Below are 980,628 nucleotides of genomic sequence, written 5' to 3' on the forward strand. Positions count from 1 at the left end.
AGGAAAACAGAGCTTAGAGCATCTTGTTCCATTTGTTGTTGCCATGCTTAATCTTCTGATTCATGAGGAATTATTACACTCAGTACCTATGGGGAATTTAATTGTTTGGCTCCTACTCCTCTGGCAAGTGTAATTATGGAGGAGGAGGATCTATAGATTAACATTTTTAAAAAGCTTCATCCAAGAAAAAATAAATAAAGGGAGGTGGAGTTTTTTGTAAAACCTCATATTGAATAACACGCAGGGTTGGAATAGTGCCAGTACTGAGCTTAAGAGAAAACGTCAATGCCTAAATGGGAGGTCAAATCAGGGCCACACAGCTCAGAAGTGTGATCCCATCACCATTAACTTGGAGATCAGCACTCCTCGTCTACTCCTTAAATATTTGTAGATAATTAGGATACATTTCGCACCATGTATAAAAATATACAGTGACGTGGTTTTGAGTGAATTTGGGATGCAAATGTTTAAGTCTGTTTCTATCTCATTTAATAAAGTTCTCTTTTTCTGCAAACATAGATTAGTAAGAGACCTTATTTCTCCAATAATTTGGAAGGCAGAAAAGATGCGATATTTTGTATTGTATGATAATAAACTTTTAGGCACTGCTGAGTAGTTGATGTGCAAACAAATGAATGAGGGCCACTGTGAACACTTGAGAGCCCCACCCATCCTCCTAGGACTCTCCCATTTTAGCAGCAAACTTCTAGCCACCAGTGTCAGGACCTCTGTACCTGAGGACTTTTCCTGGAACTGTGGAAAGCCTCGCTGTCTGTAGTAGCAGGCCAGTGCTTCTCAGGGGTTGGTGAATTACCACCCCAGACCCCCAACCCCTCAGGTGGGATAATTTGCAACATGTCTTTTACACCCTTTCCAGAGTCTCACCATAGGATTAAGCTCCAGGTGCCCACAGTGGTAGCTGACTTAATCCTTTACTGGCCACCTTGCCTTCCTTGAATCGCTTCCCTTCCCCTCTGCAGGCAGGCATTCTCTGTCTGCTTCTGAACTCCTAGTCTCTGGATCTACTTTTGGAGAAACCAAATAAAGACAAGTACCTGCCTTCAAAGAGCACAGAGTCTGTTGAGGAAAATGAGATTAGGAAAGAACAGGAGAGGAGAGTGGAGGGAAGGGGAAGAGAGAGTAGGGAGTGGAAAGGATAGACTGTGTGGTAAATGTTATCATGTGGGTCAAAGATACTATATACTAATAAATGTGATGTTTTCTTTCTTTGTTTATGGTATCGTGTCCCTAGGTAAGTCTATATGATTCATTCATCCAACAAATATTTATTGCATGCCTACTACATGTCAGGCAATAACACCAGAACAAATCAAAAAGTCGCAGCTTACATTCTAGTGTGTGTGTGTGTGTATATATATATAAAATCATAAGTCATGTGATAATAAGTGTTGCAAGGAAAAATAAAGCAGGGTATATTAGTCCACTCAGGTTATCATAAGATACCATAGACTGGGTGGCTTAAACAAGAGAAATCTATTTCTCACAGTTCTGAAGGCTAGAAGTCCAAGATCTAGGTGTTTTTAGGCTTGATTTCTGGTGAGGTTTCTCTTCCTAGCTTGTCCTCACATGGCCTCATTTCTGTGAATGTGGAGAGAAAGAGCTCTGGTGTCTCTTCCTCCTCTTGTAAGGATATCAGTCTTGGAGGATTGAAGCTCCACTCTTATGACCTCATTTAACCTTCATTATTACCTCTACATAGGCCCTATCTCCAATATAGTTATATTGGGGGTTAGGGCTTAGCAGCAGCAGCAGGGCATCAATATATGAATTTGGTGGGGTATACAACTCAGTCCATAACACAGGGTAAAGGAATAGATAGTAACCATAGAAAGAGCTTATACTGTTCAAACCAATGAGGAATTTGGCCCTAAACTTTATTCAGTATCTGCTCAGAACAGGTAGGGCTGTACAGTAACTAACTACTATCATTACTGTGGATTTTAATATGACAAAATTTATGATCAAGATTCTCAAGTAATATAGAGTATATTTTACTTGAATGGAGTAAGATGCTTTCTCTCTCATTTTTATCTCTATAATATGTCTTTATCATGTAGCTGTGCTTGTGAGCTTAGTGGCTCAGTCATGTCCAACTCTTTGGACCCTTTGAACCATAGCCTGCCAGGCTTCTCTGTCCATGGGATTTTTCAGGCAACAATACCAGAGTGGATTGCCATTTCCTACTCCAGGGAATCTTTCTGACCCAGAGATCAAACCTGTATCTCCTGTATCTCCTGCATTGCGGGTGGATTCTTTACTGAATCACCAGGGGAGCCCTGTCTTGTAACTGTGACCTCTAAAAAATGAAGTTATGGTACAGAAAGTTTTTAGCTCATAGTAAAAGACAATTTTAAGTCTTTAAGAAACAATGGTCCTAAATAGAAGGAATAAATAAAATGGTGGTGTGGAAACCCTAGGCCAACCCATAGGAGGGTGGAGGACCCTCAGAGCTGCCATGCCATGTCCTTATGTGCTTCAGAGAACTCGTCTTTTAGAAAAAAAATTCCCATGTTAATTGCAAGCTGTTTTCCAGAGCGGCCTGCTCTCTCCAGAACATGCTTGGCTCTCCTTCAAACAATTTTCAACCTGACCAAATCAAGGAGTTGTACATAAACTACAGCCCACGCCATTAGTATAATTATATGACACAAATAATAGAGTTCTTTTAACTACCAGGTCTTTTTGCAAAGCCTATCAAATGTCAGAAGTGATATAATGCTGTAATTGCATCTATGAACCTGTGTAACCTTTAGACAATGAGTTCCAGAGGTCCAGGTATATAATACATATCCCATATATTCCTCTGATGAGCCCAAGAAGTTTAATATGATGTAAAATGAAACTAAGAACAGAACATATGCTTCTCTGTAGGAGATATTAACTTCTCTGCTGCTGCTGCTAAGTTGCTCCAGTCATGTCCGACGCTGTGCGACCCCATGGATGGCAGCCCACCAGGCTCCCCCATCCCTGGGATTCTCCAGGTAAGAACACTGGAGTGGGTTGCCATTTCCTTCTCCAATGCATTAAAGTGAAAGGTGAAAGTGAAATTGCTCAGTCATGTTATTTTGAAAGAATCTTATATTAATTGCTTATTTACAATTTTACTCATTGAGATTACAGAAGGATTTGATTCAACATATGCTTGGTTTAACTTCTAGTCAATTATAACTGGTTCAAAAGTCTCAACTATATTTTGCAACTGATAACTGAGATCAAACCTCAGTTGATACTATCCAACACGAGTTGGACCTTTTTAATGTAGTAGGGCCACAGGGCTCAATCTTTTTTTCTCTATCTACAATTTTTCATTCTGTCTCTTGGCTTTAAATTCCCTCTGTAGCCCAGTGACTCTTAAGTTTACATCTTCAACATGTCCTTCACTCTATAATTTAGGACTCACGTATCCAATTGCCTACTTAAAATATCCACTTGGAAGTCTGTTAGCCATCAATAGGTCCAAAATCTGAGCTCCTAATTTTATCCTACCAAACCTGTTCTACCCACAGTCTTCCCTGTGCTATTTGACGGCAAATTTCATCCCTCAAGTGGCCCAAACCAACAATCTGTCACTCACATTTTCTTCTCTTTAATCCACCCTATCAAATCTTCATAAAAACAAGATTGGTTCTACCTTCAAAAGATATCCAGAATCCAACCTTTTCTTAGCTTTTCTGCTATTATCATTGTGGTACAAGCCACTAAAATCTCTCTGCCAGATTATTTCAATAGCCTTTCAACTAGTTTCCCTGTTTCCACTTTTGAACCCCCTCCGTAAAGTCTGTTTTCACCACCACAGCCAAAGGAATCCTTTCAAATATATCAGACATGGCACTCATCTGCTCATCTTACTCTACATAAAATAAGGGTTCTAACATGATTTCCAAGGCTCTAAGTGATAAGGCTTCTAACCTCCTCTCTGACTAACTTCATTCCAGTCACATTGGTCTCCTTGATGTTTTCAAACAGCCTTGGCAAATCCTCTCATTCAGGCTTCGGTACAGCTATGTGTTCTGCCAAAACTGCTCTTGCCCCAGATGCCTATGTGCTGACTCCTTCACCTCCTTCAGACTTTTGCTGAAATGTCACCTTCTGCATAAAGCGTACCCTCACTAACCTGTTTAAAACTGTGACTCACAATACCTCTTCTCACACAACCAATGCCCTTCACTGTGCTATTTTCTCTTTCATCACCTCCTAGATATGAATACTGCACACTTTATTTATTATGTTTATTGTTACCCAGACAGACTGTAAGGCCCATGATGATAGCTTTCTCTGTTTTGTTCACCACTTCTAATACAGAAACCTAGGACAGTGCTCAACATAATAAATATTTGTTGAATGGGTGCAGTGTCTTTCTGAATTTATTTGTCCAGGAAGAATCACTAGGGTTTCATCATAAGAAAAATGAATCAGCAAAGAGAAATAACCACCTGCACTGACTGAAAAACAATAATAATACCTAGTAATAGTAATAATAAAGTCAACTAAATGAATTTTTAATTTTAAAATCCAACAATTTTACTTAATGACGTTTTTGTGAGGGAAAAACTATTATCCAAAATTTGGAAATAGGCTAAAGGGATGGGTGTTCTTTCAGTGCAAGACTCAGCTTGACTTTATATTGCCGGGGTTATTTTACAACTCTGTAGGGGCAGAAGTTAACCTGTAGGTATTTTTTCAGCAATTATGCAAATAAGTTCTGTCCAGCAGACAGCTGACCACAAAGATATTTATGACCCTATTGGACATGAAATAATTTTGTATCTAACCCAGCAAAATTTCCTATAGGTAACTACCTTCTCAAAGCTCTTGGATAAATGTAACATCATACTGGTCCCCTCATTAATTTATGAGATGAATAAAATCTTTGACAGGTTTTCATCTTAGAAGACAAGACAGTTATGATTTTAGCCTTTTATTATAATCTTATTTATTAATTTATTTGGCTGCACCAGGCCTTTGTTGCTACACGTGGGCTTTCTTTAGTTGCAGTGAGCAGAGGCTACTCTTTGTTGTGGTATGCAGGCTTCTCATTGCAGTGGCTTCTCTTATGTGGAGCACGGGCTCTAGGTGCACCGGCTTCAGTAGCTATGGCTTGTGGGCTCAGTAGTTATGGCACGTGGGTTCTGTGATGCAGGCTCAGGAGTTGTGATGCACAGACTTAGTTGCTCCCAGGCATCGAACCCATGTACCCTGCATTGGCAGGAGATTCGTAACCACCGAACCACCAGGGAAGTCCTGATTTTAGCCTTTTGGAAAATTATATTTTAACATATTCAGTGGTCAGAAGTCTCTTTCAGTATTTGAGAATGACAGTGAGATATCTTTTTCAGTATTTGAGAACTGCAGTGAGATATCTCAAGAACTTGGAAAAGAGAGAAGATAATTGACTAGAACATAAAGGAAGATGATACAGTGTTCATTAACACAAAGATTCAATGTGATAAAGTTGTCATTCTTCATAAGTTAATTTATAAATATTTATCAGAACTCAAGCAAAGCATCTTCAAGTTTTTTCTTATTTCTCTTTGTTGTTTGAGTTCTAAAATACGTTTATGTTCATTTTGATAAAAATAAACAAGAACAGTCAGGAAACCAATGAAAGAGAAGAGCTCTGAGAATTAGTCTTACCAAATATTAAATCATATTACAAAGCCTCAATAATTTAAGAGATATGATACCAGTATGCAAATAAATAGATATAATAATGGCATTAATAGAAATAGGTACAGATACATAGATCCAGAATTCAGCATAATTTAAAACGTCACAAAAATTATACCTCAAATCTGTGGATAAAAGATTGCTCATTAAATATTAATATAGAGAGTTGCAGTAAATCTAGGGGAAATAATATGCTGGATTCTCACCTCAGATGATTCAAATGACTTCAAGATTTCATTGTAAAAGTTGAAATCACATGTGTACTAGAAGAAAATCTAGAAGAATTCTTTTATATCCTTAAAGAAAGCCTTTCTGACTATGACTCAAAATCCAGAAACCCATCCCCAAGATAAATGATAAATGTAAAAGTCTTAAAAGTATGCATGTACTGTGTATATATATTCTTCCCACATGTATAACTACACACAAAGTAGAAAGACAAACAAGAAATGGGGAATTATTCACAAGTTATATCACAGATAAAGGGCTAATCATATACATATTTTTAATTCACATAAATCAATAAAAATACAATAATCCAATAGATAAACAGGCAAATTATAAGAACAGGCCAGCTCATGAAAAAATAAATACAGATAGCTCTTAAATATCTGTCTTCAGGAAAAGAGGAAAATGGTTGCATAGGAAGATCCTGAACTCCTCTCCTCCTACTGATGCCATAAAACTACTACCATATAAGAAATGGTTTCTTCTGAGAAAAGCCTGAAAACTGGATGAGCAGAGCCTCCACAACCAAGGGATAAAAGGACAGCTTTGAAACAGGTAGGAGAGACAGAGACTTGGTCTCACAAAAAAAACAACAACAACAACTCAGGTGCAAGCCATCCACAATAGGGAGGGATTTCAAAAATATAGAGCAAGAGATTTGTGTTCCACATCAGGCATCCAAGCTCTTAGATTTTGCACAGGAGAGACAAGCCCCCAGAAGACATGGCTTTGAAAACCAAAAGGGATTGCATACAAAAACAAAAACATAGAACTGTAGGGAACAGAGAACACATTTTTAAATGGCTTATGGGGAGACTCACTTGCCCCAGAATCCAGTGCAAAAACACCAGTTAGAGGGGAATTCCCTGGCATTTCAGTGGTTAGGACTTGGCACTTTCATTGCAACAGCCCAGGTTTAATCCTTGGTTGGGGAACTAAGATATTAAAGCATCTTCCAGAGAGGCAGGAACCTAATGGGTTTCTCTATGGGAGGGAAACACTGGCAAGCACCATTTGTGATCTCACTTTACCTTGCTAGTGCTGGTGGGTGCCATTTGGGAACTCTCACCTCACACTACTGTCCAGCTGAGAACCCTGCCCACCTTCCTGCTACAACTGTGTGCCACAGCTGGACCAGGTGAGAGCCTCACCCACTCCTGCATCATAGCCAGTGGGAACATCCAACCCACACAGGGGATGCCTCTTGAACTCCCAGCTCTGATGGCAGGAGAAATTGTTTTCTAGACCCGCACACCACCCCCAGAATATCTACACAAAGTTACTTTTTCAAAACTGGGACAAGTAGCTAATTTACCTAATATACAGAAACAAACACAGAGAGATAGACAAATTGAGGGCTATGTTCCAAATAAAAAGACCAAACCTCAGAAAAAGACCTTAATGAAAGGGAAGTAAGCCGTATACTAGATAAAGAATTTGAAGTAATGGTCATAAAGGTGCTCACTGAAATCAAGAGACAAGTGTATGAACACAGTGAAAACTTCAACCAAGAGATAGAAATATATGAAAGTACCAAATGGAAATTGCACAGCTCAAAAAATGTAACTGAACTGGAAAATACACTAGAGAGGTTCAACAACAGATTGGATGAAGAAAAAGATGGATTAATGAGCTGGAAAACAAAGCAGTAGAATTTACCCAGACAGAGCAGCAAAAAGAGAAAAAAAAAGAATTTTAAAAAGAGAAGATACCTTAAGGGACCTATGGGACAATATCAAATGGAATAAGATTCACATTATAGGGGCCCCAGAAAGAGAAGAGTGAAAGGACCAGAAAATTTATTTGAAGAAACAGTGGCTGAAAACTTCCCTAATTTGTGGAACAAAACAGACATCCAGACCCTGGAAGCCAAGAGAGTTCCAAAGATGAACTCAAAGAATTCTACACCAAGACATAGTATAATTAAAATGTTGAAAGTTAAACATAAAGAGAGAATCTTAAAAGCAGCAAGAAAAACAGAACAAAAACACTTGTTACATATAAAGGAAACCCATAAGACTATTAGCAGATTTTTGAGTAGAAACTTTATAGGTCAAAAGGGAGTGGTATGGCATATTCAAAGTACTAAAAGGAAAAAACTTCCAACCAGGGATTCTCTGCATAGCAAGGTTATCATTCATAAATGAAGAATAGATTAAGAGTTTTCCAGATAAGCAGAAGCTAAAGGAATTCATCATCACTAAACCAGCCTTAGAAGAAATGTTAAAGGCACTTCTTTAATCTGAAAAGAAATGGCACTAATTAGAAATAAGAAAACATACCAAAGTAAAAATCTCACTGAAAAGGTAAATCTATAATAAAGGTACTAAATCAGTCAATTATATAGCAAGTAAGAAGGTAAAAAGACAGAAGTAGTAAGATTAAATAAAACTATGATAGTTAAAGGATGCATAAAATAAAAAAATATATAGAAAGTGATTTTAAAAATAGAAAACATGAGGGAGTAAAAATGTAAAGTTCTGGAATGTGTTCAAATTTAAGTTGTTATCAACTTAGTTCTGGAATGTGTTCAAATTTAAGTTGTTATCAACTTAAAGCAGACTATTATATACATAAGATGTTATATATGAACCTTTACTGTAACCACAAAACAAAATTTTTAATACACAAAATAAAATGAGGAAGGAACTCAAACATAACACTAAAGAGACCATCAAACTACAAAGGAAGAGAGAGAAGAAAGAAGGAACAGAAAGGAACTACAAAAACAGCCAGAAAACAATTAACAAATGACAATAAGTATCTATCAATAATTACTTTAAATGTAAATGGACTAAGTTCTCATTAAATAGCTTAGAGTTTCAGAATACATTTTTTAAAGACCTATATATACACTACCTATAAGAACTCACTTCAGAAGGAAGGACACACACAGACTGAGAGTAAGGAACGTTGAAAGACAGTGCAAATGGTAACAAAAAGAAAACTGGTGTGGCTATACTCATATCAGACAAAATAGACTTTAAAACAAAACCTGTTATAAAAAACAGAAAGGGACATAATGATAAAAGGCTCAACCCAGCAAGATATAACTTTATAATTACATATGCACCCAATATAGTAGCACAAAAATATGTAAAGGAAATGTCAACAGACCTAAAGGGAGAAATTGACAGCAATGCAGTAACAGTAGCAGACTTTTTAACACCACACTTACATCAATGGATAGAGCATTCAGAACATCAGTGAGGAAACATCAACCTTAAATGACACGTTAGACCATATTAAGTATGAATAGATATATTCAAAACATTCCATCCAAAAGCAGTAGAGTACACATTCCTTTCAAGTGCACGTGGAACATTCTCCAGCATAGATCATGTGCTAGACCACAAAGCAAGGCTTAGTAAATTTAAGAAGATTGAAATCATATCAAGCATCTTTCCCAATTACAAAAATTATATGAAACTAAAAATCAATTACAAGGGGAAAACTGGAAAGCCACAAACATGTGGAGATTAAACATCATGCTGCTGAATAACCAAGGAAGAAGTCAAAGGAGAAATTTAAAAACTACCTATATACAATCAAAACAGAAATACAGCACACCAAAATCTATAGGATGCAGCAAAAGCAGTTCTAAGAGGGAAGTTCATAGCAATATAGGTCTAGAAACAAAAAAATCTCAAATAAATTATTAAACTTTATACCTAGAATATCTAGAAAAAGAAGAACAAACAAAGTCCAGAGTTTATAGAAGGAAGGAAATAATAAAGATCAGAGTGGAAATAAATAGAGGCTAAAATATAAAAATAAAAAGATTTTTAAAAAACTAAGAGTTCTTTGTAAAGAAAAACAAAACTGACAAACCTTTAGTTAGGCTGGCAAAGGAAAAAAGATGGTTCAAATAAATAGAAATAAAAGAGAAGTTTCAAAAGCCTCCCCCAAACAAAAGTCCAGGGCCAGTCAGCTTCAGTGGTGAATTCCACTGAACCTTCAAAGATTTAAAACATATCTTTGGAAACTCTTCGCAAAAATGTCAAGAGGAAAGAATGCTTCCAAACTCATTTTACATAGCCAGCATTACTCTGATATCAACTCTAGACAAAGACACCACAAAAAAAGAAAATTACAGGTCAATACCCTGATGCTGGGAAAGATTGAGGGAAGGAGGAGAAGGGGACGACAGAGGATGAGGTGGTTGGATGGCATCACCAACACAATGGACATGGGTTTGGGTGGACTCTGGGAGTTGGTGATGGACAGGGAGGCCTGGCGTGCTGTGGTTCATAGGGTTGCAAAGAGTCGGACACGAATGAGTGACTGAACTGAACTGAACTGAACCCTTGATGAATATAGATACAAAAATCTTAAGTAAATGTACTCAAACTGAATTTACCAATTCATTAAAAGGCTCATATACCATGGTCAAGTGAGATTTATTCCAGGACTGCAGGTGAACATCCACATATCAATCAATGTGATACATCATTTTTAAAAAACTAAGGACAAAAATCATATGGTCATATCAAAAGATTTTTAAAAGACATTTGACAAAACTCAACATCCATTTATGATTTTAAAAACCTCTCAACAAAGTGAGTATAGAGGAAACATACTTCAGTGTAATAATAAAGGCCATACATGACAAACCCACAGTTAACAACTCAATTGTGAAAAGCTGAAAGCTTTTCCTCTAAGATCAGAAATAAGACAAGTACACACATGCTCACCATCTTTATTCAAGCTAGTATTAGAAGTCTTAATCACAGAAGTTAGGCAAGAAATAGAAATAAAAGGCATCCACATTGGAAAGGAAGAAGTAAAAGGTCACTTTTTACAGATGACTTGATACTATAGGTGGAAAACACTAAAGACTCCAGTAAAAAAATCTGTAGAACTAATACATGCATTTGGTAAAGTTGTAGGATACCAAATCAATATACAGAAACCTGTGACATTTCAATACACTAATAACAAATTATCAGAGAAACTAAGAAAACAATTCCATTTCCAATGCTTCAGAAAGATTAAAATACCTAGAGATAAATTTAACCAAGGAGATGTGAAAGACCTATATACTGAAAACTATAGGACACCAATGAAAGAAACTGATGAAGACACAAATAAATGGAAAGATATTACACACTCATAGATTGGAAAAATTAAGATGTCCATACTCAGTTCAGTTCAGTCGCTCAGTCATGTCTGACTCTTTGCAACCCCATGAATCGCAGCACACCAGGCCTCCCTGTCCATCACCAACTCCCGGAGTTCACTCAAACTCATGTCCATCGAGTTGGTGATGCCGTGCAACCATCTCATCCTCTGTCGTCCCCTTCTCCTCCTGCCCCCAATCCCTCCCAGCATCAGAGTCTTTTCCAATGAGTCAGCTCTTTGCATCAGGTGGCCAAAGTACTGGAGTTTCAGCTCAGCATCAGTCCTTCCAATGAACACCCAGGACTGATCTCCTTTAGGATGGACTGATTGGATCTCCTTGCAGTCCAAGGGACTCTCAAGAGTGTTCTCCAACACCACAGTTCAAAGGCATCAATTCTTCGGCACTCAGCTTTCTTCACAGTCCAACTCTCACAGCCATACATGACCACTGGAAAAACCATAGCCTTGACTAGATGGACCTTTGTTGGCAAAGTAATGTCTCTGCTTTTCAATATGCTATCTAGGTAGGTCATAACGTTCCTTCCAAGGAGTAAGCGTCTTTTAATTTCATGGCTGCAGTCACCATCTGCAGTGATTTTGGAGCCCAGAAAAATAAAGTCTGACACTGTTTCCACTGTTTCCCCATCTATTTCCCATGAAGTGATGGGACCAGATGCCATGATCCTCATTTTCTGAATGTTGAGCTTTAAGCCAACTTTTTCACTCTCCTCTTTCACTTTCATCAAGAGGCTTTTTAGTTCCTCTTCACTTTCTGCCATAAGGGTGGTGTCATCTGGATATCTGAGGTTATTGATATTTCTCCCAGCAATCTTGATTCCAGCTTGTGCTTCTTCCAGTCCAGCATTTCTCATGATGTACTCTGCATATAAGTTAAATAAGCAGGGTGACAATAAACAGCCTTGATGTAATCCTTTTCCTATTTGGAACCAGTCTGTTGTTCCATGTCCAGTTCTAACTGTTGTTTTCTGACCTGCATATACGTTTCTCAAGAGGCAGATCAGGTGGTCTGGTATTCCCATCTCTTTCAGAATTTTCCACAGTTTATTGTGATCCACACAGTCAAAGGCTTTGGCATAGTCAATAAAGCAGACAAGTGGGCCTTAGCATCACTACAAGCAAAGCTAGTAGAGGTGATGGAATTCCAGTTGAGCTGTTTCAAATCCTGAAAGATGATGCTGTGAAAGTGCTGCACTCAATATGCTAGCAAATTTGGAAAACTCAGCAGTGGCCACAGGACTGGAAAATGTCAGTGTTCATTCCAATCCCAAAGGAAGGCAATGCCAAAGAATGCTCAAACTACCACACAGTTGTACTCATCTCACACACTAGTAAAGTAATGTTCAAAATTCTACAAGCCAGGCTTCAGCAATATGTGAACCATGAACTCCCAGATGTTCAAGCTGGTTTTAGAAAAGGCAGAGGAACCAGGGATCAAATTGCCAACATCCACTGGATCATGGAAAAAGCAAGACAGCTCCAGAAAAAACATCTATTTCTGCTTTATTGACTATGCCAAAGCCTTTGACTGTGTGGATATCCATTTGCAATCTACAGACTCAGTGCAATCCCTATCAAAATTCCAGTGCCATTTTTCATAGAACTGAACAAATGATTCTAAAATTTGTGTGGGCCCACAGAAGTTCCGAAATAGCCAAAGCAATCTTGAGAGAGAAGAGCAAAGCTAGAGGAATCCACTTGCTGATTTCAAACTATACTACAAAGCTATAATTATCTAGTCAGTACAGTATTGGCATCAAATGAAACAGTCAGCTCAGTAGACCAGTATTCAGAGCTTAGAAATAAACTCACACATATAAGGACAATTAATTTACAACAAATTAGCCAAGAACATACAATGGAGAAAAGATACAGTCTCTTTAGTAAACAGTGTTGGGAAAACTGAAGAGCCACATGTAAAGGAATGAAATTAGACTGCTGTCTTACACCATGTACAAAAGTTAACATAAAATGGATCCAAGATTTTAATATAAGAGCTTGAAACCATAAAACTCCTAAAAGAAACCATAGGCAGTGAACTTCTTGGCATCAGTTTTAATGATGTTTTTGTGGCTCTAACTCCAAAGGCAAGGGAAACAGAAGCAAAAATAAACAAATGGAACTACATCACACTAAAAAGCTTCTGCACAATGAGGGAAAACATCATCAAAACAAAGAAAAAAAGCAACCTACCAAATGGAAGAAGATATTTGCAAATCATGTTATCTGATCAGGGGTTAATATCCAAATATACTAGAAAGTCATACAACTTAACAACAATACAACATCCTGACTAAGAAATGGAGAGATCTGAGTATACATTTTTCCAAAAAAGACATAATGATGGCCAATAGGAAAATGAAAAGATGCACAACCTCACCAATTATTAGAGAAATGCAAATCAAAACCATATGTGACATATCACTTCAAACCTGTTAGAGTGACTATTATCAAAAGCACAAGAAATAACAAGTGTTGGAAAGGGTGTGAAGAAAAGGGGGCCCTTTGTACACTGTTGGTGAAAATGTAAATTTGCAACCACTATGAAAAACAGTGGGGCTTTCCTGGTAGTTCAGCTGGTAAAGAATCCACCTGCAATGCAGGAGACCCGGGTACGTTACTCTGCCAACAAAGGTCCATATAGTCAAGGCTATGGTCTTCCCAGTGGTCACATACGGTTGTGAGAGCCAGACTGTAAAGAAGGCAGAATGCCAAAAAATTGATGCCTTCGAACTGTGGTTCTGGAGAAGACTCCTGAAAGTCCCTTGGACAGCAAAGAGATCAAACCAGTCAATCTTAAGGGAAATCAACCCTGAATATTCACTGGAATGACTGATGCTGCCGCTGAAGCTCCAGTATTTTGGTCATCTGATTCAAACAGATGACTCATTGGAAAAGTCCCTCATGCTGGGAAAGATTGAGGGCAGAAGGAGAAGAGGGCATCTGCAGATGAGATGGCTGGATGGCATTATGGATGCAGTGAACATGAACTTGGGCAAACTCCAGAGAATGGTAAGGGACAGGGCGGCCTGGTGTGCTGTAGTCCATGGGATTGCAAAGAGTCAGACATGACTGGGCAACTGAACAACAGCAGCAACATGAAAACAGTGTGGAGACGTCTCCAAAAATTAAGAATAGAATTACCATATGATCCAGCTGTATTTATCTAGATATTTAGGTACTTAGCTGTATTCTAGGTATTTATCCAAAGAATACAAAAATTCTAATTCAAAAAGATACAAGCATTCTTATGTTCACTGCAGCATCATTTACAATAGCCAAAATATGGAAATAACCTAATTGATCGATGGATAAAGAAGATGTGATAAATATATCACAGCCATAAAAAAGGATGAAATCTAATTCAGCCATGAAAAAGAATGAAATCTTGCCTTTTGCAACAAGATAGATGAAACTTGAGGGTATTGTGTTAAGTGAAATGTCATATTGGTAAAGATAAATATCACTTTATTTCACTCATATGTGAAATCTAAAACAAAACAAAAATAAACGTATAGATACAAGAACAGATTGGTAGTTACCAAAAGGAAAGAAGATGGGAGTAGGAAAAATGGATGAAGGGGGTCAATTGTATGGTGATGGATAATAACTAGACCTTTGGTGGTGATTACTTTGTAGTATTATAAAAATGTTGAATTACATCATATATCTGAAACATACAATATGCCAAACATAAAATGTACTGATTTTACTTCAATAAGAAACATTTATCTTCAAACCTATGCTTTATAAAATGCTAAGTACTAAGTAAAACAACACTGAAATATCATTTTTCACTTATATTGGTGTTATCAAATGCAGACATTTAATAACACATTCAACTAGCAATGCTGTGGAGAAAGAGGCACTCTGTACTAGAGAAATATAAATATGTTTAACTCTATTTAGGGATTTTTATGCTCTATGGAGAGTAATTTGGCAACAGCTATCACAATTACTTGCATATATCCTTTGACCCAGTAATTCCTTTTTGGAATTTATCTTATAGATATATTTGCATATGTGCAAAATGAAGTCTCTGCAAGTTTAATCACAAAACATTACTTAGAATGGAAACAACTTAACTGCCTATCAGTGTGACTGGTTAAAATAATAAATAAAAGACTATAATACAGCCAATTCAATAACCTCTTAGAAACTCTACAAGAAGAATTAGGATGCTGTTATGTACCAATGGGCTTACCAGGTGACTCTAGTGGTAAAGAATCTGCATGCCGATGCAGGAGACATAAGAGACATGCGTTCAATCCCTGGGCAGGAAGATTCCCTGGAAGAGAAGAACATGGCAACCCACTCCAGTATTCTTGCCTGGAGAATCCCATGGACAAATGGAGCTTGGCAGGCTACAGTCCATAGCATCACAAAGAATTAGACACAACTGAAGCGGCTTAGCAGTCATGCTCCTATGTATCAATATAGAAAGATATTCAATTTCAATGAAAAAAAGCAAGTGAAAAAAGTGACAAAGTATAAAATGCTAACTTCTGTGTAAGAAAAAGGAAAAATAAGAACTTATATGTGCAAAAAAAGATACTTTGAAAAGATTCACGAAAAACTAGTAACAACAGTTACTAACAGCCATTAACTCTATCACTAAGAGCTCCTGCTGCAGGGAGCATAATTGACCTACTGTCCTAGCTGCAAATGCTCTGGCTCTACCACTGGGGTTGTGCCAACGCTAATTTCCGACATGCTGCTTCCAGACAATGACTGAGCAAAACTGGGGTACTAAGTCAAGCCTATCCAGCAAGCCAGGGGTCTCTTGTTACAAGAAACTCCACATTGGCCTAGTCAGTCTTTCTTGAAACTGTCTGAATCTCCTCTTACCCAGTCTTCTTTACCTCTCCCTCCTTCCACAAATTATCAAAACTGCACATCTAATACTAGTTTGGCATCTCCTTCTCAGTGAACCATAGTTACATTTTGAGAGGTGAGAGATGCAGCAGATATGGAGCAGAATTATTATTTTTTGAATAACGTTATTATATCTTCAAATATTAAATTTAAAATTACTCTCTAGCAGGGTTTTTTGAAGTATTATTCTAGTATCTCCTACAACACAGTTTGGATAAGGAAATGACAACTTACTCCAGTGTTCTTGCCTGGAAAATTCCATGGACAAAGAAGCCTGGTGGGCTACAGTCCATGGGGTCACAAAGAATCGGCCATGACTGTGTGACTGAGCACAACAGAGTCACATGTCCTGTCTACACTCCTGACTCACTGGAAAGACATATCTCTTTGGGATCTAGGAATCTGCATTTAAATGTCTCCAAGTGCTAATGTAATATACAGTTAATGGACCAGAGGGTTAAATTAAGAGATATACACGAACTGGACAAAAATATAGCCAAGTAAAATGAACTGAAGGAACCAGAATGACCACCATACTTATATATCAATTAAATGATGCAGCTTATCTAATGCTTGCTCCTTGTGGAAGAAAAATTGTGACAACCCTAGGCAGCATATGAGAAAGTCGAGACTTGACTTCACCAACAAAGATCCATGTAGTCAAAACTATGGTTTTTCCAGTAGTCATGTATGGAGGTAAGAGTTGGACCATAAAGAAGGCTGAGTGCTGAAGAATTGATGGTTTTGAACTGTACTGTTGGAAAAGATTCTTGAGAGTCCCTTGCACTGCAAGGAGATCAAACCAGTCAACTGATGCTTAGGCTGAAGCTCCAATGCTTTGCCCGCCTAATGCTAAGAGCCAACTCGTTGGAAAAGACCCTGGTGCTGGGAAAGATTGAAGGCAGGAGAAGAGGATGACATGATTGGATGGCATCACTGACTCAATGGACATGAATTTGAGCAAACTTCAGGAGATGGTGAAGGATAGGAAAGCCTACATGCCATAGTCCATGGGGTCACAAAAAGTTGGACACGACTGAGCAATTGAACAACAACAACAAAATCTAACAGTAAACATTTGGATTAGAGAGAATTGAGAGACCTAGAAAGAAAGATCAAGTAGTCAAACACCTTTTCCAAGCTTTTTTTTCAAGTCAAGGGGAACAGTACTCAAAGGACTTCAAGTATTCTGGTCCCACTGATAAAACCAACCCTCTGCTGAAAAAGATGGCTCAGTATGTCTTCCTGCTGCCATTAAATGTTATATAACCTCATTCCATTCATTTAATACTCTATGTCTACCCCAGCAATCCCCAACCTTTATGTCACCAGGGACTGGTTTCATGAAAGATAGTTTTTCCAAGGACCTTTGGAGGGATGGTTTTCAGATCATTCAAGCACACTCCATTTATTGTACACTTTATTTCTAGTCTGATGGTGTTGATGATCTGATAAGAGGTACCGGTCCATGGCCCAGAGGTTGGGACCCTTGCTCTATCCACAAAGCAACTTTGTAATGATAATTTGGGTTGTCATATACTTCTGCCTATAGGAAGAGCCTGACAATTTCTAATGAAGAAAAGAACTGTATTGTGGGAGTCCCTGAAGTGGTCCAGCAGTTAGGACTCAGACACCACCCTTATGGCAGAAAGTGAAGAGGAACTAAAAAGCCTCTTGATGAAAGTGAAAGAGGAGAGTGAAAAAGTTGGCTTAAAGCTCAACATTCAGAAAACGAAGATCATGGCATCTGGTCCTGTCACTTCATGGCAAATAGATGGGGAAACAGTGGAAACAGTGAGAGACTATTTTGGGGGCTCCAAAATCACTGATTTTTGCAGATGGTGATTGCAGCCATGAAATTAAAAGATGCTTACTCCTTGGAAGGAAACTTATGACTAATCTAGATAGCATATTCAAAAGCAGAGACATTACTTTGCCAACAAAAGTCCATCTAGTCAAGGCTATGGTTTTTCCAGTGGTCATGTATGGCTGTGAGAGTTGGACTGTGAAGAAAGCTGAGCTCCGAAGAATTGATGCTTTTGAACTGTGGTGTTGGAGAACACTCTTGAGAGTCCCTTGGACTGCAAGGAGATCCAATCAGTCCATCCTAAAGGAGATCAGTCCTGGGTGTTCATTGGAAGGACTGATGCTGAGCTGAAACTCCAGTACTTTGGCCACCTGATGCAAAGAGCTGACTCATTGGAAAAGACTCTGATGCTGGGAGGGATTGGGGGCAGGAGGAGAAGGGGACGACAGAGGATGAGATGGTTGCATGGCATCACCAACTCGATGGACATGAGTTTGAGTGAACTCCGGGAGTTGGTGATGGACAGGGAGGCCTGGCATGCTGCGATTCATGGGGTTGCAAAGAGTCGGACACGACTGAGCAACTGAACTGAACTCTGCCAGGGGTCCTTCCAGGTTCATTCCTTGGCTGGGGAACTAAGGTCCTGCAAGCCATGTGGCACAGCAAAAAAAAAAAAAAGTTTTCCATAAGAGTATGAAAAACACTGTATTTGACACTATTTAATTTATTCAAATTATGCCCTTCTTTTTATTCAGTACTCATTTCTAGAAATGCTAGTATTTACTTCATTTTGATTTTCTAATTACGTGACTTATGATGGTCTAATCAAAATTAACTCTAGACAATCCCTGCCTGTAGCTTTATTGTAGGGCTTCCCAAGTGGCTTGGTGAAAGAATCCACCTGCCAATGCAGGAGATGCAGGAGACACAGCTTGGATCCCTAGGTTGGGAAGATCCCCTGGATGAGGAAAGAGCAACCCATGCCAGTATCCCATGGACAGAGGGGCCTGGTGGGCTACAGTCCTTGGATTCACAATGTTATTTTGCCAAAATAATCAGTAGAAAAAGCCAGGTCTTATTAATTGAAATGCCAGGGACTTCTATTCCTATTAAAGGATGTAAGCCGTAGGTAGTTGGGGTACTAGAACTGTTGATTTAGATGCTCGTTATTTTTGATTATCTGGAACCATTGCGATGAGGTCACAAAGAGTTGGCACTATTTTAGAGGATATATACTATGGAATATTTAAAATCAAACAAGTGATATTTTACTATATAGTCTTCATTCTATGGGCTGCCCTTAGTTAGCTATTGTATTTGCATTGTAATAGCAGATTATACAATTAATGGTCATTTTTCTAGTTGACTTTCCAGAATAACTAGTGAAGTCTAGCTACTCAGCTTTAACTTACAATTCCAACTTTATTCTATTACTTAAAACATCGGTGTTGCAATATATTGCTCTGCGATAAAGCAAAAAATATAATGCTTAATGGTTTCTTGGGCCATTACAGCTTCAGAGGCTCTGCATGACTTTATTTCTTCTACAGGCAAATGAAGATAAAAAGGATATGCTTTATTATATAATTGAATTTGGAAAGAGAGAAGGTCAGAGAAAGGAGGGGAAAAGATTTCAGTATACTTTAAGTATGCTTTTCATTCTGAATATTTAAAATGAAACCCATGATGTGGGATAGAATTCCTATGAAAGTACTGTTCTCATTATGTCTTCAGTTTGTATGCAAGCCTCAGCTGTGTTACTTTTATTGCCGTTTTCAGCAAGAATTCAGGGGAGAATGAAAGGATGGAAACTCAAACAGAATGACTAAACTGTACTACAAAGATAATGAACTCCAATGCAACAGGACAGCAAATTAGAAGGCTGGGAAGTTGTTAGCCATAAAAAAGAAAAGAAAAAGAGCTTTATTTCCACACTTTTGAAGCATTCTTTGGAAACCAGAAAAATCTAGCAATACAGTTAACCCAGTTACTGTCAGTACAAATCTCCTTTCAAAAGAAAGCCAGGCTAACATTTTTAAACAGCAATTATGTTTTATGAAAAGGAAAGAAGGGGGAGTGAGAGGAACAATAAAATCCCCCAAAGCATGATGATGACAAACCAATCAGAAAACAGTTTAAGATCTCCATTTGCCTTAGCTTTTTGAAATAAGCATTTTCCAGTCCTTAGCACCCTTCTCTTTATCAGACTGACAGAGACCTGGGGGACCTCAGCACTTACCGATGAAGAGATTCATATGCTAAACTGAAACTCCTGTTTTCCACACCAAAGAAAAAAACTAAGTAAAACAAGGACCACCCACTCAGTCAGGAAACAAGGTTGTTTGAGTTACATTTCTTTTATGTTCTTCTCTTCTTGGGTAACTCACCAGTAATCTTGGAGAGGATGGGTCACCTTGAGTTTATCATAGGAGAGCTTCCCCACAATGTTTTAATCTTCTAAGTCACTAAATTAAGACCAAGAGTCCTCTAGTCTTCTGAATTACTGACATCGTGATGCACTGGTGATTGATTACAAGTGGAGCATCCCAAATCAGCAACCAAATTCTAGGATGGCCTTTCAGAGCTGCAAAACCCAAATCAGATAACTCTGAATATTCCAAGTGATTTTTTGAAGTTCCCAAAGAATTTTCCTGAAGGAAACAATAAGCGCCAAAATTCATGAGATGATCTTAACACATTCTTCAGCTAAGATTTTAAATCTGATCAAATACAACTAGTGAAGAAAATTACTTTTTACATTTATTTTCTTACTGTCATAAAGGTGTCTTAAGAAAATTATTTATAAAACTTCTTTTTTGTTGTTGTTCTAACCCGGCAAGCTAAACATGTTTCATTTATTTTTAAATGAAGTGAAAATTAGCCAGGTGTGTTAGATAAGCTTTCTATACACAGGTCTAAATATTGACAAAGGGAGATGTGTCACTGGAAAAATCATCAGTCTGGTAATTATCACGTTAGCATGTTAAGTGGAAAAAGATGTGAAACTTCCAAATGTGTCAATACAGATTATTTCATTTCCACTAGCTACCAGCTATACTGTGAACCTCAGTTCTTTAATGTACACTGAGCAAGGAATTCAGCTAAAGAAATTTCCCCTCTGTGCTTGGAAGAAAACAAAAATTACAAGATCTAGTGTGCAAGCACATATGTTTCTAACTACTGCTTCAGATGACCTAAAAGAGAGGAGGGGAGTACAAATGATGACAAAGTACCTTTCCTTTCTGTATTTATTTTTGTAAGAACTGTGTCTGCACTTCTCTTTCACTGGGTTATGTGGATGATCCCCATTGTTCTCATTGGTCCCAAGCCCATGGAGCCATTTCAGAAAATCACAGTGACATTTGCAAACTCAGATTATTTTACAATACTTATGGTACTGAGAAGATTGAGTATCTCAATAATAATTATCTCACTGCACACTTTAGATTCCTATGAATTTGCACTTGAAAATGAGAGTAAGTGCTATTAATTTTTGGTGTCATTATAAAGAATCAAGTGAATATAAAAGTAAATCCTGGCAGCATTAGAATTCCATCTTTTCATCACAAGGTGATTAAGTAACCAGATAGGACATTAATGTCCCTGGTAAAACATTTCTAGGCATATCCTGAAAGACACATTTTGGTCCCTTTTCATTCCCTTTTTCTAATTTTTTTAACCCACATTTTTCTTCTTTCTGTTCCCCCAGTGAGGTTTGTGTTTACTAAACCACTGCTCCGTGTCTTGCTTACTATTCAGTGGCCCTTGCCTTCCTGCTAATCACAGCTCTTTTCCGCCTTCATCAAACCCAAATACTAGCTATTCAAATTTCCTAAAAATGTGGAGTTAGTTTTCTCTGTTTTTAAGTGGTGAATTTGAACTCCTGTTGAGTTTTCAAGATTGCCTTTTTTTTCCCCTAAATATCCACTTGTTTCATATTTGTTTATGAAGATCTAATTACATTGTAATGATTTACTCTTTTACAGTCCTGTCTTTGTCTTTCCGTTTTGCTGAAATTTCTCTTTTAAAAGTCACCAATTATCTGCCTCATCGCAGAATTTGATGATACTGGAAGATATTCATCTTTTTCTACAGGCTTGGACCCTGCAGGCTCTTTGTTTATCCTTTTTCTTCATTTCTACACTGTAACACTGCACTCACCTGGCCACTCTTATTTCTCCCACTTCCAGGAATCAATCCATAATTCTGTTCTTGGCTTGGACCTTAAAATCTCACTTTCAGCTTCAACCATTTCCACAGCCTCAAACTTACTTCTATCATAACATTTTCAAAACTTCATTTCTGACCCCAGTCTCTCACCAATAAAAAGCCACATTTCCAAATGTTTGCTGGTAATCCTCACCAAAATGTCTTTCTGGCATTTCAAATTCATAAATAAACTCATCAACTACCTCTCCAAATAACCTTCTACAACTATCTCTATTAATATGACTACCAAACATCCAGATCTGAATTCTGTCATCCTGGACTATCAGCTTCTCTATGTCCTATAAATTTCTGGGGCATGTGGAGTCTTTTACTTTGATATCCTTCCATCCTGTCACCACCATTCTGATTCAAATGTTTATGTCCTTTGCTTGGACCAGTGGTCCTCAGAGTGAACCAGCATTATCAAGATCACCTGGAAACACGTTAGAAATAAAAATTCTCAGGCATGCTTGCCCCAGACCTGTTTAATTTGAAACTCTGGTAGTGAGGCCAGCAATCTGTTTTAACACGACCTCCAAGTGATTTTGACATGTGCTAAAATTTCTGAACTATATAGCCTGGATTACCACAGATGGCTTGTATTGGCCTTTCTAATCTCAACCTTTCTTTTTCATGCCTTTCACACATTATTATTCTAAGAACTACCTTTCTGAAGAATAACTCTGCCACTGTCTTGGTAAAAAAAAAAAAAAAAACAAACATTTGACGGTGTAGTAGCATCAAATAAAAACCAAACTCCTCATGACATATGAATGTTGGGGGAGTTTATACTTTCCTCAGTTCTGTCTCACTGCAGCAAAAATTTTAAGTGATGGACACAAGCAGTGTTACAGCTCAATTTTATTGGCAGGCAAAGGAAAATACATCCTTGAGGCATGAGAGTGGGCCAACCCAAAAGATGCAGAGAGAAGAGAGTCCCTGGCTCAGTTTTGGCCCCTCTTTTTATATGTTTTTTCTCCTCCCCCTGAGCCTGTCCTGTGTAAACTGGTCTAGCCAGGAGGGCTGTTTGTTTTACCTGAAGTCCTCACTCCAGTCCTCAGACCTTCCTTTGTTCTATTTTCGTGGGCTTTTCCTTTCTTTGTCTTTTAGCCACCACTGTTTTGGACTCCTTTTTCCTATTCTACCTACCTAACACGAAGACTTCTAGGGGAATTAAAGTTGTAATCAAACAGAAATGAAATAAGGTATCCTTGTAAGTAGGTTCTAAAGTCAAATCTGTGTTTTTCTACTCTTTTTTACATATTAGCTGCTGTTAGGATCCTCCTACCACTCGAAATGTCCTATTTGTTAAAAAGAACCACTAAATAAGGCCAATAAGTGGATTGAAGAGACCAAGAACCCATCACAATGGTATCAAACACCACCACACTGGTATCACATATGATCTATAGCAAATGCAAAGGGAAATTTTATCTGAACCTCCTTCATCTGACTAAAAAAAAAAACTTTGTAGAGCTTTACAAGAGTGAGATACCACAGACTGCCTCCCCAACCCTGAGAGGTCTCCAGTCAGGAAGGCACCTGACTGTAGGCAGTAGGACATTCCCCCCCAAAGGTGTAAACATAGTTCCCTCCTTCACTTCCGCTCTACTAAGCTGCATAAATCCAACTACTCAGGGATCTGGGCTTCCCAGGTAGCACTAGTGGTAAAGAACCCACCTGCCAATTCAAGAGGCACGGGATTGGTCCCTGGGTTGGGATGATCCCTTGGAGGAGGATACAGCAACCCACTCCAGTATTCTTGCCTAGAGAATCCCATGGACAGGGGAGCCTGGTGGGCTACAGTCCATAGAGTCACAAAGAGTCAGACACGACTGAAGCGACATCACACGCATGCACACATGCATTCAGCAAGCTACTCTCTGCACAGAGTACTCCTGCATATGTAAGAAACCTTTCTTTGGTTGATCTGCCTTTTTCAGTTAATTCTAAAATAACCAATAAGAAAATGAAAAAAAAATTGCAAACTGGTTAAAGTATTTGCAGATTATATGTCTGAAAAAGATTTGTATCCAGGATATATAAAGAACTTTTATAATTCAATAAGAAGTTGCTTAACCCAATTAAAATAGTCAAAAGATTCTGGTAAACATTTTGCCAGATAAAGTATACAAATGACTAATTAATAAGCCAGTAAAAACATTCTCAATATTATTAATAATTAGAGAACTACAAATTAAAACCTCAGTGAAATACCATGAAAGTGAAGGTGAAAGTCACTCAGTTGTGTCTGACTTTTTGCAATCCCATGAACTATACAGTCCATGGAATTCTCCAGGCCAGAGCACTGGAGTGGGCAGCCTATCCCTTCGTCCAAGGGATCTTCCCAACCCAGGGATTGAACCCCAGGTCTCTCGCATTGCAGGCAGATTCTTTACAAGCTGAGTCACAAGGGAAGCCTACCCTACCCTGGAAGGGGTAGCCTATCCCTTCTCCAGCAGATCTTCCCAACCCAGGAATTGAAGCAGGGTCTCGTGCGTTGCAGGTGGATTGTTTACCAAATGAGCTATCAGGGAAGCCCCAATATGGTGGATAATATGTGGATATGGGGAATATGGTGAAATACCATATCCTCATATTAAAATGTCTCATCAAAAAGGATGACAGTACTAGATGTTGGCAAGGATATTGAAAAACTAGAACTCTTACACATTGCTCCCCTGTGTGGCTCAGGAGGTGAAGAATCCTCCTACAATGCAGGAGATCCAGGTTTAATCCCTGGGATCAGGAAGATCCCCAGGAGATCTCTGGGGTCACAGAGTCAGACATGACTGAGCGACTAAAGCTTTCACACATTGCTGGTGAGAGTGTAAAATGGTATAGCCAACTTGGAAAACAGTTTGCAGTTTCTTAAAAAGAGGGCTTCCCTGGTGGGTCAAATGGTAAAAGAATCTGCCTACAATGCAGGAGACCTGGATTCTGTCTCTGGGTTGGGAAGATCCCCTGGAGAAGGGAATGGCTACCCACTCCAGTATTCTTGCCTGGAGAACCCCACAAACAGAGGAGCATGATGGGCTACAGTCCATGGGGTCCCAAGAAGTTGGCCACAACTGAGCAACTAACACTTTCACACTTTTACAAGGTCAAGCCTTTAATTACCAAATTGTTTAACAATACCACTCCCAAGATATATACCCCAAAGAAACAAAAGCATATGACTACACAGAAAATTTTACACAAATGTTCACAGCATCATTATTCATAATAACCAAAATCTGGAAGCAAATACAAATGCCTGTTCTATGGTGAATGGTAAAAACAAATGTAGTAGGTATATTCATACAATTAAATACAAACAAAGAGATAATAACAAGTGTTGGAAAGGATGTGAAGAAATTGGAACACTCATACACTGCTGGTGAGAATGTAAAACAGTACATCCACTTTGTAAAATAGTCTGGTAGTTCCTCAAAAAGTTAAATCGAATTACCATGTGACTAATTCCACTCCTATATATGTACTCAAGAAAAATGCAAATTTATGTCCAATATAAAAACTTCTATGAGAATGTTCATAGCATCATTTATTCCTAACAGTCAACAACTGGGAAACAACTCAAATGTCCATTGGATGGTGAATGGATAAACATGTTGGTATATCCATATGATGGAATATTACTGAGCAATAAACAGGAACAAAGTACTGATACATTCTTCAACATGGATAAACCTTGAAAACGTACCAAGTGAAAGAAGCTGTCACAAAAGACACATGCTCTATGATTCCATTTATATGAAAAGTCTATAATAGGCAAAAAGTTGGCTTAAAATTCAACATTCTGAAAACTAAGATCATGGCATCTGGTCCCATCACTTCATGGCAAATAGATGGGGAAACAATGGAAACAGTGAGAGACTTTATTTTGGGGAGCTCCAAAATCACTGCAGATGGTGACTGCAGCCATGAAATTAAGAGGCAATTGCTTCTTGGAAGAAAAGCTATAACCAACATAGACAGCATATTAAAAAACAGAGACATTACTTTGCCAACAGAAGTCCATCTAGTCAAAGCTATGGTTTTTCCAGTAGTCATGTATGGATGTAAGAGTTGGACCGTAAAGAAAGCTGAGCACTGAAGAACTGATGCTTTTGAACTGTGGTGTTGGAGAAGACTCTTGAGAGTCCCTTGGACTGCAAGGAAATTCAACCAGTCAATCCTAAAGGAAATCAGTCTTGAATATTCATTGGAAGGACTGAAGCAGAAGCTGAAACTATAACACTTTGGCCACCTGATGCAAAGACCTGACTCATTTGAAAAGACCCAGATGCTGGGAGAAGATTAAAGGCAGGAGAAGGGGACGACAGAGGATGAGATGGTTGGATGGCATCACCGACTCGATGGACAATGAGTTTGAGTAAGCTCCGGGGGTTGGTGATGGACAGGGAAGCCTAGCGTGCTGCAGCCCATGTGGACATGACTGAGCAACTGAACTGAACTGAACTGATAGATAATAGGCAAATCCACAGAGACAGAAGGTGGTTGCTAGTAGAAGGGCAGATGGGGGAATGAGGAGTGACTATTAATGGGATTGGGTTTTGTTTTGCAGTACAGCATATATTCTAAATTCATAATGATGATGGTTAACTCTGTGACTACCCTAAAACCTACTGAGTTGTATACTTCAAAAGGGTAAATTGCAAGTTATATGAATAATATCTCAGTAAAGCTACTATTCAAAAAACAAAACAACAAAAAAATAAATACTATTGAGCAATTAAAATGAATTAACTTCAATACATAATACAACTTGCATGAACCCTTAAAACAATAGGCTGGGTGAAATAAGCCAAGCACAAAAAACTACATATTATATTGTTCTGATCATATGAAATTTCCAGAAAAGGCAAATTTAAAGAGAGCCCTGAGGCTGGGAAAGATTGACTGCAAATGACATTAAGGAAACTTTTATGGTATATGAAAATTATTCTTGAACTGAATCAGTAAAATTTACACCAAATTCTATACATTTGCTAAAAAAAAAAAATACTAAATTATATACTTACAGTGAGTGAATTTTATGGCATATGTTATATCTCAATAAAGCTATTTTTAAAACCTAAACACACACACACTTGCAATCAGCTATGTAACTTATGTACCATAAGTTCTATCTATTTATTCTGCAACAGTATAAAAATCATATATTTCATTAAGATTGAAAATAAATATGGAGAAGATTAAACACCTATGACCAATTCATGTTGATGTATGGCCAAAACCATCTCAATACTGTAAAGTAATTGGGTATGTTCAGTCACTAAGTCATGTCTGACTGTTTGCAACCCCATGGACTGTAGCACCTGAGGCTACCCTGTCCTTAATTATCTCCTAGAGTTTGCTCAAGTTCATGTCCATCAAGTTGGTGATGCTATCTAACCATCTCATTGTCTGCCACCTCCTTTTTTAATTGGAGGATAAACTAATTATCCTCCAATTTTAAAAAAAAGGATGGCTATGTCTGGTTGATGCTATTGTTACCCAGTTACTTCTCTGTTTAACTACTATACGAAATTATATATCATGCCCGTACCCAAATAGCTTATCATCAGTTAGTAGAAATTTTTCCTGCTACAAGTGTTTCAGCCATGGTAGATTAAGAATGTATAAAAGAAAAACATCTACTCCTGCTTTACCGACTATGCCAAAGCTTTTGACTGTGTGGATCACAACAAACCATGGAAAATTCTTCAAGAGATGGGAATACCAGACCACCTGACCTGCCTCTCAAGAAATCTGTATGCAGGTCAAGTTAGAACTGGACATGGAACAACACACTGGTTCCAAATCAGAAACGGAGTACATTAAGGCTATATATTGTCACCCTGCTTATTTAACTTATATGCAGAGTACATCATGAGAAATGCTGGACTGAATGAAGCACAAGCTGGAATCAAGATTGCCAGGAGAAATATCAATAACCTCAAATATGCAGATGACACCACCCTTATGGCAGAAAGTGAAGAAGAACTAAAAAGCCTCTTGATGAAAGTGAAAGAGGAGAGTGAAAAAGTTGGCTTAAAGCTCAACATTCAGAAAATGAAGATCATGGTGTCTGGTCCCATCCCTTCATGGGAAATAGATGGGGAAACAAGGGAAACAGTGACAGACTTTATTTTGGGAGGCTCCAACATCACTGCAGATGGTGACTGCAGCCATGAAATTAAAAGACGCTCGCTCCTTGGAAGAAAAGTTATAACCAACCTAGACATTAAAATCTCTGTATTAAAAAACAGAGATATTACTTTGCCAACAAAGGTCTGTATAGTCAAAGCTATGGTTTTTCTAGTAGGAATGTATGGATGTGAGAGTTGGACTATGAAGAAATCTGAGAGGCAAAGAATTGATGCTTTTGAACTATGATGTTGGAAAAGACTCTTAAGAGTCCCTTGGACTGCAAGGAGATCCAACCAGTGCGTTCTAAAGGAAATCAGTCCTGACTATTCATTAGAAGGACTGATGCTGAAGCTAAAACTCCAATACCTTGGCCACCTGATGCAAAGAGCTGGCTCTTTGAAAAGACCCTGATGCTGGGAAAGATTGAAGGCAGGAGGAGAAGGGGACGACAATGGATGAGATGGTTGGATGGCATCCCCGACTCAATGGACATGAGTTTGAGTACACTCCGGGAGTTGGTTATGGACAGGGAAGCCTGGCGTGCTGCAGTCCATGAGGTCACAATGAGTCGGCAAAACTGAGCAACTGAACTAAACTGAACTGAAAAGAAAGTCTCTTTTCTTTGTGATAATCTCCCTGGAGGAATGTCCTATAACCTTTGTGCCTTGCTCTTTGTTCTCTTTCTTCTCTCTTACTACTCCCTTTTCCTTCAGTTCAGAATTTCCATGACATAATAGAGAGAACCAATAATGTCCCCAAGTTAGAAAAAACAACTATCCTTTAGCAGTTTCCTTTCCACTGCACCACACTACCAATATGAAATCTAGAGACCAGTTGCAGAAATCTAAAAATGTAATCATATAAAATGCATTTTACAGTATTGTAAGATAAAATGACCAAGAGTGCTTACTAAAATTTACATTGTTATCAAGTAAATGACTGAGGAGTTTTACTAACTCTTAGCAATCAAAAGAGTATTTTGAGTTCAGTATAAAAAGTTATAGGATTTCTATTTCAGAGTAACACAGAAAGCTTACTTCTAATGGTGGTCATTGTGGTCAACTTAGCAAGCTTATGTGTCTAAGTCCATTATGATAACCCATTTCTCATTTCAGCGATTGGGAATGGGCACCATCCAATCCAGCTGTTGAGACATGACAGAAATTGTTTGGGAGTTGCTGGAAAAGCTTTCCTCATACCTAAGAAAAAGTCTCAAGAAAGAAAGAAGAAACAGTTCCTCACTCTCCTCTGGAAGTTACTAGATCTGGACAGGAAGCTTGAAATTTTTGAAATCCTGTAAATACAAAGGGCTTCCATAGTGGCTCAGATGGTAAAGAATCTGCCTGCAATGCAGGAGACCTGGGTTCAGTCTTTAGGTTGGGAAGATCTCCTGGCAAAGGGAACAGCAACCCATTCTAGTATTCTTGCCCGGAGAATCCCATGGACAGAGGAATCTGGCAGGCTATAGGCTGTGGGGTCACAAAGAGTCAGACAGGAGTGAGTAGCTAAGACTTTCACTTTCTTTTTCCTGTGAATATGAAAGGAACCAGTACCAAGCTCCTTTCCTTGACCTTCTGAACCCTCTGCTGGACTAGATCCAAACTTGGCCTTCCAGATCCAGCCTTAAAGAGATCAGTCTCAGTAAGAATTCTGCAAAATTAGTTTAGCTAGTATCCCCCATGCCTTATGTCTCATCCCTCTCAATATCTGACCAAAATCCTCATGTCCCAAATAATATCTGATCACCTTTGCCTGCCTTCAGCAAAAATTTTGTTAGATCCAGTTTAGCCAAGTATTATTCTACCCTCTTAGTGATTTTCCACTAACTCCCTTCCCTGCAGCCCTGCTCTTTGGCTATAAATTCCCACTCTTCCTTATCAATACAAATTTGAGCCCAATTCCTTACTGAAGTCTCTTTTCCCCTCTTTCTATAACTCCTTATTAAAATCTGCCTTTATGGTTTGAAGTACTGTCCAGTTTTGGTTTTCCTGGACACCAGGCTCCTCAAGAAGCCAGTGGTGACGGCAGTAGAGCAGGGTGATAAAAGGCACTGGGGCCCTCAGTGACCTTTGTGGGCTGCTAATTAACAGTAACCTGTTTGAGTCAGTTTTTTGCTTTTGTATTTTAGGGTTTTTTGTTGTGGTAATGGTGGTTTTGGTTTGATTTGATTTAGTTTCTGTAACTTCTTGCTCAAAGTGTGTTGCTACAGAGCTTTTCTGTGACAATTGAACCTGAGTATCCCATCCTGGACTGTGATCATTTTTATAGGTTTGATGATATGGAAGACGTATCATTTCAAAAGAAGGTGGTAAAAGGGAAGAAGCATGGGAAGAAGCATAGAAAGAAGTAGTTCAGGCTGAAGGATGACTCTACTTAATCACACGGCATCATTTTTTCCCCACTCTTTTCAAGAATAAGAACTATATTAGCAAAAGCTCTGAAATCAAGAAAAAGCAAAACAAAGAAATAACAAACTTGTCTACAGTCTGAGGGGGACCCAGGCCCAGGTTTGAGGCATGTGCAATTTCACATTTCCTGGCCAAACACACCCTGTCATCTCTGTAGGAAATTGCCCCTGTTCTCAGCCCTGCAGAGTGCCCAAGAAGACTAGAGCAGAGCCATTAGAATAGCTCAGAGCCCTTTAAAAATATGTTAAATGCCTTGCCTCTGTAGAACATTTTTAACTTGCTACAGTACTTTCAAATCCATTAGCTAATTGCAATCTTCAAAACAGTGCACTAAGGTAGATATTACCCCCATTTGACGAATGACAAGTGCAGAGTGCATGGAGAAGGTGAAAACGTTTGCTTAAAATAACTCAACTAACTGTACTATGAATAGTCCACAGCCTGAGAGCGCTTGCTCAAGAAAGCATATATTCTCCGACCCTGTTGTAAATAGGCTCTGCTCAAGATTTCCTAGAGCCCAGAGGACTACAGTGTCTCTGAGTATACTGAATACACACTGAATGGCATTTACCTATGTTTAGCCTCTGCTGCATCTAGTTTCTATTTCAGCCTTATCACCTCCAATTTTTTTCACCCTCTGCTCCTGTAGTCCACTCACCATGACCAAATGATGCAACAATTCTATGTGCTAAGTGTTTAACATAAAAGCTAGAAAAGTACCTCCTGGGGAAAATAAGGAGACACCATTGAACCCAGAGATCAGCTATAGTTGAAAAAGATGCATCTTTTGCATTGATCAGACCAAAGAAAAGCAGTAATGACTAACTTGATTCAGTTTTTAAATAGAGTTCAAAAGAAAAGAAAACTGTTAAAAACAAGACTCTGAAATGGAGTCACTTATGGTAAGCCCCCCATCACTAAACCAAGAGTTAAATGACAGTTTCAGCTCTCCCAGAAATGAAATCTTAAACCAGTGAATCAGGAATTGTCTGATCAGTACTAGTTAGGTAATCTGCCTGATAGAACCCTGCCAGCTCCCCAAAGAAATTAACCTTGCAAAAACCAACCTTCTCTTTTCCACAGTATAAATTCCTTATTCCTGCTCTCTTCTAAAAGTCTTTCATTTTGTACAGCTCCTCAGAACTCTTTCTACCTGCTAGATTGAATGCTGCCTGGTGATGAATGATTGAATAACACCCATAAGGTATTTAAAATGTACTCAGTTGAATTTTTCTTTTTAATAAAACCTTTATGAAAGGAAAACGCACTGTCTTCCTCTGTTACTACACACAGTTACTGTTTGGTTTTCCACACCAAGCAATTGTCCATTTCTCTGTGGATTCTGACTGTGTATCCTACAATTCTATTCTGAGACAATCAACCTGGAATCAGTATCAGATCCCAGAAGTTAAGGGCTCAGTCCACAAGACGGCTCCCACTTCAGATGCCAATTGTAAGTCTCAGATTGTCAGTGGTACTTCTCACTGATTCGTTGGTTATAAATCGGGCCTCCATAACACTCTCCTTGAGTTTGTTTGCTCGAATGGCTCACAGAACTCAGGAAAATAGTTTACTTACTAGATTACCAGTTTGATATAAGAATACAAGTCAGGAACAGCCAGATAGAAGCAACCCGCAGGACAAGGTTTGTGGGAGCTTCCATGCCTTCTCCAGGAACACCACCCCCAGAACCCCCATGTGTCCACCAGCACAGAAGCTCTCCAAACTCCAACTTTAGAGACTTTTATGGAGGATTCACCAAATAAATGATCAATTTGGTGAATTTGATCATTCACTAAATCAATGATCAATTGATCAAGGCATGATCAATTATTAACACAGTCTCTAGCCCCTTTCCCTCCCTAGAGCATGGCAGGTAAAGGTTCTAATCATGGCTTGATCTTTCTAGTGACCAGCCATCATCCAGGAGCTATCCAGGAACCCACCAAAGGCCATCTTATTAGAAGAAAAAACATCTCTATCATCCAGGAAACTCAGAGGGATTTAGGAGCACTGGGTCATGACCTCTGCCAAAAATGAAATATTAGAACAATAGATGCTCATCACATCTTTATTGCTTGAGAAATTACAAAGGTTTTAGGAGCTCTGGTCAGGATCTATACATGAAGACTGAAATTATATTTCTTACTGTATCACAATAATCACGCCTTAACATCACACATTTACTGTAGAGCCAACTGTAGCCCTACCAAAACAGCAAATGGAAGAAAAGGGAAATTGGTCTCTACTTTCTAGAAAGTTTAAAAATGAAGATCAAAGGGCTAAATAGTCAGTTTCAAAATATCTGTTGTTAAATTTAATTCAGTTAAAGGTGAGGCTCCAACTGTTAAGTCCAAGTACTAGAAAAAATTTCAAGTGATTGCCACTACTCTAAATCTATTCTTTCTTTGATTATTATTATAGCACATACTAGTTTAAAATACTTTTCCCTCAGAGTTTCATTGAGCCAAAAAGAATAAAATTTGTAGTGGAGAGGATATTTTCCCCCTTTTTGTGTAATATAAAGCCACAATTAAACTGTTCACTCTCCAGGCTTACAGAAGACAGGCATTTTTATTTTTAATAGTACCTTAATAATATTTTATTACACTGATTCCCATAAGAAATATTTCTTTGCATATTCATTTATATGAAGATTTATATAACTGTTTTGCCCTGACCTTTTCATAAGATATTATATAATATATTAAAAAAAGAGGTTGGCCACAGAATTACCTTTGGAAATGAGTAGGTAGGAAAAGAACCAGTAAAAATTCTCAGCACAGACTTTGAACAGAAAGCTTTAGGAAATAAAATTTTTTGAAAAACTAGATTGTGGGCAGAGAGTACCATTTACAAGTTACTAGAAAACTGGCTAACCAATTTCTGATGCAATAGTTTTCCTACTTCTACAAGATTCCTGCCACAGTGTATAGGATCTTATAAGCACATTAAAAGGTTTATTTACATCATATGTATTGTAGGAAATAAAAGTAATTAAATGCCTCATCACTGTTAACTTTCTTTATGAAGAAGTTTCTTGAACATATTTCAGTAGTTAAGCATTTTTCTATCATAATGTTAAATAAGAATATGTGAATTCAAATCTCATAGTTCTACATTTTTATATTCAAAAAGCATATTTGGAGTTTATAATGATACCATAGGAATTTGAAGCAAATAAGGACAATGCACATAAAGAAAAAAAGAAAAGCTTTAAAAATGGAAATCAATACCTTAATGAGAACAAGAGAAAGTTGTACATCCAAGAAATAGGAGAAGGAATCCATGAAAAGGAAGAGAATAATTAAAGGATCTTTTAGGAATTAAGCCAAATTTTTCATTGTAGGATAAGAAAATAAAATTGAGTAAATCGCCTCAAAGTTATATTCCAGAGGGAACAGAGGAAACCAAGGGGAGGAAATTCTCAAAGAGGTAATGCAAAAAACTTGCCTGGAACTGAAGACCATGGCTCTCTAGAGAAAAGGGGCCCACGGAATGGATAAGGAAAAACTCTCACCAACGTTTATTGTTGTACAATTCAAAACAGCAAGATAAAGAAAAGGTTGTTTGGTGGCAATATAAATGCTAGACAATAGTGTAGCAATGTTTTCAAAATTTTGAAAGAAAATAATTTTCAACTGAAAATTGTATACCTGATCTGGCATTCATATGCAAGATTAAATTAAAGTTAATTCAAACATGCAAGAATTTTAAAATTTTTGCTGCCCATACATTGTTTTCTAGAAAGCCACTGGAGGATAACCTTCAGCGACATGAGAGAGAAGGAGGAAGACATGGATTTCAGAAAGCAGAAACTCCAACACATGAGAGTACTGAAGGCAAGCCCTAGTTGTGCAGCAGCCTAGAAAGCAGCTAGTCCAAGTGGAAACCAGAGGAAAGGCGGATCAGGAGGGATGTCTCGGGGCAGGAGCTTGAACTGTCCTAGTGTTTAGAATTGTGTTTCAGTATATTGGTTTTGAATTGATAAGTATATGACCAAAAAAGATAGTGGTGAATACTTAGAAAATTAGACAATTTTTTTTTAAAGACCATGATTAATTCAGGGAAATCTTGCTGATTGTTTCTATCAGCAGTAATTTTATAAGATCATGATTTCATAAATTTGATTATTGAGTTAACAGCATTATAAAATTAGTTGGAGAGCATCAGGGAAAGAAAAGGGACAGAGGATAGTGTTAAAGAGTTAAAACCTCCATTACCATGATGAGACATCAGTAGGTGATTTCAACTTTTGAAAAATTGAGATTGGCAGAAGGGTGGGGAGGGATCAGACACTGATAATTTTACTATAAAACTTTGAGTTCCCTTTGGGGGCATTGGTGGGTGGGTTAATGTATTACCTTAACAAAAACATAATTTTCTAAAAAGTGACTGAACTACAGAAGACCTAGTGTAGCGGTACGATGGAAGGCAAGACAGCTAGATCCAGTCTCATTCCTGCCAACTCCAGAAGACTGTGGCTTAAGTTTCTTCACTTAGATTCCTTATTAGAGGCCAGGGCTTTAAAAATTTCTCTCAGTTTGATGCTTACATGGCCAAATCTGCCCTTCTTCAGTGAGGCTATTTCTAATGTCTCCTTTTAATGACTATTTCTAATTCATTGGCTAATCAAAAAAAAAAAGTGGGGGGCGGAATGAACAGCTTCTTTTCCAGGATTTTTGCTAGCCAGAAATAAACACATTTGTCTCTAACCCAGAGACTTTGTGTGCTAGAGAACTAAAAGAAATAAAGCATTACCAGGTAGTGAAAGGGATGTAGTGCTCTGACAAGATCTTAACTGACTCACTAAGTTATGAAGATTCTGGGCAACAATTTACCCTGTTCTTAAATTTTTAAAGTAGTTGCCATAGCAACACCTAGACACAGCATATGGTATGTCTGGTACCTCCAGGATAACAGAGCAGATTCTTGATGGATTTTCCTTACAATATGTTGTGAACTTTTGTACTTTTTAGTGTTTCAGTGGCCAGTGTTTTAAGGCACCAATATTCTTTGATATTAGATAATTTGAAGCCTATTTTAAAGCATTTGTCATTTGCAAAAATAACAAACTTTTAATGCTTTCCACATCCCTCAATATATTTCCTTCATTTAAAAAAAAAAAAAACAGTAATTACAAACTAGTAGAAAAACAAGCAAATTAACAGGTAATTTTAAAAGAATAAGTGTAAATAGAGAGTAAGTCATGTGCCAGATGTCCTGCTCACTTACAGGGAAAGGAAGGAAAATCAAAACTAGGTACTATTTTTCTACTTACCAGATTGGAAGAAGGCAGAAGTTTAAATTGGTACTGACATTCTGGTGGGTAATTTGGGATTATAAATTCAAAGGATTTAAGACATTCTTGCCATTTGATCTAAATTTCATTGCTACAAGGTCTATCCTAAAGACTTGTTTTTTTTAAATACAGTACACAAACATTTCTGAAGAATTACTTATAATGGTTTAAAAATAGAAATGGGCTTCCCCAATGGCTCCACAGAAAAGAATCCTCCAGCAATGCAGGAGATGCAGGTTCAATCCCTGGGTTGGGAAATCCCCCAGAGGAGGAAATGGCAACCCACTCCAGTAGTCTTGCCTGAAAAGTCCCATGGACATATTAGCCTGGCGACTACAGTCCATGGGGTCGCAAAAGAATCAGACACGACTGAGCAACTGAGCACACATCTACAAAAATAGAGATACTCTTAATATACAACAAGAAGAGATTTAAAATCTAAAAATATATTTAAGGATTCTCCTCTTATTGGGCATTTAGCTTTGACGTAATGTTTTTCTATTATAAATTTTACTACTGTAAGTTATGTATTTCTATTATAAATGATGGCACTATTATAAATGATGGTATGTATAAATATATATGTATATATACTGTATACACATATAGTAAATTAAAAACAGGCTTTTAAAGAATATTGACAAAATGAAAAAATCAATTTATACTGTATTTGTAATGTAGTATATGCATGCCCTCATAGGAAAAAAGCAGAGAAGGACATATCCGCCCAAAAATGAAGTAGCTGTGGGTCTTCCCTGGTGATCCAGTGGTTAAGAATCCACCTTGCAATGCAGCATACACCAGTTCAACCCCTGGTGCCATAAAGCCCATGCTACGCAACAAGAAAATCGGCTGCAACGAGAAGCCTGGGCACCACAGCTAGAGAGTAGTCCCCGCTGCTGTAACTAGAGAAAGCCTGCACTCCACGATGAAGGCTCAGGGCAGCCAAAAATAAAATAATTTTAAAAAATAAAGTGGCTACAGTGGACACCATAAACTGACCCCTAGTGAGTGATGCCCTCGTATAGCCCCTAACCTTGAGTGCAGGCAGAACCGATGACTTACTTCTAGCCAACAGAATATGTCAATGGTGATGGATGTGCTCATGATAATGTTACATTGTGTAAGATTCCATTTTGGCAGATTGAAAAGAGAAAGATTATCCTCATGGCTTTGAAAATTCAAGCCGCCACCTGACAAGGAACTGGAGGTTAACCCTTAAAAATTACAGGCAGTTTCTGGGACCCGAAGGGAGCTTCCAGCCAACTGTCAGTAAGAAGCCAGGGCCCTCAGTCATACAGCTATAAAGAAGTGAATTCTGCTAACAGCCTCAATGAGCCTGGAACCAGATTTCTTTTCCCTAGATGAGTCTCTAGATGTGAACAACACTTTGACTACCTCGTGAGACCCTGAAGCAGAAAATGCAGGACTTCTGACCTACAGAAACTGTGAGATAATAAATGTCTGTTGTTGGGATTTCCCAGGAGTCCGGCTGTTGGGATTCCCTGCTTCCACTGTGGTTTGAGGGCAGGGTGGGGCCAGGGCAAGGGTTTGATCCCCGGTCAGAGAACTAAGATCCTGCAGGCTGTGCAGTGCATCAAAAAAAAAAAAAAAAAAAAATTAAGCATACATAAATAAGTGTGTGTTGTTTTAAACTGCTACATTTGTGTTAATTCTTCTTATGCAGCACAGAAAACTAATACAGTGGCTGCCTCTTGAAAGGAGCTTTTTTCTTTTCTTTTTTACAAATTTGCCCCTTTCTTATTTGTACTTAGCTAAATTTTCTAAAATGTTATAATAAGAATTTCATTGCCTTTAAAACCAAAAGATGTTATTTTCAACAAATCATCTGGAAGCAAAAAATAAGTATGCTCTGCAATTTTTTAACTGATTTTGAATTTGGCAAAAGTACATTTTTTAAAGTGTACAATGAAAATATAGCACCAAGATTACCCTTGATTTCTATTTTTTAAATGGTCTTAACAGAATATTTTATTTAAATCATGTTAACATAGACTGTTTCTGAAATTTTAAGCATTCTATATTTAATAATGCCTGCTGGGAGAAAAAAGAAATCATACTTTTAAATTTCCTTTCCAATTTTGACCATGATTTAAAATGGAAAAAGTTATGTTGATTGTAGCTAAATGTTCTCATTTTTATAGGCCATTATGCACTTTAAATTCTCTGTTGGCATTTTAATTTCATTTTACAAAATAAATCCCAACTGACAACAGAATAAAGCAAATTCTAAGTCAACTAAGCAAAAAAGTGTCACTGCAAACAGAAAGAACTTTGCAAACTGAAGCAACATTTCATATGGCTCCTGAACCTAAATTTCCAAAGTTTCAACAGGAAAAAAAAAAAATGTGTGTGTGTATGTTGGGGGGCAAGTATTGACAAACGAAACCAGCTTCACAACTTACTGTTTGCAACATGACATTACTATTTCACTATGTGCATTAACATAAATTTACTACTGTAGAAAGTTGTTGCACAAGAAGATGCAAATTGCAATAACTATTTAAGTAAGTTTTAGGAACTTACCAAAATTCCTTTTATCTGACCCCTAGACTGCTCAGCTTACCATCATGAGAATAAATACCCCCTTCTCAAAACAATAGACTTTTCAACATTTGTTTTAAAATCCCTACCTTGCTATATTTATTAGTTTGAAACTATTATATCATGAATTTTTCCCATTCCTAATCAAGTATTAAAGCCTATTTTCCCTGGTGGTCCGGTGGTTGGGAGGCTGCTTTGCAATGATGGGGATACAGGTTTGATCCCTACTCAGGGAACTAAGATTCCACGTTCCGCAACTAAAGTCTGAGTGCCGCAATGAAAGACCTGGCTTGACACAGTGAAGATCCCACATGCCACAACTAAGACCCCACACAGCCAAATAAATAAATATTAAAAAAAAACAACCCTGTCTTAAATCACATCCATAAAACTTCATAAATATGCCACTATTACTCTACCCATCAGAGAGATTCCTAAGACTCAGTCAAGAAAGGGATCTCAAATACCCTGGTAAATCAGCCTGGCTTTGCTTTATAAATGGACATTACCATTTTGATGGTATTTTGAGGTATCATATTCTGTTTCCCTTCAGGTCAAAGGCTGGAGTATTTAGATACTTAAGAAGATCAATGACTATGATAAAAGTCAACACAGTGAAAATATGGGAACAGATATAACCAGAATATAAAAATAAAGGTAATAAGTTGACTTTAAAAGATAAGGTTATAAATAATATAAAAAAGGAACAAGAAGTTATTTAAAAAAAAACCAAACAGCTGTATCAGTGCCTGAAAAGTGCACACTAGAAGTGTGCCAAAAATATGACCAATATTAGCTCCTTAAAAGATCAATTCCATTTTAGGGGGAATACAGATGTAAGCACATTACTTTACTTTTTATCTAGTCACATTGTGGTGTTACGTATAATTTAGTAGAAGATAAAATTTTAAAATAACCAAAATTGTGGATCACAGACAAGATTGAGAGATTCTGTTTAGATATTTTTGCTTCCCACTCACTGTATTTCTTGGATGGAGGTAAGAAAAGGAGGAAGGGAAGAAGGGAGAGAGGGAAGGAAGGTAGGAAGGACAAAGAACATCGCTTGCCATTTCAGTAAAGAAAGGATGTTGTGGCCATAAAGCCACCAATCACAGCAGCAGCCACCCCTGCAAGTGCACCCTGAGGGGAACTCGGGATAGAGAAAAACAGGATACTGGCCCTAGAAAGTTAACGTGTACATCAAAGAAATACAAAGAAAGGCCAGATTCTTGCATCCCCCAGAGCTAGAAAAACATTTAAACTCGTTAACTTGAGATGTCTGATTTTTTTAAATTAGCAGCAGTCTTTTTATGTTTGACTACCTGTTTTGGGGTTTGGGGAGGTTTTTTAATTGTAGTTTTGCAAAAACTCCTTGATTTTTCAAACATTCCTCTCTTATTTCTTTGGACACTCCTTCAGAGGTATCCAAGGGGCTGTCTCACAGGCTTAAGTCCTCAGTAAGTTTGCCAAATAACACATGATTCTCAACTTCCCTGGTGGCTCAGTGGGTAAAGAATTCTCCTACAATGCAGGAAACACTGGAGATGTGGGTTTGATCCCTGGTTCAGGAGGAACCACTGGAGGAGGAAATAGCAACCCACTCCAGTATTCTTGCCTGGAAAATCCCGTGGACAGAGGAGCCTGGCACGCTACCACAAAGAGCTGGACATGACTAAGCACATGCATGCACTCAACTTTTAGGCTGTGCGTTTTTTTTTCAGTTGTCGGAAGAAAGGGAGGGAGGGAGGGGAAAAAAAAGAAAAGTCTTGTTGACATCTATCTGGAAAAAAGACCCCAGAATCAAAATGTTTTCTATATTTTCTAAATAAAGAAACCAATATTCAAACATTTCAATGCACGAATGTAAGGAAGGCTTTGCTTTTTTGTTTTACTTTTTTTAACTGAGCACTCAGTATGTGCTCCACAGAGCAAAACCACACAACATTTTTATACATAACCTCCTTTAAAATGTGATTCAAAATAACTATAATTGTTATCAGTACAAAATGCCGATAGAATTGCCCAAGGAAAATTTAGAGAGACATGTAACAAATAAATCAAGTGGAAACACTGTTTATGTGTGATGATTCTGAAATAGAATACAAACTTAATTCTATTCAAGAATCTTTCTTTAAAAATCCTCTGATTCCCATATAAATAATTTAGATGGTGATAAACAAAGCAACACTGAACTCCTAACTTCTCTTTCCACCCTCTAATCTGGGCCTCTTTCAAGGTTCCTCATTTTAGTGACTGACATCATTGACCCTTTAAGAACGAAAGTCATCTGTGACTCCTCCCTTCAACCCCCATATCCAATCTGTCCTGAAGTCCTGTGGATTGGCCTCTTGGATCTCTCTCAGATATTACATTTCTCTCCCATTCTAGAGCCCCCATTCTCTGGCCTGGGCAACTGCAGGAATCTAAATTGTCTCCTGAAATCCACTGAGCAGTATCCATTGTATGTGTGTGTGTGTGTGTGTGTGTGTATGTGTGTGTGTATCACATCTTTTTTATCCATTCATCTGTCAATGAACATTTAGGTTGCTTCCATTTCTTGGCTATTGCAAATAATGCTGCAGTGAATGCAGGGGTGCATATGTATTTTCAAATTAGTGTTTTCGTTTTCTACAGATAAATATCCAGGAGTAGAATTGCTAGGTCATATGGTAGTTGTAAATTTTGGGAGGAATCTTCATACTGTTCTTCATGGTGACTGTACTAATGTTATGTTCCCACCAGTGGCACAGGAGGGTTCCCTTTTCTCCACATCCTTGCCCACACTTGCTGTCTTTTGGATAATAGACATCCCGGCAGGTGTGAGGTGATGTCTCGTTTTGGTTTCGATCTCATTTCCCTGATAATTAGTGATGTGGAGCATTTTTTCATGTGCCTGTTGTTTATCTGTATGTTTTCTTTGAAAAAATTTCTATTCAGATCCTCTGCCCATTTTTTTTTTTAAACAACTGATTATCGATTTATTAAAAAGGTTGATTTAGGCATCGGCAATGGTGACTTCCGCCTCGACTCCCGGCTCAATACTGATGGAAGTGATCTGCTTGACAATTTCAGAAGGACTGTGCAGGTCAATGAGTCGCTTGTGGATCCTCATTTGGAATCGATCCCAAGTCTTAGAACCTTCACCACAAGGAGTTTTCCTCGTAGTTATTCTCAGAGTCTTGGTAGGCATCCGAACTGGTCCTTTCACTTTGAGATTCTTTTCCTTCGCGCCTCTGATCAGGTCAGCACACACCTTCTCCAGAGACTTCACGTTGTGTCTGCCCATTTTTTAATTGTGTTCTTGATGTAAAGTTGCAGAGTTTTTTGTACATTTTGAATGTTAACCCCTCAGATGTATTATTTGCAAATAACTTATCCCTTTCAGTAGGTGGCCTTTTTGTTTTGTTGTTAGTTTCCTTTGCTGTCCAAAACTTTTTAGTTTGATTAGTCATATTTGTTTATTTTTGCTTTTTTTCTGTTGCCTGGGGAGACTTATGCAAAAAAATATTACTAAGACCAATTAAATGGCATACTGCTTATGTTCCTTCAAGAAATGTTATGATTTCAGGTCTTAAATATTTGTCTTTAACCTATTTTTTTTTTCCCGCCATGTTACATGGCTTGTGGAACCTTAGTTCTTCAACCAGGAATCACACTTGGGCCCTCTGCAGTGGAAGCATGGAGTCCTAACCACTGACCTGCCAGGGGAATTCCCTGAATTTGTTTTTATGCATTGTGTGAGAGAGTAGTCTCATTTAATTATTTTGCATGTAGTTATCCAGTTTTTCCCAATATCATTTATTGAAGAGGGTGTCATTTCCCCATTGTATATTCTTGCCTCCTTTGTCCGAGATTAACTGACCATAACTGTGGGTTCGTTTCCGGGCTCTCCATTCTGTTCCGCTGATCTTCGTGTGTGTTTTTCTGCCAGTACCATACTGCTTGATTACTATAGTTTTGTAACATAAACTAGTTTGAAATCAGGGACCGTGATTCCCAGATTTGTTCTTCTTTCTCAGAATTGCTTTGCCTATTTGGGATCTTTCATGTTTCCATATAAATTCTTAAAATATTTATTTAGTATTTATTTTTGGTTGTGTTGGGTCTTAGTTGCAACTTGCAGCATCTTTCATTGCAATGCTTAGGCTCTTTGTTGCAGCACGTGGTCTTCTCTCTAGTTGTGGCATATGGGCTTCAGAACATACGGGCCCTGTAGTTGTGGCACGCAGGCTCTCTAATAGCAGAGTGCTGGCTCAGGTGCCCCACAGCATTTGGAATTTTACTTCCCCCACAGGGATCAAACCCATGCCCCCTGTGTTGGAAGGCAGATTCTTAACCACTGGACCTACAGGGATTTCCTTTCATATACATTTTAGAATGATTTCTTCTAGTTCTGTGAAGACTACTGTTGGTATTTTGATAGATTTTGCACTGAATTTGTAGATTGCCTTGGGTAGTATGGTTATTTTAACAATATTAATGCTTCCAGTCCATGCATATGGTTTCTTTTTCTATCTGTGTGTGTCCTCTTCAGTTTTCTTTCATCAGAGTCTTACAGTTCTCTGAGTATAGGTCTTTTTCCTCCTTTGTTATATTCACTCCTGGGAATTTTTTTTATATGATTGTAAATGAGATTATTTTCCTAATTTCCCTTCCTGATAGTTTTTTTTTCTTTAGTGTATAAAAATACAATAGACTTCTATATATTAATTTTGTATCCTGCAACTTTATGAAATTCATTGATGAGCTCTAGTAGTGTTTTGATGGTATCCTTAGGATTTTCTATTTGTAATATCATGTCACCTGCAGTGACTGTTTTACTTCTTCCTGTCCAAATTTGGATTCCTTTTATTTCTTTTTCTTGTATGATAGTAGTGGCTAAGACTTCCAATACTAGTGGGCATCCTTGTCCTGTTCTTGATCTTAGAGGAGAATCTTTTAGCTTTTCATTATTGTGTATGATGTTAGCTGTGAGCTTGTCATATATGGTCTTTATTATGCTGAGATACGTTCTCTATATACCTACTTTGATATATACCCAGTGAAGTGTATCACATTGATTGATCTGAAAATATTGAAACATCCTTGTAACCCTGGGATAAATCCTGGTCATAGTGTATGATCCTTTTAATACATTATTAGATTTGGTTTGCTTATATTTTGTTGAGGATTTTTGCATTTGAGTTTATCAGTGATGTTAGCCTGTAATTTTCATTTTTTGTGTGTGATATCTTTGTTTGGTTTTGGTATCAAGGTGATGCTGGCCTCACAGAATAAGTTTAGAAGTGTTCTTCCTCTGAAACTTTTTGATGTACTTTGGGAAGGATAGTTGTTAACTCTTCTCAACACATTTGGTAGAATTCACCTCTGAAGTCATCTGGTCCTGAACTTTTGTTTGTTGGGAGCTTTTTAAAATTATGTTTCTGTTTAATTAAAGGAAATTGTTTCTGTTTCTTCCTGGCTTAGTTTTGGAGGGTTGTACATTTCTAGGAATTTGTCCACTTGTTCTAGCCACTGATGGCTGATGGTAGGAGAGTCAACGTCATGAGGTGGCTGGCTGTAGAGCCTAACAGGGTCCGAGGGCTAATGCTGACCCACTAGTAAGCAGGGCCAGGTTCTAGGGTGGGTGGTTGTGGGGTCAAGGGTCCTGGATCTAGTGTTAGCCTGCTGATGGGCAGGGCTTGTTCCTGACATGGCTGGCTATAGGACTAAATATTAAAAAAAAAAAAACACAACTAAGATCATGGCATCCAGTCCCATTACTGCATGGCAAACAGAAGGGGGAAAGGTGGAAGCAGTGACAGATTTCCTCTTTTTGGGCTCTAAAATCACTGTTGACAGTGACTGCAGCCTTGAAATCAGAAGACGATTCCTTCTTGGCAGAAGAGTGATGACAAACCTAGATAGTATGTTGAAAAGCAGAGGCATTACTCTGCCAATAAAGGTCCATATAGTCAAGGCTATGGTCTTCCCAGTGGTCACATACGGTTGTGAGAGCTGGATTGTAAAGAATGCAGAACACACAAAAAATGATGCCTTTGAAATGTGGTACTGGAGAAGACTCCTGAAAGTCCCTTGGACAGCAAGGAGATCAAACCAGTCAATTGTAAGGGAAATCAACCCTGAATACTCATTGAAAGTACTGATGCTGAAACAAGCTCCAGTATTTTGGTCACCTGAGCGAACAGCTTACTCATTAGAAAAGTCCCTGATGCTGGGAAAGATTGAGGGCAGAAAGAGAAGAGGGCATCAGAGAATGAGATAGCTGGATGGCATTACTGATAGAATGGAATGAACCTGGGCAAACTTCCAGAGATGGTGAGGGACAGAGAGGCCTGGCAAGCTGCAGTCCACGGGATGGCAAAGACTCAGACACAACTGGAACTGGGCGACTGAACAACCGCCACAACCAGCCAAAATTCCCAATTTCATTATTTTCCGTCAGGTGACTTCACAATTTTAATGTTAATTAAAGGTAGCTGTTCTTATCCTTGTGCCTTTTGGTTTAAAAAAACAAAAAAAAACAAAAAGCAAGTCCATTCTCTGAGAATAATTTTATGTAAACATGCTTTCATTAATGTAGTGATTTTTTGATGCAAATGGACTTAAGAGAGAAGAAGGATGCCTGAAGATTTATAAAGCATTAAGGACACTAAAACAATTGTAAAATAATTGAAGCTCAAAATACTGTCTGAGTTTATGGAGTAGTTCTTTACAATGAGTTGTGTTATTATAGGAGGAAATTAGAGTATATATTTTATTAAGCTACCATCTTCCAGTCATTACTATCATTATAGTTTGGCACATTTTAGAAATTGCTTTACTTATTACACATGACAAATTAAATTCAAGCTTATTCCAACTCCCTTCTAAATGACAGTCTTAGTCTGTTTGGGCGGCTATAACAAAATACCACACTCAGTAACTTCAAAACTACAGAAATTTATATCTCAGTTCTGGAGAATTAAAGTCTGAGAATAGGTTGCCAGTATGGTCAGGTGAGGGCCGCCTTCTGTGTTGCAGGCTTCTTGTTTCCTTGCATGACTAAAGGGTCAAGGGAGCTCTATGAGGTCTCTTTTATAAGAGCACCAACTCCAGGTATGTGGGCTCTATCCTAATGACCTAAGCATCTCCCCAAGTTCCCACCTCTTGATACCATCCCATTGGGCATTGAGATTTCAGCATATAAGTGGGGCGGAGACACAAATGTTGAAAACATAGCAGACAGTGAAGGAAGATAGAATGGAAAGACAAAGAGAACAGACATAAACAGGGCTGTGGAAGCTGGAAAGAAAGCGGATGATGGTACTGACTTAGCAGGCCAAAGAAAGTCTAAACTTAAGCTTGGAGGAGGAAGCCCATAGGCAGCATGTTGATTCTCCCTCAGTACCCCTGATAGGCTTGGGAAAGAAGCACCTGGAACTGTGGAAGTGATCCAGTATAATGCTAAGGACTGGAGAATTTGTTGAAGGATAAATAGCAATGAGATTCCTCCCCTAGGAGCAAGATAAGTTTCTCTTTCCCACCCTGGCAGAAATTACTCTCTGGGGAAGTTAAACCTAAAGAACTCCAGTCTTGAATCATCAGAAACTGCTAAGGGCAGAGGCGCCATAATTAAAATAGAGAAATTTACTAAAAGTCCACACACAAAATTATAAAACCCATTACCTCCCTCATTTGATTCCCAGAACATTGGCAGCCAGCTTTCTAACTTCCATGACAAGAAACTGTGAGAACGTGACCAGCCCAGAAGAAAAAAATCTATAGAAACTGTCTCTTGAGGGCCCTTCAAAGAAAGATTCAGCGCATGCCTGACTATCTTACTCTGGTTAGTTAACACCCACCTCAAAGTTTGGAACATCCTATCAACATTAGAGTGCATTATTCTCAATGCAGACAACCAAGAAGCATTTGTCAAAACTCTTATCACCCTTTCTAGATCCTCTCAAATGCGATTTTCCCTTTCTCCCTGAAGTTTTCCCTGAGCCATCAGTTTAGTGTCACCTTAACTATAATCTACCTTGTTGAGTAGTTAGTCTGTTTTAACACTTCTCAGGTGAGTGCTCTCAAATAAGACCAGGTACATGTCCCGATATCCAGTTACCTTCTAAACAGTAACTTACATATTCCTGTTTTCCTCAAATTTAACATGTCCAAAACTGAATTCATCATCCTGCCTCCCAAACCCGTGTTCCTTTCTCACCAAGTGACCTTTCTGTCTACCCCACTACTCTTGTCGGAAATCTAGCTTCTTCTATACTTCTCCTCAGACAATCTTTAAACAAATTCTGTTCAGCCTCCTTTCTATATGTGGCTCAAATACATCTCTGTCTCCATTCCCTTACTGAAAATACTTCACTGCCTCCCAATCTCACTTAGAATACAATCTGAACTTCTTAAAAATACTGGTGATACACTGCAAATCTTATTTCTGCCTTCCTTTCCAGCTTCGAAGACCTCTACTCTAACTAGAAATAGAAGCTTGGTAAGACTTCTTCTTTCTACTCAGAATGCTTTCCCTCCCCTTCTCCTCTGGCTAACTGCTTCTCAGCCCTTAGATCTCAGAGAGGACTTTCCCCCCAAAGTATATCAGTATACCTATTATCCTTTTGCATGGCACCCCTATCCTTTCCCTTCAAAGCACTTGTATTTTGTAGATAATATGTATACCATAAGATTATTTATTTAATATCTGCCTCATCTATGACTTAGTGAACTGCATGAAAGCAAGACAATGGATGTTTTGCTTGTTATTGTATTCCCAGTACAGAGCATATTTTATCATAGGCACTCAAATATTTGTTGAATAAACAATTGACTATTCATTGAGTGAATTGATGATTTTTAATTTACTTGAAAGTTCAGTGCCTGGCAAGTACAGGAATAAAAAAAAATCATTAAACAAGAAGGACATAATCAAAACAGAATCTTTGATACATGACACAAAATGGATGTGAAAGACAAAAGAAGAAATGAAAGATTTATCTTAGGGGTGCTGATGACTCAGATACAAGTAACTGGGAAAAGCCCAGGGCCAGTAAAATGAGTAAGAAAATTAGAAAAACAGGTTTGGATAGGGGGATGGTGAATTTGAATTTAGACATGTTGAGTTAGGGGTGCCAGTTTCATCTAGGTTGAAACTGTAAGCCTGTAATTGAGAATATAGGTCTATAACTCTGAAAAGAGTCTGAGATAGAGACAAATCCATTTTGAAGTGATTTTAATGGTGTTACCTACTCCATCTACAGCTCTTTTGACCAGATATACACTCTCAGTGCATCCTGGACTTACTTTTTGTGTATCTTCTCACACTTGTAACTTGTTCAATACTGGTCTTTCCCTACTCAGCTATAAATTCCATGAAGGCAGTATCGCTCTATTCTTAGGAAAGATCCACTAGATTTCCTACAATGTATGGACTCTGGGAACAGAGTAACCAGGAAAGCCAGACCTCAAGTTGTTGAATGGAGAAACATCCCTTTTCTCCAATGGCAGTGACTTGTATTTTGTAGATAATATATATACCATAAGATGATTTATTTAATATCTACCGCATCTTTGACTTGGTGAACTACAGCAGAGAAATTTCTATTGCACAATGGCCTATCGTTCCACCAAACTAATGAGCAAGTTATTTTAAATCATCCAGTTGGCTTGTAGCCAGCTGTAATTAAAATTTGCTCTGTAGCTTCTCTCTGTTTTTTAACTGCAACATACACTTCTACTAAATATCTACCTCAATCTATCCTAATATGAAACAGATTATCCCACTATCTCAGTTTTATTATGGATGTAAATTTGTCAGTTTTGAAACTGCTTTAAAGTTTTGAGATACAACCTGATATGCAGAATCCTAGAAGTCTTAGATTTTGAAAGTATTCACCAAAATAGAGATTGACTGGGACCTTTTCCCTCTTTTCTTATGCAAAAAAATGTGTATCTTGTCAAGGTCATTGAAATTGATTCTGAAGTTCAATATGCAGGCTATTTGATTACGTTATAGGGATACAACTCAAAAAACTTCCCCAGAAGTTCCCTAGGGGGCAACAGTCTTTATGATTAATACATCTGCTGTTTACAGATAATATGGTAACACTGTGACTTTATTTTTAAATTATTTAATTTGACAAAAACATATCAACATTATCACCCTTTATTAATGATTCTGCTCTTTGACTTCAATTAAATTCACTGAAACATGTGTTGAAGCATGCAGGCAAGACTTAACAAATATTTCCTAAAGCAAGCTAAGAAGTACTGTGTTACATCATTCCTCATTAATAGGAGATAAAGTAAGATGGAGCCCACCTTTAAACCAAATTGCAAGATTCCTACCATTAACGATAATACAGTGCTGATCTACTTCTCATCCTGTTTTATTTTTTGTGAACTGTGCTACAGTGTGAAACCTAAAAATCAAGGTTGTAAAACTAAATTATATGCCTACATTTATATAAATTATGTAATTGTTCATATAGTGGATTATTACAGAATATTACCAATTCATTAGTTACAATGAACTTCTTTTCCAAAGAGTTATATAAAACACACATGGAATTACTTCATTTTTAGTTTTTCCCCTCACAGTATAAATCATTTTTCTCTGCCTAAGATGTCACTATCTCTCCAGCAGGTTAATCCCAGGAGGTTTAGCAACTGCAATTACTACATTTAAATATTCCACATATCCGTCAAGACTTAAAAGAGTTCTGTGGTGTCAGTTTAAATATAAATATATATAATTCTAGTTAATCATCACTTAAGGCAGTTTTGAAAATCACATTACTTACTGCTGCAAATTTCAATGTTATATTATGTATGTTGTGCATTTTGCCATATTGCAACTCTCTCTATTGATTTATTGGTTAAGAAAATGTCCATACTGATTCTGCCAGGCATAAGTGTTCCTTTATACAGAAAATACATAGTTTCTCACTGAGGTAAACTTGTCAGGATCATTTCATCTAATCGTTGAAGAGAAAAGAACACCAGAAAAATCACTTTGTGCTTTACATAGTGCTCAAAGTGAGGTTGGAAATCTCACATAAATACAGTATTTCAAGAAAATGCTAGCAAAACATATTACAAGCTTTTCATTTGTTTCCTCTGCTTCTAAAGGAAAGCTTTATATTTACCAGTGACCATACTAACGGTCAATAGCTTTCATTCTTCTTTTGCCTTTTAATGTAAGTGCAGATTTCATGCATTTTGTAATTTCATCTTATAAACAGCTTCAATGACCCTGCAATGAAAATCAAGCATTTTGATGGTATAGTAACTACTGCTACATAATTTTACACTGGGATGGGTTATAGGGTTGCTATATTTACCTTTAAGTTAGATTTGTTCATGTGTCTGTATTTATTTATCCTACTTGAATAGCCCTTACAGTGAAGATAAAAGTGTAATTATTTTTACAACAACGAAAGATTCAGGGTGCCGGAACCTAATATCCTAGCGCCCAGCAACCGTAACCAGCATCAGTGAATAGCACTTCCAGGCTTTTAATCTCCATGACAACCTACCTAGCATTCTTCAATAAAATACCACTTTGCATGCATGCAAACATATTTTTTTATGCACACAGTCTACTCGTTAATAAATATCACCGCACTAAACACCAAAAGAAAAAAACCCCTTCCTTTTAAATAACTCCAAATTCTCCCTATAAAACTACTTAATTGAACTGAGAAAGAACTTAATTTATATCTTTATATCTATAGCATACCTACACAATAAGCCATCAAAAGATTTTCTGAAATAGGTGTTGAAACTGATACCTTCTTCAATGTGAAATACTACAGAGATATTACCCCAAAACTCTCCTGCGTGTTACATCAGTCATACTTTCTTATTGTGAGGAAGTAATTTCACTTTAGATCTAGCTGTGACTGATGCTCTACCATGGGGGAAAATATGCTGCTGTAGACTAAGGATTTTCTGTTTATTCTTTCAACTGTTATAGACAGCTCTTTAATTTTTGTAGACTGACAGGTTTGTTGATTGTTCTGGTTTGTTTTGTTGTTGTTTTGCTTAATTGTTCTGGGTCTTGATGTCTCCTTTAGGACACGGTTTTTGTTCATTTTTCTCTTTCTTAGGTTTTTACAATCAAGATTAAATCAGGAAAAATCAGAATAGAAAACCCAAAAACTTCCAAGGGCTGATTTCCTCTGCCCACATTTCTTAAAGGGGTAAAGGTGGAAGATAAAATAGTATCTAAAATGAGATTTGAATATCTCTGTTGATTTGATTTATCCATATCTCATTTTTCAACAGAAACAGAACTAGTTTATTGCATAAAGCCTTACTTTTAAAAACAAATTAGCAGTCTAAGGTGGCTTCTGTGAAAATCAGAGGATCATCAGAAGGTAAATATCTTTGAAATCAGAGAACCTAATACTCCAAATGTGCAGACCATTGAAGGTTCTGACCAACATAGATCACAATTTTCTTTTGGATGATGCTTTCCTTTTTTATGAAAATTATTTCTCCTTTCATGTCCCTATTTCCTTTTCTAAATGATTTATTTACTCTCTTGATTACTCACTTAAGGTGCTGTTAATTACTTTACCAATCACATAAAACTCTTAGTATATTTGGAAAAAATATTTTGGATATAATAATCCCTATTGAAAGAAAACAAGTTTAACAAAGACACTGTAGCCTCAGCTTCTCTAAGCTAAAATAATGTGGTGGCGAAGTCTAGCTGTGACTCCTCCTGTCTAGATAATTTCATGTAGGCTGTGCTCTGCCTATATTGCACAGGATGACATATATGCTTTACTGTCTCTTCTGCCACAAGGGTAGTATCTTCAGGATCCTGAAGGCTCACTCTACTCATTATGTCAAACAGCCAACACAGAATCAGAAAAGCAATTATGCAGGTACTCTAACAAACATTTTATTAAAATAAATCAATTCATTGCTTTCTTCAAATTTTACAAAACAATCAGTTTCAGTAGTGGTGGCTTCCTGCTGGTTCAGATGGTGAAGAATCTGCCTGCAGTGTGAGAGACATGAGTTTGATCCCTGGGTTGGGAAGATTCCCTGGAAAAGGAAATGGCTACCACTCCAGTGTTCTTGCCTGGAGAATTCCATGGACAGAAGAGCCTGGTGGGCTAGAGTCCATGGGGTCACAAATATTCAGACATGATTGTGTGACTAAGCACAGTTTCAATATTTCTTGTTGCACAGTATAACTGGATTGGTTTTCCTGAATTGACTGGTTATTTTGGCATATAAAAATATTTTCAAGTGTACTAATTATTATATAATAATGGCAGACAACCAGGCAACCTATTTTTTTCAGGGTTTTGAGAACTTAGGCAAATAGTAGGCAAGCACTTTAAATCATAAATCTAGTATTGTTGGGATTTGGGCAAGTCTCTAACAATGATGGGTTTTTTTTGTTTATATGACAGCACCTTCAACTGGTCTTTGACCTCCTTGAAAGTCAATAGTGTGTGTCTCTATATTCAAAACAGTGGCCACCACATGAAAAAATACCTTCCAAATGTCTGTTTAATCTAACCAAATTAAATTCCAACTAAAATCACTTTCAAGCACAACATTCTAATCATTAGGTTCTGGCACATTTCTTACTTGGTATTGAGTTAGAAGTCTTCTGCATTTAGAATTAAAATTGGTCCACTTAAGCAATTTCCAATCGCTTTGATTAGTGCATTAAAGCTGAGTATCAACATTTCTATTTTTGTGTCTTTAAATATTGCTATGAATAGTAATAACGCGTCCTCAGCAGTAGTCTCTTTCTCTGACACTATCATGGTGAGAAAAGCACTACGGTAAGACCTAATAACTCTGATTGAAAAGAAAAATATCATCTCTCTCACTATTTTTTAAGTGAATATAATTCTTACCAAAATGTGTCCACCAAAAAAAAGTTTTTATAGGCACAAAAGCCTGAAAGAAACTATGAAAATATCGTATAAATTACCTTCTGCCTTCAATAAAAATAAAACCATAACCCCAAACCCAGCATTCTGGGCTTCGTAATTTAATGATTTTGAAAAGTCATCAAAGAAGGAGGCTGTGTAGGTGATTAATTTTGTCACACATTCTCATGATTCACAACACTAATAGGTAACTCAGATTGCAAATACCAATTAAAACATAAACTTTCCTAGTTTAGCTCTCACTAAAACTAGTAAGATTTCTTAGGTAAGAAACAAAATAATTCTCAAGTCTTATTGAGGCTTTGTTTATAGTTAGCCAAAGAGTCGAGAGCTGCAATTACTCTTCTCATCCCAGAATTTGCTACCCAATCATTCAGCATTTTAATGTTTTTCATTTTCAGTGAACCATTCACAAAGGTCACTTGTGATTGAGTTTTACCAAAATGAAGGATGTATAAAGGCAGCCCTGCCCCAACTCTTGAGTCTATAGACTTTCTAGTTGCTGTTTAACCAACTGACTATCCTTTCAGCTTGTATGACTCATATGGAGATGCTGAATACCTGTCCTATGGTATATTGATAAGTAGACTCTCTAAGGCTAAAGCCCTATTTTTTTTTTTTTTTAATATTTTGGGCATGCTGCACAGACTCTGGGATTTCAATTCCCCAAGTAGGAATGGAACTCATGCCCCCTGCAGTGGAAGCTCGGGGTCTCAACCACTGGACCACCATAGAAGTCCCAGGCCATGATTTGTAATGTTGCCATTTTCATGATGTAAATCCACTTACTAAGGCTGATTTCAAGCTACCAACATGAGATCGCTGAACAGGAATTTGAGAAAAGATGCACACAATCTACTCCTCTAATCCAGTAAGAACAGTTCCAGCACATCACAACTGGTTGTTGACTATGTTTTAGGGATTTTGTTTGTCTGATTATAAAAATAATTGGCATGCAAAATTGAAAATGATTAATAGTAAAAGACATGGAGGAAATAGCCTAGAATTCTAAAAGCCAGAGATATACTCATAAGATAACATATGGTATCAGTCCTACCACAAGTAACCCTTACATGAAATTCTAGAATATCTGGATTTATTTCAGTATGATGTGCGTGCATGCTCAGTCATGTCCAACTCCTTGCAACCCCATGGATTGTAGCCCACGAGGCTTCTCTGTCCATGGAATTTTCCAGGCAAGAATACTGGAGTGAGTTGCCATTTCCTGCTCTAGGGATCTTCCCAACCAAGGGATCTAACCCATGTCTCCTGCATTGGCAGGCAGATTCTTTACTGCTAAATCACCTGGAAATATAAAAATTTCAATATGTGTTCAAATTGGAGTCACTCCTAGTAGGAACATCAGGAAAATAAGGATTTGGAACTCAAAAAGAAAAGGAAACAAATTGGCTAAGAATTAATAGAGGACTTAGCGATGAATTCTTAGATACCTAAAGCTGGAAGAAAATAAACTCAGCAATTATAACTGTATTCGTGCATCTGTTAACTCAAAAAAAACCTGAGAATAAAGGAAGAGCTGAAGCCATGTGCTTTGGCAAGATATCATTAAGCCAACCATCTGATAACCTTGTGTATTGAGGGGGAGGTTTAGAAAATAACCAGCTAAGCTGAGTTAATTAAATAATGATCTCCCAAAGATTTCTCCATCTCAAACGTCCAAATAACTATGGATCTCTGACACCAAAAGCATGACACTAGAAGTGGGCGTTGACAGTTCTGAGTCATAATATCACAAAGCCACTACGCACAGAAAACTGTAATGTTTCTTATTATGTATAGTATCTGAAACATAGTACAAATTTACAAATATTTTGTAAAAGGATGGAGAAGGAAGGTGATCTTGAAGAGGAAGGATGGTAATGAAAACATTATTACAAACTCAAGGTATATAAAATGATATTGGTCTCCCTTTTTATCGTATTGTCTATATTTTTTTAATAACCTATTATTGAGTTTAATAGAGTTAAACTCTTAAAGCTAATAAAACTCTCCATTGAGAGTTTTGCCAAGAGAACCCACTGGTCAAACACCCTCTTCCAACAACACAAGAGAAGATTCTACACATGGACATCACCAGATGGTCAATATCAAAATCAGATTGATTATATTCTTTGCAGCCGAAGATGGAGAAGCTCTATACAGTCAGCAAAAACAAGACCAGGAGCTGACTGTGGCTCAGATTATGAACTCCTTATTGCCAAATTCAGACTTAAATTGAAGAAAATAGGGAAAACCAGTAGACCACTCAGGTATGACCTAAATCAAATCCCTTACAATTATACAGTAGAAGTGAGAAATAGATTCAAGGGATTAGATCTGATAAACAGAGTGCCTGAAAAACTATGGATGGAGATTCGTGACATTGGACAAGAGACAGGGATCAAGAAAAAGAAATGGAAAAAAAGCAAAATGGCTGTCTGAGGGGGCCTTACAAATAGCTGTGAAAAGAAGAGAAGTGAAAAGCAAAGGAGAAAAGGAAAGATATACCCATTTGAATGCAGAGTTCTAAAGAATAGCGAGGAGAGATAAGAAAGCCTTCCTCAGTGATCAGTGCAAAGAAATGCAGGAAAACAATAGAATGAAAAAGACTAGAGATCCCTTCAAGAAAATTAGAGATACCAAGGGAACATTTCATGCAAAGGTGAGCACAACAAAGGACAGAAATGGTGTGGACCTAACAGAAGCAGAAGATATTAAGAAGAGGTGGCAACAATACACAGAAGAACTGTACAAAAAAGATCTTCACAACCCAGATAATTACGATGGAGTGATCACTCACCTACAGCCAGACATCCTGGAATGTGAAGTCAAGTGGGCCTTAGGAAGCTTCACTACGAACAAAGTTAGTAGAAGTGATGGAATTCCAGTTTAGCTGTTTCAAATCCTAAAAGATGATGCTGTGAAAGTGCTGCACTCAATATGCCAGCAAATTTGGAAAACTCAGCAGTGGCCACAGGACTGGAAAAGGAAAGTTTTCATTCCAATCCCAAAGAAAGGCATGGCCAGAGAATGTTCAAACTACTGCACAATTGTACTCATCTCACACGCTAGCAGAGTAATGCTGAAAATTCTCCAAGCCAGGCTTCAACAGTATGTGAACAGTGAACTTCCACATGTTCAAGCTGGATTTAGAAAAGGCAGAGAAACCAGAGATCTAATTGCCAACATCCATTAGATCATCAAAAAAGCAAGAGAGTTCCAGAAAAACATCTACAAAAAACATCTTTGGCTTTATTGATTATGCCAAAGCCTTTGACTGTGTGGATCACAATAAACTGTGGAAAATTCTGAAAGAGACAGGAATACCAGACCACATGACCTGCCTCTTGAGAAATCTGTATGCAGGTCAAGAAGCAACAGTTAGAACTGGACATGTAACAACAGACTGATTCCAAATAGGGAAAGGAGTACATCAAGGTTGTATATTGTCACCCTGCTTATTTAACTTATATGCAGAGTACATCATGAAAAATGCTGGGCTGGAAGAAGCACAAGCTGGAATCAAGATTGCTGGGAGAAATATCAATAACCTCAGATATGCAGATGACACCACCCTTACGGCTGAAAGTGAAGAAGAACTGAAGGGCCTCTTGATGAAAGTGAAAGAGGAGAGTGAAAAAGTTGACTTAAAGCTCAACATTCAGAAAATTAAGATCATGGCATCCGGTCCCATCACTTCATGGCAAATAGATGGGAAAACAGTGAAACGGTCACAGACTTTATTTTGGGGGCTCCAAAATCACTGCAGATGGTGACTGCAGCCATGAAATTAAAAGATGCTCGCTCCTTGGAAGAAAAGTGATGACCAACCTAGACAGCATATTAAAAAGCAGAGACATTATTTGCCAACAAAGATCTGTCTAGTCAAAGCTATGGTTTTTCCAGTAGTCATGTATGGATGTGAGAGTTGGACTATAAAGAAAGCTGAGTGCCAAAGAATTGATGCTTTTGGACTGTGGTGTTGGAGAAGACTCTTGAGAGTCCCTTGGAATGCAAGGAGATCAAACCAGTCCGTCCTAAAGGAAATCAGTCCTGAATATTCATTGAAAGGACTGATGCTGAAGCTAAAACTCCAATACTTTGGCCACCTGATGGGAAGACCTGACTCATTGGAAAAGACCCTGATGCTGGGAAAGATTGAAAGCAGAAGGAAAAGGGAATGACAAAGGATGAGATGGTTGGATGGCATCACTGACTCAATGGACAAGAGTTTGAGTAAACTCTGGGAGTTGGTGATAGACAGGGAGGTCTGGTGTGCTGCAGTCCATGGGGTCACAAAGAGTCGGACACGACTGAGTGACTGAACTGAAACTGAAACTATTGAGCATCACTGTCCATAACTTCACATTATGCAGATTTTCAAAAACTTAATTTTTATCATTGAACATTGCCCTTACATATTTGCCTTAAAATATACTCCCCATTTGCACTTGTATGCTTTTATTAGTGAAATGATTCATTAATTATATAGAATGTCTCTAGATTTACATAGGTCCTGGCCTATTTTTATAAATAAACATTACTATTTGAAATATAACATGCATAGAGAAGAGTATACAAATAAATGCCAGTTCCGTGATTTATCACAAAGTAAACATCCATATAAATATGAACTGCATCCAGATCAAGAAATGTGAATTTTATCCAACATTTCAAAGCTCTCCTTGTGCCCTCATCCAGTCCTATTCCCACCCTTCTCTCTGCAAAAAATCACCATGCTGAAAACAGACATCATTTTATCATGTGCTGTCTTTTCACTCAATATTTTTTGTGAGGGACATCCAAACTGTTGCACATGGTAACTTTTCATTTTCATTGTTGAAAATTAGTCCGTTGAGTACTCTTTCAATCACCGATTTTACCCAACATACACTCTATGCTTAGAGATTGTGTGGTATATATTTTTTTCATCTTTTCCTTGCAATTTATTTCTGTCTTTTTTTAAAAAGCTTATCACTATAGACAGTATATAATAGGGTCTTGCTTTTTTTTAACCAGCCTGACAGTCTTAGCTTTTGTGTTGGATTGTGTGCTCAGTCACTTCAGTTGTGTTCCAACCCTTTGCAAGCCCATGGACCATAGCCTGCCAGGCTCCTGTGCTCATGGGATTTCCCTGGAAAGAATACTGGAGTAGGTTGCCATGCCCTCCTCCAGGGGATCTTCCCCTTCCAGGGATCAAATTCACATCTCCTGTGTTTCAGGCGGAGTCTTTACCCGCTGAGCCATTTGAGGAAGCTCTTATATTGGATTATTTAGCCCAATAATGATATTTAACACTACACCTGAATCCAATAATATTTGGCATAATTATTATTATGCTTGAACTCCAGTATTCTTGCCTAGAGAATCCTGTGGACAGAGGAGCCTGGTGGACTGCTGTCCATAGGGTCGCACAGAGTCAGACACGACTGAAGTGACTTAGTATGCATGCATGCATTGGAGAAGGAAATGGCAACCCATTCCAGTATTCTTGCCTGGAGAATCCCAGGGACAGAGGAGCTTGATGGGCTGCCATCTATGTGGTCGCACAGAGTTGGACATGACTGAAGTGACTTAGCAACAGCAGCAGTAGCTTGAACTTAGATCTACCATTCAACCTGTTTTTCAGATGTAACTCTTTATTTCTAGTAATATGCATGCGTATTCTATTTAGAGTCAATATTATACTATTTCCTATAAAATATAAGAATCTTACAACAGTATAATTCCATTTGCCCCATATCCTTTGTGCTACATTGTTATAAAAAGCAATATCTACAGAAAGCAATATTATAATTTTTGCTTTAAATGTATGTTTTAAAAAAGAAAATACATATAGCTTTTTACACATACTCAAATATGTATCATTTTTAATACTCATCTGTTTCTAAACATATAAGTTACATTTGTGTCATTACCCTTCATCCTCAAGAATTTCCTTTAGCATTTCTTATAGTGCAGTCTTCTGGGAGCAAATTCTCTCTGGTTTTATCCTCAGATGTCTTTATTTCACCTTCATTTCTGATGTACAGTCTCTCTAGTTTTAGAATTCTTGTCTGAGTATTTTTTTTTCTTATTTCAGGCTGTTAAGGTGTTCTTTTTTGAACTGACTTCAGTTGTTATAAATGATGTGATGAAATAAGAATGCTTATTGTAAAAAAAAATGCTCATTGTTTCCCTGAATATAATATATAGTCTTTCTCTGGATGCTTTCAAGGTTTTCTCTTTATCTTTGTTGTTCATCTGTCTAACTATGATGTGACTTGGTATGCTTTTCTTTGTACTAATTCTATATGGGGTTTGTTGTTTCTTAGCTCTGCAAGGTCATTTTTTTTTTCATACTGTAAGTTTCAACCATTATGTCTTGAAAGTGTTTTCTTGTGTTTTTCTGATTCACTTTCACTTCTGGAAACTTCAATTCCACATTTGAGTATGTGGAAGTTCAATTCACATATACTAGACCTCTAGATACTGTCCTGGAGAAGGCAATGGCACCCACTCCAGTACACTTGCCAGGAAAATCCCATGGATGGAGGAGCCTGGTGGGCTGCAGTCCATGGGGTTGCTGAGGGGTGGACACGACTGAGCGACTTCACTTTCACTTTTCACTTTCATGCACTGGAGAAGGAAATGGCAACCCACTCCAGTGTTATTGCCTGGAGAATCCCAGGGACGGGGGAGCCTGGTGAGCTGCCGTCTATGGGGTCGCACAGAGTCGGACACGACTGAAGTGACTTAGCAGTAGCAGCAGATACTGTCCCACTTGTTAGGAGACACTATTCATCTTCTTAATACTTTGTTTTCCCCTCATTGTTTTCAAATTAGTAACTTCTATTGCTCTATCCTCAAGTTTACATACTTTTTTTTTCTGGTATCTCTAATATGCTGTTAATCTTATCCAGTGAATATTTTCATTTTGATGAATATATTTTTCAGTTCTGTAATTTTTGTTTAATTCTCTTTTATTTGTTTCTAGTTTTGTGCAAAATTTCCCACTGTTAACTCATTATATTTTCCTTTAAATTGGATGTATTTATAATTTCAACTTTAAAATCATTGTTTTCTAAGTGCCACATCTGAATTATTATAGGACTAAATTTTAATAATTGCTTTTTCTCCTTACCATGGATCACCTTCTCCTATATATTTGCATATGTGATGTTTATTATTGTGTACTGGACATTATGAGAGCTGTGTTGTAAAGGTTCCAGATTCAGCTATATTCCACTCAAGAGTATTAATTTTGTTCTAGCAGGTAGTTAACTTGGCTAGGCTTAAAATCTTAAAGTCCAAACTCTATCTCCCTTATAAATGGCAGGAGCTAGAATCTCTTCCCAAGTCTTTCATCTTCCAGCTGCTGCTTTTTCACCAGACCCATCAGGGTCTCTCGGGGCAGGTACAGTTTACCGGTCAAACAAGTTTAGGTGAAATTTGTAAACAAATTCTGAAATTCCCTTTCTTTGTAGCTCCCTCCCCTCCAGAATTCTCCCCCTGAATTTTCCAGCCTAGAACTCTGTTGTTTTTTATCCCAAGCCAATAAAATTGCAGCTTTCTGTTTCCCAGAACCTGGTGCAGTTTGGGATGTACTCTCAAAAGAGGTACATACTCAAAAATCTCACTGATTGCAGTTCTATCTTTTAAGGATAGATGCCCTCTAGTATCTGAGTTTGTAGTTCTCCATTACTTTCAGTCAGGGGTTTTTAAATATATTTTGTTTGATTACATTATAGTTATTATCTGCAAGAAGGTTATTTTGGCTAAGTTACTCTGCCATTTCTAAAAGCCTATATCTAATATATTTTATTACATTATGTTTTTTTTCCAGTTAATATTATCTCATTTGTCTTTTTGCAAGGCTATTTACTGTGTGATGTGATTTGTGTGTTCTGATAGGTATATTCAGTACATCTGTTGGTTATTTGGATTCAGAGCCTTTAATTTGATCTTCACATAAGAAATGTGAAGCCTTGCAAGTCATAACATTATTCTCTGCAGTCAGTTCAGTCTGTAAAGCCTGGTAAAGCATTATTAGAAGGTAAAAAATCACTCATTTTGTGTTACAATGTAATACTAAGACTTTTAATGAATTCAACTTTTAGAAATATACTTTTTTTTATTTAAAAAAGGTTTTGATTAAAAAACTAAGGTATTGTTTATTTACAATATTATATTAGTTTAGATGTACAACATTGTGATTCAATAATTTTATGAATTATAAATTCATAATTAAATTTTAGTGAATTATACTCCACTTAAACTTATTATAAAATATTGGCTATATTCCATTTGTTGCATATATATCCTTGTTGCTTATTTATTTTATACATATTAGTTTGTACCTATTAATTCCCTATCCCTACCTCATCCTACCCCACTCCCTCTCCCTAGTGGTAACTACTAGTCTCTTATCTGTTAGTCTCATTCTGTTTTGTTATATATACTTGTTTATTTTATTTTTTTAGATTCCATACATAAGAGACAACCTACAGTTTTCATCTTTCTCTATTTCACTAAGAGTAATACCCTCTAAGTTCATTCAGGTGGTGTAAATGGCACAATTTCACTCTTTTTTATAGCTGAGTAGTATTCCATTGCATGTATAAACTACACCTTCTTTATTCACTTGTCTGCTGGTGGACACTTAGGTTGCTTCCATATCTTCCATATCTTGGCTGTTGTAATAATGCTGCTACAAACATTATGGCACATGTATCTTTTCAAATTAGTGTTTCCATTTTCGTCAGATGTATACCCGGGAGTAGAATTTCTGGATCATACGTCAGTTCTGGTTTTGATTTTTTGCGAAACCTCTGCATTCTTTTCCAGAAGGACTGCACCACTTTACATTTCCACCATCAGTTTATGAGGGTTTCCTGTTCTCCACATCTTCACCAACATTTGTTATTTGTGGTCTTTTTGATGATAGCCATTCTAATAGGTATGAGGTGCTCTCTTTGTGGTTTTGATTTGTATTTCTCTGATACTTAGTGATTTTTGAGTATCTTTTCATGTGTCTGTTGGCATTTGTGTGTCTTCTTTGTATATTCAGGTCTTCTTTCCATTTTTCAGTCATGTTGGGTTTTTTTGATATTGACTTATGTCTTTAGAATATTAATACCTTATATCATTTTCAAATGTTTTCTCCATTTCAGTAGGTTGTCTTCTCATTTTGTGATGATTTCCTTTGCTGCGCAAAACTTTTAGGTTTACTAAGGTCCCGTTTATTTATTTTTGCTTTTGTTTCCTTTGCTTTGGGAGATAGATCCAAAATAATATTACTAAGATTTATACCATAGAATGTTCGCCCTATGTTTTCTCCTAGGAATTTTATGGTTTCAGGTCTTACCTTTAGGTCATTAATCCATATTGAGTTTATTTTAAGGTATGAGATAATGTTCTCATCCCATTGTTTTACATGGAGCCCTCTAGTTTTTCCAACACCATTTGTTGAAGAAATTGTCTTTTCTCCATTATATACTCTTTTTTTTTTTACTTATTTTTTGTAATTGTAACATTTCTTATTATTTTAGCTTACCCAAAGGCAATTTTCATCTTTTATCTTTTTAAAATATAGTGATCCAAATGGAGCTTATGAGGTAACAGAAATTTTAAAAAAGAAAATTAAAATATTTTGAATACATTATTTTCAAAGTTATAGCTGGGTCAAACAAATATGACCAAAATGAAATGTTAATGTACATTGATTATATAACTGAAATCTAGCATTCTATACCTTAGAAATTAAGCTGTTTTCATTTTACTGCCAATTCAGCTTTAAACATTTCTATCAAATAATTCAATATAATCAATAAATATGACAAAGAATGCTGATGTTGTTTTTCAGACCACAAAAGTAGAGTTTATGTTACATGATTGCTAGAATAATTGGCATTGGGTTCTAGAAAAAATCTTAAAGATTATTCAATTGAATATTATATGTTACATTAACTTTAACAATGGTATACAGCAGATCAAATGCATATAGAAAAATGCTATTTAGTATACCTCCCAGTAGAATATAACATTTTGCATCATTTTTTTTCATGATAGTAGAAGACATTTATCAGTTTTCACAATCAATAGGCCATCAAAAAATAAAAGATCATTACAATTGCAAGCCATAATGGAAACATGATTAACCTAACAATATAAAATAATTACATACAATTTGGGGGATTAAGTAGAGTAATGTGGTAAGTGGGAGTGCATACATGCACATGTTTTCATCTGCACAGCCAGTCTATGTCTTTTGGTTCATGCATTTAATCCATTTATATTTAAGGTAATTATTGGTATGTATGATCCTATTACCATTTTCTTAATTGTTTTGGGTTTATTTAACATAGGTCTTTTCCTTCTCTTCTGTTTCCTGCTTAGAGATGTTTCTTTAACATTTGTTGTAAAGCTGTTTTGGTGGTGCTGAATTGTCTGTAAAACTTTTGATTTCTCCATCAAATCTGAACAAGAGTCTTAATGGGTAGACTGTTCTTGGTTGTAGGTTCTTCTCTTTCATCACTTTAAATATATTATGCCATTCTCCTCTGGCTTGTAGAGTTTCTGTTGATAAATCAGCTGATAACCTTATGGGAGATCCCTTGTATGTTATTTGTCGTTTTTCCCTTGTTGCTTTTAATATTTTATCTTTGTCTTTAATTTTTGTCAGTTTGATTACTATGTGTCTCGGTGTGTTCCTCCCTGGCATTCTTTGTGCTCCCTGAGCCTACTTGACTATTTCCTTTCCCATGTTAGGGAAGTTTTCAGCTACAATCTCTTCAAATATTTTTTCAGGTCCTTTCTTTCTCTCTTCTCCTTCTGGGACCCCTATAATGCAAATGTTGGTGGGTTTAATGTTGTCCCAAAGGTCTGTCAGGCTGTCTTTCTTTTTCACACTTTTTTCCTATATTCTGTTCTGTGGTGGTGATTTCCACCAGTCTGTCCTCCAGGTCATTAATCAGTTCTGCCTCAGTTATTCTGCTATTGATTCCTTCTAGTGTATTAGTCTGGAGAAGGCGATGGCACCCCACTCCAGTACTCTTGCCTGGAAAATCCCATGGACGGAGGAGCCTGGTGGGCTACAGTCCATGGGGTCGCTAAGAGTCAGATATGACTGAGAGACTTCACTTTCACTTTTCACTTGCATGCATTGGAGAAGGAAATGGCAACCCACTCCAGTGTTCTTGCCTGGAGAATCCCAGGGACGGGGGAGCCTGGTGAGCTGCCGTCTATGGGGTCGCACAGAGTCAGACACGACTGAAGCGACTTAGCAGCAGCAGCAGCAATGTATTTGTCATCTCTGTTTGTTTGTTCTTTAGTTCTTCTAGGTCTTTGGTAAACATTCCTTACATCTGCTCCATTGTTTTCCCAAGCTACTGAATCATCTTTACTATCATTATTCTGAATTCTTTTTCTGGAAGGTTGCCTATCTCAACTTCATTTAGCTGTTTTTCTTGGGTTTTATCTTGTTCCTTTATCTGGGACATAACTTTCTGCTTTTTCATCCTGATTAACTTTCTGTAATGTGGTTTTTGTTCTAGCTGCTCTGGTATTGTGGTTCTTCTTGCTTCTTCTATTTCAGTTCAGTTCATTCACTCAGTTGTGTCCAACTCTTTGCGACCCCATGAATCGCAGCACGCCAGGCCTCCCTGTCCATCACCAACTCCTGGAGTTCACTCAGACTCACATCCATCGAGTCAGTGATGCCATCCAGCCATCTCATCCTCTGTCGTCCCCTTCTCCTCCTGCCCGCAATCCGTCCCAGCATCAGACTCTTTTCCAATGAGTCAACTCTTCGCATCAGGTGGCCAAAGCACTGGAGTTTCAGCTTTAGCATCATTCCTTCCAAAGAACACCCAGGACCGATCTCCTTCGGAATGGACTGGTTGGATCTCCTTGCAGTCCAAGGGACTCTCAAGAGTCTTCTCCAACACCACAGTTCAAAAGCATCAATTCTTCGGTGCTCAGCTTACTTCACAGTCCAACTCTCACATCCATACATGACCACAGGAAAAACCATAGCCTTGATTAGATGGACCTTTGTTGGCAAAGTAACGTCTCTGCTTTTGAATATGCTACCTAGGTTGGTCATAACTTTCCTTCCAAGGAGTAAGCGTCTTTTAATTTCATGGCTGCAATCACCATCTGCAGTGATTTTGGAGCCCAGAAAAATAAAGTCCGACACTGTTTCCACTGTTTCCCCATCTATTTGCCATGAAGTGATGGGACCAGATGCCATGATCTTCATTTTCTGAATGTTGAGCTTTAAGCCAACTTTTCACTCTCCACTTTCACTTTCATCAAGAGGCTTTTGAGTTCTCTTCACTTTCTGCCATAAGGGTGGTGTCATCTGCATATCTGAGGTTATTGATATTTCTCCCAGCAATCTTGATTCCAGCTTGTGCTTCTTCCAGCCTAGCATTTCTCATGATATACTCTGCATATAAGTTAAATAAGTAGGGTGACAATATACAGCCTTGACGTATTCCTTTTCCTATTTGGAACCAGTCTGTTGTTCCATGTCCAGTTCTAACTGTTGCTTCCTGACTTGCATACAGATTTCTCAAGAGGCAGGTCAAGTGGTTTGTTATTCCCGTCTCTTTCAGAATTTTCCACAGTTTTTTTGTGATCCATACAGTCAAAGGCTTTGACATAGTCAATAACTGTTTCCCCCAATCCTGTGGAATTCCTATAATCAAATCTCACAGGCCTTCAAGGTCAGATTCCCTGAGGATTCCCAGTCCCTTTGTCTAATCCCCAGGCTGGGAAGCTTGACATGTAGTTCAGAACCTTCACAACAGTGGGAGAACTTCTTTGATATTATTGTTCTCTAGTTTGTGCGTCACCTACCTGACAGGTATGGGATTTGATTTTATCATGGTTACACTCCTCCTGCAGTCTCGTTGTGGCTTGGGATATCTTTGGGCGTGGGATATCTTTTTTTGGTGGGTTCCAGTGTCCTCCTGTTGATGGTTGTTCAACAGTTAGTTGCAATTTTGGTGCTCTTGAAGGAAGAGATGAGCACACATCATTCTCCTCCTCCATCTTGAACTAGAAGCTCCAGTGTATGTTCTGCCTCCTTTGTCATAGACTAATTAGCCATAAGTGCATGAATGTATTGCTGGGCTGGGCTCTCTATTCAGTTCCACTGGCCTATGTGTCTGTTTTTGTACTGGTTCCATACTGTTTGGATGACTGTAGCTTTGTAGTATCAACTAAAGTCAGGGAGCTTGACTCTGTTCTTATTCCTCAAGATTTTTTGGCTCTCTGAGGTCTTTAATGTTTCCATACAAGGTATTATAATTTAATTATCTAATTAAATAATAGTATGGTTTTCACTCCTCTAATGAAAAAAAATGATTTTTGTTCTTTTATCCCATAAACTGGAGCTTCCCTGGTGGCTCAGATGGTAAATAATCTGCCTGTGATGTGGGAGACCTGGGTTCAATCCCTGGGTCAGGAAGATCCCCTGGAGTAGGAAATGGCAACCCACTCCAGTATTCTTGCCTGGAGAATTCCATGGACAGAGAAGCCTGGCAGTCTATAGTCCATGGGGTTGCAAAGAGTCAGACACAACTAAGAGATTTTCACTTCACTTCCTTCACCCCATAAATTTATGGAGAAGTGTATTTTTCTGTTTTACTTATACACTCCTTGGCAGATTTTGTCTTAAAAACATTCAATAGCATTTTATAGATTTTGTGGGGAAAAGTTCAGTGTGCCACAGATCACAATGAAATTTGTTAAAGGAAGATCTAGCTAACGTTTTGTTTCATAACTGTTTATTATACTTAAGTTACTTTGTGAGGCACAAGAAATATTAGAAAAATAAGATACCATCAGGTCCTCCAAATGCTCATAGTCCATTTGGAAAGACAGGGAAGTAGTTTAAAATAACAAATTAAAATGAGTGCTACTGATGATAAATATAAGAAGAAATGATAAATTCACAGAACATTTAGTTAGGCTTCATTTCACTCTTGCAATCATGTCCAACTCTTTGCAACCCCTTGGACTGCAGCACGCCAGGCTTCCCTGTCCATCACCAACTCCCAGAGCTTGCTCAAACTCATGTCCATCAAGTTGGTGATGCCATCCAACCATCTCATCCTCTGTCGTCCCCTTCCCTTCCTACTTTCAATCCTTCCCAGCATCAGGATCTTTTCAAATAAGTCAGTTCTTCACATCAGGTGGCCAAAGTATTGGAGTTTCAGCTTCAGCATCAGTCCTTCCAATGAATATTCAGGACTGATTTCCTTTAGGATGGACTGGTTAGATCTCCTTGCAGTCCAAAGGACTCTCAAGAGTCTTTTCCAACACCTGTTCAAAAGCATCAATTCTTTGGCACTCAGCCTTCTTTATGGCACAACTCTCACATCCTACATGACTGCTGGAAAAACCAGAGTTTGACTAGATGGACCTTTGTTAGCAAAATAATGTCTCTGCTTTTTAATATGCTGTCTAGGTTGGTCATAGCTTTTCTTCCAAGGAACGAGCGTCTTTTAATTTCATGGCTGCAGTCACCATCTGCAGTGATTTTGGAGCCCAAAAAATTAAGTCTGTCACTGTTTCCATTGTTTGCCACCTATTTGCCGTGACATGATGGGACCAGATGCCATGGTCTTAGTTTTCTGAATGTTGATTTTTAAGCCAAACTTTTTTCACTCTCCTCTTTCACTTTCATCAAGAGACTCTTTAATTCTTCTTCACTTTCTGCCATAAGGGTGGTGTCATCTGCATATCTGAGGTTATTGATATTTCTCCCAGCGATCTTGACTCCAGCTTGTGCTTCATCCAGCCCAACATTTCTCATATTGTACTCTGCATATAAGTTAAATAAGCAGGGTAACGATATACAGCCTTGATGTACTCCTTTCCCTATTTGGAATCAGTCTGTTCCATGTCCAGTTTTATCTGTTGCTTCTTGACCTGCATACAGATTTCTCAGGAGGCAAGTAAGGTAGTCTGGTATTCCTATTTCTTTCATAATTTTCCAGAGTTTTTTGTGATCCACACAGTCAAAGGCTTTGGCATAATCAATAAAGCAGAAGTAGATGTTTTTCTGGAACTCTCCTGCTTTTTCAACGATCTAATGCATGTTGGCAATTAGATCTCTGCTTCCTCTGCCTTTTCTAAATCCAGCTTGAACATCTGGAAGTTCATGGTTCATATACTGTTGAAGCCTGACTTGGAGAATTTTGAGCATTACTTTGCTAGTGTGTGAGATGACTACAATTGTTCAGTAGTTTGAAGATTCTTTGGCATTGCCTTTCTTTGAGATTGAAATGAAAACTGACCTTTTCCAGTCCTGTGGCCACTGCTGAGTTTTCCAAATTTGCTGGCATATTGAGTGCAGCGCTTAACAGCATCATCTTTTAGGATTCGAAATAGCTCTCTGGAATTCCATCACCTCCACTAGCTTTGTTCATAGTGATGCTTTCTAAGGCCTACTTGACTTCGCATTCCAGGATGTCTGGCTCTAGGTGAGTGACCACACCATTGTGGTAGTCTGGGTCATGATCTTTTTTGTATATTCTTGTCACCTTTTCTTAATATCTTTTGCTTCTGTTAGGTCCATACCATTTCTTTCCTTTATTTTGCCCATCTTTGCATGAAATGTTCCCTTGGTGTCTCTAATTTTCTTGAAGAGATCTCTAGTCTTTCCCATTCTATTGTTTTCCTCTATTTCTTTACATTAATCACTGAGGAAAGCTTTCTTATCTCTTCTTACTATTCTTTGGAACTCTGCATTCAAATGGGTATATCTTTCCTCTTCTCCTTTGCTTTTCACTTCTCTTCTTTTCTCAACTATTTGTAAGGCCTCCTCAGACAACCATTTCGCCTTTTTGCATTTCTTTTTCTTGGGGATGGTCTTGATCTCTGCCTCCTATACAGTGTAATGAACCTCTGTCCATAGTTCTTCAGGCACTCTATCAAATCTAATCCCTTGAATCTATTTGTCATTTCCACTGTATAATCATAAGGGATTAGATTTAGGTCGTACCTGAATGGTCTAGTGGTTTTCCACTAGAGACCTTGGAGTGATCTGGAAAGTCTACTTAAGAATCAACAATTGTACATAGGTTTGAAAGATGACTATATTTGCCAGAGAAAAATAACTTAAGAAAAAACATCACAAATCCAGGGCATTGCAAGTACTTTTTCATAACAGAATACAGTAAGGAAGCGGAGAAGTAACAGAAAAATAAGACTAGAAAAGTAGACAGACAAGGAAAAAAGAATGGCCTTATGAATTATACTTGGTATACAAGTATCTGGATTTTATTCTGTGGATTATAGGAAGTTAGTGCAAGATTTTAAGCAACAGTGATGATCATATTTGAGTTTTTTAACTGTCATTCTGGCTTCAGATTGGAGAGGGATTATATCAGAAGTCGGCAAACATTATCTATAGAGAGCCAGATATTAAATATTTTGAGCTTTGTGGGCCATGCAGTCTCTGTCACAACTACTCAGCTGTGCTGCTGTAGCACAAAAACAACAAAGACAACAGGTATCTGATGTGGCTGTGTTCCATTGCAACTCTTTTTTAATGATAACAGACTGGATTTGGCACTTGAGCTACATATAGTTTGCCAACTCCTTCATTACATGATATGTCCCAAGGCAACAAGATCAGCTAGGAAGTGGTTGCCATAAACCACAGAGTGATAATGAAAGCTTGAATTGGATCAGTGGACATGAAATTACAGAAAAGTACACAATTCCAAAAACATTTGGAAGGTAGAACTGTCAGGACTTGATAGCCAACTGGATGTTGTAGCTGAGCGGGCAGAGGTTGGGGTGGACTCTAAAGTTTATTGCTTTACTGATTGGAAAGATCATTTTGCCACCAATAAAAATGGAAAAAAGAAAAATGAAGAGTTGGGAAATTCACTGATGCAAGGATTTCACCAGGTTATGAATTATAGCTTTTGTGAATTATTGCAATATAATAAGTATTTTAAATCACAAAATGTGAAACAATCATGTTTAATATAAAATTGTATTTTTCCACTTAATCTGTAGACCATGTTTGGTCTTAGAAATTGCTCACTTACGCTGCAAATGAACTAACTCACCAGTCCTGTACTACTTAGGTTCCCTTGATATACGAAAAATTTTAGACTCTCTTAACAGCTAAACAACAGTCAGACATGACTTAGCAACTAAACAACAACCACCCACATGTTATTGGTGAAAGCTCTTGACCTAGCTTTTTCTTTTCATGATGTTTGAGATAAAGAATAGTTCTAGCAGTTTCATATCTACTAAACACAACGTGAAAACACTTCCTTCTACACCTTGGAGACCCTGTTTAAACAAAAGTCTGAGTTGATGGACCGTAAATCTCAGCCAATGTGCGATTCTGAGTTCCTGTAAAACACACTTGATGTCAATTGCTTTACTATGCATGAGTATCAGATCATGTGAGAGGAGAGTGGGAGTGCATATGGTGTAAAAACACAGAGGGTAAAACTCAGAAAGAAATAAAGCTCTGGAAAATAAATCATTACTCTATATATCCTGTTTATCATGATTGTAATTTACGGAAGTCAGTTGTTAGTTAACTGTAAAGCCAGTTGGTATTATCTCCATCCTCAGTTTTTCTCATGCCTTTCTTTTTTCTGTTCTCTGTTAGTTCCTTTCTTATCTCTCTCTTGCCATATCTTTCTTCACCTTTTCAAATTTTGCTATCTCTCTTTTCATCTTCTCATCATCTTCCTTATTTCTATTCCAATTTTTAGCTCCCCTTCTTCACCCAATCAAATATGTGCTTTTGTGAGTAACTATCACAACTCTTTTGAAGTTAACCTTCATTAACTAAGTATTCCTTTTAAACTGGAGAGACATACAGACACAGAGAGAGTTGTTTTCTGACTTTTTTAACCTAAAGCATGCTAGACCAATATAATGAGAATATACAAAAAAATATTGCTTTTATTTTATAACCAATAAATAAGGGATAGATCCAGGTTTAGTGATGCTGAAAGCTAAATAGTACAAAATTAACATAGTACATAAATTAATTTATGAAAATAACTATTTGTAACCAAAGCAATCAGAACGGATTGAAAGCTTTTTAAAGATTACAAATGCTATATATATATCTTAAATACCAAAAAATAATATAATATTTTTTGTGAATTAACTACGTGATACATCTCTATGATAACTTTCCCCCATATCCTTTGACTTCATATTCTTTGAATCCTTCTTCATATGGCAATGATTTATACATTATTCAAGTTTGTACCCTGCAAGCAAGAGTATGAAATAAGTCCTATCTTACATAGTTCTTATTAAAAAAGAACAAAATCAGTAGTAGATTTGCAACTGCCTCTGCTCCATTGTCAAACATATTCCTGACAAGAAAAAAAAATCCATTTTAATTGGAGTCAGTGAAAGACAAATCCCATAACTTTTCACATGTGATGATTGGAAGAATTTTCTGAAGATTAGTTTTAATCAATACATTTCCAGTGATTTGTCCTCCAGGGGTTTCCCTGGTGACTCAGTGGTAAAGAATCCATCTGCAGTGCAGGAGACACAGGTTCAATTCCTAGGTCAGAAAGATCCCCTGGAGAAGGAAATTACAACCCATTTCAGTATTCTTGCCTGGAGAATTCCATGGGCAGAGGAGACTGCAGGATATAGTCCATGGGGTTGCAGAGAGTCAGACATGACTTAGCAACCAAACAACAACCACCCACATATTATTGGTGGAAGGATTCCATGATAATTCTAAGCAGAGGAATTATTCCAAGCAGGCTTAAAGAGAATGTGCATTGAAGGACTCTGAACAGTGCTTACTCATCTAATTTATATTTCAAAGAAAGTTGATAGCAATAAATCATACTGTCCTGATGATTTACTGAAAATAGTTTACCAGGGAGCAACACACTACTGAGAATCTAATAAATTTCTCAAAAAGCAAACCATTTTCATTCTGAGGAAGGTTTTGTTTTTTTTAATGGTGTCTGGATGTCAGCAAAATTATGGTTAAACAGTCTCCAGTAATTCCAGGCAATAAACTTTGCCTATTTCCCACCTTTCCTTTCCCAAAATCCTGCTGACAGGTAACAATTGTCAATTCAGTTCAGTTCAGTTCAGCCGCTCAGTCATGTCCAACTCTTTGCGACCCCATGAATCGCAGCACGCCAGGCCTCCCTGTCCATCACCAACTCCTGGAGTTCACCCAAACTCATGTGCATCGAGTCGGTGATGCCATCCCGCCATCTCATCCTCTGTTGTTCCCTTCTCCTCCTGCCCCCAATCCCTCCCAGCATCAGGGTCTTTTCCAATGACTCAACTCTTCGCATGTGGTGGCCAAAGTATTGGAATTTCAGCCTCAGCATCGGTCCTTCCAATGAACACCCAGGACTGGTCTGCAGTCCAAGAGACTCGTAAGAGTCTTCTCCAGCACCACAGTTCAAAAGCATCAGTTCTTCGGCACTCAGCTTTCTTCACAGTCCAACTCTCACATCCATATAGTACACACCAAATTCTGAGAAAAGCATTTCTCAGTCAGTTTTCCTTGGAACACTAGTTCCCTGCAGTGTCGGTTGTGTTATATGAAATACTTCATGCTCTCTCCTCTTTGAGTGTCAAAAGGTATATTTGTATGTTAAAGACTGTGAATTTTGCATAAATAAGTGTATTCAACATTATTTAACGAAGTATTTCCCATATTTGTATGACCATGGAATCACGGACACACAGTTTTCGCTGAAGCAGTGTTCTGTTATTTGGAAAATGACCTCTCCCAAAGAAATCAAAGCCAAAGCTAAAAGAATATTTCAGAACTAGAATTTTAGGCAAATGAAGACAGTAGACATTTTCATAACTCCTAAAACCATATCAGTTAGCAGTCATTTGTCATTATTCAGTATAAAGACCCTGATCAAGCCTTTTGCTATGTCAATAACTGTAAAAGAATATGTCCAATAATTCAGTCCATCTGATTTCCCAGGCCTTGTGAATATCTGCTTCAATGCGGTACTCAGAAAAGCTATAGCAGATTGGGCATATTTTGAGCCACAGGCAAAATATTCTAAGTTCAAGCATTTATTGAATTTTACTTGCCAGTTTTCATGGCATGTGTGATATTTTTAGCTGACTAGTGATAGTCACTCAATCCAACAGTAGTACACATTTTACATGAGAAATGGATTAGTATATTGACAAAGACCCTCTGCTTGACCAAACCTTAATCAAGTTCCCCTGAACTCTCTTCTTATATTGGTCTAGACCTTTGTTCCTGTCTATATTCATGTCACTCAGTTTTTATCGAAAACCCTGTTTGGTCAGTTTTGTAGGAATCTCCACCCTCACTATCTGATCAAATTCCTTATTCCCCTGTCTCCCCCCAGGGGGTATCTGATCACCCTGGCCTACTTTCAGCAAGAATCCTATCAAGTCATTTTAGCCCAAATTCTTATCCTTGATGTTTCCTCCAAGTAATTTTCCATCTACTGACCCCTGCTTCTTGGTTATGAATCCCTACATTCCCCCATTGTTTTTAGAATTGAACCCAGTTCTATATTGAGATCTCTTTTCCCATATTGCAGTGGCTCCTGAATAAAGTCTGTTTCTACTACTATAAGTACTCTCCATCTCTGGTTTTTGCTTAACAATATGCAAGATTATAATCATTAATTTGCAGCAAAAAGTAAAGGACACTTGCATCAACTTGGAAAGACCTTATTAAAAGTACTTGAGTATATTGAAAAATTAGACTGACAGCTTCGAGACACAAAGCCCTCTGTTTATCCATAAAACATCTATATGCTTGCCACCAGCAATTCAAAGCTTCCTTTATGAGTGAACCTCTGTCTGCCCCTCCAGGGAGTGAGAAAAGTGTTCAGACTCCAGGCCCGTTCAGTTTTTGGCTCCTCTGCTCAGACTGCCAATTAGAGCATTTTGTGATATGGACATCTGTCCACTGGACTGGGACCAGCTCATTTCACAAAGCAGTTGTCAAATAGTACCAACTTTTCTGTGACAACCTGTGTTGGATTCAAACCCATGCCCTTGGAGGTTACCTGCTTCCTGTCCCATCACTAAATCCTTCAAATGCCCAGAACTTAGGCACACTAATTTTCAGAGCTAACTAATTATAAAACCAAAGCCATCCTCATTTCCCTTAATTCATGGAAATTTTACTGATGCTTGCATTTGTGTTGTAGAAAAATGATCTCCTAAGAAAATTTTTATTCTTGAAAATCTTGGCATCTTGGGAGGTTATTTTGAAAGACATGTATACGTTTAACATTGTTTCAGTGAGTGTTTTTTGAGCACCTACCACCTGTTAGACAATGTGAAAATGCCACCAGTCTCCCCTTTTTTCCTGAATATATCTACTGAATAGCTGAGAAATTCATTTTATCTATCTCCTCACTACAACTATTTTTTTTTAGTTTAGTAACTGCAGAATAAGAGAAGCAAAAAGTTTTATAAGGGGAAAGGTAATGTTTGAAATAACATTAGTTTGAATATAGTTTAGTTTCTCAACTGTATATAATTACTTTGAAGAGGAAAAGTCATAAGAATAGCTTTATTGTTATATTTTTGCCAGTGGGTGTGAGAAGTGATTTAACTTACAGGTAATGATTATGTAATTGTATTGATACAGGGCATACAGCCTACCAAGCTTAGTGAGTCACCCAAACTGACAAGAGGAGGCATAAAAATTCTGCCTGCTTCTTTTCTGTTTCATATCCCTGTCTTTACAAAGGAGAGAAGTCTTTCTCACAGGTTGGGGAGGGCGATGGTGAGTGAGGCTTCAAAGCGTCAAGATCACAGATACAAATGCATCAAGACAATGTGTCAATCCCTTGTGGCATAATTTAAAAATTAATTGGGTGGTGGCGAAACTACCCAGCCCAAATGATGGTTGTGCCTTTAAGAGATGTAACGCAAATGGCTGTCAAAAGCTACCTACCGTTCAGAAATGAAGTTCTAAACTTTGCAGAGCTGAACTAAGAGACAAATTAATCTCACTGAACTATTCTGTGTTGTTTGTCCCTGTTTTACCTCTGTAGGACACATTTGTTGCATAAACCCAGCCATTTATTTAGACAGGAAAAAGCAACACAAAATATAAAGGTCTAGTGGTAGCGCTGTATCCAGAGGTAATTAACATTTCTATTTTTGCAGTCAGTGGCCCCTGTAGCCATAGCTGATTAAAAGTACAAAATTTTAGATCTGGAGAATAATCATGCCAAGGACAATGCTTGACCAAATGTAATTAGCTGAATTTAGATAAATTCTTAATCTGGCTTTCTTTAACTTGAATAGAAAAATCACACACTTCATTGAGCATGAATAGATTTGAAAATGAACATTTGGATTATATGTGAGGATATTTTTCCCAGAATAATAGGCCCAAGATTTTTCGATATGCTAAGTGGAACCTATCTGTTGACCCAAAGACTATATCAGCCTTCTGTTTTTACTCTCTAGTTCTATTTGCTGATTTTTGTTAATATTTATCATAACAGAAATAGTAGGTAAGAGAAAGCAGGAGAATAACAGATCCATTTAAGTCCTTACTCTTTGTTTTTTCAGTGCTTCTTGTTCTCTTTCTTAGGGATAATTAGAGATAAATGGTATGGTATTATATTTGCTCAGATAGCAATACAAAAATGCCTATTTCCATCATTTTCAGTAATAGACTTTCAAGCTATATTTTCCTCAAACTTGATCCTCATTATTCCAGTAATATTTAAGCTATTAATTTCTCCAGAGAGTGCTTTTTGAAAATGGTAAATTATAAGACAAATCCCAAAATTACATTTTCTTTAATTTACAGTATTGTTCAAGCTCTACTGTTAGCATAAATGAATAGTCTGAGCTGCAGTCTGAAATAAAGCCTTGCACATTAAACAGTTGGCTTGGAAACAGAAACATTAAGAATATGATTGAAATTTTTTACAGAAGATGAAATAATAGCATTCACAAAAGCTCATTTATGATAATTCTAACATTTCTGCTAGAGTTATATAAAAGTAACAACATTTACCACCCCTCCCCAAAAAAAGGTGAAGGCTTTCACTTTCTAACCAGTTGCAACGATATCAGTTTTGCCCTTAGTGAAAAGTGATTTTCACAGTTATATAGATTTCATTTTTTTCCAAGTTGCAAGTTTACCCTCTTGAAGGAACAAAAACGGCTTTTCAAAACAAAAGTCAATTGAAGCAAAAGTTGTCATGTTTGATGTCTAAAATGCAGTCATATTACAAACAAGCCTACAAGAGCAATAAATACAGTCAAGCAGCATGTTACCCTGAAAGACACTGAAGTCTACAAAAGCCTAGAAACATCAGCTCAATTATCTTATTATAAAAATACATTAATTATGCTAATGTGCTGTGGAATCATATAAATTACCCCCAGAATCTAAAGGTATGTTTTAAATCACTTATTTAGGCAATTTCATTTCAACCTAGTCGTTACATCAGTTTGCTTTATTTTTGTTTTTTTCTTTGTTAGAGGTGGGGGTTTGAGAAAGGAAGATAGAAAATATTTGTTATAAAATTGTGAAGAAAGGTAGAGTTCTTAAAGATATTGATAATCTGATGAACTGCCAATGATAACTATCTGAGGTCAGGGTTTTGTAATTCTTCACATGAAAAACTTTAAATTCACTCAGAGACTAAGAAAATCATTTCCTCCATCTAGTGGTAACTGATGGTAATTTCTCCCAAATTCTAAAATACATTTCAGCTTTTTTATTTTTTTATTTTTTATTTTTTTTAAAAGGCTTAAAATGTATTTTAATAAGTTCATGTTGCATTATTCATTTCTCAGAAAAACTTCAAAGGTATTAGGGACAAATCAAACATGGTACACCAATAAAAAATGCACAGCATAACTACCTAAGATAGGCAAAGCTAAGAGCTACCGTCTGACATTCAGCATACAGCAACCCTGTTCTCAAGATTGTACTAGGCCTATCAAGAAAGCTGTGAATGGCAACATCACAGACACAAAAGGGCCATTTCTGGGTTGTCCTTACCCAAGAAAAAGATGGAGGCAAGTTTAACACAAGATTTTTTTAAAGATACACTAAATGAAAATCTCTAAGAGAAAATGTCTTCCTTGGCACATGAAAGGGTAATATATGGGACATAACAGAACCGTATGTATGTTGTCTGTGACTTCTGTGGACATGTGCCTGAATTCCCACCTGGGAGTGATTGGAACAGTGGGGCCAAGGTCATTGGGGGATGTTTGGTTTTTGTGGTATATGTGGCAGGATCTCTGGGGTGAGACAGTGCACTAAGTCGTGTCCGACTCTTGCGACCCCATGGACTGTAGCCTGCCAGGCTCCTCTGTCTATGGGATTCTCCAGGCAAGAATACTGGAGTGGGTTGCCATTTCCTTCTCCACATTTCAGCTTTTTTAAAATGTCATTTTGTTTTTATACCCATGCTTATGTCAGACCATTGTATTTATGTGGCAAATTAAGCTAAATTTTGTTAGTTTTCTGAAAAACTACTACAGCCTGAAAGAATGTAGCATTACTATCTGCAATAGTTTACTCTTGAGTCAAAATGCATAAAGCATAGTCCCTGTTTACAATCCAGTCTGGGAGACCTGACATATATGTGAAAGAGAGGGAGGGCTAAAAGAGTTAATTATCAAATGAGTGATAAAGTCAGATACTATAAGAACTCTGAGGAAGATGTGGTTGTTGATGGTTGCCGTTGATTGAAAAAGGCTTCTCATCATGGAATGATGGAGCAAATGGAATTGATATGATCTTTAAAGACATGATAGAATTTACATAACCAGTTAAGGACAAATAGTAAAGGTTTTGAACAGAAAACTGACATATTGAGCTTTGGGAAGATTCTCTGGTATTCGTGTGTAGGATAGTTTGATGTGAGCTGGGAACTTACTATTTATATTTGAGCCCATGTATTCCCTCAGCAGGATTCCCTAGTGACTCAGCAGTAAAGAATCCACCTGCAATGCAGGAGACTCTGGTTCGATCCCTGAGTCAGGAAGATCCATGGGAGAAGGAAATGGCAACCCACTCCAATATTCTTGCCTGGAAAATTCCATGGACAGAAGAGCCTCATGGGCTATAGTCCACAGGGTTGCAAAGAGTCAGACACGACTCAGCAACTAAACAATGACAACAATTCCCCCAGCACAAGCAATAATACCCAGGTTACATGGTACTTTGTTCCCCACCTCTCTGGGCATGTAATACTTTCTTATGAGATGTTATAAGTCTAGAATTTGCTGTATGACAATTTTGATTCATATAAGTGATCCCTTCAAAAAATATCCATAAGCATGTCTAAAATTTAGGTTCAGTAATTATATCTTTCTCAACACTAAAATCCATGCTGACCATATTTATATTTAGGATACAGGCCCTCAAAATGGTAGTAGTAATCATAAAAATTTCCAGTTGTTGAGGATTATATGCCAGGCCCTAAATAAAGGTGCATTTTTTCAGTGAGTACTTACTGAGTGCTTGTCATGTGCCAGATGGGCTATTAGTCATTCTTAGGATAATCTATGAGTTAGTTATATCCCTCTAATTTTATAGATGAGAAAACTGAAGATTAAGGGGGTAAGTAGTATTTCCATAGTCACCTTGTTGATAGCTAGTACATCGTGAGTTTCAGCCCAGATCTCATTGATTCAGTAAAATGTGTCAGAGGTGAAAGTTAAAAAGTATTTGGCCAGGATGCAAGATTTCTGAACGCCTGTATCTCATATCTTCTACAGCAATATCTTTCCTTTCCCTTCCCTTCCCTCCATCCAGTCTACCCTAGCTTCATTGCAAGGGATACAGGCACAGATCCCAAAGTCAGGCAAATGTGCCTTCTTTATTATTATGGAGCTTATGTCCAGAGCCTCAGTGTATGAACTAAGCAGGAGTCAGTAGCCAAGTCCCTTTCCATGGCTTGTTGTTGTTTAGTTATTCAGTCATGACCAACTCTTTTGCAATCCCATGGACTGTAGGCCCGCCAGACTCCTCCATCCATGGGATTTCCCAGGCAAGAATCTTCCTAACCCAGGGATCAAACCCACATCTCCTGCATTGCAGCAGATTGTTTACTTCTGAGCCACCAGGGGAAGTCTTTTCATAGCTTGGTGTTTCTCAAACTCTCTTCCTAAGAAACAGTTTAAAAGATGTTTATTAGAATGCCATATTAAAGTATCCTGTGACCAGAAATATCATGATTACTGCATTGCATATTTTCCTCTTGGTGTTCAAGAATGTACATTAACAGATTAAAAACTGAGAAAAGTCCCACAGGAAAAGAAAGATTGAATAAGTTTGCTAAAGACAGTTTTTCTCAAATTTGTTTAACCAAGAACTCTCTTACCATAAAATTACTAATGCGCTGCGGAATAATGTCCAATGTCCCAGTTGTCACAACGGCAGGCTTAAGCTAAAAATATGCTAAAAATAGACCCCCTCCAATCTTCCATTGGAATTAACATAGCTCCTTCACCATCTACAAAACTGAGTTTCTCTGACCCCAAACATTTTGTTTGCTCACTTTTCCTAAATGCCAGTGGTGCAGCATGGTGCATAAAGAAGATGACTGCAAGCCTCACACTCACAAAATACTACAAAACACAATTAAATTCCAGAATAAATATGACCACTACTTCACCAATTTACAGTGTAAGTATCAATTACTTTTAAATTGCATTCCCCCAACAAAACCAATGCAATCAAATAAAGCAACACTAAAATCTAGAACCACATGATTCTTAGCCAGCTATAAACGACAACAAAGAAAACAGAAGAGAGGAAAAGAGGAAAAGCTTCTTGGTTTCATCTTCAATATGATGCTAGTCAATCCTTGGCAGTTGTCTCAAGTCTCCCATCTGTGAAATTAAATTTCCCTTGGGAGAAAGAGCCCATGAGGTTAACTGTGACCCTAGAATTCCATGTCCCGAGGGGAAGGGGGAGCAGATGGGAAGTCCATCATTTGCACACACTGCTACATTGCCTCTCTCAGAGAGTACTTGAAACACTTCGATTTTCTTTGAAATTTTAGAAATTAGCCTTGGAGCACCTCCACTCATGAGTCTTTTCTGAAGCCCCATTCTCCACCCACCATCTATCCTGTATATCTCAAACCTCAAATCTTCTCTTTCTACCTGTCTTTGGTCCCTGAATTCCTAGCACCCAAGTCTAAGTTGACAGGGATCTCCCTCTTAGAAACAGCTTTCGTGCCTTCCTATGAACAAACACCCATTTATATCATGCAGTTCACACAGTCCTAATCTCCTATACTTTCCCCTGTGTTTCTTCTCCTGGATGAGATACCACAATATTGATGGCCTAGGGCTACCAAGAGGCTGCTGCCCCTGCCTTCACTGAAATTCCTCAGGCCGGTCTTTCCATCTTCCTAGCAGAGGAAGCCCTTTTTGGCCCTCACATTTGCCCCAGCTGATAAGAATCACTCAACAGTTTTCCGAACTGGACTTGCTGGTGGCGATGCAGCTTAAAGAGTCTAATGATATATAATATCCATATGCTTATATTACAACCTAGACCTGATTGCTGTTTTCACCTGAAGTCCGTAACAGAAGTCATGTGGAGAAAGCAGATAGACCCAATTCAAAATGAGAGAAGGGTAAGAAGAGCTTCATGCTTTCAAGCTTATGAAAATATTTGTCAAGTTGCCTGGAGAAAAACCATCTTTATGGTGAGAAACTCTGGATGTAGTTTATCATGAGAGTATTTTTATTTACCATTATTTGGTAACTTAATGAATAATGCTTCGATTCTTGTCTTGCAGAAAATACAAAAAGAGCTGATGAGATTCTCAGCTTTCATAACTTATTTTTGATACTTATATGTGTCCTACAGTATTTGCTGCTACCACTACATAATGAGTGGCAAGCTCAAAGTTACAATAAATTATGCATAATTTAGTCTTTTGAAAGGTCTATAAATACAGTGTGAAGTGTTCAGCTTTCTACTTGGTACAACATCTGAAATCAGATTGCTCTGATGCAAATGTTTGTCTCAATATTATAATTGTGGCATGAATTCTTCTGAATTTATTTTGTTTGTGAAGAGGATTTTATTAATTAGTTACATTAGTCTCAAGGGTATTAGTTTTCTAAAGACATCAGTGTCAAACCTTGTGCAAATATAAAATAATAACTCATTTTTAAAAGAAGAAAAGTTTTAAGTGATTTATTTATTTACTTACTTTAAATAATAAATGCTGGGTCTTTGTTTCTTTGCCCAGGCTTTTGCTAGTTGCAACAAGCAGAGGCTACTCTCTAGTCATGGTGTGCAGGCATCTCATTGCAGTGGCTTCTCTTGCTGCAGAGCACAGAATCTAGAGCACAGGCTCAGTCATCATGGCGCATGGACTTGGTTGCCATGCAGCATGTGGGATCTTCCTGGACCAGGGATCAAACCTATGTCCTGTGCCTTGGCGGGTGGATTCTTAACCACTGGAACACCAGGCAAGTCCTTACTGAGTGATTTTAAAACTAGCATTTGGAGACTATGAGTACTCCTAAGAGGTATACTTTCCAAACATTTCTAGTCATTGAAAAATGTACTAAGCTTACTGTTTATACCCCATCATGGATTACAGCCTTGTCATGGTGAAGGGGCTTGCATAGCTCAAAAAAACTGTGAGCCAGCCACGCAGGACTACCCAAAACAGATGGGTCATAGTGAACAGTTCTGACAAACTGTGGTCTACTGGAGGAGGAAATGGCAACCCACTCCAGTATTCTTGCCACAAGAACCCCATGAACAGTACAAAAAAGGCAAAAAGATATGACACTGGAAGATGAGCCCCTCAGGTCAGAAGGTGTTATATATGCTACTGGGGACGAGTGGAGGGCAATTACTAATAGCTCCAGAAGGAATGAAGCGGCTGGGCCAAAGCAGAAACAACCCTCACTTCTGGATGTGTCTGATGGTGAAAGTAAAATCCAATGCTGTAAAGAACAATGTGGCAGAGGAACCTGAAATGTTAGGTCCACGAATCAAGGTAAACTGGAAGTGGTCAAACAGGAAATGGCAACAGTGAACATTGACAACTTAGGGATCAGTGAACTAAAATGGACCAGAATGGGCAAATTTAATTCAGATGACAATTGTATGTACTACTGTGGGCAAGAACCCTTTAGAAGAAATGGAGTAGCCTCATAGACAACAAAACAGTCTGAAATGCAATACTTGGGTATAACCTCAAAAAGGACGGAATGATCTTGGTTCATTTCCACGGCAAACCATTCCACATCACAGTAATCCAAGTCTATGCTCCAAACCACTAATGCTGAAGAAGCTGAAGTTGACTGGTTCTATAAAGACCTACAAGACCTCCTAGAATGCACACCAAAAAAGATGTTCTTTTCATGAAAGGGGATTGGAATACAAAAGTAGGGAGTCAAGAGTAACAGGCAAATTTGGCCTTGGAGTACAAAATGGAGCAGGGCAAAGGCTAACAGAGTTTTGCCATTGAAACATGTTTTTGCCAAGAGAACATGATGGTCAGAGCAAGCATCCCTTTCCAACAACCCATGAGACAGCTCTACACGTAGACAAAACCGAGGGTCAATACCAAAAGCACATTATGTTCTTTGCAGCCAAAGATGGAAAAACACTGTACAGTCTGCAAAAACAAGACCTGGAGCTGACGTGGCTCAGGTCATGAGTTCCTTATTGCAAAATTCAGGCTTAAATTGAAGAAAGTAGGAGAAAACCACTAGGTCACTGAAGCATGACCTAAATAAAATCCCTTACAATTATACAGTGGAGGTGACTAATAGATTCAAGGGATTAGATCTGATAAACGGAGTGCCTAAACAGAGGTTTATAACATTTGTGCAGGAGGCAGTGACCAAACCATCCCAGAGAAAAAGAAATGCAAGAAGACAAAGTGGTTGTCTGAGGAGGCTTTATAAATAGCTGATGAAAGAACAGACGTGAAAGGCAAGGAAGAAAGGGAAATATATACTCAACTGAATGCAGAGATCCAGAGAATAGCAAGGAGAGATAAAAAGGCTTCCATAAATGAAGACTGCAAAGAAATAGAGGGAAAAACTAGAGATATCTTCAAGAAAATTGGAGATATCAAGGGAACATTTCATGCAAGGGTGGGCACAGTAAAGGCCAGAAAATAAAAACCTAATGGAAACAGAAGAGATTAAGAAGAGGTGACAAGAATACACAAGAAATATACAACAAGGTTTTAATGACTTGGATTATCATGATGGTGTGGTCCCTGACCTAGAGCCAGACATCATGGAATAAGAAGTCAAATGGGCCTTTGAAAGCATTACTACCACCAAAGCTAGTGGACATGATAGAATCCCAGCTGAGTTATTTCAAATCCTGAAAGATGATGCTGTTAAAGTGCTGCACTCAATATGCCAGCAAATTTGGAAAATTCAGCAATAGCCACAGGATTGGAAAAGGTTAGTTTTCATTCTAATCTGAAAGCAAGGCAATGCCAAAATTGTTCAGACTACCTTACAATTGGAGTCATTCCACATGTTAGCAAAGTAATGCTCAAAGATTCCAGATATACAAGCTGGGTTTCAAAGTGGTGGAGGAGCCACAGATCAAATTGCCAACATATGTTGGATAATGGAGGAAGCAAGGGAATTCCAGAAAAATATCTACTTCTGCTTCACTGACTGTGCTAAAGTCTTTGACTGTGTGGATCACAACAAACTGTGGAAAATTCTGAAAGAGATGGGATTAACAGACCACCTTACCTGTCTCCTGATAAACCTATATGTGGATCAAGAAACAACAATTAGAACAAGACATGGCACAAATGAGTGGTTCAAAATTGGGAAAGGAGCAAAATAAGGCCTGCATATTTAACTTATATGTAGAGTACATCATGGAAATGCTGGGCTGGATGAATCCTAAGCTGGAATCAAGATTACTCAGAGAAATATCAACAACTTCAGTTATGCAGATGATATCACTTTAATGGCAGAAAGTGAAGAGGAACTAAAGAGCCTCTTGATGAGGGTGAAAGAGGAGAGTGAAAAAGCTGGCTTGAAACTCACATTGAAAAATAAAAACCTAAGATCATGGCATCTAGTCCCATCACTTCATGGCAAATAGATGGGAAAAACGTGGAAGTAGTGACATATTATTGTTCCTTGGGCTCCAAAATCACTGCGGAGAGACTGCAGCCATGAAATTCAAGGACACTTGCTCCTTAGAAGGAAAGTTATGACCAAGTGAGACAGCATATTGAAAACCAGAGACATAACTTGGCTGACAAAGGTCTGTATAGTCAAAGCTATGGTTTTTCCAGTAGTCATGTATGGATCTGAGAGTTGAACTGTAAAGAAAGCTGAGTACCGAAGAATTGATGCTTTTGAATTGTGGTGCTGGAGAAGACTCTTGAGAGCCCTTGGACAGCAAGGAGATCAAACTAGTCAATCCTAAAGGAAATCAACCCTGAATATTCATTGGAAGGACTGATGCTGAAGCTGAAGCTCCAATACTTTGGCCACCTGATACGAAGAGCTAACTCACTGGAAACACCTGATGCTGGGAAAGAATAAGGGCAGAAGGTGAGTTCAGTTCAGTTGCTTGCTGTGTCCAAATCTTTGCAATCCCATGGACTGCAGCATGCCAAGCTTCCCCGTCTATCACCGACACCCGGAGCTTGCTCAAACTCATGTCCATCCAGTTGGTAATCCCATCCAACTATCTCAACCTCTGTCATCTCCTTCTCCTCCTGCCTTCAATCTTTCCCGGCATCAGGATCTTTTTTAATGAGTCAGTTCTTTGCATCAGGTGGCCAAAGTACTGGAGCTTCAGCTTCAGCATCAGTTCTTCCAGTGAATATTCAGGGCTGATTTCCTTTAGGATTAACTAGTTTGATCTCCTTGCTGTCCAAGGGACTCCCAAGTCTTCTCCAGCACCACAATTCAAAAGCATCAATTCTTTGGCACTCAGCTTTCTTTACAGTCCAACTCTCGTACCCATACATGACTACTGGAAAAACAATAGCTTTGACTAGATGGACCTTTGTTGGCAAAGTCATGTCTCTGCTTTTTAATATGCTGTCTAGGTTGGTCATAGCTTTTCTTCCAAGGAGCAAGTGTCTTCAATTTCATGGCTGCAGTCACTGTCCACAGTGATTTTGGACCCAACAAAACAAAATCTGTCACTGTTTCCACTTTTTTATCCATCTATTTGCCATGAAGTGATGGGACCAGATGCTATGATTTTCGTTTTTTAAATGTTGAGTTTTAAACCAGCTTTTTCACTCTCCTCTTTCACCTTCATCAAGAGGCTCTTTAGTTCCTCTTCACTTCCTTCCATTAGTGTGGTGTCATCTGCATCTCTCAGGTTATTGATGTTTCTCCCAGCAACCTTGATTCCAGCTTGTGTTTCATCCAGCCTGACATTTCATATGATGTATTCTGCATATGACTTAAATAAACAAGATGACAACATACAGCCTTGGCATACTCGTTTCCCAATTTGGAAGCAGTCTGTTGTTCCATGTCCAGTTCTAACTGTTGCTTCTTGACCTGCATGCAGATTTATCGGGAGGCAAGTAAGGTCGTCTGGTATTCCCATCTCTTGAAGAATTTTCCAGAGTTTGTTGTGATCCACACAGTCAAAGGCTTTGGCATAATCGATAAAACAGTAGTAGATGTTTTTCTGGAACTCTCTTGCTTTTGCTATGACCCAGCAGATGTTGGCAATTAGATCTCTGGTTCCTCTGCCTTTTCTAAATCCAGCTTGAACATCAGGAAGTTCATGGTTCATGTACTTGTTGAAGCCTGGCTTGGAGAATTTTGAGCATGACTTTACTAGCATATGAAATGAGTGCAACTGTGCAGTAGTTTGAGCATTCTCTGGCATTGCCTTTCTTTGGGATTGGAGTGAAAACTGACCTTTTCCAGTCCTGTGGCTACTGCTGAGTTTTCCAAACTTGCTGGCATATTGAGTGCAGCATTATCTTTAGGATTTGATATCTTTAGGATTTGAAATAGCTCAACTGGAATTCCATCATCTCCACTAGCTTTATTAGTAGTGCTTTCTAAGGCCCATTTGACTTCGCATTCCAGGATGTCTGCCTGTAGGTGAGTGATCAGACCATGTGTGCCTGTAGGTTATCTGGGTCACTAAGATCTTTTTTGTATAGTTCTTCTGTATATTCTTGCCACCTCTTCTTAATATCTTCTGCTTCTGTTAGGTCCATACCATTTCTGTCCTTCATTGTGCCCATCCTTGCATGACATGTTCCCTTGGTATCTCTAATTTTCTTGAAAATATCTCTAGTCTTTCCCATTCCATTGTTTCCCTCTATTTCTTCACATTGATCACTGAAGAAGGCTTTCTTATCTGTTCTTGCTATTCTTTGGAACTCTGCATTCAGATGGGTATATCTTTCCCTTTCTCCTTTGCCTTGTGCTTCTCTTCTTTTCTCAGCTATTTGTAAGGCCTCCTCAGACAGCCATTTTGTCTTTTTGCATTTCTTTTCTTGGAGATGGTCTTGATCTCTGCTTCCTGTACAATGTCATGAACCACCATCCATGGTTCTTCAGGTACTTTGTCAGATCTAATACCTTGAATCTATTTGTCACCCACACTGTGTAATCATAAGGGATTTGATTTAGGTCATTCCTGAATGGTCTAGTGGTTTTCCCTACTTTCTTCAATTTAAGTCTGAATTTGGCAAAAGGAGTTCATGTTCTGAGCCACAATCAGCTCCCAGTCTTGTTTTTGCTGACTGTGTAGAGCTCCTCCATCTTTGGCCGCAAAGAATATAATCAATCTGATTTTGGTATTGAGCATCTGGTGATGTCCATGTGTAGAGTCATCTCTTGTGTTGTTGGAAGAGGGTGTTTCCTATGACAAGTGGATTCTCTTAGCAAAACTCTGTTAGCCTTTGCCCTGTTCATTTTGTATTCCAAGGCCAAACTTGCCTGTTACTCCAGATATCTCTTGACTTCCTATTTGTGCATTCTAGTCCCCTATAATGAAAAGGACATCTTTTTTTTTTAGTGTTACTTCTCGAAAGTCCTGTAGGTCATCATAGAACCATTCAACTTCAGCTTCTTCAGCATTACATTCTATTGGGGCATACACTTGGATTACTCAGATATTGAATGGTTTGCCTTGGAAACGAACAGAGATCATTCTGTCATTTTTGAGGTTGCACCCAAGTATTGCATTTCAGACTGTTTGGTTGATTGTAAGGGCTACTCCATTTCTTCTGAGGGATTCTTGCCCACAGTAGTAGATATAATGGTCATCTGAATTCAATCAGCCTATTCTGGTCCATTTTAGTTCACTGATTCCTAAAATATCGATCTTCACTTTTGCTGTCTTCTGTTTGACCACTTCCAATTTACCTTGATTCATGGGCCTAGCATTCCAGGTTCCTATGCAGTATTGTTCTTTACAGCATCTGACTTTACTTCCATCACCAGTCACATCTACTACTGGGTGTTATTTTCATTTTGGCTCTGTCTCTTCATTCTTTCTGCAGTTATTTCTCCAGTCTTCTCCAGTAGCATATTGGGCACCGTATCTTTTTGCCTTTTCATACTGCTCATGGGGTTCTCAAGGCAAGAATACTGAAGTGGTTTGCCATTCCCTTCTCCAGTGGGCCACATTTTGTCAGAACTCTCCACCATGATCCATCCATCTTGGGTGGCCCTACATGGCATGGCTCATAGTTTCATTGAGTTAGACAAGACTGTGGTCCATGTGATCAGTTTGGTTAGTTTTCTGTGATCGTGGTTTTCATTCTGTCTGCCCTCTGATGGATAAGGATAAGAGGCATATGGAAGCTTCCTGAATGGAGAGACTAACTGTAGGGGGAAACTGGGTCTTATTCTGATGGGTAGGGCCATGCTCAGTAAATCTTTAATCCAATTTTCTGTTGATGGACAGGGCTGTGTTCTCTACCTGTTGTTTGGCCTGAGGCCAAACTATGGTAGGGGTAATTACGGTAATGGTGACTTCCTTCAAAATACTTGTGCATCACTGTATTTTATTCAGTTCCCCTGACCCCTCAGCAGGCCACTGTCGACCCACACTTCCGCCTGAGACTCCTGAACACTCACAGGCAAGTCTGGCTCAGTCTTTTGAGGGTAACAAAGGATGAGATGGTTAGATAGCATCAATGACTCAACGGATGCCTGGCATGCTGCAGTCCATGGGTTCACAAAGAGTCAAACACAACTTACTGAATGACAACATCTATTTATTGCTTCTTGTTATTATCCTGTGTAATTTGTTTTGACAAAATTGGAGTTAAAGCATCTTACCTTTACGTTCACTTGTTTGGACTAAAATGTCCAAGAAATTTTAGTTTATGTTCTGATAAACAATATTTGTAATTCTTGCTTCTCTTCCATTCCTAAAAATTGTCAAACTATTGATTATGATGCATCTTTGTATAGGCAGCATTGCCTCCATTTGTTCTCATTTAGTGTATGACTTTCATTCTTGAAAGGCCTCTGTTTCATTTGTTTTTTGATTTTTTTTGTTGAAAATTCATGTTTATTGAACTTTATGTATGAAATTTTTTTGAAGACTGCATTTAAGTTTAGTTTCTTCCAGAAATTGTGGGCTTGTGTCTAAAAAATGTCTATTGGAACTGAAACCTAGAAGAACTTTTTAAAAATTTTCACCTTGGAATTTGGAGGAGAGGGTACGTAGATAGTATGAGTTCCTGCTCCACAACCCCACTGTCGGTATTATTCATGTCAGTTTGGGTCTTCCAAAAATCAAATGTCCAAACAGGATTGGACAGATAAGAAATTTATTTGAAAAACAAAAAGAAACAAAAACACTTTTGTTTTTGATAAATGGGAAGAGCCTTTAGAAGGCAGTGCCAAAAGATTTCAGATTATTGAATCATTCTGAGAAAGCCTTGGCCAAGCCAATAGGGTGTCTCTGAGCAATAGTTACCATTAGAGGAATCCCATGTTGGCTGAAGCTTAGGTTCTTCAGCCATGCTCCATCATTGACCAAAAGCAACCCTTAGGAAACATGTGTCTTAGTCACTCAGTCGTGTCCAACTCTTTGTAACCCCATGGACTGTAGCCCACCAGTCTCCTTTGTCCTTGGAATTCTCCAGGCAATAATACCAGAGTGGGTAGCCATTTCCTTCTCCAGGGGATCTTCCCTCACCAGGGATAGAACCTGGGTCTCCTGCATTGCAGGCAGATTCTTTACCATCTGAGCCACCAGGGAAGCCCTAGGAAACACGACCTTGTCATAAATGCCACAGTGGATCCAAAGGTGCCCAGGTGGAGGCTATCAGTCAACTGAGCACCCAAACAACAGATTCTCTGGAAGATCTGAGCCGTACACCCCCATGACCATCTCACAAGTGCTGGGGGAATTGTTTTTCTTATTTCATCATGATGGTGTCTCCTGAATTAGAGTGGAAGAACAGCCATGCCACCTTCAGAAATTTTTGAGATGTCATCTTGGCATTGTCAAGGAAATGAAGTCCCAATAATGGATGTGAAAAATGGAACAGAAACAGGAATTGTCTTTAAGAGTCAGTGCTCAACCAGTAGACCAATTCATGGGATTGGTGAGAGCAGAGGAAAACAGAGAAAATGGTATAAGGCAGAAGTAGGTGATTACCACTTCATGCTGGGACACATGAAACAGCTTGGAAATGAAAATAGCATTGAACTAGCAAGGAACAATATGAAGCTAGATTTCCACTGGTTAGGTATGATCCAATTTTAAGTTTCTCATTTAAATGTTATTTTATCAGCCAGACTGTGGGCTAGGAAAACGTGAGCTACACACAGTTCTAAATGCAAACCTGTCATTTCTCCTTCAGTGTCCCACTCAAGAACCTAGTATATAATACAGAGAACTAAAGAGATTGTATCACACACCCACACAAAACAAAACATACAAAATATAGCCTGACCCCTATATTTTCTATCTCATTTGATGGCATAATCATTGCAATCATTATTTACTCACCCAGCTAGAAAACTAAGAACTATCCTTTGCTCCTTCACGTTTACTCTACATAATTTAATCAAGTTTAAACAATTTAAATTAATTTAATTTAATCTTATTAAGTGAAGTGAAGTGGCTCAGTCATGTCTGACTTTTTGTGACCCCATGGACTGTAGCCTACCAGGCTCCATCCATGGGATTTTCCAGGCAAGAATACTAGAGTGGGTTGCCATTTCCTTCTCCAGGGGATCTTCCCTACCCAGAGATCCAACCCGGGCCTCCCACATTGCAGGCAGACGCTTTACCATCTGAGCCACCAGGAAAGCCCCAAAACTCTTTTGTCTGTTCTTTCGTCCTCTTACACCTCTAATTACATTTCGCTGTGTAAAAACATCATATAGCTCCATAATACATGTAGGGCAGACTTTAGCATTCTTAATATGGCATAAAAATTCACAACCCAACATAAACTTCACTTTTCTTTGTTGAGCATCCAACACTTTTCCTTCTTTCATCTATTCAGCAAATATTTGAGTGCCTACTCTGTGTCAAGGATATATATTAGCCACAGAGTCATCTGAACTTGCCGTTCTCTTCATTAATCATGGTCTTAAGTCATTATGTCTGTATCTTTGCATGTAATACTTATATGATATTTCCGATGCCCCTAACTTCACACTCTCAATTATCCAGGACCTAATTTAAATACCACATGCTTTGTGAAAACTCTTCTAGGACTTCCTGATGGTATGTTTCTCCCTCCTCTGTGCCCCCTTAAATACTTATATATAACTTAATACAACACTTATTACAATAGAATATTCAACTACCCAATGTTTATTAAGTGTCACATGTTGTAGGAACAGACACTGAGAATATGTGAGTGAGACATGGATCCTTCTATGGAAGATGTCAGGATCCATTTGCATGTTTTTTTATTCATTTGAGGATGAGCTCCACAAGGTTCCTCCATTTCTTGGTTCCTGAAATATGACAAGAATTTGGCCGTTTGATAGGCAAACAAATTATCAGGTTTGGTTCTGACTTTTTTTCCTTTTTTAAATTTTATCTTTCACATCCTTTTTTTCTGCCAGAATTGCATTCTTTTAAAGACAGGCAAAGCAAGTTTGTCCTTTTAAGGCCTAGAGATATTACTTAGGCCATCCAGTCTGCCAATTCGATTTGCCACAGAATGTAATTTGACATTCTTCCTGTCACAAAGTGACAACTAATTCTCCCCCTCTTGAATATGGGCCAGGCTTGCAAACTTGCTTCTGATTAACAGAAGGCAGCAGAAGGGACCCTGCCTAACTTCCAAGGCTAGGTTAGAAAAGGTTATAATGCTTCCACCTGGCTCACTCTTGGAACCCAACCACCACTGGGATGCTGGCTCTTACAGCCTAAGCCACCATGCTGTGAGGAAGCCAAGGAGATAAATGGAAGGATCACATGTAAGTGTTCTGACCATAACTGCAGCCAAGGACCCCTGCTGACAGACAGCATTAAATGCCAGATGTGAGTGACCCAGCCTTGGATGACTCCAGCCCTCTTAGCTAATGCCAAATGAAGTAGAGGAGATCTGAACTGATGAGCCCTGCCAAAAAGGCAGATTTGTGAGCAAAACAAATGTCATTATTTTAAGCTGCTAAATTGGGCGATATTTTATTAGGTAGCAAAAGATAACTGGAATAACAGTGAAATAAATTACAACGTAAATGCCATGAGAAGCTCCTCAGAGAAGCTGCCAAATGGACTTTTACAAAAGCCATTTTGAGAGCTGCAAATGCAGAAAGCTCTGAAGTTGCATGGGTTCAGTCACTCCTTAAATTTGCACTTGAATTATATTACCAACAGAGTATAAGATGCATAGAGTTGATCTAAAGTTTTTCTATGTTATGTTATTTATCTTTATAACAAGCTCCCTGCTTATTTTCTTGACCTCCATGCAATCTATTTTCAACACAGCAGCCAATGTTGTATGTTTAAAACATTAGTCAGATAATGTAACTTTCTTGCTCCTTCCATAGCTTTCCATCTCACAAAATATAAAATTCAAATCATTATTATAGTTAAAAGTCTATATAATCTACCCTCCAGCTACTTTATCTCCTCCAACTCTGTCTCATTTACTCTATTTCAGCCAGTTGACACCCTTCTTGTCCCTACAACACACCAAGCACGTTTCTGGGTCAGGGTCTCATTCCCTCAGTTTATTTGTATCTGCTTCAATGTCACTTTATCAGAAAAGACTTCAGTGATCTCTCAGCTTAAAATAAAACTCCTTTCTCTCTATTAATTTGCTCCAGTATATTTTTTTCTTTACTGCACTTACCTCATGTGGCATGTTACTGCTATATTGCTTATTTGTTTATTTTGTGTCTCCTTTCACTAGAATATGAGCTCCATGAGGATAGGGACTTTGTTTACTACTCTATCCTCAGGTCTTTGAACAATACCTGGCACTCAGTAATTGTTGATTGTATGAATGAATGAATATTTTTGAAAAGGACAGCAAAGACATAAATGGCTTTAAATCGTAAATTATTAGATTTTTCTCAGTCAAGATTCCATTTATACTCATTCTGATTGTCACCAGACCATGACTAAATGATGTTAGTCATAGGACTTATGTTTATAGGAACACAAAGACTTGCAAAGTGATTTCTTAATAGGAAACATTGACTATGAATTACATATATAAGATGCAAAACTACAGAGGTGAATTATATATATGAGATGAAATAATTACATATGCAACTTGAAAAAGCTGAGACATAGAACAGTTAATTGACAATATTCCAGAGGATATAATAAGATTTTTTTCATTTATTTTATCTATCATTAATTTACTCAAATATACTTAAAATTTTGTACTACAATTAAAGGCTGAGCAGACACAAATAATGGACAGTTCCTGGAAACAACTTATAATGCTGTGGTTAGTGCTGATGTTGCTTTATCCATTTCCAGAACTCTGCATCTCTTTGCATAGATCCAGATTACTATCCGACGTCAGTTTCGTGTTCTTTCTATCTGAAGAAGTTCCTTTAACATTTCTTATAGCTAAAGTCTGAAAAAGTTTGGAAATATCTTTCTTTCTCTTTTTTTTTTTCTCTTTCATTTTTGAAAAAGGTTTTCAGGAGGTATAGAACTCTGGGCTGATTTTTTTTTTTTTTTTTTCTTCTTGCAGTACTTAAAAAATGTTTCTCCATTGACCTCTGGCTTGTGTACATACATAAAGATATGTATCATGCTTACAGTAAGCAAATAAACAAAAAAGCTATAGTGGCTGTATTAATATAGTAATAGCATACAGAGTAAACTTAAGAACAAAGATTACCAGAGAGGGTTCAGAGAGCTTCCTGGTTGGTGAACATGTACAGAGTCCCAGACAGTGGCACCTGGGGAGGCATGGAAGTTCTGAGCCCTTTTCCCCATACCCTGTCCTATGCCCCCATACCCTATCCTAAAGAAGATCAGTCCTGGATGTTCATTGGAAGGACTGATGTTGAAGCTGAAACTCCAATACTTTGGCCATCTGATGCGAAGAGCTGACTCATTGGAAAAGACCCTGATGCTGGGAAAGATTGAGGGCAGGAGGAGAAGGGGACAACAGAGGATGAGATGGTTGGATGGCATCAGTGACTCAATGGACATGGGTTTGGGTAGACTCCAGGAGTTGGTGATGGACAGGGAGGCCTGGCATGCTGCGGTTCATGGGGTCGCAAAGAGTCGCACATGACCGAACGACTAAACTGAACTGAACTGAACTATCCTATGCATATCTTTGATCTGGCTGTTCCTGAGATATAACCTTTTATAATAAACAAATATACTAGTGAGTAAACATGTGCCTGAGTTCTGTGAGCCATGGGAACCTCTGATTTATAGCCAACTGGTCAGAAACACAGGTGATTTCCTGGGCTTGCAACTGGTGTCTGAAGTTGGTAGAAGGGGACAGTTTTAAGGAACTGAGCCCTTAACCTGTGGAAACCAATGCTCCCTCCATGTAGATAATGTCAGCATTTAGTTGAATTGCAGGACACCCAGCTGAACCTGAGAATTGCTTGGCAGCGTGAGAAACCAACACCACCACATACACACGCATATTGGAATTGGGTCCAGAACTTCTAGACCACTTTGGACATCCTTTATATCTCCTCTTACGTCTTCCTGGCTCACTCTTTGTTTCCTGAATTCTTGCCACAACAAACTGTAGAAAGGTGTAGCCTGGCAGCATTTTGTCTGGGGATTGCAACAAGACTCTCTTGCTTTCTGCCAGAATTTTCTTGTCACCACACGGGATGCCTTTGGGAACCTTCTCGGCCATTCTGGTGCATCTGAAGGAACCCTTGGTAAATGGGAGGAGAGGAGTTTGAGAATAAATATCCTCCTCTTCTATCTCACCAGCAGGTAATTCTAAGGCACATTGTTTGCAGTTCTTATCGCACCTGCCACGTGGTAGAGAGAGAAAAGTCAGAGAAACTACAGCTCAGGAAAATCTTTGGTAGAGTAAGGAATGAAGATGAGAAAGAGGATAGGAGCTGGCATTCTCACTAGGCTGTGCCTGAGTTTTACACATCTTCATATCTCTCTAACGTTCAGCTGAATGTAGCTGGTTAATAATTGAGTTGAAAAAATGAATATGTGTAGGACATTAGGGGAAAAATAATATAATATTTTTCTGGCATATATTTAACTAAATTCCTATGGACAATCTAATGTATTAGCTGTCTAGAAAAATCAGCTTTAAATTTTTCGTTTAAAATTAGGAGCCTTGAAAAACACCATATGTAGTATTTGGCTTCCAATCAGAATTTTTATTGGAATAGGCCTATTATTTCTTCTACATGAAAATTTTTATTTACATCTTCTTTCTACAAACAAAATGCTAGCAAGAGTTAGCAAGGGTTGATTGGAGGCAAGAGAAGGAGAGCAGGAGGGTTGAATAAATGCTGGCAAGGACTTCCCTCCTGCTGACTTCACTATTTTCAAAAGGCAAATAAGGAAGTATGGAATTTATTTAATGGAATATTTAATCATTTTTAAAGAGCTTATTTTTCATGTAAAAACATTGACAAGGGCTATTGACATTAATTTACTTGAATAAACGGAAACATACTGAAACTTTTATTCAAGAATGTTATAAACAATAAATTTCATGAATATTTCTTGTAAAATCTACCACATTATAATTCTTTACAGTGCGTTGTTCACCTAAATTTTCACTGTCATAAGTTCATAGCACAATTAGAGTCTGGAATGCCTGGTATAAATATTTTCTAAATGAATTAGAATCAGGGGTAGTTTCCCAACTGTTCTGATTCCCTCTGATTCCACCAGAGCTCCCCTTTCTATATTTTCACACCCACGGGGACTCTAGGACGTAAAGAACCCCATCTTCCAATAGAGGAGGAAGCTTACTGATGCTTTGTTAATAGGAGGAAAGTATTCATACAGTGCATTAAACTGGGTCCTCAACAAAGTCTCAGGGCAGAAGTAGATGTCTTGAGGGAGTTGGCAAGGTGCCTTGGAAGGGATCAAGTATATCTGAATATATTTTAGTCTCTTATCTTTGTTTTGGCACTAATCATGTACTTCCATCCTTTCAGGACCTTAATATTTTATTCTTAAGAGATATAGCTGAAGTCTTAATAAAACTTTCATTGATTTCTACTGTAACAGTTTCATTTTCCCCCAGATAATAAAGATAACACTGTCAACTAGATAGAGAATGAGTTAGGAAATTCAAGAAAGAAAAGCACATCGAAAGAATAGATAGCTCAGACAGTCAAAAAGTCTTAGTGTTGGAAGATGCTACAAAATAGTGGTTCCTAACTACTGGTCAGTGGGCCAGTGTGGAAGAGTGAGTTTTTAGCAACTTCTGGTTATTGAGAGAGAGAAGGAAAAAACTAGAAAAAGGAGAGCATAAAGAGGAGTCACTTTATTTACAAGATTTCTTTTGAGGTAAACACAGCAACCTAAAAAAAAAAAAAAAAAGAATTGTGGTTTTTGAGCAAATCTGTAAATATACTATTACTATACTGTTTACTTAACGTGAGTGAATTTTATAGTATGTGAATTACAGCTCAGTAAAGATGTTTTTTAATATTAAAATAAAAAAGAAGCAAAGAAAGATTAAATTCAAGAGTTTACTGAGCACTTACAAAGTAGAGAAATACATTGTTCTGTTTGGAAAGATGGGTGGATATTGAGGAGTTAATATAGGGTTTTAAAAATATAATGACTAACAAAGAGCCCCCCACTTGTACTAACTTTGCTGGAATGCTTTCCCCATTCCTCCACCCATTCCTACTTCCTTATTCATAAGGCTGGCTCCTCTTTATCATTTGGTTTAATATCACCTTTTCATAAAAATCTTCTCTGAATGTTTAATCCAGACTAGCTACCCATTCATTCTCTATCATATACTGTATTTTAATTCTTGCACTGTTGTTTTAACTGTCTAATGCATTTATGATTTTTAAAAGATACCTCAGATGACCATTATATCTACTACTGCAGGCAGGAATCCCTCAGAAGAAATGGAGTAGCCATCATGGTCAACAAAAGAGTCCGAAATGCAGTACTTGGATGCAATCTCAAAAACGACAGAATGATCTCTGTTCATTTCCAAGGCAAACCGTTCAATATCACAGTAATCCAAGTCTATGCCCCAAGCAGTAATGCTGAAGAAGCTGAAGTTGAACGGTTCTATGAGGACCCACAAGACCTTTTAGAACTAACACCCAAAAAAGATGTCCTTTTCATTATAGGGGACGGGAATGCAAAAGTAGGAAGTCAAGAAACACCTGGAGTAACAGGCAAATTTGGACTTGGAATACAGAATGAAGCAGGGCAAAGACTAATAGAGTTTTGCCGAGAAAATGCACTGGTCATAACAAACACCTTCTTCCAACAACACAAGAGAAGACTCTATACATGGACATCACCAGGTGGTCAACACCGAAATCAGATTGATTATATTCTTTGCAGCCAAAGATGGAGACGCTCTATACAGTCAGCAAAAACAAGACCAGGAGCTGACTGTGGCTCAGACCATGAACTCCTTATTGCCAAATTCAGACTGAAATTGAAGAAAGTAGGGAAAACCACTAGACCATTCAGGTATGACCTAAATCAAATCCCTTATGGTTATACAGTGGAAGTGAGAAATAGATTTAAGGGCCTAGATCTGATAAGTAGAGTGCCTGAGGAACTATGGAATGATGATCGTGACATTGTACAGGAGACAGGGATCAAGACCATCCCCATGGAAAAGAAATGCAAAAAAGCAAAATGGCTGTCTGGGGAGGCCTTACAAATAGCTGTGAAAAGAAGAGAAGCAAAAAGCAAAGGAGAAAAGGAAAGATATAAACATCTGAATGTAGAGTTCCAAAGAATAGCAAGAGGAGATGAGAAAGCCTTCTTCAGCGATCAATGCAAAGAAATAGAGGGAAACAACAGAATGGGAAAGACTAGGGATCTCTTCAAGAAAATCAGAGATACCAAAGGAACATTTCATGCAAAGATGGGCTCGATAAAGGACAGAAATGGTATGGACCTAACAGAAGCAGAAGATATTAAGAAAAGATGGCAAGAACACACAGAAGAACTGTACAAAAAAGATCTTTACGACCCAGATAATCACAATGGTGTGGTCACTGACCTAGAGCCAGATATCCTGGAATGTGAGGTCAAGTGGGCCTTGGAAAGCATCACTATGAACAAAGCTAGTGGAGGTGATAGAATTCCAGTTGAGCTATTCCAAATCCTAAAAGATGATGCTGTGAAAGTGCTGCATTCAATATGCCAGCAAATTTGGAAAACTCAGCAGTGGCCACAGGACTGGAAAAGATCAGTTTTCATTCCAATCCCAAAGAAAGGCAATGCCAAATAATGCTCAAACTACCGCACAATTGCACTCATCTCACACGCTAGTAAGGTAATGCTCAAAATTCTCCAAGCCAGGCTTCAGCAATATGTGAACTGTGAACTTCCTGATGTTCAAGCTGGATTTAGAAAAGGCAGAGGAACCAGAGATCAAATTGCCAACATCCGCTGGATCATGGAAAAAGCAAGAGAGTTCCAGAAAAACATCTATTTCTGCTTTATTGACTATGCCAAAGCCTTTGACTGTGTGGATCAAAATAAACTGGAAAATTCTGAAAGAGAAGGGAATACCAGACCACCTGATCTGCCTCTTGAGAAATCTGTATGCAGGTCAGGAAGCAACGGTTAGAACTGGACATGGAACAACAGACTGGTTCCAAATAGGAAAAGGAGTATGTCAAGGCTGTATATTGTCACCCTGTTTATTTAACTTATATGCAGAGTACATCATGAGAAACACTGGACTGGAAGAAACACAAGCTGGAATCAAGATTGCTGGGAGAAATATCAATAACCTCAGATATGCAGATGACACCACCCTTATGGCAGAAAGTGAAAGGAACTCAAAAGCCTCTTGATGAAAGTGAAAGTGGAGAGTGAAAAAGTTGGCTTAAAGTCAACATTCAGAAAATGAAGATCATGGCATCCGGTCCCATCACTTCATGGGAAATAGATGGGGAAACAGTGGAAACAGTGTCAGACTTTATTTTGGGGGGCTCCAAAATCACTGCAGATGGTGACTCCAGCCATGAAATGAAGACACTTCCTCCTTGGAAGGAAAGTTATGACCAACCTAGATAGCATATTCAAAAGCAGAGACATTACTTTGCCAACAAAGGTCTGTCTAGTCAAGGCTATGGTTTTTCCTGTCGTCATGTATGGATGTGAGAGTTGGACTGTGAAGAAGGCTGAGTGCCGAAGAATTGATGCCTTTGAACTGTGGTGTTGGAGAAGACTCTTGAGAGTCCCTTGGACTGCAAGGAGATCCAACCAGTCCATTCTGAAGGAGATCAGCCCTGGGATTTCTTTGGAAGGAATGATGCCAAAGCTGAAACCCCAGTACTTTGGCCACCTCATGCGAAGAGTTGACTCATTGGAAAAGACTGATGGTGGGAGGGATTGAGGGCAAGAGGAGAAGGGGATGACAGAGGATGAGATGGCTGGATGGCATCACTGACTCGATGGACGTGAGTCTCAGTGAACTCCGGGAGTTGGTGATGGACAGGGAGGCCTGGCGTGCTGCGATTCATGGGGTCGCAAAGAGTCGGACACGACTGAGCAACTGATCTGAATTGATTTGATTGGCTTTAAAAATTGAAATCTTATATACTCATAAGTTACTGTCCACATAAACTTGGCTTTACTATTCTGCCGACTTCACTAACAAAACTTTATTCTTCCATCTTCATTGACATGGTTTATTTTTTTAGGAAACTCTTATCCAAAAGATAAAATTACAAGCAATGTTTATAAAGTGGCTTTATTGAGATATAACTTACATATCATAAAATTCACCCTTGCTAGATCTATGATGCAGTGGCACTTATATTTATGGATTTATACAAAAATCACCACAATCTAATTTTAGAATATTTTGATGACTCCAGAAAGAAACCTTGTGCCAGTCAGTACCCCTCTCCTGACAGCTTTCAGTTCAGTTCAGTTCAGTCGCTCAGTCGTGTCTGACTCTTTGCTGCTAAGTCGCTTCAGTCGTGTCCAACTCTGTGCGACCCCATGGACGGCAGCCCACTGGGGTTACCCCCATCCCTGGGATTCTCCAGGCAAGAACACTGGAGTGGGTTGCCATTTCCTTCTCCAATGAATGTAAGGGAAAAGTGAAAGTGAAGTCGCTCAGTTGTGTCCGACTCTTAGTGACCCCATGGACTGCAGCTTCCCGGGCTCCTCTGTCCATGGGATTCTCCAGGCAAGAGTACCGGAGTGGGTTGCCATTGCCTTCTCCGTCTGACTCTGCGACCCCATTAATCGCAGCACGCCAGGCCTCCCTGTCCATCACCAACTCCCGGAGTTCACTGAGACTCACGTCCATCGAGTCAGTGATGCCATCCAACCATCTCATCCTCTGTCGTTCCCTTCTCCTCCTGCCCCCAATCCCTCCCAGCATCAGAGTCTTTTCAAATGAGTCAACTCTTCACATGAGGTGGCCAAAGTACTGGAGTTTCAGTGTTAGCATCAGTCCTTCCAAAGAACACCCAGGGCTGATCTCCTTTAGGATGGACTGGTTGGATCTCCTTGCAGTCCAAGGGACTCACAAGAGTCTTCTCCAACACCACAGTTCAAAAGCATCAATTCTTCGGCACTCAGCCTTCTTCACAGTCCAACTCTCACATCCATACATGACGACAGGAAAAACCATAGCCTTGACTAGACGGACCTTTGTTGGCAAAGTAATGTCTCTGCTTTTGAATATGCTATCTAGGTTGGTCATAACTTTCCTTCCAAGGAGTAAGTGTCTTTTAATTTCATGGCTGCAATCACCATCTGCAGTGATTTTGGAGCCCCAAAAAATAAAGTCTGACACTGTTTCCACTGTTTTCCCATCTATTTCCCATGAAGTGATGGGACCAGATGCCATGATCTTCATCTTCTGAATGTTGAGCTTTAAGCCAACTTTTTCACTCTCCTCTTTCACTTTCATCAAGAGGCTTTTGAGTTCCTCTTCACTTTCTGCCATAAGGGTGGTGTCATCTCATATCTGAGGTTGACAGCTGTAGGCAATCACTAATCACTTTCTGTCTCTCTTTGTTGTTGCTGTTCAGTTGCTCAGTTATGTCTGACTCTTTGCTACCCCATGGACTGCAGCATGCCTGGCTTCCCTGTCCTTCATTATCTCTGGGAGTTTGCTCAAATTCATGTTCATTGAGCTGATGACACCCTCCAACCATCTCATCCTCTGTTGCCTTCTTCTCCTGCCCTCAATCTTTCCCAGCATCAGGGTCTTTTCCAATGAGTCAGCTCTTCACATCAGGTGGCCAAAGTATTGGAGCTTCAGCATCAGTCCTTCCAATGAATATTCAGGGTTGATTTCCTTTAGGATTGACTGGTTTGATCTCCTTGCTGTCCAAGGGACTCTCAAGAGTCTTCTCCAGCACCACAGTTTGAAAGTATCAATTATTTGGCAGTCAGCCTTCTTTATAGTGCAACTCTCACATCCATACATGACTACTGGAAAAAGCATAGCTTTGACTAGATGGATCTTTGTTGGCAAAGTGATGTCTCTTCTTTTGAATATGCTACCTAGGTTTGTCATAGATATTTTTCCCTGGAGCAGACGCCTTTTAATTTCATGGTTGCAGTCACCATGCAGTGATTTTTTTTGCACATCTGCAGTGATCTTTTTCTGCATCTATAGATTGGCTTCTTCTGGACATTTCATATAAATAGATTCATACAATATGAGATCCTTTGTATCTTCTTTCTTTCATTAAAGATAACATTTTTTGAGTCTTATCCATGTTACAACATATATCAGTGATTCATTCCTTTTTATTGCCAAATAGTATTGTGTGGATATACCAATTTTTTTTAATCCATTCAACAGTTGATGGACATTTTGATTGTTTTTAACTTTCTAGCTATTATGAATAATATCCCTATAAGCATTTGTGTAAATGTCTCTATGTGAGCATATAATCTCATTTCTCAGATTCCTAGAATTCCTAGAATATGAGAATTCTCATATTCTTTCAAATTTCTAGAAGTAGAATTGTTGGTAACTCTATGTTTAACACTGTAGGAAACTGCCAAAGTCTTTTCCAAAAAGGCTGCACCATTTTACACTCCCATCAGCAATGCATGAGTGTTCTTATTTCTCCACATCTTTGCCAACACTTGTTATTTTCTAGTTTTTTTGTTTGAGTATCACTATTCTAGTGGCTTTATTTCTTGTGATATCTTTTGTGGTTTTAATCAGCATTTCCTTACTGCCTAATGATATTGAGCATTCTTTCATGTGCTTATTGACAATTTGTGTATCTTCTTTGGAGAACCGTTTATTCAAATCTTTTGCCCATCTTTTAGTTGGGCTCCTGTCTTCTTGTCTTTTTGTTATAAATTCTATATATATTCTGGATACAAGTCCCTTATCAAGTTATATGATTTATAAATATTTTCTTCTAGTTTGTGGGTTTGTCTTTTATCTTTCTTGTGGTGTTCTTTGAAGTGCAAATGTTTCAATAATGAAGTTCAGTTTATCAAATTTTTCTTTTATCACTTGTATTTTGGTGTTGAATCTAAGAAATCATGCCTAACCTAGCTAGTTTTGTAACTTTTAATGTCTAATTATTCATTGCTAGTGTATAAAACTGCTGCTGCTGCTGCTGCTGCTGCTAGGTCGCTTCAGTCGTGTCTGACTCTGTGCGACCCCATAGACGGCAGCCCACCAGGCTCCCCTATCCCTGGGATTCTCCAGGCAAGAACACTGGAGTGGGTTGCCATTTCCTTCTCCAATGCATGAAAGTGAAAAGTGAAAGTGAAGTCGCTCAGTCATGTCCCACTCAGGGATCCCATGGACTGCAACCTACCAGGCTCCTCCATCCCTGGGATTTTCCAGGCAAGACTACTGGAGTGGGTTGCCATTGCCTTCTCCAAGTGTATAAAACTACAACTCACTTTTGTGTACTAATCTTATATGCACAAATCTTATTAAGTTCATGTATTAGCTCTAGTTGCTTGTTTGTAGATGCCTTCAGAATTTTAGGCAATCATGTCAGTCATGTCATCTGCAAACAAAGTTTTACATCCTTATTTTCTATCTAAATGTCTTTTATTTTCCTTTAAAACTCTTCTTCTTAATATTATTTTTTGTGCTTTTAGAGTCTAACACATGAACATGTGGTATGATTCTAACACTTGTGGTATGAATCTAACACCTGGCTGCAATTTATTCATGAATTGACTAAAGCGTACAGTCTTCCTGACTCTTCATTTTGTATACATTTTCCTTTGTAAGACACTCAGCTTTCCTTGGCACAGATTTATTGTAATGAATCAGTGGGTTTCCTGGGCAACTGGACTCAATCATTATGTGAATATTTACATGGTAAACAATATAATAAGCCAGACAGCCATGAATCTAAAATCTCCCATCATATCATCCCTATGATAGGAATGGATTTTTATATCTTTGCTGAAACAATAATTAATTACTTTCATAAGAGTTAGCTTTTGTAATCAATGGTTTACAAGAAAAGAACTTCAGAGAGCTCTAAGGAGCAAAGAGCATTTACTTCTCTTTTGCTTTAGATCTATCTCAGCATCTCAGTGCTACAAATAACATTACCTGGTACCAGACCATGGGTGATTCCAAAATGTTACCAAACTATTTGATAACTCCATTATGTATTTTAAAGCTTTTAAAAAGATGGGAATACCAGATCATCTTACCTGTCTCCTGAGAAACCTGTATGTGGATCAAGAAGCAATAGTTAGAACCCTTTATGGAACAACTGATTGGTTCAGAATTGAGAAGGTACAACAGGGCTGTCTATTGTCACCCTGTTTATTTAGTATATACACTGAGCACATCATGAGAAATGCTGAGCTGGGTGAGTTACAAGCTGGAATCGTAGATAGGCAGGATAAACATCAACAACCTTAGACGTATAGATAATACCACTCTAATGGCAGAAAGTGAAGAGAAGCTAAAGAACCTCTTGATGAGGGTGAAGGAGGAGAGTGAAAAAGCAGCATAAAACTAAATATTAAAAAAACTTAGATCATGGCATCCAGCCCCATCACTTCTGGCAAATAGAAGGGGAAAAGGTGGAAGCTGTGACAGTTTTCTCTTCTTGGGCTCTCAAATCACTGTGAATGGTGACTGCAGAATGAAATGAAAAGATGACTGCTTCTTGGCAGAAAAGCTATGACAAACCTAGACAGTGTATTGAAAAGCAGAGACATCACTCTGCTAACAAAGATCTGTATAGTCAAGGCTATGGTCTTCCCAGTTGTCACGTACAGGCTGTAAGGAAGGCAGAACACCAGAGAATTGATGCCTACAAACCGGTGCTGGAGAAGACTCCTGAGAGTCCCTTGGACAGCAAGGAGATCAAACCAGCCAATCTTAAAAGGAAATCAACCCTGAATACTCATTGGAGGGACTGATGCTGAAGCTGAAGCTCCAGTATTTTGGTCACGTGATGCAAACAGCCAACTCATTGGAAAAGTCCCTGATGCTGGGAAAAATTGAGGGCAGAAGGAGAAGAGGGTGTCAGAGGATGACATGGCTGGATGGCATCACAGATGCAATGGACACGAACTTGATCAAACTTTGGGAGATGATGAGGGACACAGACTTAGTGTGCTGCGGTCCATGGGGTCGCAAAAAGTCAGACACGACTGGGTGACTTAACAACAACAACAGGATATTTTGGCAGAAAACAGATCATCAAATGGCCCTCAATGGCTGGTATAGGGTTTGTGGTTCGGAAGCCTACTGGCTCTTACCTAATAAATGGACAGACACTGTACCTTGGTAAAATGATGTCAGACATCATTTGGGACTCATTTTAGACATCAATACTACCCCTTGGAGAAAGGAGTCTTTAGGTAATTAAATGAACAGAAAAAAATTAGGTTTAATTTGAGAGCCAAGCCCTGTCTAATCAAGAGGAATTCTGAACTACTTTCTTTTCTTTTCAGATCTTTTGAATACATGCTTTACCAAAGGCCCAGAAAGTTGGGAGGATTTTACGTGCTATGATTTGGAGAATAGCAGAAGCCTTAGACAATGCCATCTGGGTTACTGAACTCCTTTCTTGAGAGGTTCATAAAATTGGACAGGCAGTACTTCAGAATAGGGTCCACACAGATATGACATTAGCTTCTCAAGGGAAAACAAGTGCTGTTTTAAAGCAAGAATGTTGTGCTTACATGCATATAGATCTCTCTGGAATCTTAAATGTTATAAAAATAATCAAGGAAGTAAAAAAATCTGGGGCATCTTCACCTTGGGAATGAGATCTATTCTCTTGATTTAATTGTAGTCTTTTGATTTTTGATGAGAAGTGGACGTCAAGCACTGATCATGCATTTATCTGTAATGTAGAGTTCGTATGTGTTGTCTGCAGTGTGTTCAATGATGCTGCAAAGCCAGAGTGTTATCAATAAATAATTACACTAAAACAAAACAAAAACAGCAGGGAACTCAGATACCTGTAGCATTTGGAAAGCCAAAAAACACACCAGAAATAAATGGCATAAATATATATGCAGCCAACATAGGAGCACTTAGATGCATGAAGCAAATAGTAGCAGACATAAAAGGAGAAATTGATAGTAATACAATAATATTAGGGAAGTTTAACATCCAAGACAATCTACAGATTCAGTGCAATCCCTATCAAGATACCAGTGGAATTTTTCACAGAAGTAGAACACATAATTCTAAAATTTGTATGGAAACACAAAAGAACCTGAATACAGCCAAAGCAATCTTGAGAAAAGAAGACCAGAACTAGAGGTATCTTGATACCTGACTTCGAACTAGACTACAAGGCTATAGTAATCAAAACAGTATGGTACAGACACCAAAACAGACACATAGATAAGTGCAACAGAATAGAAAGCCTAGAAATAAACCCACATTCTTATGGTCAGTTAATCTACAACAAAGAAGGCAAGATTATAGAGTGGGAAAATACTGTCTCTTCAGTAAGTTGTGCTAAGGAAACTGGATAGCTAATGTAAAAGAATCAAAAAAGAACATCTTCTCACACCATATACAAATATGAACTCAAAATGGATTCAAGGTGTAAATGTAAGACTGGAAACCATACAATCCCTCAAAGAAAATATAGGAAGAACACTCTGATAAATCATAGCAATATTTTTGGGTCTGCCTCTTAAGGCAAACAAAACAAAAATGAAAATAAACAAATGGGACCTAATTAAACTTAAAAACTTTGGAACAGCAAAGGAAGCAAATAAAAAGGCAAACTATGGAATGGGGGAAAATTTTTGCATATTATATGACCGATTAAGGGTTAATGTCCAAAGTATATAAACAGCTCACACAATTCAATAAAAAAAAGAAACAACCCAATTAAAAAATGGTCAGAAGACCTGAATAGACAAAGAAGGCATACAAACGTCCAATAGGCACATGCAAAGATATACATCTCTAATGATCAGGGAAGTGCAAATCAAAACCACAAAGAGCTATCACCTCATATCCGTCATGGCTATCATCAAAAAGACCACAAATAATATATGTTGGTGAGGATGTGTAGAAAAGGGAACTCTCATACACTATTGGTGGGAACATAAATTGGTGCAGCCTATATGGAAAAGAGTATGGAAGTTCCTCAAAAAAATTAAAATGGAACTATACAAGATGTATGAATTAAAATATTGTGATGGGAAAGAGCAGGCCTTCTATACAAAAGCTATGGGGTTAAAATATCAGTTTCTTACTGTGGCCTTGGGAAAATTACTTAATCAAATTAAATCCTGTTTCATCAACTATTAGTCAAGATTAAGTAAATCAACTTTTGGATAGTTGTAGCACAGCATTTGGAATGTAGAAAGTATTGAACAAATGTTAGTTCCCTTTCACATTTCTAATTTCCTTTCATTAGTTTGTATTTATAGAAAATCCGATTGTCATTTATAAAGAAAGCTGAGTGCCGAAGAATTGATGCTTTTGAACTATGGTGTTGGAGAAGACTCTTAAGAGTCCCTTGGACTGCATGCAGATCCAATTAGTCAATCCTAAAGGAAATCAGTCCTGACTATTCATTGGAAGGACTGATGCTGAAGCTAAAACTCCAATACTTTGGCCAGCTGATGCGAAGAACTGACTCATTTGAAAAGACCCTCATGCTAGGAAAGATTGAAAGTGGGAGGAGAAGGGGACGACAGAGGATGAGATAGTTGGATGGCATCGCAGACTTGATGGACATGAGTTTGAGTAAGCTCCGGGAGTTGGTGACAGACAGGGAAGCCATGGATGGCGTGCTGCAGTCCATGGGGTCACAAAGAGTCAGACACGACTGAGCGACTGAACTGAACTGACTGATGATTACTGTCCACATACTGAAATTTAATATCTATTACTATACAAATACCAAAGAAGATATAAGCCATTTCTGAGATACTAGAGTTGCAAACTGAAATTGGTGAAAAGAGAAGGAGGAAGAGTTAGATATAAAATGTAACATCTGACTCCCCCAAATTATCACTATCTATTTGAGCTACAGATAGCTTGTTAAAGCTGATCTCTTTTGTGTGTGTGCTCAGTTGTGTCTGACTCTGCAACCTCATAGACTGCAGCCTGCCAGGCTCCTCTGTCTGTGAGATTTTCCAGGGAAGATTACTGGAGTGGGTAGCCATATCCCACTCCAGGGGATCTTCCAAATTCAGACTGAAGCTGTGTTTCCTGCATTGCAGGTAGCTTCCCTACCACTAGCACCACTTGGGAAGTCCTTGTGCTCAGACAGTAAAGAATCCTCCTGGAATGCAGGAGACCTGGGTTCGATTCTTGGGTCAGAAACATCCTATGGATAAGGGAATGGCTAGCCACTCCAGTATTCATGTCTGGAGAATTCCATGGACAGGGGAGCCTGGCTACAGTCCTTGGGGTTGCAAAGAGTAGGAATGACTGAGCGATTAACACTTTCAATCTCTTTTAGCTCTGTATGCTAACATGAATAAAATGTAGAGGTTAGCTGGTAAGGTGGAAAGTAGAGAGTGAGTCACTGAGGAATTTATTGTAGGCACTGAAGGGAAGAAGAAAGGATACAGGCTAAAATCTACTTAGGAGAAGAGTTCTGAGTGACTCTAAAGTGGACCATCAGCCTAAAGGAAATGGACATGGAATGCCACACATTACCAAGAGAAGAAGGAAGGGGATGTTGACTATAAGTTTTGCCCAATTATAATTACCATTAAAAATATCCTCTGATTTAAAGTTCACAACATTGCTCAGCCATAAAAAAGAATGAAATAATGCCATTTGCAGCAACATGGATGGACCTACAGTGAAGTAAGTCAGACAGAGAAAGACAAATATCATATGATCTTGCTTATATGTGGAATCTAAAATATGATACAAATAAAATTATTTATAGAATAGAAACTGACTGACAGACATAGAAAACAGGTTACCAAAGGGGAAAGGTAGAGGAGAGATAAATTAGAAGTTTGGGATTAAAATATACACACTATATATAAAATTGATGATCAACAAGGACCTACTGTAAAGCAAAGGGAACTATACTCCATATTTTGTAATAACCTATAAGGAATGTACTGGAGTGGGTAGCTATTCCCTTCTCCAGGGGATCTTCCTGACCCAGGTCTCTAAGCTCAGTCTCCCACATTGCAGGCAGATTCTTCACTGTCTGAGCCACCAGAAAAGCCCCATGTCTATGTATGTGTATATATATGTATAAGCAAATCACTGTGCTGTACACCTAAAAGTAATACAACATTGTAACTCAACTATATTTCAATAAAAATTTTTAAAAATAAAGTTCACAACAAACCTGTGAGGGAGTGATTATGATTTACCTTTTTTAAAATCAATACTGATGCTCAGAGAATTGAGTTGCGTGCTTCATACTTAGCTTGTAGGTAACAGTGCTAGCATTTAAGTCTCAGCCTGTCTAGATCTAAAGTTCAGGCCTTATTATATTCTTATACTCTTTGGTGCCCTTGAAGAATTTTCCCTAAAGAACAGCCATAAAGGTCTAAGCCAAGCTTTAAGCAATTACCTAAGTGGTAATTCTATGCCCTGGACTTTTGTGAGAGTTTGATCTTCTACCTTCAAGATATACAGGTGAGAATTGGGCTCATTGTAACTAAATTTCTTTATCAATTTACTTGAGAAGTCGCTTTCCTGAAGTATTCTGGAAAGGATTTAAAAAAATCAAAGTACACAAAATAAACTGCAAACAGTTTTGATTGCTTGCAATTGTATTCAAGAATTTTTAAGATTCAGTTCAAACATGTTTTTCATGACTGATTTATTCTGGGTGATTTTACCAATGTGTATGCCTGCATTTGGAGTTACTCTTAACTGGAAAGAGGTTTTCATTTCTATGAATCAGAAGAGGCTGGCAGGCTACAGTCCATGGGGTCACAAAGAGTTGGACACAACTGAAGCAACTTAGCACACACACACTTAACTGGAAAGAGGCTTTGATTTCTGTATAAACACTCTAGGCCAAAAGACAGCAAGTAAGAAAAGCAATCCAGACAATCATTTGTTTGAAACACCAACCTGGAGAGGAGGAAAAATAAGATAAATACAACATGGCGTTCTCAGTCTCTCAGTCATGTCTGACTCTTTGCGACCCTAGGGACTGTAGCCTGCCAGACTCTAATGTCCATGAGATTCTCCAGGCAAGAATACTGGAGAGGGTTGCCATTTCCTCCTCCAGGAAATTTTCCTGACTCAGGGATCGAAGCCGTGTCTCCTGCATTGTCAGGCAGATTCTTTACCACTATCATCTCCTGGGAAGCCCAAACATAATATTTCTTAGAACTGTATCAGAACACCCTGTTTCATATTTCCTACAAGCAATCTTTGAGCCTTTGTTTCAAAAAATCATGTAGTTACCCATCAGGAACAGTATCATTCCAAATAACTGGTATTAATAAACCTACCTATTACCCAAACAACCCTGAAACAAGAGACCTGAAATTGCTATTTTGGGTGGTGCTTCCTGCTGCCACGAGGTGGTGTGTTTGATTTAAAAGACACTCAATCAGGGTTAGATTAAAAATTTAGATCAAAACATTCATGTGAATGAGACACTGAGGAAAAGAATTATGTTTGGTAGCAAACAACAGCTTACTTTTCTTAAAATCTATTTTGATTCAAGTTCAAAATTGATGTAAAAAGTCTGGTCAGGCAAACTAATGTAAGGAACATTTTAGTATACACTGTGAAAACTCTAATCAGAAATGTATTAACATTGCTGATAGCATAAAAGATGCTTGACAAATATTTCCTGATCGTGGAGCTATACACTAATAATGGTCATATGTTTATTTTGTATGGTATTCTCATTATGACCTGTACACAAGAGGTGATCAGTTAAGTGGACTAATTCGTTTTGCAACTGTAGGATGAAAACTGTAGCACTAATGCCATGATAGATGTTAAATATATTAAATATGTTAAATATAATCTATGTTAAATAGATGTTAATATATAGGTGTTGAATATATTCCAAAGTATTCAAATATTGCTGAGATAGATAGAAAAAAAGCGTATGGGATAGACAAGGAGAATGAGAATAGAGAGGGTAAGAAAAAAATTCATTAAAGGAGAAAGTGTAAAAAAAAAATCTGAGGCATTAAATATGGAAGCAATGATACCATGATAGAGTAGGAACAGTTACACAAATTTGGAGAAAAGATATTTCTACTTCATGCTTTCAAATGTTTGTTAGAAGTTGGTGAAAAAGGATTTTGAGAATAGAGTTCCATGGTAGCCTGTATTCTTAGGAGGAATAACTGTGACATATTTTCAATTGTGCTGGCCAGTATGATAGCCATTAGCTATATGTAACTAATGAACACTTGAAATGTGGCTAGTACAAATTGAGATGTGCTGTAAATGTAAAATATATATCAAAGACAGTACAAAAAATGTAAAATGTCTCAATAATCTATTCCATGAAAGCAATGGAATAGATTATTGAGACATGTTAGATATAGTGGGTTAAATAAAAATGTAATATTTAATAATATTTATTTAATTTAAAATGTATTTAATATATATTAATGGTATGTATTTAATGTTTTATTTAATATAATAAATAGTATCAAATAAATATTTAATATCTTAGATATATTGGGTTAAATAAAATTATTACTTCAATTAACTTCACCTATTTCTTTTATTTTCTAAATTTTATTATTTGTAACTTTTGTCTGTGCCAGGTCTTTGTTGCTGCACATGGACTTTCTCTAGCTGTGGCCATGGGAGCTACTCTCCAGTTGCAGTGATGGGGGGCTTCTCACTGTGGTGGCTTATTGCATAGCACAGACTCTTGAGCTCAGGCTCAGTAGTTGTGGCAAATGGGCTTAGTTGCCCTGCAGCTTGTGGAATCTTCCCAGACCAGGGATCAAAACCATGTCCCCTGCATTGGCAAGTGGATTCTTAATCACTGGGCAATCAGGCCATCTTTTGATTTTTTTAAAATATGACTAAAGTAATGCTTAAAATTCTCCAAGCCAGGCTTCAGCAATATGTGAACCGTGAACTTCCTGATGTTCAAGCTGGATTTAGAAAAGGCAGAGGAACTGGAGATCAAATTGCCAACATCTGCTGGATCATGGAAAAAAGCAAGAGAGTTCCAGAAAAACATCTATTTCTGCTTTATTGACTATGCCAAAGCCTTTGACTGTGTGGATCACAATAAACTGTGGAAAATTCTGAAAGAGATGGGAATACCAGACCACCTGATCTGCCTCTTGAGAAATTTGTATGCAAGTCAGGAAGCAACAGTTAGAACTGGACATGGAACAACAGACTGGTTCCAAATAGGAAAAGGAGTATGTCAAGGCTGTATATTGTCACCCTGTTTATTTAACTTATATGCAGAGTACATCATGAGAAACGCTGGACTGGAAGAAACACAAACTGGAATCAAGGTTGCCGGGAGAAATATCAATAACTTCAGATATGCAGATGGCACCACCCTTATGGCAGGAAGTGAAGAGGAACTAAAAAGCCGCTTGATGAAAGTGAAAGTGGAGAGTGAAAAAGTTGGCTTAAAGCTCAACATTCAGAAAACGAAGATCATGGCATCTGGTCCCATCACTTCATGGGAAATAGATGGGGAAACAGTGGAAACAGTGTCAGACTTTATTTTTGGGGGCTCCAAAATCACTGCAGATGGTGACTCAGCCATGAAATTAAAAGACGCTTACTCCTTGGAAGGAAAGTTATGACCAACCTAGATAGCATATTCAAAAGCAGAGACATTACTTTGCCAACAAAGGTTCGTCTAGTCAAGACTGGTTTTTCAGATGTGAGATTTGGACTGTGAAGAAAGCTGAGCGCTGAAGAATTGATGCTTTTGAACTGTGGTGTTGGAGAAGACTCTTGAGAGTCCCTTGGACTGCAAGGAGATCCAACCAGTCCATTCTAAAGGAGATCAGCCCTGGGATTTCTTTGGAAGGAATGATGCTGAAGCTGAAACTCCAGTACTTTGGCCACCTCATGTGAAGAGTTGACTCATTTGAAAAGACTCTGATGATGGGAGGGATTGGGGACAGGAGGAGAAGGGGACGACAGAGGATGAGATGGCTGGATGGCATCACTGACTCGATGGACATGAGTCTGAGTGAACTCTGGGAGTTGGTGATGGACAGGAAGGCCTGGCATGCTGTGATTCATGGCGTCACAAAAAGCTGGACACGACTGAGCGACTGATCTGATCTGATCTGATCTATGTGGCTAACATTTGTACTGGGCAGTGGTGGTCTAAAGAATTGCTGAAGAGGGACTAAACAGACTCTATACTAGAGTTCCTGAAAGGAGAAACAGACATTTGGCCTAGCTATTATTTTTTTCCCTGTCTTTTGTTTTAACATCATTGCCCATAGTAGGCTAATCAGTGGAAGACAGAAAACGTGGCATGTAAGGGATACAAGTTGAGTGGAAGTAGGGAAGCTATTTGTTTCTCCTGTTGCATAATCTCCAGAAGTACTTTTCTCTAAGGCAATGTGCTGACATTAGAATCAAGTCTATAATGATAAATAAATGATGTTGAAGAAAGAAGTGTGAAAGCAAAATTGGGAAACATAAAAGTGTTTTTACACATTTTCTCACTTCCCGGACATCTATCAACAGCCTGCTCCCTGGTCCCCTTCCTACTCCTAACACACACCCACACTCCATTTCTAGGTCAAGTATCTTATTATGAGAATATGAATAGGCCTCTATTTAGACTTTTTGAATGGTCCCTTTTAAAAGTGTATTTCTCATTATGTGACTCTGCGAGGGTTCTGAGTAGCAGGAAACTTAATATAAGTTTTGTCCCAAGATATCAGAGATGATCACTAGTTAGGGGAGCAGATAGATGCGGTGACTTTGAGTACTATTGATAGGAATTGATATGGAGTGCTTTAAGGGCAAAAAACTAGAAATTTATCTCTAAGATGAACAGATATGCAGGGATCTATCTTGGTATAAGAAGGGGAGACTGGGATCTGCCAAGAATATAATTCAAATATTTGTTTCAAGTGTGGGTAGGAGATAAGGATCAAAAAACCTGCCCCATGTAAAAGACGAAAAGGGTTAGTAGAACTTCACTATGACTAGCCCAGGGGAGGAATGAGCTGCTATAAAGGATACTTTAGTCCAACAACGTGTACTGTTACAGGGAAGTGGTAATTTAAGAATTAGTGAAATGATGCAGGGCCAAGTCTATCAGCATTATTATATAACCAAATATTGCTGCTTTTATAACTAAGTAATACCATTCTATTTGTTTGTGTCTTTGGGAGTTCGACAGTCCTAACTTTGGACGCAGCAGTTTAGGGGGCAAAGCAACAGAGCTTTGTTGCTTAATAGTAGTAGAAGTCTGCTTTATAGTAGTAGAAGTCTACTTAATAGCAGGGACGTATTTGTGGCTCAGCTGGTAAAGAATCCTCCTGCAATGTGGGAGACCCGAGTTCTATCCCTGGGTTAGGAAAATCCCCTGGAGAAGGGAAAAGCTACCCACTCCAGTATTCTGGCCTGGAGAATCCCATAAACTGTATATCCATTTGAATGCAGAGTTCTAAAGAATAGAAAGGAGAGAAAAAAAAGCCTTCCTCAGTGAAAAATGCAAAGAAAGAGAGCAAAACAATAGAATGGGAAAGACTAGAGATCTCTTCAAGAAAATTAGAGATACCAAGGGAACATTTCATGCAAAGATGAGCATAATAAAGGACAAAAATGGTATGGACCTAACAGAAGCAGAAGATATTAAGAAGAGGTGGCAAGAATACACAGAAGAACTATACAAAAAAGATCTTCACGACCCAGATAATCACGATGGTGTGATCACTCACCTAGAGCCAGACATCCTGGAATGTAAAGTCAAGAGAGCCTTAGGAAGCATCAGTACGAACAAAGCTAGTGGAGGTGATGGAATTCCAGTTGAGCTATTTCAAATACTAAAAGATGATGCTGTGTAAGTGCTGCACTCAATACGCCAACAAATTTGGAAAACTCAGCAGGGGCCACAGGACTGGAAAAGAACAGTTTTCATTCCAATCCCAAAGAAAGGCAATGCCAAAGAATGTTCAAACTACCGCACAATTGCATTCATCTCACATGCTAGCAAAGTAATGCTGAAAATTCTCCAAACCAGGCTTCAACAGTACATGAAAAAAAAAAAAAACAGTACATGAACTGTGATCTTCCAGATGTTCAAGCTGGATTTAGAAAAGGCAGAGGAACCAGAGATCAAATTGCCAACATCCATAGGCTCATCAAAAAAGCAAGAGCGTTCCAGAAAAACATCTGCTTCTGCTTTATTGACTATGCCAAAGCCGTTGATTGTGTGGATCACAATAAACTGTGGAAAATTCTTCAAGAGATGGAAATACCACACCACTGGACCTGCCTCCTGAGAAATCTGTATGCAGGTCAGGACGCAACAGTTAGAACTGGACATGGAACAACAGACTGGCTCCAAACAGGAAAAGAAGTTTGTCAAGGCTGTATATTGTCACCCTGCTTATTTAACTTATATGCAGAGTGCATCATGAGAAATGGTGGGCTGGATGAAGCACAAGCTGGAATCAAGATTGCTGGGAGAAATATTAACCTCAGATATGCAGATGACACCACCCTTATGGCAGAAAGTGAAGAAGAACTAAAGAGCCTCTTGATGAAAGTTAAAGAGAAAAGTGAAAAAGTTGGCTTAAAACTCAACATTCAGAAAATGAAGATCATGGCATCTGGTCCCATCACTTCATGGCAAATAGATGGGGAAACAGTGGAAACAGTGACAGACTTTATTTTGGGGGCTCCAAAATCACTGCAGTTGGTGACTGCAGCCATGAAATTAAAAGACACTTGCTCCTTGGAAGAAATGTTATGACCAACCTAGGGCATATTAAAAAACAGAGACATTCCTTTGCTAACAAAAGTCCATCTAGTCAAAGCTATGGTTTTTCCAGTGGTCATGTATGGATGTGAGAGAAAGCTGAGCACTGAAGTATTGATGCTTTTGAACTGTGGTGTTGGAGAAGACTCTTGAGAGTCCATTGGACTGCAAGGAAATCTAACCAGTCCATCCTAAAGGATATCAGTCCTGGGTGTTCATTGGAAGGACTGATGCTGAAGCTGAAACTCCAATACTTTGGCCACCTGATACGAAAAACTGACTCATTAGAAAAGACCCTGATTCTGGGAAAGATTGACAGCAGGAGGAGAAGGGGATGACAGAGGATGAGACGGTTGGATGGCATCTCTAACTCAATGGACTTGAGTTTGGGTAGACTCTGAGAGTTGGTGATGGACAGGGAGGCCTCGCGTGCTACAGTCCATGGGGTTGCAAAGAGTCAGACATGTCTGAGCGACTGAACTGAACTGTATAGTCCATGGGGTCGCAAAGAGTTAGACACGACTGAGTGACTTCCACTGTATCCTACCTATTCAATCATGTACCTCCTGATGGTTGTTTTTAATTTGAAGTGCTTCAAAAGCACTAGCATGTATTTTTCTATTGTTGTTGTTTATCAGTCGCTAAGTCATATTCGACTGTTTGCGACTACATGGACTGCAGCATGCCAGGCTTCCCTGTCCTCCATTATTTCCTGGATTTGCTCACATCCATGTCCGGTAAGTCAGCTCTTCACATCAGGTGGCCAAAGCATTGGAGCTTCAGTATATTTCTACAGGAGAACCCCAATGTTGAGAAGTGTTGGTCAAAGAGTTATTTTCCAAGAGTTGTATCAGTGTATGCTCCCAGTAGATCCGTATGTACATTTTACTACTACACCCTCCTAGTACTGGATGTTGTAAATCATTTTAATTTTTGCTAATCCAAGAACAGAAAATTAGTTTTGGGGTTGTGTGGCAGCACAATATTCACATCAATATATTTCAGTTAATTTAAAAAATTTATTAGCACCAGAATATCTAGTACAGTGACTGGTTTTGTTAGATTAAAATATGTCCTGTAGTGAATATTTTCTTTAAAAAGTTCTTAAGTCTGGATCTACTCAGGCTCCCTGAAATAGTCAGTGGGTACATACTGCAGATCTTCTTTGTTCATGAAATGCTATAGCATTACTTGAATAGTGTTTGTATTCAAATTCACCTAATTCACTCTGGGGAGAAAAAGGGAATAACAGTTTAAATATGCAAATAACTTGATATTCCATTCAGTAAACGCTAGCCCTAGGTAATTATACATTAAGCCTTACTAGTCTTATGAAAAAAATGTCAGTGACTTTAACGGACTCTCCACTGCTGATGAGAAATTAATCTCATTGGACTGATGGCAGGGTTGCTGGTGATAACTGTCAACATTTTGGTGGAAGAAATTGAAGTACTCATTAAGCATCCTAAAGAAGGAGTGGTTAACAAAAACTCAAGGGACAAACATTAAAACAAAACAAAACCTGACTATATAGTCTTATTTTAAAAATCGTATATGTATTCTCTCTCTCCCTCTGATTGGCTTTTTGTCTTCCTCAAACAGAGTGTGGAAAGAGGTCCTGACGGTGCGGAGGCAAGTCTCAAGAGACCTAGAGAAATTCCGTACTAAGGACCTGGAGGGTTTGTTTTTTCACTTCTGGTTGCAGCTGGTGCGTACGCGAGGCGAGGAGTAAACATCCGGGCTCGCTTGGTTAGTTCTTTACTTGAAACGAAAGGAGAAATTAGGCACATTTCCCGGTGACTCAGACGATAAAGAGTCTACCTACAATGCGGGAGACCCGGGTTCAATCCCTGGGTCGAGAAGATACCCTGGAGAAGGAAACGGCAACCCACTCCAGTATTCTTGTCTGGAGAATCCCGTGGATGGAAGAGCCAGTCCATAGGGTCGCAAAGAGTCGGACATGACTGAGTCACTTCACTTCCTTGAAGGGAAGAAAATTCAGCACGTCTCAATCCATTTCAGAAACGAGAGAACACTCACGAGCCACCGGGCAGAAATACCAATCCCGCTCCGTCACTTCTCTTCAGACCTAAGCAGGGAGATACAAAAGAAACTGAAGCGAGGAGAACAGACGAGGAAAGCCAACGCGAGGTATTAGAACAGGGACGTGCCTCTTCCTTCCGCGACTTCCGCGTCACCGCGGGCCCCGCCCTTCATGGGGCGGGGCTGAGCGTTCCTTCCGGGTTGCGGGCGGAAGTGGGAGAATTTGAATCGTGTGGGCCGTTTGGTGTAGCAGCTCGAGGATGGCGTGTGGCGCAGCGCGGGAAGGGAAAAGTGACACGGCCTCTCTGGAACTTCTGCCCAGCGCGCCTCGGTGAGTGGATGTGGAACAGCAAGATATGGAATATTCCAAGGAGAGAAGCAGGACCGTCGGATGGGTCAGGGGGTCGGGGAGACCGGACAGTACAGCGGGGGCCTCGGAGAGCCTTTGAGGTGTCTTGTAGTGGGGCCGGACGTGAGGACTTTGGAAGTTGGCGCAGGGGGAGCCTCTCCCGGGTTAGCGCTCCAAACAGATGGCGTACACACCCCAGCTCTAGAATATTGGGGATTCGGAGGCCCGACCGCCCCCGAAACTTTAAACTGTCGACTTTCTGGTAATTGCAATTCAGTATTTGCGCCAAATAGGCTCGAGTACTGCAGCTTCAGCAGTAGTTATTGCTAAAGTATTACCATACCCAAAAGAATCTTCCTTTATTAAAGGTGGAAGGTTGGGAGCAGGTTTAGAATGAAGAAATGTTCTACGTTCCTTCTAAAAGGAGAAGTCTTTCTTACAGTGGACCGCAGGAAATTGGCAGTCTTTGAAATACCTGGTGGGGATTTAAATTGAAATCTGAGTATCCTTTGTATGCAAAACCCGGATATTTTTCGTGTACCGCAAAAATCCGAGACTCTTGCTTATTTAAATTGGCTGTATGGTAACAGCGGTGAGTCACAAGGGTGTTAGTTTGCTAACAATAGGGATAAGGTTTAGTTCCACAGACCTGCCTTTTCATCCCCGTCATTCATTGGCCGATTGGGTTGTTGTGGAGTCATTTCGAAAGTACTAAATTTTCTGACGTCAGGTTTTGTTTTGGGTTTTTATTTTACTTATTTTTAATGACCGACTGCCTCAAAAATCAATTCTATCTAACCTCCCAACAAAGTCATGCCTTCTGGAATAGTTTAAATGTGTACCCTACTTGTAATCTATAAGTAAGCATTTAAATGTGTAGAAATTTTATATCTTGGCTTGTTGAGAACTGTCAGACTAATTTTGTGTTGCTTTATAGGATCAGATATTTTATGCTTCTTCTAAGATTTTAACATCAAAGTATCATACCATATAAACGTATAAGTTTCTTTTAAAAAGTAGGACTTTTTCAGAATAAATATCCCTTTGTCCAGTGCTGGCTACTCCTACTCCTCCGTCCCTGCTAATGAACTTTTGTTTCATTATTAGCCAGGAAAAATAAATGTAAATATTCAGTAGTTATGGTCATTAAAATTTAAACATTAATGTAAGACTGCAGCAAGACATTAGCTGTACTTTGTTAAGGTTTGCTTAATTCAGATCTTATGATTCTACTTATTATAAGCCACCAGCAAATAGTAATTTCCCCTGTAGAATTCGTCTCTACATTTTCTGTTCCTTTTCCTTACCTGGACTCTTTGGTTTTTTTTGCTGTGTCTACCTGAATCAGTGAATTTCAATTTTTATTGTGTACACATTACCTTGAAGGATTTGTGAAGTGCTGATTCCTGTATTTCAAATCTCAGAAATTATAATCCCATAAATCTGGAGGATAGTGTTCTGTAAATTTAATTTGAAGGTTAGTAATTTTGATGAATATTTTAAAAACACTGACTTGGTCTCTCTTAGAGAAGCATTGTAATATGTTGGTTAAGGTCATGAAAGTGGACAGATTGCTTGCATTTGAATTCTGTTCTTGTGACTTGGTAGCTGTCTGACCCTAAGGCTGTTAGTTCCTTAACCTTTCAGTGCTTAAATTCCCTCAATTATAGTGGAGAAAATAGCAATATCTATCTGGTAGGACTATTGTGAGAATCAAATGAATTAAACACAGTAAAATCTTAGAATAGTGTGTGGTACATAGTGAATGATACATGCATCTGCTATGATATCGAGTTACTCTAAGCATTATACGTACATTATGTCATTAATCTTCAAAATAGCATTGTAATATTTACTATTATTTTCAGATAAGAAAACTGAGCCTATGAGGGTTTTAGCAGTTTGTTCTCACACAACTAGTAAAATGTTCAAACTAGGACAAAAACTAGATTTTGTTAGAAATTTTATACTTCTTATTGATTGATTTATTGTAATGCTTCCTGCCTCTGTCCTCAATCTCTCCTTCCAAATGTTGCTCTTTAAAAAATTTCTGATGGCCTCTCATCATCTACCACATATATTTCAAATTTCTTTGCCTTTTTTTTTTTTTTTTCAAAAACCTTCTCAGTCTGGTTCCAACCTCTTTTTAAGAATTATCCTCATAATTTTCTGCCATTCTTTTCCATCCTATGATGTTCTGTGGTATTACCACGATACTCCAGATCTCTTCTATCATATTTGTGCAGTTAGTCATTGACCTTTTATATTTCTCCTTAAAATTTGACCTAGTAGGTTTCAGGTACCTCTCTAGACTTAGCCAGTGAAGTGATTCTTCCTCAGTGCAGTTTGTATGTGTGCTAGTGTGCTCAATTGTGTCTAACTCTTTGTGATCCCATGGAGCCCACCAGGCTCCTCTGTCCTTGGGATTTTCCAGGCAAGAATACTGGAGTAGGTTACCATTTCTTATTCCAGGCATCTTCCCAGCCCCGGGATCAAACTCAAGACTCTTGCATCTCCTGCACTGGCAGTCAGATTCTTTATCAGTGGGAAGCCCTCAGTGCATGGTTTAGTTGTAAACAAAATAGCTCTTGTCTTCTTTTGTCTTTGCAGTTCTAGGTTCAGAACAGTATCTTTATAGTCTGAAACTGTGTGTTCAGGGGGTGCTTGTTATTTTAAAAATTTTAACACATTATGTCTTATTAAGCTGAAAAAGTTAAAAATTGAAAGATGACAATATAATTCTGTGTAGCTGTGGTAGAGATTTTAGTGATATCATATAGTTTGTAAATTATACAACTATGGAAAAACAAGTATTGAAGTTGTAGAATTAGAAGACATTTTATGTGGGAAAAAATTTAAGATTTTTAAAAATTTCTTTAAGAGCAGTATTTGCTAATATTCACAGAACTCTGAATGCTTTATACATATTTCTCATTTAACCTTTAGAGCCATTTTATTATTATCCCTGTATTAAGGTGAAAAAACTGAGGCAACAAAAGATTTAGTAACTTTAAAAAAAATTTTATTTTGTTTTTTTTTGCATTTAATTTCCTTCCATGCAGGATTTTTTTTTATTATAAGATATATTTTAAGTGTAATTTAAAAATTAACTTTATAACAGAGAATTAGCCTCATTTGTACACAGATGATCACTTCTACATTAATTCAGTTCTAAGTTAAGAGAATATTGGGAATTAAAAACAGAAAAGTTTGCCTTTCCTTTTTGATTTAAACAGGTAAGATTGTTACCTGACTTCATTGCTCACAGCCTTTTCTTTAGAAACCTGTCAGTGTTATAGGCACATCATTCTGATGACCAGAGAGTAAAGGTTTGGACTTAGGAGCATATGATCCCACATACCTTCTCCAGCCAAAGTAGTTATTTGAATCAGAGCTCAATGTCTGATGCAGCTAGACCATTCACATCATTTCTTGAATTTTGGAATTGGTATATCCAGAGACTGTTGAGAACCAAGGTGGAAAGGTCGTTACATTCTAAGATGACAATAAAATGATGAAGAAACATGAACAATGGACATTGAGAGCCAGAATATAGAGAGGGAGGGAAGGAAAACCTATTCCCGGAGGACTAGCTGTGAAGTAAGTCAATATAAACTTATAACTTAATTGCTTTTCCTTTTAAAGACTGGATTTTTGTAAGAGCAATTTTGTTGTTGTTTAGTTGCTAAAGCATATCTGACTCTTTTGCATGGACTGTAGCCTGCCAGGTTGCCCTGTCCATGAGATTTCCCAGGCAAGAAATCTCTTGCCTCCTGCAGCCGATCTTCCTGACCCAAGGGTCGAACCCGTGTCTCTTGTATTGGCAGGCAGATTCTTTACCACTCAGCCACCTAGGAAAGCCAAAGAGCAGTTTTAGTTCACAGCAAAATTGAGGGGAAAATGATAGAGATTTCCCATGTACCGCCTTCCCCACACATGCATAGTCTCTTCCATTATAAACATTCCCCTTTAGTGTGGTACATTTGTTACAATTGATGAGCTTACATTGACACAAGGTAAAGTCTGTAGTTCACTCCATGTGATGATATGTTTGTATACAAAGGGAAACTTCAACTACCTTCAATTACAACTTTTTACAATAATGCCAGTGTCCACGTTAATTGGTATTTTGTTTGTCAAGTGAAAGTGAAAGTCAGTCATGTCTGTGCCACCCCATGGACTATACAGTCCATAGAATTCTCTAGCCAAAATACTGGAGTGGGTAGCCTTTCCCTTCTCCAGGGGATCTTCCCAGCCCAGGGATCGAACCCAGGTCTCCTGCATTGCAGGTGGATTCTTTACTAGCTGAGCCACAAAAGAATATTAAAATTACTGAGGGAAGCACTGGTGGGTGTCTCTCTTAGTATGTAAGCTTATGTTAACTCTTAAGAGAGTTAAACCCAAACTAAATGCTAAGTCTTGCCTGGGTTTTGTATTTTTTATGCCTCTCTTTTTCTGTAGTGCTTCCAGTAGCCTAACATCAAACAACTTTTTTTGGTCTCAGATTTTCTAATTTATCTATTTTTCTGGAATGCTGCTATTGAAATTTCTCTTACAAATGAATGGTATTTGTAGTAGTAGTAGGCTTTGTAGTTTTGAAATATTTGGGGCTTATTCACTGTGGAATTGGTTTAGAACTGGTGTGGAGTTTTTCATTGAAGAATATCTCACGATCAGTTTTATTGATCCATTTTTCCTATAACTTCCTTTGCAATGATTCTAAAGTAAAATACTTTTATTCATACGCTTTACCATCTGAGCCACCAGGGAAATCCTTTATTCATTTAGTAAATATTTACTGATTATTATGCTGGGCACGGTTGGATGTTTTTGTTTTTCAAGTCTCCCATAATCTTAGTCATCATAAGGATACTTCAGGATTATATAGTGCTTTACAGTTTATATAGCTTAACAGATTCTTTAGGATGTTATGACCCTGCAAGGTAATAAATTTCCCATAAGGAAATTGAGTCCTGCTCTAAATCACACATAATTCCACAGTTCTCACTAGGGCAAGAACCCGGTTATGAATTTTTTTTCCTTCCATGGTGCCTCAGTGATAAAGAATCCGCCTGCCAGTGCAGTAGGTGTGGGCTCCATCCCTGTGTTGGGAAGATCCCTGGAGGAGGAAATGGAAACCCACTCCAGTATTCTTGCCTGGGAAATCCCATGGACAGAGGAGTCTGGAGGGCTACAGTCAATGGGGTCACACAGAGGTCAATACAACTTAGTGACTACACAACACCCGCAGATGATGTTATACATCCTGTGCCTGCTTACTCAGTCGTATCTGCCTCTTCACAACCCCATGGACTGTAGCCCGCCAGGCTCCTCTGTCCATGGAATTTCTCAGGCAAGAATACTGGAGTGGGCTGCCATTTCCTACTCTGGGGATCTTCCCAACCTGTGGATCAAACTCATGTCTCTTGTGTCTCCTACATTGGCAAGTGGATTCTTTATCAACTATTTCACCTTTGTTGTTGTTCAGTTGCTAAGTCATGTCCAATTCTTTGAGACCCTATGGACTGCAGCACTCCAGGCTTCCCTGTCCTTCATTATGTCCCAGCATTTGCTCACGTTCATGTCCAGTGAGGTGGTAATCCTATCTAATCATCTCAACCTCTGCCGCCTCCTTCTCCCCTTGCCCTCAGTTTTTCCCAACATCAGGGTCTTTTCCGATGAGTCAGCTCTGCATCACGTGGCCAAAGTATTGGAACTTCAGATTTAGCATCAGTCCTTCCAGTGAGTATTCAGGGTTGATGTCCTTTAGGATTGACTAGTTTGATCTCCTTGCAGTCCAAGGGACTATCAAGAGTCTTCTCCAGGACCGCAGTTCAAAAGCATCAATTCTTCAGCACTCAGTCTTCTTTATAGTCCAACTCTCAGGTCTGTACATGACTACTGAAAATGCCATAGCTTTGATTCTATGGGCCTTTGTCAGCAAAGTGATGTCTTTGCTTTTTAATACACTGTCTAGGTTTGTCATAGCTTTCCTTCCAAGGATCCAAGGGTCTTTTAATTTCATGACTGCAGTCACCATCTGCAGTGATTTTCGGGCCCAAGAAAAGAAAATCTGACACTGCTTCCACTTATTCCCCTTCTGTTTGCCATGATGTGATGGGACCAGAAGTCATGTTCTTCATTTTTGAATGTTGACTTTTAAGCCACCTTTTTACTCTCCTTTTTCACCTTCATCAAGAGGCTCTTTAGTTCCTCTTCACTTTCTGCCATTAGACTGGTATCATCTGTGTATTTGAGGTTGTTGATATTTCTCCCAGCAATTAGCATTAAGTAATATTCCGTTGTCTAGGTGTACCATAGTTTATCTGTTCATCTACTGAAGGACATTTTAACTGTTTCCAAGCTGTAAGCATCTCTGTGAAAGTTTTGTTGTGAACATAAATTTTTATCTCTTTTGGTTAAATACCAAGATGCGTGACTGCATAACTGAGGTAAATCCTGCTTGGCTGTGGTATATAATTCTTTTTATACATTGTTTGATTTGATTAGCTAATATTTTATTGTGGCATCTGTATTCATGAGTTTGTGTTTTTTTCTTTTGTGATGTCATTGTCGTTTTGGGGGGTTTTTTTTGGTATTAGGTACATGCTGGCTTAATGGAGTAAATTGGAAGTAGTCCCACTCCTTCTGTCTTCTAAAGATATTGTAGAGAATTGGTATAATTTCTCCTTAAATGCTTGATAGAATTTTACAGTGACCCATCTGGGCCTGGTGCTTTCTGTTTTGAACGGTTACTAATTATTGATTCAGTTTCTTTAATACAGTTATATTCAGATTGTTTATTTTTTATTGTGTTTCAGCAAAAGTTGTGTTTTTCAAAGAATTGGTTTGTTTTATGGGGCTTCCCTGATAGCTCAGTTGATAAAGAATTTGCCTGCAATGCAGGAGACCCCTGTTTGACTCCTGGGTTGGGATGATCCTCCGGAGAAGGGATAGGCTACCCACTCCAGTATTCTTGGGCTTCCCTTGTGGCTCAGCTGGTAAAAGAATCCACATGCAGTGCAGGAGACCTAGGTTCAATCCCTGGGTTGGGAAGATCTCCTGGAGAAGGGAAAGACTACCCACTCTAGTTTTCTGGCCTGGAGAATTCCATGGAGTCCATGGGGTCACAAAAAGTCAGATACAACTGAGCAACTTTCACTTTCATCCAGCTTATCAAATTATCAAATTTATGGCCATAGAGTTGTTCATGTATGTGTTAGTCTCTCAGTTGTGTCCAACTCTTTGTGACCCCATGGACTGTAGTCTGCCAGGCTCCTCTGTCCATGGAATTCTCCAGGCAAGAATACTGGACTATTGGAATGGGTTGCCATTCCCTTCACCAGGGAATCTTCTGGACCCAGGGATCGAATCTGCATCTCCTGCATTGGCAGGTGGGTTCTTTACCACTAGTGCCACCTGGGAAGCCCAGAGTTGTTCATAGTATTGCTATATATATATATATTTTTTTTTTTTTCCCAATGCCACATGGTTCTTGAAAGTTTAGTTCCCTGGCCAGAGATCAAACGCATGCTCCACTTGCTCCCTGCAGTGGAAGAGCAGATTCTTAACCACAGAACTTCAGGGAAATCCCTCCATCCATTTGCTTTTAATCTATGTTTAAAGTGGGTATTGAGATAACATATACTTAGGTCTTGGAGAAGGCAATGGCACCCCACTCCAGTACTCTGGCCTGGAAAATCCCATGAATGGGGGAGCCTGGTAGGCTGCAGTCCATGGGGTCGAGAAGAGTCGGACACGACTGAGCAACTTCACTTTCACTTTTCACTTTCATGCATTGGAGAAGGAAATGGCAACCCACTCCAGTGTTCTTGCCTGGAGAATCCCAGGGACGGGGGAGCCTGGTGCGCTGCCATCTAAGGGGACACACAGAGTCGGACACGACTGAAGCGACTTAGCAGCAGCAGCAGCATACTTAGGTCTTATTTTTTAATCTACGGTGACAAATCTGTCTTCTAGTTGGTGCATTTAGACCATTGGCATTCAAAATGATTATTAATATGGATGAATTAATAAATATTAATTCATATAAATATTTGTTAATTCTACCATATTTGTTACTGTTTTGTATTTGTTGCCCTTGTTCTTTGTTCGTATATTTAGCTCCACTCTGTGGTTTTAATTGAGCATATAGAAGTTTTCATTTTACGTATTCCTGGAAACTTCTTTTCTTTATATAGATGTAAATTTCTGACCTTTATCATTTTCCTTCTCTTTCAAGAGCTTCTCATAGCATACCTTGAAAGGCAGGGTCTACTGGCAACATATTCCACCAATTTTTGTTTAAGAAAGTCTCTATTTCTCTTTCATTTCTAAAGATAATTTCACAGGATACAGAATTCTAGGTTTTTTTTCCCTCCCCTCCCTGCCCCCCAATACTTGAAATATTTCTCCTTTAAATATTACTCCTCTCTCTTTTTACTTGCGTAGTTTCTGAGGAGAAATTGGATGTAATCCCTACTCTTGTTTATCTATTAGGTAAGATTATTTTCCCCTGTAACTTTTTTCAGGAGTTTTATTCTTTATCTTTAATTTTCTGTAGTTTGAAATAATATGTGTAGGTGTAGTTTTTTTGGCAGTTACCCTGCTTGGAGTTCTGCAACTTCCTGTATCTTTTGTCTGGTGTCTGCATTACTGTTATTGTTTCAAATGTTACTTCTGTTACTTTCTATCTTCTGGTAGTCCAAGAACTTTTGTTACACTTTCTGTGGTTATCTCACAGTCCTTGGATATTCTCTTTTTATTTTTGTTTTGTTTTCTGTTGGTTTTTGTCCTCTTTGCTTTTTAGTTTTTAAAGTTTCTGTTCAGATATTTTTAAGCTTTTAGAGGTCTTTCCTCAGCCTTGCCCCATCTGCAATAAGTCGCCTATGTATAAAGTTTAAAGTTGTGAATTTTCAAAGATTGTAATGTGTGTTTGCATGTCCAGTCACATATTATGTGTGTGGCATACGTCGTCACATGTGTGCATCCCCTACAAATGGTTGTGCCTTTGTATAGTTTTGTTGTTGTTGTTCAATTGCTAGGTCGTATCCAACTCTTGAACTCCATGGACTGCAGGTTCCTCTGTTCTACCCTATCTCCTGGAGTTTGCTCTGATTCATGTCCATTGAGTCAGTGATGCTATCTAACCACTCATCCTCTGCCACCGTCTTCTGCTTTCGCCTTCAGTCTTCCCCAGCATCAGGGTCTTTTCCAGTGAGTCGGCTCTTCCCATCAGGTAGGTGGCCAGAGTATTGGAGCTTCAGCTTCAGCATTAGTACTTCCAATGAAAATTCAGGACTGATTTCCTTTAGGATTGACTGATGTGATCTCCTTGCAGTCCAGGGGAGTCTCAATCATCTTCTCCTGCACCACAGTTGTAACACATCAATTATTCAGCACTCAGCCTTCTTTATGGTCTAACTCTCACATCCATACATGACCAGTGGAAAAACCATAGCTTTGATTATATGGACCTTTGTTGAAAAGGTATAGTGTTTTACTGTACAGTAATGTACTCAACATTCAGAAAACTGAGATCATGACATCTGGTCCCATCACTTCATGGCAATAGATGGGGGAATGGTGGAAACAGTGAGAGATTTTATTTTAGGGGGCTGCAAAATCACTGCAGATGGTGACTGCAGCCATGAAATTAAAAGACGCTTGCTCCTTGGAAGAAAAGTTATGACCAACCTAGATGGCGTATTAAAAGGCAGAGACATTACTTTGTCGACAAAGATCTGTCTAGTCAAAGCTATGGTTTTTCCAGTAGTCACGTAAGCAGAGACATTACTTTGCTGACAAAGATCTGTCTAGTCAAAGCTATGGTTTTTCCAGTAGTCAGGTATGGGTGTGAGAGTTGGACTATAAAGAAAGCTGAGTGCTGAAGAATTGATGCTTTTGAACTGTGGTGTTGGAGAAGTCTCTTGAGAGACTCTTGGACTGCAAGGAGATCCAACCAGTCCATCCTAAAGGAAATCAGTCCTGAATATTCACTGGAAGGACTGATGCTGCAGCTGAAACTCCAATACTTTGGTCACCTGATGTGAAGAACTGACTCATTAGAAAAGACCCTGATGCTAGGAAAGATTGAAGGCAGGAGGAGAAGGGGACGACAGAGGATGAGATAGTTTGATGGCGTCACCAACTGGATGGACCTGAGTTTGCGTAAACTCTGGGAGTTGGTGATGGACAGGGAGACCTGGCGTGCTGCAGTCCATGGGGTTGCAAAGAATTGGACGTGACTGAGCAACTGAACTGAACTGAACTGAATGTATAGAATACAGTATTTTTATTTCAAGCCCAGGATGTCTGGAGTATTAAAGCAGTGGTGATGTAGCTGGTAGTACTAAGTACTGCTAAGCTGGTACTATAGCACAAAGCAGTAATGATGGAAACAAAAGTGAAAATAATTGAAAGAGTGGAGCAAGGTGAAAAGATGGCAGATATTGCACATTCTTATAACATGAATTATTTAACCAGGCATGATTCTAAGAAACAAAAACAGGGTCATGGAACAGGTGAAGTCTGCTATGCCAATGACGTTGACAATAATATCAAAGAAGCATGGAAAAGTGATGGAGAAACTTCTCTGTGTGGCTGCAGGATCAGTGTCAGTGTCAAGTCCCTTTCAGCTGAATGCCTTTATGAAGGCAGGAAGCTCAATGCCTTTATGAAGACTTGAAGAAGAAACTGAGTGAAGAATCAGACGGCATCTTTTAATGCCGCCTTGGCTGGATTCATGGGTTCGAGGCTAGAGCCAGCCTTCATAGAGTAAAAGTAAGTGGCGAGGTGGTGAGTGCAGATACACTAGTTGCCCATTAATTTCCTGAAATACTTTAATAAATTATTGATGAAGGTGCGTGTTTACCTGAGTAGGTATCTTGTGGATGAGACCAGACTGTACTGGAAGAGGATGCCAAACCGAAAGTATATCAGTAAGGAAGAAGAGTGATGCCAGGCAATAAAGCAGCAAAAAAATAGGCTAACTCTGTTGTTTGGTGTCAGTGCTTCTGGCGATATGAAGCTGAAAATTCTCTTTTCATTCAGCTAATCATTCAGAGAACCTAAGAGCCCTTAAAAACATAGCCAAGGGCTCTCTTCCTGTTATGTGGAATAGTAACCCCAAAGCCTAGGTTACACAGGCCATTTTCCAGGACTGACTCTTCCACCACTTAATCCTGGAGATAGAGAAATATTGCTTGGAGAAGGACATAGCCCATTCAACATTCTTTTGCTACTCAACAGTGCTCCAGGCCACCCTTCATTCATGATTGACTTCATCCTACCGTCAAAGGAGTGCATCTGCCACCAAATATTTTGTCACTCATCCAGCCTGTGGGCCAGGGAGTTATAGCAACTTTCAAGAAATATTTACATCACACTTCTTGTCAGGCAGTAAAGGTGGGTGATGAATCAGGAACAACCTTGTGACAGTTTTGAAAAGACTGTAACATCTACAAGGCCATAAAAAACATTGACTTTGCTTGGCATGAAATTACAGCCGTCACCATGAATGGGGTTTGGAGGAACCTTTGCCTGTAGTTTGTTCATGATTTTCATGTATTTGAGAAGGTGAATAAGGAGTCCAAAGAAGTCTTCTGCAGCATATTCACCCTTAGCAAGATGTTAGAGCTAAATCTGTAAGAGGATGATTGCACTGAACTGCAGCTTAGTAATGAAGGCATGATGAAATAAATAGAGGCCTAGAGAAAGGACCGAGAGAGACCAGAGGAAGAAGTAACTGAAGAATTCATAACACAGGAAATGGCAAGAGAATTTTCTTGATTTGAGGAAGCACTGTTAGTTTTTGAGGCATAGATCCCAAGTGTAGAACAGTACATGAAGGTTGTAGCCACCATTCAGAATGTAGCCCAGTGCTGAAACCATGTCATCTATGATGAGAAAAGAAGAGCTACTACCCAGACATCACTGAATAATTTTTTCAAGAGGGTAGATAGAATTGAATCCACCAAGGAACCAGAACCTGTGCCATCAACGTCAGGCATGAGTGAAATTGCAGCTTGCCCTACGTCTCCTACTGCTGGTGATCCTTCAGCTCTACCACCTACCACTTCCTCTTCCTCCTCTAGTCAGTAACTCATCTTGCCAGCTCACTTGATGCCATCTCCTGTGTGCCAGTTGTTGTACTGTACTGTAAGATTCAAAATTTTTATTTTTCATGTTTATTTTTTATGTGTTATTTGTGTGAAATATTTTAAACCTTCTGCAGTACAGTACTATATTACTGATTGTGTTAGTTGGTTACCTGGGCTAACTTTATTGGACTTAGGAACACACTCTCAGAATGGAACTTGTTCATATGTGGGGACTTATTGAACTAGTTAGTTATTCTACCAAAGACATTCTTCATTTCCATTAGCGTTTTTGATCTCTAGCATTTCTTTCTGGTTCTTTTTTAGGATTTCTGTTTCTCTGTTTACATTGCCTATCTGATCTTGTATATTGCCTACTGTATCCGTTAGAGTCCTTAGCATATCACTCATAGTTTTTTCAAATTCTTTGTTCTAACAGGAGTGGATAAAGATGATATGGTACATAAGTACACTAGAATATTACCCAGCCATTAAAAAGAATGAAATAATGCCATTTGCAGCAACATGGATGGATCTAGAGATTGTCATACTGAGTGAAGTAAGTCAGAGAAGGAGAAGTAATATATGACATCCCTTATATTGGAATCTAAAAAGAAATAATAAAAATGACCTTACAAAACAGAAAGAGACTCATAGACTAGAAAACTAACTTTTGGTTCTGGGGTGGAACTTTTGGTTCGGGGGTGGGGTGGAAGAGGGTGGGCAATGGGAAGGGATAGTTGGGGAGTTTGGGATGGACATGTACACACTGCTATATTTAAAATGGATAACCAATAAGGACTTAGTGTATAACACATGGAACTCTGCTCAATGTTATGTGGCAGCCCTAATGGGAGGGGAGTTTGGGGGAGAATGGATATGTGTATATGTATGGCTCAGTCCCTTTGCTGTTCACCTAAAACTATCACAACATTGTTAATTGGCTATACCCCAATACAAAATGAAGAGTTTTAAAAAATCTTGTTTTGATAAATCTATCAACATGCCTGCCTTGTCTGGTTCCGATGTTTGCTCTGCCTTTTCAAAATGTGCATTTAGCTCTTAGATATGTCTTGTAATTTTTTTCTTGATAGCCAGATATGAGGTACTGAATAAAAGGAATTACTGTAAATAAGCCAGTAGTAACAAGGTGGTAAGATGTAGAAGGGAAGTGTTTTCTAGTTCTGTGATTAAGTCTCATTCTTTTTAAGGCTATGCCTCTGGACTGTGAAGTTTACAATATCTTAGTTTTCTTCTCCCCTTTTCCCTGGGACAGGATGGCTAGAGTATGGTGGAGTTTGGTATTAATATTTTTCTTTTCCTGGGTCATTTAGGCTCTGATAATACACTAGCAGGTTAGGCTCTGGCTAATTAGTTTCTCCTGAGGGAAGGCCTTATTAAGAAGAACAGACTGCTTTGGTGTATTTTAAAATGGGCTTCTCCGGTGGCTCAGCATTAAAAGAATCCTGCATTGCAAGTGCCCCAGGATACATGGGTCCGATCCCTGGGTCAAGAAGATCCTCTGGAGGAGGGCATGGCAACCCACTCCATGGGGAATCCCATGGACAGTGGAACCTGGTGGGCCACCGTCCATGGGGTTGCAAAGAGTTGGACACGACTGAAGCAACTTAGCATGCACTAGTTTCCCCTGAGGGAAGAAAGAACAGAGTGCTTTAATATATTTAAAAATGGTAGTTTACCTTCGCCTTGCCAGTCATAAGGGAATTTTTCTCTGATATTTACTGTGGACTTCTGGTTGCATTCCTGGTGATAATGGTGAGGGGCCCTCTGATTGGTGATTTAAAAATGGTAGTTTAGTTTTTAGTCATCTCAAAGTCTGATATTTACTGTGGACTTCTGGTTGCATTAGTCAGTTATGGTGAGGTTTTCCTGTTTTTAATACTGGATCCCACAGCAGTTTCAGCCGGTAACTCTTTGCTCAGGTAAGCTGTGATTCCCTGTGTTCACCTCTTTCCAGTCTCAGAGGGCAGTGGTCTGTCGTTACCTCTCTTACAGAGACAAGAAATATTGATTTGTCTTTTTTCAAGTCTTGTTAGATGGAGTGGTGGTCGTTACCTCTCTTACAGAGACAAGAAATATTGATTTGTCTTTTCAACTCTTGTTAGGATGGAGAGGTGGCTTAAAAGCATCTTACGTAGTGCTTTTCCTTTAATTTAAATAAATATCTTTATTTTTTTTAAATGGTGGTTAACTTTTAAACATCCGTCTGATAGTATAATTGTATAAAATAAAATTCACCCATTTTAAGAATATAGTTCAATGAGTTTTAGTACATGTATTTCATTATATTAATATTCCAAAATTTGTTTTATCAGTTGTCTGTTGATGGAGATTTAGGTTGTTTATAGTTTTTGGCTATTACAGATAAGGCACCTGTGAACATATACCTTCATTTCTCTTTGTTGCCTATCTACCTATCATATGGTAGGTGTCCATTTAACTTTTTTTATCAAAGTGAAATTCACATTCATAAAAATAACCATTTTGTTGATTAAAGCTCTAAATGTAAGATCTGAAACTATAAAACTCCTAGGGAAAAACATAGGCAAAACACTCTCTGACATAAATCACAGCAGGATCCTCTATGACCCACCCCCAGAGTAATGGAAATAAAAGCAAAAATGAGAAATAGGACCTAGTTAAACTTAAAAGCTTTTGCACAACAAAGGAAACTATAAGCAAGGTGAAAAGACAGCCTTCAGAATGGGAGAAAATAATAGCAAATGAAGCAACTGACAAAGAATTAATCTCAAAAGCAGCTCCTGCAGCTCAGTTTGAGAAAAATAAATGACCCAATCGAAAAATGAGCCAAAGAACCAAACAGACATTTCTCCAGAGAAGACGTACAGATGGCTAACAAACACATGAAAAGATGCTCAACATCACTCATTATCAGAAATGCAAATCAAAACCACAATGAGGTACCATCTCACACCGGTCAGAATGGCTGCTATCAAAAAAGTCTACAAATGATAAATTCTGGAGAGGGTGTGGAGGAAAGGGAACCCTCTTACACTGTTGGTGGGAGTGCAAACTAGTAACGCCACTATGGAGAACAGTGTGGAGATTCCTTAGAAAACTGGAAATAGAACTGCCACATGACCCAGGATTCCCACTGCTGGGCATACACACCGAGGAAACCAGAATTGAAAGAGACACTGGTACCCCAGTGTTCTTCAGAGCACTGTTTACAATAGCTAGGTCATTGAAGCAACCTAGATGTCTGTTGGCAGATGAATGGATAAGAAAGCTGTGGTACATATACACAATGAAATATTACTCATCTATTAAAAAGAATGCATTTGAATCAGGTCTAATGAGGTGAATGAAACTGGAGCCTATTATACAGAGTGAAGTAAGTCAAAGAAAAACACCAGTACAGTATATTAACACATATATATGGAATTTAGAAAGATGGTAATGATGACCCTATATGTGAGACAGCAAAAGAGACACAGATGTAAAGAACAGACTTTTGGACTCTGGAGAGAAGGTGAGGCTGGGGTGATTTGAGAGAATAGCATTGAAACATGTATATTATCATATGTGAAACAGATTGCCAGCCCAGGCTCCATGAATGAGACAGGGTGCTCAGGGCTGGTGCACTGGGATGACCCTGAGGGATAGGATGGGGAGGGAGATGGGAGGGGTATTTAGGATGGGGAGCACATGTACACCCATGGCTGATTCATGTGAATGTATGGCAGAAACCACTACAATATTGTAAAGTAATTAGCCTCCAATTAAATAAATTTTTTTTAAAAAGTAACAATTTTGAAGTGTATAGCTCAGTGCCATGTATTCACACATGCACAGTGTTGTGCAACCATTACCTCTATCTAGTTCTAAAACATTGTCATCACTCCAAAAGGAAAAGTCATACCATTAGACAGTCACTTCACATTTCCTATTTTGCCATCCCTGGAAACCCCAAATCTGCTCTGTCTCTATAGATTTACCTGTTCTAGAGACTTCATATAAGTGAGATTATACAGTCAATCTTAAAGGAAATCAACCCTGAATACTCATTGGAAGGACTTAATGCTGAAGCTGAAGCTCCATCCAATACATTGGCCACCTGATGCAAAGAGCCAACTCATTGGAAAAGATTGGGAAAGATTGAAGGCAGGAGGAGAAAGGGGGCGACAGAGAATGAGATGGTTGGATGGCATCATCGACTCAATGAATATGAATTTGAGCAAACTCTGGGAGATAGTGAAGGACAGGGAAGCCTAGCGTGCTGCAGTCCATGGGGTCATAGAGTTGGACACTACTTAATGACCAGACAACAACAGTACATAAATGACTTTTCATTTCTAGTTTCTTAGTATATTTTTAGGATTCATGTATGTTGTCACATAAACCAGTACTGTATTTTCTAAAATAGCTGAATAAAATTCTGTTGTATGGATATACCACATTTTGTATACCTGTTATTGATTGACAGAGAAATGAGTTTCTGTTTTTTAGCTATTGTCTGTATTGCTGTTAGGAACATTTTTGAGCAAGTATTTGTTTGACTGTGCATGCCAAATCACTTTAATCATGTCCAACTCTGCGACCCCACGGACTGTAGCCTGCCAGGCTCCTCAGTCCATGGAATTTTCCTGGCAAGAGTACTGGAGTGGGTAGCCATTCCTTTCTCCAGGGGATCTTCCTGACCCAGGGATCAAGACCCTACATCTCCTACAGCTCCTGTGTTTCAGGCGGATTCTTTATTGGTGAGCCACCAGGAAGCCCTTTTTTTTGAATATCTGTTTTCAGATCTTTTCAGTAAGTACAGGCTTCCCCAGCCATCTGAAAGTAGAGCATTCATATGACATCTTTTGTAAGCTGAAATGGGATAGAATAAAGAACTATCTTTTTTTGTAAATGAAGATCCTTTTTGGATTTCTTTTTGGTTAACAAAAACACATATTAATGTGGGTCTTTTGTAAAAGTAAAGTGGCATAAAGGAAACTTTCCAAAACTGTACCCAGTGTGATTGTTGGGTAATGTGACAATTCTGTGATGCCTTGAGCAACTGCTGAACTACTGGTCCACGGTAGCTGTACCATTTTACATTCTCATTAGCAATGTATGAGGGTTGCAGTTTCTCCATATCCTTGCCTTTGCTTGTTTTCCTTTTATTTTCAATTATGGTAACCTTAGCACAGATCTCAAGTGTGGTATCTCATTATGGTTTTCATTTGCATATCCAAAGGTCCGTCTAGTCAAGGCTATGGTTTTTCCTGTGGTCATGTATGGATGTGAGAGTTGGACTGTGAAGAAGGCTGAGCGCCGAAGAATTGATGCTTTTGAACTGTGGTGTTGGAGAAGACTCTTGAGAGTCCCTTGGACTGCAAGGAGATCCAGCCAGTCCATTCTGAAGGAGATCAGCCCTGGGATTTCTTTGGAAGGAATGATGCTAAAGCTGAAACTCCAGTACTTTGACCACCTCATGCAAAGAGTTGACTCATTGGAAAAGACTCTTATGCTGGGAGGGATTGGGGGCAGGAGGAGAAGGGGATGACAGAGGATGAGATGGCTGGATGGCATCACTGACTCGATGGATGTGAGTCTGAGTGAACTCCAGGAGTTGGTGATGGACAGGGAGGCCTGGCATGCTGTGATTCATGGGGTCGCAAAGAGTCGGACACGACTGAGCGACTGAACTGAACTGAAGGAATATGATGTTGAACATTTCTTCATGTACTTGTTGCCCATTTAATTATTTTCTTGGAAGAAATGTCTGTTCAGATCCTTTCTGTTTTTCAGTTGGTTTGGTTTTTTTGTTGAGTTGTAAGTTTCTTATATATTCTGGATACTAGATCCTTATCAAGTCAATTAGTAAGTTCAGTCGTTTAGTCGTGTCCAACTCTTTGCAACCCCATGAACTGCAGCACGCTAGTCTTCCCTGTCCATTACCAACTCCCGGAGCATGGTCAAACTCATGTCCATTGAGTCAGTGATGCCATCCAACCATCTTATCCTCTTTTATCCCCTTCTCCTCCTGCCTTCAATCTTTCCCAGCATCAGGGTCTTATCAAGTAGTGATTTTCAGGTATCTTCTCTTTCCAATCTGCTCTTTTTTTCTTTCTGCTTCTTGTAATTTTGGTGTCATGCATAAGAAACCATTGCCAAATCCAAGGTCATGTTTTTTTCTGAGATTTTTATAGTTTTGGCTCTTACATACTAAATCTTGAAACCATTTTGAGTTAATTTTTGTGTGTAGTGTGAGATAGAGATCCAACTTCATTCATTTGCCTGTGGCTACCCAACTGGCCCAACACCATTTGGTGAAGAGACTGTTCTTTCTTCACTGAATGGTTTTGACATTTTTGTTGAAAATTAATTTATCATAGATGTATGGATTTATTTCTTGGCTCTTAACTTTTTCTCTATGTTTTTCCTATGCCAGTCTCAGCATTTTTTTATTATGATCGTGTTGTAGCAAGTTTTCAAATTGGGAGGTATGTTCATTCAACTTTTTACATTGCTTTAATTATTCAGGCTGTCATAATTTCTTATGAATTTTAGGATCAGATTTTCCATTTCTATAGAAATGATCATTGGACTTTTATACAGATTGCCTTGAATATAGATTGCTTTGGGGAGAATGGCCATCTTAAAAATATGAAGTCTTCCAATCATGAACATAGTTCTTTCCATTTATTTGGGTTATTTCATTTCTTTTTGCAGTGGTTAGTGGCTTTCCATATATAAATCTTGTACCTCTTTGTTATATTTATTATTAAGTAGTTCAGTCCTTTCGATGGTATTAAAATGTTGTGGATTGTTCTTTGCTGTTGTATAGAAATTTGACTGATTTTTGTGTGTGTGTTGACCTTGCATCCTACCACTTATTTTGGATTTGTGAACTCTCAGAGTGTTTTATGAATTCATTAGGATTTCTTACATATAAGATCATGTCTTCTACAAGTAGAGCTACTTCTTGCTTTCAGTTTGAAAGTGAAAGTGTTAGTTGCTCAATTGTGTCGGACTCTTTGCAGTCCCATAGACTATAGCCTGCCAGGCTCCTCTGTCCATGGAATTCTACAGGCAAGAACACTGGAGTGGGTTGCCATTTCCTTCTCCTAGGGATCTTCCTGATGCAGGAATCAAACCCATGTCTCCTGCATTGCAGGTGAATTCTTTACCATCTGAGCCACTAGGGAAGTATAGATGTCTTTTATTTATTTTCTTGCCTAGTTATTTTGTCTAGAACTTCTAATACAATGTTGAATAGATACAGTGAGAGTGGACATCACTGTTTTGCTCTGGATCTTATGTGGAAATTTTCAGTTTTTCACCATTGAGTTTGATGTTAGCTGTGGGTTTTTCATAGATGCTCTTTATCATGCTGAGGAAATTCCCTTCTGTTCCTAAATTGATAAATGTTTTTTGTCATGAAAGAGTGTTGGATTTTGTCAAATGACTAGCTAAAGGTTTGTCAATTTAGTTGATCTTTTTTAAGAACTAATTTTTTATTTTATTCTCTGTTGTTTTTCTGTTTTTTTTTACATTTATATAAACTCTCATCTTTATGAATTCCTTCCTTCTACTAGGTTTGGTGTCACTTCTAGCTCCTTGAGGTATAAAGTTACTCTTTGGGGATCTTCTTTTTCAATGTCTGCATTTCCAGTAATAAATTTTCCTCTGATCACTCTTTGCTGTATACTGTAGGTGTTTTTTTTGTTTCAGTTCAGTTCAGTTGCTCAGTCGTGTCCAACTCTCTGCAACCCCATGAATCACAGCACACCAGGCCTCCCTGTCCATCACCAACTCCCGGAGTTCACTCAGACTCACGTCCATCGAGTCAGTGATGCCATCCAGCCATCTCATCCTCTGTCGTCCCCTTCTCCTCCTGCCCCCAATCCCTCCCAGCATCAGAGTCTTTTCCAGTGAGTCAACTCTTCACATAAGGTGGCCAAAGTACTGGAGTTTCAGCTTTAGCGTCATTCCTTCCAAAGAAATCCCAGGGCTGATCTCCTTCAGAATGGACTGGCTGGATGTCCTTGCAGTCCAAGGGACTCTCAAGAGTCTTCTCCAACACCACAGTTCAAAAGCATCAATTCTTTGGCGCTCAGCCTTCTTCACAGTCCAACTCTCACATCCATACATGCCCTCAGGTTTTGGTTGTGCTGGGTCTCTGTTGCTGCGCAGGCTTTTCTCTCGTTGCAGAGAGGGAGGGCTGCTCTCTAGTTGGAGTGTGCAGGCTTCTCATTGCAGTGGCTTCTCTTGTTGTGGAGCACAGGTTCTAGGATGTGTGAGCTTCAGTAGTTGCAACTCCCAGGCTCCTAGAGCTCAATAGCTGTGGCACATGGGTTTAGTTGCTCTGTGGCACATGGGATATTCCTGGATCAGGGATCAAACCTGTGTCTCCTACATTGGAACACAGATTCCCTACCACTGAGCCACCAGGGAAGCCCTATCATAAGTTTTAGTATGTTATGTTTTTATTTTCATTGGTCTCTAAGTATTTTCTAATTTCCCTTTTGGTTTCTTCCCTCTTTTGCTCATTTAAGATTGTGTTGTTTAATGTCTGTATTTTTGAGAATTTTTCAGCATTCCTTCTTTCCTTTGCTTGTTGGCCATATTGTTGTTTCTTTCCTGGAGTGTGTGTTCCACTCCCAAGTTCGTTTTTTGACATCAATATCACCCTGTTACCAAAGCCAGATAAAGACACTATAGGAAAAGAAAACTACAGGGCAATATCCCTGATGAATATAGATGCAAAAATTCTCAGCAAAACACTCGGAAACCAAATTCAGCAGTACATTAAAAGGATCATACATCATGATCAATCAGGATTCATCTTTGTGTGTAAGAATGGATCAATATATACAAATATATAAATGTGAAACATAATACAAGTGAGTTTTTCCAGATGGTGGTAGAGGTAAAGAACCCGCCTGCCAGTGTAGGAGATGAAAGTGATGCAGGTTCGATCCCTGGGTCGGAAAGATCCCCTGAAGTAGGAAATGGCAGCCCACTCCAGTATTCTTGTCTTGCGAATCCCATGGATCAAGGAACCTGGCTGGCTACTGTCCAAAGGGTCGTAAGGAGTCAGACACAACTGAAGCAACTTAGGACAACACAAATGGAAGGAGAAATAAAAAAGTCATCTCAAAAAATACAAGAAAAACTTTTAAGAAAATCCAGCATCCTTTCCACCTATCAGAACAAGATCCAGTTTCCCCCACAGTTGCTCACATCAGAAAGCTATAAGCCTCTTATCCTCATCCCTCAGAAGGCAGACAGAATGAAAACCACAGTCACAGAAAACTAATCAAACTTACCACATGGATCACAGCCTTGTCTCGCTCAATGAAACTATGAGCCATGCTGTGTAGGGCCACCCAGGACGGATGGGTCGTGATGGAGAGTTCTGAAAAAACGTGGTCCACTGGAGAAGGGAATGCCAAACCACTTCATTATTCTTGCCTTGAGAACCCCATGAACAGTATGAAAAGGCAAAAAGATAAGATGCTGAAAGATGAACTCCCCAGGTCGGTAGGTGCCCAATATGCTACTGGAGAAGACTGGAGAAATAACTGCAGAAAGAATGAAGAGACAGAGCCAAAGCAAAAACAGCACCCAGTTGTAGATCTGACTGATGATGGAAGTAAAGTCCGATGCTGTAAAGAGCACTATTGCATAAGAACCTGAATTGTTAGGCCCATGACTCAAGGTAAATTGAAAGTGGTCAAACAGGAGATGGCAAGAGTGAACATTGACATTTTAAGACTCAGTGAACTAAAATGGACTGGAATGGGTGAATTTAACTCAGATGACCATTATATCTACTACTGTGGGCAAGAATGCCTTAGAAGAAATGGAGTAACCCTCATAGTCAACAAGAGTCCGAAATGCAGTACTTGGGTGCAATCTCAAAAACGAAAGAATGATCTCCAAGGCAAACCATTCAGTATCACAGTAATCCAAGTCTACGCCCCAATCAGTAATGCTGAAGAAGCTGAAGTTGAGCCATTCTATGAAGACCTACAGGACCTCCTAGAACTAACACCCAAAAAATATGTCCTTTTCATTATAGGGGGCTGGAATGAAAAAGTAGGAAGTCAAGAGATATCTGGAGTAACAGGCAAGTTTGGCCTTGGAGTACAAAATGGAGCAGGGCAAAGGCTAACAGTTTTGCCACGAGAATGCACTGGTCATAGCAGACACCGTTTTCCAGCAACACCAGAGACAACTGTACACATGGATATCACCAGATGGTCAACACTGAAATCAGATTGCTTATATTCTTTGCAGCCAAAGATGGAGAAGCTCTATACAGTCAGCAAAAACAAGACCAGGAGCTGACTGTGGCTGAGATCATGAATTCCTTATTGCCAAATTCAGACTTAATTGAAGAAAGTAGGGAAAACCACTAAACCATTCAGGTATGACCTAAATCAAATAGCTGACGATGATACAGTGGAAGTGACAAATAGATTCAAGGGATTAGATCTGATAGACAGGGTGCCTGAAGAACTATGGACCGAGGTTTGTGACACTGTACAGGAGGTGTTGATCAAGACCATCCCCAAGAAAAAGAAATGCAAGAAGGCAAAATGGTTGTCTAAGGAGGCCTTACAAATAGCTGAGAAAAGAGGAGGAGCAAAAGGCAAAGGAGAAAAGGAAAGATATAACCATTTGAATGCAGAGTTCCAAAGAATAGAGAGGAAAGATATGAAAACCTTCCTCAGTAATCAATGCAAAGAAATAGAGGAAAACAATAGAATGGGAAAGACTAGAGATCTCTTCAAGAAAATTAGAGATATCAAGGGAACATTTCATGTAAAGATGGGCACAATAAAGGAAAGAAATGATATGGACCTAACAGAGACAAAAGATACTAAGAGGTGGCAAGAATTCACAGAAGAACTATACAGAAAACATCTTCGTGACCCAGACAACCACTATGGTGTGGTCACTCACCTATAGCCAGACATCCTGGAATGTGAAGTCAGATGGGCCTTAGGAAGCATCACTATGAACAAAGCTAGTGGAGGTGATGGAATTCCAGCTGAGCTATTTCAAATCCTAAAGTATAATGCTGTTAAAGTGCTGCACTCAATATGTGGCAAATTTGGAAAACTCAACAGTGGCCACAGGATTGGAAAAGGTCAGTTTTCATTCCAGAGAAAGGCAATGCCAAAGAATGCTCAAACTACTGCACAATTGCAGTCATCTCACACGCTAGCAAAGTAATGCTTAAAATTCTCCAAGCCAGACTTCAACATGAACTGAGAACTTCAGATGTTCAAGCTGTATTTAGAAAAGACAGAGGAATGAGAGATCCAATTGCCAACATCCACTGGATCATTGAAAAAGCAAGAGAATTCCAGAAAAACATCTACTACTGCTTTTATTGACTATGCCAAAGCCTTTGACTGTGTGGATCATAGCAAACTGTGGGAAATTCTGCAAGAGATGGGAATACCAGACCACCTGACCTGGCTCCTGAGAAATCTGTATGCAGGTCAGGAAGCAACAGTTAGAACAGGACATGGAACAACAGGTTCCAAATAGAAAAAGGTGTACGTACGTCAAGGCTGTCTGTATATTGTCACCCTGCTCATTTAACTTCTATGCAGAGTACATCATGAGAAATGCTGGGCTGGAAGAAGCACAAGCTGGAATCAAGATTGCCAGGAGAAATATCAGGAGAGATGTGCAGATGACACCACCCTTATGGCAGAAAGCGAAGAAAAACTGAAGAGCTTCTTGATGAAAGTGAAAGAGGAGAGTGAAATTGTAGGCTAAAAGCCAACATTCAGAAAACTAAGATCATGACATCTTTTCCCATCAATTCATGGCAAATAGATAGGGAAACAATGTAAATAGTGAGAGATTTTATTTTGGGGGGCTCCAAAATCACTGCAGATGGTGACTGCAGCCATGAAATTAAAAGACACTTGCTCCTTGGAAGAAAAGCAATGACCAACCTAGACAGCATACTAAAAAGCAGAGGTATTACTTTGCCAACAAAGATCGTTCTAGTCAAAGCTATGGTTTCCCAGTAGTCAGTCCTGTATGGATGTGACTGTTGGACTGTAAAGAAAGCTGAGTGCCGAAGAATTGATGCTTTTGAATTGTAATGTTCTTGAGAGTCCCTTGGACTGCAAGGAGATGTAACCAGTTATTCCTAAATGAAATCAGTCCTGAATATTCATTGGAAGGACTCATGCTAAAGCTGAAAATCCAATACTTTGGCCACCCAAGGTGAAGAACGGACTCCTTGGAAAAGATTGTGATGCTGGGAAAGATTGAAGGCAAGAGGAGAAGGGGACGACAGAGGATGAGATGGTTGGATGGCATCACCGACTGGATGGACATGAGTTTGAGTAAGCTCCGGGAGTTGGTGATGGACATGGAAGCCTGGCGTGATGCAGTCCCTGGGGTCACAAAGAGTTGGACATGACTGAGTGAATGAAATGAACTGATCATCCTTTCATGATAAAAATTCTCAACATAATGGGTATAGAAGGGGGAAGTACCTCAACATTTTAAAGGTCATAGATGACAGGCTCACAGTTTTCATTTTACTCAATGGTAGAAGGTTGAAAACTTCTCCTGTAGGATCAGAAACAGGACAGGGGTGCCCATTCTCACCTCTCCTGTTCAGCGAGTACTAGAAGTCCTAGCCAGAGCAATCAGGCGAGAAATAGAAATGAAAGCATCTATGTCAGAAAACAGGAAGTAAAAATATGTTTGCAAATAGCAGGATCTTATTTATTGAAAACCCTAAGAATTCCACCAAAAAAACTGTTAATACAGCCACTCAGAGTGAGTGGGAGTCTGGCTTACTTGATTATATTTGTTATCTATTGCTGTGTAGCAGATCACTGCAAAACTTGGTGCCTTATAAGAACAGACATTTATTATTTGTCAGTTTCTGTGAGTCAGAAATTTGGGAACAGCTTAGCTGTGTGATTCTGGCTTTGGGTCTTCCATGAAGTTGCTCTTAGGCTGTCAACCACACTGCAGTCTTATAAAGGCTTGAATGGGGCTGGATGATTTATTTCTAAAATAGTTCACATATATATGATTGTGGGTAAATGCCTCAGTTCTTTGCCAAGTGGAGCTCTCCTAGGAGCATCGTGAGTCTTTAGGACATGGCAGTAAGCTTCCTCTAGTGCAAGGGATCCGTGATAGAAGGAGGAAGTCATAATGCCTTTTATGACCTAATTACGCTTTGTCACTTCTGCCAGACTATTTGGTGGAAGTTACTAAGCACAGCCACAGTCAAGAAAAAAAAAGATTAGGCTCCAACTTTTGAAGGGAGGAGATTCAGACTGAATGTCAGTGACTGACCAAGTGGAGGTAAGCAATACAGGAGACTCAGAATATGTCTAGATAGTGGCCTTCTGGAGTTCTTCATTAAATTGTTAATGGTTTCTCAGGGAAGGGAGGAATACTTTAGTAGTATTTCTAAGACCAAGACTTGGGCTGTTACTGAGATATATATGTACCTAGCATTATTCTCCTCTTTTCACTTAGGAAGACTTAAGATTCATGTACTGGAAACAAAATGATAAAATCTAGTTAAAATCACGTGAGGTGTTTTTTTTTTTGAAGTTTTGTTTTAGAGACTCCTGACTGAAGTAAATCATCATTGGGATGCTGTGGATTAGGAAGAAAGCTGATGCGAACTAGTCAAAAATATGAGTCTTGTAGTACCTTTGGAACATTATCCTGTTTGGGAGTAACTTTTAATTTTTATATAATCTTTAGCTTAGAAAGGACTTCCCACATGTCTTGGATGGTAAAGAATCCACCTGCAATACGGAGACCTGGGTTCGATCTCTGGGTCAGGAAGTTTCCCTGGAGAAAGGAATGGCAACCAACTCCAGTGTTCTTGCCTGGAGAATTCCATGGACAGAGGAGCCTGGTAGGCTATATAGTCCATGAGGTCATAAAGAGTCAGACACGACTGAGAAGCTAATACAAGTACACAAGTACAAGTAAGCTTAGAAAATAGCTGTAAGAATAGTGAAAGGAACTCCTATATACCCTTTAAACAGACTCCCCAGTGTATGTTTGTGACATTTGCCTTTCACCTGTTCTAGGCCAGCTGGCCTAAAACCACCAGGGATAAACCTGTAGTGTGATTAAGTTAGGTTTGTTGACAATGCAGTGAGAGAGATCACAGACCAGGGGAACCACAAGACTTTGCCCCAAAGAGTAAAATAGATTTCTTACAGGATTTTGTAGAAGGGTGGCACTGAAGAAAAATTTAAATGAAGTAGTGTTTTGATAGAGTCAAAGCAAAACCAAGGTTATGTGTAAAAGAATCAACATTAGGTCTGAGCTGTAAAGTGGGCTTAAGGTGGTGTTTGCTTGAAAATTACAGAATTAAGAGCTTTTTGAACATTTCTTCTCCTAAAATTGCTTACTTAGATTATCCTAGGAAGAGAAGGGTATTTCAGAAAGTTTACTTAAGTTACTTCCCATCATCTTCCCAGTTGAGAGACAAGTACTGTTATGATATTTTTTCCCTGGTAAGTTACTTTTTTAAAAAAGGTAAAGAACTTCATGTAATTGGAATAATGTAGATAATAATAGTGTGCGGTTTCTTTGACGCAACATGTTTGTAGATTCATCTGTTTTATTGCATCCTCAGCACTTGTTACCTTTTCACTGCTAAGTAGTATTACATTTTTTTAATACACTGAAATTTGCATGTCAGTTTTCTTGTTGATGGACTTGTAGGCTTCCAGTTCGGGAGTATCATGAAGACAGCTGCTATGAGCATTTTTATATAAAGTTTTTAGTCTATATGTTTGTTTATTTCTCTTGGATGTATACCTGGCTGTGAAACTCCTACATCAAAGGCTAGGTGCTTGGGTATATACGTTTAACTTTTAAGAAACAGCTAAAACTTTGCAAAATGATTATTCCATTTTACATTCCCATCAACAATTTGTGAGAATTCCTAGTTGCTTCATATCCTTTCCAATGTTTGGTATTATAGTCTTTCTAATCTTAGACATTTTTACAGGTATAAAGTAGTCTTCATAGTGGTTTTAGTTTTTAATCATCCTAATTAGCAATGATGTTGAGCATTTTTTACGTGTTTATTGGCCATTTGTATATCTTGTTTCATGAAGTGTCTGTTAATGTCTTTTGCCCATTTCTTAGTTGTTGGCTTTGTATTGTTTTAGTTCTTTATGTATTCTGGGTACAAGTCTTTGCCTGACACACTTTTATAAATATTTTCTCCTAGTATGTGGCATGCAGAATTTACCTTCTTAATGATATCTTATGATGGGTAGAATCTTTTAAATTTGATGAAGTTATTTTAAAACTTAAATAGTTTTAGCTATCACAGTAAAGTCTGTGATCCACTTGAAACTAATTTTTATTTATGGTGTAAAGGGTGAATCTCAAGTTTCCCAATTTTCCATCCAGAGATCCATTTTTTCCAGCATCATTTGTTGATAAAAGACTTCTTTTTCTCATTGTTGCCTTTGTTAAAAATCAAGTGACCCGAAAAGTCTGAATCTGTTTCTGGGCTCTTTATTTTTATTCCATTGGTCTGTGTGGAATACTGTGTATTAATACATTTTGAAAAGCTGTATAGAGTACCTATTAGATTGTTGAAAACAGGAAAAACCTTTCTTGTTCATGGTTTGATAGCTCTGGAGATCTTTCTTATGACCATCATCTTGCTGCCAGTGATATTTGGAGACTTTTCAGCATGAAGCACTATATATTCCTATATATATATATATATTTTTTTTTTTTTGGTGATATGTGACATTGATACTCACTTTTATTCTTTTCTATTTGTAAAGATGCAGAAACACTTGTTTAGGTCAGAGTTCTGAGGCTAGTGATTAAGAAACCTCAGGTACCTTTTTTAAAGTCTTACAGTTGTCTGAACATATATTATAAAAATCTAGACAGAACGTCATTGCAGTGTTGAACCAAGAGAGATGCCCAGGTCCTTATAGTTTGAAGGGAAAGAGGAGGACAAGACATAGCCACATAGAAATTGTGATTTCTTATAAAGAAACATTAGTTTATAATCTTGCAAGTTAACCTGTATTGTGGACCTCAATCATTCTGAATTATCAATCCAATAAACTTAAGTAAGCAGTAGTTGGAATTCATCTGCAGAGGGGAAGGGTAAGAAATTATAAGCTGGAGAAATTGAATCTCAAATATAAATCTGTTGTTGGGATACTGACTAAATATTGTTTATAAGTTAAAATTTTTATATTTATTTTAGGTGAGGTGCTGTAATCATGTGTTTATGGAATTTTCTACAGTAGATTTGTGAAACTGCTAGAAAGTTGAAAGTCTTAAGTCTGTGTTCCTGGTATGTCCTGAGTTGGGTCTCCTTTTCAGTGAATACCAGTAGTCATCTTAATCTTTTTGATAACTAAAAAACATTTCTTCCAATTTCTACACTGTCCCCAGAATTTACCACCTTTGTTGAAAATTACTGGTCTTAGATGTGGAAAGGTAAGGAAATAAAGTACTGGAGTAAGAAATGATCATGCAGCTTGTTCGTTATCATACACTGACTAAATCTAAATAAAATGGGTAATTTGAGAATTTTGAAATTAAGATGTCTGATTGTATATTCTTATTTTTCCTAGTAAAATGAATGAAAGTAAACCTGGAGGCTCACAGAATTCTAGTAAGTAATCATATTTAAAATATTTTCAAATTTAACTTAAAATATTACGATACATCATTCTTGCTTTTTTTTTAATTACAATTAATCTTTTAGACTGCTACTCAAACACTAGGAATGAATTTCCTGATCCATGCTTAGATCGTGTTTCTATATACTGAAGTATAATGTTTTATGTATTAATTTCAACAAAAATCTGCTAGAAAAGGATAATTTGCCAAATTTTATTTGTATATTCTGTATTTATCAAATGTGGTTTGTATTTGAACAAAACAGTATTATTTCTTTAATAAATACGATTTTTTTTTTACCTTTTTGTGTGATTTTTCTTCTTACAAAAGATAAAATGCAAATGAGAACAGTTAATGTACAAAAGTTTAACATGAAAAGGAAAACTTGCCTGTTAGTGCTCACAACCATCTCCTCAAACAGATGTAGACTTTACTTTTAGTTGTTTTCTTCATTTATTAGTTATAAATAGTATGTATTGATTTGCTACTATGGAAGATGAAACTTTTAAATTGTTACTTTATACTCAGTTGCCACTACTTCACCTGATCTACCCTTTTTAAAATTTATTGTTTGATTGCCTCTAAAAGTATTACACTTAAAACTGAATCTTTACTCTCACTTATAGAGTATCTATTGGAGAAGGCAGTGGCACCCCACTCCAGTACTCTTGCCTGGAAAATCCCATGCATGGGGGAGCCTGGAAGGCTAGAGTACATGGGGTCGCTGAGGGTCGGACACGACTGAGTGACTTCACTTTCACTTTTCACTTTCATGCATTGGAGAAGGAAATGGCAACCCACTCCAGTGTTCTTGCCTGGAGAATCCCAGGGATGGGGGAGCCTGGTGGGCTGCTGTCTATGGGGTCACACAGAGTCGGGCACTACTGAAGTGACTTAGCAGCAGCAGCAGCATAGAGTATCTATTAACTGCCTATCATTGGGTAAGGAAATTTATGCCCTTAAACCTCCCTCTACTTTGCTTTCCTACTTTTACCTATATACTTCTATCAGTTATGCTAATAGTTCTGAAACTTAGTAGTTCATGGGCTACCGTCTTATATTTGTCAAATGTAAATATCACCTGTTACTGTTATTTGGTTAGTATTTTTCTTAAGTTTGTCTCAGCTTTTTACTTGAATGAACGTGTTCATTTTATTACTGTAACATAACCACTATCGTTTGCTCAAGGGTTATGTGAAAGGTGTAGAATCGTTTGTAGAAGGTGGTATTAATAAATGTAATAAAGTTGGAACAATTTTACAGAATTTTAAATGTTAAAATTAATATGCAAAGTACAAATAAAATCAAAAGTAACCTACTTACAAAAATGCATGCCTGAAACCTGGTCTGTTCTGTGCCCAGGGCCTTGGTACCAGGCAAAGAGAGGAGGGAAACAGATGGAAAGCACAAGTCCATAGCATATAGCAGATGCAGCTCCATCAAGCTGTAGTGAGGGAGAGCAAATACAGGATGGATGTTTCACAATATTAAGTATTGGTTTCTTTCCAGTCCTGAAATCTATTTTGTGAGTAACCTGTTGACAGATACAGTACATTTTCAACATATAACATCCATTCTTGATTACATATTAAATAAGGTAAATAAGATTAGCTGCTGTAGTAGGTAAACCCTGAGGTTTTAATGGTTTAACATAATAAACATTTTATTACTTGGTCATGTTACACTCCAGTGTAGATTGGTTAGGGGAGATTGAAAGGGGCTTTATGTTCCATACATTTAGAGTTCATTTAGAGTTCACGTTCATTCCATCTTATATTGATTAACTGCCGTGAGATACTCAGTCTTTTCAACTAGTGATTTTTTTCCTTGTTTTGTTAGTATGGTATTAGAAATACCATGTACGAATAAATATCATAAGATAAAAAGGATTGGTAATTATATTAGTAACATTCAGGTCTACCTTTGTGCATACCTTTTTAATTATATTGCTATATATTATCTCATTTAATGCTCATTAAGTCATAGTCTGAGGTAAGTGCTATTGTTGTCCTTGCTTTTATAAGACGAGGAACCAGAACCATAAAGTGTTTATGTGACCTGTTCAGGGTTACACAGCAAGAGTGTAGAACTAGGTCTTCACTCAGATCTCCCTGACTCCGCGATTTGCCTTTAAAGTTTTATTATTGTGATAAAGAACATAGAATTTATCATATTAACTATTTTGAAGGGTGGCACTTCATTCAGAGTTGTGTAGCTGTTAACACTGTCTAGTTCCAAAGCATTATCCCTCCAGAAGGAAACTATCCAGTAGGTAGTTACTTCTCATTTCTTCTGTCCTCAGCTTGTGAAGACAACCAGCCTACTTTTTGTCTGTCTCTATGGATTTACCTGTTTTGGATAATGTAATCTATTATATAAATGGAATCATGTAATTTGTGACCTTTTGTGCTTGGATTCTTTGACTTACCATAGTGTTTCTATGGTAACACTCATAGAAAGACTCATCTGTTGTTGTAGCATATATCAGTATTTCATTCCTTTTTATAGCTGAAAGATAACTCCGTTATATGGTTATTGTATATTTTGTTAACCCATTCATCATTCATCCATCTATTTGATGGATGAATGGAAATTTGATTTGTTTTCCCTTTTTGGCTATTGTGAACAGTGCTGCTATGAAGATTAATATACAAATATTTGTTTGAACATCTGTTTTTAATTCTTTGGTATTATATATAACCAGTAGTGAAATTGTTATATAGTAACTATGTTTAACTTTTTGAAGAACTGCTCACTATTTTCCAAAGTGATTGTACTATTATTACATTTCACCTAGCAGTATATGAGGGTTTTGATTTCACTATCTCCTTGACAGCATTTGTTATTTGAGATTTTTTGTTTTAGCCATATCTTCTTCGGAGAAATGTTTATTCAGATGCTTTGTCCCATTTTAAGATTGAGTTGTGTTTTTCTTGTTGGGTTGTAAAGCTTACGAACACTAGACTCTTAAAAGGTATATGATTTCCAAATGTATTTAACCATTCTGTAGATTGACTTTTCCCTGTGTTGATAGTTGTCTTTGATGCACAGAAGTTTTAAATTTTGATGAAGTCCAGTTTATCTTTTTTTTTCTTTTATTGCTTTTGTTTTTGGTGTCATGTGGTATCTGAAAAACTATCGCCAAACCAAGGTTTTGAAGATTTTCCCCCCCTGTGTTTTCTTCTAAGTGGTTTATAGTTTTGGCTCTTATGTTTAAGTCTTTGATCTATTTTGAGTTAATTTTTGTATAGTTTATGGAGAAGGATTCACTTTTACTATCTTGCATGTGACTTTCCAGTTGTCGCAGCCCCCTTTGTTAAAGAGACTGTTTTTCCCCATTGAATGATCTTGGAATCCTTGTTCAAAATTTAATTGACCATTGATACCTGAGTTTATTTCTGGACTCTTTTCCATTGATCTGTATGTCTGTCCTTATGTCAGTACCACACTCTTGATTTCTGTAGTTTCATTATAAGTTTTGAGTCTTCTCTTTTTCTCTGGCTAAAGGTTTGCCAGTTTTGTTGACCTTTTCAAAGAACCAGCTTTGTTTGCATTTATTCTCTCTATTCTGTATGTCATTTATTTCTGTTCTTATCTCTATTATTGCCTTTCTTATGCTAGTTTTGGGTTTAATATGTTCTTTTTCTAGTTCTTTATTGTTAAAATAAAGTTACTGATTGGGATCATTCCTTTTTCATATAGGCTTGCTCTATGGGTCTACAAGCCTAAAGATCAGCCAGAGGTGAAAGCTTAGAGTTCTTAGGGTCATTTCTGAGCATGCATCCAGCCCTGGGCATGTGATGTCCTTCTAGATTCCCTCGTATATATGGGAGCTTTTCAGAGCCCTTATCTTCCCATGTATCTTCCTTTACCTAGTCTCTTCTTTCCTAGCCTTTTTGGTCTTTGCCTACTTGCCCTGTTATCCTTTGCTTCAAGCTGCTGCCTCTAGTATATTTGTCTTAAATGCTTCTGACAGTCACACTCCAGCCCTGAGAAAGTTCTTACACAGATGAAAGAAGGGCAGGCATCTGAACCCATCCCCTGGGGAGCCACCATACATGTCAGAACACACACAATCACATTTCTCTAACAAGGTCCATATTCCCTCCTCTTAAGACAGTCCACACCAGGAGCATGGCCTAAGGAACAATACACATTGATTCTGGGCTTAAGGCCATTGCCTGGTTGGAGAGTGAGGGATAGTAGGCAGGTAAGTTAAAATGCCACAGATCTGTCATCAAATTTTGGCAGCTTGTTTATTAAGCATTTTTCTCATTATTTCAAGTTTTTAAATCAGATTTCAGACTTTCTGAAAAGTTGATTCTGATGGGTTTGGCAGCATTATCATTGCTTTAGTGGAGAGATGAAGTTTTAGAGTTTACTAATTGGTTGTTTTCAATGAGTTGCCAATTTTGTTAAAGATTAATTTAAAAATGTAAAGTCACATTGTTTTAGCAGTAGGTATTGAAAGTCTTAGTTTACTGAAAATAATATAATGTAATTTGTTCTCAAAAAGAACTGGACACATCGTTGAGAGAAACACCAATTCCATAGGGTTTGTTTTTTTTTGTTTTTTGTTTAAATTTTTTTATATCTATTACTTTTTTCACTGTTAGCTTGTGTTTTCTGTCGAAAAAATGATGACTGTCCTATTAAATATGGAGAAAAGAAAACTAATGAGAAATGGAATCTCACTGTACATTACTATTGTTTGGTGAGTATAATTTTTAATTAAATCCTAAAAATTTGGTATTCTTCTAAAGAAGAGAATTTGATCCTGATGGCTGGTTTCTGAGAAATGGATAAGTCATTTAACTTTCCTGGATCTCTTTTGCTATGTAAAAATAAGATTTTTCATTTATCATATTCTAAGATTCTGAAATGACTTGATACATAGTAATACTTGTCATCATTACCTACTTATTTTTGTCTAACCCTTTGGGGCCTCAGTGGAAAAATAAAATGGTTAGGTCTGTAAGGGAGTTGTTCATTTTGCAACTTTGTTGTTTACATGGCTGCTAGTGATAATTATCAGAAAGGACCTGTTTGAAGGCTCAGGAAGTAAAATAAAAGTATTTTATTTCACGGAGAACCTGAAGAGAAATTTTGACTGCAGGTAATAAATATTTGTGGAAAAGGAAATAGGTTAATTTATGGATCACTCAGTTGCAAGAAAAAATGATGATATATTGAGAATTGTCTCTCATTTTTTCCCCATTCCCTCTACCAACTTCTCATCTCATTGAATCTGCTTTAAGATACTAGTGGTACCGTCACTGCCTTAGCATGATGCCAAGGTTACATGAGTATATACAGTATTCCTTGGCACTTGCAATAGATATGTATTGCTGCTTCACTGATTGTCCAGCTTATAAGTGAAATTTAGCAGCTTATAAGTGAATCAATTTTATATATATACACACACACACACACACATATCCACTCTTTTTTAGATTCTTTTCCCATATAGGGTACAGAGTATTGAGTAGAGTTCCCTGTGCTATACGGTAGGTTCTTATTAGTTATCTATTTTTAATATAATAGTGTGTATATGTCAATCCCAGTCTCCCAGTTTATCCTTCTCCCCACTCCCTGACTGTTCCCCTTTGGTACCCATAAGTTTGTTTTCTACATCTGTGACTCTGTTTCTGTTCTTAAGTGGTTTATGGGGCACAGAAATGTAGTATTGGCTGAGATGGGTGGTTCTGGCTTAGGGCCTCTTCTACATGAGGCTACAGTTGACATGTCAGCATGGTTTGGTCATCTGAAAGCTTGACAGGCTGGAGTATCCACCTCCAGTGGCTCACTTATGTGGCTTTTGGCCTCAGTTCTCTTGTCTCTTGGCAGGAGGCCTCAGTTCCTTACTTCCTGGGCACCTCTGTAGGGCTGCCCACAGCATGACATCAGGCTTCTCCCAGAGCAAGTAATAAAAGAAAGGGATAGATATACACCAAGATGGAACTATATGACCTAGTTTTTATAATCATATACCACTATTACTTTTCCTTTATTCTGTTAGAGGTGAGTCATGATTCTAGCTCACACTTAAGGAGAAGGAAATTAGTTCCCACCACTTTTAAGGGAGGAGTATCAACAAATTTAGGGGCGTATTTTTATTCTTACAACAGCATCCATGTTAAAACTTAGATGCTTCCTTGAGTAATACTTTAACATAAATTCTTGGTGTTTCTCTAAGGTTTGTAAACTGATCTAGGAACCTAATTACTTTGTACCAAGACTTAGGGGAACATGAAGTTGATATTCCAGATTATTTGTCTTAGAGTCATATAGGGCTTAGAGTCTTACAGGGCTTCCCAAGTGGCTCAGTGGTAAAGAATCTGCCTGCCAATGCAGGAGATGTCGATTCAGTTCTTGGGTCAGGAAGATCCCCTGGAGAAGGAAATGGCAACCCACTCCAGTACTCTTGCTTGGGAAATCCCATGGACAAAGGAGCCTGGTAGGTTACAGTCCGTGGGGTCACAAAAGAGTCAGACAGGACTTAGTGAATAAACAACAACAACACTACCAACAACACAGAGTCTTACAGTTTGTATCACAAAAGAAAACCTTTTTATATTTCTAAACAGTTCATTTTACTTTTTATGTAATAGAATTAGAAGAGACCTATTTTATTATTAGTCAGTGTGTTGGTTTTTTTTTTTTTTCCCCCCTGTAATTTTTAAGTAATCTATGGCCCTTTTGGGATTTTTTAAGATACACTGATTAAAATCTCTAATCACAAGTCTGAAGTATTACTGAGTTATTTAATATATTTAACTTGGTCATATCAAAATTTCCCTTATGTTCTTTCTTATTTTATTAACGAGTGTAGTAATCCCAAAACACGTTGACCCTAGTTCAACACTTACAGGACTGGTGTTTCATTGTGAACGGGAAGGTATAGTAATATTATAAATGATAATGGAATATTAGAGCTGAGACTTGGAAACAACCTAGTCTGTTGTTTTTATTTTTGTGTTTAATATTAGAAACACTGAATTACTTGCTTAGGGCTCCAGAAAGTTGGGCTCAGATCCTGGTTTGCAAGCCAGTACTTATTCACAGCCTCATGCTTTTTCTTGATTCATGTTCCCTTAATATATTTAAACTGAGGTTAAAACCTATTTTAAAAAATTTATTTTCATTAACTATAATTCAATAGATTATCTATAATTACGTCTTTTATGATTCAGAATCCAGCTAGATTTATAGTTAACCTGAAATATCACTGATAATTATCTCCATAGTATTTATTACTATTACATATACATCTTTCAGTATATGCCGCTTTTTCCCGCCTAAAACTTGATCATAAGTGTTTATTGTTTGTCTTCCTTCCCTTTCCCTGTTATTTTCTATGATACTTTTTAGAAACCAGTTTGGTTATATAACATGTTAATATATAGTGTCTTTGAAATCAAACAATATGAGTAGCCTCTTACTTTGACTATGAAAAATAACTATTATAGGTAAGAGATACTTGAAATTAGAGTGTTTTATATCCATTTTTATTGGAATATTATAGATATATATTTTTTATTCCAAACAAGTTTCTTAGAGTTTATTTTCTAATTGAGAATATATTCATAGTTGATGTCAAGTGGAATTTGGCAGAGGGGTAAAGAAGAAGAAGGAGTTTATGGTTTTCTAATAGAAGATATCAGGAAAGAAGTGACTAGGGCTTCTAAACTGGTAAGTAAATTACTTTACTCATTGCACCATAAATATTGTCAGTATTAAGGAAGTCTTTTGCATCACATTCTGTACTAGAAATTGATAAGACATTGATTTTATGTTATTTTTGTCACAGTAAATTTTAGAACATTTTGTATTTTTTCAAATGAAAGAGCTAAACCAACCTTGGATTAACATGTGTGGCAATACTGATTTCACTGCTTGTCTTCCAACCTACCCATCGTTTCATCCACTCTTACCATCAGAATTATGATCCTACTTCCACTGAATTGTTCTTCACATCTTCTATCCTGAGGCAATCCAGTTATTTACTTTTCATTCTTATGCCTCAGTTGCTGGGTTGGAGAGATAGCTTGAGATGGAAACTACACAGCTCTACAGACCAATCATTTATGGTCTCCTTCTGTCTTGTGGCTCTTCTGTGACACAGTTTGCTTATGTTCAGTGCCTTCGCCTGCTCTCCGAGATAAGTATTCTGAACTTTAACTCCTTATTCATTCAGTTACAGTTTGTGAATCTTCTCTGTGATGGCTGTTACTACATGAGGGAATGGACTGTAGGTCTCCATGTGTTCTGAGTAGAAACCATGAGAGTTACAGAACGAGAAGATTGGAAGTACAGGGGCTTCTGTTCAGAGAATGGGGCACTGGAATTGACGACTTCCATGGTGGAGCAGTTTTGGCTGATGAGAGGACTCTTCATTACACTGAAGTGGAGATGAAGTGCATTGACACATTTTAATTGAGGAAGTAAAAACAAAAAGATTGTCCTATCAGTGCAGAAGTCATTTAGAATGATAACAAGAATTAAAATACAGAGGAGGGTGCCAAAGTCTGGAGGAAGTTAGGTAGGTGACATTAGGTTCTAGGACCAGATCTTTTTAAGTCTGAAGGTAGAGTAGTGGCCTACAGTCTGCAGCACAGAACTTAAAACAATGTTCTGTTTGTCCTTCTCCCTACCTCTATCTATATTTATGTCCATTCCTTGTCAAGTCTGGAAATGGAGGAGGATGAAAAAATAAGCAGCTTCATACAAGAAGTTCTATAAGGGAAGCATTCAGAGAATTTTATTTTGGTTGAGACAAAGATATGAAAGTGGTTATTTTTAAGGATATTCAAGATTCAGGGGTGTGTGTGTTAGTTGCTCAGACATGTCCAACTCTTTGCGATCCCATGGACTGTAGCCCACCAGGCTCCTCTGTCCATGGAATTCACCAGGCAAGAATACTGGAGTGGGTTGCCATTTCCTTCTCCAGGATCTTCCTGACCCAGGGATCGAACCCAGGTCTCCTGTATTGCAGGCAGGTGCTTTACCATCTGACCTACTATGGAAGCCCAAGATACAGAGGAGGTAATGATAAACTAGAGGTTCTAAGGCACAAGGTGAAACCTTGGAGAAAAGGTTAAAATGACATTTACCTATGGGCCTTGTGGGAGTATTAGTACCAAAATTTTTCAATCTTCTGGTGATAGTGAACTTGTCATGAAAGATGGCCTCTGCAGGTACTGTTTGGAAATCCTTTCTTAAGACATCATATCCTCTCTGAGTATATTGTGAACCTGTGAGAATTTCTTGATCCTGAAGAGGTGTCTCGATTTACGACCTTAAAATAGAATTCCATATGTCAGTTTACAGGGAGAGACTTAGGTTAGCAAGGTATCATTCTACAACCTGGCAGTGCTTGACAGGTGGACAGTATAATCCCTTCATCAGTGGCCAATATGATGCTCATCTCAAAGGTTCCAAGATATATGAAGTACTCTTCTGTATTTTAGTAATGATTGATTCATCTAATTATTTTTCTGTTTATAAACTGTAGTGATATTTAAGTTAGAGGCGGTGGTATTTGTTTCCTAGGGCTACTATAATAGATTACCCCAAACTGGGTCGCTTAAAACAGAAGTGTATTCTCTCAGAATTCTGGAGACCGGAAGTTCCAAATCAAGCTGTCAGAGGGATTGACTTCTTCTGGAAGCTCTGAGGGAGAATTTTCTCATGCTTCTCTTCTGATGGCTGCTTCTCTTCTGATGGCCTTTGGCATTCCTTGCTTTGTGGCAGCATACCTCAATCTCTGCCTCCATCTTTATGTGGCCTTCCCCTGTGTGTCTTAAATCTCTCTCTTTTTTTACTTATAAGGACTTATAGGGACCACCTTAAATCCAGGATGAACTCATCTTGAGATCTTTAACATATCTACAAAGACCATGTTTCCAAGTAAGGTCACATTCAAAGGTACCAGGAATTAGGCCTTGAATATAACTTTTGGGGAATCACTACTTAACCTACTTACTATAGGTATCTTAACACTATTTCATTTGCTTAAGATAGAGTGATCCTCGCCAGTTTTTTACAAATTGTTTTTTAGAATTGTTTTGCTGTTGTCCTATATATAATATTTCCTAACTGTGTTTTCTGTTGCAATTTGAATGAGACTTTCATGTATAATCTTTATGTATACAAACCCTTCAGTTTAAAATATTTTAGCAGGTAGGAAGGAAAAGAAGCTTCGCTGTCTCACCCACATTAGATTAAAGATGTTTGCTTTATCAGAAATTGTTATTTGAGTGACTCTTTAGATTGGGTTGTTTCTGAGTAAAACAATTTTTTTCAGGAAATGTCTTTAATATACTATAATCACAGCTATTGTATGGGGAAAGTAATTGTCAGACTCTCCACAAAGAATATTCATTTATACCTTGGTCTTACCTATAGTACTCAAATTTTCTACATTATAATCCCTATTTTTATATTTTCTTCTAGAAATGCTCTGTTTGCAAGAAAACGGGTGCTTCAATTGGGTGTGTCGCACCCCGATGTAAACGAAGTTATCATTTCCCATGTGGACTTCAGAGAGAATGTATTTTCCAGTTCACTGGCAATTTTGCGTGAGTTAATTAACTGTCAAATATGAAAGAAGATGTAAAGGAAAAGTGGAAAATGGATATGGATCTCCCTAATTATATAATTCCTTTGTAAAATTTCTTTTCAAAGTTACACTGGGGTTATATGGGTACTTTAGAGAATTATAATATCTGTAATGGCCTTAATGATTAATATTCACCTCTAGCTTTCAGCCCTAGAATATAATATGGAAGTGTTAATTTATTCACATTCAATAGAAATTTCCATCTTATATAATTCTAGATTTTATGTTACTTTTTAGAGTTAATACTTTTCTTTCACAGGGTTATCTGTGTTCTTATTGAGTAAATTGAAGACATGTAAATTTAATGCAGTCAGAAAAATAACTACCCTGGCATGACCCTAAAAATGTTTGTTTCTTGAGTTCAGCTCTAAACATCAAGATTTTATGAATTTTGGTGTTTGTTATCATGAGTGATTTATTTCTTTTAGTCTTTGTGCTCTTGACCTATTTAATGAATTGTTCTGTATGAAAACTGCAGTGTAGAAAATGCAAATGGAAATAAATTTAGTGGGTTAAGAATAATTATTGTTTGTACTTTAGTTATTAAAATAATATTTTTAAGTATGAGTTCCTTCCTTTGAATTTGTGCAGGTTTGAGTACAAATGTTGTGTATACTGTTACTAACAGTATTTCATAATTCTCAATATAGTATTAGTTATTGAAATTCTGTGAGGTGAATCTCACCACCAAAAGGTTCACATTTGAAAAATCTAGCTCTCCTTGGTTATAGATGATGAGACTGATTACAGTGGCATTTCCCCAGCCTGTTGTAAGTTAATTGTGAGAGAGACAAATGAATTTTCTCTAACAGATATGAATTGTAATGCTAGCTTAGTTGTGCTTTATAATTTATTAGATGATGTTTTTAATTAATTTACATTTTTAGGTCATTTTGTTGGAAACATCGACCTGTTCAAATAATTACATCTAATAATTGTAGAGACTCCTTACTGTGCACCATTTGCTTGGAATTTATAGAGCCTATTCCAACTTACAGCGTGTTACGAAGTCCTTGTTGTAAGAATGCTTGGTTTCATAGAGACTGTTTGCAGGTAAGATAGTTTGTAAACATTTTCTGATATAAAGTCTGTTGCTTGCTGATTTGAATTAGAACAGACATGTGTTTTAGCTCGTACTAGTAACTTTTTAAAATGGCTTTATTGAATAAAATTTTACATGTAAAATTACTCTGTTGAAGTGTACAATTAATGTTTTGGTTAAATACTTTAGATACTACCTTTTAATGTATGTTTAAACTTAAAAAATTTTGTTTTTACCCAAGGATTTTGCTTGTATATCACAAATAATAATACAGTCTTTAATTCCCAAGTTTGTTTATATGCTTAAAGTTAGAAAAACCAAGATATGTGAAATAATAAATTGTAAGCTAGGATAATTTAATGTTAAGAGGTCTATTTTTTTTAGTTTAGTAAACATTTTGTCATGCACTTCTGAGGTGGCACAGTGGTAAAGAATCTGCCTGCCAGTGCAGGAGACGCAAGAGAGGCAAGTTTGATCCCTGGGTTGGGAAGATTCCCTGTAGAAAGAAATGGCAATCTGCTCCAGTATTCTTGCCTGGAAAATTCCGTGTAGAGAGGTATCTGGCATGCTGCAGTACATGGTGTTGCAGAGTCAGATACGACTGAGCCTGTGCACGCGCACGCGCGTGCACACACACACACACAGAAACGCATTATCATAACATTTGAAATTAAACTGATTACTGTCTAATGAATTGAAAATACATTATAGTTCTTTGAGAGCCACCTTGTATGTCAAACCTGATGACAAATTTTCAGGTAAATTGAATATCATAAAACTATTAAATAATCTACAGTTTCTTCAATTCAGAAGGTAGTTTAATAATCTGCAGTTTCTTCAATTCAGAAGGTAGTTTAAAATTTTAAAAAGATCCCAATTATTAATAACATCAAATATATGTAATATACATGTGTAAAGGTGTCAACTGATAGGCAATTATTGTTGATAATGCCAATGATCAAAGGATTCACTTTAATTTATACTGTTTTTAAAGTTTGGCTTTTATTATTATTTAGTAAAATGAACTGTTAAATTGATTACAAATTATCTACAGAAGTTTTTTTTTTTTTTAAGTTAGAAGATGTTGTAAATCCTCTTATATTTCAACAAAATCTAAATAGTACTAACAGTAGTCCAAGTAGTAAAGCTTTTGATTACTTTCTGTTTTTTTTTTTTTTTGTATGAGCCTTCAACTCTTCTTTTTAGTATTATTCAGTTAAAAGTGGCAGGATGCAGCCTGTTTTGTTGGGTAAATAGTAGAGATTCTATTAATTCTCATGAAATAGTGTTTGTAAAAGGATCCAGAGAGTGCAATTCTAAACATCATGAAGTACTATCTTTATCTATTGAAGAAGAAGTTCACATTATGTGAGAATCTCTAAAAAGTTATTATCTTAATTAAGGGGTTATATTTGAATGACTTGAAAGTAATTGCTGTCAAATGTATCATCTTGTTAACTTTGTATAGTAGTGTGTTATTTTTCAGGACAAATAAGATTTGCCTCATTTTGTGTTAATAATGAAACAGAGGTTTTCCAATTTGACCTAGTATTCATAGGACTTTTTGTGAACTCTGAAAGTACTAAGTTTCTAAGTCTGTCATTAAAAACTAGAAATAGTACTACTAACAAAAATGTAGGTCTACTTTACGCAGGTGTAATATAATATCATGGCCACGTGGACACCTGTATGTGATGTAAATATTAACAATCATTTATTACATGTTTAGAGCATACAAGGACAGAACTTGTTCTTGAGTCATGTTTCTTGAAGAAGCTTCAGTGGCTTTACCACTCTGGTACAACTGTTAACTGAAATAGTAAATGGAGTTTACCCAGTTTAGGTAGCAATAATCATACCTAAAGAAAAAGTTTTTTTAATCTCTGAACTCCATTAATACAAAGAGTTGAAGGAGGAACATACCTATGCAGTAGGATGAGAATTATATGTGGTTAAGCAAATTTTAAGCAAATACCAGACACTTTACCTGCCTCCTGTGAAACCTGTATGCAGGTCAAGAAGCAACAGTTAAAACTGAACATAGAACAATGGACTGGTTCAAAATTGGCAGAGGAGTACATGAAGGCTGTATATTGGCACCCTGCTTCTTTAACATATATGCAGAATATATCATCCAAAATGCTGGGCAAAATGCTGAAGCGCAAGCTGGAATCAAGATTGCTGGGATAAATATCAACAACCTCAGATATGCAGATGACACCACCCTTAGGGCAGAAAGCAAAGAGGAATTAGAGAGCCTCTTGATAAAAGTGAAAGAGGAGAGTAAAAGGCTGGCTTAAAACTTGTCATTCCAAAAACTAAGATCATGGATCCAATCCAACTGGATTGGATCCAGTTACTTCATGGCAAACAGATGGGGAAACAATGGAAAGAGAGAGATTTTATTTTCTTGAGCTCCAAAATCACTGCAGATGGTGACTGCAGCCATGAAATTAGAAGATACTTGCTCCTTGGATGAAAAACCATGACAAACCTAGACAGCATATTAAAAAGCAGAGACATTACTTTGCCTACAAAGGTCCATATTGTCAAAGCTATGGTTTTTCCAGTAGTCATGTATGGATGTGAGAGCTGAACAATAAAAAAGGCTGAGCACTGAACTGTGGTGTTGGAGAAGACTCTTGAGAGTGCCTTGTACTGCCAGGAGATTAAACCAGTCAATCCTAAAGGAGATCAACCCTGAATATTCATTGGAAGGACTGATGCTGAAGCTGAAACTCCACTACTTTGGCCACCTGGTGCAAAGAGCCATTTTACTGGAAAAGACCTTGATGCTGGGAAAAACTGAAGGCAGGAGGAGAGGGGGATGACAGAGGATGAGATGGTTGGATGGCGTTACTGACTCAATGGACATGATTTAGAGCAAATTCCAAGAGATGATAAAGGACAAGAAAGCCTGGTGTGCTGCAGTCCATGGGGTTGCAAAGAGTCAGACACGGCTGAGTGAACAACAAAAGCAAATTTTATTTGTGACTTCTACAAATGCTGTTATATTAGGATTTTGTGAGGAGAGACTATAGATTAGTATCGAATAAATTGATAGAGCTTTTCCATTCTGTATATGGAAAGAATTGTCACTATTCTTGTTCATTTTGGATTTCTCCATCATTGCTGTGGTCTTGGTATCTTTTATGTCTGCTATTTTTCTTTCTGTTTCCACTGATCAAAGATCCTTTAGGTTCAGCAGAAATTTCATTAATTTGTTATTTTCCTCTCACATGTTGTGTGTGTGTGCTACATTGTAGTTGTTTGAACCTGGATTCTTCTTTGTTCACTTCTTCCTTCACCATCCACAAATTATTCCCCAAGTCTTTTAGGTCTGCTTAATATTTTTTGTGTATCCTTTTTTGCTACCTTGTATCTTAAGCCCTTTGTGATTTCACTTCAGACAGTTTTTCTTTTTTTATTAACTAGGCTTTTGCTGGAGCCTGTTGGCTCCTGCATGCCTTATTCCCTATCAGTTCTTCATGCTACTGACTTTGACTTCTCTTTATGTTTTTATTACTTAGTTCAGTATGGTCAGCATGTAATCTTTAAGGATATTGTGATTAAGTTCCCCAATCACACGTACTCTTTTTGCCCCTGAGAGTTAATATGTGCTATCCCCTTTCCTTGATTATCTTTTATCCTATTTTCATGGCAGATCCCTATTTTTTCCAAACACAACTTTGACCTTACCATTGCTGTGACATTTTTGCCAGGCTCTTACATAAACTTCAGTACTTCTTCCTTTCTCTTACTGTATGTACTTTTCTAAAAGTACTTTTATACTGTATGCCTATTCACAAGAATTCCTTGAAACAGAATCTAAGTCATTTTATGTTTGTTTTTGGTACTGGCATAGTGTTTGGTACCTAGATAGTGGGGATTAAATATTTATTAAATAAATGTATACTTCTAGTTTTTTAAATTGAGAATTGGCTACTCTTTCTCTTGAATATCTTCTGCCTGCTGCTTCTGTATTTGTATTTGTTGATGCAGTGAGAATGGGTTTTATGCTCTTCCCTCTTGGAAAGAAAACTAACAGAGATTGAGGTAAAAACAGAACCAAGGATGCTTTATATGTATCATTTATATTTAAACATCCTTCCTAGATTAAGTAACCAAAGATTTTTACTGTTTTATTCACAGAGAGTGATGGACAACACAATTTTTGGGAACAGAAATGACATTAGATACAAAAGGTTGAGAAACACATGGGTGAGAGATGTAAAGAACAGTCAATTCATTGGCTTAATATTTTTTTCCCATTGGGAGAAATATCTCCAAATTTTAGCAGTGGGATAACTTAGTTTAACAAAGTTTATGAACCACTAACATAAATAAAAATTCATAATATATTATGTTAAAAGTAGCACATGTTCTGTTAGCTGTATAATTCATAACCTGATAATCTGTTAAATTGTTAACCATGTATTTTCTGTTTTCCACTATAGGTGCAAGCAATAAATGCAGGAGTGTTTTTCTTTAGGTGCACTTTATGCAATAATAGTGATATATTTCAGAAAGAGATGTTGAGAATGGGAATTCATATTCCTGAAAAGTGAGTTACATTTAGCCTTTTGATGAAAAGATGTTTTAAATGTAGAATTTAAAAAAATGGAAATAGTCATTTATATTGATTAAGTACTCATAGATAAGCAGACATTTCAAAAAGGGAAATCTACAGCCTGTCCCACCACCACTTCCTCCTCCTCCTCAGATTGCCAGTTCTTTTGACCAGGCACTGTGACTTAACTGTCTCAGTAGTTGTTAATAGTCTCTTAATAATTGTACACCTCACTTGTGTACCGTATTCATGGACTTATACACAAGTATAATAGGCTTCAGAATGGTATGTATAAATTATATGAGAATCAAGATGTGGTTTAAAGTATATGAGAAGAATTTTGTTAATATTTAAAGGTGAGAAATCCAGAAATAGTGCTACTAAACTTGAAATTTTAAAAATTGTAAGTGAAATATTAAGAGAAATAAAAGTTTCAGAAAATTTCTACTTAATTTTTCATTTAATATTTGAAATTCATTGAGACTAATGAACTATAGGATAAGATAACATTAATGGATTTACATTTTGAATTGAATGATTGATTCTAAAAAAGAACAAATTTTATTCTTGTTCCTAAGTTTTTAACGAGTTTATTTTTAGATTGATATCCTTTTATGTAACATTTAAAGCCAAAGTCCATTTTATATATTGCTTCATTTACAGAGATGCATCTTGGGAATTAGAGGAAAATGCTTATCAAGAGCTTCTGCAGCACTATGAGCATTGTGACGTCCGAAGATGTCGTTGCAAAGAAGGGCGAGACTATAATGTGCCTGATAGGTAAATGGGAAAGTTCACTTGTACTCATTGTCCGTTTTTAAACGTTCAGGTTGAGAAAGTAGGTTTCCTAGTTAGTGAAGTATTTTGCTCTTAGGGGGTTTGAAGTTTTAATCTGAGATGAGGTATGTTTATTAAATATTTATTTGCATATGTTTACAGAGAAATTATTGCAGCTGGCATAATTGTAACTTTTATGGTATGTTTTCATGAGGCTCTGTTTTCTAGAGCTCTACTGTGGTAGCCACTAGCCACAGTTGACCAGTGACCCCTTGAAATGTGGCTGTTCCAAATTGAGAGGTACTGTAAGTGTAAAATACACAGTGAACACTTAACATGTATCTTAGTTTGCTAGGACTGCCATAACAAAATACCGCAAACTGGGTGACTTAAACAACAGAAATATGTCTTCTCACAATCCTGGAGGCTCGAAGTCCAAGGTACAGGTATTGGCAGGTTTGATTTCTGTTGAAGCCTCTGTCCTTAGCTTGCACGTGGCTTCCTCCTAGTTGTGTCCCCCTCTGTGTCTTAACCTTTTCTTCTTATTAGGACACCAGTCATTGTATTCGAACCCCACCCATATGACCTCATTTTATGTGCCAGATCTTAGCTGTGTAATCTTCTATAGTTAGTTGTGGCATGCGAACTCTTAGTTGTATGTAGCATGTGGTATTCAGTTCCCTGACCAGGGCCAACCAGGGCCCCCTGCATTGGGAGCGCAGCAGAGTCTTAGCCACTGGAGCAGCAGGGAAGTCTCCATAATTTTCTATTTGATAGTCCTATCTCCAAGTATAGTCACATTGTGAAGTACTGGGTGTTAGGTCTTCAAAATATGAATTCTGGGAGTAATGTAATTCTGCTTTTTTAAGAAAAAAAAAAAAAAAAGACCTTAAAATATCTTGTCAATAATTTTTTAAGTTGACTACATCAGACAAAATGATTATATTTCAGAAATATTCAAATCAATTCACTTGTTTCTTTTACCTTTTTAAATCTGATTACTGGGAAAGTTTAACATATATATGATTTACATTATATTTCTGTTGTATGACACTGTTCTAGAAGTTAAGAAACTAGATTAATCTATCAGTATTTGTTTTAGATCACTGTAAAAAAAAAAGAAGGCTTGGTGTTTGTAATTTATTGATTATTGTTTTGTAGTATCAGTGGACATTGGCTGTAATCTTGACAATCATTTTGTGCCTTCCGTGTACATACTGAGTTGTTGTTGTTCAGTAGCTAAGTCATGTCCGACCTTTGTCACCCCATGGACTGTAGCCCACCAGGTTCCTCTGTCTGGGATTTCCCAGGCAAGAATATTGGAGTGGGTTGCCATTTCCTTCTCCAAGGGATCTTCCTGACTGAGGGATCAAACCCGTGTCTCTTGCATTGGCAGGTGGATTCTTTACCTCTGAGCCACCAGGGAAACCCACACACTGTGTATAGGGTATTGGAAATCAAGAGTATTTTTATTTTTTATGAAAAAGTAACAAATTAATTTTGTTGACATTTATAAAGGAAATTTTGATACATTTTAACATGACAAACTGAAACTGTAGGTGCAGAGCACAATATTAGGAGCCTTATTTCTTATGGAAAGTGATTTTGCTAGGTGAGTTGCTACTTACTTTGCTGAAGTCTTAGCAGCTTTGGCAGGTTTCTCCTAAGAAGCTACTACTGATTCCCCATTCTGGGCTCAATTTTCGCTTCATTGTGCTTGTTACAATATAGTTGATGATATCATTTAAATCTGTCTTTGCCACTAGACTGAAGATTCACTAAGGGTTGAGATCTCATTGAAGATATCGAGTAATGTGTATTGTTGACTAAGTTACTTGATCTGGTGACCCTGATTATTCATTTGTAAGCACTAATAATATCCCACTCAAGAGTTGTGCTGAGGCAGAGATGAGACTGTTTGTAAATGTGCTTTGTAGACAGTAACATGCTTTAGAGTTCTAAGAAGCAGTATGTTCATTAATATTGACATTTTCTAAATCCATTGTAGGTTATTTTGATTATAATTAAATTTATTTATTTTTCTTGTATACCATTGGTCACCTAATCCTTAGCTACCAAAGTCAATTTTCTTTCTGGCAGCTACTTTGCTTTTTCTCCTAGGACACAGATTCTTGCTGTCTGAATGCTTCCTTTACAACCTCACTCTCGTTCTAGTGATCGGAAGGTAATTTTGCTGAAAGCCAGCATGGTGTAGTGGTTAGGAGCATGGTCTGAAGCCAGGTAAACTGGATTGGAAGCCTCACTCTGAGACTAGCAGTGTCTGTTTGTTTGGGCATGTAATTTACATCTCTGCTTTGGTTTCCTCTTCTTTAAAAGGTGGTAACTTTTTTCCAGCCTTCTAAAATTGTGAGGATTAAACTTTACATGTAAAGGATGAGAACTGGGCCTGGTGTATAAGCACTTATGTTAGCTGTCATCTTTCTTTCTCTTCATCCTTTGTTGGCAGGACTATCTGGGGAAGAGGGGAGACATAGAGATGACACAACCCTATACAGCCATTTCCAGAGATTTGTCCACACGCTAAAAGTCAGACATGACTGAGCGACTTCACTTTCACTTTCATGCATTGGAGAAGGAAACAGCAACCCACTCCAGTGTTCTTGCCTGGAGAATCCCAGGGACGGGGGAGCCTGGTGGGCTGCCGTCTATGGGGTCGCACAGAGTCGGACACGACTGAAGTGACTTAGCAGCTGCAGCAGCAGAGGGAAAGTTCTGCAGCTACCTTTCTGATCACCCATGTGTCCACACATTCAGGGAGTACATCCATCCCCATATAGACAGATGTACTCATAACCAAACAGAGAGGAGTCTGCACAGCATAACCCACAGCCATATAGAATATGTGGACGCAGACTGGCACACGTCACAATGCAGTGGGGAAAACACTGGGAGTGGGGGCTGGCAGGGAACAAATAGAGAATATGAATGTAGGTCAGGTACTAAGTCTGGATCTTAGTGAGCTACAAAGTATCTGAGGTATCTGAGCAAGCTTATTATAGGAAATAACTCCTTACCTTGAATAGGAAAGATAGTATTTTAGGTAAGACAGTGTATTTACTGAATGCTTCTTCCTTATCAGACACATTGACATAGCAGTCTCCCTATATAGCATAATCATCTCCAAGTATAAAAGAAAATTTTTTTCTTCTCAGTCATATTCTTTACAGTGCTTATATTCTTGGATATATGTGCATGTTCACATTGTTATTTAGCTTACCTATTTTTAGATAGAGAATATTGGACTTTCTTGGTGGTCCAATAGTTCAGAATCCGCTTTGCAATGCAGGGGACACTGGTTCTATCCCTGGTCCAGGAAGATCCCACATGCCTTAGGGACAACTAAGCCTGTGTGCCACAACTACTAAGCTCATGTGTAGCAACTACTGAAGCCCGTGAGCCCTAGAGCCCATGCTCTGCAACAAGAGAAGCCTCCTGAATGATTAGCCCATGCACCACAACTGAAGAGTAGCCCCCACTCTTCACAACTAGAGAAAACCTGTGCACAGCAATGAAAACCCAATGCAGCCAATAATAAATAAACAAAAATAAATATTTTTAAAAAGAGACTATTCAAAGAGGGAGATTACAAATGTAATAAATGAAATAGGAAAAAAAGCACTAGGAAAAAGTAATACAGTATCAAATCAGATAATTTTCCTTTCTTTGGTTGTGTGTGTGAGATGGACAGTGAGGCATGTGGTGGCGCTGGTGGTTGAAATTAGACAAAGTTAATACTAAATGTAAATATCTGCTTCTCTTTATGTCCTCAGCAAATGGGAAATAAAGCGCTGTCAGTGTTGTGGTTCTAGCGGAACACATTTAGCCTGTTCCTCACTACAGTCATGGGAACAAAATTGGGAATGTTGCGAATGTAGAAGTATTCTCTACAGTGCAGGTAATATTTTGTAATTTTGAACGAAGATGTCTTCATTTAAATGAATATTAAAAAATTTCCACCTGTATTCCTGTTACGCTGCATGCATGTTTACTGTGTCGCTTCAGTCGCGTCCAACTCTGTGCAACCCTATGGACTTCAGGCTCCTGCCAGGCTCCTCTGTCCATGGGATTCTCCAGGCCAAGAATGCTGGAGTAGGTTGCCGTGCCCTCCGCCAGGGTCGAACGTGCGTCTCTTACGTCTACCTGCATTGGCAGGTGTGTTCTTTACCACTAGCATCACCTAGGAAGCCGTCTGTTATGCTAACATTGGGTTTTAACTCTGTAGGTGAATTCCAGAAAGCCAAAAAACATGCATTACCCAACACTAATGTGGGAATAAATGATTGTTTGTTGGAGGAGTCTTCACCTAAATTACCCAGACAGTCACCTGGAGACCAGTGTAAAGATCTGCTGAGGTATGTATTTGGAATTGGAAAAAAAGTAAAACTTTATTTTGAGAAAATTTTAACCAGGTATGGCTCTGTATACGTTTAGAGTTTTAGCTGATATTACTGTAGTTTGAAAGAGTGCTTTTCAAACTATAGTCCCCAACTTGATGTAGAAAGATGATCCATGGACATTGGCTCTAACAGGATTATTTTGAGTTCATTAATTCCAATTACAGATGGAGAAACTGAGGCAGGGAACAATTGAGGTAGTCCGTATAATTGTCTGCAAGTCTTGTTAAGACTCATTGCTCGGCCTCATGCTCAGAGGTTCCAATTCTGTTTATCTGCTGTGGGACCCAAGAATTTGCATTTCTAACAAGTTTCCAGATGCTGTACTTGTCTGGGACCACATTTTGAGAATTAATAGTATAGACTAAAAAGTACTATTTAGAGGGTTTACGAATGCTAATTAAAATATGTAATCTCTTAAAATTATAGGTCTATTAGGTAGTAAGCAGAGATTACTGTGCTCTACTTTTAAAGGAGCTAGTGAACATGAAGTAAGGTGCAGTTAAGCAAGTATGACCAGGGAAGTAAGAGTTTGAACTCTTGGCTCTTATAACTGAATGTGCTGAATTGATCAAATTTGGGATAATCATCTGTCATCATTCTTATAAATCATTTATAACATTATATGCTTTTAATTTGGTAGAAGATTGGGTAGAGGGAATCAAGAATTTAGAACTAAGGTTATTGGTTTTTGGTTACTATAGCAACCATTGCCTGCTTTTGGGTGGGAATTGGGGAGTTTGAAAAGACCCTGATGCTGGGAAAGATTGAAGGCAGGAGGAGAAGGGGACGACAGAGAATGAGATAGTTGGATGGCATCACCGACTCAATGGACATGGGTTTGGGTGGACTCTGGGAGTTGGTGATGGACAGGGAGGCCTGGCGTGCTGCGATTCATGGGTCAAAAAGAGTCTGACATGACTGAGCGACTGAACTGAACTGGGGAAGAACTTCCTTTTAATCTTTTCTCTATTATTTTTTTATTGGCTGTATAAGTACTGTGTCATGTAAAGTACTTTAGAGTACTTACCTCTATATCTAAATTCATGTTTTATAGGCAAGGCAGCAAATTTAGAAGAGATATCTCGACTCTAATTATAGAGTTAGGATTCCAAGTTAAGAAAAGGCCTAAAAAAGTATTTATCAACAAAGCCAATTTCTGGAATAGTGCCTTAGATGGATTCAGAAATCAAAACTTTAATCCTTCATATACAATTGAAATAGTGTATGTTAATGAAAATGATCATTTTGGAAGAGAGCAGCCTGGATCAAAGCAAGAATTCCTAAGTCTCTTAATGCAGCAACTTGAGAACTCATCATTGTTTGAAGGGTCCTTGTCAAAGAACTTGTCTTTAAATTCTCAAGGTAATTATTTTCTTTATTATTGTATATACTGAATATGGCATGTGTTAAGAAAGATAGCAGGTTAGAATTGATACTCAGTACCTGTAGTCAAAATGTATAATCACTGTTAATAAAATAATGATAAATCACAGAGAAGGGGAAAAGTGATACTTCTAAAGATAATTTTTATAGTGAACATTTTTTATTTAAGAATATCCTATAGCAGTGTCCTCCAGTGATTCCATAATTAAATGTAATTTCTTTAAAATATACTTTATATTAATTTAAATTGATTTGAATAGAATGACCAAATGCGATGAATAATTTTTTGAGCTCTTTTTGTTTATATATTTGAAATTTGCAGTTCGCATGTTTCTTCACAACCTAGAATTTGTATAACATAATTTGGGGGTCGACATATAACAGATTTTTAACATACTTTTGCTTTCAAGAATTTTTTTTTTCAGAGTTATGTATATGATACTTTTCTATCTTTACTTCTGGTGGAGAGATAATGTAATTAAAACAGGCATCTTGAAACACTGGTTAATTCTAGTGTTCTCTTTTTAGGAACTTTTATAACCACTTTTGCTGTAATAGGAATTGGAGAGAGAGTGAGAAGACATTTCATTCAGTTGACTTCCTTCTATATTTTCTTTAGAATTTCCTCACCATTGCCTGAAATAATTGAGAAACTACCAAGGATCATTAGTACTATGAACAGTACACACAGTTTAATTCTACACTCCCTTTATTTAAAAAAAAAAAAACGTTCAAGTAATCAGTGTGTTAACGCTAAGGCAGTTTTGTTATAGTGGAGAGAGTACATGGAATTGAAGTCACAAAATCTGAATTTAGTTTGTACACATCTACTTCATAGCTTCATATTCTTAGATTAATTGCTTAGCCTCTCTGTATCTCAGTTGCTTCACCTGTAATATGTGACTACTAATATGTAGTATATAAGATTATTGTTAAGGGAATTTTATTACCATTTCAGGTATTGTTGATGTTACTTATTAATAAATTACTTTGAACAAGTAGTTGAACAATTAATAAAAAACTTTTTAGAAAAAAATAAAGGAAAATTTACATGATATCTTTTTGACTTATGAAAGTAGCTAAAACATTTTAAATGAGACATTAAAAAATATTGAGAGCTATGATGATACCTTACAGTTAAGGTAGCATATACTATTGAGTTGGACACGACTGAGCGACTGAATTGAACTGAATACTGTTGAGAGTAAATTTGTACTATTTTGTATATCAGCAACCTTAAAATTGCTTATATCCTTTGAACCACTAATATCATAGGTAGGAATCTCTCCTGATAATCAGAGATATATAAATAAGAATGTGTAACACATGTTGACTATAACATTGTGTCTCATGTAATTGAAAAGGTCCTCAACTGGGGTAACAAGTAATAAATACATGGTTTACATTGTAGCACATCAGTAAATCATTTTTAATGCATTTGTTAACTATAGATGTGAATAATTTCAAATAATATTTTAAAAATTTGCAGTACAGTAAAGTGGAAAAACAGAAGTCAAATTATTTATGTATATATTTATATATACATGAGACATAAATATACCACAGTGTGTGCACTGTTTATTACAGAGTGGTAGGATTATAAGTGATTTTATAAAAAGATTTTTCTGTATTTACATCCTTTTCTACAACAGGTGTTACTTTGTATTCAGAAAAAAAATTTATAGAATTGAAAATTGTATATTTTAGTTGAAATCTATATAGTATACATTATTATAGTGTCTGAATTAGGTTATTTTATGTTTGTCTAATGCTTAGATTTTTAAAATTTCTGATTTATTATGTATTACTTATATATGATGGTTATCATTTATTAATAAAAGAAGTGTATTTGATATCTTTTATCTGTATTTACAGCTCTGAAAGAGAACCTTTACTATGAAGCTGGCAAAATGGTTGCCATTTCTTTGGTTCATGGTGGTCCTTCACCTGGGTTCTTTTCTCAGACCTTATTTAACTGCCTTGCTTATGGACCAGAAAATACCCAACCAATTTTAGACGATGTTTCAGACTTTGATGTGGCACAGATTATGATCAGGGTAAGAAATGTACCTGTTTGTTCAAATATAGACTGTGTTCTAGTTATATGATAGTTGCTTCATCATATCTGACTCTTTGTGACCCATGGACTGTAGCCCTCCAGGTTCCTCTGTCCCTGGAACTCTCCAGGCAAGAATACTGGAGTGAATAGCCATTCCCTTCTCCATGCGATCTTCCTGACCCAGGGATCGAACCCAGGTGTCCTGCATTGTAGGCAGATTCTTTACAGTCTGAGCCACCAGGGAAGCCCATGTTCTAGATATATTTGAATATAAATGCTGGATCTGCAATAGAATAATAAATATTCTTTGTGGAGTGGTTAAGGGGTGTAGATATTTTTGTTTACCAGCAAAGTTAACAATCACTTAACAGATAGATATAAAGAACAAATAGCTAGAGATCAAAGTGCCATGCTTAATGTTGATAAAACCAGTTGGATAATGTGGCTTAGATCTGTGGTCAGAACGGCTTGTTAACACTTCTCAGAACTAGATGGATTTATCTGCTCTGCCAGAGATGACGTAAGTCAGGTTCCTTATTGCACGGTAAAGAGCAGGTGAAAGTGCTCCTTCTTGTAGGCAGGTAGATCTGAAGAGAGGATGGTTACCAGCAGAAAACTTATCTTTTCCTCCTCAGCAGGGAGATATGAGTGATAGGTGGAGTGAAAGACCAGGCTGACTTTCTTCTCTGTGAAAATAGTTGGGGAGACTCTATGTTCCTTCCTAAAAAGTGTTGCCATTTATTAAGCCCTGTACTGCACGTGTTACCTGTACAAACTCAGTTTACTTACTGTAATACCCTGTGAGATAAGCATCTTTGCCCATGTGTTATTGGTTTAGAAACTGAGACAATGAAATCCATTCAACTTTTCTTCCCTTAACCTGTCCCCTACTAAAAATAGGCAGGGATCTAAATCTCCACATACAAAGGCCTTTCTTTCCTAATTCCGTATCTCCTCTGATATCTGCAATCACCATTGTATTTGAATTCCTTTCTGCTGTTTTCTCTAATATTCTGTTCCCTGGTACTTTTAACTACTATTGTCTTTTTAAATACTTCTTCCTACCCCTGAAACTTAGGTAATTTTAGGTAGTGTTGTCTTAACAGTCCTCCTTCTATATAATGAGAAGAAAGCATCTTCTCATTCATAACTTTTCCGATGATTTCCAGACCTGTGTTTTTGAGCCCCCAGATTTTTAGATCCAGATAAGATCTGGCTCTTCCTACCAAATTGAGCCCAACATGTTTAAGACAGAACTTTTCCCCAGAATTTGGGTTTTTTGCCTGATTCTCGTGTTCTTTTCAAGAGATTTTTTATTTCCAAGTTATTCTGGAGACAGGGTTGTTATCACTCTTCCATACTCTGTTCATCAGTTTGTGTCAAGGCATCTGTCTCTTAAGAGTGACCTTTCCTTCTTATTTCTAGTATGCTTAGTATATGAAATTTATATCTATGTTTAAACAGTTAAGATATTATTCTAATCTTCTTACTCAGGATGATTCTTTTACAAGTACAGGTTTGACCACATTGCTTTCTTCCTCAAGAATCCTAATGGATTCTCATTGCCTACTGAATGGAGTTTAAACTCTTCATTAGGGCCCTTAAGACTTCTAGTTCTCCTCATGGCTTTATTTACTCTGGTTCTTTGCCAGTGTTTCTTCATTGATTTCAGTCAACAAATGCTGTGTATTCCATACTTGTTTTAACACTGAGGATAAAGTAGTGAACTAAACAAACCCCCTGCCTCCTTAGAATTTACCTATGAGAAGAAAGACAAAATAATCAAATATGTAATAAACTGTCATGGAGTAAAATATATCATAATATAGAACAGAATAAGAAGGAGGATATCTCTTCCAAGATAATGCTTGGGGTATATAATAAGATTAGGCTAGGCTTTTGTAACAAAGAGACCCAAAAGACAAAAGCTCAAAAAAAGGCAGATATTTAATTTTTTTCTAAAATCTAGATTTTAAGTAGGAGTTGGTAAATTATAGCTGTAGGCCAAGTGTTGCCTGCTGCCTTTTTAAAGTTTTATAGGAACACAACCACACCCATTTATTATGTGTCTGTGACTGATTTTACACTGCAGTGGTGGGGTTGAATAGTTTGGGACAAGCACCATAGGCCCACAAAGCATAAAATGCTCTCTGGCCTGTACAAAAATGGCTCCTGTTTTAAAGGTACAATTGTGATACACCAGGTCACCCAGAGAATTGAATTCCTTCCTCTCGTTGTATTGGGTACAATAAAGGACAGAAACGGAATAGACCTAACAAAACATAGAAGAGGTGAAGAGTACATAGGAGACCTATACAAAAAAGATCTTAATGACCCAGATAACCATGATGGTGTGGTCACTCACCTAGAGCCAGACATCCTGGAGTACAGAGTCAAGTGGACCTTAGGAAAGATCACTCTGAACAAAGCTAGTGGACGTGATGGAATTCCACTTGAGCTATTTCAAATTCTAAAAGGTGATGCTTTGAAAGTGCTGCATTCAATATGCCAGCAAATATGGAAAACTCAACAGTGGCCACAGGACTGGGAAAGGTCAGTTTTCATTCCAATCCTAGAGAAAGGCAATGCCAAAGAATGTTCAAACTCTGAACAATTGCACTCATTTCACATGCTAGCAAAGTAATGCTCAAAATTCCCAAGATAGGCTTCAACAGTTCATGAACGAAGAACTTCCAGATGTTCAAGCTGGATTTAGAAAAGGCAGAGGAACGAGACATCCAATTGCCAATATCCATTGGATCATCGAAAAGGCAAGAGAATTCCAGAAAAATATCTATTTCTGATTTATTGACTATGCTAAAGCTTTTGACTATTTGGATCACAACAAACTGGAAAATTCTTAAAGCAATGGGAAAACCAGACCACCTTACTTGCCTCCTGAGAAATCTGTATGCAGGTCAAGAAGCAATAGTTAACACCAGATATAGAACAACAGCCTTGTTCCAAATTGGGAAAGGAGTATGTCAAGGCTGTATATTGTCATCCTACTTATTTAACTTACGTGCAGAGTACATCATGCAAAATGCTGGCTGGATGAAGCACAAGCTGGAATCAAGATTGCTGGGGGAATATCAATAACCTCAGATATGCAGATGACACCACCTTTGTGGCAGAAAGTGAAGAAGAACTAAAGAGCCTATTGAAGGTGAAAGAGGAGAGTCAAAAAGCTGGCTTAAAACTCAGCATTGTAAAAACAAAAATCATGGCATCCTGTCCCATCATTTTGTAGCAAATAGATGGGAAAACAATGGATACAGTGACAGCCTTTATGTTTCTTGGGCTCCAAAATCACTGCAGATGGTGATTGCAGCTATGAAATTAAAAGACGTTTGCTCCTTGGAAGAAAAGCTATGACCAGCATATGCTAGACAGTATATTAAAAAGCAAGGACGTTACTTTGCCAACAAAAGTCTGTCTAGTCAAAGCCATGGATTTTCCAATAGTCATGTATAGATGTGAGAGTTGTGCCATAAAGAAGGCTGAGTGCCACAGAATTGATGCTTTTGAACTGTGGTGTTGGAGAAGACTCTTAAGAGTCCCTTAAACTACACCAAGATCAAACCAATCAATCTTAAAGGAAGTCAACCCTGAATATTCATTGGAAGGACTGATGCTGAAGCTGAAGCTCCAGTACTTTGACCACCTAATGCAAAGAGCTAACTCATTAGAAAAGACCTGATGCTGGCAAAGATTGAAGCCAGGAGAAGGGGACGACAGATAATGAGATAGTTGGATGGCATCACCGACCCAATGGACATGAGTTTGAGCAAGGTTCGGGAGATGGTGAAAGACAGGGAAGTCTGGCTGTGACGTGGAGTCACAAAGAGTCTGACACAACTGAGCACCTGAACAACTCTCATTGTATAATCATTTAGGATATTGTCTTCATAGCTGAAATATGCTCTTAGGGGAGAAGGTGAAAGTAGAGTTCAGGGAAATTTAACACATTTTCACTCATGTTCTATTGGACAGCTCTTAGTCACATAAGGCCACATCTGGCTGTAAGGAAAGTTTTGTCATATGCCCAGCTAAAACTCAGGGTGGTGGGTTAGGAGGATGAGATAACACATACCCAACTAGTAGAGTGTGAAAGTTGCTTAGTCTTGTCTGACTGTTTGCGACCCTATGGACTGTACAGTCCATGGAATTCTCCAGGCCAGAATACTGGAGTGCGTAGCCTTTCCCTTCTCCAGGGGATCTTCCCAACCCGGGATCGAACCCAGGTCTCCCACATTGCAGGTGCATTCTTTCCCAGCTAAGCCACAAGGGAAGCCCATTACAGCATGAAGATAGTTTGAAAAGGGTACTTGGGAAAAGCTTCTGAGATCACAGTAGAGATCTGAAATAAATGAGGGAATACCTGGGAGAAGAGTTTTTTGGGAAAAAAATACCAAGGAGATTTTCCATTCATCTTTCTCCCTCTGTAACTTTGTTCAAGAGCTAACTATATGAAAGTGTCTGGCTCATAAATGGTCAAGTATTTCTTTCTTTATACTGTTGCCTCAAATACTCTTTTGAGTCTATTCATTTTTATTCAAATGAAATATTTGAAATATATAAAAGTATATTCAAACTATACTTTCTCGTTCAGGAAATCTCTGCAGATCATCTTTCTTGCCTCTCTAGTCTATGTACCTGTTCTATGTCAATTACTACCTTTATGTAAATAGCTTCCTATATTAAAGTGGAATTTCAACTCAAGGAACTCGAACTGGGGCTCTTTAATAACCTAGAGGGGTGGGGATGGGCTGGAGGTGAGATGAAGAAGATTCAAGAGGGAGGGCACATATATACACCCATGGTTAATTCATGTTGATGCATGACAGAAATCAAACCAATATTGTAAACCAATCATCAACCAATTATAAATAAATATATATTTTTTGAATGTGGAATTACAGACTAGCTTTCTTGAGGCAGATATATACTGTATTAAAGTGGATTATCAGCTATATATGACAAACCCACAGCAAACATTATCCTCAATGGTGAAAAATTGAAAGCATTTCCTCTAAAGTCAGGAACAAGACAAGGGTGCCCACTTGCACCATTACTATTCAACATAGTTTTGGAAGTTTTGGCCACAGCAGTCAGAGCAGAAAAAGATATAAAAGGAATCCAAATTGGAAAAGAAGAAGTAAAACTCTCACTATTTGCAGATGACATGATCCTCTACATAGAAAACCCTAAAGACTCCACCAGAAAATTACTAGAACTAATCAGTGACTATAGTAAAGCTGCAGGATATAAAATCAACACACAGAAATCCCTTGCATTCCTATACACTAATAATGAGAAAACAGAAAGAGAAATTAAGGAAACAATTCCATTCACCATTGCAACGGAAAGAATAAAATACTTAGGAATATATCTACCTAAAGAAACTAAAAACCTATATATAGAAAACTATAAAACACTGGTGAAAGAAATCAAAGAGGACACTAATAGATGGAGAAATATACCATGTTCATGGATTGGAAGAATCAATATAGTGAAAATGAGTATACTACCCAAAGCAATCTATAGATTCAATGCAATCCCTATCAAGCTACCAACAGTATTCTTCACAGAGCTAGAACAAATAATTTCACAGTTTATATGGAAATACAAAAAACCTCGAATAGCCAAAGCTATCTTGAGAAAGAAGAATGGAACTGGAGGAATCAACCTACCTGACTTCAGGCTCTACTACAAAGCCACAGTTATCAAGACAGTATGGTACTGGCACAAAGACAGAAATATCGATCAATGGAACAAAATAGAAAGCCCAGAGATAAATCCACGCACATATGGACACCTTATCTTTGACAAAGGAGGCAAGAATATACAATGGATTAAAGACAATCTCTTTAACAAGTGGTGCTGGGAAATCTGGACAACCACTTGTAAAAAGAATGAAACTAGACACTTTCTAACACCATACACAAAAATAAACTCAAAATGGATTAAAGATCTAAACGTAAGACCAGAAACTATAAAACTCCTAGAGGAGAACATAGGCAAAACACTCTCTGACATACATCACAGCAGGATCCTCTATGACCCACCTCCCAGAATATTGGAAATAAAAGCAAAAATAAACAAATGGGACCTAATTAACCTTAAAAGCTTCTGCACACCAAAGGAAACTATTAGCAAGGTGAAAAGACAGCCTTCAGAATGGGAGAAAATAATAGCAAATGAAGCAACTGACAACTAATCTCAAAAATATACAAGCAACTCCTATAGCTCAACTCCGGAAAAATAAATGACCCAATCAAAAAATGGGCCAAAGAACTAAATAGACATTTCTCCAAAGAAGACATACAGATGGCTAACAAACACATGAAAAGATGCTCAACATCACTCATTATCAGAGAAATGCAAATCAAAACCACTATGAGGTACCATTTCACACCAGTCAGAATGGCTGCGATCCAAAAGTCTACAAGTAATAAATGCTGGAGAGGGTGTGGAGAAAAGGGAACCCTGTTACACTGTTGGTGGGAATGCAAACTAGTACAGCCACTATGGAGAACAGTGTGGAGATTCCTTAAAAAACTGGAAATAGAACTGCCTTATGATCCAGCAATCCCACTGCTGGGCATACATACTGAGGAAACCAGAAGGGAAAGAGACAAGTGTACCCCAATGTTCATCGCAGCACTGTTTATAATAGCTAGGACATGGAAGCAACCTAGATGTCCATTAGCAGACGAATGGATAAGAAAGCTGTGGTACATATACACAATGGAGTATTACTCAGCCATTAAAAAGAATACATTTGAATCAGTTCTAATGAGGTGGATGAAACTGGAGCCTATTATACAGAGTGAAGTAAGCCAGAAGGAAAAACACCAATACAGTATACTAATGCATATATATGGAATTTAGAAAGATGGTAACAATAACCCTGTGTACGAGACAGCAAAAGAGACACTGATGTATAGAACAGTCTTATGGACTCTGTGGGAGAGGGAGAGGATGGGAAGATTTGGGAGAATGGCATTGAAACATGTAAAATATCATGTATGAAACGAGATGCCAGTCCAGGTTCGATGCATGATACTGGATGCTTGGGGCTAGTGCACTGGGACGACCCAGAGGGATGGTATGGGGAGGGAGGTGGGAGGAGGGCTCAGGATGGGGAACACGTGTATACCTGTGGTGGATTCATTTTTATATTTGGCAAAACTAATACAATTATGTAAAGTTTAAAAATAAAATTTAAAAAGTGGATTATCAGACATTTATTCAAGAAAAATTACTATTGGTGTACTTTCACTTCACTCAGGTGTACTCATGTATGAAGTGTGAGTATGAAGTAATATGTCATTTGAAATATGAAATATGTAAATTTCTTTCACAAGTAAATGCGTAAACTGGGTGTATTTTCTTCATTACAGATAAATACTGCAGCAACTGTGGATGACTTAAACTCTTTAATAAATGACTATTATAAGTACCTAGAGTTTATTGGATGTCTAAGACTTATAACATCAATAAGTGATAAATATATGTTGGCAAAAGACATACTTGTTTATCATGTAATTAAAAGAGTCCAAGCACCTTTTGAGAGGTAAGTTGTTCATGTGCTAAAGAGTCTCTCAAATTATATGTTTAAAGTGGTTAATTGTCTTATAATGTGAGACTTATTTGATAAAATTTAAGTGCTGTTTTAAAATAATGCTTTAAAACTAACCTCTTAAGGATGAATACTGTTCTTACCATTCTATGCAGAATTGCTTAAGTGTATCCTACTTAGGTAGGGTAAGTAATTATATCTCACTTATAATTTTTCTAAATCAAAATTATTTTATATCCTCACACTCTGTTATTTAATAGTAGGAAATCTAAAATATATATGAGAGTAGACAGAGTGGTACACCATGTAATCACCATTCAGATCTAACAGTTATCAACCAACTTGTGGCCAGTCTCATTTATCTAACCTTCCTTTGTTATTGATTCTGGTTTTGTTTTCAAGGAGTTTTTTAAATTTCAGTATCATTAATCTGTATACTTAATGTTTTAAGAATTGTTGCTATTCTTAGCAAATTTCAGATTGTCTCATCTTTAACCAGTATAAACCTAGTTGTGTTGTCTCTGTTTTGATGTTGACCTTTAATGGTCTTCCTGCTATGTGGGAAGTGTCAGTTTCATTGAAACAAGGTGTTTCGGGCTCCTTTTGTACATTCTGGCCAAACAGTCTTTGTTGCTTTGAATGGGAAATGGTATTTCAAATTCACAGTCTGGATGCTTGGGGATGCTTATTTTTGTCAGGTTGGTCATTGTTTCTAGGCCTTTTCAGTTGGCTGAAAAAGAAATATAAGTTTTTTTGTTTTTATTTTAATTTTTTAATATAAAATACATCATGAGTTTATACTAATACTTCAGATTCACCACTGCAAGACTTTTAACTTTTTCTTTGTCCCGTGTTGATAATCTTAGTTCTCAAAGACACTGGTGAATTAGAGTATGAAATAATTGCTTGATTTATTCCACATTTCATAAATAATAGTTGTCACAGAATAATAATACCGACATCATCATCAGTAACATATATTACTGAAATAAGGTTAAGGTTATTTTTGTTTTGGTCTAAGACTTTGAACAAAGCTAGTGGAGGTGGTGGAATTCCAGTTGAGCTATTCCAAATCCTGAAAGATGATGCTGTGAAAGTGCTGCACTCAATATGCCAGCAAATTTGGAAAACTCAGCAGTGGCCACAGGACTGGAAAAGATCAGTTTTCATTCCAATCCCAAAGAAAGGCAATGCCAAAGAATGCTCAAACTACCGTACAGTTGCACTCATCTCACATGCTAGTAAAGTAATGCTCAAAATTCTCCAAGCCAGGCTTCAGCAATATGTGAACCGTGAACTTCCTGATGTTCAAGCAGGTTTTAGAAAAGGCAGAGGAACCAGAGATCAAATTGCCAACATCCGCTGGATCATGGAAAAAGCAAGAGAGTTCCAGAAAAACATCTATTTCTGTGTTATTGACTCTGCCAAAGCCTTTGACTGTGTGGATCACAATAAACTGGAAAATTCTGAAAGAGATGGGAATATCAGACCACCTGATCTGCCTCTTGAGAAATTTGTATGCAGGAAGCAACAGTTAGAACTGGACATGGAACAACAGACTGGTTCCAAATAGGAAAAGGAGTTCGTCAAGGCTGTATATTGTCACCCTGTTTATTTAACTTATATGCAGAGTACATCATGAGAAACGCTGAACTGGAAGAAACACAAGCTGGAATCAAGATTGCTGGGAGAAATATTAATAACCTCAGATATGCAGATGACACCACCCTTATGGCAGAAAGTGAAGAGGAACTCAAAAGCCTCTTGATGAAAGTGAAAGTGGAGAGTGAAAAAGTTGGCTTAAAGCTCAACATTCAGAAAATGAAGATCATGGCATCAGGTCCCATCACTTCATGGGAAATAGATGGGGAAACAGTGGAAACAGTGTCAGACTTTATTTTTCTGGGCTCCAAAATCACTGCAGATGGTGACTGCAGCCATGAAATTAAAAGACGCTTACTCCTTGGAAGGAAAGTTATGACCAACCTAGATAGCATATTCAAAAGCAGAGACATTACTTTGCCAACAAAGGTCCGTCTAGTCAGGGCTATGGTTTTTCCAGTAGTCATGTATGGATGTGAGAGTCGGACTGTGAGTAAGGCTGAGCGCTGAAGAATTGATGCTTTTGAACTGTGGTGTTGGAGAAGACTCTTGAGAGTCCCTTGGACTGCAAGGACATCCAACCAGTCCATTCTGAAGAAGATCAGCCCTGGGTTTTCTTTGGAAGGAATGATGCTAAAGCTGAAACTCCAGTCCTTTGGCCACCTCATGCGAAGAGTTGATTCATTGGAAAAGAGTCTGATGCTGGGAGGGATTGGGGGCAAGAGGAGAAGGGGATGACAGAGGATGAGATGGCTGGATGGCATCACTGACTCGATGGATGTGAGTCTGAGCGAACTCCGGGAGTTGGTTATGGACAGGGAGGCCTAGTGTGCTGCTATTCATGGGGTCGCAAAGACTCGGACACTTCTGAGCGACTGATCTGATCTGAAGACTTTGAATTCAAATTACTGTGTTTAAAGTCATTTGACATATTTATTCTCTTTGTTGTTATACTACTAACTATGCATTTTATTTTCATTTTATTTTAAAGTTATGTAAAATCAAGTCTGTAATGAAAGTATATTGAAAGATCTCAGCTCTTATACAAAATATATTCAGATAAGTTTAACTTTCATCCTAATCACATCTACCTTCCATCCTCATATGAAGTAATTATTACAGTGGCCTTTATTGTTTAGGCTTCCATCATTGTTTTTTAATGATAGCAGATAAATATATGAATATGTGTTATGTATCCTCATTTCTTTCATTAAATAAATAGTAACATACCATCCACCGTTTCTCCTGTTCATTATCGCTTGACCATTTATAGTCCTCATACTTTTTTTAGAGCCCTTTAGAACATCAGCAGTCTTCCAAATTCAAGTATGACATCATAAGCTTAAACAATTACAAAGGATATAATTTCTAATATATTTTTAATACTGTAATTTAAAATAACTTTTACATAACTTTAAAATGCATCCAAGTGTCTTCTGACTATGACTCATCTCAAAATTTTCTTAGTTAGAAATACTATTCATAATTATAATTAATACAATAATCCAAATATACATTTTGATAATTACTTTAAAACTTATTTGAAAGATATCTCTTAATGACATAGAAGTACAAAGGATTCTTTTACTAACAAGTAGTTCATGTACCTATGGATGGATTTTTTTCTTCGTTGCTAAGTCAGAATTCATAGCTGTTTCTTTGAGTCTTTTGTTTATTTTTATAGGGATGAGTAGTCTAGACGTCAGGAAGAGCTTTACTATCTATGTAAGTGGTGTTTAAATTAAAACCTAATTTATAAACAGGAATTAGGCAGATCTAGATAAAGAGGGCGGAGAAGGCGATGGCACCCCACTCCAGTACTCTTGCCTGGAAAATCCCATGGACGGAGGAGCCTGGTAGGCTGCAGTTCATGGGGTCACGAAGAGTCGGACACAACTGAGTGACTTCACTTTTACTTTTCACTTTCGTGCATTGGAGGAGGAAATGGCAACCCACTCCAGTGTTCTTGCCTGGAGAATCCCAGAGACGGGGGCGGCTGTTGGGCTGCCGTCTATGGGGTTGCACAGAGTCGGACACGACTGAAGCAACTTGGCAGCAGCAGATTGGATCTTGCAACATCAGGAAGGAAGAAAGAATATTGAAAAAAATGAAAGCATGTGTTTGCTAAATTATGTTTGATGGTTGAGGTAAAAATTATAACATTTGCTAATGTGGTTCACAGTGTATTTAAAATAAATATTTAGGAAATTATAAACAGCAAAAGACAAAGGGACATGAAGAGAAGTAATGTTTCTATACTTACTGGCATCAATAAATTATTACATTATAAAAATAGATACACTCAAAATGCTATAGATAAAAATGGAGTGCAAAAAAATATTCAAGTAACCAACAAGGAAAAGGAAACAAAAATGATGGTACAAGTGAAAAGTTGCTGACTGTTAAATGTTAGGCCATTTAAGACAAAACTGGTGATCCGGAAGAAAAGGATTTTCTCATTAAAGATAGAAGAGAATTGAAACATGGAGGCAGGGCAATATTATAGAAAATGCTGCTTAAGAAGTTCCACAGTTCACAGGGCTTAATATGCTGAAGTGCAGTGTACTTTGTGAGGAAACTGAGCAAAAGCTGGCAGTTTTCTGAGCAAAAAGACATTGTAAAAAGGAGTGTCAATTATACTGGAAACCTTTTTTTCAGTGAAATCAACACTGAAAACAGATAACCCGAGATAATAACTTCACAGAGCTAGTTACATTATTATTCAAGAGAAAGAAGGAAATAAAGACATTTTGAGACATCTTTCTTTCTTTCCTAAAGAGATTAATAAAATACGTACTTAAGGAAGAAAGAAATTGAACCCAGAAAGAAAAAGTAAGATACAAGCAACATCAGTAAGCAAAAAAAAAGAAAAAAACCTGAATAAAGACAGGCATTAGCCATTAAAAAAAAAAAAAAAAAACAACTAAATTTTGGTAAGAAATGGTTAAAATGAAATACTAGTAAAAAGTTGATCTGTAAGAAGAGAAGGGTCACTGTATTGTTTTAAGGAACTTGTATTCTTGAGGTAGTAGTGGAGAAGCATTAATTACCTTTAGATTGTTAAACCAACTATGTATCTTTAAAGGGAAAATTCTAAAATAATAGGAAGAGTATGTGACTTCCAGACCAGTTTGATGGCGGTGGGGATAGCAATAAAACATATTTAATCATAGAGCGAGCAGAAAAAGAGGGATAAAAAGAAGCAAGGAAAAACAATGTTCAAAGAAATCATAAGATAGAAGAATAATTTAAATATATAGGAGATTATAATACATGTAAATAAATTAGACTCTTGTATTAAAAGACAGAGGATCCTAAATTGCATTCTAAATAGATGGCTTCAAAGCAAAAGAAAGAAAAATTCTGATTATTTTTTCATAAAGCCTTGTCTTTAAATGACCCTAATAGTGTTAAAAACAAATTATCTTGAATTCAGCAGTCTTGAATCTATTTGTACCTAGCAACATAGCCTCAAAATTAACTAACAATTCTGAGGAGGGTTTATAAAAGGAAGCAAGGCAGGTCTAGTATCAAAAATCAAATGTTGCTTTAGTCCATTCCACTAATAGATTAAAGGAGAAAAAACAATCATCATATAATTATAGATGCAAAAAAAGCAATTGATACATTTGTACATAATTCTAAACTGACAGTTTGAGGTATCCTTATACAGATTATCTGGTAAACATTCAGTGAACATTATCCTTAATAGTGTGACAGGCATTCCTCTTAAGGCCATGACAAGCCTGGGATATATATAATTACCTCCTTCATTTCTACAATATGCTGGAAGACATAGTAGAGCTACAGGACTAAAGCAATAAGTGAATGTTATTAAAGATTCAGAGAATTAAAATTATCATTTATAGTCTACCTGATGTTCCAGCTAAAATCGTAGAACTTCTATAAAGAGTGTAGCAAGGTTACTGTATACAAGAGGTAAAGGATTCTAAAAGGGAGATGTGCAGGTGACAAGGAATGGTAAGGAAAGAAATTGGTTGATATTAAATATTAACTGTACAAAAAGTTAATGTTTCATTTGGGGATTTATGATACAAGGTGAAATGTTTGAGTAACATAGAGAGCCACTGGAGTTGCAAATGTCCTAGGGCCTTTGTGTTGTTCAGCAAGCAGGTAAATACTTGATTTGCTTTCGATTTTAAATATGCCAATTAAAAATTTAAATAGAAGCTAAATTGGAATTAAAAAAGGAACACAAAAATTTGCAGTACATAATAAAAAAGCTTTTTGAAATTCAATACAGTTTCCCAAAAGTGCTAGACCTAGTTACCTAATGTAGTAATCACTATGATTATATAATAACTAGAAAAAAAATTATTCTCAAGCAAAATTCTGAAAAATAATTATACATTGTGGTGCCATTTATGGAAACTTTTAAAACAAAGCAATACTAGTTATTTTTTAGAGATACATGTATATTGAAACTAAAATGAAATTTAGGCTATAGTAAAAATTCAGAATAGTTAAATAGCAGTTTCAAGTAGTTTTCTTTGTAGGAGAGAAGGGAAGGTTGTGTGAATGGACAGATTTAATTGAGTGAATAGAGTATTTTACTTAATAATCTGAGCAAACAAACACAAAATGTCAATATCTTTTAAATTCAAGTGACAGTTCATGGTTTTCTCTTATTTCCTGGCTTTTGTATAAGCTTCAAATACTTAATTTTAATTAAAAGTAAAATTTTAAATATTGGGCTGAAATTTGCTTCAAAGGTTAAATGTAAGGTAAAAGTTAAAACCAAGATAGGCAGGCAAGGATTGTATTGTGGAGAACCTTAAAAGTCATGTTAAGGAGTTTTGACTTCATAGACATTGTGTATATTATTAGTTTCCTGTGGCTATTGTAAAAAATTATCACAAACTGATGGCTTTAAACAACAGAAATTTATTCTCCCATAGTTTTGGAGGCTAGAAGTCCTCGTCCTCATGTTGACAGGGCTTCATTCTGGGAATTTTGAAAGATAATTCAATCTTTGCTTCTTTTAACTTCTGGTGGTTTGTGGTTGCATAGCTCTAAGCTTCTGTGTTACATGGCCTTTTCCTCTCTGTGTTTCTTTTATAAAGACAGTTATCACTGGACTTAGGATAAGCCCAGATAATCTAGGTAAAATGATCTCAGGATCCTTAACATAATTACATCTGCCTGGACTCTTTTTCCAAATAAGATCACATTCACAGGTTCTGGGGAATAGGATGTGGATATCTTTTTTGGTGTTCACATGGAAAATCAACTTAGAGACTTAAACACTTGGTAGAAACAGTTCCTCTGCAGGTGGTTTGCAATAAGGTGGTAACTGATGTGTGGAGAAATGAACAGACAAAAAGCATTTCAGAAAAGGACATTCACAGAACTTGATAGTTGGGCGTGGAACAAGGAAGAGTTAAGAATGACATTCAGATTTATCTATACTAATAGTAATGGAGGCATTAATTGTCATTTATGGTTCTGATTTTGATAGTTGGGTAATTAGCTTTCTTTTGGACTTAATAAGTTTGGGTACTTAGAATATATGGTGCCCAGCAGTCTGTTGGATATATATTTTGGGCTGGAAATAATAGATTTTATAATAATGCACATAAACCTGCTTAAACAAATCATGGGATATGCTAAGAGGAAAGAGAAATTTGTCTTGTTACAGAACCATGAAGAACAAACAGTAACATTTAAGGGAAAGCAAAGACAGAAGAAGCTTTGTAAGAGACTCAGAAGGTCTGGACAGAGAAATAAAGAGAAACCAGGAGACTGGTGCCATACATCATTCATGAACTTGGGGCAGTTACTCTGTAGAAAGGAGTGGAGGGAAGGTGAATGTGAAAAGATAAGTCTTTTACATAGATCGTCTCAAAGGAAAATAGGATTAATTTTTTTTCCTTCATTCAAAAATGGGAAAGATAAGCACTTGAGAAAGAGCTGTGCTGTTGAGGAAGAGCTTATAGAATGGAAGATGAATCTGTGTATCACGGTTCCTGAGGAGGTGGCTAGGGAAATCAGAGACACAATAAAGGCTTCGTCAGTCTGATGGGCAAAAATGGTATCTCCATTCTTTGCTTATTAGTGAGAATGTACATTTTTAAAAATTCATTTGTTACTTGTATTTTCTTAATAATGCATTTATATTTTGTGTATTTGGATTGTTCTTCTAGAAAACTGATTTGTATTTTTAGTACAACTAGAGAAATTAGTGTTTTATCATGTATATTAAAAATATTTTGTTTGTTTTCTCTTTGTTAATTTCTTTTTAGCAATACAAAAGTTGCATTTTTGTGTGGCTAAAATTTAGTTTCTTTGCAGTCTTTCATTTTATACTAACTAGCTTTGAAGTATAAAATTTTAGATGTCATTTTTCTCTTAATGGAAAATTATTAGCTCAATTTTAAAATTATTCTATAAATACTGTAGGCATTTAATATATTCATTTTATATTAATACATTGGCTTGTTATTGATTGAAAGTATCATGTAGTATGTCCATATTTTTTTTCTCACATCTAATTATGTAATTGTAAATGAGCTAGAAATATGTGTTCCAAACATATGTGTATGAATGTTGGCTCATTATTTTTCTTCTCTTTAAGTTTTAAACAGGGTCTGAAAACTCTTGGTGTTTTGGAGAAAATTCAGACTTACCCAGAAGCATTTTTTCACATCTTCTGTCATAAACCTGAGAATCTTTCTGCAAAAATACTTAGTGATCTTTTTACAGTACACACATTGTCTGATGTACAGACTTTGGGGTTTTGGAATAGTTACTTACAGGCTGTTGAGGGTATGTAGATGTTTTATTTTCATTTAACTTAAAAATTTTGTTTTGGGATATTTATTTCTTTGAGTTTTGCTTTTCATAGTAAGACTTTCATCTGATAACTACAATACTTATTTACAAAACTTGTTTAAAACCAAGTTATGACAGTTTAAAGTGATAAGGAAAGATTATAAAGTTTATTTTTCACTTGTTTCTGTCTCATTAATTTGAGATGAGAGTCATTCTTCTTAGAAAACTTTAAATATATGGGTGATTGCCACAGCATAGGAGAGTCATCTGCTTCAAAGCTAGTCATCTACTTCATCTTTTCAAATTTTTAAGTCAAATTGAATTATTCCAAAAATGAATTGGTCAGAATATGGTAATGATATTTATCGGTGAGCATTAGCAGTGTAAATTCATTCTGTTTAATATGGTGTAAAAAAAGCTTAACTTTTAGTTGAGAATTTTTTAACTAGCTTGTTGGGATGTTTTATACCATCTAAGTTTTCCTCTTTGCCTTTTTGAAATAGTTTATCAAATAACAAACATCTAGGAGTGGTTTAAAATTGTATATATCCCCCAAAGATTATGTTTTAAAACCTACTGAACCTCTTGGACTGTATAATTTTATTTTAAGGAAGTCATTCAAATATATGATGAGTAAGGATGGAGGAGCCTGGTAGGCTGCGGTCCATGGGGTTGCTAAGAGTCGGACACGACTGATCAACTTCACTTTGACTTTTCACTTTCATGCATTGGAGAAGGAAATGGCGACCCACTCCAGTGTTCTTGCCTGGAGAATCCCAGGGACGGGGGAGCCTGGTGGGCTGCTGTCTATGGGGTCGCACAGAGTCGGACACAACTGAAGCGACTTAGCAGCAGCAGCAGCAGCAGGTCAACCAAATGATTTTATGAGTCCTACTTTGTTTGAGATTCAAATAAACATGTATTTAATATACCATTTTCCTATTACTAGACTTGACTTAGTACTTTCAGTTCAGTTCAGTTCAGTTGCTCAGTCGTGTCCGACTCTTTGCGACCCCATGAATCACAGCACGCCAGGCCTCCCTGTCCATCACCAACTCCCGGAGTTCACTCAGACTCACATCCATCGAGTCAGTGATGCCATCCAGCCATCTCATCCTCTGTCGTCCCCTTCTCCTCCTGCCCCCAATCCCTCCCAGCATAAGAGTCTTTTCCAATGAGTCAACTCTTCGCATGAGGTGGCCAAAGTACTGGAGTTTCAGCTTTAACATCATTCCTTCCAAAGAAATCCCAGGGCTGATCTCCTTCAGAATGGACTGGTTGGATGTCCTTGCAGTCCAAGGGACTCTCAAGAGACTTAGTACTTTAGTTTGCGTCTTATGCATTTACTGTTAATGTGGGAGTCTCTGCCTTTCAACATGTCTAGTTGGGGAAGAGTCTATGATGGTAGCAATATATAATGTGGATTTATTTGTATTTTCTTTTTCTCTCTTTGTGGTATTCTTTTCAGATGGTAAATCTACAGTAACAATGGAAGACATTCTTATTTTTGCTACTGGTTGCAAGTCCATTCCACCTGCTGGATTTAAACCCAATCCTTCAATTGAGTGCCTTCATATGGATTTTCCTGTAGGAAACAAGTGTGATAACTGTTTAGCTCTTCCTATCACCAGTACATATAAAGAATTTCAAGAAAGTATGGACTTCGCCATAAAAAACACTCTAAGATTAGAAAAAGAAGAAAATTCTCACTTCATTTGACATTACCTGTTTTGAACAAAGGGATGCTTCTTTAAAAGCTGCTGTTGGTACTTTTGTTTCAGAAATCTTTCCGTCATCACTTGTGCAAACTTGGCCCAGTAAAATTTATAATATGAACATAAAGGATTGTTTTGGCCACCTACGCTAAAAAGGATTTTTTGTTAAGGTGTACCAGTGAAAATTAATATTTTTCTATTTTTCTTGATATACATGCTTTCTAAACCTCAATATAAATACTTTTAGAATGGCTGTACAGTCTTTCTTCAAGTATAATATATGCTGTATATAAGCAGAAAACTTGTGCTCACTTTATGTAAATTAGGATTAGCTATAGGATGCCACAATGATTTTTCTGGTTTAATTATGCAATTTTCAAATTATTACTTATTTTAAAGCATTAAGTAGGAAATGAGTGATTTTTTTTTTTTTTATAAATCAAAGGCATATATTTTGGAGTATGTGTTATATGTATCCTCTTCTAGGATGGCACTAAATTAGTTGTTAAAAAATGTTTTTAGATCATTGAGTTATATTAAAATAGATCCACACTGCTGTTAGATTATGCCTTAAGAGATTTATTATATAAGAAAGCAGAATTGCACAAATGCTCAAATATCTATGGACATTCCATAGTCTTAAAACACTTCTGAGGTGAGTTAAAGTGTAGTTGAAAATCTCTCAAGTGTCTTCTTTAAAGCCTTGGCTTTAATCATAAGATTTTGTTTTTCTTTGTATCCCATGTGTGGTATTAAACCACAGTGTATATGATCCACAGTTTAAGTTATCTGAATAGAATGATCTCTGTGGATTGCCTTTTGGTAGGTTTGGCTATTTAACAGTTATTTATTATCAGTATGGTTGTTTGATAGGTAAGCTGGAACCATTACATTATACAGCTATTTTCTTTACTTTTGAAAGATACCTGTATATATAAACAGTGTAGAAATATGTAAAAAGAACTACAAAGAATGAAAAACCCATGCTAATCTCACCATGCAGAAATAACTGTCCCTGTATATCCTTTTATTAATATAGACTCTTACATTTCCTTTCTTTTTTAACTTTATTTTCTTCTAAAAGCCAAATACCTAGAAATAAAAAGATTATGCAATAACAATTTGAAGATACATAATCTGACAATTTTACCACCATATCTGTACTTTTACAAAAGAAGAAATTGGAAAAATCTAATGTTCCTAATCTGTTATATAATATAAATGGGTTTTTCACCAAAGTAAATCGTATGAGAGATAAATTGCTTGTTTTTAAGCACATTTTTTTCTAGCTATGCAAAGCAGGTATCAGTCATCATTTTCTCATCCTCTCTGAGACACATCTGTAAATTACTGATATTTTTAAAGACAAATGACAGGATTGGTGTGATACTGGTAATATAAAATATAGTCCTAGTATAATTTGTTTTGTTACATTTACTAAAAGTGAAACTTTAACTTGAAGGTTTTAAAACATTAAGGCATTTTTTTGTCTTGTATTGAATTCTATTAAATTATCAAAAGTAATTAAAGGATCAGTTATCCAAAAAGAAGTTTAAACTCACCATACAGGTTTTATTCCAAATGTGTTGATAAACTGGACATTTTATTTGTTAACCTACCTAGTTTTTATAAAATTTTAAAAGCCGTTAAATCAATACAAACCAGAAAACCTAATTCAAGCTATTTTCTGGTTATTTGTAGTTTGAATTCATTTAATTACAGTCATAATTAAAGCTGTTAAACGCTCACATGCTTTTGAGGTGGGGGCTGCTGATAGGGGGCAGTGTGCTTGTGTTGGCTATGATTAAAAACAGTATTTCAGTTCCTTTTATGTGTAGACAGGGCCTTAGGGATAAGGTGTTTAAATAATAATTTGGGATATTCATGTTTTAAAGGGAGGTATAAATATTCATATTAGAAAATATTTTCTGGTTTTAAGGATGTTCATCAGTATGGTCTTAGATTAATCTTTGAAAATATGTCAGAGAAACCTGTTGGTTATTTATTTTCTGCAGTGTTACTGTGTCACATGGTTGGTATTGTTTTTTTTTCTATTGTTATAGCCAATACAGTTTTTATTGACTTTGATTTTTCAAAAGTAATTATGCTATAAACCTTTATAAATGTGAATATGTATTTCTTAAGTATTTCAATTGTCTAAATGCCATGTATGTTCAAGCTTGTTCTCTGTTACTCTCAATATCAAGAAAAACCATAAATTCTCCTCTTACCTATCTGCTGTTAATGGTCTTAGTTTAGTTTTCTATTCACTTTTTTTTTAAACAATTAAAAATTTTTTGGTGTGGGAACTTCATCTGAAGGCATTTTATACAGTTCTCTACTATTCTTGTACATAGTCATTTTACTATTATTTAGGGTATTTAGGGTAAAGATACCTTAAAATATCTCTTCAGAAATTAGCTCCTTTCTTTATACTCTGTAATATTTAATTTCCATATTATAAATTAGACATTATTTGTTTGGGTCAAGTAAAAAGCTTACGTTTGATTACTAACCTGAGAATTCACTTTGGCTTCTACATCATTTCAGGCTTGTAATTTTTTTCTCCTAATTATATGGAAGCTGTTGAAACTTTTTTACTCAATACTGAATGCACAGTAGAGTGTCATAGGTAAGGTTTTTTAAGATAAGCCTTTTAAAACTGTAAAAGGCAAGTGACTTGGGCTTTTACATTCAGTCATTATAAGAAAATTATTAGAACAAGATCCTTTTTATAAATTTGTCTTATATATATATATAGTGATTATCACATGCTTTGTTGTCACTTTTACAATAAGCTGTTGATCTAGGTTTTATGCTCTCAGTGATCCAGTGTAAAACATAAAAACGTATTGATGGATTTCTTGAATATGTATTACTCACAGTTTAGGAAAATTTGAATTGCCTTGAAGAGATCCCATTTTCAAGTTCTCATGTTGACTTTTACCTTCAAATTGCCAAACATACTCCAGTATCTACTGTATTCCAGGTATTATGTTATGTGCTAGTTTATGTCAGCCTAATTTCCCTTTTTTTAAGGCTTCAGAGACAACCAAAAACATGACACATATAATGAAGTTTTGTAAATAAATATGTTTATGCTACTAAATGTGAAGCTCTTACATAAACTAAATTAAGTAACTTGTTAGGATTTAACAAGGTTAAGATTCTGACAGTACTGGGTAAATAACAAGATCCTTTCCTCTCCACATTTGGTAGATCCTGCTAGCAGCTGTTGGCTAACATTTAGGAACCTCTCTTGAATGAGACGGTGTGAGATATTCTGTGTTAAAATTATCTATTCCTTAATGTAAAATAATAGTTTGCAGAATAAATATATTATTTAAGTAAAAAATCTGGATAGGCAGAGTCAGTTAAAAGACTAAAACATATTAGGTTAATTAACACTCGTAACAGCCCATAGTTTAATTCTTTTTTTCCAGTAACAGAATACCTTACTCAGTCTTAGCCTTATACGAAGTATTTGTTTATTGCCACTCTTCTGTGGGATTTTTTTAAGTGTTTATTGACTGTGTTACAGAATTGCTTCTGTTTTATGTTTTGATTTTTTGGCCATGAGGCATGTGGGATCTTAGCTCCCTGACCAGGGATGGAGCCCTGTATTGGAAGGTGAAGTCTTAACCACTGGACCACTGGGCAGGTTCTGGGACATACTTTTCTATACATGCTCCACACTCTGTGCACTCCTTGGTTTTGTGTGTTACTCACTCGTGTCCAACTCTTTGCAACCCCAGGGTCTGTAGCCCGCCAAGCTCCTCTGTCCATGGAGTTTCCCAGACAAGAATACTGAAGTTGGTTGCCATTTCCTTCTCCAGGGGATCTTCCTGACCCAGGAATCGAACCTGAGTCTCTTAATCTCCTGCTTTGGCAGGCAGATTCCTTACCACTAGTGCCACCTGGCCAACATGGGGACATGCTCCTTCACTAAGGCATGAAATCCTTCCATTCACTGTAACATCTTGTGCTGAAAAATGTGTCCCAAGGTGTCTCAGGACTATTTCCTTGGTTAGGACACTTTTTATAATTTCAAATGTATATACTGTACATAAATGTTAAACAGGTCTGAGTGTTTTATATCAATATGACTCTATTTGGGGAGGTATATGCTGGAGCTGAAGTAGTTAGATGATAGATTTGCATTGAAAGTAGAAGTGCCCAATTGATCAAGATTGGGCTCTCATATTGAAGGGAAGCCTGTTTATTTTATATTCCATAAAGACAAAAAATTAAGTAGAACTTTCCCATAGGGCAGTAACTGTCATTTCTGTTAAATTACAACATACCTTCTTCACTGGTGATCCTAATTAGTGGTAACACTGAATAGAGAGTAAATATCACAGTTAATTTCGTAGTGAAAACCATAATGCGGTTCTTAAACAATGTAGGTTCATAATCTTTAACCAGTCTCCTTTACCAACCTGGTACACACTTTTTTTTTTTTAATTTACTTTAGTTGGAGTATAATTACTGTACAATATTGTGATGGTTTTTGCTATATATTGACATGAATCAGCCACGGGTGTACATGTGTCCCCCCATCCTGAATCCCCCTCCCACCTCCCTACCCACCCTATCCCTCTGGGTAGTCCCAGAGCACTGACTTTGAGTGCCCTGCTTGATGCATCGAACTTGCACTGGTCATCTGTTTTACATATGATAATATACATGTTTCAATGCTATTCTCAAATCGTCCCACCCTTGCCTGCACCCACAGAGTCCAAAAGTATCTGTGTTTCTTTTGCTGTCTTGCATGTAGGGTCATCATTACCATCTTTCTAAATTCCATATATATGCGTTAATATACAGTATTGGTGTTTCTTTTCCTGACTTCACTCTCTATAATAGGCTCCAGTTTCATCCACCTCATTAGAACTGACTCAAGTATGTTACTTTTTATAGCTAAGTAGTATTCCATTGTGTATATATACTACAACTTCCTTATCCGTTTGTCTGCCAATGGACATATGGGTTGCTTCCATGTCCTAGCTATTGTAAACAGTGCTGCAGTGAACATTGGGGTACATGTGTCTCTTTCAATTCTGGTTTCCTGCGTGTGTATATGCCCAGTAGTGGGATTGTTGGGTCGGATGGCAGTTCTATTTCCAGTTTTTTGAGGAATCTCCACACTGTTCTCCATAGTGGCTTGTCATTTATAACAAGGTGGCTACAGTGGATAACTGAATTGTATAATTGGAATTTGCTAAAAGAGAACTCAAAAGGTTTCACCGAAAAATAAAAATATATGAGGTGATAGATGTCGTAATTAACTAGATGAGAGGAATTCTTTCACAGTGTATACATATTTATATCAGATCGTCTCAATGTACATTTCAATGATCTTGCCAATTCTGTCCTTAATTAAGCTGAAAAAAAACTATGCAAGGAAAAAGAATGTAAGGTTTGAATCTAGGGCATTCCCTAATGGCATTAAGAATGAGATCACTTGAGTTTAATAAAAATTGTTGTGAAATAGGATGGTTTTTTGTTTTTTTTAAAGCATTTTTTAAAATGCTCTTTATATAATTGTTGGGGTAGCTTAATTTCTCAAATTCAGGAAGTTTTCAAACCAGTTTTTGAGGCACAGGGTCTGTAATTTCATATCAGAATTTGGCACAGCTTCAGAATAAACATTCAATAACTAATGCAATATCAAAAGTGAACGCTGTTGACGGTATGAGAAATGGGTTGTGTCCATTTTTAACATCCAGTTAAAAAATATGGATTGTTAGAAAGCAATATTGGATGTATTTTGTCATCACATGGTTTTAAGTGTATGTCAAGACACCTGCATTATCCACTAACGCCCCCCCCCACCACCACACCAAAGAACTTTTTTGTGATTTTGCATTTACAAAAAGGAGGAAAATACAAATTTCCAATTTGCACCTTCCTGACTCCTGTGTCTATGATGGCAAAACAACCCCACTCAGCTAGACTATTTTTCCTAACATGAGATTAAGAAATCTGCCTGATTAGAGCAATGCTTCAAAGCCACCTGTCTCCCAGATAAAAGCAAATGGGACACCTCTCCAGCTGCACTGGGTAAAGGTAAGGCAGCTAGCATGTGAGTGCCAGTTTTGTTCCATGAACTTCATTTACTTCAGTCCTGTGATTCTTAAGCCCCTAGATTATTACCTCAAGAGATCTGAAGGGGCTTCCCAGATGGCTCAACTGTAAAGAAACCGCATGTAAAGCAGAAGATTCGGAGACGCGGGTTCGATCCTGGTTGGGGAATGGAGGAAGAAATTCCTCCCCCTGGAGGAAGAAATGACAACCCAGTCCAGTAATCTCCGGAGAATCCCATGAACAGAGGAGCCTAGCGGACGCAAAAGAGTCGAACACGACTGAGCCAAACAACATAAGATATCTGTAGACGACCAAACTAACAGTCCTGCATTTAATTAGGTTTTTAGCGCTACAACACGCTGTATCAGCGCAATTTAAAGCAGCTACACTATCAGAAGTTGGGCCTTGATAGGTTAAAAATCCCTCCTGTCTGGCCGCTGTAAACAGTATCAGGTATTCAAAAGCGTCATTCTCCTATTGGGTCTCCAAGTTCAGTGGAGAGAGTCGAGGGCATGGGGCGGGCCGGGGGACCGGGGTCGGGGTTGGTGGGGGGGGGGGCAGTCACTTTGGAGGAGGCGGGGCCGGCCCTTTGTGGTCCCTCCCATTTGGTCTTTGCTTCCGGGGCGGTCGTACCGGCCACGTCATCGTCAGGCTAGGCTCGCCAGCCAGGCAGTGGATGGTGGGAGCCAAGATGGCGGGCGCCGCAGCAGCTAGTATCCGAGAGAGACAAACAGGTACCAACTTACTCCCTTCTCTGCGGTTTTGTGCTTGCCATGAGGACATCTTCCTCTGCTTATCGGCCTCGGTCGCGTGGCGTGCAGCTCGAAAACGGACCTCAGAGTTTAATCCAGTTCTCGGGGCATCGAAAGCCCCTCCCCTTTTGAGTTTTTAGGAAAGAGATTCCATTAGCTTGATAAGTCGGCCCTCTGATGTGGTGCTGGAGAAAGTGCTTTAGGGGTGAGTGGGTTGCTACGGTCCTGCTCTTGTGTCTTTCCTGCTGGGTCTCAGAAAGCCGTGGCGACAAGATCTGGCAGCTGGCATTTCCCGCCCTCTGTTGCCATCTATGAGGTCTTCGCGTTTGTTTCTGTGCGTGGTTCGGTTCTCTCTCATTTAAATGTTGAGAGTTTACTCTTTCGGCACTTCCACTACAATTACAAAATTTAGATATTCTTTCCAGAGCAGATTCCATTCTGCCATTTCTCTCCTATGAACTAATCTGAAGAGAGATGCCTAGTGATAATGATTTCCGCCCTTAGCACGCTGGAATGGGATGTAAGAATGGCAAAAAGAATGAATACCTTTCCTATTACTTGGTAGACCAGTGTTTTTAAACAATGCGTTATCAATTTCATGTTTAATAGAACATGCTTATATAGTTCCCATTTATACCGTGAAAGTATGAGTAAAAAAAATACATACTGCTTCTGCACTTTTTTTTCCACCTTAGATACTGTTAGTTTTGTCATTTTTTTTTTTGAAACTTTGTTGACAACTTGGTTTACACCTGCTAGATACAAACTAATAGTTTATACCTGTTCGCTAATTGTCTTGATAGTTGGCAAACTATCAATTCTGAGGAGCTAACAAATAAGCCATCAAGAATTTTCAAGTTGAAAGTTGTGTCTCTCGTAGTTAAGTTCTTCTGCATATAAATCTGAGTAGGAATACAACTGGTTACAATTAATATGGTCTACAGAAAGGATTTTGGCTGTACTTGATTCTTTCCTTTGAAATTCAAAGAAACAGTAATAGATTTCAATCTGCTACTGACACTGCATAATGAGCTCTTACATTCCTGTTCACCTTCATTTTTTTCCCCACATTACCAGGAGTGATCATGTCACATACTTGCTCAAAATCCTCTTGCAGCCTGGGGCTTCCCAGGTGGCTCAGAGGTGAAGAATCCACCTGCCCAGTTCAATCCCTGGGTGGGCAAGATCCCCTGCAGAAAGAAATAACAACCCACTCCAGTATTCTTGCCTGGGAAGCCCCATGGACAGAGGAGCCTGGCGGGCTACAGTCCATAGGGTCGCAAGAGAGTCAAACATGACTTGGTGATTAAACAGCAGCAACAACTCTAGCAGCTTCTCATTTCCATCATGATAAAAGCCAAAGGTGGTCTACAAAGCTCTATATGATCTGCTTTCCACTCAACTTTCTGACTCACTTGCTATTACTCTCTCCTTTCCTTGAGCACACCAGAATGCACTTCAGAGCCTTTCCTTTTTCTGGAATATTACCTTCAGAGAGATCTGCATGGCTCACTTCCTCACCTCCTTTGGGATTTTCCTCAGATGTTGCTTCTCAGGAGGCCTCTTCTGACTAAACTACACCACAACCATCTCTTCTACCTGTGGTCTCTGTTTTTCTCCATAGCATTTATCGTAATCTCACGTTTTACTTGCTTTCTCCCCCCAACTAGAATGAAAGCTGCTTAATGAGAAGTAATTTTGACTGAATGTTTTGTTTAGTGCCAACAGCTGGTGCAATGTCTGGCAGATGGTAAACACTCACTAAACATTTGTTGAGTGAATAGTAAGTGTAGTTGAATGTATAGTGAATGAAGAATGCGTTCCAGGTAAGGATGAAACTGTATTAGTGAAGTCTAGGACTGCAGATAGTATGTTTGGTCATTTCAGTTAAAAGCAATGAATTTAAGCCTTTAGAGAATTCCTCTAATGAAAGTAAAATTGTTATTGTTATAGTCGCTAAGGTGTGTCTGACTCTTCTGTGACCCCCACGTACTGTAGCCCACCAGGCTCCTCTGTCCACGGGATTTCCCAGGCAAGAATACTGGAATGGGTTGCCGTTTCCTCCTTCAGGGAATCTTCCCAACTCAGGGATCAAACCCACATTTTCTGCATTGGTAGGCAGATTCTTTGCCACCAGGGAAGCCCAAAATACATTCTTATATGTTCTTGAGCATAGACCGTTTACTTTATTAACAAATCCATGGTGTCGGAATCCCTGTTAACAAGTTAGCCAAGGCTTACAATTGGGGAAATTCACGAAGATGGAGGTAAGAAGGCAAATGTGGGAATATCTGCTGACTAGGGCTTCTTTGCATTAGTGGAGGCCTTCTTCTGGAGAACACCATGCACCTGAAACTCATATGTAACCCAGGCTGTGAATCTTCCTAGTGGTCCTCTTGTTACGAAGGTGAAATATAACACCTGTGAGCTTCTGAAGTAGGTCCAAATTATTGGCAATGTGTATTATTGTCTGGATATTAAGTACAAGCATTTTACCAAAAAATCATGTCTGTATCTCTGTACATATAAATATATTTATCACTGAAGTGCAATCTCCTCTATTATTTTACCTGCCTCCAGAAATAAGCATTTAGTAGAAGTTTTTCTAGTGGGTGAAGATGGTGTAAATTGCTACTCAGGTGATTTGAGTATTATAAATTCCTCTGGTAGGTGTTTATGTTGTAGATTATTCTCTTTTATTAAAACCTGATTCAAATGCTTTTTAAAAATCAACCAGGTAGATTTTAGGGTTCCCAGTCGTTTAAAAATTTAATAAGCTACCCTCCCTTGAATATTTGGCAATCTCAGTTTCATATGAAAGTATTGTTGTTCAGTTGCTAAGCCATGTCCGACTCTTTGCAACCCTGTGGTTGCAAACCAGTTGGAACCAGACTTCCCTGGCCTTCACTATCCCCGGAGTTTGCTCAAGCTCATGTCCATTGAGTTGGTGGTGCTGTCCAACCACCTCAATCTTTCCCAGCATCAGGGTCTTTTCCAGTTAGTTGGTTCTTCGCATCAGGTGGCCAGAGTATTGGAGCTTCAGCTTCAGCATCAGTCTTTCCAGTGAATATTCAGCGTGGATTTCCTTTAGGATTGACTGGTTTCGTCTCCTTGCTGTCCAAGGGACTCTGAAGAGTCTTCTCCAGCACCACAATTCAAAAGCATCAGTTCTTCATCACTCAGCCTTCTTTATGGTACAGCTCTCATATCTGTACATGACTAGTGGAAAAACCATAGCTTTGACTAGATGGATCTTTGTCAGCAAAGAGGTATCTCTGCTTTTTAATACACTATCTGCTGCTGCTGCTCCTGCTGCTAAGTCACTTCAGTCGTGTCCGACTCTGTGCGACCCCAAGACGGCAGCCCACCAGGCTCCTCTGTCCCTGGGATTCTCCAGGCAAGAACACTGGAGTGGGTTGCCATTTCCTTCTCCAGTGCATGAAGGTGAAAAGTGAAAGTGAAGTCGCTCAGTCGTGTCCGACCCTCAGCGACCCTATGGACTGCAGCCCACCAGTCTCCTCCATCCATGCAATTTTCCAGGCAGGAGTACTGGAGTGGGGTGCCTTTGCCTTCTCCGAATAAGCTATCTAGATTTGTCAATATCTTTCCTTCCAAGGAGCAAGCATCTTTGAATTTCATGGCTGCAGTCACCATCCTTAGTGATTTTGGAGCCCAAGAAAAGAAAATCTGTCACTGCTTCCACTCTTTCCCCTTTTGTTTGCCATGAAGTGGGACTGGATACCATGATCTTAGTTTTTTGAATGTTGAGTTTTAAGCCGGCTTTTCCACTCTCCTCTATCACCATCATCAAGAGGCTCTTTAGTTCCTCTTCGCTTTCTACCATTAGTGTGGTGTCATCTGCTTATCTGAGGTTATTGATATTTCTCCTGACAACCTTGATTCCAGCTTGAGCTTCATCTAGCCCAGCATTTCGCATGATGTACTCTGCATATAAGTTAAATAAGCAGGGTGACAATATACAGCCTTGATGTAGTCCTTTCGCAGTTGGAACCAGTCCATTGTTCCATGTCCCTTTTTAGCTGTTGCTTTTTGACCTGCGTACAGGTTTTCAGGGCACTCCCATCTCTCTAAGAATTTTCTACAGTATGTTGTGATCCACACAGTCAAAGGCTTTAGCATAGTCCATGAAGCAGAAGTAAATGTTTTTCTGGAATTCTGCTTTTTCTGTGATCCAGTGGATGTTGGCAATTTGATCTGTGGTTCCTCTGCCTTTTCTAAATCCAGCTTGTACATCTGAAAGTTCTCATTTCACATGCTGTTGAAACCTAGCTTGAAGGATTTGGAGCATGACCTTGCTAGCATGTGAAATGAGTGCAGTTGTGCAGTAGTTTGAACATTCTTTGGCATTGGCATTCTTTGGGATTAGAATGAAAACTGACCTTTTCCAGTCCTGTGGCCACTGCTGAGTTTTCCAAATTTGCTGACATATTGAGTGCAGCACTTTGATACCATCTTTTAGGATTTGAAATAGCTCAGTTGGAATTCCATCACCTCCACTAGCTTTGTTCATAGTAATCCTTCCTAAGTCCCACTTGACTTCACATTTCAGGATGTCTGGCTCTCAGTGAGTGACCACACCATCGTGGCTATCTGGGTCATAAAGATCTTTTTTGTATAGTTCTTCTGTGTGTTCTTGCCATCTCTTCTGCTTCTTTAGGCCCTTACAGTTTCTGTCCTTTATTATGCCCATCTTTGCATGAAATGTTCGCTGATATCTTCAGTTCTCTTGAAGAGATCTTAAGTTTTTCCCATTTTGTTGTTTTCCTCTACTTCTTTGCACTGTTCTTTTAAGAAGGCCTTCTTAATCTCCTTGCTCTTCTCTGAAACTCTGCATTCAGTTGAGTGCATCTTTTTCTTTCTCCCCTGCCTTTTGCCTTCTTCTTTCTAGACTATTTCTAAGGCCTCCACAGACAACCACTTTGACTTCTTCCATTTCATTTTCTTGGGTATGGTTTTGGTCATTGTTTTCTGTACAGTGTTACAAACCTCATTCCATAGTTCTTCAGGCTCTCTATCTGATCAAATCCTTTAAATCTATTTGTCACCTCACTCTGTAATCATAAAGGATTTGATTTAGATCATACCTGAATGGCCTACTGGTTTTCCTTACATTCTTCAGTTTAAGCCTGAATTTTGCGTTAAGGTGCTCCTAATCTGAGCTACAGACAGCTCCAGGTCTTGTTTTTGCTTACAGTATAGAGCTTCTCCTCTTTGGCTGCAAAGAATATAATTCAGTCTGGTTTTGGTATTGACATCTTGTGATGTCCGTATGTAGAGTCGTCTCTTGGGTTGTTGGAAGAGGGTGTTTTCTGTGACCAATGTGTTCTCTTGACAAAACTTTTTGCCTTTGTCCTGCTTCATTTTGTACTCCAAGGCCAAACTTGCCTGTTACTCCAGATATCTCTTGACTTCCTACTTTTGCATTCCAAACCCCTGTGATGAAAAGGACATCTCTTTTTGATGGTATTTTTAGAAGATCTTGTAGGTCTTCATAGAATCATTCTACTTCAGCTTCTTTGACCTTAGTGGTTAGGGCATAAACCTGGATTACTCTGATGTTGAATGGTTTGCCTTGAAAACAAACTGAGATCATTCTGTCGTTTTTTAGATTGCACCCAAGTACTGCATTTCGAACTCTTTTTTGAGGGCTGCTTAATGTCTTAGGGATTCTTGGCTTCAGTAGTAGATAAAATGGTCATCTGAATTAAATTTGCCCATTCCCATCCATTTTAGTTCACTGATTCCTAAGATGTCAGAGTTCACTGTTGCCATCTCCTGTTTGACCACATCCAATTACCTTGATTCATGGACCTAATATTCCAGGTTCCTACGCAATCTTGTTGTTTACAGCATCAGACTTTACTTTCACCATCAGACACATCCACAACTGAGTGTCATTTCTGCTTTGGCCCAGCCTCTTCACTCTTTTGGAGCTATTTCTCAGCTCTTCCCCAGTAGCATATTGGACACCTACCAACCTTGGGGACTCATCTTCTGGCATCGTATCTTTTTGCCTTTTCATACTGTTCATGGGGTTTTCACGGCAAGAATACTGGAGTGGTTTGCCATTCTCTCCTCCGGTGGACCACAATTTGGCAGAACTCTCCACATTAATTCATCTCTCTTGGGTACCCCTGCATGGCATGGCTTATAGCTTCACTGAATTATGCAAGCCCCTTCACCACAACAAGGCTGTGATCCATGAAGGGGACATAAAAGTATAGCAAGATTTTTATTTTTCTTAGAAAACATTTCTGCTGCTGCTGCTAAGTCGCATCTGTCGTGACCAACTCTGTATGACCCCATAGACGGCAGCCCAACAGGCTCCCCCATCCCTGGGATTCTCCAGGCAAGAACACTGGAGTGGGTTGCCATTTCCTTCTCCAATACATGAAAGTGAGAAGTGAAAGTGAAGTCACTCAGTTGTGTCCGACTCTTCGCAACTCCATGGACTGTAGCCTACCAGGCTCCTCCTTCCATGGGATTTTCCAGAAAGAGTACTGAGTCTGCTATAAATCATGAACAGAAGAGTGATAAAAACCACAAAATGCTATAACATGTAGAGCGTAACTTCTGTGATTATAGAATTGTATATTTTTTAATCAGGGTTTATTGTTTACCTACCACATCTATAGGAAAGTCTCACTAGTGGATCTGACAGGATAAATTTGCCATAGAATGACTCCAGGACAGCTAAAAAATAGAACTACTGTATGAAGGTTTTGAACCAATTAAATATAGATGATTTTTATTTCTAGCAATACTGATCTTTTTAAAAATAATGTATATATGTATTTTTGATTGCTGCATGGACTTTTCTCTAGTTGCAGAGATTGAGAGTTGCTCTTCATTGCAGTGTGTGGCTTCTCATTGTGGTGGCTTTTCTTGTTACAGAGCACGGACTCCTAGGGTGCACAAGCTTTAATACTTGGTGCACATGAGCTCAATAGTTGGCAGTTCCCCAGGTCTCAAAGCACAGGCTCAGTAGTTACAGTGCATGAGCTTATTTGCTCTGTGGTATACGGCATCTTCCTGGACCAAAGTTCAGACCCATGTCTCCTACATTGGCAGGCAGATTCTTTACTGCCGAGCTACTAGGGAAGCCCATCAATACTGATCTTAATCTATTCATTTGCTGCTGCTAAGTCGCTTCAGTCATGCCCAACTCTGTGCGACCCCATAGACAGCAGCCCACCAGGCTCCCCTGTCCCTGGAATTCTCCAGGCAAGAACACTGGAGTGGGTTGCCATTTTCTTCTCCAATGCATGAAAGTGAAAGTGAAGTCGCTCAGTCGTGTCCGACTCTTAGCGACCCCATGGACTGCAGCCCACCAGGCTCCTCCGTCCATGGGATTTGCCAGGCGAGAGTACTGGAGTGGGGTGCCATTGCCTTAGCTATACAATAAACAGACAACAGCACCAGTTTATCTATTGAGGCCACTGCAAGTTTGTGATTGACATGATTTTTTTTTTTTTTACATCTATATAAAATGTAGTGTGGTATCATCAGGAGACATGGAAAAGGCTTCTTCCTGAACATTTTTCACATGTTCATGTGGAAACAGATGCTTACCGCATGTTAGAAAATCTAGACACATGCCTTTTAGCTGTTGATCAAACTGTCTTACAAAGTCATTTGATTAATCAGTTTTTCCAGAGTGATTTGTGCATTTTGTTTTGAGGTAATAAGTAATAAATGTGGGAGGAAAGTGAAATCACAGACATTGGTAATATTTAATAAGACTGTTTTCATTTCCAGTGGCTTTGAAGCGTATGTTGAATTTTAATGTGCCTCATGTTAAAAATAGCACTGGAGAACCAGTTTGGAAGGTAAGAGACTTTTATTTTAACGGAGATTCTTTCTCTCAGCCCTTATACCAATAAAGTGATGGAGGATTCTTATAATACAAAGAGTAATACATTTTAGTTGTAATGTGTGAATATTTTGCTTTTATTTAACATGGCTTAATGTGAATCTTTTTTTTTTTTTTTAATTGAAGCATAGTTGATTTGCAATATTGTGTTAATCTCAGGGGTACAAGAAAGTGATTCTGTTATATACAGAGATTTCTTTCAAATTTTCCGTTATAGGTTATTACAAGATATTGAATGTAGGTCCCTGTGTTATATGGTAAATGCTTGTTGTGTATCTGTTTTATGTATACTATTAATAGTTTGTATCTGTTAATTCCATCTTGTTCTTCAAAGAGATTATAATGCAATTGATTTGGTTTAAACTTTATTCGATTATAGCCACTTTATATTTCTCTCTTTCTACGAATTAAGAGCAAATCAACTTGGTTAGTTGAATCCCAGGGAATCCCAGGGACGGGGGAGCCTGGTGGGCTGCCGTCTATGGGGTCGCACAGAGTTGGACACGAGTGAAGCAATTTAGCAGCACCTTGGTTAGTTTGGAGTATTTTGAAAACTTTTACGAGCCCCTGTAAGTCCTTTGGGTTAATGCTAATAAAGGTGATTAAAATCATCTATATTGAATTTACAGTTTAAGCTTTAGCAGGGTCCCTCATTTTCCTCTTCCTTCCTGTTTATTTGCGGTCACCTTCCTATTGCCCTCTGCAATACTTATTATTTCTAGTGCCTATACTGCTGCTGCTACTGCTGCTGCTAAGTCGCTTCAGTTGTGTCTGACTCTGTGCGACCCCATAGACGGCAGCCACCAGGCTCCCCTGTCCCTGGGATTCTCCAGGCAAGAACACTGGAGTGGGTTGTCATTGCCTTCTCCAATGCGTGAAAGTGAAAGTGAAGTCACTCAGTCCTGTCCGACTCTTCGCGACCCCATGGTCTGCAGCCTACCAGGCTCCTCTGTCCATGGGATTTTCCAGGCAAGAGTACTGGAGTGGGTTGCCATTGCCTTCTCTGAGTGCCTATATTGAGCATATGAATTAAATAACTTGAGAATTTATGGGGTTCATTCAGATTCGTGTCAAATTCTTTCCCTACCCATCACTTCTCTTATCACAAGATTAATAATATGGTATTGAGATGTAAAGAAGAATTTGAATTCTGCAACATCCAACCTTTTGTAACTAGAGCAGGAGGATTTTTATAAATAGTCTTTGAACTTATTAAGCATTAGTTTTGAGAGTGACTACTGTTTGAAGGTGAGAGTCACTCAGTTGTGTCCGACTCTTTGCGACCCCATGGACAATACAGTCCATGGAATTCTCCAGACCAGAATACTGGAATGGGTAGCCTTTCTCTTCTCCAGGGGATCTTCCCAACCCAGGGATCGAACCCAGGTCCCGCGTTGCATGCCGATTCTTTACCAGCTGAGCCACAAGGGAAGACTGATTTTTACTTCTGTCTTTAGAAAGGATATGTGTGAACTGGATAGGGGAGTGTATCTGAGTTTACTGTATGTTCAAAGTCCTTTATTATAGCTTAAGATATAATAAGCTATATCTTATTATAGTCTCTAGTATCTTATAGTCTTCAGTGTCTTTTTTAACCTAGAAAAAAGTATTTTATAAGAAGAATTTACATAATAATTTACCTTAACCAGAGTAATAACACTTCTAAAGAATGAATTACTAGGTAAGTGGACATTTTGGTAAATAATTGTGAAAAACACTAAATTGAGGTAAGTATAAGAATTCAGTATATTAAAATAAAATGTACTCAGACTTCCCTGGTGGTCCAGTGGTTAAGACTCTGTGCTCCCACTGCAGGGGTCTCAGATTCAATCCCTGGTTGGGGAACTGACAGTCCAGTGTGGCAAAAATAAAACAAAATAAAATGTACTTCAACAGTATCTTAATATTGGGTTCTCTATTGACTGTTTATTGATAATTATATTTTAGAAACATGTGACTCTTTTTCTTTTAACTAGGTGCTCATTTATGACAGATTTGGCCAAGATATCATCTCCCCTTTGCTATCTGTGAAGGAGCTGAGAGACATGGGAATCACTCTGCATCTGTGAGTTTTAACATATTTCTAGAAATGGCATTTGTTTTCAAATATATTGTTAAAAAATATTAGCCACCCTGAAATCAAATTACTAGGGGTGTTTATTAAGAAAATAATGTTAGCTTATAGTACTTGTATATAGAAAACAGCATTTTTCCCTCTTATCTTCTCTTATTAAACCTTTTATTTCCAAAGGAAAAAATAATCCTCAGTCTGAGAATTTAAATTTTCTCTTTTTCGTCTTTTCCTACAGATTGGTTTGCTCTCTTATGTAAAGGAAAGGAACTGGTTGTCTGAAGGTCTCTTTCAGCTTTGAAATTTTTTTATTCCTTTAATTGAAATACTCTTTTTATAAGGACATTTCAATAATTGTGATTATTAATAGTAGCAGGAATATCAGCCTTGCTTGATGCTTGTATTTTCTCTCTCTAAATGGGTCCCGTATTTATGTCATATATAGGACTTATTTTTAATGTTTGTAATTGTAGTTTTACCTGTTCCTATTCTTGATCTGTATTGTCACATTATTTTAGGTAAAAAGAAATAGAAAACATATTTTTAATTTCAAAGAATCACCCCAAATTCCTAATTGGATTTACTTTCCTCCCTTTCAAAAATGAGCAATGATTCAGTTGTAAAAATTTTATGATGTCTGATGACAGGTAGAGCTTTCTGTTTATTATTCTTTGTAGTTACACTAATACTTAGCCTCACTATGTTATTTGGCTGTCAAAGTGGTCATATATGAAAATAAAATAAATACAGTTATCAAGTAAAACTATAGTTCATTTATTTCAGTGAGGGATAAGAAAAATACACTTTTTTAAAAGAGGAATATCTAAATTGGTATATCTTTAATTTGAAAAACTTAAGTAACTGGGAAATAATGACAGTCAATCTCCAGAGGGACTTTCTATGTTGTCTTCTTAACCACTGAATTTATTTGATTACATTCCTTATGATATGACTGGTAAAGCAAATAAATTGCGTTATTTTGCATACTTAGCCTACTGGACATTTAGAGAGGACTATATTCTTGAATAGCTACTAATACTTTTATGTACTGAAGGAGTCCAATTTTATGGCATTGTAACCTATTAGCTTTTTGGTTTTTTAGGACATTATCAGTTTTCATTCTGTGATATTCTACTATGTTGAATTATAACATGCTCTTATTGGGAATGTGATTTAGATTTCCAGTGAGTAATGTATCAGAATCTGGTTAAAGTCTTAAATTCTCCAGTTTTATATTAAATATTTGTTGTAAATTAATAAGACCATTACATTAATTCTAAAAAATCATTTTAGTTTTTAATATTTATGAAATTAGAGTCTATCTTATTAATGCCATGGCATAGTTTAATGGGCACCATTTTTCTGTCAGTTTAATATATTTTAAAATTGATAGCACCTTAGGTTTGATGAAATATAATATTTGACAGATTTTTCCTTTCATTTTTATGTCAGACTTAAAATACGCATCTATTGTTGGTGATTTGTAATGCTTATGACCTGAACTGAAGTTAAGGTTTATGCCATCCTTGAAAATGATGGTGTGTTTTAAGCATTGGTTATTTTTGCTGCCTTACTGTTTAAGGCAGCAAATGAATTTTTATTTTATTTTATTTTATTTTACAAATGAAAAGACTAAAGTTTGTAGAGTTTGAGTGATTGTCCCATAATTGTATAGGTAATTAATTGCAGAGTTGTGGACAGATTGCTTGACCATTATGCTGGGCTGTTTGTCTGCTGAACCATAGTGGCTCAGAAACAGTGACTAACAAAAACGAAGCCTGAGTACTTTTAAAGAGTAACAAGATATTCTGCCAGTTGAGAGCTGTGTGTTCTTGCTGCATACATGTTGCTACTGACGTGAGAATATGAAAAGATTATTAATATATAGCTACTCTGGTAAATTGCTATGCACCCTGTGTCTGACTGTTCTTCCTTTTTTGCTGGAGAATGTTTCATCAGTTACTGTAAATAATCTGCAAGTTGGTTGAAGCTGATTTGTAGAAAACAATACAGGTTTCCAGATCATGAAAAGGTGGTTGTAGCCTTTTAGATAGTTAGACAGTCAGTGTAAGGCAACAGCAACCAGTGGCTGCTAGCACATTATAATCCTTTTGATGTTAGCAGCAGCCAGACGTATGGAAAGAAGTTACTGACTGTGGACTCACTGGCAGCATGGGCCTCTTTCACTCTCTTCTTCACAGAAGGATGAGTGAAATATTTGTATATATAAAAGGATATATGTAGAAGATTGTATATGGGATATTGCTTACAGAAGCATGACTGGAATATTGTAGAAATAGAATATTTCTCTTTTTTCCTGATAAAAACATGGTAAAATCTTATAGTGGTGAATAAAGACATTTTGTCATTCATTTGCTATTGGGATATTTGAATGACTATACTCCCTGAATTGTAAAAGAAAAAGCTATCAAGTTGTACAGTCTATGAGATGCTTAGCTGATCTCTTATGCATTTTCATGAAGCAATAAATAGAATGATATATATTGTCTTAAAGATTTAAGGAAGCGTTCATATATCTTCCATTTAAAAAATATATTTGATTTTATTTATAGCTAAATTTTTCATCGCTTCTAAAGATTCTAAAGACAGTTCCAGCTTTCTGTTTTCCCTTTCTTAGAGAATAGCAGTTTCCTCCCACTTACCTCCTCCCACCATATTTCTATGAAAAATGGGAATAAAATTGATTTTGAATGTGCATTAGTTCTCATTCAGAGGGAATATTGGTTGAAGAGACTCTGACCATAAGAGGTATTAGAAGTAAAGTGATTGGAGTAGAAGAAATTAAAACTGAGATTAGGATCTTACTAATAAATAATATTAACATTGATACGAGAAGAAAGCTGGGTTAAATGATTAATTGCAGTAAGAGCTTTTAGAGTACGGGTCACTGTCCTTGAACTGGTAAAACTTCTAGTTTGAGAAGTAGTGTTTTTAACTATCTTTTTAGATAAGTGACTAAGAAAAAATAAATTTTATATTCTTTACGTCTTATAGGCTTTTGCACTCTGATCGAGATCCTATTCCAGATGTTCCCGCAGTGTACTTCATAATGCCAACTGAAGAAAATATTGACAGAATATGTCAGGTAATATGAGTTCTTATTTTCTTGATTCTTGAAGGTGGAAACTTTTTTTTTTTTTTTTTCAAAAAAATTTTTTAGATGTCCATTGTGAAAAATCAGAAATTTCCTTACCCAATTTCTCACTTTGATTTCTGAGATTATCTTTGAATATTCTGTAGACTGAAAGATTTAAAAATTTTTGACTGATTAAGCATTATATTTATTGAGAATAACTCTTGCCTTAAAAAACAGAATACCTAACTATATTAGCTTTAGTTTAAGAATAGGAATGTAATTCTAAGAATAGGAGGTCCAAGTTGGTACGGCAGCTCTGTTAGACAAAGGTTCAGGCCTCTGGTATCTTTTTGACCTACCGTCTTTAGTTTGTCATTTTCCATTGTCTTGGTTGTCGCTTCACATATACAAGGTGGTAGCTGCAATTTTAGATATGACATCTGTGGGATATAGGCAAGAAGGAGGGAGAAATGGACTATGATAGCCCTGACTGTTGATTTTAATCAAGAAAACTAAGCTTTCCCAGAAACTCCCAGAAGACTTCGGTTTATGTCTCATTGCATAGAATTAACATCAGGGGAGGTCACAAAAGTTAAGCTTTAGATGAGTGTATTGTTACCCCCAGTTCAACTATCCAGTTGAGCTATTCCAAATCCTAAAAGATGATGCTGTTAAAGTGCTGCACTCAATATGCTAGTAAATTTGGAAAACTCAGCAGTGGCCACAGGACTGGAAAAGGTCAGTTTTCATTCCAATCCCAAAGAAAGGCAATGCCAAAGAATGCTCAAACTACCATACAATTGCACTCATCTCACACGCTAGTAAAGTAATGCTCAAAATTCTGCAAGCCAGGCTTCAGCAATGTGTGAACCGTGAACTTCCTGATGTTCAAGCTGGTTTTAGAAAAGGCAGAGGAACCAGAGATCAAATTGCCAACATCCGCTGGATCATAGAAAAAGCAAGAGAGTTCCAGAAAAACATCTATTTCTGCTTTATTGACTCTGCCAAAGCCTTTGACTGTGTGGATCACAATAAACTGGAAAATTCTGAAAGAGATGGGAATACCAGACCACCTGATCTGCCTCTTGAGAAATTTGTATGCAGGTCAGGAAGCAATAGTTAGAACTGGACATGGAACAACAGACTGGTTCCAAATAGGAAAAGGAGTTCGTCAAGGCTGTATATTGTCACCCTGTTTATTTAACTTGTATACATCATGAGAAACGCTGGACTGGAAGAAACACAAACTGGAATCAAGATTGCCCAGAGAAATATCAATAACCTCAGATATGCAGATGACACCACCCTTATGGCAGAAAGTGAAGAAGAACTCAAAAGCCTCTTGATGAAAGTGAAAGTGGAGAGTGAAGAAGTTGGCTTAAAGCTCAACATTCAGAAAACGAAGATCATGGCATCCGGTCCCACCACTTCATGGGAAATAGATGGGGAAACAGTGGAAACAGGTCAGACTTTATTTTTCTGGGCTCCAAAATCACTGCAGATGGTGACTGCAACCATGAAATTAAAAGACACTTACTCCTTGGAAGGAAAGTTATGACCAACCTAGATAGCATATTCAAAAGCAGAGACATTCCTTTGCCAACAAAGGTTCGTCTAGTCAAGGCTATGGTTTTTCCTGTGGTCACGTATGGATGTGAGTGTTGGACTGTGAGGAAGGCTGAGCGCCGAAGAATTGATGCTTTTGAACTGTGGTGTTGGAGAAGACTCTTGAGAGTCCCTTGGACTGCAAGGAGATCCAACCAGTCCATTCTGAAGGAGATCAGCCCTGGGATTTCTTTGGACGGAATGATGCTAAAGCTGAAACTCCAGTCCTTTGGCCACCTCATGCGAAGAGTTGACTCATTGGAAAAGACTCTGATGCTGGGAGGGATTGGGGGCAGGAGGAGAAGGGGACGACAGAGGATGCGCTGGCTGGATGGCATCACTGACTCGATGGATGTGAGTCTGGGTGAACTCCGGGAGTTGGTGATGGACAGGGAGGCCTGGCATGCTGTGATTCATGGGGTCGCAAAGACTCGGACACGACTGAGCGACTGATCTGATCTGATTGTCACCCCCAAATAAAATCTTTTTTCTTTTAGCAAGGGAGAAGGGGAAATAGATACTAGATAGGTACCTAATAGTGTCTGCAATAAGTCACAAGCTCTTTACCTTTTGACTGTTGAATCAAGTTTCTGTTTGTTTGTGAAGGTCACATATTTTGTGTCCTGTATAGCTAGTAATGCCCAGCTTTCTTTTACCCTGCATAAACTCCGGTTATGCCAATTTTTGAAGAAGTACAGTTTATCAGTCCTTTCCTTTTTTCTTGTTTTTAAACAGCTTTATTGAAATATAATTCACATACCATGCAATTAACCCTGTTTTAAAAAAACAGCAAGACAGATTTTATTTGAGCCTCTGGCATTAGTGCAGAACTGAGCTCAACTCCAAATACAGCAAAGACAATTGGGGATTGATAGCCGATGGGCAGGGTGAGGGGCTCTATGGATGGGAAATCACTAAGGGGAATAATCTATTATTGAACATTTTCATCACCTTAGCTATTACATCCCCAACTCTGAACGGCCAACCCTAAGGTACTGTTTGTTTCTGTACATTTGTCCATTCTACATATTATGAATAGAATCATGTATATTGTTTGTTGTATCTGGCTTCTTCCTCTTGGTGTAATGTTTTCAAGATTCATCTATACTGTAGTTGTATCAGTACTTCTTTCCTTTTTATTGCTGAATAATATTCAGTCATTTGGATATACTGGATTTTAACCATTTATCATCTGGGTTGCTTCCACCTTGTGGCTGTTATAAGTAATGCTTCTGTAAACATTTGTGTACAAGTTTCTGTTTTTATTTCTCCTGTGTCTGTGAACACCTAGGAATGGAACTGCTGCATCAAATGATAACACCACAGTTAACCTTTTGAGGAATTGCCAGAGTATTTTCCAAGGGGGGTTGCATCACTTTTTATTCCATCCAGCAGTGTTTGAGGGTTCCAGTTTTCTCCAGACCCTTGCCATCAATTTTTATTATTTGACATTTGATTATAGCCATTCTAGTGAATGTAAAATGGTATCTCACTGTGGTTTTGATTTGCATTTCCCTGATGATTTATATTAAACATCTTTACATGTGTTTATTGGCAGTTTATATCTTTAGAAAAGTGTCTATTCATGGTCCTTATCCAGTTTTTAATTGGGTTATTTTTTTATTATTGAGTTGTTAAAGTACTTTATATATTTTGAATACTAGACCTTTATCAAGTATATTATTTGCAGATATTTTCTCCCATCCTGTGGGTTTTCCTTTCATTTTCTTAGTATCCTGTGGAGCATTAAAAAGTTTTACTTTGGCTTTAAACTTAATTTTAAGTTTATTTGTTCTTAAGTTGTTTGTCAATGGTGTCATATTTAAGAAACAATTGCCAAGGCTCTGTTTTTTTTGAAGATTTTTATTGTTTTGACTCTTATATTTAAGTCTTTGATACTTCTTGAGTTAGTTTTTATATATACTGTAAGATAGTTGTCCAACTTCATTCTTTTGCCTGTAATTTCCCAGTTTTCCCAGCTTCATTTTTGAAGAGATTATTCTTTCCCCAATGAACAGTCTTGGCAGCTTTGTCAGAAATTAATTAAATAAACTGATTTATTTCTGGACTCTTGGTTCTTTTTCATTGATCTCTGTGTCTGTCCTTATGCCAGTACCACACTGTCTTTAGTCAGACTTTGTAGCAGGTTTTGAAATTGGGAAGTTAAGTCTTCCAACTTTGTTTTCAAGATTGTTTTGCCTTTTCTGGGTCCTTTGAATTTTCATGGTAATTTTAGGATTAGCTTGTCAATTTCTATAAAGAAACCAGCCTGGATTCTGATAGGGATCTCACTGACTCTGTAGATCATTTGGAGAGTATTGCCATCTTAACAGTATTAAATATTCTGATCCATGAGCATGGATATCTTTCCATTTACTTAGATCTTTTAATAATGCTTAGTAGTGTGCAGAATGTATGTGTTCACTTCTTTCGCTAAATTTATTCCTTTGTATTTTTTAATATTGTAAATGGAATTTTCTTTCTTTGGCTGTGTCGGGTCTTAGTTGAGGCATGCAAGATCGTTGCATCATGGGGGTCTTTTGTTGCGATGCACAGACTCTCTAGTTGTGGCATGTGGGCTGCAGAGAACTCAGGCTTCAGTAATTGTGGCACTCAGGCTTAGTTGCTCTGCAGCATGTGGGATCTTAGTTCCCCAACCAGGGATCAAACCCACATCCTCTGCATTGCAAGGTGGATTCTTAACTACTGGACCACCAGGAAGTCCTGGAATTACTTTCTTAATTTCATTTTTAGGATTGCTCACTGCAAGTGTATAGATACCCAGTTGACTTTTATGTATTGATCTTGTATGCTGCTTTGTTATTCAGCTTCTTTTGAAATGTCTCCATCATTCTTTGATCATTTCTTTACTTTCTGACATAATAAAATATACCAGTCTCATTTTATACTTCTCTGTCCCAGCCCAAGAATCAACCATTTGTTGGTTGCTTTTTGTGGAAAATGCTATTTAGAAATTGGTGTTTGTCTGGAGAAGGAAATGGCAACCCACTCCAGTATTCTTGCCTGAAAAAGTCCATGGACGGAGAGGAGGCTGGCAGGCTGCAGTCCATGGGGTTACATGACTGAGCACACATGCATGAGGGTGGAGGGAGATGGGTTGATAGCAATAAACCGATAGAACTTTAAAAAAAAAAAGAAACTGGTGTGATGACATCATTGCTGCTAGAATGTCACAGTTCTTAGGCCCTATCAATGGAAAGAGCTAAAAATATATGTGTATCTATATTTAATGCTTTATATCTTCCTACTTTTCTCTCTAGATAAATAGACAGCCTTCATAATTCAGTTCAGAAGTACAGGATTCATTCTAGCTTTTCCTTTCTCCCTTTATAAATTGATCATTTCTTTCTCTGACAGTAAGAAACATGGCTCCCAATATCCTCAGTATAATTACTTATTTATCCATTCTCTCAATTCTCAGTTTTAAATCAATCTCCAGTCTTCGTTGAAATGCTGCTCTGCTCAGCTACCTCCCACACACAGGCACCAGACTCTTTGCTTTTCATATTTCAGCATTTTCAAAAATCATATGTATCTTAAAATTGATGGTGTGTTTTAGAATTTTATTGGCAGCATTAATTCTTCCTTAGTACTATGGAAAACAGTGGTGCCTGTTAAAATTGACACTATATTAGATTTGAAACCATATACATATTTAAATATGAGTTTAAGAAGATAAGTAAATTCGATTTCAGAACTGACATAACTATAAATGATGCTATTTTTGGATGATCACGAAGGAATACTTCTAAAATTGATCGTTAGAATGATAACATTTCTGTGTACAATCATCACATGACTAGAACAGTAGAAGGTGGTGTCTGCCACATATAATAAGCATTTAAACTATGTAAGAAGGCAGAAATCCTGGAGTAGGTAGCCATTCCCTTCTCCAAGGAATATTCCCAACCCAGGGATCCTGAACCCAGGTCTCCTGCATTACAGACAGATTCTTTACCATCTGAGCCACCAGGCAAACCCTTTAAGAAGAACATAGGTACGCTATGTGAAAGCAGTTTTGTGCATTACTTTAATGAATAGGATTTTATTGATAATATAACTTTAATTATTAAAATATGTTTCAGTTATATCTGGTAACCAAGTAACCAGCACCGCTTTATAAGTTTGTTTTCCCGGGATACTTTTTTTCTATGCTTTGTGTAACCTGTCTTTTGAACATGTATATTATCCTCAGAAACCTTGCTCTTATTGCAGCTAAAAGATTTTTAATTTGTCATCATCCTTTATACTATCCTGTAAGAATGAAGTATTCATTGTATTCATAGGATCTTCGAAATCAACTCTATGAATCATATTATTTAAATTTTATTTCTGCTATTTCAAGAAGTAAACTGGAAGATATTGCAAATGCGGCATTAGCGGCTAGTGCAGTAACACAAGTAGCCAAGGTAAGATTTTGGTTGGCTGACATTTTGTTAATGTAAATTTAAGTAATAATCTGAAACCTATAGATCAGCATAGGCGTCTCATTTCAAAAGATCAGAGCAACCTAAGAAATAGACTCAAAATACTTCTCGAAAGAGTTTTGATAATGTAAATTATCTTCAACTTGGACTAGGCAAAATAAACCAAACTAAAGGAACTTATTGATTGATTAATTTGAAAGACAAAAATAAAAAGCTGAATCATTTTTTGTTTTAGGCTGGGATTTGTATAATCTTTTTAGCTCAGCTTAGAAACAGTTTGACAGTTGTGTTGTCGTAAGTTATACTCAGACTGTTTTGACACTGTTTTATATATAATCACTGTGTTGCTGTTGTTGTATAGTCACTGTTATGTCTAACTCTTTGCAATGCCGTGGACTGTTGTCCGTGAGGCTCCTCAGTCTGCGGGATTTCCCAGGCAAGAATACTGGAGTGGGTTACCATTTTCTTCCAGGAGATCTTCCCGACCCAGGGAATGAACCTGTGTCTCCTGCATTGGCAGGCAGATTTTTTACCACTGAGCCACACTATAGTCACCATACTATCTTCACATATTTTTTTAGTTAGGAGAGAGTATCCAAGGAGGCTGAATTGCATGTTATAAGAAAGAATTCACAACAGGCCAGCAATTCTATATCATAGTGATTTTTTGTCATGTTCAGCTCAATTGTAAATAAATCTATATATTCTTGGTTGTACCCCTGGTTTGGTTTTGTTTTGTTTTTTGGTTGTAGCCCTGTTTTGCCCTTTTGTTTCTTGAATTTGGACAAGGTATAGCTGAAAATTCTGCAAAATGATGTAGGGCAAATAAAAGACTAAAGAACCATGCTTTTAATTCCCATTCTTTAACAGATTTTTCATTCTTAGTCCACTACTACTTCTGATTAGTTCTTGAGGCTTATGTCTTATTATTCTTTCTGTTCTAAAATGTATCGTTAGTGTCACATGAAATGATAGGTACAGTCTTTTATTTAACTATATTTAACATATCTCAAATAGTTTTCTTAGTTTTTCTCCTGATTTGTACTTCTGTAAAAACAGATCACAATGTAAAACCAGTTACTATGACTTTCTTAGGAAAGTGTGATTAAAATGAATATAAAAGTTAAAATTGTTTCTCTTCAAATTGGTATCTATTCCTATTCCCACCACAATTTTTTAAAACGTTTTATATATTAAATTCTACTTTCTGAAAATGCTACTGTCCTTGAAAATTTATTGCCTAGTCTTGTTTTCTTAATTGTTTTTTAATGTTAACTTCTCATTTTTGCCCAGTTAGGCAATCTGCAAATGGTATAATTTTTAGTTATTGAATATAATTAAAATTTTTTTAATTTTACCATTGGTAGATTAAATCAAATTAAATGTGTATTCAATACTATAAAATTGATTTGAAAACCTTTTCTTTTGTTTCTAGGTTTTTGATCAGTATCTCAATTTTATTACTTTGGAAGATGACATGTTTGTATTATGTAATCAGAATAAGGAGCTTGTTTCATATCGTGGTATGTAAAAATAAGAATATTGTAATTCATTGTTAACAAAATGAACAGTGTACTGTAAAAGAAAAAAACAGTGAACATGTTTAGCGCACTCCAAAACCAGCTTTGTTTACAGCACGTAAAGAAAACAAGTCTCAGACTGAATTCTGTCACATATAAACAACATTTACTAAATCTGTTTAGTAAAGCTCAGTGAAGCACAAATTATCTGACATTTTAGGTACCCCACAGCAAATTGCATGAATATTTCACTCATGGCAAGTAAGATAGTATTTTAGCAGTAGGATTCAGTTAATCTTTTAGTACTTTGATCTCTGAAAAAGAACAAGTTTACTTTGCTTCTCTGTGCAATAGTTTCCAAGTCTGTAAAACAGGAATAATAATACTATCTACCTCAGAGTTTTTGTGGGAGTTAAATGCATTCTTGTATGTTAAATGCCTGGAAAAGTTACTGACATTATTGTAAGTGCTCAGCAAAGGTTGATTATATTGTCAAGGTCAGACAACAGAGAGTCAGCAGCTACTAAAGTCCTATTATGGAATGATGTATAAGTACCATTTTCAAGTAGAGGTTGTTGTGCTATGCTGTGCATAGTTGCTCAGTCATGTCTGACTCTTTGCGACCCCATGGACTGAAGCCCGCCAGGCTCCTCTATCCATGGGAATTCTCTAGGCAAGAATTCTGGAGTGAGTTGCCTCCTCCTGGAGGAGGAAGATCTCCTCCAGGGGATCTTCCCAACCCAGGGATCGAATCCAGGTGTCGCCCGCATTACAGGCAAATTCTTTACCATCTGAGCCACCAGGGAAGCCCTGTTCATGCAGTAGTAGGATTGAGTACTGGTATTTGATCAAATGCTATCTAATCCTCTCTGAAGTTTGTATTCCCAATTTTGATAAACTGACCATTTCTTGGATGTAGATTAAAATTAACACATACACACACATACACACACAACATCCATACCACATTTTATTGTGTGTTGATTTTTTTTCTTTGTAAAAACACTTACTGTGAGATCTACCTTCTTAACATTTGTTAAGTATACAATACAGTATTGTTGACTTGGGTACAGTGTTGTATGGCAACTCTCTAGAACTTACTCATCTTGCTTTGTGCCTGTTGATTAGTTGTGTCAGACATTTTAAGGACAATTACAGCATATAGAGGATGTGATTAGCCAATTCATTGAAATCATTAATTTGGTACTTAAGGATTGAGATGTTTGGGGATGACTAGCGTTTAAGGGGTACTAACACAGGGAGTATGTCCTTCCCATGGTGGCATTTGGAAATGTGTAAGGACAGTTTTGATTGTCACAATTACTACTAGCATTTAGTGAGCAGGGACTTGCGATGCTAGGTGTTCTGCAGTGTTTCAGCCATACTCACACAGAAAATTGTTCTGCTCAAAATGCCAGTTGTATCCTATCGTATAACAGGGAACCAGGTGGTAAACTCCAAAGAGAGGAGAACATGAATCTTTTGGTTTTACCTCGCTCCATAGCATACCTTCTTGTTGAAATTAAGCAACATCTCCAAATGGGTGTAAATATTTGCTGAATTGTCCATGTAAGAGATTTTTGACAGTACTGTAGTTATTTATAGACATCTATTTACGTTTTACTGACCTTTAACTTAATTAACTACTCAAGTTGCTAAGTTTAAAACTAGTTTCCCTTCAACCTTTAAGCTAAAATTGTAAATATTGTTACAAAATTTACAAATATGGCTTTGTGAAAACAAGGACCTTTTCTTAATTCTTTGATCAATTGGCTCAGGTTGAACCAACTAAATTCTAGTCTCATTTAACAGACTTAGTCAGCAAATTTAATTTGTTACATTCCTTTAAACACTTTAAATTGCACTTGTAAATTCAGCATATTAAATTTTAAATATTTTTTAATTGATGTATAGTCGATTTACAATATTATATGTTACAGGTGTATAATGCCTCACAATTTTTAAAGATTATATTCCATTTATAGTTTGTATAAAATATTGGCTATATTCCCTGTATTGTATAGTATATCCTCGTAGCTTATTTTATCTTGACTTATAATAATTTGTACCTATTAATCCCTAACCCTAGGTTCCCCCCTTCCCTCTCCCTGCTGGTAACCATTTGTTTGCTATCTGTAGCTGTGAGTCTGCTTCTTTTTTGTTATATAACTAGTTTGTTGTGTTTTTTAGATTTCACATGTCAGTGATGTCATGCAGTATATGTCTTTCTGTCTGACTTATTTCATTTAGCATAGTACCCTCCAGGTCCATCTGTGTTGCTGCAAATAGCAAAATTTCATGATTTTTTTTATGGATGAGTAGTTTTAAGTTCTTCAGGTACCAGACCAGGCAACTTTATAAATCTAACAAACAAAATCTGCCCAAATATTTAAATAATTATTTAAAATAGTTAAATTTATAGTGAGTCTAAATTCATTAAACATTCACGCTTATAAATGTATTCTTATATCTGTCAACTTAAAAAATCACGTATGAAAGTATTACTGAATTTAAAGTATAAATTTATTAATTTTAAAGTATAATCACATGGTTAATTGTTCAGATTTCAGTAGTATAATTATAATGGTAGTGATAGATCATTCTCTACGCTCTCTACAATATAAGCTCATGTACTCCTCAGAATAACTTAATGAAGTTGTATATTAATATTATTTCTATTTTCTAGATGAAAAAAACTGAGGCATAGATATGAAGAAGCTTAATAAGGAAATGGCAAAACCAGGTTACTACACCCAGGCAATCACTCAGAGTTAGTGCTCTTTCTTAATCATTATGTAGTTTTGTGCCAAATCCTCTGAAACATTACTGGTGCTTTAAGTAGTTATTTTAAACAGATTGTTCCTAACATAAATCAAGTATATTGATACCATGGATTGAGTCTGTATCACCTGTTTTTTGTGGATTAGGAATTTATTCAACAAAGGATGCAGTGTTACCACCTCGGTTAGACTTAGGCTAATGTCTCAGACAAACCAAGTAGCTGTTGACAGTGAGTTGAACTTAGTGATGGACAGTGCTTTGACTGTTGAGGTCAGTTGTTTCAGAGGTGTGGGACTAGGGTATAAGACCTGAAGACTGGAGGTTTCCTACCAATTTTTACCTGAACCAGTGATTAATTTTAAGAGTTTAGTAAAAATAAGGGATAAAATCCTGGTCACTTTTTTCTCCTTTCCCTGTGTTGTTTTAGCCATTAACAGACCAGGTGTCAGAAATAGAAACTGTTGTGGCCACTATAGTTGCCAGCCTTTTTTGCTTTTTTGTTTACACTGGGTTGGTGTGCCTTGAATTTATATAATTCACATTATGCCATTTCTGTCATCTGATGTGAATGGATGGCAGCCTGCAGTACTCAATAGCAGTATGTTTCCTCATCTGAATTATAAAGTCTTTTTTAATTTTTATGTTCTCTGCATGTACCATACTTTCTTTGAATGCTTTGATATGTCCAATTGGATTAATGTTTCCTCTCATGCTGATCACAGGTCATACTAAATTTTATATTTGTTTCCACATTCAGGTTGCTCGGAACCTAAAAATAGTATATAAATAATATTTTAGTCCAGTCAGTCATTTGACGAATAATTACTGAGCATCTACTTGTCAGACATTGGGCCTGCAAACTCAGAGAGTGGGGAAGATATATAAGGCAAGGTCTTTGACTGTCAAGGAAAGTCTTCACAGTGATGTTTCATAAAGTGTAGCCACGGCAAACTGTTTTTCAGATGTGGAAACCATGACGTAGTAAAGTAGTCAGGACAGCAAAGTCTCTGGTTGTCTGTCTAGTGAGTAGACTTGCCATCTCTTTCTTTATTCTTCCCCCTTTATTCTTCCCCCCCTTAGTCGCTTCAGTCATGTCCGACTCTGTGCGACCCCATAGATGTCAGCCCACCAGGCTCTCCCGTCCCTGGGATTCTCCAGGCAAGAACACTGGAGTCGGTTGCCATTTCCTTCTCCATCCCTCCTGGCTAGGGACCGTTATTCTATCCTTTTAAAAACATTTGAAATGTTGGCTGTTAAAGTTCCAAGACAGAAATGGGACAAAAAAGAAAAAATGTGTAGTCCCAGGAATCCTGAGGTGTTTGTCAAAATTGCAGATTTCCTAGAATTATCCCAAATCTATTCAATTGAATCCCTGAAGGTAAGGACTTAAGAATCTTTAATAACTTCCAAAGAAACTTCTTTCTCTTCTCTCATATTCTTAGAGTGATTCTTATACTCGCTAAAGTTTGAGAACCACTTAAGTACAGTAGTACATCAGAAAAGAAATTCATACAATTTGTTACAAGACAAAGAAAACATATGTGATGTTGATCTTGCCATAATTGATTTGCATTGGCCTTTTCTAGCAGTATTAGATAATAAAATCTGTAGTTTCTTGAGGTCATCTAACATTTGTGAATAAAATTAAGGAATACAATATTTATTTTCCTGTTTGCTCTGGCAAAAATTTTGTGTAATATATGTGGTACTTTTTTCTTTTTTCTTATTAGTACTCTAATACGATACTATTAGAATACTAATTAGATACTAATGAGATATTTATTAGATACTTATTAGTATTAGATATTAGTATTAGATACTATTAGATACTAATAAAAAAATACAATACCACTTATTACTACTACCGATATTGAGGGTTTTTTTTTGAGGTATTATAATTTTTAGTGGATATTTGTTCACTTAAAATTTAAAACAAAAAAGGTTTTACTTGTTTGAAGATTGCAAAGATTGTAAAACTGCCTACTGATATGTGCTTAGTAATAATCTTTCGAGTTTAGTAAAAATAAGGGATAAATTCCAACTTTTTTCTCTTTTACCTTTGTCGTTTTAGCCATTAACAGACCAGATATCACAGACACGGAAATGGAAACTGTTATGGACACTATTGTCGACAGCCTCTTTTGTTTTTTTGTTACACTGGGTAAGTTTTCAAATCTTTCTTTCTCCAAAGTAAACAAATTATTTAACAACTCATTTTAACCTGTTTCACTGTAATGTGATCCCTTATGATCTGTTTGGATCTGTATAGGCCCTCTCCAGAGTTGGGATAAAACATACATTCCATACTTTATTAAAACCACAATTATTTTAATAATTTGATGTCGATCAAATTATTAAAAGAACTTAGCAGCTCTCTTGAGTTGTTGCCTTAAGACATCTTTGGTAATTGTGACTTTCTGATACATTGGTTTGCTGGTGGCTTCACCTGTGTGCCTGTTAAGTTTTCTTTTAATATATCATTTTGAAAAATTTCAGATACTCTTCTGATTAGAGAGATACATGCCTTTTAACCATTAAAGCAAATTCCTAAGGCTCCAGAAAACACTGAATTTGTATAACCTACTAATCTTATGTATTCTTGACTTTAAACATTTCTTTGGAATATCTCAAGTTACTTATAGCTACACTGTGTTTGATATCTACTATATGACTTTATTCTTCACTAATAATGGATCTGAATATTGCTTACATGTGAAATCTAGAAAAATGGTACAGATTAACTTATTTGCAAAGCAGAAATAAGAGTCACAGATGTAGAGAATAAGTTTATGGTTACCAAGATAGGAGAAAGGGGGTGAGTTGGGAGATTGGGATTGACATATATAAACATACACACACATACACATACACACACTATGTATAAAATACATAACTAATGAGAACCTACTGTATAGCACAGTGAACTCTACTTAATGACCTGTGGTGACCTAAATGGGAAAGAAATCTAAAAAAAGAGTAGCTATATGTGCATATATCTGATGCACTTTGCTGTACAGCAGAAACTAACACAACATTGTAAAGCAACTATACTCCAACAAAAAGAAAAAAACCAGAATGGATCTTTATAGAAACCTTCTAATTGCAATTTTAATTCTAATTTTGCAGACACTGAAAACCTTTCAGTTAAAATGATTCTCGCACTAGGTTAATAAAATTTGTCTCCATTTCAGAAATGAGAAAATTGAGAGATAGATGCATAACATACAGACAAAAGTTTGATAAGAATTTGCATACAGATTTTGGGGCTTCTCCTTTCTGTGATTTTTTTATCTTTAATTTCCAGCCCTAAACTCCAGGCTTTGGTTCCCCAGCTCAGTGAGTTTTCCGTTTTCTGCTTGAGCTCTTTCTCCTGTGTGCCATGTAAACTGAAAAGTACCCTCAGGAGGAAAGCTGGTTAAAAGTCTCTCTTGGTTTTTAAGCATTTTTCTTTACAGAGTTTTACCCTCCTCCACTTACTGCTTGCTGTCGATTGTTCTCAGTACCTTCAAATGGGATTGTTGTTGGGTTTTGTTTTTTAAAGAACATACATGCATACCACTTTTTGTCATTAAACAGACATAGTTAATCTTTCTGTTTTTGCTGTCACACATATTTTCCAGAATTTCACTGATTGCTAGAGTTATTGTGGACATTAAGATTATTTTCAGTTGATGATAACTGTATTTTCAAAGTGAGGATAGATTGAAATAGAAAGTATGCAGGTCACTGAAGTGTTAGAGCCACATTTATTATGTAGAAAATTAGAAAGTGATCTTTCTCAAAGGAAAAATTGAAATTACTGCCAACCTGACATAGAAGATATCAATAATAAATTAAGTGAAAAAAAGTCAATTTAAGGACAGTATATAAAATATCCTATATACATGTCACACACACATACTTATTTTAAAAATATGTAGACTATAATCTGAAAGCATTCCTATCTAATTCTTAATGGAGAGTATTTTGGAATGCTGGAATCAAGAGGATTAACTTTATCTATTTCTAATATTGAATTTTCTTAGGACAGACATAAAAATAGCTTGCCATCAGAAGAAAGCAAAGTTTTAAAAAAATGTACTAATATCTCATGTTTTTACTTTCACAATTGGCTGAGCATTCTTTGTATAGAATCTAAAATGCAAAAAATTTCAGCATATAAATATTACAGTGTTCTTAGTTTGTTTTATGAGATTTTGCAATTTGATTTTTTTGGTCATTTTAGGATTTCAGCCTTCTGTAAAACTTGGAATAATAGAAATTAAGAAGTCTAAAATGAGTTGGTTTGATAATAAATTGAGGCCAACTTCTAGGAGCATTGTATTAATACATTATGCAAAGTGTGTTTTCTACCATCTTTTTAATTAGTATTTTTTAAAAAGACTAATTTGTAATACAAAAAAATAACAACCAAACTATTAAACTCTTTTCAGTCAAGTATTAAAGTGAACCCAGTGGGTAGAGAATAAATTTTTTTGAAACTGCCTATAGGGTATCAAAGTGCTGATTTAGTTAGTCCATTGAAAAGATAGGGTCACACTGATTGGCCCCTACAATATAAAGATCATCTTTTTCTGACTCTCTGATGTTGTCTTCATTATGAGAAAGTCCATTTCCTCTCAAAATTATAAATCCTTACATGTGTATAGCCTTTTACACATCTTTTATATATTATTTGATGCCAGTGTATTTTATAAGTATTATAATTCAGAGCTGAAATCATTGCTAATGTCTGTTATTCAAATAGGTGCTGTCCCTATAATCAGATGTTCAAGAGGAACAGCAGCAGAAATGGTAGCAGTGGTGAGTTCATGCAAATACCCATTGGAGATAAATAACACTGTGTCAGTTGTGTTCCTTACGTCCTCAAGTGTTTTTGTTAATATTAAGTATGTATACTAGTTATGGGTTCTGTATTAAGTGCCAAAGGCAAATGTTGTTTTGTTTTGTTTTTTCAATAACATTGGGATTCCACCAAAAACAGAAAGTAATCATTGTGATCTTATGATGGAGTAAAATTATTTACTCCAATGTGAATTTGCTCTACCAGCCCTGTTTCTTTTTTACTGAAATATATATTTCTCATTTACATTTGTCTAAGTAGTATTTTATACTTACTTGATTGCCCTAATCATTTACTATATACTTAATGTCATTTAACAAACATTTGTTAGCAATTATAGTCATTTTTTAAATGATGAAGTATATTTTGTTTTCTCTTAATACTTTCAGTGTAAAATGAGCATTCAAAAATTGCTTTAAGGATTAAAAAATAAATAAGAGATTAGAGAAATTGTAGAAGTACTGAAAAGAAGGTAAATGGTATGGAAAGATGGAAGAAGATACACAAACATTTTTGGGTTTTATTAGTCCAGATGAATCGTTGACAACTAGAGAGCTGGTTTCTTTCACATATTCCATTTCTATTCTGGAGCCTCTTGTAGCCACACTGTTTAGACAGCTTCCTTGGTACAGCAGAGTTATGCTTTGGGAGAGAGGGTGAGTCATTACCTAAAGTAAAAATCATGATCTGGTCTGAATCACAGTAGAAATAGCATTGGTCTTTTCAAGTCCAAGTTAGGATGATATTGTATAATAAAGAAGCTAAAATGTTAGAATTACTGTTTTATAAAAGAATTCTAAATTTCTTAGTTTAAAATTAAGAGTACATTGTGTACTACCCTATATAAAGTTCTCTGAATTATTCTTTAAGAGTTAATGTAAAATTTCGTTTTTCAGAAACTGGATAAGAAACTTCGGGAAAATCTGAGAGATGCAAGAAACAGTCTTTTTACAGGTGACACTCTTGGAGCTGGCCAATTCAGGTATTATGTTAGTTAATACACTCATGAAAATGAGGGGTTTTTGGTTGTTTTCCTTGTCTGATAGAATATCCTTATACTGGAAAGTCAAGATCAGGGTTTTGACTCAAATTGTTCTTAAAAATACAAATGTAATATTGTATTTAATTTACCTTCTTTTGTTGGAATTTTCTATTTTGCATTTTTATCATCTTTTATAGGATAAATTTTTCTGTTTAACAGTACCTGTGCCTGGTAGATGTTCAGTAAACATTTACTGAATGAATGAATATAGATTTCCCAGTAAGTTAATATTATACTGTGTGTAGAAACATAAAAATCAACCACAATGTAAATATATAATATTAAAGATAAAAGTTTTGCTTTGTTAAAAAAAAATGCATATTTTTCTGTTTATATGGCTCTGACCAAAGCCACTTTCTTTTAATTATCATTTAGCGTTTTAGTAATAGAAAAAAGTAAGTGGAAAACTTGTAATGCCTATGTCAGTTTCTACCTGGAAACCAGTTAGTAGACAGGTAGAAACTGACATAGGCAGAAATGGTAAAAATGGAAACCAGTTAGTAGACATTTTTACATTAAAATATCAACAAAATATTTTTGTCTTTGTTACCATGTCTAGCATAAGTAGATAATACCAAAGTTATTGATGGCTCTATTATTATGGAATAGAAATACTCTTTTAAAGACTACCCATTATAGTGCATGTAACTTTTGATTATTAAAAATAATGGACAATAGTGGGGTGAAGAAATAAACCCATGCCATTGGCCAGAAATTATTTCAAGGGGAATAGACAGTATTTTGGAAAATTGTTACCCCTCATCTTAGGTGAATTAATAAATAAAGCCTGTGAAAACTGCCTTCCAGGAATTACCATTTTATGGTAACCTTGCATAGACTTCAAGTCAATTTGATGGCTCCTGCAGTCTTATATACTATTCCTATAGTTTGGAGTTAACACCAACATTGTGTTTCAATTGTTTGTTCAGCTATTTCACTTCCTGTGTTAAACTGTTCTTCAGTTTCACTACTCTTTCTAAATATTCTTCTAAATATTTTTTATTAAGTAGAGCAGAGATATCAAATTCTCATCTAATTTTTTTTTTTCAACAGAAGCAACCACTGTAGCATACCTTATTGAATAGTTCCTTTTTTATTGTGCTCTGGTATAGGCCTTAGAAACTAATATAAAGGCTCTGTTTTATTTAGATAAATTTTTTTTAGTGTATTCACAAAATCATAATATAATTGTCTTATTTTTAGTTTGTTATATGCATTTCTAAATTATTTGAATTGGGGTCAGTAGCCTTGTTGGGGAGAAGGGCATGGTAACCCACTCCAGTATTCTGCCTGGAGAGTCCCATGGACAGAAGAACCTGGCGGGGTATAGTCATGGGGTCGAAAAAGTCGGACATGACTGAAGCAACTTAGCAGGCAGGCAGGCAGGCAGGCAGCTTTGTTGGATTATTGTTAAATGTATTTAAATCCAGTTGTAGCTAATGATTCTCACCAAGAATTTGGTAATGTCTAGAGACATGTCAGTTGTCACAACTGGGTAGATGCTACTGGAATCCAGGGGTGCATTGTGGGATGCTGCTGTACATTTGACACTACAGAAGACAACTCCCCATGATAAGGAATTATTTAGCCCTAGATGTCAATAGTGCTGAGTTAAGAAACCCTGCCATATAGGCTGTGTTCCCTGCCCCCCACCTAGCTGGGGAATAATAAAGGATAGTAGGTGGTGGTAAAGGTGCTACTCCTGCCTTTTTATCAACAAGTCTTATAATTAGTGCAGTTGGGAATTCACTGTCTTATACCCAGTAGGGAATAATGGGTTACTGAAATGATCAGAGGTCTCTTGCAGGAGAAAATATATATGGTAAATATAATCAGGCAGCTATGCTTATTGAAAATTGATGTGTACTGTTGATACAGTAGTGTCTCTAAAGCAAAAACTCTGACTTTTGGAGACACATGATAACCAGATGACTTTGTGCCTCAATTTGCTTTGAACGTCATTTATTTTGCATCTAGATGATAATGATAGAGTTAAATAATACTTGAAGTGTATGGTAAGTGAATAATTATATAATTAGTTACTGTTGTTGCATGGTTTTAGTTTCATGTAGTGGGATAGGGTTTTTGTGAGGCTCTTCTCTTGAGTCTGCTTTTTTGAATTTGTGTTTACAGGAAAAAAAAAATGGAATTTGTAATTTATGAAACTGTTGAACATTTGTATAAATTTGTAAGATCCTACTGTCTGTAATTGTTTTTCCTGAAGTTGACAAAGGGTTTTCATTTTTTTTCTCCAAAAATGTAAAATATAATTCTGAGTAGAAGCAACTTATTCTTTCTTTGATAACTATAAAATTATTCTGTAGAAGCATTTGTATAGATTTTTTTCCTTTAAGAAAGTTGACTAAGACATAACCTATATCATACACGGGCTCTAGGATAGCCCAAAGCACTACTTGTTTGTACTTGAAAACTTTTTAGAAAGAAAAGTATTATGGAATATCAATATTAACATACTTATTGTTTATATCAAAATGACAGTACACTGAAAGTATTAGAAGAATTTAGATGTATACACTGGTATCAATAGTTACATAATTTTTTTAATATATTTACAGCTTCCAAAGGCCCTTATTAGTCCTTATTGACAGAAACATAGATTTGGCAACTCCTTTACACCATACTTGGACATATCAAGCGTTGGTGCATGATGTACTGGTAAGAGACTAAATATACCATTTTCTGCTAACATGTAGTAACATTCAGTGGTCTCCTTAACTTAAAATTAACATCTGCTGCTGCTGCTAAGTCGCTTCAGTCATGTCCGACTCTGTGCACCCCATAGACGGCAGCCTACCAGGCTCCCCCGTCCCTGGGATTCTCCAGGCGAGAACACTGGAGTGGGTTGCCATTTCCTTCTCCAATGCATGAAAGTGAAAAGTGAAAGTGAAGTCGCTCAGTTGTGTCCGACTCTTCGCGACCCCATGGACTGCAGCCTACCAGGCTGCTCCATCCATGGGATTTTCCAGGCAAGAGTACTGGAGTGGGGTGCCATTGCCTTCTCCAAAATTAACATCACAACTACAGAAAACACAGATGAGAATGATGCAGCCAAGAAATAGAAACAAAAAAAGGAATGGAATTTGGAATCGCTGGATGTAGAGGCTGGAGAATACTGAAACCTTGAGGTTTAAAGTTCTAAATTTATAGTCTTCATATTACAAGATAAGTCAGTGGTATTGTTGAAATGATGGGGGAAGAAAGAATGGAGGAAGATGAGTGGCTGGACTTTTTTTTAATTTTTCATAATGAGTAAGTAAATAAATTTGTTCTCCCTGGGGAGAAAACCTGTTTCTTTATTTTTTTTTTTTTCCTTTTTCCTGGGAATCTGTTAAGCCTCATTTTATGATAAAAATAAATAGTATTTTTTATATTACATTGTATGTTTTCTGAAGTAATTCCACATAGGTAATTTCATGCTTGAAACTAAAATCTTTATTTATACATGCATATATTCATCTACTAAATATTATAAACAGCATGTGATATACACAAATAAGTAAAAACAGCCCTAGTCTCAAAGGCAATGTAAAGAAAAGATGTACACAAGTAATTTCTGTATAACATACTATATAAAAGGGCCAGAATTGTCCCCGTTTGTAAGTTAGAAAAATTGAGACACAGAAGTTAAAGAGTTTGAACCCAAATTATTGACTCTGCCAAGATCAGCACTCTGTAATTTACTAAATCCTAGCCCAGGCTTCTAGGGAATACGGTATTAAATTGTGTCATTATTGCAAATGTTGCCTGAAAGGTCATATAGAAAGGAAATGAAAGACATGGAAGATATGGTTTTGGTTTAATGGTCTATTTCTTTAAAACACAGACTCCAGCTGTAAGAGATGTTAAGATTACTGATGGAAATTGGCAGTTCTGTGCACTTCTGTATCCTAGAGTCCTTTGCCACTCTGGACTCTAGGATAAGTGTTAATGATAGTGGTCAGCTCTGATTCAGTAGAGAAAATGGGAAGAATCAAAGGGATGCTGAATTCAACTCTGAGTAGCAGAACATGGAAACTAATTCTCATGAATCAATAAGAGGCTGAAGAACTACTATTGCAGTACCTACTCTTTGACAGAACATTCTAGACCCTTGTTTTAGCAGTAAAGCAAGTGAAAATATTCCTTTCTTCTTGTAGCATTCTTCCTTGTAGGAGAGACAAGCAATAAATAAAATATGTAATATTTCATAAGGTGAAAGTAATCTGCAGAAAAGTAAAGTAGGTAATGGTGAACAGGTGTGCAGTTTTAAAATAGGGAAGACTTCACTGAAAAAGAGACATTTGAGGGACGATCTAAAGGAGAGAAGATACTAACTTTATGTAACTGTATGGGATGGTTACTTGCATTCTAGGCAGGATGCCTGATATCTTTAAAATACGGCAAGGCAGCCAAAGTGGCCAGAGCAAGAGAGGCAGGGGAAAGTAGCAGGAGATGGAATAAAACGGAACACAGGATGCAGTGTAGCATAAAGGCCACTGTAAGGATATTGATTTTTTTTTTTTTTTAATATTGTCCGTCTTCCTTCACTGGGTCTGTGTTGCCGCATGTGAGCTTTCTCCAGTTGTGGCGAGTGGGGAGCCAGCGGTGTGCAGGCTTCTCATTGTGGTGGCTTCTCTTGTTGCAGAGCATGGGCTCTAGGGCACGCGCGCTTCAGTTGTTGCAGCACCTGGACTCAGTAGTTCTGGCACATGGGACCTAGTCGGCCAGTGGCATGTGGGATCTTCCTTGACAACCTGTGTCCCCTACATTGGCAGGTGGATTCTTAAGCACTGGAACACCAGGGAAGTCCAGGATATTGATTTGAGGAAGTGGAGAGCCAGGTACAGTTTTGAGTAAAGGAGTGACATCTGATACACATTTTGAGAGTATCATCCTATCCTAACTACTATTTTCCATACAGTGTAGTGGGAAGACCAGAAGAGACTTTTTGGCCAACCTAATATATTGAAAGACTCCTTGGGGCCATAGAAAGGGTCAAGAAGATCAGTTCAGAGTTGCAGTTATCTTAAGAGATGGTAGATAATATAAAGCATCAAGACAAAAAACAATCTGGAGAGGTTGCATATCTCTCTCCCTTTGAATAGAAAATGGATTAATAAGTAAGTATGCATGTCTACCAAAAAAAAGAGAGAGATGGTAGAGGTATACAGCAGGATGGAAGTGGTGATGGTTGTGATAGTCTATTCAGTTCAGTCCAGTTGCTCAGTCGTGTCCGACTCTGTGACCCCATGGTCTGCAGCATGCCAGGCCTCCCTGTCCATTGCCAACTCCTGGAGTTTACTCAAACTCATGTCCAGTGAGTTGGTGATGCCATCCAACCATTTCATCCTCAGTCATCCCCTTCTCCTCCTGCCTTCAATCTTTCCCCGCATCAGGGTCTTTTCAAATGAGTCAGTTCTTCACATCAGGTGGCCAAAGTATTGAAGTTTCAACTTCAGCATCAGTTCTTCCAATGAATATTCAGGACTCATTTCCTTTAGGATGGACTGGTTGGATCTCCTTGCAGTCCAGGAGACTCTCCAAGAGTCTTCTCCAACACAACAATTCAAAAGCATCAATTCTTCAGTGCTCAGCTTTCTTTATAGTCCAACTCTCACAACCATACATGAGTACTGGAGAAACCACAGCTTTGAGTAGATGGACCTTTGTTGGCAAAATAATGTTTCTGCTTTTTAATATGCTGTCTAGGTTGGTTATAACTTTTCTTCCAAAGAGCAAGTGTCTTCTAATTTCATGGCTGCAATCACCATCTGCGGTGATTTTGGAGCTCAAAAAGATAAAGTCTGACACTGTTTCCACTGTTTCCTCATCTATTTGCTATGAAGTGATGGGACCGGATGCCATGATCTTAGTTTTCTGAATGTTGAGTTTCAAGCCAACTTTTTCACTCTCCTCTTTCACTTTGATTAAGAGGCTCTTTAGTTCTTCTTTGCTTTCTGCCATGAGAGTGGTGTCATCTGCATATCTGAGGTTATTGATATTTCTCCCAGCAATCTTGGTTCCAGCTTGTGCTTCTTCCAGCCCAGTGTCTCTCATGATGTACTCTGCATAGAAGTTCAATAAGCAGGGTGACAATATACAGCCTTGACATACTCCTTTTCCTATTTGGAACCAGTCTGTTGTTCCATGTCCAGTTCTAACTGTTGCTTCCTGACCTGCATATAAATTTCTCAAGAGGCAGGTCAGGTGGTCTGGTATTCCCATCTCTTTCAGAATTTTCCACAGTTTATTGTGATCTACACAGTCAAAAACTTCGGCATACTCAGTAAAGCAGAAGTAGATATTTTACTGGAACTCTCGTGCTTTTTCGATGATCCAGTGAATGTTGGCAATTTGATCTCTGGTTCCTCTGCCTTTTCTAAATCCAGCTTGAACATCTGGAAGTTCTCGGTTCATGTACTTGTTGAAGCCTGGCTTGGAGAATTTTGAGCATTACTTTGCTAGTGTGTGAGATGAGTGCAGTTGTGCGATAGTTTGAGCATTCTTTGGCCTTGCCTTTCTTTGGGATTGGAATGAAAACTGCCCTTTTCCAGTCCTGTGGCCACTGCTGAGTTTTCCAAATTTGCTGGCGTATTGAGTGCAGCACTTTCACAGCATCATCTTTTAGGATTTGAAAGAGCTCAACTGGAATTCCATTCCATCATCTCCACTAGCTTTGTTCATAGTGATGCCTCCTAAGGCCCACTTGGCTTCGCCTTCCAGGATGTCTGGCTTTAGGTTGGTGATCACACCATTGTGATTATCTGGGTCATGAAGATCTTTTTTGTATAGTTCTTCTGTGTATTCTTGCCACCTCTTCTTAATATCTTCTGCTTCTGTTAGGTCCATACATTTCTGTCCTTTATTGTGCCCATCTTTCCATAAAATGTTACCCCTTGGTATCTCTAATTTTCTTGAAGTGATCTCTAGTCTTTCCCATTCTGTTGTTTTCCTCTATTTCTTTTCATTGATCACTATTAAATGTAGAGTAATAGAATTGATTGATGAATTGTGTGTGAGATGTAAGAGAGAAGAGCCAAAGATGATGCCAAAGTTTTGGTCGTTGTGATTGAACACTATTGAGACGGGAAGGATGTGGAAGAAGCAGTTTTGGGGGGAAGATCAGAGGTTGAGTTTTGGACATATTAAATGTGAGGTGCTTATTAAAATACTGAAGTATAGCTAATATCATTAAGTAGTTAGGTAGTTGATATTGGCTATACTTCAGTATAGGAGTCTGAAGTTAAGGAGAAACGTCTAGAGAAATAAATTTAGAAGTAGTTCATATACAAGTGGCATTTAAAACTAGGAGGTAAGATGGGATCACCAAGGGAATGACTATAGATAGACGAGAGAAGAGGTCTAAGAACTGATCTCTGAGGGTTTTCAAACATCTTAGAGATGGGAGTGGTGAATAGGATTTTAATGATGTTATTCATTTATGTATTTTGGCTGTGCTAGGTCTTCATTGCTGCATGTTTTCTTTAGTTTTGACAAGTAGGGGCTACTCTCTAGTTGTGGTGCATAGGCCTCTTGTTGCTGGGCATGGGCTCTGAGGCATGTGGGCATCAGGAGTTGTGGCTCAAGGGCTCAGTAGTTGCTGTTGCTCCTCCAGAGCAGAGGCTCAGCAGTTGTGGTGCACCGGCATAGTTGCTCCATGGCATTTGGGGTCTTCCCAGACCCGAGATTGAACTTGTGTTTCCTGCATTAGCAGGAGTATTCTTTACCAATGAGTCATCAGGAGAGCCCCCCAGAAAGATTTTTAAATGAGAAGTACATCATGTTTATGTATTCCCCATTGGTGAATGATAGAAAAGTTGATTGTAGAGATAAGAGTGTCCTGTAGGTCTGAAGGAGGCATTAATGACCAGAAGAACTACAGACCAGGATTTCCCAGCGTTGACATTTATTGACATTTGGGGCCTGATAATTCTTTGTTGTAGGGGGCTTCCGTATGCTTTGTAGGATGGTTAGCAGCATCCCTGACCTCTACCCTCTAGATACCAATAGCAGCCCTTAGTTCTGACAACCATTGTCACATATACCCAGAGGCCAAAGAAGGGCAGAATTGTTTCTTAAAAACTATTGTTACAGGCTGATGATGGGAGCTTCAGAGCTGGAGTTGTTTTAGGGAAGAGGACTCGTGAAGAGTCTGGGAGTAACAAGGAAGACACCCAGCCCGATCCTGAGTCCAGTAGTATGAGACGTGTGACAAGTAAAAAAGAAGGTGATTGCTATCTGAGAAGGCTACAGGGGATTGCCAGGTATAGTTCAACTAGAGCAAGAAAGTACAATGGAGGTTGAGAATATATGTTCAGAATAGGAGACTTTGCTGATGACTGAGTACAAGTTCTAGAGGTTAGACAGAATGGTTTCAGGAATCCAGTAAGAATGAGAGATGGAATCTGAAAGGGGATAATATAAAGACCCAAAGGATTGATGGACATGATGAGGTAGTTTTGATAGTCTCAAATTAGCTTTAATTGGTGGGACCCTGACTGTTGGGTGGCAGCAAGGGTCTTAGAGCATATAGTTCAGAGGTCACATATTCACTCCTGCCACTGGTGTGTGGAGGCTGTATAGAGCATCGAACTTGAAGCGTTCCTGAAGGAAATGAAAGTATGTGCTGCTCTGAGTGAAGGAAATAAAATGTGTGTAGAGGTAATTGCAATATAAAGGAATAAGCTGAGTCCCCACTGTCAGTAGCGAACTTCAGAAACACAAGTTACAGCAGACAGTCCCGCAAACTAGGCAAGGCTTACACTGGTTTTGAGATTTTTTTGCTGTTCCAGAGTGAAATGCGAATAATAAGGAATATGAAATGAGTTTTTCTGACTGATCTTTATACTAGTTTGTTTTAATGCTTTACATTTTATTACCCTTGTAATCCTTATGAGATAGAATATACTGTTAATAATTTTTATTTTCTACTCTTTGAGGTTAAAATATACTTTAAAAATACAAGATGGTAGAAGTATATGATAGGGACTTGGGGGCTTTGTTCTTATCTTCACAGAATAAAAAGTTGGAATCCATGTATTTCCAAGGAATTCAGTTCAACTAATACTATGTGCCTCCTCTGTACCAGACACTGTGCTGGTCATTGCGATTTAAGGAAAACCAAGCGGGCATGATCCCTGCCTACGTGGAGGTTAGAATAGATGGGTTGTAAATAACCTCCATGCAGCCCATTCCAATAGAATGTATTCCTGCAGATATTTGAGTTATTGGTATTCTTATTTTGTGTTATAAATAATAGAGAAGTGAACATCTCTAGTTAACTTTCTTTCTGAGGCTAGGTTCTCAGATTCCGTATTACTCTTTAAGGCGTCTTTTCTCAGTAACACAAATGGTCTTATGAAAATACTCTTTGAAAAAAAAAAATACTCTTTGAAAAAAATTGTTTATAATAACCTGTACGACTTACATTGACTTAATCCTGTTTGTTAATTTTAACACATTTTGTAGATATGAAAAAACTACAACTGAGATAGCATAGCCAATTGTAACCAAAGCTTTTTGTTATTGTTGCTGTTGATGATTGTTAAAAACCACAGCTTATGAAGTTTCCTCCAAGCTTTTAAACTCCTTAATAGTTATACTCTCTACCTCCACAAGATGGAGAAAGAGTTCTAGATGAGAATTTCAAGTTTAACTTGAAATTGGAACTTGCTTTTTATGTTAAATATTTCTGCCTGAAAATCCAGAACATTGGTAATATTTATATATTGGACCCTGGAAACTACTATGAAAATTCATGCAGCTTCTCTGTGTATCAGAGGATAATTGTTGTCATTTAATATGGGAAAGACACTCTTCTGATGAAAAACTTGGCAGCGTGCCTTTCCTTTATCAGGATATAAGAAGCAAAATTAGTAATTAGAAAGTCATGATTCCTTTTTATTATGTCTTGGTTGCAGTGGCTATGGTTTTGATTGTTGAACTGCAGTGAGTAGTTTTAGGCAAATGTAATGGACATTATTTCATCACAGTGTCTTGTCCTTTAGTTGGTCTTTGTTTTTCTTCAAATCTTGGGTGCCCTTTTTTTGAACCTTTGGCCTCCACTACTGACTCATTAGATCAGAATTTATACTAATATACATAAGGACTTTAATAAAGTTCATTTTGTTCGTACCACTCAAGAAAAGGAAGTCATTTCCAAGTTAATATATAATAAAAGGGTATTAGAAAAACATTTTACAACCACTCATTTTCTTTTTTTTAATATAAATGTATTTATTTTAATCGAATGCTAATTACTTTACAATATTGTAGTGGTTTTGCCATACATTGACATGAATCTGCCATGGGTGTATACATGTTCCCCATCCTGAACCCCCCTCCCACCTCCCTCCCCCTACCATCCCTCTGGGTCATCCCAGTGCACCAGCCCCAAGCACCCTGTCTCATGCGTTAAACCTGGACTGGTGATTCGTTTCACATATATTATACATGTTTTGATGCCATTTTCCCAAATCATCCCACCCTCAGCCTCTCCCACAGAGTCCAAAAGACTGTTCTATGCATCTGTGTCTCTTTTGCTGTCTCACATATAGGGTTATCATTACTATCTTTCTAAATTCCATATATATGTGTTAGTATACTGTATTGGTGTTTTTCTTTCTGGCTTACTTCACTCTGTATAATAGGCTCCAGTTTCATCCACCTCATTAGAACTGATTCAAATGTATTCTTTTTAATGGCTGAGTAATATTCCACTGTGTATATGTACCACAGCTTTCTTATCCATTCATCTGCTGATGGGCATCTAGGTTGCTTTCATGTCCTGGCTATTATAAACAGTGCTGCGATGAACATTGGGGTACACGTGTCTCTTTCAGTTCTGGTTTCCTTGGTGAGTATTCCCAGTAGTGGGGTTGCTGAGTCATATGGCAGTTCTATTTCCAGTTTTTTAAGGAATCTCCGCACTGTTCTGTATAGTGGCTATACTAGTTTGCATTCCCACCAACAGTGTTAAGAGGGTTCCCTTTTCCTTACACCCTCTCCAGCATTTATTGCTTGTAGACTTTTGGATAGCAGCCATTCTGACTGGCGGGAAATGGTACCTCATTGTGGTTTTGATTTGCATTTCTCTGATAATGAGTGATGTTAAGCATCTTTTCATGTGTTTGTTAGCCATCTGTATGTCTTCTTTGGAGAAATGTCTATTTAGTTCTTTGGCCAATTTTTTGATGGGTCGCTTATTTTTCTGGAATTGAGCTGCAGGAGTTGCTTGTATATTTTTGAGATTAGTTGTTTGTCAGTTGCTTCATTTGCTATTATTTTCTCCCATTCTGAAGGCTGTCTTTTCACCTTGCTTTTAGTTTCCTTTGTTGTGCAGAAGCTTTTAAGTTTAATTAGGTCCCATTTGTTTATTTTTGCATTTATTTCCAATACTCTGGGAGTTGGGTCATAGAGGATCCTGCTGTGATTTATGTCAGAGAGTGTTTTGCCTATGTTCTCTTCTAGGAGTTTTAGTTTCTAGTCTTACATTTAGATCTTTAATACATTTTGAGTTTATTTTTGTGTATGGTGTTAGAAAGTGTTCTAGTTTCATTCTTTTACAGGTGGTTGACCAGTTCTCCCAGCACCACTTGTTAAAGAGATTATCTTTTCTCCACTGTATATCCTTGCCTCCTTTGTCAAAGATAAGGTGTCCGTAGGTCCGTGGATTTATCTCTGGACTTTCTATTTTGTTCCATTGATCTGTATTTCTGTCTTTGTGCCAGTACCAAGGCAGGTTGATTCCTCCAGTTCCATTCTTCTTTCTCAAGATTGCTTTGGCTATTCGAGGTTTTTTGTATTTCCATACAGATTGTGAAATTATTTTTTCTAGTTCTGTGAGAAACACTGTTGGTAGCTTGATAGGGATTGCATTCAATCTATAGATTGCTTTGGGTAGTATACTCATTTTCACTATATTGATTCTTCTAATCCATGAACATGGTATATTTCTCCATCTATTTGTGTCCTCTTTGATTTCTTTCACCAGTGTTTTATAGTTTTCTATATATAGGTCTTTAGTTTCTTTAGGTAGATCTATCCTAAGTATTTTATTGTTTTTGTTGCAATGGTGAATGAAATTGTTTCCTTAATTTCTCTTTCTGTTTTCTCATTGTTAGTATATAGGAATGCAAGGGATTTCTGTGTGTTAATTTTATATCCTGCAACTTTACTATATTCATTGATTGGCTTTAGTAATTTTCTGGTGGAGTCTTTAGGGTTTTCTATGTAGAGGATCATGTCATCTGCAAACAGTGAGAGTTTTACTTCTTTTCCAATCTGGATTCCTTTTATTTCTTTTTTTGCTCTGATTGCTGTGGCCAAACTTCCAAAACTATGTTGAGTAGTAGTGGTAAGAGTGGGCACCCTTGTCTTTTTCCTGACTTTAGGGGAAATGCTTTCAGTTTTTCACCATTGAGGATAATGTTTGCTGTGGGTTTGTCATATATAGCTTTTATTATGTTGAGGTATGTTCCTTCTATTCCTGCTTTCTGGAGGGTTTTTATCATAAATGGTTGTTGAATTTTGTCAAAGGCTTTCTCTGCAGCTATTGAGATAATCATATGGTTTTTATCTTTCAATTTGTTAATGTAGTGTATTATGTCGATTGATTTGCAGATATTGAAGAATCCTTGCATACCTGGGATAAAGCCCACTTGGTCATGATGTATGATCTTTTTAATATGTAGGTGGATTCTGTTTGCTAGAATTTTGTTAAGGGTTTTTGCATCTATGTTCATCACTGATATTGGCCTGTAGTTTTCTTTTTTTGTGGCATCTTTGTCTGGTTTTGGTGTTAGGGTGATGGTGGCCTCATAGAATGAGTTTGGAAGTTTACCTTCCTCTGTAGTTTTCTTGAAGAGTTTGAGTAGGATAGGTGTTAACTCTTCTCTAAATTTTTGGTAAAATTCAGCTGTGAAGCCGTCTGGTCCTGGGCCTTTGTTTGCTGGAAGATTTCTGATTACAGTTTTGATTTCTGTGTTTGTGATGGGTCTGTTAAGATTTTCTATTTCTCCCTGGTTCCATTTTGAAAAGTTGTACTTTTCTAAGAATTTGTCCATTTCTTCCAAGTTGTCCATTTTATTGGCATATAGTTGCTGATAGTAGTCTCTTATGATCCTTTGTATTTCTGTGTTGTTTGTTGTGGTCTCTCCATTTTCATTTCTAATTTTGTTGACTTGATTCTTCTCTCTTTTTTTCTTGATGAGTCTGGCTAATGGTTTGTCAGTTTTATTTATCTTCTCAAAGAAACAGCTTTTGGCTTTCTTGATTTTTGCTATGGTCTGTTTTGTTTCTTTTGCATTTATTTCTGCCCTAATTTTTAAGATTTCTTTCCTTCTACTAACCCTGGAGTTCTTCATTTCTTCCTTTTCTAGTTGCTTTAGGTGTAGAGTTAGGTTGTTTATTTGACTTTAAGGTAAGACTGTATTGCTATGAACCTTCCCCTCAGCACTGCTTTTACCGTGTCCCATAGGTTTTGGGTTGTTGTGTTTTCATTTTCATTCGTTTCTATGCATGTTTTTATTTCTTTTTTGATTTCTTCTGTGATTTGTTGGTTATTCAGCAGCGTGTTGTTCACCCTCCATATGTTGGAATTTTTAATAGTTTTTCTCCTGTAATTGAGATCTAATCTTACTGCACTGTGGTCAGAAAAGATGCTTGGAATGATTTCAATTTTTTTGAATTTACCAAGGCTAGCTTTATGGCCCAGGATGTGATCTATCCTGGAGAAGGTACCATGTGCACTTGAGAAAAAGGTGAAATTCATTGTTTTGGGGTGAAATGTCCTATAGATATCAATTAGATCTAACTGGTCTACTGTTATCATTTACAGTTTGTGTTTCCTTATTAATTTTCTGTTTAGTTGATCTATCCATAGGTGTGAGTGGGGTGTTAAAGTCTCCCACTATTATTGTATTATTGTTAATTTCCCCTTTCATACTTGTTAGCATTTGTCTTACATATTGTGGTGCTTCTATGTTGGGTGCATATATATTTATAATTGTTGTATCTTCTTCTTGGATTGATCCTTTGATCATTATGTAGTGTCCTTCTTTGTCTCTTTTCACAGCCTTTATTTTAAAGTCTATTTTATCTGATATGAGTATTAGTACTCCTGCTTTCTTTTGGTCTCTATTTGCTGGAATATCTTTTTCCAGCCCTTCACTTTCAGTCTGTATGCATCCCTTGTTTTGAGATGGGTCTCTTGTAGACAACATATATAGGGGTCTTGTTTTTGTATCTATTCAGCCAGTCATTGTCTTTTGGTTGGGGCATTCAACCCATTTACATTTAAGGTAATTATTGATAAGTATGATCCTGTTGCCATTTACTTTGTTGTTTTGGGTTCTAGTTTATACACCCTTTCTGTGTTTTCTGTCTAAAGAAGATCCTTTAGCATTTGTTGGAGAGCTGGTTTGGTGGTGCTGAATTCTCTCAGCTTTTGCTTGTCTGTAAAGCTTTTGATTTCTCCTTCATATTTGAATGAGATCCTTGCTGGGTACAATAATCTGGTCTGTAGGTTATTTTCTTTCATCGCTTTAAGTATGTCTTGCCATTCCCTTCTGGCCTGAAGAGTTTCTATTGAAAGATCAGCTGTTATCCTTATGGGAGTCCCCTTGTATGTTATTTGTTGTTTTTCCCTTGCTGCTTTTAATATTTGTTCTTTGTGTTTGATCTTTGCTAATTCGGTTAATATGTGTCTTGGGGTGTTTTGCCTTGGGTTTATCCTGTTTGGGACTCTCTGGGTTTCTTGGACTTGGGTGACAATTTCCTTCCCATTTTAGGGAAGTTTTCAACTATTATCTCCTCAAGTATTTTCTCATGGTCTTTCTTTTTGTCTTCTCCTTTGGGACTCCTATGATTCGAATATTGGGGTGTTTAACATTGTCCCAGAAGTCTCTGAGGTTGTCCTCATTTCTTTTAATTCTTTTTCTTTTTTCCTTTCTGCTTCATTTATTTCTACCATTCTATCTTCTACCTCACTTATTGTATCTTCTGCCTCCGTTATTCTGCTGTTGGTTCCCTCCAGAGTGTTTTTGATCTCATTTATTGCATTATTCATTATATATTGACTCTTTTTTATTTCTTCTAGGTCCTTGTTAAACCTTTCTTGCATCTTCTCGATCCTTGTCTCCAGGCTATTTATCTGTAACTCCATTTTGTTTTCAAGATTTTGGATCATTTTCACTGTCATTATTTGGAATTCTTTATCAGGTAGATTCCCTATCTCTTCCTCTTTGGTTTGGTTTGGTGGGCATTTATCCTGTTCCTTTACCTGCTGAGTATTTCTCTGCCTTTTCATTTTGTTTATATTGCTGTGTTTGGGGTAGCCTTTTCATATTCTGGCAGTTTGTGGTTCCTCTTTATTGTGGAGGTTCCTCACTGTGGGTGGGGTTGGATGGATGGCTTGTCAAGGTTTCCTGGTTAGGGAAGCTTGGGTCGGTGTTCTGGTGGGTGGAGCTGGATTTCTTCTCTCTGGAGTGCAATGAAGTGTCCAGTAGTGAGTTTTGAGATGTCTATGGGTTTGGTGTGACTTTGGGCAGCCTGTATATTGAAGCTCAGGGCTATGTTCCTGTGTTACTGGAGAATTTGCATGGTATGTCTTGCTCTGGAACTGGTTGGCCCTTGGGTGGTGCTTGGTTTCAGTGTAGGTATGGAGGCTTTTGATGAGCTCCTATTGATTAATGTTCCCTGGAGTCAGGAGTTCTCTGGTGTGCATAGGTTTTGCACTTAAGCCTCCTGCCTCTGGTTTTCAGTCTTATTCTTACAGTACCCTCAAGACTTTTCCATCTCCTTTCAAAGACAATGGGCTGCCTTTTTTGGTGTCTGATGTCCTCTGCCAGCATTCAGAAGTTGTTTTGTGGAATTTGCTCAGCATTCAAATGTTTTTTTTGATGAATTTGTGGGGGAGAAAGTGGTCTCCCTGTCCTATTCCTCCACCATCTTAGGGCCGCCCCCCCAACTCATTTTCTTAAGCTTCAATGACATTTCTGCATTTGGCTGATTGTCTCTTTGTGGGGTAAAATTTAACTTTATTTCTCTTTTCTCCAATATTTCCTATAAACTGATAGATCTAGAGACTTAATTCCTTCCAAAATAAAAGTTACTTTTACTTTGCTTGGCTTTTTTTCTCATGTGGATATAATTCTCAGCTCTGCATAAATAGGTGTTACATATATTACCCAAATGTAATTTTTTACTATTGGCTCTATTTCTCTTGGACTGCTTTAGCTTGTGAAAGAAAAAGACCACCAAATACTTATCTGTGTTTTTAGCACTTCCCAGTGGAATTTCTTTGTTTTTTTTTTTTCCCAGTGAGATTTATTTCTGTCTGCTGATTTGGCATACCATTGTCCAGTCTTCTAAGTCAAGAGAATATGAATATCAGTAGAAATAGATTAGACTCTGCCATGTTAAAACTAATTTTGTTGTCTTTTATTTGTGTATAAATGTTCAGTTTCTTTAACATGATTGAATACAGCACAGAATATTCTGATTTCCCAATTTTCAAGGCTAAAATTACTTTTCCTAATTTGCCTGTCTATTATTGCAAACAGTGGGAATGTTCTGCTACTATTATTTCTCAAAACTCTTAACTTCTTTTATTCTTTTAGCATTTTGTGTTTTAAGTATTTCATCAATAGTTTGGTATAATAATATGCTTTCCTATTTTTAGAGCACTAATTTTGCTAACAGATTACTTTGATTTTGAGTGTACTGTATCATCCCCATGGAAATAGTACTTCACTAGAAATTCTAGTTCATAAAGCTTAGCTCTTCAGAAATGTTTCTCTTCTTCATTATCTTTGTTTTGTTACATAACTTTTAAAAACAAAGGATCTTCTCAGATGTAGCTGTTAACATCTATTTATTGTGCTTCTTCCTATATGGATGATTTGTTGTGCAAAGGTGAGGTTAATATATGGATTGAGAAAGGGAATTAAATAGGGTTATATTGTGTTATGTTTATCCTATGATAATTTAAAGAGTCTATAGGAAAGGCATAATACCAACAAGTTGAAATATAGTATACTCTTCTTTGTCAATAGACTTATTACTTTACTAGCAGTTAGATGTCGACGTATTTCACACTCTGGTTTTTTATGTAATGGGGAAAATGGCTAGGAAGTAAGCTACTATAATAAATTTATTCATGAAAGTTATAAGGAATGGTTTAAGGCTATAAACACAGTATTAATGACCTTTTTCTATCAAGAGGAAATTAAATTGTATTGACTACATTTAATTTGCTAAGACCTGGAAGCTTAATCATTAAGCACTTATAACTTAGAATTAAGATGATTTTATCACAGTCATGGTAGATAATTTCTCCATATGAATTCTTTTGCTTATCATTCATTTACTCACTTATTGATGTCCATGTTTTCTCTAGTTCACTATTCCTCAGAATAGAGTTGAACCATAAAACATTGCTATTACATGAAGGAACTAAAAAGATAACTTCATTAATTTTGTATGTTTGTTTTTTGAGAAGGGGGGAGAAGAAAATCAAACCTCAAGTAAGTAAAATTATGCCTACACAGAAAAGCTTAGCAACCATTAGTCTGACTGCTCTTAGAATTTATGTGAAAGGGAATGCTGTTATTGTTGGAACTTCTGTTGTAATTTTTTTTTTTAATGCAGTTCATCAAGTAACAGATCAGGCTGTTAATATCCTGTAAGAATTTAAAAATTACATTTAAGATTATGCTTGTTGTTGGAAACAATTCAGCATCAATAAACCAGGTCAAATAAATAGAGTCAAATATTCAACTACTATGTAGACATGATAAAAATAAGATAGATGTATATATTCAGAGAAGAGCTGTAAATACATTATTAATTGAGAAAAGTGAAATACTAAGTATGTATAATATAATCTCATTCTTTACAACTTAAGGGATATTTGTTTACTGACATATGCAAAAATATTTTACTAGTAGGATACACAAGAACCTTAACAAGGTTTTATGTATTTTTTGAATTGTAATCATATGCATCTACTGCTTAATTAAATACATACACAATTAAAAGTACCTCTCTGTAGTAAAACATTGGAAGAAGGTCTTTTAAATTTCAGAATCTGTATTTTGTCCTTGGAAATAGTAGATAAGGCAGCAATAATCTGTGTTATTTTTATTGTTGTAGGAAATGTTCTTAAACTTAGAAAATTGTTACTTAAAACAGGATTACTCTTTCCTAGGATTTCCACTTGAACAGAGTTAACTTGGAAGAGTCTTCAGGAATGGAGAATTCTCCAGCTGGTGCTAGACCAAAGAGAAAAAATAAGAAGTCTTACGATTTAACTCCAGTTGATAAATTTTGGCAGAAACATAAAGGAAGGTAAATAAGAAAAACATTGATAAGTAAGAGATTCAACCTCTAAAAAAATGCAAAAATATCACCTGACTTAATGAATTTGATTAAAAAAAAATCAAAACCGGTCATAGTGGTTCATCTACACAGTGAATAAGAACTGTAAATTAAATAGTTTGAGGAGCTGTGTCTTTATTGCTTACTTTCCTAGTTCTTAAGTTGTTTTTGTTGTTTTGTGGGGACCACTTCCCTTTAAAATAAGTCCATTCCATATGATTTTGTAGATTTTATATTATACATAGTCTTTCTAAATTTCGTTTCTGTCCCCATTGACCCTCTGTAGCACTATTTCTGCCTTTTATTAAGATTGGATTCAGCAATCGGGAAACATCAAGGTGTGATTTACCCTTTTTGTTTCATGCTTGCCTTCGGACAAACCCAATTTTAGCTATCTGTGAAGAAAATACTTAAGCCTGAAAACCAGTTTTATTCAAAGTACATTAGGAATAACAGGTGAAAAAATTGTAGCAATTTGCCATTTGATTTATTATAGGCGGGTATACAGATCCCATGTGTTGCTGTGATCCCTTAATTGAGGGTATTTCATGAGCTCAGTAACTGCTGTGTAAGTTATCTAGTGGTATTATGGCTAGAGGAATCTTTCTAAACAAACAGAAAAATCATTCCTCTGAGAGAAAAAGAAGGTTGCTCATCAACAATTGTGGAAATACAATGTTACTTATTATAATTTGGACTGTTTCAACTGCTACAGTATATATAGTAGCATCTGTCTATGCATCTCTATATATCTGTGTCCTTGATATTGCTTTCTTTTTGGTCTATGTTTAAAGAGAAGTAGGATGTAGACTTGGTTCAACATAATTGGGCTTTTTTGTATGTTTTATTTCTTTTTATTTATACCTTTCACTCTTTTTTTAACACTGGAAAATCATACTGCTATAACAAATAGTTTTAGTGTGTCTTCAGTGAAAAGTCACTGTCTTTCCCTCTCTCTGACTAATGCAGTTTTGGGTACTGTTGTAATTTTCCTTATTTTATATGGTTTTCTTCTCTTTGAAATCCCATTGTCTACATTTCCTTTTAGAATAGTAAAGTACAAGAATTTACATTATTTATCAAGGATGCAAGATATTTTAAAGTTAACTTTCCCTAATAGACAAACAAAAGCTTAAATGAAAACAATTTTATTCACATATGGAAATTTTGAATATTTTCCTTAGGCCATATGTTTAGGAACAATCTAAGAGCATGAACTTTGAATAGTATGAACTTTAATTTTTTGTTAGGTAGAAATAGCCCTCACTTTGAATATCATGCAATGATGGTAATATGGGCACAGACACTGGGAGACAGCACAGAGTTAGAAACAAGTGACCTAAATCTCTCTAGTCTTCATTTTCCTCATCAGTAAAATGTGGGATGATAATTCTACCTCTTGTCCTATTTGAGAAGGTTGTTGTGAAGATTGACATAATATAAAGAAGTAACTTGCCCCAAATGACCCAGCTTTCATTGGTAAAAGCAGAATAAAAACCAGTTCTGGCGGATTCCAAAGTCCCTCGTCTTAACTGTCAGTACTATGTATTTACCTTACAAAACTGTGGTCAGAATTAAATGAGACAATAGAGACAGATTCTTAGCATAGTATTTGGCATATAGCAGCAATAGTAGTGGTGGTGGTGGTGGTAGTCGCTCAGTGCTGTCTGATTGTGACCCCTCAGACTGTAGCCCGCCAGGTTCCTCTGTCCATGGGATTTTCCAGGCAAGAAGACTGGAGTGGGTAGCAATTCCCTTCTCCAGAGGATCTTCCCAACCCAGAGGTCTAACTCAGGTCTCCCTGCATTGAAGGCAGATTCTTTACTATCTGAACTACAGGGAAGTCACTTAACTCCCTTGGCATACAGTGATCTCTCAGTAAATGCAGGCAGTGATCATTGTGTCAGCCCTGAGACCTAAAGGTACTAGAAATTTTAAGGATGAGCCGGAACATTTTACCTGCTCGCTGCTATCTTTTGCCAACAGACTCCTCTGGACCTCAGTTAGGGCCTGCATTTGTCATGTAAAACTGGACTGTGTTCCTCACAATCGTTTCAGATTTTGTCATTTCTTTGCTGGTCATTAATGAAGTGTTATCAGAGTGGAGGAATGGGGAAAAGTTTTTGTTTTATTGCTTGATGAGAAGTGACCATTTCTTCCTTAAAAGAGAGAAAGCTTCTGGCCTCCCCTAAGGCTGTAGATGAAAAATACTTACGTTAGGAACTATTTCATGGTCAACACATACTCATCTAGATACATTCAGGATTAACACTGCATGATAGTTTCTACCTGAGTTGGTCAGTGATTGCAGATGAGTTGTATCTGAAGTCTATGGAAATTGCTGCTAAACTGGACATACTGAGGAGATATCAGGGATTGGACCAACAAAACTGGCCTACGTTCTGTTCTTACCAGTGGTGTTCTGCATATCAGGTTTACAGATTTGAAAGGTTTTTTCCACAGCTACCTACATGTAATATTTTGTGATACATGTTTGTAGTTACATGGACCCTTTGGCACTATGGGTTGTAATACTTAGTTGGTCTTTGATGTACCATGGCTTCTCTTCCTTTGTTTCTCAGTCACTTAAATATCTTTTTATTTTTTCTAATAGCTAAAGGTGAAGAAAAATCGATACAGTTAGTGAAAAGAATAGAAATAAAATTTAAATTTGTTTACATATATAAGTATTATGATATACATTTTAAAGTAGTATTTAGAATGTAAATAGATATCACAAGAAAATGTACTTTGATTTATCCTGATGTTTTCTGCCTATGTTGTATATAAAATATATGCAAATATAAATAAGTACACTTAAAATAATCTTCATTGTATATGTTTCAAAATTCACACAAAAGTCAATCTTTTAATCTTATACTCATAATTCCTCTTCTGGAAAACTGTTTTAGTCCATTCCCAGAAGTTGCAGAATCAGTTCAGCAAGAACTAGAATCTTACAGAGCACAGGAAGATGAGGTTAAACGACTTAAAAGCATTATGGTAAGATTCTGTTTGCTTTCTTGGAAATACAAGGGAAGCAGGAGGACATCTGGAAGGAGAAAGAGGTTAACTTTTTTCCTTTATAAAAATTCAAGACCTTTCATTGCTTTAATGACAAAAAAAATTGTTCTCATAAAAGATTGTTACATAAAAGATTTTTTTTTTAAAGAAATCTTAACTTCTGAGGAGTAGAGGGAACATTTTTTAAAAAACTAATACAAATTTATGATTTGAAAAAATATATGTGAGTTTATTTTAGACATGTATGTTCCAGTGCTGCTCATTTTACTATACTTTGATCGCACTTCAAATTTCAGCTCTATTTATTACTATATGTAGTGACCTGTGGCAGGTCTCTGGACCTATTTCTTTATCTGAAAATGCCAGATGCTTCCTTTTTAGTCATCCAACCATTCATTAGATTGGTGGTGACTAGAACTTTTCTATAACTGTCAAAAATGCAGATGCTTGCTCCTTAAGAGGGGAAGAATTATTATTCTGGGTGACCTAAATCTTGCTACTGTTTATCAGTGATCCTAGGAATAGATTGATGAAAATCAGTACTTTGGCTTGGGATTTTTGAGTAGTTACTGGGACCTCTTTTTCCTTCCCAGGGACTAGAAGGTGAAGATGAAGGAGCCATAAGTATGCTTTCTGATAATACTGCTAAGCTAACATCAGCTGTTAGGTAAGTAAGCAGTATATCTTCTTTGAAGTCTTTCTGTTGATATGATTTATATTGGACATTAAAAAAATCAATAAATATTTTTCATGATAGGGAATAGAAATAGCATATACTGCTAAGTCCAAAGAACTAAATTGTATTTTTACTGTATTCAAGCTGACTTGAGTTCCCTCCTTTATTTTTTTAATTTTTTTATTGAAGGATTGCTGCTTTACAGAATTTTCTTGTTTCCTGCCAGTTACCAACATGAATCTTTTATATAGCAGATCATTTGTTTCTTTTACTAGTTAGAATTGTGTAATGGGAGTAATTTTGTCACTGAGATAGTATTGATGATAAGGTAAAATGAGTTATTGTTAATTTTATCATTGCTGCTGTTACTATGTTAGCTAAAGTTTAAGCAGTATCTTTTGGATACTTTAAATACCATCAAGGAGAGAGAGTTTCATGTTTTAGAAATATAGGTAAAATTTTCCCATTAATCTGATTTTATTCTAACCTCCAAGTTTTGGAATTAGAAAGTGAAATGATAGAATGATGATATTTGGGAGGCAGATTATTTTAAAATAAGAAGCATTTCAACTGTATTAAAGTGGTAAATATTGTATATGTTCAAACCTAGAGATTAAGTTCAGTTAATAGTTTAACATGTAATTTTGGCCCTGTTTTACTATTCCAAGTTTCCTCAGAGGAAACACCCAGGTTTGCATTTTATTAAAATTTATGTCATTTCCTTAGAAAATTTAACGGTTAATTTTCAATTTTTTGATACTTGTAGCTCTTTGCCAGAACTCCTTGAAAAAAAAAGACTTATTGATCTCCATACAAATGTTGCCACTGCTGTTTTAGAACATATAAAGGTAAATTTAACTTGTCCCTCCTTACAATATAACTACTAATTTTGTAGGTTTTAGACTTTTTAAGATGCTTATTCAGTGTCTCATTGAGCCCTAACTGTAAGGTTGAGTTATAATTAGTGAAGGCAGCATTATTACCTTCATTTTTGCACATGAGGAAACCAATCCAGGAAGGTTAGTGATTTGCCCAAGGTCACACATTCAGTGAAGGAAACTTAGCCCCTTTGATGTTTGTATTATGTTTCACTGCCTTAGTAATGCCTCTACAGATGTACCACTTTGTTAATAATAGATTTGTATCTAAACATCAGTAATTCAGGTTTAGATACCCCTTTACTGTAGTACTATCTGAAATATGTTGATAACATCCCATAATGAAATGCAACTTGGTTCTGAACATTTTAGTTTAAGATTAGTCTGTTAGCCTTATAGCTTCTTACTGTCTCCCACTATACTTTGATTTTGAAACAAATGTATTGGATAATTCTATATGTTGTTTGTCATAATTATTTTTTCTCATTACTTTATTCATCACTCCATATCAGTTTGATTTAATCCATTCATTAGTATTCTATTGTCATTTATTCTCCGGACATGGAACTGAATTCCAGTGACAGACTGGTGATATACCAGAATGTAGTTACTACTGACCCCTGCTTTCCATTTGAGATGATACATTTGAAAAAGTAATGTAAAACTGAATATACTTGCTATCTATCAAACATGTTGATAACAACTTATATTTATGGAAAAGGGGATTAAATATTTTTAATGATTTTAAAAGTCTTAGAGCACTAGAAAGGAGCTAATATAGATAGATTTCATCATTGTAGATCATAGAATTTAAACCTGCATAATTTCTATTAAGCTGACACCTGATTTTTTTCTTTGTTCCACTTCTTGATTTTGATCTTGCTATTTGCATATACCTACCTACAGGAATAGAAATATAATTGTGCCATCTGTAGATGATATCTGATGATAACTTCCATATGTTGCAGCTCTGTAAAGTGGAAAAAGGCTGCTCATTTTTTTTTGCCTGAGGTCATTGTCTCCAGTGAAGATAATACATATAACTGGTGGAATGTAACAGAGCTATATTCAGTGATTTCCTTCACTCAGAAGAGACAGGCTTTGCTTACAAAGCTAATATAAAAAGTTAAACAAAACTATGTTGTATTAAAACAAAATATAAGTTCTAGTTTACATCGGCTAAACTATAGTTTTGTAATCAAGATCTTCTTATCTATTAAACCAATGCTCTTTGAGTACATGCTGTTTGTTTATGACCGTTGTTAATAGTTTATGTGTTACTTTGAGATTTAAACAATTTTGTGGACTTTTTTTGACTTTAGTTTTTTCAGGGTTTTTGGTTTTTCTTTGGAGGGGGCAGTTCTCACAGCTGTAAAATCAGCAAAGTGCTAAACTCAGCTCTACTTCAAAACTGAGTTGTGTAACCCAAAGTATTTAAAAACATTATCATACCAATGGAAAGTGCACATTTTCATCTTTTTCATAAAACTTTACAAACACTATCCTGCCACAAATTTACATGAATATACTCTAGATCAAAGACTATGGTTTATGGTTTGAGAAAATTCTGGATAAAGTAGTTTACTCAATTGTGTTTATTAAATGGCTCTGTGGGATTGTGCTGGGCCCTAGAGATTCCATGGTAAACAAGATGGACAAGTTCTTTCTTCTCTTGAAGCTAATCTTATATTGACAAAAAGCAAAGTAAGCGATTAGAAAGCATGGCATTTAGGTGTAAAAACAGCAAAATAGGGTGATAAGAGGTAATAGACAGTGGCTCAGAGGGCTGTTCCAGGGGAAGTGAAATTGCCTTTGATGAGGTGATGATTGAGTTGAGACCTGAATCACACAAAGGAGCCAGTTAGTGAAAATCTCTGGGCCACCCATTTCAGGCAGAGGGAATAAGTGCTGCAAAGGCCTTAAGGCGAGAACAAATTTACTATTTTAGAGGACCTAGAAGATGACTAATGTACTCATAGTGAGGAGGGAAAGAGTTGATAACACCATTGGATCAAGAGAAATAGGGATTTAAGTATGATGGAAGTCATTGGAGGTTACTGCCATGATTTGATTTATGTTTCAGCTAGAGAATGGTCCGAGGAGTGTTGAGGAATGGATGAGTTCTGGAAGATGGCTATTATACCTGTCTAGGTGGAGAACGGTGTTTTTTAAGGAAAAATTTACCTATGAAATTCTTTATGATGCTTATTTACAATTTTATATGAGCTGTGAATCAGTTTGTCCTAATGGATGCCATCTGTCTGATAAATTTTATTATGTCACCATGCCTGACCCAAAATTTCCTCTTTCAGACCTGGTTGCTTGGCTCTCTATAAAAGAACTTGTTTCTTCCTGGATTGCTAATAAGCAGATCATCCTATACTAAGAAACTAACTTGTCATTCAGGGTGTTAAGTAGTTATATATAAAAATTACATAGTTTGAAATAATTTTTGTGCTATAACTCAAGGAAGACACCGTTTTCCTAATAGGATCTGATATAAAGAAACTATAAAGGACATTATATAAGGTCGTTTACTTGCAGAGGGAAAATTTCATGTATAAGACACCATGTTCCTTGTTGGACCATTCTAGGAAACCCAATTAATACCAGAAGTTTTTTTGTTTTTTAAATCATAGATACAGGAGCATATTTATTTTAAATATTTGTGTATAAATTATAATTGTATTTATTAAGCCACATACTCTGAGTTATCCTGATATTAGAAATTCTGTTAGTATAGAAAAATTGCAGTGTTTTTTGAGAAGAGTCCTGTTTTTTTTTTTTTTTTTAACTTTGGTTTTGCGATATATCAACATGAATCCGCCTCAGGTATACACGTGTTCCCCATCCTGAACCCTCCTCCCTCCTCCCTCCAAATACCATCCCTCTGGGTCATCCCAGTGCACCAGCCCCAAGCATCCAGTATCATGCATCGAACCTGGACTGGCGAAGAGTCCTGTTTTAATTAAAACGTCTATTCTCCTATGTCAAAGCTAGCAAGTAAATTGTGTTGCTTCCAATTTTTCTCATTACTCATAGTTATAAAATTTTTCTTATAGTTTTTATAATTATTAAATTTCCAACTTTAAAATATTTACTTCAAAATAATACATTTATTTGTGCCATTTTTATGTTACACCATCTGCCTGTATATAATGTTAACAATAATTTAAAAAATATTTTTCTCCAATATCTCTTACTCTTTACTAGAATTTGTTGACCATCTGGGCTTCACTTCTTTGTAAACATTCATTCACCTAAGCAGTAAATATTTATTTACTTATTATTGTTGTTATTAGCGAGAACATTATGACTCTTCATGCAGAGATCTCAGAACACATCTCTTGCTATTTGTCTTTATTGCAGTTTTGCGTGTTTCTTATTTTGGGATGTTTAGTTTATAGCTGCTGCTTATATTTCTTTAGATCATTTTCTAAAGCAGAATACTAGAAGAAATTAATCTCTTTAGAAGTCCTGGCAGTTACCCAGCAGTTGATGTTTGGCAGCACAGCAGTTTGTGACAACTTTGACAGATATTACCACGTAAATTTATTGATATTCTAAAGATTTTAGTGGCTTGAGTAGTCAACTTTGGTTTAATAGGTTAAGAGTAAATTGTGAATTGTGAAGGAACTTTCCCTGCAGCAGACAGATTCTCTAGTTGTGGCATGGGAGCCTAGTTGCTCCAAGGCGTGTGGGGTCTTAATTCCCCACCAGAGATCTAACCTGTGTCCCCTGCATTGCAGGGTGGATTCCTAACCGCTGGATCACCAGGGAAATCCCAGCAGTTTTTTCATTTCTAATACAAATAAGATTTTACCCCCACTTGTTGGTTATTAGGGAATGGATTCTGAGATTACTTAAATTTGTAGACAGATTTCAGTATATTTTAATGATTACTGTCTCAGCTGCATAGCCAGCCGGAATTAATTATTCTCTAGCATCAGAAACCTAAGAAAAGGAAAAGTCTCCTACATGTATGTCAGAGAAGAAGAAAGAGAAATGGCATACATGCTCTTTCCCCTAGTGCTCCCACCTGAGAGGAAGAGCTCTCACATCTGAATGCTCCTTACTGAGGTAACCGGCCAAGAATAAGCGGTTAATAAGCTCTTGTGGATTATTGGTGCTGGATCTTCATTTCTGTTTTGCTGCTTCCTGTGGAGAAAGTTAAGAGGTACTGAGTTAGGTCTAAAGACATCCTCTGATCAAGCAAACATGTACCGACTTAGCTCTGTACACACTGAGCAAGACTTAGCTCTTGCTAGCAATGCTAATTTTAACTAGAGCACCTCCTTCAGGGGACTTATTCTTCTCTGGTCCAACTTCTTTATCTTTCTTAGGGGAAAATAAGCTTTCAAAATAAAGTAGAAACTGAGCTGATCAGCACATCAAATTAACCAATGCCCTTTATTCCCTCGGAAACAGTGGTTGTTGACCACATTATTGCCATGCTAACATGTGACATCTAGTGTGTTTGCAAGTTGAATTTTTTGTATTTGATTCCAGTCTATTTATGTCAATGGTATGAGTAGGAAAAGAGGTTTGTTTCTCTAAAACTAAGTTACCTGCCTTAGACTCAGTGAAGGTGGTGATTTAATTATTACTTAATTTAGTAGCTGTGGCAGGGAGCAGACAACAACTGTAAAACATTGAAAAATCTTGAAAGTACTAGAATTGCTTTATGTTGTAATTGTAAACATTTATAAATTTTTGTATCTCGCGTCAAAGAAACTTGAAGTTATAGCTGATACTTAAACATGTGCATTATGCAGGAAAGAAAAAAATTTCAGTCCATGAACCTCAGTGCTCAAGGGAACGGTCTTGGGTCTACCTCAAAATTGACAGACAATTATATGTTTTAGATCTTAAGTTAAATTGTAGTGTTTAAACATGTATATACAGCCAGGTCCTTTTTTATTTTTTCTTTTGGCTTTGCTGGGTCTTCATTGATGCTTGCAGACTTTGTCTAGTTGTGGCATGCGGGGGGAGCTTCTTTCTAGTGGAGGTATATGGGTTTCTCATTGTGGTGGATTCCTTTGTTACAGAGCATGGGCTCTAGGGCGCACAGCCTTCGGTAATTGTGGCACAAGAGCTCAGTCATTGCAGCTCACAGGTTGACCCATGGGATGTAGAATATTCCCGGATCAGGGATCGGACCCATGTCCCCTGCTTTGGCAGGCAGATTCTTAAGCACTGGACCACCAGGGAAATCCCCCCCCTTTTTTTTTTCTTTGCATTAACTGACTTTGATTAACTGATCACTGCTCTCCTGATCACTATAGGGAAGAAATTGTACTGTCCTGTAAATCAGAACATTTCTCTGTCTGGATTTTGACTAATCTGTTTTAAATTATCTTTTATCCAGTACACTACTGAGTGAATGTTTATATGACCTTGCTGTCTTTTCTTCAAGGCAGGAGAAAATATATCCTATAGCAGGAAGTCCCCAATGGACAGACTATCACTATCTTCTACCTCTTTTTATCCCAAATAAGATTAGTCATTATCAGAACTTAACGAAGTTTTCTTTACTCCAAATATGACCAAAGACAACTCTTCAATGTGTGAAATGTCTTTTAGTTTCTCATGCTGAGTTTCTGGAGACTTCTTCCACATCTTCAAAAAACGAAGTGTGGAATTACCTTTCTCTTGCTCTTTGCTCACTTTTCCACCATCAGGTTTCATGAAGATAAAGCTTTGTCATTAGCAAGACTCAATAGATTCATAAAGGTTAAGTTCAAAGAATTAAACACTTCTCACAACTCAGTAGAGAAAATGCACAGCCCAATTTTTAAAAGGGCAAAAAATTTGAACAAAGATTTGACTGAAAAAGATATCCAAGTGATGAATAAGTTCAACATCAACAATCATTAGAAAAATAACAAACTAAAACCATAGTGAGATACCTCTGCATATCTATCAGAATGTCTAAAATTTAAAATATTGATCATGTCAGCTTTTGGCGAGGATGCAGAACTAGAACTCTCATATTTTGCTGGTAGAAATGTAAAATGGTGCACCCACTTTGGAAAACAGTATCTCTGTTTCTTAAAATGTTAAACACAAATCCATCATGTGCCCCAGCCATTCTACTCCTAAGTGTTTACTCAAGATAAATGAGAGCAAATATGTTCATTATACATGAATATTCATAGCAGCTCTTTGTCATAGCCCCAAACTGGAAATCAGTCAGATGTCTATCAACAGGCTAATTGAGTAAACAAAGTCCAGTATATCTATACAATGGACTGCTGCTGCTGCTGCTAAGTCGCTTCAGTCGTGTCCGACTCTGTGCGACCCCTGAGATGGCAGCCCACCAGGCTCCCCCGTCCCTGGGATTCTCCAGGCAAGAACACTGGAGTGGGTTGCCATTTCCTTCTCCAATGCATGAAAGTGAAAAGTGAAAGTGAAGTTGCTCAGTTGTGTCCGACTCTTAGCAACCGCATGGACTGCAGCCTACCAGGCTCCTCCATCCATGGGATTTTCCAGGCAAGAGTACTGGAGTGGGGTGCCATTGCCTTTTCCAATACAGTGGACTACTATTCAACAATTAAAAAGGCGGTACTATTAATACATACAACAGTATGTACTCAATGAATCTCAGAGTAATTACGCTGAGTGAAAGAAGCTACATACAGAAAAAAAGAGCATGTTGTGTTTATAGAAAATTCAGAAAAATGCAGGCTAATCTATAGTCACAGAAAATAGGACGTGAAGAATGGTGTTGGAGAGTGAGAGGAGAGTATTTACAATGAGAGAATTTCCTTAACTGATGTGAATGATATGTTCACTATCTGGATTGTGTATACGGTTTCATGGGTATATACTTATGTTAAAACTTAACCAAATTCTGTGTTTTATATGTTATTTTACTTTGATAAAAGTGAAAAATATAATGCTTAGGGTTCACCTACTTCAGATCATCTATAAATAAGAAAACAGATTTTTATTAAGTCATTGAGAAAAACCAGACTAATTTTGGTAATGTGAATTTTTGGCTTTACAGCTTAAATGACATATAATAGCAAGAAACAGAGGATATGCTACATAGTTTGTGAGTGGGTAAACCTGGGAGGGTTTTTTTTTTTTTTTTTTTACAGTCTTTTCCCTTATAAGAATATGCTGTAGGTTAAACACAGAGAGTAGAAGCAGACTTGTGATGAACAGTCTCAGATGTTTAAAATAAAAGGAGGACAGATGCATTCCTTAACTTTTTTAAATAGATATCTCACATTTTATTTATTTATACCTTGACTTGTTCTACAGAATTTAAGGTCACTTACAATGACAGCACATAGAATAACAGAATAGAGAATAATTCATAAGCACCAGGGATATACAAATCAGACTAGAAAGTAGAAAATCAAACATTGCCATTATAATTCCTCAGTCCTGTGGACCCCATTTTCCAGAGTCCTTCACAGACCTTCTGAGGAACTTAGGACTAGAAGGAGCCTTGGGACAGAGTTCTTAGCAGAGTCCACAAGATAGTAGTGAGGCTGCTTCTTCTTTGGTCAAATAAAGTTAGAAGGAAAATGTGCTGTGTCTTCCTCTTGGAGATTCATAATGCAGCGTAATATATGCATTTTAAAAGCATTCAAAAAAACCTTAAAACTGTTGACTCTGGAACACTTTTAGGGGTTATTTCTTAACCAACTGTAAGAACTAGCACCCTGCAGAACATATTTTGTGAAATATTCTTCATTTAATCAGTGAAGGAAATATACCTCTTACCTCCAAAAAAGGTAAACTATTCCCTAGTCAATGGCAGAGTTGGAACTCATACCTGAAACTCTTTGTATTTTGTATTTTGTCTTGAAAGTTTTTTTTGCTATGCTATTATCATTGTCATTCTGTTTCAGTCCAGCTCAGTTTATCAAGTAAAGTCAAGAACACCTCATTTAAAGAAATGACTTAAAGAATTTTGCATTCTTTTACTTAACTCCTTCTGATAGTGCCATTTTGGCTTTCTTTCCTCTGTACTTATTGATCACCTATAATGTACAATTCTGTAGATGGTCCTTATTTTAATCCAGTAAAAACATTCACATCTTGATTGTTATGTGAATTCACCACAAATTCACCACATATATGTAAATTATGTGTATTACCCAAAAAATAAATATATACTAATTGACAAATATACTTTCTTTCATAAAGTGTATACAAAGGAAGCAATAAACTGTTCTTGAGGAAAATGTAATTTTCCCTACTCTTTTTTTTTTTCCCCCCTACTCTTTATCTATGGTGTATATGGAATCTGACCTGGATTTGAATCTCAACTCTCTACTTCTGCTCTGGTAACCTTGAATAAATTTATGTTTCTTTGTGTCTGTTTCTTCATCTTTAAAATGGGACTAATAATTCCTAGTTTATAGTGTTGTCTGGAGAATTAAGTGAGATAATCTGATTTTGTAGCTTTTAAACCCTGTTCTCTGGTACCCTAGACTCAACAGAGACATTTAATTGGTCACTTGTATCTATTTTATGTTTAGGGTTCTGCAGAAGATTTGGTTTGAGAAAGAGGGTCCTGAGGTTCTGTTTAGAAACATTTGAAAGCCATAGCTGTAAGTAAAGTGCCTTGCACATACTAGATACTGAACAGATACTAGTTCTCTTATGCAGGTTAGAAGATCTTTACTTCATTCCTTTCCCTCCCCCATGAGGCTATACTGAAATGCTACATGATTTTTATTTAACTCCTTTATGGAAATATAGTTCACATACCATACAATTCACCTTTTTAAAGCATGCAATTTAGTGGTTTTTTACTATATTCAGAGTTACACAACCATAATCACAAGGCAATTTTAGAACATTATCACCTTCAAAAGAATGTCTACCCATTAGCCATCAGATTAACTTGTTTTTTAATTCTGCTTCCATTGTTCATTAGAAGTTAAAATGTGGATAAGTTAATACATCAAGAAGAGCAAAATGAGTCTAAGTGAGCCACCTTTCTTCATTTATGTAGGTACACACGTTAGATTCCATTATGGCATTTAGCATACTTAATTTTATCTATTAAATCACTAAAGCTTGATTCTCTGCATTTTTCACTTCTGGAAGTTCATTTATCTACTTTCATAACTTTTAAAGATGATTACTTGATCTGTATATGTCTTGCTCTTAGCTTAGAAATTTGACATATATTTTGCTGCAAGACAGGTGCTTTGTTAGACTCCTAGGGTTAAACAATTAATTAGAAACATTCTAGGAAGTGTATAGTTCTAGAAGGGTATGTAAACCAAAGAGAGTAATGTGGTGTAATCATTGCTGTTATGGAGAAGTGTACGAAGTGCTGTCAGTACACACTTAAGGGCTTAATTAATTCTCCCAGTGAAGAAGGAGATTGGAAAGGAGCAAGAAAGGGAAGAAACAGAGGTTTAAGAGTTATAGAGAAGCTGCAAAGATGCTGGACCTTGAAAAATTAGTAGAATTCACTGGGCAGGTGATGGAGGAGAAATGCATTCTAAAAAAGCTAAGAGAATAATTCAAGCCCAAGCCTTGAGGATTAAAGGCATTCACTACTTTTAATGAAAAGTCAGTGAGTTAATTGATGTGACTGGAGGGAACTGAACCTGGTGAATAGTGGTAAAACAGAAAAGTTGGCTGGAGCAGATTATGAGGCCCTGAAAGTCAGCCTAACACCTTATTTTATCTCCTTCCCCCTTCCATTCTTGGCTTTATTCTACAGATAATTAGGCTTTCCCAGTCCATTTAAGTTAACATAGGGCTTCCCTGGTGGCCTAGATTGGTAAGTAATCCGCCTGCAATTCAGGAGACCTGGGTTCGATCCCTGGGTTGGGAAGATCCCCTGGAGGAGGGCATGGCAACTCACTCCAGTATTTTGCCTGGAAAATCCCCATGGACAGAGGAGCCTGGCGGACTGCAGTCCATGGGGTCACAAAGAGTTGGACGCAACTGAGTGACTAAGCACACACAGTTCCTACTACCGTCATTTTATTTCCCAGGAATCTTTGACTTTTTTCACTATTTTACTTCCTACGCACATTCTCATGTTAGTTATTAAGTATACGTCTCTTTGTTTCCATTCCCACAGTCACCACCATGGTCACTTTCCTAGGATCTCCTTTCTGTTACTTTTGTTCATTTTTGACACTGCATTTTTCCATTCCTAGTACTTCAGCATGTATCTATATTGTTTATTCAAAGTAGCTTTATACAATAATTAAAATAATTCCTGTATCAGGGAATCTAAAAAAAATGTGGAGAGCCATTTGTAAAAAAACAAAAACTCTATTACAAAGTTTATTAACTCTTATCTCAACTTCATTCAAGGAAATTCTCCGTGTACTGGTGTAAAATATATTGCTGAGTGAAAACAAGGGACAGCAGAGTATAGTATATTGCCTTTTGTGTCAGAAAGCAGAGGGATATTAGGATATAGATACTATTTGCTTACATTTGCATAGAGAAGCTGAAAAACTATAGGAGAAATAAATAGCCAAAGAAGCAGGTGGAAATGGGGTAGAAAGGGATAGGAGTGAGGACAGGTCTCAGTATATTTACCTTTTCATGTTTTGATTTTCAAGCTGAGCATTTCATCTGTTTAAAGCTCTGGCCTTGTATGCCACTGTGGAGGAGTGGGATTGAGGGGTTGATCACCTGTTGCCTCATGTATGAAATCACTGCTGAATCTGCCATTCAGATCTATCCACTCTGATCATGCCTGATATGATCCCTTTAACCAGGGCTTTCCTGGTGGCTCAGACAGTAAAGAATCCACCTGTAGTTGAGAGACCTGGGTTTCGATCCCTGGAAAAGGGGATGGCTACCCACTCCAGATTCTTTAGCCTGCAGAATCCCGTGGACAGAGGAGCCTGGAGAGCTATAGTCCATGGGGTTGCAAAGAGTTGGACACAACTGAGCAACTAACACACACACACATACACACGGACAGAGGAACCTGGTCAGACACAACTGAGCGACTAACACACACACACAGGCATACTCACACACATACACGATTCCTTTAAGTGAAATGAACTCTGTCTATCCATGTCCCCAAATCACTTTCAGAACAGCTCAGAATTCATCACTTCCTTCTCTACAACTGGTTAATATTTATTTCATTCTATCTTAATTTAATGTTTATTCTGTATTTATATTTTGATTCTTTATTGATATCTCTGTGTTCTCATTTATTTCATGAATGATTTCTACTTAGATTGGTAACACCTTCAGTAGTAAAGCATGTTCTTGTCTTTCATCTAAAGCATAATCTAATAGATACTTCATGATTTTTATATACCTTGGGTTATGAGAAAACCTGCTGTACAGAAAAGCAAAATTTGACTACTTTTGCATTATCTAAAGTTCAAAGTATTTAGTGGGAAAATTAATGAGGAACAGTTTAAGCAATCGAAAATAATTAGGATAACTTTCTGTCTAGTTAGGATAAAAATGTATGGATTTACTCACTAAAAAGTAAACATAACTTGACCCTTGACATTAATTTGCATGAAACAGTGTTATTTATATGGTAGTTACTTATTAATACAATAATTGAGATTTGTGTGATTTTTGTCTTTGTTAACATATGACATGCAGAGTTATTCTAAATTTATAAGTCAAATATAAATGAAATAGTCAATCTCATTTTGTACATTAAGTGTATGGTTAAAAGTAAAATAAAGTAAAAGTAAATTCTACTAGAAATCAACATTTGTTTTTAAAATTGATCATAGAAAATAGGCACTAGTAAGCAGAGAGGTTTTTAGTATGTTTTTATGGTTTAATGTTCTCTGATACTTATTTTGAAACAGGCAAGAAAACTGGATGTGTATTTTGAATATGAAGAAAAAATAATGAGCAAAACTACTCTGGATAAATCTCTTCTAGATATAATATCAGATCCTGATGGTATGTATCATAAATTTGAGGTTAATATAAGTTTTTCATCTGATGAATCCAGCCTTTCAGTTTGAGTAAAATTTGAATAGAATTATTGTTTTTCTCACAATCTTTGCTATTAATGAGATAATTAAATGAGCTATTTCCTGTTGAGAAGTTCGTAGCATGGCAGTTCCTAAATTAGAAAAATTATTTGCATTTTATTGAACTTTTCTTTGAAGGTATGCTTTATCAATGTATTAGTATATAAGCACTTTTAATATTCATTTGTTTAAAGTGATACATTTGAAGCTCAATTTCTGCTGGCTCAGGCAAGATTTGAAGGTAAAATATTCAAACCAAGCATGACACACATTCTACTTTGGTTTAACCCTATAGAGCTTCCTAAAAAGATGTATCAGTATCTAAAACTGAATTCTGTTTTAAATACTTTGGCAGTTCACTTTTAAAGAAACTCTGTAGACAATCCCTTTATCTAAATATGTATTTGTTAGATTTTCTTTAAACAAGATATAACTATTTGTACTTGGAATATATAATCTAATTATTGTTTTCAATTACAATGATCATAAACATAGAGTTTTAGCCTCTGAAATTCTCTAAACTTTAGAGACTTGTTGATAATTTCAAAAGAGTTTTCAATTCAGATCTCAGCTCTTTTCAAAAATGAATAAAAATCACATAAGCTATTAAGCTTCTATTTTACATACAAGTTCTTCAGCTGATAATGGTTTTTGAGTTATTATTTTGGTTATGACTTTTAGATTTTATATCAAGTTGGAAGGTAATAAACAATTTTTTTGAAATGTTCGTAATTAAAAGGTTCTATTCATAAAAATTTCTGAGAATCCCTATTATTGCTCACACTTATAAAAAGCTAGATTTGTGGGGAGAACATAACATTTTGAAGGTATGTGTACTTTACAGTGAAAAAATATGTAACATATATCTAAGTCCATCACTTCAGAGTTATTTCTTGTTATTTACAGTTTTGAGTAAAGTTTAAGCAAAAAATATGCTGATTAAAAAAACAATCAGAACTTTTTTCATTTCCCTTACTTTCTCAAACCAATTCATTTTAAAGACGTTGAGTAGAGCAGAGCAAGGTAGACGCTCCTGCACTTGGCAGTCTAGTGTCACTCTTGTTCTTTTAGTCACCAAGTCGTGTTCAGGTCTTGTGACACCATGGACTGTAGCCCTCCAGTCCTCTGTCCTTAGGATTTCCTAGGCAAGAATATTAGAGTGGGTTGTTCTTTTCTTCTCCAAGTACCGCTTTAGTCCAGAACAAGATGTCAGAACCCAAGCCGAATGAGAAGGCATCCACAAATCAGGTAGAGGGATGGTTGGTAATCTAACTGGAGGTATCAGAGTCCCAAGTGAGGTAAGCAGGGTGTCCATATGTGGGAGCAGTTTAGTCCTGGAGTCTGAGGGCCCGTATCAGATTAAGGAGGGTGACCCTGCACGGGACAAACCAGGCATGGGCTCAGATGGGGTGAGAAGTATAGCCAGGCATATGTGTGTGTCCATTGTGGGGAATCAGAACCAGATTGGAGTGAGATGACATCTCTGCAGGCAAGCAGACAGTAGCAGAGTTAGGATATTTGTTACATACAGGGGACTGGTTAAATAAGTAAATACATCAGATAATATAATGGGAGTGAGGTTTCAGGAGCGAGGTTTCCCATTGTCAGAGATGAAAGTTACAAATATTAAAAGGAAAAAAACTAGAATGAATCCTGTAATATTGGAATTGGAGGTGCCGACGTGGACTTGGCATTTTCACTAAATACTTGTCAAATAGAGAAGTAACTGTAGATTTTATATGTGTGTGTACTCAAATATATGCATTCCCTAGTTCTGCCACTTGAGCAGGATGAGGAGCAACAGTTCTCCAGTAGAACTTTTAGCTTCTGTATTCCACTTTCCACTAGGACTCATTGGTGAAATAAATGGTTGATTCTAGGAAGAGGAAGTACAAAATAAGCCTGAAACATTGTGTTGTATCAGAAAGCAAGGGAAGTACTCAAAACATGATGGAATGTGTCAAAAAGAACCCAAAAGTCAGCTTGAAGAGGCCCCCAATGGCCAGATCATGACAGTACCAAAGTAAATAATGATGATAACAGATTATAACATACTGAATGAAATAGGAAGCCATGAGTCCATGCAGATATAATTAATGAATAAATAGAAATTTTCCAGATTATGTACACAGTTTCAAAGTACCTCCCTACAAAATACTTATTACTTACAGAGGAAGAAAAATAACTTGATAGAGAAGAAGCCTGATAGATGCCTTATTAGGTAATCCCATTGAACATCACCAGTAATGAGTCATACTGAAATAGTGTACCACCCAAAAGATTCAGTATACAAATACAGTATCACTTTTGTTGTATTCCTGTCAAAGATGTACAGCCTGAATCTAAGCATGAGGAAATTCAGTCAAAAATTAATTGTGGAGTATTCTACCAAAGGAAGGAAAAAAATAGCCTATAATCTTTATCAAGGCCATGAAGTCAAGAAAGACTTGAGGAACTGTTTCATACAGAAGACAACTGTATGTAAGAGATGACAGCTCTTTGCAGCAACACATGATTCTTTTTCCCATAAAGGATATTATAGAGACAGTAGGTGAAACTTGGAGTGACATCTAAGGATTAGATAGTAGTAATTGACCAACACTAATTTTCTGATTTTGATATGTTATTATATTCTGTTATTTTGAAGTTACTGTATTTGGAGAATGTCCTTAACATTTGGGAATGGTGGGAAGGCAGTTCAACACCTTACTCAAATTTTCCAGGGAGAAAAAAAGCTCTCTGAATTATACTTAAAACTGTTCTCTGAAGTATCAAATTATTCAGTGAGGAAACTCTGCCTTTAAAATAGCAGTTGTAGTAGAAACTTGGATGTGACTGGAGGATCCAGCCTTTAGCTGCTAGCTCCAGACTCTGGAATACTCACAGTTGTAAAGGATACATTTTTCCAATTTCCATTTAGTTCCTCTGTAACTAATGTCATTATAAGCATTGCATGCCCTCCAGTTCTTAGTATCCCATGACTTAAAAACTTTAGCAGAGGCTTTAGGGCATTGACCCTGTTGGAATTATAAATATGTTTCTCCTTGTTGAAGAGTAGGAACTGTTCTTCTCTGAGCAGAATAAGCACCCACTCTTAGAAAAGAGGGAAATATCAATAATCTCAGATATATGGATGACACCACCCTTATGGCAGAAAGTGAAGAAGAACTAAAAAGCCTCTTGATGAAAGTGAAAGAAGAGAGTGAAAAAGTTGGCTTAAAGCTCAACATTCAGAAAACTAAGATCGTGGCATCTGATTCCATCACTTCATGGCAAATAGATGGGGAAACAGTGGAAACAATGGCTGACTTTATTTTTCTGGGCTCCAAAATCACTGCAGATGGTGATTGCAGCCATGAAATTAAAAGATGCTTACTCCTTGGAAGGAAAGTTATGACCAACCTAGACAGCATTATTTTTTTTTTTTTTTTTCTTTTAAAAATTTTTTACCCGCCTCTCCCGGGCGCGCTGACGCCCACACCTGCGCTATGCAAGCTAGCTCGCTGCGTCCGTCCGCGCCGCAGCTAGACAGCATTATTAAAAAGCAGAGACATTACTTTGCCAACAAAGGTCCGTCTAGTCAAGGCTATGGTTTTTCCAGTGGTCATGTATGGATGTGAGAGTTGGACTATAAAGAAAGCTAAGCACCAAAGAATTGATGCTTTTTGAACTATGGTGTTGAGAAGACTCTTGAGAGTCCCTTGGACTGCAAGGAGATCCAACCAGTCCATCCTAAAGGAGATCAGTCCTGGGTGTTCATTGGAAGGACTGATGTTGAAGCTGAAACTCCAGTACTTTGGCCACCTGATGCGAAGAGCTAACTCATTTGAAAAGACCCTGATGCTGGAAAAGATTGAAGGCAGGAGAAGAAGGAGACAACAGAGGATGAGATGGTTGGATGGCATCACCGACTTGACGGACATGCGTTTGGGTAGACTCCGGGATTTGGTGATGGACAAGGAGGCTTAGTGTGCTGCGGTTCATGGGGTCGCAAAGAGTCGGAGACGACTGAGCAACTGAACTGAACTGAACTGAACTTAGAAAAGGCCATGCTATATGCTGAGGATATTAAAAGCAACAGCAGGGACCCACACGTCCCTAAAACTCTAAGGGAGGGAAACCTTTCTCTCATATCTTAGGAGCCCTTACCCCAAGAGACTACAGCAAACCTCATTCATCTTTCTTTGTCCTCTAACTGCTTTGTCATAGTTGCAGGAAATGGAACAGGGTAACTAAAGCCAAAGCTTTCTGGCTGGAGCACCAAAAAGGGAAGGCCAAGGAAACTGGAAAGTACCAGGGAGGTTACAGAAGGAAGGAAGGAGCTCAGGAAAGCAACCCCATAAAGTTGTTAATGAATTCCTGGGCTCGCCTCTGAGTTGTTCGTGCCTAAATCTGATCCTACACAGCAATTCCAAGGACTGAAAGGTGAAGGACAAGATGACCTCCAAATTCCTATACTGGCCGCTGGGCAGTGGGACAGAGCCGAGTAGCACTGCAGACGTTTTGAAAATAGAGTCCATGATAGAACCACAACTCACGGAGGCTGGTAGGAACTTTGGCCTGAACCCAGACAGGCTAATTAACTGTTAAAACAAAAATACCAGCTTTATCCTAGGATTTAAACAAGACCCTTCATCCTGTAACCTACTTCAGAATGTTTAAAATACTATATCTATTTGTAAACATAAGAACTTAGGACAGCCTGAGTCTTTATTACCAAGAATCATCTTTATTACCAAGTCTTTGTCATATTTAGGGAGTAAGGATAATTTGAAGATAAAAAAAATCAATGCGTCATCAGTCAGTATGTTTTGAAAAAATTAGTCTTGTTTTTATTCTGTAGTGAAGTATAACAATTCTGAGTTCTTACATATTGGTATACACTTTGAAGTGAGAATGCATATTGGTATTTGTTGAATAGTGAAACTGAGTTACCTATGAGAACTGTCTTATGACTTTGCACCAGAGCACACCCAGTAACTGAGGGGAGAATAAAGATTCTCTGGACAGTCTCAGGCTTTGGATAATAGAAGTAGCTCAGAATACTCACTGCAAGCAAGAAATTTCTCTGAAATCTTCTATTTTGTCCTAAAATTGCAGGCAAATATAATCTGCATAATACAGTGGTATATTATACTATAGACATATGGTTTTTATAAATCTTCATAGACCTTTCAAAAGGAGGAGAAATACATATTTATTTAGTGGCTCCAATCTCAGAAGTATGACCTTGGGCTCAGTTAGATGATTTTAGCCAGCAAGGTTTCATAAACTAGTGCCTGGTGGGGCGAGCATGCAACTGGTTTCCTAGGATTGTCCCATTTTTATACCAAGTTGTCCTTGCTATGCTATGCTAAGTCACTTCAGTCGTGTCCGACTCTGTGTGACCCCATAGACGGCAGCCCACCAGGCTCCCCCGTCCCCGGGATTCTCCAGGCAAGAACACTGGAGTGGGTTGCCATTTCCTTCTCCAGTGCATGAAAGTGAAAAAAGAAAGTGAAGTTGCTCAGTCATGTCTGACTCCTAGCGACCCCATGGACTGCAGCCTACCAGGCTCCATCCATGGGATTTTCCAGGCAAGAGTACTGGAGTGGGGTGCCATTGCCTTCTCCAAAGTTGTCCTTACATAAGTATTATTTAGCATCCCCCTTTGCATTTCAAAAGGGTATTGTTTTAGAATTATGTGATTATCCTACCTATACCATTTTTTTCTTTTTGAGTTTATATCTGAAACATTAGTCTCAACATTATAGACAGTTTGGAAGATAGACTGCAGATGGTAATCCTGTAGTCCTGTAGTATTTCATCTTTTTCCATATCTGTATTTTACATGATTTTAATTTAGTGCCTGTAACGTTAAATCATTTGAATCAAGCATATTTTGTCACATTTATGTATGCCTTGAGTTTATAGTCTTGACTATAATACATAACAACTGGAATTATGAAAGTCTTTTTTTTCCCTCATCTGTTTCCCCTTTGTAGCAGGAACTCCAGAAGATAAAATGAGGCTGTTTCTTATCTATTACATAAGTGCCCAGCAAGCGCCTTCTGAGGTATGTCCTCTGTATTCAGTTATTGGGAGGAAAGGGGGATACTTACTTGTTTCAAAAATAGAAGTAAAAACCACTATGGCCAAATGATCATTTCATTCCTTCCTTTAAAAGAAAAACAGTTTCTTAAGGCTAGTTCTATTTGCTGCTGAATTTTATAGCAGTATTTGTCACCAAGAGAACGATTTACTTATGAAATATATCACCACTTTTAAGTTGTTTGAACATGAACAGAATTCAGGTGGCCAAAATTCCTATTTCTGGAAATAACTATTCTAAACTAAGTTAACCAAGTTTTTGCTCTACTTTTTTTCAAAGATTGAGCTTACCATTTCTCATGATGTGATGATCCTAGAAGTTCCATTTCTCTAAGCTGTAGCCACTAATACTTAAAAGAAATTAAGCTTTAACTGAAAAGTTTGGTAATATTTTGCGTTGTTTAAGACTAATGTCCTTTATAAAATACAAAGAAGTCACTCGGAGGAAAATAACTTAAGTTCCAAAAGTTATATAAATAATTTCATAAGATTAAACTTCAGATTCATATCTGTCATATGATTCATGTAAAAATAGCATTGAAATTTTGTACTAAAGTAAAAAAAAAAGCTACTTTTATATTAGAATAAATTTCTAAGAATTATTGAAAAATGATTGGTTTTCCTTTCTAGATTTTTTTTTTCCCTCAGTGGAAGAGTAGATTGTGGGATATTTTGTTGTTTTCTTTTTCTTTAATGAGCCATCAACTGCTTTTGAGGGAAAAAATTTTTTAAGCGTGCAGAGGTAATTGACTTACTCAGAAGGAGAGCAGTGATTTTTGTATTGTTGCTGCATCAGAGACCTGTTCACTTTTTCTGATATTAACTTGTATAGTTTTACTAGATGAGCAACTAGCGTAAGGACCTTGGGAAAGACACCTAGAATGATAACAGCTGTTGCAAACTGCTTTCCCTTGCTGATAGCAGTTATTTTTCTGATGTCTGGTGGATTGTGAGGCTTCTTTTTGTTTGACATGTTAAAACAGAAAAGTAAACCAGTATTTGCTTTACGTCAATTCTGCTTTATCCTAGGAATATGTCTCTTGACTTTTAATTTAGTTAGAAAGTTCAGTAGTCCCCCCTTATCCAAGGGAGAGATAATCTAAGACCCCCATTGGATGCCTGAAACCATTAATAGTACCAAATGCCCCCTCACTACCATATATACTGTTTTTTCCTATACATACATACTGATGATAAAAAGTTTAATTTATAAATTAGACACAGAGATTAACAAAAATGGCTAATAAAATAGAATAATTATAACAATACACCATAATAAAAAGTTATGTGAATGTGGACTCTCTCAAAATACAGTTATTATACTCATCCTTGTCATGTTGATGATGTCAGCTGATAAAATGCCTGTGTGATGAGATGAAATGAGGTGAATGACGTAGGCATTGAGACGTAGCATTAGACTACTATGGGCCTTCTGACGTGAAGGAGAATCATCTGCTTCAGGTGATCCTGTGTCATCAAGCCATGACAATGTTGATGGTTAGATGTCAGGAGCAGAGGATGTCACTGGTTGGGGCAGGACTGAGCAGGACAGCATAAGATATCATCATGCTTTTCCAAACGGGGCACAATTTAAGACTCATGAATTGTTTGTTTCTGGGAATTTCCATTTAGTATTTTCAGACCTTTGTTGACCACAGGAGCTGGAACCTGGAAGGCAAAACTGCTAATGAGGGGTGACTACAATATAAGTTTCTTTCTAGAAAGATCTCTGTCATTAATAGGTGTGTACCTATAGCTTAAGGGATTCTAAAAATCTATTTATAATATTTTCTTAGGAATATATGAAAGTGCAAATTGCTCAGTTGTGTCCAGCTCTTTGCGACCCCATGGCCTATATAATTCATGGAATTCTCCAGGCCAGAATACAGGAGTAGGTAGCCATTCCTTTCTCCAGAGGATCTTCCCAACCAGGGATTGAACCCAGGTCTCCCACATTGTAGGCGGATTCTTTACCAGTTGAGCCGCAAGGGAAGCCCAAGAATACTGGAGTGGGTAGCCTATTCCTTTTCCAGCAGATCTTCCTGACCCAGGAATCAAACCAGGGTCGCCTGCATTTCAGGCAGATTCTTTACCAACTGGGCTATCAGGGAAGCCCAGGAATTTATGATTTATTTATTTTTGGTAAGAACTATGTCTTTTTATAAGTAATCATTAAGAGGCTTGGGGCAAATTTTGACTATTGATGTCAGATTGAAAGTGTTAGTTGCTCACTTGTGTCTGACTCTGCAACCTCATGGACTGTAAGCCACCAGGCTCCTCTGTCCATGGAATTCTCTAAGGCAGGAATACTGGAGTGGGTAGCCATTCCCATCTCCAGGGACTCTTCCCAACCCAGGGATCAAACCCGGGTCTCCTGCATTGCATGCAGATTCTTGACCATCTGAGCCACCAGGGCAGCTCACTGTCAGATTAACAGCTCCCAGAATATGAAGCAGCTCTGATTGATGGTGAGCTTAAAAGTTTCTTTTCTTAGAAAAGTTTTATGATGGAGTTGCTGTGATAGCTCCCGTGACATAAATTCAACTGGACTTTACTCGTTAGGAAATAAAAGACTAAGAAAGAGAACTATTTAACTGTTAAAAAGTGTAGATCACCTGTTGTTCAGTTAATAACTTTGGACATTTACAGTGAATATGAGATGGGACCACCTGATTCTGCAGTGATTCCCCTAAGTCAGCGTCACTGCCTTCATGTTTCCAGTTTTGAAATATTCTTGATCAATCCAGATCTTTCATTTAATGCTTATTCCAAGAACAAACAATCTATGTCAACAGTGGAATAAAAACTGACTCTGTTGGGCTTGCTGAGGGATGACAAAACACCATACTGCTTAGGTGATTTGGGAGCCTGTTAAAGGTAATTTTCATTGTATGTGATTTTTGTCTTGGTTACTCATTTGGGTGCTCCCTTAAGGTACCACTCCACTTACTTAGGTGCTCATGCCTTTAGTCCAACTTTTTGATTAATCAGATGACAACAAACAAAATGGTCTCTTTCATGAAAGTAAAGGTTTTTGTCATATTCTTATTTCAGGCTGATTTGGAGCAGTACAAAAAAGCTTTAACTGATGCAGGATGCAACCTTAATCCCTTACAATATATCAAACAGTGGAAGTAAGTTTTGTTTTATTCTTAAGTTCCTGTCATTTAAGAAAGTATAGTGGAAGTCAAGTTCCAAGAAAACTGGAAATGTTACCAAGAAAATTTAATAGTGCCTTATTATTTTTTGTTGTTGTTCAATGGCATAAATATGTATTTCCCCCCCACTTTTTCCACAACTTTATATAAAATAGTGCTGCCTTTTCTTTATTTGCCTTTTCTTTCTTTCTTTTTTTTCCCCTATATTTTCTTCACTGGTGTGAGATGAAAAAGTCAAAAACTGAAATGTTTTGGGTCAAATGGCTCTAAAACATTTTTAAGATGTTTTAATTTCACTAGTAATTAGAGAACTGCAGATTAATATAATGCAAAGATTTAGAAAATGTGCCAAGGATCCAGTAAAATTGATGTGTTTATACTCCACTATTAGAAATATAAATTGTCAAACTTTTGCTCACTGGTATAAAAGGTATTTTTAAAAGGAATAGCTTTGACCTAGCTTTCTCTTAAGAATTAATCCCAAAGAAGAAACTAGAGTTACAAAATCTTAGAAGCAGTTATAATAATCAAATTTTGAAAATCAACCAGATTGTCAAGGAATAGGGTTGAAATTATATCATTTCTACAAGGAATGCCATTGAATCATTACAAATCATGTTGTGGGTTGATTCAGCAGAAGGGGGCGAAGAGGGGTGCTTGGAAGGGGCCCTCGGCTCCCCTGGAGGCAGAGAGGGCTGGGGCCTTGGCGAATGGCTTTCTTGCTGGCCACTTGCGGAATGATTAGACCCACTTCTGGAGGGTCTGGGAGAGGGTCTGGCTCCCATCCCTGAGTTCCCAGGGACTCTGCTACTTGCCCAGGCCTTGGGCATGAGTGTGATTCTCTCCTTGCCGCCATCCCGTCGCCCCCTGGGGGTTTGGATTCAGGATTTGTTCCTAGTGTCCAAGACTTTAATAAGAAACTTACAGAGGCTGATGCTTACCTACAGATCTTGATAGAACAGTTGAAGCTTTTTGATGACAGACTTCAAAACTGCAAACACAGATGATGAACAGAGAAAGGAAATTGAAACCCTCAAAGAGACAACAAATAGCATGGTAGAATCAATTAAACACTGCATTGTGTTGCTGCAGATTGCTAAAGACCAGTATATTGCAGAGAATCATGCAGATAGAATTATAAGTACTATTAATCCTGTGGATGCAATAGTCCCTTGGAACCTGTGGTCAACACAATGCCTTCCCAGACTGTCTTACCTCCAGAACTACTCAGAGGTTCTGTAAGTCAGAGCAGCATCCATCTTCTCTACCAGTTGGACCTGTATTAGCAACCTTGGGACATTATCAGACTCCAACACCAAATAGTATAGGCAGTGGCCACTCACCACCTAGTAGTAGTCTGACTTATCCAAGCCATGTCAACTTGTCTCCAAAGTCCCAGAGTTCTCTTACTCTAGCAATGAAGATGAATTCTATGATACAGATGAGTTCCATCAAAGTGGCTCATCCCCAAAACACTTAATAGATTCCTCTGGATCTATTGATCCAGTCTTGACACACAGCTGCTCGGGAAATAGCCTAAAGCACCCCGATACCACAGAATCACTTAATTCTTCCATGTGCAATGGAACAAGTGATGCTGACCTTTTCGATTCACATGATGATGGAAATGACGAAGGGGAGGCAAGGTCAGTGGAAGAGCACAAAAGCATTATCATGCATCTGTTGTCACAGGTTAGACTTGGATCTTACAAAGGTAGTTCTTCCAACATTTATTCTTGAAAAAAGATCTCTTTTAGAAACATAGGCAGAGTTTTTTACACATCCGGACCTGTTTGTGAGTATTAGTGACCAGAAGGATGCCAGAGACCGAATGGTTCAGGTTGTGAAATGGTATTTCTCAACCTTTCATGCAGAAAGGAAAGGATCGATTAACCAAAAAGCCATACAACCCCATTTTGGGAGAAATCTTTCAGCGTCAGTGCATATTACCAAATGATACTGAAGAGAGTGCAGAGCTAGTTTCAGAAGGACCAGTTCCCTGGGTTTCCAAGAATAGTGTAACATCCGTGGCTGAACAGGTTTCTCATCATCCACCCATTTCAGCCTTTTATGCTCAATGTTTTATTAAGAAGATACAATTCCGTGCTCATATCTGGACCAAATCAAAATTCCTCAGGATGTCAGTTGGGGTGCACAACATAGGGCAGGGCTGTGTCTCGTGTCTAGAGCATAATGAACATTGTATTCTCACATTCCCCGGTGGCTGCGGCAGGTCTGTCCTCATGGTGCCCTGGGTGGAACTAGGCGGAGAAAGCAAAATTAATTGTTCCAAAACTGGCTATAGCGCAAATATTGTCTTCCACACTAAACCTTTCTATGGGGCCAAGAAGCACAGAATTACCCCTGAGATTTTTTCTCCAAATGACAAGAAGTCTTTCTGCTCAATTGAAGGGGAATGGAATGGTGTAATGTATGCTAAACACTCGACAGGGGGAAATGCAGTTTTTATAGATACCAAGAAGTTGCCTATAATGAAGAAGAAAATGAGGAAGCTGGAAGATCAGAATGAATATGAATCCCGCTGCCTTTGGAAAGATGTCACTTTCAACTTAAAAATCAGAGACATTGATGTAGCAGCTGAAGCCAGGTATAGACTTGAAGAAAGACAAAGAGCAGAAGCCCAAAAAAGGAAGGAAAAGGAAATTCAATGGGAGACAAGGTTGTTTCATGAAGATGGAGAATGCTGGGTTTATGATGAACCATTACTGAAACATCTTGGTGTTAATTAGGTTGGGAAACAGAGTTTGCTCCTGGTTCCAGGGCAGGAGGCATAATTAAGTGACAGTCTTCCTTTGGGAGAACCTGTTCACCCCCTTCTTATTGCAGTGGTTCCTATCTCAGAGATAGTAGACTTTCTGATGCAGATGAACAATTAATGCAAGCAAAGCTTCCCTTTTTCCTGTCTGGGAGTTATAGTGTTGATTTTGGTCTTGAGAAAAACTTCAGGTTTTGAAAACAAAATGTCTGCTCCTTTTCCAAATCTCATGGTGTAAATCCCAATCTTAAACTCTGCATTCTAGTACTGCTATTGAGATGTACAACATTTGTTTCCTAGATCATATAATCTTGGGTTCTATATACACATATATATAATATAGGTGGTGCCAGATTTTTCATAAATACTCCATTTACTGTAAATACCAGTTCCTCTGAGTTTTAGAAAATTTAGCACAGTGTATTAAAATCACGTGTTAGGAAATTTCATGGTCTCACCTAAAATAATTTTTATTTTGGAATTGAACTATTATTAAATTGTATCTAACTCTGCCACTTTTTTATTTATATTAATTATAAAGCATTAATTATACTCAATGCTTTTAAGGCTTCATAAAGTAATTTTCCAACAACCACAAAAAAATCATGTTGTGGAAGACTTGTTCAGTGACCATCGGGAAATGGCCATGTATGTTATAAAGTGAAAATATAGTTTACTATTCAGTGATTTGTTTGATAAATAACTTCCTTTGTCTCAGTGATTAGGGACTCTTCTAAACATTAAGAATATAATAATGAATTAGCTAGGGAAGGCCTCGGCTTTCATTGAATTTACATTTGTGTTGAACAATTTGTCAACAAGCAAATGAATGAGCAGAGTTGTGTTAAACCATATTCACCATATTAAGTGATATAAATAAAATAAGTGATAAGATCTTAATTTGTTACGGGTATTAGCTAAAATTTGTTGAGATCAGGGAAAGCCTGTGCGTAGGCAGCCCTTGAGCCAAACTTGGTTTTTATGGTGTAATCCTCTCTTACCTTTCCGTTTATCTGCCTGCATGTGCGTGTGTGTGTGTGTGTGTATAGATATACACATATAAAGCATAACTAAAATGACATTCACTTAAATGCTAATAGTGGGTAAATCCAAGTAGTAGAATTTTTTTTTACCTTTTGGGTTCTTTATTTTCCAAATTTTCTTCAGTAATACTTTTAAATTATTTCTTAAAATAATTATTTTTTAAGAGTAGGGGATTGAATATGCTTTTTTACCTCAGCATATCAAAAAATATGCATGGTATGAGACACATACCAAATTGTTAACAGCAGATATCTCTGAATTGTGAGTTTACAAGTGCTTTTTATTATCTATACTTTTGTTTTTTCAAGTTTTGCTTTTATTTCATTGTGTTCTTATAAGAAAAAAAGTAGACAACAAACCTTAGTTTAACAGAAGGTACTGGAAACCATCTTTTCCGACTTTTATAACATATACACTTAACACATTTGGCTGTGTCGTATGTGTCGTTGTGTTTTACATTATGTGGAACTCCTTAATCAAACATTTGATGTTAAAAGAGTGAAGACAATCTTGGGCATCATTTTACTTGGTTATAAAATATACAATTTCTGATTCGTAACATTTTTCTTTCTCATTATAAGGGTTATACCAGTTTATTGAAGAATATTTTAGAAAACTGAGAAAGGTATAAAGAAAATAAAAATGTACCTGTAATCTCCCCATTCAAAGTCTACAAGTAATCTTTAGTGTTTATCCTTTTATGCATATTACATGTTTTTCAATCAGAAAGTCATTGTTACAGATGCAGTTTGTGTTCTGGTTTTCCATTAACTTTCATCATGCCAGTTTTTCATTGTCTTAAATACAGCGGACCCTAGAACAACCTGGGGGTTAGGGATGCCAACCCTCCACACAGTTAAAAATCAGAGTATTACTTAACAATGGGCTGGCCCTCAGTATCCCTGGTTCCTCATTTGAGGATTCAACCAACCACAGATCATGTAGTACTGCAATATGTATTTATTGACAAAAATATAAGTGGACCTGCATGGTTCCAAGCCCATGTGGCTTAAGGATCAGCTACAGTCTCCAATGGTTGTATTTAGTATTTGCTTGATATTCAGCCATATAAATGTAATACTCTTTATTTAACCCCTTTATTGCTTAGATATAACATATTATTTATATTTAGATATTGTTGTTTCTAGTGAAAAGTAAATTTTTGTTAAAGGCAGAAATTCCAGTCTACTGCTGAAAACCATTGATTCACATCCTCCTTTCTGAACAAAATTGTGACTTTGGTGTTTGAAGTTTCTCTAATGGTATCAGCAAATTTTGTCCCGATTGAAATTGTGTATTTTTAGTGTTTCATCTTCAAATCTTAGTGATTTCCATTCTTTTTTTTTTTTACTTTCATAAGATGTTCTTGTATTTACATAGATAATTTTTTTTCCATTGACTAAAGCATTGGAAATGATTAGAAATTATAAAAGAATACTGATTTGCATAAAAATGTTTATGGCATGCTGTTAAAACATTAAAGAATAGTGTGTACAATATGATACTGATTTTGTTTTTAAATCATATATATTGTGTATACATATGTCAAAAGATTAAAAGAATATATGCCAAAATCTTAACAGTGTTTACTTCTAAGTGGTAGAGGTCTTCTAGGAGCATTGTGTTTTCTGGATTCTCTGTAGTGAACATATTCCTAGAAGGAAAATATTTTTTTTAATGCAGCTAAGTGCCATATTTTTGCCCAGCCTTCAAAAATTCTATAGCTAAAAACATTCTGTACATTTAGAAAGATCTGAAAATAAATGACTGTATGCAGTTCAATATAAAAGTGTGTGTGTAACTAAAAAGAAAAATCACTGAGTAGCAGAATTAGAATAGCAATAATAAGAAAGTGATTTTGAGCTGAATCTTAAAAGGAAATGTACAGTTTTTATTGGAGAATATACAGTGAATCTGTATCCCCAAAGGACAGGACAGCATGAATCAAGGCATGTGTCTGGGAATGTGGGAGTATGGAATGTGGAGAACGGTAAAGAGATTAATCAGTACATAATTGTTCTTTTAAAACAGAAAGTCTTTATTTCATGTTAATGATCCTTAAGTTTGAGGAACTAATAATGAATTAGTGGTTTTTAAAGAATTTCAGTGTTTTGGTAACAATTGCTCTGTACTTGAACATTATTTTTCATGGTTGCAGATTATGTAATCAGTGTTTGTATAATTGTGCTCATTGTATTGAAACATTGTATTAGTTGAAAAATTATTTCTTTTCAGAAACTGCATAGTAAATCTTACGATTAGTTAGTAAATTTTTAAATGCCTAGTTAGTAAATGTTTCAGTGCTGTGATACTAAATGTTAGCTCAGCTAATTAACTTTTAAACATAACTTTCTTATTTCATAGGGCTTTTGCCAAGATGGCTTCAGCTCCCACCAGCTATGGCAACACCACCACTAAGCCAATGGGGTACGTATTTTTAATAATTCTGATTGAAGAAGTCTAGTACTCCAGCCATAACTGGACTTTTATGCCTTGAAAACTGTGTGACATTTCGTGTGCAGAAAGTTTTCATTGTGATATAGAGCAAATGTCAGCATGCTTTTTGGCTTCCTTAGGTAGGTTAAATTCTAATTTTAAAGTGTAAATTAATGTATTTTACATGGTAGGGCTTCGTATGCTTCCTTGTTAAGACATTATGTTTTTCGTTTTCAGAAGATACATGAATTTCTATCAGTGTTGATAATACAGACATTCAAGACCTAGCTTTTAGATGGAACTAGGCATAGTGCTAAATGATAGAGAGGAAGTACTCAGGGCTGGGTGTGACTTCTGACTCCCAAAAAATCCTGTACAGTATGTGTGATTTTCAAAGGAGCTGAACAAAGTGATTCTAACTGCTCTTTTCATTACCATACTAGCTTCAAATTCCTAGCTTATTTTTTGGAGCTTAGAACAGAAACATGAAACTGGAGGAAAACAGGTTTACCCTGGCCCCACTCTGAGCTGCCGATTTTAATGAAACAATTTCCAGAAAACCAAAGCACTTGGCCTAAGGCAGGAACATGTAAGCCCTTGGCAAAATGAATCCAGCTGGCCTCACCTTCAGACAGTGCTGTGTGGGTTACCACTCTCACTCCCTGAGTTACCTGGTACCTGGGAATCACCTCAGAACTAGTCAGTCCAACAGAGATTAGGTTTTCTTGTTTCTGTTAAAGAAATGATTTCCATCCTGCCCATCTCCTCATTTCAGAGGGGAAGAGGACAGGATAGGGAAAATGAAAATATATTTGGAAAACTACTTCCATGTATTTAATAAAATAGGCTTTCCAGTTTTCTCTCCTAAAACCTTACTGAATCTTAAAAGCCTATTAGATTTCTTATGGACTTTGTAGTTGAGGATTTTAATAAAATGTGTTATAAGAAAATCTTGGATGATTGAAGGCCTTCCCTAGCCTTCTAATATCAAAATGCAAGATTTCCATTCTGTCCCACAAAATACCCTTTGATTCCACATAAAATACTTTTTGAACCACAAATATAAAACCAATATGGTAAGTCATTTGTGTTATTTTTGTTGGTAAAATACAGACACTGGACATTCTTACTGAGTTGAAGTAAAATTCATCGGGCATTTTGTGCTCTCACATTTTTATGTGATAGATTTTGTGTGCGGGACAGAAGAGCAAACAGTGCAGGACTAGGTCTAGCAGCTGTGATACAGAGAAGGTTGTAGCTTCCGACCTGTTCAGAGACTCCCAGACATATGTGTTTTCAGTATGTCAGTGTGTTCTGAACTCCTAAAGTGAGTCGTCTTAATTACTGTCTTTGTTAAATTGCATATAGTTGATTTACAATGTTGTGTTAATTTTTGCTGTACAGCAAAGTGATTCAGTTATACATGTATATACTTTTTTTTAATATTCTGGATTACTATCTTTAATACATTGTTTTAACATTAAGACAGTCTGGAAATTCAAGGAACTCTCTTTAGCTAATAATTTACCTAAATATTGATATGTAGCTAAGGCTTAGCAATTAAAATGTTCATTTTGAGGACAGCACTCTAGTTTTACATCTTATCGACTGGTCAGAATGTTTTTTTACTGTTTTATTGTTAAATAAATTTGTGGCAGTGATATCCATGGAAGTTAGACGTTCTCAGGTCACTTCTGTTCAATGAAAGCAAAGGTGGTAGGCACAGTGAGCTTCATCAGCATGTGTTGTGTAATCAGACAAGCATTTTACCTGTAGTTAATCAGAGAGAGGACTTGTACTTAGTGCAGTGCTCTTCTTTTGCACCTAGTCTCTTATCACGAGTCATGAATACCGGATCACAATTTGTGATGGAAGGAGTGAAGAACCTGGTATTGAAACAGCAAGTAAGTACGGCTGTTAGAAAATACACTGGTAACTTTTGAATATAAATGTTAACAGGTTGGTTGCTTAGCTAGAGCAGCTTCTAGATGTATTCAAGCACAAAATTAGGAATAAAATGAAATCAAGGGGTCCTTTACTGGTATGTTCAAGAATATGAGAGTATTTTACATATATAATTCAGAACTCTATAATTTTATGCTTTTTTAAAAAATTTGCTCTTCTTACATTAATGACATTTTGATTTCCTTTCATCAGGTTTGTGAAAATAAGTTAATTGAAAAACATGAACGTAATTTTAAAATAATGAACTGTTACATAAATGCATATCATTTAAGTTTTAACATATATTAGGAGAATATTAATAGTCTAAAAGCCTGTGTAAATTACAAGTATTTTAAATAGAATTTGTGTTTGGGAATAATGCAACTATAGCTTGATTTCACATTTCATTTTGGAATAATAGTTTTAAACATAAGATTTTTAATGGTGTTTGTATTTCTGTTGTTTTTCTGTTTTTCTAATATATAGATATTTCTGCTTCAGAGGGATCATTAATTGCTTTGGCTTCTTTTCAAACTGAACTTGTTTTTAACTTTTTGTTACGGAATTTTCAAATACACATTAGTATGTCAAGCTCTCCTGAACCCTTCACCAAGCTTCAATACTCAACATGGTGCCATTCTTGTTTCATCTTTCCCACTTACATTTTTTTATTTGTTTTTAGGGATATTTTAAGGCAAATCTGAGACGTAGTATTTTACACATAGATACTTCAGTTTGTAGTGAGAAGGATTTTAAAGGCCAATTAAGAGAAATAAAATATCAGTTATTCAGATCTGAATATTGTTTACTTGTTTTCAGAATAAACTAGATCTTTGTTTCTCTGAACTTCTTCCACACTTTTTATCTTTCTTACTATATTTACCTGTGATATTTTGTATTGATGTTGTTTATATTTTCTTTTTTTCCCACTTTTATTGAGATACAGTTGACATATATTGGTTTTTGTTTTGCTTTTTTAATTTGTTTTTGGCTGTGCTGGGTCTTCATTGCTACATGCGGACTTTCTCTAGTTGCAGTACACGGGCTTCCCACTGAGGCGGCTTCTCTTGTCGAGCGTGGGCTCTGAGGCGTGTGGACTTCAGTAGTTGAGGCACACGGGCTTATGAGTTGCCCCAGAGCATGTGGGAGCTCAGTTCTGAACCAGGGGAGCGAACCCATGTCCCCTGCATTGGCAGGCAGATTCCTAACCACTGGACCACCAGGGAAGCCCCAACATGTATTGTTTTACTTCTTGACAGCAAGAAATTTTTTTTCCCCATCTTTGAATTTTCCATAGCAGTGTGGAAAAGTATTCAATTTTTGTTTGAATAAGTAAATAACATTGTATTGTAAAAACCTGTAGTGTTAATGAAGAACAGTGAAAAATCTTAATTTCTTAAGATTAAATTAAAAGGCTGATTACTTCCTAACTTTCCTTCAGAGACATTCCAGATTGCATTGCTTTCTAAGTACTTGGGAACACTTTTTAGCTTAATTATCCCTCTTCGGAATTATTTTCAGTCCTTCCCCTCTGTGTCTCTTCTGGTAATAGGCCACTACTGAATACTTAATCCACTTTCTAACTGGTTCTCAGTACTTCTGTGGGTCGGTTTATCTTTATTCTCTTGGACTGCTAAAGGTGAAAAGGCATAAAAACAGGTTGGACACATTAGTGCCCAACATACTGTACTTACAGTTGAACCTAGCACTTGTTAAGAAAAAGAAGTTACTCACGACAGTTGTTAAAGTACAGTAAGGCAGACTTTATTCAGGAGGACCATTGTGAAAGGCCAACGTTGGGACCACTGCAGTGGGGTTTTGAAGTCTGGGAGAGAGATTGGGCTTAACTCCAAATACATCAGGGAAAAGTGGGAAATTAGAGCTCAGTAGCAGGGTATAGGTATTGGTGGATGGAAAATTACTAAGAGAAAACATGAGGGCTAAAGGAAGATTCTGGCTAAACCAGCCTAACGGGATTCTTGATGAAGGCAGGCTAATGAAATTGGACATCTCCTGAGAGGTGGTAAAAGGTGAGGAAACTGAAAAGATGTCAAGGATGGGGAGATACCGAGGAGATGTGGGTTCTATCTGTAAACTGACTTAGCAGATTTCTTTCTAAAAGTGGATAATGCAGAGATGGACACAGAAGTCCAAAAGTCAAGGCCTAGTTGAAAAAGAGTTTGAAGAGCCTCAAAAAAGAGTATAGTCTTGTCTAGGAGAGAATCTAGTCATGCCACTCTGCTTATCATCAACTATGGACAGAATGATTTTATATGTGAGACAGAGGAGGGACCACTAGTTTCTAAGATTCTGTCTGACTTTTGTCAGACACACTGGCTGTTGTATGAGTTTGTTGTTGTTCAGTTGCCAGGTTGTGTCCTACTCTGCCTCATGGACTGAGCACACCAGGCTTCCCTGCCCCTCACTGTCTCCCGGAGTTTGCCCAAGTTCATGTCCATTGAATAGGTGATGCCATCCAACCATCTCATCCTCTGTCACCCTCTTCTCCTTCTGCCTGCAACCTTTCACAGCATCAGGGTCTTTTCCAGTGAGTCAGCTGTTTCCATCAGGTGGCCGAAGTATTGGAGCTTCAGCTTCACCATCACTTCCAAAGAGTATTCAGGGATGATTTCCTTTAAGATTGACTGGTTTGGTCTCCTTGCTTTCAAAGGGACTCTTAATACCTGTGGTGGATTCATTTTGATATTTTGCAAAACTAATACAATTATGTAAAGTTTAAAAATAAAATTAAATTAGATTAAAAAAAAAAAAAGTCTTTTCCAGCTCTACGGTTCAAAAGGATCAATTCTTCAGTGCTCTGCCTTCTTTATTGTCCAGCTCTCACATCCGTACATGACTACTAGAAAGACCATAGCCTTGACTATACGGACCTTTGTCAAAAAAGTGATGTCTCCACTTTTTAACACACTGTCTAGGTTTGTCATAGCTTGCCTTCCAAAAAGCAATCATCGTCTAATTTCATGGCTGCAGTCACCATCCCTAGTGATTTTAGAGCCTAAGAAGAGGAAATCTGTCACTACTTCCACCTTTTCCCCTTCTGTTTGCTGTGAAGTTTTGGGGCCAGATGCCATGATCTTAGTTTTTGTAATTTTTTTTTAATTTATTTATTCTTAATTGAAGGATAATTGCTTTGCAGTATGGTGTTGGTTTCTACCAAACATCAGTATGAACCAGCCATAGGTATACTCATGTCCCCTCCCACTTGAACATCTCTCCCACCTCCTGCCCCATTCCACCCCTCTAGGTTGTTACCACGTTGGGTTTGAGTTCCCTGAGTCATACAGCAAATTCCCATTGGCTCTCTTATAATATTGAGTTTTAAACATGCTTTTCCACTCTCCTCCTTCACCCTCATCAAGAGGCTCTTTAGTTCCTCTTCACTTTCTGCCTTTAGAGTGGCACATATCTGAGGTTGTTGATATTTCTCCTGCCAATCTTGATTCCAGCTTGTAACTCATCCAGCCTGCCATTTCTCATGATGTGCTCAGCATACAAGTTAAATAAACAGGATGACAATAAACAGCCTTGTCATACTCCTTTTTCAATCCTGAACCAGTCAGTTGTTCTATACAGAGCTGTAACTATTGCTTCTTGAACTGCACACAGATTTCTCAGGAAACAGGTAAGATGGTCTGCTATTCCCCTTTCAATGGAAACAGTAGCTGACTTTATTTTTGGGGGACTCCAAAATCACTGCAGATGGTGACTGCAGCCATGAAATTAAAAGACGCTTACTCCTTGGAAGGAAAGTTATGACCAACCTAGACAGCATATTAAAAATCAGAGACATTATTTTGCCAACAAAGGTCCGTCTTGTCAAGGTTATGGTTTTTCTAGTAGTCATGTATGGATGTGAGAGTTGGACTATAAAGAAAGCTGAGCGCAGAAGAATTGATGCTTTTGAACTGTGGTGTTGGAGAAGACTCTTGAGAGTCCCTTGGACTGCAAGGAGATCCAACCAGTCCATCCTAAAGGAGATCAGTCCTGAATGTTCATTGGAAGGACTGATGTTGAAGGTGAAATTCCAATACTTTGGCTACCTGATGCGAAGAGCTGACTCATTTGTAAAGACCCTGATGCTGGGAAAGATTGAAGGCAGCAGGAGAAGGGGACGACAGAGGATGAGATGGTTGGATGGCATCACCGCTCAATGGACATGAGTTTGGGTGAGCTCCAGGAGTTGGTGATGGATAGGGAGGCTTGGCGTGCTGCGGTCCATGGGGTCACAAAGAGTCAGACACAACTGAGCAACTGAACTGAAGAGTTTTCTACAGTTTTATGATCCACACAGTCCACAGCTTTAGTGTAGTCAATTTCTGGAATTCTCTTGCTTTCTCTGTCATCCAGTGGATGTTTGCTATATGATCTCTAGTTCCTCTGATTTTTCTAAACCCAGCTTGAACATCTGGATGTTCTCAGTTCATGTACTGCTGAAGCCTAGCTTGAAGGGATTTGAACGTAACCTTACTAGCATGGGAGGTGAGGGCAATTGTCTAGTGGTTTGAGCATTCTTCAGTGCTGCTCTTCTTGGAAATTGGGATGAGGATTGACCTTTTCCAGTTTTGTGGCCACTGCTGGGTTTTCCAAATTTGCTGACATAATGTGTACAGCACTTTAATGGCATCATCTTTTAGGATTTAAATAGCTCTGCTGGAATTCTGTCACTTCCACTGGCTTTATTGGCAGCAGTGCTTCCTAAGGCCCACTTGACTTCACACGCCAGGATGTTTGGCTCTGAGTGAGAGACTACACCATTGTGGTTATCTGGGTTATTAAGACCTTTTTTTGTATAGTTCTTCTTTCCATCTCTTCTTGATCTCTTCTGCTTCTCTTAGGTCTTTACCATTTCTGTCCTTTATTTGGCCCATCTGTGGATGGAATGTTCCTTTGATACTTCCAGTTTTCTTGAAGAGATCTCTATTCTTCTCCATTCTGTTGTTATCCTCTGTATCTTTTCAGTGTTCACTGAAGAAGGCCTTCTCTTGTTTCTCCTTGCTATTCTCTGAAGCTGCATGTAGTTGGGTGTACTTTTCCCTTTCTCCCTTGCTTTTCACTTCTGTTCTTTCCTCAGCTATTTGTAAAACCTCCTCAGACAACCACTTCACCTTCTCGTATTTCTTTTTTGGGGGATGATTTTGTTCGCTGCCTCCTGTGCAATATTACGGACCTCTGTCCATAGTTCTTCAGGCGCTCTCTTTACTAGATCTAATCCCTTGAATCTCTTTGTCACTGCCACTGCATATTCATAGGGAATTTGATTTAAGTTGTACCTGACTGGCCTAGTGGTTTTGCCCACTTTCTTTAAGCCTGAATTTTGCTATAAGGAGGTGATGATCTGAGCCACAGTCAGCTCCCAGTCTTGTTTTTGCTGACTGTATAGAGCTTCTCCATCTTTGGCTACAAAGAATGTAATCAGTCTGATTTCGGTATTAACCATTTGGTGATGTCCTTATGTAAAGTTGTCTCTTGTGTTGTTGAAAAAGGGTGTTTGCTATGACCAGTGTGTTCTCTCTTGGCAGAATTCTGTTAGCCTTTGCACTGCTTCATTTTGTACTTCAAGGCCAAACTTGCCTGTTACTCCAGGAATCTCTTGACTTCCTACTTGTGCATTCCAATCCCTTATGATGAATAGGACATTTTTTGTGTGCGTGTTCTAGGAGGTCTTCTAGGTCTTCATAGAAATGATTGATTTCAGCCTCTTAGGCATCGGTAGTTGGGGCATAGACTTGGATTACTGTGATTTTGAATGGTTTGCCTTGGAAATGAACTGAGATCATTCTGTCATTTTTAAGGTTGCATCCAAGTACTGCATTTTGGACTCTCTTGTTGATTATGAGGGCTACTCCATTTCTTCTAAGGGCTTCTTGCCCACAGTAGTAAATACAACGGTTATCCTAATTAAATTCCCCCATTTCCATCCATTTTAGTTGACTGATTCCTAAGATGTTGCTGTTTACTCTTATCATCTGCTTGACCATGTCCAATTTACCTTGATGCATGGACCTAACATTCCAGGTTCCTATCCAGTACTTTTCTTTACAGCATCGGATTTTGCTTTCATCACCAGACACATCCACAGTGAGTATTGTTATGATATGACCCAGCCTTTTCCTTCTTTCTGGAGCTATTAGTAGTTGTCCTCTGTTCTTCCTCAGTAGCGCACTGGAAACCTTCTGACCTGGGGGGCCTCTTCCTTCAGTGTCATAGACTTTTGTCTTTTTACATGGTTTATCCAGTTCTCACAAGTAGCATGCAGGAGTGGTTTGTCATTCCCTTCTCCAGTGGATCACATTTTGTCAAAACTGTCCACTATGACCCATCTACCTTGGATGGCCCTGCATGGCACGGCTCATAGCTTCACTGAGTTATGCAAGCCCCTTTGCCACAACAAGGCAGTGACTCATGATGGGGAGTCTGCGACTATGTGCAGTTGAAGAGGAGAATTCATATCTTGCTGTTGGAAGGAAATCCCAGTAGTAAAATTGCCTAAACAAAGGAATCCTTTCACAAATAACTGATGGCACGGAGAAATTACAGGCTTCAGTCTTTTCAATACCCATATTTACTCTTTGAACTTATTACCTTAGAGTCACATGATGTACATCCCTGAATGATGCCTGTAAGAAGTATCTAAACTGATTCACTTAAATATTTTCTTGTGCTAACAAAAGATTTGTTTTCTTTGAAGTTTGCAAAATATAAAAACAGATGATCCTCTGTGACCTCAAACCTTCCTGTTCTTAACATTGCATATAACATACTGCTTTGATATAGGCAGTTTTTCATTTACAGAAGTAAAATTTGAAATGATTGGTGGTTACCTGTTTCTACATCACATTTCTGTCACCACTGCTAGGAGAGAGCCAGGCCAGTGTTGTTCTTTTTTAATAGATGTTCAAAAGACTTTTTAGTTTCAGAATTCAAGGAAATATTCACTCATTTGGGGGACATTGGTTATTGATTGGGGGATAGCGGTTCATTGTAAATGTAAAATAAAAATAAAAGTATTATAAAACAGTAAATTCAGTATGTTTTAACAAAATACAAGATACTCAAGGGTATATAACTAGGTTTTAAATGTTAGTTTTTCTAGGTGAGAGTATTCATCTCTGACTTATTTCAGTATGATAAATTACTAGAATTGAATTATGGAATCAAAAGGGTGAACATTTCTAATTGTCCTTGGTAAATATTACCAAATTGCTGTTCAGAAAAGATGTACCAATATGCAGTGATTTACAGTGCTTGTTTCTCTACATCCCTCCCAGACCTCAACCTGTGTGTATGTGTTGGTGTGTAATCTCTGTAAATTCAGTACTTTTAAAAAGTCTCTTGCTCTAGAAATATTTAAACACATAGCCATTTTTAAAGTTACACTGTCCTAATGTTTTAAAATTTAAAGGAACTGCTACAGGTTTTAAGAGATCTGGGGCAGGTTGGGAACTGAGAAAAGAGACATCAAAGAAGAAGACTTGTAGAGATGAATTCTTTGTTTCACGCTTGTAAAATTCTCATTTATGCCTCACATCTCTAAATACTGGTTTGGATTTTTTTTTTATCTGAATAAACATTTTAAGTTATAAAAAATATAGATAGAAATAATAGGATGTTTTGTCATGTCCAGTTTTCTAGGTCGCTTATAAGAGCTTTTTATACCTTTTTGTTTCTTGGGCAGCATAAGTTTTATGCATCACAAGTATCAGCGATCACCTAAAACCACTGGAATGATCTTTGCAGGTTTGGAATATATTTATTTGAGGACAGTTGTTCAGTTCAGTCGCTCAGTTGTGTCCGACTCTTTGCAACCCCCTGGATTGCAGCACGCCAGGCTTCCCTGTCCATCACCAACTCACGGAGTTTACCCAAACTCATGTCCATTGAGTTGGTGATGCCATCCAACCATCTCATCCTCCGTCTTCCCCTTCTCCTCCTGCCATCAATCTTTCCCAGCATCAGGGTCTTTTCAAATGAGTCAGCTCTTCGCATCAGGTAGCCAAAGTATTGGAATTTCACCTTCAACATCAGTCCTTCCAATGAACATTCAGGACTGATCTCCTTTAGAATGGACTGGTTGGATCTCCTTGCAGTCCAAGGGACTCTCAAGAGTCTTCTCCAACACCACAGTTCAAAAGCATCAATTCTTCAGGACTCAGCTTTCTTTATAATCCGACTCTCACATCCATACATGACCACTGGAAAAACCATAGCCTTGACTAGACAATTGTACAAGAATATAATGGTGAATAGTATAGTGTTGTTGTTGTTCAGTCGCTCAGACATGTCTTACTCTTTGTGACCCCATGGACTGCAGCACTCCAGGCTTCCCTATCCATCACCACCTCCCAAAACTTGCTCAAACTCATGTCCACTGAGTCAGTATACCATCCAACCATATCATTCTCTGTCGTCCTATTCTTCTGCCTTCAATCTTTCCCAGCATCAGGGTCTTTTCCAATTAGCTGGCTGTTTGCATCAGGTGGCCCAAGTATTGCAGCTTCAGCACCCATCCTTCCAATGCATATTCATGGCTGATTTCCTTTAGGATTGACTGGTTTGATCTCCTTGCAGTCCAAGGGACTCTCAGGAGTCTTCCCCCAACACCACAGTTCACCACAGAAGCATCAGTTCTTTGGTGCTCAGCCATCTATATGGTCCAACTCTCACATCCATACATGACTAATGGAAAAACCATAGCTTTGACTATATGTATCTTTGTCAGCAAAGGGTTGTCTGTGCTTTTTAATACACCGTCTAGGTTTGTCATAGCTTTCCTTCCAAGGAACCAAGCATCTTTTAATTTCATGGCTGCAGTCTCTGTCCACAGTAATATTGGTGCCCGAGAAAAGAAAACCTGTCACTGTTTCCACTTTTCCCCTTCTGTTTGCCATGAAGTGACGGGACAAGATGCCATGATCTTAAGTTTTTGAATGTTGAGTTTCAAGCCAGCTTTTTCACTTTCCACTTTCACCTTCATCAAGAGACTCTTTAGTTCCTCTTCATTTTCTGCCTTTAGAGTGGTATCATCTGCATATCTGAGGTTGTTGATGTTTCTCCTGGCAGTCTTGAATCCAGCTTGTGATTCATCCAGCTCAGCATTTCACATGATGTACTCTGTGTAAGTTAAACAAGCAGGGTGACAGTGTACAGCCTCGTTGAACTCCTTTCCCAATTCTGAATAAATCCATTGTTCCATATCTGGTTCTCACTATTGCTCTTGACCTGCAGACAGGTTTTTCAGAAGACAGATTATTGCCAAAATGATTTTATACTGGGGGCTTGTTTTAAAACAGCCTAGGAACTGGGGAGTGGGTGAGAATACAAATAAAACAAGAGTTTGTCATAAGTTAATAATTGTTGAAACTGAATGATGGAAGATTGGATGTGTTTTATTCAGTCCATGTAATCTTGTTTCTTTATTTTATTGCCATTGATGTCTGTGGCTTGGAAAAAATATACTACTTTATATATTTTATTCTTTGCTATGCTATACTAAGTCACTTCAGTCGTGTCCGACTCTGTGTGACTCCATAGACGGCAGCCCACCAGGCTTCCCCATCCCTGGGATTCTCCAGGCAAGAACACTGGAGTGGGTTGCCATTGCCTTCTCCAATGCATGAAAGTGAAAAGTGAAAGTGAAGTCGCTCAGTCGTGTCCGACTCTTAGCGACCCCATGAACTGTAGCCTACCAGGCTCCTCCATCCATGGGATTTTCCAGGCAAGAGTACTGGAGTGGGGTGCCATTTTATTCTTTATTCATCTGTAAGAACCCCACTCCAGTACCCTTGCCTGGAAAATCCCATGGACAGAAGAACCTGGTAGGCTGCAGTCCATGGGGCCGCTAAGAGTTGGACACGACTGAGCAACTTCCCTTTCACTTTTCACTTTCATGCATTGGAGAAGGAAATGGCAACCCACTCCAGTGTTCTTGCCTGGAGAATCCCAGGGACAGGGGAGCCTGGTGGGCTGCCGTATATGGGGTCGCACAGAGTTGGACATGACTGAAGCGACTTAGCAGCACCAGCAGCAGCAGCAGCATCTATAAGATGGGGATGTTGGATTTACTGTGTAGATCCCTTCTGACTTAGAATTTTAAACTTTTCCAGTGACTGAAATCACAAAATATGACTATGATCATAAAAGCATTTAGGATTTTTAGAAATTAATTTTTCACTGTATTTTCTTCTCTAATGTTCATATATTTGAAATTTGAACATAGTAATCCTTAATTTAGGATATTCAGGTGTGCTTTCTACTAATAAAAATTTAGTTAGTAACCTAGATAATTAGTCCTGAATATTCATTGGACTAAAGGAAATCAGTCCTGAATATTCAGTGGAATGACTGATGCTGAAGCTGAAACTCCAATACTTTGGCCACCTGATGCAAAGAACTGACTCACTGGAAAAGACCCTGATGCTGGGAAAGATTGAAGGTGGGGAAGAGAAAAGGACGACAGAGGATAAGATTGGATGGCATCACTGACTCGATGGACATGAGTTTGAGCAAGCTCCAGGAGTTAGTGATGGACAGCGAGGCCTGGTGTGCTTGAGTCCATGGGGTCACAAAGAGTCAGACACAACTGAACTGAACCTAGATAATAACATTTTTCATTCTATTTCTGAAGCAGTTTCCAAAAACAATGAAAAACACACTTGTTGTTCAGTCGCTCAGTCATGTCCGACTCTTTGCGACCCCATAGAGTGCAGCACTCCAGGCTTCCTTGTCCATCACAAACTCCCAGAGTTTACCCAAACTCATGTCCATGGAGTCGGTGATGCCATCCAACCATCTCATCCCCTGTCTCTCCCTTCTCTTCCTGTCCTCAATCTTTCCCAGCATCAGGGTCTTTTCCTATGAGTTGGCTTTTTGCATCAGGTGCCCAGAGAATTGCAGCTTCAGCATCAGTCCTTCCAGTGAATATTCAGGTTTGATTTCCTTCTGGATTGACTGATTTAAAAACATGCTTGGGAATTTTTTAAATAATGGGCTTTCATATGAGTAAATCTCATTTATATGCCTTTTATTGAGGTACACAATTGTTTTGTGTCTTTAAGATGAGTGAACAGACCATCTGCTGAGTGAAGAAAATTATATGGTTTTGTTATGCTGTTTTCTGTCTGTTAGCTGCCACAGTTCAGTTATTTCAATTAGAATTTTAAGGATGGGGAACCTGATGGGCTGCAGTCCATGGGATTGCCAAAGAGTTGAACATGAGTCAATGACTAAACAACAGTAATTATCTTGTATATAAATGATTATCAATATAAGATTGATTCTTTAAATCACTAACTGAAGGCTTCATTTAGGCTAGGTAGAGCAGTAGTTGGTGACAGAGATCTCAGAAGTTGTTTCCTGAAGTGCTCTTTCTTAAGCCTTTAAGGACACTGTGTATTTCTTTTATCATTCTCTACACTGGAAGTTTTCCTTAATATGTGACAATCTGTGAATATTGTATAACGTGGAAGTGGTTGATGACTCTTTCAGTGTTACCTGGTTGTAAAGACCAAACAAAAACATAAAGAATAGTCTCTGGGCTCTTAAACTTTTGAACTGTTCTGCTAGAGAGAAATTTTTCTAGTGTTTTTTAATGACCTGTTCACTGGTAGGCTTATTTTCAGATACACCAGAGCTATTAAATACAAAGTAAAATTTAATTTTTACTTTTATGCTAAGTGAAGTATTCAATTTTCCAGTTATTTTTGCAAATACAGTAAAAGTAATATGAGTCTTATGGCTTTACCAATTATATAAAATCTTTAGTGAATTTTTCTCCATTGCATATACCTAATAGCATAGTACAGTTCAGAGTTAAATGTAAATTAGAGAAATAGATATAATTTTAGTAAAATGCTATAATTTATAATGTTGCCTTGCTCCAGAATTCTTTTATTATTTCTTCCTGTTTTGTCACAGAGTACTTCATCTTTTGTTGGTGTTACTAAGAATAAATATGTAACTAGTTTTCTTAAAGCATTTTTAAGATTTAAATCTGTACCCAGTTATTCTTTAGAGAAGGGTATGATTTAGACTCACATTCTTAAGTGAACAAACTCAAGTTTATTTGAAACAAAACTTAAAAGGTACAATTTTGAGCTACCTTTTTTCAGATTTTAAATAGAATTCAGGAAGTACATTCAGTGAGCTTGAACATTTGGTTCTTGTGTTTATATTAAGGAGTTCCTGGCCAACAAAAATATCTAGAGTATAATGAAATAACTTTAATTTTATTTGCCTAAGATTATCTTAAAAGATTTCTACTTGCAAATCTAGAAAAAGAAAAAAGAAATGCATATTTTCTGTCTGGGCAAAGCACCGTTTTCCTTAGTGATAGTCCATTTTAGTAATAGTAAAATGTTTTATGACCTAAAGAAAGTAAAACTTGTGAAATAGTAATGTGTTATCTACTATTATGTGAATAATGAGATTTAAGGTTGCCTCTGTTGTATGAAATCTCCAGGATACAAGATGATTCTTTCCAGAATATTCTCTACAGTTCACAAAGGAAATATCAGTTCAAAGTGGGCAGAAAACCATTCCAGTAGAAATGAACTTTGAATAGGCATAATAGTCACTTAGAAAATTTTTTGTACCCGATGTGTTATACTCAAAATAATGGTTCAAATGGTTAGATTGAAATAGAACAGTACAATTTCTTATCCCAATGCATGTAAGCATGTCAGGAGGCAATCTTCTGTCAGCACCAGTATTATACATTTCATGTTCAAAGTGGAATTTGTTCTGTAAGAAGACAGTGCAGTATGTCACTGAAAATTTGAAGTCTACCTGAGACAAAATTAAAAGTTGTGTATGCATCCATTTCCCCATTTTTATGAAAGTGCACAAGTATCTTTGTGTTCTTTCATATCTTTTGTGCTCTTTGTGTATCTTTATACATACAATCAAAGATTATACATTAGATACACAAGTATACATAGATACACAAGTATCTAATGTATAATCGAAGATTATACATTAGAAATGAAAAGCTGTTAGGTCATGTAATCTCATATATTAATATTTTTGTGAACTATGTACTGTGTTTTTAAAGAAACTTAAATATACCGAAAGGAAATGAAAAACGGAGGCAGGGTTCTTAAAAACTTCCTAGTATTAATAAAGCAGATATCCAGCAAAGTAAAAAGCCCAAATATATATTTGTACTAAACCTAGATACACCTACACATTTTTTAAGATTACATTTGGAACCTTGAGTAGTGCCAAAGATATTTACATGTATGACACCATTCATAGAATACTTAATCTTAGAATGTGTTTGATTGAAAGGTAGACATACTGAACTATAGAATGATTAGGTTGTCTTGTTACTAAAGAAGAATTTTGGTGTGTCATTTCTTCTGATATTTAACAAAATACTCAATGATTTCTTCCACAGAATCTACCTGTTACTCGTATTTTAGACAATCTGATGGAGATGAAGTCAAACCCTGTGAGTAGCATATAACGTTGTACTTGTAAATTCTTGAGCGTACCAAACTACCTGTACCAAAGGTGATAAGCTCAGTGTGTTGTGGGCTTCATCTCAGCAGAGTGCGTGAGGGAAAGGAAAGAGTCCACATCCTCAAACAGCAGTTTTTAGCCATTACTGCATCCACTCTGGCCGGCTCTCATGCAAAGTAAATGTAGATCATATCCTATATATATCCTAAGGAGCAAGTTTCTATAAGTAAAAGAGAACTAGTGAGCATCAGTTGGTATAATATGAAAAGTACCAGACCAGTTTAATTTTATGAAATTAAATTAGGATAGGATTGCATAGTAAAAAATTTAAGAGCATGTGTTCAGATGGCACTAAATTCTTTTGGCCTAAAAAGTAAATTGAAATTGTTTGATGAAGAGATAAATGAGTAAATATTGTTAGCATTTACTTAAAAAATGGGTTTTTGAGCTGTTTATAATTCAAGAAAGGAATGTAAAAATCATCACAATCTGTTTCATAAAGCAGCCCACCATGTTACTGTGGCAACTGGAAAGAGAGTGGTTGTTTGGAATAGATCAGAACCCTGGTTTGGGTTGATCTGGGTCACTGTAGACTTGGCATCAAGACTTAGCATACCAGGCTGAGAAGCAGAGTAAGAACAGAATCTGCAGATTAATATGTCATTATTTCATATTTGTTATAACATGATTATAACAACATTAAAGAAAATAACAAAAACAAATTTTAAAATCTGTCCATGTGAAAACAAAGATACAGTGTTACAGAAAAAAAGTCCAGTAAAGGGCAGTTGCAGTTATGAAAGGAAAGAGAAAATTGTCTATAATGATAAGCTAAAAAGGAGTGGATTTTTCTAGAATCAATACAGAGAACATAGTAGACAATGTAATAACAATAGACTTTGTTATTACTGTACCCTAGAGTATATGAATAAATGAAGAGTACAGAATATATGAAGGAATGCTTCTTGAAAAGCCTTAGCGAAGTATGCATTTATGATTAATGCATTTGTGATTGTCTTTAGAGAATACTACTTTATAATAGGCAGTAGGTTTCTGGAAGATGTTATCCCAAACGATTATAAAGATTAAAAATATAAATAAATGCAAAAATTTAGATGCCAAATCCATATTTCTGCCATATGGATGGCTATTATGGGTCTTATTCACATGTGTCTCCAACTTCTATAAATTCATTTATCAGTTCTAGTGACTTTGACTTTATAACTGAAGGCACATTACCACAGGCAGATATTTTTTAATTAATTAGAAAAAGTAAAATTTTTCTACTTTAAAAGCGTTTTTTCACCCATCTGTTAGGTGGGACAGATGCCTGCACTCTCTCTTATCCCCGTCTTGTTCCCATATTGAAAAATGATTTGGAGGCATTGAAGACATTAACAATGTGTACAAAGTTAGACCTGACTAATAATCTTGAATATATTGTATCTCAAAGGCTTTAAAAATGCTGTAACCTAATTCTAGGTGCATTGTTATCACTCAATTTACTAAGTGATCTGTGATTTGTCTTGATTGAATAAAATAAAAGGGGTTAGGCAAGATACTAGATAGGTTTCATCTACCCTTGTACACCTGGGTAGTAGTGGTTTCCTGGAACAAAGTGTTGAAGGATTATGGCATTGCATTTGGTTTTGGGCTTCCCTGGTGGCTCAGATGGTAAAGCATCTGCCTACAATGCGGGAAACCCCGGGTATGATGCCTGGGTTGGGAAGATCCCCTGGAGAAGGAAATGGCAACCCACTCCAGTACTCTTGCCTGGAAAATTCTATGGACAGAGGAGCCTGGTAGGCTACAGTCCATGGGGTCACAAAGAGTCGGACACAACTGAGCGACTTCACTTTTGGTTCAGGGAGAGTTCTGCGATTGTTAGCACTGGCCAGCACTGAGTGCAGGACTAGATAATGATAATGCAGAGTTGGTCACTGATCACCTTTGGGTAGGGTCATCCAGAAAAGAATCAAAAAACATCACAGAATAGAGTAAGTTCCTTTGGGTGTTTGTGCTTTGGAGGGAGAAGGAGATAGAGATTAGGAAGTAATGACATTATATGCAGTAAAGCAGTACTTTCTAAATCTTTAATATCAAGAAGTTTGTCGATTATGTAGTATGGAGGCCAGCAACCCTTATCCACAAGTTCTGAAATCCAAAAAGATTTTGTATAATTCATTTGGCAAAACCTAACCTTAACTCATATTGAGGTTCTTTATAGTTTATCATACTTTATGTTAATATTCATTTGTTTAGCTGCAGAAATATTACCATGTTAGATGATGGGGTGCTGCCCACTGGGAATACTACATTATATAGAGTTGCTATGTATGATATTATCTATCTACAGTTTTTTAAATTCAAAGTTGCAAAATATATCTAACTCCAGAGGTTTCAATTATAAAAGATTTGAACCTGTATTAGGTATTCTGCACAATCAATAAAATCATGGACATATAATAATGTAATAAAATTCTAAAAGCAAAAATACTTAAGTGCATTAGCTTATAATAGGCTTATAGGTATATTTATTTTTCTCAATTATTAAGTATAGTTCCCTGTGCTATACAATAGTTTCTTATTGGTTAATTTATATATAGTAGTGTGTATATGTTAATCCTAAACTACTAATTTATCTGCGCCCCCTCCCCCCACCCCGGTTATAACCATAGTTTGTTTTCTACATAAAAACAGGTATACACTTGAGAAGCAGCATGCATAGTGGTTAAGTGCCGGGGCATTGAAACTAGACTGCCCAGGTTCAGATCTGGAGTTTCCACACTTGTCATAAGACTTAGGAAAGTTAGATAACCTCTCTGTATCCCAGTTTTCCCATCTGAAAAACATGGATAACAACAAGTACCTCAGAGATGACACGGGATTATGTAATTTCATCTGAGACACTTAGAATGATGTTTAATGCACAGTAAGTGTTGATGATGGCTGTTTATTCTACCAGCTTAATATTCATTAGTAGATTCATCAAGTAATCTTAAAATACTCTAAGCAAAACTTGAACTTTCTAAAGAGAAATTCCATAGTTGTGGTAAAGTTCTTTATTTTCTTAAATAGGAAACTGATGACTATAGGTATTTTGATCCCAAAATGCTACGGGGCAATGACAGGTAAGCAGCTCTTGCATAATTTGTTGTATGTTTCCTCATTCCCACCAGATATGGAAATAACGTTTACTGATTTTTTTGTTATAAATCAGTAATTGCTTATTATTAAAAATTCAAACTGTATAGAAAACTGGTAAGTAAATAACATGTAGAATCTCTTTACCCAGAGGTAATCACTAATAATTATACTTAACACTTTGATGCTTTTCCTTCCAAGTATATATACAGAAAAAAAGTACATTAGATGCTTGTTGTTTTTAATGAAATGATGAGGGTATTACAATCTTATGTGTAGAAAAGGAGAATTTGGATATTTTGGACCAAATGAAAAAGAGGAAGGCTTTATGTTGGATACCAGTTGGTTTTTTATTGAACTCATGCATACAATCTGTGCCCCTGGGGACCATTGCTGTGAATCCTTCTTTTTGGCAGTGAAACATTCTGCAAATAATTTCTGTATTTTTTGACAAACATGGTGTGGTAAGATACTATCTTTATTATTGGTATATTTTTAGAAATTTAATTCTGGTGGTATGATAGTAGTGTATAAAATACAGAAAAAAGGATAAAATTATAGAACAAACCTTCTTGGAGGAATGGTCTTTAGCAGCAAAACTTGGGTGAAGCTTCTTTATTGCCTATACCTCATGTTTGGGATCTTTCAAACTTTGATTTATCCCAAGCTTTCAAATCTTTGTAGATAGTCAGATCGGATAATCTGGTCACTAAAAAATTGATTATTAGATTACTTTGGAAACATAAAGGTTATTCTCTTTTCTGAACTTACCAGAAATAATACCAGAGTTGCAAAAGAAGCTGCTGCTAGCAGCTGCAGCTGGTAAGAAAGAATTTGACAAAAGAATAAATTATAGAAGGAAGAGGATGAGGAGCGACACTAAGGGGCTATGGGGCTTCTTTGGTGGGTGATTAAAATGTTCTAAAATTAGACAGTGGTAATGGTTGTACAACTCTCAATACACTAAAAGACCAACCACTAATTGTACACTTTTAAATGGTGGGTTTACAACACGTTTGATGTCCTCAAGCTTACAATTTTTTCGTTCCTTATATTTCTATCAGTAGATATATTTTGCTTCTTAGAAACTTCTGAGAAATTCTTTCAATTTTCCCTATACCTAGTTTATTCATGATAATAAGAAGGAATATTAGGAGTGTTGATAAGACAGAGAAGCATGGAGTTTCATTTTTAATAGGCTCAGCTTTCTCCTGAGCTGTCTCATCACAAGTAGATCTCGGTTTTTAACAACTGGTAGTGCAGTGCTCTTTGAAGTCTCGCCTCTCCTCATGTCTGCTCTTAAAGGAACTTCAGGCACTCTAGAAGGAAGTTAAACACTGTGAGGCATTAGGCAGCTCCTGGCCCCTTTTATGGAATTTTCACCCAGGTCACAGAAATGGGGAAAATATGGAACTGTGGAATCAGTCACCGAATCATTGAGCCGTTATAATAGCTCTTTCCCCTTGGTTGAGATTTTCAAAAATGGCTTGTGAGGAAAACCTAAGTTATCTTTGTTCGTATAGCCTATTTTAGCACTCAAAACAAATATATATTTGACTCACAAAAGCTTTGCAAATTGTCTTTATTAAAAAGAGCTCTTAGACACCAAGTATTTTTGAAGTAAATATGTAATTAATATATAAAGAGGTTACAGAAAAATACAGATCCCTTCTTTCATCCCCCTTTTCCTTCCTAAATTGTTATCCTTGCCATACATGTGTTTGCATAGTTTTTCCACAAATGTAGATACCCACAAACTATAATCTGTCCAGTATGGTAAAACTTGCACATAATTTACCACTAAAGTGGGCTTCCTTGGTAGCTCAAAGAGTCTGCCTGCAGTGCAGGAGACCCCAGTTCAATTCCTGGGTCTGAAAGATCTTCTGGAGAAGGGATAGGCTACCCACTCCAGCATAGTCCTTGGGGTCGCAAAGAGTCGGACATAACTGAGCGACTTTCACTCATCACTAAAGCATATATTTTATCAATTTACCTTACACCCAGATCTCCACTCGTTGTGGGAACTAATGCTCCATCTTTCCTATTCCCTCTCAGTCTTGTGGAATTTTAAAGTCAACAGGTTGCCTCATTCCCTTTTAGACACTGAGACATGTACCTCATTTAGCTTGTTCTCTGAATCCCACTTAAGAATTATAAATACACAGATAATAGGGCATGTGTGTGTATATATATATATTTTCCATGCCCTTTTATCCTTAAGAAAAGCTTTGGGTGAAATTTTCAGTATGGGTTTTTTATTGTTTGTTCTTACAGCTCAGTTCCAAGAAACAAAAATCCATTCCAAGAGGTAAGTTCATATAAAAATTCTCTGTCCCTAAAATGGAAGGATGAAAAGGTGACCCAGCAGTCTTGAAGGATATCTTTGTCCTATGGCTTTATGATGATTACTGTTTGGCAGTCTTGATCAATCTGATCCTGTGTACTGAAGATTCATTATAAATAACAATAAAGTCAAAGATGACTTTTAGAAAAAGCCCTATGGATTTATTTGGTATTGTTTAATTGAAAGATGAGGTTTATTTTCCTCATAATTGTTTCTGAAAAATCTCCACTTTAATACCCAATAGACATTAGAAATTTATAGACTTTAAAAAATAAATTTCTCTATCATTGAAGGAGCATCAGGCACTTAGGAAGGTTAAAAAAAAAAATACTAACTAGCAAAATTTGTTCGGAGAAGGCAATGGCAACCCAGTCCAGTGTTCTTGCCTGGAGAATCCCAGGGACGGGTGGGCTGCCGTCTATGGGGTCGCACAGAGTCGGACACGACTGAAGCGACTTAGCAGCAGCAGCAAAAGTTGTGGAATAGGCTCCACACTAAAAGCCATGTTGCTTGAGAGCTAAAATACTGTTCCGTTTCTTTTAACTTACCTATTTTCTTCTACTTGCATTTTTAGGCAATTGTTTTTGTGGTGGGAGGAGGCAACTACATTGAATATCAAAATCTGGTTGACTACATAAAGGTACATTTGATGTTCATATTCTTTTATTATTTGAGGTTTCACAGTTGTTCCATGTCTTTAACATATTAGCAGTCTCTGATGGCTTTCCTGAGTCTTAAATAATCCCTTTTCTAGAGGTAGTTTAAAAATCTGGCAGATAAGAAAACAATGAATATATGAGCATTTTTCCATGTCACATTCATTTTTGGCCTAAAATTTTACTTGATCTGGAAAATAACATATCTTCTTGATGTAATGTACTATGCAGCTATCTTAATTTGACTTTAAATGTTTAAAGTCTCCCTGGGTGAAATGATGTACTGAACTCCATTTACCTAAATTAAGCACTTTTCTCTCATCTTATTGACCTAAGTCAGCAACATACTTCAAACAAACTTGGAATGTCTGCTTTTTCAGCAAATAGGCACTTCAGAGGTAGCACTTTAGAAGTGGTGTGCTATTCAGAGCTAACAGCAGCAGTGACAGACAACTAAGCAAAAGAATATGAAGGGAAAGGTGTAACTTGGAGAGCAAAAACGCCATTTAAAATGCAGAGGCGACAGAACTAGTGATTGTTAGTGACATTTTATAACCTTCATTTATTCACTTAATGATTATTCCTTGTGGTCCCATATTATGTAAAACATCAATAAATACTGAAATTTTCGTACAGCAGGAGAAAAAAATACATAGGTGGATGTCACAGAGCTTCAGAATCATCAGGCACCTCCAGGGGTCCTACCTCAGTCACACAGAACATGCTTCAGAATGTGGACCACCACTCAGATCTGTGTACAATACCTTGGTTTCAGGGAAGCATCCGTCTTACACAGAGATGTCTTTTATACCCTTCTCTGTTCATATAGCCAGAATCGGGCTCCATGACCAGGCTCAAAGGCAAAAAGCAAGGGAACGTAACAGAAACCAGGTGTAAAACCCATGAATCTGTAAAAGTTCTGTGAACAGTGCTGACAAGCTAGTGGTGCCGGTTGTCCCCTGGTCTGTCTGTCTGTGACCCTGGGGCAGACTATATTAATCTGTTTCATGTAGATTTGGCCATGGGTCAGCAACATGATTGGTTCCAGGTATGTACCTAAGGGTAAACACAGGGTTGCAACAGACCAGCTGAAATTAATCCTGTACTTAAATCCCATCCTTGGGTAACTTTTCTTAATTACACTTATCAGCATTCCTTCTGCATTTTTTTTTTTTACACATTACAGACCAGAAAAACAGGGATAAAAACAAAAAAATAATAATCATTTGTGTAGTGTAGTGACTGAAATGCAGGTGTAACTTTAAAGAAACTTTGCAGTTTACCAAATAGTCCAGTGTAAACTTGTTTTTAATCATGCGTAAACCTCGTAACTTACCCCTCACTACCACAGAAATTTTAATTTTTGTGAAATGTATTAATAAATTGAATAAATGTAACAATTGTTAACTAAGTTTAGTTCTTTTCCCCAATCAGTCACCTCCACCAGAACTTCAGGGTTATCAGTGGTAGATATGTAAGCCCACCAAGTTATCCTTTACTTGGTTTCAGTTTACAAAATGTTTTGTTTTAACTTGTTAATGCCTTTCACTCACCAAAACATGGTGTACAGATAGTAGGGCACATGACACTTGACCCATCAGCCATGTAACAGGTGTTTTATGTCTCTATATCAGGTATATTCTTAACAGATGATCACTTGGGTTCATATTTACACAGTGGTCTTTGGCTCTTGTGTTGAACAGATTCTTCTGTACACATCTGAGCAGCAACAATATCCTAATTTTGCCTCCCAGAAGGGGTCCTCCAGAATATATAAAACCTGTAAAATGAGAATATGTAAAACAAAAGGAAGTATTAGAATTATTCTGGGTAACATCATCGAGATATAGCACATAAGTCTAGATTAAATCTTTCATAAACCTACCAGAATCCATTTTGGGCCTTCAGCTTCAAATAAAGGAGGCTGTTTCTGCAGGTGTTGTGGGCATCTGTAAATATAGCTAAGAGTATCATTCTCTTGCTCCCAACCTTTTGCAGGGTACCATGATAATGTTAGCTTTTTTTATTATTAATACTTACCTATTGGCTCCATTTCTGAGGATCAAAACTTCTCCATCTTCCCATGTGTCCGTAATTCTTACCCAGAATTTGGCCCCTGGTTTAGGAGACCATCAGCTTCAGCACGACTCCGATCCACAGTGGCAGCGGTATGACTGCTGCACTTCCCGCTCTTCATTCCCAGTCACAGGGAGTAGGTGGCTGAGTGAGAGTTTATAAGACTCTGTTATCCACTGGTTAGTACAGATGCAGAAACCATTAATCCCAGTTTACACGCAGGTGAAAAGAAGAAACTGTCCAAACAGATTCAGAGGAATTGTCTTGTCTTCATTTCATTTTTGGGTTGTTCACTGCAATTATATAGAAATCTGATTAGTTTTTGTATATTGATCTTATGTCCTGCAACCCTATTAAACTCATTTATTATTTCTGATAGTTTTTTAATGGATTTTTAAGATTTTCTATAAACAATATCATGTTATCTGTGAATAAGCATCTTCCTTATCCTTTCGGGATGTGTTTTCTTTTTTCTTGCCTACCCACCCTGGCTAGAGCCTCCAATAACAACAGAAGAGTCCAGAGCAGACTTTTTTATCTTCTTCCTGATTTTAGGGGGCAAAGCATCCTGCCTTTCACTGTTAAATTTAAGGTTTCCAATGGGTTTTTAATAGAGCCATTAATGTTTAGTAGCTACTAAGCCATATAGTCTAATTATCATGAGAATTTTTGTTTTTTAATCCCATTTGGTCTTACTGTTTCCTTTGTTCTGCATAATGTTCATTTTTCTATCATTTCAGCCCCATTTAGGGGAAACTGAGCACTCTAGTAGGTCTGTGACCGCCTGCCTGCCTCATGCCTATGTAATACAGCCTCGTAGTATGAAACAAAACTTATGCCTATGGCTCTGAAAGACTTGTAATTGAGAATTACCTCATATGGCACTTGATTTATACCCATTCACAAAATGAGCAAGTACCATTTTTGTTGGGAAGGCAAAGAAAATACTATAAGAATTCTAGCTGATTTATTTGGTAATAATGTTAGTCTGACTTATAATGTAACTGCTATTTGGTATAACATTGATGTATTCGATAAAATTAATTGGATTGATTTTAACAATATGTTTGATAATATTGATATCAGTGACCAGTTGTTCTTTTGTTGGAAGGTGATTGGCTAGGGAATAAGCTAGATTTAGTTAATAATTAATTGTTGCATTGAATCAAGGTATTGGTACATTCAAAAAGTTCAGTTTTTAATGGAAAGAAGAAATATCAAATTTGTACATAGTTTTAATAAGTTTTACACTGAAATATTACTAAACTGCAGTGTTAATTATAACTATACCTCACTAGATGACACAGAAGATTAGAGTTTTGTGTTTATCTTTGTTTTTATATTCTGTAAATGCTATAAAGGATGAAAAATGGTGACAAATAATTACAATTAAGAAAGCTTGATCAAGGATGGAGAGAGAATATACTTACATAAGCACAAGATTAATCTCAGCTAGTTAATGATACCCTGGTGCTGATGTTTGGCCAACCCTGAATGAAATGTTTTAACTATTGTTTAAAATAGGCATGTGCTAGGGTCCAAGATAGACCAGGGGGCAACTTCTACTAGTTTGTGAGTGTTCTTTAATGGAAAACATAGATTGATGATTTCACTTGGTTGCTATCATGTTTTCTTGTTTCTGCTGTTAAACCTGGTCATACAGCCTGACTGTAGCTGTGTGACCAGAGAGGAATATAAGATCCCTCCTTGGGCAGGACTGGCGCTCCCCTGAGACCAGGGTATCCTGGTGGTTCACAATTGAAAATGAAATGTGTCTAATGTTTCCTTATGTACTCCTGCCCTCATGTGAGCATAGCCTCAAGAATCCCAGTTATATGGCCCTATTTAATGGCTACACATACCATCTCATTTTGAAGAAAAGGTGAGATGTGACTTTTGCTTTGCTTGTTCTCTCAGCGATGTTTACTCAGTTCAGTATATCCCAAAGAAATGTCCTTCTCTTGTGCAAAGCCGTAATTCTTTTGGTTCCTTGATTAACCACATTTGGTTTGTACATTACAAAATAAAACTTACAAATTTGCCTTCAAGTTCACAATACATATAAGAATTTCAGCATTAAGAACTTACCAAAATTCTCTAGTCAAAGAGTTTTGACTGCATGTTACTGGGTGCCAACATTCTGTCAAGATTAAGGATGAAATTCATAGTTACAGAATGGAATAGGGTATCAGATCAGAACAGCTCAGCTCAGTTCAGTCGTGTACAACTCTTTGCGACCCCATGAATCGCAGCACGCCAGGCCTCCCTGTCCATCACCAACTCCCAGAGTTCACTCAGACTCACGTCCATCGAGTCAGTGATGCCATCCAGCCATCTCATCCTCTGTCATCCCCTTCTCCTCCTGCCCCCAACCCCTCCCAGCATCAGAGTCTTTTCCAATGAGTCAACTCTTCACATGAGGTGGCCAAAGTACTGGAGTTTCAGCTTTAGCATCATTCCTTCCAAAGAAATCCCGGGGCTGATCTCCTTCAGAATGGACTGGTTGGATCTCCTTGCAGTCCAAGGGACTCTCAAGAGTCTTCTCCAACACCACAGTTCAAAAGCATCAAATCTTTGGCACTCAGCCTTCTTCACAGTCCAACTCTCACATCCATACATGACCACAGGAAAAACCATAGCCTTGACAGATGGACCTTTGTTGGCAAAGTAATGTCTCTGCTTTTGAATATGCTGTCTAGGTTGGACATAACTTTCCTTCCAAGGAGTAAGCGTCTTTTAATTTCATGGCTGCAGTCACCATCTGTAGTGATTTTGGAGCCCAGAAAGATAAAGTCTGACACTGTTTCCTCATCTGTTTCCCATGAAGTGATGGGACCAGATGCCGTGATCTTCGTTTTCTGAATGTTGAGCTTTAAGCCAACTTTCTCACTCTCCACTTTCACTTTCATCAAGAGGCTTTTGAGTTCCTCTTCACTTTCTGCCATAAGGGTGGTGTCATCTGCATATCTGAGATTATTGATATTTCTCCCGGCAGTCTTGATTCCAGCCTGTGTTTCTTCCAGTCCAGCATTTCTCATGATGTACTCTGCATATAAGTTAAATAAACAGGATGACAATATACAGCCTTAACGAACTCCTTTTCCTATTTGGAACCAGTCTGTTGTTCCATGTCCAGTTCTAACCGTTGCTTCCTGACCTGCATACAAATTTCTCAAGAGGCAGATAGGGTGGTCTGGTATTCATATCTCTTTAAGAATTTTCCACAGTTCATTGTGATCCACACAGTCAAAGGCTTTGGCATAGTCAATAAAGCAGAAACAGATGCTTTTCTGGAACTCTCTTGCTTTTTCCATGATCCAGCGGATGTTGGCAATTTGATCTCTGGTTCCTCTGCCTTTTCTAAAACCAGCTTGAACATCAGGAAGTTCACAGTTCACATATTGCTGAAGCCTGGCTTGGAGAATTTTGAGCATTACTTTACTAGCGTGTGAGATGAGTGTAATTGTGCGATAGTTTGAGCATTCTTTGGCATTGCCTTTCTTTGGGATTGGAATGAAAACTGCCCTTTTCCAGTCCTGTGGCCACTGCTGAGTTTTCCAAATTTGCTGGCATATTGAGTGTAGCACTTTCACAGCATCATCTTTAGGATTTGGAATAGCTCAACTGGAATTCCATCACCTCCACTAGCTTTGTTTGTAGTGATGCTTTCTAAGGCCCTCTTGACTTCACATTCCAGGATGTCTGGCTCTAGGTCAGTGATGACACCATCGTGATTATCTGGGTCGTGAAGATCTTTTTTGTACAGTTCTTCTATGTATTCTTGCCATCTCTTAATATCTTCTGCTTCTGTTAGGTCCATACCATTTCTGTCCTTTATCGAGCCCATCTTTGCATGAAATGTTCCTTTGGTATCTCTGATTTTCTTGAAGAGATCCCTAGTCTTTCCCATTCTGTTGTTTTCCTCTATTTCTTTGCATTGATCGCTGAGGAAGGCTTTCTTATCTCTTCTTGCTATTCTTTAGAACTCTGCATTCAGATGTTTATATCTTTCCTTTTCTCCTTTGCTTTTTGCTTCTCTTCTTTTCACAGCTGTTTGTAAGGCCTCCCCAGACAGCCATTTTGCTTTTTTGTGTTTCTTTTCCATGGGGATGGTCTTGATCCCTGTCTCCTGTACAATGTCACGAACCTCAGTCCATAGTTCATCAGGCACTCTATCTATCAGATCTAGGCCCTTAAATCTATTTCTCACTTCCACTGTAAATCATAAGGGATTTGATTTAGGTCATACCTCAATGGTCTAGTGGTTTTCCCTACTTTCTTCAATTTAAGTCTGAAGTTGGCAATAAGGAGTTCATGGTCTGAGCCACAGTCAGCTCCTGGTCTTGTTTTTGCTGACTGTATAGAGCTTCTCCATCTTTGGCTGCAAAGAATATAATCAGTCTGATTTCGGTGTTGACCATCTGGTGATGTCCATGTGTAGAGTCTTCTCTTGTGTTGTTGGAAGAGGGTGTTTGTTATGACCAGTGCATTTTCTTGGCAAAACTCTATTAGTCTTTGCCCTGCTTCATTCTGTATTCCAAGGCCAAATTTGCCTGTTACTCCAGGTGTTTCTTGACTTCCTACTTTTGCATTCCAGTCCCCTATAATGAAAAGGACGTCTTTTTTGGGTGTTAATTCTAAAAGGTCTTGTAGGTCTTCATAGAACCGTTCAACTTCAGCTTCTTCAGCATTACTGGTTGGGGCATAGACTTGGATTACTATGATATTGAATGGTTTGCCTTGGAAACGGACAGAGATCATTCTGTCGTTTTTGAGACTGCATCCAAATACTGCATTTCGGACTCTCTTGTTGACCATGATGGCCACTCCATTTCTTCTGAGGAATAGGGTATATTAACATATAAATACTGTATGATCACAGATGAGTCTTAAATGACAATCCATGCTGCTCACACCATATTCTACTTTCAATGTAACAAAACTGTAAATGTTTTCTTCAAGTAGTTACAGTCCTACATAGAATGTTGGCTGAAGATTTTATAATTATTGCTCCCATGAAATGGGTCACTCATCATGTTCCTTCTCTTTTCAGTGTAAATGGCACTAGAAATGTGCCTAACACATTTTGAATGGAAAAAATGTGCCCATTTCACTACTTGACTCCATGTAATTTTAGGATAGATAGGTGTACACTAAAATCCAGTACTCACCCTAAAGGGAAATAAAACCTTTAAGAATAACAAAAAGTCTTGTTATGTTTAACCCCTCTTCTTGGGAATATTGAAAATGTTACTTATTATTTGTATGTGAGTTCTGTGTTTGATTCTTTTACAGGGGAAACAAGGCAAGCATATTTTATATGGTTGCAGTGAACTTTTTAATGCTACACAGTTCATAAAACAGGTAAAGTATACTTTTTAGTTTGTTTCTTTAACATACCTTAAGTTGCTGTTGATATTTTTCAAAAGAGAGCAAGATAATCCTATTCATCTGAGCCAGCTGAAACAAAAAGCCACAGAACTAGAAGAATGTAAGGTTTTGCCATGGACAACTCTAAAGGAAACTCTTGTGTGTAATGTTATTTCCATTATCCCAAATCTATGAAAAGGTAAATTTAATTCTGAAAACTTTTAATTGGAGTAGTGTCCTTGCTTAGGCAAAATTCAGTCCAGCATTTCCTTGACATACTGTCCATATTTCTGACTTTGCCAGTCATATCACAAATTGGACTGAGAAATTGTTTCTTGGGGGATTGATACAACAGAATGTCATTCACCTTGAAAGTCAATGATGGCAGTTGCTGAGGCGTAGAAAGTCTTTACATTCTTTGACTATTGTTCCCAATATTAACTTCAGCTTTTTAAAGCTTAAACTGCCTCAGAGGCTTAGTAGGCTGACCAATAATATTTACTCACCTTTGCCTTGGCTATCATAAAAATCATAACTGTACCCTCTGCTCGTTTTTAGCACCTTTTCCCAGCACAACTTTCTTACCCACTATCATATGGTTCTTTTATTCTTAACCTTAATGCGGTAGCCCACTGGTATTATGAGAATTTCAGACATACAGGAAAACTGGAGAGAATTTACAGTGAATACATTTACATTCCCCACTAACATTTTATTGCATTTGCTTTATAAGCACCTGTCCATCTTTCCATTCTGTTCATTACTCCAGCTTAATTTCAGAGTAAATTACAGATATCCGTACACTTCCCCCTTAATACATCAGTGCCAATATCATTCACTAGATTTCATTATTTGTTTAGTTGTTGTGTTACTCTCTGGAAGTAAAATTTACAGCAGTGAAATACACATATCTTGAGTGTTCATTCCTGCCTCTGTCAGAGGTATTGTTCACCTGAGTAACCCAAACCATAGCAAGGCACAGAAGTTCACACAGAGTTCCTTTATGGCCTTTGCCAGTCAGTCCTTGCTTTTAGTCAAAACTTGCTCCCAAAACATTGTCTTGATGTCTTCCCACCATAAATTAGTCTTAAATATTCTAGAACATCATAAATGGAACTTTTCTTGGTTAACTAGAAGATTCTGAATTTTGTTAATCTTTTCAATGAACTAGATGGTGTTAATGCTAATTTTCTCTATTAGTTTTCTATTCATCGGTTTCTACTTTTTATTTGATTACTTTGGGTTTACCTTGTTCTTTTACTATCTGATATTGGATAATTATTAAATCATTAACTTTAGTTTTTCATTTCTAAAATAAGCTTTGACAGCCATAAAGTTTAAAGTCTTCCCAAACACTGCTTTAGACACATTCCACAAATGTTGATATATTTGTATTATCATTTGAAATATTTTTAATTTACCTGGTGGTTTATTCTTTAGCCCTTGTAGAGAGATCTATTGTTGTTTGAAGTATTTGTGGTTTTTCTAGATAACTTATTCTTATTGATTTCTAATTTAACTCCCTGGTTGTCATAGAACATTTTACATGTAAGTTAATTGTTTGAAAATTTAAATTCCTTTTATAAACCAACATATAGTCTATCTTGCTAGGCATTCCATATGAAGAACTTGAAGGAAGAGCTGTAAATATTAATTTGGTCAAAGTAGTTGATGGCATTAGTTAGATCTTCTGTATCGATTTTTTTTCTGTCTAGTTCTATCAGGTATTAAAAATCTCCGTCTGTGATTGTGGAATTGTCTCTTCCTTTAGTTCTGTCAATGTTTGCTTTTAAGTTCTGTTATTAGGTACATACAGAGTTTTGATTGTTGTATATTCTGATGAGTGGGCTCTTATCATTATGCCCATATTCTACATATCTAGTAATGCTCTTTGTCTTGAAATCTACTTTATCTGTAATAAAGCTACTCTAGCCTTCTTATACTTACTGTTTGCATCTTATAACTTTTCCATCTGTTTACTTTCAACTTGTCTGTGAATTTAAAGCATATATCTTATATATCAAGCATATTATACTTAAAGCCTATATCTTGTGTGTATGTGTGTATATATATATCTCTCTCTCAAGATCCAACTATATACTGTATCTTAGAATATTGTTGGATCTTACGGGTTTTTTTTTAAACCCACAATGAACAGCCAGCCATTCTGACAGTCTCTCTTAATTGGAGTGCATTGGTCTTTAACATCTATGTAATTATTACTGTGATTGGATTTAGGCCTACCATTTTACTGTTTTCTCTGTTTCTCCTTTCTTTGTAAGACTTGAACACTTTTTAGAATTCCGCTTTAATTCATTTCTGCATTATTAACTTAGGGTTGCTCTAGAAATCACATTATATATACCTTTAACTGTTAATAAACCAGTTATTATGGCACTTGTATTAAATGTGGAAGCCTTCAACCATAAATATCAACATTTATGCTGCAATTGTCATATTTTACATACATCATTAATTTTACAAAATAGTGGACAGTGTTTTTTGTGCTTTAAACAGTCATGTGTAGAATAAAGACATAAATCATTTGCATTTATATGGATATGAATTCTAGTGCTCTTTATCCCCACTTACAGATTTTAATTTCTGTCTGTTGACTGAAAAACTTTCTAGCAATCATTGTAGCTCGGGTATGCTGGCAATGAGTTCTCTTAATTTCACATATATATATATACACACACACACACACACAATAATTGGTTTTCAATAATTTAATTACAGTGTATCTGTTTCCATTTTTATGCTGAGATTTCCTTTTTTCTGTCATTGTGAGCCTATTTTTCACTATTTCTTTGAGGATATTGTCCTAGCTGCTTTTAAAATCTGGCTATTAATTACCACACATGGATCAACTCACTATTGATCTCCATTGTCTTCCCCGCTAGAGACTGGGTCCCTGGTTTCCTGTGTCTTTGTATTTACTAATTTTATACTGTATCCTTTACATTGTTATATTTTCAAAACTGAATTGTTTCTCTAGAGTGTTGGTCAGACTCAATGTTCTCTCTTCGGCAACAGCTCAAATCTCAAGTCTCTCATTCATCAGTGGTTCAGGGTTTTACCATAGATTTAGGAAAAGTCTATATACAGACTTAGGGCTCCCTCACTTTCCAGTAGCGTTGCCCCCAAACCCTTTCGTCTGATTTTTCAAGCCAGAAAGACTATGTTTTCTATCCATTTTAGCAGCTAGTATAGTACCAACTGTGGCCTGCCTTCAGGCTAAGAGCCAGAGAACTCAGCCTGTGTTATTCCTTCCTTCCAAATGTTGATTCTGTGCCAAAACTCACCTTCTTTCCGTCATTCCCCATTGCCTATAGGAAGTTGGTTTTGTTTAAAATTTATAATTTCTCTCTCTTAGAGACTTGGTCCAATAGGAGTTTACCCAGCCTTCCAGAATTGAAATCCTTTTCCCTTCCTTTTAATGATCTTTAGAAATATATTTAATATATTTCTAATTTCTTTTACAAACCTTAAAATATATAGAAAAGTGAATTGTCATCATTGAAGTCACACGTTTTTCTTTACATTTTCATGCTGAGTTAATATTTTTTAATTCTGTTTTTGTTTTCTATTACTTGAATTTGCTCCTATATAATGTTGACACATCTTTTCACCATAAGTTTTAAATATCTATAAATCTGAAACATTTAAGTTAGTGAATATTGAGGGAAAAGGTATTATTCTAAAATACAATACAGTGCATGAAACAGCCTAAATTTTACCATGATAGAAGTGTGCATTTAAGGTGACTACAAATATGATTAACACCGAAGTTTATTTTGTGATTAAAAAAGTAATATTTATGATTTATCTTTTGTTTTAGCTGTCACAACTTGGACAAAAATAGCACAGAAGAACCGTAACATGAGAATCTATTTAGAACTTGAATAAATGTAAAAAGTCAAAAGAGCCAGATGTTTCCTTCTCCATATCAATGTCCTAACGGTGAAACTTAGAGGTATTTGTTAATTTTTAAGGAAATTCTATATACTTAATATAATGTATACTGATTAAAAAAATAAAGCATTTCAGAAATAAATTTTAACATTGTAGAACATCTGTTATTTTTTACAAATGAGATGAAAGTACTTTGGAAAGAAGGAAAGCTCTGTCTGAATATAATGTTAAAATGCTAATATAATAACCAATGTATTACGATTGAAGCTAGTGAAAGTTTAAGAATATATGTCTTATTTGATCGGTTCATGAATCTCCTACTTGTATTCATTTTAATTGTAAAATTACCTTTCCATAGTTTGTTTCCTATGTTGCCTCTAGATTTAAATGCCACTTTAATGTCCCTTCTCCCTCTGGCACACCTGTGTACATTTTATCATTTATATCTCCTTTATATAATGGCACAAACATTAACATCTGGAGCAGATAAATACAGAACTTCTAAATATTATGTAAAAGTAAGTGTTAAATTTAGTACTCACCTTCCTCTCTGTGTGAAATGCAGCACTAAAAATGAACGCTGATTAGTCATGTATCTCAGGACAGCCATAAGATAAAAGCAAACCTGTCTCTCCAGAGGAAACAATTGTTCCTATTACATAGGCCAGAGAGCTTTTCCTCTTAATGAGCCTCACCAAGAGGAATCTTTAGTGTTACAGACAGTTCTGTAAATCTTGTTTTATTATCAGGATGCTGTTTCTTCCTGCACTCCCACCCACCATGAGTCAGTGCCATCACACCAAAGCAAAGGTCCAGAATAATAATTGTAGATGATTGACATATTCCTGGGGTATAAATTTAAAGTATGTTTGAGCTGGTACAATAAATTACCATAGGCTGGGTAGCTTATACAGCCAACAGGTATTTCTCCCAATTCTGAATGCTGGGAATTCTAAGATCAAGTTAGCAACAGATCTGGTGTCTGGTGAGAACATTCTTCCTGATTTGCAGAGAGCCATGTATCCTCATGTGGGGATCAGAGAGCAAACTCTGGTCCTTTCATCCCCCTTTAAAGGCACTAATCCCATCATGGGGCTCCACCCCATAACATCATCCAAACCCAGTTACCTCCCAAAAGCCCTACCTCCAAATACCATAACACTGGGGGAAGGACATTCTCTTCAACAAACTGTGCTGGGAAAATTGGACAGCTATGTGTAAAAGAATCAAATTAGAACATTCTTCAACACCATACACAAAAATAAACTCAAAATGGATTCCAGACCTAAATGTAAGACCCAATACTATAAAACTCTTAGAGGAAAACATAGGTAGAACACTTTTTGACATAAATCACACAATACCTTTTTCATTTCTTCTCCCAGAGCAATGGAAATAAAAATTAAACAAATGGGACCTAGTTAAACTCAAAAGCTTTTTTATGCGCAGCAAAGCAAGCGATTTTTAAAAAGAAAAGATAACCCACAGAATGGGAGAAAATATTTACAAATGATGTGACTGACAAGGGGTTAATTTTCAAATTTTATAAACAGCTCTTGCAGCTCAACATCAAAGCCCAATCAAAAAGTGGACAGAAGACCTAAATAGATTATTTCTTCAAAGACATGCTCATGAAAAGATGCTCAACATCATTATTGTTAGAGAAATGCAAATCAAAGCTACAATGAGATATCACCTCACACCAGTTAGAATGGCCATCATCAGAAAGTCTACAAATAATAAATGTTGGAGACAGTGTGGAGAAAAATGGAACTCATACAGTGAAGTAAGAGAAAACTATGGTGCAATATCGCCTTATATATATGGAATCTAGAAAAATGGTACAGAAGAACTTATTTGCAAAGGAGAAGCAGAATCACAGATACAGACTGCTATGTATAAAATAGATAACTAATGAGAGTCTGCTGTACAGCACAAGGAGCTCTACTCAGTGCTCTGTGGTGACCTAAATGGGAAAGAAAGCTAAGAGGAGTGGACATATGTATACATGTAAACTGATTCACTTCGCTGCACAGCAGAAATTAACATTGTAAAGCAATTATAGTACAATAAACTTTTTTGAAGTTTTGAAAAAGTATATAACAGACAACCAACAAGACCTACTATATATAGCACAGGGGACTCTGCTATAGCAAGCTAAATGGGAAAGGAATCTGAAAACGAATATATCTATATATATAGATATAATGTATAACTGAGTCATTTTCTGTACACCTGAAACTTAACAGTATTAACTATACTCCAATATAAAATAAAAGTTTTTTTAAAATACCATTACATTGGGGGTTAGGGCTTCAGCATTTGATTTTGTAGGAGACATTCAGTACATAGCACTGTATCTGTCCAAGTGGCTGGCACTCAGGGCTTCAGAAGAGACCTTTATGTAAAGACAAGGCTAATTAAGATGTTAAGATAGGAGAAAAAGCAATGTCCCTGTCTCCTTAGAAATGGAGAAGTCATACTCTAAATAATTAACATTCAGAAATTTTATAACTACATGAAAGACAAAAGGAGGTGGGCTCTTTTTCTAGTTTATATTTAAATTGACTTAGGGTCAGAATGACCATCATTGAAAAGTCTACAAATAAATGCTGGAGAGGGTATGGAGAAAAGGGAACCCTCCTATACTGTTGGTGGGAATGCAAGTTGGTACAGCCACTGTGGAAGACACTATGGAGGGATCTCAGAAAGCTAAAAATTGAATTTCCATATGATCTGGCAGTCTCACTCCTGGGAATACAAACCTGGACAAAACTATAACTCACAAAGATACGTGCACTCTGTTCATAACAGCACTATTCACAATAGCCAAAACATGGAACAACAAAGGTCCATCAGCAGGTGAATGGATAAAGAAGATGTGGCACATATACATACATAATGAAATACTACTTGGCCATAAAAAAGAATGAAATAATGCCATTTACAACAACATGGATGCAAATGGAGACTATCAGTACTAAATGAAGTCAGTCAGAAAGAGAAAAACAAATACCATATGATAGCACTTATATGCGGAGTCTTAAAATATGACACAAATAAATCTACCTGCAAAACAGAACAGACCTGCACATATTCCATCTCTTCATCCATCCATTCATTCATACAATTCCTGAGCACCTGTGGTGTGGCAGGCATTCTGGGAGGAGGGGTCTAGTGGGGAAGCTGTGTAATCATGAAAGCGGGTGTAGAGAACAGACTGGTTGCCAAGTGTGTTGGCAGATGGGAGGGAAGGACTGGGAGTTTGGGGTTGGTAGATTCAAGCTACTATATTTAAAATAAAAGAACAGTGTCCTAATGTTTAACAGAGAACTATATTCAATATCCTGTGATAATAATGGAAAAGAATACTAAAAAAAGAATGTGTGTATGTATATAACTGAGTCATTTTGCTTAAATTGAAGAAAGTAAGGAAAACCACTAGGGCATTTAGGTATGACCTAAATCAAATCCCTTATACAGTGGAGGTGACAAATAGATTTCAAGGGATTAGATCTGGTAGACAGAGGGCCTGAAGAACTATGGACAGAGGTTCTTAGTTCCTGTATACCAGTATACAGGAGGCAGTGATCAAAACCATCCCCAATAAAAAGAAATGCAGGAAGGCAAAGTGGTCGTGTGAGGAGGCCTTACCAGTAGCTGAGAAAAGAGAAATGAAAGGCAAAGGAGAAAGGGAAAGATAACCCAACTGAATACAGAGTTCCAGAGAATAGCACGAATAAAAACAAAAAGGCTTTTTAAGTGAACAAGGCAAAGACTAGACATCTCTTCAAGAAAATCAGAGATTTCGTGCAAGGATGGGCACAACAAAGGACAGAAACAGTATGGAGCTAACAGAAGCGGAAGAGATTAAGAAGAGGTAGCAAGAATACAAGAAAAACTACAAAAAAAGGTCTTAATGACCCAGATAACTACGATGGTTTGGTCACTAACCTAGAGCCAGACATCCTGGAGTGGAAGTCAAATGGGCCTTATGAAGCATTACTATGAACAAAGCTAGTAGAGGTGACGAAGCATCACTACGAACAAAGCTAATGGAGGTGATGGAATTCCAGTTGAGCTATTTCAAATCCAAAAAGATGACGCTGTGAAAGTGCTGAACTCAGTATGTCAGCAAATATGGAAAACTCAACAGTGGCCACAGGACTAGAAAAGGTCAGTTTTCATTCCAATCCCAAAGAAGGGCAATGTCAAACAGTGTTCAAACTACCTGACAATTGAGCTCATTTCACATGCTAGCAAGGTAATGCTCAAAAGCCTTCAAGCTAGGCTTCAACAGTATGTGAACCAAGAACTTCAGATAAACAAGCTGGATTTAGAAAAGGCAGAGGAAGCAGAGATCAAATTGCCAACATCTGCTGGATCATAGAAAAAGCAAGAGAGTCCAGAAAAACATCTGGTTTATTAAGCCTTTGACTATGTGGATCACAACAAACTTAAAGAGACGGGAATACCAGACCACCTTACCTGCCTCCTGAGAAACCTGTATGCAGGTCAAGAAACCAGTTAGAACTGTACATGGAACAATGGACTGGTTCAAAATTGAGAAAGCAGTTTGTGTCAAGGCTGTATATTGTCACCCTGCTTATTTAACATATGTAGAGTACATCACACGAAATGCCAGGCTGAATGAATCCCAAGCTGGAATCAAGTTACAGGGAGAAATAACAACCTCAGATAGGTTAATGATACCACTCTAATGGCAGAAAGAGAAGAGGAATTAAAGAGCCTCTTGAGGGTGAAAAAGGAGAGTGAAAATGCTGGCTTAAAGCTCAACATTCAAAAAACTAAGGTCATGGCATCTGGTCCCATCATTTCATGGCAAATAGATGGGGGAACAATGGAAACAGTGACACACTTGATTTTCTTGGGCTCCAAAATCACTGCAGATGGTGACTGCAGCCATGAAATTCAAAGACGCTTGCTCCTTGGATGGAAAGCTAAACAAACCTAGACAAGTGTATTAAAAAGCAGAGACATCACTTTGCCAACAAAAGTCCATCTAGTCAAAGCTATGGTTTTTCCAGTAGTCATGTATGGATGTGACAGTTGGACCATAAAGAAGGCTGAGCATTGAAAAATTGATGCTTTCCAATTGTGATGCTGGCAAAGACTCTTTAGAGTCCCTTGGACAGCAAGGAAGTGAAACCAATCAATCCTAAAGGAAATTAATCCTAAATATTCGTTGGAAGAACTGATGCTGAAGATCCAATATTTTGACCACCTGATAGGAAGAGCCGACTCACTGGAAAGACCCTGATGCTGGGAAGATTGAAGGCAGGAAGAGAAGGGTACAACCGAGGATAAGATAGTTGGATAGCATCATCGACTCAATGGATATTCATTTGAGCAAACTCTGGGAGACAGTGAAGGACAAGGAAGCCTGGTGGGCTGCAGTCCATGGTTTCACAAAGAGTCAGACACAACTTAGCAACTGAACAATGAACAAGGAGGGGGTTGGGCGGGGAGGTTGGATTGGAAGTTTGAGACTAGTCGACGTAAGCTATGAGGTCCTATTGTATCAGTTCAATTCAGTTCAGTTGCTCAGTCATGTCCGACTTTTTGCGACCCCATGAACTGCAGCACACCAGGCTTCCCTGTCCATCACCAACTTCTGGAGCTTACTCAAACTCATGTCCATCGAGTTGGTGATGCCATCCAACCATCTCATCCTTTGTCGTCCCCTTACTTTCCTGCCTTCAAGCTTTCCCAGCATCAGGTCTTTTCCAATGAGTCAGTTCTTCCCATCAGGTGGCCCAAGTATTGGAGTTTCAGCTGCAGCATCAGTCCTTCCAATGAATATTCAGGACTGATTTCCATTAGGATGGACTGGTTGGATCTCCTTGGAGTCCAAGAGACCCTCAACAGTCTCCTCTAATACCACAGTTCAGAAGCATCAATTCTTCAGTGCTCAGCTTTCTTTATAATCCAACTCTCACATCCAAATACATGACCACTGGAAAAACCATAGCCTTGACTAGACGGACTTTGTGTCTCTGCTTTTTAATATGCTGTCTAGGTTGGTCGTAGCTTTTCTTCCAAGGAATGATCGTCTTTTAATTTCATGGCTGCAAGTCACCATCTGCAGTGATTTTAGAGCCCCCCAAAATAAAGTCTGACACTGTTTCCACTGTTTTCCCATCTATTTCCCATGAAGTGATGGGACCAGATGCCGTGATCTTATTTTTCTGAATGTTGAGTTTTAAGCCAACTTTTTAACTCTCCTCTTTCACTTTCATCAAGAGGCTCTTCACTTCTTTGTTTTCTCCCATAAGGGGGGGTGTCACCTGCATATCTAAGGTTATTGATATTTCTCCCGACAATCTTAATTCCAGCTTGTGTTTATCCAACCCAGCATTTCACATGATGTAGTCTGCATTATAAGTTAAATAAGCAGGGTGACAATATACAGCCTTGATGTACTCTTTTTCCCAATTTGGAACCAATCTCTTGCTCCCTGTCCATTTCTAACTGTTGCTTCTTGACCTGCATATAGGTTTCTCAGGAGGCAGGTCAGGTGGTCTGGTGTTCTCATCTCTTGAATTTCCCCTGTTTGTTCTGATCCACAGAGTCAAAGGCTTTGGCATAGTCAATAAAGCAGAAGTGGATGTTTTTCTGGAACTCTCTTGCTTTTTCCATGATCCAGCGGATGTTGGCAATTTGATCTGTGGTTTCTCTGCCTTTTCTAAATACAGCTTGAACATCTGGAAGTTCACAGTTCACATACTGTTAAAGCCTGGCTTGGAGAATTTTGAGCATTATTTTGCTAGCATGTGAGATGAGTGCAATTGTGCAGTAGTTTGAACATTGTTTGGCACTGCCTTTCTTTGGGATTGGAATGAGAACTGACCTTTTCTAGTCCTGTGGCCACTGCTGAGTTTTCCAAATTTGCTGGCATATTGAGTGCAGCACTTTCACAGCATCATCGTTTAGGATTTGCAATAGCTGAACTGGAATTGCATCACCTCCACTAGCTTTGTTCATAGTGATGCTTCCTAAAGCTCACTTGACTTCACATTCCAGAATGTTCTGTTCTAGGTGAGTGATCACACCATTGCAGTTATCTGTGTCATGAAGATCTTTTTTGTATAGTTCTTCTGTGTATTGTTGCTATCTCTTCTTAATATCTTCTGCTTCTGTTAGATATGTTAGAAATTATATGGACCTAGAAGATATTAAGAATATCTTAATATCTTCTAGGTCCATATAATTTCTGTCCTTTATTGTACTCATCTTTCCATGAAATGTTCCCTTGGTATCTCTAATTTTCCTCAAGTCTTTCCCATTCTATTGTTTTCCTCTCTTTCTTTGCATTGATCACTGAGGAATGCTTTCTTATCTCTCCTTGCTATTCTTTGTATAGCACAAGTAACTATATTCAGTATCCTGTAGTAAACCGTAATGGAAAAGAATATGAAAAATATATATGTATATATAATGAATCACTTTCCTATATACCAGGAGCTAATTATTGTAAATTAACTGTACTTCAATAAGAAAAAAAATTACACTGTCTGAAATCCAATCAAAACATATCATTAAGGTTATAGGAAAAAAATCAAATTCCTTATGATTATACAGTGGAAGTGAGAAATAGATTTAAGGGACTAGATCTGATAAATAGAGTACCTGATGAACTATGGATGGAGGTTTGTGACATTGTACAAGAGACAGGGATTAAGACCATCCCCATGGAAAAGAAACACAAAAAAGCCAAATGGCTGTCTGAGGAGGTCTTAACAAATAGCTGTGAAAAGAAGTGAAAAGCAAAGGAGAAAAGGAAAGATATAAGCATCTGAATGCAGAGTGCCAAAGAATAGCAAGGAGAGATAAGAAAGCCTTATCAGCGATCAGTGCAAAGAAATAGAGGAAAACAACAGAATGGGAAAGACTAGAGATCTCTTCAAGAAAATGAGAGATACCAAGGGAACATTTCATGCAAAGATGGGCTCGATAAAGGACAGAAATGGTATGGACCTAACAGAAGCAGAAGATATTAAGAAGAGGTGGCAAGAATACACAGAAGAACTGTACAAAAAAGATCTTCATGACCCAGATAATCACGATGGTGTCATCACTCACCTAGAGCCAGACATCCTGGAATGTGAAGTCAAATGGGCCTTAGAAAGCATCACTACGAACAAAGCTAGTGGAGGTGATGGAATTCCAGTTGAGCTATTGCAAATCCTAAAAGATGATGCTGTGAAAGTGCTGCACTCAATATGCCAGCAAATTTGGAAAACTCAGCAGTGGCCACAGGACTGGAAAAGGGCAGTTTTCATTCCAATCCCAAAGAAAGGCAATGCCAAAGAAGGCTCAAACTACCGCACAATTGCACTCATCTCACATGCTAGTAAAGTAATGCTCAAAATTCTCCAAGCCAGGCTTCAGCAATATATGAACTATGAACTTCCAGATGTTCAAGCTGGTTTTAGAAAAGGCAGAGAAACCAGAGATCAAATTGCCAACATCTGCTGGATCATGGAAAAAGCAAGAGAATTCCAGAAAAACATCTATTTCTGCTTTATTGACTATGCCAAAGCCTTTGACTGTGTGGATCACAATAAACTGTGGAAAATTCTGAAAGAGATGGGAATACAAGACCACCTGACCTGCCTTTTGAGAAACCTATATTCAGGAAGCAACAGTTAGAACTGGACATAGAACAACAGACTGGTTCCAAATAGGAAAAGGAGTATGTCAAGGCTGTATATTGTCACCCTGTTTATTTGACTTATATGCAGAGTACATCATGAGAAACACAGGGCTCAAAGAAGCACAAGCTGGAATGGAGATTGCCGAGAGAAATATCAATAGCCTCAGATATGCATATGACACCATCCTTATGGCAGAAAGTGAAGAGGAACTAAAAAGCCTCTTGATGAAAGTGAAAGAGGAGAGTGAAAAAGCTGGCTCAAAGCTCAACATTCAGAAAAGTAAGATCATGGCATCTGGTCCCATCACTTCATGGGAAATAGATGGGAAAACAGTGGAAACAGTGTCAGACTTTATTTTGGGGGGCTCCAAAATCACTGCAGATGGTGATTGCAGCCATGAAATTAAAAGACGCTTACTCCTTGGAAGGAAAGTTATGACCAACCTAGATTGCATATTCAAAAGCAGAGACATTACTTTGCCAACAAAGGTCCGTCTAGTCATGGCTGTGGTTTTTCCAGTGCTCATGTATGGATGTGAGGGTTGGACTGTGAAGAAACCTGAGCACCGAAGAATTGATGCTTTCGAACTGTTGTATTGGAGAAGACTCTTGAGAGTCCCCTGGACTTCAAGGAAATCCAACCAGTCCATTCTGAAGGAGATCAGTCCTGGGTGTTCTTTGGAAGGAATGATGCTGAAGTTGAAACTCCAATACTTTGGCCACCTCATGCGAAGAGTTGACTCATTGGAAAAGACTCTGATGCTGGGAGGGATTGGGGGCAGCAGGAGAAGCGGACGACAGAGGATGAGATGGCTGGATGGTATCACCGACTCAATGGACATGAGTTTGGGTGAACTCCGGGAGTTGGTGATGGACGGGGAGGCCTGGCGTGCTGCAATTCATGGGGTAACAAAGAGTTGGACACGACTGAGCAACTGAACTGAACTGAAGAGAAAAACTCTCAATAGAAAGAGACTCACACTGAGAACTGCCAGGGAGGATAGAATTAATAGACAAAACATTAAAACAATATTATAACTATATTCCATATATTCCAGAAGGTAGTAGAAAGTTTAAGCATTTTAAATTAGAGATGTAGAAGATTTTTTAAAAGGCTCCAGATGAACTTAATAGAAATTAAAAGTCAGTGTTTCAGATCAAAATCTGTTAGATATATTTGTAGGATACTAGTATTTATAAATTGAATTTAAAACTAAGAAGACTTGTTTTTGTTTTTTGTTTTTTTCAGTTTTGGTTTAAACCAAAAGTCAACTTTTTAAACAGAAGTAACTCCCATATATTTTCTGTGACCACAAACTTACAGTGACAACCTTAAATCATACCTGAAGCTCTTTTACTCCAATTACCTGAGTCAATAAATTCACCTTTTTAGCTTAAAACAGTTTGAGAGGACTTTCTCCATTGGCAAAGAAAGAAAGAAAGAAAAATGAAATAAAAAAACAAGTCATGCAATAGTCACTAAATTACATCAGTCTAACCAATTCTAAGAAAACACATCCTCTTTCACAGAACTGCTAAAAGTAACGCTGACACCTACTAGTAACGTGGGTGTACATCCAGGATTGAGATGTGCCTGCAGAATACACACCACAGTCCAGGACTCCATAGTCTGCTAGATACAAGAATTCTCACTGATTTTCATGTTTGACCAGTTACCCATACTAGACCTAGAACTGTGATGCTTTGTGAGACTAAAATTTATTAAACTATTTATGGACTACTTTTTGTGTTGCTAAAATATTTTAAGTTTTAATTCTGTGAGTAATTTTTTACATTATGCAGTTTATATACAAATGGATTTCTGATCATATATCCTCTGTTTAAAAAAAAAAAAACTTGGATTAGACGATCTTCAAGTGCCCTACCTTCATTAATATTTTAACATTACAACCAAACTTAAGAGAAAAATGATTTATAAACCCGTATTCCAGTTTACTGGTAAGTTAAGCTATACTAAAAATCAGCAATGGTCAATTGTATGAGTCATACCTTATGAGAGACGGAAGAGCAAAGATGAGGAAATTAACAGCTTTAGACTGTTATCAGACAGAACTTTGTTAAGTGTTTTAAATATAAGCTGATTTAACCCTCATAAAACCCCTAAGAAATTAGGTCATACTATTCCTGCTTTGCAGATGAGGGAGTAAGTTCAGAGTTTAGCCACTGTCCAAGGTCATTCAATGAGTAAGTGTTGGAATTTATACTGGTCACATCTGAGACTAGAAGATTTTCCTTTCAAGATGAGGAATTAGAGGATATTAGAAATTAGAGGACATAGAGGTTGGAGATATTCAGAGATACTTCTACCAAGTTATTTCAGCCTGATGACCTGTCTAGGTATGGTTGTCTCTTGGTATCCATGAGGGATTGATTCCAGGATCTGCACCCCCTCCGCCAGACCCCAAAAATCCATGAATGCTTCAGCTCCTTATATAAATAAAATGGTGTGTTGTTTACATAAAACCTATGCATATCCTCTTCTATACTTTAAATCATCTCCAGAATAGTTACAATACCTAATATAATGTAAGTGCCATATAAATAGTTGCCAGTGTGCAGCAAATTCAAGTTTTGCTTCTTGGAACTTTCTGGAATTTCTTTTTAAATATTTTTGATCTGCAGTTGGTTGAATTCACAGATGAGGAGCCTGTGTATATGGAGGATCGACTGTGTATGTTTGCTCAATGACCAGGACTGAGTAGCAGAAGCTGGTACTTACAGTAAATGTTTGGTGGAAGTTTAGGTGATAGATGGATACAGATTCTAGTCACACACCCTCATTCACTGACTCTATTTCAAAAACCCAATGTGGCCATGCGCCCTCATTCGTTCACTCAAGTAAACAAACACTTACTAAAAACCTCTTATGTGCAAAACACTCGAGATGCTAGAGTTACAAAGTCAAAAAGACCGAACCATAACTTCCCTCGTTTCTCCAAAGTTTGGAGACAGTATCTTGACTTCTTCTAGCCAATGTTTAAGGAGAGAGAACACCATTTTCAGAAATGAAGTTTCTAAGTCATACTACAGGGTGGTAGGTTGTAAGAAGACCTCTCAGAAGTAAGCTAGTTCTTGTTGGATTCAATTAGACCTACTACAGGTCTTCCCTGCTGGCTCAGACAGTAAAGAATCTGCCTGCAACGCGGGAGACACGGGTTTGATCCCTGGGTCAGGAAGCTCCCCTGGAGAAGGGAATGGCTATCCACTCCAGTATTCTTGCCTGGAGAATCCCATGGACAGAGGAGCCTGGCAGGCTGCAGTCCATGGGACTGCAAAGAGTCAGACATGACTGAGCAACTAACAGACACTCACTTTTCACAGGCACCCCTTAGCACTTGAATGGGCCTCAGCTCTGTCTGCTTCCTTCAGACAGCTGCCTTTCTGTCCTGGAAAGAGAAAACCCTTCCCAGTATCTTCCTTAAATATTGCTGCTTTTTCAGGGCCAGCCAAAAACATACCTTCATTAAATAAATTAGAACACATCCATGCTATGGAACCCTGTGTAGCTGCAAAAAACAAACAGGAAAAAAACACCTCTTTGGCAGGTTAAGAATCCACCTGCCAAAGCAGGGGACATGGGTTTGATCCCTGGTCCAGGAAGATTCCACACGATGCAGAGCAACGAAGACTATGCCACAACCATGGAGCCCAAGTGCTGTAACTACCGAAGCTTGAGCACCTAGAGCCCATGTTCTCCACAAGAGAAGCCACTGCAATGAGAAAGCCGCGCACTGCAACCCAGGATAGCCCCTTACTCGCCACAGCTAGAGAAAACCCACAGCAACAAAGACCCGGCACAACCATAAATAAAGAAGTACTTTTAAACATGCAGAACACTGTATACAGCTTCTCTCTGTGTAAAAGAGAAAGTATGTACACTTACGTATTATATGTGCATACGTAGCTCAGGAAGGCTACACCGTAAATTGGTATGAATAATAGTGTCTGCTTCCTGGAAACGGTTGCTAGGGTGCAGGAATGGGAGGGAGACCGAGAGGGTTTTCACTGTCTACCTTTTATATATTTTGAACTTAGTACCATATGAGTAGTATGTTTTTCATTAAAACTGGGGGGAGACCTTCTGTGGTATACCAGGAGACGGTAGATGGATTCAGCTTACACAGTCTCACTGCAAATCACAGGATCTTATAAGTTCTCATTTTATTAATACTTCCTCTGTCCACAGTATTTAACATTGTTGTCTATTCCCTTCTTAAAATTCTCCTTCCGGAGCCTCCTTGACTTGAAAGTACCATCTAATGTGTAGTCTTTTCTGTCACTCCTGAAGTTGAGACACCCTAGATAAGAATCAAGGGAAGAAAGTATTATTGGCTTTGTCATAGAATACTTTGTATAGAAAGGAACAGCTGTTTTTAACCATACTTTGCCACTTGTGAAAAATCAATAACAGCTATTCAACACAACACAGGTTGATCCTAATGTCACATTAAAAATATATTAAATCTATAACTGCATTGGAGCCAGACTTCCTGAATTTAATCCCAGCCTTCTCTCTTACATCTGTGACCCAAGGCAGGCTCCTTAATTTCTGTTAAGCTTCAATCTCCTCCCCGCTACAAAAGGGAAAAAATTTTTCAACCTTATCATATTGTTGTGCAGATTAAATGACACAATCCATGGAAGTGCTAGTGAAGTTCAGTGCATGTCAGTTAAAACTAAGTCCCACGACCAAAGTTTCTCCAGGGCAGGACTCGATGATCCATTCAGGGGGCTGCTAACCAGTCTAGCGGAGAAGGCAATGGCACCCCACTCCAGTACTCTTGCCTGGAAAATCCCATGGATGGAGGAGCCTGGTAGGCTGCAGTCCAAGGGGTCGCAAAGAGTCAGACATGACTGCGCGACTTTACTTTCCCTTTTCACTTTCATGCATTGGAGAAGGAAATGGCAACCCACTCCAGTGTTCTTGCCTGGAGAATCCCAGGGACGGGGGAGCCTGGTGGGCTGCTGTCTATGGGGTCACACACAGTCGGACACAACTGAAGCGACTTAGCAACCAGTCTAGCAGAAATCTTCCTGCCACAAGGTGCTATGAACGTCTTGGGAGTGGTTCTCACAGACAAGAACCCAGGAGCCAAGCCCTCAACTCTGCAACCTTTGGGCCCCATGTGGTTACATCAGGGACATGCCTGAGGCCTTCCTGAAGACTGGTGTTGCTCTGTTGCTCAAGAAGGCTGCTGTGGCCGAGACACAAGCCCTCGGGTATAGCAACCAGATTCTGTACACAGCAAAGCAAGGTTGTCTTCCCCATTCTGCACCTCTCCCAGCTGCTAAAAGTTAAGTGTCAAAGGTCCAGTTCTCCTCTGTGTGCACAATCCTATTTCTCCAGTGAGGAAGGCAAGACCCTCAGCAGCCTCTCTGTAGGCAGCAGTTCAAATATCTCCTTGAAGAACCACAAAATGTCCCAAAGTTGTCCCCACACTGCAGGAACAGGAAGAGAAGGAAGTAAGTCAACCAATTTTCTTGTACCTCAGGTGTCATCTGTGATTTGCCCTGCCTCCCTCCTGACACAGTGTCTGACGTGATCCCCCAGCATGGTTTGTGGGTGGCTAACGCATGCCAGCTGTCACCTCTCTCCTGGCTGCCCATGCGGCAAACCTGCCAGTGACTTCACCCCATGAATCTGCCTTGGCATGGGCTCTGAGTCCTAATATGACATCAAGAGGCTGCTCTTGCATCTCAACAAAGACCAGGCTTCAGCCTCACAAGCCTCAGCATTCAGGCGCCCTGAATTCACAGAAAGGTTTGGTGGCCCCAGGTCTGATGCTGACATCAAGATCCAGCCCCGGAAAGTATCCTTTGGCTCCAGAGTGCCTGGTGCTCAGGTTTCAAATAAACCACATGTGTTTAGAAGGAAAGCCATCCAAAAGTGAGAGTGAAAGGGACCACTTTGAATTTGAAGTTGGTAAAAATAAGGATAATAGTTTACAAAATGTAGAAATCAGCTCCCACATCAAGAAGACCTTTGACCTTTGTCCTAGTTATGCAAACGCCCTTCTCAGTTGATGTTTTCTTTCCTTCCTCTACCTCCTCAAAAACTCCACCTTTCTTATCAGTAGGAACTCCACAGTTGATAGATTTACCCCCAAATGCATCCAGATGCAAAGGTTAAGCAAAGTTAAAGAAGCTTTTTCCAACTGCTTTTAAATATTCCTATCAAATTCAACTTCTAATGCCCACATCCCTAAGGAGCCGCAGCGTTCGACCAGCAGACTTCAGGCTATGTCCTCAGCTCTGCCCATCAAGACTGGACATCTGCTTTTCAACAATTACAATGAAACTTTCATTTTAACTGAAAGAGAGGATGCTAATAAGTCAATTGAGAGCATCAGGGTTTGGGAACCATTGCTTACTAATTCTCTGTAATAAAAACTTCTGGAACTTTAACACAGAAGCAGCTCAGGACTAAAGGGGCCCCCAAGTCATCCGGTATAATCCCCTCTATTATGTCTGCACCAACCCACCCCAACCCAGGCCAGCAGTCCTTCAGAGTCAGGAATATACCTTCTGCCTGAGGCAATCAGCCTCATCCTTGGACAGTTGAACCCGACTATAAGAAAGATCAGGAAATTCCACCTTCACAGACCTTGCATGAGCACGGCAAACTTCTGACAGTGTGTTTCATCACCTGACTAGAAAGGTACCGCCCTGGCTCGAAGGAACTACTTATCAATCAGTCATCAGAGAGCAAGTAATCCGAGAACTGCTGGGGAACACAGGAGCAGAAGGCTTCTTCAAGAGAGAAGCCTCATTAGTTCTCCCTAAGTCCATTTGTGAAGACACCCTGGATCCTGACACAACGTTTATGAGTCACGTGCACTGAAAGCACATCCTCTACAGAGGAGCACGGGTACACACGAAGAGGAGCGTCCACCACGCTCATGTAATAAAAGGTCTGCTGGCATTCCCCAAGACGAGGCATTCGCCACAAGGGGGCAAACACGAGGAAGGTCTTGTCAGCTCGGGGAGACTCAGGCATCAGACTGCAGCCCGACTGCCTCTTGCCGCCTTTTGTTTCCTCTTATGCCCCAAGTACCTAAAGAAATAGGTCTTGTGGTTGTGAACAGTCACAGAGACCACAGTGGGCTCAGCATTTCACTCACTGCAAGTTTCGGTGGAGATATTCAGCTGGATATAGGAGAACAGAAAGAAGAAAATCCAAATGCCCTGGAAAAGTTCGGCCATTGTTAACTCTAAGGTCTCTATCAGAAGAAATCATATCAGCCACACACACATGCACACACAAAATAAATGATAAAGATCTCTCACTTAACTCTTCCTTAAGAAATGTCTTTTTTCTTAAAAGCTTAATACAGACCACCTAGGAAGCCATGAAATATACCAATCAGGAAACGCCTTAAATGACACATTAGATCAGATGGCACTTATAGAATATTCCATCTGAAAGCAGCAGATACACTTTCTTATCAAGTATACATGAAGCATTCTCTAAGATAGATCACATCTTGGGGCACAAATCAAGCCTCAGGAAATTTAAGGAAACTGAAATCAAGCATCTTTTCCTACCACAAAGCTATAAGATTAGAAGTAATTTACGGGGTCGGGGTTGGGGGATGTAAGAAAAAAAAAAAAAACCATAAACATGGAGACTAAAAGACTTCCCACGTGGTCCAGTGGTGAAAATCTACTTGTCAATGCAGGAGACACAAGAGATGTAGGTTTGATCCTTGCACCAGGAAGATCCCCTGGAGAAGGAAAGGGCGACCCACTGCAGGATTCCTGCCTGGAGAACTCCATAGACAGAGGGGGGCCTGGTGGCCTACCTCCATGGGGTCTGAAAGAGTCAGACACGACTGAGTGGCTGAGCATTAACAACACACAGCAGAGACTAAATGATACGTTATTAAACAACCAATGGATCCCTGAAGAAGTCAAAGAGAAAAGAAAAACATACTTAGAGACAAATGAAACCGAATGTACGATGATCCAAACCTACTGGAAGGAGCAAAAGCACTTCTAAGATGGAATTTTACAGCAATACAATCTTACATCTCAAACAACCAAACCTTACACCTACAGCAACTAGAGAAGAAAGAACAAGCAAAATCCAAATTTAGTAGAAAGAAAGAAATCGTAAAGATGAGAGCAGAAATAGATGAAATAGAGATGAAAAAACAATAGAAAAGATCAATGAAACTAAAAGCTGGTTCTTTGAAAGTATGAACAAAATTGGCATACGTTTAGCCAGACTCATCAGGAAAAAAAGGCAGAGGGCTCAAATCAATAAAATTAGAAATGAAGATGAAAAAGTGACAACTGACACCACAGAAATACAAAGGATCATAAGATACAACTACAAGCACATATATGCCAATAAAATGAATGACCCAGAAGAGATAGACCGATTCTTAGAGACGTACAACCTTCCCAGACTGAACCAGAAACAGAAAACATCAACAGACCAACCAACTGAAACTGTGATTTAAAAAGCTACAACAAACAAAAGTTCAGGATCAGATGGATTCACAGGCGAATTAAACATTTAAAGAAGAGATAACATCTATCCTTCTAAAACTCTTCCCAAAAATTGCAGAGGAAGAAACATCCTAAGCTCATTCTATAAGGCCACCATGACTCTGATACCAAAACCAGATGAAGATACCACAAAAAAAGAGAAAATTACAGGCCAATATCATGGATGAAAATAGATGCAAAAATTCTGAACAAAATATTAGCAAACCAAATCCAAGAACACATTAAAAGAATCATACATGATGATCAAGTGGGATTTCTCCCAGGGGTGCAAGAATTCACTATACACAAGTCAATCATTGTGATATACCACATCAGCAAACTGAAAAGTAATAGCTATTACTACTAGATTGATCAGTTAATTTGATAAATTTGCAGAATATAAAATTAATACACAGAAATCTCTTGCATTCCTATATAGTAACAGCAAAACATCAGAAAGATAAATTAAGGGGAAAAAATCCTATTTACCATTGGATCTAAAAGAATAAAATACCTAAGGATAAATACCTACATAAGGAGGTACAGGTCAAGAAGCTGGACATGGAACGATGGACTGGTTCAAAATTGGGAAAGGAGTTCTTCAAGGCTGTATATTGTCACCCTGCTTATTTAATTTATAGGCAGAGGACATCACACTAAATGACAGACTGGATGACTCACAAGCTGGAATCAAGATTGCCCAGAGAAATATCAACAACCTCAGATATGCAGATGATACCTCTCTAATAGGCCGAAAGCAAAGAGGAACTAAAGAGCCTCTTGCTGAGGGTGAAAGAGGACAGTGAAGAAGCTAGCTTAAAACTCAACATTTAAAAAACTAAGATTATGGCATCCAGTCCCATCACTTCATGGCAAATAGATGGGGAAAAAGTGGAAACAGTGACAGACTTTATTCTTGTGGGCTCCACTGTGGACTGGTGACTGCAGCCACAAAATTAAAAGACCCTTGCTCCTTGGAAGAAAAGCTATGACAAACCCAGACAGTGTATTAAAGACCAGAGACATCACTTTGCTGACAAAATTCCATATAGTCAAAACTATAGTTTTTCCAGTAGTCATGTACATATGTGAGAGTTGGACCATAAAGAAGGCTGAGCACCAAACAATTGAAGCTTTTGAACTCTGGTGCTGGAGAAGACTTTTAAGAGGCCTCGAACAGCAAGGAGATCAAAACAGACAATCTTAAAGGAAATCAACCCTGGATATTCACTGAAAGGACTGATGCTGAAGCTGAAGCTCCAATATGTTCACCACCTGATGCGAAGAGCTGACTCATTTGAAAAGACCCTGATGCTGGGAAAGATTGCAGGTGAGAGGAGAAGGGAACGACAGAAGATGAGATGGTTGGATGGCATCACCAACTCAATGGACGTGAGTTTGGATACACTCCAGGAGTTGGTGATGGACAGGGAGGCCTGGCGTGCTGCGGTTCATGGGGTCGCAAAGAGTCAAACACGACTGAGCGACTGAACTGATGCAAAGAGCTGACTCATTGGAAAACACCATGATACTAGGAAAGATTGAAGGCAAAAGGAGGAGGCAGCAGAGGATGAGATGGCTGGATGGCATCACTGTGATGACTCAATGGACAGGAGTTTGAACAAACTGTGGGACATAGTGAAGAACAGGAAAGTCTAGCATGCTGCAGTCCATGGAGTCACAAAGAGTCAGACACAAATTAGCAACTGAACAACAACAGAAAATTTTAAGATGCTGATGAAGGAAATCAAAGATGACACAAATAGAGAGATATACCGTTTTCTTGGATTGGAAGAATGAATATTGTGGAAATGGCTATACAAAAGATATCTATAGATATACTACAGCAATCCACAGATTCAATGCAATCCCTATCTAATTACCAGGGACATTTTTCACAGAACTAGAACAAAACAGTTCTCTGTCCATGGGATTTCCCAGGCAAGAATACTGGAGTGGGTTGCCATCTCCTACTTCAGGGCACCTTTCCAACCCAAAGATTGAACCCACATCTCTTCCATCTCCTGCATTGACAGACAGATTCTTTATCAACTGTTCCACCTAGAAAGCCCTTAGAGGAACTCTTAGAAAAACAGGCAGAACACTCCCAAACATAAATTGCAGCAATATCTTTTTTTGACTCACCTTCTAGAATAATGAAAATAACCAAATGGGACCTAATTAAATGTAAAAGCTTTTGCACAGCAAAGGAAACCACTAAAAAAAAAAAAAAAGACAACCCATAGGATGGGAGAAAATATTTGCAAACAATGCAACCAATAAAGGATTAATATCTCAAATATGCAGCCAATAAAGGATTAATATGCCAAATATACAAACAGCTCATGCAGCTTGATATTAAAAATCAAAAAATGAACAGAAGATATAAACAGACCCTTCTCCAAAGAAGACATACAGGTGGCCAGAAAGCACATGAAAAAAATGCTCAACATCACTAATTATTAGAGAAATGCAAATCACTACAGTGAGGTATCACCTCACACCAGTCATAGCAGCCATCATCAAAAAGCCTACAAATAATAAATGCTGGTGAGGGTGTAGAGTAAAGAGAACCCTCCTACACTGTCAGTGGAAATGTAAATTGGTACAACCATCATGGAGAGCAGTATGGAAATACCTTAAAAAAACTAAAACTAGAACTACCATATGATCCAGCAATCCCACTCCTGGGCATATACCCAGAGAAAACTATAGTTTGAAACTATCCATGCATTCCAGTGTTCACTGCAGCAATGTTTACAATAGCCAAGACATGGAAACAGCCTCCATGCCCACGGACAGACGAGTGGCTAAAGATGCGGCGCATCACACAGTGCGTATCATTCAGCCGCAACAAAACAATGGCGTTCGCAGCAACATGGGATCTACAGATTATCATACGAAGTGAAATAAGTCAGACAGAGAAAAAGATCACATGATGTCACTTACATGTGGAATCTAACAAAAATGACACAAATGAATTGACTTGCAAAACAGAAACAGATTCACAGACCTCAAAATCAAACTTACGGTTACCAAAGGGGAGACACTGGGGGAGCCAATAAATTAGGAAGCTGGGGTTAACATACACACACTACTCTTGCTCACTGGTGAAGAATCCGCCTGTCAATGAAGGAGATGTGGGTTCAGTCCCTAGGTAGGGAAGATCCCATGAGGTAGGAAATGGCAACCCACTCCAATATTCTTGCCTGGAAAATCCCACGGACAGAGGAGCCCGGAAGGCTACAGTCCATGAGATCGCAAAGAATCGGATATGACTGAGTGAGCATGCACACATATGTAAAATGAATAAATAACAAGGACCTCCTGGATAGCACAGGGAATTCTACTCAATATTCTATAATAACCTATATGGGAAAAGAATCTGAAAGGGAATGGATATATATCCATATCCATCCAAAAGTCTGTACACCAATATATTATTAATCAACTACAGTCCAATAAAATTTTTTGAAATAATTTTTTTAATTAAAGAAAAGCCATGAAAATACCAAGTATCATGAGGAACCAGCAGGAATGCCAGTTATTTCCAAGAAAAACTGATTTCATGTAGATGTACATGCATGTAATTAAATATATATAAAATGTGTGTGTGTATATTCTGGAGATGTATATCTGTACACACATATCAGATAGCATTATGGTTAATTTTATGTCAGCCTGACTCTGCCTAGGGTGTCCAGATTAAACGTTATTTCTGGGTGTGTCTCTGAGGGTGTTTCCAGATGAGATTAGCATTTCAATCTGTGGGTTCAGTAAAGCAGATTGTCAGTGTGGGTGGGCAGTGTGAAACAGGAAACGTATGTATCAGATCAGATCAGTCGCTCAGTCATGTCCAACTCTTTGCAACCCCATGAATCACAGCACGCCAGGCCTCCCTGTCCATCACCAACTCCTGGAGTTCACTCAGACTCACGTCCATCGAGTCAGTGATGCCATCCAGCCATCTCATCCTCTGTCGTCCCCTTCTCCTCCTGCCCCCAATCCCTCCCAGCTGATAGAGTCTTTTCCAATGAGTCAATTCTTCACATGAGTTGGCCAAAGTACTGGAGTTTCAGCTTTAGCATCAGTCCTTCCAAAGAAATCCCAGGGCTGATCTCCTTCAGAATGGACTGATTGGATCTCCTTGCAGTCCAAGGGACTCTCAAGAGTCTTCTCCAACACCACAGTTCAAAAGCATCAATTCTTCGGCGCTCAGCCTTCTTCACAGTCCAACTCTCACATCCATACGTGACCACAGGAAAAACCATAGCCTTGACTAGACGAACCTTTGTTGGCAAAGTAATGTCTCTGCTTTTGAACATGCTATCTAGGTTGGTCATAACTTTCCTTCCAAGGAGTAAGCGTCTTTTAATTTCATGGCTGCAGTCACCATCTTCAGTGATTTTGGAGCCCAGAAAAATAAAGTCTGACACTGTTTCCACTGTTTCCCCATCTATTTCCCATGAAGTGGTGGGACTGGATGCCATGATCTTCGTTTTCTGAATGTTGAGCTTTAAGCCAACTTTTTCACTCTCCACTTTCACTTTCATCAAGAGGCTTTTGAGTTCCTCTTCACTTTCTGCCATAAGGGTGGTGTCATCTGCATATCTGAAGTTATTGATATTTCTCCCGGCAATCTTGATTCCAGTTTGTGTTTCTTCCAGTCCAGCATTTCTCATGATGTACTCTGCATATAAGTCAAATAAACAGGGTGACAATATACAGCCTTGACATACTCCTTTTCCTATTTGGAACCAGTCTGTTGTTCCATGTCCAGTTCTAACTGTTGCTTCCTGACCTGCATACAAATTTCTCAAGAGGCAGATCAGGTGGTCTGATATTACCATCTCTTTCAGAATTTTCCACAGTTTATTGTGATCCACACAGTCAAAGGCTTTGGCATAGTCAATAAAGCAGAAATAGATGTTTTTCTGGAACTCTCTTGCTTTTTCTATGATCCAGTAGATGTTGGCAATTTGATCTCTGGTTCCTCTGCCTTTTCTAAAACCAGCTTGAACATCAGGAAGTTCACGGTTCACGTATTGCTGAAGCCTGGCTTGGAGAATTTTGAGCATTACTTTACTAGCATGTGAGATGAGTGCAACTGTGCGGTAGTTTGAGCATTCTTTGGCACTGCCTTTCTTTGGGATTGGAATGAAAACTGCCCTTTTCCAGTCCTGTGGCCACTGCTGAGTTTTCCAAATTTGCTGGCATATTGAGTGTAGCACTTTCACAGCATCATCTTTCAGGATTTGGAATAGCTCAACTGGAATTCCATCACCTCCACTAGCTTTGTTCGTAGTGATGCTTTCTAAGGCCCTCTTGACTTCACATTTCAGGATGTCTGGCTCTAGGTCAGTGATTACACCATCATGATTATCTGGGTCGTGAAGATCTTTTTTGTACAGTTCTGTGTATTCTTGCCATCTCTTAATATTTTCTGCTTCTGTTAGGTCCATACCATTTCTGTCCTTTATCGAGCTCATCTTTGCATGAAATGTTCCTTTGGTATCTCTGATTTTCTTGAAGAGATCCCTAGTCTTTCCCATTCTGTTGTTTTCCTCTATTTCTTTACATTGATCGCTGAAGAAGGCTTTCTTATCTCCTCTTGCTATTCTTTGGAACTCTGCATTCAGATGTTTATATCTTTCCTTTTCTCCTTTGCTTTTTGCTTCTCTTCTTTTCACAGCTATTTGTAAGGCCTCCCCAGACAGCCATTTTGCTTTTTTGCATTTCTTTTCTGTGGGAATGGTCTTGATCCCTGTCTCCTGTACAGTGTCATGAAACATATGTATATATGATGTGTATTCTGCTTCCTGTTTCCCAGGAGAATTCTAATATAGGTAGATGATAGATGAATGGATGGATGGATGGATGGACAAACAAAGAGAAAAGATAAAAAGATATAACCAGAGGCCAATAATTTCAAAGCAGGCCTGGGGCATCAATAAAAATAATTTTTGTTAACAACCATTGACTAAGTATTTCTGCAACAGAAATTTATAAAGCATGAATCAGCTATAAGTATACATATATCCCCTCCCTCTTCCTTCCCCCCATACCACCCTCATCCCCTCGGGGTCACAGAGGCCCAGGCTGAGCTCCGTGTGTTATACAGCAGCTCCCCACTGTCTATTTCACACGGACTGGTGTACACCGTCAACGCTACTCACTCAATTCGTCCCAACCTCTCCTCCCGCTCTGTGTCCACAAGTCTGCTCTCTCTGTCTGTGTCTCTATTTCTGCCCCGCAAGTAGGTTCATCAGTACTGCTTAAGATTCCATATATCTGGCTGGCCAAGCATTTTACATATGTACCCTGGGGCTGCAGCTAGGCAGCAGAGCATTTACAGGTGCTGGCTGTGAAGTTAAAGCATCACCATTCAGTGATGATGGGTGCATCAGCCAACGGCTGGGTGCACAACACCGACAAGGACTCCCTGCCTGCATGGAGCACCTCCTTGGTTTCCCCCTAGCCACATGAGAGAGAAATCAATCTCTTTCCGTTGCTTGAATTCTGACATGGGTAATGAGGAAGGGTGAGAGCCAAGAGAAGTTACTTGAGGAAGTGAATCACCACTGAGTGAGGAAGAAATATAAGGAAAACAGCCCTCTGGGGATGATCTGGGAGTCCTGGAAAGGAAGGCTCTTGGGGTAAAAATAAACTGCTACTAAAGCCCAAAGTACGCTGTTACAATCACTCCATTCCAAGGAGGTTATGTGGGTGATAAAAGCTGCTACCACTGTGGGTCCTGCCATCTCCCAACTGGAAGTGGACAAAAGGGGGAAAGTATTTTCCTTCTGGTTGGAGAGAAAGAGTTCAGTGGAAAGATGCTCAGGCGGTTGGAAGAAAGACACTAACTATCATGTCAGAAGAACTACAGATCCACAGGAAGTAGCCTAGACAGGTGCATGACCACTTCAGCCACACTGGGGACTCCAAAATGGCACAAGGAGAGGCCAGCAAGGGTCTGCCCAGGTGACATCAGAGGTACTGAGCAGCAGACCAGGTATTTAACACTATGGTGGTGAGCCTGGAACACTCTGAATACATACTTTCTCTCTTCTGGCCTCAGTACAACTTCTTGAGACAGGTATTCATATACCCACTTTACAAGTGACAAAAACTGAGCCATCGAGAGGTTTTCTAGCATCACAGGTATAGAAAGGCAAGTCACAGTACTGAGATTAGAAGCAGAGATTATGATTTCAAAGACTCTGCCCTTCACCTCACTTTGCTGCCCATCCTCTTCTTAGCAGCATTTGGATCATCTGGATGAAGGCTCAGACAGGCGTAGGGAGACAAGGGATGTGTTAGTGTGAATTCTCTGCTATTATGGAGAGAAAGATTCATGTTATTTATGAATAGTAGGGTGTAGCCATCCCTGACCCTTGTATGGGATCTACTTCACCCCACCCTGGGCATGAGACTATGGCCAGCTGCCTTCCAGTTGCAGTGAAGTGGCTCCAGCAAGACCTTGAGCACCTACCTCTTGTTTGGCTCTTTCTGAGGGAGACTGACATATTCATAGGCCATGCTACTCTGCACATATTCTACAGCACATGACCTACCACCCTGGCCATCAGTGATGAGATCGGAGTGGCTGCAACCCATAAGCTGGCACGGAGCAATCTCAGCCAAAGAAGGGAATCGTATATTGGGTGATGTGGCTGAATCACGTCTGTCTTGAGAGCTTTGCAAAAAGGAGGAGCAGTTGGTAGCAGGTGAAAAAGCAGAATGACATTCGGAGGCAGTCAGAACAAAGAGCGCTAGAGCGGCTAAGTGCGGACAATGGCAGACAGCTAGAGCTGATCGAGTGAAGTCCTGATGCTGAAGGGAAAGGACAAGATTCTGCCACTAGAGTCACGGGCATTCTGATTAACCTTACAGGGGTTGAACTATTTTCCAGACTCAAGAGACCCAGCTACAGGATGGTTCCTGGGTGTCCACAGCCCTGGCAATGTGACTACAACCTGAGTCTGTGTGACTCCCCGGGGAGGTGCCATCCATTCTGTGAGTTAGTCTGGGCGAGTTTCCAATCATGCAGCTAGCAACCACCAACACAATTATACTGCTAAACCAACAATCAATCAGCATCAGTTTATATTTCAATAAAAGTACTGTGGGAATGGTCACTTTTTCCAATATAACCTCAAGACCCAGCAGTGACAAAGCTAGAAGCAAACGATAGCTACCGCAGCGTGATTTATGGAGAGAGCATCTGGCTTGGCTTTTCCATGCTGTTACTGCTGCCTTGGTGGTATTCCTGGTCCTCAACCTAGATTAAACCCCGTATCTCCATCAATTTATCTGCACTCATGATCTTATTTTCTATCTGACACTCCTGGGACTTTGGCAGCAAAAGAACATTGAAAAACAAAAACCCTATTACATTAGCTTCTACTGCCATCTGTCTGTGTTGGCTTTTGTCTATTTCCTTGGGCCAGTCAACAACCAAACCAAGGCAACGGTGGTTTGGCCTCCTTTCCAGGCACAAAGAACATGCCACACTAGTCAGAGTTTGCCACCAAAGTGTTTACTTTGTTCTGAATTTTAACAAACATGACTACTGTCCCACCTCCAAAGCACTCTGCTGGCTTCAACCAAGAATCACATTGTGCTTTTCTCAAGCCTCAGACTTTGGATGGCCGTGGGGCTAGGAAAAATCTCAGTGACCCCTTGGCCTGGACTCTGATTTATTGCCATTATTAGAAAGGCCCCCAAATATTTAAAACTGTATTTGAAGAAAATAATGTTTCAACTGTGAAACTGTTAATGTACTAATCCTAAGTTTCTGTCCGCTGTACCAGATCTTGACAACGCTGTTACAGAATCTAAGTGGTAGAAGTTTACAATATGTGAACTTACCTACTATCACAGTTAGGCTTTGCTACACTGTGAGTCCCTCTAGTACAGAGTCAGAGTTCCATTCACCTCAGTCCTCCCAACCTGACCTGTCTCCCCTCCCCTCCCCCTCAGCACAGTGCCTGACACACGAGAAAGGCTCAGAGATGATGGAATGATGGAGGGAGAGAGAAAGGGAAGAAGAGAGGGGGATGAGTGACTAAATGAACTTTGGGGCCATACATCAAAACTGTAAATTTCATACTATAAAATCTCCTGAACACATCCATCACTAGGTAAAAAGCTGATGAAGCACAAACGGCTTATCTCAGTCCAGACTTTTCCTGATCCTCATAGTCTTCTTTCAGGTCAAATTATCCTTTGAAATATGTAAATTTTGGAGTGAAAAAATATACTAAATCATCAAAGTCCTCAGCCTTTCAGCAGGACCAGAATTGACCCATCTGCATCTGTAACAATGGAGCTATTCTCTTCATGTTTTTAAGGAAATGTTTGGAAATGTCACTGGGCTGTGAAGCCTTACTGGGTATCCTCCTAAATGCACCCCCCACCCCAAGAGTTATTCTAGAACAGAGCTATGCTAACTATAATAAGCACATGAATTACTTTTAAGCTAAAATTTAAATGTTAAATTATGTAGCTGAAACTTCAGAAAAGAGTGACTCTTACTAGCCAAACAAGCTCTATTTTAAGAATTGGCAACATCTTTATCTAGTTTTTCCAATGTGGTTGAAAATTTGTACATACTGTACTTCCAACTATTTCTCTGAAGTTCAAAATCAACATTATTAACATGCAAAATAAAAGCTAATTTTTATTGAGAATATTTCCACAGAAGTCAGATGTCTCTGAACTGGGTTTCCAACAGGACTGACCTTGGTGAGATGAACAATGAGAATGGTATAGCAGGATGACATTATACAGGTAAAGTCATCTCTAAGTTGGCAAAAGGTCAGTATAATTTACACCAAGAAAGATACCAACTCCTCATAAGCAAAGGATCACCATCATGGAATTGATATAGAGAGGGGACACAAAATAAATAACAAATTAGATAAATTACCTATTGTGTTAAAAGATTATAAATTCTACTGGAAAAATAAAAAGTGCTGCAAGGTTGGGGATGAGAAGTTTGTTGGAGAGAGTAGTATTAAGTAGTCTAGGGTTGGCTTTGTTAAAAAGGTCAGAGTCAAACAAAAAGTTGAAGGAGATGAAGCTCTGAAGCAATGCATGAGATTTCCTCATAAAACGAGTCTCACCACCATGGCCCAGACATCCAGGATAAACCGGCCCTCAGGATTCTAATGGAGACATCGGGAGTGATAACAGGGAGACCGGTGAACAAGGCCAGCATTTCTCTGCTCTTCATCAGGGTGAGATGCTGGCCCTGGATTCCCAGTCACGCACACCAGAGTTGTGAGTGAGCTGGAATGCAAGCAGCTGTTCTCTGACAAAGCCCCTTGTCCTCCCTCTGCTCCTGGCTGCTTCTGTAGGAATTCTGGGGTGGTCCATTCTTATTCAATAAATTTGGATATCCATACTCTTGAGATACAGCAGCGGTGATGAAGACTGGTATCAGGTCATATTTACATATTCACAAAACTGAGTTTTGACCTGAAAATTTCACCACGGAGCAGACTGAAACCATACCCAAACTGATAATGCTTAGTAGACAAAGTGATCATCACTCAACTCTATGTCTTGTCTGTTGGGCTGCTGTATAACAAATTATCACAGACTGGGTGGCTAAAACGATAAAACACTTATTTCTCACAGTTACAGAAACCTAAGATCAAAGTGCCAGATTAAGGGCCAGAATTAAGAAGACTGAACTGCTTCTTAATCGGCAGATGGCCACTTCTCACTGTGTCCTCATACTAGAAAGAACACAGGGAAGAAGCAAGCTCTCTTAAGTCTTTCCTTGAAAGTGAAAGTGAAAGTAGCTCAGTCATGTCTGACTCTTTGCGGCCCCATGGACTATACAGTCCATGGAATTCTCCAGGCCAGAACACTGGAGTGGACAGCTGTTCCCTTCTCCAGGGGATCTTCCCAACCCAGAAATCGAACTCAGGTCTCCTACATTGCAGGTGGATTCTTTACCAGCCGAGTCACCAGGGAAGCCCAAAAATATTGGAGCAGGTAGCCTATCCCTTCTCCAGTAGATCTTCCTGACCCAGGAACTTAATCAGTGTCTCCTGCATCGTAGGCAGATTCTTTACCAGGTGAGCTACCAGGGAAGCCCCAAGTTTCTTCTTCAGTTCAGTTGCTCAGTCGTGTTCGACTCTTTGCAACCCCATTAATTGCAGCATGCCAGGCCTCCCTGTCCATCACCAACTCCCGGAGTTTACCCAAACTCATGTCCATCAAGTCGGTGATGCCATCCAGCCATCTCATCCTCTGTCATCCCCTTCTCCTCCTGCCCCCAATCCCTCCCAGCATCAGGATCTTTTCCAATGAGTCAACTCTTCGCATGAGGTGGCCAAAGTACTGGAGTTTCAGCTTCAGCATCATTCCTTCCAATGAACACCCAGGACTGATCTCCTTTAGGATGGACTGGTTGGATCTCCTTGCAGTCCAAGGGACTCTCAAGAGTCTTCTCCAACACCATAGTTCAAAAGCATCAATTTTTTGGCACTCAGCCATCTTCACAGTCCAACTCTCACATCCATACATGACCACAGGAAAAACCATAGCCTTGACTAGATGGACCTTTGTTGGCAAGGTAATGTCTCTGCTTTTGAATATGCTATCTAGGTTGGTCATAACTTTCCTTCAAAGGAGTAAGCGTCTTTTAATTTCATGGCTGAAGTTACCATCTGCAGTAATTTTAGAGCCCAAAAAAACAAAGTCTGACACTGTTTCCACTGTTTCCCCATCCATTTCCCATGAAGTGATGGGACCAGATGTTTTCTGCATGTTGAGCTTTAAGCCGACTTTTTCACTCTCCACTTTCACTTTCATCAAGAGGCTTTTGAGTTCCTCTTCACTTTCTGCCATAAGGGTGGTGTCATCTGCATATCTGAGGTTATTGATATTTCTCCCGGCAATCTTGATTCCAGCTTGTGCTTCTTCCAGCCCAGCGTTTCTCATGATTAAGTTTCTTCTTAAAAGGGCATTAATCCCCTCCATGAAGGGTCCACCCTCACAACCTAATTATCACTCTAAGGCCCCACATTTTAATACCATTAAATAGGGGATTAGTATTTCAACATATAAATTCTGAGGAAACATGAACATTTAGTTCATAACACTTAAAAATTATATTTTAACAATACTGTAAACTTAGATTAACAGCATATCTATAAATGTCTATACAGTTTGGATTTTACTACACTGCATAGATTGAGATGTTGTTTGTACTTTCAAATTTTAAAATCCTTCAGTAATGTTTACCTTTCTCTTTGGGTCTCCATCAGAGGTGCCAGAGATCTGGTTAACTTTGGCCCAAACCCCAGTGCTTTAGGCTAAAATAGTAAAAAAACAAAACAAAACAAACAAAAAAAAACCTTCTACATCTCTCTGGGTGTTCTTATAATTCACTTTCTCACTGGTTCCACATTCCCTTGTCTGCCTAAGCACCTTCTCCAACCTGTGTGTGTTCAGAGCTTAGCCCCTGCACTGGGTATGCGTGCTGAAATACAAAACGAAATTTACCATTTTAAAGTGTTCAACTGAGTGACAGTAAGCCCATTCTTAATGCTGCACAACTTTCACCACTATCTAATTCCAGCATTTTTCATCACCCCAAACAGAAACTCCCTACCCATGAAGCAGTCAATCTACATTATACATTAACTAGGAACCAACAGTAATCTGATTTCTATCTCCATGAACTTGCCTTTCTGGTAACCTCATACAAATGGGATGAAACAATGATACCTGTGGCCTCTTGTGTCTGGCTTCTTCCACTTAGCATAGTGTTTTCATGGTTCATCCATGTTGTAGCATGTAACAGCCCTCCACTTCTCCCAGCTCCTGAGCAGTGGATTGGCCCCAGGGCGACCAGCGGCAACAGAGAGGCTGGGGAGCCATCTGCTCCTGGGCATCCTCCAACGTCGATCAGCTCCAGCCAACAACTCCACCAGGCCCCCGAGAGGCATGCTGACCACACCCTCTTTACACACACTCAGAAAATGGACAACCAGGCGCCAGGCATGTCCTCCAGCTACATGGAAGAGCTGAAGGGCATGTCCCTGCTAGTCAGAGCCTGAAAAATGTGGTCCACTGGAGGAGGGATTGACACACCACTTCAGTGTTCTTGCCTTGAGAACCCCATGAACAGTATGAAAAGGCCAAAAGACATGACACTGAAAGATGAGCCTTGCAGGTTGGTAGGTGTCCAATACGCTACCCGGGAACAGTGGAGAAATAGATCCAGGAAGAATGAAGAGGCTGAGCCAGAGCAGAAAGGATGCCCAGTTATCGATGTGTCTGGTGGTGAAAGTAAAGTCTGATGCTGTAAAGAAAAATATTACATAGGAACCTTCATGAATCAAGGTAAATTGGAAGTGGTCAAACAGGAGATGGCAAGAGTGAACACTGACATTTTAGAAATCAGTAAACTAAAATGGACAAAAATGAGCGAATTTAATTCAGATGATCATTATATCTACTACTGTGGGCAAGAATCCCTTAGAAGGAATGCGGTAGCCCTCACAGTCAACAAGAGTCCTAAATACAACATTTGGGTGCAATCTCAAAAATGACAGTATGATCTTGGCTTGTTTCCAAGGCAAACCATTCAACATCACAGTAATGTAAGTCTGTACCCCAACCACTAATGCCAAAGCTGAAACCGAATGATTCCAGGAAGACCTCCAAGACCTTCTAGAACTAACACCAAAAAAGATGCCGTTTTCATCATAGTGGACTGGAATGCAAAAGTCAGAAGTCAAGAGATACCTGGAGTAACAGACAAGCTTGGCCTTGGAGTATAGAATGAAGCAGGGCAAAGTTTTGCCAAGAAAACACACTAGTCATAGCAAACACCCTCTTCCAACAACACAAGAGACAACTCTACAATGGACATCACCAGATGGTCAATACTGAAATCAGATTGATTATATTTTTTGCAACTGAAGATGGAGAGGCTCTATACAATCAGAAAAACAGACCTGGAGCAGCCTGTGGCTCAGATCATCACCTCCTTATTGCAAAATTCAGGCTCAAATTGAAGAAAGTAGGAAAAACCACTAGACCATTCAGGTATGGTCTAAATCAAATCCCTTATGATTATATAATGGAGGTGATGATTAGATTCAAGGGATTAGATCTGGTAGACAGAATGCCTGAAGAACTACAGACAGAGGTTCTTAACATTATATAGGAGGTGGTGACCAAAACCATCCTCAAGAAAAAGAAAAGCAAGAAGGCAAAGTGGTTGTCTGAGGAGGCCTTACAAAAATAGCTGAGAAAAGAAGAGAAATGAAAGTCAAAGTAGAAAGGGAAAGATATCCCAACTGAATGCAGAATTCCAGAGAAAAGCACAGAGAGAGAAGAAAGCCTTCTTAAGTGAACAAGGCAAAGAAATAGAGAAAAACAATAGAATGGGAAAGACTAGAGATCTCTTCAAGAAAATTAGAGATACCAGGGAACATTTCATGCAAAGATGGGCACAATAAAGGACAGAAATGGTATGGACCTAACAGAAGCATTAGAGATTAAGAAGAGGTGGCAAGAATACACAAAAGAACTGTACAAAAAAGTTCTTAATGACCCAGATAACCATGATGGTGTCATCACTCACCTAGAGCCAGACATTCTGGAATACGAACTCAAGTGGGCCTTAGGAAGCATTACTAAGAACAAAGCTCATGAAGGTGATGGAATTTCAGCTGAACTATTTCAAATCCTAAAAGATAATGCTGTGAAAGTGCTGCACTCAATATGCCAGCAAATCTGGAAAACTCAGTAATGGCCACAGGACTGGAAAAGGTCAGTTTTCATTCCAATCCCAGAGAAAGGCAATGCTAAAGAATGTTCAGACTATTGAACAATTGTTCTTGTTTCACATGCTAGCAAGATTATGCTCAAAAATCCTTCAAGCTAGGCTTCAGCAGTATGTGAACTGAGAACTTCCAGATGTTCAAGCTAAATTTTAAAAAGGCAGAGGAACCAGAGATCAAATTGCCAACATCCAATGGATCATAGAAAAAGCAAGGGAATAAAAAAAAAATCTACCTCTGCTTCACTGACTACACTAAAGCCTTTGACTGTGTGATAATAGCAGACAATGCAAAATTCTTGAAGAGATGGGAATACTCAACAACCTTACCTTCCTCCTGAGAAACCTTATGCAGGACATGGAACAACAGACTGGTTCCAAATTGGGAAAGCAGTGTGTCAAGGCTATATATTGTCACCCTGATTATTTAACTTATATGCAGAGTAGTGGTAGTAGTAGTTAGTCGCTCAGTTGTGTCGACTCTTTTTGATCCCACAGACTGTAGCTCATCAGGCTCCTCTGCCCATGGGATTCTCCAGGCAAGAATACTGGAGTGGACTGTCATTCCCTTCTCCAGAGGATCTTCCTGACCCAGGGATTGAACCCGGGTCTCCTGAATTACAGGCAGATTCTTTACCGTTTGAGCTACAGGGAAGTCCTCTCTATGCAGAGTACCTCATGCGAAATGCTGGGCTGGGTGACTCACAAGCTGGAATCAAGATTGCGGGGAGAAATATCAACAACCTCAGATATGCAGATGATACCACTTTAATGGCAAAAAACAAAGAGGAACTAAAGAACCTCTTGAAGAAGGTGAAAGAAGAGAGTGAAAAAGTTGGCTTAAACTCAATATTCAAAAAACTAAGATCATGGCACCCAATCCCATCACTTCATGGCAAATCGATATGGAAAAAGTGGAAATAGTGACAGATTTTAGTTTCTTGGGCTCCAAAATCACTGTGGACAGTGACTGCAGCCATGAAATTAAAAGACGCTCCTTGGAAGAAAAGCTATGACAAACCTAACAGCATATTAAAAAGCAGAGACATCACTTTACCTACAAAGGTCTGGATAGTCAAAAATATGGTTTTTCCAGTAGTCATGTATGGATGTGAGTGTTGGACCGTAAAGAAGGCTGAGCACCGAAGAATTGATGTTTTTGAACTGTGTTGCTGGAGAAGACTCTTGAGAGTCCCTTGGACAGCAAGGAGATCAAATCAATCCTAAAAGATATCAACACTGAATATTCATTGGAAGGACTGATGCTGAAGCTCCAAAACTTTGGCCACCTGACACGAAGAGCCAATTCACTGGAAAAGACTCAGAGGGCAAGATGAAAGGGGCAACAGAGGGCAAGGTAGTTGGATGGCATCACTGACTCAATGGACATGAGTTTGAGCAAAGTACAGGAGATAGTGAAGGCCAGGAAAGCCTGGTGTGTTGGTTCATGGGGTCACAGAGAGTTGGACACGACCTGGTGACTCAACAACAGTACCTCATGCCTTTTATTTTTAATATTTATTTTTATTTCTTTATTTATTTGGTTGTGCTGGATCTTAGTTGCAGCATGCAGGATCTTTGATCTTCACTGTGGCATTCGGAATCTATAGTTTAGGCATGCAGGATCTTTCATTGCGGTATGTGATCTAGTTCCCCAACCAGGGATTGAACCTGGGCCCCCTGCATTGGGAGAATGGAGTCAGACTCTGAACCACTGTGGAAGTCCCAGTACTTCATTCCTTTTAATGGCTTAATAGTCTCATTGTATGGATGTACCACATTTTATGGTTTTTTTCAACATTCATATTTGTCTGAACACCTGTTTTAAATTCTTTCCTATATACATTTTTGTCTCTCTCTCTCTTTTTTGTTTAAGCTTTGTTTACTTCACTGTGGTCCAGTGATTAAGAATCCACCTTGCAGTGTGGGGGATGTGGGTTCCATGCCCTGTCAGGGAACTAAGATCCCACTAGCTGTGGGCAATTAAACCTGCTTGCTGCCAACTACTGAGCCCATGCACCACATCTAGAGTTCAGGTGCCACAACAAAAGATCCTACATGATACAATGAAGGTCTAGCATGCTGCAACAAAGTCCCAACGCAGCCAAATAAATACATTAAAAAAAAAAACCTTCTCATTCCAAGCATGATATGAAATTGTTAACTTTGCTGATGATGTGGGAGACCATGAGGAGTCGTCATGAGGTATCACATTACAAACAAGCTGCTTCCCACCATCTCTCTGGCTCCAGATCCTTGGTCTCCTGCAGGGGCCACAGACAAACCTTCCATCTTTTCACTCAGATTTGTTCTCTTCTCAATGAGGTTCCATGAGGTTTTTTTTTTTTTTTACCCCCAAGAAACTTTATCAAGGAAGTTCTAAACAAAACATCCCTCTTGCTAAAAGGAATTCTGCTGAATATTGTTTCTTTCTCTTGTTACATAAGGACCTTTGCAGAACTGGCATAAGGTAATAAACTGATAAACTTGAGAAGCCAGAAATCACACAACTCTCATGGATTTCCTATGATGGGGCAGCACACTCATTGGCAGCACTAATTTCTCCCCCTCAGGTAACCCATTAGTTGTGTACTAAGAGTCAATAAAATTGGGGCTTAAATCAAGAAAAGTATCTTTGGGGAATATGACATAACTGACTATAAAGCTCCCCAAGAAAGCAGTGGGACAGTCTGGCGGTCTGATCCAGGCCTAGATCCCTAACACACTTCACAGTTAGCCTCTGTCCACTCCTTGTCTTTCCCTACAGAACACTCATTGGAAAAGACTCTGATGCTGGGAGGGATTGGGGGCAGGAGGAGAAGGGGACGACAGAGGATGAGATGGCTGGATGGCATCACTGACTCGATGGACGTGAGTCTGAGTGAACTCCGGGAGATAGCGATAGACAGGGAGGCCTGGCGTGCTCCGATTCATGGGGTCACAAAGAGTCGGACGCGACTGAGCGACTGAACTGAACTGAACCAGAATATCTAGGATCTGGCTAGAAGTAAAGTGGAAGAGTCATGCAGCTTGACACAGCTGCTGGGATGGAAATGGTCCAACAATTATACATTCAACTACAAACAATCTGAACAGCGGCTGTAGTATCAAGAAATAGAACAGGGACTTCCCTGGTGGCACAGTGGGTAAGAATCCACCTGCCAATGCTGGGGACGTGGGTTCAATCCCTGGTCCAGGCAGATTCTACATGCCTTGACCCAACTAAGCCCGTGCAACTACTGAGCCCATGTGCTGTAACTACTGAAGCCCGTGTGCCTAGAGCCTGTGCTTTGCAACAAGAGAAACCACCACAATGAGATGCCCGCACACTGTAATGAAGAATAGCCCCCGCTCACTGTGCAAAGCAATCAAGACCCACTGCGGCCAAAAATAAACATAAGAAAGAAACAGAACAACTTTCTAATTGAGTTTAATGAAACAAACTTGTTAACGCTGTTATATGCCAGACACTGTATGAAGCACTAGGAATATACTAAAGAATCAAACTTGGCCCATCCCTTAAAGGAGTCCCATTAGTAGACAGAGGAAGATACCCAAACAATTAAAGGATTATATGATACTGAACAGAGTTCATCAAAAGGTAGAAAAATAGAGGGAAGATGGAAGAACAAACACATGACAACAGGTGAGAGGACTGCTGATCACTGAGCTCATCTCTTCGATTTCCTTTGTTGTAGCCCTATTTCCACCCCCGCCCCCCATGACTCTCATCTGATCCTCTGGATTTGTTTGCTAACTGGCCTTCCAGCTGCTTAGGCTCTCCTCCCTGCAGACTACTTTCTACTTTGTTACCAGGTTAACATATACAATTCAAATGTGATAATAACAACCACTCACAGAGCACTTTCTAGGGATCAGGAGTTGTGTTAAGCATTCTACATGCATTGTTTTATTCCACCCTTGCCTTACTAAATGACAATTTGCTCACCTAGCAAGGAAAGTTAGTGATAAGGAAAGTGGGAGAGATAGGATTCAAAATCAGTTGTGTCTGAACTCTGTGTTGTTCGACCTCAACTACCACCATATATTGGGCTTCCCAGGTGGCACAGTGGTAAAAGAATCTGACTGCCAACGCAGGAGATGCAGGAGACGCGAGTTCGATCTCTGGGTCAGGAAGATCCCCTGGCATAGAAAATGGCAACTTGTTCCAATACTCTTGCCTGGAAACGTGCATGGACAGAGGAGCCGGGTGGGCTACAGTCCATGTGGTCGCAAAGAGTCAGACATGACTGAGCAACTAAGCACTCACACACTACCACACACTGCCTCGTCTATCAGCCAAAATTCTTCATTACATAGAACTGATTTAAACAGAAAACAGGTTTATTAAATACAAATTAAGTGTAGTTCTGCTTCCACTGAAGATGTAGAAAATCATAAGACACCCTAACAATATAAAGAACTATAATGCAGTGTGTAAAATTTTTACTTTTGGTGACCCTATCAGATCAAAAAGGTCTGCTAAAAGCTGCAGGTAAGGAGACATACACTAAGAAAAGCCCTCCAGCATTCTGGGCCACTTACAAAGCATAAGGCAACAGCAGCCCACAAGAGGAATCTGAAGTGTGTGATATACTGAATGTAATCATAGAAACAACAAAACACGAGCCCATCTAAACTACTGACTAGACTGACTCAACCCTCCACGGCAACGGCCTAACAGAATAAAAATCATACCTGATTCTGATTTACCTCACTCCCTACCATTCTATACACAGTGTCCAGCACCCGGGGAAAATGACAAGTATTACAAAAAGCCAGAAAACATAGGCTGTTTTCAGGATACACAGCAATAAACAGAACCAGACCCCTAAGCCAGATACATGCAGTACAGCAGATATTGAAACTACTGGAAACAAATTTTAAAGTAGCTATAAGTAGTTTGTTAAAAGATCCAGTGGAAAAGGTAAACAATATGCATAAACAGATGTAGAAGTGGAAATTCTACACCTGTTTATGCAGAGAGATGGAAGTTACTTTTTTAAAGTCAAATGAAAATCCTGGGGGTGGGGAATTCTTTAACGGGTTTTCAGTTCAGTTCAGTCACTCAGTCGTGTCCAACTCTTCGTGACCCCATGAATCGCAGCACGCCAGGCCTCCCTGTCCATCACCATCTCCCGGAGTTCACTCAAACTCACATTCATCGAGTCAGTGATGCCATCCAGCCATCTCATCCTCTGTCATCCCCTTTTCCCCCTGCCTCCAATCCCTCCCAGCATCAGAGTCTTTTCTAATGAGTCAACTCTTCGCATGAGGTGGCCAAAGTACTGGAGTTTCAGCTTTAACATCATTCCTTCCAAAGAAATCCCAGGGCTGATCTCCTTCAGAATGGACTGGTTGGATCTCCTTGCAGTCCAAGGGACTCTCAAGAGTCTTCTCCAACACCACAGTTCAAAAGCATCAATTCTGCGGCGCTCAGCTTTCTTCACAGTCCAACTCTCACATCCATACATGACCACTGGAAAAACCATAGCCTTGACTAGATGGACCTTTGTTGGCAAAGTAATGTCTCTGCTTTTCAATATGCTGTCTAGGTTGGTCATAACTTTTCTTCCAAGGAGTAAGCGTCTTTAAATTTCATGGCTGCAGTCACCATCTGCAGTGATTTTGGAGCCCAAAAAAATAGTCTGACACTGTTTCCACTGTTTCCCCATCTATTTCCCATGAAGTGATGGGACCAGATGCCTTATCAGTAGACTAAACACAACAGAGAAAAGAATTACTGAACTTGAAAATAGGTACATGGGGACTTCCCTGGCGGCACAGTCGATAGGAATCCACCTGCCAATTCAGGGGATACCACTTCAATCCCTGACATGAGAAGATTCCACATGCTATGGAGCAATTAAAGCCCAAGAGACACAATGACTGAGCTCTCACTCTAGAGCCTGTGAGCCACAACTACTGAAGCCTGCACACCCTGGAGCCCACAGGCTGCATCTACTGAACACACGTGCTGCACCCCTGAAGCCCCTGCTCTGCAACAAGAGAAACCACCACAATGAGAAGCCTGTGCACTGCAACAAAGAGTAGCCTTTAATCACTGCAACCAGACAAAGCCCAAGTTCAGTAACACAGACCCAGTGCAACCAAAAACACATGAAAAAATAAATACAATTATTTTTAAAAGAAAATAGGAGTTATGCAACCTGAAGCACAGGAGAAAAAAGAGTGAAGGGGGAAAAGGTATCTAAGGTATTGTGGAATAATTATCAAATAAGAGTACTTGAAGATGCACAAATAAAAGACAAAGAATGGGGAAGAAGAAATTATGGTCATATATTTTCCAAAATTAATAAGCCACAGAACCAAGGAACTCAGAGAACTCCAAACAGAATGAATTTAAAACACACACATACACAAGCACAAACACACACCTGGACACATCAGAATTAAACTGCTGGGAAGACCTTGCTGCAATTTATGTCAAAGAGTGTTCTGCCTATGTTTTCCTCTAAAAGTTTTATAATGTCTGGCCTTACATTCCCTTTTTTCATCCATTTTGAGTTTATTTTTGTGTGTGGTGTTAGGGAGTGTTCTAATTTCATCCTCTTACATGTAGCTGTCCAGTTTTCTCAACACCATTTATTGAAGAGACTGTCTTTTCTCAGTGTATATTCTTGCCTCCTCTGCCATAGACTAGGTGACCACAGATGCATGGGTTTATCTCCAGATTTTCTATCCTGTGAATTAAACACTTAAAAGTAAGGCCAAACACTATAAAACTCTTAGAGAAAAACATAGGCAGAATACTCTTTGACATAAATCAAAGCAAGATCTTTTTTGACCCACCTCCTAGATAAATGAAAATAAAAACAAAAATAAACAAATGAGACCTAATGAAACTTAAAAGTTTTTGCACAGCAAAGGAAACCTTAAACAAAAGGAAAAAACCCACAGAGAAAATATTTGCAAATGAAGTGGCCAACAACAGATTAATCTCCAAAACACACAAGCAGTTCATGCAGCTCAATATCAAAAAAACAAACAACCCAATCAAAAAAAATGGACAGAAGATCTAAATAGACATTTCTCCAAAGAAGACATACAGAAAGCCAACAAACACATGACAAGATGCTCAACATCACTAATTATTAGAGTAATGCAAATCAAAACTACAATGAGTTATCAACTCACAGCAGTCAGAGCGGCCAATATCAAAAAACCTACAAATAATAAATGCTGGAGAGGGTGTGGAGAAAGAGGAACCCTTATGCACTATTAGTGGGAGTGTAAATTGATATGGCTACTATGGAAAACAGTATGAAAGTTTCTTAAAAAACTAAAAATAAAACTACCATATGACCCAGCAGTCCCACTACTGGGCATATATCTGAAGAAAGCCATAATTCAAAAAGATACACACACCCCAATCTTCATAACAGTACTATTTACAAAAGCCAGGACATGGAAGCCACCTAACTGTCCATCAGCAGAGGAATGGATAAAGAAGCTGTGGTACATATATACAATGAAATATTACTCAGTCATAAAAAGAAATGAAATTGGGTCATTTGCAGAGACACAGATGGCCCTAGAGTGTGTCATACAGAGTGAAGTAAGTCAGAAAGAGAAAAACAAGTACTGTATATTAACACATATATGTGGAATCTAGAAAAATGGTATAAATGTTCTTATTTCCAAAGCAGAAATAGACACACAGATGCAGAGAACAAATGTATGGATACCAAGAGGGGTGAGGGTGGTGAGAGGAACTGGGAGATCGGGACTGACACATATACACTATTATACTATACATAAGGTAGATAACAAATGAGAACATTATGTATAGCACAGGGAACTCTGCTTAATGCACAGTGGTGACCTGAATGGGGAGGAAGTTCAAAAGCCCACCGCAGGGCTTCCCTTGTGAGGTTCACAGTAGAAACCAACACAACACTGTAAAGCAACTATCTTCCAATAACAGTTAATTTAAAAAAAGAATCACACTGCTAGAAATCAATGGTAAAGAGAAAACCTAGATAGTAGCCAGAAAAATAAGAAAGATTATAAAATAAGGAAGAAGGATAAGATACACAGCGAACTCTAGTCAGAAAGTATGAAAGCCAGAAGACAACAGAAGTGACAGTGTGTGTTTGTACTAAAAAAAAAAAAAAAAAGTTAACTGAGATTTTTATATCCAGCAAGTCTTTCAAAAGTAATAACTAAAGACTTTTTTCAGACAGACAAAAACAATTCTTTGCTAGCACTGATGTACTACAATTATGTTAAAGTATGTTCTTTAGGCAGAAAAACTGAAACTAGATGAAAAATTGCATTTATACAAATTGAAGAGTCCTGAAGCAAAAAATGGTGGTAAATTTTTTTTTAAGTTTCTTCCAATCCCAAAGAAAGCCAATGCCAAAGAATGTTCAAACTACTGCACAACTGCACTCATTTCACATGCTAGCAAAGAAATGCTCAAAATCCTCCAAACCAGTCTTCAACAGTATGTAAATCATGAACTCCCAGATGTTCAAGCTGGATTTAGAAAAGGCAAAGGAAGCAGAGATCAAATTGCCAACATCTGTTGGATCATCAAAAAAGCAAGAGAGTTCCAGAAAAACATGTACTTCTGCTTTATTGACTATGCCAAAGCCTTTGACTATGTGGATCACAACTAACAGTGGAAACTTCTTCAAGAGATGAGAACACCAGACCACCTTACCTGTTTCCTGAGAAATCTGCATGCAGGTCAAGAAGCAACCATTAGAACTGGACATGGAACAACAGACTGGTTCCAAATTGGGAAAGGAGTACATCAGAACTGTATATTGTCACCCTACTTATGTAACTTATATGCAGAGTACATCATGCAAAGTGCCAGGCTGGATGAAGCACAAACTGGAATTAAGATTGCTGGGAGAAATATCAATAACCTCAGATATGCAGATGACACCACCCTTAATATGGCAGAAAGCAAAGAAGAACTAAAGACCCTCTTGATGAAAGTGAAAGAGGAGAGTGAAAAAGTAGGCTTAAAATTCAATATTCAGAAAACTAAGATCATGGCATCCGGTCCAATCACTTCATGGCAAAAAGCTGGGGAAACAATGGAGACAGTGAGAGACTATTTTTGGGGGGCTCCAAAAATCACTCCAAAATCACTGCAGGTGGTGACTGCAGCCATGAAATTTAAAGACGCTTATTCCTTGGAAGAAAAGCTATGACCAACCTAGATAGCATATTAAAAAGCAGAGACAGTACTTTGCCAACAAAGTTCCATCTGTGTCAAAACTATGGTTTTTCCAGTAGTCACGTATGGATGTGAGAGTTGAACTATAAAGAAAGCTGAGCGCCGCAGAATTGATGCTTTTGAACTGTGGTGTTGGAGAAGACTCTTGAGAGTCCCTTGGACTGCAAGGAGATCCAACCAGTCTATCTTAAAGGAAATCAGTCCTGAATATTCATTGGAATGACTGATGCTGAAACTCCAATACTTTTGGCCACCTGATACGAAGAGCTGACTCACTAGAAAAGACCCTGATGCTGGGAAAGATTGAGGCGGGAGGAGAAGGGGACAACAGAGGATGAGGTTGGATGGCATCTCCAACTCGATGGACATGAGTTTGAGCAAGCTCTGGGAGTGGGTGATGGACAGGGAACCCTAGCATGCTGCAGTCCATGGGGTTACAAAGAGTCGGACACAACTGAGCGACTGAACTGAACTAAATTACTTTAAAAACTTTTTAAAGGATTTGTTATTGTTCTTGCTGTTTAGTTGCTCAGTCATAGCCAACACTTTTGCAACCCCATGAACTACATAGCCTGTCCACTAGGCTCCTCTGTCCATGAGACTTCCCAGGCAAGAATACTGGAGTAGGTTGCCATTTCCTCCTCCAGGGAATCTTCCGAACCCAGGGATCAAATCCTAGTCTTCTGCATTGCAGACGGATGCTTTACCTCTGAGCCACCTGGGAAGCCCTTTTAAAAGATTATGACTGTCTAAAGCATAAATATAAACTATATATTTGGGAGTTAATAACATATATAGAAGTAAAAAGTGAAATAGTACTAACATATGTAAATAGACAGCCTATGGGAATTTGCTGTATGACTCAGGGAACTCAAACTGGGACTCTGTAATAAACTAGAAGGGGTGGGAAGGAGTGGGAGGTGGGAGGGAGATTCAAAAGGGAGGGGACCTATGTATGCCTATGGTTAATTCATGTTGATGTATGACAGAAATCAAACCAATACTGTAAACCAAATTAAAAATAAATAATTTTTAAAAAGCAAACAGTGAAATAGTAACAGAAAAGATGGAAGAAAAGAATGAAAGTGTACATTATATTATTTGAAAGGCAAGTGTGGAAAGTTAAATACTATGATCCCAAGAGTAAATCTTTTTACAAATACAGGAAACTAATGAGTCATTGGGCTTCCCAGGTGGCGCAGTGGTAAAAAATCCGCCTGCGAATGCAAAAGGTGCAAGAGACACAGGTTCAATCCCTGGGCTGGGAAGATCTCCTGGAGGAGGAAATGGCAACCTAGGTGCTCCAGAATCCTTGCCTGTAAAATTCCATGAACAGAGGAGCCTGGTGGGCTATAGTCCATGGGCAACTGAGCAAAGTGAGTCAATAGTAGAAACAAATGAAATTATTTAAAATATCCAGTAACATTGAAAGAACACAGGAAAAGAGAAAAAAATCAAAGATGGGACAAATGGAAAATAACTAGCAGGATAGTAGGTGTAAATACAACCATATCAATGATTACATACAATGTACATGTATGCGTGCTAAGTCTCTTCAGTCATGACTCTTTGAGACTCTATGGACTGTAGCCCACCAGGCTACTCCGTCCATGGAATCCCTCAGGCAAGAATACTGGAGTGGACTGCCATGCCCTCCTCCAGGGGATCGTCCTGACCCAGGGACTGAACCTGAGTTTCTTACATCTCCTGCATTGGTAGGAGGGTTCCTTATCACTAGCACCACCTGGGAAGCCCATCTATAGATCACCTGCAGATAATGGGGTCAATTAATCAAGACACAACAATCTTAAATGTCACTGTACCTATTAACGCAGCCTTCAAAATACATGAGGGACAACTGATTATTGCTAAAAGGAAAAACAGACAAATTCTCAACAATATTTAAAGACTTTACAAAACATTCTTCTCTTAGTATTTGATAGAAGTAACCACCCCCCCAAAAAAAGTCAGCAATGCTGAAGACTTGCACAGCAGCATCAACTAATTTGACCTAATTGGTATTAACAGAATATTGCACCCAGAAGCTGCAGAATAAACATTTTTCAAGTGAATAGGAAGCATTCATCAAAATGGATATTTTGGGCCATAAAACAACTTTCAACAAATATATAAACAATGTCGAAAAACAACTTTCAACAAATATAAAAATATGAAATCACATGATGTTCTCTGAATATATTGGGATTAGATGAGAAATCAATAATAGAAAGATTCCTGAAGATTTAGAAACTAAACAACTCACTCCTAGATAACCCGTGAGCCAAAGAAGAAATCATAAGATAAATTAGTAAATATTTTGAATGGAATAAAAGTGAAAATACAGTGTATCAAAATTGGTTGAATGCAGCTAAAGCATTATCTGGAGAGGAATTTGTAGCATTAAGTGCTTATATTAGGAAAAAAGAGGAGTCTTAAATCAATAATCTAAATTTGTATATTAAAAAAAACTAAGGAAAGAAGCCTTCATTATATCAAAATAAGTCAAAGGAGCAAATGATAAAGAACAGAAACCAAAGAAATAAGAGAAAATTCATACAGGAAATTCATAAAGGTAGTTCTTTGAAAAATTCCATACATTGTATAAATCTTTAGCCAGACTAAATCAAGAAAAACAAAGGAAGATACAAATTATCAATATGAAAATTAAAGAAGAAACATCACTACAGATCTTACAGATATTGAAAGGATAATTAGGAAAAATCTTAATCAACTTAAGGCAAAAAATTTTGATAATTTAGATAAAATGGATGATTTAAATAACATTTGAAAGTTCACTTTTTAAAAAGATAACATGAATATTTATTAAAGAGATCAGGGCCTTAGTTTTAAAATTTCTCACAAAGAAAAATTCATGCCCAGATGAGTTCACTGATGAACTATATTTAAGGAAGAAATCATATTAACTATACACAGTCCCTTGCTAATCCATTCTATAAGGTCAGCATTGCCTTGACACCAAAACCAAAGACATTACAAGAAAACTATGAAAATTCCCCATAAAATATCGGCAAATTGAATCCAGCACAAAAAAATAAATAATATTACATCATGACCAAGTAGGGTCAATGTAAAGTTTGTTGAACATTTAAACCAACTTTTTTAAAAAAAATCAGTTGTCATAATTCACCATATTAACAGAAACAGAAAAACTCCATGATGATCTCAAAAAATGCTAAAAAATATTTGACAACACTCAACATTCATTCATGATAAAAGCTATCAGCAAGCTAGTATAACTGGCATGTCTGAAACAGGCAAAGAACACACATATAAAAACCTACAGTTAGCATCATCCTTAGTGGTGAGAAACCAAATGCTTTTCTTTCAAAATTAAGTCTGCTCCATAAAATAGACTGTATAGCACAAGGACTATATTAATTTTATCTTCTAATAACCTACAGTGGAAAAGAACCTGCAACTACACACATACACACACACACACACACACATACACACACGTATATATACATACACATGCATGAGTGCTAAGTCGCTTCAGTCGTGTCTGACTCTTTACCATCCTACGGACTGTAGCCAGCCAGGCTCCTCTGACCATGGGGATTCTCCAGGCAAGAATACTGAAGTGGATTGCCATTCCCTTCGCCAGGGGATCTTTCCTACCCAGGGATCGAACCTGTGTCTCTTATGTCTCCTGAATGGGCAGGCAGGTTCTTTACCACTAGTGCCCCCTGGGAAGCCCATACACACACACACTTATATAAAACAATCATTTTGCTGTACATCTGAAACTGACACAGTATTGCAAATCAACTGTATTTCACACACACACACAAAGTAGGTCTGCTCCCATCAGCAGCTCCCATAAGTCGCATGTGTACTGTTCTCTACTCAAAGGAGGGGCACTGAGTCCACATTCTTGGGGGAAACAAATCAGGCTAGATGGCACTGGAACATCCTCTTGTCAGAAAGCTATATGGCTTTAAAGAACACCAGCCATGCGAACAGGACAACCAACCTCACTCTGAAGCATCAATAACAACATGATATTTTATTATTGTCAGAATCTGGGAAACACCGTGAGATGATGACAATCCAAAAAGGAAAGTTCCAAACAGCAGAAGTACAAAAAAGGTAGTTGAAATACACAAGAGCGATGACTGTAATAGGATACATTTAACTTTTTTATTTTAACAATGTTAACACATACGGTACTTTGCTTCTTTTATTAAATAGACATCTGCTTATGAAGTATATGTAATGGGACTTCTCTGGTAGTCCAGTGGTTAAGAATCTACTTTCCAATGTATGGGAGGTGAGTTCAATCCCTGGTTGGGGAACTAAATTCACATATGCGATGGGGCAACTAAGCCCGCTCAATGCAACTAGAAAAGCCCGCACACCACAATGAGAAGCCCTTGAGGCACAAGAGAGAAGTCTACACGCCACAACTGGAGAAGATCCTGCACACCGCAACGAAGGCCCAGCACAGTCAAAAGTCCAAACAGAACAAAACACTGAAAATATTAAAGTATTAAAAACATAAATAAAATAAAGTGTATGTACTTACTTGTTCCCACCTGGGTAAGAAAAGCAACTCACAGAACTGTGAGAAATCAACTGTTCCCAGAAAACAGGAACTGTGGGCAGAACCAGGCCTGGGCCACTCACATAAAATAAGCAAGCAGGAGGTAAGGACAACCACATGTTCCAAGAATTAATTAGCCAACTATCCTGCTGCTGCTGCTGCTAAGTTGCTTCAGTTGTGTCCGACTCTGTGAGACTCCATAGATGGCAGCCCACTAGGCTCCTCTGTCCCTGGGATTCTCCAGGCAAGAACACAAGAGTGGGTTGCCATTTCCTTCTCCAATGCATGAAAGTGAAAAGTGAAAGTGAAGTCACTCAGTCATGCCCAACTCCTAGCGACCTCACGGACTGCAGCCTACCAGGCTCCTCCATCCATGGGATTTTCCAGGCAAGAGTACTGGAATGGGTTGCCATTGCCTTCTCCAGCCAACTATCCTAGAGTCCTGCTAACTCCACAGACTCAATTCTTCCTCTTCCAAGAAGTAAAGCTTTCAGGTGGCCCAATAAATATAACAAAATAATATATCAATAGGAATAAATGAATTTTCAAAGTTGCAAACATCTCCATCAATGTATCAACCATGACAGCAGGTTATAGAATGCTGCCCAAATGAGACTGAAAGTCCGTGATTCTGAAGAAAGACATCAGATTGCAAAAAATTAAAACCTATGAGAAAGGTGTGAACTAAAACGTCTCACAGACTAAACAAAGAAGCTCAACTGGTGATCCATGGCCTAGTGACAGTCCCCCTGGACCACAAAAAGCAAGTTGTGAGTCCTGACCAAGAATCAATTGATTGAACACCCAGATCCAATATCTCAATTGGACTAGGATGATATTTCTTTTTGACTCTAATCAGAATTTTTGAAAGCCCAGAAAAGAAAAAAAAATAGTCTAGGAGGATAACAAATAAAGCAGTGATCCAAGGAAGCAGAGAGCAGGAGGTGCCAGATTTTGTGAGAACTGAAGCTTTAACAATTTGCCGTCTTTTTCTTAAATAAGGTCACACAAAGTGAGGTAAAAAAGTAAATATATATCTCAACAAAAGAAGGAGCCTTGTAAGAAGCTGTACACGCTTCACAAAAATGAAATCTGCTCTTACTGATTCAAAAATCTTTAAGAAGAGCTCTTAGCCAAAGCAATAAGGAAATAAAATCATACAGGTTACAAAGGAGCAGATACAACTGTTTTATTCACAGTTGACAGGATTACCTGCATACATAATCTTAAAGAATCTATAAAAAAAGAGCTATAAGAATTGTTAAGTAAGTGGTGTAGCAAGGCTGCAGGATACAAAATCCATTATAAAAATCAATTGTGTATACTAGTCATGCACCACTGAAAACTGAAATTTAAAAGCTGAAATTTACAAGCATATTATAAAACATAAAAATTAAAATTATCATGAGATACAACTACACATCTACTAAATGATTAAAATTATATATGTATAAATATAACTGACACTATCAAGTGCCATAGAGGATGCAGAGCAACTTGTAATGCAAAATGGAATGACCAGTTTGGAAAAGAATCTGGCAGTTTCTTTCATAATTTAACATATACTTACTATATGACCCAGTGATTTCATTCCTAGGTATTTATCTAAGGAAAAAAAAAAACACAAATGTCTAAACAAGGACTTGTACATAAACATTCACAGCAGTTTATATATAATGAGCAGAAATTGGAAGAAACAGATGTCCATAAGCCGGTGAATGGATAAACACATAGTGATAAAACCAAATATTATTCAACAGTAAAAAAAGGAATGAATTGTTACATACAACAACATGTGTGAATCTCAACGGCATTACACTAAGAGGGAAGAAAAGTCAGACACAAGAACCTCATACTGCATGATCCATTTATATGAGGGTTTGGAAAAGGCACACCTCCAAGGACAGAGATCGGATGGAGGCTGGGAACAGGAAGAGAGGCTCGACTACAAAGAGGGCATAAAGGAACTTCATCAGGTGATGGGAATAGTCTGGATCTTGTGATATTGGTTACACATCTGAATATACTTGGCAAAACTCATTGAATTATAAACTTTAAAAGGGTATATCTTACTATCAGTTTCTTACACCTCAGTAAACATGACAAGGAAGGAAGACAGGAAAGAAGGAAGGAAAGAAGGGAAAAGAATAAAGAGGAAAGGATAGAAAGAAAACCAGGTTGGCCTGCTCACAGGAGATCTTAAAAAGATGGAGAACCAGGTTTGGAGGCTCTGTAGCCAAAACCCAAAATCACGCTGGGGTGATGGTGAGGCATCGTGGCTGACGCTGGTGGAGACACTATGGCTTCCACCACTGCCTCAGAACAGTGGACACCAGGCATTGCCCCTCAGGGGCTTGCCCTCTGCTGCCTCTGGAAATGAACAGCTCCATTTCCAGAAATGGAGTTTTCTTGGGGTCCCTGTTTCTTCATGTCATGATTCCGGTCTGGAATGGAGACATCTGATTGGCAGAGCCTAGGTCACATGCCCACTCCTCATCAGCATGGGAGACTGGCAGAGAGAGTACGTAACACTTTCAGCTTCTACAGAGATGAAGACCCTGCATTCTCAAGGTGGGGAACTCCTCTCACACAGGAAGCAGGTTCCCAACTGTCTCTCCAGCATAATTCTCTTCTGGGCAGCCAAGAAGCGTGCACTGTCTACCACACCCCCCACGTCACGACTCTGATGAAGAATTTTAGATGAATGCACAGGGCCTGTTCCTCTGGCGTCAGCATCCTCTTGCCCCACTGCCTGACTGGCTCTAATCACTCAGGAGCTGTCATTGTCCCCTGCAGGTTGTTCTTTTCATGTCCTCCTTCCCCGTCTCCATCTGAGGAGCTCCTACTCATTTATCAAAGCCCACTTCAGGGAACTCTCAGCCAACTCTTAGCCTCTCTACACTCTGCTCTAGGACAGAATTTAGTAGGTATGAAATTAATGTTTGGTAGATGAGAACTGTCCTTCTCCAAAATCAAAGAAGAGAAAGATGTACTTTTAAACATAAAATAAATAACATTTAAAACTCTACTCATATAGTCAAAAGTAATAGCATAATTTTTTATGTTTTCCAGAAATTCTGAACCAATAGATGACCTTTGGCTCAATATTTTTATTCCTCACTGTGTCCTGAAGATTCTCTCTGAACAAATGAGTCGAGTTAAGACATAATCTGAAAACTCTCACTAAGCCAAGAAACACAGAGAAATAAAATACCCTCAGATCCCAAAGGGGCTCAAGACCTGTTTCAGTCTAAACATGAAGCCAAGATGAGAAAATGGTATATAGTTGACATCTGTTGTGAAATGCTTCTCACTGATAACTAGCAAAGTCAACAATTTGATTGCAGATCCTAAATTACTCCCTGCAAAACAAACAAGCAAACAAAACACAGCTAACAGATACAGCTGACCTGAAACAGAATAATGTCTTTGTCATTTCTGTCCCCACTGACTGACCCAAACACCTGCATGAAGGGGGCAGTCCCAGGTCACAGTATTCTGGGGATGGCACCCACTGGAAGCCCCTGAGTGCCTGGTGAGGAGGCTGGGCTCCACAACCTCCCATATTTCACATCCCCTGGCCGTCACTGGTCCTCACGCTAGGTGAGAGGTCACTAACCCATCAGTGGTCCATTCCACCTGGACCCCGAGTCAGCTTTGTATTCCTCTCTCTGTTTGGACATTCCTCCCTCTACAAAGATCACTTCACAGCAATTTATTTATTCTGCCTTCCTTGTTTAAGATGGCAGCATGCCCTTTGCTCTCTTTCATCTTTGCTCTTCCCTCTATAGTAGCCTTCTGAGTACATAAGGGTTTTGAATCTCCTATTTGTGCATTTTTACATTTTCAATTCCATTTTTAAGGTTGCATGAAGTCTATTATGAAGTCCCTCCCTCCCCTCAACACATATTGTGTGTTGCCCTCTGTCAGGGTGAGCTTCAGTTATGCTAATTTCAACAATTAATAGGCTACTAGCGGAAGCTGATGGCCAATGAGCAATAAGAAAAAGGAAATCTAAATAAAAATGTGTTCAGCTCAAGCTAAATGAGTCACAGTGGGCATCCAGAGAGGCCAGAACTGCTGCAAGCAGCCTGCCCCATCTCATTCGCTTTGGCAAAGATTAGCCCTACCTATCCCCGTCATGGGGCCTCAGGACAGCCCCCAGGGGCAAGAGAGGCCATCCCATTTACCCAGCTCCCAACAACCATTCCTAAGAACTTTCAGAGCCAAACATTTAAAAAAATTATTTTTTACACAAGGGAAACAGGCTGAAATCATAAGCAAAGGAAAATCCCAAGAGATAGGACAGCTTCCCAAACAAACTCTCTAGACTTGGGAACACGTACCATTTCCATTTTGTACGCAGAGAGAAAAACTTTTTATAACCTTACAAAAAAGTTACATAAACAACACTGTCCCCTTTGTTGGTTTCTTTTTTTAAAAGGATTGTTTTGAAAATAGATAATTTTACTGATGCAGGAGCCAAGAATTGTTGTTCTGCCTTGAGGAGCTGTTGGATGTCCCTTCTGGCAGGGCTGTTTGTTTGCCTAAGATTATGCGTGCTTGCTGGGACATAAACATAAGCGCCTCCACGCACTCGCAATTGGACAGAGCTGCACCTGCATGGAGCTTGGTGTGTGTCAGCCCCAGAGCTCAAAGAGCACCAGCTTACTCTCACCCACTCAACTTAGAATTTCCTCAAATCAAAGCTCTCTCTTATTGAGGCTGCAAAGGCGGATGAGACTGCAGGGTAGAGGGTATCTTTACACGCAAGCTGACCAAGTAAATGATACTCAGAAAAGAAACATACAGTCTGACAGTGTCCAGAGCAAGCAGGCAGAGAGCAGATGAGAGAAAAGGTCAGCTGCCAGGTAAAACACATCAAAATAGAACTACTTGTTTTGAGGCTAGTATTTCTGGTAAAAGGACACACCAAAAAAAAAAAAAGGAAGAACGCTCCAAGAGAACAGTGGTTGTAAACAAGTACACTCCACCAAAACCTGGTTCCATCCCCACTCAGTTTCAAACGAGATATTTCAGATGAACCTGCGGAAACAGTGACAGAATCCATGCTGTTCTAAAGTACAGCTGCTCTCTGCAAAATAATAGCATACAACTTAGCAGGAAGCAATCGTGAATGGTATATAAAGATTATGCTTTGGGTATGTAAGTCTGCTTGAATTAGAAGTACAGAACATCCCCTACAAATGGCTGTTCCTCAATCCAAAAACACAGAACGAGGGACTCTAAGAGAGAAGACCAAAGCTAAATTTTCCTGCAGTAAGAATACATCCCATGGATGTGCTCTGAGGCAGACACCCGAAAAAAAAATTCTTCTGCTACAATCACAAACTTCTGTAGTTTCAGTTTTCTCTTTAATTATGTTCGCTCAGAATAGTAATTTTGACATTACTCTTCCCCAACAAAACGATGAAAAGAAAGTCTCTGAGAAGCTATACACAAAATATAATGCCACACAACGTTTTTAAACCCACACTGCCAGTGTTCAGTTTTTCTATGCAATATCACCTCGAAAATAACCATGTCCTGTCCTTAAATAGCGAAGCTTCTTGGGGTAGACACTCATTCACTGCCCTGATCCCTGTACCAACCACAGAGCCTGGCTCATAGTGCTGCTTAAGAATTATTATCTGAGTTATCGTTAATATGAACAAATGTAAACAAAGCTATAACTATCTACTTCCAGTTTTTGGACAATCCCTTTCTTGCAAACACTGTCAGCAGAGTAATTTTCTGAGCAGAGGCCAATATTTTTAAATTGGCACATCAACATTTAAAGAAGGAGTGAAGGGTTTGTACTTGTTGATTTACAAAAACACATCGGTTTTTACTCATTTTGAGCTGAGAATCAACTTGGGAACATGAGGAGGCAGAAATATGGGCCTGTTGATTCTTGAGAGACCCTGCCAGTCAGCAACTCCTGCACCTCAACACAAGGGCATTCTTTGCTATTTTTCTTGGAAAACTATGAGAGCGTGCCATGAGTGTGTCTTATCGGCTTCCAGGTGTAGGCAGTCCGCCCAGCCGCTTCAAACGGGAGCAGGGACCGGGAGGGACAGCCAGTAATGGAACCCAGGATGCGCCTGCTGGGAGCCTTTTCGGATACAAGCCCCGATTATTCCCATGTCACCTGGACTGCCCACTGTTTCCTTTGATTTTTAAAAGATCCCAAGTAACACACAGAATGGAAAGTTCTGTTTACCATTACAGAGGAAATAACTGAAAACAAACACATAGGCGGCACTATTTCTCACTCTTTCAAACCTGTTAACCCTTGTGACCATAATGCAATCATAATGCAACAGAAAGAAGAAAAACAACTGCCCTCCAGTCGAAAGCACACGTGTCTTCTATGAGGAGTTGATCCTTACGTGGCGCATGCGTGCTCAGTTGCTCAGTCTTGTCCGACTCTCCGCGACCCCATGGACTGTAACCCACCAGGCTCCTCTGTCCATGGGATTCTCCAGGCAAGAATACTGGAGTGAGTGGCTACGTCCTCCTCCAGGGGATCTTCCCGACTATCGAACTTGTGTCTTCTGCAGCTCCTGCGTTGAAGGCAGACTTTTTTTTTTTTTACCGCTGAGCCACTGGGGAAGCCCCCTAAGGTGGTATTTAAAGTCTATTTTACACCGATCTGAAATCATCTACCTCTCTTCTTCGCTAGTGTTCAGGATGAACATCCCTTCCCGCATCCCCTCCCTGTGCAATAAATTTGCTGGGGAAGGATGGCATGTTTCTGACTCTTCCCTGCCCTTTGCTTTGGCCCTTATTTCTTCCAGCATTGCCACTGATGCACTGGCTTTTCTCTAGGGACTCCTCTTCTGAACGTATTATTTTTCTGACACCTTTTAAGTGGCTGTGCCCTTTCACATGGAGAGAAAGCTCTTCCTGCAGTCTCTCTCTCCAACAGTTTCAAAATCTGTAACAACCTTCTGAAAACAATATTTGCCTTGATACGTCAACAAAGTCTAGCAGTGACACACACATGGTACTGAATTTTGAGCTGATCATTCCCATGTGTGAGTTACTACTGAATTTTACTCTCCTGAGTTCTCAGAGCTGTTTTGCTAATTTCTGCAATGTTGAGATGAGTAGCCCTCCTCCAATCTCAGTTAAATTCTCAGAAGATACTGGAAGTCATTCTCCTTTCCTCTCTAACATCCCTGGAAAAAAGTCTCCTGGTTTACTTTCTCAGTATCAGTTGTTGAAAAACATCCTGTAGCTTCAGATTTCAAAACAGTTGGGCAGTGTGATATTTGCTACATAACAGGTAGAAGAAAACGGCAAGGGATGGTATCAAGGCTTTCTGGAGATTTTTAATACAATTTCAGGACAAAACTTTGAGAGCTACTAATTAAATGTGTTCCTTTGTTCACACATTCATTCACACATATTTCAAGTGGGTATTCACTGTCTTACATTTTGCTAGGGGCTGTGGAACAGCTTCTGTGATTCATTTGCCAGCATGAAAATCTTCCCCAGCATCATCTGATTGCATGTGTGAAATTCACAGTACTCTAACTTCATCAGTACAACACCACCATGGTGTGATACGTTTTATTATCAACACAGTGCCACTGCCCTCAGGAGGACAAGTTTGCACATTTCCAGACACCAGGGACACAATCTTCACCTTTAACTACTGAGATTGTCAAGATACTCTGAAACTGCCCTGTTTTGTTGACAGTTTATAGAGTGGAATACAAACAACTGACCCAGGCCCACTTGGGGCATCAGCTTGGTAACAGCGACTAAAGACCAATAATGGTCATGCAGCAAATACCTCATGTAAGGATTCGACCAGCAATGCTTTCTGGTAACACAGAGCTCAATGGCGCCAATCTACTCTGCCACACAGGCAGTGCACTGTCCAAAATACATGGGTCATCCACAAAATATGAAGTCAAATTAAGAAGGCCAGAATTCCCTGTGAAAGGCCAGCAGACAGCATGGCTCCAGCATGGCATCAAGCTCCAGACCAACATCAACTTCTATAAAATCAGTGGCAGCATCTAACCTCTTGTGATACAGGGCAAAACTGTGACCTAGCACACACGCTACATCTGACTTTTCCAGCAGTTCCACTAGCGTCACCTTTCAGCACCCTGGATACTAGATACCAGCACAGATCCAAAGTCCCTTAAATCCTGGGATGTGATTGGTCCACCAAAATTAAAGCCACATTTTTTTACAGTGTACGCCCAAGGGTTGGACGCCAACACCATCGAATGATTCCAGCACAACCTTTGGGAAGTTAGTGGCTGGGAAAGAGCACAGGGAAGCCTTCTGGATGGTGGCTACAGAGGTAATACATATGCACACACATACATATGTGCGATTTCTAACTAGTATAACATGGATTTCACATTAATTGGGTTTTAGAACCAGAATGTTCAGGTTAGGTTTCTAGGTAGATTATTTTGGAGCAGGCGGGTAGTGGATAAATCTTAGTCTCTTACTCTACTCAATATCCTTACTCTAATACCTCCCCAAACTTCTCTGCTCCTCACGGACACAGCTGAAGAGTGAAAGCAAATACCGCACCAAACCAACAACAGTGTTGTCACATCACAAAGACAAGAGCAAATCTCTACTCTGTGATTTTTTTCCCTTGAAGAATCAGAAAAATAGTCACACACTTACTGGAACAGGGTAAGAACTCCTCTGCAATTTTCTATGTCTTCACCCAAAGGCCCTTCTGCTACAGAATGGCAAAGGAGAGAGATTTAAAACTAAGCCAGCTGAACTACTTAACTGATGAGGCATGCCCAGTGAGGCCTGCAACCTGTAACATCCAGGTGGAGGTTACAAGGAAGTTAAGGACTCTCAGCTCAGTGCAGGTAGGGATAAAAGAAAGCAAGCAAATTAGCATAATGCCCAATTGTATTCAGGTGCTCTTACTTAGGAACTTCAGTCCTTCATCAAAAAGCAAGGGGCTTTGTTTTTAAAAAAATTATTCCAACAGGGTGAAGTTCAGTTATGAAAAGAGATGGGTAAAATGGAAAGACAGGGTCACAAGTCAGTGCTTTTGGCTTGTATTAGATTCATAATTTTGGAAAACCAAGTTTGACATTTCATTACATGTATCTCCAAATGATAACAATGTTAATAAGTTCACAATAAAAAAGTCCGAAGGAAAGGGTGAGCTGTAAATTCCATTAGACTTCATCTAATTCATCCACCCCAGCCTTACAGTTGGTAAGAACTGAAGCCATGTCTATGGATTAGTACAAACCACGGGCAATGCAGGCTGTCATCAAGCAAATACAGCAACCCTCAGCCTGCACAAAACCTGAGGCCCTCTGAAACAGCCTCCCCACTGCAAGGGTGCTGCCGTTTTTCCAAAACTGCATCTGGTTTGTGGAAGGCTTGAAGATGGTCCAGAGAAGAGAACAAAAGTTTCTGGAAGGACACAAAAAGGGGCCACAAAGAAAGATGAGAAGCAAATGGAAGCCGAGCAAAGAATGCTGTGGAGGAGGAGGTCGCTGGGTCACGGTTTCTCTGATAGCCCCATAAGGCAAAGATCCGCCTTGCTATGCATGTAGGGGACATGAACTTTACCATCTAAATTATTTTTAAATGTGTACTTCAGCAGCGTGAAGTACATTCACATTGTTGTGCTGCCATGCCGCTGCTAAGTTGCTTCAGTCATGTCCGACTCTGTGCGACCCCATAGACGGCAGCCCACCAGGCTCCCCCGTCCCTGGGATTCTCCAGGCAAGAACACTGGAGTGGGTTGCATTTCCTTCCCCAGTGCATGAAAGTGAAAAGTGAAGTCACTCTTAGCGACCCCTGGACCGCAGCCCACCAGGCTCCTCTGTCCATGGGATTTTCCAGGCAAGAGTACTGGAGTGGGGTGCCATCGCCTTCTCTGTGTGCTGCCATAGCTTTCTCTGTGTGCTGCCATAGCTGCATCCAAAGAACTCCTTTCATCCTGTAAAATGGAAACTCTGTACCCATTAAACATTGATTTCCCGTTGCCCCCTCTCCCCAGGCCCTGGCAACCAGCATTCTACTTTCTGTCCTGTGAGCGTGCCTGCCCTAAGTACCTGACTGAGGTGGAACCGTACAGTATTTGTCTTCTGTGACTGCTTTACTTCACTTAGCATAATGTCCTCAAGCTAAAAGCCTTTTAAGAAGGCATCTAACAAGTATTTGCAGAGGATGCTGACCAGCTGTTTTCCGTCTTCCATAAGAATAAAGAAAATAACAGAAAATGAGTTTAAATGGCAGGGGTGAAAAAAGTTGCAGATGCTGGAACAAACTCATTTAAAGACTATGACTTTTCTTTGGCACTTACAGAAGTGCTATAGACAACATGTTAATATATTTTAAGTTGACTTATTTCCTTACGATAAGATCTCTTAAAATTATTAAAGTAATTGAGTCTCTGATTGTAATGATGTGGAAAGTACTAAAGAAACAGAACATATTGTCCTTTTCCTTGAAAAACACAATTTACTCCAGGAAACAGTATAACTTTCTTCTAGGTCTCATGGTATTTACCATCTCTGCCATAAATCAGGGATGACAAATACCTTTCCACCCAAGCACAACTCATCAACTGTTAGAGACTTCCAAAAACCCTGAGATGAATTATGTGCCCAAGACTGGGCCAGAGAAAAGACACTGTAACTAGATACCGTTGTTTGGTGTAGATTAAGAAGAGACAAGCAAGAGTAAGAGTGTCATTTTCTGGCCATTCCTGTCAAAACTCTTGTACTTTATTATGCATTACTGATTGCTTGGTGGTGGCTCAGATGGTAAAGAATCCGCCTGCAATGCAATCGAACCTGAGTTCGATCCCTGGGTCAGGAAGATGCCCTGTAGAAAGGAATGGCTACCCACTCCAGTATTCTTGCCTGGAGAATTCCATGGACAGAGGAACCTGGCAGGCTACAGTCTATGGGGTTGCAAAGAGTCGGACACAACTAAGCAACTTTCACACGTTGATTGCTTAGTACTGATCAATATTTCTCTCATGTCTGTCTCTCTAGCTAAAATGAGCTTCACAATAGTCATCAGTACTGTATCTTCCACTTATTTAGCAGGCCCACAAAAGAGCACAGTTTGGAACTGTATAAACACACAATAATGTGACAAGAAATAAGGAGAGGGTTTTGGGGACGATGGCAGAGGAGGAAGCACCAAGAATCTCTCTCCCCACCTAGACAACAACTGCACCAGCAGAATCTGTCTGGTATAACTATTTTGGAATCCTGGAGTACGTTGAAGGTTTGCAACCTCCAGGGGACGATGGATGGTAAACTGTGGTCCATTTCAGTCCATTGCAGCTCTGACCACAGTAGTAGCTACTTATCCCCTACCCTCAGCCATGTGTCAGGCAAGTTGTACATGTATTCCCCGAGCAGCCTGCACACAGCTTGCAGGAGTGAGGGTGAGCAAAAAGGACCTTGTCCTCCAAATATGAGTGATCTGTGTTCTGGCTGTTTGCTGACTATGTAAAGAGGTGAGCAGCTACTATTGTTGCATGACCCTGCATTGTTGCAATCCCCTCTTCCTGTGGCCCACGTGATTCCCGGCGGACTTACGGTTGGTGCCCATCCTCTTATGTCTGTCATTTTCTTTTTTAATCCTTTTGGGAACCAGGTATTACCAAACTAGGACATTCAGGAACAACTGCATGTACGGGGGAAATGAGAAAGTGATTACAAATATCTGGGGGGAAAAAAGTGGCTGAAAACATACCAAATTTGATGAAGGATGTGAATATAAACATCCAAGTATCTCAATGACTTCAAGTAAAATGAATTTGAAAAGACCCAGACCAAGACACATTATAATCAAACTTTTGAAAGACAGAGACAAAGAGAGAATCTTGAAAGCAGCAAGAGAGAAGCACTCATTATAATCAAGAGATCTTCAGTAAGATTGTAAACAGATTTTCTCATCTGAAACTTTGGAGACCGGAAGACAGTGAGTCAATATATTCTAAGTACTCAAAGAAAAAACTCAGTCAAGAATCCTATGTCTGGCCATAGAGAACAGACTCATGGACATGGGGAGAGGGGAGGAGAGGGTGAGATGTATGGAGAGAGTAACATGGAAACTTACATTACCATATGTAAAATAGACAGCCAACGGGAATTTGCTGTGTGTCTCAGGAAACTCAAACAGGGCTCTGTATCAACCTAGAGGGGTGGGGTGGCCAGGGAGATGGGAGGGAGGTTCAAAGGGAGGGGAAGCCTGGCATGCTGCAGTCCATGGGATCACAAAGAATAGGACATGACTGAGCGACTGAACTAAACAAAACCAGGTCAACTACCTCATCCATTACTCATCCATTTCCCTGTTCTCTGGATCCAATCCTGCTCTCCATCCTCTTGGCCCTTGCTCTATTAATATTCCTTCTTTCTCCTTTCTCTTCATCCTTTTCTTCTCCATTTACTCCTCCTTTGTAGTATGTGAACATGCTTTATCTCTTCTATAAGTGAAAAACAACTAACATTCCTAGGCTTATGTGCTCCCAATTCCTAGGCTATTTTCCCTCTTGTCCTTCACAGTGAAATAGAGAAAAATTGGTCAAAAATGGCTACATCATCCCTGACTCCTCTTCGGAGCTTTGCAATCTGGGCCTTTTCTTCATGTAGCCCCTGAAACCATTTTTTGCACTTATCACCAATTATCTACCACTATCTAGATTCAATGTACCCTTTTCAACTCTTATAAAGCTTGCCCTCCCTGGAATATCAAATACTCTTAATTTCTTTATCATTCTTAGAATTATTTCATCTCTTGATTTTGGTTATTACATCCCCTTGGTTATTTCTCTTCCTTATTTCTCTGGCTGCTCCTTCTGACCACAGTTTTAAAATGGCTATGTCCCCTTTTCTCACTGCACAAACTCTTTCTGAGTACCCTCTTCAACAACCACAGTTTATATTTGATTACCCAACTGCCTCCCACAAAAGCCAACTGAATAACCCATGAACTTTTACTTCAACATATCCAAAATTAAACTCATTGTCTATCTTCCCACTGTCCTCGCTTGCCACACCAATTCCGCCACACACATATACCTTATTTCCTATCATCTTGATGATTAGCACCTTCATTCACACAACTGTCCAAGCCAAAAAACTGAGAACCGTCCAGATTCCTCCCTGTTCTTTTATTCTCCCATCTTTTATTCATCCCACCCTAACCGGAACCCTAGTCACCCTACCACTGTTAAGTCTTCGTCCTTGATACTTCTCAGGCATATTTTCTTCTCCCCATTTCCCACTGTCAGTGTCCTAGCTCCAGCTTTCATCTCTCTCACCTAGACAGCAGCAACTAACCTACAACTGGTGGTCTTTCCTCCATTCTGGTTCCATCACGCCACCATCAGAACAAATATCCTAGCCCACATCTGTTCACATTGCTCCCTTGCTCAAGCTTCTTTCATGGCTCCTCACTGCATGCCTGGCAGGCCCCAGTCCACGGGGTCACAAAGAGTTGGACACAGCTGAGTGACTGACACAACAATGCTGCACACAGGACACACTTTAAACGCTTTGGAAAGGCGTGTCCTTCACGATTTGGTCTGCATATCCAGCCTTTTCGCCTGCCTCGATGCCTTTCGACTCTAAATTCCAGCACTAAGAAAGTCCTTGTCGTCTGTTAGCACCTGGTCTTCCCTCTGCCTGGACCCCAATCCCTCCCTTGTCTATTACCCTTTGAATCTCAATACCAATATGAAATCCCCTCTTTCAGCTAAGATTCTTTAAGTGGAAAGAAATGCATCTAGACCAGCTTAAGCCCAAGGGGATTTTACTGGGTTATATAGCTAGAGTGTGCTAGAAAAGACTACAGACATTGTTCAGCAATTCCTCAAAACCATGCCCCAGTCCAGCCTCTCACCCCAGAAGTTTATTCACTTCACACTTCTGCTTTACTTCAAATTTTGATTCAGTTAATCTGCTTAAAGAGTATTTCTTAAGACAACAGCTGTAGTAATCTAGACACAGTAATGAGGTATAAAAAATTTTTCCAGTAGTTAGCTGTTCTATTATATCAATAACTAATATCGTTTTATGAGCTCTTTCTCTGTAACAGAAATAAGAGAAACAAATGAAAGAGTTTAAACTGATTGAAAATAACTGATGAAATTAATGGAATAAGTAAATATTTCTGTGATATCAGACTTAACAGAAGTAGTCAATAATGAAAATAATTGTTCCTAGAAGTGACTGTGAAATTTTCTCTAATCTAGTTTTAAATGCCTCAAATACACTGTTCTAGCAATAAGAAAATAAAATTGAAAAAGGGAAAGAGACAGGGACTTCCCTGACAGTTTCGTGGTTAGGACTCCATGTTCTCACTGCCAAGGGCTTGGGTTCAATATCTAGTAAAGTAAAAATCCCATACATAAGTCACATAACACGGCCAAAAAAAGATAAAAACAAAAAAGCCAACAGCAAAAAAAAATACAGTAAAGAGACAAATAACCTCTGCAAAATCAATCACTTGACCCACTCAGGGTAGTAAGAAGGCAAGGAAAACATCCATGTAGAAAAAATAAAAAAGTGTTTATTCTTATCCATTTTTAAAGTTATCATAGAAAGATATCTTCCCAAGAAGCCCCCACTTTCTTCTACATAAGAGATCTGCAAACTGGAGCCTATGGACCAAATTCAGCCCAATGTCTGTTTTTGTAAATAAAGTTTTATTAGAATGCAATTACATCCATTTGTTTATATACTGTCTATGGCTGCCTTTGCTCTTGTATACAACTGCAGGGCTCAGTAACTAAAATGGAAACTCTATGATTCACAAAGTCATAAATATTTACTATTCAGCTTTTCATTGAAAAAGCTTGTTCATCCCTGACTACGCAAATAGAAGAGGGAATTTTTTTTCCATTAATAGTGACTATGAAGAGGGGCTTTGGATCTATGACACAAGATTCTGCAATGATACATGATTGCAATTATTTTATCAGATAAAGTCATAAATTTATATGGAGTCTCTTACTGAGATACCAACCCCTGTCTTTGTCCTCTTCATTTTTGTAATTTGGGGCAGGGTATGAGTGAGATGATACCTAGTGGCATTCATCAATATGGGTATTAGATCAGAAACAACGACCCAGAACACAAATTGATGCGATTAAAGGGGCTGAAGGAAATGAGTAAATCCACTTGCCTTCACTGTTCACATCTGTTTCAAAAAGACCTTGAAGGTTTGGGTAAATGCATTCCAACAGCAACATGCTAATAGGCCATTTTCAGATTGCTTCCTATCTTTAAATCTCCCAGATCCTGTCTGTACTTCACTGGAGCTAAAGAAGTATTTGTTAATACTCAATTTCAATTGAGGAAAAAGAAAGGAAGAGACTAGAGATCTCTTCAAGAAAATTAGAGATACCAAGAGAACATTTCATTCAAAGATGGGCACAGTAAAGGACAGAAATGGTATGGACCTAACAGAGGCAGAAGATATTAAGAAGAGGTGGTAAGAATACACAGAAGAACTATACAAAAAAGATCTTCATGACCCAGATAACCATGATGAGGGGATCACTGACCTAGAGCCAGACATCTTGGAGTTCGAAGTCAAGTGGGCCTTAGGGAGCATCACTACAAACAAAGCTAGTGGAAGTCATGGAATTCTAGCTGAGCTCTTTCAAATCCTAAAAGATGATGCTGTGAAAGTGCTGCACTCAATACACCAAATATGGAAAACTCAGCAATGGCTACAAGACTGGAAAAGGTCAGTTTTCATTCCAATCCCAAAAAAGGCAATGCCAAAGAATGTTCAAACTACCGCACAATTGCACTCATCTCACACGCTAGCAAATTAATGCTCAAAATTCTCCAAGTCAGGCTTCAATAGGATATTAACCGAGAACTTCCAGATGTTCAAGCTGGATTTAAAAAAGGCAGAGGAACCAGAAATCAAATTGCCAACATTCACCGGATCATTGAAAAAGCAAGAGAGTTCCAGAAAAACATCCACTTCTATTCATTGACTACATTAAGCCTTTGACTGTGTGGATCATGCAAACAGTGGAAAATTCTTAAAGAGATGGGAATACCAGACCACCTGACCTGCCTCTTGAGAAATCTGTATGCAAGTCAAGAAGCAATAGTTAGAACCGGACATGGAACAACAGACTGGTTCCAAATTGGGAAAGGAGTACATCAAAGCTGTATATTCCCCAGTTTATTTAACTTATACGCAGAGTACATCATGCAAAATGCCAGGCTGGATGAAGCACAAGCTGGAATTAAGCCTGCCTGGAGAAATATCAATAACCTCAGATATGCAGATGACACCACCCTTATGGCAGAAAGCAAAGAGGAACTAAAGAGCCTCTTGATGAAGGTGAAAGAGGAGACTGAAAAAGCTGGCTTAAAACTCAGCATTCAAAAAACAGAGATCATGAAATCTGGTTGCATCACTTCATGGCAAATAGATGGGGAAACAATGGAAACAGTGACAGACTTTATTTTCTTGAGCTCCAAAATCACTGCAGATGGTGACTGTAGCCATGAAATTAAAAGACGATTGCTCTTTGGAAGAAAAGCTATGACCACCCTAGACAGTATATTAAAAAGCAGAGATATTACTTTGCTGACAAAGGTCTGTATAGTCAAAGCTATGGTTTTTCCAGAGTCATATACAGATGTGTGAGTTGGACCATAAAGAAGGCTGCATGCCAAAGAATCCATGCTTTTGAACTGTGGTGTTGTAGAAGACTCTTGAGAGTCCCTTGGACTGCAAGGAGATCCAACCAGTCCATCCTAAAGGAGATCAGTCCTGGGTGTTCATTGGAGGGACTGATGCTGAAGCACCAATCCTTTGGCCACCTGATGCGAAGAGCCAACTCACTGGAAAAGACCCTGATGCTGGGAAAGATTGAAGACAGGAGGAGAAGGGGACGACAGAGGATAAGATGGTTGGATGGCATCACTGACTTGATGGACTTGAGTTTGAGCAAGCTCCGGGAGATGGCGAAGGACAGGGAAGCCTGGCGCGCTGCAGTCCATGGGATTGCAAAGAGTCAGCCATGACTGAGAGACTGAACAACATCATTTAGCCATCAGGACATGCAAACCAAAATCACAACGAGATACCATTTCCTACCCACAAGCCTGGCTACAATAAAAAAAGGACAAGTAATAACAAATGTTGGGAATGTTGAGGAGAAACTGAATCTACATCTGCCCCTGGTGGAATGTAAGATGGTATATCTACTTTGAAAAATAGTTTGGCAGTTTCTCAAAAAATTAAAGATACAGTTATTGCATGACCCAGCAATTTCACTCTTAGATATATACCCAAGAGAAGTGAAAACACATGTCCACACAAAAGCTTGTACATGAATGCTAACAGTGGCATCATTGATAAAAGTGAAAAAAAAAAAAAAACGGAAGCAGTCCAAATGCCCACTAACCAGGCAAACAATGGAAAAATAAAATCTTGCTTATCTATGCAATGGGACACTATTCAACAATGAAAGAGAATGACGCAGTGATACATGCTATACCACTGATGGAATTTGAAAACTTATTCTAAGCAGAAGAAATGACCAAGACACCCTCCTTGACCAAACTTCAGTCAGGCTCCTCTAAGCCTCTCTTTTATTAAGCCTCATCTTAGTGCCTTGTCCTTAGACCTGCATAACCCAGTTTTAGATGGCTTCTGAGCCAGAATCCTCATCCTCAATATATGATCAGCTTCAATATCTGATCAAATTCCTCACTCCCCACCATCCCTCATGTGATATTTGGTCACTGTGGTCTACATTCAGACACTCCTGTTAGTTCAGTTTAGTAAGACCCTTCCCTACCTTAGGTGGCTCCACTTGGTAATTTTCTATCCACTAGTTCTCCCCAGCACCACCGCAACCTGCTCCTTAGCTGTAAATCCCCACTGTCCAGGTTGTATTCAGAATTCAGCTTAATTCAATACTGAGGCCTCTTTTCCCCTATTACAATTGTTTTTGAATAAAAGCCAGTTTTACTACTTTAACTATTATCTCTGGTTTTCTTTAAGATAAGTCAATCAGAAAAGATCACATACTGTATGATTCCACTTACATGAAATATCCCCAAATAGGTGAATCTATAAAGACAGAAAGTCGATCAGTTATTGCCTAGGGATAGGGCGCGTGGGGGTTAATGGAGAGTTCACTAATGGGTACAGAGTTTCTTTTGGAGGGTGAGGAAAATGTTCTAAAATTGATTCAACTCCAGGTGTATATTAAAAATCGCTGAACTGTACACTCTAAAATGGATGAATTACATGGCATGTGGATCACATCTTAATAAAGCTGTTTTTTAAAAAGCACTGGTTATAATCTTTGGGTTATGAAAAAAGGAGAAAAATTCAAGTACTTTATGTGCAAGATTTTAAAAAATTAAAATAGGACAATATATTACATATGCATTATGATTCCAAAAAAATATTAAATGGTATGAATAATATATACTATAGACTTTAACAGTTTACAAAACATTTTTGGATCTTTATCTGATTGTGACAACTAGTAATTACAACTTCCGTTCTAGAGCATGTACCAGTGGTTTGCTACAATATCTAACGACAGGCCTGTCCCATGAAGTAGTAATGATTATTCCTACTTTACAAGTGAGGCAACAGGTTAAAAAAAAAGGTAAGTGGCTTGCCCATAACTAATACATTGTAGAGCTCAAGTTTAATACCACTTTCCATCTCTACATCCTAAGCTATACTCTCTGAATCAATATTTTTAGAGGTATGAGGGGAAAATGTGTTGATACCAAAACTCAAGGAAAACATCTAATTTCCGTCTATTTACTAAAACTAGAAATGAGACCACACTTAGTATAGGGTCTGGCGTAAAATAAGCATCATAAATATCAGTTATCAGTATTATTACTATTATTCTCCAAATTTAGAAACCTTTTCATCTCATTCATCCTTTCTGAACCTTTTGCAGGCTTTAGTACTAGTGATCATCCACCTCCTTCCTAAAAATTTTATTTTCCCTGGTTTAATGACACTATGATTTCCTAGTTATCTTTTACTCATCTGACAGCTCCGCAGTTTCTTAGACATGACACCAAAGACATGATCCATAAAGAAAACAAATAATAAACTGGACTTTATCAAAATTAGAAACATTTGTTCTACAAAAGATATCATTAAGAAAATGAAAAGGTTGAGAAAAAAATGTTTGTAAATCTTATATCTCATAAAGGAGGTATAACCAGCATGTGTCTATTTTTATATATATATGTACATGTGTGTGTACATAGAGCCTCACAATTAAATAAGAAGATAAACAACCCAATTAACAAATGGGCAAATGAACTGAAATGACACTTCACCAGAGAGGACACATGAACAGCTAATAAGTAAAGATGCTCAACAACATTTGTCACTGAAAGTGTGAAAGTGTTAGTCGCTCAGTCGTGTCTGACTCTTTGCAACCCCATGAACTGTAGCCCGCCAGGCTCCTCTGTCCATGGAATTCTCCAGGCAAGAATGCTGGAGTGGGTCACTAGGAAAATGCAAAATAAAGTGACAGTAAAATGCCATTACTAATTCATTAAAATAGCTATTGATGAAGACAATAACAACTGTTACTAAGGATGTAGAGAATGCTCCTACATTGCTGGTAGGAATGTAAATTGGTACGGCAGCTTTGGAAAGCATGTCAGTTTCTTACAAAGTTAAGCATAAACTTACTATATCACCCAGCCATTCCACCCCTCCTATATACTTCAGAGAAACAAAACCATATGTCAATACATAGACTTCTATGTAAATGATCACAGCAGCTTATTCAGAGTAGCCCCAAACTGGAAATAATCCCAATTTCCATCATTGGTGACTAGATGAACATAACGTGGCATACAACAGAATCTCATTCAGCAACATAAAAGAGCAATTTTCTGATGTAAATAGGCAGATATAGCTATCTGCAAAAATATAAAGGAGTTTCAGAAACATACTAAGTGAAAGAAGTTAGACACAAAGATCACATATTTCATTTATAGGATTCCACTTATATGAAACTTCTAGAAAAGGCAAAAATAGATACAGAAAGCAGATGAGTGGTTGCCTGGAGCTGGAGGCAGGATGGGGACTGACTGTAAGTGAGCACAAACGCACTTCTCAAGATGATGGGCATGCTCTGAAACTGGGATACGTTGATGGTTTCACAACTGCATAAATCTACTACACACCATCAAACTGTACATTTACAGTGGATGGATTTTATGGTATGTAGATTAGACCTCAATAAAACTGCTTTTTTTTAAGAAGTTAGAACTTTTTTACTATTACATGAACATTATACTTTTATAACTATTTTAAGGACTAAAATTACCAGAAGACTTCATTATCTGAAAAGACATAGAAAAGACAGAGAATTGTCTGTGATTTCATCCAAGGGGCAGGGAAGAAGTAGCCCTACAGAAAGTGTAACTATAGTTCAGAATGAGGGGAAAGAGAGAACGGAGCGGAAGTGATATCTGAAGAGCTTATAGTTGAGAATTTTCCAAAACCAACTGAAGATTCATGACCTGCAACCAACTCCAAAATACATCTTCGGAAAACTTCTGAGAACCAAAGACAAAAAGAAAATCCTCTTAAGAGAAGCCAGAGATATAAATTCAAAAAGAGACAAAACTAAATTGTTTAGGGATGCATATCTACAGAGTATAACTTTTTTAAAAGCAAGGGATTATTTAAAAAGGCAAATATCTGCTATTTCTAAAGAGGAATAAATAGATACAATGGGGATGCAATGGGAAAGGGAAACACTGGAACTTCTTTGTATCAGCAGTGTTCAATTTCTTCACCTGAATGGTGGTTACCTGAGTTGCCTTATAAATACTCATTAAGCTGTGTACCCATGATGTGTACTTTTCTATACATATTTTATATTGTATAATAAAAGGATAAAAACTTAAGTAATGCCTTTGTAAATATGTTTAATAGGATAGTGATGACAAAGAGTACCAACTGGGGAAATGTTTTTCATGTTGGTGGTTTCATTAGCATCATCACAGTGTTATTTTGACCTCTACAAGCTTTCTCTCAGACCTTAAAAATGTCCACTTTTTGTAAATCACACCAATTAAGAAATTTGACTGACAGTATTTTCAAAATTAAAAGAACAGTTGGTGAGAAAAAATCATTACCAAATATAATTGTAGAACCAATAGAAATGTACGTTATAGATAAAGGATAATATTTTGTGTGGAGTGGGTGGCTAATTTATCTTTTCTGGCACTGAAATCTGTTCATTTCAGTGTCTGCCTAAGAGCTATTTATTTTTTAAAATCAAAACAGATTTCAATGTATTATACATTTTTGTTGTTGTTATTTGAGCTTGCATAATTAGTGTCTATTTTTTCTTAAACCAGCAGAAAACTGTTTTGTAGAATAAACCTTCAGGTTCCACACGTAAACATTCCATTTGAGCCTGTGCTGCAGAGACTCACAGTACAGCTAGTGCCTTTTTCTTTTATTTCTCCAAGCCAGCCCCAGTCCTTGACGTGTGCCCAGTTCTGAGTTTGTTCAGTTCCTATGACTCTGGTGATGAAGTCAAGCTTCCAATACTCAGTTTTGGTTGGGGCAGGCAGACAGAAGGTAGAAAATGATATTTCAGGAGCTATGTCACAGAATTATTAGGCTTGTCTTTACATCACAAAAAGGGTAATAGGACCTGGAGAATTATCAGAAGACTTGACTTCCTTTGGAACCTGAATGTACCTTGAAAGTCAAGAAATAAGGAACCCATGGTTTTTCTCCTAGCCATGAGTGAACATTCAACTATAATTTAGCGGAGCAAAGTATTATTTCTTCTACAATCCCACTCTCTCCTCAACAAGGAGAGTTGCTTTCATCAGGAAGAATATTCCTCAAGCATCCCCTGGTGGCTCAGATGATAAAGAATCTGCCTGCAGTGTGCGGGACCTGGGTTTGATTCCTGGGTCAGGAAGATCCCTGGAAAAGAGAAGAGCTACTCACTTCAGTATTCTTGCCTGGAGAATCCCATGGACAGAGGAGCCTGGTATGCTACAGTCCATGGAATTGCAAAGAGTCAGATCAACTGAGTGACTAACACGTTCATTTTCAAGCAGCACCACTTGGTTAGTTTTAATCTGCCTTCATTATGTGAATAAGGATCTACTAAACTTCCTGAAATGTCCTCTTTGGTGCTTTGAGGAAACAAAAGGTGGTTTCAAAAACAATAATACACCAGATTTACAGGGAGTGTAAGTTACAAGAGACACCACAAATGTTGTTTCAATGGTTCCCAAATGAAAGTTCTCAGATCTGTCTCCTTTGGGGACTGACTTTGTGCCAGTTCACATCAAAACCATCCCTCACCCTACGATTATGACCGTCTAAATTTACATTAAAAGGCTTTTTCCTTTTATGAAAATGAGGTTGATATGGTGTTTTTAATGATCCTGTTTAGTTCCCTTAGTTATTGAAATATTATTGGTCTGTGAAATCTAGCAGTCTGGAAACTGCACTTTTTAGAAGATCGCTGTTTAATCCTATGTTGTTGCTGTTGTTTTTTCCACCGAATCACAATATTACAACCATCAAGTACCAACTGTCATTCTCTTTAACCAACACTATTGTATCAGATGCATTCAACCACCCTCTTCTTCCTAAAATGAACAGGCTTCAATGGCACAGACACCAACATCCTCCCCCACAAAAAAATCAACAAGCAGCTTTTCTCCTCTAATTGCTCCTCCACTGCTTTCCTTGTTGGCCATTCTATTTCACCAAACAAATAATTTTAAGTATGAGAATTCCTAAAGACATTTTCTTCCCCTTCCCCCTCATTTCTCCCATTCTCCTCTTTCCCTCCCTCCTTCCTTGTCTTTCTCTCACTAAACTGTGGCAGGAACACTTAACCATGAAATCTGCCCTCTTAACACATTTAAAGGGCACAAGGCCTGCTCTTCTCTTTATTTCTACCCATTCCTTCTGGGAACTGCTGTCTTCAGAATTTCATCACCACCTCCATGCTGATGACTTTCAACACTTTAGAACTGAGAGCTTAAACCACCAGAGTTCCAACAGTCTATAAGCCATGTGCACCAACTCCAACTTTTCATCTTCCACAATGAACTCATTTTGCTCTCCAAGCTAGCTTAACTTCACAAATTTCCAGTTTTCATCAAGCACTTTATTGACAACCCAAAACTCACTGTTCTTTTATCCCTCCTTCTCTTTCACCTTCTAAATCCAATCACTCCTCAAGTCCATTTTTCCAAAATTTCAACACAAACTTTGGAGTAAAAAACAACCTAGATTTTATTGCAGACTCTGCACTTACTAGCTCTGAGAATTTTGGACAGATTACTTATTGTTTATAGACTGAATGTTTGTGTCTCCTTCCACTCCCACAAATTCATATGTTGAAGCCCTAACTCCTAAAGTGATAGTATTTGGATATGGGGCCTCAGGGAGGTAATGAAGGTTAGCTAAGTTCATGAGTGCAGGGTCCTCATGATAGGATTAGTGCCCTTATAAGCCACAGAGCTGGCTTGCTTTCTGTCCCCCTTGAGTACACAGTGGCATGATGGCTGCCTATCAGCGATGAGAAGAGGCCTCAGAATAAAATATACCTTGCCAGCACCTTGATCATGGATTTCCCAACTTCCAGAACCATAAGAAGTCATTCTCTGTTGCTTAGCCGTCCAGTCTATAGTGTTTTGTTATGGTTGCCCAAGGCAACTAAAACACGTGCCTTTGTAAACTGTGACCAGTAATGCCTAGCCTGCTGGAAAATATTAGTTTTCTTTTCTCCATCCCCATTACAATCAACTCAACTGAGGCCTCTATCTGCTAAAACGAGCCCCTAGTCTTTCCTTACTCCACTCTATCCTGCATACCACAACCAGATTAATAGTCAAAGAATCAAATCAACATGTCATTCCAGTTCCTCAGAGCTGTGAATGGTTCTCCACTTAACTACTGGATAAAGTTTCAACTTCTAGACCTGGCATTAAAGCATTTCAGAGTACCTTTAATCCTATCTGTTCAATTTTCTCTCCAAAAAATACTTCGGTGCTATAGGATGGTTTTTACTCCTCCCTTTCAAACCCAGCTTTCTTGGACTGGAAGGTACTTAACCTCCCTTCTGTCTACCCAGATTCACTCCAAGATACCCCTCCTCCAGTAAATCTTATCTACTAATAGCTGCTCCAGAGACTCTGATTTCCAGGCTTCCATTCCTCATTTTGATATCTTCCCTGGCTCAACTGCTTTATGTAAGGATGTTATCACATCATATAAGAAAACAGGCTTCTGGGGAGCAAGAAGCTTGTTTTCTTGCTTTACATAACTTACAGGTCATGTCATTTTTTCTTGTCTTACGTGACTTTTCTATATTTCTCAACACCCAGCACAATCACACACACACACGCAGTCAATTCTGAAGAAACACTACTGAATTAATGCAGTATGTCATCACTTGATACAGAAACAGTCACATTCTTTTTGTTTTTAGTTTTAAACTTTTTCAAATATATGGCAAATTCTAGAGAATAAAAGTAAGCACCCTGAGTTTTAGACTGTGATGTTCACTTCTAAAATATTAAGAAAATAATACTTCGCAGATGCTGCTGAAGTCTTTTGTACCTCCAACTGACGTCTTTTCAACCTTTTTCCCTACATGTATTTATTTAGATATGTGTCTTTGCCATTGATGTTTTAACACTTTGATTACTCATATATATGGCCACAGATGCTACTTTTCATGCTTTTTAATTTTCTATTAGTGTTATACCATGTTTGCCCAACTACGCACTGTTCTTTTCATTATTAGATTTTGAGATTTACGCGGCTAAACTGAGATCTAGCTTAGTCATTTTACCACTCGACAATACTCCATTGTATGACTGTACCATAGTGTGTTTATATATCCCCATATTGGAGAACATTTGAGTTGTTTCCAACTGTTTGCTGTCACAGACAGCACTGCAGTGAACATTCCCAAGAATGTGAGGCAGCCTGTTTTCTTTTTTTTTAATTTTATTTATTTATTTTTTTAATTAATTTTATTCTATTCTCAAACTTTACATAATTGTATTAGTTCTGCCAAACATCAAAATGAATCCACCACGGGTATACATGTGTTCCCCATCCTGAACCCCCTCCCTCCTCCCTCCTCACACCATCCCTCTGGGTCGTCCCAGTGCACCAGCCCCAAGCATCCAGTATCGTGCATTGAACCTGGACTGGCATCTCGTTTCATACATGATATTTTACATGTTTCAATGCCATTCTCCCAAATCTTCCCACCCTCTCCCTCTCCCACAGAGTCCATAAGACTGTTCTATACGTCAGTGTCTCTTTTGCTGTCTCGTATACAGGGTTATCGTTACCATCTTTCTAAATTCCATATATTTTTAAACTTTACAATATTGTATTAGTTTTGCCAAATATCGAATTGAATCCACCACAGGTATACCCGTGTTCCCCATCCTGAACCCTCCTCCCTCCTCCCTCCCCTACCCTCCCTCTGGGTCGTCCCAGTGCACCAGCCCCAAGCATCCAGTACCGTACATCGAACCTGGACTGGCGACTCGTTTCATACATGATATTATACATGTTTCAATGCTATTCTCCCAAATCTCCCCACCCTCTCCCTCTCCCACAGAGTCCATAAGACTGATCTATACATCGGTGTCTCTTTTGCTGTCTCGTACACAGGGTTATTGTTACCATCTTTCTAAATTCCATATATATGTGTTAGTATACTGTATTGGTGTTTTTCTTTCTGGCTTACTTCGTGGGTTTAGTTGCTTTGAAAACAGGCTGCCTCACATTGAGGCAGCCTGTTTTCAAAGCAACTAAACCCACACATAGAGTCTGTAACTCCTCAACAATGGATCACATGTGTTTTCTAATTTTTAAACTTTCAAATAGTCTAATCAGACCCTTGGGCTGGTTCATAATATTCCACAGCTGACAGAGCACAGAAACCAGGATCCAGCCTCCCAGGCTCAGTATAGCTGCTCACGCCACTTTCTTGATGTTCACTCAACCTCTAAGTGTCAGTAATTACTACATCCCTCATTATTCATACATTACAGCTAATACCATGAATTAAGGCAAATTGGAAGTGGTCAAATAACCATGATTGGTCAAAAAAAAAAATGCATGATTTAAGGCAAATTGGAAGTGGTCAAACAGGAGATGGCAAGAGTGAACATCGACATTTTAGGAATCAGTGAACTAAAATGGACTGAAATGTGTGAATTTAACTCAGATGACCATTATATCTACTACTGTGAGCAAGAATCCCTAAGAAGAAACAAAGTAGCTCTTGTAGTCAACAAGAGTCTGAAATGCACTACTTGGATGCAATCTCAAAATGACAGAATGATCTCTGTTTGTTTCCGAGGCAAATCATTCAATATCAAAGTAATCCAAGTCTATGCCCCAACCAGTAATGCTGGAGAAGGTGAACTTGAACGGTTCTAGCAAGACCTACAAAGACCTTCTAGAACTATCACCCAAAAAAGATGTCCTTTTCATTATAGTGGACTGAAATGCAAAAATAGGAAGTCAAGAAACACCTGGAGTAACAGGAAAATTTGGCCTTGGAGTACAGAATGAAGCAGGGCAAAGCGTAACAGAGTTTTGCCAAGGGAACGCACTGTTTACAGCAAACACCCTCTTGCAACAACATAAGAGAAGACTCTACACATGGACATCACCAGATGGTCAATACCGAAATCAGATTGACTACATTCTTTGCAGTCAAAGATGAATAAGCTCTATACAGTCAGCAAAAACAAGACCAGGAGCTGACTGTGGCTCAGATCATGAACTCCATATTGCCAAATTCAGACTTAAATTGAAGAAAGTAGGGAAAACCACTAAACTATTCATGTGTGACATAAATCAAATCCCTTATGATTATACAGTAGAAGTGATAAATAGATTCAAGGGACTAGATCTGATAGAGTGCCGGATGAACTATGGACAGAGGTTGCTGACATTGTACAGGAGGCAGTGATCAAGACCATCCCCAAGAAAAAGAAATGCAAAAAGGTAAAATGGTTGTCTGAAGAGGCCTTACAAATAGCTGAGAAAAGAAGAGAAGAGAAAGGCAAAGGAGAAAAGGAAAGATGTAGCCATTTGAATGCAGAGTTCCAAAGAATAGCAAGGAGAGATCAGAAAGCCTTCCTCAGTGATCAGTGCAAAGAAATAGAGGAAAACAATAGAATGGGAAAGACTAGAGATCTCTTCAAGAAAATTAGAGATACCAAGGGAACATTTCATGCAAAGATGGGCACAGTAAAGGACTGAAATGGTATGGACCTAACAGAAGCAGAAGAGATTAAGAAGAGGTAGCAAGAATACACAAAAGAACTATACAAAAAAGATCTTCATGACCAGATAACCATGATGGTGTGATCACTCACCTAGAGTCAGACATCCTAGAATGCAAAGTCAAGTGGGCCTTAGGAAGCATCACTATGAACAAAGTTAGTAGAGGTGATGGAATTCCAGTTGAGCTCTTTCAAATCCTGAAAGATGATGCTGTAAAAGTGCTGCACTCAATACACCAGCAAATTTGGAAAACTCAGCAGTGGCCACAGGACTGGAAAAGGGCAGTTTTCATTCCAATCCCAAAGAAAGGCAACGCCAAAGAATGCTCAAACTACTGGACAATTGCACTCATCTCACACACTAGCAAAGTAATGCTCAAAATTCTCCAAGCCAGGCTTCAACAGTACGTGAACTGTGAACTTTCAGATGTTCAAGCTGGTTTTAGAAAAGGCAGAGGAATAAGAGATCAAATTGCCAACATATGCTGGATCACAGAAGACACAAGAGAGTTCCAGAAAAACATCTACTTCTGCTTTATTGATTACGCCAAAGCTTTTGACTCTGTGGATCACAACAAACTGTGGAAAATTCTAAAGAGATGGGAATACCAGACCACCTGACCTGCCTCCTGAGAAATCCGTATGCAGGTCAAGAAGCAATAGTTAAAACTGGACATGGAACAACAGACTGGTTCCAAATTGGGAAAGGAGAACATCAGGGCTGTGTACTGTCACCCAAATGCTAGGCTGGATGAAGCACAAGCTGGAATCAAGATTGCCAGGAGAAATATCAATAACCTCAGATATGTAGATGACACCACCCTTAATATGACAGAAAGCAAAGAAGAAATTAAGAGCCTCTTGATGAAAGTAAAAGAGGAGAGTGAAAAAGTTGGCTTAAAAATGAACATTCATAAAACTTAAGATCACAGCATTCAGTCCCACCACTTCATGGCAAAAAGATGGAGAAACAATGGAAACAGTGAGAGACTTTATTTGGGAGGGGCTCCAAAATCACTGCAGATGGTGACAGCAGTCATGAAATTAAAAGACGCTTGCTCCTTGGAAGAAAAGCTATGACCAACCTAGACAGCATATTAAAAAGCAGAGACATTATTTGCCAACAAAGGTCCGTCTAGTCAAAGCTATTATTTTTCCAGTAGTCATGTATGAATGTGAGAGTTGGACTACAAGGAAAGCTGAGCACTGAAGAATTGATGCTTTTGAACTGTGGTGTTGGAGAAGACTCTTGAGAGTCCCTTGGACTGCAAGGAGATCCAACCAGTTAATCAGGCCTAAAAGAAATCAGTCCTGAATATCCATTGGAAGGACTGATGCTGAAGCTGAAACTCTAATACTTTGGCCATCTGATGCAAAGAACTGACTCACTGGAAAAGACCCTGATGCTGGGAAAGATTGAAGGCAGGAGAAGGGGACAACAGAAGATGAGATGGTTGGATGGTATCACCAACCTGATATACATGAGTTTGAGTAAGCTCTGGGAGTCGGTTATGGACAGGAAAGCCTGGCATGCTGCAGTCCATGGGGTAGCAAAGAGTCAGACATGACTGAGCACCTGAAATGAACCGAACAGCTAACACCCACCAACAATGTAAAAATGAGCACACTATGCATCAGTTAACATTTCCCAGCCCAAATCTTTTTAGTTTCTGATCAGCCATCATTGAATAAATATTTATTGAAGTCAGTAGTATCAGGCACTGTTCCAGGCACTGACAATCAAATGATGAGGCAGAACCTGTTCCCATGGAGCTTGAATTCTGATAGGAAAAGACAGGCAATAAACAAACAAATAAGTGGACATAAACTATATCAGATAGGGACAAATGCTATGATAAAAATTTAAATTGTGATATGATAAAATATAATTAGAAGTAGAATCTCAGTCTCATAACAGAAACAAATGATAATTATGTGAAAGTGTTAGCTAATGTTAAAGGGGTGAATTACATAAGTATATTGAATGAACACATTGTATACCTTAAGCTTACATAATGTTATATGTCAATTATATCTCATAAAGCTGGAAAAATAAAAAAATTTAATTTCCAAAAATAAATTTTAAAAAAATTTGTAAACTGGCTGTTCTAATATAGATGGCCAGTAGGCATATGAAAAGATGTTCAACATCACTAATTATTAAAGAAATGCAAATCAAAACCACAATGAGGTAATACCTCACACCAATCAGAACTGCTATCATCAAAATGTCTACAAACAATAAATGCTAAGAAGGTGTGGGGAAAAGGGAACCCTCCTACATTGTTGGTGGGAATGTAAACTGGTGCAACCACTATAGAGAACAGCATGGAGGTTCCTTAAAAAACTAAAACTAGAGTTACCATATGGTTCAGCAATATCACCGCAGGTCATATGGCCAGAAAAGACGAAAACTGGAAAAAGTACATGCACCCCAATGTTCATAGCAGCTCTGTTTACAATAGTCAAAGCATGGAAGCAACCTAAATGTCCATCAACAGATGAATAAAGATGTGGCATATATATAATTGAATATTACTCAGCCATAAAGAAGAGTGAAATAATGCCATTTGCAACAATATGGATGAACCTAGAGATTATCACAACAAATTAAGCCAGAGGGAGAAAGAAAAATATCATATGATATCATGTATATGTGGAATAAAAATAATACAAATGAACTGCTTTACAAAACAGAAACAGACTCATAGACATAGAGAACAAATTTGTGGTTACGTGGGGAGGGTAAATTAAAGTATGGGATTAACAGATACATACGACTATATATAAAACAGATAAACAACAAGGATTTATTGTGTAGCACAGGGAACTATGCTATCATAGATTGGCATCACCAACTAAATTGACATGAGTTTGAGCAAACTCCAGAAGATAGGGAAGCCTGGCATGCTGCAGTCCTTGGGACTGCAAAGTCAAACATGACTTAGTGACTGAACAACAACAACAGGAAGCTATATTCAAAATCTTATAATAGACTAAAAGGGAAATTAATCTGAAAAAGAATTAGATATATGTATGAATGCATACCAGAGAAGGCAATGACACCCCACTCCAGCACTCTTGCCTGGAAAATCCCATGGACCGAGGAACCTGGTGGGCTGCAGTCCATGGGGTCGCTAAGAGTTGGACACAACTGAGCGACTTCCCTTTCACTTTTCCCTTCCATGCATTGGAGAAGGAAATGGCAACCCGCTCCAGTGTTCTTGCCTGGAGAATCCCAGGGACGGGGGAGCCTGGTGGGCTGCCGTCTATGGGGGTCTCACAGAGTCGGACACGACTGAAGCGACTTAGCAGCAGCAGCATGAATGCATACATATACATAGATACATATATATATATATCTGAATCACTTCGTTATACACCTGAAACACTGTAAATCAACTATACTTCAATTTTTTTTAATGAAAAAAAGCACTGCTATTCTAGACCAGTGGCGTATAACGGCTTTCTGCAGCAATGGGAGAGTCCCACAGCTACATCGTCCAATATGGTAGCTATCAGCCACGCTTGAAATGTGGCTGGTCCTTCCGAAGAAGTGAAGTTTATTTTAAATTACTTACTGAATTTTAATTATTCAATAATATGAATTTAAATGCAAATAGCTACCTGTGGCTAGTGTCTACTGAAATGGACATGGTTGCTTGCCCAGGGTCATAATATTAGTAAGTGGCAGAGATGAAATCTGAACCCAAGGAATCTGGCATCAGAGTTTATATTTCTAATCACCACATCATATTGCCCCTATCAGGACATTAGCTGAAAGCAGTCATCCCAAGAGGTTTTGCTTTTTTGTTAGTTTGACAGTACGGCCTGTTTTTATGCTGATGAATAATAGTGGAAAGTGAAAACCTGATGATGCAGACGAGAGAGAATGTATAAGGAGACATCGTGAAAAGATGAGAGGGGATGAGATCCAGAACACAAGGAAGTAGTTGGCCTTTGACAGAAACAGTGAGTTTCATGCTTAGTATTAGTAACAACCAGATGGGGAGTGGGGAGGAGCAGAAAATGGGACTGATGTGGTAGGTAGATTTGGATATTTGCTTCTTGCTCTGACTTCTCAATAAAGTGAGGCACATTATCTTCTGAGAAAAAAAGAAAAAGGAACCAGAAGACATAGGTTTGACAAGAGAGGGAGAGGTATGATAGAGGTAATTTTGGAGAATGGTTAAGTGTAGTGGGATGTTAGATATTATTAAGGGCTTATTGGAAACTTGTGGTCATGAATTTTAAATGAAACCGCTCATCATAGTTATTTGTTTTTCTCCAGCAATTATAGCTGATTGGATACAGGCACAGAGAAAGTAATTATGTGGCATAAGTATAAAGAAGGGAGAGTGGGATGAGGGAATTAAGGGTGTTTGCAAGGGAGTGATTAAACATGAAATCCAAGTTGGGTGAGGAAGGAAATGAGGGCATGAGAATGAGTGACAGTGAAAATAGTAAAATCTGTAATTGCAATCAAAACATGAATGAGGAGCTGTTTGCTTTCTTTTATTTTTATGGGACCTGACAGGCTGCTTCTAAAATCTGTATGAAAGCACAAAGGGTCAAGGAGACCTAGGACAGTCCTGAAATCCATGCTGGGGGACTTTCCGTATCAGATACTAGGATTTACTTTTTTTTTTTTTTTAATTATTTTTATTTATTTTTTGGCCTTGCTGTGGGGCATGTGGGATCTTAGTTCCCTGACCAGGGATTGAACCTGCATCCCCTTGGAAGCACAGAGTCTTAACCACTTGACCGCCAGGGAAGTCCCTAGGATTTACTTTAAAGATATATAACTGAAGCTGTGGTATTGACCACAGAGGTCAATGAAGTATTGGTCACAACTAACAGGATAGAGAGCTCATGAATATATAGAAACCTGATTTAAGGCTGAGCAGACATTGTACATAGTGTTGAATGAGGCTGATAAAGTTGGTTATCCATATTAAAAAAAAAGATCCTTAACTCATATCATACTTATGGATTAATGACTTTAATATGAAAATCAAAACTATAAAACTTTTCCAAGAAAATAAAAAATATATTTATAATCTTGGAGTAAAGAACAATTTCTTTTAAAAAACAAAAAGCACAACCACAAAAGAAGTAACTGACAAATTTGAATATATGAAAATTAATAACTTCTGTTCAAACAACATAATAAAGTAAAAAGATAAGCCACAAACTAGGAAAAGGTATTTTCAACACATATCACCTCAAATGGATTCTAATCCAGAATATATAAAGAATTTCTACAAGTCCATTGGAATCAATCCAATTTAGGAAAATAAGCAAAAGACACAAATAGGCATTTCACAGAATAGGAAATTATCTAGAAACATAAAAATGATGCTCAAATTCATTAATATGTATGGTAATCAGAGAAATTAAAATTAAAAACACAATGAAATATCACTTTATACCTTTAGATTGTCTTTGGGCTCCCCAAACTTTTATGAGGCTGCAGGCTGAGAAAACTACTTCACTGTAAATATGAACAGTGTTTATAGAAAAGGAAGGATGACTCAGAGTTCCGAGACAAGAACCATGGAGAATCACTCCCAAGGGAGCAGGATGGGCCCATTTAAAAGAACAGGTGGGGACTTCCCTGGTGGACCAGTGGCTAAGACTCTAGGCTCCTAATGCGGGGGACTGGGTTTTGATCCTGGTGTGGGAATTAGATTCCGCATGCATCAACTAAAAGATATCCTGTGCTGCAATGATGATGGAAGAACCCATGTGCCATAACTAAGACCCAGGACAGGCCAAATAAACAAATTTTTGAAAAGATTAAAAAATAAAAGAAGAGATGACATATGCTTTAGCTAGATTTCAGAATTAGACCAATGCCAACTATGTCCTTTTGCCAGGACTGTTAATTTATGGTAGAGTTATCCTATCCTGTATCACCACAGTATCTTGGGAGTGCAGAGGGAAGATACACTTGTCTCTTTAGCTCAAAGCCTTTGCATTAATAGAAACCATACTCAAGGTGTGGTACCCAAAGAATTGTATCTGTACTTGATTAGACGAGCAGCTTCTGCCTTAGAACATGCACTCTCAGTCCCTAGAGCCCTGAGCCATCATGTAAAAAGTCTAGGCTACTCTTCTGAAAAAGAGGCGTGTGGAGGAGCACTGAGGTTACCAGACATGTGACTATATAGCCCAGTCAGGCCTGCAGGAGACCTCAGTCCCAGTCACTATCTGACTACAACTACATGTGAGATTCCCCAAGAGAAAACCACCCAGCTGAGCACAGTCAACTCTCAGAACCATGGAGAAAATAATAAATAATAATAAATCCTAACACTTTAGGATATTTGTTACACAGTGATAAACCAGACAACATGGTTTTGAGCCCCCTTATCATCTTAACTCTCATCTATCTAAGCCAGTACTGTTATGGAAATGTTTTTCTTTTTCTTAATAATCTTGCCTGCTTTCCAAAGAAGGTGTGTCCTATTACTCTAGAGGGTTCGTAGTTTTGACAAATGCCATGGTGGATTTGGGTATAAAAACATGGAGGTAAGAGACAGCAGTAGAAAAGAGGTTCAAGTTGAGTGGCTCTGATTTATAATGGAATTCAAAATGCCTAGGGAAAATTGAGGAAGAGACAAGAGACAGGAAGGATGGCAAAGTATCAGAAAAAATACAGAGAAAGAACTTTCAGTGGTCACACAATAGTAAAGAGACAATAAAGCTCAGAAAAGTCTGATGGAAGGAATAAGTTGTTAACTTTGGAGTATACCATGTAAAATCTCTCCCCTGACTTATGAATCTTCAGTGAAAACCACATTGCTCACATTCTGATGTGAGCAGATTCCTTATCATAAGCATGAAGCATGAAGCATGGAACAGAAGAATGATGGAGCAGTTGAGACCTGGGTTACATTTTAGAAAAATGTTGACTACCACAAGTATTTAATCCTGTAACCTGGCATTAAAGAAGTCCCCTAAACGAAAATTAATCCATTAATAGACATTTTGGGATACAGCTGTTCAGTAATTTTGAGCCATTAAGCTTACTCTTATACAGCCTATTTCTCTCCATTTTATTTGAAAGAGTATCACAGGATCCAGCTAAACATCTTGATGAAACTCACATGCTATCTATATAAAGGCCACTCCTCTTAACTGTCAGTTTATCAACCATGTCAAAAAAGTAATTAGATCCATCTGACATCATGTGTTCTTAGAATCACGCATCTTCCCTCTGTGTTCAAAAAAGTCCGTCCTCTTAATTCATCATTCTATAGTCTTGATAGGAGCTGACATTAAGCTCACCAGTAACTGCCTCTTAGATGGTGTTCACTGCTGCCTGAAATCTAGTGTACTGATTAATCCAGCCACGTTTGGAAGAGAATTTTCCCTGAATCAGGATACTATTGGACTTTGATGATGCTGGGATAGCCCTGTGTATTGTCCAATGGAAACATGTACAGACATGTGACATGAGCCTGAAACTTAGACATGTTGCCTTCCCCCGACATATTGGCTACCTCTAAGGATCCCACATCTTGGTTCTATATGCATAAAGCAGTATCCTAAAAATAATGCCCTGGGAAACATCTAACCCTGAAGTCTCCAATTAGAAGGTTTAATAACTCCAGTGTCAAAGGCTAGCTACCTGCTAGTAGCTTAGCCTTGAAAAGTTTTAAGAAAATCACAGTGACCTACCAGCAATTTTTGTTGGAGAACCAAGAAGTGAAAAGCTAAAATGACAAGGACCAAGAATTTGTTAGTAGAGTAGCAGGGTATAAATTCAAATATGCATCTAAGAAAGAAGGGATGCTGACTGAAGTTGCTGACCTAAGGAAAAGGAATTCAACTCTGAAATAAAGCTGGAAAGGCAGAATGGGGGCAAGTGTCTGGACCTGCTGTCTGGACATGATGACAGATTTAGAAATTCAAATGAAAAGTGAATAAAGGAGCAAAAGAAAAGCTGGTATTAAGGCTAGGAATGTCGCTGCATGTCTGGAACTTCCTTCCTGTCAATACACAGACCCTGGTGATCCCTTCCCTTACATCTCTTATTACTTTCTAAAGATAAACTATTTCAAACAGTTTGGCTCTGTGAGTGGTAAGACGAATAAACAAGCTTCCCTGCTTTAAAAGAGGTATGGATACAGACTGTGGGAAATAAATCATGTTTAATAAATGAAGATATTGCAATATGTATAAAAAGACATCATGCTCTAAAAGGGATGCTCTGTAAGCCTAGAATGATGAAATATGTTTTAGGTGCTGATCAGCTACCAAAGCTCATTTATGCCTATTCCCAGCTGCCCCCACTTCCCACCTACATCTTCTATAGAGGAGGATGCATAAGTCAGAGAATCTCTTTCCAACTCTCCCTCACAGCAAGTGTGTGTGTGTGTGTGTGTGAATGTGCACGAGCACGTGCACCCACTATACAGTAAAACCAGGAACATTCCTTGGTATTTAAGTTGTTGGACAAAGTACAATAGGTGAAATAGATTCTTATTGTTCACTCTAGTGCACTCAACAAACACTTATTAAATTCTTTTTAAAAAATTACTACAAGCCAGATACATTGATAGATGGCCGAGCTAGAACGATGAGCAAGACAAAGTCCCAGGCCCAAGGAACTCTTAGTTTATTCTGAAAAACTGAGTTGTGAATGTGAGAATAAAAGTGAATTGCAGAGTTCTGTGCTGGAAAGGAGAAGAAAAGTTTCACAAAAACGGAGTCAGGTAACCTATCTCTTAAGAAAGGAATTAAAGTTTACCAGATGGACACGAGAGGGTATGGCTTTGGGAAACACCACAGTCAAGCTCAAATCTGCTCAAGAAGCGAAATAATTTTCAGTTTTTCCTATTTACTGATTCTAACAGACCACAGCAATATATCCCAGCAACTGATCACTCATTTCCAACATAACTGCTGCAGTTGTTACTGCTGTTCAGTTGCCAAGTTACGTCTGACTCTTTGTGACCCCAGGGACTGAAGCATCCCAGGCTTCCCTGTCCTTCATCTTCTGCCGGAGTTTGTGCAAACTCATGTCTATTGAGTCTGTGATTACATCAAACCATCTCATCCTCTGTCACCCCCTTCTCCTCCTGCCCTCAATCTTTCCCAGATCAGCGTCCTCTTTGTTGCAGTTACTCTGATCTAAAGAACATGTACTCATCTCTTTCCCCCAGAGATATTGCTGTGGTTTGATTTTCATGTATTAAGACAACCTTTGGGATAACTGTCACTCCCTCCTTTACTCAGGATAGTACAAATTACTGACAGAAAAACCACTGGCTAATGAAGAATAAATGTAGAAACATTCTATCATTCCTTTTCTATTCCACTGGCTCTGAAAAATTCTATATCCAGCCTGGAGCTATGTTTAGACAACCATAATACAACCCACTCAGAAAAGTTAAAATTCCAATTGATCAAAAGGACATTTCCCTATAATGGAAAGAAAATGCAAACAGGCTAACTACTCAACAATTTGGTTTAGTCAATTATGGTGCATCAACATGACAGAAAATTATTCAATTTCCAAAAATGATAATTAAAATGATTATATGTGATATGTGGGAAAAGAAAATGCAAAACAGTTTACACACACAATTGCATTAAAATGCATCTGCTTGTGGAATGTTACTTGGGAGTAACATGAAAAAATTTTAGTAATTGCAGTGGGGACTGCAATTCTGGCGTATTTTTCTTTTCAAATTTTTCTCTAATGATATCAATGGGTCATCTTCTAATTGTTTAAAGTTTGGTGTTTCACAGTGCCTGGGTGTGGTTGCTGAATTAAGTCTACCATCTTCTTTGTTCTTCATACTTTGTTACAATTAACACAACCCAAGACCACAAGAACTGTTTCATGCTACTCTCCTTGAATGTGTGCCTGCTAAGTCACTTTAGTCATGTCCTGGTCTTTGCAACCCCATGGACCCCATGGACTCCCATTGCCTGCCAGACTCCTCCATCCATTGGATTCTCCAGTATACTGCAGTGGGTTGCCATGCCCTCCTCCAGGAGGTCTTCCGCAGGTGGGTTCTTTACCACTAGCGCCACCTGGGAAGCCCCACTGAACTTAGTGACAGAGACAAAATATCTCATCTTACACTCTATGATCAAAAACATTTTAATACAGAACATTTCCTTTAACTTCACTAAATTTTTCTTCACTAGCAGTGCCATCTCTACTACTTCTTTTATTTAATAAAGTTTCATTTTTCAAAAGGTACAGCTGGAAGGACCTGTTCATGCATCTTTGCCAGTGGCTGGGGCATCTCCACCCTTGGTGTTGTAAGATACTTGATCTCTGTGCTTTGAAACCAGCTTAATAAGTCCTTTACTAAGGAGCTCCTGAAAGGCTGCCCTGGCCAGAAAACTGTGAATCCTTAGTCTCTCAGAGATGACAGTGAGGCTGTGAGCTTCTGGTTGGAAACTTCCTTACAGAGTTTGTCAAACAAGTCTAGGTTATTGAGCTGGTCTCAAACTCTGTCTTTGGATCACTTCTTTTTGGCCTTGCCCCCAGATTTGTTCATTGGATCTTTGTTTTTCTTGGCCGACTTTCTGGCATCTTTCTTCTTTCTTCTTATTGTCCTTGGGCAGCATCAGTGAAGTTCGGAGAGCAACTGCTACCACTTAGCCTTACTAAGCTGTTGGACAAAAAGCCTATCACTTCTGCTGGCATATTTTTGGCTACTGGAAAAATAATAATGTAATAATTAAGAGTTATTACATTATTATTAATAACTTAGTCTAGTGGTTCAGACTCCATACTCCCAATCCAGGGGGCCAGGGTTCAATTCCAGGTCAGGGAACCAGATCCCGCATGCAACAACTAAAGATTCCACATGCCACAAGGAAGATGGAAGATCCTGGGTGCCACATGTAAGACCCAGCACAACCAAATAAATTAAAAAAAATGAGTAGGGCCTGTCTTCTTCCTTCTGGTTCTATTATCTTGGATGAATCACTTATCCTCTCTGTACTTCACTTGCTTGTCAGTAGAGTAAGGTGACAATAATTGTGGTAATATTTCCAACTGAATATTGAATTCTAATTGTGATGACAATTCATGGGGTTGTCATAAAGATGCAATGTGATGATCCAGGCCAAGTCTGGCCTATGCTCTCAATCACCAGTAACTATTTATTGTTCTTACGCTTGACTCATGGTGGGGTACAACTATTCCTGACACCATTTATGCAGTTCTGGACCACTCTCTAAACTTCTCCTGGCATACGTCCTTCTTTTCATCTTTTATTCATATCTTTTTAAAATCTGAGTTTACTAGACAGCTCTCTGGAAATGATACCTTCTTCTTTTCCTTGTTTTTTTTCACTGGATCATCTGTGATGACAACATAAGAATTATTTTATGTAAAAGAATCCTCTCCTACTTGAATCATATTTTCCTCAAAGAGTTTCATGTCACAGAATCATGCCCATTTCTTTAATGAAGTTTTCCAAACATGTATTCCTACAGGTTGAGGTTCACATGGAATGATTCTGGCCTTCATCCTGTCTGGCTATCCTTAATTGAGGTGAGGATATCCTTAACATATATAAGGATATCCTATATGTCCTTAACATGTAGCTTTTTATTCTTCTAAACTAAAAAAAAAGACACAAATGGTATACAAATGAATAAAAAAATAAAAAGCAAGTCACTCCCTCTTCTCCCAGAGGCAAACATTGTTATGTGTTTTGTGTATTCTCTGGAAATACTCTATGCATTTTGATGTACATTGTATTTGCATACATATATATGTGTGTACATATCCCATTTTAAACCCCAACTGGATCAGACCATACACCCTGCCCTACAAGTCGCTTTTTACTCAGAAGTATACCTTGGAGCTTGTTTCTTATCAGCACAAATAACATTTCTTTTTTTCTACAGCTGTGTAATTTCCTAAATATGGATAAATCCTAATTTTTTCACCAGTCCCATATCAATGTTCATTTGGGACATTTCTATTCTTATGTTATTACAAACATTTTGGAAAAAATGTCTTTAATGTATTATATATACAGTTTGAAAGTGAGAGTGGCTCAGTCATGTCCAACTCTTTGCGACCCCATGGACTGTAGTCCATGGAATTCTCAAGGCCAGAATACTGATGTGGGTAGCCTTTCCCTTCTCCAGAGTATCTTCCCAAACCAGTGATCAAACCCAGGCCTCCTGCATTGCAGGTGGATTCTTTACCAGCTGAACCACATGGGAAGCCCAAGAATACTAGAGTGGGTAGCCTATCCCTTCTCCTACTGATTTCCCAGGAATAGAACTGGGTCTCCTGCACTGCACAGACAGATTAACGAATCTGCCTGCAGTGCGGGAGACTGTGTTCAATCCCTGGGTTGGGAAGATCCCCTGGAGAAGGGAAAGGCTACCCACTCCAGTATTCTGGCCTGGAGAATTCCATGGACTGTATAGTTCATGGGGTCACAAAGAGTTGGATATGACTGAGTGAATTTCACATTCTTAAGTTGAACACATAATATATATACAGTTTATATAGTATATAAATAACAAAACTGCATAAATAATTTTGTAGTCTTCCTTTTCCACATATCTTATATTTTGGAAGTTTTAGAAACTTACTTTCAGTTCTCCTGTTACATATAAAAAAATGAATATCATCCTTAATAATTCAGATGTCATAAGAAATGTCATTCTGATTCATTGTAATTCTAACCTTTGAGGATATAGGATATATTAGAGTTGTCTAAACAAAGCTTCCAGAAGATTATAGAATTCTGCAGAGCCAATGAGATGAGAAAAAAAAATGATATAAATATTTCTTCTCCTTAGCAAACTATTTCTGTCAGTGACAAATAAGTTCCATATTTAGAGTTGTCAAACAAAGAAACTTAAGGTCATCATCTCCATTATAGCAAATCTGTGAATAATATTTGTTAAAGTCCTGGAAATATAAAAGCTGATGCAAAGAATACACGAATTGAAGAGTACAGTCAAACTGTGCCCCAAACAGGTTGTACAAAGTATTTGACTTCCTCACGTTTCTCATCACCCTGTTCATTACCAGCAAATTTTACCTTATGGTCAAAATTTGACCATGAGCATACAGTTTTCTATCTGTATCCTTAACATTCTGAGAGATAAATCAAGAATTGTTCTCTGTACTGTTTTTAGCCAGACAGGTCTTTGAGAAAAATGCAGTTCCATCAGAATCCTTTTTTACTGACATTCTGAATTGACTTGTCAGATCCTGGATGGCTACCAGTGAACAACGGGAAGACCTGGGAATTTAAACTAAAGGTGGCCCTGCTATGCAGTATCATCAGTTCATTCTTCTAATGATGAACCAGCTTTATTTAACCATTTGGATCTGATTTGTTTACTGTCTCTAGGTTGTAATGTAGTTAATAAAAATGAAGAGTGAATTTTCAGATTTGTTACTAGCTTTAGCTACTCTTTAATGACTTAAGACGATAAAGGTTCTAGGGCAGAAAATCAAAGGCTTTTGGCTCTTTCCAGACTATAGATCTTAAGTTCTGTAGCACTTCAGAGATGATGGCTGCTGCCAACAGAACTTATCACAAATCAGAGGCATTTCTCAGTGTGAAGAGTCTCGCTTCTCCCTTTTACGTACAGTACAGTGTCACTGCACTGAATCATCCCGCACACAGAATCCAGTGTGAGACACTATACAGTTCATCCATTAACTCAACAAAAAGTAAGTATCCACTCTGCCAGACTCTGTTCCAGGTCCTGAGATAAGGATATGAACAAAACAAACAAAAATCACTACTTTCCTGGAGCTCACATTCTAGTGAGGTAGGGTAAGTCAATAAACAGAATATGTAAAATATAAAATATTTTGGACAATAAGAAGTGCTGCAAAAAAAATAAATTATACTTTAAAATTAATATAGGAAATCCAAACAAGGTTTGTAGATGGTTTCAATGTCAATATCTTGGTTATGATGTTGTATAGTTATCTTTGGGGGAAATGAGGCAAAAGGTACATGGGATCTCTGTTTTATTTCTTACCATTGTGTGTAAGTCTACAATTATCTCAGTAAAAATTTCCATTAAAAATTTTTAACTGGAAGGTCCACTATTGAAGAGTGGTCAGATTAGGGTTTACTGAACAGATAACAGAGAGCTAAGACCAGAAATTGGTGAAAGAGCAAGACATGGAGTGAGACTGCTCCATTCAGAGGGACCACAGGAACCAGACAAAGCTGGCCTGTAGGGTTCCAGAAGCTGCTGTCAACAGGGGTGGCTAGAAACAAGGGACGGAAAGAGCAAGCTAAGGGGAGAGGCCACTTTACAGAATCTGGCTTTTACTCTGAATGAGGGGGAAAGCAACCAGATGGTTCTGGGCAGAGGAGCGGCGTATCTGGTTTTATTAGTGTTATTCTGGTCTCTGTGTTAATATTAGACAGTAGAAACCAAAGAATGAACTACAGTATCAAAACATGCATAGCATTCTTTCAAATCACTCAGACGCCAAGGTAAAATACTCTGTCTATGCATTCTGAATTCACTGACTCAGGGAGTTTTCTCAGATTCACAAGAAATAGTTTCATAGAAGTTTTCCTAACCCATCAGGTGACAAAATAATTCAATTTGACTTTCGCGCATGAACTCCTCCCATGAAGCTTTGCTTAAATTTTTTTTTTATTCCATCAGTATTTAGATTCTACAAAAGGAGAGTAGCTCCAAGAAGTTACCATGGGAAAACGTTCCTCTGAAAAACCAGTATGTTTCTTCTATTTCCCAAATCACTTTTATTAATTTTTTTTTGCTTTTCATGTTTTAGTAATATCTCCTGAATTTGACAACTAGAGAATCAGTAAGCATCTGATGGTATAGTTAAAAATAAAGTAATAAAGAGAAAACAGGGGCTTCCCTGGTGGCTCAGTGGTAAAGAATCCGCCTGCAAGGCAAGAGATATGGGTTCCATCCTTGGTCTAGGAAGATTGCACATGCTGTAGAGCAACAGAGCCCACGCACCCAACTACTGAGCCTGAGCTCTAGAGCACATGAACACAACTACTGGGCCCAAGTGCTGCCACCACTGCAGCCCATGTGCCCTGGAGTCCATGCTCCGAAACAAAAAAGCCACTTCAATGAGAAGCCTGTGCATCGCAACTAGAGTAGTGCCCCCTCGCCACAACTGGAGAAAAGCACGTGCAGCAATGAAGACCCAGCATAGCCAAAAATAAATAGATAAATACGTAAATAAAATTATCTTTAAAAAATAAAGAGAAAAAATAGCTTTTTCCTTTGAGAATGATAACTTAAATGTTAAAAAGTAAGTGGTAATTGACAATTTAGATAAAGATTCTGCAAGAGGTTGGTTTTTTACAATAGTTGTTCTTCACGATTGGTAGCATCTTGAAATTATTGAAAACAAGGAATATAAAGGGTGATTTATACAACATTGTAGCAACTAGAAGTTTCTACCAATTCGTACTCCTATAAACCCAAGGTACAATGATGATTCATGTCCATGATGGTTCCTATGAGGAGCTGTAATCCTGAAACATCTTCTGAGTCACCTAACAAAACCTGTTCAATATAGTATTTTGAATATGTTATTAACTTTGAAGACTTTTGGTTTTCAAATTGTGTCTGGCATGTTTGATGATAAGCTACTAACCAGAATATTTTATTACTCAGAACTAACCATTATTCCCCATCTGTGTGGGTTTACAGCATAAAATATCAAAAGTAGAATGTCATTAACTATTTGTAATGAAAACTCCTTAAGACTGATCATTCTAGAGGCAAATCACTGAATTTCTGAACTGTGTTTAGTCACCAAGTCATGTCTGACTTTTGTGATCCCCATGGACTGTAGCCCACCAGGTTCCTCTATCCATGGGATTTCCCAAGCAAGAATATTGGAGTGGGTTGCCATTTCCTTTTCCAGCTTTAGAGATTATCTAATCTAATTCAACAATACACATATTACACATGAGAAAATCAATATCAAACAAGGCTAATATATGTATAATAATTAGTGGTAGATGCCCAAATACAGCCATTTTGCCAAGTTGAGGAAAAAGATGGTAGAATTCAAAGCAACTAAATCTCTAAAATCTTTAGGATAGGATCTCAGAGAAAAGGGGCTTGAATAGAGAAGGAGCTCAGAAACTTAAACAGGATCCCTTAAGTTGGGGCCAAATAATGAGCTCATGCACAGGGTGAAACCTGACAAGGCTGGGCTGAGAGGAAACACCAACAAAAGAACAGCTTCTGGGAAAAGAACAATCACAAAGAGCTGAACAAATGCGGGAGCTGAGGAAATCTCTAGTTACGATCAGCCAGAGAGCTGTGCTGTGCTCCGAAGAAGGAATTAGTGAAACTCCAGTACTTTGGCCACCTCATGCGAAGAGTTGACTCATTGGAAAAGACTCTGATGCTGAGAGGGATTGAGGGGCAGGAGGAGAATGGGGCGACAGAGGATGAGATGGCTGGATGGCATCACTGACTCCATGGACGTGAGTCTGAGTGAACTCCGGGAGTTGGTGATGGACAGGGAGGCCTGACATGCTGCGATTCATGGGGTCGCAAAGAGTCGGACATGACTGAGCGACTGAACTGAACTGAACTGAAGAAGAGGAAGAGACAGCCTAGTGTCTTCTCTCTGCTGTGTGAGGGTACAGCGAGAAGGTGGTCATCTGCAAGCCAGAGAGAGTCCTCAGCAACAACCAAATTTGCTGGCATCTTGCTACTGGACTCCCCTGTCTCTAGAACTGAAAATAAGTGTCAGTTGTTTAAGTCACCCAGTCCACAGCATTTCGTTACAGCAGCCCAAGCTGACTAAGACACCTCTCTGCCCACTTTCCCACCTCCTCTACAGCTTTATCCTCCTTGACTTCATCTTTAAATCCAGAGCTCCCAGAGGGAGGCTCAAAAGGGAGGGGGTATATGTATATTTTATAAAAATATGTAAATAAAAAGAAAAATAGAAGAAAAATGTAGACGGCCTCTCTCCTACCCCCATAGTCACCAGCCCTTTCCATCCAACTCAGGGCTTTTATACACATTGTTCTCTTTTAGGAAAGTTCCCTCCTCTTTCTCACCAGCCGAAATATATATATTTCTCTCATATCTTAGTTTAATCATCACTTCTTCAGGATTCCCTTCGCCTACTTATCTGACTAGGTCAAACCCCCTATTATATGCTTTCCTGATACACATTATTCTCATGAGTACTAAACACTGTAGCAATTTATGTCCTTAATTTTTAAATTTAGTATTTGTCTTTTATACTAGACTGTGAGCTCCTGAAGGACACATTGAAAGCCCTGAGTAAATATTTATAAAATGAATGAAAGAATGAATGCTCTCATAAAATAATGATTTAATAAATTGTTTGCAACAAATTTCCCTAATGGTCAATAAGTATTTGTTGAAAGAATTTACAAATCTCCATATTCCTCACTGTTTTGCCTATAAAATAGGTGCCTGCCCTGCTTACCACATAAGGGTTGTAAACATATAATAAATAATTTAAGTATTTGAGATTAAAATTCTAATGGTATCTGTATTACTTTGGGTAGGCTAAATAAACTGCTGAATCAAACAGATGCAAATATGCAGTGGCTTAAATACAATAGTAGTTTATTTCTTGTTTATATAACAGTTCAGAACAGGTGTTCAGGTCAGCAGGCAGCTTTTCTACATGCACTGATTCAGGAACCAAAGTTCCTTCCATCCTGTGGCTTCTCTGTGGCCTTCTTATCATCTGCATCCAGCTGGTTGAACAGAAAATGGAGGAAGAATTCTTATTCTTCGAAAGGCTTCATCCAGAAGTGGCAAACATCATGTCTATTCATCAGGTAACTGACTATAACGCTGTTACTATGGAAGAAGGAAAGAACTGATTCTGCAGGCAGCTGGTGGTGGTCTCTGCCACCACCACCTCAATTCAAGATCTCTTATTGCTTTAGCTTTGCTGTGCTTTTTGAACAGGTGGCAAATACAAGTATTAACAACATTATGGGTTAGAATCAGGTCAGACCAAATGGCAATGAAAACTTTCTTTTACTATTTCCTATTGGTAATAGCACCCCAAGCTGTTCCATGATAATTTCGTTGTGGAAAGTCTTATCTCATTCTGGGCTCTTCAAAGTAAGAAAAGAAAAAGGAAACATTGAGAGAAACATACCTAGAACACTACTTATTCACAGATAATTCGCATGATCTCTTCCAGTGACCGTTTAAGTGTTATTAGGACTAAAAGCTGATTGACTCTTTCAATCTAATCAGTTCTTAATTATTTATAGGCTGGATTATCACCCGTTTGCCCCTCCAGATTTATCCTCCACCCTTTTCTGTGCCTCAGAAGGCTGACTGTATGGACTAAATCAAATGCCTCCCTTACCTTCTGGCATCCCTTGGGTTTAGCTAAAGAAAATCAACAGGGGATCAAAGAAAGAAGTGTCACCACAGACTGGCCGCAGCTCCTATTAGAAGGTCTTCCCCAGGAATTCTCCCTCTGCAAGGACTAATAAGGGCTTTCTGTCCTGTCCATTTAGGACCAGAGGAAGTGTCTCCTTGTTGGCCAGCCCCAGCGTATTCCAATATCTGTCCTGATTTCTCTAGATCCTACCCATGCTTTGTAAATCATTTCTTCATTAAAATCTCTTCCAATCACTCATCTGTTTTCTGCTGGGACCATGATTTCTCAAAGTGGTCCCATAGAATCCTAACTCTGAAGTTAAAATATACATCAGGAGTGCTCTGTGACAACCCAGACGGGTGGGATGGGGTGGGTGGGAGGTTTAAAAGGGAGGGGACATGTGTACACCTATGTCTGATTCATGCTGATGTATGGCAGAAACCAACACTGTAAAGCAATTATCCTCTAATTAAAATATTTTATTTATTTTTTAATTGAAGGATAATTGCTTTACAGAATTTTTTTGTTTTCTGTCAAACCTCAATATGAATCAGCCATAGGTATACATATATCCCCTCCCTTTTGAACCTCCCTCTTATTTCCCTCCCCATCCCATCCCTCTAGACTGATACAGAGACACTCTGAGTTTCCTGAGCCATATAGCAAATTCCCACTGGCTATCTATTTTACATATGGTAATGTAACTTTCCATATCCTCAATGAAAATGTTTTAAAAATATACACTTTAGGTAAAATAAATTTTTAAAGCACCTAGCAAAAAGGTTTGTAAACAGTAGAAGCAACAAAAAAAATAGGCTATTTACATATATGCTGCATTTCTTAGACCTTTTTGATCATGGAATTTCTCCATGATCCTTTTTGATCATGGAATTTATTTTGAGAGCATCTGAGGGAATCGGTATTCTAAAGAATGTATCTAGGAAATTCTGATTTATGCCAATAGAAATGAGAGAAGACAGACACGTATATAATTACTATACAACGGCTGCTGCTGCTGCTAAGTTGCTTCAGGCGTAGACGGCAGCCCACCAGGTTCCCCCATCCCTGGGATTCTCCAGGCAAGAACACTGGAGTGGGTTGCCATTTCCTTCTCCAATGCAGGAAAGTGAAAAGTGAAAATGAAGTCACTCAGTCGTGCCGGACTCATAGTGACCCCATGGACTGCAGCCCACCAGGCTCCTCTGCCCATGGGATTTTACAGGCAAAAATACTGGAGTGGGTTGCCATTGCCTTCTCCGATACAATGACCAAGAATGCTCAAGTTGTTTACATTCTGGCTTTAAAATATAGCCACTCACTCACTTGATGATGGCATGCTGTGTATGTGTGTGTGTACACACACATAGACACACCTACACCCTCTGCACCTGGGCTGAGTCCACTGCTAAGAGGCCAGGACTCACCTCTCAGACTTCAGAGTCAGGTGTAGGACCTTGGAGAGAACCGACCAAGGAAGTCTGTCCTCAGACATATGCGTTCTTGAACCACTATGGCTTATAAGATACCCAATGGATTAGGGAACAACAGACTGTAGAGAAATTTTATCACAGAGAAAGGGCATGGAATCTACAGAATTGGTGGAATCATTTCATTTAATGAACTGTACCTGTGACACCTTTATACAGAAGTTACTAATTTTCCAATTGAGGATTTCAGAAACACTCACCTTGGAAAAACCCTGAAAGACAAGCTTTCTCAACTTCAAAACTATACTTGAATCAGCCCAGATGTCAGTAATTTTCAAAGAATTTAACCTCCAAGAAGATAGTGTTGCCGTCTTTGTTCTTTGTTCCCACCTTTCCTGTCTTTGTTCTCTCTGATCCATCCTGATAGTGCCTACCACCCTGCATCATAATTGTTAGCTTAACTCTGTCTCATAAAGCGATGTGGGCTCTCAGAGGAAAGAAAATGAACCCTGCAGTTTTTAAAGCCTTCACATTTGACACAGCTTGTGCTTAATAAACATTTTCGAGCAAGTGGAAAAATATTGGCTGAATGAATGTTTCCTTGGTAACCTATTTCACCATCAACCCTGTTATAAACTTTCCCTTAAGATTTTTTTTTAATGTGGACCATTTTAAAAGCCTTTATTAAAGTTGTTACAATATTGTTTCAGCTTTATGTTTTGGTTTTTTGGGCTGAAAGGCATGTGGGATCTTAGCTCCCCAACCAGGGATCAAACCCTCACCCCCTGCACTGGAAGGCCAAATCTTAATCACTGGACCACCAGGGAGATCCCTGAAGTTTTTCTTAATACCAACTCAAATGCCATCTTGTGATTAGAAGAATTCCTAAAAGATACTAAAAGCTAACCACTCTGGACAGAAGTACGATAAAAAAAAATAACAATAAGAATTTTTTTTTTGCTTTTGTTCATTGTATTTCTTTTTAATTTTCACAGAAGAAAACTATACAACTATTCTTGCCAATGTATTTCAATCCCACAAACTGTAGAGTTTAAAAAAATTCCTCTTCCTAGATACAGGGCTAAGCAAGCCAAGTAAATGAGTAAAGCAAGGTATTTTGGTGTGAGACCTAAAATGAAGGCCCAGCAATATGTGCTGCCTAGATATCTGGAGAAATCAAGAGGGCCTCATACGGCCTAACTGAAAGTTCTCTTTCCCACTCGGCCCCATGGATAAGGTCTCCTAGACAAGCAACGGTTCTTATTAAGGCCACCTGGTCCAGGTCCTTCTCATCCCTAAATTATTCAAACTAGCCAATCACACCTTCCTATAGGAACCAGAAGTTGCCTCACCCTTTAGATATTTGTCTGCTTGTTCACTCTCTTCCTGAATGTATCCCTATGTTGCCTTCCATGGCAGGAGGGCTGATGGTATATGTGATTCATAAATTGTTGTCATCTCAAGTATCCAGACAGAAATGGTATGGATCTAACAGAAGCAGAAGAGATTAAGAAGAGTTATCAAGAATACACAGAAGAACTATACCAAAAAAAACCCAAAAAAACATAATGGCCTGGATAACCACAACAGTGCGGTTACACACCTAGAGCATGACACACCTAGACTTCACACACACGCCGTGGAGTGTGAAGTCAAGTGGGTCTTAGGAAGCATTACTATGAACAAAGCTAGTGGAGGTGATGGAATTGCAGCTGAGCTATTTTAAATCCTAAAAGATGATGCTATTAAAGTGCTGCACTCAATATGCCAGAAATTTGGAAAACTCAGCAGTGGCCACAGGACCAGAAAAGATCTGTCTTCATTACAATTCCAAAGAAGGGCAATGCCAAAGAATGTTCAAACTACCACACAACTGAACTCATTTCACATGCTAGCAAGATAATGCTCAAAATCCTTCAAGCTAGGTTTCAGCAGTACATGAACTGAGAACTTCCAGATGTATAAATTGCACTTAGAAAAGGCAATTGCCAACATTCACTGGATCACAGAGAAAGCAAGGGATTTCCAGAAAAACATCTACTTCTACTTCACTGACTACGCTAAAGCCTTAGACTGTGTGGATCACAACAAACTGGAAAATTCTTCAAGAAATGGGAATACCAGACCACCTTATCTGCCTCCTGAGAAACCTGTATGCGGGTCAAGAAGCAACAGTTAGGACCAGATATGGAACAACAGACTGGTTCAAAATTGGGAAAGGAGTACAACAAGGCTGTATGTTGTCACCCTGCTTATTTAGCTTATATGCAGAGTACATCATGCAAAATACTGGAGTGGATGAATCACAAGGTAGAATTAAGATTGCCAGGAGAGATATCAACAACCTCAGATAAGCAGATGATATCACTCTAAAGGCAGAAAATGAAGAGGAACTAAAGAACCTCTTGATGAGCATGAAAGATGAGAGTAAAAAAGCTGGCTTAAAACTCAACATTCAAAAACTAAGGTCATAGCATCCAGTTTCATCACTGCATGGCAAATAGATGGAGAAAAAGGGGAAACAGTGACAGATTTTATTTTGTTGGGGTCCAAAATCACTGTGGACAGTGACTACAGCCATGCAATTAAAGGCACTTGCTCCTTGGAGGAAATGCTATGACAAACTTAGACAGCATATTAAAAAGCAGAGACATCGGTTTGCCAACAAAGCTCCACATAGTTAAAGCTATGGTTTTTCCAGTAGTCAAGTACAGATGTGAAAGTTGGACCATAAAGTAGGCTAAGCATTGAAGAATTGATGCTTTTGAACTGTGATGCTGGAGAAGACCCTTGAGAGTCTCCTGGACTGCAAGAAGATCAAACCAGTCAATCCTTAAGGAAATCAGTCCTGAATATTCACTGGAAGGATTGATGCTAAAAAGTGAAAGTGAAGTCACTCAGTCATGTCCAACTCTTTGCGACCCCATGGACTGTATGTAGCCTAAGCTCCTCTGTCCATGGGATTTTCCAGGCAAGAGTACTGGAGTGGGTTGCCATTTCCTTCTCCAGGGGATCTTCCCAACCCAGGGATTGAACCCAGGTTTCCCACATTATAAGCAGATGCTTTACCATCTGAGCCACCAGGGAAACCAATATTTCTACTGAAGATCCAATATTTTGGCCACTTGATATGAAGATCCAACTCACCTTGACGCTGGGAAAGATTGAAGGCAAAAGGAGAAGCGGGCAGCAGAGGATGAGATGGTTAGACAGCACCACCGACTCAATGGACATGGGTTTGAGCAAACTCTGGGAGATAGTGAAGGATAGGGAAGCTTGGCGTGCTATAATCCATGAGGTTGCAAAGAGTCAGATGTGACTTAGCGACTGAACAACATCATCTGTCCACTGTCGAGTGTCATGTGTACAGCCTCCATCACGACCCTATAGTGGGAATCCTTTCCTTACCAGTGTGGTGAAATTTGTTGTTGCTTAGTCATTTAGTTTTGTCTGACTCTTTTGTGACCCCATGGACTGTAGTCTGCCTGGGCTTCTCTCTCCACAGGATTTTCCAGGCAAGAATACTGGACTGGGTCGCCATTTCCTTCTCCAGGGGATCTTCCTGACCCAGGGATCAAACCTGCATCTCCTCAAGTCTTCTGTATTGCAAGTGGATTCTTTACCACTGAGCCACCAAGGCTCTAGGAGACCATTAAAACAGGCCATGGGCCTGGTATAGGAAAAACAGCTGCCAGAGGAAGACATGTAACAATACCCCTACTGTCTTAGAGCTAGGGAGTGGGGGTGTGTGGAGGAAAGGATGGGACAAGTCCCAATTTAAACAGGCAGCTACTAGTCAGGAAACTCTGGGAGATACTGATGCACAGAGAAGCCTGGAGTGCTATAGTCCATGGGGTCACAGAGAGTCAGACACAGCGATTGAACAACAACAGCAACAGTAAGTCAGCACTAGTCTACTGCTTATAGGTAGGAATGAAGACCCAGAACTGCCAAATTTGCAAGTTTTCAAGAGACACAGGGAATACAGATTTGTATGTCCACATCTCCCACTTTTTAAAGGTCTTTCTTTCACTCAAACAAAACCTATGTGAAGGGGTTTTGTGGAGCCCCAGCTTGCTGACTTTATTTTTTGGGGGCTCCAAATCACTGCAGATGGTGATTGCAGCCATGAAATTAAAAGACCCTTATTCCTTGGAAGGAAAGTTATGACCAACCTAGACAGCATATTAAAAAGCAAAGACATTACTTTTTCAACAAAGGTCCATCTAGTCAACGCTATGGTTTTTCCAGTGGTCATGTATGGATGTGAGAGTTGGACTATAAAGAAAGCTGAGCACCAAAGAATTGATGTTTTTGAACTGTGGTGTTGGCGAAGACTCTTGAGAGTCCCTTGGACTGCAAGGAGATCCAACCAGTCCATCCTAAAGCAGATCAGTCCTGGGTGTTCATTGGAAGGACTGATGTTGAAGCTGAAACTCCAGTACTTTGGCCACGTGATGTGAAGAGTTGACTCATTTGAAAAGACCCAGATGCTGGGAAAGATTGAGGGCAGGAGGAGAAGGGGACAACAGAGGATGAGATGGTTGAATGGCATCACCAACTCAACGGACATGAGTTTGGGTAAACTCCAGGAGTTGGTGATGGACAGGGAGGCCTGGCATGCTGCAGTTCATGGGGTCGCAAAGAGTCGGACACTACTGAGCGACTGAACTTGTAACTTCTGTCCTAGAATTTAACTCCAGTCCCTAGTACGCTACTCTGATCCCAACACTTATATAACATTCTGCCATTGTGCCCTTTAATGCCATGTACTTATCCTTTTAACACATCCCACTAACATTACTGATTCAAGACATGTTTACCCTACCTTAAAATTCAAAATTTTAGCCATATTTGTCTGTTTTAAGTCCCCGTTACATATTATTTTCTGTTTCCTCTCAGCAGTAATTAACTGTACTGAATTTTATCCGGCCATATGCCATATTTAAAACTCTTTCAATTACTAGATCCATGTTAGAGTCTAATAATATCTTCCAGGTACTTTCCAACTGACTCAGCTTATGTTGTTCTCTCCATTATACCATTCCAGAAAAAGATTAAGGATCATAACTTCAAAATAAGACCTCTGAAACACTTGCTATGTTCCTCCCAGACTGACATAACACAAATAATAACTTTCTTAATTATTTCCAGGAAACGTAATAGAGCATTTTCCCCTCCAGGATGTCACTTTCCAAAGACTAATAAATAGTAGTTTCAGAAGAATAAATAGAGTTTTACTACGAGGAAAACAAACAGTACTCTTTAACCATGCTACAACATTTTAATGTGTTTGATGAATTTAAACACATATTTAGAAGAAACAGTTTCGAAGTGCAGTAATTCATTTATTCACTCAACAAATTTTTTTGAGCATCTACTATGTTCCAGTCACTATTTGAGACACTAGGAACATATTAGTGAACAAAATAGAATAAAATTTCTATTTGCAATGAGTTCACATTTCATAATATTAGGTAGAATATAAAACCAAAGAGACTTGTTAATTATAGCTAGGGAAAAATACGTAAGCCAATGGACAGAATCAGAAGAGAATGTGCAAAAATAAAGTAGTAAGTAGATATGTTAGAGAAAGTACAGATTATTTCTTTCTCTATTCAAAATAAAACCCGTGAATCCATAATAAAACAAAATAATGATAAAAATAAACAACTCACTGGTCATTTATGAAGGCTGCTAGTATGCCAACTCATTCTGTAAATTGATAAATAAATAGACTGATCATTGTGTTAGTCTGTTATGGCTGCTTTCTAACAAAATATTTTGTTAGAAATACCGCTTTTATTTCTAACAAAATACCACAGCTTATAAACAACAGGCATTTATTTTTTTATCATTTTGGAGGCTGGTATACCAACAAGGAGTACAAATAAAACCAAATGTGATACATGCCTTTAACATCACAATGAAATAGAGAATGTCATGAATTTCAAATCACCTAAAAGTAGAGAAATAAACTTAAATTCCGCCATAGCTCCCACCAACAATGCAAGTCTATGAATGTAGAGAACAGTGACACAGGAGCCTTAAGACACTCTGTAAAAAAGAGGAGAAGACAGCAGAGGATTCAAACAAAACACAAATAACATTACCCCCCGAAAGAAAAAGTCCAGTGTAAGTACCAAAATACTGAACACAAGTCCAAGAATTTAGTTGTACATGGCACCTGATAGAAGAAAGGGCCTTAAAAGTAAAAAGAACCAGAAGCGAGAGAAGAGGAAATGTTAATTCTGGAAGAGAAAGAGATAAATAAAGAAGAGATGGGGACACTTGGAAAGTGATAGCAAAGGGGAATAGGAAATAAAAAGTGAAAATACATAAGCATTCTTCAGAAATAAAACATGCCAATTGTCTTCCATCCAGTACCAAGGGAAAAAAAAAACAAACAGTGAGCATAACTAATATTTAATACTATAACTCAATAAAACTTTCTGGAAATAAGAGAAAACTTAAACCTACTGAAAGAGCCCTTCATTTGCCTGAGACTATTGACCTATAATATCAAAATTTAAAGGCTAAAAATATTCCTCAACATTTCAAGGCCAAAAGAACATCAAATTACTTACAGGAGTAAGAAACTTTAGATTGGGATAAAGTTTCATAAGGGCAACATATAAAGCAAAGGGCCAGCATTTTCAAGAAACTCAAGGAAAGAAATCATAAACCAATAATTGTATAGCATAATGTCCTTCAAGCATCAAATATATTTTAAAAAATGGTTATGAATGTATAGGAACTCAAGAAATAGAATACTCAAAAAACCTCTTGAAAGAGTCTATTAAAGCAGGAGGTGGGAGACTACAGTCCATGGGTCTACTCTGGCCCGTGACGTATTTTTGTATGGCCTATGAATGAAGAATGCTTTATATTTTAAAGGATTGTAGAAGATGGAGGAGGAGGAGATGAAGGGGGATAAGAAAGAAGAGAAAGGGGAAGGAAGAAGAATAGGAAGAGGAAGAGAGGGAGGGAGAGGAAGCAGGCAAATTGCAGCAGTAAAGAGTGCATGTGATAGAAAAATATTGAATCACTGTGCCACATACCTGAAACTAATAAAATAAACTATACTTCAATTTTTAAAAAGAATGTAAAGCCTAAAATATACATTCTCTGGTCCTTTTACAGAAAAAAGACTGTTGACCCCTTTCCCAGAGGATAACTTTATCACAGCAAGAAAGAAATGGCTAAAGAGCAGTAAACAGACTTGGTGAGCAGTTCTTGTATCTAATGGTAGAACTAAAGAATAAAACAAAGGCAGGGACAGGGTTGTGAGAACAGTATGTGAACGTTATACGTTCTGACAAAGCAGAAAGAGTGCAACTTCCAAAAAAGGAAACAGTAGGAAAAGATCAATGAGTATTATAATGGTAATAGGCAGGAGTCAGGGACATCATTTAAAACTGACAGACCAGCTAGTAGAAAGTAAGAAAAGGGGGATTAAGGGCACTCTTCCAGGGATAAATACAAAGATAACCACAAGGATAACGATACAAATCTTGCTCAATATCAAATGTAAAAATTTTAAAGCAAAGAAGACACATTACATAGACTGACACAGTGAATATAACTGCATCCGGTAATTGTAACGCTGGGCTTCCCAGGTGGCTCAGTGGTAAAGAATCTATCTGCCTGCCAAAGAGGGGACGCTGGTTTGATCCCTAGGTTGGGAAGATCCAGTGGAGAAGGAAATGGCAACCCACTACATTATTCTTGCCTGGAAAATTTCTTGGACAGAGGCACCTGGGGGGCTACCGTTCATAGGGTTGAAGAGAGTCAAACACAACTTAGCAGCAAACAGCCGTTGTAACATTAAATAATATAACAAAGTTGAGATAAAACATATATATCATAAGATACAGATATAAATTATAATATATCAGATGTACATTACAATATTAATAAAACATATCAATAAACTTTAATGGGCTTGCTGCTGCTAAGTCGCTTCAGTCGTGTCTGACTCTGTGCGACCCCATAGACAGCAGCCCACCAGGCTCCCCCGTCCCTGGGATTCTCTAGGCAAGAACACTTAATGGGCTTAGCTTGTCCATTAAAAGAAAAAATTTTAAATTGGCTCATAAATTGAAACACAACTCTATGCCGTATAAATTGTTGTTGTTCAGCTGCTAAATTGTTGTCCGACTCTTTGTTGGCTATATAAAAGAGACACTCCTAAAACACCATTCAAAGAATGTTTGAACATTCTTCGGCATTGCCCTTTATGAGTCCATATTAATAATAAATAAATATACACCTATGTAGGTAAACAAAGAAGGCGGTGGGTCTTTCCTGGAAAAGAGGGATGACTGATAAATGAGGGGGCAGGGCCAGCTCCACAGGGCCCCACTTAGAAAGGCTCCAAGCTTGGTTTCACGCTCTGCTACTGCCACCTTGAATTTCTTAATACTTCTGTCTTTGAACTTGTATTTTTTAAGTGAAGTCCTATGGGATAGAGGATCATGTGGGCAAGCAGAGGAGGTGTACTCAATATGTGTGTCTGGCCCTCCTTGCCACCCCACTGGCTTCCAACGTCCCTCTTGTCCCGTGAGCACAGAATTCCAGAGGCCGCCACCTGCGGGAGGTCGGTGAGCCTCAGAACGAGGACGAGGTAAGCGTGGTTGGCCCACGCCTCAGTAGGGGCACTGACGGTCCTAAAGGCCGTGCTGTTGGAACTGGAACTTACTTCCAGCACAGAAAGAAGGAAATGGCATTAAAAGAAACAAGAAGGACCCAGGAAACTTATCGCATCCTTTTTCATTTGTGTTACTTCCTTGTGTTTCCCAACCACTTAAACTGAATGTGGTGACAGACAGAGAAGGAAAGGAAAAACAAGGGCAACCCTTGCTGCTTTTGCTTGCAGTCTTACTCATCAGTAAGCCGAAAGTAGTGTTGGTGAAATGTAAGCATACTGAGAAGCAAAATCAAAATAGCTGTGTTCATTGTGTGCAGTGTTTCCAATGTCCTGTAAGAACGAAACAAATATGCATATAAAAGCTATAAAATACAGATTGTGTAGTATCATATGATTCCACATATGTTCTTATATTTGTATTTTTAAACTGACATTGCACATTGTATACAGGAAATTTTACTTTAAAAATTTAATAAAATTAAATTTTAAACTTTTCTTTAGAATGATACTACATAATACCTAAAAAACACCAAGGGAGGAAAAGTTTTAGTAACTATACAGTGGAGAAACCACAGAATCCCCTAACCAGGTGATCAAAATTAACATCAACAATTATAAACAGTGTATAAACAAACAATGTATAAACAGTTTTTTACCATGAGGAAGATGCAGCATTTTTATGTGGAATTCCAACTGGAAATAAACACCCTGAATCTAATCATGAGAAAAACCAACCTAAGTGAAGAACATTTGTTAAGATAACTTGCCTGCTTTCTTCAAAACCGTCAATGTCATGAAAGACAAAGAAAGGTTAAGGAACTGTACCATAAAGGAGATTAAAAAGTCATGACAGGATGTCCCTGGCATCCAGCGGTTGAGACTCCATGCTTCCAGTGTAGGCGGAGAGGGGGAATGGGTTTGGTCCCTGGTCAGGAAACTAAGATGTCACACACCACAAGGACAAAGAAAAGAAAACAAAAAGACATGACAACTAAATGCACTATATCATCCTAGATTGGATCCTATTCTAAAGACAGGTGCAGGAAATTTGCTACCTTACGGAACAAATGACATATTTGGACACTATGGAACAACTGACAAAACTGGAACACGGACTGATAAAAAAATATCTTATCAACGCTAAACTTCCTGAATTTGATAACTGCACTGTAGCTATACAGTAATTACACATGAGTATGTTAAGACTGAAATACATATTTGTATCTTATACATATATATATAAAGAGAGAATGAGACTGCAAATGTAGCAAAAGGTTAAAAATTGGTAAATCTGAATAAAGGGCTAGGGTATTTCTTTGTACTATTCTTGAAACTTTGAAATATTTGAAAATTAAAGCTTGAAAGTGTACATCAAATCATATTCTTTCCCCTCTCAAATTCTTCTAATGATTTTCTGTCATTACCCAGATCCTTATGATCTAATTACTCTGCCTGTATTTTCCACCACTGCCCCCAGGTCACTAGAATTCAGTTCCATTAGCCTTCCTGCTTCTGTTCACATACACAAGTTCCACCTTAGGGTCTTCATAACGGCTGCTCCCCCACTATAACACTTTGCCCTGTTCTCCACAAGGCTGACTCCTTCATCTTATTCAAGTATCAATTCACACATGTTCTTTCCCAAACAAATATAAAGTGCCTGATCCCCAACCCAGCCATTTTCTATCTCTTCCCTCTATTTTATTTTTATTATGACAATTATTACTACCCCGTGTCTCATGTTTTCATTTGATTATTGCCTATTCTGCTAAAATGTAAACTCTATGAGACTTTATTGGTCTTTTTTTTTTTTTTTTTTTCTATTCTTTACTATATTTTCAGTGCCTGAAACAGTGGACCACAGCGGACAGGTTATAAGATGTTTGCTGAATGAACAGATGTTGCAAAAAAAAAAATCCTTGTGTATATATACTCATGTATATTTTAGTGTAAATTTCTAGAAGTGAAAACTTGGACAAAAGCATGCATGTGAATTTTAAATTGCCAATATCCCTCCAAAATCACTGCACCAATTTACCTTCTCAACAACCCATGAGACTCTAATGTATTCACTTTTTAAAATTTTTAGTATGGTTACAAGTATATTCAACTAATAATAATTCACTATGTTTTATATTTGTTTCATGCAAATTTCTGTTTCTGTTTTATTACAATAAAAACAGTTTTAAAACATTTCAATATCATAGTAATAGAGAACGTGCTTGGAAAAATTCAGCAAGTAAAAGCCAAGAGTGATTACTGGATACAAAAGGTATCCAATGTTATTCATGCATAGGTGAATATATTTCTGCAATTTTTTGACCATGCCAAGGAAAGAGTTGGATGGCAGAGGCCCAAAAATATGTGCAATATTCGAAATTGCTTACATTTAATCATAAACTAGCAAAATTTTAACATAAACTTTCTAACAAAAGTTTTAAAGAAAATGTCTTCAAAAATGTTTAATTGTTTTAATGTACTTCTGAGTTTTATGACTTTGCAATAACTTTTCCTGGAATAAAGAAATGTAAGAGTATATTAATTACCAAATTAAAAGTATTTAATTTCTAAGGACTAAAGCACTATAATTTTGTTCCAATGACTTCAACAATATTAACAGTTCAGCAATAATTACAACATAATTTTAAGAACCATAAATATCAGTGAGGCTAAAACTCAGAAGCTACATTAACTTCAAGTGAAGATCAAAACGAGAATCTCAATACTTCGGGGTCTAATTATTCTTCCACTAGACAAAGGGCAACCATCTTCTTCCACAAGGGTGGTGAAGCTTGCCTTTGTTTTCGTTTTGTGTGTTTTAGGTTCTGTACTTGATTAATTCTATGGCCACAAATGATATATTTGTAAAAAAAAAAAATTACAGTGGATATTTGAACTCAACAAGCTCTCTTTAAGTTTCTGCAGTTCTTATAAAATCTTCAAGAAGAAAGCAATAATTAGACTGGCACCTCTGTGACTACTCAGTGAAAAGAAAAATAAAAGTTTTGCTAGAAGGAAACCCATGAGGGAAGAAAATTCAACCATTTGCTACCAATATTTAGGCTGCAGGATTTTGTCTTTAAAGTCAGTCAGATCTGAGCCACAGAACCCCTTGGTTCCACTCCAGAAATATAAAAAAGGAATTCAAGGATCAGTTATCAGTATCATTTCTCAGTTTGCTGGCAGTACCAAAATTCTAATAAAGTGGTTCGAAAGTTCCTTGAGCAAGTTCCTCAGCTAATGCATCTGAATGGTTCCCTACTACAGTTGCTAATAATTGCTGAACATATAAAACACCCCAAGTCCATTGACAAATATTTCTCCTTTAAATATTTATACATACACAAACACACAAACATGTTATGTATAATGATTTAGGAAAGTCATGCTTCTGTTGTTATAAACTGTAAACTCAATTTATTGAGGGTTTACTATGTACCACATTCTATTGATACATTGAGGGCTTTACATACTTCCTACTTCATCCACAGAAACTCTGCTAAGTAAGCATTATTTTCTCCCATTTTACAGTCAAGAAATTAATGCTAAGAGACAAATTTGATTTGCTCAGGGTCACATGGATAATATGTAGTTGATCTAGACTCCTGACCCACTATTACAGGTTAGCTGTTCTCCCCGCATGGACACAAACCTGAACAGACATAAGCTGTCAAGTCAGTAGAAAATGGAAGGGACTGACGATTCAGGTTCAATGCAGGATACAGGAAGTTTGGGGCTGGTGCCCTGGGATGACCCAGAGGGACGGTATGGGGAGGGAGGTGGGAGGGGGGTTCAGGATGGGGAACACATGTACACCTGTGGTGGATACATGTTGATGTATGGCAAAACCAATACAATATTGTAAAGTAAAAACTAAAATAAAATAAAATAAAGAAAATGTAAGGGAAATTAGCCATACTTCCATGGCTTCCACATAGACAGAGGTACTTCCACCATGATACTCTCTGCCATAAACCACCCATGCTCAGCCTTGATCAGTGTGAATTAGAGGTGTGAGTCTCATAGAAAAGAGCAGATACCAAAAATCAATGAAGATACGTGTATATTTTGGAAAAGTTATCAAGAGATTCTGATACCCTGGGGTCCTGACCCAAAGCTGAGGATCGCTGAAGAAATGTTAGAAGGCTAGAGAATTTTCTTCCACCTATTTTCTGCATCTATCTCCTCAATAGACAGTTGGGTATTGGCTCATTTGCTGCAACTTTTCATCATTTAGGGCTTCCCTCATAGCTCAGATGGTAGAGAATCTGTCTGCAATGCAGGAGACCCCAGTTCAATTCCTGGGTCAGAAAGATCCACTGAGAAGGGATAGGCTACCCACTACAGTATTCTTGGGCTTCCCTTGTGGCTCAGCTGGTAAAGAATCCGCTACAATGCAGGAGACCTGGGTTTGATCCCTGGGTTGGGAAAATTCCCTGGAGAAGGGAAAGGTTACCCACTCCAGTATTCTGACCTGGAGAATTCCATGCACACAGCCCATGGGGTCGCAAAGAGTCGGACACCACTGAGCAACCTTTGCTTTCACTTCATCATTTGAGTCCAAACTCTATTTTAACTGGCTGAAATTTCCCAAACTGCATGGCTTATGCTTAGCATTAGTTTCAGACCCAATTCTGCTTTGTTCTTTTTACTTCTTTTTGGCCATTTCACTCCATTATGAGCTTATTTTTAATGCCATCACCTTTTCATTGAAATTCATATATAGGCACATATACATACACACAAAGATATACATAATTCTACATATATTCAAAAGGATATACATAAGTATTAAGCAAAATAAGATAAAGATCTTCCTGTATGACTGACAATCTAAAAAACAGAACATGGCTAAAAACGTGTACCCACTTACGTGTGCTCTCGCTATGGTGGAGTGTGCAGAAGTGCACAGAATATACCTGGCAGTATCTTCTGATTTCCATGCTAGTGAGCTCCATTCCTTGTTTTTACTTCCTTTAACCATCTCCTTCGGGCTTGGGTATTCATTCTCTTTTAATATTTCTTTCTTTCTTTGGCTGCACTGGGTCTCAGTTGCAGCAGGCAAACACTTCAGTTGCAGCACGTGGTTTCTAGTTCCCCAGCCTGGGACTGAACTTGGCCCCTGCATTAGGAGTGTGGAGTCTTAGCCACTGGACCACCAGGGAAGTGCCTGGGTATTCGTTATTGACTGATGGATTCTATCAGTAGATATTTTAATGAGTAAGACCGACCTGTAATTTTCTCTTCCATATTGAAATTTGGCTGGATTTGGTACCAAGGCCAAAGTGGCCTCATAGAATAAGTTTTCCATTCTCTGAAATAATTTCTGCAAGTTTACTTCTTGAAAATTTGGTAGGACTCACCTGTAGAACAATCTGGGTCTGGAGTTTTCTTCATGTGAAAATACTAACTGCCGGTTGAATTTTTTAATAGTTTTAGAACTACTGGGGCTTTCCATTCTTTTTCAAACAATTTGTTTCTAGGGTCTATGGAAGAAGTTAATTCTGGAAAACTTAAAGCCTATATTTCTTTAAATATTACCTAACCACTCTCACTCTAATTGGGACTCCCAATTACATATATATTAGATTTCCTCATACATCTATTTCTTTTTCATATCTTCCAATTCCTTTTCTCCCTTTGTTGGGGTGATAATGGCTGTACCATGCTGTTGCTGCTGCGTCACTTCAGTCGTGTCCGACTCTGTGTGACCCCAGAGACGGCAGCCCACCAGGCTCCTCCGTCCCTGGGATTCTCCAGGCAAGAACACAGGAGTGGGTTGCCATTTCCTTCTCCAGGCTGTACCATATCTAGTGTTAAACACATTTATTGAGGTTTAAAATTTTAAGCAATTATATTTTCCATTTCCAGAAATTCCCTTTTATTTTCAAGTCTACCTATTCATTTCTGATAGTATTTTGTTGCTTACTCATCTTTGCAACTGCTTACAGTATTTCTTTAAACATTTGTAACATGGTTGTCCTATATTCTATAAGTGACAATTCTGACAGCTTTAAGACTCTCTCTCTCTTTAGTCACTAAGTCGTATCTGACTCTTTTGTGACCCTATGGACTGTACCTTGCCAGGCTCCTCTGTCCATGGGATTCTCCAGGCAATAATACTGGAGTGGGTTGCCATTTCCTTCTCCAGGGGATCTTCCCAACCCAGGAATTGAACCCAGGTCTACTGCATTGCATGCAGATTCTTTATTGACTGAGCTATGACTATAGAGATCTAAATCTGTTCATTATTTCTGCTGCCTCTCATTCAAAATGGCTTACCTTCCAATGTGCAAAATGATCTTTAATTGTGAAATGATTGCTTTACCTGCAAACTGAATCATAGAAGATTTCCTCCAGAGACAATTGCTTCTTCTTCTGCTCATGCTATATGTCCCAGGTTCAGATTCCTCACCTGGCCACTAGGCCAAGGCCCAATATCTTGATAGCACTGTGATTTATACTTTTATTTGCCTTGTGCTTTCACTGTCCCTGATCTATTACTTGCTACATTTGTGGAGAGAGGGTCCTTTGAAACTTCTATTACCTCTTATGAGACCAGACATGCCCCCAAGAGTATATCCCAGAGAGTCAAACTACCAGAAGCAGAAATCTGACTGTGATGGTTTGCATGGTGTTAACTCAGTTAACACCAGGAGATACCCCCTGTCCAAGGTAAGGAGCAGCGGCTGCACTTTGCTGGAGCAGCCGTGAAGAGATACCCCACGTCCAAGGTAAGAGAAACCCAAGTAAGACGGTAGGTGATGCAAGAGGGCATCAGAGGGCAGACACACTGAAACCATACTCATAGGAAACTAGTCAATCTAATCACACTAAGACCACGGCCTTATCTAACTCAATGAAACTAAACCATGCCCGTGGGGCAACCCAAGATGGGAGGGTCATGGTGGAGAGATCTGACAGAATGTGGTCCACTGGAGAAGGGAATGGCAAACCACTTCAGTATTCTTGCCTTGAGAACCCCATGAACAGTATGAAAAGGCAAAATGATAGGATACTGAAAGAGGAACTCCCCAGGTCAGTGGGTGCCCAATATGCTACTGGAGATCAGTGGAGAAATAACTCCAGAAAGAATGAAGGGATGGAGCCAAAGCAAAAACAATACCCAGCTATGGATGTGACTGGTGATAGAAGCAAGGTCCGATGCTGTAAAGAGCAATATTGCATAGGAACCTGGAATGTCAGGTCCATGAATCAAGGCAAATTGGAAGTGGTCAAACAAGAGATGGCAAGAGTGAATGTCGACATTTTAGGAATCAGCAAATTCAAATGGACTGGAATGGGTGAATTTAACTCAGATGACCATTATATCTACTACTGCGGGCAGGAATCCCTCAGAAGAAATGGAGTAGCCATCATGGTCAACAAAAGAGTCCGAAATGCAGTACTTGGATGCAATCTCAAAAATGACAGAAGGATCTCTGTTTCCAAGGCAAACCATTCAATATCACAGTAATCCAAGTCTATGCCCCAACTAGTAATGCTGAAGAAGCTGAAGTTGAACGGTTCTATGAAGACCTACAAGACCTTTTAGAACTAACACCCAAAAAAGATGTCCTTTTCATTATAGGGGACTGGAATGCAAAAGTAGGAAGTCAAGAAACACCTGGAGTAACAGGCAAATTTGGCCTTGGAGTACGGAATGAAGCAGGGCAAAGACTAATAGAGTTTTGCCAAGAAAATGCACTGGTCATAGCAAACACCCTCTTCCAACAACACAAGAGAAGACTCTATACATGGACATCACCAGATGGTCAACACTGAAATCAGATTGATTATATTCTTTGCAGCCAAAGATGGAGAAGCTCTATACAGTCAACAAAAACAAGACCAGGAGCTGACTGTGGCTCAGATCATGAACTCCTTATTACCAAATTCAGACTTAAACTGAAGAAAGTAGGGAAAACCACTAGACCATTCAGGTATGACTTAAATCAAATCCCTTAAGATTATACAGTGGAAGTGAGAAATAGATTTAAGGGACTAGATCTGATACAGTGCCGGATGAACTATGGAATGAGGTTCGTGACATTGTACAGGAGACAGGGGTCAGGACCATCCCCGTGGAAAAGAAATGCAAAAAAGCAAAATGGCTGTCTGGGGAGGGCTTACAAATAGCTGTGAAAAGAAGAGAAGTGAAAAGCAAAGGAGAAAAGGAAAGATATAAGCATCTGAATGCAGAGTTCCAAAGAATAGCAAGAGATAAGAAAGCCTTCCTCAGTGATCAATGAAAAGAAACAGAGGAAAACAACAGAATGGGAAAGACTAGAGATCTCTTCAAGAAAATTAAGAGATACCAAGGGAACATTTCATGCAAAGATGGGCTCAATAAAGGACAGAAATGGTATGGACCTAACAGAAGCAGAAGACATTAAGAGGTGGCAAGAATACACAGAAGAACTGTACAAAAAAGATCTTCATGACCCAGATAATCACGATGGTGTGATCACTGACCTAGAGCCAGACATCCTGGAATGTGAAGTCAAGTGGGCCTTAGAAAGCATTATTAGGAACAAAGCTAGTGGAGGTGATGGAATTCCAGTTGAGCTATTTCAAATCCTGAAAGATGATGCTGTGAAAGTGCTGCACTCAATATGCCAGCAAATTTGGAAAACTCAGCAGTGGCCACAGGACTGGAAAAGGGCAGTTTTCATTCCAATCCCAAAGAAAGGCAATGCCAAAAGAATGCTCAAACTACCGCACAATTGCACTCATCTCACACGCTAGTAAAGTAATGCTCAAAATTCTCCAAGCCAGGCTTTAGCAATACCTGCACCGTGAACTTCCTGATGTTCAAGCTGGTTTTAGAAAAGGCAGAGAAACCAGAGATCAAATTGCCAACATCTGCTTGATCATGGAAAAAGCAAGAGTTCCAGCAAAACATCTATTTCTGCTTTATTGACTATGCCAAAGCCTTTGACTGTGTAGATCACAATGAACTGTGGAAAATTCTGAAAGAGATGGGAATACCAGACAACCTGACCTGCCTCTTGAGAAATCTGTATGCAGGTCAGGAAGCAACAGTTAGAACTGGACATGGAACAACAGACTGGTGCCAAATAAGAAAAGGAGTATGTCAAGGCTGTATATTGTCACCCTGTTTATTTAACTTATATGCAGAGTACATCATGAGAAACGCTGGACTGGAAGAAGCACAAGCTGGAATCAAGATTGCCAGGAGAAATATCAATAACCTCAGATATGCAGATGACACCACCCTTATGGCAGAAAGTGAAGAGGAACTCAAAAGCCTCTTGATGAAAGTGAAAGTGGAGAGTGAAAAAGTTGGCTTAAAGCTCAACATTCAGAAAATGAAGATCATGGCATCCGGTCCCATCACTTCATGGGAAATAGATGGGGAAGCAGTGGAAACAGTGTCAGACTTTATTTTTCTGGGCTCCAAAATCACTGCAGATGGTGACTGCAGCCATGAAATTAAAAGACCCTTACTCCTTGGAAGGAAACTTATGACCAACCTAGATAGCATATTCAAAAGTAGAGACATTACTTTGCCAACAAAGGTCCGTCTAGTCAAGGCTATGGTTTTTCCAGTGGTCATGTACGGATGTGAGAGTTGGACTGTGAAGAAGGCTGAGCGCCGAAGAATTGATGCTTTTGAACTGTGGTGTTGGAGAAGACTCTTGAGAGTTCCTTGGACTGCAAGGAGATCCAACCAGTCCATTCTAAAGGAGATCAGCCCTGGGATTTCTTTGGAAGGAATGATGCTAAAGCTGAAACTCCAGTACTTTGACCACCTCATGTGAAGAGCTGACTCACTGGAAAAGACTTTGGTGCTGGGAGGGATTGGGGGCAGGAGGAGAAGGGGTCGACAGAGAATGAGATGGCTGGATGGCATCACCGACTCGATGAACGTGAGTCTCAGTGAACTCCGGGAGTTGGTGATGGACAGGGAGGCCTGGTGTGCTGTGATTCATGGGGTCGCAAAGAATTGGACATGACTGAGAGACTAAACTGAACTGAACTCAGTTAAGCTGGAACTCTAATACCCCCAAATCCTCTCTTTCTGTGGCTGTGGGTTGAAATAAACTTGTGTAAGGTTTACAAGGCAGAATGAAGCCATGGCCATTACTCTCTGAAAGGTGTTGCAGTCAGACACGGTGACAGAAGTATGCAAAGGTACTTTCAGGATGGAGCGTGTCCTTGCTCCCCACTGTTCCATTTCCAGTTCTTCCCACTGCTCACACTGTTGGCCCACAGCAGCCTCACACCTATGACCAGACACATCAGATCAGATCAGATCAGATCAGTCGCTCAGTCATGTCCGACTCTTTGCAACCCCATGAATCGCAGCACGCCAGGCCTCCCTGTCCATCACCAACTCCCAGAGTTCACTCAGACTCACGTCCATCGAGTCAGTGATGCCATCCAGCCATCTCATCCTCTGTCGTCCCCTTTTCCTCCTGCCCCTAATCCCTCCCAGCATCAGAGTCTTTTCCAGTGAGTCAACTCTTCGCATGAGGTGGCCAAAGTACTGGAGTTTCAGCTTTAGCATCATTCCTTCCAAAGAAATCCCAGGGCTGATCTCCTTTAGAATGGACTGGTTGGATCTCCTTGCAGTCCAAGGGACTCTCAAGAGTCTTCTCCAACACCACAGTTCAAAAGCATCAATTCTTCGGCGCTCAGCCTTCTTCACAGTCCAACTCTCACATCCATATGTGACCACTGGAAAAACCATAGCCTTGACTAGACAGAACTTTGTTGGCAAAGTAATGTCTCCGCTTTTCAACATGCTATCTAGGTTGGTCATAACTTTCCTTCCAAGGAGTAAGCATCTTTTAATTTCATGGCTGCAGTCACCATCTGCAGTGATTTTGGAGCCCAGAAAAATAAAGTCTGACACTGTTTCCACTGTTTCCCCATCTATTTCCCATGAAGTGATGGGACCAGATGCCATGATCTTCGTTTTCTAAATGTTGAGCTTTAAGCCAACTTTTTCACTCTCCACTTTCACTTTCATCAAGAGGCTTTTGAGTTCCTCTTCACTTTCTGCCATAAGGGTGGTGTCATCTGCATATCTGAGGTTATTGATATTTCTCCTGGCAATCTTGATTGCAGCTTGTGCTTCTTCCAGTCCAGCGTTTCTCATGATGTACTCTGCATATAAGTTAAATAAACAGGGTGACAATATACAGCCTTGACATACTCCTTTTCCTATTTGGCACCAGTCTGTTGTTCCATGTCCAGTTCTAACTGTTGCTTCCTGACTTGAACCAGAGTACAAATTGCCAACATCCGCTGGATCATGGAAAAAGCAAGAGAGTTGCAGAAAAACATCTATTTCTGCTTTATTGACTATGCCAAAGCCTTTGACTGTGTGGACCAGACACATAAATAATATCAAACCGCTTCCCACAGACATGCCCATGAGGGACGCCATTACTAGATGTGCTTGGCTCCTTTGATGCCTGCCTTGGTAAACCTTTCTCCAACCATGATTCCCCTCCCAGACCATCACCTTTCAAGCACCTTCTCAACTGCAAAAGATCTAATTCTGATAAAAATCATTTATCCCATAGCATTCATAATGTACCTTCTCTCAAGACTGCATTCTGCCTAATATCCCCTCAAGGCTTTTAATTTAGCTTAATCACTCTGTATAGTCAAAGCTATGGTTTTTCAGTAGTCACATATGGATGTGAAAGTTGAACCATACAGAAGGCTGAGTGCCAAAGAACTGATGTCTTTGAATTGTGGTGCTGGAGAAGGCTCTTGAGAGTCCCTTGGACAGCAAGGAGATCAAACCAGTCAATCCTAAGAGAAATAAACCCTGAACATTCATTGGAAGGAGTAATACTGAAGCCAAAGCTCCAATACTTTGGCCACCTAATGTGAAGAGCCAACTCATTGGAAAAGACTCTGATGCTGGAAAGACTGAGGGCAGTAGGAGAAGGGGGCCTCAGAGGATGACATGGTTGGATGGCATCACCAATTCAATGGACATGAACTTGGACGGACTCTGGGAGACAGTGAGGGACAGGGAGGTCTGGCGAGCTTCAGTCCATGGGGTTGCAAAGAGTCAGACACAACTTAGCGACTGAACAACAACAAATCAATTATTTGAGGGGGGAAAAAAGTCCAGAATATCTATTTGAAGCTTTTATTAAACCTACAAATCTTTACTGTGCGTCTACTATATGCCATGTTTCAGTCTCTGAGGACATTAGAAAAAACTGCTTTTAGGGAAAGATAAATACATAAGAATCACTATGCTCTGAAATAAATTATAGAACTCAACCCAGACTCAGATGAGCGGCAGCCAGTTCAGCTGGTTTTGTCAGAGAAGACTTTCAAATGAAGTAACCATTGAATGGAGTCTTCAATAAGTTTCTCAAGCTTGAGAAAAATAAGGCCTCTTCTTTAAGAGAGTTTGATCTGTTTGTGAGCTGTATATTCATAATTCTTCACCACTTTTCCCTATCCTAACTCAAAATATCTGTGCAGTAGCAGTCTGCACTGTATTTAGTTTGTGAGTAGTGATTAAGTTTTTTTTCAAGCCAATATCATTTGTCATATAAAATTCAAAATGCTAATTTAAAATTAACTGGTTTTATAGATCTTTATATTAAATTTGTAAATATGTTTTGGTTTTCTAAGACTAATAAGCTTATACCTAATTTATGCATATACATATTTAAGTAACATCATTTAATTAATTCAAGTTGACACTAGATGCTATAAGAGTTATTTTCTTTAGGAGAAACCTCTCCATTGCTCAGGCTTAAGAACCATGAGGAATCATCTTTAAGTACTTCCTCCCCTTTACCATCCTAACCCTCCTCCCCCAGGAGACAAACAATCACGGAGTCACAGTGATTTAACATCATGAACCTTTCTTCTTCCCCACTCCATCTTCATTGCCGCTACCTTTTCTGAGTCCCGCAATGGTTTTTTATCACAGGATCTATAGCATCAGATGCACGCTCCTTCACATGGGGTCTCTGCACTGTGTTCTGATTTTCACTTGGTACAAGTGTGTCATTATATATCAACCTGCCCCTGTTTTTTTCTCATATATATATGTATGACAGCTTATCATAAATGCATGATCCCAACACAACCATCATAAACACACATGCCTTTGTGGGGAATGAAATATAATGGCAAGTTATAAGATGATCAACCTGATGACCTAGAATATGTCTACATTACATTTTTTTAAAAATTATCAACAACAACAACAAAAACAATGTTTAAATTGTTGTTATGAACAATCCACTCCACCCTGTTGAGTAAGGCCCACACAATGCACGGCACAGTAGCTCTCAACCTAGGCTATATCCTTGAATAAGGGATCGTCAGTTAAAAGTTTAAAAGTGTTAATAGCCAATAATATTGCCTATTAAGGTAATTATTAGATGTGACTTAACCCCAAAGTAAGAGAATTAACTCAAGAAACTATATAGGGCAAAAAAGAGTGAGACATTATATTAATTTTACTAAGTTTTGACAGTAATTATAAGGAATGCCAATAACTCAGACAAAGCTTTCAAAAGGTCTGCTGTTCCTCATTCTCCTCTGGAGCTCAAATGGCCAGAGGACAGGAGCTCATGCCTATCCACCTCTCCCAGCTAATCCCCCTCCCTCCTTGCTCACATACTCCAGCTTCAGTTACCCTAGCAGCACAAGTTCTTTCCTTCATCATCACAACTAATCTGTCTGTCTTTTGCTTAGAAAATTCTTATTCCCACTCTTCCTTGTTGGTTCTTTCTCATCATACAATAACCTATCATTTAAACAGAAGGAAACTCAAGGACTCTTTTGTTTTATTCATTACTAAAAACCATCCCATAACAACAGGGCTATTATGCTGAGCAAATAAAATATGGTCTCAAATATTTCAAGCCATAAAACTTGAAATCTTGCTATTTGCAACAACATGGATGGACCTTGAGGGCATTATGCTAGGTGAAAAAAAGGCACAAATACTGTTTGACCTCACTTATATGTCGAATCTAAAAAATAAGCAATAAAAAAGCCAAAGTCATAGATACAGAGGTGGAGGATCAGGAAAGGGGTGAAGGGGGTCAAAATGTACGAACTTACAAGAATAAGTTTATAAAATAAATAAATTCTGGGGATGTAATGTGACTACAGCATGGTGACTATAGTTGATAACACTGTATTATATAATTAAAGTCAGTAAGGGAGTAGATCTTTAAAATTCTCAACACAGGAAAGAAAATGCAACTATGTATGGTGATTTTAACTAGACTTATTACAGTGAGCATTTTGTAATATATACATATATTAAATTATAATGCTGTACATCTGAAATTAATGTAATATGTCAGTTATAGCTCAATAAAAAATAAATAAAATAAGGTCCTAAGTACAGGCATACTTTGTTTTATTATGCATTGCTTTGTGCACTTTGTAGAGTGTTTTTTACAAGTTAAAGGTTCGTGGCAACTCTTAAATTGTCAGATGATAACTAGCATTTTTTAGCAATAAAGCATTTTTTTTTCCATACGGTTCTTTTTTTTTTTTTAAAGCATTTTTTAATTAAGGTATATATTGCCAATGAAAAGACAACCTACAGACTGGGAGAAAATATTTGCAAATGATGCAACTGACAAGGGCTTAAGTTCCAAAATAAACAGATAATACAACTCAAAAATAAAAAAACAAATAAATCAAAAAATGGGCAGAAGATCGACATAGGTATTTCTCCAAAGAAGACATACGATTGCCAATAGGCACATGAAAAGATCCTCAACATCTTTAGAAAAATGCAAATCAGACTATCATGAGGTACCACCTCACACCAGTCAGAATCATCATAGTCGTCATATTCAATTGCGTTCAACTCTGCAACCCCATGGACTGTAGCCCGCCAGTCAGAATGGCCATCGTCAAAAAGTCTACAAATAGTGAACATTGAAGAGATTGTGGAGAAAAGGGAACCCTCCTCTACTGTTGGTGGGAATGTAAATTGGTACAGCCACGACAGAAAACAGTTGGGAGGGTCCTTAAAAAGCTAAACACAATTGCTATATGATCCTGAAATCCCACTCCTAGGTATATACCCAGACAAAAGTATAATTTGAAAAGATACATGCACCCCTAAGTTCACAGTAGCACTATTTACAATAGCCAGGACATGGAAACAATCTAAGTATCCATCAACAGATGAATGGATAAAGAAAGAAAGATAGGCTACTCTTGCAACTCTTGCGATCCCGTTGACTAACTGTAGCCTGCCAGGCTCCTCTGTCCTGGGATTCTCCAGGCAAGAATACTGGAGTAGGTTGCCATTTCCTTCTCCAATGGATAAAGCAGATGTGGTAAATATACACAACAGAATATTACTCAGCCATAAAAATGAACGGAATAATGCTATTTGCAACATGGATGGACCTAGAAATTGCCACACTAAGCGAAGTATGTCAGAACAGAAAGACAAATACATATGATATCACCTATATGTAGAATCTAAAATATGACACAAACAAACTTATCTATGAAACAGAAACAAACCCACAAATATAGAGAATAGACCTGTGGTTGCCAAGGAGGAGGGGGCTGGGGGAGGGATGAATTGGGATTTGGGGATCAGCACATGAAGCTATCATATACAAAATAAACAACAAGGTCCTATTGTATAACACAGGGAATTATATTCAATATCCTGTGATAAGCCATAATGGAAAAGAAAGTGAAAAGAAATTAACATAACATTGTAAATCAACTATATTTCAATAAAATAGAAAAAAATTTAAAGGTATATACTGTCTTTTTAGACATAATTTTATTGCACACTTAATGGACTACAGATAAACATAACTTTTATATACACTGGGAAGCCAAAAATTAGTGTGACTTTCTTTATTGCAACATTGACTTTACTTGAGTGGCATGGAACTGAATCAGCAATATCTCTGGCTATGCCATGAGGTCTCATCTCACCAGATTCAACAGTGGTTGAGATCTGGGAATCCAGTCTGTAGGACTAGTCAAAAGAGTGTGTTAAGATATTCAAGTCTAACATTTCCGACCCTGGCACCTCCAGATCCTACCAGGACACTAACAAACCCCAAAAGATACTGACAAATTCCAACAGACAGTAGATATCACATGATCAACATAGGCTCCTGAAAGTCTTCCCACTGGAACATTCATAGGTTCAGGCAGTTTATGAACAGGTAAGAGTTCTTCTAACTTACTGTATTGTACTTTCTGGAAACCCTTATTAGGACTAGTGGCTAATTGTAGGGGTCAATTAAATCCAATTAGAAGACTGGGACTAATAGCTAATAAACTTCTATCTAAAGAAATGTTTCACAAAATGTGATTCCCAACAGCATCAGCATCATCTGAGAACTTGTTAGAAACGCAAATTATGGGGTCCTACCCTCCACACAATGAATCAGAAATTACAGGGATGAGGCTCAACAATCTGTATTTAACAAGACTTTCAGGTAATTCTGATGTACAGTAAGGTTTAAGAACCACTGATCAAAGGCAGGACTTTCCCAGTAGTTCAGCTGGTAAAGAATCCACCTGCAATGAACAAGACCCCAGTTCGATTCCTGGGTTGGGAAGATCCCCTGGAGAAGGGAGAGGGTACCCACACCAGTATTCTTGGGCTTCCCTTGTGGTTCAGACAGTAAAGAAGCCGCCCGCAATGCAGGAGACCTGGGTTTGATCCCTGGGTGGGGAAGATCCCCTGGAGGAGGGCATGGCAACCCACTCCAGTATTCTTGCCTGAAAAATCCCCATGGAGAGGGGAGCCTGGTGGGCCCCACTCCATGGGGTCACAAAGAGTCGGACACAACTGAGCCACTAAGCACAGCACAGATCAAAGGCATCCTGAAAAGACTTTGTCAGCATTACCAAGAAGCAGCATAGTAGTAAACAATCTGGTAGACCACACATCAAAAAATTCCAAGAATATGGCACACTGATGGAAAAAGTAATCAATAAACACGTCTATGTTTGTTTTCTAAGAACTGGGTGCCAGGAACACATGGAACCACTTAGTTCTCTGGTCTTAGTAGTTGGCCACAATTTGGGTCCAGATCTGGACAGAAAGCAGGGGTATTAAAAAGGTCTAAGAAGCAACCACCAAAAAAAGTTCCAGAACACATCAGATTTAATATTTTATGGTAGAACTGGTCATTCTCATGCTCCACTGCATATCATGGTACATTGAAAACATATCCATCTGCTCTAAATACATTCCTACCCTGTCTGTAAAAAAAAATTTTACCCCCTAAATAAGGTACACATTTTAAAAGACGTCATTGATGTTTATGAATCTGTGTTTTTGTAAATGCAAGGGCCATTAACTGCATTCACAGCTGTGGCCTTCCCTCTGCTAGAGTATATTAAGCTGCCAGTAATGCATTCTCTGTGAGAGCCAAGGGGAAAAGCCTCCTTTCTTCCCTCTTTATCTAGTGGCTCCTATGCGTTCTCATACTCCAGCAGCACAGGAAATCTGTTCCCTTGGAATTTTGTCAATAAATAACAAACAAAAAGCAAGAAATCACACTCTCCAAGACCAGTTCAGTTCAGTCGCTCAGTCATGTCCAGGTCTTTGCAACCCCATGAATCTCAGCACACCAGGCCTCCCTGTCCATCACCAACTCCCGGAGTTCACTGAGACTCACGTGCATCGAGTCGGTGATGCCATTCAGCCATCTCATCCTCTGTCGTCCCCTTTTCCTCCAGCCCCCAATCCCTCCCAGCACCAGAGTCTTTTCCAATGAGTCAATCTTTGCATGAGGTGGCCAAAGTACTGGAGTTTCAGCTTTAGCATCATTCCTTCCAAAGAAATCCCAGGGCTGATCTCCTTTAGAATGGACTGGTTGGATCTCCTTGCAGACCAAGGGACTCTGAAGAGTCTTCTCCAACGCCACAGTTCAAAAGCATCAATTCTTCAGCGCTCAGCCTTCTTCACAGTCCAACTCTCACATCCATACATGACCACAGGAAAAACCATAGCCTTGACTAGACGGACCTTTGTTGGCAAAGTAATGTCTCTGCTTTTGAATATGCTATCTAGGTTGGTCATAACTTTCCTTCCAAGGAGTAAGTGTCTTTTAATTTCATGGCTGGAGTCACCATCTGCAGTGATTTTGGAGCCCAGAAAAATAAAGTCTGACACTGTTTCCACTGTTTCCCCATCTATTTCCCATGAAGTGATGGGACCGTATGCCATGATCTTCGTTTTCTGAATGTTGAGCTTTAAGCCAACTTTTTCACTCTCCACTTTCACTTTCATCAAGAGGCTTTTGAGTTCCTCTTCACTTTCTGCCATAAGGGTGGTGTCATCTGCATATCTGAGAATTCCAAAGAATAGCAAAAAGAGATAAGAAGGCCTTCCTCAGCAATCAATGCAAAAAAAAATAGAGGAAAACAACAGAATGGGGAAGACTAGAGATCTCTTCAAGAAAATTAAGAGATACCAAAGGAACATTTCATGCAAAGATGGGCTCAATAAAGGACAGAAATGGTATGGACCTAACAGAAGCAGAAGATATTAAGAAGAGGTGGCAAGAATACACAGAAGAACTGTACAGAAAAGATCTTCATGACCAAGATGATCACGATGGTATGATCGCTCACCTAGAGCCAGACATCCTGGAATGTGAAGTCAAGTGGGCCTTAGAAAGCATTACTAGGAACAAAGCTAGTGGAGGTGATGGAATTCCAGTTGAGCTATTTCAAATCCTGAAAGATGATGCTGTGAAAGTGCTGCACTCAATATGCCAGCAAATTTGGAAAAGTCAGCAGTGGCCACAGGACTGGAAAAGGTCAGTTTTCATTCCAATCCCAAAGAAAGGCAATGCCAAAGAATGCTCAAACTACCGCACAATTGCACTCTCCAAGATAACCAACAATATTAAACAAAAAAGAGTGGGTGATGTACACGGCAGAGAAATACAGAACTAACAATCAAACACACCTAGGGCCCCAATTTTAGAACCTTAGATTTAGCTACAAGAAGAATCCCTTTCTAGGCTAATTCCAAAAATTACAAAGAACTGGATTCTACAGCTTCAGGCAGCTGTGTACTTAACTGATGGGGAAAGTGGAAAAGGCAGTGAAATTCACCTTTGGTGCCCCATTACCCTCCCCACTTCTTTCTGTAACCCTCTTCCACCCCCAGGTAAACCTTCTTTGCCACCCACCTTCAATCAGTCAAATAACTCCACTTTTGCAATGTTTCACCCATCACGTTGACCCAAATGTCTAAAGCTGTATAAAAACAGCATTGTCAGATTTCATAAATGTGCAATGATGACTCAAACTGAAAAGAGACGGTCTGTCACAAGGGAAACAGAGCCTGTCAAAGAAACTCATTAAAATTGGGTAGGTCTCAAATGATAGGTTAGAGTGTTTTATTTTTAGAGCCAAGTTTTATATTTTGTACTGTTTCTCAAAAACTAAATTTTAATAAAAAGTACTTCATTATAAAAACCAGAACTAGTATTTTACTCTTACGAATCATTTAGATTTTATATTTGTCACTAATTAAGACAGCTTCTATTTTTAAAGAATTTTAGCGTTTAGACTATTCTGCTTACTCTTAAAATTACATAGCAAATAACTTTTTGCCCCATAAAGCACTCCATCCTTCTGTCATATCTGAAAGATACTAATTTATATGGTTTTTATGTTCAAATACCAGTCACTTCACAGTTAGTAAAACCAGGTGCACTGCCTTCATGCTCCCTTCAGTGAAATCATTCTCAGCATTGTTTAAACATATATCTTTGAATCATCTAGGAGTCAAGTTTCCAAGTTTTCTTTGAATGTTCCTCTTCCTTCATCTCTTCTCTTTTTCTCTTTCTGTTTCTCCATTACAACAAAAGGTCTAAGGATGAATAATCTAAGGATGAAGGGTGTGATTCAGAGAATCTCTATCGGGATTTGGACTTGAAGAAAAGTGTGAGACTTGAGATTGTCATTCGTTTTGCCAGGTGTGGACATCCCCTTGGAGCTCTCCTCTTTATCATCTTGCTGGTGAGGTCACAGTGCTGTGTGGAACCCTCCGGGCTGCCCCAGGAGGAGAATGATCAGCTTCTGAGAACAGACAGGAACAGCATGCCCCCACAGTCCTGCCAGGAAAAGCAGACAGCAACCCAGGCTGCCTGAGCTCTCTCCTGCCCGTCTAAATTGTATCCTCAGCCAATGTTAAGAGGGAAGCAGTAAAGCCCCTCGGGTAGAACTCAGTTGATATGCCCTGGCCTTTTTCCACTAAGACCTAGTAAAAGGAAGGCCTCCCACAGTAAGGTGTTCCAGCTGAGAGAAGGGGTAGGCTGGTGAGGCAGGAGGGTTGCCAGCCTCCAGCATTTTAAGTAACTGGTAGTTTTCCATCAGGCAACACGAGGCCCTCCCCAAAGCAACCTAGTGGTGTTCAGCTAATTATGCTGGAAAAGTTAACAGATTACAACTCATCTGGTGTAAAAGATCAGCATAGCTTTCTGTGAAGGAAAGACTCCTTCACGGAGAAAAGAGAGAAAGCTACGAAGACAATAAGAAAGAAAACAGACCTAGGAAGAAAAGTTCAGGACATTTGGAAGGAAACTATAAAACTTAGAACTTCAAATGAATAGAGACCAACCTGTACACAAGATAAAACTATGACGAAAAAGAGAAGGCTACAAATATAAATGACTGTGTTTAAGTCTTTGAAAACTATTTTACAATTTGCTAAAAATGGAAGAAGGCATAGGGTGAAGAATGAAAGGCTTAGAGGCTTATACAAGGAAGAGAAGCTCTGACAGAACAGACTGATAGAGATCAAAACGAGTTATTGAGTAGCTGTAGATTTGAATTATTTAGAGAAGTATAAAAAGTGAATTAAAACAATCTTTATCATATATTACCTACAATTTGTCTAGTTTTATGGTTATACATAAAATGTCCTGACTACTTTGTAGGGTTGTTACAAGTATCAAATAAGATAATACACCTGGACCAGACTGGGAAAGAACTCTCTGGTTCTTTCCATTTAGTCAGATTTGTTGAATGACTATTACCCACTCTCAAGTATGTTACAAATGGCATCTAGTTTAACCTCTACAACATTCCTGTGAGGTTAGTGGAGACTCTTGAGAGTCTCTTGGACTGCAAGGAGATCCAACCAGTCCATTCTGAAGGCGATCAGCCCTGGGATTTCTTTGGAAGGAATGATGCTAAAGCTGAAACTCCAGTACTTTGGCCACCTCATGCGAAGAGCTGACTCATTGGAAAAGACTCTGATGCTGGGAGGGATTGGGGGCGGAAGGAGAAGGGGACAACAGAGGATGAGATGGCTGGATGGCATCACTGTCTCTAATTCTAGTCTATCTAATAAGGCTAAGTTGTTGTTGTTCAGTCGCTAAGTCATGTCTGATTCTTTGTGACCCTATGGATGACAGCTCACCAAGCTTCCCTGTTCATCCCAGCAATTGCTCAGACTCATGTCCACTGAGTAGATGATGACATCCAACCATCTTATCCTGTCTCACCCTTCTCCTCTTGCCCTGAGTCTTTCCCAGCATCAGGGTCTTTTCCAGTGAGTCAGTTCTTTGCATCAAGTGGCCAAAATACTGGAGCTTCAGCATCAGTTCTTCCAATAAATATTCATGGTTGATTTCCTTTAGGATTGACCGGTTTGATTCCCTTGCTGTCCAAGGAACTGTCAAGGTTAAGTTAGCCAAGAGCATTTAGAATTTATGGTGGTAGAGGATTTCTTAGGCTATTACTAGGGTGCCAAAATGGGATATTAACCATGAGAAGAGACTACTATCTACTTTATCAAAAACTCATTGATCAGCATATACATGAGAAAGCCATGAAAAACCCCCTGACCCTGCAGCCCCTCACCACACTGGGAAATCATCATTGCCCTGAGGACTGATTGTCACTCCCTTGATCAAGAAGCCACGTTTTTTCTTATTAGCATCACAGTCATCATAGCATGGCTGATCTGGGTTCCGAAAAGACAGTCTGATTAAACCACATGCACAGTCTCATTACCAACTCTTCAACATTAATTACTAAAAACTAATCCAGGCTTAATCCTTTAAGGCTTTATACTTAAAGACACAAGCCTGGCCTTCCAATGATGTTCCTGGTTTTTATTCTAGGCTTCACTTAAAATAAAATTTGCTTAGGTAACTTCCTATGATTAAAAAGCTAATGCATTCTAGTTAAGCAAAGATGAAACACAAAAGCAAATTACCTCAGTTTTCTATTCAGTTCTGTTACTATCCAACTACGTGTACTTGGGAGGCCAAATGGTTTTAAGTCTAATTACCCCTGTAATTTAACTACTTTAATTCTCCTATCTGTAAAATTTTAATCATCTTTCTGACGGATGCATAGCTGGTCTGAGTGCTTTTGAGATTCTCAGAGATATCTCAGTGATTGACCTTTGGTGTCACTCTGCAGCTCTAAGATCAGAAAAGATCCTAAACTAGACCGTGCTAACCTGGGGAAAGTGAATGTGTTGAAACAGAGTGTGGTGCTCACTCCTGCAGCCCATAGACTAAAACTGGGACTATACAGGGAAGAAGATTCTTATCAAAGAAATCAACATATGAAGTCTTAACCTGATGGTTACCTGGACCACAATTATTTGGACTTGGGGGAATAATCAATTTTTAAGTTTTAAATTTCTTAAGCAAACTTCTTTTCACCTTTCTTATAACATCCATCCCTGGATATTTCGTATTCCAAATGCTTGTGATGCTAAAATGTGAAGTTCATTTTATGGGATGTTCCCTCACCCCACTCCAGTACTCTTGCTTGGAGAATCCCAGGGATAGGGGAGCCTGGTGGGTTGCTGTCTATGGGGTCACACAGAGTCGGACACGACTGAAGCGACTTAGCAGCAGCAGCAGCAGCACGTGCTGTAATCCACCTTTGGCAGTTATTTAAGAATATTAAACCCTCATTTAAATTTCTCTCTCTCACATACAAACACACACATATATATCCTTGTGTGTCATTCTTGGCCCCTGGACAAGGATGACACACAAATTTGTGAAGTATTCCATATTTTGAAAACTAGAAAAATAAGATGCCTGTGTACACTGTATTATGCCAGTCTATGGCCATATCATATAATACCAGGATGGATGAACTGATCCTAAAGATCCAGCTGGGCTTGCCAGTGGGGCAAATGTCACTTGCCATCGCTCAGTGACACTTCCCACAAGTCCCAGGGTAACCCTCATTCAGACTCAATCACATACAATGATGCTACAGCCCTCTTTGGAAGGTCCACAGGCTTATACATTGTGTCTGTCACTGAAGAATATTGTTGACATCTCTACTGTGTATCCTGAGAGCACTTTCTTTCATGTGAATCCTTTAGATAAAAACACCTTGATTCATTTCCTAGAGAGCATCTGCTTCTGGACTCTTCATCAGTCAGAACCTGTTGATACTTGTTGACTGTTGATACCTGTTAACTGTTGATACTTGTCAACATAGTGGTAACATAGGTTCCAAGGGGCTTTGGAAAAATAAAAAAGTACTTCATAAATATGGGTGACTATGGCCAGCTGCCTACAAAGCTGAATGTTTTGAGCTCCAATATCTTTTCTATAAAAAATAGATATGATATAGTATTTGCTACTACTACTACTACTACTAAGTTGCTTCAGTCGTGTCCAACTCTATGTGACCCCATAGACGACAGCCCACCAGGCTCCCCCGTCCCTGGGATTCTACAGGCAAGAACACTGGAGTGGGTTGCCATTTCCTTCTCCAATGCATGAAAGTGAAAGTGAAGTCGCTCAGTCGTGTCTGACTCTTAGCGACCCTATGGACTGCAGCCTTCCAGGCTCCTCCATCCATGGGATTTTCCAGGCAAGAGTACTGGAGTGGGGTGCCACAGAGGCTCCATTTCAGCCTCTTCTACCACTTACAGATTTTGTGACTTTAGAAAAGTCACAGGACTGGAATGCAAAGTAGGAAGTCAAGAGATATTTGGAGTAATAGGCAAGTATGGTCTTAGAGTATGAAATGAGCAGGGCAAAGGCTAACGGAGTTTTGCCAAGGGAACACACTGGTCAAAGCAAACACCCTCTTCCAACAACACAAGAGAAGACTTTACATATGGACATCACTAGCTGGTCAATACTTAAATCAGATTGATTATATTCTTTGCAGCTGAAGATGGAGAAGCTCTATACAGTCAGCAAAAACAAGAATGGGAGCTGACTATGGCTCAGATCATGAACTCCTTCTTGCAAAATTCAGACTTAAATTCAAGAAAGTAGGGAAAACCACTAGACCATTCAGGTATGACCTAAATCAAATCCCTTAAGATTATACAGTGGAAGTGAGAAATAGATTCAAGGGATTAGATGTGATAGACAAGAGTGCCTGAAGGACTATGGATGGAGGTTCATAACATTGTATAGGAGACAGTGACCAAAACCATCCCCAAGAAAAAGAAATGCAATGAGGCAAAATGCAAGGAGGCTTTACAAAAAACTGAGCAAATAAGTGAAAGGCAAAGGAGAAAAGGAAAGATATACCCATATGAATGCAGAGTTCCAAAAAATAGCAAGGAGAGATAAGAAAGCTTTTCTAAGTGAACAATGCCAATAAACAGAGGAAAACAACAGAATGGGAAAGACTAGATATCTCTTCAAGAAAATTAGTGATCCCAAGGGAACACTTCATGCAAAGATGAGCACAATAAAGGATAGAAATAATATGGACCTAACAGAAACATAAGATATTAAGAACCGGTGGCAAGAACACACAGAAGAACTGTACAAAAAAGGTCTTAATGACCCAGATAACCACAAAGGTCCATATAGTCAAAGCTACAATTTTTCCAGTAGTCCTGTACAGACGTGACAGTTGGACCAAAAGAAGGCTGAGCACTGAAGAATTGATGTTTTCCAACTGTGATGCTAGAGAAGACTCTTGAGAGTCCCTTGGAGAGCAAGGAGATCAAACCAGTCAGTTCTAAAGGAAACCAACCCTGAAGCTGAAGCTCCAAAACTTTGGCCACCTGATGCGAAGAGCTGAACCACTGGAAAAGACCCTGATGCTGGGAAAGATTGAGGGCAGGAGGAGAAGTGGGCAGCAGAGGATGAGATGTTTGCATGGCTCATCATCTCAAAGGACATGAGTTCGAGCAAACTCCAGGAGACAGTGACTGACAGGGAAGCCTGGTATGCTGCAGTTCATGGGGTCACAAAGAGTCGGACACGACTGAGCAACTGAACAACAATAACACGTTCTCCCAGAACCTATCTTCACCTGAAAAGTGGAAGTTCAATAACAGCAGTACCTATTTCAAAAGACTGCTGTGAGGGCAGATGTTAATATGGGTAGTATTCCTACTGCTGTTGTCAGCACAGTGAAGGTGCTAGTATTTGAATCTGAAACCAGAAATCCAAAAGTTTGAAAGACGTAATTGAATTTAACAGCTCTGTACCTAACAGAATATTTTTTTGATGAAAATAGCAGAAAACTGAACTCGAACTGGTTAAATGCTCATGGGGTTTCACTGGTACATGTGACTGAAAGGTCCATAGAAGACGCCAGCATCAGGCATTGTTTACGTAAGGTCCAGCTCGACCTCTCTGCAGTCCTCCTGGTTCTGCCCACCTCCACTGGAGGCCTCTCCTGCAGGCTGGCTCCCCCCACTGCTGTATTATGCCTACTAGCAGCTACCGAGGCAACACACTTTCTCCTTCACATCCAGGGAAGAGAGAAAGTGACTTCTCACAATGAACAAGAGTCCTCAGCTTTGGAGGCCCTTGTACTAGCCGTTGTGACCAGGTCAATGCCATGTCCTGTTGTGCAGGAGTGGGCAGGCTGAGTGGAGAGGTGTCACACAGTGGGGAAAGATGTCATGAATGTCACAGAGACAACCAGGATGTCCACTACCTTAACACAATACATGCTTAGTGGATGACAGTGTATGCCAAGGAGTTTTGTTTTTAAGGGAAAAAAAAGCATCTATGAAGAAACATTGGATTCTGAGGTTTCTAGGATCCTAATAAGCCCAGGGCTTCCTTGTGGCTCAGATGGTAAAGAATCTGCCCACAATGTGGGAGACCCAGGTTCAATTCCTGAGTCAGGAAGATCCCCTGGAGAAGGGAATGGGCACCTACTCCAGTATTCTTGCCTGGAGAATTCCATGCACAGAGGAGCCTGGCAGGCTACACAGTTCATGGGGTCACAAATGGCCGGGGGTACCAATAGATAGGGACTTCCCTGGGGGTCTCATGGTTAAGAGTTGGCCTTCCAATGCAGGGGGTATAGGTTCACCCCTGGTCAGGGAGCTAAGACCTCACATGTCTCATGGCCAAAAAACCAAAACATAAAACAGAAGCAATATTGTAACAAATTCAATAAGAGACTTTGGGCTTCCATGGTGGCTGAGACATTAAAGAATCCTCCTGTCAATGCAGATGACATGGATTCAATCCCTGACTCAGGGATCTCCCTGGAGATCCCTAGGTCTGCCCTGGTGGGCTACAGTCCCTACGGTCACAAAGAGTAGGACATGACTGAGCAACTAACACTTTCACTTTCAGGAGCAGGTAAGGAGCTGGCAGGGACTCTGATCTGACCAACAGAAATCCCAGACTGTAACCCTCCAATTCCTACAAATCTGAAATCAAATGGAGAAACTGAAGGATAAAACTTTCCCAGAATTGGGACATGGTTTTTAACAATGAAAGCTCCTCTCCTTGCTTTTCCACAGGAAATCCATGAATACTTGGTCAATACCATTGGGACTCAGTCAATACCACTGGAAAGGCAGAAGCACCGACACAAACGTGATCTCTACTTAGAAACAAAGTAAAAGTCCCAGAACCAGCCTCTTAAGGTGATTTCCTTTTGCCTAAATAATGCATTTCCTAGGTCTAAGGGCTCATTTGACTGTAAGATATTGAGATCCACTCAAGGTATGTAAGTGAAAAAAGGAATTTATTGGATGAAAACCAAGTATTTCCCAGCCAGCAATTAAAGCTGGCCTCAAAAGGGACTGGATTCACTTGACCAGGAAGTGAATGTTGACTTGCTTTAGTCTCCTCTCTGTCACAGTCAGCTTTCCTGGGTCAGCTTGTTCATGGGTCAGCCTTGGTTTTATGTAGTCCTTATTCAAGAGCCGCTTCTACATTTAGGGTCAGGTATCTGTCTTTGGCGTAAGCGATGGTTGGGGAGGGCATGATCACCAGGTTAGTTCTGCTGCACACTTTGGAGGAGCTATGTCAGCAGACTCTGAGAAGGGGAGTGAGCAGAAGAGTTAAAGTAACCGACACATGTTAGATGTGTCAGTCCTTTCCTTTTCTATTACAGTACAGTCAGCATCACATGATTTCATAAAAACACCAGAGAAATCGAAACCAGTAAAGGAACATGGACTAAGTCTAGATAACTAACCTCTCAGCAGGGATTTCTGATGGGCAGATCAGAGTCTCTGCCATTCTACATTTTTATGTATCCTGTAAACAGCACAATTTCTTAGTTCTGCATTTTTGCTACCTGCCACGTACAGACACTCATCCTTGTAACTCATAGGACTGGAGAAAGGATAAAGAAATAATTGATGTGAAAGTACTTTAAATCATTAAAATGATGTTATTTACACTCTGCACACTATCATGCATCTCTTCTGAATTCTAACTGAAACCCTACTGTTTCCATGGAAATACTTATGAGTTCAAGGATTATTCATCAAAATAACCATTTGGGGTTAGTTCTCCTAGCTGGACACAGACCTTATATCTACCACTAACTGTGCAGAAGAGTGTTTTACAAGTTATAGAGCACATACATAGCTACATGCACAGCAGACATGAAAGAGGAGCACTACAAAGGCTATGAGAGTTGGACCATAAAGAAGGCTGAGTGCTGAAGAACTCATGCTTTTGAACCATGATGCTGGTTCAAGATTGAAGGCAGGAGGAGAAGGGGATGAAAGAGGATGAGATGATTGGATGGCATCACTGACTCAATGGACATGAATTTGAGCAAACTTTGGGAGATAGTGAAGGACAGGGAAGCCTCCCTGGAGGACAGGGAGCCGACAGAAGCTCAGACGGTAAAGAATCTGCCTGAAGTGCAAGAGACCCAGGTTTGATCCCTGGGTTGAGAGAAGGGGATGGCAATCTCCTTCAGTATTCTTGCCTGGAGAATTCCACCGACAGAGGAGCCTGGAAAGTCCATAGGGCTGCAAAGAGTTGGACACGTCTGAGTGACTAACACACTTGTCAGTAACTGGTTATCCGGTCTTAGGTATCTCAGTCGGCTTCTCCTGGTCTGTTTCCTAATTTGTAAAATGAGGACATTTTTAGGTACTAAAATGTAGGTAGTAGGTATTCTCTAATGCATCAGTTCCATTACTCTGTGTTCCAGACAGGGCTCCAGAGTCTTAAAGAGCTACTGTTCCTAGAAAAAGTTACTTCTCAAAGGCGAGGTGAAAGAAAGCATAGTATTTCTCACATGTTTTAATCCCATATTTTCTGAGTACATTTAAAGTCTAAATCTTATTTAATGTCTGAGGCAACATGTTTTCATGTCTGAGGAGATCGTGTCCATCTTCTTCATCCCCATCACGAGGGAAGCAAAAGTGGAAACACCAAAACAAATTTTTAAATTTAAAAAAAAAAAAAAACTTTACTACCAAAATGACTGAAAAAAAGAAGCCCATGGAAAAAAAACACAAGCAAATGCCAAACAGCAAAATTTCAGTCTGTCAAATACAGTTATGTGTGATTAACACTCCACAGTTGAATTATTTAAACTCAGTAACTAGCAGGCCCAAGCAAACAAACGTCATCCAGTACAGAAATCATCATCCCAATTATGCCACAATCCAAAACAAATCTCTGAACAAAGGGAAAAACTTGTTGCTTCAAAAGAACAAACAGGAACAGATCAGAAATTTCTTTAGCCTTTGTAGGAATAAGTTAGGCTAACAAAGGTCCCTTTAAACAGGGCTTCACTGGTGGCTCAGGAGTAAAGAATCTGCCTGCAATGCAGGAGCTACAAGGAGACTCAGGTTCAGTCCCTGGGTCAGGAAGATCCCCTGGAGAAGGAAATGGCAACCCACTCCAGTATTCTTGCCTAGAGAATCCCATGGACAGAGGAGCCTGGTGGGCTACAGTTCATGGGGTCACAAAGAGTCAGACGCAACTGAAGCGATTTAGCACGCATGAAATCTTAAGCAACTTCTGCCAAGGGATTCAAATTTCCTAGAATAATCTAAAGTAGCCCTTCCCAATCCATTTCCGAGCCCTAATAACCTAAGGCATCCATTGTATTCGAAGAACTGACTTCTCTCCTTTGCATCTAGATAGGAACTTCCTATGTACCATCCATGAGAGAACTGAGAAAATAGTCAAATCATATTTTAAAACTCCAATTCAGAAAGGCTGACTTAACAGACTTAATACTCAGCACTCTTTGCACTTCATCTCTTTACAGTCGTTTGCGGTTCTTACAAGCCACAGAAATATGCCATACTAACTTTCATGCACTGGAGAGGGAAATGGCACCCCACTCCAGTGTTCTTGCCTGGAGAATCCCAGGGACAGGGGAGCCTGGTGGGCTGCCGTCTATGGGGTCGCACAGAGTCGGACAAGACTGAAGCGACTTAGCAGCAGCAGCAGCAAAAATAATTAATTCCTCAATATCATAACCACTTAGGGTTATATTACTTCAGTTTTCTTACAAGTTTTATATTTAAGTGGATCATTTGCTGAATGAAGGTCAAAATAAGATTTATACATTATAATTGTTTGATATTGAGCCTCTTCTGATACTTAGGTTTTCTAGCTTTCTTTTAAATTTTTCTTTCTTTATCTGTTTGCTTTTTATTGAAAAATCAGATCATTTCCCCTAGCTTTCCTCATGGTTTGTATTTTGCTGATTGTATCTCCATGGTGTCATTAAACATGTTCTGCTGGCCCTTCATTTCTTATACATTTAGGAATTAGCTCTAGTCTTGATCCAGGCAGGTCATTTTGTTGTTCTTGTTGTGGTACATGTTTGTGTGATACTTATACATGGCAGTTTCAGTTTGTATTTACACCAAGGGAATCAGATTAAGTTTATATAAATCAATGATTGCCAAACTTATCTACCCATAGAACTCTTTAAAAAATAGCAAAATCTCTTAGGATTTCAGTGATTATATTTAATAAACAGTGGTCAAATGGGCAAGAGTATCACTTAGATTCTCTAGGACAGGCATTTTGTACTTTATTTTTAAAATATATTTATTTGTTTTCATTTGTTCATTTGCCTACAGTGGGTCTTAGTTGCTGCATGCGGAATCTTTTAGTTGTGGCAATGGCGTGTGAACGCTTAGTTACAGCATGTGGGATCTAGTTCATTGACCAGGGATCGAACTCAGCCCCCTGCATTGGGAGCGTGGAGTCTTAGCCACTAGACCATGAGGAAAATCCCACAGTTTGTACTTGAAAGTGTCAGAAGTAAAATGTTTTCTTTTGTGATGTCATCAGCCATTAAGTAGCCATTGTCTTAATTTATTAATTTATTGGAGCTTTCAAAATGATACTTTTTAAAGAACTTTATTTTTAAATTATTTATTATTTTTGGCTGCACTGAGTCTTCATTGCTGCACGTGGGCTTTCTCTAGTTGCAGCAAGCAGGGTTATTCTTCGTTGTGGTGTGTGGGCTTGTCATTGCAGTGGCTTCTCTTATTGGGGAACATAGGCTAAGTAGCTGCAATGCATGGCTTTAGTTGCTCTGCAGTATGTAAGGTCTTCCCTGACCAGGGATTAAACCTGTATCCCCTGCATTGGTAAGTGAATTCCCAAATATTGGACCACCAGGGGAGTCCCAGTGACACTTAATTTTAACATGTCTTCTTTATTTATTATCTGGAGTACTTCTAAAAAAAAGTAACCTCTCTTTTCCTTTTTTTTTTTTTTTAACCCTGAGATGCAGATCTTATGGGAAAAGCAGGATAAATGATTCATTTTTAACCTTTATTTTCCAGTTCAAAATAATGGATTGACAGAGACTAAGGGGAAGAAGGAATGAGGAGTTAGTGTTTAATGGGCACAGAGTTTCAATTTGGGAAGGTGAGAAAGTTCTGGAGATGGATGGTGCTAATGGTTGTTCAACAGTGTGAATGTACTTAATGCCACTGAACAGTACATTTTAAAATGTTTAAGTGGTACTTTTATGTTATGTATATTTTACCATAATAAATTAAAAACAACAACAAAAGTTGGTTTTCATTCACTTTCCAAAAGTGACCGTTTGTTTATTCTTGCCTTTTTTAAAGTGTTAGTAAGAACTCATGAATTTTAGCACATTTGATGTATTTCAGTCTTCGTGTGGTTGTCCTAGTTCATCTTCAGATTGGCCCATTTGTGATCTGTGATGCCTTTTCTGGTTTACTCCTGAGTCCTTTTGACATTGATTCTAGTAGTCTTTGATAACAGCTCCCTCCTCTTTTGTATAACAAGATGTTCCTGGCTCATCATGAAAATGTCCTGCCCAACATATAAAATTGGCTAGTTCACCAAGGAACTCTGATTCATTTTAATGGGAAATGGTATTTAGAGACTGTAATGTAGGTGCTAAACATGCCCATTGATACTGAGTTGGTCTTTGTTTCTTTGGCCTTTTTTAGTGGACAAAGATAGAGAGAACTTTTTTTTCTATAAACTACATCATGGGTTCACGTGGGTACTTCCAATTCCAACTCAGAACTATAGGGTGTTTACTTGCTAATTTTTACCTCCTTTTTTCAAATATACTTAAAAATCTCAGTTCTCCCGAGAAATCAATTAATAGCCTTATGGGGATTCCCTTAAATAAGACTCTCTGTTTTTCTCCTGCTGCCTTTAGAAATCTCTCTTTATCAACTTACGCCATTTTAATTATGATATGTCTGGGTGTGGGTCTGTTTGGGCTTCATTGAGTTAACAAGCCCCTTCACCACAACAAGGTATAATCCATGAAGGGGATTTTCAGTCATAATTTTTTAAAATATAATTTAAATCCCTTTCTTCCTTCTCCTTCTGGAACCTCTACAATATGAATATTGAAATGCCTAGTGTTATTCCAGAGATCTCCAAGATTGCTCATTTTAAAAAAATTTGCTGTTGTGATTGAGTGGTTTTCATTATTCTATCTTCTAGATCACTTAAGTGTTCTTCTGTATTAGTCTGCTATCCATTCTTTCTATTGTGTTTTTTAATTTTAACTATCAAAACTACTATGTATAAATAGATAAACAATAAGGATATATTGTATAGCACAGGGAATTATAGGCTTTATCTTGTAATAACTTTTAATGGAGTGTTATCTGTAAACATACTGAATCACTATGCTGAATACCTGAAACTAATACTGTAAATCAACTATATTTCAATTAAAAAACTCAATTCTCAGTGATAGTACTCTAATTACTAATTTGATATATCTCACAGTACCTGAAAGCAGTTTCTAAATACTTAAAATATACAACTCCTTATTTTTTTTTTTGATTGGTGCTGTCATTATCTCAGGCATTATGGAAGTTTTGAATAAGTTGTGAACAAACAAAAACCCGGCAAAAACTACATGACAAATAAAGCTATATGTAATATTAAATTTAAAGGAGATCAATAAGTCTTTAATAAATTGATAGAAGCACATGCCTACTCAATTTATGTTGCTGCTGCTGCTGCTAAGTCGCTTCAGTCGTGTCCGACTCTGTGCGACCCCAAAGACGGCAGCCCACCAGGCTCCCCCGTCCCTGGGATTCTCTAGGCAAGAACACTGGAGCGGGTTGCCATTTCCTTCTCCAGTGCGTGAAAGTGAAAAGTGAAAGTGAAGTTGTTCAGTCATGTCCAACTCTTAGCGACCCCATGGACTGCAGCCCACCAGGTCCCTTCGTCCATGGGATTTTCCAGGTAAGAGTACTGGAGTGGGGTGCCATCGCCTTCTCCGTAATTATTTTTAGGTATGATTAAATACTAATGTTATATTTTAAAAGTCATTAGAGAAATATCTTTAGAGAGTCAAGATTCAGATGTCTTCTATTTTTTTCAAAATAATCAGGGGTAAGGACATAGAAGAAACAAAAAAGGGTCATAAATTGATCATTGTCAAAACTGGGCAACAGAAAAAAGGATTCACTGTAATGTTTTATCTACTTTTTGCATATGTTTGGAAGTTTTTGTAACAATTTTTTTTTTAAGGAAGAAAACTAAAACCCCAAATGCAATTCTTGGGTCTAGTGCATAATTCAAATTAGCTTTAGTCAAGTAACAGCTTTTATTACAATTAAGAAACTATCAATCTTCAATAACTCAACCTAAAAACAATTGAAATTCATGCTTTTCTTCTGCTCTCCATGAAAATGATTTTCAGGATCAATTAAATTTCAAATAACTGTGACTTTTCAGGGTGATATAAAGCTTGGTAAATCTTACTGCTATATTTGTCACACTTGGCATAGTACTCCTATTAAAGATGTTCTTAGAGTGCAATGTTGCTTAAACAATTTAAATAATTTCAATTTTAAAATTTCTAAAGATATTGGACAAATCCTCACTCAAGTTTCTTCTTTCAAAGGTTGAAAGTGAAAAAAGTGTTAGTCGCTCAGTTGTGTCCAACTCTTTCTGACCCCATGGACTGTAGCCCACCAGGCTCCTCCGTCCCTGGGATTCTCCAGGCAAGAATACTGGAGTGGGTTGCCATGCCCTCCTCCAGGGGATTTTCCAGACTCAGATATCCAACCTGTATCTCTATGTCTCCTACATTGGCAGGCAAGTTCTTTACCACTAACACCACTTGGTAAGCCCTTAATAAGATGTAACATGAATGTGTTAGTTGCTAAGTTATATCCAACTCTGTGATGCCATGGAGTGTAGCCTGCCAGGCTAGGCAAGAGTACTGCAGTGGGTTGCCATTTCCTTCTCCATGGGATCTTCCCAACCTGGGCATCGAACCCGTCTCCTGCATTGCAGGCGGATGCTTTACCTTAACGACCAAATGAAAATGTTTCTGCCTTCTTTAAAATTATTGTTAAAGACAACATTCTTTACATTTCCTGGAGCTCTTTATGCTGCTGCTGCTGCTAAGTAGCTTCAGTCGTGTCCGACTCTGTGCGACCCCATAGACGGCAGCCCACCAGGCTCCTCTGTTCCTGGGATTCTCCAGGCAAGAATACTGGAGTGGGTTGCCATTTCCTTCTCCAAGGGAGCTCTTTATACATGTTCCAAATCAAAAGTTTTTTTATAACTCACTTCCAGAAAAAGTTTTTCTTTTAAGGTGGTATAAATCTTTTTAATCATTCAGTAAATAGTATAATGAATTTCCTGCCTTTTTGTTGTTGTTGTTATAGCCTTCCAGGAAACTCAAAGATAAATTTCATTACTACTCTATTTTTTAAGAGTCCCCTGCGTCCATTTTACATGATTTATAAATCTTTATACAGAGACCTGCCATGCTGCGATTCATGGGGTTGCAGAGAGTCGGACACGACTGAGCGACTTAATGATTATAAAAATGTACCCTTCAGAATTAGTAAAAACATGTCATTGATGCACACATCTCCAAAACAGGCCTACATCTTATAGTTTTCCCAGAAGCATGTTCTTTTTATTTAATATAACACTAATAATGGTATCTTATATCTTATTGGAGTTTAGATTTGACAAAATGTAAAAATGTCTTCAACAACAATAAATGTAATAGGAAAATACTAGTGTAGAAGAACATTAAAATTGGAAAAACTAGGTATGGAGTTAAGCCTTATTAAATATTTCAACTTATCTACCATATTTCAAAGAGCTATTTCTCATGTCTTACCTTTTAAAAATTAATATGTGTTGAAGGAATTGGTCTTTGCTATACATAATTATTTGAAAACATCTTATATTCAGCTTATACTCTTTGTTCCAACAGAAAAAGTTATGCAAGCTTCATATTTCAACCTTAATATAAAATTTCCCAGAATCATGTGTATAAACATTTTCTTTCAGATCCTAATTATTCAACAAAGCGTATTGGATCAATGACTTCACACAACCACTACTGTCAGTATCATTTGACTACCATACCATTAATCAACCACATCTCCTGGGGAGGAGGAGAATAAACCGTCCCACAATACGTATATTATAAAAATCATTTCTAGAGTGGACCTCCGAGCAAAGTTTGGAATCAGCACTAATGCCCATCTACCTTACAAGTTAATTGAATCTCATCAGGCTTTTTCTTCATAAAAATGTATTTTAGAAATTACTATTTGAGCTGAATGTTAATAATATGAGCAGAACCTTTTGTGTTGTATTTGAAAGGCATAATAATATTTTCAAATTATCTTGTTATGCTAACCTATGAATACTGTGTTTCTCTGGAGGATGTACTAATTTTATAGCAGATTTCAAGGGCCATACATTCCTGGAAGATATTACCAGGCATTTCCCCCTGATGGATTTATTTCTTCTTTTTCCATATTCCTAGAGCCCTTGTCATTTCCCTCACTTCCTAGCATTTATTCAAACCTTTCCATGTGGCTTTACTTGGCTATTGTGAGGGAAAAGACAATATAATCTGATGGTTAAGGATAAGGGCTTTAGAAACCCAGATGGGTTCTGCTCTCTACCTGTGTGACGTGGTACATGGCTTCTAAGAAACCTGGGCATTAGTATTTTCATTTATGAAATTAGGATGATACCCACCTTGCAGGCATGTTACAAAGATTCTATGGTAATATGTATGAAGAGCTTGATACAGTGTCAGGATGACTATTATTTCAGCATTTTGGTTACACTTTTGCTGAGAACCAAATGTGCAACTTTCTGGCCCAAACTGTGCAGTGAGAAAGAAGGATAAGCCATCAGCAGAAAATTCCCAGGACTGGAAGTTATGGACCATCTTCTACCCTGGTGACTGAGCATCTAGTCAGGGCTACAAAGCATCATGCAAGTAGTTAGGGACATAGAGGAGCACAGGGCATGGTCACTGCCTTTAAGGAGCTGACAGTCTTTTAGACATGAAATGCCACAAATAAAAAGCAAAGCAGTATAGAAATAAAAAGGGGAGAAGAGACAAATCTCCCTTGCAGGAAAATTCCCAATAACTGACGTAGCTACTCTGCCCTCAAGGAGGCTGATAACTCCTTACTACTTAAGGATACACAGCCTCCCAAAGAGGATAATATGGAAAGGGGAAACAAAGAGTAGCTTTACCATAGAGAAACCTGACAAACACTGCCTCAGCCAGATGACCAAGGTCAACATCAACAGTGAGAAGTCATGCTGATACTATGAAACCTTAATATGATGTGATGTATTACCTCACCTCTGTGGTCCTCCTTTCTGAAATACATAACCCCAGTCTAACGGTGAGAAACACATCAGACAAATCCCAATTGAGGAACACTGTACAAAATACCTGACCAGTACTTTTCAAAGATGTCGAGGTCATCGAGGTCATCAAAATAAAGAACACTGAGAAGGTGTCACAGTGCAGAGGAGTCTAAGACAAGCTGACTAAATGCAAGGTGGAATCCTGGATAGGATCCTGGAAGAGAAAAAGGACATTAGATAAAAACTAAGGAAATCTGTATAAAACAGCGATTTCAATTAACGTTAATGCATTAGCATTGGTTCACGAATTCTGACAACTGTACCATACTAATGTTATAATAACAGGAGAAACTGAGTGTGTGGCATATAGGAACTCTACTATCTTATCAATTTTTCTATAAACCTAAAGCTGTTCAAAAGCCTAAATGTATAGGGTGTTGGTCAGGACTGAATGATATCCCTTTTAAAAATGAAAACAAAATACCAACAAGAAGAACATAAAAACTTCAGGGTAAGAGCAGATTCATACTTAGCTAAAAACAAAACAGAGCAGACCTATAAGCTAGAGGTTATCTATGTAGACAATGAGCCAAATCCACTCAGAGATACATCTGATGCTCATCTTCAGAAACTCTCTTAGGGCTATCAGCAGCATCCTAAAGCTTGAAGATGCCACCTAGGATATCAGTTTCAGAGGCAGCCCACTTCCTTCTCAATGCCAACCCATTCTGTGATCGGACAGCATATGCAGGAAAAACTGCTTTTGAAAATGAGTTTTCAACCTTTCTGTTAAGGGTTGTTTTCGAACAACCATCAGGCCAGAAGATGCTTTCATGTTTTATTAGGGGAACATAGTAGGCACATTTAAGGTGGAATTGTAATGAGATCCTAAAGGAAATCAGTCCTGAATATTCATTGGAAGGACTGATGCTGAAGCTGAAACTCCAATACTTTGGCCATCTGATACAAAGAGCTGACTCACTGGAAAAGACCCTGATACTGGGAAAGATTGAAGGCAGGAGGAGAAGAGGACGACAGAGGATGAGACGGTTGGATGGCATCACTGACTCAATGAACATCAGTTTGAGTAAGCTGCGGGAGTTGGTGAGGTACAGGGAGGCCTGGCATGCTGCAGTCCTTGGGGTCACAGAGAGTCGGACACGACTGAGGAACTGAACTCAACTGTAATGAAAAGACAATGAAAGAAGAATGAAAAATTAGAACTAGTAACTTAACCTCTAACATTGACCTAAGCATTATGCCCTTTGAGTAGTACATTAGAATCACCTGGAGAACTTTAAAAACTCATCATGCCCTGGCCCTGGCTCAAATCAATTAGAATCTCTGGGGTGGGGCCCAGGCTTTAGTACTTTTTAAAGCTCCCCAGGTGATTGCATTGTGCAACCCAGTTAGGAATCCTCTGCTCTACAGGGAGTTAGTCTAAACTTTGAATATCAAATACTCTTAAAAAGCTGGATTAAACCAGGCATCCTAGGAGTACAAAACCCTGAGATATTACTCAGTTGAATATAAAACTATAATTTTAACAATTTGTCTTTTTAAGTCAAACGTACGCAGATTTGACTTTCCCTCTTCTTCAGATGTTTCCACAGCAGAAACAATTACCTCTTAAGTTCAGATCTTTCCCGCCCCCCCTCAGTATACTTAAGGAGAATAAGAAATCTCATCCCCATTCTCCCACCCTCAGTGGTTGGCCTTTCAAAATAGAAAAATAAAGACTTCTCTTAAATGTTTCAAAACAAAATAATTAAGATGTATCTTTGGGTAAATAACCCATGAAACCCAATGAGGTATTTCCTTTATTTTGTAGTAGTCACAGACTCAGGATCAGTCACAAAAATAGTTGCATAGTTCTGACTCTGCCAAATGGCTCAGTGACATTACATCAGAGGAGGGCTGCGCCCTGTGGGAGTTCTGAACAGCATGCACCTATCAGCCACATGCGTACTGCCTACTGAGCTGTGGAGTGGTAGCCTTTTTCCAAGATGTGAACTCTTCCTAAATAGATAAAACAGCATCATAACAATTTGCCCAGCCTAATTGGAGGAGGTTATCCAAACCTGACTGAGGATGCTCAACAAACAAGATAAAGACAGCTTTAATTGTCCTGAAGGCTTAAAATTCCTCCCAAGGAAAGTATCAGTGGCAGTGGCTAGACAGCTGGGTTTCTAAGAAAAGCGTAGCTCTTTCTACCATGAGAGGGATTAAATCTTTAAGGCAGCCTCTTTTTCTCCAAAAGGCATTTAGATAGTAAAGGGGAATGAAATTAACTTTCCCTCACCCCTCACCTGATTCAATTCTGACTCACTTCAGATGGGAAGGACAGCTGTAAAACCACTACAGCACTTGGCTTTCAGGTGGTTGGTGGTATGTTTGTTTCCGAGGTGTAGGAATACTATTCAGCAATAAAAAGGAAGGAAATAGGCATACATGCTATACATGAATGAAACTCAAGAACATTCTGCTTAGTAAAAGAAGCCACGTATTGTATCATTCCATTTATATGAAACACCAATAAAAGACAAATCTTTAGAGACAGGAAGTAGGTTGGTGTTGCCTAGGGCTGAGGGTGGGAGAGGATTGGTGGCCAACAGTCTGAAGGGGCCCTTTTGGGGGTGCTGGGAGTGGTCTATAACTCTGTATGTAAACTTATTAAAAATGGTGGGAATTACTGAAAAGGGATGGATTTTGTGATACAAAAATTACTGGTTATTCTTTAAACCTAAATAAAGTCCTATTCTTTGGATTAAAAAAAAAAACTTAAACGAAACCGTGCCTCCTCTCTTGGATCTGGGAGTGGGTTCCCCAGGGGTCATGCAAGTCATCTGTCCGTCACTTACACTCCCCGTGAATTCTACTTTCTCCCGTTTCCTCACGTAAAAAGTCAGCAGGGTGAGAGAAATACAGGGTGTTAAGCACGTTCCCAAATCTTAAATGTATGCAACCACAGCAGACACCAGGTCTGGGAATTTGAAAGGCAGTCAGACACAAACGCTTCCTATTCTGGAAAAGAAGAAAAAGCAAATGTGATGCAGAGTCCGGGCTCCACGGGACAGTAGATGGAGCCGCCGAAGAAAAACCGACTCCGGCAGAAGCCAAGTCGGGAAACCAACTCGGGAGGCTGGATCCCTAAGTCCGAAAGATAACCAGTCCGTGGACGGGGCTCCTCACGAATACGGGGCACGCGTGATCACACCCAGGTTGGCCTGACTTTAGAAGTACACCGTAGGAACAAAGTAGGAACTTTGCTGCCACCGGGAGCACGAAGTTGGGAAGTTTGTTTCCGAGGCCGCGTGTGTACCTGGCTCTCCTGGGGCCCAAGGCCTCCGCGTTCGCGGCGCCGCCGCTCCCGCCGCGGGGACCGTGCGTGGGGCCCACTCCTCCCCAGGCCCGAGAGAGAGGCCGGCTCCCTCTAGCCCTGGTGGGGTCGCCACACGTCGCGCAACCTCCCTGCCGGAGCGCGGTGCCGCCGCCGTCTCACACGCGTTCGGAAGGGCCTGACGCCTGCTCCCACGAGGTCCCCGGGCCTCCCCCCTGCTCCCACGAGGTCCCCGGGCCTCCCCGCCCACCCCCGGGGATGGACGCGGCGTCCAGGTGGCCGAGCCCCGCGCCGCGGGGGTGGCGCCTTGGGCAGGGAAGAGGCGGGGGTGCGGGCGGAGCTGGATGGCCGCCACCCGGCCCCCGGGGACCCGCTCGCACCCGCTCCCCGCGCGCCCCCCGCACAGTGCTCATGCGCGCAGCGCAGCCTTTATAGCCGCGCGGGAGCCGCGCTTTCCGCACTCGGGCGCAGCCGGGCGGTTCCGACTCAGGTGCAGAGCCCCCGGCGTCCGGCGTGGGCTAGAGGGTCCCTGCCGCCAACCAGGTCTCTCTCCACTCTGTCGCTCGCAGCGTGTCTGTCTGTCTTCACAGCGCACGCTCCTCCTGGTCCGGGGTTGCACCTCGATTCTGCGTTTGGCTCGGTTTGCAGCCCGAGCGTCGCCTCCAGCTAGAGAACGGGGCACGAGCTCCCGGGCAGCGGCCTCTCCGGGCTCCCCCTTTCCTTGGCAGCCCCTGGGTTTCCGAGGAGTGGGGTGGGAGGCGGGGAAGGGGGGGGGGGTATCCCGCAGGCGAGGGCGGGCGCGGTGGGGGTGGGGACGCAGGGGTCTCTGTTGCATTCTCCGTCTCTCCCAGGTCCGAGTAGCCCCTCTTCCACCAACCATGTGGGCATCCTGGATTCCGGTTCTCTGCCTCGGTGGGTACGCGCGCCTCTCCCCGCCCCTTTGCCCTCGCACCGAGCGAGGTGGAAGCTGGAGTCAGCCCTCGCGCTGTCCTCTCTCCGCAGGTGTCTGTCTGCTGTTGCCGCCGGAGCCGGTAGGCAGCGAGGGAGCCGGTGAGTTGCGGATCCCGGCTCGCGGAGCAGGGCTTCGTCCGGGTAGTGGGAGGGGCTGCGGGCCGGCTTGTGGAATAGCGCTCAGATGGAGCCTCTGGGCCAAGGCCGGGTACCGGAGCGTGAGGGCGCGAGGGCTGGCACTGCTGCCTGGCTCACCCCATTCATACCCACAGCCTGTCTACTCCAGCTTCCCCGTTTGTCCCTTGCGAAGGAGCTCCTGGGGTCCGACCGGGACAGTCTTCCCAAGGTGCGGAGAAGGAAACCTCCCACATTCCCCTCCCCCCAGCAAGCCGAGCAGACTGTCAAGGCTAGGGGTGTTCGTTGAGCCCCACCGAGGGAAACACTAGACCCGGGTGTTCCGCAGCGTTTGGGATCAGGGAGAAGCCTTCAGACTGTCAGAGGAGACAGAGAGAGAGAGAGACTTACATCGTTGTCCCATCTCGTGTGACCCTCTTTTTGTGTTTTTAGGAATGACCCTATAAAAGCATCTATGGGCTCATTTCACATTCGAGAGAATCTAAAAATAGTTTGTCCCCCATCTAGTAGTCTGAGTAAGGGTGTGTGGTTCGGTGTATTTTATAAAATGTAAAAAGCAGACTCTTTTCAAAATCTATCCTTTATTTTCCTTGAAAGGAGAAATGAAGGTAAGTATTGCAGAGGACTGTATTCAGCGCCCCCTGACACACACACACACTGACACACACACACACACACACACACACACTGACACACACACACACGCACGCGTCAGAGCTGGCAGCTAAAGGCTGAGCCTCTCTGGTGCGTTCGAAACTGGGAGGTAGGATTGAGGCTGTTTGATAACAGGCATGAAGCACGTAGTATGAGGCTGCTGGTTTGGGTAAGGATTTTAACTGGCCCAGCAATCTAGAGTGTTTCAGAGCATTCATAGTCAGCATTGTACTTTTCGTGGAGTCCTGCCTTCCCTTCCATGGATGTATACAGTCCAGGGTACAGCTTGGCACAGAGAGCTCTTAGAAGAGGCTCCTTGTTAGAGACAGGATACTCAGTTGGGCAGTGTGACCAGATAGTAATGCTATCTTGGGGGAAAAAAAACCACATTTTTTTAAAATTATTAACATCTGTTTCAAAAAGGTTTGGATAACCACAATGTCCAGTGTTTGGAAAATAGTATTTAATAACAATATTTAATAATTCACTTTAGTATTCACAGCAGATTGATGAATTAATATGTTTATTAAGGTATCTTGTTACATGTAGCCAAGGGCTTGTCTCTAACATCTTTTGTAGTAGTAACTGTTATTATTCATCAAGTTGATCATGTAAAACCTCAGTATTAGCGCAGGCAGATTCTTTACTGTCTGAGCAGCCAGGGAAGCCTTCAGTATTAACGCAGGCAGATTCTGTGCTGTCTGAGCTGCCGGGGAAGCCCTCAGTATGTGCCTTCTAAAACTGCATTCACTGCCTGATATCTCTCCCTGCACAGATCTGGAGCAGAAATAAGCTGGTTCAATTCAGATAAAAATGCTCTGTTCTGAAGGGGACTAACTTCTCTGTTTCCTGCCCTGCAGGAGAGGTAGAATTTTCCTTGAGCTGTGTGATCTTGGGCAAATTAACCTCATGGCTTTATTTATTTCAGCTAAAATGAATGGTTGAGCTAAATGGTATTCTTTAAAGTGAAGCATCTTTTGACTGATTTGCTTAAATTAAAATATTTTAATGCACAGCACTTGACAAAAACTGACATAAATGGCCCTCCGAAGTAAAGGATGACTTCAATTTGTGTGTGTCATGAAAATATTCCTCAGAGGTTCAACCCAGATTTAATATCTTCACCTCAGGCAACTATGTACACAATTAAAATCAGAGTTGAGATTCTGGAATGAATTAATAAATGGCCAATGACTAACAGTATTTTCTAGTTCTCATATATTCCCAAACTAATAAGAACTGAGAAAATTCTCCCATTAGACTTTATAGTGACTGAGGACTAGATTAATTGGAAAACTTATTTTTGGCTTGCTAAAATCTGGAATGGTAGAAATTGTACCTAAGTCAATATTCTTAACAAAAAGTGTAGAAATTGGGAAAGTAAAATTTTAATCTCACATCCTAGTTCCCCCACCACTACTCACCTAAAAGTCCTAAGAATGGTTATTACATTCTCTCCTTTCTCTTCAGTTCCCATCCCTATCACATGCTCTACCAGAGGCCTGGACATCAGGAAAGAAAAAGCAGATGTCCTCTGCCCAGGCGGCTGCCCTCTGGAGGAGTTCTCCGTGTTTGGGCACATAGTGTATGCGTCTGTGTCAAGCATATGTGGTGCCGCTGTCCACAGGTAAGCCCGGATACACCAAAGGGAGAGGAGAACAAGTGTGATTATTTCCTTTCCCTCACTAGCCATCTGGACACCCCCTCCCACCTAGTCTTTCTTTTGGTACCAATCTTGGCCATAGAAGATGGATACATTTTTAAGATTTTCCTGGATCTCCTTGAATCACCAACTACATAAGGGACGCTTTCTAAATAAAGGCAAATTGCATTATTTTTTGATAGCTTGCTTCCCGTGATTCTAAAACACTAGGGCTTCCCTGGTGGCTCAGATGGTAAAGAATCTGCCTCCAATGCAGGAAATCTGGGTTCAGTCCTTGGGTTGGGAAGATCCCCATGGAGGAGGAAATGGCAACCCACTCCAGTATTCTTGCCTGGAGAATCCCATTGACAGAGGAGCCTGGTGGGCTACAGTTCATGGGGTCACAAAGAGTCAGACACGACTGAGCGGCTAAGCACAGGAAAGATTCCTAACCATGTACTCTATTACTGAGTTTTTACTATACAGCAGTCATTATTTTAACTTCCAAGACAATGGTACAGTGAACAAGGTAGGTACAATTTCACCCCATTTTATAGATGAAGAAATTGGATTTAGAGAGTTGTCAAGTATCTAGCCCAGGGTTGGTTACCATTGTTAGCAAGTGCCAGAACTGGGACTGAAAGCCCAGGTCTGCCTCCAGAGCCCATATTCATCACCACTCTGCTATCCTGCAAGAGAATGGCCAGGATGACACTTCTTTTCAATGAAGTCCGAGGACAGGTAGTTAAGTATTTTGGAAAACTAAGAAAATCATTTGACACTCTTAACTCTGATCCTCTGAGCTATATGTAGGAACAGGATACTGCAAGTGTGTCCTTACTAACACTAAAGAAGTTTAACAGCAGAAAACCATTTTCTTGGGCAGATTTTGTACCTCTGCACGTTTTTAAAAAGGTTGACAGTTTTTGAAAAGGTTGATGGCTTCTCTGCTGAACTGTTTTCTTGATTAGTCAGAGCAGTAGATGCAACATAGCAGTATAAAGTCAGTCCAGTGCCCCTGCAAAAGTGTGGATAGAATCTCAGCTGCTCTTCTTGTGTTGCAGGGGGGTAATTGGCCACTCAGGGGGACCCGTGAGAATCTATAGCCTGCCAGGTCGGGAAAACTATTCCTCAGTAGTTGCCAATGGCATCCAGTCTCAGACGCTTTCCAGATGGTCTGCTTCTTTCACAGTGACAAGTAGGTACAATTAAGTTGTTCTTACTTTTGCATGAGTATTTTCTCCCTAAACCCCAAGAACGTTTTCTGCTTTTCTTAGCTCAAACTCTTTGACTCTGATGGAAAAACTTGTGATCAAGCCTGGAGAGGTCAACTGCAGGTTAAGGTCAGGGGATATGATGGGTCAGGGACACACTCAAACCAAACTTGGGCTAATAGAGGGAAAAATCATCTTGCTGCCAGAAGATGGCAATAGAAACTTGAATTGCCTGCAGTCAGGATGCCCTGACATTTAACAAATAACCCTAAAAATAGAATGAGTGTGAATTCATTTTATGAATACCTCTTAAAAATATGATACAGTAGATTCATTTTGGTTCTTTGAAACTAGATTCAGCAACTACTCCTGCAATTGCCACCACTCTATTACATTTATCATCCCATAGAACTCTAAATTATTCATTATTCTTTGATGGTAAAGAAGGAAGAGGGAAAACATAGTCTTCTTTTTATTTTAACAGAAGGCAAAAGTGGTACCCAGGAAGCCACAGGACAAGCAGTGTCCACAACACATCCAGCAACAGGTATGAAATACAGAACCTGTCTCCTAGTTGCCTGACACAGCATTGGGAAGTTATAAATAAGTGTTATTGATAGAAGCTCTCCCTCTTTTTAAAATACTGATAATAAATAAACACAAAGCAAGTGTCTTTACTGGTATATTGAGTAGGGAAACTTTCAGTATTAAATTTCAAATTCCTTATCCTTTGTTTTCATTGGTAAACTCTGGTACCAAATGTTCTCTTAAAGTCCTAGTGTTTCTCCCTGATTTGATAAACTGGTCTAAGTATCTTGAACTTCTCGTTCCATTTGTCATATAAAAAATAAATGAGTGCATGTCTATCTTAAAAATAGCCAGGGATCATCCTTTCAAAGACTGGCAATTTAAAGTCAAAGAAGCTAAGAACATTAAAATCTAACTCTGAGTTTCCAATCCTGCCTCAGTTGTGGGTTTGGGATATCAAAGTCATGGATTGGGGGCACATTAAATATGTAGGTCTACAGTCCTGACTTCTTTTTGGAGGCATTACTTCCCTATTCCAGAAAATCATGAGGAAATTGATTTTTTTAAAAAAGTTTTTTCAAGAATGCCACTCCTTATCATGAGCTTTTTCCATGTGGGTTTCTTTCTGTGGAACTGTCTTCCTGTTGATAATGCCAAGTACTTCTTTTGTTTTAGGCAAACGACTAAAGAAAACACCAGAGAAGAAAACTGGCAATAAGGGTAAGAATCTGGATATCCACTTGGGAATATAACATTTTTTCTCTCTCTTTTCTTCTTCTTGAAACTGCTAATGGAAAGATTTGTTTTGGTGTTCACAGACTGTAAAGCAGACATTGCATTTCTGATCGATGGAAGTTTTAATATTGGGCAACGCCGATTTAATCTACAGAAGAATTTTGTTGGGAAAGTGGCTCTAATGTTGGGAATTGGAACCGAAGGACCACACGTGGGCCTTGTTCAAGCCAGGTACCACCCTTGAGAAAATGGAAGGAGACTTGAATGATGTCTTGAATGACAACAAATGATCCTTTTAGCGGGTACATTAATTTCAGTTTGGTATAAACATACTGAGTTGCAGACAGTCTGGATTCTCAAACTGTAAAGTCAGAATCTAAGACTGCCTAAGCAGACTGGTAAGTGCTTCCTCTTTTGGAATAAAAGGATTTCGAGAATTACATGCTACCATTTGAGGACCAGAAGGCAGGCTAAAGTCTTATTGCTTATACAGATTACCTCTGCACATCTACTTTGCTCAGTTCCTAGGTTCTCTTCACTGAAGGAGGAAGCTGTGATGTTTATTTCTCTTCCCTATCCTATTGTTACTCTTTTTAGCTCTTTCCATATTCCGTTGATTGGCAATCTGAAGCTTAATCTTTTATTTTATAATACTATATACTGATGTCTTTTAGGATTATAATATGCTTATTAGAGAAAGCTTGAACAACATATAAAACACACAAAAACAAATTTCCTAAATATACCCCTCAGAGATAATCAATATAAAATGTTGTATTTCCTTTCAATATTTTAAGAAAACATTTGATTATACCTATGTTTATTTCTTTTTCAAAAGTTCAGATTATAAACCTGCTTTTTTATCATTCAGTATTTTGAACATCTCATATCACAAATATTCTTCCAAAAATTGAATATGTTCCTTAGCATGATTTATTTAACCATTCTATTGTTTTTTCACACTTGCCCTGTGCTGAACATCCTGTCATCTTTGTGCCATCTCTGATGAGTTCATTAGGCTAGAGTCCCAGAAGTGAAATTGGGTCAAAGGGTTGTGACATTTTTAAGGCTTCTGATATAAACAGTTAAATTGTTTTCTAAAAAGTTGATTCAGTTTAAACTACTCTCAGCAGTGTGTAAGGGTGTCACTAGTAGTATTACAAATATTTATATTTCATTTGTTCTTCTGTTATTTTTTACAGTTGGTTCTTAAATTAGATAGAATTTTTTTAACTTTTGGTGTTTTTTTGGCCATGCTACGTGGCATGTGGGATCTTAGTTCCTCAACCAGTGACTGAACCTACAGCCCCTGAAGTGGAAGCTGAGAGTCTTAATTGCTGGATCACCAGGGGAGTCCCCTAGATAGATTTCTTTCAGTGTGAGAATCTTTACCTTTGTTGTTTTTAATACATAATTTAACCACTGCCCCCCCCCAAAATTGAGCTTATTCTATTCAATATCAATTTATAACTTTAGACACATGTTTCTTTGATATGTATGCTAATTCTAACATCTCTTCTACAATGCTTGGATTATAGTAGCTTTAGTGTACATTTTAACATCTCATAGGGCAAATTCCCCTCAATTTTTTCTTCTAATTTTTTTCTTTGCTGTTTTTATCCAATTGGTTTTTCAAGATGAAAGTCTACACTACTTTGTAGACTCATACAAAGACTGCTGCTGCTGTTGCTGCTCAGTCGCTTCAGTCATGTCCAACTCTTCTCTAAACTTTCTGCTTTATAATTTTTCTGTTTTACGAAGAACATTAAATAGATAAACTATGTCAAGTTTATGTTTAAGTAGAATAAAAGAATGTCTCATTAAGGATGCACAAATAAGACTAAACCACGTAAATTATTTGGATAGTGGCAAAGTGACCATAAAAATGAAAAAGTTATTGATTCATGACATCTGATTTTGTGACCCAACATTATAATACCAGGTATGCAGAAATCATGCCACCAGAAATGCAGGAATACAATGAGTGCAATACTTGTCCTTCAGAAATCTTGATTTAATGGCAATTGATAATGCTAAGATCTTAAAATATTGCACTGATGAAATTTTGACATCTCTAAAAACTAAACATAATAAATTATGCTGTTTTTACTCAACATGGGTTCTAATGAACAGAGTGGTTATAAAAGCTGAAATTTATGCTATGTAAATAGTAAAATTTACTATTAAATCTAAAAAATCTCAAATCTGTTAAAATATATGTAATTCTAAGATTGGCAAATGTCAATATCATCTAAAAAAATTCAGTATTATAATACTTTATAATTTGCTTGTAAGTTACCTTTAAAAAATGTTGGCCTTTGTGTCACTGAAATTGCCTTGTCTGATCAGAAAATTGGGTTAATAGACCCAGACTGTTCAGAGCTTCCAAGGTCCCTCCCTGAAGCAGACTTAGCCTCACACCCACCTGTGATTCAATTATCCGGTGCCCAACTCTGCAGAGTTTCATTGAGCTCAGTGCCCTGAGCCACTTGGTCCAGGTACTTCATATAGTTGAGGAGTCAGGCAAACCTGAATTTTAAATGTGGTGTGTGTGTGTGTGTGTGTTTTTGAGGGGGGGGTAGGGGGGTAAGTTACCTAAATGTTTTGGGCCTCCATTTTTTCATTTATTAATTGGGACAATAATTCCTACCTTGTAGAGTTATGATGAAGTGAGATTAGACTTGTAGCAGGTATTTAGCATATTACTCAGAATACAATAAACCCTCAAGGTAGCAATTGTTTTTGTTACATTTCTGAAAGAACCCTAAAACTTCAAGTAAAATGCCATACGTTAGTTGCCTGTATGCTGTGGAATTAAGAAACTTAGGCATTGTCCAGTGTAAGGACTTTAAAAAAGGTACATAATGTTCCTTGTTTGTCTTTCCAATTCTCTCTGGATAACTTTTTTCTTTTTTTAACCTAGTGAACATCCTAAAATAGAATTTTACTTGAAAAACTTTACATCAGCCAAAGATGTTTTGTTTGCTATAAAGGAAGTAGCTTTCAGAGGGGGTAATTCCAATACAGGTAAGTAGACTTTGGTATCTGAGAAGTGACACAGAGGTGGTTATAAATGATCAGACACATAAGACAGTGTTATGCTATTTTATATAAGCAGATGTGAACCTCTTCCCCCTGGAATTGGTCTTGGTTAGCTCTGCACTTGATCATCTATTTAATTTTTAATGGAAAAGGTACCAAAGGGTTTACTGATATTGCTCATTAGAAAAACAAAAACATGACATCATGACTTATAATCCTCATATTAGATAGGGCAGATGTCACATTAGAGAAGTACCTGTTTAGAATGTTTAAAAGAAATGAAGATCAACAGACTCATCTAATGGACGCAGATGTGACGGGAAGAACGAGAAAAGAACTCTGGACCTTCTGAGGGGAGATTTCCTGTTCTGAGTCTGTAGTGCTACTCATCAGTCACTAAGGGGCTAGATGGAGAGAACAGGGACAGAAGTGGGAGTCAGTTCTGTGTTTCTGACTGGTGATTGATGTAAAGAAAGGAAATAGGCTTCTGGGAGGTGATGGGGGATGTGTGGGTTGTGAAGACAAAAAATAGGGCTGATGGATAATTAAACTTTCCCATCTGATGCATCTGTTAAAGAAGTGAACTCCATTCAATTTAAATTCTTAAACTTCAAAGCATGAAGTTGGTACAGGGTCACAGAAATGTCATTTGAGCAGTGGTGCTGTTCCAGTTTGCTTCTTTTTCAAACCTAGGAAAAGCCTTGAAGCATACCGCCCAGAAATTCTTCACAGCGGACACTGGAGCGAGGAAAGGGATTCCCAAAGTGGTGGTGGTGTTTATTGATGGCTGGCCTTCTGACGACATTGAGGAAGCAGGCATTGTGGCCAGAGAGTTTGGCGTCAATGTATTTATAGTTTCTGTGGCTAAGCCTATCCCTGAGGAACTGGGAATGGTTCAGGATGTTGCATTTGTTGACAAGGTAAAGAGTTGAGAGATGTCTTCTAATATAGTAGTGACTCAGTTTGGGACCTCAAGGGGTAGTGCTGACTGGCCCAGATCTGGATTAACTTTGAACACTCAAGATTTAACATTTTCATAATTTTAAAGAAACAACTTGTAATTCCTTTGGATATCTTTTATGTCTCTCTCCCATCAGGCTGTCTGTCGGAATAACGGCTTCTTCTCTTACCACATGCCCAATTGGTTTGGCACCACAAAATACGTAAAGCCTCTGGTACAGAAGCTCTGCACTCACGAGCAAATGATGTGCAGCAAGACCTGTTATAACTCAGTGAACATTGCCTTTCTGATCGATGGCTCCAGTAGTGTTGGAGAAAGTAATTTCCGCCTCATGCTTGAATTTGTTTCCAACATAGCTAAGACTTTTGAAATCTCAGACATTGGTGCCAAGATAGCAGCGGTACAGTTCACCTATGATCAGCGCACAGAGTTCAGTTTCACTGACTATAGCACCAAAGAGAATGTCCTAGCTGTTATCAGAAACATCAGCTACATGAGTGGTGGGACAGCTACTGGGGATGCCATTTCCTTTACTGTTAGAAATGTGTTTGGCCCGGTGAGAGACAGCCCCAACAAGAACTTCCTGGTAATAGTCACAGATGGGCAGTCCTATGACGACGTGCGAGGGCCTGCTGCTGCTGCACATGATGCAGGTAAGGTCCATGTCCTTTGTATGGGAAGGGAACTGGGAGGGCTTCAGTCAAATTGAGGGGGAAATATAAACTTAAATATTTGTTGTATTGAACATCTACAGGATGGCAGTCACTCGTCTAGAGTTTTACCCAGTATTAACTGATTGCATTGTCAGAGCAGCCCTACTAAATCTCATTCTACAGATAAGGAAACATACACAAATCTCACCTAGTAAGTGGTGAGGCCAATATTAAAACCCAGGCAGAGTATTAAAACCCCAAGGGACTGGGTGGTTAAGGCTCTGTGCTTCCACAAGGAGCACAGTTCTGATCCCTGGTTGGGGATCCCACATGTTGTGTGATGTGACCCAAAAAAATTAAAGAAAAAAATAAAAGATTTTGTAATCCTCTAAAAAAACCAAACCAAAACAAAAAACCCAGGCAATTACAGTTTATCATAGCTTACTACAAATCTATTTGATCATTTATCCTTTTAGTTTTCAATCTGGCATGGATTTTCTAAGATCACCAATAAAGACTAATCCTATTCTATTTAGATTTCCTTTTTAGAGTCTCTGCTCCCCAACCCCCCACTTTGAGATAATTAAATTCTATTATAAAAGGATATAAAAAGTTTCTTTTTCTTAACCTAACCTTAACATTACTGTTGGCAAAGACCACTATTTCATGAAAACATTAAGCGTGTGTGTTGCTGAGATCAAACAGGCCAACAAAAAGCTGAGATTCCCTTTCCCGGAACAAAAACTGAGTGATTGGGAGTCCAAAAATATTTAAAATACAAAAACGCTAACTTTGGAGGAGGGAATGAAGAATCTTACATTTTTCTATACTCCTCTGTGCTTCCTTTTCTCTACTTAATTCCTAATGACATCTCCTACTTCCCTGGTGGCTCAACTGGTAAAGAATCCGCCTGCAATGCCGGAGACCTCGTTTCGATCCCTGGGTTGGGAAGATCCCCTGGAGAAGGGAAAGGCTACCCACGCCAGTATTCTGGCCTGGAGAATTCAGTCCATGGGGCCACAGAGTTGGACACAACTGACCAACTTTCACTTCATTTTACATATTTATTAGCACCTCTGCTAATGCACTTGTGTACTTATACAGGTATTGATGGAAGTTTATTAAGTAGGACAGAGAATGGATACATGAAATTTTATACATACATTGGCTTATTTCTATACATCTGGCTTAATGTATTCCTCAACTAACTTATGTTGAAGATCTGTTTGCTATCATACTCCTTAAAAGTATAGCTTCCTCAATTTATGCTAACAGGACTGGATTTAGGCTAAATTCAAATATATCCTCCCTATATGATTAATTGAACTTAAGGAATTTGGGCCACACTGTTTTCATGAAAGTTATTGTTTAGTGATAGTGAAGTGAGAGTTAAAAAAAGTCAGAAAAATAAGATGGGCTTTCAGGGCTAGGTCACAGTTGTTTTGGTTTAACTTCAATTATATACTGGGCCGGACCTAAACAATCTGAACTTGAACACAGAATGAAGAGTGATGAAAACTGAAGGGGAAAAATTTTGACTTTTTTTGCCAGGGAGAGGGGAAACATTAGCGCTGCTGATAAATCAGAATTCTCTCAAGTAGCTCTTACATCATCTAAACCTGCTTTATTTATATCTTAAGTATTCACAACTCTGAGTACTTTACATAACTAGGAGGAGGCTGAAGCTTTGGATAGGAGGGGAGTAGCTATTTTAGAAACCCTCAAAACTTTATGGGGATTTCACTCGGTAGATATAGATGGTAGTCTCCATTTCATATTTATTTATTTCTGGATGTTTTCATGTTAATATTTTGGCCATGTTACATTGCATGCAGGTTCCCCAACCAGGAACTGAACCTTCACCTCTTGTAGTGGAAGCGTGGTCTTTAACCACTGGACAGCCAGGGGAGTCCCTGGCTGTTTTTACCAGAAAACTTTTGCTTTGAGATTAAAGACTTTTTTTTTTTTAATATTGGCCAGTTTGCTAATGTAACACATACAGAATGAAATGGGAGAAAGTTATCATTCAACAGCGGACTAGTCATCATTCCCCAGATAAGAGCTTTAAGACTTACCTCATTTGTATGCCACATGTTCTGTGTCTTTCTTGCTATATTATACTGGCCATGACTCCAGTATGATGAATAACTGAAGTGAAGACACCAGGTAGTCCTTTCTCTTGCCAAACTCAAGAGGGGAAGTTTTCACCATTTCACTAAATACGTTGGTTCTTATTTTTAGATTATCAGGTAAAGAAAGCTTCCTTCTCTTGCTAGCTGTGTACTGGCATGAATGGATGTTGAATTTTGTTATCAAATTACTTTTTCCTTTCAGTGATCATGTATCTGTTAAGATGGTAAATTACAATGATGGCAAAACTTCTGGTTCTGACTAAATTGGTTAGCCAGTCCCATCACAATGACTATTAAAAACCTACCCCAATAATTTGGTACAGGGGATTTACTTCAGGCATTTTAAGGCAGTTTCGTGTGCAACTGTGTACTTATGTGTGAAAAATACATACATGTAATTTTATGCTTCCCTTGGTTAGGAAGATCCCCTGGAGAAGGGAATGGCAACCCACTCTAGGATTCTTGCTTGGAGAATCCCCATGGACAGAGGATCCTGGTGGCCTACAGTCCATGGGGTTGCAAAGAGTTGGACACGACTGAGCAACTCATGTTGTAATTTTATGCAACTGTAACTTGGTTTTAATTCACTTAAAAATATTTCCATTGTAGGTATCACCATCTTCTCTGTTGGTGTGGCTTGGGCACCTCTGGATGACCTGAAAGATATGGCCTCTAAACCAAAGGAGTCGCATGCTTTCTTCACAAGAGAGTTCACAGGATTAGAACCAATTGTTTCTGATGTGATCAGAGGCATCTGTAGAGATTTCTTAGAATCCCAGCAATAATGGTGACATTTTGACAACTGAAAGAAAAAGTGCAAGGGGATATAATGTATAAGTTGTATTCTAATAATATTGAAATACTACATAGCATACTAAAATCAGAGAAAACTATTAAAGATGGCAAAAATGTAAGCAAATAAGCATTCATTTAAAGATACCTTCTAATTACAATTTAGGCTTGATTGTTCAGAACGCTTCATCATCATGATCCTTAGAATCTCAGGAAAGAGACAGTGTAGATTATTAAGAGTTCTATTTTAACATGCATATTAAATGTATAAATATGCAAATTCTATACAGCTCAATAAAAGAACTTGATATTTAGACCCAAAGCAACATTCCTTCTCTAATTATTACATATATAAGGAAAATGAAAGACAAATAGAAAAAAGCTCCTTAACTTAAAATATATTTTGACCCAAGTAGATGTCTTAAAAGTCAATCAACAATATAGATGTTACTTAATACCCTAAAGTTGTAATTACAGATGAAATAGAAGCGATTTAGGTCATCAAGCCTCTTTTGCAGTGTATTTTCAAAACTTATAGCAAATATCACACTGAACAAGATGGCAGCATTTGCCTGGTATTTTTCTATTTATATCCTTAGTTTTATAGTGTATTGATGTATTTGGCTTGTACTCTACAAGTCACCAATGTATTGAAAAACAATTAAGTTGGTAAAATTTTACTTACCACTTAGAAGCATTTAGCTTTAAAGAAAAGCACATCTTCCAAACAGCTGAACTGCAGCAAAGACTATTTAAGCAATAAAACTGCTAGTGACTTCAGGTGCCTGACTTACTATTCTACGTGTCTCTCCCTAGGGCATGGTAAAATTTCTTTACTTCATGTGGAAAGACCAACTGAGTTTTTTCTTAAAATCACATAATAAGACTTTTTTTTCAATTACTTATTGAATGCCTTCTGTTCTAGGCATTATTCATGGCCAGTACCAGGTTAAACAGTAGGAAATACTTTTGAGTACTTCGTTCAACAAAGTTGTTTTGTTATGAACAGTATTTTTACTGTTGTGAAGTTGGTTCCTAAGAACAGCGATCCAAACTCCCTTAATGTAACTATCATTACCCCACCAAGAACTCTCCCCAGATAGACGTGCTGTCATATCCTATCCCATCTTCTCTAAGACCAAGTTTTCTATTTCCTCTCACACATACACTGATCTTATATGAAATGGTTTACAACCACCCAAACCAGTCAACCTGGCAAAGATGTTAACTGGTTGGAATATTACTCCAATAAATGTTTTGAATTTAACAATTTTATAGTCTGTGTAAAAGGAATGAAAGGGCTATGTATCAAAGGCAGAAGTGAAATCGTCTTTGACACTGTGTCAATGACTCCCCTGACCACCACCCCCTGCCCCTTATAAGCCACAAATATGACCAATTCATGTAACAAGAACTTTCATTTAGCAACAGAAAAACAGGTTTAACATTTTTTTCCACAATAGACAACTTTCAGCTGAGAAGACCACTCTTTAAAATATTTAAACAAATCCCCATCCTCTAGTCATTAGCTCTTTTAAAAATTTTACAAGGAACAAAAGTTTTGAGGTAACCAGGGAAGCTTATATTTTGACTTGAAGAGCAAGAATAGAGCATAAATGAACACTTTAAGTTACTATCAACTTTTTTGAGGTAAACATAGTCAAAGGGTTAACAACTAAAAAGAGGATTTTTAAAACGATATAATTAAACTTTGCAGGTATGCCTAGTATCAATTATGCTAGCCCATTTATCACCTTTAATATATTAAATGAGACTTTGGTATTCAGTGGATAACAGAGAATATGAAAAAAGTACATGAATAATATGAAAAGAATATTAAATACTGAAAAAGTTAACATGTGAAAGTCTGTATATAAAAATATTCTTAAACTTTACATATAAATCATTTACTAGTCAAATGAATCTACATAATTTCCTGTAAGTCACAAATGAAAGCACACAAAATGAAAATGATATTCTTTTGCATCCTTTTAGTCTCTTCCAAATGTTTAATATTGTAGAGAAAATACAACCAAAGTAGATGAGAAAAACATATACTGATACTGTTTTTATGCATTTCAGTTTTAACACATTCCAAAAATGGTGTTTATGCATTGCCATAACGATAATCATATTTCAGTTAAAACAGTAATCATTGCCTTGGAACAGCTGCCAGAAACAATATTAAGCTTTGGAAAGCTTGCTCTTAAATTACTTTAAAAACAAAGGGGTGAAGGGGAGAGGAAAACAAAATGCATCTCTAAGTTGAATCTTCAACTAAGAAAACCAAAACGCCAGTATTTTAAGGAAAACTTTTGAAAAGTTTTAGTGTTTCACCAGCCATGACTAAAATTGCCACTTGAATTTTTATGGTAGGTGGCAAAATATCTCAAAGTATGTATAATGTATTTATTTATTTTTTTTGCAGTAGGCATAGAATGCCTACCATTAGGCATATTAGAATAGAATTTGCCAAGTTTTTCTAATGTTTTCAAAGTTTTCTAATGCTACCTTCTAAGTCCATTTGTAATTCCCTTCAAAGAAAAAGGATATTACTTGTTGAAGGAAAAGTCTGAAGATACTAATACTTAACATCACTTATGAGGATAAATTTTAATTAATGAGTAATACAGTTTATTCTCTGCTGAACTCTTCTGTGGGAAATAGGTTTGGCTAGATAGGAAAAACAACAATATTAACTGAAATTCAGACTTTAATAAAGCAGTAGGATATCTTAAGGATATGATATAAAACTGTGTCTTTGCAACTTGTTTTTATTGGGGGGGTTATTTTGAATTATCTAAATGTCAATAAATTTTTTTTTAATCCCCAAATGAGGTGAAATACTTTAAAAAAACATTCTTAGTAGTATTAACTGTTCTAATTTTGTTGAAGATTATCAATAAACAGTACAAAATTTAAAAGAAGAGCATAAAAATGAAGGACTCACTGAGAAATCATCTCCATTACCTAGTTTAACAATGGAGAATAAAGTATTGCACTTTATTATTTAACACAAAATAATGTAGCCAACAGTAACATACAGGTACACAATTTAATATTTATTATATGCATTTTATATACATTATTTTTCAACAGCGGTACGTTTGCTATGTGGTACAATCTTAAAAATTTGCTGATTCATAGTTTGTAAAACAAAAACCTTACAAAACTCATCAAAACTCGCAAACTGATCAGAAAAGTTTTTTGGAAGACTAGAAAAAATACTTTATTGTCTTAATCATGCATTACACAAACAAAATCTTTAGTTACACCATAAAATTAAGCACATCTGAAAAAATAAAACAGGGATAACTAGTCCAAACACAGCAGATTTCTGTATCCTGATTCAACTATTTTTGTATCCTATTTGTATTTCAAATTTTACTCCAAATATTTTAAAACAAGATAGTTTTGTCTGGAATCATGGTAAACCAAGATATGTATCTAGGGGGAGTCACCTTGGTTTGTAACTTAAACTATAAAATATTCCATTTTTAGTCTATTTTAGACTATCAAAGAGTTCCAAAATAGATATACAGGTTCCTTTAGCACATTAATAAAAGGATATAAAGACCAACAAAAAGTGAAATAAATAATAGGCTATTAGCAAGATGGATAATCCTTGATAAATAAACTTGTAAATACAGTAAGATGTACAAAATATCACATAGTGATAGGATGCCAAGATTAGTTTTTTTATTTTTTTATTTTTAAGAGTTCATTTGGAGTACTAAACCCCACCGTTTCATTTTAATACACTTAATAGTCCTTGGTTTAAGAAGACAGTTACGGTGATGATGATGGTGATTTAGCATCTTTATGGAAAGACTTAGCTGAGCCGTATTATGCAAAAGAAGGAAAGAGTGTGGTTACGCGGCAGCGGGTCAGTGAGATCTCTGTGTTTCAGGGTTGTGTAATGCAGAAAAACTTCAATACAATCTTGAGCACTGTTGTGACAGGCTAAATATATAAAAAGACTTATAAAAACTAGAATTTTATCCAAACATTTTGTGCAACTAATGCTAAAATATCTTAAGTTAAATTTTCTCTTTTTTTTTTTAAAGCAAAATAAGTTTAAAAGGGAATCTGTGGCATTCAACCGATAAACAGAAGATCACTAAGAGATGAAAAAAGCTACTCTTGGAGCTCACTTCCCCCCAACAAGAGCACCACATTCCTAACCCTAAGGCAGCACACAGAGTCCAAAACAAAAGTCTTTTTATCAGATCAGACTCCACATTGGCTTAAAGATACCTAAAAGACAGACATACGCTCAGTTCATATCCAGTACAGGCCACAAATAATGGAGTCCTTTTTTTGTCCCACGAAATACAGTAATTACAATTAAATTAATGAGCCTGACGTTAAGATGTGATTTCCACCAATTTATGCCTGCCCAAATAGCCTTCACCAGGCAGATCATATGTAGTGTCATATTATTAACTTTTTTGATGGCAGTGATGCAGACCCTTTGTGTCCAAGCAAATCTGCTGTTATGGTGAGAGTTTCTGTTGATTCACACAAATACTTTGGCAAGGGCATCAGCCCCTGCACTAGCAATGTATGCTTTTGATGGATGGAAAGCAACATCATAAATTGATTCATCTAGTTTCTTCCTATGTGCTGTTATTTCCTGCACACATGTCTTGCTGTCCAAATTCCACAATCTAATAGAACAGTCATGGCCTGTAAAAGAATAAATAAAAAATGTTACTTAGTAATAATTCTATTATAAAATTTGTGGGCAGGACAGGAAGTTCAGACTTACTTCCAGACATCAAATAGATTCCATTAGGATCTACTGCTAGGCTTGTAACAGCATCCAAATGAGCTACCATAGAATGGATCATTTTACCTAAATAAAACATAGCAGAGAAGATTAAGTTTTCAAATAGTTACTAACTTGGGCAATCAGAAACCATAATACAACATCAACATAAAACAATCTCAGCAACAATAAACAACATATAATTTACCATTTTAAACATTGGAGAGGGTACAATTCAGTGGCTTTTAGAACTTTCATCATGATGTACAATCATCACCATTATCTAGTTTAGAACATTTTCATCTCTGCAAAAGGAAAGTCACTCCCCATTCCTCCTTCCAAGTCCCCGTAAGCACTAATGTCTTCTCTATGGACTGGCGTATTCTGAATGCTTCATACAAATGAAATCATACAATAACCTGTGGCTTTTTGGGTCTGCCTTCTGTCATTTAGTTCCTCCACTACAATAATATTCTAAAGAGAATTTTAATTCTAATGCAGAACTTTTCCAATTACTTCAAAAGATATTTGTGTAACATTAAACTGATGGTATTTGATAGTGGAAAACAATGATTATAGAGCTGCATTAAAAGCTTAAGGTCATATAAAGGGGAATTAAGAGTGAAAACAGAATCTTTCTCATTAAGAGATGCTTTATTTAAGAGACTCTTTTATACACAGAGTTAATGTTAAATCACCAGAGAATACATTCCTATCTAAAGATTCTAATAGCATCATTTATCTTTTGAAATGTCAATCATCTTATATATAAGAAACAAGAAAGGGGAGAAGGGTGGGAGTACATCAGAGAAATTACTCTGGATTTCCCCAGATAGTAACAAAAGCACTATTCTAGAAAATGTAATTTAACTTCACTGAATTCTTGGCAAGCAAACAGATTCAATACTGAGTTGAAATTTAAAAACAAGTTGTGTATGGAATTTAGAAAGATGGTAACAATAACTCTGTGTACAAGACAGCAAAAGAGACACTGGTGTATAGAACAGTCTTATGGACTCTGAGGGAGAGGGAGAGGGTGGGAAGATTTGGGAGAATAGCATTGAAACATGTAAAATATGTATGAAACGAGATGCCAGTCCAGGTTCGATGCACGATACTGGATGCTTGGGGCTGGTGCACTGGGACGACCCAGAGGGATGGTATGGGGAGGGAGGAGGGAGGAGGGTTCAGGATGGGGAACACATGTATACCTGTGGTGGATTCATTTTGATATTTGGCAAAACTAATACAATTATGTAAAGTTTAAAAATAAAATAAAATTTAAAAAAAAAAAGAACAACAACAACAACAAAAGAAGCCGTATGACATTTTCCCATTATGACAGGTAAAGAATATGCAAGGTCTTGATACTCCTGAGTTGGGTATGGCTTATATAAAAAAATAAATAAATAAAAAAATAAAAAAAAATAAAAATCTCACTGCAACTGAAAAAAATAAAAAAAATAAATAAAAACAAGTTGTGAATATAAACTGTGTTGCATACTTTGGGGCAAGGGCCTCAGCCTCTGCACTGGCAACATACACTTGCGATGGCTGAAAGGCGATTTAAGTTGATTCACTCAAGAAACAATAAAATGGCAAATACTAGTATCTTAAAAAAATTTCCTTCCTTTTGGAGAATGGGTACATGTATACAGATGGCTGACTCCCTTTGCTGAAACTATCCCAACGCTGTTAACTGGCTATTCTCCAATATAAAATAAAAAGTTAAAAAAAACTTCTTCTCCTTTCATTCAGCAATGAGTCTTTATTACTCAAGTGCCTCGGCTTCTCCTAATGACAGATGGAGGTCTTTCTCCAGAATTCTATTTACAGTCATTTGATATGCTGCTTGTCCCCTGAAACGTTCCACACTGAGACATGAAACAGACCTACTTTTGTTATCTGCCATGGGGCTTTGGTCACTGACCTGAACACAAACCCACAACATAATCAAATGTGCAAAAAGTTACTCTGAAGATCATAAAAAGTCTGTGACTTTCTGGCAATACTAAATGCTTATCAATTAAAGACAAAATTAGTCTCTCATCATTTAGGCCACATTTGTCTGTTTTTCATCAATATTAGCAGAGTAACCATAACAATTTCTCTCTACTATCCTGAGAAACAGAAAAATCATTCAACACACTATTGTGCTAAGTTGCTTCGGCTGTGTCCAACTCTTTGCGACCCTATGGACAGCAGCCCACCAGGCTCCTCTGTCCATGGGATTCTCCAGGCAAGAATACTGGAGTGGGTTGCCATTTCCTACTCCAGGGAATCTTCCTGACCCAGGGAGCGAACCCGTGTCACTTTCGTCTCCTGCATAGTCAGGCAGGTTCTTTACCCCTAAGCACCACCTGGGAAACATCACAACATACTATTAGTCCAACATAATTCATCTACTGGTTCAAGACTCTATTCTTCTCAATATTAAAAAAAAAAAAATTCAGAGTATGAAGAACTGGCCTCCAGCCCAATGATCTCAAAACATCAGGAGGATAACTATGAAGTATCATTAGCTTCCCTTAAAACATTAATTCTGTGATGTTGACTCTTAACTCACAGATCTAGTTCTGACTTCTCTTGTGAGAGTGACTGTACATCTCCTATGTTTATCATGTCTTAAACCAAAGAATTCTTTCATCCCTAACTATGACATGTTAAGTCAATTTAGAGGTAACCCTCCTCTACATAGTCCTGAAGTGACTTCAAAATGTGAGTGACCCTTCAGATTGGACCAATTATAAGGAGGTGCAATTCTGAATCAAGCTGGATGTTGGGTTTCCACTAGTGACCACAGAAGTCAAAGTTTCTGACCCTTCCTTCACCAGCATATATACGGAGCTTCTCACATTTAACCGAATTCACCTTTGCTCCACGGCTCTGCCACCACCTCTCTTCCCCCACCAAAATTCTTTCTTCCTATAACTTAGGGAAAAAAGGACACATGCAGGCACTGATTCTCTCCTCCCCAGCACCTTAAGCCCTTTGACTTGTACAATCTATGAAATTAAGAAACAGACTGATACCAGTGTCTCACTTACAGAAAGCAATATACCACTTGTCTGTAAGATTTGAGAGGACAGGACACTTTGTTTTATTCACCAAAGATCAAGAAATGTGCTGAGGATATGGCAGATACTCGTAAGTTTTGCTGAATGAATGAGGCCTTAACCAATTCAGGACCCTCTTCCTCCAACTCCCCCGCATTCCTCGGAGGTTCACCCATTAGCTAAGTCTTGGTCACAGCATACGCAATTCAGATTTGTGTCTCTACCAAAATTTCAAAAATCACAAGCCCTAAAGATCTCTCTGAAACAAACAGTATAAACTGAAACTTCTAAATCGTCTGTAGTCAAGGATCTACCATACAGTGTGACTTGAGCATCTTTCTAAACCAATATTGCAAATCCCTGGTCAAATATTCAAGTGGTTTTCATAGTGCATAGTGTAAACAAAAATCCATTATTCTTAGCTTGGCTCTGAAAAATCTGGCTCAGTAGTTTCTGCTTTCCTTCTCCAAACTTACTTACCTCTTTGGCTTTATAAGAAACTTCTGTTTCCAGCCCAAATTCCCACTTCTGTGCTTCTACTCAAAATATACCCTTATCTGGAATTTCGTACTAACTTCTTCACTTAAAAACAAACAAAAACCTTATTCTTGCAAGGAAAAACTCAAACCTTCACTCTATGAAGACTCCTTTATCTTACTGCATTATGCCTGAGCATGTGTATGTATGTATGAGAGTGCATATGCACTCACTCACACTATTTTCCCCAGGCAACAATAATACCTCAGAAAGCAGAAATAACTTCTACGTGATAGTACTAGCCAGTGCAGTGCAAAATACTAAATGTACTTTTATTGTTAAAATCTAAATACTCATTGAGTCCATTCACACAATTTCTATAATGTTTCAGATAAGAAATCCAATAAATTACTATTTATTTGATAGAACAGTATCCTATTAAAGATTTAGCTAACCATCAACACCAGTTATAGGGATATTTGAGTGTATCATATTTAAATGAATTGCCAGTTTTCAAGATGAATTTCATTAAAAAGAATACATATGAACTCAATTTACAGTTACACTCAAGGGTTGTATATATGTGTATCTCTGTGTATAAGAGAGAGAAAATGAGAGCGAAAAATTTCCATTGTTTAGAGCCTAGTGCTTTGATTATCTTCGCATTACAGATAAGGTACTAGCTGGTTAACACAGAGAATTAATTGGTAGAATTTGTAAACAATCTAAAAGTCTACAGGCACCGTATTTTTGATTTCTGCCAGACAAAAAGCTCTAAAGAATCACTTTTTCCTTTTATTATTACTACTAAAATTCCTGAACCTTTCCTTACAAATGTAAACTTGCAATAATTAATACAAAGAATCTTTTTAGAAATGTAAAGCAAATTATCTCTCTGCTCTTGCAGCAAAGGAAGATCTTTAAGCTTCATAAAAATGTTTAAAGAATTCATTTGATATGGTGTTAAATTGAGACATTCACATGAATATGAATCTTCTTTCCTGTGCAACATATAGACCTATGAGTCTCCATTCTCTTCTCAATTTGTTCTACTGAGTTCAGGAATCTGTCCAAGAAAAGTGTTATTTGAAGAAAGATATTTATCTAAAACTCAGACTAAAAATTACAACCATGTCCTATGTAAGCTACAAATAAAAATCTGTAGTTCTGATTTGTTGTCTTGCTTGATAATTTGTTGTCCTGCAATAATGTTTCAATTACACTTTAGTTTCTTATTTGGAAGTCTTTCAATACTTCTCTACTTGTTTTAGCTTATCAAAGAAGTCTCTCTTTGCTATCAGACTTTTGCTATCAGAGAGCAAACAATAATACTTTACAAAGTATTTTGGGTAACGACAAATGATACAGATATCCTTAAACAAATGATTCTATGGCCAAATTAAAATTTATGATTTCTATATAATTGGTATGCTTCCTTACAACCAAAAAGTACAGGAAAGATGACAATAAACAACTGTCACTATATCATTTCATCCACTGATAATTTTAAGAACATATTTAAAATGCCCAAACCAGAAAGTGATCTTCTATGTTATAATAATTCACAACAGAATATAAAGATAAAAAATTCAAACAGAAGGGTTTATAACTGTCATCACATAAAGAACTCATAATAGGCAGCAAGATATTTTGGGCTTCCCTGGTGGCCCAGACAGTAAAGAATCTGCCTGCGATGTAGGAGACTGGGGTTTGATCCTTGGGTCAGAAAGATGCTCTGGAGAAGGAAATGGCAACCCACTCCAGTATTCTTGCCTAGCGAACTCCATGGACAGAGGAACCTGGCAGGTACAGTCCATGCAGTTGCAAAGAGTCAGACACGACTGAGCAACTTGCACTTGTTAACAAGGCTAAAAATTAACAAACATTGTAAGTGTGCTACATTAACTAAAACAAAAATCTGAGTTAAGACAGTTTAACTTGGCAATTTTCAAGCTAGGAAGTCAATACAGAAAATAAGATAACCTACTTACCCGTTTTATTGTCAAAAAATTTGATGTGTCTATCTTCATGAGCAGTTATTGTAACAGGAAGTGTGGGATGACTTACTACTCTGTTAATGTGATTACTGGATTGTAAACCTAAAAAACAAAGGAGGAAAACACACCAAAATTCAAACCTTCAATGTAATGTGGAATCTAAAGAAAAAAAATATAAACAAAACAAAACCAGATTCACAGACACAGGAAACACATAGGTAGCTGCCAGACAGGAGGGGAGCGAGCGGCAGGGCAAGAGGTGAAGAGGATTAAGAGGTACAAACCTCCAATCACACAATAAATAACCCAAGGTAATATATACAGTATAAGGAATATGGTCAATAATATTTCAATGAGAAACATTACGTAGTATACCTAGTTTAATATTATCCACTAACTATATTTCAAATAAAAAAGAAACAAAAACTTCAATTAGAAGTTAAATGATGGCCTTTGCAGTCTTACCAAAACATAAGAATCACTAAAGCTTTTATATATAAAAAAAATATGAGAAATAAAACTAAGATTCTAAAGATACAATTTCTCAAAAAATGTATAAGCTAGTATGTCTTATAATGTGGATGGAGAGCACTATGCTCAAGTTTAGGAAAAAAACTAGAAGTATTTTAATGCAGACTGTCAATATAGGGTGGTTCAGAATTTTTAAATTATCCCAAATCCACAAATCATTGCTTTTAATAAATAGTCCATAAAAGAATTAAGAGTCAATTAATGAAGGAAAAAAATTCGTAAGTGATAATTAGGTGTTGGCAAGAACAAACCCTATCCCTCCTACAATGACCAAAAATACCAAAGAACTGGAATTGATGTTCTTAGGAATGAGATCTTTTCTTTACTACCAAGTTCTTAATTTTTGTTCAGATTAGAGATGAGGGAGAAAAGAGAGATCACAACTAATGGGAAAATATTGTCAGCATTTATTAGACTAAGTAAATCGATCATTCTATATGTATACAAGAACTCTTCACTGAACTTAAACACACTGAAAAAAATAATCTGTGTAAGAGGAAGAAACTAGGGTTGAAAAAAGACACTACATATAATTTGTTTTTAGATTTGATCACAGAACCATTTAAATATTTTTTTATAATTATAAAATGACTTTTAAAAGAGCAATCATGAAAAATCAGAAGTAAAACTAAACAAATGAACTTAACTGTATAGTCAATCGGTATTATAAACACAAGTGACTTTTTAAAGCACAGTAATTAGATTGTCTGTATCTAGTAGAATATACCCTCTATTAGTAACGAAATTCTTTTTGGTGGTATTGCAATTATTATTCTGAGACGACTTTATCTGTACTGTTAGATAAATGAGAAATCGTGATCATTTTGCAGAGAATCAAGAGTTTGATATTTTTAAAATAAGATAAAAATATAAAACCAATGAGATAAATCTGAATCATTATTGGAAGCATCTGAATAAAATTTATCAGTCTTTTTCTTTACTAAAAATGTACTCTTCAGCTTTGTCTACTGAAAAAGTCTAAACCAATGGCCAACTCAAGAGCCATGAAAGCCATGAGGACTGACTCAATAGCAGAGCACCTATCTTGTAGTCTCTAAATGTCATTTTCCAATAAAAAAAAACCATGGCTCCTTAGAGAAATGGCCCATTTCAGATCTGGGGTACAAAATGAACAAGATGAACCTAAAACATCTTGTCATACAAGAAAAGCATCAACAACTAACAGGGTTATATCAAAAGGGGAGACATAGGAGCCAACCTGAATAAGCTCCCACTGGCCAAAGATGAAATAATATGAGTAGCAATAAGGATAATATGTAACAGACTGAAGTACATAAAATGCACTTATTCCAAGATAGATTATAATGATATGAAAAACAACACCCCAAAGACTCACTTCACTGGTCACCTTTGGAGGACACTAGGGAAATCACTTCAGAGAAGGCAATGGCACCCCACTCCAGTACTCTTGCCTGGAAAATCCCATGGACGGAGGAGCATGGTAGGCTGCAGTCCATGGGGTCGCTAAGAGTCAGACACCATTGAGCGACTTAGCAGCAAGCAGCAGCAGCAGCAGCAGGGAATCACTTCATCATTTTAAAAACTAGTATATAAAGGGGAGGAGTGTGAAGTAATCATTTATCTTGCCTTTCCTTTATAACTGCTAACTCCAGCTAACCAAATTACTGATGAGGATTGTTCTTTCTTACAGAAGCAGTCCAGCCAATATGTGTAAAAGAAATGATAAAATTATAAAATTATTTTTGAACAGGTAATGAATTAATGGATCCAAGCAGTGATTAGAAACTAAGAGAAAGACAGACCAAAGAATATTTACTTCTGATAAAAATTCACAAATTATATGAAATAGTCCTGCCAGAAACATTTAAAAACTTTAAAAAGAAGACAAATAAAAATTTGATCCTGAATTTGAATAAGCCTCTAGATCTACAAACAATTTACAGGAAATAAAATGAACAGGAGGAGCACATTAAATGATACCACAAGGATGCAACTGGTAAAATTCAAACTATGGGAAACTCAACCCAATTTCTTCAGTTAAAAAAAATGCAAGGGAAATATAAGAGATAGAGGGGGAATCTACATGAAAACAAACGTGGGAGACCTACCAACCAATCACAGTGCATGGGCCTTATCTGGGTCCCTATTTGAATAAACTGTAAAATATATATACCACATTCTATACTTAACAACCTTGGGCATTTACACAGAACTACTGGAGCTGGAGGATAGGTTCATTATATATTTCTCCACTTCCACATGTGTTTTCATTAAAAACCTAAAATTATTTGAGTTGTTTTCTTTTACATTTGCTCTACTCACTTACCTGTCCCCACATACTTATCCAAGTTTTTAAACATAATTTGAGGAAATAGTAGAAATAAAGTAAATAAGTACACATTGAAAGCTATTCTTTTCTCATTCTAAATTCATATAGTCAAAATATAAAAGTAAAAAGGTTATCCTCTATTGTAAAACAATCCTTTTTAAGGTTTCAACCTTACCAGAAAACTTACCAGAATCCATCTGTGATGAAAGCATCACCAATGACTGTGATGTTTCTAAATCATAAATTACTGTACTACCAGTGTTGAAAGAGGTCACCATATGAGCTGGATCACAGCCTATAAAGTCAACTGATGTAGGTATTCCATGCTCTGAAAGGAGTCCAAAGAGATATAAGGTAAAAATAAAAATTTAGAAATCTCTGCTTTTCTAATAAGAAAAAAGAATTTGAGTATTCTTCAAATAATGTTAGTAATGAAAAAGCAATTGTGTTAGGATGGTGAGATATAATAGGTAACTTATTCTCATTTATTAGTTTTTGTAACATTATAAAATGTTACAGATAAATAAATATATATATATATATATTTACATATATAAATAAAAATACATCTAGGGAACCCTTAAGGAAAGACAGGCAGACAAAAGCTATTGCTCTATGCCTTTTTTTCCAAGAGACAAAAATCCTAGGTGAGTTTATTGGCTCACCTGCAATTTTTTTTAAGTTTTTATGTGGATCATTTAATAACTCTTTTATTGAATTTGTTACAATATTGCTTCTGTTGTTTTTTATGTTTTGTTTTGCTTTTTGCCACAAGCCATGTGGAATCTTAGGTCCCTGATTAGGGATCAAACCTGCACCCCCGACACTGGAAGGCTAAGATTTAACCACCGGACTGCCAGGGAAGTCCTGCCATTATATTTCTGACTGTAAAATGATAAAATAGCATTTGTACACCTCTACCTTGGGAGACTGTCACCTGTCTGACACTGATTAGCTTCAAGTAGCAAATGCAAATAATATTTTTGGATCTGTGAAAATGAAGCTATGGACTCTGGAATTCACTGATGCAGTAATATCCTTAAGTAGATCAAGCATCAATTTCTCTCGTTAACATGTTAATAAATTCAACTGTCTAGATCAATGCACAATTATGTGAATTCTGGAGTAAGCAAGAAACAAATCACCTAAATGAATTTTCACCTCAAAAGCTTAGGTAAATTAAAAAATTAGTAGAATCACGGAAGTATCTAGAGATTCAACAAAATTAAGCATAAATGTTCAAATGTTCATCTAAAATGTTTTAAAACAATTATTTATAGTAAAAGGTATGATTTTTAAAAATAACTTGGAAAATAATGCCAATATAAAAATAATATAAACAGATGGACATAAATATTGTCATGAGGTATATTAAATCCTTTTTTGACAGGAAAAGATTTGAAATCAAGCCTGAAACTAACTCAGTTTGCACCTCCCATTTAAGGGTGCTATTTCAATGATTATAGCTAGACTTCTCAACCAGTGTGCTCATATGTAGTTTACAGGTTTACCTGAGACCATGAGCCTTTCTGTCTTTGTGAGTATCTACCTGGAGTTGCTAGAGGGCCTTCTGCTGTTCCTATGAGTAGCCTCATTTGCCTACTCTATTATAACATACAAATAGTTCTATTCTTTAAATAGGACATGTCCTGAAAAAGGTCAAAAAACCATTGAGCTACAGGATATACTTGCAAAGCATCCCTGGTGGTCCAGTGTTAAGAATCTGCCTGCTAATGCAGGGGACGTGGGTTCAATCCCTCATCTGGGAAGATCCCACATGTCTTGGGGTTAAACCCAAGCACCATAACTATTGAAGCCTATGTGCCCTAGAGCCTGTGCTCCGAAACAAGAGAAGCCACTACAATGAGAAGCCCTAGTATGGCAACTACAGTAGCCCCTGCTTGCTGCAACTTAAGAGAAAGCCCACACGCAGCAATGAAGACTCAGTGCATCCAAAAATAAATTTATTTATTTATTTTAAAAAGGCACTGAGCTACAGGATATCCCTGCAAAGCATCTTTCTTGTTTATAAAAATATGACTAGGAATAAAAAGATCATCACAGATTTGTAGAATTCTTTCAGTATCTCTTTTGAGCAGTCAGGAAGTAGTGAAACTACTTTGTTCTTTTTATCTTCTAAATTAAAAAAAAAAAGAGATTTTTCAAAGAGGCAAAATTTACTTACCTTTGTCTCCATTGTAAGTGCAAATACATGGCAATTTTTCTTGTGGATTCCATAATCTAACAGTGCCATCTGCTGAACAAGACAGTAATTGGTTTTTTATGCCACTATAAGCAAGACCCCAGACAGCATCTGTATGAGCAATTAAAGTGCCAGCTAGAACATTTGGCTCTGTAACGAAAGAAACAGAACAAAAATTAGCTAAAAGAAATTTAAAAGAAATGCTTTTGTATATAAAGATAACTACATAATTAAGTACAAAGACTACACATAAAGGTCATAAGATAAACCAATGTGTACACAGTGGCCATCTCTTAAGTTGTGGAGTTATGGGATATTTATATGCTACCTTCTAATACTTTCCTGTATTTCTGCAATTTTCTAAAAAAGGAACATCAACTTTTAAATAAACAGCTTTACTCCCACACCATGGAACTCACCAGTTTAAAGTGTCAATTCAATGATTTTTAATATATTCAACAAGTTGCACAGTCATCACCATATCAATTTTAGGGCATCTTCATCACTTATTAGCTATTTCTCCCCAATTTTCCTCTCTGCCTTTCTGCAGCCCTAGGCAACCACTACATATTTTGTTTCTATAAATTTGCCTATTCCAGACATTTTATATAAATGGCCCTTTCTGACTGCCTTCTTTCACTCAGCATAATGTTTTCAAGGTTCACTTGTGTTGCAGCATGTATCAGTGCTCCATTTCCTTTTACTACCAAATAATATTCCAGTGTATGGATACACTACATTTTATTTATCCATTCATCATTTGATGGACAGTGGGGGCTAATAACATTAAACATCATTTGTCCTACAATTTTGTTTCTCTACTGAATTCCCACTTTCCACAGATGTTTCTCACGGTTCACAACCTCCCTTTCACATGATTAATTACCTCTCATAATAAATTCACTGTGGAAATATAGCATTGAAAGAGGAACCTTTCCTCTACCTTTCTGTCACCCAACCTATAAATCGACTGGTGTCTAAATCCATATTCTCCATGTTTCCAAATACAAGTAAGGAATTATCCTCCATTCCTGAAAGGACAATTCCACCAGGTATTCTGGATTCCATTTCCCACACTAATTTGCTTTCATGTTTTTCTACTATACAGATTATCCTCCTCCTTGGGATCATTACCACAGCAAACAAATATGCTTCAAAATCTCTAAATCTAACAAACAAAACTTACATCAACCTCCAACCAAATAGCATAAAAGCATATTCAGTAAATATGCTTTCTTACCTTCCATTTACTTTCTAAATCATTCTGATACTATCACCACAACAAAACAACCCTTGCTAAAATCATCAATGATGAGTTCTATCAAATCTAATAAAATTTCCCCTCCTTCTTTCCTTCATCCCTTTGCTTTACATCCATAGAGTATACCTTGGAAGGTCATCCACAGGTCCCTTTACCTTGTGGTCTCAGACCCAACATCCAACCTCTGTAGAGCCAAAACCTGGGTGATCAATTACCTTTCTATACTTAATATTATTATTAGACCTCTCAGCAACATTTGAAAGTGCAGACTGCTTCTTTCTTCTCAAAATGGCTTCTTCTTTTGGTATACGTCACGATTTCACTTTCCTGAATGTCCTCCTGCCCCACAGGCATGCCTTCTTAGTTTTTTTTTTTTGGTTAACTCTCTTGCTTTAGTCACCCCACCCCCACATGTCACAGTCCCTTAGGAGTCTGCCTTCTCACAACTGATGGTTATGTACTTGATATTGCCTTCCTCTTAACATGCTTAAAAACCAAACTCAGTATCCTTTATCTTCTCACATTCCCATTTCAATAAGCTACCATGATATACTCAGTTTTTCATGTCAAAAATGCAGAAGTGGTGATGGAAAAAAGTTCTGAATTAGTGGTAATGGTTACATACCCCTGTGAATATGGTAAAAACTACTGAACAGTACACTTCAAAAGGGTGAATTTTATCATACGGGAATTATACCACAATAAAGCTGTTAAAAAAGATGACTAATCCATCACTTTATCCACTCAGTCCAATTTATCAAGAGATTCTGTTTATTCTACTCTATCTCCCCAGTATGTCTTAAATCCACTTCTCTCTAACAGCTCTATTTCCACTCTACTCTTGGCAACATCATCTTCTCACCTATCTACCAGATCACCACATTACAACTTTACAACATTACCTTGGTATTCCTTTCCCCACTCTCATCTCATTCCCAATCTATTCCCCTTGCAAAAGCCAGAGTTATCTTTTTAGGTCACTTACTGGCTTAAAATTGTTCACTGACAGTTAACTTTTATATAGAGTTTGGCTTGAATGTGATTATTTTAGCCTATATCTAAAGACGACTTCGGCTGTTACTCTTTTACATTACTGTATCTTCATATCATTTATCACAATTTGTACCTATCCATTCCCTTGCTTATGTGTTTAAACTCTGTTTTTTTTTTTTTGTATTAGACTAATTCTCATTTCTTGATGTATGCTTTAATATCTGGCAAATTTAGGTGCTCAGTGTGTTAAACAAAAGACCAAAGAGTTCTTAAATTCTTTTAAAATGAACCATTAAGTAAACCATTTTTTATTTAACCATTCTCATACTAATAAACATTTATTTTAATTTTTTTATTGTTACAAACAATGCTCTTATAATTATATTTAAATACATGCACAGGTATTTCTGTTGGCCAGATTCTAAAAATGGGATTCATGAATGAAAGTTTCAGTTTTTTTTAATTAAGAAATTTTTTGTCCCTCAAGTTCACTGATTTATACCCTTATGTCCTTATTTGTTTCTACATGCATGCTCAGTCACAAAGTCATGTCTAACTCTTTGCGACCCCATAGACTGTAGCATGCCAGGCTCCTCTGTCCATGGAATTTTCCAGGCAAGAATACTGGAGTGGGTTGCCATTTCCTCTTCCAGGGGATCTTCCCGGCCTAAGGATTGAACCTGAGTCTCCTGCAATGGCAGGTGGACACCCTACCACTGAATCATCTGAGAATTCCCATTTGTTTCTGTATCTTGCACTAATTATTTTTGAACTATGTAAAGTAGCTAAGTTGTAAAAATTATTCCTTACGTTAAATTTCTCTTTTCTAGTACTGAAATGAATGCTTTAATTAATATAGTTTTAAAAAACTTTTTGAACACAATATAGGAAATACCAACTTGCAGGCTAAAATATTTATGGCATATTTCTTTTCTCTTTAATAAGGCAAATTACTAGTAAATGGAAAGACTAAATGACAAGTTTAATACATATTTAAATAATCTTTAATATTCGAGGTGATTATTTCTGTCAGAGCCATTCACTTAAAAAGATACATCTTGAGCCTTTTACTCACCATATGTATCATATGGATCCACATTAGGACTAGGCATATTCCACCACTGGATAGTCGCGTCGGTACCACCACTAAAGCACTGCTCTCCATTAGAACTGATAGCTAGTGACAGAACAGGGCCACTATCACAGGAAAAGAGGGAAAACATTACTGAGAAAGCCTACAAAGAAACTTACATTTGCACCCCTCCCAACCTCTCTCTAAATTTATGTGGTATCTAAAACTGTTTAAGTAACATGTACATTGAACAGTACTAATTATATTCTCATTAGTACAATTATTAATCAAATGTAGTATTATTCAGCTAATGTCTTTCTTAATGTAAAACAAACATTATGAAAAAATTACAAGGCTTTAGGAGTGATAAATAATAGTTAACAATAATTATGGTTAATTAAGTACTAATTCAGTAAAACTTACATGTGGGCCCTAAATGTGTAGATAGGCTCTACATCTAAAGAGGCACTCCTAAAAGAGGGGAGAAAAAAGGGGAGGAGAGAAGATAAATAATGGTAAATCACTGGTTGATATACATGATCATTAGGAAAGATCAAATAAGTGCATAAAAGATACAGACCATAAAGAAGAATAATTATTTATAATTACCAAACTGGAAGAAAAAAACATAGGCTAACATTAAAATACTTGCTTTTTGGCAGGAACTGTTTTTTGCAAGTTCCAAAGTTTCAGAGTATGGTCCTCAGAGGCAGTAACCAGCACAGGTTCTACAGGATGAAAAGCTAATGCTCGAACTCCATCAAAATGGCTACGTAGTGTATACTTGGGATTCCATGTCTTTCGAAAGGCATCTTTATTGGCAGGCAACTAAAAAGAAACAGCACGATATTTAGTGGTAAAAGTAGTGAACTGATAGGCATATGGAGTTTTTGTTTGTTTTGGTGTGTTTAAAACATACATTCAAAAGTGCTTTGCTAAAATGTCCAGTGGAAATTTAGCACCTTAAAAACTTTATATCTTTATCATTTAATAAGAACTAAGAAGAATCATTTCATTAGCTTTCAAATACTTAGATCAAATGAGTCCTTTAATCTGTTTTACCTAATCATCAAGGTAAACCCAAAGTCCTACTAAACATTAAAATGAGGGGAAAAACAAAACACACAAAGAAACTACCATGTTGCAACATTTTACATGAAAACAAAAATTAAATAAATTATTACCAAAAATCCAAGGGTACAATATTAACAATACAGTTGTCATTTAGAAAATCAGCATGTGACATTTTTCAAGGCAGCAAGTTAAAGTACTTTTCAAAAGTCTGAACTAAAGACACTTTGTTGATATTGATAAGAGGTTAATCTTTTTACCTTTGTTTCTCCATCTGTAAAGATAGGCTGTGAAACCACTTCTACAGCAGTCAAAAGGTTATTATAGAATTTATTTGCTTACATACTTTAAAAGTATTAATGAGAATAATCCAGCCCACCAAGGCCGATGTCTCTAAAAACCATTCTAACATAAAGTATAAAATGTAGGAAAAAATATGTTTATAAAAGGAAAAATTAATTTGCTGAAAATCTGCAAATTCACTAATATAATCTAAGTAAGTATAGTTAACTCTCAATTGAGTGTTTATTGTCTATAAAAAATTTAATCCAAGACTAGTTTCACCTCTAACACTGTCTTTTCCATCCCCTCCTCATCCTCTCCCCATCCCTCAAATTAAAGACGAAGTATTTAGGAAATGACAAACTAACTTTAACATTATCCTTTAAAAAAAAAAGTTCAAAACTAAAATGTGTTTTAAGATTTATCCTGAAAGCAGATAAGTGATTCAGGTTACCTATTTTTCTCTTGTTAACAGCAAAGTATGGCTTAATTTGAGTAGGTAATTGAGAGTTGACTACTAAGGGTAGGTATTTATCAACCAATATTTTAGGTAATCAATCACCCCAAACTCCTAATACACCACAATACCCAAGAAAAATTTAAATACCACAAAGAACGTAGTTGTAAGAAAAAACTATATATCACTTCAAATAAACACAATGTCACACTTTATCTTTTCCATGCACCTTGACATTAATTCTGCTTTATAAGTGTTTCCAAAAAATAAGGAGCCTTCTATTAAATCATTAAAAAATTAAAAATAAAACTGCACTTACATCATAACTATAGTCTGCATCATTTGTTACCGTCAAGTCTGCAAGGTCTCCAAGGCCCAGTACACTTAACAAAACATCATCAGAACCCATAATAAATGACTTGCCTCCTCCAGATGGAAACGTTATTGGTTCAGCTATAAAGAACAAAACCGCTTCTTAAATGCTGAAAAATCATACAGTACAAGACAATATTGTGGGGAAATGTAAGCACTTAACAGTTATAATATTCAGTAATATAATTAATTTTTTATTTTCCCACTTCCCTCCTTATTTCTTCTACTCAAAAAATCCTATTACTGTGTAGTAATAAACAAGTGTTTTATTTATTTCAGAACTGAGCATCATTTCCCACAAATAAAATATGCACTTGATATATTATTTCAGGGTGGAAGCTTTGTCTATTTATATCCCTTTGGTACAACTATAATTATAGTATTTTTTAAACGTAATAGGTTGTTGCTAAGTCCTTTCGCTTTCCATCATATTTGTTTGAAAGTGCTTGATATTCTCATCCCTGATAAAAATTTAATACAAGTATTCACATGTTAATAGTTTCCAGTCTCTTATACAGTGTATTAGCTTATTGAAGTAAAGCCTTAAGTTGCTCAGATTTCTCAGTGGTCTAGGAAAAGGGCAGTTCTATCTTTAGTGTCAGTTTCTTTCCCCTAAATGGTTAATCCATCTGATCTTCAGATGCCTTCCAGTTTTCAAGCTCTGTCTATGCTTTTTTATTTTGACTTCTTCTTTACTGAATATACTCCTAAAATAAATAATCTATACTGACTATAGCACTTTAAACTTCTGATACTTTGACCCATTAAAATCAAATACTACTATGTATTGTTATTATAGTTATAGTATAAGCAACAATTCTCCATATCATTTCAAACATGCTTTGAAAGCAAAATTTTAATCCTAAGATGCAAGGGGGAAAGTACATCAATCACTGTAATACAAAACATATTGAAACATTTAAAATCCATGAGCAATTTTAAAAGGGAAACAAAAATTCAAGCTAATTGTCAATTCTGAAAATTTTTCATGAAAAATGATATAAATTTAAAACACTAAAGGAAACAGATGTAATGAAATATCAGTCATCACTAACACTACTGAAAACATTCTGAGAAGATACAAGTCTGCTTCTTTTAGATACATACCATGGTAAAAGTAAAATTCATCCTTATTTACAGTATCTTATTTTATTACTTATTAATCTGTAATATCAAAGTAAACTACATAATTTGATTCAAATAGGGTCCTGAATGACATTTGTAAAATGAAGCTATGTGTCAGCAACTGACACAGAGTAAATCTGACAGAAAATATATGTAGGGATAATAGTATTTAATTTTATAAGTTAAACCTACTGAATCTAAATAATCTGTAGCATGGATCCTTCCTACTAGTATCTAGTATGCAGTTATTGGTAATATGAGATGCTGAGAATTATAAAACCAATAGTTTAAAATTATGTTTAAGAACAGTTACATAAAATTCATTAAGGTAATACTTTCTCAAAGCATTTTTAGCCAGTACATGTTTTTCTTTTATGCACATAATTTGTTTGTAAAACAAGTTACAATAAAATGCCAAAATTCCTCCCACTCACAAATACTCAATAAAAGAACTTTTGATAAAAGCCCAATAAAATAACTTTAACATAATAATGCATTATACATTCTTTATGCGGAGATATTTCTGATCAGTTATTGACCAATTTAAGAGCATGTGAAGGGAAATGTCTAACCAATATTAGGTAGTTTTACTAGTTTTATATTAATTATATTAAGCAAAAGTATTATACCAATTTCTAATGAATCACCTAACTACATTTCTCTATCTATATTTATTTATATATAGCAAACTATCCTGCTCACTCGGCATACTGAATATACATCTCAGTGAATAAAATCTTTTAAGCTATATTTCTGCTTTCCACAATCACGCATTACTGTGGCACACAGTAAGCACAGTAAATACTCTGCCCTTGTTTTTTTGCAGAAGAAATTAATTTTTATTCTATAAATTCATGTTATTAATGTTAACATAATTACCTACAGCACATGATTACATAGCATTGAAATATTAGAATTCAAAGAGAAATAAAATTACTAAAATAAGTAATTTTTAATGATGGACACTATGATACCTTTTATTAGAGAGCCTAAAAGATTTCATCAAGCAATTTAAGACTATTATCATATTAGCATTTCCCTTTATGGAAATCTTAGGGTCTACATAATGAGGTCTTACAGCAAGGTCCTTTTTGTACTTCTTTAATTGTTCTTTTTATGGACAACAATGACAAAGGAAACCTGTAGCTAACATATCAAGTTCTTCCTATCTCCTTCAATTTTTATAAAATCTAAAGAACACAGCTCCATACCTGATTCCATTCATGCCAGTGGCAACATGGTATATATACACCTTAAGTCTTTACCAAATATAGTCTGAAAGTTCCTAATGTGTAAGTTTCTCTCCCTGAAAACAAACTTTTGTCCTTTACAAAATGAAGTATGACACTGCCTTTAATAAGAATGCATAATTGGAGATGGCCCCTGAAAATAAGAGATTATGAATGCTAATGCTCCCCTCTTAGTTCTAAGTCAAAACTGAACTTAATCTTTTGTAGTAACAAATTCTAATAGTATCCACCCTTTAAATAGTGTAATAAGGCTCATGCTTATCTGTCCACCTCTTTATCCTTCCACTATAAACAGAGTCAGATCACTTATATTTTTTCTTTAAAAAGCACAACTAGACATATACATACAAGTTCTACATTGGTTTTTGAGTAGTACGGGTCTTAACTGTTTTTTTCCCCCTCTATAGGTCATTGGTTTGAAACATTTAAAAGGGTCCCTAAGTTCTGCTAATATGGTATTGCCTTAAGGTATAAAATCTACAGTTTAAATGTATAGTGTTACTACAAAAATTTTAGCAAAATTATACAGTATTTGGTAAAATATATCAAAAGCTAAAGAAGCTGAACCATTACTAAATGCATAAGATGAAGAATAATGGAGTCGGTATGTGTATTTTAGAAAATACTCTCTAAGGTAAAACAGGAAAATAGTGTAACAGTGGTAAAGAGATCTAGGGAAAATCAACAAACTATTTTACTTGTCCTAGTGTTTTTCATGTTTTAATATCTTTTGTTTTGGTTTTATTATTTTACCGATTTTTCTTCACCTTTCCAAATATTCTTAGATTATTATGAGTGGTAAATACATGCAGAGACAACTTTAAAGGGAAATGTAATATTATTTAGCTTTAAGCCATATGTGCCAGTAGAGAACTCAGAAGAGAATAAGATGTATTCAAAATTTTTTGACTAGGGCATGAAATTACCTTACAAAGCAAAGTAGAAATATCAATAAAATTCAATGTATATGTCAAATTATTAGATAATGGATTATCCTTTATGTATGTATGTATATGTCACAATGGACCTTAAAATTCAGTTTCATAACTTAGAATTATAACTTTCTCAACCTAGATTTATAAAGTACTCAAGTATATCTATGTTATCTTCAGCTAAAATCAGTTATGGGAAAAAAAGCCTAAACAGTAGTTTCAATTCCTGCCCATTTCTAATTTAGGCAAATTTTAAAAAATTCATTACCAAGTTGTACATGTTTGGTACTGGGTTAAAGAATAATGATGTCACCTTATTCTATAAAATGATTAAATTAGGCAATCATTATATACATTTTTAGAAATAATATATATATCAAGTTTCAAGCACAATGTTTGGCACTTAGCTGTCTCCTAACAAGTGAAAGTTACTATGAGTTGCTAAATTTAACCAATATGACAAATAACTAAACAATTCTTTTCCGTACGTACTATTTTAAGTCTTTTTTAAAATACTAATTTCCTAATACTAGATCTGTAAACTAAAGTCACAGGTCAGAAAGGTACTTTGAAATCATACATAATAAAAACAATCCCACCTAACATCAAAAGCAAAAAAAATCATAAGGAAGCAAAAGTCAAAAATTTCAAAATTTCTAAGACAATTACACCAAGAACTTGCCCAAAACCTTCTCTGAAGATCATATAAGCTGATCTTCAGCATTTTAAAACAGCAGCAAATTTATAATATTAAGGAGATGTGATTTGGAATTAATGTCATCTGCAATGTAAATAAACATGGTAGCTAAATTTTGTACCTTCCTCTGCTCTTGCACCTTCATGATCAGTCATTCTAGTAGAGGCTGACCTAGACTGATTTATGATTCCTGAAGGGATGAGGGGCAGCTCATCATCTCCCAGATCAGCTATCGTGTCGTAGAGTTTTGTCCTGTTGACCCCTGTAAATTAATGTCAGCAGTAGAGGTTCATTTAACAGCTACCGCTTGACTTGCTAGCACCCTTAAAAACCAACTTATTACCAAAACAGGCTATTTTTAAGTTGCAGTTATTAAAGACCTCATCTAATCAAAGATGTCTTCAATTTTCCATATCAACCCCCCCACGAAAATATGGAAATAATTTTAATATTTAAAATATTTCCTATTTCTGAGAGAGATATATATATATATAAATAAGAGATACACACACAAAATTGAGCTTTTTATTACTCAAAGTTCTGTAAGCTCAGACACAGAAGATATCATTAAAACAAAAAATTTTGGTATTTAAGTTAACATTTAACAGTGTAAAGAATAAAACAGGTTTTCCAACTTAATCCACTATTTAAAAATGTTAACAAAGAAATAAGTAAAAATGATTTTTATGAGGGTGCAACAAACATTTAACTTTCCCTGTGTTTATGTGGATATTTTCCTGCTATAGTCACACAAACCTGCCATTAACAAATCAACTCCAATTTTCCTCAAATGTTTTTTCTCTTTTCCCAAATTTGAAAAATCTGATTTACCCATGAGTTCTCAGTTTCTCATCACAGTATGAAAAGTTAATCGCAGGCCATAAGCTTAAGGAGAGAATTTCAACTGGTACATGGATAATTTAGGCCAAAATATGCAAAGCTCAGGACCATCTAGTATCATGGGATCTCTTTAACTATGAATGTCAGAAATGACAAGAGAATCATTTCTCTTATGTATTTTGAAAGAAAATAGTTTTTAAAAGAAAATGCTTTATAGTCAACACATAAGTGAAACAATTAGGCAGATCCAAGGCCACACAATAAGACTATATTTACTAACATTAATACTGATGGACTAATTAAGACTATATAATCACTAAATTTTACTACAGCTATTAGAATATTAGCAATTCCAAAGGAACTACCATTCATCTATGTATCCCTAACAGAATGCCAGGTAGTACAATGGTAAGACTTAATGAAATAGGTAGAATCTTACACATTTATTACCTTTATTTTTTCTTTTCATTTATTAACTATTTCACAGCAATCCCTAACTTTTTAGAAATGCTTAAGTAACTCTTTCTGGATACAATGTGTCAAGTAGTCTGAATTTTCTAAAGGATATAATGGAGAAACTCAGTTACTACCTGAGGATTTTCTCCCTGACAAAGTGACTAAATAAATTCTCTAGTAAATGAAAAACTGCTAACTGGATGTCTAACCATCAGTGAAAGTCAACATGAAAGAAGATAAATGTTATCCTTTCTCACAAAATAGCTTTCCTTTATAACTTTCCCACTTATGAGTACCAACACCACTGATTTGATTTCTGTTCTTCAAATTCTGTAACTACATCCTAAGAATTCCTTTTCAGCTTATAAGTGGAGATGAAGGAGAATCTGTTTTGAAAAAAAAAAAAACCTCCTTTTATCTGCTCTTCAGATTCTTCAGATCAGTCTCTTTCTTGCTGTTGACTTTATTCTACGCAATGCTTTCTTTCTTACAAATTACTGCAGAGGGTTCCTAATTGGTTTTCGTATCTCCCAACTCCTTTTTCTTTCCATCACATTTGAATACTTTGGGTAGATTAGTTTTCCAAAATCATCACATTGATCTTATCACTCCTTACTCTGAAATCACAAGCAGCACTTCAACACTCTTTGAATCAAAGCTAACTAAAATCCTGTACTTAATCCTGCATGTGCTTCATGATGGTCCTATCCAATCTCATCTTTTAGTGCTACATAATACAGATCTCCCTAATTTTCAAGTCAGAGCAGTTTCCCTATAGTATATTCACCAGGGTTTCTTCTACCGTATTTTTATCATATCTGTCTTTACCTATTCCCCAGAAAGGTGAGAATACTTTCTGAACCTACTTCCATCTCCTCCATGAGGCTTTTGTTGATCTTACTCTGCTCACTCTAACTACACTTATGTAAACCATAAACTTTTACTTCATTAGATACTACTTATAAATAATTTCACATGATAAATATAATAAAGACAAGAAAAAGTTTTATCATTACAGATACCATCAAGTCACATCTTCCTGAACACATGGAGTAGGAAATATGGAAGAAAAGGAAAACAGGAAGCAACATGAAATTTAATGTTCACGTTAGAGGAAACACTGACCCAAACAGCGCACCCTGGCCAGGCAGCACAGTAACCACTTGTATGAGTTATTTTACAACAGGAGGCCCTGTAGGGAACATGGAACTAACAAGCCACCACCAACTGGAAGAACTTGGAAAAGATCAAAAGGAGACGCCAGTCCTTATGTCCTACCAACATTCTAGAATCTTCCTTGCTGAAATCCATCTTGGCTGAGGGATGCTCAGGCCATCAGAAATGACCTTGTGTCAGAGACTGGCCAGAGACAACCCGAAAACTAATTCCACCACTAAAAAACCCGGGACTATCAGCCATGTGGCAGAGCAGTCCTCCTGGGTTCCCATGCCTTCCTGTGCTCCAGCCAGGGGCCCCTTTCCAATAACGTCTCATGCTCTGTGAGCATGTGTGTCTCTTCTGACAATTCATCCTAAGTACTAGACAAGAGTCCACTCTTGGGCCTGAGGAAGGGATCACCCTTCCTGCAACATTCCAACAAAGGTTCCCAAATCATATAATTATTATTACTTTTTTTGTTTTGTATACTATAACCAAACATTAGTTTCTGTGTGGCACAGTGGCAAGTTTAGGAAAAAGATGGAATTATCCCTGCTTTAATTCTAGTTTCTCAAAAATTGCTAAAAGATGAAAGCAGATTTCTTAACCAGAAGTTAACAGTCTTATCTAGCCCCTGTCATGTAGAACATCTTTCAACTAACAGCACATTTAATGCTCCTTTTTTCTTTCTAAATCTAATATTCTAAATACAATAATTCTAACAAATGCAATTTCAGATAAAAGTTTCGAAGTCTGATTTGCAACGAGAAAACTGTAATGGTATTAGTGTAATAAATCATACATAATGTTATCAAAATGTTCAATGGCATAACTGAAGACAACTCACTAAGGATTAAACAAAAATTGATTCTCAATTACTACTCTATAATCTATAGAGGAAATACTCTTCTTAATTTTAACAGCAAGAAAAGCTGTTCTTCTACCACTATGAATTATACAATAACCCATCTACCTCGTAACCACAGCCATCAAATCTATACCAATGCACAATCCTCTGAATAGATTCTAGGAGAATGAAAAACAGTATGCTGTGTAAAAGCCAAACTGTGGATAGACTGACAACTGCTGCTGTTAGCGTTTTTAAATTCACGCTCACAAATATACACACTCATGACATGAAATTTATCTTTCCATTACTCTGTTATTATAAATAAACAGGATTTTTTTTAAATGGAATCTAACATTTTCCCTTCTCAAATATGCCTCCCTTTGTTAATCTGCCTTATATTCTGAAGTGAAGCAGGCAATCTGGCAAAGGTTTAGGTTTATTTTAGAATAAAAGGGTTTAGTTATATCATGTTTGCTAGATTTGTTATATGTTCTATCACCCTAATTGAAAGAAAGTTTTTATATGACAACTGTCATCTTAAAAAAAAAATGACATCACAGTATTAAGGAAAAACTAGGTTAGCTGCAAAGTGATTCTGCAGCTTAAAAATGTGTACTGACTGAAAACAGCGTCAAATTGATACTTTCTGCCCCTTGTCAAAATGCTTCAATTATTTTCTTGGGGGAGGAAAAAAAAAAGAGAAACCAAGTTGAAGAACTGAATGGTCTGTTTTAACAGTGTGAAACTGGAGCCAGAAATAGGAAACAACTGCATCTCTTACCTGAAAGTAATATTCCTTTACTATGAAACAACTGTTTGTCTTTGATTTGACACAGGATACTGAATGGTTTTATGAACTCCTTATACTCTCTCCAAAATAGAGGCAGCTTAATCATCATAGTCACCTTATAATATGTGTCAAGGTGCTTTTATAGGCCTATTGAAAGTTACTGATACAAAATAATTTCTCTTTAAATGTTCTAAAATGCCTAATATAAAGATATTTGTACTTAAGTCATACTCTACAAAAATTTCATTCCCTCTTGAAAGTCTGTTAATCCTGAATCTGGAATAGCAAAAGACAAATACTAATATCAAACTAAAAAAAGAAGAAGAAGAAAAAAAAGGAAAACTAGAAAATTATCCAGGGATACTTATAATTTGTATTAAAAGAAATAATGAAAAAGTTTTCCAATGTATGATAACCAAGTCAGAAGATGTACAGCTATTCAGTAACAAGAATAAAGTAAAGAAGGGGAATGACAAATCTTATTCTACACATGGAAGACAGGAAACTTAAGATAAATAAGAACAATTAAGACAAATTCATGGACCAAGACTCAGATCTGTAAACATACATATTTCAGAATGTGAACCTTTGAAATGGAGATCTTTCCCTATCTTTGAAATGGGAAAAGCATATAAATCTTTTGAAGAAAGGATATGAAATAATCTAATCTTTATAAGCTACAATTTTATAAGTACAAAATAGTATAGGAGTAACAAAAAGCAAGAATAAGAGCATTTATCAAAGGAAAACATATTATAATCCATAATTTAAACCTTCCACGTTGAAAAAACTGAAACAAATATCGAAGTCTTAAAAAGATTATTACCTCCTCCTTCATATTCTAAATAAAGGTTCCAAACTTCAGATGTTTTAGCCTTATTTCAGCTGCTATACACACTGTGATTTGTTACTGATTTACATGCTTTTACTTATACATGAAATACAGCAAAAAAAGAGACACCACAGAAAGCTAGAAAAGTCCTATCAAAGATTTTAACAAAAGATTAACTCAGAACTCCCCTTCACTTTCTTCCCCAATTACAGAAAGCTTAGAACATATTTAAAGATGACAGAAAACAAAGTTTTAGATTTGATAATAGTATTGTATCAGTTAATTCCCTCATTTCCACCATTGTACTGTGGTCACATAAGAGAATGCATTTGTGGTAAGGTAACTGATGCTTTTGAACTGTGGTGTTGGAGAAGACTCTTGAGAGTCCCTTGGACTGCAAGGAGATCCAACCAGTCCATTCTAAAGGATATCAACCCTGGGATTTCTTTGGAGGGAATGATGCTAAAGCTGAAACTCCAGTACTTTGGCCACCTCATGCGAAGAGTTGACTCATTGGAAAAGACTCTGATGCTGGGAGGGATTGGGGGCAGGAGGAGAAGGGGAGGACAGAGGATGAGATGGCTGGATGGCATCACCGACTCGATGGATGTGAGTCTGGGTGAACTCCTGGAGTTGGTGATGGACAGGGAGGCCTGGTGTGCTGCAGTTCATGGGGTTGCAAAGAGTCGGACATGACTGAGTGACTGAACTGACCAAACTCACACTGAAGTATCTAAGGAACAACATGTCTACTACTTACTCAGTTTTCTGAAGTGTTCAAAATAATAAAAGTACATATTTAAAGAGACAAGAGGATGAAGCAAATGTAGTAAAATTTTAACATTTAAAGAAATTGTGTGAAAGTGCATGAAATTCTTATAACTTTTCCTTAAGTTTGAAGTTATGTCAAAAGAAAATGTTACAAGGAAAAGGAAGCTTAACTCTTCTGAAGCTTGAGACCAAAATAACTGTAACAAGTCTCTTTAGTTTCATGGTCTTCATCTTTAGAAATACTAATTGAAAAAGCGTATGTCAGAAAGAAATTAATACTGAATTGTGTTTACAGTCCAAGGCAAGGCTGTTCACTGTTAAGTCATTCCTTTTGCCTAAGGTAGGAAAAAAGAAGGGTGAAATGGAGTGAACAAGCTGCTGTTAAGTCGCTTCAGTCGTGTCTGACTCTTCTGTGTGACCCCATAGATGGCAGCCCACCAGGCTCCCCCATCCCTGGGATTCTCCAGGCAAGAACACTGGAGTGGGTTGCCATTTCCTTCTCCAATGCATGAAAGTGAAAAGTGAAAGTGAAGTAGCTCAGTGAACAAGCTGGAAGACAGATAAACATTACGTACCTGGATTCTGATTTCAGAACCCTTTCCATTTAAGAGTCAAATCATGGTTGAGACTTTACAAAGTTAAAAGGCTGGCATTCTTGCCACTTTTCCCCATTAAAAAAAAAAAAAAAAAAAAAAAAAGGCATTTAGATTGGATTACATCTGCTGAATTCACGTGCTAAAGTTAAGCAAATAATTTTCTTCTAAGAAGCTGGAAAAATCTGTAGAAACTGAGTGCTATGATCCAAAAGGTATGACTAACTCACACTTTGGAATAAAGGAAAAAAAGAAAAGGCTACAGTTTATAAATCAGTCTAACTTATTACACAAAGCCACATCTGGGAAAACATCAGAAAATCCAATGAAAACAGATAATAAAAATGCTAAGTAAATTTCATGAATTCAATCTTTTCATGAAAAACTGTATCTTAGCACTAATATGGTATTCCACCTAGATTAAGACCTAAATTTACTACCCACAAATTTAAAAGAAAAATCCTCAGCAGGGATTCAAAGCCAACATTTTTACAGTGAACTCTATGTTTAAGAGTAGAAAGTTTTAAACTAATTCACAAAGAAGTGTAAAAAGAAACAATTATTTCAAAATTATTCATTCCTGAGACACTGTTGGAAATCTCATCTTTTTATCTACATAAATGGGTAACCTTAAAAGCACTGGTGTTCACAGAAACACTAAAAATGAGAAACATAACAATCTAATGGATTAACTAATGGAGGCTAGAATAAATCCACAAAATGCAATACTATCTAACCAGTCAAACTAGTCATCTAATCTAATGAAAATTAAGAAAAAATGAGTTAAAAACAATGATATTCTTGTTGCAAATTGTTAAAGGAGGTTTATGTATAAAAACATTCAGAAAAAGCTGGAAGAATATATGCCAAATATAATTTGAGTTATTGAACTGCAAGTGATTTTTACTTTTTTGTGTCTCTATATAATACTTACATTAAGCATATATTACTTCTATGGCTATTTAAACAAAGTTATGGCTATTTAAACAAAGTTAGCTCATTTTACGGAGAAGGCAATGGCACCCTACTCCAGTACTCTTGCCTGGAAAATCCCATGGATGGAGGAGCCTGGTAGGCTGCAGTCCATGGGGTCGCTAAGAGTCAGACACGACTAAGCGACTTCACTTTCACTTTTCACTTTCATGCATTGGAGAAGGAAATGGCAACCCACTCCGGTGTTCTTGCCTGGAGAATCCCAGGGATGGGGGAGCCTGGTAGGCTGCCATCTATGGGGTCACACAGAGTCGGACACGACTGAAGTGACTTAGCAGCAGCAGCAGCAGCTCATTTTAAAACAGACACAAAATAAAAATTAAAGGGGATTGGTTGAATAACACGGTGCACATTTTGATAAGAAAACCTCAGGGCATGAATCTGAGGTCGCCAGCTCCTGATTTAATCACAGTAGTTCCCTTTTACCCATTTCTCATATCAGGTTCTGAAATATTCTGTTTGACAACAGGGTAGATTTGTTTAAAGAAAGTTAAACAAATGAAAATGTTAAACAAGTTATTGTTTAACAATGTTAATGTTAAAGTTAATGTTTAAAATGTTAAAGCTGAACAAGTGAAAATGTTGTATGGCAAAATATTTATTGACATGAAAGGATATTTTCTGTGAATTGTTAGCTGAGTAGGCAAATAACAAAACTGTATATTATGATCCTACTAAATAAAATTAATTAAAATTGTATGAGAATTTTAGACTTTAGTTTCAGTTTATCAGTTTCTAACAGTTCTTAAACAGGTATTTTTTTCAATAAAAAACAATTTTAGAAAAATGTAAAACCTAAAAGAAAAAAAACCTTAAGTTGACTTATATCTTCTTTCTAAACCTCAAAAAGAAATGGACATACCTTGGAGATGTTGAGGGTTCAGTCACAATAAAACGAGTCACACAAATTTTTTTGGTTTCCTAATGCATATAAAAGTTATGTGTTGGGACTTCCCTGGTGGTCTAGTGGCTGAAACTCTTCGCTCCCAAGGCAGAGGGCCTGGGTTTGATCCCTGATCAGGGAACTAGATCCTGCATGCTGGAACTAAAAATCCCACATACCGCAAGGAAGAATGAAGATCGCACATGTAAGACCTGGTGCAGCCAAAAACAAATAAATACTTAAAAAAAAGTTATGTGTACACTATAATGTACCAAGTATGCAATAGCATTACACCTTTAAAAAAAAGTACATGTCTTAATTAAAAATACTCTACTCATTAAAAAAAAGCAGGGTTGCCAGAAACCTTCAATTTATGTAAAAAATAAAACAAAACCAAAAACCCGGGTGGTTCAGTAGTAAAGAATCCTCCTGCCAATGCAGGAGACACAGATTCGATCCCTGAGTCAGGAAGATCCCCTGGAGAAGGACACGGCAACCCATTCCAGCATTCTTGCCTAGGACGTCCTGTGGACAGAGGAGCCTGGCAGGCTACAGTCCATGGGGTCACAAAAGTGTTGGACACGACTTAGCAACTAAACAGCAGCAACAGATAGAGATCTAAACATTCTATCAGGAAAAAAATGGGGTGTCTATATTTGAAATTAAAAGCAACACTACCTAACATTTTCTAAAGAAATCTTCAGCATGTAAGTCAGTTTATGAATAACATACACAAAATAAGTAACCTAATATTTAAGTAAATTACTTCATTTCTTTAAAAAAAAAAAAATCTAAACCCTAAAATTCTAATGTCATGGCATCTATATTACAATGCTCAATCATGCAAAAGTATTTTTATACTCAACATGCATTAATTATATAGGGAAGAGATGTTAAAGCTGAAACACAGTCCCTGCCCAGCATTAAACATCTTTAAATACACTAAGCAATTCAATGTACAGTAAGAAATTTCTTAGAGAACAGTTTGTATTCACATGCAACAACATAAATTAGCATAGGGTTATAAAAGAAAAGTGCATAACAGGTAAAATTTCCAAAACTCCTTATTTTCCTCTACAAGACATTAAACCACTCAAAAACTGCTTTACTGGAGGAAATTTATACCCTTTTCCACTGCAACTGCCATTTCACACACTAATATTTCTGTCACCAGAGAAAGGAACGCAAAAGAATGTCTATATGGTTTTTGCCATTGTCATCTACTGTTTTCTCCTAGACACAGTCGAAAAAGTTAGACTAGAGGAATCAATGGCCAGCCAGTTCAAAATAATTTCAGTTTCTTCATTCAATATTTTTAGGTCTGAAGATGATTTTCACGTGGCTATTCTTAAGCCTGATTCATAAAATGGAAATGAATTACTTCGTTGAGAGGTGCTGTAGCTAAATATATACTTTCAAAATACATTGGTCAAGATATTAATTGTGAAAAATATAACAAGGCACCCAAAGCTACTTAGCTATTAACCAAACAAACCCTACTGCCACCACTAGCTTACTCCCCCGACCTTACTCTACCAAAAATACAACCTAGGAGAGCTTTTTTTCTTTTGCTACTGTTATTGTTTGTGGTTGGCTTAAAAGCAGACAGTACAAACTATGGAAAGGGCTTTCCCATTCACTGTATTTCAGAATTCTAAGAAACTAAGAAATGTAACCTGGATAAGACCTAGTTACAGCAGTAATACTCTATCAAAAATAGAGAAATTTATACTTTCTTCCTTTTAAACAAATTTCTATTATTTTTCATCTGAAGGCCAATATTCCTTAGAGTTCTGCAAACTTTTTAAAGTTTAAAATACAGACAAAAACCTTAAAATCTTTGCTTCATCCTTATCCATAATATTTAAAATAATATCCCACTTGATTTTCCCATAATACCTCCTAAATTATATTCAAATAAATTTCAAATATACAACAGACAAAGTTTAAAGTTAGTTGCCCCTTGTATGAAACATAAAGAAGACAAAAAATCAGAATTGAAAAATTTTTTTTTCTCAAAGGTTGGAACACAAAAATTATAATAGAATCTGCACTTACTCTTCACCCCTTTCTTCCCCTTTCGTTCCTTCTTGTACTGTTCCTTCAGTTTACTTATTAGTCCCTGGTCTACATCCCAAACCTCAGTAGTTGGGGAGAGGTCATCTTTATCTACATGCAGCATATTATTAAAAGAAAAAAAATCAGCAGTTGGCAATGCAAGCTGTTGGCAATAAACTGTTATAGCTTTATATAATCATAATAAAAATGTACTGACAGTATATACTCAAAATACTTTAAAGGTGCAGTCTCAGTTTTGGTATTCACAAGTCAAACTCTGAAAGCCCATCTCATAAGTTTCTAAACATTAGTACTACAAACAATAGTTAAATGGTGCTTCACTTCTATGAATTACAAATTTGAAGGTTATTATTCTTGTGGTAACTGATATTTTTACAATGGACTGACATTAGAAATCTAATGTTACAAAAATTAGATCACTGCATCTTTATAAAAATGTTAATAAAAAATTATTCAGCCAGCATCATAAAAGCAAATGAATGAATTACATGCGAACTACTCAAAAAAGTGCAAGCTGGAAAGGTCAGTGCTGTTTTATTGATGAAAATATTCATGCACCTTCTGTCACATTGATTCTGCATGCACAAGATAACTGTACTAATGGAGAGGCATTCTAGTCCAATATAATACATACATGTAATTCGAAAATATGTCTCAAATAATCCATACAAAGCATTCAGAGAATCCCACCTCTGCCCCGACCCCATCCAAACAGTTCAACATCTCATTACCTTCTTCCATTGGTCTACAACTAAGATTAGCAAACAAAAAAAAACAAACAAAAAAAACTCAAATTCCACTGAAGAACTTTTTAAGAGTTGATATTTTTAGGGTAAGATAAAAGCAGTGACAAGCATGGAGAAGTGAAAACATACATCGCTGTACATCTGTTACAGATGGTACTTCAGCTATTTTAGCTGAATAAACAAATCCATATTTGTTTTAAGTAAATACCTGTACCTATGAAAAATTTACCCTATAGAATACTAGAGGAAAACACCATTAAAAATAAAGCAAAACAAAAATATGTCTATTTGAATTATTTTAGATATTAAAGGCTTTTCCATCTTTTAAGTTTTAAACTGTTACTTCTTAAGTTTAAAGTTGTTATTTGGAAGTTTAACATTCTGTTAAAGATCAACGAAGAGTCAGTTTACATAACCCTGTTACTAAATAAAAATTATACCAAAACACGTAAGCTAAGTCAATCAAGAAGACTGATATAAAAGGGAGATTTTAGAGAAAATACACTTTCACAATTTTTGATAACTTATTATATTTCTGGCTTATAAGACTTATAAAATCCATAGGCCTCAATGTACGGTGGACACAAAAAACATCTTTTTTCCTTATAGACAGTTATTTGTAGCAAACATAAAAGATCCTCATATTTAAATGGTACACAGGGGAATTCCTTGGCCGTTCAGTGGTTAGGACTTGGCGCTTTCAGTGCCTGTAAAGTTTGATTCCTGGTCAGAATTAAGATTCTGCAAGCCTCTTAGGCGGAAAAAGAAAAAGGGTACCCAGAAATTCAGTTTTCTGTACCTACTAAAACAGCCATCATTTTCTACCTTATGGTACTATGATCTTAGGTAGTCAGTGTGTAAAAAGTTAAACTCAAAACTTTAATATGCTAACTTGAATTAGTTGAAACTAGGTTATCAAAGCCTAAAATCTACACATGATTTTCAAATCTGCAAACTGTAATACTGTCGTAACACTGATTTAAAGAGAAATTTCACTTTTCCTGTACTCTACTCATGAATTTCCTGAAAACTATTTATATCAAGAATAGTTCTGTCAATTTATCTAATATGCTAAGAAAAATGTGATCTAAAGAATTAATTGCTTTATGCTCATTTTAATAAAGCTAGTAATTCTTATTTTTAAAAGGGACAAACTGACACATTTGGAGCAAATTTTGCTAACCTCATAGAAACAACAACAAAGACCTTCAGTGGTATAAACTTTACACATGAAATCAAACAGGAGTTTTTTAAAAGACCTCTGTATAAAAAGTAAAGCTGTGAATGCTCTAACTGGAGTAGCAAAGGGTAGTGAAGTGAGAAAGCAAAGGGAGTAAAAAACGATAAGCTTATGAAAAACAGAAATATTACTTGCAAGATAAACTTGAATCTAGGAAACAAAGGTAAACTTAAGGCAGTGCAGAGAACAGGTTGGTGAATGCATATGTGCACAAACATCCTGAAACTTGCCTGGTAAGTAACAGCTGATTTGATATTGCTTATAAGAAATAGTTACGAGCAAAAAGGAAGAGGCAGCATAATCTTCTACATACTAATGCTGTTTTAAAAAAATCTAGGGGGAAAAAATACCAAGAAATGAGGTTGAATAAGTTAGGGGAACTTTTTTTTTTAATAAGAAAACACAAATATACACAAAAAAATTGATCCTTGACAACTCAAAACCACAAAAGCCTAAAATTCTATTGTGGTGATTCTAACTACCAAAGCAAAGGAATTAAATCTACCATAAACTTGAAACTAATTTTATTCAAATATTTAGTACTTTATCCATTTAAATAGTATTTTGTAGCCCTATAAATTCTACAGACCACAGTTTCAAAGTGTAGCAGACAATAACTAAACATCTTTAAAATGTTTAGCAAAATTAGAAATGCTCACCAATATTTCTGATTATGCCAAGAATTAAGAACTATTAAAATTAAACCCAAACTACCCTGACAGACAAAAAAGATTTAAAAGCTTTCTAAAAAGGAGTGGTTTCATAGAACAAAAGAATTCAAAATCAGAGATTATGTGTGTACTATGCTAGTATACAAAATAAAAATAACACAGATTATCCCAAGTGGGTGAATACAGGGATGTTTTATTATGACACACTATTTAGAAAGAAAAAAAAAAATCTGTCTTTACCCAGTAACTTAAATCTGAAAATCACTTTCCCATTTGTAAGTAAACTCAACTTTTAAGTAAATAAATATAAAGGGATATTTGAATATTCAGCCTCTTTGCTTTGGAAAAAAAAACCTGATACCTATTGAGTAAAAATGAAAAATTCAAAATCACTGCATAGATCCCTTATAAAAAAAACCCTGCATAGATTTTGTGATAGTTTTCATTTCTTAGGGAAAGAAATTATTTGAACTATTTTGTTCTTAACAGAGTCCTTTCTGTCTTAAGAACTTAAAATGCTTTAAAGATACTTGAGACTTGTCTGGAAGGAAGAGACTTTATTGGTTACTTCCATTACACAAAAAGATTCAGGTCATTCTCAAATATTAATAAGCAGAAGTAAATAAAAATATCGACAGTCATCATTCACTAATTAGGTCCTCTCTTGAAACTGCTCTGCAGTCAAAAGTTTTTGGACAGAAGGACTAATCAACTGCACACTTTTTATGACAGAAGTAATGCCATTTTATACAAATTAAATTCCTGAAATTTTTATATATTCTTCTGATGGAGAGTTAAACTTCCAGCAATTTTAGGTGAAGAGAATAAGAATGGAAATGTGCCAAGATTTAGCTACACAAATGTTTGAAAACTGCTTTCGATCTTTTTTTCTCCCTTTCATAATCTAAACGAGCATCATTAGTGCCCAGATAAATAAATAATCGAACATGACAGAATATTATGCACTTATTAAAAATGATGTCATAGAAGAATAATAAGTGGAAGTGTGGGTTATAAACCAGCACACAGCAAAATCCTGCTAAATACACACAGATATAAATGTTAATCATGGTTCTCTCTACATAGCATTGTTACTGATGATTTTTAATTTTCTTCTATACATGTATCTGTGGGTTCTAAACCTCCAAAAAAACCAAATGAATTATAAGATAGTTAAATATTTATATAATTTAAATATATTTCTATAATTATTTTTAAATCTAGAAAAAAAATAAATAGTACTTTAGAAACTATTGGGAAAAATAAGGTATTTCCAACATTGATAGGTTGCACAGTAAAGAAAGAAGAAAATTAGATATTTTTACTGTCCTCTTGAGCAAGACTAATTCTTAAGAAGGGTAAACTTCTGTAACTTAGCAATTTTCAAAGAGTAAGCACAAAAATGTATATTCAAAGTCTAGAAGACAATTGTAGCAATTATTTTTTTTTAATTTTCAATTAATAGGCCTCCTCTCCCTCCACTTTAAGATCTGAAAAATCAGGCTTGACAATCATAAACAAAGAGAATGCTGATAATAAAATCCAGACCTTTTAAGTAATCAATTTGTATCAGGACAGTCAATAAACGTTCTCTCTCAGGTTCTGTCTCTCCTGCTATTAGCAATATTCAGCTTAAATATATACATGAGGCATTTTTATAAACTGAAGTGTGTCTCCTTATCACCAAAGTAGTTTTTAAAAATCTAGTGATAATTCCTCATGCTAGTAACTAAGCAATTTTGGTATTCATGTGAAATATGCATTAAAATACTTAGTACCCTTCTCCAATAAAGCTGAGTTCTCCCTACCAGGAATATGTTGGTATTAAATGTTGACTGAATGAACTTTTTTTGGTGTGTCTATTATTAACATGTTTTTAAAATTTATTTTTAACTGAGGATAATTGTTGAACCATGTTGTGATTTCTGCCATACAATGTGAAATCAGCCATAAGTACAGAATGAACATTTTTAATTGAAACATCACACTGGACCTCAGCTATTATCTTAAAATTCTTTGTACACTTTTTATTTTACTTTCTAATGGGCCTTTTAAACCCTGTATAAATAGAATTGTTTTAACCCTTTTAGTTATAGCTGGATTATTATTAGCAGTAGATCACTTCCAAAGGCTAGGCTCTTAACACGTTTGTACAGTGAATGTTATATGTAATAAAGTTTAATAGTGTCAATAAATCTTGTTCATTATAGAGCTATTATTCAGAATTAATAGCTTTACTGTGTGTATGCGAGCTCAGTCATGTCTGACTATTGGCAACCCAATGGATGTGGGTTTCAAGAAGATGACTCTCTTCAGTATGCCTGTATGGTATTATCTGATCAGGTATACCATACAGGCATACCGAAGAGAGTCACCTTCTTGAAACCCACATCTATTACCAAATTAAATCATGGGAATGTTTAAAACTGTGTACATGCTTAAAAAAAAAATCTGCTAAGAAGAAAGGAACTGAATTTCTAAATTAACTGAACGTTTCAATTTTAAATCAAGACAAATTTCAAAAATCAAAATTCAACAAAAGCCATATATTAAACAGTTTAGCCACCAAAGCTAAATAAACTGATGCAAAATACTCTGAAATTATTGAATACCACTTTTCTCCTTGCTCTCAGTTTAACTGCCGGCATACATTCAGATACACACATTCCACATACAATATTTAGTAAAATACATCTTTAAGGCCTAGATGTTTTCCCACCCCCGTATTTCTTTATCACCTTACCCCATTCTGTGCCATCCCCTGAACTTCGTGCTTCTCCAGCTCCTTCACCATCTTCAGCAGTTACTAAAAAATCAAATTCTTTCAGTGCTTCCTCAGTATCAGGATCATCAGTTAGGTCAGCAGCTAAGCCTTCATTACCTATCTATAAAGGGAACACAAGCCAAGAATTACCTTTATGATAAACTGTAAAGGTATCCTTTATGTTTTCACACAATTATCTTTACTTTTGCACTCCCATTTTTAGGTTATTTAGAAACAAAAATCTTAAGATTTTCCAGAGAGTTCAACAATCTCAAAAAATGGTTTGTCAATAGTGGTCTGCAGTGTGATGCAAGTAATGTGGCAGTAAGAATGGTTAAAATCTTGATCTTCAAATATGATTATCCTCACAAAGAACGTCTCTAATTACAAAAGATTTAGAGGTAACTCTATTAAAGACCTGTGCAGTCACTTACATTCCAGTATGTTGTATTGAATTGACCTCATTCACTGAGAACTGCACCTATCGTCCATAACTCATAAGGATACGGCAATAGTTAATAAGGACAGTAATGCAAGTCAATAGCTGTGGAATTTATAGTAATGCTTCTCAGAAAAACAACAACCAAAAAAAAAAATCAGAACGTCTGTTCACCCATGTTTCACATGAGTATGTGGCATACAGGCTGAAAACTGCTTTTACAGACTGGAAGCTTTTGAGGAAAACTGGAATTTTCCCCACATTACTGTAAAATCGCAAAGAACTACAATGGAATTCAAAACCACAGTTGAAATACTGTACACTACTATGATAATTCACACATGGATCATCTAATCTATTTTTGCTCTTATAAATACTCTGTATCAACACTAAAATACATCAATGTGTTTCCCAGGTTATACGCAAAAGAAAACTCATTAATCCTTAACAAAGAGTGGAGTGTTGACACAAACATTTACAATTCTTAGTTTATTCCCTCACCCAGGGTGGGAATATCAGCCCATATCAGTTACAACTTATCACGTGTTTACTGTACCTCAAGAGATACTCTACAGCAGTGATTCTTAACTGTGATAGGACAGTTTTTTTTTTCCCCCAAAAAAGTTTCAAAACACTGGACTAGTCCCACAAAAACAGACCCTTTTTTTGCCAATTAGTTAATAATACAGTAGATAATAATTTCTACTATATGTAGGGTAATTTAGTAAGAACTATATAAAAAACTTTCAAATGACATAATAAAAAATCATCAATAACTTCCAATGTAACTTAAGACATCTTGAAATTTTCTATTCCAAACACACTGACTAAATACATTGTAGTTAATAAGAAAAAAGAATTCTTACTTTGTGTTTATTTATCCGATGTTTGTCTTTTCCTTCTGGGATGCCTTCAATCATATCATTTTCCTCTTCTTCGTCGCTGTCATCAGCATTTTCTAAGAAATTGAATGTCTCAAGAACATCACCAGAAGTCCTGTAAGAGAGGAAAAAGATGAATCAAAATATCCCAGTGATAAATATTTCTTTCTGTCTCCTATTTTTAAACAGTACTTGAAGGTAGTAGACAAATTCAAATTAAAACTTACTTATAATGTATTATCTAAATATTCTACCCCAAAATGAAAGATCATTTATGTTCTACAGTTAAAGATGTTAAGTCTCTATAACAGTAATACTTTAAGTAATTACAGCATCAAAGTAAAAACCCTATAGTTACTAGGCAAATGTAGTATTATTTCTCAAAATAAAAGTTATTGTAATTAAGCAACTTGAACTCAGCATTTCTTTTAGCTCTACATTTGTTTAAGGACTAAAACTGAAGTTTAATTTACCAGGCTACTAAGATTTAAAGTAATGGCAAATCAGACATAGAACATTCCAAACCTTTTCACAGATTTTTCTTACCTACAAAACAGGATTATTAATATACTAAAGAAACACATTCAAGTGTTTCAAAACCACTCTTACAATTGATTAACAGTCATAATGTATTTTAATCTTTTCAGTTCAGTTCAGTAGCCTCAGTCATGTCCGACTCTTTGTGACCCCATGAATCGCAGTACGCCAGGCCTCCCTGTCCATCATCAATTCCTAGAGTGCACTCAGATTCAAGTCCATCGAGTCGGTGATGCCATTCAGCCATCTCATCCTCTGGCGTCCCCTTCTCCTCCTGCCCTCAATCCCTCCCAGCATCAGACTCTTTTCCAATGAGTCAACTCTTCGCATGAGGTGGCCAAAGTACTGGAGTTTCAGCTTCAGCATCATTCCCTCCAAAGAAATCCCAGGGCTGATCTCCTTCAGAATGGACTGGTTGGATCTCCCTGCAGTCCAAGGGACTCTCAAGAATCTTCTCCAACACCACAATTCAAAAGCATCAATTCTTCAGCACTCAGCTTTCTTCACAGTCCAACTCCCACATCCATACTATTAAGTCATTTTAAAACTATACTCTGAATTCCTCATCTATGTACAAAAAACAGTTTTCAAATAGTTATTTAAATGTCTAAAAACAGAGGCTGCAACAGAACAGTGAAAGCTTCTGCTGAACATAGTCTCCTCTCACAATGAAAGTCTCAATTCTTCCACTGACTAGCTGCCTGAATTTGGCCATGTCATTTAAACACTGTGGCTTCAATTTCTTTACCAGTGGGAATTAAACTCAATTCAGTTCAGTCACTCAGTCGTGTCCGACTCTTTGGGACCCCATGAATTGCAACACACCAGGACTCCCTGTCCATCACCAACTCCCGGAGTTTACTCAAACTCATGTCCATCGAGTCAGTGATGGCATCCAGCCATCTCATCCTCTGTCATCCCCTTCTCCTCCTGACCCCAATCCCTCCCAGCATCAGAGTCTTTTCCAATCAGTCAACTCTTTGCATGAGGTGGCCAAAGCATTGGAGCTTCAGCATCAGTCCCTCCGAATGAACACCCAGGACTGATCTTTAGAATGAACTGCCTGGATCTCCTTGGGACTCTGAAGAGTCTTCTCCTACACCACAGTTCAAAAGCATCAATTCTTCGGCGCTCAGCTTTCTTCACAGTCCAACTCTCACATCCATACATGACCACTGGAGAAACCATAGCCTTGACTAGATGGACCTTTCTTGGCAGTAATGTCTCTGCTTCTGAATATGCTATCTAGGTTGGTCATAACTTTCCTTCTAAGGAGTAAGCGTCTTTTAATTTCATGGCTGCAATCACCATCTGCAGTGATTTTGGAGCCCCCCAAAATAAAGTCTGACACCGTTTCCACTGTTTCCCCATCTATTTCCCATGAAGTGATGGGACCAGATGCCATGATCTTCGTTTTCTGAATGTTGAGCTTTAAGCCCCCTTTTTCACTCTCCTCTTTCATTTTCATCAAGAGGCTTTTTAGTTCCTCTTCACTTTCTGCCTTAAGGGTGGTGTCTTCTGCATATCTGAGGTTATTGATATTTCTCCTGGCAATCTTGATTCCAGCTTATGCTTCTTCCAGCCCAGCGTTTCTCATGATGTATTCTGCACAGAAGTTAAATAAGCAGGGTGACAATAAAGAGCCTTGACGTACTCCTTTTCCTATTTGGAACCAGTCTGTGGTTCCATGTCCAGTTTTAACTGTTGCTTCCTGACCTGCATATAGGTTTCTCAAGAGGCAGATGAGGTGGTCTGGTATTCCCATCTCTTTCAGAATTTTCCACAATTTATAGTGATCCACACAGTCAAAGGCTTTGGCATAGTCAATAAAGCAGAAATTGATGTTTTTCTGGAACTTTCTTGCTTTTTCCATGATCCAGCAGATGTTGGCAATTTGATCTCTGGGTCCTCTGCCTTTTCTGAAACCAGCTTGAACATCAGGAAGTTCACGGTTCACATATTGCTGAAGCCTGGCTTGGAGAATTTTGAGCATTACTTTACTAGCATGTGAGATAAGTGCAATTGTGTGGTAGTTTGAGCATTCTTTGGCATTGCCTTTCTTTGGGATTGGAAGAAAAACTGCCAAAATGCCAGCAAATTTGGAAAACTCAGCAGTGGCCACAGGACTGGAAAAGGTCAGTTTTCATTCCAATCCCAAAGAAAGGGAATTAAACTAGATGATCTCAAATATTCTGACCAATACGATCAGTACATGGTCACGAAAGAATAACAGTCTAAAAGTTAGGTTTCTCCCCCTCTCCCTGACTGGTTCTATTAGTCTAAATTAAGGCTATCATACAATTCAGACTAGTTTTTAATAGCACTTTGATATAGGGTCTTAATAGGTCTACTATACTGTGCCTAATGCAGTACATGGTTCAAGGACCTGTATAAAAACTGAATGTAGAAAGATACTTTTTTTTCCAAGTGCAAATCAGTAAGAACAAACAAAAAACTACCATAATAACAAAACACATAATTTTCAGCTCAACATCAATAATATGTCTCAATATTGGGGGATTAAATAAAAGGCAAAGAAAATATTTGACAAAATCAGCACATTATTGACAGAAAAATTTAAGAATCATAAATTTAAGACATGACAGTTTTGTTCTGAACCTTAATAAACTAAGTACTGTCATTTCTTGGATATGAATTCCTGTCTCGAAAATGAGAACTCATGTTTTAGGTTTTTAAAATTGTGTTTGATCACAGCAATACATGCACAAGATTTTAAAAAGTCAAAGAGAGCACAATCAATAAAAGAAATAACTGATGAATCGTTCCAAAATTAAAAACCCTTGCTCTTTGAAAGACACTGCTAAGATAATTTAAAGAAAAGTCTACAGATTGGGAAAATGTATTTGCAAATCACACATTTAATGAAGGACTATATACAGAACACTTAAATCTTAGTATCAAAAAAACAATGAGCATGGAGAGATTATTCAAAAAATTTCGGTAAAAAAAGACACGTGTATGGTATACACAGATGCTTATCATCATTAGTCTTTAGGAAAATGGAAATTAAAGCAACCAGGGATTGTAAAGGGTCTGAAACTTTGCCCCACTTGCAAGTTAATATGCTGTTACTCTTGAGATGTTTCTTTTTAGCATTCATGATGATGACCCTGTATGGATTTTTTTAAATTAATTTTACAGTGTAACCAGGAAAAAACCCTTTCAATGTGGAAACAAAAATGCTTGGAAATACATTCTGTAAATATATTACATAATTTTTTTTTAATTACTACTTTAATAATCCTTTCAACACCATTTTACCTGTTCTCTCTGACACTCCTATTCAGATGTTAGCCCTCTGGGACCCATCTTTATATTTTCCTATCTTTTCACTCCTATTTTCTTTTTTTCCCCTTTGCTCTTTTCTGGGAAAGTCTTTTACCCTTATCATCCAAGTTCTACATAAAAATTATTTAAACCACACTTTAAAATTTCTATTAGCTCTTTTTTGACTTCTCATCAAACCTTACAAAATAACATCTTACTGTTTTATGGATGTATTATTTTTCTCAGTGCTTACAGAAGAGTAAACTTTTCAAAGTCTTCTCTGAGCTCCTTTTTTTGATTTGGTTCCTTCGGTCTCCAATTTTCACATCAAAGTCTTTCCTTAACCGTTAGCATTTAACAGTGAAGCATAGAAAAGCTAACTGGATATACTGTGTACATGGGTGAGGCTTGTCAAGTAGCTAGCTTCACGTCTGTGTAAAAGGGCAGAAACCCAAACATTTCATTGGCGGATCCCAACTGTCAGTATCAGAAAGTCTTCTCTACCATTAATAGATCACATTTCTGCTTGGAAAGGATTTAAGATCAGCTGCCAACATACCAGAAGCCAAGGAGAAGAAAATAAGAGATCTCACTGCTCAGCTAGGTATTTTCAGATCATCCTCCTGTTCTCAACATAGTGGCTCACCCTACAGGTGCCTGACTTCTTAAGAAATCAGAAATCACTGGAATTTGTCAGAAATCAGAATTCACCAGAAAACATATCACCATTCTTTGGGATAGGGGAGGGGTTTTCAAATGGCTACACAGGACAAAAGAGGGAGTTTGATGGGAATTTGCTGTATGTCTCAGGAAACTCAAACTCTGTGTCAACCTAGAGGGGTGGGATGGAGTGGGAGATGGGAGGCAGGTGCAGGAGGGAAGGAGTATATGTATACCTATGGCTGATTCATGTTGAGGTGTGACAGAAAACAACAAAATTCTGGAACACAATTATCCTTCAATTAAAATACAAATTAATTTAAATATATATATATATATATATATATTAAAAAAAGAGGGAGTTTGAAATTCTTTCATAAATTTGAAACTTGACTCTTACCTAAACTTGAAACTAATTATTAATAACTCCCTCTACATCTGACTCCAGACGTACCTGATACTGCTAATTCCTTAGCTTTTGTAACTTTACTGGCATTTTGCGACGTGAATTGGCTTTTTTCTTTTCTTTCCAGATTCCAAAATTATTAAGTTCTCCCTATCTGATGGACAGTATATCCTTCTCATTCTTCCTATGTACTCAATTTACTGCTCTTATATGTTAATGTATCTTTAAAAAGTCTTTAACAAACATCTTAGAGGATTGATAAGGCACGAAAGTAAAATGTCTCTTTAATTCACCATGCTTAAGTGGACATCTACATCTGGAATTTTATAGTTTTTTCTTTGCCAACTATCTGCTTACTATCCTTTTTCATTCTAAAAAGATCATCAACAGAATTTTTAAAATTATATATCCAGATGAAGGGAAAATAGAGTGAAGTCAAGAGTAAGGCTGGTAACTAAAAGGGTAAAAAGGAGTCAGTGCATTTTCTAGAAATGAAGGAACCCCACAAGTATGGCAAGATGCAGTCAGAATAAAAAGAAAGAGAGCAACTACTAGAGGTTGAAAGGTAAATCAGAGCATACTATTTCTAACAATATGGCCTACAATTTATCATTTTTCTACTGTTGAACATGAAGACTGGTTCAAATTTTTACTGTTATAAGTAAGAATATGATAGATATGTTTTTGTTGGTATCTCTATCAATATATTAGATCATGTTTCTTAGAATTTTCAAAGGCCCTGATGCTAGCTGAACCATACACACCTACATTAATACAGACTTGCAATATATTAGGCTGGTACAAACATAACTGCAGTTTTTGCACTATTGAAATTTGCCATCTGATACTGGAATACATCCTTAAATGAATGAGGTTACGTTTTACGTCATTTTAATGTGCATTTTTGCTAATGACATAAAATGCTGTTTTTTATTTATTTTAGACTATGGGAATAATGTTAAGACAAAAAAGCAAATTTGAGCAATTTTCTTATTCAAATAGGCCATAAAACAGTGGAGACAACTCACAACAACAATGCATTTGGCCCAGGAACTGATAACATGTCCAGTGCAGCAGTGGTTCAAGAAGTTTTGCAGGGAGATGACAGCCTTGAAGATGAGAGGAGTAGTGGCCAGCCATCAGAAGTTGACAGTGACCAACCGAGAGCATCAGAGCTGACCCTCTTAAACTACACAAGAACCTGCTAAAGAAAGCAACGTCAACCATTCTATGGTCGTTCGGCACTTGAAGCAAATTGGAAAGGTAAAAGAACTCGATTAAATGGGTGCCTCACGAGCTGACTAGAAATTTTTAAAAATCGTCCTTTTAAAAGTGTTGTCTTCTCTTATTCTACTCAACAACGAACCATTTCCTGATCAGACTGTGACGTGACAAAAGCGGATTTTATACGACAACAGGCAACAACCAGCTAAAGTAGGTGGACTGAGAAGAAGCTCTTAACCGCTTACCAAAGCCAAACTTGTACCAAAAAAGGGTCATGGTCACTCTCTGGTGGTCTGCTACAGGTCTGATCCACTACAGCTTTCTGAATCCTGGCGAAATCATTACATCTGAGAAGTCTGCTCAGCAAATTGATGCAATACACAGTAAACTTCAATGTCTGCAGCTGACACTGGTCAACAGAAAGGGCCCAATTCTTCTCCACAACACCTTACTGCACACTGCACAACCAGCGTCTCAAAAGTGGAACAAACTGGGCTACGAAGTTTTGCCTCATTTGCCACATTCACTTGACCTCTTGACTACCACTACCGACTACCAGGTACCACTACTACTTCAAGCATCTTGACAACTTTTTGAGGGAAAACACTTCCACAACCAGCAGGATGTAGAAAATTGCTTTCCAATAGTCTGTTGAATCCCCATACACAGATGTTTAAGCTATAGGAGTAAACAACCTTATTTCTCGTTGACAAAAATGTGTTTAGTGTAATGGTTCCTTTTTGATTAATAAAGATGTGTTTGAGCCTAGTTATAGTAATTTAAAATTCACGGTCCAAAATTACAATTATTTTTGCACCAAAAAGACTCTTGAGAGTCCCTTGGACTGCAAGGAGATTCAACCAGTCCATCCTAAAGGAGATCAGTCCTGGGTGTTTGCTGGAAAGGACTGATGTTGAAGCTGAAACTCCAATACTTTGGCCACCTCATGCGAAGAGCTGACTCATTGGAAAAGATCCTGATGCTGGGAAAGATTGAGGGCAGGAGGAGAAGGGGACGACAAGAGGATGAGATGGTTGGATGGCATCACTGACTCGATGGACATGGGTTTGGGTGGACTCCGAGATTTGGTGATGGACAGAGAGGCCTGGCGTGCTGCAGTTCATGGGGTCGCAGAGAGTCGGACACGGCTAAGCAACTGAACTGAACTGAGCTGAATACAAGTATACTCATTAAGAAGGAAACTGGCCTTGATTAACAACAATTATTACCTAAAAGTCTGTGGACAGATAAAAGGATAAGAAAAATGTGGTAAAATCAGTTAACAAATTATTATTTAGATATAAAAAAGAAAATCCTTGGCATAAATGAAACCAACATTGTAAAACAATTATCCATCAATTAAAGAAAATTTTGCAAATAAATAAATGATTTTTAAAAATAAATAAAATCCTTACTGACAGCAGAACAATTTAAAAAAAGAAGAAAATCTTGTCACATGCTACAAGAATGAACCTTTAGGACATCATGCTAAGTGAAATAAGCCAGACACAGCAAGATAAATACTGTGTGTTTCCACTTACATACTTAAAGTAGTCACTCACAGAAAAAGTCAAATGGTGGTTCCCAGGTACTAGGGGGAGGAGGAAATAGGGAGTCGCTATTTAATGAGTATGGAGTTTTAGTCACGCAAGATGAAAAGCTTCTAGAGAAGTGCTCTACAATACTGTGCTTACATAGTTAACAACACTGCACTGTGCACTTAAAAATTTTTAAGGTAGCTCCCATGTTATGTGCTTTTTTCCACAACAGAAAACAAAAAACTATTAATCTTGTAAAGGTAAGAAGCTTTACAAGGAGAAGATATAGTCTGCTATGGATCTTTAACTCAGATTCAGGTGTGATAAACTAAACAGCACTCCCAAGTATTTATAAATCCTATTAACTACTTAGTTTTTAAAACGCATAGTAATATCCTTGCTTTTTCTCATATGCTATGAAAACTCTTGATTCCTGAAATCCAGAGTAAAGAAAATAAGGACTCTATTAGATGCCAAATTGTTTTTATTACAGACCTTACTTCTCAGAAATAAAATCCCAAAACTAAAGGCTTATGTTAACCTAAAAGTTATCAACATAATACCACGTATATATCTAAGGTATGAAGTAATGCTAGTTTATAACTGTACATACTGTTTTCTTAAGCTCTACATGAACTAGTTTTATTTTTTCCATTCTCCTTTTCTTTGTCCTTCTGACCTATTAAATTCAAGGTAATATCTAATGGTAGAAAATGAAAAAAGTTCCACTTGCTTGACTACTTGCATTTATTATATCTGTATTATAATCAAAAGTATATCTGGTAGACGTGTTGATGAGAATGTAGAGAAACCGGAATTCTTATACATTTCTGGTGGTAATGTAGTCCAGCCACTTTGGAAAAGAATTTGGAAATTCACCAAAAAGGTAAACAGAGTTATTGCATGACTTAGCAATTCAACTCCTAGGTATAAACCCAAGAGACCTGAAAACATATGTCCACATTTCCAGACTGATGTTCAAAGCAGCATTATTCATTATTCCAAAATGTGGAATCAACAGGCAAGTCCATCAGTTGGACAAAGAATAGATAAACAAAATGTGATATATCCACAGAAGCGTATTGGCAATGAAAGAAATGAATTACTGACACACGCTGTAGCATGGATTTTAAAAACACTATGCTAACGGAAAGTAGCTACTCACAAAATAACTATTTACATAAAATATCTAGAATAGGCAAATCTACAGAGACAAGGTAGATTAATGGTTGCCTAGGACTGGTGAGTGAGAGGTATACAGGAAAGATGGGGAGTGGCAGCTAATGAGTACAAGGTTTCTTTATGGAGCAATGAAAATTTTCAAAACTTAGATTATGGTGATGGCTGAATAACTTTGTGAATACTCTAAGAACTATATCCTTTAATGGGTGAAATTTATAGCAGGTGAATTCTATGTTAATAATTAAAAATTTAAACTAGATCTGGTAGCTTTCTGAGCCCAAACACAATGCAAAGCCTTGTTTCTTTCAAAACAGTGACTGAACAATCATTACTATTCTAATCACAGAGTAGTATTAAAATTTATTGAAAACACTCCAATAAAAATCTAAAAATCAAGATGTTCAAAATAACTCCAAACTATATGAAATCACTCTCAAGTTTTAATTTCTCACCTATTTCAGAGATATTTCAGTCATTCTCTTGGCATCAAAACTTCAAGATACATAAATTTTAAAAGTGCCTAAATAAAAAGTTTATTTGTCCATGACGCCATTTAGGAAAAAACATTTTAAATCTGAACTTTTTTACAGAACTTTTTAAAATTTTTACACATTTCTTTTAAAAACATCTATTTATTTATTTGGCTGTGCCAGGTCTTAGTTGCAGCATGCAAACTTTTTGTTGTGGCATGTGGGATCTAGTTCCCTGACTAGGGATCAATCCCAAGGCTTCCTGCATTGGGATCATGGAGATTTAGCTACTGGATCACCAAGGATGAGCCTCTGCATGCTTTAAAAATTGTTAACAGTAGTAACAACAAGCTAAAGAGATTCATAATACCTGTTATACAAATAATGTTAACCTATGCACTGAAGAATTGATGCTTTCGAATTACGGTGCTGGAGAAGACTCTTGAGAGTCCCTTGGATAGCAAGGAGATCAAAACAGTCTTTCCTAAAGGAAACCAACCCTGCATATTCAATGGAAGAACTGATGCTGAAGCTCCAATACTTTGGCCACCTGATGCCAAGAGTCGACTCAGTGGAAAACATTCTGATGCTGGGAAAGATTGAGGGCAGGAGGAGAAGGGGGCAACAGAGGATGAGAATGCAGATGGCATCAATGACACAAAGAACATGAGTTTGAGCAAGCTCCAGGAGACAGTGAAGGACAGGGAAGCCTGGCGTACCGCAATCCATGGAGTTGCAAAAAGTTGGACACAACTCAGCGACTGAGCAACAACAAATAAGTATAGTTCATACCTTTTGATTTCTTGTCCTTTTTGCTTAGGAGATTCACCTCCATTCAGGATCTGTTCTAAATTCTTTGTCTCTACTGATCCATTTGGTTCTGAATTGGACAGTCCAAGTAATGATCTTACCCGCTGAGATCGTACATCTAATATTGTATCTGTATAACCTACTTCCTGAAGATATCTGTAAGAGAAAATTAAAAATATTAAATCCCGTAATTTGTTAATACCTGCAAACTTGTTAAATGAAAATTACATCAAAGGGTTTTAGAAAAATCCATAATACTCTAAAATATACTTTTCCTTTCTTCTCTATAGACTAGTTTCATTTTTTTTTTTCTAAAAGGGCTGATTACAAACCAAAATTTAATTGAGAAAGCATATAGATGGCTAATACTAATTAACAGCCAATCATCCTGAGGCCTAAAAAGCTCTAAACCTTTTAGAAGCCGATTATATATATTACTCAAAAAAGAAAAAAAAAAAATCCAGAAAGTTGTAAAAGATGAATAGAACTAAACCTCTGAACAATGATAGGCCACCTTGAAAGCTCAGCTCTTAGTGAGAGGTTAATGGATGGTTCAGTTCTCCTTCTAAGATCTAAGATCTCATTGCAGTCCTATAGACCTGTGGTTTTCAAACTTTCCTTCTTAGCTAAACCAGGTTACCTAACAAGGACCTACTATGAGACCTAAAATATAGATAATGGGTAATGAATGAGCTTGTGTGACAAATTTTAAAATTTCTTACCAAAGTACTGATATTTGACAGGCTAAAGGAAGATGTTAAAAAGAAGCCTTATATATTACTGACAAAATAACAAAACATTTTTAAGTGAAAGCTAAAGACAGGGAGACTGGTTAGGACACTACCAGAGCAAGAACTAAAACTGGAGAGAGAAAAAAATGTGAGAAAAATAAGATAAAATCCAAGTAACCTGCTATAAAAGTAAATATAGCAGTAAATTAAGATGAGAATTTTGGAAATTTTTCAGGTTTCTAGCTAAGATGACTGAATGGTGATTCTATTCAATAAAATGAATAATAAAGGACCAGAATCTGGTTTTACAGGGTACCCATCAAATAATCATGTAGTATCTATCAAAGTGATAACATTTATTAGGTACCGTGATAAGGTCAAAAGCTCAGAAAAGAATGGACTGGGTGTACAGATTTGGGAGTCATTAGTGTTTGGTGATATTTGAAGCCATGAATTTAAATGAAGTTACCCAGAGAAAAAGCACAAATAAAAACAGAAAGCTTGGGGACAAAAACAGCTAAAGTACTGGAAAAGTAAGAAAACCACAAAGAAAAATTAAAGCAAAGAATATGAGAAATTAGGGTTAAAAAAAAACAGCAGAGTAATTTCATGAAAGTAAGAAAAACCAAGTTTCAAAAAGAAATGAGGAGTTTATGTCAAGTATTTCCAAAGGATCAAATGAACAAAAGGGTCTCATAAATATGTTTGTGATAGAAGCTTCAGGGAAATTCGAAAATGGTAAACTAGCTGAGAAATGAACAAGGCAGACTATTCACATAAACTATTTTTAGAGAAAGGTAAGAAGAGATAGACTATAAAGCCAGACAATGGGATTAGGCATTTATGAGAGAAATTCTGTGTACCTGTTTTCCCTAGAGCCGTCAAACTCTTCTTAAAAATGTGATCATCTTTTTGGGGGAAAAAAACCCTCCACATGCTAACCATGTGGTCTTAAGAGGCCATCAAAATCCTAAACAAACCAGGTAAAAACAACTGACTTGGTAGTTATTCAATCAAGTGAAGACAAATTTAATCCTCAGAAAGTATTCTGAATAAAACAAGGGATCCTCTGTCATCTGGAGAGAAGTGGTTTTCAGGAGAAAAGAATAAAACTAATACACAGAGGAGTAGACCACCAAAGAATTTATGATATATTATCTTGGGTGCTCCAAAGAATTTAAGATATCAAATTCTTTAGAACACCAAAGAATTTAAGATAAATATCCTGGGTGCCCTACTCCCTGAGAAATCCTCAAGTGATGCTCCAGCTCTTGTGTTCCTGACTCTTAGTTAGTTAATCAGCACTTCCCTTAACTCAGCTAGCTTATCCTAGCATCCTTCCAAGCAATAATCTGTTTTTATTAAAACTTGAATTTTAGTCACCAAGAGTTCAGATTGATAAAAATTTCTTTGAATAGAACATTAGAAACTGAGATTATAAATATGAGATTTAAATACATTTACAGAAAGAAAAGCAAGAAGTGAAGAGTTCTCACCTGATAGCCTTCATACTTTCAATGAAGTAGAACCTAAGGTGCTCTAATGAGAGTAAGGAACAATGGGTTGAGATGCAGTGCAAGTTTAGGAGGGCAAACTGAGGGCAACAGGAGCAAGAGATGACGAGGGATATGGAAAAAGGCTCTATGAAATGTGTGGACAGAAAACCATGCATGTGTAATGGCATTCACACAATTCTATGACTTTTCTCCAAGAATTAATGAAACAGATCCAACAGATAGTATGACTGAACTAGGGCTGAAATCCTGCAGGTAGGTATAGTAAAATGACTGGTGGGATGAAGAGGGGTAATGAGTGGACAGCAAGAAAGCTAAGGGTACTGGCAAAAGGGTAAAGGATCATGGGGTCAAAGTAGGAGCTAACAAAGTAACAAAAAGAAACAAAAAACCCTACCACAAGAAAAAAACAAAATCAAACCAACGACTGGTAGAGGAGATATGGAAAATGAAGCAGTCAAGATCAGATCAGAGAGCAAATAACAGGGGAACCAGATTAAGAGAAGTGGAATATGAACTGTCAGATCATTCCAGAGGTAAAACAGTTATAGGTTATAATAAGACCAAGGGTCTGACCACACTTTACTGGGTTACTGAAGCAAAGGTAAAGATATCTAGGGTTGATAAGGGTGAATAATTACAAATTACCTAAGATTTCAGTTGCATTCAAGTACCAAAGTTTTCAAAACACAAGGGAAAAGATCAAATAAATCTTTGTTTTATTTATTCTAATTAATAAATAGTAAAAAGATTTGCCACAGAAGTACTTCTAATAGAGCAAAGAATTAAAACATCAATAATGTTCCTCAAAAATTCAAGTAAATTTAGTAAGCAAGCCAGTGCTGAAAAGTTTCTGACAACAAGTTAAATTCCTTCTCTAAACCAGTCACAATCTCACTTAAAACCAAATATGTGAATTTTGCAGTGACAGGAATGAGTTGTGTAAGTATGAATCCCCTATTGTTTCTGACATTCTATTCCACAAATAAGAAAATAAGATCATTCTGAGAATTGTTTAAAGAAACATTCAGAGGATGCAAACTTTAAAAAGATTCAAAATCTAACAAAACAAAAAAGAAAAAATATGAGAGCTATACACATTGTCTCACTATCATTAAATAATTTTCACTTGCCAAGTGACTAAGTAAACACTTTCATACCTAAATCCTTAAAGCTAAAAATGAACCATTACTCACTGTCTTAACAGTTGTCTGCCTTGCTTCCACGTTAACTGGCTATTTTGAGGTGCTGTGGGAGCCTCTGTGTCTTTGGTTTCTTCTAAAAATTAATAACAACAACAAAACAAGACAAGTTTCATACATGTTACTTCAACTCCTGATAATGCTGCTGAAGTTATCATAAAGTCCCACAAAAATATAGCAAAATATTTTACAAAGGATATAAGAAAATTAACTTTTCTTGAGTGTCTACTGTGGGTTATTCGTTTTAAGTGTTTATCCTGACAGCCCAAACACTTAAGCACCATTCTCGTTGTTTTAAAATTGGGAAAAGCCAAGTGTATATTAACTATTACTATAAGAAATTAAAAAAACAAAAGCCCAGGATTTGAAATATTATTAAAATCAATTTTTTAACTACCAGAATTCTGCTGATTTGAATGCTTCTGAAATTAAAAATATTTACTATTTACATAAATCAACACTGTTAAAAAATTAGAGGCGTGTGTGTGTGTGTGTGTGTATGTGTATGTATATGTGTGTGTGTGTATGTGTGTGTGTGTATATATATATATATAAAATGAATAACTTAGAGTTTGTATCAGTAGATGCTAAGTCTATATACAAGACTCAATACAGTCAATTTCATTTTTAGAACTAAAAGTTAAACCAGAAAACATTTTTACTGTATGTAAAAAGTCATATTTTATTCTCAGGTAACCAAGTGTATACATTAAAAAAGAGTTTAATGAACAGTTTAACTTCAGATGAGTTAACTTCTCAACAAGTATCTCCAGAGTGGTTCTTAAAACTTCATTGGCACTAATGATATAGAAATATTTTCCTGTAATTTCCCATTATAAAAATGAAGATAAAGCAAGAAAATAGGGCCATACACGACAAGCACTCACAATGAATGTTAAAAAATCTTACCATGGCTTACTGTCATTAGTCTCCTAGACTCCTCAGAGTCATGTGAACAAATAGCTATTGGCAGGAATTCAAATATTCTTTGAAGGCATAACTTCTCTAGCCCTAACAATTCATTATTAGTATCTTCTCATTCTTCCCCTATATGCAGAAATATCTATAATTTCTAGAATTATCTCCTTATTATAGCCCCCATTTTTTATGACTTTTTCCTACTTATACCATTTTATTTTTAAATCACGTATAACATAAAATCATTGGCCAAAAGAATACATTTTAAAAAAGAATGTAATTGACCCAAATCCCAGCACTGACAGTGTTAATATTTGAGATTTTCTTATTCCATATTTTCCATCTGAAGATAACATAGGTGAGCTTCTCCTCTCCTTAAATTAAAAAAAAAGCGTGACCTGAACTGCACTACAAGCTGCTTTTAACACTTAATAGACTTAAACACTGTATCCCAATAAATATAGATTAACACCACATAATTATAAAATATTCTATAGAAAGTATATACCTATTTAACCAGTCCCTTGATGTTGAAATTTGGCTCCAGTTTTCACTGTTGCTAAAGGATATTCTTGAAGTACACTTAAGCATATACAGTTCAATGAATTTTGAACACACCCATGTAACCAGTATGGCGATTAAAAAACAAACACCATCAGTTCAGTTAAGTCCAGTCATGTCTTTGTGACCCCATGAATTGCAGCACGCCAGGCCTCCCTGTCCATCACCAACTCCCAGAGTTCACTCAAACTCATGTCCATCGAGTCGGTGATGCCATTCAGCCATCTCATCCTCTGGTGTCCTCTTCTCCTCCTGACCCCAATCCCTCCCAGCATCAGAGTCTTTTCCAATGAGTCAACTCTTTGCATGAGGTGTCCAAAGTACTGGAGTTTCAGCTTCAGCATCACTCCTTCCAAAGAAATCCCAGGACTGATCTCCTTTAGAATGGACTGGTTGGATCTCCTTGCAGTCCAAGGGACTCTCAAGAGTTCTCACATCCATACATGACCACTGGAAAAACCATAGCCTTGACTAGATGGACCTTTGTTGGCAAAGTAAAGTCTCTGCTTTTTAATATGTCATCTACGTTGGTCATAACTTTCCTTCCAAGGAGTAAGTGTCTTTTAATTTCATGGCTGCAGTCACCATCTGCAGTGATTTTGGAGCCCCAAAAAATAAAGTCTGACACTGTTTCCACTGTTTCCCCATCTATTTCCCATGAAGTGATGGGACCAGGTGCCATGATCTTTCTTTTCTGAATGTTGAGCTTTAAGCCAACTTTTTCACTGTCCTCTTTCACTTTCATCAAGAGGCTTTTGAGTTCCTCTTCACTTTCTGCCATAAGGGTGATGTCATCTGCATATCTGAGGTTATTGATATTTCTCCTGGCAATCTTGATTCCAGCTTGTGCTTCTTCCAGTCCAGCGTTCCTCATGATGTACTCTGCATATAAGTTAAATAAGCAGGGTGACAATATACAGCCTCAGCACCCTAGAAAACTTTCATCATGCCCTTTTCCAACTCACTATATACTCCTTAGAAAGTATCAACACTACCCTGGTTTCTCAGCACAGGTTAACTTTTGAATTTGATATATATGAAACCATTTATATCAATTTTCAAAATTTTATGTGACCCACTCATGTTGTCAAGTTTGCTGTTCATTTGCTAAGTCCTGTCCAACTCTTTGCAACTCCATTGACTGCAGCACGCCTCCATTCTCCACTATCTCCCAGAATTTGCTCAAATTCATGTCCACTGCGTCAGTGACGCTATCTAACCATCTCATTCTCCCCTTTCGTCTTTTAACTTCAATCTTTCCTAGCATCAGGGTCTTTTACAATGAGTCAGATCTTTTACAATGAGTCAGCTCTTCACATCAGGTGGCCGAAGTATTATAGCTTTAGCATCAGTTCTTCCAGTGAATATTCAGGGTTGATTTCCTTCAAGGACTGACTGGTTTAATCTCCTTGCAACCCAAGGGAGTGCCCAAGAGTCTTCTCCAGCACAAAAGCATCAATTCTTTAGTACTCAGCCTTCTTTATGGTCCAACTCTCACATCCGTACACGACTACTGGAAAAACCACAGCCTTGACTACATGGTCTAAAGAGTCAAAGAACAGAGTGAAAAAACTGGCTTGAAACTCAACATTAAAACACTAAGATCATGGCATCTGGTCCCTTCACTTCATGGCAAACAGAAGGGGAAAAAGCAGAAGCTGTCAGGTTTGTTGTTGTTGTTCAGTAGCTAAGTTGTGGCCAACTCTGCAACTCCAAGGACTGCAGCACCGCAGGCTTCCCTATCCTTTATTATCTCCCGGAATTTGCTCAAATTCATGTCCACTGAGTCAGTGATACTATTTAACCATCAGTTTGATTATAATTTATTTACTTTTCTTGCTAAATAACATTTTCTTACAATAAAATACCACAATATACTTATCTATCCTATCAATAGAGAACATGAGTTGTTTCTAGCTTTTTACTATTAAAAGTAATAATACTATGAACATTCTTACACAAGCCTTGTGATGAATATTTCAAGGAGTGGAATTACTGTACCACAGGACATGCTTGTGTTCCCTTTAGCAATAGTTTTATCTTCCACTTTTCAAAGCTTTATGTCACTTCACTTTTTTCTTGTTTAAAGATTTACTTCTGGTTGTGCGGGGGTCACTGTACATGGACAGGCTCTCTCCAGTTGCAGCGAGTGGGGGCTACTCTTCACTGTGGTGCTCGGGCTTCTCTTGTTGCAGAACACAGGCCACAGGTGCATGGGTTTCAGTAGTTGCAGTGTGGGGGCTCAGTAATTGTGGCACACGGGCTCAGTGGCTGTGCAGCACGTGGTAATTTCCCAGACCAGGGATGGAACCCATGACCCCTGCGCATTGGCAGGCAGATTCTCAACCAACTAGACCACCAGCAAAGCTCTCACATCACTTTTTTGAAAGACCTGCATGTAATACCTGTTTTCACTAGCCTAACTGAAAAAAAAAAAAAATATTCAGAGACCTTTTTCACTTTTTATGAAAAAAGGTTAGAAAGAAAAACAGCCTCTTCAGCATTTGTTTTGCAGTGAGCTGCTGTAAAATGGCAGCACGCACCCACAAGCAGCAAGAGAGGCACCACCAAGCTCCATATTGAGCCCCACATCTGTGCTTTATCTTCATTTATTTTGTGCACCATTATTAGCAAGATGTGTCCAAAGGCAAATTACACCTTTGCCTTCTGTCACCTTGGCTTATGAATGGGAATGTTCTACTTTTGGATAGTGGGGGCAATTTGTATTGACATCACTTTCAGAGCAGTTTTATCAATTTAGAATTCCAATACCAGTAGGTGCAAAATTCCTGGCTGATCCACACCCTCAGCAACACTGAAAAAAAAAAAAGACATTTTTTCTCCTTTCACCATTGTGATAGGTAATGTATTGTGGTTTTAAGTTGCATTTCCTCAATAACTAATACATTTGAGCATCATTTCATATACTTACTGGCCATTTCTTTTACTAGTGACTTTTCAAGTATTTTGTCCCTATTTCTACTGTTGGAGATTTTTCCCCACAATGGAGGGAAATAGGAGTTCTTTACAGAACTGGATACATATTCTTTTATAGGGTTAAGTTTAGGATATATGTATTGGTATTACTTGGACAAGTGTATAAAACACACACATCTTGTACTTCTTTCAAAACAATATTTTGTACATCTTCCTTTAACACTTTAAGTATAAAAAAGGCAATACTGATTCAATGTTTATCTCTATGTATATACTTTGACATAAAGAATTTTGTCCTGTTGTTGGCATGGTGTATTTTTGCCCATTCCTTTGTCTGTCTTCCACTAAACATCCCGAGTAGCTTTTCTACATCAGTAAAAATAATTCGTTATCATTGTGGCTCCTATAAATAAAATACTTGGATGCTATTTTATTCTTCAATTTAAGGAAGCTTTAATAGTTAAGTTTACATTGGGAGGTCCCCTACAGAAGGGAAAGGCTACCCACTCTAGTATTCTGGCCGGGAGGACTCTGAGCCACTTTCACTTTATACAGATAAAAACAGATGTGTCTTTACCCTATATCTGCTGTGGGCAGGAGAGATTATCTGCTAATGACTTGACTTCATACAAACTTGCACCAAAACCAGTTAGCCAACTGTGATTCTAGCTCTAGGAACAATGGGGCTGCAACTAGCCTCTTCACATTTACACAGACCAAGTGAGGAGAACAGGCCCCAAGTTATAGGAAGCAGGGGATTTCCTGGCAGTCCAGGGAATTGGCTAGGACTCAGCGCTTCCACTGCCAGGGCCCAGGATCAATACCTGGTTGGGGAACTAATCCTGCAAGCCACACAACACAGAACAGGCAAAACAAAACAAAGTGACTGCTTATTTTCTGACTACTCTAGCCATATTAGAAAAAAAATGAGTTAAAGGAAAGCTATGAAGGCATCGGGTTTCCTCTGTCCTGAACCACTGTACTCCCTCAAACTATGGAGGACTGCTATAGTAAAGAAAGTATTACTGAAAATATACAGGTTTTACATCTTATATCACTTACTGTTGCTTTTCCAAGGAAGACGTAATCTTGTCCCTGACTCATCAGTGAGTCTTCATAACCACTTAAAAGCTAGATCAAAAGAAATCCATGCCACTACTATCTTGCTCTCTTAATTTTATATATGACAACAACTAGGAAAATGAGTGTGTGTGTCTCTGTTAGTCACTCAATTGTGTCTGATTCTGTGACCCCATGAACTATATATAGCCTGCCAGGCTCCTCTGTCCATGGAATTCTCCAACAGTACTGGACTAGGTTGCCATTCCCTTCTCCAGGGGATCTTCCCAACCCAGGGACTGAACTTGGGTTGACTGCACTGCAGGCAAGTTCTTTACTATCTGAGCCATCAGGGAAGACAGGAAGATACAGTGTGGTGCTAAAACTTGTAAGTGGAGAAGACCTAAAAATAAATCAACTACAGATTATACATATAGGGTGTTTCAGCCAAGTTTTTTTAAGTACTTAATATTAAAGTAAAAGACAATAAGCTAAATTTTTACAAATCTAACATTTAACTGTAAAAATAAAAATTCATACTTTTCTTATTTTCCTTATTAAATATGCTTTAACTTCATTAGGTATGAAAGCAACTATAATTTTCCTGGTGGCTCAGTGATAAAGAATCCACCTACAATGCAGGAGACTTACAGAATATGCAGGTCTGACCTCTGGGTCAGGAAGATCCTCTGGAGTAGGAAATGGCAACCCACTCCAATATTCTTGCCTGGGAAATCCCATGGGCAGAAGAGCCTGGTGGGCTCAATCCACGGTGTCACAAAAGACTTGGATATGACTGAGTGACTAAACAACAACAAGGCAGCTATAGAAGAAGAAAATTTGTATATTCAAATGAAGACATATTTTTTCCTTATCTTAGTAACCAGCAGCCAAGAACAGTATAGAATTCAGTTTGCTTGCACTAGCAAAATGCATATATAAATGGGCTCTCTATATATATATCAGAAAGTATTCCCCAATATTATATAAATCAAAATATTTGTTCCTTATTAAACTTTTAGTCTACTCAAATTGTAATCATAGGGAACCCTAAAATTAACACTGAACTGTTAGCCTTTTCTTATATCCAGCTTTTCTCTTCCCTGCATAATTGTTCATCACATTCTACTCTTACACTATTTTAGTAAAGAGCAAGGTCAACTGGAGAAAACGTTTTCCTTCTCGTTATCTTTATCTGGCTGCCTCCATAGTTCCCAAATTCAAATTTCCAATTTCTTTAGGACTAAACTGAGTTAATCATAGCATCTCTAGGAAAAAAAAAGTTAACTTTTTAATAGTACAAAATTAAGTTTATGTAGGGGCTTCCTGGTGGCTCAGACAGTGAAGAATCTGCCTACAATGCAGGAGATGAGAGTTCGATTCCTGGGTTGGGATCATCCCCTAGAGAAGGGAAGAGCAATCCACTCCGGTATTCTTGCCTAGAAAATTCTATGGACAGAGGAATGTGGTGGGCCACAGTCCATGGGGTCTCAAAGAGTCGGACACAACTGAGCAACTAACACACACAAGCTTAAGTAGAATCAAACAAAAATTGCCTATAGGTGTACAGAGAGTTACGCATTCCCTTTCACTTCTAATTGTGACCAAAAATACACTTAGTTTTACACAGGTTTCAAAACAAGAAAAATAAGACAACCTCAGGATTGATGAGGAGGTAGATGAAACTAACTTTTACTATTATTTTCCCTCAAATTCTAGAAAGCATTATAATAGTTATCTAAGTAACCAATGCTATCAAAGCAAAATGGAGGTCAAGAGAACATGTCTGTTACCAAAAGTGAGCTTAAACCAGTTTTTCTAGAATGGAGGGGATGAAGGGCAGAGATTAACAGAAGAATCAAGTTTACCTGATTCAAAGGTTGGCATTTTCAAGTCACCTTGGTTCAGTTCTGTGCCATATTTTAATTTGTGATATTTTGCCCTGAAAATTTAATAATAAATTATTTAAAGAAAAAAAAGTTTTATTTTCCTTTCTACACAGTTTAATAACTACTGGTATATATTTCTTAAATGACAAATTTAAAAAAGCATACAGATGTCAGTGTCTTTAAACTTTAGTTGCAAAAGAAGTTAGAGGAAAAAAATATACTGCATGTACAAGAAAAAAAAAAAAAGATAAATTATCCAAATAAGATACACATCCAAGTAAAGATAAATTTTTCCTAATTTGTTTACCAAAAAAAAAAAAAAACCGAAACTTAGACTCTACAATAAAAAATATTACTTCAATTTAAAGATTTTAATCTTTTTTCTTTTGCTATATAAGGATCGAATCAAAATATCATCCTGTATTTTGGGCAAATCTTTGTGTCTTTCAGACAGTTTTCAAATACACTGTACAGTAACATGTGAGAATAATATTGTTCTACTTTTATTTTATTCATACAAGAAAATAAGGGACACCTACCTTTCTTGTTTTAATGCATACTCTAACATCTTTATTCTTCTTACTAAATCCTTCTTCAAGTTTTCTTGACCTTTTCTTTCTCCTTGCAAAAATGCTATCCGAGCCTAAAAATATAAAAAGTTCATTTATTTTTACTTTTTAACTATACAGGAAATTGAAAAAAGGAAAGCAATAAACATAAAATTCTGCACTTTTATTCATTATAGCAAGATTTAAAATTCATAGTAGTTGATCAAACTTTCTGTGTTAGAAAATAGTCACTTTAAAATAAAGATAACTACAAATTAGCTATTTACATATAATCCTTATGGTCTCTACTACTAACAATTTTCACATAATTTTAAAAGGAAATTTTATATGTAAAAATTACACCTAATTCCTAACAAACAAGTTACAAAGAACAGAAAGTTATCATAGTCACGTTTTTCCTCAAATTATATATTGGTTGTTTTAAAAAGTCGTATTATCTCAAAAACATTTCTTTCATGAAACATTTAAAAATTTATTATCTTCCCCTTTCTGACCACCACACTTCAAAAGGTTTCAACTCTTGAAACAATTATCCAAAGTATCACAAGTATTAGGTTGGTGAACAAGTAATTGCGGCTTTGGACCCAGAATTTAAAATCATTACAACTAGGCTCAAACACATCTTCATTAACCAAAATAGGAACCATTACAATCAACACATTTTTGCAAATGACAGATGTTTGTTTATTCCTGTACCATAAAATCCTGAGCTTCAAGATTCAACAAACTCTTGGAAAGCATTTTTGCATCCTGCTGGTTGTAGAAGCATTTTTTCTACAAAAAGTTGTCAAGATGCTTTAAGAAGTGGTAGTTGGTTGGCAAGAGATCAGGTGAATGAGCCAAAACTTCACATTGAACTTTTGAAGCGCGGGCTGTGTGACATGTGATCAGGCATTGTTGTGGAGAAGAACCGGGCCCTTTCTCCTGACCAATGCTGGCTGTAGGTGATGCAGATTTCTAGGCAGCTCATCAATTTGCTGAGCATATTTCTCAAATGTAATGGTTTCACTGGGATTCAGAAAGCTGTTGTGGACCAGATGGTCAGCAGACCACCAAACAGTGACATGATCTTTTTTTTGGTTCAAGTTTGGCTCTGGGAAGTGCTTTGGAGCTGCTTCTTGATTCAGCCACTGAGGTGACTGTTGGCAGCTGTTGTACAAAATCACTTTTCATCACAGGTCATAATCCAATTAAGAAATGGTTTGTTGTTGTTGAGTAGAAGAAGAGAAGACAACACTTCAAAAGGACAATTTTTAAAATTTCTGGTTAACAGATGAGGAACCCATTTATCAAGGTTTTTCACTTTTCCAATTTGCTTCAAATTTTGAATGACTGTAGAATGGTTGACACTGAGTTCTTCAACAACATCTTGTGTAGTTGTAAAAGAATCAGCTTTGATGATCCTCTCAATAGGTCTTGTTAACTTTCAATGGCCAGCCACTGCACCCCTTATTTTCAAGGCTCTAGTTTCCTTTGCAAAGCTTCTTGTCCCTCCCCTGCACTATACCTTCATCAGCAGTTTCTGGGCCAAATGCAATGATGATGATGTGAGCTGTCTCCACTGCGTTACAACTCGTTGTGAACGTGAATAAGAAAATTATTCAAATTTGCTTTTTGTCTAACATCAATTCCCTAGTCTAAAATACATATAACAAGTAATGAGTCATTAATAAGAAAAAAATGCGCATTAAAATGATGTATAATATAATCACACTTAAGAATGTATTCCAATATCAATGGTATAGTTCAAGAATGCAAAACAGCAATTATTTTCTGCAATTACTTCTCGCACCAATCTAACAACTGAAGTCATATGTTCAACATCATCATTACTTTCTACTGTCATTTGTCTACAGTGAATTTTTTTTTCCTTTTAATTGCCTTATTTCCTTAGACAAATCTCCATCTTTTTCTGGCCCTTCCCAGAATGTCAACCTCCTTTATTTACCCACGTTAAAGAGTGATACGTTTTAGAAGACTGCCATCTGAATGAGGTATTTCCTGTTATAAACATGTGTGCAATAAAATTAATTTTCATCATTTTGCTGAGATGACCCATAGATGTATTTCTTCATTAAGAGAAAGTAAGCTACTCAATAACCTAAATTATGGTTAATTTAAAAAGTTTTTTTTAAGTTTCAGTGAACATGGAATCAGAACAAATGAATTCATCTGGATGATTTAACACATTAAGTTTGGGAAAATTAAGTAAAATCATCCACAACTCCAGAAGACCTGAAAATGATACACAGCTATATAACACATAGTCTAAATGCAAGTTTCAAAACAAAAATAAAGATTTAGGAGAATGATAAAGATTCAAAACCTAATAACAGTCTAAGATCCATGAGAGAAAAGAAGAACTTCTGACTCTCTTAAGCTGTGAAGTAAAGGTAAAATATGTCAATTTCATTATACAGAATCAAGAATTTCTGATTGAGGGTTTTCTTCTGTATTGGCTTAAGACAAAAAAAAAAAAAAACCAAAACCATGAATCACGTACTATACGTGACTCCAAATTCTAGATCTCAGAAGTATTTTACAATTAGCACCAGAAGATGATGAAAGAGTTCATAATAAATTTATTCTGCTTCTTAATAAGGAGTTACTGGAGATTTTCAGGTTGAAAAAGGCACTGCAAACTTTAAAAAATCTTTTTTGGAATTTTGGTATTAAAAAAACATTCAAACCTAGAGAATCTAATAAATGAAACAAAGAAGCACAAATTATGTAAAAAAACAGGAACACAGAAGCAGTTTCTGAACAGGAGCCAAAAGGGGATAATTTACAAAGACATAAGACAACAAAATGGTAAGAATTCATTAAAATTTAGAAACCTTAAAAGGACACAGTTTAATTCAAAAAACCTGAAGAGGGGGGTAAAAAAACAGTTTAACAATGGAAAAGACATCACTATTGGAACTGACCTTACAATTTTAACAGACTAAAAAGGTAAATATTATGTCTTATAGTGATAATAAGGACCAATTAAATAACAGATTTGGCATTTGGTAAAGGATCAATGCAAAGAAATAGAGGAAAACAATAGAATGGTAAAGGCTAGAGATCTCTTCAAGAAAATTAGAGATACCAAGGGGACATTTCATGCAAAGATGGGCTTGATAAAGGACAGAAATGGTATGGACCTAACAGAAGCAGAAGATATTAAGAGGTGGCAAGAATACACAGAAAAACTGTACAAAAAAATCTTCACAACCAAGATAATCACGATGGTGTGATCATCACTCACTCACCTACAGCCAGACATCCTGGAATGTGAAGTCAAGTGGGCCTTAGAAAGCATCACTACAAACAAAGCTAGTGGAGGTGATGGAATTCCAGTTGAGCTATTTCAAATCCTGAAAGATGATGCTGTGAAAGTGCTGCACTCAAAATGCCAGCAAATTTGGAAAACTCAGCAGTGGCCACAGGACTGGAAAAGGGCAGTTTTCATTCCAATCCCAAAGAAAGGCAATGCCAAAAGAATGCTCAAACTACTGCACAATTGCACTCATCTCACACGCTAGTAAAGTAATGCTCAAAATTCTCCAAGCCAGGCTTCAGCAGTACATGAACCGTGAACTTCCAGATGTTCAAGCTGGTTTTAGAAAAGGCAGAGGAACCAGAGATCAAATTGCCAACATGCGCTGGATCATGGAAAAAGCAAGAGAGTTCCAAAAAACATCTATTTCTGCTTTATTGACTATGCCAAAGCCTTTGACTGTGTGGATCACAAGAAACTGTGGAAAATTCTGAAAGAGATGGGCATACCAGACCACCTGACCTGCCTCTTGAGAAATCTGTATGCAGGTCAGGAAGCAACAGTTAGAACTGGACATGGAACCACAGAATGGTTCCAAATAGGAAAAGGAGTACATCAAGGCAGCATATTGTCACCCTGCTTATATAACTTCTATGCAGAGTACATCATGAGAAACGCTGGGCTGGAAGAAGCACAAGCTGGAATCAAGATTGCCGGGAGAAATCTCAATAACCTCAGATATACGGCACAAAGTGAAGACACCTAAAAACCCTCCTGATGAAAGTGAAAGACGGCACAAAGTGAAGAGGAACTAAAAACCCTCCTGATGAAAGTGAAAGAGGAGAGTGAAAAAGTTGGCTTAAAGCTCAACATTCAGAAAACGAAGATCATGGCATCCAGTCCCATCACTTCATGGCAAATAGATGGGGAAACAGTGGAAACAATGGCAGACTTTATTTTGGGGGCTCCAAAATCACTGCAGATGGTGACTGCAGCCATGAAATTAAAAGACCCTTACTCCTTGGAAGGAAAGTTATGACCAACTTAGATAACATATTAAAAAGCAGAGACTTACTTTGTCAACAAAGGTCCAGTCTACTCAAGGCTGTGGTTTTTCTAGTGGTCATGTATGGATGTGAGAGTTGGACTGTGAAGAAAGCTGAGCGCCGAAGAATTGATGCTTTTGAATTGTGGTGTTGGAGAAGACTCTTGAGAGTCCCTTGGACTGCAAGGAGATCCAACCAGTTCATTCTAAAGGAGATCAGTCCTGGGTGTTCATTGGAAGGACTGATGCTAAAGCTGAAACTCCAGTACTTTGGCCACCTCATGTGAAGAGTTGACTCATTGGAAAAAACTCTGATGCTGGGAGGGACTGGGGTCAAGAGGAGAAGGGGATGACAGAGGATGAGATGGATGGCATCACCGACTCGATGGACATGAATTTGAGTGAACTCCGGGAGTTGGTGATGGACAGGGAGGCCTGGCGTGCTGCAATTCATGGGGTTGCCAAGAGTTGGATACGATTGAGCAACTGAAATGAACTGAAAGGATCATGGAAAGCTATGAAAAACCTAGACAGTGTGCTAAAAAGCATACACATCACTTTGCCAACAAAGGTCTGTATAGTCAATGCTATGGTCTTTCCAGTGGTCATGTATGGATGTGAGAGTCACGTACGGATGTGAGAGCTGGACAATAAAGAAGGCAGAGTGCCAAAGAATTGATGCTTTTGTACTGTGGTGTTGGAGAAGACTCTTGAGAGTCCCTTGGACTGCAAGGAGACTGAACCAGTCCATCCTAAAGGAGATCAGTGCTGAATATTCATTGGAAGGTCTGATGCTGAAGCTGAAGCTCCAATACTTTGGCCACCTGATACAAATAGCTAGCTGACTCACTGGAAAAAACCCTGATGCTGGAAAGATTGAAGGCAGAAGGAGAAGAGGGCAACAGAGGATAAGATGGTTGGATTAGCATCACTGATTCAATGGACATGAACTCGGACAAACTCCAGGAGATTATGAGGGACAGGGAAGCCTGGTGTGCTGGAGTCCATGAGGTTGTGAAGAGTGGGACATGACTTGGCAACTCAATAACAACAGCAATAAAGGATCAAGGACAACAGATTTTTCAATTGTTTTTACATATCATGATGCACCATTGATAGAATCATCTTTGCAAATAACCTTTTAAAAACTAACAGCAAAAACCATCTTTACAATAGCATCAAAAACCAAAAGTTCCTACTAATAAACCAAAGACATACAAATCTCTGCACAAAAAGTTTAAAACTTTAACGGAGACATAAAAGATAAATGGACTAGCAAACTCACTACTAGAAAATATAAATTTTCACACACACATTAACCAAAACAATTAACGTAATTCAAAACAATTAATGTAATTCCAATATACTCCCAAAGTGTGTGTGCAGAACTAGAAAAGCTGATAATGAAGTCTTTGAAAGGTTGCAAGAATTACCAAAATGTGATATTCAGAAACATAAAAGGAGCGATGAGTTGGGAAAACGGTGTCAACAGATTTGCTTGACAGAAGGGTAGCCATAAATCTCCAGTATGTAAAAAATGCAATATCTGCAAAGTGCAATAAAATGAGGTGTGCCAGCAAATGTTTTATGATATATCTCTTCATAATCTCAGATTAAGGAAAGATTTCTTGAATGAGATAAAGACACTAGGGCCTTCTCTGGTGGTCCTGGGTTCAACTTCTGGTCAGAGAACTAGATCCCACATGTCACAACTAAAAAATCCCACATGCCTCAATGAAGACCCTGTCTGCCACAACAAAGATCCAACATAAACAATAAAGAAAAGGACAGATAAATCCACTATAATTAAAGGTCTTCTGTTCCAGATAAAGCAGGGACTGGCAGGCAACCTTTTGGACAATCCAAAGTGAAAAATGATTAAAAAAAAAAAAAAATTACAAGAGGCAACACATACCCAATGTGACTTGCAAAGCCTAGTATATTTACTACTAAAATCTGCAAACCTTCCGATATTAGACAAAACAGACTTTAAACGATAAAAGGCTGCAAAAGACAGAGAACACTGTATACTAATAAGAGGTTCAATACAGCAAGAAAACTAAGTTCATGGCATCTGGTCCCATCACTTCATGGCAAATAGATGGGGAAACAATGGAAACAGTGACAGACTTTATTTTCTTGGGCTCCAAAATCACTGCAGATGGTGACTGCAGCCATGAAATTAAAAGATGCTTGCTCCTTGGAAGAAAAGCTATGACAAACCAGACAACATATTAAAAAGCAGAGACATACTTTGCCAACAAAGGTCCGTCTAGTCAAAGCTATGGTTTTTCAGTAGTCATGTATGAATGAGAGTTGGACTATAAAGAAAGCTGAGCGCCGAAGAATTGATGCTTTTGAACTGTGGTGTTGGAGAAGACTCTTGAGAGTCCCTTGGACTGCAAGGATATCCAACCAGTCCATCCTAAAGGAAATCGGTCCTGAATACTCATTGGAAGGACTGATGCTGAAGCTGAAACTCCAATACTCTGGCCACCTGATGCAAAGAACTGATTCATTTGAAAAGACCCTGATGCTGGGAAAGATTGAAGGCGGGAGGAGAAGGGGAGATGGAGGATGAGATGGTTGGATGGCATCACCGACACGGTGGATGTGAGTTTGAGGAAGCTCCAGGAGTTGGTGAGGGACAGGGAGGCCTGGTGTGCTGCAGTCCACAGGGTTGCAAGGAGTCAGACATAACTGAGTGACTAAACTGACAATAAGAAAATACACAATTATATTTACATACCCAATGATTCCATCAGTATATATAATGCAAAAACTGACAGAATTAAAGGGAGAAAAAATTCGATAATAATAGCTGGAGTCTTCAATATTCCACTTCAGTAACATATAGTAGTATGAGACCGAAAATAAGGAAATAGAGGACCTGAACAACTCAATAAACCAACTAGATCTAACAAATATATAGGAAACACTCTATCCAACAACAGCAGAATACATGCTTCTCAAATATACATGGGATATTCTCAAAGACAGAATACCAAATCAAGTCTAATCAATTTAAAAACACAAATAGCATTAAAAATATTTCCAGTGGGACTTCCTCGGTGGTCCAGTGGTTAGGAATCCACCTGCCACTGCAAGGGACACAGTTTCAATACGTGGTCCAGGGTGATTCCACATGTCACAGGGCAACTAAAGCCCACGTGCCCCATCTACTGAAGCTCACATGCCCTAGAGCCGGTGCTCTAAAATAACAGAGGCCACTGCAATGAGAAGCCGGCATACCGCAACTAGCAAGCAGCCCCCATCTGCCGTAACTACAGTTCAGGCACCAACGAAGACCCAGCAGAGCCAAATAAATCAGTATAGTTTTTAAAATTCTTATGATCACAGTAGATGAAGCTAGAAATCAATAACAGAAAAAAAAAAACTTGAAAAAGCCACAAACCCTTGGAAACTAAACAACACACTCTTAAATAACTAATAAAACAAAGAAATCATCAGGAAAATTAAAAAATACTTAAGAATGAACATAAAAAACACAAAACTTACCAAAACTTATGAGACACTGCAAAAGCAGTGCTAAGTGAAAAATTTACAGCTTAAAGGCCTACATTAAGAAGCAAAAAAGAACTCAAATCAACAACTAACTTTAAAACTTTAAGAAATATCAAAAAATGTACTAAACCCAAAGCTAGCAGAAGGAAAAAATAAGGATTAAAGCATAGAAAGAAAATGGAGAAGAGAAAAATAGAAAAAAAAAGTCAACAAAATCCACAAACCATTAGCTGGGTTGACTAAGGAAAAAACCACACACCCACACAACTAAACTCAGAAATGAAAGGTGGGGGGACATTACAACCAATTCTACAGAAATAAAACGGACTATACAAGTACCACGAACAACTGTACACCAACCAACAAACTGGATAATCTAGAAACACAAAATCCACCAAGAATGAATAATGAAAAAAAGAAAAAATCTGAAAAAGCCTATAATAAAAAGATTAAATTGATAATTAAAAATTTCCCTACAAAGAAAGTCTCTGGACTGATTGCATTACTAGTGAATTCTACAAAACATTTAAAAATTTAACACGAATCTTTAAAACATTTCCAAAAATTTTAAAGGGGCATTCCTTAGTTCAATGAGGCCAGTATTGCCCCCAAAGGCAAAGTTAAAAAACACTGCAAGAAAACAACAAATACTGATCAGTATAAATACCGATGCAAAAATTCTCAAGAAAATACCAGTATATCAAATTCAGCAGCATATTACAAAGATTATAAATCATGACCAAGAGACATTTATCCTTGGAACACAAGGATGGTTCAACACAAGGAAACCAACGAATATAAAATACTACATGAAAAGAATAAAGGAGGAAAAAGAATGACCATTTCAACGGATACAGAAAAAGAATTTGATGCAAATGAACATCATTTTCTTGATTTAAAAAAAAAATGTCAATAAAACTAGGAACAAAAAGGAAACTCTCACAACATAATAAAAGCCATTTATGAAAAACTACAATGAACATCATACCAAGATTGTAGCCTCTACTCAAAAATCAGAACAAGGATGTCTGCTTATAACACTCTTGTTCAACTTAGTACTAGAAGTCATACACAGAACAATGAAGCAAGGAAAATAAAAGGGACCTAAGTTAAAAAGGAAAAAGAAAAATTATCTCTGTACAGATGATGTTATATGTAAAACAAATCCAACAGATTCCACAAGTCTGTTACTACAAATTAAGCAAAGTACCAGGACACAGTCAACACACAAAAATCAACAGCATTCCCATACACTACCAATGAACAACAGGAAAAGAAAATTATGAAAACAATTCCATTTACAAAAGCACCAAAAAGAACAAAATACTTAATGTAACACTTATAAAAGGTGAAAGACCGCTAAAATAAAAACTAAAAGTATCGCTGAATGAAATTAAAGACGGAAATAAGTGTAAACACATTCCACATTTGTGAATTAGAAGACTATTACTAAAATGTCAATACTACCCAACTGATCTACAGATTCAGTGAAATCTTTATTAAATCCCAAGGTACTCACTGGGTCTATGTGTTATCATCTGAGCTATCCAACAATCAGTATATGATTATCACATACCAATCTAAAAAAATTTTTGACACTGACAGCACAAGACCGCTAGAGGTCACTAGTGCAAAACATCCAGCACTGACTCAGCTAAAATACTATCAACCTGAAGTATTTTTGTTAGTGTAGTTTCCAACATTTCTAAAATAAGAGTGTTTTACTTAAAAACTTGACAAAACACTTTATTGTAAGATTTTTCTTACTTTAAGCAATATTTAAACTGAATGCAAACACTGGATATAGGTGATTTTATCTAATGATTTAAAAACATTCTTTAGAATTCATTAAAAAACAGAAATATTTAGAAACTACAACATCATTAAGCTCAAATTAACAGATAAGGAACTGAAAAGTGTTAAATACCTTAGATATGGAAGAAAACTGAACACAAAGTCAGGTTATAGCAACTAATAAATTCATAATATTAATATTTAAAATAGTATGCTCTCAACAAATGTTAGTTACCTTCTTCCCTTAAGGGGCACCTCAGATTATACAGGTGATTCTGTTCTAAGCACTTAAATATTTGGGGTTAATCTGTGTTCAGCTGTAAATAATTCAAGGTACAAGTATAGAGTCAGGTGACCCATGGAATTTTATATGAATGCAGAATACAGAAAAGTTAGTAATTTACAGAAGTTTCAAAAACCAGCTAATTAGAAATATCAAGGAGGCTAGATTTTACACACACAAACACACTTAGATTCATGATTCAGTGTGTTGAGGAAATGGAACTACACAGAAATTTTTGTATAACCATCTTGAAATTCAAGCACTCAGTCCCCACTTAACAAGGTACAGTACACTCAAAAAGTATACTGTACAGGATACTAAAAAAGTATATTATCTTTTCAAAAAGAATGAACAAAAAAGCGTGCCTGCAATAGCCTCTAAGATTTTTTGTAAAAATAACCTTTTCCAATTTTATATATAGCTAAAAATTACAAGGAAATGAGAAACACAAAATACTAAGATTTCCAGGGGCAAATAAAACTTGTACTTTTTTAATCTCTGCTATTTATAAATGAGCCTAATACAAAATTTAACAGAAATACTACAATCATCCTCTAAAATTCCAAAGTAATTTTACACGGTAATAGTTGGTTTAAAGCATAAGAGACTTCAAATTTTAAACAATCAAATCTGTATTTCATTAAATTCTCATTTATCTGACATCTGAAAGCATAAAGCTCCAGGTATAAGCGGATTTTCTATAAGCAGAAGAATTTACCCCTTCAAGGTGTAAAACCATAAACCATTTTAATGGACTTTTTTTTAAAAAAACACATGTTTACAGAACTCCTTGGGCTTCCCTGGTGGCTCACTCAGTCAGTAATGAATCTGCCTGCAGCGCAGGAGACCAGGGTTTCATCCCTGGGTCGGGAAGATCCTCTGGAGTAGGAAATAGCAACCCACTCCAGTATCCTTGCCTGGAAAATCCCACCGACAGAGAAGCCTGGCAGGCTACATACAGCCCATGGGGTCAAAGAGTCGGGTATGATTTAGCCACTAAACCACCACCATACTGGCAGTACAATGGTTAAAGGCTATGCATTTTCACTGTCATTGCCCAGGTTCAATACCTGGTCTGGGAACTAAGATCCTGCAAGCTGTGCATCATGGACAAATAAATAAATTCATAAATAAGTAAAGTTAAAAAAATTTTTTTTTTAACATAGAAAAAATAAAAGCACATGTTTAGTGACATCTTGACCAATTTAAAAACTTTTAATAAATGGGATCTACTTAAACTCAAAAGCTTTTGCACAGCAAAGGAAATAAACCAAAAAACCACAGACTGGGAGAAAATATTTGCAAATGATGTAACTGACAAGGGATAAATCTCCGAAGTCTACAGATAGCTCATGAAGCTTAATATGATCAAAACTAACAACTCAATCAAAAAATGGGTAGAAGACCTAAAAAGACATTTCTCCAAGGATAGCCAAGATGCACATAAAAAGATATTCAACATCACTATTAGAGAAATGCAAATCAAAACTACAATGAGATATTACCTCTCACACCAGCAGAAAAATCCACAAACAATAAATGCTACAGGGTGTGAAGAGAAGGGAACCCTCCTAATATAAATTGGTACAACAATTATGGAGAACAGTATGGAGGTTCCTTAAAAAACTAGAAATAGAGCTGCTACCATATGAGCCTGCAAGCCCACTCCTGAGCATACATTCAGGGAAAACATGATCTGAAAGGACACATGCGCTCCACTGTCTATTACGCACTGTTTACAACAGCCAAGACATGCTGCTGCTGCTGCTAAGTCGCTTCAGTCGTGTCCAACTCTGTGCGACCCCACAGACGGCAGCCCACCAGGCTCCCCCGTCCCTGGGATTCTCCAGGCAGGAACACTGGAGTGGGTTGCCATTTCCTTCTCCAATGCAGGAAAGTGAAAAGTGAAAGTGAAGTCGCTCAGTCGTGTCTGACTCTTAGCGACCGCATGGACTGCAGCCCACCAGGCTCCTCCGTCCATGAGATTTTACAGCCAAGAGTACTGGAGTGGGGTGCCATCGCCTTCTCTGAGCCAAGACATGGAAGCAACCTAAATGTCCACTGACGGAGGATAGATAAAGATGTGGTACATACTTACAATGAAGCATTTCTCAGACTTTAAAAAGAATGAAATAATGCCATTTGCAGCAACAATGGATGGACCTAGAGATTGTCATACTGAGTGAAGTAAGTCAGAGAAGCAAAAACATCGTATGACATCCCTTAAATGCAGAATCTACAAAGACACTGTACAAATTTACTTATTCACAAAACAGAAACAGAGCTGGGACTTCCCTGGTGGTCCAGAGGTTAAGAATCTACCTGCCAACGCAGGGGACATGGGTTCAGCCCATGGTCCAGGAAGACTCCACATACCATGGGCAACTAAGCCCATGCATCACAACCACTGAACCCCATGTGCTCTAAAGCCCATGCTCCACAACAAGAGAGACAAGAGACCCAGCACAGACAAAAACAAATCAAATTAAAAAAAAAAAATCTTCACAGCAGCATAAAAAAAATATAAACAAAACCCAGAAACAGACTCACAGACTTTAGAGAATGAACTTAACGGCTGCTGGGGGTTGGAGGGGTGGGTTGAGGAATGGCAGGTGAAAGGAATAGTTAGGGAGTTTAGGATGGGCACGTATACAATGCTGCATTTAAAATGGATAACCATGTTGTGAGACATCAATGAAGGCAAGCACCTTTACACACTAGATGGTGGTGACATGATCAGTGAATGCCCTGTGCTTCAGTCCCAACTCCTACTGGCCCTAGCATCAACAAGTGGGACTTGGAGGGCAAAATCATTCTGGATGAACTGAAGCAAGAAGTTATCAATACGAGTAGCAAGGCAGAGCCTCCCCAGTGTACCTCTGGCCTGGTATGCTGATGGCCAGATTCTACTCGCTGCTGCCAAGTCATGTCAGTCGTGTCCGACTCTGTGCAACCCCATAGGCTGAATGTAAAACCTGTTGCGAGTTTGGCAGGTGACCATTGGCACCCACTAGAAACAAACATGGTAGAGCTTTAAAAATTTAAAAGAATGGATACATCTACACGTATGGCTGAATTCCTTTGCTGTCCACCTGAAACTGTCACAACACTGTTAAAAGGCTATACTCCAATACAAAATAAATAGTTTAATTGAAAAAAAAAAAAAAGTAAAATTAGTATTACCTTTCCAAAAACAGGTATGTTACAAATGATATCAATACAAATTCATAGAGACTAAAATATTGCAAATGGCAACCCACTCCAGTGTTCTTGTCTGGAGAATCCCAGGGACGGGGAAGCCTGGTGGGCTGCCGTGTATGGGGTCGCACAGAGTCAGACACGACTGAAGTGACTTAGCAGCAAAATACTGCAAAAGCCAGTAACGTAAATGGCAGTGATTTAGAATCTGCAGAATAACAATACACTGACACATCCCCTTAGCTGCACAGAACCATTCCTTATTAGCTTATAACTTTATCAGCTTATCCTATTTTGTACCAGGCTAGGAAGAGATAAGAATAAGTGTACACTACTTGTCTAACATACTTTATTGCTACTTATGTATCTTTGAAAAGAGAATGAAATTCTTTTAAGAATATGGCTTGGTATAAATTTTTAAAAAACTAAATGGGAAAAGCTTCTATATAAGCCACTTCCAGATTTTATTATTTGCTTCATATCTGTGCTGACAAGACTGATTCTTTGGGGAAACCAGTAACAAAAGAATGTTGACTTAAAAGGAAGATTACTGTACTACTATAAAAGAAAAAAATGGCTTTTACATGACTACAATTGGGAAAGGAACATTTTTCTTGTTACTACTGGAGGGCAAACTTTTGTTCTCAAGACTGTTATGTTTCTTGAAATTATTTTTTTAACCCCCTAAGAGATATTTCTAACATTTTAATGAAAATAATTACAAATAATAATTTTATAAGTGAGTTGTCAAGAATAGCTTAATTTATTATCCTTCCTCTTAAACTACTTCTAATAATCAATTATGGTTATACTAATCAGGAATGCAAATCAATAACCAGTCAGAATGGCCATCAAAAAGTCTACAAATAATAAATGCTGGAGAGGGTGCAAAGAAAAGGGAACCCTCCTACATGTTAGTGGGAATATAAACTGTGCACAGCCACCATGGAGAACAGTATGGAGGTCCCTTAAAAAACTAAAAACAGTGACTTCCCTGATGACTCAGTGGTAAAGAATCCACCAGCCAATACAGGAGACACGGGTTTATCCCAGAACTGGGAAGATCCCACATGCCACGGAGCAACTAAGCCCATGTGCCACAATTACTAGAGCCTGCAGTCGAGAGCCCTGGGATCCGCAACTACTGAGCCATGTCCCTGGTTCGATTCCTGGATCAGGAAGATCTGCTGGAGAAGGGATATGTACCCACTACAGTGTTCTCGGGCTTCCCTTGTGGCTCAGCTGGCAAAGAATCTGCCTGCAGTGTAGGAGACCTGGGTTTGATCCCTGGGTTGGGAAGATCCCCTGGAGAAGAAGGCTACCCAGTCCAGTATTCTGGCCTAGAGAATTTCATGGACTGTACAGTACATGGGGTCGCAAAGAATCGGACACGACTGAGCAACTTTCACTTGCTTAAAAGGCACATCCTTGAAGATGGAAGGTAGACCCATTCTGTCACAGCTGATTATGACATGAACCGGACTGTTTACTGGGCAGTGGGTAACTTTAAAGAACAGAATTTCCAAAATAAAAACAAAAATTTTGTACATGTATTCTTTTAGGTAAGGAGTTTGTGTCAGGGGTAGTAACAAGGATTGAAGAACCCTGTAATGAATTGAGCATATTAAAAGACCCTGCAACTGCTGAAGTCTGTGCATAGAGCCCATGCTCTGCAACAAAAGAAGTAAAGGCAATGAGAAGCCCAACACAGTAACTAGAGATTAGCCCCTGCTCACCAGGACTAGAGAAAAGCCCACAAAGCAAAGAAGACTCGCACGGCCAACAATTAATTAATTTAAATTATATTTTTTAGAAGTCTAAAAACAGAATTACCATATGATCCAGGAATCCCACTCCCGGTAATATATCTGGAAAAGATGAAAACTCTTAACTTGAAAACATACGTGCACCCCAAAGTTCACAGCAACATTATTAAGAGTAATTAAGTGCCCATCACCAGACAACTGATTTAAGATGTACTGTGTGTATGTGTTTATATATAGTGAATACACACTGAAATATTACATAAATATATACGCTATTTGCAACAACATGGATCAACCTAGAGAATATCATACTAAGTTCAGAGAAAGATAAATACTACATATCACTTATATGTGGAATCTAAAAAATTATACAAATAAACTTATTTACAAAACAGAAACAGACTCAGAGACAGAAAACAAATTTAAGGTTACCAAGTGGGAAGTGGGGGGGATAAATTAGGAGTTTAGGATTAAGAGATACAAACTACTATATATAAAATATATAAACAAGAAGGACCTACTGTAGAGCACAGGGAACTACATTCAATGTCTTGCAATAACCTATAATGGAAAAGAATCTGAAAAAGAATATACATATATACATGTATATGCATATACATATTTAAAAATGAATCTTTTTGTTGTACACTTGAAATCAACACATTGTAAATCAACTATACTTTGGGGAAGAAAGAGACTAAACAAAAAAATATATTTTTATAGGCTTTTTTGGTCAGATCATGTCCACATGTTGTAATCTGTTATGTCTTAAGGAGGGGGAATCTTAAATAGCATGGAGAATTGTTTTCAAGTGAAAAAAGGAACACAGGAATAGAAATACAATGCAGAGTGAAAAAAAATCTAGACACTTACTATAAAATTACAAAGTTAAAACGTAAAAACACAAAATAATTTGGGATGATAGAAGGCAGAAGAGTAGTTACTTTTAGGGGCCAGTGTGGGTGGGGGGATGCTGGTGCAGACTGACTAAGTGAAAAGGAGAGAGACACATCTAGGGCACTGGCAACATTATCTTGAGTGGTAGTTACACTGGTGCACAGTTTGTGAAAATTCATCAATTTGTATGTTTAAGACGGAAGTATTTTACTAAACGAATGTTATTTATACTTCAATTTACAAGTACAGGCAGAAATACGTTAAAAATATCACTCAACAAATACCTCAATGCCAAAATATTATCTCTGGGTGCCTGGATAAGCAATTTTTGTTTTCTTTTCTAGACGTTTCTATAGTCAGTCCTCCACAATTAAAAGAAAAATATTTTAAAATCAAGAATGCCACTAGGACTTTCCTGGTGGCACAGTGAGTAAGAATATGCCTGCCTCTGCAGGGGACAGGGGTTTGATGCCTGGTCGGGGAAGATTCCACATGCCACAGAGCAACTAAGCATGTGCACTGCAACTACCCAGCCTGAGTAGCCAGCATGCTCCAAGGCTTGCGAAATAAATGACAAAGTAATATTTCACACACACACACACACACACACACAAAGAATGTTGCTTTGGGGAACTTCCAATAGTGCTTAGGACTTGGGGCTTTCACTGAGGTGGCCCGGGGTTCAATCCCTTTCCAGGAACTAAGATCATGTAAGTCTTGGCGCAGTCAAAAAAAAAAACTGCCATCAATTTTAACATTTTCTCTAAACATTCATTTATCTTTTCTCTGCTCACACTGATAAAAATATACATAATTTTTTCCTCCCACACAATTTGTCCTCCTGCTGAATTTCAGGTTTTGAATAGCTCTGTTACTAGTTGAAACAAATGAATACTAAAATCAAACTTTTGTTCTCTGGCTAAACAGAGATATAGAGTTTATATGTGCATTTTGCATAATATGTAGCGGACTATATGCCATACACTGGTGTATGTGGAATGCACCTGTCTAAGCATGCAAGATACACCACACACACACACACACAGTGTGAGCAGTCCTTCACATAAATAACTCTCTTACCAAAACTCTGCTCAAATATCACCTTGTCAGTGAGACCTAGCCTAATTAATCCTTTAAAAATTACAAACTGTCCCACATTTCCATATATTCTCAATTGCTCTAACCCTCCTCTACTTTTTTCCTTACCACAACACTTATTCACTTTCTAACAATAATTTCTTATTTATTCATACAGTTTTTCAATTAATTTATTTACATATTATTGCTTGTCTCCTCCCTTTAGTTCCATGAGAGCAGGAATCTTTGATTGCTTAGTTCATGGTTATATCCCAAGCATTAGGAAAGTGTGGGGCAACTAGCAGGCCAGAAAGAAAGGGGATGGGACAGGTGGAAGAGAAGGAAAGAAAAAAAAAAAAGGCCTGTGCAAAGTTCAATGACAGAGAGAGACGGATGAGAATTAGAAGGAAAATTATGGTGACGAACAGCATCTTATTAAGATTATAAAATTACTGAAATATCTTCTCAAAAGTAAGGATTCATAACTTCTATACTCAGCTGCTTTCATCACAATTATCTTCATACACATTTGTATTTCTCTATTATACAATAATGTGAGTGAACTACAAGTTGTGCCTGACCCCAAAACAAGTATTTATCTACTAACAGATTTACACTGACTAGATCTCACCAGGTAGATCATGACTAGTCCATCACAAATACTTACACTAAACAGCAATCTGTCAAAACTGCAACTTACAAAACAAATTAGGAGGTTTTTCATTACAAGACTCACTATGGAACTTGTTTTTTTTAAGTTAATAAATGCATTCACAGGAATTCAATATAACATGAAAAGCAAAGTGAATCTTTGAAGATTGAAGTGATCAAAATTTCCTCCCAAGGGTTGATGATATCAAACACTTTATTCACAAGAAATGTAATTCCTATCATTATAACTGATAATATTTTTCTTCTACACAAAATCTCCTCTTTCTTCCTCGCTTGCTTGCGTGTGCACACACACACTACGACTGCACCTTCATTAAAATGTTCATAAAGTTTAAGTAGGTACTTCTAAGTAATCTAACATCAACCTCTTTAACTTACAACTCTGAAGAGAGAGATTCTCAAACTACAGCAATATACAGACCTCTTAAAAAAGGAAAAAAGTTTCTTCAGTTTGTAAAAATTATAGTTCTACTGTTATTTAAACCTACACAAACATAAACCTTTTAAAATAAGTTTTATTGGAATAGAGTTTATAAACATAAATATTTAGGTAAACTCTTTACACATACAAATCTTACATAAATATAAAGCCAAATCAACCAAAAACTAAATACAAAGTGTCTAACAAAATTCAACTGAACACAAACACTTAAAAATAAATGGCATGGTTTTGCTGAATAAATCTCTGCTCATAACACAAAAATGGCATGCATTACCATAAGCCTCCTTTTAAGAGTGTAATGCTTGTACTAAATGTCTCATGATAATAAGGCATGTAAAATTTTCTCAATTTCACATTATAATAAAACATTAATTCAACATGCTAAAAAAGCATTTGGTCTCCACTAAAAACTCAAAGGCATCTTACTCATTAAGGCTGGTACTTCTATTCTTTTCCTTAATATTACCAACTAACAATCAAAACAGTAACACCTGGCTCCACCAAAAACAAATACAAATGCACATTCTAACCACAGCATCAAATGAAAGCATTTAATTGTGAGTCAGATGATCCAGAACATGCTTAGCACAATCCACCACAGAAAATAAAATTGGTAAATTTAAAAATTCTATAGAACTTTCAGACTTCATTTGGTAATCATATGTTCACTGTATGATCCTAGCAGCAAATCAAGTGAAGAGTTTCCACTATCTGGTAACCCACAGCCATCATGAAGAAGTTTCCAAACCTAACTGTGGAATCATCTTCCAGAAAATTTAAAAATAAATCAGATTCATTTGTCCAAAATGAATTCAAGACTGATGAAAACTATATACTCTAAAAGCTGATTTTATTATTAATGCTGTTGTCACTGAAGCATTTACATACTATTTGCCATTATTCCCAGGAGCAACAAAATGACTTTTAAAGGCCATAAAAACCTCTTGCTCAGTTTCAGAATCCTGATGGTCTCTTCTTAGAAATTACTATACGAAACTAATTAAGGTAAGGAGTACTGATAAAAGGATACTAGTCTAGGAGTTTGGAGACTTACGTTCTAATCCTTACTTGTCACTAACTAGCTTCAAAACCCCTTAGGCTCACTTATTCCCAGCTTCCTCATCTGTCAAACGAGAGGGCAGAATTAGATATCTTAAGACAGAAATGGTATGGACCTAACAGAAGCAGAAGATATTAGGAAGAGGTGGCAAGAATACACAGAAGAACTGTACAAAAAAGATCTTTACAACCTAGATAATCACGATGGTGTGATCACTCACCTAGAGCCAGACATCCTGGAATGTGAAGTCAAGTGGGCCTTAGGAAGCATCACTACGAACAAAGCTAGTGGAGGTGATGGAATTCCAGATGAGCTCCTGAAAGATGATGCTGTGAAAGTGCTGCACTCAATATGCCAGCAAATTTGGAAAACTCAGCAGTGGCCACAGGACTGGAAAAGGTCAGTTTTCATTCCAATCCCAAAGAAAGGCAATGCCAAAAGAATGCTCAAACTACCACACAATTGCACTCATCTCACACACTAGTAAACTCATGCTCAAAGTTCTCAAGCCAGGCTTCAGCAATACGTGAACCGTCAACTTCTAGATGTTCAAGCTGGTTTTAGAAAAGGCACAGGAACCAGAGATCAAATTGCCAACATCCTTTGGATCATGGAAAAAGCAAGAGTTCCAGAAAAATATCTATATTTGCTTTATTGACTACACCAAAGCCTTTGACTGTGTGATCACAACAAACTGTGGACAATTCTGAAAGATATGGGAATACCAGACCACTTGACCTGCCTCTTGAGAAATCTGTATGCAGGTCAAGAAGCAACAGTTAGAACTGAACATGGAACAACAGACTGGTTCTAAATTGGGAAAAGAGTACGTCAAGGCTGTGTATTGTCACCCTGCTTACTTAACTTCTATGCAGAGTGCATCATGAGAAACGCTGGGCTGGAAGCACAAGCTGGAATCAAGACTGCCGGGAGAAATATCAATAACCTCAGATATGCAGATGACACCACCCTTATGGCAGAAAGTGAAGAGGAATTAAAAAGTCTCTTGAAGGAAGTGAAAGAGGAGAGTGAAAAAGTTGGCTTAAAAATCAACATTCAGAAAACGAAGAACATGGCATCTGGTCACAATCACTTCATAGGAAATAGATGGGGAAACAATGGAAACAGTGACAGACTTCATTTTCTTGGGCTCCAAAATCACTGCAGATGTTGACCTGCAGATATGAAATTAAAAGACGCTTGCTCCTTGGAAAACTTATGACCAACCTAGACAGCGTATTAAAAAGCAGAGACATTACTCTGCCAACAAAGGTCCATCTAGTCAAAGCTACAGTTTTTCCAGTGGTCGTGTATGGGTGTGAGAGTTGGACTGTGAAGAAGGCTGAGCGCTGAAGAATTGATGCTTTTGAACTGTGGTGTTGGAGAAGACTCTTGAGAGTCCCTTGGACTGCAAGGAGATCCAATCAGTCCATCCTAAAGGAAATCAGTCCTGAATATTCATTGGAAGGACTGATGCTAAAGCTGAAACTCCAATACTCTGGTCACCTGATGCGAAGAGCTGACTCATATGAGAAGACCCTGATACTGGGAAAGATGGAAGGCGGGAGGAGAAGGGTACAACAGGGGATGAGATGGTTCAATGGCATCATGACTCAATGGACATGAGTTTGAGTCAACTCTGGGAGTTGGTGATGGACAGGGAGGCCTGGTGTGCTGCAGTCCACGAGGCTGCAGTCAGACACGACAGAGTGACTGGACTGAACTGAACTAAGACTCGGTAGTTGTAACTTTCAATTTCCAATATTAGCATTTTAGGATTTTATAATGACATTCTAGTTATTTAAAATGGTAACTAATTACACAAATCAAAAGTAAACTAGCTCAGTTTTTCAAAAATGCCTTAGGAAAAACTGTCCATCTATTATGAATAAAAATGTATATAGTTCTTGAATTATATCTTACAGCTCTCTCATAAAAAAAACTTATTAAAGAAAACAATTTTAAAACATTTTATAAAAAAATTATAATGAAAAGAACTCACATGAAGCTATATGTAACAGATACTGAAGTGCTATGCAGATCTCCTTTCAAGTGAAGGATTTCTTGTCCAGCTGCTGGAAAACAGCCTTCACCTGTCAGGTCTTTTCAGGAAGTGCCCCAGCTAAAGACAGCTGCATGCCTGAGAGGCCTTCATGGAGCAGCTGATCAAAACAGGGGTTTAAGGGCCTAGCACCTTGTCACAATTTTGGACAACTCAGCAGGTTATCCCAGCTTCAGAGTTTCTCAAGGGGGCAACAGTGACTTTTGTTGATAATACAATTCAGCACAATTTATCCTTTCTGCTTCCTTTCCATTCCTTCTACAGATGTTGATCCTAAGAACATTCCTTAATAAACTTCTGTATGTTTATCATAGTTAACATATCTAGGAACCCAACTTGCAGCCACTGGTGAGGAAAACAGGCTAAAATAAAGCCTGGTGAAGAAAATAGGCTAAAATAAAGCCTTGGTGTTGGGTCACAATACACACAGCCACCCAGCTGGCAAAGGACACTATCACTGGTGATGAATACACAGAACCCGAGCACCAAGTGGCAGTGCAAAGCTTCCTCCCGGGAAGCTTCAACTGGTGGTAAACTGGGCATTTTCCTGTGGAGAGAATGTAGATTTTGGCAAACTTTTCCTTTTTTTTTTTTTTAAATAGGACTGGATAGTAGTTCATATTCTTCTTTGTTGTTCCTGTTTTACAACTCTTTAAAAATAGGGCATGACAAAAATAGGCAGGCCCCAGAGTGGGTTTGGCCTGCAAGTCATGGTTTGCCAATCCCTGAACTTAGAAAGTGCAATGTATCAGATATTTGAGAAATAGAAAGAAAACAGTAATTATATCAAGACCATGAAAATGGGTTGTTGTTGCTAAAGGCAACTGACTCTTCAGAAAAACATAGCGGGAGGTAAAAATGAGTAATAGGGAATTAAAAACTAAATGTCAAAAAGCCAGAAGGTTCTTTGGTAGCATAAAATCTCTACAAAAGGCTAAGGGCCAAGACTTACTGTAAAAGTAGCAGGGCTTCAAAGAAAGTTAAACTCTGTGTCTGCTATGCCAAGGTTAAGGCCTGCATAAGAAACAAGAACAAATTGGAACCCTGAAAAAATGATACAGAGACATGGACTGATGAACCTGGAAGTTCTCAATCCTCAGGTTCCTTGAGTCCTCTGAACTTGGAGACGGAATCCACACATTCTTAAATGCAGGTGATATTCCCATCAGCAAGAATTACCAAGTAAAGACATATAAAATTACCTTCTTCATAAAAGCAGTGAGAATAGTGGCAAAAGCTGGAAGAATGATCTTTTTCAAACTATGAAAATTACAAAAAATTGAAGAAATCTGGGGAATGTGTATTCAGCAGTATGGCTGAATGTTGGTAAGAAGAGCAACCTTTGTGGCTGTTTCCATTCTAACCCCTTCACAGTTTCGTGAACACCCGCAATCATACTGAATATCAACAAACACTAGAAGCAGCAAAACGGAGTCCTACTCTCAGAGAACTGTCATTATTTGACATGTCTGATAGTTCCCAGAAGACACTACTATCAAAGCTGTCTTTATGTGACCTGACTCAGAGCTCATCCAGAGTAGTAAACAGCCTTCTTTCTGGTCAAAAACAATCAATCAGAGGCAACAATCAAACACTGCAGCTGAGATTATGGACAATTTTTGAGGCAAACAACAGCATGATCAAAAAGCTGGGGAATGAGATGTCCATGGGGGCTTCGGAAAGCTCCAGCATATTCTTGGGACTCTAGAAGGCCACACTCACACATAACCTGTGCACATTCTCAGGAAAGAGCTATGAAAGCCCTAAACGCTCACTGCTGGAGAACACTTAGGCTCTGTAAAGCAAGAAAAAACAAATCCATAAATTGCTTAGCTGAGTGTTGAAGGCATGTCTCAACATACACATTGAGGCCTTTAGCAAAGACTAGAAGATTTACATCACGCAGGCATCCAAGGAAACCTATGCCTGTTCATTACTTTAACCACTAAGCAAACTATGCAGACACTTTAGTGACCACACAGAACAGACTTTATAGTATTAATACCAAAAAGTGTATGTCACTCACATACATGCATAAATAATCAATCAATCATGGGGAGAGAATATGATTTCTACAGCTGCCTCATTATTTAAAATGTCCAGTTTTGACAAAAAATTAAAAGCATGCAAAGAAACAAGAAAGTATATTCTACACACACACACACACTGGGTGGGGGGGGGCACACGTGGCAATATACACTATTCCTGAGGAAGCCCAGACATTGAACTTAACTAGAATAAGACTTTAAATCATTTATTTTAAATATGTTAAAACAACTAAAGGAGAGTATGAGAACAATGTCTCAACCAAATTGACAATCTTAATATACAAAAAATATTTTCTAAAAAAGATCAAATAGAAATTATAGGTTTGAGTAATATATAATCAAATGAAAAAGTCGACACAGCAGCTCAAGAGTAGATATGAGCTGGCAGAAGAAAGAAACCAGCAAACTTGAAAACAGATCAACTGACATCAGTCAGTTTGAGAAACAGAATGGAAAAGAAAAAAAAAAAAACAGATCAGAGACTCAGAAACCTGTGAGACACCATTAAGAATACTGACCTACATATAACAGACAGGAGACAAACAAAAGGACAGAGTATTTGAAGAAATTACGGCAAAAAATTTCTCAAATTTGGAAAAAAAAAAAAAACAAAACACCACACATTCAAGAGGCTCAAAAAGTTTCAAACAGGATAAACTCAAAAAAGACCCACACCAACATGTATAATCAAACTGTTGAAAGAGAAGAAAGCAATTTATCACAAATAAAGGCTCCTCCCAAGACTAACAGCTACTTTATCAGAAATCACGGGTCAGACAGTGGCACAATAAATTCAAAGTGGTGTACAAAAAAGTCAATCAATTATTTTATATCCAACAAGACTTCCCTTAGAATCGTAGAAGGCATTCCTAATCAATAAAAACTGAATAAGCTGTTACCAGCAGACTTGCCCTAAAAGAAATACTAATAGAAGCACTTTAGCTGAAATGAAATGACACTAAATAGTAATTCAAATCCATTATGAAAATACAAAGCACTAGTAGAAGTAACTTCATAAGTAACTCCTTTTTTCCTATCTAACTTAAAAGACAAAAACATCAAGTGATAATTAGAAGGATGGTTTATGACTATAAAATGGACAAAGATGTAACTTGTAGGATAATGACAACACAATGGAGGGAGAAGGGAATGGAGCTCTATAGAAACAAAGTCTTTATATGCTCTCGTAACTGAACTAGCATTCCAACTAGATAAAATGGTAATGGTAAGTCCCAGAACCACTAAAAAAGTAACAACAACAATACAGTAAAAAAAAAAAAAAACAAGGAAGTTACAGTGGTACACTAAAAGGTATCTGTGCTTAGTCGTTCAGTCATCTCCAACTCTTTACAACCCCACGGACTGTAGCATGCCAGGCTCCTCAGTGCCTCACACACATCTACTGAGTAAGGTAAACACCCCAAAAATAAACAAAGAAATGAACAGTCAGTACAGCTAAGCCTTATAAGAAATGTTTCCCATTAAGAGTAGCCTAAGAGAAAGGAAATATGTGCACATGTACAATTTGTAGACTAAGAAGGAGGAACTTTGTAAGTTTTCTATGCTCTCTGTTAAGTAGGAGGTAAAAACAACTGGTGAGTCGTAGGGGGAGACAGTAGGGTTGAAGATTTATGGAGAGTAGCTAGCTGCCTTGCTCATTTCTATTGAAATTAATATATAAGTCAGATTCAAATTCTGAATTCTGAGCACTACTGCCTCAAAACAGAGTCATGTGATTTCACGTAAACTGTATACCAAAATTTCACGCATTCTTGTAACTTAAAAAGTGCTCAGTAAAAAGAATCAGAAGGATCAGTAAAAAGAATTTGAAAAAAGCATCATACCAGTCTATAACCTTTAGGTACTGAATGTACCAGTTTTATTATTAAGTAAAAGTCAGTTATATCCATAGATGTGAAAGCAAAGTCTTGAAGAGATATCTGTACACCCATGTTTTAGCAGTGTTATCACAATAGCGAAAAAGTGGAAGCAACCCAAATTTCCACCAGCTGACAAATGGATAAGCAAATTATGGTAATGTGGTAATGTATATAATAGAATATTATTCATCCTTAAAAACGGAGGAAATTTTGACACAAGCTACAATATGGATGAACCTTGAGGACCTAACGGTGAGTGAAATAAACCAGCCAGAAAAAGACAAATACTGATGTATTCCACTTACATGATGTATCTAGAAGAATTAAATTTATAGACACAGAAAATAGAATGATGGCTGCCAGGAGTAGGGGGACAGAGGAATGAATCGTTACCATTTAACAGGTATAGGACTTCAGTTTTACAGGATTACAAGGATTCCAGGGATGAACTATGGTGACGGTTGCACAATATGAATGTACTTAATACCACTGATGTACTTAAAAATGATCAAGACAGTAAACTGTTGTGTTTTTGTTGTGTTACTCAGTCACTAAGCCATGTCCGACTCCTTGCAAACCCCATGAACTGCAGCCCAACAGGCTTCCCTGTCTTTCACTATCTCCCTGACTTTGCTCAAAATCATGTACATTGTGTCAGTGATGCCATCCAAACATCTTATCATCTGTCGCCCCCTTCTCCTCTTGCCCTCAGATCTCTCCCAGCATCAGGGTCTTTTCCAATGAGTCGGTTCTTCGCAACAGGTGGCCAAAGTATTAGAGCTTCAGCTTCACCATCAGTCCTTCCAGTGAATATTCAGGGTTGATTTCCTTAGGATGGACTGGTTTGATCTCCCTGCTATTCAAGGGACTCTCAAGAACCTTCTGTAGCACCACAGTTTGAGAGCATCAGTTCTTTGGTGTTCAGCCTTCTTTACGGTCCATCTCCTACATCCATACATGACTACTGGAAAAACCATAGCTTTGACTATATGGACCCTTGTCAGCCAAGTGACGTTGTGTATTTTACCACAATAAAAAACTGGGGGGGGGAGTCAGTTATTTGAATATGTATTAAAGTGAAAGTTGCTCAGTCGTGTCCAGCTCTTCGTGTCCCCATGGACTATACAGCCCATGGAACTCTCCAGGCCAGAATCCAGAATATTGGAGTGGGTAGCCTTTTCCTTCTTCAGGGGATCCTCCCAACCCAGGGATCGAACCGAGGTCTCCCGCATTGCAGGTGGATTCTTTACCAGTTGGGCCACAAGGGAAGCCCATATATTAAAGGGCAGCATAAATAACATAGTTATTTTAAAAGAAAAAAAAAATTTCTTTAGAGACTGATGTAAATAAAACAAATTTATACCACGTGTCATATATTTGTTTATATCAGATAACACAACAGACCCTAAACGTTTGAGATACCAACTTAGAGAAGGGGATTAAAAAAAAAAAAAAAAAACACCTAGTTTAGAAAAACTAGTATTTACAAACACCAGAAACAATGAAAACAGCAGCAAAGAACATAAGGGCACTACAACCAGAAAGATACAGCATGGCTACAGAAGTAACTAAAGAACAGTCAAGTACCTAAAGTTTATTTAAGGCTGGCAAACTGGAAAATGGTAAGAATCTAGGGAGAGAGACTTTTCTGGTGGTCCAGGATTAAGAATCTGCCTTCTAATGCAGGGGATGTGGATTAAATCCCTTTTATGGGAAATAAGATCCCACATATCACAGAGCAACTAAGTCTGTGTGCAACACAACTAAAGAGAAGCTTGCACACTTCAACTAAGATTCAGCACAGCGAAAAAAAAGAATCTAGGGATGACCATAACAGAAGACAGAAGAAATAAGTAAGATTCTGGAAGGAGCAAGAAGACTTGAAGAAAACTAGAGTCCAAAAAGTTCAGCAGAGATAGAATACTATCCTGCAGGTAGGCTCTAAACAAAATGCAACACAAGTACAGTAAATTATTTCTATACACGTGAAATTTGAAAAAATGACAATGACGGACATTTGAGACCGACAGCAGTCTATATAGGAAGTTATTTGAATAACTCAGAGAAGAACAACTGAGAGACCAATTACAAACAGTTAAAGATTTAAGAAAACAAATTTATGGAAAGGCCAAAGATTAAAATTACAATGACTTTTAAAAACCAGTATTAGGAAGGCCGTTCTGGGAAAAAATGGAAATGAAAATGAACTTTAAGAAAAGGGCCAGGACTTCCCTGGCGATCCCACGGATAAGAATTCTCCTGTCAATGTACGGGACACATTTAATCCCTGGCTTGAGAAAATTCCACATGATGTCACAGGGCAACGAGGCCCATAGGCCACAAACATTGAGACTGCTCCCTAGAGCCCATAAGCCACAACTACTGTGCCTGCACACTCTTTGCAACAAGAAGTCATCGTTATGAAAGTTCTCACACCACAACTAGAGAAAGTCTGTGCAACAATGAAGACCCAGCACAGCCAAAAATAAGAAAATGCCTTTCCAATTTCAAGATAATAGGACTGAAAAATATTAGTTGAAGAAAATATCTCAGAAAAAAGACCAAAATGAGAAATTCAGGAAAACAGAAGAAAAACTTTAAATCAGTAGGTCCATCATCAATTGAACAACAAAAAAAAGTCATCCTAAGGACTGAACTGCAATAACCCTTCTCAAAAAGATTAGTACTACCTCCCCTAAAGCGGGTGTTTGGAAACATCTGGGGACATTTCTAGTTGTCCTCAAAACTAGTGAGTTATTTTGGCATTTAGTTCCTGGGAGCCACAGTACTCAACCCCCTCACAACTCAATACAGCCCAAGATAAAAATGGTACTACCTAAACGCCCATGAGAAATATTGGACTATGGACAAAAAGAATTTTCTCAATACCTGACACGGTATGTATTTTCATAAAATTTATCACCACCAGTACAAACAAAAGATACCTAGAAAAATCCAAATAACACATACAAGAAAAAAAAAGGATCAAGAATCTGAACAGAGACTTCTCTGGTGTCCAGTGGCTTAGACTCCACACTCCCAATGCACAGGGCCCAGGCTCCCTCCCTGGTCAGGAAACTAGATCCCACTGGACGCAACTAAGAGTTCACAGGCAGCAACTGAAGATTCCACGCGCCCAACTAAAAGATCATTCATGCCCCAATGGACACCGCCCCCACTAAAAGATCATTCATGCCACAATGGAGACCGAAGATTCTGCATGCCACAGCCAAGGCCTGGAGCAACCCAGCAAATGAAAAACCAGAATCTGAACAGCATCAGACTTTTCAAAAGCTGTACTGAAAGTTCAAAGACAAGAGAAATTTCGAAGACATTCTCTTGTCTTCCAAATGTTGATGGAAACTTATTTCTTATGTCTTCGAAACTTATTTCTTATGTCTTTGAAATGTTGATGGAAACTTATTTCCAGTCAAACTACCAATCAAGTATGAAAAGAAAACATTTTTTTTCCTTAAAAAAGATACAAGTCCCTAAAATTTACCTCCTGTGCAACTTTTCTCAAGAAACAACCAGATAACATATTTCAGCCAAATAAAGGACTAAATAAGCCAAACAGGGGGCAGAAAGGGAGCCAACATAAAAAGGTAGGGGGGAGGGGTGGGAAGGGTGGTGGTGGTGTAGGGGATTCCCCTTTAAGAAGAGGGCAGACGTTTCAGAATAGTAACTATACACAAAAGTCTAGATCAGAGCAAGGAGAATAACAGTTCTGAAGTAAGTTCTCCCCACTCCAACTCCTCCACAAAAAAGAGGCAGAACTTACAGACAATGTGATGTGCTAGAGTCTGAAAACCCTGACAGATTAGTAAAAGCTTTTAGAAAAACAGCAATAGGTACACAGGAAACTAAGCAAATTTTAAAAAAGCTGACAGTGGGGTGGGGGTGGTGGGCGGCAAGTAACTCCAAGAAAAACAAAAACTTTACAGAAAAGAAACAGGATTCATAGTACAATTTTTGACCCACAAGTTATATATAAATTTTTATACAAGACTCATTATTTGTATGGTCATAATAACATAAAAGCTAATGATTTAACTAACTTTATTACCTATATTGAAATATGGTAAAAGGAGACTTGAGAAGTGTGAAAAACCCTCACAGCATATACAGGGTTAGATCCGTTATCCATGGAGTCAGGCATCCACTGGGGGTCTTGGAATATACCTTTTGCTGATAAAAGGGGACTACTTAGAGAAAAAGTTCTGAAAAGATATACACCCAAAAGCAGTGTTGTTCGTAGAAAACTAAGATTATCAAAAAAGTCACTATATTTGACATTTCTGTAGCCTTACTTTCATATATTACTTTAACAGTAACTAAAAATTAAAAACTAATGTAAAAAATGTACAAAATAAACAAAACCAACTAAGTCCAACCACACAACAAAAATTCAAAACATCATAAAATAAGATCTTCATGAATAAATAATGGTATTTGTTAAGCTTTCAAAGAAATCAATCAAAAAAGAAAATGGGGAAAAGATAACTCATTATAAGCACCAAGTTCAACTTGCTGTTTGATGATAAAGCATCCTTCAACAGTGTCTGTGTCTCCCTCTCTTCCTCTCCTCTCTTTATACATATGCATATAGAAACCATTCATTTCTGAAATATTTGTTTCAATAAAAGAAAATACCTACCTTATAATGTTTGTTGGGCCTTTTTTTTAAAAAATAATCCTACGACCCAAAGATCACAAAGGTTATTTTAAAACATTTGTACTGCGTTGTTCAATATATTTTTTAACATAGCTGATTTGACATGTAACATGAACCTCTGCTTTTTAGCTTTCATAAGCACTGTCTAGTCATTAAACATTGTTCATAAAAATCATCACTATTTTTGAGAAAATAGTAACCCCCACTCCCATGCATTAATCCCAAGCACAGATTCATTTTAACTGAAGTTGTGATCTCTCTTACACTCTATCTCCCACAAGGGGGAGACAGAATTTTTTTTAAATACCTTATAATAAAAAGTATTTTGAATATCTTATAATAAAAAACAAAGTTTGGTTTCATCCCAATATCAAATGAGAAGATAAGGGAAGAGTAGTCATTTACTACTGGTGTTATCTCTATCTGGTGGGCTTTTTTCCCTATTACGTACTACAAAAATTACAATTCAGTTTCTCGTATCTAACAACTTAAGTGGAATGTCCTCAGCAACTTCACTCATTTAACAAATATTTAGCAAACACCTATTATGAGGCTTCCCTGGTGGCTCAGTGGTAAAGAATCCCTCTGCAATGCAGAAGACACAGGTTCAATCCCTGGGTCTGGAAGATCCCCTGGAGAAGGAAATGGCAACCCCTTGGATAGAGTATTCTTGCCTGGGAAATCCCATGAACAGAGGAGCCTGATGGGGTATAGTCCATGGTGTTGCAAGAGTTAGACACAACTTAGCAACGAAACCACAACCACTACCACCATTATGTGCCAGACCCTTTACTGTCACATTAGGTATACTTGACTTTTCTAAAAAAAAAAGATAAGAGCCCTCCTTTCAAAAAGTTTACAATCAGTCTTAAAGAGGGAGGGGGTATTTTTAGAATTACAAGTTACAGTAAATATTAAGAACAAAATGACCAGGGTATGCTGATATATGCAAAGTATAAAGATGTGTAATTATATACTTTTTAGAATCTCAAATGCACCCCACCCTCTCTTTTTTAATATAAGCTTATGAAAGTCTGGTCTACTTCTTAAAACTCTGGGGAAAAAAACCAACAAAGGTTAATTTAGGCCATGGGAGAAATATCAATAACCTCAGATATGCAGATGACACCAACCTCATGGAAGAAAGTGAAGAGGAACTAAAAAGCCTCTTGATGAAAGCGGAAGAGGAGAGTGAAAAAGTTGGCTTAAAGCTCAACATTCAGAAAACGAAGATCATGGCATCTGGTCCCATCACTTCATGGGAAATAGATGGGGAAACAGTGTCAGACTTTATTTTCTTGGGCTCCAAAAATCACTGCAGACGGTGATTGCAGCCATGAAATTAAAAGACGCTTACTCCTTGGAAGGAAAGTTATGACCAACCTAGAGAGCATATTCAAAAGCAGAGACATTACTTTGCCAACAAAGGTTCGTCTAGTCAAGGCTATGGTTTTTCCTGTGGTCATGTATGGATGTGAGAGTTGGACTGTGAAGAAAGCTGAGCGCCGAAGAATTGATGCTTTTGAACTGTGGTGTTGGAGAAGACTCTTGAGAGTCCCTTGGACTGCAAGGAGATCCAAACATTCCATTCTAAAGGAGACTGGTCCTGGGTGTTCTTTGGAAGGAATGATGTTAAAGCTGAAACTCCAGTACTTTAGCCACCTCATGCGAAGAGTTGACTCATTGGAAAAGACTCTGATGCTGGGAGGGATTGGGGGCAGGAGAAGAAGGGGACGACAGAGGATGAGATGGCTGGATGGCATCACCGACTCGATGGACGTGAGTTTGAGTGAACTCCGGGAGTTGGTGATGGACAGGGAGGCCTGGCGTGCTGCGATTCATGGGGTCGCAAAGAGTCGGACACAACTGAGCAACTGAACTGAACTAGTTTTACCGTCTGAGACAACTGTTGGTGGCATGTTATACACACCCATCCATTGTTTCTCTATCACTGTGTTTATTCCTCTTCTCATCCACCCAACCCCTTTTTTCCTATTTCATCTTTCTTTGTTTTGTCTTTCTCACTCCTTATTTCCTCAGGACTTCAGTAACAGACTTACAGCTTAAATAGAACTGGTTATTTAATGGCTTTCAAAGCTAAAACATTTGTGATCCCTAACTTAAAATTCAGACTTAAATGCAAGCCAACAAAGATCATACAAAATTTAGTTTAACTATTACAAAACAAAAAAGCAATATAATAGTTTATTTTGAGGCAGAAGGCTGGTTGCTCACACATTTAAGAACACAGTGCAGGGACTTCCCTGGTGGCCTGGGGGACAGGGCTCAATCCTTAGGGAACTAGATCCCACACGACGCAACTAAGACCCAGCACAGCCAAATAAATAAATAAATACTAAAACAACAACAACCAGATACAAATGTTTTCTGAAACTTCAACACAACCATTCAACAATAGTGGGGTAATTAATTCAACTATGGCATGTACACAAAGTAGACTACTATGCAGCTGCTATTAAAACAAAACAAAACAAAAGTCAAGAATATTCTCCACTGCTGCTGCTGCTGCTAAGTCACTTCAGTCATGTCCGACTCTGTGTAACCCCACAGATGGCAGCCCACCAGTAACAGACTTCAAATTCCAGGAAACGTTAAATGAAAATGCAAAGTGAAAAACAGGTATATAGTTTATGAACTATTGTATCAGAAAGAGAAGAAAATCAGTATACCTATTTGTTCACATCTATCTGACACAGAAACTGGAGGCGGGACTTCCCTGGTGGGCTAGTGGTTAAGAATTCACCTGCCAATGCAGGAGACACAAGTTCAATTCCTGATCTGGGAAGATTCCACATGCTGTGGAGCAACGAAGCCTTTTCAACACGACTGAGTCCTCCATCCTCAGCCCACAAGCTACAACTACTGAGACCAGGAGCAGCAACTACTGAAGCCCATATATCTAGAACCTGTGCTCTGCAACAAGAGAAGCCACTGCAATAAGAAGTCTGCGTACCACATCGAAGAGTAGCCCCCACTCACCACAACTAGAGAAAGTCCTCACAGCAACAAAGACCCAGCACAGCCAAAAATAAGTAAATAAATAAAAATATTTTTTAAGAGAAAAAATACGCTGGAAGGATACATCTAGTACTAATGAAAGTGGTTACTAATGCAGAACTAAGGGTGGACAGGCTTATGGTACGCACAGATTTAATTCTGAACCATGTATTAACTATTCAAAAAATAAAGAGTCTGAAACGTTTTTAAAAACCTTTACAAAGTCTATCTAAAGATGATCCAAAATTTCACTACACATTTATAATTGCTCAGTTACATACAGCCTTTTAAATCTTGTGACACTGAGCCTATTCATTTAGTCATTTGTTTACAATTCTTTACTACTGAGGTAGTCCCAGAATTACCTTAAGATGGCAAACATACTGGTCAAAAGCAACTCAGCAGCACCTGGATTCATTACCTGTTTACTGTTTTATGTTGAACAAGTCATTTAAACTCTTGCCCATTTTTCCTTCTAAAACAGAAATACTTGTTCCTATGACTTAGGGAGGGCATAAAAATTAGAATGATTCCCAATGTACAGAAGACACTCTTTAAATGTTAACAGATGTGGGACTTCCTGGTGGTCCTGTGGCTAAGACTCCATCCTCCCAATGCAGACAGCCCAAGTTCTATCTCTGTCAGGGAACTAGACCCCACGTGCTGAAACTAGGAGTTTGCAGCCCACAACTCACAACTACGACTTGGAGCAGCCAAATAAAAATAAACAAATAGTTTAAAAAACATTAACAAGTGTTATTCTTAAACAGTTCTTTTTATGGACACATACTGCTTTCATCTATGTAATCGAAACCATAGTGTTTCAAATCAATCCAACAAAAATTTGCAGCGTACTCAAAATCCAGTAAGTTCTTGTTAACAAGTAGTTTCAATGTACTAGAAAGCAGGAAGTGAAAACAAAAAAAAGAAAAGCACAATAATGTAAACATACACAGTGCAAGCCACTGTGAGTGCAGAGAAGCAGTGATATACTGCTCACTTAACGTATCAGTAGAACCAATGACAATCTAACAGGGAAAAAGGTTAGAGAACTGGGTTCTACCAAAATCCTTAAGTGACTTATCTTTCAGGCTCTCAGATCTGGCTGAGTATCAGAATCACCAGCTATATGTTTTAAAAACACAGACTCCACCTCCAGACTACTGAATCACATAGACCAGTGAACGACTGTGAGAATCTGTATCATGATTATTAACTAGGTATTGGAAACACCACAGATCTTACTCACTTACAATTACAGACTACTATTCAGCAGTATGTGAACAGTGAACTTCCTGATGTTCAAGCTGGTTTTAGAAAAGCAGAGGAACCAGAGATCAAATTGCCAACATCCGCTGGATCATGGAAAAAGCAAGAGAATTCCAAAAAAACATCTATTTCTGCTTTATTGACTATGCCAAAGCCTTTGATTGTGTGGATCACAAGAAACTGTGGAAAATTCTGAAAGAGATGAGAATACCAGACCACCTGACCTGCCTCTTGAGAAATCTGTATGCAGGTCAGGAAGCAACAGTTAGAACTGGACATGGAACAACAGACTGGTTCCAAATAGGAAAAGGAGTTTGTCAAGGCTGTATATTGTCACCCTGTCTATTTAAGTTATATGCAGAGTACATCATGAGAAACGCTGGGCTGGAAGAAACACAAGCTGGAATCAAGATTGCCGGGAGAAATATCAATAACCTCAGATATGCAGATGACACCACCCTCATGGCAGAAAGCGAAGAGGAACTCAAAAGCCTCTTGATGAAAGTGAAAGTGGAGAGTGAGAAAGTTGGCTTAAAGCTCAACACTCAGAAAATGAAGATCAAGGCATCCGGTCCCACCACCTCATGGGAAATAGATGGGGAAACAGTGGAAACAGTGTCAGACTTTATTTTTCTGGGCTCCAAAATCACTACAGATGGTGACTGCCGCCATGAAATTAAAAGACGCTTACTCCTTGGAAGAAAAGTTATGACCAACCTAGATAGCATATTGAAAAGCAGAGACATTACTTTGCCAACAAAGGTCCATCTAGTCCAGGCTACGGTTTTTCCAGTGGTCATGTATGGATGTGAGAGTTGGACTGTGAAGAAGGCTGAGCGCCAAAGAATTGCTGCTTTTGAACTGTGGTGTTGGAGAAGACTCTTGAGAGTCCCCTGGACTGCAAGAAGATCCAACCAGTCCATTCTGAAGGAGATCAGCCCTGGGATTTCTTTGGAAGGAATGATGCTGAAGCTGAAACTCCAGTACTTTGACCACCTCATGTGTAGAGCCGACTCATTGGAAAAGACTCTGATGCTGGGAGGGGTTGGGGGCAGGAGAAGGGGACGACAGAGGATGAGATGGCTGGATGGCATCACTGACTCGATGGACCTGAGTCTGAGTGAACTCTGGGAGTTGGTGATTGACAGGGAGGCCTGGCGTGCTGCGATTCATGGGGTCGCAAAGAGTCGGACACGACTGAGCGACTGATCTGATCTGATTTTATCTTCAGATAAAATAAATTTAATCATTGCGTTTGGTAGCTTCACTGGAAGGAAGTAAAGGGAAGGTGATATTATAATTACTTGTTCCTTTAAATTATGTCATTAAAGCACCTTTTAAGATTAATAGGTGTTATAAGTAATGACTACCACTTACTGAACAATTACTCATCAATGACTGGAAACAATGCCCAACACCATTCCATCCCATGAATGTCAAGAGGAGGAGATACAGACAATTCAATTTTTAAAAAGGCAAAAGCTCTGAACAGATACCTCACCAAAGACGACACACAGATGGCAAATTAGGTGCTCAACACCATATGTCATTAGGGGAATTTCAAATTAAAACAAGGTATCACTACACACCTATTAGAATAGCTAAAATTCAAAATACTGACATCAAATGCTGACGAAATATGGAGCAACAAAAGCTGTCCCTCAGTGATGGCTGATATACAAAACAGGTACAGCCACTTTGGAAAACTGTTTGGCAGTTTCTTAGAAAACTAAACATATTCTTACCATACACTGGAGCAATCAAGCTCCTTGCTATATACCTAAATTACGAGTAAATGTTGATGTGCAATTACTCATAATTGCCAAAACTTAGAAGCAACGAAGATGTCCTTCAATAAGGTGAGGAGAGAGATAATCTGTGGTACAAATGTACAACGAAATATCAATTCAGGACTATAAAGATCAGGCCACAAAAAAACAATTAAGGAGGAACCTTAAATGCACACCACCAAGTCAAAGAAGTCCATGTGAAAAAACTACATACTGTATGATTCTGATTATGTGATCTTTTGGAAAAAGCAGAAGTATGGAAGACAGTTAAAAAGAGCACTAGTTGTGATTTCCCTGGCAGTTCAGTGGTTGACACTCCACACTTCTACTGCAGGGGGGCCCAGGTTCGATCCCTGTTTGGGGAACTGGGAGTTGCAAGTCACAACTGTGATTTTGGTTGGTGCAACCAAAACCAAACAACAAAACAACAATAAAAAGAGCAGTATTTGTCATGCATTTGGGTTAGGGAGGAAGGAATAGATGGACTATAGGGGATTTTCTAGCTCAGCTCAGCTCAGCAGCTTAGTCATGTCCGACTCTTTGCGACCCCATGAATCGCAGCACGCCAGGCCTCCTTGTCCATCACCAACTCCCGGAGTTCACTCAGACTCACGTTCATCGAGTCAGTGCTGCCATCCAGCCATCTCATCCTCTGTTGTCCCCTTCTCTTCCTGCCCCCAATCCTTCCCAGCATCAGAGTCTTTTCCAATGAGTCAACTCTACACATGAGGTGGCCAAAGTACTGGAGTTTCAGCTTCAGCATCATTCCCTCCAAAGAAATCCCAAGGCTGATCTCCTTCAGAATGGACTGGTTGGATCTCCTTGCAGTCCAAGGGACTCTCCAACACCACAGTTCAAAAGCATCCATTCTTCGGCGCTCAGCCTTCCTCACAGTCCAACTCTCACATCTATACATAAACACTGGAAAAACCATAGCCTGGACTAGCTGGACCTTTGTTGGCAAAGTAATGTCTCTGCTTTTCAATATACTATCTAGGTTGGACATAACTTTCCTTCCAAGGAGTAAGCGTCTTTTAATTTCATGGCTGCAATCACCATCTGCAGTGATTTTGGAGCCCCAAAAAAATAAAGTCTGACACTGTTTCCCCATCTATTTCCCATGAAGTGATGGGACCGGATGCCATGATCTTCGTTTTCTGAATGTTGAGCTTTAAGCCAACTTTTTCACTCTCCACTTTCACTTTCATCAAGAGGCTTTTGAGTTCCTCTTCACTTTCTGCCATAAGGGTGGTGTCATCTGCATATCTGAGGTTATTGATATTTCTCCCGGCAATCTTGATTCCAGCTTGTGCTTCTTCCAGTCCAGCGTTTCTCATGATGTACTCTGCATAGAAGTTAAATAAGCAGGGTGACAATATACAGCCTTGACAAACTCCTTTTCCTATTTGGAACCAGTCTGTTGTTCCATGTCCAGTTCTAACTGTTGCTTCCTGACCTGCATACAGATTTCTCAAGAGGCAGGTCAGGTGGTCTGGTATTCTCATCTCTTTCAGAATTGTCCACAGTTTATTGTGATCCACACAGTCAAAGGCTTTGGCATAGTCAATAAAGCAGAAATAGATGTTTTTCTGGAACTCTCTTGCTTTTTCCATGATCCAGCGGATATTGGCAATTTGATCTCTGATTCCTCTGCCTTTTCTAGGGCAGTGAAAAATCACTGTTTACCATAAAAATGGATGCATGTGATTATATATTTGTCAAATCCCAAAGAATACACAGGACACAAAGTAAACCCTAATGTAATCTACGGACTTTAGTTGATAATGCTGGGTTCATCAATTTTAACAAATGCACCACACCAGTAAAGCTTCTAATGTTAGAGGTTTTGATGGGCAAGGTGTTATATGGAAACTGTACTTTCAGCTAAATTTTGCTATAAAGCCAAAATTGCCCTAAAAAGTAAAGTCTAAACAAACAAACAAACAAAAGTCTAAACAACTAAACAAAATTGATCTAAAAACTATGAGAGAAAAAAACACAAAAAAAAAAAAAAAACAATTAAAAGGCATTTTTTAAAAAAATGCTTTTTTAATAAGAAAAATATATTTAAAGTTGAAAAAAAGTAAGAGAGGCCCTGGAATCCTCGTGCATTGCTGGTGGGCAAGTAAATGAGGCAGTCACACTGGAAAACATTTTGGCAGGTTCCTCAAAAAAGTTGAACATGACCTAGCAATTCCATTCCTAGGTATATAATAGGAGGACTGAAAACATACATTCACACAAAAACTTGTGCATATATATTAGTAAAAAGTGTAACAGAAACACTCAAATATCCACCAACTGACAGACATAATGTAGTATATCCATGCAATAGAATATTATTCAGCCATAATAAGAAATACTGTACTGTTATCTGCTACACGTGGTTGAACCTTGAAAACATTTCCTTAAGTGAAAGAATCTATTCACAAGCTATATACTGTGATTCCTTTTATATACAGTGTCCAGAATAGGCAAATCCTTGAGATATAAAAACCATTCTTATAGAGACAGAAATTAGTGATTGCCAACGGAAAGGGAAAATTGGGACTAATTGCTAATAGGGACTAACTGCTGAACTGCGTTCATTTGCATGTGATAAAAATGTTTTGAGGTTACAGAGTGATGATGAGGACACAACATAGTCATATACTAAAAACCTCAGAAATGTAGTCAATCTTCTGTATCCACAGGTTCTGCATCCAGTCGATTCAACCAACTGTGCATGGAATATAGTCAGAAAAAAAAAACTTCAGAAAGTTCCAAAAATCAAAATTTAAATTTGCAACTTCAGGCAACTATTTACATTGTATTTACAACTACTTACATTGTATTAGGTATTCTAAGTAATTTAGAAGTAATTTAAAGTTACAGGAAGAATATGCAAATACACTATTTTTTATAAAGGACTTCAGAATCCAGAGATAGAGGGGCAAGGTGGGTGTGGGAGTCCTGGAACCACTCACTTCATAGATACTGTGGGACAAGTGTGAATTATATCGCAAATTCGTTTTTTAAGAACTTAGGGTGGCCCTAATGGATGAATGTTACCAAGTTACTTAACATCAAGAGCTAACATCAGGAAAGATGTTTTGTGCTTTACTGACAGAAGACCTCATCACCAGCTGTGACGTATCCTCATCCTCCAACACCCCACCAAAGAAGAAGAAAATAAGCCAGTTTGGATCAAGCCCCTATATCCAACTAACTGAATTACAGGGGAAAACAAACACGACAATGGAATGTGTTAAACTGTATTAGGGAAGCATGCAGCAAAACACAGATTCTGGGAATCTTTACAGGACCAAAGACTGATTTCTTCAACAGAAAGTAGCAAGGAAAAGGAAGAAAGATGAAGGGGGTGGTTCCAATCACAATGTGTTATTTGGATCCTGATTCAAACAAACTGTTCAAAGACATGTGAAAACTAGTATTCAAACAGCAGGTATTTGATAATATTAAGAAATTACTTATTTTTCTTAATAATTTGGTGATGCAACTACAATTCTCTTTTAAAGTCCTTATCTTTTAGATATATACTGAAATATGCACAGATGAAATTGCATGTTTCTGGGATTTGCTTCCAAATAATTTGGGATAGGGTAGTGGACAGAAGTATAAGTAAAATAAAACTAGTCACGAGTTGTTACTGAGTGATGAGTGACAAGTTTATGGGTGGTCACAGATAACTATATATATGTTTTTTGGTATTTATTTTTCACTATGCTGGGTCTTCACTGATTTGCTTTGGCTTTCTCTAGTGGTGAACGGGGGCACCTCTTCGTTGCCAGCGTCTGGGCTTCTCACTGCGGTGGTTTCTCTTGTTCCAGAGCACGGTCTCCAGGAGCGAGGGCTTCAGTAGTTGTGGTGCACAGGCTCAATTGCTCTGCAGCACGGCTGAATCTTCCCAGACCAGGGATCGAACCCACGTTCGCTGCATTGGCAGGCAGAGTCTTATCCACTGCACCACTAGGGAAGTCCTGATAACTGTTATTTTTGAATTTGTTTAAAACTCTCCATCATCTTTAAAAATTAAAGTAAGAGTATATATAATCCAATCATACTTACAATATAAAGGACAAACTCTTTAAGAGAGGAGCATATATGGAGGAAAAGTGCTAGATTTCTCCAAAGAAATCACGCAGGAGAAACACTCTGAACTAAAACAATGGTAGTAAAGGAATTATAAGCACGGATTAAATCAGGGTTATTTCCTCAGGTCAGTAGCTAGGCTTCAAAGATGTTAAAAGCCAAAAAAATTTGTTTTTTAACTAGAAAAAAGCTCCAAAGCTTTCAGTCTATATGCAAAGGAGACTATTTCCAAAAAATTAACAATCACTAAATTAAAATACATGTATTAGGCTACTGAGACTATCTATATTAAATAGTCCCTTGAATCAATATAGTAAAATTCACACGTCCAGTGAAGATCTTTCCTGCTTCAGAACTTCTTCTAATGCTGCTGTTTTCCTCTGAAATACCTATGGTTAGGTACTCATACTTGAGATCTAAAAGTATCCATATCCCCATAGAGGCTTCACAAAAATTAAATGAGTTATGGGTACATCATACGAAATGCTGGGCTGGATGACTCACAAGCTGGAATCAAGATTGTTGGGAAAAATATCAACAATCTCAGATATACAGATGATATCACTTTAATGGCAGAAAGTGAAGAACTAAAGAGTCTCTTAATGAAAGTGAAAGAGGAGAGTGAAAATTTTGGCTTAAAACTCAACATTCAAAAAATGAAGATCATGGTATCTGGTCATATCATTTCATGGCAAATAGATGGGGAAAAATTGGAAACAGTGACAAATTTCATATTACTGGGCTCCAAAATCAACATGGACAGTGACTGCAGCCACAAAATTAAAAGACTTGCTCCTTGGAAGAAAACCTATGACAAACCTAGACTGTGTATTAAAAAGCAGAGATATCACTCTGCCAACAAAGGTCCATATAGTGAAAGCTTTGGTTTTTCCAGTAGTCATGTATGGATGTGAGAGTTGGACCATAAAGAAGGCTGAACACTGAAGAATTAATGCTTTCCAACTGTGGTACCGGAGAAAACTTGGGAGTCCCTAGGACGGCAAGGAAATCAACCCTGAAATATTCACTGTAAGGACTAATGCTGAAGCTCCGATACTTCAGCCACCTAATACAAACAGCTGACTCACTGGAAAAACCCTAATACTGGGAAAGATTGAGGGCAAGAGGAGAAGCAGGTAACAGAGGATGAAATGGCTGGATGGCATCACTGACTCAACGGACATGAGTTTGAGCAAACCTTGGGAGATAGTGAAGGACACGGAAGCCTGGCGTGCTGCAGTTCATGGGGTTGCAGAGTCGGACACAACTTAGTGAGTGAAAACAAACCACCTATGCATTAACTTAAAATAATTCTTGGCTGGCATATAAAAACTGCTCAATAATTGCTTAGTGAAAGCTCACTATCTACAACGGTTTCCCATTATATTTATTTTCTCAACATCCTGTTAATTTCTGATTTATCACATTTTATTATATCTAGAGTACAATCTCCAACAGCAGCAAGTTCCTTGCTTCATACATCATTATATATCCAGTATATAGCACAAAGTAACACTCAAATATATTCACTGAATAGTCATACTAGAATCAATAAACCCAAAGACTCAACATTTTTAGAAGAACCTACTGATCTCTTTAGCATCTACCAATGGGAAGGATGATAATAAACTAACAAAAACAGGGAATAAAGGAGAATGATCAAGTTAAGTGCGCCTTGGTGGGGGGGAAGAGGCAGGCATTTGAGATGAAATAAATAATGGATGTATTGAATCTGAAGCAGAAAATTTACAGAGAAAGTTAAGAAATATTTTTGAGATATCTGAAAGTCAAAGATACAGTAGTAACTAACAACATGGCTTCCAGAGGCAGCCTGCCTAGGTTTAAATTCCAGCTCTGCTACTCTTAGATTACTTAACCTCTGGGCCCAATAGCCTAGCATCAAACTAAACAAAATAACAACAAGAGAAACCAACTGTGCCCAACTCATTGGGTTTTAGGATTTAAGGACTAAATACTAAAGCACTGGAATAACACTTAGCAAAAGCAAGCAAGCAAGCAAACAAACAAAAAAAATCCACTGTGTATTTCTGTAAAAAGAACCAGAAACCCAGGTAACAATAACTGAAACCAAAGTAGAAGAAACATATGAAGATGATAAGTAGATCAAAAGGAAAATAAGGGATTACAGAGTAGTGGCCAAAGAAAAGGATTTTGAGGAAGAACCGTCAACAGCAGAAAGTGCTGGCTAAGTACTTATGATCTGTGAGAAGGCAGCAAGATTTGGCAATTTGAAGGTCAATCACCGACAGAAAAAAGTGTCCTATTAAGCTCAGTCGGGAGTAATGAGACAATAGAGCAAAAAGATTATACAGGATTAAAAAGTAAATAGAGAAAAAGAATTATATATTAATGGTCCCCAAACTTTTTGTTTCCAAGACTTAAAAAACAGGGAGAATATGACATAAGATTATGGACTTTTAATTCTACCAAATAATTTTTTTTTTTACTGTCACCATTATTTGAAATAGAAAAAGTGCATAACAGCAAGACTTTATGAAGGCTGAAACTCTCAATAAAAAGAGTACTTTAATGAAAAATCTCTATATTATTTTTTTGTAATTTCATAGATTGACAAAAATTTTGTAATAAAAAAGGAACAGGATTTGACTAGACTTGATTTGGATAGACTATCCAAAGGAAACTCTGACAATAATAGATTAGAAGAGAAACACCTACTGCCCCCAATTCAAAAGGAAGAAATCAAGTTATGTCTGAGAGAAATATCTCCTATTAAGATCTTTAAGTGGCAATATCTGTCTAGTTATCACAAATCTGTATGCCAGAGTATGCAAACACAAACGCTAAAAGTTTACATTTGCTAGAGAATTAGTAATTTTAGAAGACAAATACCAGGACTATATTTTCTACCTATCACTTGTGTCATAACTAGACCTACCCATGTCATGGGGGCTTAATAAAACTCTTGAAACATACTGCAGTGGTGCTGTATGTTGTTGTTTAGTTGCTAAGTCACGTGTGACTCTTTGTAACCCCGCGGACAGTTTCCCACTAGGCTCCTCTGTCCATGGGATTTCCCAGGCAAGAATACTGGAGTAAGTTGCTATTTCCTTCTCCAGATGATCTTCCCCACCCAGGGATTGAACCCACGTCTCTATAGTAAATTGTAAGTCAGATTCTATTTCTACAAAAAATACCAAGACAATAAGAGCGGTTTCAAGAGTGGTGAGAAGACCAAAGTCTTTGGATTCAGATGAACCCAGATTCAAATCTGACCTACAATACTTACAGCTAGCAAACAGTTACTTACATTGTTGAAGTGTGTCTCCTAATCTGTAAAACAGGAATGATATCGACCTCATCAGTTTAAAATACTGATGAAAGGGCAATTCCATTCTATATAATATGAACTGGCTGAATCCTAAAAACAGTCCATTTTTTTCAAGTCCTAGGCCAATTCAATCCAAATCTCTGGAAGATGAAACAGAGCCCTGCATATTAGGGGGGTTGGGGCAGGGGGGATTACCAGTGATTGTCAGTAGCACTCTGACTTAGAAATAACTGGAGCCTGTTATATAGAGTGAAGTAAGCCAGAAAAAAAAACACCAATACAGTATACTAAGGCATATATATGGAATTTAGAAAGATGGTAACAATAACCCTGTATACAAGACAGCAAAACAGACACTGATGTACAGAACAGTCTTTTGGACTCTGGGAGAGGGAGAGGGTGGGATGATTTGGGAGAATGGCATTGAAATATGTATAATATCATATATGAAACGAGTTGCCAGTCTAGGTTCGATGCAGGATACTGGATGCTTGGGGCTGGTGCACTGGGACGACCCAGAGAGATGGTATGGGAAGGGAGGAGGGAGGAGGGTTCAGGATGGGGAACACATGTATACCTGTGGCAGATTCATTTTGATATACGGCAAAACAAATACAATATTGTAAAGTTAAATAAAATAAAATTTAAAAAAAAAAGAAAAGAAAAATCACTGTCCTGGAGCCTTATTAACGTAACAAAGTTTTTACCTGAGTCCCAGGTAAGGAACCGTCACAAAAATAAGAGTTTTAAGACATTCTTTGCTTTAGTTCCAATCTTCTAAGAAAGAACTTTATCCAAAATTTCTTTTACAGAAAAGAGAACCATACTGCAAAGTTTTAGTTTAAAAACCTTTCCAAAGCCAGGAAAAATAAAATCCACATTGAAAATTTACATCAAAAGGAGGTATACCTTAGCCTCTTTGTAGTCATTATTGAATAGTTTTAGTACTAAACACTTTAAGTAATGTATAGATGAACAGTATACTCAAGGCTGTATACCAAATGATATGCAAGTTATTTTACTTCTATGTTATCTTTCTTAAATTAAGTCTAAGTTTACAGTTTAAATGTATTCATGCTTCACGTAAACTCTCCCAATACATTTTTCATACATTTTAAAATGGACATCTCACAAGCATTCTTACTAAAGACTTTAGACATGTAAAACAAATTCAATATTCTAAATTAACTATGTAGCCCAATAAAACATAGAGAAATATATAGAACAAAAACACACAATCATGAACATTTTGTTCCAAAAGAATCAGTGTGAAATAATAAAAATTTCTAAAGGGGAAAAAAAAAACAAAGAGTCTAGATAAACACCGAAGAACGTCTTCGAAGTAAGTAAACAAAAAGTTTAAAATGGCTATATCCGAACTAATGTGCCAACAACAGTAGATAGGCTGAAAGCAAGCAAGCAAAACAAATTTTCCTTAAAAGACTTCTGTCGAGAGGAGAATTAGAAGGCAAACCAAAACCTAAGGTAAACAATATAGATCTCAAGTGGCATAGATTTTACTAATTCAGACACAAGTAAGACATTTTGTGAAGCTTACCAATGACTAATACATTTACTAACTTAGAAAGTGTTTAAATTAAACCTTTTCCACAACAGTACAAAGGTTATAAACACTGTATTAGGGACTGGTGAAGTATTATTTAGTGAGCCTAGGCTTCAATGCATTTGTAAATGCAGTTTTCAAAAATAAATGCCTCACACTGAATATTAAGTTTGCACATGGTGTAATACAAAGTTGTTCATCAAGAGAACTTTGTATGTCCCAGATATTTTAAAGCAGAGCACACACAAAAGGAACAACACTTGACATGTTAATATTTTTTAAAAGCCCAATAGTATATCAAAGCACTAAAACACTGAATTGCCAACCTGATAAAGTGAATTCACTTTTTTGGTAAGTGTCAAAATATCTGCTTTTTTACTTTTTAAAAGTTTGACTTTCCCCACTTTGTAGAGACAAAAAGTCGACTGGTTCAATATCAAACTGAAGATGTATGTATTTGTTTGAGGACAACCCTTTTAAGCTAATTCAATCTTCTTTCAACACTACATTTCCCTAATCATTCACCCCAGACATATATGACATGTATATCAGCGAACAATACCACATACACTCTAAATATACAGCAGTCTGAAGAACAGGTGCAGCACTATTTACATGCATGCTTTTTTCCTTCTAAGCCTAAATTTGCTTTGGAAAGTGATTTTAAAATAAACACAAACATGCGAAAGAGGTGAACAATCCTTTTAAATGTAGCTCTTCCGAAATCCAAGACATAAGCCCTTAAACTACCAACATCTTCCAAAAGTTAGGTGAACCAGTATCTCAAAAGTTTCACCTTAAGACCGGGTCCGGCTCAATTATGAAGGTTCCTAAGGATATTTAACTCTGCTTCCCCTGTGCGAGCTGGTAATATGAAACAAAAACGTTTTACTCCAAACTAACATTAAATCTTTTCTCAATCGTTTCCTGAAGACGGCACAGATAGTCTGGTTTGGCTTTTCGTGTGTAAAGACGGGAATTGAGGAGGGGAAGGCCTGCCGAAGAGTACTCTAAAAGTACAGAGCAGCGTTGATGAGTCAGTCACTAAGGACGAACTCAAAGAGAATCGAAGTGAATAAGGCAGCATCCCAGGTAAAAAGGTACTTAAAAGTTGGCGGTAGGAAATGAAAACTTCATCGGTCAGCCGCAAGCCATTGTGAGCGGCAGCAGCCCTGGAAAGAAGCGTGGCTGTCAAAGAGTAAGGGCTCCCAACTCCGGGGGAGGGGGGCAGTCACGCCAAATCGGAAACAGGGGGGTGATTCGGGAAAAGGTGGTAAAATCCCCAACCCAGTCCCTCTCCTCGGGTTCTCCATCTTAAGAGGCATAAACAGGAGCCAGCGCAGTGCCCGACAGCCCCACGCCGGATTCTCCCACAGAGAGAAACTCGGCCCCAAACCCCGAAGGCCCGCGCAGAACGCCTCCGGAGGAGCCCCCGCAGACGCCATACTAAAAGCCAAAATGGCTGCCCCAAGGAAGCCCGCACCGCGCAGCCAGTGAGGTCTGGGTAACAAGCTTCTGCGGGAAAGGGGGAGGGGGGTTCTAGGAAGAGCCGTCTCCACGACTATCGCCCCCCGAGCCGCACAGGTAGGTTCCTCTCGGTCTCCCAAGGCCTCGAGTTCCGAATGAGGGGAGTCCCGGCCCCACCCCCCCACCCCCGGCCGGGAACCCAGCCGCCGCAGCCGTCCCGCATACCGACCCCAGCGAGGTACCTGTAGTTCGGCCCGCTCCACCTCCCAGTGCGCCCGCTCCATCTCGAACCGAGCCCACTCGTGCTGGATGTAGTGCAGGATCCCTGGGATAGTGTATTGCTGCGGCCGGGACAGCTCGGGGCCTGCCGCGGGACCCGCTCCCTCGGTGGCCGGAGGACCCCCGCCGCCCGCCGCTCCATTCCCCCCTGGCGAAAGGCTCATGTTCCCCCCGGGTCCTTGCTGCTGCCGTGGAGGGGACGCCATCGCCGGGCCGCCACCACCGCCTCCGGCGAGCTCGTCCATTGTGTGTGGGGCCCCGGCCGGGGTGCAGGGCGAGACGCCGACGGCTGGGGGAAGGGCCGGAGAGGGTGGCCCCGCGCTAGCGGCGGGGCGGAGGCCGGCAGAGAGAGGGGCAGGGAGGGGGTCGTTGCTGTATGCCTGCCGTGGGTCAGAGCAGGGAGCTGCCGGCCGCCGCCATTACAGTCCCTCCTCCATCTGCCCGTCTCACTCACTCACTTTAGGGGAAGGGGGGGCCGCGACGGGAGTGGGAAGCGGGGGCAGGGTTGGGAAGGGGATAGACGTAGGGCCGCCGCTCCCGCGCAGCATGCTGGGTAGAGAACGCCGATGCCGCCGCTCGCCTACTAGCCAAATAGAGTCCGGCCTCACCCTACGCAGGCGTACTGAGGACGCAGTCGGCCTGCCGTTAGAGGCGGAGAAAGAGCTTGGCCCCGCCCCTAGGCCAGCCCCCAGGCTCGCCGGAGGTGTCTGGTGGCCGGGACCGGATTGTGGGTCACCGACTCCGACATTTGGGAGGGAGTCGGTTTCTGCCTTCCCAGGAGTGGGTTTCCCTCGTTCAGTCAACCCCCTCAGCGCCGTTTCCCACTCGAGTCTCAGCGGCGCTCCTGCCTTCGGAGTTGGGTTTTAACCTGAGTGGTCCTTCTAGCCGGCCGCAGCCGGTCCCGGATTCTTGACGTTTCTTTTGCATTCCTTGCGTGTTTCTGGCAGTCCCAGAGGATCGGGCCTCTTTCTCTGCTTGTCACCCGCTCTTTCTCTGGTTTCCTAGCACCAGTCAGTTCCTGGGGCTTTGGGAACGTTCTCTTTTGACAAATAGCCCAGATCCTCCAGGAAGTGAAGATTGATTCCCTGTCTCCGGGCTCTGGTTCCAAAGTCTGTGCTCCCAGTCGCAAGTTGCAACATGTACCACTTTGCCTCCCTGGTTTCCAATTCTGGGGTGGGTTGCGTTTGGGGCGTTTGAGAGAGGAGCAGGAGCGATTGTTTTCATTTTTCTCTTGGGAGAAGGGAAGGTGAAAAACTTTAGATCTTGATAATGGGTAGAGGGAGAAAGAAAACTTAAAGGAGGCTGATTAACAGACATTTTAGAAGTGAATGGGCTCACAAATACTGTCATACATAGCAGAATCTTTTTATTTATTTATTTATTTTAATTGGAGGCTAATTACTTTACAATATTGTAGTGGTTTTGCCATACATTGACATGAATCAGCCATGGGTGTACATATGTTCCCCATCCTGAGCCCCCTTCCCACCACCCTCCCCATCCCATCCCTCTGGGTCATCCCAGTTCACCAGCCCCAAGCACCCTGTCTCATGCATTGAACCTGGACTGGTGATCTGTTTCACATATGATAATATACATGTTTCAATGCTATTCTCTCAAATCATCCCACCCTCGCCTTCTCCCACAGAGTCCAAAAGACTGTTCTATACATCTGTGTCTCTTTTGCTGTCTTGCATATAGGGTTGTCGTTGCCATCTTTCTAAATTTAATATATATGCGTTAGTATACTGTATTGGTGTTTTTCTTTCTGGCTTACTTCACTCTGTATAATAGGCTCCAGTTTCATCCACCTCATTAGAATTGATTCAAATGTATTCTTTTTAGTGGCTGAGTAATATTCTATTGTGTATATGTACCAGGGCTTTCTTATCCATTCCTCTGCTGATGGACATCTAGGTTGCTTCCATGTCCAGGCTATTATAAACAGTTCATAGCAGAATCTTTGGATGGAAATCGAAAATAAGAGCATTGTGAAGACAAAATCCTAGATGAGTGGCTAAAAATGTTTTTCTTGGTTGTTTGAGTGAATATAATATACACATAAAAGACAAGGTTAATCTTTTTAAGTACCATAATATGTGTTTTTATGTGCTTAGGTTGCCAGGAAATATCCTTAATGAACTAGTAAGCTTCTAAAAGTTAATGTAGCTAATAATCATTTGGTTAAAAAATAGGACAAAAATATTTAACAATCTAAGAGAAAAGATTCATTAATTACAGCTGTGCCAGGAAATCGCGTATAAAATTCACTGCATTAATTTTTTTTCTTCTCTACCGTCAATAAAATTTTCACGACCATTTAGAGTGTAATTCAGAGAGATAAAGTGATACATCTTGTTTTGTCATGTCTGCTTTACTGCTATTATTGTTTAATGGAAAGCAGATTGGACTTCTTACCCTTGCTGCCATATTTTATTTATATATGAAATAAGGTCTGAGATCACAGTATTAAGAACTATCTCTCCATTTTATAGCAACTAACATACAACCTGCTTATTCAATCTTGTTCTTTTTCAAGGGGCCTCATAGCAGGTAAAAAGTTTACAAACATTATACTGCCTCAAGACCTATTATACACCAAAAGGAATTTGTGAGAAGATGTGGCTGACCTCTCTTACATTGGCATCAAAAAACGAGGAATATACCCACTAACATTTCCTGATTTACATCAAGCTCAAATAAAGACTGGGTTTATATTTTTCCTCCTCACCCACCTTCAAAACAACAAACTTACTTCTATTACCCATCCTGTTAAGTGGCACTGCATTCAAACCTGAGGCCTGGCAGTCCTTCATTCTAGTACCTTCCAATCCCTTTCTCAGTATTATCTTATATCTCTCCCATTATCTTCATACATTGCCTTAATTTAAACCTTTCCACCTCTACTCTTTACCCGCTTTCCGCTACCACTGATGTCTGAGTGATCTTCAAAAGGTAGGTCTGATCCTGTCATTCCCTGGTTACACTGCATTAATGATGACCAAATTTAGAATAAAGCCCAAATTTTAGCATAGCATATAAAAGTCCATCTTATTGCCTAATCTACCATCACATCATCATGGTACCCCATTCTTCTCTCCAGCTAAACTGCACCATTTTGAGTTCTGAAAATGTATTACACTGTTTCATTTCCAAGAATTTAATACATGCTGTACCCAACTGGCTTACCTTCCCGTCTTCCTTCAAAACTCAAATATTTCCTCCTCCAAGAAGCTTATTATTTAGAGACCCTATCTTAGTAATAGTATCCCATGCTGAACTCCTAATACTCACTACATTTATTTATTTTTTATTTTTTAAATTAATTTATTTTAATTGGAAGCTAATTACTTTACAATATTGTGGTGATTTTTGCTATACACTGACGTGAATCAGCCGTGGGTGTACATGTGTCCCCCATCCTGAACATCCCTCCCATCTCCCTCCTCATCCCATTCCTCTGGGTTGTCCCAGTGCACTGGCTTTGAGTGCCCTGTTTCAAGCATGGAAGTTGGACTGGTCATATGTTTTACATATGATAATATACGTGTTTCAATGCTATTCTCTCAAATCATCCCACCCTCGCCTTCTCCCTCAGAGTCCAAAAGTCTGTTCTTTGTATCTGTGTCTCTTTTGAAGTCTTGCATATAGGGTCGTCGTTACCATCTTTCTAAATTCCATATATATATGCATTAATATACTGTATTGATGTTTTTCATTTTTACTTCACTGTGTATAATAGGCTCCAGTTTCATCCACCTGATTAGAACTGATTCAAATGCATTCTTTTAAATAGCTGAGTAATATTCCATTGTGTATATGTACCACAGCTTTCTTATCCATTCGTCTGCCGATGGACATCTAAGTTGCTTCCATGTCCTAGCTATTGTAAACAGTGCTTTGATGAACCTTGGGGTACATGTATCTCTTTCAATTCCGGTTTCCACAGTGTATATGCCCAGCAGTGGGATTACTGGGTCATATGGCAGTTCTATTTCCAGTTTTTTAAGGAATCTCCACACTGTTCTCCATAGTGGCTGTACTAGTTTGCATTCCCATCAACAGTGTAAGAGGGTTCCCTTTTCTCCACACCCTCTCCAGCCTTTATTGTTTGTAGACTTTTTGATAGCAGTCATTCTGACTGGTGTGAGATGGTACCTCATTGTGGTTTTGATTTACATTTCTCTGATAATGAGTGATGTTGAGCATCTTTTCATGTGTTAGCTATCTGTATGTCTTCTTTGGAGAAATGTCTGTTTAGTTCTTTGGCCCATTTTTTGACTAGATCGTTTATTTTTCTGGTATTGAGTTGCATGAGCTGCTTGCATATTTTTGAAATTAATTCTTTGTCAGTTGCTTCATTTGCTATTATTTTCTCCCACTCTGAAGGCTGTCTTTTCACCTTGCTTATAGTTTCCTTCATAGTGCAAAAGCTTTTATGTTTAATTAGATCCCATTTGTTTATTTTTACTTTTATTTCCATTACTCTGGAAGATGGGTCATAGAGGATCTTGCTGTGATTTATGTCACAGAGTGTTTTGCCTATGTTTTCCTCTAGGAGTTTTATAGTTTCTGGTCTTGCATTTAAATTGTTAATCCATTTTGAGTTTATTTTTGTGTATTGTGTTAGAAAGTGTTCTAGTTTTATTATTTTATAGATGGTTGACCAGTTTTCCCAGCACCACTTGTTAAAGAGATTGTCTTTTCTCCATTTTATATTTTTGCCTCTTTTGTCAAAGATAAGGTGTCCATAGGTGCATGGATTTATCTCTGGGCTCTCTAGTTTGTTCCATTGATCTATATTTCTGTCTTTGTGCCAGTACCATACTGTCTTGATGACTGTAGCTTTGTAGTATAGTCTGAAATCAGGCAGGTTGATTCCTCCAGTTCCATTCTTCTTTTTCAAGATTGCTTTGGCTATTTGAAGTTGTTTGTATTTCCATACAAATTGTGAAGGTATTTGTTCTAGTTCTGTGAAAAATACCATTGGTAACTTGATCGGGATTGCATTAAATCTATAGATTGCTTTGGGTAGTATATTCATTTTCACTATATTGATTTTTCCAATCCATGAACATGGTACATTTCTCCATCTATTTGTGTCATCTTTGATTTCTTTCATCAGTGTTTTATAGTTTTCTATATATAGATCTTTTGTGTCTTTAGGTAGATTTATTCCTAAGTATTTTATTCTTTTCATTGCAATGGTGAATGGGATTGTTTCCTTAATTTCTGTTTTCCCATTGTTAGTGTATAGGAATGCAAGCAATTTCTGTATTAATTTTATATCCTGCAACTTTACCATATTCATTGACTATCTCTAGTAATTTTCTGGTGGTATCTTTAGGGTTTTCTTTGTAGAGGATCATGTCATCTGCAAACAGTGAGAGTTTTACTCTTCTTTTCCTATCTGGATTCCTTTTATTCTTTTTCTTCTCTGATTGCTGTGGCTAGAACTTCCAAAAATATGTTGAATAGTAGTGGTGAGAGTGAGCACCCTTGTCTTGTTCCTGACTTTGGGGGAAATACTTTCAATTTTTCGCAATTGAGGATAATGTTTGCTGTGGGTTTATCACATATGGCTTTTATTATGTTGAGGTATGTTCCTTCTATGCCTGCTTTCTGGGGAGTTTTTATCATAAATGGGTGTTGAATTTTGCCAAAGGCTTTCTCTGCATCTATTGAGATAATCATATGGTTTTTATCCTTCAATTTGTTAGTGTACGTTGTATTTAAGTTGTCTATATGTGTATTCCTCAGTAACACTCATACTAAACACTGTGAAAGGAAGACCTGCACATACCAGGTACTATAAATCTTTACTTTTATATATATATATATATATATTTTTTTTTTTTTAATTTCTGAATTGGCTGCTATTTTTTAGATACTCTTGTTAGTCCTTGGTGATCACTGAGAATCAGACAGACATAATCTCTGCTTTCACAGACTTTCCAGTCTAGTTTTAGGTTGTTGATAATGGTACCCTCAGTACCTGGCACAGTGAAATCCCCAATAAATGTTTGACGAATAACGTAAATTCAGACTGGACTTATGTAAATATTTTTTCTTCACCTCAATCATTTTAATCAGTTTTGCTACCATTCTACCAATTGTCTCTTGAGGTTCAATGACCAGAACCGTCCTGAGTACTAGTAGTAAAAGGCACCAAAATCATCTCCTCTTTTGGGAAAATATATTTTACACCATTAAGTAATGCTCAAAATTCTCCAAGCCAGGCTTCAGCAATATGTGAACTGTGAACTTCCTGATGTTCAAGCTGGTTTTAGAAAAGGCAGAGGAACCAGAGATCAAATTGCCAACATCTGCTGGATCATGGAAAAAGCAAGAGAGTTCCAGAAAAACATCTATTTCTGCTTTATTGACTATGCCAAAGCCTTTGACTGTGTGGATCACAAGAAACTGTGGAAAATTCTGAAAGAGGTGGGAATACCAGACCACCTGACCTGCCTCTTGAGAAATCTGTATGCAGGTCAGGAAGCAACAGTTAGAACTGGACATGGAACAACAGACTGGTTCCAAATAGGAAAAGGAGTTCGTCAAGGCTGTATATTGTCACCCTGTCTATTTAAGTTATATGCAGAGTACATCATGAGAAACGCTGGACTGAAAGAAACACAAACTGGAATCAAGATTGCCGGGAGAAATCTCGATAACCTCAGATATGCAGATGACACCAACCTTGTGGCAGAAAGTGAAGAGGAACTAAAAAGCCTCTTGATGAAAGTGAAAGTGGAGAGTGAGAAAGTTGGCTTAAAGCTCAACATTCAGAAAACGAAGATCATGGCATCAGGTCCCACCACTTCATGGGAAATGGATGAGGAAACAGTGGAAACAGTGTCAGACTTTATTTTTCTGGGCTCCAAAAAAACTACAGATGGTGACTGCAGCCATGAAATTAAAAGACGCTTGCTCCTTGGAAGGAAAGTTATGACCAACCTAGATAGCATATTCAAAAGCAGAGACATTACTTTGCCAACAAAGGTTCGTCTAGTCAAGGCTATGGTTTTTCCTGTGGTCATGTGTGGATGTGAGAGTTGGACTGTGAAGAAGGCTGAGCGCTGAAGAATTAATGCTTTTGAACTGTGGTGTTGGAGAAGACTCTTGAGAGTCCCTTGGACTGCAAGGAGATCCAACCAGTCCATTCTGAAGGAGATCAGCCCTGGGATTTCTTTGGAAGGAATGATGCTAAAGCTGAAACTCCAGTACTTTGGCCACCTCATGCGAAGAGTTGACTCATTGGAAAAGACTCTGATGCTGGGAGGGATTGGGAGCAGTAGGAGAAGGGGACGACAGAGGATGAGATGGCTGGATGGCATCACTGACTCGATGGACGTGAGTCTGAGTGAACTCCGGGAGTTGGTGATGGACAGGGAGGCCTGGCATGCTGCGATTCATGGGGTTGCAAAGAGTGGGACAAAACTGAGCGACTGATCTGATCTGATCTGATCTGATTGTGCTTTGTGTACATGACTCCTGTTGACACTGCAGCAAGCTCCTAGAATCTTGGCCTCTGTAGGTAATAAGCTTTCCCAAATTCACCTACAACTCACCTGACTGGAATGTTCTCCCTAAACTGTGGCTGAGTCATTTCCTGTCTTCAGTATCAACCTTTGAAACTTGCTATATGTTGTATCATTTCATCAGTCTTGATCATCCCTCCTCCACTCCCATTGATTCTCCCAGTTTCAGTATACAGCTGCTGATTTTCAAGAATGGCTGCCTATTTATGTCTTTAGTCAATTTTGAATTTTAAGGGTCTTTTTTCCCCACTAGCTAATCTTAGACACCTGTGTGCTTATTACATCTGACCCAAAAGAGATTTGTCATATTAATATTTCATGTGCATATATCAGCAAAAGTATGTTAAGGAATTCTGGCTTTTAAAAAAGTCATAGTGGCTTACACTCACATACCTTCTCCCTAATTACTGCAATACCTGATATACAAAGTATTTTGTCCCTGACTTGGAGAACTGTATAATCTCCTGTAGTTACTGACCTTAACATCCAGTTTCATGCCTTGCTGACTATGTACCTGACATCCCTCTAACAAAGAGCTCAGACTGGTTCACAGTCACTGGTCTAGTCATCTTTTTCCATCATCTGAAAAGATTGTGACAATATTCTTATCTCCATGAAGAGAGAAAGCGGAAATCAGAGTTCTGGGTCACTTCCGCAGCTCTTGGTAGAATAGGAAGTGTTTCTACTCTTAGATCAGTGAGTGTACATGTTTATTTGAAAACAAAAAATAAAGTTTTCTTTCACAGTTCTGCCTCCTCCTGTCTTGTCAGTGGATTCAATATTTACTGTCTCTGGCTCACAAATTATTTGCACTTTTGAAATCACTTTTAAGGTAGTTTGGGGGTGATTCAGTCACTTGGGAAAATTGTATAGTATTTACATCTATAAATATAGACAACAAACTAGTATTAGAACCTAGAGAAAGATCTTTGAGAAAAAAGTTGACATGTGTTCCAAAACCAAAAGAGCAAACTGCAATGCAGAAGTAACAGAAAAGAAGGCAGCTTTGACCTGCACCATGGTTTAACCTGCATAATAAGATCAGATACCTACTTCTCATTAAAGCTGCTGCCTGTGGCTAGGAAAAGTATAAAAATATATGTACAATACTTGAACTATTCAAATAGTGTATTGTGTGGAAAAGAAAAGGCAAAGCATCTTCGCAGATTATAGAAAGATAGGCATCAAAATGAGGAAATTCAGCATGCCATATAAAATTCCAATTCAGGTTCATCCCTGAATTGTCTCCCGGGTAATATGAGTCAGAAGGCAGTAGGCTGTGATAATACTGTATAATAGCTAACTCACAGAGATGTCAAAACTGAAGGGAAAAAAAAGGATTGCCAAGAACCCAGTTCCTCCTAAACGTTGGCTTAAAATGAACGACCAGGTCTATAAACATGAGAACCAAATGACAGGAAAATGTGACAATAGGACATTGCCAAAACTTGCCTCAGTAATAATTTAACAATCTTGGAAATGTGGTGTGTCTCCTGTGGCAGCAGCGGGGAGAAGGTTCAGAAGAATAGTACCAGACACGGACACCTTGCCTGGGCAATCTCTGCTGAAGATAGTGTTTTCTTTGGAAAATATTTTAAATTTGGCAAACATTCACAGAAACTTGTTTTTTTTTTTATAACAACACATTTTAAAAGATGGTAACCTCTAGTTTTGTCTATTAATAGACCAACCTAAAGTACATGACAATTATCCTACAAAAAAAGATTCAAGTATTCCTTTGAGCATATTAAAATAACTCCTCTTCCTCCTTTTGTATTACAGCTTTCAATATAGTAATTGGATATTATAAATTGTATTGTGTGTAGACTTTTTTATTTAACTTTTTAATTTTGGGTTCAGTCATGCAAAAATAGAAAAAAGTCTAATAAAATGCCATTTTCAACAATTAGCAATATTTTGCCATTTGTATTTCACCTATTCCACTTTTTTTTTTCTGAGTGAGAAATTTTTTTGACTATTAGAAAAGTTTAACAAAAAAGTTTACTGTGAAAATATACACTGCTTGATTTTTATATGGTAGTAAGTCCAGCCCTTTAGAGACGGGACATGTGGAAGCAGTTGATTTCCTTGATACACACAACCTCTGTGTGTTATACAGAGTTATACAGTGTTATATATGTGAATTATACTCATTCCAAGGTTTCTAAAAATGATGAGACAAGTTTCTTACATTACTGCCATTCCACTATTGTTCTGTCACCTGCCAGTTGCCATCTCCACACATGCATATATTGCATGATTCATAAAGGAATCAAATCCCCAAAGACTTCTTGGACATGTCCATCACCATTTAATTTCAGTGATAACTTCTTGTCCATAAATTTTTTTCAACTCAAGAGGGTGAGCCTTGCTAATGGTGTATACTCAGCAAGCTCAAAGATACCCTGAAACGGAATTCACGGCCTCCCTCACACTCCTTCCCATGCCCAGCCCTGGGAATGTTTTAAAGTAAATGCCAAGCATCATTTTATTTCATTGGCATATATTTCTCCAAGTATTTTTAACACAGTAGGACCTTTTGTTTTTTTCAACATGCCACAATACCATTATCACATCTTTAAAATTGTGATTCCATTATACAGTCTAATCCCTAGTCTATAGTTTCCCCGTTTTATCTTAAAAAAATTTTTTTTTTAAGTTGGTGGTTTCAAACTAGGATCCAAACAAAACCTACATATTTCCTTTATTTGCTGTATCTTTAGGGTTTTTTTTTTTTTGATTTGTCTTCCTCTCAGCCCCACATCATCGTATCGTTTATTTGTTGAAGGGATGAGATTATTTATCCTGTAGAATTTCCCACATTTGGCTGATTGCATTTTTATTGTATTATTTAGCATATTCCTTTCTCCTCCATATTGTCCATAAGCTGGAAGTTAGGTCTAGAGACTGGGTTTGGTTCAGGTTTTAATATTTGGGGATGAAAGTACTTCTCTATTGGGGCTGCAGTGTACTTTCTGTTGCACCGTAGCAGGCAGCACAGAATGCCCAGTTGTCTCAATTTTACTACTGTAATGTACTAAACTTGATCAGCCTGATCTAGCTATTGTCAGTGTTAGCTGAGCTAGCTAACTGTCTTTTGAAACATTTTATCGTGTTCTACTCCAACGGTTTCTGCTCAGTATGGTGTCTGTCTTTCTATAAAAGAGCTTCCCCTGGATGTTGCTGAGCCTCCAGGATCCTGGATGGGACCTTTCCTTGAACTCATTGGCAAAAGAGGGGCTTCCCTGGTGGCTCAGTGATAGTCTGCCTGCAATGCAGGAGGTATAGGTTTGATCCCTGGGTCAGGAAGATCCCCTGGAAAAAGGAATGCGGCCCACTTCAGTATTCTTTCCTGGGAAATCCCATAGAGAGAGGGGCCTGGCGGGCTACAGTCCATGGGGTTGCAAAGAGTTGGACTTGACTTAGCACTAAACCACCACCACCACCATTGGCAAGAGAGATCCTCCAAGTTCTCAGTGTGGTACTCAGATTCTCTCCTGGGGTTCCCACTTCAAGCAGGGGAGGGGGTCACCCTTCCTTTCAATGGTGACTTGGTACTGGGCTCCTTGGCTATTTTGACTGTTGTTATTGTTTAGTTGCTAAGTTGTGTCTGACTCCTTTGTGACCCCATGGACTTGTAGCCCCACCAGGGTCCTCTGTCCAAGGAAAAAGTGTCCAGGTTTCTCTGTCCAGGCAAAAATACTATAGTGGGTTGCCATTTCCTTGATCTTCCCCACCCAGGAATTGAAACCCCATCTCCTGCATTGGCAGATGGATTCTTTACCACTTAGCCACCTGGGAAGCCTCTTTTGACCCTTAACAAGACCACATTTTCAGACCTCCACTTCTGCCATTAAAATAGCACAGCTGTGGTTTCCTCATTCTAGTGTTAAGAGTAGATAGTGTTCCAGAGCTCCAGGGGATGTTTTTCACTTGGTTTTTGGTAAAGATATTGCTGTACAGGTTTTTCTTTTTTTGCATTCTTCTTGGCTCTTACTGTTTTCTGTGAGAAGATCCTAGGAACTTCCAAAACTGCTCTGCTACTGTTTGCTCTCCCTCACTTCTCTGCACTCTTGGTGTTTCAAAGTTTAAGTTGCCTGCTAGTTGACCTACATTTATTTATCAGATTCCTGCTATTGAAATAGCTCATTTGACTTCTGTTAAAATAACTGTGACTTTTCCAAGTCTTAGATGTGCGATATAAGCCAGTATAAATTTAAGTATGAATATCCACTGGAAACGGTTGGGAGGCTCTCATCTGACAGCTTTAATCTCTTGTTTACATTTTTGGCCAGGAGTATACCATGTTGCTCTACTTTGTTGTGAAATTCAGAAAAGCAAAAAGTGACGCTGGTTAAAGGGCCACCAGGCAGGCCACCTGAAAGGCTCTCTGTTTACCCTGACATCTGATCTGAACAAGAATGATACTAAATTCAAATACATGTCTGCAAACTTATCCTGGACAGCATTTGCGAGGTTTATTTTATTTATTGGAAGTAGAAAGGGAGGTTAGCTGAACTCACTAGGAGAATAAGTCAGAAGAATTTTGGAAGTTGAGGTCTGATCACAAATGTTAAACACACTGTTACAAATGCAGCAGTAGGAGCTTTATTGTCTTAAAGTTGTACATTATCTGATTGACCCACTTCTCAGACTTTAAGCTGCATGTTGAGATCAACTAAGAACAAATTGTCTGTTAGAATTACACCTTTTGTGATATGCTCTGGAGTCAAGATGAAAACTGCCAAGATATGCATATTAACAAGTGAAAGCTTTTGAATAGAAGATACACCTGGGTAGAACTTGATTTACGGTAGTGAATGGGGAGTGAAATTGCGCGTCCATGGTCACAATAATAGCTGTCACTGAATCACTGGAGTCTTGAGGCAAACCTGGAGATAAAGAACAGTGAGTGAGAACACAGATGCTGGAGCCCAGCTAACATGATTGGGTTCTTCCTCAGCCATTTTACTTCGTGACCTTTGGCGAGTGACTAAGTTTTCATGTCTGTGAAGTGGAGATAAAAACATTCCCTAACTCATAAAGCTATTATGCGAATTAAATGAATATAGGTAAAGTATTCAAAATAGCACTTGTCTGATTGGTAAACACTGTGTAAGTGTTTTCTATTATTATTATCTGTCTTCAAGAGTAGTTTTATTGGGTTATTAGCACATTTTATCAGAAAGGGTGAATAATGCCTCTCAGGTTATAGCAGTGGAATTCTTTCATGACCACCATCAAATATTGGGAGCATTAATCACTTACTTGAATTAGAGTTAGTTGTGGCCATGTAACTAACAAAAAAGATGGATTCTGTTGGTTGAGTAAACTGACCCCCAAATTTAAGTTTAATACAGCCATTTTTATGTTTCATTGTTTCTTTCAAAGTGATTATCTGCAAAATGGAGCCATAATTCTCTAGCGATATCCTTAGGACTAAAAAATGTTCATGTAACTTTTAATAGTGCTTCATTTTAACTTAGGACACACTTTAATTAAGATCTTAATAATGTGAGTGTACAAATGTAGTTTTATAGTATTGTTTTCTTACATATTTTTAAGGAAAATATCCACATCGTTACGAATTTGCTCCCCCCACGTAATGTGAACATTAGAGTAAAAGACTTTATAATGTTGAAACAAATTAATTGCAGATAAATTAATGGAGTGATGATTTTATAGAAACATTTTCCATAATTTGAGTTTTGCACTTTAATTTATAATTGTCTTTTCTATAGACTTAATAAGTTATATTAAGTTCTATTAAGAACTATTAATAGACATTTTTCTTTTTCTTTCCTTTTTTTTTTTGGCTGCATGGCATGTAGGATCCTATTTCCCTAATCAGGAATTGAACCTGGGTCCCCGTAGGGCACATTGAACTTATGACTGCCAGGAAAGTTGATAAACATTTGTATAAAGTAAGATTCCTCGGTGTCCCAGTGGGGTTTTGTTTATTTGTTTGTTTCTTTTTTGACATAAAACTGTAGGAGCCATCAGCAAATCAAAATTTAATTCTCAAGTCCTTTAGTTTGATCTGAATTTAAAATATGTAACATTGTATTTGACCTTGTAAGGGTACTTACACACTTATCACTTGAACCCTAACACAGAATATTTGAGGGAAAAATGTGCAAGAATAATCTATCTGCGTATGTCTTTCACAGTTTTCATTGGAAATCAGATGTTTAACAAGGTTTAACAAACCTAATTTAAGAAATGCAGAGTTAAGTTTATCAAAATGCAGAACATCTTGTTAGAAGTATTTCCAATCTGAGAAATAACTTGATACACCATTTTATGGGAGTGGAAAATAATACATAGTATTCCAAATCCTGAAAGATGATGCTGTGAAAGTGCTGCACTCAATATGCCAACAAATTTGGAAAACTCAGCAGTGGCCACAGGACTGGAAAAGGGCAGTTTTCATTCCAATCCCAAATAAAGGCAATGCCAAAGAATGCTCAAACTACCACACAATTGCACTCATCTCACATGCTAGTAAAGTAATGCTCAAAATTCTCCAAGCCAGGCTTCAGCACTATGTGAACCGTGAACTTCCTGATGTTCAAGCTGGTTTTAGAAAAGGCAGAGGAACCAGAGATCAAATTGCCAACATCCGCTGGATCATGGAAAAAGCAAGAGAGTTCCAGAAAAACATCTATTTCTGCTTTATTGACTATGCCAAAGCCTTTGACTGTGTGGATCACAAGAAACTGTGGAAAATTCTGAAAGAGATGGGCATACCAGACCACCTGACCTGCCTCTTGAGAAATCTGTATGCAGGTCAGGAAGCAACAGTTAGAACTGGACATGGAACAACAGACTGGTTCCAAATAGGAAAAGGAGTTCATCAAGGCTGTATATTGTCACCCTGTTTATTTAACTTATATGCAGAGTACATCATGAGAAACGCTGGACTGGAAGAAACACAAGCTGGAATCAAGATTGCTGGGAGAAATATCAATAACCTCAGATATGCAGATGACACCACCCTTATGGCAGAAAGCGAAGAGGAACTAAAAAGCCTCTTGATGAAAGTGAAAGTGGAGAGTGAGAAAGTTGGCTTAAAACTCAACAATCAGAAAACGAAGATCATGGCATCCGGTCCCACCACTTCATGGGAAATAGATGGGGAAACAGTGTCAGACTTTATTTTTCTGGGCTCCAAAATCACTGCAGATGGCGACTGCAGCCATGAAATTAAAAGACGCTTACTCCTTGGAAGGAAAGTTATGACTAACCTAGATAGCATATTGAAAAGCAGAGACATTACTTTGCCAACAAAGGTTCGTCTAGTCAAGGCTATGGTTTTTCCTGTGGTCATGTGTGGATGTGAGAGTTGGACTGTGAAGAAGGCTGAGCGCTGAAGAATTAATGCTTTTGAACTGTGGTGTTGGAGAAGACTCTTGAGAGTCCCTTGGGCTGCAAGGAGATCCAACCAGTCCATTCTGAAGGAGATCAGCCCTGGGATTTCTTTGGAAGAAATGATGCTAAAGCTGAAACTCCAGTACTTTGGCCACCTCATGGGAAGAGTTGACTCATTGGAAAAGACTCTGATGCTGGGAGGGATTGGGAGCAGTAGGAGAAGGGGACGACAGAGGATGAGATGGCTGGATGGCATCACTGACTTGATGGATGTGAGTCTGAGTGAACTCTGGGAGCTGGTGATGGACAGGGAGGCCTGGTGTGCTGCGATTCATGGGGTCGCGAAGAGTTGGACGCGACTGATCTGATCTGATCTGATCTGAATCCTACTTCAGCCTGCTGGAGTTCCTCCTTACTGACACCTTGTTACATTACAGTATCAAATCCTGGAAGGAGCCTATCTGTAAGACCCCTAGACCTTTGCCTCCTCTCTAAATTAAGATATTAAATGTATTTATTAATGAAAAAATTCTATGAAGATTTTTAGTTGCTAAGCACAAATACTTAATTTGAGTGGCTGATTTTAACCAAACAATTTGGAATAAGATTAACTACCAGAAGTACCTCTTCACTATTTCTAGCCCACGCCCATGTTTTGTCGAAGTAAACATCTATTTCCCTTTTTTAAAGTTATTTTAAATTTCAGAATAAGTTACCCTGAACATTAAAGCCAAAAAGAATATAATTTTAGAAGAAAAATTTTTATTTTGATTTTGAAGGATGCCTGTTGTTACTCCATTTTGTGTAGTAATGGGAAAGTTGAGTCCGGTTACTTACCTGAAAGCAACTTTTCTATTCTAAGAAGAGTGGAAGGTAAGATAACAACCACAAGAACAGACTATGATCTCCAGCCTTTAACATTTTGTTTCCTTAAACTTTGCAGCTCCCACTACCACCAGATCCGATAGCACCTCCCTGGCAAATGACTAACAGTCTGTTCTCAATTCCTCCATCCCCCACTCCACACACACACACATGACTAATGAATAAAAATAAAACAAGTACTTTCAAACGGACAATGTAATGGTCTATTTATAGTATATAAAGTCTTCATCCTTAGTTTTTGAAATATGGCTTTTCTCCGTTGCTTTAATCACATTGCTGTATAGATACCCCTTGATTTAGGATAGAAAGTCTGATACTTGAACATCTCCAAAAATACAACATCTGTCCTTTTTAGTGAAACTTTCAGCTTGTCTCAGCTTTTATTTATGTATGTGTTTTAAATGTGTGTGAAGTGGTCTCTTGTTGTGGTTTTAATTTGCGTTTTCCTAAGGATTAATCATGTTTATGTACAAAAAACCATGCTTATTTGGATTTTAAATTCTTAAACCAGAATTCAGTGAGACTTTTTTTTTGTTTTTTTGGCCATGCTCCAGGGCATGCAGGATCTTAGTTCCCCTAATAGGGATTGAGCCTGTGCCCACTGCAGTGGAAGTGCAGAGTCTTAACCACTGGACCATCAGGGAAATTCTGGTAAGACTTTTTGATCAATTTACCAATATGGCTTTAGATCAAGATTTGAGAGTCACATGAAGCTTTAGAAAATGTTCAGATATACTACCAGGAAAATGGTAGACCAGACTATTAAGGTTTATTCTCAAAGTACTTTCATAATTTTTCTGCAAAATTGTCAGCTTCAGGGTTCCCACAAATCCTGAATTTGATTGAAATTTAACACTTTAAAATATTTTAATAATTTTAAAACTACTTAAGTAAAATAGCAGCCTGCAAGCAAAATAAGTCAAATGTGGTTGAAATATTTCGAGTGACCCATGGATTTAGCAGAAAGTGAAAGTTTCAGCTGAAGCTGCTGGAACATGCATTCTAAATCATAAAGGAGAGGTTTAGAGAGAGATAGGGAACAAGGAGGAGAATGGATGGAAAGAAAAGCAGATGGTGATGGATTTCTTGAAGGCAGATTTCCGTAGTCTTAGAACTTCAGGAGGAAGACTATGCAACCTACACTGGGGAAGAAGTCTTGAGGAGGAAAAAGGGGGATTCTGTGCTTTACGTTTCCTTCATCTCTTTAAGTCCTTACAAAAAAGCCTCTGAAGCAGCTGTCTTTATTACCCAGTTGGTAGATGAGAAAACTGAATTATCATAAAATTCCAGTAAGCAAAGAAACAAGCTGTTTCAGTGTATTAAAAAAGAATATATAACATATGAATTCCAAGGGAGGTGCTCCAAATTAGATGGAAATCTGCTACTGACCAGTATTGTTTCCTCTCATTTATGGATGGAGAAATTCAGCAACAGCTAAATAACTTGGAGGCCTATGGAATGAAAAAACATGGTGTGGCAAATAGTATCAAGCACTTGTTATGTATGTTTTTCCTGGGTTAGGCCATACTGATTAGATGCTCTCAGCACATCGATTTTGAAAAACAGTATGTATTTTAAAGAAGTATGGCATTTAGAAATGTCACAGTAAATGAAACAATAGCTTCATTATTAAACTTTTAGTTTTGAGTTGGCTAATTTTGTAAAAATATATAATGTAGCTCAACATTTTTTAAACAAACTCTTTTTATGTGTAACACATTAAGTAAGATATGTCTTAAAACTTAGGGAAGAAAGCAAAGTAAGGATGGAGAACTAAAATTGCCCCTAATTCTACCATCCAGATTTAATTTAACTGCTTCCTTTCATGCTTATTATAGTAGCCCTGAACTTTGTATAATATACATGTGCATATATAAGTTTAGTAAATTTACAAAGCTGTGTAGATATTACCATGCAATTAAATCCAGATTTTGAAGATTTCATCATCCTGAAAAGGAACCCCACCCTTGTTTTCCCCCAAAACTTTCTCTCCTGGCCCTAGGTAAGTATTAATATGCTTTCTATCTCTATAGATTAGCATTTTCTGGGCATTTCGTATTAATAGACTTTGTGCAATAGTATTTTGCATCTGGCTTCTTTCATTTAATGTAATGTTTTAAAGGTTCATCCATTTTGTATTAATAGCACAGCAGTATTGTTATCGAATAGGTTTCCCCTGTCTATAGATACACCACATTTCTTTTAATCCATTCATTAGCTGGTGGACATTTGGTTTGTTTCTATTTTTTGTCTATTAAGTGCGATGCTTTTATGAACATTCATGTACAAGTAATTTTTATGGATATATGTTTTCATTTCTCTTCAGTATATATTGAGAAGTAGAATTTCTGGATAATATGGTAAGTTCATGTTTAACTTTTTTAAAGAAACTGCCAAGTTGTTTTCCATAGGAGTTATAATATTTATGCATGATACAAAATTAGTACACAGAAATCGGTTACATTCCTAAACACTGACAGTGAACTATAAGAAGGAGAAATTAAGGAAACAGTCCCATTAATCGTCACATGAAAATTCCCTGTCAGTCCACTGCCCTTGCACTGGGGGTGAATGTGGGTTCCGTCCTTGGTTGGGGAACTAAGATCCCACAAGCCACAAGGCACAAAAAGAATAAAATACGTAGGGATAAACCTACCTAAGAGGTAAAAGACTTGTACTTGGAAAACCAGCGGACACTGACCAAAGGAACTGAAGATGACACAAAGAGATAGAAAGATACATTGTGTTCTTGGATGGGAGGAATCGATATTGTTAAAATGACCATACTACCCAAGGCAATCTACTGATTCAGTGCCATTCCTATCAAAATACCTGTGGCATTTTTCACAGAACTGGAACAAATAATTTAAAAATGTGTATGGAAACACAGAAGATCCTGGATAGCCTAGCCACTAGGCTACAAGGGAACCTCCTACATTTACAATAAATTTTAATTTATGAGAGTTGCAAAGATATTACAGAGAATTTCTGTATAGCCTCACCTATCTTCCCCAGTGTTATATTCTTGTGTTACTGTGGTACATTTGTCATAAAAAAACAACATAGGTAGCATTATTATTAACCAGACTCAGGCTGTTCATCAGTGTCCTTTTTTCATCAATGTTTTTCATCAATGTCCTTCTCTGTTCTGTGAGCCCCTGCAGGATACCATATTGCACTGTAGTCATTGTCTCCTTAATCTTCTCTGACCTGTGACAGGTCCTCCTGCCTTCTTTGTTCTTCATGATCTTGACTGTTTGGAGGAGTATAACTCAGATATTTTTTAAAACGTCCTCTAATGTGGATTTGTTGTATTTTCTCATCATTACAATGGGTTATGGGTTTAGGAAAGAATATCACAGAGATGAAGCATTCTCACCATGTCATATGGTGGAGGGATATGCCATCATTGATGATTTAGCCTTCATTACTTGCAGTGTGTGCCAGGTTTTCAATGCAAAGATACTTTTTTTTCTTTTAAGGCTTTTAGTGAATTTGTTACAATATAGCTTCTATTTTATGTTTTGGTGTTTTGACTGCAAGGCATGTGGGATCTTAGCTCCCCAACCAGGGATTGAACCCACACCCCCTGGATTAGAAGGTGAAGTCTTAACCACTGGACTGCCAGGGAAGTTCCTAAAGTTACTAGTTTCCATTCCCATCTTCTGTTTTTTGAAAGTGAATCACTGGGTTCAGCTCACTCAAATGGATGGGAGATGGGGTGGGGAATTAAGCTCCACCTCCTGCAATCAGATCAGATCAATCGTTCAGTCCTGTCCGACTCTTTGCGACCCCATGAACCGCAGCACGCCAGGCCTCCCTGTCCATCACCAACTCCCGGAGTTCACTCAGACTCATGTCCATCGAGTCAGTGATGCCATCCAGCCATCTCATCCTCTGTCGTCCCCTTCTCCTCCTGCCCCCAATCCCTCCCAGCATCAGAGTCTTTTCCAATGAGTCAGCTCTTCCCATGAGGTGGCCAAAGTATTGGAGTTTCAGCTTTAGCATCATTCCTTCCAAAGAAATCCCAGGGCTGATCTCCTTCAGAATGGACTGGTTGGATCTCCTTGCAGTCCAAGGGACTCTCAAGAGTCTTCTCCAACACCACAGTTCAAAAGCATCAGTTCTTCAGCGCTCAGCCTTCTTCACAGTCCAACTCTCACATCCATACATGACCACAGGAAAAACCATAGCCTTGACTAGACGAACCTTTGTTGGCAAAGTAATGTCTCTGCTTTTGAATATGCTATCTAGGTTGGTCATAACTTTCCTTCCAAGGAGTAAGCGTCTTTTAATTTCAGGCTGCAGTCACCATCTGCAGTGATTTTGGAGCCCAGAAAAATAAAGTCTGACACTGTTTCCACTGTTTCCTCATCCATTTCCCATGAAGTGATGGGACCGGATGCCATGATCTTCGTTTTCTGAATGTTGAGCTTTAAGCCAACTTTTTTACTCTCGACTTTCACCTTCATCAAGAGGCTTTTTAGTTCCTCTTCACTTTCTGCCATAAGGGTGGTGTCATCTGCATATCTGAGATTATTGATATTTCTCTTGGCAATCTTGATTCCAGCTTGTATTTCTTCCAGTCCAGCGTTTCTCATGATGTACTCTGCATAGAAGTTAAATAAACTGGGTGACAATATACAGCCTTGATGTACTCCTTTTCCTATTTGGAACCAGTCTGTTGTTCCATGTTCAGTTCTAACTGTTGCTTCCTGACCTGCATACAAATTTCTCAAGAGGCAGGTCAGGTGGTCTGGTATTCCCATCTCTTTCAGAATTTCCCACAGTTTCTTGTGATCCACACAGTCAAAGGCTTTGGCATAGTCAACAAAGCAGAAATAGATGTTTTTCTGGAACTCTCTTGCTTTTTCCATGATCCAGCGGATGTTGGCAATTTGATCTCTGGTTCCTCTGCCTTTTCTAAAACCAGCTTGAACATCAGGAAGTTCACGGTTCACATAGTGCTGAAGCCTGGCTTGGAGAATTTTGAGCATTACTTTACTAGCGTGTGAGATGAGTGCAATTGTGCAGTAGTTTGAGCATTCTTTGGCATTGCCTTTCTTTGGGATTGGAATGAAAACTGCCCTTTTCCAGTCCTGTGGCCACTGCTGAGTTTTCCAAATTTGTTGGCATATTGAGTGCAGCACTTTCACAGCATCATCTTTCAGGATTTGGAATAGCTCAACTGGAATTCCATCACCTCCACTAGCTTTCTTCATAGTGATGCTTTCTAAGGCCCACTTGACTTCACATTCCAGGTTGCCTGGCTCTAGGTCAGTGATCACACCATCGTGATTATCTGGGTCATGAAGATCTTTTTTGTACAATTCTTCTGTGTATTCTTGCCATCTCTTCTTAATATCTTCTGCTTCTGTTAGGTCCATACTATTTCTGTCCTTTATCGAGCCCATCTTTGCATGAAATGTTCCTTTGGTATCTCTGATTTTCTTGAAGAGATCTCTAGTCTTTCCCATTCTGTTGTTTTCCTCTATTTCTTTGCATTGATTGCTGAAGAAGGCTTTCTTAATCTCTTCTTGCTATTCTTTGAAACTCTGCATTCAGATGTTTATATCTTTCCTTTTCTCCTTTGCTTTTCACTTCTCTTCTTTTCACAGCTATTTGTAAGGCCTCCCCAGACAGCCATTTTGCTTTTTTGCATTTCTTTTCCATGGGGATGGTCTTGATCCCTGTATCCTGTACAGTGTCACGAACCTCATTCCATAGCTCAGTATCAAAATGTATGTTTGGGATTCTTCTGTCCCATTTATTTATTTAAATCGGTCTGTACTCATGTATGGGGCTTCCTAGGTGGCATAGTGGTAAAGAATGCTCCTGCCAATGCAGGAGATGTGGGTTCAGTTCCTAGGTCAGAAAGATCCCCTGAAGAAGGAAATGGCAACCCACTCCGGTATTCTTGCCTGGAAAATTGCATAGACAGGAGAGCCTGGCGGGCTACAGTCCATGGGGTCACAAAGAGTTGGATGGATACGACTAAGTGACTGAACTCGCATGCAGGCACTCGTGTATACTTATTTTATACTTTGGGTTATAATCCAGTAGTATGTTATTTGCTAGTCACATCTTTCTAGTTTTGGCTATTGGAAGCTCTTCCACATTGTCTGATGTATCAGTCTGGCTCTTCTTAGCACGTTTATTGTGATATAATTCACATAGCATAAAGATCATCCATTTACAGTATGTTATTCAATTCTTTTAGTGTACTCATATATTTGTGCAACCATCACCATGACCCCACATTTCTCAGAACTCACCCTTCAAGCCTGCATCCCCTGGCAACCCTTTATCTACTTTCTGTCTCTGTAGATTTGCCTGCTCTGGACATTTCATATAAATAGACTGTGTCCTCTTTGTGACAGCTTCTTTCAGTTTAGCACGGTGTTTTTAAGGTTCATCTGTTTGGTATCTTTTTATTTTTGTTTTTTTGTTGTTGTTGTTGTTTGTTTTATTTCTTGTTTTTGCATGGTTTCTGTCTGGCCTTTTTAATCTTTATTCAGATGTTCCTTCTACATAGTTTTAATCATATGGGTATAAATTTGGTGTTCTGCTTTTGTGACTTAACATTATGTTGTCCGTATTTTCTCACTCATCTCACAATCTGCATATTTTAATAGTAAAAGGACACCTAGTTAGTATTCATTTAACATGATTCTTAGTTTGTAGTGTCTGGGCTTGTTTCATTTTTCACTACTGTAAATGATATTGCTTTAAACTTTTTCATGCATATGGATTTTTAATTATACCTTAGGATAGATCCCCAAGACTAAAATGCTTGAGTTGAAAAGTAGAATCATTTTCATGATTTTTTTTGTTGCATTCTACCAGGTTACAATATAGAAGACTTACAAGTTAATTGTGGTGGTGTTCATGCCAAGTCATGGCTAACTCTTTGCGATGCCATGGACCGCAGCAGGCCAGGCTTCCTTGTCCTTCACTACTCCCGGAGTAGTCCATTGAGTCGGTAATGCCATCCAACCATCTCATCCTCTGCTGCCCCCTTCTCTTCCTTCCTGTAATCTTTACCAGCATCAGGGTCTTTTCCAATTAATAACAAATTAAGAGATCACTTATAATATATATATATATATACACACACACACACACATATCTGTCTCCTTATATAACCTTATCAGCACTTTTTTCTAATTTAACACACATAAAGGAAGGAAATAAAAGAAGTCAGCGTGCTAAATATTTTACAAGAACTGTATTATTACTTCATTTAATCCTTGCCACCACTTTGTAAGTTAGTTATTATTCTCAGTTGACAGTGCAAGGACTGAGTGCCAAATGCCCTTGGAGTTATAGCCAAAGGGCAGATACCAAAGATCAAGTGGTAGAAGATTATAGACATTCAAACCATTTCATTAAGAACTGAGCCCAGAGTGGGAAAGGGAGCCAAGTCACTGGGCTAATGGGACAAAGACCCAGGAAGGCCTAAGCTAGATTGGTTCAATAGGAGGTCTCTCTCTTTTTTTGCCAGTGCTGGGTCTTCCTTGCTGTGCACAGGCTCTAACTGTGGTGAGTGAGGGCTGCTCTTTGTTGCAGTGCACCGGTTTCTCATCGCAGTGCCTTCTCTTGTGGAGCATGAGCTCTGGATGCGTGGGCTTCACTAGTTGCAGCTGGTGGGCTCTGGAGCGTGGACTCAGTAGTTGTGGCGTGAGGGCTTAGTTGCTCCGTGGCATGTGGGATCTTCATGGACCTGGGATCCAACCCATGTCCCTTGCATTGACGGGCAGATTCTTATCCACTGTACCTACAGGAAAGTTCAACAGGAAGTCCTTTTGATGCATTCAAAAATACATCTCTTGGACTTCCCTGCGGTCCAGTAGTTAAGAATCTGCCTGCCAGTGTAGGGGACACGGGTTCAATCCCTGATCTAGGAACTTCCCACATGCCATGGGGAGATCTGAAGTATAAACTTCAGTTAATAATAACGTATCAATTTCATTAATTGTAACATAAGAAAATTACGACCAATCTAGACAGCATATTAAAAGGCAGAGACATTACTTTGCCAACAAAGGTCCGTCTCATCAAGGTTTTTCCAGTAGTCATGTATGCTGCTGCTGCTGCTAAGACACTTCAGTTGTGTCCGACTCTGTGCGACCCCATAGACAGCAGCCCAATAGGCTCCCCTGTCATGTATGGATGGACTATAAAGAAAGCTGAGCGCCGAAGAATTGATGCTTTTGAACTGTGGTGTTGGAGAAGACTCTTGAGAGTCCCTTGGACTGCAAGGAGATCCAACCAGTCCATCCTAAAGATCAGTCCTGGGTGTTCATTGGAAGGACTGATGTTGAAGCTGAAACTCCAATACTTTGGCCACTTGATGTGAAGAGCTGACTCATTTGAAAAGATCCTGATGCTAGCAAAGATTGAAGGCGGGAGGAGAAGGAGATGACAAAGGATGAGAAGGTTGGATGGCATCACTGACTCAATGGATATGAGTTTGGGTAGACTCTGAGAGTTGGTGATGGACAGAGAGGCTTGGCGTGCTGAAGACCATGGGGTCGCAAAGAGTCGGACACGACTGAGCGACTGAACTGAACTGATGTACCGTACTAACTAAAATGTTGATAATAGGGGAAACTCTTTGTGGAGTATATGAGAACACTCTATATGTTGAAATTTTTTGTGTGAATCTAAAACTGTTCTAAAAAATAAAATCTATTTGACTGAAAGACATCAGTGGGCCACAGCTAGCAATTTTTCCTCAATATTTTATTATGATGATATTCAAATATACTGCAAAGTTGAAAAGAATTTCACAGTGATTTCTCATATACTTGCCACTCCATTCTACCATTAATCTTTTACTATTTCATTCATACCTCAGTATCTATGGGGGATTGGTTCCAGGGCTCCCACACATACCAAAATCTGTGAACGCTCAGGTTCCTTATGTAAAATGGTGTCATGTTTGCATACAACCTACACACATCCTTCGTATACTTTAAAATAATTTAAAGTAATCTAGAAATAGCTCTAAATTACTTATAATACCTGATACAATGTAAATGCTACATAAATAGTTGCCATTGCACAGCATATTCAAGTTTTGTTTTTTGTAACTTATTAGAATTTTTTTCCCAAATACTTTCAATCTGTGGTTGGTTGAATATGTGGATACAGAAACCACAGATCTAGAGGGCCAACTATACTTACTTTATCATACACCTAACTGTCTATCTATCTATCTACCTATCCATTAATTTATCTTAGTTTTTTGGTGTAAATTATAGGGAGTTTCCTGGTGGCCTCGTGGTTAGGGTTGTGGGCTTTCTCTGCAGTAGCCCCGGGTTCAATCCCTGGTCAGGGAACTGAGATCCCTCAAGCCACACAGCATGCCCCCCCCAAATAAAGTAAATTATAGACATCAATACATTTCCCCCAAATACCTCAGCATATGTATCATTAACTAGAGTATTAGTTTCTTTTTATGTAAAATTTGTATATAATAAACAGTAAATCTTTACATTTGGTGAGTTTTGAAAAAAATTCATGTCTGTGTAATCCAAACTCCCCACAACTGCATTTTTTTTTTTTACACAATGAAATGTCATGGAAGATAGAGTACAGTCCACAAAATGTGAGCAAGTATTGTTTTACGAACTTCTGCTCGAATATGTATGTACCCATATATGTAAAATATGTCACAATGTAAAATATATCACAAGAAAGTGAAACTCATTGGTCTGGTAGGGGAACTCAGAATGTAATTGAATAGTGACTATTTAGGGTGACAGATTTTGTAAAATGCAGTGATGGTTTAAAAGAAAAGATAGCCAACATTTTGTGGTTAGAAAGAGAGATTGGGATAGCCAGGAAAGGCTTGTCTCAGGAAAAGGTGATATATTATCATAATGATGTGGGCCCAAACTTACGTAGCACTCACTTGATGCCAACTGCCAAACACTGTTCCAAGAATGTTACATGTACTAACTACTGCTCACAGCCTAGAAGGTCTAATAGTGTTAACATTATTCCCATTGTACTTCAGATTGAGTACGGGAAGATTAAGTAATTTGCCCAGAATCACAAGGCTAATAAGTAGTAGAGCCAGTCAAATTCTGTCTAGTTAGTTCATGCTTTTGACTATTACACTCTGTGAATACTATATAATTTTGGGGCATGGAAATTGGCTTTTTAACTTGAGAGATTTTATTTCAGTCACTTTCATGGGGCCAGAAAAAAGTTTTTGTCTGATATTACCTGAGTGTATGTGTGTGTTTTACAATATTGTGATTCTGGGGTACATAGAAAGCATTTAGATCTCGAAAGGATGTTATTGTTCAGTTGTGAAGTTTCATGTCTGACTCTTTGCAACCCCATGGCTATAGCCTGCCAGACTCCTCTGTCCATGGGGTTCTCCAGGTAAGAATACTGGAATGGGTTGCCATTTCCTTCTCCAGGAGAGCCATCATCAAATATCATCTTTGTTTCTAGAAAATTCCTGCTCTACTGTTTTCAAGTAGTGAATTGTTTAGTATTTTCCAAAGTAATTGTGCAGCTGCTTTAGAAAAGATAATGTTGAGTTGATCATTCCCACAGCTACCTGAAGTTGATGCTTATTAAGCTTAAATGAACATTTAATGACACTAATATACCAAGTGAGATAGAGGCAACATGATAAATTAAAGGCAGCATTATATTATGAGTCAAGAGAGCAGAATTCAGGACTTCACTCTACATCTCAGGTTACTGGTTTTCCCATAAAGGGAGGGCACATCAGAGATGACAGATACAAGGTACGTATGTTGCCACACCCTGCTTCCTAACCCGAAGCTGACATTACTAATTATTCATGACATCGTTTTGTTCAGAACCTGAAAACAGCTTCAGAATCCTTCCCAGCACAGTGCTCGAAGCACTTAGTACAGTTAATCACAGTTGGCACCCAAGTTGAAATGTGTTTATCGTCTTTGGAGATGGCGACTATAAAGATTCTTCCAGTTCTAGCTCCCAGAAATACATCATCAGAAATATAAAAACTGTGCTCAATTCAATATTTACTTCCATCCTTCCAATCTCTCTTCTCTCTAAGCATTGTTTACGTCATGTAGGGGGCTCGTATTCTGCTGTGACTCTACCAGCCTCCCCTAAACTTGGCCTGTAGGCATGCTAGCACCCTCTGTGTAATGTCTTTCCCAGTAAAGTTTCCTTTCTTTATTCTTCCTTGATTTTTCATGTACATTCACACAGGTTCTTGGGTGTAGCATCTCGTAACTTCTTGGCAGTCAGAACCTCTTCCCCAGCCTGTGTGTTGTTGAAGGCAAAGATTATTAAGAGAGGAAGTTCATCCCTGCCCCCTGACCACTCCCAGCACTTGTCTAAGCATATTCCTTCTTATTGCCCTACCCTGGTTTCATAGTTATTTAATCTCCCTCCTCCCTCATAATCAGTAACCAGGGAAGGTGCTTAAGTCATTCATCTTAAGTTCTCAAACATGTACCTGTCTCCGAGTCTCTGCAATGTATATTTTGGTGTTGTATATTTTATAATACAAATAGTTTACAGTTTTGCTTGTCCACTTTATTACCACTGTGTAATCCTACAGTTGTAAATTGTGTAATTGTTTATGAGCATGCAAAAAAAAAATGATGTATTTCAGTCTTTAGATGCCTTCGGCTACTATTTTCAAATCTTGCGTGCTAATGAGTGTCAGTTCAGCGCGTCCTTGTTGGTCACCCTTTCTCTTGAAGTCAGTGGGAAGAAATGGTGTGCTTACAAGGTAGAAACCAATTTGATCCTTTGGTGTAGCATCTTAATGGGGTCATTTTACATCTCATTTTACCACTTAATGCAGCTAGGGCATTTAAAGTCGAAGGTTTGGTCATGAGTACCTTTGAGACAATATTTTTTTTTTTTTTTGTCATTTACCCAGCAGTTGGAATCCAGGGTATATTTCTAACTTTTTTAAAGATGGTTTTAAAATAACTTTGCTGAAAGGGAGTAAAAGAAAGGATGGTAATCGTAATTTATTAGTCATCTGCCATAATTTACTGGCAGTCATTTGTAAGGAGAATAAAAGCAGCACTTACTGCCAGATGATTAAATAACACAGAGGATGTTGCAATCCCACCTGCAATAGTGAGTTTATCTTCCTGGAACAGAGAGTGAATGACCGCAGGCCCCCCTGCTCCCCCACCCACCCACTCCACCCGCCCTGGCCCTGCTGTCAAGTCCCCAGCTGAGCCGGTCTAGATGGCATCCTGTTCTATGTGAATGCAGCAGCCCCAAGCTTTGCCAACCTGGATCCGGTTCTAACCTGCTCTTAATGTTTGGAATTGTTATGAGATAACCACCTGTGTGTCAGGGTTCAGGATACGAGAGATGAGCTGGGAGGGCAAAAATATAATATAAAACTTAGTTCAAGTATTATAATCTGTTGCAACTCTTCTGTAAAATTATTCCAGTTTTTAAAATTTCACTTAAGTACTAACTATGCTTAACCTTAGTCTTTTGCACTGATTTTCAAAGATATTGCAAAATGTGAATATGATACTATGGTATTGGCTTTAGATGAGACAGCTCTGATGCTCGTGATGAAGGAACTGGCCATCGGTCAATATTGTGTGCTTCTGCGCTGATTATTTGGAAAACTAGTTAAGTATAAGAACAATGAACATGAGCTGCATTATAGCTGAGTTGGAAATAAAACCGCGAGCATGAACCCCTAGGAGTAGGAGTGTTAGGGGTCTGTCTTGTCCTCTGAGCTGTGTCTCATCCCTGACACACAGTCATCCAGGGACGCTGGGCGCCATAACATCCACAGAATTCAATTTGCTTGTCTTTGAAATGGGAATGACAGAAGTCCCTGCTGCAGAAAACTGTGAGAACTAAATAATGTACGTAAACTGCTCAGTACAGGACCTTGTAGGACTTGTTGTAGGACCTTGTTTGAGGACTTTGACAAATAATTGATGTTACTGTGGCTCCCAGCACTAACAAAAGAAGAACTTCAGTATAGATCCTATCTCCACTGTCCATAGAATAAAGTTCATATTCCTTAGCATCACTTCTAAAGCCAATTTTATCTTATGTGAGCAGCTCAGCTTCCTATGACCATTCTTCTGCCCCTTGACCTGCAACCAAAGTGAACTTTCCCAGAGCTTTCATTCCCCTAATTTCTGTGCCCCAGAGTCACTCCCTCTGGGTCATTCTTCAAGGTCTTGCTTAAATGCCCGTCTCTGGGAAGCCGTTCCCAACTCTCCGGTGATGCTCCTTGCCCCTCCCTTTTGTGCACCAGAGAAGTTTGCCTGTCCCAGTAAAACTTACCACTTTGTGATGCTGTTACTTACTTACCTGCCCAGCACCTTCACTAGGTGTCACGATCGGAAGATCAGAAATCATTACTTCTTCATCTCCATAATCTCTTTCTGGTGTTTGACACGTAGTTGGCACCCGAGAAGATTGATGAAACAATGGAATGAATATGAGTAGAAGCACTGTGGATACTCAAAAATGTTTTTGGAGGATAACTAATGAAAATTTATTTATTAAAACCTCATTTAGTTCACAGGAGTGAAGACCAATGTTATCAGAAGACATTTTACTTCTGGTTTATCTGTGGAACACATTTAATACGATTCTTGAGGAATTTGATCTTGTCTTTCTGTTGTTCTTTTTGTCCTTCAGGTTCTGGTTACAGCCACCCCTTGCCATATCTTTTGAATTATACTTGGAAAAATAGTGGCTAGAGGAAAAAAAATGATAAAGTTTTTCCTCATGGTGAATAAACAAGGGCAGACCCGACTTTCTAAGTACTATGAACATGTGGAGATTAATAAGCGTACGCTTCTGGAAACAGAAGTCATAAAGAGCTGTCTCTCTCGATCCAATGAACAAGTAAGTCTGATTCTCTCTTTCATCTCTGCATCCAACTCAGTGTGGCAGATTTGTTATTACTGAGTCTCAAGGGCCATCGTTTTCTTTGAACCCCATTCTTTCAATAGCTATTAGAGAAAATAACAAATGAAGTGAAATGAAGACTGGCGCACAGCTCTCTTTACATCCCCTTAAGGAAAATAAAAGCAAAGAAAACCAGGGAAAGTCTTGGGTTCGTATTTAGGTCAGCATATTTGTCTCATTGCACTATGGAAGTGGCAAATTTACTCCTGCTAATAGACATACCTTCTTTTTTTGTTCATGAGAACTGAGCCCTTGGAACTCTCAGGAGTGCCTGTAGCAGATGGCTTTCTTTAAGCCAAAAGATGAGGTCAAATGACCAGGATAGAGGGAGATACTCAAGACCCACTTTGTGCCAGAGGATAATAACATGATTCTCGTGTGGAGGGGGGTGTTTTTTATTCTGCTTATCATTTTTATAAATTTACCACCAACATAAAACTGGAACAAGTAATTTAAAAACAAAACAAACTTGATTTGAACTTGTCTTATTATATAGATGAGAGAAATGAAAGTGGGCAAATGCATGTGAAATAACTAATCGATCCATTCTGCCAAAATTGAGGTTAAATTGAATCATTAAAATAATACTAAATGGAAATTTAAAAAACGGAGCCTACTTTTACAAGGGATTTTAATTGGAGAATTACTTAGTCCACGCCCTAAACTTGGAATCCTTTGGAAATCATGGAGCAAACTAAGGCAAAATCAGAAAGCCTATATAAATCACCCATTAATTTGCCATTTCTCCATTTCACTGACTATGTAGAAAGGCTGCTTGTAGGAACCACTGGTAAGTCATAAAATATTAAGGTACATCAGTACTTAAAAGTGACGCATAGACACTGTGTTTCCCTTGGCTTCTAAATTGATTTTCCAGTCGGAATATCTCAGAGTCCTCTTTGAATTACTGCTTTGGCCTGCCATGGCACACACTGCTTTATGTAGTTGTCAAAAGGAAACTGAAACTATTAAAGAACTGTGTTAATAGCCATAGACTTTAAGTAAGGGTAAACAGACTGAAGAAGCATTTCTGTTTGAATCTTTCTATACAATGCAGGCACTCCACAATTTCAAACATCATTTTCACTGATAGGTTACCCTCTGAAATATATGCTTTGGAATAAGTATACCGTTAGATACTTTTGAAGCATTCTAAATTATCTTAGATCTTAAAGGGAACCCAAAAGTAACACAGTCTCAGCTTCATTTTTATTTTATCCACAAAGGTGCTTTGATACTTTTTTTTTGAATGTCAGAAACTCCTGAGAGGCTTTGAAAAATGTTTCTCAGTTCTTTCAAATAGTAAGTGATTCCTTGAAAGATCTGTCTGAGCAGAATTATACTGGCTCTGCAGTGAACCTAAAGCTGTAGAATGGTCCTGGATTTAATGGTTTTTATCCTAATTGCAAATAAAAGCCTCAAACCCTTCCATTATATAGATTGTGGAATGGCTTCCCATGGAAAAAACGCCATAATCAAAGCTTGCAGCTTCAGGAATTCCCTGGCAGTGCGGTGGTTAGGCAGAGAAGGTAACGGCACCCCACTCCAGTATTCTTGCCTGGAAAATCCCATGGATGGAGGAGCCTGGTAGGCTGCAGTCCATGGGGTCGCTGAGTCAGACATGACTGAGCGACTTCACTTTCACTTTTCACTTTCATGCATTGGAGAAGGAAATGGCACCCCACTGCAGTGTTCTTGCCTGGAGAATCCCAGGGACGGCGGAGCCTGGTAGGCTGTCGTTTATGGGGTCACACAGAGTCAGACACAAATGATGCGACTTAGCAGCAGCAGCAGCAGTGGTTAGTACTCTTCCCTTTCATTGCCATGCCCATGGTTTTGATCCATGGTCAGGGAACTAAGATCCTGCATGCCACACAGTGTGGTCAAAAAAAAAAAAAAACCTTGAAGCTTCATTCCCAAGTATATCTGAATGTCATAGAGCAACATATCCCAGTGCAAAAAGTGATACAGTTCTTAATCACGTTTGGTCAAGCAAACCCAAAAGTCTAAAGGAAGGGCAACACTGTACCTTCATCCTGCTGGTTGAATTCCTATCCACCCAGCATCTTCCTCTCCCTCTTTATATAATGACATGAGGGGAGAGATGAATGGGAAGTGAGTTGTTTTCTCCACTAGTCAATAGTGGTAAGTTATTTATTAATTCTTATAAAGCACTATTTACAATGGATGATTTTTGTTTCGTATCTGTCACATAAAAACCACCTTTAAATAATTTTTAAAAAGAGCCTGTGCTGTGCTGTGCTTAGTCGCTCAGCCATGTTCTGACTCTTTGCAAACCCATGGACTGTAGGTCGCTAGGCTTCTCTCTCCATGGAGATTATCCAGACAAGATTCCTAGAATGGGTTGCCATGCCCTCCTCCAGGGGCTATTTCCAACCCAGGGACCTAACTCCTGTCACTTACATCTCCTGCACCGGCAGGCAGGTTCTTCAGCACTGGTGCTACCTGGAAGCCCCGTGTAACATCACAGTGTTGTATATTTCTAGGAATGTGTTGACAGATACTCAGATCAGAACCTAGAATTATGCACACCATTTTGAAGACATCCCTGTCAACCTTAGGAATTAATATCTAATTGTGTTTTTGTCTAGTGTTCTTTCATTGAATATAAAGACTTTAAGCTGATATACCGGCAGTATGCAGCTCTCTTCATTGTGGTTGGAGTTAATGACACAGAGGTAAGATAATAGAAAAGCTTATGGAAAATATAAGAAAATTAGGAATAACAGTCTGCTTTTTATTCTGCTTTAAATTGACATTTTCTGCCCCACTTACCTCCATAAGCATCATCTTGACTCTGGAAGGATATTGTTTTGTTTGTTTGTTCTTTGTTTTAAGGGTATTGGGTTTTTGTCAAGGCTGGGAAAGCTATGTGGAAGAGAGAAACCAGGATTTTTCTTGGATTAGATGAGTAGCTTGTGAAGAAGCATGAGACCACAGAATGCCTTCCTGGACCGTAAGCAGTGCCAGTTTCCTGCCCTCGTTCTGTGTGGCACAGGGGGGCCACCAAGCCAAGGGTAGAGGCCAGACAGTTGTGGTGTTCAACCTCGGCTGACATGACAGAAGCCAGAGCAGACTGTGAACATGAACACCTCGCGATTACGTCTCATCAGATGTAGTTCGCCTTTTCAGAAATGTCAGTCTCAGATCAATAGCCCCTGTGGCCATGGAATGCCTGAAAAGGGTGTTTAAGATCTAAAATACTTGGAAATCTCAGTTGATTGTTTTTCACCCATGCACCAAACTTTGAAACAGTTCCCCATCTTCTACAGATAGCAAAGTGACAACATGAAGACCCTGAAGGAAAAAACCAACTGGCTTTAGCCATTCATTGGTCTTGAAGTCAGGGAGTAAACCTCCAAGTTCTAATCACTAGACTCAATCTAGTTTCAATGCAGCCAGAGTCATCACGGACTTCTCAAAAAATCTTAGAGGTTAAGGTTTTCTACATTTCCCCTGTTGATAAGCTTCTTTTAAACAAATAAGTCCTAGAATATTTCTGAATATTTGTCCATAGGAAGCTACTTTGCTCACATTGTCTGTTTATCAAGCCAAATGCTCTAAAACCTGGCTGCTGACGCGGCGGCTCCATGTCTCTTTTCCCATACGTCACACTGAAATTATTTACACCATTCCTTTTCTATTTCAGAACGAGATGGCAATTTATGAATTCATCCATAACTTTGTGGAAGTTTTAGATGACTACTTCAGCCGAGTGGTAAGTTTAATGACTTAAAACGGTTTTCATCCTTTGCCCAATTTCCAAGAAATAGGCCTGTATAAAAAACATGTGTTAATATAGAACTTTAATGTGTAAAAGTTAAATGATGCCAGATTTTCTTTACCTTTCCTTCTGGCTCATCCAAAGTGTTAGAAACTATGCTGTGTCTAGATCTCTATACAGAGCCAGTTGTATAAGACTAAGAACCTCTTGTGTCTTTCTCTGTTAAGATACTTTGCTATATACATCAATCCCTTCTTCTTTCTTCTGCGTCCCTTCCTAGGACACCAAGACCCTTGTAGTTTAGGGTTCATTTCCATCAGAACCAGCTCCCCTCAAGGAAAACATGAGTTCCTTTCCAATGTCCCTTATTTTAACAGTTGTACTGAAATGTAACTTAATGATACACAATTCCCCTTCAAAGTGTATAGTTTTTAGTATGTACCCAGAGTTGTGAAACCATCACCACAAAGTTTAAAAATATTTCGCCAAAAAGAAACACCGTACCCATTAGCATTTCTCTCCCACTTATCTACTCCACTTGCTCCAAGCCCCAGATAATCTCTAATCTACTTTCTGTCGCTATAGGTTTGCCTATTCTAGACATTTTATATAAATAGAATTATATGAAGTTCAATAATATGTGGTTTTTATGACTGAATTTTTTACTTTAGCATAATGTTTTCAAGACATTGATCACGTTGTGATGTCTGTCAGTACACCTTTCCTTTTTATTGCTGAATAATATTCTATTCTATGGATATACAATATTTTGTTAATTCATTCTTCAGTTGATGGACATTTGGGTTATTTATGCTTTTTGTCCATTATGAGTAATACCTCTATGAACGCTTGTATATGCATTCTTGTGTGGAATCATGTTTTCAGTTCTCTTGGGCCTCTACCTAGGAGTAGAATTGGGGGGTGATATGGTAACGCCATGTTTATCATTTTGATGAAACTGTTTTCAAAAATGGTTCCATGATTTAAATTCTCACCAGCAGTATATGAGAGTTCTAATTCTCCACATCCTCACCAAACCTTATTATCTGTGTTTTGATTATAGTCATCCCAGTGGGTATGAAATGGTATAAATAAATTGTGAGTTTTATTTGCTTTTCACTAATGGATAACAGTGTTGAGCATCTTTTCATGTGTTTATTGGCCATCTGTATATCTTCTTTGGAGAAATGTTTGTTCACACCCTTTGCCCATTTTTCAGCTGCATTATTTGTCTTTTTTATTGTTGAGTTGTGAAAGTTCTTATTGTAGTCTGAGTATAAATCTCTTATCAGACATGACTTGAAAATGCTGTCTCCATTCAGTGGTTTTCTTTTCACTTTCTTGATGCTGTCTTTTGAAACACAATAGTTCTTAATTTTGAAGAAGTTAAATTATTCTGCTGCTTATGTTTTGGTGTCATGTCTAAAAAGGCTTTTGCCTGACCTAAGGTCATAAAGATTTACTCTTTATGGGTTCTTTTCTTTTTTCCCCAACTCAGACCTTATTGATTTCAATGTTATATTTGTTTCATTTATATAATAGTTTTAGCTTCTACTTTTAGGTCTTTGAGCCATATTGAGTAATTTGTGTATATGGTTTGAAGTGGGGGGTCTCACTTCATGTTATATCCAGTTGTCTGTGTGCCATTTGTTGATAAGACTATTCTCCCCACCCCACCTCCATTTAATTGTCTTGGCACCCTTGTCAAAAAAATCAATTGACCATAAATGTAAGGCTTTATTTCTGGATTTTCCGTTCTGGTCTTCTGTATGTTTCTGTATACAGATCTGTATGTTTATCCTTCTGCCAGGACCACTATATCTTGATGACTATAGCTTCGTGGTTAGTTTGAAATCCAACAGTCTTTTAAAAAAGAATCAGTGAAAATGTTTTATTCTGCTACCATAGGCTTTCCTGAGACTTGCTTAGACATTTTTAAGAAGCAGTAGTGACACAGGCTAATTTTTCAAAACTCTTTTGTTTATTTCATTTTGCTGTTAAATAAAGAGATTAGGAAGGAACTGTTTCCAAGCTGCTTCCTCTTGAGGCAGTGAGTGGAATCTGCTCCATAATTAGTAATCTTGAGTGCACTATAGGGCAAAACATTGAAAGTTGTATCTTCAGCCTAACTCCTAACGCCACAAGTAAAGTTTGGCAAACCCCTTCTTTGTGGGGCAATCACCTAGCCAGTTTTCATTGCCTTTATGCAGTTTGTTCTCAGTTTGAAAAATATGGTTCCTAGACCAGTAACATAGGTATTATGTGGGAATCTCTTAGAAAGATAAACTCTTGGCCTACCCCAGACTATTGAATCAGTCTGGGTTGAGGTGCTGCAAACTGTGTTTTAACAAGCCTTCCAGGTGATTCTGAAGCCTGCTTCAGTTTGAGAGCCACTGTCTTAATGCATGAGGCTTGTTGTCAGCCGTTTCCTAATTCAACGGTTGGAGCTGGGAAGCGGCTGAGTGGCGTGTGACACGGTAGTGCATCCAGCTAGGAAGGCGCTGGTGCCCTCCAGAGCTGAAAGAGATGCTTATCTCTTGACAACCACTCTGTTAAGACAGACTGGTTGCAAGTCAGGGTCTGTGATTCAGAGCTGGCCATGGTTAGCCACTTTGAGAGAACACCTATCAAGTAGAATATAATTTCCCCAAATAGCAATATTTTAAACCTGGGAGAATGAAGAGTTGGTCCAAGCACTATCATTGCTAAGGTTTGTAAAATTATGATATTCAGTAACTGAGAATAAATAGCAGGTTGCTGGATGATAGCTTTTATTTTTGGGAGAGAGTCAGTGACCACATAAACCACAGGAGTGAAGGTTAGAATTTAATTTAAGCCAGGTGATTATACAGGACTTGGATAGTACTAAGGGATGACCCGGTTTAGGATGACAGTAGCAAAAAGAAGAGAAGGAGGAGAGAGAAGAGTGCCATGGGAAATAAAAGAAAATCCACCCCACTCCTGGAGAATGCCTTGTCATCTAAGATTTATTTTTAGGTTTGTGAGTTTTAAACTTTCTTTCTTGGTCTATTTTTAATCTTCGGAGTTTCCAGATCTTAAATTTGGAGATCAGTCTCATGCTGTCTGGGTTGAAAGAAGCATCTTAGCATCATGTTTCAATACAGAGCCAGCCCAGTTAGCTTCAAAAGAGGCAGGACTTAATGTATCTGTGTCATCATTTGTGGATTTGCCATAATTTGTGAACTAGTCCTTCCTTTGATAGACACCTAGCTTGTTTTCAGTAATTTGCTACTATAAATAACATTACCCTGGATATCCTAGCACACATCACTGTGCCATTATCTAATTGTTTCCTTAGGATAAACTTCTAGAAGTAAGACTGATGGATTCAAACTGTGCACGTTATTACATTTTTTGATATACATATCAAATTACCTATGTTCTCTAAAGGTTGAATTAGTGTATTCCCTCTACACTCTAAAAGTGAATTGTCCTGGCCTATAAATGTCCTCCAAACGGCAGCCTATTTTTTTTTTGAATCACCATCCCAAACTCAGGGCCTCTGTGGGCTCCAGCTTCTGCTTATAGAGCAGCCTCTCCCCGCTGCTTCCAGGCTGGCGGCCAGAGCAGGCGCTGTCTCTGCTAAGCGACAGGGTCTCTGCATTGTGGCCCAGTGTCTCCTTCTCATCCTTGGACTCTTTTCTCTTTTCCAGAGTGAACTAGATGTATCCTTTTTCAGTGCTGTGAGCCAAGTTTTCCACACTAGTTGGCAAAGGACAGGCTAGTCCTGATCAGGTAAGTGCCAAAGGCCGGGAATCCAGTATCCGGAAGACTCACCATCAATAGCTCTGACAGGACATAGAGGTACGGGCTATTTGCAGAAACCCTCTACCCTTTTGCACGACAATTCTTGTGTTTTTCATACAGGGCAATGCTATGATGGTGTTTAATGATCACTGTTATATACTAATTTAACTTACATATATGGAATAGACTTTTTCAGAATTCAAATAAAACAGCCAGAAAGGGCTTGGTCTGCCTACAGAGAATGGATTTTCATGGCTCCAGGTATAAATCTCCAGAAATTCCCCACATGATCAAGAAGGCTTCCAGGGATGATAAACTGGAAAGTTAAAGAAATTGCCTGGCTTGTGTTCATTTCCTTTTATAGCAGAGGAAATTCTCCTTTTCTTCTCTTCTCCCTTTTAAATCAAAGTATCCAAGGGGCCCAAGAACAGCATGATTTGCTTAGAATACTGCTGATTTTGGCAGGAGCCCACCGACCTTTGTGTGAGTGCTCTGGAGGCAAGTTGTCTTTTAATTTTTACTTAAGAAATCCGCTTACCACTTAAAAGCAATAAATGGAATAGTTCTTTGAGAAAACATTAGGCTTGAATCTAAAATAGTAATATTAATTATAATAAATATATATTAATTATAGCAGTTATGTATGTATATGTACATATGTGCTGTGCTTAGTCGCTCAATTGTGTCCAACTCTTTGCAACCCCATAGACTGTAGCCCGCCAGGCTCCTCTGTCCATGGGGATTTTCCAGGAAAGAATACTGGAATGGGTTGCCATGCCATCTTCCAGGGGATCTTCCCCACTCAGGGATTGAACTCAGGTCTCCCCCATTGCAGGTAGATTCTTTATCTTCTGAGCCACCAGGGAAGCCCATATATACATATGCTGCTGCTGCTAAGTTGCTTCAGTCATGTCCGACTCTGTGCGATCCCATATACGGCAGCCCACCAGGCTCCCCCCTCCCTGGGATTCTCCAGGCAAGAACACTGGAGTGGGTTGCCATTTCCTTCTCCAATGCGTGAAAGTGAAGTCACTCAGTCGTGTCCTACTCTTCGCGACCCCATGGACTGCAGCCTACCGGGCTCCTCCGTCCATGGGATTTTCCAGGCAAGAGTACTGGAGCGGGGTGCCATCACCTTCTCCGATACACACACACACACACACACACACACACACATATTAGAAACCTATGTCCAGCACCAGTATGCCAGTATATTCTGGGGAAATGGCCATTTACCTTTTACTCTTGATAGAAATTGGCATGTTGATAAAGTTTATTTGCAGGCTGTGTTTGGAAGCCTCTGTAAGTTAACCAGGGAAATCTGAGTGCCCTCTAGTGGTGAGTGACCTAAATCTGTGGTCCTTTTGACCTAGGAGACCCAAGACCAGGCTGTATATTTGGGTGTATTTTTATTCAGCATGTAATATTCCATTTTAACTAAATCTTTTAAAGCCATTCAAAATAAATCTCTTTCTCCTTATATAGGGGAATAATAAAAATGCCTTTTGATTTAAGAAGTAATGGCACTGATGATAAAGAATCCACCTGCCAATGCAGGAGACTTGAGAGACACAGGTTTGATCCCTGGGTTGGGAAGATCCCCTGGAGGAGGGCATGGCAGTACACTCCAGTATTCTTGCCTGGAGAATCCCACGGACAGAGGAGCCTAGTGGGCTACAGTCCATAGTGTCACAAAGAGTCAGACATGACTGAAGCCACTTAGCATGCACGCACAGTAAGTTAGCAAAAGCATTTAATAGATATTTTGCCAGAAATACACCCAGGTTCTGCTTTCAGTCCTGCCACCAATTGGGTGTGTGTATCAGACAAAACACACAAACTCCTCATCTCAGAATGATGGAATTAAACTGGAAGAGCTTTAATACCCTCTCAGCTTTAGTGTTTGATGTTGCCATGACTCTAGGTAACTGAGCTGAGTTGCCTTACACCTAGAGCAGGGTGGGAGAGTCTTTCAAGTCTAGATATGCAGAATTCAAGTGAGTCACATGTAGTAGGGCGTGTATTATATTTGGATTCATTGTATTGATGTGTCTTATATACTGACTAGGTGTTTATTGGAAGTAGAGATGGGTTTGTCTTTGTATCTGTCTGAAGTGAAGAAGTGAAGTGAAGTTGCTCAGTCGTGTCCAGCTCTTTGCAACCCCATGGACTGCAGCCTACCAGGCTCCTCGGTCCATGGGATTTTCCAGGCAAGAGTACTGGAGTGGGTTGCCATTTCCTTCTCCAGGGGATCTTCCCGACCCAGGGATCTAACCCGGGTCTCCCACGTTGAAGGCAGACACTTTACCATCTGAGCTTCCGGTCAATGTAATAGAGCTCCAGCATTCTTGTTTGAATTTAATTTTCACACTAAAGCACACGATTTCTGTCTCTTCCTATCATTTTAGTTAGCTTCATTTTTGCCTTCTCTTCCTCTCTGACCTACTTAACCTATTTACTGTCCCTCAGCAGTTACTTAGGCACATCCACTTGACAGATGAGGAATTTTTCATCACTTAGAGAAGGGAGCTAAGTCTGCAGATCTGGAAGTGTCTGTCTGAACTTGAGGTGAAATTCACGTGGCCCTCCCGTGGTCTAAAAGCACAGCAGCTGGCAGGGCAGGGGCATCGGTCTTCTACTGACCTTCTTAAAGGGTTTCTACCCTCAGCCATCTGAAAAAAAGTCACATTATCAATCCACAACTCTATTCTGCCTCATACATAGTTCTGTTTAAACTGTCGCATCAAAGATATCCAGGGAAGACTTCTTCACACCAGGTTTTAACAGGAAGACAAGGGAGCCCTTTAGAGGTGCCACCCATAGACATCTTGCATCAGCGCTCTGGTAGCTTGTACCTGGGAACCTGCCAGAGCAACCAACATTGTGCCCGGAAAGTAGCTTCCTTGGGCCTTAAAACGTTGAACCAGCAGCTGACCCAGTTGCAACCTGGAGCCAGCTACCCGGAACAGGTCATGACCTTTGTGTTTGCTTAGATTAGGAAAGCCTTCCGTGTCAGTCCATACAGGCACAGACATGATTTAACCTCACGGAATTCCCAAGAAGCTCTTTACTCACAGTCTCACTCCAGAGACGTTACCACCCTGTAGCTTTTAAAGGAGGGGGCGGTTTTCTAGAGCCTGCAGGGTTAGACACTAGGAAATTCAAAGTACCATTTACATATCTCCCTAGTACGGGCTTGTTCTACTTCTGGTAAGACTAACGTCATAGAACAAGGCAGATGGAATGTTAAAAAGAAACGACCTAAGCTCCAGAAATCAGGACAGAGATTCTGGCTTGTTGAAAACCCTTCTACTGAGTGGGACCTCTCTGTTGCAGAGTAGTGTCGGGTAGGGCAGCCTGCACCCCAGGGACCAGGCAAGACGGTGACCTAAATCATTCGTGTTGCGCTGCAGCAGCTCCTGTTCCCTCTTTGCATTCCACTCTGCCCGCCTGTGGGGCTGGTTGGTGCCTGAGGGCTGCTCTCAGGAAAGTCTGCCCTACCTGATATTTGGTAGATTGATTAAAGACTTCAAATTCCATGAATCAAGGTAGTTCTTAGAAACCAACTGATGAGCCTCTCAAAATGTGTTCAGCTCCAGAGCCCCGGGTTTGCTGAACTCTCCAGACAATTCATAATTCGAAGGAGCAGTTCGAGCCCCCTTCTGCTAAACTGTCAGAGGGTGGCACCAATGAACAGCGCTGTGTGGGAAAAGCCCAGTTCCTCCCCAGCTCGGTGCACACCTGCTGTGTGTGAAGGCACCAGAAACCTTGAGACCCCTTTGGTATCTGGTGCCTTTGAAGAGGCTTAAAAACTTTGTTTATTTGGGGTCGTGTGGAATGCAGTAGTGCTGCCTTTAGACCTGGACAACCAGGGCCCCGTGCTTTAGAGGACCCCCTCTAGCTCTCCTTCAGCAGCATCCCTCTCTGTGGGATACGGGTGCTCACCCAGAGCCTGCAGGCTCCCGCATCCACTCCTTGACCACCCTTGAGCTACCTGGATCCCCAAAATCTAGTGGGTACCTGGACATCCCAGTGCCTGCCGCCAGGGCCTCTGCAGGCCTCTCTCCATTCATAACCCAGGACTGAGGGCAGGAATGATGGAGAGGCTGGGATGGCAACAGGGGTATTCCACACACATGCATGTGAAGAGAAGTCAGGAATAGGCTGGGGTCCCTATTTATATTCTTGTGCCCACAAATACAGGCTAGGTCTAGAATCCAGAAATGTCTTCTTCATTCAAAAATATCTTAAAAAAAAATCTTCAGAACACTTACATTTTTATTTCACAAGTGCTTAAAGCCCCAAAGCCTGAGCAATTAATTCCAGAACCTTAAAGCTCATATGGGTGATGCGGAACATGCCTTCTTTACTGTAGCTAGGGTGGGGAGCAGGGAAGGCCTCCATCCTGTCTGCACTGTGACTCAGCTGGTTGCAGGGTGTACCCCAGGAGGAACAAAGGGACCCTGTCAGCAGTGAGCAATACTGCCAAGATTTCCCGTCAGGCCCTGTCAGGCCCGTGTCTGCCGTTCCTCCGTTACTTTCTTAAAATCCCAAATACCTTTAGAGGTCCAGAAACCAGAATAGGGCTTCTCCAAATAGGAGATAACTCGAGCCTGACTTAATGAGAAATCACAAAAGGACTTGTTCAACTTGGGGCTACAGAAATATTGGCAAGAAGACCAAAGAAATTCTCCAGGGAAGTCATCCAACACTGAAGCGGCAGCTTGTAAGGAACTGAAATGTTCTCTCAGAAATTTACAGTAATTGTTCTTACAAAAGAATTTCTTTTGAGATATTGTGAAGCATGTGATTACATCAGGAATGGTTTGAAAATATCAGAAAGGAGTAAACTAGCTTTCCTGTCCCTGAGGGTTACTTTTAGAGTCAGAGGGTTTGCCTACTTTGAAGCTGGAAGAAAATGAGGTAAAGTCTCATTTTTTAGACGAGGAGGCTGAGGCTCAGGGATGGTACCTGCTCTGCCCCAAAGCTGTTCTGTGGATTGTTAACCCATAGTGCTGCTTTGTGACAGGGCTGCTGTTGGTCTCTGGGCTTCCAGGGCCTTTGATTCTAGAGCTATACATTTGATAGGTTAAATTTGACACAGTTTTTGAAAATTCATAATGATCTAAGAAAACTTGCATAAAGTGTCTGTCACCATTTGCTGTCTTGGTGTTTTCTGAATTAGAGAAGTTTTAGAGAAACACTGGGCTTTGTTTGCTTGGAGGAGTCGGAAACCACGAAACATTTTGAAGAGAGTACCTGAATGTCTTGATAAGAGCTTGCTTTCCAAAAGTGAAGTTCACCTCAGAGATTTCTAAACATCTTTTTTTTTTCCCCCTTTTAAAACTATATCCATTAGAGTCAGGGCTGCAAGAGAAGAAAGCTGGCCCATGGGCCCAAGGGAATTTGTGCAGCTAATTCAGTCTTTGGGAAGGGCAGGCATGGAGGGGTAAGGGCCATGGGCCTCTCCAGCATGAGTTCCAGTCAGGTTAGGAGCAGTTAGTTAGCAGAATTAGGAACGGTCCCCAAGGGACTGTTCCAAGCCATTCACCTGGGAAAGGGATATGAAAGTTCCAGATTAAACAATTCTGCCTTCGAGACTGTTTTGGCTCTCCCTAGCCTTCGCCATCTCTGTTTCCTTTACATGTGTTTCTGAGTCCTATAGATAGCATATTCACCCCCTACTATTCCTATCCCGCCTCTCCCTCCTCACCAGGTCCGTCTGTCTTACCCCAGCTCCTTTGGTTCCATGCTTCTGGTTCTGTTTACTCAAGAACAGTGGAAGCAAGCTATGAGAAGCAGAGTTGTGTGCGTGTGTGGGGGCGGGGTGGAGGCGAGGGGGGCGGGGCGGACCACAAGAAATGACAGGTTCATTGACCCCAATTCTGACTTTGATATATGTGTTATTTTACATAAGCCTATGTAAACTAAAACAAACAAACAAAAACACACAAATGTCTTTGTTGCTCTCAGAATGGGACTGGGTCTTTATGGGAAACCTATTTAACAAAAAAAGACAACACTCCTTTTCAGTGACCTAAGACCATACAAAGCGTAAAAGTGGACAGAAGACTATTACAGGGAGAATATATCCAAAACTATGCAGAATCCTCAAGATGATAATCTTCTTTACAGTAGTTTTTGATTTTCTGTGGGAAATGTGAACAACTTAGCTCTTTGCAACTTAATCTAATTATATGAGAAATTGAGTTAAAGTATAAAAGTGAGAATATGTTTTCCCCCCACCCTACTTAAAGAACTTTGCTTAGCTATGATCTTATTTAAAAAAAAAAAAAAGGAAAGAAAAATAAGAAGACAAGGGACCTGAGAGCAAAATACAGAATCAGAAAGTTTAGTTCCTAGGCAGGGTTCTTGACAGGAATTGCTTTTGAGGTCCTCTTTGAATGTATGCTCCTCAGTTTTCTCTTCCTAAAGGAGGACTAGACCACCAGACTGGTATTAAAATACTATGTTCAAGAAGTGTTTCATGATCCAGAGATCAAAATTCCAATATATAAGCCAGAAACATTTCAATCACTTTAATTAAAAAATTGATTTCAAGTGGCACAAATATTACTGGGGCCCTACAGTATTTAACTCCAATCCACATTACCCAGAATTCAGAAAGGCTCTTAGGTTTCTGGGTTGAGAAAAGATCGGGCTTTATGAATCTGTTCTCTGAGAAGCTATTTTTAGTTCCTGTCAGCTCCAACCTTAGGGTGCCCATGAGAGGAAACAAATTTCCTCAAGGATTTCTAAGTCAGATGAGTTCAGTATAACCTGAAGTTTCAGTTCAATTAGTTCAGTCGCTCAGTTGTGTCCGACTCTTTGTGACCCCATGAATTGCAGCACGCCAGGCCTCCCTGTCCATCACCACCTCCCGGAGTTCACTCAGACTCACGTCCATCGAGTCAGTGATGCCATCCAGCCATCTCATCCTCTGTTGTCTCCTCCTCCTCCTGCCCCCAATCCCTCCCAGGATCAGAGTCTTTTCCAATGAGTCAACTCTTCGCATGAGGTGGCCAAAGTACTGGAGTTTCAGCTTTAGCATCAGTCCTTCCAAAGAACACCCAGGACTGATCTCCTTTAGGATGGACTGGTTGGATCTCCCTGTAGTCCAAGGGACTCTCAAGAGTCTTCTCCAACACCACAGTTCAAAAGCATCAATTCTTCGGCACTCAGCTTTCTTCACAGTCCAACTCTCACATCCATACATGACCACAGGAAAAACCATAGCCTTGACTAGACGGACCTTTGTTGGCAAAGTAACGTCACTGCTTTTGAATATGCTATCTAGGTTGGTCATAACTTTTCTTCCAAGGAGTAAGCGTCTTTTAATTTCATGGCTGCAATCACCATCTGCAGTTGGATCCTCTTAAAATAGTCATTATAGCTCATCACATTAATAGACCATCAGCCTATGCCTTTCTTGCTTCCTCCTATTCCAAATGTCAGGGCTGAGGTGTGTTTGCCTGTTTATTGCCATGGGCCTTGGCATATAGGGCATTTCTTGGTCCCTGCTCACCTGGCTAGTAGCACAAATGCCATTACTCTTGGCTTTGCCATTGTGTACAAGTTGCTTATGAACCAAATCAAGATATGAACAACAGCTGGATTCTTATTTTAAAGGTGTCACATGATTCTAAGAGGAAATCAGCTTTCAGGCTTTTGCCTCACGTTGGATTTGGTCTGTGGTTTCCCTGTAGCGTGCCAGAAACTTGCATGATTATTAGGGGTTTGAGCCACATAGTCAGATAGGCAGGCCGTCACATGCCCACAGTACAGAATGACCTCATTAAGCAACTCATGTTTCCAGGATGTTGGGAAATTCAGAACTTACTGAAGGATCTTGACCTTGTAATATAAAGATGTCAGTGGTCGATAAGATTCAGCAGTAAATTTTAATCTGAATTTCAAAACATTGGGCTGATTGTTCAAGGGGATATCTGAATTGCTGATCATCTTCTTGCCAGAGATGGAGCAGTCTTTCAGAGCAGTTTGCATCAATTCAAATAGACTACATTAAAATGAGATCTCCTTCTATCTGAGTATCACCCTGGATGGACTGACATTTTCAAAGGCACTAGGCCTTAAAACAACAAGGTCCTACTGTATAGCAGAGAACTATATTGAGTGTGCTATGATAAAACATGGAAAATTTTTTTTTTTTTTTTGGAAAAGAACATTTAAAAAAGAATATCAGTGTTACGTATATATGAATGTGTATGATAACTGAATCACTTTGCTGTACAGCAGTAATTAACACATTGTAAGTCAACTATAGTTAAAAAAACACCACCTTGCCACCAAAAAAATACAACAGGGCGATTCTGTAGGGCATTTTTTCATGCAGCCACCTGTGCTTCTGCCTTTTTTTATACTTCACTATTATTCCTGCCTTGTTGTGGCTTCTAAGTTCTGGCTTCTGGGTCCAGTGAATAGGATTAAGTCAAAGGCCTAATATTCCAGTCCCAGGTTGGCCATGGATAAAGCAATCATCCATCTAATTGGAAGATATTATTAATAGGTGTAATAAAGCTTTTTTTTTTTTTTCTTTTCTGGGTCACTTAAGGACAGTTCCCATGGGCTCCTGAAAAACAGTTTATTCTGCGGAAGGACTATTTTCACAGAGCTTAATGAGGTATTAACACAGAGCCTAATAGAAACTTAAAAGTCATTCACAGGATTGTCTCATTCTCTACAGATGTACTTCACCAAACAAGTACAATAGCTTTGAACATCTGGAATTACTAGTGACTCATTTTACAAAGATTTACTAATTATGAACTCTCCTTGTACATTTAATCACTCCCTGTTGAATGAAGTTTGTCTATTTGAAATAATCTATCAGTTGTTGTTTTGTTTTTTAAACAGACCAAGATCCTGCTCTTTGGTAATGAAAACCTAAGACAGTAAAGTGTAGACTTTAGAAATCTTCAGCCATTGTTGTCATCGCCCTCAGAGTTTAATTCTCTCTTCCAGTTCAGTTTCACAAAGGAAAAGTTAGGTACTCAAATGAAGGGGCTCCTGGGGGAAGAATTTGGCTCTTTCTAATTAGCTAGATATCATAGTCTAACAATATTTTTTTCTTCCCCTATGCCCTGTCCCGACTTTCTACCAGGAACATCAGGAAGCTAAAGTGGCTCCATAATTCTCAAATGAGTATTTTGAGAATGCTCCATTTATAAGTACTCCCTTGAAAACTGGAACTTTTATCTCCTTGGGAATTAAGTCAACATTGCCTTGCTTTTCTTCATTCATTTCTCCTAGTGACTGTTTTTTCCTTTAGCCTGTCTCATGCTAAGGGTGCTGTGTTGAAAAGGCATTTTTTGGGGTGGAAGTTTGAGGGTAGAGGGAGGGTGTATACTCAGCAGCCTTGGGCCTCTCCTGAGAAGTCTGGAAGCAGAGCAGCTGAGCCAAAACTCTGGATGTAAATTCCAAAGTTACAATTACTAGCCATGTGACCATGGACAATAGCTTTGAGCCTCTTTGTTCCTATGTAAAATGAGAATACTGTTAGCACGTACATCACAGAAACAAAGAGAAGACTGAAATAATATATGTAAAACGCTCAACACAATGCCTGGAACATAATAAGTATTCAGTAAGTCATGGCTATTTACTGTTATTATTGCTATCTGGGAAGACATTGTTCTTGAGGTCAGGTCATACATACACTCTTACCAAAATTTACTTGCTTTATTCTCCAGCTCTTAGTACATCCCCTCTCCCTCTGGCTAAAGGGTATATAGCTGCTCCATTTCTATGTCTATTGTCCAGTGAGCCTAACCAGGGGGAAACTAAGTGTATTTGTGTACATGAAGGTAATAATTTCTAGTATAAACACCAATTTTAATTTTAGGAAATCTGTTTAAAAAAAAACTTCATGTTTAGACTAATTTACACTAGAAAAATTCCAAGTCATAAGTTACTGTTTACTGAATGTTAACATTTCTATAACTAATTTCCTTAATAATAACCCTAGATCATGTTTAACTTGGATAAAGTACACATCATTTTGGATGAGATGGTATTAAATGGCTGCATTGTGGAAATGAACAGGGCAAGAATTCTTGCCCCTCTACTAATTCTTGATAAAATGTCAGACAGCTGAAAACAGAGAGGCTCTGCCAGACAACGTCGGCTCAAAGGAAACGAGAATACCATGGAGCGCCTCTCAACATCGCTGGCCCACAAGGACCTGGAAGACCAACACTGCAAAATGGCTATCCTTCCAAAGACTTTAAACACGTGTTCTCCACAGTCCCCAACGGAAAACAAAAGTGTGCTTTAAAATACGATGTACAAAGAAAAAGTTTCTCTAAACAGAGACAAGTTTTATTTTCTGACCATAGCATTTTTTTTTTCCTCACTTGTTTAGATTTTGTGTAGTACTAAGGGCAACTTTTCGGAATCTGCTTGACTTTGTGAAGAGATAAATTCAGGAATAGCACCACCGGGTGGGAAGAAAATGAGAGCTCTCCGTTGGCCAATAAGCTGTTAAAATTCACGTGAACATGCATAGCACTTTGAATAAAAGTTTTCTGAATGCTATCTTTCTTTAAAAAGTCAAAAGTTTAGCAAATGTGTGCGCCTAATGAAAAATTCTTTCCAGTTTCTAAAAACCTGATACACATTTTATAGGTACTTAACAATTACAATGCCATAATGTAATTAACTCTACAAAGAATGTTACTATAATGAGTGGCCAAACATTAAGACAGCCCTTACTGCTATCTTAAAGGCTTCCCAGGTCATTCATTGGTAAAGAATCCTGCCAATGCAGGAAGACATAGGTTCAATCCCTAGGTCAGAAGATCCCCTGGAGGAGGAAATGGCAACCTGCTCCAGTATTCTTGCCTGGATAATTCCATGGACAGAGCCACCTGGTGGGCTACAGTTCTTGGAGCTGCAAAGAGTCAGACACAACTGAGCGACTGAGCAGAGAACTGACTATCCTGTGTGCCATACTGTAAAGGGTTTATCTTATTAGTAAATTTATTGGTAAATGAAATTTAGTTCAAAGTCTAAAACTGGAATACAAGAGAATATCAGTTCAGGTTACTGTGAAATGCATCTACCCCTCTCTTATTCCTTCAACCTCTTCTCCTGGAATGTCCTAAAGCAAAGAAGACCGCTAAGCTACTATAGAAGAGCAATGCCCTGATCCTCCCAAACCTTTCTATAGTTGTGCTTTTGCTGCTTCATCAACAGTAGAAGATGCAGAACTGCCTTAGCTAACAGCATGTTCACGTTAGGGATAGGAGGGCAGGTACAATGGAGGAAGTAGAAATATATTGTCTTGATACATGAAGATATCGTGCCGTCCTATGGAATCCCAAAAGTTACCTTACCTACAACACTCTGCCCTCCAAAAGAGGACATAAATGGACATTCTAGGTACTAACTCATTCACTATTAATTTCTCACTCTCTCATGTATGTGTAGGAGGAATTTTGTTAAAATTCTTTGTTTCTAAAAGTTCACTTATATACTTCAAAAGTTTGCATCTATGAAGACCAAGGCAACCAGTCAATAATGAATTCCAAAAGCAGATCTTGTTCTGGACTCAGTTCAGGAAGGCAGAGGAAAGGCTTCTGACCTGCCAGAACAGTAATGGTATGCATCGAGAAACCAAGGTTTGGGGAAAGCCCAGTCTAGATCAAAGTGCTTTGGAGGTCTTTCTGAGACATTAGTTGGAAAACACTGTCCTAGTTGATAGGCACTTAATCAGTAGCACATTCAGGTAACTGCTGAAACTGGTACACCAGAAGTAACGAGGGAGTGCATAAAATTAATTTTTGGGTCATACCAAAATAGCATTTAAATAACATGTTGGCACAGATTTTAGTACCTTGAGAGAACAACAAAAAAATACTAGGTAGATACCACTGGAAAAAATACTCCATGTGGAGACCCAAGTAAATGTCTCATAATACTTGACTCATACAAAGTGAACTATAATGTGACTCTCCGTCTGTGACAGCCTGTGTCATCTAATTTCAGGTTTCTTGTTCAACTGTGACTGCCAGCTAAATGATTTCCACACTCATGAAATTTATGTCTCAGATTGGGCAGCTTTACCTTGTCCTTGGACTTTTCATTCTACAGAAAGATTCCTGGCATTTCAGAGTTACTCTCTGTATAACAAGACTCATCAATTTTACCTGCTGTAGCAATGTGCTAGACCAGGATTCGCAAACCTTTTCTGCAAAGGGCCAGATCAAATAAGTATTTAAGGCTTTGTGGGCCACACGGTCTCTGCTGTAACCAGTCAGTTCTGCCATTGTAATGCAAAAAGATCCATAGATAATACATAAATAAATCAGCATGGCTATGTTCTAGTAAAACCATTTATTTAGGGACACTGAAATCTGAATTTCATAAAGTTTTCACATTATATTTTTAGTCTTTTGATTTTTTTCAACTACTTAAAAAAATTCAAAACCATATTTAGTTTATGGCCCACACAAAGGCAAATGGCAGGCCAGAGTTTGCTGACCCCTGTGCTAGACTAGAGGCTTCCTAGGTGGCTAGTGGTAAAGAATCTACCTGCCAATGCAGAAGCCACAGGAGACACGGGCTCAATTCCTGGGTTGGGAAGATCCCCTAAAGCAGGAAATGGCAGCCATCTCCAGTATTCTTGCCTGGAGAATCCCATGGACAGGGGAGCAGGAGTGCGGGAGGAGGTTGGGGGGGCGGGGGGCTACAGTCCATGGGGTTGCAAAGAGTTAAGATATGACTGAGCCACTGAGCACGCATGTACTTACTAGACTTAGTCTTGATAAAAGTTGGCTGACAGATGTTTTAGAGACTTAAATAATGGCAATACTACACACATAAACTGGATTTTAATTCTACTGCTAGTGTAAAGGTCTAGTCACGCATCCATGACTTTTTTGAGACATCACCACTACTGCTTTTGGATTAAAGCCTAGGTCATATGTTTAAATATTGCTGTTATGCTTTATTAACTTTTATTCTCAGAGAGAACTGTGAGGCTAACAATAAGGTGAATTATTTAAATGCTGCCTCTGATTACACAGTCACAATATTCTCATGCAGAGAATAGAAACACTACTCAAATGATTGACTTCAGTGGGAGAAATCTCTAATGTAGAAAGGCAATGTACCTTTTAAACAGGTAAATAGTGGGTGATTCCCCAAAATGCTTTTTACTCCTGTAAAAGCCATCTGGCTAAAAAATCAGGCCTAGTGACTGTACTTTTAACTAAATGCATAGATAGGATAAATCAAAACAATTTGGAAAATGGAAATAGAGCCCCCCTTTTAAAAAGGAGGAAACAGCATTATCTCAGTGGTTTCTTTTCACACCAATACAACATTCAAAAATTATTCTTGGATCTTAGACTTACACATCACTGAAGATACAATTGTAAGTAGCAGATTTGGTGTTTAAAAAGTTAACACAAAAACATGGCTATTTTTAGGTGAAGAATACTTTAAGACAGAACGTAAGAGCTGGATCACAAGCAAGTGGATATATATTTCTGCTAGCTTTCCAGTCTCAGTAAAGTGGATTTACATAGAAAAAAACATTTCTTCCTATAGTAATTTCAAAAAATGAAATGTCAGTGATTCAAAATGACAAGTATTTAAGCTCTTAGGCTGATGGCTGCAGTGAAACAGTCACATGACACAGTTTTGTACGCTGCAAACATTTTAATGATTATTGTTAAGCATACATTTTGGAAATTTTTTTTTTACTTCAAACTGCAACAAGTTAAATAAATGTTTATAATATACAAAGAAAATACAACCAAAAGTAAAACTTGCTTTAAGTGTGCCTTGCATCTAAACCAGTGTTTTTTCCTCCCCTCCTTAATATATCTTTTATTTTTGAACTGCACAAACACACTTAAGAATTTGATCTTTATAGTATGGCATTTAGGAAATAAAAATATACTCCCACCTCAAAGAAATAAAAACGTTGTGCATGATTATATGCCAAACAAAAGAGAGAACACTAGATATACTCTGATAGTGCAGGCATCATTAAAGAGGAAAAGAAAAAGCTTGAGATGCTCATTAACTCTCTATGTTTTAAGGAAGCAGGATTTCTGACCAAGTAGCTTAAAAGCCAGCAAAACAGGGATCAGTGATGGCAACTGTAGTGTATGAAGTATGAAATGACAAACTTTACACAAATACACTGTTAGAAATTTACCAGTGAACACTGAAGATCTGAGAAGCTGCTCTTTGGAACAGTCAAGTAGAACCACCTCATTCCAGTCACATGAGCCCTTGTAGCAACACAGTGTTCTGTGCTATGTACTTGCTGGCTGGATAGTTAAAGGATTTGTTTTGTCATTAGCAGCTAACAAACTTACTCCACGTGTTCTTAAAGCCTTAATGGTGGAAAAAAAGGCAAGTGTCATTAGCATGGAGGATCATATACTTCTCTGCAAACAAACACAAGAGGCTTCACTAGAATTTTAAGTCTCTGATGTCTCCCATTGCACTTCAAAGCTCAATTGAGATGAAAGCCTTTCTCCATTGTAGCAGCTAGCAGACGCTCTCTCATGATCTCCTCCGAAGAGTATTCTGGCAACTTGAGATAATGCACACATGTGTTCACTGATGGGTAGCTTGCATCAGTAGCATCAACCTGCACAGAAACAGAATTGAAAACAATAGAAGACCATGACTTTAAATATGCATTTCTTTCAACCCTTAGGTAACTAAATTTGGTTTACATTGCCCAATAGCTAGAGTTTGTACCTTGCGTACAACTGTGAGCCTGGGATGCAAGTTAGCCAGTCCCCCTGGAGGCAGAGTTGAACAACCAGTGGTAAACTGCAGAAATGCTTTCCTCTCGTCTGAAGACATACCACATAAAACCCGCACGAACCTAAGGAAGCCAGGGCTACAAGAAGAAAACAGTTACAGTGATCTGATAGCTGATTTAAATGAAAGATACTACCACTACTTTATAAGCCAGCAATAACCCCCCAAAACGAATATCCACATGTCAAAAAAACCACGTCTAGAGACTTTTGGGTAAGTATGAAATGAGCTGATGCAAAATACTTAAAAAATATCCTTCAAAGACTGTCTGTCTTACAAAGGAATATAGGAATCAAATATGCAACAAAGCCAGCAAATCAGAAAAGCTCAATGGAAATAGTGATTTAATGACTAGGAATAGTAAATGGGGACAGATTTTTGGAGATTTTTCTCATTCTGGGTACTGATTATGCAGGTGTGTCCATTCCGTGAAAATTCTTCAGGTTCTACATACAATTTGTATACTTCTCTGTTATACTTCAATAAAAAGTTTATTTTAAAAAAGCTATGTATACAATGTTACTTAAGTTTAAAATAATACTTTCTTATTTACATTACTTTGAAAACTTATAAATCACAACTAAATACAATTTCCTGATATGCGGCGAACAGAAGTGAATTGAGTGCTATTAGACATCACTGGAATAATCAACAGAGCTAGAATGTACACCATGGATTAGCTAATAATATGGAATCAAGAATTTCCTAACAAGTATAGGTATGTGAGAGAATCTCACAATGTACATTAATACATTGAAGAGTAAAGGTAGATGGTATATGCTCCATATCCTCAAATGGTTCAGAAAAAATGTATGTGCGTGTGTATAGAGAGAAATAATGTAAAAGTACAGCAAAATGTTAAGTACTGGTGATTCTGGGTAAAGAATACACAAGAATTCTTAACTATTCTTCAACTTTTCTGTAAGTTTTAAAATATTTAAAAATAAAGGTTAATATAAAAGCAATAAAGCCTAAGGGTTTATAAATGACCCAACTGTTAAGATGATGAACAGTTAAAATATAGTGAGTAAAGTTGGACTGTGAAGAAAGCTGAGCGCCAAAGAATTGATGCTTTTGAACTGTGGTGTTGGAGAAGACTCTTGAGAGTCTCTTGGACTGCAAGGAGATCCAACCAGTCCATTCTGAAGGAGATCAGCCCTGGGATTTCTTTGGAAGGAATGATGCTAAAGCTGAAACTCCAGTACTTTGGCCACCTCATGTGAAGAGTGGACTCATTGGAAAAGACTCTGATGCTGGGAGGGATTGGGGGCAGGAGGAGAAGGGGACGAGAGAGGATGAGATGGCTGGATGGCATCACTGACTCAATGGACATGAGTCTGAGTGAACTCTGGGAGCTGGTGATTGACAAGGAGGCCTGGCGTGCTGTGATTCATGGGGTTGCAAAGAGTCGGACACTACTGAGCAACTGAACTGAACTGAACTAAAAGGAATCAACATCAGCTAAGATTCAGGTGACTTTCTATATAAACTCAGGCTTATCCATGAATATGTATCTTGATAATGGTGAGACTTAATTGCTTTCTCATTTTATGCATTATAATTCACTGAGTCATTTAGAGAACCTGCCATTCTAAGATAAACATAAACAATTTGTCTATCTTAGAAAATAACCAACACATACCTGTCACGTGTATAACCCAACTTAGGTTCAGTATAATTAATAATATCCTCTGCTGCCCAGGATGGTGACTGATTTCCACAAAGAATCATTTGGACCTCTTCATGGCTGAAGGAACTTAATTTCTCCATTGGAAAAACTTTATTAAACCCATCTACATTTTACACACAGCAAAAAAACAAAAACAAAACACAACTGAGTTTGTGTTTCCAAGTTACAATTTCAAAACCACAAATTTCAAATCAAAATACTCAACTAAATGGACAGAAGACAAATATAAATATTTGAAAAAGCCAATAAAAATAAAAGTAGCTTGAAATAAAAACTGTGCTAGGGTTTTAAATACAGAAATCTTTGCTTAGTATCACAGATGTATATGTAGAGAGAATATTCAGACACTATGGTCTGTAGCCAAATTCCAATAATTTCCCAACCAGTTCTTTATGTCATACAAGCCAGCCAAAGCAAAGTTCTCATTTTAAAAACTAGTAAGTGATAAACAGTTCAATATATTTTGCTTCACTCTTTACCTTAAGACTTTAGGTTCTAATATGGTTTAATTCATCCTGATCCTGTATGCAACCTTATATCCACTTACAAATGAAAAAACAAAAGCCAAAGTAGGTCCCTCATTACTGAGGAAGAGCAGCTTAGGGTATGCTACAGCTTGAAAATGGTTCAATCTGTTCCGGGTACCCTGTAGGACCTGACCTAACTGTTGGGAAGACAAAAAACTAGATGACAAATCTAGAGATTACTAGCATAGTCTAATTTTTGAGCATAGCAGTACCTTAATTTCGGTGTCTCAAAGTAAAAGGAGAGGGATTAAGCTAAAGAGCCTTAAAATTACCTCTGAAGGCTTCCATCTGTTTCTGAATACCCGTATGCATGCAAAAGTCAAACATCAAATCCACATATTCTTCTGCATTATCCATTGTTATCATCTGCAAAGGAAAATTTGTCAAGGTAATTGTTAATATCTAGGAATATTTTAAGAGGATTTTTCTGAATTTACAAACATTTTTAAAAGCAAAATTTGTACCTCATCTTCACCACTTGGCTTGAGATCCACAGCTGTAAAACCATATATTCTTGAGGAAGGGCAAAACTGGAAATTTAAACTGGGAGGGCAGAAAAAAAAGAATTAGATTAACATTCAACTAACACTGGTGTTTAATTTTAAAACACTGCTGCCAAAACCACGAACCCTTCCATACACGCAATAATAACAAAATCACTCTACCAGATTAGATGTTAAATATGGGGCCTTTTAAAATGCAAACCCCTGTGCAAGAAAACGATCTGGACAACTGTTACCAAACCTGGTTTTGCAGAAGTCGCATGAAACATCACCTTTCATGTTTCCATGTTTCACTTCCTCCTTATGGCACAAAATTAATGAACTAAAGATTTCTGCAATGAATTATGGCAGCAACATGTTTATAAGATTTTTTTTTAAAAAACAGAAACTGTTGCTTTACACAAGTCATTAATGCTCTATTGTTATTCTCACCTCAAATCAAACCTTGAATATATTAAACATAACTTCTCAATATTCTCAAAAGAAGGAAGGAAAAAAAGGAAAGCAAAGCCTTGCAATCAATCCAAAATCACAGTTAAATATAACAAGGATATAATAATTACATGGATACAAATTAATAGAATTTTATGAAAAATCTGCAGTATCCGAGTTAGTTAATGCAACCACTGGGGACCAGGCTTATTGCAAATTACTGAAGACAAAGGAACAAAAGCTTTAGACCTTACTCATCCATTAGGCTGAAGTATGCGTGTGTGTATGTATGTATGTGTGTGTGTGTATACATATATATATATAAATATGAATATATATATATATATATGAAAGTATATATATAAGTGAATTAATATATATATATAAAAAGCTTACCCTAAATCCTCTATGCTAAGTGGAGGCCCAGAACCTGATGGATTCTTCAGCACTAGTTCTTGTAATTTTGTGTTCTTCTCGTCTTCAGAAAGACCTTTGTTGCTTAAAATCTGGCGCCTCTTGATGGCAAGGTCTTTAATTTCTTTTAAAAATCTGGCTCTGTGTGGGTTTACTAGTTCAAAGTCTTCCCAAGTTAAAATTCCATTAAACCAAGCTGGCGGTTTTGGTTTGGGGGGATCTAGAATGAATTCTGATTTTGAATCCTCCTCAAAGCTTCCTACTGAGAGTGAGTCATGCCCTTCTTCTGTAGAGGCTTCAGACTGACTTTCAGTGCAGTGTAGGTCTCTGTCACCTCGTGACTCATAAATCAGTTTGCTCATATTACTTTTAATGTCCCCCATACACATAAGTTTAAAGAAAGGTTTGGAAATAGGTAAGTCCACAAGTCTATTGTCTTGAATGCATTTGGCCAAGAAAATTCCAAGGAAATGAAAGAGTTTTGTGATCCTTTCAAGCTCGTCACTGTCTTGTGGAAATGGAGCCGTAAACAGTCCACATGATCTCTGCACGTAGTATCCGGGAGGTTTCAATCCACCTCCAAGATCGACCTGATTTTTTTAGAAGAAGAAATGCAAATAAAATCAAAAGACCCATAAACATTAAACATCTTAACTGTGCTAGATAGTATCTATAAACACACTTTATTAAATATGTTTTGTTGACTAAATTTTATCTTTTAATAATATCAAGATTATTCAATAATAAAAGCAGAGTCAGAAAACCTGACTCACGTTCTGAAAGCATATCCAATTTTTAACTTTCTAACTTTCTAAAAGCTGAATCGCAATCAAATCATGAAATAGGAAATTAATCTTACATGACGAGATTCATCATCTGGAAAGTTGTCATCACAAAGCCAAGCTCCCAAGTCAGTTCTCTGGAATTCTGCTGCTACCAGAGCATAGAACTCTAAGGTGGGCCCCAAACCAGTTCCTTCTTCTCCTAAAAATTCAACCTAAACATGAACAAATAAATTATGAGGGAAAGTAAGCTTTAAAAAAATCATTTCTGTAATGATCCCATTCTTGCCAAAATCCAGTCCTACTGTAATATGTTTTTTTAAAATAGCAGTGGTATAATATAAGCCACACAACAGTTTTTATTTTAGTTTTTCTAAAGAGAAATTTGATTTGTTGTACACTATTCCATATTCAAACACTGTAGTTAGCATTGTTCATACATCAATTTACTTCTCACAACAAACCTACAAAATAAACTATCATCTCCTTTTCACATCAAAGCAAATCAAATTTTAGATAAAGAGGTTATATCATTTGCTTGAGGAAATGATGGTATACAGATCTGTGTCTGTGTGTGTCTGTCTATGTGACACTAAAACCTAAACTCTTTCACTTATTTCTGACTTCCAGCCATCACTTTAAGGATTTTTATACATATTCCATGTATTCTAGAAATTTGAGGCAGCGTATAAAAATATACATACATGGTAAAATAATAATTAAGAATTATCTACATTAGAGGAACATATGGGTAAAAGAACAGATGAAGGCACAGAAATTTCTTTCTTCTTTTTGACTGATCCGCGTGGCGACTGAACCGGTGTCCTCTGCAGTGCAAGTGTGGAGTCCTAACCACTGGACTACCAGGGAATTCCCAGGCACAGAAATTTTAAAGTGAAAACCATAAGACTTATACATTTTCTAGAGATGTATCATATTTACCACAGTCTGTGATCCAAAAAATAAACAAATCAGGTGGCTGACACCTGTGACAGGAGAGGTATTTCTTTGTCTCTCATATATAAGGAATATAATCAACAATGCCCACAATAACATCTCTGCAGTAAATATAATGAATTTCCTACAGCCAATTGCTATAAAATTTCTCAATACAGAAACAAAAACCCATGATACAACACCAAGCACAATTCAAGTTAAATACTACAAAACACACATGCTCCAAAAAAAGCAGGTATCTTGTGGCACAGCATTAATTAATATAAAGGTAAAATTTGGAGTATCAGAAGCCTTTGTGGAATACAGTTACTTGGTTCAGGCTTTGCTAAGAAATGAGCGGTGTCCTGCAAACGGACCAAGCGCTCTCCCACTTCATGAGTGAAGATACTCTTTGCTGCTCATTAAGCCATGAGATCCTGATCCTGAGGAGGTGAGCTGACATCCTCTCATGAGAGATGCCCTGCCAGAGGAGAAGGCCTTTACCCTGAAGGCAGAGGAATCCCTCTACACTTGTATCTAATGCAGTTTTTTTCCCCTAATGTAGTTTTTATGCAGTGGAAGAACAGAGATTGACTCTCTGGTTGTCATTCCTGCACACGAAAAGAAATTTATATAGCAGTACCTCAAGCACTGATTTCCGATCTGCGTGTATTTGCATGACATTCTCGGCCCACTCCATCAGTGATTCACCACGTGGAACTTTTACTCTTTCGTGCTTCAGACGACCAACACGGAACTCTCCAGGATCATCTCGCCTCACACTACTTGTGGTCCTTGTTCTTTCCACAGTGGCCTCACGTCGGTTTTGTAGCCACACAATTGCTCTGAAATAGAAAAACATCTCTGTAGCTGTGGCCTACAGCAACAGTTGATTGTACTACTACACAAGCAACAAAATTCAAAAGATTTAAGAATATTTTAAAAATAGTATTTTATCAAGTGATCAAATACACTAATCTTTTTTTTAATTTCCTTAAATAAATTGAGAAAATACTGAGTCTGTATTTTCCCTTTTTATTTTAGCAATTAACAGATCAAAATTAAGGTCTGTGGTCCAATCCCACACAACACATAAAAATACTGACAAACTCATAATACCTAATAACATAAACATTTCCTAAATCAGAGAATGTAAAAAATGGTTAAGCTATCTTTATTAAATAACTAAATCCACCACTGAAACAGTATTGTGAGTTTGAAACATTTTCTTTGTAACAACGCAGAGCTAACCCATCTAGGATGAAGAAAGACTCCTGAACTAAGAATAACAAGATGAAAGATCTACCATATGTGCTGTAACTTTTTGGGTACCCTGAGACCAATCAGCTATATACTTTGAGAATCAATTTCCTCACTTATAAAAATCAGGAGTTCCCTGGTGGTCTAATGGTTAGCATTCAGTGTTCTTTACTGCCTAGTGTTATGTGCACAAATGCTTGGTAAAGGATATAAAATGGTACAACAAATGTAACTTATCAGGGAAACAGGCAGATCCATTTAAATTATAACTTTTTTACATCTACTTTGAAATTACTCTGGGTATTCAATCATTTAGTAAATATTTATGGAGCAACTACAATGAGAGCAGTACAATGTACATCCATTACATACAGTACAACATACAGCACAATGAGAGCAGTGAACCAAACTGCGGAAACCCTGCCCTCATGAAACTCTCATCTAATGAAGGAGACAGAAAAACAAAAAGTAAAATTTACAGTATGTTACATGGTAGCAAGAGAAAAATAATGGCCAAAATATATATTTTAATGTTATGTCAAAGATATTTTCAAGCATTAAATTTTATATTCTTGGGAATTTCAGCAACTAAAAATTTATGTAAACCACTTAAATACTGTACAATAAATGCTAGCTGATGGAAAGCACAGCACTTAAATCCACACTGTTCTAAGAATGCTTATGTACAACCAGAAACCAAAAATGTTTAAAAGTTGCCAACTTTTTTTTTTTTTTTTTTTTGGCCATGCCACACAGCTTGAAAGATCATAGTTCCCCCACCAGGAACTGAACCTTCACCCTTGGCAGTGAAAGCGTGGAGTCCAAACCATGGGACCATCAGGGAATTTCCAAATATTGACAACTCTTTACAAGAAACCAATATATTCTCCGCATCAGTCTTGAGATAAAGTATAAGTACATTTTAAGCTTATATAAAACATTAAAAAATAAGAAGACACACTTCCTACCTTGATGCACCAAATGCTGTACATGTGAAATAAAGCTGTCTAGTTTCGAACGGTATTAGAAAAGGACACTTGCTGGTTAACTGTTCACACCAGTCTGGCAGAGCTCCACTTGCCAATGCCAATGGTTCCTGCAATTTAACAAACAACAAAGTCTTATTATTAACAAAGACAAAAGGGAGTCGATTCTTAACAGGACAAATGGTGAGAGGAAGAAAAAGAAGGAGAGGTAATACTTTGAAAGTCCAACAGATTCAAGAGTTCAACTATCTGGTCTTATTACCTCAATTTGCTGCAAAATTTTTGTTGTGATTTTTTTGCTAGTGAATTCATCTGGTGGAAAAGTAAACTGAGGCTGCTCATCACCTTCTGTAAAAGTAATAGAATCAATAAAAATATAAACTGACTTATTTGTTTAAATGCCACAGAAATGAAACAAGGATTCTTACAGACCTTCCTGGGATATTCTTGAGTAAGGGTCACTTGCAACTATATACAGAATACGCAGGAGCTGAAGGACGTCTTCCACGCCACATGAATTCTGCCCATTGCCTGCTTTGGCCTGAGGTTGTTCTTTTGTCAAATTCAGAATATCACTACTTTGAAGAGTAGAAATGGCCCCCTGGTTTAACCCAGACTTTGTTCCATGCTCACAAAAATCCTATAGAAACAGGAAAACCAGCCATTAATCATTTTCAAGAAAAACAATATATCATCCTATTAGTATTAATGTGAAAAAGCTCGAATTCTTAAAAAAAAAAAAAAAAAAAAATGTGTTCTTTTAAAATAAAAACAGTATCACCCAAGTCAAGGCTTAATGTGTTCTAAACCAATAAAATTCTCAAAATATAACTACTGAAAGCCACAGTTAAAACTATGTATTTAGATCCAATGCCACAAACCAAATTTGAAATTTTAGCATTGGCATATTAACAATGTTAATTCAACCTCATTTTTTAGTATGTCCCAACGAACTGCTCTTCTGTAAGAATACTTAAAAAGCTGCAAACAAAGCAAAGCCATTCCCAATCAAAACAGTGTCTTGATGCCAATATATACCTTATATGCAGCTATGAGCTGAGAACAATTTCTGTTTTTCCTAATACTTTTATTAGTGCCAGTTAATTTCCAGTGGCGCAGGAAAGCGGCGTCTGCATTCTTCTGCAGGTAGGTTATCAAGTCATTCTTTGGTAATTCATCAGTGCCAAGGTACTGTTCCACATGCTCTATAGACCAACAACCCTACAATAGGAAAAACCAAATGTTGGCCTTTCCTGATTATAAAGTCTATGGTATTTCACATGCATTTCGTAAGGTGGCTTCAAGATCATGCATTTAAGCTAATCTGAAGAATCCCATGTTGCTGATTTCTCCCTCAATTGTTCAACTGAAACACAGTGTTAGTTTTTCTTTGCTTTTCTTTTTCTTTTACTAAGTAGCCAAGAATAAAGATTCATTTCCTAAAAATACTTACCATTTTTCCATTTTCCTTTTCTTTGTCAGAATCCTTCATTTCTCTGTACATAATTCTAAACATGAAGATATTATTCAAGTTAATTCATAAATCAAATGGTTTGTGTTATTTCCAATAAGGCTTCAATTCTTTAAAAACATATGATGAGGTCACTATATGCTTAAACACTGAACTCAGAGAATTTATTAAGAAAAAATGTATCACTTCTCCACCTTTTGACTAAGATCAAGCATATTTAGAAAAAGTATTAATCTGTTAAACCGGGAAAAGTAGCAGAAATCATATTCCTGAAAAAGTTGTGGCTTATAAATTTAGCATTATTAAGAAGAAAACATATATCAAACCTGGAACTTTTAAAGAAATGAATATGCTATATCTTGTATTATAGCTTTCACATATTGTTATAAAAATGAGATGTGTTTGTATCTAGATGGATAAGAGTAAGAAGGGCCAAGAGCCCTTATGTTCATGTAAGGCAGTTGAGATCAAATTGTCAACTTTAATTATTCCAATTAAAACTGAAGGAAGAGTATGCCATGATGACCTTCTGTTCTGTCTCAAAAAGACATAGATTACTTTATTAAACATTATATAAGATTATCAATGATGTTAACAGAACATCAGATATAGAAACTAACAAAAATAAAGTCATGCAGGATGACTATAATAGTTATAATATTAAACTATATAAATTCATATTATTACATAATAAATATTATAATAGGTAATACTTACTGAGCACCCTCTACATCCCAGATAGCACTGAATCTACTTTATATATATTAATTTGCAGATTCCTCACAACTGCTCTCATTTTACAGATTAGAAAACAAAGTACTACAATGTTATATAAATTTTGGCCAAGGTCATTGACAGTAATTTGTTGAACAGATAAATGAAGAACAAAGAGAGGTATGCTTAACTCAGAGACTCTCAAACGTAGAAAATATTTACTATTTCATACACAATCCTGGTCAAAGAGTTCAACAATCATGAAATAAGGAATTAGTCTAAAGTTCCTTCCAGTTGTAAACATTAACCTTTATAGATCAGGAGTCAGAAATGTTCTTATCTATTCCTATAAACTGAGAGAACTTAATCTTTTCTGTTCTTATAATACAAAATATAGAAAATATAATACTTGGCTTATATACTATGAAAATATCTACTTAAAATATTAAATCAAAATTTCTTACGTGTATGTTGGCTCCCAAATACGCCTAAGTTTATCTGATTTCACATTGCCATTACATGACAACTGAAGCAATTTCTGTACATAGTAAAAGATGGTTGATCTGAAATTAGTGAGTGGTAATTCAACTTCACGAGTTGTTCCAAGACCTGTTACTTTTAAAGTGAGGGCTAATCGAGGTGATGGAGTACATTCAACTTCTTCCAAAAGCTCTGAATGAGGTGTTCCTAAAAATACAGAAGATGTGAAGAACATTAAAACAAGCAGTCCAGAAAGAGGACTGTGCCATCAGGAGACAGGTCACATGAAATCTCAGCCCTTCTGACATGGACAAGGTAAAGAGATCAGCTACTTAAGATTCTCTTGGTTTCAATTTTTTTTTTTTTTAATTTGAAGAATATACCTATGCTACTTAAAGGGTTCTAGAGTAGAATTTATGCATATGATATGATCTCTTATTTTTATTATGATATACATACAACTGTTAGTATTTCAGAAAATTTTATTTTTATAAATGAGAAAACTCTAAAATTATTAATAATCTTACATCCAGAGAAAATCACATACTCAGTTAAAGACCTGTCAACTTTTTAGGTATACTGAATGAGTGTATTATGAAGTACATACACAGAAAGACAATTAGGTTCACAATTATTTAGTGATGTACTCTCTTTTTAAATCTCAAGAATCTTTTCCTCATATCAAGATACAGTGTTATAAGGTATTATTTTATTCACTGCATGACATTCCATTGTACTTTAACTGAAACAATTCCATTCTCAAAACATAATGAAGGTCATTTCCAAGTTTTTAAAAATACTTCTTTAATCACCTGTGTATAAAGTGAATACTTCTATAACACCAATTTGTAGCAGTAAAAATATGCAATACATTGCTAAAGAGCTCTATCGAAAATTTGTACCTATTTGTACTCTGAGTAGATTTTCCTATTTGAGACATCTTTATTCATACTCTTTCTCACCATCATACTACGTCATTTACCACACGTTATACTATCAAGTGTACTTACTTTCACATTTAACTTAAGTATCTTTCTATCAAGTAAAAAGTACAGTCCACACTAACATCTAAGTTTTCTTGAAGGATAATATATTGATTGCAGTAGCTGACATTTATTGAGACACACATCACGTACCACGCTAGGCACTTTCTATATTTTACCTCATTTAATCCTTTTAATTATATGGTCAAACAAGGACTACTGTTTTCCCCAGATAACAGATGAGGAAAGTCAGGCTTGCACAGGGTAAGGATTTGCCGAGTATATTAGTTTCCTATTGCTGCTGTAACAAATGACCACAAACTGAGTGGTTTAAAACAACACAAATGTATTATAATTCTAGAGGTAAGAAATCTAAAATGGGCCGGCAAGGCTTTGTTTCTTTTGGAGGCTCCAGGGAAGAATCCATTTCCTTGCTTTTTCTAGCATCCAGAAGCTTCCCATTTTCCTTGGCTAATGGCCCCTCAACAGTATAATTGCTGCTTTCTGACTTTGACCCTCCTGTTGCTCTCTTATGAGGACACTTGTGATTACATTGGGCTCATCCGAAAATCAGGATAATTTCCCCATCTCAAGATTCTTAATCACATCTCCAAAGTCTTTTCTCATGTTTAAGTGACATATTCACAAATTCTAGAGGTTAGGACCTATACAGCTTTCGGGGTGGAGGCAGGAGGGCAGTGGAGTGCATGGGGCCATTAGTGTGCCTGGTGCTGCTGCTAAGTCACTTCAGTCGTGTCCGACTCTGTGCGACCCCAGAGACGGCAGCCCACCAGGATCCCCTGTCCCTGGGATTCTCCAGGCAAGAACACTGGAGTGGGTTGCCATTTCCTTCTCCAATGCATGAAAGTGAAAAGTCAAAGTGAAGACGCTCAGTCGTGTCCGACTCCTAGCGACCCCATGGACTTCAGCCCACTGGGCTCCTCCATCCATGGGATTTTCCAGGCAAGAGTACTGGAGTGGGGTGCCATTGCCTTCTCCGTTAGTGTGCCTACCACATCCAAAATAGAGTTGTAAGACATGGAGCTACCACTCAGGCTGACTGACTCCAGAGGCCATAAGTAAAACCACTACATAGCTTTTCAAAGAAAAGCTGAATGGGAGTAACGTTTAACAATTTTATTTTTTTTTGTTTGTTTTTTAATGATTTTATTTATGGTTGTGCACGGTCTTCATGCTGCGTGGGCTTTTCTCTAGTTGTGGCTCCTCTTGTTGCGGAGCATGGGCTCTGGTGCCCACAGACCTCAGTTCTGTGGCTCCCGGGCTCGAGAGCCCCGGCCTAGTGGCTGTGATGCATGGGCTCAGCTGCTCTGCCACGTGTGGCCTTCCCAGACCAGGGGTGGAACTCACGTCCCCTGCTTTGGCAGGGGGGTGATTCTTTACCACTGAGCCGCCAGGAAAGCCCTCAGGCGTATTTTAGACTAGTTTTCCACGCTCCTATCTGGTGAGAGAGGCCTGGGAGCCAGGAGTCCTCAGCCACAGTGCTGGCTCTGCCATCAAAAGCTCTGGGGCCTCTAGCGAGCGCCTGCCCCTCCCTCAGTGTCTGACTCTTTGCCCACCAGGTTCCTCTGTCCATGGGATTTCCCAGGCAAGATTACTGGAGTGGGTTGCCGTTTCCGTCTCCACGTTTAACAATTTTAATCCAGTAGAAAACAGAATACAAACTATCTACCTTTAAATGAGGCCTTACTTTAAAATTTATACAACTGTAAAACAGTGTATTTTCAAAATACTCTAATTTATAAGTCAAGACATAGAGGCAACCTAAATGTCTAACAACAGATGAATGGATAAAGAAGAGGTGATGTGTATATATATACACACACACACACAATGAACTAGAAATACATAAAATTATTAATAAATCAATATTCATCAATTATTGATATATTTATAAAATATTTATTTATTAATAAATACTGGTAATTTATTATCAATAAAAAGAATTAAATAACACCATTTGCAGCAACATGGATGAACCTAGATATGAACATACTATGTTAGAGAAAGACAAATAAGTGAAATAAGTCAGAGAAAGACAAATACCATATGATATCACTTAAATGTGTAACCTAAAATATGATACAAATGAACTTATTTATGAAACAAACAGATTCATAGATACAGAAAACAAATTTATAATTATCAAATGGGAAAGGCAGTGGGGGAGGGATAAATTAGGAGACTGGGATTAACACATATAAACTACTATATATAAAATAAATAAAATCCTACTGTATAGCACAGGGAACTATATTCAACATCCTGTAATTAGCCATAATGCAAAAAATATGAAAAAGAGTACATATATGTATAACTGAATCACTTTCCTATACAACAAAAAATAACATTGTAAAGCAACTATACTTCAATAAAAAATAAAATATAATCAATGCTATGTGGTGCTCCAAATGGGAAGGAAATCCAAAAAAGAGGACATATGTATATGTGTAGCTGATTCACTTTGCTGTACAGCAGAAACTAACACAGCAGTGAAAAGCAATTTTATTCCAATAAAAATTGAAAAAATAAAATACTGTATTTTGTTCCTTTTTAAAAAAAAAAGCTGTATTTTTTAAGGATTTGTGGCTGATATATAGTTTTTCCTGAAACCTGTTATTTATAATCTGCATATACAAGTAGTATCTTAACTTTTTAAACTATATAGTACTTAACTACTTAATCTGGAATCTATTAAAATTAAATCACAAAAGATAAAATATCTTATACCTGGGGGTGGAATTTCTAGATCAGTTGTCTGCTGGACATTAGTTCGACCAGGTCTAGGATCAAAAGCAGGAACCAAAGCTGAAAACTGCCGCTTGAGCACGTAATCATCGTCCCATGTTCTCCGGCGGCCCCCCTTAGTTTCGTACTCTTCCTCTTCCTATAAAGATAAAATTCCATGTACAGATAAACATTATAAAAGTCTTCATTATTGCAACAATGGTATGCTATCTATAAAATAAGGTATATGTTGAGTACTTCTCTCTATAGGTATTTTATAGTCTTATTCAGCCATATTTCTTAAGCACAAAATGAGCCAACACAAACATGTATAGATATATACACATTTCTTAATGATTTATCAAAAGTAAGTAGGTTTTGGGGAAAATGTTTATAAACAGAGGTTTTATGAATTGTATCTAACAGCTTCTTTAAAGTTCTCAAAAATACTGGAAAAGACAAATGAAATCATAAGAAGCCTTACGCTTTTGTAAATCAGACCTATTAACACTTTTGACAATAAAGTACACGTGAATATTTTCTTTAAAAAAAAAAAAAAGCACCTTTACTGGTGGTTGCACAAATTTACATATGTGATAAAATGATAAAGAACCATACACAAACACTGGGTCGATGTAACCACTGGAAGAAACTGACAAAAGGCACACAAGACTTTTCAGTCTCTGCAACTCATTGTGAACATATAATTATTTCTAAATAATTTAATTACACACTAAACAGATACAGCGCTTGAAGCTGATTTAAATCACTTTGGGGCAAATAGTTCAAACAAGTTCTACAAAGTATTGATTTATCAAATGATGAGTTCCTAGGGATTCACTGCAATATTTCTTTCTACTTCTACTTTCTACTTCTAGCATGTTTAAAAATTTCCATAATACAAGTTTTTTTAAGGAACATTTTTCTCCTCTTCTTTGCTTTTATTAATTTTATCAACAAAATATTCAATGAATTATAAATATTATAAATGTCTGATATAATAATTTTTAAACAATAGTTATGTAAATACTTACATGTACATATTTAGCCCCCTCATAACACTTAATTGAGATGAACCATTACAGGAGATCAAACTGACATTTGATAGGTCTGAAACCAGTTTTATCTGGGATCTAAAACTTCTACGTGTGATCTTTAGTAATCACTTCATCTGAAAACTGGGACTAATGATAACTTAAAAGGGTTGTTGAATGCACTGAATTAGTTACTATACATAAGCAGTATCTAGCACATAATTAAAGATAAATAAATGTTAGCTAATAGGCTAATACTTCTGTTTCTCTACTGTGAAAACTACAAATCTTAGAAAATAGCTATTAACCATGCTGTAAAGAGCAATACTGCATAGGAACCTGGAATGTTAGGTCCATGAATCAAGGCAAATTGGAAGTGATCAAACAGGAAATGGCAGGAGTGAATGTCGACATTTTAGGAATCAGCGAACTAAAATGGACTGGAATGGGTGAATTTAACGCAGATGACCATTATATCTACTACTGTGGGCAAGAATCCCTTAGAAGAAATGAAGTATCACAGTCAACAAGAGTCCAAAATGCAGTACTTGGATGCAGTCTCAAAAATGACAGAATGATCTTGGTTTGTTTCCAAGGCAAACCATTCAATATCAAGGTAATCCAAGTCTATGCCCCGACCAGTAATGCTGAAGAAGCTGAAGTTGAACAGTTCTATGAAGACCTACAAGACCTTCTAGAATTAAAACCCCAAATAGATGTCCTTTTCATTATAGGGGACTGGACTGCAAAAGTAGAAAGTCAAGAAACACCTGGAGTAACAGGCAAATTTGGCCTTGGAGTACAGAATGAAGCAGGGCAAAGGCTAATAGAATGGGAAAGACTAGAGATCTCTTCAAGAAAATTAGAGATATCAAGGGAACATTTCATGCAAAGATGGGCTCAATAAAGGACAGAAATGCTATTGACCTAACAGAAGCAGAAGATATTAAGAAGAGGTGGCAAGAATACACAGAAGAACTATACAAAAAAGATCTTCATGACTCAGATAATCAAGATGGTGCGATCACTCACCTAGAACCAGACATCCTGGAATGTGAAGTCAAGTGGGCCTTAGGAAGCATCACTACGAACAAAACTAGTGGAGGTGATGGAATTCCAGTTGAGCTATTTCAAATCCTACAAGATGATGCTGTGAAAGTGCTGCACTCAATATGCCAGCAAATTTGGAAAACTCAGCAGTGACCACAGGACTGGAAAAGGTCAGTTGTCATTCCAATCCCTAAGAAAGGCAACGCCAAAGAGTGCTCTAACTACCACACAGTTGCACTCATCTCACATGCTAGCAAATGCTCAAAATTCGCCAAGCCAGGTTTCAACGATACATAAACCGTGAACTTCCAGATGTTCAAGCTGGTTTTAGAAAGGGCAGAGGAACCAGAAATCAATTTGCCAACATCTGCTAGATCATCGAAAAAGCAGAATTCCAGAAAAACATCTATTTCTGCTTTATTGACTATGCCAAAGCCTTTGACTGTGTGGATCACAATGAACTGTGGAAAATCCTTCAAGAGATGGGAATACCAGACCACCTGACCTACCTCCTGAGAAATCTGTATGCAGGTCAGGAAGCAACAGTTAGAACTGGACATGGAACAACAGACTGGTTCCAAATAGGAAAAGGAGTACATCAAGGCTGTATATTGTCACCCTGTTTATTTCGCTTATATGCAGAGTACATCATGAGAAACCCTGGGCTGGATGAACCACAGGCTGGAATCAAAATTGCTGGGAGAAATATCAGTAACCTCAGATATGCAGATGACCCCACCCTTAGGGCAAAAAGTGAAAAAGAACTGAAGAGCCTCTTGATGAAAGTGAAATAGGAGAGTGAAAAAATTGGCTGAAAGCTCAACATTCAGAAAACGAGGATCACGGCATCCAGTCCCATCACTTCATGGCAAATAGATGGACAAACAGTGGAAACAGTGGCAGACTTTATTTTTTGGGCTCCAAAATCACTGCAGATGGTGACTGCAGCCATGAAATTAAAAGACGCTTACTCCTTGGAAGGAAAGTTATGACCAACTAGATAGCATATTAAAAAGCAGAGACATTACTTTGCCAACGAAGGTTCATCTACTCAAGGCTATGATTTTTCCAGTAGTCAGGATGTGAGAGTTGGACTATAAAGAAAGCTGAGTGCCAAAGAATTGATGCTTTGAACTGTGGTTTTGGAGAAGACTCTTGAGAGTCCCTTGGACTAGAGGGAGAGTCAACCAGTCCATCCGAAAGGAAATCAGTTCTGAATGTTCATTGGAAGGACTGATGCTGAAGCTGAAACCCCAATACCTTGGCAACATGATGCGATGAGCTGACTCATCTGAAAAGACCCTGATGCTAGGAAAGATTGAAGGCAAGAGAAGAAGGGGATGACAAAGGATGAGATGGTTGGATGGCATCACCAACTCAATGGACATGAGTCTGAGTAAACTCCAGGAGTTGGTGATGGACAGGGAGGCCTGGCGTGCTGCAGTCCATGAGGTTGCAAAGAGTCGGACATGACTGAGTAACTGAACTGATTTTAATATATGTTTACTACCACAAAAAGGCCAAGGAGGGTGTCTCAAGTAAAAAAAAAAACCTGTCTGCATTACGGGAGAGCAATCATGGACTCTACCTAGTATATGGAACCCAAGTAGATGGGCAAGTATCCTTCTGTTAACTCTGGTTGCTTCCTGGACTCACCGTGCCCCCTCTGTAGATTCTCCTAGACATTTCAGTCAGTGCTTTACTGTGGAAGGAAAAAACTCCACTGTAGGAAGGCAGACATGAAGATATTACCTGCTCCCCAATAGGTCGGCTCCCTGCTCCAGCTGGGACCTGTGGTAGCTGTGAGGTGACAGCATGGTGTGTTACATCAGAGCGGGAGCCAGCTCGGCGCTGTAGGGACGGACGTCTCAGAATCTGATACGGGAAATGGAAAGAGACGTGTCTAATTACGTGACTCATATATATCCCTCTTCAGCCTTGACCTGAACTATAAATCTATGTTATCAAAACTGTCATTAGAGAACTTCATTAGCCATTTATAGAAAAGTTTTAAATTAATCATACATCATATACTAACATTCAGAAGAAACGTGCCCATGCTCTATATATTTTCCAAGAAAGGTATACAAAAGCATTTCTTGGAAGTTCTCTACCCACTAAAACCCAACTTAGGAAAAAATGCTTTAATCGTCTAACATTTTATAAAAGGAAATTAAAATTATACATGAAGCTAAAATAAAAGGCATTTTCAAGCAAAAGTTCAATTTTAAGACAATCATAGTTAACAAACACTACAGGTTCTGGATCATACTGCCTAAGCTTGGGTCCTACTTCCTACTTAACTCTGATTAATTTGAGCAAATTATGTTTTCTATGTCTCTATCTCATAGGTCTGCGTAAAGACTCATGAGATAATACAGATACTGTCTGCAAAACAGTAGATACCAGAAAATTCTAAGTATAGCTTTTTTTTTTTTTGTCCATGCCACATGGCATGTAGGATCTTAGTTTTCCAACCAGGGATCAAACCTGGGTCCCCTATCTTAACCGCTGAATTGCCAGAGGAGGTCCTGAAAATTGTATTATTTAGGATTACTGCAGTTCTTCACATTTTTAAACCTGTAAAAACATCAGCACATCTTTCACACTGGTGCTCTATTTTCTTGCTTCAAAGTTTGACTAGAATGTTGCTTTTCTTTTCTTCATTTCAATTATCAACAACCTATCTTAGTGAAGAAAATGGGGGACTCTCTCTCTACCATAACCTCCTCGTATTCTTGGTCCTCCTGATTGTCATCTTCATTTTCATCATCTTCCTCGTCTGGCTCTGGCAAGTCCTCATCGTCATCTAGCTCAGCTAACAGAGTACTGGCACGGCAGCTATCAAGGAAATCTAGAAAACAAAACCAACAATCTTCCTCTTAACACAAGTGACCAAGCCTACCAGAGTACCTTTGTGAATCTGTTTTATAACACACAGGTAAAACTCAAAGGTTCAGGTATAAAGCCACATTTAGTGATGCCACTCTTCTTCTGCCACTACACACGAAGGATGAGTAACAGCAGCAAACAGTCCCAAGCATGGCAGAAAACGACATGGGATAAAGGATGGTAATAAACTAAATCTGTATCCACAAAATCATTTTTCAAAAAGGTCAACAATATGGGATATGTTAAAAAATAAAAGCAGCCCTATCACATTCTCTGTATAAGTCAGTGGAAACACAATGGTGGAAAGAGAACACTTTGGAATCATTAGCTGTGTCAACACGTATCTGTTTGAGTGCCTACTATGTGCCAAGAATTGCAATAGGCACTAGGTATAGGCTGTGAAAAAAGCTAAGCGCCGAAGAATTGATGCTTTTGAACTGTGGTGTTGGAGAAGACTCTTGAGAGTCCCTTGGACTGCAAGGAGATCCAACCAGTCCATCCTAATGGAGACCAGTCCTGGGTGTTCACTGGAAGGACTGATGCTAAAGCTGAAACTCCAATACTTTGGCCTCCTCATGTGAAGAGTTGACTCATTGGAAAAGACCCTGATGCTGGGAGGGATTGGGGGCAGGAGGAGAAGGGGATGACAGAGGATGAGATGGCTGGAAGGAATCACCGACTCGATGGACATGAATTTGAGTGAACTCCGGGAGTTGGTGATGGACAGGGAGGCCTGGCGTGCTGTGATTCATGGGGTCACAAACAGTCGGACACGACTGAGTGACTGAACTGTTGACTGAACTGAACTGATACATAGTTGTAAACAAGATAGACATGGTATGAACCCCCATGGAGCTTACAGGGGAGACAGACATTTAAAAAGTAAACAAATATATAAACTGTGTGGGAATTCCCTGGTGGTCCAGTGGCTAAAACTCTGTGCTCAAGATACAGGGGGGCTGGGTTTGATCCCTGGTCAGGGAATTAATTCCCACGTGCCACAACTAAGACTCTGCTGCTGCTAAGTCACTTCAGTCGTGTCCGACTCTGTGTGACCCCAGAGACGGCAGCCCACCAGGCTTCCCCGTCCCTGGGATTCTCCAGGCAAGAACACTGGAGTGGGTTGCCATTTCCTTGTCCAATGCATGAAAGTGAAAAGTGAAAGTGAAGTTGCTCAGTCGTGTCTGACTCTAGCGACCCCATGGATTGCAGCCTACCAGGCTCCTCCGTCCATGGGGTTTTCCAGGCAAAAGTACTGGAGTGGGGTGCCATTGCCTTCTCCGAACCAAGACTCTATGCAGCCAAATAAATAAAAACAAATATTTAAATATATATATATATATATATATAAACTGTGAAAGAGAAAAGAACAGAATTTAAGTTGATCAGAAAGAATTGAATTTATCTATGTGACTGGAGAGACTGCTTAATGATAATGACTACTTAAAGATAATGCCTATTTACTATGGAATGATGTTAGGTACAGCTTTATATATCATCCAAATTACCTAGCGCATAAAAAATAAACTTTAATCCCTTTTGTCTGCCTCCTTGTTAGGCTCTCTCCCCTCCATCCTTCAGTGAAGATTAGGTCAAATTTACACTGCCCTACATAATGAAGGTGTTGAGAAGCTGTTCTCCATAGGAACTGAAAATAAAAAGAGGAATATGGGGAGGGAGGAGGGAGGAGGGTTCAGGATGGGGAACACATGTATATGTGGATTCATTTTGATATTTGGCAAAACTAATACAATTGTGTAAAGTTTAAAAATAAAATTTAAAAAAAAAAAAAAAGAGGAATAATGGGACTAAAACAGGAGTTTTTATTGGCTCTGGAATTAAAAAAAAAAAAAAAAACTTCTATGGATAAGAAGGCAGTATATACATTACAAAAAAATATCCAAAAACAATTTGTAATTATTTAGTAGGAATTTGCATTTACAGGTTCCTGAACCAAATACAATTTTTTATGTCTAATTATACAAGACTAAAAATTCAATGCCTTTTACTATGACTTGCCATTGCTTATAAGACACATAATGATCTCAGAATATTCACAGCTAAATTGGCAACATTTTTTCCTTATTGACATAAAATAATCTTATAATTAATAGCATCTTAAATTTGATGAAATATATTACCCCTAACCTTTTGGCTCAGCAGTAAAAGAATCCGCCTGCAATGCAGGAGACACGGGTTCAACTCTTGGGTCAGAAAGATCCCTTGGGGAAGGAAATGGCAACCCACTCTAGTATTCTAGGCTAGGAATTTCCATGGACAAAGGAGCTTGGCAGGCTACAATCCATGGAGGTGGCAAAAGAGTCAGACACAACTTAGTGACTAGACAACAAACATGTAAAGTGCCATCCTGCATTTTTGGTAATGGTTCTCATGAATATTATGCGGCAGTACACAAAATAAATTCCACTTTTAGGTTTATTTCTTAAAGGAAAAAATATGTAGGTATATAAATTCCATTTTTCATGTGTTACAATTCACTGAAGTCAGTGGTTTTACTCATCTTCCCTTTCTTATCCTAGTATAAGGATATTACATAAGGCTTCCCTCGTGGCTCAGATGTTAAAGAATCTGCCTGCAATGTAGGAGACATGAGTTTGATCCCTGGGTTGGGATGATCCCCTGAAGAAGGGAATGGCTACCAACTCCAGTATTCTTGCCTAGAGAATTCCATGGACAGAGGAGCCTGGCAGGCTACAGTCCATAGGGTCGCAAAGAGGCGAACAAAACTGACTAACATTTTCACTTTACAAGGATAATATATATATATTTTAAAAAGCTCCTTATTTCACACATTTGATTATATCACACAATCAAATCATGTCCCTCTAAACATAACACAGTGAAAGTTTGCATATATAGAAATTATTTTGTAATGCAGATCTTACTCTGATCCTTCATACAACAGCACTGTCAAAGAGTCCTCCAGTTTTAGAAATGCAGAAAAGGAAATTTTAATCACCAAAGAATAATTTTTAAAAGGCAGTCAGTTTGCCCTGCGGAGAAGGCAATGGCACTCCACTCCAGTACTCTTGCCTGGAAACTCCCATGGACGTAGGAGCCTGGTAGGCTGCAGTCCATGGGGTCACTAAGGGTCGGACACAACTGAGCGACTTCACTTTCACTTTTCACTTTCATGCACTGGAGAAGGAAATGGCAACCCACTCCAGTGTTCTTGCCTGGAGAATCCCAGGGACGGGGGAGCCTGGTGGGCTGCCGTCTATGGGGTCACACAGAGTTGGACACGACTGAAGCGACTTAGCAGCAGCAGCAGCAGCAGCAGTAGCCCTGACTCCTCAATATTCTTTCCCATTAGTATACCTATAACTTTCTTAACCTTCACATGATTTATTAACAGAACTAAAGCTTAAAGTTAACACAGTAATAGGGAGAAGCAGAAGGCCTCCATGAGGAAAACCAAAGTAGAAATGCTTATCTGGTGAATTTACGATACTTTGGTATAACTATTATCATCATTTTACTACATACTTATTTAACATATAAAGTGGAAACAGAAATATAATGCTTTTCCTAAAATCATAGATCATCAGATCCAGTTGGTAGCTTGGAATACAAGAGACCACATTCTCAAAAAAATGAAAACATATTAAAATGATGCATACACAAGATAGTACTTAATATATCTTCATATAAACTTTTTATATTTGAAATTAACAAAAGTAATTTTGAAAAAAGAACAGGTGATCAAGGATTGTGATAAAGGGTATTCTAAAACAATAATGATGGGAATACAACCTTTTTGGAAGGAAATTCAACAATTACTCCTTTAGGAATTTACCCTAAGAAAAATACACAAAAATACAAAGGATGCTCACTCGTAACAATGCTGATGGTAATGAAAAACTGTAACTTAAATATCCAATCAATATTAAATAATGATCATACAAACAGGAATATCTGGCAGCCATTCTATGTTGTAGAAACTCACTGAACTATATTAAAATATTTTTACAGTGTACTCAGTGAAAAGAGCTGTCCAGAAAGGATAGAATTCCTTTTTTCTTAAAGAACAGATATATCAAATGATATGTATCAAATGACAACAATGGTAGGGACTAGATGATTTTTATTTGTTTCAATATTTCCCTTCTATAAAAAATTTTACCGTCCTAATTAGAAACATTTTAATTGAATCATTGACTACATACCACAGTTACATTCAATAATGTAACTATAAAACCTAAGCAAGAACTAATTCATCTGAATATTTCAAATGTCACCTAAATAAAGAATAATTTTCAGAAGACTTTGATAACTGTTGTGATACAGTGGTTTATAATAAAATTTGGTCATCTCTGTTCAATACACTGAGTTTTCTTAAACTCTTGGTATTTCCTAAGAGCAATAGAGATGTCATTTGTTATTTATAACTCGAGTTGTTTTAATGAGGAGACTTTTAGAAAGCCCTTAGGTAATTGAAGGATGGGGCTGGTTGTTAGTGGAACCAACCACAATCAGAGGACTAGAACTTTCATCTCGTCCCTTAGACCTCCAGGGAGAGGAGCTGGAGACTGGTGGCCATACCACCAATGGCTGGTAATTTAATCACTGGTGCTTAAATCATGAAGTCTCCAAAAAATAAAAGCCCTGAAAGGCTGGGGGTTCAGAAAGCTTCCAGGCTGGTAGACATGAACACAATGACAGGCCAGGATGGCTCCTGAACTCCATGGGGATGCCAGGTCCTGTGCTTAGCACCTCCCGGGCTTTACCCTGTGCCTCTCTTCCATCTGCCTGTTCCTGAGTTATATATTCTTCTCTTCTTTTTTGGCCGGATCAAGTATCTTATGGGATCTTGTTCTCAATCCAGGGATGGAACCCTGGCCCCCTGGCAGTGGTAGCATAGAGTCCTAACCATTGGACTACCAGAGTATCCCCTATATATCCTTTTTATAAAAAACCAGTAACCTAGTACATAAAATGTTTTTCTGAGCCCTGTGAGCCACTCCAGCAAATTAATCTAACCCAAAGAGGGGGTTGTGGAAACTTCCAGTTTACAGCCAGTCAGTGAGAAGCACAGATAACAATCTGAATTTGTGATTAGTGACTAAAGGGGCAAAGGTGAGGGGTGGGCAGTGTTGGAGATCTGAGACTTTAAGCTGTGGAATCTGATACGATCTCCAGGTAAGCAGGTAGTGTCAGAATTGTGGGAAAGCTTTACACACACTTGGTGGTCAGAGGTGCAGAAGTGAAGCTGTCTGTGAGCAGGGTGCTGAAAGTACACAAGACACACAGGAGTATTTTTCCTTACATTACAATGTACAGACAATTATTAATTTACAAAGCTCATTAATCTATCACACTTCTTTTCTTATAAAGATGTCAAATTATTACGGTTCTTCTAATAAAACTTCACTAGTGACAAAAAAGCCAAGAAAAGGATGACACACAGAAGTTCCTAGATGTCTATTTACAACCAGATAATTTAACAGTTCTTCATATCACTTTGAGTTTTTTCATCACATATAAAGCTGCCATATTTATAAGAGAGAATCATCCTTTTCTAATCAAAAATTTAGAACACCCCAGGAGAAAAATGTGATAAAAACATCACCACATAAATATCAATATTTGATACTGTAACTTACCATATAAGGAATATTCTGCTTCCTGACCTGTGTCACTCTCACTGGAGGTTGATGTGAGGCTGGTGGTTAAAGTATTACTTAAAGACTGACCAACTGATAAAACTGTTGTTGCTGTAGCTACATTGCTGCTGCTAGTAACACTGGATGTTGACATAGTCACTGTCGATGTAGTACCGGGTGTGGTCAAATTAGGGAAACTCTGAGCACCCATAAGAGGAGAAGCTAAGGATAAAAATGAAGCAAATTAGTACAAAAAAGGGAGGATTGTGTAAACCTTAGAAAAACTACATTGTATATTTAGAAAAAATAATGCGGTCATGAAACACTGATTATTAAAAGGCTGAAAAGCAACAACTTTGGGAACCCAACTGAAATCCAACTAGAAGTTCTTGTTTTTATAGTATTATTATTTTTTAGAATGTTAAGCCTAGCTTTTAAAATAAGTGAAGCAGGCACTGAAATTACTCCCAATGGTATTTTCCAAGGGAATTACTTTGACCCATTGGTAGCTTTAATTAGAATTTAAAACTTTCATAAGCTAGTATCAATTCAGGACCTAAGTAAAAGTTATGCCAGTATTACGCTCCGATTTCAGCTGACTCTGATGATAGTTAATAGCCATCTATTTCCTCTTGTAATTAACAATCAGAGGAGTGAAAAACAGAAACGTGTTATTTTATTCTTCAGAATTAGAATAAGAGGTTCTTTATCAGGTCCTGATCAGAATTCTTAAAATGTCACAATTCTACAGAACTTAACCTTGTATTCCTGAAGTGCTAAACGTGACACAGTCGTATATAACAGGGTTTAATGATCTGGTTAAAGACTAGAGCCAGAATCCACTAAACAAATCCTACTTTGCATCCCTCAGAGTGGAAAAAGCATTGGGTTCTATAAGGAAAAGCTCACTTACTTGCTGTGCTCATCACATTCCTCCCCAAAGTATTAGTGTTGTTATCACTGCTGCTTCGGCTTAGATTCATGTTGTTGGTGGCGTTAGTCCGTGCTATGTTTGCCACTCTCCTTACAAAACTCTCCAAGCTAGATGTTTCTCTTGAGGACAGGTTAGGTACACTTGCACTAGAGCTCATAGGGGCCCCGGCAGCCAACAAAGAACTCACTGACAGTCTGTTACTTGCTGAAGAGCTAAGGGGCCGTTGCGAAGCTGCTTCTTTATTAGTTAACTCAGATACTGAACTAACATCAGGAGAACTAACACTAACAATTCCCATGGATATTGCACTAGACTCCCCAGGAGTACGAGCAGAACTATCAGGGCCTAACTTTCTTTCAGCATTTTCACTTCCCGTTTCCGCTGTTAAGGTGCTGGTACTTGCACTGGAAGATGACCCTACTTCTGTTTGAGGGACGTTTTCAGCAGATGAAAGAACAACAATTGGTTCATGGACATCAGCTCCTGAAACTATACTGTGTTCCATTACAATTTCTGATCTCCGTTCCGTTTTGGTCGAACCCAAGCTGATGTCGCTGCTACTGGCCACGCTACACACAGAACTGCTGCTTCCTTTTCTACTTGAGGAGCCTGCAGCAGCAGATGTCTTGTCTGGACAGTTGTTTTTCACCAAGCTGCTCCATGATTGCGTTGTGCCTGAAACAGTGGATGAAACAGGTTTGGGTGATGCCACTGTATCAGGGTCGTACCCTGGTGCAAGCTTGAGGTCAAATTTTCCTTCTGCGCCCATACGGTAAGAGTTTGAGCCACCAGCATCCCAGGTGACATCAATCCAGCCTGGAAAGGGACAGGAGTTTGTGAGACCCAGCAGAAAGCAGATAGGAGCGTGTCAGACAGTAGCTCCACAATATGGGATCAGCTTTTCATCAGTGCTGTACTTCTCTGAATTTCTAGTCATCTAAGGTCTGCCAACTAAAATTGAATCCTTCTGTTTCTCTTATTTCTGAATTCTTTGTTAATATTTAAAAACAACATAAGGGTCACGTTTATAACTACTGGAGTATCTTTCAAGGGGAAGAACCGTTAAAAATCGTAAAAAAGATGGATAAAAATGGTAAACTATTGCAACTTCAGCAAGTATACATGAAATCTAAGTAAAAGCTTTTTTAGTTGCTAAATATGATCATGTGGTCAAATGTTTATAGAAAAAGTGCTGGCTTAACCATTAATTTCTAAGTTTGGGCTAAATCCTGTAATTGACGGACAAAATGTTCATTTATCACTGTAGAAATTCTAGGCCACTAGCTCAAATAACACTAAGTTAGCATTTCGGTTGTGTTCTCAAAGTTCAGTGGTTACTTGGTTCTCTTATGATTAAAATTAATAAATTTGAATAAGCACAAAATTCTAAAACCAAAATTTTAAAAGTATGCTAAGCTCTTTTATTAGATAGAACCTATATGATAAAGCTAACAACATGAAAAGGACTAATGAGCATAATATTAAACCTATATTTACTTATACTTGGAAAAAAATACTTCTTTTTTAAAAATGGAATTAATTTCCAAAAACAAAATAAACTGCCTATTAGAAATAAAATTAGTATAAATTTTACAATCTCATTTTAGTGTTATAAGCTAATTACTTCAGGGAAAAAAAAGCACATAAAAATAGTCTTTAAAAACTTTAAAAGTACTTTACCCACACACACACACACACACACACATACTCTCATGCATACATGCACACACACATGCCAAGTTCATACATGTTTACAATGAAACTCAGAGGGGTTTAAGTAATATTAAATTACCTGTGGGGATTATCTGCATACAAGTTGTTTGAGAGGAAACTGACTGCCCCAAATCTACATAATCTAGTTTAGATGAGATTTCAATTGCCTCAATTTATCCTGTATGCTGAATTAACCTCTGAAGAATCAACTTTTAACTATCTCTTCTGCAACATGGAAAAGTGTGAGAAAAGGAAAAGTTCAAAAGCATACCCCAATCCCGAATTAAAATTACATTTGTATCATATTAACTGGTCCCAAAATATACTGATAACTTATTTCATAGCACATGTCAAAATCTGTAACTGTATGTTTTATCTGTTTTACCAGAAAGCATGGGATCGTACTTTTTTGTTGACCACTGCGTATCTGAAGTCTAATAGAGTACCTTTACATAATAGGCACTCATATTTGTGTGATAAATTAAAAAATGGATATTCCTACAAACACAAATGTTCTTTAGAAAGGGAAGAGATTTGACACAGCGTAGAAAAATAACTAATAAATGTAAACCATTCAATTATGCTTCAGAATAATTTAAACACTCCCATCAGTGTTTAAACTGATCACTGACAGGAACTCAGAAAGGGTACATATCCAAAACTAGATATTTACAAAACTCTGAAGTCCTCTTTAGATAAAAAGAGTTAACAACTAGCCATTAATAAAAATGGTAAGCTTAAGTATTTGAAAGCTAAGAATTCTCTATGACGTTAACAGTTTTAAGGTATGGCTTTTCTGCATTTGTCAGATAAGCAAAAATAAGCCTTTCTTATATGCTAAATTCTGAAATTAAGATTCCAATTTTCCTATATAGTTGCTTCACTTGACTCCAAACCAAGAAAAACACACAGTGCTTATATATCCCTAAATGGCTCACACATTTAAAAGTCAAACATTTTAGGGGAAATAGACTATTAACTAAGTATCATTAAGATGTGCAAAAACAAGAACATTGGAAATTTCTGAATTGAACTATTATTATTCAAGTATTATTATTTTTTATGCATTTTGGCAGCTGCATACATGCTCATTCACTATAAACCTGCTATGATGATAATCTGAAATTAGGGTACAACTAAACAGAAATGCATTTTGTAATGTAATTTCAGGGGCAGAATTTTAAATGTAGTAAAATTTAGTAAATGTAGAATTTACTACATTTTAAATGTAGTAAAATGTAGAATTTTAAATGTTTTTTTTTTAAAGCAAAAAGAGTTTAAGTAAACAGATGCTTTTATCACATAGTTAAGATATCAAATTGTTAGTCATTCTCTTCAGCATTGTCACTTTTATTATCTTTTGGTGTAAATTGACAATATGAACATTTTATTTTTTAAATGGTAGGCAAAATTCGTAAGAACCACCACTGGTTAGGCAAATTATCCACTAATAAATGAGCCTTTTAGGTTATAAGAAAAAAATCTAGCCACTATAGTTCCTTCTGGGAGTTAATAGCATAAAGTGGGTATGAACTTCCTTAAAATCTACAGAATCAAAAGTTAAAATGAACTGGATTTTAGAAAATATTGCTTATGGAACACGAAAGTTTAATATCCCAAAGAAAAACTGGTAGACTGAGAAACATTTTGAAATATAATTAACTAATAAATGAAAATGCTACAATTTTTGTTCTGTACTTTACTGAAAAGTGTTTAACTTAAAAACACTAATGCTTTTTCTTCTATATGACTTATAATTGAACAAAAAAATTTTGCCTGATTTTTGTGAGGCCAACAAGATAAAGAAAAGCATAAGAAATTAAGATCAATGGAAACTTATGAATAATAAACTAAAAAAAAGATACAAAAGGAGCAGAAAAATATGTCTTTTAGGGTATTCACCTTATACTAACTTATTCATAAAAATTACTTCAAATTATTAGCAGTAAGTTTTGAGTCAAAACCTAAGAATTAAAAACTTTTCCACTATCTAAGTAAATGATTTTTCCATTTTAACATAAAACCAATAGATGGGTTTTTCTTATTATTCCTGGAACATTTATTCAATTTATAAACTACCTCAAAATAACAAAAGAAAAATATTTTGTGATGTAAATACTCAATTTCTACATTACAAACGCTAAGCACCTACTCACCATTATGCAGTTCTCCTGTGACCGTGCCTTCTCCCTGTGGGCTGCCATCCTGATCACGCCATTTCCAATCAAGGCCTCTGATCACACGAGCCCCTGGAACCATGTACTTCAGTACCTGGGAGCGAACTAGACGTCTCTGTCGTCTAAGATTAGCTTCTGCTTCCTTAGCTGCTTTTCCTGTAACGTAGAAATTAGAGAAATACAGTCAAAGTCACCTTCTATAATTGTTTTAATAAGTTAGAAAAACCTACTGTTCTCTCTTTACCTAGCTGATCTTCACATACTCCATTTACAGTGCCATAAAGTTCAAATCCAGATAGTGAGAGATAGTGGGTCTGTCCACTTGCATTCTTTCCCATCTGTTTAATTCTCACATGTCGCCACCCTTGTTTCTCATCCTTTGGTGGATCAAGAGGCCAGGTGGCTGTTGACCTGTGAATTTTAGGGAAAATATTACATACGAAAAATATGCTTAAGGTAGCAAAGATCTTTTTTACATAATAGAAAATTATGTGAAAAATAAAGTAACTTTCACGTTCAGCCAACAGTTTGTTACACAAAATTCAAGAAATCAAAGAAGAAAAATAGCAGTTAAGAAAATGAAAAATGAAATGTTAAATGTATATGATTAATTTGACTCATAACTCTAAAAGATTTATAATTAATAAAATCCAAAGAAATAAGAAATTTTATGAGTAACAAATGTCTTTATGATAAAAAAGATATTTAAATTTTGCAAAATTTTAAATGAGATATTAAAACAGCAACTTTAAAGCTTGAAAATATTACCTATTAATCATGTTAAGAAGCTCCCTCCATACATCAAATACACAAAATAATTTAATCTACACTCTACCTACTCCTCAAAATGTGCCACAATATACAATTAAACAGTATTAGAACTAAATTTTTTAGAAACATAATGCTGACTTTATGCCTGTCAAAAAAACATATATATGATCAATATATAAAATTTAGGAAAACAGATACATAAAATAAGACAGATCAATAGTCACTGTTAATTTGTCAAACATTCACATACATTGTGTGAATAAATGGATAGTTTAGTTAAAAAGTTAATTCTTTTTTTTGCTTTTATCAGTGTGCTATATACACATATATACAGCTATGTATCAACTTCTTTTTAAATAAGTTCAGCTTCTACTAAAGTTTAAAGAATTTGATTGCTTTCATAAAGTCATTTTTCAAAGTTTTAACACCTAAATTATAGTATCAAGTGGTATTTTTAGCAAGAAAATCTTGTTTCAGGATCTCATAAAATAGAGAGCTCTAAAAGGATACAGTTATGAAAATAAACAAAGCTCTTTACTGAGTTTTCCAATTTACAAAGACTCCTCAACTAACCCTGGTTCATTGAGACTGCAGTCATCAACATGGGTATACAAAGAAGTCCAGTTCTGTCCATCTTTGGATACCTGGAAAACCCAATTTCTCAGTGCAGACCTTCCATAACCACGAGCATGACGAAGTGTATATGCTGATGGTATCACCCAAAGACCCAGATCTATGGCAAACCAGGCATTCTTATCATCATTGCTATGACAATTTAAAGCTGAATTGTCACGACTCAGTATGTCTTCTAAGCGGCCATAAGGTAGATTTCGTCCTTCTGATGATGTTACTACTACAAGTCCATAAGCAGCTGGATTAACCCATTCATATGCAGTTCTACATAAAAACAAAGAAAATACTCTTAAACAGTGTTAACAGTTAACACTTTTTATAACTGCATTTGTTCAGACTACTTTTCCACATAAAATTATATTAAGAAAAATTCTATATTTAATAATTTAAGCAACTTTTCTTCATAAAAGAAAAATTTGGACGGTCTTAAATTTAACCTAAAAGATGAAATTCCTAGAACGACAGAATATTCAGGGTGGTTTCTACTACCTAAATCTCTTTTCCAGGTGAATATTTTCAATCTACATTAAACAGAGTGACTTACTTGGCATTTGTTCCAATCCAGTAAATGATTCCATTTTCATCAAAATCATGCTGGTGTCGAAATATAAAATTTTGGCCTTCTCTTAATTTTCGAACAAAAACAAATGAAGATCGGTCAAAATCGTACCACTGCTTTGCTACCTAACCAAAGAAAATATGGAAGACACCTTAATGATGATATTTTGAAGTTCACTGCCCACTTTGTAACTAACCCTTTAATGTGATTTTTTAAAATAATCAATATTCATTAAAAAATACTTGAAAAAGAAAAATAACTAGAAAATTCCCTAACCACAGCACCCCACTATTAATACCAGAGAGTATTTCTTTAGTCTATTATTTCAACAGACAGAGTAAAACAAAGTCTCAATAACTGTACAAAAACATTTTTCTCTTATCAGTCTGTATATTATGATAGCCAAATAATAGTCAAACTAATTGAAATAATTACCAAATTGATATTCCTTTACTTATTAGCATTAAGTTTTTGCTCATTGTTTTAGTAGAACAAATAACTATAATAGACATCTTTATGAAGAAATCATTTATAGTCTAAACATTATTTTCTAAAATGGAATTCCCAAATCACTTTTCTAAAGGGCTAAACCACAGCAAAAAAAGCTTATTTCACACCATGTGCTTGCTAGAAACTCACCATTTTTAAGAGATACTGTTCCAGAGATTCCACTGTAGCTAAGGGTTCCATCTTCAACATTCTGCCAGTCCTGTCTATTAATGCAGTTTCACCAGGTGCGCGTTCCAACCGGAATCTTAACCTTCTTGTAAGTATCTACACAGAAATGATTAAAATGCTTCAGGGAACACTGTGCTTTTATCTTAACATTTTGAAAATGAGAAATGTTACATAACACAGCAATTGAGATTAATAAAGTATAGCCATAAAGGGAGTTAACAGTATCTGTTTCCTACTATATGTTTTAAAGAGGTTCACTGAATAAGTAATATTTTCAAGAAACAAACTACTTATCTCTAAACAACTTCAAACATACATGGTTTAAATAAAATTATTATAAATCACTTAACAGATTAACAGAAATATCACAGCCTTAACTAATAACTTGCAATTTTCCAAGTAAGTTATAAAAAGCAGCTAATTAACTTATGCTATTAAAGTGAGAATATATTAAATAATCTGTGGCTAATAAACTGAAAAAATGACATTTTAATAGCTTCCAATCCAATGTTTCAGTAAATAAAACAAGTATGTGCTTCATTTCTGCATAAATTTTAACTAATTTCTATAGCTACAGAATTAAACATTTATATGTACATTTGGGGAGCATTTTAGACTACAAGATTAACAGAGGGCACATCCCTAGTTTTCCTGTCTTTGTATCTTGCACAGTCTCCTGAAATGATATACATACAATAAAAGATGCTGATGGTCCTATGATTGTATAAGTATAAGCTGGGAAATCTCCAGTCTTTGAGACTATTTCTATCTCATTCATCTATCAAAGATAAAACCTTTAAAATAATAGACAAAAATCCCCTTGTTCCTCTATAATGTTCTGTTTGAAGTAAAGCAAAAAGTAGACCTCTACAACTTATTTAATATATGTACCATGTCAGATATAGTAACAATACTATAACTCTCTGAACAAGCTTTCTAGTCTGGAAATCTAGTGCCTTTGGTAACACTAATGGGTTCTTGAGGGAACGCTAAGTTTTTTGAACTGAGTAGGCATTGTTAGTGCAAATATAGTTTTTTAGTCACTTATTAAAGGCTGTATCTAAAAGAAACTATTTGATGCAGAGAAATGCAAAAAAGGTCAAATAAAGCAAAACTCAAGCCCAAATAACCTGTAAGTAAATACTAAAGTAACCTACAGAAAAGGTAAAGATCTGTTTTGGGATATTAGCAGTAAGAATATTTTTTTTTTTTCATATTGGGATACTAGATGCTAACATAAGGATAATTTAATGAATTAATAAGAAAGACAACCAAATAATATTTAAGAAGAAAACAGGCTTTTTATGAAACCATGTGATAATGGCAGATTTCCAAAAGAATCAATAGAAACAGCTAAGGAAGGCCATCTCTACTCAGTGACATACAGAAAACAAGAAAAAAAAAAAACGTGCCTGAAACATTTTCACATTTTCTTACATGCTGAGTTACACAGAGATGAAGGGACTTAATTCATAAATAGATGGGACTTAACTCTAGAACAAAAGGATTTTCTTTTTTGTTTTCCAACTGAGAGTGTCATTTTCCACTTATGATCTATTAAATATGATTTACTACTAACAATAAACATTGAAATACCAATACATTCAAGAGTCATTAAAAAGAACAATCAAAAGGCACTGAGGGTTGAAGAATTTAACTATTAAGCAAGCATTAAACAATGATTTATCACAATTTGTTTAGACAATCACAATCTTTCTTTAATAAAATATAACATTTTTTGTTTTGTTTTGTTTTGTTTTAAGAAAAGTAAGACTGCTTCTAAATGCATTTAGCAATAACAGCAATTGCATTTTCATGGTTACCTGGAGGTTATAAGTGGATCCTGGTGTATCATACAAATGGAGAGGTAGACGTTCAATAGACTCTAGTACAGCTATTAACTTTCGGATTAATGCAACAGCTGGTCGGCTAGGAAAACAAGTAATTGTTAAGAACTTCCACATAAGTTCAAACTAAAGTTCATACAGGATCTGCAATAGCCAACCTCATACAGACCCCTACTTTCTGTATTAATGCAAAGTGAAGTCTAGTTTTGCATTAGACTATAACTGAGTAAACAAAGATAAACTCATAACTCAATTTCTTTACTTACTGAACTATTTCATTTTTCATATGAAACTTTCACAACTGCATTCAAAGTAATGCATAATTTAACGTGCATTTTATTTTTTAAAGTTTAAACAATTTTATTATATAATATTGATACATATAACAGAATATATAAAGCAATGAAGTTTGGAAAATGATAGTATTGTTAGCAAGGCAACATTGGTAAAATATTTCTGGAAAATAACATGACAAGTTATATCAAGAAGTTTTCAAAATTCATCAACTCACTAAAACTATTTAAAGCAATTTATATAAAAAGACATTTCCACCAAGACAAGTATATTTCAGTATTAGCAATAATTTGCAAAGAGTTAGTATGTTTAATAGACTAATGTTTCAATAAACGATTATATGTCCATATAATATAATACACACTCATTTAAAATGGTATTTAAAATTAATGGAATTGAATTTCATTTATTATTTTAAAAATTCAATCACATTCAAAAGTAAATAAAATCATAAAATGAACCTTTATCAACTCACAACCCAGCTCAATAGTTACATATTAATGGCCAATTGATTTCTAGCTATATCCCCAATCATTTCTCCCCTTTCCATGTATTTTGAAGAAAATGTCAAGGCATTTCACCCAGAAATACTCTTGAGTATGTACCTCTACAGAAGAAGTTTTAAAAAATAAAATCGTATCATCACCACACCTAAAAGGAATGAATACTTACTACTTAATATCATCAAATATATAATCAGTGTTTAGATGTCCAGTTGTATCTTAAAGATTATCTAATTTAAATAAGTGGTCAGTTGCATTCACAGAAGACATGGATATTTTTCTTTTATTCCATTAGATTAAAAATACTTTTAAAAATCTTTCCTTTTTATATATTTATAAGTTACTCTTGTACTGAATAAAAAAGTTCCTATTTTGTATATGAACACTATAATAGACCATTTCAAAGGAAACCTATCAACTTACAAACACTTCAAACATGAAATTAGAAAAAATCTGGGGACTTACCTTTCATCATCTTCATTTTCACTAAAGGCTGTTTTAAAAACATTTATTCTTTCTACCAGTTGACTACAATCTTGTTTCATATCTAAATCCATGCTCTTAAAAAAAAAAAAAAAGTTTTATGGCTGATATTGAAATTAATAAAAAAATACCAAATATGAATATTAATATACATTACAAAATTATCAATGCAATCTAAGGGAAATCATTATTTTCTTTCAATTAAAATTTTTTATTATATGACCAGTAGATCATAGCTAATATCTTCAATGTTAAAATGGATAGCAATTACATTCCTTTCCTCAAAGTGTATACAAGCTACTTTCAGATTATTTATGAACATTTTACATTTTAACAGTACTATTTACATTAATTAGTATTAGAAAAAATGACTGGTATATCAAAACAATGACTTCATAGACATTATTAAGTCATATAAAGTGATGATATATCAAGATAATTTTAATAAAGGAAAAAATTTTATCACAATAAAGAGATATTAACAAAGACTAAACTGAAGGGACACATAAGGCTACTGGTAAATATTGATACCTGTCAAATATTCACATGAACTTCCTAAACTGTCACTGCTCATAACTTAATCTTATCCAAATATTTTAGGTATTTAAAAAGGCCTACAGACTAACTCTATTTTACAAAAGTTATGAGGAAATCAGAGCAGTAAATAATGTTAAAGCGTTTTTTTTTTTTTCAAACAAATCTTGAATAAATTATAATCAGGCAACTAAAAAAAATCCAAACTCAATTGTTTAATTCAACTGGCTCAAACTACTGATAAAACTTAATGGCTGGAGAAATTATAGATGTTAACGTTTACTACAGTTTTTAATACTCCTTGATAAAATAAAGTAAACCTTGTTCTGTCAAAAGTGTAGCTACAAATAATTTTCTAATTATACACTTCATTCTGTACTACTTACATTGTTTAAAACAGTAAGAAGCGCTTGCACCAAGCCACTACTGCACATCTCATATGGTGAAATTGTGTTTTCATCCTTCAAAAGTACAATCAGATTTTCTAAAGCTGTCTTCATTAAATCTCTCCAAGTGTTCTCACTCTCAATACACTAAAAGAAAAAAGAAATTTTAAATAAGGATGATGAAAAAACCCAATAGGTCTTAATATACTTAATTTATCAGAACATCAATTACTATGAAATTAGACATTAAACAAGATTAAGAAATTCAAATTATTAATGCAAATTTTCTCTACCAGACTTGGCAATCTCTTTTGTAAAGGGCTGATTATAAATATCTTAGGCTTCACAGGCCACGTATCTTGGTCACACCTGTTTAATTCTGTCATTGTAGCCACTATAGCAGTTACAGACAATGGGAAATAAATGAGTGTGGCTGTGTGCAATAAAACTACTATGGAAAAACAATTTTACACATTCATATAATTTTCAGAAATCATGAAATGTTGTTATTATTTTTGGTACGTGTTCAACCATTTAGAAATAAAACCATACAAAATTTAACCCACGGGTGATAATTTGCTGACTCCCTAATCAACATCCGAATAGTAAGGATAAAGAAGAAAAATTAAGATCACTGCGTGTCATAAAATCTACAGGATAACATACTTGTCTATTTGTATGAAGTTCCCAAGATGACTCTAACTGAGTTGCTATGTTTCTGAGGGTTACCACTACTCCACGAGGCATGCTTTCAACAGCTTTAAAGTGGTCGTCATATAAATCTCGAGCCATAGTTCGTACCTACCAAAATAAAAATAGTAAATGTGAACTTTTACTACAATTAATAATTTTACCAAATCTTCCTTTTAAATATATAACCTTTAAAGTTAAAATGTTTGGCTAGTTTCAAGATCCAAAAAATGTTACTACTTCTATCCATGTACATCAAAAAGATTTAATGGTTAAAAAACCACTCTAGCAGATTTTAGGCAACTCAAAGAACATATAATTTTAATTTTTGGTTATTCAAACTTTATGTTCATATACTAAATAGAAGCTTATTTCATTTAAATAAAATTAAAGCTATAAAAGGTACCTCTGCTCTTTTTTAACAATCTGTTTGATAGTGAACCAATTAGAAAATACAAATAAGCAAAAATAAAAGGAGAGAAAAAAGAAAAGAAAATTAAGCCATCTATAATTCCATCAACTGAAGTTGAACCTTTTAACATTCCAGGGTATATTTTAACTTGATATGTCTTTCTTCTATTTACATTATATTATTCACACAAAATATGATGCTCATGTATTTATATATTACATCAAGAGCAAGAATGACTATTGTCAGTTTGGGCACTAATTACCCCTCATTTAAATTAAAGTAATATTATTTGAGAAAGGAACCCACACATGTCCAAGGCTTGGGTCTGATGAAATTTTGTACATAACACTGTTTTTATGATTTATTACTATTTCATTTATATCACAAACTAACCTAGCATAGCTCTAATGTTAATAGAAAAAATTTTGCTCTCTACATGAATTAATAATATGTTACTATTCTATTTTAGTATGCCTCTCAGAATTAAAAGGTAAGTAAGTTCTGAATATCAGGCAACAGTGAAGAAACTATTCCTTTATAAACAGTATTAAGAAATAAAAACAGGTTAAAACTGTGTGTATACAAAATTATTTTTTATATTTTATCTACTACTTTATAATAAAATTATTTTTACCTAAAGTTAGTATATTTTGATAGATACAGCTTTCACACACACAAGAATAACCACATGATCACTGAGTTACTACTGATTTCAAGAAATTGAATGAATAATTGTATTTTTTTTAAGAAAATTAAATTAGAGGACTGAGACTATGCTCTCTTTGATCTACTTTTCTTTTGTATTATAAAGCTCATTTCCCTGTGAGTTAATCTAGATTTGGGTGGTTAATACAATTTCCTGGTGGCTCAGACAGTAAAGAATCTGCCTGCAATGCAGGAGACCCAGGTTCAATCCCTGGGTTGAGAAGATCCCATGGAGACGGGAATGGCAACGCACTCCAATATTCTTGCTTGGAAAATTCCATGGACAGATACAGTCCATAAGTCGCAAAGAGTCAGATACAACTGAGCAACTAACACTTTCACATTTTATTCCAAAAAACTCCTGAGATAGCTGAGTGGTAGTTTATAAAGAATTTAAGAGTTGAGCTTCATCATTTGAGAATTTCATACCTGTGAAATCAACTAGTCACTCAAATTTATTTGCAATCCACAAATCAATACTTGTAGCACTTTTCACAGTTATTTGTGGGCATGTGTATGCAGCACAGCAAAAACTTAAAAAATGTGACCACAGCCTCACAGGAACCTACACCTGTTATTTCTCCAAGAAGCAATTCACGGAAACTTTATAGAACTACCATGAAAAAAGTAAATTGTATTTAGTCCAAATTCCTTTTACCATACAATGGCTACCTTCAATTGAGATATTTCTTCCTCAAATGCCCTTAAGGTATCCTGAATTGGAAGGAATCTGTAGCTTCACAGTCTACATTTACAACTGGAAATTATTATATGTAATAATTAATGTCTTCATAAATCATATATAGTGCTTCTAGTAAAATCCCTTACTACTATTTCTATGGCCAAAGCCATGCAAACACAAGTACCCTCCCATCTCAATCACTCAAAGGCATTCTTTACATACTGTATGAAAAAATTGTATCATTATTATATGTAAAATAAAAATGTGTCATCAGAAGATAATGAATCTAACTATGAGATTTTACTTTCTTTTTTAAAAATAAAAAAATTCAATAACAATTGATATGTCAGATGGAAACATAATGGATTTATTAAAAAATGCATACTAAATGGACAGAATTTAAAAATTAGTAATATGAGTCAATAACATTTGCTTCTGTATCTTTTTGAGAGGTGACTTCATCTAAGATGGCCATTAAACTAAGTATCAAATTATCTGGGTCTAGATCCAGGAATTCAAACTGCTTCATCACAAAGTATTTAATCAGGATTACGAAGGATTACGAAATGTAATAATGCATATTCAATCCCCCTGTATCACTAAAAATACAACTATCATTAATTAAAGCATAAGTTTAAAGCTTTGGTGACATTAAAAACTTAAGATGATTTTAAAATAATTTAGATTTTATTCTTTATCTCATCAATTTTATTTCTATTTTAATATTGGTGTTTAGTGTATATACAGAAAATAACTAAATGTATACATATTATGAAAAGTGAGATAATGAGCACTGAAAAAGGAAAACTAAAAATACATTAGACTAGGGTAGCCTATGTTACATGCCTCAGGTTCTGAACTGCCAATAATCTACCTCTAAAACCCTATGTCAGTGTAAAAGACAAAAAAATCAAATTCTACAAATTTACCTTTTGCTTAGTTTTTTCTAATTTAGATTTTAGTTTTCTTCCTCTTTTGCCAGTCCAGCCAGTCACAAATTCTGAACCTTAAAAAGAAAAAAAAAGACATTTCACAGAATGTATTTTGTGAAATTTAACAATTTATGTGCAATTTAACATATTCATTCATTCTTATTCTGCTGAACTGACATACCTACATACTTACCCAGAGAAGTTTCTGCAGTAAATGAATGCCTGGTTCCTCTATTAGATTCAAACACAAATCCAGGTAAATCTTCTTTCAATACTGTTGCTTGCTGGCCATCTGAGTTATGAATAGCAATTTCTCCTTCCTTCAAACATGTTAGTGACCAATTCCCTACGGTGAGTTTAGTGGGTCCTGGTGCTGAGAGTATAGGTTGACTTGAAGTAGATGGCTTTACTTGGCCTCGTGCTCTTTGTAACTTCTCTAAGAATTCACTTCTACTTTCTATAAAGACAAAATGTTTGTTTTAAAACTTCATTCCTTTCAAATATACCATTTAAAAAAATGAAACCACCTACTGGAATATCAGTTTTATTAAAAAAAAAAATTCACTAAAGTTTTGTTCTTTGATATACTCTTACTAATTTGCTATTATTTAGGTTCAGGCATAAAAACAATCCTCTGGCCAAAATTTTTTGAAGTAGAAGGCTTTTGGGAAAATATACAATTAGAGACAGCATCAAACATGTGCAATTCATTACTGCATGATAAGAGGCATCTTTACCTAAAAGCATGGTGAGAGTAATCCTTTGTCTCATACTATAGAAAGACATGAAATGCTTTCATGGTACACTCACTTTCTCTGGTGATATTAAAGAAAGGGCCATATGATCATCAAGGATATGCTACTGCTTTGACAATGGTGGCAGAAATGAGCAGAAAAACAAATTATCAAAATTATAGAAACTAGTAAAAGGATTTTGTAGAAACAAAGTATTACCTGAACTATCCGATCCACCTTCGGGACTACCACTTGAATACATGGTGGCTAGTTTTCCATCCAAGATAAATCTAAACCATCCATTACTGCCATTAGACAATTCCAAGGCTGCTGCATCACTCCATATATACAAGCAGTCCCTTCCCCTAATGATGGACCAATCTCTCCAATGATATGGTTTACCTTGCTGCAATTCTTTAGCATCTTCCTGTGGTTCATCTTCCTGAATGTGTAAAATTATTCAATGAAATGTAGAAAATAATTTATATTTCAAATATTTCTAAGTATTTATAAAAACATGACCATGAATCAAATTTAGAATGAAAACATCCTGAATATAATATTCATCTGCCTGTAGTTTAACATTTATCATGATTCAACTAATTATCTATAATCTTACAAGTCCGTCTTAAAAATGGTTAAGAAATTCACATGACCTAAGTTATGACATTTCCAGGTATAGGTAAAGAAAACAAATGGATTAGCTCTAAACACAATTATCTAACTATCTATGACTTGATAAACTCACTGTTTCCCTGGGCCTAAGAGATTATTTGTAAAAAAATGGATATTTACACTAAATCAATGGTATCCAAACCTAGCAGTGTAAAAGAACCACCAGAGATGTGTTTTATCAGTAAACTGTAAGGCCCCACCCTTAGCCAAGTGAATCAAATGTACTGGATCATTCCTATAATGATAAAAATGTTAGTTATAACATGTTTAAAACAAATAATTTGTAAACACTGTTTGACTAGCCTGGCATCCTAAAAGTTTTGATTTTGTTGATAACAATATTAAGAATATTCATCATCAACATATGATCTTGGCAAGTGTGTGCATGCATGCATGTATAGGTAAAGTATTTTTAAACTTTTATAGACTTATTATACTTAAAAAAACTTGAAGGGACCTCCCGGATGGTCCAGTGGTTAAGAATCTGCCTTCCAATGCACGGAATTTGGTTCCATACTAGTTCCCTAATTGGGGAACTAGGATCCCACATGCCATGGAGCAACTAAGCCCACGCCACAGCTACTGAGCCTCCATGCTTTAGAGTGTGAGCACCTCAACTAAAGTACGTGCACCTCAATGAAAGATCCTGCATGATGCAACAAAGAGCCAGTGTGCTATAATGAAGACCTGACACAGCCAAATAAATAAATATTTTTAAAAATTGTAATGCATCTTCACATGTTTCTTCCCTGAAGTAGTAGTAGTTTATAACACTAAAATAAGATTGTAAAATATGGATTATAAGTTTCTCTAATGTAAGTACTTGTGGTCCAGACCATGATAGATTAATACAGATTAAGGCTTGACTATCCATTGTAAACAAATTAAAAACCAGAGAAAATACATGAAAAAGTGTTTTCAGATACCAGACAACAAGCAACACAGGATTGCGTGATCTCCTAGAAAACAGAAACAAATACGGTAAGCCTAAGGTAAGCCTCCTAGGCTCAGAGAGTTTTCTGGTTAAGGTCTTAAGAAAAGGGAACACAGAGTCAAACAGTGTAAGGAAATCTGTCTTTGAAGAGATTAAGGCAAATGGAATACGCATGGTAGATGAGTTCAGGATCAGGAAGTCAAGCAAAAAAGACCTCTAGAAATGTGCAAAGTGATCTCCAGGACATCTCTACTGAGTATCAGACCACCTGTATACAGGTGATGTTACACATAAGGCTGGGCAAAGAACGATTTGAAAACAGTAAGCTGGAAAAGTCAGAAGTCACACATGGTGATCATACGTTTGCATTCCAAACAGCCATAGTGGAAAATCCTCATACCAACAGTAGAGACTTTTTCCAAATCTGATGATAACTGTAAGCCCACAGAGCAGAGAAAATTAAATAATCCTGAGCCGGGCAGACCCCCACATGTGCATGCACACATACAAGCTAAACACAGCTGCTGCTGCTGCTAAGTCGCTTCAGTCGTGTCCAACTCTATGCGACCCCATAGATGGCAGCCCACCAGGCTCCCCCGTCCCTGGGATTCTCCAGGCAAGAACACTGGAGTGGGTTGACATTTCCTTCTCCAATGCATGAAAATGAAAAGTGAAAGTGAAGACACTTCTCGTCATGTCCGACTCTTAGCGACCCCATGGACTGCAGACTACCAGGCTCCTCCGTCTATGGGACTTTCCAGGCAAGAGTACTGGAGTGGGTTGCCATTGCCTTCTCTGAAACACAGCTAAGCACATGAAAGACAAATTGCTAAAAACAAGTTATAAAGTCTTAAGAATAGCCAGAGGAAGAAAAGATTCAATATACACAAAGGAACAAGATGAAAAAATAAGGCAAACTTAACAGTATATAACACTTCGCACATCCAGTGACAATGGAATATCTCTTCAAGTACTAAAAAAAGGCTGGCCAAGAATCCCTGCAGGCACTGAAAATGTCCGTTAAAAATCAAGGCCAGGACTTCTCTGGTAGTCCAGTGGTTAAGAATCCACCTGCCAATGCAGGGGACACAGGTTTGAACCCTGGTCCAGGAAGACAGAGCAACTAAGTCCATTCACCATAACTGCTGAGCCCACACACCCTAGAGCCCATGCTCTACAATAAGAGAAGCCACTACAATGAGACCACGTATGGAAAAGAAGCCCCTATACTCCAACTAGAAAAGACCACGCGCATAGCAACAAAGATTCAGTACAGCCGAAATAAATAGGGGGGCAAAAGCAGTCCAGTGGTTAGGACTGCTGCCACAACAGGGGGCACAGGTTCGATCCCTGATTGGGGAACTAAGATCCCACAAGCCATGCAGCATGGCCAAAAAAAAAAAAATACTTTCAGACAAATAAAATTCCGAAGAATTTTCTGCCTTGTCTTGTCATTTTCTAAATAATGCATTTTGAAGAATAAAAGTTTAATTTTAATGAAAACAATTTACTGATTTTTTTGGTGGTTGTTCTTTTATAATATAATCTTTTAATGTCCTATCTAAAAAACCTCTGGCAGACTCAAGGTCACTAAGATTTTCTTTTTTCCTCTATAAGCCTTACAATTTTAGCCCATAAATGTTAGTTCATGATTTATTCTCTGTTAAAAGGGGCGAGATTTCTTATTTCTGCATATTATCCACTTGTTCAAGCATAATTTTTCTATCACCCTTTACTGACTGAATGACCTTAGCACTTGTTTGAACAATTGACCGTATATGTGTGGGTCATTAATCTATTTTTACACCACTAGCACACTTTCTTAGTTACTACAGCTTTCTTTCAAAGGATGCTTTGGCTATTCCAGGTTCCTATAATATAAATGTAGAATTTGCTTGTTAATTTCTACAAAGACTGTTGGAATCTGTAACCTATCTCTTGAAAGAATTCCAAGGGGATGAACCCCGATAACGCTTCTTATTTGGTTTATGTTAAATGTCCAGTAATTTAGGAAATATACACATTCATCCTTAACCAGGAAGGATTCTACAAGTACAATCCATACTCTTATCATTCTCTCAAAAATAGTATTACTCAGTCGCTAATACTTAGGAAGCATTCACTAAATGGCAGGACTTAACCCTTGCTGGCACTCGGTAGAGACAGATAAGGTGTATTTTTTGACATGCAATCTAAAGCAAGAATTATCAATAGGCACTGAAACCAGTGGATAAAAGTTTAATGAGAAACAGCGTATCTCCACAGTCTCAAAATTATCTCCCCATAAATTACTTACTAATTACAAAAGGAAAAAGTATCTTTACAATACAGAAACCTGGCAGAGGCAAACATGACAAACGGATCCAAGTTAACTATCAGCAGGAGAGCAAACAGACATCATATGCCTCTTAGAAGGCACGTTTTAAACAGTAGTAAATCGCCGTAACATCACCACAGTAGCCTTTCTGCTAAAAACACACAGCTTGAATCAAATCATGAAGAAACATGGCACAAACACAATGTAAGGATCATTGTCCAAATTAAGTGATCTCTCCTCCTCAAAAACATGCCAGGGCTATAAAACAGAAAGCTCAGAAATGGAACAACATGATGACTAAATGTAATGTGCTCCTGGACTGGATTCTGTAAGTGTGAGGTGGAGAGGTACGCAGGTTGTTAGGCGCAGGCGGGGTTTGCTATTAGAGACAACAGCAAAGTGGAATAAGTCTCTGGATTAGATTAATATTTTTTTATAAATATTAAATTTCCTGATTTTGATAACTATACTAGGATTATATCTGGAGAAGGAAATGGCAATCCACTCCACTCCACTCTTGCCTGGAAAATCCCATGGACGGAGGAGCCTGATAGGCTATAGTCCATGGGGTCGCAAAGAGTCGGACACGACTGAGCCACTTCACTTCACTTCACTTCACTTCACTAGGATTATATAAGACAATATCCTGGTTTTGTGGTGAAGAATTTAGGTATAAAAAGGGACACAATGTATCCTATTTCTCTTAAATAATATATTTTATTCTATTTATTTTTATTTCTGGCCATGCTGAGCGGCTTGTGGGGTCTTAGTTTCCCAACCAGGAATTGAATGCAGCACTAGGTAGTGAAAGCGCAGAGTCCCAACCATTAGACCACCACAAAATTCCCTCAAATAATATATTTTAAACGAGCATGCACATACACTGTCTTTGTAAGTAATTAAGCAAATGGGGCAAAATGTCAGTAGTTAGTGATTTTGGATAGAGAATATCCTGATATTCTTTATATGCAACTTTTTTGCAAGTTTTAAGTTTTATTCATGATACATTTTAAAAGAAAAGTGACCAAATTTTTAAAAACTACAGTATGACTCCATATTGCCATTATTTTGTCAAATTGTCAAAACCCGTCATGATTGGAACTACATTTCTTCAAAAGAAACCCTATTCCTGATAGATACTATTGCAATCAACATCACTCACTTTTTCTGGTTTTGATTCCTCTTCATTCTCATCATCAGAGGAAGGACCTGCCAAAGTGGACACTTTGCTAATAACACCAAGTCTGGCTAGCTGATCCAAAAATATATCGCCACCTTTATCTACTAAATCCCTTATGATTTGCAAAGCCAGCAAGTGGCCATCATCATCATCCTGGGGAGAAAAAGAAGGAAATTAAAAGAAAATGGTAAAAATAAGTTTAGCTGCATGGAATAGGCAAATGCACTCATTTGCACAGACAAAATGATTTAATTAAATTAGAATGCAACTAATTTTACTACTATTTAATGAAATTAAAACTACAGAAGTTTCAAAAAAGACAATAAACTTACCTCTTGATCAAGAACAGTTGCAGTGATTTCCACTAGTACTGTAGGCAAATTGTGACCAACATCAGAATCACAAACTTCTTTTAAGAGTGCTTCAGAGCAAAAATGAATCATTTTTCGAATCAGAGCAAGACTTGCTTTCCTTGAAAAGAAAAAAAAAAGGACTTTTAGGTAGCCATAATAAGCTAAAATTTAAAAAAAAAAATTAATGAAAATTAAAATATCCAATTTAAGTTTTAAACAGTCTGCTGAAAATATACTTAATATAAGAATACTATTAGTAAGAACCTACTGAATAGCACACGGAACTGCATTCAGTACTATGTAATGACCTATATGGCAAAATAATATTTTTAAAAAGTGGATATATGTTTATATAACTGCCTCACTTTGCTGTACAGCAGAAACTAACACAACGTTGTAAATCAACTATACTCCAAAAAAAAAAAAATTTTTTTAATACAAAACCAAAGACAATACTAAAACTAGGTACACATTCATTTTTTAGGTAATTTCATTTTTTATTATTAATTGAGCTCATTAAAACAAATTATTTTTGTAATTTACTTACATGTGCTATGTCATATTTAAGCAGCATTACTGCTAACATTCCATGATAATTTTAGAAAATCAAAAATTGCACAATTACTGATGAATGGTGTCTATAACTCCAAATACAAAACTCTTAAAACACCTGATGGTTTATATTGAAATCAAATTTTTAATTAAGCATTTTCGTCCTTTGTCAAACTTAAGAATGTTCATTATAACTATATTCTCTAAATAAGATCCTAGTAACCCCATGCCCTCAAATATTCCCATTGTTAACACCTTGCATGACTCCTTTCCCTTCTATTTATCTACTGCTTTGCTCAGAGCATAGGAGATACTCAATAAAGTCACATAAACTAACCTCAACTTTATAATAAGCAAATTGTTCTTTTAAAATAGAAGAAACACATAACCACAGACATTAAAATGATAATACACTGGTCTATTACATAAAAGTTAGTAATTCATTTAACACACGTTCTCTGAGCATCTACCAAGTCTGAGCACCAAGCTGTAGATATCATTGCCCTTGAAGTGACTTCTCCACAGGAAAGGTGGAGAGGCAAAAATCACGACCGAGATCTAAGAGAGGCGTGTGACGCAGATGTATTCCCTCAGAATGTGGCCTTCATGTATTTCACAACTCTCCCTAGGTGAATTTCATAACACTATGCATTCCTTAAATTTAAAATATCCTTTATTACAAATTCAAGTACATAACAGAATACAGTAGGCAAAAGGAGGACAAACTGGCCTAACTGGATCAGGTCCTTCTAGTGTTTGTTAATACCTATGTATATATGGTTGTAAAATCAGTATTTATGTATAATAATAGTTTTATGTTCTGATTTATCTCAATTACAATAACATAAGAACATTCACACGTTGTCTACCTATCTGGCTACTATCACTATCATGCTGAAACATTATGAGCCAGAACACTTGTATGTATTTTAAAAACTTTACATGTCATTTAATCCACCCAACAAACCCTATGAAGTAGTTTTATTAGCTCAGTTTTACAGAGGAAAAAAAAAAGGACACAAAGAAAGGTAAGTCTACTAAGGTTAGAGAGCTAATAAATTAAGAGCCTCAACTCAAACTAATCTCTTAACCAATTCACCATGCATAATATACATAAAATAAAATTGTCCTATTTAACAGTATTATATAAATTGTGAGCATTTAGCTTACAGACTTTTCAATCAATACAATAAATAGTATTATTTTTATATTATTAATATATTTAATACTATTATTATTTCATATACTGTATATTATTTTTATACAGTTTTCTCTCTTCAGTAGAGGGATTCTTTGATCCAGGAGTCTAAACATTTTCATACATACTGAATGTGCATCAGTATGGAATCCATACTTGGCAAACGGATTTTTTAAAAATCTATTAAGTGACAACATGGATGGACCTCAAGGGCACTGTGCTAAGTGAATAAGCCAGAGAAAGACAAATACTGCCTCATTTAACCTAAACACAACTTTAGAGTGGAGACAGAGAATAAAACAAAAAGCTCAAAGACCAAGATTTCAGACAGTATAAACTCTATGAAGACGGTAAAACATTATGATTGACATGAAAAATGCCTTAGGGGTAAATTTAAATGGGGTGGATATCTGTCACTGGACATAAGCATTTGAACTGAGGCCTGAATGAAGCAGCCCGCCATTCAAAGGCTCCGGAGACTGATAAGTCTCCACCAAAGTGAGCTAAGTGCAAAAGCCTCAAGGTAAGAATGGACATAGAAAGTTTCAAAAACAGAAAGAAGGTTAGCATAGTTTAAGTGCAGTAGACTAGGGGTTAGATAGTACTAAATGCAGTCAGAGAGCTGACTGGGACTTAAACAAGACACCTTCACAGCCTGAGTGTTAAGGAGTTAGGTTTTATTTAAGGCCAATTAAAAACTACTTGGCTTCCCAAGTGGCTCAGCAGAAAAGAATCCACCTGCCAAGCAGGAGATGCAAGTTCAATCCCCAGGTCGGGAAGATCCCTGGAGAAGGAAATGTCAACCCACTCCAGTATTTTTGCCTGGAGAATCCCATGGACAGAGGAGCCTGGCAGGCTACAGTCCGTGGGGTTGCAGAAGAGTCAGACATGGCTTAGTGACTAAAAGAAGAAGAAGCTACTGGAGGGTTTAAATCAGGTGATGTGACATGATTTAAAAATGAATTCAGTCTAATATGTAGGAACAGACTGTAGAAGGACAAGACAGAAAAAGAGGAGAAAGACTAGGTAAAAGGCAAGTATAGCAGCCAAACTACAGACGATGGTACTTTGGACCAGAGTATTAGCAACAGATGGACAAACATGGCAGACTTTAAAAACACCGTAGAGGGAGAGCCACCAGGACCCATGTCAGGATGAAATGACCCATAACTTCATGCCTTTGTACATATTCTTGTTCACTGACCCTTCTAAATCTATCTCCCTAGAAAACTTCCAAGTATCCTTTATACCCCAACTGAAATCTCATTTCTGCATAAAATCTCTAATTTTCCCAGCCAATTAGTTATTAAATCGTTTATTTCCCAGGGAATATATGTTTAATCTACCACTTACCACTCTATATTATCACTCATGTCTTCCTTATTAGCTTGCAAGGGTAAAGAGGGCCAAGTCCTAATTCTCTGGGTAACTCCTCTAGTGGCGGCTTACACTGACTCTATCAAAAAGGCCTCCTAAAGCTCAATAAATGTTAGCTGTACTTAAAATTTTTCTCTAGAGTTGATATTCAGAGAGTTACAAAAACTGTGTTAGGTTAGTTTTCTTGACTTTCTAAACTACTTCTCTTAAGTCAGATCATCAGAAGGAAAGATTTAATTCTCCAATCTAATTTTTATTCTTACCATACCTTTTCAATATTAAAATAATATCACATTCTTCTGGAAAAGGGAGATAGATAAAGCTACATAAATAGTAAATACAAATAGTATGAATAACTACCTTATTGAAGGCAGCATAGTCTGTTGAAATGTTTGTGCAAACACTGGCAGTAACCTTTTCAAGTATATAGGTGCCATTTCTGGATCTCCTTTCGGCTCATTACATTCTTCTTCATCTTTATTTGTATCTTTCTTTTTCTTATCATCCCCTTTATTAACTGGACACATCCAATCACCTATAGACAAATATTGTTCAATAAAATACATTTTTTGGAAAATTTTTCAGGGAAAAACATATTAAAATGTACTCAATGATAGCTATCCTAATTAACAACAATCAAATTAGCATACTGTATCTATCAAAGTAGAGAAGGCAACGGCACCCCACTCCAGTATTCTTGCCTGGAAAATCCCATGGACGGAGGAGCCCGGTAGGCTGCAGTCCATGGGGTCGCGAAGAGTCAGACACGACTGAGCGACTTCACTTTCACTTTCATGCATTGGAGAAGCAAATGGCAACCCACTCCAGTGTTCTTGCCTGGAGAATCCCAGGGACGGGGGAGCCTGGTGGGCTGCCGTCTATGGGGTCGCACACAGTCGGACACGACTGAAGTGACTTAGCATAGCTTAGCATAGCATCTATCAAAGATGTTCATAAAAATACTAAAGAACATTAGTACCTCCAATGAGTTGAATCACAACTTAAGGAGATAATTTTGGATACTCTCAGTTCAGTTTAGTCACTCAGCCGTGTTCGACTCTTTGTGACCCCATGAAAAATTCCAAAAATATTTCAGAGACTCTGCATTCATCTACTTTGTGAAAACTTAAAAATTTGGTCAAAGTATTTTGTCTACACAATAACCAACTATTCTTTATGACATTCCCACACCCTTAAACTTGTGATTTGGTCTTTTTGGAATCATGCAGCCACAGTCTCAAAGAACATAGAACAGTACACTGTTACAGGTTTATCAAATAGAAGAGTGTGCGTATAAAATCACTTGACTTCAAGGAAATTATTTCCTTATATTAGGTAGTACATTTGTCTACAAAAAGCTACTTTTATGGAAGTGAAGCTGAAAAGTAATAGCAGATGGCATAAAAGGAAAGATACTACTACTCACCTGGAGACTGAAGAATAGCTACTACTTCACTATGGCCCCTTTCCCGAGCTTTATCTAATGGAGTTTTCCCATCTTCATCTCTCAGATCTGGATTTGCACCATGCCGTAACAGAGTCTAGAAAAGAAAAGCATTTAATATGGATGTTAGTGATCAACACCTTATTTCTTCAATGTACAGTTCTGCAACCTTCAACTGCATCCACATCCTTCATAATGCAGATTTACAGAATCACTTAAGCAGGTTATCAATTCAAACCTCTGCCTTTGCTCACAACTCTAAAGTTGTTTATTTATATCTTGCAACACCTTATTTCTTCAATGTACAGTTCTGCAACCTTCAACTGCATCCACATCCTTCATAATGCAGATTTACAGAATCACTTAAGCAGGTTATCAATTCAAATCTCTGCCTTTGCACACAACTCTAAAGTTGTTTATTTATATCTTGAAAAAAGTATAGATTAATTTCACTTGGTTATTTATTAACATCTCAAATTAAGTTTGTTCACATCTGAATCTGTCATCTTCTCCATCAAGCCTCTCCTCTCAATTTCTTTAACAGAGGTACTAGCATTCAGTCTGTACAACAGAGAATGCTGTCATCTGTGCCATGAAGAGTTTAGTGACACAGAGTTTCTGAGAGTGCCCTAGCAGACAGGATTTTTCACCCAAGTTACTAAAATCCATTCCACAATTTTTGTTGCATGGACAGGTAATAATAACTATGCTGTAACTTCTATATGGCCAACACCAATTCTAAGACTTTCCTATTTAAAACATGTTAAAATGTGTATGGTGGGAGGTAGTATCTTGGAATCAATTAAAAAACAGAAGAACCTGTGAAGAATGATGTGTGTGTGTGTTAGTCGCTTAGTCGTGTCCAACTCTTTGCAACTCCATAGACTGAAGCCCACCAGGCCCCACTGTCCATGGGATTCTACAGGCAAGAACACTGGAGTGGGTTGACACTTCCTTCTCCAAAAGGAACTATCGAAAGAAAGAAAGTGAAGTCGTTCAGTCGTGTCCACCTCTTTATAACCCCATGGACTGTAGCCTACCAGGCTCCTGCATCCATGGAATTTTCCAGGAAAGAGTACTGGAGTGGGTTGCCATTTCCTTCTCCAGAAGAATGATAAAACATGTTAAATGCTTAAGACCCTGGCTGGCACAGAATAAGTGCTTAATGAGTACCTATTATATCATTATTAGTAATGGCAGCTATAGTTCATTATGGCCTAATATATAATCAAAATAGGTTAAGATTAGATGCAATTCATTTGGCTCTTTCTGAGATCCATGGTGTATATACATATACAATGAAATATTACTCAGTCATAAAAGAGAATTAAATCTTGCCATTTGTGATAACATGCATGGACCTTGAGGGTATTATGCTAAGTGAAATAAGTTGGACAGAGAAAAATAAATACTGTATGACCTCACTTATGTAAAGAATCTAAAAAATAAAGGAACAAATGTAAAAAACAGACTTGAGCAAACTCTGGGAGATGGTGAAGAACAGGGAAGCCTGCTGTGCTGCAGTCCATGTGGTCGCAGAGTCAAACACAACTGAGCAACTGAACAACAACAAAAGTCCTTTGCTAGTGTAAGAATCAAAGATATTATGATTCTTCTGCAAACAGAATATCTGCTATATTGATAAACAGAAGTAACAGAAACATGTATAAAGCTATTCATTACCAGGAGAAAGAAACTGAGGGGAAAAAACAAGTTTTCAGCAATAGCTGACTGGTTGAATACATTTGCACAGGTTAAGTATACAGATGTAACAAAGATCTCTATATACTAATAGGGAGAGATCTCAATGTGTATCGCATATGCACTTAGTCACTCAGTTGTGTCCGACTCTTTGCGACCTCATGTACAGTAGCCCACCAGACTCCTTGTCCGTAGGCTTCTCCAGGCAAAAATACTAGAGTGGGAAGCCATTCCCTTCTCCAGGGATCTTCCCAACCCAGGGATAGAACCTGGGTCTCCTGCCCGGCAGGAGGATTCTTTACCATCTGAGTCACCAGGGAAGCTGGTGTATCATTAAACAATAATTAAATACTAACAATTGTATTTTTAAATGAAAAAAGCAAAGTATAGATCAGTATATATGTTACATTTTGTATTAAAAAAAAGCATATATATTCTTGCTTGTACCTGTATTAAAAAAACCAATGAAAAGATTTAAACGGAGGCAATGAAGATAGTATGTAAATATGGCTTCTCCAAATAAAAGTTTTATATTATTCTAATTTTAGAACAATGTAAATATTAAATATTAAATTAATAATTTAAAAACTTGGATTTTACCTTTGCTACTTGAGGTCTTCCAAAACATGCAGCATAATGTAATGATGATGACCTTTGACCTCTATTAACATCAGCACCTCTTTCACAAAGAAATTCTACCTGTAAAATAATGGAGACTCATAAAGTTGCCTTATTAACATTTGTCTTTGATTTAAAACATTAACTTTTATTTATTAGCTTACCATTTCCTGAGTTCCAAATGCAGAAGCCCAGTTTAATAGAGTTTGACCTACATCATCCATAAAATTTACTTCAAAGGCTGAAAGTTTAAAGGAAAAAAATAAATCTTTTTTAAAGGCAACAAAATAATAAGAACTTTTCTAAAGTGGGAACCATTTAAAGATTATTATTAACTGTTATTAACAATCACTAAATAGACAGCCAAATTTAAACATTTAGGTCAACTATACACTAGTAAATAATCAGCAAATTCTGCTAAGAAAAAGTATTCCAAAATTTTTAAATCACTGGGGATTCACAAGGCTAAAGGCTTAAAAATAAACATAAGAAATAAAATAACTAAATATACAATAAAACTAGAGAGTATTAGTTGCCTCATACTGTAACTGAGGAAAAGAAGCTAAACCACATCTATACTCAAAACAAAAGTCTGATGACCCAGAAGATCTTTTCTTTTTATTATAACATCTCTCTGTTTATTTGTTTTCCCCGTGCTGATGGCTCATAAAGAATCTGCCTGCAATGTGGGAGACCCAGGTTCGATCCCTGGGTCAGGAAGATCCCCTGGAGAAGGGAATGGCAATCCACTCCAGTATTCTTGCCTGGAGAATTCCATGGACAGATGCTACAGTCCATGGGGTCACAAAGAGTCAGACACGACTGAGTGATTAATACTTTCCCTTTTGACTTTCATGCTGTGCAACATCCAGGATCTTAGTTCTCTACCCCACGGATCGAATCAGTGCCCCCTGCAATGGGAGCACAGGGTCTTAGCCACTAGTCTGTCAAGGAAGTCCCACAGAAGTATCCTTCACCAGCTTATATTTGCTGATCAGCTCATGAGGCAGTCTAAAAAAAATGTATATTATATGTATATTATACATAATATACAAAAGTGTGTATTATGAAAATTCAATTGTGTCAGTTTCCATTAATCCTAAGAAAACAACAGCCCTCAATTCAATCTGTGCTTAACCTTAGACTTGGTATGACTTCCTTCTGGCAATAAAACAGGTTAATTTCATTTACTCATTCAAAAACCATTTATTCAGATCTTACCATGCACCAGACTAATTTATATACACAGGGAGAGGAGATATGGAAGACATTGGCCATTCTGTTTTCTGACACAACTGCTAAAAATATTTAAAAATTAAAAAAAAAAAAAGCCTAGAAATTAAACATAATTCCTTATCTCAGTTTTCTTATGTTTTAAAAAATATTTTCCAACCTCCTGTGTCGATTGCATCTATAAGTGCATCAGTATCTTTACTTCGAATACAGTCTATAAGCTGCCGATGTGAGCGCTCCCCAGAACTATCCAGTCTCCGAAGTCCTGGGATTCTGCCTGTGGATCCAGCACTAGATTTTGGCAAAGCCTTTCGTCCTTCGAATAATAGCACCAAGAGAAGGTCAACCAAACGCATGGTATCAAGCACACATCTTTCATCACCCTGCAATGCACTTTCAATTGAATCTGGAAGCTCTGACCTCAGGAGATCCTAAAAAGAGAATGGGAGAGAAGAAAGTTTTAATCTATTCTCATTATATAAAGACACTTATTTGAAAAGATTAAAGAAGGAAAAAAACCACTCTTACGTGCGTTACTACTGGAGAGCCTCTGCAAAGTGTTGAGAGCAGACTTACAATTGTTGACACCTGGTTACTCAATTTGGAATCTGCAGCTGTGGAAGGTGCTCCTGTGGTGCTGCGACTGGGTTTGCAAGCTGATGATGGCCCTGATATAGTACCACCAGCAGCAGCCATTCTAGATAATAGCTCCTCAGTTAATCCATGCTTGGCTAATGGAGCTGGGTCAACACCACGACGGGTAAATCGGTCAGCTAGTGATGCAAAACATCTCAGAGCTCCATCTGAAACCTAATGATGTAAAGAATATACATGTAAATAAAATTCACTTAAAAAGGACTAGTACTGTGTATTTCAACAGTGAACTATTAAGAAAGGCAATTGCAGCAAAGGATACCACCCATCTAGATTTGAATCCTGGCTCCTCATTCTGGTAACTGTATAACCTGAGAATATTACTTAACTGTTCCTCAATTCACTTATCTGCAAAGTGGGAACAGTAACAGTACCTATAATTCATTGTCTAAGCTCAAAAGAGATGATACATGTAAAGAAACTAGAGGAACAGTAAAAAGCTCAATAAATCTTTACCATTATCATGTATAACTAGGCCAAGATAATTGATGAATAGCTGAAAATAATTAACTGAAATTAATTAACTGAAAATAATTAACATCGAAATGGTAAAAAGGTACTAGAAGTCAAGTTTTATTTTCTAAAGATGATAATTTAACAAAAATTTACACATTTAAAATTTTAAAAACTGTTATTTTACTTGAATGAAAACTACCCTTTTAAGTAAGCAAAATTGTGCTGAGCCAACAAATTTCACTGGGTATTAAGTGTAGCTTTAGAAATCATATATTTCTAAAATGTTTAAATCTTAAGAATAAACCCATGCCACTTTTATAATTTAAAATGTCTCACTGCCAAAGAAACAAAAAGATTACCATATAGAAATATAAAATGAGATAAAGAGAAATTATCTCTACCTCATCAAACAAAAAGTTCCAATTACACTAAGGTTGACCCTGAAACAACATGAGTTTGAACTGCATGGGCCCACTTATATGTGGATATTTTTCCCCACTAAATTCATACTACAGAACTATACAATCCATAGTTGGCTGAATTCATAGTTTTGGAACCCCAGATAGGGATGGCAGACTATAAAGTTATGTGCACATTTCCAACTGTGCAGAGGGTCAGCACCTCTAACCCCCGGGTTGTTCAAGAGTCAACTTTATATCATAGTTATAACCAGAGGACACTATAAAATCACTTTTTGAAAATAAAGTACACAGAAGCTATTTAATTACCTGATGATCTTCATGTTTTAATAAACTAGACAGAGATTCTACACAAATTTCTAAAGAAGAATCTTGAGGTTCCATTTTGCCACAGAGTCTTGACACCACAGCCATGGCAGAGTGCAAGGTGTCTTTATGAACCAGGTGTCCACTATCACGAATGAAGGTAAGCACACAATTCAAACCACCAGCCTCGAAGACTGCTCCTGATTCACGAGTGCATATTAGTTCTAAAACCTACAGTAAAATAAAATAAACAGAAGAATACAGTAAGTTCAATTTTCATTTTCAAGACTGACAGAACGTGATACACCCTCCAAATATATTAGAAGTCATTTAAAAAGTAAGGGCAGGGTCTGAGAAAGGGTGGGTGTGAGGGGCAGGAGCTATATCTGGCTGTGAAGATGCCAAGAAGTAGTCCCTGAAATAGCCCAAGAAGGTGACCAACAAGATGGACTGGGAAGATACGGCATTCAAGTTGAAACAGAAATTAGAACAGAAGAAACTCAGGGAGTAGGCCCCCTGGCCACAGGTGGAATTAAGAAATTGGGCAGAAAGCTGTCCCTTGTGCCTGAGGCAATGGTGATTTTTAATTCCATTCTTATTTAAACATCCAGATTCCCTGCCATACAATGCTGCTATCAATAGCTAGAATGAAGTCTTGGAGCCTATTGTACACACTTAACCTTTCATTAAAAAAAAAAAGTGAAGCAAAACAGAATAAATTAATTTTAATATATTTTATTTAACACAATATGTCCAAAGTGTCATTATTTCAACATGTAATCAATATAAAAATCATTGGTATCTTTTGTGCATTTAGTCTTCAAAAACCCATGTATATTTTAATTTGGGGCAGCCACATCTGAAGTGTTCAACAGTCACATATAGCTACCATATTAGACAGCATAGGTTTAGGTGGTGAAACCTGTATGGCAAGCTAAGAACTACAAGTAATTTAGCAAAAGTCTATAAAAGTCCTAGACATTAAAAAAACAAATCAATAAATGCCAACTATTCATTATCTTCACACATACTCTACGAATATTAAGACATTATAAATCACTTTGGGGGCAAGTTTCTCTGAGCCCACCCATGTGTCTATCCACAAGCACTGTACTCTTCTTCCTCCTAATAAACACCTTACTTGCTTCACTATAAAAAGAAATTAAAAATACATTAAAAAAAAAATCACTTTTTGGAACTTCTCTGTGACCAGTGGCTAAAACTTCACACTCCCATGCAGGGGACACCAGGTTCCCTTGTCAGAGAACTAGATACCACATGCTGCAATGACAGTGTTTTGCAGGCTGCAAGTAAGGATCCCACAGCTAAAAGACCCAGAGCAGCCAAATAAATAAATATTTAAACACAAATAAATAAAAGTCACTTTTATTTTCTAAATTATATGATATTTAATACGTTCATATAACTAGAACTAGGGTCCATAGTTCTTACAGGCATACCAGAAATTTAGACTTTATTCTGTAAGCAAGAAAAATGTTTCAAGCAGGAAAAATAATATGATTGGATTCCCAGTTAATAACTGGGGAAAACAGGGTTTAAGAAGAGTGTAGAGGCAAACGCAAAAACTCAAGCATTAATATTCCTGAAAGGATGAGGGCTTAACCAAGGCAATAACGGCAGGAACAAATAGAAGAAAATAAACTAGAAAAGCACTTGATCATTAATTACATGTGTGGAGTGGAGAAAAGCAAATAAAAGATAAAGTACAGGTTACTGTCTAAAGTGACTGAGCACAAGTTGATGCCACTTATCAAGAGAGGAGTTTATCTGTAATGAAAGACAATGAATTCAGGCAACAGGTGAATATGTCCAACAGGCCTTTGAATATGGAGTCTAGAACTTGAGAGAGAAGTCACTTCTAGAGATAAAGATGTAAAGGGCATATATTTATATATGAATGGTACTGATGCTCATAGATGAGACTGTCTAGGCAGATAGACAAATTTCATCTTAAAGCTTAAATATATAGCTTTAAGAAGGTAAAAACAGAACCTTAGGAAGTACTACCACTGAAGAAGTGAAGAATGAATTAATAATCTGCAAAGGAAAAAGAGAAAGGGAGAGCAGGGTATTAGCAGATAAGAAAAAGTTTGAAAATATAGCTCAGTGAATATATGCAATGGATTAAAGTCCTAGTTCTGGAAGAAAACTGAAGTGATGTGAGCAAGAGGGGAAAAAACTCTGAACAGAAAAATGGATACCTCTTCCTCTGAGGCCAGACACAGACAGAAATACATCGATATACACAGAGAAGAAAGTCAAGATATTAAAACCTATAAAAACAACTCTCAAAGCATGGGGAAGACATTTTCAGGGGTCCCTGTTTTTTTCATACGACTATAACAGTAATTGTCTTTTTCTTTCTTATTCCTTTAGGAGTGTAAGGTAGAGTTTTCTAAAAGTGATATGAATTGAGATATAGCAAAAGGCTGAATGCAGAAGCAGATATTAGGATCTGGCTGTCTTCTATTAAGTCACAAATTTCAAACGAGACTCACAAAAATGCTTAACAATGCTACTTTTCTCACTAAATTTCTCTTTCTTCGGGGTATATTTTCATTAAAAATGTAATGTATGTTAACACATACTGAGCTTGTTATTTTATGATAAATGAATAAATGTTTCTAGAGTCTGTTTTAATATCTAAGATGGTAAATAGAAACAAGCAGAACCTACATAAACAAAAGCTCTTTGCAGGTCCTTAATACTTTAAGACTTATAAAGGGATCCTGAGGCAAAAAGTTTGAAAATTGCTAAACTAGTGATAGCATATTAAAAAGCAGAGACATTACTTTGCCAACAAAGGTCTGTCTAGTCCAAGCTGTGGTTTTTCCAGTGGTCATGTATGTTTGTGAAAGTTAGACTGTAAAGAAAGCTGAGCACTGAAGAATTGATGCTTTTGAACTGTGGTGTTGGAGAAGACTCTTGAGAGCCCCTTGGACTGTAAGGAGATCCAACCAGTCCATCCTAAAGGAGATCAGTCCTGGGTGTTCACTGGAAGGGCTGATGCTGAAGCTGAAACTCCAATACTTTGGCCACCTGATGTGAAGAGTTGACTCACTGGAAAAGACCCTGATGCTGGGAGGGACTGGGGGCAGGAGGAAAAGAGGACGACAGAGGATGAGATGGCTGGATGGCATCACCGACTCAATGGACATGAGTTTGGGTAAACTCTGGGAGTTGGTGATGGACAGGGAGGTTTGGCGTGCTGCAATCCATGGGGTCGCAGAGTCGGATACAACTGAGCGACTGAACTGAACTGAGAGCAGCAAGAATCATAAAAAGGAATGAAAATATTTAGGAATTTTTTTAAAAAAGTGAATCACATAAAGTCTAAATATGTTCACTAAGCAGCTCCAATAAACTACTTACCAGTACTGATGCTTTTAGAGTCACATAAAGTTAATAATTAGTCCCACCAAGAATAAAATGAAACAGCTAACTCTAACAGGAGTATAGCAAAATAATTAAATTCACAGGCCCTGGAATCAGACTTCCTAAATCTTCAAATTACTCATCATTGAATCTTGGCTCTCTGCCACTAATTCCCTGTATCACCCCAAGCAAGTTACTTCATCTCACTATGCTTGTATTTTTTTCACCTACAAATATAAGTGATAATATTAGCAGCACCTACCTCATACAGAGTTGTCATGAAGTTAAATGAGTTAATACATGCAAAGTGTTTAGAATGATGCCTAGTAGATTACTGTTAGTTGTCCCGGTCATTAACACATGCATATAAAGTCATTTTGGGTAAGATCAGAAATAACCTGTATCAACGGGTTAGAGGCTACCAGAAACCAAACAGCACTGAGGCAACACAGAAAAGCACTATCAGTGACCTACAATTCTTCTTTAAAGATTTCTTTCCCCAAGGCATATGGGATCTCTTTTGGTACCACAAGGACTATGACTTCCACTGTTTTCAACCACTCTCAGTAAAAGCTGATAATGAAAAGAATTTCATTTTTTTTTTTCTTTTTTGCAAAGTGTACTTTTCACTCTCTGAGAGATCTTCAAATGTACCAATAAATAATTGAGACTTACCTTTACACACTGTTCAGCTAAGTCTCTGCTTGTTCTGTTGTTAAGTTCAACCACAACCAAACGATTGCAAAGTGCTTTTATAGCTCCATCTACCCCAACAATCCTTCGGGTGCATTCTGCAGATACATCCAGGTAGTATGTTATGGCACGGGCTGTTACCTCCAACACATTGTCTGGAGCACTTTCATCAAGAAATATTTTGCAGAGGGCTGGTAAGAAAGTGCGAGGAGGGCATCTGTAGTGAAAGAAATCATATTACACCCAGGATTACTAAATTCTTAACATCCGAAAGTCACCAATGTAACAGATAAGAAAAACTATCACATAATACATTATATTCAATACTCCGTTCCACATGTATATTAGGTAAGATTTCTCATATTGCTTTTGTTGCCATAATAACACTCACATGCTAATTTCATCATTGCTGAAAATATCAGGTGGTAAACAGTTTAAAGTAGCAGCATTAACTTGAAACCATGTTCAAAAAACATTCCTATTCAATACTCAGCTCCAACATCAACTCTCTAAAACCTTCCCTAACCTCTCCAAATAGTTAAGTGGTACTTTCAGGTTCCTAAAGCCTCATAAAAACTGTACCCACACTGTTTAATGTATCATTTTATTTCCTTATTTACATTAAGAGTTCCTGAATGCCAGGAACGTTGTTCAATTCATGTTTTACGGGAATTGTTCAATTTATGTTTCATGGCAACAAATGCTGATTTGGGGTTTAACAGACCAGGGTAAGACCCAGAACAACAGCTGTGTAACCTTTCTGGTCCTATTTCCTCATTTGTAAACCAAAGATGATATCTATAAACAATATCTACTTTATATGGATGTTATGAAGATCTGATAACATTATACACATTAAACACTTAGCTCAGTACCTTGGCACCATATTAAACTAATTAACATTAGCTCCCCTTCCCTCCTATGAATAGCTAATGTGTGCTATATAAACCTGCATAAGACAGCTTTATCAAAAGCACATTTTACATTTTTAAATCAACATTTTATCAACACCTAAATGATAAAAAAAACCCACATAAATTACATTTAGTAAAGATCCTAGTTATATGCCATCAAACACTTTAACCTAGCTGCATAAACTGAACTTTAAATGATCTACAGATACCACCAAAGGCACTATAGTCATTCCTCCATATTCAAAAAGGAAAGATGTCAGGGCCCCCTGTAGATACCAAAATCTCAGGATATTCAAGTTCATAAATTAAACAGTGTGGATACAGACAGCTTACTGTATTCTCAACATTTCAGCTGAATTGTTTTTCATCCAAATTTTAGTCTGCACATATCTTTAGTAGTTTTTAAAAAATATCTGTATGAAAGTCAAAGTAACTTTGCCCTTTCTAATCTGCTTGGATGATGTTCACTTTAGGGGTCCAGCAGCAGGAATATTATCAAAGATAAAGACCTCTTGCATTCAGTGATTAAACACAAGTGGGTTTTACTAGCCAGCATCATTGGCAACCTAGGTCACATCGTTTTGTTGCTGTTGTTCAGTCGCCAAGTCATGTCCAACTCTTTGTGATGCCATGAACTGCAGCATGCCAGGCTTCCTGTCCTCCATTTTCTCACGGAGCTTGCTCAAATTCATGTCCACTGAGTCGCTGATGCCATCCAACCATCTCATCCTCTGTCTCACCCTTCTCCTCTCGCCCTCAATCTTTCGCAGCATCAGGATCTTTTCCAATGAATCAGCTCTTTGCATCAGGTGGCCAAAGTATTGGAGCTTCGGCATCAGTCCTTCCAATGAATATTCAGGGCTGATTTCCTTTAGGATTGACTGGTTTGATCTTGCTGTCCAAGGGACTCTGAAGAGTCTTCTCCAGCACCACAGTTCGAAAGCATCATTTCTTCAGCGCTCAGCCATCTTTGTTTTTTAATTAATTATTTTAATCGGAGGCCAATTACTTTACAATACCGTGGTGGTTTTTGCCATACATCAACATGAATCAGCCACGAGTGTACATGTGTCCCCCTATCCCGAACCCCCTTCCACCCCTCCCCGATCCCATCCCTCTGGGTTGTCCCAGTGCATGAGTGCCCTATTTCATGCATTGAATTTGGACTGGTCATCTATTTCACATATGGTAATGTACATGTTTCAATGCTATTCTCTCAAATCATCCCACCCTCACCTTCTCCCACAGAGTCCAAAGTCTATTCTTTACATCTGAGTCTCTTTTGCTGTCCTGCATATAGGGTTGTTGTTACCATCTTTATAGTCCAACTCTCACATCCGTACACGACTAGTGGAAAAACCATAGTTTTGACTATATGGACTTTTGTTGGCAAAGTGATGCCTCTGCTTTCTAATACACTGTCTAGGTCTGTCATAGCTTTTCTTCCAAAGAGCAAGCGTCTTTTCATTTCATAACTGCAGTCACCATCCACACGGATTTTGGAGCCCAAGAAAATGAAATCTGACCGTTTCCACATTTTCCCCATCTATTTGGCATGAAGTGATAGAACTGGATGCCATGATCTTAGTTTTTTGAATGCTTATTTTTAAGCCAGTTTTTTCACTCTCCTCTTTCAGCTTCATCAAGAGGCTCTTTAGTTTCTCTTCACTTTCTGTCACTGAAGTGGTATCATCTGCATATCTGAGGTTGTTGATATTCCTCCCAGCAATCTTGATTCCAGCCTGTGATCCGTATCCAGCCCTGCATTTCTCATGACATACTCTGCATATAAGTTAAATAAGCGAGGTGACAATATACAGCCTTGACATATTCCTTTCCCAATTTAGTTACTTGTAATTTTTCTGAGGAGGAGGATAAGATTAGATTATGGAAGATAGTCCAGTAGTTCTCAGGGAAGATTGGAATGACTAGCATATTGAAATCTTGAAGCATTTTTACTGCTCTCTGCACTGGCATATGTAGTATGAATATACTGAAGAGATAAGATTGTAAAAGCGTTAATACTACTGAGAAACAACACAGTCTTATTAAAAAGTAGTTTCCCCCCCTCCCCGAGAAAACAGTAGTTTTTGAAAAAAGAATAAAAAATTTTGAAGTTGACAGTCGTCACATTAAATGGCAAGAATGGATCTACCATATGCTTTATATTAAGAATAAGAAAATTGTTCATCTATCTTATGAATGGTACAAAAAACTAGTCATCAAAAAACAAAATTTGACTAGTACAAAATTTGTATTAGTCAAAACAAAATTTGACTAGTACAAAAAACTAGTCATCAAAAAACAAAATTTGACTAGTACAGAATTTGTACTAGTCAAAACAAAATTTGACTAGTACAAAAAACTAGTCATCAAAAAACAAAATTTAAGAGAAATGTTCGGTATAATTATCTATATTTCATGGGGAAATGTGGTATCTTATTGGGGGAATAAACTATGTTCCCTGCTCGTGTTCTTGAACAATTTAAAGGGATAATTAAAAAACAAAAACCAGAAAGTTCTAAACAGATTCTCAGCCTTTAACTGTGATTAATTTTATTTCTAAGAGAAAAATAAAAGTATTCTGCATAAGTAAAAGCTTATTTTATTTCAGGTATAATGAAAACCTGCTTTGGGAACTTTTCAAAGGTGTGGTATAAAATATCTATTGTAAACTTCTGGCTGTTGGACAAGAAAAAAAAAATTTGTTTTCCTAGCTCCTGAGTTACTTTTTCAACCATGAGAAAGTATTTTAGGCATATTCACTAGTTTTTCAATTCAGAAACCAAAGCAATTTACAAAAACCCCAACAATACAAATTAACTATAAACTGAGCAAAAGAAGTAGAGAAAACATGTAAAGAGTAATTAATGAATTCTGAAAAGTACAGAATAGTTGAAAGAACTATAGCTATATTACTTGAAAGTTCATATTGCAACTAAAACAAATTATAACAAATGTTGTTTTTTTTAACATTCTGCTTGATAGCCTGCTTTAAGACAGTTATCATGATATAAACATTTATAAGGCCTTAAAACCATCTTTTTACTTGTTGGTTAGTATCCATTTCTTTCTATCATTTCCAAAGTAACCCTGTGTTGATAAGAAGCACTTGACTGTGTTCTTATGAACAAGACCTTCACATTTCTTTCCTTTTTCCTGGGCTATAACCACAAACACAACTTTTCTTTGGTGTGAATCCATGTTAACAGATATGAAGAAAAAAATTTACATAATCAAGAAAATTCAATGAGTTATTTCACACCTTGTCTTCAATTTTCTCTTGGCTTAGTGACTCCCTTGGTTTTCCATTCTAGCCTCAGTTCTAAACTCCCTTCTCTTATCTAGTCGATCTCATCTATTCCCTTTGTTCATACACCATAGCTATAAATCTCATCTACATACTCCCAAAATATTATCTCTACTCCAGACCAACTAAATCACGATCTCCATTTAGAATTATCACAGGCATATTAAAATGCTAATGCTATGCTATGCTAAGTCATTTCAGTCATGTCGGACTCTGTGTGACCCCATGGATGGCAGCCCACCAGGCTCTGCCGTCCCTGGGATTCTCCAGGCAAGAATACTGGAGTGGGCTGCCATTTCCTTCTCCAATGCATGAAAGAGAAAAGTGAAAGTGAAGTCGCTCAGTCATGTCCAACTCTTAGCGACCCCATGGACTGCAGCCTACCTGGCTCCTCTGTCCATGGATTTTCCAGGCAAGAGTACTGGAGTGGGGTGCCATTGCTTTCTCTGGCATATTAAAATAAACTGGAGTGGGGTGCCATTGCTTTCTCCGGCATATTAAAATAAACATATTCAAAACAAATATGCCTCCATCCCCAATCACTGCTTTGCAAATGTCACAACCAAACAGAAAGCCAGAAACCTGACAATCATCCTTAGTTCTCCCCCTTAATTTTGCTCACGTTACACATCCAATCCATTAGTTAAACCCCAATAATTTTCTCTCTAAAATATATCCTAAGTCTGTCCACTTCTCTCCACACCATCTTTTACAAACCTAATCTAAACTAACTTCAAACTCTTGTTTGAACTACTGAAATAGCCACCTGGACATCCACATAAGAGATGTTTCACACCACTGTTGAGGAAGGTATTTCTAGAGGGAAGAGGAAGTCTGTCTGGAATAATGTGTAAGAGCATGAGCAAGACAAAGAGAGCATTTGTGTAGGGGTGTGTCCCAGTAATGAGCAACTGATACAGACAAGGGAAGTGATCAAATAAATAAGTATATAAATATATTGAGGACAATGGGAGCCAGATTTCTCATTGTAGCCTGGAGATGGAAACACAAAAAAGAAAACTAGAATGAACCCTGTGGTGTTAGATTTGAACTGGGGATGAACTCAGCGGGGATGAACAGATAGAAAGATAAAAACAAACAGATACTAATGTGTGAGATGATCCCTCTGTCTAAAATGCTTTTCTCCCAATTTTGCCCATGGCTGGTTCTTTGTCATCCTTCCTGTGAGCCTAAATGTCACCTCCTCAATTTCAGGGTTACCTTTTCTAACTACTCAAAACAGGACTCCTGGGTTTTTGTTTTTTTTTTCTTTTGGTTTTAATTTACTTTGACAATTTATATTTGTATTTCATTTTCTGTTGTCCACTATAATTCTCTCCTAAAAATCTGCAAGCTCCTTGGGAATAGAGTTGTATTTCACACCGCACCCAACAGGGTTCTCTGCATATGGGAAGATACTCAAGTTTTATTTGCTGAATGAATGATATCAAGAAAAGGTAAGAACTTTCTTGCTTATAGAAAGAGAAACCAAACAAAAAGAATCCCATCAGCTCTCTTAGTGATCTGCTTCTTCATCCTTACGCCCAATGCCTCTCTAACATGTCTCCACTCCCCACACACAAGCCCAATCTCCATCAGGTCTCCTTCCCCTGCCCCTACCCTTCCCACAACACAAAAAGTGAATCCACTTTTATCTCTCATTTTCCATAGAACTGTTCTGAATTTCAATTGTGGTGGTGGTTACACGACTCTGTGTTTGTCAAATCCATATGTAATTTAAATAAAGTTAAGAGCAAATTAAATTGCACGTATACAATAATCACAGTCCTTCCTGAACATACTGAAAGAATACATCTACGGCACAAAAGTTTAGATGCCTCACAATTAAAGAGTTATTACAACTTGTAAACTTGCTAAATATTTACCTCTTATATCATAGGTAGAAATTACTTTTACATATTAAATCCAATCTAGTACTATACCAGACCAACTTACAGACCCAAAGGTGGCCAAATTAGGAAAGTTTAAGATCACTCACAGTCTCCACGGAACTACTGTCAGACCAGTCAACCACAAAAATGAGACTAAGTAGAATCCAACTTAAGCAAGTTTCCAAAATACTACCTGCAATGACGAAAGAATCTTTCCCTAATGGAAGCAGAGATAACTTAAAACAAGTTTCATGAGGTTACAAAGAATTTCCCTTGAGAACTGCAATATCTTCTATACTATTACTACCATATGCTTTTTCCACACTATATCACTTGGACTTGGGCCAAGATTTCAGAAGATGTACAATACTAAGAAAGCAAACATTTTAAAAATAAAGTTATCTATAATAGTGATGTCTTATTGAATATAGCCTGTAAATTGAACACATCACTTACTTTTAAAAAACTAAAAATTTTAAATGTAAAAGATTAATAAATTTTATTTCCTGAAGATAATAAATAACATCTTTTGACCCCACTTTATCTTTTATTCCATTCTTGCCCCTGCTCCCATTCTGGACTTTGTATTTCTTAACTAACAATAACTCCTGGCGTAACAGTTGAAAATTACAGCTTTCCCTCTAAAAGAAAAAGGAGTAAGTCAAATTCCAGTATGTAGACTCTGCTGTTGTTCAGAATTTCTTCAATGTGTTCAGTATCTGGATATTAGCTGTTGTACACCAGGCATTATGCTTAGCAATGGAAAACAAAAGTAATAGTGTCTATGTGTGAGATACAGCAGAGGTCTTTGAAGGCACCTAAATTGTACTCACTAGGTAAAGAGCACAACAGATTTTATAAAAGGGAATGATACATTCAAATCAGTATTTTCAGAATATAGTCAATTACACTTCAATAAAACTGGGGGGAAAATACCATAAAAATATTTTATGACTGTAGCTCTGCGTATTGTTAGCTTATAGGCAGGGGCATCTGTTATGAAGTCACTAGCACTACATGAACATAATCATTTCCCCAAACCCATTCTCATTGTTACCATTCCTTTAAAATCTCTTACTTCAGGGAGAAAACAGATGTCATCGGACAGAAATCTCTTCAAGTTTTTCCCATCAAACCTAAAAATCTTCATCTTTCCTGCCTTACAATAAGAAACACATTACCGTAAGTCTATCTCATTGGAAAAGACTCTGATGCTGGGAGGGATTGGGGGCAGGAGGAGAAGGGGACGACAGAGGATGAGATGGCTGGATGGCATCACCGACTCAATGGACGTGACTCTGAGTGAACTCCGGGAGATGGTGATGGACAGGGAGGCCTGGTGTGCTGCGATTCATGGGGTCGCAAAGAGTCGGACACGACTGAGTGACTGATCTGATCTGATCTGATCTCTTCATCAGTACATCAGAGCTTTGACACTCTGTGTGGGATTTTTCTGACCAACAGCTTCAGCATTATTTGACAACATACTAGGAATGTAGAATATTAGTCACCACACCAGACCAAACGAATCAGAATTTGCATCTTAACAAGATCCCCAGGTGATTCACAGTATGCACATTACAGTTTAAAAAGCACTACTATTGACAGCAGCCAACGCTCTCCCAGTTTCTCAGAATCTGAATACTATGAATTCTCTATTCTCTCTCCTCTATGACCTCTAAAAGAAAAAGCCCCACACTATTTTTCCCAATACAACCTTCTCAAAAAAGTTTTCCACACTCTGGTCTCCATTTCCTCCTGTTACTCCTCAACCCATTCAAATCTGGTCCTCAAACCACTCCACTCAGCTCTCATTAAGATCAATGATCTTGAGAATGTTGCTAAATCCAAAGGACATCTTTGAGTCTTCACCATACTTGACCTTTCACCCGTATTCAGCACAACTGTCCTTTCTCTTCTTTAACCACTCTCTTTCTTGTGTTGACATGTACACTAATGATGTAAAAGCAATGGTGGATAAACTCCTGGTGCTTTAGCATGAATCAAGGCAGCAGCATTAAAAATGGTACACATTGGTAATCGTTTATTTTCATTGCCAAGCTATAGCATGAAAAGAAAGGTCAACTTCACTACTTTAATAAAGCAAATATATATATACATATATTTTATTAAACCTCAAGCCTTTTTTAATTAAAAAAAATTTACAATATTGTGTTGGTTTCTGCCACACAATCTCAAATCTTTTAATTTGTATTTTTTTAATATCCTACTTAAACAAATAGGAAGTAAGCATAAAGCACTTCTGCATACTCAAGAAAGATGGTTGTGTCAAGGAAATGTAGTTTACAACTGCTGGAGAGTTGAACTGGCCACTTGTTTCATGCAACATCTTTTTTACCTGAAAGAACTTTAGACAAATTGTGGTTACTCAGACTTGGATATCTAGCAAACATTTTTTCAAAAATTAACCAAGCAAGCATTCCACCTCAAGGAAAAACAACTGACAGTATTTGCTGCCAATGATAACATTCGAGCTTTCAAGCAAAGTTACAACTTTGAAAAACTTGCTCCTGCCATCATGAGCTTGACAGATCCCATTATTTGAAGACTTTTCTGATTAAGTACTTATAATAACAAATATGAGTTTGTGACAGTGTAGAATGGTATATGGCAACACCAGGAATATCTGTATAACTCAGCAGATCAATATTTTTCACATGACCAGTGCAAGATCTTTTAAACTTACACATGGGTTTAAAAAAAACAAACAACCCACTCAAAGTACCAAACAATAGATTAGTACCAATAGATTTTAATCTACAAGAGTACAAGTTCATTGACATGATTTCAGAATCCACATTATATTAACTCTCAAGAAACTATCACTTTGCCCACTTTGGGTATGATATCAAATGAGTATGATATCAAACTATACATAATCATGCAAAGACATCATTACAACATTCCTCCCTTTCCCAGCTACATCTATTGGAGGATGATAATTTTTTCATATATTGCAATCAAAACAACATAATACAACAAAATAAATGCAAAGCAGATATGAGAATCTAGCCAAATCCAAATTCATGATCTCCACCCCTCAAAAACATGGTCCTCCTGGGAATTTCTTGGTGGTCCAGTGGTTAGGACTTAATGCTTTCACTTGCAGGGGGCCGGTTTCAATCCCTGGTTGGAGAACTAAGATCCCACAAGTCATGTGGTGTGACCAAAAAAACCAAAAACGAAAACATGGTCCTCTTTTGATTTTCTCTCTCACTGAATGGCATCATCATCCATTGTAATCTGAATTATCCATGGTACTGTCTTCTTTCTCACTATGATATCCAATCATTCAACTATTTGACTATTCTACCTCCAAAATCTAAGTCTACAAGCATTTATTCTGTCCTCATCACACATTTATTATCATAGAGCAGAAAAAATTAGTATTTTTAAGACACATTTAATCCCATCACTCACTCTTTTATATCTCTGCTCTTAAGAAAAAACCAAAAGCATACACAAGATTCCATCTGATCTTGCCCCAACTTTCAACACAGTTCTCCAGAGACCTTTCCACGCCCAGTCATACTACCTTTCTCCAAATTCCTCAACCACGACATGCTCATCCCACTTCAAAATTCTTCACCTGTTGCGTTCCCTTTAAACATCCTTCTATCCCACCACCTTATACTTCATCCTTTAAATTCTTACTCATCCTTCGTATCTCTAAGAAAAACCACTCTGACTACCCCTACTCCTCCAGATCATGCCCCTGCTACCTTCTGTCACAGCACTCTGAACTTTTCCTTCATTGCACTTATCAAAGCTTGTAACCACTATTTCTATAATTATTTAATATGTGTTCCTTATTAGACTACTAGGCACCTTAAGAGCAGAGATTGTTATCTACTTTGGTCATCATATTTTTTTTAACAGTAAAAAGTAGGAAGACAATTTAAAAGATTAAAAGACTTAACACTGTTGTAGGTATTTTTAAATAGTTTTTACTGTACATACACAATAGGAGGCTTTTACCACTGTATTCAGTATTGGAATCCAAACTTGAGGCAGTCTTTCTTAGGATATTTCTCTCTGGGAGGATACACCAGGAAAATGATTAATGGTGGTTGCCTCTGGAGAGGAGAATTGGTCACCCAGGAGACTTATACTTTACTGTATATCCTTCTGTGTCTTCATAATTAAGTAAAATGATTATTTTTTTAATATGAGCTTTCTGGTAACTAAAAGCACTATCCCTAATATTCCATTTACTAGATCTTCTGGGGAGATGTTAGATTCTTCCCAGAAGACATAAATTATATTATTTGAAGATTTAGTAACAGGATCTACAACTGCCCAGGATTTATCTACTTTTAAGAATATGTACAATGATCACCTATTTTGATGTGAATGCAAAACTACTCATTTATAACTCATTAAATTTATCTCAAATGTATAACGTAAATTTAACTCACTAATGTATCACAGATGAAAGCAAAAGCTAACTCAGAACTTGAATTTTACTTTCTAGAGCATTACCTTGTTAAGTTCAGGCATAATTATCACAGCTTCACAGAAAATGTGTATCCCTTAACTTCAAAAAGACTGTCAAGGGGTTTCTCTTGTGGCTCAGTGGTCTAAAGAATCCACCTGAGACACAGATTGAATCCCTGGTCAGGAAAGATCCCAAATGCCTCAGAGCAACTAAACCCACGCACCTCAACTACTGAGCTCTGGAGCCTGTGCGGCCACTACTGAGGCGACAGGCTGCAACCACTGAAGTCCAAGTGCCTAGAGTCTGTGCTCCATAACAAGAGGAACCACGGCAAGGAGAAGCTTGCACAGCACAACAAAGAGGAGCCCCTGCTCATCACAACTGGAGAAATGCCCGCAGAGCAACGGAGACCCAGCGCAGCAAAAAATAAATTAAAAACAAAAGTCAGAATGGGTACAAAAAAATGGATAGCCATGTACAATATTAAGTTAAAGAAAGAGAAACACTTAACTGTTATGTTTAAAGCACTATGTTAGGCATCTCACTTGTATTATCACATTTAATCTCCATGAAAACCTATACCCATGTCTATCTCATTCCAAAGGCCATTATTTTTACCACACCATATGCCTTTCCTGACTAAACAAACATATAACTACTAATAAAAGCTAATCAGACAAAAACTTATCTGAATATATAGGCATCTTTTGCTTTACTTGACATAACTAAAAGGATTACTTGCTACTATCTTATGAAATTAAGTTAAAAGATATTTTCACCCATATTTAAAATGTGCACATCATCCTGCTTTTCTCCTGTCTTATTTGTTGACTGTTTCAAAGAATTTTTAAAGGTTCTTCAAAACCCACCAGTTTCATGAAATAAAGTCTCCAAATAAAATTCAAGATTAGATATTTAATGACATTAAATTAGCTCACTTTACTCAAAAACACTTTTCACATTCTTTCCTTTACTCCTCACAAGGAGCGAACCAGATATGAGATTACTGTCACTTTTACAGAGGAAGAAAGTAAAGCTCTCAAGGGGTAAACTTTATTTAGCAAACCAAGAATCTGAACCCAGGTCTCTAATGACACACAGCCATTCTTTCCACCTCACCATGCTGCATATCTGGTTTAAAGAAACTAAAGACAATTTTCCTTCTGACAACAAGAAAATCTGGCTGCTGAATGAAGAAAGCAAGTTAAAGGTTTAAAAAACAACTGTCATAAATTTAATCAAATGTCTACTTTTGATAGACAATCTGCTGCTGCTGCTGCTGCTGCTAAGTCACGTCAGTCGTGTCCGACTCTGTGCGACCCCATAGACAGCAGCCCAGCAGGCTCCTCTGTCCCTGGGATTCTCCAGGCAAGAATACTGGAGTGGGTTGCCATTTCCTTCTCCAATCTACTGATATGCTAAATAAAACAGGGCTAACCATTCCAATTTGAAATTCTCTTATACCTACACTTAGTAAATAAAAAATATAAATTGAATCTGATTTTAATTTCATCCACATTATATCAAATATGACTAAAGTCTGGAAAGGATAACGAAAAGAATAACAATTATAATAGGACAGTAGGATTTTGCATTGATGAGTTTGACATTTTAACAATTTCTTTTAAAATTGTTTTAATATAATGACACATTAGAAATGTCATTACAAATACCTCTACTACTACATGTTAGTACTTAATGGAAGATATGATAGTTGATGTGACTGGTACGTACGACTTTTTAAAATACCACAAGTAATTCTCAGGTTAATGAAAACCCTCTAATGAAAGCTATGAATGCTCAAAAATCTATTTCACTGTTCTATGATTCTGACCAAAACAAGTGTTAACAGAGGGGCTAAATTATTATGTTCTCAAAATTTGCCAATAACAATAACTACTTGAAATAAATGAGTCACAGACTGCGATTTGGAAACTTTGTTCATAAGGATTTTTATCTTAATAGTACCACCTCAATGGGACTTACAACTAAGATTATTAATTATTCATTTATTAACTCATCTTCATTAACGATCCATTCAAAAATGAAGATGATCAAAAATACATCAATTTAGTGAGTAATACAGCCTTATTCCCAACTTAAAGAAATTAAGATAATTATACCAAATTTTGTCAACATCTCAAACATTTTCTACTAATTACTTCAAAATCGCATTAAAACCAATATAGAAGCATCTGAGTTTTCATTTACTTATCACCAGAATTCAAAATTATAAATATAAAATAAATAAAAAACAAACATGTTCAGCATTTAGAAGAATGGTTAATCTAACTGGGCAAGTATCACATAAGAGGAAAAACATGGCATTAATGGCCAATCTAGTAATGATTCCTTAACATTTTTGCACAAATTCTACATAATCCTCTAAATAAAATTGCTTAAACTCTCAAATCTCAATCTGCTTCTACTATTCCAAAAACTATGTCATGTGGTTAACATTCAATTTATACCCTCTCCAAACTGAAATTTACAAAGCCATGATTTGCTTTAACAAAAGTACAGGAGATTCCCTGACAGTCTAGTGGTTAGGACTCAGTGCTTTCACTGCAGTGGCCTGGGTTCAATCCCTGGTTGGGGAACTAAGGTCCAGAAAGCCACACAGTGCCACCAAAAAACCAAAAACAATAAACAAACAAAAACCCAAAAACAACAATGCCAAAAAAAAAAAAGTGTCCTAAAACTTACCAATGAAGAAAGGGTATTCATTATTATCTGTATTTTCATATCAATTTCAAGTCAATTTCTTGATACAGAAATAAAGAAGCATTTGCATTTTCTGAGTTCATAACATGTTTTGAAAATGAATCAATCAGGTTATGGGGTAGAATTAGCATTCTCTACTAATTCCTATTCAATCAATAAACATGTATTTGTGTCATCACAATTATCATTACTGGAGTTAGTTTACCTACCAATTTTTATTTCTCAGAAGATTGTAAATGCAAAACTACAGAAACTTTTCAAAAGATAAGTTTTAAAACTCACTAAAGAAACTGGAGCCTATTATACAGACTGAAGTAAGCCAAAAGAAAAACACCAATGCAGTATACTAACACATATATATGGAATTTAGAAGGATGGAAACGATAACCCTGTATGCGAGACAGCAAAAGAGACATAGATGTATACAGAACAGTCTTTTGGACTCTGTGGGAGAGGGCGAGGGTGGGATGATTTGGGAGAATGGCATTGAAACATACATATTATCATATGTGAAACAAATCGCCAGTCCAGGTTCAATGCATGATACAGGGTACTCGGGGCTGGTGCACTGGGATGACCCAGAGGGATGGGATGGGAAGTGAGGTGGGAGAGGGGTTCAAGATGGGGAACACATATACATCTGTGGCGGACTCATGTCAATGTATGGCAAAACCAATACAATATTGTAAAGTAATTAGCCTCCAATTAAAATAAATTTATATAAAAAAAATAAAACTCACTGAAGAAAAATTTTATACAAACTCAAATCAGCAGATGGTTGAAAACATGTTATATACATGTCACTACAGCACCCCCAAATGAAGATGACGAAGGGCTGTACTTACGTTTCAAAACAACGATCCACGTTGTCAGACATCAAAAGCAGCATGCATAGCTGTTCAAGGGCTATTAGTTGCATGTCCCTTTCATCTCCTTGTCCCATCTGCAGCCATTCCAGCAATGTATCTGGGTCCACATCTGCCATTGTTTCTTAGGCTTCTTTGCTTAAATTTAAAAAGCAAAGGCAAAAAGTCCTTTAAATGTCCAGGACTGAACAGCGTGGGCTTAATTTTTTTTTCTCTTCTTTTACATCGGCTAGAGCCAGATTTTCTTGGTGCCCTAGGAATTAGAAAAGACTCGTAAGTATGTTTGGATAGTGTACTTAACCGTAGTTATCCAACTTTCCTTATTCCTCGGGTTTAACTTCATACATTGTACTAAATAAAACCAGTTTTGCACAAGAGTATAAGCTGATTAGGCTGCTGCTTAAACTGGAAGCCAGAGCCGTCTTTGTCAAAGTCAGTCAAACAAGCTTCGGATCCCACTATTGCTATCACGAACGTGTTTGCCAAAAGGCAAACAACACCTTACTAAGGGTTCTTTTTTTTTTTTTCCCCAGAAAACTTCTTTCCCCCTCCGTCATCCAAAGCTGATCTTCTGATAAGGATTAGATTCAGTATTTTAAGGAAACTTAGCACTTTGATCCAATTCCCCTCCAAATCAAGTCTCTACTTTAAAATTACCTTCAATTTCTTAAATTCTGCTGATTCAATTTACTGCTATCCTTAAGATGTCCAAATACAAACGATATACAAGATCTATGATTTGATTAGGAATTTTGGCAGTAGCAGCAACTGTTCTTAAAAGTTTAAAAAGAAATGCTACAAGTAAGTGCAATGGACTAACACGTTACAGATCAGAACACAGGCCAATCTGCGGTCCTCTTTCCCCATCCTCACCGAACGGGGCAGTTGGTTAAAAACAGCAGCAGCAACAACAGAGAAGCAGCCACAACAGGCAAGTCAATACAAAAACTCATAAGCACTCTGACAAGAGGACAGCGTTGGGTCCCATGTAACCCAGCTGCAGGTGCATAAATCCAGCGGCAGGTTCCGGTGGGCACCCAACGGCGGCGATCTGCAAGGGTGACCCAAAACTCGGGGCCCAGCCGACCCAGCGCGGGAGACGCAGGCACCGCGCTCCGGTTTTCCCGAACCAAACCCGGCTAAGTTAGCTACCTGTGTCGAGGAGGAGGGTAAGTTTGGAGGTGGAGCTGCGAGCCTCTCTACCCCAGAGGAGGAGGCCGGAGCAGGCAGGGCGATGGGTCTCCCGGGAGCGGCGCCCGGAACTCCGAGGCCCGGCGGGACGTCCCTGGCCCCGTCGGGCGGCGATCCTTTCTCAAGGACAAGGGGGCCATCCATGGGCTCAGGCTCGGACAAACCGGGGCCTGCCGTGGGCAGGGTCGGGGGAGGTAAACAAAGGGGCCAAGCGGGTGAGTCGGCGGCAGTCCGCCGACCTCACCAGGGGCTGGGGTCTCGCTCCCAGGCTACTGCCAGGCATCCCTGATCTCGGAACCAGGCCTGACCCTTCCGACCGCCGAAGACGCTCCTGCGTCCCCTTTCCTCAAGCTCTTACCCAGGCCTGTCGTCTCAAACCGCTCCGGTCCAGCTCCAAGCAGGCCGCGGGCTGAGCCAGGCCCGGCCGCGGCCCTCGAGTTCCCAGGAAGCCGCAGGCCGCGCAGGTCGAGCCGGGCTGGCGGCACAGGAAAAGCCGCGCCTTGTCCCTCCCCTTCCTCCGCAGGGACCTGCTGACAGGAAAGCCAGAGGTTCCCCAGACCGGCGGCAGCCAGCTCACGTCCCGTCTCCGGCACGCGGCTCCTCAGGCCCTGCAGTTTAGAGGCCCGCGCCGTGCAGCCGGCGGCGGCGGCGGGGGGAGGCCGCGTCCATCGCGATCCGGGAGGGGGAAGGGAGGAGGGTCGGGGGAGAGCCGGGCGGGGAAGCTGAGGAGGGCAGCAGTGCGCCGCGGAGGCGGAGCAAATGGGCTCCGCTGGCTGCGACCCCGCCGGCCGCCACGTGGGGCGCTGTGGAGACCCGTCGGCCCGAGGCGCAGGGTCGCAGAGCCCCGGGGCTCGGAGCGACCGGTAGCTTCGTCGCCGCTACCGAAGGTCTCCGGCTTCCTCGGCCTCGTCAGCTGTCGCTTTGCTATCGTACACTCTGCGCCTTCACGTTTCGTTGTCAATTCAAGCGCACTCCCAGCACCGCGCGCACACGGGTACACGCACGCTCAGCGTGTTTTGCACGGTGTGTATACACTTGGCGTGCTCTTGCTGAAAGCCCCCACGCTGCACGTCAAAGCTGCGGCCCAACCTGTCCTGGCCCGGCCTCCCGCCCGCCTCTGCGACCCGGCCTCCGGCGAGAGCTTCCCCTCCTCGCTGGTCACCCCTCCTCGCGCACGGAAGTGCGTCGCGGGAAGAAAAGCGCCACCCTTCGGTCCTGGGAGGCAAACTGCCCGGCAGTTCAGAAAGAAAACCTTTAACCACAACCCTGGGAGGTAAATATTGTCGAGTATCCTCTCCACTGTACAGACGAGAGAGCTGAGGTTCCAAAAGGTTTGAATTCAGGCCCGGTGGCGTTCCCAGGAAGCAGCAGTACCGTGTGTTCGACTTTTTCCTATGGGTTGTGATCTTAAGTATGTCCGTAGTTATTCCCTTCGAACGTTTTATTTCACACGCGTTGAACACAAAATATGCCTGCTTATGAGAAGCGCTTGGAGACATCTGAGACGTAATTAGTTGGAAATGTGATATAGCTTTCTTTTTTTTTTAATCAAGAAATGAATCCCTTGGTTTGTGAGATAAGTAAACCCATGACCTTACAGCCACTGTATTTAAAAAACAAAAACGCGTGTTAGTATTTGAGGCGTGTTCCTTTCTGCTGCATATCTTTGAAGAACTAGTATTTTTTAAATTACGCATTTGCACGTCGAATATCTATAAATACATGTCCCACTATAGCAGGTAAAGTTCCTAGGTCTCCTGCTCATAGGTCATATTAAGAGATAAGAGTTGAGGATTCCACTATCTTGTCCCAACTACAGCACATAAGAATAATTATTTGAGAGCTATGAGTGTGACTTGGAGCTGCCAGGAAAGTCTTCAAGGAGGAAGTGGCATTTATTTTGGACCTTGAAGAAATGGGTATAATGTGAACACTGCAAGGGAGGAGGAAGAATAAAGCAAAGCCTGATCAGTTCTGAAACAGGAAAGAGGACCTGTGCCTCAAGCAAAAGCCAGCGTTAAGCAATGATGGAGAAAATAGGAGCTAAAGTCAGCAGGGACTTAAATGTGTGCGATACAGAATTTATGCTGAGGTAAAGTAGCAAGCTCTGGACTAGAACATTGACTAGAAAAGTTCTAATGCTATGCTAAGTCACTTCAGTCGTGTCCGACTCTGTGCGACCCCATAGACGGCAGCCCACCAGGCTCCCCTGTCCCTGAGATTCTCCAGGGAAGAACACTGGAGGGGGTTGCCATTTCCTTCTCCAATGCTTGAAAGTGAAAAGTGAAAGTGAAGTCGCTCAGTCGTGTCCGACTCTTAGCGACCCCATGGATTGCAGACTACCAGGCTCCTCCATCCATGGGATTTTCCAGGCAAGAGTACTGGAGTGGGGTGGCACTGCCTTCTCCGAGAAAAGTTCTAAAGAGTCTTACAAAGATGTATAGGGCAAGAGTGACCAGAATAGCTAATAGGAACTACCTAGAAAAGGAGATTAACTGGGAGATTGGAAAAATCCTCCAGCAGTGGAGAGAGAAAGGGCCTAGTTTTTGGCAATAGGAAGACAGTTCCTATGGAGAAGAAATAAATCTTAAAAATCTTTTATACGTGCAAGTGTTTTATAAATGCCCCTATACATGCACAGCTGTCAAAAGTACTCCACAACCTAGTACATTTCTGACAATGAATCTATGTCAATAAACCATTATTACTCAAATTCCTTAGTTTACATTAGAGTTCACTTTTAGTGTTATATATATTCTGTGGGTTTAGACAAACATATCTTGACATATCCATCATTATAATATCATAGAGAATATTTCACTGCCCTAAAAATCACCTGTGCTCTACCTGTTCATCCCACTCTCGCCTAGCCCCTAACAACCACTAATCTTTTCACTGAGTCTGTTGTTTTACCTTATTCAGAATGTTGCATAGTTGAAATCATATATAGCTCTTTCATATTGGTTTCTTTCATTGAATAATGTGGATGTAAGGTTCTCTTCATGGCTTAATAACTCATTTTTTTGTTTGCTTCTTTTTAGGGCCAAATAATATTCTGCTGTCGAGAAGCACCAGAGTTTATCCATCCACCTACTGAAGAACATTTTGAATGTTTCCAAGTTTTGGCAATAAAAGTACTGCTTTTGAAAGACCCAGGTGTAAGTTTTTACATGGACATAAGTGTTCAACTCATTTGGATAAATACTAAGGACCACAGTTTCTGGATTGTATGGTAAGAATGTTTTTTTTTCTTCCATTTTTATTGAGATATAATTAACACACTGCACTGTGTAATCTTAAGGAACACAACATAATTAATTGACTTACATATGTCATGAAATGATTATCCATCATCTCATATAGATATATTACAGATTAAAAAATACTTTTTCCTTGTGATGAGAAAGAACTCTTAGGACTTAGTCTGTTCAGATCAGATCAGATCAGTCTCTCAGTCGTGTCCGACTCTTTGCGACCCCATGAATCGCAGCATGCCAGGCCTCCCTGTCCATCACCAACTCCCGGAGTTCACTCAAACTCACATCCATCAAGTCAGTGATGCCATCCAGCCATCTCATCCTCTGTCGTCCCCTTCTCCTACTGCTCCCAATCCCTCCCAGCATCAGAGTCTTTACCAATGAGTCAACTCTTCCCATGAGGTGGCCAAAGTACTGGAGTTTCAGCTTTAGCATCATTCCTTCCAAAGAAATCCCAGGGCTGATCTCCTTCAGAATGGACTGGTTGGATCTCCTTGCAGTCCAAGGGACTCTCAAGAGTCTTCTCCAACACCACAGTTTTCAAAAGCATCAATTCTTCGGCGCTCAGCCTTCTTCACAGCCCAACTCTCACATCCATACATGACCACAGGAAAAACCATAGCCTTGACTAGACGAACCTTTGTTGGCAAAGTAATGTCTCTGCTTTTGAATATGCTGTCTAGGTTGGTCATAGCTTTCCTTCCAAGGAGTAAGCGTCTTTTAATTTCATGGCTGCAATCATCATCTGCAGTGATTTTGGAACCCAAAAAAATAAAGTCTGACACTGATTCCACTGTTTCCCCATCTATTTCCCATGAAGTGGTGGGACCGGATGCCATGATCTTCATTTTCTGAATGTTGAGCTTTAAGCCAACTTTTTCACTCTCCACTTTCACTTTCATCAAGAGGCTTTTGAGTTCCTCTTCACTTTCTGCCATAAGGGTGGTGTCATCTGCATATCTGAGGTTATTGAGATTTCTCCCGGCAATCTTGATTCCAGCTTGTGTTTCTTCCAGTCCAGCATTTCTCATGATGTACTCTGCATAGAAGTTAAATAAGCAGGGTGACAATATACAGCCTTGATGAACTCCTTTTCCTATTTGGAACCAGTCTGTTGTTCCATGTCCAGTTCTAACTGTTGCTTCCTGACCTGTATACAAATTTCTCAAGAGGCAGGTCAGGTGGTCTGGTATTCCCATCTCTTTCAGAATTTCCCACAGTTTCTTGTGATCCACACAGTCAAAGGCTTTGGCACAGTCAGTAAAGCAGAAATAGATGCTTTTCTGGAAATCTCTTGCTTTTTCCATGATCTGTTAGCAACTTTCATTTTTAATATTCAGCATTGTTAATTATCATTATTATGTTATAAATTACATTCCTGGTACGTATTTTTCCTTATAACTAGAAATTTCTACCTTTTGACTACGTTCATCTGATTCTTCCTCCCTCCCGCAAGAATATGTTTACTTTTGTAAGAAACTGCTCAACTGTCTTCCAAAGTAGCTGTACCATTTACTTTTTTTTCTTTTTTTGACACTGCCACGCATCTTGTGGGCTCTTAGTTCCCTGACCAAGGATCAAGAGCACCGAGTCCTAACCACTGGACCGCCAAGGAATTTCCCCATTTTGCATTTCCATACGCAGTAAAAGTTGCTGTTGTTCCGCAGTCCCTTCAGCATTTGTTGTTGTCAGTGTTTTGGATTTTGCCCACCATCCTAACAGATGTATAATGGAATATTATTTTATTTTTCAATTCTCTACTGACGTGATACGGAACATATATTTTTCGTATACTTATGAAAGTATATACTTTTCTTTTAATCTTTTCATATACTTATTTGCCAGCTGTATATCTTCTTCAGTGAGGTGTCTGTTTGGATCCGTTGCCCATATTTTAAGCCAATTGTTCATCTTATTGTTGAATTTTAAGTGTTCTTTGTATATTTCGATAATAGTATTTATCAGATGTGTCTTTGTGAATGTTTTCTTTACCTGGGGACCTTGTAAAATGTCAGATGCTCAGGCCATTTCTCAGGCCAGTTCAGTCAGTGTCTCTGAGCATGGAATCTGGACATCAGTATTTTTTGAAGTGATTCAGATGTATAGCCAAGGCTCAAGGCTGAGAACCACTGGCCTAAGTCAATACAACAACAATAATATTTAAATATAATTAGTATAATACTTATTATTGTTGCAGCTAGATTTTTATTAGGTACTTATCATGTCCTAACAACCTTCTAAATGTATTACAAATATTAATTCACTGTGGACATCAGCTACTTTGACTTGCTGTGTGTGTTGCCTTGGCCTCTCTGACCTTTGTTTTCCTAATGTATGAGATTAAGATGATAATAGAAACTAACCCCACATAGAATAATTATATTAAATAAGATAAGGCATATAAATGCCTGCTGCTGCTGCTAAGTCGCTTCAGTCGTGTCCGACTCTGTGCGACCCCATAGACGGCAGCCCACCAGGCTCCCCCATCCCTGGGATTCTCCAGGCAAGAACACTGGAGTGGTTGCCATTTCCTTCTCCAATGCATGAAAGTGAAAAGTGAAAGTGAAGTCGCTCAGTCATGTCCGACTCTTGTCGACCCCATGGACTGCAGCTTACCTGGCCCCTCCATCCATGGGATTTTTCCAGGCAAGAGTACTGGAGTGGGGTGCCATTGCCTTCTCCGTATAAATGCCTACCACATATTAAATAAACGCTCAAAAGTGCCTGCTATTAATAATATTACATGATTGGTTCAGCTCTCTGCTGTGGCATCCTAGGTCTGCTCCTTCTTCCATAGGACACGTCACCAAACAAAGACAACAGTCATGATCCCCATACCCTCCCTTCTCCCGGCAAAATAAGTCTAGTTTCTGCAATGGCGTTACCCTCCTTGGTCATGTTCTAATGTCTCCTGACATACTTTAATTAAGAACTCCTAAGCCTGAAACTGTGCTTTAAAGGTGGTCAGACCTGGACAGAGGAATGCCGTCTTCCATTGCATTGGGTTCAGAGAGTGACACTCACATCACGCTATTGGCTCATACAGAGTTTGCTGAACTAAAGTCCTTACTGCTTGCTCCCTGAACTGCCAAGCCAACTTTCCTTCAGTCTTTTAATTTAGCAGTTGATATTTTTGTCCTTAATGTTTAGACTTACTAAATTTCGTCTTGTTGGTTCTGTGTCAATGTTGCATCCTATGGCAATCTCTTTGAATCCTGACTGGGTGGTGAAAGGTATCAGCCGTCCCCTCAGATTCTTTGTTAGTAGTCAATTAGATAAAGGTGTTGGACAGAATATGGCCAAAACAAAGGCTCTGATGAATGACAAACCTTTTACCAAGCAGTTATTTATCCATTAAATAACATTCTCGTGGTGTAGTTGTTCAGGTAACAGCTTTACCTAACAGTATTTATAACCTGACCCGCTTACTTCCTCCTTGATGATAGGAATTTTAATGTTCTTTTGTTTAAAAAGTCACAGTGCTAAGAAAATGAAAACCAAAATTGAGTCTTATAATACATAATGAACATATTTATATCCAAAATTTTGGAGGAAGTATTGTCAGTTGCCTTCTTGAAACTCACTTATTTCAACTGTGGCATTCCAGTAACATTTGGGGAAGTTGGGTAACTCCATATATGTAGGAACCCTCTTTTTTGTGTGTGTTTAAAGTTATTTCAAAATTGAAAGTTAAAAGAATAAGATAGTAAGTTTAGCTTGAGATGACCAATTCTTAGTAATGCTGTCTTCTAGAAATCATTCTTCTATTCTAAAGGTTTCAAAAATTCTAGAATTTTGACAGTTTTTTACAAATTCACTGTATCCATCATACATCCCTTGATAGTATAGACAAAAAACAAACAATAGTTGTAAAAGTTGTGTTTTATGTTCCTAGTAGGTGTTCTTGCTCCAAGGCTAAAAAAAAAAAAAAAGCTGTTAACTCTTCTTTAGCCTACTCATGTGCATAAGTACTTTATCACTTAAAAGTAGGATCTGATTTAGTTCATAGGAAAAAATTAGTTCATAGAAAACTTTCAAGAACCTAAGTTATGTAAATAATTCTATTTTATTACATATTTTTAAAAGTGTGTTAGGGGAAAAACATATAATGACTGTATAAATTTAAAGTTTCTCCTGTATATTTTGCTAGTAAGGGATTATTGTTAATTGTCTTTAGTGTATGATAATGATATAATGGTTATATTTCCTAAAAAAAAAGAGAGAGTCATATTCCTTAGAGAAGCATACTAAAATATTTACAGATGAAATGATATGATTACTAGGATTTGCTGCACAATTGTTTGAGAGAATAGTGGGTAGAGTTCAGATGAAACATAATAGGCCATGCATTGACGATAACTACTGCACAATGGCACGCATGTCACACGCTCAAAGTAAAGTAATGCTCAAAATTCTCCAAGCCAGGCTTCAGTAATATGTGAACCGTAAACTTCCAAATGTTCAAGTTGGTTTTAAAAAAGGCAGAGGAACCAGAGATCACATTGCCAACATCTGCTGGATCATTGAAAAGCAAGAGTTCCAGAAAAACGTCTATTTCTGCTTCATTGACTATGCGAAAGCCTTTGACTGTGTGGATCAAATAAAAACTGGGGAATATTCTGAAAGAGATGGGAATACTAGACCACCTGACCTGCCTCTTGAGAAACCTGTATGCAGGTCAGGAAGCAACAGTTAGAACTGGACATGGAACAACAGACTCGTTCCAGATAGGAAAAGGAGTACGTCAAAGCTGTTTATTGTCACTCTGCTTATTTAACTTATATGCAGAGTACATCATGAGAACGCTGGGCTGGAGGAAGCACAAGCTGGAATCAAGATTGCCGGGAGAAATATCAATAACCTCAGATATGCAGATGACATCACCGTTATGGCAGAAAGTGAAGAAAAACTAAATGGCCTCTTGATGAAAGTGAAAGAGGAGAGTGAAAAACTTGGCTTAAAGCTCCACATTCAGAAAACGAAGATCATGGCATCTGGTCCCATCACATCATGGCAAATAGATGGGGAAACAGTGGAAACAGTGTCAGACTTTATATTGGGGGTTCCAAAATCACTGCAAATGGTGACTGCAGCCATGAAATTAAAAGACGCTTACCCCTTGGAAGGAAAGTTATGACCAACCTAGATAGCATATTGAAAAGCAGAGACATTACTTTGCCAACAAAGGTTCGTCTAGTCATGGCTATGGTTTTTCCAGTAGTCATGTATGGATGTGAGAGTTGGACTGTGAAGAAAGCTTAGCGCACAAGAATTGATGCTTTTGAACTGTGGTGTTGGAGAAGACTTGAGAGTCCCTGGGACTGCAAGGAGATCCAACCAGTCCATCCTAAAGGAGCTCAGTCCTGGGTGTTCATTGGAAGGACTCATGTTGAAGCTGAAACTCCAATGCTTTGGCCACCTGATGTGAAGACCTGAGTCATTTGAAAAGACGGTGATGCTGGGAAAGATTGAGGGCAGGAGGAGAAGGGGACGACAGAAGATGAGATGGTTGGATGGCATCTCTGACTCAATGGACATGGGTTTGGGTGGATTCTGGGAGTTGATGATGGACAGTGAGGCCTGACATACTACGGTTCATGGGGTCGCAAAGAGTTGGACATGACTGAGCTACTGAACTGAACCTTCCTCTTTGGTAACCATAAGTTTGTTTTCTACATCAGTGACTTTATTTCTATTTTATTTTATTTTATTTTATTTTTTAGGTAACTGCCCCGTCAGTTGAGATGGGTATTCTGGTAGATATGGCAACTTGATACTAGGGTTGAGAGTCAAGTTACTGAGGTTCGTTGCTAACATTTCAGAGAGTTGAGTGGCAACCTGCATTGCCTGGGAAGCATCATCGATGGATGTTTTCAGAGACTCTAGGGTCCAGGTTGGGTTATCTTCTGATGAATCCATTGGAAGTCTAGTCACAGCTTGAAGCTCCTCCTAGATCTTTGGGTGCCAGGGGAAGGTGATGCTGTAGGCTTAAACTGCTCCAAAAAAGCCTGGAAGAACTATAGAGCTAAGAAAGAGGGGGAAAAAACCCAGGCTGACATGCCATGGTCTATTTCTATTTTATAGATAAGTTGATATGTAGCATTATTTCTATTCCATATGTATATGATATCATATTATATTTGTCTTTCTGTCTTACTTAGTATGATAATCTCTAGGTCTGTCTCAGTTTAGTTCAGTTCAGTTCAGTCGCTCAGTCGTGTCCGACTCTTTGCGACCCCATGAATCACAGCATGCCAGGCCTCCCTGTCCATCACCAACTCCCAGAGTTCACTTAGACTCACACCCATGGAATCAGTGATGCCATCCAGCCATCTCATCCTCTGTCGTCCCCTTCTCCTCCTGCTCCCAATCCTTCCCAGCATCAGAGTCTTTTCCAATGAGTCAACTCTTCACATGAGGTGGCCAAAGTACTGGAGTTTCAGCTTTAGCATCATTCCTTCCAAAGACATCCCAGGACTGATCTCCTTCAGAATGGACTGGTTTGATTTCCTTGCAGTCCAAGGGACTCTCAAGAGTCTTCTCCAACACCACAGTTCAGAAGCATCAATTCTTGGGCACTCAGCCTTCTTCACATTCCAACTCTCACATCCATACATGACCACTGGAAAAACCATAGCCTTGACTAGACGAACCTTTGTTGGCAAACTAATGTCTCTGCTTTTCAACATGCTGTCTAGGTTGGTCATAACTTTCCTTCCAAGGAGTAAGCGTCTTTTAATTTCATGGCTGCAATCATCATCTGCAGTGATTTTGGAGCCCAGAAAAATAAAGTCTGACACTGTTTCCACTGTTTCCCCATCTATTTCCCATGAAGTGGTGGGACTGGATGCCATGATCTTCATTTTCTGAATGTTGAGCTTTAAGCCAACTTTTTCACTCTCCACCTTCACTTTCATCAAGAGGCTTTTTAGTTTCTCTTCACTTTCTGCCATAAGGGTGGTGTCATCTGCATATTTGAGGTTATTGATATTTCTCCCGGCAGTCTTGATTCCAGCTTGTGCTTCCTCCAGCCCAGTGTTTCTCATGATGTACTCTGCAAAGAAGTTAAATAAGCAGGGTGACAATATACAGCCTTGACATACTCCGTTTCCTATTTGAAACCAGTCTGTTGTTCCGTGTCCAGTTCTAACTGTTGCTTCCTGACCTGCATACAGATTTCTCAAGAGGCAGGTCAGGGTGGTCTGGTATTCCCATCTCTTTCAGAATTTTCCACAGTTTCTTGTGATCCACACAGTCAAAGGCTTTGGCATAGTCAATAAAGCAGAAATAGATGTTTTTCTGGAACTCTCTTGCTTTTTCCATGATCCAGCGGATGTTGGCAATGTGATCTCTGGTTCCTCTGCCTGTTGCAAATGACATTATTTCATTCTTTTCTATGCCTGAGTTATATTCCATTGTATGTATGAACCACATCTTCTTTATCCATTCATCTATCAGTAGACATTTAGATTGTTTCAATGTCTCAACAAGGTCTGATGGGAATTCCTTGGTGGTCCAGTGGTTAGGGCTCTGAGCTTCCACTCCTGGGGACCTGGATTGGATCCCTGCTCAGGAAAATAAGATCCTGCAAGCCATGCAGTGTGACCACAAATTAAAAAAAAAAAATTAATTAAAAAGAAAACCAAACTCTGATTTTGATAGAGAATATGCTGAGTATGTACATCAATTTGAGAAGTATTGCCATTTTAATAACATTTTCCAACTCATAAACATGAAATATCTTTCATCTATTTAGTTCATCTTTAATCTTTCAGTAACATTTTATAGCTTTCAGTGTACATGTTTTGTGCTTATTTTACGTCATGAAGATGTTTGTATGTATATTCTGTTTTTGTTGAATGAATATCCTTTGGTCTAGTTGGTTTGTAGTTTTTGTGTTTTTTTTACAGTATTTTTCAAGTCTTCTGTTTCCTTATTAATCAATTGGTTGTTCTAGTCATCATTGAAAGTGAAGTCTTCAACTATTATTGTTGAATTGTCTGTGTCTCCCATCAGTTTTATTAGTTTTTACTTCATGTATTTTGGGGATCTGCTGTTAGGTGCATGTATATTTAGTTATGTCTTCCTGACAGACTGACCATTTTAACGTTAAACTATATCCTTTGCCTTTTTGCCTCTAGTAACAATTGTTGTCTTAAAATCTTTTTTGAGGGGGCACTCAAGTTATGGGATCTTAGTTCCCTGACCAGAGATCGAATCCAGGCTGTAGGCAATGAAAGCAGAGTCTTAACCACTGGACTGCCAGGGAATTCCCTTAAAATCTCTTTTGTCTGATGTTAGTATAGCCAACTCCAACTCCCTTTGGGTTACTGTTTATATGGTATATATTCTTCCATTCTTTTTGTGGCAATATATTTGTATCTGAATCTAGCTTGTCTTTTTTCAGACAGCATATAGTTGAAATTTTTTTAATCCGTTCTGCAAATGTATGCTTCTTGATTGTTTAGTCTATTTACAATTAAGGAAATTATTGACAGCATAGTTTTTACATTGGCCATTTTGTTACTTGTTTTCTGTGTGTTTTATGTATATTTCTCCATTACTGCTTTCTCTTTTGTTAAATAGTTATTTTCTGGTGTATCATTTCAGTTCCTTTGTTGTATCTTTTTCTGTATGTTTTTGAGTTGTTTTCTTAGTGGTTATGCTAGGGATTAGAGTTAACATCTTAATATAAAAATAATCAAGCTTGGATTAATAGCAACTGAATTTCAATAGTATACAAAAATTTTATTCCATATAGCTATTTCCTCCCTTCTGCAATGTGCTATTATTGACATACAGTTACATCTTTATACATCATATACCCATCAACTCACTGTATAATCAGTACTTTATGCAGTTGTCTCTTAAATCAGATACAAGAATGAATTACAAACAAAAATACGTTTATACTATCTTTTATGTTTACCTGTGTATTTACCTTTACTAGTGCTTTGTACATCATGTCTTGGCTTATTTTAGACTCTTTTTAAGTTCTTTTCAAAATATTCAGTTTACATATGCTACTTCCCTCAGATATTTTCCCATTTCAATAGTTTTTTACACTGTAATTATCTAAAGTAATGTGGTTTAGTGGAAATACTGAGTTTTGAATCAAGAGTCTTAGCATCTGCTAATGGTTTTTAGTCCATTGATTGATTTTGTAATCTGGATTAAACCATTTATTCTTTATCCAGGCTTCGATTCCCTTAACTTGAAAGCAGAGAGAATAGCATTTGGCCATATTTGACTACTGACTTTAAATGTACCATTCTCCCTACTGTAGGTCCTACCACAGATGACAGAAGTTCTCTTGTAATTCTAGTCTAGCACCTAATGAACAGAAAGGAGTTCACAACCTTTATAATAACATTATAGGCTAGAATTCCAACAGGAGGGAGAAAATGACTGAGAATAAATAAATTATGAAAACTGCTTCAGATGATCAATTGCTGTTTGTAATATGCATTGTAAAAAAACATAAAATCCTTCAATTTGCAAATTGCTTCTTAGGTATATTTCTCTGAAGAAAATACAAATAATGAATACTCCCCAATATAGTGAATACCTATTCCTCAGCTAATTTCATTTCAAAAATCCAGCCATAACCCAGGATAACCCTAACTCTGAGCTATTTGAAGTGAATTTGACAGGTGAATGAGGGTAGGGGGATGGATTATATCTGAGTCTTCAGTGCGTGCTAAGTCACTTCAGTACTGTCTGACTCTTTGCACCCCTGTGGACTGCATCCCACCAGACTCCTTGTCCATGGGATTCTCTAGGCATGAATACTAGAGTGGGTTGCCATGCCCTCCTTCAGGGAATCTTCCCGACCCAGGGATCAAACTCACGCCTCTTACGTCGCCTGCTTTGGCAGGTGGGTTCTTTACCACTAGCACCACCTGGGAAGCCCAAGTCTTGAGAGTAGATTGAATATGTTTTCTTAGTCTTCTGTTTCCTGAGGTCTGTTCTTCCTATCAGTTTGTTTTGTTTTTAGGGAGGAAAATAATCATATTCCCCTTGGACATAACAAGCCAGGGCTAGCATCACCACCGTTTGGAGTATAACCCATAAAATCTATTCTGGCCATTTTCTTTGCCCCCACTGAAAAATAATAACTGTGGTAAAATGAGATTTAAAATAATTCCTGTATATCTAGGGGCCACAAGTGAAATTCTTCATCATAGATATTTAAGGATTGAATTTTAGCAGGAGCACCAATCACACCTAGAACAATAGGGTAGTTATTGGCGATTCATCAAGCAGAACGTGAGTTTTGCCTTTCGCTCCTTTTGGAAACAAGTCCAAGTTTGAAACACCTTCCACGCTCAGGTTTTGTCAGGTGATGAGGTTCCAACCATGGTAATTTCTGAATATTAATGAAAGAGCAAGTCAAAGTAGATAATCTTGTTAGTGTGTCTTAGTATGATTCAGACCTATTATACAAAGATACTTATTCTAAGGAGCTTCCTTTATCCTCAGTCTTGAGGGGATGTAGCCAGATTGATTAGAATGTAATCTTGCTAACCGTTGAGTAACTTTCCATATGATTCTACCTTATCAAAGGGAAGCTAGCCTTTGCCTTTCTCTATTACCCAATTTCAAAGCACACTCCTTGTAACCAATGAAAAAGAAATGTATTTTGCTATTCCTTGTTTTCTTTAGCTAAAGAACCCCATGTCCTTTCTTTAGTGGTCTGGAATCTTGTTAGCAAACAAAATTTGCAGGTGGCTTTTATATTAGTGTTACTGCCACACTATGTACACTGGGAGGTGGAAGACTAAAAATAACTAATCTAGCCTCAGTAAATGGACCGAACTGTATGTGCTGCATATTCCCACAGACCGAACGATCTAGGGAGGATAATATTTATTTTTAGAACAAATCACAATTGAAACCCTTATTCTCCCCTCACTTGGGTTTTTTTCCCCTGTCTTCCCCCCTCACCTGAGAATGGCTGTGTGTGCTCAGTCACTTCAGTTGTATCTGACTGTGAACTATGGACTATAGCCTGCCAGGCTCCTCTGTCCATGGGATTTTTCCAGGGAAGAATACTGGAGTGGGTTGCCATGCCCTCCTCCAGGGGATCTTCCCAACCCAGGAATTAACCCATATTGAACCCGTATCTCCGGTGTCTTCTGCATTGTAGGCATGTTTTTTACCTACTTGAGACACTTGGAAAGCCTGGGAATGGCTATAGGGTTTTTTTAAGAGGCAATTTGCAGTCTAGAGAAACAAACCACAGAACCTTCTTTTTATAATGGTTTCTTCAGTCAAACACATTCTATATTGTAAAAGTGATAAAATTATGACAGAATTTTAGACAGGACAATTGCTTTTCCCTATTTGGCTTATTTTGGTCAACTGAAAAAATGTTCCTGCCTCCTAGAGAGATTTACTTCTTATCGTGGACTAATAGAAACATGTTAAGAGGGTTAATTTATTTACCCGTTCAAGTTCTTAAATTCTAAATCTTGAAAATAAGTTTATTTGTAGCTACAACTCATTATGTATTCAGCTTTTCATTTCTTTCATAAATAAGGCCCAAGTTGATTAATATCCTCATCTGCTTCCAATTCTTCCTCATAGATTCTTCCCTGCTCCCTACTCTCATGTTACACAACATTAGGGAGCCTGAAACATAATGTCAGCAACTTTCTAAAGGTAGTGGGTGATATTTACCCACTTAAGCTGCTGGCACTGACAGGGTAACTGGAGTCAAATGTAAACCATGGCATTTATCATTCCTGGTCAAATATATTGTGCAATGAGTAGCAATGGGCACTATGTGAAAGGTTGCCGCCCCAGCATTAGGATTAGTCAGCTTCTTGCCCTGAGGTGTGTGTGACCAAGATATTGGAGGTCGTTGGTGATGGAAAGGCAAGCTGGCCAATGATAGGAACCAAAAGGAGGGGAAACTCAGCTCCTGGCAAACAATTGAATCTTAGCACGAGGCATTTGCCTTTGAGGTGCAGAGTCTGAGAGGCTGCTGAGAAGCATCTAAGGGAAAGATGTTATTTTCTGACTTTTTATTGCTTTTTCATGAAAACTTTCACCTGTATAATATCTTAGAAGCCAGTGCAATTTCTGGTCATGTTGATTTATAGTGGAACCAAAAAATGGGGGGAATTTTTGTTGTTGTTATAATATTGTTTAATTATTAAAAACAACATAATGACACTAAAGATAATTAGAAAAAGCAAGGGGGGAATGCTTATTATTTTTTTGCTGAAAATAATCATGATATCATAGTAGCATACATTCCTATTCTTTGAACTGTTTCACTTGGTTTTAACAACTATGTTATTAAAACTTAAGAGTTAAAAGATTTTGTCACATAATTTTTGGTAACTTATCATAAGCTTTCTTTTGCTCATAGTGCTACAGAACCATATTTAAAATAACTGAATGACTTTCCGTTTAGTGTATGGCTGAACCAATGTTCACTTTAAACATTCCAACAAATAGACTGCTTGTTATTATGAATAATTCTGAAATGACTACAATTTAAAATACAGCTTTTTAGTATAATTTTAAAAATTTCAGGTGGTTTATATAAAAGTTTATATAAAGCATATACGAACAGGTAAAGGTTAATAATAAAATGAATAGCTGAGTATCCACTTACAACTTAAGAAATAAAACATTGCCTGTAACTTAGAAGCCTGTCTGTATTCTTCTCTTCAGTTGCATCATCTTCTTTTTCCCTGTAGACATAACCACTAGCCCAAATGTTTTGTTTATAATATGTGTGTGTATATATATATATATATTTATTATATTTTAGATTTTTTCCTTAGGCTAGGTTCTTTGTAGGAGAATTTAATGATTGATATAAATGGAAGTTACATGTTTATCAGGACTAGTTTCTGATGTTGGTGGCTTATATTTCTCCTTCAGAAATTATCAGGCTTGACACACCCCCGGTAGGCAGGGCAGGCTAACAGATGAAAGAAAAATTTGCCTCATAAGTAAGTGTGCTCTGTGACAGCTCTCTGCAGGATGAGGATATTATGGATTAGGATTGAGAACCTTTATCACAGTGTTGGGGGAGTTTGTAATTTGCTCAGTTCTGTCTAGTCGCACCAAAAGTTTGAAGCAACAGACCAGCGTTACAGCCGTCTGATGGACCAGTGTTATAGGTCCGTGTTACAGCTCAGTTTTATTTAGAAAGTAAAGGAAAAGACATCCTCGAGGCGTGAAGCCATGCTGACCCAAACGACTTGAGAAGGGAAGCCCCCTGGCCCAATTTTGGCCCCTCTTTTTATATGTTTTTTTCTCCTCCTTCTGAGCCTGCCCTATGTAAATTGGACTAGCCAGGAGTGCTGTTTGTTTTCTCTGAGGTCCTCACTCCAGTCCTTGGACCTTCCTTTGTTTTATTTTCGTGGGCTTTTCCCTTCCTTGTCTTTTAGCCACCGCCATTCTGGACTCCTTTTTCCTATTCTAACTACCCAATAGAGAGAGATGATTCTGGTTTACCTGCATAAAGGTTACACACCCTCCTCCCGTTCCTTTCTCCATTCCCAGTTGTTTTGATTTTAGCTTATTATTTGTATTTTGTTATTTTAATCACTCATTCATTTAAAGCAGGGAGTTCTTTTGTTCAACATATTGGTCTCTGTCTTGTGGAATAAATGTCAGCATAATTATGTTCAATTTTACCTATCCCAAGGAATCAGGTTGATCAGCCTGATCACCTCAGTTTTGAAAAATGGAGAAACTAAAAAATTTTGAAAATAATTGGCCAAGAATAGAACCAATAAGAATATTTAGCTTTCAAGTCAGTAGTAAAAATCCCAGGATAGTATTTCTGATCACCTGAATCAGAATCAGTTAAGATATTTAGTAAATTGAGAGGTTCCTGGATTCTACTTGATACCTACCAAATCATAACCTCTAAATATGGAGTCCAGGAATCTATAGTTTATTAAGCACCCTAGATGACTTTTCACCACCCTAAAATTGAGAAGTTCTACCCTATCAGGGGCAATAATTAAAGAAAAGTGATTTAGTAAATATTCCTATATTCTCTAGTGTGTTTATATTTATTTAGCACTGAGATGTGGGGTTTGCTGGTCACATACCAGTCCTTTCTATGGGAACCCATTGTGATGTATTTTGCTGAATGAGAGTGAAAAAAACCCAGCTCTTTGTCTTCTAGTATTGAAATTTTAAAATGAGAGAATGAAGTCTCAGTCCAGTTCAGTCACTAAGTCGTGTCTGACTCTCTGCGACGCCATGAATTGCAGCACCCCAGGCCTCCCTGTCCATCACCAACTCCCGGAGTTCACTCAGACTCATGCCCATCGAGTCAGTGATGCCATCCAGTCATCTCATCCTCTGTCATCCCTTTGTCCTCCTGCCCCCAATCCCTCCCAGCATCAGAGTCTTTTCCAATGAGTCAACTCTTCGCATGAGGTGGCCAAAGTACTGGACTTTCAGCTTTGGCATCATTCCTTCCAAAGAAATCCCAGGACTGATCTCCTTCAGAATGGACTGGTTTGATCTCCTTGCAGTTCAAGGGACTCTCAAGAGTCTTCTCCAACACCACAGTTCAGAAGCATCAATTCTTGGGCGCTCAGCCTTCTTCACAGTCCAACTCTCACATCCATACATGACCACTGGAAAAACCATAGCCTTGACTAGACAGACCCTTATTGGCAAAGTAGTGTCTCTGCTTTTCAATATGCTATCTAGGTTGGTCATAACCTTTGTTCCAAGGAGGAAGCGTCTTTTAATTTCATGGCTGCAGTCACCATCTGCAGTGATTTTGGAGCCCAAAAAAATTAGGTCTGACACTGTTTCCACTGTTTCCCCATCTATTTGCCATGAAATGATGGGACCAGATGCCAAGATCTTCGTTTTCTGAATGTTGAGCTTTAAGCCAACTTTTTCACTCTCCACTTTCACTTTCATCAAGAGGCTTTTGAGTTCCTCTTCACTTTCTGCCATAAGGGTGGTGTCATCTGCATATCTGAGGTTATTGATATTTCTCCTGGCAATCTTGATTCCAGCTTGTGCTTCTTCCAGCCCAGCGTTTCTCATGATGTACTCTGCATAGAAGTTAAATAAGCAGGGTGACAATATACAGCCTTGACGTACTCCTTTTCCTATTTTCAACCAGTCTGTTGTTCCATGTCCAGTTCTAACTGTTGCTTCCCGACTTGCATATAGGTTTCTCAAGAGGCAGGTCAGGTGGTCTGGTATTCCCATCTCTTTCAGAATTTCCCACAGTTTCTTGTGATCCACACAGTCAAAGGCTTTGGCATAGTCAATAAAGCAGAAATAGATATTTTTATGGAAGTCTCTTGCTTTTTCCATGATCCAACGGATGTTGGCAATTTGATCTCTGGTTCCTCTGCCTTTTCTAAAACCAGCTTGAACATCTGGAAGTTCACAGTTCACGTATTGCTGAAGCCTGGGTTGGAGAATTTTGAGCATTACTTTACTAGCGTGTGAGATGAGTGCAATTGTGCAGTAGTTGAGCATTCTTTGGCATTGCCTTTCTTTGGGATTGGAATGAAAACTGACCTTTTCTAGTCTTGTGGCCACTGCTGAGTTTTCCAAATTTGCTGGCATTTTGAGTGCAGCACTTTCACAGCATCATCTTTCAGGTTTTGAAATAGCTCAACTGGAATTCCATCACCTCCACTAGCTTTGTTCGTAGTGAAGCTTTCTAAGGCCCACTTGACTTCACCTTCCAGGATGTCTGGCTCTAGGTCAGTGATCACACCATCGTGATTATCTGGGTCGTGAAGATCTTTTTTGTACAGTTCTTCTGTGTATTCTTGCCACCTCTTCTTAACATTCTACTTCTGTTAGGTCCATACCATTTCTGTCCTTTATCGAGCCCATCTTTGCATGAAATGTTCCCTTGGTATCTCTAATTCTCTTGAAGAGATCTCTAGTGTTTCCCATTCTGTTGTTTTCCTCTATTTCTTTGCATTGATCGCTGAGGAAGGCTTTCTTTTCTTGCTATTCTTTGGAACTCTGCATTCAGATGCTTATATCTTTCCTTTTCTCCTTTGCTTTTCACTTCTCTTCTTTTCACAGCTATTTGTAAGGCCTCCCCAGACAGCCATTTTGCTTTTTTGCATTTCTTTTCCATGGGGATGGTCTTGATCCCTGTCTCCTGTACAATGTCACGAACCTCAGTCTGTAGTTCATCAGGCACTCTATCTATCAGATCTAGGCCCTTAAATCTATTTCTCACTTCCACTGTATAATCATAAGGGATTTGATTTAGGTCATACCTGAATGGTCTAGTGGTTTTCCCTACTTTCTTCAATTTAAGTCTGAATTTGGCAATAAGGAGTTCATGATCTGAGTCACAGTCAGCTCCTGGTCTTGTTTTTGTTGACTGTATAGAGCTTCTCCATCTTTGGCTGCAAAGAACATAATCAGTCTGATTTCGGTGTTGACCATCTGGTGATGTCCATGTGTAGAGTCTTCTCTTGTGTTGTTGGAAGAGGGTATTTGCTATGACCAGTGCATTTTCTCGGCAAAACTCTATTAGTCTTTGGCCTGCTTCATTATGGAATATGGAATGAATGAAGTCTAGCGATCACCTTTTTATTATTTATATCAAGTTAGCAGTAGATTTTCATTGACCATGGCCAAGAATGAGATATACGATGGAAGCAAGTGAAGACATTTTGCCTAAAACTAAAAACAGGGTTTACTTTATACAAAGCACACTCATTCTGTTTTCTTTCAGTATTGAGTAGCACTTTTGTCCATGAGTTTGATACTCAAAATTGTTTTGCATGTAACCATTGTCTTGCTTAGCACTGGTTCTACAATAATCTTTGAAGCAGAACTCTTTATGGTTTTACCAAGTCTAGGGCTACTTATAAAGAAGAGAATTGGGGGGAAATTTGTTGTTGAAAAGAAAAGCTAAAAGACAAGAGTTGATGCTTTTGAGACAAGACAGGAATTGATGCTTTTGAACCATGATGTTGGGGAAGACTTGAGAGTTGCAAGGAGATCCAACCAGTCCATCCTAAAGGAAATCAGTCCTGAATATTCTTTGGAAGGACTGATGCTGAGGCTGAAACTCCAGTACTTTGGCCACCTCATGCGAAGAGCTGAAAAGATCCTGATGCTGGGGAAGATTGAAGGTGGGAGGAGAAGGGGACAACAGAGGGTGAGATGTTTGGATGGCATCACTGACTTGAAGGACATGAGTTTGAGCAGGCTTCAGGAGTTGGTGATGGACACGGAAGCCTGGCTTGCTGCAGTCCATGGGGTTGCAGAGAGTCAGACAAGACTGAGTGACTGAACTGAACTGAACTGCCCACCTATGAATAGAAGAGATTAACACATGTCTTCCAAAGCCTGACCCTTCCCTGACATGTTTTGCAAGACTGAAGACCCTTGTTGCTTTACTTACTCACCCTCTTCCTCTCTATTCTGCATTTTGACTTTAGTTTCTCATTGCTTCCCTCTCTTACTCTATAAAAGAACCTGGCATCCAGGCCCCCAGAATATCGTTACTTTGAGACATTAGTCCACTGTCTTCTTGGCCAGCCGGCTTTCCGAATAAAGGCATTTTCCCTGCCTCAACACCTCATCTCTCGGATTCATTGGCCTGTTGTGTAGCAAGCAGAGCAAGCTTGGACTCAGTAACAGTGCTACTTTCTGGTTTTCGTTATGTTTAGTTCAGTCTTTCTGCTTAGCATATCCCCTGATTTAAAAGACCTGAAAATAACTGAAAATAAATAGTAAAGCATTGTCAGTTGAGTACACTTCAATAAAATGTGTGTCTATATCTATCTATCTATATATAAGGTCTTCAGAGAAATAATAATTTCAAAACCTAAACCCTCCCCAGGTTGCTAAAAGAGGAAACATTTCCTCAAGTGTGACCTATTTACAAGTGTCATAGGCCCCCACTCTGTCTGAGGACGTGACAGTATTTTTAATCATAAGGAAATGGAAAGGTCTGAATTTAAAACTCTTGGATACATTGTCTCAAGACAGTGGAAATATAAGATTCATTGGCATATAAATACCATTAGAGGGGACTTTCCAGGTAGTCCAGTGGTTAAGAATCTGCCTTCAAAAGCAGCGTAAGAGGGTTCCCTGATGGGGAACTAAGATCCCACATTATTGTGTTTAGTCGATAAGTTGTGTCTGACTCTTATGCAACCCATCCCCACTGGGCTTTTCTGTCCATGGGATTTCCCAGACAAGAATATTGGAGGGTGTTGCCATTTCCTTCTCCATGGGACCTTCCTGACACAAGGATTGAACCAGTGTTTCCTGCATTGGCAGGTAGATTCTTTACCACTGAGCCACCAGGGAAGCAAGATCCCACGTTGCCTCTGGCTTAGAGTTGCCTCTAAGCCAACTGCAACTCCTGAAGCCCCTGTGCTCTAGAACCCATGAGCCTCAATTGCTGAGCCCATATGCCCTAGCTCCCATGCTTTATAGTAAGAAAAGCCACTGCAGTGTACCACAACAGAGCAGCCACTGCTCGCTGTAACTAAGAAAGCCCACATATAGCATCAAAGAACCCACGTAACCAAAAATAAACAAAGATATTAAAAAAAAAAAAGTTAGAAACGTGGACAAAACAGAATAATAACAATTGTGAGGAAGACAAAGATAATGATGGTGATACCGGCCTTGTTGACTGCTACTTAGGGCAGGCACTATGCCAAGTGCTTTACATGTGTGCTGGATAATATTTTGAGATATTATCTCTTCTCTCTCTTTTCCTCTTTTTTTCCCTCCATTCTCATCAGTCAGTTAGTTCTTTCCTCAGAGGTTGTATCAACACAGATAATAAAAGTGGCCTATAAGTTTCTCTGTCTTTGCTTACCTTGAGTCTTAAGAAGAACTTGGAGAGTTTATGAAGGTAAAAGGGAAAAGTAGATATGTAAGAATAGTTAGAGCAATGGTTCTCAAACTTTTTGATCTTAGTTCAGTTCAGTTCAGTTCGGTCGCTCAGTCGTGTCCGACTATTTGCGACCCAAAAAAAAAAAAAAATTCAACTGGAATTCCATCACCTCCACTAGCTTTGTTCGTAGTGAAGCTTTCTAAGGCCCACTTGACTTCACCTTCCAGGATGTCTGGCTCTAGGTCAGTGATCACACCATGATGATTATCTGGGTCGTGAAGATCTTTTTTGTACAGTTCTTCTGTGTATTCTTGCCATCTCTTCTTTATATCTTCTGCTTCTGTTAGGTCCATACCATTTCTGTCCTTTATCGAGCCCATCTTTGCATGAAATGTTCCCTTGGTATCTCTAATTTTCTTGAAGAGATCTCTAGTGTTTCCCATTCTGTTGTTTTCCTCTATTTCTTTGCATTGATCGCTGAGGAAGGCTTTCTTATCTCTTCTTGCTATTCTTTGGAACTCTGCATTCAGATGCTTATATCTTTCCTTTTCTCCTTTGCTTTTCACTTCTCTTCTTTTCACAGCTATTTGTAAGGCCTCCCCAGACAGCCATTTTGCTTTTTTGCATTTCTTTTCCATGGGGATGGTCTTGATCCCTGTCTCCTGTACAATGTCACGAACCTCAGTCTGTAGTTCATCAGGCACTCTATCTATCAGATCTAGGCCCTTAAATCTATTTCTCACTTCCACTGTATAATCATAAGGGATTTGATTTAGGTCATACCTGAATGGTCTAGTGGTTTTCCCTACTTTCTTCAATTTAAGTCTGAATTTGGCAATAAGGAGTTCATGATCTGAGTCACAGTCAGCTCCTGGTCTTGTTTTTGTTGACTGTATAGAGCTTCTCCATCTTTGGCTGCAAAGAACATAATCAGTCTGATTTCAGTGTTGACCATCTGATGATGTCCATGTGTAGAGTCCTCTTGTGTTGTTGGAAGAGGGTGTTTGCTATGACCAGTGCATTTTCTTGGCAAAACTCTGTTAGCCTTTGCACTGCTTCATTCCATATTCCAAGGCCAAATTTGCCTGTTACTCCAGGTGTTTCTTGACTTCCTACTTTTGCATTCCAGTCCCCTATAATGAAAAGGACATCTCTTTTGGGTGTTAGTTCTAAAAGGTCTTGTAGGTCTTCATAGAACCGTTCAACTTCAGCTTCTTCAGCGTTACGGTTGGGGCATAGACTTGGATTACTGTGATATTGAATGGTTTGCCTTGGAAACGAAGAGATCATTCTGTCTTTTTTGAGATTGCATCCAAGTACTGCATTTTGGATTCTTTTGTTGACCATGATGGCTACTCCATTTCTTCTGAGGGATTCCTGTCCGCAGTAGTAGATATAATGGTCATCTGAGTTAAATTCACCCATTCCAATCCATTTGAGTTTGCTGATTCCTAGAATGTCGACATTCACTCTTGCCATCTCTTGTTTGACCACTTCCAATTTGCCTTGATTCATGGACCTGACATTCCAGGTTCCTATGCAATATTGCTCTTTACAGCATCGGACCTTGCTTCTATCACCAGTCACATCCACAGCTGGGTATTCTTTTTGCTTTGGCTCCATCCCTTCATTCTTTCTGGAGTTATTTCTCCACTGATCTCCAGTAGCGTATTGGGCACCTACTCACCTAGGGAGTTCCTCTTTCAGTATCCTATCATTTTGCCTTTTCATGCTATTCATGGGGTTCTCAAGGCAAGAATACTGAAGTGGTTTGCCATTCCCTTCTCCAGTAGACCACATTCTGTCAGATTTTGATCTTAAGACCTCTTTATATTCTTAAATATTATTTAAAACTAAAAAGTGTCTTTTTTTTTACATATTAGTTTCAGATAATTTGTGGACATTCTTTTTGGGTATGTTAAAGAGAAAACTGGGCTTCCCTAGTGGTTCAGATGGCAAAGAATCCAGTTGCAATACTGGAGACCCAGATTCGATTCCTGGGTTGAGAATATCCCCTGGAGAAGAAAATGACAACCCACTCCACTATTCTTGCCTGGGAAATCCCATGGACATAGGAGCCTGGCGGTTTACAGTCCATGGGGTCACAAAGAGTCGGACATGACTGAATGACTTTGTTAAAATCACAAGCCCCAAATGGTGTCACTTATGCTGAAGCTCCTGATACCAAACGTAGATAAATACAGAATATCATTGCAGTTTTGATTTTACCCAGGAATGTATGCTTAATCTGCCAGTTTGGGATTCTCTGGTTGGTCAGCACCAATGAGATAATCTGTTGCATGGGCCTTGTCCATATATCCTTCTTCCCCTGAGAAAGAAAGAAAAGGTAATCTGCATGATAGATCCTTATCCTTACCTTGAAAGAATTTAACCTGGCCTGAAACAATCCTTTCTTTTCTTTTGTTAATAGCAGCTTTGCCCCACCCCGCTTCTGCCTTTAAAAACCCTGCCTTTGGTCTCCTGCTTTCTAGACAGGATGTTGTCCAGTTCATGAATTGTTGAGTAAAACCAATGAGATCTTCACATTCACTCAGCTGAATTTTGTTTTTTAACAGGTACTATACCCACTCCAGTACTCTTGCCTGGAAAATCCCATGGATGGAGGAGCCTGGTAGGCTGCAGTCCATGGGGTCGCTAGGAGTTGGACACAACTGAGCGACTTCACTTTCACTTTTCACTTTCATGCACTGGAGAAGGAAATGGCAACCCACTCCAGTGTTCTTGCCTGGAGAATCCCAGGGATGGTGGAGCCTGGTGGGCTGCCGTCTATGGGGTCGCACAGAGTCGGACACAACTGAAGCAATTTAGCAGCATACTAAAACTCAACAAGTGGTAATTTCTTTATAGTTTAGTTACAGTGTAGAATCTGAAACCAAATAAATTAACTTTTTGTCTACCGTTACATTAAAATCCATGCATCTGTGTGTGTTGCACTGAGAATGGATTCTCTACCCTTCATGAATTTGTAACATCCTCTGTGGACATTCAGAAAAATATTGGCTCATTGAGTGAATGAATCATGCAAATCTTCCAAATGCTAACATCTTTCAGCATGTAATATCAAAATGGTGATATTATATATACATTTGTCATCAGCATTGATCTCATCATAAAAGTCCTTAACACATCAGGCTGTACAGGTTTTCCCAAAATTCTGTATTTTATCATTGGCAACAAATATTGTCACTTATTTATTTCTTTATATTTAACTAGCAGGCTAACTTTCTTTGGTAGGAAATACCGGCCTAAAGCCCAGGTAAAAATAAGACAGCTGTCTGTAAGTCATTCTTTTAATTATAATGGGAAAAAAAAAAAGCTAGTTTAGCTCACAACTCAGTTGCTTGAGTGCTTTGTAACAGAAGTGCTCTGTAGCAGGACATACCCTGTATTTCCCATTTCATCACACAGAGTATTAAAAAGATGTGTACGCAAGAGTCAACATTTAATGAAAGTAATACTTTTTACTGTTTCATCAAGGACATTCTTAAGTGAAACTGTTTTGTTCTTTACTGCAGGTGTGTGGTAGAGAGAATACAACTGTTACTGTAGTTTGGTACTGTTGGGGAGGAAAAACTTTTCCTGTACCCTTTTAGATTCTGTGCTAGAGTATCTTCACATTAAACTGGGAAACAGGTTAGCAAAAGACAAGACAGATTTTTATTCAAATAAGGATACACTGGAGTTCACAGAAAAATGTAACTCAAGAAGGTGGAATTTGGATGAAATTAAAATTTGGGGCTTTTATGCCCCCTTATTGTGGGAAAGAGAGAGAAGGGCACTTAAAGGAAAACAGTTGACTTCTTAATAAGGATCTGGGGATTTAGAGAACAAACTTATGAATGCCTGGGGGAAGGATGGGTGAAAGGGATATATGGGGTGGACATGTATACACTGCTATATTTAAAATGAATAACCAACAAGGATGTGTTGTACCGCACATGGAGCTCTGCTCAATGTTATGTGGCAGCCTGGATAGGAAGGGAATTTGGGGGAGAATGGATACATGTGTATGTAGGGCTGACTCCTTTCACTGTTAACCTGAAACTATCAAAACATTGTTAATCTGCTATACCCCAATACAAAATAAAAAGTTAAAAATAAAAAATAAGGGTCTGGGGAGAAAGGGTACTGAAGGGAAAACAAATGATCTTTTGGAAAGACGAATGGCCCCTTAGGAGAAAGTCTGTTTTTTTTGGTGGTGGGGAGGGGAGTGGTTTGGAGACTTCTCATTTCCAGGGATAGTAGTTGCTCCAGAGCACGGGATTTATGACAGTTGAGTTCCTTTGGGAGCCTCTACTTTTAAGCAGATAAGGGACTTCAGGAACTCCAATGCCTTCTGCTCAAAATAATTTTTATGCCACAGTAGCGAATTCTGGACCCCTTCAGGACCATCATCTTAATTAGTGCCACGATACCACCATTTTTTACCCATCACTATTTTGTATCATTGGTTCAAATGCCAACCTGGTAAAAAGGACAGATAACATTTTACTGTAATTTGAAAATATTTTTGCCTTCTCCAACACCACTGAAAGGTCTCAGGGACCCTTCGGGGTCTGTGAAACACATGTTGAGAACCACTGAGCAAGGGTGTCTTGAGAAGCAGCGGGGAAAGCAGGTATTATCTTTGGGGCTTGAACAGCATTCCCCCAGGTAGTGGATAAAGGAAGGCCTGCAAGTCCTAGAGAACTGGAGAAAAGCATCTTACTTTTTGGCACCATCACGGGGAGGCAGCGAGACTTCAGAAAGAAATGGTTGTATAATGCACCTTGGCATACAGACCGTAGGAAATCTTAGCAGAAAATTTCTTTGCTTTCTGAATGGTGTAGGTACTTCAGAGTGCTGAAAAACAGAGACAGCAGACACCTCAGCTGTTACCTGTGCGGATCAGTGGTTATTGATCAGAAGAACACATACACATACCTAAACATATACCATACACTGGGGCCTGAGCACTCTGTGTGATTCTTGGTACAACCCCATTGGATGGGCAAGGCAAAGTGCCCAGAATGACTGTTTTGGCGGGGGTGAGGGGGATGGGGAGGTGGGGAGAGGGTTAGGGAGGTGCAAATCAGCTGTCAAATAGAGCTATAAATATTTTTAAAATATTACTTCTAACAACTGTGTTTTTAGGCTTAAGTTTACGAACCCTGTGTGTACTATCCTGTATAATCCTTGACATTATGGGGTAGATACCATTATTATTATCATTTCCATTTTATAGATGGGGAGGTGAGAAGATAGATGATTTGCTTTTTGCATAGCTAGTAAGTGGCAGAGCCAAGATTAGGACTATGTCTTTGGGAAGCTTGTGCTCTTAGCCAGCACATTCTCTGTGTTCAGTCACTAAGTTGTGTGCAAGTGTGTAATTTAGCATAGACAATTTCCTTATGTTTGTTCTTTCCATGTTTCTAACTACTAATTTTCCTGGTTATGGCCTCAGGAAGAGAGAACACAAGATGTTGGTTGGCTTGTATATGTCCAGTTCTTTGCAGACTATTCTAGCCCTAGCAGATCCCAGATTCCTCCGTCTTGAGTGAGCCCTAGAAGGAAGGGATGGTAAATATTGAATGAGTATAGTAAGGGCTATTAGGTTTGTTGTGAAACTTGGGAGGGAGGCCACAGACTACAGGTGGAGTGTGGCTCATCCCTCTATTCTCTAGGTGTCAGACCTGAGAGGAAGGCTGATAATCTAAGACATAGAGACTTAGAGAGCTGAAGACCCTTTGAACATGGGATCAAAGATACATTACTGTGAAAATGAAGTGAATGTGTTCCCTGTCTGATATTCCTTTAATTTCGAAAACACAGAACCCCCAGCTGGCATACTCCAAATAGTCCATAGCACTCAGAACTTGAAGACTGTGATGGTTTTAAAACATGTCTACAAATCAAATTCCTAAGCACTCTTCCCATCAGGAGCTGGATTCTGATCCCTCTTCTCTGTCATATGGATGGCTATAACTCTCATGGGGGCTTCCCTGGTAGCTCAGCTGGTAAAGAATCCACCTGCAATGCAGGAGACCCTGGTTGGATTCTTGGGTTCGAATGTGTTCTGGTATGTATTCTGGCCTGCTGATGTCCCAGTTGACAGCCAGCATTAGTTACGTCAGTCACCAGACATATGACAGAAATCTTTGAGGCGACTGCAGCCCCAGTTACCATTTGACTTAAACGGCATGAGAAAACCCAAGTCAGAAACCTCCAGTTGAGCCCAGCCCACCCCTAGGACACTTCAATTCAATTCAGTTCAGTTCAGTTGCTCAGTCATGTCCGACTCTTTGCGACCCCATGAATTGCAGTACACCAGGCCTCCCTGTCCATCACAAACTCCCGGAGTTCACCCAGACTCATGTCCATCGAGTCAGTGATGCCATCCAGCCATCTCATCCTCTGTCGTCCCCTTCTCCTCCTGCCCCCCCCAGCATCAGAGTCTTTTCCAGTGAGTCAGCTCTTCGCATGAGAGGGCCAAAGTACTGGAGTTTCAGCTTTAGCATCATCCGTCCAAAGAAATCCCAGGACTGATCTCCTTTAGAATGTTGTGGTTGGATTTCCTTGCAGTCCAAGGGACTCTCAAGAGTCTTCTCCAACACCACAGTTCAAAAGCATCAATTCTTCGGCGCTCAGCCTTCTTCACAGTCCAACTCTCACATCCATACATGACCACAGGAAAAACCATAGCCTTGACTAGACGGACCTTTGTTGGCAAAGTAATGTCTCTGCTTTTCAATATGCTATCTAGGTTGGTCATAACTTTCCTTCCAAAGAGAAAGTGTCTTTTTTAATTTCATGGCTGCAGTCACCATCTACAGTGAGTTTGGAGCCCCAAAAAATAAAGTCTGACACTGTTTCCACTGTTTCCCCATCTATTTGCCATGAAGTACTGGGACCAGATGCCATGATCTTCATTTTCTGAATGTTGAGCTTTAAGCCAACTTTTTCACTCTCCACTTTCACTTTCATCAAGAGGCTCTTTAGTTCCTTTTCACTTTCTGCCATAAGGGTGGTGTCATCTGCATATCTGAGGTTATTGATATTTCTCCCGGCAATCTTGATTCCAGCTTGTGCTTCCTCCAGCACAGCGTTTCTCATGATGTACTCTGCATAGAAGTTAAATAAGCAGAGTGACAATATACAGCCTTGACTTACTCCTTTTCCTATTTGGAACGAGTCTGTTGTTCCAGGTCCAGTTCTAACTGTTGCTTCCTGACCTGTATATAGGTTTCTCAAGAGGCTGGGACCCTTAGATGATAATAATAATGAGGAGGAGGAGGGGCAAGGGATAGGGGGAGAGAGAAAGGAAAAGCAAGAGCAGGATGAGGAGGAGACTGTTGGTGTTTTATATCGAAAATTTCAGGGTAGTTTGGTTGGCAGCAATAGAGAACTCAAGCTCTTTCTTAATTGCACTTGCGGCAGTTGACATTTGAATATGTATATATATGTATGTGTGTTTATTTTTGGCTGAGGTGTTTCTTTGTTGCTGTTTGGCCTTTTCTCAAGTGTGGCAAGCCGGGCTGCCCTCTGTTGCAGTACTCAGGCTTCTCATTGCAGTGGCTTCTCTTGTGGTAGAGCACAGGCTCTAAGGTGCACCTGCTTCAGTAGTTGGATATAGGATCAGTAGTTGTGGCCCACGGATTCAGTTGCTACATAGCATGTGGGATCTTCCTGAATCAGGGATTAAACATAAGTCTCTTGCATTGGCAGGTGGATTCTTAACCACTGGACCACCAGGGAAGTCCCTGCAGTTAGCATTTTTTTTTTTGTTTTTAATAATCTAAATCCAGTTTTTTTAATTTAATTAATTTATTTCTTTTTGGCTGCGCTGGGTTTTCATTGCTGCACAGGCTTTTCTCCAGTTACAACAAGCGGGGGCTACTCTCAAGTTGCACTGCACAGGTGGCTTCTTTTATTGTGGAGTACTGGCTGGATGAAGCACAAGCTGGAATCAAGATTGCCGGGAGAAATATCAATAACCTCAGATATGCAGATGACACCACCCTTATGGCAGAAAGTGAAGAACTAAAGACCTCTTGATGAAAGCCAAAGAGTGAAAAAGTTGGCTTAAAGCTCAACATTCAGAAAACTAAGATCATAGCATCCGGTCCCAGTACTTCATGGCAAATAGATGGGGAAACAGTGGAAATAGTGGCTGACTTTATTTTGGGGGGCTCCAAAATCACTGCAGATGGTGATTGTAGCCATGAAATTAAAAGACGCTTACTCCTTGGAAGGAAAGTTATGACCAACCTAGATAGCATATTCAAAAGCAGAGACATTACTTTGCCAACAAAGGTCCGTCTAGTCAAGGCTATGGTTTTTCCAGTGGTCATGTATGGACGTGGGAGTTGGACTGTGAAGAAAGCTGAGCACCGAAGAATTGATGCTTTTGAACTGTGGTGTTGGAGAAGACTCTTGAGAGTCCCTTGGACTGCAAGGAGATACAACCAGTCCATCCTAAAGGACATCAGTCCTGGGTGTTCATTGGAAGGACTGATGCTGAAGTTGAAACTCCAGTCCTTTGGCCATCTAATGCAAAGAACTGACTCATTTGAAAAGACCCTGATGTTGGGAAAGATTGAGGGTGGGAGGAGAAGGGGACAACAGAGGATGAGATGGTTGGATGGCATCACCGATTCAATGGACACGAGTTTGGGTAAACTCCGGGAGTTGGTCATGGACAGGGAGGCGTGCCGTGCTGCAATTCATGGGGTTGCAAAGAGTTGGACACAACTGAGCGACTGAACTGACCGGGCTCTAGGATGCTCGGGCTTTAGTAGTTGCAGCTTCCGGGCTTTAGAACACAGTCTCAGTAGTTGTGGTGCACGGGCTTAGTTGCTTTGCGGCATGTGGGATCTTCCCAGATCAGAGATCAAAACTGTGTCTTCTGCATTGGGAGGAGGATTCTTTACCACTGAGCTGCCAGTGAAGCCCCTGTCATTCTTAATTTAATCAATATGTTTAGAGCACTTTGTTTGTGCCTTGCCAATCCTCCATGTTCCTTTTCTATTACCTAGTACCCGTGATTTTGTTCCGAGGCTTGGGAACAGAGTGGAGTCTTCAAAAACACATTTAAAAGTGTTGCAAAAGTTTAATAATGCTCCAGTCCCTATGGTGTCCCCAGACTCACAAATATTCAGGAGTGAGTCTCCACCCCCTTTTGGTGAGTCATTTCCAGGATTCCTGAGGCATTGTGCCACCATGATGGTATGTCTCCAGCCAAGGAAGCAATCTGATTGAGAGCCTGACCTGGGGTATTGGAAATGGTGACAGCTCCAAGGTGTGGCAGTGCCTTTGAATGGGGACAGGGTTCTTCATGGCTTGTTGTGTCTGCAGTGGCAGCTACAGGAAATGGGAAAAGAATAGGCATGTAAGGGAAGAGGAGTATGAGAATTTATAACAACAGGAAGAGGAAGGAAAGGGGGAAGAAGAAGCCTATAGGAGGAGGAAGAGCAGAGAAGGGGTTATGGTAGCAAAAGGTGCTCTATTTTTAAAATATGCAAACACTGAAAGAGAAGCTCTTAGTAACTAAGAACTAAAATATATTGAGCACCTACCAAATCCCAGGCATTGCTCTAACTGCTTTATTTATGATCTCATTTAATCTCATTTAAGTCCATACCCCTACGAAGTAGATGCCATTGTTATCTGCCCCACTATTTTGCAGGTAGAGAAGCTTGGAGACAGAGGTTAAGTATTATAATTTGACTTAGTAGTAAAGCTAAGAATCAATCTGGCTTAACCACTATATATTTTTCCTTGTCATGCACGATGTTTTTGAGCCTTCCCTTCTTACCATAGACACATATTTATTCTTTCACAAAAGAGTGAGGATAGAAACAAAAAGAAGGAGGGGTGGAGGTAGGCAAGGAAACAAGATCGGACATGAGAGAAAAAATGTTACAGGATAATGTATAGTGTAACTCTTTTTATGATTTAAATAGGACACACGTGCCCCTCTACACCCCTCCCTCCCCCCCACACACATATTCTTTAGAGGGGCAGAAAGGTTTTTTCACTTGCTCTGGTTTCCTGAACTGTCTGATTCTGTTTGCTTGTCTGTTTGCTGTTACCTTTATTTTTCAGAATGCTATTTATACCAAGAGTGGCGAGAAAGTTGATCCTTGGGAAAGAAAGAAAACAGTTCAAAATTCCCTAATCCAATATCTTAACAGATTTGGGAGATATGAATGTCTGCAATTACTCAGGGGGCTTGAGAGAAACCCTTTAGGGGAATTTCCTCCCCCAGACTCTTCAGTGTGTATATAAGACCCAGCCCCTCATGTATCCTTAGAACAGGATATCCTGATTTAAATAATAAAGGCAACAATGTGCGACCTCCAGATGAGGGTCCCAACTGTTTTTCCTGTTACCTGAATTAACAACTCAGTTCAAAACAAGATCCAGGCTGGGATTCTCAGCTAAACTCAAAAGGGAGACCCAAAAAACAGCTGGACTGAGAGGTAAACAGTGGCTCAGTGCCTTCTTTTTTTGTTTAATTTATTTTTTATTGAAGGATAATTGCTTTACCGAATTCTCTTGTTTTCTGTCAAACCTCAACAAGAATCAGCCATAGGTATACATATATCCCCTTCCTTTTAAACCTCCTTCCCATCTACCTCACCATCCCACCCCTCTAGGTTGATACAGAGCCCCTGTTTGAGTTTCCTGAGCCATACAGCAAATTCTGGCTTGGCTGTCTATTTTACATATGGTAATAGAAGTTTCCATATTACTCATTCCATTCGTCTCACTATCTCCTCCCCTCTCTCCATGTCCATAAGTCTGCTCTCTATGTCTGTTTCTCTATTGTTGCCCTGTAAATAAATATTTTGCTCCTTGGAAGAAAAGTTATGACCAACCTAGACAGCATATCAGAAAGCAGAGACATTACTTTGCCAACAAAGGTCTGTCTAGTGAAAGCTATGATTTTTCCAGTAGTCATGTATGAATGTGAGAGCTGGACTATAAAGAAAGTTGAGCGCAGAAGTATTGATGCTTTTGAGCTTTGGTGTTGGAGAAGACCCTTTAGAGTCCCTTGGACTGCAAGGAGATCTAACCAGTCCCTTCTAAAGGAAATCAGTCCTGAATATTCATTGGAAGGACTGATGCTGAAGCTGAAACTCCAATACTTTGGCCACCTGATGCGAAGAACTGACTCCTTGGAAAAGACCCTGATGCTGGGAAAGATTGAAGGTGGGAGGAGAAGGGGATGACAGAGGATGAGATGGTTGGATGGCATCACCGACTCGATGGACATGAGTTTGGGTAAACTCTGGGAGTTGGTGATGGACAGGGAGGCCTGGCATGATGCAGTCCATGGGATCACAAAGAGTCAGACATGACTGAGTGAGTGAACTGACTGACTGAAATAAATTCTTCAGTACCATTTTTCTAGATTCCATATATATGCATTAGAATACAATATTTATCTTTCTCTTTCTGACTTACTTCACTCTGTATAATAGGTTCTAGGTTCATCCGCCTCATTAGAACTAACTCAAATGCATTCCTTTTTATGGCTGAGTACTATTCCGTTGTGTATATGTACCACAACTTCTTTATCCATTCATCTGTCAATAGACATCTAGGTTGCTTCCATGTTCTAGCTATTGTAAATAGTGCTGCAGTGAACATTGGGATAAAAGTGTCTTTTTCTGTTTTGGTTTCCTCAGGGTATATGCCTAGGAGTGGGATTGCTGGGTCGTATGGTGGTTTTATTCCTAGTTTTTTAAGGAATCTCTATACCATCTTCCACAGTGGCTGTATTAATTTACATTCCCATCAACAGTGCAAGAGTGGTCCCTTTTCTCCAACACCCTCTCCAGCATTTATTGTTTCTAGACTTCTAGATTATGGCCGTTCTGACTGGTGTGAGGTGATATTTCAGTGTAGTTTTGATTTGCATTTCTTTGATAATGAGCGATGTGTTTGTTAGCCATCTGTATGTCTTCTTTGGAGAAATGTCTGTTTAGGTCTTTTTCCCATTTTTTGATTGGGTTGTTTGCTTTTCTGGCCATCAGTTGTATGAGCTGCTAGTATATTTTGGAAGTTAATCCTTTGTCAGTTGTTTCATTTGCTATTACTTTCTCCCATTCTGAGGGTTGTCTTTTCACCTTGCTTACAGTTTCTTTTATTGTACAAAAGCTTTTAAGTTTAATCAGGTCCCCCTTATTTACTTATGTTTTTATTTTCATTAGGATAGGTGGGTCATAGAGGATCTTGCTTTGATTTATATCATCGAGTGTTCTGCCTATGTTTTCCCCTAAGAGTTTTATAATATCTGGTCTTACATTTAGGTCCTTAATCCATTTTGAGTTTGTATTTGTGTCTGGTGTTAGGAAGTATTCTAATTTCATTCTTTTACATGTAGCTGTCCAGTTTTCCCGGCACCACTTATTGAAGAGGCTGTCTTTGCCCCATTGTATATTCTTGACTCCTTTGTCAAAAATAAGGTACCCATAGGTGCATGAGTTTATTTCTGGGCTTTCTGTCTTGTTCCATTGGTCTCTATTTCTGTTTTTGTGCCAGTACCATACTGTCTTGATGACTGTAGCATTGTAGTATAATCTGAAGTCAGGAAGGTTGATTCCTCCAGCTCCATTCTTCTTTTTCAAGACTGCTTTGGCTGTTCGGGGTCTTTTGGGTTTCCATATGAATTGTGAAATTTTTTGTTCTAGTTCTGTGAAATATGCCATTGATAATTTGATAGGGATCACACTGAATCTGTAGATTGTGTTTGGTAGTATAGTCATGTTCACAATATTGATTTTTCCTGCCCAGGAACATGGAATATCTCTCAAACTGTTTATGTTGTCTTTGATTTCTTTCATTAGTGTCTTATAATTTTCTGCATACAGTTCTTTTGTCTCCTTAGGTAGGTTTATTCCTAGATATTTAATTATTTTTGTTGCAATGGTGAATGGGACTGATGCCATAATTTCTCTTTCTGAATTTTCATTGTTAGTATATAGAAATGCAAGTAATTTCTGTGTATTGATTTTGTATCCTGAAACTTTGCTAAATTAGCTCTATTATGATACTATCTTTAGGGTTTTCTGTGTGCAGTATCATTTCATCTGCAAACAGTGAGAGCTTTACTTCTTTTCTGATTTAGATTCCTTTTATTTCTTTTTCTTCTCTGATTGCTGTGGCTAGGATTTCCAAAATTATGTTAAATAATAGTGATGAAAGTGGACACCCTTGTCTTGTTCCTGATTTTAGGGGGAATGCTTTCAGTTTCTCACTCAATGGAATAATGTTTGCTGTAGGCTTATCATATATAGCCTTTACTGTGTCAGGTAGGTTCCTTCTGAGCCCAGTTTTTGAAGAGTTTTAATCATAAATGGGAGCTGAATTTTTTCAAAGGCTTTTTCTGCATCTGTTGAGATTATCATATGGTTTTTATCTTTCAATTTGTTAATATGGTGTATCACATTGATTGATTAGCGTATATTGAAGAATCCTTGCATCCCTGGAATAAACCCTACTTGATCATGGTATATGAGCTTTTTGATGTGTTGCTGAGTTCTGTTTGGTAAAATTTTGTTGAGGATTTTTGCATCTGTGTTCATCAGTGATATTGGCCTGTAGTTTTCTTTTTGTGTGTTGTTTTTGTCTGGTTTTGGTATCAGAGTGATGGTGGCCTTGCAGAATGAGTTTGGAAGTATTCCTTCCTCTGCAATTTTTTAAAAGAGTTTTTAGAAGGATAGGCATTAGCTCTTCTCTAAATGTTTGTTTGATAGAATTCTCCTGTGAAGCCATTTGGTCCTGGGCTTTTGTTTTTTGGGAGATTTTTGACCACAGATTCATTTCAGTGCTTGTAATTGGGTGGTTCATAATTTCTCTTTCTTTCTTGTTCAGTCTTGGAAGCTTGGACTTTTCTAACAATCTGTCTATTTATTCCTTCCACTAATTTTAGGGTTTTTTGGTTCTTTTTCAAGTTGTTTTAGGTGTACAGTTAGGTTGTCTGCTCAATGTTTTTCTTGTTTCTTGAGGTAGGATTGTATTATTATAAACTTCCCTCTTAGAACTGCTTTTGCTGTGGCCCCGTAGGTTTTGAGTTGTCATGTTTTCATTGTCATTTGTTTGTAGAAATTTTTTTAATTTCCCTTTTTATTTCTTCAGTAACCTGTTGGTTATTAAGAAATGTATTCATCTCCAGGTGTATGTGTTTCTTACAGTTTTTTTCTTGTAATTGATATCTAGTCTCATAACATTGTGGTCAGAGAAGATGCTTGATACAATTTCAGTTTTCTTAAATTTACTGAGGTTTGATTTGTGACACAAGATGGGGTCTGTTCTGGAGAATGTCACTTGTGCACTTGAGAAGAAGGTGTATTCTTCTGCATTTGGATGGAATGTCCTCAAAATATCAATGAGATCCATCTCATCTAATGTGTTATTTAAGACTTGTGTTTCCTTATTAATTTTCTGTTTTGATGATCTGTCCGTTGGTGTGAATGGGGTGTTAAAGTGTCCTGCTGTTATTGTGTTACTGTCAATTTCTCCTTTTATGTCTGTTAGTGTTTGTCTCATGTATTGAGGTGCTCCTATGTTAGGTGCATCAGTTCAGTTCAGTTGCTCAATTGTGTCTGACTCTTTGCAACCCCATGAATCGCAGCACACCAGGCCTCCCTGTCCATCACCAACTCCCGGAGTTCACTCAAACTCACATCCATCGAGTTGGTGATGCCATCCAGCCATCTCATCCTCTGTCGTCCCCTTCTCCTCCTGCCCCCCCCAGCATCAGAGTCTTTTCCAGTGAGTCAACTCTTCGCATGAGGTGGCCAAAGTACTGGAGTTTCAGCTTTAGCATCATTCCTTCCAAAGAACACCCAGGGCTGATCTCCTTTAGAATGGACTGGTTGTATCTCCTTGCAGTCCAAGGGACTTTCAAGAGTCTTCTCCAACACTACAGTTTAAAAGCATCAATTCTTCGGCACTCAGCTTTCTTCACAGTCCAACTCTCACATCCATACATGACCACAGGAAAAACCATAGCCTTGACTAGATGGACCTTTATTGGCAAAGTACTGTCTCTGCATTTGAATATGCTATCTAGGTTGGTCATAACTTTTCTTCCAAGGAGTAAGCATCTTTTAAGTTCATGGCTGCAGTCACCATCTGCAGTGATTTTGGAGCCCAGAAAAATAAAGTCTGACACTGTTTCCACTGTTTCCCCATCTATTTCCCATGAAGTGGTGGGACTGGATGCCATGATCTTCGTTTTCTGAATGTTGAGCTTTAAGCCAAGTTTTTCACTCTCCTCTTTCACTTTCATCAAGAGGCTCTTTAGTTTTTCTTCACTTTCTGCCATAAGGGTGGTGTCATCTGCATATCTGAGGTTATTGACATTTCTCCTGGCTGTCTTGATTCCAGCTTGTGCTTCTTCCAGCCCAGCGTTTCTCATGATGTACTCTGCATAGAAGTTAAATAAGCAGGGTGACAGTATACATCCTTGATGTACTCCTTTTCCTATTTGGAACCAGTCTGTTGTTCCATGTCTTAAGAGATTAAGTCGTGTATTCCCATCTTACACCCTTAATACCCTCTTAAGAGGGCTTAATCTCTGGTCAGGAACGAAGATTCCACAAGTGGTTTGTATGGCATTAAGTGAGATTAAAACAGATATCCAAAAATGAGAAACCAAAGGTGAACCCCAGATAAATAGCAGTTACAAAATCAGGCAAATAATAATTAAAATGATGGAATATACACATATACGATTATATCCATGAGCAAAGTCAAAACAGTCCAACAAAAATAAAGTACAGTAGATTGACCCTGTGAACAAAGGAAATAAAAAATTATATTTACCAGTTAAGAGCAAAACTAACTAAAGCACAAACTGGAAAACAAAACTAAAGCAAAGTGCCAATTGGGGAATAAACTAATGAAAATAAAACTAACAAGTATGTTGAGTGGAAAGGAAAGAAAGGTTATGCAAAGTTAAAAAGAGGTGGATAAAGAAGATTTATTTACATTAAAGATTAACTACAAGGGGAGGAGAACAGTAGGAAAGGCAAACAAAGGAATAAGTGTAGAAAAAATATAATAGGTTTAAAAAAGTTAAAAGTTAAAATTATTAAAAAAGAGAAAATAAAAGAAATGAAAGAAGAAAGAAAAAAGGGGAAGAAAAGGAAAACTCACAGAACTGCAAAAGCCCAATGTACAGGCAGAGGTTTATAACAACAATAAAAAATGTGACTGAATATACACATATACATTTACACCCATAAGCAAAATCAAAACAGTCCAACAAAAATAAAGTACAATAGATTGACATGGCCAACAAAGGAAACCAAGAATTATATCTACTGGAATAAAACTAACTAAAGCACAAACTGGAAAACAAAACAAAAGCAAGGTGCCAATTGGGGAATAAACCAATGAAAATAAAACTAACAAATATGTTGAGTGGAAAGGAAAGAAAGAAAGGATATGCAAAGTTAAAAAGAGGTAGATAAAGAAGATTTATATACATTAAAGATTAACTGCAAGGGGAAAAGAACAGTAGGAAAAGCAAATGAATAAATGTAGAAAAAAATAATAATAGGTTTAAAATTTTTAAATTTAAAAAACTTAAAAAAAAAAAAGGAAAACTCCAAAGAACTGCAAAAGCCCAATGTAGAGGCAGAGGTTTATAACAACAGTAAAAAATGTAACTGAGGGAACAAAACAAAGCTCAAAAGCTTAATTGGATTTCATAGTGCCAAGAAAATTAACAACTACAACAGAGGTGGGGGGAAATGAAAAAAAAATCCAAAAGCATCTACAGAACAAGTCAAAAAATGAGAATAATAAATGTTTTTCTTGAGTCACTGCCGTCAGTCCTTTGCCTCGCTGGAAGTCACAGTCCACCTCACCTCCCTAGGATGCCCTCCAACACTGTGCTGATCTCTGGACCTGCTGTGGTCCCAGATCAGATTCTAATCTGGTCCTGCTCCTGTGTGTTCTTGCCTCCAATGTCCACAGCTGTCAGAGCTAGTGTGTTTTCTTTGTGGGAGCTCTCAATAACCTTTTATATATTCCATAGACACAGAGTCTGCCTTGTTGACTATGTGGATTTAATCTGCAGCTTATACAGCTGGTGGGAAGGTTTTGGGTCTACTTCCTTAGCCACACTGCCCCTGGATTTCAATTGTGGTTTTATTCCTGCCTCTGTATGTGGATCGTTCCCTGGGGTTTGCTCCTGAGGCTGCCCTGGAGGGCTTGGGTTTGCCCCTGTGAGGGCCAGGTGTGGAGGTGGTGCAGCTGCTTGGGTCGCAGGGGTTCTGGCAGCACCAGGTACTCAGGGGAGTTGGCGGCTAGGGTAGCAGGAAATATAGTGCCCTAGAAGGGTATGGCAATCAGTATTGGCCAATATGCTCCAGTATTCTTGCCTGGAGAACCCCCTCTCTGACAGAGAAGCCTGGCAGGCCACAGTCTACAGGGTCACATAGAGTTGGACCACAACCAAAGTGACCCTGCATGCATGGTCACAAGACTTTTTTTGCCTGTGGCAGCTCTGCCCCAGTGAGAGTTGAGCGTGAAGGTGGCGCAGCTGCTTGGCTTACGGGGACCCTGGTGGCACCAAGTATGCATGGACATGACTGCCTCCGCCACAGGAGTTATGGCTCTATCAGAGTCTTTTCTCGAGCCTCTTGTAGCAGGCAATCAGAAGGCCTCTTTGACCAGTCTTTCTCTAACTCCACCCGTTCAGGTGCTTAGAGGGCTCCCTTGCCTGGGGTCCTTCTCTGTTGTTTGGCGCGTCAGGCACATAGAGGGGCACCCTGACTGGGGTCCTACTCTGCAGTTCAGTGCGTCAGGCGTTTGATGGGCCATCCTCTCTATTGTTCAGTCAACAGCAGCCCTCACTGTGGGATTGCTCCATAGTCCCTAAACTCTAGCTTCCAGCTGCTGCGCCTTCCAGAGGACCAGCATTTCTGTCCGGGGTATGTATGGCTGTAGCAAGGACTATCTGATTCTCATTCTATTTAGGCTGCCACAGATGAGCTGTTTCACTCTCAGCCTTAGATGTTTCTCCACTATCTCAGACAGTTACCCCGATGTGGGGATTGGACCCCTGCTTCAGTTCCCCCACCCGCAGAGGGCATGTCCAGTCCTAACACTCCTGTTTTTCCCCCTAGTTCCTTCGTCCTACTGAGTTTTGCGTGGTTCTACATGTTCTTTTCTGCTGGTCAAGTTCTCCTGGCCACTCCTAGCTGGTGTTCTGCGTGCACTTCTGTGTCTGAAGGTGCATTCCTGATGGGTCTGTGGAGAGAGAGGCACTCCACATCCACCTGTTCCTCCGTCCTCTTGCTCTCTTTCCTCAGTGCCTTCTTTGAGCCTGGAGCTCATCACCATGGCGCAGGGAGCTCCACGGATAGTTGTATGATTTTATCTCTTCCTAGAGTAGGGCTTTGCCCACCACCCTCCAGGATTCAGAGCAGGGCACAAGCTAGCTGCCTCTGCAGGCAGCTCTCCTTCCTCATTCCAGCCGCCTTGTGTGAGCTCTGAGTGTGTGACTTCCTCACTCTGGGCTGTCAGTCACTCCTCTCTCCAGTAGCCTGGCAGCTACTGGATCTGAGATTGTGTTCATTAGTGATTGGAGGACAGAGCATAGACCTCTTCCCCGGTTGGTAGCGCTTAAATCAACAGAGTTCCCGGGACCAGTGAACACACTTAAATAACACAAATAAATGTTACTATAAAAGTAACCAATGATAAAACATTGTGATGGAATCGAAGAAGCTGATGCCTTAGAAATGAGAAGATATATTTACAATGACTCAACAAAATGGAGAAACCTCCCCAGTAGTCCCCAGTCCTTTGATCTCTCAGTGTCCTAGTGGCTAGCTGGAAGGTGGATGGAGTAATTAGAAGATGCTAGAGTCACCTTGGGACCTACCTGCCCTCCTTCCTCTAAGGAATAGAAGCCCAGAAGGATCTTCTCACTTGGTTATCCCATGGGATGGGCATTGAAAACAGCTAAACATCTAAGCCTGTAAGGCGGTGTGTGTATGGTGATTTATAACAGTATTGTGGGCACATTCTCATTTCTAGACATGAGGGTTACACCGATTTACTGACACATAGAAGTTCATGGAAGGTCTTAATGCGCTAATGTTTCTTGTTGGGCTGTTCAGTAGCCAGAATTACTAATGGGGCTCAGAAGCTGCCAGCAAAAGGCAGAATTTTGGTCAACACAGAGCCAACTCTGAGATTCTTGATTTTTAGCATTGCTGCTGTTCCTGCTGCTAAGTCGCTTCAGTAGTGTCCGACTCTGTGTGACCCCATAGACAACAGCCCATTAGGCTCCTCTGTCCCTGGGATTCTCCAGGCAAGAATACTGGAGTGGGTTGCCATTTCCTTCTCCAAGGATTTTTAGCATTAAGGAAGGCTAATTATGTTTCCAGAGTTGTGCCTAGGGTAGCATCCTAAATGCAGTAGTATTTTTTTATTCGTCAGTATTTTAAATGATAAACTGTGTTTGTGTAAAAAATTTCAGCAGTAAATAGTGGTATAAAGTGATTTCCTGGTACTCATCCTTAATCACCATTAATAGTTTCTTGTATATCCTTCTGGAAATTTTCCATGCTAATAAAAGCACACACACACAAACATACACATACATGGTTCAACAAAGAACTTGTATATTAACACACATATATGATCTACTAATAGAATCATAAATAAGAGCATAATATACATTCTGCTCTGAAGCTTTTTTATTTTAACAGTTGTCTGTTGGACATTTCACACACCAGTACAACTGATTTGCTCCTTGAAAAAAATTAGTTTCATATTACTCCAATATTTATTTATTTATATTATGCTTTAATCAGAGTCTTAGCAATGGACATTATGTTATTTATATGTATTTTTTTTAATAGAAAAAAAGTATTACTTAAAAAAAAAAATAGGTATTAGAAATTTCCTGGAGGTCAAGTGGTTAGGACTTTGCACTTTCATTGCTCAGGGTATGGGTTCAATTCCTGGTCAGGGAACTAAGATCCTGCAAGCTGTGTGGCGTGGCTAGAAAAAAAAAAAGAGTGAAAAAGTAGATATTACATAATTGGCCCCTAATATGTTGTACCAGTTTACTCTTCTACCAATGGCCGATGTGTGTGCCTATTTCTCAACATGTCTGTTGTTGCTGAGGATCATCAAAACTTTTCTAAACATATTTAAAACTTTCTCTCAGTCTTTTGCAGTAGAAATGTATATACAATAAAAATGCATGAAGTCAGCACATTTACCAGAGTAAACAAGTTGTGGAGTCCCAGGTCAGTGTAAGAGTAAGGTAGTGGGGAGTCGCTGATTTGTTTCTCTGGTTTATTTACGATCTGGGGCTTTGAAAGCATTTTCTTGTACAGTGCTACAAATGGCGAGTGGCTTCATGGGCGAGACAGGGATGTTACACTATAGGCAGTGCTAGGCCTCTAATTCAAGCTTCCAGGGTACTTGTAGTTGACGTCTTCAAAATATAAGTCTGTGCTGATAGTTGGAGACTCTTAATCACTGTTTAACTGTGTTGAGCTTTGTTTAACATACGTCTAGACATTCACTTTGGGCAGCCAGAAACACTTTCCCCTCTGCTATAGTGATGTGGGGCACGCCCGTCTCACCTGTGTTACCTTTCTCACACTGGGAGACAAGTCTTCCCAGAGTTTTGAATTTTGATGCTCCCCTTGACTGAGGGTACAACTAGCCGAGAAACACAGACTATTCAATGGGAGAAGGGGAGGAGGGGTGGAGGAGGCAGGTACAAATGCCCCTTGGCTATGGAGAAAAGGCAGAGGGTTTCCGTTCCCTTGCTCCAGGCAAAGGTGGCACAGAGCCCCAGGAACAGGCTTAAAATAGTGATCCTGGCAGAGCAAACCAGACTTCTGAGATTGATCAGAGTAACTTCCAGCTTGTGAGGTCGCTAGTATGTTTTTTTCAGTCAGGAACTGGAACAGCAAAGAAAGGAACGGCATTTTTCCAGTTTCTTGATATATTTCTGTGATCCAGTGTTTCCTTAGACTACTTGGGTAGGAAGCAGAGTTCTCTCCTACGTTAAGGGGAAGGAACCTTTTTCCTGGAAATAGCTCTGCCGTATTTCACCAGAAATACCTCATAGCCTCATAGTTATATTTCATAAGGCTCTGATGGTGTTCTGTGTCCTCAGAAGAAAGGGAGAAGAAAACACAAGTCCACTCAGTGTTCTGGATTCCTGGGTGCAGAAAATAAAGTACGTATACTCTCCTCTCGATACACCCCACAGTGTTTATTTCTGGCACTGAGAAACAGCATTCAGTGAGCCCAGAAGCACTTGGATTTTATACCTTTTTAAAAGAACCCTTATCTTAAAGTGTCTATGGACGTTTAAAATTTTTTATTTATTTATTTTTGGCTGCGCTGGGTCTTCGTCGCTGCACGTGGACTTTCTTTGGTTGCAGCAAGCAGAAGCCACTCTAGTTGCAGTGCATGGGTTTCCCTTGTTGCACAGCACGAGCTGTAAAAGGTTCTGAATTATTATAAATAATCCTTCAAATTATTTTGTATGTTTTTACCAGTTCTTTTTAATATTTACTTAGAATAAATTCCTAAGGGTAGGATTGTACCCAAAGGTAAGGAGTCCTAATATTAGGCTTGTGACCAATTAGCGGCAAAAATGCCTGGGTTCAAAGAATGGAAAAAAGGCATTGGTCATTATAATCATCAAAAAACATTTATTGAGCAGCAGATATATGACCATATTGGTCACTAAGACATGACCGTTGGCCTTACAACGAAGTCAAAACTTTTCTCTTCATGTGATTTTCAAATAAGATGTACCAAGATATAATCTACCAAGAATACAGCATGAAGATGCTTTGATGAAAGACATAGAATGTTAGTTCAAGAAGGGACTATAGTAATTTTATGGTATAAATAAATGAAAATAAGGCAACGTAATTCAAAAGCTTTTCTAAGTTTGTAATCATAGAGGTTTGAACAAATAGGCAAATGAACCTGGTGCTGCAGCTACTAAGTCGCTTCAGTCATGCCCAACTCTTTGCAACCCTACAGTCTGTAGCCCACCGGGCTCCTCTGCCCATGGGATTCTCCAGGCAAGAATACTGCAGTGGTTGTCATTTCCTTCTCCAAAATGAACCTAAGTACTTAAAAAAAATTTTTTTTGTATTCAAAAACAGAAAAACACAAATTTATGCAACACAAAACAGTCCTTCCAGCCTGAGTTGGCTTATCAAGTTGATGACCATATCTGCCTCTAAACTGGAATCTGGTTGCCAACCCAGTGGTCCATGTAGAGGTGTCTCTGTTGGCTTCTCTCTGGGGAGTCTTGCTGGTTGTTTGTTCTCAGGACATTCTGGCTAGCCTGCCAGTCTCAGGATAGCTGTGGTGCTGGGGGGCAGGCGTGATCTCAAAGGCAAATCATGGCAGTAATCATGGTAATCATGGCAATATTGGCTACACTGTTGGTAAGGTACACATTGAAGTGTCTCTGGGCCAACTGTCCCTTCCTTGAGTAGTCTTGCAACTTGGGAGACTGCATGGCTCTCATGATGTTATCAGAGAGAAGACATTTTGCTCTACCCTTCTAGTTTTTTCTGGCTTGTCTAAAAATTAACGTGAGACAGATTAAGAAAACCAAACAAAAGTTTAATCACATGTATACCTGGAGGGGATCCAGGTAAACTGAGTAACTTGCTGTGTGTGTGTGTCTGCTCAGTTGTGCCCCACTCTTTGCAACCCCATGTACTGTATAGCCCACCAGCTCCCCAGTCCATGGGATTTCCCATGAAAGAATACTGGAGTGGGTTACCATTTCCTCCTCCAGGGGATTTTTCTGACCCAAGGATCAAACCCGCGTCTCTTGTGTCTTCTGCTTTGGCAGGCAAATTGATTACCACTGCGCCACCTGGGAAGCCTTGAGTAACTTGCTAAAATGGCTGAAACCTTTACCTTAAATATCATCTTTAGTTAAAGATAAAAGAGGATGTTTGGAGTAGTGGTTTGGGACTTTCAAAGGGTAAGAAGGCAAAGTACTTAGAGACGGAAGAGCAAATGTTTGGTAGATAAATGTTTGCTGGGCATGCAGAGACGGTGGGACACAGAGAGGACTTAACAGACTTTGTTAGGTTTCTCTCTGTCTGCTGCTGCTGCTAAGTTGCTTCAGTCATGTCCAACTCTGTGCGGTCCCGTGGACTGCAGCCTACCAGGCTCCTCCATCCATGGGATTTTCCAGGCAACAGTACTGGAGTGGGGTGCCATCGCCTTCTCTCTGTCTAACCACACCTAATTCATACTGTAGTTCTCTATGGTAACAGCTCCTGGTAGAAGAGATCTTCTGCCTACATTCTTTTAGTCAGTTAGGGGGAAGGTCAAAGTTTCTTTCTGAGTGTTTTGGGCCTTAATTGTTTTCAGCTTGAAATAATCTGCCTGCCAGGAGGACATCTTCAGGTGGCAAATGTTGCTCTCTTACAACATGAAGGTTGGGCTTCTTGTTTGCCAGCTAGAGTTCTTTGACCTGTTGACATCCTTCTTGGCCATCATCCTTGGCAATGCAGTTTTTCTTTGGCATCAACATCATCTGGACCTAGGACTGGAAAGCCAGGATAAGCTATTAAATGTACTGCTTTATAATAAAAATTCACACTGTCTGCATCTTAGGACCAGAGGAAACTACTGAGGGACAATCCATTCCCTTCGTGTTCTGCACATGTGGCTATTCTGAGGGACACTTACATGGACATTTAATTTCTCAGGAAGGTTGAGTTGCTTGGGAAGGAGAAGTCCTTTCTTCTTTATAGCACTGAAGAAAAACAATAACCTTGGCAGTTCTGGTGGCCTCGTGATTAGGATTCTGGGCTTTCACTGCTGTGGCCCAGGTTCAGTCCCTGGTTGGGGAGCTGAGATCCTGCAAAACTCAGTGTGACCAAAATAATAATAATGATAACAATAATGTATTTTAAAGCCTTATTTCATATATGCTGCTGCTGCTGCTAAGTTGCTTCAGTGGTGTCCAACCCTGTGGGACCCCATAGAGGGCAGCCCACCAGGCTCCCCCATCCCTAGGATTCTCCAGGCAAGAACACTGGAGTGGGTTGCCATTTCCTTCTCCAATGCATGAAAGTGAAAAGTGAAAGCGAAGCCGCTCAGTCGTGTCCGACTCTTAGCAGTCTCGTGGACTGCAGCCTACCGGGCTCCTCCATCCATGGGATTTTCCAGGCAAGAGTACTGGAGTGGGGTGCCATTGCCTTCTCTGTATTTCATATATACTTATCCCTAAAAAGGGCTTCCCTGGTGGCTCAGATGGTAAAGAATCTGCCTGAAATGCTGGAAACCAAGGTTTGATCCCTGGGTTGGGAAGATCTCCTGGAGAAGGGAATGGCAACCCACTCCAGTATTCTTGCCTGGAGAATCCCATGGACAGAGAAGCCTCGTGGGCTATAGTCCATGGGGCTGTGAAGAGTTGGACATGACTGAGCGACTAACACTTTCACTTTATCCCTAAAAATGAAAAGGGCAGAATGTGCAGAATCTCACTAATTGCTGCAATGTCCAAAGGTGGTGGGATTTTTTAGTCTGCCAGATAAAACAGAACTTTATAGCAAAACTTTCAGACCAACAGCCTAAATCACTGACCTGTTTACAAAAAAGAGAGCACAAAATGCTTAATTATCCTGGAAACTTTGGAAACATGATGAAGAATGTGACTCCATTTGGAAGGCGAAATATAGATCCACCTCATTGCATTTTATGTTCTTTGGGACTAGAACTTGGAGTTCTAAGTGTTTTGGTTGCAACAGGAATACCACATCCTGTGGTCTAGAATATTTGGGCCAAGAACACGTGGTGCTAATGCCTTTCTCTAGTCAGGATAGACCTCCACCCCACCCCCAGTCAGTACTTCATATCCATGTGCGTGCATGTCACTAAGTTGCTCCAGTCGTGTCCGACTCTGTTTGTCACTGTGGACTGTAGCCTGCCAGGCTCCTCTGTCCATGGGACTCTCCAGGAAAGAATTCTGGAGTGGGTTGCCATGCCCTCCTCCAGGGGATCTTCCCAACCCAGGGATTGAACCTGCATCTCTTGTGTCTTCTGAATTGGCAGGTGGGTTCTTTACCACTAGCATCACCTGGGAACCCCCCACTTCTTGTCCATATTAGGCCACATCATGCCCAGACCACCATTATACTGTGTTCTGGTTTGGAAAGCTGCATGTAGCCAAGAATCTAGCCTTTTTATTCTTTACAGAATGGTACCTTAGATCTGTATGAGATCTGGAGGGGAATAAAATAGCGAATGACTTTCATTCTTAACCCCAAATGAGTGACTTAAGGAAAAAAAAATTCCTGCTTTCAGAGGACCAAGATGAGGTGGCAAATAGAACCCTAGATGACCAAGTTTTAGAGATCAATTTAATATATATAACTTTACTATTAAAAATACCAAAAAGTCACTGAGAGTTCACTGCCTGAACTCTCCACACCTACAACTCCTCATCTTATAGGAAAAAAAACAATCAGGAAGAATTTATGCACCTTCTAAGCTGAGTGTCCCCAGCACACAGTAGGCACCCAAAGGATGTCTGCTGGGATGTCAGTACAACACTGACATCTGGTTAGATGAGTTTGATAATTCTGATACATGCTTAGACTGAATCAGGCTGTGATTCAATCTATTTGTTCTCATCTGATCTTCTGTCAGAAATTCCTTCCCAGGGAGGATTTACAGAAGTTACAACCCCTCCTCTTGCTCTCTCTCAGCTCCATAGGTTAGAGATTAACAAACTCAGAGGGAAGTGGACAGGACAGGTGGCCCAGTCTTGCTAATTAAGGGAACTTTGATCACCTCCCAGGGTGGACAAAGCAAACCAGTGCACATCTTTCCATTTCTTCACAGCCTATTAGGTAACATATAATGAATACTCCTCAAGTGAAAGAATTTAAAGTCTCAAGCCTAGGGAATTCCCTGGTGGTCCAGTGGTTAGAGCTCCGTGCTTTCACTGCCGAGGGCGTGGGTTCTGTCTCTGGTTGGGCCACATGGCCTGGCTAAAATAAAATAAAGTCACATGCCCGGAGTCTTCTTATTTAGCCATTCTATCCCATGTTGACCTTATCTCACCAAAAATGTCTTCTATAGATATCCATGTCACTAGATCCCTTTACTGCTGTCTAGGTTATGGGTAAACACAAATTTTCATTTGCGTTATAGTTAGTCTCCAGACACACAGTTGCACTCATCTCACACGCTAGTAAAGTAATGCTCAAAATTCTCCAAGCCAGGCTTCAGCAGTACGTGAACCGTGAACTTCCAGATGTTCAAGCTGGTTTTAGAAAAGGCAGAGGAACCAGAGATCAAATTGCCAACATCCGCTGGATCATGGAAAAAGCAAGAGAGTTCCAGAACAATGTCTATTTCTGCTTTATTGACTATGCCAAAGCCTTTGACTGTGTGGATCACAATAAAATTTTGAAAGAGATGGGAATACCAGACCACCTGACCTGCCTCTTGAGAAACCTATATGCAGGTCAGGAAGCAACAGTTAGAACTGAACATGGAACAACAGACTGGTTCCAAATAGGAAAAGGAGTACGTCAAGGCTGTATATTGTCACCCTGCTTATTTAACTTCTATGCAGAGTACATCATGAGAAACGCTGGGCTGGAAGAAGCACAAGCTGGAATCAAGATTGCCGGGAGAAATATCAATAACCTCAGATATGCAGATGACATCACCCTTATGGCAGAAAGTGAAGAGGAACTCAAAAGCCTCTTGATGAGAGTGAGAGTGAAAAAGTTGGCTTAAAGCTCAACATTCAGAAAACGAAGATCATGGCATCTGGTCCCATCACTTCATGGGAAATAGATGGGGAAACAGTGGAAACAGTGTCAGACTTTATTTTTCTGGGCTCCAAAATCACTGCAGATGGTGACTGCAGCCATGAAATTAAAAGATGCTTACTCCTTGGAAGGAAAGTTATGACCAACCTAGATAGCATATTGAAAAGCAGAGACATTACTTTGCCAACAAAGGTCCGTCTAGTCAAGGCTATGGTTTTTCCAGTGGTCATGTATGAATGTGAGAGTTGGACTGTGAAGAAAGCTGAGTGCCGAAGAATGGATGCTTTTGAACTGTGGTGTTGGAGAAGACTCTTGAGAGTCCCTTGGACTGCAAGGAAATCAAACCAGTGCATTCTGAAGGAGATCAGCCCTGGGATTTCTTTGGAAGGAATGATGCTAAAGCTGAAACTCCAGTACTTTGGCCACCTCATGCGAAGAGTTGACTCATTGGAAAAGACTCTGATGCTGGGAGGGATTGGGGGCAGGAGGAGAAGGGGACGACAGAGGATGAGATGGCTGGATGGCATCACTGACTCAATGGACATGAGTCTGAGTGAACTCCAGGAGTTGGTGATGGACAGGGAGGCCTAGCGTGCTGCGATTCATGGTGTCGCAAGCAGTCGGACACGACTGAGCGACTGAACTGATGAACTAGTCTCCAGACAGTTAACTCTTGAAATTATAGCTAAAAGTTTTCTTTGTTAATTGCTTTTGATTATACTAAAATAGAGCTAACAGAGGAGAGGAGCAAATTTGCTTAAGGGAAATACTATAATAGTATTTGGCACACACTTATTAAACCAGTTTAACTTGATTTTGCTCTGTTTTTTTAAAGACTTTTTAATTTATTTTTTAAAACATTTATTATTTATTTTTGGCTGCATGGGGTCTTTTTGCTACTGCTGAGCTTTCTCTGATTGCAGGCTTCTCATCGCGGCAGCTTCTCTTGTTGCGGAGCGCAGGCTCCAGAGGGCTGGCTCAGTAGTTGTGGCGCATGGGCTTAGTTGCTCCGCGGCATGTGGGATCTTCCCAGACCAGAGATCTGTGTCACCTCCATGGGTAGCGGTTTCTTAACCACTGGGCCACCAGAGAAGTCCGTGACTTTACTGTATTTTTGATTGGCCAAGGGTGGGTAAGAGACTTTACAAAACTGCTCTCTTAATTTCTTGAGTTAGAGAAAGTCCTTGATTTCTTTCTTAGCTCCTTATATAGCCTGTGTTAATCTAGCTCTTTTGACTTTCTCCATGTACCTTCATTCTATCTCCACTCAATAATTATTTGGGGCTTGTGTTTTGGATCCAGGTATTTAAGAAGAATGACTGAGAAGGAAATCAGGCCAGATTTATTCCACAAGGTGAGATTGAAATAGGAGTTGATCTTAAGCATAAAGCCAAAATGAAATCAAGCACATAAATATGCAAGGTGATTCTGAAGTTTGCTTCTAAATTAAATATAAATCTGTAGCAAGCTACATCATTTTTCTGAGTCAGCTCAGGGCCACCTGGCAGCCTCTATTGTTGTTTGCCATGTAGTAAATCTACTTAAGGCCTTGAGTTCAGCTGTCTTTCTATTCAAGTAAGGCTAGCATCCCCCACCCCATCCTGAGTGCCACACAGCATGTGGAATGTGGAGTCTTCATTTCCTGACCAAGGATGGTAGAGCTTGTGCCCCCTGCATTGAAAGCATGGACTCTTGCCGACTGGGCCACCAGGGGAGTCCTGGGGATCTTTTTCTTGAAACTCAAGAAAACAGGACAACAGATTCTGTTATCAGCCTCAACAGTGGCAGTCACTCACTCTGGTTTTTGTTTTTGTTTTCTGCATTAAAAAAAAATGTTAAGCCTTTATTAGGAAGTTGATTTCATGTTCTCTCCTGCTGGAATAAGTCTGTATATCTAAGGATGCTAAAAGCCTTACTGCCAAGCCAGTTTTGAATACATAGTCTAAACTGGGAAAGGAGCCTCCATTGGGATGGTGGCCAAGAAGCTCGTCAGTTGTAGATGTAGTTTAAAAGGCCATTGGCTCACTTGCAAGAATGCTGGCAGCCTCAACATCTACTGCAAATTCTTCTCACTAGGCCATTGTTTTTGAATTTCTTTCCCACTGGGAAATCCAAGAATGTCTCTTGCCTTAGTGTACCATTCTCAGCTGATCTCTTACCCTGAGACGTTAGGAATGGTGCACTGTAACATCCCTGGTGAGTCACAACCCAAGAGGCAGGAAGCCGTGCAGATTCTTCTCATTGTACCCCCCACCCTGTCTCTCTGTGACTCAGTCCACACTCATAAAAGGTCATAAACAACATGCCTTGAGAAGCATCTGATGCTTAGAAGTATCAGAACCAGTCAAATAGCCTGTGCAAGAGGCTAACTGTCCTGGCTCACTTGGTACTGACAAGTTTCCTGGGACACAGTCCCTGGCAATCCCTTTCAGTGCTGGCCCTGGCAATCCTAGACAAACTGGGATAGTTGGTCACACTCTGCTCAGTTATTTAGCAGAGAAGGAACTGAAGCCAGGAGGCTGACTTGCCCACACTGACAAAATTAGTCATAGGCAGATCTGAAATTAGAATCCATATCCATTGGTGCTTGAGTTCAGTACTCTTTCTGCCCTGGTCCTTCCTTATATTTCCACATGGCCTTGCACAGTGTAGGTGCTTAAGTTTCTTTTATGATTGGGTTTTGAGTTCAAGGGAAATGCTTTTTACAGATATGATCATTCCTAATTAGCCATGATCTCACTCAAGGTCATCATGAATCAGTAGTCTCTACTTCTTGAGTCTGAACAGAATAGACTGAGTTAAGGGGAGGGAAGTTTAGTGAACAATGACAGAAGTGGTTAAGAAAATAGAAGGATTGTGCAAAGATGGAAAGACCTGTGTGTACAGGTTGGCTGAGCAACACCATAGCAGGGGACACATAGAAATACAATACGGGGTGTAAACGCCGATGAGAAGGGTGCATTGTTTCCCTGTCCTCAGAGTGTGGGAATGAACATGTGATGAAAATAGTGTCACCTGCTGTTCACATTACATGGTTTCCAAGGACTTCAAAAGGAACTAACTCCAGCAGTATTTGTCCTTCTGGGTCTGAGATCTGCCCTGTTTTTCTTACCAGTTTTCTCCCCTGGATACTTAATATTCAGATGTTGATAAAGTAGTATGAATTACGAGGGATCCTTAAGTTTGTTATACCTAGATCTTAGTGATCTCTTGTCTAAACACCGCTGTTTATACCATTCAGTGCTCTAGTCTTTTCAGCTGCAGAAGGCGCTGGTGCTATCTCTAGGAGGGAACAGGAAAAGCAGTAGGAATGTGTCTAGCTGATGACTCAGACTGGAGAAGTGACTGCTAGAAACAGGGGTCCAGGAGCATTATTTATTGTGGCCGTCTTCAGGCATTCATTCTGTAGGGTAGTGTTTGGCACTTGATTTCTTTTATCTGGAATGGAGCCCAAGGAAGTAGTACATGAAAAGGGAGCAGCAACAACAAAATGGAAGTGACTAAGGTGTTTTGAGACTTATTAAGATGGGTGTTACTCTCAAAATGGAAGCCAGGTACCTGCTTTTCTATTCCACCACACCTGTTCCTGCTGGCGACCAGAGACAGAGTTACCTGTTCTGACTAATCCCTCAAAGCAGAGGTAAACAGAGGCAGAGCTGACCTACTTTATAAATACCTGTATAGTGTTAATCAGTAAACTTCTTGTAGGCAGAGGTCAAGCAGCCTACAGTCATTCTGCTTTAGGCTGAAAGCCACACTGGAGCCGACCTTAGTTAGGGTAGTGCTTTTCACAAAGTGAGAAGCACTAAAAAGCAAGAAGGGAGATGAAAAACAAGTGTTGGGTAAAAATGCAGATTATTGGACCATACCTCGGACATTCTGAATCAGATTTTCTCTTTCTTTTTAAGTAAACTTTAAAATTTAGAACAGTTTTCAATTTATAGAAAAGTTGGAAAGATAGTAAAGAGTTGCCATATACCACACACCCAGTTTTGCCTGCCATTAATATGTTATTATATATTAATATGGTACATTTCAACTAGTGAACCAAACTGATGCTTTATTATTAAGTAAAGTTCATACTGTATTCAGATTTCCTTAGCTTTTTAAAAAAGTTTAACTAATTTTTGGCTCTTCAGGGTCTTCGTGGCTGTGTGCTGGGTCTTTGTTGCTGTGTGCGGACTTTCTCCAGCAATAGTGCACGGGCTGCTTTTATTGCAAAGCACGGGCTTTAAGCTTGGAATCTTCAGTAAGTGCAGCACATGGGCTCAGCAGTTGCAGCTCGTGGGCTCTAGATCTTGGGCTCAGTTGCCCCACAGCATGTGGAATCTTCTAGGACCACGGATGGATCCTGTGTCCCCTGCATTGGCAAGTGGACTTCCAACCACTGGATGACCAGGGAAGTCCAGATTTCCTTAGTCTTTAACTACTGTCCCATTTCTGTTCTAGGATCCCATCCAGAATTTCTTACATTTTGTCATCATGCTTAGGCTCTTCCTGGTTCTGATAGTTTTTCAGACTTTTCTTGTTTTTGATAAGTTTGATGGCTTTGGAAAGTACTGGCCAGGTGTTTCATAGAATACTCTTCCATATCGTTTTGTCTGATGTTTTTCTCATAATTAGACTGGGGTTATGGGTTTTTAGAAAAGAAGACCACGAAGGCAAAGTGCCATTCTCATCATACAGTGTCAAGAGTGTGTGTGTGTGCTTAGTCACTCAGTCGTGTCTGACTCTTTGCGATCCCATGGACTGCAACCTGCCAGACTCCTCTGTCCATGGGATTCTCCAGGCAAGAATACTGGAGTGGGTTGCCATGCCCTTCTCCAGGGGATCTTCCCAACCCAAGGACTAAACCCAGGTCTCCAATATTTCAGGTGGAATCTTAACTGTCTGAGCCACCAGGGAAGCACAAGAATACTGGAGTGGGAAGCCTGTCCCTTCTCCAGGGGATCTTCCTGACCTAGGAATCAAACCAGGGTCTCCTGCATTGCAGGCGGATTCTTTACCAGCTGAACTACCAGGGAAGCCCAGTGTCAAGGGTATATATTATCCACGTGACTTTTCATTGTTGATGTTAATGTTGATCACCTGGCTGAGGTAATTAATATTTTAAGGCTTCTCCAGTGTAAAATTTATTCTTCTTTCCTTCCCCTCTTTTTTAAAGGAAATTACTACCTGCAGCCCACACTTAAGGGGTAGGGAGTTAGTGTTCACATAAATTATTTGGAATTCTTTTGCATGAGAGATTTGTCTATTTTTCACCATTTATTTATTCAATAATTTGTATTAGCATAGACTCATGGACATTTATTGTATATTATTCCATGTTCCCATTGTGTTTTGATCATTTGTTTTAGCACGTTATTACTTTCTGGCATGTGGGGGTACGGGCACTCAGTTTTTTCAATATGCTTTCCTTATGTTTCCAGGAGCACCATGTGTAAGCAGATACTGACAGGGAAGAATTTCTTTCTTATGTTTGTGAGATCTTTTGAGTCACATGGGGCCTAGCTAAAAATAAGAGTCTTGGGCCCTTTCTCTGAAGATTCTGATTTAGTGGTTCTAGGGTGAGCTCCAAATATCTGGATTTTATCATTTTTCCTCCAATGATTTGTAGGACCAAGCATGTTTGGTAAGCATAGCCTTAAGGAAATTTTAATTGAGACTTTTGAATAAGGCTTAATTTAGATAACAGCTACAATCATGGCATTGAAAGAATAAATGCTTCACTGTTGGAGTTCCAAGTGTTTTCAGATGCACCCTGTCATTTGTTTCTCATTAAAATATGAAGGAAGAAGAACATTTTGTAAATGAGAAGAGTGAAAACCCAGATGGTAAGGTGGCTTTCCTAAGATCGCATAGCTGCATACACCACCATAAGGCAGAAAAGAAAAGCAACAATAGAATGTGTTGAATTTTGGGAACCAAAATAACATTACTAAGTAAAATAACAAAAAACATAGCCATGAGCCTTTTGATGTTTTGAACAGTAAAGATTTGTTTGTAATGTCTTTTCCTTCCATCACAGTAAACTGTGTTTACTTTGTATACTGAGCAACTACTTTCTGCTGAGAATAGCCTGGTCTCTTAACTTTGTAACTAACTCCTTCTTTGAAACTTGGAGATATAAATCTGTCATTTTTCTAGGGCTGCCATTACAAAGTACCAGAATCTTGTTTTAAACAGAAACTTACTCTCTCCTAATTCTGAAAGCTAAAAGCCAAAGTCAAGGTGTTGACTGGTCATTTTCCCTCCAAAGCCTCTGGGGAAGGAGGAGCTTGCTTCTCCAGCTTCTGGCAAGGCCAGGCCTTTCTCCGTGGTGGCAGTGTAGCTGCAGTCTCTGCCTCCATCTTCACATGTGCATCTTCCCTCTGTGTCTCCCAGGGGCATTCTTCTCTTCTTACAAGGACACTAGTCAGATTGGATTAAGGCCCCACCCTACTGCAGTATGACCTCATCGTAACTTTACATTTGCAATGACCCTGTTTTTCAGTAAGGTCACATTCTGAGGTAATAGGGGTTAAGACTACATCTATTTGGGAGATATAATTCAGTCCATAACAAATTCACATACCACAGAATTCATCCTTTTAAAGTGTACCGGGGTTTTTTTTTTTTACTATATTCACTTGGTTGTACAACCAACATCACTGTCTAATTCCAGAACCTTTTCCACATTCCAGAAAGAAACCCCATACCCATTAGCAGTCACCTTCCCCTCTAGCCTCCCTTCACTCACAGCCAGTTATCTGCTTTCTGTTTTTATGGATTTGCCTATTCATAATAGTTCATATCAATGGACATTTCATAAAATGGAATCATATGACAAGAGGCCTTTTATGTCTAGCTTTTTTTACTTACCATACATACCATCTTCAAGTTTCATCCATTTTATAGCATGTATCAATACTTCATTCCTTTTATGGCTGAATAATTTTCCATTGAATGGATATACCACTTTTGTTTATATATTCATCAGTTGATGGACACCTGGGTTGTTCCCACTTTTTGGTTACTATCAATAATTCTGCTGTGAATATTCATGTACAGGGTTTTTTTTTTTTTTTATTATTTATTTGGCCACACTGGGCCTTTGTTTCAGCATGCAGACTCTTAGTTGCAGCATGTGGGATCTAGTTCCCTGACAAGGGATTGATACCCAGGGCCCATGCATTGGGAGGCTGGAGTCCTAGCCACTGGACACCAGGAAGTCCCCGCGTACAAGTTTTTGCATGAATGGACTTGCTGGGTCATATCATTAATTATGTTTAACATTTTGAGAAATTACCAGTTTTCCAAAGCAGCTACAACTAATTCTCACCAGCAATGTAAGAAGATTCTAATTTCTACACATCCTTCTCAGGACTTGTCATTGTCTTTTTGATCACACTCATCCTAGTGGAAATGAGGTGGTATCATATGGTGGATTTGCACTGCCTTCATGACTACTGACTGAGCATCTTTTCATGTGTGTATTGGGCATTTATATATCCATCTTCTTTGGAGAAATACCTGTTTAAATTCTCTGCCCATTTAAAAATTGAGATGACTTTTCATTGTCACATTTTAAGAGTTCTTTATATATGCTGGATGGTCTCTCTCTCTCTCTCTATATATATATATATAATATAAATATGATTTGCAAAATTTTTCCTCCCATTCTGTGGGTTGTCTTTTCATTTTTTTGATGGTGTCCTTTGAAGCACGAAGGTTCTTAATTTTGATGAAGTCCAACTTACCTACCTTCTGTCAGTTGTGCTGTAGGTATAATATGTAAGAAACAGCTGAAAAGTAGGTACTTTAAGATGGTTAGAGAAAAGATTTTGAAACTCACATAATGCAACGTGCTAGACAGGTTTTCAAGGACAGGCATGGAAACCCCAACCTTAAAATAGAATGAACTGTTTTAAATGGTTTAGACTTGTATTTGCCCAGAGACAGACCTTTTAGGTGATTTCTGGAAGTTCCAGCTCTATGTTAAGAACATAAATAACCAAAGAAACACTTTAATATTATAGAAAATTCTACAAAAATTTTTATACAACATTGAGAAATCAGAATGGTCACTTTATTACTGAAAAGAGAATGCATTTGTGATGAAAACCTGTAGCAAATGGTAGAGTCACAACACAGCTGACTGGGGAATAGGAAGTACATGTTCTAACCACATCTCATCTGATATTGACTCATGATAGTCTGTTGACCACTGAAATAAAAGAATTTCCATAATTTAGCAAATCTATTTTTACGAAGCTTTTGTGTTTAAATGAAGGCCTAGATGGTATGTTTCTAACCCTAATAGGCTTATGATATGTTGCTGACCCTACTAGGGAGAAAAGGGTAGGAGACAAGTCACTCCGGCAACTCAGGAAGCAGCAGGTACTCCTCCAGCATTTGATTAGAAACTACAAGGCCCGGAGTTTGGTTTAAGATCAGAAACAAGTAGCCAGCAGAGAAATGCCAGGGCTTCTACCTCATTGCTCAGCGGAGAGCCTGTTCTAGTTGTAGATGCACTTCTCTTTTTCCCCCTTGAGGACATTTGTACTAACTTCAGGAACAACACTAACAAAACTGCTTTTGCTGTGTCACTAGCATGCTTTAAATTGCCTTAAAAAATAACTCACTTGTTTTGTTCTTTCTTGGAATATTTTATTTTATAAAGCAGTCCACTCTTGGTGATATGTGTTTATAGGCATATATACACACACACGTACATATATTTTTCATCTAGATTATTTTTCAGAGAAGTGATTAAATTTTGATCCTAATATTTAAGCAAAACAGTGTCAACATTAGTTTTTCATTGGTAGCAATGGCCTCTTATTTTCTTTAAAAATACAGTTAGACTCCTTTAAATGGCCAGAAATGATTCAACATTTTAACTTTATAGTTTTTGGGTAGTATAGACTTTATTTCATAGATTGTCAGTTTTTTATTAACATCACAGTTATTAGCTTGAGGGTTTAAATTCTTCCCTCAACATGCAAACTAATATTGTAATAAAAAGGGAATTTTTCTCTTCAATATTAATGTTACAGAGTTCCATAGCACAATGCTATCATCTCTTTTGTAGCATTTATTTGTATCTTTTAAAAGTGCCTTAATGATCCCTTTAGGTTGTTGGTGGAGTTTTCTTTTATAGAAATAGAAATTTTGCTTTAGGTGCTCCATTAATAAAAATATGGTGTCTCCAAGGTTTCTTTTTAAGAATTTCCATGATAAGCTTTAGGAGAAGGCAATGGCACCCCACTCCAGTACTCTTGCCTGGAAAATCCCATGGGCAGAGGAGCCTGGTAGGCTGCAGTCCATGGGGTCGCTAAGAGTCGGACATGACTGAGCAACTTCCCTTTCACTTTTCACTTTCATGCATTGGAGAAGGAAATGGCAACCCACTCCAGTGTTCTTGCCTGGAGAATCCCAGGGACAGGGGAGCCTGGTGGGCTGCCATCCATGGGGTCGCACAGAGTCGGACACGACTGAAGTGACTTAGCAGCATGATAAGCTTTTAAACATTGGATTAAGTAGAATGAGATTATTTGTTTTTCGGTTGCTAAGTCATGTCTGAATGCCAGGCTCCTCGGTTCTCCACTATTCCCTGGAGTTTGCTCAATTCATGTCCATTAAGTTGGTGATGATATCTAAGCATCTGATCCTCTGCTGCCCCCATCTCCTCCTGCCATCAATCTTTCCCAGCGTCAGGGTCTTTTCCAGTGATCAGCTATTCCCATTGGGTGGCCAAAGTATTGGAGTTTCAGTTTCAGCATCAATCCTTCCACTGAATATTTAGGGTTGATTTCCTTTAGGATTGGCCTGATCTCCTTGCAGTCAAAGGGACTCTCAAGAATCTCCTCCAGGACCACAATTCGAAAGCATCAATTCTTTAGTGCTCAGCCTTCTCTGTGGTCTGACTCTCATATCCGTACATGACTACTGGACCATAGAAAAACCATAGCTTTGACTAAACAGACCTTTGTTGGCAAAGTGATGTCTGTGCTTTTTAACATGCTGTCTAAGTTGTCACAGTTTTTCTTCCAAGTAGTATCTTTTAATTTCATGGCTGCAGTCACCATCTGCAGTGATGTTGAGGCCAAGAAAACAAAATCTGTTACTGTTTCCACTTTTTCCCCTTCTATTCCAGATGTACAATCTTAAGTTTTTTAATGCTGAATTTCAAGCTAGCTTTAAAGAGGAAACTCTTTGGCCTTCATCAAGAGGCTCTTTAGTTCCTTTTCACTTTCTGCCCTTAGATTAGTATCATTTGCAAATCTGAGGTTGTTGACATTTCTCCTGGCAATCTTGATTCCAGCTTGCGATTCATCCAGCCCTGCATTTCACATGATGTACTCTGCATAAAAGTTAAATAAGCAGAGTGATAATATACAGTCTTATTGTACTTCTTTCCTAATTTTGAACCAGTCAGTTGTTCCATGTTGTGTTCTAAATGTTGCTTCTCGAAACAAAAGTTTCAAACCCACATACAGGCTTCTTGGGAGACAGGTAAGGTAGTCTGGTACTCCCATCTCTTGAAGAATTTTCCAGTTTGTTGGGATCCACAAAATCAGAGGTTTTAGTGAAGCAGAAGTCAGTGTTTTTCTGGAATTCCCCTTCTCCATGATCCAGTGAATTTTGGTAATTTGGATCTCTGGTTCCTCTGCCTCTTCAAAATCTAGTGTATACATCTGGAAGTTCTCGGTTCACATATGCTGAAGTCTAGCTTCAAAGATTTTGAGCATAACCTTGCTAGCAGTGAAATGAGCACAATTGTATGGTAGTTTGAATGTTCTTTGGCATTGCCCTTCTTTGGGGTTGGAATGAAAACTGACCTTTTCCAGTCCTGTGGCCAAGTTCAGTTTTCCATATTTGCTGACATATTGAGTGCAGCACTTTAACAGCATCATCTTTTAGGATTTGAAGTAGCTCAGCTGGAATTCCATCACCTCCACTAACTTTGTTCATAATAATGTTTCCTAAGGTCCATTTGACTTCACACTTCAGGATGTCTGGCTCTTCGTGAGTGACCACACCATCATGGTTATCCAGGTCGTTAAGACCTTTTATGTATAGTTCTTTCTGCCCTTAGAAAAACATAAAGCTCAAGGCAAATATTATATCACTTTGTTTCAATCCAAGTCACTCATCAATAGATTTAATTTGTAAAGAATTATTGTTAATTAAGGGGCAACTGCTTTATCGTAACTGGAGACTCATTAAAATAAAACAGATGTAAAGAATTTTTTATGTGTTTCTCAATTTTTAAGTATTCACCTTTGAACAAGTCAGAACTTATATCAGTATCTAATTGTATAATTATTATTCCCATGGAAACTGTAGAGGTCACAAACTTCTCCCACTTTTTCCTGTTGTTTTAGCCATAAAACTTCTGGTGGCAATTTGGAGAAATATTCAATGAAAATATCTTCAACAAAGAGTGAGGAAAGCTCTGGACGGAATGTGGAACACTGAAAGGTGGGTTCAAACCTCAGCCATTAAGCCTCTTACATTCTTTATCAGTAAGGATATCTTTAATTAATTCAATATTGTATTAAAGAGGGAATTCCCTGCACTCCAGTGGTTAGGACTTGCTTCCACTGCTGGGGGCCTAGGTTCAATCCTTGGTCAGGGAACCAAGATCCTACAAGCTTCAGGGTAAGGAAAAGAAAAAAATCCCAAACAACCCAATATTGTGTTAAGGTGATACAAAGAAATAGGTTATAGAATAGTGTCCAACTCAAAGTTCTTAATTCTATGACGACATGATATTTTTTCATAAGTACTGATATTTGTATAGCACCTTAATCCAGATTAATTCAGGATGCCAGGTCGCTAAATGATGAGCAGAAACCTTAATGTTTACAAACAGACTAAATGAAACAAAACACAAAACAATATAAAAGAAACAAACAAAATTTTATCCTGGGAATATCCCAGTCTAGCATTTGCCTTGCAAAGGAATACCTTTCTGAGTTCAAATTTATCCTACATCAGTGCAGTTCAACAGTTTTAAGTGTCTAGTTGGTGTCAGGCAGTTATAGAAGACAAAATGGCTCACTGTCAGGAGGCACAGTCTAAAAGGGAAATATTAAAATGTAATGTGATGTTCAATGCACGGAAGAATATATAAAGTACTATAGGAACACAGGTCAAGAAGCAGTCATAGTTGCTTGGTCTGAGGAGAGGGTAAGAAGCCTTAAGGCGTTATCTAGGGAAAGTGACATTTTAAACCAGATCTAAAAGGAGTGGAAGTCAGCCCGACAGAACAGGCAGAGAAGGGCATTCAGGTGAAGGAAATAGTAAGTATACAAATTCATAGAGACGATTAGGAAGACAAAGAATGCAAACCACTGCAAAGAATGTTCCCAAAACAGGACTCTTAAGAGAAAATAGGCTGTTTTAGAGAAAGTATTATTTGCTCCACAGAAATGATTTTCTGGACTCTTTAAGACTAACCAGCCATCTTTTGTGGGTAAAATAATTTCACATACAAGAATGATAAAGAAAATTAGCTTTATTTATGTAAATTAGAAAAATTGATTGTAGTGTTAGAATTTGTCAAATGTTTTCATTCTGAACAATTTACAAGTGTATTTATATACAAACATAATAAAATAGAGTACATCACATTGCTTTTGCTTGACTCCAAGTGTCTCTCCATTGTGAACATGCCCCTCTCACTTCGGGTTTTAATTTTTAATGGGGAAGTGCTTTGTTTTGACACAGTGTTTAATTCACACAGTATAACGCTGAAGTGGAAGGAGAGTCAATGATCATCAACAATTAAAAAATACTTTTCAACCAAAATGACTTCATCATCAGATTTTTCTATATTAAAATATGTTTCATGTTAAAAAAACATACTTTTATTCATTGATGATCTAAATTTATACTAAATTTAACATTTATAGAAACCCATAGTTAATTAAAATATAGATATGAATTATAAACACATTGGTATGAATGTTTGCCACAAATGAAAATGAAGAAAATTGTTAGGAACAGAGGTAAAAGAAAATCCTTGGGAGAAATTGAAATGCCCTGGTTATATTTAAAATGATTAAAATGTCAATTTTCCAAACTCAATACAAATAAAACCAATAGATCATAAAATGTCATGATATTTATAGATATCGAATCTTAAGTTACACTGTAGGACTGTAATTAATTTGTACTATTATATATATATTAGATACTTCCAAGCCAAGTTTCCTAAATAGCTTTCCAGTCACTTACATTGTTCGAGAACTCCAAGAAAGTTTAATACAATTACTGAATAAGGCAGAATTTTAAATTAGCAATTGGGATACAATATAAATGCAGATAATTTAGAGTCAAATCTATATTTGTAAATGTATTAAGTATACCATATGTATGTAGACTGTTAGAAGAAATAAATTTTGTTTTTAAAGCAGTGGTTGGTTTTCTAAGTTTAGTTCTTTAGCATTTTATTGACATTCCTGGCAAGAATTCTGACTGAGCTGTGGTTTTATTATATGAAAGAAAAAAAAAAAAAAAAAACCCACAAAAAGTAAGTTGGCTGTGACTTTCCAAATTAAGCTATTTAAATTAAAATAAATAGCCAGACCTCAAGTGCACTTGTGTCTAAAATGTCACTTTTGCCCCCAAAGTGAAGGAAATGATCAAGTATTGTGTTAAGGTGCTTACTAGTTAAAAAAAAAAAAATCAGAGGAAGTTGGTCTTTAACTGGATGCTTGAACTCTTCCCAGAGTTCTTAGTATGTTTAGATGTTGGTGTCTTGACTTTGACAGTTTCTTGATTGCCCTTTATAGCAGCTTCAAGGCGGGCTTTCAAGGCTGGAGAAGAAGCCATTACACTTTTAAAGACGGATGAGTACTGAGGCCCAATCTGCATGAGATTTTGCAAAGCAAAGTCATGGAGATTTCTCATTATGGAAGTTGCTGATCCCAGGGCATGCTCGTCCAAAACGAAGGAAATGAGGATGGGCAGAAGACAGGCCACGAGCTGAGAGCCTGCAAAGAACACAGACCGTGTAAGCACCGGCTGCAGGGATGCAGATGTTCCATGCACACTTGACAGGAACCTATTTCCCCAGCCTGAAGGGAAGCAGTTCTTCCGATCTCTTCTCCCAAACCAATACTAAATAATATCAATACTTGGGGTTAACATCAACATCTGCGTTTCCACAAGTGTGAAAATACAATATTAAGTGACTAGAGGGATGTTTTATACTTTAAAGAACATTCAGGTTCTGACTCTGTTCGTACGCATTCAGTGCTAGCACTTACGGTGCTGTTCCTCAGCCACGGCCACCAGTGCTTCCAAGACCTTTATGCCTTCTTGAAAGATCTGAAGCTCAGCAGTGTCTTCAGGTTTCCTCCTATTTATTTCCTGCAACTTTTCCACGATAGAGGATACTAAAGAGTAAATGTATGGATAGGAAACAGCTGGATTCGGATACTGAAAAATGGAAAGGAGTAGCTGATAGGTCTTGATTTGTACCTAGTCAGATAAGAGACAAAAGTATAAACCATATATACAAGTTTACATTTACATTAAAATGTAAGTTTTAATTTTTAAAAGTTTAAAAATGTAAAGGAAAAAATTTTCCTACACCCCCACCCCCAAACTTAAACTTATTTCTATTTTATCTTCAATTCTGGAGGTCTAAACACTAAATTCAAGCTTGCATGCTAAAAGTGGTTGTGACAGCTTGGAGTGGGAATAAAGTAGTTAATTTTTCTTTTTTTGACTAGTTTCTATTTTCCCCCTTTATATGTCTCTGTAATATATATATTAAAAAAAAAGAACTTTGAAAAATATTTTGGAGATTTTAGAAAACGTTTTAGATGAAGAATCACATATATCTGATGCAATGAAGGTGTTAGGGAACTGTGTCTAGACTGTATTAATTATATGTCACCATGTATCAGAGACACGACTTTGAGACTGCTACATAAAGCGCCTGTTAGGATAGAGGAAATAAACAGGACAGAAGAATAAAAGAATGCTCAAACTTCCGCACAATTGCACTCATCTCACATGCTAGTAAAGTAATGCTCAAAATTCTCCAAGCCAGGCTTCAGCAATACATGAACTGTGAACTTCCTGATGTTCAAGCTGGTTTTAGAAAAGGCAGAGGAACCACAGACCAAATTGCCAACATCCGCTGGATCGTGGAAAAAGCAAGAGTTCCAGAAAAATGTCTATTTCTGCTTTATTGACTATGCCAAAGCCTTTGACTGTGTGGATCACAATAAACTGTGCAAAATTCTGAAAGAGATGGGACTACCAGACCACCTGACCTGCCTCTTGAGAAATCTGTATGCAGGTCAGGAAGCAACAGTTAGAACTGGACATGGAACAACAGACTGGTTCCAAATAGGAAAAGGAGTACGTCAAGGCTGTATATTGTCACCCTGCTTGTTTAACTTCTTTGCAGAGTACATCATGAGAAATGCTGGACTGGAAGAAACACAAGCTAGAATCAAGATTGCTGGGAGAAATATCAATAACCTCAGATATGCAGATGATACCACCCTTATGGCAGAAAGTGAAGAGGAACTCAAAAGCCTCTTGATGAAAGTGAAAGTAGAGAGTGAAAAAGTTGGCTTAAAGCTCAATATTCAGAAAACGAAGATCATGGCATCTGGTCCCATCACTTCATGGGAAATAGATGGGGAAACAGTGGAAACGGTGTCAGACTTTATTTTTCTGGGCTCCAAAATCACTGCAGATGGTGACTGCAGCCATGAAATTAAAAGATGTTTACTCCTTGGAAGGAAAGTTATGACCAACCCAGATAGCATATTGAAAAGCAGAGACACTACTTTGCCAACAAAGGCCTGTCTAGTCCAGGTTATGGTTTTTCCAGTGGTCATGTATGGATGTGAGTTGGACTGTGAAACAGGCTGAGTGCCAAAGAATTGATGCTTCTGAACTGTGGTGTTGGAGAAGACTTGAGAGTCCCTTGGACTGCAAGGAGATCCAACCAGTCCATTCTGAAGGAGATCAGCCCTGGGATTTCTTTGGTGGGAATGATGCTGAAACTGAAACTCCAGTACTTTGGCCACCTCATGCGAAGAGTTGACTCATTGGAAAAGACTCTAATGCTGGGAGGGATTGGGGGCAGGAGGAGAAGGGGACGACAGAGGATGAGATGGCTGGATGGCATCACTGACTCGATGGACGTGAGTCTCAGTGAACTTTGGAAGTTGGTGATGGACAGGGAGGCCTGGCGTGCTGTGATTCGTGGGGTTGCAAAGAGTCGGACACTACTGAGTGACTGAACTGAACTGATACATCATATATACAAATAATCCCTTATTTAATTCACTGTGATGATGTTTGAAAGATTTTTTTTTCTGAGAGAAAACCTGGTTCCTGAATTTTAGGAGTTTATTTGTGATCATGTGCTACAAACTTATTCTGTAGCACCTAAAAATATAGGAAATTAACCAAGTGAATAAAAGGATCAGAAAGGAATGGGATTAATTTGTATGTGCTGTTTTTGAAACTGGTCTCATTATTTTACAATCTTATACTGAAGGCATGTGCTAGAGTCTTCCTTTCCCTTCCCTTCTGAAGGAAAACCCACTAAAGTTCTAGGAATGTATCAATTTTAAGATGTCCTATTTAAAATTTAGTTGGTGGTATTTTTAATCTTTTTTTTAAATCTTTCTCTAACTACATTCTATCCTCAGGGCCAAAAAACAAGACCATTATTATTTGACTTTAACCTAAGAAATGAAATAATCCAAACCTAAAAATAAAAACTTCAGTCTGGTACTTTTTGTTGGAACCAACAAAATCACAAAGAAAAGTTTTTAAAAGCCTAAACGTATTCCTATTATTATAAACATCTGTCTTCTAAGGACACTTACCATAGGATCTTTTATCTCAAGAGTGGCCTTAAATTTCTCAATACAGCGCTTCTGAAGGCATGGGATCGTAGTTACTTCTGGACTTGTAGACAAAATAAATACTGTGATAGCCGTAAGCAGACTGACTTCATCAAGTTCTTGGTGTGTTCCATCTACTAAGGAGAAGTAATCTATGAAAAACAGATACTGATACTGTCATATTTTCTGTCTTATGTATCTGTGAAACTTTCTCCAGTTTGGTAGTAATGATTTCTTTTGGGCACCAGAGGGTTGCAGACAATAATAAATAGTGACTTACTAAGAATCCTGGCAAATGATATAGCTTCAAAATGCACATTTTAAGTAATTCTAGAGTCAAGAATTACGAAAGTAATTATAATCTTCACAAGTAAAGTGAAAGTGAAGTCACTCAGTTGTGTCCAACTCTTTGTGACCCCATGGACTGTAGCCCACCAGGCTCCTTCCATCCATGGAATTTTCTAGGCAAGAGTACTGGAGTGGGTTGCCATTTACTTCTCCAGGGGAATCTTCCTGACCCGGGGATTGAACCCGGGTCTCCCACATTGCAGGCAGATGCTTTACTCTCTGAGCCACCAGGGAATCCCTCACAAGTAAAGAGATCAGTAAATACATATATATATTTACTAGATACATGCATTTATTGGTTGTGTGACCTTGGATATTTAACCCTGTCTTCACTTTTCTCATCTTGAAAATAGTACTTAAGTTTATAAGTTAAATGAGTTAATCCTCATATAGCATTCAGAATAGCATGTTGTACATAAATGCTCATAATAAATTAACTATTATTATTTTTATTGGGGAGAAATACAGAGTTGCTTGGACAATTGTCTTTTCTTTGCTAAGTTTAAAGTATTCATATTTTGATAATACATGTGTCAAATGAAAATAACTTAGCATTTTGTTACATATCCTATTTCTTAAGAGTATAGAAAAATGTGAAAATCTGTGTGTGTCACAATCATTTAAAGGAATTTTCTACTAGATGTAATTTACCTTCATTTTCCAAAGTCCTACTCTCATTAAATAATTTTAATAAACCTGCTGTGGAAAATCAATGTTATTTGAAAAGGCATGGCAAATTCAATTCATTAAATTGTGTAAGAATGGATTGCTACTTAGGAAGAAATCAGATATACATACTCTTTAACATTCACTCATCAAATACTGAAGAAACTTTTTATGTGCCAGCATTCTTTTTGGCTCTAGGAATACAATTTACAGAGAAGATGTACTATATGCCAGGAAGTAAATAAAGAAATTAATTTCAGCTAGTCACAAGGTCTATGGCAACCCGGAGTTGCTACACCGGGCAGTCAGAGGAAAGTTTGAGGAGATTAATACTTGAATTGACACTTGCAACACAGCAGCAATGAAGGCAAAATATTATAGATGGAAGGAGATATATTTATAAGAATAATCTGGATAATTTTAAGGTAAAATAGGTGCAAGGCCTATTAAAATTATGAAAGCATTATTACAAGCACTTTATATTTAATCCTCACAGTAACATCATGAGGAAGGTATTCCTCATTTCCCCCATTTTATGGACAAGAAACTGAGGAACAGAAATTCAGTAATTTGCTACAATCACACAGTTATTAGTGAGGTGTTGAGTTTGATTCCAGAGAATATACTGGTACTTACAGTGCCACAGTGTTTCCCATACAGCCAAGTTATTTTTAGTCATTTACAGTGACTTGAAACTACAAGAGCTAGTCTATGTAGTATAAAAATCTCTTTTTATTCCCCGTAAGTAATGTTCTCCTGGGTTCCTCTTCCCCTTTCTTCTAAAATTTCCTTATTCTGCCACTCATGCCCCAATTCCCTTATGTGCTTAGTCTCTCAGTCATGTCTGACTCTTTGCGACCCCATGGAGGGTAGCCCGCCAGGCTCTTCTGTCCATGGGATTCTCCAGGCAAGAATACTGGAGTGGGTTGCCACGCCCTTCTCCAGGGGATTTTCCCCTCAAGGACTGAACCCAGGTCTTCCGCATTGCAGGCGGATTCTTTACCATCTGAGCCATCAGGGAAGCCCAAGAATACTAGAGTGGGTAGCCTATCCCTTCTCCAGGGGATCTTCCCGACGTAGGAATAGAAGTGGGGTCTCATGCAGTGCAGGCTGATTCTTATAAGCTGAGCTACCGGGGAAGCCCAATGTTCCTCTCTTTTACCTACAATAAGATGCACGGTTCCCTTAACATTAGCTCTATGTGGTAAGGAATTGAGGCCTCTTGCTAACAGCCAGTGAGAGACTAAGGCCTCTTACCAACAGCCACGAGCCAGAAATGGGTTCTTTGGCTGTGACCCTGGCCATCATCTTAACAGTAACTTCATGAGACACCCTGAGACAGAACCACCCAGCTACACAGCTCCCCGATTCCTAACCCTCTAACACTGTCAGATAACAAATGTTTGTTCTTTGAAGCCACTAAGTTTTGGAGCAATCTGTTATGTTGTAAATGTTTTCCCTAGCACGATCAGCCCCTTCCTAATTTCTTCTCACTAGTGAGTCCAAATCTTTCATGTCCTAACCTCATTCCCGACAGACAACAGAAAACCATCTGTGTGCCTGTGCGTGGAGATGAAAGAGGCAAGCTCATCATAACTCACCCTAACAACCTACACTTATTACTTTCCATCCTTACCTCCTTGTCTTCATACTGGCAGAGATTCATCCTTCTAAATGCGCTGTGAATTTTTTTTTTCCTTTTCTGCCTAGAAAAGGGATGCTGCTTTCTTCCCTAACAGTTCCAACTCCAACACTATCTCCACCTTTTCTCCCCACTAGCAGGAACTCATGCTAGACCCTCATCTGAAAAAAAAAAAAAAACCCACCTTCCTTGACCCTCTATCTTCCTTCACTTTCTTGTCTTGTGGTCAAGAGAAGCCTGAACTTGATCCTTCCCCTCCTTCCTGCTCATTTGTGCCTAAACTCTGTAAAGCATGATCTCCAGAGTGTAATTTACACTGCTGCCCAGTCTCTAGTCATTAGAACTCTTTTCCTTGGATTCTGTTACTGCATTATATTCAGAATCTCCTCCCATCTTGTCGCATAAACCCAAGTTAGGTGATTTCAACCATCCCACAGGTGGCACTGACAACTCCTGAACACATGCTGTCTAAAACCATCTCTAGCCAGCCTTTCTTGAATCCCTGACCGCTTCACAGTTTGTTCCACTTGATTATCCTGTAGACATTTCAAAATCAACTCACTATCTTCCCCTGAAAACCCTCCCTTTGGTATTTCTGTTAAGAGCACCATGAATGCTCCAATCACCTTAACCTTTCAACTCCTACAGCAAACTACCAGTACATTTTGTTAATACTTGCTTAACATTTTAGTTTTCATTATCCCATTCCTCATATCCTTACTGCTACAATCTTGTCTCCAACAGTCTTGCTTTCTTCTCTGTGTTGCTGCCGAAGTGAGTCTTTAGAAACCCAAACCCTATCACTTCGATACCATTTTAAGAACATGCCTATCAAAGACAGTCCAAATCACCAATCATGCCAAACCTTTTCATCTGACCCCATGTACCATCCAACTTCATCTCTTTACTCATTACCATTCACTACCTTCTTATTCTTTCCCCTCAAACCCACATTCACTCATTGCACTATTGCTGTCCCCAAATATACCGTACTATTTAAGTTTCCTGGTCTTATATCAAAATGTGTGAGAATACATTTCTATGATGTCTATGTGGAGAATGGAGAATACTTTCTTATCCTTTAGGAAACTCTCTTGAGAAATCTCTTCTGGTAGTTACAGAGGGGTACCACTGAGCTCCCCTCCATAGTGGGAGGTCCTGCCCAGCTGTGAGGAGCATGGTCAACTCCCTCAGGTTGACCTCAGCCCCAGAGTTGTCTTGACTGACATCACAGTCTTCAGGGGGCAGCCACATCTGAGCTGGAGTGCAAACCCTGTTGTCCTCTGAAAGGCAGTATTCAGAGGACCCCCGTAGGTGTGCTGAGTTCTGCTGGACACTCGTACTGCAGTATGACTACTTTTGCCTAACACTGCTTTCCCCACTGCCTTCAAAAATACTCGCTCGCCAAACTGCATCTCAGCATGCGCTTCCACAGAACCCTACTGTGACACTCTGCCTGGTTCACTCAAACAGAACCATTCTAATTTTTTGCCAGTTGTCTCTATTTCATTATACTAGAAATGCAGTGATAAGTAAGATACTACTGTTGCCTTCAGGAGCTTCTATGGTATTAATCACACCCAACAGCAATTTGTAGGTACAGACTTCCCTAGTGGAGAAGGCAATGGCACCCCACTCCAGTACTCCTGCCTGGAAAATCCCATGGACGGAGGAGCCTGGTGGGCTGCAGTCCATGGGGTTGCTAAGAGTCGGACACAACTGAGCGACTTCACTTTGACTTTTCAGTTTCATGCATTGGGGAAGGAAATGGCAACCCACTCCAGTGTTCTTGCCTGGAGAATCCCAGGGATGGGGGAGCCTAGTGGGCTGCCGTTTATGGGGTTGCACAGAGTCGGATACGACTGAAGCAACTTAGCAGACTTCCCTAGACTCCCAACTCTGCGCACAAAGTGTGTGATCAATCAATTGCTGCATTCAACTGAAATCTTTTTACCATATGAAACAGAATATGGTGAACTATGACACTGATAAACAGAACAAAGAAGGCAGGGTTAATTGTAATATGTGTAAACACTTTTTACAATCACAATGACAATGTTGAAAATATATAACAATAACAGAGAAAAACTAATTTGAACAGATATTGAACATAATACTGGCTATCATTTACTGATATATGCCAAGTAAAAAGTGAAATAATTTTCATATATGTTACTGATCTAACAGTTTCCTGTAACACAGTCTCCTTATTTTGTTAATGAGAAAACTAAGGCTCAGAGAATTAGGTAGCATGTCTAGTCACAGCACTGGTGCTGGAGTAAGGATATAAACCAGATCACTCTTGAATTATAATGTATATCTTATCCAGTTTTCAGTATACTGTATTAAAAAATTCTGACATGGATGACACCATATTTTAAAATTAACGTATTATTACATTTGAATGTCTCTCACTGTCAACACACAGGCTTCTAGCCATTTTTTTGCATTAACGTTAAAGATACTAAAATGAGACCACAGATACCTGCTACCTATGATACTTATCCTCTAAATATGTAGTGAACATGGTCTCCTCTAGATGAGACTGCCAAACACGATCAAGTAAACAGCTTATTCTCAAAAAACTGTCCATCTTGCTTTTTAAAACAAACTGCACAACTGCTTCCAAAGAGCCTGACTTACCTGGATCCCAACAGTCAAGAATCGTAGTTAAAGCACTACGGAGAAGGTCCGTCCAAGCAGTATGGCTCTTTTCTGCTCGGGCCATGGGAGAAGACAATATTCCTTTCAGAGCCTGTAGGGAAGCTGCAACCGTTGAAGACAGCTGGCCCCCAGGTAACTTCACGGCAGTTTCCCTGAGGACTCCAACTGTGAGGTACAGTACAGTAGGAAGGATTGAGATGCTTCCTGTAAGACATTTTGAAAAACACTATTTCAGTCTGTATGTAGTTCCTCCAAAGAAATTACCAAATGAGTAAGGTTATGTCAAAGATTTCTAGCTTTTAAGATTATTTTTCATTAATGATTATAACAATTTTAATAACCTTAAGATGTTAAAGGTTGGATAAAATTTAGGTTCTAATTGGAGATGTTATTTAAATTATATCACAGTATCATTATCTTGTGCTGTGTGATTTTATTTGGTAGTTGACATTGAATTTATTTTTTTTTTAGTGTGGTAAAATATTTTTAACAAAAATTTACCACTTTAATTTTTTTTTTTTTTTTTAATTTGGCTGTGCTGGGTGTTAGTTGTGGCATGTGGGATCTAGTTCCCTGATCAGGGATCAAGCCCAGGCCACCTAATGGAGTCTTAGCCACTGGGCCACCAGGAAAGTCCCACTTTGACCATTTTTAAGTGTATAGCTCAGTGGCATTAAGTACATTCACTACCACTATGCATTTGGGGGGTTTATTTTATATTAAGCCTTGCAATTTGCAGTGAGTTAGTACAAAAAATTAAAAGTTTCCATGGCTACTAAGTAGTTAAAAAGTCGCTTTGTTTAAAAGGAAAGGGAAGAGAGACTAAAGTTAAAACGGTCAATTAAGTTTTCCCAGGGGCTATCCACAAAACTCATGTAGTGTATTTTTGCCCTTAATCCTTTGCTAGTCACTTTTTCTGCATTCTTGGTATAAGGCAGGTGTGAGAATAAGGAATACAAGGTTTTAAGTCAAACTGAAGCTTGAAGTTATATTAAGCTTATAATATATATTATATGAGACTTACGAAGACTTATATGCTGTCTGCATATAAGTCTGTCAAGTCACATCTAAGCAGAAATATGCTTACCAATTAAGTATCTATTACGTACTGAGTCCTTATTATGTGCTAGGGTACTAGAGGGTAAACATTTAGCTGGAAGTAAGACATATGTGTGTGTATATATATATATATATATGTATATTTATCTTCTCTATATAATAATAGATTACATATAATGCCTCTATATATAACAAAAAAACCTATGTATATACATATGGAAGCTGTACACACACACACACACACAGAAAAACAAAACTCAGTATGAGAGTTTTTAGGGAAGCTTTCACGGATGAAGCAGGGCTGGAGTTGAATTTCAAAGGAAGGCAGAATTTTAAAAAGGAGAGAAGGGGTGGTGTCATTTCAGATCAAGTAACACCACTGGCAATAGCACAGAACGGGGCTAAGCATGGAACCTCCTAGGTTTATGGTTCACACAGAAGGTATCAGGAGGCAGCTGTACTCAGCAGAGCCCTGTGGAGAGCCTTAGAGACTACACTAAAAGTATGGACTTGATTCCAAACAGAACTGGATATGATGAGAAGCTTCTATCAAAACTGAGGCAGGGAAAATCCATTAGATACTGTATACCAAAAGACGCCCCAGAGAGATTAATTGCCATCAACTGGCTTAAAATATTTCTTAAAAAAAAAAAACCCACCATTGAAGAGCATTATTTTTCTAGAGTACATGCTGTCCCTATATTTACTTTCATCCTTTTAGTAAAATAAATTACTATATCATTAATCGTAAAGGATTAAAGACAATACCCAAATCTTTGGGTCACCATTTGTTTAATGAAAAAAAGATTAGCAACCATTATCTCCATTACCTATTAAAACCATTTCTCTCCTTTCGGGTCAAGTAAAGCCATCACATACCACAACATACCTTCAGGAGAGCACACTGCAGGAAGTTCAGAGAGGATAACTAACGCGGCTGAAACCAACCTACTTCCATCTTCTGACAGCATCTGTGGCTTTGCTGCTTTGACTCCTGGGCTACCTGTCAATTTAGGATTTAGCCCTGGGAGCTGCCTAACTAGAATGCACACACACAGCTCCAATGTTGCAAAGACCAAAGACTTCCCAGGCACAAGTCCTCCTGTGTCCTTTCCCTCTCCAAATTCTGGCAAGGTTTCCTTTTCAGCAGCTCCATCATCAACTGGAAAACAAAAAGACCAGTGTTGAATAAATACTTCACGTTTGCTTTGCTTCTGTTGTAGGTAACACATTTAAATGGGTCAAGCCTTGGGTCTTAAAGAATGAAAGAGAAAGCAGTTATGGAGGTAAAAGGAGTTGTTGTCTTTATTTGGACTTCTTACTGTAGTGGATCAAAAGAAATCCTCGGGGACCTTCTCAGCCTTGCATATTGTCTGGTTAACTCCATGCAGTTAAGATGTGAACCTGAAAGCTAGAGCTCCAACACTGACTTTACCACTGTAAGCAGTGGCTGGGCAGAAAGATACGGACTGAGGTCTCTGTCTTTATGAAACTGCCATCTCAGCCCAGGACTGCCAACCTCTGGAGATCTTGTAGATGAGAGAATAAGTCCTTGTGTTTTAAATCTACTGTCGTTCTGGGTTTTGTTATATGTAGTCAAACGTAATCTTAAATGATATACTCACCAATACCAAATCAGACTTATAAATGAGCAATTTAATCACTATATAAAACTAAGTCAGTAAAAAAAATTGTCAGTGATTCTTTACCTGTACACTGGTAAACACTTTTAAGTACTCAATCCATATAAGGGATTTTTTTTTTCCTTCCAGGGCTGTTAAAATTCTAATTCTCCCAAGGAAAAATACTTTAACTACTGACAATACCCAAGGTAACACGTAGAGACGACTGAGAGACTTTAAAGCCATAACTAGAGATGTTTCATTTGTATTATACACAACAGATTCTCAGGATGACATAGACACATAAATACTTAAAAAAGCTTTTTTTTTAAAAAAAAGGTAATGATGCTGTATGATTAATTTGGCATTGTGGTTTAATATTCACCTTCTGCACTTCGTCTTTTCTCCTTCACATGTTCTTGAGCCGCACAGATAATCTGCCTGACCACTTCAAGAGAAGCCAGTTGAATGGAAGGTGATTCTCGAGTCAAAATTACTCGATGTAGTACATTCAACAACTCAATACCCAAGTCCTATGACCGAAAACAGGTGAGACCATTTTGAAAATTATATGCTTGAAAAATCATAAAGTGTCAGGGCAATAAAGTTATGTAATACTTGCTCCACTTTAAACCATCTCCAGGTTGATTTCTGTCCAATCTTGTAGGAGATGGCACTATGACAAAAGATCATTTTCACACAGTTCCTCAACTGAGATAACAAACAAGGAAATTTCTATAACAAGATAAAAAAACATGGCTCAAAGTATACAAGGACTGCCAGATTCAAGATAAAAAGATTCCCAGAGATATATTAAAGTTTTCTAATACTTACAAATGGTGGCAAAAATGACATTAACAGTGTGTAAGTTATTAAGCATAGAATGAATATCACTCAAAAGAAAATACACTAGAAGAATACTACTTAACTTTCCCCCTGTTCTATTGGTCTGGTGGCTTTCTTTCATCTTCGAAAATAAGTGCAAAATACTCATTATAATACTTGTTTTAACATATAGAATTAACAAGCACAAAAAGTTTAAAACTTATCCATGTGCAATTCAAGTCAGGCAGGAGCCTGATTCATACTTTAAACCTAATAAACGATAGTGGTAATAAATAACAGTCTATACAGAAAGGAAATTACACCATTTATTTTTCTTAACATCCAAAAGTCAATTTAATATACAATTCAATATACTGGTAATACCGGCTTCCCTGGGGGCTCAGTGGTAAAGAACCTGCCTGCCAGTGCAGGAGCTGCAGGTTCCGTCCCTGGGTCAGGAAGATCCCCTACAGAAGGAAACGGCAACCCACTCCAGTATTCTTGTCTGGGAAATTCCATGAACAGGGGACCGTGGTGGGCTGCAATCCTTGGGGTCACAAAGAGCCAGACACAACTTAGCAAATAAGTATTCACACATATGGTGATACATGATGCTAAGAGTGCCTGCCCAATGCACTGTTGCTCTTGGGAAGGCAGTTAAAGGAAGTGCTGTACACTGTAGAGTGATCCTTCAAATCATGGTCACAACTGGGTCTGGTATTATTGTCTGACTCCACCTATAGGCTAGGCAGTTGTCTCTTAAAAGACCTTGATGGAGCACTACACACCTGACAGTGAACATGCACCAAGAGGATTCTCTCCTGGGGAAATGGGGCATAAGACACAGATGCATATGAGGAGCGAGTGCAGTGAAGCGGCAAGAGGCAAGGATAGCACAAGACAGAACCTTCCCATCACGCAGCAAGTTCGCCCGAAGAGCTGCTACACAGAGTGCTGGGCTGGTGGCAGCAAAAGTAAGTGTGGCAGGAGCAGAGACAGAAAGCGGCAGACAGAGGCGTGACTGCTCCCGAGTCAGCACGGCTGCTGCCGGCTCTTCAGTTCGGAGCTCAGCTATGCAGTGCTTCAGTTTCCTTTTTACTTCTCTGTGTTCACCCACTGTTCACTATAGAAACCCGAACACATTTCTGTTGCTGTGCCTTGGAATCTAGAGAAGCCTGACAAGCAACAAGAAATCACCTGATCGCTGCCAATTTTAGATCTTGGCCAAGGAACATCGAGAAGGGCCTGTAACGCGTGTAAACAGGCAGTAATGCTTTCCATGGTTGCATCTGAACGTAAGGAACATAGAAACTTCACACTGATTCCTGTAGAAAGTAGAGAAAGAGAACAGGGCTTCTTTAGAGTCTTGGTTTCTGACGTTAAAGAATTTTCTATTTTGATAAGATACACAAATAAACTTAGCACAGAAGCAATGCAAATAAATCACCATGAATTTAAGACTAAACAATTAAGTGGTAAGGCAATCTCTTAACAGTTTTTATCAACATGTACACAAATAATAATCTCAACTAGGCTTGTGCACTACTGCAAAAATTATAATAAAACTGTGCCAGAACTTAACATGTAGAGTTTCATAATTTTATTCTGACTAAAATTTATTGAGTGATTGCCATGTATCAGGCATTGTACTTTATATCATTTCACTCTCATAGTATCTCAGGAAGTAGGTACTATTATTCCCACTCCTTTTGAGCACATAAAGCTTAAATAGTTCACTAAATGTCTGTTACAATGAGGCACACCAAGAATTTGAACTAAGGTAATTAAACAGCACAGTTTATGCCCTGCCAGTCTTTATTACATAAAAGTTTGTTTTTAAAAAGCTCTCAAGGCAAACAGAAACAAAATTTTAATATACCCAAGGATATAGCAAGTCTGATCATGTTTGGCTTCAGGAGGAATAACAGAAGCTCTATGAACCAGAAACCTTAGCAGTTAATTACTGACCTTTATAACCCTCACATTTCAGTTAGTAACTTATTTATAGGTAATCTAACAGGTTGCTTCCTCAGAACAAGGTAAGTGTGAAAAACATTTAATCTAGAAACTCAAGGCATCTAGAAAGATACCTCATTTTAAAAATGAAGTTCTAAGAAAGCCAAAAAATGGTTTAACTTCATAAATTTAAAAATCTCATTTATCTTTGACCTTAAATGTTAATGCAGTTCTGAACCTGTGAATATACCTTCTTGAACCTTGTAATTCTTGAAAATGGGGAGGGAGGGGTAGATGACTCAGTATACTGTTATTGCCTAATAAAGAATGAAGTTAACAGCCACAAGAGCTGACAGGTAAGAAAGCACAATCCATGAAAAACTCTGTATGGCTGGCAGCGGGTAAAAAGTGTTTTACTGACCTAAAATAAGATGGAATCTCTCAGTGTAGACATCCTCAGGGGACTTTACTGTAGGTCCAGAGGATGAGCCCTGGCACATGGAAGTTGGTGTCACAGGCCTTGAGAGATTAGGGGCTCCCTCATCTGGGTCAGCAACGACAAAGCCTGTGCTTGTAAGCCACAGTGCTGTGGCATGCAAGATAAGCGCCCAGGAGTTGTAGTAATGCAGTTTTGCATTTTCACTAGTCTCTGCTGTGTAGAAAGCACCACCTACAAAAAAGGGAAAGCAAACAGTTTCAGGAGGAATAAATGAAGAGATGTGTTCACACTCCATTTTCCCTTTTATCTGTTACAAGAGATAGACCATTTCCAGCCTGTACCCTACACTTCAAGGTGACTACTTGTTGACTTATACCACCACAGATTAGATTTGCCCATTTTTGGACTTCACAAAAATACACAGTATGCAACTGTTTTTAACTTAACAATATTTTTAGAGATGGATCATCCATGCTGCTATATTATCAATGTTTTATTATCAGACTTTATTTCTCCTGAGCATACAACTGTTGGTCACAGTGCTGACATATCCTTAAAACTTCGTAAGAAATTTGTAGGCTCTTTTTCTTTTTAATCATAAAATATTTTAAAACAAATATGTGATGTGTGTGTTTAGAATGCAAAAGGTTCATACAATCTGAAGAGAAACCACAGTGTGTGTGCGGGCAGGTTCAGTCACTCAGTTGTGTCCGACTCCCTGTGACCCCATGGACTGCAGCCCGCCAGGCTCCTCTGTCCACGGAATTCTCAGGTAAGAATACTGGAGTGGGTTGCCATCTCCTCCTCCAAAGGATCTTCCTGACCCAGGGATTGAACCCTTGTCCCCTGCATTGGCAGGAGGATTCTTTACCACTTAGCCACCTGGGAAGCCCAGAGTATGTATATGCATGTATAAAACAAATGCTGATACTCACCTACCTCTAAGATTAAGTAACATTTCACCATTCTTAAATCTCTTTCTTAAAAACAAACAAAACCACTAAAACTCTATATACCACTAATTCTTGCCCTTCCTTCTATAACCACTTTCCTCAAGTCACTGTGAATCAGTCTCAGGTCTTAAACTTTCACACTAGACGTTTGTATTCATAAATAATAGATGCTGTTATTTAGTGTGAGTTTACTTAAAGGCCTCATATTGTGTGTATCCTTTTCAAACTTGCTTTCCCCCTGAACATTATGTTTTAGAGATTTACATATGTTGATTCATGTGTCATTCATTTTTGTTGATAAATTTTTTCAGTAAATCAATGTTATTTCCATTTTTAATGCTATAAAAAGGTATAAAGTCCAATAAATACTCTGCATATCATTGTGTATACTTCCAATTAAAATTCTAATAGAACTTGACAGGCTGGCCCTAAAATTCATAGCAAGGAGTGAAAAAAATAATAGCTGTTTTGGAATAACATGAAGATTAAAAGCAGCTGCCAAATATCCAATCCACAAAATGTGATATTAATAACTGAGTATAAAATTAGATTCCCTTGGGGGAATATATGTATAAAAGAGTAGATATGTGTGTATGTATAACTGATTCACTGTGCTGTACAGCAGAAACTAACACAACACTGTAAAGCAACTATACTCCAATTAAAAAAAACTAGAGCCCTATCTTCATTCTACACACTAAAAAGAAATTCCAACAGGACTAAAATCTAAAATGTAAAAAGCAAAAGTGTAAAGCTTATATAGCTTTGTGGTCTTAATTTAAAAAAAGTATCAGGTATTACAGAGGAAACATAAACCATAAAAAACTGATTATATTAATTTTAAAAAGGTAAAAGAGCCAAGCCACAGGCTGAGAGAGGATACCTTCCAGATATGGAACCACAAAGGAAGAGTATTAAACATATGGAAGGATTAACAAGTCAGTAAGAAAATGACAAATATGAAGCAGAAAATGGGCAAAGATGATGACTGGGTGATTTATGGAAAAAGAAACTTAAACAGCCCAAAAACTGATGAAAAAAGACTTTCAATCAACGAAATAAACCAATGAAATTCTTTAAACTCATCACATTGGGAAAAACAAGTATAGTAACATACAGTGGAGGGAAGATGTAGATAAACAGAGGCATGTTGTTGATCATATACACTGCTGTAATCACGCTGGAGAACGATTTGGCTGTTATCTTGTGAGTTAGGAAGAGCGTGCCTCATGACTGAACGAGTCAACTGCAGGGTCTCTACCCTGAAGCAACTCTCCCATGACTATTCTATGAATGAAAATTATTCTTGAAAAAATGTTTCATATAAACATTACCTGCTAGTGGAGAAATTTTGAAAATACATGTTAGTGACAGTCATTCTAGGAATTACAGTAAATATTTCACCCCCTTACCTTCAACAGGAAGCTGAGAGGCAAATTCTGAAGGCAAAGTTAGGAGAGCAAAATCCTGAAGTGCAGCTAGCCAGAGCCTACTCAATGTGCCAAGGTCTGCGTGGACTAAGTCAAGCAGCCCATCTGGTGAAATTGACCCGTTTCCAATGCTCTCTTCTGAACAGGCAGGAGTCTTCAAAGATTGTCTGTGGTTTTTATGCCTTTCTACAGCAATTATGTAGACCTGTATAAAGGTTACTTTATAAATAGGAAAATCTTAGACCCACAGGTGCTACAATATTTTTATCTTGCAGACTTACCTTGAACCTGCCTCCTGGACTTGAAATGCACATGATACAAGAAGGTACACAGGTGCAACCACAGACAAAACTGGGGTAGAAAGATCCAAAGCATTATCTTCACTGAGATATGTTAGGGGTGATAATACTTGACAAGGATGCTGCCACACTGCAGTTTACAACCATGACAGCTGTCACTAAATGATCCTGGCACCCTGTTTCACTAAGCCTGGCTATGGCCTTGGCTGCCTGTAGCCATTTATTGAAATGGATTACATTTCTGAAATCAAATAAGCTGAAATACTGAATATTTTTTCAATGTTACCACTAAATGACTTACAAAACATTTACCTATATAGACTATAGACACGGACTACAGAATGTTAAAGTATTCAACATAGTACATAATGTGTACTATTCTCTTTATCCATAGCTCTGAAATCCAAAGGCTCTGTAAAATGTAATTTTGTGGGCAACAATCTGGTGACAAAACACAAAAAAATTTATGTGAGGCTGTTTATACAGTGTGACTATTCAAACATTTTCACAGATATATTATAAACTGTTTGATTATAGATTTTACAGTATTATCCCAACATCCTGGAGGGATACATGAAATATGCATCCAAATTTTAAATCCCAATTTATCTGGCTCTAAGGATTTCAAGTAATTATGGACCTCAATTACATGGAGCTTGTTGGCTAGTCATTATTTCCACTAAGGAGAGAACAGGAGAATGTATAATGGCTTAAGCAAGAATACAGGGATTCAAATGATTATAAAAAACATTATAAAACAGTAAATTTATAAAATAGGTTACAGAAATTACAGAATATCTGTTTGTTCTATCAAAAGCATATGTTTAAACCATTTAGAGTTGATTGTTAAAGATCATTAAATCCAACTTATTAAGTCTAGGCAGAAATATTTTCTAACTGAAATTTGTCAATACTAAATAATGACAAAAACAGAAACTCAACAATCTTCTGGTTTTAATTAGCCCTACTGTAGAAAACCCTTTCTCACATATTGGCTGCAACACTCAGTTGCAATCTGAGACTATATATATTTCTAACTGAAGTGATACATGAACCAAGACTGGCCAAATATGATAACTGTTGAAGCTGGATAATGAGTTTATATGAGTTCATTACAGTATTCTGTTTACTTCTGTATATATGTAAACGTTTCTATCATAAATTTTTAAAATTATATGGCTTTCTGATTAGAAAAGTAAATAAAGAACAACTAAGTACTTCCCTCTAAGATTTTTTTAATCTTAGGAAATAAATGACTTACTTAATATTCAAAAGTCATTTTATGAAAGAAAGAGCTCTAAGAAATATTAAAGCATGTGTTATAGTTGATAGAATATATGAGCAAACCCACATTTCCAATAATTCAGGTTTCAATAAAAGTTGATTTCCATTGGCTATGATAAAGTCTCTTATGACTGCCCCCTGCTTAAAACAGCAGATAAGACAACAGGAGGGTACTTTAGAATCCTTGGCCAAAATATCAATTAGCATATAAATATATCTAATGTTGAAAGTCTTCAGTTAACCTTAAACACAGACTTACTTGTGTTTTAAATAGCTAATTTCAGTTTATGGCCTAAGACGTTTATTAACAACTTCCAAAATTCTAGTCATAAACTGAGACATACTAACCTCTGCCCAGGCTTTTAGCACAGCTAAGATCTCCATGGTAGAAGCACTTTCATTATATAAGTGACTAAGAGCTTCTTTTCCAACCTGAATTTTTGTTAATGATGCAACAAGCAGCTGATGAACTCTTCGGATGTCGTTAAGGTCACTTACAACTCCACTTGCTATCCAGGCACTGCAAACCTAGTTTTTTAAGAAAATCAAAAATTATATTTAAAAACTATAAACACCCTCTTTGGGAGTTCAGCAGAGTTCACTCATATCTCAGGAATCTGGTCACTTAAATCATCTTGCTATCAAGAAACCCAATGGGATACTGCTGATAATGATAGTCAAAGCCAGCATTTCAAAAGAGAATGAGACAGGGTGCTCAGGGTTGGAGCACTGGGATGACCCTGAGGGATGGGATGGGGAGGGAGGGCGGTTCAGGATGGGGAACACATGTACACCCATGGCTGATTCATGTCAATGTATGGCAAAAACCACTACAATATTATAAAGTAATTAGCCCCCAATTAAATAAATTTTTTAAAAACTCAAAAGAGAATGAAATCTCTTGATTTGAAGAAAGGAAGCTGTGCTAAGTAAATAAAGAGTTTTAGATGTTATTAACATAGAGAAGATAAGCCATGAAAGGCACTACTTGCGTAATTGTCTGGATTGACATTTGAATTATATTTCCAATCTTTATTATTTCATCTTACTATTTTAAAATCAGGGATTAATTGCGCCTCAATAAAGATTTTTATTCTTTTGAAGATATTTTTAATTTTTAAAACAAACATCATTAATAATCCTCCAATGCCAAAAATTTCCTCAGTTATCAGGGGCCATCTATGAAGGTTTTCCTGATTGTCACGATATTTCATGAAAATTTATTTTTCCTTTACTGTCTACTTATTTAGTTCACATTTCCTTTCACAAAAGATTTCAAGTGGCTTATAGCAAGAACACATATAATAAAATGATAAATTAGACTCAGTATAACAGTTAACAAAATTCTATGAATATTGAAGGTACTCAAACATTTCCTAAATACAACTGAATTTGAAAAGTTGAAAGAAATGAGTAAAATCAGTTTTTGCCATTTTGTTTATAATTAATTTAATTCATACCAGTTCTGCTTTTATCTCAGACCATTCAGGGCTGGATATTGAATGCTTGACAACACCATCAAGAAAAGCAACTATTTAAAACTGTATACCATATGGCTCTTAGATATATGAAAAAACACTCAACCTCACTTGGCATACAAATCTAAACTATCCTGAGATACCCTTTTTACTCCATCACAAAATCTTAAGTTTGCCAACTCACACAGCTGCTGAGAAACAGGCACTTGCATAGAGTGCTGGCAGGAGTTTAAAGTGGTTAACTCTTGTAATACACTCTTTAACCCAACAATTCAATTTTGGGGAATTTAGCTCCATACATGCTTGGACCCAGTGAAATGACCCATACAGAAAGACGGTCATTAACTGCAGCACTATCTGTAAGAGCGAAAGACAAAAAAGAGCCCCCATATTTCCATCACTAGACAACTGGTGACATACCCATATACTGGCTTACTATGCAGTTACAAGAAAGAAAAAGTTCTGTAAATTTAAAAGGTGAAGAAAAGGGGCAGCTGAGATTAATGGGTGGGTGGACAACTGTAACATCGAACCTTGGTATTAAACACTATCTGGAGAGCTGCTTCCTAAAGGAGGGTTTACTATTTACCTGACATGCTTTGGCAGTGACGTCAGGTGGTGTCTCTGAGGTGAAGGCTGGTCTAAGTGCCGCTCCTACCTGGCAAGAAATGATATGCTCGTTCAAGCATCAATAAGTAAGATAGCACAAACTCTTTTCTCTTTTTAATGTTATCTTAAAATTATCCCTTTATAATAGGTATTATAAGCACTTTTTGGTTCTGCCAGTCCAGGATGTCTTTCCCTGTTTTGGGGTAAGAGCATCTCAATTCTCCTTTGGGGAACTTTCTCGCCAACTCTTAGCCCATGTGGTTGCTATGGAGCTAACAGTACTGTCTGGCTCCAGGGATCCACACTGGTATAATGAAATCTCTCCTGTAGATGTTTGCTGGAAGTACTCGGAAAGAAGTGCTGTCTTTAAAAGACTAGATGCTAAGAGAGCCATTTTGATACCACTTGGAGAGGGCAAATTTGAAAAAAGAGCCAGTGCAGGAGAAAGCAGAGCCAACTAAGATTCCCCAAAACAATCTTCCTTTTCTGCTTAAGTGAGTGGTAATTTTATTTCTATCATTTGTAATTTTAAGAGGAGTAAAAATATAACAGAGCTCCCCTTAAGCTGGAATATAGTATTTAGACTAATATGTAGTTCTATGTAACTCCCATCCCTTCCTTTTCTCTTTCCCTAAACATACACTGACATTACCTGTTGGGAAGATGTGATGGAGCCTGCTACCAATTGGTGAACTGCTCTGGATTCCCTAATTGCCAGTCAACAGAAGCTGCCTCTGAATCACGAGAGGTATCCTTGCATGACTGCTGAAGGACTACATGTGATGTGTGTGATGTAACATGATGATTTTGTTACCTTCCTTGTTCCTCCTAGGTTGCTCAATGCACCAGGCAAACAAACACCAGTTAAAAAGATTACAGAACCAGTAAAAGAATCTTGAACTCTTTTCTAAGTTCAGGGGAAATAAAGGAGGTTATATCTAGCCTAGGAGTAGTAACCTGAAGATAAAATGCATGTAGCCTAAGTGGAATATGTTAATAATATTAATGATTTGGTGTTATCTTAAGGTTATTTGGATATTCTGTAAAGAATTTCATTATCAAAGCCCTTTATTCCCCATAAATTACCAAGAAGGTTTTTATTACGTGACTTAACTTCTAGCGTTATAAAAGACCTGTTTCATGAATTATTTTGCTTTTACTTGAAGATTTCTTCTTCAAACATATACTGATAGGACTGGTGATATATTAACAGAGATACACACACATTTATGTATTAAGAGGTGACATGCCAATTAGTTTCACAGACTTCTAACCTGGTTGTTTAATAATAAGATTCTCTAATAGAAAGTGCTTACATTGGCTTGATACTGTTCCAGAATCACATGACCTGGAAACTCTGGTTCTGGAATCGCTGCAAATCGCCGAATAACCACTAACAGGGTTTCAAGGCCAGAAAGACGGAGCTGGTCACTATGATCTGTGGCAGCCATAAAAGCCATGCGAATTAAGTCAGCAAGATGTAGCACCAAAAAGTCATCTACAAGATTAAAAAAAGAAAATCTTATTAAGAATATGCTGGAACTAAGATTTATGCTAAGTGCTAATTTTTCCTCCTTTTAATTTCATAAGCTAGACTTTCAAGTACTTTTACAGTTTGACTGTTTGTTACAGACCCTAAAGCTGGATTTACTGCACCAGTGCAAGTACTCAGACACAAACAACCATCCCAAACCAAATACTAATACAGCTTTGAAAAACCAAAGGCAGAATTAGCATCCTTTAGAAGAATGCTAATAGTATTTTCAATAAAAATTTTGTTCAGACTTTCTGATAAAAGTACATTAGAAGGTACTTAGGAAACTTTGGGTTTTGATGAATTACACATTAATCATTCTCTTCATGTCAAGTTGAAGCTAAAAGATAATATTCCTTTAAAGATTTTTTATGTGGTTCTTTATATGGACTATGGGCTTCCCTGTTGGCTCAGATGGTAAAGAATCTGCCTGCAATGCAGGAGACCCAGGTTTGATCCCTGGGTCAGGAAGATCCTCTGGAGAATGGACTGGCAGCCCACTCCAATATTCTTGCCTGGGAAATCCCATGGACAGCGGAGCTTGGTGGGCTGCAGTCCATGGGGTCACAAAGAGTCGGACACAACTGAACACCTAACGCTTTCACTTTCGTATGGACTACATTACCTTACTTTTTTGCATGTGCTGCCACACACACAAAAGATGGGGCATAAAAAAATATTTCTAGCTATAAAACTATAAATGAGAATTCCTTTCATGCCTACAACATATTACTTAGTATAATAATTCTACCGGGGAGAGACATAAAACAATCATTTAACAGTGTTCCAACAATAAAATGTTTACAGGTACAACAAACGTTTACCTAAAAAAAATTTGAGACTAAGTCAAAGAAGTATACTAGTTACAGGTCATACTGAAGAAACCAGCTCATCTTAGTAAGTGCCAATTACAATTTTAATCAAGAGCACAAGAGTCAGTAAGCACACTAATTTTATACCTATCAGTATTAGTGCTCATCACAAATAAGAGACTCAATTTCCAAAACATACTAAGAGCTCATACAACTCAACGACAAAAAGACAAACAACACTATCAAAGAATGGGCAGAAGACCTAAACAGACACCTCTCCAAACTATACATACATACGACCAACAGGCACAGGGAAAGATGCTCAACACTGCTAATTCTTAGAGAAACACAAATCTGCACTGAGGAACCACTTCATACCAGGCAGAATGGCCATCACTAAAAAGCCTGCAAATATTAATACAAATGTTGCAGAGGGTGTGGAGAAAAGGAATGTACAATTTGGCAAGAATATAAATTGGTACAGCTGCTACATAAAACAATATAGAGGTTCCTTTAAAAACTAAAAGAGCTCCCATATGATCCAGCAATCCCTACCTGGGCATATATCTAGAGAAAACCATAAACTGAAGATACATGCACCCCTATTTTCATAGCACTGTTTACAACAGCCAAGACATGTAAACAACTAAAAGTCCACTGACAGATGAATGGATCAAGATGTGGTAATATACACAGCAGAGTATTATTCAGCAATCAAAAAGAATGAAATAATGCCATTTGCAGCATCATGGAATCTAAAATATGATACAAATCAACCTATCTACACAACAAAAACAGACTCACTGACATAGAGAACAGACTTGGTTGCCAAGGGGAGTGGAAGTAGCGGGGAGAAGAAATAGGAGTTTGAGATTAACAGAGGCAAACTATTCTCTACAGAACGGATAAACAACAAGGTCCTACTGGACAGCACAGGGAACGATAACTGAACACCCTGTGGTGAACCATAATGGAAAAGAAAATGAAAAAGCACATAAATATATAAATGTGCACATAACTGAGTCACTTTGCTGTACAGAAGAAATTAACACAACACTGTAAATCCACTATACTTCAATAAAACTAAGCAAACGAAAGACAACTAAGAGACGCAATACGTGCTTGCTTGAAAAATAAAAAAGAAATAACCTAATTCATAGTCTCAGATGGGGAATAACAACATCTTGCCTTGTGATTCTTTTGTCAGGTAAAGAATATTTATAAGGCATTGAGATATGAGCATTGTGTCTGAATATATGTGTTTAAGTGAATTAAACCATAATCAACATGTATTTAGGTAAAAATAATAAAACTGAACAATAAAAGGTCAAACTGGTCTCACAAGTAGGTTTACTTTACATTGAGATAGACTCAGATGTTTTCAAGGTAATATCCATGGAACCAAAATAATCTATGAGCAAAATAGCTATATTTTGCTATATTTAATAGTTCTATAAAAATAAAATTTAAGAAAATAAAACTTGGGAATGCACATACTTTCCAAGAACGTGACCATTCTCTATAAACTTAATGTATCACATTATGTCCACTAAACAAAAGTGAATGCTGATTTAAGCATTCAGTTCAATCATTAAGAATGCATTTGAACATTAGAAATGTACTGCAGGCACAGAGCGCCTCTATGTGTACCATTTGGTCTTGTCATTGTTAAGCCACTTACTTCTTGAATCCTTCTTTTTCATTTCCTGCGCTAAAGCAACATCAAAATGTGCGCTGTGTCCATTTTCACACTGGTTGATTATCCTACAGACACATTCAGCAGCGAAGACTCTTGTGGCCCATCGGGGATTGGTGAAAGGGTGAGGTCTGCCATCATTTCTGTTGGTCAGAACCGAAGCGTCATCCCCTTTATCTCCTTCCTCTTCTTGCATTGTATCCACACAGGTTACGCTTGCAAAATCTTTTATCAAGGGAGAAAAACACACATAGTTTCAACTGGAAGATACACTTATAAAGAGACACAAATGACCTTAAGTACAGATCATACTGTTCATCAATCATACATCTTTTAACGATGTAAAATAATCATGTCTAATGACTACTGGTAACAGTGCTTACCTCGAGAAACGCTAAAAAACTATTCTTAAAAAATGATGAAGCCATTAAATTATATTTAAAGTGAAAGACTGAATATGATACTAGAATAATTATCAATCCGCTGTATGAAGATGGATATACTCAAGGAAGCACAGCATTCTGTGGTAGGGAGTATGGTGGACAGAACTAGATATGTTAACACTGGGCCCTTGAATGAATTTAAGAAGGTTCCTGAATCCACAAAAATGTCCAAAAAACACTTTCCTCAGGATAGACCCATTGGTATATTTACAATCACAAATTATCCAGATGACTAGCTGCCATCTATGGGGTCACACAGAGTCAGACACGACTGAAGTGACTTAGCAGCAGCAGCAGCAGCAGCAACAGAGCCAGTAATTAAGGAATTATTTGCCTTTAATATTATACTGCTGCTGCTGCTAAGTCACTTCAGTCGAGTCCGACTCTGTGTGACCCCATAGACGGCAGCTCACCAGGCTCCCCCATCCCTGGGATTCTCCAGGCAAGAACACTGGAGTGGGTTGCCATTTCCTTCTCCAAAGCATGAAAGTGAAAAGTGAAAGGGAAGTTGCTCAGTCGTGTCTGACTCTTCATGACCCCATGGACTGTAGCCCACCAGGCTCCTCCATCCGTGGGATTTTCCAGGCAAGAGTACTAATTGCTGACTTATTAACTATTTAACTCAACTTAAAATGCAACTTACAACATAAACCAACTTGTTTTTCTTAAATTATCTTTTATGTCAACATTTTTTGAGTGTGATACAACAGATAGCAAAGATGTTATAAAGTTAAGGCAAACCCGTCTTAAAACATCAATGGAGACTGAAGACATCAATAGAGACTGAAATTTATGTTTTTCGAATAAAAAGGGGTAGAGGTAAACGACAAAGGATAAAAAGAATAAACAGTGAAGTAAATTGAGTATTAAGTTCACATAGTGACTATAAAACTTTAAAGAAGATAGGTCACCAATCTATGCACTTGTAGTTTTTCTTTTGAAGAAGTCCTTTTAAGTTCTTTCTTCTGGGGACAGAAGAAAACATCAAGAAAGGAAAACATGTACAACATAATGGTGGAAAGACAAGTGTCAGTAACTGAAAGATAGGAGTACCAACAAGAACAAAGGTGGACAGAGAAGAATACTAAAAAAAAAAAGCCAGATTTTACAGTACCTTTCTTCCTTTGAGACCAGAGCTACATTAATTATAAGGCTTAAGTAACTGAGTTGAGAGCTACTGAAATATAATGAAAAGTTAGATGTTAAAGTCATGCAGGCTAAGGCTTGAATATGTGTGTGTCTTTGGGAAAATTACTTATCCTTTGCACGCCCTGTTTTCCCTTGTGTAAAATGGAACACTACTGCCTACTCATAAGATGGTTAAAAGAGGAAATGATACATAGTATGTACAGTATTTGGAACAGAAATGGTTCCTATCTTCTTTCTTTCTCACTCACTGTCTCTCTTAGTCCAAAGATACAAATTTTAAAGACTCTAACACAATTATAAGAGGAAAAAAAAGTAAGCTTTAAGTGCTGGACTTAAAGACTAGCATTAGAATCTTCACTTAAAGAAAAGCAACAGTTTTACCCCAAATATCCAAATTAATAAATTATCACTAGCAGACAATTTTATATAACACTTTTACTTTCAGTTTTATTATGTTGGCTGGTAATCACCAGTACTTACCAGCTGATGCAGCAAGTACATCTTTACAAAGCTTTAACCAAAAGGAGAGTTTATCCACTGCCATAGATGTGAGCATATGATTTAAAGTCTCTTTGATGTCATGGCATAATTTCTGATCTGTCTCTTTGTCAAGTAAGGTCAGTAAGGCCCCTTCAAGGCCCACTTCTCTGATGTTAGCATCTGACAAGAAGAAAATCGATGATCTAAGTAATATAGAAAACAAAACTGCCATATGAGAAGCACACACATTCAGTGGTTATTAAAAATATTACATGCAAATACACTCTAAAGAACTGGTCCACGTACAGCACCCTCAGTCTACTGAGGTCTGTTTTAGTTCACAACTAAAGTTTGATTATTATTCACAACACTGCCAAGTTATTTTTTATACAATGTCATTAAAAGATAAATCTTTGAGTTTACTAATATGTTTTCCTTATCAGGTAAACATTTTAACCCAATTAGCATGCAATACTTCTAAAAATTTATAGTGTTTCTTGGAATGATTATTTTATCTTCTCTTTAAAGTAAATTCAAATAAATAATCATAATTAAGCATTACTTATTCTTGTATAAAGGCTTTAAATTTATTAACATGAGAGTAAAACTCAGAAAACAACTATTAAATGGAGAAGAGTGTTTAATTACTACAACTAAGCTACAGTGGATCTAAGAATACTATTGAATTAATATAAATTACTACACAATATTCTCACTGCAAAGTAATACATCATTTCAAAAAAGAAATATAAGCCTTGATCTAGTATCTATTTCCTCTAACTCTGGAAACATAAAAAGAACAAGTACATTTTCTTATGAGGATTTAACTCATTTGGCAATTATGAAAGCATTTAGTTTCTAAAGATTATGCTACTATTAGACTATTTAAAAGAAGAGTTATCTTTTAAAGATCTTTTAGTTATCTTTTAAAGATCAGAAGGAGGTGGTAGGAATGTTTCTGATCACGGGTCTAAAAGTTAGAACAGCCCAATGTAACGTATGAGTCATGATTGGATCCTAAATTTGGGGGTGGGGTGTGGGCATGAGGGGGGGAAACGAATTTATAAAGGACATTTTTTTTTTTTAATATACAGGAAATTTACGTGAGAACTACAAATTCTATGAAAATACTAAATGATTTTACTAGGTTTGGAAATAACGTGTGGTCAAGCAGGAGCATGTCCTTCTTGAAAGATGCAGATAAGTATTTAGGGGTAAAGAGTCATGATGCCTGCAACCTGCTTTCAGATGGTTTGGCAAGAGGCTTATGTGTTATACTGAGAGATACACAAAGTCAATGTTACAAACATACGAAGTAGGTGAGTCTATGTGTTCACTTGCATATTTCTTCCTACTTTTCCATGGTTTGAAAAATTATAAAAATTTTAATAAGGAATTATATAATGAATCCTTTACTATCTTACCCACATAGCTTATTCAATAATTATATACCAGCATATTACCATAATAAATCCTAAAGCAACAAATATAATTTCAGCAGTTAATATAAGTTAAAGGTCACTATGGGGAGAATACCATACATGGTTAGAAGATTACAATTTCTCTGGTTAATTGATCACAGAATAATCTACAAACAAGTTCTTCAACCTATTTGATGACTAGTATACAAGTTCAGCAATGCTGATAGAGTAAGTCAGAGCCAAGGTTTTAATATAATAATAAAACTAAGTTAAAGAGCACAGAATAACAGTAAAACACATTATGGATCTGACAGCTTTAGATATTGGAAAGCTCTGTGAAGTCTGAGACTTTCTAAAAATGTGATAGAAATTTCAGTTCAGTTCAGTTCAGTCGCTCAGTCGTGTCTGACTCTTTGTGACCCCATGAACCACAGCACGCCAGGCCTCCCTGTCCATCACCAACTCCCGGAGTTTACCCAAACTCATGTCCATTGAGTCAGTGATGCCATCTAACCATCTCATCCTCTGTCGTCCCTTTCTCCTCCCGCCTTCAATCTTTCCCAGCATCAGGGTCTTTTCAAATGAGTCAGCTCTTCGCATTAGGTGGCCAAAGTATTGGAGTTTCAGCTTCAACATCAGTCCTTCCAATGAACACCCAGGACTGATCTCCTTTAGGATGGACTGGTTGGATCTCCTTACAGTCCAAGGGACTCTCAAGAGTCTTCTCCAACACCACAGTTCAAAAGCATCAATTCTTTGATGCTCAGCTTTCTTTATAGTCCAACTCTCACATCTATACATGACTACTGGAAAAACCATAGCCTTGACTAGATGGACCTCTTTGGACAAAGTAATGTCTCTGCTTTTTAATATGCTATCTAGGTTGATCATAACTTTCCTTCTAAGCGTATTTTAATTTCATGGCTGCAATCACCATCTGCAGTGATTTTGGAGCCCAGAAAAATAAAGTCTGACCTGTTTCCCCATCTATTTGCCATGAAGTAATGGGACTAGATGCCATGATCTTAAGTTTTCTGAATGTTGAGCTTTAAGCCAACTTTTTCACTCTCCACTTTCACTGTCATCAAGAGGCTCTTTAGTTCCTCTTCACTTTCTGCCATAAGGGTGGTATCATCTGTATATCTGAGGTTATTGATATTTCTCCCAGCAATCTTGATTCCAGCTTGTGCTTCTTCCAGCCCAGCATTTATCATGATGTACTCTGCATAGAAGTTAAATAAGCAGGGTGACAATATACAGCCTCGACATACTCCTTTTCCTATTTGCAACCAGTCTGTTGTTCCATGTCCAGCTCTAACTGTTGCTTCCTGACCTGCATGTAGGTTTCTCAAGAGGCATGTCAGGTGGTCTTGTATTCCCAACTCTTTCAGAATTTTCCACAGTTTATTGATCCACACAGTCAAAGGCTTTTGCATAGTCCATAAAGCTGACCTCTTCCAGCCACTGCTGAGTTTTCCAAATTTGCTGACATATTGAGTGCGCACTTTCACAGCATCATCTTTTAGGATTCGAAATAGCTCAACTGGAGTTCCATCACCTCCACTCGCTTTGTTCGTAGTGCTACTTCCTAAGGCCCACTTGATTTCACATTCCAGGATTTCTGACTCTAGGTGAGTGATCACACCATTGTGATAATCTGGGTCGTGAAGATCTTTTTTGTATAGTTCTTCTGTGTATTCTTGCCACCTCTTCTTAATATCTTCTGCTTCTGTTAGGTCCATACCATTTCTGTCCTTTATTGAGCACTTTGGAAACTATATATTTTAAAAGTATAAGACATTATCATTTCTATTTTTGTAGTCTGAATTTATACACATGTTTGTGTTAGTTATATGATTTTAAAATGAAGAGATACACTTAAAACCTTACTGGCTAAGAAGTCCTTTAATTCAGCTCTAAAACATAGAAGGGGCAAAGAAATCCTTTAATTTGAAGCAGATTCATCTATGAGAAATTTTATTCAATTAGATTTGAGGGGAAGAAAGGCACATAGCATAAATGACTTCAGGCCTAAATGCAATTTCAATCCATTGTAAAAAAACTGGTCCAAAACCAACAGCTCTCAGACGTCAGTACATACTACCGTTAGTGGAGGATAAGGAACAGATCACTGGGCGCTACTCCCCCATTTCTGGCTTAGACTTGGGATGGAGCCCAAGAATTTGCATTTCTAACAAATTCCCAGGTGAGTTGGATGTTGCTGCTGTGGGGAGCCTGTTTGAAAACCACTGCTTTAAACCAGTAAAATCACTGGTTGGAATGATAACTGTTTAGCAACCGTCACTTATAGCACATTTAAGATATTATATACTAACTTTTAAATTTCCCTTTAAAAACTCATGTCTCTAGAGAAGCTTTAGGATTAAAATAATCATCTGAGCTGGAGATAATACTGATAAAGAGAATTACCCAGAGTCAGTTCTTCTCTGCTGTTCTTAGCAAGCATAACAGCGTGCTCTGAAACTTCAGCTGCTTCTCTCTGAACAAGCTGACATAAACAAGCCAGTACTGCTCGTCTCAGTAACAAATAGGGACTACAGAGATTCACCTGAAAAATACCATTTGGGAAGTAAAGGAACCGAAATTCTTGGTGACATTCAAAAAGTCTAACAGATTACTCACTGGACCCCTCCTGATTCATTAGATATACAGAGATTTCTTCAACTATCTTAGCACGTATTTTTTACTAAATAACTTAGAAATAGCTTAAGGAGTAATACATGTACTTATTATGCAATATTCATAAACAAACCCAAGCAAAAGTCTCTTGACAATGTTAGAAGACATAAAATGTATATGAGTAAAACAGTTTTGAGAGACAAAGGGATACCACTGAAAAAGAATTTATTTGCAGCTTATACACTACTGTATATACAAGTGCTCATGGAACCATATACTGTTATGTTTTATGTGGAACTATATACTATTACATTTTATGAATCTCCAAGTTTATATAAATCTATATGAGCACTGTAGCATAGTGATTAAAATGGAGGCTCTAGAGTCAGACTGTCTCAGTTTGGGTCCTATATCCATGACTTACTAGCTATGTGACCACGGGCAAATTATTTAAATTCTCTGTGCCTCAGTTTCCTCATTTATTATATGAAAATAACACTACCCTATCTCACAGGGCTGCTGTAAAGTCAACACAAAGAAACATGCAAAGGTGCTTAGCACAGTACCTGGCAAATAGTAAGTATGCGCAATTAAACATTAGCTATAGCTATTATTAATGCAGCCTCTATCAATAGTTTATGCAGATGCCATAGAGAGTAAGTAAATGCATTTTCAAATAAAGGCAGAAAGAGTTTTAACTCAGAAAACATATTCACCAAAAGTGCTCTCTAGAGACATTATAGATAGCAAATTTTATACATGCATATCTACTTATATGTGGATATACATATATGTACACAGATATCTAAATATCTTCATGATAGAGAATATTTCTTCTCGAATGACAGACTCAATACATATTCTTTTTACTGAGAAGTATTTAAACAATGTAAATCTCAATAAGCTGCATCTACTGAGGGTAAATGATAGTACAAATGGTGATATACCTTAAATGAGTAATTAAAACAAGTCAAAGGTGATTTCATAAGTAGAATAAAGCCTAGAGATTTTAAAATTTATTTCATTCCAACTATGAAAATAAAGACCAGTTTGGTGTGGCTTATGACAATAAATGTCTTCAACAGTGATTTTCCAAGCGGCATTTGAGAATTAATGGCATAATTCTTATAAGCGCCTTTAGATCTGGCTTATGTGGGAAAGGCATGACTGAGGCAGGTGAGTCTGCCAAAAAGAGCAGAGGCACACTTCTGAGAAAAGCGTAGGCAGTGGTGGGGGGTTCTGGCACATGACCCTATGCAGAGGGCTAAACCCTTAATTTTATCATGAGCTAAAAGACAAAGTCTGTAAATATACTATCAGTGAAATATATGGATGAGGTCTGCTTTATAAATATGTTCTATTATACCCTCGAGTACATGTCATGGACAGTGGAAAGACAGGAATGTCATTCACAAAGTTTCAAGGTTATGTCATTCTAGTCATGTTTAAGAACTTTGCTGTTAGAAACTCGTACACAGGCTAACAGAGAACTTAAAATGTAAAAAGATTAAGTTTATTCATGCCCAAGATTAAGGCTGTATTTAACAACAATAGCAAAGAAGCACTCTAAAGACAATTTTAAAGAAAAGTTAATGAATCTACTAGCTGTATTAACTGGAGCATATACAAGCATATAATTCAAGGCAGGTGCAGCATTTATTCAGGCTGGTCATACAATCTTTTAGAAAAAGCATGCTCAAAAGTACTCTACTTATTCAGTAGAAAAAATATTAAGGACTGTCACACAAAACAAAATGGGACGCTTAATATCTCCATGTCATTCTCCAGCATTTATATTGGGAAGAAGAACAGAGCGGGTTAAGGCAAACAATCAAGCAGGCAAAATACAGAAATTAAAATCAAACTATATGTTCAATTCCTTTCTGAAATGAATATATTAAATCAAAATGATGCAAAATTAAATGCAAAGAGTGAGTGCACCAGCTGGAGAAGGTTAGGGAGGATTTGTTTACGCTGGTATTAAGTTAACACCATGTAACATGCCACACACACTGGACTTTGCATTAATGGTTAGCTTAAACAGGGAGATGCAGAGGAAAAGAAGAACATCTACAACCAAAAGGGCCGGGGGCGGGTGGACACAAAGAAACAGCACTGCAAACCTCAAATAAAGTTAGGAATCGGGGGTCAGGGACCTACCAACACAGAATTATCCAACAAGATCTCCTGCACAAAAACAAACGACAGACTGGTCATGACAAAAACCAAAAGATAAACACCAGGATGACTCTGACAACAGTCAGCTAAGCATTAAAATATACATGTTGATAGAGCTATCATTCAAATTGGCTTAGCTTCAGCTTTAAAGATAGGCCATAAATACTTCATTTTCCAACTTAAAACATGAGTTGAGCTAAGATTTTAAAAACAGTCAACTCAAGATATAGATAACAAAAATACAGTAATTTCAAAATGCACATTTGTTTAATTAGGTTTTCCTTTGGAATCTTTCATCAAGCCTTAGTAATAAAACCAGATCAAGTAGACATCAGTGTGAAAGGAGTGATCTGGATTACCTTCACATGAACAGGTGTCCCGTAAGAGACAAAGTTAATCGTTTACCTCATCACAAGTTATAGATTTTTTTACTCTTGGAAGCCAAGTTTTAAAACTGTGAGTAGTGAGAATTGCAAGTGTAGCTAAGGCCAAGTTCAGAATGGAAGTTAAATAGCATGCAGTTAGAAGAAAATCCTTTATAGTAAGATTCTTTCCTAATGATTAAATGTATTCTGAATATTCAGAGAGTTTCAGTTAATATGAAAACACTTCATGCTAAATAATTAATTTCTATGAAGAAAAGAAAACCTGAACATAAAGTTATTAATAGGAAAGCAGAAGCAATTTTATTATTACAGGGCATAGTTTAAAATATAATAAATTTAGGATAAAAGCTTTACTAACCAAAATTTTAAGTTACAAAATTAACACACTATAGTGATAGCAATTTTTGAATTTAATTTCTGTATTAAAAAGATTATTTTATAGCTTAAGTATTATGAGTAACATGAATAAGATCTGTAATTGTTGCTTCTGATTTTCTCAGTGGCTCTAAATGTACCTAAAAGAAAAAATCTGAGAACAGTGTCTATTCTTCTTTGTATATAACCTTCTTAGTCTGGGAAAACAAAAGAGTAATGAATGCAATCAGAATTAATTCATTAGGAATTAGTTATGCTCTTTATTTCTCAATAAACTCTACTTAATGAATAAATTCATGTATTAGTTAAAGAAGAAATTTTAAATGGTTATTAATGGAAATTTTCTACTATGATTCAAGAAGAAAAAAAGGGTAGTATTGATATATTTAAATGGAGAGCAGAAAGTTAGGTCAACTTGCAGAGGAGTGGGTTATCTTTCAATAATTAATGTTGGCAATGGTTCTTCAAATATAAAGAGCAATATTACTGGGAAAAGTTGCTGAATGATAAAGGTAATATTCTTTTCCAGGAGGTGCTATATTCTCTAATAAATGTTTAATACAGATAGAAACCGAAGTTTCTATCAGGAAAGTCAGTCATCTTCTCTCCTTAAGAGTCTTAGATAATTATGACTATGAAAATCAATATGAAGATAAATAAAATTCTACATCTAAGTTATATGTTAAGAAAACAAAAACAACTACAATTTATTGAGTGGTTATTAAGTGTCGAGGACCCATGCCTTTACAGGTGGCATCTTGTGTAACCCTTGTGTTTTACAGACAGGAAAGATGAGGCTGGGGGAGGTTATGGGCCATCCCTAAGGCCACAGAGCTAGGAGCGGGCAGAGTTAAGAGGTATCCATAACTACCAAGTAAACATGAAATACTGAAATGAGGACTGGAGAAGGAGTTCAGAAAGCTGGTTCTAGACTCAAAGCTACTAATACCTAGATATATTACCTTGGGCAAAATATTTCACTTTTTGCTCTTTATACTTTTATTGAGAATGTTGGTTTTAATAATGTTTGCGGTTCTTTCAAGGTTTGAAATGCTGCATATTTTGTCTCAAGTTTGAAAATGACAGGTCTTGTCTACAGTGATGATTCTCAACTATCATGTTACTAAGGGGAGGGTGCTGTAAACATCACAAGGGCAGAAAAAGTTGAAAATCAATGGTCTAAGTTTTAACTCCAACTGTAACTTTTTCAGGCAAGTCCAGATAGAAACTGGTGATGCTCACAGTAAATCTTAAAACCACTGATGATCATGAACCACCTAATCAGAACACTGTATTGATCACCTTCACCTTTCTATGTTCATTAGACACACTGTTAGAACCCAGATGTTGAAGCATACACTGCTAGAATATTCAGGAAAAATATTTCATCTGGGATGAAAATAACTTTATATGTAAGTTTGGAAAACAGGAAAAAGAAGAAGTAGGAAAAAAATTGCTATTGCCACATAAATATTTCCATGTCCTACAGCATTTATACAGTACCTGGGATGTTAGCACTCAGTATTAATGAATCAATATTCCAAATACTAAGTTTAACATTAATGGAAGGGAAAGTGAATAAATATATGAGCAGTTTAAGATACGATTATATGAAGTTACCCCACACCCTCCCCCAAAAAGACTAAAATTGAGGGAAAATAACTATTGTATATGGTCGAGAGATTAACAAATAAATTTAAATTTCCAATAAAAGAAACTAACGACATATGCAGTTTTATACTCACACAGAGACAGCTGACCAGGCTAGACAAGTTGACATGTCGTGGAGCGAACATATGAAGCTGCTGAAGGCAAGAGATGGCCTGAGCTTGGACAAGGCAGTCTGGGTTATCTTGCATCACTGCACAACCCAGCAGACAGGAACTTCTTAGGGTAGAAACAGAAGTGCTGTTACCTAAGATGAAAGCAGAAAGCTTTAAATCGGCCTAGAAAATCATTACCCTTGAAACACATATTACTGGGCTTAAAATTTCTTTTTTTCCTCTAATTTTAAACTTGAGGTTCTGTGAAGTAAATTTCTTCTTCAGAAGGAGGGATAATCCAGGTTATAAGTTTTTAGATAATGTTAGTTATTTTTAGTCTGAAAGGTTCATGGCAACACAAATCATTAGGCAAAGAACTGAAGACTGCAGTTCACATCAAATTTTCATGAAAAGTAGACTTAGAAATTGCTAATAATAACCCTGCTCGTATTAGTTGAGGGTTGCTTTTATATATTAAAATCATGTATTTTGCATTTGAATAGATCAGAATAACTGAGTTTTGGGGCTTAGTCATTCGTATCTTATAAGAGATAAGAGGTTTTGAAACTATTCCTTTTTATGTTTGTCATTTAACTTGTTAAGGAAAGTATTTTTAAGACATTATCCTTCTAAATATGGTCCGCATCTTTACAAGATAAGAGAAATCTGACTGGCATTTATTTTAACAAAATATACTGAGCATTTACTGTGTGCCAATTACAAGGGTTTTGCGACTCTTCTCTTATTTGACAGAAGAGGAAACTAAAGCTTAGAGACGTGAAAGTTTTCCCAAGTCATCCAACTAACTAATGGTTGGTGAAGCTTAAATTTCTATTTTTTTTTTTTTCTATTATGTCATCACTAAGAAGTCAGTCTTCCCAAGATTATTCTCAATATTCTGCCCATATTTTTGAAAGAACATTCTGCTAAACTTCACTTTACTGAGAAGTGTTTGAGTCAATGAGAGAAACTTTTCATTTTTATGCATATATTTTTATGTAAAATATCACAAAAGCAGCTATAAATACCTTGTAGCTCTGGACCCAATGTAGTAATAAGGGCATTCAAACAGCGACCTAGACTTTGGTGAACTTCAGCATGAGTAGAAGGCACATTTAACAGCAACATCATAATAAGAGAAAGTGTTGGTTCTGCATGTGTATAATAGAGTGGGCCGGCAGAATCAATTATCAATGAGAGAGAATGCAGTGCCCAGGTCTGTCAAGACAGAGAAAAACAGTTAAAAATGTTATAGCAGCATTAAGAAACACAAAACACTACGAACTGTTCTTTTGTTGAAACGAGTGATAAAGTAGTATCACAGTCAAGTGTGTGTTATTACTAACTTGGAGAGAGAAACAAGGAACTTCAGGAGTTGAAGAAAAAAATTTAAATACCAGTAAAAAAACAACCGAGAGACAAATGTCCAATTTAGAATGGCATACATGGATACAGGGGCTTCCCAGATGGCGCTGGTGGTAAAGAATCTGACTGCCAATGCAGGAGACACAAGAGATGAGGGTTCCATCCCTGGGTCAGGCAGATCCCCTGGAGAAGGTAAGGGCAACCCACTTCAGTATTCTTGTCCAGACAATCCCATGGACAGAGGAACGTGGAGGGCTGCAGTCCACAGCATCTCAAAGAGTCGGACACAGCTGAAGCGACTTAGCTAGCACGCACACATATGGATATATCTCAGAACTGAGAATTCCAGAATCGTGTTTGGTTCTTTAGCTAACAGCCTGAACTAAATCTAGTGTGTTGAAAATTGTTTACTGCTTAATCTATATAGCGAATAAAAATTCAAATTTTTAAAAGATTCAACAGTATCTCAACTACAGGAAATAATACAAATCTCTTGGAACACAATGTTGAAGAAAGCCAAACATAAAAAAGTATATACTGTATGGTTCCACTGACATGAAGTATAAAATCAGGCAACACCAATATCACTGATAATCAGTGAAGTTGGATGGTGGGTTTAACAGGTTCCTTATAGCATGTTCTCTACTTTTATGTATGCTTGAACTTCCTATAACAACAAGTATCTAAAAAGTTCTCCCTTTAGGAAATCAACTAAGAAAGTTTTACCCCACTTATCAACAAATATGTAAAAAAAGCTTATAGTATTTTTAAATGGTAAAATGATGAGCTCCCATTAGGTGAGAAATGGCAGCAATCAAGAAGAGTCAGACTGATGACATTGGATGCCACAGAAAGAAAAATCTAATAATCAACAAAAGAGACTCAATAGAAAAGGAGTCTGTTCAGAATAGACTTTTTGAAGGGGAAGAGGAGAAATATAATAAATAGAAGCAAAAAGTACTGTATTAAAGGAATAAAGAAAGGATGGAATACCTTATAAATCAACTCAAGTAACAGATGATGTGAAAAAAACTATTAGTGATATGGTAATTCAAAGAATGAGACCCATGTTAGATGCTGAAGTTTGACAAGGTGGTGGTTAAACTGGATCTTACAGTACTAAAAAATGTGGATTATAAAATAGGAATAGAAAGAAGAGCAATAGGAAAAACCCCAGCACAGATATGAGAATGACGTGTGGGAGGAAAGCAGGAAGATCATCTTAGGAGAAGATCAGTACTTTGAGTTAATAACCAAAAAAGCTTCTGAGTCAGTTGATGGGACTTCAATGAGGAGTTGATTGAAGAAGCAAAGCAGTATCCCCAGCTTTTTGGTTGGGAAGTGGCAAGATGAAAATTTCCCAGGCAAAGACTTCTGGCTTCATATCTAGGTAGAGTTGTAAAGAACCTAAAAATAAAGTGACCAGGTAGGAGGCTACTATAGTAATTGAAAGTCTGAAAGTGAAGTCGCTCAGTCGTGTCTGACTCTTTGCGACCCCATAGACTGTAGCCTACCAGGCTCCTCTGTCCATGGGATTTTCCAGGCAACAGTACTGGAGTGAATTGCCATTTCCTTCTCCAGGGGATCTTCCCAACCCAGGGCTCGAACCCAGGTCTCCCACATGGTAGACAGACGCTTTACCATCTGAGCCACCAGGGAAGTCCACTATAGTAATCAGGGTCACACAAGGGGGACAGAGATACAATAAGGGGACCAGAAGAGCAGGAAGTACAACAATCATTCAAGATGTGATTAAGATCTCAGGAGAATGATGACTGGCAGAAATGAATAAGTTATGTAAAATAATATGGTAAAGTGGTTAAGAACATGAGTTTAAAGTCCGTGACTTATGTTCTTCACCTGACTCCACGATATATTAGTGGTTGTAAGTGTGAGCAAGTAACTTAGGTTCCATAAGCCTCAGTTTTCTTTCTATATAATGGGAATATACATCCTAGATAACTGTGAAGATTAAATACATTAATATGTTTAGAAAAATGTAATACAATGCCTGGTCCCTGTTAAGTTCCACAAGATAGTAGATGTTATTTTAAGATAGAAGGCAGATCAATTTTCAGAAAATGATACTGAATTTGACTTTAGGTATTGAGTATGAAGTAAAGATAGTGATATGTGAATTTTAAAAACCCACTGAGGTTAACAACAGTTTTAATTTTATTATGGAGCAAGAATTATTATATAAATTAGTAATGGTCAATACAACATAATGGGCATTATCTACAAATCAATCGTGTACTCACCTGCACATCAGGTGAGGTACTGTCCTGAGACAAAGTATAAAGGATTCCAACACAAGAATTCAAATGTTGAGAACTTATTCCTCCTAAGTACCTATGTAGGGATCCCAAAGCCAATGAGTGTCCTGTTCTGGTAACTGCATCCCTTGCTGATTTCAGTCTGTGATTATGGAAACAAAAATAAATGATAATTACTGCAATAGACCAATGCATGCACAGTCACTTAGGGAAACTTTTTATATAAAGAGCTGCAAAATTCAGAAATACATTTACAGTTAACTGATACAAAAAAATTCTGAAATAACTTGAAAGGTATCTTGAAAAGAAAAATATTTTAAATAAAAATGTCTTCACATATGTGATGCAACTACTGAGGGCCACACATCCGAGAGCCCATGCTCTGCAACAAGAGAAGCCACTGCAATGAGAAAACCGCACATCACATCTAGAGAGTAGCCCCCGCGTGCCGCAGCTAGAGAAAGCCCACACACAGCAATGAAGATCCAGCACAGCCAAGAATACATAAAAAAAAATTTTAGATGTCATCACATTATTAATAATAATTATTTAAATATAAACAATTTCAATGTCTTTCAGAAATACACACTAAATTCATATGGCATGCATTATTACCTTATCATTAAGTTATATTTTTAAAACTCTCACTGCAGAGATACTAATTCCATATAGAGTTCCAGCTCAAGAACTTTGATTTAAAATGAAATAAAGTAAGAGAACTTATTATTCATCCAGAGTTTTCACTGTATTCTAGTTTACACACTTTATATTGGGTCCTTTTATCCTCTCAGGAATCGTGAGATTCTTACTATTATCAGTTCCTTTTCACAAATGAGGAAATCAAAACGACTGAGTCATTTTGGCCAAAGAACTCTTACGAAGTAACCAACTATTAAATGGAAGAGTTGGAATTAGAACCAAGTTAGCAATCTGACAAGAGATATAGAGTTCATAACCAAATCAAGACATACATACTCAGGAGACTAGAAGGTCAAAGTGCCTTCTGCATTACTAGCACAGCTACTAACTTTATATACATATATAACTAATATAACCATGAGCATCTGCAGTTGTTTTATTTTTTCATACTACTTTCATATTTATTTTCTCATTCACCTTAACATTCTTAGCAGGCAGGGCATCATTAATAAACTTCTATTTGAAACAGAGAAAAACAGGTTAAGATGATTAAACAACCAGCTCATGGTTACAAAGCTGGTAGGAATGAACATACAGTTTATGTTTCCTGATCTGCAGCCTTTTTTCTTTCCAGTAGATTGTTTTACTACCTATCATCTATATTTTATATGATGAAACTCCCTAAGTTTCTTACTCCCAGAGTCTATTGGTGGCCTATTACATCACTCATATAGACAGTGATCTTTCTCATATAAAAACAAAAACCAAAGTAAAAATACTAATAATAGTTTTATGTTCTAAGAAAAGCAGTCGAAGGCAGCGGGGGTGGGGGTGGGGGTTCCACTTTAACCCTAACCCTAACCCTAGCTGAGCTTTTGAAATATGGTGTTGGAGAAGACTCTTCAGAGTCTCTTGGACTTCAAGGAGATCAAAGCAGTCAATCCTAAAGGAAATCAACCCTGAATATTCATTGAAAGGGCTGATGCTGATGCTGAAGCTGAAGCTTTAATACTTTGGCCACCTGATGTGAAGAGCTGAATCATTAGAAAAGACCCAAATGCTAGGAAAGACTGAAGGCAAGAGGAGAAGGGGATGACACAGGATGAGATGGTTGGATGGCATCTCCGACTCTATGGACAACAGTCTGAGCAAGCTCAGGGATATAGTGAAGGACAGGGAAGTCTGGTGTGCTGCAGTCCATGGGGTCGCAAAGAGTCAGACACGACTGAGTGACTGAACAACAACAAAATACGCCTTTCTCAGTTTTTTAAAGTTATAATCAGAAGTTTCATAAGTTCCAACAAGCTATACACAGTTTTGACACATATCTCATGAGTATTAAGTAAGAAATTCACTTACTTGTCAAAGCTAACTTGAGCTAATGCAGCAGTAAAAGCTCCATCATCAACTACTTGGGCTAATCTAGCCCATGCCTCTGCAGCTGCACATCTCAAGAGGGGGCTGGGACTTTCTAAGGCTCCCATCACCAATGCAAGGACAGGTCTTCTCACTTCTTCTGGACCCAAATGTCCCTTAGAGCCAGCCACATACTGAAACATGTAAAAAACAATCCAAACTTACAACTGTAGTAAATTCTCTTATCCAGTTTGGAATATATATTCTGGTTAACCAAATATGTTCATATTCAGTGATTACTACTTAAAAAAAAAAAATCAAAACACCAGAAACACACACTGACATACAAATGTAATTTTTCTCATGAAGTACTTTAGAATTTCAAGCCTCCAGGCAAACAATATGGTGATCAATTATCACTGTACTACATATGTGTTCAAAGAACATTAATAGGGATTTCCATAAAATAAATGACCAATGAAGTCTATTTTACTTAGAAACAGTAAGTCATAAATGCGACAATGAGCCAGATTTGGTCCATAGGCCATAATCTGCCAATCCCAGGTCTCCGATATTAGGCTTGGTAGGTTAAAACATGTTTCTAAAATAGTATTATAGGTTTGACTTCTGACCAGCGAGTTTTATTCTGAGAAAAAGTAAAAGGGGAATTACAAATCCTGAAACAAGAAAAATGGGGGGGAGGGGAAACCATCTTTTAAAAACTTCTTCCCTCAACCTACTTAGTTGGCCACATATTAGGGGAAAAAAAGAAAATCAAGTAAGCGGGAATTTAAAAAAAAATAGAATTACCTTCAAGAAACTAGAAACTGAAGAAACAACATGTAACTGAACTACTTGTTGACGAGCTCCTTTTGTATGCTTTACACTGTCCAAAAGCTGTTCCAATACAAGAAGCCTAAAATCAGAAACAACAAGATTTAAAGAGAAATTAAGTCAAAGGGCAGTATTAAGTATCCACTACTAATTTGTTTGGTTGCATTTTATTGGAGCTACTAAAATGAGATAAACTGTTGTCAAATACACTGAAGCCTTTTGGGAAATGAAAATATATTAATACCAATGCAAAAGTATTTTGACTATGTGTCATGACACTGAGGGAGGAAAAAATAAATAACATGTATCACTTGATGTAGATTTACCTGGGCAAATCTGGCTATTTCAGCAACTATTTTCTAAACAAAGGGTATTTTAAAAGTTACCTGCATCAACATTTTTGTTCTTAGTAACAGGACTTATTGGATTCAAATACATTGCTTCATTTTAAAGGCAGCCTGGACTTCTCACAGTGAATCACTGTGAGAAGAAGCACAACCTTCTGAACCCCAACTATACCTTAAACATGTACGTGGGGATCATACTATATATAGCATAGTTTTTACACTTGCTTTTCTCATTAACATTACCTCTTTATCACTTTTCAAATCATTTTTATTCTTCAGGAAGCCAAATTTTACTATACACATTCTACAGTTTATTCAACCATTTTCCTACTAGTGCAGAGTAATATTCTTATTTTCACAATTCTGTAATTCCACCTATAATGAATGTGCATATCACTTTTGGTCTGGGATTGAATGTGCTCGTTAGGTTTTAATGTATTAAAAAACAATGTGAGTTGTTTTTCATGTTCTTATAACACAGGAGTTTTTTAAATTCATTTGATGAGATTAAAGATATGTTAACCATGAAAAAAAATCACCCCCTTTTCTCCCCACCAATTATTCTGTTTATAAACATTGCTTCAGAGCTCTGAATTTCCTTTCTCTCCTTCTCTCCCTTTAAATCAGGGTTAGGGTTAGGGTTCGGAGAAGGCAATGGCACCCCACTCCAGTACTCTTGCCTGGAAAATCCCATGGATGGAGGAGCCTGGTAGGCTGCAGTCCATGGGGTCGCGAAGAGTCCGACATGACTGAGCAACTTCACTTTCACTTTTCACTTTCATGCACTGGAGAAGGAAATGGCAACCCACTCCAGTGTTCTTGCCTGGAGAATCCCAGGGACAGGGGAGCCTGGTGGGCTGCCGTCTATGGGGGTCGCACAGAGTTGGACACGACTGAAGCGACTTAGCAGCAGGGTTACGGTTAACCCACTGAGTGAAAACAGGCATGACTGGCTGAAGATGGCATGTGGGGGTATACTTTTACTCAACTCTACTGTACTTCCAATAATATTTCTAAAGCCCTTAACTAAATCTCTATCACTCTGTTGAGCCCAAAAAGCCCAAACACAGTTCTGCTCCAAAGGATACTTCTGTTATCAAAACAGAATAGATATGGAACTTACGTTTTTTTAAATAAACCCAGTTGTGGAAAAAGTTAAGTCAGAAAAAAAGGAAGGTATGCGAGGTTACATTATATGACTCGAGGAAAGCAATATACATAAAATCAATTCAGAGGATAAACACAGTGAATCACTAAAAATTTAGGGAAAATCATAGTAACTCTTAAGTAGTCTATTTAAATATTTATTTCCTATTTCAAGGTTAATTCAGTTCATTGCAATAAATAAAAAGAAAAATAAAATTCACCCCAAATCCCACCATTTAGAAAGCCAAAAAAAAAAAAAAAACCACCCCCCCCTCAAAAAAATAGAAAGCCATATTTTGACATTTTTGGTCTTATCTCTCCAGATATATGGATCATTTTTTAAAAACTGGTTTCACAGTATACATACTTTGTTAATAACTTTTTTATTTCCCTAAACATTAATCCCACCTTATTAACTATTGTACTGAAACAGTTTTATTTTTCTCTTTTTTATCTTGACCTCCTGTGATTTTGTTTCTAATTTAAGTATAACTGACATACAATATTGTCTAAGTCACAAGTATGCAATATAGTGATTCACAATTTTTAAAGATTACATTCCAGTTATAGTTACTTTCAAACAACTATATTCCCTGCATTGCACAGGATCTTCTTGTCGCTTATTTCACACACGACAGTTTGTGCCTCTCAGCTGCTACCCCCTGTTGCTCTCCCCCTCCCCCTTCCCTCTCCCCCTGGTCACCACTAGTTTTGTTCTCTGCATCTGTGAGTCTGCTTCTTTTACATTATATTAACTAGTTTGTTGTATTTTTCAGATTCCACACATACTGAAATAATTTTAAATTGCTATTAGAATTAATTAACTAATTCTCTAGTTTGGGATATTTAGGCCATTTCTAATTTTTATTACAACTAACACAATAAATGTATCATATAAAATTTTTCTGTTTTCCAAGACCATATGTAAGTCATTATGCTTCAAGAAAATATTTATAACCAAATTGCCCAGCAGGAAGAAAAATTAAGGGTAACCATATGGTCAGGCTTATGAATTTAAAACCTAAAACATCATTATTAGACCATATCCTAATCACCTGTTATAATGAAACTGTGTCATGTTGAAAGTACTAAAAATACTTAAGATTAGAGCTTGAGAATTTTGTTATATTTTAATAAAATCTGACCTGTACTATTTTCTTGCCCACATACATAGGCCAAAGACCCTAAATGAGACTACCAGAGCCCAAACTTTTCTCTCCAGCCTTTATTCCCATATTCTGACACGGATCACAAGAAAACATTCTGACTCTTCAGGAAGATGGAGATGACCACTTTTTAGTAATACTGAATTTGTATTCCTAAGTAGTATCAATTATATAATTATTAGTTCATATTAATATAATTAATAAAATTAGCTGGTGCTGAAGCTGAAGCTCCAATACTTTGGCCACCTGATGTAAAGAACTGACTCATTGGAAAAGACTCTGATGCTGGGAAAGACTGAAGGCAGGAGGAGAAGGGGATGACAAAGGATGAGATGGTTGGATGGCATCACCAACTCAATGGACATGAGTCTGAGCAAGTTCCAGGAGTCAGTGATGGATAGGGAAGCCTGGCATACTGCAATCCATGGGGTCACAAAGAGTTGGACACGACTGAGAGACTGAACTGAACTGATTAGTTCAGAACAAAGTTAGATAATAAAACGTTTGAGTCTGGATGAAATGAAAACATACAAGTAATTAAGTAAACAGGAAAGACATAAATATTGAAAATGCTGATTTACCTTTCTTATACATTCAGAGAGAGGGTGTATAATGGGGAAAATTTTTACTACTGAGAGCTATAACTATCCTTTTCCTCTCTCTCCATCAGTTTACACTGTACATTACTTTATAGCATTTTTAGCACTGTTCTCTGCATGCCAGAATCACCTAAGGAGTTTAAAAAATTTTAATGTCCAATGCGGTATGCATACCATTACTATTAAATCAGAACCTACATTTTAAAACATTTAAAAAAATGATCCAAATGACTGCAATGTACAGTCAAGGTACTTAATTCAGATGAATTAAGTAATTCATTCTTTGTAATTAGGTGCAAAATATATTGGAAAGTAACCATAAATAACACATGTATAAGATCAGTAATAATTTCTTCTCTGTATAAAATATCTTGATATTCCAGAGCTTTCAACATTTTAGTGCTTTAAAATTATCAATACAAAGTTTTCTTAGTTTTAGAATCCTACAGTCAAAATAATCAATGATTTAAAGATAATTTAATTCCTAAGTGCATAAATAAAGTACTAAAAACCTATTTCTAATTTCAGGACAACCTCATGTTATGAGTTTCTTTTAAACTGTTTTAACACAAAGATAACCACCACAACAAAACACTTGAAAACATTCACTTGTTGAATACAGGTACTTGAAGACCTTTCTTTTCTAGAGATGCAAATCTATGGCCCAGAGAAGGGTCTGCCTTGTAAACAAGTAACATCTCTGGATAACAGGAAACTAGAAGCTCAACTTTGCTGTCTGTTTCTCTGTGGTGCTCAAGTGCATCCACTGGAGATTGCTAATAGTTGCTAAATGCAGGATCCTGCCAGACCACTTCCTTTAAAACTCTCCAAACTACGGCCTACTATTTTTATTCAGTTACGAATTCAAAGAGAATATGCTTTGCTTTACCAGGTTGTAACATTTTCATTAAGACAAACAAGACCTCTGCTCCCCTGAATATTCATTCTATATGTTATTTTTATCCAGGTGGGATAAAAAGAAATGTGGCACATTTTAAAGTTCATTAAACTGTAAAAAACAGAAATAAGAAACTATTTCCTTGAAACTGTAATTATTTCCTTGAAACTGTAAATGGGCAATAAATCTGGGTAAAATCAAAAAGAAAATCACCTTCCCTAGAAGAGCAATAAAACCAATGTTTTAAAAGGAAAATTTGTAAGAAGTATGCTTTTTCCCCCACTTTTTATCTGAGACTTATCAAAGAGTTTAACAGAGTCTTTCAAGAACATGCTTAATTTAAATCTTTTGCTCATAAGGCTGCAGTTATTGCTGTATTAATCCAAATTAAGTATTTGAAATTAATTGTATGCACTATAAAATAATACAGTTACAGGCTAGTTCAAATCTTCTCTCCATCAGTAATTCTTTAAAAATTCCAGACCACTGTGATTTTCCTCTCATCTTTTAGTGCTACAGCATTCATTTATAAGTTAGTCACATATTGTCTTAACTTTATAGTTATAGTATACAGTGAACTATAGGTTACAAATTTCAAATCATCTTTTGAAATTAATTTCAAAATATGCATATACCATATGATACTAAGTACTATTGTAAGTTAAAATAGAACATGAAGTTATTAAAAATCAACATAAATGTTATTTGTTTTCTATCCACTGAAAGTAGACTATCTAAAAGCCTGTTTCAGAAATGTGTTGCTGCCGCTGCTGCTGCTGCTAAGTCGCTTCAGTTGTGTCCAACTCTGTGTGACCCCATAGACAGCAGCCAACCAGGCTTCCCTGTCCCTGGGATTCTCCAGGCAAGAACACAGGAGTGGGTTGCCATTTCCTTCTCCAGTGCATGAAAGTGAAAAGTGAAAGGGAAGTCGCTCAGTCATGTCTAACTCTTAGTGACCCCATGGACTGCAGCCCACCAGGCTCCTCCATCCATGGGAGTTTCCAGGCAAGAGTACTGGAGTGGGGTGCCACTGCCTTCTCCGAATGTGTTGCTGACAAGACTCAAATATTTCTGCGATTCTTCATCAGAGACCAAGGTAAATCCCTTACCTAATTGGTATTCTCTGGAAGACATAACTGATAAAATTATATAAAAACTATGATCTATCATTGTTGCTGGCCTAGCATAAAAGAAACAAAGAGAAGGAACATGAATGAATGAAGACAGTTAATATTTTGCAAACTGTTAACCAGCACAGCCTACGGGAGAGATTCAGTTCCCATTCAGTATCTCAGATAAAAACAGAATTTCCTGGATACTAGACATGAGTAGTAGGTTTTGATCCCCAAGAAAGATATTACCCTGTTACCCTCAATGAGAAATCATTAGCAGTCTTTATAATTTTTAAAAACCAAAATTCATTTCAAGTGAAGTGAATCTACCAAATTGAAGACTAATCTGTTTTAATCTAATTTTTCTGAAACTGAAGATATAGTATGAGATCTTGTCTGTTCAGACAACCAGTGTTTCTGTTTGCAATACTGGCTCATAAATCACTGTTTTTTTGTGTCACTGAGTTTTACATTCGTATTTTCAGCTAGATGAGAAGTTAATGCGGGAAAAGCATTGCATCCACCATAGTGCCTAGCAGTTTTCAGTTTAATCACTGACTTCATTACTTCTTATTAAATATTTAGCCAACTGAATAATTAAACAAGAGCCTTTAATCTCACCTTCACCTGTCATCTATAAGAAGTCTTTTATATTAATGAGAACTTCTGACAACTTCTTTTTTACCAGTCTATTATGCATTCACTGAACAAATTACCAAACCTGAAACACATTTCAGGATAAGTGAACCTCTGAAGACGGTTTACCTTTGAGCTTCTCCCACATGAGCGCATACAACTCCAAACAGCTTGACTGCAGAGCTAGTAACTGACAGCATTGGAGGTAAGGGCTTAGGCACCGAATCTCCCTCTACATCTTTCTCGTAAATAGAGTAAGGGTCATACTCGAGACTTCCACAAGCAATACCACTACCAAGCAGGAGCTAAAAGAAAAAAAAAAAATTGCATATAGGGTTTTAAAACGACTATTCCGGACTTCCTTGTGGTCCAGTGGTTGGTACTCTGTGCCCTGGTTGGGTAAGGAGGATCCCACTTGCCGTGCAGTGTGGCCAATTTAAAAAAAACAACAAAAAACAAATTAAACCACAGTTTATAGGTTGAATCAATCCAAGAGTTATTGAAAAATGACCATACCTGTTCTTCAATAAATCTATGGTCAGTCTCTTGTAGCAAAGGACTTAATATTAGAAGATCATCTTGATGACAGAGGGGTGGGAGTAAAAATGCGGATGCGGCCACCTGTATATCAGGGGCGGTCAGGTCAGCAGCCAGCTCTCTGAGGATAACACTGAGGTTTCCTGTTGAGTCACAGAAAAAGAGCAATTAGCAATTTAGCAATAGCAGTTAACAGGTCTGAGAACGGGGTTTAAAGAGCCCAGGGTGAACGTTAAACTGCATTATCAGCTAACTTTAATCTATCACAGCCTCTTTAATCTGTTCTCCTCCCTGAGAAATGCCCTACCGATAAAAAGCTCAACTATGTGTTGCTGACCACAAGGATAAGAACAAACATCTCAAAGTATGTGTGTATGTATATTTTAAGCACTAAATAAATACTACTACCATCATTTTAAATAAAATGACATGGAGCATAAAAACAGAAAGAAAAAAGAGTAACAAAGGCAGACAAAGCAGGCATAATATTAGTAGTATGGCAGCCTAACTCCCCACCACCCCAGCAAATGACTGTCACTCATCCTAACCAGCTAGATCAATCTCGGTTCACCTGTACTCTCAACTGACTATCTCATCACCCTCCATACTATTTTGGAGCAGTCCCTGGAAAGCCTATCACTTGCATCTATAAATATTTCACTGTGTATCACTAGAGTTAAGGATGTTTTAAACAATTTCACTATCATAATTTGATGTTTTAGTAATTACTAAACAGGGACTTCTCTGTGGACAATCCTCCCTTGAAGAAGATATAAGACTCAAGACACACACACGTTAACTAAAAAATGAAGGTAGGAAATACTAAGCTTCATAGAGGATGAAAAACGAGTATATAGCTATGTTTAGAGAAAGGAGAGATTATATAAACACAGCAACTGGGGACAGTGGACAGGGATCAATAAAAGCTTAATGAAGCAAGTAAGAGTGTGTTAGTTTAGTTACCAGTATGTGATACTCAAGAAAATAATTCTATTGGTGGCATAACATGCAAGCTATGTTTGGTACTACAGCTAAATGTGAAAACAGTGGTATATCTCCATTTCTCATATAAAGTAACTGCTGGCCGCCTAACTGTCCCTGAACAAAGTACTTAAAGATGATTCAGTTTTAAAATGCAAATATGCTTCTCCTGTAAAAATACACCACTTTCTGATGCTAATGAGGAGCAATTTTCAGTGTGGAGAAAATTAAAATACTTGAATGCAGATCCATAACGAAACTGAGATAGGAAATAAATATTAGGAACCCAAGTTTTGTTCCATAAACTTAAGAAAATTAAGCAACTATTGTGACAAAATTCTGCTTTTGTTGGACAACCATGATGAAAAGTTATATAAATTCTTTTTTTTTCCAGCCATGCCAAGTGGTTTGTGGGATCTCAGTTCCCTGACCAGGGACAGAAGCCGGGCCGCAGAAAAGCCTGAAATCCTAACTAGTAGGCCACCAGGGAAATCCCCAAAAGAAATAGATTTGAAGTAATGATTAACTTAATTTGGTTAGTTGAAAAAAAAAAAAAAAAAGATGCTCCCATTAGAGGCCATTTTCAACTTTCACCTCTTAAAACAAGCATCTTAAAGTATTCAGTAGTAGTAGCAATACATTTTCTTAAAACTGTATTTGAAATTTATAAGAAAGGATACAGAACTAATTGCAAAATAAGGGCAAGCTTTTTTTTTTTTACCAAATGCAGTATTCAAATATTCTGAAGTCATCTTGAGCCCAATAAAAGCAAAACCTACATTATAAACTTTGTAAGATAAATTATACCTTGGTATACCACTCAAGATTAAAGTGCTATCTGGACAGAGTTAAGAATGGAATAATGGAAGGCAATGTGTACAATAGATATGCACTCTAGAAGGAAAACAGGGAATGGTCAAATTTCTAATTGACTTGCATTATGTATTCTGTAGAAAACCCTGGAGTAGAACCAAGACTAATCTTTGGGACTCATTCTCTCTCACACATTGAAACTAGGGACATTTTTCTCAGAAGAGAGAAGATAGCAAGACATGAAACATTTTCTTTTTTAATGTATTTTATTTACTATAAATTGATTGATGATTTCGAATTGTGGTGCTAGAGGAGACCTATGAGAGTCCCTTGGACTGCAAGGAGATCAAACCAATCAATCCTAAAGGAAGTCAACCCTGAATATTCATTGGAAGAACTGATGCCGAAGCTCCAATATTTTGGCGACCTAATGCAAAGAGCTGACTCACTGGAAAAGACCCTGATGCTGGGACAGACTGAAGGCAAAAGGAGAAGGGCGCAGTAGAGGATGAGATGGTTAGATAGCATCACTAACTCAATGAACATGAACTTGAGCAAACTTTGAGAGATAGTGAAGGACAGGGAAGCCTGGTGTGCTGCAATCCATGGGGTCGCAGAGAGTCAGACACAACTTAGCCACTGAACAACAGTGTTTACTATAAAACGGTAAACATATGCGTTAAGACTGAACTCCCAAAATCTCCTGAACACAAAGCACGAAGTAACTGCCATATAATCCATTTGTTCAGGCACTGTATTAATCACAAATAGTAAAACATTCAGGTGTAAGGCACTTACCTTCATAGGTTTCAGGAGATAATAAAATCAACAATTCATAAAGCCTTTGTCTATAAACTACTGATGGTGTTTTCAAAGGACTTCCATAGGTTTTTAGTATTGAAGAGAGCCTTAAAGTAAAAGAAAAAGTATATGTTAAGTGTTTAAGTTATATAACAATGTATAAATATTCAACATATTGACATATAAAGATAAAATACGTATTATATATAAGTAATCATTAATGCTTTTATTTACTAAAATTATTAAAAAAATTTTTTACTGTGGACCATTTTTGAAGTCTTTATTGAATCTGTTACAATACTGTTTCTGTTCTATCTGTTGCTTTTTGGCTGCAAGGCATGTGGGATTTTAGCTCCCGGAACAAGGATCAAACCCACACCCCCTGCACTGGAATGTGAGCTCTTTAGCAGAGAACCACCTGGGAAGTCCATATTTATTATTTTTTATAATGCGTGACCTGAAGTTAAAAGAGGAATTACAAGTGTCAGATATGAAAACCATTTAGCTATTTTTTCTATCATACCTCATAAAACTATATATATCTAAGGTTGTTACTATTTTGTCTGTTAGCTGAAACTCTTACTAAACCCCCACATTTACAACACTGCATTTATGAAAACTAAATTGTTATGCAGAAAAGGAACAGGCCAAAGAAACAGGAGACGCAAAGATCTAGGAAAAAATCCAAGTGTTAGAAAACTTCATCTGGAAGGCACTCACCAAATAACAATGAATCATCAAAATACACAGAATCATGAAACAAATTCACTTTTGAGAAAGCAAAAGTGGAGCCAATGTTTCCCCAAAAGCTCCAGTCATAAAAGCTCTTATCACCTCCTCTTTTCACTCTCTTTCATTCACTTTAATGTGCTCTTTTTTTAATCTTTTATTCATTCTCACTACTGGTATTCTCATCATTTTATTGATGTTCACTCGTCTAATATTTATTAAAGGATTACTACACTTTGCCTTGTGATAAAATGGAGTGAAGCTTTCATCTCCTGCAGCAATACAGAAATTCAGTGGTATTACTTTTGCTGTGCCACTGGAATAAATTTACTATGCTGTTTTGGCATGTGGTTTCCAGGTATTCTAAGAAATACTGGTAATGCTTATTCATGTGTGTTTGCTAGAAAAATACTGCATGCTGTTTCTTGTTTCTAAAAAAAAAGAATTATATATATATATATATATTTTTTTTTGAGACAGAGAGACTATGATTGGTAATCTACTTCTTTAATAAAAAAAAATATTTATTTATTTATTGGCTGTGCAGGGTCTTCGCTGCTGCTTGGGCTTTTCTCTACTTGCAGGACGTGGGCTTCTCACTGTGGTGGCTTCTCTTGTTGCAAAGCATGGGCTCCAAGGCATGTGGGATTCAGCAGTTTTAGCTGCCAAGCTCTAGGGCACAGGCTCAATAATTGTGGCACATGGGCTTAGTAACTCTGCAGCATGTGGGAATCTTCCCAAATGAGGGAGGGAACCCGAGTCCCCTGCATTGGCAGGGGGACCCTTTACCAGTGAGCCATGAGGGAAGTGTAAATAATTATTTTTGACTTGTCATTTTATTGAAAAAAAAAAGAAGAAAGTTGGTTCTATTTATTATCTCTCACCTTCGAAAACAACATTTATAAAACCTGGGGAGAATTTTTTAGTTATGAAAGTTAAAAACAAATCCACTGTATTTTTGTATTCCTCTAAAACAAGATGGGATTACGACTGATTACATGAAAAATATTTAAATTGTATTGGCAAGACGTTAAGATATTACAATTCTTAAAAATTCTGCAACATTCAGTTGGTCTAAATACAATAGAATTTAGTTCAGAGGGTTGTTTGCATGTGTGTCCATTTAAAGAAAATAAGATGAATACAAAAAAGTAAGAACTTATTCCTAAGGGTTTCTACTACTATAAGTAGGACAGATTAAAATCTCTAAAGGGCCTTCTTCTATAAATACACTTTAGATTTTGGATAAAAGATAATTTCCATTGCTAGACTTGAAGAAAGACTTTTCCAAGGCCAAGCCCACACTGCCCCCCAAAATAAATGATCATAACATGCTTGAAATAAAAAAGGAGCTAAAATCAGAGTGGGAACACCAATATCAACACAAGAACCTGCAACTGAGCTTGTGCCCATGCACTGCAGGGATGATAAATGAGATCTCTTAAAGACAGTTTATCCCACAGAAATCTCAAAGAAAGGCAATGCCAAAGAATGCTCAAACTACTGCACAACTGCACTCATCTCACAGGCTTGTCAAGTAATGCTCAAAATTCTCCAAGCCAGGCTTCAGCAACACATGAACTTTGAACTTCCAAATGTTCAAGCTGGTTTTACAAAAGGCAGAGGAAGCAGGGATCAAATTGCCAACATCCGCTGGATCATCGATAAAGCAAGAGAGTTCCAGAAAAACATCTATCTCTGCTTTATTAACTACGCAGTCTTTGACTGTGTGGATCACAACAAACTGTGGAGAATTCTGAAAGAGATGGGAATACCAGACCACCTGACCTGTCTCTTGAGAAATATGTATGCACGTCAGGAAGCAACAGTTAGAACTGGACAGGGAACAAAAGACTGGTTCCAAATAGGAAAAGGAGTATGTCAAGGCTGTATATTGTCACCCTGCTTATTTAACTTATATGCAGAGTACATCACAAGAACGCTGGGCTGGAAGAAGCACAAGCTGGAATCAAGATTCCTGGGAGAAATATCAATAACCTCAGATATGCAGATGACACCACCCTATGGCAGAAAGTGAAGAAGAACTAAAGAGCCTCTTGATGAAAGTGAAAGTGGAGAGTGAAAAAGTTGGCTTAAAGCTCAACATTCAGAAAACTAAGATCATGGCATCCGGTCCCATCACTTCATGGCAAATAGATGGGGAAACAGTGTCAGACTTTATTTTTCTGGGCTCTAAAATCACTGCAGATGGTGACTGCAGCCATGAAATTAAAAGATGCTTGGAAGGAAAGTTATGACCAACCTAGACAGCATATTAAAAAGCAGAGACATTGCTTTGTCCAAAGAGGTCCATCTAGTCAAGGCTATGGTTTTTCCAGTAGTCATGTATGGATATGAGAGTTGGACTATAAAGAAAGCTGAGCACCAAGATGCTTTTGAACTGTGGTGTTGGAGAAGACTCGTGAGAGTCCCTTGGACAGCAGGGAGATCCAACCAGTCCATCCTAAAGGAGATCAGTCCTAAGTGTTCATTGGAAGGACTGATATTGAAACTGAAACTACCATACTTTGGACACCTGATGTGAAGAGCTGACTCATTTGAAAAGACCCTGATGCTGGGAAATATTAAAGGGAGGAGGAGAGGGGATGACAAAGGATGAGATGGTTGGATGGCATCATCCACTTAATGGACATGAGTTTGGGTAAACTCCTGGAGTTGGTGATGGACAGGGAGGCCTGGTGTGCTGCGGTCCATGGGGTCACAAAGAGTTGGACATGACTGAGCAACTGAACTGAACTGAACTGAAAGACAGTTTAAATAGTCCCAGGTCCTGGCAGAGGCAAAGGAATACTGAATTAAACACAGTTGAGGGCAGAATTAGTTAACTGCAAGAAGCTGTGGAAGAAATCACAGAAAACAGCAGAAAGAAAAAAATATTAGAAGAGACATGGTTTCCCAGATAGTGCTAATGGTAAAGAACCCACCTCCCAATTCAGGAGGTATAAGAGATATGGATTCAATCCCTGGGTTGGAAGATTCCTTGGAGGAGGGCATGGCAACCCACTCCAGTATTCTTGCCTGCAGAATCCCAGGGACAGAGGAGCCTGGTGGGCTATAGTCCAGTGAGTTGCAAAGAGTCAAATGTGACTGCAGCAACTTAGCACAACACACACAAGAGACATGGAAGACAAAACAAAAACACTGAAAATCTGTCTAACCAGAGCCCCAGAAGGAAAGTTTAACAAGGAAGGAAAACAGGCAATATTTGAAGAAATAACGGCCTTTCTTCCAGGACAACTGAAATATACGAATCCAACAAAATATACACCACATTGGATAAAGAAATATACAGATCCTTTTAACTAGGAACAATGCAATTATATTAACAATCTAACGAAATTGTAATCTAGAAACTGCTCCATACATTTAGAAATTTTAAAACATAATTTTAAACAACTCCAAAGAAATTATAATGAAATTGAAAAATACATAAAATTGGAAAAAAATGGAAATAGTATATATTAATACTTTTATGATTGAGCAACTGAATCCTTACAGGGAAATTTATGACCTTAGCTTATATTAAAAGAATTATAAGAAATTCAACAAGCTAAGCTTTCAAATTAAGGTGTTAGAAAAAGAATTTAAGAACAGGAGTAATGACAAGTGATAATTAATGAAATAGGAAACAAGTTCAACATAAGCAAAGTTACTTTTTGTATAAATGAATTAAAAAAAACCCTCTCATGAGATGGGTCAGGAAAAACAGAATAGAAGGCATAATGAAAACTTATCAGAAATTGATAAAGGGACATGACAGATACAACAGAGATTAAAAAAATAAGAGAATACTAAGAATAACTTCATGCCAAAAAAGTTGAAGATGAAGATGCAATGGGAAAATTTCTGGAAAAATTTAACACACAAGCAAAACAGAACCCCAAGCCAGATCTCAAATAGTTAAAGCAATTAAGGAAATGAACTACGTAGTTTAAAATAATTCCCACAAATCAAACAGCAGGTCCAGACTGTTTTACAGAGGGTTTCATGTGACACACCATTTCAATCTTCTAAAAGCTCCTTGTTATAAAACATTCACCTACTTCATTCCATGAAGCTAGTATAGCATCATTGAAAACCTGAGGGTTGCAGCACAATAAAGAAAATTATAGGGCAGTCTCACTGATAAACATATGTGAAGAATCCCAGACATAAAAAACCAAATCTGTAAGTTTACAAAAAAGGATAACTATTTCCAAGCTCAGTTTATCTCAAGAATGCAACCTAGTAAAAAATTAGTAAAATTTGTTACATTAAAATTATCAGATTAAACCACTTTATAAAAATCAAAACCGGACTCTCCTGGTGGTCCAGCAGTTAAGAGAAGCTGCCTGCCAAAGCTGGAGACTTGAGTTTGATCCCTGGTCCAGGCAGATTCCAAATGACACAAGGCAATTAAGCCAACATACCTTAAACACTGAAGCCCATGTTCCGCAACAAGAGAAGCCACCATAATGAGAAGCTCATGTACCGCAATTAGAGAGCAGGCCCCCATTTGCTACAACTAGAGAAAGTTCGCATGCAGCAACAAAGACCCAGTGAAGCCATAAATAAATAAATGAAATGAAAAAAAAAAGCAAAACCCAATGAAGCCCACTGGCCACAACTACTGAGCCTGTGTGAGAGCCTGTGAGCCCCAAGTACTGAGCCTGTGCACCCACAGCCTGTGCTTCGCACAGAGTAGCCCCGCTCACCACAACTAGGGAAAGCCCCTGTGCAGCAATAAAGACCCAATGCAATCAAAAAGAAATAAAATAATAATAAAACAAAAAGCCTGTCACAAACATTATTCTTATTCGTGAAACATGAGAAGCATTCGCTTTAATAAGCCACTTCTATTCAGTTTTAAATTGTAGTCATCTGGTTACCACATAGGGGAGCGACAGAACACAAATAAATATATGAATAAATATCATAAAGGGAGAAATCCTAAAGAATCTACAAACAAATGCTTGATATAGGAAAGTTTAGCAAGGTGGCTGGATATAAGGTCAATTATATTTTTTAATACACTAGCAATAAAGAGATTATAGAGACACACACATACTCACTCCGACATACTTATTTAATAACTGCAAAGAAAAATAGGAAGTAACTAGCTAGGAATAAATGTTTTTAAAGACATATAAGACTTTCACATAGAAAAATTTTACACTTTGTAACAACCTCAACAATAGTAGAGGTATTATGTTTATGCATATTATAAAAATGTCAATCATCTTCAAGTTTATCTATAGATTCAATTTAACTCCAAATAAAATTTCAACAGGAGATAATCAAAACTGCAAAAAGGCCAAACTATGCTTAAAGATGAAAAAGGCCAAAAAGTTTGCCCTAACAGACATTAAAATTTATCATTATTATTATACAGTGTAGTATGGGCACAGAAATGGGCAAACCCATCAATAGAATATGGTAAGAAAATACAGGAACAGACTGTGCTCTGGCATTTACCAGAGAGAGGAAGCATGGATTCCTTTAGTAAAGTATGGGACAATGTGTTATCCATATTAAAAAAGAATGAAATTGGAACCCTATGTCATTCCAAACACAAAAATAAAGTCCAGATGGATTAACACAAATGTGAAAGACAAAAACCTTAAACATTTTAGAGAGAGGAAAAACTGTATCTTTATAACCATGCAGGAATATTTTATAAATCAAAAGAAAGTACTAACCAAGAAACCTATATGCAGGTCAGGAAGCAAGTTAGAACTGGACATGGAACAACAGACTGGTTCCAGATAGGAAAAGGAGTATGTCAAGGCTATATATTGTCACCCTGCTTGTTTAACTTATATGCAGAGTACATCATGAGAAACACTGGGCTGGAAGAAGCACAAGCTGGAATCAAGACTGCTGGGAGAAATATCAATAACCTCAGATATGCAGATGACACCACCCTTATGGCAGAAAGTGAAGAGGAACTAGAAAGTCTCTTGATGAATGTGAAAGAGGAGAATGAAAAAGTTGGCTTAAAGCTCAACATTCAGAAAACTAAGATCACGGCATCCGGTCCCAACACTTCATGGGAAATAGATGGGGAAACAGTGTCAGACTTTATTTTTTGGGGGGGCTCCAAAATCACTGCAGATGGTGACTGCAGCCATGAAATTAAAAGACACTTACTCCTTGGAAGGAAAGTTATGACCAACCTAGATAGCATATTCAAAAGCAGAGACATTACTTTGCCAATAAAGGTCCATCTGGTCAAGGCTATGGTTTTTCCGGCAGTCATGTATGGATGTGAGAGTTGGACTGTGAAGAATGCTGAGCGCTGAAGAATTGATGCTTTTGAACTGTGGTGTTGGAGAAGACTCTTGAGAGTCCCTTGGACTGCAAGGAGATCCAACCAGTCCATTCTGAAGGACATCAGCCCTGGGTGTTCTTTGGAAGGAATGATGCTAAAGCTGAAACTCCAGTACTTTGGCCACCTCATGTGAAGAGTTGACTCATTGGAAAAGACTCTGATGCTGGGAGGGATTGGGGGCAGGAGGAGAAGGGGACGACAGAGGATGAGATGGCTGGATGGCATCACCGACTTGATGTGCATAAGTGGGTAAACTCCAGGAGTTGGTGATGCACAGGGAGGCCTGGCGTGCTGTGATTCATGGGGTTGCAAAGAGTCGGACACGACTGAGCGACTGGACTGAACTGAACTGAACTGAACCAAGAAGTAAAAGACTCATAAATCTGACATTTAAATTAAGAATGTCTGCAGGGCCCAGGTTCAATCCCTTGTCAGGGAACTTAAGATTCCACAAGACATGTGGTACAGCTAAGAAAAAAAAAAGAATGTCTGTTAATCAAATCATTATTTTACCTAAAAATAGGTAAATATATGCATGATAGGGATTTCAAAGAAATAGTGAGAACAATAAACATACAGTATGACACTTAAAGCATCAGGAACCAGATACATATAACATCATAACGAGATACCAATTTACACCTATTGGATTAAACAAGAGTTGATATCTGAGTAAGTGTTGGTGAAGAAGTAGATTGATGGGTACTCCCATTAATATGGATATACATATGAAAAAATTTTGGAAAATAGTTTGGCTATTTCACTGAACAGGAAGGTAAGTTGTTGTACATTCTATTAAATATTAAACAGCAACGAACAAGAACATACTTGCATGTAGAGGAAGTTTAGAAATATCATGTTGAGTAAAACAAGTTAAGCCTCAGAAACAATATGATACCATCTGCCTGATCAAAACCAAGCAAAACTAAACAAGGAACTGTTTAGGGAAACATGTATATGTGATACACTTTTGAAAAATACAAGAAAATGACAACTCTAAAATTCAGGATAGTGATTACCTCTAAAGTAGGGCAGAAAGAATGGTATTAAAGAGGAGCACACAGATAAAACTTCAAAAGTTATCAGTGTTCTAGTCCAGGGATAGCTAATTTGGGCCCACTTCCCCTTATTATTAATAAAGTTTTACGGGAACACAGCTGCATTCATTCATTCACAGATGAGCTATGATTGCTCTCAAGCTACAACAAGGGAACTGAGCCAGTGCAACTGAGACTGTGTGAACTGAAAAGCCTAAAATATTTACTCTCTAGTCTGTTACCGCAAACATTCATTAACCTCTGCGCCAGTTGTGCTGAACTCACAGGGGTTCACTTTACTGTTATGCTTCATAAGCCATAATCTGAACTGTTTTTTGCTTATTTTAGAATTTTCTTCAGCTTTTTACTTTAAAATAATTATAGTTTCATAGGAAGTTGCACATGTATTTTTCCATATACATAAAATGTTGTATTATTAAACACTTTTTGGAAAATCTTTCCCTAAACTGTACATTTCATTAATTGGGAAATTATTAGTGACCATGACATAAATTATATTTAAAAAATATAAATCAAACATGAAAAATATGAACAACAAAAAACTGAAACTGTTAACAAGCATCTGGTTCTTAAGAACACAGAACAGCGCTAACAAACCAATGAAACGCATACCTGAAAAGGTTAACAGGCTTAATATTTACTTTCTCGGTTAAATCTGACTGTATGGAAGATACATTATCCACCAAGTAACTTTCCTTCCCTTTTAATGTGTATTTTTCAAGATCCTACCCTAAAAAAAAAAAAATCATGTAACTAAATGTTTGCCTTCGTCTACAAATGGAACATCATTCACCAACTACAGAAACTTGGCTTCATTAATGTACTTCATACAATATTATATAACCAGCGGGTAACTGATTGCTGTAAGTCTGTATCAAATCTAATAGTGGATCCTTACTGAGTCAGCAAATCCACAGTGCAAGGAAGTGGTGGAAGAAGATGCTGAATTACTTCCTCAGTAAGGAGATCACCGCAGTGGGCGACAAAGCTCTTGATAGCTGAAAAACAGAACAGACCTTGACTTAGCAGAACGTAATGAAGCATGAAAAAAAGCATTCAATTTTGGTACAGCATTCACATTTTTTTAAGAATAAAGAAATGTGTGAAAACCAAAAAAATTCTTGAAACTCTAGTAAAAAAAGGAAACTAGTGGCTTCTACTTCCAGTGAAACTGAAAAAAACAAAAAAACAAATCAAACTTCCTAGAATTACTAAAAGAGACGGAAAACCAAATCAACAAAATGTTGCTTTCTTGGGGTTTTAGTCAGCCCTTAAACTCAAAGTAGACCTTCAAGTCTACCAATTCTACACTAGTTCTGAGGAACCTGGTTGCCTTTTAAGTCAGCATGTTAGGTTTCACAGATGTTACCTGAAACATACAAGTTCTGTAAGGAGTTATCACATATATAGAAAAAAGTGAATATTTAAAATTTAGACTCAGATTCAAGGAAGCATTGATTTTGGTTTTGTTTATTCATGTCATTTTTACTCTTAAAAAAGATGCTTTTCTAAGAAAATATGCTTCAGAAAAAAGTCTGTGCTTCCATGTCTTTTCCTTAGCTTAAATTTTCAATATGGATACTATTTTTAATGGTCTATGTGTTGTAGAAGGGTACAACTTTCACATATATAAAAAGCTAAATAGAAACCATATTTAGTCGATATTAATTAACTTCAACCCTAGTTTTTCTGAAAAGGGAAATGAATGCCCACTTAACACAAAGCAATCTTGACATTTCTCAAGTAGATCATATTATAATAAAATATCCCAAAGAGAAGAATGCTTAAATTTGTTTTTTTACATGATACTTCTATTATAATTGCCAACATATCAATTATTTCAATAACAAAAATCACCAGAAGCAGATTCTCCCCCTCAAGTTGAAACATACAAGTATATGTGAAGTTAAAAGATGGAAAAAGCCAGAGGAAAGGGAAAGACTAAACTCAACCTACCACAGAGAGCACCAGCGCGTCCTTCCAAGGTTACCTGCCATGTGAAGGAGTCTCCTCGGCTCTTTTCTGTTTCTAGATCTTTAGGAGACACTGGGAAGACACACTTCCACAAGAGCAGTACTCGAGCAAGGTGATGACTGACAAATGCAGGACCTGTAATTTATTCAACTTGTCACTTGTACAAGAACCCGAAGTGGGTACTCTTTAAAACCCTTCCCTTTCAAAAGAAACATATTTGAATCCACTACTGCTGGATTACTTCATCCCTCTAGTTCCAACAAATGTACTACTGGATCAGTGACTATCTGAAGGCACTGGAGTGGAGAGGAAAATCAAGGAACTGACAGCAAAGTCTAGGCTCTGGTGTCTGCTCTTCTACTACTGCTGTGAACTCTTTAAGCCTCAATTTCTTTGAACTGCAAAATGAAGCTAGAACAGCCTGCACTGTTTATCTCCAAAGACCTGTCCAGAGCCAAACAACAGAATGCACTTTAAATTAAGCCTAAAAAACTAACGTACCTGCATAAATGCAAAGTACTATTGTTTTGGTAACAAATAATACTGTCTCCTGAGAGTAATTCTTTTAAAAAAATATTTGTTTGTCTGCGTTAGGTCTTAGTTGTGGCACGTGGGATCCAGATCCCTGACGAAGCATCAATCCAAGGGCCACCTGCACTAGGAGCTCAGAGTCTTAACCAGTAGATCAGCAAGGAAGTACCCTAATTCTAACTTTTGATAGCAACTTGCTCCAGGTCAAAAATCAGACATGATTAAATCCAAAGGCAAATTTGATTTCAGAGCAACATTTAGAAATTGAATACAGCAAAATAAGCCATATTCACTCCTTGCTTATTACTTTCTTTGATGAAGTAGTACTAAAAACATCCTAGGAAAATAAGGAAACTGGAGTAAGGCAATTAGGAATAAGTGACTTTAAAAGGTTTCTGTGAGTGTGCACACAGGCACACTCATATACAGTGGGCTGTGGGAATACAGAAAATTCTGAATGCAGAATTTAGTCAGACACCAAAAAACAAAGCAGGTATGCTGTCACTGGGAATATCCACAGTTAACAAAACGTTTCATAGTATTTGCCCTTAAGATATCTCACTAACTCAACAGTGAACAAAGTAGCATCACTTTTCAGAGAGGTATGAGGATAATTTATTTCAGAAGTGTATGTAAAGTAAGTTAATAAACCTGAGTTTACAGTAATTACAAAGTTTATACAAGAGTAAGTTTATTCACACCAAGAATAACACTGGATCTAACAAAAACCAAACACACATGTAGATGTCTGCAATTGAATCAAAGGCACTAACATGACATCAGAGAAACTGAAAAGTGTAGCAAAAGGGGTTAGAAGTGTTCACATTTGAGAAAAGGATTTAAATGTGGTCTACCTGAGTTTAGGTTTGTTCAGAACAGTGAATATATTAAAAATGACAATGAAAACTATAAATGGTGAAGGAAATGCTGAAAATACAAAAGAGGTGTTAAAACTGCCAGGCAAAAATCAATAAAGCACTTAGTTCAGTTCAGTTCAGTCGCTCAATCTTATCCGACTCTCTGCAACCCCATGAACCACAGCACACCAGGCCTCCCTGTCCATCACCAACTCCTGGAGTCCACCCAAACCCATGTCCGTTGAGTCAGTGATGCCATCCAACCATATCATCCTCTATTGTCCCCTTCTCCTCCCACCCTCAATCTTTCCCAGCATCAGGGTCTTTTCAAATGAGTCAGCTCTTCACATCAGGTAGCCAAAGTATTGGAGTTTCAGCTTCAAAATCAGTCCTATCAATGAACACCCAGGACTGATCTCCTTGTAGTCCAAGGGACTTTCAAGAGTCTTCTCCAACATCACAGTTCAGAAACATCAATTCTTTGGCACTCAGCTTTCTTTATAGTAGAACTCTCACATCCATACATGACCACGGGAAAAACCATAGTCTTGACTAGACAGATCTTTGTTGACAAAGTAATGTCTTTGCTTTATAACATGCTGTCTAGTTGGTCATAACTTTCCTTCCAAGGAGTAAGCGTCTTTTAATTTCATGGCTGCAATCACCATCTGCAGTGATTCTGGAGCCCCCCAAAAATAAAGTCAGCCACCGTTTCCACTGTTTCCCCATCTATTCTCCATGAAGTGATGGGACCAGATGCCATGATCTTCGTTTTCTGAATGTTGAGCTTTAAGCCAACCTTTTCACTCTCCTCTTTCACTTTCATCAAGAGGCTCTTTAGTTCTTCTTCACTTTCTGCCATAAGCGTGGTGTCATCTGCATATCTGAGGTTATTAATATTTCTCCCAGCAGTCTTGATTCCAGCTTGTGCTTCTTCCAGCCCAGCGTTTCTCATGATGTACTCTGCATATAAGTTAAATAAGCAGGGTGACAGTATACAGACTGTCACCTAAATTCCACTGCACCAAATATAATCAGAGCTCCTTGGAGAAACAATTGGTTGTAAGCTGAAGCAGAAATTATGATGTAAAAGCTGAGACATCTTGTCATGTCAAAAATAGAGATGTTATCAAAAGAACACCAGGTTCATGTTAAAAGAACACAGGGGACCTTCCCAGGTGGTACAGTAGATAAGAATCCACCTGCAAATTCAGGGACATGGATTCGATCCCCGGTCGGGGAAGACTGCACATGTCATCGAAGAACTACTGTGCCTGTGCACCACAGCTACTGAAGCCCACGTGCTGTAAGGCCTGTGACCCACAACTACTGAGCTCATGTGCTGCAACTACTGAAGCCCATGCACCTAGAACCTGTGTTCTGCAATAAGAGAAGCCGCCCTGATGAGAAGCCCATGTACCACAACTGGAGAGTAGCCCCCGCCTGCTGCAAGTAGAGAAAGCCTTCACACAGCAACAGACCCAGCGCAACCAAAAATTAAAAAAAAAAAAAAAAGAAAAAGGACATAGGAACCAACTAGCAGGGGCTCCCACAGACAATTTGAGGATCAAAGGAATAATGACTGCAATGGACTGAAACACATAAATATGTAAGAATCTGTGAGTTTATAATGACACCTAAAAGCAAAATCTCACTCATCTTTGAAATTAGGACAGTAACACATTCTAAAACCAGATAATAAAGTGAAAGAATAATGTATTTTTTTAAAAAGCCCAAGAAAACAACAATTAAAAAACACTAATTTTTTGTATTCTTTTGGTATGTTGACTATGAATATGCACAAAACAGGATGCCCTAATCCCTTACATAAAGGCTGTCTTGTAGTCTTCTTCCAATGAGATTACCCTGTTTTGAAAGCTTTTGTTCATTAAAACATTATACTTATTAAGTAGTTTATTTTCTCCTTTAATTAACCAAAAATAATCAATACGGCAGGCAAGAAACATCTAGACAAAAGTAAACAAAAGCTTGACCACATTATTCCCATTGCATTGTGAAATCATTGTCTATGCCAGGGGCCAACAAGCACTTCTATTAAGGCCCGGAGAGTAAACATTTTGGGGTTTGAAAGCCATACCATCTCTGCTGCAGTTACTCAATTCTGCCACTGCAGGGCCTGAACATTAGAAACAATATGTAAACTAACGATAATGGTTGTATTTAACAAAAAGTTTACTCATGCATATTGAAAACTGACTTTCATGTATTTCTCATGTATCACAAAATACTCTATTTTTGTTTTCAAACTATGAAAAACATAAAAACCATTCTTAGCTAATGGGCTGTATGAAATAGGTGGCAATCCAGATTTGGCCTATAGGCTGAACTCTGATGTAGTCCAGTAAGTCTTTTTAATCACCTCAAAAACAACTTAAAGTGGCTCTTCATTTATGATTGCTTATTTTAATTAAGCTCCTTTTAGATCAAATTACTTCAGAGGTGTCAAAATGGTTTGCTGGTCAAACCCATCAAGTTTTGTATCCTAAAACTAAACCAAAAAACTATAAAAAGAAAATTAAGACTATAGCTTTAATAAAGTCATAAAACTGAGTTTAAAGTTATTGGATGTAAATATAATAGTCATGATCATAAAATAATTACTAATTTTTTAATAAATATAATTTAAATGTGCCCTATCCTCATCAATGTAATCACCTTATCAGTGTCACTGATTCTCAGAACAATTATAGAACTGGATTCATGGGCTATCATATGTTCTCTTGCCTATCTTTAAATTGTGGAAAAATTTTTTTCATGAAGATAGATATGAATGATTTTTGGAAAAACCAGAGTTAAATGTAAAAGCTAATCAAATTGGCTTATCCTACCTAAGGCTCATAAACTGGTCTTAAAGAGAATTTCAAATAAGGACATCCGAAAACATTCTGAGAATTAGATAAAATAAGTACATGGTTTCATAAGGTGACTGCTAGGAGAAAAATTTTTCTATGACTATCTAAATTCTGGTATATATCCAACTTTAAGTTAGTCCTATCAAGTCATACATTAGAATATTTATATTCAGAAAACCCCATGTAGTTTGTAGTTTTATAAGCCCTCCACAAAACTGTTACCTAAGGTCATCAGCGCAGCAATCAACAGCCATCCGGCCTGTGTGCGCTGAGCGGAAAGGCGACTGTTCTGAGCAGCAGAACACAGCAAATCCTCTGCTAACGCCATAATAATCTATTGATGTATAGAAGAAAAAGGTAAAAACAAGTATATCAGTTTATAGGTAACTTGACAAATGATAGCAACTAATAATAACAATCTCTTGAAAAATTCTTACACACAATAAAAGTACATGATAAAAGATAATCATTTACATACACTACACCATAGGACAATGTCATAAAGGAAACGAAGAAAACGTTAAGGCTCCCAGGATAAACGCTGGTATATTAGACTGTACACAGCAACCCTAGTTCTGTATACAGCAACCCTGTAATTCTTTGTAGAGCTTACATGAAAACATTGTACAACTGTTCAAGCTGTCTAAAATTTGAATTGACTTTTAGTTTAAAGAAAATTTGATTACAGGAAACTCATTTTAAAATTCTGCACACTACTGTGGCTGATAACAGTCTTTCCAAAGGTAGTATACTATATAACCATAGTTCAAAGTATTTAATAATTTCACAATAAAGCAGTTTCACAGTAAAGTGAGATTAATTTAAAATGTTATATTTTAAAAGTCTAAGAAATATTGTTTTAAAACAAAAGGAGAGAGAAATAGGATATTTCACATTTATGGATAATGTATGCTTATAGAGTACATATGGGCTTCTCTGGCGGCTGAATGAGGGAGACCCAAGTTTGACCCCTTCGTCGGGAAGATACCCTGGAGAAAGGAATGGCAGAGCTGAATATATAACCAAAAAAAAGAAAAAAGTCTTCAGGAAAAAAGTATCTTACTAACTGGAGGTATTTCTAACAAAAGGCACTAAAACCAACTCCTGTTTAAGTGTGGATATGATATTTTTAACCATCCCTTCATTTTTCACAGTTATTACCTTAATGATATTTAACACTAAGCAGTACTATAGCTGATAGCTCAGAAACCCGTCTTGAATGCCTCTTACTGGGTGACACACAGGAAGACAACGAAGGTTTTTAGGAAATGCTTGAAATATCACTATCATACGTGAAGAATGAAGTCGTTACCTTGCCCTTTCCATGAGGAATTCCTAGAGGACAATGTTTCACGGCTCCAAGCAGAGCTGCCACAGCAAAACTAAAGCCAGTCACTGCTTCAGGTGAAGACTTAAGCACAGTAAGCCTTTCGAGGCAACGATCTAAGAGTGGCGTCAGGTAGGAAGGTAGTGCCACAGCAATGCAGTGTAGACACCACGCGGCTGCTAGTCGAACGGAAATGCTAGGATGAAGAGTAACTGAAATGACATTGTCAAGGATGCCTGCAGGGATGGAATAAACAAACAATGACTCAGCTACAGAAATAAAGATGTCATCAAACAGCCAAAAGAGTAAGCGGCCACATGGATTTAAAATATATTATCTTTATCAAAAGCCAATCAGAATTGTAAAAATTAAGTGATACATAATTATAATTTTTTGTACCTAAGAATTACTTCTACTAATGTATCACATGAAAATTGGCTTAAATTAAGTCAGTAGACAAAGCAAAGTTTTATTTCCTAAACAAGCCAATGTTCTGCTTACTTGATCTGAGATCATTAATGTGGTACTAGAAATTAATAACAAAAACATGTTGAGAAGAAATGTCACATCTCAGGTCAGCCTCCTTTTCTTGTAAGTCCTTTCTGGCATATTTATCTATGTAATCAGTATTCTCCCTATCCACCATATTGCTCTTACCTGAGAACAAAATGCTGAACAAAATCAAGGCTTCACTAGGTCCCAGAAGGCTACTAAACCACTATGAAGACAATGAAATGCAAATGCTACCACCAGTAACAAGAAAGTCTGTACTGCTACAGTTCAACATATACCTTCATGATAACGTGTAACAGTTCATGTCGACTGCTACCTTACCAATATATGCCCTACAATAAATTGCATACAAACCAAATATAATGTAAGCTCTAGCCAGCAGGAATTGTGTATCACAGTCAAAGGACAAAAGCCATTAAAGATGATTTTAAATAGTAATTACATAACAAGCCTGTCACAAAAGGCCACACGCTATATGATTCTATTTATATTAAATCTCGTCCAGAACAGACAAATCCAGAGACAGAAAATAGATTAGTGGTTATCAGGGCTGTAGGAGAGGAAATGCGAAATGACTGCTAATGGGTCATTTAGGACTTCTGGGGGTGATGAAAACATTCTGGAATTAGACAGTGGTGGTGTTTGTACCACTTTGTGAGTACGCCAAAACCACTGAACTGTGTACTTTAAACCGGTGAATTTTATAGTATTATCTCTCAATAATTTTCAAAGAGAAAGGAAAGAGAAAGGAAAGAGAATGCTTAGAAGACCTTTGAGGAGGTAAGTTACATGTACCATATAGAAACTAATACTAACACTTTCACTGCAGATGAAAGATATAAGTTCAGGATTACTTCTCCATTTTTCCATGTTATCTTAAATATCTCCAGAAAGGGGGTTAGAGTAAAGAAGAGACCTAGAGAACAACCTTTATCTACAAAAGCTAAAAGGAAAAAAAATATCAAATATATACATATTTTATATAATCTTGATTATACATATTTCATAAAATGACCCTAATAAATCTACAATAAATGAGCGATATGAAGGAGCTTTTCTTTCTCAGAGAAAAGTTCTCTAAAAGGAAAAGTGAAAACAAAGTATTCAGACTAGTCAGAAGCAACAGATACCTGCACTTGAATCCTGTAACAACGGTGCAGCCGTGGTGCCGAGACTGTGTATGAGATTTCCAAGTTCTTGTAAAGCACACACCAGCATATGCTGGCTGGCAGCTACATCTGCAGAGCCAAGCCGGGTTTCCAAATTACCATCACTCATTACAGCATCTGATAGAAACAGGAAAATTAACTAGGCATCACTGTTTTATTAAAATGTATTACAGGCAATAGGTATCAGGAGTAAAAACATATAAAGGTAAAGAATACCTCCACTTGATATATATGAAATCCTTGAGGCAGTAACTAAAATACTAAAATAAGACTTGCATCTACAGAGAAAGAACTGAACTAATATAACCAATTTAGTTCAAGCAAGCTGAGTATAGATGCCTTATCACTCTTCTAGCAAGTGGCCCTGAAAGGGAGAACTCCATAAGCAGAGTAGACTTCGGACAGTAGAAGAACTAAGATGAACTACCTGTTTTAAAGAGAATGTATCTTAACTTGTATAGAAAGACTATGAATTCTAAGGAACTATTAACCACCACCCTCTAAGATCAGGACATCTATGTAACAGTTCTTATCAAGTTAGATAATTTATGTCTCATCTATCATAGACTGCTCTACTCTGAAAAAACTGACCTGTATTATAAAAGTAGCTTCTTTTGTATTAACATAATTATATACCAGTCCAGCTTTTCAAAGGGACAATTTCTTTAGCACTGTTTTAAAAGAGACTGTCTTAGAAGATCCATACCCATAACTTTCTTTAACTTCCAGATAGCCTGGCAAATATCCTTAGCAGCAGCAATTTGAGCCTTTTCTCCAAGAAGGCCTCCAACAGTAGCTCGAAGGATAAATGAAACACAACGGCGACTGCAGACAGCATCAATCTGAGTTTGGGTGGCCTTAGGGTGTGACTGTGAAACCAGGCTTAGGATATGAGAAAGAAAAGCAGCAAAATTTTTCTCTAGCCATGCTCCTCCTAGTGTTGATATAAACACCACATAAGCCTAAAAAATAGAAATGAGTTTTATCTTCAAAATGAAATAATTTCAATTCTATATCAATGTCTTATCTTCCATGAAATATGCAGAATTTATTAATATTTTTTAGTTTTTCCTCATTTGTGTAGCCACTTTAACTATATAAATATTGTACAATGTTTTGCTTGTTAAGCCAAAATTGAAGTACCTAGTCTTTCAACTGAGATTTCATTTATGCTGCCTGTGTTTTATTTTGGTCAGACTTGCAAGGCTTCAGGACAGCCAACGTAGCTAGCTAATCAGTAAAACATGCCTATGACTTTTCCGAACAAAGCATTCAAGCTCTTTAACATTGTGAAGAAGAAAACCCAAATCAAACAAATAAACACAATGTAAGAATTAACTATGGTCTAATACCATAACTCTAAGAGAATTCAGTTCTAGAAAATGGAAAAGAAAGTTTATAGTGATGAATCACTATCTTTATTTTCATGAATGCTAATGGTTTGCCTTACTCTAGAGATACAGAGAGTAGTTATCTCATGTAATCTGTTTTTTAAAAACAGTTTACAGTTATGCTGGGACATTTTATATTTTCATGAACTCTAATATCATACAGTATAAAACAATGAGGATTATACGTGAATTAAAAAAATATATATGTGTTTGCTTAGACCCACAATGGCATCTAGAAAATACGAAAATTCAAAGAAAGAATGCAAAGACCTCTATATTCTCTTATTCAAAGACCCTTTTCCCAAGGTTTAGCTTTTTAAGTTTTGTTTAGGACCAAGAATTTAAGCCCTTAAGGAAATTACAATTCTGTAATCTTTATTTAAAAGTAGAAACCATATAAGATAGAAATATAATATTGCCCACGCTGAATATTATGTACCTAACAGTTTAAATTTGAACCCTATAAGCACACAAAAACACAATGGAAAACATGTGAAAACACAAGACACATGGAAGCCCAAGGCCTGGAAACAAACAAAAAAATGTTTACCTTTCAAAGGAAATAAACAAGTCTCCCATTATTACGAACTGAAAGTACACTGCAATAGCTTATTTAGCTGGCTTTGTATAAACAGGCTTCTTTTACTTATAATCTAGCTTTTTTATAAAGTATTTGGCCTCACCACATCTATTTATAAACATGAGAGCATAAGTGATGACCTGGCACAGTATCACTTCTGCCTGGAGTCAGATACTGAAACTTTCATCACGGGCAGGTGGGAATTACATTTAGAGACTGGTTTGTGATTCTAACCTGAGTAACTCCAACTCGAACATCCCTACTGACTGAACTGGTTCCTTTCAGCATATCTCCACTGGCTCGAAGAAATCCTGAACTTCCACGTAGAAACCCTGTTCCTAGTAATTCCAGAACTTCCTCCAGTGATACTCTGCGAATGCTCTGACGTGAGGCTGCTATAACAAAGAACAAAACAAAACATGTAATTTTGTTTTACAGACTAAATTTTAATACATAATCTTGAACAGCATGTTAACAGAAAGAAAAATAAAACTAAAAATCCAAACAAAAGGCAGAACTTACAGGACATTACACACAGTAACACATAAAGTCACAAAAGTGTTCAGACAACAAATCATAATGGACTCTGATGTATCAAGTCAATGACATCTTAAAGTCTATGCCACTTTGAGATTATGACCTATTGCTCTCTTGCCCTCAAGTTAAAAGGCTAACAGTCTTCTAAAACAAGGGGAAACATAAATAAACTGCCCTAGTTCTCCAAGAGTGAAAATGCTACAGGGACTTCTCCGGTGGTCCAGTGACTAAGACTCCATGCTCTCAGTGCAGGCGGTCCAAGTTCAATCCCTGGTTAGGGAACTAGATCCCACATGCCGCAACTACGACCTGGCACAGTCAAATAAATAAATAAGTAGAAAACACTACACAACACTTTGAAAATTCTTTTGAAATACTAAAAGGCCAAAAATCATAATTTTACCTTTCTAAATGCTCTACAACTCTCAATGAAACTTATATAAAGTAACCACACCATGTTTTTTAAAAATTCCCAATTGCAAGTACAACTTTTGTTACATCCTCAGTCTCTAAAGAAATCAAAGCTAGTATTTACTAAAACTTCTCAGTCAATCCTTAGGCTGCAATAATTAAGAGGCTAGCTAGGCAGAAGGTTTTAAGTTTGTCTGCAGTTTGACACAGTTGCGTTTCTCCCTGTGAGTATCTCCTTTTAAAAAAAAGAAAAAAAAAAATTTTCACCCTTTCATTCTTCTGAAAAAATGATGGTCACATGCTCTGATCCTCATTACCAACATAAGTCATAGGCAGTGGCAAAATAAACTTATGTTAATCCAAGTCAACATTCAGAAAACTAAGATTATTCAGAAAACTAAATTTCTCAGCCTAAAGATGACACAGATGAAAATCTATACTGGTACATGGAAAGAAACATTAGTGAACAGTACAAATCCATGCCCTCACAGATCATAAATTCTAGAAAGGAGAGACAAGAATAAATATAACAAATGACAAAGTGTCTATTAATAGTATGTCAGACAGTGATTAAAAGCCACCCAAAAAAATACAGCAGATATCTTTTATGTGCAGTGAGTTCTCTGGTAGGAGACAGGACAGGGTGTGAGGATGGTGCAAGAGCAGAAGATATAGGACCTTGTCAATCATTATAATGATGATGTGAGTAAAGTGAGGTGCCAGTGGAGACCCTCAAGCAAAGCAGTAACAGCATCTGTCACTTTGTTTCTGTGCTGAGAGAAGACTACAGAGGGGCAAAGGTGGAAGTAGAAAAAACGAAAACATTAGGAGGATTTAGTAATACAACCAAGAGGTGATGGTAGCTTTTAACAGGCTAGATCAAGGTAGTTACAACAGGAGTCTTGGTATACATATGTACATAGTTTTAAAATTTTTTATTAGAAAAAATTTCAAAATCACAAAAAAGCTGCAAGAGTAAAATAAATTCTCACGTACCCTTCTCCTAGCTTCCATATCTTCCTTATCACTTTCTCATTTTTGAAGCCTACATATATGGCTAGTTGTAGTTACAGAAAAGCTTTCAATTGCGTAAGTAATGCTGTAAGATTTCTCAACACATAATATCAGAAAGAATGTCAGGTTTGATGTCAGTCTGTCCCTATATTGGTGGTATTATCTTTGAATAAATGAATCAGGTGTCTGTCAATCTCATTGACTGTAAAATACCATTTTCCCCTTTATTATCACTATGCCACCTGTGTAGTGATACTTTGCTGCTGCTGCTGCTGCTAAGTCACTTCAGTCGTGTCCGACTGTGCGACCCCATGGACTGCAGCCTACCAGGCTTCTCCATCCCTGGGATTCTCCAGGCAAGAACACTGGAGTGGGTTGCCATTTCCTTCTCCAGTGCGTGAAAGTGAAGTCGCTCAGTCATGTCCAACTCTTAGCGACCCCATGGATTGCAGCCTACGAGGCTCCTCTGTCCATGGGATTTTCCAGGCAAGAGTACTGCAGTGGGGTGCCATTGCCTTCTTCAGTGATACTTTAAGACAGTATAAATAAACTCTAACCCATTTAAGAATGCACTGAAGACTCTTATCTGCATGAACTATTCCTATAATGACTGCAAAGGTCATTATCTAACATTCATCACTTCTAAACTTTTTGGTTGGCATTCAACTGTAAAAATAGACCTTTCCCTTCTCCTTTATTTACTTATTTTCATTACAGACTCATAGATTCCTTTTTTATTTAACATGTTATAATCTATTTCTAGCATTATTAATTCTAATATTGTTTTGAATTTGACCAGAGGAAGTGTCTTCAGAAAGCTGGCCATTGGACGTCCCTTATTTTTTTGGCACAACAAGATGTCCCAGGCTCATTCTCAGATGAGCCTCAACCATATGAGCCACTTCTCCATGGAGCCCCAAGTCTAGATGGTTTTAATATTGGTAAGTAGAATAGGTATTGAGTGTGAGAGAGACGATTCAAGGTGACTTTCCAAATTGCTGCTTGAACACCTGCATGGATGAAGCTGTCATCAACTTAGATTAGTAAGACTGCAACTGCAAGGAGAGCAGGTATATATGTATACATATGGGGGAGGGGAAATCAAACATTCACTTGGGACAAGTCAAAACATCAAACAGACATTCAAACAGAGATGTCAAACAGGCAGGTACGTATGAGAGTTCAGCATCCAGGAGAGAAGTGTGGGCTAAAGACATAAATCCAGGAACCCCTGATGCACAGACGGTATTTAAGCTAAGAGACTGGCTGGGATCACTAGAGTGAGCCCACGTAAAGAGGAGAAGATCAAGGACAAGGTAATGGGTGTCTTCTTTGAGAAGACAAGCAATCATTAAAGACTGAAAAGGAATTTCTACAGAGGAGGAAAGAAAACCAAGGCAGTATAAGGCCCTAAAAGGCAAGTGAAAAGAGGATGAGAGGAAGATCAACTGAGTTAAAGGTTGCTGAAAGCTGACTCCTGCTGTCAAGTAAGACAGCAGAGAACTGCCCACTGGCTTAGCGTGACTAAAAACTAGAATGGAAGCTGCAAAGTTTAGGGGCTTTTAATCTGTTCTGTTCAGTAACACCTCTTACATGCTGAGAATAGTTCATGGCCTGGTATAAATCCTCAATAAATACTTGATTATTTATTGAATAAATGATGAACATGGAAGTCATTGATGACCTTAACAAAAATAGTTTTTGACAGACAACTGGGGAAAAATCTTAACTTAAGTGCATTTCAAAGAAGAGAGAAACTAAAAACTGAATATCAAGAACCCTTCTGAGGAACTCTGCTGCAAAGGCAAGAGAAATTGGGCTCCAGTTGGCTGGGAAGACACAAGAAAAAAAAAATTATTTTGAAGATGAGAGGAGGGTGGGGAAATAAAATAAAGATGAGAGGGGGGAGAAAAGCATGTTTTATAGGGAATGAACCAACTGAAAGGGAAAAGTTGATGTAGGAGAGGGGAGACTTCCTACAGCTATGTCCTCAAGCAGGTGAGCAGATGAGCTCTAATACATATTGAACATAAGGCTTTAATAGAAGATAATTCATCTTGATAATAGGGGAAAAGTCTTGATAGCAGGGGAGCATGTGCAGATAGATGCTGGAAGGTGGTAGATTTAGTAGGGGGAGCCTATGGAAGATAGGCCATCAAATGAAAGTAATATAGGAGAAGATGAAGGTATAAAATAGTTAGGAAAGTGGGACCATAAATAGACAAGGGAAATGAAGATACGAACCTTTAAGTTCTCAAGAAGTAACTTTAAAAGATTCCATAAATCCCTGGCAACTTATCTAAACTGTCCAAATATAGCAAATTTCAAGTATCTGTTGTTTGGAATTATTTACATCATTGCTCCCTTATACCAATCTAGAAGATGGCAAACCAAATGTATGTAATCAGATGCACGCTACTTAAAAAAAAAATTCTCAAGAATCAGATCTTATTTCTTACTGAGCAACACTCCACAATTAACTTACACCAAAAAAAAAAAAAAAAACAAAGGCCATGGTGTAGAGGAAGACAATGACTGAACAAAACACATTTATTTAAGAGTTCTTTTAAGTTTTTCCTCAAACTTTCACTGAATTGTTTTAATATGAACTCTGAGGACTTTGAATGCTCCCAAGCTAAAATCTGCCTGATATTCTGCCTCTTTTCAGAAGTAATAAGGGGTAGCAGTAATGCTACGTATGTTTGTTCAAGTCAACAGGGAAAAAGTTATGGAAGACATTATGAAAACAATTACATAAATTTACCTGTTCCTGGATGTTTAGAAATTATGGCTTTAGCCAACACCGTGCCTAGTAGTTTTGAAACTGAAATCCGCACATCATAATTGGAGCCTTCAAAGGATTTAAAGCATAGTGTGGCCACACTGTCCAGGTCTGTACTCCACATAAAGACGGCCTCATTCTGAAGTTCAAGGAGACACTATTCAATTGGGAAAAAAAGAAATTAATGAAACACAAAATAGAAATGTCAGGTTCAGATATACATAAGTCGAAGAACCTATCAAGAGCTAACAAAAAGAATACACAAATCCAAAGTCTCTAAATAATGACTGCAGGGACAAGTGAATACTAACTATAAGCCATAAAAATTACGATATATAAAGCAATGTGTCCACAAAGATCCATTTCTAATTCAGCGGGGTATGAAAAATGTCTTTAGAAGCTATCTGTTGGCTATGAGCAATTATGAGACTAATTCCAACATAAACACTAACTGTCTAACCCACTATGTTAAGAAAGCATGATAAAAACAAAGGTCACTTTCAAACAACACAAACCTTACAGGTAAATTTTACACACCCATAGAGAGGAGGGACAGTGGAATGGAAGGAATACTTAGGAGTCTGACAACTTGACCCCACTTCTGACAATGTGCTGCTAACTACTTTTAAGAACCCTGGGAAATTCACATAACCCTTGCAGCCCTGTTTTCCTCATATGTTAAAATGAGACAGTCTCACCTCAATACCAAGGTAGCAGCTCTGAGATCATGTAGCGGTTACCAGTGTTTTCACTGGGATTAACTGATTAAGTTGTCTTTATATTAATTTTTACAAATTCTGCTTATTAGACTATTTTACCTTTGCAGCAGCACAACGAACAGCCATGGATCTATCTGTTAAGCAAGATCTAGCAGCTTTATAAACATCCCTGTGGCAAGGGGTAGCAGCAGCTCCCAGTCCATTCAGTATGTTTTGCAGACTCAGCATAATCTCATAACGACCTTGTGACTGTCAAAGAGGAAAAAATTTAAGGATCAGGAATAAAAGTTCACTGTGAAAAACAGCATGAGCATTGAAATTTATCTCACATTTTAGAGAAATAGTAGGATTTTTATACAAACTAATTAACCTATTCTGACATTTAAAAACATGAATAATTTCTATTTTACACAGTGTTTACTATTTTTTTATGCTTCCTTTAAAGCTTATGTATTTGGGTGCATCAGATCTTCGTTATGGCATGCAGATCTTTCACTGTGATGCAAGGATGCTCTAATTGTGGCACAGGTTCAGTAGTTGAGGCACAAGGGCTTAGCCACTCTGCAGCATATGGGATGTTAGTTCCCTGACCAGGGATCAAACCTGAGTTCCCTGCACTACTAGGCAGATCTTAACCAATGGATCACCAGGGAAGGCCCAGTGTTTACTACTTTACAGTGCTATTTGTATTAATATATATTATACTTCAGTACAGTACAAATTTCATAGGGTTGACACGCAGATTAAATGAAATTGTATGGAAGTACCAGGCATAAAGCTTGCACATTGTTAAGCATTCAATAAATGGTTGTTACAAATGAGGTAACATGGTAAGAGTGCATGGTCTGCCACCTACTAGCTACATGTCTTTGGGCAAATCTGTTTCTCTATCTGTTATATGGTTGTTGTGAGGATCAAATGAATTACTACATGTCATTACTGCACATGGTGACCACCGCCCTAAAATTAAAAGATGCTTACTCCTTGGAAGAAAAGATGACCAACCTAGACAGCATATTAAAAAGCAAAGACATTACATTGCCAACAAAGGTCCATCTAGTCAAAGCTATGGTTTTTCCAGTAGTCATGTATAAATGTGAGAGTTGGACTATAAAGAAAGCTGAGCGCTGAAGAACTGATGCTTTTGGAGAAGACTCTGTGGTGTTGGAGAAGACTCTTGAGAGTCCCTTGGACTGCAAGGAGATCAAACCAGTCCATCCTAAAGGAAATCAGTCCTGAATATTCATTGGAAGGACTGATGATGAAGATGAAACTCCAATACTTTGGCCACCTCATGAGAAGAACCGACTCATTTGAAAAGAAGCTGATGCTGGTAAAGATTTAAGGTAGGAGGAGAAGGGGACGACAGAGGATGAGATGGTTGGATGGCATCACCAACTCAACGGACATGAGTTTGAGTAAACCCCAGGAGTTGGTGATGGACAGGAGGCCTGGGGTACTGCAGTCCATGGGGTCGCAAAGAGTCAGACATGACTCAATGACTGAACTGAACTACTGAGAACAGTGCCTGACACACAGTAAATGTTCAGAATATTTTTATCATTTATTGGTGTGAGTAAACTCAAAGTTTAAAGTCTGAATTTAGATTTTAAAAGATCTGGGTGTGAATCCTGGCTCTGAACCTTAGCAACAATGTGACTTTAAGCTGTTCTTACTTATTTCTTCAACTATAAAATGAGGATAAGGAACTTCCCTGGTGGTCCAGTGGTTAAGACTCTGGGCTTCCACTGTAGGGGGCACTGGTTCAATCCCTGGTCTGGGAACTAAGATCCCACATGCTACATACCATGGCCAAAAATAAATAAATAAAAATAAAACGAGGTTAAGATGAATCCCATAGAGCCAGTAAATAAGCGCCTGTGGGGAAATCATTCACCATAGTGCCTAGCACGCAGTAAACACTCAAGAAATAGTACCTGTTTGTGTATCTCAGGAAGTTAAGGCTACTACAGGTAAGCTAACATCAATATCATTTTCATAGCAATGTTATTAATTTTTGTTCAAAAGGGGCATAATAGTGAGTAATTACAGGTGGACATAGCAAAATGAGTCCAACGGGAAACTTAACTTTTTTTCAAATACTGCCAGTTTCAAACACTGTCTATCACTACTGGTGTGTATGAAAGGTGGAAATCCCTTTTGATATTTCCAAAACACTGTGGTACTGATAAATCAACTCAATCATAAAGGTTATAAAGTGGAGGAGCAATAAAATACTTAGCAAGAACTTAATATTTTCTGAGACTTATAGAGTAATTCTCTGTTAACCATGAGCCCTAAAAAGTATAGCTTTATCAATGGCGCTAAGAGGAAAAAAAAGTTTAAAGTGGACACACTTCAGTAAAAAAAAGTTTTTACAGACACGTCCTTTTAAATAAAACCATGTTTATGGATGTTAACAATCTCTCCTCCTTAATCATCTTCTTCAATCTTTGTGAAAGCTACTACTGCTGAGAAGTAATCTGCTGAGTTGATTTTCTCACCAGTTTTATATTATGGATTTCACTTCTCTGTAAAGTTCTATAATCAGTTACATTCTTCTTGAAATTTGGCATATTTTATACTTGAATTTTCCCATGTTTTATCCTGATATAGTTAAAGAAAGGTGTGTGACAGTCCTGCATTTTTACTAATTTTCTAGACTTCTTCAAAGTAATGTAAGAATAAGAACTAGTGCGATTTTTTTTTTAATATTTAAAGGTGCTGAGTTATCCTTAAATATGAGGAACCACAGATTTAAAATTTTTGATATACAAACATACAAATGTTTGAATCTCAAAACGTGATTGGTAAAACTTTAGTTGGCAAAAAATTTACAGTATATCTTAGAAGTCTGATAAAGACAAAGGGTGTTTCACAATGGTAAATGATACCAACATATCAGTGAGGCTAAGGCTGAGAATATATTCACCCCTGGCAATTAAAAGGTCATCCAGGTCCTAGTCAAGCTTATGTCCTTCACACTCTTTCCTACCCTGATTTTATTCCTTACTCCCTGCTGATGCTGGTAGAATACTAATCCATCCATCAGGTAGACGGTCATTACCCATTATGTATCTGGACCCTTGGTGGCAAGCACTTGCTCTGGCACTAGTAAGTAGCATGAGATGGAAAAGGTGAAACAAGGAGGAGCAGGACAGGTCTGCCAGAGAAACACCTTAGTTTGTGTCCACTGGAATTAGTCTGAATACACAAAATTTTACTGCATTATTGTTTTTCTAATAAAGATTTAATATACAAAGTACATAGGTGCACTACCTAAAAGTATGTCATTTATGGATATATTTACACATATACTATGTATGCTTGTCACAGATAAGGCTCTTTTATTAGCTCAAGAAACTATAAAATCTGTATTTACCTCTGCACTCTTCATGGCTTTGAGAATATTCCCCACCGTATCAGTAAAGGTGTTACCTAAAATTCTACCCAACTTCTTGTACAAGGAACCCAAACACACCACAGCAGCACTGAAACGACATTTCAATTAGAAATCAGTCAGGAATGAAAAAACAGGAAAAAAAGGATCTTAGGACATGCAAAGATGACTACTTAAATTTTTAAAGGATAAATTTCCCAGAATCTACTCCACTGTTAAGTCATAAGGAATGACACTGGAGTATCAAATGATTACATTTTCAATATAAGAATGTTAAAAAGATCTATCTTCAACTAATTTAAATCTCAGCCCAAAGACTCCATTCCTCCAAATTTTTTAATAGAACTGAGCTTCATATGTTAGATAATCAAAGACAGTCTTAAAAGAAAAAGAACAGTGTTCTCATCAAGTCTCAACATTTTATGGAAAAGCATATTCTATCATAAGCTAAAAATTAAATCAATAAAAAAATTTCTATAAAATTAGTACCATGGAGCCATACATCGTAAATAGCCTTCTCTAAACAACAGGTGATAAAATGAACTGAGTCCTATGGAGAAAGAAACTTAGTTGTTCTTTTAGGATCTTAGAAAAGTATTGTTCTATATATTTACTATTAATCTTCACTACTAAGAACTAATAAACTAAAAGAACATCCAAAACATGAAGAATTTAACATACTTGTTCCTTAAACACTCAACGGCTAAAATATTAATCAGACGGTTTTGATTCCCAAATCTAAGCTTCACATGTCTAAAATTTTTAAAAGAACTATTTCTCAATGGGAAAATATTAGATCTTTTCAAAAGCTACATATTTTGTCTATGCCTATGTGAGGGTTTTCACCAAGAATAGAAGAGCTATCAGAATATGGATAACCTGGGTTCTCCTGAGCCTGCCCTGGTAGTAGGCCACTGGAAGGAATGTCTGGAGTCCCTCCATTTAAAATCTTCTTGCCTCCTGGAGAAGAGGCATCAGGGGGAGGTGTACTTGTGATGTTCAATGGGCTGGAGCCACAGCTGGAAGGTGATGACCCTCTTATCCTGTGGATTTCCATGATTTCCTCAGCAATCATTCGACCTATTTTTCCTGCCCCAGCCCTGGTTCCCCCTGGAATCCCTGGAACAGTGGGGTGGGTCCTCTTCGGGCCACCTTCTCCAGAGGGCAGCATGCTGTCCATGCTGTGGGGGGACGCTGTGAGCTGCGGGAAGCTGGGGTCCCCGCCTTCCAGGACGTTGGCTAAAACAACGGTGTTCGTGGAGACAATGTATTCCACTTCCTTGGTCCAAGGGTTCATGAAACTGAACCACCGACTCCGTAGTGTGATGAAAGAACCATCTTTGATTTTAAACTTGTAGCAATTAGTGGTAATCTTTTCTCTTGACTGTAAAACTTGCCTATGACATTCTGCGAGATGTCCTATGTCGTCTTGGTGGAAATACTCATAACACGACGTGCCTAGAAGTTCTTGTGGTAAATATGCCAAAATAGCTGTTGCCCTCTGGTCTACAAAAACAAACTTCCCATCTATCGCGTGCCGGGAGACATATTCCATTGACTTCACCCTGATTTCCCCGTTTGCCGGTTGTGGAACCATGTGAGAGTGCAGCCGTCCAATGGCGACAAGGCAGCTAAGATTACACCCCTCGTTGTCTGGTTCGTTGTCTTCATCCAGCCCCATCTTTGTGGGCGGCCAGCTTTTCAAATAGACATGATAGACAACGATCAAGGCTCAAGTAGTCCCAGTAATGATGAAGCAGCAATGGCTGTCATAATGAGCCTTTTGGAAGCAGATGCTGGGCTTGGTGGCCCTGTTGACTTTAGCGACTTGCCATGGCCGCTGTAAACACTATATGTTGCTTTGGCGACAGCTGCAGTATCAAAGTGCATTACTGATGGAGTTATACAGTCTGTGAAGCTTACTGGATAAGGAGAGAACAGCTTTTATGTACTGTCTTCATAAAAGCCATCTCAGAGCCATTGATACAAGTCAATCTTAACAATGTGTAACTTCAGAAAAAGTGGAACTAAAGCCTGCTCCAGTGTTTCCTCATCATTGATTATTGGGCTAGCTGTGGATAGCTTGCATTAATTGTATATTTTGGATTCTGTTTGTGTTGAATTTTTTAATCATTGTGCACAGAAGCATCATTGGTAGCTTTTATATGCAAATGGTCATTTCAGATGTATGGTGTTTTTACACTACAAAGAAGTTCCCCATGTGGATATTTCTTATACTAATTGTATCATAAAACCGTTTATTCTTCCTTGTAAGAATCCTTTACTATAAATATGGGTTAAAGTATAATGTATTAGTTAAATATTTTTAATAAATGTTTCCCTTGTTCTATAAAAAAAAAAAAAAAAAGCTACATATTTTTAAGAAAATGAGGAAAACAATTTGTATTCATTTTTATAATAATTATCAAGTAGTTTAGTTCTTTAAAAAAAATTATTTTACTAAACAGAGTTGATTAACAAGGTTGTGCTAATTTCTACTATACAGCAAAGTTTGAGTTCTTTATAAAAATGATACAACAAAGATCTCTTATATTCAGTTTCAATATTAACTTACAGTTTAGTGGGAAGATAACTTGGAGAATCATCTTTGCTTCGAATAAGATCATTACATTTATCGATTGTCTCATAAACAGAGAACGTGTCTCCAATACTATAAAGAAGGGCTAGATTCTTAGCAAGGAGTTTACGAGTAGGAGGCCCTGGCGAGCTGTTCAGCAAAGACAGGAGCTGTTCCACAAGAGTCTTCTGTTTCTCCCTTACATCACTCTACAAATGAAGTGAACAAAGATTATCATCAATGCAATTACATGTACTTCTATAATATGATTTTGCTTTCATGTAATTAAGAACCAAAAGCCTCTAGAAAAATGAAAAATTATTTTAACTAAATATTACAAATAAGTTGGTGGCATAATTATTACACCTCACAAGCAAGTAGTTTGCTGCATTGCTGGTATCTCCAGAGAATAAATTCTGGACCACAATATACTGGAGTCTGTGAACAAGACAAGGGTTCCATTTTTTCTCTTTCTTCTTAGGTTTGAAACGTAGAACAAATTTATATCTTAACTAGCAATGGCAACCCACTCCAGTACTCTTGCCTGGAAAATCCCATGGGTGGAGGAGCCTGGTAGGCTGCAGTCCATGGGGTCGAGAAGAGTCGGACATGACTGAGCAACTTCACCTTCACTTTTCACTTTCATGCACTGGAGAAGGAAATGGCAACCCACTCCAGTGTTCTTGCCTGGAGAATCCCAGGGACGGGGGAGCCTGGTGGGCTGCCGTCTATGGGGTCGCACAGAGTCGGACATGACTGAAGTGACTTAGCAGCAGCAGCACTTCTTAGTTCTTAAGTCCCTGCCTGATATATATCTGCATCAGCGAACAACCTACAACCAGAGCTGACCTTTTAACAGTTACCTGTTTTACTCAGATTGTTTCCTAGTTTAGCGCAATTTTCTTTCTGCAAGCTTATGCATGTAAATGCCATGCTGTGACTCCATTTTACTTATCTACTCTCTAAAAAAGGAGAACAGAGTATTATCACAGTTGTCATGGTATTCAGATGCTTCCTGAGGCTTCAACTTTCACAATAAAACACTTGTTAATTTAGGCTATGGATCTTTGTCATTTATAAATTCTAAATGTCTCCATGAGTAGTGTCTTTGCAACATTTTTGCATTATGTAAGGTATTGTTATTCTGTGGAATACCTTTATTTTTAGGAGATACAAAGTATTTAGAAATAAAGTAGCAACTCGCATGGCTCTGTAAATCAATTGATCTTGGCAAAATGTAAACAGTTGTTGAATGTAGGTAAAGGATATGAATTAGCTTTCTTCTTTGTAGTACCTATTTTATAAACTTTTAAGAGAGAATATGTTTACTCAAAGACTCCTCAGCTCATATTCCCCTTCAAGAGTTCACCCTTTTAAGTGAAACTCCCATAACATTATTTAGTGCGATACTGTTCCAGGACGTCATGCATATGGAGGGACACAGGTAAGAAGATAACAATGATGAAATTTAACACACTGTGCTCTGGAATTAGTTTTTAACGTATTTGAAAGTAATGTTATAAATATTGGTTAATTTCTTCCTGTTCTTTCAAGCAGAAGAAACCTACTAGTTCATTGTAAAATCTTATTAAGGTCTAACCTTTGAAAGCTAATTTAGGTTATGCTGGACAGAACCAGAAAAGTAAACCAAAGGAATTAAACATTATCTGGCACTTAAAAAAAAACCAAAGACCTTGGAAAACAGTTTTTGCAATGTTACTCACCCTGCTGGTTGCAACCAAGAGTTTCTCCAAATATCTCAACCAATCAAAAATAAACTCTGCCTTCTGAACTTCACCCAGTTGACTGTATGCTTCTTCATTCAGCAATAAGCTATGAGCTAATTCCATTCCTTGCATAAAAGTCTCCTAGCTGGTCACGATTCTTCTCATTAAACTTTAGTCATATACCTATAATAAAGGAAAATAATATTTTAAAAGAAGAATGAAAAGGAAAGCAATCACAATACTGCAAATCTTCCACAGAAAAGCACGAAGCATAAATAAATGGAGACATCTTTCCTAACAGCTCTAAGGTAAAACTGGAAAATTCCCAATAGTAAACTTATTGACATAAAACCCCCTTTTCCGAGAGTAGATAAGCAGAACAGAGTAGGATTGTTGATTTCATATGTCAAAACTTGCCAAATAGGAGACATTTCATTAAAATTTTGAAAATTTTACAGTTAAGATTACTCAAGTGTGAAGACTTTCAGTTTTCTCTGTAACATAAGCACTTTTTTTTACTAAAATGGCTTGTGAGTATGTATTAACAATTACCAAATACCTAGACTTCCTATTATACTTTACAGTAAAGCTTGAGGTCTCCCAGGGCCTTTGCCTCCACACATAACCTGTCATTTATGTGGAGATCCAAGAGAAGGAAATAGCAACCCACTCCAGTATTCTTGCCTGAAAAATCCCATGGACAGAGGAGCCTGGCAGGCTACAGTTCACAGGGTCTCAAAGAGTTGGATATGACTGATCAACTGAGCACCAAGACTTGAGCAAAGGTACTTATTCCCATTAGCATCTGTTTCTCCAATCTAATAAAGACACTGCCTGAGGCTAGGAGTTTTTAGGGAAAATCCCATCTCTACCAGTACAGATAGTCTCCCTATCTCTGTGAACCTTGTTGTGAAAGCAAACTCATGTTTTTAAAGGCACTTGGATGGATGCCATCCAAGGACTGTAGAATACAGATCATTATTTGTTATGACCCAGATCCAATACAGCCTTCACTTCTCTCGTAACAAATAATCAATAGAAGAGGTTTTGTTTTTAGATTCATGAGCATCTCCTGGGTATACTCTAGTAACTTTCTAGAATATACACAACATACAAGCATGTGGGTAAAATACATATACACTCACTCACATGCAAATTTACAAGATGGCATTTCTGATTATGGATTTTTTTATTTCTAGGTGCATGCTCAAGTATACGGCAATAAAACAGTATAATGTCTGCAACTCATTTTCAAATGGTTAAGTACATCAATCAGTTAGCCACAAAATATGGGCAAAATGTTAACAGATGAATATTGTAGGTAGTACATATGTGAGCGATCATTTTACTATTCCTCAATTTTTCTGTAATTTTTTAAATATTGCAATAAAAAAGTTGGAAAAATTATTTAAGGAGAAAAAATTTTTAAAAACATAAGCTGGCTTAAAAACAAATTACACTACTACTTCCAGGAGTAACAGCTATCATCAAGAACATTAAACAACAGAGAAGGTATCATATACATATAAGGTGGGTACATCTATCCCATGCTGCTGCTGCTGCTGCTAAGTCACTTCAGTCGTGTCCGACTCTGTGCGACCCCATAGACGGCAACTCACTAGGCTCCCCCATCCCTGGGATTCTCCAGGCAAGAACACTGGAGTGGGTTGCCATTTCCTTCTCCAGTGCATGAAAGTGAAAAGTGAAAGTGAAGTCGCCCAGTCGTGTCCGACTCCCAGCGACCCCATGGACTGCAGCCTACCAGGCTCCTCCGTCCATGGGATTTTCCAGGCAAGAGTACTGGAGTGGGGTGCCATTGCCTTCTCCGACATCTATCCCATATTGAAGTATAAAAAATAACTTTAATACATTATAAATAAACCTGTTAAGCTAAACAGAAACATGTAATTCGAAATGCATAGAAATACAAACAGAATGCCACAGGTAATTAAACTAAACCATATAAAATACATAACCCATATTCCCCCTAAATAAACCTCAGTCTTTTGCAGAGAAGCCAGTAAGATGTGCACTTCCCAGGTGGCACTAGTGGTAAAGAACCTGTTTGCCAATGCAGGTAGATGTAAGAGATATGGGTTCAATCTCTGGGTTGGGAAGATCCCCTGGAGAAGGGCATGGCAATTCACTCCAGTATTCTTGCCTGGAGAATCCCATGGACAGAGGAGCCTGGTGCACTATAGTCCACAGGGTCACAAAAAGAGTCGGACAGGACTGAAGCCACTTAGCAAGCATGCACGTGTAGTAAGCAGTATTAGAAAATCAGATGGGAGACATGAGGAAGGCTTTTCTTTCCTTTTTCTCCTAGAGAGTTTATGGGTATGAAATTACCTAGACTATAACACTGTAATAATTGTGATATAACTGAAAAGAGCCTCTTTAAAAGACAGTAGTTGCAAATTGATGAACTGTTGGCTAAATTTCACCTGCAATATATGTACTGGGGAAAAAACTGGTTACTAACATTTAAACACAAGATTTCACACAAAAATCTGGGTCCATATCCCATACAGCAATGAATGACTGAATCTAAGGGGAGCAGGGACTCTTATTCATTTACATTATTCATTTACATTATTTGCCAACTTCTATGGGGATTCAAGTTTTCAGCTCCTGCTCTTGCTTTACCTTACTTTCGCCCTCTGGCTTGGGCAAGAAACCCTCCTTTTCTTTCTTCATTTATCAAAGTGAAGTGATGAAAATATGCACAGTAAAGGTAATAAACACTACAGAAATAATTTCCAGAAGAAATCTAAGTATACCAAAGGAGAAAAGCAAGTTTGTACTCAGTATCTGCTATTGCGTGAGGAAGAAAAAAAATAACCTGAGCGTCACAGAGAAAATTTCTTGTAACCACCAGGGCAAGTCAAAACCCTATCTTAAGAATCAAATTACCCTTTTTAGAGGTCATTAGGACTGCTGAAGAGACATTTTTTTTCCTTAGGCAGAAGCAATATTGTGGTGTAAAATGATCTATCAAGAAGCAAAATAGCTAACACAATGCAATAATAAATAATTCAGTAAAGAGCTTGAGATCATAAGCAGGGCATAAAGTTTATCTCCCATGCCCTCAATACATTCCTCATATAAATTACTCTTACGAAGTAGACAATTCACACTGGTAATCCCACATCCAAACCCCCAAATCTACAACGGCCTCTGATCTCCACATATGTATTATCAATGACATAAGTAAATGCACTTTGCAAACAACAGATGTTCCTGCTCTAACCTACAGTGTAACTTAAGGATGATAAATACAAATACAGTCAATCTACTGTATGTTTTAATTCAACTACAGCCCTATGGCTATACATACCTGGAGAATGCTTATTTGTCTAATTTTTCTCTTATTTTCCATTTTTATGCTTCTCGGGAGAGGTTACAGAGTGATTAATTTATTAAAAGTGAACACATATAACAATGTATTTTTCAAGGTACAGTTATACTATTTGAAAAAAAGGTGTCATCAAACCACTGTACCAACTATAAGGCCAACCATTATTTTTGACAGACACTAATTATTACTGATCACTAATTATAGTCCAAGCACAGCTCTAAGAGCTTTAAATATTCTTGAATAAGTTGCAGAACTGTCCATGGGTAGTTATTTTTATTAGCACCATTTTAAGACGAGGAAACTGAGGCACAGAGAAGCTGAGTCACTTTTCTAAGGTTACACAGAAAATGGTCATACACTGAAGCGATGTAACTCGAGATATATGCGCTTTAACCGCTACATACTATGCTGCCACCCTTTTATCCAATCAAGCCTATCAAATACCTTGAAACCAGGAATTTTATTCATTCATTCGTTTTTACTAATATATACTTGATGTACAATATTACATTAGTTTCAGGTGTACTACATAATGATTTGACATTTACTAATATTTGAAATGATCACCATATCTACAAAGGACTTTTGGGGAGCATAACTATTTTGAGAACATATGTCATTTGGGGGAACATATGCTCAATTTCATGCAGGGGGAAAAGTCTTCTTAATATTTTTGGTCATTTTAGTTTCTTAAAATGATTTATTATATCATTTTGAAGAATGTATGGAGAAAAAAAAAATCACAAATAAAGAGACCCCCTCAAACACAAATAAGACAGGTTTGTCAAATTGGTTTTCTTTCTTTCCTGAGCAATAAAAGATCAATTTACAAAATGAACAAGCCATTCAGTAAATGGAACTGAATCTAGAATGTATCATGCAGTTAAAGTTTTGGAATGTCTCAAATTTAAATTACTTTTCTTGGCCTCTCAAGTCTTTAAAAGACATCACAGCAGCTGCAACTCCGCCTCCAGCTTTTAGTTTCTCAGTTTTGTTTAAAGAGCATAGAGTAAAAAGAAAAGAAACAAAAAAAATCCTCTCAAGAATCTCCCATATTTCAGGGTACACACATAAATCTTAAAATCTATACCTTTCAAAACAAACAAACAAAAAAACCAAAACAGTAATTAGCTTTGTTGGGGAGGGAGGAAACATTCCTCTACCCTTCTAGGTTTTTCTGAATTCTGGTCTAGGAATTAAATTGGCATGGGACAGATAAACAGGAGAAAAAATTCAATTCCAGACATAAGGAACCCCCCGACACAGGAAGATCAAAGAACCCAGATACATGAAGTGTTGAGAGACAGAAAGGTAAAATGAGGTATTATGCCACTCTAAGCCGAGGGAGCCTGAGGCTTCAAGGACAGGAACAGTCACAGGATGACTAAGGGGAGTAAGATGTTCGGTAAATAGATGTTTGCTCTGACAGAGACGGGGCTACTTAGAAAAAATTTACCTCCAATAACAACTCTTCCCTGAGACAAGTCCCCAATTTAAATTATTCTAAGTAGTTAAGGGAGGACAATATTTTCTCTTGAACCCATGGGTTCAAAAGAATCCTCATGCAAAAGTGACACCTTCTGGGCAGCTTGATCTGAATCCCCACAAGATTTAATCTAAAAGAAGATGGATCATTTTTTACTGACCTGACACTCCCTATGACCTGTGATTCAGGCTTTGCACAATTATAGGTAACAAAATAGGAACTCACAAATTACACAGAGCGTTAGGTCATAATTAAGATGTTGCCTAAGGAAGGCTGCCCCTGGTAGAAAGCAAATAAGGTCTTTTTGTCACTGTACTTTAAATATCCCTAAGTACAGTCTTCACTGATTGTAGAGTAAAACAAATATTAAAGCAAGTCACTTGTGATTCCAGAGTTAATAGTTTCATCTTGATGATTTGAAAATCCTATCTGCATCTTATTTTTTAAATCTGAAGCACCTTGCTTCTTCCTACAATAAACTATTTCAAAATCTACCTTTATTAAAAATAAATCCTTCAGGAAGTCTTTCAGGATTAATTCCCCTATTAATACTGTCTTCACTCGGTACAAGATTTCTTTTATTATAGATATGCTTCATAAAGTGTTGGGCTTTTCTAGCCATCATTTAAATTGTGAGATGCTCCTGGTATTTTTCTGATTCAAAACGTTAGCAATGATTATTAAAGCAGTAGCACTGTGGGTAATGCTATTTTCTCTAGTCTCCAGATTTTTTATGATTTTAAAACTTTTAAAATGAAACCCTTAAAAACCAATAAACTGAACTTCCACTGATTCCTTACTTTTATAATTCACAATACCATTTGTTAGCATCACCTTGGTAACGCAAGTGGGAAGGACACACCTATTACCTGCTGCAGTTCATGGCAAAGCCTCTCACTTTCCCACTAATTCCCAAAACACAAACTGATGACAGTAGCTATTCTTTTTCTTTTTAAATTTCATTAATTTTTAAAATTTACTGATTTTTAACTGGAGGATAATTGCTTTACAATATTGTGTTGGTTTCTGCCATATATCAACATGAAATCAGCCACATGTCCCCAACCTCTTGAACCTCCTTCCCACCTCCCACTCCATCGTATCCCTCTAGGTTGTCACTGAGCACCAGATTTGAGCTCCCTGCATCATACAGCCAATTTCCACTGGCTGCCTTAATTTTACACATGGTAATGTATATGTTTCAATACTACTCTCTCCTTTTGTCCCATTGGCTCCTTCCTGCTCTCTGTCCATAAGTCTGGTCTGTCTGCATCTCCACTGCTGCCCTGCAGAAAAGCAGCTATTATTCACTGAGCCAAGATCTTTTTAGGTGCTTAAATCTCTAATCATCACAGGAAAGAAAGCAAGTATTACTGGTCCCCATTTTACATTAAAAAAAAAAAAACTTTGATGCCAGTAAACAGGAGAGATGAGAACAAACCCAGGTCTCTTTGGGAACAAAGCTCATTCTCTTTCCTCAGTGCTAGGAAACCTTTCCACTGGAAAAAAAGGGAAAACAGCATTTCTGACATTAAAATGTAAGGGACAAAAGTGTAGAACAAACAGAGCATGGTGGTGGAGGTGGGGCCTTACTTTATATTTGGGCTCACTCTGCCGATTTCCCCAAGCATATGGGCATGCTCAGTCGTTCCACCTCTTTGTGACCCTATGGACTGTGGCCTGCCAGGCTCTTCTGTCCAAGCGATTCTCTAGGCAAGAATCACCTGGGTTGCCATGCCCTCCTCCAGGGGATCCTCCCAACCCAGGGATCGAACTTGCGTCCCTTGCAGGTCCTGCACTGGCAGGTGGATTCTTTACCAGTAGCGTCACCTGGGAAGCCCCAATATTTTGCCCTACACCTTTTGGTAAATCACAAAATCAGTTTTACCTCTCAACTCCTTCAGGGACAAGGGTCAAACAATTAAAAAGGCAGTGTTGGGAAAACAGCAAAAGGAAGAACACAGATGAGGTAGGTAAACTGTTAAAAAAGCTGAGCATGTCAAAATAGTAGACCTATAACAAAATAGACCACTCTGGTTAATAGCAACTCTGGTTGCTTTTAAAAAATACAAAGTTTTTTGAGCCTAAACCAACTTAACAGAATCTCTGGAGGCTGAGGTGCTATGATAATGGGAGTTTTCATTTAATTCTCACATGGTGAGGTGACTAGGCGACTAGGCTGCAGCTCCAGCCACCCCCTCAAAGTCATCCCTCTGCTGGCCAGTCATCCCTATTGTCCACGCGGAAAATCACGTCCAGGTTTTGGACCAAGAGCTTATAAGAAGCCCACGCCCTGTTTGCTTCTGTCTTTGACTTCACTTTGTCTTCTTTGTAAAAGGATGTTTTTAACTAGAAATAACCAAATGTTTAAAAAAAAAATAAAACTAGCACTATTCATCTACAAAGAATACGGAAACTAGATAATGTAGGTATTTTAATAGCTGATGAGTGTCCCCTACTCTCCTATAATTCATTTATTACCTTGGGTAAAAAAGATTTAACTTATTATTTTTAGATAAGCCCAAAGAAACCGAAATTGCTTTAGAAAATAGCAGGAAAATGACAATGAAATTCAAATCTATGATATTACTTGGTATGAACTTAGACGTTCTAATACTCTGTAATAACTCTAAATAAACCAGTTGTCATTAGTCAAATACTTAAAATGTTAAGTGTACAATATTGATTAAGCTCAGTAAGAATTTAGCTGAGTGATTCAATATGTGTACATTAAATCTAAATATTATAAATGCAAAAATTTCACAGCCAAACTGAGATTTTAGAAAAGCTGATAGGTTTATAGTGACAGTACAAATAGGTTCAACTCTTTTGGAAAATATAAAGAAGTCAAAAAACATCAAAACCACCTGACCAAAGGATGAGTTTTTGAAAATTCGTGGCAGAGAAAGGAAAAGGAAAATATCAGAAGTGTAAGCATTGATTAGAGCATTGTGAGAGGTGAAAACTGAAAACCTGCAAGTCCATCATTAGAGAAATGATTCTTTGACATTTTCAGACACTATCAGGCTCTCATTAAAAACTGTAATTGTAGAAACTACAAGTGCATAAATTTTAACAGGTTAACCTATTGAGAGCATCCCCACAGGTAAAGCAGTGTTTCCTAAAAAGCGTTGTGTAGAACAGTAGTGAAAAAGAACGAGGAAATGAGGATTTGTGTTGTATGTGAGGGAACGGAATCCTAATCTTTTCAGGAAACACCAAGTTGGCAGTCTTCCTTCCTATAGAGGGTCTCCACACGTGCTATATGTAATGTACATTATATACTGCCAGAAGGGGGTGTGTGTGTGTGTGTATGTATGGCACTTGACGTTTCTCAGCATATTTTATGTACTGACCTTTGCCCAATTTCTACCTTTTTCTTTTCCTCCCCCTGCTGGGAATCCTGAGAACTCAGTGTTCTATAGAGCACAATCTTTAAATACTAATCATTAGAGACCACTATAATTCAAAAAATTTTTAATTCCCTTTTAGTTATACTATGATAGGATTTTTATAGCAAGTAGAAGAATATGTAACAAGACAATGTCACACTGCTACTTAAAAGTAGCCATTTCTGGTTAATATTTTGGATCAAATTATCTAACATTCAGAATTCTAAATATAAACAATCTTTTCTTTACTACTCCTGGAAGAAGAGTGAAGAAAAAAAGAACAGTTTTAATTAACCAAATGATTTATCAGTTCACATAAAAATCTGTGTTATTCATAACTTTCAACCAAGTTTCACACCACACCCATTCTGAGCTAAAAATGGCTTGTTGCACCATAAATTTTAATATTTGATTTTTGGAATTCTGAATACAATTCCCATAAAATCAATTTAATTCATGTTTCTTAAGTCATATGACAACATGACCCAGGCACACAGCACTAATAACCTGTTTTACAATATAATGAAAATACATTCAGTGTACCTAGATTCAAATACTTCCTGCAAATGTGGTAGAAATGCTGTGAAACCTGCTTATCACGGCATAATACAAATCAGTTGGAAAGGCAGATTCACTCAACTCCAAGAACTGATTAAGGAGCACATCCTATAAGACAGAGAAGCTAGAATGGAGTAGGAAAGAAACAGGAGTTATACAGAAATGGATAAAGTGAGGTAAGAAAGGGCCAGAAGTAGGTATGCAATTTCCTTTGCCTTCCTCCCGTTTTTCCTCAAGTGCTGCAGATTATTACTAAGGATGAGAAGAATGGCAGAAGCTGGATTCAGTGAAGGAGGCTGCCAGAAGAGGCCTCTGGCGTAGCCTAGCTCTGGCATTCTCCCTCCAGATTAAAAAAGAGAAAACCTTAGAGGGTAAAAGGAAGTATGGTGGGAAGGGCGCAGGGGGCTGAGCAGCAGAACCAACTCTAACAAGGCAATGATAGGAAAAGAGACTTAACATTTCTTCAGGATTTCCTTACTAGAACCTTTTAATTCACTATCTCATTGAATCTCCCTACTACTGTGGTAGTTGAGTCACTAAATCATGTCTGTCTCTCGAGACTCCATGGACTGTCGCCCACCAGGCTCCTCTGTCCATGGGGTTCTCCAGACAAGAATACTGGAGTGAGTTGCCATTTCCTTCTCCAGGGGATCTTCCTGACCCAGGGATTGGACCCGGGTATCCTGCACTGCAGGCAATTTCTTTACCAACTGAGCTACCAGGGAAACCCTTCCCTAATACTAAAACTCAGATATTATCATCCTTATTTTACAGATGAGGATAAAGAATTAAGAAATCTGTCCAAGATTTAAGTGAAGAAAGAAGTAGAAGAAAGAAGGTAACGCCTACATCTGTCTAGTTTCAATGTCCATGCTCCTTCAACTACTTCATGTACTCTTCATACAGTTTCTAATCACTGACAGTTACTACCACGCCCACTGAAGCATTTAACCTTTATAACTTTGTTTTCTCTTATCAGTTCACTATCCACTTAGGTCTCCAGTACTTCGAGGCTTTTTGATAAAATGTGAGGTGTACTAGAGACATCAACTTCCAGAGGGCCCTTCCCACCAAGACAGCAAATCCCTAAGTAACTAACACTAACACCGTTAGTCTTCCCTCGTGGCTCAGACGGTAAAGAATCTGCCTGCAATGCAGGAGCCTTGGGTTCGATCCCTGGGTTGGGAAGATCTCCTGGAGAAGGGGAGGTCTATCCACTCCAGTATCCTTGCCTGGAGAATTCCATGAGCCTGGTGGGCTCCTCCATGGGATCACAGAGAGTCTGACACAACTGAGCGACTAACAGTGTTAGCTTAGTCCTTGGTTATTCTTGACAATTTTTTCACTCTTCATTCCACAAACCAACTCTTCCACCTCCCCCTGGGAAGAAAGATATCACTCTGGACACTTTGCAGTGCCAGAAGGCAAGTTTTAAAAGAGAAATTTTACTCTAATGTCTCCCACCACACTCATCTGAAAGTCACTACCTAAGCAATCTCACTACTTGGTACCTAGTAAAGAATTCAGTAATAAGAAGTAAAAAACAAACAAACAAAAAAGTTAAAAAAAAGATACATAGCAATTAACTGTTTCAAAGATCATCAACTTTACTGACATAAGTTTCTTGTCTCTCGGGGCCTGCTGACTCTTAGTTTAGTCTAGACATGACTAATAATCCAGCTATCTGGATTCTAGTTGGAGTGGGGTAGAGCCCCATATTAAAAGCGAAGGAGCAGACTAATTGAGAGCATGAAGAAGTTGAAGCAGGCAGCTAACAGTAATGGAAGAGACCAAAATACTATTTAATATAGACACTTTAAAAAGCAGGCAATATGGGGATACTTAGTTCAAGAGCAAAGTGCGTAAGATGCCAGTATTCCTCCAGCTGAGCAGAGGAATCCTTGCTCAGTTTTCCAAAATATCACTGTATTTGTGCTCAAGTAATCTGCTACTGAGGACTTCCTACTTTAGTCATTAGACCCTACCTGCTTTAGAATCCCCTCCTTTTCCCCCTTCTAATTGTTCATTTCATGGCTTTTATCCTGGTGAGCACTCAGAGTCACCCTTATTCCCACTATGGTCTGACATCTTGGCTTTTCTTCATGGTTCCCACTTCTAATTTACAATATATCTTATAAAGTGCCTAGCCCAGAATTTAGCCACAGTTCTGATCTTCCTGGGGCCCTACCTGAGGGTTTTTTGTTTTGTTTTGTTTTGTTTTAGCAGACTCCCTGCCAGATGCCTAACTGGGCTCTTAACTTCACAAGTGTAGCTCTCTGGAACAACTCCATTATTCCCTTGTTTTCCGGCTGCCATCATCACATCCACCCAAGTAATATAGTGAACACATCATCTATTACTTCTAACCCCCAGCTCGTCTCAGGCAGCACTCCACAATCAAATTCACTGATATTTCTGCAGCAAAATATAAACATATTCACATAAAGGTAGGATAAATAATGACTATAAACAGCTTCCTATCAGGTCAGGTCATGTTCTGCTGCCAAATGAGTTAAGAAAAGTGCCTTTTGGACTCTGTAATTAAGCTTAAGGGATTCTGTACCTGTATATGCTTCTTTTTTCTTTTTTTGCTTTTCAGATTTCCTCCCAAAATATCTTTTAAAAAATTTTGTGCTTTTCAATGGGTAATTTCAACTTCCTAATAATTTTACTTACATAAAAATGTATGGAATAAGTGAGGTAATGTTTTGACTATATATTTAATACACAAAAACATGCATAAATTCAACATACAGAAATCTACAAGTGCAACAGAAAAGAATATAGATAGATGTTGTAATATATCCATAGAGAAGCATAAACTAGGAAAGAAGTACATATATAAAATATTTTAGAGAAGTTAGAACCATGGTTTCAAAATTGGCAAAAGTATATACTCTGCTTTAATACTTAAATACCACCTCACACAACTTTACATTCTTTCCTGTCACATAATTAGTTCTAATTTCTTATGCAGCATAAACATAACATTATGCACTTTCACTTTTCACTTTCATGCACTGGAGAAGGAAATGGCAACCCACTCCAGTGTTCTTGCCTGGAGAATCCCAGGGACGGGGGAGCCTGGTGGGCTGCCATCTCTGGGGTCGCACAGAGTCAGACACGACTGAAGTGACTTAGTTTAGCTTATGACTATATTATGTTTCTTTTCTAGAAATACTTATTTTTTAAGTTGTTACTATTAAAAAAAAGAAGTTCAAACATGATTCAGAACAATATGCTCCAATTTCAATCTGCTGTGTGTCTGTTTCAAGGGTTCCAATTTCCCATTGGGTCTTACTGTAGATATATCTTTGACTTCATGCTGTTACACTGTGAATAATTTTCTGTCTAGTCTTTGAATCAATGTCACTAGATTCATAGTAAAAAAAAAAATGTTCAAGTAAAAATAACTGTTATTTGTGAAAAACAGAAATACCTTAAAAAGAGCTTACTAAATTAAAAAAGTCCACACCAGATCCAAATTAAAAGTAGAAGTTATAAAGTTGTTAGAAACACACAAAAATCCTTCCCTTTCTCTAGCCTTCCAAAAGGCGAGAAATGCTGAAATTAAAACTTACTAGGTAATTATGACTGAAAAGCCATGACCTTTTCCCAACATTACACATCTAGGATCCAGAAGCATTTATAGGATGCAGTAGTCCACCTGACACAACTAAAAAAGTAAGAAAAATAATAAAAACTGAACTTAACCTACTTCCTCTCACAAAAGATACAGTGACTAAGAGTTTGTAGAGTTCTAGTCCAGTGTCAGCAATTCTTTCCTGTAAAAGACCAGAGAGTAAATACTTTAGGCTATATGGACCACACAGTCTCTATCACAACTACTCATAAACAACACATTAACAGCTATAAATAGATAAAAGAGTGTGGTTATGTTCCAGTACAACTTTATAACAACTGGCAGCAGGCTGGATCTGCCTGCCAATTACTGACCCCTAGTGTAATTTCAACGAATTTAATACTACAACTAGACAAAAGATTCAATTAAATGATACAAACAAATCTCTACTAATTCCTCAGGCCTCAGTTAATTCTTTTCTTAAATGAAATTTAATAACAGTTTCCCAGTTTTGGCACTCTCCTTAAAATGCAGAAATGCTTTTACGTGAGAGGACTAAGATCCCACTTAAGGGCTGTTCAAACCCATTAACTATACTATGGATAGTTAATGAAAGAAGATTCAGTGAAGTCTTAAGATTATAAACTGTCTCAGTCCTCTTTTTGAAATAAAGCTGAAGAAAGGAAGATATGTGCATTGCCTAAAGACAAAAATTTTTTAATTTTTCTTCTTAGAGAATGTATTATTTGGGCAATTTTTCAAAATTTTAGTTTGGCTATGTATTTTCTGTTACTAAAGTCATAAAGATATAAAGACGAAAAGAAGAGAAAAGTAAGCTAACATCCATAACAGTAGTGGAGGCGCTTAAGCTAAAATTCAGGTCTGTTGTCAATTCAGGAGGCTTGTAGCACTAAAGCTCTCTATATAAATAACTACTTTTTCCAACTGTCCCTATTCTTATGTTATAAACCCTGCCTGCTACCCATTTCATTAAAGGGAAAAAAAAAAAAAAATCCATGGTGTTTAAAATGTAAGATAACCATCGGCTTCAATACTGATCTAAAATCATTTTCTTAAAGACATACTTTCTAAAATGTTTGCGAAACAGGACAATTCTCCTTTCCCCATCCGCCTAATGCCCAGCTTCAAGGACACTTCTGCTTTCTTTCCACTTTAATCTCTTCAGAGTATTTTCTCTGACAAAGTTCTGAACCATACTTACGGGTCCCCCTTTTCCCTCCTTTTAACGTCTTTTCTACTCTCTAAGGTCCTTAAGGGCGCTCAGCCTGAACATAAAAGGCGCTGAATATTTGCTGAATAAATGACTGCACGGAAAAAGAATGTATAATTATGACCTTTCATAAAAGAGCTCAAATCATCTGACAGACATTATTTGACTTGACTGTTATGAAAATCATCTTGCCAGAGGTATGCATTACTGTGACTAGTATCATAAAGCGCTTCTTAAAAGTTTCCAAAGACTTTACAATCCCTTGCAATGACGCTGTGCTGACCGAGAGCAGGGTTAAGAAATGTTTCCTTGTACTAAGCAAAAGCTAGCCCAGCAAAGGCTCGCTTTCTTTGCGAAAGACTATCCAGTATCCAGTCTCTACTGCTTCAGGAAACCCGCCTCTAGGGTTGCTCGCGGGCGTCCGGAGAACCTCGCCCGAAGCCCGGGTTGGGGCCCCGCTCCGAGCCAACCCCCGACGTTGCGGGCGCCGCTAGGGCGGATCCGGGGAGCGGCGCGCCAGCTAGGCGGGCTCCGACCTTCCGACCTTCTTCGCACGCCCGGGGGCTCCAGCCTGCGAGGCCAGAGTCCACGCCTACCTGTTGTGCTCGGGTGAAACACACTTTCCCAGAGCCCAGGAAGAAGGACAGACTGCACTGGCAATTCGGCCATCCCCGCGCCCCTGTACATCCCCTCCTCGGCGGGCTCCGGCCCCTTCGACCAGGACACCTAATCCTTCGACCTGTTCCTGCTCCCGGGGTCCCAACTTCCTCCACCTCTTGGCTGCCGCGACCACCCCGCGCACCCCCAAGCAGTTCAACTCACGGTGCAGGCCCCCGGGGTGTGTTTCTTCCCCGCCGGCAGGCAGCCCGGACACCGCCCCCTCGCGCCCAGAGCCGCCTTCACTCCTGGGATTCCCGACTGCTCACCCGCGGCGTCCCCTCACGACTCAGCGCCCGTCCCAGCCCAGCCACTCTATCGGCTACACAGTGCGGCAGGGTAGCACCGGGACTCGCCGGCGGCGGCGACTGCGAGACAGCGGGGCGGGAGGGGCTCGCGCGGGGCGGGGCCGGAAAGCTCGGAGCCTGGAGTGCGGCGGGAGCCAGCGATTGGGAGCCCGCCCCGCACCGCACCGCCGATCCGAGGCCCCGCCAGCCGGCCGCCGAGCTATCGAGCGCCCACTCTGGCAGGCGTGAGTGCTCCACCGCCGAAAGAGCGATGAAGGAGACTGCGGCCCAAGTTGAAGCCAGGGCAGCAGCTTTGCAGTCTGGAGAGCTTGGCCACACCCATTTTTGTTTGTTTCCAACGCCAGCCAGAATCCTTGGGGACAGCCTTCGGGCATCTGAACACGACTAGAGCCTGAAGAAATTCAGGCAGGAAGTGTACGTGGGTGGGTGTAGACATGGAAAGGACCCTTAGAGAGCTTTGTAGTCTTACAGCCCGAAACTCTGGGGCCTGGCTAAGGTCACACACCCCAGCCACGGGAGAAATTGAGATAAAAACCTCTTGGCCCCCAAGTCAATTGAGTTTTTCTAGTATACTCAGCATTTTGAATCTGATTTTACAATTTTTATTTTGAAATAAGCGCAAACGTACAAAAGTTCTTCTAGTGTAGAGAACATTTTTCCTTCCCGAACCATTTGAGATCTAAGTTACTGAGAGGGTGCCACATTGTCCCTAAATACTTTGAAGTCGCTCAGTCGTGTCTGACTCTTTGCGACCACATGGGCTATAGCCTACTACGCTCCTCTGTCCACGGGATTTCCCAGGCAAGAGTACTGGAGTGGGTTGCCATTCCCTTCGCCAGAGGATCTTCCTGTGCCAGGGATTGAACTCGGGTCTCCCGCATTGTAGGCAGAAGCTTTACTGTCTGAACCACCAGGGAAGGTTAAATATATGTCTTCCTAATAAGCACATGCCTGCTTGCTAAGTCACTTCATTAGTGGCCAACTCTTTGCGACCCTATTGACTATAGCCCGCCAGGCTCCTCTATCCATGGGATTCTCCAGGCAAGAAGTGGGTTGCCATTTCCTCCTCCAAGGGATCTTCCCAACCCAGCGATCTAACCAGCACCTCTCCGACATTGGCAGGTGGGCTCTTTATCACTAGGGCCGCCTGGGAGCTTCAGCTTCAGCATCAGTCCTTCCAATGACAATCCTAGACAGCATATTAAAAAGCAGAGACATCATTTTGCTGATAAAGACCCATATAGTCAAAGCTATGGTTTTTCCAGTAGTCATGCAGGGATGTGAGAGTTGAACCATTAAGAAAGCTGAGCGCTGAACTGATGCTTCAAATTGTGGTGCTGGAGAAGACCCTTGAGAGCCTTGGACTGCAAGGAGATCAAACTAGTCAATCCTAAAGCAAAAAACCCTGAACATTCATTGGAAAGACTGATGCTGAAGCTGAAGCTCCAATACTTTGGCCACCTAATGCAAAGAATTGACTGATTGATTGGAAAAGACCCTGATGCTGGGAAAGACTTCAGGCAGGAGGAGAAGTGGGCAACACTAGGCATGCTCACTATTACTGGGGTATCACCATTCAGGCTGTCTTAGGCTTTCCAGCTAGGGAATATTTGTACCTTAACACACACATACAGTACATCTGTGTATGTGTACTTACATATACATTTACAGCTGTATTTCTTTTTTAACAACATATATTGAAAACCTGTATTTCACAGTAATACCTCCAATCTAGCATCATATAGTTTATTCTATTCATAGTTTATCCTCCCTTCCACATTTGTAACTCTTTACTACAGAGAACATTCTGGATCCTATTTTTCAGATATTTATTGTTTGAACACCTATCCTGTATTTAAGTAATCACCATTGCTGCCATCTCTTCCTTTGGAGGATGCTGCCCTCACCCCACTAAGGTGTGAAACCCCTAAATTAGCCACTGCACGCCCCTCTTTCTCTTTCCTTACCCGTTCTCCCAAACCCTGTCCTCATCCCAGTCGTCGAGCCCTCCCCACCCTGTTCAGGCTCCATCCCTCACCAAGCATCCCTCCAGGCATCCTCTTTTTCCCACTTGATACACACACACACACACACACACACACACACACACGTGTCTGTGTGGGGGGTACTGTAAACTATGCTGAGAAAGGTACGAAGATATTCTAGATCCTGAAGGAGAGAGCAAATACTGTGAAGTACAATTGGGAGGCTCAAAGAAAGATGGCACTTAGGAACTTCTCTGGCACTCCAGTGGTTGGGACTCTGTGCTTCCAATGCTTGGGTTTGGGTTCAATCCCTGTTCGAGAAACTAAGATCCCATGTGCTGCACGGCTAAAAATAAAATAAGCGAAAATATATCAAGTGCTTGGCACATAGTATGTGTTCATTAAATGGCAGCTATCTATCTTCAAAAAAAAAAAAAAAGAAATATGGCATTTAAAATGGACTTTGAGAATGCATAAGAATGGATGAATAGAATATGCTCCGTTAGATATAGAAATAATCCTGGAAAACAGTTTGAGCATAAAATTATTTATTCTTGGGCCAAAGCAGAGAAAGTGATTCATTTTGACTATCTGGTACAAGAATAACAACACTAGAATTTTAGAGCTGGAAGGGATACATAACAGTATCGTTGAGTCCAACAACTAATTTTACCAAAGATTCAAAGATGGGTCCAAACTTTGAGCCCAAGTGACTAAGAAAATTAAATTAGGCGGAGAAAGTAATAAGTTTAATTATTAATACGCCACATTTGAGGTGACAGTGGAGAAATGGAGAAAGGACTATGGCATAGGAGAGGGGTCAGAATGAGAGCTCTAGATTCAGAACTTTGCTGCATGGAGTGGACAGCTAATACAATGAAAGAGAAAAAGAGAGACAACAGCAAGGACAGAATTCTGAAAAACGAGTTTCGTTTTAACCAAACGGAAATGTTTCACCTCTCAACTAAATACTATTATACTTTGTTCAATCTCAAGCTGAGATTTTTAAGTCACAATAAAGATGAAGCTTGTAGCATATAGCTTTGGAATCTGGTAACGTGTTCATAGCCTAATTCTACCACTTAGTAGGCTTGACCTAGGGAAAACTTCTTCATATCTCAGTTTCCTCCCTTTCAAATGAGAGCAACATCTCCCTCTCTGAGGTGTACTGAGGATTCAAAATATAATAGAAATAACTGGCATGTTGCCCATTGTCAAATGATAGCCAGCATTTTGGGGCACTTACCTTACCTCTCTACTCCCAACTTACTCCAGCTGGTCAACTTACTGGGTGTCCCTGCTGGGCACACGGAAGGCATTCATCAGTTACCTGCTGAAGGAAGGGAGATTTCTATATACTTTCTCTTTACTTTATGAAGTGAAGTTGCTCAGTCATGTGTGACTCTTTGCAGCCCCATGGACTGTAGCTTACCAGGCTCCTCCATCCATGGAATTTTCCAGGCAAGGGTACTGGAGTGGGTTGCTATTTCCTTCTCCAGTGGATCTCCCCAACCCAGGGATGGAATCTGGGTCTCCTACATGCAGACAGACGCTTTACCCTCTGAGCCACCAGGGAAGCCCCTTTACTCTATACTTATCCTAAAATGCATCATACTACATTTTCTTGCTTTCTGTAAAGGAATAATTTCCCCCACAATAAAGGAAGCATTCTTAGAAGTAGAATTGTTGGTGATTAATGGTGCATGTAAAAATGAAGAAGTAAACCTGTAATTACCCATTTGACCAGCTACGTGATATCTTGCTTTATTATTCAAACCCATCTGCTATAACTCTAGGTTCCAACCACTATACATTTGGAAAACTGGAAATGATAGATAACCTTTAAGATTGCTTCTATCCCTTAGAGTATAAAATTCAATGATAGTAGAACAGTACTACCCAAACAATGGGACTCTTGTGTACCCATGAAGCTCTACACTCCTGCTCTAGATTGTACTCCTCAAGATGTCAACAATTGTTCCTTTAAAAAAGGCATTCTTAAATAAATTTGAGAAAACCTATATGTTAACATTTTATAGCTGTTTCTTAGTCATTAGGCATATTAGTAGACTGCATTTCAAGCAGTGTTTCCCACTCTTATTTGGCAATGGAATATAATGTGTGTGTGTGTGTGTGTGTGTGTGTGTATTTTAAAGGAACGCATACTAATATCTTTTAGAACTAGTGTTCCTGGGAGCAGAGTTTCCTCAATATTTATGAAGCCATCAAGGAGACTGGAGTATACATGTGGCAAGCTCATGTCACAAAACTCATGGGTTGGGCACAGCTTCCACTCTGTCAATTTCAGTGTGATCTGAAGCCTTAAAATGACACTGATACCTCCCACTCCAACAAAAGATCTGCTGGCCTTTTGTGATACAGCTTTCTACTTTTTGGTCTATCAAGCATCATTTGTCAATGTACTGCTGAGCTTGCTGTAATCTGTGACTACTTTTAGAACTAAGTTTCTATTAAGAACTTTTGGCTACAGACAGGATTTTCTTCAGTAGGCAATCTACTACTATAAACATTCAGCCAAGAAGTACTTACAACATAGTATAGACCTTGATCCATGAGGGTAAGTAGGTAATAGTAGACCATCTAACCTGGAAAGTGAAAATGAAAGGGTTAGTCGCTCAGTCATGTCAGACTCTTTGCAATCCCTTGGACTATAGCCCGCCAGACTCCTCTGTCCATGAAATTCTCCAGGCAAGAATACTGGAGTGGGTTGCCATTCCCTTCTCCAGGGAATCTTCCCTACCCAGGGATCAAACCCCGGGTCTCCAGCATTGCTGACAGATTCTCTGCTGTCTGAGCCACAAGGGATTAACGGTAATCTGGGAAGAAGCAGTTAAATTCAGAGTTGGTATTTCTGAGCAGGAAGATGGAGCAAAGGCAAATCTGCAACTACACAGCTGTTACATAAGAATCAACTGCAAATTATGTTCATACTTGACTAGGACCCTTAATATCTCTTTCAACTTCTCATTCTCTGATCAGATTAAGAAATAGTGTTTTATATGTGCATAAACTTTATGGTTTTGTCCTAACGTTGCCAGTATATATTTTATAAGCAAGTCAGTTAGTATCTTTGGGCCTCAATTCCCTCCTCTGGAACACAACCATGTTGTACTACAGGATCTCTAAGCTCTCCAATTTTTAAATTCAAATATTCTATTGCTATTCTTTCAAAAATCCCTTCACAGTGAACAGAAATAGAAACCAAACCCCAGGATAGCTAAGTAATTTGTCTATGTTTGGAACAAGATTCCATAAGTAAGATTTTAAAACCAGGTCTTCTGAATCCTTGTCTGTTATCTTGTCCACTATATTTAATATAGTACCACATATATTAAAAACTGTATAAGATATGTTAAACACCTTCACAAGTCTTTCTTTTACAGGTATGTAGTCATACATTTATTTTAAAATTTTATTATTAGCATCACCTTGAAAATACAACTATTTTTTTTTAATTCAAAGAAACAAAGATAGGATCCTGCTACCTCCATGAAATTATTTTCACTTATTTGCTTTTCTTTTAACCGTTACTGTCATATGTCAAAGCAAAGTCATATGCATATGGCACATCAAATTTGTATTCATAGTAATTTTCTTACCACTGGCCATATAAACATAAGCTTCTGTGTATGAGATTGGTATCAGTCAATCACATGGACTTGAGGGGGAAAACTGCTATCTCCTATTTATCTCCTCATAGGGAGGCATAACTGGCAAGGAATGAAGACCTAAAATGGTTCTGTAGTTTGCTATGATACCCTTTTCCTTCATATCTGACTTTAAAATCGCACGGTTAGGCACTTCCCTGGTGGATCAGTGGTTAGGACTCTGCACTTCCACAGCTGTGGAAGGCAGCCGGTTCCACAGCTGTGAGGGCGCAGGTTCCGTTCTTGGTCAGAGAACTGAGATCCCACAGGCCTCATGGCCATGAATGAATAAATAAATAAAATCTCATGGTTAGGAGTCATTCCTCTGGCTTTCATTAGAAAGACAAGGAAACAGGCTTTAGGAAGTCCATGTTGAATGCTGTATCCTGAGATGGGAGAGAAAATCCTGGAGATCTCTTCTGGCTACTTCTTTCATAGAGTTTTCACCTTGGAAGACAGGGAGACTGTGACCCTGAAGAAGTAAACAGCAGGACCAGAAGGTTTCAGTGGAAAGAGGGAGGACCAAGCAGCAACAAACTCACTGTGGCCAGGGAGAGGAGGCTCTGGATGATGGGATCCAGAGCTGATTCCAGGAAGCGGGAAGGAGGTGTCTGTTGGGAATCAATAAAAGCGGGGCTGAGAGGAATGAGAAGACTCCTTGGTCAGCCTGTCAAATTTTTCCCTGCCAGAAAGTTCCTGAGGGGAACCACAGGAAACACTATCATAAGCCAAATTAATCATGGAGTATATCAAGGTGAAGGAGCAAAATTTAATGACATTAGCCGCTCACTTCTAAATATGAGCCAAAGCCCAAGGAATAGGATAGGTCAAGCCAGAGGCAGGACTGAAGAATAGTACACAAATCTTCAATTTCAGCTGCAAGCTCTTTAGGCAGGTACACTGTTTACCTGCAGACAGGCAACTTAAGAAAGGAATTTAGTGCTTTCATTTAGGAATGTTTCATCCTTTATACGGAGAAGGCAATGGCGACCCACTCCAGTACTCTTGCCTGGAAAATCCCATGGACGGGGGAGCCTGGTGGGCTGCGGTCCATGGGGTCGCTGAGTCGGACACGACTGAGCGACTTCACTTTCACTTTTCACTTTCATGCATTGGAGAAGGAAATGGCAACCCACTCCAGTGTTCTTGCCTGGAGAATCCCAGAGACGGGGGAGCCTGGTGGGCTGCCGTCTATGGGATGGTGCAGAGTCAGACACGACTGAAGCAACTCAGCAGCAGCAGCATCCTTTATAAGTAGCATATAAGGCATCCCATCAGAACTTTATTCACCAACTGCAGACATCTGAATGTAAAAACTTATGATGGATGATCATCCACTTAAAAATTAAATGTATTGGAATATTAATCACACAAGATAATGTGATATTACAATTCAAATAATTCGTTGTAAAATTCATAATCAAAGATTATTTGTCTACCTCAAGAAATTGAATTTACTCAGTAAAAGGGCAAAACATAATAGTATTCTTGCTGAATTATAATTCATGAGGAAAAATTATATATAATAAATATGAAAATTCTTATCAGTTACTGCATTTATGAAGATAGATCTATTATTAATTCCTCTGGGACACATTATTGCTGAAGGAATTCTAATAAAAATTAGTTTATATGTCAAACTTGTTTAGCTTTAGACTTAGAATTAAGAACCTATTTAGATGCAAATATTTAACTGACTTGCATGAACAATAGCTAGAAATTAAATTAACCATATAATATAGTTAAGATAATCAGTGGAGCCAGAGTCATAGATCAGAAAGAAAAGAGAAATGTTAATAATATGGAATAGAATTACATACTCTCAAACTCGATTTGCTAACCTACAGGCATTCACAGACCAGAGCACAAATCCATTTACAGGCCATACTTGCTTATCTTAATAATATTTTATTGACTTACACATTTTCTCCTTTTGTCTGCTTCCTCTTCCTTACACTCCTTGAGATCAAAATTTAAAAAAAAAATCTTTTTCTTAAGTATTATGATAAAATATTGTTTTAAAAAGAAAAATATAAAATCCCTTTATCACTTAACTGCACTAAAATATGGGTGTGTTTATAAACAAAGATGATAAGAGAATACATAAAAGTGAAATAATGGTATTTGAGCAATAGACTTACAGGGTTTTTAATCTTTTCATTATTTGTTTTTGTTTATATCACTTTTACCAAAAAAAAATAAGGACTTTTAAAAGTTTTCTCTTCGCAATTTCCAGGGGTAATTTTTCCCCCTTTGGACAGGTGCTTGACACATGGTAGGTGATCAATGTACTATATTTGATGACTAAGTATACAAAATGGCAACTGTAACTGCTGGCAGATTTTCTTTAGAGATGCCAAATGATGACACTGGCTATGGTGAAGTAAGGATAAAATAAGTGAGTATTTACTCATCCCAGGGACTTCTAATTACCTATCCCTGAGACTGTTATTAGTAGTGTCCATATAACTTATTGTCTACTGTGACACTTTGAGAGGGATAAGGGATATATTTATAAATATGCCAGGTTCTTAAATATGACACCTAGGGCACAAGCAACCAAAGAAATAAACTGGACCTCATAAAAATTTAAATGTTTTCTTGTCCAAGAACATCTTGAAATCAAGGATAAGATTTCCTTATCAGGAAAATAAAGAGATAGCTCATAAAATACAGGAAATATTTATAATCATTTAGTGGTAAGGGTCAAGTATCCAGAATATATAAAGAGCTCTTATAACCAACAACAAAAAGACAAATAACCTAGTCAAAAATAGGTAAATAATTTGAACAGACATCTCTTCAAAAAAGATATACAAAGGGAGATTGAGCACATGAAAATATGTTTAACATGGTCATAAGGGAAATGCAAATCAGAACTATGACATACCACTTCACAGGCACTAGGAGGGCTATAATTTTTTTTTAAATGGAAAATAACTGGTGTTGGTGATAAAGTGGAAAAACTGGAACCTCCATACACTGCCAGTAGGAATTTAAAATAGTGCACCTGCTTTGGGAAACAGTTTGTCAGTTTTTCAAAGAATTAAACATAGAGTCACATGATTCAGCAATTCCACTCCTAGGTATATATTCAAAACAATTGAAACATACATTCACACAAAAAAACTGTACTCCAATGTTTATAGCAGCATTATCCACAATTCATAACAGCCAAAAAGAGGAAACAATGCAAATGTCTACCAATTAGATAAATGTATCAACAAAAATATATCTCCATACAATGGAATATTATTTAGTCAGAAAAAGGAATGACATTTTGATACTAAGTTTCACATGCTATGACATGGATGAACCTTCAAAACGTTATGCTGAATGAAAGAAGCCACATGCGAAAGGTCAAATATTGCATGATTCCAGTTAGGGCTACTGTCCAGAATAGGAAAATCCATAGAAATCAAAGATGTGAGGATGAGTAAGGAAAATGTTCTGGAATTAGACAGTGGTGGCGTTCAACCTTATTGCAATACTGTATGATACAATACTGTACCACCCTGTGAATACACTAAACATCATTGAATTAGACACTTGAAAGTGGTAAATTTATGACATGTGAACTATATGTCAACAAATAATAAGCAAACAAATGAGAAATCTGGGCCAACAGGGGAACTGGAACAGAATTATGGTCACTGTAAATCAGGCACTCAATGTATTTTCAATATTGAACGATAAATATGTGGAGAAAGTTGTGATTGAAGAAGGTAAGTAGATGCTTTTTTCCCTGGACAAAATGTTTAAGTCTGAATTCTAAAACTTTAAAGCAGAGTCTATACTAATAAGAGGTATTCCTTTCAGATCATCTTCATTTTGCTTCATCTCTCCTACACAATATGAAGCCAAAATTTAGTATTTTCATTGTATATATGTCACCATCTTTTATGTCTTCCAAACAATATTTAGACATAATTAGTGTTTTGGTTGTATTAATCTCTCTCTCAGCTTCTTTTGCTTCATCTCCCACAAATAGTAGTCAGTCAGAATTTAGCATCATAATTCCATTCATATTTCTTCTCTTACCTCCCTGAAACTCTTGAGTACCTCTCAGCATCCTATCTCCCTTATATAACGTCTCTAGTCACTTCTTTTTTGTGCTCTATCCCATACAACTTAGCTTGCTTTTTCTCCTACTGATCTCACTTTATCTTCTAAAATACCATTCTGTTGCTAATAAACTTTCCTCTATTTCTAACTTTTCCCTAACAATATTAAAAAAATTTTTTTTTCTTTTTTGCTATAATGGAAACCTGACGTCCTCCTGACCATGAACTTCCCTGTAAGTGACAGTGATTCTCAAGACCAGGAGATGGACTTGACATTTCCCTGGCTCTCTCGTGGTTTTCAAACTATAATTCTTCTTTGCTCCTTCTCTGACATCCTCTTGATACATCATTCTCTTCCCATCCACATCTCTGCCTTTTACTGATCTTCATATCACATTTTCACAGTGATTAAAGATTTGGGCTCAGGGTCATGGGTATTTTTTGCTGTTCTGAGTCTTATCATTCTCTGCTGCTGCTGCTGCTGCTGCTGCTAAGTCACTTCAGTCGTGTCCGACTCCATGCGACCCCATAGACAGCAGCCTACCAGGCTCCTCAGTCCATGGGATTTTCCAGGCAAGAGTACTGGAGTTGGTTGCCATTGCCTTCTCCGCTTATCATTCTGGGTTACATTTATTATCCAAATGGGGTACTAGCTTTTAAATTCCTTGACGTCTTCCACTGCAGCTGCACATTCCCATGGCCACATTCTAGATTTTATCACTCATAATAACTCTATCTCAGAGATCTCATACAACGACCAGTCTCTCACCTTTCCACATCTTTCACTCTCTTTTATAATTCTCCTTCTAAATTTTTAGAAGCATGTCTTCTCGATCACTTCCTTCATCTGTTAATTTTTCATTGATTTTGCTTTTTCCACCCTTGGTTTATGAGGTCAGTTGTTTCAACCACTTTTTTACTAGCATTCCCAATTCCTTCCACTCCATGACCTTAATACACTGCATCTCCTCTGCCAATCCCTGAATGTGAATCAACCCAACCATCTGCTTTTTCCAATCTGCTTTTGGACTGCCAAGAAAATTGTGTAACGGTGCTTTCTAATTTGTTGCATTATTTATGATTTTGAGCCTCAGCTAGTTGGCTCACTTACCCATTTCCTGAAATGGCTATGTCAAACATTCACTATTATCCTCCAGCCACTAAGCCACGCCATCTTCCTCTCTCCCAGATGACTGTGTCTCATGGTAAAGTAGAGGTCATGGTATCTAAATTCCATGAGAGCTCTCCTTTTCATCCCATACTCAGCAATCTTCTCTTCTTATCTCAAAGATACCCAAAGTTTTCAGTATTCTAAAAGAATTTCTCTACCAATACTTTCAATATATTTTGTTCCATAATTTTGCTCTATAAATCTCTTCTTCTCTACTTCTTCTTCCTTAAAAACATGCTGATTTTTTGCACCTTACAAGAAAAAAAAAAATCCTTAATACTGCCTTTCCACAAAACTACGCTCTTCAGTTTCCTTCATACTCAACTTTCTGAGAGTCATCTACATTTACTATATTTTCTTAGTCCCATTCAATCTTCGATATTTGGCTTACATAATTACAAGGAATGTGTTCTCGGTAAGGTTCATAGGGACCTCCCAGTTGTCAATCTAAGTGGCTCATAAAAAATTCTGCCTTATTTGACTTCTTCACTGGATTGGCTATTGTTCACTATGATCTACTTAAAGAGAGATTATCTCTTCTCTTGGATTCTATGTCTCTTAGAATCTTTCTGCTGCTTCTCTTCTCACTCTGTTAGCTAGCCTCTTGATGGCATCTCTTAATCTGCCTGTTTCTTAAATACTCAGATTCTTACTGTTTGCTTCTTCCTTCATACTGCACTGCATGCTGTGCTTAGTTGTGTCTGACTCTCTGCAACCCTATGGACTGCAGCCCACCAGGCTCCTCTGTCCATGGGATTTTCCAGGCAAGAATACTGGAGTGGGGTGCCATTTCTTCCTCCAGGGGAACCTCCCAACCCAGGGACCAAACCTGCATCTCCTGCATTGGCAGCCAGATTCTTTATGACTGAGCTACCTGAGAAGCCCATATATATGTATATATATGGCCGCCTCGGGTCTTAGTTCTGGCACGCAGTATTTTCATTGCGTCATGTGGGATCTTCTGCTGCAGCACACAGATTCTCTAGTTGTGGCATGGGGGCTCCAAGGGTGCACAGGCTTCCTTAAGGTTTATCTCTTGACATCTTTTCTACACACTGTCTTAGAAAATATCATCCACTTTGGTGACTTTTTTAAAAAGTGTGTCGTTCCATAGTTTAAGTATACCCACATTGTTGTACGTTTAGAACTTTTTCATCTTGCACAACTGAAATCCTATCCCATTAAACAACTCTCCTTATGCAACAACTTATCCTCCTCCCCAATCCCAGCCCCTGGCGACCACTATCCTACTTTCTGTTTCTATGACTCTTACTGCTTTAGATACCTCATGAGTGGAATCATACAGTAGTTTTCTTTCTGTGACTGGCTTGTTTCACTTAGCATCATGTCTTCAATGTTTATCCATTTTGCAGCATGTAACAGAATTTCCTTTCTTTTTAAGGCTGAATAGTATTTCACTGTGTGTGTATACCACATTTCGTTTATTCATCCAGTCTTCAAAGAATGTATGGGCTGCTTCCATCTCTGGCTACTGTGAATGATGCTGCTATAAACAATGGTGTGCAAATGTCTCTTTGCGACCTTGCTTTCATTTCTTTTGGATGTATGGCTAGAAGAGAGATTGCTAGATCATATGGTAGTAGTATTTTTAATTTTTGAGGAACCATTGCTATTAACTTCAGTGACTTTAACTACCATGTATGTGTAGCTAACTTCCAAATCTACATTCATGCCCCGATCCCTCTGCCTCCTGATATATATAAAGACAGGAACTTACAAAGGAGGGAAACATGATTACCTTTTTATCCACTATGTACAATTGTTTCTAAACAAATTCTTGTTTAAAAAACTATGCCTTTTGAATTCTGAGTGTGTCTAACAAAGAAATTTTAGGAGGGCTAAAGTCCAGTGTTTTTTCTACTGATTATTATGTAATTCATGATGAATTCCTATTGTAAGCTTAATGTTAGGCATCTTGCAATGTACTTATCTGCTTCTCATAATGCTTACTACTGTTTTGCACTTAACTAGGTAGTATCTGGTTAACTACCTAATCTAAAATAGTAACCAAACTGAGAGAAGTGGCCCAGTACCAAAATACTTGTGTAATTTCTTTCCCCTATTTGTAAATTAAAAAGAGAGGATAAAATATAGAAATTAATATATTATTACTCCTACACATATTTTTAGCATAAACACAAATATGTGAGCTATATACTGGATAAACTTTAGTCTGAGCATATGACTTCAGTAAGTAAGAATCGATCAATAAAATATTTTGAAAAGTTTAGCACACAGCAAATTTACAATGCTACCAAAAAGGAAAAGAGTTAAAAAAAAAAAAAAACATTTTGGAGGGCACGGGCACTCATCATTATCATTTATGAGATGAAGGCAAGAACACTGAATAACATTAAAAATATTTTGAAATCCCCCTGAAATGAAAATTAGGCCCAGATTTATAATGGGGAAAAAAAAAGCTTCCCAACACCAAGGTGATTGAGGGCAGAAAATTTAATCACTGCTTAAGACAATAAGATACTTTTCTGTTTCACTGGTAAATACAGTTTTAAACTTGCAATAATTTCTGCCAACTTAGAGCCCTGAGAAAATAAGCCACTTTTTTATATGAAAAAGAAGAAAAGGATATTGTCAACAATGTAAAAGGAATGCAGAGTAGCAACAGCTCAAAATGGACTGGCAGACTATAAACACTGGAATCTCCACGGAAACGGAGAGCTATGAGATGGCAAAGGGCTGACTGAAACGCCTGAAGCCCAGCCTTCAAAACCAAATGAAAACTCATGAGATGCAAGAAGGATTTAGTTATGTTGATGAGTAACACACATACTAGCTGAATTAAAAGCAACAATTATAGCTCAAATGAACACAAACTGAAACTTTTTTTTCAGTTTATCTGATTAAAGTTTAACCAACTGCTGATTTATAACACTCAGTTTACAGAGTTCCACAAAATGGTAGAACTGAATGGAATTTCAGAATTTTCAAGTATAATTCCCTCCCTTATGAGTCCTGAAGGGAGTGAGTTACTTAGGCTAGTGTAACACACAAGAGTCCATGGAAAAGCTGAGACCACAACAGAAGCCTCCCAGGTCTTGGTTCAGACATATCACCACAAAGGCTATACCATTAGTTCTCAGATGAGAGTTTGTATAAGTCACAGGTAGGGAAAAGTGGTTTAAGATGCACTTTTCAGGCATTTGTTCAGAAATTCTGACTCAGTAAGTCCAAGGTGAGATACAGGAATCCGCATTTTTAACAAGTTTTCCTAGTAATTCTGACTAGGGAGATCCTCAGACTGTACTTTGGTAAACTACTAGTTATTCAGTGGCTCAGACTCTTTGCGACCCCATGTACTGCAGCACACCAGGCTTCCCTGTCCTTCACCATTTCTGGGATTTTGCTCAAACTCATGTCCATTGAGTCTGTGATAGCACCCAACCAACCCATCCTCTGTTGCCCCCTTCTCAGAAATACTAGCAAACTTGATAAATCATGGGTCATTTAAAAATAGACTCTTGTCTCAGGTGCAGACTTCCAGGGACAGTTAATTAACCTAACTGGAAAGGGGGAAAGTTATTTCTCCTAGGGTCATCATTTGGGACATTTCTTTAAAGACAGAGAGGCTCACAGTGCAGAGGCTTTTCTATTATATAGGTATAATGAATCTGGGTTTATCAGTGAAATGTAGCAGGCTCACATGCAACCGGGGCCTCTAGGAGGAGAAGCTAACCAGTAGAGGTTAAAAGGGGAGAAAAGAAGGGGAATAAATTAAAACCCTTGTGTGTGCTTAGCTGCTCAGTCGTGTCCGACTCTCTGGGACCCCGTGTTCTGTGGCCTACCAGGCTCCTCCGTCCTTGGGGATTCTCCAAACAAGAATACTGAAGCAGGTTGCCATGCCCTCCTCCACAGGATCTTCCCAATCCAGGGATCAAACCCAGGTCTCTTGCATTGTAGGCAGATTCTCTACCATCTGAGCCACCAGCAAAACTCTTTGCAAACAAAATAACCTCATTCTTGGAATGGACAGATGGATACATAGGTAGTAAAGCAAATACAGCAAGATGCCTATTACACTCTAGGTGTTGGGTACGGGGATGTTAACTATGTAATAATTTCAAGTTTCCTGTATGTTTGCACCAACTTCCCCAATTCTTGAAACCTGAACTCCAGGAAACTAGTGTTTCCACTTCTCCAACTTTTCTGTCTAACCTTTCCTTTGCCAATTTTCCTCTTCCTTCTGTTACTATAAATTTGGTTGGAACCCAAATCCTTTGTTGTTCTCTACATCACCTCTCATAGATCTTATCTTCATAATTATACTAAAATGCCAGCGCTCCCATAACTAGATGAAATCTCTCCCATCTCCAAATTTCCATGGTACCGTTTTAACCTCTCTTCTGGCACCCCTAGTTTCTGTGCTTCGGTTCACTTTCTTAACACATCAGTTCTGTTGTAACATACATAAGGGAACTGCCTTCTCCTCTTTAGTGTGCCTCTTATACTTACCCGAAGAAGCACTCAGTAATATTGGATGATTAAATCTTGTCTATTTATAGGGTTTCAACGATCACTTTTATAAATAAGATTTTACCAAATCTGGTAGACGGTACTACTTTGAAAGCAAAAACTTTAAAAGTTTTGTCACTCAGGGCAGAGAGTGTCCAGATTTAAGAGTCTTATTTATAAAAGTGACCATTGAAACCCTATAAATAGACAAGATTTAATCATCCAATATTACTGAGTGCCTCTGTATTCTCTCTGCCCCGAGTGACAAATCTAGTAGACATTTCTACTTTAGGTGCCTGAAACTCAGTGTATTAAAATCTGAATTCATCTTCCTCAGTAACCCATACATGAAATATTAGAGTGATTTCTGATTCCTTTTAGCTCCCTCACAACTAATCAGATGTCCTGAAGTGTATTGTTTTAAACACCTTTCAGTATCACCAATTTTGTTTATTTCCATGTTCAAAGGCACTACCATGTTATAAGTGAAGCCAAATCCCTTTATGCTGGCACTACTCATAAAAACTAAAACAAAATTAACAATCTGTTTTCCTGTCACAAAATTTCCTCTTCTCTGCAATCCTTATGTTCCCCACCAGTGCATGCTGTGTGCTCAGTTATGTCTGACTCTTTGTGACCCCATGGACTGTAGCCCACCAGGCTCCTCTGCCCATGGAATTTTCTAGGCAAGAATACTCAAGTGGGTTGCCATTTCCTACTCCAGGGAAGCTTCCCTACCCAGGGATCCAACCCGGGTGTCCTGCAATAGCAGGTGGATTCTTTACCACTGAGCCCCCTGGGAAGCCTGTATACCACTGTCAGGACTATTCTCTTAAAAACTGACTTGGGATTTCCCTGGTGGTCCAGTGGTTGAGACTCTGTGCTTCCACTGCAGGCAGTGTGGGTTTGATCACTGGTCCGGGAACTAAGATCCCAAAAGCCACATGAAGTGGCAAAAACAACTGTCTTAATTATGTCACTCTTTAAAAAGGCTTCAGTGACACATTATTATCCCCATACCTTGTGCCTATCCTGGAGAAGAGAAAGGCTACCCAGTCCAGTATTCTGGCCTGGAGAATTTCATGGACTGTATGCTCTATGGGGTCACAAAGAGTCAAACATGACTGAATGACTTTCACTTCACTTGTGCCTATAAAAATTCTACCCATTCTACAAGGGGTGGCTCAGGTTGCCATGCCTGTTTTAACACTGGGATTCACCACTCCAGCTGGAAATATCTTCTCCCTCTGCTGCTATTCTATAGCTCAGAGATAGCACTGTCCAGATACCACTGGTCACACAGTACTTAATACATTTCTGTATCTATCATGTCCACTGCTAGATGGTAAATTCCTTGGGGTTTTAAGGGTCATATCTTGAACCATCTGTATTTCACATAGCCCCCCAAATCCACTGCTGACCTGCACATTCTAAGGATTATAACTTTCAAATAGACAGCAGCTATCGATGATGCAGTATTATGAAAATGTTAGATTTCCAACACCTGGCTTGAAAAAGGTGAAATATGTATAGGATGAAAAGAGATAAAAGTCAATAAGACTATGTGAATGTAATCAAGATACAAAATAATTTAGGCACTGAGAAAATACAACCGTGATGATAATATCTACTCATTTATAAAGAGACTTACCTTGGGGTTGCAAAGTAAAAGAACGCCTAGAGTAGAAAGTATGTCTCAGTTTATCTGTTAGTACAAAGCTAAGTAAACAATATCTCAAAGTGGGAGCCAAGGATGGCATTTTTGCTAGTATAGTTAGACCTGCCCTAAAAAGACTCCATACCTCCCCCTCAAAAAAAAAGTCCACAATTAACTTCCCAACCCCAATTGTTTATAACAGTATTAGCTAATGGTTCTGATACTCTTAAAGAGGGTGTGGTACATTCTCTACATAAATTCTTTTCACATTCAGAAAAAAAAAAAAGCTGATGTAATAGGTCAAATTGTATTAAGTTTCTTAAGAGAAAAATGCTAAATAACCCAGGATAAAGAATTCATTCATATGGAGAAGTCCAGTAAAAAGAAGTAGGATCATATTTATCATGAAATTGGCTACTATTTGTGATGCATTCCACAGAATTGCTTTATTTTATAATTAAATATGGGCTTCCCTTGTGGCTCAGTTGGTAAAGAATCTGCCTGCAAAGTGGGAGACTTGGGTTCAATCCCTGGGTTGGGAAGATCCCCTGGAGAAGGGAAAGGTTACCCACTCCAGTATTCTGGCCTAGAGAATTTCATAGACTGTATAATAGTTCATGGGGTTGCAGCGTCGGACACAACGGAGTAACTTTCACTTCACTTTGTAATTAAATGTAGAAGGGTCTTAAAGCTTGTTGTATCAAAATTAGTATTTATTAATACAGAAAGACATTTATATTTGACTCATAAAAGGTTTACTTTGAAAAGGACTCAAAAAAAATTTTTTTTTAATTGGCACTTCCTTGGTGGCCCAGTGGTGAAGCTGCCACCTGCCAACGAGGACACAGGTTCAATCCCTGATTCAGGAGCTAAGACCCCACATGCCACAGCGCAAGGAAGCTGAAACTCCAATTGACTTTACTGAGAAATACGTGAATCAGGCAGCATCCTACTGAGCAACTAGAGGGGTGCTAGGAGGGGGTATAAAAAATGGAAGCATTTTATAGGAAGAAAGGTGGGGCAAGGTAGCTCTTAGCAAAACAAAAGAAAGAACTACTTTTAGGCTAAAACATCTTTAGGGGGAAGGATTGAAGGATTTTATTATATAGATGGCTTCCTCTTCTTGAGGATACAGAGTACCCACATGGCAAACTGTGTGTGCCTAGCTGCTCAGTCATGTCTGACTCTTTGTGATTCCACAAACTGTAGCCCGCCGGAGTCCTCTGTCCATGGGATTCTCCAGGCAAGAATAATCAAGTGGGTAGCCATTCCCTTCTCCAGGGGATCTTCCCAACCCAGGGATCAAACCCAGATATCCCGCGTTGCAGGTAGATTCTTTATTGTCTGAGCCACCAGGGAAGCCCATGGCAGATCACCACATTGGTACTGATCAGAAAACTCTAGACTGGTTGACTAAGACTACATTTCTGAGGGAACTCTCCTACATTACATTCTGGTGGGAATGTAAGTTGTTTCAGCCATATGAAAAACAGTATGAAGGTTCCTCAGAAAACTAGAGTAGAATTACTATACGATCCATCAATTCCACTCCTGGGCATATATCCAGACAAAACTCTAATCCAAAAAGATTCATGCAATCCTATGTTCATAGCAGCACAGGTCAGTCAAAATGTCCATCAACTTAAATGTCCATCAAAAGACGAATGGAAAAAGAAGATGTGGTACATTCATACAACGGAATACTGTGTGTGTTGCGTGTTAAGTCGTTTCAGTCGTGTTCGACTCTTTGCAACCCTATGGACTGTAGCCTGCCAGGCTCCTCTGTCCAAGGGATTTTCCAGGCAAGAATAGTGGAGTGGGTTGCCATGCCCTCCTCCAGAGCATCTTCCCAATCCAGTGATCAAACCCACATCACTTTACATCTCCTGCATTGGCAGGTAGGTTCTTTACCACTAGCTCTGAAATGGAATACTACTTAGGAATATTAAAAAAAAAAAAAAAAGAAGAAGAAAGAAAGAATGCCATTTGCAGCAATATGTATGCAACTAGAGATTAGTCAGTCAGAGAGAAAGATAAATACCGTATGATACCACTTATATATGGAATCTAAAAATATGACGCAAATGAACCTATCTACAAAACAGGAACAGTCTCATGGACATGGAAAACAGTCGTGTAGCTGCCAAGAGGGAGGGGGTTGGGGAGGGCGGTAGAGTGAAAGATTGGGGTTAGCAGATGTGAGCTATTATATACAGAATGGATAAACAACAAGGTCCTACTGTATAGCACAGAGAATTATATTCCATATCCTATGACAAATCATAATTGAAAAGAATATAAAAATGTATATATATATATAATTGAATCACTTTGCTATACAGCAGAAATTAACTGCTACAATTGTGAAACAATTTTACAACATTGTAAGTCAACTATTCTTTTTTTTTTTAGTAAAAAGACCACATTTCTGGTGAAGGTTGAAACTGAAAGTAGGTTAGATCTTAAATCTAGGTTTGGTATCATGGGCTTTAGCACAAGTGACATCATTTTGGGCATGTGGTTTTTCTCTTTAACATCCTAATATAATAAAGCGACAAAATAGAAATAGCAATGCCTACATTTTTGTTGAATCTCAAAAATCTGTTTTAGTTTGTCTTTTTAACTTTTCTGGTATTATCTATTGTATTAAAGAAAGGGGGTGGTGGTATTAAATTTGGTTCCTGCACATTCCAACCTCTTTATTCCTTAATGACAAAGAAATCTGTGGGAAATACTGGTAAAACTGAACCAAAATCAAGAGTATTCTAGCCTCTGACATGCTGCTGCTGCTGCTAAGTTCCCTCAGTCGTGTCTGACTCTGTGCGACCCCATAGAGGGCAGCCCACTAGGCTCCTCTGTCCCTGGGATTCTCCAGGCAAGAATACTGGAGTGGGTTGCCATTTCCTTCTCCAATGCATGAAAGTGAAAAGTGAAAGTGAAGTCGCTCAGTCGTGCCCGGCTGTTAGCGACCCCATGGACTGGAGCCTACCAGGCTCCTCCACCCATGGGATTTTCCAGGCAAGAGGACTGGAGTGGGGTGCCATTGCCTTCTCCGAGCCCCTGACATGCCTCCATATTAATTCAGGTAACATTGTGAATTATTAAGCATGGACAACACAGTGCTATAGATGAACTGTGGGAGATTTAAAGAAAAACTGTGTGTGCGCTCATGTTATATTGTCTCTGTCCAATATTATTTATCCTCTTGTAGTTAGGACATATCAACATAAAAAAAGGTGAAGTACTCATTCTCCTAATACACATAACAAGTGTCAAGAGTGGAACAACCATAATGCCTGGGGAGATAAAGGCAGGAGAAATGACAGAAGAGACCAACTTGAGCCAGATATTGAATGATGGATTTAGAGGAGAGCAGAAGGCAACTTACTAATTAGCATGATCTAAGAAGGGTATAAAAAGAGCTATACTGGAGAATTTCTATTGGGGAGTAGAGGGAGAAAGGGTTAAAAAGTCAAGCTGAAGCCAGATTATAAAATTGTAATACCAACTTTAGAAGTCTGGGCTTCATTCATGTAACAGTGGTTCTGAGATTCCAGTATATACAATAATCACCGGGAGAAGACTGGTGACTAGACAGATATTAACTCCTGAGATTCTAATTCAACAGATTTGGGATGGTCCCAGAAAACTGCATTTGGTAAAATGTCAGATTCCCCAGGGGATTCCTGTACAGGTGGCCCAGTGGCAAACCCTGAAACACTCTACCTGAAGAAAAAAAAGAATCCTTTTCTATCCGACTAACTTTCAAATTTTAAATCAATTTTCCATAAGTTTGAAAACACCTAACTGCTAGGCCCAGAAGTTTTTTCCTCAGTGTAATCTGATATTTCTTCAGTATTTGGCACTGACCCTGCCACTGTTTACATCTTGAAAACTATCTTGTGTTAACAATGCATTATCTGGTTCTCTCTGTCTCTTCGATCTCTGTACCATTCTCTGGCCTCTCATATGTTGCCCTTACTTTGTTTTCTCAGGATTCTGACTTTGGTCCTCTACATATTTCCCTTCATGAGTTCATTGACTCCTAGTGAGTAAGGAGAACCTTCATGCCAACTTCAGAAGTTTAGACTTTGTCCTGTAGACCAAAAAAAAAAAAAAAAGTTATAAAACTTTTTGAACAGTGGAATGTTATACAGAAAGGAATTTTCTAGAAACATTACCTTGGAAATCATCTGCAAAAAGGGATTAGAGGTAGGAGAAACAGAATGGAGGGAGAATAATTAGGAGACTATCAAAATAAACAGACAGTTAAAGTCATCACCAAAGTGTGGCTTCAGAATGAAAATGTTAGTTTTCTAGTAGATCTTCCCTTTCAGAAAGCATTATTTCAATAAATTAATAGGTAAAGTACTTCTAGAAATACTGGTTTCATTATCATGTGAGCTTTAAGAAATAACTACAATGTAACAAATCAGATCCATTGTGTGTGTTAGTCACTCAGTCATGCTCCACTCTTTGCAAACCTATGGACTGTAGCCTGCCAGATTCCTCTGTCCATGAATTCTCCAGGCCAGAATACTGGCGTGGGTAGCCATTTCCTTCTCTAGGGGATCTTCTCCACCCAGGGATTGAACTTGGGTCTCCTGCATCGCAGGTAGATTCTTTACTTTTTGAGCCACCAGGAAGCCCAGGTCTTCCATTATGGACTCAATAAATCACTAATACATATATTATTCACAAATTTCATGTCTTCTTTTGACTTGAACTAATGAAGAAATGTGAAAGTATTTGCCTTACCTAGAATGAGTATATTCAAGATAAATTCATACTCATTGGTAGTCCCTGCCTTATACACAGTATTTTATATAACTGAATACATGAAGTTTTCAAACTGGACAGATAAAACAGTATTTAGAAATGACATTCTACGTGAAGTAATTCAGGCAAAGATCAATATCATTTGATATCACTTACATATGTTATCTTAAAAATGACACAAATGAACTCATTCACAAAATATTAACAGACTGAGACATAGACAACAAACTTATGGTTACCAAAAGGGAAAGGGGAAGGAGGACAAATTAGGAGTTTGGAATTAATAGATAGAGATAGAGTGCCTGATGAACTATGGAATGAGGTTCATGACATTGTACAGGAGACAGGGATCAAGACCATCCCCATGGAAAAGAAATGCAAAAAAGCAAAATGGCTGTCTGGGGAGACCTTACAAACAGCTGTGAAAAGAAGAGAAGTGAAAAGCAAAGGAGAAAAGGAAAGATATAAACATCTGAATGCAGAGTTCCAAAGAATAGCAAGAAGAGATAAGAAAGCCTTCTTCAGTGATCAATGCAAAGAAATAGAGAAAACAACAGAATGGGAAAGACTAGAGATCTCTTCAAGAAAATCAGAGATACCAAAGGAACATTTCATGCAAAGATGGGCTCGATAAAGGACAGAAATGGTATGGACCTAACAGAAGCAGAAGATATTAAGAAGAGGTGGCAAGAATACACAGAAGAACTGCACAAAAAAAATCTTCACGACCCAGATCATCACGATGGTGTGATCACTGACCTAGAGCCAGACATCCTGGAATGTGAAGTCAAGTGGGCCTTTGAAAGCATCACTACGAACAAAGCTAGTGGAGGTGATGGAATTCCAGTTGAGCTATTCCAAATCCTGAAAGATGATGCTGTGAAAGTGCTGCACTCAATATGCCAGCAAATTTGGAAAACTCAGCAGTGGCCACAGGACTGGAAAAGGTCAGTTTTCATTCCAATCCCAAAGAAAGGCAACACCAAAAGAATGCTCAAACTACCGCACAATTGCACTCATCTCACACACTAGTAAAGTAATGCTCAAAATTCTCCAAGCCAGGCTTCAGCAATATGTGAACCATGAACTTCCTGATGTTCAAGCTGGTTTTAGAAAAGGCAGAGGAACCAGAGATCAAATTGCCAACATCTGCTGGATCATGGAAAAAGCAAGAGAGTTCCAGAAAAACATCTATTTCTGCTTTATTGACTATGCCAAAGCCTTTGACTGTGTGGATCACAAGAAACTGTGGAAAATTCTGAAAGAGATGGGAATACCAGACCACCTGACCCGCCTCTTGAGAAATCTGTATGCAGGTCAGGAAGCAACAGTTAGAACTGGACATGGAACAACAGACCGGTTCCAAATAGGAAAAGGAGTAAGTCAAGGCTGTATATTGTCACTCTGCTTATTTAACTTCTATGCAGAGTACATCATGAGAAACGCTGGACTGGAAGAAACACAAGCTGGAATCAAGACTGCCGGGAGAAATATCAATAACCTCAGATATGCAGATGACACCACCCTTATGGCAGAAAGTGAAGAGGAACTAAAAAGCCTCTTGATGAAAGTGAAAGTGGAGAGTGAAAACGTTGGCTTAAAGCTCAACATTCAGAAAACGAAGATCATGGCATCCGGTTCCATCACTTCATGGGAAATAGATGGGGAAACAGTGGAAACAGTGTCAGACTTTATTTTCTGGGCTCCAAAATCACTGCAGATGGTGACTGCAACCATGAAATTAAAAGACGCTTACTCCTTGGAAGGAAAGTTATGACCAACCTAGATAGCATATTCAAAAGCAGAGACATTACTTTGCCAACAAAGGTCTGTCTAGTCAAGGCTATGGTTTTTCCAGTGGTCATGTATGGATGTGAGAGTTGGACTGTGAAGAAGGCTGAGCGCCGAAGAATTGATGCTTTTGAACTGTGGTGTTGGAGAAGAGTCTTGAGAGTCCCTTGGACTGCAAGGAGATCCAACCAGTCCATTCTGAAGGAGATCAGCCCTGGGATTTCTTTGGAAGGAATGATGCTAAAGCTGAAACTCCAGTACTTTGGCCACCTCATGCGAAGTGTCGACTCATTGGAAAAGACTCTGATGCTGGGAGGGATTGGGGGCAAGAGGAGAAGGGGACGACAGAGGATGAGATGGCTGGATGGCATCACTGACTCAATGGACGTGAGTCTGAGTGAACTCCGGGAGTTGGTGATAGACAGGGAGGCCTGGTGTGCTGCGATTCATGGGGTCGCAAAGAGTTGGACAGGACTGAGTGCCTGATCTGATCTGATCTGATATATAATAGACAAACAATAAGGTCCTATTGTATAGCACAGGGCACTATACTCAATATTTTATAATAACTTATAAAGGGAAAAGAATCTGAAAAATATATATATACACATACACACTGAATCACTTTGTTATATACTTGAAACACACTGTAAACAACTATATACTTCAGTTAAAAGAAAAGATACTCTAATTTAAACATTCTAGAATCTTCGAAGAACAGAGACAGAAGACACCTAAATTAGGTGTAACCCTGCAGCCACCTAATTCAGTAAGTAAACAATTTATTTTCTGTTCTTTCTCAAGTGATCCACACTGGGAGATGCCAAACCTTTATAAAGATCAATTTTAACTCTCACTACAAAAAAAGTCAGGGAGATGGAAATTATTGCTCCCTAATGTATGATCTTGGGAAAATTATTCCAGCATTTTCTTACTTTCCAGAGCACTGTCCTCATTATATATTGTGAAGATAAAACTAGGTATCTGTTGAAGGTTCTTGGAGCATCTTGGGCCAGGAGAGCTAGAGAAAGACACAGTAGTTATTTTCAAATCTACTATTTCTCTTGCTTTTTCTCACTTGTTCTAATCTCCTGGGAAATGAAACAAACTTGGGTGTCATCTTCTGCTTAATAACCTTTCATGTAGTTGAAATTGCTATTCTCCACAAGTACCTCAAGCAAATTTTTTTTTTAAAGGAGAACTGCCTGAACTATAAAATAGCAATCTAGGGCTGTGAGTCAGCATTTCACCCACACACATCAAAATGATTTAAAATAGGTAACACATAATCTTTTTGAAAGACATACACTTCTTTGGAGAAATTCTGAGAAAATTGGAGTTTGCAAGTTTATGAATAGTTTATTACATTTCAATAAGTGTATTGTGAATCAATAAAGCAAAAGTTCAGGACAATGAGCTCACTACCAAGCCAATTATTGATCCTCAAGTTCTAAAATAGAATAGTACAGGAAGGATACAGAGAAAATAGGATTTTTTTCTTAAGACACTTTAAGAATCTAAGGAACCCAATCCTAAAGAAATTGTATAAGACACAAAGAATTTTCAACAGCTACTTAAGATATTTATTCAACTCAATTTTTCATCTTTTGATAATTAAGAAACACTATTTCATTTTCACTCTTTAAAATATCTGATTCAAGTCAAAGGAGTTTGCAAAAAGTGAACAATACCTTTTATTGATTCATTTGTTCTTTCAACTTCTTATAGATCTTTCTCTCTTGGCTTTGAAAAGCCTACCTTACTGGCTATTTATATCACTGTCTTAGCTTGGGCTGTTAGAACAAAATACCATACACTTACGGTGGCTTAAACAACAGAAATTTATTTTCTTATAGTTCTGCAGGCTAGAAGTTCAAGATCGGGGCACCAGCATGGTCAGTTTCTGGTAAAGGTTCTCTTCCTCGTTTGTAAAAGGCCCCCTTCTCACTGAATCTTCACATGGCCGGAAAAGAAAGGGTGAGTAAAATCTTTGGTGTTTCTTCTTATGAGGACACTAATCCCATCATGAGGACACCCACTCTCATGATCTATTAACCCTGATTACCTTCCAAAGGCCCCATCTGCAAATACCATTAGGAGACTTGGGAGACTCCAACATATAAATTTTGAGAGGGGAGGACACAAAAATACACTAAAAGAAAAAATGACACTGGGTCTAAATCACTAAGTCAATAAAACAGAAATAAACAAATCAACTTGTTTTCAAGTAATTCCAGCAGAAAGCTTCCCTTTTTATTCCTATTATATAGCAATCTAAATCAACAAGAAAAGAACTTCCTAAAAAAATTATGAACACTAATTTAATTAAACAGTAACTTTTAAAAACCAAAGACAAACAATATGACACACACTGTTTTGGTAAAAAAACTGAGAAACAGAATATTAACCAAGAATATTAAACAAAAACAACTTTTAGTCCCCCATCCCCTGTTCCTATATCAACTAAAGATTCTTAACGTAAAGCACTTGGATATTCTTGGAAAGTAATATTAAAATGCACAATAACATTTCTGCATTACATTTTCATAGTATTAGAAGAATAGTAAATTGCATATTCTTTTATTCAAAATATGGAAATCTGAAATATTAAAACAAATTTGACAAAATTATAATTGGTTTGTGCTGGGCTTTACCTAGTTTTAACACAAATAGTGATTTTTATTACATACCACATATATTTGAGGGCATAAGAAATATATTTTTCTTGATTGTACAAAATGCTTCACTGCAAAAAGCTTAAATACAACTCTCCAGGAACACTTCCATGTTCTTATCAATGACCATAAAGTGAAGAGAAGGATATTTCAAATTTCTGAGTGTCAGTGTAGGGGAAAGTGGGATGGAAGGTGACTGAGATCCACAGTTAGGTGACTGGCAAGGTCATCCAATTAGGAGGCTGCAGAGTTGTGGATGGAACCCAGGATTTTCTTATCTAAAAATGCTGCAGATTCGTGTACTCAAGAAGAAGGGGCTGCTGCTGCTGCTGCTGCTAAGTTGATTCAGTCGTGTCCAACTCTGTGCAACCCCATTGACAGAAGCCCACCAGGCTCCCCCGTCCCTGGGATTCTCCAGGCAAGAACACTGGAGTGGGTTGCCATTTCCTTCTCCAATGCATGAAAGTGAAAAGTGAAAAGGAAGTTGCTCAGTCGTGTCCGACTCTTAGGACCACATGGACTGCAGCCCACCAGGCTCCTCCATCCATGGGATTTTCCAGGCAAGAGTACTGGAGTGGGGTGCCATTGCCTTCTCCGGAAGAAGGGGCTAGGGAATCTAATTATGGCTGTCGAAACTTTCAAAACTCAATTAGGTGTGTGTACGGTCCATTGGTGTCGAGCTTTAACACCTGCCTATTGCCGTAAGTACCGTGTTTCACGACAACCCCAGCTTCAGCACACTTGCTATTAGCAGCTAATTCTTTTTTACAGAGATTCACAAATTGGGAATAAAGTTCTAATCCCTCTTCTTTTCCAGAGTTACAGTGATACTGCATGCTTCTTCCTTTTACTCTACCCCCAAGGGTGGCTTGAGGGATGATAAGAATGTTGCCAGGTAGATCCAATATAGAGACGTGCTTGCCATTTTCTGTTTCACTTAATTTCACATTTAACAGTGTATTAACTGGGTGGGGAAGAAAGGGAAAACATTTTAAAGTAAAAAACAAACATGAAGAAAAACAACAATCTTCTACTCAGCAAATTTCATGTTGAAAATCCAATTTGTCAGCTCATGCTTTTAACCCAAAGTCTCTATGTAGATTTCAAAAATGGCTTCAGTAAGCTAAATGATCTAAGCATGAAAAACAAGGAAGATTTCAAGCAGAAAATGGCATGATGTTTTAAATCTGACTTGGCAGTTAGGATCTTCCTGCAATAAAATCATCCAGAAAACACTACAGAATTAACCATATACCAGAACTTTAAAATATTGCTTCCCTGAGGGATATACGAAAAGATTTTGCCTTTTTGTTCCTTTTTATATCTCAGAGCAAATCCTACTGGAAAAGACCATGACAGATCCTCCACACACATATTATGCTTTATAACAAAGAATATTAAATAAAAACCTTAGTGCATTTATTATTTTAAACTTAGTTGCCTAGAGTTCTAAGCTGAAACAAAGATTCCAGGTTCAATTCTGTTACAAACGAGCTGATTTTGGAGTTTTATAACCTCAAAGGCATTATTAACATAGACTAATCATTTCACCAATACAAACATCACCAGTGGGAGAAGGATAAAGGTGAAAGGTAGAATCATCAGAAATTCATTGTCACAAAAATAAAATAAAATAAATTCATTGTCAACTGGAAAAGTAAATCCAAAGGCATAGAGTTACTGGTATTATCTTCACATACATACTGGAAAATATAGGATTATTACTTTTATGCCATTTATGGAAAGTACACTCACAGCTAGTAAGAAGTGTCAAAATAACCATAAATGTTTATGTGAGCTAAAAAAAACTAAACTTAGAGAACTTTTACATTTCAACACTGGCCAGTTTTCAAAACAATAAGCAAACGAAATGCCTAATATAAACACTCAGGGTCTTTCTACCTCTACAAGGCATATAAGTAACTTCTGCTTATAAAGAATAGTCCTGAGAGGACACAGATGGTAAAAGAATTACTGAAACCTCACATTCTTTTGTGAATAATCAGGCTTGAAAAGCTATGGTTTCTGGTGGGGTATCAATGGTTTCAATAGAAAGCCTGTAGCAAATATCAGCAAGGATTCAATAAGGCTTTTACTCTCAAATCAAGGAATTAACCTGGTGAAAACCTGCCAAGGTGAACACCCAAATGAATTTCTAAGTTATGCATTAAGCACTATCAATTTTCATTTAACTAATACCTATTTTAAAATACTTCTAATTTTCTCTATTATAAATAGGACTTTGCTATATAGCCAGCAGTCCTTATTGATTGCTTTTAAGGAAACTGTAATTCTCCAGAGCATTTCATTCCACAGAAATCACTACCCAGCTATCCAGGCCTCAGGCCAGTGACAGACTAAGAAGGCAGTTTTGAAATAATAGGCCAGAAAGGTAAATGCAATTTATTATACTTCCATACATCTCCCTCTACTGGCTCTGAGAATTCAATTAGTGCTGTTGGCATACAAAGATGGGCTTCCCCTATGGCTCAAGCAGTAAAGAATCTGCCTTCAATGCAGGAGACACAGGAGATGGGGGTTCAATTCCCCAGTTAGGAAGATTCCCCTGGAGGAGGAAATAGCAACCTACTCCAGTATTCTTGCCTGGAAAATCCCACAGACAGAGGAGTCTGTCCAGAGTTGCAGAGTCAGACACAAGTAAGTATGCATGCATTGATGATTGATAACACAAATATCAGTTGTTATTGTTGCTAACGTCCAATTCTTTTGGGACCCCATGGACTGTAGCCCACCAGGCTTCTCTGAGCATGGATTCTCCACGCAAGTATACTGGAGTTGGTTGCCGTGCCCTCCTCCACGGGATCTTCCCAATCCAGGGATTGAACCTGTATCTCCTGCATTGCAGGCAGATTCTTTACCACTGAGCCACCAGTATCAGCATGTAGAAGTAAATACAAATACAAGTGTCAGTAAGTAGAATTAAAATGAGATGATGAATTAATGGCATCTTGGGGCTTTCTTTGGGGCTCAGCTGGTAAAGAATGTGCCTGTAATGTGGGACACCTGGGTTCAATCCCTGGGTTAGGAAGATCCCTTAGAGAAGGGAAAGGCTACCCACTCTTGAGAATTCCATGGACAGTACAGGCCACAGTGTCGCAAAGAATCAGACACAACTGAGTGACTTTCACTTTCACTTTTTGGAAACTCAAGTATCTCTAATGATGAATATGGGAAGCAAAGCTTTGACAGGGCCCCTGAATCTCTGTCCAATTATACTGAAGATGAATTGAGGAAGATTATGCACATTTCTATGTTAGTCATGCTACTTCAGACTTTATGGTTGTAACTGGTTATTATGTTCCCAAGAGGTACATGATTTGACTGGAAAAATCTGAATCCATGTAATAAGTATGAGGTGGGCTATTTAAGAGAATCCCGTCACACTGGCATACTTTGCCTCCTGGAAGAGGGAAGTACAAGCTACTTCTATCAATAATAGATGGACTTGTTTTGCTTATAACTCACACCAGTAGAATGTGATTCTTAAGAGTCACAGTTCTTTACTGAGAATCATGATATATAAAAGCTTTGTTACAGACTGTCCACTAGAAGAGTTAAGGCAGACTTTTAACTGACCACAATCTCATGCACATATTCAAAGTAAACTCAGAAAGACACACAAGTATGTACACAGGATTTAATTACTACATAACAAAATGCGGCTTGCATTTGGCTGGTTCATTTTGCCTTATTATAATTAGGATCCATTTAAGAATATATAAAAACAAGTTTAGAAAGTCAACATTAAGTCATGAAAAAAATGCCCTTCGTGTTTTTGAAGATTTCTACTATATACTTTTTATGGTCAATAAGGCCTTAATTCAAAGCAGAAACAGACAGAATGCCCAACAACCAAGCATTAAATCCCTGCAATCATCCTCTCTAACAAGAGACCTCATTTTATTTTCTCTTTAAACACTTTAAAGCTCTGTATTATCCTCCAGATTCAAATTTCAAACTATTACAGTTACTGGCTTTCCATCCTTACCTATCACAGGCCCCTCTCAAGTCTAGTTTTCAACTTCTGACAAAGTTGTCAAACACGTTTGATGTCTCAGCATAAAATCTCCTCTAGAAGCTTTAGCCCTTTGTTCAAATTGTTCTTCATTGGGCTATTAACGTTTGAGTTCCACTGTTCAAAGCTCTTCTGGGTTAATTAACTTCTGCCTGCTTCAATTACCCATCTGTATAGTTTATGTGTATGTGTTAGTCACTTAGTCATATCCAGTTCTTTGTGATCCCATGGACTGCATCCCGCCAGGCTCCTCTGTTCTTGGGATTTTCAGGCAAGAATACTGAAGTGGTATTCTAATACTGAAGTGAAGAATACTGAAGAATACTGAAGTGCTTTCTCCAGGGCATCTTCCTGATCCAGGGATCGAACCCAGGTTTTCTGCATTGCAGGCAGATTCTTTATCATCTGAGCTACTTTATTAATCCAACTAATGGGTATTGCCTTTACTAATGAATAGAAAGATAACCTGTCCCCAACTTTAGGGATAGCTCCACTATTTCAGGCTTTTTTTTTGGACATAATTATTCTATCAAATACTGTCTTGAGATAGCGTATGGTTTGATTTGGTATATCTGAACCTATGTAATTATCAAAGGAATGTGCAGTGGTATAGACTATTTAGAACACTGGGAAGATGGAGGCAGGTAAATTATGCCTGCAGAGATGCCCGAACACTGACTTTGTTTTCTCTGCCCCTAGGGGAGGTGTGATTATGATGATACCAAACTTGATTCAAGAATATTTATATGCATTTCCTACAAAGAATTTACAGAATGTAAATTTTTCCATAATAATGATATAAGCCTGATCTACACAGATTTGAACCACATCTTGCATATACAGTGTCACCTACATGCCCCTGTTAGGGCCTCTAAGAGATAAGTAAACTATATTAAGAAATGCAGCATCTGTTTTTCTCTGTGTGGCCACCCTGCTTCCACAAGTTTCTGTATCCTTGGCTAAATACTGCTGTGTTGTCTCTGTGTGTTTTTGTACACTCTTTTAAACCAGTCCATCAGCCATCCGAAAAGCTGCAGTTATTTTAAAAGAATTCCACCACACTTGCTTACATTAAGTTTTGGAACAGGAAAATAAATAAAGTCAACAACAGTACACAGAGTTAAGTCATTTATAACTTACACACCTGTATAATATAAGATTGTACTCTTTGGCCCTTCTGGTTCATCTATTGCTATTCACTCTCACTCTTATAAAACAAATAATACTAAACACATACCCATTTTGGGAAGAAGTTCTTTATCAGCTCCCTTGAAAAAGCACACGTAGATCACTAATCCTCTTTGAACCTATGAGAAACCACAACAAACTCAGATCAGAAACTTCTATAGAGACATACAGAGGAAAATGAATAAAATTTTACAACTGTTATAGGTAAGAGGTTAAACGCAGAAGAAGAGAAATAACTTTTTACAATAGTCTTGATTTCTTAAATGTGTGAGAAAATATTTTTCTATATTCAATCACCTCAGTTATCACTTCTTTCAAAAATCAAGTTAAAAATACAGTCAAGGTAAGTATTTTCGTAAGGTAAATTCCTAGAAGTAAGACCCCTGGGTGATTTTAAAATCCAGATAAACCTGGTGAGTTCAACAAACTTTTAAAAAATAAATTGATGGCACCTAAAAAAAACCAAAAACAAACAGCCAAGAGCAGTGAAGACCCCAAGTTATACCTTCAAACCTCTAATCAAAATCATTAGGATTATGAACTTGACTTTTCCCTGGTGGCTCAGACGGTAAAGCGTCTGTCTGCAATGCAGGAGACCCGGGTTCGATCCCTGGGTTGGGAAGATCCCCTGGAGAAGGAAATGGCAGCCCACTCCAGTATTCTTGCCTGGAAAATCCCATGGACAGCGGAGCCTGGTAGGCTACTGTCCATGGGGTCGCAAAGAGTCGGACACGACTGAGCGGCTTCATTTCACTTCACTTCCCCTCCTCAAGTAAAGCTGACAGATTTAGAAACATTCAGTTTTGCAGAGGCTTATTCATTCAACATCAAATGAATTCACATAATATCAGATATGACTGATGTATAAACAACATTGTGACTTACATGTCTTTTGACATCATCATTCTTTGTTCTTACTAATCCATTTACTTGTAAATAATAAAAATAAGGGTCTGATTCCATTGCAATAAACTCCAAGAAATTTCTGTCCTATCATTTTTTTGTTACTTTTGTTAATTCTTTAAATACACACAGTGATTAAACCTTGGAAATCGCATTCATATTAAGTTCTACATCAAGAGGTTGTCTGTTATCAGGAATGTAAGCTTATTTTATATAATGACTAGGACATTTCTTTCTTAGCTCTTGTAGGAGAGAGACTATATGGAGAAGACATTTGATAAATGACTTTCATTTTGCTGCAAAGCGAATCATTAAATTTTTTATTTTGTAGATTAACCTTTTGAGTCCAAGAGCTATTGTGAAAATTAAAGGAGTTAATATCTGTAGAGTACTTAGAACAGTGCCTGGTTCATAGTAAGAGCTATATATTTGCTTATTAAGTACGTGAAAAGAAATTTAAGGACTGAAACACAATTTATTTTACATCTTAACTCCCAAAGCACTTTATAGACTGTTTTGTACATGATAGAGGCTCTGCTGAGTGCATTTAAGTTCAACTTTATCTTATAGGTTCTATGTGTTATCTAAATAGTCTTCTAAATAAATATAAACACAGCTCTGCATTCACACCTGATCTATCTGGATAGGAAGTAACCTTCTACAAGTGCGATTGCCTTTCAGAGGACTAGGGTGAAGCTGGGGAGAAGGAAGACAGATCTCATTGTTCTATTAGCCCTTTGACCCTCTCCCAAAGCTCCTCAATAAAATAGCTTCATCCCTCCATCAAAAAAAAAATTAAATAGTGCTCTTGGAACTAGCAAGTGCCTCCAGCGCATACCCACTGTAAGGAGGTAGCAGGTGAAATGATACAGATACCTGCACCACTGTCACAGCCTTCTCTCCTGGGATTGTTTTGGCACAGGGCAAAATTTTTCAAGCACATTCATATTCGGACATGTTATGAGGGGAAGCTCAGAGTAGACTCTGGTTCAATCCCTGGGTTCGGAAGATTCCTTGGAGAAGGAAATGGCAACCCACTCCAGGCTTCTTGCCTGAAAAATCCCTTGGACAGAGGAGCCTGGTGGGTTACAGTCCATGGGGTTACAAGAGTCTGACATGACTTAATAACTAAACAACATCAGATTTAAGCATCTAATTACTTGCATGAATAAATGCCTGTTCTTACCACTCACCACATACCACTCCTCATTAAGGTATTTTCTTTTAGTTTGCTCTTAAATTGTGACCTACAAATTCCCATTTTCAAAACAGAATCACTTTCCTTATAGCTTCTTTTGGTATAAACAGAGCATTTCAAATATATAGAGAAGTACAGATAATTCTCACTGTAGGTTAAAAAGTTCATGCCTCTCAGGAAGAAAAACATTACTGTGAGAGCAAAGATCTAAATGAATGAAACCAAGAATACGCAAAGTAACCTTCAAATCTTTGTGACAATTAAAAAAGAAAGCTTTTAAAAAATTATAACTGTTAATAACAGAATGGAGGATGCTTGAGAAAGAGGAAAGTATTTACTCTCTAATTACTTGTCAACTCTTTATACTAATTTAACCATGTGTGGGAGTGGAAGAGAAAGCTTTAAAATAGCTTTTAAAGTTTATAAACACACTGATAGTTTGGCAGGCTGCAATAAACTATTTGATTTTGCATAAGGATATGCGACATGAAGCATATAAAAAGATAAAGAGGCATGGAAGAAATCTAAATGATTAATAGTTTGGGATTTATAATCCCCTGAAAGCAAAGGGGACGACAGAGGATGAGATGGCTGTATGGCATCACCGACTCAATGGATGTGGGTTTGAGTGAACTCCAGGAGTTGGTGATGGACAGGGAGGCCTGGCATGCTGCAATTCATGGGGTCACAGAGTCGGACACGACTGAGCGACTGAACTGAAGCAAATATAAAAATAGGCAACTCTTTGGAAAGGATGGCAAAAAAGAAAGAATAAAATTTCAAAGTAAGGAAGATAAATTTTTAAAAGGCCACAACAAAAGAAACAAGAAATGAATTTTTAAGAAAAAGGGACGGCAAAAATACCGGAATGTTTATGCTTATAAATATTCAGTATTTCCAAATTACCAGAGGGTAACATGGACACAGGAGCCTGGTAGGCTGCAATCCATGGGGTCACTAGGAGTCGCACATGACTGAGCGACTTCACTTTCACTTTTCACTTTCATGCATTGGAGAAGGAAATGGCAACCCACTCCAGTGTTCTTGCCTGGAGAATCCCAGGGACGGGGAAGCCTGGTGGGCTGCCGTTTCTGGGGTCGCACAGAACTGGACACGACTGAAGCAACTTAGCAGCAGCAACAGATTGTGATGTAAGAATAGTCATCTACATACGGTCTATGTGTTGTATTTAAAATAATAACGAAGATTGTGTTACAGAGTGCTAGATCTGGGATGGGATCCAGCAGATGAGTGAATGAAATGATCCATTTAAGTTTCTTGGTACCTCCAAAAGTTTTATTTATTATTATTACAAGTTTTTCCCCTTCTGCGAGTGGTCCTGCCAAGTCACTTCAGTGGTGTCCGACTCTTTGTGAGACGCCATGGACGGCAGCCCATCAGGCTCCTCTGTCCATGCCATTCTGCAGGCAAGAATACTGGAGTGGGTTGCCATGCCCTCCTCCAAGGGATCTTCTCCATCCAGGGATCGAATTTGCAAATTTTACGTCTCCTGCATTGGTAGGCGAGTTCTTTACCACTGAGCTACCAGGGAAGACCTCCCTTCATTTCAGCTTACTCCAAAAATAAGTCAGGGCCTCAAAGAACATGTTTTTGCATGGAATTTTGCATATGGGCAGGCTGTCTTAAAAGGCAAATATTCAAGTGGAAGGACATTTGGCGTAAATGTTTAAAATTCTTTGGAGGAAGTGTGTTTGATAACAATGCAACTTTTAAAGTAGTGGTCTTTGTTCCTAGTGTGAAATAAGTCAAATTTTTAAGTTTCTTGAGAAAGGAAGTTTCATAGGCAATCTCATTACTGTGTTAACACCTAGCTGCACCCAACATAAGACGGAATTCGACGGGATCTGGAGTACCAAGTCAAAACAGATCTTCAGCGTTTGCAACAAGTCTAACCTAGAAGCTCGAACCAGACCACCACAAGTCACCAGCAGCCCGGGCAAGGCGCCAGGAGTGAGAAGGCTTTTTGCTCTTTTGAAGCAAGAGGTCTGAGACTACTAGGCCTGAAGTACACCGAGCTCAGGTAGATCGTTTGAGAGGAAGCTCAAATCCCCGGGGTCCCTCTTAATCTCCTCTGGAAGTCCGAGGGAGAAGGGGCCGGGGCCGGTGATGCAAGACTGAGGAGAAAGGCGAGGCCAGGCAGGCATTAACGGCAGCGTTGGGTGGACGGGCCAGGAGTCCAGCGCCGACCGCACCACCTGCCAGGCGCCAGCAGGCTGGCTCGGAGTGAGCGCGGGGTACGAATCACCAGGACAGCACGGTGAGAACCGCCCCTGCGCGCCATAGGATAACCGGAGCTGCGGGGCCAACGTTACCTCCACCCATTCGGCCTCGACGTCCCCCTCGGCCGGGCGTACTTGCAGCCGGGCGTGCAGGCACTGCTGCAGGAGAGCCCGGGCCTGAGGCGTTCTGCCACTGTCAGCCATAGCTCAAGCTGCGTGGATATCCCACAGGTTCCGGCCTCGCGCCGCACAGGCCAGTCCTCTACGCTCAGGGAGGATGGGGCGGGGCGCGGCGAGACGGAGGAACTTCCTGGTCGCTCGTGGCCCCGCCTCCAGGAGGGCGGGGCCTTTGCCTGGCTCTCCGGTGACCCGGATGTGCGGGCTTCACAGCTCTGTCAATACAATCTTTAACTCTACCCCAACCTGCAACTCGGTAGAAGACGCTCAGTGGATTCTTTTAAAAGATTTTAAGGACCCAGTGGTTCTCTTCCCTGCATACCTTTTTAAGACACATTTTTTTCATCTCAGAACGCGTAAGTTTCCAAACGTTAAACAAAATTAAATCTGCATAAATCCATATTATGTCCATTATGAAGATAGGTAAATAGAACGAGTCAATTGAATCACAAAACAAGCGTAGGTGAAACTGAAAGGTCTAATAAATCTTTCAAAAAATTTCCTTACCCCAATCAGTAAAGCAACACTGCCACCTAAATGCTATATAAATCATTCTTCTCTCGCGGTTGTCGAAAGGTATTGATAGGCTATATGAATACATATTTGAACATCAGTCTTTCGTAGAATATACTCAATAAAAATATTCTTATACAAGAAAGCCTGTGATTGTTAATAAATTTTAAACATGCTCCTAATTGTAAAAACTATATATTCTGTGGTGTTTCTTGTAAGTACATATTAGAGTGTATGTAAAATTAAATACTTGATTTTCTTTCCCACATAACGTATTTCTTGAACCTGCATCAGATTAGCATTATTTTTCTATGGGCTTGAAGGATTTAGATGAGGGATAATAGTGTTACCCTGACTGCATTACCCAGGTCATTGATTTGGGCTCAACTGGCACAATATGCCTGTACATTTCTCTCTGTTGTTTTAGAAGATGACATCACTGACAGTGTTGCTATCCATACAAAGTAGTGTGATTGAAGAAAATAATCCGTGCGTAATCAAAGGTCCTTTCTACACAGAATTGAAACTGCCTGTTGGTTGGTTATCTTGCAGGCTGCCTGCACACATTTGTAAAAACAGCAAAATCTCATATTATCTCTGATTGCTGCATTGCAGGGGTTCATACATTTGTTGACATTTGTCTGCAAAGCACAGACAAGTTGCATTGTCTGCACTTTTATGTCTCTATTCTCTTTGACTCCCAGACTCAAGTTTTACAGGGCTTGAAGGAATTTTGACATAGAGGTGCTTAACCTTGAGGTTGAATGAGAGAGGACTTCATGTCCATTTGTATATGGATGTAGGAGATAGGGAAGTCTCTTGAAAATAGTCTGTGGTTCCCAGAAATTTTTACACAATGAAGGGACTTCAGCAAATTGGGAAATCCTTCTTGTGAATAGATGGAGTCTGGTGGGTAATGGTTAGCCTCTCAAAAAACACCAGTTACTTTTAAATCTTTATGTTGGGTGCTGATCTTATTCTTTCCTTCTACCTGCAGAGGTCAGTAGAGAGTAGGCACCAAAGAGAAAGTATTTACTTTCTGTATTTTATTTATTTTTTTTGGAACCTCTAACCTCATTCCACAGAGAATTTAAGAAAGTCAGCTATACCTGCAATAAAATAGTGAAATGTGAATAAAAATAAAGCATAGGAAGTAAAGGAAAATGGAATTATGTCAGTTGCAATGTGGGAAATTGAAAACAGACAAGACTGTTTTTGACTGGAGTGTTGAGCTGACAATGTAGCAAAGTTTTCACAGATATGTAACTGTAATTTTTGTTATGAGACAGTTATGTTCATCATGTGTAATTCTGAAGTGGATCGTGTTGTACAATTTTCTTCAAGTTAGAAGTAAAAGGCAAAGCACAACATTAAGTTGGCTCTAGAGGAAGGTTAACTGGAATGTAAAGAGAGCTTTTCCTTGTGAGAATACAAGAAATCACTGGGCAGAAATAGTTCTGAAACACAGTGCTGAAAGGAGACCATCTGGATAGCGTGTTAGTTATGAATGCATTCCAGGCCCTCTGAAATGTATAATAATTTAGAGTTATTTTAAGTGATTTAATTCATTCAAGTTGGCTGCCCCAAATTTTAATGCTCAAAAGTGTTTCACAAACATAAAAAAATTGAGAACCACTTCTGAAAGATCCCTTGTAGCTGATAGTCAGCTTCCTGATTGCAACAAGGAGTAGTCTGTTTCATCATTCTTGGAATGAGCGGAGCTTTTCCTAAGATTTAGCTCTAAAATGAGCCTCTCGCCTGAGGCTTTACATGGAAATGTTAATCAGTAGAAAAGCAACACGAGGAGGGAGATGTTTCATTTCAGGGAAGGCTGGAAGAAACCTAACCCCCTACTTCAAAGCTTAGAAAAGTTTCTTTTTCCTCAGTGCCTAGGGAGGCGATAAGGTTATGAGAAATTGGTTCATACTCACTAAAATGCATGTAAATTGGGATAGAGCCAGAATACGAATGGATTTATTTGTATAATAAGAAATATTACTGTCATGGAGTGGAAATTCTCACATAAGGCATGATCAGCACATTTTCCCCTGTGGTCAAGCAGAGTTTACTAGATTATATTCAGAAGTGTCTTTACCAATTTACTGTAAGAGACAGACACTCTTCCACCAAGGCATCTAAAACTGAGGTGTGAAAGACCCATGTTAATTCTGGCTTCAAGACACTTGACACATGCATTAATACTGTGAGGAAAAAGGAAACACACATATTTAAATAAGAACTTTAAATGAAAACTCCAAGGGCAAATGTTCCAGTCATAACCATATATATTTTTGTCACCATATATTTTTGTCATGGCATTAATTCAGTTGAAGTCTCTCCCAGATGAAAATATGAGGCCTGGTAAGATGATAGTTCCCACCTAAGAGCTGTGTGTGCTGTGTGCTGAATAGCTTTAGTCGTGTCTGACTCTTTGCGATCCTGTAGACCATAGCCCACAAGGCTCCTCTGTCCATAGGATTCTCCAGGCAAGAATACTGGAGTGGGTTGCCATTTCCTTTTCTAGGGGATTTTCCCAACCCAGGGATTGAACGAACCTGTGTCGCTTATGTCTCCTGCTGAGTCCCTTCTTAACATGAATAGTTTGTACAAACAGGTAGGAAATGGAATTGAGCTTGGAACCTGATATTGATTGTTCTTTTGTTCATCTTGCTTTTTAAAATTCTATTTTATTACTGCACCATTTGCTGGTGTGTTGCCTAGGTAACGTATCATAGCAAGTGCTTTTAACTCTAAAGCAATGATGTGTATCTTTGGCAGTCTGTAGAGTTTCCCCAGGGCAGGCTGATAAATTATCTTCATCTTTGGGTTATTTTTCAGTTCATAGTGTTCTGATAACTTAGCAAAGCATTGCATAACCTTTTGAATATTTGTATACTTCTGTCAAATCAGGCCAGCCTGTTGTAAGGGCTTTTTAAAATAATTTTGACACCAGCATCCTTTATAGAAAAACATTGTAAAAGATTTTGAAATGGGCAAAGAGATTTCTAGGTATCTTTTTAACAGAATGCTGGAGCATCAGATTCACCTAGCCCTAGAGGGCCATACAGGATTGGTTTGTTTTTCTTTTTTTTTTTTTTTTTTAGGATTTGTCTGTGACTAGATTATTTTACAACTCTGTAGAAATAGAAGTTAACTCTTTGCATAGTGATAGAAAGCAAATCATTCATGCCTGTAAATTTTGATCATTACTCTGTGGATATGTTTTGCCAGATTTGCATCTGTTTGTAAATTCATTTCAGCATTCTTTTCCTGAATATAAATATACAGCACCTTGAGTAGTTTTTTCTCTCTCTTTCTAATAAACTTTAGAATAGTACCACAGAAAGTTATCCCTCACCTGATTTCTCCTATTATTAATATCCTGAATTACTATGGTATATTTGTTACAACTAAGAAATCAGCACTGGTGTATTAATTAAACTCCATACTTTATTCAGATTTATTCATTTTTTCTTAAATCCTTTTTTTTGTATCCCATCCAGGATACCACAATGTATTCAACCATCATATTTCCTTAGGTCGTGACAGTTTTTCAGACTTTCCTTGTTTTTGATGACCTTTAAAGTTTGAGTAGTACTGATCAGGTACATTGTACGATGCCCCTCTATTGGAATTTAGTGTCTTTTCTCATGATTAGAGCAGGATTATGGGTTTTTGGAGGATGACCATAGAGATGAAGTGCTTCTGATTACATTATATCAAAGATACATGCTGTTAGCAGGTCTTATCAGTGATAATGTTAACCTTAATTACCTGGCTAAGGTAGTGTGTTTGCCATATTTCTCCACTGTAAATTTATACACATACCCACTTCCATGATTTATTCTTTGGAAGCAAATCACTAAACACAGCCCACACTCAAGGGGTAAGGAGTTACAATCTATCTCCTTGGCTAGGAAGTATGTACATAAATTTTTTGGAATTCTTTATTTGAGAAGGGAGAAGGAAATGGCAACCCACTCCAGTATTCTTGCCTGGAGAATCCTCTGGACAGAGGAACCTGGAGGGCTGCTGTCCATAGGGTCACACAGAGTCGGACGCAACTGAAGCAACTTAGCATGCAAGAGCATTTGAGAAGATTTGAGTTCTTTTTTTGAGCTGGTTGTAATATATCACTGGCTTCTTCCTTGTTAAGAATGAATGAAATAAAAGTTTTTGACATATGCTAATTTTATGTTTGTATGAGAATTGTGATTTTATTCTTTTTTTAAAAAAATTTTCCTCTTATATCTTTCTACCGAGAAATGTTGTAGAAATTATTTTTTATGTAGTTCTTTGAAATCGATGGGTAAATGCCATAAACAAATACATTATTTGGGAAATAAGTTAATGATTATTTATAGTCAGAGAAAATATGTCATTTTATCACACTGTTCAATCAGGGACCTATCAGCAATCAAATAACATAGTCTACATAGAATAACCTTAGAAGAGTTTTACTGACAGAGGCATTATTTACAAAGTTGTAGGTGTAGGAGATCCATAGTGGGTAGCATAGTAACTTAGGACTTCAGTTCAGTCGATCAGCGGTGTCTGATTCTTTGCAACCCCATGGACTGCAGCACGCCAGGCTTCCCTGTCCTTCACCAACTCCCGGAGCCTATTCAAACTCATGTCCATCACATCCGTGATGCCATCCAGCCATCTCATCCTCTGTCATCCCCTTCTCCTCCTGCCTTCAGTCTTTCCCAGCATCAGAGTCTTTTCCAAGGAGTCGGTTCTTCGCATCAGGTGGCCAAATTATTGGAACTTCAGCTTCAGCATCAGTCCTTCCAATGAATATTCAGAACTGATCTCCTTTAGGATGGACTGGTTGGATCTCCCTGCAGTCCAAGGGACTCTCAAGAGTCTTCTCCAACAACACAGTTCAAAAATATCATTTCTTTGGCACCCAGCTTTCTTTATGGTCCAACTCTCACATCCATACATGACTACTGGAAAAACCATAGCTTTGACTAGATGGACCTTTGTCTTCAGGACAAACTCAAGACTTAGTAGCAGCTGAGATGTTACCATTCCCTTGGCCTGAAGGGGAAAGGGAGGGAATCTCGAATCCAGGGGTACACAGACCCTTAAGAGAAGGAATGGACCATGTGCTAAGAAGCACAGTTAACTTTAAGTAACCTTTTAGGAAAGGAGCTAGGAAAAGAAACACCTGACAGCATTGTCTACCTTCCTTCTGTTTCCTGCCAGAGCGCCCCCATCATAAAACCTAACCAGAAACTAAGAAGCAGGGGACCTGTTGATGTCCCAACATCCAGGGCAGAAAACAAGGGGGAGAATGCTTGGTGTCGATCGGTAGGCAAGTGAAAGACATCTGGCACCCTGACTGAAGAGGTTGTCAAGGCCACAATGAGGACGCTTTTGTCCCCCTTTGGTAGGAATATAACAGCTGAGAAGACAAGGAGAGACATCGCTGCTGTTAATGTTTCTAGTGGAAATATTTAATTTTTCCAAGAGTTTAGCAAGGTGAAGTTTGACTTAGTGAGTAATCAGTGTAAGATGAGTCAAAGTCTTTTACTCCTCCTCTGGCCTTTTTTTTTCCGGCCTTTGGGAATATGGCAAGACATCAGAGGAGAATGGTTGCTAAGACTCTTGCCTTGGTGAAAATGCCCCCTATAATGCCCAGCTTGCATGGCAGGAAGGTGTCAACAAAAATTTAATCAGTTGATCTAAAAAGAAATGGAAATTTTTATTTGAGCCAGATTTGAGGATTATAACCCAAAGAGCATCTCAGAAAACTCTGAGAACTATTCCACCCTTTAGAAGTCAAGGCACAGTTATATAAATGTTTTGAAACAGAAGGCTGTACATTAAATGACATATTACTGATAGTGTATACAACCCAGATCTAAGCATCTTATGACCCTTTGCAAGAATAAGGAAGAATGTCATCTTTTAAAAAATTTAATTTGTTGATGTATAAGTGTGTTTTTTGGTTGTTTCTTTGTTTTTAAATATTTATTTCTTTGGCTGCACTGGGTCATATTTGCAGCATATGGGATCTAAATCTCTGACCAGAGATGGAATCTAGGCCTGCTGCATTGGGACCATGGAGTCTTAGCCACTGGACCACCAGGAAAGTTCCAAGAATGTTATCTTTTAAGGAGTTGTTTTGATGCTAGGAGAGTGTTGCTTTTAATGGTTAAGAAGGTATGCAGGTGGGGGAGGTTTGTCTGATGTGTAATGCAGATATACAATGGACGGTAGCTGGGGAGAGAGGAGTTCAAAGGACAAAGAAAATTTTTATGTTTAAATTTTCCTTATTTTGCCATAAAATAAGAATTTTATTTCACAAAGGAAGGAAACCACTGCCTTCAAGGGATCTTTAAGACTTGACTAAGAGGCATGCTACAGGGAGCCACTATGGACTTACAGCTCTCTTTTGGACCATGGGGGAAGAAAATTTGGAATCAAATTTGATTTGATACCAAAAAAATAATGAACCATTTTCATTGTCTTTGAGTGCTGTAACTAAGTAAACTTCATACTGACTCCAGCAGGAAGTAAATAAATAATAGAATTTTGATAATGAATTGTTCATATACATCTAAATCTTCAATTGCATTTACTTGACCTCCAAGGTCAGGGGCGGCACACCCGAGGTAAGGGGCAGCGGCTGGGAGGAGCTACCCCACGTCCAAGAAGGGGTGGCTGGGCGGGTACAGGAGGGCCGAGAGGAGCTACTCCATGTTCAAGGTCAGGAGGGGCGGCTGTGAGGAGATACCCCTCGCCCAAGGTGAGGAGCAGCAGCTGCGCTTTGCTGGAGGAGCCGTGAAGAGATACCCCACGTCCAAGGTAAGAGAAACCCATGTAAGATGGTAGGTGTTGCAAGAGGGCATCAGAGGGCAGACACACTGAAACCATAATCACAGAAAACTAACCAATCTGATCACACAGCCTTGTCTAACTCGATGAAACTAAGCCATGCCGTGTGGGGCCACCCAAGACGGATGGGTCATGGTGGAGAGGTCTGACAGAATGTGGTCTATTGGAGAAGGGACTGGCAAACCCCTTCAGTATTCTCGCCTTGAGAACCCCATGAACAGTATGAAAAGGCAAAAAGATAGGACACTGAAAGAGGAACTCCCCAGGTCAGTAGGTGCCCAATATGCTACTGGAGATCAGTGGAGAAATAACTCCAGAAAGAAAGAAGGGATGGAGCCAAAGCAAAAACAATACCCAGTTGTGGATGTGACTGGTGATAGAAGCAAGGTCCGATGTGTAAAGAGCAATATTGCATAGGAACCTGGAATGTTAGGTCCATGAGTCAAGGTCGTTGGAAAAGACCATAATGCTGGGAAGGATTGAAGGCAGGAAGAGAAGGGGACTACAGAAGATGAGATGGCTGGATGACATCACTGACTCGATGGACATGGATTTGGGTAGACTCCAGGAGTTGGTGATGGACAGGGAGGCCTGGCGTGCTGCGATTCATGGGGTCACAAAGAGTCAGACTCGACTGAGCAACTGAACTGAACTGAACTAAACTGAGATTTAAAAAAAAAAAAGGAATTATCAGTATTATCAGATGGCAATTCCTTGATTGCTTCTTTTGGCAAGTGAAGCAAAAGAAATACTGTAGAGCCTTAGCATGCTTGAGGAAGGACAATATAAAGACCCCACAAATAGAGAACAGTTCCAACTCTGGAATTAATTAATAAGTGCATTCACATATTTAGCCAGTTTTTGGTATAAACGTTTATTTATCATGCCAGACACCTCGCTAGGTGTTGGAAATATATGAGGAATAAGATGCTGTTCTCACTTCACAGGGCTCAGAATTTAGTGAAGACCCAAGGAAAACAATAGGGAGCATTAGAAAAGGATTTCTTTTACACTATTGTGTTCTTACCCTCCCAGTGTTATCAAACCCAAATTCATGAGTCTGATGCACAGTGAAGTCAATCGCAAACTTTATAGTGTGGAGCAGAGAAAGATTTGTTGCAGGGCCAAGCAAGGAGAACAGGCAGCTTGTGCAGAAGAAACCCTCCTGAACTCCAAGATGGTTTTCAAGGAAGAATTTTTAAAGGCAACATTTGGGGGGCGGGGTGTGCCAAAAGGCTGCAGGGTATGTGATTTTCTTCTTATTGGTTGGTGGTGACCTAAAACAGTGGTGATCCAGAAATCTAAACCATCAGTCTTCTCCCTCAGACTGATCTGTAGTCTCAGAATGTAGTCACATCCTCCATCCTGGTCGAGGTCTTAGTTCCTGCAGGACAAGTCAAAAGTATATGTCAAATTGTTATAAATATTCCTGGAGGAGGAACTAGGACTCTGTTATGTAGCCGAGCTATTATTGTTTCTTGACTGATAGCCTTTGTTTCTGCATTCCTCACTTCCCTAGTTAGTAACTTGGAGAAGGCAATGGCACCCCAATCCAGTACTCTTGCCTGGAAAATCCCATGGACCAAGGACCCTGGTGGACCGCAGTCCATGGGGTTGCTAAGAGTCAGACACGACTAAGCGACTTCACTTTCACTTCTCACTTTTATGCACTGCAGAAGGCTATGGCAACCCACTCCAGTGTTCTTGCCTGGAGAATCCCAGGGACGGGGGAGCCTGGTGGGCTGCTGTCTATGGGATCGCACAGAGTCGGACACGACTGAAGAGACTTAGCAGCAGCAGCAGCAATTAATAACTTCTTGAATCTCCTCTTTGGAACCCAGTAAAGACTCTTTTTCTACCAAAAACAAAAAACAAAACAAAACAAAAAAAACCAAGGTGGCGATGTTAGAGGAACCACTGACCACTGACTGAAACTGTCCACCCTGGCCAGACACCATAGTAACCACTCGCATGAGTTATCTTAAACAGGGGTTCCTGGTAAGGGATGCGGAACTAACAGGCTACCACCAACCAGAAGAATTCAAGAAAGGCAAAAAGGAGAGAGCAGACTCCAGTCCACATATCTTGCCAACTTCCCAGAATCCTTCTTGCTGGAATCCATCTTGGCTGAGTGATGTGTGCACCACCAGGAAGGACCCTGAATCAGAGTGATTGGCCAGAGACAACTCAGAAGCTAACCCGACTACCATAAAACCCAAGACTTCGAGCCACGTGGTAGAGCAGTACTCCTGGCTTCCCTTAACCTCCTACTTTCCACCCAGGCGCTCCTTTCCAATAAAGTCTCTTACTTTGTCAGCATGTGTGTCTCCTTGGACAATTCATTTCTGAGTGTTAGACAAGAGCCCACTCTCAGGCCCTGGAAGGAATCCCCATTCCTGTAATAGGGGCACCGAGGGACTGTTGTATCTAGGAGGACCCTGCAGGGTCCTGCTGGGTTTCACCAGTAAGGGAAGGACAGGACTTGGAAGGGGAGCCACCTCCTGGAAAGCCTGAACTAAATGGGGATTACTAGACTTAACTGCAGAGAAGATAAAGTCTGCAGCTTAAACAATTTGGCACAAACTGGATTTTTAGGGCCATACCAGATCTAGAAGAATTTCTTCTTCGTCACCAACACTCTGTTCAGAATAGCTCTCCATCTTCTTTCTCCTTTATTTTGTTGTTGTTGTTTAGTCAATAAGTTATGGCTGACCCTGTGATTCCATGGACTGCAGCATACCAGGCTCCTCTGTCCTTCACTATCTCCTAGAGTTTGCTCAAATTCATGTCCTTTGAATTGGTGATATTAGCTAATCATCTCATCCTCTGCTGCCTCCTCCTTTTGCCTTCAGTCTTTCCCAACATCAGGGTCTTTTCCAGTGAGTTGGCTTTTTGCATCTGGTGGCCAAAGTATTGGAGCTTCAGCATGAGCATCAATCCTTCTAATGAATATTCAGAGTTAATTTCCTTTAGGATCGACTGGTTTGATCTCCTTGCAGACTAAGGGACTCTGAAGAGTCTTCAGAACCACAATTGAAAAGTATCAATTCTTCAGCACTCAGCCTTCTTTGTGGTCCAATGCTCTCATCCATACACAGTCAGTTCAGTCACTCAGTCGTGTCCGACTCTTTGCAACCCCATGGAATGCAGCATGCTGGGCCTGCCTGTCCATCACCAACTCTCAGAATTTACTCAAACTCATGTCCATTGAGTTAGTGATACCATCCAACCATCTCATCCTCTGTTGTCCCCTTCTCCTCCCACCTTCAATCTTTCCCAGCATCAAGGTCTTTTCCAAGGAGTCAGTTCTTTGCATCAGGTGGCCAAAGTACTGGAGTTTCAGCTTCAGTGTCAATCCTTCCAATGAGTATTTAGGACTGATTTCCTTTAGGATGGACTGGTTGGATCTCCTTGCTGTCCAAGGGAGTCTCAGGAGTAGACAGTTCAAAAGCATCAATTCTTCTGCGCTCAGCTTTCTTTATAGTCCAACTCTCACATCCATACATGACTACTGGAAAAACCATAGCTTTGACTAGATGGACCTTTGTTGTCAAAATAATGTCTCTTCTTTTTAATATGCTCTCTAGGTTGGTCATAACTTTTATCCCATGGAGCAATCATCTTTTAATTTCATGGCTGCAGTCACCATCTACAGTGATTTTAGAGCCCAAAAAAGTAAAGTCTGTCACTGTTTCCATTGTTTTCCCATCTGTTTGCCATGAAGTGATGGGACCAGATGCCATGATCTTAGTTTTCTGAATGTTGAGTTTTAAGCCAGCTTTTCATTCTCCTCTTTCACCCTCATCAAGAGGCTCTTTAGTTCCTCTTCACTTTCTACCATTAGAGTGGTATCATCTGCATATCTGAGGTTATTCATACTTCTCCTGGCAATCTTGATTCTAGCTTGTGATTCATCCATCCCAGCATTTTGCATGATATACTCTGAATATAAGTTAAATAAGCAGGGTGACAATACATAGCCTTGATGTACTCCTTTCCCAATTTTGAACCAGTCAGTTGTTGTATGTCCAGTTCTAACTGTTGCTTCTTGACCCGCATACAGGTTTCTCAGGAGACAGGTAAGGTGGTCTGGTATTCCTATCTCTTTAAGAATTTTCCAGTTTGTTGTGATCCACATAGTCAAAGTCTTTCCCCTATGCATGTTATGTTATGTTATGTTACCTTTAGGGTCTCCAATATCTGCTCCTGGCTTGACCTACAACTTCAAAGATAGATTCTCTTCCTGTGGGCCACAGTCAAAAGTCTAATATTCTAAGTACTGTATTTAGCTGCACTCTGCTGGGCGTGAAGCTGATTAAAGTAATTCACATTAACTTGTGAGTGAAACATAACCTTCTTAAAAGGTATATTTGCGTTTTAATAGGAGTCCCTTAACACAAAGAGGGGGAATAATACCTTAATTTTCTAAATTTAAGACAGTTACTACTCTTAGAGCCTGGATTCTCACTTCCCAGTCACTCCTCAGCAGAATGCAGTTTTGCTTCTCTTGCTGAGGCTAATCACTGTGAAAAGCTTTTAGGGTGAAGTCAATGGACAGGGTCACCTTTTGAATAACTTTTATATTTGGGGAAATTCCCACATTATCCTTTTTCCATGTAGATATCAGTTCCCTAGCCTCCTTTGCAGCTAGGATGCAGGCATGCTGATTAGATGCTACATGCAAGATTAAGCTTGCAAGTGAGCAGTGTGAATAAACAGTGCTTGGGGCTTCTGCATGGGGCTTCCATTTTCCTGATGTCATTGTTGGCAGGGCTTTCAGACACAGGAGGTTCAAGATCAGGTGCAGAAGTGGCATTGGTGGCAGTAGCAGTTGCACTGAAACCTAGTTGCTGGCATTTTGGGCCCAGAGGTAGCAATAGCAGTAATTGGTACTGTTGCAGAAGGGGGACCTCTTCCAGGACCTGAGAGTGGGCTCTGGTCTAAATCTCAGAAATGAATTTTTCGAGGAGACACATGTGCTGACAAAGCAAGAGACTTTATTGGGAGAGGACACCCTGGTGGAAAGCAGGAGGTAACGGAACCCGGAAGAACTGCTCTGCCACGTGGCTCGCCTTCTGGGGTTTTATGATAATCCAGTTAGTTTCTGAGTTGTCTCTGGCCAATCACTCTGACTCAAGGTCCTTCCTGGTGACACATGCATCATACAGTCAAGATGGATTCCAGTGAGAAGGATTCTGGAAGGTTGGTAGGACATGTACACTGGAGTCTCCTCTCTCTTTTTGACGTTTCCCGAATTCTTCTAGTGGGTGAAAGCCTGTTAGTTCTGCATTCCTTACTGAAAGGTTGTTGTTGAGCTGTGAAAGACACTGGGATTCTTGGCCTCTGGAGGAGAGGAGTTCAATATGGGGCCAGTGATGGGGCTTGATTGCTCAGAGGTTTTGTATAATAAAGTTTTATTAGAGTATAAAAGAGAGAAAGCTTCTGACGTAGACATCAGAAGGGGGAGAAAAGAGTGCCTCCTTTACTAGTTTCAGAAAGCTGTTTTGTATCTGTTAGAAAGCTATTAATTGGATAAGAGAGACACCTCAAGGCTGACGGAGTTTTACCAGGCCCCTCTCCCACAATATGCATTTTTGAGATAGGATGGCGTGAGGTGTGTCACCCCCCAGCCACGGAAGCAACCTAGATGTCCATCAGCAGTTGAATGGATAAGAAAGCTGTGGTACATATACACAATGGAGTATTACTCAGCCATTCAAAAGAATACATTTGAATCAGTTCTAATGAGGTGGATGAAACTGGAGCCTATTATGCAGAGTGAAGTAAGCCAGAAAGAAAAACACCAATACAGTATACTAATGCATATATATGGAATTTAGAAAGATGGTAACGATAACCCTGTATGCAAGACAGCAAAAGAGACATAGATGTACATAACAGTCTTTTGGACTCTGTGGGAGAGGGAGAGGGTGGGATGATTTGGGAGAATGGCATTGAAACATGTATAGTGTCATGTATGAAATGAATCACCTGTCCAGGTTCGATGCATGATACTGGATGCTTGGGGCTGGTGCACTGGGATGATCCAGAGGGATCGTGCGGGGAGGGGGTTCAGGATGGGGAACACGTGTATACCTGTGGTGGATTCATGTTGATGTATGGCAAAACCAATACAATACTGTAAAGTAATTAGCCTCCAATTAAAATAAATAAATTTATATTTTTTTAAAAAAACAATTGATATGAATACTGGTTTGTTGAGCTATTGTCAGCCCAAGGTTTGAGAAAAGAAAAAAGTTAGTTTTAGGTGGAACCATTTTGAAGAAAGGCAAATTCCAAATCAAATAAATAGTTTAATTAACATAGCTTAAGAAAAACATTTCCATAAGAAAAATGCATTGGATAGCTCAAGGTTTGAGAAAAGTTTGAGCATTCTTTGGCACAGCCTTTCTTTGGGATTAGAATGAAAATTGACCTTTTCCAGTCCTGTGGCCACTGCTGAGTTTTCCAGCACAATTGCACTCATCTCACATTCTAGTAAAGTAATGCTTAAAGTTCTCCAAGCCAGGCTTCAGCAATATGTGAACCGTGAACTTCCTGATGTTCAAGCTGGTTTTAGAAAAGGCAGAGGAACCAGAGATCAAATTGCCAACATCCTCTGGATCATCGAAAAAGCAAGAGAGTTCCAGAAAAACATCTATTTCTGCTTTATTGACTATGCCAAAGCCTTTGTGTGGATCACAATAAACCGTGGAAAATTCTGAAAGAGATGGGAATACCAGACCACCTGACCTGCCTCTTGAGAAACCAATATGCAGGTCAGGAAGCAATAGTTAGAACTGGGCATGGAACAACAGACTGGTTCCAAATAGGAAAAGGAGTATGTCAAGGCTGTATATTGTCACCCTGCTTGTTTAACTTATATGCAGGGTACATCATGAGAAACGTTGGGCTGGATGAAGCACAAGCTGGAATCAAGATTGCTGGGAGAAATATCTATAACCTCAGATATGCAGATAACACCACCCTTATGGCAGAAAGTGAAGAAGAACTAAAGAGCCTCTTGGTGAAAGTAAAAGAGGAGAGTGAAAACGTTGGCTTAAAGCTCAACATTCAGAAACTAAGATCATGGCATCCAGTCCCATCACTTTATGGGAAATAGATGGGGAAACAGTGGAAACAATGTCAGACTTTATTTTTTGGGGCTCCAAAATCACTGCAGATGATGACTGCAGCCATGAAATTAAAAGATGCTTCTTGGAAGGAAAGTTATGACCAACCCAGACAGCATATTAAAAAGCAGAGACGTTACTTTGCCAACAAAGGTCCATCTAGTCAAAGCTATGGTTTTTCCAGTAGTCATGTATGGATGTGAGAGTTGGACTATAAAGAAAGCTGAGCACAGAAGAATTGATGCTTTTGAACTGTGGTGTTGGAGAAGACTCTTGAGAGTCCCTTGGACTGCAGGGAGATCCAACCAGTCCATCCTACAGGGGATCAGTCCTGAGTGTTCATTGGAAGGACTGATATTGAAGGTGAAACTCCAATACTTTGGGCACCTGATACGAAGAACTGACTCTTTGGAAAAGACCCTGATGCTGGGAAAGATTGAAGGCGGGAGGAGAGGGGGACGACAGAAGATAAGATGGTCGGATGGCATCACCGACTCAATGGACATGAGTTTGGGTAAACTCTGGGAGTTGGTGATGGACAGGGAGGCCTGGCATGCTGCAGTCCATGGTTTTGCAAAGAGTCAGACAGGACTGAGCGACTGAACTGAACTGAACTGAGGGTATGGAGAAACCAAAGCTTTTGTAAATTGCTGGTGAGAATGCAGCATGGTGCAGCTGTTGTAGAAAAGGTGGCAATTCCTTAAAACTTAAAGAATTGCCACATAACCCAGCAATTCAAAATAATTTAAAATAGTTAAAAACAAAGACTCAGACACTTGTACACTAGTGTTTGTGGTAGCATTATTCACAATAGCCAAAAGGTGGAAACAACTCAACAGAAGAATGGATAAACATAATGTGGTATATTCATATGAAGTGAAGGGAAGTGAAAGTCTCTCAGTCGTGTTGGACTCTTTGCGACCCCTTGGCAATATAGTCCATGGAATTCTCCAGGCCAGAATACTGGAGTGAGTAGCCTTTCCCTTCTCTAGGGGATCTTCCCAACCCAGGGATCAAACCAGTCTCCTGCATTGCAAGTGGATACTATACCAGCTGAGCCACAAGGGAAGCCCAAGAATACTGGAGTGGTTAGCCTATCCCTTCTCCAGTAGATCTTCCCGACCTGGGAATCGAACCAGGGTCTCCTTCAATGCAGGTGGATCGTTTACCAACTGAGTTATCAGGGAACCCTATAATAGAATATTATTTAGCCATGAAAAGAATGAAGTTCTGATACATGTCACAACATGGATAAACCTTGAAAACATGTTAAGTTAAATAAGCCAGATGCAAAAGGAGAAATACTGTATGATTTCACTTACATAGAACATCTAGATAGCAAATTCACAGAACTAGAAAGCAGATTAGATGGTATGAGGGGTTGGGGGAAGGGGGAGTCAAGAGTTACTGCTTAATGGGTACAGTTTCTCTTTCTGGTGATTAAAAATTTTGGAAATAGATAGTGTTGATGATTGCAAAGTACTGTGAATTTAATGCCGCCAAAATGTACAATGAAAAAAAAAGGGTGTTATATGTTGCATGTATTTTACTACAAAGTAAAAAGAAAAAATCACATTTTCAACATTACCCACCACATTTTATAGCCCTTATAATATTCATAAATCTAACTATAGTACAGTCCAGCTGTCTCTCTAGTATAGACACTATATTATATACAAAAGCTGAGTATCTTTACTGATGATGTCTTTGACTAAGAGTCCCCTGTTTGCTCTGGGATCCAGAATTTACATGTCGGCTTCTGAATTTAGGTTTTCTGTCCTTTCTGCCGAGGAATCCTCACTGAATGTTGACTCAAAAAGAACAAGGACAGACTTCTTGAAAACTTTTCTGAAGTTTTCCCCAATAAAGAGGTAGAGTGTGGGAGAAAACACAGTATTGAAGGTAGTAGTTATCACTGTGAGTAAGACAGTCAGCTGGAAAAACAGAGATCTGTTTTCAGTGAGAAGTAAGCCTTGGTATACATGATAGGGCATCCAACACACAAAGAAGGAGACAATGGCTGTCATCATGACTTTGAAGGGCTTGCCGGATTTCAACAGTCCCCTTGCTTTCATCTTTCTGGCTACTCTTTCATAACAAAAGGTGATGATGAGGAAAGGCAGAAGGAAGCCTAGCAAGAAGCGGCTGCTGAAACAGGCTACATGAATCCATTTCCTTAATGTTTGCATCTTTTTGCTCTCCCAGTCAGTAGACACACCATAGTTGTTTTGGCAGGTCACTGTTCCTTTATGGTCATCATGTGTCTCCCTGAAAACCACATAGGGCATGCTGAGGGCAGCAGCAAAGATCCAGACTCCCAAGATGATGCTGGAAGCCCAGCGTGGGGTTCGATGCAGTTGTGACCACACCGGGTGAAAAGTGAGAAGGTAACGATCAACACTGATGGCCGAGAGGAAGAACACAGAGGCGAACATTGCTGCATACAAAATGCTGTTGAAGATCTTGCACGTGGCCCTTCCAAAGCTCCAGTGATTGTCTTGAAGGTGGGAGATGGCCAAAAATGGCAAAAATAATATTGAAATAAAATAGGAGAGAATGAGATGAAAATATAAGAGAGTATTGACAGTCTCTTTCATTTTGAATTTTAGCACCCATAGATAGAGACCATTGGTGATAGTGCCAATTAAAAATGACATAAACAAAAGAACTACAACAATCACTTTTGAGGCAGAATTTGGAATGTGAATTCTGTTTCTTATTAAAGTAGAGTCATTGAGCAGGAAGTCAGTAGAGTTGGTCAGGTCCATAATTGGAATGAGAAACTGGAAATGACAACAAAAAAGAAGCAAAGGAAATGATTAAACATGGAAATTAAAATAGTAATTTTTCCATATTAATATTCAAAATGGCAATGTTTTTAAAATGGCAAACAATATTTCTGCAAGAATACAAATCAGATATTTTTCTTTATTTTTGTATGAGGAATTAGGATCAGATGTGAGAGTTGGACTGTGAAGAAGGCTGAGCGCCAAAGAATTGATGCTTTTGAACTGTGGTGTTGGAGAAGACTTGAGAGTCCCTTGGACTGCAAGGAGATCCAACCAGTCCATTCTGAAGGAGATCAGCCCTGGGATTTCTTTGGAAGGACTGATGCTAAAGCTGAAACTCTAGTACTTTGGCCACCTCATGCGAGGAGTTCACTCATTGGAAAAGACTCTGATGCTGGGAGGGATTGGGGGCACGAGGAGAAGGGGACGACAGAGGATGAGATGGCTGGATGGCATTACTGACTCGATGGACGTGAGTCTCAGTGAACTTCGGGAGTTGGTGATGGACAGGGAGGCCTGGCGTGCTGCGATTCATGGCGTCGCAAAGAGTCGGACACGACTGAGCGACTGATCTGATCTGAATTTGAGCACCAAATATAGAAACACTGTAGATGCAATGAATTAATGTGAAGTAGAAATAACACTTGGAATATTTTTACTCTGTTAAGTGATTTAGGTAGCTAAAAGTATTCTAATTAGGTATTAGCCAGAAGTCTGACCCTTCTTGATGGGCACAGGTTCTTGAATATGGCAATGTAGAAGTTTTACTTGACTAGGACTTGGTTAGGGTAATATTACTAATGAAACTGAATAACAAACATAACAATGGCTGTAAATTGGTAATCATGTTGGAGCTATAGTTAGACTTCTCCCATGAGCTAATTATATGTAACAAATGTTATTAGCTATTAATAGTATTTAACACTCAGTTCATATGGGAGTTCTGTGGTATACTGTGAGATCATGAAGTGCCTTCCCAAATCAATGAAAGAGGAGGGTGTATTGTAGAACCTCATAGCTGCTCTTTCTTACTTGGAGAGGAGAGAGAAGTCAAGGAACTTATATTTATCCAATAACTTGTTGTATGCAAGTAGTTTTATATAAAAATAATTTCTTTTTTCCATATAAAGGCAAATATTTAAACAGAGGAGAAAATGAAGGAGGGGTTTAATTTCTTATTCATCAACATCTCCCACCATACATCCACTGTGGCAGATGGGGAACACCATCAGTGTTTGGTTATTTCTTTGAAAATTGGTAATTTGTGTAAAGTGTTTTTTTAATTAAAAAATTTTATTGCAGTATAGTTGATTTACAATGTTGTGTTAGTTTCAAGAGTAGAGCAAAGTGAATCAGTTATACATATACACATATCTACTCTTTTTTAATATATTCTTTTCCCACATAGGCCATCACAGAGTATTGAGGAGAGTTACCTGTGCTCTACAGCTTGTTCTTATTATTATCTATTTTTTATATAGTAGTGTGTGTATGTCAGTCCCAGTCTTCCAATTTATGCCTCTTCCCTTTTATCTCCTGATAACCATATATTTGTTTTCTACATGTGTGACTCTACTTTTGTTTTATAAATAAATTCATTTGTACCCCCATTTTTTTTAGACTCCACATTTAAGAAATATCATGTGATATTTGTCTTTCTATGTCTGACTTTCTTCACTCAGTATGACAATCTCTAGGTCTATGCACATGTGTAGTATTTTAATAGTGTTCCATGAAACAAAGTCTTTGATGATTCACAATATCCTATTTCTTGAATAAATGCCCCTGTAATATTGAAAATATAGACCTGAGAATATTTTGGAAAATAGCTATTATAATAGAATCATATCAGCTAATTGGTTTTTGATAAACTGGGTAAAGCAGTGGAAATTACTAATTTTTTTTTTCACTAAACAAAAACATTCTAAGAATACAGAAAGAGAAGAAATACCATAATTACTGTTAAAATCACGACTGCCTTAAGTTAATTCTGCCTGCGAAGGTAGTTGCAAGATTTTCCCTGCCAAGTAGCAAAATGATCCTGTTCAGGAAGATACCTTGGTAGTCTGCTTTGGGAATAAAAAGTGAAGTCTTGGGACATGGCATGGATGAGCAATGGTGAGTGAAAGAGTTGCAGCCCGAGGAAGAGGCTGGTTAAAGGTCCTGGGACCATGTGAAGAGGGAGGAGGAATAAGGATGTTCTCCAGAGAGGGGCCACATGAAAACACAGCAGGTGAGGGGAGGCTTCCAGAGGAGGAAGGGCCAATGAGATATTCTGAGAGGCAGAGACGACACAAGGGATTTAAAATGGGGACTGTCGTAATATTTAATTTTAATCCACTTGCTATGCTTTGGCATGGTGTAATGTCTCCCTTATCCTCATTAATCACAGCTTTCTTGTGTTGGTGGTTGCTCTGGGGAGTGGAAAGAAAAGAGCTTGTGTTTCCTGTTTGGGAAGGAGTAGGACAAAGAGAAGAGACCGGTGGTGGGAGAGGAGTTGTTAATGAGATGATGAGTGTGATGGAGACTAGATAGACAGTGGGGCATGAGTAGACAAGGAGAAACAAAATCCTATGGAGGGTTTCTGATAGTGTGTGTGTAGACCTATGTGTATCTATTTGTGTGTGCTGTGTGTGTGTGTACCTGTGTGTCTGTGTGCCTGTGGTCTGTCTTTATATCTGTGGTGCCTTTGTGTGTATGTATGTTCATATATGCTGTGTGTGTCTCTAATGGTATGTGTTTGAATTCATGGGATGTGTGTGGAGCTCTGTGTGTGTGTGTGTGTGTGTATCTGTAATCTGAGCACGGGTGGCATATTTTTGTGGTCTCTGTGGTATCAGCAGTCCGTGTGTGTGTTTATTTGTGTAGTGTGTATGTGTTTAATGTTTGTCTGGTTGTGTGTGTGATAGCTCTGTATGTGCATATGAGAAGCTGAATTATAGAGAAGGTTTTATTAAAAGTTGTGTGGCTGGGCTCCATCTAGAAGGGTGCCTGAAAGTAATGTAGGACTTGAGGAAAATCAACCTTGGTAGTGATTCTGAGGGCTTCCCTGGTGGCTCAGAGATTAAAGCATATAAAGTTTCCTAGGAAGCCTGATTTATTGCACATGACCAGGAGATTTCTTCATCCTTAAACATCTTTTGAAATGGTTTTAAAGTAGTTACTTATAAATTGGGCCTTCCCAGGTGGTGCTAGTGGTAAAGAACTCACCTGTGAATGCAGCATATGCAAAAGATGCAGGTTCGATCCCTGGGTCAGGAAAATCCTGTGGAAGAAGAAATGGCAACTCACTCTACCATTTTCCAAGGACAGAGGATCCTGGTGGGCTACCGTCCATGGGACTGCAAAGAGCAGGATGTGACTGAGCACAGCACGGCATGGCATTTATAAACTAATGGGGCAGAACTGGGGCTCTGGCATCCCACAGAACTGGGCTTCAATCCTGTCTCTACCACTTACCAGTTCTGTGGTTTTGGACTCTTAATTCTGAGCCTGTTTCATCTTCTAAACCCCAGTGACTTCTTATGAGGACTAAGTGAGATAATATATTTGAATCACTTACCTCCCTTTGTTTGTTGAACTTTTTTTTGGCCTCACTGCATGGCATGTGGAGTCTTTTTTCCCTCACCAGGGATCAAACCCACGCCCTCTGCAGTGGAAGCATGAATTCTTAACCACTGGACCTCCAGGGAAGTCCCCTCAACTTGTTATATTAAGAGTAGCAAGAGCCTCATTTTGTCCTTTTAATGTCATATTTCTCTCTTTCCCAAAGCCCAACTACTAAATTCTAAAGTACCACTAGGGCTTTCTGAAAAAATCTAAATGTTCATCTACTGGGGCAAGGGCTGTCAGAGTTATTATGAAGCCTTGCTATAATGATACCTTTGGCATAAGTGACTTTTAGGCAGACCCCACCTTAGCTTGGGATTATAAAGCTACTGTGGAGGAGGGGACTACAAAAATCTGTGGAAGCTTGATCTGGAGTGAGCCTAGAGGGTCTATTCAGATGATAGCTCTAGGATAAACCTTCTGTCTCAGGGAACCTTACCTTGAAGCTGTATCTTCACACCAGATGGTCTTGGGAGGGTCAAAGGGACTCTATATCAGCAGTTTCCTCTCCAGCTGCTACTGCTGCTAAGTCGCTTGAAGTTAGTGACACTTTGCCTGCCTTTCACCTGCTTTTCTTCTTGCCTATACTACTTCCCAGCCATGAAACTACTATTTAAATATTCAGCAAGACTTCCTCTTGCTGGTTTCCCTTCCTTTTTCTGTGGAATGTATACTCTAAAGGTGTAGGCAGACAGTTGAGTATTTCTTCAAATAATTTCTCCATTTTAAGGAAAGATTTAAAAAATTCCATAAACAATGTTATGCTATTCAGGTTACTCTATTTCAGTTCAGTTCAGTTCAGTCGCTCAGTCATGTCCGACTCCTTGCGACCCCGTGGACTGCAGCACATCGGGCCTCCCTATCCATGACCAACTCCTGGAGTTTACCCAAACTCATGTCCATTGAGTCAGTGACACCATTCAACCATCTCATCCTGTCGTCCCCTTCTCCTCCTACCTTCAATCTTTCCCAGCATGACGGTCTTTTCAAAGGAGTCAGTTCTTCACATGAGGTGGCCAAAGTATTAGAGTTTCGGCTTCAACATCAATCCTTCCAATGTACACTCAGGACTGATCTCCTTTCGCATGGACTGGTTGGATCTCCCTGCAGTCCAAGGGACTCTCAAGAGTCTTCTCCAACACCACAGTTCAAAAACATTATTCTGTTTAACTATTGTTATTCCATTAACAAAGCTTGTTTCTGGTGTTAAAACACTGATTAAAAATCACCTCAAAAGAAAATTACCATCTCATATTTGGTCATCCCACCAGACATCTATTCTGCCTTGATTCTAGCTTGTTAATTAGCATATGGATACATGGTGTTGGGTACATAGGGAGGTGATAACTATTAAGCATGGAAAAGTTAGAATCTGAAAATGGTAGAATCTCCTGCTGGAGAGACAGTGGTCAGAAAGGAAAACTCAAATATTGAGTTTCACAGTAAAATGGAATGTATGAAAACAGGCCAAAAATTAATATTGTTTAGTGTGAGAAGATGAAGACTGACAGGCAGAAAGATCTGCATTTGTACAGTTGTTGAGAATGGCTAGAAAGAACACAGAATCGGTTACCATATCCAAGAAGACAATTGCATTATAAGAAACTCCTACAATGTGTGTAATGCATTTATGACTGACGGAGCCCTGCATTTTCTATTTTCCTCTCTCTAATCCACCTCTGACATTTTCAGGATCGGCCTCTGTACTGACCCCACTGTGCTGATTTCTCTCCTGCTTGCTCTCCTCTTCATCTCTGCACTGCCAGTGGAGAAAACGCACATCAAAACTGCTGTGTGGCTTCAGCAGTGACGCTCAGGAATCCAGGATTTGTGTTAGAATTGTAAGCTTTCCTTGCTACTGTAGCCTTATGAAAAACAGACTTACATTTTAGTTCTTAATTTCATTCGAAGGTATGATCTTCAACCTAAGAACTGATCTTCTTTGCTTCAAGATAAGTTTTCAAACTTGCTAATCTTGAGAAATGCTGGACTGGAGCAGCACAAGCTGGAATAGGATTGCCAGGAGAAATATCAATAACCTCAGATATGCAGATGACACCACCCTTATGGCAGAAAGCGAAGAAGAACTAAAGAGCCTCTTGATGAAAGTGAAAGAGGAGAGTGAAAAAGTGGGCTTAAAACTCAACATTCAGAAAATTAAGATCATGGCATCCGGTCCCATCACTTCACGGCAAATAGACGGGAATCAGTGGAAACAGTGGCAGACTTTATTTGGGGGGAGGTTCCAAAATCACTGCAGATGGTGACTGCAGCCATGAGATTAAAAGATGCTTGCTCCGTGGGAGAAAAGTTATGACCAACCTAGACAGCATACTAAAAACAGAGACATTACTTTGCCAACAAAGGTCCGTCTAGTCAAAGCTATGGTTTTTCCAGTAGTCATATGTGGATGTGAGAGTTGGACTATGAAGAATTGATGTTTTTGAACTGTGGTGTTGGAGAAGACTCTTGAGAGACCCTTGGACTGCGAGGAGGTCCAACTAGTCCATCCTAAAGGAAATCAGTCCTGAGTATTCATTGAAAGGACTGATGCTAAAGCTGAAACTCCAATACTTTGGCCACCTGATGCGAAAAAACGACTCCTTGAAAAAGACTGTGATGCTGGGAAAGATTGAAGGTGGGAGGAGAGGGGACGACAGAGGATGAGATGGTTGGATGGCATCACCGACTCGATGGACATAAGTTTAAGTAAACACCGGGAGTTGGCAATGGACAAGGCAGCCTGGTGTGCTGCAGTCCATGGGGTCCAAAGAGTTGGACACGAATGAGCAACTGAACTGAACTGAACTGCCTTTTAAAAGGAATTTCTTGCTAGGTTTTCAAACCCTGTGAGCTAATTCACAGATTTGGAACAACCTGAGATATTATTTGATCCATACCTACTAATTTTGAAGATTAGCAAAATGAGATTCAGGGAAGCTGAGTGATTCACAATAGGTTTCCACCAAAAAAAGAACCAAGGGCTCTTTCCACTGCCCTGTACTATTTCATTAGTACAAAAAGGAATTTGGACCAGGTTCTTCCTCCTCCCCCCTCCACTCTACATTTCCAAACTCAACTTTTAGTAAAATTCATAAATAATAAATATATTTGGGACTAGTGTTTAATTCCTTACCCCCAGCCCCTGCCAAAATTTTCACAAGGGCTAGTACCACTATGGCACCCCACTCCAGTACTCTTGCCTGGAAAATCCCCTGGACGGAGAAGCCTGGTAGGCTGCAGTTCATGAGGTTGCTAAGAGTCGGACACGACTGAGTGACTTCACTTTCACTTTTCACTTTTCACTTTCATGCATTGGAGGAGGAAATGGCAACCCACTCCAGTGTTCTTGCCTGGAGAATCCCAGGGACGGCGGGGCCTGGTGGGCTGCCGTCTATGGGGTCACACAGAGTCGGACACCACTGAAGCGACTTAGCAGCAGCAGCAGTACCACTATTACATAGCCTAAAATTTCATCCTTCCATTACTCCCCTGTGAAATACTCTCATTAGTGAGAGTATTTATCTAATAGGTAATTACATCAATGATATTATCTCTGTTGAGAAAGATGCAAACTTTTTGAGGAAGGAGCTTCTCTTCTGTGGCTTTGATGATATGACTTCATTTCACTTTTCATATTTCAAAATAATTCTGGTGGTTTTAAGGGGAATTCATGGAAATGGAAACTTTTATATTGTTTTGATGTGATCACAGTATGAAATAGAAATGCAGAAACAGATGGTGAAATGCTTGAAAGTCTATAAACTCATAAATGTATATAATTTTAGAGCTGAAGGAGACCAAGCAGTTAATTTCATCTAATTCCTGGTACTATAGGTGAAGAAACTAAGATCCATCAAGATATTTGGGAGCTTGTCCTAGATTCCATTATTAGTTAATAAAAGATTTGGGGCAGAAATAATGTACACTGAAAATACTGATGCACTACTTATAGGCACTATATTGATTGCACAAAACAATATAGGAGAGAACACAAAGCCATAGTTACAAATTCTCTTTTACTTACCATATATACAAAACCTTCCTGAATCTCAAGTTTCCTCATTTGTACATGTAAAAAAAAGAAAGAAAACCTCTCCTGAAGTATTCTTTTGAGAATTAATAGTAGTTATTAAATATTATTAAGAGTTATTAATAACAATTCGTTGATACTATATATAATGGGTTAGCACAGTGCCTGGCACATGGTATGCTAAATGCATGATCATTCATATATAAGCTGTATCAGAGAACAACAGCAAACCCAGTAGGCTGGAACGAATCCAGGCAGTGCAATTCAAGAAATATTTATTGAATATCTAATGCATGCCAGAGAATGTTCAAGACTAGGGAAAATAAATAATTTTAAAATATTGCCTTTAGTGTTTATAGTTATTAAAAAGATGACATGTGAACAAAACACCTAAGCAATGTTAAGGAAAGCAAGTTCTAGGCCGTAGAAACAGGGTGTTTAAAGGCCTAATGAAAGAGAGCAATGTTTCATTTGTCTGGCTGGGTTCTGCACTTTTCAAGATCACTTCTCATCATCTTCCACATGCCAGCATAGTGGGAACAACAAGACATCTATTAACCTAATGGTTTTCATTCTGACTAAAGTTAGAATCACTTGGAGATCTTTAAAAAATGCAAAATATTCTTGAGATTTAATTGATTTATTTAATATTTATCAAGCAATGTTTTTGTCACTGGGGTTATAGAATAAATAAGAGTTTTGTTCTAATGGAGCTTACATTCTAGTTGGGAGAGATGTACAATAAACCAACAATCCAATGTCAGCTAGCACCTACAGTATTATGCAGAGTGTTATTAATTAAGACGTAGCAATGTGATGAGTAACTAAGTGACTAGCCAAATGGGACTGCTGGGAAAAGTCTTTCAGGAGGTGATATTTAATGACTTTGGATGACTTAAAGGAGCCAACTGTGCAGGGATTAAGAGAAGAGCATTACCCTGGACCTAACTCACTTCTTGCTGCATGTCTGTTTCCTCTTTATTGACCCCTTTCTACTTTCTGTCTGCTCTTGCTCTCAGAATTAGGTCTCCCCATTTATTAGAATCTTTGGTTCATGACCTTTCAACTTCATGTCATGATTTATGGCTTGTGTTCTCCTCCTTGGCTGGGTCCTTGTTCTGATAGCATTCCTGGAAAGAGAAATTCAGCCTTATTCAGGAAACTATCTCCTGGGTTCATCTGTTCCTAGTCTTATTGGATAAGATCCACCATATCAGGCTCCAGCTGCTCTCCATGTCTGGATAGCATTCCGGGAACTGTAAGTAGGATGTATCTGCAGGAGAGACAGAATGTGAGGCTGGGAACTTGGTCTGCATCTTGTTTATGGAAAGTCTTGGATTCAGATTCAGTCTTGGAGGAAAAAGATTTGGGTTTTGGAGCATAGGTGGGGAGATGGGCTTTTGACAGGATGATAGAATGGAGGCCTTGATAGACTTGCTTCTCTGCAAACTCAGACTCAGTGTAATCTGCTGAAAGTGAGCAAAGGAAGGGTGATGGAAAACAATGAAAATTTAGAATGTCTGATGGAAGTGATGAGACACATTTAAATTATTGAGCTATGATTAGGGTTTATTTGAGATTAGAATCACTTATTTGTAGATTCCCCCTGGGAATGGGGAAAAATACCTCATTGTGAAAATTTTAAATTATGAGCCATCTACTCTGTTACATTTGCTTTCAGCCTGGATGTAGAAGAAGCAGATTGTCAAAATATTTTTGGCAGATGGTTTCCATGCTAATATTACCAGAGTGGAGGGCCAACAGAGTTGAGACTGCTGATAATATAGTAGAAGTGATATTTCTAGGAGTTTAGGGAGAATAGCAAAACCATTGTGAGTTTGACAGAGAGAGAGAAAGGGCGAGGTTGAGGGACTGCGGGTCTGGTGCAGGTATAGTAGTGTTTGTTTAAATATAGACTATGGTTGAAGTAGGATACTAGAATTTGTAATGTTCATGGTGCGGAAGTTCTATTTTTTACAAAAACTTTTGATTGGGATATAGTTGATTTACAATGTTTTGTTTGATGGTAAGATCTCTGCTGCTGCTGCTGCTAAGTCACTTCAGTCGTGTCCAACTCTGTGTGACCCCATAGATGCTAGCCCACCAGGCTCCCCCGGCCCTGGGATTCTCCAGGCAAGAACACTGGAATGGGTTGCCATTTCCTTCTCCAATGCATGAAAGTGAAAAGTGAAAGTGAAGTCACTCAGTCGTGTCTGACTTAGTGACCCCATGGACTGCAGCCTACCAGGCTCCTCCGTCCATGGGATTTTCCAGGCAAGAGTACTGGAGTGGGTTGCCATTGCCTTCTCTGGGTAAGATCTCTAGAGTGCAGTAAAGGAACTCAGGTAGTAAAGTAATCATTGGAATCCACATCTAGAAACTTCAAACTAAAGTATCAATAGTCCTTATCCTAAAAGCAGTGGGAATCACTGAAAGGTTTTAGATAAGAAGTGATATGATTCTGGTGATAGTTTAAAAAGATAGTCTGGCTTTTAAGGTGGAGAATGGATTGGTTAAAAATTAGTGTGGCAGTGGGAAAACTAATGATCTCAGTTTATGTTCCATAGACAAGTAGACCTATAGACAAGAATTCTAAAGTAGGTAGTTTTTTTCTGAAATGACCCCAGGAAACTCTGGCAAGGGATGAGGAAGAGAGCTAGGGAAGGGCAGGAGCAAATGAAGGGTGAAACATTAAACAAGGTACTGTGCTGTGCTCAGTCACTCAGTCGTGTCCGACTCTTGGCAGCCCTATGGAATGTAGATACGATTGTGAGTAATTAATGCTTAATCCCACTGAGGAACTCTGGAAAACTCTGGTGTAGAACATATACCACTGGGTTACTTCAGCCAAGGGACAAGGAGCTTGGGTTTTTATATACCAATTCCTGTCAGTTTTTGGTTGATGGATGCTCCCAGAAGGTATTATTTCTTTTTCACAATATGATAGAATGGGATCAGAGAAAGTTTTGGGGTTAAAAGAAAGTGGATCCTGGCAGAGGAAATTTGGCCAGCAAGAACTGACAGAGTAATAACAAGGAGTTATGGGTGGGCATCAGAGAGGTTCTGCTACATCTGTTCAAGACTATTCTGTTAATTCAGGCAAGAGACAAAGGCAACTTGGACCAAGTAGTGGCGACGAAGATGGGGGTAAGTGAAAGGATTTAGGAGGTACAGATACATGTATGTGCATATGAGTTTCATGCTTTTCATTTTGTTAACCATGTTTGTAGATTATATGTTTCTGATCCTCTTTTAAGGTAAACTGTAAGCTTGAGATATCCCAAAAAGATAGCAATGAAGTCTAATATTCTTCTGATTTAGTATCCTAAAATTACTGAAACGTAAAAGCAGTGCTGTCCAGTAGAAATATTATGCAAGTCACATTAAAATTTTCCAGAAGTCAATTTAAAAAGTAAAAAGCAGTAGGTAGAATTCATTTTAATGATGTTATTTCATTTAACTCTCTATATACAAATATTATAATTTCAACATGTAATCAATACAAAATTATTGAAGTATTTGCATCCTTTTTTGAGGGTCTTTAAATTTTGATGTGTTCAGTTCAGTCACTCAGTCATGTCTGACTCTTTGCGACCGCATGGACTGCAGCATGCCAGGGTTCTTTGTCCATCACCAACTCCCAGAGCTTACTCAACACATGTCCATGGCATATTTCTTTCCTTTTCTCCCTTGCCTTTTGCTTTTCTTCTTTTCTCAGCTATTTGTAAGGCCTCCTCAGACCATTTTGTCTTTTTGAGTTTCTTTTTCTTGAGAATGATCTTGATCCCTGCCTCCTGTACATTGTCACAAACTTCCATCCATAGTTCTTCAGGCACTCTGTCTATCAGATCTAATCCCTTGAATCTATTTCTCACTTCCACTTATAATCATATGGATTTTGATTTAGGTCATACCTGAATGGTCTAATGGTTTTCCCTACTTTCTTCAATTTAAGTCTGAATTTGGCAATAAGGTGTTCATGATCTGAGCCACAGTCAGCTCCCGGTCTTGTTTTTGCTGATTGTATAGAGCTTCTCCATCTTTGGCTGCAAAGAATATAATCAATCTGATTTCGATGTTGACCCTCCGGTGATGTCCATGTGTAGAGTCTTCTCTTGTGTTGCTGGAAGAGGGTGTTTGCTATGACCAGTGCGTTCTCTTGGCAAAACTCTGTTAACTTTTGCCCTGCTTCATTTTGTACTCCAAGGCCAAATTTGCCTGTTACTCCAGGTGTTTATTGACTTCCTGCTTTTGCATTCCAGTCCCCTATAATGGAAAGGACATCTTTTTTGGGTGTTAGTTCTAGAAGGTCTTGTAGGTCTTCTTAGAACCATTCACCTTCAGCTTCTTCAAACGTTACTGGATGGGGGATAGACTTGGATTACTGAGATATTGGACAGTTTGCCTGTTTAGAAACAAACAGAGATCATTCTATTGTTTTTGAGATTGCATCCAAGTACTGCATTTTGGACTCTTTTATTAACTACGAGGGCTACTCCGTTTTTTCTTAGGGATTCTTGCCCAAAGTAATAGATATAATGGTCATCTGAGTTAAATTCCACATAGAAAAAGGAGTACGTCAAGGCTGTATACTGTCACCCTGCTTATTTAACTTCTATGCAGAGTACATCATGAGAAACGCTGGGCTGGAAGAAGCACAAGCTGGAATCAAGATTGCCGGGAGAAATATCAATAACCTCAGATATGCAGATGACACCACCCTTATGGCAGAAAGTGAAGAGGAACTCAAAAGCCTCTTGATGAAAGTGAGAGTGAAAAAGTTGACTTAAAGCTCAACATTCAGAAAACAAAGATCATGGCATCCGGTCCCACCACTTCATGGGAAATAGATGGGGAAACAGTGGAAACAGTGTCAGACTTTATTTTTTGGGGCTCCAAAATCACTGCAGATGGTGACTGTAGCCATGAAATTAAAAGACGCTTACTCCTTGGAAGAAAAGCTATGACCAACCTAGATAGCATATTGCAAAGTAGAGACATTACTTTGCCAACAAAGGTTCGTCTAGTCAAGGCTATGGTTTTTCCAGTGGTCATGTATGGATGTGAGAGTTGGACTGTGAAGAAGGCTGAGGGCCGAAGAATTGATGCTTTTGAACTGTGGTGTTGGAGAAGACTCTTGAGAGTCCCTTGGACTGCAAGGAGATCCAACCAGTCCATTCTGAAGGAGATCAGCCCTGGGATTTCTTTGGAAGGAATGATGCTAAAGCTGAAACTCCAGTCCTGAATACTGAAACTAAAATTTACTGTGTAATATTAACATGGTTTTGGACTTTCTTTCATATATATTATTTTAAGACTTCCAAGTTAAGTGTGAGATATAATTTTTAAAGTTGGTAAAGATTTCTACTAAGGAGAACTAGATGGCTAGAATGACAATTTCCTTAACTTTTTTGACCTTAAAATAGCTGGTAAGGGTGATTTCCTGAAGATAAATATTTCTTACTGTTTGCTAGTTAGACAGGAAATTCTCTTTAAGGTTTTGATATAAAAATCAGTAGTTTTACAGCTCATTTTACTTTCATTTATTTTAGGCAATATCCTAGGTCCCTCTCTTCTTTATTTCGCAACCACAATTATCAGAACATAATATAAGATTGGAATTCACAGTTCCTTGTCTTATGAAACATGCTCCTTTTCTTTCTGTCTTCACGATGGAAATGAGAAATTTCTATTGCTCAGTACGTGAAATAACGTAGGACAATATAAGTTGGTCCTTGACTAAGATTATAATCTGATAATATCAAAGGTCCTGGATACCTAGAGGAATGAAATTAAATATTTTAATATACTTATAAAACTGCATCCTTTAAGGTATACTTATGAAAGCCATCGTCAAATGTGGCTTATTTATGTTTTTTCCCCAAAGTTGTGGATACAAACAGAATAAAAACTAAGGCAAGTTGGGCCTACTGTGGCTTAATCAGTGTAAGTAAGGAGTTATCATGACTGTAGCCAATTTGGAGGTGAAGAGTTTTCTCATGGCTACTTGAAACTTGGGCTTCCCTGGTGGCTCAGATGGTAAAAAATCTGCCTGCAATGCAGGAGACCTGGGTTTGTTCTCATTTCACTATTCTTGCCTGGAGAATTCCATGGTCAAAGGAGATTGGCACAGAGTCAGACATGACTGAGCAACTAACACACACACCCCAGAACCTTGTTTTTATGAGGCCTTAAGGGAGTCTAGGGTAGGTCTCTTTACTTATAAATAAGGATTCCTCTGAGGAGCCTGCAGCACTGCTTAAAGGGTGACCAAAAAATAACCTAACAAAAGCGTAAAAAAAGCTTTGACTTCAGATGTACCTGAATTCAAATCTTTTAGTATTTTTTTAATAAGACATGGCCTCAGTCCTATCACTTAGAGTCTAAGTTTCAGATGTCCCCTATTTATCTTCAGTTCAGTTCAGTTCAGTTGCTCAGTCGTGTCCGACTCTTTGAGACCCCATGAATTGCAGCACACCAGGCCTCCCTGTCCATCACCAACTCCGGGAGTTCACTCAAACTCATGGGGTCACTAAGAGTCGGATACAACTGAGCAACTTCACTTTCACTTTTCACTTTCATGCGTTGGAGGAGGAAATGGCAACCCACTCCAGTGTTCTTGCCTGGAGAATCCCAGGGACAGGGGAGCCTGGTGGGCTGCCGTCTATGGGGTCGCACAGAGTCGGACACGACTGAAGTGACTTAGCAGCAGCAGCAGTAGCAGCATGTCCATCGAGTCAGTGATGCCATCCAGCCATCTCATCCTCTGTCGTCCCCTTCTCCTCCTGCCCCCAATCCCTCCCAGCATCAGAGTCTTTTCCAATGAGTCAACTCTTCACATGAGGTGGCCAAAGTATTGGAGTTTCAGCTTTAGCATCAGTCCTTCCAAAGAACACCCAGGACTGATTTCCTTTAGAATGAATTGGTTGGATCTCCTTGCTGTCCAAAGGACTCTCATGAAAGAGCTTTTAAAAAAGTTTAACTAACTAGTTTTTGTTTTTGACTGTGGTATATAAATCTAAATATGTACAGCTGCTGCTGCTGCTAAGTCACTTCAGTCATGTCAGACTCTGTGCAATCCCATAGACAGCAGCCCACCAGGCTCCGCCATCCCTGGGATTCTCCAGTCAAGAACACTGGAGTGGGTTGCCATTTCCTTCTCCAATGCATGAAAGTGAAAAGTGAAAGTGAAGTCGCTCAGTCGTGTCCGACTCCTAGTGACCCCATGGACTGCAGCCTACCAGGCTCCTCTGTACATGGGATTTACATTTCTATAAAAATGGGACCCACTATGCATCCTGTTTGGTAACTGTTTCCATTTAATAATGTGTTATACATGTCTTTCATCTCAATAAACTATTAATGAATATACATCTACATCATCATTTTTTTTTAACATCATCATTTTGATAGCTATCATTTGATAATCCCTTGCATCATTTGATAGTCCCTTGCAGGCTATTTTGAGGATTTTAGTATGAGATAAAAATATGTGACCGTAACTGAATGACACCACCCTTATGGCAGAAAGTGAAGAAGAACTAAAGAGCCTCTTGGTGAAAGTGAAATACGAGAGTGAAAAAATTGGCTTAAAACTCAGCATTCAGAAAACTAAGATCATGGCATCTGGTCCCATCACTTCATTGCAAATAGATGGGGAAACAATGGAAACAGTGACAGACTTTATTTTGGGGGGGCTCCAAAATCAATGCAGATGATGACTGTAGCCATGAAATTAAAAGACACTTGCTCCTTGGAATAAAAGCTATGACCAACGTAGACAGCATACTAAAAAGCAAAGACATTACTTTGCCAACAAAGGTCCATCTAATCAAAGCTATGGTTTTTCCAGTAGTCATGTATGGATGTGAGAGTTGGACTATAAAGAAAGCTGAGCGCTGAAGAATTGATGCTTTTGAACTGTGGTGTTGGAGAAGACTCTTGAGATTCCCTTGGACTGCAAGGAGATCCAACTAGTCCATCCTAAAGGAAATCAGTCCTGAATATTCATTGGAAGGACTGATGCTGAAGCTGAAACCCCAGTACTTTGGTCATCTGATGTGAAGAACCAACTCATTGGAAAAGACCCAGATGCTGGGAAAGATTGAAGGAGGGAGGAGAAGGGGACAACAGAGGATGGCATCACTGATGTGATGGGTATGAGTTTGAGTAGGCTCTGGGAATTGGTGATGGATGGGGAAGCCTGGAATGCTGCAGTCCATGGAGTCACAAAGAATTGGACACAACTGAGTGACTGAACTGAACTGAAGTTGCATATAGCAATTTAAAAATAACTGAAATATAAATAGGACTGAATTTAGGTTTCTCACAATTAGCCTGCAGGCAGACCTTTTCCCACCTATCTTTGCTAGCCAGCCACCATCGTGCAGGCTGCAAGACCTCCACACATAATTGCCTCATACATCAGGACCAGGAACCCTGCATCTCAGACATCACTGAAGGCATCAGAACAAAGGTGGCACAAGAACCCACATAGAAATTGTAGGTCATGATGGCTTTCTGCGATGGAACATCATGGAATATTGGGGCGCTATAGAAAAACAAACAAAAAAAAGCCTATTTTACTGATTCAGGACCTGAAAGGCCAGCAGACTCCTAGAGGAAAGAAACAATTAAAGGATAGCTTCTCAGAGCAGAAAGTTCATTTTCATCTCTGTGAATTTCTTCATTTCTAGCACCCTAGGAATGTTTGTTCTCTTCTTTACAGAAAATTCACCTAATGGCCTCCCACTTCAGTGAGATTATCAGAACATGAAAAACACTTCAGATTCCTATCTGAAAATATGTGTTCCTCCTACTACATTCTAGGTTTAAAATGCTCTCTTAACATTCCAAAAATTATTTTTGTAAATGATGTTGGCTGCAGTTCAAAACACTGTTGTATGGAGCATTCACTAGGCTAGTTCACAGTCCCTCTCTGAATACCAGTTTACAGACACACTCTCAGATGGTTTGGGATAGAGAGAGATCCTAGGTCTTCTCCTAAGTCACTTGGAGCAGAGTCCACAGGAGGAACTCTGAGGTGTGTTGTTTGCCATCCCTCCTTCAGACTAAACCTCTTGAAAAGGATCCTCTGAGCTGAGGATGCTGGTGAAGATAGAGCCTGCTGGGAGGAGGGCTGCATATTTGGCATCTTATAGTGCTATCCCAGTGGGTTCTCCAACTAACCCGACAGAGGTTTCAGTTCCTCATCAGAGGAGGCTGTAAATATTGAAAGAGAGTATAGGTCATATGGCCAACTATATTTCTACGTGTCAAGTACTGTGCTGGCACTATAGATAGAAGAGTAAACAAGACAAGAGTGGTTCGGCTATTGGGGAGCTTCTGAATTAGTGTGGGGAAAACAGGACATATGAGGCAAATAGAGTAAACTGTGTTTAATGATGTAAAGAGAAAATTGACTGAGACCTGGTGTTAGGGAGATTTCCTTGAGGGAGTAACATTTGAGCTGAGACTTGAAGTTAGGTGGATAATGAGAGTGAAGGACTAACTTTTCCAGCAAAAGAGACACCTTGTGAAAAGGCCTCAGGTTTGACTGAGAAGTTCAATAAGGTCTCCCTGGTGAGCTCAGTCGGTAAAGAATCTGGCTGCAATGAGGGAGATCTGGGTTTCATCCCTGTGTTGGGAAGATCCCTAGGAGGAGGGCGTGGCAACACATTCCAGTACACTTGCATGGAGAATCCCCATGGATAGAGGAGCCTGTGGGCTGCAGTCCATGGGGTTGCAAAGAGTGAAACACGACTGAGTGACTAAGCATGAGACAGAGGGCAGAGACCTGGGGAGAGGGATGAGGCAGGAGATGTTCATAGGGCCAGATCATGGAGGCCTTTACAGGCCATGTTAATTGCACTGCATTTTATTTGAAGGGTAATGGGAAGGGGAAAATGCCACACGAATTAATTTGCTGGGGCTGCCTTAACTAAACACCACAGACTGGTGTCTTAAACAACAGGAAGTAATGGTCTCACAGTTCTACAGGCCAGAAGTCCGAGATTAAGATGCTGGTAGGGTTGGTTTCCTCTAAGGCCTCTTTCTTTAGCTTACAGGTGGCTCCATTGTTGTCACCTCTTCAAAGGGTCTTTTCTTTTAGGGTATGCCCCTAGGGTCTAATTATTAGAGAAATGCAATTCAAAACAACAATGAGATATCACCTACACCAGTCAGAATGGCTATCATCAAAAAAATCCACAAATAATAAATGCTGGAGAGGGTGTGGATTTTTTTGATGATAGCCATTCTGACTGGTATGAGGCGATATCTCATTGTAGTTTTGAATTGCATTTCTCTAATAATTAGTGATGTTGAATATATTTTCAAGTGCCTATTGGCCATCTGTATGTCTTCTTTAAAGAGATGTCTATTTAGGTCTTCTGCTCATTTTCTGAAGGGGTTTGTTTGCCAGCATCTCTTTTTAAACTTTTTATTTTGTTTTGAGGTATAGTTGATGAACAAACAATATTGTGATGGGTGAGCAGTGAAGGGATTCAGCCGTGCATATACATGTATCCATTCTCCTCCAAACTCTCCTCCCATCCAGGCTGCCACGTAACATTGAGAAGAGTTCCATGTGCTATATTGTAGGTCCTCATTGACTATCTGTTTTAAATGAAGCAGTATGTACATGTCCGTCCCCAGCTCCCTAAGTATCACTTCCCCTCATCCTTCTCCATCACCCCTCCCTGCCCTGGCAACCATAAGCTCCTTCTTGAAGCCTGTGAATCTGTTTCTGTTTTGGAAGTAAATTCATTTATATAATTTCTTTTTAGATTCCACATATAAGGGGTGTCATATATTATTTCTCTTTCTCTGACTTATTTCACTCAGTATGACACTCTCTACATCCATCCCATGTTGCTCCAAATGGCATTATTTCATTCTTTTTAATGAATTTAGTAATATTCCATTGTACATATGTACCACATCTTATTTATCCATTCCTGTGCTTATAGACATTTCGGTTGCTTCCATGTCTTGGCTATTGTAAATAGTGCTGCAATGAACGTTGGGGTGCATGTATCTTTTTGGATCATGTTTTCCTCTAGATATATGCCCAGGGGTGGGATTGCAGGGTCATATAGTAGCTCTACCGCACAATTGCACTCATCTCACATGCTAGTAAAGTAATGCTCAAAATTCTCCAAGCCAGGCTTCAGCAATATGTGAACCGTGAACTTCCTGATGTTCAAGCTGGTTTTAGAAAAGGCAGAGGAACCAGAGATCAAATTGCCAACGTCCACTGGATCATGGAAAAAGCAAGAGAGTTCCAGAAAAGCATCTATTTCTGCTTTATTGACTATGCCGAAGCCTTTGACTGTGTGGATCACAATAAACCGTGGAAAATTCTGAAAGAGATGGGAATACCAGACCACCTGATCTGCCTCTTGAGAAATTTGTATGTAGGTCAGGAAGCAACAGTTAGAACTGGACATGGAACAACAGACTGGTTCCAAATAGGAAAAGGAGTTCGTCAAGGCTGTATATTGTCACCCTGTTTATTTAACTTCTATGCAGAGTACATCATGAGAAACGTTGGCCTGGAAGAAACACAAGCTGGTATCAAGATTGCCAGGAGAAATATCAATAACCTCAGATATGCAGATGACACCACCCTTATGGCAGAAAGTGAAGAGGAACTCAAAAGCCTCTTGATGAAAGTGAAAGTGGAGAGTGAAAAAGTTGGCTTAAAGCTCAATATTCAGAAAATGAAGATCTGGTCCCATCACTTCATGGGAAATAGATGGGGAAACAGTGGAAACAGTGTCAGACTTTATTTTTCTGGGCTCCAAAATCACTACAGATGGTGACTGCAGCCATGAAATTAAAAGACGCTTACTCCCTGGAAGGAAAGTTATGACCAACCTAGATAGCTTATTCAAAAGCAGAGACATTACTTTGCCAACAAAGGTTTGTCTAGTCAAGGCTATGGTTTTTCCAGTGGTCAGGTATGGATGTGAGAATTGGACTGTGAAGAAGGCTGAGCGCCGAAGAATTGATGCTTTTGAGCTGTGGTGTTGGAGAAGAGTCTTGAGAGTCCCTTGGACTGCAAGGAGATCCAACCAGTCCATTCTGAAGGAGATCAGCCCTGGGATTTCTTTGGAAGGACTGATGCTAAAGCTGTAACTCCAGTACTTTGGCCACCTCATGCGAAGAGGTGACTCATTGGAAGAGACCCTGATGCTGGGAAGGATTGGGGGCAAGAGGAGAAGGGGAAGACAGAGGATGAGATGGCTGGATGGCATCACTGACTCAATGGACGTGAGTCTCAGTGAACTCCAGGAGTTGATGATGGACAGGGAGGCCTAGCATGCTGTGATTCATGGGGTTGCAAAGAGTCGGACGTGACTGAGCAACTGATCTGATCTGATCTGATCTGATTTTTAGTTTTATAGGGAACTTTCATATTATTCTCCATAGTGGCTGTACCAATTTACATTCCCACCAACAGTGTAGGAGGGTCCCATCTCTCCACACCCTCTCCAGCATTTATTATTTGTGGATTTGTTTTGATGATAGCCATTCTGACTGGTGTGAGGTGATGTCTCATTGTAGTTTTGAATTTCATTTCTCTAATAATTAGTGATGTTGAATATCTTTTCAAGTGCCTATTGGCCATCTGTATGTCTTCTTTAAAGAGATATCTATTTAGGTCTTCTGCTCATTTTCCGAGGGGATTGTTTGCCAGCATCTCTTTGTATATCCAAGTTTTCTTTGTTTATAAGGACACCAACCAGATTAGATTAGAGCCCCCATAACGGTCTTGTTTTAACTTAATTGCCTCTTTTTTTTAGCATTTAGGAATTTTTTTTAAATCAAGGTATAATCAACATATAGCATTAAATTAGTTTCAGGTATACAGCATAATGATGCAATATTTGTATATATTGCAAAATGATCACCATGAAAAGTCTAGTTAACATCCTTTAATTACTCTTTAAAGGGCCTATCACAAAGTCATCACATTTAAGGTACTAGGAGTTAGGATTTCACCATATGAATTTGGGGGGACATATTCAGCTCATAATACTATTTATGTGCCTGTTGTGTGGACAATGTATTAGAAGGAGGCAATAGTGTAGACTGTATTGGAAAAATGATAGTGACCTGGGACTTCCTTGATGGTCCAATGGTTGAGTCTGCCTTGCAATTCAGGGGATGTAGGTTTAATACCTGGTCGGGGAACTATGATCCCATATGCTGCACACAAACTAAGCCTGCAGGCCACAACTACTGAGCCTGTGCTCTAGAGCCCACAAGCCACAACTAGAGAGTTCATGCACCACAATGAAGAACCCCAAATGACACAACTGAGATCCCATGTGCCACAACTGAGTCCCAACACAGCCAAATTCTTTGATTAATTTAAAAAATGATAGTGGGGATGATAGCCAAGATGTGTATTGTGAAGATAGAGAAAATGCAATGGGTTTGAGAAGCACTTCTAAGGAGGATTCATGGAATCTGAGGGTGAGGGAGAAGGAGGAGTCAAAGATGACTCCTAAATTTCTGGTTCTGCATCTGGCTGGATGGTGATGCAGTTTGTTTAGAAAAACAAGAATGGAAAAAGAGAACAGTGATTTGTGGGGAAGATGATGGGCTCATTTCTGCTCATGTTGAATGTGGGTATCTGTTGGACATCCAGGGGAGATGACGAGCAAAGTGTTTGCTGGAGAGGAAATCAACCTCCATCACAGAGCAGATTGCCATCTAGATCATCCACTATAAGAGACAAGGTTGCTGCTGAAATCGCACGAGTCAGATGGGGCTCTGATGGGAAGCTATCCAACACTCACACTGGGACTTGAACCCACTGGCTGGAACTCGAACCCACTTTTAATTGGAATTGCACACCTGATCTCAGGACTTAATGAAGCGCAGGATCTTTATGTCCCATCCCAGAAGGAATTCAGTGAGCTGCAAAGTGATAGTTAAGAAATAGATTTATTGAGAGAGATACCGACTCCATAGTCAGTGTGGACCATTTCAGAAGGTGAGAGGCCGTGGGAGATACACGTTTCATAGACAGAATGTGGTCAGCCTCAAAAGGCAGTAGCGGACCTGAAATACAGGGTGGTTAGCTTTTATCAGCTGTGTAATTTCATGGGATAACAAGTGGGCGAATTAGTCCAAGTGTTTTGGGAAAGGAGTGGGGATTTCCAGAAACTGGCCCACCCTCGCTTTTTGGCTTTTTGTGGTTGGCCTAGGAACTGTCATGGCCCCTGTGGGTGAGTCATTTAGCATATACTAATGTATTGCAATGAGCATATAATGAGGCTCAAGGTCTACTGGAAGTTGAATCTTTCACCACCTTGGGCCTAGTTGGTTCTAACCAGTTTATGTCATATTCACAACAGCTGTGTCATTCTTTAAGTGTTGCACCCTGTCCCCTTCCCTCCTGTTTCACTGTTATCTGGTCCTTGTATTTTACTTTTCATGGGAAAAAAAAAATTATTGCCCTTTTCAAAAATGTGCTCTTGGCATCTTTAGAAATTCTTTCTCAAAATTTGCTAAGCTATAAGGTTCAGTAGTTTTTTATAGTTAACATTGTGGAATATTTCTTTAACAATTTTCGATAGTTGGCTTGACTTGTGACTTAATATGCCTAAAGGAATCGCCTAATATTATTAACCTCTTCTTGAGGATAGGAATGCTCTTTTCATTTCCTTCCTGCATGCAAAGCTTAATAAAAGATGGAGTCTTGCACTAAAAGTGAAGTGTGTAAAACTCTTTAAGTAGATGGTAGAACAGAAGGCCTTCTCATGGCAGCACAAAGACCCTAGTAGTGCATTCATATGTGGCCTCTCAGTGGAAACAAGGGTGTTAATGGGAGATGGGGAGCAGAAAGGCTGTGTCAGGAGGCACAATGTGTCATGGCACCAGGGTCATGGTCAGCAGTGTCCTTGGAATGAAGGCTGAGCCCTGGGGCAGTTGGAGGGAGGCTGGAACTAGGTTGGGGGTCAGGAAAGAGTTGCTTCACTCCTGGTAGAAGAGGTTCTCATTGAGCGACCTGCCCCACATTACCTAAAGGGCCATGGAGGAGATGCCAGCTTACTAGAAGTTGGCTGTATGGAATTCAGGTGATTAACCTGCTTGGTTTGCCTAGGCCTGAGGGGGCTTCCTGAGATGACGGACTTTTAGTTTCAAAACTAGTTAGGCCCTGGAGAAACTGAGATGAGTTGGTTACTCTATAAAAGTGTTCTAATAGACCTAGGGTCTTTGGTCCTTGAGTTATCTTAGAAGATGTAACTTTAGCCTATAGCAAATAAATCTGCATGACTCACTGTAACCTTCTTAGTAAAAGAACTGCTACAACTGCTTTCTGTTTTTAATAAATTAAATAGTTTATGTTTGTAATAAGTTAGAGTTCATTAGAGTGTCTGAATGCTCCAATTTGTCTGGGACAATCCCAATTTATACTTGTTGTCCAAGATAATTAACAGGGTCTTCTGCAGTCTCAAAAGTGTTCTGATTTGGATGACAAATTATATGGTCACTCTATCTTTAATAAAATGATCATTCTTAAACGGAGTACTATTTTGTGAGTCTTGGCAAAGCAGGCCAATTTTTATATAATAATATTTGACAGCATTCTTTTAAGATGATTCACTATGTACTACTTTTAATAAATACATTTTAAAAAATTGAAATTTTTTCCATTCAGAGGTACTTGACCACAGTTTCACCTCTGAAATCAGAATTCATTACACACACACATATTCCCTGTTTATCTCACTCACATTTGACCATCTTATTACTTCACAAAAGTATCATGGAACTTTAAAATTTATTTCTATTTAAAGAAGCTTTTCATTATACTTTAAAACAAGAAATCAGAAGTTGAAAGGGGAAACATTTTACATAATAGCAAGGAGTCAATGCAAATTGTGTGGGTGTGGAGGAAGGATTATCCTATTAAGGAAACATTAAAAGAATTAAAATTATCTAGTAATGTACTTATTACTAAAATATTATCAGATAATTTGGTATGAAAACCAAATTATTTCTGGACCTATTTCTGCATAGGAAATTTACTATACAGAATGTCTAAAAATTATTCATGTAAAATAGAAATAGGTGTTATTAAAAAATAAGTATAAAGAATATTTATGTGTAGTATCTGAAGAAACTGTATCCCAAATAAACCTCTTCTAAAGTTGTGAAACATCTATTTGAATACATTTCACATTTACTCACACCACAATTGAATGTTCACCTCCTTTTCACCCATGTTTAAGATCACCCATCTGGTTTTCCATGTCAATAAATATTACTGACCACTAGAGGGAGAAACAAGAAAGGCTTTGTAAATTTTGACAATTCTGAGCGATTAGTAAAATGTACTAATTGTAGTGAAATCCGAATTCAAGAAAGGCACTCACAGATACAGTTGTTGTTGAAATCTGTTGATTCTATGGACTCTTATAGAAACAATGTAATAGAAAGATGATGTGACTTCTCTAAAGCATGATGAACAGCAAATGCCATGCGTGACCAGCTCAATTATAGTTTTGTTCAGTGTGTGTGTGTGTGTGTGTGTTCAGTCATATCCAACTCTTTGTGACCCCACGGACTGTAGCCTGCCAGTCTCCTCTGTCCATGAGATTTCCCAGACAAAAATACTGGAGTGAGTTGCCATTTCCTTCTCCTGGGGATCTTCCCGACCTAAGAATCGAACCCATGCCTCATATGTCTCCTGCACTCCAGGCAGGTTCTTTACCGCTGAGCTGCACTGGGGAAGCCCCCTTGTTCAATTTATGCCTTTGCTCAAAGACTTAGTGCAATAAATAGGTATTTAATAAGAATGAAATCATGAAAGAATTAACTGCTTCAGACTTCAAAAGTGGGAAAAGTGGCAATAAAGGAAAACTATTATCATAATCAAAACAATTCCCCAATACTTTTCAAGTGAATCTGACAATTAATACTTAAAATTATGTTTAAATATATAGAATATACTTGTTACAAAGCGACTAAAGATTCTAACCAGCTAAAGGTGTGTTTTCTTGACTACTCAATACATGGATTTATCAAGAGACAGTTTCTTGAACTCTATTACTTTGTAGGAAAATGTCTTTGAATTATTTGTTATCCAAGAAATTCCTGACTCCTTTGGCTGCAAGGAAAATATATAAAATATATTAGTTCGACAAATAAATGTTGAACAGCTATTCAGTGTAAGATATTCATGAGATTCAAGATTGAATTGGACATGAATTCTTTTCTCAAGAATTTTATAGCCTAAAAAATCCTATTCAGAAATCTGTAAAGCAAGGTACATATGGAACATGCCATTAGAGAAGCAGAGTCGGCACTTTGAGAAGGAGAAGTTACTTCTAGTTTGATGTGTGTGGGAGGAGTGGACTGCATAGGGAGTGTGAAGACAGGAGGAATCAGAAAAGATGTGGCATCCGAGTACGGCCTAAACATAATCAGGATTTAGAAATATGGCAATTATAGGGAAGGCATTTAGACAGAGGGAGCAGAATGAGCAAAGGTAAAGTCCTGCTGGGCAAATGCAAAATATATAAACACACAAACATAAAGTAGAGAAAAGAATGCATGATCTAAAAAGATATAAATTAGCCTAACGTGTGAAATGTATTTGAGTTAGCCTATACTGTGATGGTTAATTTTATGTCAACTTGACTGAGCCATGGAGTGTCCAGATATGGTTAAACATGATTTTGTGTATTTCTGTGAGGTGCTGGATGAAATTTAACCAATTTAACAGTTAAAACTGTGACTGAACAAAGGAGATTGTGGACTTACCTAGTGGTCCATTGGCTAAGACTCTGCACTCCCAATGCAGGGGGACCTTGGTTCGATTCCTGGTCAGGGAACTAAATCCCACATGCTGCAAGTAAGAGTTTGAATGCTGCAACAAAGGTAGAAGATTCCATGTGCTGCAACTAAGAACTGGTATGGCCGAATAAGTAAATTAATTGAATAAATAAATATTTTAAAAATACACCACTATTATTTTTTAAAAAAGGAGGTTGCTCTCCATATTGTGTGTGCGCCTCATCTAAATAGTTGAAGGCCTGACTAGCACATTAGGCTGATCCTCCCCCAATAAGAAAGAATTCTCTTGCCTGTCAGCCTTTGGACTTGAATGGGGATATCAGCTCTACAGATTTTGGCCTTGCCAGCCTCCATAATTGCATGAGCCAATTTCTTATATCTCTTTCTTTTTCATAAATATATTTTATTGGTTTTGTTTCTCTGGAGAACGTGGATTAATACACTGTTAATACTGCTTAAAAATAAACATCTAATAATCTGCCAACAAATATCTATTTGGTAACATTTTGATCCTAGTGTTATTTTGAGCAATGGGATAATAGTAGAATAGTATCAACGTACAGAAAATATATCTAATATATCTGAGAACTACTTCAAAGAATAGATAGATATGCTGATAAAACTGACTGATTTAAAAATAAATATTCTAATTTTAAAATGTATCATTAAAGGAAACAAAATTGTAACTCAGAGGAAAGAAGAAAAATTATAACCACAATAACCTAATACAACCACTGTTAACATTTTGGTGTAATTTCTTTCAGTAATTTTTTCCTTTGTGATTTTTAACATATATGTAACTTTAGTGCATATAAAATCCTATAGTCAACTTTGAAAATTTAACGTTATATCCTAAATGTTTCCCCATATTGTTTCAAAGTCTTAAGAACTATAATTTTTATTGTCTGTACAATATATAATCTGCAAACTAATTTTCATAATTATTTCCTTATTTTTGGATATTATGGTTGTTATACAGATTTTCCCTCTATTTTTAGGATCATTAGTTTTTCATGTTTTGAATTATTTCAGAATAAATCCCCAGAAGAAGTACTATTAGATCACCAGGTATGAATACTTTTACAGTTAATCCAAATTGCTTTCCATAAATGCTATACCAACTTATATGGCCACCAAAATAAAATGTTGCATTTGCCTACTCAATATTCATTCTCATCTTCATTAATAAAAGACTTTCTTTGGTAGGAATGTGACTTGTTATAGAAACCTCACTTACTCAAACTCCCTTGCAGCTGGGTATGTCTATATGACTGTGTTCTGGTTTATAAAGGTTGAGCTTCTAGAAACAATTTTGTTTTACCAATTAAAAGGAAGTAACTGGCACACACATTTCCCTTTTTCCCTTCCTTTCTCCTTGACTGACTGGAAGTAGGGCAACCTTCTTGCTACTTAGGCTACGAAATGGCTTCGCTGGTCCACTGGAGGAAGATATGGCAACCCACTCGAGTATTGTTGCCTGAAGAATCCCATGAACAGAGGAGCCTGGCAGGCTGCAGTCCATGGAGTTGCAAAGAGCAGTCCATAGGGTCACAAAGAGTCAGGACACAACTGAGAGACTAAGCACGCACACATGTTGCAAGTTAAGGTGGTAGAACAGGAAGCTAGAAGGAGCTTGTGACTTTCTTGAACATTGGTACCAGCTGGATTCTTTCCTCTGGACTTCTTGTTACTAGAATAAATTAATCCATATTTAGTTAAGAAACTGTAGTCATATTTCTGTTGCATGAGACCAAAAGAAAATCTAACAGTAATGTATAGTAATTATAGGTACATAATTATTTCTCCATAATAATAGATATTGTCACTAAAATTGGAGAGGTACTATATTGGTGATCTTAATTGCAAATTAAAACTAAACTAGTGTAAACAAACCCCTTAAAAAAGAGAGACATTTACTGGTTCATGTACTGGGGGGAACTCAAGGGTTAAACTAGCTTTCAGCTTAACTAAGTGGCATCAGTGATCCTATTAGGTCAGGCCTCTTTCTCCCTCCCCCTTTTCTCTCTCTCTTACACTATCTTCCCTCTGTTTTCCTTTACTTGTTGGCCTCTTCTGTCCTAGAAAATGGACTTCTTCCATGCAACTGGAGAAGTTGGCCAACAAGCCAACTCCAGGCTTATGTTGATCCCAAGTCACTGAAAATTGTGGAAAGAGATGACTTTCCACGTTTGTTCAAATATCGGTTGTGAGGAAGGACTCTGATTGAGGAGGCCTGTATTAAGTGCTCATTCCGGGGGTGAGGGAGACAGGACAACTGTGACTGTCAATCTCACCAAGATTCCTGGAATAAGGAAAGGGAAATGACTCAAAGAAAAAGCTGAGTGTTGACACCGTAATATGGTAGAAACCTAAAACAACCTGTCGTTAGGACTTCCCTGGTGGTCCAGCGGCGAAGACTCAGTGCTCCAATGCAGAGGGCTTGAGTTTGATCCCTGGTCAGGGAACTAGATCCCACACGCTGCAAATAAGACCTGGTGCAGCCAAATAAGTAAGTATTAATAAAACAGCTTAAAAAAAATAAAACAGCTTATCATCAATAACCATCTTTTACAAATAAAATGATCTTCATTATTTTTCTAATTTGGCTTTCTTTGAAGTTGAAGATTTTGTCTGTTTATAAATTTTGTTTTTTGAAAATTCCCTCTTTTAAAGACATTGACATGTCATTGAGAATAAGTTTATACTTGACAAATCAGAAAGTTGAATATTCTCTTTATTTTGAACATGATGTCAATTTTGTGCTTGTAATCTAATATTCTGTTGGCATCTGGAAATCAAAGAATAAGAAATACGTATTCTTTAAAATGTCTATGTAGACATAATGTAAAGGTCCTAAATCTAGTGAGAAGAGTGGCAGTTTGGTGAGACATAAATTTTATCAATCTATGTACGTGAGTCATGTAATATTATGGAGAGGTTAAACATATAGTAGATTCCTCTTCTGGGAGCTAACTGAATTGATTTTAATATATTACTTTGTGTGAATGCTTCTTTAGCTCTTACACTGGCTTATTGACATTATGGGTTGTTTCCCCAAACTCTGAATTATTCAAAATGAGATTTAAAAGCACATTCAGGATTAAGCTTTAGATTAAGGCCTCAGTTCAGTTCAGTCACTCAGTCGTGTCTTATTATTTGCGACCCCATGGACTGAAGCACACCAGGCTTCCCTGTCCATCACCAACTCCTGGAGCTTACTCAAACTCATGTCCATCAAGTCAGTGATGCCATCCAACTGTCTCATCTTCTGTTGTTCCCTTCTACTCCCGCCTTCAATCTTTCCCAGCATTAGGGTCTTTTCCAAGGAGTCAGTTCTTCGCATCAGGTGGCCAAAGTATTGGAGCTTCAGTTTCAGCATCAGTCCTTTCAATGAATATTCAGGACTGATTTCCTCTAGGATGGACTGGTTGGATCTCCTTGCAGTCCAAGGGACTCTCAACACCACAGTTCAAAAGCATCAATTCTTAGGCACTCAGCTTTCTTTATAGTCCAACTCTCACATCCATACATGACTACTGGAAAAATCTTAGCCTTGACTAGACAGACCTTTGTCAGCAAAGTAATGTCTCTGCTTTTTAATATGCTAAGTTGGCATAACTTTTCTTCCAAGGAGCAAGTGTCTTTTAATTTCATGGCTGCAGTCACTATCTGCAGTGATTTTGGAGCCCAAAAAAGATAAAATCTGTCACTGTTTCCATTGTTTTCCCATCTGTTTGCCATGAAGTGATGGGACCAGATGCCAGATGTTAGTTTTCTGAATGTTGAGTTTTAAGCCAACTTTTTCACTCTCCTCTTTCACTTTCATCAAGAGGCTCTTTAGTTCTTCTTCACTTTCTGCCATAAGGCTGGTGTCCTCTGCGTATCTGAGATTATTGATATTTCTCCTGGAAATCTTGATTCCAGCTTATGCTTCATCCAGCCCAGCATTTCACATGATGTACTCTGCATAGAAGTTAAGTAAGCAGGATGACAATATACAGCCTTGATGTACTCCTTTCCTGATTTGGAACCAGTCTGTTGTTCCATGTCCATTTCTAACTGTTGCTTCTTGACCTGCATACAGATTTCTCAGGAGGCAGGTCAGATGGTCTGATATTCACATCTCTTGAAGAATTTTCCACAGTTTGTTGTGATCCACACAGTCAAAGGCTTTGGCATAGTCAATAAAGCAGAAGTCAGTGTTTTTCTGGAACTCTCTTGCTGTTTCGATGATCCAATGGATGTGGCAATGTGATCTCTGGTTTATCTGCCTTTTCTAAATCCAGCTTGAACATCTGGAAGTTCACGGTTCACGTATTGCTGAAACCTGGCTTGGTGAATTTTAAGCATTATTTTACTAGTGTGTGAGATGAGTGCAATTGTGCATTAGTTTGAACATTCTTTGGCATTGCCTTTCTTTGGGATTGGAATGAAAACTGACCTTTTCCAATCCTGCGGCCCCGGCTGAGTTTTCCAAATTTGCTGGCATATTGAGTGCAACACTTTCACAGCATCGTCTTTTAGGATTTGAAATAGCTCAACTGGAATTCCATCGCCTCCACTAGCTTTGTTCATAGTAATGCTTCATAAGGCCCATTTGACTTTGCATTCCAAGATCTCTGGCTCTAGGTGAGTGACACCATCATGTTTATATGGGTCATTAAGATCTTTTTTGTATAGTTCTTCTGTGTATTGTTGCCACCTCTTAATATCTTCTGCTTCTGTTAGGTCCATACCATTTCTGCCCTTTATTGTGCCCATCTTTGCATGAAATGAAATTAAGGCCTAAAGTAAAGGAAAAAATTGTATTTAAATTATCCAGGAAGATCTTTTGGCAAACTATAAATATTTTATTCCTTTTTAAATTTACTAAATGTTTATTCAGTGGTGTTTGTGGTGATTGTTTCATGTATTGTTGCAATCCAAATGAGACTTCCCTGGTGGTGCAGGGGTAAAGAACTTGCCAGCCAATGCAGGAGATGCAAATTCGATCCCTGGGTCGGTAATATCCCCTGTAAAAGGAAATGGCAACCCACTCTAGTATTCTTGCCTGGGAAATCCCATGGACAGAGAAGCCTGGAGGGCTACAGTCCATGGGGTCACAAAAGAGTCAGACATGACTTAGCAAACTAAATGGCAGCAGCCACATGAGATCTCGTAATTTTGGAGAATCATTAGATTCTTGGCAGTGGCACAGATTCTCCAATTCTTTACTTTCAGGCTTTGATGTAAGAGAGCTAGACCTAGTGTATCCCACAAGGCAAAGGGATGAGAAACTAAGTCATCACTGTGCACAGGTTAGTCCACATAATCCCACCAAGCTGAATTTAAATGCCCTTCAAAAGAGGGATGATTGAGACATAAAAACAAGTGATGTATTGATTGCACCATGTACTAAGTCAGCTTGAGGCCCCTCTTTCTTGAAGAAAATGGGCTGGCAATAGACATGAAAGAAAATTCTCTTTGCCCTCCCGATCTGCTAATGTGTCTACTTACTGCTTTCAGTCAAGCACTCTGATGTGCTATTTGTGCTGAGAAAGAGCTTTGTTATCCCTCAGAGTATAACAGAAATACCAGGTTATAATACCTGAGACATACTGGTCTGACTACAAACATTAATTTCATCTAATTTACACAATAAAATCTTCTTCAGGGAAGGTTGCAAACTTGCCATTCAAGCAACTGCATTTCATATGGAGCCAGAGCAAGTGATATTTCACTTATAGCAGTCACCTCAGGTCCTAATTAGGGCTACAGGCAGCTTAGAGCATCTTGATAGCCATGCAGCTTCATGTTCATAACTTTGGTTATATTTTGTCTCACCTGCCTGAAGTTCCATATTTTGTCCTTTGGGCGTTATCATGAGTTAGTATTTTCTTAGAAGTTTTCTGATCACATCCATTCTCATGAGAGTTAGGTGTGCCTTGTCTGTACTCGCAGAATATCTTGTTAATAATTATACAGTAGAGCTCTAATGGAATTGCTTTTCTTATCAACTTGCCCCACTGTAATTTTAGGGCTGGTTTCTACTCTGTTTTATTCATGTTTGTAACCCTATTGTCTAGCAAAATACCTTGCCCAGTGGGCACTCACTATGTATTTATTGAAAGGATGAAAACAGTTGAAGTTTATCCTTGGGGTTCCCTCATCTCCCTTCCCGTTTCCCCTTTTTTCTTTTGTGTTGCCCCACGCTGCCTCACCCAGTCTCACCATTTTCCCATCTTCAGTCATCCTCTTCTTGACCTGCTAATGGCTCTAATTGCAAGGTCCGTTTTGGGATTGGAAATATGTCATGGGCGGAGGAGCCTGGTAGGCTGCAGTCCATGGGGTCCCTAAGTGTCGGGCATGACTGAGCGACTTCATTTTCACTTTTCACTTTCATGCACTGGAGAAGGAAATGGCAACCCACTTCAGTGTTCTTGCCTGGAGAATCCCAGGGACGAGGGAGCCTGGTGGGCTGCAGTCTATAGGGTCGCACAGAGTCGGACATGACTGACGCGACTTAGCAGCAGCAGCATGTCATAAGCTACAAACCACTAGAGAGTGGGAAAAGTGTTGATCATTCATTCAGGTGTTGGATCATTCAGTAATTAGCACAGTAGTTAGCTTTTCACGCATCAGGTATTTACAATTGTATTTTAAAGTGTTTTGTTTTAATCTACATATAAAAGTAATACATATTTGTTGTAGGGAATTTTTTAAAACATAGAATATTATTAATAGTAGAAGTCGTCCATCACCTATAGAAAAATGCCATTAATACTTTGGTACATTGATACATATACCAGTTCTTTCCTATGCATTTATACTCTTTCTTTTTGCAAAATTGAGATCATACTGTTTAGACTCTTTTTGCGCACTTTTTCCATTTACCTTTATATCATGGGCATTTTATCATGGCATTAAATATTCTTTTAAAGTGTCACTTATTTAATACTGTTTCTTATTTCTGGACATTCACATCCATCACTTGTGATGAAAAATGACATTCAAATTTTTCATCACAACAAATTTGTGATGAAAAATCTGTGTATAAATCTATACATTTTGAATTATTTCCTTAAAATAAATACCTAGAAGAATTATTTGATCACTCTCAACATTTTAAGATCTTGCCATACTTTTTATACAAAATTCTAGAAGCGTTATATCACTTTATCATTTATTTGCTTACTTAACAAATATTTATCAAGCCTTTACTAAGTGTTTGACACTGTGTAGGGCCAAGATTATAATGGAGAAAATGTACTCAAGTTCCTTGCTCTGATGCTCCTAGAGGGAGATGGATAACAAACAAGTAAATGAAAAAAGATAAAAGACAAGTTGTTAGTAGTGCTCTGAAGGGATCTCTGATAGAGTGGGGCCCTGCTATGACTTGAGTGGTGAGGGAAGGCTTTTCTTAGAGATTACATTTAATTTGAAAACCTGAAGGATTGAGAAGGCACCAGCCATGGAAGTCGGGGGAAGGGTTTGTTGGGGAGAATAGAATGGCAGGAAATGAAGTTGAGAAAGGTAAGTAGTGGGCGAAGGACCAAACCATGTTTCTCTGTTAGGTGATAGGGAGCTATTAAAACAAACCCATCATGACAGTGAAATTGTGGGTACCTGCAGGTCAATGCTTTAACACTTTTACTGCATTTTAACAAAAGTCTCCCAGAGATAATCTTCTTAACTTAAAAGAATGCTCCCACTGGTGGAATATTGGGCATCATAGTAGGTGAGCATTTCATTGTGTCTCAGATCACACTTTTTATAGGTTGGCCTACATTTCCCGTATCAGAGTTTATTCTCAGGTTATGTTCTCTTCTATCAGTGTTCAGGAATCTGCACAGGTATACTGCCAAACACAGCAGCTATGCATGGCTCATCTCTCCTCTTGAATTCAGGTTAATAAAAGTGATGACTTTCTTGGATACATTGTATATCTCCAGGGCAGTAGAATTAGTTAAGATAAATTTCTGAGTATTTAATTTCAATATATTTGCCAAATTTACAGTTTTGCTGCACATAGATAATGTATATTAGATTTTATGTATAAATATATCAGATAATCTATTATTATACAATAGTTATATATTGCATATAGTTGATACAGTAAATAGATAACTTATAGAGAGATAATGTATATTGGAAAATAAGAGTAATCTTTTGTAAAGAGAATTAAGAAGGAATTAATTCTCTAAAAGTTTCATAGTTATATCTGAGATAGAGATTGAGATTCAACAACAGGAGTTGCTTCAAATTCTAAATCCTTGGCTTTAATTAGTTTGTTTTTATATTAGGAGTCAGGCTGTGTATTCAGCTTTCAGATTTAGTTTTAAGTATTATGCATTGATGTTTACTGAACATTTTCAGATTTATACATATTTATAAATGAAAAACTTATTTATTTTGGGGGGTCTGGATTTTATTTATTTATTACTCATCAAAAAGAAAAGGATGGTTTATTAGAATTCAGACTTTCTAAAGACCATTCCAAAATCAAACAAGATTACAGTGAGGAAAGCATTCTTTCAGTCCTTTGTCTAAAAAATAGGTCTATACAATACTATTCAGAGTGTTCAGTTTGACAAAATATATTATTATAAGCAATGAAAACAAAACTGCTTTGCATAAAGTCAGTGAAATCAACAAATATTTGCTGACTATCTATAGTGTACCAGGACTTGAGTAGTCACTGTGAGGGCGAGAGAGAAGTATTGTGTGTAATCCTTGCCCCATAGGACCTTACAGCCTAACAGGGAAACAGAACCCAAGGGTGTGGGGAAAGGACCTAGGACACTGACATGTATGGACCTCCTACTTTGTCCTAGGGTTGGTGCTAGGGACTTCCATATAAATTACCTCATGACAACTGAGGTCAGTATCATCCCCCAATTCTTTAGTATTTTCGTTCTTACTCTCCACCTATCATCCAGCCTTCAGGTCATCCTCAGTCCCAACCACCCTGGCTCACCTCGCACATCCAGTCATCTCTAAGGCCTGTTCCTGGACTCTTCCAATGGTCTCCTGACTGGTTTTATTGCCTCTGTTCTCTTCTTGTATTAGTCCACCCTCCTTCCATATTGTGGACACATGTGCTCTAAAATGCAAGTATGATTACATTAGTTATAAATGTTTGAGATGCAAGTAAGGACATGGTAATTGTAACCATGCTGTTGGAAGAGAGGAGAAGCAGTTTCAGAAAAAGGATTACTAGGCAGATAAATCAGGAGATATTTCTTGGAAAGGCTAAGCATTTGAGTTGATTAGAATATATGACGGAATTAGGGGTAAAAAGAAATAAGGTTGTAAGATGATAGTTTGGAGGCAAATTTTCAAGACTCTTTGTGTAAAGCTAAACAGGTTAAACTTTATAGACATTTGTATGTTATTGCAGTTTTTTAAAGGGAATGACATAATGAAGCAGTATTTAGGATGATTCTGGTGGCTCAAGTAGTAAAGAATCTGTCTGCAATGTGGGAGACCCAGGTTAGATCCTTGGGTAGAAAGATTCCCTAGAGAAGGGAATAGCCACTCACTTCAGTATTCCTGCTTGGAGAATTCCGTGGATAGAGGAGCCTAGTGACCTCTAGTCCCTGGGGTCGCAAAAAGTTGAACACAACTGAGCAACTAACACTAAAATAAATTTTTCTAAAAAAAATCTAGCAGTAGATTAGGTGGATTAGAATTGGTAGAAACTGGAGCAGAACCCACTTAGGAAGGTGTTGCAGGAGTCACATAGGATGAAAAGGGCCTTGAAAAGATGTGAATAAGATATTCAAGAAGACACACATTACTTGAACATGGTAGTGAGTTTTTGTGATGTGGAACACAACACCAACAACAAAAACCCCAGACCACATGTTTCATAGATCATAGGGCTGAATCCGTGTGGTTTTGACAAGGCTATCATGTTTCTGGCAGTTTCAAAATTTCTTTCAAAGGGCCAGGTTTTTCCCCCCATTCCCACCCAAGCCTAACATGTATTGGGAGGATGTTACCAGAAATAGAAATGAAGCTGGGAAACTCTAAGGGGCTAGTAGTACAGAGATGTAAGGGATAGTGAAAAAAAAAAAAGATGAATTGTTTTCATTCCAAGGCTGGAATTCCTATAACAAGGAAAAAGAAGCAAGGAACTACCTGGAATGTGTGAGGACAGTGGGTGGCAGAGAAATGCAGGACTTTAAGCAGTGTTGACATGAATTATGAGTTTTTGCCTTGGTATTTGAGCAGTATAAGTAAAGGACTTGTCTTTTTTGAACTCCTTTTAGTTCTTGGATTGTGTTCCCTTGATGATACCATTCTAGGATAGAGTACCTGGGTCACAGTTACATAGGTTTTATATTTATCTAGTGAAAATCTGTGAAAAGAAGGAGAAGGAAAAAGAGACCAGAGAGAGAAGACAGTGAGGGTAGAGGAAGGAAGGAATGGAGGGACACTTTATTGTCTGATTTCATAAAGGAGTCCCTGAATATAAGCAAGAGAATTCCAGGAAAATATCTATTTTTGCTTCATTGGCTATGCTAAAGCCTTTGTGTGGGTCACAACAAACTGTGGAAGATTCTTCAAGAGATGGGAATACCAGACCACCTGACCTGCCTCCTGAGAAGTCTGTATGCAGATCAAGAAGCAACAGTTAGAATTGGGCATAGAACAACAGACTGGTTCCAAATAGAGAAAGGAGTATGTCAAAGCTGTATATTGTCACCCTGCTTATTTAATTTATATGCAGAGTACATCATGCAAAATACTGGGCTGGATGAAGCATGGGCTGGATGAAGCATAACCTGGAATCAAGATTGCCGGGAGAAATATCAATAACCTCAGATATGCGTATGACACCACCCTTATGGCAGAAAGCGAAGAGAAACTAAAGAGCCTCATGATGAAAGTGAAAGAGGAGAGTGAAAAACTGACTTAAAAACTTAAACACTGGCTTAAAACTGAACATTCAGAAAACGAAGATCATAGCATCCAGTCCCATCACTTCATGGCAAATAGATGGGGAAAAAATGGAAACAGTGAGAGACTTTATTTTGAGGGGCTCCCAAATCACTGCAGATGGTGACTGCAGCCATGAAATTAAAAGACGCTTACTCCTTGGAAGAAAAGCTATGACCAACGTAGACAGCATAATAAAAAGCAGACACATTACTTTGCCAACAAAGGTCCGTCTAGTCAAAGCTATGGTTTTTCCAGTAGTCATGTATAGATGTGAGAGTTGGACCATAAAGAAAGTTGAGCGCCAAAGAATTGATGCTTTTGAACTGTGGTGTTGGAGAAGACTCTTGAGAGTCCCTTGGACTACAAGGAGATCCAACCAGTCCATCCTAAAGGAAATCAGTTCTGAATATTCATTGGAAGGACTGATGTTGAAGCTGAAACTCCAATACTTTGGCCACCTGATGTGAAGAACTGACTTATTTGAAAAGACCCTGATGTTGGGAAAGATTGAAGGTGGGAGGAGAAGGGGATGACAGAGGATGAGATGGTTGGATGGCATCACTGACTCGATGGACATGAGTTTGAGCAAGCTCCTGGAGTTGGTAAAGGACAGGGAAGCCTGGCATGTTACAGTGCTTGGGGTTGCAAAGAGTTAGACACAACTGAACAATTGAACTGAACTGAATTGATGAGTGTAAACTGTGTACCTTGATTTCCAATTTGAAACCAGTAAACAGTTCATCTGAATTATATATTAATTTCTCTGAAATAAGTGACATTTCCACTCAGATATAAGGATCTGAGTGAGATTCAGTGAGAATTAAAAGCATTAGGAGAAATTTATTTGGCATTAAGAAATTCAACTGATCTTTTACTATAAAGGAAATGAACAATGACCAGTAAATCTCATTAAAGAAAGGAAGCATTTAATGTCTTAAAAATACTTCAGAGACTTCCCTGTCGGTCCGGTGGTTAGGACTCCACACTTCCAGTGTGGGGGCCCCGAGTTTGATCTCTGGTCAGGGAACTAAGATCCTATAGGCTGCACTTCGCAGCCCATCACAAAATAAAAAACTCAAGTTTTAGGTTTAAAAATAAGTTTTTTTGTAGTAGAGGCCAAAACTTTTTTCCCACAAGGAGATTTCCTTCTTAAAAGCCAGTATTTTTATATAGGAGCATGATTCTTAGAATCAATAAAACATGTTTTTTCCTCAATGACAGACATAATTAGATATTGAAATTAATGTAATATATTGAGCTATACCCTGAGGAACTTTAAAATGGTCAAGGGTCAGGACTTCCTTGGTGGTCTAAGTTAAGACTTCATGCTTCCCCTGCAGGTGGCAAGGTCAGGGACCTAGGATCCTCCACGCCATGTCATATGGCAAACCTACCCGCCCCCCCCAAAAAAAAGTCAATAAAAATTAAATGAATTTCAGGAATGAATTAGTTTTTAGAAGCATGTATAACTACTACTGTTATGTAATATAGTTCTGAATGAATAAATTATAAGCATGCATGAATAAGCTAGACGCTTACTGTTTCTTGATTTTCACATTTTAAAAAGTCAGGATATGGATTACAGAGTCATAGAATTTTAAAACAGAAAGGGACATTTGAGATGATCTTGATCAACCCCCTCATTTCCCCTCCCCCCTCATTTTCTAGATGATTAAAATGTACTATTTAGATAGCAGAAAAGTAAAAAGCCTTTAAAAATTGTTCATTGGGACAACTACTCTGGCCTAACCATTCCTTCACCGGCAGAGAACAAAAGAGACAACATCAATGAATCTCTGGCATTTATAACATCCCTTCCTGCTGAGCTAGCAAAACCTTGAATCAGCAAGGCAGTCGTCTGTTTAAACTGGGTTTGCTTCTATGTTGTAATGGTGAATATAGACACACTAGGTGAGAAGTTGAGATGGCTAGAAAAGAATAATTCTTATCCTCATGAAATATGCCTCAAACACCTATTACCAGGTGGTTCTAGAGGGCCTTTTGCGCAATGTTTTAGTGGAACCATTGCTGTCAAATTAAATTGGGTAAGACTGACAGCAGAACAGGCTGGTGTGTCCCACTGACTCATCTATGCACATAATAAGATATATGCTACTCTCATGAAATTAAATGGGTGAAGACAGACAGTTTCATGAGCAAAGTGGCCTTCAAATATCTGCTAAGGCGTGACTTCCTCTTTCCCTAAGGCTGTCACTGGAATTAGTCAAGCACAATTGCAATTATTCATTTACATGTCTTTTTAGAATACTGAAAATAAATTCCTTGGGAGTAGGCAGATCCCATGGATGGAGGAGCCTGGTAGGCTGCAGTCCATGGGGTCGCTAAGAGTCGGACACGACTGAGCAACTTCCCTTTCACTTTTCACTTTCATGCATTGGAGAAGGAAATGGCAACCCACTCCAGTGCTCTTGCCTGGAGAATCCCAGGGATGGGGAAGCCTGGTCGGCTGCCGTCTCTGGGCTCGCACAGAGTCAGACACGACTGAAGCGACTTAGCAGCAGCAGCAGCAGGAATAGTCTTATTCGTCTTTGTATATGAAGCACTTAGCATGTGGCAGAATATTACACAAATCTTTTGGAACTGAATATGTTACACTATTATTTTTGGTTTTGTAGAGTCTCAGCATCTACATCTGGATGAGGATATTTGAAGTAAATTTTAAAACAATAATAATAATGACATAAACAATTAACAAGTGCCTTTAATGTCAATGCTTTGAAAGATACAAAGTTGAATATGACATGGATTCTCCTTCAGAGGGTCTCTTAAGATAGGGAAGTATATTAATGTGCTAGAGCTGTCATAGCAAAATCCCACAGACTAGGTGGCTTAAACAACAGAAAATTTATTTCCTTACAGTTCTGTAGGCTAGAAATGTAAGATCAAGGTGTTAGCAGGCCTGGTTTCTTCTGAGACCTCTCTCCTTGCTTGCAGATGGTGACCTTCTTCCTATGTCCTTACATGGTCTTTCTTCTGTGTGTGTTCATCTCTTCATGTGTCCAAATATTCTCTTCATATAAGGACACCAGTCAGATTAGAACCCACCCTAATGTCTCCATTCTAACTTAATCACCCTTTCAAAGTCCTATCTCTAAATACAGTTACATTCTGAGGTACTAGGGGGTTAGAGCTTCAACATATGAATTTGGAGGAGACTCAATTCAGCTCACAATGGGAAGAAAAAGATAACAAATAGTTTTAATATCAATCAGCTCGTATGAGAGCGATCTGGGAAGGCATCCTGAAGGAAGGAGACCCTGACAGGATGTAGACCCTGACAGCAAGTAGAATGTAAGTCAGAGTACCACTGACAAATTAGATAGGACAATCTCCTGTTATTGAATATGAAGTGACTTGGTGAGGGATGAGAAATCTAGTTAATAAATTTGGTCAATCTTTTCTGACCAATTTAATTAACTAATTAACAAATTTAACTAATTAATCTTTTCTGACCAATTTAATTTTCTGTGTTCTTTTGCAAACACAGTTGGTGTTTTAGCAATCTGACCCTAATTCTCCTTAATAAGTTCCATCATCCTTTTTAAGTTGATCATCTGCTTGACAGAGTTGAACTATGATGCTGATGGATCAGGTAGAGTTTTTCCTCCCCCAGTTTCATTGAGATGTTATTGACATATAGCATGTATAAGTAGGCAGAGTTTTTGTATTTAAATCCAAGAAACCTAATAAATCCAGTGGTACCCATTTTTAGAAACAAATCTGGTAAACCGTGTGTTACAAATAAAAGACTCAGAAGAGCATTTCTACCTTTCCAGTAGAAATCTGAAGTGGAAGTTTTGAGACTTGAATTGGGAATAATCGAGACATTCTCTTGAAGTTGTTTTAGAAAAATCAATTTGATTTTTGAATATATTATTCAGTTCAGTTCAGTCACTCAGTTGTGTCTGACTTTTCGTGACCCCATGAACCGCAGCACGCCAGACCTCCCTGTCCATCACCAACACCCAGAGTCTACCCAAACCCATGCCCATTGTGTCAGTGATGCCATCCAACCATCTCACCCTCTGTTGTCCCCTTCTCCTCCTGCCCTCAATCTTTCCCAGCATCAGGGTCCTTTCAAATGAGTCAGCTCTCTGCATCAGGTGGCCAAAGTATTGGAGTTTCAGCTTCAACATCAGTCCCTCCAATGAACACCCAGGACTGATCTCCTTTAGGATGGACTGATTGGCTCTCCTTGCAGTCCAAGGGACTCTCAAGAGTCTTCTCCAACACCACAGTTCAAAAGCATCAATACTTCGGCTCTCAGCTTTCTTTATAGTCCAACTCTCACATCCATACATGACTACTGGAAAAACCGTAGCCTTGACTAGATGGACCTTTGTTGGCAAAGTAATGTCTCTGCTTTTGAATATGCTATCTAGGTTGGTCATAACTTTTCTCCCACAGAGCAAGCGTCTTTTAATTTCATGGCTGCAATCACCATCTGCAGTGATTTTGGAGCCCCCCAAAATAAAGTCAGCTACTGTTTCCACTGTTTCCCCACCTATTTGCCATGAAGTGATGGGACCAGATGCCATGATCTTCGTTTTCTGAATGTTGAGCTTTAAGCCAACTTTTCCACTCTCCTCTTTCACTTCCATCAAGAGGCTCTTTAGTTCTTCACTTTCTGCCATAAGGGTGGTGTTATCTGCATATCTGAGGTTATTGATATTTCTCCCACCAATCTTGATTCCAGCTTGTGCTTCCTCCAGCCCAGTGTTTCTCATGATGTACTCTGCATATAAGTTAAATAAGCAGGGTGACAATATACAGCCTTGATGTACTTGTTTTCCTATTTGGAATATATTATCGGGAAAGCCATTATCTAACTGGGTGTGATGACCTTGCATGAAATACACTGACTTACATCTTTTAAGACAAAATATCCTCCATGAATATACAGGGCAGCAGTTCATTAGCACCAGTTTTGGAAGTAGACTCTCCTGGTTTGAGTCTTGTTTCTGCCAGCTCCTCTCTTCTGTTGTTTATCTTCAAGCAAATGGCTTATTGTTAAGTCTCAGTTTCCTTTGTTTTCTGTAAAATAGTGATTCGTACCTTATCTTTGTGGTCTCTGGCAAGATATTTAACCATTTGACAACTCACTCATCTGTGGAATAGAAATTATAGTAACAACTACTTTATAACATTGAAGATTAAATAGATTAAATAAAGGAATATATGTAAAGCACCTAATATAGTACCTGGCATGTAGTAGGCATTCAGTAGACATTAATCATAATTAGTATGACACTGGGTTAGCTGTGCTTAATAAACATTTGTTAAGTGACTGAATGACACTAATCCCAAGTAATAAAAAATTGATGATATTCTGTAACTATGCATACATCCAAAATTGTATGGTGAAGGACCAGTGGTAGGGAACAGTGACTTCTGCTAATAACGTGCTAGCAAAGGTCTAGTAATAACTTTCTGATGACTTCCTAAAATGTATGCTGTGGAACCCCCTTTTCCAGTAAGCAATGGTTACTTTTTGAGGGGAAAAATTCCTGGAGAAATCCGATAGCTCTGGGAGGTCATAAAACTCTTGCTTGGCACAGAATGAAGGGCCCATACCTTATTCTGAGCTGAAGAAGGTACAATGAAGTTTTTATTTCATATTTCTCTTTTGTCTTTGGTATTATAGAAGGGTCTACTGGTGCCCACCCAACACCCCTTCCCCCTTCTTCCTTGCCAGCTGAGTCCTGAGTTTGTTTTGATATCTACTCCTCACCTTCTTGACACAAGTAAATCCTGATTAGTCTAAGTCAATTATTGCAATTCACTCCCATCTACCCAAACACCCACACCAAGTCTGATTTAGAGAAGGAGCATGAGACATAATTCTGACCAAAGAGGAATGATGGGAAACCTGCAATGCAGGCTTCTGGGAAAGATTTTCTTACTCTTAAAGAGGCATACAGAATGAAGCACCCTCTTTTTCTGCTGTATACTACCATTATCATATTGGAATATTTGGAATTATGTCAACCATCTTGTAAACTAGCTATCAAAATGTAAACACGTTTTCTCCTTAGAATCAAGGAGATTAATCTATGGCAGATACTTAAGCATAGAAATGAAATGACTTTTTTGTCTTATGTAAAGTTTGTCATTATCTGGTGATTATAGTCTAGATTTTTAGATTTTTGGTCCAGTATATTCAAATATGTTGAAAAATTTTAAAGATAAAAATATATAATGCTGCTTATTTTAAATCTATCACTTTATATTCTCATTTCCAGAAATATCCTTATTCAATCTATCTTTTTAAAAAAATAGCTTTATTGAGATGTAATTCACATACTATACAGTTGGCCAGTTTAAACTATAGAATTCAGTGGTTTTTAGTATATTCGCCCAATAATGAGTCCATCATCACAATGAATTTTAAAACATTTCATCACTTCAAAAGAAACCTCATAACCATTAGCAGTCATTCCAAATTTCTATCCAAATCCTGCAAACTTAGGCAACCACTAATTTACTTTCTGTTTCTATGTGTTTATTTAAATATTTAAAACTTCATTCTTTTTTCCTGACTGAGTAGTAATTCACGTATATCTTATTCATCCATGTATCTGTTGATGGCCATTTAGTTTGTTTCTGTTCCTTGGCTACTGTAAATACTATGGCTGTGAACAATGCGGTGCATCTACCTTTTTGAATTAGTGTTTTTGTTTTCTTTGAATGTATACCCAGGAGTGGAATTGCTGAATCATATGATAGTTCTAGTTTTAGTTTTTTGAGGAACCTCCATATTGTTTTCCACAGAGGCTGCACCAATTTACACTCCCACCAGCAGTGTACAAGTATTCCCTTTTCTCCATATCCTTGCCAACTTTTGTTATTTGTGGTGTTTTTGATGATCGCCATCCTGACGGGTATGAGGTGATTCCTCATGGTAGTTTTAATTTGCATTTATCTGATGATTATTGCTTTAGGATGGTTTATTACTAATACAGAGAAATATAGTTGATTTTTGTATCCTGAAATCTTATGAATTGTTTTATTGGGTCTAGTAGCTCTTAGTAGATTCATTAGGATTTTCTATGTATGAGATAATATTGTCCTCAAATAGAGATAGTTTTGCTTTTTTACTTTCCAATCTGGATTGTTTTTCATTTACTTGGCTACATGCCATGTGTAGAACCTCCAGGACAATGTTGAATAGAACTGGTGAAGGCGAACATATTTGCCTTGCTCTTAATCTTAGGGAAAAGGCATTTTGTTTTTCACTGTAAGTAAGATGTTAGCTGTGAGTTTTTCATAAGTGCCCTTTATCAGGGTGCCCTGATGGCTCAGACAGTAAAGCGTCAGCCTACAATGCAGGAGACCCGGGTCCAATCCCTGGGTCGGGAAGATCTCCTGGGGAAGGAAATGGCAACTCACTCAGGTATTCTTGCCTGGAAAATCCCATGGATGGAGGAACCTGGTAGGCTACAGTCCATGGGGTCACAAAGAGTTGGACATGACTGAGGAACTTTACTTTCTTTCTTTGGAAGAAATGAGACAAGAAGAAAGCAATGGAAAAAAAGATGTTGGTGTGTCTCACATTGAAGGTTTTGGGCCTTGCCTTTTGGACAAACCTGAAAGAGAGGGGATAAAGTGTGTTAGTCTCTCAGTCATGTCCGAACTCTTTGTGACCCCATGGACTGTAGCCTGCTAAGCTCTTCTGTCCATGGAATTCTCTAGGCAAGAATACTGGAGTGAGTAGCCATTCCCTTCTCCAGGAGATCTTCCCAACCCAGAGATTGAACCATTGTCTCCTGCACTGCAGGCAGATTCTTTACTGTCTGAGCTATGAGGTATATACCCATGACTATTTGAGACAGGCAAGAACAGGGCCTGACTGTGCCATGCTGCACACAGGCAGAATTAGGCTTAAAGATAGAAACTAAGTTAAGTTGTAGGAAAATAAAGTTATCTTTCTTGCTTACTGAAATTTTGAACTGACTCATAATCACTTTATTATTATTGATCAAATATATTTTTTATATAGGGTCTTGGAGAAGGAAATGGCAACCCACTCCAGTATTCTTGCCTGGAGAATCCCATGGACAGTGGAGCTGGGCCACAGTCCATGGGGTCGTAAAGAGTCGGACACGACTGAGCGACTTACACACTTTTTCACTCATAGCTAGAAATGAGCATATAAAATAAATACTTTCAAGTAATCTACTTTTTTCAGATGCCTGTCCTGTTCAATATGAATCAGTTGGACATCTTAGTGAATAAAAATTTAAAATGCCAAAACATTTTTTGGAATTAGCATTGATTTGTTAGGGAGTCTCTTGTGGATTATAGCAGGGTATCTTTAATTGATTTGGAGTCCGAGAATAATACTGTTATGGAAAAGACAATCTCCTTTTACACAGAAATCAATAACATTTTAGTGTGTAAAGGCTGTTGGAATGCTGACTGAAGGTTTAAATTTTGAAACATTCCCTTTTACACATTCAAAGGAAACATGTATTCATCTGTATAAAGTTAAAAATTATACTTTCTTATTTGTAGGACCGTTGTGTAATCAGAAGCAGGATTTCATGCAAAATGTGGACACACATTATAATTTCCCTAGCAAGATAATTACTATACTGCATTTTAATGAAAGGAAAAACCCATCTGAGTTCTAGAATTTGGCACTAGAATTCAAAATAAGAAATACTTGAAATACTCTTTTTTTCCCTACTTTTTCAAATATTTACTCATTTTAAGAAGCCTATATTATCATATCCACTTGAGTTCTTACTTCATTTCTCCTTCTTGAAAACTTAGAAGAGCACTGATATTATGTATTGCTCTTTGCTTCAAACCAGTGGATCTTAATGCCGGATGCACATTAGAGGTCAACTGGGTTTGCTTTGGAAAAAAAATATCAACACCTGGGCCTCAGGCATCCCTGTGACTGAAAGTTTGTCACTGGTATTCATTAGAAACTCCCCAGTGATTTTAATGTACAACCTGGGTTGAGACTTGCTTTCGATGATTACTTGAACTGGTGACTTTTACGGTATGCAAAGTATACCACAATAAAATTGTTTAAAATGATCATTACCAGCATGTATCAAGACTTTACCAAAATAAAGTGTCACACCCATATGAACATCAGGTGCCAGCAGTCCCGGTTTACCTAGGACTGAGAGGTTTCCCCACGTGTAGGACTTTTGGTGCTAAACCTGGGAGAATCCTGAGCATACTGGGAGAATTGGTCTCCCTATATTATGGAAGAGATGGCCTCCCTGGATGGAGGAGGGCCTTTTCCCCTCCCTAGTCCAGGTTATTTGAGGAGAGACAGAGACAGTGCTAGTTTTTTGCCCTCTGAGGAGACAGTCATTGTAGCTACTTCTCTATGACACACTCACTCACTATCATCTTGTTTTCTGGCTTCAAACTCCACATCTCACGGACATTAGCCTCTTAAAGATGACAAATGACTTCTTTGTCTCCAAAGCCGACGTCTCACTAGTGTCTACTGCTGATCCTGCTGCCATTCTTCCTTGCTTCCTGAGGCATCGTGTCAGACTGCTCTTCCTGTTTTTCCTCAAACTGTTCCCATTTCCTTTGCTGGCTTCGTTTCTTCTTGTTTGTAACCTAGGTGTAAACATTTTCCCTGGTTCTGTTCTTGGCGCGCTCTCTCTCTCTTTTTTTTTAAAATTTTGGCTGCGCTAGGTCTGCTTTGTGGCTTGTGGGCTGGGCTTCTCACTGTGGCGTGTAAGCTTAGTTGCCCCGTGGCATGTGGGGGTTTTAATTCCCCAACCAGGGATTGAACCCATGTCCCCTGCATTGGAAGATGGATTCTTAACCACTGGATCACCAAGGAAGTCCCCTTCACTCTCTTTTCTTGATTTCACCTGTTTCTTTCTGCATATATTCTCTGTTCTCAGTAGCTATTATCACAACCCATGATAACACCCATTTCCCCTCAATACCCTTGGCCTTGTTGGAGTGACAGTAGAGGTAGATCTGACTTGTAGAACCTTAGAAAATTTCATCATTTTCATGATGAATCCTGACATTACGGGGGCCAGGGTTGTGACATGACATCTAAGATAGATTCACAGGAATTAACTTTGGGAAAGGTTAGTGTTTCCTGCTTCAATATACTGCAAACCCCATATTAGCTCTCTATTACAGTGTATCCCTAGCATTTAGCAAAGTGTCTGGCACATAATAGGTACTAAAAAATAAAGAATAACACATTTCAATATCAACACATTTTCAATTGCTTCTCAGTTCAGCCTCTCACATTGTAAGTCATAAATCATGTGCCAAATGGGGTATAAGGGGATGGGAAGGACATGGTTGCAGATTAAGATGTTTTTCCTGAGTGTTTTCTTGAATTCTCTTGGAATATTATGACATGGCATCTGCCCATGAGCCCTGGAAACGTTCCTGGATGGTTCTAAATACTTTAGAGATGAAGCTGTTGTCATTCTATTTCCCATCAAACCTCAAGATTCCATAAATCATAACAATACTATTTAACTGTACCCCAGTTCCCAAGAAAACACCTATGTATTATTCTGAGTAAAAAAGGAATGTAAGGAAGAGTCTGTAAGGTGCCTAGAAGAAAGGGGGTCAAAGGGGAAGAGTTGACATCATGTTTCTCCCTCTGTCTGAGAAGATGGTGGACAAATCACCAGGGAGAACAATTACTGTTCCCTTCAAATGTCCCTCTGTGGGGTTAGGGAGTGCATGAGACTATCACAGCTATGACCTTGTTCAACTAATTCTCCTAGCCTTGATTCTGTGATGAGTAAGAAGGAGTCAGACACTCTAGCTACCTATGTACACTTTCCTACAGATATTAACTAAATAATGTGAGCCCTACAGTTGAGCTGATAGTGGTTTCTCATTTTAACAGTAAAATTCTGACCTTACATCAGTCTGTTTTTTTTTGTTGTTGTTATTTTTAGCATGAGTTAGTTGCCTCAAACTGGAGACACTGACAAAATAGAATTTCTTTCGACCTGCAAAACTAGAGCTCGTACTGGGGAATGCAGCAGCTGAATCAAAAAGATGCTACCAAAAACAAAACAAAACGAAATGAAAAGGTACTACCTTGTGAATAGTAAGCCGACCCTGTACAGCACTTTCTGGTTCTTCTGTTTCTGACTCCAAAATCTCTATTTCACACCTCTAACTCTAAATTCTCTTGAGTTCTGGTCATCTGGGTATTCCATCTGGATATCCCAGGTCCATCTCAAAATTCATTTCTTTTTTTTTTCCTATTACAACATCATGATTTATTAAAGCACAGTATTCTGTACAACAAAGGGCCTTAACAGTTGTCTATTCTCAGCCAAATTTCTCTATAAGTTAGTTTCTCTTAATAAAAAACATGTTATACTTTAAATTAGTAATTTAACCGATGAGGAAGTTACCATAATACCTATTTTAACATTGAACAAATCTAACGACCTATTGGACATTAATGTAAAATCCTGACATAGAATTTGATTTAAAACTTCTCAAAATAAATTCATTACAGCAAGTTCCCTGTGAAAATATGTAAGAATGAAAGCTAGCATAATAGCAGGTGCAGTCTTTACATTTTATTAACCATAGAAGATACTTTTTTAACGAGTCTAATAGAGACATTAACTGTGCAAAAGCTGATGAGATTTACAGTCTTAAATACAAGCACCAACACAGAAAGGATATTGTGTCAGTTCAGTTCAGACGCTCAATCGTGTCCGACTCTTTGCGACCCCATGAATCGCAGCACGCCAGGCCCCCCTGTCCATCACCAACTCCCAGAGTTCACTCAGACTCACGTCCATAGAGTCAGTGATGCCATCCAGCCATCTCATCCTCTGTCGTCCCCTTCTCCTCCTGCCCCCAATCCCTCCCAGCATCAGAGTCTTTTCCAATGAGTCAACTCTTCGCATGAGGTGGCCAAAGTACTGGAGTTTCAGCTTTAGCATCAGTCCTTCAAATGAACACCCAGGACTGATCTCCTTTAGAATGGACTGGTTGTATCTCCTTGCAGTCCAAGGAACTCACTCTCAAGAGTCTTCTCCAACACCATAGCTCAAAAGTATCAATTCTTTGGTGCTCAGCTTTCTTCACAGTCCAACTTTCATATCCATACAGGACTACAGGAAAAACCATAGCCTTGACTAGATGAACCATTTTTGGCAAAGTAATGTCTCTGCTTTTGAATACGCTATCTAGGTTGGTCATAACTTTCCTTCCAAGGAGTAAGCGTCTTTTAATTTCATGGCTGCAGTCATCACTATCTGCAGTGATTTTGGAGCCCCAAAAAATAAAGTCTGACACTGTTTCCCCATCTATTTCCCATGAAGTGATGGGACCAGATGCCATGATCTTAGTTTTCTGAATGGTGAGCTTTAAGCCAACTTTTTCACCCTCCTCTTTCACTTTCATCAAGAGGCTTTTTAGTTCCTCTTCACTTTCTGCCATAAGGGTGGTGTCATCTGCATATCTAAAAGTCCACTAATTCTACACTTAAGAGGATCATTTCTTTATGTAAGCACAATCTCATTTATGAATTGCACATGATATGTAATTTAGGATCCATCTACATTATGCTTATAACTGTGTGCTGCTGCTGCTAAGTCGCTTCAGTTGTGTCCGACTCTGTGCGACCCCATGGACTGCAGCCTACCAAGTTCCTCCGTCCATGGGATTTTCCAGGCAAGAGTACTGGAGTGGGTTGCCATTGCCTTCTCGTCAAAATTCATTTCTAAATGCAAATTAATCATCTCAAACTCCCAGTTCCACATTTCTGATTTGAATTTCTTCCTAGGATCTCTCTAGCTTCCATAGTACTTATTTGTTTTATCCACTGTCTGTCTTCCTCCACCAGAATGTGAGCTCCATGAGGGTAGGAACTTCTGTATGATTTGCTCACTGCTGTTTCCCCATTGCCAACAATAGTGCTTCATGTGTGGTAAATATTCAGTGGGTATTTGTTAAAGCAGTCTTTATCCCAAACTTGTTCCTGTCCTGGATTAATGCCATTATTGGTTTTGCCAGTGATGCCCATTAATGCCAGCTATGGTTTTGCAGTTTATCTGAACTCAAATCTTTGTAGTTGTTTTTAATTTTTCCCTATCCTTCTCTGATATCCACTTAAGTAAACAATTTCTCACAATGATGTTTCCAAATATATTTTAGGGTAATGTCATCCTTTCTATTCTCACTGCCACTGTTGTAAGTTAAATACTTGAAAACTCTTAACTGGGACTATAAAATAGAATATACTAAGTATCATGTTGTCTAGGCTTTTGTTACTTTAATCCTACATATCACTACCAGATCAACCTTACTTGGAGCTCAGCTCTCATTATGTCACTCCCATACTTAAAAAGGTTCGGTCCATGGGATTTTCCAGGCAAGAATTCTGGAGTGGATTGCCATTTCCTTCTCCAGGGGATCTTTCCAACCCAGGGATCAAACCTGGGTCTCCCACATTGTAGGCAGACGCTTTACTGTCTGAGCTACCAGGAAAGTCCTAAAAAGGCTCAATACTGTTTAAATACAGAATCCTCAGCCTGGCATTTGGAAGTGCCAAAATATGACCCCAATCTGTCGCTTCAGTTTTATCTCTCACTTTTCCTTTACAGATTCCTTGTGGTGTGAACAAACTGGGACACTTGTTCTTTGACTACTCCTTGAACTTTTTCCTCCTTTGTACTTTTCTCATACAGTATCTTCTTCAGGAATGTTCATTACCAACTATTTCTTGTGGTATTTGCTTTTGTGCTGCTCAATAATATCCGTATAGTACAATCTTTTGATTCATCAGTTTTGAAAACTGACTTACGGTGGTAGATGAGGACTTAGCTCTTTCACAGTCACATTTCACCTCTGTGCCAGCTGCCTCCTGTTTGTCCCTCCGCTTCCACCATCCACATGCTCTGTCCCGGGAATCTCAGCTGTATGGATCACATCTATGGCTGCCATACTCTCTGGCTTCTTGTTGGATTTGGGCAGTGGGGAGCAGATAGGAAGTGTGACAGAGGGAAGTGGGAGAGGCTAGGCTATTTTTTACCCCAACTTTCTCCCAGTGTCCCTCAAACAAAGGTCATTGTTCCTTTCAAAAGGGCCTCAAGACCTTCTTTTGGGTTTTGGCTGTCGTTCCCTTCCTCCCTTCTTTGAGCCTGTGCTGTGCTGCGCTTAGATGCTCAGTCATGTCCAACTGTTTGTGACGTCACAGACTGTAGCCCTCCAGGGTCCTCTGTCCATGGGGATCTTCAGGCAAGAATACTGGAGCCTAGGGGGTCCAATACTGTGATTCTCTTACATACTGCCCACGTCTTTGTAAAAGATCTCTTTGTAATCATACCCTCTTTGTTATCATCTACTCCCTGTTGGGATCTGACTGATAGCTATACTTTCCTTCTGTCCTCCCAATTTAGTTAATATTCAGAGTTCTAGTTAATCCAAAATTTGTTAAAAATAATATATGAAAAATACCATACTGCTTCCTAAGTATATTTTCTTTCTGGAACAGCCTTTTATTTTTTCACAAGTTAGCTAGTATTTCATTTTTCCTATTTCTTAGGCTTTTTAAAAAATTGCTAATTCTTTCTAAGAAGACAATTGACACATCAGATCAGATTAGATCAGTAGCTCAGTCATGTCCGACTCTTTGCAACCCCGTGAATTGCAGCACGCCAGGCCTCCCTGTCGATCACCAACTCCCAGAGTTGACTCAGACTCACGTCCATCGAGTCAGTGATGCCATCCAGCCATCTCATCCTCTGTCTTCCCCTTCTCCTCCTGCTCCCAATCCCTCCCAGCATCAGGGTCTTTTCCAATGAGTCAACTCTTCGCATGAGGTGGCCAAAGTACTGGAGTTTCAGCTTTAACATCAGTCCTTCCAAAGAAATCCCAGGGCTGATCTTCTTCAGAATGGACCGGTTGGATCTCCTTGCAGTCCAAGGGACTTGAAAGAGTCTTCTTCAACACCACAGTTCAAAAGCATCAATTCTTCGGCGCTCAGCCTTCTTCACAGTCCAATTCTCACATCCATACATGACCACAGGAAAAACCATAGCCTTGACTAGACGAAACTTTGTTGGCAAAGTAATGTCTCTGCTTTTGAATATGCTATCTAGGTTGGTCATAACTTTCCTTCCAGGGAGTAAGCGTCTTTTAATTTCATGGCTGCACTCACCATCTGTAGTGATTTTGGAGCCCAGAAAAATCAAGTCTGACACTGTTTCCACTGTTCCCCATCTATTTCCCATGAAGTGGTGGGACCAGATGCCATGATCTTTGTTTTCTGAATGTTGAGCTTTAAGCCAACTTTTTCACTCTCCACTTTCACTTTCATCAAGAGGCTTTTTAGTTCCTCTTCACTTTCTGCCAGAAGGGTGGTGTCATCTGCATAGGTACTATAAATTCTATTTCTTCCTGGATACCTCCTTCTTGGGCCCTACACTCTTTCTGTTTAATCATGTTGAGAATTATCTAGTCTGGCTATCAATATCTCTAGAATCCTATGACTTCCATGATTTACTTTTTTGTTTTGCTGAAGCATATACTCTAGTACCTTCCTAAGAAATGGGAAGTGACCTTTTTGAGACTTGAATATCTATAAAAAGTCTTTGATAATTTAGTTGGGTATAGCTGTGTCTGGTCTTTCTATCTTTAAAGTCTATTGTTGCTTTTCTTCTGACAAAAACAGTTCAGGTATTCTGCAAGGAGGTGTTGGAAGATAAAGAGTGATGGCCTAACTGCACAGCTGTAAGTGAGAAAATCTAGGGATCTTCAGCTTGTTGTGCAGACTTTCAACAGATTTCTATGTTCTCAGCTCTGTACCTGACTCTTGCCTTCCAGAGTACCTGATGCCACAAAGTCTTGAGTTCTTTCTGGCTCTGCCAGTATAATAAGCTTCTCTGCAGGCTCTTACGAGCAGTGCCTCTGTCCTCCTGGGTCCATTGCGGCTATTCCATCTGCTTTCTATCTTCTAAATGTTGATATCACTGGTCAGTTATTATCATCTCTCCCATTTTCTTTGTCCTTGTGGGCTTATAAATTTTATATTTCCTTTTCACATGAATGAAAGCAGATAAATACGTTTGTTCAGCTAGATTTGTTTAACTAGAAAGATAGCTCACTAAAGTGTTGCATTTAAAAATTGTTGAATTGACTTAAGATTCCTGAATACTTGCAGTTGCAACTTTGTCAGTTAACAGGAACTTATCACTAACTACTGATTTATTTAGTATAGTATTATTGATCTGATTATGTTCTTGGTCCTTAGATATCCATTTTGCTTTTTTCTCTACATCCTTTGTTTTTAAATAAAATTTTTATTTTAGAATAATTTTATATTTACAGAAAAGTTGTGAAGATTGTACAGAATGTTTTCGTATACCCCATATTCACTTTTCCTTTTTACAAATATCATTCCTTAATGTGTTACATTTGTTACAGTTAACAAACCAACATTGATATATCATTATTAGTTAAAGTCTATATTTTGAGTCTTTTAAGTTTTTCTGTTCCAGGATCCTGTCTAGGTTACCACATTAAATTTTTCATCATGTTTCCTTAGGGTCCTCTGGGCTGTGACAGTTTCTCACACTTTCCTTGCTTTTGATGACAATTTTGAGTAGTACTGATAACTTATTTTATAGAATGTTCCTTAACTGTGATTTCTTTGATGTTTTTGCTTATGATTAGACGAGGGGTTTTGGCCTCAGAGATAAAGTGCTATTTTCATTGCATTATATCAAGGGTACTACAACTTTGCAACATAGTTCTGATGTTAACCACCTGGAGTTAGCACAGACTCCAGATTAAGGGCACAGTCCCCAATAAGACTACCCGTGCTTCAGACACCAGTTGCAATTTTGAGGTTTCCTTTCCCACCTGCACTTCTGACCAAATGGCTATATAAATTCAAGGATCCCCACAAGCCCTGAAGCTTTGATAATTCACTAGAACAACTCACATGACTCAGGAAAGAGGTATACTTAAGATTACAGCTGTATTAGAAAGGATATGAATCAGGACCAGCCAAGTGAAGAGACACATGGGGTGCAGTTGGGGAGGATCTCAAACACTAAGCTTCCATGCTCTTTCCCCATGGAGTCAGGGTGCATCACCCTCTTGGCACATCAATTTGCTCATCAACCAGGAAGCACCTCTGAGCTTTGGTGTCCAGAATTTTTACTGGGGTTTCATTGCATAGGTATGATTGATTGGATCATTGACAATGTAATTGGATGCATTCTCCAGTATACTTCCCCTCCGTGGAGGGGGGTCAGGCTGTGCTGATATCACTTGGCTCACCTGCTTGGTCTCTCTGGCATGGCCAGCTTCCATCCTAAGGTATCTTATTAGCATAAACTCAGGTATAGTTCAAGGGGCTCAGAAATAACAAAGATATTCCGATTACACAGAAAATTCCAAGGATTTAGAGTCTACCGCCCAGGCACCAGGGATAAAGGGCAGTCAGATTATTTATTATAACAGGCACATACCATCAACAATGACCTATCTCTGTTGATGTTGATCCTGATCACCTGACTGAGGTAGTGTTTTTCAAGTTTCTCTAAACTTTCTCTCCTTCCACTCTTTTCATATCTTCCTCTTTTATAGGAGAATAGCATTACTTACATTAAAAAAATCATTTTCTTTTCTTCCTGACTCCTTATTTTTATTTTAATTTTGGAAATATTACTAGTCAGTGCTCATTAGCATTTTGATTTTGGTGGACTACCAAAATCTGAAAACTCTAAATCAGAACCTGCCTATATTCTTGCACAGAAGATAAAAGGACAGAAGATAAAACAGAGCTTTAAGTAAAAATTGCAGTTGCAAAGACTCTGAGTGTTTCTTTTTTCGATAATACTCAGAATCCTTGAAGGGAGGGAATTATCTCATGTGAGATAGGGAAGTGCAGCTCAGGGACCTGTAGGATGAAGCTATAGACAAGAGCAAGAGAAAAATATGATTTTGACATCATATTTTTCTCTCAATTTTTATTTTGGAGATTTAATACTGGAATTCTTTGAAAGGCCTGGGATATCTTTTTCCCCCCTCACCAATGTTTTATTATAAAAAATTTGAACACATAGCAAAATTGAAAGACTTTTGCAGTGAAATCTATTCATACCACCTAGATTTACTATTAACTTTTTTTTTTTAATCTGTTGAGCATGCTCTGTGGCGTGTGTGATCTTATTCTCCTACGAGGCATTGCAGATTTGAACCTGTGCCCCCTGCATTGGCAGTACAGAGTCTAAACCACTGGGTTGCCAGGGAAGTACCTGCTATTAACTTTTTACTCTGCTTGTTCTGTCACATATACATCTATTCATCCCTCTATCTAAACCATCTAATTTTTGGATGCATTGTAAAGTTGCTTGCAGATATTAGTATGCTGCTGCTACTGCTGCTAAGTCGCTTCAGTCATGTCCGACTGTGTGCGACCCCATAGACGGAAGCCCACCAGGCTCCCCTGTCCCTGGGATTCTCCAGGCAAGAACACTGGAGTGGGCTGCCATTTCCTTCTCTAGTGCATGAAAGTGAAAAGTGAAAGTGAAGTCGCTCAGTCTTGTCCGACTCTTCGCGACCCCATGGACTGCAGCCTACCAGGCTCCTCCGCCCACGAGATTTTCCAGGCAAGAGGACTGGAGTGGGTTGCCATTGCCTTCTCCACAGATATTAGTATACTTCTCCCTAAATACTTTGTCCATTATGTGTATTAATAGCTACAGTTCAGAACAATTTTTAAAATGTGAAATTTACTGTAATGAAATGTGCAAATGTTAAGTGTATGTTCACTGAATTTTACACATATGCATGGGTAGCCCAAACCACTGTGACATATGGAACATTACCATCACTCCAGATGAGAAAGATCCTCATGCCCCTTCCCAAATAACCTCTGCTCTCACCTCCTTTGGAATCACTGTTCTAATTTTTTCTCCACCATGGATTATTTTTGCCTGTTTTAGAGTTTTATATAAACTGAGTCATCCAGTATATGCTCTCACGTGTAAGATTTCTTTCACTGGCATAATGTTTTTTAGATATCTATGTTGTTTCATGTCTGTTCTTTTTCACTACCTGTTATTTACAAATATAAAGCAATTTTAAAATCCATTCTGCTAATTTATGTGGGTTTCCCAGGTGATGCTAGTGGTAAAGAATCTGCCTGTCAATGCAGGAGATGCCAAAGACGTGGGTTTGATCCCTGGGTTGGGAAGATCCACTTGAGGAGGAAATGGCAACCCACTCCAGTAATATTGCTTGGGAGATTGCATGGACGGAGGAGCCTGGTGGGCTACTGTCCATGTAGTTGAAAAGAATCAGACATGACTGAGCACACTGTAGCTAGCTTCTATTTATGTACATCTGGGCTATTTCCAGTTTGGAGCTATTATGAATAAAGCTGTTACAAACACTTGCATTCAAATCTTTGTGGGAAATGTGTTTTCATTTATGCCTAGGAGTGGAATTGCTAAGTCATAGGATAGGTATATATTTAGATCTTCTAATGCCAGACTATTTTCCAAAGTGGCGGTGGTTGTTCAGTCACTCAATTGTGTCTGACTCTTTGTGACCTCATGGACTGGCAGCACGCCAGGCTTCACTGTCCTTCACTGTCTCCCGGAGTTTGCTCAAATTCATGTCCAAAGTGGTCATAACATTTTACATTCCAAGCAATACTGTGAGAAAGTTCCGGTTACCCCACAACCTTGTCAGTGTTTGGTTTTGTCATTCCTTTACATTTTAACCATTCTAGTGGGTGTGTTGTAATTATATACCATTGTAATTTTAATTTGCATTTCTTTGTTAACTAATAACGTTGGCTATCCATGTATCTTCACTTTTATGAAACATATTTTCAAATATTTATTCTATTTCTCAATTGGATTGTCTAGTTATTGTCAGTTGTGGATTTTTTCTTTTCTTTTCTTTTTTTACATTCTAGACCAGTGCTGTCCCATAAAATTTTCTGCATAGTGAAATATATTTATTGTGAAATGCAACTAGTGCAAATGAAGAAGTATATTTTAAATTATATTTAAATTGAAATAGCTACGTCGGCTACATATTGGACAAGTTCTAGATAACAACAGTTCTTATTAGATTCATATTTTGTAAATATCTTTTCCTAATCTGTGGCTCGTGTATGCGTGCTCAGTTGCCTCCAACACTTTGAGACGCCATGGACTGTAGCCTGCCAGGCTCCTCTGTCCATGCAATTTTCAAGACAAGAATACTGGAGTGGGTTGCCATTTCCTACTTCAGGGACTCTTCCCAACCCAGGGATTGAACCCAAATTTCCTGCACCTCCTTCATTGGCAGGTGAATTCTTTACCACAGCACCGCCTTGGAAGCCCAATCTGTGGCTTGCCTATTCCTTTTCTTAATGGTATCTTTTGATGAACAGAAGTTTTAAATTTTGAACATTGCTTAATTCTTCAATTTTTTTCTTTAATAGTTATTGTGTTGTATGACCCATCTAAAAACTTGATTACTCCAAAATCACAATTTTTATGTTTAGGTTTATCATCCACCTTGATGGTGTTTGATGGGAGTCAGGGTTATTTGACTGTCATTGTTGTAAAGACTTTCCTAATTGGATACTTTGGTGCCTTTTGTAAAACAAAAATCTGTGTAAGTGTGGATCTTTTATGTTCTTTCTTCTCTTTCATTACTCTATTTACTGAGTCTTGTGCTCTTAATAGAAGAAGGCAATGGCACTCGACTCCAGTACTCTTGCCTGGAAAATCCCATGGAGGAGCCTGGTAGGCTGCAGTCCATGGGGTCGCGAAGAGTCAGGCACGACTGAGCGACTTCACTTTCCCTTTTCATTTTCCTGCATTGGAGAAGGCAATGGCAACCCACTCCAGTGTTCTTGCCTGGAGAATCCCAGGGATGAGGGAGCCTGGTGGGCTGCCGTCTATGGGGTCTCACAGAGCTGAACACGACTGAAGCGACTTAGCAGCAGCAGCAGTGGTAAATGCCAGGAGACAGGGATCATTTGGGGTATCTTAGTTGGAAAAGAACTGATTAGTTTGACATATGACAATCTACCAAGAGAGATACCCATTAAGAAATCTTGCTCAGGGGAATTCCCTGGAGGTTCAGTGGTTAGTACCACTGCAGGGGGCACAGGTTCAACCCTGGCTAGGGAACTAAGATCCACATGTCACATGACATGGCCAAAACAAAGAAGAAATAGTATTCAATTAATTCTATAATCCAGAAGGAATTGATGAGAATGACTTACTAGAACTCTCTAGTTAGCAATACAGTATCACAGGCAAGTAGGTATAAACTACTAAGCACATTATTTTTTCTTCCACTATTCTGCTGTTTATCTACTACTGTCAGCTATGAAATGAGATACCCTGCATCAGACCCTGAAAAAATAGTAAAGAGTTGTACTTCAGAAAAATGTTAGAGAAAAACAGTCTCACATATACATGAGTTTTATCAACAAATGGTTTATCAGCACACGATATTACTTTTGTTATATCGATAAGCGATATCTACTAAAAATGGCATTCTCAGCAGCACAGGCCAGCATGTGCTTGCATGTGTGAGTGCCAAGTCACTTCAGCTGCGTCCACATCTTTGTGACCCCATGGACTGTAGCCCCCAGGCTTCTCTGTCCATGGGATTCTCCAGGCAAGAATACTGGAGTGAGTTGCTTTACTCTCCTCCAGGGCATCTTCCTGACTCAGGAATCAAACCCACATCTCCTGTATCTCCTGCACTGGCAGGCAGGTTCTTTACCACTTGGCCATCAGGGAAACCCTACCTGCCAACATGTTCCTCCACAGATAAAATAAGGTTAAATAGTAATGCTTGGATATGATTAGAAATGATCAAAAGAGAGTCACTGTGGCATTACTGTAATAAGGTTGTTGACTGAGTAATTGACAAAACTTCATCAGGTAATTAAGAGAGCTCTTTGTATTCTTAACAAGTCAAAACACCAGCTATTAAACAGTTTAGAGCAATTATGCACAAAATGATCATTTTCTGTGTGAAAACATTTTTATCTATTTGAAGACTAACAAAGACTGCAAAAGCCTATGATGGGAGAGATTAGTAATTACCGCTTCAATAGTGTTTGGATTGTTGAGTTATAGTTAGTGGATGGCCTCTAATAGGATTGAGAATAAGTTCATTAGCCTGAATGGGTAGTCAGGAAAATCCTATTTTGTTTTTATTTTTAAGCTGCAGAAGAAATGCCATGGAAAATGGAAATAGTACTTGTAAGTTTGGTTGGTATGAACTGGAGCACTTCCTGCAGCTTAAGAGTTGTGTGGAAGGCTGAAGACAAAGATACATACATTTCCTATTTTTAAGTTTGCCAGTTTATTTTAGGGCAAATTGATATTATAACCCTTAATGTTGGTATTTCTGCTCTACTGCTCTAAATCAGACTATAGATGTATTTTGAGAGATTATAGTGATTTGGTAGGAGTTCTTCACTCACATAAAAGGACTGAATAAATTTTGTGCCTGCAGTATTAATGACATATCATGTATAATATCTATGGTTCATAAATTCTAAATAGAAAAGGTCAAGAAATGAATTGACAAGATGGGGTACCACCATGCCAAGTAGACTAAGATATTATGTAAGCCACATGATCAAAGAAGACATTCTAATATTGTGGTAGCAGCTTCAAACAGACAAACATCTACATGTCTCCTTTTTATTAGCTGAAGTGTAGGTTTGGTATTTTGACAGGGCTCTGCTTTGTCATTGTCCTTGGAATGTTCTCTGAAATACACAGGAAAATTCTCTTCTGAATACAGAGTGAAGTCAGGTTTTAGCCAAGTCTTATAGAAACTTATGTCTTCTCATCTCTAGTATAGAATTGAAGGGCAGGAAGGACTTTGCTGAAAAAATACAGGTTTGATGCTCGGAGCAAATGAAACAAAAAAGCAAAAGACTGAGAATACTAAGGCCTTGGGTGTAGCAAGTATTTGCCTGAGGAGAAAAATACTTTTTCTGAATTCTGATAGTGTGGCTTCTGTTTCAGGGTAGGAGCTTCTTTGAAGGTGTAGCATTAAAAAGATACTCTATTCAGTTATAATGTGAGCGCCTGACCTTTGCCCAAGGATTCAGTTCAATCATATAAATCAGAAATTCAAATGTCAAATCACCCATGATTTACCCAGCTTTGTATACTGGCATTTAGAGACCCACCCTGTCTCATTCTAGAGGTGAAGTTTTAGTCATTTGGAGGCATTATCAGAAGCCTATCCAGTCTAAGAACATACAGGTATTTCCCCCTCATTTCCAAAGTTTGCTTTATGCCACTTTGTCTATATGAAGGACCTACGATAAGTACGTATTTTCACTAAATGAAATCTGAAGAGGATTTTTACTTTTATGGAAAAAAGGTGAAAAGTGAAAATAGCGTTCAGCATTTGTTTTACAGCAAGTGTCTATAGAGGCAGTGCCTCCTGAGCAGCAAGTTGGCACCTCAAGCTCCTTCCCCAGGAACTATATACAGCATCTTAGCATCAAGTCACCATTTTTGTGTTGTTTGTTGGAGGCTTTGTTGTAACTCAGTTGCTAAGTTGTGTCCGATTCTTTGCAGCCCCATGGACTGCAGCATGCCAGGCTTCCCTAGCTTTCACTATCTCCCTGAGTTTGTTCAAATTCATGTCCATTGAGTCAGTAATGTTATCTAATCATCTCATCCTCTGCCGTCCCCTTCTCCTCCTGCCCTCAATCTTTCCCAGCATCAGGGTTTCTTCCAGTGACTCTTTATAACAGGTGCCCAAAGTATTGGAACTTCAGCTTCAGCATCAGTCTTTCTAATGAACACTCAGGACTGATCTCCTGTAGGATGGACTGGCTGGATCTCCTTGCTGACCAAGGCACTCTCGAGAGTCTTCTCCAACACCATAGTTCGAAAGCATTAATTCTTTGGCGCTCAGCCTTCTTTATGGTCCAACTCTCATATCTGTATATGACTACTGGAAAAACCATGGCTTTGACTACACGGACATTTGTTGGCAAAGTGATTTCTCTGCTTTTAATACACTGTCTGGGTTTGTCATAGCTTTCCTTCTAAGTCACCGTAGCTTTGAACTATTTCTGTGAGCATCAGTGCTGTATCTCAATTTATTAATATTTTATGCATCTATTAGTAAGATGTATCCTAAGGTGATTGCTTTTTTGCCTTACACCATTTCAGCTTTCATATGGTTTCATAGGCGCACTCTACTTTCAGATAGTGGAGGAAACCCTGTACATATATTGGTTTTGTGCAATTTTTAAACATAAGAATGAGGAACTTCTTTGACAGAACTTTATGTGAGCTAAGGTACTGAAAGGCCAGCAAAGTCTTTGTTATGGGAAAATCCACAAACTTTGTAGACCAGGTTTCCTACAGAGAGCCTGGCTCACTGGGAAGTTATTCTCCTAAGCAGAATTACTCCATATATTTTAATGTGAACATTTGTATTAGATATAGATAAAAGCCAGTTTCATGCTTAGTCATGAGTAGAGAGATTCAGAAACAAATCACATTATGAGGCAAAGTAGAGTCAGTTAATGGGGCTGTCATTTAGACAAGTCCATAGATGGGGTGCGGAGAAGGCAATGGCACCCCACTCCAGTACTCTTGCCTGGAAAATCCCATGGACGGAGGAGCCTGGTAGGCTGCAGTCCATGGGGTCGCTAGAGTCGGACACGACTGAGCGACTTCACTTTCACTTTTCACTTTCATGCATTGGAGAAGGAAATGGCAACCCACTCCAGTGTGCTTGTCTGGAGAATCCCAGGGACGGGGAAGCCTGGTGGGCTGCCGTCTATGGGGTCGCACAGAGGCAGACATGAATGAAGCGACTTAGCAGTAGCAGCAGCATAGATGGGGTGAGGTTTTCATTTTCGTGAGGCCTTTGAACAGGATGAGAGACTCAGCTGGAGACAGTCATCTTAAACTGAAAGAAGTAGCACTAGTTTGGGGGCTTTATTTAGACTATTCAGCAGAGAATGGAAACAGTCCACAAGACTCTTCTCTTCTTTAGTGAGTTGAGCCAAGTTGTGCAACCCTGAGGAAGTACCTGAGGTTTATGGGCAGGAAATAAGGCAGGCTTCTTATTTGTCTGGGTATCTGAGCTTTCAATGAGTTCTTGGTCACCTAAGGAGGATATATATATATATTTTGAGAGAGAGTAATCTAGCAGGTACAGATACTCCCTTTCTTGAAAACAATACATACTATTACCGTATGCACAGGAGACATTCAAAATAATTCTCTTTGTTTTGATCAGTATTTGTTAAATTTTCTTAGGGTGGTAGAAACTTAATCTTGATAAGTAAGACCCCATCACAGACTCCATATATATAGTTTCTGTATCAGTTCAGTTCAGTTCAGTCACTCAGTCGTGTCCAACTCTTTGAGACACCATGAATCACAGCACGCCAGGCCTCCCTGTCCATCACCAACTCCTGGAGTTTACTCAAACTCATGTGCATTGAGTCAGTGATGCCATCCAGCCATCTCATCCTTTGTTGTCCCTTTCTCCTCCTGCCCCAATCCCTCCCAGCATCAGGGTCTTTTCCAATGAATCAACTCTTCGCATGAGGTGACCAAAGTATTGGAGTTTGAGCTTCAGCATCAGTCCTTCCAAAGAACACCCAGGACTGATCTCCTTTAGAATGGACTGGTTGGATCTCCTTGCAGTCCAGGGGACTCTCAAGAGTCTTCTCCAACACCACTGTTCAAAAGCATCAATTCTTTGGTGCTCAGCTTTCTTCACAGTCCAACTCTCACATCCATACATGACCACTGGAAAAACCATAGCCTTGACTAGACGAACCTTTGTTGCAAAGTAATGTCTCTGCTTTTGAATATGCTATCTAGGTTGGTCATAATTTTCCTTTCAAGGAGTAAGTGTCTTCTAATTTCATGGCTGCAATCACCATCTGCAGTGATTTTGGAGCCCCCCAAAATAAGTCAGCCACTGTTTCCACTGTTTCCCCATCTATTTGCTATAGTGTGCAGACATGGTGATGTGAATGTAATTCTTTTGGTCTTTATCTATCCATACCAGCATCCACTGAAATGCCAGATACTTAACTATGCAGATTATTACCAAGTCTTACTATTTTTCTTTACCTTAAGCTCTCTCTCTCTTTTGTATTTCATTATGATTTTATTTGGGGCTTCCCAGGTAGTAAAGAATCTACCTACCAATGCAGGAGCTGCAGGAGACATAGCAGAAGATCCCTGGGTCAGAAGTTACCCTGGAGTAGGAAATGGCAACTCACTCCAGTATTCCTGCCTGGGAAATCCAAAGGAAAGAGGACCTGGACAACTAAAGTCCAAAGGGTCGCAAAGAGTCATCCACATCTGATCATGCATGTGTATTTTATTTTTAAAATATTCACAGAAAACTAGTCAATCTAATCACACTAGGACCACAGCCTTGTCTAACTCAATGAAACTAAGCCATGCCCGTGGGGCAACCCAAGATGGGTGGGTCATGGTGGAGAGATCTGACAGAATGTGGTCCACTGGAGAAGGGAATTGCAAACGACTTCAGTATTCTTGCCTTGAGAACCCCATGAACAGTATGAAAAGGCAAAATGATAGGATACTGAAAGAGAAACTCCCCAGGTCAGTAGGTGCCCAATATGCTACTGCAGATCAGTGGAGAAATAACTCCAGAAAGAATGAAGGGATGGAGCCAAACAAAAAGAATACTCAGCTGAGGATGTGACTGGTGATAGAAGCAAGGTCCGATGCTGTAAAGAGCAATATTGCATAGGAACCTGGAATGTCAGGTCCATGAATCAAGGCAAATTGGAAGTGGTCAAACAAGAGATGGCAAGAGTGAATGTTGACATTCTAGGAATCAGCGAACTGAAATGGACTGGAATGGGTGAATTTAACTCAGATGACCATTATATCTACTACTGCAGGCAGGAATCCCTCAGAAGAAATGGAGTAGCCATCATGGTCAACAAAAGAGTCCGAAATGCAGTACTTGGAGGCAATCTCAAAAACAACAGAATGATCTCTGTTCGTTTCCAAGGCAAACCATTCAGTATCACAGTAATCCAAGTCTATGCCCCAACCAGTAACGCTGAAGAAGCTGAAGTTAAACGGTTCTATGAAGACCTACAAAACCTTTTAGAACTAACAGCCAAAAAAGATGTCCTTTTCATTATAGGGGACTGGAATGCAAAAGTAGGAAGTCAAGAAACACCTGGAGTAACAGGCAAATTTGGCCTTGGAATACGGAATGAAGCAGGGCAAAGACTAATAGAGTTTTGCTGAGAAAATGCACTGGTCAAAACAAGCACCCTCTTCCAACAACACAAGAGAAGACTCTATACATGGACATCACCAGATGGTCAACACTGAAATCAGATTGATTATATTCTTTGCAGCCAAAGATGGAGAAGCTCTATACAGTCAGCAAAAACAAGACCAGGAGCTTACTGGGGCTCAGACCATGGACTCCTTATTGCCAAATTCAGACTTAAATTGAAGAAAGTAGGGAAAACCACTAAACCATTCAGGTATGACCTAAATCAAATCCCTTATGATTATACAGTGGAATTGAGAAATGGATTTAAGGGCCTAGATCTGATAGATAGAGTGCCTGATGATCTATGGAATGAGATTCGTGACATTGTACAGGAGACAGGGATCAAGACCATCCTCATTGAAAAGAAATGCAAAAAAGGCAAAATGGCTGTCTGGGGAGGCCTTACAAATAGCTGTGAAAGGAAGAGAAGTGAAAAGCAAAGGAGAAAAGGAAAGATATAAACATCTGAATGCAGAGTTCCAAAGAATAGCAAGAAGAGATAAGAAAGCCTTCCTCAGCGATCAATGCAAAGAAATAGAGGAAGACAACAGAATGGGAAAGACTAGGGATCTCTTCAAGAAAATGAGAGATACCAAGGGAACATTTGATGCAAAGATGGGCTTGATAAAGGACAGAAAGGTATGGACCTAACAGAAGCAAAAGATATTAAGAAGAGATGGCAAGAATACACAGAAGAACTGTACAAAAAAGATCTTCACGACCCAGATAATCACGATGGTGTGATCACTGACCTAGAGCCAGACATCCTGGAATGTGAAGTCAAGTGGGCCTTAGAAAGCACACTACAAACATAGCTAGTGGAGGTGATGGAATTCCAGTTGAGCTATTCCAAATCCTGAAAGATGATGCTGTGAAAGTGCTGCACTCAATATGCCAGCAAATTTGGAAAACTCAGCAGTGCCACAGGACCACTGGAAAAGGTCCTGTGCAAACTGCTGGAAAAGGTCAGTTTTCATTCCAATCCCAAAGAAAGGCAATGCCAAAGAATGCTCAAACTACCGCACAATTGCACTCATCTCACACGCTAGTAAAGTAATGCTCAAAATTCTCCAAGCCAGACTTCAGCAATATGTGAACTGTGAACTTCCTAATGTTCAAGCTGGATTTAGAAAAGGCAGATAAACCAGAGATCAAATTGCCAAAATCCACTGGATCGTGGAAAAAGCAAGAGAGTTCCAGAAAAGCATCTGTTTCTGCTTTATTGACTATGCCAAAGCCTTTGACTGTGTGGATCACAATAAACTGTGGAAAATTCTGAAAGAGATGGGAATACCAGACCACCTGACCTGCCTCTTGAGAAATCTGGATGCAAGTCAGGAAGCAACAGTTAGAACTGGACATGGAAAAACAGACTGGTTCCAAATAGGAAAAGGAGTTCGTCAAGGCTGTATATTGTCACTCTGTTTATTTAACTTATATGCAGAGTACATCATGAGAAACACTGGACTGGAGGAAGCACAAGCTGGAATCAAGATTGCTGGGAGAAATATCAATAACCTCAGATATGCAGATGACACCACCCTTATGGCAGAAAGTGAAGAGGAACTTAAAAGCCTCTTGATGAAAGTGAAAGTGGAAAAAGTTGGTTTAAAGCTCAACATTCAGAAAACGAAGATCATGGCATCTGGTCCCATCACTTCATGGGAAATAGATGGGGAAACAGTGGAAACAGTGTCAGACTTTATTTTTCTGGGCTCCAAAATCACTACAGATGGTGAGTGCAGCCATGAAATTAAAAGGCGCTTACTCCTTGGAAGGAAAGTTATGACCAACCTAGATAGCGTATTAAAAAGCAGAGACATTACTTTGCCAACAAAAGTTCATCTAGTCAAGGCTATGGTTTTCCCTGTGGTCATGTATGGATGTGAGAGTTGGACTGTGAAGAAGGCTGAGCGCTGAAGATTTAATGCTTTTGAACTGTGGTGTTGGAGAAGAGTCTTGAGAGTCCCTTGGACTGCAAGGAGATCCAACCAGTCCATTCTGAAGGACATCAGCCCTGGGATTTCTTTGGAAGGAATGATGCTAAAGCTGAAACTCCAGTACTTTGGCCAGCTCATGCGAAGAGTTGACTCATTGGAAAAGACTCTGATGCTGGGAGGGATTGGGGGCAGGAGGAGAAGGGGACGCCAGAGGATGAGATGGCTGGATGGCATCACTGACTCGATGGACGTGAGTCTGAGTGAACTCTGGGAGTTGGTGATGGACAGGGAGGCCTGGCGTGCTGCGATTCATGGGGTCGCAAAGAGTCGCAATTCATGGGGTTGAAAAGAGTCGGACACGACTGAGCGACTGATCTGATCTGATAGTTGATTTACAACATTGTGTTTAATTCTGTGCAGCAAGCTGACTCAGTTACACACACACACACACACACACATTCTTTTTCATCATCTTTTCCATCATGGTTTGTCACAGGATATTGAATATAGTCCCCTGTGCTATACAGTAGGACCTTTTTGTTCATCCATCCTGTATACGATGGTTGGCATCTGCTAATCCCAAACTCCCAATCCCTCCCTCGGCCCCTCCCCCTTGGTAACCACACTTCAGTATTTGTGAGTCTGTTTTTCTTTCACAGATATGTTCATTTTGGTCATATTTTAGAGTCCATATATAAGTGATATAGTGTGATATTAATATTTGTCTTTCTCTTTCTGACTTACTTTGCTTACTATGGTAATCTCTACGTCCATCCATGGTGCTGCAAATGTCATTATTTCATTCTTTTTAGTGGCTGAGTAATATTCTCTCTGTGTGTGTGTGTGTGTGTGTGTATGTGTGTGTGTGTTTACCACATCTTTTTTTTTTTTTTTTTACCACATCTTCTTTATCCTTTCATCTGTCAGTGGACATTTAGGTTATTTCCGTGTCTTGGCTACTGTGAATAGAGCGGCTGTATGTGTTGGCGTGCATGTGTCTTTCTGAATTATGATTTTGTCTGGGCATATGCCCAGGAGTGGGATTGCTGAATTATATGGCAACTCTGATTTTAGTTTTTTGAGGAACTTCCATACTGTTTTTCATAGTGGCTGTACTAGTTTACATTCCCACCAACAGAGCAGGAGGGGTCCCTTTTCTCCACACCCTCTCCAGCATATGTTATTTGCAGACTTTTAAATGATGGCCATTCTGACTGATGTGAGGTGGTACCTCATTGCTGTTTTGATTTTCATTTCTCTAATAATTAACTATGATGGGCATCTTTTCATGTGCTTATTGGCCATCTGTATATCTTCTTTAGAGAAATGTCTGTTTAGTTGATCTTAAGGCCTGGAGGGCTACAGTCCATGGGGTCACAAGAGTCAGACATGACTGAGAGATTAAACCACCACCAAGGTCTCTTTACGGATCAGTTTTCTCTCAGCCACTCCTGTGGCTCTTTGTGGGGGCAAATACAACGAGGCTGCCTCAGACTGTTTGCCTAAACACAACACTCAGCCATTTTTATTGTGTAGTCCCTGCCACTACACTGAGTTCTATCTGGGAATGCGGCCATTGATTCTGTTCTTCTCATATCCCTCTAACTGATTTGAGGCTCTCTCTTTCCCCTTCCTCACTGGGGCTCAATCTTAGCAGAATGAGGAGAGGTAGTCAAAGTTTATGGGGTTCTTTCTTAGGGAAGGAAATTGTCTGTAATAAGTGCAGATAATTTTAGCTTCAAATAAAAGAAATCCTAACCAACAGTGGTTTAAACAATTGATTATCTCATACAACAGGAGGTCTAGAGACACAGGCCAGGACTGGCATAGCAGCGTCACTGTGTAACCAGGAATTCATCTTCTTGCCATACTTACATTTTGTTACCCTTAGCTGTTAGCTTTTGTAACTGTGTTTGTCACCGTTGTGCTTGGCATGTTCACTCAACAACTGGCACACCTCAAGGTATCATAATACAATGCCATATGGTTTGTCCAAATGCGGAAGGGCTATATGAGCTACAAGAAATTATAGGGGGAAGTCCTCTATAAATATTATAAAATTTATCTCACCATAGTTACAAATCCACAGAAACCCACCCAAAGTAGGTCAAGGCAAGAAGAGAATTTGTTGGAAGATGTAAGTGTATCTTATGGACCTAAGGATAGGAAGTAT

General features: G+C 38.1%; 9 protein-coding genes, 2 long non-coding RNA genes and 3 pseudogenes across 40 annotated transcripts; 6 read left to right on the top strand and 8 right to left on the bottom strand.

Annotated features, from left to right (window-relative positions):
* Positions 1–116,406: 116,406 nt before the first annotated feature.
* Positions 116,407–188,333, top strand: G2E3 (G2/M-phase specific E3 ubiquitin protein ligase). Of its 3 annotated transcripts, XM_070358664.1 has the most exons (16): positions 116,407–116,554; positions 145,287–145,327; positions 149,952–150,049; positions 152,926–153,027; positions 155,791–155,915; positions 156,844–157,009; positions 161,456–161,562; positions 162,232–162,348; positions 166,137–166,261; positions 166,369–166,518; positions 166,589–166,718; positions 167,818–168,125; positions 170,022–170,203; positions 177,612–177,784; positions 185,988–186,178; positions 187,653–188,333. In XM_070358664.1, exons 1-16 carry the CDS (start codon positions 116,484–116,486, stop codon positions 187,901–187,903), a joined length of 2,337 nt encoding a protein of 778 aa, XP_070214765.1. In that variant the 5' UTR covers positions 116,407–116,483; the 3' UTR covers positions 187,904–188,333. The 3 variants fall into 3 exon arrangements, with proteins under 3 accessions (XP_070214765.1, XP_070214766.1, XP_070214767.1); XM_070358665.1 differs by lacking the exon at positions 166,369–166,518 and having other exon boundaries at positions 116,408–116,554; XM_070358666.1 differs by lacking the exons at positions 149,952–150,049; positions 152,926–153,027 and having other exon boundaries at positions 116,409–116,554.
* A 6,300-nt stretch (positions 188,334–194,633) lies between these two features.
* Positions 194,634–307,809, top strand: SCFD1 (sec1 family domain containing 1). The gene is made up of 25 exons (XM_005896640.2): positions 194,634–194,720; positions 202,518–202,588; positions 204,609–204,697; positions 207,719–207,809; positions 213,713–213,835; positions 215,289–215,376; positions 220,226–220,315; positions 222,902–222,957; positions 223,894–223,979; positions 226,616–226,715; positions 242,248–242,387; positions 245,330–245,420; positions 246,035–246,108; positions 246,884–246,965; positions 258,788–258,884; positions 264,943–265,013; positions 268,103–268,182; positions 274,391–274,453; positions 276,291–276,366; positions 289,821–289,874; positions 292,964–293,016; positions 295,304–295,337; positions 295,948–296,013; positions 303,401–303,469; positions 307,317–307,809. Exons 1-25 carry the CDS (start codon positions 194,663–194,665, stop codon positions 307,338–307,340), a joined length of 1,926 nt encoding a protein of 641 aa, XP_005896702.1. The 5' UTR covers positions 194,634–194,662; the 3' UTR covers positions 307,341–307,809.
* LOC102277306 (oxysterol-binding protein-related protein 9-like) lies at positions 268,204–271,626 on the top strand (annotated as a pseudogene).
* LOC138984423 (uncharacterized) lies at positions 297,633–448,899 on the bottom strand. 4 transcript variants are annotated; one of them, XR_011461696.1, is made up of 6 exons: positions 448,584–448,899; positions 446,244–446,443; positions 445,347–445,475; positions 298,070–298,398; positions 297,915–297,978; positions 297,633–297,809 (listed from the first exon to the last, which is right to left on the bottom strand). It is a non-coding gene; the product is annotated as an uncharacterized lncRNA (long non-coding RNA). The 4 variants fall into 4 exon arrangements; XR_011461697.1 differs by lacking the exon at positions 448,584–448,899 and adding an exon at positions 448,123–448,564 and having other exon boundaries at positions 298,070–298,249; XR_011461694.1 differs by lacking the exon at positions 448,584–448,899 and adding an exon at positions 448,123–448,564.
* LOC102280852 (small ribosomal subunit protein eS25-like) lies at positions 390,749–413,917 on the bottom strand (annotated as a pseudogene).
* Positions 448,900–449,017: 118 nt separating the features above from the next.
* COCH (cochlin) lies at positions 449,018–462,362 on the top strand. Of its 2 annotated transcripts, none has more exons than XM_070358677.1 (12): positions 449,018–449,144; positions 449,453–449,513; positions 449,604–449,651; positions 451,812–451,968; positions 453,048–453,181; positions 453,682–453,744; positions 454,401–454,445; positions 454,544–454,691; positions 457,384–457,487; positions 458,196–458,422; positions 458,600–459,116; positions 461,858–462,362. In XM_070358677.1, exons 2-12 carry the CDS (start codon positions 449,480–449,482, stop codon positions 462,031–462,033), a joined length of 1,653 nt encoding a protein of 550 aa, XP_070214778.1. In that variant the 5' UTR covers positions 449,018–449,144; positions 449,453–449,479; the 3' UTR covers positions 462,034–462,362. The 2 variants fall into 2 exon arrangements, with proteins under 2 accessions (XP_070214778.1, XP_070214779.1); XM_070358678.1 differs by having other exon boundaries at positions 449,068–449,091.
* A 2,719-nt stretch (positions 462,363–465,081) lies between these two features.
* On the bottom strand, positions 465,082–572,380 carry STRN3 (striatin 3). 3 transcript variants are annotated; one of them, XM_070358673.1, is made up of 18 exons: positions 571,818–572,380; positions 525,350–525,453; positions 524,790–524,863; positions 517,441–517,522; positions 513,982–514,155; positions 503,870–503,999; positions 502,544–502,685; positions 497,123–497,233; positions 487,020–487,160; positions 482,842–482,975; positions 481,365–481,540; positions 481,136–481,183; positions 480,716–480,837; positions 477,369–477,536; positions 475,371–475,511; positions 472,336–472,443; positions 466,812–466,898; positions 465,082–466,729 (listed from the first exon to the last, which is right to left on the bottom strand). In XM_070358673.1, exons 1-18 carry the CDS (start codon positions 572,097–572,099, stop codon positions 466,560–466,562), a joined length of 2,394 nt encoding a protein of 797 aa, XP_070214774.1. In that variant the 5' UTR covers positions 572,100–572,380; the 3' UTR covers positions 465,082–466,559. The 3 variants fall into 3 exon arrangements, with proteins under 3 accessions (XP_070214774.1, XP_070214775.1, XP_070214776.1); XM_070358674.1 differs by lacking the exon at positions 497,123–497,233 and having other exon boundaries at positions 571,818–572,379; XM_070358675.1 differs by lacking the exons at positions 487,020–487,160; positions 497,123–497,233 and having other exon boundaries at positions 571,818–572,377.
* Positions 571,464–619,656, top strand: AP4S1 (adaptor related protein complex 4 subunit sigma 1). 4 transcript variants are annotated; one of them, XM_070358681.1, is made up of 8 exons: positions 571,540–571,692; positions 588,209–588,305; positions 589,981–590,014; positions 601,317–601,526; positions 604,202–604,288; positions 605,260–605,328; positions 609,009–609,020; positions 619,088–619,656. In XM_070358681.1, exons 4-8 carry the CDS (start codon positions 601,389–601,391, stop codon positions 619,214–619,216), a joined length of 435 nt encoding a protein of 144 aa, XP_070214782.1. In that variant the 5' UTR covers positions 571,540–571,692; positions 588,209–588,305; positions 589,981–590,014; positions 601,317–601,388; the 3' UTR covers positions 619,217–619,656. The 4 variants fall into 4 exon arrangements, with proteins under 4 accessions (XP_070214783.1, XP_070214780.1, XP_070214782.1 ...); XM_070358680.1 differs by lacking the exon at positions 589,981–590,014; XM_070358682.1 differs by lacking the exons at positions 588,209–588,305; positions 589,981–590,014 and having other exon boundaries at positions 571,464–571,606.
* A 2,123-nt stretch (positions 619,657–621,779) lies between these two features.
* Positions 621,780–700,250, bottom strand: HECTD1 (HECT domain E3 ubiquitin protein ligase 1). Of its 6 annotated transcripts, none has more exons than XM_070358669.1 (43): positions 699,321–700,250; positions 697,751–698,024; positions 683,589–683,823; positions 679,521–679,748; positions 678,211–678,492; positions 677,843–678,113; positions 676,614–676,690; positions 676,432–676,530; positions 674,113–674,227; positions 673,047–673,221; positions 669,539–669,677; positions 669,189–669,359; positions 664,320–664,542; positions 663,560–663,823; positions 663,364–663,440; positions 660,612–660,746; positions 659,946–660,092; positions 659,008–659,102; positions 657,722–657,827; positions 655,860–655,994; positions 655,206–655,345; positions 654,602–654,925; positions 653,502–653,668; positions 653,237–653,413; positions 649,347–650,183; positions 648,434–648,655; positions 642,644–642,771; positions 641,670–641,792; positions 637,837–637,993; positions 634,090–634,312; positions 632,894–632,948; positions 632,479–632,661; positions 631,873–632,080; positions 631,703–631,788; positions 631,423–631,550; positions 629,838–630,039; positions 628,336–628,473; positions 627,459–628,066; positions 626,592–626,670; positions 626,400–626,493; positions 625,553–625,703; positions 623,845–623,989; positions 621,780–623,731 (listed from the first exon to the last, which is right to left on the bottom strand). In XM_070358669.1, exons 2-43 carry the CDS (start codon positions 697,888–697,890, stop codon positions 623,594–623,596), a joined length of 7,827 nt encoding a protein of 2,608 aa, XP_070214770.1. In that variant the 5' UTR covers positions 697,891–698,024; positions 699,321–700,250; the 3' UTR covers positions 621,780–623,593. The 6 variants fall into 6 exon arrangements, with proteins under 6 accessions (XP_070214770.1, XP_070214769.1, XP_070214768.1 ...); XM_070358668.1 differs by having other exon boundaries at positions 642,638–642,771; positions 697,751–697,909; positions 699,321–700,249; XM_070358667.1 differs by having other exon boundaries at positions 642,638–642,771; positions 699,321–700,249.
* Positions 698,635–725,153, top strand: LOC138984424 (uncharacterized). Of its 2 annotated transcripts, none has more exons than XR_011461698.1 (3): positions 698,635–698,940; positions 702,004–702,194; positions 723,640–725,153. It is a non-coding gene; the product is annotated as an uncharacterized lncRNA (long non-coding RNA). The 2 variants fall into 2 exon arrangements; XR_011461699.1 differs by lacking the exon at positions 698,635–698,940 and adding an exon at positions 700,080–700,235.
* Positions 725,154–760,390: 35,237 nt separating this feature from the next.
* Positions 760,391–859,595, bottom strand: HEATR5A (HEAT repeat containing 5A). 13 transcript variants are annotated; one of them, XM_070358697.1, is made up of 39 exons: positions 859,363–859,521; positions 857,445–857,511; positions 844,930–845,115; positions 844,069–844,167; positions 843,203–843,414; positions 840,610–840,718; positions 837,327–837,476; positions 836,491–836,665; positions 831,999–832,159; positions 830,500–830,755; positions 829,755–829,910; positions 828,097–828,347; positions 827,007–827,118; positions 822,506–822,658; positions 821,448–821,547; positions 812,429–812,538; positions 809,816–809,979; positions 809,429–809,604; positions 803,372–803,477; positions 802,565–802,755; positions 800,552–800,708; positions 797,954–798,143; positions 796,908–797,077; positions 794,384–794,410; positions 792,014–792,152; positions 788,163–788,342; positions 786,076–786,315; positions 783,365–783,546; positions 782,029–782,097; positions 780,310–780,489; positions 778,361–778,583; positions 775,978–776,226; positions 774,798–774,925; positions 773,161–773,308; positions 772,043–772,315; positions 770,074–770,298; positions 764,757–764,926; positions 762,162–762,375; positions 760,391–761,885 (listed from the first exon to the last, which is right to left on the bottom strand). In XM_070358697.1, exons 6-39 carry the CDS (start codon positions 840,622–840,624, stop codon positions 761,578–761,580), a joined length of 5,748 nt encoding a protein of 1,915 aa, XP_070214798.1. In that variant the 5' UTR covers positions 840,625–840,718; positions 843,203–843,414; positions 844,069–844,167; positions 844,930–845,115; positions 857,445–857,511; positions 859,363–859,521; the 3' UTR covers positions 760,391–761,577. The 13 variants fall into 13 exon arrangements, with proteins under 13 accessions (XP_070214798.1, XP_070214787.1, XP_070214791.1 ...); XM_070358686.1 differs by lacking the exon at positions 844,069–844,167 and having other exon boundaries at positions 859,467–859,583; XM_070358690.1 differs by lacking the exon at positions 844,069–844,167 and having other exon boundaries at positions 831,999–832,156; positions 859,363–859,524.
* Positions 841,415–842,977, bottom strand: LOC138984381 (basic helix-loop-helix ARNT-like protein 1 pseudogene; annotated as a pseudogene).
* Positions 859,596–884,938: 25,343 nt separating the features above from the next.
* DTD2 (D-aminoacyl-tRNA deacylase 2) lies at positions 884,939–895,648 on the bottom strand. Its single transcript, XM_005890102.3, has 3 exons — positions 895,445–895,648; positions 891,060–891,129; positions 884,939–886,750 (listed from the first exon to the last, which is right to left on the bottom strand). Exons 1-3 carry the CDS (start codon positions 895,553–895,555, stop codon positions 886,425–886,427), a joined length of 507 nt encoding a protein of 168 aa, XP_005890164.1. The 5' UTR covers positions 895,556–895,648; the 3' UTR covers positions 884,939–886,424.
* Positions 895,649–911,615: 15,967 nt separating this feature from the next.
* GPR33 (G protein-coupled receptor 33) lies at positions 911,616–916,991 on the bottom strand. Its single transcript, XM_005890108.2, has 3 exons — positions 916,861–916,991; positions 916,023–916,077; positions 911,616–912,806 (listed from the first exon to the last, which is right to left on the bottom strand). Exons 2-3 carry the CDS (start codon positions 916,035–916,037, stop codon positions 911,769–911,771), a joined length of 1,053 nt encoding a protein of 350 aa, XP_005890170.2. The 5' UTR covers positions 916,038–916,077; positions 916,861–916,991; the 3' UTR covers positions 911,616–911,768.
* Positions 916,992–980,628: the final 63,637 nt, after the last annotated feature.

Source organism: Bos mutus, chromosome 21, assembly GCF_027580195.1.
Source record: "Bos mutus isolate GX-2022 chromosome 21, NWIPB_WYAK_1.1, whole genome shotgun sequence".
In the NCBI taxonomy this organism is placed as follows: domain Eukaryota; kingdom Metazoa; phylum Chordata; class Mammalia; order Artiodactyla; family Bovidae; genus Bos; species Bos mutus.

What these genes read in the sequence shown, in the direction of transcription:
- G2E3 (XM_070358664.1), top strand. Translation starts at nt 116,484, where the DNA reads ATGGCGTGTGGCGCAGCGCGGGAAGGGAAAAGTGACACGGCCTCTCTG. An exon ending in ACGTCTACCTGCATTGGCAG is followed by an intron (nt 166,519 to 166,588) that starts GTGTGTTCTTTA and finishes TTAACTCTGTAG; the next exon opens with GTGAATTCCAGAAAGCCAAA. An exon ending in GTCCAAGCACCTTTTGAGAG is followed by an intron (nt 177,785 to 185,987) that starts GTAAGTTGTTCA and finishes CTTCTCTTTAAG; the next exon opens with TTTTAAACAGGGTCTGAAAA.
- SCFD1 (XM_005896640.2), top strand. Translation starts at nt 194,663, where the DNA reads ATGGTGGGAGCCAAGATGGCGGGCGCCGCAGCAGCTAGTATCCGAGAG. An exon ending in AACGACTTAAAAGCATTATG is followed by an intron (nt 245,421 to 246,034) that starts GTAAGATTCTGT and finishes TTTCCTTCCCAG; the next exon opens with GGACTAGAAGGTGAAGATGA. An exon ending in TGGAGATGAAGTCAAACCCT is followed by an intron (nt 289,875 to 292,963) that starts GTGAGTAGCATA and finishes TTTCTTAAATAG; the next exon opens with GAAACTGATGACTATAGGTA.
- COCH (XM_070358677.1), top strand. Translation starts at nt 449,480, where the DNA reads ATGTGGGCATCCTGGATTCCGGTTCTCTGCCTCG. An exon ending in TGTGGTGCCGCTGTCCACAG is followed by an intron (nt 451,969 to 453,047) that starts GTAAGCCCGGAT and finishes CTTGTGTTGCAG; the next exon opens with GGGGGTAATTGGCCACTCAG. An exon ending in TGCTTCTTTCACAGTGACAA is followed by an intron (nt 453,182 to 453,681) that starts GTAGGTACAATT and finishes TTATTTTAACAG; the next exon opens with AAGGCAAAAGTGGTACCCAG.
- STRN3 (XM_070358673.1), bottom strand. Translation starts at nt 572,099, where the DNA reads ATGGACGAGCTCGCCGGAGGCGGTGGTGGCGGCCCGGCGATGGCGTCC. An exon ending in AAAGGACAAGAAATCAAAAG is followed by an intron (nt 504,000 to 513,981) that starts GTATGAACTATA and finishes CCTCTCTTACAG; the next exon opens with GACTTCTGGTGATGTTCTTG. An exon ending in AATCTATTTGATGTCTGGAA is followed by an intron (nt 466,730 to 466,811) that starts GTAAGTCTGAAC and finishes ATTCTTTTACAG; the next exon opens with GCCATGACTGTTCTATTAGA.
- AP4S1 (XM_070358682.1), top strand. Translation starts at nt 601,389, where the DNA reads ATGATAAAGTTTTTCCTCATGGTGAATAAACAAGGGCAGACCCGACTT. An exon ending in TCTCTCGATCCAATGAACAA is followed by an intron (nt 601,527 to 604,201) that starts GTAAGTCTGATT and finishes GTTTTTGTCTAG; the next exon opens with TGTTCTTTCATTGAATATAA. An exon ending in TTGGAGTTAATGACACAGAG is followed by an intron (nt 604,289 to 605,259) that starts GTAAGATAATAG and finishes TTTCTATTTCAG; the next exon opens with AACGAGATGGCAATTTATGA.
- HECTD1 (XM_070358668.1), bottom strand. Translation starts at nt 697,890, where the DNA reads ATGGCAGATGTGGACCCAGATACATTGCTGGAATGGCTGCAGATGGGA. An exon ending in AACAGTATCTCTTAAAAATG is followed by an intron (nt 655,346 to 655,859) that starts GTGAGTTTCTAG and finishes TTCTTTGGTTAG; the next exon opens with GTAGCAAAGCAGTGGTACGA. An exon ending in ATCGGAAATCAGTGCTTGAG is followed by an intron (nt 628,474 to 629,837) that starts GTACTGCTATAT and finishes GTTCATGTTTAG; the next exon opens with GTTGAATTTTTAGGAGAAGA.
- HEATR5A (XM_070358687.1), bottom strand. Translation starts at nt 845,064, where the DNA reads ATGCAAGGAATGGAATTAGCTCATAGCTTATTGCTGAATGAAGAAGCA. An exon ending in TTCGTTGTGCTGCTGCAAAG is followed by an intron (nt 836,666 to 837,326) that starts GTAAAATAGTCT and finishes CCAATTGAATAG; the next exon opens with TGTCTCCTTGAACTTCAGAA. An exon ending in CTAAAATTGGCAGCGATCAG is followed by an intron (nt 773,309 to 774,797) that starts GTGATTTCTTGT and finishes TTTCGGTCATAG; the next exon opens with GACTTGGGTATTGAGTTGTT.
- DTD2 (XM_005890102.3), bottom strand. Translation starts at nt 895,555, where the DNA reads ATGGCTGACAGTGGCAGAACGCCTCAGGCCCGGGCTCTCCTGCAGCAG. An exon ending in TCGAGGCCGAATGGGTGGAG is followed by an intron (nt 891,130 to 895,444) that starts GTAACGTTGGCC and finishes GGTTTCTCATAG; the next exon opens with GTTCAAAGAGGATTAGTGAT. An exon ending in AGAACTTCTTCCCAAAATGG is followed by an intron (nt 886,751 to 891,059) that starts GTATGTGTTTAG and finishes TTCCCCACCCAG; the next exon opens with TTAATACACTGTTAAATGTG.